This window comes from Schistocerca nitens, chromosome 2, assembly GCF_023898315.1.
Source record: "Schistocerca nitens isolate TAMUIC-IGC-003100 chromosome 2, iqSchNite1.1, whole genome shotgun sequence".
Lineage (NCBI taxonomy): Eukaryota > Metazoa > Arthropoda > Insecta > Orthoptera > Acrididae > Schistocerca > Schistocerca nitens.
Window position 1 is genome coordinate 303,712,325 of NC_064615.1, and position 999,518 is coordinate 304,711,842.

The following is a 999,518-nucleotide window of genomic DNA, read 5'->3' on the forward strand; positions in this document are numbered from 1 at the left end:
GTTGAGGTAGTGTGATTTTTCTGATCTTTTTCCTTGCTTGACTTGCTTTTTTCCTCAGTCCCCCACCCCCCTCCCCTTCTTCTTTTTTGCCATTCCCACCATCTGTAAAACTCCAGCCCTCTTCTTTTACCATGATGAAATCACAGTTTTTGCAGTATTTAAACTAAGGTCCCTCTTTCTGTTTCTTGAAGACTGCTTGTTCCTGAGACTTACCCCCAAAGGACTAACACTGAGGCTTCTTCCTCCTTCTTCTGGTTGTAATCCCACTCCTCACTAGTCCCTTTTAGTTTCAAATACAACAGTCTCTTGCATTTTTCCAACTAACCTATGACCTATACACTTCATCTGCCAATTTCCATTCGACCAGATTTCTCTCCTTCTTCAAAATCTTGCAGTTATCTGCCCATCATGTTACCTCAGAAGGTACCATCTGCCAGGCTAACTGCAAACTGCAACAGCATGCCACATTTCACCTCAAAAAGCTGTCCTATCTTCTCGTACCACAATAGTGGTGTTTCCATTCCTCTCCCTCTCCAGCTCCATAAGCAGCCACACCCTCAACCAGCACTCCTCTCCTACAAACCGAGCTTCACCTTCACCACTGCTCCCAGATCAGATCACTGGTAACTCATAATCACAAGAACCAGCCATAACATAACAGTTGTCTCAACCTCTCATCTAAGTCTCTCTCCCCTTATAAATTATACATTTATCCAAGGGCCTCACTTTCAGCCTGCACTTAATCACAATGCTTCATGGTTAAGGACCTACTTTCATTCATAAGTAATGTCAACTGGAAGTATTACTTTGTAACCTAATCCCAAAATCTTCCTAACAGAAAACTTGACATTGAACGCTGCCTTGAACAGCCCTGACTGTGATCCCAACTCGATCCACCGCCACTACCTCAAAATCGCCCATTCCAAGTATTCCTAACATCCAGCATGGCTTCACAACCCTTTCTCAGGTCCCTATAACAGGATCCTAACCTGTCCTCTGCAAAACTCCAGGCTCTTCGTTCTCTAATAACTGATGACTCCACCATTATCCTCCTGGTGGACAAGGGATCTACCACTGTGGTACATGACCAGTGGGAATATGTATGTAAAAGTATACATGTGCCTTCTGACACCTTTACATATAGCAACTGTCATCAGAAGCCCATCCTTGTGATACAAATGGACCTATAGCCCCTCCTTACAACCTCAGGTCCCTCCACAGAACTCCTTACATCTGTCTGATGCTGAATATTATCTCAACCAATTCCCACCTGACTTCAGACATATGACATCCTTCCTCCTCACCATAATCAATTTTATACTTATGAACAACTACTTTACCTTTGAGGGACAGACTTACAAACAGATCAGGGGCACGGCCAGGATGGCTCCTTCTTATGTCAACCTTTTCATGAATCCCTTGGGGACGGCTTTGAGGGGGCCCAAATGCCTTCATCCCCCGGTTTGATTTAGATACAGTGATGACGTATTTGCCGTATGGACTCACTGTGAGATTTGCTGCAACTCCCACATGTTCCCATGTTATTAGGTATCTCCATCTCTGGCAGCAACTCCTCCAGCAGTGGCTGCCACTGCTTGTCTGGCTGTCGCATGCAGTATGCATTGTTGACATGTGGCCGCTCAAACAAGATTGGACCATTTCCACCTTCTGCCTTCTGCCTCACAATGCTACCTCATAAAGGTCATCCGCCACCCTTCAGCGTTTGTTTCAGAATCAACCTTTACAAACACCACCTGCTATCCTGTAGCAAGTCTACAACACAGAAGCATGCACTGATGCTCGCAGGACAATACCTGTCACCCATCTTAACTACAGTGGCTTACTTAGGCTGCAGCCCTAGCTCCATGCTTTGTTTGGCTAGCAGCACCGTAACTATCGTGTTCTTGCCCTCTGGGCTATGCTACAATTATCATGGATTTACTACTAGACTTTTTAGGATTACTCTCTTTTGATCTATGTTTTGGTGTCAATAAACAAGTGTTACTGTTTCATTGGTTGTTTCACTGTGTAGCAGTGGTGATGACGGAACTCACTGCGCTCTCTTTGTTCAAACACTATGTTCAAAATGGATGGGTATGAACGGTGATAAACACTGCCGCCAGTGAACAGTGCTCTGAGGTTACACAGTTTAGAATCAGTGCCAAGACTTTTCTCAGTGCATCAGTGGAAATTGTACTTCAAAGCCTACTGCAACACCGATTGAAAAGCAAGTCACAGATGGAACAAATTCAGCAAGAAAACATTGCCATGTTGGGAAGAGTTTTGACAGCTTTTGTGCAATGCCAGCAGCATCCACAGCCACTCCACCTGCCTCCATTCCCACCAAACAAGAAATCAGCAGAGGGCTGGGAATCATGTAAAAATCTCTGTCACCAACATGAAGCTTTCTAGGTAAAGAACACCAACAGTGTAAACCTCTTTTCATGCCTTGGAAAAAGCTGCAAACTTATACCCTTGTACATAAACTTGGCTCTACTGACTGAACCCTCTCAGTTATCATTTGAGGAAATGTGCAATTTACTAACCACATACCATCACTGGTATGTGCATCTGATTGCATCGAGGGTGGAATTTTATCGGTGTAAAAAACAGCATAATCAGACATGCAGGACATGGGCAACAGAACTGCATGGTCTTAGTTGAAAGTGTCATTTTGTCTCTTCCAGACATAAGGAATCAAATGGTGACATAATGAATGTGACCACCATTATCCATTATGCCCCAGATAAATAAGTTAGACCACAAGCTTTACAGTTTGATGGCCTGTCACTAGAACAAGTTCTAGCTCATGTGCAGGCTTTCGAAGTTTTGCTTGCAGCAGGCCGGCAATTAGAAACTGGGAGGACATTGCATCTGTCAGCACACCGGGCAGCAGGTGCTGTGCATCAGTAGACTAGGATGATGCAGACGTAACAGCGGTGCAGCCCACGTGTAAACAGGCACCAGCCTGTGGATATGCCACAGCAGGGAAACGGTCGAGGTGTTGTCCACTTTTGTCTTGCTCAGCTTGTTAAGAAACATTCCCAGGAAGACTGCTCCCACTGTTGGACAACTTGTCACAAGTGCAAAAGTCAGGACACCTTGCAGTAGTGTACCAGTTTTCTGCAATTCATTCTTGGCAGCAGCAAGAACAGCCTATGGACATAAACTTCATCATTGACATCAGTTCCATAGCCAAAAAATTATTTATCAAAGTGCATATCATTGCTCAACCAGTACAACTGCAAGTAGACACCTGTGTTGGCACTTCACTTCTCAGTATGCGAATGTATTTGAAAACTGGTGCACCTCCCCTTCCTCCAGCGAATTGATGATTATAGTTCAATTCTTTTATCTTGGCGGTTCGTGCATGCCCGCCCAGACGCGGGAGATTGCTGCATTGCCAGTTCTACGCGCCAAGAGAAGCAGCGCCATAGTATAGTTCGCAAACTTACGTTTAGGGGGGAGCGCGCAGTTTATGAAGTAAAGCCACCACGGCTGCATTAACCCTTTCGCTGCTACAGAGACGTGCTCCCCGCATTCCGCGATGTGCGCGATTTTGTCATCATTGCACTGCTTGCCTGTGCAGACACATGGTGTTTTGACTGCTTTGACACACTTTATCATTCAATTTCACAAAAACTATTTGGCCCAAAAATTTGATTTTTACACATCTTCTTGACTGATACCTTCCCCCCAATAAATGACTTAATTTTGTTTCGAAGTTCAACGCAGTTATTGTGCAGCATTAGATGTAGTAAATCATTGCACGAAATTTGGAAGAGTTTGCAGAGGTAAAAGTCCATAGTGTATACTTTCCGTATGGTCGACTTTAGTTGCCACTAGAAATTTCAAAAAATTACATCCAAAAAAATAAAATTCATGAAGTAAGGCACTTCGATTTTGTTTTTAAATAAAGAAAATATCAAGCACTGAACAAGCCTTGAACTCAGAACCTTTCGCTTAGCAGCCATACACTTTAACTATTACACTAACGCAGCTCGTCGTTCAATACATCTCCCGGAGGACTTTAAAATATCACGCAAAATACTGACAAACACTGTTGGTATGACTATGAATTACTCACGTTTCATCAAAGTACAATAGGAAATAAACAATTACCGCTGTTCTTTGTTGCAAAAAAGGGGTTAGTGAGAGTGATACAAACACCTTTCCTTGCTATCACCTGAATTAGGAGGCTTATTGCTTGTTTGGTTTAATTAATTAATAGAATATGAAGCAATTGGTATAAAGAATGCTTTTTCCAAACTTTCTATAAAAGAAAGTCTGCTATCAAGACACTGCTTTTGTTCAATTACTTTATTTATGACTGAACATTTCTAAAACTGAAGGCAGTCGAGCTCTGGCAATGTCGTTCTCTGTTCATTGGCTGACTGTGTTTTGTGACGTCAGAGGCGCAGAACGAATCTAAATTCAGCCGCCGTCATAAATGACGCGCACTTTAGTAAACTACAACAGGCAAACCATTCCTATCAACAGTCAATTCACAATTGACGCCATGTACAAATGTTTTGCATGGCAAATAAATTCTCTGATAGTAGATAGCAGCTCAGCAGAAAATCTGTTTGCTTTGGATGTAGTCGTGTCATTACTGTTACCCTAGTATCAGATGAAGGACTGCTTCTGAAACAGTACTTCATCTGATACACTTAGAGGTGCTATGCAAGGACGGTGCAGACATCAGCTATCCTAGACTTGGTTGTGCAGTGGGGTTTTCACAGCCACATGATGCTCAAACCTCTTGCTTGCACTTGCTTTTGCAGAGCACTTCCTAATGCATCAGTTTAAAGAAGAACTCGATAAACTAACACAATAGGATGTCATTGAACTGGTTGCATCTAGTCAGTTGATGATGCCAGTAGCAGTCATCAAGAAGCCATCCAGAAAATTGCTTCTATGTGGTGACTTCAGAATGTCAGTAAATGCACAGACTCACTCTGGTTCATATCTGATACCATGTCTGGATGAATTAATGGCCAAACACACTGGAGGGAGATGTTCTCAAAAACTGACTTGGCTGAAGCCTAGTTGCAGCTTCCGCTTGATGAAGAGTTGCAACAGCTTCTTGTTTCACTGTGTAGCAGTGGTGATGATGGAACTCATCATAGAAATGGGAACTTCCAATGAGGCTTATCTCCATAATCTGCCTACACTGTTCCACACACTTCACAATGCAGGTTTAAAGTGTAACCCTGAGAGATCTCAGTACCTTCAGCCATCAATTGCATATTCGGCACATGTAATTTCGCATGAAGGCATCAAATCCATGACCACTAACGTAGAAGTGATCACAGCTTTATCTCTGCCGAAGAACATCAAGAAACTGTTATCTTTTCTTAGAAAGGTTTCCCAATACATTCATTTCAAATGCTTCAGAGGTTGCACATCCATTGGATCAACTATGAAACAAGGGTACCCCATTAGCTTGGACACAGGATTGCAAGACTACATTCCAAACTTTGAAAACTTGCCACCATTCAGTTATCTTCCAGCTTCACGAACTTTTGGTAGTGGTGGCTGATGCCTCAGACTACAGGTCTGGGGCTGTTCTGGCACATCGGTATTATGATGGGGCTGGACAACCAATATATTTTGCCACCAAGACATTGGTGGCAGCTCAAAGGTATTATTCCCAAATTGAAAAAGAGGCCTTAGCCATTGATATGCACTGTAGAAATTTCACATCTTTTCATGCAGGGAGAAGTTTCATCTGACAGTAGACCACAGGCCACTCACATTTCACTGCTCAGCCTGCATCACAGCTTCCTAATAAAACAGTTCACTGGTTGCAGCACTGGGCCCTTTTATGAAGCAGATACAGTTATGAAATTCATTTTCATACCACAGATAAACGTGCAAATGCAGACATCCTCTCTCAGCTCCTGGTGGATTGTGATCTGTTGTTCAATAAAGAAGAGACTCTATGTTTCTACCTCAATGAGGAGGTACAGCTCACAGTCGACACATTTCCCATAATGGACGAGCCAAACCATGGGTGCAGACCTCGTCTTACAGCACGTACATCACAACATCCAGCAAGGGTGTTGAGAACAGCTATAGCAGAGAAAGGCAGAGCGACTTTATCAGTATTTTACTTTTGGTTGATGGTGTTGTGCCCATGGCTACAGAACATGTATCGCCACGATAGTCATACCCCTCCCATTATAGAATGACATTCTGTGGCCCTTCCCATTCTGACCACTGCAGGATATCTTTCCTTGGTGATATTATTTTGTAGCTCTAGCACATTTGCTATCAGATCATTTCAGATAAGGGAACTGAGTTCCTCTAGGCAGTATTTTAGGTCATATTTTGTCTTTAATAACATCATCCTTATATTAAAAGTGGGGACACCATTTTATTTTTATAGAGTCTGTTAGATTCAATGGCCTAGCTTTTCATTGGAAGATTAAAAGGCTGCCACAGACGAGGGACCTGGTAACTTGATCCTCCTGAGCACCTGGTATTTTATGATGCACTGTATGTACAGAACATGTTGAGCAAATCAAGCTGTCTGCTCCTGTTTTATACAGTTTATATGTCATTGTGGTTTGATTATGTGGATCTACTCTTCTAAAATTAGGTAACAAGATAAATGCTATAGAACAACACAGTCTGTATTTTTATTGACATTCTATGGTGTCTGGTGTGATGTAAAGAATTGCAATTTCTTGAAAGTGTGTATGGTATGTAGCAGTGAGACATGGCAGAAAAATATTGCTATGACTCCTAATTGTTCTCTGAGAATGTTCCCTATGATACTTAATATGCACTGCATAATCTCTGCACCTGGAAACACATTTCTGTCAATATCATTTTTTTTTTATTTTCTGCAAAATACTATTATTAAAACTAAATTGTAAGGAACTACTGCATTGTTTTTGTGCCATTTCTTTATTTTTCTTGAAATGCAAAAAATGTCTCAGATGTTTTTCCACAAATTGGAAATGTTTCACTTTTTCCAATAAAAGCAACTTCTACAAGTAATCAAGGACAATGAAATGCAATAAAATTTCTTGTATCACATGATCAAAATGTCTCCAAATAGGATACTTCTTAAAAAGTCAATACAAATTTTTTTTAATGTCACAAATGATCCCACAGCTATAAATATTTGACATATCATTTCCTATACAGTCTCCAATACTTGTAATTTTTGTAACGCTTAATATTGTGGAATTGAATACAAACACGTATCTAAGTTTACTCGACAGTAACATTCATCTCACAGTTGTCCAGTACAGTCAACCAACATTCAAAAAGTAACCCCACGTATGACATTTTGTTATTATTCTTCGTACATAAATACTATTTATTATTCATTCTCTCAAAAACCAGAATTTTTTATTGAAAGTCCTCTGAAGCTTATATACGATATCATACCACTGTTCTAAATGTTGAACTCAATGATCTCTTCATATTTTACAGAGATAATGGTGTTTTCATAAATCACTTTTTCTTTTTTACACACAAGTCTTGTGAAGGTATTTGGTTCTTCTATGCCATTTCACAATCAACGGTTACACACACTTCCTTGGAAATCCTCATTTACCACTCATTCACAGGTAGGAGTTGTCACTATTATCCATTCACTCGATTGATCAATCCCAAAGTATTCTTCTGAACCTTGTAACCTGCATCGTTTCTCCAGTGACTGAGGTTACCTCCTACGAGCCCACCACCCCCTGACATAGAAGAGCCAGTTGCCGACAGCCGACCGCCGCATGCAGCATCACAGCTCAGTCACCTGGTAGGGGGCGTGGGCTGCCTCTCAGTAGAAGTCAGAGGACTCAAGCGTCTTGCACTGCTTGCTCAGAGTCGCGTACTGCCCATGGTTTGGTCCAAGCATTGCAGAGGCTCCGGACCCGTGCTCGTGCCCTCCGCCGCCTGCTGGCTCATGATGGGAACCGTGCTGGGACTTTTCCTCGCGGGAACTCCGGCCATCTCTATAGAGAAACACGTGCAAATAAGTTAACACTGCAACTTGATTTAGCACATGGACAATGTAGATATTTAAGCATTCTAGGCACGCTAATTTGTGGTTTTGTTACTTTACAGTGTTACCTGTTTAAAAGTTATACAAGTTATGCAAGAAATTGTTGGTGTATATACAGGAATCACCCAGCTTCTGTTCAAGGTCACAAACAAACAAAAAATGCAAGTCATTACTCAGTAGTTATACTGTGATGTAAGGAACAAACAAAAGTGTCTTTCTTTTTTGGATTCCTCTTTCCACTTATTTAACACTGCAGTATTGTAACAAAAGGAAAATTTGGAGGGGGAGACAAAGTTGAAGGGGTGGGGGTGGGGCACTAGAAAAACTTTCCTTCCCATTCTTGGGTCTGAGTGATCTGCCCTTCCTTCCCCAATCTCTCTCTTTCCTCTGCCGAGAAAGGAACTAATGATTCTGAACCCTATGATAGTTTCTTACACTTTTTTGTGTTCATCAGCAGTACTAAGAATGTTGCCAACTGGAGGTGAGTATTGGATGGCAATTCTATCTCATAATTTTATAGTATTCTCATATGTAAATCACCCATTTGTAATTTAAAAAAATTAGCTATGTGAGGAAAATGTTCGCATCCTCCTATCCTTGATTGAAGGCTGATTTTCTTATTTACAGAATTGTCCACTAGACTACAAATGTTTTATTATTTTTTTTTTTCAGTACTGATGAAGCAACATTAGTCAAACTGACTGAAATAACTGAAAAATGGTAGCCAATAAGTGAAGTAGATTGGAGAAATATCAAAAATATGTCAGAATGATTACACTGAAATAAATGCGTGACACATGGTATGCTAATAGAGATACAGAGAGAGAGAGAGAGAGAGAGAGAACACCAGTGCAGTCAAATGTTGCATTAATGCTTCAAGCACTTTAGTTGGAAGTATATACACTTTACATTTTTTGCATGTAACCAGATTTGTTTTAAAAATTTAATTTTATATTCACCTGGGAAATGTTCATTTAATTATTCACTGTAAATCACTTTCAAGACTAAAAATTACCAGGCTAGTAAATCTGACATTATTAAGACCAGAGTGTAAAGGGTAATGAGGGATGGCATTCAAATATTTGTGGAACATGTGAGTAGTAAGTGCAACTGTTAATCAACTGCATGCAAAAATCAAAGAATGATTGTAACCAGTGAACAGACTGAGAAAACTTACAAATTGTCTAATTACAAATTAAAACAAATAATAATGCTAGATTTGTAAATACATTAATGTTGCATTACACCAAACGAGAAAATAAACTTAAAAAGAAAAGCAATGACACAGAGCCATGAAGCTATGTTATAAAAAAAAAAAAAAAAAAAAAAAAAACTAAAAAAATAAAAAAAGATGAAACTTCTACATGTTTCACTAACAATTTTTTCTTTCAGCAACTGAAATGGAGTGACCTGTATATACACATTGTCATGTGCAAAGAAACAACTTTTTGCATGCTAAAGAAAGCTATATACGTTCAAATATGCAAATGGCTACTCTTATTGGTTAAGCATATGAGCCTGTTCAGCATCTCAGTTTTATGGAATAAATGTCACATGTGGGCTTTAGGAATTGGACATTGACAGATGTCTTTCCAAAGGGTGAGTGAGGTCACTGACAATCACTTTTAGCACCAGCACATAACAAGTACAACCAATTCTTAGAAGTCTTAGAGATTGTGTGCTGCCATCTTCCTCTGAGTACACTTACATCGTCTGAGAGATACCTCAGGAGATATGGAATGCATCACGTCCCATCACCTTACATGGAATTAAACATCTATCAACCCCTCTAGATGGGGCCTCAAAGAAGATGCACTGATCTGGAAGGCGTCCAATGATCGCGAAGATACAGATGACTTCCAAAAATCGCTGTTAAATTATATCTTCAAATATTCTCTTGAAAGTGACTGTGCTATAACTAATTAACTGTTGAGAGGCACTTTTTTAATTACAAGCAGTTTTTTGGCCTCTTGGACAATGATTTTCCAAATACTTCTCACAATAAATACACTACTGGCCATTAAAATTGCTACACCACGAAGATGGCGTGCTACAGATGTGAAATTTAACTGACAGGAAGAAGATGCTGTGATATGCAAATGATTAGCTTTTCAGAGCATTCACACAAGGTTGGTGCCGGTGACGACACCTACAACATGCTGACTTGAAGAAAGTTTCCAACCAATTTCTCACACACAAACAGCAGTTGACCGGCGTTGCCTGGTGAAACATTGTTGTGATGCCTCGTGTAAGGAGGAGAAATGCGTACCATCATGTTTCCGACTTTGATAAAGGTCGGATTGTAGCCTATCGCGACTGCGGTTTATCGTATCGCGACATTGCTGCTCGCATTGGTCGAGATCCAATGACTGTTAGCAAAATATGGAATTGGTGGGTTCAGGAGGGTAATACGGAACACCGTGCTGGATCCCAACGGCCTCAAATCACTAGCAGTCGAGGTGACAGGCATCTTATTCACATGGCTGTAACGGATCGTGCAGCCATGTCTCGATCCCTGAGTCAACAGATGGGGACGCTTGCAAGACAACAACCATCTGCACAAACAGTTCAACGACATTTGCAGCAGCATGGACTATCAGCTCAGAAACCATGGCTGCGGTTACCCTTGACGCTGCATCACAGACAGGAGTGCCTGTGATGGTGTGCTGAATGACGAACCTGGTGCACGAATGGCAAAACGTCATTTTTTTTGGATGAATCCAGGTTCTGTTTACAGCATCATGATGGTCGCATCCATGTTTGGTGACATCGCGGTGAACGCACATTGGAAGCGTGTATTCATCATTGCTATATTGGCGCATCACCCGGCGTGATGGTATGGGGTGCCATTGGTTACACGTCTCGGTCACCTCTTATTCGCATTAATGGCACTTTGAACTGTGGACATTACATTTCAGATGTGTTACGACCCGTGGCTCTACCCTTCATTCAGTTCCTGCAAAACCCTACACTTCAGCAGGATAATGCATGACCGCATGTTGCAGGTCCTGTACGGGTCTTTCTGGATACAGAAACTGTTCGACTGCTGCCTTGGCCAGCACATTCTCCATATCTCTCACGAATTGAAAACGTCTGGTCAATGGTGGCTGAGCAACTGGCTTGTCACAATACGCCGGTCACTACTCTTGATGAACTGTGGTATCTTGTTGAAGCTGCATGGGCAGCTGTACCTGTACACGCCATCCAAGCTCTGTTTGACTCAATGCCCAAGCGTATTAAGGCCATTATTATGGCCAGAGGTGGTTGTTCTGGGTACTGATTTCTCGAGAATCTATGCACCCAAATTGCATAAAAGTGTAATCACATGTCAGTTCTAGTATAATATATTTGTCCAATGAATACCCGTTTATCATCTGCATTTCTTCTTGGTGTAGCAATTTTAATGGCCAGTAGTGTGCAATGGCCTGGTCCTGTCAAGTAATTTCAGATAGTTTTCCACAGTCCATTATAGATGAACCACATGTAGTAATTTCAACATTGTTATAGCTGTATTTGGAAGTCATTAATGCCAAATTTGACGACTAGGGTGGGAATTTCAGCAATTGTTTTGTATACACCTCAGTTTCTCCATTGCTAAAGCCACTTTCATTGTCTTGATGAGCAATAATGTTCTTATTTTGCAGTCCAGTCCTTTGCTCTTTCTTTCATCCATTGTATGCTAATCAATAACGTCTTCTGTGTCATAGAAAACAAAGGCGACAAACTTTCTAGCACACAAAATCAGTTGCATTCTTGTTAAAGTAGTCCAAACATGGCAGAGTGATTACTTTTGCATTTTGTGGCACATATCATGAACAAAAGTGGAAACATAGCTAAATGGAGTATCTTTGTTTGCCCTGATATCACTCCTCTTCCAAACAAATGCTAACTTTTTATTCTTGTTTGCAATTTACTTCTGAAATGCAATTATCTAGTTAATATCAAAATTATTTCAGAGGATATGTTTTCCAAATTATTGCCATGCAGACAGTAATTTACATTAGAGGAATTTTTATTTTACAGATTAGCTTGACACACAAAGTTCATTGTGCCATTTGCTCTAAAAATTCTGCACTACTTTGCTCTTGGTTACAGTGAGGCAGTGGCCATTCATCCTGGTGGATGGCTGGCTGGTAGTCATACCAATGTAAAATGCTGTGCAATGGCTGTAGACCACCCTGTGGCACAACACACGGCTGAACACAACATGCCTGATTTCATTGGCTGCTTCACAACCCGGGCCTTCCGGATCCTCCCCTCCACCAACAGCATTTCTCAACTGTGCAGATGGGAGTTATCCTAACAACAAACTGTCCACTCCTGAAATGATCCTGGCCCCATTCTACGATAACCTACCATCCCCACACTCTCCACCCACAGTTTCCACCTCCTCGTCCTATCATGTCCTCCCTTTTCACTTTCTCTCATCCTATTTGTGCGCTGGGCTCTGCCAGTGTACCCACCTGTCCTTTCCCTTTCCCTGCGCTTCTCATTTTCAGCTCCTCTCTTTTTCACTGCCCAGTTTTCCCCAACTTGTGACCCTGCACCTGGCATTCTAGCCCTGCTTGCTCCAACAGACAGTGCTCTTCTCTCCCCCCTCCCCCCACCTGTATCCTGCTATCCCTTCCCCCCCTCCCTTTCCCTGCCCCATTCCAGACTGCTATTCATACGACAGTCATATTCTGGTCAGAACTACAGGTGGTAGCGGTCATGTGTGCAAGAAGTGCACTTCCTTGTGTGAATGGGTGTTTTCTTTGTTGAAGAAGACTTTGGCGAAAAGCTATAATGTATAATTGTCTTTTCATTGTGCCTGCCTGCAACCCAATGGTATCATATTTATGGTATGTAGCAATTTATCCTTTACCTAATATTGCTGCTATTTCAGTGTGGAGTTTTAATTGTTTGAATATGTGTAAGTGCTATTAATCAGATTTTATGATGTGGGCAAAATAACAGAAAAAGTGGAACAAAATTATTGCATCAAATTTTGTTTTAAGTTTGGTGATCCTCAGGATGAAAAAATTTTCAAGATTCAACCAGTGTTTGGGGATGAAGCAAAGGGTGCCACATAGATAAAGGAGTAGTAACCACTTCAAAGATGACCACTGAAAGGGTATAGATATCATGTACTTGAAGAATCAAATTTACCCTTGTGTTCTTTTGCTACAGCATGGCAACATCACTGACAGGAATGCTCCATTGTTCTAGACGGGAGGTATTGGTTCCTGGATATCTTTTGGTGTGGAGTGAATCAGTTGAAGCTTAGCAAGCCTGCAGGTCAGGTCCTGAGAGCTCATGCTCCACACATTGTGTGTAAAAGTGAAGTATTTTATGGAAAGATTATACTGAAAGCTACATCAGAGTTAAAATGCAAGTAGAATGCATATGTGTGTGAACAAAGCGAGATTTTGAAGCTCAGATTTTAATTTCATACTGAAGGAATTGTTATGTAGTGGAAAGCCAATCATGTAATAATGAATCGGCAATGGTAAATTCATACAGGCTTGTGATAGCTGAGTCAGGTAGCATTTGTAGTGTGAGTGTATGCCCCCGTTAGCTGAGTGGTCAGTGCGGCAGGAATGCCATGCCAAGGGGCCTGGGTTGGATTCTTGGCTGGGGCAGGAGATTTTCTCTGCTCAGGGACTGGGTGTTGTGTTGTCCTCATCATCATTTCATCCCCATCTCCGATGTACAAGTTGCCCAATGTGGCGTCGAATGCAAGAAGTACTTGCCTTCGGCGGCCGAACTTGCCTGAATGGGGGACTCCTGGCCCACAATGCCATGCGCTTATCTCCATTTTGTAGAGTGAATGCACTTAGAACCATTAGGGACATGGTATATGACTAAGTGGAATTAAATTAACTTTGTCACACACAAGTGCTCACATATTACAACCTTTTCATTATTAATAAAAATATTTTGGAAGGGACAGAATTGTTGAACAGTGGAGGAGAATATGGCATGCATCTTAGGCTCATGGTCAGGACTTTAATTATTGGAAGTAATTTCACCCGCTACTTCTGGCTATGTATTAATGTCCAATGCCTAATTTTATTAACCAGCCAGACAACAACAAGAATAATCAACTTTAAAAGCAGTAAAATAGAAGGGCAGAGTACGTTTGTCGGTCACTGACAAGACTGAAATGTTTGTATCTTCAGATGAATGTGTGGAGAGAAAAATAAGAAGCCAAAATATATTTGTTATTTGGTGATAATACCGAATTGTTCAATCTTCTTACGCTGGAACATCCACTACAGGAAAGACGTCGAGCTGAACCACGGGATAAGAAAGGATCAAGGGGGTGCCACATCACAATGAACAGCACCCATAAATAGCAGAAAATATACAATGTAAGTGTTGGAAGTTAATGTAGGCCATTAACAAAAATTATTGCTGTAGAAACAGTTAAGTCGTCCAGCTGGGCAAGAAAGTGATTGAAACTGTTTGAAACAAAAAAGTGTATTTCAGAAATTTTAAATACTGATAGAAGTTGTGAAATCTTCAGAATACATAACAGTAAATGTAAAATTGAATAAATTGAGGAACAGCCCAGCACAGGAAAGTGCTTTTAGTAGGCCATTAAAACAACATAATATGCAACTAGTAAGGTGCACTACTCTGGCAATTCCAAGAAAATTACAAGAGAAGTTTTACGCATCTATTATGTAGCATATGTATCTGTGTATTAGAATTCATGGTGGTCAAGTGATTGGTGTTCAAGCTTCGTAAGATGAACATATATGAGGCGACAGTTTGACTTCCACTCAAATTTAACTATTAATCAATTTTTTTGCATCACTGGTCATATTATTTAATTTGTATGGCCTTTGAGATGTAATACAATGGAAAAAAAACACGTGTACTTGCAAGAAGTACTTGCATAAAGTTTCAATTTATGCTTTCCATGTTTGTATGACAAATACCGTCCTGCAACGTGTGGTGTCAAGAGCACATCTGTTGAGTAATTTGTTACTCTTGTGGCCTGGCATATTATGACTTACTATATTACTGATTGTGACTAACATCATTCGCATAATTATTTATCGAGGTTTGAGTTGGGCTTTCCAAGCCTGTCCCTTGTCCTTGAAAATTTAACCACAAATCGTAAATAGTCAAATAACATATGAAATTCACTACATCTTCATGAAAATGTGCATACTTTTTTTAATTGTATTAGCTCTCAAATGTCATATAAATTAAATAATGTGACCAGTGATGAAGAAAATATAGATTAAAAAAATGGCTGATAGTGAGATTCAAACCGTTGTCTCCACCATGACCTGCTTGGTATGCTTCTACACTAACTGCTTGACCACAATGTCTTCCTATGCCTGGTACCTTTGCACAGTTGTATCACAAACATAAAAGACACTAAAACTTCTCTTGCAATTTTCTCGGAATTACCAGAGTAGTAGTACACCTTACTACTTGCACATTATGTTGTTTTCATGGCCTACTAAAGGCGTACAAAGTTTGAAGTAGATCTGTGATCCCAAAGTCATGGCCTCACCTTGTAAGACAAGATGCAGGCAGGCATACCATAATTAATCTCCCTGACAAACATCTGGATGAGGATAGTTAATTAGTTGAAGATCTTTGCTGAAAAGCTAAAAGTCAAACCCACTCCAAAAGTGCTATCAGTGGCAGATTACATGAATTCTCCTTGGAACTAATACCTAAAAAGTTCAACAGTTGCTTTATGGACTGAACTTTTTAGACACATTCTGACACCAAATTATTTTCTGTTTGAAGGAAAATATTATGAATAAACTGATGCCATGGCAATGGGTAGTCTGTTATCACTAGAATCCATCAAGTTCAAACCGACATGTTTCTATTGATACATATACTACATGTTTGTTGTGTGACCACATGGAGTGAAAAAAAAAAACTTTAAGAGTTCCTGGAACATTTAAACTCTATCAATCCTAAAACAAATTCATGATGGAATTTGAAAAAAAAAAAACTTTCGTTGGGGTGTTAACCATGAGAAAACCCCAACAAGGTCCTTGGGTTACAGCATATATAGGAAGCCAATGCATGCTGACCTCTATCTCCATGCCTCACATCATCGTCATCTGTCACATAGGTATCTGGTGCAAAAGATTTGGGAAATCACTGTATGGAAGTGACATGTGGATGATAAATGATTTAGACAAGAAAAAATTGGAAGCTTTTGAAATGTGATGCTACATAAGAATGGTGAAGATTAGATATTTAGATTGAATAACTAAGTCAAATTGGGAAGAAAAAAGAATTATGACACAATTTGACCAAAAGAAGGGATCAGTTAAGACAAATCATAAGGCATCGAGAAACCATCAGTTTGGTAGTAATGGAGAGATGTGTAGGGGAGAAAATTATAGAAGGAGATTATACTAAGCAGGTTCAGCTGGATGTGTGTTGTAGTAGTTACACTGAAGAGATGAAGAGGCTTGCACAGGATAGGCTAAAATGGACAGCTGCATGAATCCAGTCTTCAGACTGAAGACTATAACAAACCATTTCCTTTTTTCATTGGATATTTTGCCACATTCCTGTTCTTGTAATACCATCCCTTTTTCTACAACATAGCGTCTTCCTCCCACTTTGTTTCTACTAATTTGTTCTTCCATGAAGCTCTTTTTTTCACCTGTACATCCACCACTTTCCTTCAGTACAAGTTTTTTTCCTTCTATTGCTTCTCGTAGGCCTTGTATGTAATTTTATTCATGGGCTCCTTCACATAAATATTAATAATATGCCCTAGTTCATATCAAACAGCACAAGATGATAAGAGCAACTGTTCTTCTCACAGAAGGGGAGAAGAAAATGTTCTAATTGTTTTTTTGAACTAAGAGACATTTGACACAGGATAATGCAGCAAAAATGACTGTAACACAGCAGTAGGTCTTAGTATCTGGAAATGACACTTGCCAAGTGTTTGTGAGTTGTACGTGTGTGTATGTTTTGTCTACTTCTAATGAAGGACTTAGTCCAATAGCTGAATAATCTAGCAGTCATTTCAAAGTTCATGTCTGCCACTCAGTGTACTGAGCAGCAATATAAAGTTTTAATATTGTTGTCATTTATCCTGGATTTTTCACTATTTGTGAAACAACAGTTGTTTCAAGGCACATGCTGTATTTTTGACATATTTTCCTGTGTCAGGTGATAAAGCTCCAACAGATGTGCTGTAATAATTTAAAACAGCAGTTAAACTGTACCAGTGTTGCTACTATGTCCTTATATCATTTAAATAGCATAAGAATAACTACATGGGAGTAGATAGAATAACTAAAGATTACCAGTGCATGTAAAACATAGTGCGAAAGTGGTTATTTGTCCATTACATAATTGTCATATTGTTGCCCCAAAGTACAGGGTGATTCAAAAAGAAAAAACAGATTTGTATTGTTTACTACAGACAAACTATGAAAGATAGAGACACATTGTACATATCAGTGGATAGAGGAAAAGTTGGAGTTTCGTGTTCACTCAAAATGATCACCATACATTGTTCAAGAAACATTGAAATGGCAGTTCACTTCATGCCACAGGTGAATCATCAGAGTCCTGTTTATTGAACTGCCAGCTTTGACAATCAACAGTTGGATTTCTCAGCTCTTGAACAGCACCTGCCGTAGGTGGGACAAAGACTGTCTTTTATGTGTAAATAGAAAAATATGCAAGCTATGAGGTGACCTGGGAGACCAAAAGCAATTAACAAGATCTTGTTGTCTACCTCTTCCAATCCAACACTGTGGGATGGTGTTGTTAAGATAATGCTGCATTCGAGCTGAAAGTGAGGTGGGGTCGTAGTGATGCATAAAAATGAAATCATTGGAATCTTCGTGTAGTTAAGGAAACAACCAATTTTGCAGCATGTCCAGGCATGAAATTCCTGTCACAGATTCCTCCACAAAAGGGAAAGATCTGAAAACTTTGTGAACAGAAATGGCCCAAAACACATTCAGTTTCAGTGAGAGTCTTTCATGTTTGATGATAAGGCCAGGATTTTGTGACCCTCAAACTCTCGCAATATTTCAGTTTACTTCACCCAGTAGATGAATTGTCGATTCATCCGAAAAGAAATGTCATTTGGAAAAAGTGTCCTCTGCCATATCTTGGAGAATTGAAATGCAAAATTCATACTTTCTCTTATGGTTACCAGGATCCAGTTGCTACAGTTACTGCAACCTGTAAGACTTCATATGCAGACATCATTTGAGAACACATCACATTGTTGCGTGTGAAAGTTGAAGTTCCTGCTCTGCGTGTCTTGTGGACTTCCGAGAGCTACAAGTGTACATATCTCAGATACGCTCTACATTTTCATCAGATGTGCATGGCTGACCAGTGCCCTTCCCTTTGCATGTGTAACCAGCTTCCAAGAATTTTGTGTATCAGTCATAAATCAAATTGTGCAGAGGCAGCTTCTTGTTAAATCGATAGTGGAACACAAGTTTATCTTGAATAGTTGATTGACTTTGCACAAATTTCAACACAAAAAATGATTTCTCTTGCGGTGTAGTTTCCATGTTACTACAAACACACAACAGCACAGCTGTGTCAGATCTTTGGATCTTCCTCTATCCAGTGACAAGCACAATATGTTTCTATCTTTTATGGTTTGTCTGTAATAAACAACTGAAATCCATTCTTTCTTTTTGGATCATCCAGTACAAAACAACAACAAGTAATACAGTTTTCAATATCACAGCATAAAGTGAGAAGTCAGATAAATAAGAAGAGTGTCAACTTGAGAGAGTAAACTAGATAAAGTTGGAGAAGTGTCCCTCTTTGTGTGACAAAAAGAATAGTTGTTCTAAAGTTCCTTAAAATCTGTAGCTACCAGTTTGAAGAGAGTGTGTGCAGAAAAGATACTACAAAATAAGATATAATAGTGAGAATCTCTTTAGAACAATCTACAGAAATTTTTATAGGCTACACATTGAACAGAAAAGTAAAGAATTGAAAGCAGTGGTTTGTAGATACTCATATAAAATTTCTTTCAGTATTGGCCTACACAGTACATACCATGCTTTATTCGAAACTGCAACCAATATAAAAGGAGAACTTAAAATAAAAATACAAACATTAGAACTACAATACCAAGAACTAAACAGAAAAGGCAAACTGAACCATGCATACAGGACATGTGGGGAGTAGTAGTGGTGGGGGGAGTTTCGCGGCCGGAAGTAGCCTGTGCTGCCATACGACCCTTGGCTCCTCAGAGTCCTCGCAGCGATGGCCTGCGAAGCGGCAGACGGTGGCAGGAACGGGTCTTGTTCGTCCACCTGGAGGTAGTCTCGCCTGCAAACAAGTGAACATTTAGCACTCACTATAACTGCCATCACTTACATTTGCAAACAGTTAGCAGAGTGATTAAAGTAAGGAGTGTAATACAGTCTGTTAAACTACAAGTAATCTGTCACATTTTTAGTACTCAATAATGTAGTGTCATAATAATCCTTGTGGATAATGACAATCTGATGCTAAATGCATTGTAAAAAGAATAAAATTGTGATGTGTTTTGAAACAAAGGCACTGGAATCTGCCAAATTCAAACCAAAGTGAGAGGCAGGCAGCAAGTACACCTGATAGCAAAACTCGCAGCATCTGAAGAAGATGGCTGGATCAGTCATCCAAAGCTTGTGTGTAAAATGGAAGCGACAACTTGGCAGAACACCTGGAAGCAAGAGGCCTGTGCCTGGGGCAAGAGGGTCGTCCGCCCCCCCTCCCCCCCCCCACTTCCTCTTCCCCCCTCCCACCCACCCCCACGCCCCCCCTCCCCCAGCTCTCAGAGAAATGAAAATGATTTGAAAGTTGGTATTACTTTTTTGCAGCTACTTAAAAGTTGCTATTCATCTTCCAAAATATTAAAAATACCCCATACCCACATGTCTAGCCCCACCCCATTCCAAACTTATCGTATGAGTGCACTTGCACCATTAATAAAATTATGAGACAGTTTGACTGACCAGTGCTCATCTTCAGGAGACAAAGCTCTTAGAAATGCCTACAGACACATTAAAGTATAAGAAACTTCAAACTTCTGAAACTATTGTTAGCTTCTTCCTTGGGGAGGAATGAGGGATATGTTACAGGAGGTTACAATGGAAGGCCAAGTCACTCAGGGGGGAGGGACTCACCTGTTGAAAGGGATTAAGGGTACATGTACCATTGCTAGGAAGAAAAGATGAAAGGAAAGTAATGTAATTTCTAAGGTTTTCTCAGCATAATTAATTACTGGTATGTCTTTGTGTTTCTGGTCAGGCTGACAATTTCATTTTGCACAAAATACAATAAAGACAACATTAATATTGTGTGTCTCTCTCTACAAATTCTAATAAGAGCAGCTTTATATCAATGTATCAAATGAGAGAACCATTTGATGTTTGTCTTTGGTATTACTCGGCAGAATGTTTCACTTTTATGAATTTCATTAATCATGGACAGTCCAGTTTCTAATGAATATGGCCCCACACATTTTTAATCACTTACATCATAGATAAGACAAAACTAGTTAAACCACACATCAGTAAAGTATCTATATCTAGATCATAGAAATAGAACTTATTATCATTATCTGAATGCTCAAACGCAGATGAGTTAAGGTTTCAAAGACATGGCCATTTGAAAATGGGTTGGTAAAGCTACTACTTTTACAAGTAATTGATTAGGCATGACTCAGTACATCACTTGTTTTTCAGTTCCACTCACTAATAGCCAAAGAAATTGCTTGTGTAATTGTTGACGGTTTCTCTTCAATGTGATGAAGTATGGCCTCTTTTTAATTGAGGCAAAAACAGTATGTCATGGAGTGGGATGTTGTAAAGAATGATCTTGATGATACAGGTGACAAGCAGATCTTCCATTAGCATGAGCTTCATCATCCAGAAGAATCATATCAGTGTATTCTGCAAATTTGTATTCAACCATCTTGCTTTAACACTCACAGACACTGAATGAGGCTTGAAACAGGTCAGAGAGGTAGGGCAGGCATCAAATGAAATCAGCTAATCTGTTGTAAGCACCACTCCACCATGAAAACCCTGTTAAGTACCTAGCAAACATGTTTTCAAATGGCTGTAGCACTGAAATGGCATGTTTCCAGACATGGGTTCCTATTCAAAATATTATGTACTCTCTCCCCTCTACAATTCCTAAAATTTTATAATGGGAATACCCAAACACCCTGTAGTAATAAAATACACACAGCTTAATTTTTCATACACTTAATGACATTCCCGTATTTTGTTGTGATGTGAGAGGGGTGTGGTCATCAGATGTGTCAGCAAAAGATAATACTGACTGTTCAGTGATGTTATACTGCTGTTGTTATTATTTCCTGGAAGTGGGTAACAAAATTGCTATGAATACTGTATTCGTGTTAATAAGACAGATGAGGTTTACAATACAGTGAAGCTCCATGTAATAATATCATACCTTTCGCAGCTTTGGCAGTGAGACTTCTTGACATATGCAGTATTTTTAAGCACTTAAGCGTTTTTGGTGAAAAATGACTTATTAGTAGAGCAGTTGTTAGAAAGCACTACAACAATGTCTTCAATTCAGTAGTTTAACTGCAATAAAAGTGGCATTAATAAGCAACTGTTTCATTGTATGAAGTCTTTAGTAATGAATTGTAGCAGTTTAGATCAATGAAAAGGCTATCTCATCAAGTTGTGACTAACTGACAAATTGAGCAGCCAAATCTGACATATTTTAATCTCAGTGCTGTAGAAGGAAAGGAAGGAAGATCAGACTTGAACGTCCCATTGACAATGTGGTCATTAGAGATGGAGCACAAGCTTGGATTACAAAAGAACATGGAAGGAAATTGGCCATGCCCTTTTCAAAGGAACCATCCTGACATTTGCCTGGAGTGATTTAGGGAAATCATGGAAAACCTAAATCTGGACTGTGATTTGAGAGTTGTTCTCCCAAATCCAAGCTGAAGAGGAACCAGTGCTATTTTGGCAATATATCTTGTGCAACTTCTGAGGATATTTTTGTTCCATTACAACTACAAGCAAATGTGTGTTTTTCTCATCAGACACATTTCACTTTGCTGAAGTAAGAGATTATCAATAAAGTGAAATGCACCTGGTGAGATAACTACGCATTTGCTTGTATTTGTAACAGTGTGCCAAAAATATCCCTCAGAAACTGTAAAGCAACTATGAACACTAAGGCCATACAAATGAAGAAATCTTGTGCAGTTCATTGCATCAGTTTCATGTTTGCAATACTTCATTCTTAACTTACCTTTTTCTAATGTATATCCATGTATGAGAATCAACCCACACCAATACTGTGAAGAAAAATCCTGCAGAAATGCTAGCCACCAGCATGAATGTTAATCCATACCTATAACAAAGAACAGAACATAAAAATTTGCACTGGTTCTCTCTGTGTCACAAAAGGTAGTAGAGAGGGAGGAGCAGATGGGTTGGGTCCCCCTCATACTCGGCTGTGAGTGACCTTGTCCTTTCCTTTCTAAATTTTTCCAAACTAGCCCTCCTTTCTTCCTTCTTGCCTTCTTGAGGAAGGAACTAACAGTTCTGAATGCTAGTAATAGTTTGTTCACTTTTAAATGCTCCTATCACCAACAATCCAAGATGGCTGCGAGTGTAGAAGTGTGTGAATCTAACTTGAGAAATAGTTATAGTTATGCTGTTAAAAAGGGACTTTGTAAGAATCGTAACACTGAAATAACAATGCTAAAAGAACGAATTGCTAGCTTACAATTCATAGTCAGTTCCTTAAGAAGCGATATTGACTCACTCAAGAAAGAAAATCGGGATCGGCGACCGAAGCCAACACTAAGTGAAGTGATGCGAGACAAAAGTAATATATCGTCCGAGTGGGTAAAAGTGTCGTACAAAAATAGTGTTCCAACTACAAAAAGAACAACAAAGTCTGCTAAAACTGTAACATTTTCGGAAAAAAACAAATATCATGTTTTGCAAACAAGTGACTGTGAAAACGACTCTCCAAATGATGGTGAACTTGAAAAAGTCAGTGAACTGAAAATGAATAGCGTTTTTTCAAATAATGTCAACAACAAACACAGATCATCAAGGAAAAAGAGTAATGTACTATTAATAACAGACAGTCATGGCAGGAATCTATCCAGCATGCTCCGTGAGAAAAATCGCGACATAGCAGTGACTAGTGTAGTGAAACCGGGAGCGGGATGTAAAAATGTTGTAGACATTAACTCTCAGACGAAATTAATGCAAGAAAATGACTTTATTGTCTGTATAATGGGTTCAAACGATGTGGCAAAAAATGAAGCAGAGGTTTGCGTGAAAACGCTACAGAATTTTTTACAAGCTAACAAATGCAGAAACACAGTAGTTGCCACACTTCCTCATAGGCATGATCTGATTTATAGTTCGTGTGTAAACAAAGAAATTCGGAAAACAAACATTAAAATAAGGAAACTATGTTCTCAATACGCTAAGTGCGATGTACTGGATATAAGCAAGCTGCATCGAAATCTGCACACGAAGCATGGAATGCACTTGAACTATGAAGGGAAAAGATTTGTTTGTGATCGTGTTAGTGAAATAATTAAAGAAAGACTTGTAGTAAGGGATAGAACAATTTATCAGCTTCCTGAACATCCTCCCAACAGTGAGGAAAACAAAATAAACAAGAAACAAGAACGAAAATACAACACTGCTGACGTTCCTAATTTAAACTAGAGGTATGTGATGCTGTAAATATGATTCCCAATTACCAAATCGTGAATATGCCCGAATTAAAAATTTATCACCATAATGTGCAATCCCTGCGTAATATTATCGATGAAATTAACATTCTATTAACACATGAACTTAATGATATCTCAGTGTTATGCATTTCTGAGCACTGGCTTAACCCAGAATTAATCCAGAATACGAAAATAAACAAACTTGTCTTGGCTGCTTATACTGAAGGAAAACCAGCAAGCAGGGTGGGGTAGCAATTTACACAAAGGATAATGTAGATTTTATTACACTACCTGACTTAACTAGGATAAATGTCGAAAACGATTATGAAATTGCAGCTATAAAAATTACTCAGTTCAACCTGGTTATTGCTACAGTTTACCGATCACCATCCAGGAATTTTGAACTTTTCTTAAACAAAATGGAGTCATTGCTAAATAAAGTAAATAAAATGGATTGTGAACTGATAATCTGTGGTGACTTCAATATTGACTTCCTCACGAATAGTGGAAATGGGAGATCATTTTGAACCTTGCAACGTCCTACAATTTAAAGGCTGAAGTAAAAGCAGCTATCCGAGTATCAGAAACTTGCCAAACAGCTCTTGATCAGTTTCTAGTCAAGAAGAGTTTACACAACACCTCACTAAAAATTTTCAATGCAGGTTATAGTGATCATCTTGCTCAAATATTAAGCATAAAGGTACAAGGCAGTATTATTAACAACATGTCTTTCAGAACAGCAACTTATTACAGAAAGAAAAATGGCTAGGAGTGTACAAAATGTACGATATAAATGAAAAATTCAACACTTTCATTGATACATTAACCCATTTCTTTGAACTTGCATTTCCACTGAAAACATTAACCATATGGGGAAACTCTAGAACAAACAGCTGGATCACAAAGGGAATAAGGGTTTCATGCCAGAAGAAAGGACTACTTCATGAAATATGTAACTCAAAAAATTCCTCACCTGTAGTACGCGCATACTATAAAAAATATTCCAAAATATTAAGAATAGTAATAAAAGCAGCAAAAATAATGCATAATGATGAAATCATTTATAATTCAGCTAATAAATCAAAGGCTATGTGGAGTGTTATAAAAAAAGAATGTGGAGAATATAGACAACCTTGCAAAAATATAACACTATCACATATAAATAAAAAAAAGTAACAAACCCCTTAGAAGTAGCCAATACATTTAACAACTTTTTCACAGGTGTTGCTGAAAATACGTTACAATCAAACTTTAAGCGCACCCAGGCAAATGAATATAAAATAAGTGCATGTAGAGGCTCTATGTACATCAGTTCTGTTTCACAAGATGAAGTAGCTAAAGCAATAAAAGGACTAAAAAATTCCAAATCGGCAGGTATTGATGGTATACCTGCATCAATGTTAAAGAAGAGCGCATCAAACCTAATTGAAATACTCACACATTTATGCGACTGCTCACTTCAGGCAGGCACTTTCCCTGATGTGTTGAAAACATCAAAAGTTATTCCTGTATATAAAAAAGGGGATAAAGACAATGTAAATAACTACAGACCCATCACAATTTCCTCCTGCATCTCTAAAGTACTGGAAAAAGTTATGTATGAGAAACTTATGAAATTTATAAATAAAAACAGCATCCTATGTAATGAACAACATGGATTCAGAAATAAGAGGTCAACGACAACTGCTGTCTATTAGTGCATCAATTCCATCCTAAACCTGATGGACAAAAAACAGGAAACAATAGGAGTCTTTATTGAGTTGTCAAAAGCTTTTGACATGGCGGACCATAAAATTATGTTATCAAAGCTAGAAAGATATGGTATTCGAGGTCTGTCCAACAAGTGGATCAGTTCCTTCCTGACTAATCATATGCAGGCAGTGTGCGTCAAGCACACAAATATTGAACTAAAAACTGTATCTAATCACTTATCTGACTATAAACAAATAAAATGTGCTGTACCCCAAGGATCAGTATTGGGACCCCTTCTGTTTCTTCTGTACATAAATGATCTAAGCTTAAATACTGATGCACACAAAACAATCATATTTGCAGATGACACCACGATTCTGCTAAAAGGAGACGATGATGAACAGTTACAGCAGACAGTAAACATGGTCACGAAACAACTTAGCAGCTGGGCACAGAGTAATCAGCTTGTAATAAACAGTAAGAAAACCGTTGCTCTAAAATTCCACAATGTCCCTAACAAGGACATGTTTATCCCATCAGTCTCTATCAATGACGAACAAGTTGGTAACAGTACTGAAACCAAATTCTTAGGACTTTGGCTGCAGAGTAACATCAGATGGAATAAGCATATTGAATATCTCAATGCAGAACTGAGCAAAACATGTTACCTTCTTTGTTCATTAAAATCATGCTGTAGTGAGAAAACAGTATTGAATGCATATCATGCGTACTTTCATTGTCGTCTTAGATATGGGGTCACCTTCTGGGGAAACTCTAAAACAGCTAATAGCACTTTTAAACTACAAAAAAGGGCCATTAGAATCTTGTTTGGGTGCAAGCCTAGAGACTCTTGTAAACCCTTGTTTAAGAAATCTGGTATTCCTCCATTACCATGTGTATACATTATGGAAACCCTTTTTTTCTTTAAATTAAATGTAATAGGCAAGGACAGGAGACTGCAAAAAAACTGTGATATACATGAGCACTTTACCAGACAAAACAGAAACTTACATATGACTCAAATCAGCACAGCACTGTGCCAAAAAGGTACTTTTCACATGGGAGTTAAGCTTTATAACAAACTTCCTGAAAACAAAAAAGCTATCACTGAGGTCAATACATTTGGAAAATCTCTAAAGTCATATTTACAGCATCACTGCTTTTACTCCATTGAAGAATATTTAAATTTATGAAATGTGTTATATAAATACTTACATTAAAGTGTATTATTGTAAGCTTAAATATGTATGCCTTGATATGACTTTCAGCCTGTATATTTATAACTTGACTTGTCCAATGTCTTATGCATAAGCTGCTATGTAGACAACAGGACCAATAAAATACAATCTACAATCTACTGGGATTTTGCCTTCTGGAGGGATGTGATGGCCAGTCATTCCCTCTATCTGTGATTTTATGAAAAAAATCCTTGACAATTTTTAGGTGACAATTTTCAACATGCATACAGTATCAGATAATATGAGTATTTTCATGTATTCTATTCACAGAGTGCATCTCCTTGCCCAGATGCACATGGCCCAGAAAATCTATAACATATTCAAAGAAATATGCTTCCACTGCACATACCTAATACTTTGTGCCTGTGCAGCTATCACTTAGTAACAATTTTAAAATCGTGGTAGCACTTACATTCAGAGAACAAAACTCGAAAAATTGTTCTTGTTCCTGTAAAATGTTATTAATTCAGGATTTCAAAATTATGCTGTTTTATTATTTATCTCTTAAGAAATATTGCAAAAATACTGTAGGATGCAATTTACTGATTGTTCTTAGTGAGTCCCTGCACAAGAAATAAAGTATTGAAACTGTGCATTATGAGGCGCTAAATAAGAGATAACCACTCCATTGATTGTCTGGAAACTAATTTCCCAATGAGCACCTTCTGCTTGACATACTAAGCCCCTTTACAAAATATTCCTCAAACACATGGCTCTTCTACCAATGACCATTTCATTTCTCAGTGACAGTGCAGTTAAAAGACCACAATTTCATTACTTTGAATAAATAATTGTTTAGCCTATCATTTTTGAAAGCACAAACAGATCAAAGGTGCATTCTTGGTATCCAGTATAGTTTCTTCCATGTTATGCCCCAAGTTTCCATGAGCTGACATGTTAATGTGCCATAAAAGTCAGGCTGTGACATAGTGTAAAATTGTAAGACACAGAACAGCTGGTCAGCATTTCAGAAAGTGGAATTTCAGTATTTCTGACAGATACATTTAAAAGTGAAAAAACTATTCCTAGCTTTCAGAACTGTTAGTTCCTTGCTAAGGGAGGAAGGAAGAGCAGATCAGTTATTCCCAGGTTGTGAAGGACCCAGCTGTTATTAAGTCAAAGTGAGACAAAGATGAAGGCATAGGTATCAGAGACAGTAGGAGGTAAAGATGGTACAATGGTAACCACTGTGCCAGCTTGAGAGTAGAGATAATAGAAGGAAAGACTCAGAAGTAAAGATGGATTGAGCTGAAGAAATATGAGTTCAGGAATGAATGGTGCATAACAAACTATGAAGGAAAGAGACAAGAAGATGGGGGTAAAACCTAAAAGACAAACAGGAGGTAAGCTGACACTAAACAAAGAAAAAAGAAAGGAAAAAAGAAAAAGTAGAAGTAAAGTAAAATGTTTAACAAATAAGGAAATACTATCAACAAAAAAATATAAAAAAGACTGTTTTATAATACAGACAACTATAGAACATGTTTCATGAACACCATTTATCCCATGAAAAATATTTTGTAAATGCAGCATTATTAAAAATTTCTCTAGTAACATTTACTACTTACAGTCCCAAGTCGCACAAGCTGTTGGCAGCAGAGACGTACTGCTGGTGGAGTCGGCGGCAGTCCACCATAGCTGTGAGGCCAGTGACGAGGCCTTCAACGTGAGCCCGCTCTGTGATCAGCATATCAAGAGGGTGCAGCTTGCCAGCATCGTACAGTTCGCGGGCAATGCGGCCAACAAGTGACAGGCCTGCACCCATTGCCTGAACTGCCCTTTGCCCTGCCTGGAGGCGCTGGGAGAAGGGATTTGCTCGTGAACCTTCACATCGTACATAGTACGTGAGAATTTCTGCCTGTGTAGCGCCGGGGGCTTCTCTCTCCAGAAAGGCCTCTGGGGCCACACACAAATCTCCCAGGGCCTGATACAAGGACAATTTTGTTACTCAAATAGAAGAAGAAAATAGAAAACAGCAAATGAATATAGACACAAATCCAATTTTTGACAGAATTAGTATTCTCATTTAAACATGTTCATAACAAAATGGAGGAAGACAATCTGTGAATACCAACTGATAGTTTACTGTATGATGAAATCTGCAAGGTAGTTTACCATTTGTAGAGAAGAACATACATGAAATGAGCAAATATTATCAGAAAAAATACTTCCTTATTTAAAATAATATTGCACCAATATGGGAGAAACCGATTTCTTACTTTAAGCATATTAAAATCTGCTATCTCATTGTCATGTTGGTCTACAGTCAATCACCCCACCATTTGCTTCCTTTCTGCTGCTGGCCCCTCTCACCACCCCTTGCCCCATTTCTTATGTAGGCTTTCATTCCCGTCAATATCAATTACTTAAATGCTAAAAATCAATTGACATTTTTTCACTAACAAAATGTTTGGGACCGCTGCAGAAATGTTAGAAGTAGTCACTCAAAAAAATTCTAACAAATTCTTACCACTGAAGAAGCAAGATATATAGAGGCCATTATCCATGAAATAATAACAGCAAACAGGCCAAATACTGAGAACCTGGAAAAAGAAATGAATATTTTTGAACCAAAACAAGGGAAGTTATTAACGAAAATTATGTGCATTTTTTATGTTTATTTCCTCAAACTCACGTTATAAGCGCACAACGGGAGTGTCTTGCAACTCCAAACAATAGCACCATGCAGAATACCAACAGTACACTAAGAATTGCCATTGTCACAGGCCACCTGCAAAGAAAAAACAGAATGTGTGGTGCAGTTTGTTCAAGAGTACAGGAATAGTATGTTCTGTTATTATCATTGCACATGAGAATGAGTATTAAAGTTCTAAAGAATTATTGAAGTGCAGTTAAAGAATTTTTCTACACACATGCAGAGATTAATTACAAATGTAGACAAGTGGTACATCTACATTTGGTTGACAACAGGAATCATTCAAAACAATTAATTACTGAAGTAGTTCATTTAAACACTGCACATTGGCAGAATAAAATCAAACAAACCTGTGGTGGAAAAAGAAAGTGATAACAAAAAGTGATTTTAACATACCTTGCTAAAAAAGAGGGATTTGTATGTAGAATAGAGGTCTAGTACAAACCTAGCAGTGCAATTACATTACAAGTAGTACTGTAAAATTTGAACATATGTAATCAAGAAGGCCAAATACAAGCATTATGCACAAAAAATTAGCAAATCAGACAAGAAAGTAAAAACCATATGGAACACCACAAGAAGTGAACAAACAGGAACATAAAATCAGAACAAGCCGGCAGTGGTACCACAGTCCTCTGATAATGGTACAGACCAGAATAATAAAAAAGTTGGCACCTCTGATTTCAATACATTTTTTCCCACTGTAGCTGCAAAAACAGGCAACCATAATAAACAATTTAGGGTGTGAGATGAAACTTAATCTTTATCCATTGCTGAACAGGTCACAAAAATCTATTCATTTTGCTGCTTATAACTGATTTATTGATGCTTTTTGGGCTCTGCCCATCATCAGAAATATCTGCTAAGGAAGAATGCAAAGTTGTAACCACAAATGTAACTAAACAACACATGACTTAAAGTGAATTTTACAAAAGGTGGTACATAAAGTACAGGAGCACACACACCAAAAATAAGAACAAAGTCTTCATACAAAATATGGCTTCATGTGTATTACCCATCAGTGTCTGATAACAGCACTTTGCTACAAAGCTTAACTGGTATCACTTGCCATCAGCTGGTGTGAATACATAAGGATAGTGGCACTGTATAGTGCCCATAGAACTAATGGAACAACCTTATATGAAAAATATAAATGATAAAAGAAAACAATCTAAGTATAAACCTGGGAATATGATAAAATAGGAGTATACCCAACAGTGTGGACAGATTACAGGACTCAATCAACATATTTACAAAAAATAGCTCACAGGAACCACCACAAGGCAGTAAGACTGAGTTGAAAAATAATGGCATTTGTGCCGTATTAGAAACAAATGGAAAAATAAAAACTACTCACAATGCACCATTTGTACAAAATCGAAAATGTGAGGTCAAATAGTTAATCTGAGTGACAGTATACAACCACAAAGCATGTCAGTAAATAGGCACACTTTGACTAAATGTTAAGTGCATGAATCTGTGTGCGTACTACACCAATATTTATGTAAGAAAAGTTCAGGTATAACCAAACAATGGGAAACCCAAAATGGAATGTAACAGTATTATGAAAAGGATATTTGCTACTCACCATATAGCAGTGATGCTGAGTTACAGATAGGCACAACAAAAACACTTGTCAGAAAGTGGGCTTATGGCCAACAAGGCCTTCATAAAACACACACACACACACACGCACACGCGCGCAAATCACACATACGTAACCACAGTCTCTGGCCACTGAAGCCAGACTGTGAGCAGCAGAGCAGCGGGGAGGGATAGCACGATATGGCTGGGGGATGGTAAAGTGCTACTCGTGGGAGCATACAGGGATGAAGTGGAGAGAGGATAGGGCAGCTAAGGTGCAGTTGACAGGTTGGATGGAGGGCAGGAGGGAGAGAGGGAGGGCGGGCAGTGGAAAAGGAGAGAAGTAAAAAGACTGAGGGTGCATTGGTGTAATAGAGGGCTGTGTAGTGCTGGAATGGGAGCAGGGAAGGGACTAGATGGGTAAGGAAAATGACTAAAGAAGGTTGAGGCCAGGAATGTTACAGAAATGTAGGATGTATTGAAGGGAGTATTCCCACCTGTGCAATTCTGAAAAGCTGGTGTTGGTGGGAAGGATCCAAATGGCACAGACTGTGAAGCAGTCATTGAAATGAACATCTTGTTGGGCGATGTGCTCAACAATGGTCTGTCCTGCTGTTTCTTGGCCATAGTGTGTCGGTGGCCATTCATGCGGACAGACAGCTCGTTGGTTATCATGCCCATATAGAATGCGGCACAGTGGTTTCAGCTTAGCTTGTGCATCACATACTGGTTTCACAGGTAGCCTTTGCATTTGATGGGATAGGTGATGCTTGTGACTGGACTGGAGAAGGATCTATTGGACTGTTGTTGCATCTAGGTCTATTACAGGGATATGAGCCATGAGGCAAGAGACTGGGAGCAGGGGTTGTCTAGGGACAGACGAGGATATTGTGTAGATTTGGTGAGCAAAGGAATAACAATGTGGGAGAGGTGTGAAGGGTAGTTGGTAGGACATTCCTCATTTTAGGGCACAATGAGAGGTAATCGAAACCCTGGCAGAGAATATGATTCAGTTGCTTAAGTCCTGGGTGGTATCAAGTCGTTAGGGGAACGCTCCTCTGTGGCCGGATGATGGGACTTTGGGAATTGGTGGTGACTGGAGAGATGAGGCATGGGTGATCAGTTTTTGTTCAAGGTTGGGAGGCTAATTATGGTCTGCGAAGGCCTCAGTGACACCCTAAGTATATTTTGAGAGGGACTGCTTGTCACTACAGATGTGACGGCATTGGGTGGTTAGGCTGTATGGAAGGAACTTCTTGGTATGGAATGGGTGGCAGCTGTTGAAGTGGAGGTACTGCTGGTAGTTGGTAGGTCTGATATGGATAGAGGTGCAGATGTAGCCATCTCTGAGGTGAAGGTCAACATCGAGGTAGGTGGCTTGTTGGGTTGAGTAGGACCAGCTGAAGCAAAAGGGGAGAAGCTGTTGAGCTTCTGGAGGAAAGTGGATAGGGTTTCCTCACCCTTGATCCAGATCGTGAAGATGTCACCAGCGGATATGAACCAGGTGAGAAGTTTGGGATTCTGGATGTTTAGGAAGGATTCCTCTAAATGGCCCATGAGTAGGTTGGCATAGGTTGGTGCCATGCCGGTGCCCATAGCCGTCACCTGGGTTTGTCTGTAGGTAATGTCTTCAAAGGAGAAATAATTTTGGGTGAGAATATAGTTGATCATGACGACTAGGAAGGAGGTGGTTGGTTTGGAATCAATCAGGGGTTGAGAATGGTAGTGTTCAATAGCAGTAAGGTCATGGGTACTAGTGGTTTTAGTTTAAAGGGAGGTGTCATCAATTGTGATGAGCACGGCACTGTGTGGTTACTTATTTATTTATTTATCATATGGCAATACATAAACGAAGATTACAGAACTACTACATGTCAACATTTAAGCACAGCTCTCCAGCATAAAATAACACAAAAAGCAACAGCTATACATGGACATAAAGGTCTTTTATGTATTTCATAGCATCACTCATCACTGTGAAGATATCTTCAAAAGGACTCTTGTAGGCACGTGCGGGACATGTCAATACAACATGAGCAACTGTCTGTCATTCCACATCACAGTCACAGGATGGTGATGAAAATTTGCCACACTTGTAGAGAGTGTCTGCACATTGTCCATGGCCCAATCGGATGAGGATCAAGATAATCCAAATTGCCCAAGGCTGGTTGAATCCAGGGGATTTCTTCTGGATGCAACACAGCTCCAGGCATTGTGGGGAACAGTTTTGTTGCCAGCAGCATTTCCATTCATTGATGGGACTGAATTCAGTTTCCTGGATGTGATGAGAGTGGTATGTCCTGATCTTAGTCTTTTTCAATTTGCAGGGAATATGTTGTCCATTACTGGAAGGTCGATGTTATTAGCAATCTTCTGGTACTCAACGCAATAGTGTACTCTTCCGTCTGATATCAGGAGGTGGAATGTGTCTCAAGGTAAGTTGCCAATATGTGGGAGTAGATCATACTGACCCACTAACAATGTGCATGGCCTCATTAGGTTGTATGTCTATCTTTTTAACATGTGGACTATTAAGCCATACAGGTGCACAGCACTCTGCTGCTGGGTATACCAAGCTGAGTGTTGATAACCGGAGAGTGTCTGCTGATGATCCCCAATGAGAGCCGCAGAGTTTATGGAGAATGTTGTTTCTGGTTTTGAGCATAGCAGATGTTTGTGTCAAGTGCTCCTTAAAAGAAAGTGTCCTATCTAACATGATCTCAAGGTATATTGGGTGCATATTATGATGAAATGTGTCTCCTTCAAAGTAGTCACCAAGGGCTGTGTGTGGCAATCTATTGGACAGATGAAAACATGAAACTTCTGTTTTATTTGAGTTTGGTGTTAACCTCCATTTGTGGAAATAGTGGCTTAAGATATGTAGATCAAAAGTTAGGATTTCTTCAGTTCTTTCAAAAGTTTGGTGTTGGGTAGCTATTGCCCAGTCATCTGCATAACCAAACTTTCTGAACTGTGTTTGGATGATATCAGATATATAGGGATTAAACAAGAGAGGAGCAAGAATGGATCCCTGTGGTAAGCCATTATTTTGTACTTTTGGGCAGTTAGTGTCTTTTTCTATAGTTACAGTAAATGTTCTTTCAGTTAACATATTGCTCATTAGTTTAATTGTCCATTTGCATGGGACAAGTTGCAATAATTTATAAAGCAGTCCCTGCCTCCAAACTGTGTCATCTGCTGCACTTAGATCAATGAAAGCAACTGGTGTTTTCTGCCTCATTTGGTATCCTGGTTCAATATATATTGTTAAAGATAAAACTTGCCATCCTGGATGGAATCCAGCTTGCTCAAGAGGAAGGTTCAGAAACATTACTGGCCTAATCTAATTATATAGAATTCTTTCAAGGAACTTACAAATAGTGCTCAATAGTGTGACTGGGCAGTAGTTCTTAGGCTAGTCTTGTGCCTTGCTGGGCTTTAGTATTGCTATGATTTTTGATTGTTTCATTTTTTGTGGGACTGAACCAGATATCATAGTGTCAGAGAAAAAAATCAGCCAGTCATCTTTTTGTTTAGTTCCCACTATGCAGAAGAAATTCTGGGTGGATTCCGTCACTTCCCCGAGTCTTTTCTGCTCTTAGAGTTTTAAGAGCAGCAGAAATTTTGGGTATAGAGAAAGTTCTTGAGAAGTCAGATTGTTTATTCGGGTTTTTTTTTAAGCAATGTAAGTGTGCAGCTAATGTATCTTATATGAATTTTATCCCTTGGTGCTCCTGATGTGGACAGTAGATGTGGATGTTTGAAAATTGAGTGCCTCGGCAGTCTCTGTCCACCTAGTTCATCTGGCTGTATTGAGGCTGTCTGCTCTATCCAGGTCCCCACTTTTCAGAAATCTATCATACAACCTGGAATATATTGCTTCCAGTAGCCACTAGGGATGGCTTTCTTTCCTGCAGTTATAATAGCTCCAATGAGCCTCTCATAGTTTTTTGCTTTTGGGTGAAGCCAACCAAGACATTTGTCCAGATTTTTAGCACATACATCCCACTTTGCTTTTCTGAAGTTCCATCTAGGTCATGGAAAAAAATTAATTGAGTGGTATATTTGTCCATATTTCAATTAAGATTGGACTGTGTTGGCTGTGTGGGAAGTCATGTTATACCAACCATGAACTTTGGAGAGGTAATTTATTTTCATTTGACAAACTGCCTATTGGCTTCTGTCTCGGGTTCTTCGGCCGACGTTCATCTAATGATTTTTCTGACGTTTCGCCAGCACGAGTGGCTGGCATTGTCAAAGCTTCACCCTCCATTTCCGGTGGTGAACTGGAGCCGAGCTCGCGGGCGCAGTTCACCACCGGCAATGGAGGGTGAAGCTTTGACAATGCCAGCCACTCGTGCTGGCGAAACGTCAGAAAAATCATTAGAGGAACGTCGGCCAAAGAACCCGAGACAGAAGCCAATAGGCAGTTTGTCAACAAGTGGCCACGAAAGCCTCAACAATTTTGTATTATTTTCATTTGTTGTTATGAAGCATAGATCAGGATTATACTCCTGTCTCCAAGCTGCTGATATGAACATTCCTTTATACTTTTCATCAAACACCAAATATAAGCTATTGTCTTCTGCCCAATTTACAATGGCTCCACCATTTCCACCACTTTCCTTATATTTCCATTGAGTATGATGTCTGTTAAAATCTCTGAGGTATACAAAGAGGTGCTGTGATACCAGATGACCAGCGGAGGCCAAGAGATAGCTGGGGGTTTTTATACATTAATTATTGCTAGTTCTCCTATTTTTACTGTAACTTCTTGGCTGTCATTGAGATCAGATACAGAGCATAGATGTGCATTCTTGACTGACGATCATACATGTGCTGCCACTCTGTAAGCATGGTGGTACGTTGCTCATAGTAATTCAAAGCCAGGAATTTTTCTTCTCTGATTCATTTGCTCTTCATTTTCAGTATGAGTTTCCTGAACAACAACAACGTCGATGTTATATTTTGATAACATCTTCTGTAAGATTTGGCATTTTGATTTACTTATGCCTTCAATGTTGATTTGACATATCTTGATGACCGGTCCAAAGTTTACAGCTGGAGGGTCCTGAGAAGAACTGTGTGAGTCTATGTTTTGTGACAAATTCACTTTAGCAAGGAGATCTTTGAGATTTTCTGGCTGCCTCTGCTTCTTGGCTTTTGATATTTGCCTCGAAGTGACTGTTCTGTAGCACCACCCAGAGAACACATGTGACTTATGGAATGTCACGGATATGAACCATGGGATAAAGGAACAGGAACTATGGAGAGTTGGTGGCGGAAATGGTTGGTATTTTTTATATTGGAGGGTAGATTGTGGGTAATGGGCGAAAGGTGTTCGTCTATGAGAGAAGAAATTCTCTCAGTGGAAGCACAGTAACTGGTCACAAGGGGGCATCCCGGGTGGTTGGGTTTATGGTCTTTAGGAAGCATGTGATAGGTAGGAATGTGGGGAGTGGTAGGGGTGAGGAGAGTGATGGATTCTGGGGAGAGTTGGTTGATTGGCTGATTTGGGGAAAGAGACCAAACAGAGAGGTCACCGGTCCTATCAGATTAGGGAAGGATGGGCAAGGAAATTGACAGTGCCCTGTCAAAGGAACCATCCTAGCATTTCCTTGAAGCGGTTTAAGAAAATTAACAAAAACCTAAATCAGGGTGGCTAGACACGGGTTTTAACCATCATCTTCCCGAATGTGAGTCCAGTGTGCTAACCCCTGTGCCACCTCACCCTCCAGGGAGAGGTTCTGGGATGGGTCTAAGGATCTGAGGAGAGACTGGAGATCCTGGTGGATTTCTGGAAGGGGGTCACTGTGGCAGGGTTTGTAAGTGGATGAATCTGACAGCTGGCAGAGTCCTCCTTCCACGTAATCCTTGCGGTTCAAAACAACAATGGTGGAGACTTTGTCAGCAGGTAGGATTATAAGGTTGGGGTCAATTTTTAAATGGTGGATTGCAGTTCTTTCTGCAGATGTAAGGTTAATTTGCATGTTGAGATATTTGTGGAATGATTGTGAGGCAAGGTTCAAGGTCAAGAAATTCTGGAAAGTTAACAGGGGGTGATTTGGGGGCAGTGGGGGTAGATGACGGTCGGATGGAGGAGTCAGGAGGAGTCAGGCAGGGTTCAACATTGGTCTTTGGTTGAGTCTGATTGGTAGGGTTGGTAGCGGAAAAATGTTTCCACTGCAGGGATTGGAAGAAGGAGAGAAGGTCTTTGGTCCTGCATGATTGAATTTGAGGGGTGAGGTAAAAGGTGAGGCCTTTGGAAAGGGCTGCTACTTCTGTGGGGCTAAAACTTTTGGAGAAAAGGTTCATGACTGTGTTTTGAGGGAGTTTCCAAGGATGGGGTAAATGTAGTAGGTCTGTGAGACAGAGTTAGTCAGCTATGAAGGGACATGGGAGAGGTTTGGAGGTTATTGTAGAGGTAGTGTACAGTGGTAGTCCAAGGTGGGAGTGAACAGGATGGAGAGGTTTTTGAGGTGGCATTGTGCATGTTGTTCTAGTTCCTGGAGGACAAGAGTTTCAACGTTTGATATGGGATCCAGGAATTTGTGATTGTATAGCAGGAGAATTGTGCAGATGGAGAGAAGGTACTGCAAAGGGGTTTGAGCCTGATTGATATGGTTTTGCAGGACTGTGTTGGTAAGGGTTAAGGATTGGCAGAATCTGAACAGATGTCTGTCCTTGCGGAAGAAATGGTGGCAGCTGGGGATGGGTAATTTGATGGTAAGGCCATTTGAGGGGAGTCCATGAGCCAAGTAACAACACAGGAACAGTATGTGGGCCTGGGTTCTGGCTAGGGATAAGAAAACTTGTCTGTATTGACACAAAACGAAGGAGCAAGGATCCGTAGTGGAGGATGAAAATGCCTAAAAATACATGAATAACGTAGAATTATGTTCAGAATTAAGTTCACATATTATCCTTTCCATTATAGCCTTGGCATTCTTAGAAAGCTGTATTTAGTTTGTTTAAGATGGTGGTAGTTCACAATGGGTAAAAAGAAGAAAATTATCTTTGAAAAAAGTATTCACTCATTGTTCAATATGTTGGCCTTGCTCTTGGCATTGTGTTACTGCTTGGTTGTTAACTGTTCCTGCAGATTCTAAATCCCTAAACAGGAGAAGACACTTTTTTGTAGATTCTTTTTTTCTTACGATCAGTTTTTACCATGTACCCTATGGCTATAGCTATTTACTTCTCTGCCAGTAGCTTCTAATATTAGGTTTTCCTTATGAACATTTTGATGCATTTTCAATTCTTTTGTCACTGCTTTATACATTGTACCTTATTTGTGTTTTGTATTGTAATAATAGAGTGAAACAATTATAAATACTCACAGAGACTTCTGAGCTAATGACTACTATAAACTCGATGAAGCATTTAATATTTAGTCCAAGTGGCACTAACTATGCAATAAAGATATCTCTCTTAATTCTAATGTGCCTTTTTGCTGCAATACTCTGTGGTTATATATTGTCATTCAGATTAACTATGTTACTTTATATTTTGATTTCTGTATGAATAGTGCATTACAAGTACTTTGCATTTTACCATTTACTGCTAATGTGGCACAATAACATTTTTTTTCCAATTCAGTCCCAGCTCCTGGTGGCAGTTACTGTTAGCTACTTTTTGAAAAGTTATTTATTTTGTGTGAATATAACATTATGAGGATTTGTATTTTACTATTTACTTGTAATATGCTGCAAATAAACCATTTTTCAACTTGGGCTCACTGTCTGGTTGGCAGTTCATGTGAGCTACTTTTTGTAAAGCTGTTTATTGAATCCTGTATTCTGTACACACTGTTGGGTATATTCCTATTTTATCGTATTTCTAGGTTTATACTTAGATTTTTTCTTTTATGATTTATGCTTTTAATATAATGCTGTTCTACTATTTCTATGGGCACAATACAGTGCCACTGACCTTATCCATTTACACCTTCTGATGACGATTGATATCAGTTAAGCTTTGTAATACCATCCTGCTATCAATTAAGTTCAGATACTGATGAGTAATACACATGAGTCCATACTCTGTATGAAGACTTTGTTCTTATTTTTGGTGTGTGTACTCCTGTACTTTATATAGCACCTTTTGTAAAATTCACTTTAACTGATGTGTTGTTAGTTACATTGGTAGTGTTGACTGCATTCTTCCTCGGCAGATATTACTGATGATGGGCAGAGTGTGAAATGCAGCAATAAATCATTTGTGAACAGCAAAGTGTATAACTATCTCAGTGACCTATTCAGTAGTGAATAAAAATCCAAATAAGAAGCAATCTCCAACAAAAGCCTTAGAGCTACTTAATCATGTGGAAATTACACCAAACATAGCACTCCATTTCAAAAGCACAATTCCTAAAGAAAATGAAAAAGCTCTAAAATTGCTTAAAGGCTCTCAACTCTCTGGATATGATAGTGTATCAAGTAGGATTTTAAAATCATGACCAGTCTCAATCAGCCACATTTCGTGTTATTTGTGTGAACAGGCAATGCAAAGTGAGGTATATTTGGTTAGACTAAAACGTGCAATAGTGATACTGGTTCATGAAAGTGGGGCAATGAATATAATATCCAGCTATCAGCCCATTTCTCTGCTGCCAATGTTCACAAAGGTATTTTAGGGAATAGTGTATGACAGGATTTATATCTGCCCTACACAAAATCACTTACTGACACCTACACGGTTCGGCCTTCACAAGGGATTCTACACAGGTAGAGCTGTGTTTAATGTAAAGGATGACATTCTAGGTGAACTAAAGTTCAGAAGGTATCCAATGGGAAACTACTCACTGATGATGTTTGTATCTGACAACAGGGAATTATTTCAGACAAATTGTGATGTTCACAACTGTGACACAGAACATGTCAAAAATTTCCACTCTCACAAAAGTAAACAAGAGAGTTACTGACCCAGGTATAAAAGCATCAGCAGAAAAATGCTCCTATTGGAGCACAAAAAAGTGAATATCTTCCTCTTTATTAAAAGACTGACTGGAAAGTGGGGTACCAGTTGCCTCATTCTGTCTTCCTCAGCACCTTTAAAAATTTTCAAAAAAATTTTGGCATGTGAACTTATTCATGCTCTTTTTAACATGCAAGTCACCTCTCACTCCCACAAGCTGTCATAACTGTAACTTGCTTACATTTACAAGTCCATCACTGTAAGCCTCTCGTGCAACTTACACTTCCAATTGCCCATTCTCACTCACTCATTCAGTCCAACTCCTGGTCATTATCTCTTTGTGGCTATCAAACTGTCACTGTTACTGTCTCCTGCCTCACAGCCTCAGTCTCCTTCGTTCTGTCCTACTACTATTGTCTCCTCTCACTGTCACTGTCTCCCTCTCGTTCTCTCTTACTGCTACTATCTCATTAATTCCTTCCCACTGCTGCTATCTCTTCTTACTGTCACTAACTCTCTCTTCCTCATTGTCACAGACTGTCTCTCATTATCACTGGATATCACCCGCTTCTGCTTTTTATTTCTCTTTATTCCTCTCCTACTGGCATTGTCTCCTTTACCCTTTTCCTAGCACTATTCTCTCACTGTCTACTATGTTCCACTGTCACTATGTCCCTCTCTTTCTCTTACACTGCCATTGTCTCCTTTGCCGTTTCTATTCCACACATAGTCTACCAACTTCCAGTATTTATTACTTCTCTGTCTCTTTCCCACTGCCACTATCTCCTTCTCTCGCAGCACAGAAATGTGTTAATATGTTTGCATGCCAATATTTTTGTGAAAATTTTTAAAGGTGCAAGGGAGGTAGAATGAAGTTTCTGGTACTCCACTTTTCAGTCAGAATCTTTTAATAAAGAGGAGCATATTCACCTTTTTCATGCTCTGATAGGAGCATTTTTCTGCTGGTTCCCTTCTTTTCCCTGTCACAGCAGGTAAAATTTTGATAGTTTGCTTGTGTGAAATTAAAATAATGCTGAACTAATTTTACACCTTACACTGGATTTTACATACACAAAAATTTTGGATGTGCTTCAGTATTACAGCACAGAGTTGTCAGACCCTTCTGATGATAACGGAGGTGCTTTACATCATATTCTTCTGTGCTATGTCACTTTATAAACTACATTTGTGCCTCACACCGCATTATCCATGCAAATTTTACAAGCACAAGAAGGGTAACTTTGAACCTCTGTATTTCGAAACAAAGATATCTAGAAAATTTTCAGGGTTGTTCAAGACCAGAATCTAAGGAATATATCATGAAAATTACAGCTGTCTGCTGTGCATAATCTTCTTGGAATCCGCGACTGGGGATGGTCAGCTGCTGACAGCGAAAAACACATTTCTTTGAGCTTTCCTCAGCGACCTCTCATGAATTTACGAAAATGGATCATTCATTCAATTTTTTCATTCATTCACAGGTATACCTGTCAGTTTAATCAAATCGCAGGTTGTTCATGGATATACCCATCACTAATCAGTCTGTTTAATTTTTACTTGCATATTTTACATGTGTGAATACTATAACTTTGAATCTCTGTATCTGGGAAAGGGATAGAGATTTTGTTGTTTGAGGTCAGGATCATACAAATACATTGTAAAAATTTCAGCCATTGGCTGTGCATAGCCATCTTCGAATCCTCGGCTGGGTTTTGGTCTGCTAGTGGAAGTGATAATATAGTAAAAAAAACATTTTTTGGGGAGTTTTTCTGAGGGAGTGGCCATTAACTAATGGTGCCTCCATAAGTCTCATCAAGCCCACTGTAGACCACAAAATGCAAAATGAACAAACCAATTTGCTATATTTGCCTATGCAAGAGGAGGTGTGTAATATTCATACTTTGACCTTGTACAGTAGGACAGTGACACTTAAGATGGTCCTTCTCATGAGTATAAGAATGGTCCCTAACCCAAGGGCTATCCAAAACACTTGACCCTACCTTTTTAGCACTATTAGAACCTGAGATATGAGCATAGTAAAATACCATTGTTATGAGCAGCGTATTGGAAGATATTGGTAAGCGTGCTGTCACATGCATACCAATACAACAAGCCTCCCACAGTATAAAAAAGAAATTACTAATGTACAGGTATTCAAAAGGACACTAAAAATGTTCCTCATTGATCAACCTCTTTATAAAATGAATAAATTCTCGTAGTTATAAGGCGACCTTTAATGTAAGAATAGAGAAAACCAATTAGGTAAAAATACGCTCTTATAATAAAATGTGATACTTTTACTTATGTTCTGAAAACAAAATTTTGTATTTTAACTTACATTATGATAATTAATGTATATTTATTTTTAAGATAAAAACGTGTACTTTCATTTAGTCTACTCTTTCAAATATACCCTTTTAAACTTACCCCAATTAACCGCATGTTGTAATATTAAATGCAATCTACTGTTCTTAAAAATGAGTAACATAGTATATGTGTGATATATACAACTCTCATGTAATACTGTATTGTTTCACTTGAAAAAGAAAAGAAAAAAAAATAGCACAGATCAATTGGGAATTTATACCTAATAGTCTCTGCCTCCTGAACAATAGAAACCACTGGAGACAGGCTAATGCCATGAAGTGGTCGGCTTATTTCCTGCATGTTGGCGAGAGCTGTTGATGAATTTCCATTTATATAAGCCATGGTGGAAAGAAGCAGTGCTCTGGCTGTCTGATTAGCCACGGGTCCATCGAATACGTCTGACAATTCTGTCAACAATGGCTCCACTTTTGTTTCCAGTAGATTTTCTATGGCAGCAGTCTATGAAAGAAAGAAACAAATATATCTGCTTTATTAACAGAAAAAAAACATTCCCATACATTAGAGACCACAAAGTAATGAGTTATAAAAAAAATAAAATAAAGAAATAAAAATAAAAATAAAAAATGTTCAAATGTGTGTGAAACCTTATGGGACTTAACTGCTAAGGTCATCAGTCCCTAGGCTTACACACTACTTAACATAAATTATCCTAAGGACAAACACACACACCCATGCCCGAGGGAGGACTCGAACCTCCGCTGGGACCAGCCGCACAGTCCATGACTGCAGTGCCTTAGACCAATCGGCTAATCCCGCACGGCTGAGTTATCAAAATGTCTGATTAAGCTGATGCTCAAACTTTATTGTAGTTTGCAACAGATATTTTTCCCCTCAAATTAACAATCTTTAGTTGCTGTGTTTCTCAAATGTTAAAAATTCAGTGAAAATATTTCATTATGACAACTCTATAAACAGTATCCACAATTCTTGCATTTTGGCTTCTACTGTGTGGCATATATACAGTGTTGTATTCATTGTACATTAGCATGAATAGAACTTAAGTAGAACTTATAGTATGAGACTAATGAAATCAGTCTACTTTGCAGTGAAACTATATTATCATTGATGGCCTTTACTTGCAGGTTTGTCAGTAAAAAAATTACTGGAAAGCTTAGACTTTTGAACAAGGGCAACTAGCCATATAAGGAGAATCACAAATAGGGCATGCTACATTCAGTGTACCATTTAAAACAGCACAGATGCCACAGTTTCAGATCAGGGATTTGCAACCAAGCTCAGAACATGTTTGAAGGGTTCAAAATAAATGTGTGACTTAAGTACATCACAAATAATGTAAAGTGTGATTATGAAGAGCAGCAGTTTTGTGATACATGTTGGTGTTAATGAAGGTGTCTAGGAGTTACTCTCAGCTGTGTGCAGCAATTTCTACTCCAAAATACTCTCTGCTGATGGCAGAGATGTTGATCCACAACATGAGTTGTGTGATCTAGTATTGTCATCTTGCAAGATGAAATAATTAGCAAGTAACTGGCATAAGGAGTCATATGACCACTGGGTACGTCAACACTGCAGACTGGACTTTACAGAGCCACACATAAACACTGAGAGTCATATCCATTCACCTAAATCCATACCAAACCAGACAGGGACACTGACTTATCTGAAGGCATCACTTTTACAGATGTTTGATGGATAATGATAGTCATCATTACATTAGTACTTGTTCCATAGATCATGAATATGATATTTTATAATGATGTGAAATGTGTCCGTTTTCTTTACACATATTCGGTTACTACTTCATATTTAAAAATTCATCTATTGAGTAGGAGGTGTTGTCATTGAGAAATTCTTTAATGTGTTTTTAAATGTTGGTCAGCTATCTGCCAGACTTTTAATACTGTTGGCAAATGACCAAAGATTTTTGTGGCAGCATAATTCACCCCCTCTGTGCCAAAGTGAGATTTAACTCAGAATAGTGAAGATCATCCTTTCTTCCAGTATTGTAGCTCTGCACTTCACTATTATTGTGGCTATGCACTTCACTATTGTTTTTGAACTGGGATGGATTATTAATAACAAATTTGATAAGTGAATATATGTATTGTGATGGTACTGCGAATATCCCGAGTTCCTTAAGTAAATGCAAGGTGATCTTGGGTGGGGTCCAGCTATTATTCTGATTAATTGCTTTTGTGCAATTAATATTTTCTCTCTTAATGATGAATTACCCGAAAATATGATGCCATATGAAAGCAGTGAATGAAAACAGGTATAGTGCGATAATTTACTGATATGTTTATCACCAGAATTTGCAGTAACCCTAATGGCGTATGCAGCTGAACCTAACCACATCAGCAGATTATTAATGTGATTCTTCCAATGCAGTTTCTCATCAGTGCACAAGCCTAGAAATTTTAAATATCCTGCCTTAGCAACAGTCTTCTGTTCAGTCTATACTTATCAATGGTGTTATGACATTTACTGCATGGAACTGTATGTACTGTGTTTTCTCAGAATTTAGTTAGAGTCCATTTGCAGAGAACCACTTAATAATTTTCTGAAAGACATGATTTACAATTCCTCAGTAAATCATTAACATGTATTAAGAATAATAAGAGACCCGAGACTGAACCCTGTGGGATGCCATCCTTGATACCTTCCCAGTTACAGGACTCTGATTTTTGCAGACTATCTTTACTGTTAATTTCAACATTCTGCATTCCTCCAGTTAAATATGAATTAAACCTTCTGTGCACTGTCTCACTCATATCACAATACTTAAGCTTATCTAGAAGAATTTCTTGCCTAATCAAAACGTCTTCCAATACTTGTACGTAATTCACACCAAAGGCAAGGCCAACAATATATGTCTGGTAGACATGGAGAGCTGCATTCTTAACAGATATTGACAGAACTTACTTTTTGACTGACTTGTCATTTTTTGGTTATATCACAATTTTCATACACAAACATGAACTTCGTTTTGAATATGTTGTTGATGCTGTGTCTTTGATACTGGTCTGTATTGTGATTATAAAGAAATTCTTGACTCATCAACATATCTGTCTGGACATCCATTTGCAAATATTTTAGTTGCTAAGATTGGTATACTACTGAAAGTCAGGGGCCAAGAATCCAATTTTTATTTATCTTCTCAGTTTATGTGGGACCACCTGAACCAAAACTAACTGGTCACAGGAGGAGTCACTCCATACACATTTCCAAAAATGCTGATCAGGGGACAAGGAGAAGAAGAAAAAAGAAGAAGATGAAGACAAAAATATGAAAATAAGAGTTTTGTGATAGTATCTGCTTCCAAGCAACACAGTAGATTGCAAGGATCTGAATGTCTATTTATTTATTTATTTATTTATTTATTCTTTGCCCATGGACTCCAGCTGAAAATCCAGCTGAGAGTATTGGGTGTGTCATACAATAGCCTATTAACATCAGACTTGATTTCATTATATATAAATGAAACAAATAATTAAACAGAAATAGTCCATAATCATACAAAGGTTTGACATGTTTCACATTATATGTACACACAAATCCAAACAACATACAGAAATGATAATTTTAAAGGTACATTTCAGTAATGATGTATTTCAACACCATCTTAGTATTCACTCAAACTGTATATACATTTCTCTATGAGATATAGTTTCAAATGATTTTTAAAACATTTTAGATCTGTTTCTTTTTAATGATTTTGGGGAGTTTGTTAAAAAAACCTTTTGCCTGCTTCTTCTGGGGCAGTCATAGACAGTTTTAGATTTCTATTTATCATGTAGTAATTTTCATTTCTGTGCATTTCCCCATATATGAACTGAATAAGACAAATGTGGGAAGACAAGTCCATAATACATTGATCTGAGGACTTTATCATCCACAGTCTTAGCTGTTTTATGCATGATGAAGATCTGTTTGTTTATCTTTTTACACAGTGCATCTATGTGCTTCCCCCATGCCAAATGTTTTTCTATTATAGTTCCTAGAAAATTTATGCTGGTTACTTCTTTAATAGTCTTTCCATTTATATTAACATTTATATTATAATTTTCACTATGCTTGGTCTGAAATACTACATTCATTGTTTTAGACTGATTCATAAACAGGTTGTTTTATGTTAAATATTTATTTGCATTTTCAATAGTCAGGAGTGCTTCCTTCTCAAGCTCCTCCTTTGTGTCAGCTGTGCAAATGATTGTTGTGTCATCAGCATACATTATAAGTTTCTGATTTATATAGCTAGGGAAGTCATTTACGTAGAGTATAAATAGTATTGGCCCAAGCACAGACCCTTGCGGCACACCGTGTTTAACTGTTCGTAATTCTGATCTGTAGTTTGTTATATTTCCCCCACTAGTGTGTCTGATTTCTGTGCATTGTTTCCTATTTGTAATGTATGATTTAAGTATGTCATAGCATTTTCCTCTAATTCCATACTGATATAATTTCATCATTAATTCTGAGTGGTTCACACAATCAAATGCCTTAGATAGGACCATAAAAATCCCACAAGTCTTTTGTTGCCTGTCAAGTAAATTAAGAATGTGCTCAATTATATCTGTTGATGCTGTTTTTGTTGACTTCCCTTCTCTGAAACCATGTTGTGATGAATGCAGTATACTGTACTTAGTTATAAAACTTACAATTCTATTCTTTATTATCTGTGAGAAACTCCTATACAGAGAAAATGGAGTGTGCACAAGGAAATGTTTTCAATTTACATTTGAAAATCTGGGGCTTTTCATTCAAATTTTTCATTTCTGCTGGAAGCCTGTTGAAAATCTAGCCTGCAGAACAGCACGCATATTTCTCTACAATGATTAAATGTTAATCAAGTGCATTTGTTTTTCAAAAAGCTCCAAGTGCTGCCCTTGGTATAATGCTTAAATACAGCACCACCAGACTGATACTGCTAGCAAGAACAACTTCTGTTTATTGAAAGTTACCAACAAAACCTTTGGGGCTGGAGCAGTGTGGGGACCAAAGGCACAATTCTGAATGTACAGTAATCCACAATAACTTAACCCCCTCCCTTTCCATCCAATTTGTTTTTCTTGTCCATGACAACATAAGCCTTCTTGTGTCAGTGATAGGATTAATCAGACTCCAAAGTGACATGCTTTGTCAAGAGGTGTTTGTGAATTACACAATTAAAACCTATTTATTTTGTTTTTCATGTCACAAGCAAACAGTATGCAATATATGTCATACGTATCACACTCACCCTGTTTTTGACACTTGAAATAAGATCATCAATGTTCGCTGTGGCTTCAACAAACTGGAGTAGCCCATTGTGAACATCATCATTTCCATACAGCGCTACACCCACTGCACCACTGTTGAAAAAAACAGAAGGGAAAAAGAGAGATTTAAATCTGTGACAATTCACTAGAGCTTACACAGGTCAGTTTTGATGAAAAACAGAATAATATTCATCGATGTTATTTGTTACCTGACTGGTATAATCTTCCTGTGTGTGAAAGTAATTAAATACTGGAACAATACCAGAGAAGGAAAGTTGCTACTCACCATATAGCAGAGATGGTGAGTCGTGATAGGCACAACAGAAAGATTCACACAATTAAAGCTTTCGGCCATTAAGGCCTTTGTCATTGTAGACACACATACACACACACACACATACCACATGTACACACGCACACACACACACACACACACACACACACATACACACACACACACACACACACACACACGGAAATGCAACTTGCACACACGTCTGCAGTCTCAGAGAGCTGTGGTTTCAGCTCTCTGAGACTGCAGACTGTGTGCAAGTTGCGTTTACGTGAGTTTGTGTGTGTGTGTGTGTGTGTGTGTGTACTGCTGACAAAGGCCTTAATGGCAAAAAGCTTTAATTGTGTGAATCTTTTTATTGTGCCTAGAGCGACTCAGCATCTCCGCTATATGGTGAGTAGCAACTTTCCTTCTCTGGTATTGTTACATTCCATCCTGGATTTTCCATTGTTTAATTAAATTGTCTAATTTATTTTGGATAGCTGAAAGCAGAAATTAATTGGAAACTTCCTGGCAGACTGATACTGCATGTTGAACCAGGACTCAAAGCTTTGTGTTTCACGGGCAAGTTGTCTATCAACTAAGCTATCCAAGTACAATGAACGACTGGCCCTCACAGCTTTACTTCTGCCAGTATCTAATCTCCTACCTTCCAAACTTCACCATTCTCCTGCATACATTGTGGGACCAGTAGTCCTGGAATAAAGGATAGTTCAGAGATTTGCTCCTGAAATGCAAAGGTCTCAGGTTTGAATCCCAGTATGGCACACAGTTTTAATCTGCAAGGAAGTTTCAGATCTGCATACAATCCATCACAGAGTAAAAATTCATTCTGGAAACAATCCCCCAGATGGTGGCTTAGCCATGTTGTTGCAGTATATTTTCTTGTAGGAGTGGCCTCCAAGGTATGAAGGAGCAATTGTGAAATTTGGAAGGTAGGAGAAGAGGTAATGGCGAAATAAAGCTGGGAGAGCAGATCGTGAGTTGTGCTTGGGTAGTTCAGTTGGCAGAGAACTTGCTTGTGAAAGGCATAGGTCTCCGGTTTAAGATCCGGCTCAGCACACAGTTTTAATCTGTCAGTAAGTTCCAAATCAGTGCTCCCTCCAATGTAGAGCAAAAATTCATTCTGGAAAGGAATTAATTTGCCCATTATGTGACAGATTATGCTTTTCGGGGAATCAACAGGAAAATGAACTGACATTTGTTTCCATTCAAGAAAAATAAAAACATGGTTTAAAACACAAAGCTTAGGTCACACAAGCATAAAGAATAGAAAATCAAGCAAAAACAAATTAAAAAATTAGTATGTATGTATGATATGTGTAATCCAAGGGAAGCATGTAGAAATCCCAACAATATTTGGTATGGAACACTGTGTAAACAAATTCCCAGTTTTTGAGAATCTGAATAATTTTATGTATAGTGCAATATATACATACTGTAACAGGCACTTTTACTTTCTTTTATTCTGTGAAACAGCATCTACTATCAACATTTTATGGTTTGTAATTAGTCATAACACTGTGCTATGTCTGTGTTAATTATATCAGAGAGCACACTGGTCAGAGAGTAAGGTGCTTTCTAAATCTCTTTCGAATATGTATTAAACCAGATACATCACTTGCAGTACCCACAGCTTACAGTTTGTGTTCAGTCTAATTTCCTATGTGGTTATGCTTTGATTTAACCAACAAGCATATGGCTTAATATTTAATTTCTTTTCTTCCTTTTCTCTTAGCAAGAGCTGCTTTCATGTGGAGCTTTCACAATATGATATTGTTATGTATTGCAGCCATGCAGGGTCTTATTGGAGGGTATGGTTGCTGGTCACAAACAGCTGGGAGATGCATTAATGACTGTTTGACTAGCTTCATGTGGTTGCTGTGAACACATTTGCCCCTCCCCCCTCATCCCCCAGCTCCTTGCTTCCATCAGACATAAGTTGCCTCTCCACAGGCTCTTGATAAGACCATTAAAAATAAATCAAAATCTAGTGATCACAAAAGTAAATAGCTTTTTGTTCTTTTAAAATAAGTACTATATACACATTCCTTTATAACACAAATACATTTCTAAATCTTATTCTGTTACTAAATATTAATACAAGAAACATTTCCATTTAAGGTAATTTTAGAGATCTTTAAAAGCTTTTGGTGGTGAATATACACACATCAAAAAAAGTTTTGCAAAACCGAAGTTCCCAGAACTCCTGAAGATAGACGTTGACTGTGGATATTGTATCACAGATACAGTCCCTTTGACTGTTCAGATATGTCACTAAACTTGCCCAAAAATGTAAACAACCATGTATGAGCAGCACCTGTTAGACAGAGGGGGTCCGCCAGCTGATCAGTTCCAGTCATTCCACCAGGAAGGAGGTACACAGCTTGTGTTCTCTGTAGTTCAACCATGCCTAGATAGTCAATACCGCGGTTTGATCGCGTCCACATTGTACTTTGTGTAAGGAAGGGTTCTCAACATGGAAAATGTCCAGGTGTCAGAGTGAACCAAAGTGATGTTGTTTGGACATGGAAGATATACAGAGAAGTCACATATACAGAGAGACAGGAACTGTCAATGACATGCCTTGCTCAGGCTGCCCGAGGACTACTACTGCAGTGGATGACCGCTAACTACAGATTATGGCTCAGAGGAACCCTGACAGCAATGCCACCGTGTTGAATAATGCTTTCGTGCAGTCACAGGACATCACGTTACAACTCAAACTGTGCACAATAGGCTGCATGATGCGCAACTTCACTCCCGACGTCCATGGCGAGGTCCATCTTTGCAAACACACCACCATGCAGTGTGGTACAGATGGACCCAACAACATGCCGAATGGACTGCTCAGGATTGGCATCACGTTCTCTTCACCAATGAGTGTCACACATGCCTTTAACCAGAGAATCATCTGAGACGTGTTTGGAAGCAACCCGGTCAGGCTGAACACCTTAGACACACTGTCCAGCGATTGCATCAAGGTGGACGTTCCCTGTTGTTTTGAGGTGGCAGTATGTGGGGCCGATGTACGCTGTTTTTGGTCATGGAAGGCACTGTAAGGGCTGTACGATACGTGAATGCTATCCTCCGACTGATAGTGCAAGCATATTGGCGAGGCATTGGTCTTCATGGACGACAATTCGCGGCCCCATCATGCACATCTTGTGAATGACTTCCTTCAGCATAATGACATCGCTCGAACAGAGTGGCCAGCATGTTCTCGAGACATGAAACCTATCAAACATGCCTGGGACAGATTGAAAAGGACTGTTTATGGATGATGTGACCCACCAACCACTGAGGGATCTACGCAGAATCGCCATTGAAGAGTGGGTCAATCTGGACCAACAGTGCTTTGATGAACTTGTGGATAGTATGCTGCGACGAATACAGGCATGCATGAATGCATGAGGATGTGCGACTGGGTATTAGAGGTACCAGTGTGTACAGAAATCTGGACACCACCTCTGAAGGTCTCGCTGTATGGTGGTACAACATGCAACATGTGGTTTTCATGAGCAATAAAAAAGGCGGAAATGATGTTTATTATGTTGATCTCTATTCCAATTTTCTGTACAGGTTCCGGAACCGAGGTGATGGAAAACTTTTTTTGAATCACAGTTAATAACAAAAAATGACAGTGTGAAAGTATTATATTATATATGTGTCCACAAACAAGCTGTCTGCAGAATAATTGGGAACGTGAGATTAGAAACCACCACTGACACCAGTATCAAATATTGCGCTAGTTAGTACAAATGTATTAGAAATGGAAACTTTTCAATCAAGTTCCCATCTAACTGGGTTAAGTACCACCCAGGCCTGCCTTACTTTGTGCAACATGTAGGAATTTGGGATATGCCTGAGTGAGCACAGGTACATTTTGGTGCTGTACATGACAACATCTAATGGGCACATTTTGTCCATGATGAATATGTCAAAAACAGCCTGGCCTCCAAGGATTTTTTAATAGAGAGTCATCTCAAAAGTGAAGCGTACAACAACATTGGCATTGAAAAACTGGAGCAGTGGATCGTATAGTCTTATCAAGGATTATGAAATGTTCCAGGGGTGTCTAAAAGATTTCTTAACTCACTTCCAAATGTGAGCACGAAACGTGCAACATCACCAATAACAGATAAGAGTTTCGAGTGTTCAGTAATTTGTAACATGTAACGTATTGAAGTAGTATCATCTTTCCTGTTAACATACATTTTGGGTGGAATATGAGCCCAGCTACATGTGGACTCAACTGAAGAGTTCACATTTCAAGTACATTTGTACTGACCAGGACATGAGTGATGCCTCATATACACAGTTATTTCACAGATGGCTCATTTGCGGTGACATGTTTACTGGAAGATTTTTGATTCTATAAGTATCATCATATACACTCTGTAACACTGATGTATTGTGCTACTCAGCTACAGAAAACGTGGACATTGTGCTGCATATCCACAGAACATGTGGGGGCAAAAGTAGCAGCTAGTTCAACCCTCTGATAAAGGGAGACTGCTCTAATAAAATTTAATCAATACTTTTGATTACAAATTTAGCTTCGTTTTTAGATTACGATCTATTTATGTAAGTCACGGGCTAATCACCCCAGTAGTTTACAAGTCGAATTAATTAACTGCCCATTAAATGCTATCAAATGAATGTTCCCTGGCAATTAGGGACCTCCGTACGCTTGCCTAACAACACGACTCCCCGCTTGTCAAGAGATTATAATTTTCTGTCGCCTGGTTTGATTAACATAGAACTGGTACAATGTGGCTTGTTACTAGAAGGCTAATTAGCAGGTGCATCAAGTTGGTGACCATGGTCCGCGAGTGACCCGCCGCCATTACGGACAGACGTGCATGCTCGTTATGCTGGTAGCGGCCATTGATGGCGCGACACAATACAGCACGGCCAGTAATCAGTTTCCGTGTGCTAATCGGTAGTAATTCTCACGCGACGCGATGACGTGTACGCCAAACGGTTCGTGCGGGATTCATGTTTCCGTAAAAACAGTCTCAGCCGCCCCCCCCGGCTGAGCTGGTCTCGTCAGTTCTCATGACTTTTGGTGTTCCAGCTACCTCTCAGCGCGCGGTCTCTCTTAATGCAGGGGTGGACCAATCAATAAAAAATCCTGCAGCAACCCGGCTCTTGCCAGTTTCTTCACTTTGTTGGCGAGCAGTAACCATTACTCACGTGTAACAGGCTACCGTTCGTTTGACATGTTGCCATGCAGCATCATACCAGAACTGTCTGTCTGTTTTCTTGGTCTGCGGATTCCCCCTGTTGTCTTTTTCTTTATCGATTAATCACTGTAACCCAGCTAGATGGGACAGAGCCTGATGTCATCAGAAGAATAGCAGGTGAGATTTAACATCGCCAGTTATTAGGGAACAAGAAAAACGGACAGTCAGATTAATTGTTCAATCATTGTTCATTCAGCTTTGTAAACCCCCCTTCAACAAAAAAAAAAAAAAAGAGGAAGACACGCCATAAAGGAATTATCTGAATGTGACGAATATCAGTAAATGTGATGTACATGTTCAGACAAACAGGTGATTACAGTTACAGAAAAATTTGATGATTTTTTCAAGAGAAAGGGATTCACACATTGATGATCAAGTCAATAACGCATTCGTCCACCTCTGGCCATTATGCAAGCAGTTATTCGGCTTAGCATCGACTGACAGAGCTGTTGCAAGTCCTCCTGGGGCGCATCGTGCCAAATTCTTTCCAATTGTCGAGATACATCATCAATATCATGAGATGTTTGAAGGTCCCTGCCCATAATACTCTGAACGTTCTCAACTGTGGAGGGATCTGGCGATCTTGCTGGCCAGTATATGGTTCGGCCATGCCTGAAGACAAGTAGTAGAAACTCTCGCTGCATGCGGATGGGCATTACTTTGCTGAAATTTAAGCCAGGATGCCGTGCCATGAAGGGCAGGAAACCGGCATGTAAAACATCGTCACGTGCCTCTATACTGTAAGGGTGCCATGGATGACAACCAAAGGGGTCCTGCTATGAAATGAAATGTCACCCCAAACCATCAGTCTTGGCTGTCAGGCTGTACGACGGGCGACAATCAGGTTGCTAACCCACCACTGTCCAGGACATCTCCAGACGTATCTTGCTGGTCATGAGGGTTCAGTTTGAGCAGTGATGGTCAGGGATGCCTTCGTACAGGACCCCTTTGATTGTCATCCGCAGCACCATTATAGCACAGCGGTTAGCCGACGATATTCTACACCCCGTTTTGTGCCCTTCATGGAAATCCATCCTGGGCTTACATTTCAGCTTGCCAAATCCTACCTCGGCCAGCAAGGTCGCCGGATCTCTACGCAATAGAGAACGTTTGGAGCATTATGGACGGAGATCTCCAACCAGCTGGGTATTTTGACGATCTAATGCACCAATTCGACAGAATTTGGCCGAATAGCTGCTTGCATAAGAGCCAGGGGTGGACCAACACATTATCGACCTGCTCAGTTTGTGAAGGTTTTTTCCGGGCGGTGTGGCCGAGCGGTTCTAGGCACTTCAGTCCGGAACCGCGCTGCTGCAGCGGTCGCAGGTTCGAATCCTGCCTCGGGCATGGATGTGTGTGATGTCCTTAGGTTAGTTAGGTTTAATTAGTTCTAAGTCTAGGGGACTGATAACCTCAGATGTTAAGTTCAAAATGGTTCAAATGGCTCTGAGCACTATGGGACTCAACTTCTGAGGTCATCAGTCCCCTAGAACTTAGAACTAGTTAAACCTAACTAACCCAAGGACATCACACACATCCATGCCCGAGCCAGGATTCGAACCTGCGACCGTAGGAGTCTCGCGGTTCCAGACTGCAGAGCCTAGAACCGCACGGCTTCTTCGACCGGCAGATGTTAAGTCCCATAGTGCTTAGAGCAATTTGAACCATTTTTTGTGAAGGTTTTTCGCTTGAATAAATTATTCAGTTTTTCTTAATTGTAGTCTTTTGTCTGTCTGTACATGTACACAGTGGCGGATACAGGAATACCTCAAGGAGTGAGCTACCTTTACGTTCACGGTAATAAAAAAAAAAAAACAATCAAGTCACATGCAAAGTTCAAGAAAGTTTTATCTAAACTGATTATACACATATGCAAGACAATACAATCTCTGATATAAAAAAAGTTACAATTGTGGTTCTCTTCCTTAAATGATGAATTCTATGCGCCTATTCTTCCTGCCAAAATGGTGTGTGCCAGACAGAAAAGTATAAAATGCGATGCGTGGACACGCATGCTACATAGGAAAGTACAACTTCTCGATAACTCGATTCAGTCGAGTCGATTGAGGAAAGAAATGAACGAATAGCGTACGGGCTGACTGCCGGGGGCGGCGCGGGTGGCAATGCCGTCGGCCCCGCAAGGGTGGGGGTGGGGGGGGGCACCCCCATATGTATGCGCCACTACATGTGTATCACATCTGATGATTTCCATCCCATTCGGATAATTCATTTGTGATGCGTCCTTTTTTTTGTCTTAGAGTGTACTTTCATCTGTGTCAGTTTATGCTTTTAATTATTTTTCACCCTGTATACCAATTTCGCATTTGGGCATTTCTGGCACCTGTTCCAGCTTGGTTCGCCAAGCGACCACTCGTGTCGTTGGAGCCTTAAACCAGCCCAGATGGAGAGGCAAGTAGTCACTAGTAATTGGAAAAAATGCCTTGGAGTTTGCCAACTCTCCTGTTGCATACTTCATTTACAGAGAAGTCTGATCCAACGGCTTCCACGTGATAGCGTCTGGTGGGTTGTGGCCAGATCTGGTGCCGTTTCACGAGCAGGATTGTACACGCTAAACGGTAGATGCGAATATGTTTGAGGCACTTTGTTGCACTGACAGTGAAACAGACTTGCATGTCCTGCCTGAGCATCAGGCTCTCTCTTCTGTGAAGATCTGGGCACCAACAAGGGAAAGTAAGGGGCTGTTAGTTGTAGGCAGTTTGAACACTAGACACACTATATCCGCTTTTAGGGAAAAAGTGTCACGAGAGGGATACAAATGAAATTTGCAATCTGTGTGTATCCCAGGAGCAGTTGTGTGCGAGGTGAAAGAGGTCGCGCCGGGGGCACCTGGTTGCACAGTTAGTAGCAGACTTCCGCTCGTGTCGGGAGCGACGATGTCAGTTGCCTGGTGTCTGAGAACATTCTCCACTCTTTCTCTAGATTTGTGGATGAAGCGAAAACAGACAACCTCACTGGTGAGATCTCAACGTAGCTGTCGATTTGCAGCCTCGTTCCGAGGAGCAGTTGGGGTGCTCTGATCTGTAGCTGAGTGGAAGGTCTCAATTAAAGACTTTGTCCATCATGTGGCGTATTTGGCTGTAGACTCTTCGACCTGGAAACTATTTAAACCACCTTAGAGACGTTTAGATTCACTAGGTTACAACAAACACGATCTTTTCATCTTAAAAGATGAACAGAGAACATGGAGTTCAAACCTGACAAACGCAGAATACCTGTGGCTTAAGACAAAGACATCACAATCAAGCTATAGGTAAATACATACCAAGCAAAGTAATAAAATATGGCAAAATCTACCTCGGTTTACTGGTACCACTCGGAGAATGTCGCTACAAAAGAGAATATAGGGGAAACAACTCATTTGCAAATCGTGCATCCATAAGAAGGGCGATGTGTAAAACTTACAGCAGTGTTCACAACCAGATCCTGGAGAAAGAGCTATCAGAAAATCTTAGGAAGTAGGAATACTGGTCAGTGAACGAATCCAAACCTTAAGTCAATCTCTCGTGGATAAGCCTGGTGTTGAAACTGAACACAGCAGACCGAAAAGAGAATCATTTAATTCCACATTTAATCATTCGAATGGGAACCATTGGATGAAAGATGGCTTTCTAGCGGAACCCAACTCGGTAAATTTAGAGAATCGGTATTCGTGAATGACAGTGCGACCACCCTACTGCCATCTCTGTGTATCTGACGTAGGGATAGCGAGAACACGACAGGAGAGGTTAGGGGACGTACAGAGGCGGACAGGCAGTGCTTTTTCTCTGGCTCAAGCTGAAGATGGAACGGGACAGGAAATCGGTAATATTCGTACCAAGCATCGCCCGCCATGCACTGTAGAGTGGCCCGCAGAATATGAGTGTAGATGTAGATGTACAGGGTGGTCACAACGTCGCTGTACACGCGAACTGAATGCGTGTAACAGTGTAAGACAGTAAGATACTTCAGATTTGAACCTCCCATCCTGATAAATGACATGGCAACAGAGTACCTAACGCGAAATGCGACGTGTTTGCCATGATGGGCCACGCGACTGCCCAGGGAGGAGAATACAGTCTGTGCGTTGATCACTTCATCGTTCGCCTTTTCGTGTTTGGTGAACAACAGTGGAAGATACCGGCGACTTCATTTTGACGAGCACTTGGTGACAAGTGTTTGGACCCCTGAATGGAAGTTCAACAACGAAAATATGACACAGGTTAATGGATAGGCTTCGTGAACAATTCGGAAGGGAGCCTCCAAGTCGTCAGACGTGGAAGGAGGACGAAATGCTTTTTGCCTGGGAAGTGTGTTGGATTCCTCCCAATCTGATCGGCCATCAAACTGAAGAGAAACACGTGTTGAATGAAGCTAGTCCGGCAGCGATGCGCTCACCCCACATATCGACCAGAAGTCGTGCTGCTGAACTTGGAATTAAAACTAGCATATTGCAACTCCACAGGAAAATGGACTTAGACCTGCTAAAGTGGACGAGTAGGACGACATGGAGTCTAGGCCTAAAATAGATAAACGGCCATGAACTTTGTATTACATTTTACAGAAATAACTTTGACCCACGGGAGATGACACATAGGCGTCGAAACAAGTGTGGGTAAACAAAAAAAAAAAAGAAAAAGAAAAAACCGTGCTTTGCATAAGTTGGGATTGAAACAACTCAAATAAATGTAATAAAAGTTACAAGGACATAACCGTACGTGTAAAGGGACTTTCTGGTCACCCTGTAGAAGCAACGGTGCAGTCTGTACTTGTACAGAAGGCGGGCTACTGAAGGGAGCATAATACTACCCTGAGACGGATCAAAAGTTTGGCACACTGTTAGCCATTCACATATTTGTGATCCCCTGATGCTTCAAGCTTTGGGCTGTTAGAAGAGATTTTCTTAACAAGATTTCATGTGCAGAAGCTATTCACGTTATCATTAAGTCTGAAAAATCTTGAAGCATCGGGACATGTCGTGGATACGAGACCCTGTAGATACCGAGTGATTATAGTGCAAGTGCAGGTACACACAGAACTTCAATGTGCGCTGTAATCATCATATGGTAGCTATACTTAGTAGATATTCCAATGCATTAATGTGGAACCGAGCTACACTGCAAAAAATTTAATTCCAATTTTGGCCACCAGGTGCAGATCTGGCGCTATGAATGCGAGGAAACTGTACAGAAGTGTTTCCATGTGTAATGCATTAGGACTGGGACATGGGCAGAGAAGATCAGACGAGTGAGAAAGGCATAATTTTGATCCAATTATTGACTGCCATTTAGACAGTATGTTCAATACGACCACCAGAGATGTCGACGAGATGCTGTACAGCGCCAGATTTACACCTGGTGACCAAAACTGGAAGTAATTTTTCCAGTGTAAATCTGTTCCTCATTAACACATTAGAATATCCACAAAGTTTCGCTGTTGTACAATAATTACAGCCTGCAATGGACCTCTGTGAGTAGCTGCACTTTAATAATTGCCCCCCGGCGCAGCAGCTATCTCTGCCACACACGGTGATGGGCCGAAACATTATGGCCACTGTCCATCATGAGGATTACTGCCATGTGGTGACATTACGGCCACGTGACGCGTCGAGAAAAATGTACAGGGGCATACGTAAAGTCGGCGAACACGTTCGGTTATTTATTGCACAAGAACCAAACATTGAACAGATATCATGAGAAACCCTGAAAGTTTTTTTTTTTCCTGTATACCGCCACAGCGTAGTTTGGTAATTTGCCGACAGCGCTAGTAGCAAACATGGCTGTGTTACAGAAGGGGACAGCTGTTTCATGAAATGACCTCCCCAATCACCAGATCTCACTCCGTGTGACTTCTTTCTGTGGAGACACATTAAAGATCTGGTGTATGTACCGCCTCGACTATGTGATGAAGCAGAGCTCTGGGAGAGAATACGGGAAGCGACTGCCACAGTCGACGATGCCATGCTGGGAGGGTATGGCAAGAATTAGATTACCGTACTGACGTCTGCCGGGTCACTCATGATTCGCATATCGAATGTTTGTTAAAAAAAAAACTTTCAGAGTTTCTCATCAAAATGCAATATGTATGACATCTGTACAATGTTTAGTTCTTGTGCAATAAATAATTGAAAGTGTTCCCGGACTTTGTGTACACCCTGTATAAATGGAGCAGAGACAAATGGGGAATCATTCTAGCTACTATATGGGTCACTGATGGAGAAATCCACTGACATGAGAGACGTTCGCATAAGCCAGATTGTAGTGGCCCGGCACCTTGGAACGAACGTCTCGGAAACGGCGAAGATGACTGGCTGTTCGCATGCTGCTGTCATGAGAATACGTGGAAGGTGATTGGAGGACAGTGTAACTACGAGTAGGCAACAAGGCACTGGACGTCCACGCCGCATCATAGGAAGCAGATGGCAGAGGTCTGCCTACTCTGTAAAGCACACGTGGCAATCTGTGGCAGATCTGACGACAGAGCACAGTGCTGACCCAGGTATGTGTTCTTTAGTACACCACTCAGCACAGACTGCTGAATGTTGGGCTTCACAGCAGACGACCCCTGCGTGTACCCATGCCGACCCTACGAGGTCGTCATTTACGATTGCAGTGGGCACGGGATCATATGGATTCGACCGTGTATCAATGGCAATCAAGTTTCATCTCACTTCATGTGGATGGTCATGGCTCTCACGCCATGCTCCGTAGTTATATGAAGGATGTAAAATCAGGCGAATGGCCGCTAGATACATGTCCCACGCGACGGACAATGGCCGGGGGGGGGGGAGGGGGGGAGGCGGATATTCACCTGGGCTTCTGTGAGAAATGAAGTAGAAAAGGCACCACGAAAGCTGCAGTTACGTATATATTGTTGTGGACCACTTGCATCTGTTCAGGCTCGATGTCATCCCCAATGGTGTTGGTATCTTCCAGCAGCTATGGCAGCTGTTCGCCTCACAAGACCAGAATCGTGTTACCGAGATTTGAGGATTGTGACAGTGAATTCACGTTTACGTCTTTTCAATCAGTTGTACCTGATCTGAACTCGATACAACACATCTGGGAAGCTGTTGCGCTCCAGCTCTGTGCCCACGTACCGCCGGCCCGTAATTTCCGGGAACTGGGTGACCTGTGCATAGGCGTCTGGTGCCACGTAGCTCCGGAAATCCACCGAGGACTTGCCGAGTCCGAGATCCTGTTACGCTGGTTGTCGTAACATTTTGTCCCGTTAGTGCATGCTTTTCTTACGTGATAAAGAAAATCTACTTTTATAGGCACTCACGCCATGCTCCGTCGTTACATGAAGCACGTAAGATCGAACATATTTCATTTTGACTGTACTTTACACTACATAAAGACATGATCAGCTGCGACCATTGTGAATGGAACTATAAGGTAACTTCTAGTGTATCATTAGCCGCTTAGTGTAACGACAGTGCGCCACACAGTTAAAGGGTCACTTTTTTGAAATCCCTGCAATGCTCTCCCACTGCGATGCAGAAGTTTGAAATTTGGCTCAAAGGTGTCTACAAACTTCCTCTTTAAGTTTTTGTATGTCCATCTTTGTGATTGGGGATGTGAGGGACACCAGCCTTTCACTTATGTAATAAAATGGAACTCCTACTGCCATCCTTATGACGTTATTTATTGTATGGTACCAGTTTCGGTGCTTCAGTGCACCATCTTCAGGCCTTAGCTGACGCTGAGGGGGTTAACACCATCCATATACACGATTCATTGGTGACCAACATCGGTAACTGGTTTTCGCAGATTACCTGCAATAGCGATGTTGTCTCTCTAACTAACAACTCTGTAATCGTGCAAAATGGTGGCGCCGTGTGATGTCACCCTCGGGTTTGCCGACGGTTCAGACAGCAAGGTATGGATGCATGCGAAAAAACGCCCAGAACTCTCAATTTCTTGTAAGGTGTAGAGTGGGTTAATGATGTCACATGAGCACCAAATTTCACCACAATTCTGCGCAACACCCATGTGATCGTGCTACACGATGGAAAGGTCGTCACCCCCCACCCCTCCTATCCATATTTCCCACAGTTTTCAGTGATATTTGCAACAGAACGACATTCTTGACGACCTTTGACACAGTTGACACATCCCTGACGATTTAACCCTTGTCCAAAGACGATGGGTCTGCAGTCCCGTTGCCGGCCGCGGTGGTCTCGCGGTTCTAGGCGCGCAGTCCGGAACCGTGCGACTGCTACGGTCGCAGGTTCGAATCCTGCCTCGGGCATGGATGTGTGTGATGTCCTTAGGTTAGTTACGTTTAAGTAGTTCTAAGTTCTAGGGGACTGATGACCACAGAAGTTGAGTCCCATAGTACTCAGAGCCATTTGAACCATTTTGCAGTCCCGTTGAACGAGTCATGACCCCTTTGGGGTGTAGCACGACCGCAATTCTTGCCCTAGCATTCAGGATGAAAACACTAGGAACCTTTCAAAATCATTCGATGAAATTTGAACTTGACCTGAAGCAGTAAATATTGTTTATGCTTTCTCAGTCCGTCTTTTGCCCTCCTGTAGTGCGATCAAAAAGGGTGGGGGTGGTAACATTGACACGTGCGTCAATAAAATGGTGAAGGATCCCCGTAAGACACCTCAGTTCGGCAACACCTTCAGTTTGCAACCGCACACCTTTGTTGAGCGCTTTAAAAATGTACCTGTACAGAAACCTTGACACACATTCCGCTGAGTGTCGTTCCGCCTCTGCCCTAGCACCTGCGGACAGGCAACCCATTAGACACCTCTTCGATTCCGCATGCCTGCAGGCAGGCGCTAGGCCAGAAACGGAGCGCCTCTCAACTGAACGTGTGTCTAAATCTCTGTACAGATAAAATTTTAATGTCCTCAACAAAGGTACATGGGTGGAAGCGAAGGTGTTGCCGCACTTGGTGAGGGGGGGGGGGGGGGAGTCTTACATCTACATCCATACTCCGCAACCCACCTGACGGTGTGTGGCGGAGGGTACTTTGAGTACCTCTATCGGTTCTACCTTCTATTCCAGTCTCGTATTGTTCGTGGAAAGAAAGATTATCGGTATGCTTCTGTGTGGGCTCTAATCTCTCTGATTTTATCCTCATGATCTCTTCGCGAAATATACGTAGGAGGGAGCAATATACTGCTTGACTCTTCGGTGAAGGTATGTTCTCGAAACTTCAACAAAAGCCCGTACCGAGCTACTGAGCGTCTCTCCTGCAGAGTCTTCCACTGGAGTTTATCTATCATCTCCGTAACACTTTCGCGATTACTAAATGATCCTGTAACGAAGCGCGCTGCTCTCCGTTGGATCTTCTCTATCTCTTCTATCAACCCTATCTGGTACGGATCCCACACCGCTGAGCAGTATTCAAGCAGTGGGCGAACAAGCGTACTGTAACCTACTTCCTTTGTTTTCGGATTGCATTTCCTTAGGATTCTTCCAATGAATCTCAGTCTGGCATCTGCTTTACCGACGATCAACTTTATATGATCATTCCATTTTAAATCACTCTTAATGCGTACTCCCAGATAATTTATGGAATTTACTGCTTCCAGTTGCTGACCAGCTATGTTGTAGCTAAATGATAAAGGAGCTTTCTTTCTACGTATTCGCAGCACATTACGCTTGTCTACATTGAGATTCAATTGTCATTCCCTGCACCATGCGTCAATTCGCTGCAGAACCTCCTACATTTCAATACAATTTTCCATTGTTACAACCTCTCGATGTACCACAGCATCATCCGCAAAAAGCCTCAGTGAACTTCCGATGTTATCCAAAAGGTCATTTATGTACACTCCTGGAAATTGAAATAAGAACACCGTGAATTCATTGTCCCAGGAAGGGGAAACTTTATTGACACATTCCTGGGGTCAGATACATCACATGATCACACTGACAGAACCACAGGCACATAGACACAGGCAACAGAGCATGCACGATGTCGGCACTAGTACAGTGTATATCCACCTTTCGCAGCAATGCAGGCTGCTATTCTCCCATGGAGACGATCGTAGAGATGCTGGATGTAGTCCTGTGGAACGGCTTGCCATGCCATTTCCACCTGGCGCCTCAGTTGGACCAGCGTTCGTGCTGGACGTGCAGACCGCGTGAGACGACGCTTCATCCAGTCCCAAACATGCTCAATGGGGGACAGATCCGGAGATCTTGCTGGCCAGGGTAGTTGACTTACACCTTCTAGAGCACGTTGGGTGGCACGGGATACATGCGGACGTGCATTGTCCTGTTGGAACAGGAAGTTCCCTTGCCGGTCTAGGAATGGTAGAACGATGGGTTCGATGACGGTTTGGATGTACCGTGCACTATTCAGTGTCCCCTCGACGATCACCAGTGGTGTACGGCCAGTGTAGGAGATCGCTCCCCACACCATGATGCCGGGTGTTGGCCTTGTGTGCCTCGGTCGTATGCAGTCCTGATTGTGGCGCTCACCTGCACGGCGCCAAACACGCATACGACCATCATTGGCACCAAGGCAGAAGCGACTCTCATCGCTGAAGACGACACGTCTCCATTCGTCCCTCCATTCACGCCTGTCGCGACACCACTGGAGGCGGGCTGCACGATGTTGGGGCGTGAGCGGAAGACGGCCTAACGGTGTGCGGGACCGTAGCCCAGCTTCATGGAGACGGTTGCGAATGGTCCTCGCCGATACCCCAGGAGCAACAGTGTCCCTAATTTGCTGGGAAGTGGCGGTGCGGTCCCCTACGGCACTGCGTAGGATCCTACGGTCTTGGCGTGCATCCGTGCGTCGCTGCGGTCCGGTCCCAGGTCGACGGGCACGTGCACCTTCCGCTGACCACTGGCGACAACATCGATGTACTGTGGAGACCTCACGCCCCACGTGTTGAGCAATTCGGCGGTACGTCCACCCGGCCTCCCGCATGCCCACTATACGCCCTCGCTCAAAGTCCGTCAACTGCACATACGGTTCACGTCCACGCTGTCGCGGCATGCTACCAGTGTTAAAGACTGCGATGGAGCTCCGTATGCCACGGCAAACTGGCTGACACTGACGGCGGCGGTGCACAAATGCTGCGCAGCTAGCGCCATTCGACGGCCAACACCGCGGTTCCTGGTGTGTCCGCTGTGCCGTGCGTGTGATCATTGCTTGTACAGCCCTCTCGCAGTGTCCGGAGCAAGTATGGTGGGTCTGACACACCGGCGTCAATGTGTTCTTTTTTCCATTTCCAGGAGTGTATATTGTGAATAGCAACGGTCCCACGACACTCCCCTGCGGCACACCCGAAATCACTCTTACTTCGGAAAACTTCTCTCCATTGAGAATGACATGCTGCGTTATGCTTAGAGGGGTACTTCGCCATTTTTTCACGCACGTGTCAATGTTGCACACCCTCAGTCTCCGTTGTTTATGCCACAGGAGCGCGCGAAGCAGGAGGACTGGAAAAGCACACATACCCTTTGCTGCTTCGGACCTCATTCAAATTTCGTGGATTGGTTTTAAACGGGTACTAGTGGTCGTGCACTGTGTATCAGAACAAAAATTGCTGTCGCGCAACACTCCAAAGGGATCACATCAAGTTCAAAGGGGTTGCAGCCCCACGACGTTGTTAGAGGACTGAAACGTCTAAAGGAGGGGGGCGCTGTCAGCAGTATCAAACGTCGTCATGAGTGTCGTCCTTTTGCTCATCGCCCTGAGGCCTTTTCGAGACGATTATGAGCGGCGGTGTGTTTGAAGTGTCTTCCTCGGCTGCCAGTAAGAAAACGGGGCGATTTCAATGCTGGATGTCGCGGTTCTGAGCCCACCACAGAGGTGTCAAAATAAGGGGTGGAATGTGGGTAAGAGGTGCTGTGACGACCTTACCATCGTGTGACACATCCATGGTGACGCTGGGCAGAACTGTGGTGAAATTTGGTGCCACTGTGACATTATTAAACCATCGTATAGTTCACACGAACTTCTGACCTGTGGTCTTTTTTTTTCGCTTGTGTCAACACCTAGCTGTTTGTGGCGTCGCCGAGCCAGAGGGTGACATCGCAGGGCATCACGCTTTTGCATCGCCATAGAGCAAGGTTGTAGGCAATGGGAGACAATTGCGGGACTTAAAAAAGAAAACCTTCGAATGTGTCGTGTAGTGTAATTGAGGCAACAACCTTACAGCAGTGGATACACCGGTTCCCGTCAGATCACCGACGTTAAGCACTGTCGGGCGTGGCTGGCACTTGGATGGGTGAACATCCGGGCTGCCATGCGCTGTTGCTATTTTTCGGGGTGCACTCAGCCTCGTGATGCCAACTGAGGAGCTACTCGACCGAATAGTAGCGGCTGCGGTCAAAGAAAACCATCATAACGACCGGGAGAGCGGTGTGCTGACCACACGCCCCTCCTAACCGCATCCTTATCTAAGGATGACAAGGCGGTCGGGTGGTCCCGATGGGACACTTGTGGCCTGAAGACGGAGTGCTGCTGCTGCTGTAGTGTATTTGGAATGTGTGTACGTACACATGTTTGAGTGAACAGCTTTTGTGGAAACGAACAAACAGCGGAAAGACTTGATGCAGCGGCGGAGAGATACACCTGGCGATGTTTACACATCAACAGCACATTTCTTGCATAACTTTGTGGTAAGTTTCGACCCTAATGTTAATAACCTTCACTTGATTGTACTCTGTCTTTTCAAGAGCTTTTAAATGCACTTAACAAAAGTACATCATTCCATTAAGAAACTATACTTGTTTTAACATCCCGGTTGACACAGGAGTCATGTAGATTGAACATGTAAGAGAATTACGTGCCCCTCTGCATACTGTCGTAAGCCGGAAACCTCGATCTGATAACTTGAACAGCTCAGGAAATAAAACGGCTGCAAGGTTACACTGCCTGAGAAAAATAGAGATGCGCCTAGAAGACTCGGTCTGACAATAGTGTGACGTGGTACACTTACACACACTCAACGTATACATAAATGATTAGAGCTGCTGTAATTCCAAGGCCAGTCATCAATGCTGGAAATGCCCGTAACAGAAAACTGTGCTACCGAAGCCATTAAAACTGCACTATGGAGCAGTGGTAGGATGTCATTTGGTCGGATGAGTCTTGTTTCATTCTATTTCCAACTTCTGGCAGAGTTTACGCCCAAGAGTGAAAAATAACGGGAGTTTGATGATGATTTGGGCAGCCATATCGCGCTATTCGATGGGCCACACGGTTTCTCTGGAAGGTAGCATCACTGCCGAGGATTGTGTAACCAGTTTGGCTGAGCACGTCCCTCACGCGGTACAATGTTCGTTCTCCAATGGTAACGCTGTAATCCAGGACGACAAGGCCCCTTTTCACACAGCTCCCATCGTCCAGAACTGGTTTTGTGAGCACCAGGATGAACTATCGCATCTCCCCTGGTCACCCCAGCCTCGCGATATAATTCAGCCTTTGTTGCCTTCGTCAGGTGCGTGACCCTCAATCATCGTTACCTGGACTTGCCTGTATTTTGTAGAAATGGCTCTGAGCACTGTGGGACTCAACATCTGAGGTCATCAGTCCCCTAGAACTTAGAACTACTTAAACCTAACTCACCTAAGGACACGAGGCAGGATTCAGAACCTGCGACCGTGGCAGTCGCGCGGTTCCAGACTGGTATTTTGCAGAAAGAATGGTATAAGATTCCCTTGAAAACCGTACAAGACCTATAGTTAACCATTTCGAGACGAATGGAACCTGTTTTGAATGCCACCGTCTTTGCTACACCGTATTGGGCATGGAAATTTGTTGTGTTTTTGGAGTCTCCATATTTTTTGTCTAACGTCTGTATGTACATGATCCTAAAAGTAACGCCTAATGATCAATTCTTTTGCCTATAAAAATATACTGGTGGTAAAAAATTGCAACACCAAAGAAGAATTAATGTACAGTAATGAAATTTCTGGAACACATTTGTCTAGGTAACATATTTAAGTGATAAGTATTGCAAGATCACAGGTTAATGTAAACGCGGGATGAACCACTGCAAATGTGAAAAGCTGGTACGTTAATAACCGGTGTTGAACGCTAGCATGCAATCGTGCATGCACTGTGTCGTATACAAATTGGGTGTCAGTTTGTGGGATGGAGTTCCTTGCCTGTTGCACTTGGTCGGTCAATACAGGGACGGTAAATTCTGTTTGTGGATAACACTGGAGATGTTGTCTAACGATGTCACTGCAGTTCCTTCTCTAAATCCTCGCACAAACGAAAAAATGGCTGACATAGAAATAAGTGTCCAAGGAATAGAAAAGCAACTGAAATCACTCAACAGAGGTAAGTCCACTGGACCTGACGGGATACCAATTCGACTCTACACAGAGTACGCGAAAGAACTTGCCCCCCTTCTAACAGCCGTGTACCGCAAGTCTCTAGAGGAACGGAAGGTTCCAAATGATTGGAAAAGAGCACAGGTAGTCCCAGTCTTCAAGATGGGTCGTCGAGCAGATGCGCAAAACTATAGACCTATATCTCTGACGTCGATCTGTTGTAGAATTTTAGAACATGTTTTTTGCTCGCGTATCATGTCATTTCTGGAAACCCAGAATCTACTCTGTAGGAATCAACATGGATTCCGGAAACAGCGATCGTGTGAGACCCAACTCGCTTTATTTGTTCATGAGACCCAGAAAATATTAGATGCAGGCTCCCAGGTAGGTGCTGTTTTCCTTGACTTCCGGAAGGCGTTCGATACAGTTCCGCACTGTCGCCTGATAAACAAAGTAAGAGCCTACGGAATATCAGACCAGCTGTGTGGCTGGATTGAAGAGTTTTTAGCAAACAGAACACAGCATGTTGTTATCAATGGAGAGACGTCTACAGACGTTAAAGTAACCTCTGGCGTGCCACAGGGGAGTGTTATGGGACCATTGCTTTTCACAATATATATAAATGATCTAGTAGATAGTGTCGGAAGTTCCATGCGGCTTTTCGCGGATGATGCTGTAGTATACAGAGAAGTTGAAGCATTAGAAAATTGTAGCGAAATGCAGGAAGATCTGCAGCGGATAGGCACTTGGTGCAGGGAGTGGCAACTGACCCTTAACATAGACAAATGTAATGTATTGCGAATACATAGAAAGAAGGATCCTTTACTGTATGATTATATGATAGCGGGACAAACACTGGTAGCAGTTAATTCTGTAAAATATCTGGGAGTATGTGTACGGAACGATTTGAAGTGGAATGATCATATAAAATTAATTGTACCCACCAAGTTGAGATTCATTGGGAGAGTCTTTAGAAAATGTAGTCCATCAACAAAGGAGGTGGCTTACAAAACACTCGTTCGACCTATACTTGAGTATTGCTCATCAGTGTGGGATCCCTACCAGATCGGGTTGACGGAGGAGATGGAGAAGATCCAAAGAAGAGCGGCGCGTTTCGTCACAGGGTTATTTGGTAACCGTGATAGCGTTACGGAGATGTTTAGCAAACTCAAGTGGCAGACTCTGCAAGAGAGGCCCTCTGCATCGCGGTGTAGCTTGCTCGCCAGGTTTCGAGAGGGTGCGTTTCTGGATGAGGTATCGAATATATTGCTTCCCCCTACTTATACCTCCCGAGGAGATCACGAATGTAAAATTAGAGAGATTCGAGTGCGCACGGAGGCTTTCCGAGAGTCGTTCTTCCCGCGAACCATACGCGATGGAACAGAAAATGGAGGTAATGAGAGTGGCACGTAAAGTGCCCTCCGCCACACACCGTTGGGTGGCTTGCGGAGTATAAATGTAAATGTAGATGTAGATGTGCTATATTGGAGCCACATCTGGTGATCGAGCAGGCCAAGACAACATGTCGGCATTCTGTAGAGCATGTTTGTTTACAACAGCGGTATTTGGGCGAGCGTTGTCCTGTTAGAAAACACGCCCTGGAATGCTGTTCATGAATGGTAACAGAACAGGTCGAATCACAAGATTGACGTTCAAATTTGCATTCAGAGTACGTGGGATAATCACGAGAGTGCACCTACGAAATCTCACCCGAGACCATAACTCCATGTGTAGGTCCAGAGTGTCTAGCAGGCAGACAGGTTGGTTGAAGGCCATCAAGTGACCTCCTCCTAACCAACACACATCCATCTCTGGCATCGACGTAGAACCAGCTTTCATCAGAAAACACAACAGACCTCCACCCTGCGCTCCAGTGAGCTCTCTCTTGACATCACTGAAGTCGCACATGGCGGTGGTTTTGGGTCAGTGGAATGCATTCTACAGGTCGTCTGTCACGGAGATGCCCTTGAAATGACCGATTTGCAACAGTTCGTTGTGTCACTGTGCTGCCAGCTGCTGCTCAGATTGCTGTTGCAGATGGAATACGATGCGCCAAAGCCATACGCCGAGCAACGGTCTTCCCTCTCGGTAGTGCTACGTGGTCGTCTTGAGGCTGGTTTTCTAGGGACCGTGCATTCTCGTGACAAGAGCTGCCAGCAGTCATGTAAAGTGGTTACATTCCTGCCAAGTCTTCCTGCAGTATCGCAGAAGGAACATACAGCTTCTCGTAGCCCTACTACACGACTTCGTTCAAACTCAGTGGCGTCTTTGTCGACTTAAAGGTATTCTTGACTAAAATCAGCCAACCACCTCCGATCTCAAAGCTAACTAACGTTCACGACCGTCACAGGGTGTATTTGATGCAAACCTGCTTTGCATACTTCTAGTGGCGCTACTAGCGCCACTCTTATGCGACTGGTACGACATTTTAACAGCCATCATCTTTCCTATATAGAAATAACGCCTGGCAACTTTCGTTTATGTCTCACAATTCGAGTTTTTTCCCGTCAATGTACCTTTAATCCGAGTTAGACATGAAACTACGCAATATGTTATCCGATCGACGTAATTTTCCAGACAGGATGATAACAAATCCGACTGATGATAGCACGGAAAGTGATGAAAGGTGTATGGGTAAAACAAAAATAAACAAAATGTTCTGCTTAGCTTCAGTCCGGAACCGCGCTGTTGCTACGGTCGCAGCTTCGAATCCTGCCTCGGGCATGGATGTGTGTGATGGCCGTAGGTTAGTTAGGTTTAAGTAGTTCCAGGTCTAGGGGACTGACGACCGCAGATGTTAAATCCCATAGTGCTTAGAGCCATTCGAATTTTTGTTCTCCGTAAAGCACATATTGTGTCCAATTCCTCTTTGCAAGCACGTGACGTAGCAAGGATGACAGAACGTCGCTCGCAGAACGTACAGATATGGCGACTTGTTTCGACCGCTGTGCCGCTATGCCGCCTGCGGCCGCGCTGGCAGTGTCACGAGACGGGCGTACAGCGCACGCAGTGTCGCGGAGAGGTCCTCGCCCGCACCCAATCGATAGGCAGGCAGGCAACACGGAAGCGGCCGGCCCGGGTAGGCTCAGCACCGCTTGCTTCTCTCCGCAACGAATTCTGCTGTGGGCCGGCGGAGGCGGCGGCGGCGGCGGCGGCGGTCGCGATAGAGGGGGAAGCCGCTGTGTGGGGTGTGGTGGGGCGGGGGAATAACTGCTGGAGGGCTCTGCCTGGCCGACACTGCTTCTGGTCCTCCGTCACCAGCACTCAGTGGGCTTGCCGGGGCGGAACAGCGCTCTCCTAACAGCCTCGATCGCCGTTTACGGGCCTACGGAACGCCGTCACCGACTTAGCCAGTCGTCAGAAAGTGGCCAGTTTTTATTTTGCCACGACAGGTTTCAAGTCCCTATCATCAGATGGTACACAGTTCTTAATGATCGTTTATAGCGTTGTGGAAGTCCTCGTGTAGCCGTGCAAGACATAAAAAATGAAACAAGTAAGGACTGAATGTGGAGAGGTATTATGCGGGCAGTATATCGTGGCTGAAATGATAATTAAATCAAGACCCTAAGCTGTCGACAGGCGTTGATATATATGTCAACGGGGACAGTTGAAAATATGCGCCCCGACCGGGACTCGAACCTGGCTCAAAAATGGTTCAAATGGCTCTGAGCACTATGGGACTTAACTTCTGAGGTCATCAGTCCCCTAGAACTTAGAACTACTTAAACCTAACTAACCTAAGGACAGCACACACATCCATGCCCGAGGCAGGATTCGAACCTGCGACCGTAGCGGTCGCGCGGTTCCAGACTGTAGCGCCTGGAACCGCTCAGCCACTCCGGCCGGCCTCGAACCTGGGATCTGCTGCTTACATGGCAGACGCTCTATCCATCTGAGCCACCGAGAGCACAGAGGATAGTGCAACTGCAGGGATTTATCCCTTGTACGCTCCCCGTGAGACCGACATTCCCAACTTAATGTCCATACACTACATTCGTAGTGCCCCTGCCCATTACACTCATTACCAGATAACCAGCCATTGACCTTATTCTTCTGTGCTGGATGCAGACACATTGCCTGAACTCTTACGGGACTCAGTGAGATTGTCTGCCGCGAGTAATGAGTGTAATGGGCAGGGGCACTACGAATGTGGTGTGTGGACATTAAGTTGGGAATGTGGGCCTCACGGGGAGCGTTCACGGGATAAATCCCTGCAGTTGCACTATCCTCCGTGCCCTCGGTGGCTCAGATGGATAGAGCGTCTGCCATGTAAGCAGGAGATCCCTGGTTTGGGTCCCGGTCGGGGCGCACAGTTTCAGCTGTCCCTGTTGATGTATACCAACGCCTGGCGACAGCTTAGGGTCTTGATTTAATTTTCATTTCATTCTGAGAGAGCTGCATGGTCACCGATGGTATCTGTTCTTTCGGACATGTCCGAAAGAACTGAAACCATCTTCATACGCATATCGCGGCAGTCGGCCGCGACCGTAAACAAACGAGAACTTGGACTGCCCGAGGGAAGAGGAGCTGTCCGGGGGAATAAGCCCCGCCTGCCTCTCGAAGGGCTGTCATACTACGTCCGTGCTCTGTGCGTGGTCATAGGGATCGCCAATGCCTTCTGTTGTGGTGAGAGTCGCATTCGAATCCCTTTACGCACCAGGATTAGTCTCTTCACTCACTTCAAAAGAAGAAGAAGAAGAAGAAGAAGAAGAAAACAAGCAATCCACAACACATAGCAAATTGGTATATACAAAGCATGTGGTAGTAGCTACAGCGCAATTGTTTGCTGCGGTTGGGAGTGGTAGTTCAAGGTAGACCTCTACCGGTCTCTTATGTAATCATAGTTCAAAAACTCTCCACCTAAAACTTCCACGATATAGTGTCCGCATAATATCTAAAAATATTTACACATGAAGGTCAGTTATTTGAATCCGTAGGATTAATCATGGTCCACAAATCACTTTGGAAAACATAAATTTCAGTTTTCAATTATGCAGCCTGCACATATGCACGAACAAGCTGACAATTTTAAGTTTCAAGCGAAACTTGAGACTCAAATCTAAGATTGATTGGCTCCAAGCTGACAGTGCATATATTCAAATACACAAACAAACATTAAATAAATAGATCTAATTTAAATTATCTCATACAATGAAATCTTTCACCACTGAGTGTCATAGTTGCTTATGAGCCTTTCGTGCTTGAAGAAACTTCTTGGTTCCTGACGCTTCGTCCAGATCTGCGCTGGACATCTTCGGAGGTGCTCAAGGCGACGCTGAATCGGACGTCAGAGAGCGACATAAATACTGTGTAAAGTGGGCGTGGTCGAGTTTACACGTGATCAGCAGAGATAATCTTAGTCAGAGATAAATTTTAACTATCAATTGTCGCCTGTCAAGGGCAAAAACTTATCTATCGAGTCTGCAGAGCCACTGTCCACATATCATTAAGATGCATGGCTCCTTTTCTGTTAAAATTATCACTATGCATATATATTTCGACGACTTCTCTACATAGTCGTGGGTAATTATCTTTGAGAGATATTCTATCTGGCTACCACGTGTAAATTAGACCACGCCCACTTTACACGGTATTTATGTCGCTCTGTTACTGTAAGACTCAGCGTAGCCAGGAGCACTTCCGAAGATGTCTAGCGCAGCTCTGGATGAAACGTCAGGAACTGAAAAGTTTCTTCGACCATGGCCATACAGCCCGCAAGATAAAAATTATTTAACTGTAATTCACCATACTGTATAGAGTAGATGTAGATAATCACTTTCCAGAAGCAAATTTGGTTTTCCAAGTATTCTTATTGACATATCTCAGTTTTAGGACAGAATCGTACTTACGCAAGCTTTCTCGCCCACATGAATTTTGTTTCATCTGTGCATCATTAATCTGCTACAACGATGATCGTAGCTAAATGATACCTTCCCTGCATTAAAGAAAAATGTTTCGCAGCCTAATCGAAATAACACTGACGTACATCATTAACAGGAAGAAGAATAAGCGGACAATACTACAAAAAGAAAAAGAAAAAAAAGGGTTGTTATTGCAGTTATACTGCAAGCACAACTTGAGCTTCCCGTTTATTCGCCTTTCAGTACAGTTAAATACAATAATCAGTTATCGTACAAGATTATGGAAAGCAAAGAGCTTATTCAACAACTAAAAGTTTGTTTTGCTTATCACTTAACACTGATGAGTCATAACATTATTATCACCTGCTTAATAACGATCAACCTTTGAAATGCAATACCATAGCGATTCTTCGTGCCATCCCTTGAACAGTTCCTCGGTAGTCTTCCAGAGGTGTGTGTGGCTGCAGATGTCGACGCACAAGTCACACGATTACCGTAAATTACCCGCCGGTGGTTTGTGCGAGCGGATCTGGCGTCCGGCAGCGTCCCAGACGTGTTCTGTTGGGCTCCGACCACGCGAAACAAAGACATCGACGTGAATTATCATGCTTCCCAGACCACTGCAGCACGATTCTGGTTTGCGAAAGGGGCAGTTATCTTCCTCTAAGATGGATCGCCGTCGGGGAAGTCAGCAAGTATCAGCAGATGGAGGTGGCCTGCAATAATGTTCATTGTTTCTGTTTTCCAAAGTGATTTATGGACCAGATTTAATTTCGCGGATGGTAATAATTGCAAGTAATGCCTTCAAGTCGAAATTAAGATGCAGATAATTCCAGGTACCTCGCCAGATTCAGGGCTTACTTGTTTCGTTATTTCTTGCTTGCCACAGCTACACATTGACCCCAACTAAATATAAATCTGGCTTCCGTAGTCTGCAAACACCATTATAGCGCCGCTGACATCATGCTATCCGCCAGGTTATTACTCTTACGCCTCCTTAAGAACGACCATTTAAGTTTTGCTTGCTAGAAAGTGTCCAGTCCAATTGTACACCTGTTTCTTTATTCCGTACGCACGTCTTTGTTTACCAGACGACGGTGTGCAATGAATATCATGAACGGATATAAGTTTGGATTCACCATGTTGATTCTAACGGGAGCCTCCTACGGCCTGCCGACCAACAAAATGAAATCAGTGAGACAGGATTACAGTCCTGTGCTTCCGTCCTCCAACCCTTATTAAAGACTGCTATAACCTGTGCCTTTTCCGGTCACATGGCCCTGGACATCTTTCCACAGACCTACGGCGAACAGTTGCTAGAAGAGGGGTCAATACAGCGGCATAATCTAATATACAGCAAGCAGAATTAGTTCTTTTTGCAGACGATACTAATATTGTAATAAATCCTAACAAATATATGGCAACAGAAGAAATGGTAAACAATGTTCTTACAATTATTATTGAGTACTTTTCTGCAAATGGTCTCATTCGCAACTTCAAAGAGACACAGCAAATTCAGTTATGCACATCTAGATGTGTACTACACCAATTAAAAATACAAAACAAGACGGACACTTCAAAATTTGTAACTATCCACTGGAAAAAAGACATTTTTGAACTCCTAATACAACACAGTTCAGCCACATAAGAGCTCCGAGTTAACTGCAAATGCCTCTGCACGAAGTTAATCGACATTATCGGTATCTAATGTGCCCTTTTTCGTAATCTGACAGTCACGTGCAGACTAAAATTATTCCGTTTTTTTTATTATTTAAAAAACATGTTCCTGATGCCATTGTTAGGAAGCTGCAAGTTGATACCTACATATGAAGGTTTTTTCAGCTAATGAGTTCATATTAGACATTTCCTGAACCGGTTAAGATATCTTGTTCTGTTTTTACCGGAATGAACTGACTAAGAGCGTTCATTAAGTGATTTACAGCCTCTTTTCATAGCTGTATTGCTTACAGAAGTACCCGTATCAACTTCACTTTTTCACAGGGAACTAAAGTAATTCTTGCTTCTGGTATCGTAGTTGAATGGCGTTTCGTTCTTCCAAATCCGTTTAGTAGTTTCGGAGAAATTACAGCATTTATAACAAAGGGAATTATCTCTTTTGAACATGAAACCCATTGCTGCCTCATGTACAAGTTGGAGTTGTGAAACGAACTGTCGCGTCAGGCTGAGGCGGTGCTCTAGATTGACGAGGCTGAGAGTGTCTGCTTACAAAAGCGGAACAGTGGAGGAAAGCTTCGTTTAAAACTTGTATCAGTCACACCTGGCTGCTTGTAGTTGGACCGACACACCAACTGGAATGAAAAAGGACGTGGCATCTAGGGATGATTCATCAATCAAGTACGATAACAGTTCTGTTGTTGTGAATTTTAAAATTTTCCCGGCGAATTGACTGTTCAAACAAATTTCGGGCTTGCAGCCGGTCGTCGTTCAATACTTCGCACGATATTTCAACTGGGCACCTGCCAGTCATCTTCAGGTGAGCCGTTGCAGGTGACGGCTCACCTGAAGATGACTGGCAGGTGCCCAGTTGAAATATCGTGCGAAGTATTGAACGACGACCGGCTGCAAGCCCGAAATTTGAACAGTTCTGTTGTTGTTTCAGTCAGAGCTCTGAAAGAAAGGTTAACGTTAATTTGTAAAACAGGGAACCGAAATATAAAGATTCTTAACTAATAACTTCGCATCATGAGTTTAATCTCAAAATACACACTTGTGTTGGAAAACCACGTCAGCAACAGGAACTAATGGGAAATCACAAAAGAAAGTGAACATAAACAGTCCCTTAAAATTGTATATATGTCATCAAATGTTCTAAATGTCCACCATCTACCGCAATTCACGTTTGCAGTCGCTGGTGCAAGAACTTCTGGACAGAGTATGGAAATTCCTTCGATACATTGCTGCTACAGTAATGTGATAATTGGAAGAGTTTCACGCCCTCTGCTGTTCCTGATCTATGTGAACGACTAGTTTAGCGCCCGCTGCTAAGCTCTCGTAGACTGTATGGCCTGCAGAGATTTTTTTTGTTTTTATTTACTCGTATTTTCATGTTGTTCACAAATTGCAACATCTTCTGAGCTTTGCACGCTAATTAAGGTGATACAAGCACGGTCTTTTCCGAATATACTTCTGACCAAAAAGCGATTCTGGTAGCTGGAGTCCAAAGCTTTTGTCAATCATGTCTTTTGCGTTCTTGTGGAGATATTTCCGTAGCATCTTTCATCCCCTAACAAATATTTCTTTATTTCCAACCGAGAAGTGTAATACCAAGTTTCATAAATTTAGCTTTAAAATTTTTTAATGTAACCAAACATTTTAAAAAAAAATTCTCATCTCCTATTGCACTCTCTTAGGGGTTGAATTCCCAGAAACAATGAAACATGTATTTTTTTTATTTTTAACCGAGAAGACAAATACCAATCGTCATACACGTATGCTTGGCAAAGGCCTTGCCGCAGTGGATACACCGGTTCCCGTCAGATCACCGAAGTTAAGCGCTGTTGGGCGTGGCCGGCACTTGGATGGGTGACTGTCCAGGCCGCCATGCGCTGTTGTCATTTTTCGGGGTGCACTCAGCCTCGTGATGCCAACTGAGGAGCTACTCGACCGAATAGTAGCGGCTCCGGTCAAAGAAAACCATCATAACGACCGGGAGAGCGGTGTGCTGACCACACGCCCCTCCTATCCGCATCCTCAGTAAGGATGACACGGCGGTCGGATGGTCCCGATGGGCCACTTGTGGCCTGAAGACGGAGTGCTTTATATAGACGTATGCTTAAAATCCTTTAGTAGTTTCTTTACTAATTATTTATTTCCAAAAAACTTTCACCTACTATTTTATCCCGTTAGTGGTTGAATTTCCAAAAATGCTGAAACATATTTTTTTCTGACTGAGAAACCAAATACCAGTTTTCGTAGCTCTAGCTTCAAAATTCCCTTAATAGAGACATAGTTTCAAAAAACTTTTCTTCCCCTATTTCATCCACTTAGGAGTGGAATTTCGGACAATCCCTTCGTAAACGATGCCTACAGTACAAGATCGACACCATCTCCAAACTTCAAGTTTCTGTCCATAACTGTATGGACTGGGCCATGACGAGTCAGTTAGTCAGGAAATTTCCTTTCATACATGGAGATTTAGGAGACTATCTTAGCAGCCGTCTTAGAGTGTTTGCAGATGATGGAGTCATTTACAATCTTGTAAAATCATCAGAAGATAAAAACTAAATGGAAATTGGTTTAGACCAAACGTGTATGGTGCGACAAGTGGCAATTGACACCAACTAATGAAAACTTTTAGTTTATACCTCAGAGTAGTGAAAGGAGTCCATTAAATTTCAGTTACACGATAAATCATATAAATCCAAGGCTGTCAGTTCAATTAAATGGTTAGGGATGACACTTATGAACAACTTAAATTGGAACGACCACAGAGATAATGTTGTGGGGAAGTCAAAACAAAACACTTAGAAGATGCAACAAATCCATTGAAGAAACTGCCTGCACTGTGCTCATTCGTCCTTTGCTAGAGTACTGCCGTGCGGTATGGAGTCCACACCAGATAGGATTGACGGAGGTCACCGTGCGGTATGGGGTCTACACCAGATAGGATTGGCGGTGGTCACCGAAAAAATTCAAAGAACGGCAGCTCGTTTTGTAGTATAGCGACATTGGGGAGAGTGTGTCCCGAATATGATAGGTGAGATGGGGTGGCAATCATTAAAACAAAGGCGTTTTTCACTGCAGCGAGATACTTTCACGAAATTTCAATCAGTAACTTTCTCCCCCGAATGCGACAGTATTTCGTTGGCGGCTTCCTACCGCCCGACCACGATATTACTGCACTTGGCCTACCGTGGCCGTTACCGGAAGCACGCAGAGACGTTATAGCAAACGAGTACAGTGGTGACCAAGGAAAATAGCACACTGTGAATGCTTTCACCACAGCACTGTCAAGTAGTTCAGCGTGACCTCGTGAAACATCACGATAAGCCGACCGAAGTGCCCTCTCCCTCAGGAGCGACAATATTGTGTTCGAATGATACGCAGGGAGAAATGACCACAGCAATAAAAATAGTAGAAATCAGAGCTCGCAAGGAAAGATTTAGATACTGATTTTGCCCTCGCGCTGTTAGAGATTGGAACGGTAGAAAAACAGTGTGTAAGTGATTCGGAGAAACTCCTGCCAAGCATTTAAGTGTGACTTGCAGAGTAGTCATGTAGATGTAGGGATAGATGAAGTGCACAGGCTATCAAGTGTGACGTCATGTCTGACAAACTGCACGATTACTGGAGGCAGCGGCGCAGTTCCGTCCGGTGAGCGTACAGTCCACATACTCGTGTTGTCGTCAGTCACCTGGACATCGATCAGTTGGCATTATGACCTCCATGCAAAAAATATGGGCTCCTGGTAGTGCAGGGAAGAAGAACAGGGTGGTGATCCAGGTTCCGGACGCCAGCAGCAGACAGATTAACTCCTAGAACGTCGAGTCAGACGATCGCCGGCTGCTGCACAAACTTGGAGCGCTGCCCCAACCACAGTGACAGCTGGGGCCGTGACGAAGCTTCTGGTGGGATAAAGGTCACAAGCGAGGGCGCTGCCCGCCACTCTGTCTCTGGCACCTCATCAGTCTCCCCCCCCCCCCCCCCCTTTTCCCTCAGATGATGTAGTGACGGACGAAACTTGAGGGATTAATGGCGCAAAGGTTATATTTAGTCGCGACGGAAGGTTGGGATTTGGCGTCCGTGACGGTTGCTGACAAATGCGATGAAGACCAGGAACGTGGCATCTACCCAAGTGAAACAGGCAGCATTCATACGGGATGGGTCCATGCGTCATAGTGTGGAGCAGCTGTAGACTACAGTGACTATACAACTCTTGACGAGTCTTTGTGGAACCCTGGCCAGTATAGGACTCTGAAAACTATCCACCCATTCTGCTGCCGTCCCTACTACGTCAGAGAGGCGTGCTATTTCAGAGGAACGAAGCCTGTGCCGCAATTTCTCGTCACCCAATACGCCCAAAAGTTTGTCGACTCTTGTACACTACTGGCCATTAAAATTTCTACACCAAGAAGAAATGCAGATGATAAACGGGCATTCATTGGACAAATATATTATACTAGAACTGACATGTGATTACATTTTCACGCAATTTGGATGCATAGATCCTGAGAAATCAGTATCCAGTACAACCACCTCTGGCCGTAATAACGGCCTTGATACACCTGGGCATTAAGTCAAACAGAGCTTGGATAGCATGTACAGGTACAGCTGCCCATGCAGCTTCAACGCGATACCACAGTTCATCAAGTGTAGTGACTGGCGTATTGTGACGGGCCAGCTGCTCGGCCACCATTGACCAGACGTTTTCAATTGGTGAGAGATCTGGAGAATGTGCTGACCAGGGCAGCAGTCGAACATTTTCTGTATCCAGAAAGGCCCGTACAACACCTGCAACATGCGGTCGTGCATTATCCTGCTGAAATGTAGGGTTTCGCAGGGATCGAATGAAGGGTAGAGCCACGGGTCGTAACACATCTGAAATGTAACGTCCACTGTTCAGAGTGCCGTCAATTCGAACAAGAGGTGACCGAGACGTGTAATCAATGGCACCCCATATCATCACGCCGGGTGATACGCCAGTATGGCGATGACGAATACTCGCTTCCAATGTGCATTCACCGCGATGTCACCAAACACGGATGCGACCATCATGATGCTGTAAACAGAGCCTGGATTCATGCGAAAAAATGACGTTTTGCTATTAGTACAGCCAGGTTCGTCGTTGAGTACACCATCGCAGGCGCTCCTGTCTGTGATGCAGCGTCAAGGGTAATCGCAGCCATGGTCTCCGAGCTGATAGTCCATGCTGCTGCAAACGTCGTCGAACTGTTCGTGCAGATGTCTTGCAAACGTCCCCATCTGTTGACTCAGGGATCGAGATGTAGCTGTACGATCCGTTACAGCCAAGCGGATAAGATGCCTGTCATCTCGACTGCTAGTGATACGAGGCCGTTGGGATCCAGCGCGGCGTTCCGTATTACCCTCCTGAACCCACCGACTCCATATTCTGCTAACAGTCATTGGATCTCAACCAACGCGAGCAACAATGTCGCGATACGATAAACCGCAATCGCGATAGGCTACAATCCGACCTTTATCAAAGTCGGAAACATGATGGTACGCATTTCTCCTCCTTACACGAGGCAACACAACAACGTTTCACCAGGCAACGCCGGTCAACTGCGTTTGTGTATGAAAAATCGGTTGGAAACTTTCCTCGTGTTAGCACGCTGTAGGTGTCGCCACCGGCGCCAACCTTGTGTGAATGCTCTGAAAAGATAATCACTTGCATATCACAGCATCTTCTTCCTGTCGGTTAAATTTCGCGTCTGTAGAAGGCCATCTTCGTGGTGTAGCAATTTTAGTGGCCAGTAGTGTAGCTGGCTCGCCAAGGACTCAAGACCTACTGAATTTGTGTGGGGCGCGATGTGATGGCGTCTGGTGTCAACTTTATCATACCAGTTGCGATCAGTAGTAGATATGGTGTAGAACACTGTTTCTCGAGATGAAATATGACACCTTCACGGGATGGGTGCAGTATTGTGGTCTAGATAGCTGATGCTGTACAGGGTGACCCAGGAGGAATGGCGAATATTCGGGTATATGAAGGGAACGATCATTCGAACGGAAAAAAAAAAATGTAGTGAATGTGATGGTCTCTGAAACGTATACCCTAAGAACTACACGAACTCCTTCATCTTCGATGCTGTGAAACAAATCTCTTCTACTGCATGTTCTTTGCTTTCCATATTTTCAGAGAAGTTAATATGGACCAAAAAAAGGAATTTGTTTTGGAAAACATGGGCTCTCAATTGCAGACATGAGCACACGTTCAGTATGGGAGATGTGTTTCACAGTAGTGAAGATAAACAGCGGCTCATAGCTCTTAAGGTATACATTTCCCAGGCTACCTCTCTCAGAATATGGGGCCGGCCGCGGTGGTCTTGCGGTTCTAGGCACTCAGTCCGGAACCGCGCGACTGCTACGGTCTCAGGTTCGAATCCTGCCTCGGGCATGGATGTGTGTGATGTCCTTAGGTTATTTAGGTTTAAGTAGTTCTAAGTTCTAGGGGACTGATGACCACAGATGTTAAGTCCCATAGTGCTCAGAGCCATTTGAACCAGAATATGGGAATTAGAGAGAGTGCAGTAGAAGAGATTTGTTTCACAATATCTAAGATGAAGAAATGCTCATAGCTCTTAAAGTATGCATTCTACAGCCCACGTTTGCTGGACATTTTTGCTTCAAATGACCGTTCCTGTCATGCCCCTGAACAATGACCATTCTTCCTGGGACACTCTGCATGCGTAGGGTCCAGAACTTTTTAGAATACCACAGAAGTGAGCTACTCACCAGCAGAGCAAGGTGAAGAGCGCGAGCGTCCACTTGAGCACGGTGATGCTGTGGCGGGGCCGCGGCTTGCGGTCGCAGCAGCGCGTCAGCAGGTACACCAGCAGCACCAGCAGCGTCAGGATGAGCCACGCCGCCGGCAGCGACCCCAGGATGCCCAGCGCCTGCAACACCGCACGTCCCATCACGTCAGCGCGGTGTCACAGACACACAGCATCGGCCGGTGGACTGAGAGTAGCGCCTATACTTTATGATCAAAGGTAGGAGGACACTCCTACGAGGGGCGTTTGAAAAGTCCGTGCAAAGCCCGAGAGATGGCACCACGGGCGCGTATCGAGGTCATGTTTGGTTAGTAGCATCTTTGGAAAGAACGCACACCAAGTTTCAGCCATATTGGTCTATTTCTTTGTGTTTGGCATTCGTGTGAATCAAGGAAGTCGAGTGACTGTCAAAAAATGGACGAAAAAGAATTTCGTGTGGTGATTAACCATTACCTTATGAATGGCCTCAGGAGACAAAGATAAGCTTGATAAACATTACGGTGACTCTGCACCTCCGATTAGGAGGTGGTTTCAAAATTTTCGGAGTGGCCGTATGGGCACAACTGATGCTGAATGTTCTGGACGCCCTGTGGAGGTTACGACTCCAGAAATCATTGATAAAATCCATGAAATGGTGATGGATGACAGAAGAGTTAAGATGCGTGAGATTGCTAGTGCTATGGGCATCCCGAATGAACAGGTACATAATATTTTCATAAACATTTGGACATGAGAAAGCTATCCGCAAGAAGGGTACGCTTGACCAAAAACGGAATCGTGTGAAGTGTAGCAAGGATGGTTGGCAGCTGTTCAGGAAGAGTCCGCAGGACTTTAAGCGTCGATTCGTCACTACGGATGAAACATGTTCTATTACTATACTCCTGAGACCAAACAACAATCTAAACAATGGGTTACCAAGGGAGAATCTGCACCAAAAAAGGCGAAGACCATTTCTTCGGCCAGGAAGGTCATGGCGACTGTCTTTTGGGATTCGCAAGAGATAATCCTCATCGACTAACTGGAAAAGGGTCAAACTATTACACGTGAATATTATTCATCGTTATTGGACCGTTTGAAAACCGATCTGCAAGAAAAACGCCGGCGATTGGACCGCAAAAAAGTCCTTTTCCATCACGATAATGCACTAGCACACACCTCAGCAGTTGTGGTCGCAAAATTAATGGAAATAGGATTCCAACTCGTTTCACATCCCCACAATTCTCCAGACTTGGCTCCCTCGGACTACTATTTGTTCCCCAATTTACTAATAGCTATTTTGCAGACTTGGACAATTCCTATTATTCGGAAGGGATCAACAAATTATAACAGCGTTGGACGAAGTGTATAAGCCTAAAAGGAGACTATGTCGAAAAATAAAAAAGGTTTACCCCAAACACGTAAGTAGTTTCTATTTTTGCACGGACTTTTCAAACGTCCCTCGTATGCATTGCGAAATTAACAGCTAGATGTCATGACAGGCGGGTCTACCAGTATTAATAAAAGCCAGAATGGGTCGGTCGGGAGAGTTCAGTGACTTCGAAAGTGGACTAATCACTAGATGTCGACTTTCGGTGATGTTATTGTGGAAAACCAAGACCAAGCAGATTTCGAGTATTGACGGACAGGGACCGTCAAACATTGCGGAGGGTGACTGTAAAAAAATAGCAAGAGTTCGGTTGAAGGAATCACTCCTGAATTCCAAAGTGCTCGGAACAGCCCAGCTAACACAGCGACTGTGCGTAGAGAGTTAAAAATAATGGGGAACAGTGGTCGGGCAGCTTCTCATAGCCACACATTTCGGTAGTCAATGCTGAGCGACGCTTCAGGTTGTATAAAGAGCGGCGACACTGGACAGGTGATTGGAAACGAGTGGTAATCCGACTGACAGGCTTGGAGAGCGTTAGTGCCATTATGAATAGTGCCAACAGTGAAGAACAAAGAACGTAAGTATTACGGTGAGGGATGTTTTTCGTGGTTAGGGTGTGGAAGTATATGAACACATTTTACATCATTGTGTATTGCGTACAGTGGAGGATCCGTTCAGAGACGATGACTGTATCAGCATGGCAGTGCACCCTGTCAAAGCACCGACCGTGAGGCAATGGTTTGTAGACGATAACATTCCTGAAATGGACTGGCCTGCCCAGAGTTCCGACCTGAACCCAACGGAACACCTTTGGGTTGAGTTACAACGTCGACTTCGCTTCAGGCCCCTGCGTCCAAGATCAATACCTTCTCCCGTTTCGGCTCTCGAGGAAGAATGGACTGCCATTCCTCCACAGACATTTAGACTAGTCATTGAAAGAGTCCCCCGTTCAAGCTGTCATAAACGCAAAGTCTGGACATACGCCAAACTAATGTTTTCCGATAGGTGCTCAGAAAGTATTGATCAGACAGTATATACGAGGGTAATCACAAAAGTGAGGTCTCCTATTTTTTCTATAAGTACATAGACCTGTTTATTTCTCAATGGTTTACATCAGTTTACAGCTTGAACATTTAGCTATTTTTCGACATAATCACCATTTCTGTCGATGCATTTTTGTAGACGCTGTGACAGTTTTTGTATGCCCATGTCATACCAGCTCGCCGCCATGCTGTTCAGAAAGTTATGAACCTCTTCTTTCTCCTCGTCGTCGGAGCTGAATCGCTGGGGTCCCAATTAACGCTGACAAGTACTGTGAAACTCTGAAAAAACTCAAACGGACAATTCAGAACCAGATAAGAGAAATGTTGAGCAAGGGCGTACACATTCTCAATGACAACGCCCGCCCACACATCGCTCGGCAAACCGTTGCTCTCCTGCAGCAGTTTCAGTGGAACATAATCATCCACCCATCCTATAGTCCTGACTTGGCGCCCAGTATCTATCACCTGTTCCCTACGTTAAAAGAACATTTGGCCGGAAAACGATTCAGCTCCGACGACGAGGTGAAAGAAGGGGTTCACAACTTTCTAAACAGCATGGCGGCAATCTGGTATGCCAAGGGCATACAAAAACTGCCACAGCGTCTACAAAAATGCATCGACAGAAATGGTGATTATGTGGAAAAATAGCTAAACGTTCAAGCTGTAAACTGATGTAAACCATTGTAGAAATAAACAGGTCTATGTACTTATAAAAAAATAGGAGACCTTACTTTTGGGATTACCCTCGTACCTACTTCTATACACTGCAAGGCACCCTACTGTGTGTCGCGGGGGATACTTTGTGCAACAGTGTCTCTTCCGCCCTGCCCTGTTCCAGTCGCAGATAGTGCTCTGGTAGAACGACTGCTGGTAAGTCTCCACATCAGTTCGAATCTCCTTAATTTTACCTTCATGGTTTTTTCGCGAGTTATGCGTAGGAGAAAGCAATAGACTGGTTGACCCTTCTAGGAACGTACGCTCTAGGAATTTTAATAGTAAACCACACCGTCACGTAGAACGCCTCTCATGCAGCGTCTGCCTCTGAAGTTGGCTCAGCATCTCCGCGAAGCTTTCGCGCTTACTCAACCAAAATGAAACGCAGCGTGCTGCTCATCTTTGGATCTCCTCTGCTTCCTCTGTCAATCCTATCTGGTACGGACACCAGACTGACCAGCAGTATTCAAGTACTGGTCGAACGAGCGTTTTGTAAGCCACCGCTATTCTTGATGGACAACATTTCCTGAGGATCCTTCCAATGAATCTCTGTTTTAAATTTGCCTTACCCGCGATTAATTTTATGCTCTCATTTCACTTTAAATCGCTCCGCGCACATACACCTACATATTTTATGGATATCAGTGCTTCCAGTGATCGTTCTGGAATCACATTATCATGCAGTAATGGGTCTTTCTCCCTATTTATGATCAATATGTTACATTTGTTTATGGCGAGTGCCAACTGCCATTCCCTGCACCACGCGTCGATCCTCTGCAGATCTTCAAGCATTTCACTACAATTTTCTAGTGTTGCGGCTTCTCTGTTTACAACAGCATCAGCCGCAAAAAGCCTCACGGAACTTCCAACGTTATCCACTTGGTCACTAACGTATTGTGAAAAAGTAATATAGCACTTGCTTGGGGTACGCCGAAAGTTACCTTTAAGTCTGAAAATTTTTCTCCGTTCAGAGTGACATGTTCTGTCACACAATTGGTGTGATATTCAGTACACTCTTGTTTTGCTCATCAGGCGGCAGTGTGGAAGTGTACAGAACGCCTTCCGCATATGAGGGAACACGGCAAGAACCTGGGCACTGGTATCTTCTGCTTTCTGTGTCTATTAAACAAACAGAGCGAGCTGAGTTTCAGACGATGGTTGTATTCGGAAAACATTTTCATTCCTACAGAGGAGATTTCCGGTCTCCAGAAACTGTATAAAACGCAGAGCATAAAACATTCTCGACAATGGCACAAGAAACAGACGTTAGAAATAAAGGCCTATAGCGTTATGTGTCTATTCGACGACTCTTCTTGAAAACGACAATGACCTGCGCTTTTTCTTTTTTTTCAATCATTAGCAACGCTTCACTCCTCCAGCGACCTAAGGTACATTGCTGCTAGGAAAGAAGCCGCTCTTTGGCACACTCCTCGTAGAATCGTACTGCTACCGCTTCCGCTCCAGTGGCCTTTTCTCTGTTGAGGGAGTTCAGTTGCTTCTTATTTCGGTATCTGCCGTTTTGACATTCTGTGGCGATTTAATGGAGGAACCACAATACGATCTTCCTCAGTGAAACAGTGTCGGACAAAGATGTTTACTGTTTCGGGATTGATTATGTCCTCACTAGTTTCGATGCCATTATTGTCGCAGCCATGACCATGGGCTGATTGATGCAAGGCCTCACTCCAAGTTCATGCGACTGATCGCTACAGCACAGCACCAGAGGACATACAAGTTTGTGGGTGAGTGAAATTGTTCGAGGAGGGCCAGGAACCTATGGAAGATGACTCCCGATATGGACTCAAAAGAATCAAAAAATATACGAAATGGATTTCGTGTTGATGATCTTGTGAACACCGACCACTAAATAATTGCGCAAGTGATAGCAAAGACTCTACTACGTGAATGTGCTCGAGAGATTAAGAAATAAACGCGCTAGACCGTGGAAGGAGATCGCCCAAACCTGGCACTTGCACCGCCACCACCACGACAGCTTCCAGCTCCCAGCCACAACTTTCTCCACATTTTCGGGCTTCTAGCCAAGAACACAAAACGGAAACGTGTCTCCAATGCCCTACTTATTTACCTGTCTTGATTCAAATTGCTCTGAGCACTATGGGACTTAACTTCTGAGGTCATCAGTCCCCTAGAACTTAGAACCACTTAAACCTAACTAACCTACGGGCATCACACACATCCATGCCCGAGGCAGGATTCGAACTTGCGACTGTAGCGGTCGCGCGGTTCCAGACTGAAGCGCCTAGAACCGCTCGGCCACTCCGGCCAGCTCTTTACCTGTCTCCAGCAGACTTTTTTATGTTCCCAAATACTGAAAACAGCCGAAAAAGATTAAAAGTGAACCCTTTTGAAACGATCGAAGGGATTTAAACCAACGCTACGGAGCCCCTAAACTGGGTCCCCGTCGACGCCTTCCAAGGTGTCTACCGCGCGTGACAGATACATCGGAAACAGGGGTTTATTTCCAAGAATTTTATACGTTTGTAACAATATCTTGGATATGTTTTACGCATATAATTGCATTACTTTCCAGACACGGCTTGCGTATGAGCCGCAATGGCTGAGAAACGCCAGTGGAGCGAGATCAGGGTGGCTAAAGCCCGCAGCAACCCATGGTGAGGACAGCAACGCTTTCCTGAAGCTGCGACGGTAGCCTCAGTGAATCGACAGCTCGCTGCCTGCCCAGAATGCGGTGTTTTGACACATAATACCATAAAAGCGGTTTTTTCATACTTTTGTTACATGTAAAGTACAGGTATACATGTAATAATTAAAACAAGTATCATGAAAAATCAAAAGTGAATGAAATGAAACTCGTAATCACCTGACACAATCAAACATTCTGCATAGAAATGAAAGGGAGTTACATCCAGAAACCAATATTTCCTGGATGTACTATGCGCTGAGGTACGAACATCCACATACAGAGGCAAAGAAACAAGCAAGCTTTGAAATCTCAGTATTCCTGGCAAGAAGTAGACCAACGGTATTCTATTGGAATGAGGATCAAGACATTCATTGAAGGCAAGATACTAAGGGGAAGTCAAATGAAAACAAGACAGATGGAAATAAAGTAAGTGAACTGTTTATTATTTCAAAAGCAATCACCCTAAGTGTTAACATACTCTAAGAGAAAAAGAAAGAAAGAAAGAAAGAAACGACGCACCACGAACGAATTATCCGAATGGGGCGGAAATCGGTAGAAGTGATGTACATGCACAAAAAAGCAATTTATTACATAGAAAAATTGGACGATTTATTCCAGAGAAACAAGTTCAGAAACTGAGCAAATCAACAACGCATTGGTCCACCCCTGGCCGTTATGCAAGCAATTATTCGGCTTGACAATGCCTGACAAGGTTGTTGGATATCCTGAGGGATATCGTGACAAATTCTGTCCAGTTGGCGCGTTAGACAGTCAAAACCCGAGACGGTTGGAGGGCTCTGACCATAACGTTGCAAACGTTTTCTCACTTGATATCTCTCCTCAAACGAGAAAACGTTTGCAACATTATGGTCAGGGCCTTTCAACTTGACGATCTAAGACGCCATTGGACAGAATTTAGAACAATATTCCTTTGGAGGACATCCAACAACTCTGTCAATTAATGCGAAGCCAAATAACTGCTTGCATAATAGTCAGAGGTGGACCAAGATGTCATTGGCTTGCTCAGTTTGTGAAGCTCTTTCAGTTGAATAAATCATCCATTTTTTGAAACTGTTACCATTTGTCTGTCTGTACTTGTACGTCACATCTACTGATTTCCGACCCTTTCGGATAATTCGTTCGTTGTGCTTTTTTTTGTCTTAGAGTTTACATTTATCCCATTGTGAAACAAGGTAGTCAGTATCTTCGTGAAAAACTGCTTGCGGTTGCCTGTGGAAACACGATTGTACCCAGACGTGCAGCTCTTCGTCCGAAGCAAATCGACGATCACAACAGTCTTTGTTGATGGTTCCAAAAATATGGAGATCTCCTGGGGAGGGATCGGGACTGCATAGAGATTGTGTAAGGGTTTCGCAGCGAAACACCTAAAGCAAAGTCGAAACAACATGCCGACAAAACACCCGCCCACTTATTGCCACGGTTGCCTTGAGAACGCTGCAGAAGTTTCGCTGGGACGTTCTTCCACATCCAGCGTAGAGTACATACCCGTACTCAAGCGTTTCCCATATTTTTTGGAGGTCTGAAGAGATACGTTTGTGGCCGTCGGTTTGTTTCGGACGAAGAGGTACACGCCTGAGTACAATATTGGTTCCGTTGACAACCACAAACATTTTTCAGTGAAGGCATTGACCATCTTGTCACACAATGGGATAAATGTATTAACAGGTATGACGATTACTTTTGAAATAATAAACAGCTTACTGTCTCGTCTCTCTGTCTGTCTCGTTTTCATTTGATTGCCTCTTAAAAATTAATGTTCCAGCTATGCACCTGCGGCCGTGAAATATGAACCAGCCGGGATCGTCCACGATTCCGTGCATTGGGGCTCCGGATGACGTCACCTGGAGCAAGACAGCGTTGTGCCTCAAACAGAAGCGAGCTGTTTCGCAAACAGCTGGGTTGTTCACTGCTGCGTCCACGAATCGTGTGATTCTATTCCAACTTCTTGATACAGTACACTGGAGTGGCGTTGCGTCCTGTACGAATTTTAATAACAATAAAGGACATTCAGAACAGCTGACTATCACCACAGGTCACTGTCGACGGCGCCCAGCGTCTCGCGACATGACGTTTGCTTCACAGACAGACCGAAAGTCCTCGGTAAATAGGGTGTGGTCGCTCCTACACGTTTCATGAACTGCGTATCGAATCGAAATGTAGGTTTCGGTAGCATGACATTTTGCTCTGCGAGTAATATCAGTAATTATCTTAACGGAAATAGTTAAAGAATCTCTTTGAATGAAACTGTCCTGTCCTCCGGAAGATAGGGAACATAAACGCGCATGGAGAACGCCGAGTTTAAATCCTGCCTAGTGGTCAACTGTGGGGTGTCTAGGAAACCTGCTGTCTCGGATCGCTAGACAACATTCAAGCAAATCGTATTAATGAGACTTATTACAAAAAAGTAAATGACAATACTTAACTATCAATAATACACAGATGTGTCACAAGCAAAGGGCGACGTGCAAAATAATCAATATTATTCAGTATAACATTTACAAGTTTGAGCTACATAGAATGTACAAGCGAAGTAACGAGCTTTTACGCTTCTATTCAGGTCGCTAATATTGAAGCTTTTCCTCGACTGGGGCCGTGACCAGTCGGGCGCGCGGCGCTAATGTTCTCTCAGCAGAGGCGCCTTTGCTGTCGCGTTGTCGTCCTGAAGAGGGGTCGGTCAGCGTGCAATTGGCTGACGTATTGTCACAGCCCTCTCTGCTTTATCGTTCCCCACTGGCGTGCCGGCGCTTCACTTTACGCCGCAACACTAAACACAACGGTTATTTCACTGCAGAGAGGGAAGTTACGAGTATTAGTCAGATAATGCACACGCGATGTCACTTGGGAATATCTTGAAACGTTGATGGTTAGGTACGGCTATTCAAACTGCTCACGAGTTTTTGTGTCCTGTTCTAATTAGTTATACTAGAGCAGAAGTTTCCGTAGCGCCGTAAACAGAACTGAAAAGTAGCTCTGGAAACGTTAATTCAAAGAGACGCGATAATCTTTGACCCGGCCATCGGAACTGATTAGGTTTTTTCACGTAAAGTTATAACTAGCAATGGTACAAACCACTCCTACCATCCAACATGCTGTGGCACGTGGAGTATACATGTAGATATAGATAAAGAATGATGTTGGCCTATTTGCTTGATGGTGACGTCCGATATACGCATCAGACAGAGCCAAAGCTGAATTCGGATTGGTGCTACGTTGTGGGAGAATGATATCCTTCTGAGAGACCTGTACTCGAAGAACAACCAAGAGGCGCCATTTCAAGGCACTGCCATGGCAGTTCTGCGAGCGACTGGAAAGCGCCAACGGGCACTAGGACAGGCGTCTCCCGTACCACTCTCTTTTCACATCGTACGGTCCGCAGCTCGTGGTCGTGCGGTAGCGTTCTCGCTTCCCACGCCCGGGTTCCCGGGTTCGATTCCCGGCGGGGTCAGGGATTTTCTCTGCCTCGTGATGACTGGGTGTTGTGTGATGTCCTTAGGTTGGTTAGGTTTAAGTAGTTCTAAGTTCTAGGGGACTGATGACCATAGCTGTTAAGTCCCATAGTGCTCAGAGCCATTTGAACCATTTTTGAACATCGTACGGTCTTCCTCGATTTAGGGAAGTAGGAAACATAATTGCTGTACAACCTTCCAAGGTTTAGAAAACATCGTTCCTGTGAAACACAACTAGCTCTTTATTCACATGAAGTGTTGAGTGCTATTGACAAGGGATTTCAGATCGATTGTGGATTTCCAGAAGGCTTTTGACACTGTACCACAAAAGTGGCTCGTAGTGAAATCGCGTGCTTATGGAATGTCGTCTCAGTTATGTGACTGGATTTGTGATTTCCTGTCAGAGAGGTCACATTTCTTAGTAGTTGACGGAAAGTCATCGAGCAAAACAGAAGTGATTTCTGGCGTTTAACGATTTTGGAGACAATATGAGTAGCCGTCTTCGGTTGTTTAGAGATGACGCTGTCGTTTATCGACTAATAAAGTCATCAGAAGACCAAAACAAACTCCTAAGCGATTTAGAAAAGATATCTGAATGGTGCGAAAAGTTGCAGTTGACCCTAAATAACGAAAAGTGTGAGGTCATCCACATGAGTGCTAAAAGGAACTCGTTAAACTTCGGTTACACGATAAATCAGTCTAATCTGAAAGCCGTAAATTCAACTAAATACCTAGGTACTACAATTACGAACAACTTAAATTGGAAGGAACACACAGAAAATTTTGTGGGGAAGGCTAACCAAAAACTGCATTTTATTGGCAGGACACTTAGAAAATAGACCTACTAAGGAGACTGCCTATACGCTTGTCCGACCACTTTTAGAAGATTGCTGCGCGGCGTCGGATCATTACCAGATAGGACTGACGGAGTACATCGAAAAAATTCAAAGAAGGACAGCACGTTTTGTATTAGCGCGAAATATGGGAGAGAGTGTCACAGAAATGATACAGGATTTGGGCTGGACATCAGTACAAGAAAGGCGTTTTTCGTTGCGACGGAATCTTCGCACGAAATTCCAGTCACCAACTTTCTCCTCCGAATGCAAAAATATTTTGTTGACACCGACCTACACAGGGAGGAACGATCACCAAGACAAAATAAGGGAAGTCAGAGCTCGTACGGAAAGATACAGGTGTTCATTCTTTCCGCGCGCCGGCCGTGGTGACCAAGCGGTTCTAGGCACTTCAGCCCGGAACCGCGCGACTGCTACGGTCGCAGGTTCGAATCCTGCTTCGGGCATGGATGTGTGTGATGTCCTTAGGTTAGTTAGGTTTAAGTAGTTCTAAGTTCTAGGGGACTGATGACCTCAGATGTTAAGTCCCATAGTGCTCAGAGCCATTTGAACCTTTTTTTTTTCCGCGCGCTATACGAGATTGGAATAATAGAGAATTGTGAAGGTGGTTCCATGAACCCTCTAGAAGGCACTTAAATGCGATTTGCAGAGTATCCGTGTAGATGTAGGTGTAGATGTAGAAGGACGAAGACTCTTCCTTGGCGTTGTTGCCGTTTCCTCGCGCTGCACTCTCCGCATTCGCGGGTCGGAGAGTACAGTGCGGCCAGCAACAGCTACGCCGGTGGCGCCTGCGAGTGGAGTGCGGTGTGTGGTGGAAGGAGTGGTGCCCGCCGCCACCCCCGCTGCTGCTCCTGCCCCACACATGGGCCGCCGCGGATGTTTACTCTCGGCCAAACAACAGCCGGCCACAAAAAGCCCTCCGAGACTGCTCTCGCCCGCTGCGCTGCCTCTCTTATCTCAATGAGACGTTTCAATCACTGGCCCGCCTCCTCGGCCCTCTCCGGCGGCTTTCGCCACGTCTGTTCAGCGTCTGCACTACAAGTGTTTAGAAAGTTTTCCTTGTATCGACAAGGGCTCTTTATTTCCTTTTTTTCCGCTACGGTAGTGCTCCCTTCCACTGGATACGCACAGGCGTCACAATGAAGGTCGTAGCTTTCTGGTAGAAAGCGTAGGTAAACTTTTCTGACAGCTTCTGTTGCGAAAGAGGTTTTGGATATTACCAGATCCTGCCTGATGCCTCTACATATTCGCTACAGTTACAGTGAAGCAAGTACCCATTCAACACCTTACGTCTACAGTTATACAATGCTGCGAACCATTTTGAATTGTGCGGCAGAGGGTACTTGTTACCGCACAACATATTAAGTTTTCTTTCAGTTGCTTTCACGGATCTAGCGTGTGCGGACCACTGCTTGAGCGTTTGTTTTATCCGCACCATCCTTATGGTACAGGTAAGTAGGAGAATTGACTGTAGTAATTGTTTCTGACTTTAAAGGCCTTATGGAAGTTTTCTCATCAGGTTCTCAAGACATGTACAATGTGTTTCTTCGAGAGTTTGTCAGTTAAATTATACCAACATTTCTGTTACAAGCTCTCGCCGGTCAATCAAGTCTGTGAAATTCGTTCAGTCCATCTTTGTAAAGATAGGTATAAACGTGAGATTTTGTTTACTCTCAGAGAGCTGTTGTGCGTGTAGACGGCAATCTCCGTCTCCCGAGAGCTGCTCGCCGTAGCTCTTAGACAAGAAAAACTATACCGGTATTGTCGGGACAGTTGAGTAGATAACTGTTGCGATGGATGTGCACCGTGAGTGAGGATGTGAGAAATAAAAAAGAAAAAAGTAATGAAGAAAGCTGCCAGGAAGCGGAATCAGGACGAAGTTTTGCATTTCATTATTTCACACGAGGAAAGGCCAGCATTATGGAATGTATAGTTACCCAACTACAGGAACTGAGATAAGAACCAAATCTTGTGGCTGAAATGGTTGCAGTTTTTAACAACTTCAGAGAAGAAATTTGCCAGAATATCCACAATTCAATGAATCAGGCATAGTAGTTTTATGACACAGACTGACTGACAGAGTAACAAGTGAAGTTGTTTTCGAAATTAATCGTTTTCGAACGTGGAAAGTTGCCATTTAACTTCAAGTAATACAGCTGTATGTATAATTTTATATGACGTGTCATTTATTGGTTATATTATTATACTGTGTGTTGAAGAACAGACCTTGAGGAATTTATGAGGGATTTCCGTAAGTCAATATACCTGTAAAAGTAAAAACGTCCAAATAAATTTACCGGTATGTACCAAAAATACTTTATTCATCATATATCCGCGTAATTTGGCTTTTGAACATCTGTGGGTATCAAGATGAAATTGATTTAATGTTACTGTATACTCCAAAATCATCCCGCCGCCTAATTCGCTCTTATACGCAACACTAATACGGTCGTTTACGTTTTTTCTTTGCTACTAAAAGTATAGCCGGCCGTGGTGGTCGAACGGTTCTAGGCGCTTCAGTCTGGAACCGCGCGACCGCTTCGGTCGCAGGTTCGAATCTTGCCTCGGGCATGGATGTGTGTGATGTCCTTAGGTTAGTTAGGTTTAAGTAGTTCTAAGTTCTAGGGGACTGATGACCTCAGATGTTAAGTCCCATAGTGCTCAGAGCCATTTAAACCATTTTAAACTAAAAGTATTAAAATTTCATCTGCAGCCCGACGCTCTTCCAATGCAGCCTCTCCCTTCACGCACGAAACTACGACACAAAAATCTCACCGAGAGAGATGTTTCAGCTTTCACAGACACTGACCCTGCTGTGTGTAGACTCTTCCGACATCGGCTCTCGTAAGACTCTCAGACATTTACAAGGAAGTACTCGCAAGGAACTATGAGACGATACTTATCAGTGAGAATTCGCCCCTAATGTAAACAATTCTGCGAGTTCTATCTGAGAGTATCAAATTGTCTGAGGGGAAAAAAAAAACCTCTCACTTGCGTCCCAGCCCTAAGGCTCTGTGTCCCCTGTTAATCCGATCTGTTATGCGGCCCATAAAGCTGATCAGTACTGAAGTACGGACCAACTGTTTTTCATGCAATCCCTTTTGTAAACAAACTGCAACATCTTGCTGTTCTACCAATGAACAGTAACGTGCCCTTTTCATTATCCACAACTTAGCCTACGTGTTCGTTCCATTTCGTATCTACATACACCGTTACCCACGTCGCTGCGGTACTGACATTGGTTGGTAGTGTGTGTAGTGCTACATTACGAAACAATCCCTATCTACTGTGTCTAAAGTGATGGGAGTGAGAAATGAATGAACTATTTAGCACAAGCCTTTTACATTCTTTAATAAATTCCTTGCATAACATTACTACACGCTAGAAATACGCCGAATGTGGAAGCACTGTTCTAAACATAGTGGTCCTGTATTCGGGAGGGTCGGGTGGAGGCTTCAATCTTCATCCGGTCACCCTGATTTAGATTTTCCGTGGTTTCCCTAAATCACTTCAAGCAAATTCCAGGAAGGTTCCTACTATAAGGCCACGGCTAATTATCTGTCCCTTCCTTATCAATCTAGACCAGTATGTGTCTACATGTCGGTATATATGAATATACTATTTTTGTTGCTCTTGAATTATATTACCAGTCCTTGTAAAAGTAAGCTACGGGAGAGTAAAGCTACTACTACTTCCAAATGTTTGTAGGCTATGATATTACAGACCCTGGTTGCAACTCATTAAAATTGTTCAAATGGCTCTGAGCACTATGCGACTTAACTTCTGAGGTCATCAGTCGCCTAGAACTTAGAACTATTTAAACCTAACTAACCTAAGGACAGCACACACATTCATGCCCGAGGCAGGATTCGAACCTGCGACCGTAGCGGTCGCTCGGTTCCAGACTGTGGCACCTAGAACCACATGGCCACTTCTGCCGGCTGCAACTCATTAATCTTGGAGTCAAAGGATACTAACATTTTACGTTTCGTGAAGTGCACAATTCTCCATTTCTCTGAATTAAGAACAACACGCCAGTCTTTTGCACAGGGGTGATATTTTGTCGGTGCGTATCTAGATGTACCGAGCCACTGAGCGTCTCTCTTGTAGAGTCTTCCACTGGAGTTTATCTATCATCTCCGTAACGCTTTCGCGATTACTAAATGATCCTGTAACGAAGCGCGCTGCTCTCCATTGAATCTTCTCCATCTCTTCTATCGCCCCTATCTGGTACGGAACCGACACTGGTGAGCAATATTCAAGCAATAGGCAAACAAGTGTACTGTAACTTACTTTCTTTGTTTTCGGATTGTATTTCCTTAGGATTTTTCCAATGAATCTCAGTCTGGCATCTGCTTTACCGACGATCAACTTTATATGATCATTCCATTTTAAATCCTCCTAATGCCTACTCCCAGATAATTTATGGAATTAACTGCTTCCAGTTGCTGACCTGCTATATTGTAGCTAAATGATAAAGGATCTTTCTTTCTATGTATTCGCAGCACATTAGACTTGTCTACATTGAGATTCAATTGCCATTCCCTGCACCACGCGTCAATTCGTTGCAGATCCTCCTGCACTTTCAGTACAATTTTCCATTGTTACAACCTTTCGATATACCACAGCATCATCCGGAAAAAGCCTCAGTGAACTTTCGATATTATCCGCAAGGTCATTTACGTATACTGTGAATAGCAACGGTCCTACGACACTCCCCTGCGGCACACTTGAAATCGCTCTCACTTCGGAAGACTTCTCTCCATTGAGAATGACATGCTGCGTTGTGTTACCTAGGAACTCTTCAATCCAATCACACAATTGGCCCGATAGTCCATATGCTCTTACTTTGTACATTAAACGACTGTGGGGAACTGTATCGAACGCCTTACAGAAGTCAAGAAACACGGCATCTACCTGTGAACCCAAGTCTATGGCCCTCTGAGTCTCGTGGACGAATAGCGCGAGCTGGGTTTCACACGATCGTCTTTTTCGAAACCCATGCTGATTCCTACAGAGTAGATTTCTAGTCTCCAGAAAAGTCATTATAATCGAACATAATACGTGTTCCAAAATTCTACAACTGATCGACGTAAGAAGTCTGTACAGCTGTCCGACGTCCTTTCTTGATAACGGGGATGACCTCCCTTCGCTCCCCCCCCCCCCCCCCCAAATCTTACGTTATGTCCACGGGAACTCTGGGTTTACGGAGGGGGTTAGCAACACACATTCTTTCCGCGTGAGAAACGTTGACCTACATTGGAGGTGATTGTACTGGTCTCTCTCTCTCTCCCCCCCCCCCCCCCCTCTCTCTCTCTCTCTCTCTCTCACACACACACACACACACACACACACACAGAGAGAGAGAGAGAGAGAGAGAGAGAGAGAGAGAGAGAGAGAGAGAGAGAATAGAATTTCACCAGACACGGAGTCAGACTTACGTACCGCTAATTCAGTACTCTACTGGACCATTTCAGAAGGTCGTACCATTACGTAATACAGCAGCATGTAGATTACACCACGTAACGGGTTAAAGATTCTGAGGTAGATGCAGGTATTGTACTGGGAATGAAGGCGAAGAGGAACATCTGAGAAGCGCATGAGCAAAACGGTGGGAGATAAAATATGTTATCGGATGGACTATTTATAATCACTCTGTACAAGAGATAGATAAAAAGAGGTGAACGACGATAAACGATAGGAGTTTCACGCTATTAAAAAGTAGGACACGAGATTAATAGAGGCAAGCCCCAACACGCGATCGATGACGCAGCGGGCTGCGAATCGCGGCGGTCATTGCATTAAGCAATAACAAACACTACACAGAACAGCGCTGCACGCAGCAAAAAGACGACACGCCACTCGCCGCTGTCTTGAAATTCAACAGGCGGACAGCCTGCGTCCCGCGTGAGAGTTGCTCCACAACGGGGACACTCATGAGAAGCTCTCTGATGTTGTGTTAGGAACAGAGAGAGAGAGAGAGAGAGAGAGAGAGAGAGAGACCACAGCGTGTTACACCAACTATCAGCGTGTTAAACTTTGCTCCCTAACTAAAATGTATAAATATTTAATTTATAGTGATTTGTACACAGCTGCTCAAACAGGTCAGCTACACGAGAGAAAAAAATGCACTATTTAAAAAAAATTATAACTTGTTACTGTAACTATCTGGAAAAACAAACTACATTGATCAGCCAAAATATCATGGCCACCTACCTAATAGCCGGTATGTCCACCTTTCGCACGGATAACATCAGCGACGCGTCATGATGGAAGCAGTGAAACCTTGGTAGGTCGCTGGACGGAGCTGTCACCACATGTGCACACACAAGTCAACTAATTCCCGTAAATTTCGGTGACGGGGCAATGAGCTCTGATGCCAGATGTGTTTGCTCGGGTTCAGATCTGGCAAGTTTGGGGAGGGGGGTGGGGGCAGAACATCAATTTGAACTCGCCACATTGTTTCTCGAACCACTCCATGACACTCTTGACGCTGTGACATGGTGCATTATTGTTGAAAAATGCCACTGTTATCGGGAAACATGATTGTCACGAAGAGGCGTAGTATGTCTGCAATCAGTGTACGATACTCCTTGGCGTACATGATGCCTTGTACGCGCTCCACTGGACCTATAGATGCCCACTTAAATGTTCCTCAGAGCATAATGGAGCCGCCACCAGCTTGTCTCGGTGCCGTAGTACAGGTGTCAAGGAGCTGTTCCCCTGAAAGACCACGGATTCGCGCCCTCCCGTCAGCGTTATGAATAAGGCATCGGGATTGAGCAGACCATGGCACCGCTACGCGACTGCACCAATGTCGAGTGCCGATGGTCTCGTGCCCATTTCAGTCGTAGTTGTGGATGCCATGGTGATGACATTGGCACATGTATGAGTCGTCGGTTGCGGAGGTCCATCGTTAGGTGTGTTCGGTGCAATGTGTGTTCAGACACACTTGTACTCTGCCCTAAATTAACACTATGCCGTCCGGCGACACCACAGTGGTGTCGTCTGCATAGTATCGCTCAGTGGCCGGCGACGCCACAGTGGAGTCGTGAACATAGTATCACGCAGGGGCCGGCGACAGTACTTTAGTATCTTTCGTATTCTGTTGGTGTTTTGTTTAGGTAACAATAAGTTACACACGCCAACAAGATTTTTGTTTTTATAAGTACTTGTGCCCTTTCATCATGGCGGACGAAAGAGACAATAGGATTATTTACGATGAATGCGCGGACGTCTCGTCTGACGTTCCGGACGACTTGGCCGATTGGGAAGAAGACACTGGATATCAAAAAAATGAAAGTGAAGCAGAATCGTAGGAAGATAGTGAAATACGTCCAAGAAGAATTCGGCGAACGCTACGGTTGCAAACTGATTCAGCTGAATCAGACGAAGAAGACAGTGCACAGGGGTCAGACTTTGATTTTCCGAGGACTAATAATAAATTTGAAGGATCACCGGGACCAAACATATTTCCCAAAGATACACAGAGCGTCGAGGATATCTTGGAATTGTATATTGGGAACTATCTATTTGAATATACTAGCAACGAAACCAAGAAGTACTACAGTCAAAATTGCAATAAAAGGAAACTGGGTTTAAAAAATGCCAAATTTGTCGACGTTACGGGACCCGAACTTAGAAAATGGTTTGGGCTTGCAATCCTTAAGGGAATTGTAAAAAAAGCAAGTATTGGTGATTATTGATCAACGAATCCGTTGATAGACATTCCGATATTTCTCAAAACGATGTCCCGCAACCGGTTCAGACCAATATTATCATTTTTACATTTTTCCGTCAGCAACAACAAGCCGGATATTGCCGGCCGGCTTGTCAAATTGAGGTTCGTAATTGATTATTTTCCCAACACGTTTAAATAAACGTTTAATTTAAGGCAAAACATCTCAGTTGATGAAGGAATGATACCGTGGCGTGGACGATTAAATTTTATTAAATTTTAAAGTTTACAATCCGTCGAAAATTACGAAATACGGAATACTCATTTGAATGCTGTGTGATTCGATTTCGGGATACATTTCCTCATTCAAGATATATTCCGGCGCTGGACAGCCTTTAGCAAAAACGGTGACGGAACTATTGACACCTTCTGATGGAAAGTGGCATCACCTCTGCATGGATAATTATTATAACAGTGTAGAATTTGCAGAGAAGTTACTTAAAAGGAAAATTCGAGTTTGTGGAACGATACGGCAAAATAGAGGATTTCCGGAATATTAAAGCGCGCAAAAGTCAATGTGTTTGAAGCTCGTCATCAACGGAAAGGTGACAAGCGGCCGGCGACAAGCCAAGTAATCCGAATTAACGCTGCCGGCGCCATCGAATAAATTTGCACGAGACGTGCGTACGGCTAAGTGTTAAAGGCTGATGTTAGTTCCGCCACAGTTTGCCGCCTGTCCTGTTTCACCAGTCTGCCCAGAATACGTCGTCCAACATCTGTTATGAGGGGTGGCCACCCAATGCCACGACGTCTGGACGTGGTTTCACCTTGGTTTCGCCACGTGTTGAAGACACTAATCACAGTACTCCTCGAACACCCCACGAGTCGGGCAGTTTTCGGAATGCTCGTGCCGAGCCTCAGGGTCATGGCGGTCTGTCCTTGGTCAAGCTGAGATAGATCGCGTAAATTCCCCGTTCTATAGATGGACAGCACACTCACTGATACTACGTGCACCGTGTGTGTGTCTGACTAGCAGTCATTCCTCGCCAAGTGATGCTGCTATCGGCTGGACGGATTTTGTATTGATAGCAGGTCGGTGGTCAAACTGTTCTGGCTGATCACTGTATGTTAATACTCTCGTAGAAAGAGGAATGTTTGTTATTTTTACCTGTGTAAATGAAAATTCGTTTTATCTATTGATTTGTAAGTAACGAAAGAAGTATCTTATCCGAATATTTTTACTATCGACACAAATGTTGAAAGTGAAGCTCTCACAGATTAACCTTCATTCAAGCAAAGACCAGGGCATGATCAGGCCTTTAAAAATACACGCAATTCAAAATCACAGAAAGCACCACGTTGCAACAGTGTAGTTGGCCGCCCTTGCATCCTTTCTGTTAATCAGCTATCGATTATCGAAAACTACCGAAATTCGCAGAGCGCAGCGGATTTGGCGTATTGCAGGCACTTAACGTAATGTTGCAATTAGGGAAATAGCGCGGTTACGGGATACAAACAATTAAGGTAATTGTCCCACTGCCACAAGAGACACGTCGGCCGTTTTTGGAAAGTCGCGTTTTAGTTGCCAGTTTCCCAGGCACGCTGTGCTGAGTTGGCTCTGTGTTGTTCGCACAGATTATGCAGGGTACGCGTTTCGTGTTTAAAAGATGAATCTGAATCTGGTGGCAGAAACGAAACGTTAGACCAGTGCTTAATTTCTAAACTTTTAGGTGCCGGAACGCGCCCCCTTCTACCACTTACTCCCCCCCCCCCCCCTGCCGGCCAGAGAGAGAGACTTGTGATAAGACTGCACGTCCGTACACACACACACACACACACACACACACACACACACACACACACAGTACCTCCTGCCCGTCACATCACGTTGGTGACCCATTGTGTCACGATCACTTGTGCTGGCGCAGCGGCAAATTATAGTTACGTTGTGATTTAATACACGTGTACTGTTTCAAATCTCCGGTACTGAACTGTTAAAGAGAAAAAAAGGGGGTCTCTGGGAAGTGCCGGAACGCGTTCCGGCCGAAATTAAGCCCTGCGCCGGCCGTTGTGGCCGAGCGGTTCTAGGCGCTTCAGTCCGGAACCGCGCGGCTGCTACGGTCGCAGTTTCGAATCCTGCCTCGCGCATGGATGTGTGTGATGCCCGTAGGTTAGTTAGGTTTAAGTGGTTCTAAGTTCTAGGGGACTGATGACCTCAGATGTTAAGTTCTATAACGCTCAGAGCCATTTGAACCATTTAAGCCCTGCGTTAGACCATAAGCAGAGTGAACAGAGTGAACCAGGCACTAGATTGCGGGCCGCGCGGGATTAGCCGAGCGGTCAACGGCGCTGCAGTTATGGACTGTGCGGCTGGTCCCGGCAGAGGTTCAGGTCCTCCTTCGGGCATGGGTGTGTGTATGTGTGTTTGTCCTTACGATAATTTAGGTTAAGTACTGTGTAAGCTTAGGGACTGATGACTTTAGCAGTTAAGTCCCATAAGATTTCATACACATTTGAACATTTTTGAACTAGATTGCGATAGTGGTTGTCGGCTTTTGGCGCTCAACAGCGCAGCTATTCTCTCTTTCTCTTTCTCTCTCTCTCTCTCTCTCCCTCTCTCTCTCACACACACACGCATACACACACACACAGACACAAGCGCGCGCAAATAAACAGAGTAAGCTAAAAGAGCCCTGGTGATAGAAATCTCTGCACGGTTAATATCCAAGCAACATTGACTCGTATCGGACGCATCTGCGGCCTGGAAGGGCAACACTAAGAGCAGAGGCCGCAGTTCTAACAACAGCTACCCACGACCAGGCCTTACAAAAAAATGGTTCAAATGGCTCTGAGCACTATGGGACTCAACTGCTGAGGTCATTAGTCCCCTAGAACTTAGAACTAGTTAAACCTAACTAACCTAAGGACATCACAAACATCCATGCCCGAGGCAGGATTCGAACCTGCGACCGTAGCGGTCTTGCGGTTCCAGACTGCAGCGCCTTTAACCGCACGGCCACTTCGGCCGGCCCAGGCCTTACAGACGAGAAAAAAAAACTATAACAAAAACTGAATATATAAGATATAAACTGAAGCTAAAATGAAAACCACTCAAGACGACAGATGTCGACTTTGTGGAGTACACTCTTTTTCAAAAAACAATATTGTATCAGGCTGCCCTATCTCTAAGACGACTGAATGGAATACTTAAGGAGGCACAGTAGGGTGTACTCCTACCTTCATTGGCAAATACGCACGACTATAGGTGGACACCAGCTCTCCTCCATCAATATTACTAAAGTGATCACAGCAGCTGGACGTAACACCACCAATTTCCACGATCAAGAGCTACATACCGCCCCAATGTTAGCAGCTAACAACAAGTCTGGCCCTAAGTGAATTTTATCCGCATTGGATGCTATTAAAATACGTGTTGACTGCTAGCGGATCTTACTCTACAGCCCGACATCGCTGTGCATCAGTTCCGTGTGATGCGAACATTGATCAGATTGCTCAGAAGAATTTGAGATGCAAGTATCTGATCATCGGGGTAGTCGAACTAGGAAAAGAAAAACCTGTGTCACGTCCGTGATCATTGTTTTGAGATCAATAACACATAACTTGAAGAGCGCTCTCTCCAAAATTCAAAGTGTACGAAAAAGACAGTGACATTCAAGATTTAGTAACGTTCGGATACGGCAATACATTCCGTAAGTACTGCAAAGCCACAAGGCCATTTCCTCCTGATGGTGTAAGTCACTCGGAGTAGTCTTTATTTTAACCAAGAATGCAGCGATTGTTGCGAAAAACAAAAAAGGATGAAGATGATGATAACGACAATGTTGTCGCCGGCCGCTGTGGACGAGCGGTTCTAGGCGCTTCAGTCCGGAACCGCGCGGCTGCTACGGTCGCAGTTTCGAATCCTGCCCCGGGCATGGATGTGTATGATGTCCTTAGGTTAGTTAGGTTTAAGTAGTTCTCAGTCTAGGGGACTGATGACCTCAGATGTTAAGTCCCATAGTACTTAGAGCCATTTGAACCATTTTTGACAATGTCGTCTGTCTCCCAGCCTGGTGGAAGCCTTTCAGTTTGACGCGACTTGGGCGGTTTGCGCGTCAGACTGTCAGTTAGTCTGCTTATTTATTCAAGCAACTCGTCGTGTGGCCTGACAAGGCTGATTGAGCTCGCCGCAGAAAAATCTGAGTTAGTGATCGGAAATCGAACACGGGAGCTTGGGGTCAGCAGCCAGCGACACTGGCCGTTACGCCGCACTTTTTTAATATGTCTGATACCATCTCGAAGTTTGAATGTTACGTTGGAATACCAGTACATTGCAGAACAGAAGCTGAAAGCGGTAGGAAAAGAAATGTGGCGGTCTGATCAATTGGAGATGAGCCGGACTACAGAAACACTCTGCAACCTTCTACCTGTAAACATGGCAGGATCAGAAACTACACAGAACTTTAAAACTTTCGTAAATCTTGAGGCGCTTAGTGATATTACAGCACAAAATATCGTCCATATGAACAATTTTTTTTTGTTGCGAAAACCATTAAAGCTACACAAAAACTAAGACCAGCATTGAAAAGCTGAAGAAAATTACGTCCAAATTCATGTGTAATATGTCTATCTAATATTGCATTTACAGTTTATATATGTTTTCGAAACTCGAAATGCCTGAGTTTGACTCACGTTCAATGCGAGACTATAAGTATCGGCAGCCATGTTCGCGCGACAGACTGGGATTTCGGTGCTGAGTTGGGGCGGAGTTTGCGGACTTAGGTGAGGCGCTGGAAGTCGCCTCGTGTGTGTAACCGAAATATTTTCTAAGTACTCGGTCGGGACTCAAAGTTTAGAATGGGACAATCGCGATAAGATTGAAACATTGTTCAGCGTTTGTACTGTGAATAATATTGGGTCATGCGACTTTGCCTAAACATTTTAGAACTGTTCTGCAATTAACTTTGATGGCGACCTGGAATTAAAAATATCGTTAGTTCGCAGTTATAGAACTTAGAATTGCGCTGAAGCACTTTGAATAATTTTGGTGGATTTTCTGAAGGTTAAGTGAATGAGTGATGTCCTTCGCCTTACTCAAGTTCTCGCAGCGACAGTTCAAATGGCTCTGAGCACTATTGGACTTAACATCTGTGGTCATCAGTCCCCTAGAACTTAGAACTACTTAAACCTAACTAACCTAAGGACATCACAGACATCCATGCCCGAGGCAAGATTCGAACCTGCGACCGTAGTAGTACCGCGGTTCCGGATTGAGCGCCTAGAACCGCGAGACCACCGCGGCCGGCGCACCGACAGTTATTATTTTAATAATAAACTGTTGCGAATAATGATACATCATACTTCGTTTTTTTCTGGAATAAATTCTATTTGTGAAAATAAACTGTTAATAATAAACTGTTGTGAATGGTGACACAGGATATTTAGTTTTCTTTTTCTGGAATAAATTCAGTTTGTGAAAAGAGAGAAGTGAACATTATTTCAACGCAACTCCATGCCTTCAATTTTAATACACTTGTGACTGCTTTCATTTAGGGTTAAATGTGATTTACTTGCTTTATTTGTTATTGGTCCCGACACACCTGGTGTTTCACGAGTCGAACTTTGCTGGAACCAACAGTTAATAACTTCACGATTAGTCATTTACATTCTTCATTAAGCAAACACTAAGACCAACAGAGCATCTTAAACGAAACATTTTTTTCACCTCAAATATTACCCCTTCTACGCCTCAATCTTCAGATGAGGTGGATGGCGGTTAACCAGTTGCCCCTGCCTCCTTGTGACGATACCAGTCAGTCAGAATGCGGCGCTCAGGGAGCGGCACAAGCACGGCACGCCGGCGGCCGCTCTCGTTGGAAGAGGAAGCCAGACGTCGTTGCAGGACAGGTCCGGGTCAGGCTGCGCCGACAGTACCTGCCTGCCGTGCACCACAGCTGGAGAGCAAACCTAGCGCACAGCAGGTACGGTGGCAGCGAACTATCGGCACCGGATAAGCCTCAACGTGTGGGCGGGGATTATTGGCAACCGACTCTTGGTAGTAGCCGTCCACCGACAACGCCTCACAGGCGAGGCAAATCTGCTTTTGCTGCGGGTGATCCTATCTCCACTGCTGGGAGACGCGCCTTTGGTGGAAGAATATGTAATGTGACTGCTACGTGGTGGTGCCCCATCTCAGTGTGGAGTGTGGAGTTAGAACACTGGTGCAGATAAAAACGTTCACACTTGTCTGGTGTGTTCTCATGTATGCTTTCAACCATTGAAAATTTACACTGTCAAAGATCTGTTATGCTCACCTTCAAATGGGTGTACGTCCCTTGGAACGCGTTTACATCCCGTGACCTTTCTTGGTCCTTACCCTATCAGGGGGTCCTTTCTTGTAGTTTGTCCCCGTCTGGCAAAATCACCCTGAATACATGTGGTGAGTGCAGTATTCTCTTCACAATCATTTCCTCCAATAACTGCTCATACTTCAATTGATATACATAGCTTATTGTGCTCCTTTATGCACCTCGAGATTTTTGCTGGAATTAGACTTGAACACAGTTAAGCGCCGTAGGGCTTACGAAGAGAGCCTGCGTTGCCTGAAGGGGAAGCTAACGTCTGCTGCCGAGGCCGCGGTATGGATTAAAATGAGGGCGGTTAGCGTGTGCGTAAATAAGTGATGGCTCTCGCTGAGTGGAATCGATGCGCCTTCCGTGTCTGGACGGCGTAAAGCCGAACGCAGCCAGCACGCGTCGCTCACAACTGAAGTCATGCAGTTCCACGTGTCGTGTTGCCATAGGTACGTACATAAAAGACAGTTTGCCTTTGGTCCGTTCAGCCATACAAACTCGAGGACAGATACAGAAAATAATTTGCAGGGAAAAATAACAATAGTAATTTGCGGCTGGACTGTAGATGTTATCTTGGGTGGAGAGTCGTCGAGAGATGAAGTAACTCCAGGCGGGCCAAGGGGCAGTTTATTGAGTCCCTTCCTACTCGTATTGTATGTTAATGACAGGTAGACAATATTAGTAGTAACCTCACATATGTTTTTGCAGATGATGCCGTTATCTGTATCTAGCCGCGCGGTCTAACGCGCTGCTTCCCGAGCGGGAAGGCGTGCCGGTCCCCGGCACGAAACCGACAGGCGGATTAATGTCGAGGTCCGGTGTTACGGTCAACCTGTGGATAGTTTTTAACGCGATTTTTCATCTGCCTCGGCAAATGCGGGCTGGTTCCCCTCATTTTGCATCAATTACACTATGTCGGCGATTGCTGCGTAAACACTGCCTCCACATGTGCGTACATCATAATTGCTCTACCACGCAAAGATTTGGAGTTACACTCGTCTGGTATGAGACGTTTCGACGGAGGGGAGGGGGGAATCGGGGGAGGGGAGGGTGTCCACTGGGGACCGAACCGCCCAATAGCCCTAGGTTCGGTGTGGGGCGGTGGTGGGGTGAGTGGACTGCGCTGTAGCCTGAGGGCTACGGCGGGGACGAAGCCTCTTTGTCGTTTCTAGGTCTCTGGTTCCATGCACACAATACAATACACTATCTGAAAAGCTTGCAAAAATATCCAGTCAGATAGTGATAAGATTACAAAGTGGAGCACAGACTGATAATCTTCAGTGTACAGAAATCTAAAATTGTGTACGTCACAAACCTGAAAAAGGTAAGTACCCTACAACTACGTACAACAGGGAGCCACACCTGGAAGCAGTTGGCTCATATAAATACCTGGATGTACAAATTAGCGTGGATATGAAATCGAACGATCTCGTAGGCCCAGTCGTAGGTAAGGCAGGTGGTTCAAATGGTTCAAATGGCTCTGAGCACTATGGGACTCAACTGCTGAGGTCATTAGTCCCCTAGAACTTAGAACTAGTTAAACCTAAGGACATGACAAACATCCATGCCCGAGGCAGGATTCGAACCTGCGACCGTAGCGGTCTTGCGGTTCCAGACTGCAGCGCCTTTAACCGCACGGCCACTTCGGCCGGCCAGGCAGGTGGCTGACTTCCGTTCGCCACTAGGGTAGATTATTGGGAAATCGCAGTCGGTCTACGAATATTTGAACCACAGGAGTGTGTCAAGGAGATGCAGGAAACACTGAACCGGCAGACACCTCAAGACAGGCGCAAATAATCCCGTAATATTACGTGAAATGCACGGTATTGTAATAACAATCCATCAGAGCTGCTGATTTACATTTTATTTACGCATTTGTCATTGACCACTCTTATGTCTAAGAAGTTTATGCTCTTGTCTGTTTCGTAATCGATGGCTCATTTGATACTATTACGCATTTTATATATTTGTTGCTGGCATTAATTAATTACGTTATTTATTCCCATTAAAGAGAATGAGGGTATCGCCAACATAGCTTCGATAATAAGTGACTTATCACCCCCTATTTTTTGTTTCCTGAAAAATTTACTTTGTAAGTGATCTAAGAATATATTTGGCAGGTCTCCTGGAAAGCACTTTCTCATAGGAAACACACCATTCTGCTTGTATCTCTCTCCTTGGAAAGTGAAATAATTGTGTGATAGCACTATCTCCAGAAGATTTATCAGATGATATATTTCTGGTTGGCTAATCTTATCAAATTTTAGTAAGTTGTTTCTTATAATGTTTATACAAGCAGTACGAGGGTTGAGAATGGGAGGTCACCTTCCAAGTGCCCTAACAAATATTTTCTTAGATGACTTAGAAAATAAATTTTTGAAATAACAAATCTAGTGGGCTGATTAAGTAACTTATTATCCAATTTACGTTGATGGTACCCTCATTCTCTTATTGCAAACAATACCAAAAGAATCAACGTAAGCAACAAATGAATAAAATGCACAATAGTATCAAATTTAGTGTCGAATATCAAACAAGCAAGAGCATAAAATTCTCAGACATAAAAGTACCTAGTGATAATGTTGCAAATAAAATATAAAACATCAACTCTGGTGGATTATGTGTGTATTTCATATACTTTGTCCGAGCTGCAGACCAGCATGCACGAGAAATATCTCGTGAAAGCGTACCCAGAAAGTTTTAAGAACTAATTTTAAGTGATGAGTCTTGGAATATACTACAATCCCCCAAATATCGCTCCCGTAGAGATGGCGAAGAAAAAGTTAGACTAATGAAAGTGAGCATAGAGGCGTTTAAGCGATCTTTGTTCTCGGTCTCCGAACACGAATAGAACGGGAAGTAACACTAACACATGGTACATTGAGGACTCCTCTCTGCCATACACTTCACTTCGATTTTCAGAGTATGGATGTAGATGTGGATGTAGATTATTCTTATGTATAACTAAGCTAACAGTCCGTGCGGCATCATCTCTAGAAAATTAAAAATTTAATTGCGGTGTGTGTGTGTGTGTGTGTGTGTGTGTGTGTGTGTAGAGAGAGAGAGAGAGAGAGAGAGAGATTGTTTTAGGAAATTAAAAAACTAGTTTAAACAATAGCAAGGGTTTCCACAAATAAAATTTTTAACTCTAGTTACCACTTCCATGAAGTGATTTTTTATTGATTGGGATGTAGTTGCATCCATGTCTCGAGTTCGGTCCTAGATTCGGTGATCCGGTTGCCTGCACAATGTCGCACTGCAAAGTAATAACATTGGACTTACTGTACACCAACCTTTAGAGCAGAATATATGTCTATAACTCCAATTTAGTGTGGGAGACACGTTTCTTTGTATCGTAGGAAACCAAATAGACTAAGTCATAGAAGGAAGTTATTATTTATTTTTATTTTCTTTTACTCTGTTATCAGATAAAGAACAGACCAAATGTTGTACAATAATTGATAGATATAAGTGTAACACATAATACTGTAACATGAAATTTTAAATGAATTAGTATAACTCAGCATTACGGTGTTCAACGGAAAAAAAATTCTGCATTAAATATCTACTTAAAAAAAGAAAACAAGAAAGACAGAAATCTGAAAAAATTTCGAATGAGCCTTTCAGATGACACAGACTATGGGAAGAATACAGAGGAGAAAAGAATGGAAGAAAGAACGCTCGTCAATGTCTGCGGCCCATTGTGCTGATACGGACAACGCTTGATATGGACGAGACAAAGCGAGCCTTTCCCGATAGGCCATTATGTAGGTAGGTAGGTAGGCGACCAAGCGCCTGTCTACTAATTGACGATCGATACACGTCTGCTCTCTGCTCTGCTCTGGACCCTGGACAGTGGAGAACAGAGCACTCTGTCCTGCGGGTTGCAGAGGCCACCGGTGGCAGGCGCACGCCGTGGAAACACAAGTGTGGCCCCGTCTGTATACATTGCGTATGAGTCACGTCAGCATTAGGGGATCCCCTCAGGTCATTTGGAAAAAGAATTAAATTTCAGGGAGAAGAAATAAGAGAGATAAAGGATTTGAGATATGATGTTGCGAGAAGAATTCGACAGTGCACTAAAGAAGCCAAGTGGAAACAATTTCCCTGGTATAGTTGACATTCCACCACACTTACTGAGATTCTTGGCACAGCCTGTCATGAGAAAACTATTCCACATTGCATGCAAGATATAACAGACAGGCGAAATAGCCCCAGACTTCAAGATGATTGTGGTAATTCCAAGCCGGCCGGTGTGGCCGAGCGGTTCTAGGCGCTTCAGTCTGGAGCCGCGCGACCGCTACGGTCGCAGGTTCGAATCCTGCCTCGGGCATGGATGTGCGTGATGTCCTTAGGTTACTTAGGTTTAAGTAGTTCTGAGTACTGGGGGTAATTCCAATTCCAAAGAACGCAGGTACAGACAGGTGTGAGTATTACCCAAGTGTCAGTGTAATGAGTCATGGTTGCCAATTACTGACACTAATTACTTACAGAAGAATGGAGAAAGTGGTAGAAGCAGTCCTCAAGGAAGATCCGTTCGAGTTCCGGAGAAATGAAGTAACACATGACAAAAGTTAGAGAAAGTTTTTGGTAATGTTGACTGGACTACGTTCTTTGAACGTATAATGGTAACAAGAGTAAAATAGAGGGAGCGAAAGGCTGTTTACAACTTGTACTGAAACCACACTGCAGTTATAGTAATAGGAGTGATAGAAGGGAAGTAATAATCGCAGAGGGAGCGAAAAAGGGTTGTAACCTATGCCCGATGTTATTCAACCAGTACACTGAGCAAAGCAAGCAGTAACAGAAACCAAGGAGAAATTTGGAAAGGAAATTAGTATGCAAGGAAAAATAGTAAAAACTATAAAAACTGTAAAAACAGCTAAATAACTGACGATGGCCGAAGTAGACAAGATATAAAATGCCACTAACAAGTGCAAGAAATTGATTTATGAAAGAGAGAAATTTGTTAACATCGAGTACACATTTAATGACTTTCTGAATGTTTTTGACTGCAATGTAGCATTGTATGGAAGTGAAACGACGACAATAAGCAAGTCAGACAAGAAGAAAACAGAAGCTTTTGAAACGTGATGCTACAGAACAATGCTCAAGATTAGAGGTCAGATGGAATTACTAATGTCGAGGTACTGAATAGAATTGGGGGAGATTAGAAATTTATGACGCAATGGGATTACAACAAAGGATCGGCTGCAGGACTCATTCTGAAGTATCAAACATTGTCAGTCTGATAAAGGAGGGGAGTAAGGAGAAGGAGGGGGCAAACATTGTAGACAGAGACGAAGACTGTACTATAATAACCAGGATGAGACGGATGTAGGCTGAAGTGGTTATACAGAGGTGAAGAGGCTTGCCCAGGATAGAGTAGCCTGCAGAACTGCATCAAACCAGTCTTCAGACTGAAGACCACAACAACAAGATGTTTCCTTTTTTTCGTCAGTTTTCTGCCTTCTGTCTCTTCTTAGAATACTCGTCTCCTCACATTATGGGCTGTGATTTGTTGTTATTACCTTTTTTTAACGCGCTCCTTCGCTTCTTATGATTCCACATTCTTGGTAACCTGATGATCAGCTGATACAAAATATGAATGTTTCTAACTGTAGTCATTAATTGTGCTACAGTGGTCGTCACGAAAATAGATCAAAGTCATCTGATCGTCTTACAGCATTGCAGTTAATGATCATTTCAAATATCTGTAAAAATTTCAAAAGGGATGTGTTACACCTTTGCTTTTAGTGTAAAGTATGATGCGGTACTTCCCAAAAGAAAGTTATTGACAGTCGTTAAAAAAAATAAAAACTAATGTTACAAGAAACTTTGAAGAAAAAATTTTGTTTACTTCAACTGTGGAAACAGCCTGAAACACTAACCTATTTACATTGAAAAAAATGTATGAACGTTATGAAAATGTATAAATCCATGCGATATGTATTTTATCGTGATAGCATAAACATATTGCGAGATAAAAATAAAATACATGTGTACCTGTGTAACGAAACATGTCATCACTGAGAAATTTGAGTTCTGTCGCAGCTTGTAGAAAATTCCAGGGAGAAAGTTGTGAAGAAAATTATAAAAATAATGCCGGTAAGATTGAGACATCATTGTTGTATTGTGTCACCTATGAACGACATTGATTTGCCAGATGTTCCGTGCGTGAGAGCTTGCATGTCACTGCCAGGATTCTTATTCTGACGGCTCGCCTTAATACGACCGAGAATATTCCCTAGTGCCCAAAAGATTATATTTGCTGCTCACACAAAACTCTTCGTCACTACACCCATCACCCAAAATACCGATATGAGCTGTATAAAGGCGCCTCCATACATTTTCGGGCCACCATTTTCTTTTGAGTCGTGCTGAGTATATTTATTCGTATGGATTTCCGAAACCCACGTTTTGTCCAGATAAATCATAAGCCTATTGTCCTCTGCATCCGGAGGTAGAGCTGCAAGAGCAGGCACAACCGGTAAAAATGTAGCTCTTGAGTTGGAAATACCCCTTTGTTCCATTTCCGTTCATCGTCAAATTTTCTGCACTTAAAACCGATGTCATAGAACGTACGTCTCCGAGCCTTCATACTCAAATTTTTTGGTATACTTAGACAGTATCACTCATAACTGTAAGTAGAGAACGAGTTCACGGAACCAAGCGTAACGAATACCACCGAAGTAGCCAACTGTGACGACAGATTAGGCAGTACCTGACACGACAACAGAGGGGTGCAGAGGGGTGGGGTGAGCTCGAGCCATCTACTTCCGTGACGACGGCTGTACTAACGTCACTGATACTCATTAATATTTTGCGATCCCGAGCGGCTTTGTACGTGTGCGAGGTAGAGAGACAGAAAGAGAAAGAGAGAGAGAGAGAGAGAGAGAGGGTGGAGGAGGGAATTGTCTCCTGTGATTCTCTGTCTGTGTAGCCGAACTGCTGCAATCTGTGCTCTCTCGCAGCTCTCTGCAGACGTCTTCATCTGCATAATGCATGCAAAATTCATTCAGCAGCGGACAGAAACGCCTCTGCCGACGCGGGGCGGATCAATGGCCCTCGAGAAGAGCAACAAACACGTCACGTCCCGTGGCAGACGAACCGCCCTGGCGCGGGATTCCAGAGTCTGTCCGGCGGCGATCTGCGAGTCGGCGGACACGGGCCGTCAGCGGCGGCTGCTGGCCGTCTCCTGGACCTCTCCATCTCTCTCGTTGCCTCTCTGCCTCCCTCACACACAAACAAAGTCCCAGCTCGATACGCGGCAGGGACCGCTTTCATCTCTTCCGACTGCTCTCGCAGGATGCGGTCGGACTGGCATGAACGGTAAACAGACGGCGCCTTCTGTCCACTTTACAAATCTGTGCGTGGCATCAACATTATTTACTACTTTTGCGTCCGCCGTGGTTGCTTAGTTGATTTTGTTCTCTTATTTAAGGCGTTCACCTGACAAATTTTGCCACGCGGAATGGCCTCGCGGTTTGAGGCGCCATGTCACGGATTGCGCGGCCCCTCCCGCCGTAGGTTCGAGTCCTCCCTCGGGCTTGGGTGTGTGTATTGTTCTTAGCATAAGTTGTGTGTAAGTCTAGGGACCGATGACAGCAGTTTGGTCTCTTAGGAATTCACACACATTTGAAAATTTTGACAAATTTTCGAAAGGAGTTTCACAGTCAAACAATTCTGTCTAGTATACGGATGCAAAATGAACATAAAAATACAGTGTGTCTCCAAAAGTGCATCTTTATCTATATCTACTTGCATACTCCGCAAGCCACCTTGTGGTGTGTGTGGGAGGAAGTAATACGTTGCCCGGCTCTTCCTGGAACGTACGCTCCCTGAACTTAAACAGTCTACAGTGCACGGCGCCTCTCTTGTAGCGTCTGCCACCGGAGACATTGAACATCTCGCACCGACTAAGTGACTCCGTGACGAAACGCGCCGCTATTCTTTGCGTCTTCTGTACCTCTTCTTCTATTAATATAACCCACACTGATAAGCAATACCCAAGTATCGGTCGTTGAAATGTTTAATAAGGCACCAGATTCATTAAGATTTCTCAAAGAATCTCAGTTAACCGTTTGCTTTTCCACTATGTATTTTACGTGGTCACTCCACTTACAGTCGCTCCGATGGTTACTTCTAGATATATTCCCGTAGTTGCTGTTTCCATTGATTTGCGCCAATAAACTGCTCCAACAACAGTGTATATTTCCTCGCCGTATTTCACTGCCATCTCGTAGCGCTGCATTCTCCCAAAAGTCAAAAGCATCGTCTGCGTACAGCGTCTCGAAGGTTCCAACGTTACTCATCAGTTGACTTACATTTTGGTTCAAATGGCTCTGAGCACTAGGGGACTTAACAAAATGGCTCTGAGCACTATGGGACTTAACATCTATGGTCATCAGTCCCCTAGAACTTAGAACTACTTAAACCTAACTAACCTAAGAACATCACACACACCCATGCCCGAGGCAGGATTCTAACCTGCGACCATAGCGGTCGCGCGGTTCCAGACTTTGCCCTTGTGGGAGGCTTTGCGGCTGCAAGTGTGAGACAATAAAGATCGTGGTTTCCAGCAGTGTTGGCTAGTAACAGTTTACATGACTTCCACCTGTGGCGCTGCTTTGCCTACACAGGAAAAAAGTTGCACAGTTCGTAAGATGGCAGATTAAATGAATGTCAGTTTCGCACCTTACAAGAGAGATTTTATACATCGTAACAGGAAGGTGAATATGTCACTTGACATACTTCGGCGAAAATGAGCAGATTTGCCTATTAAAATGTACAGTATGCAATGCAAAGGAATGACACTCAGTTGGCGGTATTAACACACCGAACCTAAATCCTGCATGTCAACGAGCAAGAGAAGAAAAAAGCTGCTGGTGGAAACGTCTTAGTTTGGGAGCAGATGCGAGTTGCGTCGTCACGGTCCGAGAACAACGGAACACTCTTAAAGCGACCCGAGGCGAGGGACAACGGAAACGCTGGGTGACTCATCGAAGAGGGCAGGTAGTAAGCCAGTGGCGTGGTACGGGGAGATTCTTTAGAAAACTGCAGTGGGGAATTTCCAGATTGATACAAACAGACCAGTGATGCAGTGCATCACATGAACTGCATGTGGTACGCTCATGATGCACGTGTGTCACTTTTAGGCGTCTGGAGCGGGCACAAAATGTCCGATTGGCTGACATGAACTAGAAAGGAGTAAAGTGCCGAAATTTCGATGCAGTTTGATGGTATGGCCTTTGCGATTGGCAGAGATAGTTTCCACGAGATGAAAGGAACACTCCTATTGGTCGGGAAAAGCCATGACGTGGAGCACGAAAGGACCCAGGTGGGGGTCAGTTTTGCTACGAGAGACACAAGACCGAAAATTTCGGGGAATCTCCTCTGAACCAGCGTCAGGTGCAGGACGGGGCGCATCACACTCTGTACGACGCAGAGGAGGAATTTGGTGTGAACTCTATGTTCACTTTGGCTGACAGTCAGCTAGATATTAGCTGTAGCGTCGTTGAGCTCCAACGGTGGAGAAACGAAACAGCCACGTAGTGTTCTTGCAAGAACTGAGAGGGCATTCCATCTATGCACGTGCATATCGCCATTTTTCAAGACTAGGGATGAGTGCATGTTTTCTCGCCTAACGAGAATCATAGGACAGTTTCTGCTGATAAAATCAGCAAAGATCTTGATTAGCTTTTGTAGGACTTTGAGAGGACGAGAGACGCCATGCAGCCGACAGCTAATCGCAGCTAAGGTAAAACCGCTAGCAGAGGCGTAAACTTGTTTCAACAACTTGCATCCACTTTGAACTCGAGCAACCTTGAGTAATCTTTTGCTCAGCTTGTCACAAAAACTAACCATCCTCCGTAGACTTGATTGTCATTCTAAATAGTACTCAACTTAGAACCGGAATCGGATGATTTATCGTAATATTGGCCAACTTCACGATGTAGTAGTAAGAATAATTTTGTAGCGAACCTTCTGGTTAAAATTTGATATTGTTGTGTTCAGATTTATTTCGATTAAACAGGACGAAATGCGTTATCTTGACAACTGTCCTAACATCGTCATGTTACAACCTATGTAAATTCGTGTATTTCTTTGAGAATAATCCTGAATTAAAAACAATTTGTGTACAGCTAACCACTGTTGTGCTCTGTCATAGAATAAGGGTCCACTCCTTACCCCAGTCATTTATACTATAGACGCTAACGCACTTAAAGAGTGTTTTTTTGTTGATATCTGACCATAGAGAAAAGGAGTGGAGTGTCAAAATTTCTTCGTACTCTGGGTTAAATCGTAGCCCCGCTCCCGTATAACGACTGTCTGGGTATGTTGGTTCTTAAGTGTGCCGAGAACATCCTACAGGATCGGGGCTGGTGAAGCACAATCTAATTGGTGACAGCTTTCCTTTACTTAGGAACAGCCTACCAAACCATTATCACCTGCAATGCGATGTAAAATATACTGACTAATCAAAAATATCCAGACTCACCTATTTGAGGAGGACTGACCACTAGATGTCACGAGACGCGGACCAACTCGTCTGAAGGAGGAGAGTAGTATTGTGTTGTGATTTGAGAAGAAGTAATAGCAGAAGGGGCCGATCAGGAGAGCTCAAACGTGGACTAGTCACTGGTTGTCACCTGGGTAACAGAACCATCAAGGACATTTAAATCGTTCTACAGCTATTGGTGATGTGATTCTGAAGCGGGAACGCGAAGGAATATCCACAATTAAAGAAAGACCAGGTAGACCTCATAAACTGACCGACAGGAACTGTAACGCATTGCGGAGTTTGGTTGTAAAAAAATCACATGAAATCACCAGAAAGAATCACTTGGTATATCGAAATTGGTACCAGTAGTTGTCTGACACAATGGCTGTACGTAGGGAGTTAAAAAGAATAGGGAACAATGGTCAAGCAGCGCCTCATACGATAAGGAAGCTTCACGTGGTGTAAAAAGCGAGGCCACAGGACAGTGAACGACTGGAAGCGAGTTATTTGGATTGCTGGATGACGTTACATCCTGTCGCTTGTTGATGGAAGAGTTTGGGTACAGCGAATACCTGGAGAACGTTACCTGCCATCTTGTGCAGTGCTATGAGAGAGATACGGGGAGGTGGTGTTACAATAGGAGAGTGTTTTTCGTGAGTACGGTGTGGTCCACTTACTGTGGTTAAGCAAACGCTATATGCAGAAGGGTGTGAATACATTTTACAGCTCATGTGTACAGCGTACAGTAGAGGAGCAGTTCGTAAAAAATGATGGTTTCCGTCGGCACAACAGTGGATCCAGTCACAAACAGCACCTGAGAGGTAACGCACTGTGGACAATAACATTATTAGAATGCATCTGGCTGTGCAGATTCACAAGCTGAGCCCAATAGAACACTTTTGGGATGAGTCAGAGCGTCGACTCCGCTCCAGGGCACAGCTTCCAACACCACTACCTTCTCTGTTTTCGGCTCTTGAGGAAGAGCGGGCTGCCGTTCTTCCATAGTGGTTAAGACACCTCGCTGAACGTGTAGGCAGCAAAGCTGAACCCGTCAAAAGGCTCCCTACTGACGTCCACTAACAGGTGTCCACATACTTTTTATCAAACCGTGTAGAGCTTGTTTGACGCCTTAGGAATGACATCGCAGCCTAACATAATAAAAGGCGTCTCAGCTGGATGTGGGAAGTTGTCAACAGTTCCGGAGAGTGCTCAGTTGGTTAGGCCATTTACCAGTAAAGTGACTGTTAAGAGTCGATCCTGTTCAATAGCGTGTTGGCAATGCCGACTACGCCGTGCTGAAGAGGATCAATGTACTGTACCTCCGTTCTGTGCTAAATGATGACAAAGAAACTTGACGGAAAGTTTTTGTTTGTTTTTCAACCATTTAAAATCATCTCAGACATTATATGAAGCCGTGGACCTGCAGGTTTGAACAATACAACGACCGCAAGGTAAGTACGAGGGTCACTCTCAAAGAAATGCACACTATTTTTGTAAAAATACAGTTTTCATTCTGCATGTGTGAAAGTTTTACAGTGTGTAGATACATCCATCCCGCTTGTTTTCAAACTTAGTTCAACCTGTTCCCGAGAGTGGCGCGTTACAGCATGTCTTCAAGATGGCTGCTACATTTGACGTTCGTCAGAAGCAACGTGCTGTCACAAAATTCCTGTGCTGTGAAAATGAGACAGTGGGAAACATCCACAAGAGGTTGAAAAAGGTGTATGGAGATGCTGCTGTCGATCGCAGTACAGTTAGTCGGTGGGCAAGCAGGTTAAGTGATGAAAGCGGGCACGGCAATATTGAGGATTGTCCTCGCAGCAGCAGGCCTCGTACTGCACACACTCCAATGTGCAGAGAGTTAACGAATTGGTGACTGCTGACAGACGCATCACAGTGAACGAATTGTCACGCTACGTTGGGATAGGGGAAGAAAGTGTTTGCAGAATACTGAAAGTGTTGGCGTTAAAAAAAGGTTTGTGCCACGTGGGTTCCCAGAATGTTGACAGTGGCTCACAAAGAAACAAGAAAAACGGTATGCAGCGAACTTTTGGAACAGTACGAGAATGGTGGAGATGAATTTCTTGGAAGAATTGCGACAGGTGATGAAACATGGCTCCATCATTTTTCACCAGAGACGAAGAGGCAATCAATGGAGTGGCATCTTGCAAATTCACCCAAGAAAAAAAAAATTCAAAACCACACCTTCTGCTGGAAAATTTATGGCTACGGTGTTTTTCGATTCCGAAGGACTCTTGCTTGTGGACATCATGCCAAGTGGAACCACCATAAATTCTGATGCATATGTGGCGACACTGAAGAAACTTCGAGCTCGACTGAGTCGTGTTCGACCACATCGGCAAAAGCAGGATGTTTTGCTGTTGCACGACAATGCACGGCCACATGTCAGTCAAAAACCCATGGAAGTGATCACAAAACTCCGATGGACAACACTGAAACACCCGCCTTACAGTCCTGACCTGGCTCCATGTGACTATCATCTCTTTGGGAAACTGAAAGACTCTCTTCGTGGAACAAGGTTTGAAGATGAGATGACTCCCTTGTGCACGCTGCCAAACAGGGGCTCCAACAGGTTGGTCCAGAATTTTACCGTTCGGGTATACAGGTGCTGGTTCCAAGATGGTTTAAGGCAGGTGAGAGGGATGGAAATTATGTGGAGAAATGAAAATATTGTTCCTAAAGAATGTATCTACACACTGTAAAACTTTCAAACATGTAGAATAAAAGATGGATTAAAAAAAAATAGTGTGCATTTCTTTTGGAGTGACCCTCGTATAAATAAGAGCACGGAAGTTCTGTATTTCAATACCTACTGGAGGCTCGACTGTTATAAACAGAACAACGACTTGTAGGTAGACCTGAATAGTGCCGCTGCTGATAGAGGTGCTTCTATTAAAAAAGACCTCAGCCGCCCCAGGAGAAGTGCCCACCGGGTATACCGGCACACTGAGGCAGCAGCAGACAGCAAACACGAGAGCCCCAGATGGATGGCCGCCTTGGGAGGCGGCTCAGGCGGCGCACAAACAGCCGGCCACCCAGCCTCCCAGAGGCCGTCCATCAGGCCCCTACTCTGCCTGCATCGTACTACAGGACACTGCGGTACGTCGCCAAGTTCGCGGTAAGGCTATGACGAAGCGGCGTACGTAAGGCCACAACCATTTTAAATTGCCAACTCCCAGAAACTTCGATTTCACATCCATTACTTGAAGGCAATACCCATATCTATACATGCATCTTTATTAGTCTGGAGGGCCTAGAGAAATTACAATAATACATAGTGAACATACAGGTCAGTGTCTAGGACAAACTAGCTTGCACTGATGTAAAAGCAGTCCCTCTTCAGCTACATCGTTCGTGAATGGAACGGAACGGAAAGAAACTGCAATGCGAAAAGTAACGTATGTCTACGCTTTATAGTGATTTACGTAGGTGTATGTAGTGTAGGGGTCGGTGATATATGACACCAACAGACGCAGAGCGTGGAGTGCGGCGGTAACAGCCTGTCAGGCTGGGTACTAATAAGACAGCACTAGTAGTTTACTCATTTACTAGTTTTACTTTTGCAACTGAATTTGCAGCATCGGCGACTGGAGCAGAAGTTGACACACGGGTTTGGAATGTGCTGATGTGTCCAATTCACCTCTCGACAGCGTCAGTGTAGTCAATGTCACAAGTACAGCAGAAGTGGCTCCATGACAGGTAACCAGCTCATCTGGTGGTAGGTGCTGCCCGTCCAGCAGACGCGCAACAGTGCAACTACACGATTTACTAGGGCGCACTCATGGATATCAAAGATTGCGCCCCACTAAGCTCCCAGTAAGCCGGAGACAGCAGTCGTTGTGCAGAGTTATGTCTTGGCCTCTTCACCAGAGGAAGGCTATGGACAGTCACAGATACAAGTCGAACGAGTGGGGTGGGGGTGGGGGGGGGGGGGGGAAGAAGGCCAGAAGCAGCTAGCGTCCTCCGTGGAACAGCAACAGTTCAACAGTCTGCCAAACATTATCAGTTTGCCCCAAGTCAGGAGGTGGTAGAAGGCTCCATGCTTCCACATCAGTGGAGGAGAGAACCACTAAATTGCATCCCCATATCATTAACGTCGAAATGCAGCAAGATTTTGCAACATATATTGCGTTCGAGCATTATGAATTACCTCGAGGGGAACGGTTCTTGTGAAACATAACTAGCTCTTTATTCACACGAAGTGCTGAGTACTATCGAAAAAATATGTCAAACCAATTCAGTATTTCTAGATTTCCAGAAGTATTTGACACCATACCTCATAAGCATCTTCTAATCGAATTGCGTGCTTATGGATTATCGCCTCAGTTATGCGACTGGATTCGTGATTTCCTATGAGAGAGGTTACAGTTTGTAGTAACTGACGGAAAGTCATCGAATAGGACAGAAGTGATTTCTGCCGTTCGCAAAGGTAGTGTCATGGGTCCTCTGCTGTTCCTTATCTCTATAAACGATTTAGGAGGCAATCTGAGCAGCCATCTTAGGCTGTTTGCAGTTGACGCTGTCGTTTATCGTCTAGTGAAGTCATCAGAAGATCAAAACAAATTGCTCAAAAAATGGTTCAAATGGCTCTAAGCACTATGGGACTTAATATCCGAGGTCAGCAGTCCCCTAGACTTAGAACTAATTAAACCTAACTAACCTAAGGACATCACACACATCCATGCCTGAGGCAGGATTCGAACCTGCGAGCGTAGCAGCAGCACGGTTCCGGACTGAAGTGCCTAGAACAGCTCGGCCACAGCGGCCGGCAAATAAATTGCAAAACTATTCAGAAAAGATATCTGTTTGGTGCGCGAATTGGCAATTGACCCCAAACAATGAAAAGTGTGAAGTCATCGACATGAGTGCTAAAAGGAATCAAATCTGAAGGCCATAATTCAGTTAAATACCTAGGAATTACAATTACAAACAACTAAATTTGGGAAGAACATACAGACAATGTTGTAGGGAATGCGAGCCAAAGACTGGGTTTTGCTGGCAGAACACTTACAAGATACAACAGATCTACTAAAGAGTCTGTCAACACTACGCTTGTCCATTATCTTTTGGAGTACTGCTGCGCAGTGTGGGTTGCCAGATAGGATTAACAGAATACATTGAGAAAGTTCAGAGAAGGGCAGCACGTTTTTACCATCGGGAAATATGGGATGGATGTAATGGACATGATACGTTATTTGGGTTGGACATCATAAAAACAAAGGTGTCTCTCACTGCAGCAGGATCACCTCACAAAATTTAAGTCACCAACTTTCCCTCCAAACGCGAAAATATATTGTTGACGCCGATATACATAGGGAGAAGTGATCTTGGTAATAAAATAAGGGAAATCAGAGCTCACACGGAAAGAAATGGGTCTTTTATCGGAGAGTGGAATAACAGAGCATTATTGTGAAGCTGGTTCGATGAACCCTCAGCCAGGCACTTAAGTGTAATTTGCAGAGTAACTACGTAGATGTAGGCATAGACAGCAGCTCACAATGGCAAAGTCCAGCAGGCCGGGCTTGCTGCTGTCTTGATGGTTCTAGTCGTCTGGTGAGCGGTAGCCGACACTTCACAGGTCCTGCATCAGACTGCAACTGAAAAGAGGAAGGGCTCACAAGCCTGAGTATTTGTAGTCGCCTGTCAAAGACAATGACATTACTCCTGCAATGGTGTCCTAACCTTTCATTTCAGGATTTCAACCCGTCACTTTCTGCGGTGTTAATGAGCTGAAAGTCGCTCTTATGTGTTATTTACGTGTCGTTACTACATGTGCATGGTCGGTAGAATGCCGGTATGTTCTGTTCATAGTGATGTTATACTGCTGCATTGGCGATTCAGATACCTCATTTGAGCGATATGTAGTAATGGTCTTGGTTGTCCGTCATGCTATTTGCAGTATCGGCTCTCCTGCCTGTTTGACATTCCGATGAAGACGTTGCGCAAAAGTCTGTCTTGGCATGGCTCGATGCTGGCCAGGGAGAAACTTCAAAAATTTTACGAGGTGTGGCTAGAAAAAAAACCGGACTAGTACTGGTGAAACAATAAAACGAATGCAATAAGGCTGAAAGTCGCGTGGCCTGTCACGTGACTCTCGCTCCGCCTACTGCTCGAGTTTCATCTGCCTCCTGCACTCAGTCTGCCCGTGGCGTCTGTTTTAAGTAGTTGACGTTTTGTCTGTGCGTCGGAAAATGTTGAATGTACAGAAAGAACAGCGTGTTAACATCAAATTTTGTTTCAAACTAGGAAAATCTGGAAGTGAAACGTTTGTAATTTTACAACAAGTGTACGGCGATGATTGTTTATCGCGAACACAAGTGTTTGAGTGGTTTAAACGATTTAAAGATGGCCGCGAAGACACCAGTGACGGCACTCGCACTGGCAGACCATTGTCAGCAAAAACTGATGCAAACATTGAAAAAAATCGGTAAACTTGTTCGACACTTTCCTTGTCAACTCCTGTTAACTCAGACACTGCTCTGATTGTTAAACGGCGATCTTGTCGAACAAGTTTACCGATTTTTTCAATGTTTGCATCAGTTTTTGCTGACAATGGTCTGCCAGTGCGAGTGTCATCACTGGTGTCTTCGCGGCCATCTTTAAATCGTTTAAACCACTCAAACACTTGTGTTCGCGATAAACAATCATCGCCGTACTCTTGTTGTAACATTACAAACGTTTCACTTGCAGATTTTCCTAGTTTGAAACAAAATTTGATGTTAACACGCTGTTCTTTCTGTACATTCAACATTTTCCGACGCACAGACAAAACGTCAACTACTTAAAACAGACGCCACGGGCAGACTGAGTGCAGGAGGCAGATGAAACTCGAGCAGTAGGCGGAGCGAGAGTCACGTGACAGGCCACGCGACTTTCAGCCTTATTGCATTCGTTTTATTGTTTCACCAGTACTAGTCCGGTTTTTTTCTAGCCACACCTCGTATATTCACACAGGCTAGCTTTCCGTAGCGCAACAACAATAATTGCAATGTTTCTGTGACTGCTTGGGTTCCACACTTGTTTGTGGGACATGTTACAGATAAATACGTACAATAGTGAGCTAAAATGAAGTGACCACATGCTTAACATCGTGTTGGTGCACTTCTAGATTGCATTACAGAAATGATTCTATGTGACGCGAATTGTAAAAGCCCTTCGTAAGTTGTTGGAAGTATTAGCACCTGATCTGCAAGCCAGGTTGCGTGCTGGAGGTTTAGGGGTGCAGAGGTGACGCCTTATAGCGTCCCACATGTGTTCCATTGGATTGTGGTCTGTCGAATTTGGACGACGATGTGAGTTCACTATTACGAAGACGGTATGTGCTGGAAGAGGCCATCGCCTTTGGAGTAGCCTCAAGCGTGAAACCAAGTTATATGACCCAGTGAACTTGCATTCGGGAGGATATTGGTTCAAATTCCCTTCCGATGATTCAGATTTAGGTTTTGCGTGATTCCCCTAAATCACTCCAGAGAAATTCCAGGATGGTTCCTTTCAAAAAGGCATAGTTAATTTCCTTTCCCATCCTTTCTTAATCTGAGCTTGTGATCACCTTGTAGTGACCATGCTCTCCACGCGATGTTGAATTCTGCCGTTCTGTCTCCAAGCATGTAGGGATGCAGGAGGTCTGCAACCGTATACCCGTAGTCCACAGCTATCATGGGCCTTATATTATTACCATAGCGCATGCGGAAGCCCAGATGACTGCTCCCCACTGCGTAACACTGTCCCAAAAGGCCTGCGTCCGTGACGCAGTGCATGTTTCGAGCAGCTGTCATGCTGCATGACGGCGTCTGATTATTCATAGTCAAATCTTGATGATACCAGCCCACTGTCATGGTAACTGATGATGATTTTGGGTCACTGTGGGAACACGTATGGGTCGTCTGCTACGGAGCCCCATGTTTATAATGTGCACTGAATGGTGGGCTCCAAAATACTTATGCGAACACCAGTAGTACACTCTGTTATCATATCTTTCACAGATTACCGCCTATCCTGGTTTACAGAGGAGGGAAGCCACTGACCTCTGTTTTGTGCGGCGAGCTGTGTAGCCGAATACCTTTCCACCTGCTCGTAGTTTCACCGTATTTTAACCACTTTACGTAGATGCTCACGACTGCACATGAAGAGCCGACCAGGTTCGCCATTTCCAAGATACTCGTTCCCACGTAACCACGCCGCAAGACTCTACCGTACGTCTAATTAGCTTATGTTGGTGGATTTTACCATTTGCAGTCCTTACAATCGCTAGAATGATTCCCTATTTGTCTTTGCTCTACTTATATATTTTCCTTACTATGACCTGTGCCCACAACGCCATCATGTGGCACTCAGAGTCGTGGTGCCCAATCGCCATAATGTTTCTAAGAATCAATGTAACTACAGTAGCAAACTGTTAACATTTGGCACTCAGTTACAGGAATACAGTTACAGGAGAGTTGATCTGGCCTTGTAACAATAACCAAAACGGCCTTGCTGTGCTGGTACTGCGAACGGCTGAAAGCAAGGGGAAACTACGGCCGTAATTTTTCCCGAGAGCATGCAGCTTTACTTTGACATATGCTGAGAACAAAGTTGAGTTGGGAACAATTTGGACTATTACTACCACACTTCCCAGTCACATTAATGTGACCACCTGCCAGAAGCCTGAGTAAGTATCTTTTGCATTGAGGACCATTGCGAGATGTGGAAGAAGATAGTGAGGTTCTGGAAGGTGCCGACAGGGATTTGGGACCAGCTACTGTAGGTTTCTCGGTTGAGAATCCAAGGCGCGAACTGTCCGATCGAGATGGTCCCGCAGATTCTCGATTAGATTTAAGTCTGGGGAGTTTGGTGTCCAGTGGAGTACAGTAAACTCATCCTGCTGCTCTTCGAATCACACACGGTACACTAGAAGCTGTGTGGCACGTTGCATTTTCCTGCTGGTAGATGTAATCGTGCTGAGAGAAAACAAACTGCATGCATATAGGGGTGGATGTTGTGAAACGCCAGTCATTTGTTGTCCTTTGGAGAGAGAAGTGTGATCGCTAGTTGCGCTTAAACGGTGCGTTCACGGCGGCCGGTGAGGCCGGCGGAGGAAGACGGCGGCGAGCGATTAGTCACCGGCAGATCGCTCCGCGTGCACCTCTCAGTTTCAAGCGGCTGGCGGTTACCTGACGTCACGAGGGTTCACCCGAGGCCCACGGGAAAGACAGGCCGCGGAGCAAACGTCACGAAGGCAATCCTGAACTCGCTCGCTCGCTCAGCTCGGCAGACAAAATGCGTTTCTAAACCTGTTAACGCGCTGCTGGGCGTGTAAGTACTAACGAGAATTGCATCTTCCACTGGAATCTGCTATTATGAAGTCTTACTGATTAACAGTAATACAGCAAAATTTAATTTAAGATCAATACTCGATATAAATGGTATAACGGCTTGTTTATAACATTCAGTCTCTTCTGCTTAACAGTACTCATTACATGCTGAAAGTGCTGCCTTATGCAACTGATAATCATTTTAGCATGATTTGATTTTATTATACGCCAGTACAGCTGTAACAAATTATAAGTAGGCCCATGGACTTCCCATCATTATAGGACTAACAACAGTAAGATTCCATAATATCGGATTCCAGTAGAAGATTCAGTTTTCGTTTGTACAGACACGCCTAGTTACGAGTTAACAGGTGTAGAAACGTAATTTGTGTGCTGATTTGAGCGAGCGAGCAAGCGAGCACAGGACTACCTTCGTGACGTACGCGCCGCGGCCTGTCTTTCTCGTAGGCCTCGAGTTTACCCCGTTCCAGCGCACGTCTTTAAGACAGTGCTTTATCGACATTTGCGTTGTTTACACGCAAACGTAAATTAGTATGACAAGGTATGATATGGCAAATGAAAGAGGAGGTTTAGGTGAGTCAGCCGAGACGCTGGTACGATTTATACGAATTTTATATGAAAAGATATTAAATAAACAAATCTGCAATACGTGCTATTTACTGAATAATTTGTAAATTTTGAACCAATGCAGGTACAGACTAGAGGGAGTGCTCATTTTGAAGGTCTCGTCGAAATGCAACGACTGACGTACTCGTATAATTTGCAGCATTAATATTTCACTGGTAAAACACCAATTTTATTCATTTGTTGTTAATTAATTAAAACAATACAAGACAGATACACGAACAGCAAGGCAGTGTATGATAGCAGGTGTCGTTATACACATTTCAATATGATTAGTTTGCGATGTATGTAATTATTATGATAAGTTGTCTTTGTTTATTAATAATGTTGCACAGTTTTGCCCATATCTACTCAGCCTTTGTGTACACGTCAATTCTGATCAGCGCTTCAGAAAGAGCGCTTCAAATCCGAATGGAAAAAAAATTTTGGCGAACAATCCGGAATTAGGATATTTTCGGTGTTGAACACAGTTGGAACTTGTGTTTTCCACGCGTTTTGTATTTTGGTAAATGTTTTTTGCTGCAAAATCGTAGGTGTGGGACTCTGCATCCAATTGAGTGCCGCCACACTTAGCCGCTAAAGCGCTACTGTGGAACTCTATTTTTGGACATTCTCAACTGTGTTTTGCGGTACCAACGGGACTTAGTTTCTGATATAGTCAGTTCGGAATCTAAATTATTTTCACCACGTTGGAGTGATTTATTCTGAAACAGTGCCACTGGACTTAAACTGTGTTTGAAACCATTCGGGACTTTGACTATTTTGTGGCATCCGACACTTAGGAATTCGCGCTAGTGTCGAGTGAACTTTAGATCATCAGGATTAAGCCGCGTTTTAGCAAACCGATTGGAAAGGATGCAATTGGAAGGAACACATAAAAATTGTTCTGGGGAATGCTAACCAAAGACTGCGTTTTATTGGCAGGATACTTAGAAAATGTAACAGACCTACTAAGGAGACTGCCTACACAATGCTTGTCCGTCCTCTTTTAGAATACTGCCGCGCGGTGTGGGATCCTTACCAGATAGGACTGACGGAGTACATCGAAAAAGTTCAAAGAAGGGCAGCACGTTTTGTACTATCGCGAAATATGGGAGAGAGTGTCACAGAAATGATACAGGATTTGGGCTGGACATCAGTAAAAGAAATGCGTTCTTCGTTGCGACGGAATCTTTTCACGAAATTCCAATCACCAACTTTCTCCTCCGAATGCGAAAATATTTTGTTGACAACGACCTATATAAGGAGAAACGATCACCACGATAAAATAAGAGAAATCAGAGCTCGTACGGAAAGATATAGGTGTTCGTTCTTTCCGCGCACTGCACGAGATTGGAATAACAGAGAATAGTGAAGGTGGTTCGATGAACCCTCGGCCAGGCACTTAAATGTGATTTGCAGAGTATCGATGTAGATGTAGATTTGCTAAATATCAATCGATGCTCTTCAGCATTCGTCAACTTTTATTAAAATTTATAGCGGGTTCAGTGTTGCTATTGGGGGCTCGAGCGGTAATTAAAACGGCACGAAAATGTTTGGAAGATACCACCAACGTACTGTATTTAGTTATGAATAAAAACTTGTGAATTTTAAGAAACTAAACACACGCATTCGGTTTGTCATTTGCCTTCAGCCTCCTAGACTGTACCGTGGTTAACATTTGTTCTTGTCGGTCAGCGGCATCGAGAGTATTTTATTTATGCACTTTAACAGGTATTAAGCGCACACGTCTGGCGGAAGAGAGGGTAGGACATCATCCCCGAGTTAGACGACGAGAACCAGCGAGCAGAAGCATTTGCAGCACCATTTCCCGTTCCGCCGACCGTAGCAACGTGGACTCCAAGGATAGATGCATATTTGTGTTGATCCATTGTGCCTTCCAGAATGACGATATGACACAGGGAATTCCATGAAAACATTTCCCAGACCATAACGCTCCCTCCTTGTTAACTTTCAGACGTATACCCAAGGCCAGGGCTTCCCAACCTTTTCAGCTGGCGGACCCCTTCTTCAGTCGAAAATCCATGGCGGACCCCAAGTCAGTGTAGAGCACAGTAACTTCAAATTTCAGAGCGAAACCCATGGGAACTAAAAGCTTCTTAATACAAGTGCCATGTTCCCAATGACCCCCCCCCCCCCCCCCCCGCCCCCTCCGAAGTATCAATAGTCTTTGGTTTAGAGATGAATGAATACAACTTGAAATTAACGATCCAATTTGAATTCCCACTGTATCCAGACACATACTAGTGGATCTACTCCCTTTGTTTAACACACTACAGCCTGATTAAAATTACTTGGTAATTGACGTTTCACACGTTGGAGCTGCCTTCCTCCAAGAGCAATCAACATCACGTCTAAACTGTTCGCTGTTGACAAGCTGCCGCTTGTGGTCTGTTCACTTCCACTGTTTGGCTACTGATGTGTAAGGAGAATGCATATATCTTAACAGTCGCGCGCGCGCGTGTGTGTGTGTGTGTGTGTGTGTGTGTGTGTGTGTGTGTGTGTGTGTGTTTTCGTGAAATCCGAAGAAAAACGTTCAAATGTATTTGAAGTCTATGGAACTTAACTGCTGAGGTCATCAGTCCGCCACACACACACACACACACACACACACACACACACACACACACACACACACGCACACACATAAGTCCGAGGGAGGACTCGGACCTCCTGCGGGAGCGGCCGCGCAATCCACGACGACATGGGCCGGCCGCGGTGGTCTAGCGGTTCTCGGCGCTCAGTCCGGAACCACGCGACTGCTACGGTCGCAGGTTCGAATCCTGCCTCGGGCATGGATGTGTGTGATGTCCTTAGCTTAGTTAGGTTTAAGCAGTTCTAAGTTCTAGGGGACTGATGACCACAGATGTTAAGTCCCATAGTGCTCAGAGCCAGAGCCCACGACGACATGGCGCCTCAGACTGCGCGGCCACTCCGCGCGGCTGTGAAGAAAAGAGGCAGACCCATGATTCGGGATACACGCACATCACGAAAGAAAAAGAGGCCAAGAACTTATCTTTAAAGGACTATTGTGACATCTGTTGTGAAATGTGTGGGAATACATTCACCCAGTTAACATGCATTTCCAAAACCGGATTACGTAAGCTGATGTCCCACTTCCGCTTTTGGTTGGTCAGGTAAACACTTCAAAATCGATTGTGGAAATCTGCTTTTATAAAGCCGTTTTCCAGTTCCACAATCGATGTTCGTGCCAATGTAAACATCTCGGAAAGTCTAGTTATTTTTACGTCTTTGCGTATCTACTGAAAGGCAGTCGATCAGAGAGGCAGCATTCTCCGGCACTAAACGGTGTATGCGTTCTCACTTCGGAACTGCGAAGGCTGCTTGGGAATACGACCTGAAGTAAAAGTACACGTTTTTAACACGGAAAAAAGTAGTGATGAATTTGGTTTTCACATTTTTATTCAATAATTTTAGTCATTATTTTACACGATTTGGTGAAAGGTGGCCGCGGACCCCTGCAAAGAGCCGGCAGACCCCTAAGGGGTCCGCGGAACACACGTTGGGAAGCCTTGCCTAAGGGCATTGTCCGATGGAGCATAAAACGTGATTCATGTGAGAAGATCACCGTTCGCCACTCAGTGGACGTCCAGTTGCAGTACTGGCGAGCAAATTCCAGCCTCCGTCAGTGATGAACAGCATAGGTGCATATACCAGGCGCCTGCTGCGAAGATCCGTACACAGCAACGCTCGCTGAACGGGCGTTACAGAGACACTGTTGGTAGCCCCTCGGTTCATTTGCGATATCAGCTGCTCAACAGCCGCACGTCTATTCGCCCGTACTCAGCTCCGTAGCCGTCGTTCACCGCCGTCATCTATGGCCCATGGTGCACAACAGTTGCCTCAGCGCCGGTTCTGGTCAGCGCCATTTTGCCATGCACGGTATACTTTAACCACGACTGCGCGCGGACAGTTTACAAAGTTAAGCTTCCACCCTCGGCCCGAACGCCAATGACCATGCCCTTTTGGACGTCAGTTAAATCACTCCCTTTCCGCATTACGACAAAGACCGCACTATATTCCGTGTCTCTCCGACGCGATTTATTTATCTCCACTGCTAATACTGCCACCCGTCGTCTGCGAGTGATTATCGCACGTTCACGTCGAACACAGGAGCTGGCCATATAACTGTGACTGGAGACAACATTGTAGGTGGGCCAACCACACCCATGAGTAGTCATCTCGGCTAGTAATAACCGCTTCATCTGTGTTCATTCCTTTATTATTGGATCACTACCGGTTTCATGGCACCTGAAGATGTGGCTTTTAGTGCCACGAAACCGGTAGTGATCCAATAAATGGCTCTGGTTCAAATGGCTCTGAGCACTATGGGACTTCTGACGTCATCAGTCCCCTACAACTTAGAACTAATTAAACCTAACTAACCTAAGGACATCACACACATCCATGCCCGATTCGAACCTGCGACCGTAGCGGTCACGCGGTTCCAGACTGAAGCGCCTAGAACCGCTCGGCCTCACCGGCCGGCCGTGATCCAATAACAAAGGACTAAATACAGCTGAAGCTGTCATTAATACGCAAGATAATGTGACTGGACCGCGTATACCAGGGAGGGGAAAAAGATGGTTCTGTTAACTCACTAACGTCAGCTATACTCGTCGCCCATTGCTCCAACGTTCGAATCTAATTCTCAGTAAGACAGTCAAAATTACGACATAGAGGAGTATGTCTTATATTTTGACATTAAGCACACACATTAAATAACACCCAATCGCTCACATTCGACCCATAATTTTGTTCATATCAAACGTTTCAAAGATAGAAATTTAAGAGATGTAAACGAATTACCGATCTAAATTTGAGACAGAACGTTCGTTACCGAGAACGTACACGTGGCACTGCAATGTTTTGTGACCTTGTACAAAAATGTTCAAATGTGTGTGAAATCTTATGGGACTTAACTGCTAAGGTCATCAGACCCTACGCTTACACACTACTTAACCTAAATTATGCTAAGGACAAACACACACACCCATGCCCGAGGGAGGACTCGAACCTCCGCTGGGACCAGCCGCACAGTCCATGAACGCAGCGCCTCAGACCGCTCGGTTCATCTCGCGCGGCTGATTTTGTACAACGGTACTTTCAGATATAATGCGCTGTAATGGAAATCTGTGAAATTAGCCTCTTACCAGTAGGTCCCCGTAACGTTGCTAGTCGCAACTGCTGGAGAAGTGACCCAAATTTAGCCCAAATTCCGCGGAATGTTAGGACGCATACGACGGTCACCGGTGCGAGGCCATCGGGCTTTGTAGAAATGTAGGTGGTGGAACAGCTGCCGTTGTGAACGAGCTGAGATCCTGATTCCATAAACATCGCTACTGAATCGCTCGATACCAAGATAGTGGAGACCGTACCTTCGTCAGTAGCATCTCCAACCAACCAGTACCAGTTTACCAATTGAGATGGCGCCCGGTATAAATGACGAACATGAAAGCGAAAACGTCGCACAAAGCAACAGTTGCCGCTTCGATCACCACAGCGATATTACGTACATATGAGCAAATGGGTGGGTGGGGCAGTCAGCGTGGGTCTGGGGTTATGGCGGAGCGGAGCTAGCGAGATTAAATCTGTCGCGTGTGCGTGACACAAACAAATGACAGCAGGGCAGGTGCAGCGGTTAGCGGAAATCGATCAGCCGGCGGGCGGGTGCAGCCACTGCAGGTGAGGTTAATAGCCGCGGGTCGGGTCGGCACAGGCTAGACCTCCGGGTCCACTGCAGAAACCGAGCAACCGTCTCACACCCACCAGGGTCATCCGACATGTGTATTCACGTGCAGTCCACGTGTATATTGGCTAACAGGTATAACAAGGGGTTCAGCGGTACACACAACACCTCCCCTTTAAAGGTCGCTGAGCTTCTGTACGTAATAATTTCCCTTACACTAGAGGCCACGGCCGTAATGAGTTACTATTGTTACGTAACAGGAATTTAAAAAATGGTTCAAGTGGCTCTGAGCACTATGGGACTCAACTTCTGAGGTCATCAGTCCCCTAGAACTTAGAACTACTTAAACCTAACTAACCTAACACGCGGTCAATTTCGACACGTTTGTCATTTTCCAGTTAATACGGTAAGCGAGCAACGACCGGTGTCACACAGGGAACGAGAGAACGCCACGAGCTTGGCAGGGCCCAGACGTCGGAAGCGAGACGTGGCGGCTCTCCGCTCTGCGTGCTGACAGGATTCGTCACGTGTCTGCCCAGAGAATTTTCCGATAGATGCGTTTCTCGACGTTCAAGGGTAGCAGGCCGTCGAGTTTGTCCACAAACATACGGTGCGATCCGTGGTCCTTGGTGTCCCAAAGCATACGATCGCCTACGGGCCATTTTAAAACCGTAGTAACAAAGTTACGTGCATGAAGCAACATAATTATGTAAGAATGAAGCACATAAAGCTAAAGACGTCATCGAGACGAAACAGATAAGCTACACTGATCCACGTACCACAATTAGGCCTCTTACACACGGGCGATTTTCAACAGCGTTGGTGAGCAGCATGCGTCGGTCACCGCGGTCTTTTTTGTTGTTGTTGTTGTTGTTGTTGTTCTGCTTAGCAGCGCTGCTGCTGCGCGTAATCGGCGCTGCTCATGCCGGTATCCCGCTCAGTCGATAATGTGGACTCAGACGAAGAAGTATTGGCTCTGGCTTTGTTGATCAACAGAAAATTCAGGCGCGAACGTCGTAAACGTAAATAATGGCACCACCCAATGTGCACCACTCGTACAGTATACGGACACTTCTATACTGTATATAGTGAGTTGCGTGAAGACAGTGCCAAGTTCTTCAACTAATTCAGGATGTCAGTACCGACCTTTGAGGAACTACTACATTTACAAAATTGTTAAGGCTTTCGTGGCCACTTGTTGACAAACTGCCTATTGGCTTCTGTCTCGGGTTCTTCGGCCGACGTTCATCTAATGATTTTTCTGACGTTTCGCCAGCACGAGTGGCTGGCATTGTCAAAGCTTCACCCTCCATTGCCGGTGGTGAACTGGAGGCGAGCTCGCGGCCGCAGACTATATGTACCTGGCGCGCCAACGTCCGAGGACTTCTCCGCGGTCATTTCTGGTGCGGTTCTCCTCTTGCTACCTGCGACGGTCGTTCGCTGCAGTACGGGAAGCCAGGATCCGTTTACCTTAAGGCTTTCCTCTTTCTTGTTGAAACTGTTCGCGTGTTTTTGGATTTCTACAGCTTCTCTGAACAAGCGCGTGTGATAGTGCTTCTCTACAGCCAGAACTTCCGTGTCGGCGAATTTTATTACGTGGTCGGTCTCATTCAGTGCGTGCTCTGCCACGGCCGATTTCTCCACCTGCCCCAACCTGCAATGTCGCTTATGCTCTTTGATCCTGGTGTTAATGGATCGTCCAGTCATTCCGACATAAACTTTTCCGCATGTGCAAGGTATACGGTATATTCCCGACATTGCAAGTGGGTCTCTTTTCTCCTTCGCCGATCTAAGACACTCTTTGATCTTCCTTGTCGGTTTGAAAATCGTCTTTACGCCGTGTTTGCGCAATATACGGCCGATTCTGTCCGTCACTCTGGGAATGTATGGCAGAAAGGCCGTACCCGACATTTCTTTTTCTGGTTCCTTACTTCGCCGAGTGTTTAGCTCTGTTACACTTCTAATGTAATTTGTGGAGTACCCATTGCTCCTCAGAACAGTTTCCAGGTGTTGCATTTCTCGTTTGAGGTGTTGAGGCTCACATATTCGTCCTGCTCTCGTTACGAGCGTACTAATCATGCCTCTTTTCTGGCTCGGGTGGTGGTTTGACAGTTTGTGCAGGTATCGGTCCGTGTGTGTCGGTTTTCGATACACGCTGTGTCCCAGGTTTTCGCCGTCCCTTGTGACCAGCACATCTAGAAATGGCAGTTTCCTGTCCTTTTCTACCTCCATGGTAAATGTTATGTTGGCATGAAGGCTGTTCAAGTGTCTCAGGAATTCACCGAGCTGTTCTTCACCATGGCTCCACACCACGAAAGTATCATCGACGTACCTGCACCACACCTTAGGTTTGCAAGTCGCCGAGTCCAGTGCCTGTGCTTCGAATATGTGAGCCTCAACACCTCAAACGAGAAATGCAACACCTGGAAACTGTTCTGAGGAGCAATGGGTACTCCACAAATTACATTAGAAGTGTAACAGAGCTAAACACTCGGCGAAGTAAGGAACCAGAAAAAGAAATGTCGGGTACGGCCTTTCTGCCATACATTCCCAGAGTGACGGACAGAATCGGCCGTATATTGCGCAAACACGGCGTAAAGACGATTTTCAAACCGACAAGGAAGATCAAAGAGTGTCTTAGATCGGCGAAGGAGAAAAGAGACCCACTTGCAATGTCGGGAATATACCGTATACCTTGCACATGCGGAAAAGTTTATGTCGGAATGACTGGACGATCCATTAACACCAGGATCAAAGAGCATAAGCGACATTGCAGGTTGGGGCAGGTGGAGAAATCGGCCGTGGCAGAGCACGCACTGAATGAGACCGACCACGTAATAAAATTCGCCGACACGGAAGTTCTGGCTGTAGAGAAGCACTATCACACGCGCTTGTTCAGAGAAGCTGTAGAAATCCAAAAACACGCGAACAGTTTCAACAAGAAAGAGGAAAGCCTTAAGGTAAACGGATCCTGGCTTCCCGTACTGCAGCGAACGACCGTCGCAGGTAGCAAGAGGAGAACCGCACCGGAAATGACCGCGGAGAAGTCCTCGGAAGTTGGCGCGCCAGGTACATATAGTCTGCGGCCGCGAGCTCGCCTCCAGTTCACCACCGGCAATGGAGGGTGAAGCTTTGACAATGCCAGCCACTCGTGCTGGCGAAACGTCAGAAAAATCATTAGATGAACGTCGGCCGAAGAACCCGAGACAGAAGCCAATAGGCAGTTTGACTACTACATTTGCTGGAAACACATATTTCACGCCAGAACACTTGCATGTGAAATCGTATTCCTGCAGAGGAAAGGTTGGCCATCACATTGAGGTAAGTACAAATGGTTGATGTAAAATGATTTTATTTCACAATTGGTGTTACGAGGCGTGTTTTTTAAGTAAGTACCGTTTTGAAGTTAAAAAAAGACATGCTAAGATATCTCAATAATTTTATTTTTACATGAAAGCCTGTACCTTAATCTACTTTTCTACATAATTTCAGTCAATATTGAGGCACTTGTCATAACGTTGTACCAGTTTTTGAGTACCCTCCTCATAGAAGTCTGCCGCCTGACTTGTTAACCACTGCATCACCACTGTTTTGTCTTCGTCCATCGTCTTGAAGACGCTGACCGCCCAGGTGTTTCTTCAAGTACGGAGGATGATGTAGAGTTTCCCATCGAAAAGATGTGATGAGATCTTTGGTCTGATTCACCACATGCGGACGGGCATTGTCTTGCAGCAAAACGATGCCCTTGCAAAACTTCCATGGACTCTTTCTTTGATTCTGGTGTGACGTAGGCCACCCATGTTTCATCGCCCGTAACAATTTGGTTTAAGAAATCATCACCTTCGTTGTGGTACCGCTCAAGGAAAGTCAATGCACTGTCTAAAATTTAGTTTTGTGCACATTCGTCAACATTTTAGGTACCCAACGTGCGCACAATTTTCGGGAATTCAAGTGCTCGGTCACAATGCCATACAAAAATCTACGAAAAACATTAGGAAAGTCATCCCGCAAGGAAGAAATCGTAAAGCGTATGTTTTCTCTCATCTTATTGTCCACTTTCTGCACCAAATGTTCATTAACGATCGAAGGACGCCCACACCGTTGTTCATGGTTCAAATGGCTCTGAGCACTATGGGACTCAACTGCTGAGGTCATTAGTCTCCTAGAACTTAGAACTAGTTAAACCTAACTAACCTAAGGACATCACAAACATCCATGCCCGAGGCAGGATTCGAACCTGCGACCCTAGCGGTCTTGCGGTTCCAGACTGCAGCGCCTTTAACCGCACGGCCACTTCGGCCGGCCGTTGTTCATCACGCACATTTGTGCGGCCATCTTTAAATGCTCTCACCCACTTTTTTTTTACCATTCCATCACTCATAATGTTTTCTCCGTAAACTGCACAGATCTCACGATGAATATCGATCGCTTTTAGGCCTTTAGCATTAAGAAATCTTATAACAGCCCGTACTGCACAGTCGGCGGGACTCACGATTATCGGAGGCATCTTAAACACTCAGTACACAACGTAAACAAGAAAGAATCAGACTGTAATGGCGCCAGTGCGTAGATTAAGGTACAGGCTTTCATGTAAAAATAAAATTATTGAGATATCTTAGCACGTCTTTTTTTTTTTAATTTCATAACGGCTCTTATTTAAAAAAACACGCCTCGTATATAAGAAAATACAATATGTGTAGACATCCTAAGACAAATCTTCGTACACTGATGTATCAGAAAAATGAGATGGTGATTCCAACGACGCCCTTTGTGCTGACTGAGTCAGCTGTTCCAAGTAAGTCGCCACGGAAGCAGATGACCCATGTTCCACAAAGTGCGTTCCACTTACATTTCCCTGTGGTACAGTCACGTTTCCATGAGCAGTATCGTTTGTAATGTATTTTTGCAACACACTCATTAAGTTAGAATTTCGCATTAACTCGCTTTTCTACAGGTATGGGCTTGAAATGAGGTAGCAAAGACAAGAGAAGTAATCTATCAGGATCCTCCTCCATCAATTTTGATTTGTTTTGAACACTTTCTGTACGTATCCTAAACTATTTCTGCTCTTCTGAAAGTCTTTTTGAGAACGCTGGACCCTGAGTCATTAGGAGATGGTTCTTGGTAAGAGCTTGACTCTTCATTTGTCATATTGTCTGTTTCTTTCTCAACAGGCGGGTAAGTTCCACATACAGGCGCTAAAAACGGAAGTTGCTTGAAGAAAATGTACTGCTTTCTGGCATCTGCCGCTGAACCACTCTTCACTTTTTTTTGTTTTTGCAGCTCTCGAGTGTACGAATCTCTTACATTTTTCCATCTCTTTGGCAACTGTGTTACTTTTCTGATATCAGGTATCTTGCAACAGGGAATACATTCACAGATCTACGTTAAACATATAAATGTGGATGTTCTACCATCTCAAGCATAGTAAAGGACTCTTGTCAAAATATTTGGAATGTTCTGAAAGAGTCTACATTTCCGATGCTTACTGAAGAGGACTGGTTGAAAATTGCAGAAGGTTTCAAGACAAATGCGGATTTTCCAAACTGTATAGAGGCTATTGATGGTAGACACAAGACATAGTGGCTCACTTTACTTTAACTACAAACACTTTTTCTCAACTGTGTTATTAGCAGTTTGTGATGCAAATTGTTATTTCGTTTACATAGATGTCGGGTCTTATGGCAAAAGTTCAGATTCACAAAAATTTAAAAACAGTACGCTATTCAATAAGATAAGAAACGACTAACTGAACATTTCTAGACCGTGTGGTGGAGGAGGACCACTGCCGTTTAAATTCGTTGGTGATAAAACATTTGGTTTGACAGAATATATGCAAAGACCCTATGGTGGAAAATTTGCCAGTCATCAAAAAGATATATAAATATCGTTTATCACGAGCGAGACGTTTCGTAGAGAGTACATTTGGAATACTCAGCAACAAATGGAGAATATTACAGCGTCCACCCAATGTTTCAATTGATTTGGCCTCAGATATAATAAAAGCATGCTGTATATTACATAATTTCGTTCGTCATAGAGTGGGTATACATTCAAAGACACACTGAACATCGTTCAGATCAAATCGCTCTGAGCACTATGGGACTTACCATCTGAGGTCATCAGTCCCCTAGTCTTAGAACTACTTAAACCTAGCCGGCCGAAGAGGTCGTGCAGTTCTAGGCGCTGCAGTCTGGAACCACGAGACCGCTACGGTCGCAGGTTCGAATCCTGCCTCGGGCATGGATGTATGTGATGTCCTTAGGTTAGTTAGGTTTAAGTAGTTCTAAGTTCTAGGGGACTAATGACCTCAGAAGTTGAGTCCCATAGTGCTCAGAGCCATTTTTGAACATACTTTTTGGTTTGGAATCTGTTGTTTTATTTGCAAACCCTGGAATAAACAGTTCACACAATTATTCCCATGATCTGCGTTTCACAATCCAGTTGCTGTGTTCGCTACATCGTGAGTGCCAAACAGCAGGACGCATTTCTACCTCACAAATGAAACGCTCAGTATCAAAACTCATGGTGCTGTGAGAACGACTGATACGCTAATGAAACGCCATGTGTGAAAGCTAACTGGTGAGCAAACGCCGCTGCCAGCAGCGGGCAGCCGCTCGTGCAGAGATGGTCGCGCGGTTGCCCCTGCCGCTGGTGTACTAATCGCCACGTGTGTAAATGCCCCATCTACACTCCTGGAAATTGAAATAAGAACACCGTGAATTCATTGTCCCAGGAAGGGGAAACTTTATTGACACATTCCTGGGGTCAGATACATCACATGATCACACTGACAGAACCACAGGCACATAGACACAGGCAACAGAGCATGCACAATGTCGGTACTAGTACAGTGTATATCCACCTTTCGCAGCAATGCAGGCTGCTATTCTCCCATGGAGACGATCGTAGAGATGCTGGATGTAGTCCTGTGGAACGGCTTGCCATGCCATTTCCACCTGGCGCCTCAGTTGGACCAGCGTTCGTGCTGGACGTGCAGACCGCGTGAGACGACGCTTCATCCAGTCCCAAACATGCTCAATGGGGGACAGATCCGGAGATCTTGCTGGCCAGGGTAGTTGACTTACACCTTCTAGAGCACGTTGGGTGGCACGGGATACATGCGGACGTGCATTGTCCTGTTGGAACAGCAAGTTCCCTTGCCGGTCTAGGAATGGTAGAACGATGGGTTCGATGACGGTTTGGATGTACCGTGCACTATTCAGTGTCCCCTCGACGATCACCAGTGGTGTACGGCCAGTGTAGGAGATCGCTCCCCACACCATGATGCCGGGTGTTGGCCCTGTGTGCCTCGGTCGTATGCAGTCCTGATTGTGGCGCTCACCTGCACGGCGCCAAACACGCATACGACCATCATTGGCACCAAGGCAGAAGCGACTCTCATCGCTGAAGACGACACATCTCCATTCGTCCCTCCATTCACGCCTGTCGCGACACCACTGGAGGCGGGCTGCACGATGTTGGGGCGTGAGCGGAAGACGGCCTAACGGTGTGCGGGGCCGTAGCCCAGCTTCATGGAGACGGTTGCGAATGGTCCTCGCCGATACCCCAAGTGCAACAGTGTCCCTAATTTGCTGGGAAGTGGCGGTGCGGTCCCCTACGGCACTGCGTAGGATCCTACGGTCTTGGCGTGCATCCGTGCGTCGCTGCGGTCCGGTCCCAGGTCGACGGGCACGTGCACCTTCCGCCGACCACTGGCGACAACATCGATGTACTGTGGAGACCTCACGCCCCACGTGTTGAGCAATTCGGCGGTACGTCCACCCGGCCTCCCGCATGCCCACTATACGCCCTCGCTCAAAGTCCGTCAACTGCACATACGGTTCACGTCCACGCTGTCGCGGCATGCTACCAGTGTTAAAGACTGCGATGGAGCTCCGTATGCCACGGCAAACTGGCTGACACTGACGGCGGCGGTGCACAAATGCTGCGCAGCTAGCGCCATTCGACGGCCAACACCGCGGTTCCTGGTGTGTCCGCTGTGCCGTGCGTGTGATCATTGCTTGTACAGCCCTCTCGCAGTGTCCTGAGCAAGTATGGTGGGTCTGACACACCGGTGTCAATGTGTTCTTTTTTCCATTTCCAGGAGTGTATTTCCATTATGGAACGCTGACCGCTGCCGCCGCGCAGCTCAGCAGCGCTGCCAGAAATCTCACATGTGTAAGGGGGCCGGTACGGACTCCCGAAGATGAATGTATAATCCGTAAAATAAGAAAATTAAGAACTTTTGTTGTATCCACTGTACAGAGATGAGCTATGGCTCAGAAGAAGTGTAATGCAAAGTAGAACGCTGATCTAGTATCAAAAGCTGGAAATTAATATTTTTTGTTAGAAGTTTTACACATTTTACAAGCAATTTTATTAAAAAATATTGTTCATTTTAATTAACAATGAGAATTCCGATGCAGCACGAAGAAGTAGAGTTGAAGGCGATTCGACTGAGATGCCGCAAGCAATGGTCCACTCAACCTGACTCGGCAAAATCGACTTTAAGCTGTACAAAAGAAAAGATCGCAATGGCGATTACCGAAAATAGCACCTAATCTTAATACTAGCTGCTACGGTCACCCACCACATGAAAGTTGGTGATTTAAACTTCATCAAAATGTGATAACATTACAGATATATGCTATTTTAAAGCCTGTAAGGTGTCTATTACGTGAGGAAGACATTTTTACCAGTTTTAACAAATTATTGTCTCTCATTGATGTATTCACGATAGTTAGGAAGTGCTGTAGTCCTTAGCCGGCCATGAGCCGGAGAGCATTTCCCACGCTGGCTGACTAGGTGACGAAGAGACCATATGTCGCGCGTAGTGGGGTGGGGCTCGGCGCTGGATCGTAGTAACAAGCGTTAGCCTGGGGAATATACATGACGGGAAGTACCACCATCTTGGCGCAAAGTCACCGATTTCGTTTATTTATATTTAATAATTAAAGTCATTTATGACAACATGAATACTAGGAGGAGCCTCTGCATGTTTAAAACTATTCATCATAATTTTGCCTCGTTAAAATTCACACCCGTTCATTAACAAATGCATATCTTAGTAGGTACGAACTTGATCGGAAATCCACGAACTATGACGAAACTAGTAAGAGATACGGACTGCGCGCCAAAGTCGGTAGTCGGCGTTAAGAGCTCTTCCTGTCTTGTTCGATGGTAGCTGTGCTCTCGGTTACGAGTAGTTTGTGACATGAGTGTTTCATTACTGATCTGATAGGAATAAAAGTGATATTACGGCATTCGGAATGTTAATTTCGAGTAAATAGATACCCCAAAGTTGACCGACAGCAATTTCAGATAATTAGCTTCCACCGACAGAGACATCCAATGCGCCAATGAAGAATCTGCACGGGACGACATTTACGAGAGCTGCACCGCGCACAGGTAGGAGGAAATCCGACGACACGACCCACCAAGGCGGATCAAGGAAGGTCCGACTTACACTCGCAAATTCCGGATGGAAATGCTGACCAGTCATACCGTACGTCACATATACCACCATCTACGGACTCGCGGCTAAGCTGAGTAATAACAGTATCAGTTTAGAAGCGAGGGGATCTTGCAAGCCACCTGTCTTTTTTGTAAAGTTTTGTCTTACAGAGCATGATGTCAGTAGTATACGTGGAGATCAAAAAATTTCCGTTCGAGGGCGTTGCTGCAGCGTAGTGAGATGCCGATGCGGGTATACAAGCACCGACAAATTGGCAGGAGATGAGGGTGCCCCTCGTGCATTTCCGACGAGCGTGTTGTAAATGCGTGAACTGAAGGATGGCTAAATTCTTACGAAATACGCGCAAACAGGACCATCGTGCTGCTATTCGTTCCATGGCTGCTGAAGAGCAAACACCGTTAGCCATCCATCGGAGAATGATTAATGTGTGTGGGGAAACATGTGTGTCGAGAAAAACGTCTGGGAAAACTGCGACAAGGGGTACACTGCTGCTTCACGATAACACACGCCCGTTGCCATATCGCGAGTGTCATAACGCAGAAGTTACGTCTCCTCAAGTGGGAGACGCTCGGGCACCCGCCCCGTAGTTCTGGACTCTCGCCACGCGATTATCACGCCTTCGGTCTCTTAAAAAAGGCCTTGGTGGGCCGACGATTCCTGTCGGACGAAGATGTGGACGATTCCTGTCGGACGAAGATGTGGAGCAGGGGATTAAGGCTTTTTCCACGCAGCAGGAGGCGGTGTTTTACCAAGCGGGTATCTCCAGCCTGGTGCATCGGTGCGATGACTGCCTCAGTAGTCACAGCGCCTTTAATTGATCGGCATATCGATTCTGGACTATAAGGCCTTCGAGAAGAAACTTTTTGATCGCCACTTATAGATTGTGGCAGAAATATTTGCCACAGAGAACTTATAAACAAACCACGAGATGTGGGCTGGAAAGAGGCATAATTTGACATGTCTAACACCCACGTAAACTGAGAGACTTACAGCGAAGACAATGACAAAAAATAAACTGGCCTGAAACGCTCCTGAATCCAGATAGTTAACAGTGTGTCGCTGAAAATGGGCTTGTAACTCGAAATCGATGGGTATAAACAATTAAAAATGAATCCTCTGCAACAGTTGTCGACATTTTTGTCACAGAAGCGATAAAGTTCCCCAATGTACACTGTGCGGCAACGAACACTGCTGATTTCAGTGAGGCGCTGTGAAGGGAAGAGTGGCAGACAGAGTTTAGTGATGGTCTGATTAGAAGCTGTGGGCCACTAACTTCGTTTACCACCTACCTCATAGGGAAAATTCATTGGTTGAAGATGCAATGTGCGAATATCTTGGATGCGTACTTCCCTAACGGTCGGTCGACTGTCAACGCACAGCGTGCATACTTCAATGTTCCCGCCAGAAATACTGCTCCTGGTCGGAAGTCAATCATTTCTTTGGTAGACACCCCAAGACTACCGGAAATGTGCAAAGAATGAGAACCACCCGTGAGACTACCACACAAAAAATGGAAACAGTGAGACAAGGCGTTTCTGAGATCCATGAAATGTACTCGCAGTTGCGAATACGAACAACCATCAGCTATATAAGGAAATGACGGACCGGGACTCACGGCCAGACCCAAACTTCCATATTTCATCTTTTCTGCGTCACACCCGGTGCTCGTACACACACTACACAGGGTGTAAATTTTAAGTTGACAAACCAGAATAACTCGAAAAATAAGATTCGCACCAAAAAGTGTGTAGAATCCAAAGTCGATTATTTTCAGGGGGGGGGGGGGGGAACTCTGCTGGTGCTAAAATTAGCCCGCCACCCCAGCCCCCTGGGGGTGGGGCAGGAGGTAGTTTTAAAATTTCAAATGAGAATCTCCATTTCTTATTGCAGAATCAGATTCTACGTCTACGTACAAAACTACGTACATTCTGTCTTAAACATTTGTTCTGATTCTTGGTAGTTGGCGCTGTAATTGAATAAAATCCATGTTCTCAAAAAATGGTTCAAATGGCTCTGAGCACTATGGGACTTAACATCTGAGGTCATCAGTCCCCTAGAACTTAGAACTACTTAAACCTAACTAACGTAAGGACATCACACACATCCATGCCCGAGGCAGGATTCGAACCTGCGACCGTAGCAGTCGCGCGGTTCCGAACTGAAGCGCCTAGAACCGCTCGGCCACCGCGGCCGGCTATGTTCTCATTTTTGCGTGCAAAATGGTTACGGATAGATAAAAAATACTTATTTACTTCATAAATTTTGATTCGCTAAAACTAAAACTCTCCCTCTCTGCCAATAGGGCGTGGTTCGAGAGAGACGAATTAGAGTTTTACAAATATTGACCCAAATATTAATTTTCTCCGCAGATTCGGATAAGTTTTGTTTGTTTCGTGGTCATGAGGCCACATAACTTTTAATTATCAAACAAATCTAGCTAACTAACCAAACATCCTACTTACTAACGAGTGAACTCATTAACTAACGGAGTAAACACAGTAAAAGACTAACTGAGGAAAAGACTAACCCACTCGCTAACTAAAGATGAACGTATTCCCGTTTAAGATTTGGTGGTCCTGAAAAGGAAAGACTGCTTTCGTTTTATTGTTGATAATTTGCAAATACTTGTAAGTAAATGAATTTCGGGGTGATTTTTTCCAGTGCGTCCCCTCGCCTCTCACTTTCGGCCTGCTTGTTGTCCGCAAAACTCTTATATCTCACCGTTTTATGAAATCAAATGTTCAAAGTGATGACCTCCAACTTCGATGCATTTATTGACTCGTGCTGTAAATCAGTGCACACATCTTGATAACATGTCTGGTGTAATTGCAGCTCAAGCATCTCTTATTCCTTGCATCATGTTTTCGCAAGTGGAAAAAAGTAATATTTGGGTCAAAATTTTGTAAAACTCTAATTCCTCTCTCTCAAATCCCACCCTATGGGGAGAGAGGGAGAGTTTTAGTTTTAGCGAATCAAAATTTACGAAGTAAATAAGTATTTTTTATTTATCCGAAACCGTTTTCCACACAAAAATGAGAACATGGGTTTTCCTGAATTACAGCGCCAACTACCAAGAGTCAAAACAAATGTTTAAGACAAAATGTACGTTGTTTTTTATGTAGAATCTGATTCTGTAATAAAACATGGGGGTTCCCATTTGAAATTTTAAAGTTGCCTCCCGCCCCATCCCCAGGGGGCTGGGGTTGCGGGCTAAGTTTAGCACCAGCAGATGTCCCCCTCGAAAATAATCAACTTTTGATTCTACAAATTTTTTTCGTGTGAAGCTTATTTTTCGAGTTATTCTGGTTTGTCAGCTTAAAATTTACACCCTGTATAATCCCCGCACAGGGGAGGAAAGTTTTATTCAACGTCGCTGCGTGATATTGGCGTATAAATACAATATTGCTGTGCAGTGTCGTTAAGAACGATGCGACGTTCCTTCGGATGTGCGTATACTGTATGTCCAAAGGAATATTGCATCGTTCTTCATAATAACAAAGGCACTGCAATATCGTATTTCTCAGATCACCTCTTGCCACGCAACTGCCCTTCGATTTTCTGATCGTCTTCCATTTAGTTTAACTTCCGACATGAAATAGCGCTGGAAGCCTGTGACCGCTATATAAATAACACATCATGCCTTTATCATCGCTCTATGACAACAGTAGTCCACTTGTAACTAAAACACTTTTATTAACGCGTTTCTGGCATGGCCCATTATAATAACGCCAAAGAAATACGTGCTACAGAGTATCGTGTCGACTGGTACATACAGTAGCAGTGTTCGTCAACCCGTGTTGTGACCCAAAACCGCCATAATGTCGTGTTCTGTTGTCCTCCATTTAGATGCAGCACAAACTGACTGCGGTGCGAAATCTCAGCGAAGGCGACTCCGTCGCCCGGGAAACAGCACGGTGACAGTTGCGTCGGAAGCTGTGTTGCTGTGCATTGCCATTCTTTCAACTACGCGCGTGTCTGAGTGAACAATAGATGCGCTACTGGAGCGCTAACAGAACTTCGCGAGAGGGCCCATCCGTTCATAACGTGTAACTATTTGGTGTGCGTTCTCGAGAATAGGAATCGTCGGTCCTTGCATTTCTGAAGAAAACGAGCGTGCTGCAATAATATTTAGCGACTTCTCAACACGATTAGAACTTTTTTTTGGCGGTATCTAAAATGCATTTTCACACTTATCGTCTTAGCAACCTCGCAGACCTGAAGGATAATATGTATCAAGCATACCTATCGGCGTGTTCGAAAGAGTCGACCAGAAGTTCAATATTTCAGTACCTCACTGTACGGATAATGTGGGGTGTCATTTGCCTAATATAGTCTACAAACACGGGTAGTTTTAAATGTCCAATTACATAGAAACACAAGTAATGAAATTAAAACGATATTGTTTTTTAGATCCATCGTCCGATTGTGGTTGATCAATAACTCGTAGAAAAAGGATACCAATAGCTGTAATTCTCCCTATTCTTTTAATTTTTTAATTTATGCAACCAGCTTCGACGCTTCATTAGCGTCATCTTCATGCCCCTATCCGAAAAACGAATGGATACATGCACACATTGACGCACACAGAATGGTACTGTATATATTCCGTATATACTGAGATGAAGGCCGTGAACTTCGGCGTGTACACTCGAAATGCACCACAGTTGGAGTGTACAAGCCGAATAAATAGAAGTCCACGGTACCCATTCTATGTGCACCAATGTTTGGATGGTTCCATTCGTTTATTGCATAAGGGCCCAAAGATGACGCTAATGAAGCGTTCGAACTGGTTACTTAAATAATTAAAAGAATCAGGAAGAACTAAGGCTGTTGGTATCCTTTTTCTACGAGCTATTTTTTGTTTGTTTTCCTGACCTTTAAAATAAGCAAGTTTCGTAGACGCTGCGTGCATTATGTGCATACAGGAATACTGCACCTATACTTGGACAATATACATAGTGACTGCATGGTCTTTGTGCAAAGGACAATAAAATATATAAAAAAATTGTCAGAGGAGCATTTCGTTTGGCCTCACGAGGTCACTCCATTCCAGAGTTTTGCAGCAGCAGCAAACCGAAGTGATATCGGGCGTGGATCCAAGGTGAAGGGGGGGGGGGGGGGGGGAGTCCTTTGGCCCATCCCCCTATCTAAAAACACATTTTAGTGGAAGCATTTATGTTTCTACTTCTATAAATTTCGAAAATTCACAGCTAACTTTCGGAGACTGAAGCGGCATAAAAGCTACGTGTCCCTAAAATAGCGAAGAACTCTATAAATTACAAGCTATTTTTAACAGAGTACGTTTTTCAGTTGCTTGTGTGACTTCCTCCCCATGTGGGTGGGTTTGCCATGTGACAGATTTCACTGTAGCCAGGTAAAGGCGCACATTGTTAGGCTGACCGTAACTGCTATTAACAATTAACAACAAATGTGATGTGGTTCGTTAGTCCACATGTGGAACTGAGAAACCATAGGCACTAAGAGAAGACAGAAAGGGAAAGACCGTCCACAAAAAACGGAAGAGGAAACGGCGTAAAGAAACAGCGTTATCCCCATTTACACGCTCACATACCAACAGTCTTAAAACCTGTGTTCACAATCTTACAGTTGAGTGAGATTGTGATAATGGTGAGTGGACACTTCGAATATATATTAAGAAAATTACGACGTTGTCAAAACTGTGAGAGTTTGTTACTACTACAGTTCATAAGTTAATTGCATGACATACTTTGTTTTCCAATTTTCGGACGTATGCGGGATGGTCGCAAACAGTCTGAGAAGCTTGTTAGGGTGTTTAAGGGAGGCTGTACTACTAAATAACTGTTCAGACAAAAAATTCGATACTTTGCGCCGTTTCCGTATTATTTCGCATTGAAGATAGCCAAACAGGTCTACGCGCTCAAGATCAAGCAGCTTACCAGAGACAGTGCTGCCAAACATGTTCTTCGTTTGGTTTCCCCAAATCGCTCAATCGTAGCTTTTACCCACCTAGCTTTAACCTATCACTTCCAAAAAAAGGCACATTTTAAATCGTAATGAGCATCTGAAGAAAGTGGTAACTCATGACCCACCCAAGTCTGTGGATTACTACATTTTAACGCGGGCACTCTCTCGAATTTGCACGCGTGCGGACCTGATTGTCTGACTTCAACGACGCTAAATAGTTCGGAAACGGCGCAACGTATCCAATTTTTGTCTTATTTCTCAGCGCAGCCTCCCCTGCAACACCCTTACAAACTTTTCAGACTGTTTCTATGTTATGGGACCTGCAGCATATATTATGTCACATCAGGCCATTATGCAGAGAATTAGTAGGTCGTAAGCTGCTTGATATTTTATTTTTTTACATAAACTTATTTCAACTGTATTACCTCCATCAGTATATCTGCAAACAATCGCAATTATACAATTTATAAAGGTTTTTTTACACTGGATGTTGCACTCACGTCCTGATGTTGTAAACAGACATACATCGATCAGCCAGGACATTATGACCACCCACCTACGTTATAGCCGGTATGCCCACCTTTGGCATGAATAACAGTGGCGACGCGCCAATGCATGGAATCAGTGAGGCCTCGGTAGGTCGCTGGAGGTATTTGGGGGGGGGGGGGGGGGGGTGAGCTCTGACGGCACGTTCAATCGCATCCCAGATGTGTTCGATCGAGTTCAGATCTGTCGAGTTGGGAAGCACATCATTTGGAACTCGCCATTGCGTTCCTCGAACCACTCCATCACACTCCTGACCATGTGGCATGGTGCATTATCTTGTTGAGTAATGGCACTGCCATCAGGAAACACGATCATCATGAAGGGGTGTAAGTGGTCTGCAACCAGTGTACGATACTCGTTGGCTGTCATGGTGCCGTCATCAGACCGTGTATCGCTCTGCCACTGCGCCAACGTGCAGTGCCGATGGTCACGTGCCCATTTCAGTTGTAGCTGCCGATGTAGTAGTGTTCACATCGGCAGATACATGGGTCTTCGGCTGCGGAGGCCCGTCATTAGGAGTGTTCGGTGTACTGTGTGTTCAGACACACTTGTACCATGCCCAGCATTCAAGTCTGATGCTAGTTCCACCACAGCTCGCCGCCTATCCTCTTTTACCGGTCTGCCCAGCCAACGACGTCCGACATCTGTGATGAGGAGTGGCTGCCCAACCCCAAGACGGCTGGATGTGGTTTCACCGTTGTTTCGCCACGTGCTGAAGACACTCACTACAGCATGACTCCGAGCTATCACAGTCCGCCCACTGTCAAACTCAGATAAGTTGCGCGCCTTCCTCTTTCCATACATGTACAGCACGCTCACCGATGCTACATACACCGTCCGGGTGTCTGACTAGCAATCATTCCTCACCGAGTGACGCTGTTATCGCCTGCACGGGTTTATGTCGATAGCACGTCGGTGATCGTAATTTTCTGTCTGGTCAGTGTATGTTAGCTTTGAGTAAAGTATTGCTGCTGTCCGTAGTTTTCGGAAGCAGCAGGATTTTGGAACATATATTGTGTTCGTACATTATGAATTACCACGAAGCCTGTTGACAGTCAAAACGGGGTTAGAAAACATCGTTCTTGTGAAGCACAAATGGTTCAAATGGCTCTGAGCACTATGGGACTCAACTGCTGAGGTCATTAGTCCCCTAGAACTTAGAACTAGTTAAACCTAACTAACCTGAGGACATCACAAACATCCATGCCCGAGGCAGGATTCGAACCTGCGACCGTAGCGGTCTTGCGGTTCCAGACTGCAGCGCCTTTAACCGCACGGCCACTTCGGCCGGCTGTGAAGCACAGATAACTCTTCACCCACACATGTTGAGTCCTATCGACAAGGGATTTCAAATTGATCCCGTGTTCTAGATTTCCAGAAGGCTTTTGACAACGTACCTCACAAGCGGCTCGTAATCAAATTGCGTGCTCAGTTATGCGCCTGGATTCGTGATTTCCTGTCAGAGAGGTAATAGTTCGTAGGAACTGACGGAAAGTCATCGAGTAAAATAGAAGTGATTTCTGGCGTTCCCCAAGATAGTGTTATAGGCCCTCTGCTGTTCCTTATCTATATAAACGATTTAAGAGACAATCTGAGCAGCCGTCTTAGGTTGTTTGCAGATTATGCTGTCGTTTATCGTCTGGTGTAGTCATTAGAAGATCAAAGCAAATTGCAAAACGATTTAGAAGAGATATTCGTATGGTGCAAAAATTGACAGTTGACCCTAAATAATGAGAAGTGTGAGGTCACCCACATGAGTGCTAAAAGGAATCTATGCAGATGTAGATAGATGCAGTATTTTTTCAGTAACGTTTTCAAGTTGTTCGACTATTTGATGTTACACGTATATACTCGTATAATACGTTTTGTTATTACCCTCATAGTTGGAGAAATTGAAGTATGACAGGTAGTTGTGTAGTCAAAAACCGACTTCAGGCACATACTTGTTTAAAAAATTGATTGTAATTTTATATACGGACAATGGATAAGAAAAACACCAGAGATTACAATCACGTCAATTGCAGTTCCATAGATACATGACCCTCCACAACATAAATATCTTTGAGTAAACAAGTGGCTGTCAAACTTGAATTTCTATGACTGTCAGAATAATAAAAACGTATTATAATATACGAGCAACATCAAGTCGTGGAACAACATTACAACGTTACTGAAAAAATATTACTTCTGACAACTACGGACAGCAATAATAGTTTACTCAAAGTTGGCATACTTCCGCTTACAACGTCAGGACGTGAGAGCAACATCCAGAATAAAATATAAATAAATTCGATGGTTTACAGATGTAATGGTGTAGGGAATAAAGCCGAAATAAGATTATATACCAAATAACAATGAAGCAGCATGTTGTTGTTGTTGTTGTTGTTGTTGTGGTCTTCAGTCAGAAGACTGGATTGATGCTGATCTCCACGCTACACTAACCTGTGTCAGCCTCTTCATCTCCAAGTAACTACGGCAACCTACATCCTTCCGAATGTGCTTACTGTATTCATCTCTTGGTCTCCCTTTACAATTTTTACCCGACACTTCCCACCAGTACTACACTGGTGATCCTTTGATGTCTCAGAATGTGTCCTACCAACCGATCCCTTGTTTGGTCAACTTGTGTCTCCAACTTTATTCAGTACCTCCTTATTTGTTACGTGATCTAGCCATCGAATCTCCAGCATTTTTCTGTAGCACCACATTTCGGAAGCTTCTATTCTCATTTTGCCTAAACCGTTTACTTTCAGAAAAGACTTCCTGTCATTTAAATCTATACTCGATGTTAACAAACTTCTGTTCTTCAGAAACGCTTTCCTTGCCATTGCTAGTCTACATTTTGTATCCTCTCTACTTCGGCCGTTATCAGATATTTTGCTGCCCAAACAGGAAAACTCGTCTACCAATTTAGGTGTCTCGTTCCCTAATGTATTTCCCTTAGCATCACCTGATTTAATTGGAGTACATGGTGTTATATTTGTTTTGCTTTTGTTGATATTCATCTTATATCCTAGTTTTAACACAATAGCGATTTCGTCAACTGCTCTTCCATGTCCTTTGCTGTCTCTGACAGAATTATAATGTCATCAGCAAACCTCAAAGTTTTTATTTCTTCTCTCTGGACCTTAATTTCTAACCCCAAATTTTCCTTTTGTTTACTTAACTGCTTGCTCAGTATACAGATTGAATAACATCGGGGATGGTCTACAACCCTGTCTCATTCCCTTCCCAACCACTGCCTCCGTTTCGTGCCCCTCGACTCTTACAGCTGCAATCTGGCTTCTGTACAAGTTGTAAATGGCCTTTCAGTCCCTGTATTTTACCCTTGCTACGCTCAGTATCTCAAAGAGAGTATTGCAGTCAACATTGTTAAAAGATTTCCCTAAATCTACAAATCCTAAAATCGTAGGTTTGCCTTCCCTTAACCTGACTTCTGAGATAAGTCTTAGTGTTAGTATTGCCTGGCGTGTGCCCAGATTTCTCCAGAATCCAAACTGATGTTCCCCCGAGGTCAGCTTCTACCAGTTTTTCGAATCTTCCGGAAAGAATTCGTTTTAGTATTTTGCAACCGTGACTTATTAAACTGATAGTTCGATAATATTCACATCTGTCAACATCTGCTTTCTTTGGGATTGAAATTATTACATTCTTATTGAAGTCTGAGGGTATTTCTCCTGTCTTATACACCTTTCTCCCAGCTGGAAGAGTATTGCCATGGCTGGCTCTTCCAAGGGTATCAGTAATTCTGAGCGGATGTCGTGTAGTCCAGGGCCTTCTTTCACTTAGGTCTTTCATTGCTCTGTCAAATTCTTCTCGTAGTATCATGTCTCCCATCTATTTTTTATCTACGTCCTCTTCCATTTCTATAATGTTGCCCGCAAGATTGTCTCCCTTGTACAGACCCTCTAAATACTCCTTCCACTTTTCAGCTTTACACAAAAACAATGGATTAAGCAGCGTACGGTCTACCAATTATCTGCATACTTTTCAGACTATCGCTGATTACCCTGTATATTTCATTACTATTATTAAAGTCTTAGGGATGATCCGCCAGGGTAGCCGAGAGCGCTAACGCGCTGCTTCCTGGACTCGGGTAGGCGCGCCGGACCCGGATCGACTCCTCAAAAATGGCTCTGAGCACTATGGGACTTAACATCTATGGTCATCAGTCCCCTAGAACTTAGAACTACTTAAACCTAACGAACCTAAGGACAGCACACAACACCCAGTCATCACGAGGCAGAGAAAACCGGATCGACTCCGCCCGGCGGCTTAACGACGACGGCCGGTGCGCCGGCCGTCCTGGATGTGGTTTTTAGGCGGTTTTCCACATCCTACTAGGTGAATACCGGGCTGGTCCCCACGTCCCGCCTCAGTTACACGACTCGCAGACATTTGAAACACATTCACCCTCTTTCACGATTTACACTACACACAGACAGCTGGGGTACACTCCTTCCATCCCGGAGGGTATCGGGTGGTGGCAGGAAGGGCATCCGGCCACCCCTTCAACTTAACCATGCCAATTCCGTACTTAACCCTGCCGACCCTGCGCACAATGCGGGATAAAGGCAGTTAGCAAAGGAGAGGAAGAAAGATTGAAGTCTTAGGGATCTGTGGCACGTTAGATGCGTTGGTAATAATTGGGGAGGGGGGGGGGAAGAAGACAGTAAAAGACTATGATCTTCCGCCCCACGTCCCCTCCCGCTGTTCCCTTCACCGATGCCTGCCTGGGACCTGGGCACCAGCAGTTCCAGAGACGTCAGCTAGCCATGGCAGGACCCAGCCTCAAGCAGCGGCTGACTGCTGACTGGCGACGGCGCCGTGTTCTCTCGTGTAGCGTGGCGTGGTGCCGCTGACACACACACACCACACACACACACACACACACACACACACACACACATACAGTAGAGAGTGCCGGACCAGGCCATGCCACGCTACGCCACGCCAGATCAATACGCACCGCCCGCCGCCACCGCCGCCTCCGACCCGCCATTAATAATGCAGCAGTGCCGGACCCGCTACCTGCTACCTGCTCTACACCGCTGGGCCCCGCTGTCGTATCGTCCGTCGTGCTCACTGCCAAGTCCCGCACGTAAACAAACAAACACAGACACACACACACACACACACACACACACACACACACACACACACACACAGCGCTACGCTCTAAAACAGTCACATCTCGCTTCCCGCAGTCAAACGCCGCGCCCTAACAGCTGCACTAACAATGAGAGGTTCCAGCGGTGGATCGACTTTTGAAATCATCTATACGGTAATAAGGTTAAGGCCCAGGTATCATATCCTGCAACCATTCACCCTGGTGGGCCCCGTTTGCGAGTATTCGACGAAAAGAAATTAGTCATTTCGCATGACCCTCTTCACTCTAAAACAGGGATGGGTAAAAGATTACTTGCCCAGCGTAATGGTTAAGGTACTATCCTAAAGTACAAAAAGTTTTGAGTTCGAATCTGGTCAGGTTTGTTGAAATTTCTTATTTATACATCTTTATCGAAATGGCTTTGATCATAATTTTTATTCAGTCAGTTTGCTTAAATGTAATTTAAATCAAAAATAGTTCAAATGGCTCTGAGCACTATGGGACTCAACATCTGAGGTCATCAGTCCCCTAGAACTTAGAACTACTTAAACCTAACTAACCTGAGGACATCACACACATCCATGCCGAGGCAGGATTCGAACCTGCGACCGTAGCGGTCGCTCGGTTCCAGACTGAAGCGCCTAGAACCGCTCGGCCACACCTACCGGCTGTAATTTAAATCATCTTATTAACTTTTACAATTACTTTCGTTTTTTCTTCCTGTCACTCTTTTTCCACTTGGGATCTTTGTGCATGTGAATTTAACTATTTTTCATTTATCTATCATAATATTTAAACATTTGAAAATGCCGATGTATCGGTTAAAAAAGACGAAATATTCTATTTATACTGACGTGCAATTGAGTCAAAAATCTATTTTTCGTTCCAAAACGTACATTTTTTTGGACGGTTAACGTCATACAAACATTTAAAACATTAATTCTTATTCCACTATGGACAACGTAGCCCAGATGAAGATTTAAATAAGCGCTTATAAATAAAAGTAAATTCGATCTAAATGTGGAATGGAAATAATGAATGCAGTAACACAGACAAAAATATAGGATGATAAAACGAAAGAAAACATATCGAAGTTAATACATGAAAATAATTAAAATCACATGCACAAAAGTTTCACGTGGAAAAAGAATGATAGGCAGAAGAAATGAAGGAATTATAAGAGATAATATATTGATTAAAATGATGTGACAAAGGAATAGAAGTAAAAAAAATTCATTTGACCGAGTAAAATAACGATCAAAGTTATTTCGTTACAGATAATAATTTCACGATACTGGCGAAGATTCGAACCCACAACCCGGCGGAGGTTCGAGTCCTCCCTCGGGCGTGGGTGTTTGTGTTTGTCCTTAGGATAATTTAGGTTAAGTAGTGTGTAAGCTTAGGGACTGATGACCTCAGCAGTTAAATCCCATAAGGTTTCACACACATTTGAACATTTGAACTCACAACCTCTTCCTTACACATGCAGCCTGAGCAAGCAGTCCGCTACAGGTTCCAAGCTGAGGAGAATCACACGCAATCTCGAATTTTCTTTTTTCGTCGGTTACTCGGAAATGAGGGCCTACCAGGATGAATGGCTGTAGGGTTTGAAACTTGGGACCTTAACCTACATTACGGTATAGATGGTTTCAAAAAGTCTATCGCACCGTTGGGGACTTCTCCTAGTAAGTACACACTGCTTCTGTCATCTGTCTTCTCAATTTACTTCACACGTGGGAACGCACTCTCGTTAACCAGTAGAAGTAACCATTTTTTTGTCCGTCTCCGAAATTTCAGTGGCTTCATATACTGCTCCGGGGTCCCACCAAACGGTCAAAGCATCGTAAATAACCCGCCGTTAATCTGCCGGGGTTCCATTCCTGATGTCGGCTACGCTCTTTGATACGCTTATGTATTACGACACATTCTCTGTCATAAGTTAAATATTTTCTCTGTTCTGTTTTGATGATATGATGATACGATGATTCTGGCCTTCAGCTATTCAGCGATGCCGTTATTAGTGTCCATTGCTAAAATAGTAGAAGATGCAATAATCGGTAACATGAACTACAATGCGATTGGCTACCACATTCCTCCAGTTGTATTTTTAAGTATAATTAATATAAGATGTACGCAGTTCACTTGTAGGCCTCTGGTCCTGCTCTTGTACATTTAAGTTTGGAGTGTGTGGTACGAGAAGACTCACTGCCCTCCTCTTATTTCCACTCCGCAATGATGAGACGGAACAACACCTATACGTGAAAATACAGGGTGTTTCAAAAATGACCGGTATATTTGAAACGGTAATACAAACTAAACGAGCAGCGATAGAAATACACCGTTTGTTGCAATATGCTTGGGACAACAGTACATTTTCAGGCAGACAAACTTTCGAAATTACAGTAGTTACAATTGTCAACAACAGATGGCGCTGCGGTCTGGGAAACTCTATAGTACGATATTTTCCACATATCCACCATGCGTAGCAATAATATGGCGTAGTCTCTGAATGAAATTACCCGAAACCTTTGACAACGTGTCTGGCGGAATGGCTTCACATGCAGATGAGATGTACTGCTTCAGCTGTTCAATTGTTTCTGGATTCTGGCGGTACACCTGGTCTTTCAAGTGTCCCCACAGAAAGAAGTCACAGGGGTTCACGTCTGGCGAATAGGGAGGACAATCCACGCCGCCTCCTGTATGTTTCGGATAGCCCACAGCAATCACACGATCATCGAAATATTCATTCAGGAAATTAAAGACGTCGGCCGTGCGATGTGGCCGGGCACCATCTTGCATAAACCACGAGGTGTTCGCAGTGTCGTCTAAGGCAGTTTGTACCGCCACAAATTCACGAAGAATGTCCAGATAGCGTGATGCAGTAATCGTTTCGGATCTGAAAAATGGGCCAATGATTCCTTTGGAAGAAATGGCGGCCCAGACCAGTACTTTTTGAGGATGCAGGGACGATGGGACTGCAACATGGGGCTTTTCGGTTCCCCATATGCGCCAGTTCTGTTTATTGACGAAGCCGTCCAGGTAAAAATAAGCTTCGTCAGTAAATCAAATGCTGCCCACATGCATATCGCCGTCATCAATCCTGTGCACTATATCGTTAGCGAATGTCTCTCGTGCAGCAATGGTAGCGGCGCTGAGGGGTTGCCGCGTTTGAATTTTGTATGGATAGAGGTGTAAACTCTGGCGCATGAGACGATACGTGGACGTTGGCGTCATTTGGACCGCAGCTGCAACACGGCGAACGGAAACCCGAGGCCGCTGTTGGATCACCTGCTGCACTAGCTGCGCGTTGCCCTCTGTGGTTGCCGTACGCGGTCGCCCTACCTTTCCAGCACGTTCATCCGTCACGTTCCCAGTCCGTTGAAATTTTTCAAACAGATCCTTTATTGTATCGCTTTTCGGTCCTTTGGTTACATTAAACCTCCGTTGAAAACTTCGTCTTGTTGTAACAACACTGTGTTCTAGGCGGTGGAATTCCAACACCAGAAAAATCCTCTGTTCTACGGAATAAACCATGTTGTCCACAGCACACTTGCACGTTGTGAACAGCACACGCTTACAGCAGAAAGACGACGTACAGAATGGCGCACCCACAGACTGCGTTGTCTTCTATATCTTTCACATCACTTGCAGCGCCATCTGTTGTTGAAAATTGTAACTACTGTAATTTCGAAAGTTTGTCCGCCTGAAAATGTACTGTTGTCCCAAGCATATTGCAACAAACGGTGTATTTCTATCGCTGCTCGTTTAGTTTTTATTGCCGTTTCAAATATACCGGTCATTTTTGAAACACCCTGTACCTTATTTCGTAGTAACTTACAAGTGGATACAGTGATATTCAAAAATACATTACAAGGTCCTAGCGAGATGTGCCCTTGCCTGGTCGAGACATACACTATGTGATCAAATGTATCCGGATACCTCCCAAAACATACGTTTTCATATTAAGTGCGTTGTGCTGCCACCTACTGCCAGGTACTCCATATCAGCGACATCAGCAGTCATTAGACACCGTAAGAGAGCAGAATGGGGTGGTCCGCGGAACTCAGTGACTTCGAACGTGGGCAGATGATTGGGTGTCACTTGTGTCATACGTGTGTACACGAGATTTCCACACCCCTAAACATCCCTAGGTCCACTGTTTCCGATGTGGTAGTGAAATGGAAACGTGAAGGGACACGTACAGAATGAAAGCGTACCTGCCGACCTCGTCTGTTGACTGACAGATACTGCCGATAGTTGAAGAGGGTCGTAATGTGTAATACGCAGACATCTATCCACACCATCACACAGGAATTCCAAACTGCATCAGGTTCCACTGCAAGTACTATGACAGCTAGGCAGGAGGTGAGAAAACTTGGATCTCATGGTCGAGCGGCTGCTCATAGGCCACACATCACGCCGGTAAATGCCAAACGACGCCTCGCTTGGTGTAAGGAGGACGATTGAACAGTGGAAAAACGTTGTGTGGAGTGACGAATCACGGTACACAATGCGGCGATCCGATGACAGGGTGTGGGTATGGCGAATACCCGGTGAACGTCATCTGCCAGCGTGTGTAGTGCCAATAGTAAAATTTGGAGGCGGTGGTGTTATTGTGTGGTCGTGTTTTTCATGGAGGGGGCTTGCACCCCTTGTTATTTTGCGTGGCACTATCACAGCACAGGCCTACGCTGATGTTTTAAGCATCTTCTTGCTTCCCACTGTTGAAGAGCAATCCGGGGATGGCGATTGCATCTTTCAGCACGATCGAGCACCTGTTCATAATGCACGGCCTGCGGTGGAGTGGTTACATGACAATAACATCCCTGTAATGGAATTGCCTGCACAGAGTCCTGACCTGAATCCTATAGAACATCTTTGGGATGTTTTGGAAATCCGACTTCGTGCCTGGCCTCACCGACCAACATACATACATACCTCTCCTCAGTGCAGCATTCCGTGAATAATGGGCTGCCATTCCCCAAGAAACCTTTCAGGACCTGACTTAACGTATGCCTGCGAGAGTGGAAGCTGTCATCAAAGTTTAAGGGTGGGCCAACACCATACTGAATTCCACCATTAGGATGGAGGGCGCCACGAACTTTTAAGTCATTTTCAGCCAGGTGTCTGGATACTTTTGATCACGTAGTGTATGTCTGCTCTGTGCTGAGTCCCCACACGGCCTGAGGCAACCGCGTTCAACCGATGCTAGGCAGTACCTGCCTGAACAAACGACCTGGCAGGTCCAGTTTCATACACACCAGGTTACAACAGTTCCCGACAGGAAGCGGATTATACTGGACAGCATGACCGGCCAAGCTCGCAAAATGCCGCTAGATGACACTTGGAGTGCCAAATGGGTTACAGAATTTAATATAAGGAGTACTCAAATGAAAAGATACGAGACGTCGTAACAGTGAAACCGGTCAAAATTTGCATATGCCGCTTTGGGATAAAGTAGTGAGACATCTAGGGACGCGAATGTAGCGTCGTCAACGATTCGAGGCTGTGCCCCCAGCAGGCAAGACGATGCTCACAGTCTTTTTCGTTTTCCGAGATCTGATACTCATCGAAATCTTCGAGCCCGAAAAATCCATTAATAGTGACGTGTACTAGAAAGAAGGAGGGAAGGGTTTAACGTCCGTCGACTTCGAAGTCATTAGATACAGACCACAAGCTCGGAGTGTGTCAGGGATGAGAAAGGAAATTGGCCGTGCCCTTTCAAAGGAACCATCCCGGCATTTGCCTGGAGCGATTTAGGGAAATCACGGACAACCTAAATCTGGATGGTCGACGCAGTTTTAAACCGTCGCCCTCCCTAATGCGAGTCCTGTGTGCTGACCACTGCATCACCTCGCTCGGTATGACGTGTACTCCGTAGCCTACGCAAGTCCATAGAGAGCAAACGACCTGCGCTGCTGACAGAGGGAATGGTTCTGATCCACGATAACGCGAGATCACGCGTCTCCAAGATCACACAAAGTGTAATGTCCAAGTTCAAGTAAGAATAGCTTGAACATCCATCCTATAGCCCGGACATATCACCCTGCGACTTCCATGTTTTTGATCTGCTACAAAAATATCCCAAATAGGAGCGCTTCAACTCGGACGACGAGCCGAAGGACAGAGTGAAGGACTGGCTCTTGTCACAGCCACAAGAATTCTGGGAACGGGGACTCCTTCGGCTCGTGAAACATTGGGATACTTGTGCTCAGGCCTCTGGTAAATAAATTCTGTTATATCCAAATTCAGTTATACCCAAAGTGTTTTTTCGTAATTTTTCTTTTGAACATCTTCGATAGTTACCATTTATTTTCAGAGGTTGAAAATACCCCTTCAGTTGTAAAGTTCTTTTATTATCACGCGACCGGTTTCGGGCTCTTATAAGCCCATCTTCAGGTGTCGTGACTTGGTGCTGTGACGCCAGAGCGCCGCGGTGGACGTGCACTAGGCCAGGTGTGCGACCTATGAGCGCAGAATTCGTATAGCTCCTTTTTTCGTCTGTATAGGCACGGCGATAACCCTTTAAGCTTCACTGGAGAGATGAGGTTGCTCTGATGCAGCTCAACATTCCTGTCGCTTGTCAGCCGTCTTCTCCACACCAGCATACCTCCTGGACGCCACACCTCATACATTAGCATGCCCCGAAGACCTTTTGCCTCTCCCATCGCTTCAACTACACTTTTCAGCAACTATTCAAGTCATAATATTAGGCTGGTGCGTAAGTTCGTAGTTTTAAGTTTTGCATGGTAGTATCCCAGTTGCTATTGGTTTATTTATCGATTATCATTCTTTATTTGTAATTCACTTTTGCTATTTGAGTTTACATACTCTCATTTTATCATTTGGAGATAATGGGTGGAGCCGTGGACGCTGTAAAATGAAGTGCCAAGTGGAAAAATCGCAACATTTCTGAATATTCTTTTGCTTGGATTCAGTAAAGAGGTGACAGCAGCGGAATCAGTCACTAACATTTGCGCTCTGTATGGGGATAATGCCATTGGACGGAGCACGGCAAGAAAATGGTTTTCTCATTTTAAGGAGGATCGTTTTGACATTAGTGACTCCCCACGTTCGGGAAGACTTTCAGGGTTTGATGAAGGTCGTTTAAACGTATTACTCCACAACGTTCCGCGTCAGTGTACTCGAGAACTGGCAAATGCAATGAACTGTGATCATTCAACGATCGTGGGACATTTACATGCAATGGAGAAGGTTCAAAAGTCGCATGTACGGGTACCGCACGCTCTAAGCCAAAACCACAAAAATCTGTCTGTGGCCATACGTGCATTTCTGCTTGTTCGTCACCAAATGGCTCGTAAAGAACACCAACTATTTCTATCCTGTATCGCTACTGTCGATAAGAAATGGTGTGTTTATGTCAACGTAAGGAAAAGAAAGGAATGGTTGAGCCCAAACACAGCTGCAACTCCCCGTACAAAGACCTGCACTCGTCCACAAACATTGTTATGCAGTACAAAAATAAAAAAAATAAAAAAAGTTGCAAATTTAATTTTTTTTATTTACTTGACGTCTAGTTTCGGGCCGAGAACCATTTTCAAATCATCCTAACGTAGTCAAAAATGAAGTTTCCGAAGATCTGAAAACCCTGTCAAAAATGAGCAACGAACAGTTACAGCGGCCTGAAACTAGTAATCGAGTGAATAACAAAAGTAAAATTTGCAACTGTGGACTGTTTTTTTGATGTACTGATTAAAAGAAGTTGCTGCACCGGAGCTATTCCAGCATTGTGGAGGTTCGTAATGTTGTGCATGTGGTAGAACAGCAACGGTGTGGTGTACAACGAATTGCTTCCCCTAAGGTATAGCCATGCTATCACTGCAGACACTTACTGTCACCAACTGAGGCGTCTTGGCGACAGAATCGAAGAACAACGACCAGGAATACTGTGTGAATTGACGCTACTACAAGATGACGTCCGCCCGCATTATGCTAGACTGACAAAAAGCACTACACAGGAGTTGGGTTGGGATGTCATTCCGCGCCTACCTCGTTCACCTGATCTTGCGCCCTCAGTTTTTCAACTTTTCCGCTCTCTATTGAACAACTTTCAAGGACGGAAATGCGCCCCGAACATGCCTCGACGAGTTCTTCGTCTCAAAACCACGTGATTTCTACAGTCCAGGAATCTAGAAGTTACCCCAGCGTTGGCAGACTGTTGTAAACAGTGAGAAAGAATATATTATTGATGACTAAAGTCTCTGTTATGTGTATATGTTGTGTTCGTTAAACTTACTGAAAACTGCTAAGAACTTATGCACCAACCGAATATGTGCCCAACCATCCTCTCCAGTCCACCTGATCTTCAACAGTCTCTAGTAACTCCACGTATTAAGGACTTCTAACTTGGTCATTTCCATCTTCCGTCTGCCCACGTTTCGTCCCATAGCGAAACATAACTCGGTCACGCGCGCGATTCACAGACACTCAGGCAGTGCCCGCTGACTTCCATTATAAGCCGAGTCAATCCGGGCGACAGAGAGTTCGCGTGATCGCGTCCACATCCAGCCATCAGAGTGATTGGATTCGCCTCCATAACGTAACGGCGTACTCAGCGGTCACAGACCTCGCTAGGCAAAGCGCAATTTAAAGCGACCATTCGAGGGGAATTAAATACCATTTTAAAATATTTGTTACCGATATAAAGCAAACCTCAAAACAAATTTTAGTACGGGTGTTCCACGATCAACATACTGTATACACAGCGCAGGTAATCAAGGATATACCAACTGGAATTTATGAAATTGAATGTGCACAGGAATTATTTGCTCAGCATCGTACGCACAATTATTTTTGAAGAGATTGGTTGTCTGTCATCAGTTATCCACAAATAATGAAGTAAAAAAAGTCAACTATAAACTCCATTGTGTACTCCCAGAAGAGAACTCGTCCCGAAAATTCGAACTGTTGACGTATCAAAATGTGTTTCTTTTTTTCAGTCGATTGCGACAATTGTAAACTGGTAAAAATTTGCTACCCATACAGAAAGTAAAGGAAAATACATAAAGGGAACTCAAATAAAACGAGACAGATGGAAAAAAAAGAAAGTAAACTGTTTGCTATTTGAAAAGTAACCGGCATCTGTCTCACTGCGAGATAAGTACGCAATGCCTCCACGGAAAAATATTTGCCTACGGAACCATGATTTTACCTAGGCGTGTATCTCTCTGTACAGAACAAATCGACAGCCACGAATGTCTTTCTTCAGGGCACCAAAAATATGGAATAACGTCCGCTCACATGTTACTAAGATTGTTTCTTGTACGCTGCATAAGTTTCGCTGGGAAGTCCTGACGCCTCGTCCAAACACTCCCTATTTCTCCCCATGCGATTTCCATATTTTTGAAGCTCTGAAGAAAGAAATTCGTGGCTCTCGCTTTGCTTCGTACGAAGAGGTGCCTGGAAACAATCATGATTCCTTAACCAACCGCACACATCCTTCCACGAAGCCATTGACTGTCTTGTCTCACAATGGGATAAATGTATTAACAGTTATGACGATTAATTTTGAAATACTGAACGGTTAACTTACTTTTTTCTCCTACCTGTCTCTTTTTCATTCCCCTAATATATTAGAGAGTAAACATTTATAAACAAGATGCAGTGCTATATAGGAATGTCAGTTCCACTGGAGATGTGGAATAAGGTCGACTTCGAAATGTGTAGCTAGAGAACATCCACCTCAGACAAATACGACGCTTTGTTCATGATGATGATGATGATGATGATGATGATGACGATGATGATGTTTGGTTTGTGGGGCGCTCAACTGCGCAGTTTTCGGCGCCCGTACAAATTCCCAATCTTTACTCAGTCCAATCTCGCCACTTTCATGAATGATGATGAAATGAAGAGGACGACACAAACACCCAGTCCCCGAACGGCTTTGCTCATGCTTACTGCATTATTCACGGACTGTAGTAGGCGGCATATTTCCTTTAATAAAGAAAGTATATTCGTGTCAAATACTCGTATGAATTATTTCAGTGACTAGGTCGGTTTCAACATGTCAGTCACTTTTCAATAGCGCATGGAATGATCCTTCGGCAGCCTAATCCCAAGAGGCGTTCTTGAAAATGGCTGATATGTCGAAAAAGTCAATCAAATATTCCATACGAGGACTTGACTGTTACTCGATGCCTCGGTAAGCATGACTCAGCCAATAATCTTGAGGTCCGTGTTTCGAGTCGCAGGAGGTCCTACAACCTTTTACATAATATTTAGTTTGTTTCTAGTCTAGCATTGAATTTCTGATATGAAAAACAACAACTGACAATCTGGCTAGGGAGGTATATTACACTTTAGGTCTACCAACACGTGGTTACTTGAGTTTAATTACCGTTCCCGCCATCTTAAATAGGAGTACGCCTAGTCGAACACTGCGGTGCTGACACAGGCCTTCGGATTTCGCGCAGTTTTAAATTTTCTTAAAAGAAACCGTACCATGGTATGATATCAGTGATCGCAGTGCATGCAGATATTCTCTGTTCGGACACGGGATTGCGACGAAAATTTTAGTATTAATTCTTGCAGTGGTATTGCCATATGAGGAACGTCCTCCGACAGAAGACCGTAACAAGTACCCATAAGTAGTTGTAAGTTCAACTAGACAGTGCTCGAACTCTTCCAGTCCCGCAGCTGTATCAGAGTGATTCAATACATTGCTGTAACAAATCTATATTGACTACTGAAGCGTTTTACCAGTCAGGGACAGGAAGCAGGATTTCCGCTTACGGCGAGCGGCCGCCTTAACCGTGAGTTCATCTGAAAACGCCCCCAAGACTTATTCAGATTTTCACTCTCACTCATGTTCCCACATAAGATTTCCAATTCCGGCTAACGAAAGTCCTCCCACGAGATATGACGGAATAATCAAACGCAAGAGAAGGAAAGACAGGTTTGAGTCTGAGTGAGGCATAAATTTTCAGGTGCCACTTGATACTCATTACATAGTTTACTGTCTGGCAAAAAAGTGAGACATCCAGAAAGGGAGGAGGAAACGAATTTAAACTTCACTGCATGTGACGGTGTGTGACACAGCAGTGATTAGAAATTCGACTGAAATTTGCAGAGAACTTGACAGAGGAGCAACGTGACAAAAGAGCAACCCTTCCGCAAATTGCTGCAGATTTCGAAGCTGGGCCACCAACAAGTGTCAGCGCTTTCGGAACCGAAGGCCCACTCGCGTACCCATGATGACTGCACGACACAAAGCCTTACGTCTCGCCTGGACCCGTCAACACCGACATTGGGCTGTTTAGGTCTCCAAACATGTTGCCTGGCCGGACGAGTCTCGTTTCAAATTGTATCGAGTGGACAGGCGTGTACGGGTATGGAGACAACTTGATGAATCCATGGACCCTGCATGTCAGCAGGAGACTGTCTAAGCTGGTGGAGGCTCTGTAAGAGTGTGGGGCGTGTGCAGTTGGAGTGATATGGGACCCCTTGATACGTCTAGATACGACTCGAACAAGTGACACATACGTAAGCATCCTGTCTGATCACCTGCATCCATTCCTGTCCATTGTGCATTCCGACGGACTTGGGCAATTCCAGCAGAACAATGCGACATTCCACACGTCCAGAATTGCTACAGAGTGGCTCCAGGGACACTCTTCTGAGTTTAAACACTTCCGCTGGCTACGAAATTACCCAGACATGAACGTTATTCAGCATATCTGAGATGTCTTGCAACGTGTTGTTCAGAAGACAGCTCCACCCCCTCGTACTCTCACTGACTTATGGACAGCCCTGCAGGATTCATATTCTCAGTTCCCTCCAGCACCACTTCAGACATTAGTCGCGTCCATGCCACGTCGTGTTGCGGCATTTCTGAGTGCTCGCGGGGGCCCTACACAATAGTAGGTTGACTCTTCAGTGTATAACAATTTTACCTTCTCCTCCACGTGCGAGAATAAATTAATCCTTGTGTCCATACTCTATTAATCAAGCAACATGAAACTACCCATGAGAAAAAAGGAGATCCGAAACCCATATCACAGTACTTGATAAATTACACCTGTAATTTATTAACCAAATACACTCCTGGAAATGGAAAAAAGAACACATTGACACCGGTGTGTCAGACCCACCATACTTGCTCCGGACACTGCGAGAGGGCTGTACAAGCAATGATCACACGCACGGCACAGCGGACACACCAGGAACCGCGGTGTTGGCCGTCGAATGGCGCTAGCTGCGCAGCATTTGTGCACCGCCGCCGTCAGTGTCAGCTAGTTTGCCGTGGCATACGGAGCTCCATCGCAGTCTTTAACACTGGTAGCATGCCGCGACAGCGTGGACGTGAACCGTATGTGCAGTTGACGGACTTTGAGCGAGGGCGTATAGTGGGCATGCGGGAGGCCGGGTGGACGTACCGCCGAATTGCTCAACACGTGGGGCGTGAGGTCTCCACAGTACATCGATGTTGTCGCCAGTGGTCGGCGGAAGGTGCACGTGCCCGTCGACCTGGGACCGGACCGCAGCGACGCACGGATGCACGCCAAGACCGTAGGATCCTACGCAGTGCCGTAGGGGACCGCACCGCCACTTCCCAGCAAATTAGGGACACTGTTGCTCCTGGGGTATCGGCGAGGACCATTCGCAACCGTCTCCATGAAGCTGGGCTACGGTCCCGCACACCGTTAGGCCGTCTTCCGCTCACGCCCCAACATCGTGCAGCCCGCCTCCAGTGGTGTCGCGACAGGCGTGAATGGAGGGACGAATGGAGACGTGTCGTCTTCAGCGATGAGAGTCGCTTCTGCCTTGGTGCCAATGATGGTCGTATGCGTGTTTGGCGCCGTGCAGGTGAGCGCCACAATCAGGACTGCATACGACCGAGGCACACAGGGCCAACACCCGGCATCATGGTGTGGGGAGCGATCTCCTACACTGGCCGTACACCACTGGTGATCGTGATCGTCGAGGGGACACTGAATAGTGCACGGTACATCCAAACCGTCATCGAACCCATCGTTCTACCATTCCTAGACCGGTAAGGGAACTTGCTGTTCCAACAGGACAATGCACGTCCGCATGTATCCCGTGCCACCCAACGTGCTCTAGAAGGTGTAAGTCAACTACCCTGGCCAGCAAGATCTCCGGATCTGTCCCCCATTGAGCATGTTTGGGACTGGATGAAGCGTCGTCTCACGCGGTCTGCACGTCCAGCACGAACGCTGGTCCAACTGAGGCGCCAGGTGGAAATGGCATGGCAAGCCGTTCCACAGGACTACATCCAGCATCTCTACGATCGCCTCCATGGGAGAATAGCAGCCTGCATTGCTGCGAAAGGTGGATATACACTGTACTAGTGCCGACATTGTGCATGCTCTGTTGCCTGTGTCTATGTGCCTGTGGTTCTGTCAGTGTGATCATGTGATGTATCTGACCCCAGGAATGTGTCAATAAAGTTTCCCCTTCCTGGGACAATGAATTCACGGTGTTCTTATTTCAATTTCCAGGAGTGTAGTATCACTAGTAATTGCCACTCGTTAAAGTCAAAACGGAGGTTCATCGGTAAGAGTGGTACCCAAGGGATGTGCACTGTTGCATCCTATCCATTTCTTGTTATGATTGTCTCTTCATTTAAATTGCCTAGCATCGATACAGACGGTCTTTTAACGATCGTTCCCGACATGCTTTACACGTCATGCCTTCCTAGCAACACCTCGCACCACTCTCCTGCCCCCTAGGGATTAAATATTATCAGGATTGTCATCAACTACCACAGTGAGTCCGAAAACTGTGCTTCCGATATTAATATCGATCGTTTTCCATTATTTTTACGTATCAACGGTTTCCCATTAAAGACGGTCTTACCTTTACAGTGTTTGTTTCCTGATAATAAGTCACATGCGCAACAAGTTTCCTTGAAATTGTTCCAGGAGTTCTTCAGCTATGCTCGAGAAAAACACACACACACACAAACACACACACTAATGTAGTCAAATTAAATCAGGCAATGCTAAGAGAATTAGATTACGATTAGAGACTAAAATTAGTAGATGAGTTTGCCACTTGGGCGGCAAAATGAATTACGATGGCCGAAATAGAGAAGATGTACCATGGACACTGGAAATAGGAAGAAAAACGCCTCTGATAAAGAAAAATTTACTAACATCGAACACAAATTGAAGTGTTAGGAAGTCTTTTCTGAAAGTATATGTCTGAAATGTAGTCTTACGGAATACAGACATCAAACGTTGACGATACACAGTTCAGACAAGAAAAAAAAGAGAAGCTTTAGAAAACTGGTGCTGCAAGAGAATGATAAATATTCGATGGGTAGATCGAGTGACTAAGGAGGAGGTATTGAACCGAACTCGGGAAAAAAGAAGTTTATTAAGTAAATAACAAAATAAAGAAACAGATGGACAAGAGACATCGTGAGGTATAAAAGAATCGTTAATTTGGGAAAGAGAGTAAGTGTGGATTATAAAGACCAAGGTTCGACTGCAATAAGCAGGTTCCAGTGCATGTAGGTCGCAGTAGTTACGCGGTGGTGAAGAGGACTGTACAGCATAGATCTGTGTGGAGAGATGCACCCACAACCAGTCTTCCAACTGAAGACCACGACAACAACATATAAGATATAGGAAAAGTTTAGACTCGTTTTCCGTCACACTTTATCCCCATAAAAACATATGACCTAGAAACCTGCACAACAACCAAACAAGTCGGCAACAAACTGCACGCTGCAGAAATGGAGTACTTTGAACTAGATCTATAAAACTAGTAAGGATACGGTAAAAATGAAGAAATAAAGGAAGAAGCTGGAGCGTACACATCCTTGGAAAAAAATGCAAGGTCCCGTTTGAGACATTTGGCTCATGTCAAACAAATGGAAGGATAGCAAAACAACATACTGATGTAGATGGTAGAAGACCCGCAGGAAGACTAGGGAAGAGATGGCCGGACCAAGTGAAGGAGGATACAGGAAGAAGAGGATACAGCCCTGAGGGAAGAATGGCACACAGTCAGACCCAAGTGGAGGGTACCCGAAACCCACACCCGGGCAACTGGACTGGAAAACTGATGATGATAGTAAGGGTGAGAGGGTGACGATTGTAGGAGAAATACTATGTGAAGCAACTAGAATATAAATAGTCTTTGATTCAGTGATCTTCAAGTTGCAAAAGCTAGTGTTGAGTTAAAACTTGCTAATGCTCAGTGAGTAGTGAAAGCTAAAGAAACTCTGCAACACTCTTGCCAGGGTGACGACCTGTCGAGAGCATTTGTTCGTTTCCCTGTAGTCAGCACACTTTCACTCAGTACGTCGTCTGCGGTAACAGCTGAATAATTCAAACCACTGTAAATATTTTAGCGATCATCTCCCGCATTAAAAATTGTAGACGCTCATTAGGGTTCGTAACTGCGCGAGTGTTGTAAATTGAAGCCGCTGATTTTCCAGCCACCCCCTCATTCCAGAGAACCAAAGAGCGCATTCTAATTTTTATTAATATCCGTAGTTTTACACATAAATTAAACGCTGAAATTTTCTGTTATACGAGTTTGCCAAAAAAAAAAAAGCACAAAATACGCTCCAAAATTGTTTCCGGAGTAACGCACATACTTTCAGTCAGCCGAAAAAAATCCGCTCTGGCTTTTACACCCTGTTAATTGTGAATTGCAGTGCAATCATGTAGATGTATTTCTGTAGTATACTACAGTCATTTCTGTTGCGCGGGGTAATGCTATCCTAAAGATAGTAAAGAATAATAAGATGATTTCTACGAACATTTCGGAAAAAATAGCATCAAATGTGAAGCGTAGGTTTGTGAAGTACTTTGTCGTGACATGTTTTGCTTTTATTTCGCACTTCTGCAATAGAACGATTAAAGAGTACGTGAAAATAAAGCAGAATCAATTTTCTTATCATGAGTTTTCAAACGACATAGCACAATTGTTACCAATTTCTTTGGACTAGTTCTGAAACAGCTCATTTTGTTCTGCTCCAGAAATCCGGAACATCCGATGTAATCGGAAACTATTTTTAATTGTCGTTCTAGTGATACTTTGTTTCTTGCCTAAATACAACATGGTAGCCATGAAATAAGAGGATATTTGGTCGGTCCTATCATACGGCTGCAGTTAGTCGGGAGCGGCCGCAGGAATTAATGCCAGAGGGGTGGGGGGTGAGTGTGTGTGTGTGTGTGTGTGTGTGGGAGGGGGGGGGGACATGATACTAAAATAGTAATTTTTCTACAACTGATTTAGTGAGTTAGAAAATGTGTCCTGCCCCAAGAACTAACATTTACAGGACGTATACAGAACTTATTTTACCGCTAAAAATTGATAGTTATTCAATTACTACTTTTAAGGTAGATTATTTAGGTGTCTAAACAGCGTGCAAATTTAGTAGCTTATGCAAAATACATCTTTTTTAAATTATTAGTGTGAATGTCGATGTCAGATTTTTTATTCAACGATCTGAAATTATGTTCTCATATTATTAAATTCAGGATATCCAACGGGTTATGAAATATAGCTAGAAAATATAGACAAAAAGCTCATTCATATTCTAATAATATTAGACTGACACAGAAAATTAAAACTCTGAAATTTAAAAGAGTCAGAACAATTGAGAAAAATCCTGTTTGAATATTAACAAAAATAGCGAAAAAAGGCACAATGCTCTTCGGAGTGGATAAACGGGGTAAAATTTAGATGTTGCTTACTGAACTCTGATGATACTTTTTGTGCATACAGAACTCCTCGTGTTAATGGATTTATTGCATTAGTTTCATGATTTCAATTTTTTAACGCACACTGGTATAATCAAGTTGGACGGTGGCTTTGTAAGCTAAACTTTTTAGGTTGATTGGGAAAAGTGTAGCCCCAGTTCATGCAGCACGCATCTTTTCGACGTTGAAATTTTATACTTTTTCCCTTCTCCTAACGAATAAAAATATTTTCTTTTTTTACTGATGTATTTCGCTTCACAGGTTAAGTATAGATGTACACATAAGGTGACAACTGCTGAACAATATGAAATAATATCGTCATAACTTCCGAATGGTTTGCCTTAGGATGTTCAGATTGCACGGTTCGCCGCGAGGCATGACGGAAATTATTATGCGCGATATGGTTTGGTTTAGCGACGAAGCCTACTTCTATTTGGATGGGTTCATTAATAAGAAAAATTGGCGAATTTGGTGGATTGAGAATCGCATTTCGCGATCGAGAAGTCTCTTCACCCTCAACGGGTGACTGTGTGATGTGCAATGTCCAGTCACGGAATAATCATTGCGATATTCCTTGATGGCACGGTGACTACCGAAATGTAAGTGAAGGTTTTGGAAGATGATTTCATCCCCACTATACAAAGTGATCCTGATTTCGACAAGATGTGGTTGATGCAAGACGGAGCTCGATCTCATCGAAGCTCGAGAGTGTTTGGTGTCCTGCAGAAGCACCTTGGCGACCGCATTCTGGGTCTGGATTCCCAGAGGCGACTGGGATGGGCCTCCTTTGGCCTCCATATTCTTCGCATCTAAACACACGCGACTCCTTTTTTTGGGCCTACACTAAGGACAAGATGTTCAGCAGTAACCCCAAAACCAATGCTGAACTGAAAGCAGCCATTCAGGAGGACATAGACAGCATCATGTTCCGACACTTCAGTGGGTCACGCAGAATTTCGCTATTCGTCTGCGCCACATCATCGCCAATGATGGCAGGCACATTGAACATGTCATAACCTAAATCTGAATATCTGTAGTGACGTTTACATGTTGAATAAATAGTTTATAAGTAATTTACGTTTTTTTCAGGTAGTTCACTATTTGCCACCCTGTACCTACAGTATAGCCTGACTGTGTTGTTCAGAGTCTGCCACGCGGGATAGCCGTGCGGTCTGGGGCGCCTTGCCACGGTTCACGCGGCTCCCGCTGTCGAAGGTTCGAGTCCTCCCTCGGGCATGTGTGTGTGTGTGTGTGTGTGTGTGTGTGTGTGTGTTGTCCTTAGCGTAAGTTAGTTTAAGTTAGATTAAGTAGTGTGTAAGCCTAGTGACCGATGACCTCAGCAGTTTGGTCCCATAGGTACTTACCACAAATTTCCAATTTGCAAATTTCAGAGTCTACAACAACAGTTTTGTCGTGTAAAACTGAAAGTAGAATCACCATCGCATCACGTGTGTTCTTTTTCCACACACAAACAGGTAACTTACGTTGAGATATCGTTGTGCAATAAAGGGAAGGTGGCGGACTTATGGAGATTGTGGACGGATGGCGTGCATGCATATTGCTGTCATTTCAATGTTGTACTGGGAATTGACGTCGGAATCGGTGCACCAGGATGTCGAATCAGCCCTTTTCTGCTGCCTGATGTGGGTTAAACGATACAGCGAGAGAGGCAAAGGATTCGGGACTCTCTTTCTGCATTTGTGTAGGTTAGCATCCAACTGTCCGTTGACAGCGTGACAACCATAAGAAAGCAAAGACGTATTGTGCTAGCCACAATATTACCCGTCACGCTGGACAGTGTAAAAACTGCAGCTACGTAGCGTCCCAGAGAGTCGTTGCTAGCAATTCCAGTTGAGGGTGAGAGGCCCTCCGTTTCCCACCACCTTGCGGACGCCTATAGAATTGGACATTCAGTTTCTGTGGAGATCGCTGTACGTTACCCACTGCCGACATCTTTGTTTGCTTCTGCATCTCTAGTTGTATGGTCTTCTGACCAGGCGTCACCGCGTATAGCTGTTACCTCGGAACAACAGAAGCGAGGCCGCTTTCGTTCAGTGCTTTAGCGGCAGTACTGCACCCTTTCAGTGGCGATCTGAGCTGCGGACGGCCCTCCACCGTTAAGCTGAGCGCCTCCTGCGATCTGCCGGATAAGATGCGAGCAGTTAAGGTCTCGGGGTCGATACCGTAACGGTGCACTTAATTATGCAGACGGCTCTAACGGTTGGCTACACGAGGCGCGCAAAGTGTTTCCGCAGGCGCTCTGCCCGAGTCCTTCCAGACCGCACTGCTGATGCGACAACAGGAGTCGGTCTCTCGCCAAGTGGACTAGCTACTTATTCCGTGCGGTCGCGACACACTTCACTGTAGGCTACATCTGACTGTATGCTGATTACACACACGCTCTCATTACACTTATTCAAGACGCTGTCTGTGGTGAAGAAGAAACAGTCAAAAAGAAAATAATTTAATCCACCTACAAATATACACATACTACCAGTCAGTCATCTTATTGTCCTCTTTACGTCGTTGAAGAGACCTGTGACTCACTTCTAGTAGAAACTAGGTCTCCTAAAGACAATCATTTTCGTTTTTCCTTATGTAATTTTAGACATAATGTCGATAGCAACACAGCGATTGGAAACAAAGTGGCACTCTCCGCAACCCGAAGGTTTGTCTGAGCACAGCAATACTTTACTGGCATGGTTCTGTTCGAAGGTGTACTGTGCCCTTACCTACCTCCGACCTTTAGAAATGATATAACCTGTTAGTTACGGGACGACCTGCGGTTTAATGACTCCGAACCATGGTCTAAATGGCATTTTTCACGTTAATAAATCATTGCTAGAAGGGATAGAGTGACAGAAAACAATTCTAGGAAGACTGGGATTAGTATTCTGGCACTTACAATCTGAACCAACGTGCAAGCAGTGCTCTTACCAACAGCTTTGCAGGCGCGACTGACTACCTCACGACCCCCCCCCCCCCCCATCCCCCTTTAACCTTTGGAAAGTACGGACAGCCGGCCGCGGTGGCAGAGCGGTTCCAGGCGCTACAGTCTTGAACCGCGCGACTGCTACGGTCGCAGGTTCGAATCCTGCTTCGGGCATGGATGTGTGTGATGTCCTTAGGTTAGTTAGGTTTAAGTAGTTCTAAGTTCAAGGGGCTGATGACCTCAGATGTTAAGTCCCATAGTGCTCAGAGCCATCTGAAAGTACGGACAGGTGCCCGCAGAAGCGCAGCTGTGAGGACTAGTTAAGAACACTGCCCACCAAAGACAAGCTTCCGAGTTCGAATCCTGCTCCGCTACTCAGTTTCAGTCTGTCAAGAAATTCCACACGCATAGTGCTTTATATGATTTTAAGAGAATAAAACAGCAGTTCGCCGCTTTACCTCCGAGGATGTCTCCCGCAGTCGGAGACGAAACGTCAGGAGACAGTTTTATACTTCGACCACGGCCTATCAGCCCGGAAGTTTTAAGTGAAGAGCATGGATGAAATTTCGCCACGACTCTCAAAAATGGTTCAAATGGCTCTGAGCACTATGGGACTTAATTTCTGAAATCATCAGTCCCCTAGAACTTAGAACTACTTAAACCTAACTAACCTAAGGACATCACACACATCCATGCCCGAGGCAAGATTCGAACCTGCGACCGTAGCGGTCGCGCGGTTCAAGACTGTTGCGCCTAGAACCGCTCGGCCACTTCGGGCGGCGCCACGACTCTCAATAAAGCACCGACCAAAGCTCGAACCAAACAGCCTAGCGACGTCAGAAACTATGTATTCGGGACTTTGTTCGACTTCCATTATTTCCGTTTCCAGTTACGTTTGCAAGTCACTTACTTCGCAACTGCGCGCCAGCACTTAAGCGTGCTGGCGGAGTCTTATGAAGACGGCACTTTTTTGCACGTAGTAATTCATACACGATCCACTTCGCCTCCGTACCCCAGGTCGCTAACGCACGCCAGTGCCGTGGCACCCCATTCGGCGGTAACCGAGTTCGAGTCCCGCTGCTGGGAAATTTGCGCTGCCAGTATTTGGCCGGCGAAGGGAGGGGCGGCGCTAGCGTAAAGTTCCCGATCACCAGTTGTTGCGCCAGTCCCCTGGACTGAACTGCAAACCTCTCCGCAGTATCTCATGGAGTGAGGGCACGTGATGGTTGATGGTCGACGATGGTCTGTCCGCCAGACGGGGGGCATTAAGATCGGCGGCCCCCTGGGTGCTGTTCCAGAGAAGTGCTGCAGATTTGTCACCCCACAGTATTTTCTCCTGTAAACTCATATACGCACTAACTATGGTTTCAATTTCCCCCGGCTGGTCCCGGCGGAGGTTCGAGTCCTCCCTCGGGCATGGGTGTATGTGTTTGTCCTTAGGATGATTTAGGTTAAGTAGTGTGTAAGCTTAGGGACTGATGACCGTAGCAGTTAAGTCCCATAACATTTCACACACATTTGAACATTTTTCAATTTCCCCAGGCTTTGCGGAGATATGCTACACCCTACTGGAATCCCTGGTTACTGTAGGGGTTGTTTGGATCCGCAGTATTTATTTTTCCAGATGGCAAATCAAATTCGTACCAAATATGGTTTGCAGTCTTTAAAGCGTTCCAGAATTGCGTTCTACGTGTCATCCCCTCCTACTGTCGCGCCCTCACCCACAGGGGTTAAATGTCACCAAGACTCTCAGCAATCATCCCTGCAATCTCTACAATTACAGATTCTGCGCAAATATAGATTGTTTTTGATAATTATTACAGTTAGCCCTTTCATATCCCTGCCACGCCACCCTCCTATACAAGCTCTCTACACTAGCCTGGCCTGTGCAGTTGTCTTCACCTCTACATGACTATTGCAACCTACGTTCATGTTAACTCGCTTACTGCTCAAACCTTCGTCTCCCACTACAGTTATCAGTCCCGAACACATCGTTTCATTACTAAATGCATTACTGCTTTGTGCCTCAAGGTGTCTCCTACCAACCGATCCCTTATTTTAGACAAACGCTGCCATAAAGATCTTTTCTCCTCCTCTCGATTCAGTATTTCCTCTTTAATCATTTGATCTCCCTTCTAACCTTCAGCACTCTTTCTTAAGTTTTGTTAGTCTTCTTGCCCGTACTATTTATCGTCCACGTTTAACTGCTGTATTACGCTATATTCCAGACAAATACTTTCAGAAAAGGCCTCTTGACAGTTAAATTTAAATGGCTGTTGGTTTCTGTTCAAACGGCTCTGAGCACTATGGGACTAAACTTCTGAGGTGTCTGGCTCTGAGCACTATGGGACTCAACTTCTGAGGTCATTAGTCCCCTAGAACTTAGAACTAGTTAAACCTAACTAACCTAAGGACATCACACACATCCATGCCCGAGGCAGGATTCGAACCTGCGACCGTAGCGGTCGCGCGGTTCCAGACTGTAGCGCCTAGAACCGTTCGGCCACTCCGGCCGGCTGTTGGTTTCTGTCTCGGGTTCTTCGGACATGTTTGTTTCGTGATTTCCCTGACTTTAGCCAGCACGAAGGATTGCTATCGTCCGAGCTTCACCCTTCATTCCTGGTGGCGGTCTAAGTGTCCAACAATGAAGGGTGAAATTTCGACAATGCCAGTCAGTTTAATTGAGTTAAATTTCTGTTCCATATTACCGTATTTATTTTTTTCATAAAGTTTCTTCTTACTGTCACAAGAGAAACAATATGAGAATTGCTTTAACTGTTTGCATTTTATATTCCCTTTATTTCTGGTATCGTCAGCTATATTACTACCTAGATATCGTTACTCGTCTGTGACTTCTGGTATGTCATTTCCTAATCTCATTTCGTCAACAACACCTAATTTAATTCGACTAAAGTCTATTACCCTACTACTACTACTTTTGCTGATGATCATCTTAAAACGTCTGCTCTTCCAAGTTCTTAACCGATTCCGACAGAATTACAGTGTCATTCGCAAACGTTAAAGTTTCAATTTATTTTCACTGACCTTGAATTCCCTTTCCAGATTTGTCCTTGGATTCCTTTACTGCATGCTCAACATACAGATTGAATAACATTGAGGACAGGCTACAGCCCCTGTCTCATTCCCTTCTTAATTACTGCTTCCCTTTCGTGCCTTTCGATTCCTATACATTAATCAGCCAGAACATTATGACCGACGACCTACTATCGATATAAACCCGTGAATGCGAAAGTAGCGTCACCTGGCGAGGAATGACTGCTAGTCAGACACACGTACTGTCCATACTGTATCAGTGAGCGCGCTGTCCGTGCCTGGACTGAGTTTGATTGTGATGGCTCACCACAACTTGTCGGGTGTTCGAGGAGTGCTATGGTGACTGTCTTCAACAAGTGGCGAAACTAACGTGAAACCACGTCGAGAAGTCGGGGGTTGGCGGCCACCCCTCATTGCGGATATCGGACAATGTAGGGTGGGCAGACTGGAAAAACAGGACAGGCGGTGAACTGCGGCGGAACTAACATGAGACTTTAATGCTGGGCGGAGTTCAAGTGTGTCTGAACACACAGTGCACCGAACACTCCTAACGACTGGCCTCTGAGGTCGACGACCCAATCATGTGCCAATGTTAACACCACGACATCGAAAATTACGACTGAAATGGGCACGTGACCATAGAAACAGGACGTTGGCACAGGGGCGGAGCGTAGCATGGTCTGGTGAATCCCAATACCTTCTTCATCATCCCGATGGGAGGCCACGAATCCGTCGTCTTCCAGGAGATCAGCTCCTTGACAATTGTACTGTGGGACGGAGACATGCTGCCGTTGGCTCCATAACGCTTTAAGTAACACTTTACGTGGGCATCCCTAGGTCCAGTGGAGCTCGTTCAAGGCACCTTGACCGTCAAGTAATATCGTACACTGGTTGCAGACCACGCACACCCCTTCATGACAATCATGTTTCTCGACGGCAGTGGCATATTTCAACAAGATAATGAGTCATGTCGCAAAGCCAGGAGGGTGATGGAGTGGTCGAGGAACAGAGTGGCGAGTTCCAATTGATGTGCCGGCCCCCCACTCGCCAGCTCTGAACCCGATCGAACACATCTACATGTGCTGAACATGGAGTCAGAGCTCATCGCCCCCTCCCCGAAAAATACGGGAATCAGGTGACTTGTCTGTGCAGATGTGCCAGCTACCTCCAGCGACCTACCAAAGGCCTCATTGCTTGTACGCCATGACGCGTCGCCGCTGTTATCCGTGCCAAAGGTGGACATACCGGCTATTAGATGGGTGGTCATAATGTTCTGGCTGATAAGTGTAAATGCAGACTGGTTTCTGTGTAAGTTGTAGATGACTTTCCGCTTCGTAAACTTTATCCGTGCTACTTGCAGAATTTCAGAGCGTGTAGTCCATTCAACATTGTCAAAAGGTTTCTCTGAATCTACAAATGCTGTGGAAATTATCTCCTAAGATATGTCGTTGGGTCAGCTCTGCACGTTCTTCACCGACGTTGGCTTCCTAGATGAGAAGTCACATATATATACCACATCATGGCGACAGGAAGGGTATCTGTCCACCCTCTACGACTAGCACTGCCAAATTCGGAATAGCGCACCGAACCTGTGAAGACACGAGATAGGGGCAGCAAAAAGGAGAAAGGAAGAAGTACTGCATGTATCGCATTTGGTTGAGTCTGCTCCAGACGTTCCGGAATTATGGTTAACTTGACGCCATTTTCGCACCCACACCCTCACAACGCTAGAGGCGTTTTGCCTCAAAAGTAATTTTTTCACTGTAGCAAGTCATACATGTATCAATTTTTGAATTGCTTCCGACGTTCGAGACGTAAGCTTGGAAATACGCACGCACACATACGCTTACACACACACACACACACACACACACACACACACACACACACGCACACACACATATACACTTGCTTTTTTATCTGTCCATATCGGTAACAGTGCCTCCCCGCCGTGTGGTAGCTGCTGGAGCAGTTCCGCTAGTGAGCGCGAGTCGTTTGTCGGCACTCGCTCCTTACTCCCTCGCCCACTCCTGATCCCCACCTCCCCCGCCTGCTTCAGCGCGCGGCGCTAGGATTTGCTGCTGCCGCTCTACCTGTTGCTGCAGCTGCTCCTGTCAGGTATTTGCGCCTCGCTCTTCCTGCAGAGCCTTGCCGAGCCGCTTTGAATTTGCGAACAAGTCACCGGAAGGACACCAGCAGGCACGAAGGGAAAGCTGGCTGCCGATGGAGACGCGCTCCCCCGGCGCTAGTTGGCGGACTCCCACTCCGTAGGCATACGTACGAAACATCAGTCATGTCCTCAAGATCCATCTGCTTCACGAGTTTACTTTATTCGACGCGGGCGGTGCAGACGAGATGTGTTACGGGTGTTAAATTTCATGTCTGTTCCGATTTCCTAAGTGCCCTTCACACTTTACAACGTTTGTATCCAGCAGATAAAGTAGCCGAGAATATCCAGGACGCTCTACAAAGGCTGGGGAAGGTACTGTCTTTATTCGTGGTGCCAGCGTACGTGGGTGTCAAGGGGAACGAAAGTGCGAATATATCAGCCAGTCTCCTACTCCTCAATTAATTCAGTGTGCCATCGCCCTACGTGGTGTGGCCTCGCTGTTGAGATACGGTCTTGCGTCGATGGGAGGATGAGTGGGTGAAACTGACAGACAATAAGCTCAGTCTACTATAGTCCACAACGCGGCATGGCGTTTCTCATTCCAGCCACGTAGGTGGGATGAGGTCCACCTTATCTGTCTTCGTATAGGTCAGGGCCCTGTGACGCATGGCTTCTTGATCCGGCGAGAGAACCCTCCAGTGTGTGGTTCTTGTGACGTACAGATCACAGCGCGCCACATTTTATTAGACTGCGTTTCGTTTTCAGGCCAGAGGGCAGCAGCAGATTTTCCAGCAGATCGGTCCTCTTCTTTATGTGACGTTCAAACGAACGAGAGTTTTAAAGTTTTGTGATAAGCCCAACTTGTTTCCTAAAATTTTAGGAAGTTTTTTTTTTGTAAGTGGTCAGACAGTTACATTTCCCCGTGCCGTTATTTTAGCTCCTCTGTCGTGTTTTTATCCCACTTATAGTACCTTTCACCCTCTCTCCTTTGTTTTAAATTGATGTTAGTCAAGAATGCCTTTAAAGGGAGGTTTACTATCTTTTGGTGCAAAAAATCGATTTTTTTTAAAAAACAAGTGCAGTTTTGGATCCATAAAAGTGTTTAGAATCCACCTCTGAAACGGTTTTTCCGAATACGGACCGGAAATGTTTGTTATTCGCTGTTGAAGAAAAAATGCACCAGCCTGAAATCGGCCTTTATCACGCATCAGTGTTTTTCTTTCGGAGGACGAGCTATTGTACCGGTGCTTGGGAGGAAACACAAAATTCAAATGAAAGTTTGAACGCGTGTGTTTGGAAGTTAGCTCCCAAGCATTTGCATTCTGGTGCGAAGACTGTGGAGATTGCGACTTTCCTGGCAGTGAGCAGCTTCAACGAAGGGTATTCAGCAATTCTGAAGACCATGACAACGATGGACGTCACCCCTGGGACTCTATCCGACGCAGTTCGCCAAGCATTCGGACGACCACCGGATTCAAGCGGCCGAAAACCGCTTGTCACCGGCCGTACGAGCGGCTCTGGAGCAGTGCAGGATGGCCCAGATTGAGCAGAACGTCTATGAGGAAGTGGAAGAACTAGTTTATGTACCCGAAATAGCAGATTGAATGTAAGTTTGATAATATTGCATTTATATGTAGTCAAAACTTCAAACGCGTTTTTCTCGAAATGACATTTTTTATCGCGCGGTGTGGTAACTTCAAATCTACTGAACCAATTGGCATGATTCTTTGTTTCAGACGAAGCTAACTAAATTGTCTAGGAGTTGTACCACTTTTATTCCGATCCATCAACTATAAATATTTTTATTTGGCCGACGAAGTCGAAAAATCGATGAAAAAACCCTATTTTTTCAAATGGACGCCATTTTGTTTCCTATGGTCCAAATAGCTTAATCGGGGTACAACTCCTAAAGAATCTCATATACTTCGCTAACGTCAACTCAATTTTCATTTCAGACGAGCCGGCTGACCTGTGACATACCGTGCGTCGAGGTCTACATAGAAATTTTGTTTCGTTCCGACGGCACTTTCGCCTTTGCTCTTCGATATTTCCGGTCGAAAAAATTTCTGTTCTACATCTACATCTACATACATACTCCGCAATCCACCATACGGTGTGTGGCGGAGGGTACCTCGTACCACAACTAACATCTTCTCTCCCTGTTCCACTCCCAAACAGAACGAGGGAAAAATGACTGCCTATATGCCTCTGTACGAGCCCTAATCTCTCTTATCTTATCTTTGTGGTGTTTCCGCGAAATGTAAGTTGGCGGCAGTAAAATTGTACTGCAGTCAGCCTCAAATGCTGGTTCTCTAAATTTCCTCAGTAGCGGTTCACGAAAAGAACGCCTCCTTTCCTCCAGAGATTCCCGCCCGAGTTCCTGAAGCATTTCCGTAACACTCGCGTGATGATCAAACCTACCAGTAACAAATCTAGCAGCTCGCCTCTCAATTGCTTCTATGTCCTCCCTCAATCCGACCTGATAGGGATCCCAAACGCTCGAGCAGTACTCGAGAATAGGTCGTATTAGTGTTCTATAAGCGGTCTCCTTCACAGATGAACCACATCTTCCCAAAATTCTACCAATGAACGGAAGACGACTAACCGCCTTCCCCACAACTGCCATTACATGCTTGTCCCACTTCATATCGCTCTGCAATGTTACGCCCAAATATTTAATCGACGTGACTGTGTCAAGCGCTACACTACTAATGGAGTATTCAGACGTTACAGGATTCTTTTTCCTATTCATCTGCATTAATTTACATTTAACTATATTTAGAGTTAGCTGCCATTCTTTACACCAATCACAAATCCTGTCCAAGTCATCTTGTATCCTCCTACAATCACTCAACGACGACACCTTCCCGTGCACCACAGCATCATCAGCAAACAGCCGCACATTACTATCCACCCTCTCCAAAAGATCATTTATGTAGATAAAAAACAACAGCGGACCTACCACACTTCTCTAGGGCACTCCAGATGATACCCTCACCTCCGATGAACACTCACCATCGACGACAACGTACTGGGTTCTATTACTTAAGAAGTCTTCGAGCCACTCACATATTTGGGAACCAATCCCATATGCTCGTACCTTATTTAGGAGTCTACAGTGGGGCACCGAGTCAAACGCTTTCCGGAAGTCAAGGAATGTGGCATCCGTCTGATACCCTTCATCCATGGTTCGCAAGATATCATGTGAAAAAAGGGAGAGTTGCGTTTCGCAGGAGCGATGCTTTCTAAAGCCGTGCTGATGCATGGACAGAAACTTCTCTGTATCAACAAACCGATGTTAAGGATATTGGTCTGTCATTTTGGGGATCCGTCCTTCTACCCTTCTTATATGAAGGCGTCACCTACGTTTTTTTTTTTCAGTCACTCGGGACTTTACGTTGGGCAAGAGATTCGCGATAAATGCAAGCTAAGTAAGGAGCCAATGCAGTATAGTACTCTCTGTAAAACCGAATTGGAATCCCATCAGGACCTGGCGATTTGTTTATTTTCAACCCATTCAGCTGCTTCGCAACCCCAGGGATGTGTATCATTATGTCCCCCATAAGGGAATCTGTACGAGACTCAAACGGTGGTATGTTTGTACGATCCTCTTGCGTGAAAGATTTCTCAAATGCTAAATTTAAAATTTCATCTTTCGTTTTGCTGTCTTCCGTTGCCAGGCCAGACTGGGCAGAGAGTGACTGGATGGAAGCCTTCGACCCGCTTACCGATTTTACGTAAGACCAGAATTTCCTTGGGTTTTCAGCAAGATCTTTTGCTAAGGTACGACGGTGGTAGTGGTTGAATGCTTCGCGCATTGCTATTTTTACAGTTTATAGAGAAAATATCAATAAACATTTTGAACAAATTTGACATTGATATCTATAACACATCCCGAGAAAAAAATTGTCAAAGAACATGCTTTTTTCGGGCCAAAGATAGTAAACCTTCCCTTAAGGCAACAAAGACGACATTATCAACACCTCACTGAGTTTAACGAGGTCTTATAATAGGGCTACAAGAATCTGGACATTTCTGCTGCGATATTGGAGAAAGAGTTGGCAGGAATGTAGCCACTGTACATGATTGGTGGTTACAAGAATGTACGATCGCAAGAAGATCGGACTCTGGATAGCCACGTGGCACTACAGAGCGGGAAGACCTTCGTGTTTGGCGTATGGCTCTGGCGCATGGTACTGCACCTGCAGCAGCAATCTGAGAAGCAGTTGGAACCACAGTGACACAAAGGACTGTTACAAATCGGTTACTTCCGAGGACAGCTCCGAGCCAACCGTCCTGTAGCGTGCATCCCATTGACCCCTAACCAGTGCGTTTGCGATTTCAGTGGTGTCAAGTGAGAGTTCACTGGAGGGCAGAGTGGAGGTCTGTTGTGTTTTCTGATGAAAGCTGCTTCTGCTTATGCCTCGGTGGCAGTAAAGGTCGTGTGGCAATTAGAAAGTGGACAATCGAGGACCTGCAACCAACCTATCTGCGTGATAGACTCACTGGACGTACACCTGGAGTTACGGTCTCGGGTGGAATTTCGTATTCGGGTGGAATTTCGTATGGTAGCAGGAGCACTCTCGTGGTTATCCCACGCACTTCAATATGGCGAGTCGACCTGTCGTGCTGCCATTCTTGACGAGCATTCCATAGCGTGTTTTCCAACAGGATAACGCTCGTCCACATACCTCTTGTTGTTACCCAACGTGCGCTATAGAGTGTCGGTTTTGTAACCTTGGCCTACTTGATCACCGAATCTGTCTCCAATCGAATGCATATGGAACATCAGTGGATGACAACTCCAGCGTCATCCACAAACAGGATTAACCGTCCCTGCACTGACCGACCAAGTGCAACAGCCATGGAACTCCATTCGACAAAATGACATCTGGCATCTGAAGAAAACAACGCATGTACCTCTGCGTGCTTGTATTCAACATTCTGGAGGTTACTCCGGTTATTAATGTATCTGCGTCAGCGTTCAACATTTGCAATAGCCCTTACAGTAACCCGTGATCTTGTACTTCCGAAATTTCGTTATTCTATATTATTTGGTTGTGGTGGGAAAGAAAATCGGAACACCAAGAAGGAGTTGTACGACATAAACGAAAGTTGGTAGGCGCGTTTTTGTGACAGCTGCTCAGCTACAAATTCGTGCCACTTACTGCGGTGCATTTCTGATGTACTTCGATTCCTAGTTCCGGCGAAGTGTGTAAGGGGGGGGGGGGCAGTAATAAAATCGAGGGTATCGAACAGTTCATTAAAGACTGTCGAGACGAGAGGTATCGCATCAATTACAAAATGTTGCCGATGTTCTGGCGACTTATACGGGGCATGTAGTAAGTGGAACTGTGACTCGTAAATAACTTATTATTTTCATTTTTTATTAATGTATAAGAAATGATTAATTCGTTTTGTAACATCAAATATTTCATTAGAACTTGTGCAATTATTATACTGAAGTTAGTCAAATGAAAATGTAACAAAATTCTGAATATCCCTTATAAAAGAAAAGGAAATAATTAACTGAAAAGCAGTTCGATAAAATGTAACAATTGAACTGTAATAAAAGTCAAGGTATTTTGTATACCACTTTTGCAATAAAATTTATATCACTTTCCTGTGGTCTGGTGTCATGACTGGCATGTTTGACTGTGTACTAGTTAGTTCTTTGCGAGATGTCACGTAAAGTATCGTGTCTGGAGAGACTCATGACGAGGAATTTATAGATGTTTTAAGTAATTTCATGTATGTAACGAACAGCATGGAGGTGGCCATCTGAACTTAAAATTCAACGTTCAGGTTCAAATGGTTCAAATGGCTCTGAGCACTATGGGACTCAACTTCTGAGGTCATTAGTCCCCTAGAACTAGTTAAACCTAACTAACCTAAGGACGTCACACACATCCATGCCCGAGGCAGGATTCGAACCTGCGACCGTAGCGGTCTCGCGGTTCCAGACTGCAGCGCCCAGAACCGCACTGCCACTTCGGCCGGCTCAACATTCAGAATGAGAACCCGATTCCATTGGATTTGCTTGTTCCTTGCATGTTCCAAGACCGAGAAGATGAGATTCGGTTGCGATCTACGTGACTGCAGGTGATGCAGATACATAACTCTGACATTTATTATGGCTGCCATCTTTTCAATTAAGAAACAAAATGGTTCAAATGGTTCAAATGGCTCTGAGCACTATGGGACTTAACATCTGAGGTCATCAGTCCCCTAGAACTTAGAACTACATAAAGCTAACCAACCTAAGGACATCACACACATACATGCCCGATGCAGGATTCGAACCTGCGACCGTAGCGGTCACGCGGTTCCAGACTGAAGCGCCTAGAACCGCTCGGCCACACCGGCCGGCAAGAAACAAAATGATCTGCTGAAAATTGTTTGTACATTACAAGATACAACCTGTTTAATAGGAGTAAGATATACCCTCCACCGAATTCCACACTGAGGGGATCGGAGCAAGATAACTGTAGATGCAGAAATACTAGGATGGAAAAGCGAACGTGTTTCGCAGCTGGCCTTGTTGTGAACTACTTAAGATAAAATCTTTAGGCACGACGCATAATGCGTCCGCTACGTAAACTCTTTTGCGTGGCGCTGAAAGCCAGGCGAGTAATTAAGCGCTCCGGCCATTCACGGCTTTCTGGGCGCTCGCGGTAATACGGTTGCTTTTTCCCAGAGCAGATGATTAGCGGCGCTGCGAGTCCACGCAAAGTTTAAATTGCGCCGCTAAGCGACGCCAGGGCTGCACAATGCGTCGCAGCGCGCCGAGTAACTGGAGAGAGAAAAAGAACTTTGCTGACGAGCTGACAGCGTCCTCTGCCTTGAATTCTCTCTAAATTAGCGCATTAAGAAGTCACTCTCTCACCCCACCTTCAGTGGATTGCATTCAGAGATTCTGTTTACTGAACGGAAGTTTAACCTTTCATACGTCTATCGCAGATGTTATTGTCAGTACATTGGACAAGCGGTAACGGAAAGTAAGGCAAATTTGAAATTAAAGTTTAGGGAGAGAAAAAAAAAAAAACCTTTGGCAGTTTCTGGTGACAATGTAACTTTTTCAGAGACGGCAAAGGACTGGAGAGCTATTTAACAGAACGGACAGCGTCTTCAAAAGAGATTACAAGATGAGCACAATAAAAGCAAGACGATGTTAATGTAATGTAGTGGAATTAAACCAGGCGATGCTGAGAGAATCGGATTAGCAAAAGAGACTCTGAAATACACTAGTGTCCAAAAGTAAAGCAAACAAACCGCTATTTTCCCGTCCTGTGTCCAATTCACCATATAGTCATACAAACTGTCAACAGATGTCCGTACGATTGTGTTCTGCGCGGAAGATGGCATTCCGCTCAACAGACAACGCCAGCAGTAACATCGGGGCAGCTATCAAGCGGGGTAGTGTTTCCTGGATAGTCCCACATCCACAACCGCTGTGTACACAGTCACAGACGGTGCAGTATGGCACAGAGAAGACACCTACCAGACTGATGTGGCCCAATGGCTTAATATGAATCTACAACGAAATGAAAACCCTTAGCTGCTTACAGGCATTGACGTACGTCAACGGGGACAGATGAAAATGTGTGCCCCGACCGGGACTCGAACCCGGGATCTCCTGCTTACATGGCAGACGCTCTATCCATCTGAGCCACCGAGGACACAGAGGATAGTGCGACTGCAGGGATTTATCTCTGGCACGCCTCCCGCGAAACCCACATTCTCAACGTATTGTCCCGCACTACATTCGTAGTGCCGACGCCCATTATACTCATTACTCGCGGCGCGTTGCCGATTCCCGTAAGAGTTCGGGCACTGTTTGTGCATTCGCATAGAAGAAGAAGAAGAAGATGGTCAAGTGTTCGGTGAGCCTTAACTATACAAGGTGAGTCACCTAACATTACCGCTGGATATATTTCGTAAACCACATCAAATACTGACGAATCGATTCCACAGACCGAACGTGAGGAGAGGGGCTAGTGTAATTGGTTAATACAAACCATACAAAAATGCACGGAAGTATGTTTTTTAACACAAACCTACGTTTTTTTAAATGGAACCCCGTTAGTTTTGTTAGCACATCTGAACATATAAACAAATACGTAATCAGTGCCGTTTGTTGCACTGTAAAATGTTAATTACATCCGGAGATATTGTAACCTAAAGTTGACGCTTGTGTACCACTCCTCCGCTGTTCGATCGTGTGTATCGGAGAGCATCGAATTACGTAGGGATCCAAAGGGAACGGTGATGGACCTTAGGTACAGAAGAGACTGGAACAGCACAGTACGTCCACATGCTAACACCTTTTTATTGGTCTTTTTCACTGACGCACATGTACATTACCATGAGGGGTGAGGTACACGTAAACACGTGGTTTCCGTTTTCAATTACGGAATGGAATAGAGTGTGTCTCGACATGTCAGGCCAGTAGATGTTCAATGTGGTGGCCATCATTTGCTGCACACAACTGCAATCTCTGGCGTAATGAATGTACACGCCGCAGTACATCTGGTGTAATGTCGCCGCAGGCTGCCACAATACATTGTTTCATATCCTCTGGGGTTGTAGGCACATCACGATACACATTCTCCTTTAACGTACCCCACAGAAAGAAGTCCAGAGGTGTAAGATCAGGAGAACGGGCTGGCCAATTTATGCGTCCTCCACGTCCTATGAAACGCCCGTCGAACATCCTGTCAAGGGTCAGCCTAGTATTACGTTGAAAAATAGTGTTGTGTAGCTAAAAGATTGGGGAATAACCTGATGTATTTCAATGCTGAATAAAACAACCCCTGTTTCAGAAAAAAAATGTGTTGCATTACTTATTGAACTGCCCTCGTAACTGCGGAATGTGCAGGTGCACCATCATGCTGATACCACATACGTCGACGCGTTTCCAGTGGGACATTTTCGAGCAACGTTGGCAGATCATTCTGTAGAAACGCGATGCATGTTGCAGCTGTTTGGGCCCCTGCAATGAAGTGAGGACCAATGAGGTGGTCGCCAATGATTCCGCACCATACATTTACAGTCCACGGTCGCTGTCGCTCTACCTGTCTGAGCCAGCGAGGATTGTCCACGGACCAGTAATGCATGTTCCGTAGATTCACTGCCCCGTGGTTTGTGAAACCCGCTTCATCGGTAAACAGGTAGAACTGCAACGCATTCTCCGTTAATGCCCATTGACAGAATTGCACTCTATGATTTTAGTCATCACCATGTAATTGCTGATGTAGCGACACATGAAACGGGTGAAAGCGGTGACGATGCAGTATGCGCATGACACTACTTTGACTCAGTCCACCGGCTCTCGCAATGTCCCGTGTACTCATATGTGGGTTCATGGCAACAGCAGCTAACACACCAACTGCACCCGCTTCTCCTGTGACGGGCCTATTAGGGACCCGTTTGCGTGCTACGACAATACCTGTTGCATACAGTTGGAGGTAGATGTTTTGCAATGTGCGGCACGTTGGATGCTCTCTGTCCGGGTACCGTTCTGCATACACCCTGCAGGCTTCAGCTGCATTTCGTCGACACTCGCCATAGATGAGTATCATCTCCGCCTTTTCAGAGTTCGAATACACCATGGTCACAGTTCCTACAACACTACACTATCACAGACGTCTGGTAACACGGTGTACTACAGTTGGCCTGCGTGCGGAGACGAATGCAGAATAACAATAGCAGCAAACGCTACATGCGGACACTGCGACAGCTAGACCAAACCACAACAGTGCACTACAGCCACACTCGTAAACACGGTCGTCATCGTAAACATGTCCCTGCAGATGCTGCTCGCCGACCGTGAACCGTATTTGTTACAACACGCAACTGAACGTCGGAGGTTTCAAGCGTCAACTTTAGGTTACAATATCTCCGGATGTAATTAACATTTTACAATGCAACAAACGGCACTGAAAAAAATGGTTCAAATGGCTCTGAGCACTATGGGACTCAACTGCTGTGGTCATAAGTCCCCTAGAACTTAGAACTACTTAAACCTAACTAACCTAAGGACATCACACACATCCATGCCCGAGGCAGGATTCGAACCTGCGACCGTAGCGGGCGTGCGGTTCCAGACTGCAGCGCCTTTAACCGCTCGGCCACTTCGGCCGGCTAAAAACGGCACTGATTACGTATTTGTTTATATGTTCAGTTGTGCTAACGAAACTAACGTGGTTCCTTTTAAAAAAAACGTAGGTTTGTGTTAAAAAACATACTTCCGTGCATTTTTGTATGGTTTGTATTAAACAATTACACTAGCCCCTCTCCTCACGTTCGGTCTGTGGAATCGGTTCGTCAGTATTTGATGTGGTTTACGAAATATATACAGCGCTAACGTTAGGTGACTCACCCTATATATACCCTAAGATGGTATCTGTTCTTTCGGACATGTCTGAAAGAACAGATACCATCTTAGTATGTATATTAATGTGAATCTTTGTTTCTCGGACGTGGCGACAGTTTATAGAGACCGAAACAGTATCCCGAGGAACGGGGTATGGCTGACCAAGTGTGATATCAAAAGGAGAGGACCTAGCAGTGCACGGCAACTGGCATCTGACCTCGCAGCATCCACTGGACGTGTTGTATCGACGCAAACGGTGTACAGAAGGCTTCGACATGATGGCCTTTATTGTCTGAAATCTGCTGTATGTGCACCTCTGACGCGTCTGCACAGCAGGGAAGGTCTAGAGTGGAGCTCTAGAGTGGAGCCGTCAACGTGCAACCTGGGTGGTCGAACAGTGGGACAATGTTCTTATCACAGATGAGTCCCGATTTGGTGTTGAGAGTGATTCTCGACGATTCGCATCTGGAGGGAACGTGGAACACGACCCAAACATTGTGGCAAGAGACTGAAATCAAGGAGGATCCCTAATTGTGTGGACAGGGATTATGTTGAGCACGCGAACACCTCTTAGTGAAGTTTTATGGGAGAATCAGCAAGGTTGAACTGCTATCAGGTACAGTGAGGAGATTTTAGAATCTCATGCACGGTTGTTGCGAGGTGCTGTGGACCCAGACTTCGAATTGATGGACGATGATGCTCGATCTCATAAAGCACGGGTAGTTTAGGTGTTTTTGGAAACGGAAGATATTGCATGAGTGGCATGGCCTGCTCGCTTTCCCTATCTGAATCTCATAGAGCGTGTCTGTGACGCACTAGGGAGACGGGTTGAATCACGCCAGCATCCGCCAACCAATCTCCACGACTTGCGAGCAGCTCTACAGGGAGAATGGGCTTTATTGCCTCAACATGAGAATGATGACACTATTCACAGCAAGACCCCTCGTTTTCAGGCGTTTATTGCTGCCGGAGGTGGTCACACGTCATACTGAGCATATTAACCAGTTGTCGGAAAGTGTGTGCAAATACGATAAATGGAAAAAAAACGAAGAACATGATTGTCTAGCTCTATGTTTACGTTCTGCATTCTTTACATTGTTTCTACTTCACTATCACCTGTTTATACTGTTTTGTGCCCAAATAAACGTAACCTTGCAAAATTTCCGTTTGTTGCTTTAATTTTGGACGCCATTGTAGTTGAAGAGTTTTATTACCTGGAGAGGAAAATGACTCATGACGGGCCGGTCGCGGTGGCCGAGCAGTTATAGGTGCTTCAGTCCGGAACCGCGCGACTGCTACGGTCGCAGATTCGAATCCTGCCTCGGGCTTGGATGTGTGTGTGATGTCCTTAGGTTAGTTAGGTTTAAGTAGTTCTAAGTTCTAGGGGGACTCATGGCCTCAGGTGTTAAGTCCTATAGTGCTCAGAGCCATTTGAACCATTTTGAACTCATGACGTTAGAAGTAGAGAGGGTGTAAACTGCAGACTGGAAATAGCGAGGGAAGATTTTCTGACTGAGGGAAATATTCTGGTGCGTACAACGTAAGGGGGAAAGTAATTTCGCATGATGGGTTACTACTAAGTGGTGGCAGTATTGGTGGTGGTAAGTTCCTATGGGACCAAACTGCTGAGATCATAGGTCCCTAGGCTTACACACTGTTTACGGTAAGGACAATACCCACGCGACTTGATCCTCCGACGTTGGGGTGGAGAGGGGGGTGGGGGAAGGCGTGAACCGTGGCAAGGCGCCTCAAACCACGCGCTACTGCCAAATAACACGGCACAATGAAACTCGGTCCGCACATAGAAAGAACTGCTACAGTAATAATGTAGAAGGTAACAATAAGACGAACAGAAGCGACACTTTTACTCAAAGATGATAATTATACTGAAGTCGCCGGAACTGATGATAGTCCTCTTGAGATCACAAACTTCAGTACAAGGGTTCTAAAAGGGTGTGTGATAACCGCGTACGGCAATGCACGTTCTGAACCGTGCACCAGTGCTTACCACACGGCTTTTTTTTTATTTCAGTTTATTGGCCTTAGATTCTTGCCCATGCAGCGGTCTCATAAGTGTCACTAATGGCGATAGGAATGTAAGGACAACGCAACACCCAGTCCCTGAACGGAGAAAACTCGGAACCGGCCTGAAATCGAACCCGGGCGCCGTCGGTTGGCAATCCGCATCGCCGACCCCCCAGCAGCCGAGGCGTGCTGCACAATGTTGGTATGCAGTTCTTGTGGTAGGGCGTCCCATTCCTCCACCTGCGCGGTCGACCAGAACTGGATGGCCACTGTTGCATGTGGACATACTGTAGCGCGTCTCTCCAACCCATTCCACAGGCTCGACAGGTGTAGCATGTGATTTAACTCGGTGTAACATTATGCTTCACAACACGATGTCATCTGGACCAGCGAAATGATCCTGTTCTACACTGCTGGAGGTACCACCATGTGGCGTGAAGTGGGAACACGGCCTGCATCCAGGAACACTGTCGTACATGATCGTGTCGGTGATCCACATATGACGTGTGGGCAGGTATAATGTTGCATGGGCGTAACGACCAAATCTTTGAACAGGCTTCACTCGCTGGTCAACGTTATTGCGACACTGTACTCCTTCCCCATGTGCGTCTTTTCACGGATGCATTCGGCCCTCATTTCACTTTTATGGACGACAATGAGGGATCCCACCAAACTGAGTAGCAAGAGGACCTCTTCCAACGAGAGAATTTTCGGCAAATGGACTGTCCTGCCGGTCGCCTCGACTTTAATCGCATAAAGAATGTGTGGCACGTGTTGGGGAGACGTTCTGCAGCACGTCCTCCATCCAGCAGTTGTCAACCGCGCTGGTGCAGGAATGGAACGACCTACCACGACAGCTCCTTACCAACCTTGTGGCCAACATGGGAATACGTTGCAATGCACCGCCGTCGGCGGTGATCACACCCTATTAAGAAACATGTCACGCCATTTATAATGTCGAATGGACCGTCATGAATCGCGGTCACTTCTTTCAATTATTGTCTTTGAATAAAAGTGTCATTTCTGTTCGTCTGATTGCGTATTTTCTTCAGCCACCTCTCATGCTGCACTGTGACAGTTATTTCTATCTATGGTCCAACTATCATCGAGCTATGTCATTTGCCAGTAACACGTCATGTGAAAGTTAAATGGTTCAAATGGCTCTGAGCACTATTGGACTTAACTTCTGAGGTCATCAGTCCCATAGAACTTAGAACTACTTAAACCTAACTAACCTAAGGACACCACACACACGCCCATGGCCGAGGCAGGATTCGAACCTGCCACCGTAGCGGTCGCGCGGTTACAGACTGTAGCTTCTAGAACCGGTCGGCTGTGAAAGTTACCTTCGCCTTTTAAGTTTTACACACTAGTGTATGTTGAACACCTTATATAAATTCTACGGTTTGGAAGTCTTCTCTGAAAGCTTCTCTTCAAGCTTCAGCTTTACATGGAAGTGAAGCATGAACATTAAGGGGGGACGTTGATGAAAAACACACTCTATTTCAAAATTGCACCAAATCCACAGTTTTGGAGATATGGCAATGAAATTTTGTACCACGCTTTACATGAAAGTAACATATTTGCAAATAAAATCCTTTGATTATATATATTCAACTTTTTTTGATTGAAATTTGAAGTTTTATTTCAAAAAAATAATGTATGTTCCTTTTTCTCAGAAAGTATTCAAGAGATTTCTACAAAAATTTCTCTGTTTCATCTCTTTATATGTTGTAAGTTTCTCTCATGAGGTTTTTGGAATAGGTCAAATTGGAGAATTTTCATAATTTTTTAATTATAATTCCACAAGTACAATTTTAAATTCATGCAAAATTCCAAGCACTTTGCCCCATATCACTGCTTGCAATCAGAATTTCAAAATTTGCACTTGAGACAACTTTTATTAGGTTTACACAAATACGTGTACAAAATTTAATAATTCTAGCATTCATAGAATCTGAGGAGAAGGTACATAAACTTTAAAAAAAACAAACTTTTCGGGAAACACAATTTAAAGTTCAACCTAACTTTTTTCCTTATGTCACTTCTTCAGAGCGCACCACATTTGTACTCTGGGTCCTTTTTCCCTCCTAGGCTTCTCTTTTGGTTTCTTGTTGTCTGTCTTCTTTCCTTAACCAGGTCTTCAACTGACTTTTCAGCTGCAGAGACACGCTGTAAATCTATTTTCCTCAGGATGTCTTGAGTAAAATTTCCGAACTTGAAGCCCAATCTTTCTACTACCTTCATCCTCCCCACGTTCCCATCATTAAATACAATAACTGCATCATAAGTTGCAATTCTGAAAACTGTAGCAGATTCAAATGTCTTTTTAGGGCATTGTTTCCATATGAGTGAATTTAGAGGCTCATTTGGATTTTGGGTTTTGCTATGAACACACTTTTTGAGAAGTGCAGGATCGGCCAGAAACCTGTAAATGGGCTTGACAAGATCCAGGATACAATTTGAAAGCCTCTCCTTGTGAATGTAGGGGTTGTTATCCCTGTTAGCTTGGCGTGGCAGGGAGGCCGCGTCACACCTTTAATGAATTTTCAGGCACTTAGGATGCGATTTCAACATTGAAACTCGGGAACTTATTGTCCATGAGCTGCACTAACAAATAAAAAGTAAATCGAAAATTGACATTTTTGGTCAATTTCATCAACATCCCCCCTTAAACAGTACGAACAAGAAGAGAATACATCTAAGCTTTTGAAATGTGGTGCTACAGAAGATTAGATCCGAAGGTTTACGTAGGTATAAGTGGCACCAGCTAAGCAGAAGTGAAGAGTCCTGCCCGGAATACGCGAGCACTGAGAGCTGCATAAAACCAATCTTTGGACTGAAGACCATCACTACAACAACAGTGTAATACAACAGTAAAGGGTCTTCCACACTATTAATAAGCACCGCTCCCCATTTGTTTGCATTTTCAAGAGCCAGTCACTGCACGCATCGTCGACCTGTTGCATTTCGTAGGAGTTTTGCACCTGCGCAACCTTCCTACAGCCAAGAACATCGTCCCCAGTCGGCCTAGCGGAGTCTTCAACGTTATCCACCGTATCATTTATACTTACAGTGAACACTAACAGCCCGGTAACACTGCCTTGGGAATCTCCCGCGGTTAATTCTGCATCGCCCAGTTTCATTCAGCTGAAGAACATCGGAAGAACAGAGTATTGATGAACGGTGTCATCTTTAAGGGGCTTTCATTTCGTATTCGAAACAGCGACTCTTTTGAAAAACGTGAATGCATCTGAAGAGAAGAAAAGAAAGGTTAGACGGTGTTTAACGTCGAATACCCCCGCGAGTTTCATGCAAAAGGGCAGCTGCTGCGCTTGCAGTACTCCGAGTCACACCGCCAGCGCTCCGCTGTTCCCTTTGACACTGGAAAATATCGCGTTACAGCCAGGTACAGACGTGCCCTTCAACGAAAGGCCCATGGGAGGTGCGTGGCCATACTTTCGAATAAATATACTCTCTCTCTGCCTATGTATCTGTTGCGCGCTAACGGACACTGGTAATCGTAAGCGTCGACGTAAACGCAGTGACGCACGCACGCGACGTGCTCGCGCACCCCCCCCCCCCCCCACACACACACACACAAAATGTTTACTGTATTTTCAGAGGGCCCCGAATAACATAAGCTATGTAACTACTATTATTTATTATGGATCGGTTAACAAAAAGAGGAGTCTGTTCGGCAGGCTAATGTATAAAATAGTGAGGTTCAAATTAGCCAGAAGCAGATTGTAATTTTCAAGCCTCGAAAAAAAAATTTTTAACTTGAGGAGAATAATAAACAGTACATGGCTGGCACACAGGTTTGCAGTTTGGCGGCACTACTTCTACCGTGCAAGTCGTTTGGCCCTCATCATCTGTGAGTATGCTATCATACATGAGGGTATTAGTTTGTCCACCCCAGGACTCCAGTATCAGACAACCTTGTTGTCAAAAATGTAGGGTTTTAAAATGTTCTCAACATTTGTTTCGTAAACTGAATTTGCCATTTTCCCGGATCTGGAGCAAGTGAAGCACACATTTTTTAACTAGTCGGTTATACGACTGACCTCTTCTCTATGCAGTGGAATAAATTAATCATTAGTTTTTTACAAGCACAGGAAAACTTTAGGGAACAATTTTCCACACGCTGTGAGGGAATATTGCGCACTGAAAATCTACATCTACATATACATGGATACTCTGCAAATCACATTTAAGTGCCTGGCAGAGGGTTCATGGAACCACCTTCACGATTCTCTATTATTCCAATCTCGTATAGCGCGCGGAAAGAACGAACACCTATATCTTTCCGTACGAGCTCTGATTTCCCTTATTTTATCGTGGTGATCGTTCCGCCCTATGTTGGTCGGGGTCAACAAAATATTTTCGCATTCGGAGGAGAAAGTTGGTGATTGGAATTTCGTGAGAAGATTCCGTCGCAACGAAAGACGCCCTTCTTTTAATGATTTCCAGCCCAAATCCTGTATCATTTCTGTGACACTCTCTCCCATATTTCGCGATAATACAAAACGTGCTGCCTTTCTTTGAACTTTTTCGATGTACTCCGTCAGTCCTATCTGGTTAGGATCCCACACCGCGCAGCAGTATTCTAATAGAGGACGGATAAGCGTAGTGTAGGCAGTCTCCTTAGCAGGTCTGTTACACTTCCGAAGTGTCCTGCCAATAAAACGCAGCCTTTGGTTAGCCTTCCCCACAACATTTTCTATGTGTTCTTTCCAATTTAGGTTGTTCGTAATTGTAATACTTAGGTATTTAGTTGAATTTACGGCTTTTAGATTAGACTGATTTCTCGTGTAACCGAAGTTTAACGAGTTCCTTTTACCACTCGTGTGGATGACCTCACACTTTTCGTTATTTAGGGTCAACTGCCACTTTTCGCACCATTTAAATATTTTTTATAAATCGTCTTGCAGTTTGTTTTGATCTTCTGATGGCTTTATTAGTCGATAAACGACAGCGTCATCTGCAAACAACCGAAGACGGTTGCTCAGATTCTCTCCCACATCGTTTATATAGATAAGGGACAGCAAAGGGCCTATAACACTACCTTGGGGAACGCCTGAAATCACTTCTGTTTTACTCGATGACTTTCGGTCAATTACTACGAACTATGACCTCCCTGACAGTAAATCGCAAATCCAGTCACATAACTGAGACGATATTCCATAAGCACGCAATTTTACTACGAACCGCTTGTGTGGTACAGTGTCAAAAGTCTTCTGGAAATCCAGAAATACGGAATCGATCTGAAATCCCTTGTCAACAGCACTCAGCACTTCATGTGAATAAAGAGCTAGTTGTGTTTCACAGGAACGATGTTTTCTAAACCCTTATTGACTGTGTGTCAATAGACCATTTCCTTCGATGTAATTCATAATGTTTGAACACAATATATGTTCTAAAATCCTGCTGCATATCGACGTTAACGATATGGGCCTGTAATTTAGTGGATTACCCCTACTATCTTTCTTGAATATTGGAGTGACCTGTGCAACTTTCCAGTCTTTGGGTACGGATCTTAACGTCGAGCGAACGGTTATAAATGATTGTTAAGTATGGAGCTAATGCATCAGCATACTCCGAAAGGAACCTAATTGGTATACAGTCTGGACCAGAAGACTTGCTTTTACTAAGTGATTTGAGTTGCTTCACTACTCGAGGATATTTACATCTACGTTACTCATGTTGGCAGCTGTTCTCGATTCGAATTCTGGAATACTTACTTCGTCTTCTCATGTGAAGGCATTTCGTAAGGCTGTGTTTAGTAACTCTGCTTTGGCAGCACTGTCTTCGAAAGTATCTCCACTGTTATTGCGCAGAGAAGGCATTGATTGTTTCTTGCCGCTAACATACTTCACATACGACCAGAATCTCTTTGGATTCTCTGCCAGGTTTCGAGACAAAGTTTTGTTGTGGAAACTGTTATAGGCGTCTCGCATAGAACTCCGCGCTAATTTATTTTAGATATACTACGACCTGCGACAAGGGTTCGTTTTTCTCCTTTATGCCATAACGTGCATAGAATTCTCGTCTTTGTACCAGTCTCATTCGGAATTGTTTTCATACAACGAGGCTTAAAATTTTCATTTTTTACTAATCCAAGGCGTTTGAGAATTTTATTTGTCCAGTTTATTATTATTTCTTATCGATCTGCTTGTTTTATTAACCCTCCTGTTCCGAACAGTTTCCGATACAGAAACAAATAAGACGAAAAAAAAAACTGCTGAATACATCTGGCAATCGAACACACGCTCTCTGCTTCCGAGCAGGTGCTTGGGTCGTTACGCCAGCGCCGATTTCGGTGAACCGCGTTTACCTTATTGGTACATAAGCGACTGAAGTAATAGTTTCTTTTCTCGATTTCGAGCTGAATATGCGTTCGTGAACCCCATATACGATGATGAAAAATGCTCACTACCGATTCCGTCAATACTGGGTCGCTAACGCGTCGTGAACTTTAGGGGTGGTTTTCTCAGAAACGGACGGGTGTTGAGCCAAAATATCTTAAAGTCTTTCATTTCATGTTGCGCGCAGGTGACCTGCTAAATATGAGCCGAATCGGTTGGCCGTGACAGACCTTTCCCTTGTGAGCGCCCTACCGTTCTCCAACATGTGCTACTGAAACAGAATTCAAATTGTTCAAATGACTCTGAGCACTATGGGACTTAACTTGTGAGATCATCAGTCCCCTAGAACTTAGAACTACTTAAACCTAACTAACCTAAGGACATCACACACACACCCATGCCCGAGGCAGTACTCGAACCTGCGACCGTAGCAGTAGCGCGATTCCAGACTGTAGCGCCTAGAACCGCTCGGTCACCAGGGTCGGCGAAACAGAATTACCACACGTGATACGCAATGTTATTTCTGACAGATCCGTGCGCCGACACACTTTGTAGTCATAGTGCGTTGAATTTCGGCACATTTCTTTCGTAAACAATCGGGATGAGTTCGGCTCCTTTCAAACTGGCATTTTGTTTCACGAAACATATATTCCAGTACAACTGAAAACAGTAGTGATACAAAATATACACGAAAATATTTATCGTATGGTCCTCGTTGTTGGCCACTGCCTACGACAGTTGTTAGCTGTTACTGAATCATTCTGCTCTGGCGTCTGAACAGCAAGCATCGGCCGCAGCAACAGCTCTCCTCACCAGCTCGTTCGGTCCTCACCCCACAGCCCTCTCCCGCAGGACCGACTGTCCGAGAACGCGAGGCCTATGTTCACCTATTTTGGGGCACGGCTGGACGCTAGTTCATAACTGCAGTCCTGTTCACGTCTTTATTACGCATATCAAAAGCTTACTTTCCTTCAAAACAAATTAACAAAAAATTCACAAATTGTCTTCGCGACAGGAACCTTGAAACGATGACCGCTCACAGCTCGTACGTATCTCGAGGACAGCCCAGCGGAACTGCGCGCTGTGGCTTTTGGACACAACCCTCACTGCAAAATCAAATGGCTCCGAGCACCATGGGACTTAACATCGGAGGTCATCTGTCCCCTAGAACTTAGAACTACTTAAACCTAACTAACCTAAGGACGTCACACAAATCCATGCCCGAGGCAGGATTCGAACCTGCGACCGTAGCGGTCGCGCGGTTCGAGACTGAAGCGCCTAGAACCGCTCGGCCACACCCGCCGGCACTGCAAAATCAATATGGCCTCTAGACACCCATTAGGAGTGACAGTAGAAATCCTCTAGCACCGTACTGCGAAAATGGTGCTCAAAATAACACGTAGCGCGGTAGCTTCTCTCCGCCGGCTCAGCGTAGAAGCGTGACGGGCGACTCACCTCGAGGTAGACATCGCTGTCGGGGGCGAAGGTGTTGTTGACGAGGTGCAGGCTGACGTTGAGGTGCGGCAGCGCGTGGAAGAAGCGCGCCAGCGGCGGCGGCACGTACGCGTACTGCTCCTCCTTGCGCTCCATGCCGGCTCCTCACCCTCCTCCTCCTCCTCCTCCTCCTCCTCCTCAACCTCCTCCTCACAGCCTGCAACAACACCAAAACACCACCTGTCTTATGGGGACACTACATCACATGTACAGGGTGACACTGTACTACATGAAATATAACCGCCATAACTTCTGAACTGTTTGCGTCAGGACGTTCAAACTGCACGGTTGGCCGCGGGGCATGATGGGAATTAGTATGCGCTGTATGGTTTGGTTTAGCGACGAAGCCCACTTTCATTCGGATAGGTTGCATTTGGGGGACTGAGAATCCGCATTTCGCGATCTAGAAGTCTCTTCACCCCCAACGGGTGACAGAGTGGTGTGAATGTCCAGTCACGGAATACTCGGTGCGATATTCCTTATGGCACGTTGACTAACGAAAGGTACGTGAAGGTTTTGGAAGATGATTTCATCGCCACTATCAAAAGTGATCCTGATTTCGACAAGATTTAGTTTCATGCAAGACGGAGCTGGACCCCATCGAAGCAGGAAAGTGATGTTCTGGAGGACCACTTAGGGGACCGCAGTTTGGCTCTGGGGTAGCCAGAAGCCGCTGGCATTGGCCTCGATTAACCGCCATGTTCCAGGATCTGAACACCTCCGACTCCCTTTTTGTGGGGCTATATTAAAGACCCGTGGTCTAGGGGTGCCGGCACGGTAGCTCAGCGTGTTTGGTCAGAGGGTTAGCTACCCTTTATAATAAAAAAAACGGAGTGAATGGATCAACGAACAACCTCAAAGGGTGTCATGAGACGTCCGCCTCGAACGTATACAACGACAAAATACAACAAAATGAAATAAAAAAAGGGGGGTACCGTCTTAGACTACTAATCAATAAACCGTCCTTGGTCCTGCGTTCGAAACTCACCACCACTTAAATTTTGATTAATAGTCAGCATTGGCGGCCGAAGTCTACCGGCATAAGAAGTCACTTTCATTCTGCCAAAGACCTTATCAAAGAGGACGGAGGAACGGACAGAGGTTCAGTGTACTCTCTTGTCCTTGGGGTGGGAAACTGCCCCTAAATACGAAAGAATCAGCAATCATCAACGGTATGAGGATGCAGAAGGCAATGTAAACCAGTGCACTGAAGGCACATAACGTGTATCCACAGGACATGTGGCCTGGAATTGAAAAGGTGTCATGATGATCTCTCCATTGCCAAAAGATTCCGGACTAGTACCCCATTCGAATCTTCGGGAGGGGACTGCCAAATGAGGTGTGCCCATCAGAAAAAGATTGAATAACCGACGGAAGGATGACGTTCCAACAGTCGTAGCGTGGAATTCAGAAGCTTGAACGTGGAAGGGAAGCCAGAAAATCTGAAAAGGGAAATGCAAAGGCTCAATCTAGATATTCTGGGTGAGGTGAAATGGAAAGAACACAAGGATGGTCATATGTATGTAGTGCAATATCAACAGCAGCAAAAAATGGTATCACGGGAGTAGGATTCGTTATGAATAGGAAGGTAGGGCAGAGAGTGTGTTACTGTGAGCAGTTCAGTGATAGGGCTGTTCTTTCTGAATCGACGACGACAGTTCAGGTATACATGCCGACGTCGCATGCAGAAGATGAAGGTATAGAGAAAGTGTATGAGGATATTGAAAGGGTAATACAGTAGGCAAAGGGAGATGAGAATCTAATAGTCATGGGGGACTGGAATGCAGTTGTAGGAGAAGGAGTAGAAGAAAAGGTTACAGGAGAATATGGGCTTGGGGCAAGGAATGAGGGAGGAGAAAGAGTAACTGATTCGGTAATAAAGTTCAGGTAGTAATAGCGAATACTCTGTTCAAGAATCACAGGAGGAAGAGGTATACTTGAAAAGGCCGGGTGATACGGGAAGATTACAGTTAGGTTACATCAGGGTGAGACAGAGATTCCGAAATCAGATACTGGATTGTAAAGCGTACGCAGGGGCAGATACAGACTCAGATTACAATTTAGTAGTGATGAAGAGTAGGATGAAGATTAAGAGATGTGACGAGATACGCTTGAAGTTCTCTAAGGCTGTAGATACAGCAATAAAGAATAGCTCAGTAGGTAGTGCAGTTGAAGAGGAATGGACATCTCTAACAAGGGCCATCACAGAAGTTGGAAAGAAAAACGTAGGTACAAAGAAGGTAACTGCGAAGAAAGCATGGGTAATAAAAGAAATACTTCAGTTGATCGATGAAAGAAGGAAGTACAAAAATGTTTTGGGACATTCAGGAATACAAAAATACAAGATGCTGAGCAATGAAATAAATACGAAGTTCAGAGAAGCTAAGACGAAATGGCTGCATGAAAAATGTGAAGAAGTCGATAAAGAAACGGTTGTCGCAAGGACTGGCTCAGCATATAGGGAAGTCAAAACAATCTTCGGTGAAATTAAAAGCAAGGGTGGTAACAGTGCAACGAGAATTCCACTGTTGAATGCAGAGGAGAGAGCGAATAGGTGGAAAGAGTACACTGAAGGCCTCTATGAGGGGGAAAATTTGTCTCGTGTGATAAAAGAAAAAACAGGTGTCGATTTAGAGGTGATAGGGGAACCAGTATTAGAATTAGAATTTAAGAGAGCTTTGGAGGACCTAAGATCAAATAAGGCAGAAGGGATACATAATATTCCATCACAATTTCTAAAGTCTATGGGGGAAGTGGAAACAAAACGACTATTCATGGTACTGTGTAGAATGTATTAGTCTGGCGACATACCATCTGACTTTTGGAAAAATATCATCCACACAATTCCGAAGACTGCAAGAGCTGACAGGCGCTAGAACTGTCACATGACCAGCTTAACAGCTCATGCATCCAAGTCGCTGACAAGAATAATGTACACAAGAATGGAAAAGAAAATTGAGGAAGTGTTATATGACGGTCAGTTTGGCTTTAGGAAAGGCAAAGGCACCAGAGAGGCAATTGTGACGTTGCGGTTGATAATGGAAGCAAGACTAAAGAAAAATCAAGATACGTTCATAGGATTTGTCGAGCTGGAAAAAGAGTTCGACAATGTAAAATGGTGCAAGATGTTCGAAATTGTGAGAAAAATATGGATAAGCTGTAGGGAGAGGCTGGTAATATACAATATGTACAAGAGCCAAGAGGGAATAATAAGAGTGGACGAACAAAGACGAAGTGCTCGGATTAAAAAGGGTGTAAGACAAGGATGCAGTCTTTCGCCCTTTCTGTTCAATCTTTTTATTATGATTATGGTTTTAGGGCGCAAAACTGCAACGGTCAAATGCGCCAATTCTGTGGCTTAGTGAAGGATGAAAAACCGATTTTTAAATCGGCAGCAATGGGATCAAAACTCTCGAAGGAGGGAAACTAAAAACGAAAGGAAATCCGAGAGAACTGCTATTGAAGGGGGGTTGTTTTCCCCAGAAAAGAGCGTCAAATGACCGATGTCATCCCACTGTCACTGATAAACTTAAGGACGCGATCGGCTGAGCGCGTGTCATCTGCTAAAAGGTAAGAGAGATAAGGAGACAGCTGTAAACGGGCGTGTAGCGGATTAAAATGGGGCACTGAAGTAAAAGGTGTCTCATCGTCCACGGTTGAGAACAGTGGGGACAAAGCGGGGGAGAATCGCCACTTAAAAGATGTTGATGGCTAAAAGGACGTCGCCCTATCCGGAATCTAGTTAAAATTATCTCCTCCTGACGACGAGGCCGGGAGGAAGAGGTCCATGCACTGCGAAGAGGTTTTACGTCCCGTAATTTATTATCGAGAAGTGCAGACCAATGTGTGTGCCATAAAAGAGCAACACGACTACATAAAACGCTCTGTAGATCGGCAAAGGGAACCATGCCAACAGCGGGCCGGCTGCCTCGTTTCCATGGATACCAACATGCTCTGCGAGCCAGAGGAATGCCATAGGGACGCCTCCCAAGTGGAGCTTGTGGAGGCATTCCTGAATCCGGTGGACCAGAGGATGGACGGGGTAAAGAGCTTGGAGGTTGAGAAGAGAGCTGAGCGAATCCGAGCATATAATATACTGTAGCCGCTTATGGCGATCAATGTATTGGACAGCCTGGAGAACAGAATAAAGCTCCGCAGTAAAAATCGAACACTGGTCGGGAAGCCGAAAACTAATAGGAGTGTCGCCAACAACATAGGCATTCCCATCACCAAATGTGGTCTTTTAGCCGTCAGTGTAAATAAATGTGGCATCCTCCATTTGTGTGCACAGAGCAGCAAATGCCCGACTATAAACTATGGGGGGGGGGGGGGGGAGGGGTGGCAAACTTTACGGAGAAGGCAGGTCCGGGGGCGAAGCCAAGGTGACGCCGTACCCTCATTTGTCAAGAAAGTTTTTGGAAATTGGAAGGAAAGGGAATGTAGTAGTTGACGGAAGCGGACTCCCGGTGGTAGTAGAGAGGAAGGGCGGCCTACATACCCTAAATCGAAGGAGGCGTCGAGAAGAGGGCATGGGTCGGATGAGCACGCATGGAAGACAGATGTCTAGCTAACGACTCGGAAGGATAGCTCACCAATTGGACAGCGGAGGTTCAACAGTCTCAGCGTAAAGGCTCTCCACGGGGCTGGTGTAAAAAGCTCCAGATGCTAAACGCAATCCACGGTGGGGGACAGGGTCGAGACGCCGTAGAAGAGACGGTCGTGCAGAGGAGTAAACTATGCTTCTATAGTTCAATTTCGAGGGCACTAAGGCGCGATATAGGCAGAGGAGGACCACTCGGTCCGCTCCCCAGGAGTTACCACTTAGCACACGGAGTGTGTTGAGGGATCGTACACAACGAGCCGAAAGATATGAAACGTGGGAAGATCAGATACGAGGGGTCAAATAGCCGCTTGTGACTCGCGAGCCGATGATGCCAACCACTGATCTACTAGATAAAATGGGAAGTTCCCAGCTGTTGTCTGCCCCTCATGAAGGTTACAGTGTCAGAAAGAGAGTAGCGAAATGCAGGAAGACGAGCAAGGATCTACACTTGCTATAGAGACTAGCACCTGAACTTAAAGGTAAATCAATGTTGAAACGGTACAGTAGTTTCCGCTCCGTAAGCAGCAGGTTTCGCTGCTCGCTCATACCCAAACGGAGGCGGCTCCGCCGCCAATTTTATTGCACGACGCGGCCGGCCGCGGGTGCAACAGTACCCATGTGGACGGGTGGAAAGAAATGTGTCAGGCTTCATAATACATATTTATATGTGTCGTGTATTATGCATTTCTTGTACGTGAATGTGAATCTGCACATGAAATTTCCTAATCCTCCTCACACCTTTCCATAAGGCGTGGCCAAATCTTAGCTGGGAAGTAGTTCTGTAGTATAGTAGTGCCAACCTTACTCCTGGGTAGGGGATCAGAGACACAGCACAGGCAGGTCAAATTCAGAGACGTTCCAGTGTCACAAGATTTGGGGTGGAGAGATTGGTCATGGCCAAGTGGTTCGACCATCCCCTCCACCGGGGCCCAGAAAGACTTCTGGGTGCCTGCGATATTCGGGGAGTATTACAGAAGACGGGTGAGCAGACATGCCTTCAGTGCGTCTGTCTCAATGTTCACGCGTGGAAGAGAGGTATTTGAATATTTGCACTAATTCTTTTATTTCCAGCTTCGAATTGTGTAAGGAAATGAATGTTCTTGTTTAATTTCGGAAATTTAACCCCCTGTGTTGATGCATCTGGTCCCCAGTTTGCCCGTTATCTTCCTCACATAGTGGATGTCCCATGTAAAATATTGGGAGACTTTGGTGGTGTAGGTTTGGCCAACGCAATTCCGTCTTGCCCGTAGAAATGTGCGTGCAGATTAGTATATAATATACCCGAGCTATAAGTTGTAAAATTGTAATATCTGTAAAGTGGAACAATTGCTGCAATCGCTGTAAAGTCGAGTGATAATGTTTAAAATAAATAGGTAATCAATTGTCATAAATCTTTAACATACCATAAAAATCACATAGGAGTCAAGTTAAAGGAAGTCATTTAAAATAAAAGATATATAGAATGCAGGGACCCACACATCAGCGTGTGAGCCCCACAGCCCCTTACCTAGTATCGTACAGAATAGGCCACGCTCTCTAGGTAGCGCTCTCAAGCTCCCCTCCCCAGCTATCCGTTGCGCAATTTTCATTCAAGGCTTAACGACATCAATTTTCATCTGGCGTCCCTAGGCAAGGAGGTTTGACGGTAATATTTCAATGTAAAGTATTGCGAATTAAAAAGTACGAACAGACTCATAACTCTTCGATGACACTGTTGGTGGTAAGTCATTGGAAACAGTAACAACCACCGAGCGAGGTGGCGCAGTGGTTAGCACACTGGACTCGCATTCGGGAGGACGACGGTTCAATCCCGCGTCAGGCCATCCTGATTTGGGTTTTTCGTGATTTCCCTAAATCGCTCCAGGCAAATGCCGAGATGGCTCCTTTGAAAAGGCACGGCCGACATCCTTCCCTATGTTTCCCTAATCCGGTGAGACCTATGACCTCGCTGTCTGGTCTCCTTCCCAAAAGAGCCCAACCCAACCCAGTAACAACCCTACCACGTCGGGGCGCAGCCGCCAGGAGTGACCTAAAATGGAACGACAATATAAAATTAGCTGCAAGGAAAGCAGATGCCAGGCTCAGATTCAATGGAAAAATTCAAAGGAAATGTATTGTATCCATGAAAGAAGTGCTTTACAAAACACTGATTTGATCGATTCTTGAGCATATCTCGTCAGTCTGGGAATATTACTAAGTTGGATTAATAGAAGATATGGGGAAGATTCCAACGAAGAGTTGCGCATTTCATCATTTTGTCGGCCCAGAAGCATTACAGTGATATAAACAAACAACAGGCTTGCTGGTATTAAAAGTGAGGCGTTGTACGTCATCGGCAGGTTTTAATGCTGGACAGTGTATCACTTCCTGCCACGTACGTCTGATGAACTAACCACAATAGGACAGTGGGAAAAAATTGGAAGTGATACGTAAATGTGCACAGGGCCGTCGTTTCCACGCACCATTCGCGAATGGACAGAGAAGTGGCGAAATGATAGTGGTGCCAAAGTAGCGTCCTGATGTGGATTGCGCAGTACAGAGTAGATGTCGATGAAATGCTCAGCGGTAAAGAAAGCGGCCAGTGTTGGAGATGGGTCGGCAGTGCGTCGGCCACGCCGTGGGAGAGAGAGCACTGCAAGTTGAGACGGCGTCCGGGCCTCCCGGCTGCATTAGCGGCTCACCAGCGGCAACAGTAGCGCTCCGCTGCCTTAATGGAACGACGGACCCCATTAATAACGCCGCGCAGCTCCACGAGACGAATTTGCGTCGAGCTGAGCGCCAGCGCCGAAACTCGGGCCCGGCAACTTGCCCAAATAAAAGCGACGCCGCCGTGTCAAGGGCCGCGTCCCTGCGTTAATCCTCGCGGACAGCTTCAGGATTTATTTTCGGGCGGAACTGCGACGCACAGACCGAAGGGTCAAGGTAACGGGAGTCGTGTCGTCGGCAATACATAAGACGGCAGTACCGAAGGTGTGGAAGTTGTGGCGTCAATAGTAATACTATTACGGCACAAACCCATCTTTATGCATTACACACACAAAAAATGATGGATTACACCGGCTGCACTCCATTCCAGGAGTCTGCTCCCTGCGTTCACTTGTGCTTAGTCGGAAAAACAAACTAGTAATGTTCGGATACAGCGTTACTAGTGTCCTGCTTGACACAGTCACGGCGATCAAATATCTGGGCGTAACGCTGGTAATTGGAAATTTGTGGTAAGTTCCTATGGGATCAAATTGCTGAGGTCATCGGTCCCTAGGCTCACAAATTACTTAATCTTACTTAAATTAACTTATGCTAACATACACACCTATGCCCGAGGGAGGTCTCGAACCTCCGACGGGGCGAGCCGCGCGAACCGTGGCAGGGCGCCCTTAGACCAGGCAGCCAGCTCGCTGAAATGAAACGTGAACGTGAGAACTGTGGTTGGGAAGGCAAATGATCGACTTCCGTTTAGTAGGAGAATTTTGAGATCCGTACCAGGTCGGATTGAAGGAAGACATCGAAGCAGTTCAGGGGCGGGCTAATAAATTTGTTACCGGTAGGTTCTAACAACACGTAAGTGTTACGGACATGCTTCGGGAACACAAATGGGAATGCCTGGAGGGAAGGCAACGTTCTTTTCGAGAAACCCGGTTGAGAAAATTTATAGAACCAGCATTTGAAGCAGACTGTCGAACGATTCTCCTGCCACCAATATACGTCGCGTGTAACGACCACGAAGATAAGACACGAGAAGTGACGGCTCATACAGACAGTTGTTTTTCTCTCACTCTATTTGGGAGTGGAACAGGAGGGGAAACGACAAGCAGTGGTACAGGGTACCCTTCGCCACGCACCGTACGGTGGCTTCCGGAGTACCTATGTAGATGTAATTGTAGATATAGATGTCTCCATATAGTTACTGTTATTACGTAAGCGCGGCTCACAGACACAGCCGTAATATGATCGGCCATGTTTTCCCAGTGATGAAAATTTAATTTTGGAAGGCAACCACAAAACTACAGCTGTTGTCGTTGACAACGACCTACCTCAACATTAACTCACCATGAACTGCCTGTGGCATCTCTTAAAAATCTATGTACAGCCATACTCCTCCCGGCCAGCTTAAGCGATGTGAGACTACAAAACCGAAGCACAATTAAGCTGCCTGATGGCTGTTACCATTTTAATTTATATTAGTTTTTCCGTATAAGAGTGTGTACCTTGTATAATAAATTAAATTTAATATATATTAATGTGGTAGCAACGAAATTTCAAAACCGAGAGTCTGCTATATTTCCGAAATCGTGGAGAACTTAATATTATGATTAACACTTGAACAATATCAAATCATCTGATGTGTTTAGATTAAGTTATACGTACAAAAAATGATCTTTTGTTCTATACCATTACTTCAATGAATGTTACTTTTGAAAACAGTAGTGTAACTGAATTTCAGTTTTGTATGCAAATTCTGTCGTTGATAATTGACACAGTTTTGGAATTAGCCAAATGAAAATGTCGCCCAAAAAACCTACTACCATATTATCATCTTTACTCGTTTAAGATATTCAATTCATGGTAGCAAAATAGTGAGTGATGAAAATAACTGGTTTCAGTTTGAAAATATGGACTTACGTGAACCCTAAAACATAATTTCGGGATGGTTCTATAATACGTATGGGAACCGAAACCAGTCCGCAGTGTACTGCTGCTGCCGTAAACATGTATCATGTATTAAATAGAATTTACGTAACATCAGTTGCGCTTAGGGTCAAAGACTCTTTGGTCGTGATCGACCTTTCTTAATAATCGATAGTCGACTATGAATAATGTAAAAAGCAGGATCAGTCTTGCGTCAGCAGGATTCAAGGTTTTGTAACCAAATTCCTTATTATTAATCTAGATGTAGTTCAAATATCAGCCGGGGAAAAACAACAAGCTGTGAGAGGTATAACTCCAGAGTACGTGAGAGATGCCGTGATGCGGGGCAACACAGGAGGGCACAGTTCGCGAGCAAGTGACGTCTCGCAGTCGTCACATTCAGCGCAGATGACGGCTGAGCCGTTGCGGGTGCGTCTTTTCAGGGGCGCATTCGGCCCTAACAGCATTTTTATGGATGACAATGCGCGGCCGCGTCGAAAAGCGCAGGTGGTGGAGTTCCTGGAATGAGAGGATATTCGGCGAATGGGCTGGCCTGCCCCCCCCCCCCCCTCCCCCCGCGACTAAAAATCCCGTTGAACACGTGTGGGATGCGCTGACGTGACGTACCGCAGCACGTCCACATGATCCACCTACGACCATACAGCGGCTATCGACCGAGCTGCTGGAGGAATGGAACGCTCTACCACAAGATCTCAGTACCAAATTTGTGTCCAGCACAGGATCACTTTGCAGAGCGCGCATTGCCGTGCGTGGCGATAACGCACCCTATTAATCCTAGATTAATAAATCCTCGTGAAATTTACGATTGCGGTTGGTATCTTTTCGCAGTTCCCACCAGTCTGAACACATTAGCGACACGTGCTGTTGAGCACCTTCATTGTAAACAGAGTTATTAACAATCGCTGAATTATTTATTGTCTGACGCCAGCGGTTTGCTGGCACTGGTGCCCTTGCTGTAAGTATTATTAATGTTTAGTAGTGGTATGCCTGTTTTCTAATATTTCAGGAAACTCATAACACTTGGCTGCATTAGAACAGTTTATTAATTTTCTACCTGTTTGTCAAAGGCCATCATCTCGCTCGTGAATCAACGTTAAAAAACAGAAATTACAACAATACCTCAATGTAAAAAACGTCATATAGACACGAAAATACAAAACGTAACTTGAAAAATTAGCTAATGCAAGTCACATGTCAGTCAGGTTGAAACATAATGTCGCCGTAGCTGTCAAGTTGTAATTGTAGTTGTCTTTTATCTTAAAATTATCTTTTTGTGTCATGATTTATATCGAGTGAACATCTTTGTGATCTTATCTTTAAGGTTGTAAGTACCACCTACTCATGTTATGACCACACCATATATGTCCAGTTTCCTGTTGTCTGTGCATGTCTAAGGATGATGATGTGGCGAAATGACTGTTATTCTGTATAGTTATTCATAAACCTGACAGCTAACGTGATTTTATGGTTCAACATGATTACTGACACATGATTTGGATTAGCCACTTTTGCGTAAGTTACGTTTTGTATTTTCGTGTCCTTGTGAAGTTTTGTACATTGATGTTTCGTTGTAATTTCTGTTTTTTAACGTTGATTCATGTGCCAGATGTGACGGTTATTGACTGAAATTGGTAGCAAATTAATAAACTGTTCTAATGCAACCAAATGTCATGAGTTTCCAGAAACATATATCCGCTGCTGACAACTACCCGAAGAAAACATTTGTTTTCTAATACTCAGCATACTTATTTTATCGCTTAGAATTTATCTCAGTGTCGCACTGTAGGTGAAACATCAAGCAGTCACAGTTAGAAGAGAGTTAGCTTATATTACATTGATTCGGTGCTAATCTCACCTTTTGCTACTGAAATTAGCACAATATGGGTGGTGCTTGGTTTGATTTTAAGACTAATATACTGGGTGATATGCTTCAAGAAGCTGATCAAGACACAGACAATGCAGAATTTAGTGAAGAGAAGATTTTCTTCAAGAAGATAATGTTGTGTGTACAGATGACAATGATGCAGACCCACACATTGAAGCAGCAACTGAGGAATAGAATGAAAAGTCCCTGGGTCACCGTCAAAGAAAGCTGAAGACTGTCTAGTGTTTCTGTGTGTAGAATTCTCTTGGAGTCACAATAATAATGATAATTTGCAACTAGCAAACAGAAATGGTTTCTTTTCATACAGCATTTGGGCAGCACAATTTCCATTATGGTGTATAAAACAGGGCAGTTCGTACTTATTTTCTACGTAACATATCACTGTATATTTAGTAATTGTAAATAAACTATAAATAACCGATAAATTATGACTATCTACAAATTATGAGTACTTTGGAATAAGACTTGAAGTTTAAAATTTACGATGTTGTATTAGCAAGGTATTATTTTCCTCCATTTAGTGCTCATGTCCAGCCTTTTGTAATGTCCAAAGGACCATCACAGATCTCTGTAATTCAGTGTATCAGTGTATATATTATTTTAGAGGTCGGGCAACCGCAGCCAAAATTCCACATGGCGAATAAAATTTTCTGTATTGGCTGTTAAAATTCCTTCATTAAAAAGTTACGACCGGTTTCGCATAAGTGGAGATGCATCTTCGGATGATCTGTACAAGAAACTGAAACATTAAAGAATTACATGGTTTTAAAAACAGATGTGTCCTACCATGAAGCGCCACATATCCGTGAGAGCTGAATACTCACAGTTTCTTTATTTATTTTATTTATTTATTTATTTATTTTGTAAATAGACATGTCTCTTCAACCTGTATGGAGAAATGCTGGCGAGAGAAGCGCTGAGAAGATGCGGAAACTTCAAGGTAGGAGGACGTCTCATCAAACACCATCACGTATGTAGACGAGCTGGTAGTGCTCGCCAAAAATCAGAGACAGCTGCAACACATGATGAACAATTTGGTGGAAACGGGAAGAAAATACGGCATGGAAATCAACATCGAAAAATCAAAAGTGATACGCATATCAAAACGTGAGAAACACTTGAAGATAACTGTTGTCAATTGGGAACTGGAAAATGTGAATCAGTTCAAGTACCTGGGAAGATTTATCACAAAGGATGCCCACTGTACCAACGAAATCCGAGCAAGAATCGCCATGGCCAAAGCTCCTTTCAACAAGAAGAGGACTCTGCTGACCAGCAAATTGAGTTTGGCATTGAGGAAAAAACTGATAAAGTGCTACATTTGGAGCATTGCATTGTATGGAGCAGAGACATGGACCACGAGAAAGAAGGAGAAAAAATACTTAGAGAGCTTTGAAATGTGGTGCTGGAGGAGAATGGAAAAGATCAAGTGGACAGATCGCATAAAAATGAAGATGCACTGCGAAGAGTAGAAGAGAAGAGAAGTATTCTGCATACAATTCTTCAGAGAAAGGCCAACTGGATTGGACATGTACTTAGACACGAGGGACTCATACATGATGTCTTCGAAGGGAAACTCAGAGGAAACGCAGGACGAGGAAGAAGAAGAATTCAACCTCTGGACGACATGAAAGATGGAAGGAGATACAACAGACTGAAGGAAGAAGCTGAAGATGGGGAACAGTGGAATCAGAAAATCTCCCTACGAAAACATGGGCCTGCCACTAGGCAGAATACTACATAATAAATAGACATGGCGCGACAAAGCAAATCCTAAGAGACAAGTTCCATCGTCAAGATGAAACCAATAGCACGCTAAAAGCGTTTGCGTAGGATTAAACTGAATGGCGTCATGCCGCATCCGCAAGTGATTGGAAGCCAGATAAAACATTTTAAATTTATGACTCCCGTGTAATTATGGGAACTAACTAAGAACAACACATTAGGATGTCTTAACTTCGACAGAGAAGTATAATAGAGCCTTGAATGTCTTAGCATGCCGTTGAGAGGTGGCATGAGCCCCCTCTCATATTCCTATCTTACGATTCTCCTCTCTAGTTGCATGCGGTGGAGGTTCCGTTGTTCCTTCACACGCGGACTTCCCATGTAGCGTCTCTCGCCACCCGGGTGGTCCAGTGACAGGCGGGCTCTTCTCACTTTGAAAGGGTAGGCTGACAGGTGTGGGGGCCGAGTGAATACTCTCCGGACGCCGACATTGTCAGGAGACGCGGCCGCGAAAGCCGGAAGTGGCGGCTGGGCTGGTGGTTCCGTTGCTTCGCAGAAGCTTAGCGAAAACACTTTCTGGCGGGCTACCAGCGAGGCGTGGGAATGACTTATGTACCCAGGCAGCTGGGGCGGGAAAATTACCGCGCTTTCTGCAAAATAGGAACTGTGATTGGCTTGCTAAGGGCATAGCTCCGTGACGGGGCAAAATCAGCACAGAAATTGGCGCCAAGAATCTCCATTGGTGGAATGGTAGTGCTCCGGCAATGGAGTGGAATTTCCGCCGGTTTTCGTGTTGCTGATTGGAACGTAACCACGGCCACTGTCGTGGGGGTGGGAATGTTGTGTGTTCGGCCTGTACGGGTGCTCTGAGGAGTCAGCAGTCGCCTTTCGGTCGAGCACGTCGGAGCAACCAGCCCTCGCCTGCGGTACGCCAGATCGTGTTCTGGGAGATAAGAAGACTGTTGGTAATGTACGTCCGCAGCACCGGCAGATAGGGATTTTCCTAGGTGATAATCAGAGCTCAGCAGAGCGCGCCTGTTCATCCTTTTCTAACTTTGTTCAGTTTCGAATAGCAGCAATTACTATTGGGTTAGCTGTGTGTCTCTCTTGAGATTTGAGTGGAAAGGAATTGGCTCCACATACCACTTCGTCTTAAACCTCACGATCTAAGTTAGGGACAACTTCACCTTTACTGTGTTTGTATGAATCTCCAATTTTAGCCAATTTGATGTTTTATATTTCCTGTGTCTCTTTTACTATTCTGCGTTTAATCTTAATAAATCATATTGTTATTTTGGACAGAACTTTCTTTCTGTTAATCAATAGAGCAACCCTATCATTCCTCACTATGCTAATGAAACCTTTGTTTATTTAACTTATTTATCAAATTAAATTATTGCAGGTGCCAAACTCTCTTCTACTCCACTAGCAGGGTTGATTAGAGTCAGTTCGCGTATTTGTTTTATCCTTGTGCAACAGCAAAAGTCGGAGTTAGAATAGGGGGGGCTTAGAGCATGATTTACACATGTGGATTCTAGTAGAATTTAGTGATAAATACACTACTAGCCCCGGCACCTCGTATAATATGGCGACCCTTAGCCTCGGATCTTTCCTGAGAATCACTGATTAACAAACAATATTCTTAGTACGAACATTCAAATTTTTTTCTCTAATTTTTTTTATTGATTAATACCCAAGTTTTTTTTGGTAGTTCCGCGTTTAGTTTTAAGTAGCGGCGCATGATTACAGTTTTTGTTTTCAGTGTATATATTTTTTTTGTTCATTGTTTTTTGTGTTTCGTTGATGTGGTGTGCGTACCACATCGCACTTTGTCGGATTTGTGTGCGGTTTCTGTACCACTCAAATTGTGTTTGTGATTACAGCGTTGGAACAGCGTTGTTGAAATTTTTATGTCTATGTGTAAAAATACAGGGAGTAGATTATTTTTATTGTGTATTTTGGATAAATTTTGTTTCTCATGAATGATCACGAGAAGTAAGGCACGACTATTAGTGAGCGAAGCTAAAACAAAAGTGGATACTATAATGGATAAGGGGCAGTTTACTGACGGGGATAGGTTCGGAGATGAGATGGGCACATTTTTAGCAGGACAGGACGACAGGGTCATTGATGAGCACGGTGATTTGGACGCGATCTTAGAGCAACGTCGCGGCCATGATTATGATAGTGAATTGGAGGATGGAACAGAGACAGGCACACAGGTCGAGACGGTAGCAGAAGTTTATAGTCAAACGAACGAGTGCAGACAGAGGCCAGCTCGGTCACGTCAGAGCTCTAGCGCCCAGGTGTCCCGAGTTACATCGCCCATGTTTGAAGAGGATCAAGAAGATGACGTTAACCCAATACTAAGCTTCCTACGATCAATGAAAGAAGAAGCTGACGAACAACGTAAGAAGGAGAAGGAAGAAGATGAGAAACAACGCAAGAAGGAGAAAGAAGAAGCTGACGAACAGCGTAAGAAGGAGAAAGAAGAAGCTGACGAACAGCGTAAGAAGGACACGGAGGCAATAATTTCGCATATAGGGGAAATTCGTGGGGAATTATTAACAATAAAGAAAGAATGTGGAGAAGCAAAACAGATGTCACTGGTAGCACAAAAAGTAGCAGGCCTAGCCAAAACGGCAGCAATGGGGGCAATGAAAGTTGCAAAAGTAACTTCTCAACTCGCAGGTCGCTTGCGACGTGCGACACAAGCCCACTCAAAATCCCTAGCGTTCTTAAAAACCCAAGGTAATATTGCGGTTACGAACATCACGAAACGAATGAAAGAAGTAGAGAGTCGGATAGAAAAACTAGAGCGAAATGGGCACACGAGCACTGCGCGTTCGGATACCAATGATGGAGCACACAGGATTGTGTCTCCGAGGAAAAGCCCGCCGTGCTCTAGCCCAGTGACAGCGTGCGGAACAAACAATGCACACGCAGAAACAGCGAGTAATAGCTCCAATAATTGCAGCCCACTTAGAAGAGTGAATGCTGAATGCCACTTCCACTGTGATACAGACGTAGCACACCACAGTTATCAGCAAGATAGATCAGGACACTCCGCAGACGTGCAAGTATCGGAAACGTCTGACAACACCAGTGCGAGGATCGGACAGAATTTTGATCACAATCACTTCCTGTCGATACTCAAATTCCAGAAGTTCAAAGATAATGGAGGGTCGATGCATCCGAAGAGCTGGGTGATGCAATTTACTAATTCATTACCGTCGTCATGGCCAACCCAGGCCAAATTAGAATTCATGTGTGGACACATCGAAGGCCAAGCCGCGGAAAAGATGCGGGGTGTGGCAGTGACGTGTCGGACTTATCAGGAATTTGTTGGTGCATTCCTGCGGACCTACTGGTCAAAGGAAACGCAAGACAGGATTAAAGAGGAAATAATATTTTGTCCTGAACTGGAAGTGTCCGGGCATAGAAGCGCAACCAAATTTTTTGATGATTTACTCAAGAAGAATCAGTTTTTAGATAGTCCATATAGCAACGGAGAAATCATTAAATTTTGCTTTTCCAAATTGCCAGTTAGGTATCAACAGACACTTGTCGGGAAGTGTGGATCTGACATAGATGCATTCAAGAGTCTACTGCGCGAACTCGAAGTAGTCTTCGATAAACAAGACGCAAAGGACAGGAAGAAGGCGCAAAATAACAAATACCACGGACCAGCAAGGGAAGACGACAACAGATCGCATAATCGCACTGGTCAGTTAGGAAACCAGGGTTACGGAAATCAAGGTTACGCTATTCAAGGATATGGAAACCAGAGACACGGAAACCAAAACGTCAGGGAACAGGGTCAATCTAGACAAGCAATCTGGGACAGGAGGAATGACGAACGGCAAAGCGACCGTAATTGGAGAGAGCGAAATCAAGGACAACAGGAGAACCGGGAGATAGAAATTAGACCTCCAAATCCTAATGCACGTCAGAGGAGGGGGAGTCTAAGAAGGGATTGACGCTAGTCCATAGGACTCCACCACTTCTCTCACACAAAGAAGTTCGTGGAATAATAGTAGTAGTGTAAGAAATGTACATAGTAGAATAGGCAAAGATATGAACCTTTTTTCGGGGAACAATAACCGTTGCATTAATAGATTAAGATTGCTAAAGTGTTAACACGCTGCGTTGTCTTGCATAAGAATTTACTGCTGCTATCCTCTTTTTGTTTATGTTTGCGATCTCCAATGTCGATGGAGTAGGAGACACTACCTTTCCATGAGCAATGTTTTAGTCCTTTCCTATCTGGTGTCCATGTTAAGGGATAAGGATGAGTGACGAGACGTCGCACAAACGGGCGCATACAAGAACGTGCTCTTAGAAGCGTTCTGAGAAGTCGTGATACGCTCCATAGCGGCCACAACCAGTTCGTGAGACGTTCATACCAATGCTTGCAGGCACGCGTCAGTGCACTGCACGATTGTGGTATATTGCGCGATTTCGAGGGTGAATATGGGCAGTATAGTTTTTGCAGAGCTGCGCCGGTATCGTTGTCTTGCAAGTCGGGGTGAACCTGTGAGCATTTGACTCTAATGGTGCCCTAGACGAGAGAAATGAGGGCATAAAAGCCTACCATGCTAATGTGCTGGTTGGGGATTTAGCGTGCTGCTCGTTTTTGTCACAGATGAATCACCAAGGAATTGTACTTGGATATTCGTGACATACTGTGTAGCTGGCGTGTGTTGGGTGTCTGAATCCTCAACAGGAACCAGTCCTGGCTTGGTCATATTACATTGCTTCCAGAAAGGTGTACTTTGATCGCGAAAACCGCTTCACATAGAGAAGGAAGTTGCAACTATAAATTTATTGTCGTGTATAGCCATGGCTAACCCAGTCTCTGGAGTTTCAGTGAGGCGTAATGAAAACTCGGAGGTCATGTCGTACGGCGCGCACATCACTGTCGTCAATAGCGGCGAGCAGCAAGACATCTCAGCGTAACAGGAACTATGTAAGGGTATTGTATAAGGTAAAAAAAAAATAAATAAATAAATAAATAAATAAATAAATAAAATAAAATAAATAAATAAATAAATAAAAGGGAAAGTACGATACTAGGATAAGTTAAACTGTAGGATTTAACAATAACTAGATTAATATTGTGGGGGTTTTCTACCACAAGTGTGGCGCGCGCCTGTTGAGTTGCTATTTTTCAGGTCACCAAACCACAGACCCGAGATGGAGGGACGACGGGCGAGCGAAAGTAGCGTAGTTGCATGTTCTTTATAGCACAGTAAAACTTAGACCTGCATAACAACATAATTTAAGTAAAAGACGTCGAATGTAGATCGTTGGGATATGGTAGTTAATTCTTGAAGCATGTCTACTGTCGATCTATATAATTAATAGTAATATTAGTGCGGGCCCGCACATTTAGTTGTTCATCCATTACAAAGCATCAGTTATCACACACCATGTACATACTGAGATCGGTCTCTACACATATATCAAAATAAATTATTTCCATGTCTAGATTAGATGTTATAATGATTGCCATAGATTAATAACTATAAAAGTAAAATAAGAGTGTCTGAAATGACAGACCATCAATGTTTCATTATGTAAATTTATTATAACATAGAAGGTCATGGGAAAAAGTTAGGCATAAGACTTTTGTAAGAATTGTACAGATGACGAGGAACGTGGCAATGCAGAGGCCAGCCAGCGCAAGAGCAAGAGGTCTTCGGCTACCTGCTAGAGGGCGAGCGTCCCGTCCTACACGCTGACAGTCACCCGGCTGCCTACCTGAGGGATTACACGGGACCCTCGCCCCGCCACAAGCGAAAGTGGGGCTGGCCGTTGACCCTGACACGCGACAGCCTGCTAGCTCTCCGGACGCGGCAGCCGCTTGGAGGGATTCCCTGCGGCAGACCACGTTGTCGTGAGTACACGAAGAACATCACATATCGTGTCAGAACCTGCGCCTCATGTGCCTCAGGACAGAAAGGGACGCTCTATACTCACCTGTTTGGGTTTTTACAACTCACTAGCATTGGCCGATCTGCATACACAAAGCAGCATCGTGCCACACTAACAAATGTATGGTCTCATGTCTTACTTCTCCTCTCTATTAGAGAGCAGTTTTTAACAATAGTCGCTCCTAGTTCGATCCTGTATGGATGACCTCACACACTTGTGGAGTCACTCCACGTGCCATCATCCCTCGTCGAACTGCAATATTGGGAAACGTAAAGTTCTGTCCAGCGAGAGAAGAGACCTAGACTAGCGATGTATCCCAACAAGGAGATCTCAGAGACAATTAATCGACGTGAGGAGAACCTATCACTGTGTCTTCCTACCGTACTGCCGTGATCATATGCGTGGGTCTGACTACAATCTCAACAGCGTACTGCAGACACTCCAGAACTCCCTATTGCTGTTGCCACAACGTAGCAACTACACCCGACGTTTAGCCTTATGTGATGTCAGTACGGTGGAATTTGTGAAGTGCCACGGATATTTCTAACAATGTGATTTAGTGCCTCATTCTCAGCACAGTCGTGAACTTTGTGCAATGTGCACGCACAATTTGATGCCCCATGAACCTTGTTTTTTTTGTTTTTCTTAAATTTCTTTCTCTTATGTTGTTTCTGTAATGTATGTTATACCTTGTATGCGTTTGTGTTTTACACTGTAATTCTTATTACAGATTACTGTATTGTTCTCCACATCATGTTTTTTTTGTATTTTGTGTTTATTGTTGTGTGTATGCTAACAGTGTGCCTGAAGTCCCCATAAACTGAAGCAGATACCACCACTGTCATTGTGAATGGACCATCAGTTCAGGGAACATTTTGTAAAGGTTATTCTTGCTGCAGGGAGACAGAATGAATCGGAGGTTGTAACTAGATTCGGAAAACTCACAAAGAGATTGTTAACTTAAATATTACCATGTGTGAGTGAGGTCAGGTTAGTTTAATGATTAAAATTGTTGTAACATCTTGGGCATTTAATTGCGGAGCACTCCAACTCTGATTGTAAAGAATAAACTGCTCCATATTTGGCTCAGATGCCCGGGCCATGTTTAGAGCGTGAATGTCTGCGGGAATCGGTGTTTGGAAGGGGCTCCCTGGGTATGGATGTGTGATGTGAGTGTTAGTGTTCCATATTAAGAAGGTGAAGTTGGCTACATCATAAATAATCCTCCCTCTATGAGCTGCATTTTTCAGTTGCAGTGATTTTCTTTATAGAGTGCGGCATGTGGAGTCACTTTGTAAGATTGTTCTTGGGCGATTGACTCACTACCTTGCTCCTAAGTGAGCCAACCGCTCACCAATTACAATCTAAAATGGCGTAGGGGCAATGAGAGGTGGCATGAGCCCCCTCTCATATTCCTATCTTACGATTCTCCTCTCTAGTTGCATGCGGTGGAGGTTCCGTTGTTCCTTCACACGCGGACTTCCCATGTAGCGTCTCTCGCCACCCGGGTGGTCCAGTGACAGGCGGGCTCTTCTCACTTTGAAAGGGTAGGCTGACAGGTGTGGGGGCCGAGTGAATACTCTCCGGACGCCGACATTGTCAGGAGACGCGGCCGCGAAAGCCGGAAGTGGCGGCTGGGCTGGTGGTTCCGTTGCTTCGCAGAAGCTTAGCGAAAACACTTTCTGGCGGGCTACCAGCGAGGCGTGGGAATGACTTATGTACCCAGGCAGCTGGGGCGGGAAAATTACCGCGCTTTCTGCAAAATAGGAACTGTGATTGGCTTGCTAAGGGCATAGCTCCGTGACGGGGCAAAATCAGCACAGAAATTGGCGCCAAGAATCTCCATTGGTGGAATGGTAGTGCTCCGGCAATGGAGTGGAATTTCCGCCGGTTTTCGTGTTGCTGATTGGAACGTAACCACGGCCACTGTCGTGGGGGTGGGAATGTTGTGTGTTCGGCCTGTACGGGTGCTCTGAGGAGTCAGCAGTCGCCTTTCGGTCGAGCACGTCGGAGCAACCAGCCCTCGCCTGCGGTACGCCAGATCGTGTTCTGGGAGATAAGAAGACTGTTGGTAATGTACGTCCGCAGCACCGGCAGATAGGGATTTTCCTAGGTGATAATCAGAGCTCAGCAGAGCGCGCCTGTTCATCCTTTTCTAACTTTGTTCAGTTTCGAATAGCAGCAATTACTATTGGGTTAGCTGTGTGTCTCTCTTGAGATTTGAGTGGAAAGGAATTGGCTCCACATACCACTTCGTCTTAAACCTCACGATCTAAGTTAGGGACAACTTCACCTTTACTGTGTTTGTATGAATCTCCAATTTTAGCCAATTTGATGTTTTATATTTCCTGTGTCTCTTTTACTATTCTGCGTTTAATCTTAATAAATCATATTGTTATTTTGGACAGAACTTTCTTTCTGTTAATCAATAGAGCAACCCTATCATTCCTCACTATGCTAATGAAACCTTTGTTTATTTAACTTATTTATCAAATTAAATTATTGCAGGTGCCAAACTCTCTTCTACTCCACTAGCAGGGTTGATTAGAGTCAGTTCGCGTATTTGTTTTATCCTTGTGCAACAGCAAAAGTCGGAGTTAGAATAGGGGGGGCTTAGAGCATGATTTACACATGTGGATTCTAGTAGAATTTAGTGATAAATACACTACTAGCCCCGGCACCTCGTACCGTATACACTGAAACGTCCCCTTACAAAAATTATACAAGACTGTGCTTAAGCTGACACACAATATTTTTAGCGCAACGCAATTTGACTTTCAAAAATCCCTACAAAAGAATAGCCCTGACTAACATTAACCTATACGTTTCACAAATCACTTACCTCACAAAAATCTTGGTTACTCGAACTACTGCAAAACAGCGAGCGCCACTACTGCCAGCTAAATAAAAGATTCAAACTACGGAAGGCACTAACTACTGATAGGCATAGTTAGCAAATGAAAGATTTTAATAGAGAACAAACAATGTATTTACCTTAATAGTCATCAAAAGTCATAATATATATAGTAGTTCTTGCCATTAACAATTATAGAGGAATTTCCCTGCTACCGGTCATCTACAAAATTCTATCAACCTGCCTTCTCACCAGAACGCAAGGACAACTGGAACCCGCCATCTCGGAATACCAAGCGGGTTTCAGACCCAACAGAGCCTGCCCCGAACAAATCTTCAACCTGAAATCAATCATAAAATCCCACATGACAAGCCCCAAAAAAATCATCTGCACTTTCGTCGACTTCAAAAAGGCTTACGACTCGATCGACAGAAAGTCCCTCATCCAAATCCTCAGAGAAAAAGGCCTAGACCATAAGACCCGAAGACTAATCGAACAGACACTAACCAATACAAAATCCAAAGTCAAATTCATGGGCGAAATCTCGGACCCCTTTGAAATCCACACTGGCCTAAGACAAGGAGATGGACTATCCCCGCTATTGTTCAACATCGTCCTGGACAAAGTAATGAGCGAATGGGAAGCTGAAGTCAGGAGACAAAACACCTGGAGACCAGTCACATTAGGAAGGAAAAGACTGGAAATCCCTTACCTAGCATTCGCAGACGACCTAGCGATACGGACCTATGACCCAACATCAGCAAAAACACAGATCGAAATCCTGAAAGAATGCGCCGAGAAAGTCGGCCTACAAATCTCTTTTGAAAAAACGCAAGTCCTAACAAGAGAAGGCGACGACATCACAACCAAGTATGGCAAAATTAAAGGGGTCACACACTTCAGATACCTAGGCGAAATCATCGAACCGACCGGAACAGAGAAACTGGTTTACGAAGACAGACAACAGAAGACACGGAAATCACTAGGCATGGTACGAAACGTCTACAACAAACAATGCATTTCCAGAAACACCAAGATCAGACACTATAACACAGTGATCAAACCCGCCGTACTGTATGCCAGCGAAACACTAGCACTCAACAGGAAAATCAAAATTGAAGAAATCAAAAAAGAAGAACGCAAAATCATGAGGAAAATTTTAGGAGGAAGACCCACACCAGATGGCTACAGACTACAGAAGAACTCAACAGTAGAAGCATATTCGAACATCGAGAATGATATGAGAAAAAGGCGCCTTAAATTCTACGGACATGTAGATAGACTCCCTGAAACAAGACTCACCAAGAAAATTCTAGAACACATCAAGACACTTAAAGTCTCGACACCCTGGATGGAAGGAGTCCGAAAAGACCTACAAGCAATTGGCACCACAAACACCACAGACAGAAGCACCTTCCGAAAACACATAGACAATTGGGAAGTAAAGTCAGAAGCGCTAAAACAGCGGACCAAACAAGAATGGTCTGAGGAGAGAAAAGAGGCCCTCTCCAAGAGAATGAAGGAGTACTGGAAGGACAAGAAGAACAAGCCTTCAAAGTCATAAGCTGAACGATTTCCTTTTAGGGAAAATTCGCCAACAATAATAATAATATATAGTAGTTCATGACATCCAGTCTTACAAATTTCAAAACTCCGCCATTTCTCTCCCCACATCCACCACTGCCGGCGGCTCACCTCCAACTGCGCAACGCTACGCGCTGTTCGCATCCAGCTGCCCAACACTACAATGGCAGACAACAATGCAAGCTAGCCACAGACTGCACACAGCACAGCCAGTGATTTTCATACAGAGCGCTACGTAACGTTGCCAATAAGAAAACATAAACAGCCTACTTACAACACCGTAGAAATGTGGACGGGGCCATCGTGAGCAGTACTGATGGGTGGGCATTACGAGCCACGTGTGTGAGGTGGCGCACCGAACTGATGCCATCTACGAGGGGGGACCCAAAAGAAACCGGATTGTTGTCATCAAAAATTTATTGATGTACCTTTTTACAAAATTACTTCAGTCACCTTCAAAATACTCTCCATTACATGCGATGCACTTGTCAAGTCTCTTTCCCCACTGTTGGAAGCATGTTTGGAACTCTTCAAGTTTGATATTGTCCAGTGCCATTTGCGAGGCTGTTTTTACCGCCTCCACATAGTCATAACGCTCACATTTTAGCGGTTTTTTCATTCGTGGAAATAGGAAAAAGTCGCACGGGGCTAGGTCCAGCGACTACGGAGCGTGGGGAACGACAGACCACCTCTGAGATGCCAAATAGTGGATCACTCGTAAGGCCGTGTGTGCTGGAGCGTTGTCGTGATGCAGAAACCAGTCACCTGATCGCCAAAGTTCCGGGCGTTTCCTCCTCAACATCCTATCGCAGACGCCTTAAAACATCCAAGTAAAAGTGCTGGTTAACAGTCTGGCCAGGGGGTACGAATTGACGATGCACAATTCCACGAACATCAAAAAAGACAATGATCATCGTCTTCACATTTGACCTCACTTGCCTTACTTTTTTCGGTCTGGGAGAGTTGGGAGTCCTCCACTGGCTTGACGCTTGCTCGGTTTCTGGGTCATACCCGTAACACCAACTCTCATCCCCTGTAATGACTTTGTTCAAGAAGTTTGGATCACGTGCAGTCTCTGTGTTCAAGTCCTGACACACATTCATGCGGATGGGTTTTTGCTCCTGTGTGAGAAGGCGCAGAACAAATTTAGCAGCAACACGTCTCATGTGCAAATCCTCACTCAAAATCCACTGGCACGAGCTCCAACTGATTCGTGTCTCTGCTGAAATTTGGTCGATCGTTTGGCGACGATCCTCGTTGATCTTTTGGCGGACCTTTTCAATGTTCTCCTCATTTCGCGATGTTGAAGGGCGTCCAGAACGAGCTTGGCCTTCAACACACATCTCACCACGTTTAAAGCGCCCAAACCACTCGAAAACCTGTGTGCGGCTCATAGCGTCCTCCTGGAAAGCTTCCTGAAGCATTTGGTGTGTGTCCGTGGCAGTTTTTTTAAGCAGGAAACAAAATTTCACACCCACTCTTTGTTATTTTAAAGTTGTCATAACGACTTCGCAGAGGTAACCCGCCAAGTCAGAGAAACACAATACCACATTTGCACGTTCAGCTCTACACTGACGCCGTCTGCATAGCTGTTTCATGAAGGTCTCTAGTAACACCATCTAGCGTGAGAACCCTGCACTACGTCTACGAGTGGCAGCGCCCTCGGAGTCCGGTTTCTTTTGGGTCCCCCCTCGTATGACAAGACAGGTGAGGTTTGGTTTGACCGAAGTGTAATTACTGTCTTTGAATAAAACGTCATTTCTATTTGTCTCATTGCGTACTTCTTTCTGTACCTTCTGCAGTATACCGTAACAGTTCTTTCTATGTGTGACCCAAGTTTCAACGAGCTGTAGTTACTTGGCAGTGGCACACCATGCGAAAATTACTTTAGTCCTTAATTTTTTTTTCAGACGGCTGTCAACAACATCGATATACTTGGAGAAATGCATGGTACATACTGTGCTATCTTACATTACATTTATTCACTACCGGTTTAGACCATGGAGCATCTTCACAGTGGAAGTTGTTACAACAGATAGCTTTCGCCTACGAAGATGGTCCACGATCGAAACCAGTTGTGGACAAATTTTTCCAAGACCGCACGGTGTGTATCATGCACTTATCCAAGAGTTTCATCCGTAAGTTTTGCACACCGGCGTAAATCAGGACGGCCAAACGGAGATGTGCATACTGTTCCTGTTATGCAGCACGAGTCCCGCGACTTAACTGGAAGGAAACCAGAAACGGCTGAAATAGAGGAGTTGCTTGTGTGTGTGACGCAGCGGTTTTCCTGGCACCTAGGGTCAGCAGCCATCGGCCATCGGCTGCGACCTTGAGGCGACAGAAGGCAGCGGGCGGCGAACAGGATGCGGTGAGCGGTGTCGGGCCTTCGTGTAGCGTGGGGCGTGCCTTCCTGCCTGTCCTCTGCCTCCGCGTCTTCTGCTCAGCTGCTGCTGCTGCTGGCTCTCCCTGCTGCTGCTGCTGAGGGGTTCGCATCTCCCTGCTGCCTTCTCGCCTTACGCCAAGGACGATGCACACAACAGATAGTGCTCTACAGCACGCTACTGCTCAACGAAAGCGATGCTGAATCTCTAGACAAGTACAGTACTGTATGCTGGAACTATAAACTACAAAATCTGCTGTGCAACAGTAGAACACAGTACAGCAGTGCAGTAGAATTTGCCTGCTGAATCCGGATAAGCAATGAGTTTTGTAACAGAGGGCCAAAGCTGTACAAATCGTTCACACTCTTGCACATGGAATTTACTCTAGATGCAGGCTGGTAGGGCAAACGAACTCCATCCTTGGGAGAGTGGTCGCGTCAGGAAGGGCATCCGACCACCAAGGAAGAGTAACCGCCAAAATCCGTAAAACACTGCCGGCCTTTCAGTGAAAAGGGCAAAGGGAAAAGGAAAAGAACATTATTGACCTAGTCATCTTGAGATTGAAGCTCTTCCGTCCGTGTTTGCTTACAAATAGATTTGTTTTTTTGAAGGAGTCTGCCTTCTTCTATTACCCAGATATATTTCGCTGAAGTTTCAGCATCATCCTTGAGCTTTTTATTTTGTTTCTATTAAACAGGCAAAATGCCCTTTAATACTACTAGACATATAAATTTGAGTTGCAAGGCAGTATTTACAAATTTGAGGAATAGACACAGTTTTGTATACGTATACCTTGTTACAATATGTTGCTGTTTTCCTGTTTTTTTTTTTTTTTTTTTTTTTTCACGGGTTATCTTTCACAGTTTGTCATCTGCAGCCATATAGAATTTAACGGAGAAAAGTTATTTCTTTCGAAATTTTTATTTTACGACTGGGACTGTTACGGTTAGGTCTAACATTAATTAATTTTGTGTGGAAGATGTGTGTGTGTGTGTGTGTGTGTGTGTGTGTGTGTGTGTGTGTGTGTGTGTGTTTCTATGGGCCGGAGTTGTCTGATAGCTCCTTCAATTTCTTAGTTTTTGTAGGGGGGCTGTTGCTATATTTGAGAATTTTCAGTTCGGTGTTGATGTCTGCTGGGATGCGTTTTTATCTCCATAGGGTGGTCAGAAAATTTAGAATGACAGCTGTTACGTTTTGATGCTCTTCTGTGTTCTGTGTATCTGGTATTAAAGTTTCTGCTCTATATAGGACAGACAAGCATAACATTCCCAATCGTAAAATGTCGAAGTAAATAACATTTCTACATTAAGTTCCACATCGCTGCAGATGGCAAACTGCGGAAGAAAACAAGCGCAAAAACAAATATAAAAAACCAGGAAGACCACGATATGCGGTAACGAAGTATATACACAGAACAATGTCTGTTCTTCAGATTTGTAAATACCGTCTTGAAACCTCAAATTTATATATGTAGAAGTAGAAAAGGACATTTATCCCGTTTAATAGAAAGAAAATAAAAGCCCAAGGATGAATCTGAAGCTTCGGTGAAACATGTCTGGGAAATAGAAACAAACATAAAACTGTGTACTGCTCAAGGCGAACATCCTCCAAAACCAAGACAATATCTTTAAAGTTTTATCGTTATCCTGTACGGGATACATACAGGGAGGGCGAACTAAACCTGTCCGCAAATTATTTATAACACTGACGCAGAATTGACGCTTGTTAATGAAGAGGAGAACTGCCCATCACAGGGAACGCTGGAAACCGTGATTTCGCTGCACCAGTCGGTTGCTGTGACACGTCTGTCTGCATCTCCCGCACGTTTAGTCCAGAATACTTCGTTGTGTGAGTGAGTAAGAGCAACAGACGTGTTTATAGTGACCAGCTGGATGCAACACAAAGTGCTGTTCGCGATAAAACAGCGCATTTCCATAGCACGGTGTTACGCGAAGCACAATACGTGGAAAACGTATGCAGAACTATTTGCGCAAGAGTTTATGACTGGGAGCGTTTCTGCAAAATCTCCAGCAAAGTCTGCAATTCCTAACTTAGGCTTAGCGGCAAAGTGGGGCGAAACGGGCTGTTTACAGGATAAAAACCGTAGCTATCCCGAAATAATTCGAACACCAGAAAACATGGCTCCACTTAGGGAGAGCCTGGAAGAAAGTCCGACGAAATCTCAACGTCGTTCATCTGTGCAAGTGGGAATTAAAATATCGTCGTGTCCAAACTTTATCAAAAAGGACCTGCTGCTGAGGCGTTATAAATTTACTGTAGTGCACGAGTTCAAGCGCCCAGACGAACTTCGATGTGTTCAGTTCTATCGACGGTTTTTACGTGAAGCGGAATCAGGACTTTTGGATAGTCAGCTTTCCCATAACTTCAGATCGCTTCAATTAAATTAGTTTAAAAAGGCATTCTCGATTTTTTCGACCCTTTCCCCTTTGCGGTTCGTATCTAATGACCTAGTCGTCTAGCGGGCGTTAAACATACTCACTGAAATGGATCGTGTTCTAGGTGATGGGTACGATAAGCAGGTAAATTTTAAAATTGGACAAGAAAAACTTAAAGAAATGGATGAACTCTGCTGTCTCGGAAGCAGGCACATAAAGAAGGAATATACGTGGTGTGTGGAAAAAGTGACGGGGTTTTCGTAATTTGGGGTGTTACGTTAAACCGATTCGCGCGATTTTTTCATTATTGTGTTTTTAAACATGTCTTAAAAGTTTCTGTACAATATTGGCCATACCACATATTTAGTCTGTTGTCAGGTATCAAAAAGGTTTCATGTGTTTGGGTAATATCGGCGATTTTTTATTTCGTATAAAAATTGATCAGAGGGTTTTTATTAAATTTTTCTGCAATAACGAAATAAAGTGCAGCAAATTTTTGTAAATGTTAAACGTTGCTTTTGTGAGTCTACTATGAGTAAAGCAACGGTTTACGAGTGGTGCAAGCTTTGTGATATCAATTGCCTTATGTCAAGAAATTTTCTTGGATATTTTGGGTATGAAACACGCGATGGCAAAATTCGTTCCAAAATTGTTGAATTTCGAATAAAACTGCAAGTTACTCACGAGACGCTAGTTGGAGTCAGCAATTATGGAGAACTACTGTAACAAGTCATAACATGTAATGAAAGATAGGTTTACGCATATGACGTCGAAACTTAAGTTAAATCTTACCACGCAAGCGATTCTGGATGGGGAAGATACAACAAATTCTCGACAAGTGCCGAGGCTATGCTCACTGCGTTCTTCGATTTCAACGGATTAGTACACCATGAGTTACTGCCAGAAGACTGAACGGTCAATAACTAGTGCTACTTACAAGTCCAACGCCGTTTTCATCAAACAATGTGAAAAAAATCCGGATTTGTGACGAAGCAATTCACGGCTTTGCACCACGATAACGCGCCTACTCACAAAATTTTTGGCAAAAACAGTACTGCAATGGGGTCGTATTCGCCAGGTATGGGCCCATATGTCTTTTTCTGTTAAAAAAAAATAAAAGTTCCGTCGTTCTACAGACATAGATGAGATTAAAAGCGGATAGTTGAGAAAGCTAAGTGCTGTCCCAAAGATGGAGTTCAAGAAGCGTTTCAGGGACTGGAAAAATGTGTAATATCTAATGGGGACTATTTTGAGTGGGACAACAATGGTGAAGAATACATAAGCTTCTTTCCACAAACAAAAATTTTCCCTTATGTTTTGAACTCGCCTCGTATATGAAAGATATAGTAGCTACATATTGCGCAGAGTAAACAACTCTTTCATCCGAAAACATTAACTTTGAGGCGTAAAAAGAGCCATGGAAAGTTATGTTTGGAGCACTGCAGGGATGTGTGAAAACATGAACAACACGGAAGGCAGAAATGAACGATCAGAATTGACTGAAAAATGGTGTTTTAGGAGAGGACTAAAAATCAGCTGGGTTGCTCGACTAAGGAATGCAACCGTCCTGCTACGAGTCAGCGAGAAAAAGTGCCAAACAGAAAAAAAAAATAACGAAAGGAAGAGACAGAGTGGTAGGAGACCCATTACTACAAGAGTTGTTGCTAAAACTACAGCTGATGTGGTCACAGTGGGAAAGGATCGTTGAAACAAGCTTAAGTGTAAAGTGTGCGATGTAGCAAGTGTGCCGACATGAAGCGGACAGGAATGGAGAGCTGCATCATATTGGCCTCACGGTTCATGGCCGAAACGATAACGTAAGGAGTTATTGCGTCTTTTGTAAACGGAGAAGCTGACTAGTAGTGTAGGTTCACTCAAGACTATCGTGAAGGAGGTTCGTTATACTCTTCCGTGTCGGTGTAGTGTTACTGACACTGCAGCTCGCAGTTGGTTGCAATGGTTTTCCATCGATGCTTCACATTCGGTCATTCAGTTCACTTGCGTACCAGTTTGAAACGATAAAGAAAGACCATCAAGAGCTGTAGCGAAGCCCAAAAAATTTCCCGGCATCTGCTGTGCGAGTCACAAACAAATACGATGATTCCGATCACGAGGTCACACATCCCCAGGTGTGAGCGTGCTGCTTCGCTTCCGCTGCTGCTGGCGACATGGGGATTGCAGAACGCATTCAGAGCCCGGGGCATAGTGGGCATGAAAGCCGGCAGGCAGGCAGCATAATTGTCAAAAGGGAGAGGGGGAGGGGGAATGGCGGGACGGGGGGCACGTACATTCACCGCCCACGCTCGCTTTGATGCCTTTTGTCACCGACATCGGCACTGAGAGGTCGATTAGGCAGCACAAAACAACGCGAGCTCGCTCTCTTTTCTCCTGAAATATTGCTTCTGAAGTAACTTCAATTGTCTGACGCAGGCGCAATACCAATTACGCTGAAGTTTAAAACTGCTCCATTCATTCCGCTGCTATGGCCGTTAACAGGTCGGTTTAGCCCACATGAAAGTGTAATAAAAATGCTCGGTGAATTGAAATTTGAATCCTTTGAAGAAATATGCCGTATTTTTCGCGAAACTGTGTTAGATGAATTGTTCAGAGAACACTCTATGTCACCACTGTGCTGTCATAATAGTATATCTACACGCCTGCATACACGGTCCGCAAGCCCCCATACGGCGCATACGGGAAGGTACTTTGTACCACTGCTAATCAGTCCCTTTCCTCGCAAATGGACCGAGAGAAAAAGAACTGTCTCTAAGCTTCCATACGAGCCCTGATTTCTTCCAATCTGTGGCAAATGCCTGTTCGTTAACTTTCTCAATTGTGTTTCACCGATAGAATGTCATCTTCCCCCGCAGAGACTCTCGTCTGAGTTCACACATCATTTTCAGGAAATATTTTAAGGAGGAATATGTGACATTTGGAAAGACACACAACGAAATATCGAAAGGGACATCATGATAAGTTTGAAAGTAACTGTCGGAACATTCACAATTTGCTAGAGAAAAAATGTCTTTTAGAATTATTTTTCTTTATGGTGGATCGTTATGTCTTGTACACTGCGAAGACGTCAATATACTTTGCTTGAGTAATGACTTTGCCTTGCTCATATTTCATGAGGGCATGTGGTCTGCCATGCTACGTCAGAATCGGTAAGGAGAGAGAGGGCCAAGACAGCGATTAAAACATTGGGCTCGCATCCAGGAGCGACGGGGTTCAGTTCGACATACGGCCATCCAGGTACAAGTTTTCTGTGGTTCCCCTACATCGCTTAAGGCGATTGCCGCGATGGTTCTCTTGTAAAGGACCCGGCAATTTCCTTTCGGAACGCGGGCTTGTGCTCCGTCTTCTATGACCTCGTCGTCGACGGTGCGTTAAAACCTAATATACCTTCATTCGTCACTATGGTTATGATTTAGATTTTACAATACCTGGACAAAGAAAAAGCCAACGGTGTATATCACTAAGAACATAAAGAGGTGACACTACTTTCAATAAAAATGATTTACAACAGTTAAGAAGTGAGTTCTGTTGATACAAAAATACACTACTGGTCATTAAAATTGCTACACCACGAAGGTGACGTGCTACAGACGCGAAATTTAACCCACAGGAAGAAGATGCTGTGATATGCAAATGATTAGCTTTTCAGAGCATTCACACAACGTTGGCGCCGGTGGCGACACCTACAACGTGCTGACATGAGGAAAGATTCCAACCGATTTCTCATACACAAACAGCAGTTGACCGGCGTTGCCTGGTGAAACGTTGTCGTGATGCCTCGTGTAAGGAGGAGAAATGCGTACCATCACGTTTCCGACTTTGATAAAGGTCGGATTGTAGCCTATCACGATTGCGGTTTATCGTATCGAGACATTGCTGCTTGCGTTGGTCGAGATCCAATGACTGTTAGCAAAATATGGAATCGGTGGGTTCAGGAGGGTAATACGGAACGCCGTGCTGGATCCCAACGGCCTCGTATCACTAGCAGTCCAGATGACAGGCATCTTATCCGCACGGCTGTAACGGATCGTGCAGCCACGTCTCGATCCCTGAGCCAACAGATGGGGACGTTTGCAAGACAACAACCATCTGCACGAACAGTTCGACGACATTTGCAGCAGCATAGACTATCAGCTCGGAGACCATGGTTGCGGTTACCCTTGACGCTCCATCACAGACAGGAGCGCCTGCGATGGTGTACTCAACGACAAACCTGGATGCACGAATGGCAAAACGTCATTTTTTCGGATGAATCCAGCTTCTGTTTACAGCATCATGATGATCGCATCCGTGTTTGGTGACATAGCGGTGAACGCACATTGGAAGCATGTATTCGTCATCGCCATACTGGCGTATCACCCGACGTGATGGTATGGGGTGCCATTGGTTACACGTCTCGGTCACCTCTTGTTCGCATTAATGGCACTTTGAACAGTGGACGTTACATTTCAGATGTGTTACAACCCGTGGCTCTACCCTTCACTCGATCCCTGTGAAAACCTACATTTCAGCAGGATGATGCACGACCGCATGTTGCAGGTCCTGTACGGGCCTTTCTGGATTCAGAAAATGTTCGACTCCTGCCCTGGCCAGCACATTCTCCAGATCTATCACCAATTGAAAACACCTGGTCAATGGTGGCCGAGCAAATGGCTCGTCACAATACGCCAGTCACTACTCTTGATGAACTGTGGTATCGTGTTGAAGCTGCATGGGCAGCTGTACTTGTACACGCCATCCAAGCTCTGTTTGACCCAATGCCTAGGAGTATCAAGGCCGTTATTACGGCCAAAGGTGGTTGTTGTGGATACTGATTTCTCAGGATCTATGCACCCTAATTGCGTGAAAATGTAATCACATGTCAGTTCTAGTATATTATATTTGTCCAATGAATACCCGTTTATCATATGCATTTGTTCTTGGTGTAGCAATTTTAATGGCCAGTAGTGTACAATTATTTTTGACATTATTTGGTACTTATAAGGAAAACAAAGCACAATAGATAAAGTCAAAAGGCGCTGTTTTCCATTCTAAATATTGTTCGATATGACTGAAATGAGAAAAGTCATGGGATACCTCCCAATATCGTGTCGGACCTCCTGTTGCCCGCTGTACTGCAGCAACTCGACGTGGCATCGCCTCAACAAATCGTTGGAAGGACCCCTGCAGAAATACTGAGCCATGCTGCCTCTGTTGCCGTCCATAATTGTACAAGTGCACCAGTGCAAGATTTTGTGCACGAATCGTCTCTTCGATGATGTCCCATTAACGTTCGATGGGATTCATGTCGAACGATCTGGGTGGCCAAATCATTGGCTCGCACTGTCCGGAACGTTCTTCAAACCAATAACGAACAATTGTGCTCCGGTGAGATGGCGCATTGTCATCCATCAAAATGAAGTCCATGAATGGCTGCAGATGGTTCCGATGTAGCCGAACAAGACCATTTCCAGTGTATGTTCGGTTCAGTTCGATCGGAGGACCCCCACACTGTAATGGAGCCACGACCGGTTTATACAGTGCCTTGTTGAAAACTTGGTTCCATGGTTTCGTGGAGTCTGCGCCACACTCGAACCCTACAGTCAGCTCTTACCAACTGAAATTGGGGCTCTCCTGACCACGTTACGATTTTCCAGTCGTCTAGGCTCCATCTGATTTGGTCACGAACCTAGCAGAGACGCTGCAAGCGATTTCGTGCTGTTAGCAAAGGCATACACATCGGTCGTCTGCTGGCACACACCATTAACGATAAATTCCGTCGCACTGTCGTAACGTATACGATAGCCCGCCCGGTTAGCCGTGCGGTCTAACGCACGGCTTTCCTGATTGGGAAGGAGCGCCCGGTCCCCAGCACGAATCTACCGGGCGGACTTGTGTCGACGTCCGGTGAGCCGGCCAGTCTGTGGATGGTTTTTAGGCGGTTTTCCATCTGCCTCGGAGAATGCGGGATGGTTCCCCTTATTCCGTCTCAGCTACCCTATGTCGGCGATTGCTGCGCAAACAAGTTCTCCACGTACGCGTACACCACCATTACTCTACCATGCAAACACAGGGGCTACACTCGTCTGGTGTGAGACGTTCCCTAGGGACGGTGGGGGGGGGGGGAGGTCGGGGGGGGGGCGTCCACCGGGGGCCGAACCGCAAAATAAACTTGAAAGAGTGGTTCGGTGTGTGGCGGCGGAGGGGTGAAGTGGATTGCGGTAGTTGTCGTGGGGTTGTGGACCACTGCGGCTGCGGTGGGGACGGAGCCTCTCCGTCGTTTCTAGGCCCCCGGTTAACGTACAATACAATACAATACAACGTACACGATCGTCAAACGTCCGACATTGAGTTATGTGGCTATTTCACGCAGTGTTGCTTGTGTGTTGTCACTGACAACTCCACGAAAAGGCAGCTGTTCTCGGTCGTTAAGTGAAAGCCGACGGCCACTGTATTGTCCATGGTGAGAGGTACTGCTTGAGCTTGGTGTTCCCGGCATATTCTTGACATTGTGAGTCTCGGAATATTGAATTCCCTAACGATTTCCGAAGAAGAATGTCCCATGCGTCTAGCTCGAACTACCAGTTCACGTTCAAAGTCTGTTAATATACGTCGTACGGCCACAATTACACGTGAAACCTTTGCACGTGAATCATCTCAGAACAATTGACAGCTTCGCCAATGCACTGCCCTTTTTATACTTCGTGTAAGCGACACTTCCGCCATCTGTATAAGTGCATATCGCTATCCCATGACGGCCAGCCGGTGTGACCGAGCGGTTCTAGGCGCTTCAGTCCGGAACCGCGCGACCGCTTCGGTCGCAGGTTCGAATCCTGCCTCGGGCATGGATGTGTGTGATGTCCTTAGGTTAGTTAGGTTTAAGTAGTTCTAAGTTCAGGGGACTGATGACCTCAGATGTTAAGTCCCATAGTGCTCAGAGCCATTTGAACCATATCCCATGACTTTTGACATCCCCGTGCATTTTCTCGCACAAATAAACGTTCACGTCGACATTTTTCGAATTCTTTCACCTCTCCTTAGTGTGGGAAATTTCGCATACAATCTTTGTTAAGAACAGCTTTTAAGAATTTTTCCTTTGCCCATTAATAAGCTATGTTATCAGATACTGTATTCCGGTATCTCACAACTCCAGTTTCACCGTTGCGCACAGCGCTAGCTGACGTGACGTAGCGTCCATGATCTGCCTAGTGTGAAGACACCTCCATCCGACGTTTGACGTCGCCTCCAGTCCGTTGACGACTGGCTGTGACAGTGGTGTTGACGCCTGCAGCTACACAGCAGTTCAGATCAAACGTGGCGTCGGCGAGACGTCTGTTCGGAGCGCAGCGGCAAACACCGGCGACCAATCAGGACACCAGCAGCCTCTCAAAACAGCTGCCCAGCCTCCACTCTCGAAACACAGGCAAAAAGATTTTATCGTAACGAACCGAAAGGTAGTGGTAGTGAGGACTGGCGATGAGTCGGTTACTGCACAAGCATATGGTTTATCACCAACGCTGTTCAATATTTATGCTGAGAAACAGGGTAAACGGTTAAGTATGATCAACCAGCGTTGGGAGGACTAGAGAAAGAACTACGATTTATGAAAGAAAGGATCGTAAACGTGGGGAAAGAGTATGCAACGAGGATAAGCGAAGGAAAACCGTAGTGATAGCAAATCAGCAAACGTGAAGGTTCCGTCAAAATGTCATTGGAAGGAAAGACTTGGAACAAATAAAATCCTTTCTAACACCACGTTACTTTTGATTCGTAATCTGTTTTTTTGATTAGAACTATGGTATTTTCTTGGCAGCCTGAATAGCAAATTTCGTTGAAACAAATTCAACGATCCTACTATTTTCTACAACTAACAAGAAACCATTCACATGTTGTGAATTCTAATAATTTTTTTCGATAGCAAGCATTCATTTACGAGCATCAGATGTTCTAACAGATATCTGCCCATTTTTTGAACGCTGTGGGAGGTAAAAAAACATTGTTTGTCATGCCTCACTGCCAGCTCAATGACTCTCCAGCAATATAGTACCTCTTTTTTTTTGTACAAAACATGGTTAAACGTTTGTAACGCCTGATGAACAATCATGAAATTGCGACATGAGTGGCATAAATTTCCAGATGGTTGGCCTTTCAACGGCCGCAACAACACAGAAAAAAATCCCTGTATTGAACGCATTTTTACCCCATGATTTCTTCTTCGACCGAGAAAAGATTTATATCGCTTAATTTATCCCGTCAAGATGATCTGTTCTGAAAGCAAAAATAGCGTATTTCAATAGAAAAAGGTTGACTGTTTGTACCTCCGTTATTAATGAAGTTGCGTGAACTCATTGCCGTTTGTTTCATGAGCGTCTAGTCATTGTCAGTCTAGGTGAAAACATATTACAAATGTATTTAGCGGGTCAAAAGTAATCTGACATGCAAAAGTAAACGCGTCACCCTGAACAATACTCAGCTCTACAAGTTTGCTGAAAACAGAGACAGACAGAATCTTCAGTAGTGGCATCGCGTTAAGTGAAAGACTCTACGGTGAGAGAATACACAAAATGTATGAACGAAACAGTGATCTGTATGTGAACCGCGCTTTTACAGCACTATTAAAACGATAACGGAGAGAGAATGCTCGACCTACTAGCATTATTGCCAACGATGTCGGCTTCCCTCACGGTATGACAGTAAGAAGGGTTGCCTACATCCAAATGCGCAGGCGTCGTGGCTCAGGATCGGATTGTGTTGGGAGTTACTTAATTATTAATGAAAACGCTCCAGCTGCTGTTGACAATTTACTGAATCCACTACCAGTTTTGGAATTTAGATTAGACGATTTTCAAGTGGTTTGGAAAACTGTCATAAATATGATGGGTATATAAATATTGTACATAATGAAAGACGAAAATAAAGCTTAAACATCCATCGTATTAGTGCAGAAACAGCATAAAATTTACATTATGCTGTAGAGATGCAACTCATATGATTAAAAACTGCAATTTAGGTTGGTTTAGAATGTTATGTGCCCCAATTCAAATCGTGAGGAACATGAACACGTCAAGATTATAAAAACTGTACAACTCAATATATTAAAAGTATTGACATACTTTAGCTTTTATCCTGACATATTCGAAAATTCTAAATTGCATGTTTTACCAATAAAAGAATAAAGGTAATTTTTAGATTCAATAACTTTTTTAATCCATCTTACTTGCACTTTTTTTTATCATTTGACGTTGCTTCTCCACAGGACACTGTACATTTTACAATCTTGTCTGTGCTTGTATTGTTCATACTTAAGCCTTGTTTTTCATCTGTTATACACAACATTTATAAATCCATCATATTTTTGCAGTTTTCAAAACCATTTGAAAATGTCCTTAAGTAAAGGCCGAAACCGGCAACGGACTCAATACGCTTCTCAAAGCAAGTGGAGCTGTTTTCATTAATTAAACAAAGACTATGGAATCAGCACACCCTCCGAACATGGAGTAACTAATAAGCATTGAGAGTTATTCACAACGAAAACTGTAACCTCGGCGTTCATGGCTGCTACGGACTTCAGGAGTATCTACAAATCAGAAGTGGTGCAAACTGACTTTTGTAACAACAGCCTACTGATTTTCACACCATATCGCTTAGTATACAGGGTGATTACGAACTTCATAAGACAAATTTTCGGAAATCGACAAATTTTCTGAGTGTTTTGTCATTCTCAATGGAGAGAAGTCTTCCGAAGTAAGAGTGATTTCAGGTGTGCCGCAGGGTAGTGTCATAGGACCGTTGCTATTCACAATATACATAAATGACCTTGTGGATGACATCGGAAGTTCACTGAGGCTTTTTGCAGATGATGCTGTGGTGTATCGAGAGGTTGTAACAATGGAAAATTGTACTGAAATGCAGGGGGATCTGCAAGAATTGACGCATGGTGCAGGGAATGGCAATTCAATCTCAATGTAGAAAAGTGTAATGTGCTGCGAATACATAGAAAGATAGATCCCTTATCATTTAACTACAAAATAGCAGGTCAGCAACTGGAAGCAGTTAATTCCATAAATTATCTGGGAGTACGCATTAGGAGTGATTTAAAATGGAATGATCATATAAAGTTGATCGTCGGTAAAGTAGATGCCAGACTGAGATTCATTGGAAGAATCCTAAGGAAAAGCAATCCGAAAACAAAGGAAGTAGGTTACAGTACGCTTGTTCGCCCACTGCTTGAATACTGCTCAGCAGTGTGGGATCCGTACCAGATAGGGTTGATAGAAGAGATAGAGAAGATCCAACGGAGAGCAGCGCGCTTCGTTACAGGATCATTTAGTAATCGCGAAAGCGATACGGAGATGATAGATAAACTCCAGTGGAAGACTCTGCGGGAGAGACGCTCAGTAGCTCGGCACGGGCTTTTGTTAAAGTTTCGAGAACATACCTTCACCGAAGAGTCAAGCAGTATATTGCTCCCTCCTACGTATATCTCGCGAAGAGACCATGAAGATAAAACGAGAGAGATTAGAGCCCACACAGAAGCATACCGACAATCCTTCTTTCCACGAACGATACGAGACTGGAATAGAAGGGAGAACCGATAGAGGTACTCAGGGTACCCTCCGCCACACACCGTCAGGTGGCTTGCGGAGTATGGATGTAGATGTAGATGTAGATAAGTGACCTGTGGTTTCTCGTGGGCCGTTACAGAATAATAATGTATTATGATTTATTCTGTTCAGTACACAAATTACCGGCACCTTCGCTTCTGTAGAAATACCTTTACGATAGTGAATTGTCTGTAATGTGCAATCAGCAAAACGGACAATACAAAACGCAGATTAAGCGTACATTACCTCAGGTTCCAGCTATATTCAGATTAGCATCCCTGTTAAACAAGACAGAACCTTTTGTTCTCCACGGGGGAACGGAAATGATCCTTGTCAGATTCAAAGTATACGTTGAGATCTCCAACGGCTCAACACATCAGCTCTCAGCTGCAGTGACGCGTTTCGTCAACAATACACGAGTGTTTCTCAATAATTAAATAGACAAATATCTCTACAGCAAAAATAAATGGACAAAATTTGTGTGTATTTTCCAGGTAATCCCCACCAACAGCACTGCACTTTCTCATTTTCTAACGAGTCGTCTTATCCGTTCAGCAAAGAATTCTTTATGTTGATCTCCAGGCCAATTTTGTTCTTTCTTCTTTACCTCTTCGTTACTGTTGAAGATGGGTAAAGGTTGTTTCATCATACAAAACAAGTAAAAATCAGAAGAGGCACAAACAGGGTTGTAAGGATGATGAGGTAGGAGCTCTCGTAACGCCTTTGCCAGTGGTTTACAGGAACTGTGGTGCGGTATAAGGTCGAGCGTTGTTTTCAAGAAGAACGCCTTTCCTCTGCCATCTCGGACATTTCCTCCTCAGCGGTGGTTCGACTTCGCTCTAAATCATACTTGTGTAGCAGAGGTCGTTGATACTGCACTGCTCGACAAATCATACAAATGCGCACTCCAAAACTGGTTGTCAGTAGATGTTTTGACACTTGGACTCCGGCTCAAAACCATGTATCCAAGTTTCTTCACAGATTAAAATCCCGTCCAACAACGCATCATTTCTGCTACTGATATGATTTTGGAGTTCGGTGAAACGAGAGATCTAAGTTCTTTGTGATGAACCTCTCTGCGAGACCACCATGCACAAGTCTTAGGATAGTTTGGTTTATTTTGAATGATTCATTGTGTTGTGACAATATTAACTCGACATTTTAGAGCAGTTTTATAAACCTTAATTCGTCGGTTCATCGGATAAACTAATCAGTTCAAGCTTACAACGCCGATGTCGCTACTGCTGCCGAACACCCAGAGCGGTGGTCCTCGTTTACGCTTTGCAGCACTGTTGATGCAGTTACTGCCGTACAGTTTGTTCATTCGAGAGAAGATTTCTGACAGTTGGACTCTTTCCGAAAATAAAAATCGTATCAGAGGAAGCTGTTGAAAACTACTTTGTTCAAGCGGACATCCAATCAAAACTAGAACCTTAAACAACGCTATGTTTACGTAAATATTGAACACGTGACTAACCTTCTTCGCAAAATTGTCAACTAAAACTTATAAAATCTTCAAATCCCTGCTTTAAGCATTGCCTCTAATATATACGTTAGTCTGTTTAAATGGTGTATGACTCTGGTACTCCAGAGACGCCAGAGACGGACAGGCAGAGAGGGAGGGTGCCGGTTCGAATACCCCTCTGGTCTGTTATGTATGGGTTTTTGGTGTTTTCCCTTAGTTGCTTAAGACGAATGCTGGTATGACTCGCCACGGCCAATTTTCTTCCCTATGGGTCCTCAATCGGAGCTTCTGTTTCGTCTTTATTAACCTCGTCATTCAACCTTCCTTTCCATCATCCATGCAACCTCGGTAATTCAAGCAAACTCTGTCAACACTAAAGCTAATGGCTACCACATTCTCTTTTTGAGAAGGGGGCAGGGGGTCGTAAAGATATTTCATGGCTAAAGACACTGAGATCGATACTGTGACAGCCTAAGAAATCTACAGCGAGCAACCCTAAACCGGAGGCGTGGAAAGGTATCTTGCGGCGTTATTCTTCTTGATGACAATGCCCGCTATCAGACCGATGTTTTAACCAGATGCTTGGTAAAGTAATTTGAACGGGAAATATTTGATGACGCAGTATACAGTCCAGATCTTGATCAGAGAGATTTTCATCTTTTCACGGAGGCCAAAGAGTTAGTCGCCAGGAAGGATTCGGAAGAGATGCCGAGGAGAGGAATGCAGCAAACAGATAGGCTTATGCACTAGCCGCACCAGACTACGAGACTAGATATCCGAGGCTCGTAGCCACATGCTTAAATAATAGAGGCGATTATGTATAGAAAAAAACGACGCTTCCATTTTGAAAGTTACATCTTTTCTGGTCATAAAATATATTTCGCGCATTTATTGCAGCTAAACGACCGTTACTTCTCGGATTACCGTCGTAATTAGGCAATATTTGTATTGAGCTTACGTAGTTAATGGAGATGCGCAGTAAAAAATGTGGAACGCAGAAATTCCATGCAAATATCTGTCACGATTCTCAAAATAAGTAAGCAATGTGATTCATTTAGGACTTCCCTGGGACAAAGAGAGAATTTCTACGCCCTGAGGTGGAAATGACGGCAGAAAGACTAACTGATAGCTGGCTTTCACTCCGACGCAACTTGTTTACCTTTCGCTATTTCCTCCCAATTTGCAACCCTTGCGTCTCTGAATATCAGAGGGTTACGTAAACGAATTACGACGAGTAATGAACTTAGGGGAGGATAATCCTCGATGAGATCCTTCCCTCCCAAAACAGGAGGCCCACAACGGAATAAGCTCACTACCTCTCCTCCTAAACGCGTATGAAAATTTATGTAGGACTGTGCCATAGGCCCATTCCACAAAGTAATACTTTAGTTATATTACGGCTGCCGTCAGCCGTTTACGTATCCTGAACGCATCCAAATGTTTAAAACAGTAAGGGAATAAAATTCTGTAAGAAATTTGAAAATGTCCTTAAGTAAAGGTCGAAACCGGCAACGGACTCAATACCCTTCTCAAAGCAAGTGGAGCTGTTTTCATTAATTAAACAAAGACTATGGAATCAGCACACCCTCCGAACATGGAGTAACTAATAAGCATTGAGAGTTATTCACAACGAAAACTGTAACCTCGGCGTTCATGGCTGCTACGGACTTCAGGAGTATCTACAAATCAGAAGTGGTGCAAACTGACTTTTGTAACAACAGCCTACTGATTTTCACACCATATCGCTTAGTATACAGGGTGATTACGAACTTCATAAGACAAATTTTCGGAAATCGACAAATTTTCTGAGTGTTTTGTCATTCTCAATGGAGAGAAGTCTTCCGAAGTAAGAGTGATTTCAGGTGTGCCGCAGGGTAGTGTCATAGGACCGTTGCTATTCACAATATACATAAATGACCTTGTGGATGACATCGGAAGTTCACTGAAGCTTTTTGCAGATGATGCTGTGGTGTATCGAGAGGTTGTAACAATGGAAAATTGTACTGAAATGCAGGAGGATCTGCAAGAATTGACGCATGGTGCAGGGAATGGCAATTCAATCTCAATGTAGAAAAGTGTAATGTGCTGCGAATACATAGAAAGATAGATCCCTTATCATTTAGCTACGCTACCCGTAAGCAGGATATGCAGTATACAATTTGGTTTCAGCTCAGTACCTCTACATCCATTCTTCGCAGGCCGCCTTACGGTGTGTGGCGGATAGTATTTCTGGTTCCACAGTCTAGTCCCCCTTCCCTGTTTCATTCGTGAATTGCGCGTGGGAAGAATGATCGTCGGAAAGTGTCCGTGTGAGCTCTGATTTCTCCGCCTTCTCGTTATGGTCATTTTACGAGACGTATTCAGGAGAAATTAATCTGTTGGTCGACTCTTCTATGAAGGTACGCTCTGGGAATTTCAGCAGCGAACCTCTCCGCGATGCACGACGCCTCTCTCGTAGCGAGTGACTTAGGAGTTCGTTGAGCATCTCCGTAACGCTCTCACCCTGATTAAACGATCCCGTAAAGAAATTCGCGGGCTCCTCCTATTAATACAGCGTTGTACAGTATTCAAGTGTCGGCTGAACAAGAAACTACTGTAAACCACTTAGATGACTTACTATTCCCTTTCCTTCAAATATCTCTTCTTGGGGTCCAGCTTTTCCTACAAATTGTTTTATATGGACATTAGGTTGCACTTCAGGTCGCTCTGGATGTTTACTCTTAAGTACTATGCGGTAGTTACTGTTACCAGTTTTTTGTTGTGAGTAGCGTAACCGATCAGTAGTGGATTTATTCGCCTACCTGTGCGCAACTTGTCACGTTCATTTGTGCTCAGGGTCAACTGCTATTCCCTAGACCAACTGCCGATCAACTGTAGGTCTTCCCGTGTTTCTGTTCAGTCTCTCTTCCCGGCATCGTCGGCGAACAGCCCGAGACAGCTCCCGACGTTATCCACTTGCTTTCTCATTTATACAGCGGACATGAGCACGGTAGACCATGTGCTGCATCAACAATCAATCTCCACTGCATTGTGTCTGCTGCTGGTTCCTCCCAGTGGACTACATTCAGAGCTTCCGCATCTTCCTTTAGGTCGTCTTCCCACCTGTTTCTTGGCTTACCGAGGGGTCTTCGTGTCACAATGAAAGCTTTCCCAGGAATTCTGGTCTCTGCCATACGGATTACGTGACCTGCCCATTGCAGTCATTTACTCTACTGATACTGTAAAACGTTGCACGGGTTCATGATATTAATTCCATATTCTTTCTTGGTCTCCAAGTATGTCCTCTCTCACCGGGCCCCAGCTTCTCCTCGTCGCCTTTATTTCAAACGTTACGAAGCTTTTTCGTCTCCTTTTAGTTGGTGTCCAGTTTTCTGAACCACAGAAGACAAAGGCGCGTGTAACGGCATTATAGGTGTTCATTTTCGCAGAATGCAATAGGGCTTCCTATTTGAACGTATCTCTCAGGGCATACAGACATCTGGAACCAGCAGAAATTCTTTCGTTTAAATCTGTAGGTATTTGATTACAACAATTATATCAAATTCCCAGGTAGCTGAACTGATCAACCCACTTGAACTTGTCTCCGTGACTACTTGCTTATGTTGTCTCGGTGTGTGTTTCTTTTCTTTTTTTATTGGTGAGTAGTCCAGCTTTACTTGCCGCTATGCGTCTTCCCAGTCTCTTGTCCACTCTCGCTCACTGACACTATGTCGTCTGAGTAAGCAAATATCCGAGACCTGCCTCCTTCCGTTCGAAGCACTTTACACATTTCCATTATGCTCTCTGTTTACGACTTTCTCCGGAGTGGTATTAAATAGTACGCACGACAGTGTATCGCCCTGTCTTAATACAGCATTGACGTATACTGTAAACAATAACATCCGTCAAACACTCCCCTGGAGAACCCCCGAAATCACCTTTGCATCTGTCGATCTCGTTCCGTCAAAAACAACGTGTTGAGTTCTGTCTGCAAGGGAGTTCAGAGACAAATCTGGCTACAAACTCGGGAAGGTTGTCTGTTACTTACTAAACGACAGTGCGAAGCTGTGTCTAAAGCCCTCCGGAAGTCAAGGAACGAAACCAGTGCGTCGATGCTAACACTAGCACGCCGTGTTGTCATTTCTGCCATGCGGAAGAAAACAGCTGCATGGAGAATCGTGCAGCTTAAAGGTGAACGGAGGAATTACAAATAATACTAAGAGTGATTGATAAAGCTCTGGGTATCGTAAGGCGTTAAAGAGTAAAGTCGTTAATTTCGTTGTGAAAGCGATCCGTCTGAATTCTGAATCAAATGAGGCGAGCTTCATAGACGCTACATCCGTCTTCGTATAGGCCTTCGCGAGCGCTGGATCGCACATCGGATTACAAATTACTATTCAGGTGCCGGATAAGTCAGTTTGTGTGTGCGTGGACCTTGCAGCGGTGGTGAAAGGATCTAGGGGCTTGGTCATGTTAGACCCCTCAACTAAGGGGCTTAACCGTTCACGGTATTTGCACGCCACACAGTGCAGCAATCGGTTACTATAGATAGGCTGCTACTTTTGAACGGCCTGCTCCCGTGCAGGCTGGTAAATCGAACCTTTTTTTGAGCGCCTTTGTGAATTGAGGGAGCTGTGTCAAGCGCTCATACGACCTTCCATAAAAAATGTATAGGGTCTGTTGCCTTTGATCGGAATATCTCTCTAAGCTTCGTGTAGAAGTAGAAAATAAATTCCAACCTCAAGCAAAATTCTGATTATTTATAAATTAAGGATATTATAACTACCCAAGCGAGAATAGTGTGCAGCCATTAATGAAGGGATGTAATCTAAGTATTTCACAGTTATGAAACAAAATGTTCAAGTTAGTTACTTAGTTATCTGTACTTTCAAGGATGATAATTGCCTTGTACTGCTATGATGTAGAAAGTGACAGTTTATAAATGTAATAAAATTCCTCACTGAAAACTATGGCAACACGATGACTATTTATAATATTGTCTCTTCTTAATGTTAAACTACGTTTATTTATTTTTCATACGGTGATTTATACTTAACTTCACATGCAACCACCTCTCTCTTTCTCTCCCTCACGCACACGCACACACACACTTACATATTCTTTCTCCTATGGACTAGGAGAAGTTGTACAGTACTAGTTATTTTAGTTTGTATTTGAAATTAATTTTGTTACCTTTAGATTCTTCACATCTCAGTGTAACTGGTCAAATATTCTTACTGCTGAATACCTCACTCCGTTCTGCACCAAACTAATGTTGACTGGTGGATAATGGAACTCGTTAGTTCTTCGTTTATTAGCATTCTAATGGACGTTAACAAATGATGCCATATTTCCCAAAATAAAAGTTGAAGTATTGTCGCATTATATTCGTCCTCGGAGTGCAAATATGAAGTTTTAGTGAAGCGATAAAAACAAAGCGGAATGTAATGCTACGCACAAATGACAAGGGTAACATGTGCACTTTCCTACAACATTTTCGGTCTGTGGCCACTGCAGTAACCTAACAGCAAAATCTACAATGTTCACATGATCCAGATCGTTACGACAAAGGGGTTCCATTCAACTGTGTTTCGCTCACTTTATTGAAGCTACAATTTTTTTACCTCGATGGTGACTAACGGAAGAACGTACGACGACACGGCAACTTCCAGGGAAAATCCGACTGCATGTGTTAAAATACCCTACCTGGTAAAAAGTAAATTAATACGGGGCGCGCCCATCTTTCAGTCAGGTGTCTGAAACTCTACGGAGGAATGGTAGTCCATCCTTCCGCACGAGCCGTAATCAAAGAAGATAGTGATGTTTGACCGTGAGGTCCCGAGAGAAGCCGACGTTCTAACTCATCCAAAGGGTGTTCCATTCGGGTCAGCAAGCCGGTCCTTTTCACGAATCTTAATGCCTAAAAACCACTGTCTCACGGATAGTGCTTTACGACAGGGTGCATCGTCATGCTTGTACAGTCAGTCATTGCCTGCGAACTGTTCCTCTAGTGTACGCAGTACAAAATGCTGCAAAATGTATTCATATCCTTTCGCATTTAGCGTTTTCTTAAGCGCAATAACGGGACCACACCCTAACCATGAAAAACACCCACATACCGTAATACTACCTGCTCCGTATTTCATTGCCGGCACTGCACATGGCGTACGCCAAACCCAAACACATCCGTCGGATTGCTACACGGTGCAGAGTGGCTCATAGCTCCAATCACCGGTTTCCAGTCATCCACTGTCGGGTGGCCCGCCTCATTGCACCACCTCAAGCGTCGATTAGTGCTAACTGCAGAAATTTGTGGCGAGTGTGGAGCTGCTCGACCGTTCTTTTTAACTCCCCGTGCACAATCGTTGTTGGTTGGGTTGGGTTGTTATGGGGCAAGGAGACCAAACTGCGAGGTCATCGGTCTCATCGGATTAGGGAAGGATGGGTAAGGAAGTCGGCCGTGCCCATTGTAAAGGAACCATCCCAGCACAATTGTTGTACTAGACTAACTTGTGGTACCACTCTGGAAGTCCCGAGTGGTTCCTTCTGCTCAGTTCACATGATTTTTTTCACAGCCACTCTCTACAGTGCTCGACGGACCCTGTCCTATATTTAATTTCATGTCACATAAAACAGAAAGTTATTCCTAATAGGCAATAAAGAGTGCAAATTTTCTGAAGAGTTCTTATTCTCCCTGTCACAAATAATCCCACCCACTATTAATTGTGTGTGTGTGTGTGTGTGTGTGTGTGTGTTTCTTTGAAGGGGGGTAGGATGTCAAACCGACCGACTGGGAGCAGGAGAGGCACCACAGGACATTATGATTTACGCTGTCCTGAATATGGGCTTGATGGCTTCCATTACACAACATGGACGCTAGAATTGCACAGAGCAAAATACAGTGACGTGTGACAGAAGAGTGCTGTGCGAAGAGGGGCGGCACTGCACTTTGGCACACTTAAGATCACATAATATGCCTTACATTTGCTCGAACATGTATGTTTCATATATTGAACCCTTCACAAAGACGTGCGCTACAAAATGAACATACGTTTGAAAAAACGATTTTCTTTTAATTTCTGACGTCCTATCTCAAACGCTCGAGGGAGATGGTGCGAGGAGGGTGGGGGGAGTGGTATAACTATCAAGTTTTGCCCCTGTTCGGAAATATCGCAGATCCGGGGCTGTTGACAACCACATTTAGAGACTAGCTCACGTTCGAAGTCACTGACCGAACGATTTTGCTGTTACAGCTTCTCTGCTGACAACCACAACACTCCCCGCCGCCTTTCGTAACCGTAGGTGACATCTTGCGGCGAATTTCGCATTACAGAGCGGTTACTTTTAATCAGATAATGTATACCGTTTCAAGCAAATGTTTAACTTTCGGCACAAATAATACCCCATTTATGTATGACTTGTGAACCTTATGTTCCTAACTGTCTGTTCTCCACGATTGTTTCCCACAATTTGTGGTCTTTAGGTCCGTTTACCTTCGATCATTTGCTGTAAGCAAATGCCGAGTTTCACAGACAAACGACCTTTGTGTGTTTCAGCCGTTCCAGCTGAGGCACTTCTTGTGAGACGGCGCGCGTCTTTAGTTTCATGGTCTCCTTGCGATTCCTCCGCGGTGTTGCAATTCTGCCGTCCGGCGGTGAACCTGGAGTCCGACCTACAGACTCGTAAATTCCGCGTGCACAGTCACAGAATGGTTGCTACGAAAGTGCGAGCCCTAAGGCGTCCCCGAAAGGGCAGCGGCCGCTGGCGGAGTGCGTTCTCCAGGAAGGAGGCGGAGGGCTGGCGGCTCCACGGCACGGAACGGCACGCCAAGCCACGGCAGGCCGGATAAAATCAATAGCAGGGGCAGCAGCAGGAGCAGCAAATGCACGGGGCGGCCACGCCTGTCTCCCAGGACCTCCCCACAACACCTGCATGCACGATGGTGACCGACTAGGACAGGACCCCGAGGACAGTCCACTGGTGTATGGCGATGGGCCCAAAATAAAAGTCAGCTCTGCCAACAAATCCCTCTGCCACGTCCTAGGAGACACGGGTCGCGTGCTCCCTGGACAGTGCATCGTGAACAATAGATATGCATTACGCAGCTAACGGAAGAGGGCACCTTCAAATAACGTGACCAAATCTGCCTCAAAGGCAAAGGAGGACCCGCAACATCCCAGTGGTCGAAAGGGCTCAACAGTACAGGGGGCAGGGGTAGATCCAGCCCCGTAGCGTGGAATGGCAACCCCTCTAATGGAAGATGACCTCGAGAAAAATTAGCCGGTCCTCCAGGATGGGGGTTGGGGCGTTGGATTCGGAGCCCGTCACTTGTAAAAAAAAGATGCCTAGGCAAAATTTCCCATTAAAATAGTCTGGGATGAACAGGTTCGTCTTTCTGGAAGACGAAATTTGGGACGGAAACGACAAGTGTGGAAGTATTTCATGGAATGAAATGGACACAGTAACCCTAACTGAAACGAAGGAAAAGGGCAAAGGTACGAAAGAACGGAATGGTTACATCCATGTCTACAGCGCGGTGCCTAAAGAGAAGAGAATCTCCACAGCTATTAGGAAAAAATACAGTAGCGATACGAAATCCTGGGATCAGATTAGTGAAACTACCCTACAGGTGCAAATGGATTTTGCCGGCCGCTGTAGTCAATCGGTTCTAGGCGGTTCAGTCTGGAAGCGCGCGACCGCTACAGGCGCAGGTTCGAATCCTGCCTCGGGCATGGATGTGGGTGATGTCCTTCGGTTAGTTAGGTTTAAGTAGTTCTAAGTTCGAGGGAGTGATGACCTCAGATGTTATGTCCCATAGTGCTCAGAGCCATTTGAACCATACAAATGGATTTATTAACACACTCACTCATAACCATGGCAGTGTATGCGCCAAATGACGACGCTAAGAGGAGGCAGCAACAAAAATTTCATGCCAAACTGACGGGATCACTGGAGGAGATAAGTCATCGAAAAGAAATTTTAATTATTGGAGACTTGAAAGCAGGTGCCTGGGTGGAGAATTAACGACTCTGTTGTTGGCAAGTATCAGAAAAATGTGCTGAACGACAATGGGCATAGGCTGATAGACTTATGTCAGCAAATTGCTTTGAAGATAATGAATGGATGGTTCAGGCGTAAGCGATATGTGGAAACAACCGACTCTGGAGTTAAGATCAATAACTGGGCAGAAAACAAGACTGCTTGTATGTAGGACGTGAGTGTTTTACTGGGAGCCAGATGTGGAGCACCCCATTTTATTGGGTTGAAGAATCTGGTTTTCATTTGGACGGAAAGAAGTAGTAGACGAAGTGGTGCCAAGTGTGAAGTCTTCGTAGGTCCCATACAGTGTGGTAAGTTTCCAGGGGGATTAACAAACTTCCTCTATTAACTTACACTCGCAGCCAAGGCGTAAAATAGCGAGGATGATACGGTACAGAATATGTATAAGTCATTTAAAGCAATTGTGTATGATGCGGCCTTTGATGTTCTAATGGGAAGACACAAAGCTGCGAAGAGAGAGGAGGAATCTATGGTGAAGTGAGGAACTAGAGAAATTGTTGATGAAACAACATTTTGGTGGTACTAGAGCGAATTCATACAAGGAATATTGAATTTAACGCAAGAGGACGAACATTTGTGTACAAGACGGATCATGTCGCAAAAAGTTTGTAAAACTGAGAGACATATGGAAAATGGGAAAAATGGGAAAGCACAAAGGCAGCTAGTATGGTTGTGTATGATATGTTAGCCCAATAGTAAGATAAGTGTGTGGAAGAGGACCGGGTGTCCAAGGAACAGAAAAAGTCTGTTATTACTTCAGTCTATAAGAACGGAAATAGGCAGAACACTGAAAATTATCGGCGCATAAGTGTGGTGCAATCAGTAGCACGACTATTCAAGAGATTCTTAAAGGAAGGAATAGAGATGAAGTTTAAAATATCTGAAAAACAGAATGGTTTTAAGCCATGGTGCTGATGCATTGACGGAATGTTCACATTTTGGAATCTAATAGAGAAGAGAATTAGCAGAGGGAAACAGACCCATTCAGTCTTCGCAGATTTACAGAAGGCCTATGATACCGAACCACAAAACAATTTGCGGTCAAGTATGAAGAATAGTGGTGTGCCAACTACTTACGAGGTGCATTCAAGTTCTAAGGCCTCCGATTTTTTTTCTAATTAACTACTCACCCGAAATCGATGAAACTGGCGTTACTTCTCGACGTAATCGCCCTGCAGATGTACACATTTTTCACAACGCTGACGCCATGATTCCATGGCAGCGGCGAAGGCTTCTTTAGGAGTCTGTTTTGACCACTGGAAAATCGCTGAGGCAATAGCAGCACGGCTGGTGAATGTGCGGCCTCGGAGAGTGTCTTTCATTGTTGGAAAAAACCAAAAGTCACTAGGAGCCAGGTCAGGTGAGTAGGGAGCATGAGGAATCACTTCAAACTTGTTATCACGAAGAAACTGTTGCGTAACGTTAGCTCGATGTGCGGGTGCGTTGTCTTGGTGAAACAGCACACGCGCAGCCCTTCCCGGACGTTTTTGTTGCAGTGCAGGAAGGAATTTGTTCTTCAAAACATTTTCGTAGGATGCACCTGTTACCGTAGTGCCCTTTGGAACGCAATGGGTAAGGATTACGCCCTCGCTGTCCCAGAACATGGACACCATCATTTTTTCAGCACTGGCGGTTACCCGAAATTTTTTTGGTGGCGGTAAATCTGTGTGCTTCCATTGAGCTGACTAGCGCTTTGTTTCTGGATTGAAAAATGGCATCCACGTCTCATCCATTGTCACAACCGACGAAAAGAAAGTCCCATTCATGCTGTCGTTGCGCGTCAACATTGCTTGGCAACATGCCACACGGGCAGCCGTGTGGTCGTCCGTCAGCATTCGTGGCACCCACCTGGATGACACTTTTCGCATTTTCAGGTTGTCATGCAGGATTGTGTGCACAGAACCCACAGAAATGCCAACTCTGGAGGCGATCTGTTCAACAGTCATTCGGCGATCCCCCAAAACAATTATCTCCACTTTCTCGATCATGTCGTCAGACCGGCTTGTGCGAGCCCGGGGTTGTTTCGGTTTGTTGTCACACGATGTTCTGCCTTCATTAAACTGTCGCACCCACAAACGCACTTTCGACACATCCATAACTCCATCATCACATGTCTCCTTCAACTGTCGATGAATTTCAATTGGTTTCACACCACGCAAATTCAGAAAACGAATGATTGTACGCTGTTCAAGTAAGGAAAACGTCGCCATTTTAAGTATTTAAAACAGTTCTCATTCTCGCCGCTGGCGGTAAAATTCCATCTGCCATACGGTGCTGCCATCTCTGGGACGTATTGACAATGAACGCGGCCTCATTTTAAAACAATGCGCATGTTTCTATCTCTTTCCAGTCCGGAGAAAAAAAAATCGGAGGCCTTAGAACTTGAATGCACCTCGTACATCAAAGCAATTAAACAGTCCTATACGGACAGCGTGAGTGGCGTCAAAGCAGGAAATTCAGAGTCACAAGAATTCCCGTTACAAAAGGACTACACCAATAATGTGCTATGTGGAGAAGGCACTTAAAGCCTGGGACTGTAGGAGGAAATGTGAAGGCATGGGAGTCTCTGTGAAGGACGAAATGTTGTACATACATCTCTTCGCTGATGGCCACGCAATAGTAGCAGGAAACCATGGTGATGCTGAGTAGATGCTTCGGAAATTAAAAGAGGAATATGGTCAATGGACACTCACAACCAGCTTGACAAAAAATGAATACCTGAAGGTTTGCGACAGTGCCACAGGGGATCTTGAGGTTGGAACCACGAATATCAGGGCCGGCCGCGGTGGCCGTGCGGTTCTGGCGCTGCAGTCCAGAACCGCGAGACTGCTACGGTCGCAGGTTCGAATCCTGCCTCGGGCATGGGTGTGTGTGATGTCCTTAGGTTAGTTAGGTTTAAGTAGTTCTAAGTTCTAGGGGACTTATGACCTAAGATGTTGAGTCCCATAGTGCTCAGAGCCATTTGAACCATTTGAACCACGAATATCAGGGGAAGTAGGTCTTGCACATCTGAGGTTACGATATCATCAAACGAAAAAGTGAAGGTGAAATAAATAATAAAATAGGGCGGGATAAGAGTGCCATATGACAACTGCACTCGTCCTTTGGAATAACAAAAAGGACCAAACAAACATGTGACATATCGTTCGCGCTCGAGATGAATTTTTAGAGGCGCGTCGTCAGGGGCGGCATTGGCGCGGCAGCCGAGGTGTCCGTTCAAGATTGGCGGGGCCTGAAGGTGTTAAGAGTGGAGACGAACGAGAGAGTTCTGGGTAGAGAGGGCCTCGAGAATCTCATGTGTTGCGTCATTGTCAGCCGGACGTCACTATGGGCTGCGTGGCGTGTGGACGCTACGTGGATGTGGACACAACAGCCTGGAGAAGCGGTCGGCATCTCCTGCCGGCGGTCGGACGCGCTGACCCAGTGGAGGCGGTGAAAGGTGCTTCTGCTCTTCAAGAGGAGCACTACCCGAGCGCTTTTGGCAACTGTCGGTTTCGCTGGTGGTTTTATGGTCGATTCAGTGCACTGCGCGGAATACGAGCGGTGCGCTGGGTGTATTTACTAGCGACGACATTCTACAAGCAGATCTGTTGTTGTCTAATGACAAGTTGTGGCTGTTTATTGATGGCACACAGGATTGAGTGTGTGTGCACTGTGATCGAGAGCAGTTCTAATTGATGACTACGCGCTGTGAGCGTGATTAATAGTATTAATCCTAAAGCGTTTTGTTTAAAATATGCCCAGAGCATGGCTGCTGAGCTTGTTGTGTGTTATTAATTAATTGTTTGTGTTATCATATTATAATTTACGATATATGCTCAGGTCATTCGGTAGAGCTTTGGTTGTAGCTTGTTGTGGTAACTATCTGGTAATGGCAGTTGTGGTAGACCATGGGTAGTTGTGTTTTATATGCTAGCGAGTCTTGAGTGGTTCTTCCGTCATATGTTTTGCTGCTGAAGTAGTCTCATATGTTGTTATTGATTACGGTCGAGAGGCAAGCTTGTCAATTGTTAATGGTGATGCCTGGTTGTATACGTTGGATGTTGGAATTTAATTCTTTCATGTAATGGTAGATTTTTCTTGAATTGATTGTGTAGAGCCGGTTTAACGAAGGGCTATAGAAATATTTTGTTTTATTGAAAGTGTAGTATTTCTATTCTATTTTCTATTCCATATTTCTATCGGAAGTATTTCAATGTTAAATAAAATAACTGTTAAATAGTGTCCCATATCTGCACAACTCACAACCTGTAGCCCGAACCACACTAGATCCAACGCTACACAATGTATAGATGAAGACGCTCCAATCCGATTAGCAAAACTAGTCAAAAATAAACGAAATTATACGCGAACAGCCGTGCTTTGTCTCTAAATCAAAAGTGTTCATTGACATGTAAATACCAAAAAACCTACTGCTCCATCTTCTGAAACCACAGGGCTAGATTCCCGAGTCTCGAAAAAATGTGTGTGAAATCTTATGGGACTTAATTGCTAAGGTGATCAGTCCCTAAGCTGACACACTACTTAACCTAAATTATCCTAAGGTCAAATACACACACCCATGCCCGAGGGAGGACTCGAACCTCCGCCGGGTCCAGCCACGCAGTCCATGACTGCAGCGCCCCAGACCGCTCGGCTAATTCCGCGTGGCCCCGAGTCTCGAATGGGTAATGTAGTGCCTTATACAAAATTGGCTGTGTAAATTTGTAAATTAAAAAATGGTTCAAATGGCTCTGAGCACTATGGGACTTTCTATCTGAGGTCATCAGTCCCCTAGACTTAGAACTACTTAAACCTAACTAACCTAAGGACATCACACACATCCATGCACGAGGCAGGATTCGAATCTGCGACCGTAGCAGCAGCGCGGTTCCGGACTGAAGTGTAAATTAAAGTGGACTGTGTATTCTAAGTGCGTGAAATGATCAGAATGAGAGTGTATTTATAGATATGTGCAAATGAATAGTTTCGCGGTGCCTGAAACGCACAAAGGAAGAGGCTTCCACCAGGGCCAATACGTAGAAATAGCGCGAGTTTTCGCTCGAGAGTTTCTTGACGACTGACTGGAAGGTCTGGCCCTATCGGCAGTGACGTCAGTGGCGCTGGCTCCGTCAGCGGCCCTAAAAGGCAAAGGGCCGAAGGAGCCGAGGCCGTGCTGATGAGGGGAGGGAACACGACGCGGAGGACGGAAGACTGCGCTCCCCTCTTCGGCTTTCTCAATACGGTTAGGGTTTCAAGTTCAGCGCCCAGACAGAAATTTTATGAAGAAGTAAGATTTTAAAAAAATCGTCTTTGAAAATTAGATTTCCGAGCGCTGTTAAGGATAAAACATTTGTTTGTCTTTCCTTAGTTGTCGGTAACTGAATGTGAAGAGTAAAAGTCTTCTAAATGTAAAATTCAGATCTCACTTTTATTCAAATCTTACTTTTATATTTGCCGGCCGGAGTGGCCGAGCGGTTCTAGGCGCTACAGTCTGGAACAGCGCGACCGCTACGGTCGCAGGTTCGAATCCTGCCCGGGCATGGATGTGTGTGATATCCTTAGGTTAGTTAGGTTTAAGTAGTTCTAAGTTCTAGGGGACTGATGACCTCAGAAGTTAAGTCCCATAGTGCTCAGAGCCATTTAGTTTTATTTGAATTATATATTTATTAACGAACAGAAACGTTCAATAATAAATTTTAAATCGTATTATTTCAAATGAAAACGAACATCTTTTTAATTAATGGTTCTGTGAAATTCCAGTATTCACACTAATTGAAATTTGGTGCAAAAATGCGAATCGTGAAATAGAACATAGAATACTTTTTATTTCTAAAAATTGAACAATATTATTGACGAATACAACGGTTTTTCTTTGACAACGGGCCATTTAACATGTCTGTACAAAATTTTAATTCATTCCATACGAACCCCAAAGCTAAAAATAAAAAGACGTTATTCTTATTTAAAAATTGTGATTTAGTATTTGTAATCCACATTTCTACGATGGCTATTCGGAAAGTAAGGTCCGATGGGTTGCGAAATGGAAACCGCAGTGAAAATCCGATGACGCTTTGCTCACATATGTAGGGCAGTGTCTCTAGTATGCCCGTCGACCGCGTCACGTCGCTTTTTTCAGTTCTGAGCACACAGTGACCACGTAAAGATGTCTAAAACAATAGTGTCTCCCGCCAAGTACGAGGGCCTGGTGTGAGATTTCGCCTGATGTCATGCAGCCCACATAACATAGCTGTCATGCGTTTCCTTCCGCATAACAATTCTCAGTTGCACTCTGCAGGGGTAATGAAGCTGCTCCTGCAGTGTTTTCGATGAGAAGTGTTTGATCACCCACAATAGAGCCGGTAATCGACTCTCCCTGAGTTTCATCTCTGCCCACATGAACCGCTAGCTATGAAGACAACGTTCTGGCACATACAACGAGCAGTAGACCAGCGTAGAGAATTGTCAGGAAACACAGGCGGCTGCCTTCTGTGATGAGGATATTGAAAAGTGGGTACAACGGTACAACAGACGCCTAAATTGGAGTGACGACTGTGTAGAGAAGTATCTGGAAGGTGCAGCTAACTGTTGAAAATAAAAAACAAATTGATTTTTACAGTGGTTTCCATTTTGCGACCGATCGGACCTTACTTCCCGAAGAGGCCTCACATTTGTTAACAGTTTCTCCTGTATGGAAGTGACACTGCGATCTGCCACAGTATGGCCATGTCTTCAGGGTTGGTTCACGGCAGATGTAAACAGTATAACCACAACATAGTTCCGGCGAGGTCCATGGATGCCGCAAATTCTGCCAGAGGAAGCCAACAAATCTGCACTACTTTACAACGCCAGTCTCCTGCACTAAACTACAGTGTGACTATATCCTTTCCTATTCAGGTATTTAGTGAGCGTGACAGTATCCTCCTGGTCATCGAGTATTTAGAGGGGTACGTGGCCAACGAAGGGAGTTGTCTTCGAGTTGTGTACGGTGGTCTCCGAGAGCTCTGCAGTGGTCTATGAGTGTCTGCTTCCTGGAGAACGCCCTACAAGCCAGCACGAGTATATTACTTTGTTTAGAGCTTAGTGACCAAACGATCATTACTGGATATGTGCGTTTTACGTTGATACTCTTCATAATATATATAAATATATATAAATGACCTAGTAGATAGTGTCGGAAGTTCCATGCGGCTTTTCGCGGATGATGCTGTAGTATACAGAGAAGTTGCAGCGTTAGAAAATTGTAGCGAAATGCAGGAAGATCTGCAGCGGATAGGCACTTGGTGCAGGGAGTGGCAACTGTCCCTTAACATAGACAAATGTAATGTATTGCGAATACATAGAAAGAAGGATCCTTTATTGTATGATTATATGATAGCGGAACAAACACTGGTAGCAGTTACTTGTGTAAAATATCTGGGAGTATGCGTGCGGAACGATTTGAAGTGGAATGATCATATAAAATTAATTGTTGGTAAGGCGGGTACCAGGTTGAGATTCATTGGGAGAGTGCTTAGAAAATGTAGTCCATCAACAAAGGAGGTGGCTTACAAAACACTCGTTCGACCTATACTCGACTATTGCTCACCAGTGTGGGATCCGTACCAGATCGGGTTGACGGAGGAGATAGAGAAGATCCAAAGAAGAGCGGCGCGTTTCGTCACAGGGTTATTTGGTAACCGTGATAGCGTTACGGAGATGTTTAATACACTCAAGTGGCAGACTCTGCAAGAGAGGCGCTCTGCATCGCGGTGTAGCTTGCTCGCCAGGTTTCGAGAGGGTGCGTTTCTGGATGAGGTATCGAATATATTGCTTCCCCCTACTTATACCTCCCGAGGAGATCACGAATGTAAAATTAGAGTGATTAGAGCGCGCACGGAGGCTTTCAGACAGTCGTTCTTCCCGCGAACCATACGCGACTAGAACAGGAAAGGGAGGTAATGACAGTGGCACGTAAAGTGCCCTCCACCACACACCGTTGGGTGGCTTGCGGAGTATAAATGTAGATGTAGATGTAGATGTAGAAGAGTTAGAACTACATTTACCATGTGTATTATGTAATGAACTAGGGAACTACAAACGACAGAGAGGCTTCGTCCTGCCGTAGCCCTCAGTGATTCACAACCCCACAACATGCCGCAGCAGTCCACCCACCCCACCGCCGCCCCACACCAAACCCACTTATACCAGACGAGTGTAACCCCAAATGTTTGCGTCGTAGAGTAATTATGGTGTACGCATACGTGGAGTCAGTGTTTGCGCAGCAACCGCCGACGTAGTGTAACTGAGGCGGAATAAGGGAAACCAGCCCGCAGTCGCCGAGGCAGATGGAACACTGCCTTAAAAACCATCCACAGGCTGGCCGGTACACTGGACCTCGACACTAATCTGCCGGGCGGATTCGTGCCGGGGACCGGCACGCCTTCCCGCTCGGGAAGCAGCGCGTTAGACACTGCAGCTAGCCGGGCGGGCATATTTACCGTACATGTAATAAACGCTGATTCAATTCTGTCAATCGGAAGTCGTGCAGCCACCTGGTTAAACAGAGACAGTAGATTTTGTGAAAATACGGCACTTGGTGACGTCAGTCGACAGATGTTGGAGAATGCTTGGCAGTGTTTGTAAATATTCTAATCTTCAAAAGCGGCTTTTCCGATGTTATATGACAACATCGTCCTACAACTTCAGGAAATTCATACCCAGGCAATGACCGCCGGCCGCGGTGGTCTCGCGGTTCTACGCGCGCAGTCCGGAACCGTGCGACTGCTACGGTCGCAGGTTCGAATCCTGCCTCGGGCATGGATGTGTGTGATGTCCTTAGGTTAGTTAGGTTTAAGTAGTTCTAAGTTCTAGGGGACTGATGACCACAGCACTTGAGTCCCATAATGCTCAGAGCCATTTGAACCATTTTGAACCAGGCAATGACCCAGTTGCTATACGGATGACGAAAATCGAACAGGGCAGAGCAGTCCATACGGTCGCTTCGTAAGTCGCGAGTCGCCATCGTCGCAACGCGCGCTCTTCCATATTTTAATTCCAGTCAGTCCGACTGCGCCCCTTAGGCTTGTCCTTTCTGCTATTGTACACGCCACGGCCACTTTCCGCTACATAATGGTGGGGAGGGGAGACGAGGAGGGGGGTGGGGTGGGAGGAGGCTCCGAATAGCGTCGAGGTGATGGGCCAGAGTTTGTGTAACTTTTCTGTGTGGGCTGTGACTTTCCGGCACATGTCAGGAACAAAATCCAGCAGGAAACGGTGATTTCCTGAGCAGCTCTATTAGCGTCAGCAGTAAGTGGTCAATGTAAGTGCCCGATTCTTGTCCTCGAGTTTGAATGGCTGAAAGGTCGGTATGTTGAAACGATTTCGTGGTGTAGAGGACATCACAAAACCGGAGAGTTGGTTGGCAGTCTTCGCGGTTGTAGCAGACACGTATACTGATGAGCTAACACATTATGACGACCTTCGTAAACAGCGTGTTAGTCCACCACTGGAACGCAACGTAGCAACGATTGTGCGTCACAGGGATTCAACACGTCGTTGGTAGATTTCCTAAGATATATGGCAACAGATTTCTACGCACAGGTCACGCAATTCCTGTAAATTACGGGTCAATGGTTTGGGGCGACGAACTGGCGTCCGCTAGAATCCCAAATATGTTCCACTGGGTTGAGGTAAGGCGAATATCGTAGCCAAGACATCGACGTGAGTTCACTATCGTGCCCCTCAAACCACTGTAGCACGATTGATCTTCTGACACAGGCAATTTTCCGGCTGGAAGGTTACCAACATCATCGCGGAAGACATCAAGTATAAAGGAGGAAGTCCACAATAAAGTTCACGTAGCCCACAGTTCTCATGCCGCCTTTCATTACTACCACAAATACCGCGGAAGTCCAGGTGAATTTCCCCCGTGGCATAATAATGCCTCCAATGGTCTCTGTTGAGAATGTAGTTACTAAATGGTACTTTTAATTTAGCCTAAAAGTGAATGATAATATAAAAATGCTACAGTTCATTAATGGCAACTATTGCACGCTTCCTACTTAACAGTTGCTCGATAGGACGCAATAAAACAGAAATGTGGCAACACAATAAGAAATGATCAATAACGCAAATGATATACTTTGGTACAGTTTGATGCTTGGCACTTGATGTCCTGTAACTTATACAATGAAATCTAAATTACTTTGCTGTCTGTAGCCAGTCTATGATATTTTCACCAAGTCTGAATGCAATATTGCAGACACTTGCTATTGTCCTACTGCTACGTAAACAGTCGCTCCTAAGAGCAGTGACTCCTAAGCCGGGAGACAGTCTTCACAGTACTGTACTGGGCTAACTCCAGGCAGCGAACTGAGCGGTCTACATCTATATTTATGAAGATGTCCGAGAGAACAGACACCATCTTCATTTATATAGTTAAGGCTCACCGGCCATTTGACCATCATCTGTGCGGATGCACACACATTGCCCGAACTCTTGAGGGAATCGGTAAAGCCGCGAGTAATGAGTGCAATGGGCAGGGGCACTACGAATATAGTGCGGAACAATAAGTTGGAATTGTGGGTCTCACGGGAGGCGTGCCGGAGATAAGTCCCTGCAGTCGCACTATCTGTGTCCTCGGTGGCCCAGATGGATAGAGCGTCTGCCATGTAAGTAGGAGATCCCGGGTTCGAGTCCCGGGCGGGGCACACATTTTCAACTGTCCCCGTTGACGTCTATCAAAGCCTGGATGCAGCTAAGGGTATTCACTTCATTGTATTGATTTAATTGTAATTACATCTATATTTACACACACACTCCCCAAACCATCGTACAGTGCTTGTTGGAAGATATCTTGTACCATTACCAATCATTTCCTTTCCTGTTCCACATGCAAATGGAGCGAGGGAGAAACTATAGTCTACAAGCCTCTGTAAAAGTCCTAATTTCTCTGATCTTCATAATCCTGCAGCGAAATGTACATTTGTGGCAGTAGAATCATTCTGCAGTCGGCCTCTAATTCCAGTTCTCTAAATTTGCGCGATAATGCCTTCACAAAACATTTCTGTAGTACTTGCATGCCGATCGAAGCTAGAAGTGACAAATCCAGTACCACGCTTTTGAACGGCTCGATGTCTTCCTTTAACCTGAGCTCACAGGAATCCCAAACACTGGAACATTACTCAAGAATGGATCGCCCTAGCGTTCTGTATGCTATTTCCTTTACGAATGAGCTAGAATTTCCCAAAAGTCTCCCAAGAAAACGACATCGAGTTTTCGGCCTCCCTACTACCGACCTGGCATTCTCATTCCATTTCATATCGCTTTGCAAATACTATGCCCAGATACTGAATTGAACTGACTGGATCAAGCTGCACCCTACCTATGCTGTGTTAGAACGTCACAGAACTGTTTTTTCTTCTCGCCCACATTAACTTACCTTTTCCACATTTAGAGCACGCTGCCATACATCACACCAACTAGAAATTTGGTCTAAGTCATACAGTTCGCAATTGTGTCATTGTCTGCAGTGCATCGTGTTTTGGTGCCTGTCAGGAAAAGTATTTCCGTATCTGCCAGTGCAAAGCGGAAGCGATACAGTCTGCTGTCGGCAGCGCCGCCTGTGGTGACGCGCTGGAGGGAGTGGCACGGAAGCAGGAAGAGGTCCCATGCTTGTGGGCGCTATCTGGAGGCTGCTGCATGGAGCCGAGACACGCCAGGCGGGTGGTTGTGCCTGTGTAGTGGGGGCGTCCCGCGGTATCTGAAGTGCACCTCTGGCTAGGTGCACAACAGTCTGCATTCGTGGCGCAGTGCATGTTTCGAGCAGAGCTGCGTCTGAATGACGGCGCATCTGGACACAACAATCGACCTGATGGCGTTACAATAAACGTCGTTCATCCAACCAGGGGACACATTTCCATTCACCCAGTACACAATCTCGATGATCTCATGCCCTTTGCCATTATAATTGATAATTTTGCTGAGTCAACAAGGGAACACATAGCAATTCCCCCTGCAGAGCCCCATGTTAGCTAAAGGGCTGTCCCCTCCCGTCGGACCTGCCACAGATCGCCGTCTATCCTACTTTGCAGAGTAGATAAGCCTCCGACCTCCCCTTTGCGTGATGAAGTGTGAACCTCGAACATCTTGTCACTGTCCTTCAACCATTTTCCCAGCCGATCAGCATTGCCACTTCCAACATGCTGTAATAGGACACCCTTTTCTAACATAATTTTTTATAGAAATAGGCGATACCAAAAGCTTAAAACTTTGAACATAGCTCCTAAGGTTCAGTGACCGTGTCAGAATTATGTTAGAACAAATAAGCCCTCGGTCACAAATATTAAGTCACATTTGACCAGGTTTCGACGCTACTATGAGCGTCGTCTTCAGAATTAGCCCTTAGCGGCTCGCCATCTTACAACTATTCATGACGTCGCCTTTCCGGCTTAGATCTTTTTTAATATGTGACTTGTAAGTACTGCATCTTTTCCAGTCAGTACAAGCTTTAATTTTATTAACGTATTATATACCTAATATGTTTTAGAACAGTTAGTCTAATTCTGAAGACGCCGCTCATAGTAACATCGAAACCTGGTCAATTTTGACTTAATATTTGTGACCGAGGGCTTATTTCTTCTAATATGATACCAAAATCTATTTTAAATCTTGTATAGGTTAAAATTATATCAGCTGTTTCACTAAAAGAATTTCATATCATTTTGAAAACGTTGTATTATATTTCAGACAAAAAGGTTTAAAAAGAAAGTAATTTGTTAGTACTCTGTACCGACAGTTAAAATTACTCTTCTTTTAGAAATATTTGAAATTACGAAACATCTAGCATACTTAAAATTCATATTATTAATTGCACAATCTAACGCTAATTATTAAAAAAAATTTTGGATTCATTTATAAAATAATGTAATATCTTGGTGATGATCTTCTTTTGTGAAGAAAGTTTGTCAACTCTTTTGCTTTGCAGACTCTTTGGAATATTGTGGGTACCGCAGAAATTTTGTAGTAGTGGGTATGCCTCTGATGGAAACAGACGTATTTGTATGATTGACACTAACAATGTAATTTGTGATGTTATAGAAGTGGAAATTGTAAAGACGGTGTGATACTGAAAAATGTGACAAAAAACAAAATTCAAGAGTGAAACAGGCAAATCTTCAAACATTGTTCAGATCAACAGGGACCTACAAAATCAAAATTTCAGCTTCAAGGATGTACCCCCAAGCCGCGAGAACTGCAAAATGATAAGTAAAATTTTTTTCTTTTGTATGCCCTACGTCTCTCGAAGCATTCGAAACTTTTGAAGAGACAGGAAAAATTAATGTTGATGTGTGGGAGGGCAAGATTACAACGCTTGTCCCTAGGCCTTTGTCAAAATCGGTTATGTCAGGGGATTTCCAAATTTGCGGCTTGTATCATCATTAGAATGATTCCTCATTTGCTTAAACTCAGATTACACACTTTCTTTACTACGAGACGTGTCTGCGACGTCACCGGGCGGCACTTATAAAGTTTCAGTTTCCCAGTGTAGTCTGCCATGTAGGGCGGAGGTGATACTTAAAACGTTGCGTGTATGGTGTCTGGAGTGACTGACAGTCATTGATGGATGTCGCTATACTGCTGCTACACGAATTTAGAAGTGCTTTCCCGTGTATGGGTGTGGGATTCCTCCTAATCACTTTCCAATTTTCTAGGCGACGCATTTTACTTAGGGAGCACTTCCTAGGTCGATAGAGGCCTCATATCGGAATGTGGGACACTTGTGCCAGCTGGAGGTAGTGCTTAATAACAGCGATGGAGTTTCTCGAGGTATAATTGAGGCTTCTCTTTATTGACTCTGAACTGTTCTCCAGTTTTGCAGTAGATTATTGGAAGAAGTTCCTAGCACTGAGTTGGATAGGTCGTAGTGACTGTTTGCGATGCACTTCTTCTAATCTAGTGTTCGAATTACAAATACTTTCTCAAAGGAGCTGAAATCTTAAAGGGCACTATGGGACTCAACTGCTGTGGTCATCAGTCCCCTAGAACTTAGAACTACTTAAACCTAACTAACCTAAGGACATCACACACATCCATGCCCGAGGCAGGATTCGAACCTGCGACCGTAGCAGTCGCACGGTTCCGGACTGCGCGCCTAGAACCGCGAGACCACCGCGGTCGGCAGGGCAGGGAAGTGGTATAGAAGCAGTGAGATGATGAACCCTGTCATGCGGGCCAAAGCGAGAAAGCGTGGCTGACTACTATTTAGGCTGATTTAATAATATAGCAGTGCAGACTATTAACCCGGATTTGTGAAGAAACTTTTCCGTTAAGTTCAAATGGCTCTGAGCACTATGGGACTTAACTTCTGAGGTCATCAGTCCCCTAGAACTTAGAACTACTTAAACCTAACTAACCTAAGGACAGCACACACATCCATGCCCGAGGCAGGATTCGAACCTGCGACCGTAGCGGTCGCGCGGTTCCAGACTGTAGCGCCTAGAACCGCTCGGCCACCCCGGCCGGCTTTCCGTTAAGTCTGCAGAGTAAAACGGCACGTAATATGTCTCACATGCCATATATTGCTATGAGTGCACAGAATCTGGCCAGTGCCGTGACTGGGACTTCGTACAACAGGGAGTTCTGAGGATGACATGAAAGGAAAGTTAAAAAAAAAAAAAAAACTTCTTACGCAACCCCACACACTTTTTGTCCCTGAGAGGACGTAACTATAGCCGAATACAATTTCTTGCGGATTTTCTACCAATGCAGATTATTTCAGAATACCGTAGGTGCAAACACTTGTTTGCTATCCAACAGTGCTAAATAGTGTGCAGTCTGCATGGTGCGCTCATTGTCGAGTGGCCATAGTTTCTAAGGCATTATGACCAAACATGAGTACAGAAGTATATAGGAACTATGCCTATGAACGGTGCAAAGTTTGTCTTTAGTGTTATTGCACTTTGTTTGTGTGTGGTGTTTCTAAAGAGCAGATGGGAAGCTAGCACCGAACGGTATGGAAAAAATCCGCAGCCAGATTGTGCTTTGCAAAACCAAATATTTCCCGGTGGAGTGACCAAATCCGAAATAAATGCTGGTGCGACAATAAAACTTACCACACTCGGCTTATTTCAAGTACAGCAATCTGTGCAATTATTGGCTGGCTCTGAGCACTATGGGACTTAACATCTATGGTCATCAGTCCCCTAGAACTCAGAACTACTTAAACCTAACTAACCTAAGGACAGCACACAACACCCAGCCATCACGAGGCAGAGAAAATCCCTGACCCCGCCGGGAATCGAACCCGGGAACCCGGGCGTGGGAAGCGAGAACGCTACCACACGACCACGAGATGCGGGCTGTGCAATTATTCCTTGCAATTTTAGCTTGTTTACCACATATCGGAAAGTAAGACGCCAATTTACAGAGAAGAAAGGGACTCATATCTTATTTCAGAATCTGTAAAAAAAAAGACTGGACTATAAATGAAATATGGACTTCAGTAAGCACTGGTGAACAGCGAGTGGTGGGCTGATGTGGCGGTGCACTTTGCGAAATCGTTTTTATTTTGTAGCCGTGTTTAAAAATTCCATTAACGGAAAGCTGAGTGGAGCGAAAAGGGAAGGGAGGAGTAGAAGCGACTGTGGTGTGGGGAGACGGCGGGCATCCATTAGGGCAGCTCCGCCTCTGCTAGTGCGCCACTGGCTGGCAGTCCGGCGGCAGATGGGAAACTATCAATCAGTGTCTCCGCAAACTACAACTACCCCTCCGTCGACAGTCAGTTGCCCCTGCCGAGGACTATAGAAGTAATCGTCAAAAAATCGAGTTTGTAATTTAGACTGATGCGCCAGTGTAGTCACCCCCCCCCCCCCCCCCCGTCCATGCCCCTGCCACTACTTGAGTTAGCCTGGCACAACAGCAAGAACTTCCGTTGGCGTCGTCTAGGTCAGCGTTTCTCGCACTTTCTGCCCACTTGCTGCCTTTCAACAGTTGTCAGGTCAGAACTCTCACCACCTGAACGCTCAGTTCAAACGCAGTCAAAGTCTACCTCGCACACAACTCTTTCTACCTACAAAAATACTGTCACAATAACAACCGGAAAAAAGACTAAATATTTGTACATAATAAATTCATATTAAGATAAACTAAACATACTTATGTAAAAATGTATTGGGAATATTTTGTAAAGCGCCTAATGGCTTGTGATAGTGTGAACCGTGATATCCTCACGCTAAAGTCAAAATATTAATGAACAATAGACAGAGCAGATTCGTGGTTTTTAAATAATCTGCAGGAGAAAAAGCCATGTGTATAGGTTCCATATAGATCGTGTAGCAATAGACAGAAATTGAAGGAGCTAGACATAGTGTTGCACAGGGTTTTATTTTAAGTTCTCTTATTTCTGCTGTACACGTGTGAAACTGCATTCGCAGTGTGAAAACATATAATTTTTTGTCACATTTTCAGAACAGAATAATAAGCGGTATCAGTCTTGTTAGCGAAAAGGTAGTTGTTATTTGAACACAAACAGATGGCACAAAGTAAATTAATTATTATTTAATTCTGACAAGACACACTACATAAATTCAGTTCTTCTTACATCATTTCATAAAGTGTTCAAAGAAAGAAATACAAGAACTAGTTAGTGTTCTGTTCATGGGACAACCTTAATTGGAAAATCCCCAACCTAGAATCAATGAAGCGCCTCAGTTCCGCCACATTTGCAATACATCTGATTAATGCTGGTGACTTGAAACGGAGAAAATAGTTGTCCTACATATTTCACCGGCCCGGATAGCCGTGTGTGTTAAAGCGCCGCTTCCAGGACGGGGAGGTGCTCCGGCCCCGTATCGAACCCGCCCAGTGGATAAACGACGAGGTCGGGTGTACCGGCCAGCAAGCTTGGATGCGGCTTTTACGCGGTTTCTCACATACCGGTAGGTCAATGGTCGGCAAACAGCGGCTCGCGAGCCACATGCGGCTCTTAAAGCCCCCCCCCCCCCCCTCATCGGATAAAATCACTTGTGCGGGCGCGAACGTAAAGTACGAATGGATGTTCGTGGCCCAAGCGCAGAAGTCGGTTTCCGGCCTGGGCAGTCTATTTTCAAGAAGTGGCGTTATTCAGATGCAGGAATATGAGACAGACCACGTGCTCTCGCTGCTACCCCTATCGTGTTTGTTGCCTGTGACAGAGGCTGAAAAAGTGTGAGATGGACAATGGTTCAAGTCCGGCGCGCGAGACAATTTTTGACGAGCTGAATGTCATGGAAAGCGAAGCTGCGGAAGGAATACCTATTTCGTTGAGGAGTGTGGAACAGTTCGTTGCGAAGTGTGGAAGGAAGCGTTCAATGGAGCGAAAGGAGAAGATAATTACGTTAATAATTAAGTAAGAAGAGATCATTTGAAAAGCTATTTAATAATAACTGCGAGTCAGTAACAAGTGAAGCAGACAATAATAGTGACAAATAAATGTATACTTCTGTAATAAAAAATACTGGTATGTATGACTGGTTTCCTTATTTCTGTTTTTACGTATTTAGCTGGTGTTTATGAGAGAGAGAGAGAGAGAGAGAGACAGAGAGAGAGAGAGAGAGAAGATATGTTGGTTTTTAAGGTCTGGAATAGTATTCCTGCTTCAGAATGAGATGAAAAATTAGCGTTTGTTATCCTTTCCTTATTCATGCCTACATATACATGTGAACAATCAATTTCAGTCAATTTCATGCATGAACCACATCACTCGTCTTACTGACGAGAATCCGAGAGCGTGTCTAAACAAGATACAAACCTGACTTAGCCCAAACTTTCCAAGGAGACGCAAGGCCATTGTGGACACTAGTTTTTGTCAGTCATTTCATGATACCTTATAATTTAATTTAAACTATAAATAATATGGTTATTAAATACAATATGATATAATATTCAGAGTAATACCTAAATATTAACTAAAAAACTAAAGTTTTTTAATTAATTTTAGGGAGCGTTGTGGAGCGAATGCGGTAGTGTCAAGTATTGGGAAAGGTATACTGAGATGATTTGGACATAGAGGGAAGATGAAGGAAAAGAGGCAGACGAAACAATTATACAAGAGAATTGTAGATGGGAGAGTTGGAAGCGGTCGCCCTCAGCGAACGTACCTCAGACTGAGGGCGTTCTTAGCGCACGCCGGTATTGGACTGTGCCAATTGAGTTAATAACGATGCATGTTTAAATTTAAAAAATGTTTGCGTTTAAAAATATTTAAGTTTAAAAAATTTCGCTCTCAAAAGAAATTTCAATAGTTGTACTGCTGATATTTGGCTCTTTCGACTGATGAGTTTTTCGAGCATAGCACTAGGTGAATACCGAGCTGGTACTCAAATCCCAGGGGGTAAAGGGGTGACGACAGAAAGAGCACCCTGCCACCCCTTAAACTAACCGTGCAACATCCGTTTCATAACCATGCCGACCCAGCTCCGATGCGGAACAAAGGTACAAGAAAAAGAAGTAGTAGTTTATTCTACATATTTATATTCCCTAATTAGTTACAGCAGCAGTTATTGTACAAATTTAGGTTGCAGGGACAGTAATTTCAGAAGAAGCGAGTTAAAAGAATAATATTGAATATTAGTTCAAGAACAGGTCGAGCAAGGACAATTTGGTATTTTCAATAATTATTAATGCCATGTGAAGTTATCAATACATAAAAAAATACGATGCGCCAATATAACATTTGAATCAAAAACAACGTCTAGGGGTTTTTAGACCACCTTAACCGACGAGTTTGTTCCGCCTCGTGGTTAGGTGAGGGTACTATTAGTATTTACGACAGGGACAACTTTGAACATGGCTGACGTTTGCAGCAACCGTATACACAAATTTGAAAAATATGTAAAAATCAGCCAACCGGTTGCACAGGTTTTCTATATACGACAGGGAAGCATTCGGTCGCATTTTCTACAAATACGACACTTCTTTCCGAACTTGGCAAATAGCTGGGCAGAAGGCTGACAGAAGCGTGAGAGCGCACCGTTAACGTCGGAGCGGGCAGCATGAAACAAACCCAGCAGTTGAGCGTCGGGGGGCTCTCTGTCTGAAGCACCTGCCTAGCGGAGGACGCTGTAGCGACAATAGTCGCTCCGGACCCGCGGGCCGCCGCGCTGTCGACCGGTCGATAGCCGGAGCGATGGCGGCCCGGTCGGAGCGCGCACCGCGCAGTTTTAAACCGGCACCGTGGCTGCGAGTTACTAATGACAGTCATTAAGCGCAGCGGTGAGGCGGGCGGCCGAGCCGAGTGGATTAACACCCATTCGATTGCAGCTACGCCACACGCCGAGAGAGGCCGTTTCATAGTTCACGATCAAACCCCACTTTCATTACTTCGCCAAATCCCAGTACCTGCTACACAGGACAGAAACCTGCATTCCACACGATCGTACCTGGAGTTCTTTAAGTTGGCTATTTAAGTCTGTGAGTAACTACATAACAGATACAGCACCGCTCTGTATGCAGCGTACCAATTTCTCCTGGCGATACAACCACCACAAGCATCAACGAAAAAATTGGCAAGTGAGGGCAGGATGATGATGATGATGTTTGGATTGTGGGGCGCTAAACTGCGCGGTTATCAGCACCCGTACAAATTCCCAACCTTTGCTCAGTCCAATCTCGCCACTTGCATGAATGATTATGAAATGATGAGGACAACACAAACACCCAGTCATCTCGAGGCAGGTGAAAATCCCTGACCCCGCCGGGAATCGAACCCGGGACCCCGTGCTCGGGAAGCGAGAACGCGACCGCGAGACCACGAGCGGTGGACATGAGGGCAGGAGTCATACCCTGAGGGTTCGGTACAAATTTAATTGTATATACAGGCAGTTCACCCATCCTGGGAGTCGAGAATCTCTGTCATTTTTGCCTGTTATCGACAGTGGTACTTGCAGGGTATCGGTCCCAAGGATTTCAATGATTTTCAAGAATATACACGGACGGAATAAAAAATTGCAGCACCAAGAACTACTTGTGCAATGTGAATGAAATTTGGTAGGCCTGTTTCTACAACTGAAAGATGATGTCTAGCCAGATTTCGCGCCAGTCGTATAGGAGTGGCCCTAGTAGCGCCACCACGGCAATGCAAATCACACGCTGCAAGGGTCCTCGGCGTTAGTTACCTTTGAGATTGGACATAGAGAGTTAATGTTAGTCAAGAATGCCTTCAAGGTAACAAAGATGCTATTATCAACACCTCACTGAGATTGAACGAGGTCGTATAATAAGGCTACGAGAAGCTGGATATTCTTTCAACACTTTCAACAATATTGCAGAAAGCCTTGGCAGCAGTGTAGCCACTGTGCAAGGTTGCTGGCAGCGGTGTTCGCGAGAAAGTACAGTCTCAAGAGAAAGGGGCTTCGAACAGCCACGTGGTACTACCGAGACGGAAGGCCACCGTGTTCGGCGTATTGCTCTGGGGCATCGCAGTGCACCTCCAGCAGCAGTATGAGCAGCAGCTGGCACCACAGTTACACAACGAACTGTTAGAAATCGGTTAATTCAAGGACAGCTTCGAGCCAGACAGCCTGTAGCATGCATTCCACTGACCCCAAACCACCGCCACGTGCGACTTCAGTGGTGTCAAGCGAGAGCTCACTGGAGGCGAGGGTGGACGTCTATCGTGTTTTCTGATGAAAGCTGCTTCTGCCTCGATACCTGTGATGATCGTGTGTTGGTTAGAAGGAGGTCAGTTGAGGGCCTGCAACCAATCTGTCTGCGTGATAGACACACTGGACCTACACCTGGAGATATGGTCTGGGTGAGATTTCACGTGACAGTAGGAGCACTCTCGTGGTTATCCCATGCACTCTGATTGCAAATTTGTACGCCAATCTGGTGATTAGACCTGTTGTGCTGCCATTCATGAACTGATTCCAGGGGGTGTTTTCCAACAGGATAGCGATCGCCCACATACCGCTGTTGTAAGCCAACATGCTCTACAGTGGCCCCATGTTACCTCGGCCTGCTCGATCATCGGATCTGTCTCCAGTCGAACACATTTGGGGTATCATCGGGCAACAACTCCAGCGTCATCCACAAACAGCATTAATCGTCCCTGTATTGATCGACCGAGTGCAACAGCCATAGAACTCCATCCCACGAACGGACATCCGGCACCTGTGAAATAGAATGCGTGCCCGTTTACAGTCAACATTCCGGCGGGCACACCTGTTATTAACGAACCAGCATTTCACATTCGCAATGTCTCTTCCTCCGCTCACCTGTGATCTTGCGAAGTTAATCACTAAATTATGTTACCTAGACAAATGTGATTCCCGAAATTTCATTACTCTACATTTATTATTTTATGATGTTGCGATTTTTTTCGCTCAGTGTAGGTTTGACAAAGTCATTCAGGAGGCAGGCGACCGTTATTGTAATAATCAATATATCAGCATTCATGCTGAGTTGGTCGCAGTGCTACAGTCAGACATCAGACAAGGAATGACTGTCGCTCATATGACGCGTTTCGCAATTTATCCGTCATCAGATATCCAGTTTGTTTCACATATAGCCTGAAACGCCGTGTCTACGTGCAGCAATCGTTTCCGGATATCTAATGGGGGATAAGGTGAGTGTGTGAAATAAACGTCAACTTGACGAGTCTACCCGTTTCTGAGAAAAGGGTTTTGTAACAGCCGGACAGACAGACAGACGTACGGCAGAGTGAACCTATAAGGGTTCCAACGACTGAGGTATAGTACCCTAAAAAGTACACAAATCAAAAAGAGTTTTGCATCACCCCGGTCCCCAGAACTCCTGAAGACAGGCGTCGACTGCGGATATTGTATTACAGGCACAGTCCCTTTGACTGTTCAGAGATGTCACTAAACCCGCCTAAAGATGCATGAGCAGCGCCTATTAGACGGAGGGGGGGCCGACAGCCGATCAGTTCCAGTCATTCCACCACGAAGCAGGTACACGGCTCGTGCTGCCTGTAGTTCAACCATGCCTAGACGGTCAACACCGCGGTTCGATCGCGTCCGCATTGTTCCTTCGTGCCAGGAAGGACTCTCAACAAGGTAAGTGTCCAGGCGTCTCAGAGTGAACCAAAGCGATGTTGTTCGGACATGAAGGAGATACAGAGAGACAGGAACTGCCGATGACATCCCTCGCTCAGGCCGCCCAAGGGTACTACTACAGTGGATGACGGCTACCTGCGGATTATGGCTCGGAGGAACCCTGACAGCAACGCCACCATGTTGATAATGCTTTTCGTGCAGCCACAGGACGTCGTGTTACGACTCAAACTATGTGCAACAGGCTGCATGATGCGCAACCTCACTCCCAAGTACATGGCGAGGTCCATCTTTGCAACCACGACACTATGCAGCGCGGTACAGATGGGCCCAACAACAAGTCGAATGGACCGCTCAGGATTGGCATCACGTTCTCTTCACCGATTACTGTCGCATATGCCATCAACTACGACAGTCGTCGGAGGCGTGTTTGGAGGCAACCCGGTCAGGCTGAACGCCTTAGACACACTGTCCAGTGAGTGCAGCAAGGTTTAGGTTCCTTGCTGCTTTGGGGTGGCATTATGTGGGGCCGACGTACGCCGCTGGTGGTCTTGGAAGGCGCCATAACGTCTATACGATACGTGAGTGCCATCCTCCGACCGATAGTGCAACCATATAGGCAGCATATTGGCGAGGCATTCGTCTTCATGGACGACTATTCGCGCCCCCATTGTGCACATCTTGTGAATGACTTCCTTCAGGATAACGATATCGCTCGACTAGAGTGGCTAGCATGGTCTCCAGATATTAACCCTATCGAACGTGTCTGGGACAGATTGAAAAGGGATGTTTATGGACGACGTGACCCAGCAACCACCCTGAGGAGGATAAGCCGAATCGCCGTCGAGGAATGGGACAATATGGAGCAACAGTGCCTTGATGAACTTGTGGATAGTATGCCACGACGAATACAGGCATTCATCAATGCAAGAGGACGTGCTACTGGGTATTAGAGGTATTTGTGTGTACAGCAATCTGGACCTCTGAAGGTCTCGCTGTATGGTGATACAACATGCATTATGTGGTTTTCATGAGCAAGAAAAAGGGCGGAAATGATGTTTATGTTGATCTACATTCCAAGTTTCTGTACAGGTTGTGGTACTCTCGGAACTGGCTTGGTGCAAAACTTTTTTTTGGTGCGTGTAAAAATAAAATAGGTTCTACACTGCCTATTTTCTATTGCACGACACCAGTATCGGGATACGTCTGGGTGCAGCTGATAAGGGAAGTGCGTGACCTCGAGCGCTCGGAAACCGAAAAAATGTGGTTAGAATACAAATCGCTCATCCCAAGAACGGTGACGTGAAACATTCATATGCAAAACGGAGGTGTTGTCTGCTAGCATCATTCTACGACGGCATGTCGCACAACGTGAAAAACCACGAGTACAGTTGCAAGATCGTCATTTCATCGTTACATTTAATTCTGTGTTGTACAATTAACTTTCTGCACCGAAGTACGAGCCTGCGTTACAATACGCTCGCCAAAGGGAGTCTACGACCGTGGAAAGGAAACTAGTGTTGCTTTTGGTACTGTACTGGTTGAATTCAGAAGTGATGCAGAATATCAAATAGTGGCTTGAGTCAGATGTGCACTTGTTCTGTTCCACTTTGATTTGACCACTTGACTGGAAGCACACACCTGCGATTTTAGCAGTCCAACAGTATCAGGCCAGCAGAAAAAGTTTGTTGTTCAGATAGCATAATTATTTTAAGCAGAGGGAAGTATACCAGTTAATAACGCCAGTGAAATATCTGTTTTTGGTGTCGTATTATATCGATATTTTGTTTGCTCGCGCTACTGAAGATCCTCTTTTAGATCTTGAACAGACGATCATTCAAGTGTCTATCGTGGTAGGACAAGCAGTTCTTTATGCGAGTGGCTCATACAGTTGGGTTTTGGATGAGCCATTCATGCTATAAGTATATTTTCGTGCAGTTCTGAGCATTCGAGGTCACGCATTTCTCTTCTCAGCATTAATGATGGAGGGACGACGACAGAAGAAGACGAGGTGGTAATACGTCACCGACACTGTTCTCGCTGCACTAGAGAACGTCTTCAGACCTCTGAGCTGCACTGAAGAGGAATGCATGTTCACGGAATACATCTAAACCTCCTACGTACGCAAAGAACGGATGTAAGAACACAACAGAGAACTTTTTGCAGAGTTGTCAAATAAGGACATGGTTGGAGACTGGCTGCTACATGAAATAAATTGTTGATAGTGTACAACTTTAAAAGCTGATCTGAAAAACAATATTAATAAAACTAAACAAGAGATAGTCACTCTATCTAAAGGGAAATGTTAAAAACCATCAGTGAAGTAACTGTACCAGTTGACATTGCTTTTGTAACTAGACCACTTGAATGCGACGACCAGAATGGAAAAAAAAAGCCTGGAGTGCTTTCGGTACACTAAATAGGGTTTAAAGGCTAAGTCCCTGTCGCGTCGGTAATGGAAAGATTACAAACATTGTGTGTTACCAGGACTGTCCTGCAGCTGTGGGGGATGAACTTCCATTGCTAAGGTTTTTCAAAATTTGAGAGTTGCTCAACGACGTATGGAGAAATACATGTCGAGATTTCTAGCAAAGGCAGGTGGACGAACAGTGTAGCGAGGGAGTTCTCTGCCGTATTCCAACAGGAAGAAAAAGAGCGACGAGACAATCTGATTGAAGGCTGGTAGGAGACGTGAGAAAATTTATGGGAGCAACGCGAATACGTGAAGTTGAAGGCATAAAAGAGTCCAGAGAAGGACTGTGATGGAGGTGATTGTGACGATAATTATGAAGAAGAAGAAGAAGAAGAAGAAGAAGGGGAGGGCAAGAAGAAGAAGAATACGCTGAGTTTGAAATATTTTAACCTAAGTTACTTCTGAGCCAGCAAGGGTTGCCTCGCATGTTGCGGCAGTGGCCGGTCTTCCTGAGAGGTCCGGACAAGCGCAGAGGATGGGATTGCTTGTCATTGGGAGCTCCAATGTTAGGCAGGTGATGGAGCCCCTTAGGGATATGGCAGCTAAGGACGGGAAGAAAGCCAATGTGCACTCCGTGTGCATACTTGGGGGGAGTCATCAAAGATGTGGAAAGAGTTCTTCCGGCTGCCATCAAGGGTACAGGGTGCAGCCAACTGCAGGTGGTGGCTCATGTCGGCACTAAAGACATGTGTCACTATGGATCGGAAGAGATTCTCTCTGGTTTCCGGCGGCGATCTGAGTTGCTGAAGACTGCTTGTCTTACTAGCGAAATGAAGGCAGAGCTCACCATCTGCAGCATCGTCGACAGGACCGATTGCGGACCTTTGGTACAGAGGCGAGTGGTGGGTCTGAATTAGAGGCTCAGACAGTTCTGCGACCGTGTAGGCTGCAGATTCCTGGACTTGCGCCTTGGGGTGAGGGGGTTTCGGGTTCCGCTAAAGCCGGCCGGTGTGGCCGAGCGGTTCTAGGCGCTTCAGTCTGGAACCGCGCGACCGCTACGGTCGCAGGTTCGAATCCTGCCTCGAGCATGGATGTGTGTGATGTCCTTCGGTTAGTTAGGTTTAATTAGTTCTAAGTTCTAGGGGACTGATGACCTCAGATGTTAAGTCCCATAGTGCTCAGAGCCATTTGAACCATTTGTTCCGCTAAATAGGTCAGGTGTCCACTACACACACGAGGAGGCTACACGGGTAGCAGGGGCTGTGTGGCGAGGACTGGGCGGTTTTTTAGGTTAGACAGTCTCGGGAAAGATCAAAAAGGGCTCAAGTCTCAAAGGGTACAGGGCAGAGAAACGACGAGAATCGACCAAGCAACAGTCGGTATTGTAGTTGTGAATTGTCGTAGCTGTGTTGGAAAAGTACCAGAGCTTCAAGCGCTGATGGAAAGAACTGAGGCTGAAATCGTTATACGTAGGAAAGAAAGCTGGCTGAAGCCGGAGATAAATTCTGCCGAAATTTTTACAGAGGCGCAAACCGTGTTCAGAAAGGATAGATTAAATAAAGTAGGTGGTGGTGCGTTTGTGTCTGTTGGTAGTAGTTTATCTTGTAGTGAAGTTCAAACAAATAGTTCCTGCGAATAGCTGTGGGTAAAGGTTATACTCAACAGCCGTACCAAAATTTCTACATCTGCATGAAGACGTAGATATTTTACGCTAAAAACAAATAAGTTCATTTTGAAATGAAGGAAAGTATTCTCCATCCGACGTTGTAAGTTTGAAAATATGGAACAGTGAGTGAGGATGGAAGTTATGCAGACAATAAGTAATGTTGCCTTACTCGCCGTAACGCGAGCGTGCCAGACTAACAGAATCCGATTAGTATGCATGATTACGCCCGTTCACTGAAAGAGGTTTAATCCGCGTACTTCCGCGATAAGCAGATTTGTCGATAGTACCCATGTTTATTATTCACCTTGCGAAGAGGAAGATGTGTAGAAAGGTGGTCGAATAGAATTTGACGGCGCGGCGTGACGTGGGCTGGGTAGCTCCGGAATTCATGGCTTCCCGCGCCCGTGCAGTATTCATGCGCCTGGGGGCCTACACCCTACAAACAACCCCCACCACCCGTGACACACACACACACACACACACACACACACACACACACTGCCTGTTCACAGTGCACCACATACCTCCCGTTTGCCTACGTCGCCCACCCCATGTTCAAATTTCACTGTAGAAGCGCGCGGTGTCAGTAGTACGGCGTTCTCGACGTAGCTCTCGGTTTCATCAAGTGCTCATGATCGTAGAAATCAGGTGTCAGTTGGAGTCGTACTGTCTAGCAGACAGTGTCGGTTCACTTCTAACACTCTTCTGTAAAACGTTTTGACCACACTTCACAATAGATTTAGGAACGAAATTCTTCTTTTCTTTACTTTTCAATGCCATATATTTAATATTCGTTCGTCTTTACTGAATCTAAAATATTAATTGCACATAGTTGTCTCTACATGATAGGTACGCACTGTTGATTGGTTGATTCGGAGGAGTGGACCAAACAGCGAGGTCATCCGTCCCATCGGATTAGGGAAGGACGGGGAAGGAAGTCAGCCGTGCCCTTTCAAAGGAACCATTCCGGCATTTGCCTGAAGCGATTTAGGAAAATCACGAAAAACCTAAATCAGGATGACCGGACGCGGGTTGAAACCCGTGTCCTCCCGAATGCGACTCCAGTGTGTTAAACACTGCGCTACCTCGCTCGGTATACAATAGTATAGCTTCCTATTGTAATTACTTTAAAATAAGCACCATGGTTTTGATATCTGTTTATTACGAAGGAATAGACGTAGCCTGTCGTATACAAGTCGAAATAAAACTGGGCCGCAAAATACTTCATTCGTCTTAACATACGCAACACAATTTTCATCTGCCCCAATTGCGAATGATGGATGCTGGGTTGCCTATCTTAAGGTGAATGAAGTATTTTGCGGGCCAGGTTCATTTCGTCCACCTTCCCCCCCCCCCCCCACGTATATAATTATAAGGCTTATCTTCAGTTAAACATCGTTCGAAATTTGTACACTATCTGGGAGTGCACTCCAACACCATCGAATTTATTTGGAATACGTAAATATACAGCCAAACATGAACATTACCCCTTCGATATTAACACTTGATCATCGTGTGTCTCGATGTTTTATAACATGTAAAACGCCTGTTGTTGCTATGATACTGGTAATTAAATTATGCTTTGGTCGTATTTACATAGCCTTCCTCCTTGGAAATATTTTGGTTTGCATTCGTAGCAGCAACATTCTTCCCAGTGCTTAGTAATAGATGAATGTAAAAAAAAAAAAAAAACTGGGTAAACACGACTAATATTAAAGTTCCGATGTTGGTGCAAATCTATAGTAATAATCTGTAAAACAATCATGTCTGTCTGCTTGAACATGCTAATCTCCAAAACTACTAGACGAATTTTCATGGCGTTTTCACATGTAACTTGAGTGCGACTTGGGGCAACATACAAACTTTATTTCATCACAACTGGAATGTCAAAAAAAAAGTATCGTAATTTAAAGTATTATCTACAATAGTCTGCCCATCTTAGAAGTTCGGATGTTCAATCTTCATGGTGTAGTAGACCAGAGGACCAATAGATGGTGCTGTTAGTTTTTTTTTAACTCGCTGACTGATTTAGTTTCGGAAGTTTACACAATAACTCAGTCAAATCTAATGGCTGTAATTTCAACTAAATACGTAAGAATGGCAATTACGAACAATTTAAATTGGAAAGAAAACAGAGAATGTTGTGGGCATGGCAAACGAAAGACTGCGTTTTATTGGCAGGACACATAGAAAACGTAACAAATCTACTAAGGAATACACGACGCTTGGCCGCCCTCTTTTGGAGTACTCCTGCGCGGCGTGGGATCGTTAGCAGATAACGGAGTACATCCAGAAAGTTCAAAGAAGGGAAACACGTTTTGTACTATCGATAAATAGGGGAGAGAGTGTCACGGGCATGATACAGGGTTTGGGATCGACACCATTAAAACAAAGGCGTTTTTCGTTGCGCCGGAATCTTTTAACAAAATTTTAATCGCCAACTTTCTTCTCGAAATGCGAAAATATTTGGTGACCTACATAGGCAGAAACGATCATCATAATAAAATAAGGGAAATCAGAGCTCGCACGGAAAGACATAGGTGTTCGTTTCTTCCGCGCGCTGTTCGAGAGTGGAATAATAGAGAATTGTTGTGAACGTAGTTCGATGAACCCTCTGGCAGGCATTTAATTGTGATTTGCAGAGTATCCGTGTAGATGTAGATGCTGTGTACTTGCAAATAAATAGCGTTATCCATACTCACGCAACAGTTCCCGCTTGTCGATGGCGACGTGAACACAACGCTACCCTCCGCAGTCCATGACTTCCGCCTTTCATGATGGGGTGGCCCAGACAGTTTGCAAACACGAGTAAACAAAAAATGGTTCAAATGGCTCTGAGCACTATGGGACTTAACATCTGTGGTCATCAGTCCCCTAGAACTTAGAACTACTTAAACCTAACTAAACTAAGGACATCACACACATCCATGCCCGAGGCAGGATTCGAACCTGCGACCGTAGCAGTCGCGCGGTTCCGGAATGAGCGCCTAGAACCGCTAGACCACCGCGGCCGGCACGCGAGTAAACACTCCAGCAGCCGACAGACGAGTAATTCACCCGTCACCACCTCGAGCATTTAACTGGAATCGTCGCCCAGTTGTAGGGTCCAAGACGTACTGTCTGTCTGCGAGAGGGTCGCTATTACTTCAACAGGCGCCGGTAGCGTAACGATGTCTGCATTTGCCGGGAGTCTGCGAAACAAGGCGTACCAGGCAGCGAGTCGTTACCGGTAAGCAGGTCAGCAGCAGCAGCAGCAGGAAGTGGAACGCCGGGACAAAAGACTGGCGCCAGCTGGAAGCAATTAGCGCGCTTTTTGTGCGCGCCAACAATCGCGCCAGCCCGCGGCGCGGCGCAGCGCCGCTTAATTGGACGGACGGTATCGATTGGGAGCGCGGCAGTCGACTGTCAGTGTCGACTGCGGGAGCGGCTACTTCCGTAGTCCATCCGCCTGCGCCCATCTCTCTCTGGGAAGCGGGCAGGCGCTCTCGGAAAAACATCTGCGCTCTGTGCAGAAACAGTCTAGGATGTTGCGAAGCGGGATGCGTCCTTTCTGGCGGCAATTCCAGCGATACGAGTACACTACAGCACATAAACGTTTTCATCACATCAGTTTCCGTTATTATGGGACAGAAATCACTCTGGCTGCTTCAAATAAGATACAGAAGCTGCGAGTGCTTCAGAGAATTACACATCCCGTACTTCCGTAGGGTTGTACAGTTGATAGCGTACACACGTATTAATTTGAGCATTCTTTTGATCGTCAACTTCATTACATTTTATTATAGTTTATTTATAATGTATGGTATTTGTTGACATGTAATCTCTCTAGTTATAAGCAACGCGTTGTTCACAAGTAGGCCTACTAAACTCTCGAATAGTTTGACAATAGAGGAACGTCCATTAATTCTGCATTTTTCGTCAGAAGTACAGCACTTTCTTTAATATTTCAATGATGATGTCATTTGTAAGATTTTAATTTATTTTTTTTAGTTGCTTGTGTTTAATGCCAAATTATGACAACAATATTATTAATTGTTTCAATACTGGCAAGAACAAACAGTGCATGTGGCTCTAGGACAAACACAAGAATATGATGAACTTCCAGCATGCTGGAGTACCTGTGGATCAGCAACTTCTGTTAGTCGGTACAATGAAAGCCCAGTCCAAAGTTGCAAATTTCACTTTTTTTATTCACTCTATGACTAGCCATTTTCAAATCATCGTCACATAGTTTAAAAAAATGGTATTTCCGAAGGTGTGAAAATCATATCAAAAATGTGAAACTAACTTACAGCGTACACACACAATATTTGACATGGTTTTCATGTCTTCGGAAATACCATTTTTGACTACGTTACGATGATACGAAAATGGGTCTCTGCTCGAAACTAGCCCACCGAGTGAATAAAAAAGGTAAAATTTGCAACTTTAGACTGTTTTTTCGTTGTACTGAAATACAAGAATGTTGCTCAAGAATAGCTCTAAGATTTTCATGCGGCAATTTTCGTACATCTTGAAAGAATATTTAAAAAAAAAAAAAAAAGAACGTAGCTATTTTTAAATTAATTACCTACCCTTCCTGTAATTTCAGTTCCAACCAAGTACAAAGTTTTTCATTACTATAGTTCATTTAGTATTGATTTTCCAAGTACTTTCAGGTCATAATAATTCGAGCCCTGCTGTTACAGGTCATTTTTCACAGTAGGGGCAGCCACCCTCACCGGCAACCTTCCGCGCGCACTCCTGCAATGGCACAAGCAGTTTCTCAACTGGAGCATCTGAGTGAGTACAAATACAACGTCGAAAAACAAGACAGAACTCAGTACACAGACTTATTTACACACTGTTCAGAAGTTCCAGTATGTCAATACTGCATCCAGCCTCTGGAGATTTGTCAACTGTTTGAACAAAATCACCGTCAGACGTCTTCAACTTCTAAAGAAACAGCGACTACTGCATAACAGGCGTAAAGCGAAGCTTGGAACTGTTGGTTGGCAAGAGGACAAGGAGTGAAGCATTTGATATACACTGTTGCAGAATATTCTCGAAATATATCTCACATTACCCCATGAAATTCTGGTCATACCTAAAGACTGTCAGTAGCATCAAAGATGGTGTTGCGGCGGCGCGGTTCCTTTCTGGGATTAAACCAGCACCTATCTGTGAACTTGTTGCAGCAGATCGCCGGTAGGAAAGCCGAGCAGAAACCTACCGCACTGCGACTCGCACCAGGCTGCATACAACGTAACCATTCCAAAAATCGGGGAAAGGTCTTTATTTTGAATGAAAGGTGAAATACTGGCAAAACTTCGGTATATTCTAAAGTCGAGAATTACACGCTCACTGCCAAGCCCGTGCTAATCCTAACACAGTCATGCACAAACCCTATCACTCACATTAGCAAATTTATGATAGCGTATTTCCCGAAATCTGAACAGCTACTAAACACGGATTGTTCTTAAATGAAAATGCTTGTCATACTATTAAGTTTATCAGTGTCTAAAGCACTCCCGTTTTTAGTCTACAAACTGCTCAATATGCCAAGCGTAACTGCTGTCTTTTCTCAAACACAAAATTACTTAAAAAATCCGTACTTTCTAAAAAAAAAACACCGGAATAAATTTGCCTTCACTTTAAAGCACTTCTGAGGCATGTAGCACAACTAAAAGCGGCGAGCTCATACTGCACACGACTGTACCATTGAAAGGCTGGGCTCCGACTACTTCAGACTGCTGTAGGCGTTCTCTATCTGCAAGAGAAAAGGCGCGCGAAGAATACTCCGTTCTGATTGGTCAGTTTTCTTTAAGGCCAATAGAAAAATATTAGTCTCCCGCGTTAGTCCGTGCTCTTCATGACTAACCAATCAACAAATAACACACTTTCGAATTGTACTTTTTTCCGAAATAAATATTTAACATTCTGATATTTTATTCATACTTTACGTTCTTAACTATTTTCATTTGCACTCGAATTAGCTTTCCTTTTACTATAAACTTACTTAACATATTGTGATACAAAATTCCCCGTCGTCTGCATTCGCACTGTCTTATAAGTTTCTAACGCTAGTTCGTACAGCGTTTGTCAATATAACACTGATCTACATATTTACTTTAGACCACATTCACGCATCATTCACACTACTAAAAACATACTCAAAATTGTACAAACATAAATAAACAAAAAAGCCTTCAAGAAATAAACAGGACAATTCACAAAAAACATTCTCTTGGCCTGTTTCTTGAATGTCTATGTGTGCTACTGTTCTCTAGCAGATGAAAATTAGAGCTGCGCACTCTACTGAACCCGCTTCAGACCATCTGTCACTGTGAGTCATTCTCCCGATACAGAGGCTTCAGACAGGAGCGATATAAAGGCGCCACACCTCAGTGTCCAGAAAGAAATTCTGATGACTGTTTCCAAATATTCCTTTACTAAGGATGACACAAAAATACAACCTCGGTTTACTTCTTGCATCATTGAAAAGTTGAGTGATATACGTATTAGTATCAGTGGAGTTGGGAAACAGTTAAAATGGCTAAAACTGAACAAAGCTCTGGGACTCGATGGAATCTGTCAGACTCGACACATAATTTGCAGTCGAATTAGCTCCCATTTCAACGTAATATGCTTTGCACAAAAACAGTGTCCAGCGATTGGAAGAAATCACACGTTACAACCGTCTACACGATGGACTGCAGCAGGGATCCACAAAACTATCCTCACTTCTCACTGATGGTTGGCAGTTGCAAAACACCAGAAAATATTCTGAGCTCAAACGCAATGAAGTATTTCGAATAGAACGACCTCCTCTGTGACATCTCTAACACGTCGATTATGTGAAACCCAACCCGTACCTTTCTTACATGATATCCAAGAAGCAATGGATCAAGACATTCAGTTGAATGAAGTGTTTCTTGGTTACTGTAAGGCATTTACTGGGCTCACATAGACGCTTTTTAACACATATACCATTGTGTGGATTGGTAAACAACTTGTGAGACTGCGTTGAGGATCTCTTGGTAGGCAAGCTGCAGAATGTTATCTTGGATGGAGACTCATCGACAGAAGTAAATATAGCTTCAGGCGTGCCTCAGGGAAGTGTGCTGGAATGCCCATTGTTCATTTTGTACATTATTGACCTGGCAGATGGTATCAGTAGTAAGATCAGACTTTTTTGCACATTACGCAGTTATCTATAATGAATACTGTCTGGAAAAACTACAAAAACATCCCGCCAGATCTTTATAAGGTTTCAAAGTGGTCCAGAGATTGGCAATGTGTTTTAAATATTCAAAAATATAGAATAGTGCTCTTCATAAAGCGTAGAAATGTAGTATCCTATCATGACAACGTAAATAGCTAATAATTAGAAACAGCAAGTGATACAAATATAGCCGGCCGAAGTGGCCGGGCGGTTCTAGGCGCTGCAGTTTGGAACCGCGAGACCGCTACGGTCGCAGGTTCGAATCCTGCCTCGGGCATGAATGTGTGTGATGTCCTTAGGTTAGTTAGGTTTAACTAGTTCTAAGTTCTAGGGGACTAATGACCTCAGAAGTTGAGTCCCATAGTGCTCAGAGCCATTTGAACCATTTGATACAAATATATGGATGTAATAATCTGTAGTGATATGAAATCGATTGATAACATAGGCTCACCTGAGGGTAAAGTAGATGGCAGAATTTGGTTCGTCGCTAGCGTAAGGTATCAGTTCAGATGTTCAGCGTACCTCTAACATGCTACAAGTCTGAGCCCCAGTGACCTGTAGGAAAGGGATGCTCCTCGTAAGATCATGAAAATTTAAGAAAATCAATCTCGCGCAATGGATGACATCTCATTAAACGAAGATTACCAATCAACCATGAAGTGCGGGTGGCTCACTTCACATGGATATATTAATGAAGGGGCTCATCCAACTACAAATTGAAACCGTTAGTCACTATAACAATATGTATTAATACCATAAGACATCAAATAAAATTATTTACCCATTGAAACATGCACATAAACCTTCACTAAAAGGACAAAAGGTTGGAATTATGGTTGGAATTATGAACTATAGCTTTGGAGCATGTGGGTTGGCACGTGAAAGCATAATGCGAAACTATATCGCAGATATGGCCAGTGATGGGAGAAATGGTTATCGTTTAAAGAAAATCGCTGGAAAAGCCATAATGAACAGCAATAGCATGATCAGTGCAACTAGCTGCCTGCTAGCGTTAAAACTTGCTTTGCAGCCACCTCGTCTCAGTGGACATATCAGTGGCTCATGCTCACCACTCTTAAACAGTCAGAGAGTAGAAGGTGGCAGCAACGGTGTCTGGAAATTCTTAGGCCAGGTCAACACCTGTACTCTTAAGTCGGAGGCATCCCTCTCCATGGCCGCCTAAAGTTAAGTGTATTCTCGATCGCACCCCTGAAGCAAGTGTACTCTTCGACCTCCCTGCAGCAAGTGTACTATCACTTTTCTATTCGTTAGGCAATTGGCTCTGCCAGCACAGGAATCTCACCGACCAGTTGCGTCAGATCTTGTGAGTTCTGACAAATAATTTTGCAAACAAGTTCAACAAATTCCTACTCTTACGGAATTTTTCATGGTTAACCAATAACCGTATAATGTAAGAAGGAAGGCAGAAAATCTCTCCCACTACGTGACAGATTTCCCAACCCGACCAATTAAAAGCCTTGCACACAGATATGCGTGAGAAAACGCACCTTCTGCTGCAATAATTTCTGTGAGCCAATCGTAGACCCTGGCCACGACCAACAGGCGGTCCCAAGGCCTCATGCCCTGAGATTTTCAGCAGGCTCCTAGATCTTATCTTGTCCAAATTGATTCCTTCTAATGTCCTGAGCAACGCAGTATTTATCGAACGCGGGCTGCCCTACGACGCACTTTTCCGCAGACACAGATTACTGTGACTTACCTGTTCCGTATCTGCTCAGGGGGTGACTTCAGTGCTGAATAAGTTTATGACACTCCAATCCTCGTCGCGCGGGGTACCCGTGCGGTCTCAGGCGCCTTGCCACGGTTCGCGCGGCTACCCCCGTCGGAGCTTCGAGTCCTCCCTCAGGCATGGGTGTGTGTATTGACCTTAGCGTAAGTTAGTTTAAATTAGTCTAAGTAGTGTGTAAGCCTAGGGACCGATGACCTTAGCAGCTCGGTCCCATATGAGCTTACCACAACTTTCTAACTCCAATCCTTCTAAGGTAACTTCCTGACCACTAGCCAGCTAAAGACAGTCCCCAAGACTGTAGAAAATGACAGGTCTCTCTCACTGTAATAAACGGAAAGGAGAAGAAGGGCTAAATTGCCACATAACAAACAGGATACCGGGAAAATTCAGTTTACAAAGAAGACTGTCACACTACAACAAAGTATGTTCGATTATAGTGCAATATTTCTTCCACATTTTCAAATTCTTTTCATTTATCATGAGTATAAATATTTTCATTGTTCCCTTATATATGATCAACTGCAATATTATGATATTATTTTGTAAAACTATTGGAACAACATTATTTTATCTTTTGGAAGTCGACAGACTGGTAATGTCACGGGCATTGCATTACATAAAATGAAATATGTATGTCTGAATGGTAGTAGGAAAGAGAGAGAGAGACAGAAGTTATCTGTGACAGAGGCTGGACGCGCTGTGTAGCTGCGAGGAAAAGGGCACACACGCGAGTATGTATGCGACCAGACTTGGTGGATGTGACGGGCATGTAATTTTGTGGGGGCAGTACGATATTAAGTCATGAAGACAATGATTAATGGAAGAGTACAGTGTCAGTAAGGTAGTTTAAAAGTGATCCACAACTGGAATATGAACCTTATCCAAAGTATTTGTTGCTGCGGAACTGTTTCGTTGCGCTAGCAGCTTCACCTCCAAGTAGTACCATTTTAGATAATTAGAAGTGGAAAAATTTGCGAATGTTGTAGAATTAGTCTTTGGAAAATATATTGTATTTGTAAAAATTTGTCCCTATTCTTCGGGTAATTTTTTATCCAAGCTTCTATACCATAAGCATAATACATTTACATTGTGAAAAAGAAAAAGACTTTAACATAAAAACAGTATATGTGACAAAAAATGAAGCTAAGGTTTTCTTCTTACATTGTAGGAATGATTCTTGCTGGTTAATTGAAATTATCACGTAAATCTTGCACTACTACAATATTAAGAACTTTTTTGAAAATGAGGTTCTTTAAATGTTTAAACTGCAGTAATTGACTATTCTGTCGGTTATTTGATAGAATATTTTATTCATAATGAGTGACAAAACACACAACACTCCGTAATATTCCACAATATGTATTATGTTACAAACCGGCTTTCGGCTCTACACTGTTGTCAGATACAGCGTAACAGTTGTAAACCACTTTGTAAAATAATAAATATTTTAGAAAATTACACTAGTCTCGTGTGTTTTTTATTCAGAATGAGATTCTGAAATCATGAATCTAACAAACTACAGTAATTATTATACTCTGTTACAGATACGTTATTCATTTCTGTGTGTGTAGCAATTGCTCTTGAGGATTGTATCTCGGCCTTGTCTCAATATACTGCTGCTAAATGTCATGTCATTTACATTCAATTACTATGTTCTTGGCCACGAAATTTTCCTATTTGCAAAAAGTGGTTATTTAAACAGAGTGACAGTGAACATCAGTGTGAGGTCACGCTCCGTAATGTCCGATTGATTTCGGTCGGAAACCATTTTCACGAATGCAGGACATAAAATAACTTTCAAAACTATAGTAAACACAAATGTACTATTTATAGTTTGTGCTAACAGCAAGAGTGGTATTGAAATACAACGAATTCAAAAACCAAGCACAGAATCAAAAAGTCGACTAAACCAAGAAACGAGAAGTTGCGATTAGGCCATTACTTATATGAAAACAAGGTGTGATAATCATTTTACATTACGTGTATAGTGAATAAACAAGCTTATACGCTATTGGAGGATACAAGACGACTTAGATATAATTTCTAGTTGGTGTGATGAATGGCAGCTAGTTCTCAATGTAAAAAAAAATGTAAGTTAAAGCGGATGAGACGCAAAAACAAACTCGTAATGTTCGGATACAGCACTGGTAGTGTCCTACTTGACACAGTCACGTCGTTTAAATATCTGGGATTAACGTTGCAAAGCGATATGAAATGGAACAAGGATGTGAGGATTGTGATAGGGAAGGCGAATGCTCGATTTCGGTTTATTGGGAGAATTTTAGGGCAGTGTGGTTCATCTGTAAAGGAGACCGCGTATAGGACGCTGGTGCCACCTATTCTTCAGTACTGTTCGAGGGTTTGGTCTCCGTACCATGTCGGATTAAAGGAAGATATTCACGCAATTCAGAGGCGAGCTGCTAGATTTGTTACTGGTACATTCCAACAACACGTAAATGTTACGGAGATGCTTCGGGAACTCAAATGGGATCTCTGGAAGGAAGGCGACGTTCTTTTTGAGGAACATTACTGAGAGTATTTAGGGAATCGGCGTTTGAAGCTGACTGCCTAACTACTCTTCTACCGCCAACATACATTTCGCGTAAGACAAGCCCACGAGAAATTAGGGCTCATAAGGTGAGATATAGACAGCCTGAAACAATAATTAAATCGACACCCTAGCTGCAAAAAGGCTTTGATATACATCATTCGGGACATGTTGAAAACGTGTACCCCGTCCAGGACTCGAACCCGGGATCTCCTGCTTACATGGCAGACGCTCTATCCATCTGAGCCACTACATTCGTAGTGCGCGTAATAGATGTTTGCCCATCATCATAGTTAAAATATGGCTACAAAGCCATTGACCTTCTTATGCCAACGCACACGCTATGTCCCAACTCATAAGCGACTTGGTAGATTAATCTGCCACGAGTAATGAGTGTGATGGGCAAACATCTATTAGGCGCACTACGAATGTAAGGGTGTGGACATGTTGAGAATCTGGGTCTCCGGGGAGCGTGCAAGGAATAAGTCCCTGCCGGCGCACTATCCTCTGTGCTCTCGGTGGCTCAGATGGATAGAGCGTCTGCCCTGCAAGCAGGAGACCCCGGGTTCGAGTCCTGGACGGGGTACACATTTTCAACATGTCCACAATAGATGTATATTAACGACTGTTTGACTCATCAAACGTATCTGTTCTTTTGGGAACAGATACTACCTTCATATATATAGACAGCCGTTTTTACCTCATGTCTTAGCAAATGGAACAGGAAAGGAAATGACTAGTAGTGGTACAGGGGACCCTCCACGACACACAGTACAGTGGTTTGTGGAGTATGTATGTAGATCTAGATACGGTGTGCAATATGTAAATGATACAATAGCCGAACAGCAGGAGTAGTTGGAGTACGTATTGGCGCTGCGCACATCATAGCACACAGGACTGAGCCCAGAAACCGAAACGAAGTGACAATGGGCGTAATACTTATCTACCGACAGCACTGCCCATAGGTGCCGTTAACCTAAGTTGTTAGTGCTGCTTATAATTTTTTGCTACAATGGTTGGCAGGGTATAGTGCTGTACAAGACAGGGATAATTTTGGTTGCGAAGGGGGGTGGGGGAAGGAAGAAGAGGAGTATGTGGAGAGGTGGGGTAGGGTTCGGAATGGTGGTAGGGGGGGGGGGGAAGCAGACATGGCGCCAGGCGCGCCGGGAGCCCACGACGCGTGGCTGCTCGGCATGCGTAACGCACTGGCCACGCCCACAATGCGACGCACGCACCCCGTAATGACAGCCACGTGCTCGCTCCACACACGACGGAATACAGAGGACACTCCGGAGCCTGCTGCATTCCTACAGTACGTCCTCGTCCGTACAACTCGGCAATTGCCACTCCTATTACATTCGTTTATTGGTGGGAGGGGAGGGGGGGGGGAATCCTAGCAGCACGACTCGATGTTTGTTTTTTATTGTCTGTTATCATGATAAGGACACCAAGTACGTGGAACGCACTACATATGGCCGCACTGTCGTCTCATATGAGATTTTCTTTATCTGTGCACCGTCCTTTCAACTAAGTATTAGCCATCCTGCACTGTGATGTTACGTATTCGTCCAGTTTCATGACGATTCATAGTACTGCCCCTGAATACTTAAGTGACGTCACGTAGTGAAGATGTTCGCCAATTATCTTGCAATCACATACTGTAAGAATACAGTAAGCAGATACAGAAGGACGTAGTTACTCGGAGATGAAGAGGCTTGCACAGGGAAGAGTAGCATAGAGAGCTGCATCAAAGCAGTTGTAACGTTCGCCTGCCTTATTTCTTCGTTGATAGTCCTCGGTGTCGACGTACTGCATTCTTACACTGACTGAAGAATTGGAGGGGGAGTTCAACACTGACTACTGTAAATGATGTAGCCGACAGTTTCATTTCACAGTTCCTTACTTTCACTGTTCATCTCCCCCCCCCCTCCCTTCCCACCCATATTACACGGTTATATGGCTAGTTCACTGTTGGTAAATGTTAAGCCTCATTAATAGTTTGCAGGAAAAGATCAACATACTCCTACAATAGTTTGATGTTGAACATCTATGAGCAGTAAAAACCTAACCACACAGTTCACAGTTCAAATGGTTCAAATGGCTCTGAGCACTATGGGACTCAACTGCTGAGGTTATTAGTCCCCTAGAACTTAGAACTAGTTAAACCTAACTAACCTAAGGACATCACAAACAGCCATGCCCGAGGCAGGATTCGAACCTGCGACCGTAGCGGTCTTGCGGTTCCAGACTGCAGCGCCTTTAACCGCACGGCCACTTCGGCCGGCTAGTTCACAGTTCTTGCAGAACAATACGGTATGTGTGACACTATTTCTCAAATAAATTGAACAGACATTGTCATTAATTGAAGACATGGTGTATTTGCGTTACGCTGTCAAGTTGATGGATTGTTGTTACTCGAAACAGTACATAATTCCCCTCTGAAATTCGGCCGTGGACTGACTGGCTCGGGACCAAAAATCGGGCCTGTATATATCCTCACAGTAATAGGCACTGAAACATTGTTCAGTGTTTAAGTTACAGAAATTACAATTGACACATGACTCATTCAATTAACTGAATGCATCGAAAAATTCCTTCTTTCTAACAGTTTCTTCTGCCACAAATGTTGGGCCGAATTATTTGTTTAAATAAAGAAATTAACAGGTACAGTTATAGAAACAATACTTTTGACAAATGTGGTAATTATTTTGGAATTAATTAAGGGTTGGCTTTGCTAATATGATCTCGAATTGAGCGAAATAAATATTTTAAGAATCCTATTAGTTCTTCTTCCAAATGTTTACTACAGAATTTATATGTCAACAATAGATTCTAAGTCACAAAACAAATACTGATTTCACCCTATAACAAAGGTATTAACTAGGAATGGTTAAAATAAATTAGGAAATTAATTACATACACAAAACTAAGCACAAAATTAGAACTGGTGCTATATTCCTTAAGACTGAGCGCCAACTTTCCTCTTTTATGTAAATGCAGATTATAGTCATACATGTTAATGGTAATTAGACAAAAATGAAAATAAAATGAATTTAAGGCTCTGAGCACTATGGGACTTAACATCTGAGGTCACCAGTCCCCTAGAACTTAGAACTACTTAAACCTAACTAACCTAAGGACATCACACACATCCATGCCCGACGCAGGATTCGATCCTTCGACCGTAGCGGTCGCGCGGTTCCAGACTGAAGGGCCTAGAACCGCTCGGCCACAACGACCGACTGAATTTAAGGAGGCAGATGGCAAAACAAGAGAGGAAGTAAAGAGATCCCAGCTTGCTTCGTCACACAGTCTTTGGACTCAAGACCACAACAACAACAACAACAACGATGTCATACTGGTACAAACAGTCTCAGTCTCGGATCTGATCCTCTACTGTACGCGCTACGCAGGCCTGTAAAATGTGTTCATATCGTTCTGCATTTAGCGATTTCTTAAGCGCAACAAGGAGACCACACCCTAACCACGAAAAACACCCATATATCGCGGTACCACCGCCTCCTCCTCCGTATTTCGCTGTTGGACCTACACATGAGAGCGGCTAACGTTCTCCACGCATTCGCTGCAAACACCCTCACACCGAACTGCCATAGCGTATAGCGTGATTCATCAACCCAAATCATTCGTTTCGAATCATCCAGTGTCCGGCAGCGTCGCTCTTTACGCCACTTACAGCGTTGCTTAGCATTGAGAACAGAAACTTGTGGCTTATGGGGAGATGTTCCACTACTCCACTCCACTGTTTTTAACTCCCTACGCACAGTCGCTTTGGTAAATGGGCTGCTGACAGCACTTTGGCTCTCACGAGTGATTCCTTCAGCTGATTTCATGCGGCCACGCGGAGTGGCCGCGCGGTTTAAGGCGTCATGTCACGGGCTACGGCCCCTCCCGCCGGAGGTTCGAGTCCTCCCTCGGGCATGGGTGTGTGTGTAGTTCTCAGCATAAGTTAGTTTAAGTAGTGTGTAAGTTTAGGGACCGATGACATCAGTCTGGTCCCTTAAGAATTCACACACATTTGATTTTTGATTTCATGCGATTTTTTACGACCACCCTACGCAATATTCTACGGTCGCTGCCCGTCAGTAAATGAGGCCTGCCTGGTGTCGGTTTGTATGTGGTTGTTGCTTCGCATCGCCACTTGACCGTCACAACATCAACAGCCCACCTCGGCAGCTTTAGAAAAGTTTAATATCTCTGATGGATATGTTGCTCAGGTGACATGCAATGGCTACTCGACGTTCGAAATCACGCATCTACATCTACATCCATACTCCGCAAGCCACCCGACGGTGTGTGGCGGAGGGCACTTTGAGTACCTCTATCTGTTCACCCTTATAATCCAGTCAGGTATTGTTCGTAGAAAGAAAGATTGTCGGTATGCCTCTGTGTGGGTTCTAATCTCTCTGAATTTATCCTCATGGTCTCTTCGCGAGATATACGTAGGAGGGAGCAATATACTGCTTGACTCCTTGGTGAAGGTATGTTCTCGAAACTTCAACAAAAGCCTGTACCGAGCTACTGAGGGTCCCTTCCACTGGAGTTTATCTATCATCTCCGTATCGCTTTCGCGATTACTAAATGATCCTGTAACGAAGCGCGCTGCTCTCCGTTGGATCTTCTCTATCTCTTCTATCAACCCTATCTGATACGGATCCCACACAGGTGACCAATATTCAAGCAGTGGGCGAACAAGTGTACTGTAAACTACTTCCTTTGTTTTCGGATTGCATTTCCTTAGGATTCTTCCAATGAATCTCAGTCTGGCATCTGCTTTACCGACGATCAACTGTTTATCATCATTCCATTTTAAATCACTGCTAATGCCTACTCTCAGATAATTTATGGAATTAACTGCTTCCAGTTGCTGACCTGCTATATTGTAGCTAAATGATAAAGGATCCTTCTTTCTATGTATTCGCACCACATTACACTTGTCTACATTGAGATTCAATTGCCATTCCCCGCACCATGCGTCAATTCGCTGCAGATCCTCCTGCATTTCAGTACAATTTTCCATTGTTACAACCTCTCGATATGCTACAGCATCATCCGCAAAAAGCCTCAGTGAACTTCCGATGTTATCCACAACTTCATTTATGTATATTGTGAATAGCAACGGTCCTATGACACTCCATTGAGAATGACATGCTGCGTTCTGTTATCTAGGAACTCTTATCCAATCACACAATTGGTCTGATAGTCCATATGCTCTTACTTTGTTCATTAAACGACTGTGGGGAACCGTATCAAACGCCTTGCGGAAATCAAGAAACACGGCATCTACCTGGGAACCCGTGTCTATGGCCCTCTGAGTCTCGTGAACGAATAGCGCCAGTTGGGTTGCACACGATCGTCTTTTTCGAAACCCATACTGATTCCTACAGAGTAGATTTCTAGTCTCCAGAAAAGTCATTATACTCGAACATAATACGCGTTCCAAAATTCTACAACTAGCTTTCACGCCTGACCCATCCTGCTGGTACTGCTACTCTACTCTACTCTGCTGATATCAAAATATTCGCCGCCTCCTTTTATACCGGCGGGTCCGCCTCTCATGACGGCTGGTGGACACTTGCCTGTTGCGTAGGGGCGTCCGGATGGTTTTGATCAGATAAAGTACTTGGAAACTTGTGCAGCAATGCTAAGGAAAGCCGGAGCTGCAATTCAAACTGCACTACCTACACTGATTTCACGTTGACGTACAAATTCAGAGAGCTACATTCTTCCTTTCCAAAGCTGTTTTGGTTACTTCGCCAGTCGCTATGAAAGATAATTCTCTCTGAAAGTCAGAGTTTTGCGTCGTGAATCTTACTATATACTACACTATTGTATCGTGTGTATCGAATAATAGCACCGAAAAGCAGTATCGTAGCGTTCATAGGCCATGCTCCTTCTCCTGTAACTCTTCTGTCCCCCGTCCGCCTCCGTTACCGCCTATCACGCAAGGGGGGCCGGGTTCGATTCCCGGCAGGGGACTGGGTGTTGTGTGTCCATCGTCAGTTTCATCATCATTGACATGCAAGTCGCCGAAGTGTCGTCAACTAAAAACACTTGCAGTACGGCGGCCAATAAGTGCCATACGATCATTTCATTTTCATTCTTCTATCCCCTCTAGTCTAAACGCTTGTCACAGATACCACGTGGTTATAATAAAAGTACAGCTAATGATGGAGGTCAGTGTGGCCTGTAATTATCGTTAGCAGCGAAACTTGTTAGATATTCTAATGCCTTAATGCGGAACCGATTTACGCTGAAAAAAGTTCCAATTTTGGGCACCAGGTGCAAATCTGGCGCTAGGAATGCAAGAAAGACGTACAGATTTGTTTCCGTAGGGATTAGATTGGAAAACCAGTCCTTAGCAAAGAAGTGAAAGCAGAAAGGTGGAAGGAATATGTAGTGTGTCTGTACAAGGGCGATGTACTTCAGGGCAATGTTATGGAAATAAAAGAGGACATAGATGAAGATGAGACGGGAAATATGATACCGAGTAAAGAATTTGACAAAGCACTGAAACACTTAAGTCGAATCAATTCTCCGGGAGTAGACAACATTCCGTTAAAGGTACTGATAGCCTTGGAAGAACCAGCCATGACAAAACTCCTCCAAGGCAAGGCAAGATGGTAAGTTTCTATGGGACGAAAGTGCTGAGATTATCGTTCCATAGGCTTACACACTACTTAATCTAACTTAAACTAACTTACGATAAGGACAACACACACACCTATGCCCGAGGGTGAGGAAGATGAAGGAGGCAGGCGAAATATCCTCAGGCTTCAAAAAGAATATAATAATTCCAATTCCAAAGAAAGCAAGTTCTGACAGGTGTGAAAATATCGAACCATCACTGTAATAAGTCACTGTTGCAAACTACTAACACGAATCTTTTACGGAAGAATGGAAAAACTGATAAAGTCGACCTCGGAGAAGATCAGTTTGGATTCCGCAGAAATGTTGGAACACCTGAAGCAATACTGACCCTACGACTTCTGATAGAAGATAGGCTAAGGAAAGAGAAACCTACGTTTATAGTATTTGTAGACGTAGAGAAAGCTTTTGACAGTGTTGACTGGAATACTCTTCAAATGGTTCAAATGGCTCTGAGCACTATGGGACTTAACATCTGAGGTCATCAGTCCCCTAGAACTTACAACTACGTAAACCTAACTAACCTAAGGACATCACACACATCCATGCCCGAGGCAGGATTCGAACCTGCGACCGTAGCGGTCTCGCGGTTCCAGATTGAAGAGCCTAGAACCGCTTGGCCATATCGGCCGGCCTGGAATACTCTCTTTGAAATTCCGAGGGTAGCAGGGGTAAAATACAGGGAGCGAAAGGCTATTTTCAATTTGCGCAGAACCAGATGGCAGTTATAAGAGTCGAGGGGCACAAAAGGGAAGCAGTGATTGAGAAGGGAGTGAGACAGGGTTGTAGCCCGTCCCCGATGTTATTCAGTCTGTTCATTGAGCAAGCAGTAACCGAAACAAAATAAGTACATGTATTGAGTGTAGCCATGTATGGAAGTGAAATATGGACGATAAACAGTTTAGACAAGAAGAGTGTAGAAGCTTTTGAAATGTGTTGCTACAGAAGAATTCTGAAGGTTAGTTGGGTAGATCACGTAACTAATGAGGAGGTACCGAATAGAATTGGGAAGAAGAGAAATTTGTGCTAGAACCTGACAAGAAGAAGGGATCGGTTGGCAGGGCAAGTTCTGAGGCATCAAGGGGTCACCGATTTAGTATTGAACGGAAGCGTGGAGGGAAAAAATCGCAAAAGGAGACCAAGAGATGAAAACACGATGCAGATTCAGAAGGATGTTGGTTGCAGTAGTCACTCAGAGATGAAGAGGCTTGCACAGGATGGAGTAGCGTGGAGAGCTGCATCATACCAGTCTTTGGACTGAAGACCACAACATAGATTAGGAACGGGAAGAGGCCAGAAAAGATCAGATAATTGAGAAAGGGCTAATGTCGATTTTATTATCAACTGCTGCTTTCACCGGAGACGTCTACGAGATGGTGCATCCATAAAACAACGTTATCAACTGTTGCTGGTAACAGTTCCGGTGGAATTGAGCAACGTGTTCGAGACTGAACTTGTTGGTAACCGCTTTCTTTTAGGTATCCTCAGAGCCAAAAGTAAGGGGGATTCAGATCAGGCAGCCGAAGTGACCGAGCGGTTCTAGGAGCTTCAGTTGGAGCCGCGCGACCGCTACGGTCGCAGGTTCGAATCCTGCCTCGGGCATGGATGTGTGTGATATCCTTAGGTTAGTTAGGTTTAAGTAGTTCTAAGTTATAGGGGACTGATGACCTCAGATGTTGAGTCCCATAGTGCTCAGAGCCATTTGAACCATTTTTGATTCAGATCAGTAATCTTGCAGGCCATGCATCTGGAAAACATCTGGAGACTACACATTCAAGGAAGTTGTAATAAGGAGCCCTTTCACTGGGCGAGCGACATGACTTGTTGCCCCATGTTGCATGAAAACAGTCGCTCGTTTCCACACAGTTGCGCCTTTCGAAAGCAGGTATCACGTGCTGTACAAAGATGTCTCGATGACGAGCAGACGTCACGGTGCACCTGACAGGCCCTTTGGCAGTATCCTCTTGAAAGAAGATCGGACCGAGAATAAAGGTTCTCGTGAATCCACAGCACACAACAACATGCGACGAGTGCAGTGGCCCTTCGTGCACAATACGCGATTTAACAGTATCCCAAATTCGGCAGTTCTATGTATTCACAATACCCTACAGTGCGAAATGTGGCTCTACAAAATATTACCGAGCCACATGTCATCAACTTCGATCTGTGCCGGAAACTGAATCGTGCTGGCGATCACGAGGTTTTAAGTTGTGTAAAAGAAACAGCACTGCGTCTTCAGGCCACGAGTGGCCTACCGGGAGCATCCGACCGACGTGTCATCCTCAGAGGAGGAGGCAGATAGGAGGGGCGTGGGGTCAGCACACCGCTCTCCCGGCCGTTATGATGGTATTCTTGACCGAAGCCGCTACTATTCGGTCGAGTAGCTCCTCAATTGGCATCACGAGGCTGAGTGCGCCCCTTAAGCAGTGTAAGCGGCTGTTAATAATAAAATCATCATCACGCCCTTTTCACTTGATGGTCTTTCCTGCCAATGACGCAGTCCTAATCCACTGCGCATGGAACATTTCTACATTTCTTTCTTCTGTTCACAGCGCTAGATTTAACCTGGAGGCCAAAACTGGGACTAATTTTTTTTCCAGCTTAAGGCGGTTCCGCGTTAACGCATTAGAATATCTACCAAATTTCGCTGCAATACGATAGTTACAGCCCATACTGATTCTCCGCGAGTAGCTGAACTTTAATGATAAAATGGTTCAAATGGCTCTGAGCACTATGGGACTTAACATCTGAGGTCATGAGCCCTCTAGACTTAGAACTACTTAAAACTAACTAACCTAAGGACATCACACACATCCATGCCCGACGCAGGATTCGAACGTGCGACCGTAGCAGCCGCATGGTTCCGAACTGAAGCGCCTACAACCGCTCGGCCACAGCGGCTGGCTTTAATGATAAGCACCCTGTAAAAGTGAATGGCAGTGAACAGTGTCCAATTGTCTACGAATGTTCGATCGCTCGCGTTCGCTTCCACTGGCTGTAGTGTAAAGCAGACCTGAGAAGCACTCAGCGAAGCACGTCGGCCTCCGGAGGAGGGCAGGCCGGTCGTGTGTGGCGCCGCCTAAGTGCTCGCTTGATGTGGCGCCGACACGCGCGACAGGAATAGCTGGCGGCGGCGGCAGCAGCAGCTTCCTGCAGGAGGCTGGGCCGCACGGGGCCTCTCTCTCCCTCTCGTCAGGCAGTCGGCTGGGAGCTCGACGTGCCAGTGGAGCAGAAGAAGCCACGCAGCAGCACAGCGCCGCAGGTACCGACATCGTTCACAGCGGGTTTGGCACGGCGTTGGGCGTGGACCGACGTAGAGGAGGACTGCGCGAATGGACGCATTCTCTCCGGCCCGTCCATCCGACTGTGGCAAGTAGAGTAGCGATTTGAGCCGAACAAGGCGTGTTTCGACCGGACTCGGCAAGAGGTCAGAAAAACTATTGCTCCGGTTAAAGGCTATAAGTTGCTCCAAGGAAGGGTACCGCTTATGCCGCTGTAGAGCTCGCCGACGCTCCTTAATTTCTTCAGCGACTTCCGGCGACCAAGGGACTGCCTTATGCCTTGGGTACCCTAAAGAGCGAGGGATCGCGTTTTCTGCAGCAGAAACAATTGTTGTAGTCACCTGCTCGACCACCACATCGATGTTACCATGTGGGGGAGATTCAACGGTGACAGCAGAGGTGAAAGTTTCCCAGTCCGCCTTGTTTAAAGCCCATCTGGGCAGACGTCTATGGGCCTCATTCTGGGGCAGTGACAAGAATATGGGGAAGTGGTCACGTGCTCTCCAGTGGATAGATGGGAGAAGTGCTGGGCTGGAAATTGATAAATCAATGGCCGAGTAACTACCATGAGCCACACTGAAATGTGTGACGGCCCCAGTATTTAAGAGGCAGTGGTCGAACTGAGACAGTAAAAATTCCACATCTCTGCCTCGGCCAGTAAGCACAGTGCCACCCTACAATGGGTTATGGGCGTTAAAACCTCCCAAAAGTATGAAAGGTATAGAGAGTTGATCAGTCAGTGCAGTTGATACATTCAGGGGTACTGCACCATCTAGAAGAAGACATACATTGCAGACAATTTCCTGCGCCATTCTTATTCTGACAGCGACAGCTTCAAGAGGGGTTTGAAGGGGGCACAGGTTCACTACAGACTGAGTTTAGGACATAAACGCAAACTCCGCCTGACACTCTATTATAGTTGCTATGTTTTCTGTAATATCCCTTATAGCCGCCGAGGGCAGGGGTCCACATTGCCGGGAACTAGGTTTCCTGGAGGGCAGTGCAGATAGCAGATGTAAAGCTTTACAGTTGCCGTAGCTCAGCCAGGTGGTGGAAAAAACCGCCACAATTCCACTGGAGGATGATGTCATCGTGAGACTGGGAAGGCATGGAACATTCAATGAGGCAGTTTACCCCTCAGAGTCACTTGATTCAGAAGGGTGTCTCACCTGCACCTGCTCACACAGTTGCACAAAAAATCCAACACTGAAACTTTACAAAGTAAATCTAGCACTTCGACAGACCAGGTCCGCTAACGTGATTCTTCCGTCTCTCCCGGCGTATTTGTTGATCCGACAGTCCACGGGTGCAGAGCAAAGATGCCTATTACGCGACAGTTCCCAACTATGCGATACCTCAACTTCGCTCACAGCAGGTGCCGAACTTTGGTGGAGATTTTCTTAAACACGTCTCTGGAGCGTCCGACACAGCGACGATGACGCCATTACTCGGCTGGTAAGAGTGCGAAAACGCTGTTATAAAATTTATAGCGTCTGGAGTTTTTGTGACATCGGTGCTAAGTTAATATTTCTGCTTAAAGCTGAATGGATATTACTATACTCTTTATAGTTCTTGTTTTGGATAGAATTATCTATAATTATTGACACCTTGTCAGCATGAACGCGACTGTTTGTGCAATACGGCGAGATTCGTAATATGCGATGGCGTTGGGATCCAAATAAGCGATAGTGACACTTCACAAATTATATACATTGAAAGTGGAAGAAGGAGCAGGGAAAGGAAGGAGAAGGAACTATTGATGTCGGCTGCATCGGGAGTTTATGCACAATCAGCGACGACGAGAGAAAATGTCTACTGGTCCGAGACTCTACTCTAGGATCCTCTGCGTTAACGACTGCGCCATACGGACACAGTGTTTATCGCGATTATGCGGACTATCCCTGCACGCCTCTCGGCCAACCCACACTCCAACCCAGCACCACCTATCCACAGTCGATGTCCATGTCCATGTCCTCCATGCTCGCTTCTGTGAGACTCCCGCAAGAGGTCGGACGTACTTGTGTATCCCCACTGAAGGTGGCGGGTTCATTGCCCACCCAGGCGAATCACTTATAAGAATGCGTCATCTGTTCTTCCGGCCATGTCCCGGGTTCCAGTGCGGGTCCAGCCGATTCCGCATAAAGTTCCGATGCAGCTGACATCAATAGACACTTCCCCTCCCTTTCCTGTCTCCCTCCATCGCCCTCCACCTTCAATGTACATAACATACATCACAGCTGTGGATTTCACGTGATGTCGGTTCTGTCGGACGTGCCCGAAAGAACAGACACCACGCGTTGATATAATTCTTATACAGGGTGTTACAAAAAGGTACGGCCAAACTTTCAGGAAACATTCCTCACACACAAATAAAGAAAAGATGTTATGTGGACATGTGTCCGGAAACGATTAATTTCCATGTTAGAGCTCATTTTAGTTTCGTCAGTATGTACTGTACTTCCTCGATTCACCGCCAGTTGGCCCAATTGAAAGAAGGTAATGTTGACTTCGGTGCTTGTGTTGACATGCGACTCATTGCTCTACAGTACTAGCATCAAGCACATCAGTACGTACCATCAACAGGTTAGTGTTCACCAAGAACGTGGTTTTGCAGTCAGTGCAATGTTTACAAATGCGGAGTTGGCAGATGCCCATTTGATGTATGGGTTAGCACGGGGCAATAGCCGTGGCGCCGTACGTTTGTATCGAGACAGATTTCCAGAACGAAGGTGTCGCGACAGGAAGACGATCGAAGCAATTGATCGACGTCTTTGGGAGCACGGAACATTCCAGCCTATGACTCGCGACTGGGGAAGACCTAGAAGACGAGGACACCTGCAATGGACGAGGCAATTCTTCGTGCAGTTGACGATAACCCTAATGTCAGCGTCAGAGAATTTGCTGCTGTACAAGGTAACGTTGACCACGTCACTGTATGGAGAGTGCTACGGGAGAACCAGTTGTTTCCGTACCATGTACAGCGTGTGCAGGCACTATCAGCAGCTGATTGGCCTCAAAAAATGGTTCAAATGGCCCTGAGCACTATGGGACTTAACATCTATGGTCATCAGTCGCCTAGAACTTAGAACTACTTAAACCTAACTAACCTAAGGACGGCACACAACACCCAGTCATCACGAGGCAGAGAAAATCCCTGAACCCGCCGGGAATCGAACCCGGATTGGCCTCCACGGGTACACTTCTGCGAATGGTTCATCCAACAATGTGTCAATCCTCATTTCAGTGCAAACGTTCTCTTTACGGATGAGGCTTCATTCCGACGTGATCAAATTGTAAATTTTCACAATCAACATGTGTGGGCTGACGAGAATCCGCACACAATTGTCCAATCACGTCATCAACACAGATTTTCTGTGAACGTTTGGGCAGGCATTGATGGTCATGTCTTGATTGGGCCCCATGTTCTTCCACCTACGCTCAATGGAGCACGTTATCATGATTTCATACGGGATGCATACCTGTGCTGCTAGAACATGTGCCTTTACAAGTACGACACAACATGTGGTTCATGCACGATGGAGCTCCTGCACATTTCAGTCGAAGTGTTCGTACGCTTCTCAACAACAGATTCGGTGACCGATGGATTGGTAGAGGCGGACCAAATCCATGGCCTCCACGCTCTCCTGACCTCAACCCTCTTGACTTCCATTTATGGGGGCATTTGAAAGCTCTTGTCTACGCAACCCCGGTACCAAAGTAGAGACTCTTCGTGCTCGTATTGTGGACGGCTGTGATACAATACGCCATTGTGCAGGGCTGCATCAGCGCATCAGGGATTCCATGCGACGGAGGGTGGATGCATGTATCCTTGCTAACGGAGGACATTTTGAATATTTCCTGTAACAAAGTGTTTTAAGTCACGCTGGTACGCTCTGTTGCTGTGTGTTTCCATTCCATGACTAATGTGATTTGAAGAGAAGTAATAAAATGAGCTCTAACATGGAAAGTACGCGTTTCCGGACACATGTCCACGTAATATATTTTCTTTATTTGTGTGTGAGGAATGTTTCCTGAAAGTTTGGCCGTACCTTCTTGTAACACCCTGTATAGAGTGTGACAATTATTACACTATATGAAAAGAAACGTAAATTAGTTGCAAACTACTGCGTGCATGCACTTTATTCAACATGTAAACGTCTCTACAGATATTCAGATTTCGGTTATGTCATGTTCGATACACCTCGGGTTCCCGGGTTCGATTCCCGGCGGGGTCAGGGATTTTCTCTGCCTCGTGATGACTGGGTGTTGTGTGATGTCCTTAGGTTGGTTACGTTTAAGTAGTTCCAAGTTTAGGGGACTGATGACCATAGATGTTAAGTCCCATAGTGCTCAGAGCCATTTTAACCATTTCGATACACCTGCCATCATTGGCGATGATGTGGCGCAGACGAGTAGCGAAATTCTGCATGACCCCCTGAAGAATCGGAACATCGATGCTGTCGGTGACTTCCTGTATGGCTGCTTTCGGCTCAGCAATGGTTTTGGCGTCATTGCTGTACATTTTGTCTTTAATATAGCCCCACAAAACCGAGTTTCATGTCTTCACATCCGGACAATATGGCGGCCAATCGAGGACCATGCCAGTGACCTCTGCGTACCCCAGCCAGAAACCGTTCCCAAACTGCTCCTCCAGGACATCAAACATTCTCCTGTTTCGATGGGGTCGATGCCCGTCTTGCGTGAACCACGTCTTGTCGAAATCAGGATCACTTCCGATAATGGGGATGAAATCATCTTTCAAAACCTTCACGTACCGTGCTATCAAGGAATATCGCACCGATTATTCCGTGATTGGACATTGCACACCACACAGTCACCCGTTGAGGGTGAAGAGAATTCTCGATCGCGAGATGCGGATTCTCAGTCCCCCAAATGCGCTAATTTTGCTTATTGACAAACCAATCCAAATGAAAGTGGACTTCGTCGCTAAAACAAACCATACTAATTCCCATCATGCCACGCGGCCTAACGTGCAGTTTTAACGTCCTAACGCAACCCTTTCAGAAGTTATGACTATTTTATTTCATATAGTTAATTGCCCCCCTGCACTTGTGCATCCACACTGAAGGTGGTGGATTAATTGCCCGTCGAGGCGAACCACTTATAAGTATGCATGGTGTGTTCTTTCGGAGATGTCCCGAGTTCGATCCCAGGTCCAGCACATATTTTCACTCATGTCCGAAAGATGTCTTATAATTCTTATATATGATTTATACAATAATATCATGATGTCATCGCATACCGGACATTTCACGTCGCAGAGGTCTACTATAAAGACATGGGTAAATCATATTACCTGCCGTCGATGCCGTTCGTTCTGAGGACCAGGAATCATCGTAAAATAAATGAATCCGAAACTGTGTCAGTGTGGGTTAAAGGTGCTGACCATTGTAAAAAAATATACAATACTATCATAAGTCAGAAATATTTTATCATTTATCATAGTAAAATAATATCATTTGCGTTTATTTTTATTTTATTAAATTACCATAAACGGCAATTACTTTGAATAGTCGTATGAGTGGAAACTTGCCATGTTTTCCCGACGTTACTATTAAGGCAGCATTTTCTTCATAAGATAACCAATATTCCTCCAAATTCAAAGCGCTCAGCTCTCAATAGTTGTAAAAAGGGTTCTGAGGGCTATTTGTGATGGAATTTATGGGTCTCCTGAAACCCTAGTATGCCCGAGAGATAGAAAAATGTCTGGTCAGTAACCCAGGTCGTATTGTTACGCCATTATTAATACGCAGGTTATTTGGGGCAGCTTACAATCGAGCAGCAAGTGTGGAAGCATCTGTGAATGCCTTCAGAAAAGCTGATCAACAGAAACATCTGTAGGATGCATGGTGTTTCAGTTCATCATCATGCGGACACTCCTCAAGAAAGTGATGCCGAAAACGAAACTATAAAAAATATGTGAAGCGATTACAAGAATCTAAACAGAAGAAATCACCGTCCGAAGCTCAGAATACAGCAGCCAAAAATTTATTCGGGAAGACTAGAAAATCTTCAAAACGTGAAGCGGAAAAATGGTCCATTGATTCTGTATCTGATATGCATCTTGATGAGAGTGGTGATTCAGGGAGCAGTGATGACGAGAATGCGGAGTGCCTGTTCTGTACAGGGCGCTTTTCTGACGACAAACACGGGGAAACATGGGCATTGTGCTCTAAATGTTGTAACTGGGACCATGAAGACTGCGGTACCAAAAATGGTTCAAATGGTTCTAAGCACTATGGGACCTACCATCTGAGGTCATCAGTCTCCTAGACTTAGAGCTATTTAAACCTAACTAACGTAAGGACATCAAACACATCCATGCCCGAGGCAGGATTCGAACTCGCCGGCCGCGGTGGTCTCGCGGATCTAGGCGCTCAGTCCGGAAGCGCGCGACCGCCACGGTCGCAGGTTCGAATCCTGCCTCGGGCATGGATGTGTGTGATGTCCTTAGGTTAGTTAGGTTTAAGTAGTTCTAAGTTCTAGGGGACTGATGATCTAAGATGTTAAGTCCCATAGTGCTCAGAGCCATTTGAACTGGCGAACTCATCTCCTGGGGGTACGCGGTGGAAGGGAATAATTATTTCATCGCTCTGTTTGCAAGCAGAACACGAAAGAGAATAACTAGCAATGGTACACAGCAGCCTCCACCATGCGCTGAATAGTGCCTTGAGGATTATGTAAGTTGACGTAGAATTGTTTATTCTATATGTGTACGTTATCAAAATTAACGCTACACGACACAAAAAGTGGTATGGCGAGAATTAAAACGCTAGCGAATTCATACACTCTGTCCTCGAAAAGAAAAGCCAAATTCATTCACTGTTGAAATCTTCGATGGAAAGGGACTCTTTTGTTGGGAGAAACAAGGTTAAAACAACTACATAGATAGCAACAATAATTTAAAAGTGGCAGGTTTCGACTTCACGTGGAAGTCACCTTCAGAAAATGAGCACTGTAACAGTAACAATAGCAGAGTTACAGAAAGTTTGATGAGTATGGCGTCAGTGGAAAGTGCAATGAAGAAGCGATGTAGCATTTACTGATCCGGCTGCTGTTGATGACGGCTGCTCCGATTCTGAATGAAATGAATGAGCCTATGGCGCGGCAACACGATCGTCAACTGTTGACATGCCTGCAGAGCCACGGCTTAAACAGTGTGTAAATTTCGCGCCGAAGACGGATTACGTCAGTACTAGGCAATGGTAAATGCTACGCAAAATATGAGACACTAATACTATGTGAAATTTACAAAATAAGTTATAGTAAGATAAGTACGAATATATAAACAGCTAAATAATTACAGATCATTAAGCAAATAGTCTTCTTTATGTTAAGATAAGTGAGCTTACAGACTTAGAGAAGATGTAGTGCTACCTAGCGGCACTGGTACGATTTGCAAAGACGTCGTTCTTAATCGTTTCCAGCCGACATGCAAAACAAGCCCCGCATTGGCCCCTCGGAAAGTCTTTCGCTGCCTGCCACACCTTGGAACGACCAACCACTCGACCAGGGTGACGGGTCGTCCTCAGTGCAGGCAGTACTCCGACCTGCCACAGTAGTGGACCGATTGGGGAGCACGTGAGATATAATGATCGTCCCTCGGATCTTTACGTGCGGCCCCTCATGGTGAGACCTACTGGCAGCATCTTCATGCTGTGTGACCGAAGCTAACACTGCCTGGAGTTGTGAGCTAGCGAGGTGGCGCAGTGGTTAGCACACTGGACTCACATTCGGGAGAACGACAGTTCAATCCCGTCTCCAGCCATCCTGATTTAGGTTTTCCGTGATTTCCCTAAATCGTTTCAGGCAAATGCCAGGATGGTTCCTTTGAAAGGGCACGGCCGATTTCCTTCCCCATCCTTCCCTAAGCCGAGCTTGTGCTCCGTCTCTAATGACCTCGTTGTCGACGGGACGTTAAAAAACACCAATGTAACCTAACCTAACCTGGAGTTGTGAGGGAAGGGTTACCGACTCAGCTCACATCTGAGCACAGCAATCACAGTTCCCATCCGTACCAAAGACGGCGAAAATATACTCTATACATTTAATAAACGCGGAACTGTGTCTTATAAATAAACAGACACGCACGAAATTAACGAGTTTAAACTAAAGAGCGCAGAAGAACTGTAAAATAAGTTGCTTCTTATGAGAAGCTGGTCACACTCACAGACGTAAACGGTATCCTCCGATATGCTGCTGTAGTAATGAAAGATTCTAGCACTCCGCTTGCTCTTAACTGCGACGGTTAGACGAGGAAGCATTACGCCAGGGTTCCCCCCTTCCGTCCTTTCGACATCTGTACTTGTTTCGCTTCCTCTAGCTATGTCACTCACATCGGATACCGCACTGTTTGTAACGCTGCAGAAATTACTAGAACTGGGTCTTTACAGAGCAAAGGCTGTAACCAACAGGTGAAATCAAGGTCAACCACAAATTTCTGAAGACGAGTTCCAGGATCGGCTGAGACCAAACAGTCCATCCCAGTCCGCAACGGGTCATTCTACTCTGATCAGCATCTCTCTACTCGGCCGAGGAGACCCAGTAGTTGGTTGACTTGTGAAATAGGCACTACAATTGTTTTTAAATGAGTGTGGTTTAGATTCTGACGAGAGGGCGGTAGTCAATTTAAATAGTTTTCGCTGACGACGAGACGAGTGTGGTATCTGTTTTAAAATTATGTGAACTGTTCGAACTCTAGCCTTAACTATTGGTATGTTGGTTCCAGTAAGTTGCAGAGAGGCTGACTCATTCATTTTTAATTCAGTGATCACCCAGCCGCATGAATTTGCAGCTGCATTTTAATAGCTCCATTTTGATAGCTGCCTTTACTTTTAAGCCAGGTTCTTAAGAACGGACATATGAAAAGATTTTATTATGTATATGAGGTGATTCAGCTGCCCCTACCGCTGCTGTTTTATGCAGCCCGTAATGTAATAGCCGGCCTTCACAAAACACACGCGAGATTTTCATATTCTCTCGCTTGCTACGTGCTTACTGTTAGCCCAACGTAGCTTTTTGTAGACAGTTTAATGCAGTCAAATTTTGTACTGGAATTACTGGAATGCGTTTTCGCTCGAGGTCACGGTCTTCGAGTTATTCAAAAGTTACCTTCAAACGCACCTCAGTAACCCCCCCCTCCCCCCAGCTCATATCTCACATCAGGATTTCTAGTATGTTGTTCGTGGCACTCCTTCCTACCACTACACAAAAATTTCCGATTACACGAACTGTCCCCGATATTCGACCATTTCGGTCTCTATTGATTGGGCATAGCCTGGTACTTCGTTAACAATATTAGTTTAAACGTGCCCGTGAGGACAGTGAACGAAAATCGACTTTTGTAAACGTTACGCTAAAATTTATTACTTTGACAATTCGATCCAGATTTAACGCTTATAAGCACAGTAATTTTGTCGGAAGAAAGCCTGACGAATACAAACGACGTAACTGTTTATTTTATTCACAAAACTGTTACATAAAATTTACACTAATGTCAATTTTACATTTGTAAGGGCTCCACTAAGTCGGTGGCGTAATAAGGCCAGTCAATGTAAAGACCAAAACAGCTCGAAACTGGGAAATAATACGTGTGGTCGCATATATTTGTACAGTCGTAGGAGGGAATGCCATGAACAAAATACTATGAATACTTACCGGTGGGGGAATGGCGGTGAGTTTGAAGATAACTTTTTTACGTTCTTTTAATAACTCGAAAACTACAGCCTCTAGCGAAAATGTATCCCAGTACAGAATTTAAGTGCATTAAATTTCCTACAAAAAGATCCTTTTCATCTTAACTACATTCCTCTCATCAGACTTGAGCATGGACGCTAAAGAACTCGATTCATTGGTCTAAACAAAACTGTTGCCATCGATCACAAACAGAACTACTTTCCATATTACAAGACAAATGACAGAAAATACAAGCGTACATTTATTAGAATTTACGGAAGTGTCTTCTAAAATGGCAGTGAGGGAATTAGCAGTATGCCTACGTCAGACTAACGTCACAGTGACGTCAAGTGAATCATCTCCATTCTGCTCTTAACGCAGAGAAGTAGGTTATTAACAAGGAAGGATACACCGCAAACGGAATGATATCTTACAACAAGTTGTTAAATTAAGGGGGTAAAAATTTGACACAGACTTTCCCTTCGTACAAGGAGTAATCGTAAGGAAAATTTCGTGAAATTTACCTTTTATTGAAAAATATTGGTCTGGGGTGAAGCAAACTATTTCGTTTTGAGTTACGGTACAAGGTCCAATGCTTTGTCTCCAATTCGGGTTTTGTTCTGAGGCGCCTTTTTGCTGTGAGCCCAGATAACCTTTAGTTAGATTTATTGATAAGGCTTATAACTAGAGGCAGAGAGAACTCCTATTAATGAAAGAGAACAGTAGCTGTCTACCGCGAAGAATGGGAGAGAGTGTCACAGAAATGATACAGGACTGGGGCTGGGCATCATTAAAAGAAAGGCGTTTTTCGTTGCGACGGAATCTTCTCACGAAACTTTCTCCTCCGAATGCGAAATATTTTGATGACACCGACCTACATAGGGAAGAACGATCACCACGATAAAATAAGAGAAATCAGAGCTCGTAGGGAAACATATAGGTGTTCGTTCTTTCCGCGCGTTATATGAGATTGGAATAATAGAGAATTGTGAAGGTGGTTCGATGAACCCTCTGCCAGGCACTTAAATGTGATTTGCAGAGTATCCATGTAGATGTAGATGTTGATGTACTACAGCATTTCTTGGCACGAAGAGCCAGCTGAACTTCTCTCGGAATTGTTGAAATCACGTCCGGGTTTGCTCCGAATACACGGATCGACAGATCCATGCCATCTGAAAACAGTTAATGTGTAACAGCTGTGAGAGAACACGAAAGTAATGACCATCAGGAAACAGAAATGTACACGAGTGGTCTTGGCATCTTAGTAGCTAAACTCTGAAACTAAAAGAAATAAATTTAGATGTCCGCCTCCGAGGTTCGTTTGAGTTTCTATGGATTTTCAGTGGTCTGTCACTATTCATGGTTTGGTTGCAACACAAACGATATACAAAAGGATTTTTAAGAGATTTTAGACCGGAAGCTAAATGTTAAACGCCGTTTGTAGGTCATAGGTCATACGTATTTTTTTCATAGGTCATAAGTATTTTTTCCAAATTATTTATCTTCTTACTTGTGGTTAGTATTTTCGCCATTGATTTTGCAGTAATTATTCAGCGCTGGAAATCTATATGGTTACTTGCTGGAAATGTGAAAACTGTCACGAAAGTGGAACAGAGAACTGACAAGATGCAGCTTAAAAAAGTAAATAAATGAAGCCTAGCCAAGCACTTATGTCAAACGCTTGAAAGCCTTATAGTTGCTTCTAGAGAGAGACGCGTGTAGAAATGATAATCCCAAATAAGAATGGAATTTTTCAGGCAGGAATTCCTGCACACGGAGTTAAATTATGGAAACAAAAGTGAGCAAGTAAAATGAAGTTGAACATGTTCTTTACATGTGAGGTAAACCGCGGAACAGTAAATGGAGTCCGGTGCCGTGGTGCAATGGTCACCATGCGGCATTTTTAATTTAGGTGGAGAAGGAGGGGCGGATGGAGGGTGGGAGGGAGAGAGGGACAGGGAGGCAGTGGGAGGGAGAGAGGGGGAGGGAGACTGTGGAAGGGAGAGAGGGACAGGGAGAGGGGGGGAGAGGGGGAGAGGGGGGAGAGGAGAGGGGGGAGAGGAGAGGGGGGAGAGAGGGAGAGGGGGAGAGGGAGAGAGAGAGAGAGAAATTCCCCGGCTAGGCGTCTACTACGCGCTTTCTGCGCATCAACCCAAAAGGAACACAGCCAGCTCCCTCCACTATTTTAATGCACTTGACATACTGTTCTCTCACTAGTGACACAGACGTTGACGGGTTGCCAGTGCCAGTGCTAGGCACTCCAGCCTAGAGAAGGAAAAAATCGACCCGTTAAAACCGATACCGGTATTTTAATTATGTATAACCGCTATTTTTCGGTATTCATTTAATCTCGTTTATAACACGTGTTTTGCTTTAAATTCACAAACGAATAAAAAACCGAACTATCAATTAACCACAGTAGCAGTGATGAAATTTTTCGTTAAAAAAAGTTTTTTAAAGGGGGGGGGGGGGGGGTAATTTTTGGTTCTTAAAACATGCATTCATTTGAAATATTGCGTTATTACTGAAAATGGTAAAAGCGATCATTGCTTTTTTAATAACAATGCCGAGAGAAACGAGCAACAAACACATGGCATACGGATTGGCACAGCATTGCTGAGACAATAGTGTCCCTGTCGCCGTGTGCCGTGGCATAATGTACGCGTATACGTGCAGTGTCCGAGACTTGATCCCACGCAGTGTACACTGTAGTCTCTCGCTGTATTCGATGGACATCCGTTGTACTGCAGAATGCCACCAACCCAAGTGTGGAAATAGTTTTACGAACTGAGGTGGTAGCAATGAAGGACAATGCTTCATTTGCTTCAGAATATTAAATATTTACCTTCCATTTCTATGAAATAATAAAAGAGGAAGGAAATTATGCTAACAGTAATAAATTAAAATCTTAACAAAAATACATTCATAGTATAACATAAAAAAGAAAGTAGCTGAAGTGCTGTGTGTGTCTATACATTATGTCTTCACCTGGTTGTAGCTCATGAAAACTGACAAATTAACACGAATAAATAACATAGTTCTCCCTTTATCACTCACCATTTGTAATGCTCAAATAGTGGTCCTGGTCCACGTTACAATATGATTTTTGAGCAGTTTCAGAAAATTAGAATCAATGGGAAAACACTGGTCATTTTTTTGTAGTTTTAAACCACTTATCACCTTTCCAGAAAAGCAGTGAATTGTGGACATATTAAGTTTTCCTTTATTTGTCTACTTAATTCACTATTTTGATTCTAAGTACCTTGAAACTGAGGGAGCACAATTTTTTCAATATTTGTTGGATTTCTACGTTTATTACAGGAAATAATACTAATAAAAAACCGAAAATCATTTATTTCCGAAACCGGTTATTCTGAGAGGTTTTAACAGTTAGGTTAAACTGGTGTGAAAAAAAAAAACAAACGATATGACCGAAAACCGGTAGTTTCAGTGGTAATAACCATCCCTACTCCAACCCCTACCAACGCTATCAGATGCTACAGAAATGTAAGCTCTGAACTTTTCATCCCTCTCCAGAATACCTGCACTAGGGGGGCGAGAGGGAAAGCTGGAAATCTAGCCATCAGATGGCGTTGATAATAGGAAACGAATTTTTTTCTCTCGTACCGATACGTATTGCACAGTAATGTTAGAGAACGGTCAATTTTAGCAGTTCTGATTACATGCGTTTCTAATGTATGACTATTACGTAAGTTTCGTTCGGATGGATAAGCTACACGATATCAGAGAAGACCCTCATTACCTTTCTTGACTTTGTACAATTGCGAAATAAACAGATGTATTATTGGTGCCCTTGCTTTGAAGCTGACGAAAAGCATTGTAGTGAGTACCTTATTGTTTTGTTTCACTATCGCATTTTTTCAGTTGCAAGGCTGATCTGAACGGACGCAGTTGAGAGGCGATTATGGACGCGTGTGCGCGTGCACGAATGTCCACAAGCAGGATACACAATGAGAGCGATACAGGATGCGTCTACACGTCGCTTTGGCGACGGCCCTACCTCATAAAGTAACCCTTCTTGATTGGAGACACGTGCTTTTGTTTCAGAGAGTGTCTACCTCTACACCTAAACTCTGCAAACCACCGTGAGGTACATGACGGAGAGTACGTCCCATTCTACCAGTTATTGGGGTTTCTTCCTGTTCCATACACGTATGGAGCGCGCGAAGAATGTTTGCTCAAATGCCTCTGTGCGTGCAGTAATTATACTAATCTTATACTCACGATCGTTGTGTGAGCGATAGGTAGGGGGTTGTAGTATATCCCTAGAAAAATCGTTTAAAGGTGGTTCTTGAATCTTTGTTAATAGACGTTCTCGGGATACTTGACGTCTGTCTTCAAGAGTCTGCCATTTGAGTTTCTTCAGTATCCCTGTGACACTCTCCTCTGGATTAAACAAATTTGGCCATTCGTGCTGCACCTTTCTGCATACTTTCAATATCCCCTGTTAGTCCTATCTGGTACGGGTCCCGCACACATGAGCAATATTCTAGGATGGATCGCACGAGTGATTTGTAAGCAAACTTTTTTATAGACTGACTGCACTTCCCCAGTATTCTACCAGTAAAACGAAGTCTGCCACCTGCTTTACCCACGGTTAAACCTATGTGATCATACTATTTCATATACCTACAAAGTGTAACACCCCAGTATTTGTATCAGTTGGCCCATTTCAACCGTGACTCATTCACATTATAGTCATAGGATAATGCGGTTTTTCGCTTTGTGAAGTATACAATTTTACATATCTGAATATTCAGAGCAGTTACCAGTTACTACACCACTTTGAAATCTTACCAGAATCTGGCTGAATATTTATGCAGCTTCTTTCAGACAGTTTTTCATTATAGGTAATTGCATCATCTGCAAAAAGCCTGATTTTACTATTAATATTGTCTGCAGTTCATTAATATATAACATAAACAACAAGGGTCCCAACACACTTTCCTGGAGCGCTCCCGAAGTTACTTCTACATCTGACGATGCCTCTCCATCCAAGGTAACATGCTGTGTCCTCCCTACCAAAAAGTCCTCACTCCAGTCACAAATTTCACTTGATACCCCATATGATCGTACTTTTGACAATAAGCGTAGGTGCGGTACTGACTCAAATGTTTTTCGGAAATCAAGAAACATTGCATCTACCTGGTTGCCTTCGTGAGCGTTGGAGATTTCCGGCTCCCAAGTTGATGCCATACTTCTCGACTTTCGAAAGGCGTTCGACTCAGATCCGCACTGTCGCTTGCTACAAAAAGTGCGCGCTTACGGTCTATTCAGTTACATATGCGGTTGGATAGAAAGTTTTCTAACAGACAGGGAGCAGTTATGTCGTCCTGAACGGGGTAATTTCAATAGAAACAAGAGTAACTTCAGGTGTGCCCCAGGGCAGCGTAATAGGTCCTCTGCTTTTTACGATTTACATAAACTATCTGGTTGATGGTATTGGCAGTGGCCTTTGACTGTTCGTCGATGATGTTGTAGTCTACAGGAAAGTAGTATCACATGAATGTTGTTAACAAATCAATGAGGATTTGCAGAAAATAAAAGCGTGGTGTAATGACTGGCAGTTATCTCTCAATATTAGTAAGTGTAACCTACTGCGTATAACAAGGCGAAAATCTCCATTAATGTATGAGTACAAAATAAATGATCAGTCTTTGGAAGCGGTAACATCAGTCAAGTATCTGGGTGTGACTATTCGAAATGGTCTCAAATGGAATGATCAGATTACACAAGTAACAAGTAAGGCGAACTCTAGACTGCGGTCTATTGGTAGAATCTTGAAGCAATGCAGTCCTTCAACAAAGGAAATAGCTTACAATACGTTAGTTCGTCCAGTCTTATTGTTCGTCTGAATGGGATCCTTACCAGTTGGGTCTGATTCAAGAAGAGCGGCAAGATTCGTGACTGGTACATTTAGCCATCGCGAGAACGTTAAAAATCTCATAGAAAGTTTGAAGTGGGACACACTTGCAGGTAGACGACGCGCTAAACAGAAGGGGCAGCTCACTAAATTCCGAAATCCAATCTTCACCGAGGATTATTACCACCAAATTTCAAATCGCGTAGTGATCATCATTCAAAGATAAGGGAAATAAGCGCTCGTACTGAGGCGTTCAGACAGTCGTTTTTCCCTCGTGCGATCCGCAAGTGGAACAGAGGGGGGTAAATGTGACTTTGGCGCGAATTGCGCCCTCCACCACACACCGCTTGGTGGCTAGCGGAGTATGTAGATGGTTACCTCTGAGATTGGGCATAGTGAGTTGATTGTAGTCAAGTTGCCTCTGAGGCAACGCAGACGCCATTATAAACACCTCACTGAGTTTGAATGAAGTCGTATAATAAGGTACGAGAATCTGGATGTTCCTTTTCGAATATTGCAGAATGACTTGGCAGGAATGTAGCCACTGAACATGAATGCTGGGGCAGTGGTCACGGGAATGTACGGTGGCAAGTTGACTGGGCTCCTAGCAGCCAATTGTCATTACCGAGAGGGAACGTCATCTTGTTCTGCGTATGGCTCCGGAGCATTGCACTGCATCTGCAGCAGCAATCTGAGCAGAATTTGACACCACAGTGACAGCGCCGAGCCAGCCACCCTGTAGCGTGCATTCCTCCGACCCCAAACCACCGCCATTTGCGACTTCAGTGGTGCTTGGTAGGCGGACTGAAGTGTTTTCTGATGAAAGCCAGTTCTGCCTCGGTGACAAGTTTTGGTTAGAAGGCGGTCAGTTGTGGGCCTGCAACCAACCTGTCTCTGTGTGCTAGGACATTGTACCTGTACCTGCAGGTATGATATTCGTTGCGATTTCGTACGACAGCAGGAGCACTCTCCCGGTTATCTCACGCATTCTTCTTCTTCTTCTTCTTCTTCTGCTTTTACGGCCTCATTGGACCACTTCAGTCAATCACTTCTGGTCCTCTTCTTTGGTATTTTCCCCTTCCGAGTGGCCCAGTATCTCTTCATTCGTTCCGATGCTTTTCGTCGTTCCTTATCTGTAAATACCCTTTTCATTGTATGTCGTTTGTCAATTTTTGGTTTAAATCTTATTTCTGTGTCCCTCAACTTCTTTAAATTTGGCGTTTTGTTCTGCAAATCATCCAGAGTTATTTCCAGTTCTTCCATATCCTCTCTTATTTCCTTAAGCCATCCTCCTTGTTGTTTCAAATTCCAGAGTTCTCAATAATTTTCCTTGATAATCTGGTTTCTGGTGTCCTCAGAATGTGAGCACAAAAAGAGATCCTTTTCTTTCGTATAGTATCAGTGATAGGCTCCAGTTCTCTGTATACCACTTCATTTGGAACTATCCGCCATTGCCCAGCTTTTTGATATTTCTTATTTATGCATGTTCTAGCAATTCTTCTCTCTACTTTTAAAATTTTGTCAATTCTGTTTTTCTGGGTGACTTTAAAAAGAGTTTCACTTCCGTATGTAACCTCTGGTTGAACCACCGTCTTGTAATGTTTTAATTTTGTTTTAATTGATAGACATTTTTTATTGTACGTAGACCATGTTAGTTTTTGAGCTTTTATCATTTTATTAGTTCTTGCTCGCCATGCAGGTTTCTCGTCCAATTTATGTGTTATAATTTCACCCAGGTATTTAAATTGTTTCACTATTTTAATTTCCCTATTGTTCACTGTGATGTGATCTATTACAAGTGGATCCGTTACCATTATTTCAGTCTTTTCAAATGATATCTGGAGTCCTAATTTTTGTGCTATATTTTGTAAGCTTGTTATTTGTTTCGTGGCTTCCTGAATATTATTAGCTAGTAATGCTAGGTCATCAGCAAATCCCAAGCAATTTAGGTTTATTTTATCTTTCTTAGTTCCAATTTTAATATTCATAGGATTTTCCTTGTACCATTCTCTCATTACATATTCAAGAGCACAATTGAATAGCAATGGTGATAAACAATCTCCCTGTCTCAACCCTGTTTTAATCGTAAATGGTTCAGATATTTCTCCTCTAAATTTTACTTTGGATTGGTGTTTGTTAAGGTTAACTGTATCATTTTTATTAATTTAGGATCAAGTCCAAAATTCCTTAATATTTTCATCATTGAAGATCTATGGATGCAATCATACGCCTTTTTGAAATCTACAAAAGTTATGACTAGTTGTTTTTGCCTTCTTTTGTACACATCCATAACTAACTTCAAGGTGATTATCTGTTCTGGGCAGCTTCTCCAGGGTCTAAATCCCACGCATTATAACTGCAAATTTGTACATCAATCTGGTGATACGACCTGTTGTGCTACCATTCGTGAAGAGCATTCAAGGGCGTGTTTTCCAACTGGATAACGCTCACCCACATACCGCTGTTGTAACCCAACATGCTCTACAGAGTGTTGACATGTTGCCTTGGCCATCTCCATCACCAGATCTGTCTCCAAGCAAGCACATATGGGACATCCTCGTACAACTCCAGCGTCATCCACAAACCGTCCCTGTATTGAGCGACCAAGTGTAACAGGCGTGGGACTCTATCCCAGAAACCCACGTCCGGCCCCTGCACAATGCAACGCATGCACGTTTGCATGCTTGCATTCAACGTTCTGGCGGTTACACCTGTTATAAATGTACCAGCATTTCACATTTGCAATGTGAATGTTAGGTCAACAACTTTGCTTCCGCCGTTTTGCAATAGACGGCAGTAGCGACAAGTGGGGTTCAGGTGATTGGTCATAGATGTAATATAGTAAGCTTAGACATCTGTAAACATAATGTCATCAAAATGTTAGTCGATTTGAGATTGCATCATAAAGTTATTCTCGATTAAGTACGTCAACTTACGTACCCATTTCTCGCCGGCTGTGGCTCTTAATATGCTGGGTAAGACCAATGGTGAGGGAACTATTAGTGGAAGAACGCGCAGATGCCTTAAGAACGGTGATTTTGATGTCGAAGACGGTCATGGCGGGGGAAGACAGAACGTTTTCGTAACTACTGAAACAGATGAAGACAGTCACAGGCTGGCGCTGCAGTCCGGAACCGCGGGACTGCTACGGTCGCAGGTTCGAATCCTGCCTCGGGCATGGGTGTGTGTGATGTCCTTAGGTTAGTTAGGTTTAAGTAGTTCTAAGTTCTAGGGGACTTATGACCTAAGATGTTGAGTCCCATAGTGCTCAGAGCCATTTGAACCATTTTGAACAGTCACAGGACATCATTATCGAAAGCACTTGATGTGTTCGAGCCCAACATTGAAACACAAACGGCCACAATACACCGACAGACACGTAAAGGTAATTTTGCAGCAGGTCAGTGCTCGACCCCATGTCGCAAAACCCGTCAAAATATACATGGAAACGTTGAAATGAGAAGTCCTATCCCTCCCGCCGTATTCTCCATACGTTGCTCTCTCTGCCTACCACCTTTTTCTATCAGTGGCATACAGTCGGGCTAACCAGCACTGCCGATCATATGATCAAGTGCAAAATTCAAAAATGCTTCAAATGGCTCTAACAAGGAGCCGGCACGACCGTGGGGGTCGGGGATTTGTCCGCAATTTTGTGTGGTGAAAGAGGATCCCTAACACCTCACGTGGTTAAAATATTAGGACGCACTACCCGGAAAATCCCGGGAAAAATCGATCCAAAGTTTCTTAGGTGCCTTATAAGTATAAAATGTTAATACACTGCCGAGCCGCCGTCTGGCCTCGGAGTTTAGGGCTCGGACTCTTACGCCAGAGGTTTCGTGTTCGATTCCTCCTCTGGCACTATTTTTTTCTTCTGTTTCATTTTCTTTGGTTATTCCACCAATTATTCAGAAAGTTTCTCAAACCTACATTATCTTTAACAAATTAGTTACATTATTGAATAAAAATTATTTTCTTTTTGTCCAACAACACAATTCATGGCGGTGGGTTTTCCATTTTTCATTGTAAAGTATATGAGGATAAACATTGCCTTTTTAATCAGAATAACAAAGTCGATTGGGAAACATTCAATTTTTATACATATAATAATTATAAACAAGAACCGCAGTGGTAATTATCGTAAAAACAAACAAAGCAATAATTTTTGCGACATCTTGTGCAACATATAAAAGCGGATTTTTTTACAATCACAAGGCGTTTGCAATAAATCTATACAAAAACATGCCCCATTAACATTTACGAAAATGTTTCAAGTTTCTGACATTTTTGAGGCAAACCAGGCATATTAAATCATGTCTCGGAATATTGGTGACGATAATTGATGGTGAATTATAGAATGAATTTTTATACAATCTTCCCGGGAAATAATTTCACGACTCTCCTGTAACAATGCGCTGCAATTTTGCAAGCAACAAAAGAAAAAAAAAAAGTGCCAGAGGAGGAATCGAACCCGAGACCTCTGGCTTGAGGTCCGAGCGCTAACCATGTAGGCCAGACGGCGGCACGACAATTGACTAACATTTTATGCTCATAAGGCACCTAAGAAACATTGGATCGATTTTTCACGGAATTTTCCGAGTAGTGCGTCCTAATATTTTAACCACGTGAGGTGTTAGCGGTCCTCTTTCACCACACAAAGTTGCGGACAAATCCCCGCCCCCACGGTCGTGCCGTCTCCTTGTAAGCATTGTGGGACTTAACATCTGAGGTCATCAGTCCCCTAGACTTCGAACTACTTAAACCTAACTAACCTGAGGACATCACACACATCCATGCCCGAGGCAGGATTCGAACCTGCGACCGTAGCAGCCGCGTGGTTCCGGACTGAAGCACCTAGAACCGCTCGGCAGCAAAGGGCGGCAAGTGCAAAATTGAATCGATTCATGGATCCCCACAAAAGACGCCCTGTTCTTCTGCCACAGGATTCGTACGCTATCCGACAGATGGGAGATTGTAGTGGCCAGCGATGGGCAATACTATGAATCATAATTTTTTTGTAAGTTTTTCACAAAAAAGCCCCGAACTTCGAGAAGCCGGCCGCGGTGGCCGTGCGGTTCTAGGCGCTGCAGTCCGGAACCGCGGGACTGCTACGGTCGCAGGTTCGAATCCTGCCTCGGGTATGGATGTGTGTGCTGTACTTAGGTTAGTTAGGTTTAAGTAGTTCTAAGTTCTAGGGGACTGATGACCTAAGATGTTAAGTCCCATAGTGCTCAGAGCCATTTGAACCATTTGAACTACGAGAAAAAACGGCGGAAACAAAGATGTAGACATAGTATGTCATCTAGACAAATGTATTCCCGTAATATCATGGAATATTCCAGAATTTGAAGCACGAACAGCTGCTAGCACCTTAGGGGTTGCGAAGCAACTCAAATCGCTTGATACGGGAAGTCTTCAGGTCCAGATTGTATACCGATTAGGTTCCTTTCAGATTGCGCTGATACAATAGCTCCCTACTTAGCAATCATATACAACCGCTCGCTCACCGATAGATCTGTACCTACAGATTGGAAAATTGCGCAGGTCGCACCAGTGTTTAAGAACGGTAGTAGGAGTAATCCATCGAACTACAGACCTATATCATTGACGTCGGTTTGCAGTAGGGTTTTGGAGCATATATTGTATTCAAACATTATGAATCACCTCGAAGGGAACGATATATTGATACGTAATCAGCATGGTTTCAGAAAACATCGTTCTTGTGCAACGCAGCTAGCTCTTTATTCGCACGAAGTAATGGCCGCTATCGACAGGGTATCTCAAGTTGATTCCGTATTTCTAGATTTCCGGAAAGCTTTTGACACCGCTCCTCACAAGCGACTTCTAATCAAGCTGTGGGCCTACGGGGTATCGTCTCAGTTGTGCGACTGGATTCGTGATTTCCTGTCAGGAAGGTCGCAGTTCGTAGTAATAGACGGCAAATCATCGAGTAAAATTGAAGTGATATCAGGTGTTCCCCAGGGAAGCGTCCTGGGACCTCTGCTGTTCCTGATCTATATAAATGACCTGGGTGACAATCTGTGCAGTTCTCTTAGGTTGTTCGCAGATGATGCTGTAATTTACCGTCTAGTAAGGTCATCCGAAGACCAGTATCAGTTGCAAAGCGATTTAGAAAAGTTTGTTGTATGGTGTGGCAGGTGGCAGTTGACGCTAAATAACGAAAAGTGTGAGGTGATCCACATGAGTTCCAAAAGAAATCCGTTGGAATTCGGTTACTCGATAAATAGTACAATTCTCAAGGCTGTCAATTCAACTAAGTACCTGGGTGTTAAAATTACGAACCACTTCAGTTGGAAAGACCACATAGATAATATTGTGGGGAAGGCGAGCCAAAGGTTGCGTTTCATTGGCAGAACACTTAGAAGATGCAACAAGTCCACTAAAGAGACAGCTTACACTACACTCGTTCGTCCTCTGTTGGAATATTGCTGCGCGGTGTGGGATCCTTACCTGGTGGGATTGACGGAGGACATCGAAAGGGTGCAAAAAAGGGCAGCTCGTTTTGTATTATCACGTAACAGGGGAGAGAGTGTGGCAGATACGATACGCGAGTTGGGATGGAAGTCATTAAAGCAAAGACGTTTTTCGTCGCGGCGAGATCTATTTACGAAATTTCAGTCACCAACTTGCTCTTCCGAATGCGAAAATATTTTGTTGAGCCCAACCTACATAGGTAGGAATGATGATCAAAATAAAATAAGAGAAATCAGAGCTCGAACAGAAAGGTTTAGGTGTTCGTTTTTCCCGCGCGCTGTTCGGGAGTAGAGAGATGGTATGATTGTGGTTCGATGAACCCTCTGCCAAGCACTTAAATGTGAATTGCAGAGTAATCATGTAGATGTAGATGTACTCTACTGTAATTAATTTTTGGTGTTGCGACTTTTTTCGCCGTCAGTGTATTTTAAATATGAGTTTAAGAAGACGGAACGTTGTAGTCAACTGTGTGGATCTCATAATGGAGACCAGTTTCAACAGCTTTGTAACTTAAGGCATTTTTCCCAAAGGTAGCGCTTCTTTTTGAAGGACGCGCCACGAGGCGTGAAGTAGCGGGGGCGAGTGCCTCTGCATTCTCTCTCTGCGCGAGTGTTCCCCCGCTGGAGCAGGCTGTGAGGCTGTGAGCGTTGTCACTGGAAACACAAAGGCAGCCAACCAGCCGGCGAGCAGTTCACATGCAAAACGCGTGTGAAGTACACAACGGAACAGTTAGACAGGAGCGAGAGAAAGGCGCGTTCCGCCTGGCCGACTCCCCGTTGTTCCGGTAGGCGCGGCCGGGCAGCTCGACCGCAGCCACAGATAACGCGCGACGCGACGGGCATCGCATTCCTGCTGCCGAGGCAGCCGACGACGCCGTCTGGAGCCTCCAGTGCTGCTCCAGGCCTCCAGGGCTTCTGACTGCGCTGCTACTAGCAGCTCCACTGTCTGGGTCCAGGTTTTTTTTTTTTTTTTTTTTTTTTTGAATCACCAGTCTTCTGATTAGTTTGATGCGGTCCGCCACGAATTCCTGTCCTGTGCCAACCTCTTTATCTCAGAGCAGCATTTGCAACCTACGTCCTCAATTATTTGCTGGATGTATTCCACTTTCTGTCTTCCTCTATAGTTTTTGCCTTCTACAACTCACTCTAGTAGCATGTAAGTCATTCCTTCAGGTCTTAAGAGATGTTCTATCATGCTGTCCCTTCTCCTTGTCAGTGTTTTCCTCATATTCCTTTCCTCGCCGATTCTGCACAGAACATCCTCATTCCTTACCTTATCTGTCCACCTAATTTTCAACTTTCGTCTGTAGCATCACATCTCAAATGCTTCGATTCTCTTCTGTTCCAGTTTTCCCACAGTCTATGTTTCACTACCATACACTGATGTACTCCAGTCGTACATTCTCAGAAATTTCTTTCAAATTAAGGCCTATGTTTGACACTAGTAGACTGCTCTTGGGTCAGGGATTTTCTCTGCCTCGTGATGACTGGGTGTTGTGTGATGTCCTTAGGTTAGTTAGGTTTAAGTAGTTCTAAGTTCTAGGGGACTGATGACCATAGATGTTAAGTCCCATAGTGCTCAGAGCCATTTGAACCATTTTTGAACTTCTCTTGGCCAGGCTAGAGTGTTTTAGATGTCCTCCTTGCGCCGCCCAACATTGGTTATTTTGCTGCCTAGGTAGTAGAATTCCTTAAATTCATCTACTTCGTGACCATCAATCCTCATGTTAAGTTCCTCGCTGTTCTCATTTCTGCTACTTCTCATTACTTTCGTCTTCTGACTTACAGGGCTTGGTTTAACTACGGATGGAATATCAGCTCATCTGCTACAGAAACGAATGGCCTAACTTGAAAATGTTGTCTGTTATTTATTTTTGTAGTTCTTCCTTCAGTTTCAACGGAAATAGCATTCTTTTGGTAGAACTATGACCACTATTCTTTAAAATTTAGCATCTCTTTTGTTTGTGTTTGTGTGTGTGTGTGTGTGTGATGGAAAGTAGTTTTGATCACATATAAACATTCCAGTAGATTATATATAACTGCTACACTTTAGCGTATTTTTATTAATGAAACAACTGATAAAGTGGCACTAAATATTCATACATTCTTGTGCAGTGTGGAGCAGACGACAGGCTGTCAACCAAAACATCTATGCAACGAAAAACGTTATCAATTTTAAGATGTAGCCCGAAACCGGTTAGGGCTGTAAAATACAACATTCAGAAAGTATTTATGGCTGGTTGCGTCATTCACCAACTATCATTAACGGCCGCGAAACTCATAAGATCCAACATGGATTGTATGCAAACTGGTTCTGTCTTTATATTGGAGGTATGATCTTACAGTTAGCCACATTCAAAGAGAGCTGCCACTCTTAACACCAAGTTGCAATGCTGGCTAGCCAGACCCCCTGCATTTCCTCACAATTATTCAGTGTCGTCACTCTACGGTAGACAACAGCATCGTCAGCCAACAAACAATCAGAGAAATAATGACTACTTGACAAGTCGTGCATATCCAGGACCTCAGGAGTCCTGTTACACATCCTTATGTCGTTTCTTTCGTGCCCACTACAGGGTTTCTACCAGTCAAACACTCTAAGAGCCAAGCACACATTTGTCATGTTTCTGCGGATAGTGTCCAGAGCCTTTCAGGTTCTTTCACACAGCTATACCCACATGTTAGTCTTTTTTCGAATATTCTCTTTATTACCAAACTCCAGTCGTGTAACTAATGACACAACCTGCACAGTTTCTACGCGCCGTGCCAAAAAGCGCTTTTAATTCACGCCGAAATTATAATAAAAATTGTTTAGTGAGTTCGGAAACTCGCTTTGCGCTGGACTACGGATGTAGATTACGTTGGAAGTTGGAAACAAAGTAGGAGAATACAAGTCGTCACAACTGTATTTTTTCATAAATACGTAATTGTTTTTAATTTTTTCTACTGTTGCTTAACATTTAATTGTTTGTCTCAGTGGATGAAAGCCATTAAATACAATGTATAGTGTTTAGATGTTCAATTTGCTTTTAAATTATCGTGCTTTAAATTGAGGGACGTGTTTTTCTTGTTAAACACGAATTTCGGCAAGGCAATAAATACATGGATATAGTGCATGAGGCATTTGCCGATAAATTCTCGAAACAGCTGTACCTCATCGCAATGGGTTTCATCCAGTTATTGAGGAATTTCGAGAGAACGGCTCAGTGTTACATACCGTACAAACTGAAAGACCACCTAAACTAAACAAACAAACAAAAGTGGTTGGATATTTCTGACTCTACGCAACAGAACCCAGCAAAATCACTGCCCAAGTTGGCACACGAAAAATATATCACGCTTGCAACCGCACATGAAGTGGTTAGGCAAACACTGAAACTGCTCCCGTGTATACAGGGTGTTACTGAAAGGTACGGCCAAACTTTCAGGAAACATTCCTCACACACAAATAAAGAAAAGATGTTATGTGGACATGTGTCCGGAAACGCTTAATTTCCATGTTAGAGCTCATTTTAGTTTCGTCAGTATGTACTGTACTTCCTCGATTCACCGCCAGTTGGCCCAATTGAAGGAAGGTAATGTTGACTTCGGTGCTTGTGTTGACATGCGACTCATTGCTCAACAGCACTAGCATCAAGCACATTAGTACGTAGCATCAACAGGTTAGTGTTCATCACGAACGTGGTTTTGCAATCAGTCCACGTTATCATGATTTCATACGGAATATTCTACCTGTGCTGCTAGAACATGTGCCTTTACAAGTACGGCACAACATGTGGTTCATGCACGATGGAGCTCCTGCACATTTCAGTCAAAGTGGTCGTACGCTTCTCAACAACAGATTCGGTGACCGATGGATTGGTAGAGGCGGACCAATTCCATGGCCTCCACGCTCTCCTGACCTCAACCCTCTTGACTTTCATTTATGGGGGCATTTCAAAGCTCTTGTCTAGCAACCCCGGTACCAAGTGTAGAGACTCTTCGTGCTTGTATTATGGACGGCTGTGATACAATACGCCATTCTCGAGGGCTGCATCAGCGCATCAGGGATTCGATGCGGCGGAGAGTGGATGCATGTATCCTCGCTAACGGAAGACATTTTGAACATTTCCTGTAACGAAGTGTTTGAAGTCACGCTGGTACTGTGTGTTTCCATTCCATGATTAATGTGATTTGAATAGAAGTAATAAAATGAGCTCTAACATGGAAAGTAAGCGTTTCCGGACACATGTCCACATAACATATTTTCTTTCTTTGTTTGTGAGGAATGTTTCCTGAAAGTTTGGCCGTACCTTTTTGTAACACCCTGTAGTGACGGTAGAGAAAGAACTGAAAAGATGCGAATCATGAAAAGCCAGTCCATTACTACAAATTGTTTACATTTTTCACTGAGAGGAATACCACTGTTTTCTTGGTGTTACCTTCCATACAGACGAGCATGGGTCCACCTCTTTGGTCACGTCAGCAATCAAAAAACACGATTACGGTCAACGGAGAATTCTGGTTCTGCACTTGAAACGCCGTAGCATGATCAGAATATTTTGGTGTGGATAGCAATATCCATATGGCTCATTACTGGATCGTTATTTTTTGAAGAAATCGTGAACGGTGAATTTTATACTTTGTTGATCCAAGATCTCATTGGCCAGCTAAAAGAAGACCCAAATCAAGTACTAATGGTTTCAACAAGATGGCGCTATTGTGCACACAACTAAAAACACTATGGATCTTCTGGGCGTGCTCTTTGGAGCACATGTCATCTCAAAAAATTTCTGTCCCCATCACTCGCCGGACATTACACCGCCAGATTTTGTCTTTCGGGAGCAGCAAAACTGATAGTATATCGCAGTCGCTCACGTATGCTTTGTGACTTAAAAAGTGAAATAACTGCACACGTGAAAAGTGTATCATGACCATATCTGCAGAAAGTGTTTTCCAATCAAATTAAGTGGTTCAGACTTGTATAGCAGCCCGTGGACGTCATTTCCAACATATATATGTTGTAGCTGCACAGCAACTTCCCGAACATCCTCTATAAACTCATATTGTGCAGATACTACTACAAATATAACTGTCTATACATATTTAATTCGGACACTAATATTCGTGTATAATGTAGCGCATCACGGATTGTGTATCCCGTGTAGCTATCAGAGACTGAATAAGAAACTTCCTGGCAGATTAAAACTGTGTGCCCGACCGAGACTCGAACTCGGGACCTTTGCCTTTCGCGGGCAAGTGCTCTACCAACTGAGCTACCAAAGCACAACTCACGCCCGGTACTCACAGCTTTACTTCTGCCAGTACCTCGTCTCCTACCTTCCAAACTTTACAGAAGCTCTCCTTTCTTTCAGGAGTGCTAGGTCTGCAAGGTTCGCAGGAGAGCTTCTGTAAAGTTTGGAAGGTAGGAGACGAGGTACTGGCAGAAGTAAAGCTGTGAGTACCGGGCGTGAGTCCTGCTACGGTAGCTCAGTTGGTAGAGCACTTGCCCGCGAAAGGCAAAGGTCCCGAGTTCGAGTCTCGGTCGGGCACACAGTTTTAATCTGCCAGGAAGTTTCATATCAGCGCACACTCCGCTGCAGAGTGAAAATCTCATTCTAGAGACTGAATAAGCTTTATTTTGCTATCTTTACCGTCTTCGCTTAATACTTTTTGTTATATGTTTAAGCTGAAAACATTTAATAAGATTTAACAGGAGTAATATTCTATGAGTGTGAGGTTTTAAGTGTGTATCGATAGGTAGCGAGTTTTGATAGAACAATGAGAGGACGGCAGTTATCGAAGATTGGTTGTTGGCCGGGGCGCAGGCATGGGTGGCCAATTTATAACCGCGGACTGTAAAAATAATGGACGAAGTGTATTAAAATGTGACGCATCCTGGGTTAATTTTCCACCCAATATCCTAAAGGCTGCGTCACGGGATTAGTGCAGAAACACGTCTATTAACGGGACGGTTTATGAAGCAGAACACGGGCTACCGATTTGAAATTATCATGGACTAATGGGTAGTGAACTAATGGGAAAGTGATGCCTGTAAAATAATAGGTTTACCGAGTGAACCAGGGATAATGTGCCTCTCATCGGGAAGTAATATAGCACGGAGGACTATGAAACCAATGTCTGTAAAAGGAAATGTTGACTGAGTGAACTTATTTCAATACTGAGTACAGACTCTGAACTATGTACCAATTTCAACACTCGAGCAGTGGTTACAAGTGCTTATTAGGCCACACGTAGTGACGTTGGTGAACATTGCTTCGTTCGGCTAGAGGTACATTCGTTCTGCATCGTCAACTACCAACTCTTACACCAAGGAGAAGACGATACGCATCTTTTATTTTGTAAAAAAAAAAAAAAAAAAAAAAAAAAAAATCTTTATTTGATCATTATCATGATACAATAAAACCTACTACCTAAATACATTAGTAGGTCCTATTTTTAACTATTTCTATATTCTATCTGCAGCTCTTATGTTTAACACTACAGGTTTTTACTACAATCCATCACCACTATGGGGGTTATTCTACTATACTATACTATGTTATTATTTGTCTAGTGTTACCTTGATTTTAGCTTCTGTTGTTAGGACACTACTTGCAGATGGTTATTATTATGACTACTCTACCTGCAGCGTCACAAGTGTGCCAGAATAGGATACAAACCTATTTTTTTGGCCACTCCCACTGAGCTAATCCCAGTGGGAGTGCCCCTGGCACTGGGCTGGCCGGTGACGTCATCGCTGCAGTTCTATACTTATTCAACTATCCTAGTTTGAACCTATAACTAACCTTATATCTAATGTCATAATCGGTGCGTGGTCAGGTCCGGTGATAATGTACTGCCCACCCAACCTATTCCGAAAACCTGGCGGATTCCAGCCGTGAGGCGGCTGGCCAAGTCCAAGTCCCGGCGGAACAGGGAGGGTGTACGTGACAAGTCTGGTGTTTATTTATTTATTGATTATTTCTTAAATATTCTTTGAGGACTTTTTCAGAAATTACATCTGCTAGATGATTCAAAACATTGAAAGTGTTTTCGTGCCTGAGCAGATGGTGCGTGTCGTTATTCGGCAGTTGTTCCCTAAATTGTTGTGCTACATCGTCGAAGAGGGGACACTCGTACACCACATGGTCTGGAGTGCCCTGCACTGCTCCACAGTCACACGCTGATGTTGCCCTTTTCCCGAACCGACACAGATATGTCGGGTAGGGTCCGTGCCCAGTAAGAAAGTGCAGCAATCCCCTTGTGGATTTAATGTAGGTAAGTTTTAGGCGTTCCTGTATATTTGGAAGCAGCTCGTGTGTTCTTCGGCCAGTCTCATCACTATCCCAGAGTTCCTGCCATAATTCTATTCCCCTTCTTTTGATGCTTTGTTTATCTCCTACATATATCCCCATGATTTCTTCTATTTTTTCTCTTCTATTTTTCTTTATCCAGTACCAGGTGGCCTGTTCCCTAATTTTTATGTCCAGTGGACATAACCCCATCAGTACTAAAAGTGCCCCTCCTGGAGTTGTTCTATATGCGCCTACTGACCGTAGGAGCATATTTCGCTGCACTCTTCTTACGGCCACGGCAGGCATGAGCCTCGTGAGCCTGTGTGCCCAGACCGCTCTCCCGTAGCCTACTATGGATGTGAGGATGCTGTTGTGGTACAATTTAATAAGATCAGGTGGGAGGTGGAATCTTTTGTGTCCTATTCCGATTAGGTTGTGTAGTACTGTGAGTGATCGTTGTGTTACTGTGTCAATATGCGATGCATAGTTCCACCTCTCGTCGACGATGACACCAAGATACCGGGCTTCTCGGCGCCTGAGGACTGGTAGGCCATTTATTCTGACGGTAGGATTTCTTATGAGTTGACCTTTGAGCAATAGGTAGGTTGACTTATTAGGTGCGATGGTCATTTTTGTTTTATGACACCATGTGGTCAATATTGTAATAGCTCTTTCTATTTTTGGTTCCAACTCTTCGCGGCTGCGGCCGCCGACCAGCAGGAGGAGGTCATCTGCGTAGGCTATGACCTCTAGCACGTCTTCACTGCTCTTTAGTTCTTCTAAGAGTGGTTCCATGTTTATGTCCCAAAGGAGTGGCCCCAGCACAGATCCCTGAGGACACCCCTTGGTGATTTTCTTACTGACTTTGCCGCTAGGGGCCGATAGCCAGACCTCCCTTTCTTCACAATAGCTCCTGAGACAACCATACAGCGGCCCTGGGCATTCTTTCTCCCGCAAGCAGGAGAAGTGCGAAGGCCACCACAGGTTATCAAAGGCGCCACTGATGTCCACCATAATGCCAACTATGTACTTGTGCGGGGCAGAGTCACAGACATCCGCAGCCAGGGCGATTGCGTCAGACGCCGACCGTCCTGTCCGAAAACCGAATTGTCTGTCACTCATCCCGCACAGGACTCGGTGTGCAACCAGCCTGTCTGCCAGCAACCTCTCAAAGAGCTTGCCCGACAAGTCCAGTAGACATATTGGTCTGTATGACTTGGCTTCTTTAGGGTCTTTGTCCGGGCCTTTTTTTATTATGACTACATTCGCCTTCTTCCATATTCAGGGGAATGTCTGAAGCCGTAAAAACTCGTTGTACAGCTGAGTGAGAGGTGACACCAGCTGGGGGGCGAGGTATTGTATCACCTCCGCAATAATGCCGTCTGGGCCAGGAGCTTTGCCCTTTTTAAGAGCTTTTATTTGGGAGCTTACCTCCTCTTCGGAGAAGGGGTAGACCACATGGTTGTTTTCATAGACCCGTTGGTTCTCTCCTCTTATTCTCTGTTGTTCATCAGAGTCACCTTCCTCTCTATCGTCAGGTAACAGGGCACGGAGTAGGACCCCCGCAGTTTCCTGCCAGGTCTCCGTCATCCGGTCCCCACTCCTGACGGTAGATAGCACCATAGGTGATTTAATTTTTTCTCTTACTATTTTGTAAGGTAATCCCCAGGGGTCTGTAGCCAATTGGCTTTGCACATATTTCTCCCAGCTCCTCATCCTGACAGCCTTGAGTTCCTGTTCAAATGGTTCAAATGGCTCTGAGCACTATGGGACTCAACTGCTGTGGTCATTAGTCCCCTAGAACTTAGAACTACTTAAACCTAACTAACCTAAGGACATCACACACATCCATGCCCGAGGCAGGATTCGAACCTGCCACCGTAGCAGTCGCACGGTTCCGGACTGCGCGCCTAGAACCGCGAGACCACCGCGGCCGGCTGAGTTCCTGTTGGAACTGTTCTTTGGCTTCTCTGTATATATGCAGCCATCGCTGCTTTTCATGCCAGACGACACACCGCTGGTAATACCTCCTCGCCTTCCGTACTGCCTGGCGCATTTGCCCCAGTTCGGCTGACCATGGTGAGGGGGAGGCCGCGACGGCCCTCGTCCTGGTTGGCACAGCTGCCTTTACTGCCCTGGTTATCGCACTTGTAAGATCTCTGGCATATTCTTCTACGTTGACATCACCCTCCAGTAACGCAAGAATGTCACACTCCCTCGCCAGGCGGTCCCAGTCGGTTTTGTTATAGTTGAGCTGCGTTTCCCACCCCATGTCCCAGTGGCACTCGCTGTCTCCAACGGTGAATGTTATTATGTTATGGTCACTAGTAGTAATCTGATCCCAAACTGTCCAGTTCGATATTTTTTTTTGCAAGGTTTGGCGTTACCAGGGTAACGTCAATGTTTGTACCTTGTCCCCCCCCCCCCCCCCCGGTGTAGGTGGGAGGGTTTCCCTGTTTGTTAGCGACCATTAATTGTAATGACATGATTGTGTCGACAGCTTTTTCTTCTCGGTCGTCCTGAGTACCACTGAACCACAGGGGGGATTTTGCATTGATGTCTGCAGTCACAAGAATTTTTTGTCCCCGCAACGCCGTGGCTATTTGGACGACCTTGTCTAGTAATTCATCTATTTGTCTTCCGTACTGGAAGTACATGTTAACCACGTATAGTACTCCCGTGGGTGAATGAAGCTCCACGACGTTGCAGTGGTCATCTGAAAATTGTGCTAATGTGGTGGCTCTCAACGCTTTATTTATGATTATGACCGCGGCTCTAGGTTCCGCTCCACTATAGATTTGTTGCCAGTTGACTACGGTGAACGGGATCCGTCCAGCCAGGGAGTATGGCTCCTGTATGCAGAGTACATCTAGACTCTTCTCCTCCACCACTTTCCGGAGTTCCTGCAGAACCAGTTTACTATTATGTGCGTTTATCTGTCCCACTCTTAACTGGCTCACGTGGGAAGTATGTGTGTATATGAGACTCCGGCCAGTTTTTGCGCCAGTCGTGTGCTATTCTGCCGTTAGTGATGACAGATTTACTGCATCTTTTAGTGTATCTTCATGCGAACAATCACTTCCAAGAAGAAAACTGCTGTGCGGTTATTTAACAATCATCACAATTACAGGAATATGTTCGCGGCCCACCAGCCTCAACGATAACTCGCCATTTCTCACATCAAAAGTTTCTTTCGCCGAATATTACAACTGTTAGGGAACTCTCTTATCGCTATTATGGTTTTTGAAGTCAAAATTTTAATGAGCAATGGCCTTCCGCAGTGGTAACACCGGCTGCGTCAGATCACAAGTGCTGTTGTGGTTGGCTATCACTTGGATTGGTCACCGCCCGAATCTGCCGAGCGCTGTTGGCGCGCGGACTGCACTCAGCCCTTGGGAACCAATTGAGGGGCTACGTTGTTGAGAGGTAGCGGCACCAGTCACGAAAAATGGCATACGGCCCCGGGATAGCGGTGTGCTGACCACATGCCCCTCCGTATCTGCATCCAGTGACGCCTGTGGGCTGAGGAAGACAACGGCGGCCGGTCGGTAACGTTGGGTCTTCAATACTTGTTCGGTTGGTGTTTTTTTTATATTTTAAATGAATCTTACTTTCTTTTTCTGAATTTATATTCAATTTCTATCACTGTTATACACGTCACATAACTAAGTAACAAAATCATTTAAATAATTTTTCCAGTAATTTCAAACATTTAATTAAAACTGAAACACTTTGTAATGCTTTTCACAGTAACAAGTTAATGCAAATAAAACCTGAGTACGTTAAGGTCTTTTAGCATTGCATCACAAATACATACTTCCCGCAATAATAAGAGATATTCTATTTCTTGTTTTCTATTTTTCTTTTGCCGTATTATACATAAATTGATATCAGTAGTGTTTGTAACTGCTGCTCTTTATTTTGCATTTTTGCGAGCTTTTGCAGTGCATTATGCAATATTTTATTCGATGTGTCACTAAAACATGCTCTTATATGAAGTCTTCACGGGTTGTCGCCGAGTAGCGTCGTCGTCTAGTAGCAACGTTTCGATGGAATGCGTCTCCATCATCTTCAGGCGAAGATGATGGAGACGCATTCCATTGAAACGTTGCTACGAGACGACGACGCTACTCGGCTGACAACCCGTGAAGTCTTCATATATGAAATTCGCCGAGAAAGCCTGCACTCACATATAAAACATGCTCGTCGTAAAAGTGGGAGACAGTTAAGCCTGTTATCTATGACTACCCACAACAGAGTAGCTGGATTTTCATTGGTAGAGCGTTGAGGCAGAGGAAAAGCTATAAACCGGACAGTTTCACGCTAAATAAAGTTTGCTTACATGTTTTACGAATTTATCATATTGAAGAATTCCACAGGTTTGAAGGAACTTGTTTGCTTGTATTAATGGGTATTAATGATTATTCTGTTACAAGTGAGACTACTATTCGGTAAGTTGTGGGAAAAATCAAATTTTATAAATTTGTAAGTTGTTCCCGTATTACATATAACAGATTTCATTAGTGAACAATCAGATTTATTTCCTTTAACATAATTCGCATATTTCACTTTAATTTAACAGATCAATTAAATAATGTTAAATTTTCTGCATGAACACTGTCATTACTGGTAGGAAGATTAATTTAGGCGGAGCGCATCCTGTTTCGTTGTAATGGTCTATATAAAATGCTAGAGTACATTAAAGAAGGGGATCCGTACGAGATCTTAGTATGATTCGAAGAGATGACAGAGAAATTTTGCCGTCAGTGAAACAGTTCAATAATGGCTGGAATCATCGAACATTACTGTCCCGCAATATAACAAACGGTTGGCGTGAGCAGCTCTTACTGCGTAGTACCTGCGCGTCACGGTTCGAGGAGTTCCCTTGCACTCCTGAAGATGTGTGGTTTCCAGTTATCTAACAGACGTGTAGGTGCTGAGCTAGCTGCTATGCACGATCCAAGTGAGTCACAGGCGTTTCCGTCCGCCCCTGGTAGCTAAGTGGTCAGCGCGACAGAATGTCAATCCTAAGGGCCCGGGTTCGATTCCCGGTTGGCTACAACATGTCAGTGTTATTGGCTGTCTGGAGCACGTGATCCGAAAACTGGCCTCTGCAGGTCACCACTGCATCCCACAAGATACCAAATATTCTGAACTGCATCGCCACATGGCGCAATTATAGTTTTGAATATCTCGACGTTATAAATTCCAAGAATCAACACGGAACCGTCATCGCTAATGAAACAGTTCTATCGCATTGTTGGCTAGAAGACCCGAGGGGTGGGTTCAGCCGCCTACTCGGAAAGAGTTTTCTTCGTCCACGCTGCAGATGGCGGTTATTGTTGAAACAACCTGTTTTCTGTTTTATCGGTTTCCTTCGTCTCCGGATTAAGCTGTGTGTTAAAATTGTTCAAAATAACCGGTTTTGAGATGACCGGTTTCCGGTTTTTATTGTTATTATATCCAGTAATAAACGTAGACTTGGAATAAAGACTGAAAAAGTCAATGATGGTGAAGGAGTAGCAGATGTCGATCGATAGAGGGTTGATGCTACGGCAGAGACTGGTCTCCTTGCCTCCAGCAAAAAGGTCGAACCTGAAGGAGACAGTGTGAGCGACAGGTCACAAGTTGATGACTTCCCTACATCGTCACTTTTGGATGGTGTCAATTTTTCGCCCTGAAGCGATCACAAAATTAAGATCAGTTATTATCCAAAGTTTATAGCATATCAATACAACTGTAGGTGTAGCAATCAAATTTACCTTCTCTTCCAAGAAACACTGTCGATGTTTTCTCCTTATATTATGTCGCAAAGTTGTTGTAGCTCCTTCCCTTTTTTAATCTTTTAAAGCGAATGGAACAATGTACTCCATTACTACCGCACATTGTAAAATTCTTCCAAACTAGGGAGGTGCCTTTTCGAAACACAACCGATGTCCGAGGACTACAGCAAAAAACTGAAGTAGAGAACACTTTCCACGTACATGAATACCGTTAAACAGGTCACGCCACACGGCAACAGGTACACTAATGTCTCAGCAATGGCGTACCGATTCTTGTGTCATGCGATTTGTTGCTCGTTGCCGTTGTAACTAATTGTTGCCGCTGTAACTAAAACAGCACTAACCGTTTTTCCCACTTTTCACGATAACCCAATATTTCGAAGCAAAGAAAATTTTTCTTATAAACATTACTCGATCTAAAAAAAAGTTTTACTTAAAAACCACAAATTTTAGCACTGTTACTATGGCAAATGAATACGCCTTTTTTCACACGGTTATTAGCCATAAACATAAAAAAAACCTGTTGTAACCGAGACCGAACAAATACCGAAAAACTCCGGCTATTCAGTACTAAAACACCACCACCGGCTATTCGGTACTAAAATATCAGTATCGGTTTTAATCGGTCCCATCCCTAGTTCAAGTGCAAAGCCCCTTTACTGGAGATGTGTGCGAGTTGCGTCTTAAGCTTATCTTGACTTTTCTCGTTATGAGAGTATTGAAGGGCAGTCTGTTACAATTGTTAAAAACCATTAAGAGGCCAAGATCGCACAAAATATTTTTTATTCAAGACAACCGATTTGAAGAGTCTTAGCTGTCATCTTCATTGCCTAAACAATGTTTGCAACCTGAAGATGACAGCTAAAACTGTTGAAACTGGCTGTCTCGAATAAAAAATATTTTGTGCAATCTTGGAGTCTGAATGGTTTCTAACAATAACGTGTACCTGTTGAGTCACTGTAATGGACGTATAGTGTTGTGTTTGTGTTGTTATAGATGAAGGGAAGGAAAGGGAAGGGGCCAGCACACGGTCTACACTTCTCGAATATCACCGAGCCGTCCGCCGATCTTAACATCCCCGTACAATGGATCACCATCAACAGTGTCGGATGCTCTCACTCCATGAGACACTGAGCAGAGTTTTTTAACGTAACCCAGGACACTGGCGCAAAGTCCGGTGACCAGCAACTTGACGCTGCGACCTCTTCTCCCCTTTGCGGCCAACTATAGGAGGCAATAATTTCTTGCACCTCCAACACGATTCGAAACGGCTACTTCCGTGTTCAGCGCACAGGCGTGCGGGACCGACTTCTAGGTTACAAAAGGGCGGGTGTCTTCTGTACAAATGGCCTTGTATTCTGTTCGTCTTCATAATGTATTCCGGACTTCAATAAATTCGGATTTGGGATGGGTATATGAGGTCTGAGCTGAGAAAATGGACGCACACTTAAAGGTCAGTCACCGAGAACTGCGCTTTTCGGCGCGACAGAGAACTCGTGTGAGGAAGATGGAGAGAGAAAGTAAACCCCAGCTCTTGAAACACGTCAATTACAGGCCGAACTGTTGGACAAGATTAGCAGAATCTTGAAGTGGCCAAACTTGGCCGAACAGGCGAGCTGTCGTGGCTTGTCGAGGCGCCGATCGGCTGGCTGCGGGAAGACGGAGGAGGGCGGAGGGTGCTTCCAACTTGGTGCGCTGCTCCGCCCCGGGGCCCTCAGCCGCTACAAGTGGCGCGTAATTACGTGCTGTGGGCTGCCGGCCCGCGGGAACAGCGCCAGGAGCGAGCAGGCGGACTGCGCAGGCGCGCACGCTGCCAAGAAGTGACTACGCTGGCCGTAGACTGCGAGATCTGACAGCAGCATCCGCTTCTTAAGGTACTTCCTCTTATTACGTCAGAGGCCCTCTTGTTCACACTTCCGGGAATGCTCTTCCGCTTGTGAAAGTTGCCGTCACAACGCGCCCGGTGTTTTATTTATGTTAATCATTTTAAGAAGAAGAAAAATCATTTTACGAAGGAGAATGGATAGCTTTGAGAGATGAAATAGTGAAGGCAGCAAAGGATAAAGTAGGTAAAAAGACGAAGGCTACTAGAAATCCTTGGGTAACAGAAGAGATATTGAATTTAACGGATGAAAGGAGAAAATATAAAAATGCAGTAAACGAAACAGGCGAAAAGGAATATAAACGTTTCAAAAATGAGATCGACAGGAAGTGAAAAGTGGATAAGTAGGGATGACTAGAAACCAAATGCAAAGATGTAGAGGCATATATCACTAGAAGTGTGATAGATACTGCCTACAGGAAAATTGGCTTTCAAATGGCTCTGAGCACTATGGAACTCAACTGCTGTGGTTATGTCCCCTAGAACTTAGAACTACTTAAACCTAACTAACCTAAGGACATCACACACATCCATGCCCGAGGCAGGATTCGAACCTGCGACCGTAGCAGCAGCGCGGTTCCGGATTGAAGCGTCCAGAACCGCTCGGCCACAGGGGCCGGCATTCCATTAGAACCACTGATAGCCTTGGGAAAGCCAGCCATGACAAAACTCTACCATCTGGTGAAAAAGATGTATGAGACAGGCGAAGTACCCTCAGATTTCAAGAAGAATATAATGCTTCCAGTCCCAAACAAAGTAGGTGTCGACAGGTGTGAAAATTATCATTTATCAGTTTAATAAGTCATGGCTCCAAAATACTAACACGAATTCTTTACAGGCGAATGGAAAACTGGTAGAAGCTGACTTCGGGTAAGATCAGTTTGGATTCTGTAGAAATGTAGGAACACGTGAGGCAATACTGACCCTACGACTTATCTTAGAAGATAGATTAAGGAAAGGCAAACCTGCGTTTCTGGCATTTCAAGACTTAGAGAAAGCTTCTCACAATCTTGACTGGAATACTCTCTATCAAATTATGAAGGTGGCTGGGGTAAAATACAGGGAACGAAAAGCTATTTACAATTTCTAGACTGCAGTTATAAGAGTCGGAAGACATGAAAGGAAAGCAGTGGTTGGGAAGGTAGTGAGACATGGTTTTAGCCTATCTCCGATGTTATTCAATCTGTACAATGAGCAAGCAGTAAAGGAAACAAAAGAAAAATTCGGTGTAGGAATTAAAATCCATGAAGAAGAAATAAAAACTTTGAGGTTTTCCGATGACATTATAATTCTGTCAGAGACAGAAAAGACCTGGAAGAGCAGTTGAACGGAATGGACTGTGTCTTGAAAGGAGGATATAACATGAACATCAACAAAAGCAAAAGAACAATACTGCAATGTAGTCGAATTGGATAAGGAAATGAGAAGAAGTAGTAGACGAGTTTGCTATTTCTGGAGCAAAATAACTGATAATGGTCGAAGTAGAGAGGATATAAAATGCAGGCTTGCAATGACTTGGAAAGCGTTTCTGACGAAGAGAGATTTGTTAACATCGAGTATAAATTTAAGTATCCGGAAGGCTTTTCTGGAAGTATTTGTGTGAAGTGTAGCTATGTATGTAAGTGAAACATGGACGACAAATAGTTTGGACAAGAAGAGAATAGAAGCTTTCGAAATGTGGTGCTACAGAAGAATGCTGAAGATTAGATGGGTAGATCACATAACTAATGAGGAGTTATTGAATAGAATTAGGGAGAAGAGGAATTTGTGGCACAGTTTGACTAGAAGAGGGGATCGGTTGGTAGGACACGTTCTGAGGCAGCAAGGAATCATTAATTTAGTATTGGAGGGAAGCGTAGAGGGTAAAAATCGTAGAGAGAGACCAAGGAATGAATACACTAAGCAGATTCAGAAGGATGTAGGTTGTAGTAGGTACTGGGAGATGAAGAAGCTTGCACAGGATAGAGTAGCATGGAGAGCTGCATCAAACCAGTCTCGGGACTGAAGACCACAATAACAACAACAACAACAATCATTTTAACTCGAGTAAAGTTAAATCCAGCTGAGTATTCTACCCACTTTTCATTGCGATACGGGAGCAGGGCTGCAGCTGAGGATCGGCGGGTGGCATTGCCCGCGTGTCTGGGAGGGTAGGTGGCGAACTCTGTGGCAAGAGGAGGTGCACAGGCTGAGGTTGTGTGAAAAACGGCTGGCGCCAGGAATACTGTACACGCTGTGACTAAATTCCCCTTACTCTGTACACAGGCTCCTTACAGCAAAACAAGAAAAAAGTCCAGAATGCACACCTTAAGAGCTATGAACACTTGTTCATCTACACTACTGTGAAACACATCTCATCTACTGCACGCTCTTTGCTTTCCGTATTTAGAGAGAAGGTACAAGGTGTTTCACAACGTCTTGACGATACCAAATCTCGAAACAAAGTTGAACATTTCACGCAAAGTACCTGATTCATGTTTACTTATGAAGTACTGCATCGGGCAAATGACTACGATTCGCGGCTACATAACACTGGATGCGTTTCACCCAGATTTTCAACATAGCTTTCTTACCTGCTGGAGGCATTCTGGAAAGGTCATCCTGAATTCGATCTTTTAACTGTTGCAAGCTTTTCTGCCGGTCTGAGTAAACTGTTGCCTTCAAATAACCCCACAGTGAAATGTCTGGCACGGTAAAATCAGACGAGCGAGATAGCCATTCGATACACGAGCGTTTGGAAACTATGCGGTTGTCAAACGGTTCACGGTCTCGCAAGGTTTTGTTGGATGTGTGGCACGTCGTGCTGTCTTGTTCGAAAGCTTTCGTAACGAGGGGCGAGGGCTTGCCTGTAAACTGTTACGCACATGTTCGATGTCTCGGGGGTTCTGACGTCTTTCGGAGGGCCGGTTGTCTTTCGATTCGATTCACTGGCAGTTGCACGGAAGTTTCTTACCCAGGTCAAAAAAATGTTTCAAATGGCTCTGAGCACTATGGGACTATGGGTCATCAGTCCCCTAGAACTTAGAACTACTTAAACCTACCTAACCTAAGGGCATCACACACATCCATGCCCGAGGCAGGATTCGAACCTGCGGCCGTAGCGGTCGCGCGGTTCCAGACTGAAGCGCCGAGAACCGCTCGGCCACTCCGGCCGGCTTACCCAGTTCTACATTGTTTCACGAGCAGGAAGTAGATATCGCGGCTTAATCTTCAAATGCTTGCGAAAAGCATGTTGCACGCGCATGGCAGATTTGCCGTAGCGAGAATAGTACTCCACCGCTAACGTACGACTTTGTTTCGACATGATTACTGAACTGCATACGGGATGAAACTTGATGCTCCGCACTACTAATAGACGGCACCAGCGTCTCATAATCTTGTTTTTTTAGCGCACGTTATTCAGATTTGAAATCGTCAAAACACTGAGAACACCATGTAATATGGACCAAAACAAGAAAAACTGTCTGGTCAAAATGCGCTCTAAAGTGCATTTGTTCATCTTCGCTACTGTGAAACACATATCGTCTATTGAACAAGTGCTTGTAGCATTTAAGAACCCATGTTTCCTGGACATTTCTTTCTTGTTTTGGTGTAAGCAACATGGCCCATAAATCTGTAAACAGAACTCAGTAACACTCTGCATACTGCACAACGTCCATCCTAAGCTTAACACGGAAGTAAACATTGCAGTGGTTTTCTTCCACGCTTGTAGTTACATCACTGGAGTCGCCTTCACGCGGAGTGTCACGTGACGCGCAGTCTAGCTAGTATTGCGGTGCGTCTGCGATGCAGCCGTCGTAGCTCTCACGCGTGTAACAATGTTGGGTACACCAATCCCCCTGGCATCAAACATAAATGTGGTACGAAGAGGGAACCTCTTAGCACCGAAACTAGTTGCTGCTATTGAGGTGGCTTCCATGCACGCAACAAGTATACAACCTCGTCATAGGGCCAAATGGGTTTAAGCAAATGCCGAAAAACTGAAGGCACCACAGATTAGCAACAATTTGAAATAATTTATTAAAAGAAAATACAAGTTACATATCTCGAATACGAAGATGATCTGAGGCTGTGTAATTAAAAATTAACATGAATTGATCTAAATTTGTACACTTCTCTCGTCCCGAATCGAATCAGTGATGCGTAACATAACCAGTAGAATGTCCAGTTGGGCTCTACCCTACTGCGAATGTACGCAAGCCCTGATGCACGGTGCAAGGCATCCCAGATATGCTTAATAATATTCATGTCTGGGGAGTCTGGTGGCCTGTTTAAACTCAGAAGAGTGTTCTGTAGCAATTCTAGACGTGTGGATTGTTACATTATCCTGCTGGAATTCCCCAAGTCCGTCGGAATCCACAATGGACATGAGTGGATGCAGGTGATGAGACAGGATGCTTACGTTACAAGTCACCTGTCAGAGTCGGATCTAGACATATCAGGGGCCCCATATCACTCCAACTGCACACGTCCCTCGCCGTTACAGATCCTCCACCACCTTGAACAGTCCCCTGCTGACATCCAGGGTCCATGGATTCATGAGGTTGTCTCCATTCCCGTAGACGACCATCCACTCGATACAATCTGAAACGACACTCGTCCGACCAGGCAAAATGTTTCCAGTCATCAACAGTCCAATGTCGGTGTTGACGGGCCCTGGTGAGGCGTAAAGTTTTGTGTCGTGCAGTCATCAAGGGTACACGAGTAGGCCTTCGGCTCCGAAAGCTCATATCGATGATGGTTCGTTGAATGGTTCGCACGCTGACACTTTTTGATGCCTAGCATTGAAATCTGCAGCAATTTGCGGAGGGGTTGCTCTTCTGTCACGTTGAACGATTCTCTTCAGTCGTCGTTGGTCCCGTTCTTGCAGGATCTTTTTCCGGACGCAGCGATGTCGGAGATTTGATGTTTTACCGGATTCGTGATATTCACCGTACACTCGTGAAATGGTCGTACAGAAAAATCCCCACTTTATCGCTACCTTGGAGATGTAGCTCATGCGCAGACTATAACACCGCGTTCAAACTCAAATCTTGATAATCCGGCATTGTAGGAGCAGTAACCGACGTAACAACAGCGCCACACACTTTTTGTCTTATATAGGCGTTGCCGACCGCAGCGCCGTGTTCTGCCTGTTTACATACCTCTGTTCAAAATGGTTCAAATGGCTCTGAGCACTATGGGACTCAACTGCGGAGGTCATTAGTCCCCTAGAACTTAGAACTAGTTAAACCTAACTAACCTAAGGACATCACACACATCCATGCCCGAGGCAGGATTCGAACCTGCGACCGTAGCGGTCTCGCGGTTCCAGACTGCAGCGCCAGAACCGCGCGGCCACTTCGGTCGGCGTACATACCTCTGTATTTGAATATGCATGCCTATACCAGTTTCTTTGGCGCTTCAGTGTATTACGACGTTTTATCTAAGGTCAAAACTTAGAACTTACAAAAGTAAATTCTGAGAGACGTTTTTGACATTTTCTTAGCTAAATTAAAGAATCCTCTGAAGAGTAAGCAAGTTGCCGTATGCATATAAAGAGCTCAGATGACAAAACCGGTAATCAGCAAGGAAGAGGGAGGGGATGGAAAAGAAATCTACGCCAGGGAAACGAACTCGAAGACAGTATTATATCATAGGAAGAGAACAAGAAATGGATGGCTCTGAGCACTATGGGACTTAACATCTCAGGTCATCAGTTCCCTAGAACTTAGAACTACTTAAACCTAACTAACCTAAGAACATCACACACATCCATACCCGAGGCACGATTCGAACCTGCGACCGTAGCGGTCGCGCAGTTCCAGACTGAAGCGCCTAGAACCGTTCGGCCACATCGGCCGGCGGAAATGGGTGAAGAGGTGCCGAATTTGATAGTAAGAGAAGAATCTGACAGAGCATTGAATCAGTTAACTCGAAAAAAGGTACCTGGAGTAGATAACGTTTCCTCAGAGTTACTGAGGAGTTTGGGAGAACACACCATGAAAAATTATTCCACCAGGTACGCAAAAAAACAACCCTCAGAGCCCAAGAAGAGCGTAATGATCCCAATTCCAAAGACGACAGGTACGGACAGATGTGAATACTACTGAATCATCAGTTTAACAAGTCTCGGTTGTAAAATACTGGCACGAAATAGTTACAGAAGAAACTAGCAGAGGCTGAGTTCGGTGAAGATTAGTTTGGGTTCAGTGAAATGTACGCAGTGCTGATCCTATGACTTACCTTAGACTGAAGATATAGAAAAATATGTTTACAGATTTTGTAGATTCGACAAAAGCTATTGACAGTGTTGATTTGAATACGCTCTTCCAAATTTTGAATGTAGCAGGAGTAAAATACAGGGAGCGAAAGATTATTTACAACGTGTACAGAAACCAGATGGCAGCTTGTGTGAGTCGAAGGACATGAAATATTAGCAGTGGTTGAGAAAGGATGTGACGTCTCCTCGATGTTATTCAATCTGTAAACTGAGCGATCTGTGAAGAAAACCAAGGAGAAATTTGGGAAATTAATTAGAGTTAAGGGAGAAGGAACAAAAACTTAGCGGTTTCCAAGGACACCGTAATTTCGTCAAAGGTGAAGTACGCACCTTGACTGGAACGCATATTACCTTGGCGAGGGTATACGGTGAACATCAATGAAAAGAAAACAAGGGTAAGAGACTGTAGCTGAATAAGATCAGGCGATTCTGAGGGAATTAGGAAATGAGACACTTAAAGTAGTTGATAAGTTTTGGTGGTTGAGCAGCAAAATAACTGACGACGCCATAAGTAAAGATGATATAAAATGTGGAGTGAGAATAGAAACACGAGGATTTCTGAAAAAGAGACATCCATCAACAATATAAATTTACAGGTTAGGAAGACTTTTCTGAATGCATTTGTACGGAATGTAGTCTTAAACGGAAGTGAAACGTATACAATGAACAGTTGAGACTAGAAGAGAATAGAAGCTTTTGAAATGTGGTGGTATAGAAGAATGCTTAAGATAGGTGGGTAGAGCAGGTGACAACTGAAGTGATACTGAGTGGAACATGCGAGAACTGATAGTACAAGCTGACTAAAAATATGGATGGGTTGACAAGACATCTCGCTAGGTATCAAGGAGTAGTTAATTTGTGAAGTATGGGGATGAAAATTGCAGAAGGAAACCAAGACATGCATACAGTACGGGAAAAGTATTTAGGCTGTAGTATTTACTTAGGAATGAAAACACCTGTACAAGTGACACTGAACTTGGGAGTTGCGCCACACCAATCTTTGGACAGATGACAAGAATTGCGTCATGAAAATCATACGAGACGAAGCCAAGTACCAGTTCCGATAGTAATATTGAACGACAAAGGTTGCCCTACTTATCTTTGTGAGGCACCTGAGTCCAGGACCCGGGAAATGATTATGTCTACCGAAGGCATCACATTATACACAGTACTTCCCTGTCTGCTCATTCCTCTGGCACTCTGTACTCACTGTATGAGGCAAAATTGCTCTAATATCAGCGCCGTGGCCGTTATGTCGGTGTGTGGTGGAAGTTTTACAAAGTGGGTACGCTGATTTTTTGAGTATCTCCGCGATGCACAACGCATTTCTGTTAGCGTCTTCCAATATAATTCGTTGAGAGTCTGCAACATTTTTTTTATTTACAGTAGAGTTCCGTAGAACCAAATTGAAGAGCAAATCTACAAGATCATGGAACGTGTCAGTACATGAAACTATAACATAAAAGTAATAACAGATAAAAATAAAATGTATGTGAACCCGAAAAAAGTCAAGCCATAAGTGTAAGTAAACGCAATCAACAATACAACAAGAATCAGCTTAATTTTTCAAGAAACTCCTCGACAGAATAGAAGCAGTGACCCATGAGGAAACTTCAGTTTCGATTTGAAAGCGCGTGGATTACTGCTAAGATTTTTGAATTCTAGTGGTAGCTTATTGAAAATGGATGCAGCAGTATACGATGGGCGTTTGAAAAGTCTGTGCAAAACTAAAAACTACTTACGTGTTTGGGGTAAACCTTTTTAAATTTTCGCCATAGTCTCCATTTATACTTATACACTTCGTCCAACGCTGTTCTAATTTTTTGATCCCTTCCGAATAATAGGATTTGTCCAAGTCTGCAAAATAGCTATTAGTTGCTGCAATCACCTTCTCGTTTGAATTAAATCTTTGTCTCGCCAGCCATTTCTTCAAATTGGGGAACAAATAGTAGTCCGAGGGAGCCAAGCCTGGAGAACATGGGCGGTGTGACACGAGTTGGAATTCTATTTCCAATAATTTTGCGACCACAACTGCTGAGGAGTGTGTTCGTGCATTGTCGTGATGGAAAAGGACTTTTTTGCGGTCCAATCGCTGGCGTTTTTCTTGCAGTTCGGTTTTCAAACGGTCCAATAACGATGAATAATATTCACCTGTAATAGTTTTACCCTTTTCCAGATAGTCGATGAGGATTATCCCTAGTGAATCCCAAAAGACAGTCGCCATAACCTTTCCGACCGAAGGAGTGGTTTTCGCCATTTTTGGTGCAGATTCTCCTTTAGTAACCCATTGTTTAGATTGTTGTTTGGTCTCTGGTCTCAGGAGTATAGTAATGAAACATGTTTCATCCACAGTGACGAAAAGACGCTTAAAGTCCTGAGGATTCTTCCTGAACAGCTGCAAACCATCCTTGCAACACCTCACACGATTCCGTTTTTAGTCAAGCGTCATCAATCGCGGAACCCATCTTGCGGATAACTTCCTCATGTCTAAATGTTTATGCAAAATATCATGTACCCGTTCATTCGAGATGCTCACAGCCCTAGATATCTCACGCACCTTAACTCTTCTGTCATCCATCACCATACCATCATGGATTTTATCAATGATTTCTGGAGTCGTAACCTCCACAGGGCGTCCAGAACGTTCAGCATCACTTGTGCCCATATGGCAACTCCGAAAGTTTTGAAACCACTTATAAACTGTTCTAATCGAAGGTGCAGAGTCACCGTAATGATTATCAAGCTTCTCTTTAGTCTCCTGAGGCTTTTTGCCGTTCATAAAGCAATGTTTAATCACCACACGAAATACTTTTTCGTCAGTTTTTTGACAATCACTCGACTTCCTTGATTCACACGAAAGCCAAACACATAGAAATAGACCAATATGGCTGAAACTTGATGTGCGTTCTTTCCAAAGATGCTACCAACTAAACATGACCTTGATACGCACCGGTGGTGCCATCTCTCGGACGTTGCACGGACTTTTCAAAGGCTCCTCGTACTGTACACCTTTCTGCGCAAGAGTTAAGGAAGTCCGATCCAAATGCAGGTTTGTTTTCTGCCGAGTATTAACTGCGTGGAAGCTGAGCTGTTTATTCTTGGGAATAAGCTAATACTGTTAACAAGAACTGGCAGTAATTGAGAGGCCAATGTCAAAATACCCAGACTCGTGAACAGGGGTCGACAAGAGGTTCGTGAACTTACACCGCTTATTGCCTGAACCGCCCATTGTCATGCTGAATTAAGAAACCCGCAAAGCAGAATGAAATTTTCACTCTGTAGAGGAGTGTGCGCTGCCTTGAAACTTCCCGGCTGATAAAAACAGTGTCCATGGTCGGAATTAGAATCTGGGTCGTTTGCATTTCGCTAACAAGTGTTCTACCGGCTGAGCTAGCAAAGCCCGACTCGCGACTCGCCTTCCCAGCCTTACTTCTGCCAGTACCTCGTCTCCTACCTTCCAATCTTCACAGAAATTCTCCCGCATACCTTGCGGGTCGTGGCTCGTGATTGGGGAGCTCAGTCGGTTGAGCACTTGCCCTCGAAAGGCAAAGGTACCAGACTCAATTGTCAGCCAGGCACACAGTTTTAATCTGCCCGTAACGAATCGACCAGCTCATATTTCATTCGTGCCCATCATTTCATTAATTAATCTCGAATGAAGAACTCTTAAGAATCAGTCAAGTAAGGTTCTTGTAAGCGGCAGCTTTCGTGTGTGAATTAGGTCTCCTTACGATTCTCCCAATAAACGAGAGTCTGTTACTTTCCATCTCGGCTAGATAATGAGGTTGTTCCACATTCAATCAATTCCGGACAGAAACTCTTAGAGCCTTGAAGGCTGTGACATTGCAGTGGCTGATTTCTTATTGTGTGTAGTCAAACGATATGGTATCTTTTCGTCCAATAACATTATATTTACACTGTTTGCAGTCAGCTGCCATTCTGCGCCATGGTCTGGTCATCTGTAAGTCTGTGTACACTTCATAACAGGTTGATAAGTCTGTCAGCTACCTGTACACAAATGTGTCGACTAGCAACAGCCTCGTAGCACTGCACACGTTGTCCCACGGCGCGTTTTCCTGTCTGCCAGTAAGGGCTAATCTCGGGAAGTGCTACTGTAGGAATTTTGATACGGTTTCCACTAATAAATACACTGATTCACGAGGAACGTTTTTGTATGTCACTACATATTATAACTAAGTCGTCTGGCTCTAGATACTTAGTGCATACGCCGCCGAGTGGCGCCAACACGTCACCAGAGGACGTCGAATTCGCGTCGCCTCACTGTCTGCAAATGTGACAGGACCGCACGTCTTTTTAAGCCGCCGCAATTCAGAACTCAATCCCACACTATCCTGCGACTACTTTCATATCACTCCGAATTTACAGAAAATCCAGCTGTGGGACTTTATGAACCTATCACACCGCTATTGCTACACCGACTGCTAGTGCGTATTAGTGCAACGCTTCCCAAACTGTGTGGCAGCAGAACGCTGGTGTTCTGCGGGAAGTAAAAAGGTGCACAGTGAAAAACTATTAAATGCGTGGCGTTTTATCGACATTACTTATTGTTTTTTAAATTTTACGATTTACCGTATTTACTCGAATCTAAGCCGCACTTTTTTTCCAGTTTTTGTAATCCAAAAAACCGCCTGCGGCTTAGAATCGAGTGCAAAGCAAGCGGAAGTTCTGAAAAATGTTGGTAGGTGCCGCGCCACAACTAACTTCTGCCGTCGAATATATGTAGCGCTACACAAGCATGCTTTGCAGGCACAAAGATAAATACTGGCGCCAAAACCTCTGCGTCAGTAAGTAAATTAAAAAAAAAGCGGAAGACGAGCTTTTTTCTCCGCCCCGAGTTTCGACCACTGCATTTTCATATATTATCCAACGAAGTAAATACAAATTCCGTATTGTTCATCTTCGACTGTAGCAGCATTTCAATGTACTACGAAAAATCCGACTGGCAAGACTGTTTGGGATGTTTGTCAATATGGCCAACTCTACGTTCTGAATTTTTTCCTACCTGTTAGAAGAGATTGTTGCTAAAAGAAACTTTTATGAATTGTGAATCACATGCAGTATCCTCTTGACCATAAGAGTAATATGAATTTAAACATTTTGCCATGTATTGTTTCGTGTTTGTTGGTATCTCATTTAAATCCTGTCTGCCTAATAAATTACGAAACTAGAGTGAGACAAGAGCAAACGCGGAAGAATATACATATCATGTCACGTTTATATTCGTATTATTCTTATGCCTAATGAAGCTTATGAAGCACGGCAATTGACTTGATTTTTAAATCTAAGATGACTCTAATTTCTGTGCAGAATTAATGTAATAAAGAGGCGCCTGCAAAGATTTTCAAACGGAGAAAAATTTTCACTAAATTTTCGTTCATAACATCATCTATCATACGCAGTCTAATCAATCAAAGAAAAATACGCAATCAATTCAAACCAGACGAAGCACGTGAAAAAGGAAGGGTACCCGTATAAATACGGAAGGAGCGCCTGACGCATAGCAATGGCTACCTGGTAAAGCTTAACTGCTAAGCTTACGACTCGAACCAAACTACTGTAGCTGTATCGTCATTCATTCGACCTAAATTGTGTCTCATATTACAATGGACCAACTTTGCTTCGATTTGGAGGTGCGGCCTAAAGCTTTTCTCCCCCCTTGAATTTAGAGTCTCAAATTTCAGGTGCGGCTTAGATTCGGGAAAAATTTTTTTCCTACATTTCGAGTCTCATTTTTCAGGTGCGGCTTAGAATCGAGTGCGGCTTAGATTCGAGTAAATACGGTATTTGTTATTACGTGTGATTTAAAATTGAAGTAATCACTGAATAAACCAAATTTTTCTCGGTTTTCCAAATTTTATCAGTCTTCAGAATAAACAACATGTTCCGTTAAAGTGCCAAGATTCGTGAAGTGTTCCGTCAGAAGAAAAATGTACGGCGCGGCAGGATGTAGCGCCCGTGAAGCAGCACGAATGTACAGAGAACGCTTTCCCAACAAGTGTCATCCTAATTGAAGATGATGTCTGAACACTAGACTTTTACGACATGTGTTGGATCGACCCACCCTGCAGTAAGCACCCGTCAACATGCCCCTGAAAGGCACACTTCGAAGAATGCGGTGTGGAGAATAATGGTGGTTCAAATGGCTCTGAGCACTATGGGACTTAACTTCTGAGGTCATCAGTCCCTACTTAAACCTAACTAACCTAAGGAGATCACACACATCCATGCTCGAGGCAGGATTCGAACCTGCGACCGTAGCGGTCGCGCGGTTCCAGACTGTAGCGCCTAGAACCGCTCGGCCACTCCGGCCGGCAGTAATTGTGGAACAGGTATTACTCGACTATCACACACAACGGCGCAAGCACTGGGGCCAACACGCATTTTCAGCCCCGTGTTTACTTCTGTCAATAAGTTATCCACCGCAGTGCTGTAGTGCCGAACTTCGTACATTTTGCATTGTTCACAATTGAGGCCTCATTCACCCGTAACTGTATTTTGAACAGCCGCAAGAGCCATGTCTGGAGTAAGCACAACCTCATGCCACCCATATCGGTGGCCACCTGCTACGATTCTCCGTCAACGTATGAGCGGGCACTGTTCAAAATCACCTAGTAGGATCTTATGAGCTGCCTGCCCGTTTGACTGGTCCACGTTACCTGGTGTTTCTGTGAGATGTGCGGCCACAGTTCTTGGAGACATTACCCCTTGTTGTCGGCGAAAGGATGTGGTTTCAACACGGCGGCGCACCAGCCCACTTCCATGTTAATGTCCACGAGCACCTGAACGACACGTACACTCATCGTTGGACTGGAGGGGGATGTCCTGTCCCAAGGCCAACAACGATCGTCGGCTCTCACACGTCTGGACTTTTTCCTCTGGGGTTTCGTCAAGAAGTTCGTGTATGAAGACCTCTTTGCTAGGGTTCAAGCTGGTTGTTTGCTAGCAGAACAGACACCAGGCCGTGCGCCAGAAGTTAAAGCGTCGTTGCCATGCAAGCACTGAGATCGGTGGTCGTCACTCCGAGCAGTTACTATGAGCTACATTATTTGTTATGCAATGTACGCCTTGTATGTTCATATCACAACAAATATGCATTTCCGACCATTCGTTGCCTACCTCAGTATAATCGATTGTGGACTCACTGACACCTGTTTCAATGTAACCCAAAAGGTTTGAGACATCCTGTACATTGTAAATACATAAGTTTATGTTTTAATCTTTCTGTAGTGTCTGATGTGTTCTATAGTGTTCATCCACCTCGTTACAGTGACGGACACAACACTTAGTGCTACTCGTCCGAAGGTGGAGTGCATTGCATGCATATGCACATGTGTATGTGTGTGATTGAATAATAATAAGCTAGTAACCTGACAATGTCCGCAGCAGGCTTAGTGCAAGGAAAACGCGCACAAGAAAAACATAAAATTTGCGACACCACTCTATTAGCTAAGTCCATAAAGAGTTGCAAAGCACTTGTTCGACCGATTTTTGAGTGTTACTCATCAGTCTCGGTCCCTTACCAGGTTGAATGTAAGAAAATGTTCAAATGGGTGTGAAATCTTATGGGACTTAACTGCTAAGGTCATCAGTCCCTAAGATTACACATTACTTAACCTAAATTATCCTAAGGACAAACACACACACACACACACACACACACACACACACACACACATACCTGAGGGAGGACTCGAACCTCCGCCAGGACCAGCCGCACAGTCCATGACTGGATCGCCTCAGACCGCTCGGCTAATCCCGCGCGGCTGAATGTAAGAGAAAGAGAAAGGGAGAGAGAGAGAGAGAGAGAGAGAGAGAGAGAGAGAGAGAGAGGGGGGGGGGGGGGAGGTAAATGTTCAGGATTTTGCCGGTATTTCACTGAGAAAGTCTACGGTAATTGAAACCATTAGTTTTTCCATAACAGAGAGAGAGAGAGAGAGAGACCGCAATCGCGACCCACGTACCAGTTAAATAACTACAAGAACGGGTCAGTTCCGAACAGGACTCGCTCTCTGAGGCTTCCGTACAGAATTATGTACACCAGGTGTCTCTTTTAAGAGTCCTCAGGAGAATTTTCTCTGGTAATTCGACAGGTATTTGCAAATTGCGTTGCTGTAATGTGTAGCTGCAGGCGGCCCAAACAAACACCGCTCATCGAGTCTTTCATGCGACGCCGAGTGTTGAGGAAACCAGACACTTTGTTTCCCACTATGGACAAAGCTTTTTTTAAAAGCGAGATTTTACGTGCTCATCCCATAGAGCCATCCCAGATTAGTCTAGTGCGACTTTGTATTATTGGTACATATTAACAAGGACGCTAAAACTCTTAGAAAACTGTATTCCACCAGTAGCGACTGAGCAGCGCCGCTGCATGGCGGCAGCTGTCAGCGTGGGCAGCACTAGTTATTCTTCGTGTCTTACTGCCCCCGTTAAGATGAACAAAAAATGTCGTGCGACGCCACGGCCTGGTGTAAGATTTTCAATTGAACGCCACTTCGGCGACTTGCGTGTCCTTTTCCTCGAATGGTCACTCGTCCAAGTACCAGCCGGGCCCAATGTTGCTTAACTTCTTTTTTTTTTATTTAAGGAAGCAGAGCAGTTATCTTTAGGTCGGTGGAGACAGGATGGACAGGGCTCGAAATCCGAGGCCTGGCCGCAATGCCTCCCCCTTCCCGCGAGGCGTGTTAAACAGAACATCTTTACTTCTACTATGGTGCTCTTCTAGGCGTAAAAAAAGTAACTAAACAAAAAGATTAAAGCATAAATAGAATGTAAAGGCCGCCCTTCCGGCAGAACCAACATATGACACTACACCCGCCGCTATCATCGATCAACACGTCCATGGATCCTTCTAATCAGCCATTACAGCCAAGCACATCTTCACGAAGAAAGAGATCATATGGTTCTGTCACTTGTACCCGTCCGTTTCGTAAAATTAACATGCACATCAGGTTAACTTCTCATACCTGACACAACCCAATTGTAGAGCGGGTCCAAGAAGACACTACCCCGATAATTAACGAAACGCGGGTGGCATCGTAGACGAGTGAATCTTTCCAATAGGAAGGTCCAAAAATAGAGGAAGTGGTGGTCATCGTCATGGTAACGATACAATATGGTCAAACCCGATCCATGTCACTGCATTCATCTTAGTATGTGTATAAAACGTCAAATCTACGATAAGAAGGATGTCGGAGTCACAGCTGTAGGGGTCCTTCGCTGAAAGAGCGGCAAAATCAGTCTCGTCAACCTCCACACGTCCACGGCAGACCCATATTCCAGCCAGTGCTCATTTGTATCAGGAAGATGGCACTGGGGACACAACAGAGAATCGGATATACATCCGGAATGGAGCCCTTGGTGATTCATATATTTGTGGCTGACCTCTAAATACCAAGCCGCTCTGGCGTCGAAATCGAGAGGGGCGCCATGTAACCGGCCAAATAACCGAGGGTAGACGGCTTTCAGTCGGATTGCGGAGATGTCCTCACATCATATAGCAATAAAGATCATGGGCCCTCTGCAGTCACTCAGTTGACAGATCAGTGCTGACATAACTGAAGTCCACAAAAATGTCCGCAAATTGATGCAGATTTCAATGATGGGCCATCAACAAGTGTCAGCGTACGAACCATTCAACGAAACATCATCGTTATAGGCTTTCGGAGCCGAAGGTGCAATCGTGTACCCTTGATGGTTGCACGACACGAACTTTACCGACATTGGATTGTTGATGACTGCGCCCGGGATCCCGGGTTCGATTCCCGGCGGGGTCAGGGATTTTCTCTGCCTCGTGACGGCTGGGTGTTATGTGATGTCCTTAGGTTAGTTAGGTTTAAGTAGTTCTAAGTTCTAGGGGACTGATGACCATAGATGTTAAGTCCCATAGTGCTCAGAGCCATTTTTTTTGTTGATGACTGGAAACACGTTGCCTGTGTGTACGGGTATGGAGACAACCTCATGAATCCAAGGACGCTGCTTGTCAACAAGGGACTATTCAAGCTGGTGAAGTCTCTGTAACGATGTGCGGCATGTGCAGTTGGAGTAATGTGGGACCCCTGATACATCTACATACGACTCTGACAGGTGACACGTATGTAAGCATCCTGTCTGATCACCTGCATCCATTCGTGTCCATTGTGCATTCCGACGGACTTGGGCAATTCCAGTGCGACACCCCACGCCTCCAGAACTGCTACAGAGTGTACCCAGGAACACCCTTCCGTGTTTAAGCACTTCCGCTATCCAACAAATTCCGCGGACATGAACATTATTGAGGATATCTGGGATGCGTTGCAACGTGCTGTTCAGAAGAGATGTCCACTCCCTCGTATTCCTACCGATTTATGGACAGTCCTGCAGGATTCATGGTGTCAGTTCCCTCCAGCACTACTTCAGAAATTAGTCGAGTCCGTGCCATGACGTGTTGCGGCACTTCTGTATGCTCGCGGGGAACCAACACGTTGTTAGGCAGGTGTACCAGTTTCTTTGGCTCTTCAGTGTATATCGATGAAACGAAACTCGCAGTAGACTAACCTGTGGTCGCTCTATCGAATGGGCACGTAAAATTCCATTTTAAAAATCATTTTGCCGATGACAGGAAAGAAAGTGACGTTTTGCGTTGACAATGGACGGCACATGAAAGACGTGATGTCCAGCTACACATTGCAAAAACGAAATTGCAGATATATGTCGGAATGCCAGAGAAAGTGGCCTAATGACTCTTAGCACAAAAAACCTGTAGAGACAGTATCAAAATATTGACATAAATAGCCGTAACTTTTGACTGCTTTGACGTAGAAGCTTAAAGGTTGTTTTCTTTTTTTTTTTTTTCCAACGGACCGTAGATCTTAGCATTTGACATAAATTTCTACTTGTTACTTCTAACCGTTCCTGAGAAAAAGGGGTCTTAACAGACGGACAGATAAACGGACACGCCGGCCGGTTTGGCCGAGCGGCTCTAGACGCTTCAGTCTGGAACCGCGCGACCGCTACGGTCGCAGGTTCGAATCCTGCCTCGGGCATGGATGTGTGTGATGTCCTTAGGTTAGTCGGGTTTAAGTAGTTCTAAGTTCTAGTAGGGGACTGATGACCTCAGATGTTAAGTCGCATAGTGCTCTGAGCCATTTGAACCATTTGATAAACGGACAACAAGCTGTTCCTATAAGGGTTCCGTTTTTACCGATTGAGGTACCTACGGAACATTAAAAAGAATCTAACAGCAGCGGCGCTCCTACGCAATACCTTGAGATATGCTAGACGCTACACTCACATCTGACGACACCTCTCCATTTAGAATGACGTACTGGACTGTATTCGTTAGGAAGTCCTTAATCCAAGCACATACTTGTTCGCATATTCTCAATGCACGTACCACTAGACGATGGCGTTCAAAAGTGTCGAAGCAGCAGAGGATTTACCTGCTCGCAGTGTAGCGTGAGGAGACACCAGCCGGCATCTCTTGACGCGCTGCGGTAGTGTGAGTAACTGTTGGTACAGAGCGCCGACTTATCTCGCAACAGCTGTTGTGTGCCGCGCGTTATCAGGAGAAAGAGAAGACGTGGCAAGCCAAGCAGAAGCCGGTGCGAGCGACTACACGGTCCGGCCCGGAAGAAAGCGCGCTTATCGCTCCAGCGGCGGCCACACACGCAGTTCCAGCAGCACATGCGCAGCGGTCTACCCGGAAACATCAAAATATCTCCCTCCCCCCCCCCCCCCTCTTCTTAAAGCTACACTCATCGCTATGTTGTGCCAGCTCTTATTTGCGCCTTCTCAATGCCTGAAAACGCTCCGCTGCTCATAGATCCCTGTCACGGTTACTTCATTTCCGCAAACTCGGCTCTTGTGATCTGAGCTTTTATTAATTCTGAAAGAATTTCTAGAACTGGATCCGTATGGATTGTGTAAGGATTGAGCGAGATGATTCACTTGATGACGTGTCATTATGCGAGAGAGTTCTCGGCTCCCATTTCCTGTAGACTATGAGTTCATGATGTATGGTTCCAAACGAGTCCCAAAGGAGTCCATTACTATTCCTTGTATGTAACTGAATGACCTTCCTCCGTTCACCTCAAAGCAAAATTAGTGCTTTTTGCTTACGAAATACGTTGTTGTTCTTGTTGTGGACTTCAGTCCTGAGACTGTTTTGATGCAGCTCTCCATGCTACTCTATACTGTACAAGTTTCTTCATCTCCCAGTACCTACTGCAGCCTACGTCCTTCCAAATCTGTTTAGTGTATTCATCTCTTGGTCTCCCTCTACGATTTTTACCCTCCACGCTGCCCTCCAGTACTAAATTGGTGATCCCTTGATGCCTCAGAACATGTCCTACCAACAGATCCCTTCTTCTAGTCAAGTTGTGCCACAAACTCCTCTTCTCCCCAATTCTATTAAATACCTCCTCATTAGTTATGTGATCTACCCATCTAATCTTCAGCATTCTTCTGTAGCACCACATTTCGAAAGCTTCTATTCTCTTCCTGTCCAAACTATTTATCGTCCATGTTTCACTTCCATACATGGCTTCACTCCATACAAATACTTTCAGAAACGACTTCCTGACACTTAACTCTATACTCGATGTTAACAAATTTCTCTTCTTCAGAAACGCTTTCCTTGCCATTGCACGTCTACATTTTATATCCTCTCTACTTCGACCATCATCAGTTATTTTGCTCCCCAAATAGCAAACCTCCTTTACTACTTTAAGTGTCTCATTTCCTAATCTAATTCCCTCAGCATCACCCGACTTAATTCGACTACATTCCATTATCCTCGTTTTGCTTTTGTTGATGATCATCTTACATCCTACTTTCAAGACACTGTTCATTCCGTTCAACTGCTCTTCCAAGTCCTTTGCTGTCTCTGACAGAATTACATCTACATCTACATCCTTACTCCGCAAGCCACCTGACGGTGTGTGGTGTGACGGTGTGTGTCATGGGCGAACCGCAAAGTTTTAATTCCTTCTCCATGGATTTTAATACCCACTCCGAACTTTTCTTTTGTTTCCTTTACTGCTTGCTCAATACACAGATTGAATAGCATCGGGGAGAGGCTACAACCCTGTCTCACTCCCTTCCCAACCACTGCTTCCCTTTCATGCCCATCGACTTTTATAATTGCCATCTGCTTTCTGTACAAATTGTAAATAGCCTTTCGCTAACCTATATTTTACCCTTGCCACCTTCAGAATTTGAAAGAGAGTATTCCAGTCAACATTGTCAAAAGCTTTCTCCAAGTCTACAAATGCTAGAAACGTAGGTTTGCCTTTCCTTAATCTTTCTTCTAAGATAAGTCGTAGGGTCAGTACTGCCTCACGTGTTCCAACATTTCTACGGAATCCAAACTGATCTTCCCCGAGGTCGGCTTCTACCAGTTTTTCCATTCGTCTGTAAAGAATTCGCGTTAGTATTTTGCAGCTGTGACTTATTAAACTGATAGCTTGGTAATTTTCACATTTGTCAACGCCTGCTTTCTTTGGGATTGGAATTATTATATTCTTCTTGAACGAAATACGTGGTGCAATTAATTCTATTAGACTAAAAGCAACAGAAGAAATTTACAAATAATAAACAAGTGGTTCTCTGAGAACAGATACTAATTTATTTTGAAAAAATAAATAAATATAAACGATATATGCAGTTCTGTGCAACAAATAGAATAACGCAGACTTAAGATGACACATACACATGAGGTAATTTGCGGGTTACACAGCTCAAAATTTATGAGTGTACATATGTATGAAAGCTTTAGCTGGAAGAGACATATTGCTGAGCTGTTTAAACAACAAAGTTCAGAACTTTCTTGTTAACGTAGATTGCATAAAATTCAAATGGCTCTACGCACTATGGGACTTAACATCTGAGGTCATCAGTCCCGCAGAACTTTAAACCTAACTAACCTAAGGACATCAAACATATCCATGCCCGAGGCAGGATTCGAACCTGCGACCGTAGCGGTCGCGCGGTTCCAGACTCAAGCGCCTACAACCGCTCGGCCACCGATGCCGGCGTAGATTGCATATTCCACTCAACAACAACGTATGACATAACTTTTAGCGGTATATCAGTACTTACAAGAAGGTATTCATTACACAAAAGCAAGCAGTGCGGTTAACATGTTTTTTTCATCTACAGACATCTTCCACATGTGTCTTGAAGCAGTTATGTATTTTTACTGTCCCTTCACAATATGTACATTTGCCACTGAAATGGCTCTGAGCACTATGGGACTCAACTGCTGTGGTCATCAGTCCCCTAGAACTTAGAACTACTTAAACCTAACTAACCTAAGGACATCACACACATCCATGCCCGAGGCAGGATTCGAACCTGCGACCGTAGCAGTCGCACGGTTCCGGACTGCGCGCCTAGAACCGCGAGACCCCCGCGGCTGGCTTTGCCACAAACTCGTTATAAATAACACTTCGCAATTTCTCAATAACAGTCATATCCGTAGCTACAAAATGAAGCAAAAAATCACCTTTGTCATACACTATTAAAGCTGTGGCTCAGAAAGCAATTAAACATACAGGCAAGAATAAAAACGGTGATTATTTCCCAAATAATGTGAAATGTCCCAGTGGTAGCAATGCTAATTTTAAATCTCGACCGTTTCATCTGGACAACTAGTTCAGCATTTTAATCAAATGGTTGTAACATGTATACCTAAAAAACTAAATTTAAGTGTATCACTAGTTACGTAAGTGTTTGAAAGTCCAATATATAGCTTGTAACCTGACTCGTCCAGTGACACTTCCGTAAAAATCAAGCGAATGATGCACAGAACACGTAAATGACTACAGCAAGATTCAGTACGACTCGTCCAGAACTGTACAACGTGTTTCACGTGACGCCGGTAGATCTGCTGAAGGTATCGAGTGAAGGTGTACGGTCAGTGAAAGTACGCAAAGGGAACGAATATACTGCTGCATAATTAATAATTATAGCTCAGCGGCACATTGATGCAGTTATGTACAGGTTGTTTCGGTAAGAGCGTGAAAAAAATGTAACCGAACATACATAATGCTCCATTGAACAATTTGAGGGAGGTAACCTGGGGTCGGAGAAGCCACATTAAGGAGATATGGAAGTAAACTTGTCTACCGCGTTGTCTAGCATTACTGTTTTCCAACTAGTTTACAACTAACATGCATACAAGTTTACACGTACTGTGCTGTTTATTTACATCTACATTCTTTATTTCCTGCAAGGAAACAAGGAGGACGAGCCTGATTACCAGGAAGCCATGATGCAGTTCTTGTTTACTTTATTTGTCCATAAGGTGGCTCTGTTGTATCGTATTTACATTGTCCCATGACAGAACGTGCTATGAATGAACGACAGACCCTTTCATTACTCAGTGCTATTCAGAGACGTACAGTACAATACGATGGAGCTGTACCGGTACAGTTTCGCAGAACTCACTGACCTGCACCTTGTGTATGGGGAAGTGCGTTGCAGTATTCTCGCTGGTGAAAGGCTGTACAGGGAACGATTTCCTAACAGGCATTATCTATCAAGACAAGTGTTTATTTCTATCGATCGACGAATGAGGGAGACTGGTACACTGGAAAGAAGAAACGAGAGACATGGCAACATGAGGACCATTCTCATACCTGATTTTGATGAGGAGGTACTGGATCGTGTTGCACCGGACCCCACTACAGTGCAGAAGCTGAATGTGTGCTACTGCTAAAGACTGAATATCATTCCTCATTCTATGAAAGCTGTAATTTATGACTGCAGTTATCTGTCACCTTATTTATGTCATTTCATTGTAAGCTAGCCATTTTTGTTACTGTTTTTGTGGAATAAAAAAATGTGGTACAAAAAAGAACAAGTACTCATCGTATTGCACGTGAAATGGGCGCTGCGTCTACTAGCTTGTGGTGAGTACTCCACGAATAACAATTTCACCCGCATCATGCACAATGAGTTCATGCAGTGCTTCTGACCGACTTTGCACTAAGGCTCGCGTTGTGTCAGTGGTTCCTCCAAATTGTGCTGTTTATTGACGGGGCCTCATTTGATAGTGATGGTATTTGGAAGAGCAGAAATAACCAAGTGCAGGATGAGGAAAACCCCCACACTGTGGTAGAGTCACACTATCAAGCACGTTTTGCTGTCAATATCTGGGCCGGCATTGTAGGCGACAATCTCACTGGGCCATATCTTCTACCTGGCTGTCTGAATGGCCACCTGTACTTGAGTTCGTGCAAAGAGTTGTACCCGAATTGCTGCATGACGTACCCTTGACTGTTCGTGAGAGGATGTGGATACGACATGATGGTGCACCGTCTCACTTCAATGTGGATGTCCGTAACCATCTCAATGCTGTATTTCCTGGTCGCTAGATTGGAAGGGGAGGTCCTGGTCCAATTGCCTAAGAGGTCACCTGGCTTAAATACTGTTGGTTACTTCCTATGGGAATATCTAAAGTCACTTGTGTATGAGACTCCAGCGAATACGGAGATGGAATTAGTTGTCAGAATTGTAGTTGCCTGTGACGTGATTCCACAGACGCCAGGGATTTTGTCAAGGTGCGTCAGTATCTTGTTCGCCGATGACCTGTTTGCGTTGTGGTTGATGGCCGTCAGTTTCAGCAAATTTAGTAAGGTACAATACAAATGGGAAGTTCATTGTGTCAATGATGGTATTTGCAGTTACTGTAACTAATGTAAATAAAAAAGTACACAGAAATGTGATTTTATTCCTATTATCTCGATAAGCTGGCTTCTCCGACCCCAGGTTCTCTGCCTCAAATCGATCAGTGGAGCACCCTCTACGTCCTGTTAAATGTTTTGCAAGCTCTTACGCAAGCATCCTGTATATTTGCAAATGGGACATTACGAACAAGATATTACTATAGGTACTGGTGAGGGGGTATGAATACAATGGCGCTGAAGTTGCTAAATATAAACGACTATGGTCTCTCGTTATGTGATTGTTGCACGGGAATGAGACGTGACTGCATCCACGCGTTGGCGCAATCATCACCGCTTGCCGTGCAGAGTTTCACCGGTGTCTTCAATAAGGACCACGCCACTATGTTCACTTTTTTTTTCTAAGTGCCCTTTACCGGGCTTAAGAAACTGTACTGTTCCATTCAAAAAAATCAGAATTATTTCAGAATGTCAGAAGAGAACAACATCATGACCTAACTGTGGAGCAAAATATTCCACATTATTTCGGTATCTTAAACCGTTTATGAAATAAGGCGTACGTCTATCTTAGTAGCGAGACTGCAAGCATTTTAGAAACGTATTTTTATCTCGGCGTACAGAAAAATGCTGAAGATTGGGTAGGTAGATAGGACAGCAAAGGAGAGGCTAATGAATCATATGGAGAGCAAAAACACGTGTTGCACAACTTGTCTGAAAGAAGGGGCAGCTTGGCAGGAGATATCCTTAGGCACAAAGGAATAGCTAAGTTCATAACCGAGGGAGAGGCCACTGTAGAGGCAGACCAAGGGTTGATTTTGATTAGCAGGTTCATCACTTGGATATAGGTTGCAGCAGCAATGCAGGAATGAAGAGATTTGAGTAGCATGTGAGCAGTATGCCACACATGGTCACAACGCTCCTCCATAGCTCGACCGGAAACTACTACTAGAAACAAGTACTAATTTTCTTTCAACCTGCTATTCCGGCGAATGACTCTCTACTAGCAAGTGCAGAATCATCCAATTGTTCCTCATTGACGTTATAACTTTCCACGCGTTGTCTGTTACGGAACAATTAATGCAGAAATAGGGGAGAGACTGACGCAGACATTAACGTTTGTTTTCGTTAAAGGTGGTGGAGTAATTAATTTATACTTCATTGTTTTATCCTTAATCGTATCTGATGGGCCTCAGTGGTTAACTGTCTGTACATTACGATGTTAAGAAGAATTCCGCAGACAGCTGGTGCAATTCTAGTTTTATTGATACCCAATCGGTTTCGGCCCTAACGCTGCATCATCAGGTGCAATAATATTAAAAGGTCATCGATGTATCCAACGCTCACAGTCAAGATATATTATTCATTGAATATTGCCTACTAAATATTGTCGAATGTAAATTAGACAACAGTCAATGAATAATATATCTTGGCTAGGAGTGATTGGTACACCTGCGACCTTTTACAGGATAACTATTATTGGACTATATGAAAAAAGCGTAAATTAGTTGCAAACTACGGCGTGGAGACACTTTATTCAACGTGTCTACGTCACTACAGATATTCGGTTTTACATTATGACATGTTCGATATGCCTGTCATCATTACCAATGACGTGGCGGAGACGATGCTGTCGATTACCTCCTGAATGGCTGTTTTCAGCTCAGCAATGGTTTCAGGATTATTGCTGTACATATTGTCTTTAATACAGCCCCATAAAAAGGAGTCGCATGTGTTCACATCCGGAGACTATGGTGGCCAATCGAAGCCCATTCCAGTGGCCTCTGTGCACCCCCGAGCCGGAATGCGGTTCCTGAAGTGCTCCTCCAAAACATCCAACACTCTCCTGCTTCAATGGGGTCGAGCTGCGTCTTGCATGAACCACATCTTGTCGGCATCAGGATCAATTTGGATAATGGGGATCAAATCGTCTTCAAAAACCTTCACGTAACGTTCGGTACTCACCACGCCATCAAGGAATATCGTACCGATTCTTCCGTGACTGGACACTGCGCACCACACGGTCACCCGTTGAGGGTGAAGAGACTTTTCGATAGCGAAATGCGGATTCTCAGTCCCCCAAATGGATCTGAGCACTATGGGACTCAACTGCTGAGGTCATAAGTCCCCTAGAACTTAGAACTACTTAAACCTAACTAACCTAAGGACATCACACACATCCATGCCCGAGGCAGGATTCGAACCTGCGACCATAGCGGTAGCGCGGTTCCAGACTGAAGCGCCTAGAACAGCTGGGCCACAACGGCCGGCTCAGTCCCCTAAATGCGCCAATTTTGCCTACTGACGAACCCATCCAAATGAAAGTGGGCTTTGTCGCTTAATCAAACGATACAGCGCATACTAATTCCCATCATGCCCGGCGTCGAACCGTGCAGTTTGAACGTGCTAACGCAAACCTTTCATAAGTTACGACGATTTTATTCCATATAATTCAATAATTGCCACCCTGTAACATTATTCGCCTGATGATACAGCTTTAGGCCCGAAACCGGTTGTGTATCAGTAAAACAACAATTTTACCAGCTGTCAGCGGAGTTGTTCTTAACATCATGCTTTTCAACGGCCGTGGACGCCCAGAATACATATAAAAATATTTGTTCACTGGATAGGAGTATTCCGTGTATTTCGTTGCACACACTTGTTTAATGTACAACACTTCGAGCGGAAGTCTGATGTTAGGTCGCTCCTACGTATTTTACAGCTGTTACTGTTTCCAGTAGTCCTCCTTCGCAGCTGAATTGTCAGCTCCACGCGGGGACATGGGTTCGATTCCCGGTAGTGCTCGGTGCGGGCTGCACTCAGCCTCGCGGGGCCAGTGAGGAGCTGCTCGACCGGTTAGCGCATCCAGTGACACCACTGGCACAGGATGACATGGCGGTCGGTCGGACCCGGATAGCCCCGCAGAGCCAGAATGCGGGGCTTTGGCTTCACCTTATCATTGTTTGCAGTGATTTAAGGACAGCCGTGTAGTCGAACAGAGCTGGTCCTCTACTCCGTCAGTTCGATTTTGCTCATCAAGCGACAGTGCCGATCTTTACCAGTTCGTAGCTCTGCTCTGCAGCAGTCGTCTGCCGCCTTGTGTAGGTCCTCCAGAGTGCTTTCCGCGCCAAACAAAGCGTCCGCCTCGGGCAGAGCCGGAGCGCCTGTAAGGAGGGAATCGTTATGTCGGAATAATTGATGAAGCCGTCGAGGGCGCGCTGTAAGCACCGGCAAACACAGTCGGCGAGCATTCGTCGCCGTCGCGGAAGGAAGCCCGGGGCGACTGAAGCGACATTTCTAATTAAAATTTTCACGTAATTAAGAGCCGGGGTGGGGGCGCGGGTGGGGGCGGCGGCGGCGGCGGCATTGAACTGGCACGCGCGCAGGCAGCTAGCCGGCGCGGGCAGCCGACTTCTGCTCTCTGAGGCTGAATTCGCCCCGGCGACCACTAAAAGGCGGGGCGATGTTCGTGCAGCGGCGGGACTCTGCCTCTGGGGTCCTCTCTCTGGCACTTCGCCGGCTCACGTTGGGAAGACCTGAGCGCAACAGATACACAGGGGTCGGAAACTGAGAAGTTGATACAGACTTTCGTCATCTGCAGCGTTAGAAAAATTATTCTGTATGTTTTGAGAGGTAGTAAAAAATGGCTCTGAGCACTATGCGACTCAACTTCTGAGGTCATCAGTCGCCTAGAACTTAGAACTAATTAAACCTAACTAACCTAAGGACATCACACAACACCCAGCCATCACGAGGCAGAGAAAATCCCTGACCCCGCCGGGAATCGAACCCGGGAACCCGGGCGTGGGAAGCGAGAACGCTACCGCACGACCACGAGATGCGGGCTAGCATCAACAGGTTAGTGTTCATCACGAACGTGGTTTTGCAGTCCACATAACATATTTTCTTTCTTTGTGTGTGAGGAATGTTTCCTGAAAGTTTGGCCGTATCTTTTTGTAACAGCCTGTATAGTTCTGGCAATACCAGCCATGACCTTCTTCTTCTGTGCGGATGCACACACATTCCCCGAACTCTTACGGGACTTGGTAAGGATGTCTTCCAAGAGTAATGAGTGTGTTGGGGTGGGACACTACAAATGTAGTGTGTGGACATACAAAGTGAGAATGTGGGTCTCGCGGGAGGCGTGCGCGAGATAGTCCGTGCATTCGCACTATCCTCTGTGCACCCAGTGTCTCAGATGGATAGAGCGTCTGTCATGTAAGCAGGAGATCCCGGGTTCGAGTCCCGGTCGGGGCAAACATTTTCACCTATCCCCATTGATATATATCAACGCCCGTGAGCAGCTGACGGTATTAATGTAATTCTAATTACAGGTGTTTCGTGTGAAAAGGTTTCCAACGTGATTATGGCCGCACGACGGGAATTAACATACTCTGAACGCGGAACGGTTGCTGGAGCTACACGCATGCCACATTCCATTTCGGAAATCGTTAAGGAATTGAATATTCCGAGACCCACAGCGTCGAGAGTGTGCCGAGAGTGCCGCATTTCCGCTACGGTCGCAGGTTCGAATCCTGCCTCGGGCATGAATGTGCGTGATGTCTTAGGTTAGTTAGGTTTAAGTAGTTCTACGTTCTAGGGGATTGATGACCTCAGAAGTTAAGTCCCATAGTGCTCAGAGCCATTTGAACCCTTTTAGAATTCTCTGTATTTTCTGATACTGCCATGGTTACAGGTAGAAGGTTGCAGAGTGTTTCCGCATTTCAGGCGTTAACTGTCACCACGGGCAAAGCAGTCGCCGACAGGCTTCACTTGACGACCGAGAGCAGCGGCGTTTGCGAGACAAGCAAATAAGCGCAGAAATCAATGGCGGTATCCGTTAGGACAGTGTGGCTGTGGCTGACGTCAATAGGCTACGGCAGCAGAAGATCGACACGAGTGTCTTTGCTAACATCACGACATCGCCTGCAACACCTCTCCCGGGCTCGCGAACATATCGGTTGGACCCTGGAGGACTGGGAAACCGTGGCCTGCTCAGATGAGTTCCGATTTCAGTTGGTAAGAGCTGATGGTAGGCTTCGAGAGTGGCGCGGACCCTTCGAATCCACGGACCCAAGTTGTCAATGAGGCACTGTGGAAGCTGGTGGTGGCCCCATAATGGTTTGAGCGATGTTTACATGGAACGGACTGTGTCCTCTGGTCCAGATGAACCGATGATTGGCTGGAATTGGTTCTGTTCGGCTACTTGGATGCCATTTGCAGCTATACGTGGACTTCATGTTCCCTAACAACGATGGAAGTTTTATGGATGACGATGCTCAATGTCACCAACCCACAGCTGTTCGCGAAAGGTTTGAAGAACATTATCGATAATTGGGGCGAATGGTCTGACCACCAACATTGCCCGACATGAATCCCATCGAATATTTATGGGACATAATCGAGAGGCCAGTCGTCCGAAACATCCGGCACCGGCAACGCTTTCGCAGTTACGGACGGCTACTCAGATTTAGTTATAAGTTGGCACAGGGATAGGCCATGAAAAACTGAACACAGATCAATCGAGAAAACAGGAAGAAGTTGTATGGAACTATGAAAAAAATAAGCAAAATATACAAACTGAGTAGTCCGTGTCCAAAATAAGCCACATCAAGGTACGTGTACACTGATGAGCACCGTGGTCCCGTGGTTACCACGAGCAGCAACGGAACGGAAGGTCCCTGGTTCAATCCTCCCTCGAGTGAAAAGTTTTAATTTTTTATTTTCAGACAATTATCAAAGTTCATGCACTCAGACATGATCAACTTCGCTCTCCAAAATTCCAGGACATGTTCAGATTTGCTTGGACACATGCAGGATTTGACGGTCTACACACGGAAAAATTTGAAAACGTTAAAAACGTATGTTTTGACAGAGCACAGGGAAAACTGTGCGACTGTGAAACTTGCATTTATTTGTTGCAGTTTATGTGACAAACTCTTATGTCTTCATCACTTTTTTGGGAGTGATTATCACATCCACAAGGAAACCTAAATCGGGCAAGGTAGAAGTAACTTTTTCCCCATTCGCCAAGTGTGCAAGTTAGGTGGGTCGACAACATATTCCTGTAATGTGAAGCACATGCCGTCACCAGTGTCGTATAGAATATTTCAGACGTGTTTTCCTGTGGAGGAATCGGTTGACCTATGAATTTGCGATCAAATGTTTTCGGTTCCTATTGGAGAGGCACGTCCTTTCGTCTACTAATCGCACGGTTTTGCGGTGCGGTCGCAAAACACAGACACTAAACTTATTACAGTGAACATAGACGTCAATGAATGAACGGTCAGATCGTAACTTTGCGAAAATAAAGTAAGTAAAATTTTTACTCGAGGGAGGACTCGAACCAAGGACCTCTCATTCCGCAGTTACTCACTCTAACCACGGGACCACGGCGCTCCTCAGCTTACACAGTCCTTGATGTTGCATATCTTACACTTGGACTACTCAGTTTGTATATTTTGCTTTTTTCATAGTTCCACACAACTTCTCGATTGATCTGTGTTCAGTTTTTCAAGGCCTATCCACTGCGTCAATTTATAACTAAATCTGAGGGGGGTGCGATGGGAAGGTCCCCTTGTGAGGCAGCATGGCTCAGTATTTCTGCAGGGGACTTCCAACGACTTGTTGAGTCCATGACACGTCGAGTTGCTGCACTGCGCCGGGCAAAAGGCGGTCCGACACGATATTAGGAAGTATTTCATCAGTTTTGTCGCCTCAGTGTTTTCTGCAGGTTACAGCATACGACCTGCACTTGTGGGTCATCGCAAAAGGAGGTGCCCAATACGGTGTCCATGTCGGACGTCTTAGGGAATGATGCAGCCTCTGCAAACCCCAATTTAGTCAAGGATGCGATGGCAGGTTTTGGTGACGCGTTCCTGTACTGTTTTTTTGTATCATTAATAGCGCTTGCATACACCAAAATTGTCAACTGTTCCCACAGCCAAAAATCGAAGGAACAAGCTGGCCAACGTACAGGACCTACCTAGCTAATCCAGTGTCCTTTAAATGTTTGTCTCAGGTTTTTCTAGGGCATTTCGGAAGAAATGAGCTGACGCTCAGTCATGCATGAATCACATCTCCAGCAGTTGCAGGAATGGTACTTCCTCTAGCAGGACAGGAAGTTATGTGGTAGAAGCTGCAGACACCTTGCACCAATCAATTTGTTTGATAGTATGTAAAGTTGACAGACCATTTGGGAATATCGTTTCACCCATTTCCCGTGTGGAATGGTTCAAATGGCTCTGAGCACCACGGAACTTAACATCTACAGGTCATCAGTCCCCTAGACTTAGAACTACTTAAACCTAACTAACCTAATGACATCACACAAATCCACGCCCGAGGCAGGATTTGAACCTGCGACCGTAGCGGTCGCGCGGTTCCACACTGAAGCGCCTAGAACCGCTTGGCCACAGCAGCCGGCCCGTGTGGAATAATAGGCTTCCATTTTGCTGGTAAGTGGAAAGACAAAACTGCAACGTACCAGCATTACACAAACTTTTATCAAAACATAAATTGGTTCCATTAGAGCTGATGTATGCGCTGCAGTTACGCAGAACTGTGACTATGGTTTACACTAACACCGCTAACATATGTTTCCTGCTCGCTGTATCAACGGATAATAACAGAGGAAACATCAAAGAGATGGAAATGGAACATATGTGTTTTTCAGGACCGAAAATGAAGCTCATAGCTCATAAGGTATGTGTTTTAGCGCCTGTATCTACTGGAAATCTTTCACTTGCTCTGGTCTAAAGTAGACCTTCTCAAAATATAGAATACTTTTTGTAACACCCTGTATTTCCCTCATAGCAGTGCAGGAAGTATTCAAAGCAAAAACGCATACGCACACACACTATGAAGGCCACGTCCAATTATCATAAAAGAATCGCTATTTGCAGCACACACAACACCTAGGCGAGTTCTCTTTAAAGGCCGGCCGCTGTGGCCGAGCGGTTCTACGCGCTACAGTCTGGAACCGCGCGACCGCTACGTTCGCAGGTTCGAATCCTGCCTCGGGCATGGATGTGTAGGGGACTGATGACCTCAGTCCCATAGTGCTCAGAGCCATTTGAACCATTTTTCACTTTAAAGGGCGAGCTAATGTGTATAAGAGAGAGCGAGAGAGAGAGAGGAAGAGAGAGAGAGAGAGAGAGAGAGAGAGAGAGGGGGGGGGGGCGGGCAGCATCGACGAACATCTGGATCCCTCCTCCACATCGTCAAACTATGTTGGGGTAATACTAAGAACTGATAGGAAATGAGACGAACATGTAAAATCTGCAACAAGGAAGACCAACAGAAAACTTAGATTTGTTCGAAGGGGTCCAGCATGGTTCACTGTATCTCTAAAGCAAATGTGATACAAGATGCCAGTGCGACAAATTGTGCAGTGTAACAGCGGACACGGAAAGAATTCAGGTGCGCTGTTGTCTGTTGGGATCGTAACCGGGAGGTAGAGCCCTTGCGGAAAGGTAACAATAATGATTGGGGAACTGAAATGAAATTTAATGGATGTCCATCCTATTACATGGAAATGTTTGGAAGAAATACGATGATGTTCTCGTGGAATCTCTATATGGTGAATTTAAAGATCAGCTGATGGAGGCAGTTTGTGTTACATTTCTGCTGCAACCGTTGTATATTTCGCAAAGATTTCATGAGAGTAGGATAAAAGAAACCGGAGGCATGCAAGCAGCTGTTTTTCCCTCGCTAATTACCCGAGTGGAACAGGCCACTAGAACAGGTAATACCGGTACCAGGCACCCTCCGTCATCCACATTACGGTCATTCGCTGAGTATAAACGGCGGTCACTGTGACGGGTGAAAATACACGGTAAGAGAAGCAAAGACTTTCCTGCACAGGTGGGTCGGCAAACGCGAGGTGGTTGGCTGATGTTACTTCGACGTGGAACACTGTCCTAGTCGCTGGAAGTGTGTTTGAAATGTAAAGTTTTGGACAAAGTCGCCATCTGATTGGGGTCAAATTTCACCCGTGGCCGGCGGTTGCTGTGTGTGGTACACGCGTGATGGGACACCGGCACATTTTGCCGCTACCGTGTAATGTCTGGCTCTCCAGAACGGTCGCAGATGGACCGCTGGAGCAGGGCCTGCAGCTCAGCCTCCGAGATGGCAGCTCGCCTGTTGACCCACGTCCTCGTCTTCCTGTCGTATACTCCCATCAGCGTTAGTCTACGCCATTGATTACGACACACCCTGTATATATTGTAAAGACCCTAACTTTTCCTGATAATACGACGTTTCACTCGTGAAATGTATTTGTAATCTCTTTTCATCAAGACAAATGGTGACCAGTAGCTAATGAAACAAAGAATAACGTGTCTTCCCGCAAGTTCGTAAATCGCTGAGATAAGGCCCCACATTTTTATGGAGCTATACCTCTTTGTGCCAGAATAGTAGACTTGTATGTGAGAAATTCAGTGACATGAGTATATTTGTGGATTCGATATGACTAGTAGATCATCTCCAGATCTTAAGCTGAGAAAAGGAAAACGAGGTGCTATAATATCAAAACCACATGCCCGTAATATTATAAATACTACTAATTCAAACCCGCAGCCGGCCATTCTGATTTCGGTTTCCTGTGATTTCCCTAAATCTCTTCAGGCAAATGCCGGGATGGTTCCTTTGGAAGGGCACGGCCGACTTCCTTCCCCGTCCTTCCCTAATCCGGTGGGACCGACCCGACGACTTTGTTGTTTGGTCCCCTCCCCCAAATCAAGCAACCAACCAACTACCAACAATAGTACCACAAAGTAACTTTACAACAGAATGAATCTGGTTATACCTAGTCGTGCAAGATGCAGTTTGTCAGCAGTGTTAAGAACGTAACTTAAAACTACGTGACAAATACTGAGCATGCAATGGGGAAGTTTACATAGACAAACAAGTAACATGTACATAAGTCAGTGGCTAGTATATTGACTCAGTGCGAAGAAGGTTCTGTCATCATAAAATAAAAATAATTTTTAAAATCAAAAATATGCTAACCTAATATACCTCAGTATGATACAAAAAAATGGCTCTGAGCACTATGTGACTCAACATCTTAGGTCATAAGTCCCCTAGAACTTAGAACTACTTAAACCTAACTAACCTAAGGACATCACACACACCCATGCCCGAGGCAGGATTCGAACCTGCGACCGTAGCAGTCCCGCGGTTCCGGACTGCAGCGCCAGAACCGCACGGCCACCGCGGCCGGCTCAGTATGATACAGTACGGGCTAAAAGCATAACTGTAAAAGTAGGAAACAACAGAGACAACTGTCCATCTGCAGCCAGCTGACATGATAAATACGATGTTAGCGAAATGAGGGAGCGCATCAGGGACTGTAAATCTACTGGAGATCGTCAGCCTAAATATTATACCAACGGAGATCACGATTTCCTGAGACATACCGTTAGTTATGAAAGAGATACTTTATTTGTCTATAAATGAGACTGAATGACTCATCAATATAAGGTTTCCTTTGGTACGAAATCTATTTAATCCTGCGTAAAGTCTAGAGCTCAAGCGCGGCTTGCGTGTGAACCAGGCGGCGCAATTTGCAGAGTGGCGTCAGATTCCGGTGGCTTTTCAAACAGCAGCAGCAGCAGCAGCACAACAATCCCCCATACTGAGTGTAGTTTACTATCAGGCCTACAAGTGAGCTACATCACTGAGTTTGGCTAATACAGAACTGCTTTACGGGCGCAAATAAATACTATAGTTCAGTTTTAATTCTAGATTACTAAACCCTCGTACCTGTTCGCCTTTCCCACCAAGCTGGTATTGTCAGTACAGGGTGTGAAACAGGACATTTTGTACTTATTTTGTACGTGACATACCATCTAAAACCTTAAAACTGTAATTAACATTGCATAAACTATAAATTATAACTTCCTTTCAATAAAATATGGCGTAGTAATTTAGTGTTCCATGGTTAAAGAAGTATCTCGGTGGCTGCTAAAGTTCCGAAAACGCGACTTCCTTTGCCTCATGTAGCCCAGGTCCTTATTTCCCTTGTTGGAAACAGATTACAAATATCTTTTACGAGGCAAAAATTATTTCAGGTGAAACAATTAGTCGCTTGAGCTTTGCTGTAACACACTACATATCATTCAATGTCTTTATTCGCAGATTGCAAAAGACGTGGACCATAATGTAGGAAATTTTAGCAAATAGCGTAATGCTTAACATCAGCTCATGGCTTACAGAGAACAGATTGTCGCTTTACTGCGTATGCTCACAGTTACCTAACACGGAACTATCCTTAAAGCAAAAATCAATATCACAGGGTGATCAAGTAATCAGCCAGTCGCGACATTCTGAATCCTTAGGACCGAAGCTCGATTAAAAGTCTTTTTAAATTGCTCTGAAAACGAGTGCTCCTACCCGCACTGTAACAATGTATTCACTGGCTGTGAAACTAGAACGTTTGTTCACAACGCTTACTTCCGCTATTACAGATTCGTACTTTCCAGGCCAGCCAGTGCGTTCACAAAGAATACTCTTATCCCAGAAATGGGCGGTCAGAACTATTTGCTGTGTTAATCGCAAAACTTGGCGCAGGCCCTTGTCCAAGCGTCTCCGAATCTGACTAGGTCCTATGTCATCTGTTAGTTCAGTCTCATACGAGGTGTGGCTAGAAAAAAACCGGACTAGTACTGGTGAAACAATAAAACGAATGCAATAAGGCTGAAAGTCGCGTGGCCTGTCACGTGACTCTCGCTCCGCCTACTGCTCGAGTTTCATCTGCCTCCTGCACTCAGTCTGCCCGTGGCGTCTGTTTTAAGTAGTTGACGTTTTGTCTGTGCGTCGGAAAATGTTGAGTGTACAGAAAGAACAGCGTGTTAACATCAAATTTTGTTTCAAACTAGGAAAATCTGCAAGTGAAACGTTTGTAATGTTACAACAAGTGTACGGCGATGATTGTTTATCGCGAACACAAGAGTTTGAGTGGTTTAAACGATTTAAAGATGGCCGCGAAGACACCAGTGATGACACTCGCACTGGCAGACCATTGTCAGCAAAAACTGATGCAAACATTGAAAAAATCGGTAAACTTGTTCGACAAGATCGCCGTTTAACAATCAGAGCAGTGTTTGAGTTAACAGGAGTTGACAAGGAAAGTGTCGAACAAGTTTACCGATTTTTTCAATGTTTGCATCAGTTTTTGCTGACAATGGTCTGCCAGTGCGAGTGTCATCACTGGTGTCTTCGCGGCCATCTTTAAATCGTTTAAACCACTCAAACACTTGTGTTCGCGATAAACAATCATCGCCGTACACTTGTTGTAACATTACAAACGTTTCACTTGCAGATTTTCCTAGTTTGAAACAAAATTTGATGTTAACACGCTGTTCTTTCTGTACACTCAACATTTTCCGACGCACAGACAAAACGTCAACTACTTAAAACAGACGCCACGGGCAGACTGAGTGCAGGAGGCAGATGAAACTCGAGCAGTAGGCGGAGCGAGAGTCACGTGACAGGCCACGCGACTTTCAGCCTTATTGCATTCGTTTTATTGTTTCACCAGTACTAGTCCGGTTTTTTTCTAGCCACACCTCGTATAGATGCCAGTGTAAGTCTTACTAACTTTTAGAATCCATCTTTCAGACAGATCGCAGTGCCGTTAAACTTCAGAGCAGCATACAATATTTTCAAGAGAAAATGATAACAAATAACTGAAATATTTGCTATCGATCTTCTCGATTACAACTACTCGTATTACCCAGAGTACAGCAACACAGTATAACAGATGAACGAATACTGAATGAACAGAACGACTACGCGACGAGTAGACAGAACGATACAGTTCAGTTCGGCTGCTGCAATTTGTGCTTCATACTCACACAGACGTTAAAGGCCACACTGCATGTGTGATGAGTCGACTTACATGCGCCACGCAACAGATTCCCCGACAAGGCCGCCTTTCAGTAGTGCCTCCACTGACCTGGGAACAAAGAACGAAGACAGATACGTCAGTAAGTAACACAATAAGTTCTCTCCGTAACTCTACGGCACTCAGCGTTGTCACAGCAGCCTGTGGAGGCAGTACCCCTGCATAGGAGTACAACTACAAGGTGACAATTACTGAACTATATGAAAAAAAAACGTAAATCATTTACAAACTACGGCGCGGACACACTGTTCAACACGTAAACGGCACTACAGACATTCGGATTTGCGCTGTGACATATTCGATATGTCTGCCATCCTTGACGATGATGCGGCGCAGACGAATAGCGAAATTCTGAATGACACGCTGAAGCGAAGGAACGTCGATACTGTCGATGACCTCCTGAATGGCCGTTTTAAGCTCAGAAATGGTTTCGAGGGTCGAGCTCCGTCTTGCATGAACCATATCTTGTCGAAATCGGGATCACTTTGGATAATAGGGATGAAATCATCTTCCGAAACTTTCACGTACCTTCGGTAGTCACGGTGCCATTAAAGGAATATCGCACCGATTGTTCCGTGACTGGACAATGCACACCACAGTCACCCATTGAGGGTGAAGAGACTTCTCGATTGCGAAATACCAATTCTAAGTCCCTCAAATGCGCCAATATTGCTAATTGACGAACCTATCCAAATGAACGTGGGCTTCCTCGCTAAACCATGCCAAACCAAACCATACTTATTCCCATCATGCCCCGCAGCCAACCGTGCAGTTTGAACGTCCTGACGCAAACCGTCCAGTAATTGCCATCTTGTATGTACCGTCCAAAACCAAACTACATAAATTAAGTCTTCCATAATATTTTAAACAATGTTTATTGAGCGCTCATGCGATTGATGACTCATATAAATTGATCTTTCTGAGGTTTAGAAAAAATAAAATAAAATAATTCGTACCCTTTTACATACACAAACAGGATAAACCTCTTACAGTACTTCGACATTCTCGTAATACCTGAGCTTTCACTGTTGCTTATCAGTCAAAACCTTTTGCCGGCCACTGTGGCCGAGCGCTTCTAGGCGCTTCAGTCCAGAACCGCGCTGCTGCCGCGGTCGCAGGTTCGAATCCTGCCTCGGGCATGGATGTGTGTGATGTCCTTAGGTTAGTTAGGTTTAATTAGTTGTAAGTTCTAGGCGACTAATGACTTCAGATGTTAAGTCCATAGTGCTTACAGCCATTTGAACCTTTTTTTTTTTTCAAAATCTTTGGTAAGAGTAATCTGCCTGAAGTTACACAACGAATAAATTCTAACACTTCAGCATCACACCCTTCATAACCGGTTCTGGAAGAACCAATATATTACTAAAATCAGTCTGTATTACCGAGACATGTAACTCAGTGGCTAAAGAAGCAGGCCGTGGAGGGAGGACGGGGGGGGGGGGGGGGGGGAGAATTGACAAGGGTTATGGTTAAGATAGTGTTTCATTACACTGCGAGTAGCCTACAACAGTTAGTATCAGTTTTCGCTAATATGATGTCATTGCATGATTTCACTTTCCTTATTATTCATTACAGGCGATCTAAATCAGTTTGCTTGGTGTCTTGATGAATTTCTAGTATCAAACCTTTCGGTTCTTTATTGTTAAAGCTAACTGTAGATTCTGCGTTGGGGATCTGCCTTCTATATGAGTGACCGTGAAATCATATTCGCGGCCTCCCGATCCTGTATGTGATTGTTTTTTGTTGTTATTATCAGCGAATTCGTTGGTGATAATTGTCGTTATAGTCGTTGTTTCCTTGTTGCTCGATACTGAGTGGACTAGGGGCAACTCCTATAGTAGGCAACTCCTGTTTATGCTTCTAGAGGGTGCAGGGAGGACTTGGTAGATAAGCTTTTGATAAGGAACTTATGTCCAGAAACGTAACGTTTAGATGTAAAATAAGAAGATGGGATCACTTTCAGATCTCCCGCTACTTGGTACGCACACAAACTGAGAACTAGGCGCAGTCGTTAGTTCCTGTTGTAGTTATGACGTAGGATACCAGTTTGGTCCGACTACGGCTGCGAGAAACTCGTGCGTTCGTAACTAGGAGGGTTGACTGGTGCTCCACGGACGAGCCGCAGTTTCGACTTCGAAGAGGACGTCCTTCTTCACGTAGAAAGGAACCCGACGACGAGTACTCGAAACATCAGCCGAGCCACGGACGGTTGTAGAGCACACACGTCAGAGCTCACCGTCTGCGCTGTGTGTGTACACCGTGAAGCGAGGAATTTGAAGCTGACCCGATCTTCACATTTATTTTACATCTAAACGTCACATTTCTGGACATTGGTTTCTTACATCAAAAATTTATCTATAGCCCGGCACAGGGATTGTGAAACAGCCTAGTTACACTGATGCATCGCCGTTCCCTTGAACCTCTTTCGCACCCTGGGCGCTGGTACGTGTTTCTGTCCTCAGCCCTCTCCCAACTGCAGGGGTGACGCTTTATCTACAGGAAGCAGGGTGGATCGTAGCCGACATGTGTTGCGTCCAACACCTGGCGTGGCCCCAACTGTCGATCGTAAGCTGCCCTCCGGCAGCAATTCCAGCTCTGACGTGGCCGGGAGGCTGATCGAACGTGGGCTGTGCTACCGTCTGTTCCACGGGCAGGGTCCCACTCTCGACTTGGTAAACGTGAATAATGCGATACGAAGAACGCACTCGGAGAATCTAACGTTACTATAGAAAATTGCAAGAGGATAAAAGAAAGTAGGAGACTGGAAAGGATGATGAAGATCATACAACAAGATTTGGAAAGAGGCCTCAAAACGTATCAATGATTAATTGTACTGTCTAGAAAGTAGTATTATTCACTACGAACCGAGGAAGAGAAAACACATGGAACCAACATACTTACAGGAAAGCAGATTTCTTCTGAAACAAAATGTAAAATACATACGAAATCACTTTACTACAATGGATGTTTCAGAAACCCTTGTCGCTTTTCGCCAGCAATTTTCAGATTATATATGAGTGAAACATTGAAAAACTGGTCTATAAATAGTAATGCTATGTTTTTCATGGTTTGGCAAGTATATTTTATTTAATTTTGCCGTTCTGGTTGCCACAGTCGTCAGTTGACACAAGGAAGCGAAGTCATGAGAGTCATCTGTCCGTGAATCGTGTAAACTCTGTCCTCTGTTACAGCGTACTGTAACTTTTATAACTTTCGTATAGTTTTTTCTGAGGCGGAGATAGGTGCTCACAACCCTGTATTAACCTCAACGAGTGCGGAAAACCGCGAAACAACTGACCTGAGGCCGGACCGTATCCCAGGTCAACGGTCGCATCTGGCTCATATTCGGCCCATTGCCTCGCAAGCCAGCGCGCTTCGCGTTATGTTGTACGAACAGCTGAAAATAGTTGTCCAACAGCGAGAATGATTGTACGTATCCTAGCCGAAGATGGAGAAGATATTGCCTCTGTGATGAGGAAACTTGTACAATAATATGGAAGGTCAGGCTGCAAACAAACATCGGAAAAAGTCGTTCGATAGTTGGGGCCTCAGAGAAGACTTCAAAATGAGTGTGGGGGAAAAAACCAAATGTTCAAGAGTTCACGTATCTGGCGTTGACTAACTACAGAACAAACATGAAAAAAGTGTGGCCCTTGAAGTAGAGCTAGGAAAAGTGAGAATAAGACATCTAAATTCCGCCTTACGGGATCCAAAAATCAGAAAAAAGAGAAGAAAAACCGTAGATTCCAGTAATTTGCGACGGGAAGTGACACCTCAGAATCAGTATGCGATCTCAATATACAATTGGACAAAAAAAGGACGCACAGACAGTGAATTATCCGAATGGGACGGAAATCGGTAGATGTGATCTACATGTACAGACAAACAATTGATTATAATTTAGAAAAATTGGAGGATTTGTTCAAGTGAAAGAGCTTCACAAATTGAGCAAGGCAGTAACGTGTAGGTCCACCTCTGATCCTTAGGCAAGCAGTTATTCGTCTTGACATTGATTGACATAGTTGTTGGACGTCGACCTGAGGAATGTCGTCATAAATTCCGTGCAACTGGCGAGTTAGATCGTCAAAATCTCGAGCTGGTTGGAGGGCCCTGCCCATAATGATCCAAACGTTCTCAGTTGGGGAGACACTCACTGACCCTGCTAGACAACGCGCGGTTTGGCAGGTACGAAGACAAGCAATAGAAACTATCGCCTTGTGCGGGCGGGCATTATCTTGCTGAAATGTAAGCCGAGGATGGCTTGCCATGAAGGCCAACAAAATGGGACGTAGAATATTGTCCACGTACGGCTGTGCTATAAGGGTGCCGCGCATGGTAACCAAAGGGGTCGTGCTATGAAAAGAAATGCAGCCCCAGACCATCACTCCACATGGCCGGCGGGAGCCATGTTGGTATCGCACTGCTCTCCGGAGTATTTCCAGACACGTTTCCGCTTGTCACGGGGGCTCAGTTCGAAGAGAGACTAATAGATGAGGACAATTCTACTCCAGTCAATAAGATTCCAGACCGATGACGTATCTAGAGACGCCCCCCCGCAGCTGTGCTATAACAACCTGACTGCCGCCTGCCATACGTCCCGACAACCAGGAGTGATGGTCTTGGGCTGCATTTCTTTTCATAGTAGGATCCCTTTGGTTGTCATCCGCGGCACCCTTGCATCACAGCCGTACGTCTACGATATTCTATGGCCGATTTTGTTTGCCTTCATGGCAAGCCATCCTCATCTTATATTTCAACAAGATAATGCCCGGCCAAGCGGTTCTATGCGCTACAGTCTGGTGCCGCGCGACCGCTACGGTCGCAGGTTCGAATCCTGCCTCGGGCATGAATGTGTGTGATGTCCTTAAGTTATTTAGGTTTAAGTAGTTATAAGTTCTAGGGGACTGATGACCTGAGAAGTTAAGTCCCATATTGCTCAGAGCCATTTGAACCATTTGATAATGCCCGCCCGCAGAAGGCGAGAGTTTCTGTTGCTTGTCTTCGTGCTTGCCAAACCGTGCGTTGACCGCCAAGGTCGCCGGATCTCTCCCCAATTGAGAACGTTTGGTGCATTATGGGCAGGGTCCTCGAACCAGCTCGGTATTTGACGATCTAACACGCCAATTGGACAGAATTTGGCACGATATTCCTCGGGAGGACATCCAACAACTCTATCAAACAAAGCCACACCGAATATCTGCCTGCATAAGGGGCAAAGATGGACCAACATGTTATTGGCTTGCTCAATTTGTGAAGCTCTTACTACTGAATGAGTCATCCAAATTTTCTGAAATTTAACCAACTGTTTGTCCGTACATGCACATCACATCTGTCGATTTCCGTTCAATTCGGGTAATGTCTACGTGGTGCACCGGTTTTTTTTTTTTTTTTTTGTTTTTTCTTAGAGTGTATACAAAGAGCGTTCCAAAAGTTTTGCACAGTCGTCTCTAATTTTTTTATTTTTTTGCAGGAGGAGAATGAAAATTTTTGCGAATACACTTGGAACATTTAGCTATAAGTTGATCAATAAAAGTATTTTCTTTTATTTACAGGTGAGCCATAATGGACCGTATATGTCAGGTTGCGACAACGGTCGGTGATGCAGTTCCTCTTCAAGACCGGCGATGATTCTGCCACATCGATTCACAGGAAGTTGCTCCCTGTTTATGGGGAGGACACAGTGGGTCGCAGCAGTATGCAGCGGTGGTTGTAGAGGTTTAAAGAAGGTAGTTCAAAATGGTTCAAATGGCTCTGAGCACTATGGGACTCAACTGCTGTGGTCATCAGTCCCCTAGAACTTAGAACTACTTAAACCTGACTAACCTAAGGACATCACACACATCCATGCCCGAGGCAGGATTCGAACCTGCGACCGCAGCAGTCGCACGGTTCCGGACTGCGCGCCTAGAACCGCGAGACCACCGCGGCCGGCTAAAGAAGGTGGTTTCTCTCTACTGGAGAATCGACGACGCGGTAGACCATCGACGGCAGTGAGTGATCTGTTTAAGGAGACCATTGATCACATCATCCAAAATGACAGATGTGTGACGACACGACAGCTTGCTGAAATGACTCGTTTGTCATTGAGTAGTGTGGCATCACTGGTACAGTCACTATGGCACAGAAAAATCTGTGCTCGTTGGGTGCCTAGATTATTGACAAGAGAAATGAAAACGATGAGGAAGAATGTGTGGGAGGGTCTCATGAAGACCTTTACTGAAGAGTGGAAACAGTGTTTCGACGGCGTCTTTACCCAGTATGAAACATGGTTGTTTTTGTTCGAACCTGAGAGCAAAACTCAATCCACGGATTGATGTCATTCGGCTTCTCCTCGGAAGAATAAACCAAGACTTTCACGAACAGCAGGGTGAAAGGTGATGGTCTCCTTCTTCTGGGATCAGTGTGGTGTCATTTTCATTGACTTTTTGGAACTTGGCTTCACAATTAACCGGGACTGTCACTGTTTGTCATTGGACAAGCTGCGACGTGTCGCCAAGACCCACAGACCACAGTTTCAGGGTCAGCTCATCAGACTACACCATTCAATGCCAAACCCCATATAGCCGTAATGACGCAGGAGAAAATCAGGAAAATGGGTTGGAAAATTGTTCCTCATCTTCCCTACAGTCCGGACTTGGCTCCCTCTGATTTTTAACCTCTTTGGTCGTCTGAAGGCTCACCTGCGCGGTAAATTATTTGATAGTGAGAAAGAACTTATTTCCTGTGTCAAGCGATGGTGTGAAAGTCAATCCCCAGAATTTTACCAAAGTGCATTTATATCACGGAAAGAACGTTGGGCCAGATGCGTCACAGCTGACGGAGGCTGCAATGAGCAGGCTCAATGTATAGCTAAATGTTCCAAGAATATTCACAAAAAATTTCATTCCCCTCCTGCAAAAAATAAAAAAAATAGAGACGACTGTGAAAAACTTTTTGAACGCCCTTTGTAATTAAAATCTATAATTAACCCTTTCTGGTGTTATAGAAAGGAAGCAATTATCACGGCATGGACACATGAGGAGGACAACAGAGAAGAGAAGGAAGCCACGGAAAAAGGTCATGGAGCGAATATAAGTAGTTACGGCAAGAATAAGCTTACCAGAGGAGGCGTAGAAATTGCCACCGCTAAGGGAGTGATAAAAATTGTATCGATACCTCCATAACTTCGAAACAAAAGTCGATATAGACAATATCGACTGATTTTATCCACATTTTTACAGTTTTCATCCACACAAACAATTCATTTAAAATACAGGACGAAATATAGAAAGCATGCTATTCTTATATGAATCGCCTTGAATATAAAATCAAATACGAAGGTAACCAGTGAAGAAAAATTACTGGAAATGGAAACATAAATATAGGCACTGACGTAAATTTCAAGCAACGCTTAAACAGACACAGCTTCCATTATTATAAGTAAAACCACTGTCTTCGTGAAAAGTTATATCTGCACCATATTTCTGACTGGGAGCCTAAAAATATTAATTTTTTCTAGGAAACTGCCAGAAAGTTGTTTTCTCTGCTGGAAGATTGACGCTACCCACGTTGAGAAAATGAACTCTGGCCTGTTTGTACAACTGGGCACACAGTTGTTATTACTGGTATATGTGGCTGAAATCTGATATTTTCATAATAGACTGCACATGTCAGGTAGCTGTTTCTGTTACACTTGTTGTTGTTCTGTACTACGTAGATACTGCACAGGTTTCCACTCGCGTTTAGCTTTTAGTGAAAGGTTTTTACTTCCCCCAAATCACTAATCACTTACGGTACAGAATCTCCGATATTTCTTATGACGTTATCAAATTCTCGAATACTTCACATTAAAACAGACACCACAGATATAAAACAAAAGTAGCGGCAATTACTAATATCTGCAATATCGTAACGTTCCTAAACATGGACTGACCAGATTTCAAAGTGAAAAAACCGGGACACTTGTGTTTGTACCTAACTTCGTTACAAACTTTAAAACTACACTTATGCTTACCTTTCCGCTCAGTTATCGTGATATTTTGAAATCAATAATAGGTCTATGACGATGCAGCAGCTGAATAAACCCATAGCAAGAACGCATCTTCATTTTGTGAATTGGAAAGGAACATGTAGGCCCCGTTAGGAGAAATGGTTTATGTGGTGCCCCTTTATACCTCGTTTGGTTTTACTTGTCTCGATGGCCATAAACTGAAAGGTCGGCAACTTAGAGATCAGGGTACATAATACCTGCTTTTCTTTGCAACATACCTCTCAATCTTTCTTTAGATATAATGCGAGTTAAAGCAAATGCGGTAGGCCTTTGCAAATGGTTCAAATGGCTCTGAGCACTATGGGACTTAACATCTGAGGTCATCAGTCCCCTACACTTAGAAGTACTTAAACCTAACTAACCTAAGGACATCACACACATCCATGCCCAAGGCAGGATTCGAACCTGCGACCGTAGCGGCAGCGCGGTTCCGGACTGAAGAGCCTAGAACCGCTCGGCCACAACGGCCGGCAGGCCTTTGCGGGATATTGTGAAAATATATATTTCTATGGCATTCTACTTCCACTAAACGTGTTTGTCACGAATGTTTCATTAAAGTAGAAGTATTACTACACGTATTTTGTTTCTCGATTAAAAAACCGGGACAATTATGTGTCCCGAATGATTTGCTAGGGACACCAGGATATTTATGTGAAAACCGGGACGCTGGTCAGCCTATCTAAACAGGACGTCCGTATGGACACAGGAAACTGGACTCTCACTTACAAGGGGAGGCCACGACGTTTGGAACGCGGATTTACTGCAGACTTCGTACACTCGTAGTACTCCATGAGGACAACAAAATGTGTAAGCAGTAGCGCGTACTTCTCTAGCGTTATTAAGAAAATCGCAAGATAATTTCGGTCGTCAAATGCGTGGCCATTTTTACCATGAAGCGGTGGCAGCCGAGTGGTTAGCGTTCAAGCTCCGTAGTCGCTGGATCGCTGGGTCGAGTCCCGTTTGTCAGTTTTTTTTATTTCTAACAGTCATTTTTTTGACTATTTATATTAAAATTGATATAATGGGAAAAATACTTGTATTCGGATGGACTTTTATTAAATTTGCAATGTTATTTGGCAGTCTACAAATTTTTATTATCACAAATAATAGAACATTCATAGCTATCGACTAGTAAACGACCAAACGCATAAAATGATACTGAAAACTTATGCTTGTCCGTGTCTTCAAAATTGTTTGAATTTATTCGAAAGAGAACGACGAATTGCTTCTCGTGAAGACGCCATTGAAATACACTCGATACTGCGTGACCGATTATCAGCGCCGATATTTAAGGAAATGGTTTGCTTGCAAATTATCGGCTGAAAGAGAGGTTTTTGAAATTGTTAACAAGGTTTGTTTTTCCACGGAAAACCTCAAAAGACCTTACGTATGCGCAAAAAGCATTTATTCAATGCAGCTGGTGCCTTTTAATTTTATGTTTTCCATGTTTTTACGAAAAATACCATCTTGCAACTTATACTCTTAATGTCGAAAGCGACGACTAATTGTACATCTTTCGAAAGCCGTCTGTGCCGGTCAAAACTTGCAGGTAACAAGTAGTTTCGGGCTCCTTCCAGGTATAAGGGATTTCTCAAATCACGGACAAGCATACATTTTCAGTATCACTTTATGCATTTGGTCGTTTATTAGTCGATAGTTATGAATATTATATTATTTGTGATAATAAAAATTTGTAGACTGCCAAATAACATCGCAAATTTAATAAAAGTCCATCCGATTAAACGTATTTTCCCATTATATCAATTGTAATATAAATAGTAAAGAAAGTGACTGTGTTAGAAATAAAAAAAACCTGACGAACGGGACTCGATCCAGCGATTACGGAGCTTGAACGCTAACCACTAGGCTGCCACCGCTTCATGGAAAAAATGGCCACGCACAGTTATACATTTGACGACCGAAATTATCTTGCGATTTTCGCAATACTGCTTTAGAAGTACGCGCTACTGGTTACACATTTTGTTGTCCTCGTGGAGTACTACGAGTGTGCGAAGTCTGCAGTAAATCCCCGTTCCAAACGTCGTCGCCTCCCCTTGTTAGAACAGAATCTTCCTTCCTGACGAAGGTCAGTCCCAAATCGCGCTGTTCCAACAGTCTAAGGTCGGTTCGTCAGGCACATGTAGTCATCGCTTGCTGAAAACGTCGCAGCAATGAAAAGCAACGACAGATGCTTACAAGGGGAAGTCACAACGTTGAGATCACGGATTTACTTCAAACTTTGTACACCTTATAAATATGTTTGTTATAATAATTAAATTAAAAATAGTAAGAAGTCAAATAACATGAAATTCATTAAAACTTCAAGCAAACAGACGTAGTTTTTGTTTTCAGTTACGTTACCTCTCAAATGTCATATAAATTAAATAATATGACCAGTGATGAAAAAATTTAGATTAAAAATGAAGTCTGAGCAGGAATCGAACCGTCGCCAAATACAAGTTCGTCTTACTTAGCTCGAACGCTAACCACTTGAAAACCATGAACTCTACGCACATATAATTACATAATAGACACGTAAAACTTCTCTGCCGATTTTCTCGGGATTTCCAGAGTAGTGCACCTTACTATTTGCACAACACGTTGTTCTGACAGCCTACTAAAAGTGTACAAAGTTTGAAGTAAATCCGTGATCGTAACGTCATGGCCTCCCATTGTTAGTATACGGCGGACCCGTTTCCTGACAGAACCCTCTTACAGCTTCATTAATGTGCTATTCAGTTCGTTTTTCTGTCCAACAGAGCAATGCCAAGGTCACCGCCGATACAAAGTGAGAACTGGGGTATGACGTCACATCTGGACGTAATTCGGGCAAGGTTGTTTCGACAACTGAGTTACAACACAAAGAGCGGCAAGCTCCATGGAATCTTAAGTGAGTCACCCGACAGCGCGCCGATGTATTGTGTGGAACAGAATACGGACACTGATACAGTGTGTGATTCAGCGATAAGTTCTGTTTCAGCTGTGAGACTGTCGGCTTGTGTCTGAGTTTCCAACACGTGGGCCACGACTCCGCGAATCTGAAAAAGCCACCCTCCCATAGCACTAGAGTGGAATCTAGGCCTAGACCACCTTAGTCGAACTTGGAACTATTTCAGAATAAACGTCTCAAACCAGTCGGAAATCAAGTTTTCTTTTGTACACGGACTGGTTTGCAGTAAAACGTTGCATACAATTATTGTGTTAAGTTATTTCTTCAAATATTGAACGGCTTTTTTAGTAAAACAAAAGTTATTGTCCCGCTAATTCATTAGCAGACGCAGGGCGCATTTAGGGAATATATTCCTGTTATCAAAAGAGCAACGTTGGCGTGGCGTATGACGTGGAGGTTCTCTATCCGTATACAGCTGAATACCTCTCCCTTCACGTAATCAATAAATACATCACAACCCGTGGTAGCCAAATATTTGAATTCCGTGTAACCGGAGTGCTTTCCCAATAACGTTCTGATAGGAACTGCGCAGCTTTGCATTTAATTTTACGCTCGTCCACCTTGTGACAGACGTACTACATTTTCAAGTTTATGTCCTTTCTGTACTGGTAAGCGATTTCCTGCTTCGTCTATTGTTACTAAGTCATATTCCTCTTACGTTTTATCCTTTTTATTTAACTAACTTCGAACTGCGGTAATAATCAGCCAACACAACGTTTCCCCTCAATACGCAGCAGCACACATGTAGGGTCTCCCAGGAGCATTGGTCAATGTTCAGGGATCTGACAGAAACGATCAATGGAAGCAAAAAGGCGTAGTTAACACTGACTTTATACGCATACCTTAAGAGTTTGAGCATTCTTCCAGTAGAAGAGATGTTTTCACAGAAGAGGAAAAGTGCTCATTGCTCGTCAGGTATGCACTTTTTAGCACGTGTTTACTGGACTTTTTTTCTTGTTTTGGTAGATGCTACCACCTCTCAAAATAAGATGAAGAAGTGCTCATAGCTTCTGAGGTAATCATTTAAGAGCCCATGTTTACTGGACATTTTTGCTTCGAATGATCGTTCCTGCCACCTCTCTTAATGTTGACCATTCCTTCTGGAACACCCTGGATATTATCGCCTCTGGTTCTGACATCCAGTTTTACAGCATCTTTCGTGAACTATTCAACATGATGTTATACGGGTCTTGAATATTTGAAGGAAATTCTGTACTGTCTCTCCACTGTACGGAGTGTGTACATCGTCTGTGTTTTCTGTCGTATGTGCACTGATACGCGGCAATCTGGACGTTAAGTATTGTCCTTTCATGTTGACTGTCCTTATGATCTTTCTCTGTTTGATCAGCGGACAAGGTAAACACACCATTTGACAACTGTATTTACGTAACAGACATGGATACACGTGTCCACCATGTTGTCTTTAGCCCAGTTCATAGTTCCGCATGTCACACATCGGCGAAGCAGCCCTCTGTGTTGTAATATATACATAGTGTCATGGGAGCGGCTGCCCCACTTGAAAATGACCTGTGTATGACGCTCGAATGTCGCGGCTGGGTATGGCGTGTGGCGCCAGTGTGGACGCAGTACCTGAGCAGTTTGGTCTGTCACAGACAGGTGTCTGCCGAACATGCCAGCACTATGAAGCTGAATGATTATCAGGACAAGGCGCGTAGACCATAGCATATCGGAGATCACGCAAGAACCCAGGTTTCCGAGTTCAAAAGTGCATTAGTTGGACCTTCAGCACTGCACAGAAATTTTTTACACACTCGTTAACCGCCGCAGAGGACGACAGGTGAGGCCCAGGTAGAATACGGGTCCCGATACGAACCTGTGACGTCACTCTAGTCGCCTCGCCCACCGTACACCGCGAAAGCTCAGCCCCGTGCAGGACCCACGGGAAATCAATATGTCAATCAACAGGTACACACTAAAGGTCTTAACTTTCTCATGTGCTATCCAGAATGTGCATGCATTTAAACACGCAGCCAAGAATGATTAAACTCCTCCCAAGTAGTAACTCGCTCCCAGCCGGAGAAGGCCGTTGGCACTCGTAAGACCTGTATCTCATTGGCTCCGACCGCAGAGAGCAACATGGGGGCGGTCGACAGTATGCTGTCAGTCGGACGAGTACCTCTTCACAACGTACCAACACCTCGCAGAGTCTACGTCTTCTGCGTCTCCACGACTTAACGGCAGTTCTGAGCGCTCGCGGAGGTATGAAGGGCCCTTTACAGGCTCATCTCTTTGCACCGACTGCTCTGTACAGACACTGTTTGCACAAACAAACCAACGCATTGAATGAATCGGCGACTGAAAAACTTTTCCATGTTATTACTGTCTGCGTTCGGGCTGGGCGAAGTGTATCGGCGCTTAAATTCACGCAGGCTAGATGAAGTGTTCCAGTACTTTTACATACAGCACATGTATCGGCGCTTAAATTCACGTAGACTACATGAAGTGCTTCAGTACTTTTACATACGGCACATGTTTCCGGAATGATGTGGCTTGGCAATGAAGGTGAAAAAAACACCAATAAATTTCAGATCAGTATAGTTTCTGTCAGTTGACAAGCAGCTCCTCCATAAGCACTTAACGATTTATTTATTCAGTGTCATTTCTCCTTGTATACGGCATAATATTCTGCAACAGCACATGTAATTCGATACAAAGAACACACAGACGATGCACTATGTTAAAAAAAAGTAAGTAAATCTAGTTTTGCGGCTCACCTAGCACAAAAATCATTCCGTTACAAACCTCGAAACAAACCCCCATATCCCACACATTGCAGACAAAGGAATAAAAATGGACCTCCCGAAACAATTACAGATTTTCGCTCATAGCAATAAATCACCCCTTACCATCTTAAAAGAACAAAACGACTTAGCAAATAACCCATTTTTCCAAAATTTTAAAGAATCATTAAAATTGGATAAGTAAATAACTCACAAAACCGCCCTCCTCTCTCTCTCTCTCTCTCTCTCTCTCTCTCTCTCTCTCTCTCTTCCACATCAGCACAATTACTCAACACTCTCTCTCCTTACAGTGCACAAACTACTGTTCATTTCGTAAGAACTGATCAATTTTAGTTAAACAAAAGATAATTGAAATGTCAAACGAAATTTCGGTGCTAAAATTGTAAACGTAGTATCTTCCAAACTCATTGTTTAATAGAGGATGTCAAATCAAACACTTTTCAGCCGTCTTATTTACAAACTGATTTTATTTGACTACCAGTTTCGGCGATTTACTACTTCGTCTTCAGGCTCCTGACCGACGTGTAGGAAGATTCCAACCTTTGTTCCGATATTTGAATGCTGGCACCTATTTTGATCGGACCGAGGTTGAATCTTGCTACACGTCTATAAGGGGCCTGATGACGATTTAGTAAATCGCCGAAAATGGTAGTCAAATAAAATAAGTTTGGAGATAAGAAAGCTGAAAGTTGTTTGATTTGACATCGTGTAGCGAACAGCCGAGTCCCGCAACCATATCTGAAAAGATGGACAGACAGAGACATTGTTTGACAGATTTTATAAACAACATATGCCAGTTTTGCCATATGATTGCGTGTCATTTTTGCAGAAGAGAAATAGATACTTACTGTCGTCAATGTGTATCACAAGACCTGAACAAACAGACTCTCCGCTCTAACACAAACTCTTTGACATAACTTTAGCTATGCACTTTGGTTTATTTACGTTCACTAAAGCATATGCGGAACGTGTTACCTGTGGCTAGCTGTGTTAAGTGCAGTAAAATTAACGTCACTGGAAAACATTCATTAGGTTTTTCAGAATGCTGTGTGCACCATCAACCAACCAGCGGGTACTAATAACAAAATTAATGCAACAAAATCGATCTCATAATGTGAATAATTTTCGACACACTCAGTGCTTACATGTTTCGTTTATACATCATGCCACAGCTACACTACTCCCACACCGCTACAAACTGTCAATAAATATGTATCACCTGACGATGAATATCTAGGCGATTCGAAACCGGTAATGGGATAATAAAAATTGATGAACAAAACAAAAGGCTACTGGTTGCATTAATTTCAAGAAACCTTTAAAAAATGTAATGTCTCTTTGTCCTTTTTTCCGGTATTTAGCTCCTTCATATATTAATATTCGAAAGCATAACACCTTGTAGAAGCTATTCTTTTGTCTATCTTCTCTGTTCTGATCATCCCCTTTTTATAACTACCGAAACAATGGAACTAGATTTAATTACCTCTTAAGTTAACTGATTTAGACGTGGCCAGAAAATACACTGCACTCTCGGACTGCTGATTCAGGACTGTGCGAAAGTTATATTGTAACTGGAAACCGCAAATGCGAATTGAATACTGCAGACCACATGTGCAAAGGGGCGTTGTGAAGATGGTCTGCACAAACAAACCTGGGCGTATGGGGCCCTGATATGACATCCAGTGCCTTCGAATGACATCTAATCAGTCACTGCATTTAAAAATTCTCGAGACAAAAATCTGAAATTTGCACGAGAATATATCGCTGCAATTTGATGACGCGCTTAGGCTTGAAACTACACTGCGCAACACAATTAAGGGACCACTTTTTCTAAATCCCCTAATTGTCGTGCATTCTGACGCACAAGTTTGAAATGTGGCTTAAAGGTGGCTACAGCCTTCCTCTACAACGCTGCAAAAGCGTTACACGCAGCTACGCCATGCTTCGAACAGCATCGTGTCGACACTTGCAAACAAAAGGCTAGAGCTTAGAAGCTCGTGTGAGGTGTGTGGTGGGTTAATGATGTCACATTGGCACCAAATTTCTCCGCAATTCTGCCCAACGTCACCGTGGACATGTAACATATTGGGAAAGGTCGTCACAACCCTTATTATACACGTTTCACCTCTTCTTTTGATCCCTAAGCGATGGAAGTGAGAACTGTGACAACCAGCGTTCCAATCACGCGATTGTGTTAAAGGATAGACGAGCAAAACCTTTCAGTCACACCGCCGCTCAGAACTGACATGAAAAGGCGTCAGAGGGTGGCAAGCCTTGGGGTGACGTCATTTCGACACTTTGTCAGAAGATGTTAATGAATCTCGTCGAAACGTTGCGCATTTCTCAATAAGTTATTCGACTAGCAAGTAGATATACTGTATAAATTTAGTGAATACCCCGGAAGCCACCATACGGTGTGCGGTGGAGGGTATTTCTGGTGTCACTACGGTCTCCCCCCTACCCGGGTCCATTCGGGAACGGTGCGTCAGAAGAACCCGGTAGACGTCCGCATGGGTTCTGATTTCTCCGACTTTCTCGTTGTGGTAATTTTGCGAGAAGTATGTGGCGTGTTGCCCGACTCTACTTGAAACGGACGCTCTCTTCATTTCAACAGTAGGCGTCTCCGTGACGGACAACGCTGCTCTCTTCTAGCATCTGTCACTGGAGCTTGTTGAACTTCTTCCGTGACGAAAAACACCGCTCTTCGTTCGATGCTCTCGCTCTCTCTCTCTCTCTCTCTCTCTCTCTCTCTCTCTCTCTCTCTCTCTCTCCCCCTTTCTCTTTCTCTTACATTCAGCCGCGCGGGATTAGCCGAGCGGTCTGAGGCGATCCAGTCATGGACTGTGCGGCTGGTCCTGGCGGAGGTTCGAGTCCTCCCTCAGGTATGTGTGTGTGTGTGTGTGTGTGTGTGTGTGTGTGTGTGTGTGTGTGTGTGTGTATGTGTGTGTTTGTCCTTAGGATAATTTAGGTTAAGTAATGTGTAATCTTAGGGACTGATGACCTTAGCAGTTAAGTCCCATAAGATTTCACACCCATTTGAACATTTTCTTACATTCAACCTGGTAAGGGACCGAGACTGATGAGTAACACTCAAAAATCGGCCGAACAAGTGCTTTGCAATTCTTTATGGACTTAGCTAATAGAGTGGTGTCGCAAATTTTGTTTTTCTTGTGCGCGTTTTCCTTGCACTAAGCCTGCTGCGGACATTGTCAGGTTACTAGCTTATTATTATTCAATGTGTGATACTTCACGTTTGTGCACTGGATGTTTTTCAAATAGACGTCTCGAGTAGTCACTAGGTTACGCTACAGAGGTTCTGAGTACAAGCAGCGTGATCTATGGTTGCAGTAGCATTATCGCTGCCAGTAGCATTCAGTGAGGAGAGCGTGAGGGAGTCAGACGTCGGTTACGTTGAAATGCAAAGGATGTTGCTTTTTGGAAATATGATTTGGTAATGACTGATTTGAGAACTGTGAAGAATTCCAAGTAATGTTATCTCTGTTTTGCTTGCTCGTGCGTAATTTATCCTGAGTTTGCGATAGATAAATACTAATTTTCTAAAATTTTCGAAAACATTATCAGCGATCTTGTATTAATATGATAATTAAAAAACAGTCTTGATAGCAAATTTCTTTTAATCGGAGTGAACGGCTTCAATCCTCAAAGGATCATCTTCAGACTCTGAAATAACGTACGTACAGATAGAGGGATCCTTACAGTAACGTATACACACTGAAATAAGACTACAAACTTCATATACCCAGGGCGGCAGGTAGGCTTCCATAGAGCAGGCTGCGCCGATCCACGACGCTGAACTGACTGCTAAATGGATAGGCAGGGAGTGGTCTCAAATAGCACTAGTCCCACTCACCGTCCTGTGTATGACATCAGTGTTATTAACAGAAACTTGCGATTAAGACTGGTTTTTAATCATCATACCAGTTTTCTCCTTATTGGTTCGGGTCAGTTAGTCTGATTGTCGAGACGAGACCAAGTAAAATTATCTGTTGAGATGGTTTACACTGAGAATTACAGATCCACCACTGTTTTACCATTCTGTTAACTAATTTCACACCAGAGTCATATTTTATAAGAAATTACTTTTGTAAAGATGACTGAAATTGCTAAGTCGAGTTTCTACCACCGTCTCCTCACCAAAATTTTGTTTCGCAATTGTGTCTCGCCGCATTGCATTTGAGCGGAACACAGTCATTCAAAGTAAAGCGTGATGTGTTTAGCGTAGCTGCTTTTCATTGCGTTACACTGGCAAAGGTTTCTTTTCCTCAGATGGTTTGCTACTGCGCTATATTTTAATATTCACCACTTTAGAAATCTACCGAGTTTCCGCTGCCACAAGGTAAGACACGAAAATTTAGGGCCAGTTTAACATTACACTCAGGATCAGCTTAGGTAAGATTCAGTTTAGATCTCGTTTCTTTCACAGACAGTCTTCTTCTTACAGTGCGAAGTTACATTCGCGTGTGCATCATTTAAACTTTGGAATTTTATTTAGCAAGTGTGTGTAAATTACTTTACAGGGAATTTTAACAGGAAGCATTTTGGACATTTTATTCTTTCAAAATTTGTTTTGTACTTTTTATCTAGAACTTTTACTCTGTTAGTTTTGTGTGTTGGAACTGCAAGTCAACTACTGCGACGTCACGTACTTCGCAGAATTTCAGAGGACAGCTTATTTAGTAAACAGTTTTATGTTTTCTAATTATTTTTGGTAAAAGTTAACAGCAACACAGTCATACAGTTTCATTTGGATTTGACGACTCTTTTTGTCAGATAGCGGTTGCGTAATCACACCACTTGCATCGTTCAGGTTAACATTACAACACAGAAATACACGAAATTTTAAGAATAGGAAACTAGCTAACAACAAAAACAACAACAACAACATACTAGAACAACTTGAAACGAACAGCTGCAACATACAGAAACAATCTACTGCCGTTGTCGACGTTTCTGCCACCGCGAGCCCGTCCTCAGACAGCAGCAGAGGGGCCGCGGCAGCGCTCTGTCCGCCATTAAGTTCTCAGTTTCCTCGCCCGACTCCCACGCAGCAAAAACGCAGACACAGGCCGGCAGCGAAATCCGGGGCCCGTCTCCTAACAGCTCGCCGCCTCTCCCCGTTCCCTCTCCCAGTTCTGTCCGAGCCAGCAGACCGACGTCCGTCTCACGTCTGGCTGTGGGGACGAACGGAACTGAAGCTTCGGAAGAAATATCTTACTGTCAACGATGAATAAGTGATGGGTACTAATTTTGTTTTACGAGGGCTGGAACTTAACTAGAGGCAACTATTTATTCACAACTGATACAAAAGAGTTACATGTTTGCACCCGCTACTGTCGTGACCAGTGTTGCGTAGAACCCGTTGCCAGCGATGTGGTAGGCGTAGTATACCGTTAGCAGAGCCTGTTCTGTTGATGGTGCGAATGGAGCGGTCTACCGCCTGTCGAATCTCTGGAACAGTTCTGAAGCGAATGCCACGAAATGGTTCCTTCATCTTCGGAATGAAATCAGAGTCACATGGACTTAAGTCAGGGGAGTATGGTGGATGGTACAGTACTTCCCAGGCCCATCGACCGAACACAGCAGCCACAGCTTGCGCTGTATGCGCAAGCGCACTGTCGTGCAAAATGATGGGCGGGTTGCGCAGAAAGTGTCGCCGCTTCTTTCGCAAAGCTGGTCGCAGGTGATGCTCCAAAAACGAACAGTAATACTGTGCATTGACGGTCTGCCGTGGAGGAACGTAATGCGTTAGGATAACACCATCTCAGTCGTACACGAGAATCACTATAGCTTTCACCATGCGGGCGCTCTGACGCACTTTCGACTTTCGCGGCGACCCATAATGACGCCTTTCGTTGGATTGGCGTTTCAGCTGTGGCTCGTACGATGTGGCCCATGTCTCATCCACTCCTTCGCGCTCATAGCGCTCCAAGTGCGTCTGAGCAGCGTCGTAACGCATCCATTTCTGTATTTCCGTCAGTTCATGCGGAACCCATCGTCATGGAATTTTTCGCATGCCCAGCCGTTCGTTCAGGATGCGAAGCACAGTCGTATGCGCTAATCCGGTTTCGTGGGCGAGCTCACGGATCGTATGGCGTCGATCACTGTCCACTAACGCGGCAACGGCATGCACTACTTCTTCAGAGACGCTAGGACGTCCTGCCGATGCATGTCTGCCACAGTTTGCCGACATTCACTGACGGCTTTTACCCAACGTGCCACTGTTCTGTACGGCAATGCCGATTCCCCGCACGCCTCTTGAAGACCTTGATGACACTGTCGTGCTGTACGATTGTGCGCCTAAACACTAATCATCATCATCATCATCATCGTGCTGTACGACCTCTGGCACATTCAATCTTGATCCAGCTCCGTTGTTCCAGTTTCGAAAACATAGTGACACCCTTACGTTAGACCGCTCGCTCACAAGTGACTGTTTCCTCCGATTGTGCGCACGCCGGTGACGTCGGACGGGCGAGTCCATTTGCTCCGAGGTATGGTAGGTATGTCAACAACGTGTGCTATCAGCGTCAATAGTAGATTCCATTGCATAGTGTCTCCACAGCAGTGTTGCCACTATCAAAGTTCCAACTTACGTCACAGCTTGCACGTTATTTAGACCGTCTAGCTCGTCGAGGCCGGTAATTTTACTTTTAAATGTTTTTTTTTTGTTGCTATCGCAAGATAATAAGTAAAAATTATGCTTTGCGGCGCGCAACTCATCGGCTGACAATAGTCCTGTTATACTGGTAATATTTACAACCGTTCTTCTTCAGTCTCTACTTTAGTGTCATTTACCTTGTTTAAAACACGCTGCTCTATCAGGTCAGCCACCGCAAAACCGCAAATTTTCGGGAACACGACAGCTGAAACATACTCAAATTCAAGGAATGCACTCACCGCACAGCCACGTGGCCACCCTGATTCAAGAAGCATGTATGAGGCATTTCAGTATACTCGTAAACAGTAGTTCACAAAATTCAAATTTCGCGAACTGTCGGATACCACCAAGTACGGTAATAACTCTGTTACAGAACCGCAAGTGTTAATCAAATAACGCTTTCCACTCAGGGCATCATAATTTTTTAGTAGCATACGATTCACAAACGGAAAAGCGGATTTACACCGTTCACCACGTATCTGGATAGCCATGAGAAAACTGTAGAATGTTTTTGTTAGAAAACATTTCTTACCTTTGTTAACTTTTCCAGTAATTTCAACGAAATCAATACTATCCGCAGCGTGAGAGTTCTGCCCACCTACTGTATTACAGGCGCAGACAGCTCCGCGCGGAGTGTGTTTCTACGGCTGGAAGAACATCCGCGGTCGCCTTACCGTTAGGCCAGTGGCCAGTGTTTATCAACCTTTTTGAATAAACGACCCCTTTAGGAGTAAAAATATTCTGACGACCCCCAGAACCATAATAAAAGTATGATAAAAAGGTATAATTAAAGTACCAAACGTGAACGTGAGCGAATTTGCAAGGTGCTTTCAAAAAACCTTGTCACTTCCGTGAGACATTTATACAATAGCAGATGATGGTCACGAAACATACGTTACCCGTCACGCTGCAACTGCTTTCTCCTGCGACCGCGACCATATGAGCAAGGCTTTGCGACCCACGGGTTGAAAAACACTGCGTTAGGTTATCCAAGTGTCCTCTCGTAAATACAACTATGTTATGAGCACTACTTTTGGCCAATATCTTCTCAAAATAACTTGCTTTTACTTGATTCCTGGTCTGCGAGTAAAAATCATACTCCTTTAGAGCGAACTATCCCCACTGAAAAGTGTGCGACGTTGCTATTCATATCAGCTGGAAGCAATGGACAAATTCAGCCTCTGGATTTTTTTTTCGGGCCTTGTTAACATCTAGTATAGATAAAAGTGTCAGGAAGTATTTTCTAAAAGTATTTGTATGGGGTGTGGCCATGTATGGAAGTGAAACGTAGACGATAAATAGTTTGGACACGAAGAGAATAGAAGCTTTCGAAATGTGGTGCTACAGAAGAATTCTGAAGATTAGATGGGTAGATCACATAACTAATGAGGAGGTATTGAATAGAATTAGGGAGAAATTTATGGCACACCTTGACTAGAAGAAGGGATCGGTTGGTAGGCATCGGTTGGTAGGCCATGTTCTGAGGCATCAAGGGATCACCAATTTAGTATTAGAGGGCAGCGTCGAGGGTAAAAATCGTAGAGGGGGACCAAGAGGTGAGTACACTAAGCAGATTCAGAAGGATGTAGGTTGCAGTAGGTACTGGGAGATGAAGAAGCTTGCACAGGATAGAGTAGCACGGAGAGCAGCATCAAACCAGGCTCTCGACTGAAGACCACAACAACAACATAAAACAAATAAATTATCGCACTCCCTGCAGCTACAGCTTAAAGGATAGCCAGTTTCACGGTAAGCTCCACGACAGACCGTTTCGTTTTCTGCGATCACGTTCGATCAGTTCTCATCAACCCGTTACACTAATATAATTCTATGTGAATTCATTAAAATTGGATACCTAGCTGAAAGTTCTACACGTTTGTAAGTCCCATGGAGTTCGCCTTCGATCTTGATAGTGCGAACCTTTCTGATCACTGTGGCGTGCCATTTTCTTTCAATGGTTGTAGAGCACGTTAATGGTTTCGTTTCAACATTTCTTGAAAGTTAACGATATCCATTTTGTGGTGCAATACATACATCGCGTACAAGGTTGATCTCTGCACCTCCCGGACACTCATTTTCCGCCGCGCTCCTTATGCGTATGGTGCGTCATTGGCAGCTAATATTTCTCCTGTTATAATTGTTAACACAACACTTTCAAATGAGCCTTACTGAAGACTGAACTTGAGATGTCGCACAGGTTCCTTGTCAGACTCAGCCCCACCACCGAGCTGTGGCCCGCAGTTGCCTCTCGGCAAAGTTCCCTCTTCACAGCAGACACACGTTTCCACACAGTCCAGTCACATCTGACACGTAGAGGATGCGACTGCTGTCCCAGCGGTATGAGGAAACAGATTCCCCTTCCTCCACCGCTACTTCGTTATGCACGCACCGGAGGCGCTTGGCTGCGATGTGGTAATCTAAGTTTGCGCCTTGGGAAACCCCTGCACCCGGCTGTAAGAGTATGACACACGCGACTCTGCGGTTTCGCTTCCTCACAGTGACCAGAACTGCCCAGAGGCAGCAGTTAGAATTGGCAAGCCAGGAGAGAAACAGAAAGCAGTACCCCGGGACAGCTCTAACATCCGCATCACATTACGACGTACCGTGGAGGGCACATCGTGTAAGATTGACATTCACGCACCTCAGCCTGCTTTTCCAGTACCAATTACGAACACAGGTTACAATACGTATGGCCTACCAAAAATTCGCGAATTCTACCTTCGCCATATACAGGCCTAGGTCAGCTACACAAGCAATGGACGAGAAAGTAGTTACAGATGAGATGGCGGATATGATACTGCGAGAAGAATTTGACAAGAACACTGAAGGACCTACGTCGAAAAAAGGCTGCTGAACTAGCCGACATTCCCTCACAATCATTGCCATTCCTGGGAGAGCCAGTCGTGACAAAACTATTCAGTCCTTTGTACAAGATATCTGAGACATGTCGAATACGCACAGACTTCAAGAAAAAGGTATGAAAAACATTCCAATCAAGGCAGGTGCTGATGTGTGTCAATATTATCGAACTATCAGTTAAACTCGTAATTATTACAAAATACTTACACAAATTATGGAAAAACTTGTAGAGGTCTCGGGGAAGATCAGTTTGGTTTTCGGAAAAATGTAGGAACACTCGAGGCATCACTGATCCTATAACAGTATCCTGGAAGATGGGTTACGGAAAGGCAATTCTATGTTTAAAGCATTTGTATATTTACAGAAAGTTTTTGACATTTGTGGTCGGGATACACACTTCGAAATTCAGAAGGTAACAAGACTAAAATACTGGGAGGGAAAGATAAGTTACAACTTGTACAGAAACCAGACGGAGTCTTAGGTCATGAAAGGGAAGCAGAATAGAGGAGGGAGAGTGCGAGCATCGTAGTCTGTTCTTCATCTTTTCTTTCCCCTGGCCTTATCCCGTCTGGTATCGGTTCTGCCACCTGTCTGCGTGTTTCGTATTTTAACTGTTTTTGGCCGTAACCGACGTATAGGAAGATTCCATGTCGATTCTGGTCAAAACCAGGAAGATGGCGTAGTAAATCACCGAAACTGGTAGCCAAATGAAGTAAGTTTAGACGGCTGATAGGTGTTTGATTTGACATCATGTGTCGAACAGCCGAGTCCCGCAACCATCTCTGAAAAGATGGACATACAGAGACTAATCGAACATTTCAGTTACAGCCGCTCCCCCATGTCATTCAGTCTGTACAGTGACGAAGCGGTAAAGGAAGCCAAAGAAAAATTTTCTGAAGGAATTAAAGTTCAGGACGAAGAAATACAAACAAGGACTTGAAACAGCAGTTGAATAAAGTCAATAGTCTCTTTAAAAGAGCTTATAAGATAAAAATCAACAAAAGTACAAGAAAAATAATGGAATGGACTGAAGAGATAAACAGTCTTGGCTGCAAAACAGACTTTATTATTTTATATTTTGTCAAAAATACGTTTCCCCTTGTTTAACGCATCTTCAGATGGGCCTACAAAGAAAAATACAAACTTTTTTAGAAAATGGCATCACCCCGACTTAGTAAAACTTTGGACAACCAAGGAAGATCTCAAAACCAGCTTATAGGCACAACGTGCGTTAAACACGTATGTTGTCCATGCAAATGTCTTAGCATGCAAACACCGCTATCAATATCTTAACAACATTGCGTGGTGCCCCTTGAAATAAAAATAAATGCGATATAATAATCGAAAATATTCAGAAGCTAGTTACCGACCTTGTCCGTCAAAGACACCAATAAACACGACAGAAAATTTTTCAAAACACTGATATAAAATAGCGTTGAGTACACAGGAAGTCACGTTTCATATATATAAAAAGCCTCAGCAAGTAGTTGCCCTAGTTGAGTTTTAAGAGACTTCGTGCAGTGCCCTTTTACAATAAAATGAACCAAAATAGCCAAAATGGCATTCAAAGCGAGTAATCTGCGTGTGCCTCTAAGTTACGCCCTGAGAAGAAGGAGGCAGCAGATTGCCTTGAAAATTATATGGCGCATTTCAAAGGACACGAAAGACGGAATCACCTACAGAAATGCATCAAAAAATGTAAAAAGGACCTCTTCCCCGGGATGGACGTGTGAGTAGTTTTATCTGCAAATACCAGTATTAAGCACAAGTACACTCATGATGAGCAGCCGAGCTGGTTTAAGTATCTAAATTCAGGCGTTTACCTACTCGTGCAGAGCATAACTTAATCATAGCTAACACTTGGTTCAAGAATCATGAAAGAAGGTTGTATACATGGAAGAACCCTGGAGATACTAAAAGGTATCAGATAGATTATATAATGGTAAGACAGAGATTCAGGAACAAGGTTTTAAATTGTAAGACACTTCCAGGTGCAGATGTGGACTCTGACCACAATCTATTGGTTATGAACTGTAGATTAAAACTGAAGAAACTGCACAAAGGTGGGAATTTAAGGAGATGGGACCTGGATAAACTGAAAGAACCAGAGGTTGTACAGAGTTTCAGGGAGACCATAAGGGAACAATTCACAGGAATGGGGGAAAGAAATACAGTAGAAGAAGAATGGGTAGCTTTGAGGGATGAAATAGTGAATGCAGCAGAGGATCAAATCGGTAAAAAGACGAGGGCTAGTAGAAACTCTTGGGTAACAGAAGAAATATTGAATTTAATTGATGAAAGGAGAAAATATAAAAATGCAGTAAATGAAGCAGGCAAAAAGGAATACAAACGTCTCAAAAATGATATCGACAAGAAGCGCAAAATGGCTAAGCAGGGATGGCTAGAGGACAAATGTAAGGATGTAGAGGCTTGTCTCACTACGGGTAAGATAGATACAGCCGACAGGAAAATTAAAGAGACCTTTGGAGAGAAGAGAACCACTTGTATGAATATCAAACGCTCAGATGGAAACCCAGTTCTAAGCAAAGAAGGGAAAGCAGAAAGGTGGAAGGAGTATATAGAGGGTCTATACAAGGGCGATGTACTTGAGGACAATATTATGGAAATGGAAGAGGATGTAGATGAAGATGAAATGGGAGATACGATACTGCGTGAAGAGTTTGATAGAGCACTGAAAGACCTGAGTCGCAACAAAGCTCCGGGAGTAGACAACATTCCATTAGAACTACTGACAGCCTTGGGAGAGCCAGTCCTGACAAAACTCTACCATCTGGTGAGCAAGATGTATGAGACAGGCGAAATACCCTCAGACTTCACGAAGAATATAATAATTCCAATCCCAAAGAAAGCAGGTGTTCACAGATGTGAAAAGTACCGAACTATCAGTTTAAAAAATCACGGCTGCAAAATACTAAAACGAATTCTTTACAGACGAATGGAAAAACTTGTAGAAGCCGACCTCGGCGAAGACCAGTTTGGATTCCGTAGAAATATTGGAACACGTGAGGCAATACTGACCTTACGACTTATCTTAGAAGCTAGATTACGGAAAGGCAAACCTACGTTCCTAGCATTTGTAGATTTAGAGAAAGCTTTTGACAATGTTTACTGGAATACTCTCTTTCAAATTCTGAAGGTGGCAGGGGTAAAATACAGGGAGCGAAAAGCTATTTACAATTTGTACAGAAACCAGATGGCAGTTATAAGAGTCGAGGGACATCAAAGGGAAGCAGTGGTTGGCAAGGGAGTGAGACAGGGTTGTAGCCTATCCCCGATGTTATTCAATCTGTATATTGAGCAAGCAATAAAGGAAACAAAAGAAAAGTTTGGAGTAGGTATTACAATCCACGGAGAAGAAATAAAAACTTTGAGGTTCGCCGATGACATTGTAATTCTGTCAGAGACAGCGAGGGACTTGGAAGAGCAGTTGAACGGAATGGACAGTGTCTTGAAAGGAGGGTATAAGATGAACATCAACAAAAGCAAAACTAGGATAATGGAATGTAGTCGAATTAAGTCGGCTGATGCTGAGGGAATTAGATTAGGAAATGAGATACTTAAAGTAGTAAACGAGTTTTGCTATTTGAGGAGAAAAATAACTGATGGTGGTCGAAGTAGAGAGGATATAAAATGTAGACTGGCAATGGCAAGGAAAGCGTTTCTGAAGAAGAAAAATTTGTTAACATCGAGTATAGATTTAAATGTCAGGAAGTCGTTTCTTAAAGTATTTGTATGGAGTGTAGCCATGTATGGAAGTGAAACGTGGACGATAAATAGTTTAGACAAGAAGAGAATAGAAGCTTTCGAAATGTGGTGCTACAGAAGAATGCTGAAGATTAGATGGGTAGATCACATAACTAATGAGGAGGTATTGAATAGAATTGGGGACAAGAGAAGGTTGTGGCACAACTTGACTAGAAGAAGGGATCGTTTGGTAGGACATGTTCTGCGAAATCGAGGGATCACAAATTTAGTATTGGAGGGCAGCGTGGAGGGTAAAAATCGTAGAGGGAGACCAAGAGATGCATACACTAAGCAGATTCAGAAGGATGTAGGTTGCTGTAGGTACTGGGAGATGAAGAAGCTTGCACAGGATAGAGTAGCCTGGAGAGCTGCGTCAAACCAGTCTCAGGACTGAAGACCACAACAACAACCTACTCGACTGCAATGAGTGTCTAGTTCCGTACACTAGCCAGACGCAGAAGTTTTAAAGCCAGGTTTCATGAACATCTGTTGAACAAGAAACGCCAAGTCAAATACAACTCGGCCTTCGCAGAACATCCTAAGGCCGATGGACATCCAGCCCTTACGCTACAGAATTTAAAAAAACTTCCGTTACGCCCAAAAAGGCAAAAAACCGAATATTTTAGAAGAAACAGAAATAGCCATACATGTAGAAAAACAGGCAGAAGATTACTAAACGATCATCTGGTCGGAAAGAATCAAATATATTTTGATTCCAAGAGACCATTATTTTTGCGCAAGTAGTTAACGCCTTGGTATCACCGTTTCAGCGGTGGGTAGGGGGTGGGGGGAGGGGGGGTGCCATCTCCCTCCAGTGCACTGGTCTGTTATTTATATACGCTCGTACTATATTGTGAAATATATAGCTGACACTGACCTATTTGAAATCCCACATTTTGTATTCTTTTATCTCTATATTTTTCCCAACTTTACGTTCTGAACACCATGTGCTTTAGAGAAGTGTATTTTGAGAGTCAGCTTAACATTCAGATGCTTTATTACTGCTTCTGATTATTTATGGGCTTCTAGTTACCGTAGGACGCGTTTCAGTATACCTTTACCGTAACTTTCATTTGTGGAGAGACTGGTGTGCGGCCTAGGTGTATTCCGACTGATCCACAAAAAATTATCTTCCAAGGTTCTTTCGTACACTTTTACTCCCCTGCGCTATTATAGTATATGTTTCATACATTTTAATTTTTAAATCATTAGTCATCCCCTGTTCATTAAAATCCACTTCCATAAGCATATTATTTATATTCCAATAAGGAATTTTATTAGTTTTCCATTTTTTTGTAACTTATCACTATGTTTGGTTGTTAAAATAACTCTGCCCTAATTATGCCCGTTGCACCATCTGCTGTGAGCAGCGCCAGCTAACTAATATCTCTTGTAGTTCAATACCCTGTAGCATTTGCGCGGCCAGAACATACACAACGGCATTTCTTACATGTTTACATTTTGTGAAGCATTTCTGTAGGTCTGATCCCGTTTCTGGTGTTCTTTGAAATGCCCCATATAATCTACGAGGTAACCAGCTGCCTCCTCCTTTTTCAGTAAGTAACTAAGAGGCATAAACAGATTACTCGCCTTGAAGGCAATTTTGGCTATCTTTCGGTCCGTTTTATTTTAAAAGGGCACTTCGCGAAGTCTCTTAAAACTAGACAAGGGCCACTACGCCCTAGGGCTTTTTATATATCTGAAACTTGGCTTCTGAATATTTTCGTTTATTATATCTCATTTATTTTTATTTCAAGGGGCACTAAGCAATGTTGTTATGATATTGACAGCGGTGTTCGCCTGATAATACATTTGCATGGACGGCAACATACGTGTTTAACACCTGTTATGCTAGTAGGTTCAAAATGGCTCTGAGCACTATGGGACTTACAACTGAGGTCATCAGTCTATGCTAGTAGGTTGGTTTTAAAATTTCCCCAGGTAGCCCGATGGTTTACTAAATTTGGGTCATGTCATTTTCTAAGAAAAGCTTGTATTTGACTTTGTGGGCCAGTCTGAAGATGCCTTAAACAAAATGCGTTATCTGCAAAATACAAAATAGTAAAGGCTGTTTTGCAGTCAGGACTGTTTATATCTTCAATAGATTTAGCACTAGTTGCTGTGCCAGACTGCCATGAACTGGAAAAGATTCTGTAGCGGAACGCAGTCAAATCAGAGAGAGCTGAAGGACTTAGATTACGGAATGAGACATTAAAAGTGGTAGATGAGTTTTGCTTTTTTGTGCAGCAAAATATCCGATGATGTCCGATGTAGAGATGATAAAAAATGCAGATTGGCAACAAGAAGAAAAGCTTATCTGAAAAAGAATTATTTCTGAAGGTATTTGTATGGACTGTAGCCTTATACGGAAGTGAACTGTGGGAAGATGACCAGTTCAGACAAGAAGGGAACGGAAATTTTAAAATGGGTGCTACAGAGGAATGCTGAAGTTTAGGTGGGAAAATTGAGTTACTAATGAGGAGGTACTGATTCTAATTGGGAAAAAAACTGTTCGTTGAACAACTTGGCTAAAAGAAGAGATCAATTGGTAGGACACATCCCGTGGCATCAAGAAATCTTCAGTTTCGTAATGATGGATGGGATGGGGGGGACGGAGGGGTGGCAGATTGTAAAGAGAGACCAAGGTATGAATACAGTAAGCAGATTCAGGAGGATGTAGGTTGCAGTAGTTACTAGGAGATGAAGAGGATTGCACAGGATAGACTATGATGAGAAGCAACATCAAACATGTCATCGGACTGTAAACAACAAGAACAATAAAAACTTACGTAGGAGGAAGCAATGTGTCGGCTGACTCTTATTGGAAGTACACTCACGGAATTTTAACAGTAAACCATCCCGTGGCGCTCAGTGCCTCTCTTGTAGCGTCTGCCACTTAATTTGTATGAGCACTTGCATGACGCTTTTCCGTTTACTAACCGATGAAACGCGCTGCTTTTCTTTGATTCTTCTCTATTTTCTCTATCAATCGAACCCAAAGGTCACAGACTAAGAGCAAAACGTAAGATTTGGTAGAACAAGGGTTTTGTATGCTGCATGCTGTAATGGGATACCCTTTTGTAACATAACCTTTTTCTATAGTAGTAGCCGATACCAGGATTAATCCCGAATCTGGGATGGGTGAACATTCTCGGCTCTTTCACTAAAAGAATTTCATTTGATTTTGTATACGATTTATTATATATAAGACCAAAATGTATAAAAAGAAATTAATTTGTTACACTCTGTATGTACGGTTAAAATTATTATTCTTTTAGAAATTTCTAGCATATTAAAATTCATATTATTAATTGCACAATCTGACGATAATTATTAAATTTATTTCTGGATTCATTTATAAAATAATGTTTTAGCTTGGTGACGATTCTTCTTTTGTCAAGAAAGTATGTAAACTCTTTGAAATACTGTGACGTCCGCAGAAAGTAAGTAGTAGTGGGCATGCCTCTGATAGAGACAGACGTATTTATTTGATCGACACTAACAATGTGATCTGGAATATTAGGTGGAAATTGTAAAAACGGTGTGATATTTAATAATGTGACAAAGAATAAAATTCCAGAAATATACAGACAAATCTTCATCAGTTATTTAGTCATCAGGAACCCACAAAATTTCAACCACAAGAATACACCCCTACACGCAAGACTTGGAGCCAACAAGAGAAAGTTAAGATAAGTAAAATGTTTTTCTTTTGTAGATATTACGCCTCTCGAAGCTTTTGAAACTAATGAAGACACGAAGAAAAATTTAATAGTGATGTGTGGGAGGGTAAGGTTACAATGCCTTTCCCACGATTAGTTTTGTGTGTTGATTCCACTCGACATCGTTTCGTACATACCATATTAGATATTTAATGGAGATTACTGTTTCCGGTACGTTTTCGACAATCATGTAATGATACGGAAGTAGCTCTTTCCGTTTGGTTAGTTAGTTTCATTTACCGTGGATAATTTTGCACGATATATTGTAATGATATGGAACGAATCACTTTACATTCACATCGCAAATTAATTTGTAAAATATGACTATATACTAAACATTCACTAGCTTTTTTATTTAATTTTTTAACATACGCCGGCCGGGGTGGTCAGCAGTTCTAGGTGCTACAGTCTGGAACCGCGCGACCACTACGGTCGCAGGTTCGAATCCTGCCTCGGGCATGGGTGTGTGTGATGTCCTTAGGTTAGTTAGGTTTAAATAATTCTAAGTTCTAGGGGACTGATGACCACAGAAGTTAAGTCCCATAGTGCTCAGAGCCATTTGAACCTTTTTTTAACATGCAGATGTGAGTGAGTAATTCCTACCCATCACCTTTCACACGTTTCAACAATAGAAATTCTTGTACGGAGCAGAAGGAGTTATAAAGGAGAAACTTGTTCAGTTTGTTTTCAAATTTTACTTTGCTGTGTGTCAAACATTTTGTATCCCCGGGCAAATGATAAAAAGTTTTTGGTTGCACCATTATGCACCCATTTTTGTGGTAAATATAATCTTCATCTGGCAAACGAATGACATTTTTTGTTCTGGCTGTAATTATGAACTTCATTGTTTCTTTTGAACTGCAATGGATTATTTACAACAAACTTCATGAGGGAATAAATATGCTGTGAAGCAGTAGTCAGAATACCGAACTCTTTACACAGATGTATAAGACGATCGGGGGTGAGCACCACGTATTATTCTTACAGCTCGTTTTTGAGTTACGAAGACTTTCTTTCTTAAAGATGAGTTTATACGCAATGTGTTACCTTTGTTTATGTTGTGGGTCAACTCGCGATACATGTTGCAAGCTTCGACTCTGCATGTGCTGGTACATTTCGCAACCATTTTTGTACATTCTGATTTCCCTATATAAAACTGCAGAACGAACGGTCAACCGTAGATAAAGAGAAGCCAGCTACATCTACTCTTACAGCAATTCTGTGCTCAAAACGGTAATGAGGAATCTAGGAGTTTAAGGGCGGCATAAAAGACACTCCTTGTGAATAGTTTAAGAGAAGTAACTGCGACGAAAACAGGTGTACTCTGCGTTGATGACAATGGTTTACTAAATTCAGCAACTTATAATTATTCCAGTACTACGTGTCTTCAAAGTAAAACAGTCATAAATAAAAAAAAGTATGTCGAAACGAGAGAAAATTGGTCACGCCCCTAGAATGCTACTATTTCTATAGCATTTTGGTACTTAATGATTTCATACTCTTTAAGTCGATTGGACATTAATTTCCCATCAAGACAAATTATATGGTGCAACTGCAGGGAAGAACTGACATTGTTCCTGGAATAAACTAAACAGATGACAAAGAAAAAGCATGGATTCATAACCAAATGGAGTCCCTGAAAAATAAACAAACAAGCATTAAATGAGTCTTCAGGAAACGCTCACAAACTTTTCGTAATGCTTGGCATTCGCACCACCAGAATGTTGACCGATCCGAAATGAAAACAAGATAAAATCAAATAAAGCAGGAAATTACAGAAGCGAAAGTTTAAACAATTTAATCACATTGTATGACATGCTACGTAGGCACAGAGAATGTTGCAAAATGAAAGTATAGTGAAAAAAATGACGTATTAAACATATCACAGCACTTTGGACCGGACCACAGAGACAAGTGAAGAAATTACACTGATTTTCAAACGAGTCAGATATTGATCTTTTACGTATTTGTCCGCAGCTCGTGGTCTCGCGGTCGCGTTCTCGCTTCCCGAGCACGAGGTCCAAGGTTCGATTCCCGGCGGGGTCAGGGATATCCATCTGCCTCGAGATGACTGGGTGTTTGTGTTGTCATCATCACTTCATCATCATTCTTGACTGGACTGAGCAAAAGTTGGGAATGTGTACGGGCGCTGATAACCGCGCAGTTGAGCGCCCCACAAACCAAACATCATCACATCATCATTTACGTATTTGTAGCAACTTGTTTCCAACAATTACGAAGGCAAGTAAATATTTGTCCGCCAAATGTCAAACAAACATTTGCACAGGTTTCAGGGAACACAGAATTAGGAACACGGCAAGCGACAGATCAATGTAAGGAATTACCGTATATAAAGTACTATTTGCTGTCAGAATGATACCTTCATTCAGTGAGAGAGTATGCCACGTTTCTAAAATTTCCTGGCAAATTAATGCTATGTTGTGGACCAGGAGTAGGTCCTGGAACCTTACGATTTACGGACAATGCTCTTACTGGCTGAGCTACCCAGGTACAACCCAAGACGCGCTCTCACTTCTTCCAGTACCTCTCTCCAGGTTTCACAGAAGCTGTCGTGCATACGTCGCTGGATCGGCGTTGCTTCAAGAAAAATGGTTCCAGGTTGTAGTCCCGGTCCAGCTTGCAGTTTTACTCAGCCCGGAAATTTCCATTCCAGTTGTATTTATCTAAACCGTACGCCTCCGTTGTATGCGTGTCACATACTTCCCCGCAGCCGAGATCGCTAAAGCGGATGGGTACCGACTGCGCGCGGAAAGGTAAATTTGTGGCAAGCATCTGTCGGACGAAACTGCTGAGGTCATCGGTGCCTCGGCTTACACACTGCTTAATCTAACTTAAACTAACTTACGCTAAGGACAACGCCCACACCCGTGCCCGAGGGAGGAGGACTCGAACCTCCGAAAGGGGGAGCCGCGCGAACCGTGGCAAGACACGGCTACCCTGAGCGGTCGCGCGGGAAGGTTCACTGTTTGACCGACTACGCGAGAGAAGATTCAGCATCACCTTAGCAAAAGCGTCGGCTGCGCGCGATGGGGTATGTTGTAAACAGGTCGAATGCGCGCGAGTGTTTTGTTTGCTAATTGGTAAAGTTTGTACTGAACTGTTGGTGGCACTGCCGCTTACTCCGAGTGCTCCATTGTCTGTTTCCGTTCCTACTCCTCCCCTATGCGACTGCGTTCTCTCATCGATCATGATCATCATCATCATCATCATCATCATCATCATCATCATCATCATCATCACAATACTACACCGCACACGCTTCTATTACACTCACATACACCCCACAAATACACACACGACTGTACTCTCATATAAGAGCAAGGAAAGGGGCCATTGCGCGCGGAAGAAGAACAACCTTTCCGACTAGTGATTGATTTCACCACCTAGGATTCCGCGCCAATATTACTATCCGGCATTTACATTTTTTACATATTTCTCATTGATTAAATAAGTATTCGTACTTACGGATTTGCGCTATGATGCTAGTACTGAACATGGAGATGATTTTGTGCCCTCTGGAACGCTCCCCGCAGCTCAGGAAGACACGGTTTCAGCGAGGTACTAGCTACCTCTGCGGTTCTTCTGGCACGAAACAGAAATGTGGGTAGCTTTTGAGCCGTCCAAACTTTTAGTGTGTGGCTAGACTAACGGATCGCATGTGAAGAGTCAGAAACACGATTCTGAACTGTGGGGGAGGAGGTCTATAGCACTTTGTGGGCCACAGGAAAACGGAGTGACGACTTGTGTTTGGTATGCTAAGAAGAGTGCAGTTAGAACGACAGGGGGCAGAGGGTCTAATAGTGGCTGTGGTCCTGTTTGCCTTGGGTCGTGTCCTGGAGTGATGGCCGCACGCCAACATCCTCCCAGAAGCCTCTGCACGGCGGTTGCGCAGCCAGCAGGGGCGAGGTCGTCTTCCATCAGTGCGACGTGGCCGGCATCTGCGGTCACCCGTTCCACAACCAATAGGAAGCAAGTGGATGTGGAGACGTCGTCCTACTAAAGGCATCAATCTTCACTCTACACCCACATCTACATCTACACTGAAGCGCCAAAGAAACTAGTATAGGCATGCGTATTCAAATACAAAGAAATGTAAACAGGCAAAATACGACGCCGCGGTCGGTAACGCCTACGTAACACAAAAAGTGTCTGGCGCAGTTGTTAGATCGGTTACTGCTGCAACAATGACAGGTTATCAAGAATTAATTGAGTTTGAACATGGTGTCATAGTCGGTGCACGAGCTATGGGACACACCATCTCCGAGGTAGCGATGGAGTGGGCATTTTCCAGTACGACCATTTCAGTTGTTCAGATGTGTGTGAATTCCTAAGGGACCAAAATGCTGAGGTCATCGGCCCTAGACTTACACACTACTTAAAGTAATTTAACCTAACTTATGCTAAGACAACATACACACCCGAGGGAGGACTCGAATCTCCGGCGGGAGGTGCCGCACAATCCGAGACATGGCGCCTCAAACCTCACGGGCAATCAGCACGGCTACGACAACTTAACGTGTGTACCGTGAATACCAGGAATCCGGATTAGCCGAGCGGTCTAAGGCACTGCAGTCATTGACTGTGCGGCTGGTCCCGACGGAAGTTCGAGTCCTCCTTCGGGCATGGGTGTGTGTGTTTGTCCTTACGATAATTTAGGTTAAGTAGTGCGTAAGCTTAGGGACTGATGACCTTAGCAGTTAAGTCCCATAAGATTTCACAAACATTTGAACATTTTGAATCCGGTAAAACATGAAATTTCCGATATCTCTACGGCCTGACAGAATGGGACCAATGACGACTGAAGAGTATCGTTCAACGTGACAGAAGTGCAACCCTTCCGCAAATTGCTGCAGATTTCAGTGCTGGTCCATCAATAAGTGTCAGCGTGTGAACCATTCAACATCATGTATATAGGCTTCCGGAGCCGAAGGCCCACTCGTGTACCCTTGATGACTGCACGACGCAAAGCTACACGCCTCGTCTGGGCCCGTAAACACCGACGTTGGACTGTTGATGACTGGAAACATGTTGCCTGGTCGGACGAGTCTCGTTTCTAACTGTATTGAGCGCATGGTCGTGGACGGGTATGGAGGCAACCTCATGAATCGATGGACCCTGCATGCCAGCATGGGACTGTTAAAGCTGGTGGAGGCTCTGCAGTGGTGTGGGGCGCGTGCAGTTGGAGTGATGTGGGACTCCTGATACGTCTAGATATGACTCTGACAGGTGACACGTAAGTACGCATCCTGTCTGGCCACCTGCATCCATTCACGTATGAGGCTGGTATCTGTATAGATACCACTGGTGACCTTGCAGCTCTCGAAGAATGAAATTATAATTAAATCCAGAACTGCTTACAGGCGTTGATAAATATTACGGGGACAGTTGAAAAATGTGTGCCCCGACCGGGACTCGAACCCGGGACCTCCTGCTTACACGGCAGACGCTCTATCCGACTGAGCCACCGAGGACAAAGACGATAGCGAGACTGCAGGGATTTATCTCTGACACGCTCCCCGTGAGACCCACACTTTCCAACTTTCTGCCCACTCACTACGTTTGTAGCGCCCCTGCCTACCATATTATTCGCGGCAGTCGATCTTCCGATTCCCGTAAGAGTTCGGGCAATGTGAGTGCATCTGCACTGAAGAAGATCGGACTGATGACCATAGATGTTAAGTCCCATAGTGCTCAGAGCCATTTGAACCATTTGAACCACTGAAGAAGATCATTGGCCGGTAAGTCTTGTCTATCTACATCTACATCTACATTCATACACCGCAAGCCACCCAACGGTGTGTGCCGGAGGGCACCTTACGTGCCACTGTCATTACCTCCCATTCCTGTTCCAGTCGCGTATGGTTCGCGGGAAGAACGACTGTCTGAAAGCCTCCGTGCGCGCTCTAATCTCTCTAATTTTACATTCGTGATCTCCTTGGGAGGTATAAGTAGGGGGAAGCAATATACTCGATACCTCATCCAGAAACGCACCCTCTCGAAACCTGGCGAGCAAGCTACACCGCGATGCAGAGCGCCTCTCTTGCATCACGGTTACCAAATAACCCTATATGAAGCTAGTATCTGTACAGATACCATTGGTGGTCTTGCAGCTCTCGGATTTGTTCATACTCCTTAGGAAAGGTAAAGTGTCTTTGATGGATAACAAAACCGTCGGAAACGACAAAATACACGGCACTGTTTTGTGATTACTCAAAGCTAACCAATAGAACGCTAATGGCGTGATGTACCACAGACCAGTTTCGTAGCCGGCCGGCGTGGCCGTGCGGTTCTAGGCGCTACAGTCTAGAACCGAGCGACCACTACGGTCGCAGGTTCGAATCCTGCCTCGGGCATGGATGTGTGTGATGTGCTTAGGTTAGTTAGGTTTAATTAGTTCTAAATTCTAGGCGACTGATGACCTCAGAAGTCAAGTCGCATAGTGCTTAGAGCCATTTGAACCAGTTTCGTATCTTCGAGGAACTGTGCGGGTTCTTCATCGCGCATTTTCCAACTGCAACAGCATCAGGACGAGGCGGCACAGGCAAAACGCTGACGAAGGGTTGGGTGTAGCAGCCACTGAGAAATGTGGAGGTCTGCGCAAGGCTCCAGGGATGGAGGTCAACATCCGACAAGTAGAACAATTGTGACTGTAACACAAAACAGAGGTGTTTGGCGGAGGGGGTATTATTCTACGTAGTCTGAAAAGGCGTTTCACCTTCCAAACTGACCTCGCCGTGGGAAACAGTGGCGCGCCGGGCCCAGAGACTGGTGGTAGGCAGACGAGAGCGGATGAGGCAATGCCGGAGCTGGTGAGACGCCAGCGCCACAGCCCTCGACTGGCAGCGCTCCAGGGCGCGAGTAACGAGCCGGGATTGGGGCGGGAACCGCTCCAGCGATGCTTCGCGATGCGCACTTCGCTCGCACTGTACGGCTCAGCGCCGGCCGGAGTGGCCGTGCGGTTCTAGGCGCTGCAGTCTGGAGCCGCGAGACCGCTACGGTCGCAGGTTCGAATCCTGCCTCGGGCATGGACGTGTGATATGTCCTTAGGTTAGTTAGGTTTAAGTAGTTCTAAGTTCTAGGGGACTGATGACCTCAGAAGTTGAGTCCCATAGTGCTCAGAGCCATTTGAACCATTTGTACCGCTCAGCGTGACTCCGGGCACACCGACAGCGTAAAGATCTCGCGGTTGGATCACCGTCCAAGGCACAAGATTTTGAGAAAAAATGACTATATTACAGTGCGCTAGTGCCGGAACTTATTTGGGAGCCATGAGATCTACACCCAGCAAATACACTGCTAGTACGGGGTAAGCAAATGCCGCATCATATAAGAACACAAATGCTAGCCGGTGGATATTTACTCAAAAATCTTCATCTACATCTACATATCTACATCTACATACATACTCCGCAATCCACCATACGGTGCGTGGCGGAGGGTACCTCGTACCACAACTAGCATCTCCTCTTCCTGTTCCACTCCCAAACAGAACGAGGGAAAAATGACTGCCTATATGCCTCTGTACGAGCCCTAATCTCTCTTATCTTATCTTTGTGGTCTTTCCGCGAAATATAAGTTGGCGGCATAAAATTGTACTGCAGTCAGCCTCAGATGCTCGTTCTCTAAACTTCCTCAGTAGCGATTCACGAAAATAACACCTCCTTTCCTCCAGAGACTCCCACCCGAGTTCCTGAAGGATTTCCGTAACACTCGCGTGATAATGAAACCTACCAGTAACAAATCTAGCAGCCCGCCTCTGAATTGCTTCTATGTCCTCCCTCAATCCGACCTGATAGGGATCCCAAACGCTCGATCAGTACTCAAGAATAGGTCGTATTAGTGTTTTATAAGCGGTCTCCTTTACAGATGAACCACATCTTCCCACAATTCTACCAATGAACCGAAGACGACTATCCGCCTTCCCCACAACTGCCATTACATGCTTGTCCCACTTCCTGCCGAGACAGCCAAGTGTTACAGCTGCATTAAACTTGACGATGGTTACACAAGTTTTCGTCACAGTCATAAATGTCCCGTCATCTTCGATAGTTATACGGCTCCAAAACATCAGTTTGAAAATCTCTTCAGGTGGTGGTGGTAGCAACTTTATACATCCGTGCATCACTTTTCTGTGGATTCCTTCCTTTCATTTCGGGTGCCACGCCCAAAAATTTATTCAAAGACAGTTCCATTTTCCACCCCGGGTATTACGCAGTCACTATCGATTACAACACGATCAGCTGATTTCGGCTGTTTGCCGTTTTCGTGCACGTACTCGTATTCTCGTAAATGTACACCGTCACCCTTTGCGGATGCACACATATCTAGGCTGCATCTGTCGTCTTAATACGTAATCGCTGTCAAGGAAACACGAGAGAGAAAAACGAAACCGCTTTGAAATAACATTACTGTCGCAGTGACATAGGTACGTAGACATAAAAACTCATGTTCCGTGCAATACATTGCGAGTTTTTATGATTACGTGCGTATGTCACTACGGAAGTGATGCTATTTTAGCCGTCGGTCTGAGGCGCCTTACCACGGTCCGTGCGGCTGCCCCCGTCGGAGGTTCGAGTCCTCCCTCGGGCATAGGTGTGCGAGTTGTCCATAGCGTAAATTAGTTTAAGGTACATTAAGTAATGTGTAGGCTTAGGGACCGATGGCCTCAGCAGTTTGGTCCCATAAGACCTTACCACAAATTTCCAATTTTTTGCTGTTTTTAAGCGTTTCCGTTTTTCTCGCCCATGTTTGCTCGACAGCGATTACGTGTTAAGATGACAGATGCAGTCTACATTTGGAGATCCAAAAAGGGTGAAGGTACATATACGAGAATACAAGTGCGTACATGAAACTGGAAAACAGCCGAAAGCAGCTGACTGTGGTATAAGGGGCGATCTCAAGTTTCTTTTGAAAGGCCGTACGGTCCAGAATCGGTATGCTAATCAGGCAACATCGCCGTGAGCACTAAAGCAATCATCCGACGCGTCCGTCTGATAAAACACCGTGCCTTGCTGCGTGAAGAAGTCCGTAACTGCCTGCTGGACATCTCCGCGACAGGAATCGTCGACCCTTCAAGGCTTTTCTTTAAGGCATCGAAGGCGCATTAATCGTGTGAGGAGAGATTACAGGGTGCTCGATTGTCTCCCACATGAGTTGTCCCCAGTGGATGAGGCTGGCCTCCCAGGTCGACCGCCGTTTTGTGTAGAATCGCGACCAGCCCGGAACGGCACACCATTCCACAACGGCGGTTTTCAACAGGCATGCTGACCGATACGCATTGTTCATTCTCTGGTGGATGTCTGTCTACCGGTGACTGCTCTTTGGCACAAATAAAAGAAAAGAATAATAGCAAGTTGGTCCTATATTAAAAGTAGCCCATGTTTCCATTATTTTAGATGCGATAGGAACGTCGTAGCATCAATAATAACGATGTGTGTGTCATCACATTTTTCTGCCTGATCTTAAAAGACTGAAAATAAAGGGGACCAGTTTCTGTGACTGCAACAGCAGTTACTGGATGGCTTGAATCACACGTTTTTATTCCGAATGTACCTCATATACGAGATTACTTGCTAACTTCAAAAGTTCAATGTATTTTTCCCCACAAATGTGGGGAGATCCGGTTTAAGAGAATATGGAGCTCTTTCCATACAAATTCTAGGAAGCAACGCACTTATGAACAAAAAGTTTATACTTATACTGATTTATTTTCTAAAATATTTCCTGTTTATCAGTAAGAAAACATTGGTCAGCACGACAAAAGTGGTCTTAAATGGTTTAAATGGCTCTGAGTACTATGGGACTTAACATCTGAGGTCATCAGTTACCTAGAACTTAGAACTACTTAAACCTAACTAACCTAAGGACATCACACACATCCATGCCCGAGGCAGGATTCGAACCTGCAACCGTAGCAGTCGCGCGGTTCCAAACTGAAACACCTAGAACAGCTCGCCCACCACGGCCGGCGATGTGGTCTTAATATTCTGGCTAAAGAAATATTTATGTATTTGTGAAGCTTGTGCATATTTGAAGTTTCTGTTTACATCTGATGCTTAATATTGACCTGCGATAACTGCTAATAAGAGCATGTCCCGAATCCGGGACTCAAACTAGCAGCCTCGCCTCGCATGGGAAATTATGTTATCCACTGACTGTGGGCATCCAGACACGACAGAAGAGCGACGCAGCGACGCAGCAATACTTCGTTGTAACGAAGGCGATGGCAACCACATCAAAGTACTTTTATATCTGAGGGTTCCTACATTACTCCCTGTTTTTCGTTCGACGCTTTTGTGATGGCTTATTACAGGCGTTTTCGCTGTTATGGAGGTATTTTCATGGAAACAAGGATAACTGGGCTTAACAAACAGAATAAATCATAATTACGTTGTTATTCTGTAATGAGCCACTGGACACCATGGGTCCCTTACACCAAAACACTTGGGAAATATCCCTGAAAAACTTCCGAATTTTGTCAGTGGAGTTCTTGTTCACCCTATATACTACAATGCATTGTCACTTTCCTAAGTTAATGCATTGGAACGCGTAACCATTGGCTGTCATTCAGGGAGACTGGGAAGACTGCACGCGAGCATGTTTTTCAACATTACATGGTGGACCGACAAAGAACAGAAGACATTCCCGAGGAATGATCACACAAACAGGGCAGGGCAGTGAAGCAGCCAAGACGAAAATTGTAACGGGGTCTCCATACTATAGAGCTGCAAAACTGCTAACTTCAGTTGGGTTAAGTGGTTAGGAAAGGTCCCCCTCTGAGTGGTGGTTGGAGGAGGTCACCGTTTGAACGGTGGTACTATATTTATCACTGGTTTTTGAGTAATTTACCGTTTGAACGGTGGTAGTATATTTATCACTAGTTTTTGAGTAATTTACCGTTTGAACGGTGGTAGTATATTTATCACTAGTTTTTGAGTAATTTATACGACTGAAAAGTGCATGGTTTTATGAATACTGACGCACATCTAAAGTAATGAATAGATTTACAAAACATAATTAGGGTACAGAAGAGCAGGATCGCAGGATATACGTGTGAAAGTAACGTCGAAACATTGTGCAATTTCAACAGTTAAATGTAAATAGATGCTAGAGAATTCATTCTTTGCATACAGGGCTATTAAAAAAAGGGGAACAGATTTCAAACATTTATTGCATCCAAACTACAAAAGATGGAAACACAATACCAACGTTCCTGGAAATTTTTATGCATTCAATGTGAGCACCATGAGTTGCACGACAAATATCGAAACGGTGCCTTATTTCCTGCCAGACACGAAGTATCTTGTCTCTCGTTATCGAATTCACAGCTTCAACAAAGCCATGTCGCAGACTTTCAAGATTGTCTGTCATTGGGGGGGGGGGGGGGGGGAGAAAAACGGGGTCTTTTACGTAGCTCCACAGACAAAAGTCACAAGGTGTGAGGGCTTGAGACCCGGGAGGCCATCGGCGATGAAGTTCATCTTCTTCTCCTCCTTTTCCAATCCAACGTCGTGGAATGGTGTCATTCAGGTAACGTCAGATGCGCTTAGAGAATCCTCGCCCCCCATTGCCTAACACTCTTGAAACTCTGCGACATCGCACTGCTGAAGCTGTGAATTCGATAACGGGAGACAAGCTGCTTCGCGTGTGGCAGAAAATGAGGAACCGTTTAGACATCTGTCGTGTAACACATGGTGCTCACAATGAATGCATAAAAATTTGAACTTTTCGCTTTCCAGGAATATTCGAACTGTGTTTCTGCCTTTGTAGTTTGGAAGCAATAAATGTTTGAAATCTATTCTTTCTTTTTGAATAGTCCTGTATATCTGAGTGGACAGAGTACAATTGAGTCAGGCATAACAACAATGCTCTAGGATCAATTAGGAGTCTGAATTTACTGCTTATTTACAGTACCGTTGTAGTGCTGCAGAATAAAACAGAATTCCAGAATGAAATTTCCACTCTGCAGCAGAGTGTGTGGTGAAGTGAAACTTCCTGGCAGATTAAAACTCTGTGCCGGACCGAGACTCGAACTCGGGACCATTGTCTTTCACAGGCAAGTGCTCTACCGACTGAGCTACCCAAGCAACACTCACGACCCTTCCCGAGTTCGAGTCTCGGTCCGGTACATAATCTGCCAGGAAGTTTCGAGACATAATTATTCCGACAAGTGAGTGCTGCAGTGGATATGTGGCTCGAGGCACCAGGAGGCGAAAGTTCTCACCTGCTTTGAGACACGTGTAATCACTGTTTCCTGACAAGCTTCCCATGAAGTGGGAGTGGGCCTATTAATGTGGACTGAGGTTCAATCTTCGAATTTTCGATTCTGCTGGTAGTGCGCAATACCAGACACAGTCAGACCACACAAAAGCCGCGATAACGCCTCTGTTGACGTGTGAAGCGTTAACACATGAACATCGCAGCGCAGCCATTGGTCGGCGCGAGCAACCAATTACCGGCGGCAGCCTTGCCGCCATTGTCCTAGGAGGCGCCGGCGGCGCTAGTCGCGAATTAGCTGTCCGCCTGTCGCCATTAGCCGCCCGAGATTGGCTCAGCACGTGTCCGCCTCCAGGTTCGCACGGATGCTGCCAGCTGCAACACCTCACTGCGGCAAATCGTGGCCCCCTAAATTTACGCGTGAGGGCCTCTTAATCTTCTCAGTACACGTAATTAGCACCACTGTCAGACTGTTCGCTGACGCCCCAGAAAGTCGCTGGTGAAATGAATGGTAGCTCTCCTTAAATACCGGCAAATGCAGCATACAGTCTCTAACAAATAAAAAGTAAACGACTCTGTGTGGTAAGGACATTAATGATTAACATTTAGATCACGTTACACCGTGCAGGTGTTTAAGGATAATACTAACAAGCGATATGAAACTGGACGAACACGGAAATTCGGAATTAGGAAAGGCAACGGAAGGGTTCACATCTGTAGAGGAAATCACATGCATCACTTTTGTTTTACGATTTCTAGAGTACTGTTTCAGTGTTCGGAGTCCTTGGCAAGTATGTACGAGGACAGACATCGAACAAATTAGTAGCTGCGCAGGTCAGAATAGGCTGTAATAAAGCGTAAGACGAATGTTCGGGGAAATTAAACGGGATCGCTGGTAGAGAAACGACCTTGTTCTCGTTGAAACACTACTATCTAAATTTCGAGGGTCTGTATTCGAAGGAGACTGTGCCACCACTGTGCTGCCAGTATGGTGTTTTCCTCGTAGCGGTCATGAGAAGAAGATGAGAGAAATCTGGGAGCGTACACAAGCGTACAGATAGTCATTTTCTTCTCACTCAACACGCTAATGGAATAGGGCAGAATAGTGATAATATTTCTACGAGGAACCCTCCGCCACGCACTGTACGTTGATTTGCGGAGTATTTACGTACACGTACATGTCGCTACGAGCACGGCGCCTTGTTGCACACTTCTTTCTGTACGCTGTACATGGACTCCAATTGTGGCACCGGCTTCTCGCGTCAGTCCCTTCACACTGGGCTATCCAGAACTAGCTTTTTCGCCTTACCTGCAACGGTATCGGGACAGATGCAGTGGAGCCGTGTGGATGGACGCAGGGCCGGCCGCTGTCGCCGAGCGGTTCTAGGCGCTTCAGTCCGGAACCGCGCTGCTGCTGCGGTCGCAGGTTCGGATCCTGCCTCGGGCATGGATGTGTGTGATGTCCTTAGGTCAGCTAGGTTTAAGTAGTTCTAAGTCTAGGGGACTGATGATCTCAGATGTTAAGTCCAATAGCGCTTAGAGCCATTTGAACCATTTTTGATGGACGCAGGTGAAAGACGCCGTCTCGTAGCTCTGAGGCGTGACTTGCCAGCTCAGCTGAAGGACAGAACCAGAGAATGGAAGGCGCCTTCGTTCAGACCCTTATTAATCTGTGACACCTGTTCAACGCGGTTGCTGATTTACGCCAGTTCTAATGCAGAAAACTCTTATAATGATTTAGAGCGGCTGTGTATTCTTACGAGAGAGATAGCGACATACCCAAGAAAACTTACCAAACTGCCGTATGTTTTCAGCATTTATTTTATTTACATTGTCAGTTTCGGCAACTCATTACTGGTATCTTCAGGCCCCTATGCACTCCATTTGTAGAGAAGCAGATACATCAGTGCACCATAACTGGAGCCATCCATACCTGGATTCAGTGAATTTTTTGCGAACTGTGTACTTCGAAGACTTGAGTTGTTATCAAGTGTTCGAAGTACACACTCCATAAAAATTTCACTGAATCCAGGTATTGATGGCTCCAATCACCTAAGCATCGATGTACCTGATTCTCTATACATGGAGTGCATAGGGGCCTGAGGATGCCAGTAATGAGTTGCCGAAACTGATCATCTAACTAAAATAACAGCCTCTGAAAACAAACGGCTGTTCGCAGATTTTTCTTTGGTAAATATCTGACAGACCGCTGTCCCGTATACATGATGGATCAACAAAGACGTGACGTAGATGTTGGTCGGATCCACACGCCTCACTGTGGTACACCATCCAGACTGGATATGTTTTAGGACGTTTTCCACATCACATCTGGCCAATCGAAAGGTAGGTATACAATGTCCGCATTATAATTAATAACCAAGACATGATCGCGTAGTATGTTTGCACACATATGATTGAGTCAATGCATTGTTGACCTACACTCGGAGTATGTCAGAGTGGACGACGAAAGCCGGCTGCAGTGGCAGAGCGGTTCTAGGCGCTTCAGTCTGGAACCGCGCGACCACTACGTTCGCAGGTTCGAATCCCGCCTCGGGCATGGATGTGTGTGGTGTCCTTAGGTTAGACAGGTTTAAGTACTCCTAAGCTCTAGGGGACTGATGACCTCAGATGTTAAGTCCCATAATGCTCAGAGCCATTTAAACCATTTGGACGACGAAAGTCCCAGGCAAACGAAAGTAACATTTGGCGTCCATCAAAGAGGCGTAGTAACACCTCTAATTTTCTCCACATACATAAATGATTTACGAGAGAGGATTTGCACCACTATGATTGTCCACTAATGACGCTGTTATCTTCACTATATTAAGAAAATCCAGAAAAACCTGGGCAGAATTTCCAGTAGCAGTACTGTATCGAAGCTCTATTTAAATAGCAGAGGTTGAAAATACCGCTTCAGTTGTAAATTTCTTTATTTTCACACGACCGGTTTCGGACTGTTATAAGCCCATCTTCATGTATCGTGGCTGTGTTGTGGTCCCCGAGCGCCGCTTGTACCAGACGCGGTGTGCTGCCTGTGAGCGCAGAACAGTCTATTTAAATACGTACACATGTAAGACAATGCCTGGAACAAAGACAAAGAACCTAATAGTAAAGTTTTGAACATGGCTGCATGATCAGCGACCGTTTACAAAGTAAAATTAACAGCAATAGCATCTCAGTCGCAAAAAAGGAGACTTTTGACTCACAGCAGTGCCGAAACCTGGGTCAGAAGTCTCTTTTCTTGCCACCTAGGACTGCTATTGCTGTTAATTTTAACCTGATAGTATCCTGTTTAACACTTGGTTCAAGAATCATAAAAGAAGGTTGTATACATGGAAGAAGCCTGGAGATACTAAAAGGTATCAGATAGATTATATAATGGTAAGACAGAGATTTAGGAACCAGGTTTTAAATTGTAAGACATTTCCAGGGGCAGATGTGGATTCTGACCACAATCTATTGGTTATGAACTGCAGACTGAAACTGAAGAAACTGCAAAAAGGTGGGAATTTAAGGAGATGGGACCTCGATAAACTGAAAGAACCAGAGGTTGTACAGAGTTTCAGGGAGAGCATAAGGGAACAATTCACAGGAATGGGGGAAAGAAATACGGCAGAAGAAGAATGGGTAGCTCTGAGGGATGAAGTAGTGAAGGCAGCAGAGGATCAAGTAGATAAAAAGACGAGGGCTAATAGAAATCCTTGGGTAACAGAAGAAATATTGAATTTAATTGATGAAAGGAGAAAATATAAAAATGCAGTAAATGAAGCAGGCAAAAAGGAATACAAACGTCTCAGAAATGAGATCGACAGGAAGTGCAAAATGGCTAAGCAGGCATGGCTAGAGGACAAATGTAAGGATGTAGAGGCTTGTCTCACTAGGGGTAAGATAGATACTGCCTACAGGAAAATTAAAGAGACCTTTGGAGAGAAGAGAACCACTTGTATGAATATCAAGAGCTCAGATGGCAACAAAGTTCTAAGCAAAGAAGGGAAGGCAGAAAGGTGGATGGAGCATATAGAGGGTTTATACAAGGGCGATGTACTTGAGGACAATATTATGGAAATGGAAGAGGATGTAAATGAAGATGAAATGGGAGATAAGATACTGCATGAAGAGTTTGACAGAGCACTGAAAGACCTGAGTCGAAACAAGGCCCCGGGAGTAGACAACATTCCATTAGAACTACTGATGGCCTTGGGAGAGCCAGTCATGACAAAACTCTACCATCTGGTGAGCAAGATGTATGAGACAGGCGAAATACCCACAGACTTCAAGAAGAATATAATAATTCCAATCCCAAAGACAGCAGGTGTTGACAGATGTGAAAATTACCGAACTATCAGTTTAATAAGTCACAGCTGCAAAATACTAACGCGAATTCTTTACAGACGAATGGAAAAACTGGTAGAAGCGGACCTCGGGGAAGATCAGTTTGGATTCCGTAGAAATGTTGGAACACGTGAGGCAATACTAACCTTACGACTTATCTTAGAAGAAAGATTAAGAAAAGGCAAACCTACGTTTCTAGCATTTGTAGACTTAGAGAAAGCTTTTAACAACGTTAACTGGAATACTCTCTTTCAAATTCTGAAGGTGGCAGGGGTAAAATACAGGGAGCGAAAAGCTATTTACAATTTGTACAGAAACCAGATGGCAGTTATAAGAGTCGAGGGACATCAAAGGGAAGCAGTGGTTGGCAAGGGAGTGAGACAGGGTTGTAGCCTATCCCCGATGTTATTCAATCTGTATATTGAGCAAGCAATAAAGGAAACAAAAGAAAAGTTTGGAGTAGGTATTAAAATCCACGAGAAGAAAAAAAAACTTTGAGGTTCGCCGATGACATTGTAATTCTGTCAGAGACAGCGAGGGACTTGGAAGAGCAGTTGAACGGAATGGACAGTGTCTTGAAAGGAGGGTATAAGATGAACATCAACAAAAGCAAATCGAGGATAATGGAATGTAGTCGAATTAAGTCGGCTGATGCTGAGGGAATTAGATTAGGAAATGAGACACTTAAAGTAGTAAACGAGTTTTGCTATTTGAGGAGAAAAATAACTGATGATGGTCGAAGTAGAGAGGATATAAAATGTAAACTGGCAATGGCAAGGAAATCGTTTCTGAAGAAGAGAAATTTGTTAACATCGAGTATAGATTTAAGTGTCAGGAAGTCGTTTCTGAAAGCATTTGTATGGAGTGTAGCCATGTATGGATGTGAAACATGGACGATAACCAGTTTGGACAAGAAGAGAATAGAAGCTTTCGAAATGTGGTGCTACAGAAGAATGCTGAAGATAAGGTGGGTAGATCACGTAACTTATGAGGAGGTATTGAATAGGATTGGGGAGAAGAGAAGTTTGTGGCACAACTTGCCTAGAAGAAGGGATCGGTTGGTAGGACAGTTTTGAGGCATCAAGGGATCACAAATTTAGCATTGGAGGGCAGCGTGGAGGGTAAAAATCGTAGAGGGAGACCAAGAGATCAATACACTAAGCAGATTCAGAAGGATGTAGGTAGCAGTAGGTACTGGGAGATGAAGAAGCTTGCACAGGATAGAGTAGCATGGAGAGCTGCATCAAACCAGTCTCAGGACTGAAGACCACAACAACAACAGTATCCTGTTACGCGATTAATGGCGAACATCACATCGTTTAGATATTTGAGAGTACAAAACGGATCGATAACGTAAAATCAGTACTATCGAAAGGCAACTTGAGAACTTTGCTTCGATGGAGAGGTCCTGGCAAAGCGTGGAGCATCTGCGTAGGATGTCGCACGAGAGTCGCTGGTGCGACCGGCTGTAGAGCACTTGTGATGGCATACCGATTTCAGCACACATCGAAGAAATTCAGAAACGCGTTGTTAGGATCGTAGCTGTGCAGTACAGGCTGCAAAAATGCGTAATAGAAATGCTCGGAGAACTTAAATGGTGATCACTAGAAGAAAGGAGACTTCGCGTGGACACCTGTTGGATAAATCTGGAGAACCGCTATTCGAAAAAGACTGTGCGACAATTCTGCTATAATTACCGTGCACAGCCAACAGTTCAATGAAATCGTGGCTGCAAAATTAGGACACAACTTGTTTACAGAAGAAAGCAAAAACTGGCAGAAGTCGACATCGGAAAAGATCAGTTTGGGTTCCGGGGAAATGTAGGGGCACGCGAGGTAATACTGACTCTAACTTTTTTCTAGAAGATAGGTTAAGGAAAGGGAAATCTACCTTCACACCATTCGTCAATATTTAGAGAACGCTGTTGACAAATTTGACAGCCGGCCACGGTGGCCGAGTGGTTCTAGGCGCTTCTGTTCGGAACCGCGCTGCAGCTACGGTCGCAGGTTCGAATCCTGCCTCGGGCATGGATGTGTGTGATGTCCTTAGGTTAGTTCGGTTTAAGTAGTTCTACGTCTAGGGGACTGATGATCTTAGATGTTAAGTCCCATAGTGCTCAGAGCCATGTGAACCATTTGAACAAATTTGACTGGAACAGACTCTTCGACATTCTGAAGTTAGCACGGGTAAAACACAGGAAGTGGAAAAGTTGTCTACACCTTCTACATAAACCAGACAGCAGTTGTAAGAATCGGAGACAGGAGCGCATCCAATACCCAATATTATTCAATTTCAGGGCGAGGATATAAAAACTTTGAAGTCTGATGACGACATTGCAATTCTCTGAGAGACGGCAAAGGATTTCGAAGAGCGAATAATTGAATGGACAGTGACTTGAAATGATTGTTTAAGACGAATATCAGACGAAGAAAGCAAGGGTAATGGAATGTAGTCAGTTAAATCGGGTGACGCTAAGGGAAGTGAATGAGGAAATGAGACTCTAAAAGCTGTGGTTGAGTTTTGTTACTTTGACAGTAAACTAGCTGACGATGGCCGAAATAGAGACGATTGTGGTGTCAAGAGATTAGTGTGAGCTGCGGTATCAGCACAACATGTTGCATGTTTTAACTTGTGATATTTTATTTGTGATATGCTGACATTTCCTGCTATTTTTGTTACAATTTGACGCGACATCACTGCGTGACTTTCAGTGTTGTGACAAGCATATACAGATAACAATGTGTAACATCCCCTTAGAAAAATTTATGAATTACTGTGCAGATAAACCTCTTACGTTATTTGATTTTCAAACAGCTGAGCAAAACTGAACGTGCTCAGACATATCTCTCTTTTCTTATTCTGATCATCGATAAACTGACACACAATTTTTTAGCGCAACGTAGTCTGACTTTCAACAATCCCTGCAAAAGAATGGCCCTGACTAACAATAACCTATATCTTTCATGAATCACTTACCTCACAAAAATCTTTGTTACTCAAACTACTGCAATACAGCGAGCGCCAATACTGCCAGCTAAATAAAAGATTCTAACTACTGAAGGCACTAACTACTGATACGCATAGTTAGCAAATGAAAGATTTTGATAGAGAACAAACAATGTATTTACCTTAATAATATTCAAAAGTCATCATATATATATATCAGTTCATGATATACAGTATTACAAATTTACTCGTTCTGATGGACACACGTCCAGATCGTCCGCTCTCAAAATTCTGCCATCTCTCTCCCCACATCCACCACTGCTGGCGGCTCACCTCCAACTGCGCAAGCGGTGGTCTAGCGGTTCTAGGCGCGCAGTCCGGAACCGCGCGACTGCTACGGTCGTAGTTTCGAATCCTGCCTCGGGCATGGATGTGTGTGATGTCCTTAGGTTAGTTAGGTTTAAGTAGTTCTAAGTTCTAGGGGACTGATGACCACAGATGTTAAGTCCCTTAGTGCTCAGAACCATTGGAACCAACTGTGCAACGCTATGAGCTGTTCACATCCAACTGCCCAACACTACAATAGCAAATATTCCAACAATGCAAACCAGCCACACACTGCACACATCACAGTCTGTGATTTTCATACAGAGCGCTACGTGGTGTTACCAACATAAAAACCTAAACAGCCTACTTACAAAAGTTATAAGATCCAATGATGACAGCGTAGATCTGACGAAACCGCTCATAGTAATAAAAAGAATTGATAGCGATGTTGGCAAACTTGATTCTTCAAGAATAATGTAAATTTCAGGTCGCCACCCAACGACTGACGCAATGTCAAACATATACACATTTACGTATTAGGAAGTCTTTTGTGAAGGTATTTTTAAGGACTGTAGCCTATTACAGAAGTGAAACGTGGACGATATGCAGTTCAGACAAGAAAAGAATGGAAGGTTTCGAAGTCTCGTGCTACAGAAGAATGCTGATGATTAGATAGGTAGATCAAGTAACTAATGAGGAAGTACTAAAGAGAACTGGGGAGAAAAGAAGTTTATGACAAAACCTGACTAAAAAAGGGATCGACTGATAAATGCATCCTGAGGCATCATCAAGAAATTGTCAGTTTGGTAAAGGAGAGAAGTGTGGATGGTCAAACTGTAGAGAGACCACAAGGCTTGAATTTAAAAAAATCAGATTCAGAAGGATGTAATTTGGAATAGTTATTCTGAGATGAAGAGGCTTGAACAGGATAGAGTAACGTCGAGAGCTGCATCGAAACAGTCTTCGAACAGAGGACCACAACAGCAAACAATAAATTACGGTTTATCTGCCGTAGGTATTGCGAGATTAACACACATGAGAGATTAGTGTGTGTGTGCACTGACAGTTAGTTTTCCCTCGCGAAAGTAATAGGACAAGAATTTGGTAACGCTGGATTAAGGTATCGACACCGAGTACTGTACCGCAGCCTACCGAGTATTTATATAGATGTAGACCAGAAAACAACAAACACAAACAACCAGAATAAGAGAGAGGAGTGTAGACGGTCCACTGGCGGGCAGTGCAAACGACTTTCCCTTCTGGAGTTTGTGGCGACACGACTGGCGCCTGGCCACATAATTACGTTGCAAATAATTGTCAAATCGCGGACAGGCGACAACCTATCGTACCATAGGGGGAGCGAACGCTGAAGGAACTGCAGGAGAAACTTTTATTCGGACGTACTCCTATGATAAAATATGTCTCACGAACGACACGACAGCTGCGTTGTGCGAGAACCGATGTGCCAGTAGGCATCTCCGTTCACGGCATACGCCGCGGCCCGTTCCACGGACTCTCTCAGACGAAGAATCAGGTTCAGTCAAACTAGGCGGATTAGGAGTAGCATTGACCAGATGTCGGAGCTGTGCTCAAACGCGAACTGGTGGTTGTTATCATCCAAATCATTTTGTAACCCTGTGATGAGCGCATTGCCAATGTGGTGTTGGTTTTTACTGCATGAGATCTGTTCGTTAGTTTGTTTTCTGGGAAAAGTGTATTGCTCACATAATAGGTATCAGAAGTAAAGATTCGACAGGAAAAAGATCGGTCCAGTAATTAGTCTTGCAGCACAAATTGCACCCGTTACTGCTATTGTCACATTGTGCAAAAGCTTACGTCGTACGTGAAACCTCCTGAAACGCGCATACTGAGACATCAGGAGCAAAGTTCATGGTTGCATTCTGTATGCACCGTCCTATTATGCATGCAGGCGTATGTAACCCAGCTATCATTCCTACAACTGTGATGTGTAAATGGTTCATAGAAGTCGATACTGATCATAAACCCAATTGCATTTAGCCGCTAAACTAATGAACACGTAATAGTTGTCCGCCTGCTTAGCTGGGTGGTAACGTGCTCGCCTCCCATGCAAGCGGGCCCGGGTTCGATTCCAGGCCGGGCTGGGGCTTTTCTCCGCTCGGGGACTGGGTGTTGTGTTCTCCTCATCACCATTTCATCCTCATCACAGACGCGCAAGTCACCCAATGTGGCGTCGACTGAAATAAGACTTCCACTTGGCGGCCGAACTTTCCCGATGGGGTCTCCCGGCCAACGAAGCTATACCCTCATTTCATTTCATTCCTCATAATAGTTGACACAATAGGAATGCTGCCACTCTGTTACGGACATTGCAGACATTATATCCACCTTGAGTTCAGAGAGACATTTGAGCACTCAGCGGCCCAGAGTAGCGATAACGAACTTGTAGTTTTGACCTGCGTGCACGAGTATTACGTTTCACCAACACTGGATGACGACCACTTCTTATGAAATCTCGCGACACCAGATGGCCGTTTGCGTATTCAGCTTTACGCTCAATTACGAGGGTTGGAACTTGAATAGTGGCAACTATTTATTCACAACCGATACAAACGAATTACATGTTTTCACCTGTTACTGTCCTTCAAAGTAGTTCAAATGGTTCAAATGGCTCTGAGCACTATGGGACTTAACATCTATGGTCATCAGTCCCCTAGAACTTAGAACTACTTAAACCTAACTAACCTAAGGACAGCACACAACACCCCGCCGGGAATCGAACCCGGGCGTGGGAAGCGAGAACGCTACCGCACGACCACGAGCTGCGGACCTTTCAAAGTAGTCACCAGAGTTATGTAGAACCCGTTGCCAGCGATGTGGAAGGCGTAGTATACCGTTAGCAGAACCTGCTCTGTTGATGGTACGAATGGAGCGGTCTAAAGTTGTGGTGATTCTCGTTTACGACAGTGATAGTGTTATCCTAACGCATTACGTTCCTCCACGGCAGACAGTCAATGCACAGTATTACTGTTCGTTTTTGGAACATCACCTGCGACCAGCTTTGCGAAAGAAGCGGCGACACTTTCTGCGTAACCCACCCATCAATTTGCACGACAATGAGCGGGCGCATACAGCGCAAGCTGTGGGTGCTCTGTTCGGTCGATGGGCCTGGGAAGTACTGTACCATCCACCATGCTACCCGGACTTAAGTCCTTGTGACTTTGATTTGATTTCGAAGATGAAGGAACCACTTCGTGTCATTCGCTTCAAATCTGTTCCAGAGATTCGACAGGCAGTAGACTGCTCCATCCGCACCACCAACAGACCAGACTCTGCTAACGGTATACTACGCCTTCCACATCGCTGGCAACGGGTTCTACGCAACGCTGGTGAATATTCTGATGGACAGTATCAGGTGCAAACATGTAACTCTTTTCTATCGGTTGTGAATAGATAGTTGCCACTATTTAAGTTCCAACCGTCGTACTTATTAGTCAGTCATCCTGAGGAGACTGAACGACTGATAGGTAAACCCTTTTAAAGGAAGGTTCGATCAGACATTGAGGGAGCTCTGACATCTTACGTGCGCGCGTGTGTGTGTGTGTGTGTGTGTGAGAGAGAGAGAGAGAGAGAGAGAGAGAGAGAGAATAGTGACGCACACACACACACACACACACACACACACACACACACAACACACATACATATAAACAGCATTTTAATTTTTGTCTGGGACCAACGAAGACATTGTCCCACGTCTTCCCTCGTTATCGCATGAATAACGAAACTGATAGGCCCCTTCATTTGCTCCCAATTCGGAACCACTCCGCCTCCTAACCAACTGGAGTTTGGCTGAAAACATTTGCGACTCTATAATGGCTGGATCTAAGACAGCCCGCTCTACTCCTTGCAGTGGTGCATGAAAAAAGAAAATATTGTCTCCCTCATACACGTACGCCACATATGTCGACCAAGTCATCGACTGTACTCTGTGTTTTCATAAACAAATACACTTTCACATGCACTAAGCTTTCCGTTTTTTTGTTCGAAAAATGGTTCAAATGGCTCTGAGCACTGTGGGACTTAACATCTGAGGTCATCAGTCCCCTAGAACTTAGAACTACTTAAACTTGACTAACCTAACGACATTACACATCCATGCCCGAGGCAGGATTCGAACCTGCGATCGTAGCAGTCGCGCGGTTCCGGACTGAAGCGCCTAGAATCGCTCGGCCACCGCTTCCGGCGCCACTTTTTTTGTCTCGGCGTATTGCACGTAATTAAGTCAGGAACACTACCCATTCTTAGCAAAGTTTTCGGGAGGTTTCCCTTGGTTGTAATACGAATGCTGGAAATAGAAACGCCTTCTGGCCTACAACCAACGCAGCTAGCGTTTAGCTGAAAAGTTCGTGGGTCATCTCTATCTATAGATTATAAAGTAATGAAATTTAAAAAATACACTCTCCGTTCAGAAATAGCCAGACTCTTGTGTGTAATACGGAACTCACGAGTAGACGTCACAAGAGCCGGACCCGCCACTACGAATGGAGGTGGGCGGTGCAGAGCTGTCGGTAGGGAAGCAGTGACAGCAGAATGAGTCGGTCAGGAGAGGTCAGTGACCTCGATCGTGGTCTAGCCACTGGGTGTCCCCTTAGTAACAAATCCATCAGGGATATTTCAATCCTACAACTGTCCATGTCGACTGTTGGTGAGGACACTGTGAAGTGGAAACATTAAGGAACAGCCACTTCTAAATCGAGACCAGGCCGACCTGATACACTGACGGACGGGAACCAGCGGCCATTGCAGAGGTTGGATGCAAAAAACCACGCGAAATCAGCGGAAGGAATCAACCGTGAGTTCCAAAGTGCCTGTAGCAGCAGTCCATCTGGCACAGTGACTGGTGTACAATGGTCGAGCAGGTGTAGTCATTTTTGTATTCGATGCTAAACAATGCTTGCGGTGGTTGAAACAGCGACGACACCACTGGACAGTGGATGACTGGAAACGAGTGGTCAGGGATGATGAATTACGGTGTACGTTGTGGCAATCCGATGGAAGGGTCTGGGTTACACGAATGCCTAGACGTTATCTGTCATATATTTAGAGCCAAGATTGGAGTATGTAGGAGGCGGTGTTACGACGTGAGGATGTTTTTTTTCGCGGTTAGCGTGTGGTCCTCTCAGTGCACTTAAGAAAATTCTATTGGGAAGCATGTAAATGCATTTTACAATAGAGTTACAGTTCGCAGAGATGGATTGTTTCTATCGGCATAACAGTGCACCCCGTCATAAAACAACACCGGCCACGCGGTTCTGGCGCTGCAGTCTGGAACCGCGAGACCGCTACGGTCGCAGGTTCGAATCCTGCCTCGGGCATGGATGTGTGTGATGTCCTTAGGTTAGTTAGGTTTAACTAGTTCTAAGTTCTAGGGGACTAATGACCTCAGCAGTTGAGTCCCATAGTGCTCAGAGCCATTTGAACCATTTGAAAACAACACCTGTGAGCAATTGTTTGTGGACAATAACGTTCCTGGAACAGGCTGGTCTGCCCAGATTCCGGGCATGAACCCAACGGAACTGCAGTGGGATGAGTTGAAACGTGGACCTCGCTCGAGATTCCAACGCCCAACATCACATTTTCTGGTTGTCTCTTGAGGAAGAATGGGTGCCGTTCCTCCTCAGATATTCGGACTCCTCATCGAAAGTGTTCCCAGTAGAGTTCAAACCGACGTACAGGTGAAGGCTGGACACGCCACATATTCCATGTCCTCTCGTAGGTTTCTGGGTGCTTATCATCAGATAGTGTCTACATGTACTCTCTTGGTATGAAGTGACCTCTTCGACGCATAGGAGCGTGCCGCCTATTAAACATCGTGGTGAAAACAGGGACACTGCAGGCGTCGCATCATCGCTGGTACCAACATAATCTCTGACTGCAGCTACCACCACCGCTTCGTTCACATCTGTACGATCCCGTCACCTCTTTGAGGGTCGTTAATCGCAGTGTGTTTGTAGACCTGGCTACTGCCCATGACTCAGCTCGTAGCGGGAGCTACCGTTTTGCTAATGAGCCCCGCTCTAAGGCTACGGGAATTCCTACAACTGAGCCCCGGGCAGGGTCCCCCGGGGCAGGCGGGATCGCGTTACACTCGCCGCCTAATGGCCAGAAACACTACACTGCTCCACTGTACAGCGCGGCACGGCACGGCAAGGCGGTTCTCTCTAGCCCGCCGCGAGGGGCAGAGTTCTTCAAAACAGGTGTCGCGAGCACCGGGAAGAGAAACGAAGGCACGCCGTTGCTTTCGTGCTTTAGACTAGTATCCAGAAAAGGCAAAGCCTCTGGAAAAGCACTTACTGTGGTGCCGACTGTAGGAAGTGATGATCGAAGAGATCGCTGTGTTAAGAAGAAATCTACTGATACCAGTAACTGAATGCAGGCTCTTATTTCGACTGTACAAGGCATGGGATGCTTCCTACACATAGGCGAGGGGTCCTGAAGAGGAGGTAATGTACCACTGAAACTGGCTGCTCAAATAAAAACAACTCTAAATTTAGACGGCTGAAGGGTGTTTTGATATGATGTTTACCAAGTGTAGGAAATATGAACCGCAATTTGGAAATTTGTGATAAGGTTCTATGGGACCAAACTGCTGAGTTCATCGGTCCCTAGGCTTACTGACTAAACTAACTTACGCTAAGAACGACACACACACCCATGCCCGAGGGAGGACTCGAACTTCCGACGGGGTGAGCCGGGCGAACCGTGACAAGGCACCTGAGACAGCACGGCTACCCCGCGCGGCCCCGCAATTTTGTTGCAATAATTACACGTTTGTTGTTTGAAACTGATAAACAATATTTTATTCAAAATACTTTGCATTGCTATTTATACATTTCTCCAACCTCTCCAGCAAGCTATCAATGCCACACAAACAAAACAGATCTTCTATTGACCGAACCAGTCAGCGAGCCGTTTTCGTGCATTCTTATAGGAAATCAAGCGTTGTTCAGCGAGACCGTGATTCAGTGATGCAAATAGACGATAATCGGACAGAGCCAACTCTGGAGAATAACCTTCATTTCCTAGTATTCGAACGCCCCGATCGTTTCCCTGACCAGTTTTGCTCTGTGTGATGGGGGCGTTATGATGGAGCAATATGACTTTGTGTTGCCTTTTTCCATATTCCTGTCGTTCTTCAAATAATGCTCGATTTAAATCTATCATTTGCTGTTGGTAAAGACTAGTATTAAATGTTTCACAAAGTTTTAGCAGCTCATAATAGATGATACCTTTCTGATCCCACCAAACACAGAGCATTGTCTTCATTCCAAAGCGGTTTGGTCTTGTATACGTCGATGGTTTGCCTGGATTCACCCATGACTTACAACGATTAGGATTTTCAAAATATTTCCATTTTTCATCACCTGTCACTATTCGATGGAGAAAAGACTTTCTTTTGAATCTTTTTTTTTTTTTTTTTTTTGTGGTTTTCGGGCGCACAACTTCAATGGTCATTAGCGCCCTGACTACTCTAAGAATGCACCGCGAGGCACAAGTTGACAACAACAACTAAAAGGGAAAACACAATAAAAGACTGACTGACAGGCATAGGATTAAAAAACAACATCAAATGTCCTTAGCGAGGTTTGTCAAATTGATAAAACAAAGAACACGAGCAGCTGCTCGTGGGTCATCCGCTAAAATGGCATCTAAAGTAGTAGGCAGGTTAAGATCGAGGCGCAGTGTTTTAAGATCGGGACAGGACATTAAAATGTGACGAACCGTCAGCAAATGCCCACATGGGCAGAACGGCGCCGGCGCAGCCGTCAGCAGATGGCGATGGCTGAACCGGCAGTGTCCAATTCTTAACCTTGCTAAAACGACCTCCTCCCGCCGAGAAGGGCGTGAGGAGGACGTCCAAGCCACGGGAAGAGGTTTTAAGGCCCGAAGCTTGTTGTCGGTAAGTGCAGCCCAATCGGCATGCCACAGCGACACAACGCGCCGACAAATGACCCTGCTAAAATCGGACGAAGGGACACAACAAGAAGCTGTCCGAGGCTGGAGGACCGCAGCCTTGGCCGCGGCATCTGCAGCTTCGTTCCCAGGGATACCGACATGGCCAGGAACCCACATAAAGCTAACCGGCGTACCGACGTCCACCAGCTGCTGAAGAGAGCGTTGGATCCGGTGTACGAAAGGGTGAACCGGGTACGGATCACTGAGGCTCTGGATGGCGCTCAGGGAATCTGAGCAGATGACATAAGCAGAATGTCGGTGGCGGCAGATGTACAGAACAGCCTGGTAGAGGGCAAAGAGCTCAGCTGTGAAGACCGAACAATGGCCATGGAGCCGGTATTGGAAACTTTGTGCCCCGACAATAAAGGAACACCCGACCCCGTCATTAGTCTTAGAGCCATCTGTATAAATGAAAGTCATGTTGTTGAACTTCGAACGAAGTTCCAAAAAACGGGAGTGGTAGACCGAACCGGGGGTGACCTCTTTTGGGAGCGAGCTGAGGTCGAGGTGAACGCGGACCTGAGCCTGGAGCCAAGGTGGCGTGCGGCTCTCGCCCACTCGAAAGGTTGCAGGGAGTGAAAAATGAAGGTGTTGAAGGAGGCGACGAAAGCGAACTCCAGGGGGTAGCAAGGCAGAGACATACAACCCGTATTGAAGGTCAAGAGAGTCGTCAAAAAAGGAACGATAAGAAGGATGGTCGGGCATTGACAGTAGCCGACAGGCATACCGACAAAGCAGTATATCGCGCCGGTAGGTGAGTGGCAATTCGCCAGCGTCAGCATGAAGACTCTCTACGGGACTGGTATAAAATGCTCCGATCGCAAGTCGTAAACCCCGATGTTGTATGGAGTTGAGGCGGCGTAAGATGGATGGCCGTGCAGAGGAGTATACGAAGCTCCCATAATCCAGCTTGGAGCGGACGATCGACCGATATAGACGAAGTAGGACGGTTCGATCCGCTCCCCACGACATACCACTGAGAACACGGAGGACATTTAAAGAACGGGTACAACGGGCGGCCAAATATGACACATGTGGAGACCAGCTAAGTTTCCTGTCAAAGGTAAGGCCTAAAAATTTGATTGTCTCCACGAGTGGGAGAGCAACGGGACCGAGTCGTAAGGACGGTGGGAGAAACTCTTTGTAGCGCCAGAAGTTAATACAGACCGTCTTCTCGGCAGAAAAACGGAAGCCATTGGCGACACTCCAGGAGTAAAGACGGTCAAGAGAACGCTGAAGACAGCGCTCCAAGACACGTGGACACTGCGCGCTGCAATAGATGGTAAAATCTTCCACGAAAAGGGAGCCTGATACATCAGCTGGGAGGCAATCCATTATTGGATTGATCGCGATGGCGAAGAGAGCGACGCTCAAAACTGAGCCCTGTGGCACCCCATTCTCCTGGCGAAAGGTGTCGGACAGGACAGAACCCACACGTACCCGAAACTGTCGATCCATTAAAAAGGAACGAATAAAAAGAGGGAGGCGACCGCGAAAGCCCCACGTATGCATGGTGCGGAGAATGCCCGCCCTCCAACAGGTGTCGTAAGCCTTCTCCAAATCAAAGAACACAGCCGCGGTCGGGCGCTTCCGCAAGAATTTATTCATGATGAAGGTCGACAAGGTAACCAGATGGTCGACAGCAGAGCGGCGCCTTCGAAATCCACATTGTACATTGGTAAGTAGGCGTCGAGACTCGAGCAGCCAAACCAATCGAGAGTTAACCATTCGCTCCATCACTTTACAGACACAGCTGGTAAGCGAGATAGGTCGATAACTGGAAGGCAAGTGCTTGTCCTTCCCCGGCTTAGGAATCGGGACAACAATAGACTCGCGCCAGCATGCGGGAACATGTCCCTCAATCCAGATGCGATTGTATGTACGAAGAAGAAAACCTTTACCCGCAGGAGAAAGGTTCTTCAGCATCTGAATATGAATAGAATCAGGCCCTGGAGCGGAGGACCGTGATCGGCCAAGTGCGGTTTCGAGTTCCCGCATGGTGAATGGGGCATTATAACTTTCACAATTCGAGGAGCGGAAGTCACGTGGCCTAGCCTCCTCGGCCTGTTTGCGGGGGAGGAAGGCAGGGTGGTAATGAGCGGAGCTCGAAACCTCGGCGAAAAAGCGGCCGAAGGCATTGGAGACAGCCTCAGGGGCCACAAGGACTTCATTCGCGACCTTCAAGCCAGAAATTGGGGAGTGGACCTTAGTGCCAGATAGCCGGCGCAGGCTACCCCAGACAACAGAAGAAGGAGTAGAACTGTTGAAGGTGCTGGTGAAAGCAGCCCAGCTGGCTTTCTTGCTTTCTTTAATAATACGACGACACTGAGCACGTAATCGTTTATAATTAATACAATTCGCCACTGTAGGGTGGCGTTGAAAGGTGCGTAAAGCACGTCGACGAGCACGTAGAGCGTCCCTACATGCTGCGGTCCACCAGGGGACCGGTACGCGACGTGGAGAAGAGGTAGGGTGAGGGATGGAATATTCAGCAGCAGCGAGAATGACTTCCGTGAGGTGTGCGACCTGACGATCGCAGCTTGTGAAGGTTTGATCCTGAAAGGTCGCCCTGGAAGAGAAGAGCCCCCAGTCTGCCTTGGAGATGGTCCAACGAGAGGAGCACGGAGAGGGGGTATGCTGCAGGAGATGGATAATACACGGGAAGTGGTCGCTCGAATATGTATCAGCAAGGGCATACCACTCAAACCGGCGTGCAAGTTGGGGAGTACATATAGAGAGGTCTAAATGGGAATAGGTATGAGATGTGTCCGAAAGAAAAGTAGGGGCGCCAGTATTGAGGCAGACAAGATTGAGCTGGTTGAAAAGGTCTGCTAACAAGGAGCCCCTCGGGCATGATGCTGGAGAGCCCCAAAGAGGATGGTGGGCATTGAAGTCTCCAGTTAACAAAAATGGTGCAGGTAGCTGAGCAACAAGTTGCGTCATGTCTGCCCTGGTAACGGCAGATGACGATGGAGCGTAAACGGTACAAAAGGAAAACGTAAAAGTGGGGAGAGTAATGCGGATGGCAACTGCCTGCAGGCCGGTGTGCAACGTGATGGGATCGTAGTAAATATCATCCCGGACCAGCAACATAACCCCTCCATGAGCTGGGATACCTACCACAGGGGGTAGGTCAAAACGCACAGAGGTGTAGTGTGCCAAGGCAATTTGATCGCATGGGCGTAGCTTCGTTTCCTGGAGGGCTACGACGAGCGGACGATGCGAGCGGAGCAGCAACTTCAAGTCCTCTCGGTTGGAGCGAACGCTGCGAATATTCCAGTTAATAAGTGCCATCGGAAGAAAAGGAAGATGAGAGAAGGGGTCACCTCGAAGGCCGCTGAGGGCCTGGCTTCGAGCGAGCACTGCCGCCGCTATCAGTAGGCGGACAGTCATCGTCCATTGGTTCTATAGGTTCATCGGCCATCTTGGGAAGATGGCCGGGAGGGGGAGCTTCCTCCGCCGGTGAACGGCCAGATGTTCGGCTACCAGCGGTGCGGCCAGGCGAAAGGGATGACGGCCTGGGGCGGCAACCGCTGGGTGGCGCAGGAGAAGAAATGCGCCGTGGCGGAGAAGGAGAACTGTGCTTCCTATTAGCCTTCTTGGATGGTCGTTTGGTGGAAGTACCGGACGAAGGCTGGGAGGTCGAGGTACGTAGGAAGTCTGCACGGGACGGTTCCTTCTTGAAGGCCCGTGCATCTGACTTCTGGGTCTTCGTCTTAGCAGAAGCTGATGAAGGGGCTGGTGTCTGTGGGGTGATGGGACGAAGAGGAGACGTCGACCGCGCGATCTTAGCACTGGCCGAACGGACGACCGTGGTGCTGAAGGTCAGATCGCATGTCTGGGTTGCTACCTCCCGGGTAGTCCGAGGAGAGGCGAGGACAGTGCTGTATTTCCCCGCTGGGAGCAGCGTGGGCTTCCTACTAGCCAATAGCTTGCGAGCAGCCGAGGTGGACACTTTCTCTTTGACTCGAATTTCCTGTATACAGCGTTCTTCCTTATAGACAGGACAGTCGCGGGAGGATGCGGCATGGTCACCCTGACAGTTCACACAACGAGGAGACGGAGGTGGACAGTCACCCTCATGGGCATCCCTGCCACAAGTGACACATTTAGCCGCATTGGAACAAGACTGTCGAGTGTGATTGAAACGCTGACACTGGTAGCAGCGCGTAGGTGTCGGGACATAGGGGCGAACAGAAATAACCTCGTAGCCCGCCTTGATGCGCGATGGCAGCTTAACACTATCGAAGGTTAAGAAAAGTGTCCGGGTCGGTACAAGGTCATTGTTGACCTTTTTCATGACCCGATGGACAGCCGTCATGCCCTGCTCAGCGAGGAAAGATTGAAGCTCCTCGTCAGTCAATCCGTCGAGAGAGCTACTATAGACTACACCACGAGACGAATTCAAAGTTCGGTGAGCCTCCACCCGGACAGGGAACGTGTACAAGAGCGTGGCCCGAAGCAGTTTTTGTGCCTGAAAGGCACTCTCAGTTTCTAGTAATAAGGTACCGTTACGCAACCTGGTACAAGATTTGACAGATCCGGCTATGGCATCTACGCCCTTCTGGATAACGAAAGGGTTGACAGAGGAAAAATCCTTTCCGTCCTCAGATCGAGAAACTACGAGGAACTGTGGGGCAGGCGGTAGTATTTTTGTCACTGTTGGCTGGTCACGTTTCCGTTTGTGGGTCGAAGTCGAAAGCGATGGAGTAGAATCCATTGCGGAGGAATCCCCCATGATTGCCAGCGTCTCCGATGGCGCGCTCCTTCCTTGTGGGGACCCTCTCAGAGGGCACTCCCGCCTTAGGTGAATGTTTACACCTCAGGTCACACCTCCCGAGAAACAGACGGAGGGACCAATCGGCATGGTCAGAAGGTATCAGCTCAGGCAATCACCCCTCCCTGGGCCTGGCCTTTACCAGGGGGTACGCGCGTGCCTTACATGTCTACCCAGGGCGGGGACTTACGCGTTACCCCGTCACCGGCTACGCGTGCGAACGCGTGGGTCGGCCTTCAGACACGCACAGGGAGGAAGGAAGAAGAGGAAAAAGAAGAGAGAGGGAGAAAGAGGACAGACTGTCTCAAACGCCGAGGCGGAGACCAGAGAAGGCAAGGAGAAGAAGGCAATGAGAAAGCAAGGAGAAGGAGGCAAGGAGAAGGCAAGGAGAAGAAGGCAATGAGAAGGCAAGGAGAAAAAGGCAATGAGAAGGCAAGGAGGAGTCAAGGGAAAGAGTAAGGAAGACAGTGAAGTGGAGAAGAGCAAAGAAAGGAACCAACAAAAGGAAGGAAGAAACGAGAAGTGAAAAACCAAAAAGACCACGATTATAGGTCGTGAAACCGTCCGTCTCCGGACGCAGGCGCTAACTACCCCCGTGAGGGGGATGGACTCCTTTTAGTCGCCTCTTACGACAGGCAGGAATACCTCGGGCCTATTCTAATCCCCGGACCCGCAGGGGGGGTCTTTTGAATCTGGCGAGCACCATTTCACAAACTGTCGTTCGATTTGCTTCCTGTCTTTCATTCAGTTCATGCGGAAGCTATTTTCCCACTTTTTCGATCTTTCCCACAGCTTTCACCCGAAGAGAAACGGCTTTGTGCGTCACATTCAATTGTTCCGCGAGTTCCTGTTGAGTTTGAGTATCGTATTCATCCAGTAACGCCTGGAATTCGTTGTCTTTGAACTTTTTCGGTGGTTTCCCGCGCTCATCGTTTCTCACGTCAAAATCACCACTTTTGAATTTATAACAGAAAACTAATGCTGTCCGCAAATCGTAGAACGTAGGCACGAATCTCGACATGTTTACGGCTTTGGAACAGATACCGATGCATGGAACTTGGGTTGCTGGGTGTTGACATTCGCCATCATCCGTTACAGGAAGAAGATGACGCCCGCAACCATCTTGAGAAAAGATTGACACACAGAAATAATTACACCGCAGAGTGAAAACGAGAAGTGCAAAACAGAACAGCTATTCAGGAATATCGACAGAGCGAAACAATGACAACAGTACAACTAGCTACAGGGTAGCTTTCCTGAGCACCTGTGTCGCGTAAGTGTGTATCCATCGCCCGAATGGTTAGTTTTGTAATAAAGAAGACATTTATTAGTCAGTTTCATACGCCGACTTGAGGAAAAATGGAACTGTATAAAGCACCATCGTTTGTAACACAGTATCGGGAAACCCGGAACAAATGGTTATGGAAAATGGAAATGAGCGTTTGGCGTCATTGGCCGGGAGGCCCCTTGCGCGGCAGGTCCGGCCACCTTGGTGCAGGTCTTATTACATTCGACGCCACATTGAGCGACCTGCGCGCCAGATGGGGATGAAATGATGATGAAGACAATACCCAGTCCCCGAACGGAGAAAATCTCCGACCTATCCGGGAATCAAACCCGAGCCCGTAGGACGGCAATCTGTCACGCTGACCACTCAGCTATCGGGGCGGACAATAAATGGTTATGTACCAGTGTTAAGAACGGTAAGTCAAAAAAGAAAATTAGTTGGGCAAGGGCAAGACGGGGAAAAAAGGTGCTCTTTTTCGAAAAAAGATCATGCAACTCGCAAAATATTATCTATTGGAAACAAGGAGAATAGTTGTTCTGGATGGTCGGGTTTGGTTTTGAAATCTGCTCATCCTGTTTGTCATCCGCAACGTTCGGTAAACAGAGAGAGAGGGAGGGAGGGAGGGAGAGAGAGAGAGAGAGAGAGAGAGAGAGGAAATGCGTATCAGAATTGTGAAGATTAAAAGCTGTTATTTGCATTTGATTCTTCATTTTGTAAAGTTTACCGATCGCGCGAATGTTGCGTTAGTTACCCCATTTCGCATCGCTAATGAAACATTTCACGGCGCAACAGACGTGGAATAATGCCCCTAAACGGACGGAACGCGGGAAAAAAATAAATCACGCGCATTAATTAGCGGCTGGTGCAGATGTCTGCTCACGCGAGCATCGCCGATAGCAGTTGCGGCGCCATCGGACGTCACGGCCGAACGCACATCGCTGCGAGCGGACGCGACAGAAAAAACGAGGCAGCAAAAAATAAATAGTCGTGGCGATATAATTACCGTCAATACGGCGTAGTCCAGCGTCACGACCGAAACTGAGGGGAAAGTCTGGCTGCCGGCGGTTTTGGTACTGTACGTAGTCTGCGCTCTGTTCTCATTATGTATAAACGGTTTAATATGCCGATTAAATTAGATACCTTGTTCATTCTCATATTCTCGACGATGGGCAACATGTGTCAAAAAAATAAAAATGCATAATACACAAAGAACATACACTGATGAGCCAAAAGATTACGGCCACCAGCTTAATAGCTCGTTAGTCCGCCTTTGGAACGAAATACATCACTGATTCTGTGTATCATTGATCCAAGAGTTAGGTGGCAGGGGTTTTGGAGGTATGTAGTGTGGTGTCACCGCCAGACACCACACTTGCTAGGTGGTAGCTTTAAATCGGCCGCGGTCCATTAGTACATGTCGGACCCGCGTGTCGCACTGGCAGTGATCGCAGACCGAGCGCCACCACACGGCAGGTCTCGAGAGACGTACGAGCACTCGCCCCAGTTGTACGACGACGTTGCTAGCGACTACACTGACGAAGCCTTTCTCTCATTTGCCGAGAGACAGTTAGAATAGCCTTCAGCTAAGTCCATGTCTACGACCTAGCAAGGCGCCATTAGCCTTAGATAGCTTGTATCTAAAGAGTCTCACTTGTATCGCCACAATCTCCAGATGTCTCATCAAGAACGATGTATACAAGGATGTATTAAAAGTTAAGTATTTAAGGAGCTACGTACTTTTCTTTATAACATTCATTACGTATCCTGTTTCAGACCTCACTCCATCCTTCGTGAGTTAGCGCGTGCATCTTGGCCGCCTCTTTCAATTAGTGTGCGTAGTGTTGGCAAGTCTGCCGACACTACATGTAGCATCAGATGTCTACGCACAGGTTATGTGATTCAACTAAATAATGGACCGCTGATTTGCGTACACGATGATGGCGCCGAATAGCGACCCAGATGGGTTCCATAGTATTTACATCAGGCGAATTTCATCGCCGAGACATCAACGTGATTTCAGTATAAATCTTGCTCAAAGCACTGTAGCACCGTTCTGCCTCCGAGAAACGGACAGTTATACTGCTGAAATATGAGATTGTCGTCGTGGAAGACTAAGCACGAAGGAATTCAAGTGGTTTGCAGAGATCTTCGATTACTACCATAGGTCGCACGCAAGCGCAAGAAAATGTCTCTCATAGCATAATACTGTTTCCACCAGCCTGCACCCGTGGCGCGCTGTCCGTTTTCTAGCAGCTGCTCACTTCGATGAAGGCGTTTGTGGAGACGGCCATCGACCTAGTGTAGCAAAAATGTGATTTACCCGAAGAGCCGACACGTTTCCATTGATCGACGGTCGAATTCTGATGGCCCCGTGCACACTGCAATCGTAATTAAGTCTTTGGGTCAACATGTGAACAGGTAGAGGTGGTCTGTTGCGGAGCTCCATGTTGAGCTGCATGTTCAACAACGTACGATGAACGGTGCGCCTCTAAACACTTGCGCGTGCACCAGCATTGTGCTCTTTCGACAGAGATGCCACATATCACCATCTAACCTACTTTACAGAGAAGACGAGCCTCCAAACTCCACGTTTTGTGAAGACTCGTGGACGTCCAACCATTTGGCAACTGGCGGTAGTTTCACTGTCCTTCTAGCTCTTTCCATAGATGCTCACGACAGTAGCACGTGAACATTCCACCAGCTTCGCCGTCTTCGAGATACTCGTTCACAGGCTCTGCTAGAAATAATCTGCCCTTTGTCGAAGTCGCTTACCAAAATGGATTTTCCCATTTGCGGCCCATATCTTCGGTAGGGAGATCCCCGTCTGTGTCTGCTCCGCTTACATACTTTTGTTACCGCGTCATGTGCCCGCAAAGCCACCAGGCGGCATCCAACGTCGCAGTCGGCATTGGAGGTAACGTTTTGGCTTATCAGTGTACATGCTAATGCTTCTTCCGCAGGTCCTAAGTGAAATGGGCATCAAGTACGTGTTAAAAAAGCAAATAAAAATGTATATGCATTTCTCATTTACACTTTAATTAAGAAACTTACGACAACATGTAAATCAATAGATAGTGAAGTCTTTCAACCTGCTTCTTCAAAACGGTCTTCTGTTTATCCAACATAGAAGTCGTATTAGCCGCTTTTGGATGCAGAAGATTTTCCATTGAAATTGTAAATCGAAAAACGATGTTTGGTCGGTAACGTGTTATCCCGGCGTGGTTTTACAGACAAACGTGTAGCTAATCACGCTGTATGCGCACGCGGTGTATGTGGAGCAAGTGAAGTTAAAAATTTACGACGGTGATACGATACTAGGCCTGTTGCAAACCGTTATGCATTCGATACTGAATAACTGTTATTCAACAAGACTCTAAGCATTTACACTCTAAGCATTTTTGTGCTGGTGAAACCGCAGTCATACTCACTTTATGCGTAATTGTAACGTGGACTGTTTCTATATTCCGGCATGCGTTTTCGTTCAGTCGTTCAACCGTTTTGGGGTTACTTTCGATGCTTTTAAAGGTCCACAGAGATCAAAATCACAAGTAGACAAGTTCGGCGGAAGAGGCGGCCATAAAACTCTTTGCTTATTGTGTGTTCTCCTACGGAGGCTTCGGCCAATGGCAAGACGTATGGTGCGTAGTTCCATCTTGCTGGAAAAAAAGAATGTCGTTCGTTTGACGTTCATTTAACTGAGATAACAAGTTCTCGAAAACTCGGGGACAAACGCATGTATTGACATTAGTCTGAAAGAAAACGGGACCCATACCTGCATTACACAAACCAGAGACCCCTCCCCCCCAATCTCTCTCCCTCTCCCTCTCTTTCTTTCCTTTATTTTTAAAATTCTGAAGGCGAATTTGATCCACAATATGAGTAGTAGTGATTATTTTGGATATTCGCTTGGCCAGAAAGGTGATGCTAAGTTTCATCATTCGTAAATTGTATAGCCTGGTAAAGTTTGCTATCCACAACTTTCCAAGCGGCTAGTCCTGGTACTCAACGATCTTGTGTTTGTCAACTGCAATTAATGTCGGAAAACATAAAACGCGTAAAGGTTTCAGCTAAATTCTGAATGACAAGATGTACGTTTAATACCGTCTGTAGCGAAAGGCGCCCGAGAGCTTTTTTTGGGGTTAGAAGCAATTTTCTCCAAAATGCTTGCAATCGCTTCCGGAATTTCAGCGGAAGGCATACGTTTGTGCTTGCAGATGAAAATACTGACACTGGACCGATATTTTGCTATCAACTTCTGAACACTAGTGTTGCAGGAATACTGGAGAGCTGGGGAACTGTTCATGAAAAATTTTTCAGTTCTTCTTAAATGCATATGTATGGATGCAAGTCTCAACTACAGACGACCGTACATTTACATAATACAGTACTCATCGCTTGAATGACTCGAGGAACTACTACAAGTCACAACATCCACTTTGAAACTACAGATAAAGTTGTGAACATTAATAACGCCCGTCGCGTGATCAGAAGGTCGGGCAAACCGGAAGCCGTAAAGGCGGAACGTGTTGTTTGTGGATGGAGGGCCACTTTCATCTCGGAGCTACCATTTATAGTAGCTGTTGAGCAAACTGTCCCTTCATAAATCTGACAAACTGTGTGGCTTACGCACGAGGAGGCTCCGGCTTACTCCAACCGCAGTACCAGGACTGTACTAACTGACGTGATGATGTTGTTTGGTTTGTGGGGCGCTCAATTGCGCGGTCATCAGCGCCCGTACACATTCCCAATCTGCAGACAGTCCAATTTAGCCACTTTTATGAATGATGATGGAATTATGAGGACAACACAAACACCTAGTCCCCGGGCAGAGAAAATCCCCAGCCTGACCGGGAATCGATCCCGGGACCGCGTGATCCAGAGGCAGCAACGCTAGCCACTGGACCACGAGCTGCCCACAGTACGAACAGACATTTATCGCCACTGCTGGAAGGCAGGCACCATCCCGTGCAACGGCCTTCGCACATTTCTGTCAATGGAAATATCTAAATGCGTGACTTAAAAGACTGTCCGCAGCTCGTGGTCGTGCGGTAGCGTTCTCGCTTCCCGCGCCCTGGTTCCTGGGTTCGATTCCCGGCGGGGTCAGGGATTTTCTCTGCCTCGTGATGACTGGGTGTTGTGTGATGTCCTTAGGTTAGATAGGTTTAAGTAGTTCTAAGTTCTAGGAGACTGATGACCATAGATGTTAAGTCCCATAGTGCTCAGAGCCATTTGAACCATTTTGAACTTAACAGACTAAAGAGCGAATTTAAATTAAATTTGAATAATTAAAACCGACCGAGGATGGGGTACAGTAGCTAGCGCACTGGACTCGTATTCGGGAGGACGACGGTTCAAACCTGCGCCCGGCCATCCTAATTTAGATTTGCCGTGTTTTCCCTAAATTGCTTTGGGCAAATGCCGGGATGGTTCCTCTGAAATGGCGCGGCCGACTTCCTTCCCCATCCTTCCCTAATCCAATGGGACCGATGACCTCGCTGTTTGGTTCCCTCTCCCAAATCAAGCAACCACCATTACAATTATAGTTACCATACTCGCAAGCAAATCTCTTACGTAACATTTAAACACACTCCTTCTGCATCATCTCTGTAGAAGTCGTGAAAATGATTACTAGAAAATTGAATAGACAGCTGTAGTTATTGGTTTCTGCAAGTGCCAGTACCAATGAGGAGATACTTCAAAACTATAGCGTGTGTGCCTGCGACTCTATCCGCAAACAGTCTGGAATTTTTCTAACTCTGCGACAGTTGAAGTAACTGGAGGACGTTTCAGGAACATTTGTTTTGTGATTTACGCCACTGCTTTTCCGCGTAGAATGTAAAATTTGCAGTATCATTGCAGCATAACATTTGTTTATCCGGGCTGCGCGGGATTAGCCGAGCGGTCTTGTGCGCTGCAGTTATGGACTGTGCGGCTGGTCCAGGCGGAGGTTCGAGTCCTCCCTCGGGCATGGGTGTGTGTGTGTTTGTCGTTAGGATAATTTAGGTTAAGTAGTGTGTAAGGTTAGGGACTGATGACCTTAGCAGTTTAGTCTCATAAGATTTCACACACATTTGAACATTTTTGTTTATCCGGCCTCTTCAGCAGACATTTCCGGACAAATGTCTATACTGTGGGAGCTGTGTGCGTATTCCAGAGGCGGTCAGTGCGTAATGTAACACAGTATGTAGTTTAGAATGGTCCCGCCGCGCGCCGTCCGGTGAGCCTCAGCAGCAGGGGGGGAGGGGAGAGGGAGGGGGAGGGGGGGAGGAGGGGGACAAATAGCGAGGGAGGCACTGAGGCTGTTGCGCTGTAATGAAAATTCACGGAGGGTGAGACGAGAGGAGCACTGAAAAAGAGGCAGCCATTAGTCGCGGCAGAAGCTTGGCAACTAAAAGAAACGAGAAATCTACGAGAGAAATGTTCGCCAGTCTATCGTAGGCTGCTGGTGCGACGAAGGATTCCGAGCGAGCTGAAAAAGGAGTAGGTGGCCCTCGGTTGGCAAGAATATCGTCGGATACGTTCACCAAATTCTGGACCTATAACTAGCTCCATCCGAACGGACCTCGGAACGCCCAACGGTACCGACTGACAGGAGTGTCATCCTCAGACGACTGGCATGTAGTCAGCACACTTCTCTGCCGCCCGTTGTCAGTCTCCGTAACTGGAGCCGCTACTTCTCAGTCAAGTAGCTCCCTGATTGGCCTCACATGGGCTGAGTGCACCCCGCTTGCCAACAGGTCTCTGCAGATCCGGACGGTCACCAGTCCACGTACCAGCCAAGGCCGACAGCACTTAAATTCGGTTGCCGGCCGCGGTGGCCGTGCGGTTCTAGGCTATCCTGCCTCGGGCATGGATGTCTGTGATGTGCTTAGGTTAGTTAGGTTTAAGTAGTTCTAAGTTCTAGGGGACTGATGACCTAAGATGTCCCATAGTGCTCAGAGCCATTTTAACCATTTTGAACTTAAATTCGGTCATCTGACAGAAACAGGTGTTACCACTGGGGAAAGGCACGTGGCATTCTAGCCCTATATCATGTCAAAATAATTCTTCCATTGCCGTGATTGATTAAGCAGTGGTCGCTAGACTGCCTCTAGCCCCAGTGTGTGTGAGTTAACGAGCATTTCACTCTCATTTAAGTATATGGCCGAAAGAGTCTTCAGAAATTGAGAAACGAACCCTGTCATCCAGGACCATGTGCCACAAAGAGCGCAGTTTCGCCACGATATGGGGAAACTCACAGGCGTCTATTGTCTATCGAGGCCTAAGCGCTGTAGTGTGCGAGTGAGACAGACGAGAACCTACGTCATAGGGAAACTCCATAGAAGCTGCTTGTAGCCAGGGAGACGTTGTTGTTGTTGTGGTCTTCAGTCCTGAGACTGGTTTGATGCAGCTCTCCATGCTACTCTATCCTGTGCAAGCTTCTTCATCTCCCAGTACCTACTGCAACCTACATCCTTCTGAATCTGCTTAGTGTATTGATCTCTTGGTCTCCCTCTACGATTTTTACCCTCCACGCTGCCCTCCAATGCTAAATTTGTGATCCCTTGATGCCTCAAAACAGGGAGACGTAGCAGTGTTAAATATGGAGGACCTAAGATTGGCCATAAAGGGAAGCATTTATGAAAACTATCTAATTCTGTAGTAATTCAGGGAATGGAGCCACAGTAACTTTAAACTACCATCCTTCATAAATTTTCATGGTGATCCCAATAAAACTTGATTATTGATCATAGCTATAATAGTTTAGGATTTACTGTTAAAGTGAAATTCACAAGTTTTGTAACAAAGACGGATCTTAACGATCGACATTTCATATAGAAGCGCATCATTAAAATGACAAATGTTGTAAATATCAACTTTGTAACTTCACTGTTTAAAAGATATAGTGAATTTAAATTATCAGCATATTTAGTTAAGCATCAGATCATCATTTCCTCTACACAAAACACATTGAACGATGACAGCATGACGCCTTATTGCATCATTAGGTAGTAGAATACTTGGTGTAAAGTTTAGTGCATAAAACTTACTTTTGTTCTTGATTTATTTATCAGAAAGCACATTGGTGCAAGGCTACTGTTCATGGCATTCAAAGGTAAGAAGGAAATTGTATTGGTTTTATGTAAAATAATTTAACGTTTACTAAGTAATGGATATTATTGTTGTTTTATCTAGAGCGTCAAAGTGGTCAAGCTTTTATTATTTAAATAGTTAAAATGTAAAATAATGTAGAATAAGCTGTAGTCAATCAAATGGACGGCTTCAGGAAAGGGAATTGCCCTAGTCAGTTGGGCGATGATGATCGGCGCACGGGAATCGCGGCCGGAGATGGGCAGCGAGACAGTGCTGGTGGAGACGCGAGAGCGGACCGTCGGTCTTTAGGTAGCTAGGAAGTGAAACGACTTAGAAAATTTCGCGTTGTGTGGTATCGGGGGGTTTAGTCTCTGAGCGGCGAGCAGCCGCGTGCCTGGCGTGAACACTAACTTTTCGCGTAGTTAACGAGGCGGAGTATTGGACTTGTAATTTGCGATGAGATTGTGAATGACCGAACTGTGTCAAATGGATATACGCTCGCGTGTTCAGTCCCCTAGACTAAGAACTACTTAAACCTAACCAACCTAAGGACATCACACACATCCATGCCCGAAGCAGGATTCGAACCTGCGACCGTAGCAGCCGCGTGGTTCCGGACTGAAGTCCCTTGAATCGTTAGACCAAAGTGGCCGGCCCGCTCGAGTGTAAAAGTAATTCTAAATACGACCACTTTCGCTAACTGTTTGCTTTCTGAATAAACATTAGTCGAACCAAATCGTAACTGTGTGGCCTTCATCATTTTTGGGTCGTTAATTTTTCTCCCGATATTATTATTACTGTTGTTATATGTTATACTAACGTTGTACGTTTCATACAATTTCACAAACTTGCCATCAGCCAGACAATTTAACCAAAGGGTCACAAGTGTCCAATTTAGGGCGTGTAATGCGACACGTGCGTTTCAACCTCTAGACGAGTTTGAGCCAAGACATTTCGACGGAGAGGGACCGCATGTGAGCCCGAACATCTTTGGGATGTTACCTCGCACGTTCAGCACAGCATACTTGACGCCAGAGTTGGTTTCTAGCTGTGGCGTACAGAAAGTAGGAGTCAGATGACAGTGCGCGCTAGGAGGCAGAAGATTCGCTACTCGAACTGCCAGGCACCAGTGCAGAAGTAACATTCCGTTGTCTGCTATTGAGCCCCAGCGTCGAGACAGACATAAGCCTGCTGGCCGGGGATCGGTGCGTTGAGTGAAACAGTTCCCCATTCAGTCGTTCTCAAACAGTACCTGCGTAGGCGGTAATGGCGTGATCGCCGGCTTTAGTTTAGCGTAATAACCAAGTGCACTGGTGATTGGCGGCACTACGCAATCTGACTGCGGTAAAGCAATCGACGGCCTCGTATCAGCACGACATCCTTTGATGACTGCGAGCCCTTGGCCACAGTAGGATGGCCATAAAGGCGAGTCCTACGCTTTCTTATTCAGCTGTCCCTAACTCAGTATTTCTAGTATGCTACATCGGCTACACACGGAATAAAAGGAATTTTTAGACTGTTAAATCTAAAAGGTAATACATGTTAGAACTACGTTGAAGCTTTCCAGCCACCGTCGACGTGTCGCCTGCTTGCTCTTGTCACGTGATCTCCTGGAGACGGCCGTTTAATGATTTGCGTGACGATTAGTTCCAGTGTCTGACGTTCTGAGGATTTCACCCTCAATCGCTGACGGCGGATGGGGATCGACACTGCGGTCGGAGCTTGCCTCGTACCCGCCGTATCAGCGTACGTCGGCTTTTCCATGGACTTACCTCTAACAAGCAGGAGGTGTGTCTTAAGATAAATGGAGCTCGGATTCCGCTGCTTCAGTTAACTGCTGCTGCAGCACGCAACAAGTGGAGAACCACGTCGGTAATGGCAGGAAGAGGCGCTGAGACGTTGGCGCGACAGGTAGGTGTAATCCCCTGCCGCGCGCTCGACTCCAGTCCACGAACAGCAGTGGAAGGTGAATCTCTGATAATGCCAGCCACTCGTGCTGGCGAAACGTCAGTAATGTCACTATGTGACTGTTGGCGGAAGATCCCGACAGGGCGATACCTCAGAACACGTTAAGTATTTCGGTACATTTTCATATATTTGAATTTGACTATAAATATATTTACTATCACAATGCCTCATATCAAGAAGATGGTCCTACTCGCATGAGATGTGCGCGAAATCTCCGTTGTGCTGCAAGTTGTTCTTCAGCCCGATAGAATTAATAATAACACGTTGATAACTTCAGCTGTAAGGGAAGTCAAGATAGCAGGCCGCTGTGACCTAGCGGTTCTAGGCACTTCAGTCCGGAACCGCGTTACTGCTACGGTCGCAAGTTCGAATCCTGCCTCGGGCATGGATGTGTGTGATGTCCTTAGGTTAGTTAGGTTTAAGTAGTTCTACGTCTAGGGGACTGATGACCTCAGATGCCATTTGGAAGTCAAGATACGATGCCTGACTAAATCTGTTATTTATGGCGGCTCTACATATTCTTTGTATGTGGCCCGAGAAGTTCTCCTTCTTTATCTTATAGGACTGAGCAAAAATTCTTGAATTGCAGTGTGCGAGTATGTGGTATTATTCATTGGCAGTGTAACTGTACATCTTTCGTAGTTTGTTGTTCGTCGGGAAACTTATTTTCACTCTGGTACCACAAAGTACGACTGTAATTTATACGTAGAAAAAACAGTACCTCTTACGAATAAATGTGAATAATATAAGAATAACAGATAATGGTTAGCATTTGCCATAGTCTGTTTCAGTGACATGTGTAATCTACGTATGAATAATAATACAATGTGAGACTATAACTTCACTGAATGTCATAGGCGTAATACTACGAGTAATCCCATCTGTCGACATATTCTGCCCAAGTCGATAATGTAAAAAGAATAACTTCCGGCTGCTGTCAAATACGAGGTTATGGTAAGAGACATGCTAACTCTCTGTACTACGCGTTATGTCAACATTTTGCAGCCACGCTTGTGAAAAGGAACAGGAATAGGCGAAGGCTTAGAACAAATATTAGGTCCGCTATTTGTTTTAAGCAATCACTTGAATGTGCACGTTTCCGTAGATGGGTGTGAATACTGCTGATTTCGGTAAACGGAAATGAACTAATGCTAATAACCTAAATAACTGGTAGTTGCTGTAAATTCTTCGTCTGTAACGCTGAGGGAACTATATAAAACTTTCATGCCGGACAGTGGAAGAGCACACTTTGCCAACGCGTCTATGACTTCTTTATGAGGTGTTTCTGAAGATAGTAACTCCGCAATACTGTCATAAACGCATTGCCGGTGTCTCCTGCTTGAAACAATCGCACATCTTTTCGTTAGTTTACTGAAAAAAAAATGTTGCAGTGTATTATTGACATACCTCTCAGAAGTTATGGTTTGGTGGGAGAAAGATAGATCCAATGATTCACTTTGCACTAATGCTACACGACGCTCCTGTTTTCACACCATTCAGAATTTCTTGATGTAACTGATGAGGATCCTCACAAGGGAACCTCCCTATCGTACCCACCTCAGATTTAGTTATAAGTTGGCACAGTGGACAGGCCTTGGAAAACTGAACACAGATCAACCGAGAAAACAGGAAGAAGTTGTGTGGAACTATGGAAAAAAATAAGCAAAATATACAAACTGAGTAGTCCATGTGCAAGATAGGCAACATCAAGGATGGTGTAAGCTCAGGAGCGCCGTGGTCCCGTGGTTAGCGTGAGCAGCTGCGGAACAGGAGGTCCTTGGTTCAAGTCTCCCCTCGAGTGAAAAGTTTACTTTTTTATTTTCAGACAATTATTATCTGTCATTCCGTTCGTCCGATGGATTTGACGGTCTACACACGGAAAAATTTGAAAACGTTAAAAGCATATGTTTTGGCAGAGCACAGGGAAAACTGTGAAACTATTGCATTCATTTGTTGCAGTTTGTGTGACAAACTCTTATGTTTTCATCACTTTTTTGGGAGTGATTATCACATCCACAAGAAAACCTAAATCGGGCAAGGTACAAGAATCTTTTTACCCATTCGCCAAGTGTACAAGTTAGGTGGGTCGACAACATATTCCTGTCATGTGACGCACATGCCGTCACCAGTGTCGTATAGAATATATCAGACGTGTTTTCCTGTGGAGGAATCGGTTGACCTATGACCTTGCGATCAAATGTTTTCGGTTCCCATTGGAGAAGCACGTCCTTTCGTCTACTAATCGCACGGTTCATCTACATCTACATCTACATTCATACTCCGCAAGCCACCCAACGGTGTGTGGCGGAGGGCACTTTTGCGGTGTGGTTGCAAAACATAGACACTAAACTTATTATAGTGAAAAGAGACGTCAATGAACGAACGGACAGATCATAAATATCCGAAAATAAAGAACTTTTCACTCGAGGGGAGACTAGAACCAAGGACCTCTCGTTCCGCAGCTGCTCACGCTAACCACGGGACCACTGCGCTCCTGAGCTCACACTATCCTCGATGTTGCCTATCTTGCGCATGGACTACTCAGTTTGTATATTTTGCTTTTTTCATAGTTCCACACAACTTCTTCCTGTTTTCTCGATTGATCTGTGTCCAGTTTTTCAAGGCCTATCCACTGTGCCAACTTATAACTAAATCTGAGGGGGGTGCGATGGGGAGGTTCCCTTGTCAGTACTCCAACGTCCATAGTTCTACGAGTTCATGTTTCCTGATAAAAGAAGTCATGCTTAGTCAGCAGTGAAAGCATTTGACGATAAACCTCTCACACAGACAGCAGCCAGTAGCCAGCTGCAGTACTCATGTCCAGCAACGGTATCTGCATTAGTTAGCCGATGCACTGCTGCTGCCGTTACTTCGCGAAGTTGCAGTCTGAGTTTGTGCACAGTTTTAGAGACTATTGATACACCTTTCTAAAGTGCTGAACGGTGCAAAGTTTTCTCGGTCTTCCTCCCAGGTCCTCTCCTAACTCGTCTAGTCTGACTAAGGGCGGTTGGCCGTCTGTCAAAGTCCGACGATCGGGCCGGAGCGTTTGCGGCGGTTGCAGCATGATCCGCCTCCCCGGTACTGTTCCCCGTACAATGCCGGATGCAGCGCCTACGTTATATTTGGAACACGTTGGATCAAAAAATGGTTCAAATGGCTCTGAGCACTATGGGACTCAACTGCTGAGGTCATAAGTCCCCTAGAACTTAGAACTACTAAAACCTAACTAACCTAAGGACAACACACCACGCTGGATCAGTAGGCCCTATTCCTATTGCCATATCGCAGCAACAAAGGCCATTAGAACTTACGCTACAGATGCTAACATTGGGTATCCACATAGGGTCCCGCTATCATTTCAAAAAATCGTAACTTGACAACTATTATAGAGCATCCGAAAACCCTCAGACCACCCGTGAACACACCTTGATAACCGTAATGTTAATTACGAATGAAATTGCAAATTGCGATTTTGGTTCCCTATCGATTTTAGAATATTTCAGAATAAATGAAAATTGTGTCGGACCGGGACACGAACAAGGAACAAATTTACTTTTTTTCTGAAATATTCTATAGCTGAAGCGGAAACATAGTCCCAATTCGCGACTTTCTTAATTTAATGCGGCTGTTGATCGTCAGCGAAGTGTCAGACACTGCACTGCAGATTAATCTTAATGTTTTCCGTAGCCTAACGCACGATAGGATGACAGACCCATTTTTCTTCGCACAGGAAACTGTTAACGAGAAATGTTCGCGTGGACGTTCTCGAACAGTTCCTGCTACCACAGACTGTAGAGCTGCATCTGTCCATCATATTCCAACATGCTAGTGCACCCCCACATTAGAGTTTGAACGTGCAGGATGTGCTGAATGACACATTTCCTCAGAGGCTGGTGGGTCGTGATGGTCCCACCGCATGACCGCCGCGCTCTTCCGATGTCATGCAGTGAAATTCTTTCTGCGGTGTTACGTCAACGATCGCGAGTCCACAACACCAGTCAGTGATGTTGCTGTCCTTGGTGCACGAATCACTGGAGCAATGAGTACTCTTTATACTGCAGTGCTCGCCTGGACAATCACCTTGTCTACGAGAGTCGAATGGGGAATGCATTCACATTCTGACGTAACAAAAAAACACTTTGAGAGCTGCTAAACGTTTTACAACAAACCATGATTCGATCTTCTGAAGTGATAGCGGGACTTTACGAATACCCTGTTCTAATAGTTTGTTTTGCTTACGAACCTTCAGAATACATTTAAGTAATATACTGTCTTGAAGTAATTTCTCTTAACATCAGTCACAGATAGACACACACAGCCTTTAATACTATTGTTTTGTACGTGTAACTCCTCTGCTTTCTCTGTATGTTCCGTGCCTGGTCGGGCGTACTGTCAGGTTAGGAAAACTTCGCTGCATCCAGATCGTATGGTGACAGATCAGGACGCATCAGCTACCTTTACACCGAGACCCACTGAATTCCCCCACCCATTTGAATGTCCACATCCCTTTACTGATCCATTACTGGGCCAAGCTATGAAAACTTCTTTCTCGTTTCGTGGTCTTTCCCCCGTTTGCTTCAGTGTGTGTTGACTACAGCTACAGTTTTTCTGGGACATCATCAGGAGAATTCTATTGTTCCAATGTTTGGGGTCCTTATCAAGTGGGCGTGAGAACGGACACAAAATTAATTCAGTTTCGCGCTGCTACGATCGAAAAAAATGGTTCAAATGGCTCTGAGCACTATGGGACTTAACTTCTAAGGTCATCAGTCCCCTAGAACTTAGAACTACTTAAACCTAACTAACCTAAGGACATCACACACATCCATGCCCGAGGCAGGATTCGAACCTGCGACCGTAGCGGCCACGCGGTTCCAGACTGTAGCGCCTTTAACCGCTTGGCCACACCGGCCGGCTGCTACGATCGTAACAGGATCGCCATAGACCACACGAAAATGTACTGGAATGCCAGGGGAGCCTAAAAGGGAATCCTTGGAAGAAAGACGACGAAGTTGTCGTGAAACCCTGTGTTGAGTAAATTTTTAGAACCTGTATCTGAAGGAGACAGTGCGACGATTATATTGCAACCAACATATATCTAACGCAGTGATCACAGGTATACGATGAGAGATATCACGGCAAAAACAGAGGCACATGAACATTCAGTTCTCAGTCGTTCAGTACGCGAAAGAAACCAGAAACAAAATCGATAATATTGGCGCCACGTACCCTTCGGCATGCAGTGTACAGTAACTTCCTGAGTATGCGTGTAGTTGTCGAAGATTCAGAATATCAAAGTTCCCTCTTACTCTAGTTACGTCGTGAACTTTTTCGTTTCTTAACCCTTTCCCGTTCTTTAACAAGTCCGACTCATGTAAACAAATGGGGACCAAACGTAAACATCACGAGTCACAGTCGTGGGAACAAAATTACGGACAAACACTTTTTTATGTGTCGGATATGGCTCTGTTCAATACGTACATTCTTAAAAAATCAATACGAAATCAGAGAAAGGAAACCAATACGAAATCAGAGAAAGGAAACATATGTTCATTACCGAATAAATGTTGCAGACGTAACGTTAAAAAACGTCGAACTGGCAGACTACGAAAAGTGTGGAAAGCCATCATTACGTGAAACACCTCTTTGAGTCCAAGCACAATACTGGCACCATTTTCGAAAACATGTCGATCTGATGCCTAAAGGAACCACCCAAAAAGGGTGTCTATAGAGAAACGAAGCGAACCGACGTGGTAACGCACAGAGTGTAAAGTGGCGCCACATCTATCACAATACTTTCGAACTTAACATGCCATGCAGCACTACTAATTTTTAGAGTTGTGGGCATTTCCCTACTAGAAATTCGTTCAAAGGGAGCATTTATTCTCGTAATTACATTTTTTTGTTCACAATAAACACGTTAGGCGTTGTGTTATTACATTCCTCAGGACGAGGTCACACATGAAGACACCCAAGAAGATTGTAATTTCTATTAAAGTATTGTTTACTATTGTTTGAAATATTGTAATAGAAAATAAATACACAGAGCTGCCAAAAGTCATGGGATAACAATATGTACGTATACACACGGCCGTAGTACCGCGTATGCCAGGTATAAAACAGCAGTGAACTGGCAGAGTTGTCATTTACACTCCGGTGATTCATTTGAAAAGGAGTCTGAGGTGATTATGACCGTACGACTGGAATTAACAGAGTTTGAAAGCGTAATGGTAGTTGGAGCTAGACGCATGGGACAATCGATTTCGGAAATCGTCAGGGAATTCAATATTCCGGAATCCACAGTGTCAATTGTGTGCCGAGAGTACCAAATTTCAGGCGTTACCTTTTGCCAACGACGGCCTTCACTTATCGTCCGAGAACGGCGGCGCTTGAGTAGTTTTGTCAGTGCTAACAGACAAGGAACACTGCGTGATAAACAGCAGAAATCAACGTGGGACGTACGACGAACGTATCCGTCAGGCAGTAGGGCGAAATTTGGCGTTATTGGGCTATGGCAGCAGACGATAGAGTGAGTGTCTTCTATAACAGCAAACATCTCCTGCAGCGCCTCTGTTGGGCTCGTGACCGTATCGGTTGCGCTCTAGACGACTTAAAACCATAGCCTGGTCAGACGAGTCCCAATTTCATTTGGTAAGAGGGAATGGTAGGGTTCGAGTGTGGCTAACACCCCGCGTAGCCATGGACCCAAGTTGCCAACAAGGCACTGTGCAAGCTGGTGGTGGGTCCATAATGGAGTGAACTGTCTCCTCTGGTCCAACTGAAACGATCATGGACTGGAATGGTTTGTTCGGCTACTTGGAGACCAGTTTCAGCCATTCACAGACTTCAAGTTCCCAAACAATCGAAGCACAGCGATTGGTTTGAAGAACATTCTGGACAGTTCGAGCGAATGACTTTGTTATCCGGAACGCTTGGCATGAATCCCATCGAACATTTGTGATACATAATCGGGAGGCCAGTTTGTGCACAAAATCAGGCACCGGCAACACTTTCGCAATGATGGACGGCTATAGAGCTAGCATGGCTCAATTTATCTGCAGGGGACTTCTAACCACTTTTTGATTCCATGTCACGTCGAGTTGCTACACTACGTCGGGAAAAACGTGCTACGTCACGGTAACAGGAAGTATGCCAGGCTTCTTTCACCTCAGTTTATCAATAAGGAACAAGAATTAAATTAGTATTAACGTCCACAAGAGCAATGTTTCGTGCAACAATTGAACACGTAGCTACGCAACAGGTATCGGCCTGTCGGCAATTTTCTGGGGCATTACGCTGGTCTGTTTCGCACGTGTCCGTCTACAGTGACTTGGGCACGGATTTCGTCCAACCAAATGGTACGGCAACGAGTTGAAGCCTGCCCTAGCTGTTCTTGGTATGTATTCAGCAACGGGACATTCCCATAGAACACGAGTTCATGCGGTCGTGTGATTAGGGCCTCCCGTCGGGTAGACCGTTCGCCTGGTGCAAGTCTTTCGATTTGACGCCACTTCGGCGACTTGCGCGTCGATGGGGATGAAATGATGATAACTAGGACAACACAACACCCAGTCCGTGAGCGGAGAAAATCCCCGACCCAGCCGGGAATCGAACCCGGGCCCTTAGGTGGTGATTTCGCCACAGTCACAGATCGTCGCCGCCCTCCTACCAGTTCTGTTCAGATATGTGGGTACGGCTCAGAAAGCGTGAGCTGAATTACATCATCACGAAGACTGACTAATCGACGTGACTCAGTAAACGTGACGCGCCCCGGGCCGCAAGGGGGCAGGAAATGACATTGGCTGACATCAGCCCAGAAGCTGGACCAGCAATCACTCGATTCCTCCGGTGAGAGCCCTGCAGGGCTGCCAACCTCGGGCGGCCCCCTCGCGGCTGCAGTGTTTGCGGAGCGGATGCCGACCCTGGGCGGTCTCTGGCGCGGAGAACGCCCGCCATTGTGTGGGAACACGCGAACAATTGCCAGAGATTAGACTCCGCGACTGAAAGGATCGCAGCTGCTCAGGGAATAAGGGAAGGCGCGGGCAAATGGGAGCCGAGAGCCGCCGCCTGAACTAAGGACCGGCGGAGACAAAAGGAGGAGCGCCAGCGCCGCTATTTAACGCACGCAGGGGAGCAGACAAACAGCCGCCTGCCGGCGCAGAACCAGTAGCCTTCCCGTCCCATCCGTACCGTTCGACAAGTGATTACCTGCGCTCCATTTGCCTTTCGCTTCAGCAGACGATACAACGATGGGAACGTTCAAAAAAATGGTTCAAATGACTCTGAGCACTATGGGACTTAACAGCCGAGGTCATCAGTCCCCTAAACTTAGAACTACTTAAACCTAACTAACCTAAGGACATCACACACATCCATGCCCGAGGCGGGATTCGAACCTGCGACTGTAGCAGCCGCGCGGTTCCGGACAGAAGTGCCTAGAACCGCTCGGTCACCACGGCCGGCTACGATGGGAACGCTCATTTCAAGAAAGTAACTTTACATGGACATATTCCCTATTGCGAATAGTTTCCGAGATGCAGCGTATTTAACGTACGCGAGACGAACTGCTTGGTCGCAGTATGGACCCTGCTGTCCTCATTAGGGAACGTGCGGATGCACACAGACAAGCAAAACGACACGCTCTCCAAACAGCGCACAAATGCACTAAAGTTGACAGCGGGATATTCGAACATTTTTTTTGAACTGTACGACAGGTGAAACGTGACGTGTGCCGGCCGCGGTGGTCTCGCGGTTCTAGGCGCGCAGTCCGGAACCGCGCGACTGCTACGGTCGCAGGTTCGAATCCTGCCTCGGGCATGGATGTGTGTGATGTCCTTAGGTTAGTTAGGTTTAAGTAGTTCTAAGTTCTAGGGGACTGATGACCAAAGATGTTAAGTCCCATAGTGCTCAGAGCCATTTGCACCATTTGAACCAAACGTGACGTGTTCGATGATGCTTAGAGATCAATGCCTTAAAAATACGTATTTTTCAGCTGATATTTTGTTAAACGTATATCACAATAATTACTAACTGTTGTACACAAAGTTCATAATTTTTTTACATGTGTAAACACGATAACGTGTTGAATAACACAGAAAACAAATAAAAATGTACATTTAAGGTAAACAGTTTTTGATGTTGCTGAGCAACAATCATACAATAATTTTTAAATGAACACACCGCCATTTAAATGTCCTTTTGTTTATTTAATTACGACCCAGATTTCGGTCTTTTTCGTCATTTTCAAGTGATTGAGTTTTGTCGTTAACATATATTGCCGAACATCAAGCTTAAAATTGGCCATAAATTAAGAAAAATATTAACTCCCTACAAAATGCCAGATGTAAAATTAAATGGCTCTTAGCACTATGGGACTTGATACCTGAGTCCATCAGTCCCCTAGACCGTAGCAGCAGCGCGGTTCCGGACTGAAGCGCCTAGAACCGCTCGGCCGGCCGACTGTGAAATTATCATCTTGTAAAAAGATAGCATACACCAAAGTAAACCTGTTTTTAGTAAATATGACATGCCCCCACTATTATATACTGATCTTACTTACACCAAAGTAAACCTGTTTTTATTAAATATTACGTGCTCGCTCTATTACTTACTGATGTTTTTACAAGTTGATGATTTTACGTCTGGCATTTCGTGGTGAGCGAATACTTTTCTTTATGTATGGTCAATTTTAACCTTGATGTCCTGCAGTATATGTTAATGACATAAAATCAGTCAATTGAAAATGGCATAAAATGCTGACACCTGGGTCGTAATTAAACAACAATATAGTCAAATGGAGGTGTGTTCATTTAAAAATACATTAAATTCTTCTATCTAGGAAACCATTTGGAATAGGAAATATGCCCATATAAAGTTTTTCCTTCAAATGATCGTTCCTGTCACATCCCTGAATACTGGCCATTTCTGCTGGGACACCCTGTACATACGCGTTGTTTACAGCTAACGCCGTTACTCGCTTATCAACCTTCATAGTTTACAGTCTTATCTTCCTGGAGACTCCTAGAGTCCACAGCCTCGTTGACGTCTGTCGTCCATCGTCTAAGCCGTGAACCTCACTTCCGTTTCTTCCTCTGGCAATCTTCTTTACAACTTACCGGTATTTGTGCAGCTACATTGCGTGCCAAAAAGAAATTGGAGCATCCTAAATGCGAGGATGAAACGAAACGAGACGGGTTGACAGAGTATCTGTTAATATTTCAGTGATTACAAAATTTACACAGAACTGGGCAGTGTCAGACCCACTCTGGCCTGGATGTATTCACTGATGGGAAAGGAGTCACCTCCTGAGGCAAACTGGCCCACAGTTGTTGTGACTTCTCCATATCCTGGATATTGGTAATGGGAAGGATTTGAACTCCGCGCTGCTCTCACAGCATGTTCTATGGGTGCAGAGCTGGGGATCTTGCTGGCCGTGGAAGTACCTCAACATCATGATGACAGTTCATCGAGACACCTCTCCTTATAAGGAATCTGTATAGATTATGAAACATACCTTTGGAAATCATTAACTGTATCTACTAAAATTCTGCGAATAATAAATGATTTTAGGTTACCACACGGAGGCTAAGGCTCTCTCATCAAACTAGAGTGTGAATTCTGTCCTCAGTCAGGCAATATGTTCATGGGGAATGTAGTTTATAAAACTGAAATTTTACTTAACATGCAATTAAATAGATAGGCCTGCATGACTTGGACAAGCGACAAACGCTGCAGAATGTATCCTATGAAACAGAGTGGTATATGTGAGATAAAACATTAACAGTCAAAATTAATTTAAACTATATTTTACTTTTATTTTACGTAATCAAATTAGAAAAGCGCTACACATTTATATAAAAACATAACGGTTGCTGGTGGCTGTTATAAATAACCACATGGGTGCAACAAATAATCGGATACCTTGCACAATAGGATTGTAAATCATCAGACTCTCACAAGACAGGAATCACCCAAGCGCAAGGAATCACACGTGCACTTTAGATTCACACTAACACAACACAATAGACAGAAAAGAACTAGAACATGCATCACAAACACACACGTTCCGCAACAGGTTTACTCCGTCGGCCTAAAGCGAAATACGAAAAACTCAAGCCGTGGAACTTATCGAGAATTACAATCCGAAACCCAAATCAGATCAGTAATTACTGTAAAACAAGGCACATGCATGAGGGGAATGTAATTTAAGCCTTACAACTATAGAATAAGAACGGAAAACGGACCAGCAGAAGACTCGTTCAAGCATGTGGCCCTAGCCACACAAAGCCAGACCCAGAAAAAATGTAAAAATTGCGAGAAGTCAGTTAAGCCATGGGAGGAACTAACTACACAACGAAACTATCGCGGGATAATTGCAAGATGAAACAGATTCCGAGAACTGTATGTTCTTCAAAACGACGACGAACGGATGGAATTGAGCAAAGCCACACGCTCTAACGGATGGAAATTACGGAATACCGAAGAAATTAACGAAACTGAAGAAGGAATAATGTAAGAAACACAATCACGCGCATATTCACACTGGCAAACACGGACTCTAATTGAGATTAAGCAGAATTCGCACACCACGCTCCCACATTTCTAAGTTCTGGTTGAACAAAGTAACTACTAGTAAAATGGAACAATTACAAAAAAGCCTACCATTTCCCATTCCGAATAAAATGTTCTACATGATAATAAAGGTCTGAAGCTAGAAAAGAAACTGATTAAAATTTCGAGTACACCGAAACTTACACAGAATCAGTCACCACATTCCCTACTGCAGGCGATCTGCCACGACAAAAGTTTTCTCTTCTAAATCCCAGGACCGAATGTCCACACCGTGACCTCATGGGCGTCCCCACAATAGGCAGCGAAGTTGTCAGGGAACAACCTTAGCGCACCTTGTCAACTTAAGCACAATAGTGCTTGGACTAGAAGGCAACGAAACCTCTTCGCTACTCTCTAAGCTTACACTAAAATTGTCTAAACTGCCAAGGTAGCAGAGAAGTTTACACGCCACCAGACATTATGAAAACTCAATATACATACGCATTCGCTCACTCTGTCATTTTAAGATGGTGAGAATGGGAAAGAAGCATAGCGGTAAAATATAAATACGAGGGTTACAAATTTAATAGTGGCAACTATTTATTTACAGCTCGTACAAAACAGATACGAGTTTAAAAGTTTTACTGACCTTCAAAGCAGTCACCAGCATTGTGTATAACATGTTGCCAGCGATGTGGAAGTCGTAGGATGCTCTTAGCAGTACCAGTTGTGTTGACAGTTCGAGCGGCGCGGTCTATTGCCCGACGAATTTGTAGCAATTCTGAAGCGAATGCCGTGAAGTGTTTCCTTCAGTTTAAAAATCGAGTTGAACTCACGAGAGCTTAAGTCAGAGGAGTTCAGTAGGTGGTATAGCACTTAGCAGCCCCATCAGTCAAACAAACCAGGAAGAGCTTGCACTATACGTGCTTGAGCATTGTCCCGCAAAATGATGGTCAGGTCCTGCCGAAAATGTCATCACTTCTGTCTCTATGCTGTTCATTTTTGGAACACAACTTACGACCAGCTTAGAGACAGAAGTGATGACACTTTCTGCATGACCTGACCATCAGTTTGCAGGACGATGCTCAAGCACGTACAGTACAAGCTGTTACTGACTTGTTTGACTGATGGGGCTGCTAAGTGCTATACCACCTACTGCACTCCCCTGACTTAAGCCCTCGTGAGTTCAACTCGATTTCTAAACTGAAGGAAACACTTCACGGTATTCCCTTCAGAACTGCTACAAATTCGTCGGGCAATAGACCGCGCCGATCGAACTGTCAACACAACTGGCACTGCTAAGAGTATGCTACAACTTCCACATCGCTGGCAACAGGTTATTCACAATACTGGCGACTACTATGAAGGTCAGTAAAACTTTGAAACACGTATCTATTTTGTACGAGCTGTAAATAAATAGTTGCCACTATTAGAAGTTCCAACCCTCATACATTGTAATTAATTGTGGGAATGGTATAGGAAGCACCGATATAAAACAGACATAGAATAGAAATGAATTCAGCGATTGTGTGCAGTTGTAGATGATTGGAGCATGCTCATCTGCCGATTATTTCTCCTGGCAGATGCTGAAGGACATGTGAAATAACGTTAAGTTTTATTTAGACGTTATGAAGGGGCTAATACGGAGACTCTTCACCATGTGCGGACGACCACTGGCCGGCTGAAAAATGGCGCCACGACACAGTCGGGCCAGAGAAAACACATGAGAACACAGAAAGTCTGTGACGCACTGATGTGCCGTCAGAGGTCCCTCAATCACTACCAGCTGTGACCTGAAGTCACGCGAGAAGTAGCACCGCTGTGCGTCTCGAAATATTGGAAGAATGGCACATCTTCGCAGGTAGTTGGCACACCCGCCGACGATGATCATCCGTGGTAGTGCAGAGCCGCGATTCATCGCTGAATACAATGCGACGCCATTCAGCAACAGTCCGTGCTTCCTAACCACAACACCGCTCCAAAGGCATTCGTATGCGCTGTGGTGTTAACGGCAGCCAGACTATGGGACCGTTATTCCCTACCCCGGCTCCTGCTGGTCTCTTACCAATGCTGTGGGACGACGCAGCATGCTGCAGGGAGCTCGTTATTCGTTCTCGGGTGGTAGACGCGGATGCGAAGCGGTTACGATGTGCTTGTTGCACGATACGGCGATCCGCCTTTGGGGTACTCAGACTGGTTGGCTTAAACCTTGACGAGAAGTGCGCCTGCCTCATGTTGCTACACAGTGCAACATCGGTGCAAATCTAGGTGTCACAGGATTCGACCAGCTGCAGGGCCACTGGTTCATCGTGGAGACATTTCCTCTGAGCTGTGGCTAAGAAACTTTTCTGGTGTATCATTTCATCCGATATTGCTAGTCAATCAAGGACTGTGTGGGCTCTTCCATGAAGCTCGAAAAACAGGTCCTGCCTGGACACACCAGTAAGTAAGAAGCTTAGGGTGTAATGGTCCGTCGTCAAAAAGATCATTAGGGAGGGAGCACAAGCAGCGACTAAGGGAAAGGTGGGGAGGGGGGAACAATCCCAACATTCGCTTTAAGCAATTTGCGAAAATCTGGGACAACCAAAATCTGGCTGGTCGGGGAGGGGTTTGAACCAGCACTGAGACCTACCCATTTTTATTTTCTCTCATATAACGATGCCCCGGTCAGTAGATAGTTACAACTCCCGATGATACACTTAGATTAGTCGATGTTTCGTTCAGGGCTGTTATTCCACGGATCCATTTGATGTTGGAGAAAATATTCAGCTTCGAATATCAAACGAAAACTTCACTTTTTTTTTCCTATCGACATCCAGCACAAATAAAAACAAAATCGGATGCAGAACGATATGGACGCTATCAGTGCAGTTATCGTACAACACTATTCGAAACAAATATACAGTGGCATGTGAGGTAATGCCCAGTTGTAGATGTCGAACCAAGTCACCACGCCCTCTCCCTTCACCCTGACGGCACATGCTCATCCCAGCTGAGACAACCACTTTTATAACACTGTCTTATGACTTCATTCTCAATGGCGGCGTAGTTACAAAATGTCTATTGAATCAAATTATTTTTCCTACAAAATCACATTTTGCTGAAGGTCAGTTTTGAAGCAAGACTCGGTGCATCAGAATAAAATTATAGGTCCCTCACAGATTGCCGGTTACGCTTATGATATGCTGATCGAGCCAGCCAGCTTGGCATGAGGGTAGAAGGGCAGAAAAGAACAAAAATCACCATAAAAATGTCAACAGAATTCAAACACAATGTTGTTCATACGTATGTCGAACGATTGTGTCTGATTAGCAGCGAAAAAACCGTGAATTCGATTTTATCACGGCAAAGGTTATCTTGAAATTTATCGAAGAATTTTTTATCGCTGTTTTTATTAATTAATAGGCATCAAGTAATCGTATTTTAGATGAAAGAAGTCACACATACTGAATTATTCTGACCAGTTACTTTTGCTGGCATACCGGAATTACTTCAAAACTATTTTAAAGAATGAAAAAATAACTTTATCACTTCTCTGTATTAGGCTTGGAAACATCAGTTCATGGAAGTCATCGCCCACAAAACTGAGAATAAATTTTGGTAATCTTACGCCTAATTTCTAAACTGAAACAAAAATTGGAAAACACATGTAAATAGCTGACAGAGCAAATATGAGCAAAATAACTGGTATGAAATGAGTCGAATAATTTCAAGCAATTTTATGTTGTAGTCGCAAGTATCTATTACGAGTATTTCCGGAATGAGTTTTCACTGTGGAGCGGTCTGTAGGCTAATTTGAAATTTACTGGCAGATTAAAACTGTATAGCGGACCGGCACTCGAATCTGGATCCTTTGCCGCTCGCGGTTAGGTGCCCTAGCGAGTGAGCTGCCTGAGTACGACTCACGACCCTCCCTCACAACTTCACCTCTACCAGTGTTTCATCACCTACCGTCCAAACTTGACAAAAGTTTGGCTACGTAACTTGCGGGACTACTGCTCCTGGAAGTAAGAAGGTCCCAGGTTCGAGTCTCGGGCCGGCACACAGTTTTAATCCGTCAGGAAAGTTTGAGTGTCTATTATACTACATGTGAAGCAATTCTTCCTACATTATGATGAACAGAGAGCCGTCCGTCTTAAGCAATCGTTTAGATTGGGATCGACTGCTTGCAGCCGAACTTAGCCTGACAGAAAGAGGGAAGAATTCAAGTGAACGACATCATATCGTCCATCGTCTTACCGCCCATCTCGTCCAGTGAAAACACTGTCCGCAGAAGTCAACGTTCCGGTCCGGCACAAGTCTTACAATCGGCCAGAGTTTCAGAACGGCGCACACTCAACTGACCTATCACGGTGCGTAATAGAAGCCGGAAAGATCCCAGCACTGTCCCATCTCCCAAACTACTTCAGGATCTGAATCTTACTAGCAGTGAGGGAGGACAGGTGGAATATCTTTGTCAGCCCATCAAGTACTCAGACTCGCGGATGGTAGCACCGGCGGGTACCTCGAGGTGAGGCAGCTACCGGTACTCCCTCCCCCCCCCTCTCTCTCTCTCTCCCACCACTCTGTACTGCAGCTTCTGGCTGGGGAAAGGTGGGAGGGGTCGCTCACAAAGCCGCAGCTGCTGGACGAATTGTGCTCGCTGCTCCCACGCCGAACCGACTGCGTTGAAGCTACCAGCAAGTGATGGCCGCTGACCTTATCACCACACCTCTGCGTGTGTGGCGGGAAAGTGTACCACCGATTCGTAACAAGTGTTGCCGATGCAGACATCAGCACCAGCCTTTACGTCCATTAGATGGCGACTAACAGCGTTTTTATAACACCGCACTGCTGTATCCCTTTCGCACACAACTGTCTACGCGTATCCTCCGCCACATTAACGGTGTGTGCCGGAGGCTTCTTGTCGTATCATCATCATTTTCCTTATTCCCTGTAAAGCTCAAAAATGGTGTTTGGAGAGAACATCGGCAAACTCCCGAATGAACTCTAATGTCTCTGATTTTCTGGTAGCGGACATTCAACGAGACGTTCGTGGGAGACAGTAATATGTCGCCCTACTCTTCTTGGAACTTACTCTCTCGGAATTTTATCAGTAAATCTCCCGGTGACGCACAACGCCTCTCTTGTACTTTCTCGATCGCTCAATTTCAGTCTCAAGCCGTAAAAAAAGGCGCCGCGCTTCGATCTTCTCTCTCTTTTGCATTAATCCAATCTAGTAAGGACTGACAAGAAATATTAAAAATTTCTTTGATTCCTAACTAATTTTCCTTAATATTCTTCCAGTCGATCTCATCCAGCCCCATGCTTTACTACAACTAGTTTTGTGGTTATTGTACTTTAGGTCGTTGCAGATGGTTACCTCTTGATATTTTATGGATCAAAAATGGCTCTGAGCACTATGGGACTTAACATCTGAGGTCGTCAGTCCCCTAGAACTTAGAACTACTTAAACCTAACTAAGCTAAGGACATCACACACATCCATGCCCGAGGCAGGATTCGAACCTGCGACCGTAGCGGTCGCGCGGTTCCAGACTGTAGCGCCTAGAACCGCTCGGTCACTCTGGCCGGCGCTATAGTGTGCCATCAGGACATACGCTGTTCGAATCCAAGGAATGGAACAGTTTCATCAGAGGTATTTTGACGGGAAAGGTGACAGGAGCCTGCAGTGTAAATGTTGTGTGATGTCCTTAGGTTGGTTAGGTTTAAGTTGTTCTAAGTTCTAGGGGACTGATGACCATAGAAGTTAAGTCCCATATTGCTCAGAGCCATTTGAACCATTTTTTCTGCAGTGTAAAGCTCCTGATCATCGGCCTGTGCAGTTTCCCATGGACAGCTCGACCGCACCTTTTGAGCTGGCCGACCGCAGACTGAGCTGTGTGTCACAGGAGCATCCTGCCCCCCCCCCTCCCCCACTCCCCCCCTCCACCCACACACACACCTACATACGACGACATGACACTCCATGCATACATCGGCCTCCAGTTACAAGGAAAATATAGCCACCCAAAACCATGAAGCCAGATCCGGAATACCTGAAACTCAACAAAGCAAATCATCAAACAAATTAATCAGGAAAAATCGACAACTGGAAGAAAGTAACAAGGGAAATTCAGGAAGCCATGAAACTAGGACACCCCCTCGCACCAGAAAACACCACTTGTGGAGCACAGTCTGCGATCAGGCAATAGACAACACAATAACAGCCTGGAAAAAATTCAACAGCCGCAAAGCCGGGGAAAACTGAGACAACTTTCTAATAACTCGAAAAGAGACTGCAAAGGTGATTCAAAAAGAAAAACTAGGATATGACAACAATAGACTCCAGGAAATCCAACAGGATTCCAACAAAAATAATACAAGAAAATTCTACAAGACATTTAGAGAAAACCTACAGCGATACCAAGCACCCAGTCTTTGCTTCAAAAGCCGGAAACCAACTCGAAAAAAAAAACTGCAAAATATTACAAACTGCGACATTGTCGCGAGTAAAACAGTGACCTGAATATAAAATAAATTTCCTTTACTTATAAAACAGACCTGAAGATGGTCATTATAGACCAAAAGAGATAATCTGTCAACAAAAAGTTTGTGACCACAGACGTAAAGTAATATAAATTTAGGCAAAATATTAGCCCAGTATTTCTGCTTCTTTCTTAACAGTGAACCACCATAGGAAAAACTTGACTTCACAACCCGGTATTCACACAACCGGACCCAAAAGTCCCACATCTCGCAGGAATTATGGCGGTAATCAAGCAGCTCAAGAACAACAAAGCACCAAGAGAAGATGGGATTATCGCAGACCTTTGGAAACTGAACGAACCTACACTGACACAGAAACTTCATCACGTAATCTCAGACATATGGGAGACGGAGGAAGTACCAGAAGACTGGAAACGAGCTCTGATCCATCCGTTACATAAAAACTGTGACAACACAGACATCAAAAACAACAGTGGAATCTCCCTGCTCTCAGTCGCGTACAAAATCCTCTCCAAAGCACTTCTAAACAGAATATAACCTCAGGCGAATCCACTACTTGGTGAATATCAGACCGGATTCAGAAAAAGACGATCATGTGCGGAACAAATCAAATGGCTCCAAGCCCTATGGGACTTGACATCTAGACCTAACTAACCTAAGGACATCACACACATCCATGCCCGAGGCAGGATTCGAACCTGCGACCGAGGCAGCGCCGCGGTTCCGGACTGAAGCGCCTAGAACCGCTCGGCCACAGCGGCCGGCTGTGCGGAACAGATATGGAGCCTAAACACGATACTACAAATGAGAAAATGCAGGAATACAGTAATTACATTTATCGATTACAGGAAAGCTTATGACTCGATAGACCGCGAAGCCCTCTTTAAAAGAATTCGGAATCACCGAAAGACCCGGAACAACTTTCAAAGTGAAATTCATGGGTGAGATATCGGAACACTCAAATTAGAACGGGAGTACGGCATAGAATGTGAGTACGGCAGGGGGACGGTCTATCCTCGATTCTTTTCAATACAGTTCTAGTAAAGATCATCAGAGAATGGCAACCTCATGTAAGAGGTGTCTAAATTGGCATCAGGAAAGAAAACAGTACTAAAGTAAAATGCCTTGCCTTCGCGCACGAAATTGTGATCATCACAAACAACAGGACAGAAGCGATTCACGTAGCTGAACATCTACAAGAAATTGCACAGAAGACTGGATGCAAATTTCGTACGAAAAAACCCAATACATGGAAAACGGCCAGAAAAATGTGCCTGCTAATCACGAAACACGGTAACATCACACAAGTCAGCCACTTTATCTTGCCGAAACTATACAGTCATCAGGACGAAACAGAACCGCCAATGAACAAAGGATCAGCAAGCTGCAAAAGGCATATAAATTAACATGGGTCTTCTACAACAAGAAATGCATTTCGACAGACGCAAAATTGAGACATTACAAAACTGTGATTCTTCCAGAAGCAACATACGCAGCTGAAACAATAGTAATTGGTGGTCACTCCAAAATTAGGGAAATACAAGAAAAACAGGAGCGAAAAATTCTTAGGAGGATTTACGGAGCGCCTGCCGCGGTGGCCGTGCGGTTCTAGGCGCGTCAGTCCGGAACCGCGCTGCTGCTACGGTCGCAGGTTCGAATCCTGCCTCGGGCATGGATTTGTGTGATGTCCTTAAGTTAGTTAGGTTTAAGTAGCTCTAAGTCTAGGGGACTGATGACCTCAGATGTTAAGTCCCATAGTGCTCACAGCCATTTACGGAGCAATCAACAAAAACGGCATCTGGACGAAGAGACCTCTGAACGAACTCTATCAAAAGACCAGCACAATAACCGAAGAAATCAGGAAACGCTAAGCAAAGTTCTACACACATATCTACAGGATGTAGAGCACCAGAACGGCAAAGAAACTACTCGACATCGTAACAAAGAGTAAATGCAGCAAGGAGTGGCTAAAGGAGGTCAAGAGAGACATGCAACATAACATAGAAAATATCGAAGACCGCAACGAGTGCCGGAGTAAAATTATGAGTGTGAAGTTCGAGCAAATAACAACGCAACAGCCTGGCACAAAGTGGACAGACGAACGGAAGAGAGAACATTCTGAGAGGGTGAAGAGTTTCTGGAAGAAGACGAAGGAAAATATTCAAAAATAAAATCGCGAATTCAAGTTCAATCGCTCTCCTAAAGGGGAATAATCGTGTGTGTGTGTGTGTGTGTGTGTGTGTGTGTGTGTGTGTGTGGGTGGGTCGGTGGGTGGGTGGGTGGGTGGCGGCAAGAGCAAAGTGTAGATATTTTCCGAATCACCAAATACTGCAAATACTGAAGTCACTGAAGGCAATACTTCCTGTCGGGAGCTGAAAATTCACCTGTGCTCTGTTTTTATCTCTGCGCGCCTAATACACAGAAACTCCCTTAAACTATCATGTCATTTCTTAAATTTGTCGTTTTCGTAGAGATAATATTTTTTTTTCTTTTCTAAAGACTTTCGAAGCAATTGTTCGAAATCTGCTTCTGACTGCTCGTTTACGTTTTTCCGCGCCCATGGTTCGCTTGTGAACGCTAACACCTCGACTCATTTTGACAGCTCGTCCGCGGGACATAGGAGGCGACTGTCGAATAAGATGAACTTCGTGGGTTAAACACTGTGTATGGTGACTATTGAGAATGTAGAAGAGTTTACGTGCCTTACCGTGGCTCAGTGGATCATTCGCGCTACAATCACAACGGTACAGCTAATACACATGCAGGGGGCTTGTGTGTTAGCGTAGTGCACGCGGTTGTGACACTTTGAAATATCCGGCCGCTGTGGCCGAGCGGTTCTAGGCGATACAGTCTGGAACCGCGCGACCGCTACAGTCGCAGGTTCGAATCCTGCCTCGGGCATGGATGTGTGTGATGTCCTTAGGTTAGTTAGGTTTAAGTAGTTTCAAGTTCTAGGGGACTGATGACTTCAGAAGTTAAGTCCCATAGTGCTCAGAGCTATTTGAACCATTTGAACACAAGCAGGGCCACTGTTTCCAGCACAGTCGCAATTACCGGTGGATGAGGACTCCGGCCGGCGACCGACCTCTGCGCAGGCGTTTGTTTACACTTGGGCTGCCTCACGGGGACAAAGCGCAGATTGACGCAGGCCGTCAGCAGGTGAACACCGACAGATAAACAGCGGATGGTGCTTCAGGCCCGGTGTTCCAGCGGTCGGCTGCAGGCCACGCGATAAGCCACTGCCTTTTTGGGACAGGCTTCACGCTTTATAGATCACCTCCCCCCTCTTCGCACATACTGCACCTTATGCAGCACCGATAGTTTTCGCCGTCTCCAGTCACATGCCCATCTGCTTTGAGCACCAAAATCGTCGAAATATTGGCTTCCATGCCATCCTTTGGCCCAGCTATCGTAGCTGCTTTCCGTCTTATGTCTTATGTTAAGAGACTGATTTTATTGATGTGGGAAGCACTTGATTCTAGGGGCCTTAACTTTTACATATGAACATACGGACCGTTGCTGACACATATCATCTGGAGACAGCTTCACTGACTGGTTGCTAGTATGAAGTTTATTTGTCCTTCTGAGGAAGAGGGGTTTCAACCCGTCGAAACCATGGTAAAGGTATTTGAAAATCACGATTTATTGCAAGTGGTTGGCTGTCTATTACACCTGCTGATCTGTAACCGTTGCTGTAGTGCATCCATGTTCAAAATATTGAAGAAATAAACACTTCTACAGTTTTGTCGAGGGCGCTGTAATTCTGCCAGAGACAGTCAAATATCTGTAAGAGCAGTTGGACGGTATGGATAGCGTCATGAAAAGTCATTATAGGAAACATCAGCAAAAGGAAAACAAGCATAGGGGAATGTAGTCGAATTAAGTAAGTAGGTCCTGGGGGAATTACATTGGGTAATGAGACGGGAAAGGTAATAGACGAGTTTTGCCATTTGGGCAGCAAAACAAGAGACGAGGGCAGGAGCGGAAACGATATAAAATGTAGACTGGCAACAGCAAGAAAAGATTTCCTAAAAAAAGATAAATTAAAGCGTCAGGAAGTCTTTTGTGGAGGTATTTGTTCGGAGGCAGCCTTACATTGAAGTGAAACATGTACAATAAAGAGTGCAGACAAGAGGATAGATGTTGATGACTAGATGGTTAGATTGGGCAATAATGAAGGGGCACTGAATGGAACTGAAGCGGACAGACTTATGGCATCACTTGACTAAAACAACGAATAGGTTGGTGAGACATAAAGCAACAGTGTATTTCGTGATATAAGGAAGCGTGAGGGGTAAAAAATTGTAGAGAGAGAGACTAAATCCCACCTGCAATAAGCAGGTTTAAGTTGATGTAGGATGCAACAGTTACACGAACGTGAAGAGACTTCACAGGTGAAATGCACTTCAGATCAGTCTTCGGCCTGAAGACCACAGCAATAGCGAATGAGGCGACACTGTTGCACTGAGGCTGTAACATTTACTACGAACTCTTCTTAGTCACACAACCATTTCCGGATTATACTGACATTTTCTAGTGTTTAGCCATAGCAAGGCGGCTTAGACACGCAAATGGCAGCGAACTCACGCCGTTCGTAATGGTTTACAAACTACAGTAAAAAGCTGGTGTTCATGTAGTTTACAAACAGCTCTTCAACTGTCTTAAGTGTACCGACTGTCTGTAAATAATACGAACAGCCGTATTTCTACACAGCTTGCAGACGGAAGGCCAATATTCAAGAAAAGCATGATCGAATGTTTCTTTCGTAAATGGGGCATACTTCCCTAAATTTTTTCCAGTGAATCTTAGCGTGGCATCTGCTTTTCCTACAAGTAGTTTGAAGTGGGCATTCCCCTCGAGACCGCTGCTGACTGCTACTCATAGATTTTCACTGTCGCCAGTAATTTCTCACCAACAGTGTAACCGAACTGAAATGGGTTTAGCCTGCTTTTTATGCACCGTTTATTCATTTAATTACACTTCCAGTCCGTACACTAACCTCGCCGATCCACTGCAAGTCTTCGTGCATTCCGCCACAGTATTTTGTCGGTGCAAGTTTTCTGTACGTTACAAAGACGTCCGCGAATCGCGGAGCTGCCGACATTATCTATAAGACCGTTCACAGACACCGTAAACAATAACAATGCCGTTGCGAACTAGGCCGTCCATCAGTAACCACATCTCGGCCTATGGAAATGGAGAACTTTGAAGCGCTGTACGTCTACTGGAAGAGCCGTGTTGTGCGTGCGCCTACAGTAGTTGGCAGCCGGGTGTCTCGTATTTACCTTTCATCCGCCCTCGGTGGAGTAATGTAGCCAGTGAGTGCTATCCGCGCAATTTGAGAAAGCAGAGCACTGAAAAGCGCGTCTCGCTGAACGCAGTCATAGAAACCACGCAGCGGCTTTATCGGTGTGCGAGGAGGCGCCAAATCTTGCTCAAAGTATAATACGCTAGTGCGGAATCGTGGCGTCTAAAAAAAGTACGGCTCGTCGTATAACTATTCAAACGGTTCGCTTTGCATTTCAAGCAACTGCTCGGCAGTGTATTCAGCACATTTTTTAAAAAAACGAAAAGAGAAGCACTCGCTATACGAACTACATTCTCGGTACTGATGCTGCTGTATGCAAACACTCCGTTTTTCCGTTCCCGGTCTATTAAAAGGGCCGCCACTTTGCGATGATATGAAGGCTTGATCTGCAATTTTTGTACAGAAGTAGAGGTTGAAAATACCGCTTCAGTTGTAAGATTCTTTTCATTTTTCAGACATAAACCACGACTGGTTTCGGGCTCTTACATGCCCGTCATCAGGTGTGATGCTGGAAATAAACAAGAGACCGAAGCTAATTTTTACACGCAGTAATACGTATGAGAAAAAAAAGTAAGTCCCGTATAACATTTTAGAAAACAGCAGTCGGGCTAGGTGCGGTGAAAGCTAAGTCAATGGCAAAGCGACACCAGACAATACTAATGACGACTGTCTGGGTACATAAATATGCAGTGAACACCGGAACACTTTAACACTTTGTGCTGTGACCCCGAGCGCGGCCATGGACGAACATAGCACACGATGTACCACCAGCGAACGCAGATGACGAAGTAGCGTACACGAAATGGTTCAAATGGTTCTAAGCAATATGGGACTTAACATCTGAGGTCATCAGTCCCCTAGACATAGAACTACTTAAACCCAACTAACCTCAGTACATCACACACATCCATGCCCGAGGCAGAATTCGAACCTGCGACAGTAGCAGCAGCGCGGTTCCGGACTGAAGCGCCTAGAGCCGCTCGGCCACAGCGGCCGGCAGCGTACACGAAGGAGGAAGGTAACTGGTCAACCAGAGAGGCTAAAGTACTGCCATCTATCCACGGGAAAAACAACATGGAACAAACTAGGCCGGCCGCTCACAACTTGAATCGGTGATTTCCTTCCAAAAAAGTTCGTGAAAAGCGTTGAGAGTACATTATAAGTTGTAAAGGAACATATTGGACAGAGGCAGTACAGAGCTGTAGTGGAACTCCTAACTAGAAGCCGGCGACTTAAAGCTCATGTATGAACCGTAAGACTAATAAAGTTCTTTTTCCCCCTTTGGTAAAACACAATAAAGTGCTTTTTTTCCCAATTTCCATGAGTAGCATGCACATTTTTTTAATTTAGTGGGGACGCATGTGGTGAGGTGCAATAACGTAACACAGCCACGAGTTAAAAGCACATACTCGTGTGCCACACCTATCAAAAAACGTTTCGCTAGTAAATAAAATGGATGTAGCTTAACCTTAAAGTTCACACAGTAAAAAACTCCTATACCAATTAATAGCTAGCAGCAGTAGCACTAATGGGACACATGGAAAGTAGGAGCAATTCAAAAACTGCTAACTGAAAGCCGGCGACGCAACAAGGCCTACATGAGATAAGACGTGAGACAAATTCTACATCTCGCATGACAGACAAGTTTTAATTTAGTGAGGACACAGCTAATGATGCACAACAACGAGCGGTAGTCATAGGACAAAAAATTCAAAATATGCAACCTTCTATTAAAAGGGGACATTTTACAGCTATGTAAAATATAAACTGGGTGGATCCGTAACTTACTATGTTCAAAATGCGTAAAGGAACATGGCTGAAATCTGACTTAGTGGCTTTTTAGAACATGTCTATCTTGTGATCCGTTCAACCATTCCCATTTCCTACAGTATGTTGGCCACGAATCAGAGAAGTTGTAGATATGCTCGGTTTCTATTAGCTTTTTGGTAAACTCACGATTTTTGAAAGCAATGGCAGTCATTTCACAATATTCTTTCACAGTATATACTCTTTCAGCTCTTCTGGTTAGCCGTTTCACCCTGGGAAATTTCCAGTGACATACGTTATATTTCGCAGTTCTACAAATGTCCACGAATAGGGAAATATCTGTTCCACTTCCTTGAAATGTTTAGTATCCGCCAAAGTGTAGTGCAAACATTCTAATCAATGGTAATTCTTATTTTTCCCAACGCAACCGTCGGAAAATAAAGGAACTGACATTTTCTGATACACACTCTTTTACATAAATCAAGTGGGAAGATGCACACTTCATTCGCTCCTTTCCTCGCAGTGCCTTCATGGTACACATGCGTTGCAGACTCGTTATTCTTGTTGTGGATACAAAATACATTTCCCAATAGCTGTCGGAGACAAGTTTCGCATGAAGTCAAAACAAGTACCAAGAAGTTAATCACTACGTCTGTATTCTTCTTCAGTTATCTGCATGCTCTTGGAGAACTTATCCGATATGCGTCTACGTACAACAAGCTTCGCACCTGCTACTCTTTTAGCAGTGTCGTTCAACACAGTCCTTCTCATTTTTAATTTAAGTTCTTCGCATTTCTAACCTACGTCAACTAGTTGTGGACCGAATGACAGGTCGAAATGTTTCCTGAAATATTTGGCTTAATACTTGTATGTAATGTCAGAACTGTGATGTATTGTTTGAAACAAGTCGTACATACATTGCGAGCCTGGAGACCAAAATCTAACTTCATGTGAGGAGAACCGTGACACATGAACAGAAAATGGCTTATCTTGCGGATTCTTCTTCTGAAGCATTAATGACTGAAAACTCGGTACACTCATCGCTGTTATACCAAGGAAGAAACAAAAGCTGTATGGCACACTTCACGTCATTCAGTGTTTACTCGCACAAAAAAATCGTAGAAAGACAACTGTCACTACTTCCCAGCAGACTTGTCCCCCCGTGTCCGTTGTCCTACATATTTGTTTTGAAACAAGAAAACCAATTAAAATGCGTCCTGTTCATTTTTTCTGTTAAACTCTTGCAAGCGCACCAGTACATCGGAACAGTCATTTCCTTTGAGCTTTTCAAAACACTTGTCACAGCAAGTAGATGAAAGCGTAACGAATAAAACATCACTTTGTCATCCTTTTTTCAGACACAATATGCACCCAAAAAAAGTGACAATGTATTTCGATACAGCTGCGAATGCTTTGCGCTGGCCTGGATTATGCACCGGCTTTTCTTTCTGCTGTGGGTAACACTACTCATAACCTTTCACTCTTGCTATTTTTATATCATTCTGTTCTGATATCGTCCATAACTTATTTTCTCAAATTTTGGAATAGAGCCCTTTCAAAAATGGCTATCATTTATACAACTCTGTCATAGGGCCAAATAGGGTTAGTTAACATCCAAGGCAAAAATAGATGACAACACTGATTAGCAACAATTTACAATTATTACTGAAGGCAGTTTTATAATACTTAACTGGAGTATGAAGATTGTGTGTGGCAGTATAAATCAACGTTCACTTGCACTGATCAGTCTTTAAACAGTGGTTTAGTACTAGAACTAGTGAACAATATTTACATCACTTTCACAATGTCCAGTTGCGATCTTGTTGGCGGTGACTGACTCCAAGGTTCCACAGACACTTGAGGTACTATCTAAGTGCAGTCGTATGTCTGCCGATATCCACATTTGGCGGTTGGATGTGCACTTGGGGTCTATTTGTGTGACGTAAGGCGGTTGCTTAACATAGTCATTGACGTGTCCCCCCTGTTTAGAAGCTTAATCTTAACTAAGATGCGCCTGAGTAGCAGGCAACTTGGTGCTCTTCTACGTAGGCAGTGTCACGCATCATCTGGAGGAGACAGCAGTAATATGGGCATGAAGCAGGAAGCTAAACAATGCTCCACGTTGTGGCCCAGAGAGGCCAATGTGGACCGACCGACAGTCGTGTCCTCCTCTGCCAATGGCATCATCTGAATGCGGGAGGGAGGGGTCTAGGGTGAGCATCACGCTCTCCCGGCCGTTGTCGGCTTTCTTCACCTTGGAGCCGCAACTTCTCACTCAAGCAGCTCTTCAACTGGCATCACGGGGCTGACTGTATCCCGTTTCAGTTCTCCCACCAAGGAAAAATGGTTGGTAGTATCAGGACTCGAACCGGTGTCGTCTGCACAGCAGTGAGAAACGCTGACTACTGACCTACGGAGGCGGCTACGGGCACAAAGAAAGGCAAAACAAAAATATCGGAGTGCCCATCATTACACGTCGTGTGGTCCAGCAAGGGCCACGCTCGAATAATGATAATGATAATAATAGTAATAACAATAATACAGAAGGTTACGTCTGATGGCAACAGTAACATGAGAATCGGTATTTTACTCTTAGTAAAATAAATCTGTCATCAACATCAAGTTTGGTCCGATCATCAGTAGTGTCTTAATAATCATAAACAACAGTAGCGTTTTAATAATCATAACCTCGTTGATGACCATTTCAGACAGGAGGATTAGCTACCAATGTTGAACTTTATACAATACAGACAATAGAAGTTGAGCAATTTGTATCTTTATGAGACGCGACATGAAAGGCACTGCATGTAGGAGGTGTGCGGATGCATACTTATGCTGATCTACTTACTGTGCCATCTCCCAGAGAGTGCCACGAAAACATTCCCCAAAGAATAATGCTTCCTCCTCCGGCCTAGAACCTTCTTACGGCCATCTGTTCCACGCAGCAAAAAACGTGATTCATTTGAAAAGGCCACCTGTCGCCAGTCACTGGACGTCCTGTTGGGGTAAGGGCGAGCAAACTCCAGCCTTCGTCGCCGGCTGAACGCCTTCGTCATTAACATTTCTGATTTATATCGCAAAAAAAAAAAAAAAAAAAAAAAAAAAATGTAACTACGGGTGGCGTCAGGTACGCAGAATTACTCATACAGCGTGTGACGTCAGAGCACACAGGCTGTGCTGTGCTGTGCTATGAAGTTACGCCGGCACCAGATGGCGCGAAGCGTAAACTTCGGGTGCCGAACGCAAACTTTATTTTGAACTGAAGTTCATCGCGAGACGGCTTGGCCAGGCGAACACTTGCGGATGAAAACTCCGTTAGACACAACAGATGGGCGGACCGTTCCTGGGGCACTAACGACCTGTAGCTTTAAACTCGTCTACAGCTTCGTGTGGCGCAATTTTCCTTTCCATTGGTGCATGGTATGTAGTTAATTCAGTTTTCGTAACGATGGTTCAGAGTAAAAATAAACTAACGTAAGTGTGTTCTGCTGAAAATATTGAGTCCGATCGACGAATATTTTTCTGTCGGTAAAAGTGAGGTCAGTCGGAATCTGTTTCATAGTTTCCCCGCCAAAACTTCCACCTGCTTTTTCTTTGTCTATCTAGCAACTACTGAAAGAGTGTCGCCTTTTCAAACTTTAAAGACTGTATCCAAAACAAGTTTGTGAAGTTCTGCGGGTCTCGACGAACATTTTGAGCACGTCAAATTGTTAATGTATTTAGGTGATATTAAATACGACATGACGTATCACGTGAATCACTATTAGGGAATACGAATGGAAGTTTTGGATTTTCTGGAGCAGTTTCGGGAATGTACAGTGTACCTGCGTAGTGAATTTGATACAAGACGACACTGGTGGGAATTTTTGAGTTTTGTTCCATTGTTTGCCGTACTTACAAGTATGTACGCCAATAGATACCGAATGTATTCGCAAGTGTTAGGGTCGTAGCAGTTTGGTATACCACTCACGCTAGAAACGGAGATCCTTGGTGAACGTACCTGGAATTCCTTGGAATGAAGACGGCATAATTCCTGCGAAATCCTGTTGGCAATATTTGGGTAACAGTTATTCAAGGAGGATTAATCGACAGCTCTGCTACCACAATCGTAAACCTCGCGTACGGATGACTAGAATAAGAGGAGAGAGATCAGAGTGCGTACAGAGACGCGCAGACTGTTCCCTCCGTCAGTAGGAGATCTGGACAGAAAGGCGAGAATACTGATGCGAAGCGTCTGCCGCCACAAGGTGTACAACGGCTTGCGGAGTATACCCGTATATGTTTTAACGAGTTTCGCATAGCGAGTAAAATCTGAGACGAGTACGTGTTCTTCAGGGTACTCATTTTATGCGTCATTCCTGAGGGGAAAAAAATGTGTAAGAGTATATGTACATCACGAAGGGTGAGGAATCTTTTCAAGTTACAGAGCATGTATGGGAATGCAGGCTTTTTCGGTAAATTTCGATGATGAAATCTTTTGAGAATATTTGCCGATGAGCCTGAACATGACATGTAGGAGACCTGCTGAAATGTAGCTACAAGATGACGCTGTCATTGTCCGCAGCTCGTGGTCGTGTGGTAGCGTTCTCGCTTCCCGCGCCCGGGTTCCAGGGTTCGATTCCCGGCGGGATTAGGGATTTTCTCTGCCTCGTGATGACTGGGAGTTGTGTGATGTCCTTAGGTTAGTTAGGTTTAAGTAGTTCAAAGTTCTAGGGGACTGATGACCATAGATGTTAAGTCCCATAGTGCTCAGAGCCATTTGAACCATTTTGACGCTGTCATTCGGCTGATATCATGCGAAGACTTCATCAATGCAGAGGATATGTTCCCACTGTATTACTTTTTTTCAGGTCTGGAAGTAGTCCGTAACTTGAAGCACGACATCGTGTTCAATGAAACCATATCGGTTGCTGTTTTAGAGACTGAAGTGGTTTACTTCACCTTGATTTCCTCTTTCAAAAATGGTTCAAATGGCTCTAAGCACTATGGGACGTAACATCTGAGGTTATCAGCCCCCTAGACTTAGAACTACTTACACCTAACTTAACCTAAGGACATGACACACATCCATGCCCGAGGCAGGATTCGAATCTGCGACCGTAGCAGGAGCGCGGTTCCGGACGGAAGCGCCTAGAACCGCTCGGCCACAGCGGCCGGCATTTCCTCTTTCAATATAATTTCATGATGATGACAACAACAAGAGCATGTCTTACGCTTGCGTATGATCATCTTCCAGGTAGGTATCAAAATGGATCCCGTAAACACGACCGAGAGCATCAAGCTCTCTTTCTGTTCGTCCACGAGGACCAGAAAGCTAAAAATAACAGCGCCTAGGTTGATGCCGTTTTCCTTGACGCCCGGAAGACGTTCGACACAGTTCTGCACTGTCGCCATATGAACAGAAAGTACGGGCGTATCAATATTAGACGAACTTTGTAATTAGTTTGAAGAGTTCCTAGCAAATGGAATTCATTATGTCAGTCGTAATGACTGAGAGAAATCTTCTGTCGTAAAACAAACTTCGAGCTTACCCCGAATGGAGTGATGGAGAACCATTACTATTCTCAGTATGTATAAATGACACAGTGGATAACTTCGGAAGTGTCAGGAGGCTGTCTGCGTATGATGATGATGATGATGATGATGATGATGATGATGATGATCAGAGAGATGTCGAACGCGCAACGTTAGAAAATTGTAGCGAAAAGCTGGAAGACGACAAGAGGATCGACGCTTGGTGCAGCGACTGACATTTGACTCCAAACATGTCACGTAATGCCCATAAATAGGCTGAAAACCCCATTATTGTGTGATTACAGGATTTAAGAAGAGTCACAGGAAGTAGTTATATCCATTAAAAATGTGGGTGTAGGAGTACGGAGCAGTGTGAAGTGCGACGACCGCATTAAACAAGTCGTACGATCTGCAGATGGCAAACTAAGGGTCATTGAAAGAATCTGTACTTATATATGAATATGAAGACGATGTGGTATCGATAGTTACGATGCCACAACTTATGTGCGCTCTACTAGGTTGGCACTACGACACCGACACCGACGACAGCGCCCTCTAGCCGGCGCTGTGCAGCTCTTCGAGCGCCACTCCGGATTCAGCCCATTTCATTCCGAGCCGACGACTAAGCAACTTAGCTTCTATTTCATAGGGGGCTCGCCATTACAGACTTTGTTACTTCAGTGATACTTTGTCCAACTACTAGTAGCTGTTAGCGTTGATACCTGTACGGCTTCGCAACTACGTGCTCATCTCAGCCAAAGTTACGTAAGCCTATTGTAATCCTAATTCTTCCTATAGTAAAGGTGATTTAAATTCACATTGCAGTACCGAAATTTTTGCCTCACCTGCTCCTACTCACTTCCTACATTTGGCCTACCCTTCAGTTTACAGGAGCAGACCCACGCACCGACTACCAGGCGGGATACAAAAGATTGTATCTGTTCTTTCGGACATACATATATATGTATATACTATACATATATTTGAAGATGATATCTGTTCTTTCGGACATGTCCGAAAGAACAGATACCATCGGTGACCATGCAGCTCGTTAGAATGAAATTACAATCAATTGAATAACCCTAGCTGCATACAGGCGTTGATATAAGTCAACGGGGACAGTTGAAAATGTGTGCCTCGACCGGGACTCGAACCCAGGGTCTCCTGCTTACATGGCAGACGCTCTATCCATCGGAGCCACCGAGGACACAGAGGATAGTGCGACTGCAGGGACTTATCTCTGGCACGCCTCCCGTGAGACCCACACTCGCAACTTATTGTCCCGCACTATATTCACAGTGCCCCTGCCCCCTGCCCCTGCCATGTAAGCAGGGGATCTCGGGTTCGAGTCCTGGTCGGGGCACACATTTTCACCTGTCTCCGTTGATATGTATCAACGCCCGTCAGCAGCTGAAGGTATTAATATTATAATTCTAATTTCGTCCTAGACGGCTGCAGTCATCAATGGTGTCTGTTCTTTCGGACATGACCTACTTTTCCCCTGCACTAATTTAACGAAAGAGAGGGACACACTCAGGAAGCAAATAACTGAAGAAGGACGACGATGGCCCATGAACAAATCAAATTTCGTTCATAAATTCACTACATATTTTACAACTTTTCTAATTCAGTAAGATTCTCAGTTGTATGATCATTGTTTTGTGACAACCACAGTTTCATTCCTGCCCCGAAAAACCTGGGCGTTTGTTGGGAGGCTAACAGATATGTAATCATAACTGAAAGACTTGTACATGTTAATTTATTTCAGCAAAATTTTAACTCTTCATATATTTTAATTTTGTATGTGGAAAGAAATGTAAATCATGTGAGCTATATTACGAGGGTGGCTTCATAAGCCTGTTAAATTTCTATTAAAGAATGGAACATTTTTGTTGCATATTCATGGTTGGTAAGCTTGATTGTATAAAGGATTGTATAAAGAATTTCAACAATGCAAAGCGTACAGTTCATTGCTGAAATAGTCAGTGTGTCGACTGTGGTTGAGAATGGTTAATACGGCGTTTCGTGCTGTTATTAAACATTTTCATTTCAAGGGTTGAACTGCCACACAAATCAAAACAGAATTGAATGAAGTTCACGCGGTTTCTGCTCCATCATTGAAGACCATTTATTTCTGGATTAATGAATTTAAACGCAATCGGACAAGCACTGAAGACGAAGCGCGCTCCTGCCGTCCAGCGAGATCACCGCGAAGGAAATCGATGACAAAATTCATGATATAGTATAAGGCAAGCCCGCCGAATAAAAATTCAAGAGATTGCCGAGACTGTAGTTATTTCCACTGAGCGAGTGCTTATCATCCTGCAAGGAGAACTGTCCACGAAGAAGCTGTGTGCGAAGAGGGTGTAGTGGTTGCTCACAATCGACCAAAATCGCATGCAGCACAACATTTCAGTACAATGTCTGTCAATGTTTAATCGCAATCCGCAAGACTTTTTACAACGATTTGTGACTGTTGATGAAACCTGGATCTTTCATTACGCTCCAGCATCTGAACGACAGTCAAAACATTGGAAAAAGGTTGGTGAAAGTACATCGAAGAAGGTAAAAGCCATTTTGTCATTTGGCAATGTGATTGCCACTAGTTTTACGGATTCCCAAAGAATAATCCTTACAGATTACTTGGAGAAAGGCAGAACCGTAACTGGACCACACTATGCTTCTTTGTTGCATCGTCTGAAACTTGGATTGGCTGAAGAAAGCCCTTGGGTAGCAAGCAAAAAGTGGGCTTTCACCATGATAATGCACCATTCCACACACTACCGATAACAACGGCGAAAGTGCATGGATTGGGCTTTAAACTGGTTCTTCATCCACTCTATTCACTAGAGTAACCTCAAGTGATTTCATCCTGTTCCCTGACTTGAAACTTTGGCTGGTGAAATTTTCACCAAACGAGAATGTGATAGTTGCAGACAACGAGTATTTTTCTGAGTATGACAGAACCTATTTTTCTGGTGGCATGGAAAAGCTGGATGATCGCTGGACAGAGCCTATGTCCCTCAAAGGAGACCGTGTTACGAACTAAGGTGAGTTATTTACAATTTTTCTTGTTTTTTTTTCAGACTTACCAAATCACCCTCGTATCTACGTTAATCTAAAATTCTATGGATAATATTTTAACTTTTATGCATGTAATACTAGAATGTAATGAAGCACGTTAAATAACTAAATGAATAACGAATAACTATGAAACAGAAATAAAATAGCTTTTAATTATTGTTTTCGCTCCTAGTAGTAGCTGTGTCTTCTACAAAGACTGATAGCGCTAGAAGAACGTGGAACACCAGAAACATTTCGCTTCAGTACTGAAAGTATACAGCGGTCGCCAAGGGACGAAAAGCTTTCGAATTCCAGAAGCTTCCGAGGGCGACAGACGCTATCTGGCCGGCCATAGAACGGGCGGCGACAGCGGAGGAAACGCTCAACTTGTCGCCCCGGAGGGCATCGGCTGGCCCACAAAAAAATAAACACCGCCGCACGAAGCGTCGCCGCTGGGAGGACAGACGACACCCACACACACGGCACAAACTACACTCCGGCTGCAATGCAGCAGCAGCATTCGGGACTGGAGCTCTGCTCGTGGTGTTTGTTAGGTTGGCAGTTCTGGAACTCAGTTGGGATATGCCCAACTGACCAGTAAATGCTGAAGAAGAAAGCAGCCTATGAAGCAATGTAAGTGCGTAGTCTTCCTCGGCGAGACGCAGTTAAAGGTTTTATGTGCATGACGCCGCGTTATATTGTAGAATAATAATTGGCAACCAATGCTGTACAATCGCAATAAAATCATGAGATGTTAAATTGACTCTTTTATTTGAACATGTTACGAGTTTCGGGATTACACCCATCTTCAGACATCACAAACTTCAACTCCTTCCTAACCGACCAGGCGTACAGCATTGACAACTCAGAGAAAGTGTCCAATAACATATAACTGCGACACAAGCTGTCTTGAAGCAGAGAGACTGCTTGTGGCGCAGTTATGGTCATATGTTATTGGACACTTTCTTTCAGTTGTCAAGGCTGTACGCCTGGTTGGTTGGGCGGACCTTCACCGAGAATACCGACTGGAGACTCTCCAGGAGGTATTCAAAAAACTCGCCACACGACTGTGCAAGAAATCAAGTCCCTCGACCAATCCTCACATCCTACACCTGGGCAAGTACGATCACAACCATAGATGGAAACACAAGCGCCCAAAGACACTCCTTATGGACTAACCATATATGGTAATTTCGTAACTACGCAAACGACACAATGAGGCGAGCCCCTGTACATTAGCCACTGACTAGCTTGCTAGCTGAGCCTCTGCCATGAGAACTGGCAATCGCAGGGAAGCCATACACGACTCACAAACAAACCCCCAACACATACCAGTCTGCCAGTTCCTTCGAGGACCATCGAACTGACAAACCTACAACGACACGGCTATGTTACAGGAGCAGCAGCAGCAGCTGGCCCAAGAGACATCGTCGGCCCAGCAGCAGCAGCGCTCACCTCCTCGACAGGACTGATCATTCCATTAGAATGTGGCATTGCATCTATGGTACTGATGCATGGTACCCAACCGCTAACATAACCTTACCTTGCACGATCTGTCGCAGATAGCAAGAAACCGCTACTGCCCTTACTACCCAACCTGACACTGTCGCAGAGGTTTTTTTCGCTTGGCATTTGCCTTGACACTTTTTTCCCCTCTGCCCTTTAAACCGCTCTTCTTTCAAGCTTGATTCTGTCAAGCTTTTTCGACCACTTCTATCACTCAGATGCGCCCGTATTAATGGGTAACCTTACCCAGACGTACGGATAACATCGCAGTTCCTCGCTCCTGCGATCTCCTCGATTCTAAATGCTAACAATGCAGAGGTGACAGTAGACCTTTTGAGTTGGTCACCATGCTTGTGCGAGCGTGGAGGGGCTCACACCTATATAAAAAGGGGGGGGGGGGAGGAGAGGCCTGTCTCGGTCTCCTGTTGCCTATTGGCGCTTGCCGTGACTGGTAGTTAACAAGGGATAAGGTGCGAACTCCAGTTTTCCTCGTGCGCCATATCTGTCCGCTTGGCCAGCTTTCCGGGAGCGGTAGCGCTTGCGCCGCAAGATGTTCGTGTGGCCTGTCTGGCTCTGATGGCTGGCAGTCAGGATGTTGATGGCCTGCAGCCATCCCATCTTTTCATACTGATACGGTATTTTACTACTTCAGTGGCCTCCCTGATCTCACGTTTCACCATCCACCATTCGCAAGTACACAACTATCGCCTAATTTTAGTTTCCTGGCGAGTGTTTCTGGTGTTTGGGTGCCACAGATCTCTCGTGCTGCCTCACGCGAGGAAAACGGCTACCTACACCCCAAATGCATGTCACTTCTCACTGCAAGGGACAACAGGCAACAGCAGATCCGTATTCGCCACAGAGAACCGGTCTAACAAATTTTTCCGTCAACTTCCCCCATTACAAACCAATGATATTAGCAGTTTTTTAAATTGTGACGTAACGTCGTGCCCAGCAGATCGGTCATCCAGAAATATAAGTGACCCTGAATGAAACAGCAGTACACGCAGAAGAAGGGGACTGCAGACATGGCTGAAACATCGGTTCCATTCAGTGGCAGTTATTATACAATGCGACGAGACACCATAGTCAGGAAGCCCTTATCACAACAGCTGAAGACGAATGAGTACGACCAAGTTCAGAATACCATAGGTGTCCTGACCACGGATAGAAAATCAATAAGAAACTCGAATCCCACTCCTCTGGTTGGAACGCTGGGATCTACATTTACGTTATTTCTCTGCTATTCACAATAAAATGCCTGGCAGAGGGTTCAATGAACCACCTTCAAGCTGTCTCTCTACTGTTCCATTCTCGAGCGGCACGCGGGAAAAACGAGCACTTAAATTTCTCTTATTTTATCGTGATAATCATTTCTCCCTATGTAGGTGGGTGCCAACAGAATGTTTTCGGAATCGGAGGAGAAAACTGGTGATTGAAATTTCATGAGAAGATCCCGTCGCAACGCAAAACGTCTTTGTTTTAATGATTCCCACTCCAATTCACGTATCATGTCTATGACACTATCTCCCCTATTTCGCGATAATACAAAACGAGCTGCCCTTCTTTGTACTTTTTCAATGCCATCCGTCAGTCCCACCTGATGGGGATCCCACACCGCACAGCAATATTCCAGGACTGGGATGGCGCCGAGAAATGGAAGACGAACCTATAACAACCTCACAAACGTCAGGCAATCGCGCAGTGTACTGCACACGAATTCCTGACGCACCTTCTGACGGACCACGGTCCGTATATCACCTGCTGTAATCAGAAGAATGTGCCCGCACTGAAGAGGGTATTCTACAGCGCACTTTGTGTATGCAGACTTAACTAGTACTTGGCTGCAGCGGCTGACTCAGCATTGAAAAGCAGATGTTCCCGAAGTCTGTGCCCCGAGTCAGCTCGGCACATCCTCCACGGTATTGCTGACGTCATGTCTAAACAGGCAGGGGACGCGCATCACATCACCATCTGAAGCAATACGGTGCCCCCGCACAATTCCGCCAGCAGCGCCGTTGAAGTACTGGTCTGCTCACACGGGGGCGTGACTTTGGTCGTCATGTAATTAGCCGTAGTCCACGGATCCCACGAAGAGTGGTGTCTTCGAGATGGAAAGCAGTCAACGCCGTAAATTTAATTTAAATCCAGTACAGGGAAATGACATTACATTACTGTATTACAATGCTAATTGTAATTACATATTAAAATAAAACATTAAATTTAAGAGTTTTTACGAAGATATTCTTCACTGCAATAGGAGAAGTTGCCCAATAAAATGTTATTTAATTTACTTCATTCTACTGTATTGTCTACATGTGCTCTCGTATGTTGTCGAATACATGTGTGCCCATGTAGTTGACTGCTTTCCGTATTAACGTTAACTCCTTCATGCCTTCGTAGACGTTGTTTTTGGTCTTAGTATTACATTCACGTTCTTCTTTTTTGTAATGGTAATGAGAAAGGACATTAATGCATATATGTTTTGTGAAGGAATTGTCCAAAACCCAGTTTCTTGAAGAGGTCTCTCGAGGACGTTCTACAATTACCGTCAATTCCTAATTCTTATAATATGCTACTGTATTCAGAAAATACCGTCCTTGCAACTTAAATATCTCCACAAAATGATTCCATAAATCATCAGTTAACGGAAATATGTAAAACAAACTAGCTTCTGCAGCCTTAAATCCCCCGCTGCAGTAATAATGCACACTGCAGCAAACGCAGCTCATCCAAGGAACTTCATTAATTTTGGACAATGGGTCTTTCAATTGATGTTGTGATGTGTATGTATTCCTAAAAATTTAACTCTTTCTACTTCTTGTATTTCTGACGTCTGAGAAACTTCATTTCCTAGCTTGTGGAGTTCTGTGAGAGGCACTGAATTGCCTGTATTGAGTATTCTCAAATTCATTGATAATAAATTTGCCTCAAAGCCTGCGTTGAAATTTTTGAATAGTTTATTAGTTATTTTTTCAGTAAGGGAACAGGTAGTATTTTTTTGTCCTATATTCGTATCATCTGCAAAAAGTACAAAATTTGCGTGTTCCGAAACCGTTAGCGGAAGATCGTATAGAATATCAGAATCAACAGAGGAGCCAGAAATGAAGTTAGCGGTACACCACGTCTGATCATTTCGAAATGTGAGTGCCTATCGTCATGTGAATGACACAGTTTCTTTCCGGTCATTCAGATCAGAAACAGGTTATGAAGCTGGCGTGCCTACTATTCCGCAGTATTTTAACATTTGCAATAGGATTTCACGCGTCACACAGGAAAAGCCTCAGCGAAGTCACAAAATATTCCTAATGGTAGTTATTTCTGATTTATTGATTCAAGTAGATAAACGTAGTCTCAAGAATTTCACTCACATAGTTTTAATCCTTTAGGGTGCGCACACTCCCTTTCAGAGTGCAAATTCATTTTGGCAACGAAATCCCAGGCTATGCCTAAGCCATGTCTCCATAATATTCTTTCTACCAGACCGAGCGAGATGGCATAGTGGTTAGCACATTGGACTCGCATTCGAGAGAACGAAGGTTCAAACCCGCGTCCGGCCATCCTGATGTAGGTTTTCCGTGATTTCCCTAAATCGCTTCACGCAAATGCCGGAATAGTTCCTTAGAAAGAGCACGATCGACTTCTTTCCCTAATCTGATGGGACCGATCACATCGCTGTTTGGTTCCCTCCCCCAAATCAACCAACCAACCAACCAACCGATCTTTCTACTAGAAGTGCTACTCCCGCAAGCTACATATTAGAAATTCTGTGAAGTTTCTAAAACGAGAAATGAGGTGCTGACGGTAGTAAAGCTGTGAAGCCGAGTCGAGAGTCATACTACGGTAGCTCATTTGGAAGACATTTGCGCACGACAGGCAAAGGTCCGGGGTTCGAGTCCTTGTCCGGCACACAGTTTTAATGTGCCAGGAAGTTCGAAATACAGTCTGTTCAGTTGACAATCCTTTTTCTTTTTTTAATCCAAACTGTTTGCTGTGTGTCGTACGAGAGGCGTTCAATAACTAATGCAACACATTTTTTCTCGGCAAATTTTGTTTCAAACAAGCAGAACTTGTTGTGGGTCACCGTGAAATATTCCGGATTCAGCGTCTACAGTTTCATGAAATTACAATATGTGGCGGTGTTACAAGTAGCCTCTAAAATGGCGTCTGTAACGGAGATGCGTTCCAACCAGAGAGCTGTCACTGAGTTTCTATAGGCGAAAACCCAGAGCATCGCACGCAGGTATTTATAGGCGCTTGCAGAATACCTACGGAGACGTGGCAGTGAACAAAAGCACGGTGAGTCGTTGGGCGAGGCGTGTGTCATCATCGCAAAAAGGTCGTGGAAACCTGCCGTAATCTCAGGCGTGCCGGCCGGCCGCATACAGTTGCGACTCCTGTCATGTTGGACCGTGCGGACAATCTCATTCGAGGTAACCGACGGAGCAGACTCAAACACCTCGTCGCTCAACTGGACGTTTCTGTTCGTAATGCTGACACACTCGTCCACCAGTTGGGGTACTCAAAGGCGTTTGAGCGCTGTGTTCCTGCCCACCAAACAGAAAACCATAAAGAGCAACGTAGTAGCATCTGTGCGGAATTGCTTGCACGTTACGGGGCTGATCGTGACAATTTGCTGTCGAGTATCGTCACAGACGTTGAGACAGAGTTGATCCCTTCGAACTGGAAACGAAAGAGCAATCCCCTACAACACTTCTCCTCCGAGGAATAAGTTCGAAGCCGAACCACCAGCTGTTGAAGTCATAGCGGCAATCTTCTGAGAATCTGAAGAGGTTATTCTGTTTGATGTCCTCCCTCTGGTGCAATGATCAACTCTGAAGTGTACTTTGCTACCCTCAAGAGACTGTAGAAACGAGTTCAGCGCGGTCGTCACAACAAAAAACGCAATCAAACTTCTCCATGACAACGCAAGGCCTCACGCAATTCTGCGCACCCGAGAGGAACCCACAAAAATTCATAGGACTGTTCTTTATCGTCCACTCTACGGCCCGGATACCGCATCTTCCGACTTCTATCTGCTTGGCCCAATGATGGATGCACTCCGCAGGAAACAGTACGTGGATGATTGGGAGGTTACTGACGCAGCAAGATGTTGACTCCCACGTCGACCAGTAGAGTGGTACCAATCCAGCATTCAGGGCCCCACAGTACGGTGGCCTAAGGCCGCCGCAATGAACATAGACTATGATGAAAAATAGGGTTTTGTAGACAAAACAATGGGAAATAAAGTGGCGTATTGGAATCCGGAATAAAACCAACCTGCTTTCAGGGGGGAAAAATGTGTTGCATTACTTATTGTTCGCTCGTCGAACATTGTCTTCTGGAAATTTTTTGAAAATTACTGGTAATAATGAGATGAGTAATAATCAGATGAGCCAGTGATTCTTTACTATCTTTTGTGTCCTTTTTTGTGAAGTGGTTTGACAACAGTATATTTAAGTTTTATTGCAAAGTACCATTGTGAAAATATTCACTAGACAAGCAACTCAATAAATTACAAAATTCATCTGATGAATACTTCATTATTTTACTACTGATTTCATCATAATCACTTGAATATTTATTTTTAAGAGAACTGGTTACTCTGAAAACTTCTTTTGGAGTTGTTGGATGAAGTCGAACTTTGGGAAACTTGTTTTGGAAATCTTTTCGTGGCAACTGTAAGTTCTTTGCAGAAGAAGATTTCAAACGTTAGTTATTTGCTTCTGACAGAAAAAAGTTACGGCAATTTTCTGCAATTTTAGGGCTATCTTTGATCACTTCATCATCTACCTTTAGACATTTTTTCATTTGCTTGATTAATTTTTCTGTCTCATTTTTTATTATGTTAAAATACTTTTTATCTTGTTGATGGAAGAGCTTGTTTCTTTCTTGAAGGCATATGCAGTTTGATGCTGTAATAAATGTGTTTAGAATTTTACAGTATAATTTTTAAATCGTCTCCAGCGACGCTGATGCCAAGTGGAGTCTTCTCTTAGTTTTGCATGATATTCTGATCCACCTCGTATCCAGAGCTTAAGTGCATTGAGTATGGTTCCAACAGTTAGGTCCTTAGAAAAACAGTTTTCGAAGTACGTTACGACTATGTTACAGAACACATTGTATTTTTCATTTACACCAGAGATTTTTCGAGTCTGCATTTCACAATTTCGCAATTTCTTCTTAAATTTTTCATTTACTTTTTCATTTATCACAATTGTAGTTCAAATGGCTCTGAGCACTATGGGACTTAACATCTATGGTCATCAGTCTCATAGAACTTAGAACTACTTAAACCTAACTAACCTAAGGACATCACACAATACCCAGTCATCACGAGGCAGAGAAAATCCCTGACCCCGTCAGGAATCGAACCCGGGAACCCGGGCACGGGAAGTGAGAACGTTACCGCACGACCACGAGCTGCGGACACACAATTGTAATTTTTCAGTTATTTTTATTTATGTTATGCATTCTGATACTGAACGTCTGCAATAACCCGTCGTGGTCTGTGAGACCCTTAACTATGGGAATTACACGATGACTCTGCAGTCTCGATAGACCTATAAAAAGTTATCAATAGTAGTGTTGCTTGTTCCCGTAACTATTACTGCAGACTGTACAAGGGGAGCTTGATTATATGAAATGGCAAGGAATTCAAATATAACTCTACATATGCTATAGAAAATTTAAATTTAAATTTAAAAATCCACTCACTATTATCTTATTCTTGTTGGAAGTCAAGAAGTTTCATAATGCATCAAGGTGGTTATTACTAATTCAAAATTATAAGATAAAGCCTTGTATATTGGGATTACTATTACTGACTTTCCACAAAAATCTAGTTTCAAAATGCTGATTACTGCAGAATCTACAGTTATTAATGTTGTTACGTTTATATGTTCTGCTAATGTAGGCCAACTGGCAACTTCTCCATTCTCCACATTTGACATGCAGAAACTAGATGCTACGTTACTTAGGATTCCAGTATCTGCCATCAAACAGTGTTCAGAAATAATATGCAAAGGAACATTACTTAAACGAGTCTGGATACTTTAGCTTCGATACTTTTGGTATACATATCGACAGCAAGAGTCGATAATATAGCAGTACTGAAATAAATATCAGAATGTCAATTTTTAAACAATGATTTAAAGAGAATGAAAAAGTATGCATATCCATGTGGTACACGATAAATACAAGTGCAGTAGTTAAAACTGAATAACTTGTGTAATGATGAACATACGAAATTTAAGCAGCAGATGCGAGTAACATTACATGTGTACCCAGTTACACAAACAGCCCAGAATTCCTTCGATGCATGTGCGAACTTCAGTGCTTTGTGAACGCATTTTCCCAGAATATGGAGATAATGACCCGACAGAACAACCATATTTATAGCAAAAACATGGAATAGTTAATACTATTGGGCAGCGTATCAGAAAAAAGTGTTCCAAGTGGGCGCGTTCGCCTGTAACAAGCCAGTCTGCTGAGCACAGCTCTGCTTTACAGAAGATGGCTCCGCGTTCTCGGGGAATGGTAGATGTCCTCTTTATAGGCGACCTGCAGAGAAGATCAGCAGCTGGGAGCAGGAGCCTGACGCAGCTTCCGGTGCGTGCCGACGCACTTCCGGCGGCGAGCGACGCGCCCGGAATTAATCCCTCCCCTCCGCTCCCCTCCCCTCCCCTCCGCCGTCATCCCACTCGACGGCGACGACTTTTTAATTAATCCCGCAGCGCGCTGCCAGCTCGCGGCCGACGAATTTCAATTAAAAACAACGCCGCCCGCCTACAAGGCCCGCGCACGTATTTCCGAAACTAGGACGCGCGGCGCGGACACATCCCTCGGCGCGAGCGTTTCCGTGCTTTATGACTAGAACACTGCTCCGAAGACGTCTCAACAGACGCGGCTATTGGTTCTCTCTGCGAAGGATGGAGCGAAGTGAAAGTAAGGCAAATGGTTGAGTAATGTACATGGTGACAGTTGCTGAACTACATGAAATAAAATCGTTGTAACTTGTAAACGGTTTGCGGAAGGACGTTCAAAATTCAGAGTGGCAGCGGGGCGTGATGGGAATTGGTATCCGCTGCACGGTTTGGCTTAGCGTCGAAGTCCACTTTCATTTGGATGGCTTCGTCAATAAGCAAAATTGGTCTATTTAGTGACTGAGAATCTGCATTTCACGATCGAGAAGTCTCTTCACCCTCAACGGGTGACTGTATGGTGTGCAATGTCCAGTCACTGAATAATCGGTGCGATATTCCCTGAAGGCGCGATGACTACCGAACGGTACGTGAAGATTTTGGAAGATGATTTCAAAATGGTTCAAATGGCTGGCAGCACTATGGGACTTAACAGCTGAGGTCATCAGTCCCCTAGAACTTACTACTACTTAAACCTAACTAAACTAAGGACGTCACACACATCCATGCCCGATGCAGAATTCGAACCTGCGACAGTAGCGGTCGCGCGGTTCCAGACTGAAGCGCCTAGAACCGCTCGGCGACCACGGCCGGCGGAAGATGATTTCATCCCCATTATCCAGAGTCACCCATTTCGACAAGTTGTGGTTTGTGAAAAACGGAGCTCGACCCCATCGAAGCAGGAGAGTGTTTGGTGTCCTGGATGAGCACTTTGGGGATCGCATTCTGTCTCTGGGGTGCCCAGAGGCCACTGGCATGGGCCTCAATTGGCCGACATAATCTCCGGATCTGAACACATGCAGCTCCTTTTTGTGGGGATATATTAAAGACAAGGCGTATAGCCATAATCCCAAAATGATTGCTGAGTTGAAAACAGCCATTCAGGAGGTAGTGGAAATGAGCGTTTGGCGTCATTGGCCGGGAGGCCTCTTGGGGGTCTTGCCTTGGTGCAGGTCTAATTTCATTCGACACCACACTGGGCGACCTGCGCGCCGGATGGGGATGAAATGATGATGAAGACAGCACAACACCGAGTCCCTGAGCGGAGAAAATTCCCGAACCATCCGGGAATCGAACCCGGGCCCGTAGCACGGCAATCCGTCACGCTGACCACTCAGCTATCGGGGCGGACATTCTGGAGGTCATCGACAGCATCGATGTTTAGACACTTTAGCGGGTCGTGCAGAATTCCGCTATTCGTCTGCGCCACATCATCGCCAATAATGGCAGGCATATCGAAGATGTCATAACCTACATCCGAATATCTGTAGTGACGTTTACATGTTGAATAAAGAGTGTGCATGTCGTAGTTTGTAACTAATTTGTTTTTTTCATATATTTCATTGATTGTCACCCTGTAAGTACGTGCCAGACCAGGAGTCAAACACGTCTCCTGCTTTTCATGAGCAGTCGCCTCAACTGTTCATCTACCAAAGCACGGCTGCAGAACTGACTCAAACTTCTGTCACTGAGGTTTCCACGTATGGACCACAGGTTCTCACAAGGGTTTTGTGGGACCATAAGTGGTAGAAGACCGTGGCTCGCCTTGGCGCTAGATATTTAAATTACGCGCAGTATGTTAGCTGCTTTGAGGGGGAAGAATCAGTGACGATGCGACAATGAAGATTCATAGATATGAAATTATACCGGTGCGTACCATAACAGAAACACAGAAGCTGCAATGTAGTTTCGATTTATTTCTATTTTACAATGTCTGTCCCTCCAGGCATTGGATATAGACAGTGACCGGCCGGAGTGGTCGAGCGGTTCTAGGCGCTACAGTCTGGAACCGCGCGACCGCTATGGTCGCAGGTTCGAATCCTGCCTATGGCATGGATGTGTGCGATGTCCTTAGGTTAGTTAGGTTTAAGTAGTTCTAAGTTCTAGGGGACTGATGACCTCAGAAGTTAAGTCCTATAATTCTCAGAGCCATTTGAACCATTTTATAGACAGTGTAGCACATGGAGGCGCACCGATAGCCGAAGTGGTTAAGGTGACCGTACGCTGTAGTGTAAAAATATATAACCAGTGATATGTAAAAAATATACGGCGGTCTGCCAATGTAATGGTATTCTTAAAGACTCATTATTAGCTGTTGAAAACACTTCTCTGTAAATGACTCACAAGAATGTTCTTAATAGTGCAATATCTTTTAAGTTAGCCCGACACAGATCAGTAATTAATAAACTAGCTCAGTTCTCAGGGTAGTTACGTAATCGTCGATAATTTATTGTCCTTTCCTTCTTTACCCAACACCACAGATATTATTCCAGGCTCCTGAGAAGTCGTGTGCTTATTGCACCAGAGTATATTTCACAAGTCTGTTCGATGTAAACTACTGCAATACGTAACTTAATATCGTGGTTTCGTCTCGAGTCCCCATATAAGATAACAATAGTAGCATCTACAAATGAAATCCTATAATGGAACTGCAATCTGTGACCTGACCTTTTCTGCCTGGGATGTTATCTCGAAAGAAAAGCTGTAAGTAAAAATTGTTAAACTATTATCAAATTTACAATTTGATCACGTTGGAATGAAGCCTCATCCGTAAAGAGAACATTTGCACTGAAATGAGGATTGACACATTGTTGGATGAACCATTCGCAGAAGTGTACCCGTGGAGGCCAATCAGCTGCTGATAGTGCCTGCACACGCTGTACATGGTACGGAAACAATCTCCCGTAGCACTCTCCATACAATGACGTGGTCAACGTTACCTTGTACAGCAGCAACTTCTCTGACGCTGACATTAGGGCTATCGTCAACTGCACGAAGAATTTCCTCGTCCATTGCATGTGTCCTCGTCGTTCTAGGTCTTCCCCAGTCGCCAGTCATAGGCTGGAATGTTCCGTGCTCCCTAAGACGCCGATCAATTGCTTCGAACGTCTTCCTGTCGGGACACCTTCGTTCTGGAAATCTGTCTCCATACAAAAGTACCGCTCCACGGCTATTGCCCCGTGCTAATCCATACATCAAATGGGCATCTGCCAACTCCGCATTTGTAAACATTGTACTGACTGCAAAACCACCTGTTGATGCTACGTACTGATGTGCTTGATGCTAGTACTATAGAGCAGTGAGACGCATGTCAACACAAGCACCGAAGTCAACATTACCTTCCTTCAACTGGGCCAACTGGCGGTGAATCGAGGAAGTACAGCACATACTGACGAAACTAAAATGAGCTCTAACATCGAAATTAAGCGTTTCCGGACACATGTCCACATAACATCTTTTCTTTATTTGTGTGTGAGGAATGTTTCCTGAAAGTTTGGCCGTACCTTTTTGTAACACCCTGTATAGGATGACAATTATTGAACTATATGGGAAAAAAAGTAAATTAGTTTCACATTACTGCTTCAACACACTTTACTCAACATGTAAACGTCACCACAGGTATTCGGATTTAGGTTATGACATGTTCGATATGCCTGCCATCATTGGCGATGATGTGGGCAGACGAATAGCGAAATTCTGGATGACCCGCTGAAGTGTCGGAACATCGATACTCTCGATGACCTCCTGATTGGCTGTTTTCAGCTCAGCAATGGTTTTGGAGTTATTGCTGTACACCTTGTCTTTACTATAGTCCCAAAAAAAGGACTCGTATGTGTTCACATCCGGACAAGGTGGCGGCCAATCGAGGCTCATGCCAGTGGCCTCTGGGTACTCCACGACATCAAACACTCTCCTGCTTCGATGGGGTCGAGCTCTGTCTTGCACGAAGCACATCTTGCCGAAATCAGGGTCACTACGGATAATGGGACGGTAATCAGCGTCCAAAACCTTGACATACCGTTCGGTAGTCACCATACTATCAAGGAATCTCGCACCGATTATTCCCTGACTTAACATTGCACACCACACACTCACCCGTTGAGGGTTAAGAGACTTCTCGATTTCGAAATACGAATTCTCAGTCCCCCATATGCGCGAATTTTTATTATTGACGAACTCATCCAAAAGACAGTGGGCTTCGTCGCTAAACCAAACCATGAATGCGTTACTAATTCCCATCATGCTCCGCGGCCAACCGTACAGTTCGAACGTCCTAACGCAAGTTATACGATTTGTTTCATATAGTTCAATAATTGTTACCCTGTACATATACGCAACACAGCTGACTTAAAAATATTGGCAGTCAGCGAATAAATTTCATAATGTAATTTTCAGTTGCAACGACATAGCATTACTTGGCAGATCTGCACGGAAATCATTTCATGTCAGGATGGGCACTGGATCTCACTCCTCTAGAACGAAAATGCACACGTGGCCCGACAAACGTTTGTATCCAATAGTTGGTCGGCAAAGGCGGCACAATTGGTGGCATGCACTATTGCACTGTTCAAGCATTTGCCAGTAAAGTGAGTGCGTACGAAGCTTCACTTGCAGGCTTCTGATACCTGTTTGTCCACTTACGATCTCAGTGTATAGCGCGAGAGAACTCACTGACCTCCCCATATTTTCACTCATATCCATTACAATACCTTGATTCTGGTAAATGCTTTACAAGATGCGAAAGACGCCCGTTGGCTGCAGCGCTCGGCTGATTGAGAATGAGACCGCACTCTGCGGTGTTCCCACGAGACAGTTTCCGCAGCTGCTCGGAACAAAGGGAAGCACAGTCTTGGTGGAAGTGCTCAGAACAGTTACAACATTTTGCTATATTCGTCATGGATGAGAACTGTACGTGTGATTTAAATCGACGGTCTACAGGGTGTTTATAAATGAATATATGGGTTTTAACGCTTTATAATATTTGTTACATTAAACTTAGAGTTATAAATGATATGTCAAATGAAAGAGCAACTCAAACCGTTTTACCAAGAACCTTATAAATGTTCAATGTGAGCACCATTCGTCACACGGCACACATCAAGTCTATAGCCGAGTTCTTTCCAAACGTTGATAGGTGTGTCTTCAGTGACTGTAGCAACAGCTGCTTCAATCCGGTTTCTTAATTCAGGGAGGTATGCTGGTAGCGGAGGCACGTACACAAGATCCTTGATGAAGCCCCAAAGGAAAAAATCGCATGGTGTTAGGTCGGGTGAACGTGGAGGCCATGGAAAGCAAGCCCTGTCATTGGGCCCCTTGCGGACTTGGGTACAGTGAAGTTCAACCAATCGCATACTTCTCTATGCCAGTGAGGTTTAGATTAGATTAGTTTTCGTTCCATAGATCCGTGCTGAGGGGATCCTCGTGGATGTGGAACATGTCAATTTTTTTTTAAGCTGAAATAACAATACTAATAGTATGAATATATACAATACATCATTTGTTTCTATTAAAAAATTCGTCAATGGAGTAGAAGGAGTTGGCCACTAGTAAGTCTTTCAGGCTCCTTTTAAACTGATCTTTATTTGTAACTAAATTTTTTATGTTTACTGGAAAATTATTGAAGATGAGTGTTCCTGAGTAGTGGAGCCCTTTTTGAACTAAAGTAAGTGCTTTTAAGTTCTTGTGCAGATCATTTTTGTTCCTGGTATTGTATGTATGAACTGAGCTGTTTGTTGGAAAAAGAGATATATTATTTAGGACAAATTTCTTTAATGAGTAAATATACTGAGAGGCAGTAGTTAGTATACCAAGTTCTTTGAAGAGGTTTCTACAGGACGTCCGTGAATTTCCTCACCAAATAATACGTATTACACGCTTTTGGACTCTGAAAACTTTTGTTTGACTTGAAGAGTTACCCCAAAATATTATACCATATGACATTATGGAATGAAAGTAGGCAAAGTATGCAAGCTTTTTCATTTTTATGTCGCCTATGTCTGCTAACACTCGAATTGCAAATACAGATTTGTTAAGACGTTTCTGCAGTTCTGTGGTGTGCTCTTCCCAACTGAATTTATTATCAAGTTGTAATCCCAGGAATTTAAGACTGTCAACCTCTTCTATCTGCTCTTCTTCGTATTTTATGCATATGCTGGGTGGAAACCTCTTACAGGTTCTGAATTGCATATAGTGAGTCTTTTCGAAGTTTAATGTCAGTGAGTTGGCTTTAAACCATTTATTAATATCCATGAAAATATCATTAGCAGATCTTTATAGAACTACACTTGACATACTATTTATTGCAATACTTGTGTCATCTGCAAACAAAACGAACTCTGCTTCTGGCAGTGTAACTGATGAGAGATCATTAATGTACACAAGAAAAAGCAATGGCCCTAAGATGGATCCTTGTGGGACACCACATGTAATTTCTTCCCATTCTGATGATGACTGACGACTTAATTCACTAGTCCCTTGCACTGACACCCTTTGTTTCCTGTTGGTGAGGTATGACTTGAACCATTTTGCAGCACTGCCCGTGACACCATAGAATTCTAATTTACTTAAAAGGATGTTGTGGTTCACACAATCAAATGCCTCTGACAGATCACAGAAAATACCTGCTGCTTGTAATTTGTTATTTAATGAATTAAGTGGCACTGGTGCCAAACACATTTGTTTGAGTTGCTCTTCGATTTGACATATCATTTATAACTGTAAGTTTAATGTAATAAATATTATAAAGCGTTAGAACCCCGATATTCATTTATAAACAACCTATATTTGGGTATAAACATGGCGCCACCAGTCGCTTTTTTGAAATTTTGACAGGATTTATTTTCTATACCATTAACTAGATTTCGAACAACTGCAGGCTCATCGTCAGATGGAGGTGTTACAGGAACATAATACTCTGTAGCATGTGCAGCTGTACGCTAGGGTCGTGGTACTGGCGGAAATAACGGAAATTGAGTTACCGATAACGAAAAGCTTATGAAACAAAAAGATTCTTACGTTTTGGATACTGACAGTGCACAGCGCCGTGATATCCATGCGCACACACACACACACACACAATATTTAGCTGCACTCTGTTTTACACTTATTCATAGTAACTAAACATTGAATGTAAATACAAAGAGAATGAGTGCGATATTTATCACACTTTGTCACATCATGATCTTTGGCCTGAGATGCATTGTGTTACAGAATAAATATTTACAACTATAGGTAACACATGCAGATGAATCTTGCTGGTTGTAGGTTTGTTCTTACATTAGCAATTGCAAGTAATTTGGATTAAAAAGTTACACAAAAGATAAAACACGTAAAGTGGAATATTTACTACGTAATTAAAGAATGAATCAGTTACTACAGAATTTGACTGCTAGCTACTCACGTGACTGCTCTTCGGGCAGATTCGACGCGTGTTCGCACTCGCACTGCAACACCCCGTGCAGAAAGCGCACACGTCCGGCAGACCTCAACTACAGCCAGTCTCACACACACACGGGTATTGACGCAAGAGGACGCGCGCGCCGGTTTATGTCCGGACAGACAACTTGTCGTCTACGTGCGGGTCGCCTCATTTATTTACGGCCCAACGAATTTATTTTCTCTGTCAAAGCGCTCCATACGTGTCCACGTAGCTGCGGCCATTTTCCACATTTTCCGCGATACTTTACGGTTTCTTTCTCAGTTTCACTGCTTGTAAAATTTATCTCTCGGAGGAGGTTCCGACGGCTCCGTCCCATAAACACGCCATGTCCTGCTCCTTCAAAACCTCGAGGAAAGAGGGATAACACACGTACACACGTAAACATAAAAGTCTCCCAGGCAGTACCGCTTCAACACAACTGTACGAGGCCCTATTGCCGGCTAACATTCCACGTACACCTTAAGAGGACAACGAGGAAAATAGAATTAAATACAAAATGGTGTTGCTCAAAGAGAACTGAGGAGTAACACGAAAAAATATAACAGTACCTATCAACACCGCAAAGCTTCAAAAAGTAAGATGTAATGATCATAGAAAATGACAGAGATTAGCTGTTTCACTCATGAAGCAACTAACTTTGAGGACTGCAGCCGGTAATTAGAGACAAATGAACTATGTGCTTTCGACACTCGGTCATTCGATAGTGCATTACTCGTTTGGATGGTTCAGATTATCGTCTTCTGGTGGGAAATTACTTTGCAGGCTACTGAAAGTCATCATTTGAATCATCGAAACAACTGTTAACAATAGGTGACTAATCTGGTAACCTGTTTCATTAACTTGTGAGAGGTTACCCTGAAGACAGGAGCTTATAACAGTTTATTTCGCTTTTCAAGGCAACAGCAATAAAAACGTCTGCAGAAGAGAGAACAACATTAGTACTTGGATTGAAATTCCCTACACTCTATTTTGAACACAGAAAGATACGCAGCCGGCAGGAGTGGCCGTGCGGTTCTAGGCGCTACAGTCTGGAGCCGAGCGACCGCTACGGTCGCAGGTTCGAATCCTGCCTCGGGCATGGACGTGTGTGATGTCCTTAGGTTAGTTAGGTTTAATTAGTTCTAAGTTCTAGGCGATTCATGACCTCAGAAGTTAAGTCGCATAGTGCTCAGAGCCATTTTTGAAAGATACGCACATAAAAATCAGAAACGTGTTTATCATTGGATTCAAGGTGAGAAGGGAATGAAAAAGTAAGCGAAAACAAGAGAATAACATACGTAAGGGGAGTCTGTCCGAAAGGGCACGTACACTACTTGGCAGTACAACGCCGAGAAAGCACTGTCAGATGTCATCTTACGCGTACACACCATCGGCGGATACGTAAATAATCAAGGTCCGCGCACTGTGCACCGGGCACACCGCAACCACTCCGCATCTACGACTGGCATCCGAAAACAAGTAATGGGCTCTGTGCGACATTCTGCTTCATCCAGCACCAATGGTCGGAGACTGGCAGCAGACGGGATACGGAATTACCGCCGCATGCGTAGGCCGGCGTTAACACCACCAATAACGGCCGTTCTTGGAATGGTGCCGTGACGGGCAAGCATGGAAAGTCCGATGATTGGCGTCGCATTATTTTAGCGACGAATCGCTGTTCCGCACTACCTCGAATGGCCTTCGTCGGCGACCTAGGGCGTGGTGCCGCTGTTCCGATCTTTCGGAGAGCCACAGTGGTGTTAGTACTGGCTTCATGGTGTGGAGAACCATCGAGTGTGACTTCAGGTCACGGTTGGCAGTACTGAAGTGTGCCATAAAGCCGTTTTATCGTCTCCTGAGGCAAGATGGCCGACAACCGGGATACCGGCGGTGGGAAGGAGTTGACGCCCACATGATCTATCGGGGACACATCTGGGGACCTTGCTGACTACAGGAGTGCGTCAGCATCACGCAGAAAGTTCATTACGGTACGTGCTGTGCGTGATCGAGAAATGTCCTGCTGAAAAATAGCACAGCGGTACTGTCGCATGAGTGAGGACAAGTACTGATCTATGATGGCACCACGGTATGTAACGGACATCCAGCGTTTTCACTTGTCGTCACTCATGCGACAGTACCGCGCTGGCATTTTTCAGCAGGGCAGTGCTCGATCACGTACAGTACGTGCCCCTATGAACTGTCTGCCTGATGCTGAGACGTGGCCGGCAAGATCCTCCAGATCTCTCCCCTATAGGTCACGCTTGGACTCAAGTTGGACGTCAACTCTGTCCCAGCATGCAGTTGTGGGCCCTCTTGTCTGAGGAGAGGATAGATCGGCTTTATGGCGTACTTCAGTGCATGCCTCCACGCTAGAGGAGGTGTAACTAACACTAAATAGTAGGTTCAAACTGCAAACCTTTTCTTTCTTTAAGTCTGACTCGATGTGGTAATGGCTGAAAGCCATCATACACCCTCTCGACTCACTTAATTTATTCCTGCTTTTCCGTAGGCTCAACTTTATCTTTTTTTTTGTCAAGCTTTGTATTCGCACATCTGTGAAGTCAAATATGCTGTTTCTGGGCTGACATGCAGCACAGTAGGGCTGCAGCCCATCCATGGTTCAAAATGGCTCTGAGCACTACGGGACTTAACAGCTGAGGTCATCAGTCCCCTAGAACTAAGAACTGCTTAAACCTAACTAACCTAAGGACATCACACACATCCACGCCCGAGGCAGGATTCGATCCTGCTACCGTAGCGGTCGCGTGGTTCCAGACTGAAGAGCCTAGAACCACTCGGACACACCGGCCGGCCCATCCATGGTAACACGGTTGGATCCTCCTTGGCATGCTGTCCCCAAGTTGCTGATCCAGCTTGTTCCAGTCTTCAATGGCGACCCTTCCTGAGATCATCAGCCGGCCGTGTGACCGAGCGGTTCTAGGCGCTTCAGTCCGGAACCGCAGCGCTGCTACGGTCGCAAGTTCGAATCCTGCCTCGGGCATTGATGTGTGTGATGTCGTTAGGTTAGTTACGTTTAAGAAGTTCTAAGTCTAGGGGCTGATGACCTCAGATGTTAAGTCCCATTGTGCTTAGAGCCATTTGAACGATTTTTTTGGGATCATCCAGTGAGTAGTTATGGTTCCTCCGACGAGGCACTTCAAGCTTCAACTGGTTTCCAAATACATGTATAATAATACCAGGCTGTTGTAGTTAAACTGATGGTGTTCCGAGTGCAGCATTGTGGGCTGTATACATTGCAAGACGCTGAGACATCGTAGGTGTGTTCATTAATCGGTGAGCTCGCAGAGTATGCATAAAACAGTAACAATTCCAGTTTCTGTAAGCAGTCAGAATGTAGTGTGAGTGCAGTAAAAGGGGAGGAGCGGTCAAACACATGATAACGGTGGTTCTGGCACGTTTATGGGGATAAGGTCACAAATCACAACATGTGTTCAGTATGGTCCCCCGACTCTGTAACACGGCAGCATATCTGGTGTAGTCACAGCCATATGCTGTCATTCAGATCAGGAAGAATCCGGACACATTCCTGACAGACACGATCTTTCACAGATATTCTCGCAACCAAAAGTCACACGGATATAGGTCTGGGGATGCGGAAGGCCACGCATCTTGAAATTGGTTACAGATCATTCACTCGTTACCGAAGGTTTCTTGAAGCAAATCTTTCACCTTGTAAGCGACACAGGGTGGCACCCTACCTTGCACAAAAAATGTGGTGTGGGCAGAGTTGCGTTCCTGCAAAGCTGGAATTATGCGTTGGGCAAGGAGGTCCTTATAATGTACAGATTTCACTATACACCAAACAGGCCCGCATGGTGTGAGCTCCTCGAAGAAAAACGTAGTGAGGATGAAGGAGCGTGTGAAACCACACCACACAGTCACATAATCTGTGGACGTTCCTGCACAACATGTGGCGGAGTACAACCCCATATGCGTCAGTTCTGTGCATTCAGGGTACTCTGCAGAGCAAAATGTACCTCGTCACCCGAAAAATATTCCCCAGTCACATGTCACGTGCAAAAGGTCACGGCATTGTAGCTAATCTTGAGGCTTCTTTATGAGCAGTGCACAGTCTTCCTTTTCAATAGCTATTGTTTTTCATACGGCAAAATTCAATCTTCTTAATCCTTTACATCAACAGTCACTTCACAAGAGAAATCAACACGCGCCGCCAAATGACAAAGTGCATGCTGACGACAAAACAGGAAACATTTCACACTCTGACTGCTTACAGCGCCATATTTTCATCTGGTCGCATCAAGTGGGACAACTATTCTTTTCAGCAAATTTTGCGAGCACAGCGATTAATGAACATGTTTCAGCTTCCTCCTGTGTACAAAGCCCGCACTGCAGAACTCGGAACAAAGTCGGGTTAGTTACAACCCGGCGTATTACCTCAACGAACACACACACACACACACACACACACACACACACACATATATATATATATATATATATATATATATATATATATATATATATATAAGTATTCACATTAATTCACGTTACCGGTTTCGGCCAACATCTGCCATCTTTAGTTGTGAGTCACATCTCAAGATGGAAGCTGTTTGCAAAAGTGGTAATGTAAATATTTTACACATATTATACAGGGTCTTACAAAAAGGTACGGCCAAACTTTCAGGAAACATTCCTCACACACAAATAAAGAATAGAAAAAAAATGGCTCTGAGCACTATGGGACTCAACTGCTGAGATCATTAGTCCCCTAGAACTTAGAACTAGTTAAACCTAACTAACCTAAGGACATCACAAACATCCATGCCCGAGGCAGGATTCGAACCTGCGACCGTAGCGGTCTTGCGGTTCCAGACTGCAGCGCCTTTAACCGCACGGCCACTTCGGCCGGCTAAAGAATAGATGTTATGTGGACATGTGTCCGGAAACGCTTAATTTCCATGTTAGAGCTCATTTTAGTTTCGTCAGTATGCACTGTACTTCCTCGATTCACCGCCAGTTGGCCCAGTTGAAGGAAGGTAATGTTGACTTCGATGTTTGTGTTGACATGCGACTCATTGCTCTACAGTACTAGCATCAAGCACATCAGTACGTAGCATCAACAGGTTAGTGTTCATCACGAACGTGGTTTTGCAGTCAGTGCAATGTTTACAAATGCGGAGTTGGCAGATGCCCATTTGATGTATGGATTAGCACGGGGCAATAGCCGTGGCGCGGTACTTTTGTATGGAGACAGATTTCCAGAACGAAGGTGTCCCGACAGGAAGACGTTCGAAGCAATTGATCGGCGTCTTAGGGAGCACGGAACATTCCAGCCTATGACTCGCGACTGGGGAAGACCTAGAACGACGAGGACACATGCAATGGACGAGGCAATTCTTCGTGCAGTTGACGATAGCCCTAATGTCAGCGTCAGAGAAGTTATGGCTGTACAAGGTAACGTTGACCACTTCACTGTATGGAGAGTGCTACGGGAGAACCAGTTGTTTCCGTACCATGTGCAGCGTGTGCAGGCACTATCAGCAGCTGATTGTCCTCCACGGGTACACTTCTGCGAATGGTTCATCCAACAATGTGTCAATCCTCATTTCAGTGCAAATGTTCTCTTTACGGATGAGGTTTCATTCCAACGTGATCAAATTGTAAATTTTCACGATCAACATGTGTGGGCTAATGAGAATCCGCACTCAATTGTGCAATCACGTCATCAACACAGATTTTCTGTGAACGTTTGGGCAGGCATTGTTGGTGATGTCTTGATTGGGCCCCATTTTCTTCCACCTACGCTCAATGGAGCACGTTATCATAATTTCATACGGGATACTCTACCTGTGCTGCTAGAACATTTGCCTTTACAAGTACGACACAACATGTGGTTCATGCCCGATGGAGCTCCTGCACATTTCTGTCGAAGTGTTCGTACGCTTCTCAACAACAGATTCGGTGACCGATGGATTGGTAGAGGCGGACCAATTCCATGGCCTCCACGCTCTCCTGACCTCAACCCTCTTCACTTTCATTTATGGGGGCATTTGAAAGCTCTTGTCTACGCAACCCCGGTACCGAATGTAGAGACACTTCGTGCTCGTATTGTGGACGGCTGTGATACAATACGCCATTCTCCAGGGGTGCATCAGCGCATCAGGGATTCCATGCGACGGAGGGTGGATGCATGTATCCTCGCTAACGGATGACATTTTGAACATTTCCTGTAACAAAGTGTTTGAAGTCACGCTGGTACGTTCTGTTGCTGTGTGTTTCCATTCCATGATTAATGTGATTTGAAGAGAAGTAATAAAAAGTTTGGCCGTACTTTTTTGTAACATCCTGTACTCAGACTTGGAGTGGTACCATTCCTCCAGTTGAGGATAAGTAAATTTTCAAAAAATTGATCCGAAAGATGTTCATTTATGTCCATGTCAGTATATACCGCAGGTCACCGGCCTCACTAGATTACTGCGGCCTGAGAAACGGTGTTCACGAGGCGAGGGCGCTGTGCCCGTGTATCATCATTTTAATTGAGTCCATCACAGAAATGTCGACTTTAGGGCTGTCTGATACACGCTCCAAGACATGACTGACCCACCTTCTTCCTGAACCGGTGGCGCTGCAAGCCGGAGACGTCCATTGGTGCTTGGCCGCCTCCATATTGTCCTACGACGATCATCAGGCATCAGGCACGTTCCTCACACGTCTATGAAGAGAAGCCGACGCCACTGGTCCAAGTTCCATGCCAGGTGCTATTTTGCCAACCTCCTCCGTACACAACGATGCTGCGATATTCGTACTGTTGTCCATAGCGGACGCGCAGAGCCCACATTCACCATTGGCGGCCAGTGGCGTACTGTCTCGCAGTTTCCTCCGAAAATGGCAGCGCGGAGCTCTGTTGCGATGTGCTCGGCGTACTAAGGAGCTGTGATTAATGTACCGTCCTTCAAATAGTGGGCCGGTTTTAGTGTATCAAATTACGAACTTTTTTCGAAATATACTAACAACATTGTGAGTTAACGAGCATTTCGCTCTCATTTAAATATATGGTTGAAAGAGTCAGCCATCAGGAACTGTGAATCGATTCTCTGCCTCGTGATGACTGGGTGTTGTGTGCTGTCCTTAGGTTAGTTAGGTTTAAGTAGTTCTCAGTTCTAGGGGACTGATGACCATAGATGTTAAGTCCCATAGTGCTCAGAGCCATTTGAACCATTTGAACTGTGAAACGAATCCTATCGTCCAGGACCGTGTGCCACAAAGAGCGCAGATTCGCCACGAGATGGGGAAACTCACAGGCGTCTATTGTGCTGAACGAGGTGTAAGAGCTGTAGTGTGCGAGTGAGACAGACGAGAACCTACGTCATATAGAAACCCCGTAGAAGCTGTTTGTGGCGAGGGAGACGTAGCGGTGTTAAAGATGGTGGACATAAGATCGGCCATAAAGGGAAACATTGATGGTTCAAATGGCTCTGAGCACTATGGGACTCAACATATAAGGTCATCTGTCCCTAGAACTTAGAACCACTTAAACCTAACTAACCTAAGGACATCAAACACATCCATGCCCAAGGCAGGATTCGAACCTGCGACCGTAGCGGTCGCGCGGTTCCAGACTGTAGCGCCTAGAACAGCTCGGCCACACTGGCCGGTTCATCAGGTAGAGTTCCTACGTATCCATAATGAGGCTGAGAAAGCTCTACAATATTTCGAACAACATGTATGTGTCAGACCTTATTACGATTATAAAACTAAATAAATCACAAGCATGTGGTAACTTGCGTGCGAAAATCTGAGAAACTGTCCGTGTCTCTCTGTATACCGACAGTTTGTAAAAGGTTAAAATTGCAGTGCTCTAAAACTAATTAAATAATACGGAACATTTGTCTCGTTTATAATTTTTGTTGTTGAGAAATATGAAACTAAGTCGTAGGCAGAGACACTGCACTGCAGCCTAAATACACTGGTGTCCAAAATTAAAGCAACAAACAGTTATTTCCCCGTCCTGTGTTTCATTCACGATGTAATCATACAAACTGTCAACAGATTTCCGTACGTACCTGTTCTGCATAAGAGATGGCATTCCGGTCAACGAACAACCCCGCCAACGATGACGTCAGGGCACCTATCAAACGAAGTTGTGTTTGCCGGGTGGTCCCACATCATCAATCGTTGTGTACACAGCCACAGACGGTGTAGTATGGTACAGAGAAGACGCCTATCAGACCCTCTGCAGCGGAGAGCCATAGGAATAGTGGAAGCAAACTGATGTGTTGCCCAACGTAAAGTCCCGAGCGACTGGAAGAAAGCGCAGGTGACGCCTGTATATAATAAGGGTAGAAAGACGGATCCTCAAAAATTACAAACGAATATCCTTAAAATCGGTTTGTTGCAGGACTCTCGAACATATTCTCAATTCGAATATAATGAATTTCCTTCAGACAGAGAAGTTGCTGTCCATGCATCAGCACGGCTTTAGAAAGCATCGCTCCTGCGAAACGCAACTCGTCCTTTTTTCACATGATATCTTGCGAACCATGGATGAAGGGTATCAGACGGGTGCCACATTCCTTGACTTCCGGAAAGCGTTTGACTCGGTGCCCCACTGCAGACTCCTAAGGTACGAGCATATGGGATTGGTTCCCAAGTATGTGAGTGACTCGAAGATCCCAGTGCGTTGTCCTCGATGGTGAGTGTTCATCGGAGGTGAGGATATATCTGGAGTGCCCCAGGGAAGTGTGGTAGGTCCGCTGTTGTCTTCTATCTACATAAATGATCTTTTCGCTATGGTGGATAGCAATGTGCGGCTGTTTGCTGATGATGCTATGGTGTACGGGAAGGTGTCGTCGTTGAGTGACTGTAGGAGGATACAAGATGACTTGGACAGGATTTGTGACTGGTGTAAAGAATGGCAGCTAACTCTAAATATAGTTAAATGTAAATTAATGCAGATGAATAGGAAAAAGAATCCCGTAATGTTTGAATACTCCATTAGTAGTGTAGCGCTTGACACAGTCACGTCGATTAAATATTTGGGCGTAACATTGCACAGCGATATGAAGTGGGACAAGCATGTAATGGCAGTTGTGAGGAAGGCGGATAGTCATCTTCGGTTCATTGGAAGAATTTTGGGAAGATGTGGTTCATCTGTAAAGGAGACCGCTTATAAAACACTAATACGACCTATTCTTGAGTACTGCTCGAGCGTTTGGGATCCCTGTCAGGTCGGATTGAGGGAGGACATAGAAGCAATTGCCGGCCGAAGTGGCCGTGCGGTTAAAGGCGCTGCAGTCTGGAACCGCAAGACCGCTACGGTCGCAGGTTCGAATCCTGCCTCGGGCATGGATGTTTGTGATGTCCTTAGGTTAGTTAGGTTTAACTAGTTCTAAGTTCTAGGGGACTAATGACCTCAGAAGTTGAGTCCCATAGTGCTCAGAGCCATAGAAGCAATTCAGAGGCGGGCTGCTAGATTTGTTACTGGTAGGTTTGATCATCACGCGAATGTTACGGAAATGCTTCAGGAAATCGGGTGGGAGTCTGTAGAGGAAAGGAGGCGTTATTTTCGTGAATCGCTACTGAGGAAATTTAGAGAACCAGCATTTGAGGCTGACTGCAGTACAATTTTACTGCCGCCAACTTATATTTCGCGGAAAGACCATAAAGATAAGATAAGAGAGATTAGGGCTCGTACAGAGGCATACAGGCAGTCATTTTTCCCTCGTTCTGTTTGGGAGTGGAACAGGGAGAGAAGATGCTAGTTGTGGTACGAGGTACCCTCCGCCACGCACCGTATGGTCGATTGTGGAGTATGTATGTAGATGTAGTAGATGTAGATGTGGCCCGAAGCTTAGTGTGAATCGTTGTGTTGTTTCTCGGATGTGGCGACAGTTTATAGAGCCCGAAATTGTATCCTGAAGACCAGGGCAGGGCCGACCACGTCTGACCTAAGATAGAGACCATTGTTATTTGGGTGTGAGGGCACAACGGTATCGGTTTAGTACAGCACAGCAACTGGCATCTGACTTCGCAGCATCCAGTGTTGTATCGAGGGAAGAGGTATACAGAAGGCTTCGACAGAGTGGCCTTCAATGTCGATGACCTGCTATATGCGTACCCTTGACAGAAGGGAACGCCTAGAGTGGAGTCGTCAACATGCCACTTGGACAGCCGAACAGTGCGCCAATGTTCTTTTCACAGGCGAGTCTCGATGTTGTCTGTGGAGTGATTCTCGACGGATTTGCATCTGGAGGAAACATGGAACACGATTTCTGGACCCAAACATTCATGTTGACCACTGGAATAACTGTTCAAGAAATTGAACGGGTGAACAGGGGAGGTTTAACTGCCATCAGGAATCGTAACGAGATCTGGGGACCTTATGTGTGGTTGTTGCGAGGTGCTGTGGGCCCAGACTTCGTATTGATGGACGACGATGATCGACCTCGTACAGGACAGGTGGTTGATGTTTTCTTGGAAATGGAAGATATTACACACACAGTATGACTTGTTCACTGTCCCGATTTGAATTCCATAGAGCGTTTCTGGGACGCACTACGGAGACGGGTTGCATCACGCCAGCATCCGTCAACCACTCTCAAAGACTTGCGAGTAGCTAATCAGGAAGAATCGGCGTTACTGCCTCAACATGAGATTGATGACATCATCCACAGCACCCTCTGTCGTTGTCAGGCCTGTACTGTTGCCAGAGGTACTCGCACCCCATACTGAGCACATTAACCAGTTGCCGGAATGTTTGTGTAAATCTGTTAAGTTGGAAAGAACGAAGAACGTTTTTGTCCAACGATACGCATGTTGCAGCTGTTTAAGTTCTGTTTCTGCTTTACTATCATCTGTTTTTACTGTTTTGTGGTAAAGTAAACGCAATCTTGTAACGTTTCCCTTTGTTGCTTTAGTTTTGGACACGAGAGTACGACGCGTTCGCAGTTTCCTCCTCTTCCCGCTCAGACAGCTCGGCGTGGTGGTGGGCGAAGCGTGCAACCAGGCTGAGCGCTACGGCACGGCCAGGGTACGCGTCGCGACTGCCCCTGATGTTAAGACAAGTTCTACGTGAATATCGGCCAGTAACTTCTGTTTATGAAGGGGGATGGGGTAACGCATTTCCGTTAACTGTTCTCATTAGATAAATGCATCGGTCTACCGCAGACTAGTTATATACAACGGGCAAGCTAAGCCGAGTGGAAACATCCGACTCTACCGAATATGTGCGTGCCGAATGCTCGTGTCAGCGGCCAGGGACGCACGGACGACGCCCTCAACGAAACACGCCGCTGACATATGCGGGCGCGGCGGGCGCCGCAGCGCAGCGCAACCCCCGCCTACGGTGACAGGCAGTATCCCGGAAACGCTGGAAGGAGCTGTCACCGCCAGTATTTGGCTGACAAGGGGAGGAGGGGTAGTGGCGAAATCTCCTGGTCACCAGTCCTTGCCCCAATATCCTGCATTAAATCTCCACAGTTCAAATGGTTCAAATGGCTCTGAGCACTATGGGACTCAACTGCTGTGGTCATCAGTCCCCTAGAACTTAGAACTACTTAAACCTAACTAACCTAAGGACAGCACACAACACCCAGCCATCACGAGGCAGAGAAAATCCCTGACCCCGCCGGGAATCGAACCCGGGAACCCGGGTGTGGGAAGCGAGAACGCTCCCGCACGACCACGAGATGCGGGCTAAATCTCCACAGTGTTCTCATGAAGCGAGGGCGTGTGACACTGTTGTTGGTGAACCGTCCGTCGCACAGTGGTGCCAAATCCCAAAAAGCTGGCCATAAGTTGAAAAATAAAGTTCAAGTTCCGGTAATTTCTAGTCGTGGGTAACGGTCTGAAAGTTGAATTCCGGTAGTCAGAGCCCCCTAGCCTCTATACCTGCCATTGTAGGAAAGTTGAAAGGGAGCCCTTCAGCAAGCTAGACGCGTCGCCCAGTGAGCAAATATTTCAACGCTACAGTCAAAGGACGCCAAATCTCTAAAAATCGATCGATTTCAATTCTTAAGTACGGAATCAACAGTCGCAACTAAGTAGAAAATCATTGTGTAACATAAAATTAATAACAATAGTCCATCCGATAACAATAAATGAAGCATTTATGCGTAAATAAACGGAGAGTTTTAAACACGAAGAGAAAAGTTTGTAAGTTCTGCAGAGTTCAACGATTTGACCGATCGCACGTTGTAGATGAGAAAAAAATAAAAACTTACTGCATCTAGCTGCAACTGTGTCATTGGTACGAATTCTTGCAAAGTAAAACATAGTTTGCTAAATTTCGTACATCAATGAAGCAGAATATTGCTGTATTTCTTGAATTTATCTGCGTTCTTCATTGTATTTCGAGTTTTATGATACGTAATTAAATTTTATGAATATACTCTTCTACCTTTCAAATAATATATTGCAACCAAGTTAAATATGGAATCATCCACCTATATAGGTATTACGTTTCCCAATTTCAGAATCTGTCGCTGATGAAGCGTGTGGCCTGACAAGAGGGGAATTTTTTTCGATACTGAAACGTCATTTGAATGAGAAAGCGACTGAAGTGTATGCAGTGATCGAAAATTTCATGTCTGGTAAATTGCAACGCATTTCTGCTGCTATAACAGGGGTAGAAGAAGGCTTGATTAAGCGTTTCCAAGTGATATTGGAAACAGTCTCGAGTGGCAATGAAATCGATTTCATAAAATTCCAACCGGTTTGCTTCTTTTGCCTAGGCAGGAGGAAGGATATTCATATTTTGACCCTGTATTTTTGGATAGTGACACTAAGACTATCCTTCTGTTGAGTGTATAAATGGTCTCTAGACCGAGGGCTATCCACAACACTTGCCCCTCCTTTTTATCAGCAATGGAACCCGAGGTGTGAGCACCGGAAAATCCCGTTTTTATGCGCGACATCGCATGCATACCGATACACGGCGAGAGAGGAAGCCATTGTCCGCGGGAGAAGAAAACCCTTCCCGAATCTAGGTGGCTGCACCTAGCACTCGCCGTCTACCAGTCAATAGCGCCACATGACTCTTTCCTTGCTCTCTAGCTAGTTTAGTGACGTTACTACTACGCTGTACAATCGTCACACGAGGTGGGTCACGATTTCCACGTCTGTGTGACAGACAGCTGTCACGCGGCGCTCCTTCTCAGCGGCCACTCTTCGTTGCGACAGACAGACAACAGCTCGTGATGCCACGTCCCGAGCTTGTCGCTGTCAGTCGAGCAACACTCGTGTTGGCCAACAACAGAACTTCAGTACTTTACCGTCAGCATGTATAGCCGCCTCGACTTGGTCTGTGACAAGTAGTAGCACGTATAGGACCTAGCCGGTAAATAATAGAATGTCTGTCAAACCCCTGGTCGTGTGCAAAAGAAATCTGTCGGCTACGACGTTCATCACACAAGTTATTTATTATAAATTCATGCTAATGCTTAACACCGAACTACAACCTAAATACACTGGGGGGGGGGGGGGGGGTACTTACATCATCAGAAAAAAATAATGGGAGTAGCACCAACAAGAGACGGGTGGAAAATGAGAAGCAATGAAGAAATCTACCAAATTACACGTAAATTATTGGAAGTAATTCGAACGTGACGATTTAGTCTTTTTTTGGAAGTCTCTACATATATGGAAATCAAATTAAACACCTTTCAGCCATCTAGTTTCCAAACTTGTTTTATTTGGCTACCGGTTTTGGCGATTTACTATTTCATCTTCAGGCCCCTGACCGACACCTCGGTTCTGATAAAAACAGGGGCCAGAAGTAGTAGTATCAGTCGATTTCTGCTTGCTATAATGATACCTTCAACCATCATCTGTCGACTGTTTTGATCAGGACCGAAGAGGAATCTTCCTACACGTCGGTCAGGGGCCTGAAGATAGCGTAGTAAATCGCCGAAACTGGTAGCCAAATAAAATAAATTTGGAAACTAGACGGCTGAAAGGTGTTTAATTTGACATCCTGTATCGAGCAGCCGAGTCCCGCAACCCTCTCTGAAAAGATGGACATACCGAGTCACTACATATAATATTGGAAGTACCGTCAACGTGTTTATTCTTTTGTTGGACACTTCTGCCAGATGAAAGACCACGGCCTAAAGAAGCAAATACTCCCGTAAAATTTTAGAAAAAGAAATCAACTACAGCCCAGATCATAGAAGTAAGATGGCTCTGAGCACTATGGGACTTAACATCTAAGGTCATCAGTCCCCTAGAACTTAGAACTACTTAAACCTAACTAACCTAAGGACATCACACACATCCATGCCCGAGGCAGGATTCGAACCTGCGACCGTAGCAGTCCCGCGGTTCCGGACTGCAGCGCCTAGAACCGCAAGACCACCGCGGCCGGCTAGAAGTAAGAAACGAGCGTTTAAGAAACGACATACAGACACTGTTTCAGAGCTAAGGTACTCCATTTGGTACTGTAACACACTTCGAGGTATAAACATCATCAGGCAAAAATGGCAATGCAAAAAAAATTAAGCCGGTGTGGCCGTGCGGTTCTAGGCGCTTCAGTCTGGAACCGCGTGACCGCTACGGTCGCAGGTTCGAATCCTGCCTCGGGCATGGATGTGTGTGATGTCCTTAGGTTGGTTAGGTTTAAGTAGTTCTAAGTTCTAGGGGACTGATGACCACAGATGTTAAGTCCCATAGTGCTCAGAGCCATTTGAACCAATGATATGAATGTCATTAGTAATAATAAATATCTATAGCCTCTCTCATCGTAACACAGTACGTCTACAGCTATCAAACATCCTTCGCACAGGTGCGCAAGAGACGTTACAAAGTGACGTAACACGAGGAATATAACATCGGTTGTACAGAAGTTCGCCGTCTTGATTCTAGTGCACAATAGTGATGTTTCTAATAAATAACGTAATGTAAATGTACTTCACGAGTTTACGAACAGTAAACAGCAAAAAGTTAGATAGCCACAGTAACGGAACAACTGAGACCTCTTAAGAGGAAAGCCAATTCCGACGAACATGAAGCGTGGTTATTTACGTTTTCGTGTTAGCAGCGGACTAGCAAACGAAGTAAACGCCATCTCAAATACGTTATACTTCTCTTTCCTCGCGGGCAAGTCCACAGCTCATTTAGAGACCTACACTCCTGGAAATGGAAAAAAGAACACATTGACACCGGTGTGTCAGACCCACCATACTTGCTCCCGACACTGCGAGAGGGCTGTGCAAGCAATGATCACACGCACGGCACAGCGGACACACCAGGAACCGCGGTGTTGGCCGTCGAATGGCGCTAGCTGCGCACCATTTGTGCACCGCCGCCGTCAGTGTCAGCCAGTTTGCCGTGGCATACGGAGCTCCATCGCAGTCTTTAACACTGGTAGCATCCCGCGACAGCGTGGACGTGAACCGTATGTGCAGTTGACGGACTTTGAGCGAGGGCGTATAGTGGGCATGCGGGAGGCCGGGTGGACGTACCGCCGAATTGCTCAACACGTGGGGCGTGAGGTCTCCACAGTACATCGATGTTGTCGCCAGTGGTCGGCGGAAGGTGCACGTGCCCGTCGACCTGGGACCGGACCGCAGCGACGCACGGATGCACGCCAAGACCGTAGGATCCTACGCAGTGCCGTAGGGGACCGCACCGCCACTTCCCAGCAAATTAGGGACACTGTTGCTCCTGGGGTATCGGCGAGGACCATTCGCAACCGTCTCCATGAAGCTGGGCTACGGTCCCGCACACCGTTAGGCCGTCTTCCGCTCACACCCCAACATCGTGCAGCCCGCCTCCAGTGGTGTCGCGACAGGCGTGAATGGAGGGACGAATGGAGACGTGTCGTCTTCAGCGATGAGAGTCGCTTCTGCCTTGGTGCCAATGATGGTCGTATGCGTGTTTGGCGCCGTGCAGGTGAGCGCCACAATCAGGACTGCATACGACCGAGGCACACAGGGCCAACACCCGGCATCATGGTGTGGGGAGCGATCTCCTACACTGGCCGTACACCACTGGTGATCGTCGAGGGGACACTGAATAGTGCACGGTACATCCAAACCGTCAGCGAACCCATCGTTCTACCATTCCTAGACCGGCAAGGGAACTTGCTGTTCCAACAGGACAATGCACGTCCGCATGTATCCCGTGCCACCCAACGTGCTCTAGAAGGTGTAAGGCAACTACCCTGGCCAGCAAGATCTCCGGATCTGTCCCCCATTGAGCATGTTTGGGACTGGATGAAGCGTCGTCTCACGCGGTCTGCACGTCCAGCACGAACGCTGGTCCAACTGAGGTGCCAGGTGGAAATGGCATGGCAAGCCGTTCCACAGGACTACATCCAGCATCTCTACGATCGTCTCCATGGGAGAATAGCAGCCTGAATTGCTGCGAAAGGTGGATATACACTGTACTAGTGCCGACATTGTGCATGCTCTGTTGCCTGTGTCTATGTGCCTGTGGTTCTGTCAGTGTGATCATGTGATGTATCTGATCCCAGGAATGTGTCAATAAAGTTTCCCCTTCCTGGGACAATGAATTCACGGTGTTCTTATTTCAATTTCCAGGAGTGTATAATAAGAACTAGTTATATTCAAGTTACATCCCTTTTTATTGCCATTTTTTCCTGATGATGACTCCATCTCTCGAAATATTTTGCAGTATTAAAATAAATAAAGCAAGATGACAAAGAATTGTAACTAGCAGCGATCTTGAAAACACCTACTTTTAAATTTAAACACAGTTTCACTGTCAAATAGAAGCCAACAGAGCATTGAGCAGTGTTAAGCTATCCTGAAGTTGCGCAATTACGTTTCCAAAGGCAGGTGACGCTCCAAAGTCTTCCATCTTGGAGAGCCAGCGGTGATACTGCCCCTGAATGGCCTCGAGTTCAGGTCGCCATGTCTCTGCGTTTCTTGTTTCTGCCACTGCTAGAGCAACACTTGAGCTACTATTGTAGATTGTTTCAACGGTCCGAATTCCGATTCCGTGGTCTATTATTTATAATGCATCAAGATTTTTATCTTTTAGAGATTCCAAATGTAAGTTCAGTAAAACGTTTCCTGGAATCCCTAAGCGCAATGAAAAGTTGTTAGAGCCTCGACGACCCATTGAAAACACAATGTGAGGCGGTGGGAGAGGATTTTCAAAACTTACAACAACATGATCTGCTGAATGCAATGAACAGTCTAATGAGTACAGAATATGGGTTGAGAGTAAATCGAAGAAAGACGAAGTAGTTGAAATGATAACAGCGAGAAACTTAACATCAGGATTGATGGTCACGAAGTAGATGAAGTTAAGGAATTCGGCTATCTAGACAGTAAAATAACCAAAGACGAACAGAGTAAGGACATCAAAAGCAGATTAGCAACGGCAAAAAGGGCATTCCTGGCCAAGAGAAGTCTACTCGTAACAAACATAGGCCTTAATTTGAGGAAGAAATTTCTGAGAATGTACGTTTGGAGGACAGTATTGTATGGAAGTGAAACATGTGAAAACCGGAACAGAAGAGAATCCAAACATTTGAGATGTGAATGTTGCATATTAGGTGGACTGATAAGGTAACAAATGAGGTTCTGCTCAGAATCGGGGAGAAAAGGAATATGTAGAAAATGCTGGCAAGGAGCAGGGGCAGAATGATAATACATTTGTTAAGACAGCGAGGAATGACTTCCATGGTACTAGAGGGAGCTGTAGATGGCAATAACTGTAGAGGAAGACAGACTTTGGAACATATCCAGCAAATAATTGAGGACGTAGGGTGCAACTGCCACTTTGAGATGAAGAGGTGGCACAGGAGAAGAATTCGTGGCGTGCAGCATCAAACCAGTCAGAAAACATGACTAAAAAAGTCGGAACTAACTAAAGACGAAAATTTCGGCAGAAGAAAGTGAAATCGGATCAGACTGTCTGAAATAAAACAGACACTTTATTAAACTTCCTGACAGATTAAAACTGTGTGCCGGACCGAAACCTTTGCCTTTCGTGGGCAAGCGCTTTACCATCTGAGCTACCCAAGCACGACTCACGACCCGTCCTCACAGCTTCAATTCTGCCAGTACCTCGTCTCCTACTTTCCAAACTTCACAGACGCCCTTCTGCGAACCTTGCAGTACTAGCACTACTGGAAGAAAGGATATTGCGGTGACATGGCTTAGCCACAGCCTGGGGGATGTTTCCAGAATGAGATTTTCACTCTGCAGCGGAGTGTCGCTGATTTGCAACTTCCTGGCAGATTAAAATTGTGTGCCGGACCGAGACTCGAACTCGGGACCTTTGCCTTTCGCGGGCAAGAGCTCTACCGTCTGAGCTACCCAAGCACGATTCAGTTTTAATCTGCCAAGAAGTTTCATATGAAAATCTCATTCTGGAAACATCCCCCAAGCTGTGGCTACGCCATGTCTCCGCAGTATCCTGTCTTCCAGGAGTGCTAGTTCTGCAAGGTTCGCAGAAGAGCTTCTGTGTAGTTTGGAAAGTTGGAGATGAGGTACTGGCAGAATTGAAGCTGTGGGGACGGGTCTTGGGTCGTGCTTGGGTAGCTCGTATGGTAGAGCGCTTGCCCGCGAAAGGCAAAGGCCCCGAGTTCGAGTCTCGGTCCGGCACACAGTTTTAATCTGCCAGGGAGTTTCATATCAGCGCACACTCCGCTGCAGAATGAAAATCTCATTCTGGAAACACTTTATTGTTTCTGGTTGGTTCTCGTTATTTTCCAAAACAATGAATTACGTTGCCTTTCTTTTTTAATTTTGTCGTTCGTTAGGCAAAAGCTTCCCGACGAACTGTTTCATTTATACCCTCATTTAAATACAGAATCATGCAGGAATGGCGTTTGCTCCAATCTTTCATAAATTAGAAGCGCTTCGTTTGTATTACTTATCAAATCCTTGTCTGGTTTCGGTCGGCAGGAGTCTCCATGTCTCCTTGCGACGCTACTCCATGGTAAACCCATCTCGTAGTGTGGGAAGAACGTTGCGGCGGCCGAACGACTAGTCGTTCAGTGTCTATGCGGGCTTTCCCGCACATCGATGATGAATATTGTAGAGAGCGTCGCCGCCTCAGTAACCCGCAGCTAGCCAGTAAGGGTCCCGCTACGGGTAGGAGACGAATAAGTAGAACACGAAATAATTCCCACGGTACTCGATGAAGTCGTAGAGAGCATACATTCATTCTAGGACAAGACAAAGAACTGAGTGCACCACGCACAGAATAATCGAGGACGTTGGGTGAGAAGATCGGAAGTGGGGGGGGGGGGGGGGGGCGACCTGCTAGCTACTCTGAGACGGATATTTTGACAAAGGAGAGAATTTTGAGGCGGGTCGCGTCACATCAGTCAGAAAGCTGACGTCTCTAAAAAAATATACAAAATTTTGTTGTGCGAAGTGTCAGGTGGAAAGAGAAGTACCTAAATCGCGGCACCTTTTCTCTTACGTGCCGTTTTGTTATATTTTGTAGCACGCTGCAGACCTCGTGAGATCTTGTGGCAAGAAAACAGAGCGGCCAGGGGCTGTAGGGAAGCCGAGTGGCGTGGTGTGGGGGTGGATACGAGGCCCAGCTGTGGGCAGCCAAACAGCCGTTCCGCCCGCGGTCACAAATCATGGTGGTCGAGAGCTCGGTGGCGGGTCGGGGGAGGAGGAGAAACAGGGGCTGACGGGTCCCGAGTGTGTGGGGCCGCCGACTCACCCGCCAGATGAAGAGGCGCGACGGGAAACGGCGCGTTCGCGTTACTTCCACGAAGCTCCCCGGTAACACAGGAAAGTGTAAAGCCCCGAGGGCCTCGGTAACTCTCGACTTCACATGCACCGTGGTCTGTGCGAATGGTCGCATGTAAACTACACCAGTGGTAAGATGCTGTCAACACCTTCACTGAGCGATAAAAATGCTGATTTTACTGATGACAGTGCCACTACAGCAGAGTTACAAAACATGATTTTCCAAAACTCCTTCACCAGAGATGACGAAGTAAATATTCCAGAATTCGAATCGAGAACAACTGCCACCATGAGTAACTTGGTAATAAATGCCGTCGGTGTAGCGAAGCAGCTTAAATCAGTTAAGAAAGGCAAAGCCTCCGATCCAGATTGTATACCAGTCAGGTTCCTTCCAAACTACGCTGGTACAATAGCTCCACACTCAGCACTCATACACAGCCACTCGCTCTTCCAAAGATCCGTAACCAAAGATTGGACAGTTTCACAGGTCACACCAACACTCGAGAAAGGAAATAGGAATAATCCGCTGAATTACAGACTCATATCACTAATGTCGATTTTGGAACATGTACTGTGTTCGAACAATATGAATCACCCCGAAGAAAACGATTTAGTGCCACACAGCTAACACGCATTTAGAAAATATCGTTCTTATGAAAAACAACTAGCTGTTTATTCTCACAAAATAATGAGTGCTATCGACAGGGGACGTCAAATTTATTCAGTATTTTCAGATTTCCGGAAGGCTTTTGACACCGTTCCTCACGAGCGACTTCTCATAAAGCGCGTGCCTATGGAGCACTGACTTAGTGGTGTGGCTCTGCTAGTGATTTCCTGTCAGAAAGGTCACAGTTATTAATAACTGGCGGAAAATCATCGAGTAAAACAGAAATAATATCTGGCGTTCCCCAAGGGAGTGTTACAGGCTCTCTGTTGTTCCTAATCTAGATAAACGATTTAGGGGGCAATCTGAGCATCCCTCTTAGATTGTTTACTGATGGTTCTGCAATCTACCGTCATGTAAAGTCATCAGACGGTCAAAAGCAATTCCAAAATGATGTGGACAAGGTATCTGTTTAGTGCAAAAAGTGGCAATTCATTCTAAATAACGAAAAGTGTAAGTCATCCACGTGAGTACTAGAAGGAGTCCCTAAATTTATGTTACTAAATTATACAAATCTAAAGGCTGTAAACTCAACTAAATACTTAAGGATTACAATTACGAATGACTTAAATTGGAACGATGACACGCAAAATGCTGTGGGGAAAGCAAACCAAAGACTGCGATTTATTGGCAGAACACTTAGAAAATGTACCAGTGTGCAATTTTGTCATATGATGACATGTTGGAGACCGTGGCTGTTTTTGAAGACAAATGTTGATGGTGTTAGGACAGCAACCAGCCACAAATTTACTTTGAGTTCCTTTATTCAAAGGAAACCGTTACCGGTTTCGAATCGTTGCGATTCATCATCAGACGGTTTACACGCTTTCTTCCTACATTTGGTGTGTTTTTATAGATTAATTGTCGTGAAACGTCGGTTTCGAGTGTTTGTTTCCATAACCGACGTTTCACGACAATTAATCTATAAAAACACACCAAATGTAGGAAGAAAGAGTGTAAACCGTCTGATGATGAATCGCAACGATTCGAAACCGGTAACGGTTTCCTTTGAATAAAGGAACTCAAAGTAAATTTGTGGCTGGTTGCTGTCCTAACACCATCAACATGTACCAGTGTTACTAAAGCAACTGGTTACACTGTGCTCGTTCACCCTCTTGCTGTGCGGTGTGGGATCCGAATCAGACGGGGCTGCCGCATGGCATCGAAAAAGTTCAGAGGAGGGCAGCTCGTTTTGTACTACCGCGAAATAAGGGAAAGTGTCCCACGAATATGATATACGAATGGGGTGTCACTCATTAAGCAAGTCGTTTTTCAATGCGGCATGGGCTTCTCATGAAATTTCAGTCACCAACTTTCTCCTTAGAGTGTGAAAATATTTTGTTGTCTCCCAACAACATGGGGAGATATGGCCGTCAAAATAAAATAAGACAAATCAGAGCTCGCACGGAAAGATTTAAGCGTCGGTTTCCTCTCTCGTTGTTCGAGAGTGGAACAGTAATGAATCTCTGCCAGGCACTTACTTGCGCAGTGCAGAATAATCGTGTAGGTGTAGACGGTCTGGACGTATGAGAGGTCTCTGCCAGAGCCACTCGCCCAGCTTTCTTACATCGCCTGGATGGCGCCCTCGGCATTCACCAGCTTGCCTCAGCTGATCTGTCAGGTTTCCAGTCAGCCTCAAAGTGGGGACAAGCTTAGTTGTTGATCCTGTGCGATCCCCATGCCATGCGATCACAATAGTACCCTGGTGGACACGAATTTTGTCAGCCTGGAAAGCGGTGTAGGTAAGGTTCCAATAACAATTAATAAAATGTTCCGGGCTATTATGCCGTGGTCGAATTCATTTCACATTTTCAGAGGGGCTCGTTGCTTCCTTGTGCGTACAATTCATGCACTGGCTCGCTGCTGTCTGTATCAAAATTCCTTTTATGTGAGATTACGCGCAGTGGGCTGACGTCACGCGTTTTGAATACCCGAGCGCAATTGGCCGTAGTCGATTGCAGTCGTCTGTTGCTACCACACCGCATGGAAGACTGGCACACATCATCTTCAGCACCGGGTTCCAAATTTCACTCCGTTTTACGCCCTCCTCCTTCCTAATAAAATCCTGGGGTTTTTACAATCTTTATGGCCTGTATAGCCTCTCATGGTATTCGCTTGTTGGGTTTAAATATGAAATCCATTCGACCACAGCATAATGGCCCACAACATTTTATTAATTGTGACATTTCCAGCCGTGAAGTTTTATACTACACTGCGTTAAAATAACTTGTGGAGACGCAGCCGGAATATGTCCTCGACAATCGCAGATATTTCAACAAGTGGATACCCCTCATTTTGAAGGCGCAAATGAAGCCAGAGATCGAATTTTCTCATTATGAGAATACTGGAGGGCGATCTGTTTTAATTGGTAATAACAATTCAAAAGCCATTGTCGCACAAAATACTTTCTATTCGAGGCACAATGTTTCAACAGTCTTAGCTGACATCTTCAGATCTTAAACATTTTTTGTAGTAAAAACTGCATAAAATGAACATGTTTTACTATAAAAACGTTTAAGACCTGACGATGACACATAATACTGTTGAAACCGGTTGTCTCGAATAAAAGATATTTTGTGCGATCTCGGCTTTTGATTGGTTTTGAAAAAAGAAAAATCGCTCTTGTGCTGCGATTTGTACCATCGGTGGGTGTGCTTGCACCAGCGCGGAAACCAGTAGAAGGTGTGTGCAGAAAGGCCAATAACTAGCGCCGGGCCGGCCGGTGTGGCCGAGCGGTTCTAGGCGCTACAGTCTGGAACCGCGCGACCGCTACGGTTGCAGGTTCGCATCCTGCTTCGGGCATGGATGTGAATGATGTCCTTAGTTAGGTTTAAGTAGTTCTAAGTTCTAGGGGACTGATGACCTCAGATGTTAAGTCTCATAGTGCTTAGAGCCATTTTTTTGAACTAGCGCCGGCACTCAACTAAGGTGACCAATGTGACGCGTTATCCAGTACCAGTAATGGGAAGCGCACGGCAGAAAAAAAAGTAGCCGTAAGTAGAAGTCGCTAGATCTACATAAAGTGCCAAAGAATCACTACAAATTTCATATGAAAATATCTATAACTTTGTCTGTGTTATGGACCAACGAAGATGTCTAGCACGTATAGGCAATATATGCCGAAATATTTTGTTGCCTAACACTTACATAGAGAGGAATGACCATCGCGATAAAATATGAGAAATCAGAGTTCACATTCAAAGCTTCAGATGTTCATTACTCATCGTTGTATTTTGGAAGTGGTGTCCTGCACTTCACTGCTAAACTCTTCAATGCGAACTACAGAGTTTGCATGTAGCTGTAGATGTACAGGCAGTTTACTGCCTTGTATTTTCCAGTCCTCAAAGCCGTGTGAACTGTAAAGAAGGCAGGTTGTGAAGGAACCATTTCGGAGGATCAAGGGCTTCGTGCGATTAAAGTAACTCACAAAATTTCCGGAAAAATAGGGTCAGAAGGGCAGCAGGCGTCTGTTGCAATTTATGAGGCTGTCCCACGGCTCGTAAATTTCTTTGTAATCACGTTCGGGCAAACACGTTACAAGTCGCTCAAAGTTATTAGCCACTTCCTTGCTTTCCCTCGAAACGAAGAGCGTTTGTTTGAAAAGTTAGCTCATTTTTATTTCTTCGTAACTTTAATTACACAGAATTATTAACCATGACACAAGAGTACGTAAGTTTGCTGCAATTTATCACAGAGAATGTCCTCCCTCGCTTGCAAACTTGTAACTATTACCTCCCGTCTTTCCTTTGGCGCGTCGGAAATATGCACAGCATTGTCACAGCTGCCGCTCAACGTGATGAGCTAGAAAATCGTTCCTCCTAAAAAATAATTTACATGCAGAATCGCGGACCGTTTTTCAGAAAATCAAACAATAGGAAACTACTCGGAAAGTATGCGGTTCAAGGTTGTTGCTCCATAATACGCCACTATCTAGGCACTTGCGTTGTTTTCAGTTTACGAACTTTCCAATTATACTGTTTAAGTGGGTTTTCTGAAATAACTTAAAAAAAAAAGAAATAAACTGAACTTTATCCTCAGTGGCTATTGCTTTAGGCATGACTGAGTTACATTGGTGCAATGTAAAGAAACGAAGATAATCCTTGAGTCACAAACTTGATTTTTATTTATAGCACGATGCATTTCCAGCCCTAAAGCCCATCTTCAGGTGCTAAAGCTTTAGTAAAAAATCTGAATATGAGCCCGATAGCCTCGAAATGCCTTAAATAATGATCACGTTTGTGACGGAATGGTGATGTTCGTTTTTTTACAATTACCTTTTTACTCAGTCGCCATAAACGAATGCGTGAATGTATTGCTTACAGAACCCGTTTACATCCACTGTGTTTGGGCGTCTTATGGCTGATGTTATAATACATGTTGTTTCTACGTTCACACGGATGCTCTGCAAATAAAAGTTGCCTGGCAGAGGCACAATAATTCCCTATTATTCCAATCTCGAAAACGAACACCTATAGCTTTCCGTTCGACCTCTGATTTCTCTTATTTTATTACTACGATCTTTTCTCCCTATGTAGGTCGGCGTCAACAAAATATTTTCGCACTCGGAGCAGAAAGTTGGTGATTGAAATTTCGTGAGAATATTCCGCCACAACGAAAAGCGCCTTAGTTTTCATTATGTCCATCCCAAATCCTGTATCATTTCAGTGACTTTCTCTCCTCTATTTTACTATGATAAAAAAAGTGCTCCCTTCTTAGAATTTTCTCGATGTCCTCCGTCAATCCTATCGGGTAAGGATCCCACACCACGCAGCAGTATTCTAAAAGAGGACGGACAAGCATAGTGTACGCAGTCTCTTCAGTAGTTTCAAAAAGATTTATCCCGTTTCACAAGAAAATATTTTTTTACATTAATGAAATTGGAGCTTACGATTATCTTATGCTTACGCATAACTCTGCGAACATTTCTTGTTCAGAAGAAGAAAAAAACATTCAGTTTGACAACGGTACGACTTTTACAAGGAAGCACATAAAACTCTATGGTACTTTTAACAGTTGCGTTTAGGGTGAAAGTTTCATTTCCGTTTCACAAAAAGTTCGTAGTGCCCTCCATCCGATGTCCGACGAACAGCCAGATCACAGTCAGACTCGTCACGTAGTGTTGCAAGCATGTCTGGACACACTGCATTCACTGCTGGATTCAGCCAAAGCTGGTGGAAGGAGATGAGTGGGGGGGGGGGGGGGCACAGGTTGCCTTTCAGAACCCGCTCAAAAAATCTTATACCAGAAGATGAGGCGACAAAGCGGGCTCACTGTTCAGAAATGCGCACACATGCAGGTGCCAAGTCGGTGCCGCCCTGTCCTGTTGGAGAACGACATTTTCGATAGGTTCTCGCAAATATAGATAAAGCCGGATCTCCAAAGTATCTATGTAAGTGATTCCTGGCACCATATTTTCCGCAATAAAAACGGCCTTAAATATTTACTACGGAAATGGCGCAAGACACGTGAAGCATTGGAGAGTCCCTCTCGTTTTCGTCTACGGTATGTGGCTGCTGTGGTCCCCATATTCTTAAGCTGCGGGGTTCTCTTCCCCATTCAAATGGAGCGTAACCTCGTCATTCAACACTAACCGCGAAAGGAAATTGTTATCTTTTACCTCCACGAGCAAAAATGAATTCAGAAAACGGAGGACAGTCTTGTTTACCACCATCATGAAGGGCTTGTACAAATGAATCCTGCACGGTTGGAAACTCGAACGTAGCTGTAAAACGCCCGCAGGACATACACGTGACGAACAGTTGATTCGGTGGACTATGAGCAGAATTGTGTTGAATGCGCTCTGCGCCTGGAACGGATACGTGGGGGGAGTTGGATTTCTGCACGCATAAATAACCACAGTGTCTGGGAATTGCTGGAGACATCGTAGATTGCTTTGACCTGCAGGAGGTGCAGCGCAGCACTCTCAGCGAAAATCGCACAGCACAGTTGTAACTGAGCTGCACCCGTAGAAGCGGAGAACTGAAAACTCCTTTCGTTTCAGGGTTGCCGCCCTCTCGATCGACGCACTTTTGCTGATGAACGAGCGAGCGGTCGTGTTGGCTACTCGTGTTTGCACCGGCGAGACCGCTGTCGGCAACCGCATGAGCCGCCAGCTCACGACTGGCACCCACGTAAACTTTCAGTTTCAATGCGTAAGCTAAAATGTACCCGAAGTTTATATTTTCATCCAAGTAGAAGTTATGGTCTTGTGAAATCTGGTGAATGTTTTACAGTAAAGGTTGGTTTGTTGATAAAATGACGTACTTGCACTTATTAAAGGTTTGAGTTGCGGTCTCACAAATTAGAATTTGTACGGTTACCGGACGAAACATCAGACTTCGAAATTTAGAAGATAGAGGTTGCTGGTTTGAAAGGACACATACCACAATACGAGACCGCAGATAAAATGTTAGTTAAGCGCCATAATGATCTTAGCTGATTTCTGCGAAATATTAACATACAAATACAAACTCTCATGACACAATCAAATAGAGTCAGGATACTGAAATTTCAAATAAAACACAATGTTTTTTGGTGATTTAGTTTATCATCTAAAAAAATGTACAGCGTCTGCTAGATTACGGTGATACTTTTCTCCCCAGACTATACCAGAAGAATAATCATTACTGAAGTTCTTGTCTTTTTGTTTTACAAGTAAAAATTACATATCTGCTACGCCTGTCTCATGTATATAAATTAATTCTTTGCCGCTACTCAGCGTATTTATTCCATACAGTTTTTTTAATGATCTATTATAACAGGTAACCGGTACTTCTTGGAATCAAAACTCATTAAGTAGACAACTAGGAATGCTGACTAGACTCGCTTCACCGTTCAAACATTCTGCCCACTTACGAGTATTCCCTGAGGTATTCACTTGGCAGGAGTCTGCGGAATAAACAATGCTGCACAATTAACTTGCCCCTCGGCAAATTACTGCAGCGGGTGTTTATGTGCTGTGGCGTAGCTCTTGTGAGGTATTCGAAGAAAGGATGCAAAATCTCGGCTCACGAAGTCATGGATGGTTGTGTTTACGTTGTAACTACATAGTTGTAAAACGAAATAACTCCCTCAAAGATAGGTAATTTGCATTTTCCAGACGCCTATGACAGCTACTATATTTCATGATTCCATTATAGTCTTAAGTCCTTTCACTGCCGACATGTGACAGTCAAAATAAACACTATAAAGGCTCGAACCAGATGCGTTGGCATTAGCGATCTTTCTACAAGATATTTTTTAAGCAGAGCTGGTGTGTATTTTATAATTATTTTTGTAGCTTTATCACTTAAACGACTTATGAAAAGGAAGGATAAATCAAACCACAATTACTTGTCACCGTCATTCCCTCTGAGCCGCATGATATAGAGATATCACAATTTAACTTTCCACCAGTCTGAATATAACCAGATACTGGTGATGCTACATTCACGCACCCGAAAGCGCAGAGAATATCTCCATGAAGGTTTACTGTCATTAAAAGACTCAAATAGAATGGAACTGTGATTGATATTTATCAATAAGCGGAGAAACAAAAGCGATGTATACTTCTGGGAGAGGGGACATTTTATTTTACCAGGAGATGAAACAAATTTTTGAACCATATATTACTTAACTGAACAAAAAAATCATGTGATTTCACGCTTTCCCAGCTTTGAAATGTTCTCGGATATTCATCTGTGTGGCGGCGTGCAAATGTACTCGTGAACGATATTTTCACCGTGTTCGTCGTTACATTTTTAGCCGCAGACTTCCGAGCCAATATCCAACAAGGGTGAAATAAAACGTATTTTAACTCCGACAGCCCGGTGTTCGCACAACCTACCACTACTGCGTATTTCAAAGAACAGTGCGCTTTATTAACTCGCTATAAAACATAAAATGCAACGGCACTACTGCAGCAACAGACCACCTTTAATTAAAAGCGCCAAGTGTAATTTGTGTTTAATTGCATTTCATTAATAAGCCCTAACGTTTTCATTTTCCTTAAAATAAAATTCACTTTCACAGTGTAATTGGTATTCTACGGACATCATTGTTAACAAAACATCTTGTAGGGCAACACAAATGAACCGCATGACTAGTAATTTGAGGTTTCTGAAGTGATTGTGTAACACTGATGAATCTTACCAGCAAGAAAGAATGACAGTTTTGGCGTTACTTATACATTACTATACAGAAATCATTAGTGAACTGCGTTCCTACACGCTGTTTATGAAGTTTACTTCATCAATAGAAAAGAGCCTATTCATTTGTTCAAACACGGATGCCTTTCGTGTCCGGTCGTCTTAAGCAGCGAACACACTGAGTATGTTACATGTTTCTAACAATTTTTGAAACAATGTTTGCGGCATACTACTCGAAGTCGCCGCTGCACGTCACTAGGTCAGGTATTTTGAAAAGAGTGCGATAATGGAGTTGACGAGACAGGAGATTGTGAAATTTACGAAATTATATGATCCATGGAAATGCCTAAGGGTTGCCAGAAGTGAATACCGTAGAGAACAGCGCACGAAACATTTCTCCAACACATACTTGTTTCCAATGTTTCTGTCTACGCGGCTTTAACCCCAGCAACAATACCAAAGGAGGGAGAGGAGGGGGTACTTTTAGCCCACTTTTGAAAATACCGTAATCTAGTCAGGTACTTAATATTTTAAAATTATTGAAAAAATATTTATTGTTTTTAATGAAGCTTTCTACCAGATTCCATAACCGTTATAAATATATCATTTAACTGAAACTGAAATTTGTGGTGAGGTCTTATGGGACCAAACTACTGAGGTCAACGGTCCCTGAGCTTACACACCACTTAATCTAACTTAAACTAAACGCTAAGGACGACACACACACACACACACACACACACAGGGAGGACTCGAACCTCCGACGGGGGAGCCGCGCGGACCGTGACAAGACGCCCCAGACCGCGCGGTTACCCCGCATGGCATATATGAGTTAAATTTAACCCATAAATTTAATTCCCTGTAGTAAGTGTGGCTCCTCACAGTGAATATCATGTCCAATATTTTCAGTTTCAAGACACTACCTGCACATCAGCATCTCTTTAAAATGTATGTTGTGAGTAAAAGTCAACACTAATTATCGTAAGTTGTGTTTATTAAAATTGTATGGTTTAAAAATTACGCAGTAAATTGCAAAGAACCGTGCATGTTACACTATTAGTTTTATGTAGTACTTCATGACTAGTTTAGAGCCTAAGTTCATAATCAAATCATTCACTAACCTGTACAGTAACGTCCATTACGGCAGCAATACGCTTATTCATTCCAGTTAAATACGTCTTGTAAATTGGTGCAGGGCTGTAGTTATTTAACGGCATTGAACAGGCATGTGGTTATAGAAATGGATGTTAATGCATAGCTTAGTAGATGATTTGGTATTGAAAAAAATGGTTCAAATGGCTCTGAGCACTATGCGACTTAACTTCTGAGGTCATCAGTCGCCTAGAACTTAGAACTAATTAAACCTAACTAACCCAAGGACATCACACACATCCATGCCCGAGGCAGGATTCGAACCTGCGACCGTAGCGGTCGCTCGGTTCCAGACTATAGCGCCTAGAACCGCCGGGCCACTCCGGCCGGCGATTTGGTAATTAACTTAGGCTCAAAAGAAGTCATTAAGAAATACAGAAAATTAGTACTCCAACTTGGACGGTTCTCTGCGATTTATTGCATAATTTGATAAACTCTTAACTTCTTATAATTGTTCGGTCAGCTGTTTCCCGTGGATTCTTAACTGCACGTCTTGAGCGTGCATGCCATTCATTGTAGAAGAAGAATTATAGCAAAAAACGAAAAACACAAAAGTTTGCAGCATATGACAATAAATTCGCCACGCGCACGGTTCGCATTTGCAGATATACTTAACTTTTGCAGTTTTCGTCTCCACTGCTGTTATGTTTAGTGCGTCTTACATCACGATATTGACACAATTCGGCAACCTGATGATATTCGTATGTATATCAATACAGTTTTGGTGGTCCTCATTAATCAATACTAACGTAAACTCTGTTTTTTTGTTCTGCACGATAATTTATAAATGTTGTCTTCTATTTTAGATCTAACATATAACATGCCTATCGTAATGAATGTAACGTAAAATGCCTGGTTAGATGTCTACATCTACATGTACATGCATACTCTACAAATCAAATTTAAGTGCTGCAGAGGGTTCATCGAACCACCTTCACAATTCCCTATTATTCTATTCTCGTATAGCGCATGGAAAGCACGAACAGCTGTATCTTTCCGTTCAAGCTCTGATTTCCCTTATTTTATCGTGGTGATCATTTCTCCCTGTGTAGGTCGGTGTCAACAAAATATTTTCGCATTCGCAGGAGAAAGTTGGTGACTGGAATTTCGTGAGAAGATTCCGCCGCAACTAAAAACGCCTTTGTTTTAATGATGTCCACTCCAAATCCTGTATCATTTCAGTGACTCTCTCCCGCGATAATACAAAACGTGCTGCCCTTCTTTGAACTTTTTCGATGTACTCCGTCAGTCCTATCTGGTAAGAATCCCACACCGCACAGCACTGATCTAAAATGAAGGAAGGAAGGAAGGAGGTTAGTGTTTAACGCCCCGTCGACAACGAGGTCATTAGAGACGGAGCGCAAGCTCGGGTTAGGGAAGAATGGGGAAGGAAATCGGCCGTGCCCTTTCAAAGGAACCATCCCGGCATTTGCCTGAAACGATTTAGGGAAATCACGGAAAACCTAAATCGGGATGGCTGGAGACGGGATTGAACCGTCGTCCTTCCGAATGCGCCACCTCGCTCGGTGATCTAAAAGAGGGCGGCCAAGCATAGTGTAGGTAGTCTCCTTAGTAGGTTGTTACATTTTCTAAGTGTCCTGCCAATAAAACGCAGTCTTTGGTTAGCCCTCCCCACAACATTTTCTATGTGTTCCTTCCAATTTAAGTTCTTCGTAATCGTAATTCCTAGGTATTTAGTTGAAATTACGGCTTTAAGATTTATTGTGTAACCGGAGTTCGACGGATTCCTTTTAGAACTCGTGTGGATGATCTCACACTTTTCGTTATTTAGGGTCAATTGCCAATTTTCGCACCATACAGATGTCTTTACTAAATCGTTGTGTTCTTCTGATGACTTTATTGGTCGATAAACGACAGCGTCATCTGCAAACAGCCTAATATGGCTGCTCAGATTGTCCCCCAAATCGTTTATATAGATAAGGAAGAGCAAAGGGACTATAAGACTATCTTGGGGAACGCCAGAAATCCATTTTGTTTTACTCTACGACTTTCCGTCAGTTACTACGAACTGTGACCTCTCTGACAGGAAATCACGAATCCAGTCACATAACTGAGACGATATTCCATAATTACGCAATTTCACTACAAGCCGCTTGTGTGGTACAGTGTCAAAAGCCTCCCGGAAATCCAGAAATACGGAATCAATCTGAAATCCCTTGTCAGTAGCACTCAACATTTCGTGCGAGTAAAGAGCTAGTTGTGTTATACAAGATCGATGTTTCCTAAATCCATGTTGACTGTGTGTCAATAGGATCGTTTTCTTCGAGGTAATTCATAACGTTCGAACCTTGCGAAGTTGAATACATAAACAGTCTCGCGAAATGATCACGAAGAGAAAGTGAGATAAATTAGAGGATTACTGGCAGCTGATCGTCCCGCGTACCATGTGAGAATGAAGCGGGGAATGGAGCAGAAATGTTGTTGTCAGCAGATGGAACCTCCTCCACGTCGCCTATATGTAGGCAAGCCCGCTTAGCACCCCTCTGTGCCCGACTGCTGGATGCAGCGCGCCCCGCGCTATAAGGCGCGCGCTTCCATTATTCAGGCGTCCCGGGCCGCCTCCAGCAGCTCCACTGTGCGTCCCGCTCGCTCCAACTACCACCCCCCCACCCTCCCACCACCACCTCCTTTGCAGCCCCCGGCGGTCCAGCCGGGTCACGGGTCAGCGGTCCCTAAACACCGCGACACCACGCTTTCCTCTCCACCACTGCGTTCCACAAGAGCAGATCCGCAACCTACATCTCAGCCACGTTTTAAGGCGCGTAGCAGAGAGTACTCCTTGTACCACTTCTCCCCTCCCCCCCCCCTCCTAGAAACATTCGCCTTCAAGGAACTATGTCTGCAAGAATCTGTATGAGCTCTGCTTTTTCTGATATTCTCCTCATAGTCATTTCTTACGCGTACGTGGGAGGAAGTCGTATTTTGGGAGAGAGTGCTCGCATAATTTCAACAGAACACGTCTTAGTGATGCGCAAAGCCTCTCTTGTAGAGCCTGCGACGGGAGTTTGTTGGGAGTATCTGTGACACACTCGCACGTGCCAAATGATCCAGTGACCGAACGTATCGCTCTTCGTTCGATCTTATTCGTCGCTACTACTAACTCTCTCAACACCACGCAGGAGGGGGTGGAGCGCTTATGCGCACCTTTCGAATCTATTGTAATCTAGTCATGTACTATACATTTCAAGCTTTTTGAAAATATGTATCTTTTTAATGATTTTTTTATACCAATTTCCGTAATGGTTTTAAATTTCTTACTAAAACTTAACAAAAATATTTAAGTCTTAGTAGTGAATGTCAGTGTTGGGGCCACTCCTGTTCCTTATTTATATAAATTATATACCCTCCAGTATTACGGGTAACTCTACAATGTTTCTGTTTGCTGATAACATTAACTTGGTGGCGAAGGATATTGTGTGCAACATTGGTTCGGTTTCAAATAGTGAAGTTCATGACATAAGTTCATGGCTTGTAGGAAATAAACTAACGCTAAATCACAGTAAGAGTCAGTTTTTACAGTTTTTAATACACAATTCACCAAAACGTGACATTTTAATTCCACATAATTGGCATATGATTAATGAATCTCAACAGTTCAAATTTCTAGTTGTTCAGATAGATAGTAAACTGTCGGGGAAAGCCCACGTTCACGATCTCGTTCAAAGACTTAATGCTGTCATTTTTACTATTCGAACGGTATCTGTAGTAAGTGAGCGTTCGACACGAAAATTAGTCTACTTTGCTTATTTTCATTCGCTTATGTCGTATGGTATTATATTTTGGGGTAACTCCTCCCATTCTAAAAGGATATTTTTGGCTCAGAAACGGGCGGTTCGGGCAATGGTTCAAATGGCTCTAAGCGCTATGGTACTTAACATCTGAGGTCATCAGTCCCCTAGACTTAGAACTACTTAAACCTAACTAACCTAAGGACATCACACACATCCATGCCCCAGGCAGGACTCGAGCCTGCGACCGTAGCAGCAACGCGGTTCCGGACTGAAGCGCCTAGAACCGCTCGGCCACAGCGGCCGGCGCGTTTCGGGTAGTCAGTGGTGTAAGTTCGCGAACCTCTTGTCGACCCCTATTCACGAGTCTGGGTATTTTGACATTGGCCTCTCAATACATATATTCCTTACTGTCATTTATTGTTAATAATATTAGCTTATTCCCAAGAATAAGCAGCTTTCACTTAGTTAATACTCGGCAGAAATCAAACCTGCATTTGGATCGGACTTTCTTAACTCTTGTGCAGAAAGATGTGCTGTATACTTCTGCATTCATTTTCAATAAGCTACCACAAGAGTTCAAAAATCTTAGCAGTAATCCACGTGCTCTCAAATCGAAACTGAAGAGTTTCCTCATGGGTCACTCCTTCTATTCTGTCGAGGAGTTCCTTAAAAAATTAAGGTGATTCTTGTTGTATTGTTGATTGCGTTTACTTAAACTTATGGCTTGACTTTTTTTTGGGTTCATAAACATTTTATTTTTATCTGTTATTACTTTAGTGTTCTAATTTCATGCATTGACACGTTCCACGGCATTGGAGATCTGCTCCTCAATTTGGTCTTACGGAAGTAGACGTGAGAAAAAAATGACAGCAATAGTGGGAGGAAATGAATGAGGTAGTTGCAGTGAGAGAGAGAAACAGGGAGACAGCGACAGTGACAGGAGACAGTAGTAGCAGGACAAAATGAAGGTAACTACGGCTGAGAGACAGGAGACAGTGGCAGTTTGATAGCCACAAAGAGGTAATGCCAATGAGTTGAGCCGAATGAGTGGGTAAGAATGGGCAGTTGGGAGTGGGTGGGTATGAGACTTACGACGATGGACTAGTGGTTGTGGGCAAATTTCAGTTAGTGCATGTTGTGGGAGTCAGAGGTGACTTGCATATTAATACTCGTAAGAGCGCCAATATGCTCTCATGCCAGAATTTTTGGTACTATTTTAAAGGTGCTGAGGAACACAGAATGAGATAGTTGGCGCCGTACTTTTTAGGCAGAGTCTATTAATAAACAGGAGCAGATTAGTATTTTTTGTGCTCCAATAGGAGCATTTTTCCGCTGGTTAGTTGTTGTGCGTTGTTACCTGCCTAGCAAATATAACATATGCGAGAGGGGACAGAGAGAGAGACAGAGAGAGAGAGAGAGAGAGAGACAGAGAGAGAGAGAGAGAGAGAGAAAGTGATGTTATGTTGTAATTTAATTTACTGACATGTTCCAACACCTTGGAGATTTGTTTCTCATTTTGGTTCAAATGGCTCTAAGCACTATGGGACTTAACAACTGAGGTTATCAGTCCCCTGGACTTAGAACTACATAAACCTAACCAAGGACATCACACACATCCCTGACCGAGACAGGATTCGAATCTGCGACCGTAGCAGCAGCGCGGTTCCGGACAGAAGCTCCTAGAACCGCTCGGTGCTCAATTTGGTCCTACGGAACTTGACGTGTAAATAAATAAACAATAAACTTTTCGCAGCTAATCGCACACTGATGTTTTGACATTCAGGACTTTCTTACACATCACTATATCCTTAAAGAGTATGTTGTGAATCAAAGTCAACGACAGTTAACGACATTTGCATTTTGTTAATTTTTCTGTGATGGCTACAAAGCAACCCGCCGTCCCTCCCCTTCAGAGTACACATTACGTAAAATATCTGGGTATTGCTAAGATTGAGCTAATTGATATTTTTAGGTTCTGTACCTTATTTATACATCATTACCTATTTAAAAAGTATGTTGCTAATGACAAGTAACAACAATTAGCGAATTTTAAATTTTGTTTGTGGGGAATAAAGAACCGCCCCGCTCCCCTCTTCTCCGTGCAACCCCCCACCCCACCCGTTGGGCCGGCAGGGTGGCCGAGCCGTTCTAGGTGCTACAGTCTGGAACCGCGCTACCACTACGGTCGCAGGTTCGAATCCTGCCTCGGGCATGGATGTGTGTGATGTCCTTAGGTTAGTTAGGTTTAAGTAGTTCTAAGTTCTAGGGGACTGATGACCTTAGAAGAAATGTTCCATACTGCTCAGAGCCATTTGAACTACCCCTTGGTATTACACGTTATGGAAAATGCTACGCTATTGCAAGCGTTAGTCGAGAGTGGCAAAGTTCAGCCGTACTCAAGAATCGGGCTTCCAGCTATTGTGTAACCCACTTCTTTCTGTATGAATTCCGAGGGGCGTTCAATAAGTAATGCAACACATTTTTTCTGAAAGCAGGTTGCTTTTATTCAGGATTCCACTACACCACATTAATCTCCACGCTTCTGGTTACAAAATCCCATTTTTCAGCAGAATCTCCGTTCAACGCGACGGCCTTACGCCACCTCACTGGAAGAGCCGTCTGCCCGCACGGTACAACTCTACTGGTCGATGTCGGAGCCAATGATTTGTTGCATTCAATAACCTCCCCATCACCACGTATCATCCCGCGGAGCACATACGTCATTACGCCAATCAAATGGAAGTCGGAGAGTGCGAGATCCGGGCTGGAGGGTCGATGAGGAAGAACAGTCCAATGAAGTTATGTGACCTCCTCTCGGGTGTGCAGATTTGTGCTACGCCTTGCGTTGTCATGGGCAAGGAGAAGTAGCAACGAATACGCTGCAATATTTTCTTCAATTTCCTGAGGATAGCGAACTACACTTCAGAGTTGATGGTTGCACCAAGAGGGAGGACATCAAACAGAATAACCGCTCCAGTGTCCCAAAGACCGCCACCATGACTTTAACGGCTGACTGTGCGGCTTAGAACGTTTTCTCCAGAGGAGAAGTGTGTGGCACCACTCCATGGAATGCCGTTTTGTTTCTGGTTCGAAGTGATGGAACCGTGTTTCATCGCCTATGACGATATTCGACAAAAAAAAAGTCACAATCAGCTCCGTAACGCACAAGCAATCCCGCACAAATGGTCCTTCGTTGCTCTTCTGTCGGGCGGCGAGGAAGCCAGCGGGCATACTTCTTTGAGTACTCCAATTGGTGGACGAGTGTGTCAGAACTACCAACAAAGACGTCCAATTATGCAACGGGGTGTTTGATGGTGATCCGTCGATCACCTTAAGTGAGAGTGTCCGCACGTTCCAACATTGCAGGAGTCTCAGCTGTGTGAGGCCGGCCGGTATGCCAGAGATGGCGACCTCGTGGCGATGATGACAGACGCCTCGCACAACGATTCACCGTGCTTTTGTTCATTGCCACGTCTCCGTAGGCATTCTGCAAGCGATGCTCAGGTGGCCCCCGGAAAGAAACTCAATGACAGCTCTCTGCTTGGAACACATCTCCATTTGAAGGCTATGTATACCGAGGCCACCTATTGGAACTTCATGAAACTGTAGGGGCTGAAGAGGAGATATTCCACTGTGTCCCACAACAAATTCCGCACTTTTTCAACCTACACTGGCCGAGAACAAAATTTGTTGCATTTCTTATTCAAAGCGTCTCCCTCATTTCCTTTAGATTCTTCCAATGAATCTTACCCTCGCATCTGCTTTTCATTCAATTTGTTTTATGTGGTCATTCCACGTCAGGTCGCCCGGACGGCTCCAGCTAGGTCTGTCACGGTACTTACTCTTTCCAGCGATTTTTCACAATAATCCAAACCAAGAACAGAGCTATTATTGCGCAAGACGTTACATTTATTTATGTTCAGGGTCAGCTGCCACTCTATGCACCACAGTACAGCCCTCTGCAGGTGTCCTGCGTTTTGCTAAACCCTCATAGCGTTGTATCTTTCCAATAGACTGTAGTATCGTCTGCCAACAGCCGCACGCAGCTTCCGCCGTTATCCGTTACGTCATTTATACGGTCTGAACAGTAACGGCCCAATCACACTTCCTTGGCGTACTTCTATATCTTATGCAGAGAACTGGAAAACAGTATGCTGCTTGCCATTTTATTTTGGTATGTAAGCTTCTACCGGCCTTATTGCTTCCATCAGTACATGTCTTGACGTTGTAGATGGGCATATGTCAACTTTGAGTAAACCGTTATTGCTGTCTGTAGCTGTTGGTTGTAATATTATATTCAGCAACGTTTTAAAGCTGTTCGATAATTTGCTGTTCCACATAAATTATAAAATGTTTTTTACTATCTGGCAGTTGTAGAAATTCGAGGCTGACTGTTGTCATATAGTAAAAAAACGTATTATAATGTATGTGCAATAGCAAAGTCTCTAACAGCTTTAAAAAGTTTCTGAAATTATTATAACCAACAACTACGGACATGAATAAAAGTTTACTCAAAGTTGAAATATGTCCACCTATAACTCCAGAACATATACTGACGTTGTTCCTGTGAATAGCTGAAATCGAATAAAAATTAACTGAAAATACTGAGATGTGTCTTTGTCATTTATGAGTAAAATACTGTATTTGATTACAACTGCTTTTTGGAGGATAGCAAATCGAAACGTTACAGAAAAATAAATTGCTGGACAGACAATAGCATGTAAAAGACAATTACGATAAGCAGATTCACAAGAATTGTAAATGAGATAATAGCTGTCAAAAAGGTAAAAAACTTGTTTCAAACAGTGTACATTGAAGCAGGTTATACTGGAAGTACAGCTGTGAGGGCAGATCGTAAGTTGTGTTTGGATAGCTCAGACGGTAAAAGAACTGTCCACGAAAGGCAAAGTTTCCGGTTTCGAGTCTCGGTCCAGCATACGGTAATTTTAATCCGGCAGAACGTTTCAGTATTTATGTTTCCTAACACACAACGTGACGGACCAGTTCTTGGCTTTTGGTACAGAACTGCTAACAGTGCGGATGGGCCGAAAACGACGTAGCACGTCCACATGCCGCCCTTGTGGTATTGTGGTAAGATCTAATGGGACCAGACTGCTCAGGTCATCAGTCCCTAAGCTTACACACAACTTAATCTAACTTAAACTAACTTACGCCCACACACCCATGTCCGAGGGAGAACTCGGTCGCCCTTGTCAAGTGCGTATACCTGCTCAACTCCGCAGTGTTGTAATAACTGTATTTGCAACTCGATGACGAATAAGAAAAGATATGGGACTGCACAGGAACTTCTGTTATGGGAAATACTACTCCACAAGTAGCGTTTAACATACATGGTTTCAAGTATCTGCCAAACGAATAGATGATTTGCGACTCTGGTGGTCACCGTCTGCTGGACGCCGTCATTCCTTCAGCGATGTATACTGCTATTGTACTATCATTCGATAACCCTCAAAGATCTATTACGGATACATGCAGTATTTTACAGATAAATGACTGGTGTGGGTAGAGCATATTGTCAAACCGTTTTAATCGACTTTAGCCGTTCGAGGTGGGATGCTTCAGTTGAAACTCCTCGCTTTCATGTGTTCGTTATTCTGCTGCATATTTGCCTCATCATGGAGGACACATAGTAAAAGACTGAAACTAAATACATCATAGAGCACAAAATTTCAGTTGTAAATACATGACTTGATTACGTCTCAGTGCCGACAACCGCTCTCAAGAAATTTTGGGACTTTTGTGGCCATTTCTTGATGTTTAAGGATGAAAAGCAAATAACCTGCCTTTTGTTCCAACATCATGTTTAAATCGACTAGCGAAAAAAAACTAATGTACAGGGAACAACGTCTCAAAAGCTAAAAACATTAGTAACTGCGCAGAACGTTTGCTCTTGACACTAGACATGAAGTGAAATTCTGTGGCCACCGCCCAGCGAGGACCAGGGTTGGGTGGCCCAGGACACAAAAATGGTTCAAATGGCTCTGATCACTATGGGACTTAACTTCTGAGGTCATTAGTCGCCTAGAACTTAGAACTAATGAAACCTAACTAACCTAAGGACATCACACACACCTATGCCCGAGGCAGGATTCGAACCTGCGATTGTAGCGGTCGCTCGGCTCCAGACTGCAGCGCCTAGAACCGCATGACCACTCCGGCCGGCCCCAGGACACAAACAGCCCACACACTCCACCATGGAAATCACAAAATACGTACCAACTCTTCATAAAATAAACAAGTTAACATACGGGAAAGTGCGTGAACGTGTGTATGTGTTTGTGTGGGTGTGTGTGTTTGTGTGTGTGCAGTTTGTGTCCTGTGTTGAAAGTGGTGTTGAGTGCTGCAGGCAGAACAGAACAGCAAGAGCACATATACAGCAATACCAAAGCACAATACATCAACTTAAGTAATAAGACATTTATTGAGTGAAAGGTGCCTAGGTCAGACAGACAGAATCGATTGATGTAAAGGTAATTTCCGGAGTATCCGAAGGAATTACTGTTTACTTACAATGTATGTAAATGATGTAGCAGAAAGCGCTGGAAGCTCTTTATGACTTTTCGTAGATAATGCGGTTGTCTGTAACAAAGTTGCGACGCCAGAGGAGAGTATCGATTTGCAGAATGACCTTCAGAGGATTGATGAACGGTGCAGTCTCTGGCAGTTGACCCTGATCGTAAATAAATGTAGCATATTGTGCATACACAGGAAAAGAAATCATCTACTCTATACCAATGCTGTTGATGACAAACAGCTGGGAACAGTAAATACTGTAAAATATCCAGAGCGACCTTAGGCAGAAAGATCACATAAAACTAATAGTAGGAAAACCAGACGCCAGACTGAAATCTAAAGGAAGAATCTTAAGAAAATTGAACTATCGACGAAGAAAGTGGTTCACAAGGCGCTTGTTCAACCGATTCTTGAATCTTGTTAGTCAATATACGATCCTTAACAGGTAGAGCTGCTAGAAGACGTAGAGAAGATGCAAGAAGAGCGGCGTCTTTCGTCTCGGGAACGTTTAGTCGGCGCGACAGCGTTACAGAAATGCTCAACAAACTGCAGTGGTAGGCGTTACATTATAGGTGTCGTGCCTCACGAAGAGATCTACCATCTAAATTTCGAGAGAGAATCTACAGTCAGACAACGTATTTTTCCTCTCACAAACATCACGCGAAAACGAAGGCTTACCGACAGTCATTCTTCCCATGCGCCATTCGCGAGTGGACAAGGAAAGAGGGATCAGTTAGTGGTACCAGAAATACCCTACGCCACACACCGTCAAGCGGCTTGAGGAGTATTGATATGGATGTAGAATTGTTTGTAGCTTACGTGTGCAATTATACAACATTTAAGTTGAAAGTGCTACATACAAAAAATATGCATGTATTTCAAAACACTGATGATGCCTTACTTGAGGCGAAACGCCTGTGGCGAAACAAATATTGCTTTTATTCAGTTTCAACAGAGGGTCCTAACCTAAAACTCAATAATATAGAGTCAGAGATCCGTTTCCCCTTGTAAACACACACGTAACCTGCAGGTGGGCTGGGTTCTAGCCCTAGACGGCTAGAGGTTGTTCACTGGGCTGCGAAGCCTAGTTGGGCGTGTAACGTGTGCCGTGTGCCTAGCCAGGCGGCCTGCGGGAGCCGGCAGTGAGACGTGACGTGACGAGACGAGAAGAGACGAAAAGACGGGAGCGGGGGCGGGGGCGGGGATGGGGGCGGGGGCGGCAGCTGCGCGCCCCCAGGGGCCGCTTTGTCCGCGCCGCGCCGCGCCGCCCAGGGCTGCACAAAGGCCACTGTGCGCCACACGTGGCTTACGTCTCCGTCCTGCCCTCACGTGGCAGAGTCCATCTCACCCGTCCCTAACTTGCAGTGTCCTCCTATTTTACCTCCTGATCCCTTTCGTCCTAATCTATATCAACAGCTTTACTCTGAGAATGACTGAAGTGCATGGTGCTACATATACCACTCGCGTATGGAGTATGGACAGTCTGTTTAAACGTCTCACTGTGCGCTATAATCAATCCAGTCTCGCTTTGGCGGTCCCTAGGGGAATGATATGTAAGGTGTTTTGCTACAAGGGGCGACCGAAAAGTTTACCTTCGAACGCTGTACTGGCGAAATCGCCCTGAGCAGTGAGGCAATCGTATCACCGGCGCACAAGGGTCCACACAACCTTTTGGTAAAACACCACGTCCTGCTGCGTAAAGAAGTGCGTAACTGCCTGTTGCACATTCCGACAGGATTCGTTGACCCTTCAAGGCCTTTTTTAAGGAATCGAAGACGTGATAATCGCATGGGAAGAGATCGCGAGTACAGGCACATGCTCGAGTGCCCTGCGCTTCGTTTGGTATAACCTCTGCGTATTTCCCATATCGACTGGCGTCTTATATCGAGTCGGGACCAGCACATAATTTGTCGCACCATGCCACGACGGTTGCTTTCGACAGACATGCTGCGTCATACACATTCTTCATTCTCTGATGAATGTCTGCCGGTGTTCTTCCTTCGGCAGCCAGAAAAGAACAACAGCAAGTTGGTCTTGTTTACGCGCATTTGGTAATAACGTTGCCATAGTTTACGTTTACGCGCTTCCTCCCGCGGAAAGACACGAATGCGAGTGCCATACTAATCCCTCGCCTCCATGTCGGTGCTTGTACACCCGCATCGGAGCCGCGCTACGTTGCATGTACCATTCAGAAACACCGTCAACAGGAAACTTTTTGATCGCCCCTTATATAAATTTCTGAATTCCTCACCTTGTTTGAAAGACTGTAAATAAGCTTTCACGGGACGATTAGCGCCCATCTTCAAGCATCTGTCAGTCGAAGTCTTGTAATTCCAGTGACACTCTCCCGTCAGTCAGACAGACCTGTGAGCATTAATTTTATCTGCACAATTTCTAAGGCATTGCTACACAGGAGACTGAAGAATATTCCTAAGTTCTGCCCTGAAGGGAGTTTTATAAGCAGGTTATCGGTGGACGTATTGGGGCTTCCTGGCAAGGAACCTCTTGAGCGCGAGGTGTCGAAAGGCCAGTGACGTTTACGGCATTCGACGCCTCACATACTACTATGCAATCACAATACTGGCTGATAAAGGCAACACGGGGCGGGGCTGGAGGCATACAACGGTGGGCACAGCATGAGGCTACGGAGTTTAGTTGAACTCCTTGGGCGACGAGTAACTAACAACAGTGTTACACTGCTACTCGAGTTTACACAAAGCAGAGCAATAGCAACAATAAACAAAGAAAACATTGCATTGTACCTACAACTACAGTTGCCGAAGTTGACATTTCGTTAGAAAGGAATCCAAGGAATTTCGCAGAGTGAGGACGAAGTGGAAGATGAAATGCTACGTTTCTGCAAGATGAGTCGTGGAATGTGGCGTGTCGTATACGCACGATTGTGTACACGAGGAGTACAATAATGACGACACGTGCTTAGCAAGTAAAAGCGCCGGCCGCGGTGGTCTAGCGGTTCTGGCGCTGCAGTCCGGAGCCGCGGGACTGCTACGGTCACGGGTTCGAATCCCGCCTCGGGCATGGGTGTGTGTGATGTCCTTAGGTTAGATAGGTTTAAGTAGTTCTAAGTTCTAGGGGACTTATGACCTAAGATGTTGAGTCCCATAGTGCTCAGAGCCATTTGAACCAAGTAAAAGTGACAGTAAGAGGTGTCGAGCCATGTAGTTGATCATCCTCGTCGGACAGGGAGCCACAATTTCCGCCTCCAGCGAAACGTGGTAAACGACGATCGTTGTGCAAGCAACAGGTACCAAACATAATTGCGTACACGGAATGTCATCAGCAGCACAGTCAAAAAAACTTATGAACAGATTTGGGATAAGTCCGCGGCAATACGACCGTGTAGTGCATAAGAGAAACTACAGACAATCAAAGGATGACAAGGCACACTTGTTACAAACACTGATGTTTCCGCGTTTGAAGATGTTCGATACAATTGACATATGTGCATGATACTGACCTACTAGGTTATGCACATCAAATTGCGCGGGACATAGGTTACAGTGATTTCGGGGGAAGTTGTGGATGATTGCATAACATCCAACAGTGCTACAGAACTGGAAGACGTAAGAAACAAAATTTCAAGCAAAGTGTAAACTTGGCGATGTACATCATACTGCGCAATCGGCCCGAAAATTTGTAGATGAGATCCCCATTATTCCATCGTTCAATAAGGAATTTGTTTTCAACTCCGTCCCATCGGGATTTGAAGAGGAAACGCGTATTAACGGAACCGTGGAAATTAGAGGTACCGAAACAGTGGTATCAAGATCAACTAACATCAACGTTTTAACGCATTCGTATACAATAATGCCGACTGTTAACCTGGATGGTAAATTGGTGGAAAGTTATTTATTGTGCTGCGAGGAGTTGGAGATGCTCTGCGGCCCACGTTTCTTTCTCGTGTGCGTCAGCGACCAAAGGCAGTAGGAAATATTTACGTCACAGCAAGCAAGAGTGGGAAAATGGGCGAAAGAAAACTGCAACTACGATGTGAACACTGCTTTTAACCAACAGCTGGTCAAAATAACTTGCTTTTATTTTATTTGATTCCTCATCTGCGTATAAAAATCATACTCCTTTAGAACAAACTATCCCTCCTGAAAAGTGTTTGATACTGTAATTCATACCACCTGGAACCACTGGGCAAATTCAGCCTCTGGATGTTTGTCTCTTCCGTGCCTATAAAACATATTATCGCAGTGTCTGCAGCTACACCTTAATGGATAGTGTCACGATAAGTTCCACTAAAGATTCTTTCGCATTCGGTTGCATGCCATCACGTTCGTTCAGTTCTCATCACCCCGCTGCACCAATATGATTCTACGTGTATTCTTCAAGATTCGGTACGTAGGTGAACGTCCTACACTGTTTGCAACTCCCAAGGAGCTCACCTTCGATCTTGGTGGTGCGAACCTTTGTGAAGACCGTGGCGCGCCATTTTGCTTTCAGTGTTGACAGTGCACGTTAATGGTTTCTTTTGAACATTTCTTGAATGTCGTCGATGTCCATTTTCTGAAGTGTAATACATACATCGCGTAGTAACTTTGATCTCTGCTCCTCCCGTACACTAATTTTCCGCAGCCCTCCTGATGCACATGGCGGATCATTAGCGGCAAATATTTTTCTTGTCATAACTGTTAACAAAACACTTTCAAATGAGCGTTACTAAGGATTGAACTCGCGACATCGCACTCAAGGGTTTCTTTGTTCGAGTGTCCACCAGTTGAGATTTCTCGACATTTCTGTCGCACTCTCTCACCAGTCGAACAAGCCTACCATTTTATTCCACCAGCCCTTCTTTGTATACGCTCTATGCCCCCTGTTATTCGAGCCTGATACGTGTCCCACAATGTCTAGCAGTATAGAGTGTGGGCCGCAAGAGGGTTTTATACGGAATCAACCTCCCAGTGTCACCAATGAATCGAAACCTGCCATTTTCCTTACCTACAACAGAGATTGTGTGCTCGCTCTGCTTCATATCTCTACACACTGATACTCCAAAATATCTGAATGACTCGGATGAATCTAGCTGCGACTCATTAAAACTGTAGTTCGAACATACCACGCTTTTGAAGACGTCCACAACTTTTCATTTCTTTAAAATAATAAGCACGAGTCTTTGCAACAGGCTGGTATTTTGTCCTGATCCAACTGGACACTGCCGCAGTTTTTATCCGGTAACTATGATACGTGACTGTCTCCTCCGCGTTTCGAAATGTGCCACCTCACTACGTAAGTACTTAGTTGTGATTACATCTGTCGTTACAAGAAATACGAAAGAATTTTGTATACATGGGAGGGATTTGGAGGCACCAGATATCTCCAGCTTGATTATATAATGATAAGACAGAGATTTCTGAACAAGATTTTAAACTATAAAACATTTACGGGGCAGATGTGTACTCTGGCCACAATTTATTGGTTATGAAGTGTACAATAAAACCGAACAAAGGTGGAAAATTAAGTGAGATGGGACTTGCAGAAGTTGAAAGAACAAAAGGGTGTTAAGAGTTACAGAGGGACCACCAGCCAATGTTCGAAACAGTGGAAAGGAATACATTAGGAAACAAATGAGTAGCGTAGAGAGATGGAATAGTGAAGGCAGGAGGGCGTCACACAGGTAAATAAAAGACAAGACCTAGTAGGAATCCTTCGATACCACATAAGATTTTGAATTTAACCGACGAAAGGAGAAAATACAAACGTCTAAAAGATGAGATTGACAGGAAGTGCAAAATGGCTGAGTAGGAATGGCTAGACAACAAAAGTAAGCGTATAGAACCATATGCAACTCGAAAAAAACCTACGGGAAAATTAAAGAGACCTTTGTACGAAATAGAAGCGCTCTATGAATATCAAGAGTTCAGATGGAAAACCAATACTAAGCAAAGAAGGGAAAGCTGAAAGGTCGAAGGAATTTATGGAAGGGTTATAGAAGCGGAATGAACTTGGAAGCAGCATTATAGAAATGAAAGTGAACGTAGATGAAGATGAAATGGGGGAATGATGCTGCGAGAAAAATTTGGCACAGATCTGAAAGCTCTAAGTCGAAAAAAGGCCTCTGGAGTAGACGATATTCCCTCAGAACTATTGATAGCCTTGGGAGGGCCAGCCATGACAAAACTCTTCCAACTTATGTGCACGATGTATGAGACAGGCGAAATACCCTCAGAATAATGTAGTAATTCTAATTCCAAAGAAAGAAGTTGCCGACAGGTGTGACGATTAGCGAACTAACAGTCATGGTTGCAAAATACTAACACGAATTATTTACAGAAGAATGAAAATACTGGTAGAAGCACACCTCGGGGAAGATCAGATTGGATTCCGGAAAAATGTAGGAAACCGCGAGGTAGTAGTGATCCTACGAATTATCTGAGAAGCTATGACAAGGGAAGTCAAACCTACATTTATAGCGTTTATAGGCTTATAGAAAGCTTCTGGCAATATTTCCTGGCGTACTCTCTTTGAAATTATGAAGATAGCAGTGGTAAAATACAGGGAGCGAAAGGCTATTTACAAATTGTACGGAAACCAGACGGCAGTTATAAGAGTAGAGTGGTATGAAGGGGAAGCAGTGGTTGGGAAGTGAGGAAGACAGGGTTGTAGCCTACTGCCGATGTTATTCGATCTGTAACAGCGGCAAAGAAAACGAAAGAAATTTTTATAGTAGGAGAGAAATACCGTTAACATTGTAATTCTGTCAAAGACAGCAAAGGACTTGGAAGAGCAGTAGAATGAAATGGACAATGTCTTGAAACGATATGAGATGAACATCAACAAAGGCAAAACGAGGATAATGTAATGTAGTCGAATTAAACTAAGCTATGCTGAAGAACTAGATTAGGGAACGAGACAAAGCAGTAGATGGGTTTTGCTACTTGGGCAGTCAAGTAAGTAATGATAGCAGACGTAGGGAGGATATAAAATGTAGGCTGGGAATGGCGAGAAAAGCGTTTCTGAAGAAAACTGTTAACATGGAATATAGATTTAAGTGTCAGGACCTCCCGTCTGAGAGGATTTATCTGTTGCGTAGTCTTGTGTAGAAGTGAAACGAACGATAAACAGCCAAGAAGAGAATAGAGGCTTTCGAAATGTGGTGCTACAGAAGAATTCTGTACATTAAATGAATAGATCACGTATTTATGAGGAGGTACAGAACAGAACTGGAGAGGAAAGAAATCTATGGCACAGCTTGACTGGAAGAAGAGATCGGCTGATAGGACAGATCTTGAGACATCAACGAATCAGTAATTTAGTGTTAGAGAGAAGGTGTGAAAGGGAGTAGGGGTAAAAACGGTAGAGGGCAGTAAGAGATGAATACTGCAAGCAGATTCAGAAGGATGTAGGTTGCAGTAGTTATTCGGAGATGATGAAGTTTGCACAGGATGGAATAGCGCGGAGAACTGCATAAAACCAGTCTCCGGACTGAAGACCAAAACCAACCACAACACACAACTTAGGCCAAATCAATGTGTTATGAAACCGTGCATGCAAAACAGAGATCGTTTTATATATTTTCACAACTTATAATCAATGAGACAGAGAATTTTAGGGTAAAGTGTTGCAGTGGAGAGGTGTAATATCTCTGTTGCCAACGAGACAGCAAATGCAGTGGAGAGTCCTATATGACGCTCGGAAATATAGTATAGGGGCACAGGGGATAAGTGAGTATCTATGAAGCTAACGGGCAGATTGTATAACAGAAAATAGCATAGACTGCATGCGCGTTTCCTTCTTTACGACGACAGGGAAATGCGAAAGCAGGAACAAAAAGGTAGTGTGCGCGATTGAGCGCACTACAGCCAAGGAGGCGGTTTTTCAGAGAGGAGAATGAAAGATGTAGCTGCTACCGTTGCTATATGGGTGAGCGATAGCGCGCGCCTGTGTGTGTGCGTGTTGTGTGTGTGTGTGTGTGTGTGTGTGTGTGTGTGTGTGTGTGTGTGTTTACCTGTTGCGCGTCCTTGTAGCCGCGTCGCATGATTGTTTGCAAAGCCTTTATCACGTGCTCCTGTGCCAATCTAGTACACACACACACACACACACACACACACACACACACACACAAACACACCTCCCCCACCTTGTCTCTGACTCTCTCTCTTTCTGTGTGTGTGTATGTGTGTGTGTGTGTGTGTGTGTGGGCGCGCGAGCGCTCGTTCCCTATTCTGAGATGCATCAGCGTTCACAGGCAGAGAGGGAAGACAAGCCACAGAGACTTAATTCTTGATTTCGTCTCCTTTAAGTCTCAAAGAAAGAGGCAATACCGACCAAACGACTCATCTTGGGAGATAGTGTGAAGAAGGCAAACGTAGCATTATATCATTCGAGGATTTACAGAAAGCTTTTGATATGTTGACTGGAGTAGACACTTCGAAATTCTGAAGGTAGCACGGATAAAAGACAGGAACTGAACAACGTGTGCAGAATTCGGAGGCTGCAGTTATAAGAATCGAAGGGAATGAACGGGAAGCAGGAGTTGAGAAAGTAGTGAAACACAGGGCAACATGCCGTCACTTATGTTAATCTGTACACTGAGTAAGCACTAAAGTGAACCAAAGAAAAAGTTGTTGCAAGAATCAAGGGTCAGCGAGAAGAAATAAAAACTTTTGAGGTTTTCCGATGACATGGTAATTCTGTCAGAGACAGCACAGGACTACAGTATAATGTTACAGTAACTGACGATGGCTGAGGTCAGAGGCGGATTTACATACAGGCCCACTAGGCATGGACCTAGGGGCGGCAGCTTTGGATTGGTTGGTTGGTTTAAAAGAGGGCGAAGGGACTGCTGGGTCATCGGTCCCTTGTTCCGGATAAAACAATGCCACAAGAGGGAGAATAAGACAAACGAGATGTACAACACAAAACGGAAAGAAAGGAAAAACCACAAGAACGAACGAAAGGTAACGAACACTAAAAGGAACAAAAGAGGAAAAGAAGACAACAGAGAGACTCAAGAAACAGTTAGAAAAGAGTAAAACAAGAAAGCAGATTACAGTGGCTGCCCAACTACGAGAATAAAAAGGAGAAGCCAGTCACTCTGCAACACATTAAAACTTCTACCCTAAAAGCATTAGGGTGGAGGACACAGAGGACAAAGGACATTCGCGAAATCTTAGATCAAATGTTAAAACCCACCCTCACGAATAAAACGTAAAACTAAAGCTGCTGCTGAGGCATTGTCGCCCAATACCGAAGGTAGGGTGCTGCGAAAGTTAAAAGTCCGCCGCAGAGTGGGCAGTCCAGCAAGAGATGGACAACCGTCATTTGTGAACCACAGAGACATCGAGGTAGGTCCTCGCGACGGAGGAGGTAACCATGAGTTAGCCACGTATGGCCAGTATGGAGCAGACAGAGGACAGCTGATTCCTTGCGAGAGGCCCGCATGGAAGACTTTCACACATTCGTAGTCTCCTTAATGACGCGCAGTTTGTTGTGCGTACTGTTATGCCATTCCGTCTCCCAAAGCCGAAAAACCATGCGGCGTAAGACAGAACGCAGGTGAGGTTCAGAGAAGCCGATCTCCATAAGCGGTTTCCGTGTAGCCTGTTTGGCCAGTCGGCAAGTTCGTTGCCTGGGATTCCGACGTGACCTGGGGTCCAGACAGACACCACTGAGCGACTGGACCGTTCCAGGGCATAGATGGACTCCTGGATGGTCGCTACCAAAGGATGATGAGTGTACCACTGGTCGACAGCTTGTAGGCTACTCAAGGAGTCAGTACACAGAAGAAACGACTCCCCAGGGCATGAACGGATGTGCCCAAGAGCACGAGGTATAGCCACCAGCTCTGCAGTCTAAACACTCCAGCTATCAGGCAAGGAATCCTGTTCAATATTTCCTCCATAGACATATGTGAAGACGACGTGACCATCAGCCATCGAGCCGTCGGTGTATGCACTTCATGGCCTCGGTACATGTCAAGAATCGACAGGAAGTGGCAGCGAAGAGCCCCGGGGTTAACTGAGTCCTTAGGGCCATGTGATAGGTCCAGGCGAAGCTGCGGCCTAGATGTACACCATGGAGGTGTACGAGAATGGACCTCAAGTATAGGTGGTAAAGCCAAGGACTCCATTTGGCATAGAAGGGATTGGACGCGAACTGCAATTGTAAGCCCTGACCTGCGACGCTGATGCGGAAAATGAACCGCCGTGGGTGGGAAAAGAAGACGGTAATTCGGATGCGCAGGAGAATTACGAACGTGTGCAACGTAACTGGCGAGCAGTTGTGCAAGCCTAACCTTCAATGGAGGGACCCCAGCCTCCGTCAGGACGGTGGTCACCGGACTCGTCCTAAAGTCTTCCGTCGCTAGTCGAACGCCAAAGTGGTGCACTGGGTCGAATAAACGCAACGCTGAGGGCGCCGTCGAACCATAAACCAGATTCCCATAGCCAAGGCTGGATTGAACAAGGGCTCTGTAGAGCTGCAGCAGCGTAGAGCGATCTGCACCCCAGTCGGTATTGCTCAGGCAGCGGAGGGCATTGAGGTACTGCCAGCATTTCCGCGTAAGCTGACGAAGGTGAGGAAGCCAAGTCAATCGGGCGTCAGAAACCAGTCCTAAGAATCGATATGTCACCATTACAGTGAATGGATCATCATTAAGGTAACGTTCTGGTTCCGGATGAACGTTCGACGCCGACAGAAGTGCATAACGCACGACTTTGCGGCCGAAGACTGAAAACCGTGGGCTGAAGCCCATGACTGCGCCTTGTGGATGGCTCTCTGTAGATGCTTCTCAGCGACACCAGTACTGGTGGAGCAGTACGAAATGCAGAAGTCGTCTGCGTACAGAGAAGGTGCTACGGACGGCCCTACAGCTGCTGCTAGACCGTTAATGGCCACTAAAAATAGAGATACACTCAATACACAGCCCTGCGGGACCCCATTCTCCTGTATATGGGGGGAACTATGGGAGGCACCAACTTGGACACGGATAGTACGAAGCGACAGGAAATTTTGGATAAAAATCGGGAGCGGGCCTGGGAGACCCCACTCGTATAATGTGGCAAGGATATGATGTCACCAGGTGGAGTCATACGCTTTTCATAAATCAAAAAAGACGGCAACAAGGTACTGGCTTCTGGAAAAGGCTGTTCGGATGGCAGACTCGAGGGGCACAAGATTATCAGTGGCGGAGCGACCCTGGCGGAAACCGCCCTGGCATGGAGCCAGTAGGCCACGTGATTCCAGGACCCAACCTAACCGCCGACACACCACACGTTCCGACGGCCGGAGTGGCCGTGCGGTTCTAGGCGCTACAGTCTGGAGCCGCGAGACGGCTACGGTCGCAGGTTCGAATCCTGCCTCGGGCATGGATGTGTGTGATGTCCCTAGGTTAGTTAGGTTTACGTAGTTCTAAGTTCTAGGGGACTGATGACCTCATAAGTTGAGTCCCATAGTGCTCAGAGCCATTTGAACCATTTTTGAACCACACGTTCCAGCAACTTGGCAAAGAACGTTGGTGAGGCTGATGGGCCGATAGCTGTCCACATCAAGCGGTTTCTTAACAGGTTTGAGTTTGAGCACTGGTATGATGGTGCTCTCCCACTATTTCGATGGAAAGACGCCATCGCACCAGATCCGGTTGAAGATGACGAGAGATATTTAATCATCTGGCCGTGGATCCGATCTGGCCCAGGAACTGTGTCGGGGCAATGTGCAAGGGCACTGAGGAGCTCTCATTCTGTGAATGGGGCGTTATAGGGTTCACTGTGGCGTGTAGTGAACGAGCGGACTTTCCTTTCCATCCGCAGTTTTAGAATGCGATAGCCTGGGGTGGGGGGGGGGGGGTAATTCTCCGATGCAGAGGCTCGAGCATAGTGCTTGGCAATCGCGTTGGCGTAGGTGGATAAAACGCTATCGACGGTAACGCCAGGGACTTCTGCTGGGGTGATACCCAAAAACACGTCTGATCTTCATCCGGACTTGGGACGGTGACGCAAGGCACTCAGTGGTCGAGACATACCTCTCTCAACACTCCTGTTTCCACCTTTTGATAAGATGACGAATGCGGGCACGGAGCCCTTTAAAGGCTATTAGGTGCTCTAGGGAAGGGTGCCGCTTATGTCGCTGAAGAGCTCGCCGACGGTCTTTAATTGCCTCAGCGACTTCCGGCGACCACCAAGGTACCGACTTTCGCCTGGGGCACCCCAAAGAACGAGGGATCGCATTTTCCGCCGCAGAAACGATCGTTGCAGTTACCTGCTCAACTACAACAACGACGACACCATGTGGGGGAGATTCAATGGTGACAGCGGTGGTGAAGGCTTCCCAGTTTGCCTTGTTGAAAGCACATGTGGGCATGACGCCAGGGGGGGGGGGGGGGTGACAGGAAGATGGGGAAGTGGTCATTACCACACAGGTCGTCATGTGCTCTCCAGTGGATAGGTGGGAGAAGTCCTCGGTTGCAAAGTGATAAATCTGTGGCCGATTAACTACCATGAACCACACTGAAATGTGTGGCGGTCCTAGTAATTAAGAGGCAGAGATCGAACTGAGACATCTCTGCCTCAGCCAGTAAGCATGGTGCCACCCCACAAGGGGTTATGAGCGTTAAAATTTCCCAAAAGTAGGAAAGGTTTAGAGAATTGAGCAATCAGTGTAGCCAATGGGTTCAGGGGTACTGCACCATCTGCATACGTTGCAGACAGGTATTTCCTGCGTCTTCCGTATCCCGACAGCCACAGCTTCAAGAGGGGTTAGAAGAGGCACAGGCTCACTACATACCGAGTTCAGGACATAGACGCAAACTCCACCTGACACTCTATTATATTCGCTATGTTTCTTGTAATATCCCTTGTAGCCGCGAAGGGCAGGGGTCCGCATTTCTGGGAACCAAATGTATTGGAGGACAACGCAGAAAGCAGGTGTAAAGCATAACAACTGACGTAGCTCAGCCAGGTGGTAGAAAAAAACCGCCGCAATTCCACTGGAGGATTATGTGATCGTGAGGCTGGGAAGAGATGGAAAATTCAGTGAGGCAGTTTACGTCTCAGGGTCACCTGCCACTACCGACTTGTTTCCTGAGCAGTTTGTATCCATTGTGCACGAGGGTCTGGCGAGATCTGGGACCTCAGTGGACGCCAGAATCTCCACCCCATCCTCAGACGCAGAGCTTGTAGGTAGCGGTGGTGTGGGTGCCACTGCAATTCCTTTTGTTTTGGGGATCTTCTTTATGGGTGTCTCTCGCTGCTCCTTGGGTTTCTCTGGCTGGGAGGGCTTCACTGATTCAGTCTCGGGGACTGAGGATGGTCGTGAAGCCCTAAAACCAGCTGCTTTTGGGCACTTCAGCTACTGGCAGGCGTCATCTTTCCCACTAGCAGGAACCCGGGAAGTGAGTGACCCAAGGGACACCTTTCTCGTGAGAGGAGCCGAAGAAGACTTACGCTTCTCCAGCTGAGAAGTGGAGACTGGTGTCCCTGATGGTTGGGTGTGGAGTGTGTGTGTGTGGGGGGGGGGGGGGGGAGGAAGCAGTGCTCCCGAGGTAGGTGGTACGGCAGTAACAGGGAGGGAATTGCACCCCACCATCCAGGGGGCAGGTTTGATCTTCCAGCTCTGAGAGCCGACTGGAATTCGTGGAACTGATGGGGCTAAAATTCTCGTAGCGGCGGCGAAAGAGGAGGTCATTGCCACAGGATGGAGGCGCTCAAATTTCCTCTTCGCCTCAGTGTAGGTCAGTCGGTCCTGGGTCTTATATTCCATGATTTTCCTTTCTAGCTGTAAAATCCTGCAGTATGGCAAGCAAGGGGAATGATGCTCTCCGCAGCTGATACAGATGGGAGGCGGGGCACATGGAGTATTGGTATGCGAAGGACGTCCACAATCTCGATATTTGACGCTGGAAGTACAGCGGGACAACATGGTCGAACTTCCAGCACTTCAACACTTAAAGCACCGCATCCGGGGAGCAACCTGATTATCCCTCGGACCCCTATGTACACGCTGGACGAAATGAACACCTCGGCGCTCTAAATTGGCGCGCAGCTCGTCGTCAGACTGCAAAAGAAGGTCCCTGTGAAATATAATACCCTGGACCGTAGTTAAGCTCTTATGTGGCGTGATGGTAACGGAAACATCCCCCAGTGTCTCACAAGCGAGTAATGCCCGTGACTGGGCAGAAGATGCCGTTTTTATCGAGACTGACCCTGACCGCATTTTGGACAAGCCCTCCATCTCCCCAAACTTGTCCTGTAAATGCTCAACAAAAAACTGAGGCTTCATTGAAACAAAGGACTCCCCATCACCTCTCGTACATACTGGGGTGAATAAGGTTCGCTGCCATCCTTAACCTGGCGTTCCTCCCATGGTGTGGCCAGGGAAGGGAATGATTTAGGGTCATACCTAAAATCAAATAAATTAGGGCTGATCCGGGAGCTTGCCTCCCGTTATTCTTCTCACGTATCGCTTGTGAATGAAACGGAAAGGAGGAAATGATAATACTGCTACAAATGCCTTCCACTGCACACGGGTAACGTGCCTTGTAGAGTATAGCTATAGCTGTAGACTATCTGCTGGAGTGAAAACAGTACTGACGGACGACTCATTTTAGAAAAATAAATCGTCGTTGATTCGTGGTGCCTTGGGTTTCGAGACGTTTTGCGACGCGGTATGTGTGTCGTTTGTCGATTACTAACTGACAGAACAGATTTATGTTAGTATGATTATATAGAGGACAGTATTGGCAGTAATTGTATCATGTTTTTTCACAGTTCTAATTGTCCGATGACGACATTATTGTGCTTCTCATATCACAGTGTTTTCTCATGATACGCAGGTTATATTGATGATAATGTCCGCCCCCGGTAGCTGAGTGGTCAGCGCGACAGACTGTCAATCCAAAGGGCCCGGGTTCGATTCCCGGCTGGGTCGGAGATTTTCTCCGCTCAGGGACTGGGCTGGGTGTTGTGTTGTCCTAATCATCATCATTTCATCCCCATCGACACGCAAGTCGCCGAAGTGGCGTCAAATCGGAAGACTTGCACCAGGCGAACGGTCTACCCGACGGGAGGCCCTCGTCACACGACATTTCATTTCATTTCATTGATGATAATTTTCAGTCATGGCGAACTGCTTTGACTTGTCACACATTCTTTCTGTTTGTTGCGGACTGATCTGAAGATAGTCATTACTGACAAATTGGTTATTAAAAAAAATCGTGATCGAAGACACACGATGCTACAATTTGAAGCATCATGACAGCGTCGAAATTCAGACGTTGCACGAAGACTGTACTAGCTGTGTACAAATTGGGGAAGGACGATCATCATGGTTTGAGACCAAGAGTGGTGTTTAGCAAGGAAGTGCACTGTCCCCATTACTACTCATCACTGTTATGCATACTATAATGAGGAACGTCAAGGAGAAGTCAGGTGAACTGAATGCATTTGCCTTTGCTGATGATATCATGATATGGGATGAAACTGAAGAGGAAGTACAGGTCAGACTCGATGAATGGAAATCTCAGTTCCAGAAGTATAACCTAAACATCAGCAAGACAAAGGCAGTGGTGATGGCAGTCAACAGAGATGGACGACCAGCAAGTGTAAAACTAGGAGGCCACCAACTAGAGTGTGTGGGCAGTTTTCCTTATCTTGGAAGTGTAGTCTCCAGTGATAATTTGGTCAGAAATGAAATGACGAACCTCGCGGAGTGGCCGCGAGGTTTGAGGCGCCATGTCACGGATTGCACTGCCCCTCCCACCGAAGGTTCGACTCCTCCCTCGGGCATGGGTGTGTGTCTTGCTCTTAGCATAAGCTAGTTTACGTAATGTGTAAGTCTAGGGACCGATGACCTCAACATCGGTCCCTTAGGAATCCACACACATTTTTTGAAATCACGAATAGAGTGGACAAATGATCTGAATTATACAAACAAGTAAGATCACTTTTGTGGGACGACTTGAGTCCAAAATCGGCCAAACTGATTATGTTTAATAGCTATTTAATACCAATATTGACCTATGTTATTGAAACATGTACCCTCACAAAAAGAGAATTATCAAGGCTGCAAGCATCAGAGATGAAATTTCTTAGATCCACCATCCAGAAAACCAAGATGGGCAAGTTAAGGAATGAGGACTTGAGGAAAGAAGCCGGAATAAAGACATCCCTATTAGATCGAACTGACGCATTTACGATGGTACGGGCATGTGATGAGAACGGAGCCAACTAGAACAGCCAAAATAAATTTGGAAACATGGTCGTATGGGAAAAGACCTCAAGGAAGACCTCGAACCCGATGGATGGACTTGATTAAGGCTGATCTAGTGACCAGAGGATGGACAGTGGATGATGTACTCCGTGAACAGGTGCATTTGGACACGACAAAATGGAAACGTAACGACAGTATAATCTTATCGTGAAATTGTTTTCGTAATGCTATTTAGCCTGAAGATGAGGTATTCCCTCGAAACATGTAGCAAAATAAATAAATAATACAATAGTTAACAAAGTTTGTGACTGGTAGCGGTACTTTAAAAAACCTTTAAATATTTCTTGAGACAGTCAAGTTCGTAAAATAGAATGACTTCAAAAGTGGAAGAGGGTCATTACCAGTACCTGGGAAACTGGAACTGTTAAATGATGATGATGATGATGATGATGATAGTGTCGGAGTTCATCAAGTTCGGAGTTCTTGTGCACCAAAAAATGGTGGACTCACCTGTCACCGTCGAACGCTAACCAGATCGGACGACACTGCCTATGGGGAAGCGGCAGGCAGGCAGGTAAGCTACACGTTATTCGTCGGGCGCTGTGCGGGTTGCCTACCTGCTAGTGGTCGCGGCGGTCATCACAGGAAGCGGCGGCGGCGATGTCCAGCCACCAGCAGCATGGCTCGGCACTCCCTCCACTCCTGTAGACAGAGATCACAACACGTCCTGTAGGCTACACTCTGCTCTTAAAGTGTGACGTACACACGCAAGGCACACAGTCATGGGAAGGGCTGTCCCATTTCAAGATGCGCCGTGTACGACGCCCGAAAGCCGCGGCGTACGGCACGAGTGGTATCTATTGCATATCCGAACACGTTGTGAGTTAACCGACTTTGAACATGCGATGATAATCGAGGGTCACACCATATCGGAGATTACCTAAGAATGCGGGTGTCCGACGTCAACAGTGTTTCGGTTGTATCTTCAATATTGCAAGACAACGTTTCTACAGGCGAAAACCGCCGCCTGGGAAGACCAACAGAAGTGAATGACCCTGGTACGTGACGTCGCGACACGGGGCGATCCACGGCGTACTGCCAGTCAGATCGTAGCCGATTTGTACGTCAGGCATAGGGACCCATCGCTGGCAGTGCTCTACGAAGACAGATTCAACGCATAGGGTTCACTAGCCAACGACCGACATCACATCCAGTGCCTTCCCATGACTTGCACCCTACTACGTGAAATGATTAAAACAAATCTGTGCAGCTACATAAAGAGCACATAGCAGAGGATAACATATCGTAAAAATGCATAATGGCAAAATCAGTAAACAAAATTCTTTTGGATTACTACGGAGAATAAAGAATAGTACAAATTTCTCCTGAAGTAAAATTGCGACATTTCCTTCTTCTCGTGAGTGGTTTCCAAAACACAAAAGATTAAGCAATACGTAAATACGGCGCTATTACCCGTCAGTCACTACTCAAAAGGTTCAAATGGCTCTAAGCACTATGGGACTTAACATCTGAGGTCATCAGTTCCCTAGACTTTTTTTTTAATTCTTTATTTCTAAGAACTTATTAATTACACAATTTAGACTTAGAGCTACTTAATCCTAACTAACCTAAGGACATCACACACATCCATGCCCGAGGCAGGATTCGATCCTGCGACCGCAGCAGCCACGCGGTTCCGGACTGAAGCGCCTAGAATCGCTCGACCACAGCGGCCGGCCGTCAGTCACTGTGTGGCACGCTGCAGAACCTTTTCGTACGAACAGACTCCTGGTTACACTCTGATGATCCAAAATATTATGACCACTGTCGACCGCGAGATTGAATGCTGCCTGGTGCCGGTGTAGGCACATGGGGTTGTAAGGGAAGCAAATTAAGCGGAGCACACACGAACGGTGAACCATTCTAGCGACCATACGAGCCGCAATGTGGACACCCACTCACGTTACTTTGTCAGAGGTGAGGTTACTGTCCAGCGTCTCGAAACGCGTACCTCGAACGCGGAGAAGACGGTCGGCTGTTTGCACGTTACAGTCGTGACCATCTGTCGAAACGCGTTGAAGGACGCTGAAACCGTGAACAGGTGACAGGACGTTGAATGTCCAAGTCTCATCACACAGCGTTTCCGCTCCGCAAAGCAGAATACGCGGCCATATGTGGCCGACCTGACGTCAAGAGCACAGTGCTGGCCGGCCGAAGTGGCAGAGCGGTTATAGGCGTTACAGTCTGGAACCACGCGACGCTACGGTCGCAGGTTCGAATCCTGTGATGTCCTTAGGTTAGTTAGGTTTAAGTAGTTCTAAGTTCTAGGGGACTGATGACCTCAGAAGTTAAACCCCATAGTGCTCAGAGCCATTTTTGATGAACTCTGTTGTTACGCCGTCCCACTCGGACGCTGGAATCTGGTAGCACACTCGCCGCGTGATACGCCGTTAGACTCTCATTGAGTCCACTACTGGGGCCGTCAGTGCGCTGCAGCGGAGTTGCGACGCTTTCTATCGACGATCGAAGCATCCGCAGCCAACAGGGGACACACTATCACGACTGCTATGACGGCTATTCGGAAAGTGAAGTCCGATCGCTCGCGAAACGCAAACCACTGTCAAAATCGTCTTCACGGATTCACTGTATCTCAAAAAAAAAAAAAAAAAAAAAAAAAAAAAAAAAAAAAAAAAAAGCGACGTGACACGACCGACGGGCACACTAGGGACACTGCCCAACACATCTGTGCTAAGCTTCACAGCATTTTCGCTGTCGTTTCCATTTCGCGTCCGATCGGACGGGGACCTAGAAACGACGGAGAGGCTCTGTCCCCGCCGCAGCTGCAGTGGTCCACAACCCCACGACGACTTCCGCAGTCAACCCCCCCCCCCAGGGAACGTCTCACACCAGACGAGTGCAACCGCTGTGTTTGCGTGGTAGAGTAATGGTGGTGTACGTGTACGTGGAGAACTTGTTTGCGCAGCAATCGCCGACATAGTGTAGCTGAGGCGGAATAAGGGGAACCAGCCCGCATTCGCCTAGGCAGATGGAAAACTGCCTAAAAACCATCCACAGACTGGCCGGCTCACCGGACCTCGACACAAGTCCGCCGGGCGGATTCGTGCCGGGGACCAGGCGCTCCTTCCCGCTCCGGAAAGCCATGCGTTAGACCGCACGGCTAACCGGGCGGGCCCCTATCAGACCTTACTTTCCCATCAGCCCTCCTACAAACAGGGAACTGCCGTGAGATCAGTCACACTGTCACGTCACAATCGGCCTGTGACACAAACGTGGGCTAATGGAGGACGCAGAACACTCACCTGGTACGGGGAATGCCGTTTGTTTACTAAATGACGAGGACCAACGAGTAAAAATTCTTCTTTTATTCTTCTTTTACTCTTCTTTGCATTAATTGACACGGACCAATGTGCTTAATTTTTCTCTTGACAAATGACGGACCCACCATAAAAACTTATCTCTTAGCTAATTAAAAAATTTGTACAGACTTGGGCTTCTGTACTGGAAGACGACAGAACTGGGAGCGTGGTAGATCTTCGCTCTGCAAGCTTTCCGGTTTAATTGCCAGCTACCTCATTATTATTTAAATATTTTAGCACTAATGGATTCCTGTGCACGTTTTACATGTGGAGGTGGAGTTGACGCATATGAGAGAACATCAGAGTCTACGGTAGTGTACACGGTTGCAGTTGCCATACCATCCGTACAGCGACAACAAGCAAGAAGAGTCACTGCCGCAGGTAGCGCCTTTAGTTCAATCTCTACAAACTACATCGTATATAACGGTTGAGAGAGTCAGAGATCGTGGATGGACTAGCAGTATATTGTAAATATTGTTCCCTGGCGAGGCGGCTGATATAGTGAAATTCCCACAATTTGTTGTCGGCGCAACTGACCGACGTCTTCAATTGCGGCGAACACACTGCTCAGGCTGTTTTTGTGTCCAAAGACTGATCACCTTTGGCGATTTTTTCTTCTGGGATGGCAAGACATAGGACGTAGTTTCGCTTTATTCTGTATTCGCTTCCAAAAGGACTTGGGATCTCTGTGGGTCCTTGAGTCTTTTGAGGGTGTTGGTTAGGTGCAAAGGGCGATCAAAAAGTTTTGCACAGTAGTCCCTAATTTTTTTATTTTTTGCCGGAGGAGAATTAAATTTTTTGTAAACATACTTGGAAAATTTAGCTGTAATTTGGTGTATAAAAGTATTTTCTTTTATTTACAGGTGAGCCATAATGGACCGTGAAGCAGGTGTCAGGTTGCGAAAACGGTCGGTGATGGAGTTCCTCTTCAAGACCGGCGATGACTCTGCCTCCCTGTTTATGGGGAGGCAGTATCCAGCGGTGGTTGCAGAGGTTTAAAGAAGCTGATTTCTCTCTACTGGACAATACACGATGCAGTACACTAACGAAGGCGGTGAGTGATGTGAATAAGGAGACCATTGATCAAATAATCCAAAATGACATACCTGTCATCTTTGATGGTCGTGGGGGGGGGGGGGGTGCAGTAATGGCTTGAATTTGTGCCAATGTCGTGGCAGAGCCTAGCCTACATTCGCAAGATGGAGGAAATTTCCCCGATACTCATCTAATTTGTGAAAAGATGAGTTGCCTGGTCTTTCATCTTCTCAGTGACGTATTTTTCTCCAGTCAGCTCGGGTATTTCTCTCGTCCTGGCCCACCTTGGGGCGCCTAGTCTCCACGTCAAGCACCTGTTTCTGTAGTGGTTGCTAACTGCTTATACTAAGAGTCAGCTCAGGCTGTTACCGAAGCCTCCTATTGATGCCAGTCTGAGAAGGAACTGGCAGGTGTGAACGCGCCAAAGTTTCATGACCGATAGCGCAGATATGCAGATCGGTAGCGAGAGAGACAGCTACGCAACGTGTCGTACGATGAACGCACACTGTGCGCTGCCGTCGGCCGCTCTTCCGCCCTCTGTCGGGATCCTCGCCGCCGGTATTTGAAGTCTGTTCAAAAAATTTCGCAACCTTGTCCACAAAATTTTTCTACGCTCACCTCTTACTTATTGTGCATGGTCTCCTTCGAAATACTCTCCTCCACAACTGAAACACCGCTCCCAATCCCGTTTCCACTTCCGGAAGCAGTCTTGGTACGCCTCTTGCTGAATTGCGCGAAGTGCCGTCAGCGAATTTGGATTTTCTCTTATCTATCGTCGCAAATCGTCGCCCTTTGAAGGTGGTTTTCAACTTTAGAAATAAAAATAGAGTCCGCAGGGACCAGGTCTAAAGAGTACGGAGGGTGTGGCAGCACAGTGATTTCGTTTTTTGTGCAATAGTTACGGACAAACAGGAATGAATGTGCGGGTGCATTATCACGATGCCATTTCAGGCCGTTCCCTTCTCACATTTCAGGCCGTTCCCTTCTCACGTTTCAGGCCGTTCCCTTCTCACATTTTCCCACAGCCGTTGCAACACGTCCCGATAGTACCATCGTTTAACAGTTTGTCGCTGTGGCACGAATTCATGATGAACTAATACTTCACAGTCAAAGAAAATTATGAGCATGGCATTGACAGTTGTCGGCACCTGAAGAGCTTTTTTTGGTTTTGGAGAACCTTTCCCGGCCCATTGTGAAGACTGAACCTTGGTCTCAACAGAATCTACTTCTACATCTACATGATTACTCTGCAATTCACATGTAAGTGCTTGGCAAAGGGTTCATCGAACCACAATCATACTATCTCTATACCATTCCACTCCCGAAAACGCGCGGGAAAAACGAACACCTAAACCTTTCTGTTCGAGCTCTGATTTCTCTTATTTTATTTTGATGATCATTCCTACCTATGTAGGTTCGGCTCAACAAAATATTTTCGCATTCGGAAGAGAAAGTTGGTGCCTGAAATTTCGTAAATAGATCTCGCCGCGACGAAAAACGTCTTTGCTTTAATGACTTCCATCCCAACTCGCGTATCATATCTGCCACACTCTCTCCCCTATTACGTGATAATACAAAACGAGCTGCCCTTTTTTGCACCCTTTCGATGTCCTCCATCAATCCCACCTGGTAAGGATCCCACACCGCGCAGCAATATTCTAACAGAAGACGAACGAGTGTAGTGTAAGCTGTCTCTTTAGTGGACTTGTTGCATCATCTAAGTGTCCTGCCAATGAAACGCAACCCCCGGCTCGCCCTCCCCACAACATTGTCCATGTGGTCCTTCCACCTGAAGTTGTTCGTAATTTCAACTCCCAGGTACTTAGTTGAATTGACAGCCTCGAGAATTGTACCATTCATCGAGTAACCGAATTCCAACGGATTTCTTTTGGAACTCATGTGGATCACCTCACACTTTTCGTTATTTAGCGTCAACTGCCACCTGCCACACCATACAGCAATCTTTTCTAAATCGCTTTGCAACTGATACCGGTCCTCGGATGACCTTACTAGACGGTAAATTACAGCATCATCTGCGAACAACCCAATACAACCGCTCAGACTGTCACCCAGGCCATCTATATAGACCAGGAACAGCAGAGGTCCCAGGACGCTCCCCTGGGGAACACCTGACATCACTTCAGTTCCACTCGATGATTTGCCGTCTATTACTATGAACTGCGACCTTCCTAACAGGAAATCACGAATCCAGTCGCACAACTGAGACGATACCCCATAGGCCCGCAGCTTGATTAGAAGTCGCTTGTGAGGAACGGTGTCAAAAGCTTTCCGGAAATACAGAAATACGGAATCAACTTGAGATCCCCTGTCGATAGCGGCCATTACTTCGTGCGAATAAAGAGCCAGCCGAGTTGCACAAGAACGACGCTTTCCGAAACTATGCTGATTACGTATCAATAGATCGTTCCCCTCGAGGTGATTCACAATGTTTGAATACAATATATGCTTAAAACCTTACTGCAAACCGACGTAAATGATATAGGTCTGTAGTTCGATGGATTACTCCTACTACCCTTCTTAAGCACTGGTGCGACCTGCGCAATTTTCCAATCTGTAGGTACAGATCTATCGGTGAGCGAGCGGTTGTACACTCCTGGAAATTGAAATAAGAACACCGTGAATTCATTGTCCCAGGAAGGGGAAACTTTATTGACACATTCCTGGGGTCAGATACATCACATGATCACACTGACAGAACCACAGGCACATAGACACAGGCAACAGAGCATGCACAATGTCGGCACTAGTACAGTGTATATCCACCTTTCGCAGCAATGCAGGCTGCTATTCTCCCATGGAGACGATCGTAGAGATGCTGGATGTAGTCCTGTGGAACGGCTTGCCATGCCATTTCCACCTGGCGCCTCAGTTGGACCAGCGTTCGTGCTGGACGTGCAGACCGCGTGAGACGACGCTTCATCCAGTCCCAAACATGCTCAATGGGGGACAGATCCGGAGATCTTGCTGGCCAGGGTAGTTGACTTACACCTTCTAGAGCACGTTGGGTGGCACGGGATACATGCGGACGTGCATTGTCCTGTTGGAACAGCAAGTTCCCTTGCCGGTATAGGAATGGTAGAACGATGGGTTCGATGACGGTTTGGGATGTACCGTGCACTATTCAGTGTCCCCTCGACGATCACCAGTGGTGTACGGCCAGTGTAGGAGATCGCTCCCCACACCATGATGCCGGGTGTTGGCCCTGTGTGCCTCGGTCGTATGCAGTCCTGATTGTGGCGCTCACCTGCACGGCGCCAAACACGCATACGACCATCATTGGCACCAAGGCAGAAGCGACTCTCATCGCTGAAGACGACACGTCTCCATTCGTCCCTCCATTCACGCCTGTCGCGACACCACTGGAGGCGGGCTGCACGATGTTGGGGCGTGAGCGGAAGACGGCCTAACGGTGTGCGGGACCGTAGCCCAGCTTCATGGAGACGGTTGCGAATGGTCCTCGCCGATACCCCAGGAGCAACAGTGTCCCTAATTTGCTGGGAAGTGGCGGTGCGGTCCCCTACGGCACTGCGTAGGATCCTACGGTCTTGGCGTGCATCCGTGCGTCGCTGCGGTCCGGTCCCAGGTCGACGGGCACGTGCACCTTCCGCCGACCACTGGCGACAACATCGATGTACTGTGGAGACCTCACGCCCCACGTGTTGAGCAATTCGGCGGTACGTCCACCCGGCCTCCCGCATGCCCACTATACGCCCTCGCTCAAAGTCCGTCAACTGCACATACGGTTCACGTCCACGCTGTCGCGGCATGCTACCAGTGTTAAAGACTGCGATGGAGCTCCGTATGCCACGGCAAACTGGCTGACACTGACGGCGGCGGTGCACAAATGCTGCGCAGCTAGCGCCATTCGACGGCCAACACCGCGGTTCCTGGTGTGTCCGCTGTGCCGTGCGTGTGATCATTGCTTGTACAGCCCTCTCGCAGTGTCCGGAGCAAGTATGGTGGGTCTGACACACCGGTGTCAATGTGTTCTTTTTTCCATTTCCAGGAGTGTATATGATTGCTAAGTAGGGAGCCATTGTATCAGCGTAATCTGAAAGGAACCTAATCGGTATACAATCTGGACCTGAAGACTTGCCCGTATCAAGCGATTTGAGTATCCATTTGCGCGATCCATAAGCTCTTCACAAATTGCGAGGCGAAGCTCTTTCTGGTCTTGACTCACGAGCCGTGGGACGAACTTCGCAACACGATGCATTCAAAGACGCTGTGGCAGGATTTTACATGATCCAACTGAAATACTACATACTTCTGCAGTCTCTCCGACCGTCAGTTTTCGATTGCCACGCACAATTTCGGTGACGTTCCTGACATCAGCGTCGTCGGTAGACGTCGAAGGGCGTCCTGAACGAGCGTCATCTTTAACTTCAGTCCGGCTATTTTTAAACCGTGTGAACCATTCGTAACACCGAGTACGGCCTAAGCGCTCATCGCTGTAGGCTTTCTGCATCGTTTGATGTTTATCTGTAAAGGATCTCTTCAGTTTCAAGCAAAATTTAATGCAGGCGCGTTGCTCCTCTAACTCTAAGAGACTAAACTCCGCCCGAACAAGCCATGAAGGCCCAACAGAACCGACCGACCGCCGTGTCATCCTCAGCACGCAGGTGTCGCTGGATGCGGATACGGAGGGACTTGTGGTCAGTATACCGCTCTCCCGGCCGTATGTCAGTTTGCGAGACTGGAGCCGCTACTTCACAATCAAGTAACTCCTCAGTTTGCGTCACAAGGGCTGAGCGCACCCCGCTTACCAGCAGCGCTCGGCAGACAGGATGGTTACCCATCCTAGTGCTAGCCCAGCCCGACAGCGCATAATTTCGGTGATCTGACCGGAAACGGTGTTACCACTGCGGAAAGGCCGTTGACCACCTCTAACTCTGCCATCTCGAAATTCACAAACCGTGCGACACAACGTTCTACTCAATACTGCACTGAACAATAACTAACAGATATACAGCAATGAAACTTCCGGCAGTTACAAATTAAACATAGGAGTGTGCAGGAATGGCAACCGCATTTCACTTCACCATAATACTGCCGCGAAATTACAAATGTTTCGGTGTTTTTTGAACAGCCTCACTAAGCGTCCTCGCTGGCGTGTGCCCTCGTTCTCGGCGTTGTCAGCCGAATATCTATGCCGCCACCGCAGCATCATCCCTTATACGACCAGCAGTTCTTCTCTGTGGCCGCTTTGACTTTAACATTGCCAGAGCTGGATCCCAAGCCGTGCCGAGTTGGTATCCTGTGTCCTAGTTCAGCAAATTAGTCGCTGTGCGAGTTTCCGCTGCTTCTTTGATAACGCTGTTCCATCACGAAGACGCCGACGAGAAAATTTTGGTGTTTTCGTATTTTATACTGTACCCTGTACTGAGGCAAAGCTGGCCACTGCACATTTCTCTGGCTGGTACGGAGGTGTGTGTCTTCGATGTTCGACGCATCTGTCCTCAACGGAGCGACAAGTTCGTCTAACGTATGACGCCCCGCAGCTATAGGGAATCTTGTAGACATCAGGCCTTCTTAAAACAAAATCATCTTTCACCGAGCATAAAAGAACCTTGAGTTTCGGTGGCGGTAGAAAGACGCATTTAACTTTACGTTTCTCCAATATCATCCTACTTTCGAAGAAATACCACCGAAGTATGACAGGATGATCATTCCTCGTTGTTCTCTACTTTCTTCCAGCTCCTCACTTTGTCTAGCACGCACCGGGCGTATGGTACAGCGAATCTCCCGTTCAGAATATCCATTCTCTAGTCATACGGTACGGATGTGGCGTAGTTCATCAGATATGCTTTCTGAATCCGATATGGCTCGTCATCTGTGGGCCAACGTCGTAAGCACGTGACTTCGTTATGCAGGATGTTGACACCTGGCGGTCTGTAGGTGTTTACGGTACACAGCGTGACCCGCGTGTCATTTTCTTTTCTCTGCACCAGAACACCCAGGAACGGTAGTTCGCTGTTTATCTCCATATCAATCGTAAACTTGGTGCGCGAATGAAGAGAATTTAGGCGTTTTAAAAATGAAATCAGTCATGCGGCGCCGTGGGGGAGAGGGGGGGGGGGGCAAGATTACAAGTGTGTCACCCACATATCGCCAAAAACACGTAGGTCTCAACTCCACTAGCTGGAGTGCTCTCTCCTCGAAACCTTCCGTAGAAAGATTGTCCAACAACTCACATATGTTTGTAGTATATTTACAGTCAAGAGGAAGGCAAAACACCTATAATAGGTAAATATACAGCTCCCCATTTTTTTAGTCAACATCCACGCCTACTTTTAGAGGCACTAGCGTTATCTAGTACTGAAGACGTCCTTCGCTGACTTGCAGTGAGCGGCAAGTGATTTAGGTCATTAGGAGAACCCATATCTGAAAAACACAACAAACCACGAAATAAATAACGGAAAGTGACTACTCCTGATAACCTCGAGAGTGTGCTAAGGCCGGCTTTGTTGTGACGCTCGCTTATCTCTGGCACTGTGACCCACATGTCGCCTTGTTCGTGTGAAGATTTTCTGTTCCAGCCATTCCCCCCTGTTACAGTAACCAGAAGGTGCAGTACAATACACAACTCCCACTGAACATTACGTACATACAATAGATTCATTTACCATGACGCTATAAACATCCTTCTTAAAGTACTGGATGGAGCGCATGCCACCGGAGGAAACCGAATCTCTGACAGCTCAATACCATTCACGCCTGATTTGTGCAACGAAAACTGTCGATGGAAAAACATTGTGCGCCAGCGTTCCGCACTTTTAGCGCAAAAATGTTTCTTTGAAATTGAAGTTCACTCAAAAATGAACATTGAGCCGCCAAAGAAACTGGAATACGCATGCGTATTAAAATACAGAGATATTTGAACAGGCAGAAGACGGTGCTACGATCGCTACGATCGGCGACTCCTATGTAAAGCAATAAGTGTCTGGCGTAGTTGTTAGATCGGTTACTGCTGCTGACAATGGCAGGTTGTCAAGATTTGAACGTAGTGGTGTAGATAGCGCACGAGCGATGGGACACAGCATCTCCGAGGTAACGATGAAGTGGGGATTTTCCCGTACGGCCATTTCACGAGTGTACCGTGAAAATCAGCAATCCGGCAAAACATCAAATCTCCAACATCGATGCGGCCGGAAAGAGATCCTGCAAGAACTGGACCAGCGACGGCAGAAGAGAACCGTTCAACGTGACGGAAGTGCAACCTTTCCGCAAATTGCTGCAGATCTCAATGCTGGGCAATCAACAAGTGTCAGCGTGCGAACCATTCAATCAAACTTAATCGACGTGGGCTTTCGGAGCCGAAGGCCCACTCGTGTACGCTTGATGACTGCACGACACAAAAATTTACGCCTCGCATTGGCCCGTCAACGCCGACAGTGAGCTGCTGATGACTGGAAACATGATGCGTGGTCGGACGAGTCTCGTTTCAAATTGTATCGAGCAGATGGACGTATACGGGTATGGAGACAACCTCACGAATCCATGGACCCTGCATGTCAGCAGGGGACTGTTCAAGCTGGGAGAGGCTCTCTAATGGTGTGGGGCGTGTGCAATTGGAGTGGTAACGGGCCCCTGATACGTCTCGATACGACTGTGACAGGCGATACGCACGTAAGCATTCTGTCTGATCACCTGCAGCCATTCACGTCCACTGTGCATTCCGACGGACTTGGGCAATTCCAACAGGACAAGGCGACACCCCCCCCTCCACCCCCCCACCCCCACCCCCACGTCCAGAACTGCTACAGAATGGCTCCAGGAACGCTCTTCTGAGTTTAAACAGTTCCGCTGGCCACCAGACTCCTCAGACATGAATATTATTGAGCATATCTCGGATGCCTTGCAACGTGCTGTTCAGAAGAGAACCCCACCCCTTCGTCCTCTTACGGATTTATGGACAGCCCTGCATGATTCATGGTTCAGTTTCGTCCGCACTACTTCAGTCATTATTCGCGTCCATCCTTCGTCGTGTTGCGGCACTTCTGAGTGCTTGCGGGGCCCTTACAAGATATTGGGCAGATGTATCAGTTTCTTTGGATCTTCAGTGTATGAAAATACACTCATTTCTTCACGTTTGGCCTGCGATCATTATTTACTCAGACAGCTCCTCTCTGCTATGCTCCTGCCGTTCTGAAGACTACAAATGCGGTCCAGAACTGCCACAATAGGAAACTGATTCGTCAAAATAGAATGCATCGTCCGACGTACTCCAAGGCAGTGTGACTTGACCGCCGTCGTCCACGATGTGTATACACAAATGAGCTGGCAGGTAAAGACTGTACCCGTCCGAGACTGTACACAGTAGTGCACAGGTTCAAATGGCTCTGAGCACTATGGGACTTAACATCTGTGGTCATCAGTCCCCAGTAGTGCACAGGGAGCTGACATCCTTTTCCTCGTGCAAATATAGCTACCTCAGTCTAAGCACTTGAAGGTTCAGAGAATAGCTGCACGGGTTTGTTTAGTCAGCGCGAGGTTGTCAGAGCAATATTAAACAAACTACATGAAATAGTAGTAGTTACATTGGGCACCCCTGGATTGCTCTTACAGCAGTATTGGTCATGTAGTGTTATTAAAGTTTAACGGTAAAAATGTAATCCATATATACAGACATTTACACAGATGTTCGGTTTGACACGGATGGGAACAGTCAGTCGGCCTCAGCCTTATAACATGAACCACCCTGGCGTTTGCCTGCAGTTAGTAACTTATACGGAAACCACGGAATACCTAAATCAGAGTGGCTAGATCCAGAAGGGACCTTCCATCCTCCCGAATACAAGGCAAGTTGCTTCAAAAACAGCGTTGTTTCATTCGGTTTGTCTCTAGTGTGCAATACTGATTTCTTTGTACTTTCTTGGAAGTGATTATTTTACATCGTGGAAAGCTAAAGTACATTGATTATTGATTTCCCAAAACCAGTAGGGCAAACCCGCCACCATCCCACGTTGCATTCTTGCCAAATTTATTCAAGATGGCGGATCCAATATGGCGGTGATAGATGTGGCAACGACGCAATGGAAGCTGTGATTGCATAACAACAACTTCCTGAAACACGATGTTACTTTCCAACATCGTAACGAAATCTTCATCACTGGATGCCGTGACTCTTATACGAGAAACTGACGGGCAGAGCCGCTCTTGCACACCAAATCTCGCGCATCTCTTGTGTCAGCCGAATTCTCTTATCTCTAGCGCTCAGAATCCACAAACAAGCTCGAGTGCTCGGACGCAGTCTCTAATCGCAGAATAGTGTTAACGGAGCATCCATCGAGTTCATACCTAATGTACCATTCTTATCTTTTAGCGGGCTGAGACGCTTGGACTGGGGAAGCAGGCGGTGACGAAAAGAGATGTGATCTGCCGTGACTATCCCCACATAAGCATTTTTTCGGAGTGAGTCACAAATCGACAGTATTCGAAATAGACAATACACAATGCACATAAACTTTAATATACCGACGCCGTCATGAGGATGGGAACGATAGCTCTCATTGCAGAGAGATAGGCTGACAATTTGTTATTTGAAGAAACCATCCAATATTCACGTAAAGTGGCGTAAAGAAAGTACAGAAAACTTAAATTTGGGTACCAAGACGGTGACCTGCACCGTTAAAACGGAATGGTCATAAACCGTTATCTTCAGTTTTACTGGCATCTCCGCTCTAAATGTATACGAGTGCTTCAGGAAAAGCTATCATCCAGTTAGCAGCGCCGGACATTTACAAGTCTTATTTACGAGCTGACAAACAATCGTAGTCTCTGGCATTTTCCAGGCACATTATGTCAATATAAACATTTCGTGCTGTGTTCCACTTTTAGGGCATAATCTTAGTTTCTAAACTGTATAAGCTGAGTCCAGCTATGTTAAGTCACGAGGGGGGAAGGGGGGGGGGGAGCACCATTACTATCTGAAGAATGGAGTTTTCCCAATGTCTTTAACCGACAGTATCATCTGAAAATCTCCTTTTATTACTTCTTCTTCCACTGACTATGTCCTCTATCTAGTTTACTTTCGGCAATGCCATTTCCAAGGCAGTTAGGCGAGATGGAGCGTACTAGTTTTACACCTCTTTCTACGGGCAGATCTATCGTCCGTTCGCCGCTGCGAACAGAGACTGGGGATGTGACATAAGAATTCTCCGGACCGAAATAAAGCGTAATAAGCACATAAAACTAGTAAATACAAGAGTGAGATTCACTGAAATGGCATTAAGGAAACGAAAGTCATCCAAGAAAGCGGTCTCTTATGTAAGACCAACTGCTCAGTATGGCTCGTCAGTCCTGATACCTTGCCACGTACGTTTTATGGAAAAGACAGAGAAGATACAGCGAAAAGCAGCACCTTTCTTCACGAGATCAATTAGGAAGCTCGAGACCGTTAAGGAAATGCTCAAAAAAACGTCAGTGGCAGACGCTGCGAGGAAGGCGCTGTGCATCACAGAGAGAAACTTTTAGAGCGTTTGTCCAAGAAGAGTCGAGAAACATATTACTTGCTCCCTCATACGGCAGGAGGCGAGAAAATCAAGCCAATCACAGCTCACGCGGAGTCCTCCTCCCCACGCACCATTTTCGAATAGAACATTCAAAAGGGGAGGGGGGGGGAGGAGCCAGTTGAACACGGTTAGGTGGATTACAGAGTATGTAGCTGCAGATGATAATAGACTCTATCAACGTATTGTTCAGCTTGACCTTGCAAAACCTCTGTGTAAGTGACTGAAGCAGATGCCTCTTCAAAATCGACAAAAACTACTCAGTTATGAATCCGGTATTCATTAGAACCACCGATGACCTTTCAGAGCGCAAGAATATGATCTACTGATAAAGCAGTTACGGAATCTTGTCTGCTCAAGGCGGTCCAAATCGAATTAAGCTTGCAACAAATTCTGATCAAGTATATCCCTGTAGTCCAACTGGAACCTATTATTCTAATGTTTTGAACATGGCTGCGTGATCAGCGACCAATTACGAAGTAAACATAACAGCAACAGCAGCCTTCGGTCGCGAAAAATGAGTACCGAAACCTGGGTCAAAAGACTCCTTTTTAGCGACCTAGGGCTGCTATTGCTGTTAATTTTCCTATTACTTTACATTATTATTTTATAATATCGACCACTATTACTTTAAAATATCCAAAACTGGTGAAAAATCGTGGCAGTTACGTACACTTTTTGAGTCAATGCATCAAATAAACTTCATCCCAATAGTTATTTGTTATTTTCAGCTCGTCAGTACACAATGCGGTTACATACGATAAACAATATCGAACAGAAGTCCAACAAAACTTTGCTGACCGTTTTAAAAACTTATTAATGACTTTTCGCATATTTCTGGTTCTATTTCCGCAATGAGGTGTTACATTTGACCCTTTAGCTTAGCAATCAATCTCAGTTTCTTCTCGTAAACACGTGAGCTCACCTAAACCCACAGTTCTGGTCTCGATGGCGTGAGATGAGGTGCCCCGGAAATTTCTCCAGCAACAATGACAGCGATTCGCGCGCGGTATTTCAGGTGGCGTTATCTTAGCGGAACCACTTGTTTTCGAGGTCAAGGTCCCACAATTGGAGACCGAGGAAAGTGACTTACCGTGTTGCGATAACGCGTGTCATTCGTCAGCAAAATCCGCACTAAACAGTGGCTCCTTAAAGCGTTATCGCCGGCCGCTGTGGCCGAGCGGTTCTAGGCGCTTCAGTCTGGAACCGCGAACCGCTACGGTCGCAGGTTCGAATCCTGCCTCGGGCATGGATGTGTGTGATGTCCTGAGGTTAGTTAGGTGTAAGTAGTTCTAAGTTCTAGGGGACTGATGACCTCAGAAGTTAAGTCCCATAGTGCTCAGAGCCATTTGAAGCGTTATCCGACAATTCTCGTAATCCTAAATCTGACAGATATGCTTTTTGATGATTCAGTTCAGTTGGAAGTGCGCCTCTTCGCTAATGACGACATTTCTTCCAAATATCAAGCACATTTTCGTTGTCCAACACCTACCCAGTGAATTCACGCATTGCAAACGATTATTGCCAGTAGCTGTTGCGCTAGTTGATCCTAGTAAGGACATAAATATAGGTTCTGGTCAGAATTCACTGCATAATGATGACTGAAATCTTCAGCTGTTGTGATCAACAGTAAGTCGAGGTTCGATGACTCTGACCTACACTCACATTATTGGGACGACACTATTAGCGCACCGGCTGGTACGAAGTCACTTTGGTGTCTTAACATCAGAAAGTGAATCACTTTTCTCAAACTTTTATATTGCTCGGCGAATTGCCAATGAATCGAGTACGTTTCGCCCACCGAGAATTGTACTCAGCTGGCGAAATGAGTCCGAAGAACTCCCATCTTCTATGTAATAAACTTTGACGATGACAACACGTGGTTCGACGACAAAGCGAAACATTTTCGCTACCTGCAATGTCTCTTGGTAACAGCCGAGAAATAGCAAACTTGAAGCGTAATTTAAATTCTACATTCTGATTGGAATACCACAAATGAGTATCTTACCCCATTTCCTATTTTGTAGATTGTGATTCATCACAATTTTACTAAGACAGAGAACTGAATTTTGAGTGCATCATCATTAAATCAACTACATTACGTCTGCGAATTTTTTCTGCCTCTGTGGCCGAGCAGTTCAAAGCGCTTCAGTCCGGAACCGCGCTGCTGCTATGGTCGCAGGTTCGAATCCTGCCTCGGGCAGGGATGTGTGTGATGTCCTTAGGTTAGTTAGGTTTAAGTTCAAAATGGTTCAAATGGCTCTGAGCACTATGGGACTTAACATCTGAGGTCATCAGTCTCCTAGAACTTAGAACTACTTAAACCTAGCTAACCTAAGGACAGCACACACATCCACGCCCGAGGCAGGATTCGAACCTGCGACCGTAGCGGTCGCGCGGCTCCAGACTGTAGCGCCTAGAACCGTTCGGCCACCCCGGCCGGCTAGGTTTAAGATGTTCTAAGTTCTAGGGGACTGATGATCCCAGATGTTAAGTCTCATAATGCATAGAGCCATTTGAATCATTTTTTTATGCTCAACCACTGACAATAGCAAGTGCTGGAATGTTTATTTTTTATTTATTTATTTATTTATTGATTTATTTAACCTGGCAAGATTAGGGCCATCAGGCCCTCTCTTACATCTAACCAGGCATTCTACTTATTTTACATTCATATGTTTTAGTAGGCATGTTAAACTACATCTAGTACAAAAAGTGAAATAAACAATTTGAAAGGTACACCTGGAAAAATACATACATATAGAGTTTATATTCTTAGATCACAAGTACTGTTATAATTAGACATTATTGAACAGACAGATTTGAGATAGGAGTGCTGGCAGCAGGGAGTATGAGGGAGACTCATGGTGAAGGGAGGAGAAGAATAGAGAGACATGATGAAACATAATTAAGGAAATATAAAGGAAAAGAATATTGCGTGGCTAATAGAGATAGATGAAGAGGAAGGCATCTCAGGAGCAACATAGGAGACGCTAGCTTTGCTATTTGACAGATGAGGGGATTGTCCTTGTACATTAATTTTGTGGAGAACTTTATAAGGATGATAGTAGGAAATGCTTCAACTTCTTCTTAAAAGCAGCAGGAGATTGAATTTTGCGCAAGGTAAGGGGCAGTTTGTTCCAGAGGCGGACAGCGGCAACTGAGAAGGAGTTTGCAAAAGTTTTTGTTTTGTGAGTGGGCACAGTTAGGATACCAAATAAGAGTGACCTCGTGTTTCGATTATGATGACATGACAGGTTTTTAATCTCTGAAGCAAGGTACTGGGGTGTTTGCGCCTCGAGGAGTCGGTGGAGTAGACATAGAGTGTGGTAGTCGCGCAATTTGTCCGGCCGCAGCCACCCTAGCTGGGAGTATGAAGTACTAACATGATCGTATCGGCGAATGTTGCAGGTGTAACGCACACAGGCATTCATGGTTTGCTCTAGCCGTCTTTTGTTTTCACTGCTCATGCCTTGTTGAATCACATCACAATAGTGGAGGTTCGGTAGAACGAGTGCTTGCACGAGCTGGCGTTTCAAGTCCTGTGGAAATGTGTTCCGAAACTTTTTGAGAGCATAGAGACAAGCAGACGTCTTTCGGCACACTGCGACTGTATTCTCCGCCCAGTTGAGATGCTCATCCAAAGTTACACCCAAGTTCTTCACTGTTTTCTGATATGGTATTGGAGTACCGTCGAGCAGAATAGGAGGTAGCCGTTCGCGGAAATCTGAACTTATTAATTTCTGATGGGCTATTAAGACGTGCTTTGCGGCAGAACGTCTGTTCAGATCACCGGTCATTAAGGATGCACTGCATTGCCATTCGTAAACGTAAAAACAGCGCGCTGCCTACGTAAAGGCCTTATGGTGTCAGCTACACTGAGGAGTTGACATATTATGATCATTGAGCACCGCAAGAACGAATGCCGCCTGGGGCAATGCGGGCACGTGATGTGGCTACGAGAGTATATACGCGGAGAAGAGACGAATGGGGTATCATTCTAGCAACGATACGGACAGCAAAAGAGGCACATTGTTTTGGTCTGGTGCCTGGGAACAAGCATCTAGGAAACAGCGAAGCTGATCGACTGCTCGCGTTCTGCTGTCGTGATCGTCTGTGGACAGTGGTTGAAGGACGATGAAGCCACAGGTCGGCGACAACGTGGTGGACGTCCACCCCTGTTCACAGAACGCGGAGTTCGAGGACCTCCCTACTCTGTAAAGCAGGATAGGCGGCAATCTACGGTAGACCTGATGACAGAATGCAATGCTGGTGCCGGCATAAGTGTTTCTCAACATATTATTCAGCGCACATTGTTGAACCTGGGACGCCGCATCGAATGTCGCCTACGTGTTCCCACGCTGACCTAACGATATCGTCAGTTACGATTGCAGTGGGCATGCGATCATCGAAATTGTATCATGAATCAATGGAAACGTGTCACCTAGTCGAACGAATCACGTTTCTGGTTGCAGCGCGTCGGTGATCCGTGTCCGAGTACGCCGACATCAAGGCGCATGGACGCAATTCTGTGTGGACAGTATTATGGTGTCGAGGATATTCACCTGGTTTTTTCGTGGGATCTGTGGTAGTAATCGAAGGCACCGTGACATCTGTGTACTACGTGAACATTATTGCGGATGTCCTGCATCCCTTCATGAGATTTTCCCCAACAGAAGTGGCATCTTCCAGTGGGATAACTGTCTGCGTCACAAGGCCAGAATCGTGGTACATTTATTTGAGGAGCTTGATAGTCAACTCATGTTGATGTCTTTACCACCAAATTCGCCTTTACCACCTGGGACACTATCGGATACCACCACTGTGTCCACGGACCACTCGCTCGAAATTACGAGGGCAGTTCAATAAGTAATGCAACACATTTTTTTTCTCGGCCAATTTTGTTTGAAAAAACCGGAAATTTCTTGTGGAATATTTTCAAACATTCCCGCTTCGTCTCGTATAGTTTCATTGACTTCCGACAGGTGGCAGCGCTGTACGGAGCTGTTAAAATGGCGTCTGTAACGGATGTGCGTTGCAAACAACGGGCAGTGATCGAGTTTCTTTTGGCGGAAAACCAGGGCATCTCAGATATTCATAGGCGCTTGCAGAATGTCTACGGTGATCTGGCAGTGGACAAAAGCACGGTGAGTCGGTGGGCAAAGCGTGTGTCCTCATCGCCGCAAGGTCAAGCAAGACTGATCTCCCGCGTGCGGGCCGGCCGTGCACAGCTGTGACTCCTGCAATGGCGGAGCGTGCGAACACACTCGTTCGAGATGATCGATGGATCACCATCAAACAACTCAGGCCCAATGAAGGACGCAATCCGTGGGACGCACTACGCGGATGATGAAGAAGTTATTGATGCAGTACGACGTCGGCTCCGACATCGACCAGTGGAATGGTACCGTGCAGGCATACAGGCCCTCATTTGAAGGTGGCGTAAGGCCGTAGCATTGAATGGAGATTACGTTGAAAAATAGTGTTGTGTAGCTAAAGGATTGGGGAATAACGTGGTGTATTTCAATGCTGAATAAAACAACCCCTGTTTCAGAAAAAAAAATGTGTTGCATTACTTATTGAACTGCCCTCGTATTACACGTGTCTTGTTCGTAAACAAGTGGTGCCACATATTGTGTCTTCTCGTTTTTACTGTAGAGCTGTCGCATGGGAAGCAAGGAGAGGATGTTGTTTTGTGGCCGGCATCCTCTTCCTGTAACACCAACTGTACGCATCTATTAACAGGGTTCTTTATTAACATAAAGGGGGAGCTACAGTATTAAGACAGTCCAGGCGTTGTGGTACAAGTTCCCCGTAATAGTTCACGTTAGCCTCACTGCTGGTGAAATACACGTTCCGCTATTCACACTACTCTGGTCGCTATGTGCTGACGGACTCTGAGCTAGAGGCTGAGCTAACTGCGACTGCGACTCCCACTGGGCAGTGACTGCTGACTCGTTTACTCACTGGATGATTGACTGGCCTTCCGGTCCGCGGCGGCGATCAACATACTGGCGGCTGAGAGGTCGTTGGCGGCCTGTTTCTTCCGAGTCTGTCTTTGGCCTCTATCGCCATCTTATCGCAACCTCTTTGCTGCCTGGTGTACTTTCGCCAGCACATCACATATACCTCGAAATCTACCAAGGACTTGTTGAATCCATTTCAAGTAGGTATCTTACCGTATTGCGTTCCAAAGGTGGACAAACAAGCTATCAAGCCGGTGGTCACTGAAGTGACCTCAATAAGCAAGAACAAGTTCCTGGGAAAACAAATAATAGCAAGCACTTTGTTACCAATAACTTCTCATTAAACCACTAGGACGACAGCAACACAACAAGACCCTTTGGATCAACCGGAAAGCTATCGAAGTGTTTGATAGCTGCATAATCACTGACAAGTCTGAAATTAGAGGTTCGTAGTAGAATGTGTCAAAGTGAATCTAAGACTCAACTTCTATATCCAGATGGACCGCAATCACAGAAAAAGTTTAAGACCGTTGGATACCAGTTCCCGGTGCTGCAGTCCTTTGAGGGCAATGTCGCCGAGTATCACTCGCGATAGAATGCCGACAGCTCGTGAGGGCTCTGGTGACTTGGCGGACGCCGCCTATTGGCGAAGCGGGTGCCTCCGGTCGTAGCGGCAGCTACGGGAATGTCCCCTGACAACTAGCTGCTCTTATCTGTTTGTTTTCGCTTCACGGTGCCCCGGAGCCCAAAGCGCATGCTTCGACCATCCGACTCAGTGGCCTATTACGATGATGCACTACATGCCCAGACACAACAGAATTAATGTTGGGGCTTATCACTCTATTTTCCTGAATTCCTTCTGCAATATCGTGGACAATACCGTAGGAGTTTTTGGACCATTGGTGTCTGCTTGTCAGCAGAGCCTGCAGCTGTAGATGAATCATTATCATAGGCAGGCAACTAGCAGAGGTTGGGACACCGTTACTTGTAAATATACGCTAATTAAGGCGAGTGCTTTGCAAAAGAAGTAAATGAGTGGCAGAGGAGTCATCGCTAACGTCTCATCCCAAACTGTTTAACATAAAGGTCTATTTTCATCTACAGTTCAAATGGTTCAAATGGCTCTGAGCACTATGTGACTTAACTACTGAGGTCATCAGTCCCCTAGAACTTAGAACTATTTAAACCTAACTAACCTAAGGACATCACACACATCCATGCCCGAGGTAGGATTCGAACCTGCGACCGTAGCGGTCGCGCGGTTCCAGACTGTAGCGCCTAGAACCGCTCGGCCACCCCGGCCCGCATTGTTAGTGAGTAATATTCTTATCACGGTACGTTTTTGCAGATCGTGGTTAGTTTACCTGGCACGATACAGCAGCGTTTGTCGTATAATTTGCTTCTGCAGGGACAGACTTTCCTGATCGGCAAGTATATAACGGCCACACTCCAGACACAGTAGGTGCTACAAAAGTAGAGTTACGCGCCTCAGTTCTAAAACAGTTACTCAGAAACACAAATGAAATGTGGTACTGAGAGACCGTTCACCTTGGGCTATTACCACAGCACACACGACCCTCCATCTCCCGACTGCCTCTTGTAACATGTAGATGAGCCAACATTAGCTGGGGGACGAGCCAGTGTTTGCTGTACTAACAGTCCGCAGTTTATATCTGAAGATGACTCATTACCTTCGAAACAGCCGTTGTAGAATGTATACCTTATAAACTGCCAACTACATAAAATGTCGCCTATACTTAATTTCCCATTACGCATAACGCATACTTTTTGTGCAGTTGCTAACGTCACACCCCGACTTCGCACAGGTGGCACTTAGCGTCTAGGGCCTGACAACTTATCCGGCGCATGGGTAATAGATCATATAGGGTGTATCATAATTAGTGGCATAAACGCATACAGTTGAAAGGACACGATACTAGAACCAAAAAAACTCTCAGTAAACACAGGTCAGTAGACGAACAGTTTGCAAAATAATTACGACCTTGTGGTTACCAGCCACTACTCTAAGAGTAATAGGTGATCGTCCTGTGGGGTCGTAAATGTTACCAAAAAACTCAATGGACGAAATTACCTTCCGTTTGTGCGGCGTCATCTTGCAGGACTGCTTCAGGATGTTCCCTTGGAGCAACGCCAGGGGATGTGGCACTTGTACGATGGAGCATCGGCACATTTTGCTGCTGTGGTGAGACGATATGCAACGTATCGATACGACCAAAGATGGTTGAGGAGAACTTGCACCGTGGCCTGCAGTATCACCTCGTGGATTTCCGTGTTTGGGGCAACATTAAAAGTGTACTGTGCACCACTCTGGTTAACACAGTTGAAGAACTGGAGCAAAGATTTGTTAATGCTTGCCAAGAATTTCGATTGATCCAGATGTGTTTGAAAGGACACGAAACACTTTGAGCACCTCATTGAACTACGAGTAGAGTCATGTAACTGCCTCTGTGTTCAATGAAAACAATTGCAGTTCTACCAAAGAATCTGTAACAAGTTTTCTTAATGTTAAACAGCATTGCTACCATTCCCTCACATGGATGACGTTTACACAGAATAAAGTCAGTGATGGCTAGTAACCACAGAGTCGTAGAAATCGTGTAAACGGTTCGTTTACTGAGACTTTTTTGCTTCTAGTATTGTGTAGTTTCAACTCTGTGCGTTTACACCATTAATTATGATACACGGTGTATACACAAACATTCCTCGTGAATCAATCTGACTATTAGTGGAAACCGTATTCAAAACCCTACAGCAGTTCATGAAATTACCCCGAACATACAGATAGAAAACGCAGTGGGGCACTTTCATTTAAGCTAGGTACAGAAGCATTAATATACAGGGTGTATCAAAAAGGATGGCACAAACTTACACGGCTGAAAGTACACTATAATAGAAGCACAAATATCAAGTAAACATGGGCTCTAAAACTCATACCTTAAGAGCTATGAAATATTCTTGATTTTCAATATTGTGAAACAAATGTCTTTTACTGCAAGCTCTTTGCTTTCCATATTTTGGGAAGTGGTAGTGTGCACCAAAACAAGAAAAAAAAACAGTAAACTTATGCTCTAAAATGCTCCAGTTTGTATATCAAGTACGCCCCTTTCGGAGTACGTTCATGCGATAGCTCCATATTTAGCAGTCATATTACAATCGCTCGTTCCACCAAGAGCCCGTACCCAAGGACTGGAAAGCTGTACAGGTCACACGAATACTCAAGAAAGGAAATGGGACTAATCCGATGAATTACAGACCCGTAACACTGACGTCGATTTGCAATAGGACTCTGGAACATATATGTTCGAACACTATGAAACACGTCGAAAAAACGATTTATGTATATATAGTCACTACGCATTCAGAAAATATCGTTATTGTGAAACACAACTAGCTCTTTATACTCACGAAACAATGAGTGCTATCGACAAGTGATCTCAAACTGATACAAGATTTCTAGATTTCCTCACAATCAGCTTCTCGTTAAATTGCGTTTGTATGGAGTATCTTCTCAACTGTGTTACTGGATTCATGATTTCCTGTCAGAAAGGTCACATTTCGTAGCAATTGATGGAAAGACACCCATGAAAGTGTTGTAGCACCTCTGTTGTTCCTAATCTATATAAACGATTTAGGAAACAATTTGAGCAGCTCTCTTAGACTGTATGCAGATTATATTGTCTTTTATCATCTAGTAAGTCATCAAAAGTTCAAAACCAAATGCAAAATGATTTAGACATGATATTGACTCTAAATCATGAAAGTGGGATCATCCATATGTATACTAAAAGGAATCAATTAATTTTCGGTTACACGATAAACCAAACAAAATTTAAGGTTGTCGATTCAACTAAATATCCAGGGATTACAAATACGTAGACCTTAAACTGGAACCACCACAAGAAAATATGCAGAAGGCTAATCAAAGCCTGCGCTTTACTGGCGTAACAGATAATGCAACAAATCTGTGGTATTTTCACGAAAATTCAATCACCAATTTTCTTCTCATGATCAAAAATACTTTGTAGAGTCCCACCTACATAGGAAGAAATGAGTATCCGCAAACACAAAAAAAGGAAAGAAAAGAAAAGAAAGAAAGAAATCGGAGTTTGCAAGTGCTATTCGAGGTTAGAAAGGAAGAGAAAGAGCCTTAAAGCGTTACGATGAAGCGTCTGCCAAGCACTTAAATGTCAACTGCAAAGTAGTCATGCAGATGTAGATGGAATGCGGTCTTCGCGAAACTTCCTCTTGCCCCGCCGGATATAATTACCTGCATAGGAGCTTGCAACAGGGATGATCTTACAACCACAAACCAACCTCCTTCTGGCGGATATGTTTTAAGTACAGGGTAACAGGATATGTGTTACGACACCAGGGAATAACTGCCGTGGTAGTAGGAGTCGTATAAGGCAAAAAGATGTTGAGTGCACAGAACAGACATTTTGGGTCCATCACCTGGCCGACAAAGAGGTTGTTAGATACGGAACAGAAGCTCGGACTGGGAAAGGGAAACAGGTCGTGTTGTTTTCAAAGATATCATCCCGGCATTTGCCTGAAACGATTTAATGCGGATGGCTGGACGGGTATCGGAAAGTGTCCTCTCTATCCATCTTTTAAGATGGTTTCCGATTTTGCACTATGTCACGACCGTTTGTTTAGAGCTCTAATCAGTTTTTTACCAGTCCATCATTCGCAGTGATTTTTCCTCTGTAAACTTCGCCAACCTGCCAATGAATTTAGACAGATTTGACATTTTTTACACTCAGGAAATGAAAAGTGCATTTAATTCACACTTTTCGGGAGTTTCAATTAACTGAGCGATTTTAAATGAACACTAACTAACGTAAATACAAGAGAATAATTCCGTCTGCCGACGGTAGGTAGTTAAATAGTTGCAGATACCCAGCGCGATCGCCGACCGTAACGCTGCAGTGCATACAATTGAAACAGATCCCTTACTTTCAAGAAAACCGGACAGTTGTGAGTAGGTCTCGCGCTCTGCGGATTCCGTCACATACTTAATTATGTGTACAGACGATAATCATAGTAATAATAATAATACTAATAATAATCTCGTGTGGCTCAGTGACCAACGACAATTGGGCGCCTTGCGTCTACCAAACCAACGTTAGTTATCCAAGCGGGGAAAGGGGACCTACAGTTTCTGGTGACTCCTCACATCGTTGAGAGGTGAAGGGTAGCTTGAAATGAAGGCTGAAAAATCAGTGGTCCGACAGGGATTCGATCCCGCAACATCTCTGTTTGCAAGCAGGCGCTTTTACCGCAAAACCATCAGGATAGACATTTATTTAAAGAGTTCCTCATAGATTTTGAGGAGAGAGTTCGTGAGTATCAAGATATGCTGCGACATACATGGGCGTATCTTTTGACTGCATTGGATTAGAAGCTGAAATTATTCACACAGCCAAGACCGTAGATCTTAGTATTCGACATAAATTTCAACATCATATCACTATCCGTTCCCGAGAAAATGGGGTACTATCAAATGGACAACAAAGTGATCGTTTAAGAGTTCCGTTTTTACCGATTGAGCTATGGAACTCTAAAATGACGCCTACTATTTCAGTACTCACCGTTGTAGCGTATTTTCCAACGAGTAGGCTTCTTGAAATCAGATTTATTTTGTTCTCTGTGTTGCATATGTTGTTGTTGCTGTTCTTGCGGTCGTCGGTAAGAAATCTGATGCAAATATCCCCCCTGCTTTATCCTGAGCAACTCTCCTCAACTCCGAATACCTACTAGAACCTACAAATACTTGAAACTGGTTACTGTACACAAATTTCGGTACCCCTCTAAATTTTTACCACCTCAGTACTTGCCTTCATACCCAAGGTAAACATTCCGTGACGCCTCAAACTGTGCCTTGTCCGCCTTTCCCTTCTTTTAGTCGCGTTATGCCGTACATTTCTTTTCTCCGCTATTCCACTGAATATCTATAACTTATTCGGTCTAGCCATCTAATCTTCAACATTGTTGCGGAGCACCACATTTCAAAAGCTTCTATCTTCTTGTCTGAATTGCCTATTGTCCACGTTCCACTTCTATACACGTTTATTCTCCATACAAAAGTCTTCACAGAAAACTTCCACCACTTAAATTTATATTCGATGTTAACGCATTCGTCTTTTTCAAAAACGCATTCCTTGCTATTGGCAGTCAGCATTTTACATTTTCCTTACTTTGGGCTGCGCGGGATAGCCGCGCGGTATGGAGCGCCTTGCCACGGTTCGCGCGGCTGCCCCCGCCGGAGGTACGAATCCTCCCTCGGGCATGGGTTTGTCTGTTGTCCTTAGCGTAACTTAGTTACGGTTAGATTAAGTAGTGTGTAAGCCTAAGGACCGATGACTTCAGCAGTTTGGTCCTACAGGAACTTACCACAAATTTCAGATTTCCCTACTTTGCTCATCATCACTTCTTTTCCTGCCTAAATAATAAAACTGATCTACAACTTTTATTGTCTCATTTCCTAAGTATTGTCAAAAATGGTTCAAATGGCTCCGAGCACTATGGGACTCAACTGCTGAGGTCATTAGTCCCCTAGAACTTAGAACTAGTTAAACCTAACTAACCTAAGGACATCACAAACATCCATGCCCGAGGCAGGATTCGAATCTGCGACCGTAGCGGTCTTGCGGTTCCAGACTGCAGCGCCTTTAACCGCACGGTAAGTATTGTCTAATTTACTTCGAATAAATTCCATTACCCTTGTTTTAATTTTATTGACTTTCATCTTAAATTGGAAATTTGTGGTAAGGTCTTACGGGACCAAACTGCTGAGGTCATCGGTCTCCGCTTACACAGTACTTAATCTAACTTAAACTAACTTACGCTAAGGATAACACACACACACCCATGCCCGAGGGAGGAATCGAACCTCCGAGCGGTTGAGCTGCCCGGGCCGTGACAAGAGGCCTAGACCGCGCAGCTACCCCGCGCGGCTGAAGTTCATCTTAAAAACTCTTTTCAAGAAACTTTCTCCAACTGACAAAGTGTCTTTCGGATTACTCCTTTGTTGCATTTTGTGCTTGTTCTATGCGCAAGCTGAATACATGGGGAAGACACTGTCTCTCTCTCTCTCTCTCTCTCTCTCTCTCTCTCTCTCTCTCTCTCTCTCTCCCTTCCCCTTATCAATTACTTCTTCCCTTCCCTGCCTTTTGAACCTTAAAGGTTTAGTCCAGTTTCTGTACATGTTATGGATAACGTTTCGCCCCTTGAATATAACCATTGCTGCCTTCAAAATTTCAAAGAGTGTATTCCAATCAACACTGTCAACGGCTTTCAACAAAATCTACAGATGCTATGAACGTGTTGCATGTAGAGAATGATTGACTGCACCCGCAAGCTGCTCCACTTAGTACACAATGCCGACGAGAGGCGGTTTGCACGCTGTGTGCATTACGAGTGCACAGAATGTGGCGCGTGTTCGCCGCTTCCACGATTCGCGCGCTGTTGCGACGCCTCCCCGCACTCTGCATCCTTCAGGGAGGCCGACGCTGTCACGGGGACACGCCCTGCTGTGACGTCACGCCACGTCTTTGATGTAGGCCTACAGCCTCCGGCTAAAACTGCGAAACAGCCAGCGATGTGGCGTTCCGGATTCCGCACACATCCGCTCAGGGTACCAGCTGAGGCCGCTTCTGTCCCGCTGTCCGTGTCTCCGAGTCCACCGCGAAAGAAAACAAAGCGTAGTGTCGGTCCGGCGTGCTGCTGTTCCTTAGCTCAACAGCTGCCACCTATGAAGACAACTCGACAGGACGATACACATTTTCCTCCCTTTTTCTGTACTTTCTTTTTCACTTTATCTGCTTCATTTTCATCATACATTGAAAAGGTTATTACAGAATAAGTTTTTGTAAATTTAATTTCGGATACATTATGCTTTTGTTTACGTAATGCAGTTGCTATGAATGTGATCGCCGTTTTTAATTATTTTTATGTTGCATGCTTTCTTATTTGTTAACATGTTATTTGAACTCATTTTCTACTAGCAGACTAACATAAAATTACGATTTTATATACGAGGGCCGTTGAGAAAGTAGGGAACGTTTCCGTCTGAGGCCGCTACGCGCGCCGATTGCGTATATTTTGGCATGTGCGTTCACTGTCGCAGAGGTTTTTTTTCCCACGGCACGAGCCTTGGCACTTTTTTCCCTCTGCTCTTCAAATTGCTACCCTCATTCGCGTTTCGTTCACTATCTATCACCTGATGGACCGTGTTAATGCGTAGTCTTACCCAGACGTACGGATAACGTCACAGCCCAGCATCCTGTGATCCACCTATTAGATAACTAACATGTTGACGGAGGTGACAGTAGAACTTTTGGTCTGGTCACCTTGTTGGTGAGGTCGTGGAGGGGCCCCATCTCTTTAAAAAAAAAAAAAAAAAAAAAAAAAAAAAAAAAAAAAAAGGCAGCTCAGTCCGCATCCATCCGTGAAAGCGGGAACGTCTCTGCGCGTCTGTTTTTTTTTTTCGATATTCGAATTTGAAATGTACGCTGCAATCAAAAATACCGCAGGTGTGAGGTGCGGTCTGTGATACGGTTTTTGTCGGCAACATACCTGAAATCTATAGAAATTTATTGAGAACTGTGCGAGGTGTACGGAAACATCGTAATGAGTGAATGTCCCGTCCGGAAATGGTGCATTCGGTTTAAAAATGGCCGAACCAACGTTCATTATGAAGAGAAGAGTGGGCGCCCGAGCATTGTGACTGACGATCTTGTCGCTAAAGGTGATGAAACGATTCGTGAAAACCGTCACTTCACAATACTGTCAAACTTTGCACAGCCTTAGAAGAACAGTTCAAAACAAACGCCGAGGAAATCTGATGTCCAAAACTTTGTTTTTGCAGGACAATGCCCGACCTCACACGGCAAACCGCACTAAAGAACTCCTCAGTTCATTAAAATGGGAAATTTTCCCTCATCTGTCCTACAGCCCCGATCTTGCACCAAGCGACTTCCACTTGTTTCCCAAGATGAAGAACTGGCTTGCAACGCAGCGCTTTGATGACGACATGAAACTCCAGGCGGGCGTGATTCACTAGCTGAAGTCTCAGGCGGCAGAATTTTACGACGAAGGTCTTTCAAAGCTTGTCCACCGCTATGGTAAGTGCCGCAATGTGTTTTGTGACTATGAGGAAAAGTAGTATGTCAGTCGCTCTTCCAGATGTATATAGTAAAATGTATTTCTTGTACTTAGTTTTTAAAATGCCGAAACGTTCCCTACTTTCTGAATAGCCCTCGTAAAACTGTAAATCGTTGTAATCAGCATCTTTGAGTGTGTTGGGTAAAGCGAGCTTTATGTTAGGTGTAGAACCATATCGATAGGTCGACAGAGGAAAGCACCAACAGAGAGTCTGGAGTAAGAGGAACAGAGTGGAGGTACTGTCGTGTCACGTATGTACTGCTACACACTGTGTCCGTCGCCGATGAAAAATATCAATGTTTGGACAGTGCTACACTCATGATCTCGGAGTGTACTGCTAGTAACTTCATTTGTCGCGTTGCTTATTTGCCGGAACTGTTCAAAAAATGGTTCAAATGGCTCTGAGCACTATGGGACTCAACTGCTGAGGTTATTAGTCCCCTAGAACTTAGAACTAGTTAAACCTAACTAACCTAAGGACATCACAAACATCCATGCCCGAGGCAGGATTCGAACCTGCGACCGTAGCGGTCTTGCGGTTCCAGACTGCAGCGCCTTTAACCGCACGGCCACTTCGGCCGGCCCGGAACTGTTTTTTGACTCATTAAACATAAAACTTTGATGTGCAGGCCGGCAAACTGTGAGCACGCCGTACAGATACAGTTTTCGATTGTAGACAACGCAGACTGTTTAGTGCTTACCATAGCCTGAGGAATGAAGCTGATAAACAGTAACGCATTTACTTGTCGTGCATTGATACAAACAACTCTGAATCAATGTACGGTGTATTGATCGCCGCGTGACTGAAGAGGTTATGTAGACATGTGCACGGCACTTATTGTTCGATCGGAACCACGGGCAAGATTTACAGCACAACTGACTTCATTTAATTTTGCATTGACAACGGATATACTGTGAAAAGCGCCGCGCCCGCCGCTATCGTAAAGGAAAAATGCTATTCAGATTTATTTCCAATAATATTCAGAAAAGTAGTTAAAACTTGGTTCCGTTCATTGAATTAGTTCTTTTCATAATCATAACGACTTTGCAAATCCATTAATTTCCGTCGCAGTCATTTTTCCAAACAATGAACTAGAAATACTAATGAGATAAGAGTTAAACAGTTTTGTTTGTTTTCATTTGCTTTCCGTTGCGAATGTTTCTTTATTTATGTAGTTTGTAAGTGTTTGCCTGCATTTTCGTGTTTCATTGTTTTGTATTTAATTTCGTACGAATTATTGTGCTGTGCCAGTGAAGTTTGCGTGGTGTGCATTACCCTCCATTACGTGAGTAGCCAGAAGCAGGCCACGAGTTGTTCAGTTCGTTCTTGATTTGGGCTAATGGGTGATCATTCCTAATGTTATAGTTTGTGGGTCATTACTTGCATGTGTGAGTATAACGTTCACCCAAATTCAAGAAAAGTGGAGTATTCCTAGTTTTAGCTATCTTAAAATTTCCGGCGCGGTAGATTCAGGGGAGACGGATCGGAGTATTGGCAGTCCGAGTAGTTGAACACCGTCGGTTCTATTCCGGTCCATTTACGAGGAGGAATTGTTTCGAACGATACAACTACATTCTGTGATCCGTTATTTTCACACACCAACTCCAGTGGATACAGAAATTCTGGGCCTCTGGCTGCTAATTTAATATTATGACCCGAATGGGAGTACGCCCTTCCCTTAGAAATTAGCGCATATACGCTAGCACACCGGACAAAAGATTATTCTTTCCAGAAGGCATCACTCCAATACCCTGTGTTAGCGCTTCTAGGCTTGAGAATTCCACAAGTTTCTTCATTTGTACTAAGTCTGATGATTCAATCCCAAAAAAACTATGTTCCGCTCCCTGTTACAAACGTCGTAGATATTTTGCATTGGATTACGATCGTAAGATTTGACATGCCAGTCGCGGTGTGACATGGCACCTACGTGTCAGTTAAACCGGGAACGTATTTGGCTGTGCTGAGAACACGATGGTTGTCTTCCAACATATGATGTCCACAACAAACGAACATAATATAAGAAAGGACCACATTTGGAGACTGGGGAAGTCGAAGTAAACATTCTGATCCTAGCTCAGGGTAACCTGGATGAGGGTAACATGCTGAAGCACGGCACGGAAAACATCTGAAAACGTTACAGAACCACCTCCAGACTGAACAGCAGGTCAGCGCCTTGCATCGTTTCTAACGAGACAGAATTCCGATTCGCCAGGCCACAATACATGCCTCTAGCTGGCTAATGTTCTGTTTCTGTGGAGTTAGGCCCACTGAAGATGGCATATGTGTGACCCTGTAAGCAATGGCCTTTTGCAAGGTTCATTCCAAATGTTCATTCCAGACAGTGCTTCGAAACTGGTTAAGGTGGACGTGCATTCACTGACAGAAACAGTTGTTGTCGACTTTGGAACCGCCTCTTAGTAACAAGGCACGACACTCGCATTCGGTTCCTGTGGGTTAGGATCTTGTAATGATTTTTATTGACTTCATTGGGCTTTAGCGTACACCGTACAGCCAACTCTTACTTACATACAATATACAGGTGTTTATGGAAAATTAGTGTTAGAATATTTGTTTGCAATTATCACCGTTCTCATGTCGTGTTATATGGCCTTAGAGACGTTGGAAGTTAGACGTCGGGGGACTTCGTTCTCGTCCGAACACAGTGGTTCCTCTGTGCGATTTTGTCACGTTTCGACGTCGAACCATCTTACTGTTCTGCTTGCACACATTCTACTGACACCCGAACACCTTTTCACCGCCATGACACGTCAGCAGTGGATGATCACATGACACTCCGATACCAGTTCCCTTGCAAGAGGTTATATATGAAGATAGTAACTGTTCTCGAAAGAACAGATACCATTGATGACCGTGCAGCTTCTCTAGAATAAATGATGATTAATTGAAAGCCTCAGCTGCGACAGGTATTGTTGATATGCCTCGATGGGAAGAGCTAAAAATGTGTGCCCCGACCGGGACTCGAACCCGGGATCTCCTGCTTACATGGCAGACGCTCTATCCATCTGAGCCACCGAGGACACAGATGAATAGCGCGACTGCAGGGACTTATCCATTGCACGCTTCCCGTGAGACCCATCGAGGTATATCAACAACAGGTGTCGGCAGCTGCGGGTTTCAACTAATTGTCATTTATTCTAGAGAAGCTACACGGTCATGAATGGTATCTGTCTTTTGAGAACAGTTACTATCTTCATACACTACTGGCCATTAAAATTGCTACACCACGAAGATGACGTTCTACAGACGCGAAATTTAACCGACAGCAAGAAGAGCTGTGATATGCAAATCATTAGCTTTTCAGAGCATTCACACAAGGTTGACGCCTGTGACGACACCTACAACGTGCTGACATGAGGAAAGTTTCCAACCGATTTCTCATGCACAAACAGTAGTTGACCGGCGTTGCCTGGTGAAACGTTGTTGTGATGCCTCGTGTAAGGAGGAGAAATGCGTACCATCACGTTTCCGACTTTGATAAAGGTCGGATTGTAGCCTATCGCGATTGCGGTTTATCGTATCGCGACATTGCTGCTCGCGTTGGTCGAGATCCAGTGACTGTTAGCAGAATATGGAATCGGTGGGTTCAGGAGGGTAATACGGAACGCCGTGCTGGATCCCAACGGCCTCGTATCACTAGCACTCGAGATGAGGGGCATCTTATCCGCATGGCTGTAACGGATCGTGCACCCACGTCTCGATCCCTGAGACAACAGATGGGGACGTTTGCAAGACGACAACCATCTGCACAGTTCGATGACGTTTGCAGCAGCATGGACTATCAGCTCGGAGACAATGGCTGCGGTTACCCTTGACGCTGCATCACAGGCAGGAGCGCCTGCGATGGTGTAGTCAACGATGAACCTGGGTGCACGAATGCCGAAACGTCATTTTTTTCGGATGAATCCAGGTTGTGTTTACAGCATCGTGATGGTCGCATCCGTGTTTGGCGACATCGCGGTGAACTCACATTGGAAGCGTGTATTCCTCATCGCCATACTGGCGTATCAGCCGGCGTTATGGTATGGGATGCCATTGGTTACACGTCTCGGTCACCTCTTGTTCGCATTGACGGCACTTTGAACAGTGGACGTTACATTTCAGATGTGTTACGACCCGTGGCTCTGCCCTTCAGTCGATCCGTGCGAAACCCTACATTTCAGCAGGATAATGAACGACCGCATGTTGCAGGTCCTGTACGGGCCTTCCTGGTTACAGAAAATGTTCGACTGCTGCCATGGCCAGCACATTCTCTAGATCTCTCACCAACTGAAAACGTCTGGTCAATGGTGACCGAGCAACTGGCTTGTCACAATACGTCAGTCACTACTCTTGATGAACTGTGGTATCGTGTTGCAGCTGCATGGGCAGCTGTACCTGTAAACGCCATGCAAGCTCTGTTTGACTCAATGCCCAGGCGTATCAAGGGCGTTATTACGGCCAGAAGTGCTGATTTCTCAGGATCTATGCACCCAAATTGCGTGAAAATGTAATCACATGTCAGTTCTAGTATAATATATTTGTCCAATGAATACCCGTTTATGATCTGCATTTCTTCTTGGTGTAGCAATTTTAATGGCCAGTAGTGTATATAGTTAAATGGCTACCCGGCCATTGACCTTCGTCTGCGCGAATGCGCGCAGGTTGCCCGAACTCTTACGGTAATCGTCACCTTAGTGGGCGCGAGTAATTAGTGGATGGGCAAATATCTATTAGCAACATTACGTATGTAGATTGTGGGCAGTTGGGAATGTGGGTCTCACGGGAAGCGTGCAAGGTATAAGTCCCTGCAGTCAAGCTATTCATCTGTGTCCTCGGTGGCTCAGACGGATGCCGGCACGGTACCTCAGCGTGTTCGGTCAGAGGGCTGCGTGCTCTCTGTAATAAAAAAAAAACTGAGTCAAGGTATCAACGATCAACTTGAACGGATGTCTTGTGACCTCCGCCCAGACCAAACGCAACGAACTATATCGAAAAAAAGAGATGGATAGAGCGTCTACCATGTAAGCAGGAGGTCCTGGGTTCGAGGGCACATATTTTCAGCTGTCCCCATCGAGGTATGTCAACAACATCTGTCGGCATCTGAGGGTTACAACTAATTATCAATTATTCCAGGAGGTTATTAGTTTTCTTCGAGTCAGCTTATACACGTGAAGTACGCATGATGTTGCAACTCTCAAACAATGGCATCATGAAAAATAATTAAAACGCAGTGAAGTTGGCCTGCCTGGTGATGTCCTCATTATGAAAATGAACACACTGGAATCTGAGCCCTGGGGTCCCATGAGGAGGTAGTGAGCGACGGCCTGGTCTACGGCAGACAAACGCGCGCTGCTGTGTAGTTTTCCGGTTTTGTTTCGTACAGCGCGTTCTGCTGCACCGCGCCTGGCTCAATTCAGATGGTGTCCTGCGTCGTTGGATCGTGTCACTAGACGGCGCGGTCGTCTCTGACTGGTCTGGAGTTACACCTACCTGTGGGTGAAGGCAGGAAGCGAGTTGCGCCGGGGCGCTGCGTTCCAGCGCTCTAAAAAGACGGATAGTGTTTGGATCGCGGAATGAGCTCTATGTTTGGTTGCCAACCTGCTCACGGGGCGCCAAAGGCGTGCTCTCTGGCAAGTCAACGGCTTGGTGGGGGCGGTACGTTCGCTTTCTGACTGCCCTTCCGTGTACCGCTCAAAAGTGTCAACAGCCTTCCTCGTTGAATACACTGGCTCTCGTCGGGTGACCGAAGTTAGCCAGTACTTGGATGGGTAACCGCCCGGGTACATCACGTCACGGCTGTCTCCCTTTGGCTTTTGCGTCAAAGGGGAGGAGGGATGGTGGCGTAAAATTCGTAATCCCCAGACTTTGCACCAGTGTCGTGGATAAAATTCCAAACCTCTCCCAGTATTTTGTGAAGGACGGCACGTGACACTATTGATAACGAAGCATCCGTCAGATGGAGACTTTAAGATCGACGAACCCGTGGTAGTGCTCTTCGAGAGGAGCAGGCTGTGAGCCGGTATCGGATTTTACCCCCTCACTTGCCTCATCATCACCCAACACGAACACAAGGCGACACTACACCTGTCCATTACAGCCACCTACACATATCAGACGCACTTAAACACGCAAATCTACCGTGCGCAAAAGACAAGTAAATTTTTGCAATGAGGCGCCTGAGCTTGCCCATCAGAGCCTTCCAGTCAACGAGGCCAAGCGGCGGACGTTTTTTTACCGCGCAAAAAGGCAAAATTTGCGAAAAACGCACCATAAAGATGTTCTGAATGAAAAAGCCATTTTAACATCCTCCAGTCCTATTGATTAAAATACTACTTAATAAGCGCTCGCCGTTATCAGTCTATAATTCTATACCAAGGTACTACAATACTTAGTGATCCCGTCAGTAACTGTCATTCGTGTCCCGATAGGTCTGAAGATATATCAGTTCGCGGACTGAAATTGAAAGGTTATAAAATAATCAGTTAATAAAAACTGCAAATACAACCGTACATTGCGGTGAATTTGTACGTTAGACTTTTATGTCGCAAGCCGCCTGACATATCCCGATCCTTTGCTTGAGTGTAACTAAGACGTCACAAAATAGCTCATCGTATTGTTTGATGAAATGTGTAGCTCTCAGTCCACAATGTACCTCCTGAAAATATTCCACAACACAGAAAGCAGCATTAGAAATAAACATGAAAGATCAAGGGAGACAAATTACTGTTAAGAAAGTTTCAGGTAGAATGTCAGCTTATAATTATCGTTGTTTGAGTTTTACGTCGAAGAAACAACGAATTAAGTGAAAGAAAGTGTCGGAAGATGAATAAACGTGTAAAGAGAACAGGTAGAAGTGCCAAGGTTCGTAAGCGAGATAGACCTTCAAACTAGAAGACGTACTGAAGGGACGGACAGCATACTTGGAACAGAATACCGTGTAAATATAAAAAAAGAAAAACGCAATGAACATAGTAGCGAGGAGAGTAACGACTTCCTTCACGACAAAACTTGTGAATGTATAATCGGAAGGAAACTGAGAACGACACACGTGTTATGCAGAACGGTAGCTCTCTTTAAATGTGGACAGAAGCCAAGTAACGCCCTTCATAAACACGAAGTAACCGTTAGTAAAAGTACTCGTTAACGTTTGGAGACCATCAAATCGTTTAAATACCTAGCAGTAATATTGCAAAGCCACATGAAACGGAACGATTTAGTAGAATCAGTAATACGGAGGCAGAACGTAATACTTACATTTGTCCGGAGGGTTCTGGGAAAACGCGGTGCTTCCCTTAAACGAAATCGAAATGAAGACGCTAGGACGGCTTGTGCCAGGGTAGTTACTACCTGCTCCTTACTACTTATTCTGCTACGGCATTTCGAATATTCATGAAATTCGTCCGAAAGCGGAACCGAAGTAATTCACTAGCTTACCACTCTGTCTCAATTTACGTACATTCTCAGTAATGACCAACGTTTCCGCTGCGCTAAGTACCCTGGAATAGCTGCCCTAGCCTTCCTGAGTATTTATGAAATTCATGTGAAAATCGATATGGACGAAATTCTTCAATAGTAAAGTTGTAATGATATCAGACGTTCATATGGAGCTGAGGAAAGAATTCGTGAAAGTGTATGTCTGGAATACAGACCATCGAAAACCCGGAGAAGAATAAGATGGAAGCATTTGGAATGTGGTGGTGTCGAAAAATGTTGAAAATTACGTCTACAGATAATATACGTAATTCAGAAATACTACAATGTATAAGTGACAACAGAAGTCAATGAAACGCTCGTAGCAAGGAGCAGCAGAGAGGAAAAACCACAGCTGACAAAGGACAGAACACGGTATAGACGATATAGGTTGTAGTTCAGTTAGAGACATAAGCACTACACTAATGTGACAACAGTCATGGCATAGAGATACACACATACACAGATGGCGTAAGTATTGCGTACACAAGGTATAAAATAGCAGTGCTTTAGTGAAGCTGTCCTTTGTACTCAGGTGAGTCATGTGAAAAAGTTTCCGACGTGACTATCGCTGCACGACGGGAATTATCAGACTTTGCACGCTGAATAGTAGTTGGAGCTAGACGCATGGGACATTCCATGGGAATTCAATATTCCGAGATCTGCAGTGTCAAGAGTGTGCCGAGAATACCACTTTAGGGTATTACCTCTCACCATGGACAACGCCGTGGTGGACGGATTTCACTTAACGACCGAGAGCAGTAGCTTTTGGTTAGAGTTGTGAGTGCTAACAGACAAGCAATACTGCATGCAAGAACAGTAGTAACCAATGTGCGACGTATGACGAACGTATCCGTTTGGACAGTGCGGCGAAATTTGGCGTTAATGGGCTACGTGCAGATAACCAACGCGGGTGCCGTTGCTAACAGCACGACATCCCCTACAGCGACTCTCCTGCGCTCGTGACCATATCGGTTGGACCCTAGACGACTGGATAAACCGTGGCCTGGTCAGGTGATTCCCGATTTCAGTTTGTAAGAGATTATGGTGGGCCTCGAATATGGCACAACTCCACGAAGCCATGCACCCAAGTTGTCAACGAGGCATTGTGCAAGATGGTGGTGCTCCTTAATGGTGTGGTCCGTGTTTACATGGAATGGTCCAACTGAACCGATCATTGCCGGGAAATGGTTACGTTCGGCTACATGGAAACCATTTGCACCCATTCATGCACTTCATGTTCTCCAAGCAACGATGGAATTTATATGGATGACAATGCACCGGGCCACCAGTTGTTCGCGATTCGTTTGAAGAATATTATGGACAATTTGAGCGAATGCTTTGGCAACCCAGATCACCCTACATGAATAACATCGACCATCCATGGGACATAACCGAGAGGTCAGTTCGTGCACAAAATCCTGCGCCGGCAACACTTTCGCAATTATGGACGGTTACGGAAGCAGCGTGGCTCAATTTGTTGAGTCCACGACGCGTTGAGTCGCTGCACTACACCGGGAAAAGGAGGTCCGACACGATATTAGGAGGTATTGCAGAACTTAAGTCCCCTCACTGTATACAGAAACAGGAGGGCATGAAAGAAGTCGAAGGGCTGATGGAGAATAGGAAAAAGTCCACAATAAGACTAGCTTTCATTAATGGGTTACTGTAAACTAACTGCTGAAAACCATTTTATCTTTAACGCCACTTGCTACTGTCTAGGAGAAAGAGCGTCACTGGAGGAGGTCAAACTGTGAAGCGTTTGGAAACTACAGTATACAGACTTTCAGAGTAATAGAGACGTTGGACTGGGGGGGGGGGGGGGGGGGGGGCACTACACTACGATAATACAGTACTGAGCGATATACGACAAGTGGAGTGATCAGGTCGCGTGGGAGTCGTGCTCGGATGGCCGAGGCGGTCAAGGCGACCGCTAGAGTCAAGCGGGAGGTCCGGGTTCGAGTCCCGCTCCGGCACTACTTCTTCACTTGTCGCCGTTGAATTATTTCTGTACTCTCGTGCAGCTGAGATGGGTAAAGCACATTCATGTTGTATATACAGGGTGTTACAAAAAGGTACGGCCAAACTTTCAGGAAACATTCCTCACAAACAAAGAAAGAAAATATGTTATGTGGACATGTGTCCGGAAACGCTTACTTTCCATGTTAGAGCTCATTTTATTACTTCTCTTCAAATCACATTAATCATGGAATGGAAACACACAGCAACAGAACGTACCAGCGTGACTTCAAACACTTTGTTACAGGAAATGTTCAAAATGTCCTCCGTTAGCAAGGATATTTGCACCCACCCTCCGTCGCATGGAATCCCTGATGCGCTGATGCAGCCCTGGAGAATGGCGTATTGTATCACAGCCGCCCATAATACGAGCACGAAGAGTCTCTACATTTGCTACCGGGGTTGCGTAGACAAGAGCTTTCAAATGCCCCCCTAAATGAAAGTCAAGAGGGTTGAGGTCAGGAGAGCGCGGAGGCCATGGAATTGGTCCGCCTCTACCAATCCATCGGTCACCGAATCTGTTGTTGAGAAGCGTACGAACACTTCGACTGAAATGTGCAGGAGCTCCATCGTGCATGAACCACATGTTGTGTCGTACTTGTAAAGGCACATGTTCTAGCAGCACAGGTAGAGTATTCCGTATGAAAACATGGCGGTGAATCGAGGAAGTACAGTACATACTGACGAAACTAAAATGAGGTCTAACATGGAAATTAAGCGTTTCCGGACACATGTCCACATAACGTCTTTTCTTTATTTGTGTGTGAGGAATGTTTCCTGAAAGTTTGGCCGTACCTTTTTGTAACACCCTATATACGATAGCAGAATAATGAATGTGTGGTGTCTGCTCTTTCGGATATGTCCTAAAGAACAGACACCACACATATAATAGGAATGTACGAGGGTCATGTTTAAAGTAAGAATCGATAGCGCGTCGTGTCCGCTCATACTGTCACGTGACGTCCGTTCAAGGTGACCACTGGTGATGATTTTTACGTTGTGGGGCGCTCAACTGCGCGTTCATCAGCGCCCGTACAAAGTCCCAATTGTTACACAGTCCAATTTTTTCTCAGTCCTATCTAGGCACTGCCACAAATGATGATGATGATGATGATGAAATGATGAGGACAACACAAACACCCAGTCCCTGGGTGCAGAAAAATCCCCAACCCGGCAGGGAATTGAACCCGGCCCCCGTGATCCAGAGTCAACAATGCTACCCACTTTTTTTTCATTTTGTTCGATATGGTTCGTTGCGTTTGGTATGGATGGACGTCACAAGACTTTCGTTCAAGTTGATCGTTGATTTCTTGACTCAGTCTTTTTACTACAGCGAGCATGCAGCCCTCTGACCACTCTAGGCCAGTACCTCAGTACGCCGCCACTACGTTTCACTTCTCTCCCGGTGTTGGTTGTGTGGTTATATAGCTCCGTTTGTCGCCATGTTAGGAACCGTGCTGCTGCTGCGGTCGCAGGTTCGAATCCTGCTTCGAGCATGGATGTGTGTGGTATCCTTAGGTTAGTTAGGTTTAAGTAGTTCTATGTCTAGGGGACTGATAACCTCAGATGTTAAGTCCTATAGTGCTTAGAGGCATTTGAACCATTCTGTCGCCATGTCAATCAGTAATCCCGCCGATTGTAAAGTGCTCTCGGTTATTCGGTTCTTAAATGCTAAACAAGTTCGTCCTGCTGAATTTCAGCGGCAGCTTGTTCAAGTTTGTGATGCAGGTGTAACGAAAGATGGAAATGTGCGTAAATCGTGTAGGCTGTTTAATGAAGGAACGATCTGGACGGCCTCCTGTCATGAATGAAGACTTGAAACAGAAAGCTGACGAGGCTCTTCACCAAAACATGCGTCTCACTATTGACGAGCTGCATCAAAGACTTCAACAAGTTTAAAATCAGTAGTTTATCGCATTCTTTCTGACAAACTTCACTACAAAAATATGTGTGGGATATGGGTGCCGAAAATGTTGACAGATAAACACAAAACAAAGCGAATGGCAGATTCTTTGTCCGTTTTGGAGCGCTATCGCAAGGATGATGATGAGTTCCTGAGTCACGCTGTGACCGGTCCTCAAACGTGGACTGCGCACTACACTCCAGAGAACAAACGTCAGTCCAGTGAGAGGCATCATTCCAACACCTGACGAAACCACGAAAATTCAGACAAGAACTTTCAACAAGGAAAATCATGGCTACGATTTTCTGGGGCCGGAAACGCATTCTTATGTTAGACTTTTGCTAAGAGGAATGGCATTAAACACTGAGAGGCACTGTGAAATATTATTAAAGCTTAGGCGCGCTTTTCAAAATCGCCAGTGGGGGCTGCTCTCTAGCGGCGTCGTTCTGCTTCACGACAATGCTCGGCCCCACGTTGTGGCAAGAAGAAAGACGCAGCTGGACGAGTTTCATTGAGTCACTGCATCATCCACCGTACAGCTCTAACTTACCACCACCAGACTTCCATCCGTTTTCAAAACTGAAGAAATTTCTTGGTGGAAAGCGGTTGGAAATTGATGACATGTTGAAACAAACAGTTGCTAACTGGTTTGACGCTCAGGCGGCAGAGTTCTTTGATGCTGGGATCCAAAAGCTGGTGCCACGACTTGACAGATGCTTAAATATTCATGGTGGCTGTGCTGAAAAGTGAAAAAAATGTGCTTATTGTAGTTTGAGATACAATTTTCGTTTATAAAGTTCCTCTTACTCCATTATAAATCTGTTCTTACTTAAAAATGGCCGTCTTATATTGTCTGAATGTAAACGAAACTCTGCTGCAATCTTTTATTTTCTACGATACCTACAGCTCTTCAAACTATGTGATTATTTAACCTGTGTGGTTGTGTTAAAACGGGGTAATTCTGACTTGCCAAATGCGTAAATAAAGACGCTTTCTCACTTATGCGAGCTATGAGTTGGTTTATGTTGTTTGTGAGCTAAGTCAGTTCTTTATTCTTGATTTCTTCTCCAACAGGCTTACGGAAATAGGAAGTACATCTTACTGAAGCAACTGTAATCTCAGCGCCGTTTGCTTGTCATTAGTGTTCAAAGTCACCACTCTGTCTGTGTGGTAAAGAAATTTTCAAAAATTCTCCAAAAATGTTAAAAATTTATTTAAAAGTTTTTATTGAAAATGAATGAAAATTCTCCAAGGCTGCATTAGCTGTTTAGAGGTTTCTTTATTAGGCAAAAGAACCGATTTCACATCATTCTAGGTGCATCTTCAGGTGATCATAACTTTTCACTTCATAAGGCTAGAGAAAATCTACGATATTCTCTAACCCTATGAAGTGAAAGGTTATCATCACCTGAAGACGCACCTATAATGATGGAAACCGGTTGTTTTGGCTAAGAAAGAAACCTCTAAACAGCTAATACAGCCTTGAAAAATTTTTTAACATTTTTTGGAGAATTTCTGAATTCTTTCAACGACCGGGGCAGCGGTGTGCTGACCAAATGCCGCTCCGTATACGTATCCAGTGGCGACAGCCGGCCGTTGTGGCCGAACGGTTCTAGGCGCTTCAGTTCGGAACCACGCGACTGCTACGGTCACAGGTTCGAATTCTGCCTCGGGCATGGATGTGTGTGATGTCCTTAGGTTAGTTAGGTTTAAGTAGTTCTAAGTTCTAGGGGACTGATGACCTCAAATGTTAAGTCTCATAGTGCTCAGAGCCATTTGAACCAGTGGCGCCTATCGGCTGAGGATGACACAGCCGTCGGTCGGTGTCATTGGGCCTTCAGAGGCCTCTTCGGTCGGTGTCATTGGGCCTTCAGAGGCCTCTTCGGTCGGAGCGAAAGAGAGTTTGGAAATTTCGTTACAGTAACGATGTTTGATCTAACCTGTGAGTACCATAACTACAAAATAGTCTATATGCCTGTGCTACAAATGAGTAATTCCGACTTGCCAAATGCTCTTCCATATACTCTGATGCATGCTATACACGCTGACCACATCAAATATAAAACTAAAATCAATTTCCTAATAACATACTTGCCAGTAACAGGAGAACTGCAATAAGAGAATTAACAATTAAGGTATATGATTGCCCCAAATTAATATGCTGCCATATATTTTGTTACCTCGCTGTAATTGCAAATAAAAAAGTAAACCATCTGCAAACACTATATCATACTGTTGTGTTAGGGGTGTAGATCCAGTGTGACAAATTCCCGAACTATAACAGAATTTAAGTCTGGCGTTTACAGAACTGTTATTGTTAAAAATGTAAAGATCAGTTGAATAATGTAATGCAGATCAGCACACTTAAAACTTAAGTTTACATTACACCCTGTTTTGCAACTTTATATGGTATTTCATTAATGGACACAGTTATCATTTTCTGTGATGTTCCCTCTGCGAACTAATGCTCCGAGATCTGATTAGAAATTTTTGTATGTCCTTCCTTCTGATTAGAGGTCTTCGCTCCACTGCCGTTCACTTTTGTAAGAAAACGAGACGCCTATAGCCGTCCTTTTGATCTTATTTAATGTGTAGCTGCCAGTTTCGGCGCTTAAAATGGCGCGCCTTCGGACCTTAGTTACACAATAAATAAGATCTTAAGGACGAGTGTAGGCGTTTCATTTTCTTACTACTGACCAGAAATGAAAGAAATCCATTTAGCGAGTAGAGAATCTTCATTAGCAAAACGGAGCGAAGTGAAATACTCTTTCTTCGATTTATAGTTGGGAAATCAGCCAGGCACACGGAATTGCCTTTGTCAAGTGAAAAAGTTCGCAACAAAACCGTTTGTGTGTTCTGCGGACACGTGCAATCAAAACATATTCTGTGGCTTACTGTAACACCTGCACAGATTTTAAGTGGAAAACTGAATTAATTTACTTCAGAAAGTATCCTTACCATTATTATGTTGAACGGTAATCAAACGTACTGGGCGACGCCCTGTTGACTGCGCAATAACACTCCATGAGTAACGCGTAACATACAATAATCGACAAACGAGAGGTAGTGAACAACTCCCACATCTTCAGAAACACGCTCTAGTCGGTCCACGGCTGTGACGTCAACTCCATTCTCAACTCCGCAGCCAATCCAGTAGCTTAACGAAGGCTTGGCACACATATAAAACCGAACAACCTGCTAACACACAGCATTTCTCCTTCCCCTTACTTCTTACTTTCATGCTCTCTCCATGCTGTTCCAAGGTCACTCTAACCGGACATTTATTCACCCTGACAGACATTCTTCCTTCCTCCCCTACCATTAAGTAAATTACGGCTCCTAACTACCCCTTCACGTCCCATTTCATAACTCGATAACACCCCCCCCCCCCCATAAGGCCTCAGATAGACTCAGACCCACCAGTTACCTACGTCTATACTCTGAAAGCCACCACACGGTGTGTGGCGGAGGGTAGTTCGTCTACCACTGTCATGTCTCCCTTTTCTGTTCTACTCGCGAATGGTTCACGAGAAAAACGACTGCTTGTAAAGCTCCGCGTGGGCTCGACTCTCTCTCCTTTTATCTTCGCGGTCTTTTCGAGAGATATACGTAGTTGTTGTTGTTGTTGTTGTCTTCAGTCCTGAGACTGGTTTGATGCAACATGCTGTTTACTTTGGATCTTTATTTCCTCTATTAATCCTACCTGGTGTGGATCCCATACTGACGAGCAATTTCAGGTATTCGGGTACTACGTTCCCTGAGGATTTTTCCATTGATTCTCAGTCTGGCATGTGGCCGTTCCACTTTAAATCGCTCCGTAGCATACTCCTAGATGTTTTATGGACATAACATCTGCAGTCGTGTAATCAGAGAGTAAAGTGTCTTTCTGTATATGTATTCGCAATATTTCCAGAATGAGATTTTCACTCTGCAGCGGAGTGTGCGCTGATATGAAACTTCCTGGCAGATTAAAACTGTGTGCCCGACCGAGACTCGAACTCGGGAGCAAAGGTCCCGAGTTCGAGTCTCGGTCGGGCACACAGTTTTAATCTGCCAGGAAGTATTCGCAACATGTTACGTTTGTTTATGTTAAGGGTCAATTGCCACTGCCTGCACAAAAAGTGAATCCTCATACATCTTCCCGCATTTTCTGGCGTCGCGACTTCTGTGTATACAGCAGCATCATCCGCAAAAAGCCTCACGGAACTTCCGACGTTATCAAAATGGTTCAAATGGCTCTGAGCACTATGGGACTTAACTTCTGAGGTCATCAGTCTCCTAGAACTTAGAACTACTTAAACCTAACTAACCTAAGGACATCACAAACATCCATGCCCGAGGCAGGATTCGAACCTGCAACCGTAGCGGTCGCGCGGTTCCGGCCTGTAGCGCCTAGAACCGCTCGGCAACCCCGGCCGGCCCGACGTTATCAACTTGGCCACTAATAATTGTGAAAAAGTAATGTTCCTATAACATTCCCCTGGGCATCCCCGATGTTACTTTTACGTCTGAAGACTTGTCTCCGTTCAGACTGACGTGCTGTGTTCTGTTTTCCAGAAACTGTTCAGTCCAGTCATGGCCTGATATTCCATTCGCTCGCATTTTGTTCGTTAGGCGGCAATGTGGAACTGCACAGAATGCCTTTAGGAAGTCAGAAACACAGTATCTACCAGGGCGCCTTTATCTACTGCTCTCTGGGCCACGTCTACGAACAGAGCCAGCCGGGTTTCACACGATACTTGTTTTCGTCGTAATACGCGAGCATAAAACATGTTCCAAATTCTACAACAGATCTACGTCAGAGATGTAGGTCTGTAGTTCTGTGCCTCTGTTTGACGATTTTTGAAAACGGGAATGACCTGTGCGTTTTTCCACTAGAAACCCTTCGCTCGTCCAGACACATACGGTACACTAGTAATACATCTACATCTACATGACTACTCTGCAATTCACATTTAAGTGCTTGGCAGAGGGTTCATAGAACCACAATCATACTATCTCCCTACCATTCCACTCCCGAAAACGCGCGGGAAAAACGAACACCTAAACCTTTCTGTTCGAGCTCTGATTTCTCTTATTTTATTTTGATGATCATTCCTACCTATGTAGGTTGGGCTCAACAAAATATTTTCGCATTCGGAAGAGAAAGTTGGTGACTGAAATTTCGTAAATAGATCTCGCCGCGACGAAAAACGTCTTTGCTTTAATGACTTCCATCCCAACTCGCGTATCATATCTGCCACACTCTCTCCCCTATTACGTGATAATACAAAACGAGCTGCCCTTTTTTGCACCCTTTCGATTTCCTCCGTCAATCCCACCTGGTAAGGGCCCCACACCGCGCAGCAATATTCTAACAGAGGACGAACGAGTGTAGTGTAAGCTGTCTCTTTAGTGGACTTGTTGCATCTTCTAAGTGTCCTGCCAATGAAACGCAACCTTTGGCTCGCCTTCCCCACAATATTATCTATGTGGTCTTTCCAACTGAAGTTGTTCTTGATTTTAACACCCAGGTACTTAGTTGAATTGACAGCCTTGAGAATTGTACTATTTATTGAGTAATTGAATTCAAACGGATTTCTTTTGGAACTCACGTGGATCACCTGACACTTGTCGTTATTTAGCGTCAACTGCCACCTGCCACACCATACAGCAGTTTTTCTACATCGCTTTGCAACTGATACTGGTCTTCGGATGACCTTACTAGATGGTAAACTGCAGCATCATCTGCAAACAACCTAAGAGAACTGCTCAGATTGTCACCCAGGTCATTTATATAGATCAGGAACAGCAGAGGTCCCAGGACGCTTCCCTGGGGAACACCTGATATCACTTCAGTTTTACTCAATGATTTGCCGTCTATTACTACGAACTGCGACCTTCCTGACAGGAAATCCCGAATCCAGTCGCACAACTGAGATACCCCATAGGCCCGCAGCTTGATTAGAAGTCGCTTGTGAGGAACGGTGTCAAAAGCTTTCCGGAAATCCAGAAATACGGAATCAACCTCAGATCCCCTGTCGATAGCGGCCATTAGTTCGTGCGAATAAAGAGCTAGCTGCGTTGCACAAGAACGATGTTTTCTGAAACCATTCTGATTACGTATCAATAGATCGTTCCCTTCGAGGTGATTTATAATGTTTGAATACAGTATATGCTCCAAAACCCTACTGCAAACCGACGGCAATGATGTAGGTCTGTAGTTCGATGGATTACTCCTACTACCCTTCTTAAACATTGGTGCGACCTGCGCAATTTTACAATCTTTAGGTACAGATCTATCGGTGAGCGAGCGGTTGTATATAATTGCTAAGTAGGGAGCTATTGTATCAGCGTAATCTGAAAGGAACCTAATCGGTATACAATCTGGACCTGAAGACTTGCCCGTATCAAGCCATTTGAGTTGCTCCGCAACCCCTAAGGTATCTACTTCTAAGAAACTCATGCTAGCAGCTGTTCGTGTTTCAAATTCTGAAATATTCCATTCGCCTTCCCTGGTGAAGGAATTTCGGAAAACTGCGTTCAATAACTCTGCTTTAGCGGCACAGTCGTCGGTAAACAGTACCACCGGCACTGCGCAGCGAAGGTATTGACTTCGTCTTGCCGCTTGTGTACTTTACATATGACCAGAATTTCTTCAGATTTTCTACCAAATTTCGAGACAATGTTTCGTTGTGGAACCTATTAAAGGCATCTCGCATTGAAGTTCGTGCCAAATTTCGCGCGTTTGTAAATTTTAGCCAATCTTCGGGATTTCGCGTTCTTCTGAACTTCGCATGCTTTTTCCGTTGCCTCTGCAACAGCGTTCGGACCTGTTTTGTGTACCATGGGGGATCAGTTCCATCTCTTACCAATTTATGAGGTATGAATCTCTCAATTGCTGTTGCTACTATATCTTTGAATTTGAGCCACATCTCGTCTACATTTGCATAGTCAGTTCGGAAGGAATGGAGATTGTCTCTTAGGAAGGCTTCTAGTGACACTTTATCCGCTTTTTTAAATAAAATTATTTTGCGTTTGTTTCTGGTGGATTTGGAAGAAACGGTATTGAGCCTAGCTACAACGACCTTGTGATCACAAATATCTGTATCAGTCATGATGCTCTCTATTAGCTCTGGATTGTTTGTGGCTAAGAGGTCAAGTGTGCTTTCGCAACCATTTACAATTCGCGTGGGTTCGTGGACTAACTGCTCGAAATAATTTTCGGAGAAAGCATTTAGGACAATCTCGGAAGATGTTTTCTGCCTACCACCGGTTTTGAACAAGTATTTTTGCCAACATATCGAGGGAAGGTTGAAGTCCCCACCAACACTAACCGTATGAGTGGGGTATTTATTTGTTACGAGACTCAAATTTTCTCTGAACTGTTCAGCAACTGTATTATCGGAGTCTGGGGGTCGGTAGAAGGAGCCAATTATTAACTTAGTTCGGCTGTTAAGTATAACCTCCACCCATACCAATTCGCACGGAGTATGTACAGGGTGTTTCAAAAATGACCGGTATATTTGAAACGGCAATACAAACTAAACGAGCAGCGATAGAAATACACCGTTTGTTGCAATATGCTTGGGACAACAGTACATTTTCAGGCAGACAAACTTTCGAAATTACAGTAGTTACAATTTTCAACAACAGATGGCGCTGCGGTCTGGGAAACTCTATAGTACGATATTTTCCACATATCCACCATGCGTAGCAATAATATGGCGTAGTCTCTGAATGAAATTACCCGAAACCTTTGACAACGTGTCTGGCGGAATGGCTTCACATGCAGATGAGATGTACTGCTTCAGCTGTTCAATTGTTTCTGGATTCTGGCGGTACACCTGGTCTTTCAAGTGTCCCCACAGAAAGAAGTCACAGGGGTTCATGTCTGGCGAATAGGGAGGCCAATCCACGCCGCCTCCTGTATGTTTCGGATAGCCCAAAGCAATCACACGATCATCGAAATATTCATTCAGGAAATTAAAGACGTCGGCCGTGCGATGTGGCCGGGCACCATCTTGCATAAACCACGAGGTGTTCGCAGTGTCGTCTAAGGCAGTTTGTACCGCCACAAATTCACGAAGAATGTCCAGATAGCGTGATGCAGTAATCGTCTCGGATCTGAAAAATGGGCCAATGATTCCTTTGGAAGAAATGGCGGCCCAGACCAGTACCTTTTGAGGATGCAGGGACGATGGGACTGCAACATGGGGCTTTTCGGTTCCCCATATGCGCCAGTTCTGATTATTGACGAAGCCGTCCAGGTAAAAATAAGCTTCGTCAGTAAACCAAATGCTGCCCACATGCATATCGCCGTCATCAATCCTGTGCACTATATCGTTAGCGAACGTCTCTCGTGCAGCAATGGTAGCGGCGCTGAAGGGTTGCCGCGTTTGAATTTTGTATGGATAGAGGTGTAAACTCTGGCGCATGAGACGATACGTGGACGTTGGCGTCATTTGGACCGCAGCTGCAACACGGCGAACGGAAACCCGAGGCCGCTGTTGGATCACCTGCTGCACTAGCTGCGCGTTGCCCTCTGTGGTTGCCGTACGCGGTCGCCCTACCTTTCCAGCACGTTCATCCGTCACGTTCCCAGTCCGTTGACATTTTTCAAACAGATCCTTTATTGTATCGCTTTTCGGTCCTTTGGTTACATTAAACCTCCGTTGAAAACTTCGTCTTGTTGCAACAACACTGTGTTCTAGGCGGTGGAATTCCAACACCAGAAAAATCCTCTGTTCTAAGGAATAAACCATGTTGTCTACAGCACACTTGCACGTTGTGAACAGCACACGCTTACAGCAGAAAGACGACGTACAGAATGGCGCACCCACAGACTGCGTTGTCTTCTATATCTTTCACATCACTTGCAGCGCCATCTGTTGTTGAAAATTGTAACTACTGTAATTTCGAAAGTTTGTCCGCCTGAAAATGTACTGTTGTCCCAAGCATATTGCAACAAACGGTGTATTTCTATCGCTGCTCGTTTAGTTTTTATTGCCGTTTCAAATATACCGGTCATTTTTGAAACACCCTGTACTTCGACTTCACTACAAGATAAACCACTACTAACAGACACAAACACTCCACCACCAATTCTGCCTAATCTATCTTTTCTGAACACCGTCTGAGACTTTGTAAAAATTTCTGCAGAACTTATTTCAGGCAATAGGAGACGGGCAAGCTGTTTTGCACACTATGAAGAATCTAATTGGTACCCCATCAGGGCCAGAGGGCTTTCCTCTGTTGAACGATTTCAGCTGCTTTTCTATCCCATTCATTTACTTCGATATCTGTCATACTGTCGTTCGTGCGACGATTAAGAAGAGGCAGTACAGTGCGATCTTCCTCTGTGAAACAGTTTTGGAAAAATACGTTTATAATTTCGGCCTTTTCTGTGGTATCCTCCGTTTCAAATCCCTTACGGTGACACAGTATCTATATCCGCAAGAAACAGCGCCTTGCCTGTTCGCATCACACTGTACCACTCACCGTGATGTAACGGTCCACACGTGGAGCTCATAGTTATTTTAGTAAGACGGTGGAGACTGCGGTACAAAGGAATTGCAGGGGCGACATAATCTGGATGACGTATCTCGAAAGAGGAGTTTCTTGCGTGCGCAACTACCAATGTTCCCATCGTTTTGACAATGAGACAGGACATAACTTGGTCACGTGACAACTGCCACAATTGTTTACAGACTCGAGACTGAAAACAACGTAACTGCATGCTTGACAAGCACGCATTAACAAACATTTTGTACAAGAGTGTTTGACAGTTAGTAGGATAATTTTCCGCAAGCATTCGGACAGTTCAAGCTGCTTGAGGCTTTGTCGATGTTCAATTATGCAAGCCTCTGCAACCATAGCAGGCCGTTGATGCTTGGGTTGGTGTAACTAGAACGTGCAGGCTTGTAAAAGCAAACAGCAGTTGTGGGACAATCTTCGTAGTGGCACTATGTCGAGCGATGTGAAGAAAATCATTCGCAAATTGCTAGAACTGTCTATTCAACAATCTGAAAGTCAGCCGGCCGAAGTGGCCGTGCGGTTCTAGGCGCTGCAGTCTGGAACCGCGAGACCGCTACGGTCGCAGGTTCGAATCCTGCCTCGGGCATGGATGTGTGTGATGTCCTTAGGATAGTTAGGTTTAACTAGTTCTAAGTTCTAGGGGACTAATGACCTCAGCAGTTGAGTCCCATAGTGCTCGGAGCCATTTGAACTAATCTGAAAGTCAGTCTTGTTACAGGGTCATTACATCGTAAAATAGTCAAGGAAAAACAAATAAGGATCTTGCAGATCTTGCACACGCTGAAGTTTTAACAAAATGGAAATGGCTTGTCCCTGTCACTGGCAGACATGCTTCCGAAGCCGACTAAAAGAGGAAAACATCGCAATATATTTATCAGTATGGGGCGAGAGGAGATGAAGAACAGAAATCAGCAGTCGCGAATTTCAGATGGTATAGATGCATAGCCTTAGTCTTCATAGCTCCTTCAGCTCATGAGAAGCCTCAAGTATTTCTGTGAGTATTTCATGTGGTATTGCAGATTCTATCATGTTTCTACCCCTTTTTTTAATCTATTGTGTTACGAATGATAGGATTTTCAAGTACGTCTAGGAAATAATTACACAGATCTGGTTATTAATTTCCAACTCATAGAGTAACTTAGTCGAGGAGAAGTTTTTCGTATAATTAATCAAATATGAAATGATATCATCGTATCGCGTTACAGGTCGAGAGCCCCCATTAGGTGTAGTTCGGCCGCATAGCGACGTCTTTTTTAGACGCCAAATTGTCGACTTGCGAGTCGATGATGATGAAGACAACACAACGTCCAGTCAGTGAGCAGATGAAATCCGACCCGAGCGGTAATCGATCCCGGGACGCCACGATGTAAAGGCAGCAACACGAACCAGTACACCACGAGCTGCGGATTACTCCACACGTCTCGTTTCCTCTTTAGAAATCATTCACGTCACAGCACAAAACCAGCCAAAACGAGCATCTCGTCCTTGTCTGAGCTCCACGAATTCGAAGCGCCAACTGTAACTCTTGTACAAGCATGCTTTTACAGTCAGGAGGGGAAGGAGATCTGTTCATGCTTGCCTGTAACGTTTTGACATGCATTATTCCCATGCTTACAAGGAACTCCTTGAGTGCTTGGTCGCAAAAGTCCAATGATGTTTACGGCATTCGACACCCCGCATATTGTCTACGATGCAACCACAATATTGGCTGCTATTGGCAGGGCGGGACTGGAGGTATCCAATGATGAGCGCAGCATGACGCTACAGAGCGTAGCTGTATTGCTTAGTTGACAAGTAACTCAAAATGGTGCTACAGAGCTAGTGGTGTCGATACAAAGCAGAACAATGCCAACAATAAACAAAGCAAACATTGTATTATATCCACAACAGCAGTTGCCGAAGTTGACTTTTCGTCAGAAAGAAACCCAAGGAATTACGCAGAGTGGGGAAGAAGTGACAGATGAAATATTAGCGTTTGTGTAGGATGAATCAGTGGAATGTGTGAATACATGAGGAGTACAATGATGACAATACCTCCAGAATGAGATTTTCGCTCTGCAGCGGAGTGTGCGCTGATATGAAACTTCCTGGCAGATTAAAACTGTGTGCCCGACCGAGACTCGAACTCGGGACCTTTGCCTTTCGCGGGCAAGTGCTCTACCAACTGAGCTACCGAAGCACGACTCACGCCCGGTCCTCACAGCTATACTTCTGCCAGTATCTCGTCTCCTACCTTCCAAACTTTACAGAACCTCTTCTGCGAAGCTTGCAGAACTAGCACTCCTGAAAGAAAGGATACTGCGGAGACATGGCTCAGCCACAGCCTGGGGGATGTTTCCAGACTGAGATTTTCACTCTGCAGCGGAGTGTGCGCTGATATCAAACTTCCTGGCAGATTAAAACTGAGTGCCCGACCGAGACTCGAACTCGGGACCTTTGCCTTTCGCGGGCAAGTGCTCTACCATCTGAGCTACCGAAGCACGACTCACGCCCGGTCCTCACAGCTTTACTTCTGCCAGTATCTCGTCTCCTACCTTCCAAACTTAACAGAAGCTCTTCTGCGAAGCTTCTGTAAAGTTTGGAAGGTAGGAGACGAGGTACTGGCAGAAGTAAAGCTGTGAGTACCGGGCGTGAGTCGTGCTTCGGTAGCTCAGTTGGTAGAGCACTTGCCCGCGAAAGGCAAAGGTCCCGAGTTCGAGTCTCGGTCGGGCACACAGTTTTAATCTGCCAGGAAGTTTCATGACAATACCTGTTTAAAATTGAAATCGATACTGAAACAGGCGCGAGCCATGTGGTTCATCATCCTTGTCGGACAGGGAGCCACTAAGCCGTCTCCAGTGAAATTTACTAAGGGGCACTCGTTGTCGAAGGAGCGGGTACTAAACACAGTTACGTTCATGAAAGATCATCCGCACCATAGTAAAAAAAAAAAAAAACAATTACGAACGAAATCTGGAATAAGCCCGCAGCAGTAGGACAGTGTAATGCGTAAGAAAAACTACGAATATTGAAGGGAGGACGGAGCGCACTTGTTAGAAAGCCTGGTTTTAGGCATTCCAAGTGTGGTCGGTACAATTTACAGGCTGATGACAGTGATCTACAACGTTATGCACGTCAAGCAGCGTGAGACAGAGATTATAGTGTTTTCATGGGAAGTAGTGGATGGTTGCGTAACTTCAAATAGTGCTGCAGAATTTGATGACGTAAGATAACAAAATCTCAAATGGCACCTGCGGAATCGGGCCAAAAATTTATATATGACGCAAACAAATTTATCCCATCGTTCAGTAAAGAATTTGTTTTCAATTCCAATCAGTCGGGATTTGAAGAGGAAATGCGTATGAACGCAACCCTGGAAAAGTGCCAAGGGAATTGTATCAAAATAAACTAACATCAACGTCTTGACGCATTATTATACATTTATGCCGATTGTGAGCCTGGATGGTAAATTGGTTGGACAGTTATTTAGTGCGCCACGAGAAGTTGGAGATGCTCCGCCCCTACGATTGTTTTTCGTGTGATCTTGCAAGGGCAGTCGGGAAGATTGACGTCACAGCAAATAAGAGTGGGAAAATGGGCCTAAGAGAACTACAACTGTGATACGAGCACTGCTTTTGGTCGACAGCTGGTCAAAATAACTTGCTTTTGCTGGATTCCTCCGTATAAAAATCTTACACCTTTAGAGCAAGCTATCCCTGCCGAAAAGCGTGTGACATTGCTGTTCATACCACCTGGAACAACTGCACAAATTCTGCCTCTGGATATTTGTCTTTTCCGTGCCTGTAAAACATATTATCGCACTGTCTACAGCTACACCTTAAAGGATAGGCGGTATCACGATAAGATCCACTACAGGGTGTTTCGCATTCGGTTGCATGCCAACGCATTCCATGAGTTCTCATCACACCGTTACATCAGTATGACTCTATATGCACTCTTAAAGATTCGGTACCTAGCTGTAATTCCCAAGGAGTTCACCGTCGTTCTTTATGGTTGGTTGGTCGATTCGAGGAGGGAACCAAACAGCGAGGCCAACGGTCCCATCGGATTGGGGAAGGATGGGGAAGGAAGTCGGACGAGCACTTTCAAAGCAACCATCCCTGCATTTGCCTGAAGCGATTTAAGGAAATCATGAAAAACCTAATTCAAGATGGCCGGGGGAGGGGCTGAACCGTCGTCCTCCCCATGCGAGTCCAGTGTGCTAACCACTGCGCCACCTCACTCGGTCGTTTTGAATGGTGAGAACCTATGTGATCAATGTGGTGCGCCATTTTTCATTAGGTGTCCATGGTGCAAGTTACTGGTTTGTGCTGAACACTTCTTGAATGTCGACGATGTCCATTTCGTGAAGTATAATACATACATTCCAGAGAAAGTTTATCTCTGCACCCCCCCAGACACTCATTTTCCATCGCCCAGCTGATGCACTTGGTGAGTCATTAGCAGCTAATATTTTTCCTGGCAGAATTAAAGCTGTGAGTACCGGGCGTGAGTCGTGCTTCGGTAGCTCAGTTGGTTAGAGCACTTGCCCGCGAAAGGCAAAGGTCCCGAGTTCGAGTCTCGGTCGGGCACACAGTTTTAATCTGCCAGGAAGTTTCACATCAGCGCACACTCCGCTGCAGAGTGAAAATCTCATTCTGGAATATTTTTCCCGTCATTTTCAAATGAGCCTTACTGAAGATTGAACTTGCGGCCTCGCACTCAGGGGGTTCCTTGTTATAGTTTGATGTGTTTCTGCCTTTCATAGCTGGTATAGTCAATTTCTTTAAACCAACTGACGGCGTAGACGGAAAGAGAGAGCTGTTCATCAACTGTGAGGGAAACACGCAGCTCAGCTCAGCCAACCGCCTGGTCCAACGACAACGTGAGACGTGGAGTGAATTCCGCGAAATCCTGACGCGCAATCTTGCTTCGGTCACTATTGCGCAATTCTATGAAAACTGGCATTTTAAAAGTAAAGATTCCTATTGAGCACGCGCGTTGATAGTAGTAGAAATTGTTCAGCTTGTGCGCCGGGCTGTTAGCGGGCCGTTTGACGCCGAAACGAACAATTTTGCTTCTAGAAGAGGGTTTGCGTTTTGTTCCGGGAGGGGCTGAGAGCTGCAGGCGGCGTGAGGGAATCAAGACCCCGGCTCTCGCGGTGGAACAAACCGATTAATTAAAAAGTAAAGCCGGAGAAGGGGAGTCTGCCGGCGGGGCCAGACATATTAATTTCTTACGAGGCGAGCCGAGGGGCTCTGTTGTCTGTAGCTGCGACTACAAAGTGGCCTGGCCGAGCTGAGCTGCGTGTTTCCCTCACAGTGGAAGAACAGCTCTCTCTTACCGCCACCCCGGCACTTGGTGTAAAGAAATTCATTATACCAACTGTGAAACGTGCAGAGGAACGTTCTTGTGCCCTCGTAAGCACCGAAAATGCAAACATGGCGTAACACGGACGCTGTCGTACATTGTAAAAGGTACCGCGTATACATGAAGCAGAAATTGCTCTCTTTGCTGACGATGCAAGTATTATATTCAAGCTTGATGGACAAGTTTCAACTTTTGAATTAGTGAATTATATTTGCTCGAAAATTCATAACTTTTTCTCCACAAATGAACTGTCACTGAATTTGAATATGACACAATACATGCCGTTCTGTAGTTCACGAGGCCTGATCACACCATTAGAAGTATTGCAAGAGGGCAAATCAACAAGTAAAACACATTATTACAGATTCTTAGGTTTTTACTTTGACAACAATCGGAACCGGGATTTACAGAGCTTCTGAAATGTTTAAGCTCCCCAATGTCAAATTTTACAGATAAAAATGTCAAAAAGTTGACTTACTCTTCCTCATAAATGCCCACAACCTCGTAGATTCTTGAATTTTTAACCAATTTCTTGGAATAATTACCAAATACGTTGGTTTATCCAATCAAGTACTTAACATTAACTAACTGTAGCTAGTCTTATGGTATTTCAGAATAAGAAACAGCGATCATTTATGTAAAGCACATTTTACATTTGGTAGGGAAAACGAAGATTGTTATATTCGAGAGATAGACGTATCCTCTTTATGTTGCACATTGACAGACAATACTAACACTAACCTCAGAGTTTTTTCAGATGATACACTTGTCTATGACGAAGTAATATGTGAAAAAAGCTCCACAAACGGACTGGAACGGGAAGAAGCACCAACACGTGGTACAACACTAATGAAACCCGTCCTCACACTTGACGAGATAGCTAACATTAATGTCAAGCTCTACGAGTTTTGCGACGTCACTTCCTGTTATTTCGCGTTGAGGAGCCATAGCCTCGCCTGAATCACAAAACAAGTTCTGCGCTGTTTCGGCAACGTATTAAGAAAGGATGAAGCAATAAGAGGAAATACCGTTCTGCACCTCACCAACAGAACTTGCGAGACACCATACTGCATTTGTATTTCTGCAATTGAAGCTCATATTTCGTTGGTTTTACAACTTGCAGCCTGTGAATACCTGCTGTTTCTAAGCAGCAGCATATTCAGGATCTGTGGCGTTACCGGGGTGCGATTCGTCGTAATAAAGTGACGGGAAACGTCATACTGATGGTTAAGGCATTACGATATTTAGTTATTTTCGTGTTGTAACTCGCGTGTTTTGAAAGTAAACCGTTTTAAGGCGATGACGTACTAAAGATTCATCAAAAGCGCCTCGTTCTTGGCAGAACTTTTTATACTTAACTATCGGTTAATAACACGTCGGCGGTGAAAGCATTTAGAAGATGGGTTGATCTGGGAGAAGAGACCAAACAGCGAGGTCATCGGTCTCATCGGATTAGGGAAGGATGAGGAAGGACGTCGGCCGTGCCCTGTCAAAGGAACCATCCCTGCATTTACCTGAAGCGATTTAGGGAAATCACGGAAAACCTAAATCAGGATAGCCGTAGGCGGGATTGAACCGTCGTCCTCCCGAATGCGAGTCCCGTGTGCTAACCACTGCGCCACCTCGCCCGGTGCATTTAGAAGATCGTAACAGCGTTGTTGATTGCAGAAGTTCAGCCTAGCCTATCGGTAAGGACGCTGGCTGATGAGAGAATGGTGAGTTCGTTCACGTATTCCTGTGTACTTTCTTTTATCTTCGCCTTTTGTTAAAGACTGTGAGATTTTTCTATTCAATTAATAGAAATATTTGCTCTCTCCCAGGCGTTAGTCTGTGCGATTTTGTGAAGTCTTATAAGCTGATATCCCCACTTTTTGCCTTATATTAAGCGATATTGACGGTTTTATTTATGTGTACTACAGAAAAAAAACATCACTAACATATGGACAAGACAGGAAATGTACGTTGTAGTAGAACTAATGTAGGTATGTTACGAGCGTAAACAAACTTAAGTCGTTTTCGAGCCAAATACAGCGGATAGTTGTTGGTGGAGAGAGCTACAGAGACAAATCACGTTAACCAGTACGTGACGTGTGACGCGGGCGCTGTGTCTCGTGAGGAGGTGTTTCCCGCCCGCTTTCACGTTAACGTTAGCTGCCTCGTCTCGTGTGAGGACGTCTGAAGCCGCCTCCGCCGTCTTTGAGTTCAACCTGTTTGAATTCCTCACGTGAACCGGGCCTAAGAGTGGTCCTGCAAAGTGTTGTGTAATGACATTTAACCCTGGGCACGAGTGGTGCTGGTAGCTGTGAGGGGAGAAGAGGGAGAGAGAGCAGATGAGGGGGAAGGGGCAGAAAGCGACTCAGCGGCGGCGCAGCCAGCTGGCCGTCTGGCCGCGTGGTCAAGGCCGCGCCGCGTGACGTCACACAGGTGAGTCAGGCCGCGGATTACGTAGGCATCCCCCATCTGCGTCTGACGCCTCCCGGAACGCAACTGACTTTACCAGGTGGGCGTGCGTTCCGCGAGAACACGCGCCTCTCCTGTAGACGGCGGGAATGGCTGTGTGGCTACCACCTGGCTTCACATCCGTCGTCCACTCGCACCCCCCCCCCCCCCCTTTTCACTGCTCTGAGTTGCTTTCGAGAGTTTCGCGGCAACACCTCGACTGCCCCTTCCGCAGCTAAAATATAGCCGACAAGGAACACTGTGCACTCAACACGTAAGTCACGTCTCTCAACTGTGCTTTCCCTAAGACCAATTAGTCTATAAACTTATCGCTCTTGAACACGTGTAATGCCGACGACCTTGGTAGCCTCAGAACCAGTACTTACAGAAGGAGTGTTCAATCTCTGCCAGTGTGAACTAATTTATCTACCACACTACATGTTCAAAATGCTAGCTACTACGATTAGATGTCCAGAGCGGTCACCTAGTAGACTGAATTGAATTACGTCACACCTAAATGGGCGCAGAACATACACTCCTGGAAATTGAAAAAAGAACACATTGATACCGGTGTGTCAGACCCACCATACTTGCTCCGGACACTGCGAGAGGGCTGTACAAGCAATGATCACACGCACGGCACAGCGGACACACCAGGAACCGCGGTGTTGGCCGTCGAATGGCGCTAGCTGCGCAGCATTTGTGCACCGCCGCCGTCAGTGTCAGCCAGTTTGCCGTGGCATACGGAGCTCCATCGCAGTCTTTAACACTGGTAGCATGCCGCGACAGCGTGGACGTGAACCGTATGTGCAGTTGACGGACTTTGAGCGAGGGCGTATAGTGGGCATGCGGGAGGCCGGGTGGACGTACCGCCGAATTGCTCAACACGTGGGGCGTGAGGTCTCCACAGTACATCGATGTTGTCGCCAGTGGTCGGCGGAAGGTGCACGTGCCCGTCGACCTGGGACCGGACCGCAAGACCGTAGGATCCTACGCAGTGCCGTAGGGGACCGCACCGCCACTTCCCAGCAAATTAGGGACACTGTTGCCCCTGGGGTATCGGCGAGGACCATTCGCAACCGTCTCCATGAAGCTGGGCTACGGTCCCGCACACCGTTAGGCCGTCTTCCGCTCACGCCCCAACATCGTGCAGCCCGCCTCCAGTGGTGTCGCGACAGGCGTGAATGGAGGGACGAATGGAGACGTGTCGTCTTCAGCGATGAGAGTCGCTTCTGCCTTGGTGCCAATGATGGTCGTATGCGTGTTTGGCGCCGTGCAGGTGAGCGCCACAATCAGGACTGCATACGACCGAGGCACACAGGGCCAACACCCGGCATCATGCGGTGGGGAGCGATCTCCTACACTGGCCGTACACCACTGGTGATCGTCGAGGGGACACTGAATAGTGCACGGTACATCCAAACCGTCATCGAACCCATCGTTCTACCATTCCTAGACCGGCAAGGGAACTTGCTGTTCCAACAGGACAATGCACGTCCGCATGTATCCCGTGCCACCCAACGTGCTCTAGAAGGTGTAAGTCAACTACCCTGGCCAGCAAGATCTCCGGATCTGTCCCCCATTGAGCATGTTTGGGACTGGATGAAGCGTCGTCTCACGCGGTCTGCACGTCCAGTACGAACGCTGGTCCAACTGAGGTGCCAGGTGGAAATGGCATGGCAAGCCGTTCCACAGGACTACATCCAGCATCTCTACGATCGTCTCCATGGGAGAATAGCAGCCTGCATTGCTGCGAAAGGTGGATATACACTGTACTAGTGCCGAAATTGTGCATGCTCTGTTGACTGTGTCTATGTGCCTGTGGTTCTGTCAGTGTGATCATGTGATGTATCTGACCCCAGGAATGTGTCAATAAAGTTTCCCCTTCCTGGGACAATGAATTCACGGTGTTCTTATTTCAATTTCCAGGAGTGTATGTTTGACACTTACCCCATCTAAAACGCAAGCAGTCTTACTCGCTCACAAAAGACATTACTCACCAGTTCAGATAATTTCTTCTACCCTTAATCTAAACAGCACAGAAATCAACTTTTCTTCTTCTGCAAAGAATCTATGGATAATTCTCGGCCGGCCGCAGTGGCCGTGCGGTTCTAGGCGCTACAGTCCGGAACCGCGGGACTGCTACGGTCGCAGGTTCGAGTCCTGCCTTGGGCATGGATGTGTGTGATGTCCTTAGGTTAGTTACGTTTAAGTAGTTCTAAGTTCTAGGGGACTGATGACCTAACAAGGGAACCTCCCCATCCCACCCCCCTCAGATGTAGTTATAAGTTGGCACAGTGGATAGACCTTGAAAAACTGAACACAGATCAATCGAGAAAACAGGAAGAAGTTGTGTGGAACTATGAAAAAAATTAGTAAAATATACAAACTTAATAGTCCATGCGAAGATAGGCAACATCAAGGACACTGGGAGTCAAGGTGCGCCGTGGTCCCGTGGTTAGCGAGAGCAGCTACGGCACGAGAGGTCCTAGGTTCAAGTCTTCCTTCGAGTGAAAAGTTTAATTTCTTATTTTCAGTTTATGTGACAAACTCTTATGTTTTCATCACTATTTTGGGAGTGATTATCACATCTACAAGAAAACCTAAATCGGGTAAGGTAGAAGAATCTTTTTACCCATTCGCGAAGTGTACAAGTTAGGTGGGTCGACAACATATTCCTGTCATGTGACGCACATGCCGTCACCAGTGTCGTATAGAATATATCAGACGTGTTTTCCCGTGGAGGACTCGGTTGACCTATGACCTTGCGATCAAATGTTTTCGGTTCCCATTGGAGAGGCACGTCCTTTCGTCTACTAATCGCACGGTTTTGCGGTGCGGTCGCAAAACACAGACACTAAACTTATTGCAGTGAACAGAACCGTGAATGAACGAACGGACAGATCATAACTTTGCGAAAATATAGAAGGTAAAATTTTCAGTCGAGGGAAGACGTGAACCAAGGACCTCTCGTGCTGCAGCTACTCACGCTAACCACGGGACCACGGCGCTGCTGAGTTCGCGTCCTCCTTGATGTTGGCTATCTTGCATATGGACTACTCAGTTTGTATATTTTACTAATTTTTTCCACGGTTCCACAGAACTTCTTCCTGTTTTCTCGAGTGATCTGTGTTCAGTTTTTCGAGGCCTATCCACTGTGCCAACTGATAACTAAATCTGAGGGGGGTGCGATGGGGAGGTTCCCTTGTAAGATTTTAAGTCCCATAGTGCTCAGAGCCATTTGAACCATTTTTGATAATTCTCGACCGTCACCGAGACTGGACTGAAAACACAGCAGCAGTCTGTAAGAAGATGTCAGAATCACTTAATTCTTTAAAGCAATATAAAAAAGTTAAGCCGCTCAACTTTTATGTTTCTGTAAAGAATTAAGTGATTCTGACATCTTAGAGACTGCAGTTGTGTTTTCAGTCCAGTCTTGGTGATGGTCGAGAATTATCCCCCAACAGAGGATTAGCCATATTTTCCAGCCTAAATACCTTGCTGTCATACTCGATCGGTCGTTAACATACAAAAACACCTGGCAAACACTAGCCAAAAGCTAAAGACTCGGGTAAGATCATAAAGAAACTGGCTGGCAGAACCTGGGATGCTGAAGCTTCCACTCTACGAGCCACAGCTCTGACACTTATACACCCAGTAGCTGCATACTGTGAGCCAGTATGGCAACACAGTGCTCACGCAAAGAAACCAAACATCCATCTGAATGAATTAATGAGAATTATTGTGGGTACACTAAAATCCACACCAGTGCCTTGCCTGGACACAATCAGTAAGATTCCACCAGCTGAACTGCGACGCCGAGAAGCAACCGATCGAGAATGGAGGAAGCTGCATCACCTCGACTACCCCCAGACCTTCCACAGTCCATACAGTCTTAAATGACTCTCCTCCAGACCGCCTGATATCACTCACTCCACTGTGGCATAATGAAAAAAACCACAAGTTTGATTTTAAAGAGAAGAGTGGTGCAGGAGATGGAATGCTGCAACAATAAAACATCAAGGTGTTCAAGAACCATCTGCCAGTTTACCAGGATTTGATGTGAAGAGGAGTGGACACGATTGAATAGGATAAGAACCGGTCACGCACAAGTCGAGCCCAAGAACAAACCGTTCAGAATACTGTCAGAGACTATCCTCTGAGAAAGTACCCAGGACAATTCAGTGATTTTATTAATGCTGCTCCCTCTGTTATAAATTGGTTTCACTCAACAGATGCTGAACTCTGACGAAATGTATCTGTTTTAGTTAACAGTCCTAATTTTATAGTTTAAATGCCCTCCTCTTAGTATTATTCAATTACTAACATTAATAATTTAAACATATTAGCTTTGTGCCTAAATCCTTAAATGTGTAACTGTAAACTATACGTATTTCTCAATACTTGGTGTTGTCGCCATAACATAAGTGAATAAACAGATATAAAAAGGTATTTCCTACTGAGCTAAAAAAGAAACGCGTAGTGTCACTAATACTCTCCATCCTTGATTATAGTGATCCTATTCTCCAAGGACTTTCGAATGAAACCTCACGCCCGCCGGAACTGGCGATGAATGTTTGTGTGCGATACATTTGTGACGTACGCTATTTGGACGTGTCTACAATCAGTTTCCGTGGCTAAGTGCCGATAAGCGTACAGATTATCATACCCCGTGTTTCCTGTATCGTCTTCTCAATCACTGCACTCCTTCCCATTCATTTCAACCCTTACGCTACTATCTGAACAACACAGCAGAAATACTCGTTATCAATAGAGTAAACTCCGCTCTGTACCACTACACAACACTGCCGTGTTCCCTAAATCATTTTCTGTATCAGGAACCCGACTCTGGATCAATATTCCTCAAAACATTACAGAAATTAAAATTCTTTCAAACGTCAGAAGACATCTAATGGCCCACCTTCCACCACAATAGCTATCTCTTCTAACAGCTCACTGCCATCAACCCTCCCTCCCCATCCCACTTTTCCTCCCCTTCTCTTCAAAGTTCTCTGTAGAGATTCTATTATTTCCTAGCGACGTTGTCACTTTCATTTCAATCCTCACTTCTTTCATTGTCCCTTCCACTTCTTCTAATACCAAACAAGGCTTCAAAAGTGCTTAACTAATCAATATCATTCTTAATGCCTATATTATTATTATGATTATTATTGCAAATTATTACTTTTGTTAATAATGCAAAATGTTATTGAATTTATTACGTAATAACTAATTAATATCGTTCTTAATTCCTCCATTACTGTATCATCATTATTAGTGCAAGTGTTATTATACTGTATTATTGCCAATTATGATTTTCATTAATAATGCAAATTATTATTATTGTGATTGTTATGTAGTATTTTTGTATGTGTTGTTCCTTACCAGATGCAACAGATGGCCTTAAATTCAGCAATCCTTCTATCACTACTTCAACTTATCCTTATTACTTATCACAGACTTCTAAGACTAAACTTTACAAATATTGTTCTTTCTGCGACACCAAAGAGAAACAAAACAGAAGCGCTAAATTACATGCCAATACCTCTAACATGTCTGTGCCAAATAATTATCTAGCCCTTAACGGACAAAATTAGTAATGACGGCATGTTTCTCTCAGTAAATCAACAGTAATTTCGGAAGACAAAATCATATGAAACGCAGCTATTCATTTTCATAGATATCGTTTTCGCGTTGCACATACTCTTCACAGGATACCTGATGATTACGCTCTCCTAACCAAACGAAATCTTTACTTAAACTCGTTGAACACTAATACCAAATGAAACTTTCCTTCTTATCGAGCATCTTCAGCACTAAAAAGATGGTTCGAAGAACGCATGGCGTACAGATACAGAACCTAATAAGTCATTAGGTGCTCGCTAAATAAAACAAAAACGTCGAGAGTGCCCCAAAGAAACACTATAAGAGTTTGCAACATTTACAAACAGTGCTTTATATAAGTCAGACTGCAGAGCACACTCAAAGTGTTAGCTGGTAATGTTGCCTGATGGCTGCTGTAATCGCTGAATAATTCTATTTATATTCACAACTGTCGTGAACCAATTAATTAGTCTAATAAATAGCTACTTGTCTCAAATGTAGACGCGCGGTATATGCAGGGGCATAGTATGGCAGTCTTACATTACGGTATTGGGGACAAGTTTATGAATCAAGTTGCATTGATTATCTAACGGATAATTAAAGCCCGGATTTCTAAACAAAACGCATTATTTTTTTCCACACTTTTCGGTATAAGCAGAATGATTATACTGCAAATACAATCCTAGACAAGCAGTTTTAACAAATTATTAATGTTTACTTCGCAAGAAAACGTTTTTGCTTCCTTATTTCACCATTTTTCACTAAAACAGCGTATTTTACCGAAAATTATGATTCTAGAAGTGGATATTTCACTACTCACAGTCATTTATCAATCAGTGATTCTCTTTTTTATCCGCCTATAGAAAATTAACTTCGGTCGAATGCGTAAAAAAGCAATGCTATGGTATAGCCATGACGTTGTGAAATAATACTGCAAGGAGAAAAACTTGCTGCGATTGGACAAGTGAGTCATCACTCCATCCGTCAGTTATCGCATCGGGATGATGTCGGCATGGCCGGTGAATCCCCACGCTCCAAGCTGCAGCGTGTTGTGCAACGCACTTTAGTTCAAGTGCGCACAATTGCTCGCGGTTGTAATTGGGGAATGCCACACACAAAAACTCTCAATCAGCATTTCTAAACAAATGCATAAATGAGTTTGGAAGCGGTGTTACATTGTTTGGTGTGTAAAAAGTTGTAAGTAGGCTGTTAGGTTTTTATGCTGGTAACGCCACGTAGCGCTCTGTATGAAAATCACTGACTGTGCTGTGTGCAGTCTGTGGCTGGTTTGCATTGTTGGAATATTCGCTATTGTAGTGTTGGGCAGATGGATGTGAACGGCGCGTAGCGTTGCGCAGTTAGAGGTGAGCCGCCAGCAGTGGTAGGTGTGGGGAGAGAGATGGCAGAATTTTAAGAGCGTACGATCTGGACGTGTGTCCGCCAGAAAGAGTAAATTTGTAATACTGGATATCATGAACTGATTATATATACATATATATATATATATATATATATATATATATATATATATAATGACTTTTAAACATTATTAAGGTAAATACATTGTTTGTTCTCTATCAAAATCCTTCATTTGCTATCTATGCCTATCAGTAGTTAGTGCCTTCAGTAGTTAGAATCTTTTATTTAGCTGGCAGTAGTGGCGCTCGCTGTATTGCAGTATTTCGAGTAACGAAGATTTTTGTGAGGTAAGTGATTCATGAAAGGTATAGGTTATTGTTAGTCAGGGCGATTCTTTTGTAGAGATTATTGAAAGTCAGACTGCGTTGCGCTAAAAATATTGTGTGTCAGTTTAGTGTTGATCAGAATGAGTAAAGAGAGAAACGTCTGAGTACGTTCTACGTTCAGTTCTGCTCAGCTGTTTGAAAATCAAATAACGTAAGGGGTTTATCAGCACAGTAATTCATTAATTTTTCAAAGGGGATGTTTCAAAGTGTTTCTTCGAAGAAAAAAATGGACTTTGTGCAGCACTTAATACCACGCGGCATAAGGAGAGGTTTAACAATAAATGTAAGTTACACCACCAACTGATTAAAAGCGAAGCTCGCGAACAATCGAGTTCTAGTGATAAATTTTCAAGAATTTGTATTAACATTAGTGGCTTCCGACATTCCGTTGTGAAAATTGAATAATGTGCAGCTTCGTGCATTTCTAGAAAAATACATAAACAAAAGGGTACCAGCCGGCCGAAGTGGCCGTGCGGTTAAAGGCGCTGCAGTCTGGAACCGCAAGACCGCTACGGTCGCAGGTTCGAATCCTGCCTCGGGCATGGATGTTTGTGATGTCCTTAGGTTAGTTAGGTTTAACTAGTTCTAAGTTCTAGGGGACTAATGACCTCAGCAGTTGAGTCCCATAGTGCTCAGAGCCATTTGAACCAAAAGGGTACCGGAAGAATCTACAGTGCGCAAAAACTATGAGTATATATGAAGTAATTTGTAATATTCGCAATATACTGAAGCACGAAAACATATGGATTCCCACTGCCAAAATCACAGATACATCGGGGCAGTGCGTGTGTAGAGTAATGTAGTGTAGTGTAGCGAAAGTAAGAAGCAGGTCACTTCTTCTTAATATACAAGTACTCGACCGAGTAAATCGTTCCACAATTGCCAAAATTTCAGAGACTCGTTAGCTTTCTTGCGGCCAGAAAGGACACGGCATGACTGTGTACTGTTACGTCTTAGTGATGCTCCATACTCCATATATGTATCGTTAAATCGGGAACTGGATTAAAAGTTCTTTACCGTAAGTTAGTTCACCTGACACGCCTTGCTCACGGTCTACATTGAGTCGCTGAAAGTGTCAGAAGTCAGTGTAAAGAGGTGGATATTCTTGTTTCTAGCGCCAAGAAAGTGTTTGTCAAGTCGCCAATTAGAATTAAAAAATTACGATAATTTCTTCCAGTTTTGACTTTACCTCCTCAGACAGTTTTAACATGGTGGTGAAAATGGTTACAGGCAGTGTCGTACAACGCGGAACATTTGAGTGATGCGAAATATATTTGAATTGCCTAAGCGCAGACGATGAGGTCAGTAATAGCACAGGCTCAGTGATGTGGAACTGTCGGTGGTTCGTGTTGGCGCACCTAGGCCACCCCTTCGGCAACAAACGTGACTCTGCCCGCTGACGGACTGCAAGCGTACCTTGTTGCAATGGGCATGACAGCGTACACACACTGGTCGTTATAATTACGACGTCGGACATGCTCACGTCTGCCCCAACAACACTGCGTTAGCTGGTCACGTTCGCAATTGCGGAAGTGACCTACTAGTAGATACCGGCCCTTGTATGGTGGAGGGTGTCTAGTTTCGTTGGATGAGGTTCCCTTTCTCAGTTTGTTCCTGAAGACACTCTCCAGAACCTTTCCACGATTGATGGTTAACGATGCTGATTTCTGCCGGTAGTTTTAATGATGTAAGAGATATAAGTAAGTTTCAGTTTCAAGACGTAACAGGGTCCCAATCACGCCAAGGCAAATGATTGTCACCACTGGAGAGATGGTGGCCGGAGAATTTGTCCGTGATCACGAAACAGATAAATTAGTAATAGTTCAAGGTAACTGTTATTTTTTAAGTGCTTACCCTCTGGGGTATTTCATTCAAGTGCTGTTTTAATTCTCGATGGATGAAGAGAGGGCTGCGACATCTAACGTGTCTGGATGCGTACAGTGTTCAGAACGGGCCTATCACCTTACCTCGTCTATCTCCCCCCCATGATCAGTCGTGTCCGGCTGAAATGAGTCCCATTGCTTTCAAAGAACTGTGGCCTACGTTCTGTGATCCGTATTATGTCGTCACGTCACGCAAGTTGGAGTATCGTTCGGCTCATAGAATCCGTATATGTTTCACGATGCGCCACAAGAGCACACGAAGAGCTTCAAGCATGACGTATCTTGTGGTAAAATTCTGGAAGCGCGAGGTGCAGGGCAACGGGTGTTTTGTGTACGTGCGTCACGACATTCCCAGGCTGGTGCTGCAAAACAGACGCCGCTGTCTCCCTCGCGCAGTGAGAAACAGGTGTCGTCATACGACTTGAATGCGGGTTTTGTTCTCGGCTCGCGAGTTGTAGACTTCAGTCAGCCATCTTCACAGTTTGCAGGAATTCAGCACAAAACGTAAGCGGTGTTAATAACGTGTTAGTTCTCCTGCTGTACTCCACAGTACATGGCTTTTAAATACTCTGAATCCTCACAAAATCCCTCGGACGAGAGCAGCTCGTCGATACCTCTAACGTAATGCAAACAGGCGAAATGCTACATAAATTAACGACTAAAGACTGAAGTACGTCTCGAAAAGATATCTGTGCTAATAGATCAGAGTACTAACTTAGAAAAGTTAACCAGAGAACCGGGCGCGGTCTTGGACGGTTTCACTGAGCTGAGATCTGAGTACTAACTTAGAAAAGTTAACCAAAGAATCGGGCGCGGTCTTGGCCGATTTCACCGAGCTGGACCAGGCAGGCACTTTGGAAACGGCGTTGACACATAATTGGTACTGACAAGGGCTCAGAGAAAACATCATGTACCAAAAATAAGAAGGAGAAGCCTCTTCCCGATGTTACCCAACCTATTCACCGATCAATCAGTAAATACTAAACGTATTGTACACCTTTACAAATAACTGCTGAACTTCCTAAAAGTCGAAAAACAAGATACTGATAATGATGACGTACATTGCTACTTACAATTAAATAATAACAGCAGTAATTACATAATAATAATAATAAGAAGAAGAAGTTATAGTATTCAGTTGTATAATCTACTATAATCGACAAGTAATACGCTTGCGTAGTGATGGAATGTGCTACTATTTTAATCCCTCCCACTATTCTTTAAATCTTTCCTTCATGTCTGATAAGACTTCGTAGATTCGGCGGCCCATATCAGCTATACCCCACTCCTGTGAGCATTAATACCTCAGCGTTTTAGCTGCATTTTACCTGCAATGCTATTGTTAATTAGTCTTTTGTGGTAGACCCTGATAGTCTGCAGTTATCTATTGGCTATTTGGGCCAATTTGCGCAACACACTACGTGTGTTACTTGCTGTCAGGGTGAACGGTGATCGACATTCAATTTTTTATTATAATGAACTTTTAAATGGCGATAGCTATCGACGTATTCCTTGATCTTATGACTTACTTTTGAAAGTTCTCCTTTGAACAACAAAATTAGTTTTCTCTAATAGAAACTGAGAGTTTAGTGCAACTGATAACACCGCTGTATACGACCAAGGACCTTCTTTCCAGGAATTCGCACATGTATTTCACGTCACGACAGTTCGATGACACGTAAAAAGAGACGTTAGCATGAAAAGAAGGTACAAGCGAAAAGTTATCTGCCATCTGCCGAACTGTTGTCTCTATAAATGCAATTACTTTTCTCCTTGGATGAACACAGTAACAAGTGGGACATCAGAAGGCAGCAAATACAAAAGCTCCGTTACGTAAGGCAGCACAGTAAAGCAGAGCAGAGTCAGATAAAGCGGCCCTTATCGCCAGCTCCCGGTAGGGTCGCCACCTCGGCGTCGTAAGCTGATGCCCTGCAGTCGGCACGATGTCGCTCTCCTATCTTACGTTTCTTGACCAGTGGTACATTGCTTATGATTACCACGTTACATCTAGCCATTAGCTTCACTTTCATCTCTCTGTTTGTTTTTCTGGCCTGTTCCTCGCCAGTCAAAACATTCTTCCTTCCACGCACTGACGGTTAGAACCTGTACAGCTACCAAACCACAAGGATGTTAATTACTTTGTTTGACCTACTGTTTTAAACATTTTGTATACGATTAAGATCAGGTCATTTAGTGAGCCTGAAGTAACACAGAGTCGCCGGCCGCTGGTGGCCAAGAGGTTCTAGGCGCTTCAGTCTGGAACCGCCCGACCGCTACGGTCGCACGTTCGAATCCTGCCTCGGGCATGGATGTGTGTGATGTTCTTAGGTTAGTTAGGTTTAAGTAGTTCTAAGTTCTAGGGGACTGATGACATGAGATGTTAAGTCCCATAGGGCTGAGAGCCATTTGAACCATTTTTTTGACACAGAGTGCCTGAGTGCTCATCAAGACAGGAATGCATGCGTGCATTCTTGCAAACATGGCTGTTGTCTTGGAAGGCTGCCCACACTATAATGGCACTATTTATGGAAATAAATTCATTGGTGTGTAAAACTTAAGGATGAATGTAACTTTTGCTTGAAACATTACTGCCATGTAACATAGCTCGATGAAACTTGGATCACAAATAAAAGACTGCTACAGTGTAGCACAGAAGGTAACTGAAAGAAATGTTGCTGGGTGCATTACATGCCCCCACCTCTCACCATCTGAGGGAACGTCCAGGGTTGTCGAACACGATCATCTTGGTCGTCCAGGTGTTATGGTATGGGGAGGCATAATGTCATATGGACGTACTGGGCTCCAAATCTTTGAACACACTACACTCACTGGTCAACATTATTCCTTCTCATGTGTGTCTTTTCAGGGATGTTACGCCGTGACTTCATTTGTATGGAGGACGATGCGCGACCGCATTGAACAACGCAGGTGGAGGAAGTCTTGCAACGAGAGGATATTCAGCGAAAGGACTGGCCTGTCCGTTCTCCCAACTTAAATCCCATTGGGTCAGTGTAGGATGTGTTGGTGTGACGTACTGCAGATCGTCTACACGCACCAACGACCATCCAGCAGTTGTCAAGCACGTTGATGAAGGAATGGAACGCCCTTCCACAAGAACCCCTCACCAACCTTGTGGCCAGCATGGGAGCACGCCTTGCCGTCCTGATGATCACACGCCTTGTTAAGAACCCTGTGCCGCACTTTTGTAATGACCAGGGGACCACCATGAATCGCGGTAACTTCGGTGTAGTTATTGTCTCTGAATAAAAGTCTCATTCCTGTTTGTCTCAAAGCGTATTTCTTTCAGCTATCTCCTGTACTATACTTTTGCATTCTTTCCATGTATGGTCCAAGTTTCTTCGAGCTTTGTTAGTTGCTAATCGCTCATCACCCGAAAATTACTTTTGTCCTTGACTTTCGCACACCAATGTACCATTATTAACAGTGTCTGGTTGCTGTTTTCTTCTTTGCACGAATCAGCTTGTAAAAACTGGCACTGAGAGGCAGTTAGTTTCCTGGTATGACACTTGGAAAGTTCTTGATAAAGTATTTAACTTGTAATTTGCCTCATTATTTTTTATGGTGATGCAGTGAGCAGGATAATTCTGTCGTATCAGTGTATCTTCCGAATATTTTGGTTACAAATCATTTATTTGCAAACACATATACATTGTTTTCTTCCATTCTGGTGAGATACAGAACTTAGAAATATCCCATTTCCACTGTTTATTCTTGCCTCGCTCAGTACGCCAACGGAGTAGGACAGAAAATCGATTATGCTGCTACGATCTACCCTCCATCTCACACTGTGCTGTGGCTTGCGGAGTATACATACAGAAACAGGTGTGTAAGTCAACTCAGCTCTGCCGTTTTGCAATAGATGGCAGTAGCGGCAGGTGGTGCTGCAGTTGATCGGTCGGAACTGTCATTCAATAAGCTTAGGCATCTGCATACATAAAGCCATCAAAATATTAGTCGACTTGTGATTGCATCACAAAGTTATTGTGACTAAACATGTCAACTTATTAGCCCAGTTCCCGTCATTTCCGGTAAGTTCCAATTTTCTGCTTTGACATCAAGAAACCTGCGGCCGAAGCTCATAAAATACTGTGTAAGACCTGTGGTGAGGCACATGTTAGTGAAAGAACGTTCAGAGAATGGTTTCAACGCTTCAAAGACGGTGATTTTGACGTCGGAGACCGCGTGGTGGTCTAAACAGAAGGTTTTCTAAGCTACTGAAAACTACGGAAACAATAACAGTAGATCGTAAGCGAAAGCAGATGATGAGTTTGAACCGAGCACTCGAAGGCAAACGGCTACAACACAGCGACAGACATGAAAAGATGATTTTGCAGCATGACAGTGCTAGACTGCACGTTGCAAAACCAGTCGAAATGGGAAGTCCTACCCCACCCGACGTATTCTCCAGACATTGCTCCCTGTGGCTACCATCTTTTGTGATCAACGGTACACGGCTTTGCTAACCAGCAGCACATCTCGTCAGATGGGGCAAATGCGAAATTGGATCGATAATGGATCGGCCAGTTCTTCCGCCACAGAATTTGTATGATGCCCTAAAGATGCGAGAAAGTAGTGGCCAGCGATGGTCGATACTTTGAATCGTAATTTTTTATAAGTTTTTTTACAATAAAGCTTCGAACTTCAAGAAGAAACGTCGGAAGAAAAGTTGTAGACCTAACAGAATGATACGGTTCCAGTACAGGAAGAATCTAATCTGCAAAATAGGTTGATTGGTCCGCAGAAGAGCGAGTATTACACTGAAGAGCCGAAGAAACTGGTACACCTGCCTAATATCGTGTAGGGTCGCCGCGAGAATGTAGAAGTACCGCAACATGACGTGGCATGAGCTCGACTAATGTCGGAGGTAGTGCTGGAGGAAACTGACACCATGAATCCTGCAAGGCTGTCCAAAAATCCATAAAAGTTCCAGGGGATAGAAATCTCTTCCGAACAGCACGTCTCAAGGCATCCCAGATATGCTCAATAATGTTCATGTCTGCGGAGTTTGGAGGCCAGCGGAAGTGTTTAAACTCAGATGAGTGTTCCTGGAATCAATCTGTAGCAACTCTGGACGTGTGGAGTGTCGCACTGTCTTGCTGGAATTGCTCAAGGCCGTCGGAATGCAGAATGGACACGAATGGATGCAGGTGATCAGACAGGATGCTTACGTACGTGTCACATGTCAGAGTGCTATCTAGACGTATGAGATGTCCCATATCACTCCAACTGCACACGCCCCACATCATTACAGAGCCTTCACCAGCTTAAACAGTTCCCTGCTGACATGCAGGGTCCATGGATTCATGAAGTTGTCTCCATACCCGTACACGTCCATCGACTCGATACAATTGAAACGAGACTCGTCCGGTCAGCAACATGTTTCCAGTCATCAACAGTCTAAAGCTGGTGTTGACGGGCCCAGGCGGCGAATAAGTCTTCGTGTCGTGCAGTCATCAAGGGTACACGAGCCCATATCGATGACGTTTCGGTGAATGGTTCGCACGCTGACACTTGTTGATGGCCCAGCATTGAAATCTGCAGAAATTTGCGGACGGGTTGCACTACTATCACACTGAACCATTCTCTTCAATCGTCGTTGGTCCCGTTCTCAAAGGATCTTTTTCCGGTCGCAGCGATGACGGAGATCTGATGTTTTACAAGATTCCTGATATTCACGGTACACTCGTGGAATGGTCTTACGGGAAAATCCCGACTTCATCGCTACCTCGGAGATTCTGTGTCTCATCGCTCGTGCGGCAACTATAACACCACGTTCAAACTCACTTAAATCTTGACAACCTGTCATTGTAGCAGTAGTGACCGATCTAACAACTGCACCAGACACTTGTTGTCTTATATAGGCATTGCCGACCGCAGTGCCATATTCTGCCTGTTTACGTACCTCTGTAACTCAAGACGCATGCCTATACCAGTTTCTTTGGCGCTTCAGTGTAGTGGGGTAAGGCTAGCAGGTGCGATAGTGGAAAGAAAGGGAAATAAACGGGAATGATGAGAGCAGGGATGGTGTTGGCGTGGTAACGGAAACAGGGGTTCGCTGTCGAATATAAGGAAGTTGTAGCAGGAGATAGAACAAGTAGATCCACGGACGGACGGCGCCTGTTGCCCGCCGCGCGCCGCCCGCTGTGGCTCGCGTGTCGTCCAGGAGACGGGGCTGGAAGGTGTCGCGCGACATCTGGGCCACGGCGCGCCCGCCCCGGGCAGTCTCATCCCGCGGATCAATGGGCCCGGCCGCCTCACAAAGCGCGCTGCAGCTGGAACTGGAACTGGAGCGCCCACGCCAGATGAGCAGAGCACCGCCACAATGCCGTGTCCCAATTAAACGGCGCACAAAAACTTAAAGCTGACGGCTGTGCGGGAGACAATCCTACCGCCTCCACATTTAAAACTTGGCACCTACGTGAGCGCCGACCGAGCGACGCAGGTGCAACAAAGCCCGAGGATTGTATCCATAAAACTGTAGAGTTCCACAGCTGCTGGGTAATTCACACACAGATTCATTCCTGACCCTCTCAGCTGCTGCTCAAGACTTTTATTCCAAGACTGGCTATGCTCACGCCATCATCTCTAGGAGACAAGCAAACAAATCTACGAATTTGAGGTGAACGTACGACGTCATGTAATATTACAAAGTGCGTCTGCCAGCTGAAGAGGGATGGGTGGATTTACTGCGTGCGAGTAGTGTAATATTTCTGGCTTAGTCAGCCATCATATTAGGCTCCAAGAAGCTGTTCCCAGAGCAATGGAGATGCAAGAAGTATATAGATGACGAAATGTGATGTGAGGTACCTGTGACAGATGTTAGATTCAGTACCATTCCCGTGAGAAAGACCGCCTGCATAATGCTACTGCTCTGTGATTGGCTGCTGTGTTCGGAGCAAGGGTGCCAAAACGTTAAAGTATAGTTATTATTATTAGTTAAACTACTCATTGGAATGACTTCACTTTTTTATGTAAATACACTCCTGGAAATTGAAATAAGAACACCGTGAATTCATTGTCCCAGGAAGGGGAAACTTTATTGACACATTCCTGGGGTCAGATACATCACATGATCACACTGACAGAACCACAGGCACATAGACACAGGCAACAGAGCATGCACAATGTCGGCACTAGTACAGTGTATATCCACCTTTCGCAGCCATGCAGGCTGCTATTCTCCCATGGAGACGATCGTAGAGATGCTGGATGTAGTCCTGTGGAACGGCTTGCCATGCCATTTCCACCTGGCGCCTCAGTTGGACCAGCGTTCGTGCTGGACGTGCAGACCGCGTGAGACGACGCTTCATCCAGTCCCAAACATGCTCCATGGGGGACAGATCCGGAGATCTCGCTGGCCAGGGTAGTTGACTTACACCTTCTAGAGCACGTTGGGTGGCACGGGATACATGCGGACGTGCATTGTCCTGTTGGAACAGCAAGTTCCCTTGCCGGTCTAGGAATGGTAGAACGATGGGTTCGATGACGGTTTGGATGTACCGTGCACTATTCAGTGTCCCCTCGACGATCACCAGTGGTGTACGGCCAGTGTAGGAGATCGCTCCCCACACCATGATGCCGGGTGTTGGCCCTGTGTGCCTCGGTCGTATGCAGTCCTGATTGTGGCGCTCACCTGCACGGGGGCCAAACACGCATACGACCATCATTGGCACCAAGGCAGAAGCGACTCTCATCGCTGAAGACGACACGTCTCCATTCGTCCCTCCATTCACGCCTGTCGCGACACCACTGGAGGCGGGCTGCACGATGTTGGGGCGTGAGCGGAAGACGGCCTAACGGTGTGCGGGACCGTAGCCCAGCTTCATGGAGACGGTTGCGAATGGTCCTCGCCGATACCCCAGGAGCAACAGTGTCCCTAATTTGCTGGGAAGTGGCGGTGCGGTCCCCTACGGCACTGCGTAGGATCCTACGGTCTTGGCGTGCATCCGTGCGTCGCTGCGGTCCGGTCCCAGGTCGACGGGCACGTGCTCCTTCCGCCGACCACTGGCGACAACATCGATGTACTGTGGAGACCTCACGCCCCACGTGTTGAGCAATTCGGCGGTACGTCCACCCGGCCTCCCGCATGCCCACTATACGCCCTCGCTCAAAGTCCGTCAACTGCACATACGGTTCACGTCCACGCTGTCGCGGCATGCTACCAGTGTTAAAGACTGCGATGGAGCTCCGTATGCCACGGCAAACTGGCTGACACTGACGGCGGCGGTGCACAAATGCTGCGCAGCTAGCGCCATTCGACGGCCAACACCGCGGTTCCTGGTGTGTCCGCTGTGCCGTGCGTGTGATCATTGCTTGTACAGCCCTCTCGCAGTGTCCGGAGCAAGTATGGTGGGTCTGACACACCGGTGTCAATGTGTTCTTTTTTCCATTTCCAGGATTGTATATCTCAACAGCTGACTATCAATCAGTCATTTTAGAATTATTAAAAACAATTTAAATCAAAAACAAATGAGTGACGAAATTGCAGACGAAGCACTTCGGAAGCGTTCGGGTCACGCCTTTTTTGGTATGGCGCGCGAAGTGTTTCGGGCTGTTCGTCACTCTGGATTAGGCAGTCGAGAAGAACAGACATGTTGTCTGTTTTAGGATGTGTTTCGAATTTTTATTTAAGTTCCTGTTCGTCAATCTGGATTAGGCAGTCGAGAAGAACAGACATGTTGTCTGTCGTAGGATGTGTTTCCAATTTTTATTTAAGTTCCTCTGGGGCACTCTGGATTAGGCAGTCGAGATGTGCATTCATGTTGTCTGTGGCAGGATGTGTTTGCCAGTATTCAGTATTAAAAGATTCACTCCGGTAGTCATGAGGCACAGACACGTGCCACCAATAGTGTAAAGATACATTTTCGTAAACATTGTGTTTGATCATGTACTTTGCTGTAACAGAAGGTGTTGTGTTAAGGTCAAGTAGTCTTCTCGTGTGGCTGTATTAAAATACGCGAGTGGAATCCCAAAGAAGTGATACATTATTTCAGAACAGAACCTCGCTAAAAGTCAGTTTAAGCCTCAAGATACAGAACCTACGACCTGCGTGCTTTTTTCTGCGCTGGGGACATCAACTTGAAGACAGCAGGTTAGTGAACTATAACACAACCATCGTATTCCACATAGTTCAGTGGAAACAACTAGGCGCCTCACGTGTACTGCATGCGCAGAACAAATGTGCTCAGTGAGACGTCACCTGCAGTAGTGCAGAGGAGGTAAATGAGGATGATAGTTAGTAACACCAGCAATCAATTCATTCTTCCTTTCTTGCCGTAGTAGCTCTCCGTAATACATAATATCAGACTAAAATGTTCGAATTCGCATGCAGAAGCAAAACAGTATCTACCTTGTTTAAAGGAAGAGACAAAAGTGTAAAAGAAATTTCTGAAGCGTAAGGTAGCATCACCATTAACCTGCTGCTCTGAAACACTTTACAACACTTTTATTGTGCCTAATCGTTTGGATAAGAGACCAGATAATTTAAAAGGACGTTAAAACCTTTTGCACAATCAATTCATTGTCTTCTACAGATATTACAGTTCACTCCTTTTTCTGAATATGGAACGCAATATGTCGAGTAGTGATGCATTAACACCGGAACTCCAAGGGCTCCACAAACTTGATTTGATTCCCGTAACCTTACTCGTTTCCATGTCACCATATACAGTGTATCCCACTAAGAATGGTCAATATTCCGGGATATGACACAAATGATCACTCGTAGTAAAAAAACTCTGGCTCTAAAACACATACCACAAGAGCCATGAGCAGTTGTTCAGTAACCATTAACAATTCTATGTGCATTTAATTGCAGCATGACGAATGTTATGCATTCTAACGAATCTTTGACAACAATCAGTGCAACTAAATTTTCACACATCTGTATAAACGTAGGCTTCCGCGGCCATTGTCACAGTCAATAAAATTTTTCTGGGTTTGCGACAGCATTGTCAATATGTAAAACTACCGAAGTTTCGATCACTGTTGCAAGTGACCTCCTTCAAGGTGTTTTTGTTTACTGCTGAATGAGAAAAGTTTCTTTCTTATACACCTGCAGACGTCGCTATTATCTAATTCTGATAGGCTGTTGAGGAAGAAGGGGAGGGATGTTAGCAGTTCTCGGCTTTCACATACCTGGTTGACTTTGTCGCTGACTACACTTTAACATAGCCAGTTGCTGTCACCTCCTTCAAGCACCTCTGGCTATTTGCTAAATTCACACATGTCATAGTGAGGAAATACTTCACTTTTATCTATTAAGCATACTTTTTTTTATTAAATTCACGGCAAATATAACATTTATCTCCGTTCCTCTCACAACAAATTTCTCCCAACCACAACCCCCTCTTTCAGCCGGTCCCTACCCACTCTACTACATAATCCGTACGGAAAGAACGGTATGTAGGCGCCAAAGAAGGTGTGAAAACTATAGATATAGTAAAAACTACATATTGTCTTTAATATTACTGATTCATGAAAGCATTTTGGATTTTAATGTAATTGTTGTCATTGTCCCCTTTAAATATTTTGAATTTCAAATTTAAAACTATTCTTTGTGTTACAGAAAGTTTACAATGTGTCTAAAATACAGATATTACATAACCAAGTATTTAGGTACGACACAAACACATACTTTCGTTAATTCCTTTAAAACTAGCCTCTAGAAAATATAAATGAACAAACTGAAAGAACACACCTCGAAAATCACAAAATGAATACATCGATGCCACGTCGCGAGTTTCAGTTGATGGATCGAAACCCCATACCACAGAAAATACGTTGAAATTTACACAGTTTCAGTGACACTGACTCCTCACGTTAAATCAATATCTTTTTTTTACAGCACAACTGACAAAAATCAGATGACAAATCCAGTGTTGAGACAATGATAAAATTTTATAGAACAATGCTATTCCCTACAATTTATAGAGCACAGTGTTGTACTCTGCAGAATCAAACAATCCATCAACAGAAATGAGGTTTCTACCACGACTTTACGACACACAAGAAACGGTTGCATCCGAAATGAAGATGTAACACTCAGATGAAATGTAACGAATATACTGTAAGAAGCCCAAGCATATCTGATGAAATGTTCAATCATGTTGAAAGAATGGCCGCCAACAGATACAAAAATAATTAATAACTGTAAAGCCATAGGAAACCATAGTAGAGGATGCTAGAGAGAAGACGGAAAAAAATCAATTGTGGAGTAGAATGAAATTTTCACTCTGCAGCGGAGTGTGCTCTGGATCCGCCAGGGTAGCCGAGAGCCTAATGCGCTGCTACCTGTACTCGGGTAGGCGCCCCGGCCCGGTGGATTAACGACGAGGGCCGGTGTGCCGGCGAGCCTGGATGTAGTTTTTAGGCAGTTTTCCACATCCCGCTAGGTGAGTGCCGAGTTGATCCCCACGTTCCGCCTCAGTTACACGGCTCGAGGACCTATGAACACATTCGCACTATTCCATGGCTTACACTACATGCAGACAATTGGAGTATACTAATTCCTTCCCAGGGGGTACAGGGTGGCGACAGGAAGGGCATCTGGCCATCCATTAACATGCCACATCCGATTAACCAGCAGACCTCGCAAGTCGGGATTAATGCCTGGGAAGAGAGAGAGAGAGAGAGAGAGAGAGAGAGAGAGAGAGAGAGAGAGGAGTGTGCGCCGATATAAACTCGGGACCGTTGCATTTCGCGGGCACGTCGAAGGTAGGAGATGTACTGGCGGAAGTAATGCTACGAGGACGGGTAGTGAGTCATGCTTGGATAGCTCAGTTGATAGAGCACTTGCTCACGAAAGGCAAGTTCGAGTCTCAGTCCAGCAAACAGTTTTAATTCCGAGTATTTGAAGACGGGAAAATTTTATATGACTAATTCTGGACTAAACCTATGTGCCGGGTAGTGGCTGGAAGGAACCCGATACATCGCCTTTGGCGGGCATTGCAGTTACTGAGTGAGTGATCGAAGTGCAACCCAGGCTTTCACTGTTTCAACTGTTTCAACACCCCCCTGCCCCCCCCCCCCTCCTCTACTAGCACACGATTTTAAAGTGTTCAAATGGCTCTAAGCACTATGGGACTTAGCATCTGAGGTCATCAGTCCCCTAGACTTAGAACTACTTAAACCTAACTAACCTAAGGACATCACACACATCCATGCCCAAGGCAGGATTCGAACATGCGACCGTAGCAGCAGCGCGGTTCCGAACTGAAGCGCCTAGAACCACTTGGCCACAGCGGCCGGCTATTTGAAAGTGTCACAACTGCGCGCACTATGCTTTAGAGTGGACATTCATGCTACCACATACTCTTTGGCGCAGTATACTTGTTTCCACGAAGTTTCTCCCGCGAGTATTTCTAGCCAAACATGTGAAGTTACTGCTTCTCTGCGTATGTCTATATTTATCATCGCTCACTGCTCTATACCATACTGCTGTGTTGGAGTAAACATCCATCTCCGTAATTAGTTCGCATCCAGCCTTATCGACCAATTTCATGATGAGATGCATCTGTTTTGAGTGCCAAAGATGAAAAAAAAGGAAGCACAGTAAGCCTGAGGACTATTGCGTGAAAACCTTAAATAGCCCTGTCTTATTGCGTTCTAAAATCAGTCTAATGCGCCAAACAGCTGGATGACACAAAATAAATAAATAAACGCATCACCTGAACAATTAGGAAGTAAGGACCACGAAGAAGACAGCGACTGACTCCCTGCTCCCGTGAGCAGTAACACCGACCAAGGAGGTAAACAATGTTTTTAATGAAAGTGCTTGATTTTATTGGTTTTTAGTGTGCTGAATCCTAATATAATGATAAAAAATCCGTACCCTCCACCATTTCTATACAACACTAAAGACCCACTCCGGGTTCGAATGCTGGTACTAAGTACACACATAAAAAAAAGTTTTGCATCACCCGTTTCCCAGAAATCCTGAAGATAGACGTTAACTGTGGATATTGTATCACAGACACAGTCACTAAACCCGCCCAAAGATGTAAACAACAATGATTGAGCAGCGCCTATTAAGACGAAGGAGGTCCGCCAGCCGATCAGTTCCGTTCATTCGACCATGCCTAGACGGTCCATACCGCGGTTCGATCGCGTCCGCATTGTTACTTTGTGCCAGGAAGGGCTCTCATCAACGGAAGTGACCAAGCGTCTCGAAGTGAATCAAAGCGATGTTGTTCGGACATGGAGGAGATACAGGGAGACAGGAACTGTCGATGACATGCCTCGCTCAGGCCGCCCAAGGGCTACTACTGCCGGCCAGTGTGGCAGAGCGGTTCTAGGCGCTACAGTCTGGAACCGCGCGACCGCTACGGTCGCAGGTTCGAATCCTGCCTCGGGCATGGATGTGTGTGATGTCCTTAGGTTAGTTAGGTTTAAGTAGTTCTAAGTTCTAGGGGACTGATGACCTCAGAAGTTAAGTCCCATAGTGCTCAGAGCCATTTGAACCTTTTTTTTTTTTTTTGGCTACTACTGTAGTGGTTGAGCGCTACCTACGTATTATGGCTTGGAGGAACCCTGTCAGTAACACCACCATGTTTAATAATGCTTTTCGTGCAGAGCCACAGGACGCCGTTTTACGACTCAAACTGCGCGCAATAAGCTCCATGTTGCGCAACTTCACCCCCGACGTCCATGGCGAGATCCATCTTTGCAACCACGACAACATGCAGCGCGGTACAGATGGGCCAACGACATGCCGAAAGGACCGCTCAGAACTGGCATCACGTTCTCTTCACTGATGAGTGTCGCATATGCCTTGAACCAGACAATCGTCGGAGACGTGTCTGGAGGCAGCCCGGTCAGGCTGAACGCCTTAGACACACTGTCCAGCGAGTGCAGCAAGGTGGAGGTTCGCTACTGTTTTGGGGTGGCATTATGTGGGGCCGACGTACGTCGCTGGTGGTCATGGAAGGCGCCGTAATTGCTGTACGACCGATAGTGCAACCATATCCGCAACATACTGGCGAAGCATTCGTCTTCATGGATGACAATTCGCGCCCCCATCGTGCACATCTTGTGAATAACTTCCTTCAGGATAACGACATCGCTCGATTAGAGTGGCCAACATGTTCTCCAGACATGAACCCTATCGAACATGCCTGGGATAGATTGAAATGGGCTGTTTACGGACGATATGACCTACCAACCACTCTGAGGGATCTACGCCGAATCGCCGTTGAGGAGTAGGACAATCTGGGCCGACAGTGCCTTGATGAACTTGTGGATAGTATGCCACGACGAATGCAGGCATGCATCAATGCAAGAGGACGTGTTGTTGGGTATTAGAGGTACGGGTGTGTACAGCAATCCGGACCACCACTTCCGAAGGTCTCGCTGTATGGTGGTGGTTCTCATGAGCAATAAAAAGGGGCGGAAATGATGTTTATATTGATATCTAATCCACGTTCCGGAACTCTTGGAACAGAGGTGTGCAAAACTTTTTTTGATGTGCGTATATAACATCCAGTGATATACGCAAACCTTGCTAGTCAATCAATCTGTCTATTAGCAAAAACTGTTTCAAAGTCACTACAGTGATTCCTGAGATTAGCGTTCACATACAGACAGAAAAATACGGCGGAGAACTTTACATACTGGTGTGAAAAATTTAATGACGAAATAACTTTCACATTATGTGACACTACCAGTAACATAGCCCAATGAAACTTGGTCCATACATAGAAAGAACTGCTACAAGGTGGTACAAGAGATAACTGAAAGGAATACGCAATATGACGAGCAGAAACGACACTTTTATTCGAAGGCAATAATGACCCTGAAGCCACTGAAATTTATAACGGTCCCCCGCACAGTACAAAAGGCGGGACATGGCTCCAAATAAGGTGTGTCATCGCCACGGACAGCGATGCGTGTTCTGTGACGTGCTCCAGTGCTGGCCAAAGGTTTGGTAAGAAGTTCTTGTGGTAGGTAGGGTGTTTCACTCTTCCATCAGCGCAAATGACGCGCTGCAGTACGTCTCCCGAACGCCTTCCCCACATGATGTATCAGTTTTAAATACGGGGAGTGGGCATGTCAGTCCATTCGCCGAATGTCCTGTTGGTCCAACAGCGCCACCATCTGTGCTATTCGATTCGGTTGCGCACTGTCATCCATAAAAATGATTTGGACACCAGTACGCCCGTGCAACATTATACCTCACCACACATAATTTGTGGACCACTAAAACGACCATGTTGTACAATGCTCCTGTGTGCACTACGTGTTTACAACTCTCGCCGTATGACAGTACGTCCAGAGTCACTGCTCAGGTTGGACCTGCTCTCATCCGAGAAGAGCACGCGACTCTATTATCCGTTGATCCAGTCCCCACACTGCTGGCACCATAGGAGTCGGTGCTGCCGATGTGCAGAGATCAACATAAAAGAACGTACTGGTCTTCGGGCAAAGAGGCCCCGGCGTGCCACTGTGCACCGTGAGATTGCATACTCTGCAGTCCTGTTACACGTGGTTGCAATTTCACCCGCTGTTTGAGGTGGATCCTTTCGTGCCTGTTGGACAGTGTAGAGGATATCTGCCGCCGTGGCTGACCGTGGTCGACCGCCTGTGCGATCTTTCCTGCAGCAGCGCCTGTGATTCGGAACGCTCCCCATGCACGTGAAACAATGCTGTGAGCAACACCAAATTCCTCGGCTCCAAGCGTCACAATTCGTCCTGCTTCAGGTTCCCGATGATTCCTCCCCGATAACCGGTCGCCAACTAACACATATTGTCTGTTCCCCATCCTTCAGCTTCTTCGCGTTGCGGGGCCAGACCCCATTTGACGCTATAGTCGGGCTGACCTCACAACATTTGACGTCAGACCTTCTACGCACGACACGGAGACTTCTGGAAACATGCTGTCGCACCTTTATTCACTTCCACCGAGCAGTTAATCTGTTATGTTACTTTATCTATGTCGTCCATCAGGGGAACATTACAGATTTCTTAACGTTAATATACTTGTTCTTTGGAAATAAAGTTGGTGTTCTGGTTGAGTCATCGGAAACACTGAGTATCTCAGAAAATGTAACAAAAAAGAAAAAAAAATACAAATATTTATAGTTGCTATTTCAAATATATGGAGAATGTTTTAAGTATCTTTGTGTGAAATTTATTTTTCTGTAAGGAATGAAATGAAAGGAATGCTTTATTGTTGAACCTCATATTTGAAAAATTACGTTCGTTTCCGGCTTCGAATAAAGACACAGTGAGATGCGGTGGTGTTTGGCTTTTGTTCATGCAGGTTGTCGCCGAGATTTTGGGCAACAAAAAAGATCCACAATGTCACTTTTTGAAGTCACTTTGAATTCTCCCTGAAAATTTGAGTTATTTCAGTGAGAAACAACATGAGCCCTAACATCAAGACGTGAAATGAAAGGAAAGACTTTACCAGGGCCCTTAAGGATACCAATGTGGTGAGACACTAGCATTCGCGATGTGGGATCCTTTCCGATAGGGTTGACGGAGTACACCGAGAAGGTTCAAAGAAGGGCAGCACGTTTTGTATTATCGCTAAATAAGGGAGAGAGTGTCACTGATATGATACAAGATTTGTGGTGGGCATCGTTAAAATATAGGCGTTTTTCGTTCAGTCGCAATCATCTCGTGACATGTCAGTCACCAACTTTCTCCTCCGAATACGAAAATATTTTGTTGACACCGACGTGCATTAGGAGAAACGACCATCATAATAAAATAAGGAAAATCAGACCTAGCACAGAAAGACTTAGGTGTTCGTTTTTTTCTGTGCGCTGTACGAGATTGGAATAATAGAGAATTATCATGAAGGTGGTTCGAATGAACCCTTTGCCCGGCACTTAAGTATGATTTGCAGAGCATCCATGTAGATACAGATGTAGCTGTAGATGGTGTAATCTCTCCACTCCTTCCTTATTCCAGTTATTGTCCACAATAAGCAAAGTCTTTTATGAAAAATTTGAAAGGAGCGAAGATTACAATAAACTTTCTAGTTCTTTAGTTTTTCCTGTGCAGTTGGTTCCGGTTCTTCTTGTCCAGGGGTATGATTTTTGAAGCTGAAATTCTCCCATTTTAGATACTCATGGTTGAATTGATCTAAATAAATTTGAAGATTGTTGTTGCAGAATGTTTGTTTTTACATCAATATATTTTCTCACATTTTAGTATATCATGCAGTCTTCTGAATTTTCACATCAGAGACGTGCTTATTACTCTCTCACTCAGCGGAAATAACAATATTCCACACTATTTCCAAGTTTTCTTGACAAATGAATTTCTATTGGTTTCGATTATTATTTCATAAATGAATCCAGAAATAAACATGGTAAACAGTACTAGATTGCGTAATTAATAATACAAATTTTAAGTGTGCCAGTTAATTCGTAATTTCAAATTTTTCCAAAAAAAATAATTTTAACTGTACATTCAGAGCTAGAACTTGTCGATTGCAATAACGAAAATAAACTAATTGCTTTTCATAAATTTTAACTTGAAATGTAACATATTGTGTACAAAATTATTTGAAAGTTTTCAGAAAAGAAAAATAATACTGGTATCGAAAAGAAAAATAATACTGGTATCGACAACTACTGCTGAGGAGAAGTAATTCTAGAGAAGGGTGCCCCGTTAGAATGGGTCACTTGACCTAGATCTACAAAAGATAATTCGTTATGGAGAAAAGGCTATTTTAGATGCTATACTCGTTTGTATTTCGATAATACACTCCTGGAAATGGAAAAAAGAACACATTGACACCGGTGTGTCAGACCCACCATACTTGCTCCGGACACTGCGAGAGGGCTGTACAAGCAATGATCACACGCACGGCACAGCGGACACACCAGGAACCGCGGTGTTGGCCGTCGAATGGCGCTAGCTGCGCAGCATTTGTGCACCGCCGCCGTCAGTGTCAGCCAGTTTGCCGTGGCATACGGAGCTCCATCGCAGTCTTTAACACTGGTAGCATGCCGCGACAGCGTGGACGTGAACCGTATGTGCAGTTGACGGACTTTGAGCGAGGGCGTATAGTGGGCATGCGGGAGGCCGGGTGGACGTACCGCCGAATTGCTCAACACGTGGGGCGTGAGGTCTCCACAGTACATCGATGTTGTCGCCAGTGGTCGGCGGAAGGTGCACGTGCCCGTCGACCTGGGACCGGACCGCAGCGACGCACGGATGCACGCCAAGACCGTAGGATCCTACGCAGTGCCGTAGGGGACCGCACCGCCACTTCCCAGCAAATTAGGGACACTGTTGCTCCTGGGGTATCGGCGAGGACCATTCGCAACCGTCTCCATGAAGCTGGGCTACGGTCCCGCACACCGTTAGGCCGTCTTCCGCTCACGCCCCAACATCGTGCAGCCCGCCTCCAGTGGTGTCGCGACAGGCGTGAATGGAGGGACGAATGGAGACGTGTCGTCTTCAGCGATGAGAGTCGCTTCTGCCTTGGTGCCAATGATGGTCGTATGCGTGTTTGGCGCCGTGCAGGTGAGCGCCACAATCAGGACTGCATACGACCGAGGCACACAGGGCCAACACCCGGCATCATGGTGTGGGGAGCGATCTCCTACACTGGCCGTACACCACTGGTGATCGTCGAGGGGACACTGAATAGTGCACGGTACATCCAAACCGTCATCGAACCCATCGTTCTACCATTCCTAGACCGGCAAGGGAACTTGCTGTTCCAACAGGACAATGCACGTCCGCATGTATCCCGTGCCACCCAACGTGCTCTAGAAGGTGTAAGTCAACTACCCTGGCCAGCAAGATCTCCGGATCTGTCCCCCATTGAGCATGTTTGGGACTGGATGAAGCGTCGTCTCACGCGGTCTGCACGTCCAGCACGAACGCTGGTCCAACTGAGGCGCCAGGTGGAAATGGCATGGCAAGCCGTTCCACAGGACTACATCCAGCATCTCTACGATCGTCTCCATGGGAGAATAGCAGCCTGCATTGCTGCGAAAGGTGGATATACACTGTACTAGTGCCGACATTGTGCATGCTCTGTTGCCTGTGTCTATGTGCCTGTGGTTCTGTCAGTGTGATCATGTGATGTATCTGACCCCAGGAATGTGTCAATAAAGTTTCCCCTTCCTGGGACAATGAATTCACGGTGTTCTTATTTCAATTTCCAGGAGTGTACTTCCTTCATACTGAAAAACTAAATTACTTTACAACACTGTAACATGTGTTTTGTTACTTCTCAAGTTTATAACGAAGACACATTGAGAAAACACTGTAAGTGGTAGGCGAAAACAATTGAGCTCTAATATGGATTTAGTGCTTCAAAACCAATGAGTTTAAGCTTTACCCCAGAAAAAATTACCGAAAATATTTTATCGTTGACCTGTGTAATCAGTAAAGCAATGTCACCCAGTTAAAGAACGACGAAAATTGGCAACAAGAAAGAAGAACTAGGGATGTAGAGAGGCTACGAAAAAGCTGGGTAGAAAGAAATCTGCAGTGGGTTCAGTTGGCAATGCGCCACAACTGTTCCTCGGATTTAAAATTCAAATAATCGCCACCGCAAAAGACGTCGGACGGGCGGGCGCGTGGCCGTGCGGTCGTGGTCGCGGTGTCGGCTTTCAGCCCCGGCAGCAACCGTAGTTCAGGCGCAGGGAGGCGCCTTCTGCGTTGTGAGCCGCTTAGCCAGCGGGGGCAGGGCCATTGCCTTCTATTCTACTGCAGTCACCCGCCGCAGCGATGCAGCAGGGCAATCATTTACGCGCGGGTCGTGTCGGCGCCCGTCAGACCCTGTACGGCTGTCACCTGACGCACTTCGTATTGTGCAGAAGAGTGGCCATCTCTGTGGCTTCCTGCAGCTGTCACCGACTTGCCTCAGACACAGGAGTATGCACCAGCACGTCTGAAAAGTCAATGCTATTACAACAGCAACGAATTACACTGCAGTAAACTGGTAGTAAAGGATGTTGTGTGCAACATTGGCTCTGTTTCAGATAGTGCAGTTCATGACGTAAAATCATGGCTTGTAGAAAATAAACTAACGCTAAATCACAGTAAGACTCAGTTTCTAACATACAATTCAACAAAAACCCGACGTTTCAACTTCACAGAATGGGCATATGGTTAGTGAAACTGAACAGTTCAAATTCCTAGGTGTTCAAATGGTTCAAATGGCTCTGAGCACTATGGGACTTAACATCTGAGGTCATCAGTTCCCTAGAACTTACAACTACTTAAACCTAACTAACCTGAGGATATCACACACATCCATGCCAGAGGCAGGATTCGAACCTGCGACCGTAGCAGTCGCGCGGTTCCCGACTGAAGCGCCTAGAACCGCTAGGCCACCGCGGCCGGCCCTAGGTATTCAGATGGTTAACTGTCGTGGAAGTCCCATGTTCAGGATCTTGTTCAAAGACTTAATGCTGTTATTTTTACTATTCCAACGGTATCTGAAGCAAGTGACCTTTCGACACGAAAATTAGTCTACTTTGCTTATTTTCATTCGCTTATGTCATATGGTATTATGTTTTGGGTCAACTCTTCCCATTCTAAAAGGATGTTTTTGGCTCAGAAACGGGCGGTTCGGGCAGTAAGTGTGTAAGCTCTTGTGGACACCTGTTCACGAGTCTGGGTATTTTGACGTTGATCTTTCAATATATATATACATATATATATATATATATATATATATATATATATATATATATATATATATATATATATATATATTCTTTACTGTCGTTTCTTGTTAACAATATCAGTTTATTCCCAAGAGTTAGCAGCTTTCACTCAGTTAATACTAGACAAAAATCCAATCTGCATTTGAATCGCACTTCCTTAACTATTGCGTAGAAAGGTGTGTAGTAAACTGCTGCATTCATGTCAATAAGCTACCACACGAATTCAAAAATCTTAGCAGTAATCCACGCGCTTTCAAATCGAAACTGAAGACTTTCCTCATGGGTCACGCCTTCTATTCCATCGAGGAGTTCCTTAAAAATGAAGCTGATTCTTGTTGTATTGTTGATTGCGTTCACTTAAACTTACGGCATGACTTCAAAATGGCTCTGAGTACTATGGGACTTAACAACTAACTAACCTAAGGACATCACACACATCCATGCCCGAGGCAGGATTCGAAACTGCGACTGTAGCACTCGCGCGGTTCCGGACTGAAGCCCCTAGAACCACTCGGCCACAACGGTCGGCTATATGGCATGACTTTTTTGGGTTTATAAACATTTTACTTTATCTGTTACTACTTTTTATGTTGCTATTTCATGTACTGACACGTCCCATGACCTTGGAGATTCGTTCCTCAATTTGGTCCTACGGGACTAGACGTGTACATAAAACTAAATAAAACGGAAATACTCGGGTGAAACTTGAAAGGCGCATCGTCTTCTCAATCATTGCATTCCTTCCTATTTACCTTCAACCCTTACGCTACTGTCTGAACAAGACAGCAGAAATACTCGTTGTCAACGAAGTAAAATCCGCTCTGTACCACTACACAACACTGCCGTGCTCCCTGATTCATTCCCTGTATCAGTCATCCGACTCTGGAACAATCTTCCTCAAAATATTAGAGAAATTAAAATCCTTTCAGACGTCAAAAGACAGCTAATGGGCCACCTATCACAATAGCTATCTCTTCTTGCAGTTCACCCTCATCAACCCTCCATCCCCACCCAACTTTTCCCTCCCTTCATCTACCGAGTCCTCTATTGAAATTCTCTTCTTTCCTGGCAGCCATTGTCAATTTCATTTCAATCCTCTCCTCCTTCATTATCCCTTCCACTTCTTTTAATACCAGACAAGGCTTCAAACGGGCTAAAAAGGCTTCAAAAGTGTTAAATTAATCAGTATCATTTTATGCCTCCAATATTTTATTATTTTTATTATCATTATTAGTGTTACTATTATTATTATTATTATTATTATTATTATTATTATTATTATTATCATTACCTCCAATTATTAGTCTTATTAATAATGCATATTATTATTACTGCGATTTCCATTAATAGTTTTTGTATGTGTCGTTCCTGGTCAGATGGAAGAGAGGGCCTTAGGGCCTAATATGGTGAGGCTAAATAAGCAATAAATAAGTAAGTTACGTGAAAATTCATCAAATTAAAGAGTTGTTGTCGTCGTCGTAGCCGGCTTCTGTCCGAACACTGGTTTGCAGCAGATATCCTCGATGGTACATCCTCCGCATAACCACTGGTCCTACGTCAATATGAAGCTGCTCACTGTAGCCAAGACACGTTCTTCCTCTATCCCCGATACTCCCGTCCACAACCAGATTCACGTTTCATTGATACCTCAGGATGTACCTTATCGGTCGTTCCCTTGTTTCAGTCAAATTGAGCCATAAATTCCTGTTCTCCACAGTTCGATTCATTAACTCTTCATTAGTTATCCGATCTACCCATCTAATCTCCAACGTTCTTCAGTATCACTACCTTCAAACACTTCGATCTTCTTCCTTTTCAGCCTGTTTATCCGTCCCCGTTTCACTTCCCACCAAGGCAACACTACAGACAAAAGCTTAACACGAAAGTTTCTAAAACTTATATATTTTCTTCTTTCAAATATTTATTACAAAAATCTAAGTAGCAACTGAGACTGTTATAATAAATATTTTAAAAAATTGCCGAATCTGTAGAGGCAATATGGTATCCATTATTAACAGTTACAGCCGGCCGAAGTGGCCGTGCGGTTAAAGGCGCTGCAGTCTGGAACCGCAAGACCGCTACGGTCGCAGGTTCGAATCCTGCCTCCGGCATGGATGTTTGTGATGTCCTTAGGTTAGTTAGGTTTAATTAGTTCTAAGTTCTAGGGGACTGATGACCTCAGCAGTTGAGTCCCATAGTGCTCAGAGCCATTTGAGACATTAACAGTTATATTTATATTCGACGTCCCCCCCCCCCCCTCCCATGACATTTGGAGAGAACAGAACCACCTGTACGAATATCAAGAGCTCAGATGGAAAACCAGTCCTAAGCAAATACAGGAAAGCAGAAACGTGCAAGGAGTATACAAGGGCGACGTACTTGAGGGCAATATTATGGAAATGGAAGAGGACGTACATGAAGATCAGATGAGAGATAAGATACTGCGTGAAGCATTCGACAGAGCACTGAAAGACGTAAGTCGAAACAAGGCTCCAGGAGTAGACAACATTCCGTTAGAAGTACTGATAGCCTTGGGAGAGCCAGCCATGACAGATCTATACCACCTGGTGAGCAAGATGTATGAGACAGGCGAAACACCCTCAGACTCAAGAAGAATACAATAATTGCAATTCCACAGAAAGTAGGTGCTGACAGGTGTGAAAATTATCGAACTATGAGATTACTAAGTCACTGTTGCAAAATACTAACAAGAATTGTTTACAGACGAATGGGAAAACTGGTAGAAGCCGACCTCGGAAAAGATCAGTTTGGATTTCGTAGAAATGTAGGAACACGCGAGGCAATACTGACCCTACGACTTATCTCAGAAGGTAGATTAAGGAATGGCAAACCTACGTTTATAGAATTTATAGACTTGGAGAAAGCTTTTGACAATACTGACTGAAGTAGCTCTTTCAAATTCTGAAGGTGGCAGTGATAAAATACAGGGACCGAAAGGCTATTTACAATTTGTACAGAAACCAGATCGCAGATATAAGAGTCGAGGGGCGTGAAGGGAAGCAGTGGTTGGGAAGGAAGTGAGACAGGTTCAGATGGTTCTAATGGCTCTGAGCACTATGGGACTCAATTGCTGTGGTCATTAGTCCCCTAGAACTTAGAACTACTTAAACCTAACTAACCTAAGGACATCACACACATCCATGCCCGAGGCAGGATTCGAACCTGCGACCGTAGCAGTCGCACGGTTCCGGACTGCGCGCCTAGAACCGCGAGACCACCGCGGCCGGCGAAGTGAGACAGGGCTGTAGCCTATCACCGATGGCATTAAATCTGTATCTTGAGCAAGCAGCAAAGGAAACAAAACAATTGGGGTTGGAATTAAATCAGGAAGAAGAAATAAAAATCTTGAAGTTCGTTGATAACATTGCAGTTCTGTCATAGACAGCAAAGGACTTGGAAGAGCGGACAGTGTCTTTAAAGGAGGATAGAAGATGAACATCAACAAGGACAAAACGAGGATAGTGGAATGCAGTCGAATTAAATCAGGTGGTACTGAGGAAATTAGGTTATGAAATGAGACACTTACAGTAATATATGAGTTTTGCTGTTTCGGCAGCAAAATAATTGATGTTGGTCTAAGCAGAGAAGACATAAAATGTAGACTGGCTATGGCAAGGTTAGCGTTTCAGAAGAATAGAAATTTGTTAACATCTAGTATAGATTTAAGCGTCAGGCAGTCTTTTCTAAAATATTTGTGTAGAGTGTAGCTGTGTGTGGAAGGGAAACATGGATGATAAACAGTATAGGCAAGAAGAGGATAGAAGCTTTCGAAATATCGCGCTGCAGAAGAATGCTGAAGATTAGATGGATAACTGGTAACTGGTGAAGAGGTACTGAATAGAACTGGGGAGAAGAGGAATTTGGTCACAACTTGACCAGAAGAAGGGATCGGTTGGTAGGACATGTTCTGAGGCCTCAAGGGATCACCAATATAGTATTGGAGGGCAGCGTGGAGGGCAAAAATCGTGGAAGGAGACCAAGAGATGAATACACTAAGCAGATTCAGAAGGATGTAGGTTGCCGCAGTTACTCGGAGATGAAGAGGCTTGCACAGGATAGAGTAGCATTGAGAGCTGCATCAGACCAGTCTTTGGACTGAAGGCCACAACAACATATTCCGTGTTAACAAATCTATTTCTTTCCGAAAAGTTTTTCGTGTCCTCGCTAGTATGAATTTTATAGCCTCTCTACTTCACACATCATTAGTTCTCTTGCTGTCCACATAGCATAACACATTACCAGTTTTAGTGTCCCCTTCCCTAATCTAATTCCGTCGGCATCGCCTGATTTAATTCGAGTACATTGTGTTATCCATGTTTTGCTTTCGTTGGTGTTCATCTTATAACCTCTTTCGAGACACTATTCATTCTATTCAGATCGTCTCCCAAGGCCTTTCCCGTCTCTGACAGAGTTACAATATCAGCAGCGAGGCTTATTTCTCATCTTCAACTTTTGTAGTATTGTCTTCCTCAGGTGCGTGTAATATTACGGTATAATGATAATTTTTACTTTTTGTACTGTCTGACTACAACTGAGTGAATCACAATTTTTGTGCCATACGCGTTTTGCTTTTATTCTTTGCAAGTCATCCTCAGTGGCCCGGAATATCTACATATTTTTACTATTTAGTTTACATTTTGGGCAATGTACCTATAGGTAATGAACAGTTCTGGTGGTTGGTTTTTATTATTATGCAGTAATATTTTGAACTATACTTACAGGTTGTGTGGACGATTTTCTACATATTACGCTTCTGTTCCATTTTTAGTGTCCTTCCTCTTCTTATAAATGCCACTTGCGTTTGCTTTCACAGCACTAGGAACTGAACACTTGTTTTGATGCAGTGTGTGGTTTGTGTTGCCGACTGCCTGATGTTATTGCCACTGATCGAATGCTATTGCCAACATGGCTTCTGGACACACACACACACACACACACACACACACATACACACACACACAAAGCCCACGAAAAATTATATGACACCAAAAAACGCACACACAAAATGCATACACAAACAGATCACAGATACTTAAAAATTGCACTATAAAGTTGACAATAACATTCGATCTTTGGCAATAATATCCGACAGTCGGCACCACAAACCAAAACATTGCCTCCAAACTAGTTTTCAGTTCCTAGTGCTATGAAATGTGGGAAAAAACCGCAAGTGGCATTTATAAGAAGAGGAACATGCACCAAAAATGGAACAGAAGCGTAATGTGTAGAAAATCGTCCACGCAACCTGTGAGTACAATTCAAAATATTACTACATAATAACGAAAACAAACCACCAGAGATATTTATAACCTATAGGTAAATTGCCCAAAATGTAAACTAAATAGTAAAACTATGTACATATTCCAGGGCACTGAAGATGTCTTGCAAAGAATAAAGACGAAACGCGAATGGCATGAAAATTGTGATTCATTCAGTTGTAGTCAGACGGTCCAAAAAGTAAAATTTATCAATGTACCGTAAAGGCTTATTTTTCACTTCTTCGCCCTGAACTTTCAATACCTTTCTAAATTTTTTCTTCTTTTTCTTTACTGCTTGCTCAATGTAAAGACTCAATAACATGGTCGTCTCAGTCACTACTCTCCCTTCATGTCCTTCGTCTCTTATAACTGTGGCCTTGTTTCCGTATAAATTGTAAATAGCTTTTCGTTCCCTGTATTTTATCCCTGCAAACTTCAGAATTTCAAAGAGAAATTAATAGAGCTTTTTTCATCTGTATCTATGCTCTCAGACAAAAAAAAAAAGGATGCACCAAGAATGAATTATGCAAACTGGTCACAAACTGATACTCATAGAGGTATCGAAGGTAAATGCAAAATTGTGAGCTTTGGCAGCCGATGGATGGATGTGTGACGCTGTAACGCAATTTCACCTCGCGCCTGACAAGGACACTGAAGAGGGGACAAGACGATACAAGGGCGTAAAGTCTTTGCGAATTTCATTCCGGTACGCAGTTGGACAGTAATTAAGCCTCGCAGGCAGGCGTTTGAAAATATACGCAGATGTCAGCATTTGATGTGTAGTTGCAATCAAAGATGGCTACTGTAGAGGGGCTACACTGAATATGCATGCTCAGAGCTGCTGCGCTCGAACAAAATGTGAGCAAAAATACAAACTCAGTGCGTTACGAGTAAGTTAGTGAATCAGCTGCAGAAATGCAGTGTTTACGTTAAAAAGTATGTATTGTTTAGGCGAGCCCTTTTATGTGGCAAATAACTAAATTCTCTAAATGAAACGAACACTCGATGGGCTTAATTCAGTGGCATGAAATGAAATCGGTGAAATGGACTGATAAAAAAGCTTAATCTATAATGTAAACAATATGTTGTGAAAAATTAAAGTTTTTGCCACGCCGGGAATTAAACAAGGATCTCCAGTTTACCACGAGCGGTCGCCTTAATAAAGTAGAACACCTAACAAAGCCTCAGCAACTACCACAAATCGTCCATTCATTTCATTTCTGTCAGTTTCAATCGACGTAACATATCCCCATAATAAGATCAGCCGCCGTTCCATCAATAGCGCATTTAACACCCCAGTTTCAACCTCCATTGTTAAAATCTTGGAATAACGTAGCATCCTAATCTTTGACCCTGTGATCATGGCCTAATGGAGGATCGGTTTTGGCACTGGAGAAGCTACGACGAGTCTCGGGTGTCTAATAGCTTATAGGCACCAAATAAGGTTTTTGGAATAATCAAGGTCCCTGTGAGTTTGCACTATGTTAAGTAATACAGGCTCGTTAAACACAATGGGAGATCGTTCAACACAATCGGAGACATTCACCACTTTCGTCTTACACATTTACTCACGTCTAATCTGAACATACTTCCAGTAGATAATAATGTCGTCACACGCTACTATAGAAACGTGCGTGCACATGTGGTCAACGCAGTCTAAGGGCCAGCGCGGTAGATGCTGACGCGTATAATTGGCATTTGCCACTAAACGGTATAACTACAAGGATTTACTGGGGCTGAGGCCAGGGCGCTGGGGACTCAATGAGCCGATACTACGTCCAATGCACCACCTTCCGGTAAGTCGTCACAACTACGACGGCCTACACACACACACACACACACACACACACACACACACACACACACACACACACACACATACATACATACATATGGGGAATCGGGCATGCCCTTCCCCCTTCCAGAGGAAGCGTCCTACCATTCACCGTAAGCGGCATAAGGAAACAATGGAAGGCATAGATGTGAATTTTCTCATGCTGAGAAATTAGAAGGAGCGATCTGTTTTATTTCTCAAAATCTCTCTAAAGCTAAAAAAAGCACTCCGTCTTCAGGCCACAAGTGGCCCATCGTGACCATTCGACCGCCGTGTCATCCTCAGTTGAGGATGCGGATAGGAGGGGCGTGTGGTCAGCAAACTGCTCTCCCGGTCGTTATGGTGGTATTCTTGACCGAAGCCGCTACTATTTGGTCGAGTAGCTCCTCCGTCAGCATTACGAGGCTGAGTGCACCCCGAAAAATGGCAACAGCGCGTGGCGGCCCGGATGGTCACCCATCCACGTGCCGACCACGCCCGACAGCGCTTAACCTCGGTGATCTCACGGGAGCTGGTGTAGCCACTGCGTCAAGGCCGTTGCCCTCTCTAAAGCTAAGCTCGGATAAATATTTATTTATTTACAAACAAACAGTTTCGAGGGACTTTGCTGTCATCTTCTGGTCTTCAAAAATTTATGTTAATTTATGTTATAAAATGTGTTCTTTTGAGTTGGACCTGGAGCTAAGTTGCCATGTGGATAAAATGTAATTCATGGAATCGAAACCGGTTGTTTGTAAGTAAAGAAATATTTGTGAGAATTTGTCTTTGGAGAGTTTTTAACATACAAATGTGAATAGGACAAAGAACTGAAGCCCTGTCCTTCGGAGTCCCGTGCCTCACCAGCGCGCCACTTTCCTCGGTGGTCTGGACACAACAGAAAGTAGTACCAGTGAAACTGAATGTTTTATTCACACTTCGAGGTGAGATTAGGCAACGTAATGGTCAAGGCGATTATTGGCGATACACAGCATGCCTGGGTTTGAATCCCGCTCTGATATATAGTCTATTTCCACATGTCATTAAATATTCATTCATACTATGATGGGCAGGCATTACACAAAACTGAGCCAGAAACAAATGGGGGATGAATCTTTCGGCTATATGGGCCGCAAATGAGGAAATCTTCTGACACAACTTGCTCTGGAAAAATGGGAGATTGTTATGGCTTGGCGCCTGCGACAGAGCATGCCGGAAACGATTAATTTGGCCGGCACTTCGCATGCCAATGCAGTGAGCATGAACGCACTGTCGTTGGTGAAAACACGAGCAGGCTACGGCGTGTTGGACGTCCACGATTCGTGTCGGAGCATCGAGGTCGAAGGCAGACCCAACGTATAAATCAGGACAGACGGCGATCTCAAGATGATCAAATGTGTGTGAATTCCTAAGGGACCAAACTGCTGAGGTCATCGGTTCGTAGGCCTACGCACTACTTAAACTAACTTGCACTACTAAAATAATTAGCTAAGAACAACACACACACCCATGCCCGAGGGAGGACTCGAACCTCCTTCGGCAGTGGCCGCGCAATCCGCGACTTGGCGCCTCAAACCACGCGGCTACTCCGCGCGGCAGACGGCGGCGACCTGTGGCAGATCAGAGGATAGAATGCAATTCCAATGCATGCACAAGTGTTTTGGAGCACATCGTTCGGTGCACATTGTCGAACACGTGGCTCCGTAGCAGAAAACCGCTACGTGTTCCCGTCTTGGCTCAACGACATCGTCGAGTACGACTGCACTGGGCACGTGATCCGTCGGTGAATGGAAACGCCTTGTCGGAGGAACGAAGTTTCTTGTTAGACCAGGTCGTTGGTCGTGTCCACGTACGCCCTCATCCTGGCCAACGGCTTATCGAAATACGCACCGCGCCACGGATGTAGGCCGGTGGAGGCAGTATCACGCTATGCAGGACTTCATGTGGGCCTCCACTGGACCCGTGGCAGATGTGGACCACATGAGTAATACTGTGGATCAGCTACATCCTTTCATGTTTAACGTATACATTCCCCCCTCCCCTCTCCCTGCGGGCTGTTATGCCGTGGTCAGTTGATGAATTCTGTGTCGATTCGCAACGTTTCGTCCCCGTCTGTGGAAGACATATTCAAGGGGGTCTGTAGCTGGATGGAGGGTCCAACACACCCATTGGCTCGCTACTTCAGTAGCTACTTCAGTAGCGAGCCAGTGGGTGTGTTGGACCCTCCATCCAGCTACAGAGCCCTTGAATATGTCCTCCGCAGAAGGGGGCCAAACGCTGCGAATTGACACAGAATTCATCAACCGACCACGGCCTAACCGTCCGGATAATTATAATGGACATGACATTTCCGGCCGTGAAAGTCTACATTTTAGTATAAGGGACAGGCCAGCAGTGGGTAGCTTTGGGATCGCAGATGAAAGCCCGCTTCCGTATTCAGCACGCGCCGGTAGTGTATTCGCGCGGCTGACGCAGAGGTGACGCGGCTCGCCGCCAGGTGACCGACGCAGACCGCCTCGCCCTTTCACGACGCCCGGCGTGCCTGTAAAACGGCAGGGAGTGGCTGTGACTCTCTCTGGCCGAGTCAGCGCCTCCTCTGCCGCGACGAGTCATCGCCTCCAGGTGTCCAGAGCTGCGCGCCGGCGGGCTGCAGCGCTCCGTACAGGACACTGGGCGAGATACAGTACCTGACCAAAAAATGTGTAAGCACCCTCCAGGAGGAGAGAAGGAAACGAAATTTCTCTGGTTCAGAAGGTACGTGATGTTGGTTGGTTGGGTTGGGTTGTTTGGGGGAAGAGACCAAACAGCGAGGTCATCGGTCTCATCGGATTAGGGAAGGACGGGGAAGGAAGTCGGCCGTGCCCTTTCAAAGGAACCATCCTGGCATTTGACTGGAGCGATCTAGGGAAATCAAGCAAAACTTAAATCAGGATGGCCGGACGCTGGATTGAACCGTCGTCCTCCCGAATAATGTGAAGTTATTCCAGTGATTACAAAATCTAACCACATTTACTGTGGCGCTCCAGTCCCTCTGGCCTAGATTCATGCACTGATTCGACTGGGAAGTAACACCATTGTGCCTCTCCAAAGGTCGCTACTATACTCATCGACGATGGTCATCAGGGACAGCGAAGAACCTCCATTCACTGGTGAACGCAATGCAGTGCCATTCATCAGCAGTCGGTGCTTGCCGGCCAAGGCACCACTCCAAATGCACCCGTTTGTGTTGCCGTGTTAACGGGAGCCCATCCTAGGTGCGGTTAACTTAAAACGTAGCTTCGTAACCGCTAGTTTCACCTGTCAGCAATGAATGCAACACGTCTTCGTTACCTTTCGCTCGCCATATTATTAACAATATTCATTTAATATTAAATTTAGGCTGGAAGCGATGGGTATCTCCATAATCTTTTTAACGTTGTGAGTATATTTTAGAAGTTTCTTTATTAATTTTTATTTGCTTTTTACCATATAGATTGCACATGATGATGCGCATTTAGGCCGCGAGCCGGCCGCTGTGGCCGATCGGTTCTAGGCGCTTCAGTCCAGAACCGCGTTGCTGCTGCGGTCGCAGGTTCCAATCCTGCCTCTGGCATGGATGTGTGTGATGTCCTTAGGTTAGTTATGTTCAGGTAGTTCTAAGTCTATGGGATTGATGACCTCAGGTGTTAAGTCCCATAGTCCTCAGAGCCATTTGAACCATTTTTAGGCCGCGAAACCGGCTGTGTTTTAATAAACAACACTTTATCAGCTGTTAGCAGAATTCTTCCCAACATCAGCCGCCCTTGCCCGGAATATAAAATAGTTTGTGGCTGCTGCTAAACTCCGACGAATGTTCTGGAATGACACAGAATGTTGCACGGAATCCATTACTTCTACTCAGATGCTAGACGCAAATGGGAAGCAGTTACGATGTACTTGGTGCACAATACACAAATCCTCTTTTATGGTAGTCAGGCGTGGTCGACCGTAACCTTGACGAAGAGTATGCGTACCCTTACGTTCCCACACAGTCCAACATCTGATCACTGTCACATCCAAGTGTCCCGCAAATCCGGTTATTGGACAATTTGGCCAACTGCCCAAACAGACACCCACAATGAGTCCCCTTAACTCTCGTCAGTTGGTGATAACGCTGTCTCACACCAGTACTCCGCATCTCCGTGTCTTTCACTCTAGATCTGAGGGTGTTCGCGCCCCCTTATATAGCCTGGCGGGCCTGCTAACAGCACTGCTGTCAGACAGGATTGCAGCTCCAATCACTAACATAATCGCCGATTGTGTGCAAGTGTACCAAGTTCCATTGACATCCGACCGTATCTTCTGGCTGCTTCCCTGTTTTTGGCATGCGATAGAGTTCCGCGCAGTTGTTTGTACCAAGTACTGACTACATCTGAGGCTCAATTCAGGATATCCCAGCCCACAGAAATCAACACGTCGTTCTTAACGGGACAAAATCGCCAGTTGTTACAGTTGCTTTGGGAATAACTCACACAGGGGAGGCCGATACTCTTTACAGTATACACGATGAAAAAAAAACCTTCCACACAAATTTGATAAGTTATTAGAGGCGAAACACATTTGTATTGTAAGTCACAGGCGCACCGTTTCCGCGCTAGTGATACATGGAGGGTTTTCACGATCCGCATCCCTGAGGCCAACGTTCGTTCACAGTTCCACAGTAATGATACCTACCATTGAGAAATCGAAAACTCGTGTGTTCCACCATCAACAAAGATTTGTTGGTGGGCTCGTATTGTTCACGACCATCTGATTGGGACATATCTTCTGCCTATGACGGCCGATGGAGGAAATTACCGTATCTTTCTCTGTGAAGTATCAGAGGAAATGTTGGAGAACAGAGCTAGCAATAGAGCAACGATTTTAGTTCCAGCATCGCAGGGCGCCGCCATATTTTGCCGCTGACGTCACGAGGGGTGGGCCAGTACCGCGGCCACCCCGACCTCTCACACCTAAGGATTTCTTTTTTGTGGAAGGAGATGAGGCGCTTGGTGTACGAGGAACCGACACATACTCCAGTAACACTGGCTGTTCGTTTAGCTTAAGCTGCAGCCATTACGCTTGAAACACGTGGTCGTTGTGAGCGTGTTAGATAATCACTAGAACGTAGGTGCCAGATGATCATTAATGTATCGGGAAGACATATTCAGCAACATCGTAAAGCAATATTCATTCTGCGGCACTCTGAACACCATCTCCGTACATCATTAACGTCGAAATATTTATAGTTACCTAGTAGCAAAACGGTGCACTTGTGTGAAATTTTTCTCACGTAAAAAATGTTTCTTTTTATCTCCTCCATACATTCTAAAATTTTGTCTTCTTAGTTTTCTTTTACATCCTTTAATTGCCAGAAGACTTGAGAAACGCAGGAATATTTGCTCAGGACTGAGGACTGGTGCAAGGACTGGCTTTTATTTAATCGTATGGCTAGGGCCCCCCGTCGGGCAGGCCGTTCGCCGGGTGCCGGTCTTTCACTTTGACGCCACTTCGGCGACCTGCAGTCGACGAGGATGATAGGATGATGATGATGAGGACAGTCCCTGGACGGAGAAAATTCCCCGACCCAGCCGGGAATAGAACCCGGGCCAAGAGGATTGACAATCCGTCACGCTGATGATTCAGCTACCGGGGGCGGACTAGGACTGGCTGTCGAGCCCCAACATAATAAATTTACATGTATGTACATCTACACGACTAAGTTGCAGTTCACACTTAAGTGCCTGTCACAGGGTTCATAAACCCACATGCAGATTTCGTGGCGCAATAACTGCTTCATAAAATCTTGAACGAGCAGAAGGAAAGGAATTTATGATGTTCTGCAACCGAAATATTCCTCTACAGTAGCACTTCCCGCCAGCACTTGGGAACTATGGAAAGCTGTCGAGGTTTAGTTCCATCCTGGAGAAAAGATGTGAGGATTTCATCGTAATAATGTCAATAATGTCAAGGAAATGTAATTCACGTACGAGAGAGGTGGCTTACAAAATACTCGTTGGTACGATTATCGAGTATTGCTCATTAATCTGGGACTCTTTATGAGGTACGATCAACAGACAATGTAGGGAGAATGCAAAGAAGGACGGCGCGTTTCGTTATGGGGTCGTTTGGTCCGCGCTATAGCTTACCAACTCCATAGACAGACTCTCATGAAGAGGTATACTATTGATATTCCGATAGCGTATTCCAAGAGGAATCGGACAGCGTATCACTTCCTCTCGAGAAAGGGCCGTGCGAGGAAGACAGAGAAATTAGATGTCATGAGGAACTTTACGGTCAATCATTCTTCCTAATGGACCCGCTGCTAAAGGGTAAAATGGTAGTGATACCATAAGTGACCCCGCCACAAACTGTAGTGCAGATGTAGATGTATCACTACAGAGAGAAACAAAACAATATTACTGCTCAAAACTAATGACTGGGAAGGCGACAACATGCTACGATAACAGATAGTACATACTGTGGCAGTGAAGCTGCACTGTATCTGTGCGCTGTAACAATGCGCTTCTCTTTCGCTACAAAATGCTCCTGGTCTGTAGACGGTGTCGTATTTGTAAACGACGAACCAGCGTTTCGACAACTATTTTGAGTGTCGTCCATCGGCCTGGGAGAGGACAGTGGCCCATCAGCGGAGAACGCGGCGCGGGCTGGCGGTGGGCGACTCGGCTCGACCAGCAAGTGGCTGGAATCTCTCCTCTCCTCTTGCACTACTTCCGCTCGGCGTCGAGATCATTGTCCGCATCAGGCCCGCCGTCCTGAAGTGCTGCAGCCTGCGCTGCGCTGCGCTCTGCTGTCGGAAACCACCGCACTCGAACATCGCCGCTGTACTTTCGTGGTATCGCCTTTGATACGAAGCGAACACTCGGGTAACGCAGGCTTGGACATTTTGTCGGATCTTGGATCTCTGGTGGGAAAATACCATTTACTACACTACACTGCGCTTGTGGTGGCAGTTCCCACGGCGTCCGTCATTTGCAGCACTACATAAGCGACCGCAGTCAGCATTTCTCCAGGCTGCCTGCTGGAACAACGCGCTGCACCGCAAGAATGGCTGGCACCACCAACGCGAGTAACGAACGAGAGACGGGTGAATAATAAACAACGCACTATAATGGAAACTTTTCACGGACTAGTGGGTAGACATTCAATGGTACAGATTTCGCGATTGTAGTTCGAAGCACACACGTAAAAATGAAATAGTGTTCCCGGGAAACAACCTCCAACAAAGTGAGTGGAATAAATTCTTTAAAACTATTTTTAATGTCGCTGTCAGTAAGAGCGAATTCCGAAAAATTCATGAAAATAACAAGAAACGAGTGTAATACATGATTTACCGGAACAAAATATTAACGCAAGGTTCCGTCTCGAATGGAGAATGAAGTCACATTCAGCATTGCGAATCACTGGTAACATTTCAGAGCTCTGTAAAATTGTTTGCGTTTTGGTTGCAGGAACATGCACATATCTAACGGAGACCGATCTTCTCTTTCGTGGTGTTGTCAAGGGAACGTTGCCCGCCTCCGGTATAGGAATGGTCAGCGTGACCGATTGTCAATCCTCTGGGCCCGGGTTCGATTCCCGGCTGGATAGGGTAATTTTCTCCGCCCAGGGACTGGGTGTTGTGCTGTCATCATCATCATCATCATCATCATCCTATCATCCTCATCGACTGCAGGTCGCCGAAGTGGCGTCGAATTGAAAGACCGGCATCTGCCGAACGGCTTGCCCGACTGGGGGCCCTAGCCATACGATTAAATAAATAAAGGGAACATTTGCAACTGTCAAAAAACGACCTTGATGAAACTTGACGCGTGTGTAGCGGGCGCAAAATGAGGCAAATCGTATTTTCTTGTTTGTGCCCAATTTCACTTTTAAGTGGTAAAACACACCCTGAAAGGTAATATTCCATATTAGGTCTATAGGGAATATCTTCGAAACGTTGATATATATAAGAAAAGAGTTCTCATATAAAAGTTGATATTTAATTAACGTTCTTGAAAACGTTGTAATCGAATATTGTAATAATTTGAAATCTTGCAAAATACTCCATTACCAGTAATTAATTTTTTAAAATGAAAACTTTTATTATAACATAAATTAAAGAAGCTTTCAAGCTATATACATCCATGTGTAATAAAGATGGTTTCTGAAATACCATTTTTGGAAAATAATCTCTACACAATGCGCTGTCACAGTATTTTCAACATGAATTAAAATATCTAAACATTCTTTATTAGCCCAGTTATCTATTTTATCTGTATTTGTTTTATGCTTTAAATTGTTGTTTTACGTTTCATATTATTTTCGTTTGTTTTTTAATTCACTGTTTCACACATGTGTATTTTGTTAATTGAAAATAATTAGTAACTCATTATTGTGATACAATGAGATAATCTCTAAATAAATGCTTAAAATATAACGCTTTCGTACGCCATGCACGTAAAACGAACGAAATTTCTTCACATTATATACGTGACAGAGATCACAATATAAAACTAAATTCAGCAGGATTTCAAATTATCGCGGGCCATCCTCTAAATATTCTGATTTATATCACGCGTATTTCATACATTGGCAAGCCTTGGCGAAGAGAACTGATTATGTACTAGTGACGGCAGCTTGATTATATAGTTTCTCAACTGGACATTGACATCAAAAATTATTCAACAGAACTGGATCTGAGAATCTTCTCGCAAGGTTCTTTCAAGATCGAAAGCCGTATACGTATGACGTCCGTACCGTCGAGTCTTTTGGGATCACCGGATGAACATGTTTCTTGTCCTCGCTTATGATGGTCAAAACGGTTTTCCCCCACCGAACAGCCGCCTTTTCATAGTTTTGAAAGAAACTAACGGTGAGACTGAACCGAGAAATCAAGAATCTCTTTCTGAAGTGCTTGTGATAGTATCGAAATCTGGTAAACAAAGGTCTGACCAGGTCAAAATATATTTGAAAGATGTTTTCTTACCCAGTAAGGCAGAAAAATCTGTGTTATTGTTAGACTCTTGGTGCTGTCAGTGTGGAAGAACCGTACAGAGCATTTGGTACCTCAGGTCGAGGAACTTGTTGATCTGATGATCCCAAAGGACTGCATGGCACAGGTACAGTCGTGAGCTGTATACAGCTTTTGATATAAAAAGAACTTTTTTGGCGTGGTAAGATATGTATTGCCTCTGTAAACTGAACGTTCTGAAAGTATTCGATGTGTTATGCTACACCAATAAATTTTCGAACCCACATTTTTGTGTAAGAAGTAGATTCCTTGCGCTGCAGATTTAAATGGGAAGACATCGTCGGTGTCATACAATGCTGCTGTCGAAAGTGACGAGTTGTCGCGGCATCATTGTGCGCGCGCATTCCCCAAGCTCCCCACCACGCAGCAATTGCTCTGTCCGCGAGCAAGCGCCTGAGCAGGAGCGAATGTTCACGCTCAAAATCGGTGATTCGTTAACCCCTAGCCTAGGAGATTGTTTCCCTGACGAATTTTCAGTGTTGCAGGTCAGTGTGCGCTGATCTGTAACTTCCTTACATATTAAAACGGTGCGCTTGACAGTGATTCCAAGTAGGAACTTGTCCTTCACTACAGGACTGCCTCGTCCCGCAACGTAACCGGGAGAACTACTGAGAAGTTTGAAAAGTAGGAGAGAGATACTGGCAGAAGTGAAACACTGAGGTGGGTCGTGAGTCGCCGCTGGTTAGCTCAGTCCGTAGAGCTATGCCTACGGCAGATAAAGGTCCTGGGTTTGAGCCCCGCTACCGCACACAGTTCTAATCTGCCAGGAAATCTCTATCGAGGGAACAATCCGCTGCAGATTAATAGATTCTGATGTGTTGGCAGAAGAGCTAGAGGAGGCCGAAACGCACGCGTTTAAGCTCACGCAGACTGGCGTGAGGTCTGGAACAATTAAAGGAGTTGTAGTAGCCAAAAATAGTACATAGCTTCTGGAATACTTAACTTTAATCCATAATTGGAGAACATCGCTCTTGATGATACATAATTACAATCTCAATATAAACTGGTAATGGCGCCTTGCTAGGTCGTAGCAAATGACGTAGCTGAAGGCTATTCTAACTATCGTCTCGGCAAATGAGAGCGTATTTGTCAGTGTAGCATCGCTAGCAAAGTCGTCTGTACAACTGGGGCGAGTGCTAGGAAGTCTCTCTAGACCTGCCGTGTGGCGGCGCTCGGTCTGCAATCACTGACAGTGGCGACACGCGGGTCCGACGTATACTAGCGGACCGCGGCCGATTTAAAGGCGGTGGCGGTGACACCACAGATTCATTCTAGTTACTCTTCTGTTTCACGAAAGGTTCGCATACCGACTACTTTGCAACCGCATCACAGGCGACGGCGTGTTGTTTTTCAAGGCAGCTGTGTGAACGATGGTTCAAATGGCTCCAAGCACTATGGGACTTAACATCTGAGGTCATCATTCTTCTAGACTTACAACTACTTGGACCTAACTAACCTAAGGACATCACACACATGCATGCCCGAGGCAGGATTCGAACCTGCGACCGTAGCAGCAGCGCGGTTCCGGACTGTAGCGCCTAGAACCGCTCGGCCACAGCGGCCGCGGTGCGTACCAGGTGTCTGAGGTAGTCGAGGACAGGAGTTCAAGTTGGCATCCGGCCATCCAGATTTAGGATTTCGGTATTTTCATTACATCTATTAGGGCTAACACTGGGATAGTTTAATTGAAAGACCATGGTCGAATTTCTTCCCCAACACGAGGTTTTCCTCCACCCGTAATGACGTGGTCGTCGAAGGGACCTCAATCCCCATCTTCCTTCCTTGAAGATACTGCCACAACGCCTTGTTCATTTAAGACTTTCTAGTACCTGAAGTACTCGCATCCGATTATTAGTTCTATATCTCAATACCCAGTTTCGAAACTTGTACCATCCCAATGATTTTTACTGTAAACGTTTCACCCTATCATCATCATGAGCAGCAGTATTCGCTTGACATCCGCTACTGTTATAGACTTTCCCATGCATTACGGTTCCAGCTATCCGCATCCACGCTGCTCTCATGTTTTATAATGTCGTTGACCCACATACTAACAGGTCGCTGTAATGGTCTTTTCTTTTCTGTCGCACCTAGCGAAGGACTCCCTTGGTCCGTCAATTAGCCACTCATTTGCTACATGTACCGCCAAAGTCGACTTGGCTTACATTACGGCCGAACTTACGTCTACCACTCCAGTCTGACTTCCCTAAAATTGACATTTCTTGTATAAATGAGTTGGTCACACTAAAGGCTTAGTATTGTTTCACTGCAACTAGCCACGTAATACTACAACTGGGTAAACGAGAAGCTTAATGGAATCACAGGAAATCGCTTCTAATGCGTCCGTATGACATGTAATAGATACTGCTGTATAGTAGCAAGTGCACCCACGGCATCTGACGTGAAATCTCAACACTGTGCCGTCATTGACCGCGAAGCTAACGTGAGAATCTTGTGAAGCGCTTAGACAGCCTCTCACGGGTTTACAATGGCCTCAGGCGGTAGCCTTTCACGCAGAGGGAAATTTTCAACTAATTAAGAAATATGACAGAGCCTTATAAGTTACGACAATGGCGATTACACAGAAAATAAAAGTAAAACAAAGGTCTATGTTTGAGATTTTTGCAATACAGTTTATTTAAATATTCCAATATTTAATTTGTAGACAGAATTATCTTGCTCAGTTTGGAAGTCCTCTTCGCGTTTTTCCGTTTTTGCAACTGAAGACATGCGCGGAAAAAATGGGCTATCCTTCAAATGTAAAAACTTAAGAGATAAGTGTTCCCATCTGTTACTGGGTACGGGGAACTATCCCTAAGTTTTTTACATTTGAAAGTTAGCCCGTTTTTCCGCGCATGTCTTCAATTTTAAAAAAAAACTCATTCCTCTCCAGCGGAGATTATTTTCCCGAAAGGCTTCGTATACTGCTTTGCAATCAGCGAGGAAGAAAGAAACCAAAACAGTTTTGTATGAGGTTATTTAATTTATGAGGGTCACTCCGAAAGAAATGCACACTGTTTTTGTAAAAATACAATTTTCATTTTGCATGTGTGAAAGTTTTACATTGTGTAGATACATCCTTCCCACTTGTTTTCAAAGCTAGTTCAACCTGTTCCCGTGAGTGGCGCCGTCACAACATGTGTTCAAGATGGCTGCTACACTTGACGTTCGTCAGAAGCAACGTGCTGCCATAGAATTCCGGTGCTGTGAAAACGAGACAGTGGGAAGCATCCACAAGAGGTTGAAAAAGGTGTATGGAGATGTTGCTGTCGATCGCAGTACAGTTAGTCGGTGGGCAAACAGGTTACGTGATGAAAGCGGGCACGGCAATATTGAGGATTATCCTCGCAGCGGCAGGCCTCGTACTGCACACACTCCAGACAATGTGCAGAGAGTTCACAAATTGCTGACTACTGACAGACCCTTCACAGTGAACGAATTGTCACGCTACGTTGGGATAGGGGAAGGAAGTGTTTGCAGAATACTGGAAGTGTTGGCGTTAAAAAAGGTTTGTGCCAAGTGGGTTCCCACGATGTTGACAGTGGTTCACAAAGAAACAAGAAAAACGGTATGCAGCGAACTTTTGGAACAGTACGAGAATGGTGGAGATGAATTTCTTGGAAGAATTGTGACAGGTGATGAAACATGGCTCCATCATTTTTCACCAGAGACGAAGAGGCAATCAATGGAGTGGCATCATGCAAATTCACCCAAGGAAAAAAAAACATTCAAAACCACACTTTCTGCTGGAAAAGTTATGGCTACGGTGCTTTTCGATTCCGAAGGACTCTTGTTTGTAGACATCATGCCAAGTGGAACCACCATAAATTCTGATGCATATGTGACGACACTGAAGAAACTTCAAGCTCGACTGAGTCGTGTTCGACCACATCGGCAAAAGCAGGATGTTTTGCTGTTGCACGACAATGAACGGCCACATGTCAGTCAAAAAACCATGGAAGCGATCACAAAACTAGGATGGACAACACTGAAACACCCGCCTTACAATCCTGACCTGGCTCCATGTGACTATCATCTCTTTGGGAAACTGAAAGACTCTCTTCGTGGTACAAGGTTTGAATATGATGACTCCCTTGTGCACGTTGCTAAACAGTGGCTCCAACAGGTTGGTCCACAATTTTACCGTGCGGGTCTACAGGCGCTGTTTCCAAGATGGCGTAAGGCAGTTGAAAGGGATGGAAATTATATGGAGATAAATCCTTAAGGATGTATCTACACACTGTAAAACTTTCAAACACAATAAAAGATGGATTTAAAAAAAAAGCAGTGTGCATTTCTTTAGGAGTGGCCCTCGTACGTGTGACTTCATAACTGAAACTCGACAATGAGATCCGCTGTGTATCAGTTGACACTCTGCTGAAACGAGAAATCCGAGTCTTAAAAAGTTTCTGGGCGAATGAGGTTTCGTGGCGACGCTTCCCAGCGTTGTTCAGGCGTTAACTCTGGCGTCACTAGTGGGTCTGCATGATGAGCTGTAATCTCTGCCGACGCAAGTTTCCTCGCCTGTCGCGAAACTTTTCCAAGTTTGCTCGCGCAGTTCAGAGAGAGAGGTAGAGTAAACAAGTTTCCGCCGCCTGCGTTATTCTGGGGCCCAGCCGAGGCGCTCCTTAGACCGATCGAGAATCGGTGTGCGCAATATCCTAGGCTACGCTACTCCACGCGGCGCGACTGCCCCCGCCTCCGACAGCAACAAAAGGTCTGGCCGCCCGCCGCTCGCTTGACCTACATTGCGGGACGGAGCAGCAATGCGAGCGCAGCCGACGCTAACCTGCTGCTGCATAATGCCCTGCTCGCCCCCGCCCCCGGAGACCGCCTGGAAGAAGCTTTTATCGTCCTCGCAATACCGAGGCCGCCGCCGTTTGACCTCTGCAGAGAGGAGCTTTGCTGCTCCTTTCCATTCCCATTCCTGTGAACGACAAGGCTCTAAACAGTCTCGCAACGGCAAGTTCAGCGGAGAAAGGTGCATAAACATTCAGTGGCTCAGTCTCAGTTCTGCGTTCTTGATGTAAATAGACAGTGTAACCTGCGGAGACATCGAACTGTCGTTCCTTCCGCCTTCAACTGCAAGTAACATCTCGACTCCAACGTTGGTTTGAACGTCCCATTCCCCTTTATAACTGACTTCTTCTTCTTCAGGGTATCTGTTTTATGGCAGGTTTCAACTGGAGGCTCTCCATCATGTTCTGTTCTGAGTTGTAACACCCCACCCGTCACTTATCTGGTTTTGGCGTGTGTTCACCCCAGCTAATTGACTAACACATCAACGGAGTGCAAAACTGCCGCAATATCTGATAACGCAAAGAAAGTAATAAGGCCCTGTGACACCATTTTGAACTGCGGTGGAAGTGTTGACATTAATTGATTCAGACTTGATCCCTTTTAATTAAAAAGGGGTGCACGTTGATGTTATATTCAGCTATTGAACACCAGATGCAAATGTTGAACATAAAATTAATTAAGAAAGTGACTTGGGATTTCAACTATTTGACTGAAAACAGATGCAGTTGATTAGCACAAATGGGGAGATAGCGACCTTCAATCATCACATTACATGACTCTCCTAACAGGCAGTGCGAATAAATTGCGTTTACGTGGAGTAAAACGCGATAAATCAAAATTAATTCCTATCGACTGACCCAGGCGTAATGCGAAGTGCGAGAAGAATTCTGCAATACACGGCCCATGAAACCATCGTGGAACCTTTGCCGGCGTGGTCCAACAAATTAATCAGTGGCCTAACTCAAGCCGGAGCGGACGCAATATCACCGAATTCAGCGTGACGGGGCGGTGTCGTTGTGCGGACGTCGGCCGGCCTCGTGGTGCTGCAAGGCTGTGCTCATCTATTCACTCCTAGCTATCTTACTCAGTACATAGCTGAACGAAAACTTTCTACCTCCAAGCTCAATCGTTCCATTTGCTAAGTCATAAACTGCAGAGATGCTCACTCTCTCTCAGGCAACCTGAGTAAAGAACGCCACGTCTGCACTCTAGGCAAGCTGGGAATGGAAGACCTCTACGGAGACTTCTGCCAGTCTGCTCTTCGCCTCTGTTTCCCCTCCAACAAAATCAGTTACGTCAATTCCAGGGCAAGTCGCGTTAATTATACATCGCTTCCCAGTGCCGACCAATGCCTGCTCTGGAAAGTGAACAAATTCCCACAAAATTTCCCTTCCTCTTAACTTCTGCTAGTTAGATCCTCCCAGGCCACCCATCAAGGTTAGCATCTGCATAAAACACCAATTTTTTTCCGAAATTCTGACTCCCAGGAGAGTACTTCAAATTCCTTGGTCCTACGTTCCCATCGGAGGCCGGCGCATTTCATTCTGTCGCTCTTCACCTGATTTACTTCAGACTCTGCGGACCATGAATTCAGCGTGAAGTTGCTATAGTCACGGACACGCATATTTCGGCCTCTGTTGACCACTCCACCATAACTTTGCGCGGCTTTCTCGCATGTTTCACTGAAAATGGGACGACGGATATTTATCAACAGGCGTACAAGTTCTCCGTCTGCTTCCACATGAACCAGCATGGGGTCAACCATCACTTCACTGTCACTCATCTTAAGGCGGCTGGAGGCCGCGCGGCGTTACCGCTTTCTCAGAGTTCGAGCCGCCCTAAGCTGCCTATTGCCGCTTACCTTCGCTGCTCCCCAGCTGCGCGCTGCCACCCAGCCGCAGTCAACTCTGAATACTCCCCTGGGATAAACTAGCCTCCAGTAAATCGACGCGTTTCCACAAAGTTTTCATGTCACGTGAATTACTTTAAAACCATCACCCAACATTAATTATTCCAATACGTCCATACTATATCCTCTACAAGATGCATTGTGCCTTGTCAGTCATTTTTGTTCAGCCCTACTGTTCGCTCAACGTGAGTTCGGCGATCTTTAATGACTTCATATAAGGGGCATAGTTCTTGCCATCTTACAGAGAAAATTCCTTCATATGTCTGTAAGTTCGTCCATTTCTAATGTCGTCAACATTCCATTTCTCTTCCATTTTTCCTTCTACAGTTCTATGTTTGAGACAACTCCTACACGATATATGTCCCAACAAAGATATTTTCGTATTTTTGATCGCTTTCAATAATCTTTGTTTCCCCTTTTTTTCTTCATTACTTCTTCGTTCTTAAGTCTGTCAATCCGCGTCATCTTGTGTATTCTTCTCCATAACTCCATTTCAAAATTTTCTACTGATCTTTCTTCTTTCTTTTTAGCTGTCCACGATTCACTGCTGTATAACACTACAGTCACAACAATTATTAAATATTTGCCTCAGATCCACTGAAATTCTTCTCGATGTCAGGAAATTCTCCACCTTTTAAAATGGTTTTCTTCCCCTAGGTACCCTCCTCCTCCTCATTTCTTTGGTGCACCTTCCGTCCCATCTAGTTAACTTCACAGGTAGAGAAATGATTTTACTTGTTCTACCTTTATCCGTCTAAGTGCATGTTAACTGGAGCTTCCTTCTTGCTCATTATAATCACTTTCGTCTTCCTTGCACTCTTCTTCATTCTGTATTCCTCGCCCTTTCTTGCAATAACTGACCTAACCAACCAGTTAGAGAGAGGCCTGCCGTTTAACATGGACTGCAAACCACGGCGCAACTCGAAGGTTTTCACATACATGGATTGTTATCACAGGTGAAACAAGAGAAAGTCCTAGGAACGATTAGGTATCGAGCCCTGGAGTTTTGGATTCGTCATCTGGAACTTGTGCACTTAGCCACCGAGTTCGAATGTAAAGAGATGCAACTCAAGTGTCGTTATTCGAACACTGCCTCGTCAACTTTTGTGTGTGTAAGTAGTTAACCGAGCGAGGTGGCGCAGTGGTTAGCACACTGGACTCGCATTCGGGAGGACGACGGTTCAGTCCCGTGTCCTGCCATCCTGATTTAGGTTTTCAGTGATTTCCCTAAATCGCTCCAGGTAAATGTCGGGATGGTTCCTTTGAAAGGGCACTGTCTACTTCCTTCCCCATCCTTCCCTAATCCGATGAGAGCGATGACCTCGCTGTTGGTCTCCTCCCCCACAACCCAACCCAATTTTAAGTAGTTAAGCAACGCAGTGTCTGGCTCGCTAATAATTCAATTTCGAAATATGTGCGCTTAGATCGTACAGTTATAATTGTAATTTTGACTTAACGTTTATTTTCCTCAGTTATCTGTGGCTCTCTATCACTTGAAAAGAGCCACTGATGCAGAAGTCAGCTGGCTGTGTTACACGTGTAGATTTTTGTCTAATAATTACAGTTTTGGTGACAAAGAGTTTCGCGAGGAAAGAGAGGAGTAGAGGATGAAGAGCCCGCAGGACATGCCACCCGTTCGTCACACTGCTGATAACGCGCTTTTGGCCTCTGCTGGGCGTCTGTGTGTTACAGTGGCAACGAATCCTCCGGAAATTTTGAATCCACTGTGGATGAAATAGTCACAGTAGCAATGGAAGTTAGAATATAATTGGTGCACATAATTTTAAAGGAAGAACAGACAACAAATCATGAGACGGCTACCGCTGAGCAACACATACTTAAAAATAGCAGTTTGGACATACATTTATCAAAAAACTAGTTTATCTAAACAAGCTGCAAACACATTCGTCATAAGTTATGCATATTACACAATCAAAGATTAGTTAAAGGACTCAGGATAGTGGTTAATAAAATATATATAAGTACATCACCTTATCACATTACAGTGTTTTTACAAATCACGTTTCAAGACTTGTAGTATTGTAGTACAAATGTCTTGTCATTCTCTTGAGTTCTCACTCATGATGGAGGGAATGCTGACTCAGTTTTTCAGGTGGGCTGAGTGGAAGACGTGAAGACGTGCGTGGGACATAGTGGCATGTTTATAGGCTTGGAGTCAGTTTTGCGAACAGAATGCAGTTCAGACTAGGTGCATAGCAGCGTGTTCACGATTCCAGAGTCAGTACCGGGCGTCCTTGACGTCTCCAGCGATTAAGAGCAGAACTATGTTATAACGTATGTCATTAAGAGTAAACTGCAAATCGAAGAAAGACGAGAGTAATGAGAAGTAGCAGAAATGAGAACAGTGAGAAACTTAAAACCATAATTGGTGATCCCAAAGTAGATGGAGTTAAGGAATTCTGCTACCTAGGCAGCAAAACAACGCATGACATACGGAACAAGGAAGATATAAAAAGCACACGTCAATGGCAAAAGAGGCATTCCTGGCCAAGAGAAGTCTTCTAGTATCAAACACAAGTCTTAATATGAAGAAGAAATTTCTGAGAATGTACGTTTGGAGCGCAGCATTGTATGGTAGTGAGACATGGAATGTGCGAAAGCCAGAACAGAAGAGAATCGAAGCATTTGAGAAGTGGTCCTAGAGACGAATGTTGAAAAGCAGGTGGACTGATAAGGTAAGGAACGAGAAGGTTCTCCGCAGAACTGGCGAGGAGAGGAATATGTGGAAAACACTGACATGAAGAAGGGACAGGATGATAGGACATATGTTAAGACATCAGGGAATAACTTCCGTGATACTAGATGGAGCTGTAGAGGGTAAAAGCTGTAGAGGAAGCCACAGACTGGAATCCGTCCAGCAAATATTTGGGATGTAGGTTGCAGGTGCTACTCTGAGATGAAAAGGTTGGCTGTGGAGAGGAATTCGTGGCGGCCCGCATCAAGCCAGTCAGAAAACTGGTGACTGAAAAATATATACGCGAACATTGTAAAAAATTTGAAATTTGTAGCCGGCAGATGCGGCCGAGCGGTTCTAGGCGCTTCAGTCTGGAACCGCGCGACCGCTAAGGTCGCAGGTTCGAATCCTGCCTCGGGCATGGATGTGTGTGATGTCCTTAGGTTAGTTAGGTTTAAGTAGTTCTAAGTTCTAGGGGACTGATGACCTCGGATGTTAAGTCCCAAAGTGCTCAGAGCCATTTGAACCATTTTTTGAAATTTGTGGCAAGTTCCTATGGGCCCAAACTGCTGAGGTCATCGGTCCCTAGGCTTACACGCTACGTAATCTAACTTAAACTAACTTACGCTAAGGACCACACCCACACACCCATGCCCGAGGGAGGACTCGAACCTCCGACGGGAGGAGCCGCGCAAACCGTAGCAACGCTCCTCAGACCACACGGCTACCCCGCGAGGCGAACTTTGTACAGTAGCGGCCAACCGAATGAGGCAGTGCAGTTGTTAAGAGACTAACTTCATATTCGGGAGGATGGGCTTTGCTCTGTCAGGCCATTCTGATGTTTTCCGTGTTTTTCGTACATCATTTCAGGCAAATGTCGGGATGGTTCCTTCATCAAAGTCACAGTTGACTACTTATCATTCCCACATAAAAGCATACTTACATATTCTGCTTATGTGGATATTTTTCAACTATAGATTTCAGCTGAATTACGTCGACAAATACTGTATCATTATGTGATATCTCTGGATGAATAAATAAGTAAAAAAGAAGCCATACTGTTAACGTTACGTAGGTGCAGTAAACAAATAAGTTACAAAATTTTTGGTGAAATACGAGGCCTACGTATCGAATTAACAATGATAAGCTCAAGAACGTAGATCCAAGTATGAGTTGAAATATAATGAAGGACAAATGTTCAGTATAGTTGTTCCTCTCAAAAGAAACTTGTACCGCAAAATATTGCTGTATTACTGGCTACTGTTACCCGTAACGCAAGGGACTCATTACCAGTACCTGGTGATTCTCTGGCGGGCAGCTGTCAACGTACCTGGAACAAAAATGAAGGAGATTACTCTACTGTATACAAAAAAAAATATGTATTACTAAGCAGCTAACACGGGGCACGGTCGCCGGAAGCCCCAGTTGCATGTTGCCTGTCTAACGGCTTTCTGGGGCGACAAAAGTTTGGTTTTCAATATTTCATACTGTTACCGACCGAACTTAAAAAATTCAACATGCAGTCATAAACTACTTTTTACGAGCTATACTCTTATGTTAAAGGTTTAAGAGAGTAAGACAAGTATTATGCTTAGAAAATAAGAAAATATTTATATGTCTCAAGGCGCGCAAATAACACAAACTATATTCGTCCAGTATTGGGCAATGAGAGTACTTAGAGACTTCCAAACAACTTGACACATAATTTCAAACCTTTCTCGATTATAACAAACATTTGACAAATTAACTCATTTGTGAAGTAATCAGATGTTTGCAGCTGTTTCATACACGGGAGTTTCATTCTTAAAGAATCGGAAATATGGAAACTCCGCGAGAATTGCATGCTTGAAATTAAACGCAGATGCTAGCCAAGTGTGCAGTTTGCTCTGTTATATTTTACCAATGTCCTCAACACATTGCAAGCGTCAGTCGTGGTCAAAACAGTGTTTTGTGTAGCTGTGAGCGGATTATGTCGGAGCTAAGTGAATTAAAACAGGGGCAAATTGTTGGTGCAGTTATGATGGATGCTTACGTAACCATGGTAGCCGAAGTATCAGGTGTTTCAAGAGACACCGTCTTGAAGATTTATACCGCATACAGTGAAAGCGGAAGAACATCATCGGCTAAGTCACAACGCGGACGAAAGTGTGTGCTGAGTGATCGTGATAGGTGGTTACTGAAGAGGACTGTCAAAAACTAGAAGAGGCCGAAATATGCGAAAGTCACTGCAGAACTCAATGTCGCACTCGCGAACCCTGTCAGCACCAAAGCAACACGAAGAAAGCTACAGAAGCAGGGAATTACAGGGCAGGGTGAAATTCCAAAACCAGTCATCACTGATGCAAATTCCCGTAACAGGAAAACGTGATGCCGGAGCCGTAAAACCGGGGAATATGGAGCAATGCAAGACAGTCATTCGGTCGGATGAGTCTTGTTTCACACTGTTCCCAACGTCTGGCCGAGTTTACGTCCCAGGAGTGAAACATGGCGGGGTTCGGTGGTGATTTGGGCAGGTATATCGTGATATTCCATGGGCACCATGGTAAATCCGGAATGTCGCACTGCTGCCAAGAATTGTGAGATAATTTTGGATGATCGGGTCCACCCTACGGTACAAAGTTTGTTCGCAAACAGCTCATATCGTCCAGTACTGATTTTTGGAGCACGAGGATGAATTGTCGGAACTCCCAGGCCATCACAGTTACCGGATCAGAATGTTATTGAACTTTTGTCTTCTTCCTTGGAGAGTAGAGTGCGTGGTCGCCATACACCTCGATCACGGTTACTTGAGCGTGCCACTGTTTTGCTGGCGGAATAGTACAAGTTCCAATGAAAACCATGCAGGAGCTGTATTCATCCATTCCAAGACGACTGGAAGCTGTTGTGAATGCCAACTGGTTTCCTACGCCGTCTTAGGCATGGTAATGTGTTGTTTTTTCGTGTTTACATATACACCCGTGTGTATGGTTTTACAATGACAAGGGAACCTTCCCATCGCACCCCCCCCCCCACCCCCCTCCCAGGTTTAGTTATAAGTTGGCACAGTGGATAGGCCTTGAAAAACTGAACACAGATCAACCCAGAAAACAGGAAGAAGTTGTGTGGAACTATGAAAAAGATAAGCAAAATATACAAACTGAGTAGTCCATGCGTAAGATAGGCAACATCAAGGATAGTTTGAGGTCAGGAGCGCCATGGTCCCGTGGTAAGCGTGAGCAGTTCCAGAACGAGACGTCCTTTGTTCAAGTCTTCTCTCGAGTGGAAAATTTAATTTTTTATTTTCAGACAATTATTATCTGTCCGTCTTTTGGGAGTGATTACCACATCCACAAGAAAACCTAAATCGGGCAAGGTAGAAGAATTTTTTTACCCATTCGCCAAGTGTACAAGTTAGGTGGGTCGACAACATATTCCTGTCATGTGACGCACATGCCGTCACCAGTGTCGCATAGAATATGTCAGACGTGTTTTCCTGTGGAGGAATCGGTTGACCTATGACCTTGGGATCAAATGTTTTCGGTTCCCATTGGAGAGGCACGTCCTTTCGTCTACTAATCGCACGGTTTTGCGGTGCGGTTACAAAACACAGACACTAAACTTATTACAGTGAACAGAGACGTCAATGAACGAACGGACAGATCATAACTTTGCGAAAATAAAGAAAGTAAACTTTTCACTCGAGGGAAGACCTGAACCAAGGACGTCTCGTTCCGCAGCTGCTCACGCTAACCACGGGACCACGGCGCTCCTGAGCTTACACTATCCTTGATGTTGCCTATCTTGCGCATGGACTACTCAGTTTGTATATTTTGCTTATCTTTTTCATAGTTCCACACAACTTCTTCCTGTTTGCTCGATTGATCTGTGTTCAGTTTTTCAAGGCCAATCCACTGTACCAACTTATAACTTATATTACATCTGGGGGGGGGGGGGGGTGCTATGGGGAGGTTCCCTTGGGAGATACAAATTTGTCGGAGTTTCTACCAGGAGTAACCTATTCGGGACATAGCTTGTGTGGTAAACTTGCTATTTGTAGGAGCACCACGCAGGAACATAAATCGACATACCAAACGTAAATGTCTGTGGACGCAAGTAATTTAGTGACACTAACATCAATTCTACGAGCATACCCTGCCACGATCTCTGTGATACGTGACAACTTCCATTCCGTGCAGTTTTACTTGTTCCGTGATTTCTCCATTAACTCGCCGGACCACACTCATGACATCATCTACATCAATACTTTGCCTGTGCTACCCTGCGCTTGGAGGCATTTGCGTCATTTGCTTCGCGCCCTCTCTTTGATACAGACACATAGGAGGCTGAAGAATATTCATAGTTTCCGCCCTGAAAAACGGCTATTTTACACTACTGGCCATTAAAATTGCTACACCAAGAAGAAATACAGATGATGAACGGGTATTCATTGGACACATATATTATACTAGAACTGACATGTGATTACATTTTCACGCAATTTGGATGCATAGAGCCTGAGAAACCAGTACCCAGAACAACCTCCTCTGGCCGTAATAACGGCCTTGATACGCCTGGGCATTGAGTCAAACAGAGCTTGAATGGCGTGTACAGGTACAGCTGCCCATGCAGCTTCAACACGTTACCACAGTTCATCAAGAGTAGCGATTGGCGTATTGTGACGAGCCAGTTGCTCAGCCACCATTGACCAGACGTTTTCAATTGGTGTGAGATCTGGAGAATGTGCTGGCCAGGGCAGCAGTCGAACATTTTCTGTATCCAGAAAGGCCCGTACAGGACCTGCAACATGCGGTCGTGCATTATCCTCCTTAAATGTAGGGTTTCGCAGGGACGGAATGAAGGGTAGAGCCACGGGTCGTAACACATCTGAAATGTAACGTCCAATGTTCAAAGTGCCGTCAATGCGAACAACAGGTGACCGAGACGTGTAACCAATGGCATCCCATACCATCACGCCGGGTGATACGCCAGTATGGCGATGACGAATACACGCTTCCAATGTGCGTTCACCGCGATGTCACCAAACACGGATGCGACCATCATGATGCTGTAAACAGAACCTGGACTCATCCGAAAAAATGACGTTTTGCCATTCGTGCACCCAGGTTCGTCGTTGCGTACACCATCGCAAGCGCTCCTGTCTGTGATGCAGCGTCAAGGGTAACCGCAGCCACGGTCTTCGAGGTGATTGTCCATGCTTCTGCAAACGTCGAAAAACTGTTCGTGCAGATGGTTGTTGTCTTGCCAACGTCCCCATCTGTTGGCTCCGGGATCGAGACGTGGCTGCACGATCCGTTACAGCCATGCGGATAAGATGCCCCTCATCTCGAGTGCTAGTGATATGAGGCCGTTGGGATCCAGCACGGCGTTCCGTATTACCCTCCTGAACCCACCGATTCCATATTCTGCTAACAGTCATTGGATCTCGACCAACGACCAATCCGACCTTTATGAAAGTCGGAAACGTGATGATACGCATTTCTCATCCTTACACGAGGCATCACAACAACGTTTCATCAGGCGACGCCGGTCAACTGCTGTTTGTGTATGAGAAATCGGTTGGAAACTTTGTTCATGTCAGCACGTTGTAAGTGTCGCCACCGGCGCCAACCTTGTGTGAATGCCCTGAAAAGCTAATCATTTGCATATCACAGCATCTTGTTCCTGTCGGTTAAATTTCGCGTCTGTAGCACGTCATCTTCGTGGTGTGGCAATTTGAATGGCCAGTAGTGTGGTTTGTTAAGCAGCTTCTCCCGAAATGCACAGCGCCTTTCTTCGAGTATCTTCCACGTGAGATATTTGTTACACTCTCTGGCTAATCAAACCAGCTTGTGACCATTTTCATCATCGTTGTAGTAGTACACTAAATTTTTTTCTTGTCGTCATGCTCACACGTAAACACAAACATTATTGCCATTGTCTTTTTCATCACCGTGTTATTCTTATTAATTTCACAAACGTTTTGCAGTGTCTGTGTATGTTCATGAACGTTATGTCTTGCGAAAACTCAGACAAGATCTGCACAGACTTTCATGTAGCACGGAAAATGCTTCCAGCCTGTTTGATAGCTGTACTATTCAAGTTTGACTGATCATGTTGAACATCACAGCCAGCATGTGCGTGGGGAGAGTCCGCCAAGTGCACGAGGAGAGCATGTGATGCGTTTCAAACTGTGTGAAGCGGATACTGACAATCAGACCTCCTTCGATCAACCTCGTGAAGGTGGAGTGTGGAAGGCTGTCGCTTTTGCAGAGGGCTGGTTAGGATTACAGGTGTTTGAGGAGACGGTGAGGTACGATGCCCAGACCGGGATCAGCACCTCCGCCAGCGCACCTGTAGCAGATGGCGGCCGTTAACTCGAGACCCGCACAGGGATCTAGATGCAAATCTGGCTGCAACTTTCCGAACTTGGCTTCATTCAAACTTAGTTGATCTTGCAAGTCTGCAGAACGGGGCCCCGCACACAGTGGAGCAATATACAGCTGTACAGCTGGCTGGCTGGCTGGCTGGCTCGCTCGCTGTAAACTGCAGACAGCACCGCCACGGCACAGAATTTAATGAACGCCCCAGCCATACGGCGCTCACGCGCCAGCCCGTAACTAAGTTGGCGCCTATAAATCCCCGAATAAGCGCTATTAATTGGGAGCGCCGCTCGCACGAGCTCCGTGTAACCGGGTTAACTCCGCGTGTATGGCTCAACTTTTAATAAACATTTTATTTTGTTTCGCAGCTACGCAGCAAAGATGTTGCCACTCTACACAGCACCGAAGCGGCGTGAAACATTAATTTCTATCACAGACTTTAGCGGAAAAAAACTTCACTAATTTCGAAAACAAAAGAGCAGTGTTACTTAGCAACTTTGTTTATTTACGAAACGGGAGCGCAGTTTCACTTAATACTTCGACTGCGATTCCGTCCTCCTCCCAATCAACGAATACGTACGCCCTTTTATGGTATCATTCGTTGGTACAAATGACTCCAGTGCTTTTCAGAGCATTGCAGCATGTTCGAGAGGGAGACTGAGTTGTTATAGGTCTAAAGCCCTTTTTACACGATGAACGAAAGTGTCCAACAAAGATTACAGTCTACTGAAGCGCTCCAAGTGCACTATGCCCGAACTATAAACCCGTACAAGATCTGGTCGCAGCGGTTTTAAATGATAAACGTAAACGCAGCGTACCGCTACTAGCATAATAAAGTCGTGATTTCACATTAGCGTATCATTAATTATTTATGAAACTTACAAAGATTTAAAAATTTCCGGGAAAATATTTACGAAAAGTGCACTACACTCACTTGCTCAGATAGTTCCTGGTGATAACGTAACGACCATAAACAGCAACAAAACTCAACATACGTTAAGCGCACCAGAAAGCAATGTGGCAGACCACAGAAGACAGCAACCCCAGCTCGCGCATGCGCAGTGAGGCCACTAGTACCGAATTTAGAAGTGGCCCTGTTCCTTTATCACTAGAATTATCGATTGTCGCTTACTAACGCTATCATAATAGAGAGCCCGTTCACACGATAGACGGCAGCCATTGACGCAATTGGTTGCCAATCGATTACAAGTTCGTTCATCGCTTAAAACGGGTATAACACATTTAGCGCTAACGCCGAAACTTGAAACTTCCTACGTGTGTAGATCCTCAGTCACAATAAACAGGAATATTCATAAACTGGAAGTCTGTTCGTACTCTGGACATTTATTTCTTGTTACGAAAGTGATGTCCTGTGGGTTTCACACTTTGGAGACGGATCGCTGCGAAATGTTCCATTGCCAACACACGAGGCGGATACTGCCCATTTATAAAAATGCCTGCAGGCCTATTCTTCGAATTCTTAGCTTTAACAGAGATGCGTTACCCTATAAGAATAACTCGTCTGAAACGCACGCAAAACACTTTCCTAGTGTCGACTTTCGCGACGTTTCGGTCAATATCTCTAGGCGAAATTACACTCCTGGAAATGGAAAAAAGAACACATTGACACCGGTGTGTCAGACCCACCATACTTGCTCCAGACACTGCGAGAAGGCTGTACAAGCAATGATCACACGCACGGCACAGCGGACACACCAGGAACCGCGGTGTTGGCCGTCGAATGGCGCTAGCTGCGCAGCATTTGTGCACCGCCGCCGTCAGTGTCAGCCACTTTGCCGTGGCATACGGAGCTCCATCGCAGTCTTTAACACTGGTAGCATGCCGCGACAGCGTGGACGTGAACCGTATGTGCAGTTGACGGACTTTGAGCGAGGGCGTATAGTGGGCATGCGGGAGGCCGGCTGGACGTACCGCCGAATTGCTCAACACGTGGGGCGTGAGGTCTCCACAGTACATCGATGTTGTCGCCAGTGGTCGGCGGAAGATGCACGTGCCCGTCGACCTGGGACCGGACCGCAGCGACGCACGGATGCACGCCAAGACCGTAGGATCCTACGCAGTGCCGTAGGGGACCGCACCGCCACTTCCCAGCAAATTAGGGACACTGTTGCTCCTGGGGTATCGGCGAGGACCATTCGCAACCGTCTCCATGAAGCTGGGCTACGGTCCCGCATACCGTTAGGCCGTCTTCCGCTCACGCCCCAACATCGTGCAGCCCGCCTCCAGTGGTGTCGCGACAGGCGTGAATGGAGGGACGAATGGAGACGTGTCGTCTTCAGCGATGAGAGTCGCTTCTGCCTTGGTGCCAATGATGGTCGTATGCGTGTTTGGCGCCGTGCAGGTGAGCGCCACAATCAGGACTGCATACGACCGAGGCACACAGGGCCAACACCCGGCATCATGGTGTGGGGAGCGATCTCCTACACTGGCCGTACACCACTGGTGATCGTCGAGGGGACACTGAATAGTGCACGGTACATCCAAACCGTCATCGAACCCATCGTTCTACCATTCCTAGACCGGCAACGGAACTTGCTGTTCCAACAGGACAATGCACGTCCGCATGTATCCCGTGCCACCCAACGTGCTCTAGAAGGTGTAAGTCAACTACCCTGGCCAGCAAGATCTCCGGATCTGTCCCCCATTGAGCATGTTTGGGACTGGATGAAGCGTCGTCTCACGCGGTCTGCACGTCCAGCACGAACGCTGGTCCAACTGAGGCGCCAGGTGGAAATGGCATGGCAAGCCGTTCCACAGGACTACATCCAGCATCTCTACGATCGTCTCCATGGGAGAATAGCAGCCTGCATTGCTGCGAAAGGTGGATATACACTGTACTAGTGCCCACATTGTGCATGCTCTGTTGCCTGTGTCTATGTGCCTGTGGTTCTGTCAGTGTGATCATGTGATGTATCTGACCCCAGGAATGTGTCAATAAAGTTTCCCCTTCCTGGGACAATGAATTCACGGTGTTCTTATTTCAATTTCCAGGAGTGTATTTCAGTAAAAGACACTTCCATCCAGATGAAGACAAATTCTTCATTTCTGTGGGCATATTATCAGTACTTGTTTTGCAATTATTGAGGGTACTTTCGTTCTGTCGTTGCAACTACAACAAATGAGTGTCTTTTTTACCAGACGCGTTTCGCTGTATTGAGGTAACGCATCATCAGTGGTCTGCAATTTAGTTGTTTACATTTTGATTTGCTTTAAGATCGGAAAACAGTTTATTAACAATGTGGCGGTTCTTACTTACTGTTATTTCCGCTTGATTTCTCGCCGTCTGCTAACACATTGCTGATGTTTTTCTACTTTAGACACAGATAGTTGTGTTCTAATGTTTAGTTGCTCTGCAGCAATATACATTTTTTATGTTCTTCACAGCACAACACAAAATAAATAGTTGCTCAATGACTCAATACGTACTGGAAACCAGACTCTATGAAAAATAATTGATGAAGTGACATGAAAAAGAAAAGAGCCTTTTCCATCCTCCACCCTTTCCCACCCAACCACCCCCCTCCCCTCGCAATTTCCTCTCTTGGAAAAAATCCTCTATCACCATTCCTTCCCTACTCATACACAGTACATAAGTACAAAATTCATAATTAAATAAAATTACACACATACAATAAACTAAGAAAAAAGAGAGTATAGGTGAAAGACAAACTAGCTGCAATATGGCTACGAAGTCTTTCGCAACGTATTTCTTGAGTAAAAATCTCTCGGTGTACATGCCGCGTCAAATCAGGATAAAACTCCAAGCTTTCGACCACTACCTCCATGGTAGTAATCTGGCCACACGGCAGCGACACGCTGCAGCAGTTCGTCGAACATCTGAATGGTGTACATCCAAACATAAAATTTACATTGGAGGTAGAGAAGGAAGGGAAGTTACCTTTTTTAGATGTGTTGGTAGAGCGAAAGCCGGATGGACGACCGGGCCATTCTGTGTACAGGAAGCCAACCCATACAGACTTATATCTGCATAGCCATAGCTTCCATCATCCGTCTCAGAAGAGAGCTATGCTGAATACTTTAGTACACAGAGCCAGGACTATTTCCGACAAGGACCACCTCGGTCCCGAGATTAACCATTTGACGACTGTTTTCAAGAGGTATGGTTATTCTGCCGGTGAAATTAAATCAGTATTGTCCAAGAAAGTAAGACACGATGCCGGCCACATACAAGAAGAGGACCAACACATAGCACGGCTTCCTTTTTGCGGTGCTACAACGAGCAAGATAGCCAGAGTCCTGAAGAGGCAAGGAATAAAACCAGTTTTCCGACCACCTAGGAAAATTAAGGAAATGTTGAGACCAGTCAAAGATAGTCTCGGCTTAAGAGTTCCGGGAATTTATACTATTCCTTGCGAATGCGGCAAGAATTACGTGGGCCAGTCTGTAAGAACCGTTGCCGACCGCTGCAGCGAGCACCAACGCCACCTGAAATACAGGTATTTGGAAAAATCAGCGGTGGCTGAACATAGCCTGCTTAACAAGCATAAGATTTTATTTGAAGAAACCAGAGTAATAGCCCACACATCGAATTACTGGGACTCTGTGATTCGGGAAGCAGTCGAAATTACACTTAGCGATAATAACTTTAATGGAGACAACGGCTATGCACTTAGCAACACTTGGAAGAGTGCACTGGATAAAGAAAAATCGCAGAGAAAAACTTCTCGCACTTTACCTCCTGATTCAAGGGATGGCGCTGCAAGCAACGCGGGATAGCAACTACATCTATGGAAGTAGAGGGCACCACTTCACTACACGCCATATCGCTGACGTATTCCAGCCAATCAGAAGCCGTCCTTTGCATATAAAAGTGGGAACCTCGCTAGTTCACGACAGTCAGTTTTAGCCCTGACGACGACCATGGAGGTAGTGGTCGAAAGCTTGGAGTTTTATCCTGATTTGACGCGGCATGTACACCGAGAGATTTTTACTCAAACTAGCTGCAAGTTTATTTCTAAGTGTAGGGGACTAATGACCTCATATGTCAAGTCCCATAGTGCTTAGAGCCTTTTGAACTTTCTTTTGTTTATCGTCTCTTGCTAGCTTACACGTCTTGAACCGTTCATGAAGCACTGAGTGCAATTAGTTGCGCATAAAGGATAACGAGAGCTGTATACTGTGACGTTTTGTCATTACTCGCTAGTATAGAAGAACGTATCCTCGCTGGAAAAATGCAAGTAAATCCAAAACAATGTAGACAGTAGGTTACTGACGTAATGAATACCAGTATGTTCTAAACACTGAAAAGTAACATAACAAAATGTGTACTGTGGGATAAAAATACCTGGTAGCTAACGAATGTAACATCAATAAAAATGGTTCAAATGGTTCTGAGCACTATGGGACTTAGCTTCTGAGGTTATTAGTCTCCTAGAACGTAGAACTACTTAAAACTAACTAACCTAAGGATATCACACACATCCATGCCCGAGGCAGGATTCGAACCTGCGACCGTAGCGGTCGCGCGGTTCCAGACTGTAGCGCCTAAAACCGCTCGTCCACCCCGGCCGGCTAACATTAATAGTACGCTGCTGTAGTCAGTCACATGCACTGCACAGCTACGCGTAGCTTTGTAGGGCGATATGAGGTAGGTCGAGAGCAAAATGTCTGCCGCGGGTAAATCAGATGGAAGACTACGAAATACCGGAAGAATTTATGTAAAGAAAAAGGAGACCCCAGCAATACTCTTTTGAGTCTATTTCTGGTCTGAGTGCTTGGTGTTCTCAACATGCCAGATTAAGGAAGGCGACCGAAGGAATTGCGAGTCGTGCCCTACCCACAGGCGTTCGGCTTAGGCCTAACGGGAGAGCGCTCATAGACACAGACCGAGCACTACCCGAGAAAAGCTGTTGGTAGGTGTGGAGAACCCGTCTTCGACATACACTGAACTATTCTACTTCTTCGGTGTTGGATTCGAACTTGCCCCGAGTTTTCCCACGCTCTGTTTACGGTTACATCTGCAGAAATACACCGCAAACCACGGTTCAATGCGTAGCGAAGTTATGAGCACATGAGTGTGTACGCGCCCTGATCCATCTTATCTTATTCTCACGATCCGTACATGAGATGAGCGACAGTGGCGGTTGACTTATCGCGTAGTCTTCCTCGAATATTGTATCTATAAATTTACGCAACAGGAATAACAACATCATCTGTACCCCAAAAGGTTGACAATTCAGTTCGCTCCGGCGTATATCTTCTACGGGATATATCGACTTATTCTGGCAGCATGTCTCAGAATTTGTCCGGTATCTGCTCTCAGGGCTACGCGGTAAGGACTCGAAACGCCGAAGCATTACTAGAAAACTGGTCCAACTACCGTGCTGTGCGCCATTTCCTATGAATTTTCCTAGAGCCTTTCCAATGAATCTAAGTATTTTAATAATCCCGTGTTCCTGTATTTTCATTTCGATTATTATTACTAATCCTTGGCCGAGCTGTCTAACGCGCTGCAGTGATGGACTGCGCGGCTGGTCCCGGAGGAGGTTCGAAACCTCCCTCGGGCATGGGTGTGTGCGTTAAATAGTGTGTTAAATAGCGTGTAAGCTTAGGGACTGATGACCTTAGCAGTTAAGTCCCATAAGATTTCACACATTTGAACTAATCCTTGGATATTTAAACGAGGTCACATACTCCACAAGTTCGCCACTGAATTTCTAATCTGACGCTAACGTGTTCCTTCTCTTTTTATAGCAATTACTCTGTAGTTATCCACGTTTAAAAAGAGCTGCCACTCGATGTACGAAGCGGAAATTTTGTCCACGCCGTTCTGATTTCTTTAAGATGGTCCAACGACCCTGCTTCCCTGTAGACGGCCACATCATCAGTGAACAGTCTGTTAGTGCTGTTCATCTTACAATGAAGAGCCAAAGAAACTGGTACACCTGCCTAATGCCGTGTAGGGCCCCCGCATTCCGCGAGTACGCAGAAGCGCCGCAACACGAAGAGGCATAGACTAGACTGATCTCTGAAATAGCGCTGGAGGGAATTGACACCATGAATCCTGCAGGATTGCCCATAAATCCGCAAGAGTACGAGGGGTTGGAGATCTCTTCTGAACAGCATTTTGCAAGTCATCCCAGATATGCCCAATAATGTTCATGTATGGGTAGTTTTGTGGCCAGCGGAAGTGTTTAAACTCAGAAGAGTGTTCCTGGAGTCACTCTGTAGCAATTCTGAACGTGTAGGGTGTCACATTGTCCTGCTGAAGTTTCCCAACACCGTTCAAATGCACAATGGACATGGATGGATGCAGGTGATCAGACACGATGCTTACGTACGTGTCAACTGTCACAGTCGTATCTAGACGTGCCAGGGGTCCCATATCACTCCAACTGCACACGCCCCACGCCATTACAGAGTGTCCACCAGCTTGTCCAGTCCCCTGTTGACATGCAGGGTCCCAGGATTTATGAGATTGTCTCCATACCTGTACATGTCCATCTGCTCGATACAATTTGAAACAAGACTTTTCCGACTAGGCAACAAGTTTCCAGTCATCAACAGTCCAATGCCGGTGTTGACGGGCCCAGTCGAGGCCTAAAGGACACACGGGTGGGCCTTCGGCTCCGAAAACCCATACCGATAATGTATCGTTGAATGGTTCGCACGCTGACATTGTTGATGTCCCAACATTGAAATCTACGGCAGTTTGCGGAAGGGTCGCACTTCTGTCACGTTCTTTAGTCGTCTTTGGTCCCGTTCTTGGAGGATCTTTTTCCGGCCGCAGCGATGTCGGAGATGTGATGTTTTACCGGATTCCTGATATTCACGGAACAGTCGTGAAATGATCGTACGGGAAGATCCCTACCTCATCGCTATCTCGCAGATGCTGTATCCCACCGCTCGAGCGCCGACTATAACACCACGTTCAAACTCACTCAAATCTTGATAACCTGCCATTGTAGCAGCAGTAACCGATCTAACAACTGCGCCAGACGCTTGTTGTCTTATATAATCGTTGCAGACCGGAGCGCCGTATTCTGCCTGTTTACATATCTCCGTATTCGAACACGCATACCTATTCCAGTTTCTTTGGGGCTTCAGTGTATATGGTAACTCGTTTCTACATACTCAAAACAATAGCGGTCCTATTACTCCGTCTTGGCTCAAGTCCGATGTTGCTCCTGTTGTGTGTAATATAGGACTCCAGTTTAACGTACTTAGATTATTTTCTCTAGGGGACTGATGACCTGAGAAGTTGAGTCCCATAGTGCTCAGAGCCATTTGAACCATTTTTTATTTTCTATTTTATTTTGTAATATAAGACCTTATATGATAAGTCCGCCTGCATAGCTGAGTGGTAACGTGTTTGCTACCAAGCAGCGGGTCCGGGTTCGATTCCCGGCCGGATTGGAGATTTTCTCCTCTCGGGGACTGTGTGTCGTATCGTCCTCCTCCTCATCATCATCATCTCATCATCACCGACGCGCAAGTCGGCCAATGAGGCGTCACCTGAAATCAGCCTTGCAAACCGGCGCCCGAAGCTCCCCGGATGGGGCCTCCCGGCCATCAATGCCGCACGATGATTTCATCATTTCATTTTATATGATAAGACTTTAATCTCATAACGCATCTGGTTCCGTGTTGTTGATGTCGTCATTCCGAAGACTGGTTTGATACAGCGCTTAAAGCGAGTGTATCGTGTGCAAGTCTCCTCATCTCTCAATAACTTTTGCAACCTATATCTATTCGAACATGCTTAGTGTAGTCAAGTATTGACGTCACACTATAATTTTTACCCACACACTACAATCGTTTATCAAATTAACTAACCGTGGATGCCTCAGGATGTGTCCTATCAACTGATTTCTTCTAGTACTCAAGTTGTAATATACATTTCTCATTTCTTTTGTCCCATTTCGGTTCAGAAACTCCTCATATCTATTCAGTCACCACATTTAATCTTCAGCATTCTTCCGCAGCATGTCTTTTTCTGTGTTCTGTACAAGGCTACACTCTAGTTATGTGCTAGCAAGAAATTCATCCAGCCAGTTGCATGTCTGCAAAGGCACTGCCTTTGATCGTACGAGGGTGGTTCAATAAGTAATGTCCCACATTTTTTTCTCAAAACATATTTATTGTTAAGAGTCAGAATTTGCTGACAATATACACTCCTGGAAATGGAAAAAAGAACACATTGACACCGGTGTGTCAGACCCACCATACTTGCTCCGGACACTGCGAGAGGGCTGTACAAGCAATGATCACACGCACGGCACAGTGGACACACCAGGAACCGCGGTGTTGGCCGTCGAATGGCGCTAGCTGCGCAGCATTTGTGCACCGCCGCCGTCAGTGTCAGCCAGTTTGCCGTGGCATACGGAGCTCCATCGCAGTCTTTAACACTTGTAGCATGCCGCGACAGCGTGGACGTGAACCGTATGTGCAGTTGACGGACTTTGAGCGAGGGCGTATAGTGGGCATGCGGGAGGCCGGGTGGACGTACCGCCGAATTGCTCAACACGTGGGGCGTGAGGTCTCCACAGTACATCGATGTTGTCGCCAGTGGTCGGCGGAAGGTGCACGTGCCCGTCGACCTGGGACCGGACCGCAGCGACGCACGGATGCACGCCAAGACCGTAGGATCCTACGCAGTGCCGTAGGGGACCGCACCGCCACTTCCCAGCAAATTAGGGACACTGTTGCTCCTGGGGTATCGGCGAGGACCATTCGCAACCGTCTCCATGAAGCTGGGCTACGGTCCCGCACACCGTTAGGCCGTCTTCCGCTCACGCCCCAACATCGTGCAGCCCGCCTCCAGTGGTGTCGCGACAGGCGTGAATGGAGGGACGAATAGAGACGTGTCGTCTTCAGCGATGAGAGTCGCTTCTGCCTTGGTGCCAATGATGGTCGTATGCGTGTTTGGTGCCGTGCAGTTGAGCGCCACAATCAGGACTGCATACGACCGAGGCACACAGGGCCAACACCCGGCATCATGGTGTGGGGAGCGATCTCCTACACTGGCCGTACACCTCTGGTGATCGTCGAGGGGACACTGAATAGTGCACGGTACATCCAAACCGTCATCGAACCCATCGTTCTACCATTCCTAGACCGGCAAGGGAACTTGCTGTTCCAACAGGACAATGCACGTCCGCATGTATCCCGTGCCACCCAACGTGCTCTAGAAGGTGTAAGTCAACTACCCTGGCCAGCAAGATCTCCGGATCTGTCCCCCATTGAGCATGTTTGGGACTGGATGAAGCGTCGTCTCACGCGGTCTGCACGTCCAGCACGAACGCTGGTCCAACTGAGGCGCCAGGTGGAAATGGCATGGCAAGCCGTTCCACAGGACTACATCCAGCATCTCTACGATCGTCTCCATGGGAGAATAGCAGCCTGCATTGCTGCGAAAGGTGGATATACACTGTACTAGTGCCGACATTGTGCATGCTCTGTTGCCTGTGTCTATGTGCCTGTGGTTCTGTCAGTGTGATCATGTGATGTATCTGACCCCAGGAATGTGTCAATAAAGTTTCCCCTTCCTGGGACAATGAATTCACGGTGTTCTTATTTCAATTTCCAGGAGTGTACATCAACATGTCTTGTCCATGTCCTATTTTTGTACGATGTCTCCATCACGTTCTATGGCCGTACGCCGTCATTGTGGAAGAGCATGTATTCCCTGCTGGTGAAAGCTCTTGTCCGGTAGGCGTAGCTATGACTTCACTGCATGACTGACACTCTCGTCATCTTCAAAGTGTGTTCCCCATAGAGAATCTTTATCATGGTTCAAATGGCTCTGAGCACTATGCGACTTAACTTCTAAGGTCATCAGTCGCCTAGAACTTAGAACTAATTAAACCTAACTAACCTAAGGACATCACACACATCCATGCCCGAAGCAGGATTCGAACCTGCGACCGTAGCGGTCGCTCGGTTCCAGACCGTAGCGCCCAGAACCGCACGGCCACTACGACCGGCAATCTTTATCATGTTGGAGCAAGATTTCTACTGGATTCTTATTCAATCGAACACGTCGGAAACGGTTCTTAAGTTTATTCAGAGTCTTCACGTATGCCTCTGAATTGATGGTTGACCCTGTTGGCATCACATTCACTAGAAAGACGCCATCACAGTCCCAAAGACTGTCACCATGACTTTTCCGGCAGAGGAGGTTGTCTTGAATTTCTTCTTTTATGGTGAATGAGGATTATGCCACTGCCTTTTTGTTTCCGGCGCAATGTGGTGCACCCAGCTTTCGTCCCCCGTAACGATCCGTGGCAGAAAGGCCTCTCCGTCGGTCTCAAAACGCTCCAACAGTTCAGATGAAATGGCCTTTCTTTGAATCTTGTGGTCCGCTGAGAGCATTCGTGGAACCGATCGTGAGCAACTCTTTGAATATCTGAGAGTCTCAATCAATGAAGACGCACTTCCAATGCTGGCCGACAACTGTAGGGCCGATTGTCGAGTTGTGATGCGCAGGTCGGCACGAATAATGGCGTCCGCACGATTCAGCATGTCTGGAGCAGTGGCTGTGACAGGACGTCCCAAGCATGGCTGATGGTGGAGCTCTGTTTCTGCATTTCCTGAGGCTGTAACTTTGTTTACCCAACGCACAACTGTACTCCTATCAACTACGTATCGCCATTCACTGTACACAAACGTTTATGCATGTTCACCACGGTTTCTTTTTCTGCGCACAAGAATTCCATCAGCACGCTGCTTGTAACGTGAGTCGTATGTAGACGCCATTTTGACGCGGTACTACGGCTCTGCCATCTGCCAGAACGGTTCGAAACTTCACCAGCGCACAGAACAAACATCAGATGTGAAGCACCAACAAGGTCGTTTGTCTATGTATATTAATGTTTTTTTTTTTTTTTAATGTGGGCGTTACTTATTGAACAACCTTCGTACACTGCTTATTAGACGCTTAATGGGCACATAGTCGAACGTCTCATAGTAACCTACGAAGACGGAATCTAACTGTTGCAAAAGTCCGTTTATGAATTAAGCACGAGTGGTGTTTCCTGGATTCGTGCTGATTCTCTGAGGAAAGGTTGTTTCCTTGCACGAACGTCATAATGAGGATACGATATGACTCTTAGACAGACAGACACGTCAGTGATATTGGTCTGTAATTCTGCGCAGCTAATCTTTTTTGGAAACAGAACTGACCTGCTCTCTTTTCCTGACACACTACAATCGTTTATCAAACTAAAAGACATTCTCCACAGACACGAATCAGGAAAGGAGATACCGAACGTAAAACGTGCTTCTGCAGATATGTGGATGACACCTTCTTCGCCTGACCACATGGACGTGATGCCCTTAATAGATTTTTGGACCACTTCAGCTGTCTTCATACCCGGATTAAATTTACCATGGAGGTTGAAAGTGATGGGATGCTTCCATTTTTAGATGTTATGGTTTATAAAGAAACCAGATGGTACTCTGGGACATAGTGTTCACCGAAAGCCGACGCACACAGATCGTTATCTGAGTTCTAAGAGCTGTAATGCACCACACCAACGCAGTGGCGTTTAGGACTTTGGTACGTAGAGCATATGCCACTTCCGACGCGGACACCTTAACACAAGAACTTGCGCATTTGAAGGCTGTTTTTAAGGAAAATGGATACTCGGAGGAGCAGATTCGTCGGGCTATGGAGTTTGGACCATCACTGGAGGTGCATGAAGAGGAACATAGATCGGTGGTCTTTATCCTTTATGCTGGTGGCATATCGTTTAACATAGGAGGAATTTTAACATTAGGAGTGTGTTCCGTCCACCTTCTACGATTAGGGCACTACTCGGCTCTGTGAAAGATGATTTGGGGCTTAGGAAACCCGGTGTGTACAAAATTCCGTGTCAATGTGGGAAGGCTTACATCGGCTGTTCGATTCGCACAGTTTATGACAGATGTGTGGAACATGGTCGTCATACGAGGCTACAATAGCTGGAAAAATCGGCATAGCAGAACACTGCTTAAATGAGGGATACAGGATGAAATTTGACGAAACTGTGATATTGGCCAATACTTCCGGTTTTTGGAACAGTGTCTACAAAGAAGCAATTGAAATTAGGTGGGCAGATAATTTAGTTAACAGAGACAATGGGTTTCGTCTTAGCAGGACGTGGAATCGTGTATTATCCCGCATCAAAACAGAACGTTCTTCGGTGCGGCCAGTCCGAGTATTCGAATATCGTCCCTGAGTGCGATATATCGTTGCCGCCGCTCTTCTACTAAGGGCGGCAGTCTTGGAGGGCAGAAACTGTGATGGGCGGCGCATGCGCCGTGTACGGTACCGTGGTCTGTATAGGACGTCGATTGGCAGCCTGGCGTCAGTTCTCAGCCGAAATATCGAATCGAGTTTATTTTAGGATCCAGCAGCAAACCCGAAGAGACTTTCGAGACTTATTACGCCGGGAAAGTCTATGATGTCACAGCGTAAAACGTAACTGGAATTCCGAGTGAACGATGAAATGCAGGAACAGCTGCCATACATTTTACTGTTTTAGATGTAAATACATGAAATGTATTAGCAGTTGCGAGTACGGACAACCATCAGCTGTATTACGGAACTACGACAATCAAAATTTGTGCCATACCTGGACTCGAACCTGAATTTCCAACATTACGCGAGCGGTCGCCTTGATCGCTTCGGCTATCCGTGCACGACCTATGGCCAGAACCAAACTTCCATCTGTCGGGCGTTCATGCCTCACAACCTATACTTATAGAGAGTTGGGTTGTTTGGGGAACGAGACCAGACAGCGAGGTCATCGGTCTCATCGGATTAGAGAAGGACGGGGAAGGAAGTCGGCCGTGCCCTTTCAAAGGAACCATCCCGGCATTTGCCTGAAGCGATTTAGGGAAATCACGGAAAACCTAAATCAGGATGGCTGGACGCGGGATTGAACCGTCGTCCTCCCGAATGCGATACTTGTAGACACATTATGTAATTGCCATACGGAGGAAGACATTTTAACTGTCCGAAGTAACATTGCACTATGCTTCTGAACAACACAGGCAATGCAATATTGTATTTATCTGCCGACACCGGGCAAACGACTTTCAATCAAAATGTCTCCCATATACGGGAATATACGTAGTAGATGTACAAGTACAAGTTGTAAACAAACTGTTGACGACGTATTGAAGTTTCGGCCTGGGCATGGAGCATGCTCGGATTGTCTAATGGTAAGGCGACAGCTGGCGATAAACAGTAAATTCGGGTTCGAGTCCCGGTCCGGCACAAATTTTCCTTCTTGTCTTTTCCTCGTGTAGCTGATGGTTCTCCGTATTCGCAGCTGCAAATACATCTCATGTGTTTGATAACGGCTGCAGTCGCCGCAGTGCCCTTTCCTTCGGACATGCATGGATGTCTACTGCTTAACAACTCAGGCACTCCAGGATCGTAGGTGTAAATGGCTGAGGCTCTGGACTTGCATCTGGATGAAACAGGTGCTCACGGATTCGATCTTTCCTGCCGGGGTTAGGTTTGTCCGTGGTTTTTCTGAACACGTTCAGAAGAATTTAGTCCGGCACAGCTAGTCTGTGACGACGCAGATGTTGGCGGGACGGCAGTGGACGCTTCCTTTCCTGACGCGTCAGATCGTTACGACGCTGTCAGGGAGGGCACAGGCAAACAGAGACGCAGCGCCAAACTGTGAAAGTGACGGTGAGTAAGCCGCGGCGCAGCCCCATCTGAATTGCAGACAAGAAATGCAGATGAGGCCGAGTTGGCGCCGGCAGCCTCCGCTGTGATGACAGCCAGGAGCCTCTGCCTGCCTGCACACACACACACACACACACACACACACACACACACACACACACACACACACACACTCTGTACTGCCGTCCGACCAGAGGCCCCAAGGTCTGAGGGCGAAATACAACAAGGCCCACGGACCCAACATCGCCGGCAGCGTCATCAGTTCGGCTTGTGATATTCCATCAAAGTGATACCCCTACCCTCTTCTCTCTCTCTCTCTCTCTCTCTCTCTCTTTCTTTCTTTTTTTAACCATGTTCCCTTCAGCTGCTGTTGGAAAACAGAGTTAATCTACATCCAGGAAAATAAGAGAGGGCTGAAAAAAATCATTGAAAAATCATCTAATAATGCGGTTCAGTCTAACCCACGGGTAGTCGACCATGATATACGTGCCGTTCACTTCTGTATCCCTCTTAGTTGTAATTTTTTTTTTAACCGCGCACCAGCTCCATATCACCGGAGGTCTATAAAGTAGAGAAGCACTTCATAACGTTTATAAGGCAGTAACAGCAAGTTAAAGCATATAATCTATACGACTATATAAAGACAAGTGGTATTTAACGTCGTTACGAAAAAATAGAAAGTTCTTGACCATTTATCTCCAAATTTTTACACAATACTGTAATAAGCGTTCAGACAGCGTAGGCTACGCATTTATAATATATACGCTATATAAAGGGAAAATTAGTCGTCAAAATACTCTTGCAGTTCATGATTCAATTACTTCATTTTTTTTACAATATACGCTAATGAGCGTTTCGACGGACACAGGCTGTATATTGTGATCAGCCACAACATTATGACCACCTGCCTAATGTCGTCCCTTGGAACGGATAATAACGGCGACGCGTCGTGGCATGGTAGCAAAGAAGCCATTGGTGGGTCGCTGGAGTGAGTTGGCACCGCATCTGCACACACAGCTAATTCCCGCAAATTCCGGGATGTGTTCGATCGGGTTCAGATCTGGCGAGTTGGGGGACCAGCACAACAACTGGAACTCGCCACTGCGTTCCTCGAACCACTCCACCACGCTCCTGGCATTGTGACATGGCGCATTATCTTGTTGCAAAATCTCACTGCCGTGGGGAAACATGATTGTCGTGAAGGGGTGTACGTGGTCTGCAACCAGTGTACGATACTCCTTCGCCGTCATGCTGCCTTGCACGAGCTGAGCTGGATTCATAGATGCCACTTGGATGTTCCCCAGAGCATAATGGAGCCGCCGCCAGCTTGTCTTCGTCCCACAGTACAGGTGTCAAGGAATTGTTCACTCTAAGACGATGGATTCGCGTCCTCCCGTCTGCGTGATGAAGAAGGTATCACGATTCATGAGGCCGTGCAACGCTCTGCCACTGCCCCAAGGTCCAGTGCCGATGGTCACCTGCCCATTTCCGTCTTAGTTGCTGGCGTCGTGGTGTTAACATTGCCACGTGCATGGGTCGTTGACTGCTGAGGTCCAATGTTAGGAGTGTTCAGTGTACTGTGTATTCAAACACACTTATACTCTGCCCAGCATTAAAGTCCGATCTTAGTTCCGCCACAGTCCGCCGCCTGTCCTGTTTTACCGGTCTGCCCAGCCAACGACGTCCGACATCTGTAATGAGAGGTGGCCGCCCAACCCCACGACGTCTGGACGTGGTTTCACCTTGACTTCACCACGTGTTGAAGACACTCACCGCAGCACTCCTCGAACAGCCGACAAGTCGTGCAGTTTCCGAAATGCTCGTGCCGAGCCTCGGGACCATCACAGTCTGCCCTCGGTGAGACTCAGGTAGATCGCGTGCCTTCCCCATTCTACACACGGACAGCACGCTCACTGATACTACATGGGCCGTGCATGTATCTGACTAGCATCCATTCCAGGGTCGCCTGGACATGGTTGTATCGATAGTAGGTCGGTGCTCATAATGGTTCAAATGGCTCTGAGCACTATGGGACTTAACATCCGTGGTCATCAGTCCCCTAGAACTTAGAACTACTTAAACCTAACTAACCTAAGGACAGCACAGAACACCCAGTCATAACGAGGCAGAGAAAATCCCTGACCCCGCTGCGGACAGTGCTCATAATTTTCTGGCTGATTATATATATGGAGACGGAGGAGACAGTAATTAGTAAATGTATCCAATTCCCATACATATTTAGCGAAGCACTGTCGATTAAATACCAAATTTTTATGTCCACCTTTCGCCAAGTTTAATACAATAAATATTTACAAATCAATCTAGAGTAGCTAGACTTAACTTTTCATTCATACTTTGCTTACATACTGGCAGAAGCACGAAGTCTGATGAAACTACATTTAAGTAATCAAATAATTAATGAGACTCCTGAGGTTGATGTTGTGGACCTAAATACTGTATATCTGGCTCGATTTTTGTAAGGAACAAACAAAGATCTCCTCTTTCGGAAGAACTGAGGCACTTTTTTTCTTCGATCGTAATATTATTAACAGCAGTAAAGTTTGATTCCAACAGGTTATGAGATTGTAAAAGTATCAATAAACCGAATGTACTTTTCCACATATTTGGATATAAGACAGGGACTTTTAATTTTTCCATAGGTTTTCATATCGACTACTATCTATTTATGTGTACTTTCTTCATCATACCTAATTTCTAACCGTTCTTTTTGGCAAGTTGTATCAGGTTCTTCAGCATTTGCAGTTGAAGAATTTTTCATTCAGTCATACACCTTCACTCTCGAAATACCTTCAAATCGTTTTTCCATGTCCAGTTTCAATTCGTTCTGAAGCTTACTGAATCTATCTGTATAATTTCGAGTAACATGATCTTCTATGGGTGATAATTCCGGAAACTGATAAAATTCTCATTTCAGAGAATCATAACGAAGTACTTCAAGTTTGTCAATAAAAAATGACGCAATACTTTGGCAGCCTATATGAGTTTTATTCGCTCCTTGAACCTGCAAACTGGCATAATTAAATCTCGTGGAAATAGTTCCCCAATAAAAGGTATCACTATTTCCTGTTTTTAACTGTTCATATCGATAGGTCTGATTATCTCTTTGAACAGACTGTGTGATACTATCATATAATGCTAGAAAACGAGCCAAAATATAGCCTTCGAAACTCACCGAAACTTCTGTTTGCAAAAGTAACCTATTAAAATCGTATCGTCCTGGCAATCGTCTAAACATTCTGTCAGTTTTTGAATTGGATGTGATCTCGTTCACAACTCTTATTATTATGGTTAGTGACGAATGGAGACTTTTACTTAGTTGTTTCCCTACGAGATCAAACACAACACACATTGAATACGTAAAAACAACATATTCACGGCCGCGACCTACCGTTGATGGTGTTGTGTCAGTAGCGCACGCAACAGTACACTGGCGCGGAAAAGTTACTGACGGAAGCAAATTTCGCATGACGTGTAACTTCCAAGTAACATAGATCGATGAAACTTGAACCGTACGTAATGTAGCAGAGAAGGTAACAAAGAAATATATAGTGAAATGAACAGAAATGACACTTTTATTCAAAGACAATAATTATACTGAAGTCACGGCGATTCGTGGTGGTCTCCTGGACATTACAAAAGGTGGGACATGGTTCTTAGTAGGGGGTGTGATCGCCACGCACGGCAGTGCACGCTGTGGAACGTCCTCTGTTGCTGGCCACAAGGTTGGTGAGGTGTTCTTGTGGTGGGGCGTCACATTCCTCCACCGGCGCATTTGACAACTGGTGCGTGGGCGTTGGTGCCTGTGGATATGCTGCAGAACGTCTGATTAACGCATCCCACACGTGCTCGACGGGATTTACGTCGGGGGAACGAAAGGCCAGTCCATTCGTCGAATATCCTCTCGTTCCAAGAACTCCTCCACCAGCGCACTTCGTTCAGATAGCGCATTGTCGTCCGAAAAAACGAAGTCAGAGCCGAATGCACCCCTGAAAAGATTCACATGGGGAAGGAATACAGTGATAGTAATGTCGACGGGTGAGTATACCGTGTTCGTAGATTTGGAGGTCAGTACGCCCATGCAACATTATGCCTCCCCACACCATAGCACCTGGACTTCCAAAGCGGTCGTGTTTGACAGTGTTCCTGGGTACATTACGTGTTCCCACTTCTTACAGTATGAAGGCGCGTCCAGCAATGTAAAACATTATTATCAGGGGGCAATGTTTTTGAAATTTCTGGTATATCCTAATGCATTACACTATAGAGACAAATTCTTTTACAGAGGATGTTTTTACAGTTTCTCGAACATTATAGCCTCTATCTTCTTTCGCAATTAATTTTGAAATGTGGCAAATAATCCACCTTCGATTGCTGCTTAATTTATGGGGCTGTTGTTGAACGATTTTGAAATTTTTCATGGATTTCCTGAAAATACTGAAAGGACTTGCGATCATCATTTGGATGCTTTGTCGAAAGCTGTTCTCGCGATCGACTTGACTTCATTGCCTCACTGGATAGTTTACGACATAGTAAAACTGTGGATGCTATTTATTTACAACAGATTCTACGAAACCCATTTTCAGATACTCTGACAAATACCCACAAACGAATATAATTTTTTTGTGATATGGGGTCACAATACTTTGTTTGAAGCTGGAAGGTCGCGTTCACTGTCACAGATCTGCGTACTGACCAGTGCGACCGCAAACAAGAGAGTCTGTGCATGCCTACCGCGCATCTTGGATTGGCACTGGTTTGGGGAGGGTGGGCGGCGCCGGCTACGAGGGCTGAATGTCTGCTACAGATGAGTCTCGTGAGGGGAGAGGCGCAAGATATTCTGAGAAAGAGCTATTCTCTTTGCGGTAGCACTGTAGCATCATTCAGTCTTACTCACGTAGCGTGAGCTAAACTTACGCGTGGGCGATACAATAGTTCTGTATATTTTCTGAAATTTAAACTGTCGCGCACAATTTGATGAAAACCTGTGAAAACGCTTCTATAGCCCACCGCCCACCTACAAAGATGGAACGCCCATTAGTGGGTGGTAGGAACTAGGTTGACTACCTCTGGTCTAAACAAGCGTCGGTGAAAAATCACCTAATTCCTCCACTGACTTCACAGCCATATTCAGTATTACTCCAAGACATGCCTTCATTTCTTCCGATGAAAGATCTTTGCTTGAGTACCGTACCTTCCGTAGTTTCTCTGCTGCAGGCTCATTTTGTTGTGGTCCCTTTTCCGTAAATAAGGCCGTCCGTAAATAAGAACTGGAAATATTGGAGTTACTTTGTTCACCGAGCACTTTAGAAATTTGCTAAAGAGGCCGTCAGCACTGTCCTATACGACAGATTGTCCATTATCATCATTTCTCCTCATCACTAATTTCATAGTCACTGGCACTTGTATAATTACCACTTACACGCCTTGTGCATGTTGCCTTCACACGAAGAAGAAAGGAAAAAAAAAAAAACAAATAAATGAGCAGGAGAATTTCACGGCGAACAGCACATGTCTAAGCACGTAGCCCATTATCATAAAGTACAGACAGCTTACGGTAGTTGGTGGCCAGAGTCGATACGACATGGCGAAACGTGTTGCACCATGAACGGGACAAAAAAAAAAAAAAAAAAAAAAGTAACATAGCCTACCGATTTTCCACTCTGCCTCCAACGTCCGGAAAGGCTAAAATGAGTGCTGCTTTAATTACAGGTACATCAGTTGATACACCATCACATGACCAGTAAACTTTAATGGCACGTTTTTTTTCGCTTTGGTAAGGACACTAAAGAGCGTTAGCATATTGTGATAATGACGGCGAGGTTAGCAGTCTTTAACATAGCTTTTCGCCACACTTCCGTAGTTACGCTGCCTGTCTCCAGATTAAATGTGGAAAACTGCATTTCATAGACGGCTAATCGTGGCTTTCAAAACAATAACAAAAAACAATAAATCTACCGAATGAAAGACAGAGTCTATAAAAAACATAATAAACTGCTTCATTGTCTTCAGATAAATAATTATATAGGCATCTTAATGTACCGAGAAATTTCTATAAAAGGTTCATTTCTGGATAAAGCAGCATCGATAATTTGCATACAATGAGTTTCGTTTCCCAACCTCGTAGCCCTTTGTCAAATTCCAAGACTGTCCACCAATTATCTCTCAAGAATCTCGTTAGTGTGGTGCGTTCTGATCTTGCTTGACGTGCGGTGGTGGCGCCATTCGACGCCCCATCATGTATGAATACGTCTGTGTAAATAGACTCTAAGAACACAAAAAAAAACGAGACATCACGAAGAAATTATCCGGATGGGACGGAAATCTGTAGATGCGATGGATATGTAAAGATAAATCATTATAATTTCAGAAAAATTGGATGATTTATTCCTGAGAAACAAGTACACGAATTCAGCAAGTCAATAACGCGTTGTCCACCTCCGGCCCTTGTGCAAGCACTTATTCGGCTTGGCATTGATTGCTAAAGTTGTTGGACGTCCTCCTGAGGGATATCGTGCCAAATTTTGCCCAACTGGCGGGCTAAATCGTCAAAATCCCGAGTTGGTTGATGGGCCCTGCCCATAACGGCGACCTTGCTGGCCAAGGTAAGGTTTGGCAAACACGAACACAGGCAGTAGACATTCTCGCCGTGTGTGGGCGGGCTATCTTCCTGAAATATAATCTTAGGCTGGCTTGTCATGAAGGGCAATGAGACGGGATGGATAATGACGTCGACTCATCGCTCTGTTGTAAGGGTGCCGCGGATGGTGTGTAGAATGATGTATGAGTCTGGCGATGTACCATCATCCACACAATTCCTAAGATAGCAAGGGCCGACAAGTGTGAAAATAATCACAAAATCAGCTTCACAGGTCATGCATCCAAGTTACTAATCATAACAATGTATACAGAAGACTGGAAAAGGAAATTGAGGGTGTGTTCGATGACGATCAGTTCGGCTTCAGGAAAGGTAAAGGCACTAGAGAAGCCATTCTCACACTGCGCTTGTTAATGGAAGCGAGACTCGAGAAAAATCGAGACACGTTAATGGGATTTGGCGACCTGGAAAAGAGCACCGACAGTGTAAAATGGTGCAAGATCTGATCAAAATAGGGGTAAACTAAAGCGAAAGACGGATAATTTACAATTTGTACAAGAACCAACACGGAATAATAAACTCGGAAGACCATGAAAGAAGTACACGGATTAAAAATGGTCTAAGACAGGGGTGTAGTCTTTCGCCCTACTATTCACTCTGTACATCGAGAAGCAATGAGGGAAATAAAAGTCCAAGAGGGGGATCAAAATTCAAGGTGAAAGGATATCAGTCATAAGATTGCTTTCGTTAGTGAAAGTGAAGAAGAATTACAAGATTTGTTGAGTGGAATGAATAATCTAAGGCATCAGGTAATAACTTCCATGGTACTAGAGGGAACGGTAGAGGATAAAAACTGTAGAGGACGACAGAGATTGGAGAGACGTAACAGGGAAATTGCCAGCACAAAGAAGAGGAAACACGAATGGCATGAGGCTAGTGGAATTGTGCAGAAACCATTACACGATCATAAGTAAACATACATGAAGAGAAGACCAAATAAGCTCAGAAACTTGGAAACATCCACCCTGGAAAAAAGGAGAATGACAACTGGATCATGATGTTATGGATAAAAGTTGCAATAGGGAAATCTACAATGTGAAAGGTGTCACACGTACAGATACTGGATGAGATCATTACGTGATAAAAATAAAAATTAAATTCATACAATTTTCCAAAAAGGAAAGAACCTACGACCCTCATAAACTGGTAAGTAACAATGAATACGAAGAACAAACAAGGAATATAAAAATAACAGATAATCGAGACGAAATGGTTCCCCAGTTGAAACAAATGACTGAACAGGTAGCCCCAGTACATCCAAGGAAAAAATACAAATTGTGGAAAAATGTCTGTGATTAAACGGTGGTAGACAGCAAGCCTGGTTAAGATATCAGAGTTATAAAATTGTAGAATCACACTTGGAACTCACAGAACAAAGAAAGATAACCCAAAAAATAACACGAAGGGTTGAACGCCAAAATCAAAAAGATATACGTCTAACGATAGAAATAAATAGTGAGAAAATAAACTCAAAGGATTACTAGAAAATATGTAGCAGACAATTACAAATATATAAGCGTCCAACTGTAATGTTACAGAATAAAAATAATTAGATGGTTCATAGCAGTAGAAAAAAATACAGAAATTTTAGCAGAAACATTTAACAACTTGCTAAACTGCGAAGATTCCCTAAAACTACTTCAAATAGACACAAATAACCCTATTAATAAGACCACCAGAAAATACAAACCCATAAAGCTTTGAAACAGCTCAAAAAGTACAAAGAAAATGGAAAAGATCAAACATTTATAGAAGAAAGATTAAGTAAATTTAAACTGAATGGGACTCCTGATATCATTCGAAAATACTCAGATAATGGTAGTAGATCCATTAGTAAGCACCTACATAATAGGAAATAAGAGAAAAGTAAACTAATGAAGCAATTTAAATACCCAGTAGAAATTATAACATACAACTGGAACGAGAAACATGCGCAGCAAGAAAGAACTAACAAAATTATGAAGGCTTAAAAATTAACATGGTCTACATACAACCAAAAAATGTCTATCAATCAAAACTAAATTAAAAAAAATAGAAGATGGTTGTTGAACCAGAAGTAACATGCGGAAGCGAAACTCTCTTCAAAGTCACCCACAACAAAATCCTAAACATGAGAGAAGAATAGCTGTAACATGCGTAAATAATAAACATCAAAAAGATAGGCAAATGCCAAATGAAGTGGTGTACAGTGAACTGGAGCTCATTACAGATACTACAAGGCAAAAAAGGATTTTTTGGTCACATTATGAGGCCACCAGAAACCAAATTACCGAGCAAAATTATAGAGCAATATTGCAACATCAAGCAACAACTAGAATGGAAACGGGAGGATATGAAATAGCTGGAATTAACGCTGGACGATTTGAAAAACACAACAGAAAATGTAAAGAATATGAAAATATGAAAATAAATTTTAAACCAAAAATAGACAAACGACAAAGAATAAAAAGGGTATTTACAGATGAGAAACGACAAAAATATCAGAACGAATGAAAAGATACCGGACAATTCGGAAAGAAAACGTATTTAAAGAATATGACCAGAAAATGATTGAATTGGTCCAATGAGGCCGTAAAAGCAGAAGAATATATTTGTGGAGCTTATTTCCAAAAGGTACCAAATACAACTGGGCCGATTTCTGAGTAGAGCAGAAAAACGCCCTGTAGCCAGACTATTTCTCATATGCAAACCACAGTTGATATGAAGTTTGTCTGGAACTCACTGATATCTCTTTTAGAAAAACTTACGGTGTACTTCATTATTATTGGACAGTTATTAGAAATTTAATTTTGAATTTGGTGCTTTTCGTCATAAGAATTATTTTAAAAGTGTAAAAATTATACTTCATGAACAAATAATACACTCCACGCAAAATAAATTCCGCATCTTACGTATAGTTTATTCAGGAGGCAACTATTTTCTTAGTGGTGTCTTTTTCCTCCCCTAGTGTTGTTCTCTGCATTTAAATATTGTTATGTGAGCTTTAATTTCAGCCTGTATTTTCTTCATATCACCACCAAGCCTTGCACCACCTCTTGTTCCAAACTGCTGCCCCACTATTCGTTTTCTCGTCAGCTGCCCGCTCAGCCATCCTTCTCTCAACATTAAGTCTACAAACAGGACCTACCTCTGAAGAGCTGTTTGTATTTTGTAGCTTACAGTTTTCTTTTTGCTTGAATATTCTTTCTTAAGTTTATCAGATCTTACTCTTTAGGATACGTCACGTCAATAAACCCCATTAAAAAGTTTCTGTGACACACAGCGTCTGTAGTGTTCCAGTATCAGTTATTTTCAGATATCATATAATCTTGTGATATAATGATGATGATGATGTTTGGTTTGTGGGGCGCTCAACTGCGCGGTCATCAGCGCCCGTACAAAGGCCCAATTTTTACACAGTCCCTTTTTTTCACAACCAATCTAGCCACTGTCGCAAATGATGATGAAAATGACGACGAAATGATGAGGACAACACAAACACCCAGTCCCCGGACAGAGAAAATCCCCAACCCGGTCGGAAATTGAACCCGGGACCCCGTGATCCAGGGGCAGCATCGCTAGTCAATAGACCACGAGCTGCGGACTCTTGTGATATTGCGTTGCAAAAGTTATCATTATGTTTACACGTGATCTGAGGTATCGTACTTGCACGAGCGTTATCTTTTTCGTATTTCAGAACACTCCGCTCTCACATATTTACAGGTCTTTTACGTTTCTTTGACTTTTCTGTAAATTCGGGCACATCGGCATATTCATCGGACATATCAGAATTCATTCTAAGTGTTAAACATAGGCAAACACAGCAGAGAATGCAATCACATTACGTTAAATAACACAATAACAATATGTTATTGGCCGAACCCGTTTGTGAAGTCACAGCACTCAGTCAAAAAATGGTTCAAATGGCTCTGAGCACTATGGGACTTAACTTCTGAGGTCGTCAGTCCCCTAGTACTTAGAACTACTTAAACCTAACTAACCTAAGAATATCACACACATCCATGCCTGAGGCAGGATTCGAACCTGCGACCGTAGCGGTCGCGCGGTTCCAGACTGTAGCGCCTAGAACTGCTCGGCCACCCCAGCCGGCAGCACTCAGTCATATAAATGCAAGAGAATTTGGTGCCGCTATGAAAGTTCAAAGGGATTTGGTGTAAAATGCTGCATTTGACAGCCTCTATGCAAGAGATCTGGTACTTATTGATTAAAAATATTTACTTCTTCGATCCGGCAAGCTATTAGGTAGGGATTTTTTAGGATTTGGTGCCTTTTGAAAACAAGCTCCGCATATACTCTCGTGTCTAAAATTAAAGCAAAAAACCGCTATTGCCCCGTTCGGTATCTAATTCACGATATAGTCACATGAACTGTCAACAGAGTCCGCGCGATCGTATTCTGCGCGCAAAATGGCATTGCAATCAATGGACAACCACGCCAACGATGACGTCAGGGCATCTAACAAACGCGGTAGTGTTTGCCGAGCAGTCCCGTATCCATAACCGTTGTGTACACAGTCACAGACGAAGCTGTATGGCACAGATAAGACGGGTACCAGGCTCTCTGCGGTGGAGGGCCACAGGAAAAATGGAAGCAGGAGAGTCACATATTGATGCTGCTCGACGGCTTAATGTGAATCGTGCTGTTGTTTCTCGGATGTGGCGACAGTTTACAGACACCGAAAATGTATCCCGAAGATCGGGGCAGGGGCGATAACGTGCGACATTAGAAAGAGAGGTCCGTAGGGCATGTAAAGGCATGACGGTACCGCAACATCCTCTGGACTTATTGTTTCGAGGCAAACGGTTAACAGAAGGCTTCGGGAGAATGACCTTCACTGTCGGAGACCTGCTGTATGTGTACCTCTGACGAGTCTTCACAGAAGAGGACGTCTAGAATGGAGTCAACATGCCGCGTGGACGGTCGAACAGTGGGACAACGTTCTTTTCACAGATGAGACCAGAGTTGGTCTGGTGAGTGATTTTCGATGGATTCGGAGCTGGAGGGAACGTAGAACACGATTTTGAGAACACGATTTTGGGGCCCAAACATTGTAGGAAGAGGCTGATATCGAGGAGGATGACTAATGGCATGGGCAGGGATTATGTTGAACCCTTGAACACCTCTTCTTGAAACTCTACAGGTGAATCGGCAAGATTCGTATCGTGACGAAATCTTGGACCTCGTGTGCAGATTTTACGAGGTGGTGCAGGCCTAGACTCCGTATTGCTCGACCCCGTAGAGCATAGGGTTGATGTTGTCTTGGAAACGGAAGATATTGCAGGCATGGAGTGGTCTCCCGGTTTGAACCCGATAGAGCATGTCTGGGATGCACTAGGGAGACGGGTACATCACGTCAACATCCACCAACCACTCTCCAAGACTTGCGAGCAGCTCTGCAGGAAGAATGGGCGTTACTGCCTCAACATGAGATTGTTGTCATCATTCCCAGCATGACCCGTCGTTGTCAGGCCTTGTGATGCCATGACTAATAACGAGATATATTTTTTTGCCTTCCTTTTACTACCTTGTACTTCACAGATATATTTTGATGACGAAAAATATTCTTCATTTGGTTATATAGTGTAGAACATGAAGTGTGACTATGTTTACTTTGCTGTTTTCTATACGAGTTCCTTATGTAAAGACTTAGATTTTTTTCTGATGATCTTTCAGATAGTTTTATTAAATGTATTATGTGAAACGGAATGCAATGGACAGAAGTGTTGTAAGAAAGGTGGAGCGAGAGAGGTATCGATAGTAGTCGGGAAGAACAGTGTGTGGGACACAGTCGAGGATGGCGTGTCAGCGTGGCAGTACGGAAGCAAATATTGTGTGAAGTAATGGTGTGCGTTAAACGCAATATTAATAACGGAAAAAAATGTTCAAATGTGTGTGAAATCTTATGGGACTTAACTGCTAAGGTCATCAGTCCCTAAGCTTACACACTGCTTAACCTAAATTATCCCAAGGACAGACACACACACCCATGCCCGAGGGAGGACTCGAACCTCCACCGGGACCAGCCGCACAGTCCATGACTGCAGCGCCCGAGACCGCTCGGCTAATCCCGCGCGGCTTAATAACGGACTTTCGTGTGTTGGACACGGTTTGAAACTTTACTTCATGATGGACATTCTAAAAGGACGTTGTATTACGCGAACGCTGTTGATTTTTGCAGAATGATGGTTGTGGCAGTGACAATGCACTCGTAAACAGACAGTACTGTCGTCGGTTTAAAATTGGACCTCATTACATTAACTGTGAATTTCCTATTCTTCATTTTCTTTACTACGATGTATGACGTCTGCTAAAACTCTAACCACCAACGTGGAAACTGTGAACTGAGTTGCTACGTAAGTACTGGGTGTTGTGTGATGTCCTTAGGTTAGTTACGTTTAAGTAGTTCTAAGTTCTAGGGGACTGATGACCATAGATGTTAAGTCCCATAGTGCTCAGAGCCATTTGAACCATTTTTGCTACGTAAGTGGCTGTTTACGCGGGAACATTGTTATCGTGAATCATGAACATTTAACCACAGAGGGACTGTCTAACTTCGCAATTGGCAAATTGTAGTAAATGGAATGTTAATTTAAACACGACGTGTGGACTATGCCAAACAATCGTGTGTGAAAGTTGCAGCTAAACTAATACCATCTTCAAGTGCTGCATAAACAGTTACTTTGTTCCTGCCTACGACAAATGGATGCTACGCAACTTATTACCGCCGCCAGCCGAAACAGGATGTAAGGAAAGAGGGTATATTAATGCCAGGGGCACGACTGGATGAAATTACAGAATTCATCTCAGCAACTTCAAACAGCTTCTACCGCCATCGCCACATCACGCCGAACCAGAACATATAAGACTCAAAACCATTTCTCTCTTCGCGAAACTCACAATTGTAACCAATTTAATTTCTCTCTGCTGTAACAGACTATCTCTTAATGTTTCTCTCTGTCCATAAAAGTAGTGTACTGTAAAGACTGTTCAGTGTTGAGCCCAGCACTAACAGTAATTATTGCCATCATTTATTTGTTTATGCTTTTCAGTGTATTTGTACTAGTCGTGACTTGGGTTATGTGTGTCTTTTGGGGGGTGTTCTTCGACGTGTATACAGGGTGTTACAAAAAGGTACGACCAAACTTTCAGGAAACATTCCTCACACACAAATAAAGAAAAGATGTTATGTGGAGATGTGTCCGGAAACGCTTAATTTCCATGTTAGAGATCATTTTAGTTTCGTCGGTATGTACTGTACTTCCGCGATTCACCGCCATGATTTCATACGGAACACTTTACCTGTGCTGCTAGAACATGTGCCTTTACAAGTACGGCACAACATGTGGTTCATGCACGATGGGGCTCCTGCACATTTCAGTCGAAGTGTTCGTGCGCTTCTCAACAATAGATTCGGTGACCGATGGATTGGTACAGGCGGACCAATTCCATGGCCTCCACGCTCTCCTGACCTCAACCCTCTTGACTTTCATTTATGGGGGCATTTGAAAGCTCTTGTCTACGTAACCCCGGTACCAAATGTAGAGACCCTTCGTGCTCGTATTGTGGACGGCTGTGATAAAATACGCCATTCTCCAGGGCTGCATCATCGCATCAGGGATTCCATGCGACGGAGGGTGGATGCATGTATCCTCGCTAACGGAGGACATTTTGAACATTTCTTATAACAAAGTGTTTGAAGTCACGCTGGTACGTTCTGTTGCTGTGTGTTTCCATTCCATGATTAATGTGATTTGAAGAGAAGTAATAAAATGAGCTCTAACATGGAAAGTAAGCGTTTCCGGACACATGTCCACATAACATATTTTCTTTCTTTGTGTGTGAGGAATGTTTCCTGAAAGTTTGGCCGTACCTTTTGGTAACACCCTGTATACAGTCGTTTAGGCAGGAGAATTTATGTTGCACTGTGAAATGTGGCTTGACGCGTAAGCTGAGTCATCTGCCATTAAAGTTACTTACACCGACCAATTAAAAATGGTTCAAATGGATCTGAGCACTATGGGACTTAAATTCTGAGGTCATCAGTCCCCTAGAACTACTTAAACCTAACTAACCTAAGGACATCGCATACATCCATGCCCGAGGCAGGATTCGAACCTGCGGCCGTAGCAGTCGCGCGGTTCCGGACTGAAGCGCCTAGAACCGCTCGGCCACCTGGGCCGGCGACCAATTAAAAAGAAGTAGCTTACTCGCTATTGGTACAAGTTAGCGTATTAGTGTGAAATTTGAATCTAACAGCTGTGAAAGTACGCAATCTTTGTTTACATGCCACTTAACGTCATATTTACATTCATCCATGTTTAGTTGCAAATTTATCAGGGTTTAAATGCACTGGTAAGCAAAATTACAGTGTAGTGTGTCCTTATTCATCAAAATAGCTTCAGAAGGTTTTACTGTTTTCCACAATCAAAGGATTTTATTATCAGAATTATAACAGGATTGGGAAACTTCTCATATAGAGGTGTGTTTTTTGATGTTTCCGGACGTAATACGGGTTCTTGGGGTTTAAACAATATTAATTTACTTCACGCAATTTTCCTTTAAACATTTTCTGCTTACAGATTCACGGTCACGTTAAATTCCCGGGAACCGTTTCCCGGCCGCCGTGTCAGAGCGGTTCTAGGCGCTAAAGTCTGGGACCGCGCGACCGCTACTGTCGCAAGTTCGAATCCTGCTTCGGGCATGGATGTGTGTGATGTCCTTAGGTTGGTTAGGTTTAAGTACACTACTAGCCATTAAAATTGCTACACCAAGAAGAACTGCCGATGATAAACTGGTATTCATTGGTCAAACATATTATACTAGAACTGAAATGTGATTACATTTTCACGCAATTTGGGTTCGTAGATCCTGAGACATCAATTCCCAGAACAACCACCTCTGGCCGTAATAACAGCCTTGATACGCCTGCGCATTGAGCCAAACACAGCTTGGATGGCGTGTACAGGTACAGCTGCCCATGCAGCTTCAACACGATACCACAGTTCATCAAGAGTAGCGACGGGCGTATTGTGACGCGCCAGTTGCTCGGCCACCATTGACCAGACGTTTTCAATTGGTGAGAGATCTGGAGAATGTGCTGGCAAGGGCAGTAGTCGAACATTTTCTGTACCCAGAAAGGCCCGTATTGGACCTGCAACATGCGGTCGTGCATTATCCTATTGAAATGTAGGGTTTCGCAGGGATCGAATGAAGGGTAGAGCCACGGGTCGTAACACATCTGAAATGTAACATCCAATGTTCAAAGTGCCATCAATGCGAACATGAGGTGACCGAGACTTGTAACCAATTGCACCCCATACCATCACGCCGGGTGATATGCCAGTATGGCGATGACGAATACCCGCTTCCAATGTGCGTTCACCGCGATGTCGCCAAACACGGATGCGACCATCATGATGCTGTAAACAGAACCTGGATTCATCCGAAAAAACGACATTTTGCCATTCGTGCACACAGGTTCGTCGTTGAGTACACCATCGCAGGCGCTCCTGTTTGTGATGCAGCGTCAAGGGTAGCCGCAGCCATGGTCTCCGAGCTGATAGTCCATGCTGCTGCAAACGTCGTCGAACTGTTCGTGCTGATGGTTGTCTTGCAAACGTCCCCATCTGTTGACTCAGGGGTCGAGACGTGGCTGGACGATCCGTTACAGCCAAGCGGATAAGATGCCTGTCATCTCGACTGCTAGTGATACGAGGCCGTTGGGATCCAGCACGGCCTGCCGTATGACCCTGCTGAACTCACCGATTCCATATTCTGCTAACAGTCATTGGATCTCGACCAACGCGAGCAGCAATGTCGCGATACGATAAACCGCCATCGCGATAGGCTACAATCCGACCTTTATCAAAGTCGGAAACGTGATGCTACGCATTTCTCCTCCTTACACGAGGCAACACAACAACGTTTCACCAGGCAACGCCGGTCAACTGCTGTTTGTGTATGAGAAATTGGTTGGAAACTTTCCTCGTGTCAGCACGTTATAGGTGTCGCCACCGGCGCCAACCTTGTGTGAATGCTCTGAAAAGCTAATCATTTGCATATCACAGCATCTTCTTCGTGTCGGCTAAATTTCGCGTCTGTAGCACGTCATCTTCGTGGTGTAGCAATTTTAATGGCCAGTGTCGTAGTTCTAGGGGACTGATCTACATGACGTCAGATGTTAAGTCCCATAGTGCTCAGAGCCATTTGAACCATTTTTGAACCGTTTTCTTCACAGCCTGTATTGCTGCCAGAGGGCCGGCCGCGGTGGTCTCGCGGTTCTAGGCGCGCAGTCCGGAACCGTGCGACTGCTACGGTCGCGGGTTCGAATCCTGCCTCGGGCATGGATGTGTGTGATGTCCTTAGGTTAGTTAGGTTTAAGTAGTTCTAAGTTCTAGGGGACTGATAACCACAGCAGTTGAGTCCCATAGTGCTCAGAGCCATTGCTGCCAGAGGTGGTCACACCCCATACTGAGCACATTAACCAGTAGTCGGAATGCGTGCACAAATCTCTTTAGTTGGAATAAACGAAGAACTCTTTTGTCTACCGTTATGCATTTTCCAGTTGTTCTGTTTTCGTTACATTGTTCCTGCTTTACTATCACGTGTTTATTCTGTTTTGTGGTAAAATAAACGCAACCTTGCAAAATTTCCGTCTGTTGCTTTAATTTTAGACACCAGTGAACATATGCAGTGGTAGGAGAAGAACAGCGCAGCGTCTCCAGATGGGCGGGGCGGGTGAGGGAGACGCAGAGAGCACAGAGCCAGGTGGCGAGGGAGGGCGCCGCTAACGCGAGTGGTGAGTCACGCTGTTGCAGGTGTACCTGCCAGCCTACCTGCACACACGGCCTTGGCCGGCCTGACACACTCCCGCTGCAGCCAAGGCGCGCGGAAAGCAGCAGGCAGGCAACGGGCATTCTTCTCACGCCACCGGATAATTAAATGCCCGCCTCTCGCAACTCGTACATTGTCTAGCACTGGAGTACGTGAACTTATTGTAACTGCTAATCGTACTGCAGAGCCAATTTCTATGCAGGTATCAATTTTGTGTCTGCAAATTCAGTTTACCCTGTTGGTTGATATCATCCAAAAGGCAGTAAACAGCGCATTTCAGGTTGGCGCAATGTTTCTGGATTTCCGAAAGGCTTCGGTACAGCCCGGTAAAGTCGCCTAGTAATCAAAATACGTGCATATCTGAAGAGATATGCGATTCGATTGAAGACTTCTAAAATGTGTCGCTCTTAATGGAGAGGTATCGTCAGAAGGGAAAGAAACGTCTGAGGTACCTAAAGGTAGGCTCATAGCGCCGCTACTGGTATGCGTTCCTGGAAAACTTGGATTAACGGGAAATTGAGAAAAGAGTCGAAGAGGACCTCCACATTTCGTAACGGCTTTGTTTATTCAGCGTAACCGTGTCACAGAGAAGTTCAACAAACTGCAGCCGCGCGGGATTAGCCGAGCGGTCTCGGGCGCTGCAGTCATGGACTGTGCGGCTGGTCCCGGCGGAGGTTCGAGTCCTCCCTCGGGCATGGATGTGTGTGTTTGTCCTTAGGATAATTTAGGTTACGTAGTGTGTAAGCTTAGGGACTGATAACCTTAGCAATTAGGTCCCATAAGATTTGACACACATTTTTTGGTTTGAACAAACTGCAGTAGCAGGTGTTAAGAAGAAGGCGTCGTGCATCTCTGGCAGTTTTACACAAAAAAATTTCAATAGAAGTTCTAAAACGAATGAGGAAACTTATTACTCCCGTTCGCATATCATCTGGCTTGACGACCGTGACGCTAAAGTTAGAAAAATTCGGGCCCGTGCAGAAGGATTTCGAGGATCTTCCACCTCAGGGGAAATGACAGTTATACACTGGTAGCTTGCCCCAGACACCTTAAGGTGATTGTAAAACACAGCTGTGATTGCAGTTGCCGAGTAAACGGTATCGAATCGTTTATTTTAACAGTCACTACTGCATTTACAGAGGAAACATCAACCCACGTTCATAGAAGGGCTGTGGCGTCTTTTTTTTCTTTTTTTTTTTTTAACTGCTTGCGCTTTGCAGACTTTGTTCACACTCATTTTGATTTATTTCCCTCGAGAGCTGAATAATACGGGGTAGAAAGATTATTTTTGTGCGTTTTCCCTAAGTATACAAACAGCTCTGTTCATTTTCCTCGAATAACTCAGACAAGTCGTGCTCTCGCAGGCGGATAAACTCAGTTCGCGCTGCATGTTAAGGATATTGGGTACTTATAAATAGTGGAAAAATCGAAAATTTTTAATTACTTTTTTAAATTCTATAGTCGTTCCTGATTACATTGATACATACATTATAGGGTTTCAAATGAAAAATACCTATATATACCACATTTTAATGTTAGAGTAATGTATGCCGCCCCGCTCCCTTTATTCCTGTTACAGAAACCAGTATTATTTCGAAAAGAATTGTGAACTTTCTGTTTCCAGCGATTATACGTATGATACATTGTATATGTTGGTAACAGTGCAGGTTTCTAGTGTCTCTAAATGATTATCTTTGCTCGTATTTACTTTTGTTTCGCTGAAGCAGTTTGTTCACGTGTTACTGAATGTTTGTTGCCCAAGTGCTACATATATTTGTAGAAGTACATATCCTTTAGCGTGCAATAAATACGAACTATGCCACGCATCAAGAAATTCAATAAAAGGAAATTTCGTGGTAACCAGTTCAGAAACGAAGCAAGCCACACTGTTGAAAGTAACCTATGTATCAGTTCTTCAGGGAAGAAACTCCCACATGGCACGCCTCCTGGTGATTCAAATTTCTGTGTTAACAATGACGCTGTTTGTAGTGGATTTGTTGTTGTTTATGTGGGCATCTTATCTTCTTTGATAAAGGAAGTGGTGAAATGTAAACAATGTGATGGTGTAGGCCGTCTGGAAATAACTGTACAACAAAGTAGCAGGAAGGGTTTAGCATCAAAATTAGTTGTTCTCTTTAGATCCTGAAATAAATCTACCTCGAAAATGACTTCGAACATTGTGCATAATTGATATGATGTGAATTTGAAGTTAGTATATGTAAAGCGTGCAAAATGGCTCTGAGCACTATGGGACTCAACTGCTGTGATCATCAGTCCCCTAGAACTTAGAACTACTTAAACCTAACTAACCTAAGGACATCACACACATCCATGCCCGAGGCAGGATTCGAACCTGCGACCGTAGCAGTCGCACGGTTCCGGACTGCGTAACGCGTGCAATTGGAAAAGGAAAAACGGTTGCTCAAACGTTTTGTGGTTTGATGGACCTTCCTCCTCCTTCCAGTAGGTTCAGCAAGTGCATAAAAATACTTTTAGTTGTCTTGACGGTTGTGTCTAAAGCAGCTATGAAACGTTCAGTACAAGAAACTGTAAATATTGGTGAAACCAGGGACATTGCTGTTGCACTTGATGGGACATGGCAACGTCGAGGACATCGTTCCTTGAATGGTGTTGTAAGTGCTACTTCTCTGGAGAATGGAAAAGTTGTTGAAGTACTGCCACACCTGCCATGGTAACACTGAAGGACTTATTGAACATCAGTGTTCTAAGAATTATGATGTTACAGTGGAGGTTTGGAGTGTGATGGAGCTCTAAAAATACGAGGGCTATTCCGAAAGTAAGGTCCGATCGATCACGAAATGGAAACGACTATGAAAATCCGATAAAGCTTTGCACAGATGTGTTGGGTAGTGTCTCTAGTATAACCCCAGTTAGCATCACGTCGCTCTTCTCATTTCTGAGCTCGCAGTGAGTGCGTAAAGATGTCTAGAAAATAGTGTCTGCCGCCAAGTACGGGGGCCTGGTGAGAAATTTCCCCTGAAGCTATGTAGCTAACATTACATAACTGTCGTGCTGTTTCGTCTTCAAGACAATTCTCAGCCGCATTCTGCAGGGGCAATGAAGATGCTCCTGCATCGTTTTCAAATGGAAATGTGAGATTACCCACAATACAGCCCGTAATTGTCTCCCTCTGAGTTTCAGCTCAGGTCACATGAACCGCTGGTTATGAAGACAACATTTCGGCACAAGACAACGAGCCGTAGGCCAGCGTAGAGAATTGGCGGAGAGCACTGGCGGCTGCCTTCTATAGCGAGGGTATGGGAAAGTTGGTACAACGCTACGATACACGTCTAAGTCGGGTCGGCGACTATGGAGATAAGTAGCTGCAAGGTGTATCTAACTGTTGCAAATAAAACATTTTTGATTTTTACCGTGGTTTCCATTTCGCGACCTATCGGACCCTACTTTCGGAATAGCCCTCGTATTTCAGAGGTCGGTGCCCGTTTACCAACGTTAGATGTACGAAGTACCTAAGAGATAGGGACTCTAAAGCTTTCAATAAAATTAATGAGTTTGTAATAAAGCGATCGACCTTGCCTGCGTTTACGTTTTTCCATTCGAATTATCCCCTGGATTGATTGCACACGCCTACGATGACTTCCGCTACACACAATATTTACGCTGTGAAAAGCAGTGTGCGACGAAATAGTTGTATCGAGTGACAAAAGAACAATAGTCCACCACAAAAAAGAGTGAGAAACATGGTGAACAGTGTGTGGAAGGCGAGAACACAAAGATGTGATTATATGGCAGTGATAAAAGTGGTAGTGCGACCTCCAGACCAGATGTGAGGAAACGCATATCAGCAAATCGTAAGTAATTACTTTTTCCACAAAAAAATCGCGAAGTGAACTGTTTGATAATCTATAACTAACAAAACTGTATCGTTATAGATCCCACTGAGGATGCCTTAGAACAGGAGAAGGCGAAACGCGTATGGGATAAGTAAAGTAACTAGCAGCAGGAAAAGGCAGTTTTATTTACAAAACACGTACAGGCACATTTGTTTATTGATACATTGATGCGCGTATCGCAGTGAAGTCATAACGGCATAACCTTGCGACGTATAAAATCTCCTGTAACGATTGCAGAACCCTTGTACACTGTTACAGGAACAGAGAGAAGTACCGTCCCGTGAAGATAGCATTCCTCTTCAATCCTTGCTACAGCATCAGTTGACAACTACGGCATTCGTGACTGCGTTGACACACACACTGCGTCGAAAACTATTTCTTAACTGCTGTTCTCGTAAAAAAAAAAGCACTGAAATCTTTTTTTTTTACTACCATTATGAACAATCAAATGTGCGTCTCACAAAGTGGCATTCACAGAACGTGCTTGCAACTCTGTACGATATTTCTCACATTTTTACGATAAATACTGCTTATATACGACTGACTTGACAAGGATAACTTTTAGTGCGTGCAAGAATGAAACCAATAATTGTCCATTTCGCCAAGGCTCTATGACTACCATAATCATTACTGTTACTGTTCCTTTCCGAAGAATAATGATTCTTTGTGGCGATACGAGTGTTTGGTAAAAGATAAGAAGAAAAGAAAAGTGATGAGCGTGAAACGCAGTAGCAAGCAGACTTGGCGCCATCTGCCCCGTCTGGCCGAGCGGTTCTAGGCGCTTCAGTCCGGAACCGCGCTGTTGCTGCGGTCGCAGGTTCGAATCCTGCCTCGGGCATTGATGTGTGTGATGTCCCTGTGTTACTTAGGTTTAAGTAGTTCCACGTTTTAGGGGACTGAAGACCTCAGATGTTATGTCCCATAGTGCTCAGAGCCATTTGAACCATTTTTGAACCATCTGCCCCCTCGTCTGGTTGCTCCTACGCCGTTGCTCGGTGGCTGACGATTGCCCCGTAAAACCTTGAAGATCGATTTATATAAAACGCTCGAGATGTGCATCGTACTACGACATTTCTTACATCTCAATATGTTCTACAGTTGAGTTAAAGATGAGAAAAATCCGTTGCCTGGATAGCGTATACGTTTATAGTTATATAGGGCGTCCAGAGAGGAATTCTCATTGTTCATGAATATCATAGGAACGCTCATTTGAAGCAAAAAATCTCCATGTGGACATATGACCTATTCTGCATGGTTTCAAAGGTAGAATACATTTAATGCACATTTCTTTTTGAGTTAGTGGTCCGCACGTACTTGCTTCCCCCATCCACTCTTTATGACGTTTTAGTCTAGCCGTACCTACACCGTTGCTTTCAACTTATTTTCTCTGGATCTCTTTTTGCCATTAACTACCCCGCTGAACATGCTGTTGTTCCTGGTACATCGCTTAACTGTGTTTGTACACGTGGTGGCTAGAATGCCACACATCTACACTAGTGAAGACTGCGCAGATGTGGTGTGTGTTTACATCCTCTGCAATGGCAGTGCTCCTGCTGCTGTCAGATATTACCGTCCGCCCTATCCTACACGTCGAATCTCTGACCGTCGAGTGTTTACCAGAGTTTTCCTACTGCGTGAAACAGGTTTTCAACCGAGCTTTCATTTTTCATCTGAACGTGCAGTTCAACAACCTGTGCAGGAACAGCAACACACTGTTGAAACGATGGATCGTAGTCCTGCTACTGGCATACGGTGACTTTCTGCACGTACAAGTGTCCTACGGACGCGTGTATGGCGAATATTACATGCGGAAAACTTGCACCTATTTCACATACAGCGCGAAAAAGCCACACGACTTGAATTTTGTCACTGGTTAAACGACGATCGAGATTCGCTTCCATTAAAAGTTATTGACTCATGAAGCCAAGTTTACACGAATGGAATCAAGAACACATTTAATAATCATCGATGGCTGCAGGAGAATCCACACGCTACAGTTGAAACCAATTTCCAGGTTCGCTTTTCAATCAAAGTTTGGTGGTACATGATCGGCAACGTGTTGACATGTGCAGTCGTTTTAGAAGAGCAAATGACAAGACACAATTACTTAATTTTTTCTTTTTTTTTAAATATTCATTTCTTAATCTTCTTCACGACTTTTCTTTGGCGACGCGGACTGCGACGTACTTCCAGCATGACGGAGCCTTTCCACATTTTACCACATGTGTGAGGGAACATGTCAACGGCGAATAACCTTGTAAGTAGCCTGTTTGTATGATGGCAGCGCTATAGACTGTGTTAATATCGCTGACAGCACTATGCGCCCTCGGCAAGAGATTCTGTAGTTGAAAGGACTAGCAGTTAGCGAGTGGATAGAGAAGAGTATGGTCATGTTTTTCTTTTTGTGTGGAGACTGTGTTGGAAGGACATACATTGTAAAATGAGACTCAAGAAAGTGAGGATGGATGTTGTTGGTAATGTTTGGGCAGTGGAATTATTAACAACTATATGAAGTTTGGAACTGGATGTCACATGATTAAGGTAAAATTCTCTAAATACATTGTCTGCTCTTCAACAAAATCTTTCTTTTGCCAGCCATATTCCTCCTAGTAAATAGAGTTTATAGTAGTCAGAATCTTTTTATTTAGCTAGCTGTAGTTGCTGCTTGCTGTAATTGCTCTAGTTCATGTTATGAAGATTTTCTGTGAGGTAAGTGACTTGTGAAAAACAATGGGATTTCCACTATCGGGATTCGTGACTGAAATGAGTTTAGGCAATTAACAGAGTTGGTGGAGGTTTCATATTTCTTTAATTTCATATTTTTGGATTTGTATTATTGTTAGGATTTCTTGCAATTCAGGGCCATTCTTTTGTGTTAATTATTGGAAGTCGTGTTGTCAATGTGTAGCAGTCAGATTGCGTAGGGCTTGTACAGGGTGTTTCAAAAATGACCGGTATATTTGAAACGGCAATAAAAACTAAACGAGCAGCGATAGAAATACACCGTTTGTTGCAATATGCTTGGGACAACAGTACATTTTCAGGCAGACAAACTTTCGAAATTACAGTAGTTACAATTTTCAACAACAGATGGCGCTGCGGTCTGGGAGACTCTATAGTACGATATTTTCCACATATCCACCATGCGTAGCAATAATATGGCGTAGTCTCTGAATGAAATTACCCGAAACCTTTGACAACGTGTCTGGCGGAATGGCTTCACATGCAGATGAGATGTACTGCTTCAGCTGTTCAATTGTTTCTGGATTCTGGCGGTACACCTGGTCTTTCAAGTGTCCCCACAGAAAGAAGTCACAGGGGTTCATGTCTGGCGAATAGGGAGGCCAATCCACGCCGCCTCCTGTATGTTTCGGATAGCCCAAAGCAATCACACGATCATCGAAATATTCATTCAGGAAATTAAAGACGTCGGCCGTGCGATGTGGCCGGGCACCATCTTGCATAAACCACGAGGTGTTCGCAGTGTCGTCTAAGGCAGTTTGTACCGCCACAAATTCACGAAGAATGTCCAGATAGCGTGATGCAGTAATCGTTTCGGATCTGAAAAATGGGCCAATGATTCCTTTGGAAGAAATGGCGGCCCAGACCAGTACTTTTTGAGGATGCAGGGACGATGGGACTGCAACATGGGGCTTTTCGGTTCCCCATATGCGCCAGTTCTGTTTATTGACGAAGCCGTCCAGGTAAAAATAAGCTTCGTCAGTAAACCAAATGCTGCCCACATGCATATCGCCGTCATCAATCCTGTGCACTATATCGTTAGCGAATGTCTCTCGTGCAGCAATGGTAGCGGCGCTGAGGGGTTGCCGCGTTTGAATTTTGTATGGATAGAGGTGTAAACTCTGGCGCATGAGACGATACGTGGACGTTGGCGTCATTTGGACCGCAGCTGCAACACGGCGAACGGAAACCCGAGGCCGCTGTTGGATCACCTGCTGCACTAGCTGCGCGTTGCTCTCTGTGGTTGCCGTACGCGGTCGCCCTACCTTTCCAGCACGTTCATCCGTCACGTTCCCAGTCCGTTGAAATTTTTCAAACAGATCCTTTATTGTATCGCTTTTCGGTCCTTTGGTTACATTAAACCTCCGTTGAAAACTTCGTCTTGTTGCAACAACACTGTGTTCTAGGCGGTGGAATTCCAACACCAGAAAAATCCTTTGTTCTAAGGAATAAACCATGTTGTCTACAGCACACTTGCACGTTGTGAACAGCACACGCTTACAGCAGAAAGACGATGTACAGAATGGCGCACCCACAGACTGCGTTGTCTTCTATATCTTTCACATCACTTGCAGCGCCATCTGTTGTTGAAAATTGTAACTACTGTAATTTCGAAAGTTTGTCCGCCTGAAAATGTACTGTTGTCCCAAGCATATTGCAACAAACGGTGTATTTCTATCGCTGCTCGTTTAGTTTTTATTGCCATTTCAAATATACCGGTCATTTTTGAAACACCCTGTATATTGTGGGTAATAAATGAATAGCGTAAGCATGAATTGTCTTTGTCAGGCAAAATTCTGTAGGTCAGTATTTAAATGATAAAATAATTAGAGACTTAGTTTGAACCTAACCGCTGCATTGGTTGTGGTAGTACAGTTAACTGGCCACTAAGTTAGCCAGACCTTTCCTATTAGATTTTTGTTCATGCAATTGGGTGAAGTCTGAGGTGTACAAGCAAAAGGTGAATATGCGAGATGAGTTGCTTGGTTGCATTATGGACGCTGCTGGCCTCATTAGGAACCGTGCAGTGGCCTTAGACAACATGTACTCCCAGGAGTGTACAAACCCGTTGAAGTTGACGATGGCATATTTGAACGTTTATTGTGACCTGTACAAGAGCTGTGTTACAATAATGGTTAGTGATCAATGTGTTAAAACTATTGAGAGGTGGCATGAGCCCCCTCTCATATTTCTATCTTACGATTCTCCTCTCTAATTGCATGCGGTGGAAAGTTGCTATTCCTTCACACGCGGACTTCCCACGCAGCGTCTCTCGTCACCCGGGTGGTCCGGTGACAGGCGGGCTCTGTTGAACTGGAGAGGGTTAAGCCGACGCGTGTGAGGGAGTCGAGTGAATGCTTTCCAGACGCCTACATTGTCAAGAGACACGCCCGCCGAGGCCTGAAGTAGCGGCTGGGCTAGAGGTTCCGTTACTTCGCAGAAACTTAGCGAAAACACTTTCTGGCGGGCTACCAGCGAGGCGTGGGAATGACTTGTGTACCCAGGCAGTTGTGGCGGGAAAATTCCCGCGCTTTCTGCAAAATAGTAACTGTGATTGGCTTGCTCAGGGCATAGCTCCGTGACGTAGCAAAATCAGCGCAGAAATTGGCGCCAAGAATCTCCATTGGTGGAATGGTAGTGCTCCGGCAATGGAGTGGAATTTTCCGCCGGTTTTAGAGTTGCTGATTGGAACGTTTAACCACGGCCACTGTCGTGGGGGCGGGAATGTTCTGTGTTCGGCCTGTACGGGTGCTCAGGAGTAGTCGGCTCTCGCCTTTCGGTCGAGGACGTCGAAGCAACCAGCCATCGCCGCCGATACGCCAGATCGTGTTCTGGCAGTCAAGAAGACAGTTTGGTAATGTATGTCCGCAGCACCGGCAGATAGGGATTTTCCTAGTCAATCAGAGCTCAGCAGAGCGCGCCTGTTCATCTTTTTCTAACTTTGTTCTGTCTTGAGTAGCAGCAATTACTGTTGGGTTAGCTGTGTGTCTCTCTTGAGATTTGAGTGGCAAGGGATTGGCTCCACATACCACTTCGTCTTAAACCTCACGATCTAGTTTAGGGACAACTTCACCTTTACAGTGTTTATATGGGTCTCCAATTTGAGCCAATTTGATGTATTATAAATATTTCATGTGTTTTTTTTATTATTTTGTGTTTAGTCTTAATAAATCATATTGTTATTTTGGACAGAACTTTCATTCTGTTAATCGGTAGAGCAACCCATCATTTCCCACTATATTAATGAAACCTTCGTTTATTTAACTTAATTATCAAATTAAATTATTGCAGGTGCCAAACTCTCTTCTACTCCACTGGCAGGGTTGATTAGAGTCAGTTCGCGTGTTTTTTTTATCCTTGTGCAACAGCAAAAGTCGGAGTTAGAATAGGGGGGGGGGGCTTAGAGCATCATTTACATATGTAGATTCAAGAAGAATTTAGTGTCAAATACACTGCTAGCCCCGGCACCTCGCACTATGTATTTTTTAAATTGATACCATCTAAAACGCTTGTTATAATGTTTACTAACTTATGTACATGTGCAGACCTGAAAATGTATTGAATAAAACAGAAAATAAATAACAATGTACGTGAAATATGTTATATCCCGGAAGCCATTCGGAATAGGGCATACGTCCATATGAAGTATTTTACTTCCAATGACAGATGATCGTTACTGTGATATCCCCGAATGCTGACTATTCCCCTGGGATACCGTGTATATACTGTGATTCAGCTGCCGCTACCGATGTCGTTTTATGCAACCCCACCTGACAGAAAATGTTGTTGGCCAGTTCGTTCTAGAACACATTGTCTAATTGTCACAGAATATCTGTATACGAAGACATCAAATTCTGTTTTTGAAACTACTTTAGCACATTAACGCGGCGAGTCACATATTGACATTATGTACCGGAAAATTGTTACTTCTATGCTTCCCATTACGTCACCTGCTGATTTCGTTGTTTCTGATAGTCAAACACAGTATATAAAGCAATGTTTCTCAATCATTTAAGTAGTATAAACGGGATAAAGCTATAGGGATATTCAAAACTGTATGAACACACCGCTAGTTACACACAGAACATTGGAGACATTTGGGAAAGAATGGTAGGAGTAAGGTATATCTTGGTCTAAAGATACAGTATAACTCACGACTAGCTCTCAGTTGTAATTTTTACAGTATGATTCCGTTTGCTAAAGGTCAGCCAAAGCGCTGAGAGAGAACTTATGCCGATTACGTGGCTGTGAAGTGGTTGTATACTGTCCCTGCTACAGACGTGGGGCGGGTTGCATAGAACGGTATCGGTAGGGGCAGCTGAAACGCCCTGTATACTGCGTATCGTATGTACACAGTGTGTTGTAGCTCTACTGGGACAGATATCGGGCCCTAGAGCCGGCGTAATTACTGACACATGACGCGCCAGGGTGGCCACCGCCGCTGGCTGCAGTGGGAACAGAGCAGGGCAGAGCATGCGAGGCTCGACCATGCCGGTCACTCATTACGCCGCGCAGCTTAATCGGGATGACCGCCGACTGCCCGCCGCCCTATCCCGCCAGCGCGCCGGATACAGCTCATCAGCAACAATCGCAAGTCGGGAGCAACGCGATGAGGTGACGTGAGGTGAGGTGAGGCCAGAGCGCACACGACGGCACTTCCTCACTCTCCCGTATCGACATCCTGACGCAGCTTTTCGCACGCGAATAGACTACTGGCCATTAAAGTTGCTACACCAAGAAGAAATGCAGATGATGAACGGGTATTCATTGGACAAGTACACTCCTGGAAATGGAAAAAAGAACACATTGACACCGGTGTGTCAGACCCACCATACTTGCTCCGGACACTGCGAGAGGGCTGTACAAGCAATGATCACACGCACGGCACAGCGGACACACCAGGAACCGCGGTGTTGGCCGTCGAATGGCGCTAGCTGCGCAGCATTTGTGCACCGCCGCTGTCAGTGTCAGCCAGTTTGCCGTGGCATTCGGAGCTCCATCGCAGTCTTAAACACGGGTAGCATGCCGCGACAGCGTGGACGTGAACCGTATGTGCAGTTGACGGACTTTGAGCGAGGGCGTATAGTGGGGATGCGGGAGGCCGGGTGGACGTACCGCCGAATTGCTCAACACGTGGGGCGTGAGGTCTCCACAGTACATCGATGTTGTCGCCAGTGGTCGGCGGAAGGTGCACGTGCCCGTCGACCTGGGACCGGACCGCAGCGACGCACGGATGCACGCCAAGACCGTAGGATCCTACGCAGTGCCGTAGGGGACCGCACCGCCACTTCCCAGCAAATTAGGGACACTGTTGCTCCTGGGGTATCGGCGAGGACCATTCGCAACCGTCTCCATGAAGCTGGGCTACGGTCCCGCACCCCGTTAGGCCGTCTTCCGCTCACGCCCCAACATCGTGCAGCCCGCCTCCAGTGGTGTCGCGACAGGCGTGAATGGAGGGACGAATGGAGACGTGTCGTCTTCAGCGATGAGAGTCGCTTCTGCCTTGGTGCCAATGATGGTCGTATGCGTGTTTGGCGCCGTGCAGGTGAGCGCCACAATCAGGACTGCATACGACCGAGGCACACAGGGCCAACACCCGGCATCATGGTGTGGGGAGCGATCTCCTACACTGGCCGTACACCACTGGTGATCGTCGAGGGGACACTGAATAGTGCACGGTACATCCAAACCGTCATCGAACCCATCGTTCTACCATTCCTAGACCGGCAAGGGAACTTGCTGTTCCAACAGGACAATGCACGTCCGCATGTATCCCGTGCCACCCAACGTGCTCTAGAAGGTGTAAGTCAACTACCCTGGCCAGCAAGATCTCCGGATCTGTCCCCCATTGATCATGTTTGGGACTGGATGAAGCGTCGTCTCACGCGGTCTGCACGTCCAGCACGAACGCTGGTCCAACTGAGGCGCCAGGTGGAAATGGCATGGCAAGCCGTTCCACAGGACTACATCCAGCATCTCCACGATCGTCTCCATGGGAGAATAGCAGCCTGCATTGCTGCGAAAGGTGGATATACACTGTACTAGTGCCGACATTGTGCATGCTCTGTTGCCTGTGTCTATGTGCCTGTGGTTCTGTCAGTGTGATCATGTGATGTATCTGACCCCAGGAATGTGTCAATAAAGTTTCCCCTTCCTGGGACAATGAATTCACGGTGTTCTTATTTCAAATTCCAGGAGTGTATATTATACTAGAATTGGCATGTGATTACATTTTCATGCAATTTGGGTGCATAGATCCTGAGAAATCAGTACCCAGAACAACTACCTCTGGCCGTAATAACGGCCTTGATACGCCTGGGCATTGAGTCAAACAGAGCTTGGATGGCGTGTACAGGTACAGCTGCCCATGCAGCTTCAAAGCGATACCGCAGATCATTAAGAGTAGTGACTGGCGTATTGTGACAATCCAGTTGCTCTGCCACCATTGACCAGACGTTTTCAATTGGTGAGAGATCAGGAGAATGTGCTGGCAAGGGCAGCAGTCGAACATTTCCTGTATCCACGAAGGCCCGTGCAGGACACGCAACATGCGGTCGTGCATTATCCTGCTAAAATGTAGGGTTTCGGAGGCATCGAATGAAGGGTAGAGCCACGTGTCGTAACACATGTGAAATGTAACGTCCAATGTTCAAAGCGCCGTCAATGCGAACAAGAGGTGACAGAGACGTGTAAGCAATGACACCCCATACCATCACGCCAGGTGATACGCCAGTATGGCGATGACGAATACACGCTTCCAATGTGCGTTCACCGCGATGTCGCCAAACACGGATGCGACCATCATGATGCTGTAAACAGAACCTGGATTCTTCCGAAAAAACGACGTTTTGCCATTCGTGCACCCAGGTTCGTCGTTGAGTACACCATCGCAGGCGCTCCTGTCTGTGATGCAGCGTCAAGGGTAGCCGCAGCCACGATCTCCGAGCTGATAGTCCATGCTGCTGCAAACGTCGTCGAACTGTTCCTGCAGATGGTTGTTGTCTTGCAAACGTCCCCATCTGTTGACTCAGGGGTCGAGACGTGGCTGCACGATCTGTTACAGCCATGCGGATAAAATGCTTGTCATCTCGACTGCTAGTGATACGAGGCCGTTGGGATCCAGCTCGGCGTTCCGTATTACCCTCCTGAACCCACAGATTCCATATTTTGCTAACAGTCATTGGATCTCGACCAACGCGAGCAGCAATGTCGCGATACGATAAACCGCCATCGCGATGGGCTACAATCCGACCTTTATCAAAGTCGGAAACGTGATGGTACGCATTTCTCCTCCTTACACGAGGCATCACAACAACGTTTCACCAGGCAACGCCGGTCAACTGCTGTTTGTGTATGAGAAATTGGCTGGAAACTTTCCTCATGTCAGCATGTTGTAGGTGTCGCCACCGGCGCCAACCTTATGTGAATGCTCTGAAAAGCTAATCATTTGCATATCACAGCATCTTCTTCCTGTCGGTTAAATTTCTCGTCTGTAGCACGTCATCTTCGAGGTGTAGCAATTTTAATGGCCAGTAGTGTACATTCGCGCTCTGCCGGGATCAAGTTTAAGGCTGAACCACAATTCTGGCCCTTAAAACTGCCACTGCATGAAGGCGACTTGTAACAGACGTGAAACTATTACCTAGTGTGCTACTTTATTGTTTTGTATGCAAAAGTGTAGTACTTTAGCGCAACCACAGAAAGAATTTGGGAGTAAAGGCGACTACATTCCGTACATTATGAAAGAACACAACGTGTTCGCATTCATTTAAATGTTGGTTGTTTGTAAGAATATCCTGCTATGTTTTGTGTACTAAGGAGCAACGTCTGCCATAACGCGTCTGAAGTGCAGAGTGGCAGGGCAGGTGTCTGCAGTTTACAATTTTGCTCTACTGCTCCTCGCGGCGGTCGGGATCCCTCAACACTATGCAGGATCTTAGCGGCATCGCGCGATTAGCGCCCGAGAGGGCAGACACACTTCTCGTACAGGCACTTCAAGTAGCTTGACGCAGATATTGGGTCGGTCTGCAGCGACGCAAGTCTCCACGCGGAGAGGGGAACGGCGACTGAAGCACCGTGGATGTTACCACGGCGACCATTGTTACCGCTTCGAATGAGGAGAGAGGCGCGCCGGCAATATTGCGCCAATGGTATAGGAAGCCATTGCGTCCTTTCAGACGAGTCCCTGTTGCGTGTACTGGCCAGCCGGAGTGGCCGAGCGGTTCTAGGCGCTTCAGTCTGGAACCGCTACGGCCACAGGTTCGAATCCTGCCACGGGCATGGATGTGTGTGATGTCCTTAGGTTAGTTAGGTTTAAGAAGTTCTAAGTTCTAGGCGACTGATGACATCAGATGTTAAGTCCCATAGTCCTCAGAGCCATTTGAACCACTTTGCGTGTACTGTATCATCGTGGACGTGGCCGGGTGTGGAGACTCCGAGGAGAACACACATGCTAGACTGCGCTTCGACATCGTCCTAAGGGGTCAGCAGTATTAACGTATTAACAACATGTGCAATTCACCTGTTCACATTACGGCCCGTAGGTACTGCCGCAATCCCAGTCAAAGTAGAGTGCGTTGTTTCAGAGAGCAAGCAGGAAACGTTTCGTGCAAAAAGTGGCAATTGGTCCTAAATGACGTAAAGTGTGACGTGGTCTACATCACTATTAAAAGTAATCCATTAAATTTCGGTTACACGGTAAATCACACATATAGGCTGTCAATTCAAATACAGTATGGCGTGTTGCTTTTTGCTCAAGCTTTTTACTCGTGACGTACGAAGCGTTCTCTCTTCCTGTTGGTTCTACTGTACTTGACACTCTGTCGAAAAATCGCAGATCTTTTATTTTGTGTTTCACTGACAAAATGGCTCTTCAACGCGAAGTAGCAAGAACTGGCGTCACAAAACTCGTAGAGCGACACGTGGACATTAGGTAACTCGTCCCGTGTGACGAAGGCCTAATACCTGCCAACGAGAGTAACAGAATAATAATTTCGTTTAGCTCAGTGGCCAGGTGCATCGGACAGCACTAAGGCAGCTTGCACGCGCGCAGTCTACCCTAGAACACACACACCCATGTCCGAGGGAGGACTCGAACCTCCGACGGGGGGAGCTGCGCGAACCGTGGCAAGGTGCCGTAGACCACGCGACTGGGCTTCATTTATTTATTTATTTAGGCGACATTTACGATAGAGCTATCAATTGTACGGAGTTAATACACAGCTTTAAATTACAGTAAGAGAGCAGCGTAAGCTTAACTTTGCGGATGGTATAACATGTTAAGGAGATTACTTTACTAACAAGTCAATTCTTACTGTGGTTTCACATAGGGTAGATTAGTGAAGATAGTTTAAATCTACATTCAGACATGTAAGTTCTTAATTTAGAAAGTGTACTTAGGGATGGTAATTTGAGTGTTCATGCACAAATACAAGTACTTAATTTAAAATACGTAATATAGAGACATTATTCTAACCAAGCTGTTCCCATAAGATTACTTGAGCCACATGACTTCTAGTACCAAGTTTAAATCTGTATATCAGCTTCTTTTAAGTACTCCTCTATTAAACTGTGCCGGTCAATTGGCCGAAGGGCGCTGATGACCTCGATGTTGAGCGCCCATAAACCCCAACACACACACACAATTGGCCGAGCGGTTCTAGGCGCTATAGTCTGGAACCGCGCGACCGCTACGGTCGCAGGTTCTAATCCTGCCTCGGGCATGAATGTGTGTGATGTCCGTAGATTAGTTAGGTTTAAGTAGTTCTAAGTTCTCGGGGACTGATGACCTCAGTAGTTAAGTCACATAGTGCTCAGAGCCATATGAACCATTTATTAAACTGTACGTATTTACATCGAAGTGGAGTATGAGGAACATTTGTTGGGAGAGTGAAACCTCTTGCAATCTGTGTCCTGTACAATACTTAGTGTGCTTCCTTGCACTTTGTGCATGCCAGTATTAAATGATTAAGATTGGCTACGTCAGTATGATCCTGATTACATCGCCCACAAACTAGAATTTTTGTCGATGTAAATGTGCGGGGTAACATCCAAGTCTCATACGACTTTGATTACGTAGCTTCACATAGTCGTGCCATGGTCGAGGGAAGACGTCCGGTTGTGTGGCCGCTAGGTGCCTGCTGTAGGTTGCTGAGATACGCGCTGTTCACGGTTCAGCTCACGGTAAGCAGTTTCTTTGATCGTAGGTTTGAAATCAGTGTTAGGAATTGATGTAATCTTTCAAAAGTTAAGAGTCAGAGAGCTATAGCAGATGATCCCAACGTTGGTGGCTCTTAAGCGTTTGTTACGTAGCGCGCTCCGCAAGAGCATTTGCATGACTGCTACTAGCACGATTAATACAGCTGGCTTTCATGGCAGCCGTAGTAAATTCTCATAACCCTCAACCCTCCCCCCCCCTCTCCCAGTCTTCTTCCTCGTTCCCCACTACCACCACCCATTCTTCACTGCCGCAAGTCGCAAGCATCTATGTTACCTTTATACTCATGATTTATTTTCGCATACGAACTAATTTTTACATTTTTGGGGGGTGGAGGGGCGTATGTGTTAAGAAGTACACTCATGCTCATAAATTAAGGATAATTAACGTGGTACTACACAAAAGTGGCGCTAATAGCATAGGCACATAGAGAACATACACGGCATAGATCTCGGTATTGGTGATAAGTTGAGAAAACCGTCCCGAAACACACGTGCTACAAAACGCCACTGTTTCCTGCGCATGTAGCCCGACATCAATGTGGGATATGATCACCATGCACACGTACACAGGCCGCACAACGGATTGCCATACTCTGGATCAGGTGGTCGAGCAGCTGCTGGGGTATAGCCTCCCATTCTTGCACCAGTGCCTGTCGAAGCTCCTGAAGTGTCGCGGGGGTTTGAAGACGTGCAGCAATACGTCGACCAAGAGCATCCCAGACGTGCTCGATGGGGTTTAGGTCTGGAGAACAGGCAGGCCACTCCATTCGCCTGATATCTCCTGGTTCAACGTACTCCTCCGCGATGGTAGTTCGGTGGGGCCGTGCGTTATCATCCATTAGGAGGAAGGTGCGACTCACTGTACCCCTGAAAAGGCGGACATACTGGGGCAAAATAACGTTCCGATACACCTGACCTGTTACAGTTCCTATGTCAAAGACGCGCACCAATCATAATCCCACCCCACACCATCAAACCATGACCTACATACAGGTCCCTTTCAAGGGCATTAAGTGGTTGGTATCTGGTTCCTGGTTCACGCAAGATGAAAACCCGGCGAGAATCACTGTTCAGAGTATACCTGGACTCGTCCGTGAACATATCCACTGTTCCAATGACCATGTACTGTGTTCTTGACACCAGGCTTTACGGGCTATCCTGTGACCAGGGTTCAGTGGAATGCACCTTGCAGGTCTCCGAGCGAATAAACCAAGTCTGTTCTGTCGTAATCTTGAGATCACACTTTGTGGCACACGGAGGGCCCGTGCTACGACCTGATGTGTTTGAGCAGCCTCCACTCGCCCTAGTATTCTACCCCTTATAACGTCATAAATATGTGTTCTTTGAGCCATTTTCAACGCACAGTCACCGTTAGCACGTCTGAAAACGTCTGCACACTTACTCGCTGCACCGTACTAAGACATGCACTAACACACCTCTGCGTATGTGGACTGCTGCCAGCGCCACCGTGCGACGACCGCAGGTCAAATGCACCGAGGTGATTTAAAGCAGCAAATCGCCCACCAGAGCGTTGTTTCACCGTGTAGCATTATCCTTAATTTATGAGCATGAGTGTAGTTAATTGTTTCTTTGTATAGATGGAGCACACCTTGTTGTACTGTGCCTTCGTACGTCGAAAATTAACGGTGAGTACCGTTCGTCAAAAAAAATGGTTCAAATGGCTCTGAGCACTATGGGACTTAACATCTATGGTCATCAGTCCCCTAGAACTTAGAACTACTTAAACCTAACTAACCTAAGGACATCACACAACACCCAGTCATCACGAGGCAGAGAAAAAATCCCTGACCCCGCCGGGAATCGAACCTTGTTTTTTTTTTTGTAACCATATATATTTATTTAAATATTTTAACAACGATACATTTAAAAAAAGACATTTTATTCTATTAATCTATTATCCTAGTGATGGTTAATATTATTGTCATTTTATATGTTTTCGTTTTTATATTTTCCTTTTTCGTTTTTCTCTTATTGTTTGTTCCTTAAACCCTTTTACATGGCCATTTGTCGTCTTTTTTTTTTTTTGAGGGGGGTAGACATTGCAGGACAGGCATAACAGTTTATATTTGGCATCGTTGCATTGATTTGAGTTTATGTTTCTGTATGTGATGCACTTGTGATGCCACAGGCACATTGTGTATTCTGGTTTGATCTCTTCCTCTAGTTACACTGTTTAGTGGGACAGTATGAAGGAAACGTCACCATGATAGGTGAAGCAGAAGTGGAAGAAACTTTTTTTTTACATATACTACATAATATACCTAATTGAAGAAGAGAGAAAATTTTGTCATATTACATAAGAGAAGCAGAAAGGATAGTGTGAGTAATCAATAGAATTTTATAGGCACAAAGTAAAGGAAATCAAAATATCTAATAATAATGAGTAGTTGGCACTTTCCACTAAGGAGCACTTTGTGTCACTGATTCCACTAGGAAGAAACACTTTATACTATTATACTTCACTATTTGATGCGAGAAGAGAAAGCACTTTATCTTTTTTGTTGCACTTGTTCACTATCACTGCACACGTTATTCTTGTGGTGAGTGTGGTGAGGTGGCTGGTGGCGGTGCTGAGGGTCACAGGCTGGGAAGGACTCTGGCGATTGCTGTCTGCAGTGGAATCTGCAGGAAGTTTTTGAAGTTCTCGTGGTATCGCCTGTGCTACTGGGCCATCAGGAAGGCCAGCCGGTCGGTCTGCCTCCGCGCTACGATGGCGTGTGCCGTCATGGCGAGGATCCAGAGAGTCGCCAGTCGCTTGGGTCGTGGAAATGGGTTGCAGTCTGGGGCGGTGATTGCTTCCACTGTAATGCTTCCCGGCGCCATTCTGTTGATGTGGGCCACCATCTGCTTGCACGCTTCCCAGATGTTGATAGCATTCCCGCACGTGAATCGGTGCTCGAGGGTGTCGGTCATGCCACATACGTCACTTGTCACTTGTCACTTGCGACGAGTTTTATCTCCGCCAGTCTTTGGTTGGTTGGTACCGTTCTGTTAATTATTTTGTACCATGTCTCCTTCGCGGGAACCCGGGCGCGGGAAACGAGAACGCTACCGCACGACCACGAGCTGCGGACACTGTTCGTCAGTTCCGATAGCTAAGTGCAGGGGAACAAGTTTAATTTTCTGTGCCTGACTTGGCTTGGTATCACGGAGCCCACCGAGGAAGCAACCATGAATTTTCGGATAGGGAATACCAAAATAACGGAAAGGCGCCCCGGAGTGCAATTACCTTACCGCATGAAAACCAGCGATCATGCGCTATCTAGGTACCATCAGCTTCGGTAGAGAGATATTCAATTGCTGTCTTTTTCCTTCTAGGGGAAGGGCGACTGCTAAAAGGCAGTTTTAGTAAACGTGAGATCAAATCAGAAGGAACTGCGTGTACACGGCATACGTGTGCCATGTGTTGGCTGACTGGTGAAATGCGCGGCGACGGAATTGGGGGAGAAATTGCGCGAGTGAAATCTAGCAGGTGGTAGAAGCCTTCGAAAGTGCATCTCTTAAAGTGAATCTCCTCAGTGCGAGAGAAGAGGAGGGAGCGAGAGAGGGAGGATAATTGCTCGCTGTCTTCCTGCGGTGTTACGTCTCGCTAATTGCGTGCGAGCAGCGAGCCATTTACGAGGCAGCCAGCCGGGGCTCTTTCCGGAATGCAATGCGGCGCGGGCAGCGCACAACACAACACAACAGAACAGCAAAGCACGTGTGCACTTGCACACGGTTCACACCTGTGCCCGTCTTCCGCCCGAGACGTCACCTGGAGGCTGCAGGCAACAGAGGCAACTCGGATCTGCAGCAGCGCATCAGTCAAACGGCTGGCTATTTCGCTTAGGCCGGTATCACTCGATCATGTGTCTTTAACAAAAAGATCAAATATTCGTCAAATTTTTTTGACATGGTGCTAAAAACGGGTATTACACTGTCGTCATATTTTTCGTCAAATTTCAATATGGCGGACGAAAACTCGTTATTATGCGGTGCAGTTGTTAGAACCACATTTACGTTGTGTGTCTATGTGGAAGAGAGGCGGCGAAAAAGAAGGAAACATACTTGGATGAAGCGACAGGTATTAGTCGAGATAACAAAAGCATTCAGCAAAATTTGTTACGAGAGCTGTAAGTGGAAGAAGTCAAGTCTTAATACATAAATTACTTACGAAAGGATGACAGTGTATTTCAGTATTTGCTCAGAAAGTGAGTTACCGTATTACAAAACAGAATAATCTCTTGATAAGTGCTATATGTGCAGAAGACAGGCAAAATGTGACACTTAGATTTCTTGATACATAAGAGAGCTACTCTAGTTTACAACACAGCACTCGAATATCACTTTGCACATTAACCAAAATAATTCCAGAAACGTGTGAAGCTATTTATAAACCACTGAAGGGGTTCAATGGTTCAAATGGCTCTAAGCACTATGGGACTTAACATCTGGGGTCATCAGTACCCCAGACTTAGAGCTACTTAAACCTAACTAATCTAAGGACATCACACACATCCATGCCCGAGACAGGGTTCGAACCTGTGACCGTAGCAACAGCGCTGTTCCGGACTGAAGCGCCTAGAACCGCTCGGCCACACTAAAGGGGGAATATGTGAAGGTAAATAAATGTTTAGTACACTATATGGACAATAACAACTATTCTTAATTTTGAATAATTTAATTAATGGAATTAGTGTTCCAACAACTACAAAATTAATAAAAAATGCGAAACTGATGAAGCGCTTTTTAATTTGTGGCATCCAGAGTTCAAAAATAGACAAAGTAGGATGAAAAGTATTTTAGAGTGTGTCCACATCCTCTATTCCGGCTTGCTATTAAAAGCTGCCTGGATGTTTCCAGATCTAGAGATGGATGTCTGTATTTGTGATCGTGGACATGAAGTCGCCCGCAGCGTATTTCACCTGCCTATCACGACAAAATTAATAGGAATGCACTGTGCCTCTTGCTCTCCCCCCACGCTAGTCGAAGCAAGTTTATTAAAAACGAAAAGTTGAAGGAACAAACCAACTATGAAGCCATTTTTACAGACACATTACGCAGACGTCAAATAGGTGTAGCGACGCCAGCGCTCGAAGCGGTTGCATTTCATATTGCAGTGAACAGAAGATTAACTACTTTTATGATCAAATCTACGGCGAGGCCCTAGATTGATGCGACTACAGTTGTATACGTAGTATCTCGACATTTCGGCAGAAAATGATGAGTATAACACGCTTTGAAAGGTCGTGGTACTGTTTTCAAACTGCCACCCGTTTCAAAACCCTACAGCTTTTCGTCAACAGTAGAGTCTTTAGGCCATTCTGTCACGTCTCGATGCCCGGACGTCTTTCTGCGCTGACACCATACACCCGCCTGGAGCGTACACTTCAGTGTCTACGTCAGCAGTGGAGCTTCACTTGACCGTCTGCTATCAGTTCAGTACCAGACACGTGGATGACTAATATTTTGTCAGACGCGGTTATTTGGTCGCCGTCGCCGGTCGCCCTCCTGGAAATACCTCCGCGAGGAGAGCCCCAGCGCAAAGCTGTCTCCCGCGCCAGCAATATAGTAGAGGCCGGGTCAACCGGCGATCTGCATAGCGCCGGCAAACAGGGCGACCCGCGCAATATCGGCCCAGCAGGCCCAGGGACAGGGATAGGGACAGGGCCGCCCACAAAGGGCGCAAACAGTGGCGGGCCGCCGGCCTACACGCGCCCTGCGCGCAGCTCCGTCACGTCGCGCTACACGGGGCGGTCCCCTCTCTCTGCCACCTGTTTACGCTACCTAGGCAAAACCACTAAATACAACAAGGAAACGGACCGTGCAGAATGTGTGACACAAATGCCGTCAAACCACCGAAATATGTGACGGAGGAACAGGAAATCGACTGGAAACGCTTGGGACCCTTCGTTCTCCAGTGACCTACGAGAAGCTGCTCTCTCGCCGTTGAGCGGTTTCAGATACCGAGTTTCGCACCACATTTGCACTGCGGTGATGGAAGTATTGTGATTGCCGTAGGGCGATATGCACATATACAGATGGCGGTAATATCGCGTACACAAGGTATAAAAGATCACTGCTTTGGCTGATCCGTGTGGAAAGGTTTCCGACGCGATTATGACCGCATGACGGGAATTACGAGATTGAGCGCGAATTGGTAGTTGGACCTAGACGCATAGGACAGTCGTTAGGGAATTCAATATTCCGAGATCCACAGTGTCAAGAACACGCCAAGAGTACCAAATTTCTGGCATTACCTCTCACCACGGATAACGCAGCGGCCGACGGTCTTGAGCAGCAGCGTTTCCGTACAGTTGTCAGCCCTAATATGCACAAGCAACACTGTGTGAAATAACTGCAGAAATCAATATGGGACGTACGACGAACGTGTTCGTTAGGCGAAATTTGGCGCTAATGGGCTACGGCAGCAGACGACTGACGCGAGTGCCTTTGCTAACAGCACGACATCACTTGCAGCGCCTCTCCTGGGCCCGCATCTCGTGGTCGTGCGGTAGCGTTCTCGCTTCCCACGCCCGGGTTCCCGGGTTCGATTCCCGGCGGGGTCAGGGATTTTCTCTGCCTCGTGATGGCTGGGTGTTGTGTGTGATGTCCTTAGGTTAGTTAGGTTTAAGTAGTTCTAAGTTCTAGGGGACTGTTGACCATAGATGTTAAGTCCCATAGTGCTCAGAGCCATTTGAACCATTTTTGAGCCTCTCCTGGGCTCATGAACAAATCGGTTGCACCCTAAACGACTGGAAAAAATTTGAAAATTTGTGGTAAGTTTCTATGGGACCAAACTATTGAGGTCATCTGTCCCTAGGCTTACACACCACTTAATCTAACTGAAACTAACTTACGCTAAAGAGAACACACACACACACACACACACACACACACACACACACACACACACACACACACACACACCAATGCCCGAGGGTGGACTCTAACCTCCGACGGTAAGACGGGAGGAGCCGCACGAACAGTGGCAAGGCGCCTCACACGACTGGAAAACCGTTGCCTGGACAGATGAGTCCCGATTTGAGATGATAAAAGCTGATGGTAGGGTTCGAGCGTGGCGCAGACCCCACGCAGCCGTGGACCTAGGTTGTTAAATGTGAAATTTCATGATTTTTTCACTTACTATTGACTGCATTTGTTTCTATAGGTCCAGTTTTCCTCGTAAGTAAGAGAGATTCTTCGATGAATTTTGCAGCATAAAACCCATACTTACAGGTGTATGAAACTCTAGAATTTTCCAAATCTATTAATAACTGTGGTACAATTTGAGATAATTAACTATAAAATTTGTGTTTTTTCTAAACATTAAGTTTAAAATGTAACAGCTCATTCATTTTTTCATAAATTAAATAAATTATGGAGTTTCATACATAGCAGTATAGTGTGGTTTCCGGTGAAATTTTCATATCGAATTTATATGCAAATTAATTAAATTGATCAATTAATACCCCACACCCTCGCCCCAAGATGATGTCACGTGTTATTCTCAGTTGCACGTGTGCCCCAGGCCTCTCTTACCAACCTACCCTATGGCGGATATTTTTAATTTTAGGTGGAATTTCTTTGTCCCAGGGCTGTGCTGACATCCCATCCGCTGTCAGAGAACTGGATGAAGGAAATTGAAAGCTGCGTCTTCCACCCGTCGTTATCAGGAGAAACAAATCTGGCGTTCTACGCATCGGAGCGTGGAATGTCAGATCCCTTATTCGGGCAGGTAGATTAGAAAATTTTAAAAGGCAAATGGATAGGTTTAAGTTAGATATAATGGGTACTAGTGAAGGTTGGTGGTACGCGGAACAGGACTCCTGCTCCGGAGAATACAGGTTTATAAATTGAAAATCAAATAGGGGTAATGCAGGAGTAGGTTTAATAATGAATAAAAAAAATAGGAACGCGGATAAGCTACTACGAACAGCCCGGTGAAAGCATTATTGTAGCCAAGATAGACACGAAGCCCACGCCTACCACAGTAGTTTATACGCCAACTAGCTCTGCAGATGACGAAGAGATTGAAGAAATGTATGATGAGGTAAAAGACATTATTCAAATAGTTACGGGAGACGAAAATTTAATAGTCATGGGTGACTGGAATTCGAGAGTAGGAAAAGGGAGAGAAGGAAAGATAGTAGGTGAATATGGATTTGGGGTAAGAAATGAAAGAGGAAGCCGTCTGCTAGAATTTTGCACAGAGCACAACATAATCATCGCTTACACTTAGTTTAAGAATGAAGGCTGCATACGCGGAAGAGACCTGGAGACATCGGAATGTTTCAGATTGATTATATAATGATAAGGCAGAGATTCAGGAACCAGATTTGAAATTGTAAGACATTTCAAAGGGCAGATGTGGAATCTGACAGGAATTTATTGGTTATGAAGTGTAGATTAAATCTGAAGATACTGCAAAAAGCTAGGAAATTATGAGATGGGGCCTAGACAAAGTGAAAGAACTAGAGGTAGTAGAGAGTTCCACAGGAAGCATTAGAGAATGGTTGACAAGAACAGTGGAAAGGAATACAGTAGAAGAAGAATGGATGGCTTTGAGAGATGAAACAGTGAAGATAGCAGAGGATCAAGTAGGTAAAGAGGCGACGGCTAGTAGAAATCCATGGGTAACACAAGAAATATTGAATTTAATTGACGGAAGGAGAAAATATAAAAATGCAATAAATGCAGCAGGAGAAAAGGAATACAAACGTCTCAAAAATGAGATCGACAGGAAGAGTAAACCGGCTCAGCGGGAATGGCTAGAGCACAAATGTAAGGATGTAGAAGCACGTATCACTAGGGGTAAGATAGACGCCGCCTACAGAAAAATTAAAGAGGCCTTTCGAGAAAAGAGAACCACCTGTATGAATATCAAGAGCTCAGATGATAAACCAGTCCTAAGCAAAGAAGAGAAAGCCGAAAGGTGGAATGAGTATAAAAAGGTTCTATGCATGGTCAATGTACTTGAGGGCAACATTACGGAAATTGAAGATGACGCAGCTGAAGATGAGATGGGAGATATGATACTGCGTCAAGCATTTGACAGAGCACTGAAAGACCTAAGTAGAAACAAGGCTCCGGGAGTAGACAACATTTCGTTAAGACTACTTGACGGCCTAGGGAGAACCAGCGATGACTAAACTCTTCCATCTTGTGAGCAAGATGTATGAGACAGGCAAAATACCCTCAAACTTCAAGAAGAATATAATAATTCCAATCCCAAAGAAAGCAGGTGTTGACGGATGTGAAAATTACCGAACTATCAGTTTAATAAGTCACGACTGCAAAATACTAACGCGAATTCTTTACAGACGAATGGAAAAACTGGTAGAAACCAACCTCGGGGAAGATCAGTTCGAATTCCGTAGAAATGTTGGAACACGCGTGGCAATACTGACCCTACGACTTATCTTAGAAGATAGGTTAAGGAAAGGCAAACCTACGTTTATGACATTTGTAGACTTAGAAAAAGCTTCTGAAAATGCTGACCCGAATACTATCTTTCAAATTCTGCAGGTGGCAGTGGTAAAATACAGGGAACGAAAGGCTATTTATAATTTGTGCAGAAACCAGAAGGCAGTTGTAAGAGTCGAGGAGCACGAAAGGAAAGCAATGGTTGAGAAGGGAGGGAGACAGGGTTGTAGCCTCTCCCCGGTGTTATTCAATCTGTATATTGAACAAGCAGTAAAGGAAACTAAAGAAAAATTTGGTGTAGGAATTAAAATTCGGGGAGAAGAAACAAAAACCTTGAGGTTTGCTGATGACATTGCAATTCTGTCAGAGAAAGCAAAGGACTTGGAAGACAGTGCCTTGAAAGGAAGTTATAAGATGAACATCAACAAAAGCAAAACAAGGATAATGGAATGTAGTCAAATTAAATCAGGTGATGATGAGGAAATTAGACTCGAAAATGAGACATTTAAAATAGTTGGTGAGTTTTGCTATGGTCAAATTAGGGAGGACATAAAATGTAGACTGGCGATGGCAATGAAAAAGTTTCTGAAGAATAGGAATTAGTTAACATCGATTATAGATTTAAGTGTCAGGGAGTCTTTTCTGAAAGTACTTGTATGGAGTGTAGCCATGTATGGATGTGAAACATGGACAATAAACAATTCATACAAGAAGAGAATAGAAGCTTTTGAAATGTGGTGCTACAGAAGAATGCTGAAGATTATATGGGTATATCACGTAACTAATTAGGAGTTACTGAACAGAACTGGGCAGAAGAGCAATTTGTGGCACAACTTGACTAGAAGAAGGGATTGGTTGGTAGGATACGTTCTGAGGCATCAAGGGATCACCAATTCAGTACTGAAGGGAAGCGTGGAGGGTAAAAATCGTTGAGGGAGACGAAGAGACGAATACACTAAGCAGATTCAGGAGGATGTAGGTTGCAGTAGTTACTCAGAGATGAAGAGGCTTGCCACAGGATAGAGTAGTATGGAGAGCTGCATAAAACCAGTCTTTGGACTGAAGACCACAACAACAACATCTTGCACCCTCTGCCAAGTAGCCTGGGTGGATTTCAGAGTACTCATGCAGATGTACGACACGAGAACGCACGCCCAGACAAAAAAAATCCTTTTCGAACCTAGAAATGTAAACATTCGAAGAGACAGTTTTGGCACAATTAATGAATGAACAGAGTCTGATTACCCAGGGCGATAACACAGCGACGTCTTCCTCAGCAGCTGAGAAGTCAACACGTTTAACTGCCGTGCGAAACCCTTGGGTTCAATTGGAGGTACCGTTAAGGGGCCTTCCCTGGTGGGAGGACTGGAACGAGGCGCACTCAGACTCGAGGTGCCATCTAAAGAGGTACGTGAATCAGTTGCAGCAGCTGGCAGCGGCTGAGACAGCGGTGTCCCTCCACACTGGATCCAAATGACGCCACACGGCAGCGGATGGCTGGGCGGACAGTTGGCATTGCGCGATCCTCTGGGTCTGATCGCAGAGCTGTCTGTTAAGGATGGCATCAACTCCACAAACCAGGCAGCCTCGTAATCGTGGGCGCCCACATACCCGGAGAGACTGCCTCGTCCGAAGACTATCCAGTCGCCGATGTAATCGTTCGAGGGGCGTCACTTCTCGTCAAATCCGTCTGCTGACATTTGGCAGCTTAAACTGGGACTCCACCGGCATGATAAAGGACCAAGTCCGCTTTTGCCATTCAGCGCAGTAGTAACAGGTGAACAGTGATGGAGAGTTCATGTTTTTAATAAATCCTTGTTTTGGTGTAGTCTCACACTTCGCTACTATAACTCAGAGGGAAACGTCTAGAGTCTTCTCTCGGAATTCAGCACAGCACCCAGAACGCTAGACGAAAAGGTAAAGTTATCTCCGCATTCAAGTCTCGTCACGTTTCGTGATCACGAAAGTGAAGTTTCAACAGGGACTAACTTTTTTATTAATTACAAATCGCCGTCAGTCACTCAGATTCATTTTTTCCGTCGTTTCCTTAAAGCGGACAAGGCAAATGTCAGGGCGGTCACTGTGAGACGAACACGGCTTCAGCCAATGATCCCAACAACACGTAAACGTCTCACCTTTTTTTCATTCTCTAATCATATATACTGCTGGAGATCAAACGCACTGTCAAGTAATTTTAAGAATACTACAACCATTGACGAATCTATCTTGTATGTTCAGTTATCGACTTTTCGCAACATTCTTACCTCAAACATATGAGTAGTGCTATTAACCTTTAGCATTATCTCCAGTGATCACATAGGAATATAACAGTACATGGAAGCAGTCGGCTCATCCTAGAAGTTAGATACTGAAATCTGTGTCATGAGATATACCGTATTTCTAAAATAGAACAATCGATTTTTTATCTGCTATCTGTGTGCTGACTACAGTTTACCCTAGAGTGCGATTCATTCAGAAATCAAATAATTATACAGGGTGAAAAGCATTTAAACCGACAAACTCTGGGAGGTTGTAGGGGACATCAAAACAAATGTTTTTCCCTAATGCCCTTTTTTTCCTATGAGGAGTATTTAAAGCGGTACAGGAAGATTTCTCTGGCGGCAAATTAATTAAACCAACAAACATCAGTCTCCTAGAACTTAGAACTACTTAAACCTAACTAACCTAAGGACATCACACACATCCATGCCCGAGGCAGGATTCGAACCTGCGACCGTTGCGGTTGCGCGGTTCCAGACTGTAGCGCCTAGAACCGCTCGTCCACACCGGCCGGCGTACTTGTTGAAGACTCCATCACGCCCGAATGTTGCTTCATCGGTAAACAACACAGTGAATGGAAATGTAGGATGCATTTGACAGTGTTCCAGGTACCACTGCGAAAACTGTGCTCTGGGTGGATAATCAACTGGTTCCAGGTTGTGGACACGCTGTAAGTGAAACAGACGTAACAATTGCTCTCGAAGGACTGTTCTTACATTCGTCTGATTCGTCCCCATGTTACGTGCAATTGCACGAGTGCTGATTGAAGGATCCCGCTCCACTTGCTGCGACAGCTTCCTCAAATTGCAGCGTTCTTATCGTGCGACGGCGTCCCTGTCCAGGTAATCTGCTAAATGACCCGGTCTCACGCAGACGTTGGTACACAGCAGCAAAGGTCGTATGAAGCGGGATACGGCGATTAGGATATTGTTGTTGATAAACCCGCTGTGCAGCTCGTCCGTTGTGGTGCGCTACGTAGTTCGCACCAACCATATCATATACTCACTCCAGGTGTATCGCTCCATTAGTAAACAGAGACAATGCACTACTACACTGGTGGACAGCAGTTGCCTACAACTGAAGACCGTAATAAGGCCTCCACCGGTTTAAATAATCCTCATAGGAAAAAATGACATTAGAGAAAAATATTGGTTTTGATGTCCCCTACAACATCCCAGAGTTTGTCGGTTTAAATACTTTTCACCCTGTAAATACTGTGCTTTTTATTACGGCGTGCTTATTAATATGTTTTATTTACGAGATATATAAAATGTTGCTATTTCAGAGCGATTGCGAAGGAACATTTCCAAGTGCAAAGTATGCTCAAGTTCTAACACTGGTGACTATTGCTATATCATCAGCGAACGAGGTAGATTTTGCACAGCTAGCAGATCTATAAGTACACAATTAACAAAAGAAGCAAGCTACGAACTGAACGATGCATAACGAAATATTTGATGTCGTTCCTTTTGGGAGTGTAGCTGTATTCCTCTGGTAGAGTTTGTTCCTGCTGTAGGAGTAACACTTTTCCCCATTCCGCGCGGCTAGGGCTCTATTAATTCTTAGGTGGATGGTATCCACCGTCTAACTAAATGCTGTAAAACGATTTTGAATGTGTTACTTTCTGCAACAACAGGCTTTTCTCTCGATTTGTCTCATTCGGATATTGGTTTGTTCCATGTATATTTTCTTCCAGTCTACTCAACAGTTTAAATTTGAGTCTCTGGATTCCGTTCACTGTTTTGTAACGAATTAAATTGCAGGGGATACTGCTAATGTGCTCACCGTACCTCACGATCCACTTTTGAGGTTCCACCTCCTATGCAGTTTCATATATCCGCCGTCCGGAGTGGCCGAGCGGTTCTAGGCGCTTCAGTCTGGAACCGTGCGACTGCTACGGTCGCAGGTTCGAATCCTGCCTCGGTCATGCATGTGTGTGATGTCCTTAGGTTAGTTAGGTTTAAGTAGTTCTAAGTTTTAGGGGACTGATGACCTCAGATGTTAAGTCCCATAGTCCTCAGAGCCATTCTCTCTCTCCCTCTGTGTGTGTGTGTGTGTGTGTGTGTGTGTGTGTGTGTGTGTGTTTGTAGATGTCCACAGGACGTCCCGTTATTCGTTCTGTCGTTTCTTACAGTGCGTGTTCTGGTCTGGCCGAAATTTGATTGTGCTCGTTCTTATTCTGATCTTTGTTCCTCCTTTTCCTCAACATTACAGCTCGAATCGAAAGCCATCTTTACTCAAACACGAGTAAAAGAAAACGACAAGCTTCGTTAAGTATTATCGGAAGGTACTTCCTTGTTTTACTAGTTAATGGACTGCCTTTTTGAATTAAGAGAAACCCAAGCACGCATATATGAAAGACATTTAATATTCCTACAATGTGGCAACAAAGCTCAAAATCTGTACCTGCGATTCAGCAAAAATCACTCGTGTAGTTGATTTTCGATGTACTCTCGGTCACGTATAAAATAAAGCACGGGAAATTTGGGTTTAATAACGGGTGTACAGAGCCGCAGGGTTGCTGAAGAGGGCAGAGTGGCGCCCGTATCGGTTATTACTGCTGTTTTCGATCAGAGATCGAGAGCAATCCAGCTCCGCAATTGCCGCTTGATTAGCCGTATTGCGAGGCCGCGGGTGGTGGCTGCTCCTAGAAGCAGTAACAGACGAGCGAGTAACTACCGTCCGACGTCCCTGGGGTCGAGCAACAGGCGAGTCGCAGAGAGGATCCACGGCTCTGCTTCTGCCGCTCCGCAACGTGCGGGTAATTGCAGGAAGGAAATGAATGTAGTTGGTAACAATCTCTGGTGCTTGCTTTAGTTTATTATTGCTGCAACGAGTTCGAGGTACCTCGCCACTTAACAGGCCTATAGAGGCAGTCCGAGGAGGAATGGTCAATATTCAGGGATATCAGAGGAACGATCCTTCCAAGTAAGAAGTCTGCTAAACGTATATTCTAAAGTGCATACCTTTAAGAGGTTCGAGCACTTGTTCATCCTCGCTATTGTGAAACACGTGTCTTCTACAGAACAAGCGCTCATAGCTCTTCAGGTATGCACTTTACAGTCCATGTTAACTGGGCTTTTTTGCTCTGAATGATTGTTTCTGGGATTTACCTGAATGTTGACCAATCCTCCCGGGACATCCTGTACAGCTTCATTCGTCAAACGGACGATTCTGGAAGCATCTCAGGTGACTTTTTGCTTTAGAATCCTCGCAACTCTCGCGAACGTTACTGCCTGGTGCCTGGTTTATCAAGAAACGGGAGGAAACGCATTTAACAAGCTCACTGACATTCTGTGACCAGGCAGAAGCACGGGTAAAAAGAGAGGTGTCGTTTTGGCCCCGCGCAATTCGTTTCCCGTGAAGCTACGCTAGGTATGCGCCGATCTGCTACACGTCTACTTCTCAGAAACACCGGTGAGAGGTTATAAGACATTGGCGCAGTGGGCGGGTGAAAAATGAAGACTATTGCGGATGTGAGTGAACAGCACGATACATTCAAAATGAACATGCTTCTTGCACCTCAAAACTCTTAAAAGCAAGCGACGGCAACCTTCCGGCTTCGTGGTCACACGCCCATCAGCGACGGCACGCGATGACCGTAACAACTATCTGGAACACACCTCGGCGGCACGGCAACAGAATATTCTGATAATACGCTCCCTCTCTTTCACTACTTGCTGTCTGCATGTACCCAAAGGCGACAGCCCAACAGCAGCCCGAAGATATTCAGCCAGTAAATCCACTTTGAAACTGAGTACGAAAACAGCCTTTTGTAAGTGGACGCGGCACTGATATTCGACAGTGCTCAGCTAGCCAGGATCAACAGAAGACTCCCGAAGAAGTTCCCAGCGCGAGGGACGAAACGTCAAGTACTGGAGAAATCTGAAGGGGAATTATATGACGCAGCCTAACAACTTAGGATATTTTACCGTCAATGACAATGACCACGAAAGCATACGAAAATACACTGAACAGCCAAAGAAACTGGTACATCTGCCTAATATCGTGTAGGGCCCACGCGAGCACGCAGATGTGAACACGACGTGGCACGGAGTCGATTAATGTCTGAAGCAGTGCTGGAGGGAATTGACACCACGAATCCTGCAGGGCTGCCCATAAAACTTGCGGAGAAGTCTTATGGGACCAAACCGCTGAGGTCATCGGTCCCTAAGCTTACACACTACTTAATCTAACTTAAGCTAACTTACGCTAAGGACAACACACACACCCATGCCCGAGGGAGAACTCGAACCTCCGACGGGGGGAGCCACCCGGGCCGTGACAACACGCCTTAAACCGCGCGGCTACCCCGCGCGGCAGCTGTCAGTAAATCCGGTAAGAGTACCAGGGGGTGGAGATCTCTTCTGAACAGCACATTGCAAAGCCATCCCAGAAATGCTCAATAATGTTTATGTCTGGGGCGTTTGGCGGCCAGCGGAAGCGCTTAACTCAGAAGAGTGTTCCTGAAATCACTCTGTAGCAATTCTGGACGTGTGGGGTGTCGCATTGTCCTGCTGGAATTGACCAAGTCCGTCGGAACGCGCAATGACTATGAATGGATGCAGGTGAGCAGACGGGGTGCTTATGTACGTGTCACTTGTTGAAGTCGTGTCTAGACGTATCAGGGGTCCCATATCACTCCAACTGCACATGCCCCACACCATTACAGAGCCTCCAACATGTTGAACAGTCCCCTAATGACATGCAGGGTCCATGAATTCATGAAGTTGTCTCCATACCCGTACACGTCCATCAGCTCGATTCAATTTGAAACGAGACTCGTCCACCATGCAACATGTTTCCAGTCATCAATAGTCCAATTTCAGTGTCTACGGGCCCAGGAGAGGCGTAAATCTTTGTGTCGTTCAGTCATCAAGGGTACACGAGTGGGCATTCGGCTCCGAATGTCTATATTGATGATGTTTCGTTAAATGGTTCGCACGCTGACACTTGTTCATAGTCATGTACTGAAATCTGCAGCAGTTTGCGGAAGGGTTGCACTTCTGTCACGCTCTTCACTCGTCGTTGGTCCCGTTCATGTAGGATCTTTTTCCGGCCGCAGCGATGTCGGAGATTTGATGTTTTACCGGATTCCTGATATTCACGGTGCACTCGTACGGGAAAATCACCACGTCATCGCTACCTCGAAGATGCTGTGTATCATCGCTCGTGCCCCGACTATAACACCGCGTTTAAACTCACTTAAATCTTGATAACCGGTCATCGTAGCAGCAGTAACCGATCTAACAACTGCGTCAGACACGTGCTGTCTTATATATGCGTAGCAGACCGTAGAGCCATATTTTGCCTGTTCGCATATCTCTGTATTTGAATACGCATGCCTATACCAGTTTCTTTGGCGTCTTCACTGTAGCTCTTTTAACAGAGGGGTATTCGTAGGCTCTTCTAAATACTGTGTCTGTTTTTCTGAGAGAGAAGGAGAGTGCGCGTGTGTGTTATTGCTATAGTCAAATGCTACGGTCAGAAGATACGGAGAGGAAAGAGACGGGTAAAATAGCGCCACTTCCCAGGGGCGCCCATGAGGGTTGAGCCTGCTGTTGTGGCTGCCCTGATGCGCGCTGCTGGAAGTCTGCCAACCAAACCTGAGCCTCCCCCCCCCCCTCCGGCCTCCTCTCTCTCCCTTCCTCACCCACTCACCCACCCACCCACCCACACACACACACACACACATTCGACGGTAGAGTCCGCCATGCCTTTGCGGTCTGCGCAGCTGAAGACGGCCTGTTTTGCCATACTTGGCCTCCGTCCAACATCCACCGCCCTGCATAATACAATGTATGGAAGCTGCCCGGCGCTGCAAACAAGCCACGTAAACAGCGCAAAATTCTTGACACTCCTCGTCCTCATACGCCATACACGCAAGATGACGTCACAAGTGTTTCCGTGTTATTAAATTGTACATCGGGTGCAATGTTAGAAATAAATGAGACAAAACACCTAAACAACCTTTTCCCCCTTTTCTTTCCCTTCCAGGAACTATTTCATAATTTATCCACGTTGTTTATTACCTCACAGTCTTGCCGCTGTCCACCGATCACAGCAGGCAGCAATTTAATTACTTATTCACGAACTCCAGCTCTAGAGACTCGCGGAATATTTTCTAGAACACAGGTTATGTAACGCGAACATTCGCATTACAGCATTCTCGCTTACACAGAGACGAACATTATTAGAAAAGAATACTGTAAATAACCTATTTGAATGTTGGCAGCGCTATAGACTGTGTTAATATCGCTGACAGCGCTCTGCGCCCTCAGCAAGAGATTCTGTGGTTGGACGGACTAGCAGTTAGCGAGTGGATAGGGAAGGGTATGGACATGATTTTCTTAATGGAGACTCTGTGTTGCTAGGACATGCAATGTGAAGTGAGATGAAATGATGAATTTATAAGGAAATATGCAAGGAAATTTATGATGATGAATGTCTTTGATAATGTTTGGTTTGGGGGTTGGGTTGGGTTGTTTTTGGGGAAGAGACCAAACTGCGAGGTCATCGGTCTCATCGGTTTAGGGAAGGACGGGGAAGGAAGTCGGCCGTGCCCTTTCAAGGGAACCATCCCGTCATTTGCCTGGAGCGATTTAGGGAAATCACGGAAAACCTAAATCAGGATGGCCGGACGCGGGATTGAACCGTCGTCCTCCCGAATGTTTGGGTAATGGAATTATTGACACCCATATAATTTTTGGAACTGGATGTCGCCGGCCGGTGTGGCCGAGCGGTTCTAGGCGCTTCAGTCTGGAACCACGCAAACGCTACGATCGCAGGTTCGAATCCTGCCTCGGGCATGGATGCTTGTGATGTCCTTAGGTTAGTTAGGTTTAAGTAGTTCTAAGTTCTAGGGGACTGATGACCTCAGATATTAAGTCCCATAGTGCTCAGGGCCATTTGAACTGGATGTCACATGAATAAGGTAAAATTTTCTAAATACATTGTTTGCTCTTCAACAAAATCTTTCTTTTGCCAACCATATGCCTCCTAGTAGTTAGAGTCTATAGTAGTTAGAATCTTTTTATTTAGCTGACTGTTGTTGCTACTTGCTGTAATTGCTGTAGTTCGTGTTATGAAGATTTTTTGTGAGGTAAGTGACTTATGAAAAAGAATGCGGTTTCCCCTATCGGGATTCGTGATTGAAATGAGTTTAGGCAATTAACAGAGTAGGAGGTAGTCTCATGTTTCTTTAATTTCATATTTTTTGGATTTGTATTTCTGTTAGGATTTCTTGCAATTCAGGGCCATTCTTTTGTGTTAATTACTGGAAGTCATGTTGTCAATGTATAGCAGTGAGAATGCTTGGGCTTGTATATTGTGGGTAATAAATAAATAAGTTAAGTTTGTTTTGTCTTTGTCAGAGAAAATTCTGTTGGTCAGTGCTTAATAAAAAAAAAAAAATAATTGAAGAGGTAGTTTCAACACAAATGCACTACGATGCTAAATTAGCATCTAACCACCTGTGACTTCACAATATTAGTCAACGGAATGCTAAACCTACTTAGTGCCTCGTGGGTCTTTTTCATACAGGAAACAGCGTCCTCTCAGCATCCCAAAGTTCCAGCATGCAATACTGCACTCTTTCACGTGCATCACATGACACAGCGTTTACCACGTGTGTGACCGCGACCAAAGACAATGCCTTGGCTGTATCTCATCTACAAAAATAACGTGTTGCAAAAAGATTTATCCCATTTCACTAAACTGTCTCTTCTATGTGCCTGAAGATGGAGACTAAGTACATTTTAACTTACGCACAGACTGAGAAAGTTTTAAATAAAAACTTTCTCAGTCTGTGCGTAACATCCGATTTTACAAGGATTCGTCTTTTACATGCGTTCACATACAAGCTTGGAGTACTTTTAACATTTACGTGCGTTGAGGATCAAACTTTCGATTAACGTTTCAAAAACGTAGAATATGGCCTACACCGGACACACAACGGACGTTCAAACGATAGGCCAACTCGTCCCATACTCAAACGAGAACGTCTGAACTTCGTGCATCCCTTAACGTTGCAGTTCATCCAAAGCTGTTGCAAGGGCAGTCACATGCGCCGAGACTTTCGCAAACCATCACAAAAAAGATGGGGTGACGTTAGAGGCCAATTGTGTAATACGTAACTCTTACGCCCCCGTAAACCTACTTTACACGACAACATTACGTTTCACGAAGCTGATTTCTTATATGACAGTAGAGACAGCGACACCAGTGTACAGTTCAGTTTCTTCCTTTTTGTGAATGTCGCCCGCATCTCGTGGTCGTGCGGTAGCGTTCTCGCTTCCCACGCCCGGGTTCCCGGGTTCGATTCCCGGCGGGGTCAGGGATTTTCTCTGCCTCGTGATGGCTGGGTGTTGTGTGCTGTTCTTAGGTTAGTTATGTTTAAGTAGTTCTAAGTTCTTGGGGACTTATGACCACAGCAGTTGAGTCCCATAGTGCTCAGAGCCATTTGAACCATTTTTGTGAATGTCGGAGTCGTCTCTGAAATGGAAGTTTTGGCAGCTGCACACATAGTGGCGCAGTAAATACTTGTCGGCATGAAAAAAAAAAAACTCCTAAACAGGCCATGAAGGCCCAACGGTACTAACTGGCCACCGTGTCATCCTTAGCTCATAGGCGTCACTGGATGCGGATATGGAGGGGCATGTGGTCAGCACACCGCTCTCCCGGCCGTGTGTCAGTTTACGAGACCGGAGCCGCTAATTCTGAATCACGTAGCTCCTCAGTTTGCCTCACAAGGGCTGAGTGCACGCCGCTTGCCAACAGCGCACGGCAGACCGGATGGTCCAAGCGCTAGCCCAGCCCGACAGCGCTTAACTTCGGTGATCTGACGGGAACCCGTGTTACCACTGCGGCAAGGTCGTTGGCCGGTATGAAATCCACGCAGAAGAAAATAAACAAGAAATGTGTTAGGATTCCTGATTCGATAGAAAAAAGGTTGCTCAACGACCAGTTACTTTGAAAGACCCTAGAAGTTATTTCAACCATCTAATAAAGCCACATGACCAGTTCACGTTTTTCTTTTTTCTTACAAACATTACCTGCGCTATAATGCTTGAAAAAATTGTCACCAGAAGTCAAACTACAGATCACACTGCGCTTTTTGGTAAGTGAGTATTTACATTCGTCTCTACAGTAGATGTTGTCTGGTCCACAGCCGGATGTTTTCCTTGCTTGTATTTTCCGTAATTCATATGTGTATACGTTTCGAATGGAATGAATTTTGCTCTGCATCTTAGACACCGTCGTCCCACCCACGTTCAGGTCGTGAAGGGCGGCCTCAACTAACAAGGGCAACTCCCCATCACAACCCCTTCAGATTTGGTGGTAAAATGGCCCCAGTGGACAGCCCCTCAAGAATTGCACACAGATCAAGCATGAAAACAGGAAGAAGGTGTGCTCAACTATCAGAAAAGCAGGCAAAATAGAAACAGTGAACTGTCTAAGCTCAAGATGAGCAACTTCGAGCGCATTGCTAGAATCACGCCGTCGTGGTTCTGTGGTCACAGTGTTGGACCGCAAAGCGCAAGGCCCGTGTTCGAATCTCAGTCGTGTCTCTTTTTTTTTCACAAAATTATGAACTTTCCGTCCGGTCATTGACGTGACTGTTCTCTTTGTGTACTCTTGGCAATTTTCATACTATAAATTGGTTGTAGAATATGAATCATGTGGTAAGAAGACATTACCGTCGTAAGTAAATGTGATGAATAGTGAGAGTGGGCGAGATGCCGCACAGACGTCTCACAGAAATGGAAACTACAACTAAACGAGTGTGAACTATGTTACATCAATGGAACGCAAGAGTCAAATTTTCCAAGACGGAACGCAGGGAACACGTCGTTGCTCGTTTCTTTGGTCAACATCACTGAACTCTCATGAATACCTATGCACAGTACAGATGTCCAGGAAGCGAATGATTTGCTCCGTTCCACACTTCGTACCTTTCTTAGTTCACGTTGTTAATATACAACCCACACGGCACCTAACCTCAAGCCAAGCGTAGCTACTAGTTTCGCGTCGGAAACTGTTTAGTTTCGACAGCAAAAGGCGAAACCGCGCAGCGCGCGTGCGCAGTGGTTGGTAGCGCAGTTTCGAACTTGTGTTCGCAACTTGGTGTCCTGTAGCCTTGCGGTCTAACAGTAAAGCGCATGCCTGGGAAACGAGTGGTCGCGGAATCGAATCTCCGTCGGACCACGGAAATTCTGAGTTTGCCTGTAGACTGCGATCTGAGGAGCCACCTGGAACGACACCTGGTTAGAATTCAAAGTTAAACAATAGGGTCTTGTTTCCTCGGTTGGATAACTGTGGTAGATTAGGGATACGCAAGCAGCCGAAGCGGCGCCCAATCCAAAGACTTACATTCGGTCACTGTGCCATACGCATTTATTATTAACTCGGTATCGAAAATCGCGCCTCACAGCTGCAACTGAAACTCAGCTGTTGAAACGGAGAATGCAAAACCGGTACTATTGCTACACTAGTGGCCATTAAAATTGCTACACCACGAAGATGACGTGCTACAGACGCGAAATTTAACCGACAGGAAGAAGATACTGTGATATGCAAATGATTAGCTTTTCAGAGCATTCACACAAGGTTGGCGCCGGTGGTGACACCTACAAAGTACTGACATGAGGAAAGTTTCCAAACGATTTCTCATACACAAATAGCAGTTGACAGGCGTTGCCTGGTGAACGTTGTTGTGATGCCTCGTGTAAGGAGGAGAAATGCGTACCATCACATTTCCGACTTCGATAAAGGTCGGATTGTAGCCTATCGCGATTGTGGTTTATCGTATCGCGACATTGCTGCTTGCGTTGGTCGAGATCCGATGACTGTTAGCAGAATACGGAGTCGGTGGGTTCAGGACGGTAATACGGAACGCCATGCTGGATCCCAACGGCCTCGTAACACTAACAGTCGCGATGACAGGCATTTTATCCGCGTCGCTGTCACGGATCGTGCAGCCACGTCTCGATCCCTGAGTCAACAAATGGGGACGTTTGCAAGACAACAACCATCTGCACGAGCAGTTCGACGACGTTTGCAGCAGCATGGACTACCAGCTCGGAGACCATGGCTGCGGTTACCCTTGACACTGCATTACAGACAGGAGCGCCTGCCATAGTGTACTCAACGACGAACCTGGGTGCACGAATGGCAAAACGTCATTTTTTCGGATGAATCCAGGTTCGGTTTACAGCGTCATGCTGGTCGCATCCGTGTTTGGCGACATCGCGGTGAACGCACATTGGAAGCGTGTATTCGTCATCGACATACTGGCGTATCACCCGACGTGATGGTATGGGTGCCATTGGTTACACGTCTCGGTCACCTCTTGTTCGCATTGACGGAACTTTCAACAGTGAACGTTACATTTCAGATGTGTTACGACCCGTGGTTCTACCCTTCATTCGATCCCTGCGAAACCCTACATTTCAGCAGGATAATGCACGACCGCTTGTTGCAGGTCCTGTACGTACCTTTCTGGATACAGAAAATGTTCGACTGCTGCCCTGGCCAGCACATTCTCCAGATCTCTCACCAACTGAAAACATCTGGTCACTGGTGGCCGAGCAACTGGATCGTCACAATACGCCAGTCACTACTGTTGATGAACTGTGGTATCATGTTGAAGCTGCATGGGCAGCTGTACCTGTATACGCCATCCAAGCTCTGTTTGACTCAATGCCCAGACGTATCAAGGCCGTTATTACGGCCAGAGGTGGTTGTTCTGGGTACTGATTTCTCAGGATCTATGCACCCAAAATGCGTGAAAATGTAATCACATGTCAGTTCTGGTATAATATATTTGTCCAATGAATATCCGTTTATCATCTGCATTTCTTCTTGGTGTAGCAATTTTAATGGCCAGTAGTGTATGTTATCCGAATCTCCACTCGACACACGTTAGCTAATTAGAGAGAGAGAGAGAGATGCGCTGACAATATCCGTGCTCTCAACTTGAAAGCAACTCAAGCTACAGCCTACAAAGACATCCAGGAACTTACGAACAGGTAATCAGCGTCCGTGGAACATTTCTATAGCGATAGTTCGGGCTGACATTACAGCGGCGGGTAATGAGTAAAACAAGTCTCCTAGGGATCGGAAGACGAGGCGGCCGCGCTGAATCCAGGTCGCGCTTCCGAGTAATGACGGCAGCGGGGAGCAAAATAAACACGAGCTGCAAAAAGTCGCCCGCTGGCGAAGCTACCTGCTGCGGCAGACGGCGGATCCACAGCGGCGAACTGAGAGGCAGCAGACCTCAACAGCGCCGCGGCCAGTGATTCCCTCCGGCAGCAGCCGCCGCTCCACTCGCATCAGCTAATGCGCCCTTCTCTCCCAGAGTCGGCCGTTTTTCAGTCTTCTCTGCTTCTTTCTGTCGTTTCCACGCACCCACAGCAACCAAAAAGGCATCCACTGGCCGCTGTCACGGCCCACTGGTAATATTCCCCACGAATATCTCTCTTCTTCTGGTAAGCGTTGTTCACGGACTAAGTCTTCTTCACTTCAACTTGTCGATCCAATACAGAACGAACACCTCTTCCACACTCTCGTATCGCACTTGGTTATGTGCCGCCGGCTTACAGTAGCCTGCGACGCCAATATACAAATTCTACAAGCCCTGAAGAGTACATTTTGTACCACTGCTGCTGTAATGTAAATGTAAATTAATGCAGATGAATAGGAAAAAGAATCCTGTAATGTTTGCATACTCCATTAGTAGTGTAGCGCTTGACACAGTCACGTCGATTAAATAGTTGGGCGTAACATTGCAGAGCGATATGAAGTGGGACAAGCATGTAATGGCAGTTGTGGGGAAGGCGGATAGTCGTCTTCGGTTCATTGGTAGAATTTTGGGAAGATGTGGTTCATCTGTAAAGGAGACCGCTTATGAAACACTAATACGATCTATTCTTGAGTACTGCTCGAGCGTTTGGGATCCCTATCAGGTCGGATTGAGGGAGGACATAGTAGGCGACCTGCTATATTTGTTAGTGGTAGCTTTGATCATCACCCGAGTGTTACGGAAATGCTTCAGGAACTCGGGTGGGAGTCTCTAGAGGAAAGGAGGCGTTCTTTTCGCGAATCGCTACTGAGGAAATTTAGAGAACCAGCATTTGAGGCTGACTGAAGTACAATTTTACTGCCGCCAACTTACATTTCGCGGAAAGACCACAAAGATAAGATAAGAGAGATTAGGGCTCGTCCGCAGGCATATAGGCAGTCATTTTTGCCTCGTTCTGTTTGGGAGTGGAACAGGGAGTGAAGATGCTAGTTGTGGTACGAGGTACCCTCCGCCACGCACCGTATGGTGGACTGCGGAGTATGTATGTAGATATAGATTCCATTTTTTATAAGACTGTGTCACTTTCAATTTTTACTGTATTAATTTCATTTTCTCACAACTAGTTTCAACTTTCTAGGCCATACTCAAGTGATTTCATGGTTCTGTACAAAATAGAATATATGAGAGGGTTGCCCGGAAAGTAATTCACCGCGTTTTTTTTTCTCAGCTGAAAACAATGCTAGGAATGCGAAACGTTACGCATGTATTATTTGAAGTCCCCTGAGTGAGCGCGCCAAGTTTCTGTCACCTCCAACAGACAGCGTACCTGCAGGACACATTCAAAATGGCGTCTGCAGGTGATGTATGTTACAAGTAACGTGCCGCATTGAATTTCTCACTGCAGAGAAGGAAACTGTGGGGGAATATTTACAAAAATGCTTGTGCAAAGTCTATGCAGCATCACCTGTCGACAGTTAGTCCCTGCGCACGGAGGGTGAGGTCATCAGAAGGCGGTTCGGCGGAGCTCCACGATTTGCAGTGATCGGAGAGACCATCCACGGCTGTCATACCTGACATGTTGCAACGAGCTGATGTTGTGATTCGCGAGAATAGACGCTTTATGACTCGGCAGTTGGCGCTGCGTCTGTCAATCAGCAAAGGAAGTTCACACAGTGAAGCACTGTCTCTGCTTCCAGGACAAGGATTGTACCGACAGGGCATACACGCCCGTGTTTCGCGCTGGAGCAAGGCCATAGAACGGGATGGAGATAACGTGGAAAAGTAGGGTGTGTAGACAAACCACCATTCTTTCGTGTGTGTTCTCATTATGTTTAATAAAGAACTGTTGAAGAAAAAAATGAGGTGCATTATTTTCTGGGCAGCCCTCGAAATGATGTGAATGTGAACGTATTTTAAATACATTTACCTGCAACGTGTACAGACACATCAACCAATAACGAATCAAACCACCCAGAAATCCATAAAAATTGCGTATTTTCACTCATTGATACGGAGATTGATAAATTTTCAACTTTAATACCACGAGATCAACAAAGAATTAGCAACACTAGAAAATTTAGCCGAAGTAAGTAATTTCAAACCACAAATAAAGAAATGTACAGATAGAAACTGAAAGTAACGCAAACATCAGACCCAACTGAAATTAGTCTAGAAAGAAACGAAACCAAACACAAAATTAAATTCGTAGTTCTGCCCTATTATGGAATCGTTTCTAATAAAATAACCAAACATTTTAAAAATATAAAAATCGACATTGGGTTCCCCACTGAAAATAATATTGTAAGCAGTAAACCAGTGCAACAGATCCATTTAATACGATAGGGATATACAAAATTGGATGTGACGATTGTGACAAAGTACACATCGGAGAAACTGGTAGGAAGTTTCGGACACGTTTTAAAGAGCACACAACATCCAATGACAACAATACAAGTCTTCAATAACCACAGGCGAAATTTTCAAGCTCTCTCGCTCGCTACGCGCAAACCATTAGTTCTACAGAAAAAATGAACAGCATCTTTTTGGAGGAAATTCAATGTGGTTAAATTTTGTACTGGAACATATTTTCGCTGGAGGCCAGGGTTTTCGAGTTATTCCAGAAAAACGTACAAAAGTGACCCTGAAACGCACCTCCAACCTCACACTCATCCCTCACCAGTCACGTTTTCTAGTATATTGTTCGTGGCACTCCCTCCTACCACTGTACGAAAGTTTGGGGCTGCACGGACTGTACCCGGTGTTCGATCTTTTTTGCTCTCTCTTGGTTGGGCTCTGACGCCATCAGCACTGTCGACTATTTCATTAACATTATTAATTTAAATGTGACCGTGAGGGCGAAGGAAGAAAAACGACTTGTGTAAAATTAAGCTAAAACTAATTATGTAGACAATTCGATCTGTATTTAAGTAGTAGCGTAGTCAGAAGGCCTGACGGATACAACGATGTAATTGTTTATTTCATGCTCTTAAACTTCATAAAACTTTAGGTAAATTTACACAAACGTCAGTTTCGCAATTTGTAAGTGCTCGACTAAGCCGATGGTGTAACAAGGTCAGTCAGTGAAGACCTAAAAAGATCGAATGTGGGGAAATAATTCGAGTAACTGGAAATTTTTGTGAAGTGGTAGGAGTGAATGCCACGAACAACATACTACGAATCCTGAGCAGTGGGGGGGTTGAATCTGGGAGTGAGATACGTTTGATGTCCACTTTTGTACGTTTTTCTTGAATAACTCGAAAACTACGGCTTCTAGCGAAAACGTATCCCTCTAGAAAACTTAGCCGCATTAAATTTCCTACAAAAAGGTCCTAATCATTTTTTTCTGTAAGACTAATAGTTCGCGCGTAGTTAGGGAATATGAAAATCCCGCGCGTAGCTTTTGAAAGCCAGGTGTAGAACTGCAGGTTGCACAATATGACAAGGGCAGGGCCAGTTGAATCACCCTGTACAGACGGATGGACGGAGAAATGAGAAATTTATACAAAATGTTTGTGAAAACAATGACTGTGAAATACCTGACGCACTTCTGCACAGTAGCGACGCAGCTCGCCGTACGCACTGGACTGAAACAGTTGAGGCCTCGTACTTTCGCAACTCGAGCGGAAAAGCCTGGTACTTGCTGAGAAAACTTAGAGCTGTCAACGCACCAAACGCCAGGAGAAAGATTATTACTCCCAGCATGTAGCAAATAACATTGTGACCACCTCCAGTACTCCTCAGATTCAACCACAACCAATTAACCAAAAATAATTCCCAATCTACAGTGCGAAGTATATAAAAAATTGGTTAGCAGCATTCTTTACTGACATTGTCCAAAGCTGTAAAATACCACGTGATTTAAAAAGAGCTATCTTAAAAACAGGGAAACCAAATGATAAACCGCAAAGCCACCGACCCATTGCTTTACTTAGAACCGTAAAGAATACTGTATAACAGAATCAGCCGTACAATTTTCCAAAATCTGCCTGCTGAAAAGGCACGATTCCGACAGAACCGCCGTTCCGATAACCGTGCACCCTCACCGACAACTTTTATTGAAGCAGTATTGCAGAACAAACAAATGACCTCAACTACGTTTATAGATCTAAAGGCGGCTTATGTTACTGTGTGGATGCAAGGGGTTACATTCCAACCTTTACGAATCATCACATGTATTAAAACTGGTAACCTCATCAGTGCTATGTCGAGCAATGAAGCGTCCAAGCTCTAACGGGCAATAGGACGAGCGCTCAAATGAAGGTTATTGATGGTCTTCCTCGAAGATCAGTACTACTCCCTCTTGTGTTTTCCCTGCATATAATAGGCGTACCAAAGACAACCTAAAAGGCATGAAACTTCCTGGCAGATTAAAACAGTGTGCCGCACCGAGACTCGAACTCGGGAACTTTGCCTTTCGCGGGAAAGTGCTCTACCATCTGAGCTACCCAAGCACGACTCACGCCCCGTCCTCACAGCTTTACTTCCGCCAGTACCTCGTCTCCTATCTTCCAAACTTCGCAGAAGAAAGGCAAAGGTCCAGAGTTCGAGTCTCGGTCCAGCACACAGTTTTAATCTGCCAGGAAGTTTCATATCAGGGCACACCCCGCTGCAAAGTGAAAATCTCATTCTGCAAACGTCAAGGCAATTTTGATATGCTGGCGATTGGGTTCTTCCTGCGCCGCACAACCATCTGGGCGTTACTGAGTCTGTCGTGACGGAGGCCTACAAAATGTTGGAAACCACTTCCGTAGCTGTAAGTTGCTTGTAAGTGCTGCCAAAACAGAAGTCCCTAGTTTCCACTTTCACAATAGTTTCGCCAACAGGGAAATAAAGATATATTTTGAAGGGAAACAACCTGAGGCATAACAGTAGTCCATTTTATCTACGGGTCACTCCTGACAGGACTCAGCTACAAAGAGCACTTGCTGAAAACTGCCGCTAAGATGAAGACGAGAAACAAGATCCTGCAGTAACTTTGTGGTGCGACATGCGGTTCATCAGCTCCAGCACTGTCTATTTCTGCTCTATAACTGCTGTACCCTGTGGCAGTATATTCCGCTGCAGACTGGATCAACAGCCCGAGCACCAGATCCGCGACACGTAACTCAACCAGACTATGCGCATTACAAACACTCCACCTTTCTCGCTGCCTGTTCTTATCCATATAGCTAGCGCATTTTAGCGCCGAGAATCCGCTCTCAAAAGGGAGTTTAGAAAAACAGCTGCTAATCCTAATCTACCTGTACAAAAGGACATTCCTGCATTCAATAAAAGCAGACTTCGCTTCCATCCACCAACCTTACAACATCCAAAATTTTTAACGGCCAACGAAGTAACGATAACAGACCGATGGAGAGAAAAATGACGGAACAATGGTATTCCAGAACAGCTTGAGATCCATGCAACGCGTCCAAGCCATCAGCTTTTGAAGAGCCCCAGAAGATCTGGTCTGCTCATAACAGAACATAAATAGTGAAAGATGTGCTGACTCAACGTACGAATGGAGATCAACAAAATCGCCCAGCTGAAGGAAGAAGGAGAAAAGACTGGATTCAACGTCCCGTCAACGTCGAGGCCACTAGAGATGAAGAACAAGCTCGGATTGTGTCAAGGGTGGGGAAGGAAATTGGCCGTGCCCTTTCAAAGGAACCAACCCGGCATTTGCCTGGGGCGATTTTGGGAAATCACGGAAAACGCAAACCTAGGTGGCCGGACGCGGGTCTGAACCATCGTCTTCCCGAATGCAAGACCAGTGTCCTGACAGTGTGCTGATCACTACGCCACCTAGCTCGGTCGCCCAGCTGAGATGTGGTGCACAACGCCAAACTCTTCAGCGTACCATAATTGTGAATCCAAAATGATCAGTTCCTGGTGATCCGGTGGAGATTCTCATGGGAATAAAGAACCGTTTGAATATTTTAGCACCTGGATATATGTCTGTGACCTCCTGTGCTTTGTAAATATTGCAAATTTAGTTAACGTATAATCATAAATCTGTATGTTAAATAGATGTATATGTATTGCTAAAGAAAATAACATTTTCTTGAGTGGTGTGACACATCTGTATGCAATATAAAAATGAATCTAATTATATCAGCATTCCACTTCCCCAGTTTTACTTTTCTTGATGTTATCTTATAACTTCTTTCCATGGCATTATGGCGCCTTGACACGGTCCGCGCGACCCCCCCGTCGAAGGTTCGAGTCCTCCCTCAGGCATGGGCGTATGTGTTATCCTTAGCGTAAGTTAGTTTAAGTTAGATTAAATAGTGTGTAAGACTGGGGACCGATGACCTCAGCAGTTTGGTCCCATAGGCACTTACCACAAATTTACCAATTTTCTATTCCATGCAACCGAGCTTCCAAGTCCTTTGCTGTCTATGATTAAACTACAGTTCTATTCTCCGTTGATTTTGATTCCCTTTCTAGATGCCACAGTACGAAGCCTAATCTCTCTCACTGTAAACGTAAAGCGCAATACTTACTGTCTGTTCACGACGTCCTGGCTGAACGCTCCTAAGTCTGAATCGGATGAAGCTGGTACAGGTCGGTCCACTTCGGGTCAAAAGTGTTTTGTGATGGCTGCTGCCAACACTGACGATCTAGAAAACAATACCTGTGTGCACAGTAGCCAGTGTGAAGTGACTGCCGTGCAGTGCCGGCACTGCGTGAGAAAAACGCAGCCCTTTCACATCCCCGCACGTGCGCTCTTCACCGCGTCTGTCCACGTGTCCACTTGTTGGGCTTACGGAAGAGGCGCTCACTTGCTCTCACCCAAACCTCCAATTGTCAGACATTCACATAGGTACCAAACGTTGAACGTCGGTAGAGTGTAAACCAAAACAACGATTTAGTTCGTGCTGTGTACCGTCGTCCAGTAGGACACGCATAAAAGGTAATTAATATGGGAGACCATTTTCCTGAGACGTAAAAGTACTTTTCGAGGTTTGTAGCTATGTTCTTTGGCGGTCTGTTTTCGCTTGGTTGGTTGAACGTTATGTGCTTATTATTGATCTTATTATTTTGTTTGATATTACTGCTATTAACTGAAGCGCCAAAGAAACTGGTATAGGCATGGGTATTCAAATACGGAGAAATGTAAACAGGAAGAATACGGCACTGCGGTCGGCAATGCCTATACAAGACAACAAGTGTCTGATCGGTCACTGCTGTTACAATGACACGTTATCAAGTTTTATGTAAGTTTTAATGTGGTTTTATAGTCGGCGCACGAGTGATGGGACACAGCATTTCCGAGGTAGCGATGAAGTGCGGATTTTACCGTACGACCATTTCACGAGTGTACCGTGCATATCAGGAATTCGGTAAAACATCAAATCGTCGACATCGCTGCGGCCGGAAAAAGATCCATCAAGAACGGGACCAACGACGACTGAAGTGAATCGTTCAACGTGACAGACGTGCAACCCTTCCGCAAATTGCTGCAGATTTGAGTGCTGGACTATGAACAAATGTCAGCATGCGAACGATTCAACGAAACGTCATCTATGTGGCTTTCGGAGCTAAAGGCCTACTCATGTACCCTTGATGACTGCATGACGCAAAGCTTTACGCCTCGCCTGGACCCGTCAACACCGACATTGGATTGTTGATGATTGGAAATATGTTGCCTGGTCGGACGAGTCTCGTTTCAAATTGTATAGAGCGGATGGACATGCACGGGTGCGGAGACAATCTCATGAATCCATGGACCCTGCATGTCTGCATGGACTATTCAAGCTGGTGGAGGGTCTGTAATGGTGTGGGGCGTGTGCAGTTGGAGTGATATGGGACTCCTGATACGTCTAGATACAACTCTGGCAGGTGACACGTACGTAAGCATCCTGTCTGGTCACCTGCATCTATCCATGTCCATTGTGCATTCCGACGGACTTGGGCAATTACAGCGGGACAATGTGACACCCTACACGTCCAGAATTGGTACAGAGTGATTTCAGAACACTCTTCTGAGTTTAAACACCTCCGCTGGCGACCGAACTTACCAGATATGAACATTATTGAGCATATCTGGGATGCCTTGCAACGCGCTGTTCTGAACAGATTTCCACCCCCTCGTATTCTCTCGGATTTATCTAGAGCCCTGTAGGATTCACGGTGTCAATCCTCTCCAGACTCTCAGACATTAGTCGAGTGCATGTAACGTCGTATTGCGGCACTTCTGCGTGCTCTCGAGGGCCCTACACGATATCAGGCAGGTGTACTAGTTTCTTTGCCTCTTCAGTGTATTTCCACACGTCTGATGCAATTCAAAAATGGTTCAAATGGCTCTGAGCACTATGGGACTCAACATCTTAGGTCATAAGTCCCCTAGAACTTAGAACTACTTAAACCTAACTAACCTAAGGACATCACACACACCCATGCCCGAGGCAGGATTCGAACCTGCGACCGTAGCAGCCCCGCGGTTCCGGACTGCAGCGCCAGAACCGCACGGCCACCGCGGCCGGCTCTGATGCAATTGTTTCTGTATTTTTCTTTTCTGATTGTATATTGTGAGAAACTAAAGGTGTACTCTAAAGGCTGACTACTTTCAAAGAAAGAAAACTACCAAGAGAACATTGCTGTAAACTCCAAACAGCCCTTTTGCATGTCATAAACACATTGTCGAATGTAATGCTTTCACGCATAACACAATTTAAAAAATTGACGTCGTTAGAGATTGAACTCGGTAACTAAGGTACGAAGAGTTAACGCTCTGCCAATTTCCTCATGCAATCAACATGTGTTACTTACAGTTGCGCTTTTTATGTGCTCTGTAGGTCTGGTGTTACTTTTAATTAGCTTTTACGCCCTTTCTGCTGGACGAGAGCACACAGTACGAACTAAATCGAAGTTTTGATTGACTCTCTACCGGCATATAAGGTTTGGTACCGACTGAGTGTCTGACGTCTAAAACTCGGTCCGGGCATTGTGACGAAACTGCAGATGCCTATCACAAATACTGGTTCTCTCTATTGCCTCAACAGCGTTTGCGGAAAGATCGTTGTCTTTCCCCCAAGTAATCTGAAGGAGCATTTGCGCAACATTCTCGTAACAGGCAGCATGCCTCTGAATTGCGTCTAAGCTCCGCACAGTCCTGAAAAAGAATCCATAGGACATCATGAGGGCCATTCACGATAAATGACAGACGAAATTCAGATTGCATCTTACCAAGACCAAATGCCCATTTTTTTTTTTCCTGGGACCATTACGGTGCGCTACCCGAAGTCCGTCCCAAAATTACCATCGATGTTGATGGCTCCTGTGCTCCACTTGGACGTAAAAAGTTGCAAAAATACTTCGGAAATTAGAAATGACATAAATTGTGCCTTTTATTTTGCCCACTAAAATGCAAAACTCTAAGCGACTCCATAACCTACTGTCCGCTGCTCCAACGCAGTTCAAAAACGTTTCCGACGATAGTATCGACATCAAAGGGACGATGTTTGTTTCTTTTGCATGATCGCTTCACTAATTGTGGTCTCTAATTTGTAGCGAAATTGCCTGCTTATGGAATATCGTCGCAGTTATGTGACTGGATTTGTGATTTCCTGGAAGAGAGTTCGTAGTAATTGATGGTAAGTCATCGAGTAAAACAGAAGTGATTTCTGGCGTTCCCCAAGGTAGTGTTATAGGGCCTTTGCTGTTCCTTATCTATATAAACGATTTGGGAGACAATCTGAGTAGCCGTCTTCGGTTGTTCGCAGATGACCTTGTCGTTTTTCGACTAATAAAGTCATCAGAATATCAAAACAAACTGCAAAACGATTTAGAAAAGATATCTGAATGGTGCGAAAAGTGGCAGTTGACCCTAAATAACGAAAAGTGTGAGGTCATCCACATCAGTGCTAAAAAGCTCTCTTTAAACTTCGGTTACACGATAAATCAGTCTAATCTATAAGCCGTAAATTCAACTAAATACCTAGGTCTTACAATTACGAACAACTTAAATTGGAAGGAACACATTGAAAATGTTGTGGGGAAGGCTAACCAAAGGCTGCGTTTTATTGGCAGGACACTTAGAAAATGTAACAGATCTACTTGTCCGTCCTCTTTTAGAATACTGCTGCGCGGTGTGGGATCCTTACCAGATAGAACTGACGGAGTACATCGAAAAAGTTCAAAGAAAGGCGGCACGTTTTGTATTATCTCGAAATATGGGAGAGAGTGTCACAGAAATGATACAGGATTTGGGCTGGACATCATTAAAAGAAAGGCGTTTTTCGTTGCGACGGAATCTTCTCACGAAATTCCATCACCAGTTTTCTCCTCCGAATGCGAAAATATTTTGTTGACACCGACCTACATAGGGAGGTACGATCACCAAGATAAAATAAGGGAAATCAGAGCTCTAACGGAAAGATATAGGTGTTCATTCTTTACGCACGGTATACGATATTGGAATAATAGAGAATTGTGAAGGTGGTTCGATGAACCCTCTGCCAGGCACTTAAATGTGATTTGCAGAGTATCCATGTATATGTCTGTGCCTTTTTCAAAGCATTATTGAGCAAGAGTAATGCAGTACACCTTTATCGGCACTCAGGCCGAGCTCACAGTGCGTAAGTGCCATTCTTTGAGCCCGTAAGACAGTTATAGCGCAGACCCGTCTCGACTTCCGCTCCTGGAATACGCACCACCGTTCCCCGCGAAACTTTCCCCATTACGCGGGACGGGCGCGCTTAATGTGGGAATTAACAGCGATCGCGGAAACTAAACGACTGCCGGAATTCGTAACAACCATGTCGGTCTCTTAAGCCTTTCCGGCCGGATTTTCTAAATGCCCGCAAGTAAGAGAGATGAAATACAGACTGAGGTGGCTTCCAGATTCCCGCGCCGGCTGAACCACGAATATTAAAACAGCGTCAGTGCACCCGGCTCCACCCCAGTCGCACGCATCGTGACTTCACGACGGCTCCAGCCTGAATGTCATCCCCTGTTCTCGCGTGACGCTCGCCTCGCTACTGACACGCCGTGAGACGTCGATTAACTAACTCTCATTTTTTCATTTTATAAGTCATGGTACTGACCAACTGGAATCATGTAAAAACTTCAGTTACTTCGCTTTTCTTGAGTTTTTTTTTCCCTAGCATTCAGCCATCGTATAAGACATAATCGTGTAGCTTGACGCGCGGTGCGCTATCTCGCGTTTTCAGGGTTCTCTGCCTCATTCGGTAAAAACGAAAGCCTTACAAAATCACTTTCTTGTCCGTCTGTCCGTCTCACTGTGGCTGTTACAACCACTTTTTCTCAGTAGCAGGCTGACATGTCAAGTAGAAATTTATGTCACATACTAAGTCTACTGCTCCTTTGGGGTGTAAAAAAAAAAAGTTTTAAGTGAATCTAACCAACTGATACGGCCACTGATGTCACATATTTCGATACTCGCAATCTAACACAGCAAAACCTAAATGGCGCTTCCCGTTATACTAGAATCATGACATTTCGCAAGAAGTAAGTTTTCACAGCGCAAGTAAAGGAAAAAATCTGAAACTTGTTAATTTGTAATCACGCCACAAAATTTTCATTTGTCATTTCTTATCCGACTTCAAACTTCAAACTAAAACATTCTCGAAAAATCTTGCAATTCCGGGGACTGATATCTTGGCAGTGTCAATATCGATAACAGGCAAAATTCGTAAATATTCTAGACTCCCAGGATGGATGAACTGTTTGTCTGTCTCCATATGTAATTAAGTTTGTACGGAAACGTCAGAGGGCCAGTCCTACTCGCACCTGGACAGTTTTTATTCCTTTTGTTCAATATTGTTCCTGATTTCTTTCCATCCTACGCAGCCATGTAAATTGAGAATATTAATTGTAAAAATTTTCAATTGTGTGTGAATTCCTAAGGGACCAAACTGCCGAGGTCATCGGTCCCTAGGCTTACATACTACTTAAAATAATTTATGCTAAGAACAACACACACACCCGAGCCCGAGGGAGGACTCGAACCTCCGTAACATGGCGCCTCACACCGCACGGCCACTCCGCGCGGCTGTTAATTGCAAAAAGAGTCTCTGCCTGTTATATATGATCCTTTCATGTTTCTGGCCATTTATTTTCCCATTTCTCTGAGAGTCACTACTGAGTTTTTTTTTCCTTCATACGCATCCTTTTAAAGTAAGAATGTTAGTTGTAAAAGAGTTCCCATCTGTTATTTATGATCCTCTGATGTCTGTTGCCATTTCTTTCCTCATTTCCCTGATAGAGACTATCGTTGACTTCTTTTACCCGAAATAAAGGAATATTTGTTTTTTTAGCCTGTCGCCTTTCATTCGGTAAAACTGTCAAGATAAGAGTAATCTTGACTTTTCCGCTAACATTAATATTTCAATATCATATATATCGTTATTTTATGGGCCTTTGTCCCACTTCAACACGAGATCGGCCCTGTTACAATGGAGTTGCAATGTTAGTGTCAGAGGGTGGATGCGCCTCCTGTCGCTACCCCCCACCTCCCCCCTCCTCCCCCCCCCCACCCCTTAGCATGGAAGTAGTGTACCCCCGCTGTCTGTGTTTAGTGTAAGCCATGAAATAATACGAACGTTTTCAAATGTCTACGAGTCATGTAAATGAGGCGGGACCAGCCTGGTATTCACCTACTGGGATGTTGAAAACCGCATAAAAACCACATGCAGGCTGGCCGGCACACCGGCCCTCGACGTTAATCCGCCAGGCAGATTCGATCCGGGGCCAGCGCGCCTACCCGAGTTCAGGAAGCCAAGGAGGAAACGTAATGAAACTTCATAGGTTGAGAGGCCATGAGGTCTCACTGTAGGGATTACAAAGTCGAGTCAAATGTACAAAGAACTTGGCAGTGTGCGCCCCCTTTTCAGTATGGCGTCGCCCCCACTCTCGCCTGGATAGACACACTCGTCCAGTGTGACAAATCTCCTGAGGCAAGCTGTCCCATAGCTGTTGTGACTAGCCTTGACAACCTGGATACTGGCGCTGGGAACGAGTTGACGTCCAATCTGGTCCTACGTATGTTCTGTCAGGGACAGATCAGGGGAACTTGGTGGCCATGGGAGTATCTCAACATCAACCAGCGGGTCCTTAGAGATAAGTGCCATGTGTGGACGATCGTTCTCCTGTTGAGAAATGGCACGCAAATACCCTCACATGAGAAGTGACACTGAGGACGCGGGATGTCCGTAGTGTACCTGTGTACTGTCAGAGTTACCTGAATCACTGCCAGCCATGACCTGAAGTCAATACTCGACAGCTTACCACACCACGATCGCTGTGCTCCACCAACTGATTGAACAGTGCGACCTCTCCAAAGGTCGTCGCCGCATTCGCCGTAAATCGTCATCTGGCTTACTCGAGAGCTGCGACTCATTGGTAAACACAATGCGAGACCACTCATCAGCAGTCCATGTTTCCCAAACACTGCCGTCTGTTTAACGGTGTTCACGGCAGTCCACGCATGGGACGTCAGTTCCATAAACCATCTCTTCCGAGTCCCCGAGCGATGAAACAAAACGTCGCGGTGAGTCCGTTACTTGCTGTCAGATGATGGACGCAAATATGAAGGGCTACAAAGTCCTTGGAGCACAGCACGGCGAGACGCTCTGGCGGTCATCAGACGTGGTCCACCAGAACCTTGACACGCATGCTGGGCGTCATGATCTCATCCCAACATTAGGCCAATTTGACATCCAAATGACCCACAAACCTGGATTCTGGACGATTCGACCAGCTGGCCAAATGGGGACCCACAGTGAGGCCCCTTCCAAACTCTGTCAGGTGTTGATAACCCCGTACCCACTCGAAACGTCGGTCTTTTCGAGGACGTAAACGGGCTGCATCCGTTAGTTATATGACAACTGACACAGAGGAATTTTTCTTACAGCAGATGGTGGGAAGGTTCGACTTTGGCGACCTGTCATCGTCGGAGTCTTTATTGTTGAAGGTTGGGGTTTGTGGGGGTCGTGGCCGTGTGTGAAGAACCGCCCCCGCATGATTTGTGGAAGACGCAAAGCAGGCTAGCACGGCAGGGCGCCACCACAGGTGCGACTCCCCTCTGTCTGGCTGTCTGTTAGTGTCCAGTCGCTGCCAGGTGCAGCGAAGACGGAGGGAGCTGCGCGCGCCCATTACATAACCGCCGAACCGGTTCCGGCACGGGCGGCGCGCGCCGCGCATACGTAGTACACACACTGCACTCACTGTGTACGCCACGCACGTTACGTCCACGGCATCTGACACAGCAGTCTAGCTGTCGGAGGACACCGCCGCGCAGAGGTGGGGCCTACACCTGACAACGGACACCAGTCAAGACGCCAAGCGAGCAGAAAACAGTGATCTCAATTAACACAGACAGCTCGAAGGACGTAGGGGTGGGAGTGGGAGGGGAGCGGGATAGGTCGTGACCGGTCATGAGCCTTCCCCCAAATATGTTTTAGTACAAGCCCTTATATTTTAACAATAGCTTAGTGCCCTCTGCTTCGCTCGCTTAGAGTTCTTTAATCGAATTTTATGTTGTTCACAAAATGAAACACCTTCTGAACTTTCCACGCCAATAACGGCCATAGAATCACGGTCTTTTCCGAACGTACTTCTGACCAAAAAGCTATTCTGGCAGCTACAGCCCAAGTTTACTGTTAATCATTCGTTTTGAGTTCTTGTAGTGATATTTCCATAGAAACTTTCATCCCCTAACACCCATTTCTTTACATTTAACATAGAAGTGAAATAAAATTTTCATACATTTAGCTTTTAAAATTTTTTAGGTACAACGAAAGTCTCTCTTTTAAATTTTCATTCCCTACTTACTCCCTTAGAGGTTGAATTTCCAAAAACAGTGGAACACGTACTTTTGTTCCAACCGAGAGGCCAAACAACAATTTTGAAAGATTTAATTTACAAATGCTGTCATAATGTTATAATTTCATAAAAACATTTCATCCCCTATTTCACCTCCTCAGGGGCTGAATTTCCAAAAACAGTGAAAACAATTTTTGTTTGTAACCGATGAATCAAATACCAGTTTTGATAGAAGCAGCTGTAAAAACGCTTTACTAGTTCTTTAATAAACATTTATTTTTTAAAAAAAACTGACACATGTATTTCTTTATTTCGGACAGTTTTCGCAGGTCTAGCTTCAAAATTGCTTTAATAGCGACGTGTTTTCGAAAAAAATCTTTCATTCCCTCTTTCACCCATTTAGGGGTGGAATTGCCAAAAATCCTTTCTTAAACGACTCCTACACCCTCGCCAAACTTCAAGATTCTGTCCTTTGCGGTTTGGGCTGAGCGATGATCAGTCAGTCAGGACAACGCCCCTGATATACACTATGTGATCAAAAGTATCCGGACACCTGGCGCAAAATGACTTACAAGTTCGTGGCGCCCTCCATCGGTAATGCTGGAATTCAATATGGGCCGGCCGCTGGTGGCCGAGCGGTTCTGGCGCTACAGTCTGGAACCGCGCGACCGCTACGGTCGCAGGTTCGAATCCTGCCTCGGGCATGGATGTGTGTGTTCTCCTTAGGTTAGTTAGGTTTACGTAGTTCTAAGTTCTAGGGGACTTATGACCTCAGCAGTTGAGTCCCATAGTACTCAGAGCCATTTGAGCCAATTCAATATGGTGTTGGCCCACCCTTTGCCTTGTTGACAGCTTCCACTCTCGCACTGCTGGAAGTCTTCTTAGGGAATGGCAGCCCATTCTTCACGGAGTGCTGCACTGAGTAGAGGTGTCGATGTCGTTCGGTGAGGCCTGGCACGAAATCGGCGTTCCAAAACATCCCAACAGTGTTCTACAGAATTCGGGTCAGGACTCTGTGCAGGCCAGTCCATTACAGGAATGTTATTGTCGGGTAACCACTCCGCCACAGGCCGTGCATTATGAACAGGTGCTCGATCGTGTTGAAAGATGCTGTCAAATGGTTCAAATGGCTCTGAGCACTATGGGACTCAACTGCTGAGGTCATTAGTCCCCTAGAACTTAGAACTAGTTAAACCTAACTAACCTAAGGACATCACAAACATCCATGCCCGAGGCAGGATTCGAACCTGCGACCGTAGCGGTCTTGCGGTTCCAGACTGCAGCGCCTTTAACCGCACGGCCACTTCGGCCGGCTGAAAGATGCTGTCGCCATCGCCGAATTGCTCTTCAACAGTAGGAAGCAAGAAGGTGCTTAAAACTGTGCTGTGATAGTGCCACGCAAAACAACAAGGGGTGCGAGCCACCTTTTGAAAAACACCACCACACCACAACACCACAGCCTCCGAATTTTACTGTTGGCACTACACACGCTGGCAGATGTTTACTGGGCATTCGCCTAGCCCACACCCTGCCATCGGACCACCACATTGTGTACCGTGATTCGTCACTCCACACAACATTTTTCCACAGTTCAATCGTCTAATGTTTACGCTCCTTACACCAAGCGGGGCGTCGTTTGGCATTTACCGGCGTGATGTGTGGCTTATGAGCAGCCGCTCGACCATGAAATCCTGGTTTCTCACCTCCCACCTAACTGTCAAAGTACTTGCAGTGAATCCTGATGCAGTTTGGAATTCCTGTGTGACAGTCTGGATAGATGTCTGCCTAGTACACATTACGACCCTCTTCAACTGTCGGCGGCCTCAGTCAGTCAACAGACGAGGTCGGCCTGTACGCTTTTGTGCTGTACATGTCCCTTCACGTTTCCACTTCACTATCACATCGGAAACACGTTTCCACTCCACTGTCACACCGGAAAGAGTGGATCTAGGGATGTTTAGGAGTGTGGAATTGTCGCTTACAGACGTATGACACAAGTGACACCCAATCACCTGGCCACGTTCGAAGTCCGTGAGTTCCGCGGGGCGCCCCATTCTGCTCTCTCACGATTTCTAATGACTACGGAGGTCGCCGATATGGCGTACCTGGCAGTAGGTGGAAGCACAATGCATCTGATATGAAAACGTATGCTTTTTGTGGGTGTCCGGATACTTTTGATCACACAGTGTAGATAGATTTACTGATTGCCTAATTCCACAACTAAGTTCCGGAAGATAAAGAAACATGAAAATTGTGAGTCTCGAAACCGGCGAGTAATTCTAGAACCTGCAAGCTACACCAAACTGAGGATACTTTCCACTTGTGTACGGAATGGTGTGCTCACGCGGATAGGCCTTTGTCCTGAGCGCCTGGAATGTACATCGTAACAGGTACAAACGCACACACTTTCAGATCGTACCCGCACCCAACAGGAAATCCAAAGAGCATCGTAGAGCCATTGTTTGCAGACTATTGTTCGCAGTCGTAATGCTTTTAATATTGACAAGCGTGAATGCATACTTCGATTTTATATTGGATAAATTATGACGTTATCAAAGTTGTGTGAGTTTGTTGCTGCTATAGCTCTTAAATGAACTGCCTGACGCATGTATTTTTCAGATTTTCGGACGTATACTTTTCAAAAGCTACATTTTTCGGAATTGCTATTTCTTTGACTTTATCGTAGAGCAATACGCTATTCAGTGATAGCGTCTGTCTTTGGTCTACCTCTGCTACTGTATCGCAGGAGCGTCCCTTTCCAACCTCCAACTACAGTCTCTTAACAGGGGAGCTACGCATGAGTGAAATATTCTGGAGATGGTACTTACTATATTTTTCGTTCACATCACTGTTTTGACTTATATTTAGGAAACTCTAGATCGCTGAAAAAGAAAGCACTGAGAAATGTGGAAGAGCAGAGACAACTCACAATTAATAAAATAATCCGGGCTATTATGCCCTGGTCCGCCCCGATAACTTGAGTGGTCAGCGCGGCGGTCTGTCACGCCAAGGGGCCCGGGTTCGATTCCCGCTCAGGGACTGGGTGTTGTGTTGTTCTGCATTATCATTTCATCATCATCAGTGGAAGGCAACGGGAAACCACCACTGGAATCACTTCCCTGGACGCTCATGCGGTGGACCTCTCTGACGAAGCTTCCCCCAATGACAAGACCCGCCGTAAGGCAGAACACGAAGTTTATTATGCCTTGATTTAAGGGATTTCAGTCCAAAACCCGACGTGTCGTCCTTACATGCGGACGACATTTTCAAGGGGGATCGCAGGTTTTGTTGAACGTCCGATTCACACCCTGCCTCGCTACTCACTACAGCAAAATTCCGCTTCCGCGAATTTCCGCGCAGTGGCGTCACGTCACATGTTTTGAATACCCGTGCGCAACGATCACCCTTGAAAGTGTCCTCCGCAGATGGCGACGAAAAGTCGGGTTTTAAAGTGAAATCCCTTAGACCACGGCATAATAGACCGAAATATTTTATTAACTGTGACAATTCCGGTCGTGAAAATTTACATTTTACAGCAGAGACAACTAACGCGTGCGGTAAAAAGTAGGGAAAAAACCTGACAGGACACATATTGAGAAATAACGAAGGACTTATTGATGTGTCGGCAGCTGGGCCAACACCTTGTAGATAGAGGTGGCTTAAAAGGCACGCTAGACTAACGCAGACGGGCGTGAAGTACTGGAACAGGATACGTAATTAATGCTATGAAGAAAAGTACGTAGCTGGTATAATACTTATCTTTAATCAATCATTGTGGTACATCGCACAAAGGAGACTTTAATTACAATCACTGTAAGGCTAATGGCGCCTTGCTAGTTCGTAGCCATTAACTTAGCTGAAGGCTATTCTGTCTCTCGGCTAATGAGAGAGAAAGGCTTCGTACGTCTAGTCGCTAGCTCTGTCGTCCGTATAACTGGGCTGAGTTCGAGCCAGTCTCTCGAGACCTGCCTTGTGGTGGCGCTAGGTTTGCGATCACACAGTGGCGACACGCGGGTCCGACATGTACTACAGGACCGCGGCCGATTTAAGCTACCACCTAGCACGTGTGGTGTCTGGCTGTGACACCACACTTATGATGTATTGCTGCCAGCTGCATGAAAGCGTGACCAGAAGTTAGTATAGGGTGGGTCAAATAAAAGCTGCATGAAAGCGTGACCCGAAGTTAGTATAGGGTGGGTTAAATAAAACTGGCCCGGAGAAGAGAGTTTCAGGATACAAGGAAACACAGCAGAGCAAAGGAAATACAGAACTATCCTGACTATAGCACATGTTGAAAGTGGCCAACATTCACCTCTTGGCACTTTTGGACAACAGTCGGCAAGTTACTGACGGCGCATCGAAAATTGCTGCAGTCTCATCCGAAATGTTCTGCTGCAGCTTTTGAAGATTATGATGCTACAGTTCTTGAAGATTATGAGGGTTGCTGCGATACACCTTAGACTTGAGGGCTCCCCACACAAAGTAATCGCACGCTGACAGATGAGGTGACCTGAGTGGCCAGTTAGGGCCGCGACCAGAGTGATCTCTGCTAGCAACTCTGTCAGGCGTAAAGGTTGTGCAAATGTGCTCCAAGGTTCGGCTGGTCGTATGGACAGTTGCTCCATCCTTTTGGGATGTGGTTCTATGCATATATTCACGTCCAATTGTATCCACTCGTCTAGACCACTTTTGTTTTCACCACCCCGCATATTCTGTATTGGTTTACTTACAAGCTATGTACACAGTTGCTCCGTATCTGCACCATCGTACCTCACACAGAACGCCACCTCTGTATAAAAATCACTGGCTGTGCTGTGTGCAGTCTGTGGCTGCTTTGCATTGTTGTAATACTCGCCATTGTAGTGTTAGGCAGCTGGCTGTGAACAGCGCGTAGCGTTGCGCAGTTGGAGGTGAGCCGCCAGCAGTGGTGGATGTGGGGAGAGAGATGACGGAGTTTTGTAATTTGTCATGAACTGCTATATATATTATGACTATTAAGGTAAATACAGTGTTTGTTCTCTATTAATATCTTTCATTTGATAACTATCCCTATCAGTAGTTAGTGCCTTCCATAGTTTGAATCTTTTATTTAGCTGGCAGTAGTGGCGCTTGCTGTATTGCAGTAGCTTGAGTAGCGAAGATTTTTGTGAGGTAAGTGATTTGTGAAAGGTATAGTTTAATGTTAGTCAGGGCCATTCTTTTGTAGGGAATTTTGAAAGTCAGATTGCGTTGCGCTAACAAAATATTGTGTGTCAGTTTAAGGACAGTCGTATATAATTGTTAAAAGGGGACGTTTCAATGTCCCCCTTGACATCCTTCAGAACATCTCGGGGCTATGCTTCGAAAGGTATCTTCAGTGCGTTTACACAATTCTTCATTAGTCTTGTACCGTCGTAGAGCCCCGTGGGACTCGATTATGTACCACAATGAGTTGTCTCGTGTGGTGAAGTCTGGGCATTGTGGTGGCCATTTTGATGGGACTGTAGATGTTGCTGAAAAACGTCCAGTCCAGTGACCTCGAAGGTGTTTATAAAGAAAATCACGTACCTGAATAGCAAAGTGTGCTGGAGCACCGTTCTGCTGTAGCCACACATGACCCACACTCCCCTTGTCTTCGACCCAAGGTACTGACCAAGTTTGCAATGTGTTCAAATAAAAATTTCCATTCACATTCACTTAATAAAAATGATCCAAACAGGTATCGTGACGAGATCACAGCCCATATCATAACACAACGGGCCCGTTGTTTCGATTTTTCCCTACACCAGTCCAGAAAATCACACTACTACCTTGCGAACTGCGACACTCTTGGGCGAGACGTGGCAGCAAGCTGTGTTGATTACCAGGACCACTAATCGGATACATGATTGGATGGTCGAGGCAGGTGCAGCGGACCCAGAGTTCTGTTCTGGAGAGGGGGCGGGGTGGAGAGGGGTCCCATTGAAATATGATTGCAGTCACTTCCAATTTCATCGTTCCACAGATGTGTGCCATTTTAATAATAATAAAAATAAAATGTATACACTGTTTTAATAAAATAATACTAAATTACATAATAATAATTAAGTATACAAAATGTTTTAATGTAATAACAATTAGTTTAGATCAGTGAATAGCATATTGCTCTAGTATAACGCCAAAGAAATTGAAGTTCCGAAAAACGTAGCTTTCGTAAAGCATACATCAGAGAATTTGAAAGAGGCATCTGTCATGCAGTTAATTTAAGAACTACAGTAGCGCCAAACTTTCACAGCTTCGTCATGATATAACACACATGGAGCAAAGGTACAAAGAGAGTGCGTAGCTGCCCTCTTAATAAATCGTGGCTGCAGGTTGGAAAGGGACACTCCTGCGGCACAGCAGCGGAGGTAGACCAAAGACAGATGCTGTCATTGTTACATTTCTATAAATTTATTGTGAAAACTGTTACCTCCAAGCCTCTGGCATTCTTTTCTTTTTTTCTAACGACAATGGCGAGAAACTCAGAGAGCACTTTGTTTGCTCTACGGACACTGCATAAAAACAAAAAATCGAGAATGTAGACTATGTAAACGAGAGTTGCCGGAAACGAGTAAAACCGCACAGCTATGTTGGCTCGGTCTTCCGGCAGCTGCATTATCGCCGGCTTGCAGCAGTCTGTGCCTCATGAGTCAGCGTTTGTCTTTGTCCTGTGAATGACGAAAACATAGCATTATTTCGCTGATATTGAAATGTAGCTTAGAGGCTGCATGGGAGTCAAACTATGAACCCGAAGCTCCAGGATTTGTATTCCCGCATGGCGCTACCTTCTTCTGGAACCTAAGAAGTCTTTCACATTTGACATCGCCTATATGTGTAAAAAGATGACGCAGTACTGTGCTTTGCATTCCTAATCTAGCTGCAAGTCCCCTCATAACTGTCTCGATGCGTTGCGTTCGTTCTCAGAAAGGAAACAACGAAACTTCAGTAGGACCGTCGCTAGCAGAGCATTCAATTAGAAGTCTGATTCCTTTTTCAGCGATAGTTACAGATCAGAAACAAGGGAAAGAGTGAGATCCGTTGCCGGCATATACGCTACTCCCCTCCATCACCTCATTCGCTTGTCTTGCTGCTACGAAAGAGCAGTGACACCACCCAGGACAACACAAACACCATTCCTGACGGCAAAATGGTTAGCACCGCCACACGACCACAACTAGTGGACGTTCCAAGCACGGAGAAAACTCATCTTCACCGATCTGTACTGTCCATTCGCCTTAGTCCAGGTTGTGGATTTACCCTCGGATGAAATGAAATGAAACCATAGGCAAGTCCTTACTGTTCATGAAACAATCTTCGGTTACGCCTACAGCGAGTGCGTAAAGTAACACAAAAATTGAAATCTGTAAATACTCACAAGGATTTATCTATCATATTCGGCTGGTGTTTGTCTACATTTGGATGATGTTACTGTGGGGGTTACGGCACGAAGCATCGTTTTCCATTGTTAGGCCAAATCGTGACACACATAACAACCTCGCTTCTTATTCCCTTCTCGCAAAACCTGTGGAGTAATGTTTGCTCAGGCGTGCAACTGTCGGATTCAGCGATACTGAACACATAATACGCACAAAGACCACAGGTTTCCTTAAAGGCAAGTAACCTCCTAAAGACTGAATCATAATTTAAACTTCGACGAGAAATATTCATAATTACTGTAAGAATCCTGTCAGTGTAACAACCCTTTGAAATGAGGATAGTTAGTTAGTTACGAGTTCCATTGATCAATCTTACGGTAACCGTTGTGATGTGGAAGGGGTCATGTGCATAAGAAATGCAGACATGAATCAAGTTTTTTTTCTTTTTTTAAAAAAAAGGTTAAAATTTTTATTACCTACCCCATTTCCTTAAATGACACAATACGCATATATTGTACCTATAGATTTGTTTACTCCTATTCAATACTATGTATGCTCTAGAAGGAGTTGTCAAGGAGATATGATTTCAATTAATTCTTAAAACTGTTTCTGCTATGTGTCAGACATTTTATTTCATTTGGCAATTTATCTAAAAGTTTTACAGCAGCATATTTTATACCTTTCTGTGCCAAAGATAGGTTAAGTACGGGATAGTGTAAGTCTTCCTTTCTTCTGGTGTTATAATCATGAAAGTCAATGTTGTTTATAAACGGGTCCGCGTTGCTGAGAACAAATTTCATTACTGAGTAAACGTACTGTGAGGCTGTTGTAAGAATTCCCAACCGTTTAAAGACATGCCTACAAGATGTGTAACTATGCGTCCCACACATTATTCTAACCACTTTGTTTCGAGCAGTGAATACTTTTTGTGACATCTTTATAATAAAAATAACTTCTTTTGTTTACGCCACTTTACTCCAGTCATAATATTCGATTAGACATCACATGGAGCAGCCTTAATTGCAACAAATACAACGTCATTGACAGAAGGCAAGTAGGCCGTCTCGGTAACTGCGAGACCCCGTTTGTCATCACACGGTGGAGGACAGCAACTAGTCCAGAGGCCGGTGACTATCGCTAGCTAAAAGAGATCGAGGGCGAAGGTTTACTACGCTGCAGCGGGAAAAGGCTGACGATGAAGGCGCCGAAACGCTGATACTTATTGTTCACTAGTAATAAAATCCCGCAATAGACTAAATTACAGAAGTCAGTCTCTTGGTCGCAAATTAGTTTACTAAAACTCATTACATGTGTCGGTTTTTCAGCCATCATCAGATCCAACGAGAATAGAAGCGTGGCCAATACACGTTGCTGCTGCACTCGTTGGACGTGATGATGGCTGTAAAGTCTACACCGGTCATGAGTTTTAATAAACTATTTTACGACCAAGAGACTGACTTCTGTAATTTAGGCTGTTACAAAAGTCACCGGTCTGTTTCGCAGGTCCAAGCTGCCCCACTGCAGTCTGTTATTGTTACGGTCGCAGATATCTCAAAGAAATTCATTTTATTTACCATAAGTTAATTATATGTCAGCCTTAAAATATCACTGATGATGACGACAACTGATGTTAGTATGATGAAACTGGCATTTTCGAATTTATATGAAGATGTGGTAACTGTTATTCAAAGAATGGGCAGTCGTTACTCAGCCTTGATCCTGACATCTCATCCGTGCTGGGTCTACCTTCGTATATTAGTATATTTATTGCGCAACTAACGGTAAGTGCTCATGCCAGCGAAGAGTCAAATACCTGAAGACCGAAAACTGTACGCGGAATGCTGACGCCTGACACTCGTCCAGGATGTGATGCCGAATAAACATTATTTTCACTAATCAAAATATCCACGGGTGTACTGCCGGTCTACAGTGTCCAACGGGTACAATATTTCGGCGATCATACATGTCGCCATCATCAGGTGAACTGACGGACTGAGTTCCTGTGAACGTGCCGGCACGGAGATCCGTACGCTATGGCTGTTAAACGCCTTGATAGCTTCAGGTTGGATGAGTCAGATATCATGGTGAGTTTTGGCGTCGTTTCCTTGTTTACGAGGGTACCCCTGCGAGAGTCACTAGAATTGATTAGTCAGGAGTTTGACGAGAAGACCACTGAACTTTTTAGGCATGTCTTGACTTCCACGTATTTTCTTTTTAATGGAGAATACTACGAACAAACGGAGGGAGTCGCCATGGGTAGCCCACTCTCACCGGTGGTAGCGAATTTGTACATGGAGAACGAGGAGGAGGAAGCCCTGTCGTCATCCGAATGGAAACCTACTTGCTTTTTCCGTTACGTGGACGACACGTTCGTCATCTGGCCACATGCTATGGATAAACTCCTTGACTTCCTTACACATCTAAACTTCATACACCCCAACATCAAATTCACTATGGAGACTGAAACGGAGGGGCCGGCCGAAGTGGCCGCGCGGTTCTGGCGCTGCAGTCTGGAACCGCGAGACCGCTACGGTCGCAGGTTCGAATCCTGCCTCAGGCATGGATGTGTGTGATGTCCTTAGGTTAGTTAGGTTTAACTGGTTCTAAGTTCTAGGGGACTAATGACCTCAGCAGTTGAGTCCCATAGTGCTCAGAGCCACTTTTTGAAACGGAGGGTAAATTACCTTTCCTTGACGTCTTGGTCAAGAGAAGGGCTGACGGCACCCTAGGTGATGGGGTGTACCGAAAGACAATGCACACTGATTGTATTTGCACGCAGACAGCTGCGACCACCCTTCACAGAGGAATGGGGTACTTAAAACTCTAGTACATAGGGCGCGCACTATCTCTGACGCAGAGAGTCTACCCCAGGAATTGGAACATCTGAGAACTGTATTTCGAAAAAATGGGTACTCAGAGTGGCAGCTTCAACGTGCTCTCCGCCCAACCACTACAGCACAACCTGTTGAGATGGATGAAATCACGAGGGAGGAGGTAGGCACTACGTTTATTCCATATACAGGCGCACTCTCGGGGAAAATCGCCCGCATTTTGAAGAAACACATGGTCGGAACTGTGTTTTGTCCTCCGAATAAAACTCGTGCACTGGTGGGGAGCGCCAAAGATGACCTCGGTTTGAGGAAGGCCGGCGTGTACCAGATTCCGTGTCAATGTGGCAAGTCGTATATTGGTCAGACGATGCGTACCGTCGAGGATCGATGCCGTGAACACCAGAGGCACACCCGACTGATGTATCCGAGCAAGTCGGCGGTCGCTGGACATTGTTTGTCGGAAAATCACGCCATGGAGTATGAACGCACGAGGATTCTGGTACAGACGTCGAGATACTGGGACAGCGTTGTTAGAGAGGCCATCGAAATTTGAACCAATGACGACCTCATAAACCGTGACTGTGGCTATAATCTTAGCAAGGCTTGGGAACCAGCGATTGGGTTAATCAAGAGTAAATCGAGCAAACGTATAGTTGTGACGACCACGGCGGACAGAGCCATCACACCGACGTCATCTCAGACGCCGTCGCAAACTGTTCCACCGCGCGACCGTGGCGCGGGGCGCGGACAGCGGAGGGAGCGCGCCGCAGGCGGAGGGTATCTAAATCGGCCGCCGCCGCGACCGAACCCAGTTCCCTCTGAGCAGCCATAGCGTACGGATCTCCGTGCCGGCACGTTCACAGGAGCTCAGTCCGTCAGTTCACCTGATGATGGCGACAAGTATGATCGCCGAAATATTGTGCCCGTTGGACACTGTAGACCGGCAGTACACCCGTGGATATTTTGACTATCAAATACGCCGGGAGAAACTCAAGAATCACATTATTTTCACTGGCCAGTTGACACTTTTAGCGTGACAGCTTCCCAACACCGTAGACCAAGCTACTTACCTCTTTATTTCTAACGAATAGCCCGACCGGTGAGTATAAAGGACACTGTTTCTTTAGTGGCTCAATGAGGAAGATGTGGACGGTTCTTTCTGAGTCGTAACTTTCCACTGTGTCCTTCTACCCCGTCGAAGGTCGTACAGTGTAGTAAGTAAAGGTTTAACAACAAATAGTGCGAGAGCGTGATTGTCTACATTAGATTCCCTCTGCTTGCAGAGTGTAGAAGTTGTGAAATAAAATATTAAGAGAAACTTTCGTCAATGTTCAGAGAAGAGTATGGATTTCTGCAGTGTAGTAACAGCGATATGACTCCTGAGGGGAATCCCCGAAATGCCTGCGCCGCTTTTGTCGCGATCGACCAATCAGAAGCGCGCGCGACGCCACAGCGGGGCGAGCATTTGCGAGTTTAGGGTGTGTGTGAGGGGAGGGGTGGGGGGAGGGCGGCCACCCCAGCCGCCTGTTGAGCAGATAAGGGCTCTCTGCTATGCTGCAGCGGCCGGGGCCCCGGCGGAAATCAAGCGCGCAGATAAACGCCGCCCGTCTCGTCGCGTCTCGTCAGCCTCGCTGATGGCCGCAGTTACTCCGCTCTCGTATCGCCTCGAGAGTCTCGAGCAATAAGGCGCGCGCCACGACCGGAGGGAACAGGGGTGGGGGGAGATCGCACCTAAAAAGACAGCCGAGAACACGGCGCGGCGGCCTGGCGCCGTAATTGGGCGCTAAGCAGGTTTCTGAGAGGAAAGAATGGCGGAAGCGCTCCGGGCCAAGTGGTCTGTACCCGCCGCTGAACGGGCCGGCGACAAGGAGATTCCCCTGCGTCTCGTAAGCTTGCCGTGTCTACCGGCCCGAGTTCTTCGACAGCGGGAGACACGTTCTTTTGGCATTGCAATATTGACAGTGTGGACTTTCCAGAACGCGCGTGCGGTTTTAACTTTAATCAGTCAGTTTGGGCTAGTTGCATTTAGTATTTTGGTTTCGCTGAGTGTTACGAGTCGGACTCAAGCAGGTGTAGAAACATGAAACGGGAATTTCGTTGCAATAATTACACGTCTGTTGTTTGAAACTGGTAAACAATATTTTATTCAAAATAATCTCCATCGTGTTTATACATTTCTTCCACCTCTCCGGCAGGCTATGAATGCCACGCCAGAAAAAACAGTTCTCTTTTTTGAAGCGAACCAGTCAGCGAGCCATTTTCGTACATTTTCATACGAACTGAAGCGTTGTTCAGCGACAACGTGTCCCAGTGATACAAACAGCTGATACTCGGACGGAGCCTATCTGGAGAATAAGCTGCATGCCATAGTATTTCCCAACTGAACGCCCCAATCGTTTTCTGACCCGTTTTGCTGTGTGTGATTGGGCGTTAACATAAAGCAATACGACTTCGTGTTGCCTTTTTCCATATTCCGGTCGTTTCTCACTATTTAAATCGATCATTTGCTGTTGGTAGCGATCAGTGTTGACGGTTTCACAAGGTTTTAGCAGCTCATAGGAGATGACACCCTTCTGATCTCACCAAACACAGAGCATTGTTTTCTTTCCAAAACCATCTGGTCTTGCAGTGCCTGGATTCACCATGATTTACGACGCCTAAGATCAATTTCCATCAGCAGTCTCTATTCGATGGAAAAACGACTTTCTTTTGTATCTGGCGTGCAGCATTTCACAAGTGCTTTTTCGATTTCATTCAGTTCATGCAGAACCCATTTTCTCACTTCCTGCACCTTTCCCATACCTTTCAACCGACGAGAAACTGCTTTCTCCGTCACATTCTACATCTGCATCTACATACATACTCCGCAATCCACCATACGGTGCGTGGCGGAGGGTACCTCGTACCACAACTAGCATCTTCTCTCCCTGTTCCACACCCAAACAGAACGATGGAAAAATGCCTGCCTATATGCCTCTGTACGAGCCCTAATCTCTCTTATCTTATCTTTGTGGTCCTTGCGCGAAATGTAAGTTGGGGGCAGTAAAATTGTACTGCAGTCAGCCTCAAATGCTAGTTCTCTAAATTTCCTCAGTAGCGATTACGAAAAGAACGCCTCCTTTCCTCTAGAGATTCCCACCCGAGTTCCTGAAGCATTTCCGTAACACTCGCGTGATGATCAAGCCTACCAGTAACAAATCTAGCAGCCCGCCTCTGAATTGCTTCTATGTCCTTCCTCAATCCCACCTGATAGGGATCCCAAACGCTCAAGCAGTACTCAAGAATAGGTCGTATTAGTGTTTTATAAGCGGTGTCCTTTACAGATGAACCACATCTTCCCAAAATTCTACCAATGAACCGAAGACGACTATCCGCCTTCCCTACAACTGCCATTACATGCTTGTCCCACTTCATATCGCTCTGCAATGTTACGCCCAAATATTTAATCGACGTGACTATCACATTCAATTGTTCCGCGAGTTCCTGTTGAGTTTGAGTATCACCTTCATCCCATAAGGCCTGCAATTCATTGTCTTCGAACTTTCACGGTGGTTTCTAGCGTCAAAATCACCACTTCTGAATTTTTTGAACCACGAAATCATTGCGTTTTCCCAAGAGCATGTTCGCCGAAAGCTTCAACAAGCATTCGATGCGATTCTGCAGCAGTTTTCTTCAGATGTTAACAGAAAACCAACGCTGTCCGCAAATCGTGGTTCGTAGGCATAAAACTAGACATGTTTACGGGTTTGAAAAGATACCTATGTATGGAACTTTGGTTACTGTGTATTGAGATTCGTCGTCAGCCGTTAGAGGAAGCAGATGGCGCTGCAGACGCAGTCTCACGGTCGCTACACTGACGGCTAGCACCATCTAAAGAGGAATTCCGGTTTCATTCTTCTACACCTGGTACGTGACAGTGAGCATGGAATAAATTCGGCGGAAATATGAGACTAAGCAAAGGAAGGCGGACTGGGTTTATCGTTCCATCGACGACAAAATAATGAGAGACGAAGCTCGGGTCGGGGAACGATGGCGAAAGAAATAGGCCGTGCTCTTTCAAACAGACCAACCCAGAATTTCCTGTAAGGGAAAAACCTATGTATGAGAATGGCATAGATGTTGAGTAAAGTAGGCAAACGTGATGAAAGAATAAGAAATAAATTAATAACACGGCTCAAGAGATCGAGACAGCAACTTATTAAAGTAGTAGCATTGCGATCTAGTAGAAAGCGTAGAATGCTCTCTAAGGATATTCGCAGATGATGCGGTTGAATAACAAAATAGCAACGCCAGAAGATAGTAACGATTCACAGAATGACCTTCAGAGAATGGACGAATGGTGCAGGTTCTGGCGGTTCACACATAAACAAATGCAACATATGTGCATGCATAGAAAAAGAAATCCACTACTGTACAGCTACACTATTGATGACAAACCGCTGGAAACAGTATCTGCCGTAAAATATCTAGGAGTAAGTACCCAGAGCGACCTTAAGTGGAATGACCATATAATACAAACAGTGGGAAAAGCAGATGCCAGACTCAGATTCATAGGAAGAAACTTAAGGTAATATAACTCATCAACGAAGGAAGTGGTTTGTAAGGCGCTTTTCGACCCATTCTTGAGTATTGTTCATCTATCTGGGATCCCTACCAGATAAGACTGATATAAGAGATAGAGAAGATGCAACGAAGAGCGGCACATTTGTCACGGGATTGTTTATCAGCACGAGAGCATTACGGAGACGCTAAATAAGCTCCATTGGCAGACATTACAAGAGAGGTGTTGTGCATCACAGAAAGATTTACTACCGAAATTTCGAGGGAGCACTATCCGGGAAGAGTCAGATAACATATCACTTCCCCCTACATACTTCTCCCTTAATGACCATCAGAAGAAAATTCGAGAAATTAGAGCCAATACAGACGCTTACCGACAATCATTCTTCCCACGCGCTGTCCGCGATTGGAATAGGATTGGAGGGCTCAGTTAGTGGTACAAAAAGTAGTCTCCGCCACACACCATTAGGTGGCTTGCGGAGTATGATGTAAATGTAGACGTGTAAAAAAGTAAGTCAAATACGACTGATTACGGTTAACAATAAGGCATCAGCAGAAAAAACGGTAACTTGAGATTATAATCTTTAAGCTAAATCCCGTATTTAAATTGAGACGAAGAGTAAATTACCTTCGGTAAAAACCAGTTGGTAATTGCGATACGGCCCTCAGTCTAAGTTGTGGACAATGAAAAAAACTTGAAGAACTGCATGTTAGCCATTAGGTGTTCGAATTATTCTTTGCGGGTTTCGATCGCAGCGACCATCACCACAGGAAGAAAAAGCAGTACTTCTTTCTTACTCTGATCGTTGCCGCTGCGACCGAAACCGGTTAATAATAAAGAATAATTCACACAGCTGACAGCTGAAATGCAGTTCTCCTCGTTCCTGACAGCTGTAGCATATCATCTCACTAAAATATCAATGTAATAAAAGTGAAGAATGCGAGTGTGATCTTCGAATGTTGGCGTTCAGATTTTATGTTTGTGAAATGAACAGTGATCTCACTACGACTTGATTTGTACTGCATTGCGAAACACAGACAATCTCTCCTACAGCCGATTATTTTCAAATGTGACTGACGATCAATTGTACTCGAATTTAAAACAAAATATGGAGATCAAGCGGTCACAACTTTTACCTCACAGTAACTATCTGTATCTGAGCCCTACTTTCCAAATACCTAAATTCTGACTGTCTTAATTAAATTTGCGACCGCTACCGTCTTTGAAATATGGGAAGAAAGGCCGGAGGAAAGGCCAGTGGGGAGGTAGGAGGGCGCATCTTACAGTCTCAGCGTATGCGAGGTTGAAAGTCCGGTCGTGTCCCTCAAAAAGACTGTTTTCGGTCCACTGTTTCGTTCGGTTGGCAGGGACTTTTGAGAATCTTTTTCATCTTCCGTTTTCCTGTTGCGTGTAAACTTGGAGGCCGACGATCAACGAGATGTTGTAGAACTCAAACTACGAGCTCAGGAAGCATGGGAGCCATTCTTTGGAACACGAAAGAATCGCGTCTCGTCGAATTTTAGCGCTCCCTTTGCTGATATCCAGAGACAGACGTTAAAAACGTTGAGTCCGGCTGTTTGTTTCGATCCCCAAGGACTGATGTCGAAGTGGGTTTGTGTACTGCACAACCGACGCTCCATCAGCACATTATGTGCTGCTACCGTAAACTGCTTCAGTCTAAGGAGCGAAATTCTGGCGCACTCGTCGTCCAATCCAGAAATCATGCCAAGTGGCTTTCACGCGGCCTGACGAAATATCTCGGTAGAAGTACTTTCGCAGACATGTGAAAGCTAGAAGCTGTTATTAAATGAACGAGGAAGCCGGAGAAACTGTTCCTCGAAGCAGGGATAAAAAAAATGTAAACACTCCGTACAAAAGCCTTGTTAACAGTCCTTGATGGCTATGTGGAAAAGTACTAAGAGTATATTTTAAAATAAGTACATGAAGTTGCCACGAGACTAGAATTTTTTCAAACACTTTCTCTCTTATTTCCATTCTTTATTACATAGTTACGCTGAAACTCACTACAATAAATGATGTAGATATTCATGTTATTAAATTTTCAAAACAACCATCGATAGTGCAAGAACTATAACAAGCAATAATTATTCTGTGTAAGCCTGTCATCAGGAACGGTTGCATATACCAGCCACTCGTCAATAAGAGAAACAAAAACAAAATACCAAATTTGGATTTCTGTGGAACTGTAGAATGAACCAGCTTTTTTAACGCAGCAAATAAGAAAAAATAGGGGACATTAATCACGCTGAGAATCTTATCATACATAAAATCTTCAATTCTTTGTATGCACAACAGAACCTTGGATGCTTAACTCCTTTTTCCAGAGCATAGGTAATAAGACGTTCTTATAAATCTCTGTACAGTACATAATGTAAATACGGAGAACATATGTCCAGAAGGATCACAAACGGTTTTTCAGTCGCCGTAGTTCTTTCATTGCGCAAGTGCATTTCTAGCGAAAACATGATACTTCAACGATAGAAACTGATTCTTACTAGAAAATCCCTACCTTTTTTTTATTCGCTAATTGAGCACTTAGGATCACGCTACAATTTCATTTCTTCTTTGTCTGAAGTTTCCCCTTTATGCAGCACTCCTTCATACGGACGCCTTGCAGTTGCTTCTGTTCATCCGTCCAGGCTCTTACTGTCTTCTTAGTTCTTTCGGCTTGAAATCCTTCCAAATTTTAAATTGTGGTCCGAAATGTATCCATGTCATTGTAGTGTTCTTTTTCCACAGGTACTCGAATATCCTTTTGGTTAGTCTGGTTCTGCCCATTCGGTATAGGTGTCCTAGAAATGATAACCTCCTCTTTTCATGGTCTCCGAATTTTTCTCCAACTTTTTGTAGACTTAATTGTTGCTCCGAAGTTTCAGCTTGGGTTGGACCTATGATTTTCCGTAATGTTCTTCTTTCTAGTATCTCGAGCTTTTCCAACTTGTATTTCATTGAGAGGCATTCGCTGGCACACAGGCGCTCTGTTTTCACCACAGCACTGTAGTGCTTTATTTTGGCATAAGAGATGCACTTTTTGTTGTAAATGTTTTTAGTTAACCTGTAAGCTCTCTCCATTTTTGAGATACGGTCCCCCACAGCAGCTTTCTCCAGTCCGTTCCCTTGTATGGCTTCACCGAGGTATTTGAATTTTTTTACCCTCTCAATCCGTCCAATCTCTGTTTCAAGGAATTGTGGTCCATGTTTGTCACTTGTCATGAGTTTGGTCTTCTCTTTCGAGATCCAACGTCCCGTCTTGCCAGCGATCCTTCCTAGTAGGTAGATATGCATGGCCGCTTCTTCTAAGACCTCTGAAAGTATTGCAAAATTATCAGCGAAAGCCAAGCAGTTCACTTTGATTCCTCCCGATTTTCTTCCTAGACAGATCGGGCTAATCCCTTGATTTTCGCCGCTTCAGTCTGGAACCGCGCGACCGCTACGGTCGCAGCTTCGAATCCTGCCTCGGGCATGGATGCGTGTGATGTCCTTAGGTTAGTTAAGTTTAAGTAGTTCTAAGTTCTAGGGGACTGATGACCTCAGATGTTAAGTCCCATAGTGCTCAGAGCCATTATTGAACCTTGATTTTCAAGTTCGGAATTCCAAATTCTCACGATCTTCTCCAGGATACAGTTAAACATTATTGGTAATAATCCATCGTCCTGTCACACACCTATCTTGATTTCAAACGGTTGGGACAATTCTCCCATAAAATTCACTTTGAAAGGTGTACTTGTTAAGGTCTGATAATGTTTCTCTGATAATGTTTGCCAGCTTGTTTCCGACCCCAAATTCGCTGATGATCCTATCTAGGGTCTCTCTATCCACCGAGTCAAAGGCTTTTTCTGAAGTCAATGAAAGAAACCACTATATTTTTGACATTCAGCATTCTGTGTTATTGATTTCAAATTAAAAATCTGTTAAGCACAAGAGCGGCCTTTCCGGAACCCACCAAGGTATTCTCCAAGTTGTTTATCTAGAATTCCTTCAGTTCTATTCAGCAGTATCTTTGGGAGGATTTTGTACGTGACTGCCAGTAATGACACGCCTCTGTAGTTGTTTACATCTTGAAACTTCCTGGCAGATTAAAACTGTGTGCCGGACCGAGACTCGAACTCAGGACCTTTGCATTCCGCGGGCAAGTGCTCTCCATCTGAGCTACTCAAGCACGACTCACGCCCCGACTCATTCTGTTTACATCTTGTTTGTCAGCTTTCTTATGGAGTGGGTGGATCAGTGCCGTTTTCCATTCGTCTGGCAGTTTTTCTGTCTTCCATTTTTGCTGGAAGATTCGGTGTAGGTCGTCTAGGGTTTCCGGTTCAGCCGATTTCAGCATTTCTGCTATATTGAGTCTTCTCCGCCGACCTTGTTGTTTTTCAGACTTTTTAGGGCTTTCTTTATTTCTTCTTTTGTTGGCGGCACACCATCTTCTAGGTTCTCAGCAGGAGCCAGAAGTTCCAGTTTGGTGCTTGGGGTGGGCAGCTGAGCAGCTTCTCGAAGTATCTGGCCAGTATACTGCAATTTTCTTGAGTGTTCAGTCCAGTTTTGTCCTGTTCACTTTTGAAGGTTACACTTGGGAGCTGGTATCCTTTGAGCTTATCTTTGAAAGTTTGAAAGAAATCTCTGCTATTATTTTTTGTGGAGCTATCCTGGAAATTTTGTAATTTTTCGTTCTCAAATTATCGTTTGACTGTGCGGAAAATCCTTGATGTTTCTTTTCATTGTTTTCTGAATTGTTCCCAGTGTTCCGTATTTCCTGAACTTTTCCATCTTTTCACTAAATTGGTATTTGCAAATTTCACTAATTTAGTTAGAACGACCTAAATTAATTTTGCACAATTTATTTATTGTTGAAAGCCTTCACTCCGATGTTAGTATTAGCTGCAGATGCAGGAGGAACGACTTCTTGAGACTGTTCAAGAAAGATGACAGAGGAATTTCCGTCGTGTCTCTTTCTCGCGGAAGTAAAGCACTAGTGAAAACCTGTAAGGAAACTCCCACAAAGGGAGGCCGCGCTGAGAAAGTTTCCAGGTGGAATTCGGAAGTTGGAGGAATTGCTACAACTAATCCCAGTTATTGAAAAGTGGGAGGTGAACAAAAGCTGCGACTCTGGGGTCCAACTGGAAGTTCGCAATTGGTGTTTCTCAGTCTCAAATCGCCACCAGTAGCTGCTGAACATTGCCAGTCCAGGATATTTAGTTGCGGAGTATACACGACACGCGTTCTTAGTTACCAACGTTTAACGTCCCTTCGACAATCAAAGCTGGCAAAAACTTGGAACCGTTCAGTTTGACGAGGGGAGAGAAACAGATATTGTGACGTTGGAACTCCGTGCAGAGACTGGGATGTTTCACACGGTCTTTGGCAAACTACTACCGCAGGAAGATGTACAAGCCGGCCGATGTGGCCGAGCGGTTCTAGGCGCTACAGTCCGGAACCGCGCGACCGCTACGGTCGCAGGTTCGAATCCTGCCTCGGGCATGGATGTGTGTGGTGTCCTTAGGTTAGTTAGGTTTAAGTAGTTCTAAGTTCTAGGGGACTGATGACCTCAGAAGTTAAGTCCCATAGTGCTCAGAGCCATTTGAGCCATTTTTGAAGATGTACAGGAACATTCTGCGGTATTTAGAATTTTTTTAAAGTTATTATTTTACTGTAACATTAATAAGTAGTTCCAAAACAGAATTAATCAAAATGAAGCAAAATTATTACAAAATTGCTGAGAAAGCAGGATTACACGTTAATGAAAAAAAAAACAGAATATCTGGTCATAAGTAAGAAAAACCAAAGTGATGCAGCTTTGGCTGTAGACAGATTCACATTCAAAACAGTTGACCGCTTCAAGTACTTAGGAAATCTGTTTAGTAACAATAATGGAATGGATACAGAAATAGAGCCCGCCTGGCAACAGCGAACGAAACACTCTTTAGTTTTATCAAAATCTTACAGAAAAGATCACTTAGTGCTAACTTCAAAATCCGATTGTATGAGTCGATCATTATACCAGTAACATTATACGGATGTGAACCATTAATGTTTAGAAAGAAAGATGAAGAAAAACTGTTAATATTTTAAAGAACATACTAAGAAACATTTTTGGTCCAGTATATGATGAAGATAATATGGAATGGAGGATAAGAAAAAAAGAATTCAGAGAGAGAGAGCTGTACAAACATCGTTATATTGTACATGTTTTAGAGGAGAGAAGGTTGAACTGGATAGGCCATATAGCAAGAATGACAGAAAACATACCTAAAATAGCATTCGGAAGGACAATAGAGGGAACGAGACGAAGAAGAAGACCCAGAAGTAGGTGGAGAGATAACATCCAGGAGGACACAACTAGGATGAACACCAACACTGAAGGGACAAACAGTGCACTCAGCAGAAGGAAATGGAAGAGACTTGTAGAGCAGGTGTATGGTCGATAAGGCCCTTGCCACTTGTAAATAAATAAATAAATAAATATTATTTTACTGTAGTCCTTTAATTTTGATTGGTGTATTTACGTATGATCCCGCAAACTGAGGGAGGCCGATAGGGTGCTCAGTAGGTGCTGTAGTATCTTGGTCTCCATTTTCAGACGTATTGCTATCGCCACCTTTTGAAACAGTGTTTTGATGAATGACTGCCGAACCTTACAACAACTTTTCATTCCAATCAGCCTTTTGGTCCGTTTTTTTGCAGACGGGTGTGTTACTAAGAGGCTTTTTGGCGCGTGGAGAGCAACTTCAGAGAAAGCGAGTCGTCCACGTCAAGCCGCTGACTTTACAGAGAGAACTTCTTACGACACCCGCTGAACAGGTTGGCAAGGGAACACTACGCTCCCTACGCGTCGTGAACGCTCCCTGGACGCTGGACCTCGGCGCCCCGACCTGCACGAAGAGCTAAGCGTAAATCGAGACGACAACGCCGCGCAGTAAAGGCGACCGAACGACGCGAGACACCGTCTGGACGGAGCCAGAATGTTGCAGTCAAACACGCCGGAAACAACAACTCACGTAAACCGCCTGCATGGGGTGCTTCACAGTTCCGGCATTAGAGGATTTCAGGGGTTGTAGAAGGGGCACAGTAGATAAAATTTTATATAGGATCCCATGTGCAGAAACTTCACCAACGACGCTATAGAGCGTCAAAGTTACAGGCACCAGCACGTGTAAATTTACGTATCTCCTCTATTGAACAAGTGCTCACAGCTCTTGAAGTAGCCTGTTATAGCCCATGTTTACTGGAAACTTTTTCTTATTTTGGTCCTTACTACCACCTCTTAAAGTTGCCCACCCTACAACCTTACTAACAACAGTACCATTACATGTATTCCAATGTAAAGGAGCACCGTCCAATAGCATTACTTTTCCTCAACAGAAGTAGTCGATACCAGAAATATTTTCAAATTTTGAATAGGTTAATATTATCTCAGCTGTTTTTCTCAAAAATTTCACGTTATTTTGTACACGATGTGTTATATTTCAGGCTAGAATCTGTAAAAAGAAATTATTTTCTTTGTTACAATAGATATGTACTAGTTCTGAATGTATAGTTAAAATTTTTTTTAGAAATATTTGAAATTACGAACTATTTGGCACACTTAAAATTTCTATTATTAATTGCGCAATTTGGTATTATTTATTATGTTTATTTCTGATTCATTTATAAAATAGTAATAGATATTAGTAGAAATTCATTTGTCAAGAATATTTGTAAACCCTTTGGAATATTGTTACTACCGCAGAGTGACGTAGTCCCTGATGCGACCGGACGTGATTTATATTTGGGAAGAACAATGTAATTTCGGCTTTGTTAATGGGAAAATTCAAAATACAGTGTGATATAGAAAAATGTGAGAGAATAGAATTATCGTGAGAACAAAAAAATTGCACAGGCTTACTTCAGAGTTAATTATGATAATTGGAGCCATGAGATTCTAAAATATGAAAATTTCAGCTTCAAGTATCAGCCCCTAGACATGAAGAACTGGAGACAACTACGAGAAAAGAAGATGCGTAAAAATTTTGTTGTAATTCTTACTCCTCTCGTATTTGTACGAAAAGAGACCTACCGTCGGCAACAGGAGTGACACACTGTTACAACGGTTTTCGTTTATAACTATCGACTCTTTCGTTTGCGGTACAGGGACCCTTACTTCAAAATTATATAAGTATCCTTCTCCGTCAACCTTGAAAGTTTGCAACAGCATCACGAAATCACCTACATTTACAGGCGCCGGCGCCTATGACTTTTAACACTCTGCAGCGCCGTTGGATGACGTTTCCGGACGTGGGTTCTTACGTAAAACGTGATCTACGAAGTCCACTGTACAACCTCTAGAAATGTGTAACATTAACTGTGAAACAGGCTGTGTTTTTATGATGAAACAGAAATACCGACATCAGCCGTAAGGAGGGTAAGGAAATAATACAGTGGTGACACGTGAAAATTTTCGCAGGACCGAGACTCGAACCCGGATTTCCCGCTTTTATGCGAGCGATCACCTTAACTGTTTCGGCTATCCGTGCACGCTTCACGTCCAACCTAACTCCCCAACTTGTCGCATACTACTTCCGTGGTTTCAGCTATCCATTCCTCATTGCCCGAAGCGTCTGGCAACATTCCTGCAAGAGGTCGGACTTTGGGTGTATCCATACTGAAGATATGAAATGCCGACGAGGCACATGTGTGGCGTCTGTTCTGTGGACATTTCCGCGACGTCAGACGACTGAAAATCAGAATAGTTTTTTTTTTTTTTAAATAACGGAACGAGATTTCCCTGCCAGACTCACCGACTGCTGTAGTGGTCTATCACTTGTCGGCAGACAGCAGCACTGTTCTGGGGGGGGGGGGGAATAAAAAAGCAATGACTACTTTATCTCACCTTCCCCTACACGTTGTTGGCAGGTGATGTACCTACTAACACATTTCAGGAAAATAACACACCCGAGTTATATTTACGAGATGAAAAATTTTCTGGGCTTATATTAGTTTGTCGTGTTTCCAATTTTTTTTTCGCCTACATCTACATGTACATACATTCTCCGTAAGCCACCGTACGATGCGTGGCCGCTACTAGTCATTTGCTTTCCTGTTTCACTCGCAAATAGAGCGAGGAAAAAGCAACTGTCTATACGGAGGCATTTTCGTATCACCCTTAAGCTCTCTAATCTTATCTTATTGATCCATATGCGAAATGTACGTTGGCGGCAGTAACATCGTTCTGCAGTGTGCTTCAAATGTCGGTTCTGTAAATTTTCTCAACGGTACTCCTCGAAAAGAACGTCGCCTTCCCATCAAGGATTCCCATTTGAATTTCCGAAGCATCTCCGTAATACTTGCGTGTTGTTTGAACCTACCGGTAACAAATCTAGCAGCCCGCCTCTGAATTGCCTCGATGTCTTTCTTTAATCCGATTTGGCAGGGACCCCAAACACTCGAGCAGTACTCAAAAATGGATTGCACTAGCGTTCTGCACGCGGTGTCCTTTGCAGAAGAATCACACTTTCCTAAAAATTCTCCCAATAAATCGAAGGTGACCATTCGTCTTCTCTACTACAATCCTTACATGCTCATTCCATTTCATATTGCGTTTCAACGTTACGCCCAGATATTTTTACGACGTCACTGTGTCAAGCACTGTATTCGAACATTACGGGTCTGTTTTTCCTATTCATCTGCATTAACTAACATTTTTCTACGTTTAGAACTAGCTGCCATTCATCACACCAACTAGAAATTCTGTCTAGGTCATCTTGTATGCTCCTCCCGTACACAACAGCCTCGTCAGCAAACAGCCGCACATTGCTGCCCATCTGTCCGACAGATCATTTATGTATGAACAGAACAAGATTAGTCCTATCACACTTTCCTCTCCTGATGATACTGTTGTCTCTGGTAAACACTCGCAGTCTAGGACAACATACTGCGTTCTGTTGCTTAAGAAGTCTTCGAGCCACTGACCTGCCTGGGAACATATTCCATACGCTCCGACCTTCGTTAACAACCTGCACTGGGGCACCGTAGCGGCACCGTAGCAAACGCTTTCTGGGAATCTAGAAATACGGAATCGGCCTTCACCCACGATTCAAACGGCATCATTTGAGAAAAGGGCACGGGCAGAGCTTTCTCCTCTGACAACGTGTTCAGTTGCAGCGACACTTGCATTTTACTTTGACATGGAACTTCTGCCAGACGCTTCACAAGGCACTAGGGTGAGCTGGTCCACATAAAGGATGAAGCCAATAATGAGGCACCTTCATCAGTTGAAACGAACCTCCGGTTTGACGGCCGCTCCACTTTCTAAGACAATGCGCGGCGTGCCAAAGCCGCGAATACGTATGGGGCAATCGGAGCCTGTATGCTGCGCTGCGGACAGTAGCAGCAGGGGGCAGTTTCCTTGCTGGGAAGCCCGCCAGCTGACCGCAGCCTGTCGTTTTTATGGTCGCGTGCTCCCAACGGTAGCGGTGCCGTTTCTTTTGCCGCCACCACAATCCAGTCTGGCTTAGCAATTCGAAAGAGCAAGGAAAAGGTGCGATAAACCTAGATATGTAGTGAAGTTACGCGAATGAACGACCTGAGACTGGTACACTAATGTGCTGCCAGCACTAGGAAAATATGGACTCCCACCATACGACGCACGCAGTGAAACCCAGAATTTCTAGGACAGACCACAGAGTCGGGAAAGTTCTACACAACAACATCACACTTTTTAAGCGTACAGCCGGTGTTGAACTGCTCTCGTGCCCTTAACTTAAGAAGTAGGTCAGTAAAATATAAAAATTACATGAGCAGTGGTAGAACGTAATTTGCGCTTCACAACAGGCTAAACGATATGGCTTTTCCACAATAGATGTACGTAACATGAAATTCTTACAAATATATTGTCAAACGTATTCGAAAATGTCTCCCATTAGAGATAACTAGTGTGAGGTTTTTGTTTCGTTGGTCTGTTGAACTTTTGACACATACTGACTTAATAAACATAATGTCGTGAACATATGCACACCGTTGTGGTGTTTTTGTACCTGACGATGGTGTAAATGACCGAAATAGTTGTAAAATAAAATAAATTCAACTATCAGATGCCAGTGAATCTAAAAATTATGCGTTTAATTAAGTCCTGAGTTCTATTTGTAGGAATACTCCGTCGAGCCAGAAATCAGGTCCGCCGTTGTCTACTGCGCTAGGACACTATAATACCTGCTCCGTTATTCCGTGAGAGAAGGACGGAGCGCGCGCGCACACACACACACACACACACACACACACACACACACACACACACACACACACACACAGAGAGAGAGAGAGAGAGAGAGAGAGAGAGAGAGAGAGAGGGGGGATGTCTTTGTGTGTGTGTGCCGGTGTGTGTATGAGTGTGTGTGTGTGTGTTTCTGCACAGATCTGCAATAATTTCAGTCATACGGTATATTACTTCGTACTTCCAAAAATTTGCTATTGATGTAAGACGTCGCTAAAATCCTTAGCGGTGGGATTCAAAAGAGTGAACGAGGTGAATAAAAGTATTCGGAAATCATTTTTTGGGTGTCTTAACGATTGCAATATAAGAGTGGGTTACACCACACCTGTTTCGCAACAAGGAAAAACGTGCCAACTTCAATATATGTATAAACCGGTAACAAACGCTGTAAGTAAATTTCACACGACATTCCTGTACAAAAATTCGTTTTAATCTATGCCAGTCAAAATGTTGAAACGTTTTATGTAGCAATATTTAGAGAACCGCAACTGATGATGATTTGTCAGTAAATGCGAAATGCGTCTCGTGGGACTTTTTCTTGGACTGCAGTATGATTAAGACAGGAAAAAGAAATAATAATTGCTATGTAACAGCTACAGCGGAAGATGGTCATCTAAACAAAGATATTACACACATCAAAAATAGTTTTGGATCACCTCGCTTTCGGAACCTGTACAGAAAATTGGAATGGAGATCAACATAAACATCATTTCCGCCCTTTTTATTGCTCCTGAAAACCACACATTGCATGTTGTACCACCATACAGCAAGACCTTCAGAGGTGGCGGTCCATATTGCTGTACGCACCGGTACCTCTAATACCCAGTAGCACGCCATCCCTCTTGCACTGATGCATGCCTGTATACGTCGTGGCATACCATTCACAAGTTCATCAAGGCACTGTTGGTCCAGATTGTCCCACTCCTCAACGGCGATTCAGCGTAGATCCCTCAGAGTGGGCCGGCCGGGGTGACCGAGCGGTTCTAAGCGCTACAGTCTGCAACCGCGCGACTGCTGCGGTCGCAGGTTCGAATCCTGCCTCGAGCATGGATGTTTGTGATGTCCTTAGGTTAGTTAGGTTTAAGTAGTTCTAAGTTCTAGGGGACTGATGACCTCAGAAGTCAAGTCCCACAGTGCTCAGAGCCATTTGAACCTCAGAGTGGTTGGTGGGACACATCCTCGATAAACAGCTTTTTCAATCTATACCAGGCATGATCGATAGGGTTCATGTCTGGACAACATGCTAGGCATTCTAGTCGAGCGATGTCGCTATCCTGAAGGAAGGCATTCACAAGATGTCCACGATGGGGGTGCGAATTGTCGTCCATGAAGACGAATGCCTCGCCAATATGCTGGCGAGATGGTTGCGCTATCGGTCGGAGGATGGCATTCATGTATCGTACAGCAGTTTTGGCGCCTTCCATGACCACCAGCGGCGAACGGCGGCCCCACATAATGCCACCCAAAAACAGCAGGGAACCACCTTGCTGCACTGTCTAAGGCGTTCAGCCTGACCGGGCTGCCACCAAACACGTCTTCGACTATTGTCTGGTTGAGGGCATATGCGACAGTCATCGGTGAAGAGAACGTGATGCCAACTCCGAGCGGTCCATTCGGGATGTTGTTGGGCCCCATCTGTACTGCGCCGCACGGTGTCGTGGTTGCAAAGATGGACCTCAGCATGGACGTAGGGAGTGAAGTTGCGCGTCATGCAGCCTATTGCGCACAGTTTGAGTCTTAACACGGCGTCCTGAGGCTGCAAGAAAAGCATTGTTCAACATGGTGGCGTTGCTGACAGGGTTCCTCCGAGCCATAATCCGTAGGTAGCGGTCATCCACTGCAGTAGTAACCCTTTGGGGCCTGAGCGAGGCATGTCATCGACAATTCCTGTCTCTCTGTATCTCCTACATGTCCGAACAACATCGCTTTAGTTCACTCCGAGACGCCTGGACACCTTCCTGGCACAAAGTAACAATGCGGACGCGTTCGAACCGCGGTATTGACCGTCTAGGAATGGTTGAACTACAGGCAACACGAGCCGTGTACCTCCTTCCTGGTGGAATGACTGGAAGTGATCGGCTGACGGGCCCCCTCCGTCTATTAGGCGTTGCTCATGCATGGTTGTTTACATCTTTGGGCGGGTTTAATGACATCTATGAACAGTCAAAGGGACTGTGTCTGAGATGCAATAGCCATAGTCAACGTCTATCTTCAGGAGTTTTGGGAACCGGGGTGATTCAAAACTTTATTGTTGTGTGTATAATCGAAAAAGACTGTATTAGTCTAGAAGAACATGATCGATAGTTCCTGGGCTTTTTGGGCTGACTGGTGACAGCCTTAACGGCAGTTAATCAGCAGGGGGAAGGGAGGTGTAGTCAGAATGGAACGTAAATGCGTCCACTTGAGTGTTCCTTGTCTACAGTTGCAGCTGCATCAGTGCTTTGGCACTGGGCGATCTCGCGAGCAGAGTGGACCCCTTTTGCTGAGTGTTGAGCGAGAGAGATGCCTTTAAACGCCGCACTAAGTGGCGCGCCCTAGGCCCGGGCAGAGTGCGGTAGACAGCCCCCAGCCCCAGCCCTCGTGCGCCGCAGCACAAAATAATTTTCCGCCTGCTTAAATACCGAAGGGGCGGGTGGAGGGGCGGGAGGGAGGGAGGCCAGGAGGGAAGGCCCTTTGTGGCGCCTGTTGCGGCCGCGTCGCAGGTCGATAGTGCGTGCCGCAGGCCGCGGCGAGGCGAGGCGAGCGGGGGCCAATCACATCGGAGACCACGGCCCGGGAAGATGTAGCGGCGCGGCAATACTTGGGGCGCACGCGGCCACAGAATTTGTGCGGTCAACGTGCACCACGGTCCTCCCACCGAGGAAAGCCCGCTGACGCTCAGCAGGCAGAGCGCGCCTTCCTCCTCGTGAGTCACGGCAGTTGATCCACGAGTTCCGTAGGCGGCAAAAGGCGGGGGCAAGTACAGTGCCACGGAACATGTCAGGGCTCCTAATTAACGTACCAGTCCCATGATGCGGCTAGAGCTCTGTGGCTGGCATGCTGGCGAAACATCTTTCTTATTTCGTTTCACCCTCTTTGTGGTACGCTGGATCAATCATTTCTTTGAGCGTTGTTCTTTTCTTAGGGCCCAATATTTCTTCATTCTTTCTGATCTTCTTTTCCTCTCTTCTTCCGAGATGAAGGGTTTGGGCTTTGGTGTAGATTTGTCTTGGAACCTTATGTTTTCATTTTTAGTAATTAATTTAGTGTTCGATCAATAAGTGAATTTTCTGAAATCTTTAATTCTACTAGGTCTTTCTCAGTTTCTGAATCCGGCTTCTCACGGTTATTTGGGATGGATTCAAATTTTTCAAGGATGGGTTCACAATTCAACAGTTTCTCAAAGTAGCCTGCTAGTATTTTGCAATTTTCCGTGCTGTTGTGGGCGATGGTCCCATTTACATCTCGAAATTGGAGAGTCGGTGCTTTGTATCTTGATAACCTTTGTTTGAAATTTCTGTAAAAGCTTCTTGTGTTGATTTTAGCAAATTCTTCATCAATTTGGAGGAGAGCTTTGTTTTCATGTGTCTTCTTATCCATGTATTGTGTTTCTTGCATGGCTGTTATGAGTGCGTTGTAGTTCTTTAGCGTATCTGTTAAATGTTTTAGTTTTCCGGTTTTCAACAATGAGTTTGCATTCAAAGTTGCTAGGTACGTTGATTGCCTATGTTGAAATTTGGATGAGATTCCAAGACACTCCCACTTGTCCTAGTTTACATCACACACTTCCATGATTGATGAAAGTTATTTTGGGTGTGGCCGTAAGGCCACAAAAAACCAAGATTGTGAGTCGTGGAGGTAGTTCTTCCGCTGTCCCCGCCGTTGGGAATCTGAACTTACTCTTCCGCCTTTGAGACCGTTGATCAGGTTTCACCTAGTAACCCTAGGCAGGGGCCCTTACAGGGTACTACCATCCGGAGCCAGATGGACCCAGGTTTTTTAACGAAGCGTTACTCCTCCCCCTCCTCCTTCCTCATCACTTGCGAAATGAGTCCCCGGACTTGGAACCGGCAATGGTGGATGCAATGCAGAATATTTGTTTTTTCGTTTGCTTATTGGCCATCTCAACACTGGAAATGTTTTACCATAGTTTGTTTTGACAATTCGGAGTATACGAGTACATTAGCTTAAGTCGTACCCTGGTCCGAAGTTGCATAGGCTTAACAAAGGACAAATTTCGACATCAAAAAAAAAGTTATATCCACAATATAGCGAAACGAGTAAACAAGACGAAAAGTAGGACAGGATACACAGAGGAAAATGTAACACTGAATTCACAGAGGCAGTGTGCTATAAAAATCCTAGAGATAACTCAGTAAGGAATGACGACTTCACAACTTCAGACTCCTCACAAGATTAGCCGATAGCTGCTGCATCTGTATACACGAGACATTCGACAGCATCAAGAAACTACACAGATCTCAAGCAAGTTCTACATATGTAAATACATAAAACAGCAACCACTCACTTTTTTCGGTAGTTATTTATTATTCCATGAACCGGTTTCCGAACCTTTTCACAGTCATCTTCAGATAGATATGTAAGTTCCGGAAAACTATCTCTAGCGTAATGCTGGGTGCTGGCTCGGTGACAAAATATCTAACTTCCAGAAAACCGTCTGAAGATGAACTTGAAAAAGTTTGAAAACTGGTTCATGGAATAATAAACAACTATCTAAAAAAGTGACTGGTTGCAGTTTCAAATAATTACATTCAATTAACAGTCACGGGTTCTAAGATATCTGTAATGGATAAGCTCATCAGTCCTACATATTCTTACTATCAATACAAACAATCAGCCGTGAGGCCACCTACGCGTTGACGTCTTTCTCGAGTCCATAGAATTTCTGAAAGCAATGTTCTTCTGTTAAGCCAAGAATTACGCAGTTTTTAACTGCAATCGCCATAAGGTGAGAGAGAAAGTGTCTCTACTCCTAAGATTTTCTCGTTCTCCAATTATGTCACTCTCCTGCGGAATACAGGCTGCTTCAAAAAGTTTAATTCCTTTTCAGAACACTGCATCTTCTATATGAATGTAGATGGAAACTTGGAGTGAATTTTGTTAGTGCATCGAAAAATTTACTTACAGCGTTTGTTACCGGTTTATACATATATTGAAGTTACCAAGTTTTTCCCTCGGTGAGAAACACGTGTGGTGTAAAACTCTTATATTGCAACAGTTAAGATACCGAAAAAAATGTTTTCCGAATACTTTTTATTCACGTTGTTCACTCTTTTCGTGGATCATGTGAATACCTCTCAAGGATTAGGCCTTATGCCTGCTCTGACAGGCCGACTGCTGTCTACCAGGGCATAACAAGAGGTTATAAGATGCGTATCAATAAAGTCACACGAGGTTAATGGAATGAAATCGAATCGATTAAAGTTGCTTTCAAGGAATTATATTAGAAAATGAGACACTAAAAGCAGTCGATGACTTTTATCATTTGTGCAACTGTGGAGAAGACATAAATGATGACTGTCAATAGCATGAAAAAGCCTCTCTGAAAAAAGGAGAGTTTATTAACACGTAATACAAATTTATATGATAGAAGGTCTTTGCTAATGGTAGTTGTCTGGAGTGTAGCCTTGTAACGAGGACGATAAACAGTTCACACTAGTAAAGAATAGAAGAGTTTGAAACGTGGAGAAGAGAAATTTGTAACACAACTTGAGTAAAAGAAGGGATCGGTCGACAAGGACACTTACTGGGACATCAGACAATGGTTAATTAGCTAATGGAGAGAAATATGTGAATGCATTCTTTCCCGGTGTATACTGCTGATGAAATCTTCTCGGGCTTCCATCCGGGTAGCTGCGTCGAAAATGCTCGACGTTTCGATGAGTGTCATTCTCATCATCGCCAGAAGGTGATGAGAATGACACTCATCGAAACTTCGCGGATTTTCGACGCAGCTACCCGGATGGAAGCCCGAGAAGATTTCATCAGCAATGGAGATAAATGTTCATCATTTTCATTTCAAAAATGATGAATATTTCTCTCCATTAGATAATTAATGATTGTCTGATGTCCCAGTAAGTGCCCTTGCCGACCGATCTCAGTTAGGAAAAATTGTAACCTGAGGATAGGTAAGCAGGTATGAACGGCTGTACGTGGCACTAGTTATGCAGAGACGAGCAAGCTAACACAGGATAGACTAGCGTGGCGAAGAGCTGTATGCAAGCATCCTTCGAACTGAAGACCACAACTATAACAGCAGTTACACAATCAGAGACAAGTGTGGCTGCTCGTAAGTCTCTCGTGAATATTCCTGAGTCGGCAGTTATCCTGAAGTCGCTACTTGACTTCGGGTTATTTGGCTCACTCATGAAAATCTCTACATCTGCCGTCGAAATAATGTGCAGGAAAACGGATAATCCACACGCTCGGTACTCGGTAAGAACGCTAATGTTCGTTTAATTACGGTAGTTTGCAGTTTCTGCAATTACTAGAACAACCACTTGCATTACAACATAAAAACAACAATCCTTTGAAGAAAAGACATTTTTAATTGTCTGCGCCAGAGTGCTGAGTATTTGTTAGCTACTCGTTTCCGACTTTAACCATTTTCAAGACATACGCATTTTCTATTTGGGATATACTTCATATGGGCCGATCTATTTGCGTCATCACACTTTAGATGTAGACCAGATCTTCATTACCTAGCACGTTCTCGCTGGAGTTCACTGTGTGCCACGGTGCCGTTAGTAGTCGGCGATGTGGAACAGCGTACAATGCTTTACGGAAATCCAGGAAGACGGACTCTACTTGTTCTCCTGCGGCTGTTGTCTGCAAGACGTCGTATGTGAATAAAGCAAGCCGTGTTCCACGCGAGTTGTACTCCCTCGCTCGGTCAGCAGAGTCGGAACGAACTTGCCGTACCTTCGCACTCAGAAGGCGAGGAATGCCTCTGTCGTATCAGCTGTGGTTGGGCACAAAGCGCCTTGTGTTCAGTACTTCCCCCCTCCTGCCGCTACACGCGCTTAGCATCGCCGTTGCTGGATAAGCAGCGACCCAAGTTCTGAGTCTCGTTCAGCGACGATAACAAGTTTTAACTGGTGGACCCGTATGTCGGAGACAAGTCCTTGCGAAACACGGGCATGGACCCTAGCTGCGAGTAGTTCAATGCGATGCAGTGGCCCTGAGCTATCGCACCTCTGACCCGTGACATGTCTGCATCTTCGCAATGCTGGCGCAGCTTTTATCACACGTCGCCAACAGACGCGTTTCCCAGTTTTCGCAGAATGTTGCAAAATGGAACGAGCTCGGCAAGATCTCCTCACCGCTTTGTCCTTTTAACAAGCAAAGATACAGAGAGAGAGAGAGAGGGAGAGAGAGAGAGAGATCGATAACAGCAGTACGCCAGTACAGACCATTTCTTCTTAGTGTTATTGTTATTCTTTCGCTAGTGCTGCTACGCGATTTGTGGTCTTCTGGCTAATTTGATACACATTTCATCGTTTCTTTGTGTGTCAATCCCTGTAAATTACAAGGACGTCTGATAATCAATATGGAATGAAAATTAAAACACTGCAGCCTTCTGTTTTGCATTTAATAGGTTTGCGCAACCAGCTTCGGTGTTCCACTGCACCGTCTTCAGGCGTCTCGATCAACGTACATTACACACGAAAATGGATTCCTCACAATTTATTTTGGTCAAGGGACCAGAATATTATGTAATGAATCACCGAAACTGGTTGCGTAAATAAATTAAATGTAAAAGAGAGGGATGCAGGTGTTGGTATTTGGTTTGTGGTGCGCTCAACTGCGCGGTCATCAGCGCCCGTACAAAGTCCCAATTTCTTTCACAGTCCAATCTAGCCACTGTCACGATGATGAAGTGATGAGGACAACATAAACACCCAGTCCTCAGGCAGAGAAAATGCCCACCCCGCCCTGGAATCGAACCTGGAACCCCGTGACCCAGAGGTAGCAACGCTAGCCACTAGACCTCGAGCTGCGGACGGATGCAGGTGTTTTAATTTTCATCTTTAAGCGTACTCTTAAATTATAGGTCATACTGTCTTCCTTGAGACATTTCTATGTCAATTTTTTTTTCCTATTTGTTCGAAATCGCAGGCGATGTGGTTGAAAAAACTCAAACCAAATAAAAAAAACGCCGTCCCACGACTTTCCTTTCTGGTCCAGCCTGACATTCGAAAATGTACTGTCAAACTGCAATATTAGTGCCGGCCGCCGTGGCCGAGCAGTTCTAGGCGTTTTAGTCCAGAACCACGCGGCTGGTACGGTCGCAGGTTCGAATCCTGCCTCGGGCATGGCTCAGATATTAAGTCGCATAGTGCTTAGAGCCATTTGAACCTTTTTTTTTTTTTTTTTTTTTTTTTTTTTTTTTTTTTTTTTTTTTTTTTTTTTTTTGCAATACTAGCGGGATCCATTGAAGGTAAAGCTATCCCGAAAGACGTATAGTTTCACATCCATTCGATATTAGCAGCGGTTCTTTTTTTCATATGCTTCCTGTCCTGAAGTTCTGATCCGTCGAAAGCTCGTTTTGTTCCGTCGTAATAGACCGTGCTGGCGCCAGTAAACAGGCTCTGGGCTGTTTTCGAAATATGGAGCAGAACAACATTCTGACGGGACTTCAGTGGAGGACGGGGAAGTGCTGATCTATCCTCAAGCCCACTGGAACAGTCTTGGACACATACATTAGGAAGCTACAGGCACCTATAGGAGACAGCACGCTTTAAGGAACTTGGGCACCTGAAATGTCTCCTTTCAAATGTTCAAATGTGTGTGAAATCTTATGGGCCTTAACTGTTAAGGTCATCAGTCCCTAAGCTTACACACTACTTAACCTAAATTATCCTAAGGACAAACACACACACACCCAAGCCTGAGGGAGGACTCGAACCTCCGCCAGGACCAGCCGCACAGTCCATGACTGCAGCGCCTCAGACCGCTCGGCTAATCCCGCGCGGCAGTGTCTCCTTTCTATCCACTCACACGCTTACAGAACCCGCGCAATGTTTGCAAAAATTTAAAGGTGGATTGTTAACAGCAGCTTTATCGCGAGTATTTCGCTTCTGTCTTTCCCGTCATATTGTTTTAACGAATATTGTGATCTAGAAAGGTAATAAGTTCGGAGTTTACTGCGGTGCCAGTAGACTGCTTGATACAGGTAACACATCTGTTGACGCCCTGCTGTCTCAGTGAGCGTATTTCTCCTTCCACCGCCGCGCTTAGCTGACAAAGTTTCTCCACGAACTTCCGTACGTCGTCGCAACAGTTGAAGATGTAGTTCTAACAAGGGAACCTCCCCATCGCACCCCCCTCAGATTTAGTTACAAGTTGCCACAGTGGATAGGCCTTGAAAACCTGAACACAGATCAATTGAGAAAACAGGAAGAAGTTGTGTGGAACTGTGAAAAAATAAGCGAAATATACAAACTGAGTAGTCCATGGGCCACATAGGCAACAGCATGGAGTACGTGAGCTCAGGAGCGCCGTGGTCCCGTGGTAGCGTGATCAGCTGCGGAACGAGAGGTCCTTGATTCAAGTCTTCCCTCGAGTGAAAATTTTACTTTCTTTATTTTTGCATAGTTATTATCTGTCCGTTCGTTCATTGACGTCTCTGTTCACTGTAATGAGTTTAGTGTCTGTGTTTTGCGACCGCATCGCAAAACCGTGCGATTAGTAAGACGAAAGGACGTGCCTCTCCAATGGGAACCGAAAACATTTGATCGCAAGGTCATAGGTCAACAGATTCCTCCACAGGAAAACACATCTGATATATTCTATACGACACTGGTGACGGCATGTGCGTCACATGACGGGAATATGTTGTCGACCCACCTAACTTGTACACTTGGCGAATGGGTAAAAATATTCTTCTACCTTGCCCGATTTAGGTTTTCTTGTGGATGTGATAATCACTCCCAAAAAAGTGATGAAAACATAAGAGTTTGTCACATAAATTGAAATTAAAAAATTAAATTTTTCACTCGATGGAAGATTTAAACCAAGGACCTTTCGTTCCGCAGCTGCTCACGTTACCACGAGACCACAGCGTTCCTGCATTTCTAGTGTCCTTGATGTTGCCTATCTTCCCACGAACTACTCAGTTTGTATATTTTGCTTATTTTTTCACAGTTCCACACAACTTCTTCCTGTTTTCTCAATTGATCTGTGTTCAGTTCCTCAAGGCCTATCCACTGTGTCAACTTATAACTAAATCTGAGGGGGGTGCGATGGGGAGGTTCCCTCGTAAGACAGCCCGAGCGTATCTGCGACTGCTGTCACGAATGCGCCGAAACTGTAACCGGCATTTGCCCTGTATGGAAGTCTGTAATTTCCCGTATGATGGTACACAAACCCAACTGCATAAACTTGTCAGGCATAATATTTTCACACAATACTTCCAGACATGTTACAGTGCACAGGAGAAATGAAAGACAACGTCACTGTATATTGCGACAGACCACGATTTCGGACAGAAGAATTTTGTTATAGCGGCGTGTCCGCTTATTTTGTGCGACCCGGCTAAGTTGAAACGTTTTCCACTAGCACCCGTACTACGAGTGCACAGCGCAGCGCGCTTCGTTTGGATGAGCAGCTTGCTTGACCCGTGGCCAGCGACCGCGTCGTATTAGAAGGTGGCCGACTGTCACGCCCAGCGCCTCTGGGCCCCCCGCACTGCCCTGCAGGACAGCTTCGTAAAACCAGTCCGATATTTTAATCACTTGTTTTTAGCAAAATTAGGACTGTACGGTGTACGTTTTTACGGTGCGGTTCATAACAGAAGTGTTTGGCAGTCGTGGCCTACTACAGCCGGCCTGCAAGAAGAGGCGGGCGTGGTATGGGGCACAGGCCACGCTTTTTGTGCAGCGCTCAGACAGCTCGGCTACGGCTTCTGAAAAAGGACGAGAAAGACAGAAAGAGAGAGAGAGAGAGAGAGAGAGAGAGAGAACAGACCGCCACACGGCCTCGGGGACAAATCTCGCTCTGCTTTCCAAACAAACATGCTTTCGCTGTCGCTTAGAAAACAGAAGTCCTGGTCCTTGTGTTCCTCTTCGCATGAGTTTCATTTTCTAAATGTGCAAAAGGTACTAGGAAAGTTTTGCAATACCGAGTTATTTATTTAATTTTTTCGAAGTAATTTCCGCCACACTGAACACACGTCTCCATCCTCCGAAACCAATCCCTAAACCAGTTCTCCCAAGTTTCTGTAGGGAGTAAGGCATACGTGTTGCCCCAAGCCCTCAAGAGTTCCTCATCACTTGAAAACTGCACTCCTTTCAGTTTCATTTTCACGTGCGAGAACAGTGAAAAGTCACAAGGAGCAAGGTCTGGACTATAAGGAGGGTGCTCGCGAAGTTTCAGTCCTCTACCCCGCAAATATTCAGCGCAAGCTTTGGCGCGGTGAGCTGTAGCGTTGTCGTGCTGGAAGAACCAAGTGTCCATTCTTGATTTCGGTTTTATTTATTTATTTACACGTTAACTTCCGTACGATCAAACTGAGGAGCAAATCTCCAAGGTCATGGAACGTGTCAGTACATGAGATTACAACATAAAAGTAATAATAGATAAAAAATATAACGTTTATGAACCTAAGCCATAAGTTGAAGTAAACGCAATCAAGAATGAAACAAGAATCAGCTTAATTTTTCAAGGAACACCTCGACAGAATAGAAGGAGTGATCCACAAGAAAACTCTTCAATTTTGATTTGAAAGCGCGTGGATTATTGCTAAGATCTTTGAATTGTTGTGGTAGCTTATTGCAAATGGATGCAGCAGTATACTGCACACCTTTCTGCACAAGAGTTAAGGAAGTCCCATCCAAACGCAGGTTGGATTTCTGCCTAGTATTAACTGACTGAAACCTGTTTATCCTTGGGAATAAGCTGATATTGTTAACAAGAAAAGACCGTAAGGATATACATATTGAGAGGCCAATGTCAAACTACCCAGACTAGTGAACAGGGGTCGTAAAGGGGGTTCGCTAACTTACACCACTTATCACCCGAACCGCCCGTTTCTGAGCCAAAAATATCCTTTTAGAATGGGAAGAGTTACTCCAAAATATAATACCTTACGACATAACAGAATGAAAATAAGGAACGTAGACTAATTTTCGTGTCGAACGATCACTTGCTTCAGATAGCGTTCGAATAGTAAAAATGGCAGCATTAAGCAAGGTGCCCTCACCAGTACTGCAGGATCTACAAGAAGCGTAAGCGGCTGAGGAGCCGCGCACTCACAAAAAGCGAAAGCGCCGGCAGTGTTTCCTACGATACAATAGCTGTCTGCGGTAATGCACCGTTGTACTTCAGTCAGGGTCCGCATTTTTTGTAAAGTGACATCTCAGTTAGCTCGTACATTTTCACAAACAATTCACTGACAGCGGTGAACGTTGACTTCGTGCTTCCGTGCCAATTATCTTGTCACTAGTTGAAATCTTCCTCTGTCCTGGATAGTAGTAAAAAGTATCCGCCATTAATATTGTCGTATTTAAAGAGCTTATGTAAAGAGCGAGATACTAGAAACTTTCTTGCATGGTTGATGAATCAAAATTGATACTCATAATCATGTTGCATAGTACCTGACGCCTTGTGCTCCAAATTGAGATATGTGTTTTAGACTACGACATTGCACATACATGGATGGCGTTCATCTTTCTGATTATCATTCTGTGTGTTCAGTACCATACGATTGCGAGCATGTGTCATGAAGTGTATTTATGCTGACGCAAATCCACGAATGAATATGTTACTGTCTTCTGTTCTGACTGTTATGTTTCTTTCGCTGCGGTATTGTTACGAATCGGAGTTGTCAACCACAGCTGCAAATGCATACGATCACTGAAACCTACTACAGTAAATCTATCAAATGGCTCTGAGCTCTGTGGGACTTAACTTCTGAGGTCATCAGTCCCCTAGAACTTAGAACTACTTAAACCTAACCAACCTAAGGACATCACACACATCCATGCCCGAGGCAGTATTCGAACCTGCGACCGTAGTGGTCGCGCGGTTCCAGACTGAAGCGCCTAGAACCGCTCGGCCACACCGGCCGGCCGTAAATGTATCGTTTGTGTTTTTTATGTCCACGTGTTTTGGAGGGTTTAGTGTTATATAAATAATGAGTTCTGCTTTTTGGTGCGTGAAAGTTATGATACAGTCCACTATCAATTCTACTGAATGTTAATTCCGAAAAACTGCTAGCTTATCACAGGAAAATCGCATCAAATGAGTCACTGTGCTACAGTAACGAGACCAAGCCCAGGCAGCAGCTCGTGATGCACTGCAGAGCCAAAGAAACTGGAATACCTGCCTAATATCGTGTACGGCCCCCGCGAGAACGCAGAAGTGCCGCAACACGACGTGGCGTGGAGTCGACTAACGTCTGAAGTAGTGCTGGAGGGGACTGACACCATGAATCCTGCAGGGCTGTCCATAAATCCGTAAGAGTACGAGGGGGTACAGATCTCTTCTGAACTGCACGTTGCAAAGCATCCCAGATATGCTCAACAATGTTCAAGTCTGGGCAGTCTGGTGGCCAGCGGAAGTGCTTAAACTCAGAAGAGTGTTCCTGGAGCCAGTCTATAGCAATTCTGGACGTGTGCGTTGTGGCGTTGTCCTGCTGAAGTTGCCTAATTCCGTCGGAATGCACAATGGACATGAATGGATGCAGAGGGTCAGACTGGATGCTTACGTACGTGTAGCCTGTCAGAGTGGTATCTAGACGTCTCAGGGGTCCCAGATCATTCCAACTGCATAAGCCCCACACCATTACAGAGCCTCCACCAATTTGAACAGGGTCCATGGATTCATTAGGTTGTCTCCGCTCGATACAATTTGAACCGAGACTCGTCCGACCACGCAACATGTTTCCAGTCATCAAGAGTCCAATGTCGGTGTCGATGGGCCCGGGCGAGGCCTAAAGTTTAGTGTCGTGCAGTCATCGAGGGTACATGAGTGGGCCTTCGGCTCCGAAAGCGCACATCGATGATGTTTCATTGAATGCTTCGCACACTGACACTTACTGATGGCCCAGCACTCAAATCTGGAGCAATTTGCGGAAGGGTTGCACTTCTGTCACGTTAAACGATTCTGTTGAGTCGTCGTTGGTCCCGTTCTTGCAGGATCCTTTTCCGGCCGCCTCGATGTCGGAGATTTGATATTGTACCGGATTCCTGATATTCAGGGTACACTCGTGAAATTGTCGTAAAGGAAAATCCCCCTTTCATCGCTAGCTCGGAGATGCCCTGTCCCATCGCTCGTGCGCCGGCTACAGCACCACGTTCAAACTCACTTAAATCTTGACAACCTGCCATTGTAGCAGCAGTAACCGAGCTAACAACTGCGCCAGAGACTTGTTGTCTTATATAGGCGGGAAGGAGCGCCGGTCCTACGCACGAATCCGCCCGGCGGATTTGTGTCGAGGTCCGGTGAGCCGGCCAGTCTGTGGATGGTTTTTAGGCGGATTTCCATCTGCCTCGGCGAATGCGGGCTGGTTCTCCTTATTCCGCCTCAGCTACACTATGTCGGCGATTCATGCGCAAACAAGTTCTCCACGTACGCGTACACCACCATTACTCTACCATGCAAACATAGGGGTTACACTCGTCTGTTTTGAGACGTTCCCTGGGGGGTCCACCGGGGGCCAAACCGCACAATAACCCTGGGTTCGGTGTGGGGCGGCGGAGGGGTGGACTGCGGTAGTCATCGTGGGGTTGCGGACCACTGCGGCTGCGGCGGGGACGGAGCCTCTCCGTCGTTTCTAGGTCCCCAGTTAACATAACGTAACATAACATTATATAGGTGTTGCCGAGCGCAGCGCCTTATTCTGCCTGTTTACATATCTCTGTGTTGGAATACGCATGCCGATATAAGTTTCTTTGGCTCTGCAGTGTATTTTCTGTTTGAAGCAGTTCAGCATCACGTATTTTCTGTTTGAAGCAGTTCAGCATCACATCGACGAGATCTCTCATCCATTTCGCGAACTGTAGATGGAACCCGTTTTTGGCAAAAGCTTTACAATAAAGTCCTATAGCACTTTGAGTCAGTTAACGAGCAGTTTAGCTACATTCTCATTACCATCTATCAGCTCATGGAGAGAACAATGCACCTGATCGCCCTTTCGCATATACGTACATACGTGATATGCGAGCCTCGTACTGGAACGCCTCCTTACATGGAGGAGGCCGGCCTGCAGCACGCCCTCCACATGGCCCTCGAGCCTGTTCTGGAATCGTCCTGATCCACGATCGCTCACGTGCTGTATATGCAGCACGTACAGCTCAGCGCGACGAGAGGGCCAGCCAAGAAGCTCCCTAGCTGAGGATTAGTGCCGGGCGATACACTCACACGTGTGTGGCGTTCGCCGATCTACACTCAACACATTCTGGCAGCGGCGGGCTACCGCTCCTCCTCGAGGCACTACACAAGTCCCCATCTCCCCAGCGGTCGCGCACCATCCGCCAGCGGGTAACCGCAGCGTCTGCTCCTGGCACAATTCACGCGAAATCCGAACTGCACGTGTTTTTTTTTTTTTATGAATCCCTCTGTAGTAAGTTGACTGGCGCTTGTTACGTGCAGTCCTGAAGCGCAACTCGCGGCGGCTACCACTGTCACAACATACCGGTAGCAGACTGTCGATTTCACACCGCATTTGCACACACCGTTCTTGAGAGGCCAGTTCAGAGTGGAGGCCAACCTCTTGCTGGTACGTTGGATGGAGGCCAGGATATATGACCTGCAACTGGAACACGCCTTCCTGCAGTGGTACCCCGCCTGTAACCAGGGTCTCTGCTTCCCTAGACCTAGGCCGAACCTGTGGGCCCTAGCACAGAGAAGTTTTTGATAACTAACCTGCAAAAAACAGCTTTTTACCGCAGTTTTCGAATTAAAAGCCTGTAATTCATTATTTAAGTTTCATCATTGAACTGTATAAAAATTATTAGAGTAGGTGCAGCAAATAGCTGCTTACAGTAAGTAAACTTAAGTTACGACATAATGTTTCGGCTCTATCGCCATTTTCAAGTACCTGCAATTACAATTTATGGGTATGGATGTCAACGTCATTTATATTAAAAGTAGCTGTATTGTATTCACGTCTAGATTGATGTGACGTCCGTATTACGTGGTTATTGGACTGTGTTTATTACTATGACTGCTTTAATGAGATGGTAAATGATGTCAAATGCTGAAAATAAAATTTTAATTACGACGTGACAGCCGTTTGACAATTCCACTCTTACGACGCTGTATGTTCACAAAGATTGCGGGGGTGAGCAGCGATATTATTTTATTAACCAAAATTTGTTACTATTGGTTTTGGTTGTTGCATATGTTACTCCGATTTACCCATTTTGGTGTTCTAAAATGTCGTAAATGAAGTTTACTTATTATAAGCAGCTATTTGGTGCATCTACTCTAATAATCATTTCGATGTCAGACATACATTATGCTGCTGGACCCAAAGAAGAAAACCTGCATAAAAATTATTATGTACTTTATGATTTAATAGATTAATGAAATAAAAATAAAAAAGAAACTCCTCTATCATTTTACTGGAATTAGTTTGTAGTTTATGAACTGATGACCATTGGTATCAATGCAGTGTTCCAATCTTCTTGTCATGTATTGAGTGCTATTCCTTATCACTTCGGCACTTATCGAAGCACATGCTATGACAATTCTCTCTCGCGTATCGTGCAAATAGTAGATATTCGCCGAATACGGCGTATCCATCTAACGTGCCATTGACATGTAAACACCATTCGACGGTTTCGCAATACAACACTAATAGGAACGGCAAGACTAGTATCGTCGAATCAAGCGAATGTGAATAATGTACCCTTTCTCCGGCCGGAGTGGCCGAGCGGTTCTAGGCGCTACGGTCTGGAACCGCGCGACCGCTACGGTCGCAGGTTCGAATCCTGCCTCGGGTATGGATGTGTGTGATGTCCTTAGGTTAGTTAGGTTTAGGTAGTTCTAAGTTCTAGGGGACTCATGGCCTCAGAAGTTAAACCCATAGTCCTCAGAGCCATTCCATTCATGTACCCCTTCGAAGAACAAGTCGATATGCTTCTCATTTATGGAGGCGGCCAACGAAATTCAGTGAGAGCTAGAGACTTATACGCTGAAAGATATCCTCAATGTACTCACCCTACACATCGTACATTCAAATACGTGTATGATAAATTGAGAATAACTGGATCTTTAACGCATCGGCAACATATCCGGCAAAACAAAGTTACTAACGAGAAAACGGAAATTGGTTCTCCTGCCATTGTGGTTCGAGATCCTTGAATCATTTCGCGTCAAATCGCAAGGGAATCTGGCACGATCCAGAGTAGTGTTGCTCATGTTCTGGATCGTCATAAGTATCATCCTGCCATATCAGTCTCCACCAAGAACTAACTTGTAAGGATTGTATGCGTCACATTGATTCTGCCAGTGGGGTCAACTTCAGATTCAGAGGGATGACACATTTATTAATTTGATTTTATTTACTGACGAGGCTACATTCACGAACCATGGAAATGTTAATTTGTATAACATGCATTATTGGGCAACTGAAAATCCGTGTTGGTTGCGGCAAGTTGCACACCAAAAACCATGGTCGGTGAATATACGGTGTGGGATTCTGGAGAACAGAATTATAAGCCCCTATTTCAATCGAAGGAAATCTTAGTCGTAGGAAGTACACCACTTTCCTGCAAGAAGCATTACGTCTGTCATTGGAAGAAATATCTTTAGGAACAGGGAACAGAATGTGGTATCAACACGATGGGTGTCCGGCCAATTTTTCGCTGATGGCTAGAAATGAGTTGCAGAAGCTCTTCTTCGAACCTTCGCAGAAGAGCTTCTGTGAAGTTTGGAAGGTAGTAGACTAGGTTCTGGCAGAATTGAAGCTATGGGGACGGGTCATGAATCCCGCTTGTATAGCTCAGTTGGCAGAACACTTGCCCTCGAAAGTCAAAGGTCCCGAGTTCGAGTTTCGGTCCGGCACACAGTTTTAATCTGCCAGGAAGTTTCATTCTGTTCATTAATTGATTTACGCTCATGCATTATTTCTAGCGGTGTAGTCAGGCGTTGCGCAGTGCCGAAATGAAGGCACTGTGTTTTGTCTAAATTAAACGACGGTCTGTTTGCAGATAATCGTTATTAATTTTCAAGAGATTATTACTTGCATTTTCACGTGCTGAAGGTACTGCGTTAGGATTGACTATAATATTTCCATCGTCAGGAAAGAGCATTATTTATGCTTCTTTCATATGTGCTGGAAACCAGTTGTACCAGAAGAACAAGAGCGGACCTGACATCCACCCCTGTGGTACGCCGGTAGTGATTACCCCCCAATCAGAAGATGCTAATTAGGTAGGATGTAGAAAAGATGTAATCACGATGAGTGGTTGGTTGTTTAACTCTGATTTTGCCCCTGTGTCTAGCAACTAGTACACTACTGGTCATTAAAACTGCTACACCAAGAAGAAATGCAGATGATTAACGGGTATTTATTGAACAAATATATTATACTAGAACTGACATGTGCCGGCCGGAGTGGCCGAGAGGTTCTAGGCGATATAGTCCGGAACCGCGCGACCGCTACGGTCGCAGGTTCGAATCCTGCCTCGGGCATGGTTGTGTGTAATGTCCTTAGGTTAGTTAGGTTTAAGTGGTTCTAAGTTCCAGGGGACTGATGACCACAGCAGTTAAGTCCCATAGTGCTCAGAGCCATTTGAATCATTTTTTTCATCTGATATGTGATTACATTTTCACGCAATTTGGGTGCATAGATCCTGAGAAATCAGTACCCGGAACAACCACCTCTGGCCGTAATAACGGCCTTGATACGCCTGGGCTTTGAGCCAAACACAGCTTGGATGGCGTGTACAGGTACAGCTGCACATGCACCTTCAACACGATACCACAGTTCATCAAGAGTAGTGACTGGCGTATTGTGACGAGCCAGTTGCTCGGCCACCATTGACCAGACGTTTTCAATTGGTGAGAGATCTGGAGAATGTGCTGGCCAGGGCACGAGTCGAACATTTATTGCATCCAGAAAGGCCCGTACAGGAACTGCAACATGCGGTCGTGTATTATCCTGCTGAAATGTAGGGTTTTGCAGGGATCGAATGAAGGGTAGAACCACGGCTCGTAACACATCTGAAATGTAATTTCCACTGTTCAAAGTGCCGTCAATGCGAACAAGAGGTGACCAAGACGTGTAACCAGTGGCACCCCATACTATCACGTCGCGTGATACGCCAGTATGGCGATGACGTATACACCTTCCCAATGTGCGTTCACCGCGATCTCGCCAAACACGGATGCGACCACGATGATGCTGTAAACAGAACCTGGATTCATTCGAAAAAACTATGTTTAGCCATTCGTGCACCCAGGTTCGTCGTTGAGCACACCATCGCAGGCGTTCCTGTCTATGATGCAGCGTCAAGGGTAACCAAAGCCATGGCCTCCGAGCTGATAGTCCATGCTGCTGCAAACGTCGTCGAACTGTTCGTGCAGATGGTTGTCTTGCAAACGTCCCCATCTGTTGACTCAGGGATCGAGAGGTGGCTCCCGATCCGTTACAGCCATACGGATAAGATGCCTGTCATCTCGACTACTAGTGATACAAGGCCGTTGGGATCCAGCACGGCGTTCCGTATTACCCTCCAGAACCCACCGATTCCATATTCTGCCAACAGTCATTGGATCTCGACCAACGCGAGCAGCAATGTCGCGATACGATAAACCTTAATCGCGATAGGCTACAATCCGACCTTTATCAAAGTCGGAAACGTGATGGTAGGCATTTCTCCTCCTTACACGGGGCATCACAACAACTTTTCACCAGGAAACGCCGGTCAACTGCTGTTTGTGTATGAGAAATCGGTTGGAAACTTTTCTCATGTCAGCACGTTGTAGGTGTCGCCACCGGCGCCAACCTTATGTGAATGCTCTGAAAAGCTAATCATTTGCATACCACAGCATCTTCTTCCTGTCGGTTAAATTTCGCGTCTGTAGCACGTCATCTTCGTGGTGTAGCAATTTTAATGACCAGTAGTGTATGTGCTGGAAACCAGTTGTATGTAAGAAGAACAAGACCGGATCTGACATCCACCCCTGTGGTACGCCGGTAGTGATTACCCCCAATCAGAAGATGCTAGTTAGGTAAGAGGTAGAAAAGATGTAATCACGATGAGTGGTTGGTTGTTTAACTCTGATTTGGGCTCCGTGTCTAGCAACTAGTAAGCATTTATTATTTATTTTTGCAAGACACCGGTGGTTAAAACCTGCACCGCACGCTAAGGGGCGGGAGCCTGCGAAGAAGCTGGGAGCGGCCGCAGGCGCGACCGGAAGTTTGCGAGAGGAACAGCTTCCGGATCAGGTGAGGGCGCAGCAGAGCTCTGTAATACGCGCCAGAGGTGCGCGGCCACGCGCAGGCACACGCACGCGGGCGGCGCGCCAGATTAGGCACGGCGCTCGTTAATCGACGTCACGCCGCATCACGTCCCGCGCACGCCTTCACACAGTTTATCACGCGCTGCTTTCATAGCCAGGAGCTATCTTCCTATTGCGATTACTGCGCTCCACTGCGCTGGCTTGCGGTAATGTTCGGTGCATCGGGTAACAATACGCGGTGGAGATTACTCCCGTGCTCGTATTCTATTCGTTCTAGAACAGGCGGAATAATCAGCCCGCACATTCCGCCCTCCTGTGTCATGTCGAATTTTGCCTATCCTCTCGGAACGCTCACCTTCATTATCTAACTCTCACAAGTTGTCTGCACCATCCTCTTTCCAACCTCTATGGACTCCCCTATATTTTCTCATCTCCAAGTTTCGTGAATACTTTATCCCGTTCGAGATTTTACCCCAGCATTGCCGCAGAGTTTGATAATCACAGTATTTACGCCTTTACATGTCCACTTTCTTGCCGCAGTCGCGGTCAGATTAATACGAGGGCTATTCAGAAAGTAGGAACGTTTCCGTCTGACGCCGCTAGGCGCGCGCCGATCGCGTATATTTTGGTATGTGCGTGCTCGGCAGCTCAGTCGGCATCCATCCGTGACAGCGGGAACGTCTCTGCGCGTCTGGTTTTTTCGATATTCGAATTTGAAATGTGCGCTACAATCGAAAATACCGCCAGTTGTGAGGTGCGGTCTGTGATACGGTTTTTGTCAGCAAAAAACCTGAAACCTATAGAAATTTATCGTGAACTGTGCGAAGTGTACGGAAAGAACGTGATGAGTAAATATTCCGTCCGGAAATGGAGCATTCGGTTTAAAAATGGCCGAACCAACGTTCATGGTGAAGAGAAGAGTGGACGCCCGACCATTGTGACTGACGATCTTGTCGCTAAAGTTGATGAAACTATTCGCGAAAACCGTCACTTCATAATAACAGAGTTTTCTCTTTCTTTTCCACAAGTTTCACGGACTTTGTTGTACGAAATTGTCACTCAAAAGCTAGGCTACCACAAAGTTTGTTTTTGCACGACAATGCCCGACCTTACACGGCAAACCACACTAAAGAACTCTTTAATTCATTCAAATGGGAAATTTTCCCTCTTCCGCCCTACAGCCCCGATCTTGCACCAAGCGACTTCCACTTATTTCCCAAGATGAAGAACTGGCTTGCAACGCAGCGCTTTGATGACGACGTGGAACTCCAGGCGGGCGTGACTCACTGGCTGAAGTCTCAGGCGGCAGAATTTTACGACGAAGGTCTTTCAAAGCTTGTCCACCGCAATGTAAGTGCCTCAATGTGTCTGGTGACTATGTGGAACAGTAGTTTGTCAGTCGCTCTTTCAGATGTATATAATAAAATATATTTCATGTACTTAGTTTTTTTTAATTCCAGAACGTTCCCTACTTTCTGACTAGCCCTCGTATATTCACCGATCTCGTCGAAAAGCGATCACCATCGTTTATCACATCTTTCATTTGCACTAAAGAGTCTTTGTATCACCAGACATTACAACCGAAATAAGTAGATATACTGGCAAAACAACAGAATGCAAGAATCACACTCGTAAGGAGCAGAAAGGAATTTCAAAAGGGAGCGGTTCAGTTGTACTGGGAGAAGACAAGTCAATTGGTGGCCCTGAGTTTGTCCCGTCTTAAGCCAATCAGCTGCTGCCACAAAGCTGACGTGACTGCCAGACAACACTTGCAGTCCATGCGCGGCCAACACCGAACTTCACGCCGCAGTCGGAGGCGGTCTATTGTCGCCACGCTGCAGCACGAAGGGGCCTCCAATACAGGACTGTCTGCAGTAAGCCGACAATTCAGTTCTGGTAGTTTATCCGACCCTGGAATTCCAGACGGATCACTGCATACACAAAGCGAGAACACGGTAGCACTCCGTGACTAGCAGATGAGATGACTTCTCTAAGTAGACAGTCACATTCACTGACACCCTGGCCAGACGACGGAGCCGGAAGTCTCTCGTGTGGACAAACATATCGTCTCTCTATAAAGTTAACATGTTCATTGTATTATTTAGATATATTCATGCTATATTCACATGTCCCGTTCATTCTGCAAGTTCTAAATTGTAATGTGGTAGTTGGATATTTTTATTTAACTGTGCGCTAGGCGTCAAATTAAAATACATCCCATATCGTACAGTTTCCTTATACTTTTGCGCCCAGTAGAGGAATGACAAATCGATTTTAGGGTTCCGTATCTCAATCGAACGGAAAGCTTATAGGAGCACTCTGTTGTCTGTCCGTTTGTCTGTCTTTCTGTCCGTCTGTTAAAAAACCCGTTTTCTCAGCAACGGGAAGACGTATCAACTTGAAATTTGTCACACATTAAGGAATAAGGTTCCTTGACGGTGTGATACATTGAAGCTTCCAAGTCACTGGTAACGTTACCACCGACCACCTTAAACGGCAATCGATGCTAACATTATACCTCTGTGAGGAAATTTTGAGAAAGTTGACCGTGTGATAACCTAATGGAAACAGAGCAACCAAATTGGGATTCGTTTCCGAAACACTCCAGCGGAATATAAACAATAGCAAGCGCTGGGTCTGGAACAAACGCTCTCCCAGCACAAAAGCAAGATGTAACACTGCACATGAAAACAGGTCGCCAGCCTAATTAGGCATTCTTGTGTCACGCAAAATGATAAGGCAGAACGCAGTGCTAAGGCTAACCTAACCTTCCCTGACTCACAACCTAAACTCTTTTCTTATATCTGTCCACAGACCTTGACGATAAATATACTACTAACTAGTAAGTCAGTTAAGCAAATGGCCACTCAGATAGTAAACAGCAACATATGCCTCTCAACAACACCTACTTAACTGAACTAGGTGCAACAGTTTATAAAACCAGTTACCGACACACATGAAACTAGTAGCAATACTGAACAGGGAAAAGTTTAAATCAGGGGGTCTACTAATGATCATAATCTATAACTTCAATGCCTAATACAGGGTCTCTATGCCTGTGCATTAACCAACTTGCATTAGAATAGATAACACAGTAAACAGTTCTTTCTTAAACTCAATTGGAGTCAGCTAAACAGAATGCAAGTTTAACTACACTGGCTCTGAAGGAGCCTTTGCATTGCTTCATTAAATAACTAGGCTGGTCCATGAGGACCCTTAAACTTTCATGGTTCGAAGAACCATCCTCATTAACAAAACTACACCAGTATGTATGAGAAAAGGTAAGTATTCTTATCATTAATTACTACTTAAACAAAGGACAATAAACTGTAACTCTTTAAATAACAAGCGTGCTTTCATAAGCAGTCTTTTGATCTACTCAAAATTATAATTGGCTGTGCAAATGACAACACAACGTTAACTTCAAGTTCAGCCACTTTCTCGTAATAAATTAGGACGCTCGGAATTCACTAGGACAGGAATGCAGTCCAGGTTTGTGGTGTAAGACAGCGATTTTAGTAAGGATTTTTAGTAACGATTATTATTAAGTAACGATTTTTAGTAACGATTATTATTAAAGTCAAGCAAATTTCACAAATACCTGTTCCATTTACAGAGTGCCAAATACAAAACAATTTAGTGGAAGGCTGCTGGCATTGGTTGCGCAACTTGCATTGCTGTTAACCTGGCGGCGATGCTGTCTTGGTAGTGCTGTTGGCCTCGCCGTATTACTGATCTTTTTGGCGTCGAAATAATATTTTTATAGGGCCGAAACCCATGCCATGATAATGGTATCACCAAATTCAACATCCGAGGCCCATAAATACTACCCTTAAGATAATCCTCTTGATGTTGAAGCTCTTTTGTCTGTGTTTGCTTTAACAATAACATACGTTTCTCTGTGGGGTCAGCCTTTAGCAAAACACAATTTTGTTTTTGGTCCCAGACATGTTGCAGCATCATCAGTGGTTTTTTTATTATTGTGGCTGTTAAACATAAGGAACGTTCTTTACTGTTTAGATACATATGAATATTAGTTTCTAAATCGTAATTACAGGTTTCTGAAGAGCATATAAAATAGTGTATTCACACATTCTTACCACATGGTGTGGTTTTCCGGCTGTATTACGTTTTTACAGTGACGGTTTTTTTTTTTTCCTTACAGTTTGTCACCTGCAACTAGTCTACATTAAGTTGTATATAGTACTAAGATTCATATGTATTTAAACAGCAAAGAACGTTCCTTATGTTTAACAGCCATAATAATTTAAAAAAAACCATTGATGATGCTGCAACTGCAGTGAAACATGTCTGGGACAAAAAACAAAATTGTGTTTTGCTAAAGGCGGACCCCACTGAAAAATGTTTGTTACTACCCTTAAGCTCTTCTGGCCTGAAAACTCCAGGAATACGAGCCACGATGATCCGCTGCTGCTAGCGAGACGTTAACCACAGCACTGCTCAGCCCAGACGCCTTACGCAACACAAAAGACGAGTTGCCACTTGCGCGCCAGCCACACCATTTCCACTCCGCCAGGCTACTTCCCCCCCCCATGAACCATGGACCTTGCCGTTGGTGGGGAGGCTTGCGTGCCTCAGCGATACAGATAGCCGTACCGTAGGTACAACCACAACGGAGGGGTATCTGTTGAGAGGCCAGACAAACGTGTGGTTCCTGAAGAGGGGCAGCAGCCTTTTCAGTAGTTGCAAGGGCAACAGTCTGGATGATTGACTGATCTGGCCTTGTAACAATAACCAAAACGGCCTTGCTGTGCTGGTACTGCGAACGGCTGAAAGCAAGGGGAAACTACGGCCGTAATTTTTCCCGAGGGCATGCAGCTTTACTGTATGATTAAATGATGATGGCGTCCTCTTGGGTAAAATATTCCGGAGGTAAAATAGTCCCCCATTCGGATCTCCGGGCGGGGACTACTCAAGAGGATGTCGTTATCAGGAGAAAGAAAACTGGCGTTCTACGGATCGGAGCGTGGAAGGTCAGGTCCCTTAATCGGGCAGGTAGGTTAGAAAATTTGAAAAGGGAAATGGATAGGTTAAAGTTAGATATAGTGGGAATTAGTGAAGTTCGGTGGAAGGAGGAACAAGACTTCTGGTCAGGTGACTACAGGGTTATAAACACAAAGTCAAATAGGGGTAATGCAGGAGTAGGTTTAATAATGAATAGGAAAATAGGAACGCGGGTAAGCTACTACAAACAGCTTAGTGAACGCATTATTGTGGCCAAGATAGATACGAAGCCCACACCTACTACAGTAGTACAAGTTTATATGCCAACTAGCTCTGCAGATGATGAAGAAATTGAAGAAATGTATGATGAAATAAAAGAAATTATTCAGATAGTGAAGGGAGACGAAAATTTAATAGTGATGGGTGACTGGAATTCGAGTGTAGGGAAAGGGAGAGAAGGAAACGTAGTAGGTGAATATGGATTGGGGCTAAGAAATGAAAGAGGAAGCCGCCTGGTAGAATTTTGCACAGAGCACAACTTAATCATAGCTAATACTTGGTTTAAGAATCATGATAGAAGGTTGTATACATGGAAGAACCCTGGAGATACTAAAAGGTATCAGATAGATTATATAATGGTAAGACAGAGATTTAGGAACCAGGTTTTAAATTGTAAGACATTTCCAGGGGCAGATGTGGACTCTGACCACAATCTATTGGTTATGACCTGTAGATTAAAACTGAAGAAACTGCAAAAAGGTGGGAGTTTAAGGAGATGGGACCTGGATAAACTGAAAGAACCAGAGGTTGTACAGAGTTTCAGGGAGAGCATAAGGGAACAATTGACGGGAATGGGGGAAAGAAATACAGTAGAAGAAGAATGGGTAGCTCTGAGGGATGAAGTAGTGAAGGCAGCAGAGGATAAAGTAGGTAAAAAGACGAGGGCTAGTAGAAATCCTTGGGTAACAGAAGAAATATTGAATTTAATTGATGAAAGGAGAAAATATAAAAATGCAGTAAATGAAGCAGGCAAAAAGGAATACAAACGTCTCAAAAATGAGATCGACAGGAAGTGCAATATGGCTAAGCAGGGATGGCTAGAGGACAAATGTAAGGATGTAGAGGCTTATCTCACTAGGGGTAAGATAGATACTGCCTACAGGAAAATTAAAGAGACCTTTGGAGATAAGAGAACCACTTGTATGAACATCAAGAGCTCAGATGGAAACCCAGTTCTAAGCAAAGAAGGGAAAGCAGAAAGGTGGAAGGAGTATATAGAGGGTCTATACAAGGGCGATGTACTTGAGGACAATATTATGGAAATGGAAGAGGATGTAGATGAAGATGAAATGGGAGATACGATACTGCGTGAAGAATTTGACAGAGCACTGAAAGACCTGAGTCGAAACAAGGCCCCCGGAGTAGACAACATTCCATTGGAACTACTGACGGCTTTGGGAGAGCCAGCCCTTACGAAACTCTACCATCTGGTAAGCAAGATGTATGAAACAGGCGAAATACCCTCAGACTTCAAGAAGAATATAATAATTCCAATTCCAAAGAAAGCAGGTGTTGACAGATGTGAGAATTACCGGACAATCAGTTTAATAAGCCACAGCTGCAAAATACTAACACGAATTCTTTACAGACGAATGGAAAAACTAGTAGAAGCCGACCTCGTTTGGATTCCGTAGAAATACTGGAACACGTGAGGCAATACTGACCTTACGACTTATCTTAGAAGAAAGATTAAGGAAAGGCAAACCTACGTTTCTAGCATTTGTAGACTTAGAGAAAGCTTTTGACAATGTTGACTGGAATACTCTCTTTCAAATTCTAAAGGTGGCAGGGGTAAAATACAGGGAGCGAAAGGCTATTTACAATTTGTACAGAAACCAGATGGCAGTTATAAGAGTCGAGGGACATGAAAGGGAAGCAGTGGTTGGGAAGGGAGTAAGACAGGGTTGTAGCCTCTCCCCGATGTTATTCAATCTGTATATTGAGCAAGCAGTAAAGGAAACAAAAGAAAAATTCGGAGTAGGTATTAAAATCCATGGAGAAGAAATAAAAACTTTGAGGTTCGCCGATGACATTGTAATTCTGTCAGAGACAGCAAAGGACTTGGAAGAGCAGTTGAACGGAATGGACAGTATCTTGAAAGGAGGGTATAAGATGAACATCAACAAAAGCAAAACGAGGATAATGGAATGTAGTCGAATTAAGTCGGGTGATGTTGAAGGTATTAGATTAGGAAATGAGACACTTAAAGTAGTAAAGGAGTTTTGCTATTTGGGGAGCAAAATAACTGATGATGGTCGAAGTAGAGAGGATATAAAATGTAGACTGGCAATGGCAAGGAAAGCGTTTCTGAAGAAGAGAAATTTGTTAACATCGAGTATAGATTTAAGTGTCAGGAAGTCTTTTCTGAAAGTATTTGTATGGAGTGTAGCCATGTATGGAAGTGAAACATGGACGATAAATAGTTTGGACAAGAAGAGAATAGAAGCTTTCGAAATGTGGTGCTACAGAAGAATGCTGAAGATTAGATGGGTAGATCACATAACTAATGAGGAGGTACTGAATAGGATTGGGGAGAAGAGGAGTTTGTGGCACAACTTGACCAGAAGAAGGGATCGGTTGGTAGGACATGTTCTGAGGCATCAAGGGATCACCAATTTAGTATTGGAGGGCAGCGTGGAGGGTAAAAATCGTAGGGGGAGACCAAGAGATGCATACACTAAGCAGATTCAGAAGGATGTAGGCTGCAGTAGGTACTGGGAGATGAAGAAGTTTGCACAGGATAGAGTAGCATGGAGAGCTGCATCAAACCAGTCTCAGGACTGAAGACCACAACAACAACAACAGGCTACTTCCGTAGCTGCAGGGTTCCCCACATCTTTCACATTCAACCTTACATTCCTTAACTACTGACCGAGTCGTTAACAGTACATTATATAACAATAACTTCAATAGTTATTTAAATCCACAAGCATAATTACCGGCCGAAGTGGCCGTGCGGTTAAAGGCGCTGCAGTCTGGAACCGCAAGACCGCTAAGGTCGCAGGTTCGAATCCTGCCTCGGGCATGGATGTTTGTGATGTCATTAGGTTAGTTAGGTATAACTAGTTCTAAGTTCTAGGGGACTAATGACCTCAGCAGTTGAGTCCCATAGTGCTCAGAGCCAGAGCCACAAGCATAATTTAAACAACATCGTTCAAAAATTCACATAACTGAAACCTGTATACATGGTCAAAGAATTTCCATGACAGATACAACATTATATATAAGCAACACTACAAATTGACACAGAAATATCGATACAGATACACATTAAGTCAAAAACATGTGTTACAACTTCAGTCAAAAGATAGGGCCATTTATTATATCATATATTTTGACACTCGCAACCTAGAATAATGAAGCAAGGTTTCGCACTGCAACCAAAGAAAATATCTAAAAACTGTAAATCTGTGTCCGCAGCTCGTGGTCGTGCGGTAGCGTTCTCGCTTCCCGCGCCCGGGTTCGATTCCCGGCGGGGTCAGGGATTTTCTCTGTCTCGTGATGACTGGGTGTTGTGTGATGTACGTAGGTTTGTTAGGTTTAAGTAGTTCTAAGTTCTAGGGGACTGATGACCATAGATGTTAAGTCCCATAGTGCTCAGAGCCATTTGAACCATTTTTTTGTAAATCTGTAATTATATTGCACGAAAGACTTTTTTTGTCATTTGTTATCAGACAGTCTATCTGTATGTCAGTCCGTCCGTGTGTTACGATTCCTTTTTTCTCAGGGACTGGTACACCCATCAGGCTGAAATTTGTGACACACTCTAAGGTGAGTGGTGCCTTGGCGTCGTAATAAATGGTAAGCTTCTAAGTCCGTTCAGTCTAAGATACGGCCATTTACCTCAATCATCAAAACCTATAGAGTACTAGCTGTTGACCAAGGATCATGAAATTTGGTAAGAAACAAGACAACTATTGGATAAAATCCCAAAATATTTCATTAGCCATTTCTCATCCGTCAAATTTGAAATTAAAACATTCTCGAAAGTCTTGGAATCCATGGAGTGATATCTTGCGAGTATCAGTGTCGCTAACAGGCAAAAATGGTCGAGATTTTCGATTCCCGAGACGGATAAACTGTGTATATTCGTAATTAAGTTCGTACGGAAACTTTAGTGCGCGAGTCCTAGCAGCATCTGGCAATTTTTTTATAACGAAATACATGCTGAAAATAACCCTATTTTTCCAGCTCCTGGACTGTAACCAGCAACTTCAGTGTCCGGTGCCACTGTCCCTGCGTGCTTTTCGCAGCCTCGACTGCAGCGGGGAGCGCCAGCGTCACAACAGATCAATATGGCGGTGTTCGTCTGCATCTGTAACTGTCCGTCTACTCCTAAGCGATGTGCTGTTGTGCCCGTTTAGCGAGTAAGTACAGTACCTAAGTTTTCGCCACAACTGCTCATTCTACTGTCGATAGGCAAAGTCGCACGTAAATGCTCTGTAGCGGTTTGCGAAACAAACATTAGAGACAGGATAGCCAGCCGTTGTGACCGAGCGGTTCTAGGCGCTTCAGTCTGGAACCGCGCGACCGCTACATAGCAGGTTCGAATCCTGCCTCGGGCATGGATGTGTGTGATGTCCTTAGGTTAGTTAGGTTTAAGTAGTTCTAAATTCTAGGGGCTGGTGACCTCAGATGTTAAGTCCCATAGTGCTCAGAGCCATTTGAACAATTTTTTAGAGACAGGATAATCCAAAAGATGCTTCACATACACCTGCATCGCGAACCTACGAAACCGATGTTTGTATGTTGCACTCGCAGATACCACAGTTTGTGTCTCTTCAGACCAGTCGTAGCTAACCCTTGGACGAAGGCAGTTTATTGGCTCTAGAATGCACTCCGAAAATTTGTTCTCATGAGCTCTCAGAATCTTTGCCGGAAGGCACGTAATTTCGAATACAAAGTTTTCCTTCCGTGAAAATCGGTCATCTCCAAGTGACAGTCTGACAGTGACTAAACCGGCCACGAACTCGCGTCTTGAATTTGATGGGGACTTGGTTACTAGATTTCCCGGATCGAAGCAATAGCCCAGAGAGACTCACAGGAGCATTGGAAGATGCTGTACTTGGTACGTAACGTTCAATTTTCCTGGCCTTTTCCCAAACAACTTGACTCTTCCGCTTGCTGCAGCAACAAGGAGGTGGTCTGGAATTAATATCCCGTCCACGTTCAAATCATTAACGGAGTACGAGCTGGGGAGGAGGAAGTGAATTTGCTCATACCTTTCATCTGTGTAGATACTACAGCCAGAAGTAATTCAATGTCGGTGTTAATAACGTGTTTACAAACGAAGCGCGGTTCTGTTTATGGGGGCTTGCTTCGATTTGTGCTTGCGTAAAAGTGACGTCGCCTATGGCATGAACGATGTGTTGATTCTGTCCAGAGCCATTTGTAAACACACGGTACTTGTAGGCACGTTTACATGCAGATATCGCCGAAGTGCGACGTTATCTGCCGGACATTTACATTGAATGAGAACATCAACGGCCAGGTCACGCGCCCTTGTGTGGAACTGCAGACACGGCTTGCGCCCGCCCGGCCGCCCTGATGTCGTCCCTCGAGGTATCTTTTATTCAGTCGCGTGAGAGAATCCGTTCTGCCTGCAGGCCATTCACGAATGCAGCGAGAAGAGCGTCTGACAGCAACGTACGAAGAGAATCGTCGCCTGCACATTAGACCCGGCCGTGAAGACGCAAACGGCGGTGCCACACGCCGTGTCAGCGCGTTTCTGTGTTCGGACGTTAGTGAGTCGCCGTACTGAACTCTCTGTACGTATTCTCTGATTCCTAGAAATGCGGGGTTCCAGAGGCGCTCCGGACTTTGGAAGGCAGAGGGGTCGCAGCGGGCGTTAGGAGTCTGCTAAGGCGAGAGGCAATGCGTCCTTATAAGCACAACTGCCGTAAAAGGGGTAGAATCAAAAGGGCTCAAAGGCGAGTGTTAGCTCGTAATTCTGGGATCAGTCTAAGACGTATTAGCTACGCATGTACACTACTGACTATTAAAATTACAGGACCATGAAGCCAGCATGTATCAAACGTCAGATAGGGATGAAGTGTACTACATCCTTGCTTATTCAAATAATGTGCATTACAGCACTGTCGAAACCTAACAAAACAGGTAGAGGTTGCGCCTTCACAATTACACTCCTGGAAATGGAAATAAGAACACCGTGAATTCATTGTCCCAGGAAGGGGAAACTTTATTGACACATTCCTGGGGTCAGATACATCACATGATCACACTGACAGAACCACAGGCACATAGACACAGGCAACAGAGCATGCACAATGTCGGCACTAGTACAGTGTATATCCACCTTTCGCAGCAATGCAGGCTGCTATTCTCCCATGGAGACGATCGTAGAGATGCTGGATGTGGTCCTGTGGAACGGCTTGCCATGCCATTTCCACCTGGCGCCTCAGTTGGACCAGCGTTCGTGCTGGACGTGCAGACCGCGTGAGACGACGCTTCATCCAGTCCCAAACATGCTCAATGGGGGACAGATCCGGAGATCTTGCTGGCCAGGGTAGTTGACTTACACCTTCTAGAGCACGTTGGGTGGCACGGGATACATGCGGACGTGCATTGTCCTGTTGGAACAGCAAGTTCCCTTGCCGGTCTAGGAATGGTAGAACGATGGGTTCGATGACGGTTTGGATGTACCGTGCACTATTCAGTGCCCCTCGACGATCACCAGTGGTGTACGGCCAGTGTAGGAGATCGCTCCCCACACCATGATGCCGGGTGTTGGCCCTGTGTGCCTCGGTCGTATGCAGTCCTGATTGTGGCGCTCACCTGCACGGCGCCAAACACGCATACGACCATCATTGGCACCAAGGCAGAAGCGACTCTCATCGCTGAAGACGACACGTCTCCATTCGTCCCTCCATTCACGCCTGTCGCGACACCACTGGAGGCGGGCTGCACGATGTTGGGGCGTGAGCGGAAGACGGCCTAACGGTGAGCGGGACCGTAGCCCAGCTTCATGGAGACGGTTGCGAATGGTCCTCGCCGATACCCCAGGAGCAACAGTGTCCCTAATTTGCTGGGAAGTGGCGGTGCGGTCCCCTACGGCACTGCGTAGGATCCTACGATCTTGGCGTGCATCCGTGCGTCGCTGCGGTCCGGTCCCAGGTCGACGGGCACGTGCACCTTCCGCCGACCACTGGCGACAACATCGATGTACTGTGGAGACCTCACGCCCCACGTGTTGAGCAATTCGGCGGTACGTCCACCCGGCCTCCCGCATGCCCACTATACGCCCTCGCTCAAAGTCCGTCAACTGCACATACGGTTCACGTCCACGCTGTCGCGGCATGCTACCAGTGTTAAAGACTGCGATGGAGCTCCGTATGCCACGGCAAACTGGATGACACTGACGGCGGCGGTGCACAAATGCTACGCAGCTAGCGCCATTCGACGGCCAACACCGCGGTTCCTGGTGTGTCCGCTGTGCCGTGCGTGTGATCATTGCTTGTACAGCCCTCTCGCAGTGTCCGGAGTAAGTATGGTGGGTCTGACACACCGGTGTCAATGTGTTCTTTTTTCCATTTCCAGGAGTGTATTTATACAAGGTGTAACTGGCATAAGTGAAGATATTTTTATATGGGGTACCTTAATACAGACACACATCAGTGTGTTCGTTGGCTTTTCTCTATATCGAACAGTCTTCCCACAAACACGTCACATAATGTACAGCGGGATGTTTTCTGCACAATAGTACCTGCACCACTAAGTGGACTACGCCTGTCGGTATAGACTAATCGTTTTGTGTCCACGCATCCATACTTGAACTCCTGACCCGCTGCCCAGGGGAAAATTAGCATTAATGGCTTGCCCTTGTTACATCTATTTGGAGGCACTAACCAAGCTAAAAAAATGTTGTTGTTGTGGTCTTCAGTCCTGAGACTGATTTGATGCATCTCTCCACGCTACTCTATCCTGTGCAAGATTCTTCATCTCCCAGTACCTACTGCAACCTACATCCTTCTGAATCTGTTCAGTGTATTCATCTGTTGGTCTCCCTCTACGATTTTTACCCTCCACGCTGCCCTCCAGTGCTAAATTGGTGATCCCTTGATGCCTCAGAACATGTCCTACCAACCGATCTCTTCTTCTTGTCAAGTTGTGCCACAAACTCCTCTTCTCCCCAATCCTATTCAATACCTCCTCATTAGTTATGTGATCTACCCATCTAATCTTCAGCATTCTTCTGTAGCACCACACTTCGAAAGCTTCTATTCTCTTCTTGTCCAAACTAGTTATCGTCCATGTTTCACTTCCATACATGGCTACACTCCATACAAATACTTTCAGAAACGACTTCCTGACACTTAAATCTATACTCGATGTCAACAAATTTCTCTTCTTCAGAAACGCTTTCCTTGCCATTGCCAGTCTACATTTTATATCCTCTCTACTTCGACCATCATCATTTATTTTGCTCCCCAAATAGCAAAACTCCTTTACTACTTTTAGTGTCTCATTTCCTAATCTAATTCCCTCAGCATCACCTGATTTTATTCGACTACATTCAATTATTCTCGTTTTGATTTTGTTGATGTTCATCTTATATCCTCCTTTCAAGACACTGTCCATTCCGTTCAACTGCTCTTCCAAGTCCTTTGCTGTCTCTGGCAGAATTACAATGTCATCGGCAAACCTCGAAGTATTTATTTCTTCTCCATGGATTTTAATACCTACTCCGAATTTTTCTTTTGTTTACTTTACTGCTAGCAATCCCATGACGCTATAGAAACGCTGCATGGAGCTGAGTATGGCCCTGCTGAACCCATCGATCGCAGTCGTGGTTCCCGCTAAAAACATACTACTCCTAAAAACAACAATTATTGGTCTGCAAAATGAAGCAAATACTGACGTAATGTTGTTCAGTACGCTGTTCTCAATCATCAATAAAAATATCTGCAGTTTTACATATAACACCCTGTATAAGAAAAGATTACAGCTGGTTTCTCATACAGCAATCGCATTTGAATGTTGATTATTTGTAAGAATATTTTGTTATGCCACGTGCAAGAAGGAGAAACGTCTACATAGCACAGTATTGTGCTCGCCATGGCCGGGATACCACGACTGCAATCGATGGGTTCAGGGGGGCCATACTGAGCTCCATGCAGCGTTTCAGTGGCGTCATGCGACTAGCGCCCAAGTGGATAGACATATCGTTCACTGGGCCATGTCACATTATGCAACTTCAGTCATGAAATGGGTTTGTTTGTAGCACGATAAGCATTCTCACAGAAAACCGTGTCGGTGTCTGGAGCACCAAGGATGCTCGGCCCCGTGAACATTTTTGCGGTTTCCCTCGATACAACACCAGAGAGAGGCGCGCCGGAAACGGAGCAACCAGCCACAGCAATCAGTTGCACCAAGCTGTCTTTTCACACGAGTCCCAATTCTGTCTACACTAACATTATGAACGTATATGTATGTGTAGGCTCCGAGAAGAACGAACATTGCTAAACTGCAATCGTCACGGTCATACGGGCGCACCAACTGGTCTGAGAGTATGGGGCGCTATGGGCTGCATTTCTGCCCCTGCAAGTCCGGTGATTGTGGTTTGCGTACCGTAGTCTTTCAGCACAACAACGCAATATCGCATGTTGTCCGAGTGTCCTGACCTGCTTCGAGGCCGAATGTGTCCGACTGCTGCCCTGCCCAGCCCGCACTCCAGGTCTCTCACCTACTGGGCAGGTCTGGTCACGGATTGACGAGAGACTGGCGTAGCATCATTTGCCAGCCTATACAGTTGGTTTAATATATTATTATTTGTTACTTAATTAAAACATTATTTATTTATTATTATAAATAAATACTCTTTATGTATGCTTTTATTTTAATTGTGGGTTTAGTTATTGGTTTTAGTAGGTTTAGCTTAGTTCCTTATTTCCTTTTATCTTTACCCTTCTGAAAACCAGGTATAATAGCCGGCCGGAGTAGCCCAGCGGTTCTAGGCACTACAGTCTGGAACCGCGCGACCGCTACGGTCGTAGGTTCGAATCCTGCCTCGGGCATGGATGTGTGTGATGTCCTTAGGTTAGTTAGGTTTACGTAGTTCTAAGTTCTAGGGGACTGATGACCTCAGAAGTCCCACAGTGATCAGAGCCATTTGAACCTGGAAAATATAAATATTTCGTTTTAAATACCGCAGGAGAGCAAGAGATGTATTTCGCAGGTACGTGGTGTGGACAGGGCGCACGGTCGGAACGAAAAACAGTTTAAGGGACCCTCGACATTTGTACCCCCGGGCGTGTTACAAACAGATTGCTGTAATACTTACAAAGTGTATTTTTTGTGCAAACATAAATTCTTTACAAGGTCCTATTGAAGTCAACAAACTAATAGTAGGGTGCATTAGAATGTCAGTGGTATTTTTTGATGGGTTCTAGTACGAGTCGTTTATGTGATACCGTATTTTGAAAAGTTCCCATACCGAAACTTGTACAATGCCTATGGTAGCATACACTAAAGAACAATAACAGTGCATACACTTGTTATGTGGATTCTGAACAACAACGAGACATCTGACCATCACGGGTTGTGTTCAAAACGACCACCGGCAAAGGCAATACACGATTCCAGCCTGGTACGGAACGACTGCTGCACACGCGCTCGCATTGCTGCAGTAATATACGTCATTGCATATCATAGGATGTAGTTGTTACGTCCTTGTAGACAACGCCTGTCAGCTCTCCCTACATAAAAAAAAGTCTACAGTCGTCAAATCCGGGGAATGCGCCGGCGAAGGTACAGGTTCTCTGTGTCCACTCCAACGATTTGGAAACAACTTTTGCAAACAAGCTGTAGTACTTCATGTGCTATGGACTCGATATCCACAGGTTCCTCCTACTCTGCAGACAAACTGCTTCTAGCCTCTGTGGAAGAGGGTCTATCAAAACGCTACGATACTTGTGCATGTTCAGTGTTCCATGTACAAAATGCAGGCCTACGAGCTGATGGTTCACTATCCCACACCACACGTTTACACTCCGTGCATTCTGACGTTCCACCAGATGAAGCCAGCGTGTGTAGATTGTCGACAGAGCAGTAGTGCAAGTTTCGGTGGTCTACCTGGCCATGACCAAACAAGATACATGATACACATGAAGTTTCTTTCTTTCTTGGGGCCTCTGCTCCGCTTGGAGTTGGCCGTGTTACTATTGATTTGTCAGTGTTAGTTGCAGAGGGTGGCCGGATGCCCTTCTTGCCACCACCCTGAACCCCACTGGACGGAATTAGTGTACCCCAGCTGTCTGTGTCTAGTGCAAGCCATGGAATAGTGCAAACTTTTTCAAATGTCTGCGAGTCGTGTATCTGACGCGGAACGTGGGGACCAGCCCGGTATTCACGTAGCGGGATGTGGAAAACCGCCTAAAAACCACATCCAGGCTGGCCAGCAGACCGGCTCTCGTTGTTAATCCGCCCCGGGGCTGGCACGTCTACCCGAGCCCAGGAGCCAGCGCATTAGCGCTCTTGGCTACCCTGGCGGGAACATGATACACATGAAGTATCCTGTCGTAATGCCCATGCACAGAAGTTAACATGATTCTCTTAAATCGTTTCCATGCAGCTCTCGATGGAGAGAGATGTGATAGGCATGGAATCTTAAGTCGATGGAGAATGTGTAGGAAACTTGCATGCCTCATGCCACTTCCTTGTGCGATTGCGCGGGGGCTGAAGTGCGGATCAATTGCAACAGCAGCATGAACATTAATTTCCATCTTTTATCTCGTCACTTGTTTGCTTCTGTTACGTTATCTAGATGTAACACTACCACTTTCACATAAGTGGCTGAAGAGGATGATAAATTAAAGTTTAGAACATGACTGCGTTGTCAGCGACCATTTACAAAGTAAAATTAAAGTTATAACAGCCCTCGGTCGCAAAAATGAAGTCTTTTAACCTAGGTTTCGGCAACTACTAAGAGTGCCTTCATCAGAAGTAAAAAATTCAAACTGGCCTATAACATAAGTACAAAATTTTAGGAAATTTTTTTTAAGTGTAAGTACAAAAAAGAAACAGTACTTACATGTCACGTATAAAATGAATATCAAGCGATGAAGCTTTAGTCACAACATTTTAAAATAGAAACATAGACGGGAAGCCACTATAGGCTGCTCACACGTGTCGAGCTACGTTAGCATCAGATATATTTATTTTATACGTGACATTTAAGTACTGTTTCTTTTTTGTGCTGTTAGTCGGTACTTAAAAAAAATTTTCCTATTTGTACTTATGTTAGAGGCCAGTTGAATGTTTTACTTCTGATGACGGCACTGTTAGTAATTGCCGAAACCTGGGTTAAAAGATTTCAGTTTTGCGACCGAGGGCTGTCATTGCTTTAATTTTAGGATAATAAATAACAGCCGAGATGGCTGGAGTCTACTGGAATATCTCGCCGCAAACATCGTACAAGAACGAACTGTACTCTCTCTCTCTCTCTCTCTCTCTCTCTCTCTCTCTATATATATATATATATATATATATATATATATATATATATATATATATATATATACCGGTTTTTAGTGCATTGATAAAACCCATTGTCCACTCACGACCTCTTGTTTGGACTGTCACACACAAACAGACTAACGAGTCGTAGTGCAATCAAGGAACACGCACGTACACTGTAAGGAAACATAACAACATCGTACCCAGCAGCTACACAGGTTGAATGGCACAAACAAGTGTCGGTGTGGAAGCTTTTCAAAATACGATATCTCGTAAGCGACTCGCTCTAGAATCCTGCAACGAACACCACTGACACTCTAATTTACCCCAATTTTAGTTTGTTAATGTCAATAGGCATTGTGTGTTTGTTTGCACAAAAAGTACACTATGTATCATTACAATCTGCTTACTGGTTAAGAATACGAGGCCCTGAATACCAAGCCATTCGATGAGAACCGCACATCGATAGCGCTTTCCATTTCGAAATATTTGCGGTGCAAGTTTCAGCTGGCTCACCCTGCGTAAACTGAGAAGAGACGAATGGGGAATCACTCTGGCGACGATACGGAGTGCATATGAGGAAACCCACTGTCATGAGCGATTTTGACAGATTGTTATGGCCCGATGGCTGGGAACGAGCATCTGGCAAACATATAATTTGGTTGGCGGTTCGCGTACTTCTGCCGTTAGCATCTATGGGAAGTGAATGAAGGGCAATGAAACCGCCAGTAGGCGACAAGGTGTTGGGCGTCGAAACCTCATCACAGAAAGTGGATGTCGGAGGCTTGCCCACTCTGGAAAGCAGGATAGGCGGCGATCTGTATTACGTACAGGCACAGGTATTTTGCAGCACACCTTTCAGCACACATTACTGAACATACTGCTCCCAAGCAGAAGACCCCTGCGAGTTCCCTTCTTGACCCAACATTATTGTCAGTTACAACTGTTGTGGGCATGCCATCATGAAGCTTGCACTATGGATGAATGGGAATGTGTGATTCATTAGACCAATGAATCACTTTTCTTGTTAACGCTGGGTCGATGATAGTGACTGGTTACGCCATCGTCCAGGCAAACAGCAATGGACGTAGGCCGCTAGGGATAGAATTAGAACTGTGCCACCCGCATGCCTTCACACTTGATATATTCGTTGACGGCTACGGCATTTTCCAGCAGGATAATTGTCTGTGTCACAAGATCAAAATCGTCCTACAGTGGGAGCAGGATAGTGAACTCACGTCTTGCCCTCCGTCTCCGTCTGATGTGAGCCCGATGGAACACATCTTTGGCGCTATTGGGAACCTGCTACGCGCCCTCAAACCAGCGGCCTGTAATTCAGGGGAAACGCAAGAGCTGTGAGGCAGATACCAGCTGTCACACACCTCCGGAAAGCTACCAAAGACTTGTTAAATCCCTGCTATTCAGAATCGTTGCAGCATTACATTCAGAAGGTGGAGCAACACTCAACTAAACAGGTGGCCATCATTTTTTTGCTCGTCGGTGTTGGTTGGTTGATTCGGGGCAGGGGATCTAACAGCGACGTCATAGGTCCCATCTGATTAGGGAAGGATTTGGAAGGAAGTAGGCCGTGCCCTTACACAGGAACTATCCCGGCATTTGCCTGAAGCGATTTAGTGAAACTAGGGAAAAGCTAAATCAGTATAGCCGTCGCGGATTTGAACCGTCATCCTCCCGAATGCTAGAGCAATGTGCTAACCACTGCGCCTCCTCGCTCTGTTCTCACCGGTGTGTAAGTGATGAGCGCTGTGAGCAGGGACAAGACTGGCCACATGCCGTTAATGCCACGTGTTTCCTAAGCAGAGAAGTAGACGTAGTGAAGGCGGCGGGAAGAGGTAGCGTACTGCCGACTGGCGCAAACTGCTTATAAACTGCACACTTTAACGGATTTGAGCTGTTTGGCCTGGTTGAAGCCTTCCAGAAACACATAGCGCCGGAAGACGCAAAACCTAGCGGTATATACGTATGTATTTTTTTCTGAAAGCAGATTTGTTTTACTCACGAGTCCAATACACTATATTATTTCCCACTGTTTTGGCTGCAAGACCCTAATTTTCACCTTAATCTCCGTTCAGTGGGACGGCCTTACACCACCTTACTGTGACTGCCTCTGTGCCCACATGGCACCACTTTACTGGTCGACGGCCGGCCGGAGTGGTCGAGCGGTTCTAGGCGCTTCAGTCTGGAACCGCGCGACCGCTACCGTCGGAGGTTCGAGTCCTGCCTCGGGCATGGATGTGTGTGATGTCCTTAGTTGTTCTAAGTTCTAGGGGATTGATGACGTCAGAAGTTAAGTCCCATAGTGCTCAGGGCCATTTGAACCATTTTTACTGGTCGACGTCGACGTTGCAGCCAACGCCTTGCTGCCTAAACATCCGGGCGGTAGGGTGGATGAGGGAGAACAGTCAAACGAAGTTTTCTGAACTACTCGTGGGTACGCAGACTTGTGCGAGGCCATGCGTTGTCATGGAAAAGGAGAAATTCGTTTGCATTTTTGTGGTGACAAAGACACAGAACTCATTTCTTCAGTTTCCCGATTTGCCGAGCGGTCTTAGGTGCTGCAGTCATGGACTGTGCGACTGGTCCCGGTGGAGGTCCGAGTCCTCCCTCGGGCATGGGTGTGTGTGTGTGTGTGTGTGTTTGACCTTAGGATAATTTAGGTTAAGTAGTGTGTAAGCTTAGGGACTGATGACCTTAGCAGTTAAGTCCCATAACATTTCTTTTCAGTTTCCCGACAGTATCACAATAAACTTCAGAACTGATCGTTGCACCATGAGGGAGGACTTGAAACAGAACAACCTCTTCAAGGTCCCAGAAGACCGTCATCTTGACCCTGGGCTTTGATCTTTTTCTTCAGAGGAGATGTTGCGTGACGCCACTCTGTGAATTGCCGTTTTGTTTCCGGTTCGAAGTGGTGAATCCATGTTGTTCTCGTCTGTCACGATCAGCCTCGTAATACGCAAGCAATTTCGCACAGGTAGTCCTTCGTTGCTTTTTATGGTTTTTCGGCGCCAAGGAACACAGTGAGCACACACACTTGAGTGCTCCAACTGGGGGACGAGTGTGCCAGCACTAGAGACGGCCAGTTGAGCAGCGAGGTGTTTGACTGTGATACATCGATCACCTCGAATGAGAGTGTCCGCACGTTCCAATATCGCGGGAGTCACAGCTGTGAACAGCCGCCCGGCACCCAGAAGATCGAACAGGTTTGGGCGACCTCGTCGCGGTCATGAGAGACGCCTCGCCCAATGGCTCGTTGCGCTTTTGTTCACTACTAAGTCTCCGTAGACGTTCTGCAGGCGCCTCTGTATCTGCGATGCTCTCGTTTTTCGCCAAAAGAAACTCAATTACAGCTCTCTCCTTGAAACACACCTCCGTTACAGACGCCACTTTGAAGGCTACGTATGATGCTGCCACCTATAGGAACTTCGTGAAACTACAGGGCCTAAAAATCTGAAATTCCTCATGTCCCACGGCGAGTACCCCATTTTTTCAACCGAAACTGCCCGAGAAAAGAAATATTTGAAAGTAAACTGACCGAGATTTTTGTTTGTAATTAGCATGTTGATAAATTTTGTTAGTAAGTAGTTATCTTAGTAAGTAATGAATTAGTTATAAATTGTTATTCCTCAGGAAATAGTTACCACATAAATTATACACTAATATACAGGGTGATCAAAAAGTCAGTATAAATTTGGAAACTGAATAAATCACAGAATAATGTAGATAGAGAGGTACAAATTGACACACATGCTTGGAATGACATGGGGTTTTATTAGAACCAAAAAAATACTAAATTTCAAAAAATGTCCGACAGATGGCGCTTCATCTGATCAAGATAGCAATAATTAGCATCAAGATAGCAATAATTAGCATAACAAAGTAAGACAAAGCAAGGATGATGTTCTTTACAGGAACAAAACCAGAATCACGCATTTCCTTGAAGAAAAACGGCCCGATAACGGTAGATGTGGTAAATCCAACCCATACCGTGATTTTCTCGTCGCGCAATGGAGTTTCCACGACAGTTCTAGGATTTTCGGCAGTCCAAATTCTGCAGTTGTGGGCGTTGACAGACCCTCGGAGCGTGAAATGAGCTTCGTCGGTCCACAACACGTTACTCAATCAATCATCTGCCGCCATCTTTTGAAACGCCCACACCGCAAATGTCCACCGCTTCACTAAATCGCCAGGTAACAGTTCATGATGGCGATGGATTTTGTGCGGATAGTATCGGAGGGTACGTGTAAGTGCCAACCAAACAGTAGTGTATGGAATGCCGGTGCGCCCGCATCTCGTGGTCGTGCGGTAGCGTTCTCGCTTCCCACGCCCGGGTTCCCGGGTTCGATTCCCGGCGGGGTCAGGGATTTTCTCTGCCTCGTGATGGCTGGGTGCTGTGTGATGTCCTTAGGTTAGTTAGGTTTACGTAGTTCTAAGTTCTAGGGGACTGATGACCATAGATGTTAAGTCCCATAGTGCTCAGAGCCATTTGGAATGCCGGTGCGACGTGTGACTGCACGATCGCTGACTTCCCCGTGCATAGACAAACCCACTACAATCTCCATTTCTTCCTGTACTGTCTCAGCAGCATTACGCCTTGTGCTCGGTCGGCCACTGCGGGGTCTATCGTCTAAACAATCCGTAGCATCGAACTTCGAAATTATTCTCGCCACAGCTGCATTTGTCAACGGACCTTTACCCGTTCGAATCCCCTTCCTATGGCGACAGGATCGTAACGCTGAACTAGCACATTCCCCATTCTGATAATACAGCTTCAGTAAAAGCGCCTTTTCAGGTAACGTCAACATGCTACGAGTGCAGGCGCATCTGATTCTCTCTCTCATTACAGCTCCTTTTATACACGATTGTCATGCGCAGTCACTGACGTTTTGCTGTCCAGCGCCATTTGTCGGACATTTTGCGAACTTTTTTTTGTTCTAATAAAACCCCGTGTCATTCCAAGCATGTGTGTCAATTTTTACCTCTCTACCTACATTATTCCGTGGTTTATTAAGTTTTCAAATTTATACTGACTTTTTGATCACCCGGTATATTATAAACGATAAAAAGTTACCGTCTGCTCTATGTTGTAGCAATAAATAATGACAAATAAGTAAAATAAATCGACGCACAAGTGGAATGTCCTTCATTGGAGGCATCAGGCGCATCTCAAGTAATGTGCCTTTTTATGAACCTCTTCATTCACTTAGAGGTGGCACGGTTCCCGGAGACCCATGGTGTTCTCCGGTGCAGGTCGTTCTTGCGTCGTAGAACAACTGCATCGCTTTTGCATTTCTTTCATGTTACTGCGTAACACCACGCCGATGCTAGAAACTCCAGTCGCTTATCACATCGTGCGTTCGCTACAAAACGTCCGCCTGCGGTCGCACAGTTTGCTGCCTCGTGCCGCCAACAGCGGACGCCTGTTGTTGCCACAGACGTAATGTCCCCGCGGGACGCTGGGAACCAATTACAACCGACCGGCGTCCTCCGCAAGCGGGGCGGGCGACGCTATTCAGAAATTTGAGAGCCGACTCGACTGGGCCGTATCAGAGCAGCCAATATCGACCGGTCGTCGCAGCTCGCTGGCATTAGCGCTGCCGGGGCGGTCAGGGGGGGAGCGGGGCTGTCATTGTGGCTGCGACCAGAGATAGCGGGGAACCCCCACGACTGTGCTACTGCTGCCTCCTGGCGGCTCCGCGCTGCACCAACCAACCGACTGTCCACCACAGTCGTCAGCTCCCGCATCTGACGTTGACAGAGGGTGATGATAGCCGAGTCTTTTCGTTCACCTGCTGTGCACAACAGGGTCCGTGCAGGAGAGCATCTCCTCGCTTATCGACCGAAAATTCCTGCACTGACATCTACACACACATTCGTACCTTACCAAGTTCTTTGATGAGATAAATGGCGGTACAGTTGCCTCAAAAAACAGCTAGTGTATTTCTTAATTAAATAATGTTCTCAAACTTTTATAAAATCCACTACTACATTGAATGTATGCAAATTGTCTTTATGAAATGTAGCAAATAAGTCACACTGGTGGAAACAGGAGCAGGCGATGTCCAAAACAGACTTTAATAGCCACACCAGTTGTATGGATGTTTTCACTCAATATCTGGGTGCATTTTACTTACATACTTGTTCATAGTTTTCGAATATACAAGAGCTATAACTAAGGTTACCAACTATTTTGGAGACAAATAACGTATCTTCTTCCAAGCGGAGGAGTAAATAAAAAGTTCGAGTCTCTAACGAAGTATTTTCAACATTTATGTATTTATTTACGTAAATACGTATTTTTCGCACTTCTGGCGTTAAATACACGTATTTGGACGGTATAGATGGACGGTATAGAAAGTCTAAAAATGGTGCTATACTGTAAATTTGTTTCCTTGCCAGCCGGCCGAAGTGGCCGTGCGGTTAAAGGCGCTGCAGTCTGGAACCGCAAGACCGCTACGGTCGCAGGTTCGAATCCTGCCTCGGGCGTGGATGTTTGTGATGTCCTTAGGTTAGTTGGGTTTGACTAGTTCTAAGTTCTAGGGGACTAATGACCTCAGCAGTTGAGTCCCATAGTGCTCAGAGCCATTTTGTTTCCTTGCCAGGTTAGCCAAGAACGCTAATGCCTTCCTTGCTGGACTCGAGTAGGCGCGCCGGCCCCGGATTGAATCCGCCTGGCGGATTAATGACGAAGGCCGGTGTGCCGGCCAGCCTGGATGTGGTTTTTAGGTGGTTTTCCACATCCAACTAGGTGAATACCAGACTGGTCCCTACATCCCGCCTCAGTTACATGACTCACATATATTTCATGGTTTCCACTAGACGCTGACAGTTGAGGTACACTAATTCCGTCCCAGGGGTACAGGGTGGCGACAGGAAGGGCGTCCAGCCATCCTCTGATACTAACATCGCCAAATCCATAGTAACTAGGCTGACCCCGTGTTGAAGTGGGACAAAGGCCCAAAATAAAATGATGATATTGTAAAGTTGTTTAATAAATGAACAATTACTTTTAACTTAAATTAATTGAAGCTGTGTATCTTTCTTCCCACCGGTTTGCACCCATCACCGACAGTTCTCTTAAGGTAAATGCGAGGTGGCATGGACAGAAAACAGACTTTGTCGGTAAAGTAGCGAGATTGGGTGTGGTAAAAAGAATTTATTGATCCCACTGGTAAACTTGGTTAAAATTCTTCACAATAATCTCCTTGGCATCGACACATGGCGGCCAACACGATTCGCATGCGGCAAAGGCTCCCTAGGAGTAAGGTTGGAACCTCCATCTGGACCAGGTAGGTGGTCGCAATGAAGGCGGCGTGGGCTAGAGCGTTGTCGTGATGGTGTTTCCAACGATCTCCTATCACTTCCGTCTGACGTCTCTTTGCAGGCACGCAAGGACTTCTTTATAGAAAATAGCGTTGGGCGTTGGTGGTTTGTCCCAGAGGTGCAAATTCTTTGGTTTTTTTTTCAGTTGGGCCACATTTTCGTCCAAACCAGTAATTGAAGGGCGTCCAGATGCCCCCCCTATTTTCAACGGTCTTCCGTCCGTTCTTGAACTCACTGAACCGCTGGAAAACCTGGCCCCTTGACAGGGTCTAGTCTTAGTAAGCATGTTTAAGCGAGACAAGCGTCTCAGAGGCGGCGTTTCCCAGATGAAAGCAAAATTTAATAGTGTAGGGCTGCTCCAGAGAATTCTCAATTTTTCACGTTTTCTGCCTTGACAAAAACCAAAAAACAGCTTTTGGGCCACGCGCGACCCTCACTGCGCCATAGCTCGGACGCGACTGCCTCTCGGTGCGTTGCTGAGCGTGTACTTCTTACACAAATCCTCCCCCACCCAGCGAACTGCTGGCGACTGAAGCGCTCTTCGGCGGCGAGTCTATTTATTTTACGGACAATCTCCGTTAAGAAAACATTTTTTTAACCGCTCGTAATTTAATCACTGGCTTTTTAGGAAGTATTCGTTTGCGAAAGACATTAGTGACCATTTGTAAACATCTTAGGATGGTTAACCAGCCCACGATTGTGGGGAAACCGCCTAAAAATTACACTCAGGTTGGCCGGCAGGACCGAGATAGAGAGAGTACAGACAGGTTTCAGTTGGAAAGGAAAAACGAATAATTCAGCCAATATGCAAAACTCTAACGGACTGTATCGGCTCTTCACATTCGGTTGCCCCCAAACACCAGTTTCACTGAAAAAGGACTGGACTAATTATAATCTACCCAATACATACAACTATAACCCACTGAAACAACTGTTTTCATTCGGTTGTTGCCACAGAGTAGTTTCACTCAAAAGAATGAATGAGTAATGCAACCAGTACGTCCATTATTGTCCAAAAACTAAATTAAGCGACTGTCTCCATTCGGTTGTTCCCGTCAATAGCGTACGCTCTGATGCGCATTGCGTTGCATTAAACTAAAATGCACTGACCGGCTGCGGTATCTTATTTTTCTGCATCATCATAAAAGCTTTTTGTATCACCTCAGTTGCCGGCCGCAGTGGCCTAGCGGTTCTAGGCGCTTCAGTCTGCAACCGCGCGACCGCTACGGTCGAAGGTTCGAATCCTGCCTCGGGCATGGATGTGTGTGATGTCCTTACGTTAGTTAGGTTTAAGTAGTTCTAAGTCTAGGGGACTGATGACCTCAGAAGTTAAGTCCCATAGTGCTCAGAGCCATTTGAACCATTTTATCCCCTCAGTTGTGGAAACCCGTCGCTCGACCAACGACGTTTGATACACAGGACGAACAATTTTCATGTGGCAAGAACCTATCGATGGAGCTGTATCGGACAACATTTTTGCCTCCAACTGCTACAGGAGAAAAGATATTAGGAAGGCACAGAAGATACAGAGACGCAGAATCGAGAGCAAAGAGAGAGATAGCAGAATCCGCTCCCTGCCGTGTGCTCCCGCAGCCTTCGCGAGAACGGACAGATCTAAATAAGAAAGAGATCACACATTTTTTTCCAATCACTTGCAAAAACAAGAAACTTTTGGGCATTGTGAGGTTAACCCAAGCCTCCGAACGTATCTTGCGAGTAAGGCAAGTCATACATTGGACACAGCACTACGACTCCAAACATTGCTCTCAACACGTACTAACGTAAGACTCAGCCAGAGCCGCGGGGGATTAGCCGAGCGGTCTTAGGCGCTGAAGTCATGGATTGTGCGGCTGGTCCCGGCGAAGGTTCGAGTCCTCCCTCGGGCATGGGTGTGTGTGTTTGTCCTTAGGATAATTTAGGTTAAGTAGTGTGTAAGCTTAGGGACTGATGACCTTAGCAGTTAAGTCCCATAAGATTTCACACACATTTGAACATTTGAACTCAGCGAGAAAGGGAAATCAATACGGCTCCAGCGCAGCTTAATGGAGGCACACACTTTCGATTTCGAAAATACGTCTGTCACCTGGCCAGCAAGTAGTTTCTGGGACAGTATTATTAATGAGGCAATTGAAATACGAGGTACACCGAATCTCGGTAACCTGGGTAGGAGGTCAGCACTCAGTGTTGCTGGCAAACCTTCAATGGAAGCTACAGTGCTGAACTAAGACATTGTGAGCACTTGCCCAGTCCTGTGACTGGCCACCTTCCGAACGCAATACAGCAGCAATTCTGCCTAAATTTTGTTTTTGATGACGGCTAACGGATAAGCATATTCAGTTCTCCACCCGCAACTTTTGAAAAACTCTCACAGGACATGCGAAGAACATTTTATTGCTAATTTAGATGTATAATTATTACTGTGGGCTGAATTGGAAATATCCCAAATGCGTACCAATGGCGATACATTTCTCACTGTGTTAATAGTAGGATTCTTTATAGTATACTGCCAGTGTGTACCCGAGTTCCATTTTCGTCTTGATTACCCGTTTCCGTATATTCTCACTGTACATTTTATTTTATTTCGAATCAGTCCTTCATTAATTCTATGTTACAGCGTACCAGGCTACGACGTAAATAACGTCTACCCCACGAACTGTCAAAACCAATTGTAATATGACATTTCCTGTGGCTATCTGGCTAAAATTTCAAGTTCCGAAAGCCAATAAATTATAAAATAACGTTGTCCATCGCTTGAGGCAGCGTGTGACGGCGAGCGCGTGCTGCCGGCCACGTAAACAGGAGACTGGGGGGGGGGGGGGGGGAGGACGGGCGGTCGGGCGGTCCGATGGTCGCGGAGCGGCTGTTGCGGGGACTGAAGAGCGCGCCTCAGGCATAACGAAGCGGACTGCCAGACTTTGGACCAAGGTGGAAGGAAGTACGTGCCTTCCGGGACACGCTGCGGGCTGACGCGTTGAGAAGCCAGAGAAGATTTTGCTGCGGTGGCACGTCGCGAGATCCTTCATTTGCATAACACCAGTTATGTTTCGTGACGGAACAAGGGATCGTGAGTTCTAGATTCAAGGTGAAGTCACCCCACTACCCACACAAACCAAAAAAACACTAGAGACAGCATCAGCGCGCACGAGAATGGATGGGGATTTCGATTCAATATGATAAAGAGTCAGGTTAGAAGGGTTGATGAAAAGTTCTGACCCTACTGGACAGCAGTGTCAGAGCAGGGACAACGCGCACCGCCCAATCATTTAATTTCGTCGCCGGACTCCCTACAGTCCAACACCGACTATCTAGAGAGGTCACGCGCTAAGACACCACAACAGTCAGCGGACGGCGTGAGGGTCCATCTCCCTTCTATAGAGCTTGCTTGAGCATTTCGTGGTTTCCTCCAGCAGGTCAAGGCGGATGCGCGCAGAGTTGCTTTGAAAACTGCCATGTCCAATTTCTTGGCTCACATTAATCCGACGTAAGTTTGCGGTCCGTCCGACTAGATTCCGAGGTAATAACCCCAAGTCAAATCAGTAGGTTGTTGTATTCGACTGCTTGAACTTATATGAAATGAATTTTTTAAGTATACTAGACGTTGTTGAAGTATCGTGGAGTGTGCACACGTAAGAAATCTTGTACTTATGCAATAGAAAGAACAGTCGTGGTGATTAAATGGTTCAAATGGATCTGAGCACTATGGGACTTAAGAGCTGAGGTCATCAGTTCCCTAGAACTTAGAACTACTTAAACCTAACTAACCTAAGGACATCACACACATCCATGCCCGAGACAGGATTCGAACCTGCGACCGTAGCGGCCGCTCGGTTCCAGACTAAAGCGCCTAGAACCGCTCGGCTACTCCGGCCGGCCGTGGTGATTAAATGAAATTGACAGTCAAAGGCCAAAACATGGGCATAAAAAATGTATCAAGTTTTTCCAGTTCCAAACTACATCATACTTTTGACTCCTTATTCTCGTAAGAAAGTTAATATTAAAATACTCGCGAATGCCTTGGAATTTCAGGTTTTTGTGATGTTAGACAGTTCTTTCTGATAGGTGTCGCTTGGCAGAGCTGCTGTGGAAAAAAGCGGGAGTTTACAAAAACAGCTGCCGATCCTTATCTCCAAGTACATTGCGACCTTCCTGCACTCAATAAAAGCAGACTTTGCTCCATGTCATTTTACAAGACGCAAAATGTTTGGTGGACAACGAAGTGACAACAACAGATCGTTGGACAGAAATACGGCATAACGACGCTACCCCAGAACAACTTAAGATGCGGTGCTTCTCGACCAGGTCACCAGGTTCCGAAGACCACCGCAAGATCTGTTCTGCGCTTAAGACAGTAAGGACAGATAGTTGACGATACCTTGACTCAATGTTCAATTGGGGATTAACAACATCTCCCAGCTGTGGTTGTGGTGGAGAACGACAAACTATTCAGCATATTATATGCGCGTGCCCAAAACGAACCTTCTTGGCAATCCGGATGAGTTCCTGGTGGCAACAATGACCTCTATTGAATATATTCAGCAGATGGATATATGTCTCTCACCGTCTGCGCTTTGTAAATGCTGTGAATTTGGTTTAGCTAATAATTATATGTATTTTTAAACAAAAAATGTTTCGTAATGTGATACGCTAAATAAAAAATGTAGAAAAAAGAAGCAAGATGGTTGCTGCGATGAGTAACATGGCCGTTCCCCACGAAGAAATGCTTTTGGCGTAAGACGTTAATAAGTCAGCAGATACCACTGAAAACGAGTCTGGTCACAGGGATCCGGAAGACGTACCTGGATGTGGCAGACAATCTGATACAGGAACCGAAGATCGCTGCAAAAATGAAAGATTTTGGTGTTCTATGGCGGAGGCATCAGCCGTCCAAACAATTGTCAAAATGGCATCCCACTTGCTCCCTCGTTTGTTGAAGCTCATTCAAAGAGAGCAGCGCACGACATATGCAACGAAAATGCTGGGAACGCCCAACGACAAGGAAGAAGAGATTTCAGTCATGTGATCACAATGGACATTGCTGGTTCACCACTATGACGCAGAAACGACGTAAAGGAGCAAACACTGGAAACACACAGATTTCTCCTCAGCATAGAAGACAAAGACGCCGTTCACTTTCGAAAACATTATACTATTTGTGTTTTTGGATTGTTGAGTTATCATTTCAACAAACTATGGTGTACTATTACCAAACTCTTGTAATCTGGATGCGTCCTGAGATCACACAGAAGGGGCATGGAATGACTATAAAAGGTATACGGCCCCAGCACGACAAAGCACTTGCTCATACTCTTTGAAAAACTGTAACTCTTTGTTCAGGCACAGGTGCCAAATTTCACAACAGTTGCCTTATTCGCAACATCTGGCACCTACTGAACGTTGTCTGAAGTCTACCTAAAAGGATAAGGGGGAAGGTTCTCCCAGACTCCTACAACAAGACTTATATCGAGAACACGACAGTCGACTGACCAGGAACTGCCTTTTGTGAACAATTTAACTGGGCCCTTTTTACACAAATTTCTGTAGGATTTTGTTACAGCAGGGTCCACAGCCGCGATAAACTTTCTACAATGACAGTTATTTATTTCCATTTTATTGTTATTTTGCGTACAGGTACTACGTTTATTTTGCGTTTCGGCTGTGTAGCCATTGCCGGCCGCTGTGACCGAGCGGTTCTAGGCGCTTCAGTCCAGAGCCGCACTGCTGCTACGATCGCAGGTTCGTTCGAATCCTACCTCGGGCATGGATGTGTGTGATGTCCTTAGGTTAGTTAGGTTTAAGTAGTTCTAAGTTCTAGGGGACTGATGACCTCAGATGTTAAGTCCCATAGTGCTCAGAGCCATTCTCAATCAACTGCGTATATATCATATCAGAAACACATAATTAGAATACAAAATAAAAAGCTGTCATTGATTTTTGTCATCAAAATAAAAACAAACTTTTGTGAGGGTGCCATAGAGCTGTGTGCAGCAAATAAGTCAAAGATAAACGTGTCGACAGGTGCGATCGATGTGTGGTCTATGCTATCTAAGATAGTAATATAAATGTTAGGAGGCGAAGGAAGGACTATTTTCTCTTTATTCTGCGTACAATGATCATAATCGATACTATCGAAATACAAGTTTTTCCAATACTAACATTTATGTAACATTGTTATCCGCAGTTTACTACAATAAACTGAAGTAATAATTATAAGATAATTTGCGGAGTCTCAGTTTCCTGCTTAAAAGACAGAGTCATTAGAAACATTAAAACATAATGATAAATAATATAATCCCATTACTTCTGTGACACTATTTTCGTGACATTCTAGTTCATATCGAATGTAATAAAAATACAGGTCAAGATCACATTCGTGCGCCTTCACACTTCTTTAACACAGCAGGTGAAAGAGAACCTCTGCATAAAATGTCAAAACTACGAAGAAAAAAATTACATTTCAAAAGTATCGGTTAAGATCCCTGTACACAAAATAAGAGAAAATAATCCTTCCTCCTCTCCTTTCGTATCGTTCATTTTAATATCTTAGACAGCACAGACCACACACAGAGAGGTGCCTGTCCGCAAAGGTTATCGTTAACTTGTTTGCCACGAGGTGTCAGTGCACACAATTCACTTGAAATGGCGTCGTTGTGTGCTACTGTTTTCACTGCACCAAGTATCATGGTTACAGCTTTTACGGCCGGTAATGTGGCAAAACATTTTATTATACGATGTTTTCAAACAACGCTTACTTTCTATTTTACTTGTACTCACACAGTGTCTAATTTTTATTTATCTTACTGTACACAAGGCCAGCCGCGGACATTCCATGAAAATGACTACACGAAAACATATGTAGTTAACAGGTTAAACATTGTAAGTACTCTTTTTATTCTGCTTTTAGTCTGGTGTTATTCTGGTGACTGTTACTAATGGTTGCTTTGTAATTTATACTCTATGATTTACTGACCCGTATGAAGTTATTTGAGAATGGTTACACAGCCGAAAGATCGTACTACGAAAAAAAATAAATAAATAAATATCAAGTGGAAATAAAAAGCAGGAAGCTTATTTCTTTCAAAAATTTCTGAAGGATTCACTGTATGATGTTAGGTTGTCAGACCATAAATTTCGTCTCGCAGCAATATCCCTGCGTGCGTGAAGGCGTAGTTCAGGTAAGGTTCTAACGAAAATCTCTGTATTGACGATGATTTGTAACTTACTAATGCCAATATTTCTGAAGCCGGATAAATATTTCTATATCTAAGCAACATCATTTTGCTATCATCTTCTCTCTTTATCTCTCCTCGGTAAAATATTCGAAGTTAACATTCAATTTTACTAACTGAATAAGTCATAATTCGTTTCAATTAATTTTTTGCTCGATCACTTCTTCTACACAATTGTACTTGCTTTTAAAATTTGTGTCGTGTCGTCACCTCTTGACGTTGTGACAGCATGTAACTCTGGAAAATGTTCAAGTTGGGTAACAATCTGTTTCTAAGCGCAATTAATATAATCTAAAACAATGAAGTCGTGGAAGACATGAAATAACGAGAGCATAGGACCTCTCAACTTTAGCGAACTGTATAGTGAAACTGAACTGACTCACAGCACGTGAACGATTTCTCTGCTAAATCTCTTGTCCACATGTGAATGGCAGACCATTTTGGCGAGAGAGACGCTACGGCGACAGACGTTGTCAGTTTATTGGGTGGCCTGTCGAGCAAGAAGACAGATATCGGTAGAAGCATGCGGTAAATGGCATCGATCTGGTGTGGTGTGGTGAGAGGCCCGGCTTGGCCGGGGTTTTCCGGTGACGCAGCGCAGCGCAGAACCAGGCTTTCCACAGTAGATAGGCTCCTCGCCGAATGCTTCCTGCTTATCGGTAAAAGGATCGAGGGGCAAATGTGGTTAAGGGAGGCACACACTTCAGCGAAATAACGGTGAAGGAGGAAATATCTTGCTGGTTTTGTTAGGTAGGAAGTTGGGAACCGGGAGAAATTCAAACCATGCACTATAGTCAACACTGCAAGGAGACTCGTCGTAGCTGTCTTCGTAAAAATGAACCAGGATGGTAAAAACGGTGTAATTTTAATGTTACTCTCTATTGGAAGGCGGTAAGGAACACTGCTATTTAACATCTCGTCGAATACTGCGTCATGAAGAGGGGCGAAAGCGAATGGGGAGAGGTATTCGGACATGTTCTCCTCAAATACCGTTCGCGCATAGCCGTTGACACTACATTACTTGCGTCCACGCTGTAAAAGAGTCTATCTACATAAATGATCTTTTGGATAGGGTGGATAGCAATGTGCGGCTGTTTGCTGATGATGCTGTGGTGTACGGGAGGGTGTCATCGTTGAGTGACTGTAGGAGGATACAAGATGACTTGGACGGATTTGTGATTGGTGTGAAGAATGGCAGCTAACTCTAAATATAGATAAATATAAATTAATGCGGATGAATAGGAAAAAGAATCCCGTGGTGTTTGAATACTCCATTGGTAGTGTAGCGCTTGACACAGTCACGACGATTAAATATTTGTGCTTAACATTGTAGAGCGATATGAAGTGGGACAAGCATGTAATGGCAATTGTGAGGAAGGCGGATAGTCGTCTTCAGTTCATTGGTAGAATTTTGGGAGGGTGTGGTTCATCTGTAAAGGAGACCGCTTATAAAACACTAATACGACCTATTCTTGAGTGCTGCTCGAGCGTTTGGGATCCCTATCAGGTCGGATTGAGGGAGGACATAGAAACAATTCAGAGGCGGGCTGCTAGACTTGTTACTGGTATGTTTGATCATCACGCGAGTGCTACGGAAATCCTTCAGGAACTTGGGTGGGAGTCTCTAGAGGAAAGGAGGCGTTCTTTTCGTGAATCGCTACTGAGGAAATTTAGAGAACCAGCATTTGAGGCTGACTGCAGTACAATTTTACTGCGGCCAACTTATATTTCGCGGAAAGACCACAAAAGATAAAACAGATTAGGGCTTGTACAGAGGCATATAGGCAGTCATTTTTCTCTCGTTCTGTTTGGGAGTGGAACAGGGAGAGAATATGCTGGTTGTGGTACGAGGTACCCTCCGCCACGCACCGTATGGTAGATTGCGGAGTATGTATGTAGATGTAGATGTAGACGTAGAAGGAAGGCTATGTACACCCAATGTATAGTCGCTTTATACAACTCGATACGTCTGAATGATTAGAACACCTGCAGAAAGTAGCGATAGCAGAATTTTTAGAGCTCCGTACGTTCATTGTCGCAACAAATCCGCTGATACTAATCTTCTTCACGTTTATGAAAATTCAGCGTCGACGTTGTGTAGGCGGAAGTAAACGACTTAGAAACGCTGCGTCGTCAGTTCGTCGCACTCTGCTCCTCGATTTCAGCTGACTCAGGAAGGAGACTGCGTAACATACGCACTGCACAGCAGCGAGTACAAGAGGATTCCATTTCCGGGTCTGCCACCGGGATTTACACGCGCCCACTGCACCAGGTACGCGCCGGCCTTCTCTATCGGCGATATATTTCGTACCGTACACCTACCAACCTGCGTGGGACGGCTGCTTCTTTCAGGACTATACAGGTGACCCCAAGACGCTCACAAAGGCTGCGTACATACCTGGAACAAACAAACACACGTTTTCAAAAAATGGTTCAAATGGCTCTGAGCACTATGGGACTCAACTGCTGAGGTCATTAGTCCCCTAGAACTTAGAACTAGTTAAACCTAACTAACCTAAGAACATCACAAACATCCATGCCCGAGGCAGGATTCGAACCTGCGACCGTAGCGGTCTTGCGGTTCCAGACTGCAGCGCCTTTAACCGCACGGCCACTTCGGCCGGCAAATACACGTTTTGGAAAGCTCCACAGATACATTGTAAAACTATAGATACAAGATACTGCCATCGTTTTACAGTTACGAAAGGCTGTGCTGGAGTAGAAATGAAGTTCTGAACGTATTAAGCGTTCTAACATTAACCACATTCGTGCACACCGTCATATAAAATAATTTGTACCTTGAAGACATTACTTACAGTCACGATCACACAACAATATTTTACGAACCGTAATTCATGTCATACTCATTACTTTATGAAGCGTTAAGCTGAGGGCGGGTTCACTTCTTCGAATACTTTGATCAGCAGAAACTTCGCCTATTTTCCTTTCGCTTGTTGAAAATTGAGAACGCCAGAACAAAAACTTATTGTTTAGTTCCTGTTCGCATATCACTTCCTTGTCTGACCCCCTTGATTCATAAATTAACAGCACAACAAATCTGCTCTGGAAAATGCCGAGATGGCCTCTCTCGTAAAAGTCCCGTCTGTAATGAAGTCGCTACGACGAGGCAAACACTGTCCTTTCAGTTAAAGGATTCTTTGGAGTATCAATCATTATAAGTGTCGAGGATATATGAATCGGTTTAAACCATATAGCCGGCCGGGGTAGCCGAGCGGTTCTAGGCGCTACAGTCTGGAACCGCGCGACCGCTACGGTCGCAGGTTCGGATCGTGCCTCGGGCATGGATGTGTGTGATGTCCTTAGGTTAGTTATGTTTAAGTAATTCTAAGTTCTAGGGGACTGATGACCTTAGAAGTTAAGTCCCATAGTGCTCAGAGCTATAAACACATTTATATATCAACTCCTGCCAGGCCCAATACATAGGACAAACAAGCAGAAATTTCCGAACGAGGTACATAGAGCACATGAGAGCTCTAAAGAGTGACAGCACACTTTCAACTTCCGCAGAACACCTAATGAACAAAAACCATAACCCCACTAATATCGAAAGCGATCTACACATTCTGAAACACAGCAACAGTCTATAACTACAAGGAACAATAGAAGAAAATTACTACATACAAAGGGCTGTAGTGGAAGGGGAAAATGTTATAAACGAAAACATAACTCTTTCCAACAACACGCTCTTTACCGCTCTGAGAGAACTGACGAAGAACACAGAACAGAAAGCACACACATGCAAAAGAACCCCATATCACATAGAGACATAAATAATGAACAGAAGTCGTAACTCCCGCTACAGTTTTCATAGCCTTTTCGCAACATGCGATACATCTCTTGTGAAACACGCGAACAGCAAGACGGCGTAATGTTCTGGATCATAAACACAGTGCGAACGTTTTGTTTTTCTGTGTATAGAATCAGCTAAATGCCGTCCAACGAACGTGAGTACACGAATAACTAAGTAACAGCCCAGTACACACCAAAACTCTATTCCACAACACTGCCGCAACCCCACGTGTGTAACGCTGACACACGTAAGTTCACGTTTTAGTATTTGTTTACTAACTGCCACTCACATAGTTGCAAATGACATGATGTACGCTGAGAAAAAACGGCAACAGAAAAACACAGAAAATATGCCGCAAACAGCAACAATAATTCTTAAAAACATGCCAGGTCGTACTATAAATAAGGTAGTATGAAAGTATCCAAAGAAAACTATATTTCAAACAACGAACAGTAACACTGAAATAATGTGTTACTATGTTTCTATTACTATGCCATTTTCTGCATGTTTTAGATTCAAAGAGCCCACTGATGATGGCGATATTTGTCGCCGAAACTAGTGTGAGAAATAAATAAGTAAACAAACAACAAGGTGTTTTGCATCATATTGTTGATTATCGAGGCTCCTCTTAGGTGAAGTCCTTAACATAAGCTAGAGCCGTTTCGCCCGACACGAGATGGTAGCCAGTTCCGATCCTGGCGGTGAAAACATTTCCAACGCCAGTATATTTCCTGTTCACCAGACTCTACGCCAAATTCAGGGTTAAATTCTAAATACCTCCTCAGTTTTCACGGAGCAATAGCTTGTTACACTAAATTGGGACGAAGTTCCTCGCTGCTGCTTGCTTGTATAACATGTTTACAGTCTTCTTCTGAAGTGAAAGTCGGGTAAAAACTCTAGATTTTGACAATAACCGCAGTCGTCTTTTTCAGGAGCAATGACTCTCGTAACGAGCGGTTCTAGGCGCTTCAGTCCGGAACCGCGCTGCTGCTACGGTCGCAGGTTCGAATCCTGCCTCGGGCATGGATGTGTGTGATGTCCTTAGGTTAGTTAGGTTTAAGTAGTTCTAAGTCTAGGGGACTGATGACCTCAGATGTTAAGTCTCATAGTACTTGGATCCATTTGAACCATTTTTTTGAGCTGCTGGAACGTAAATAATTCTACGAGTCTCTCCTCTCCCATACAGCAACTGTCACAATTGAAGTTACTGTGGCCCATTCGGATCTCTGCGGCCTCTTTGACGACACTAATTTGATGGGGCGACAGACAGAGAAAAATTTATACACTTGACACCGTTAATGGTGGTTGGCCCGTCCGACGGATGGGGAGTACTATACGCGCAAACTACGTTGACACTCGCTGCGGCGCCCAATGTTTGCGAACGTAAAATGGGAAATGCCTTTACGGTCGCTCCCATCAGCCACCGCGCCCAGTGTCAACTTAGTTCGCGCGTACATTAAGACCGGCAGCCCTCTCGGTGCTATTCCAGAAGAGTGGGCTTTGTGTTCACACTGGCATTCACCTTCTCCCTTCTCTCCCATAGAATTCACTATCGCAAAAACGATACTTAACACGCATTCACCGCAGTCACCTGCACTGGATAGATACAAAGAGATCAAATATGCACAAAACACAATCTTACAGTTTCATTGCAATCTTACACTTTCACTTGAAAGGTCTCTGTTGGATTCCTTTCATGTTAATTTTTTAAAACTGTTGTCATTTACGGCATACATTCCACTTCTAAATTTACTGTGGTGTTTCTGACTATCTGGGAGGAGACTGAGCAGTGGAACGTGTTACTTTTACACATAATCAGGAACGATCTGTCACACTACTACACTTTAAAACACAGTTTATATGTAATTCATGTCACACAGTCTCATACGGAACCTACATCCGCTTTCTTTTCTATATTGTATATGATAAGATACTGTCATCCCCCTTCCCTTCTGTGTGAAAGGATGAATGAGCAAATGTATTTCTAGTTGCATGCTTGATGGTAGCAGACAAGCCTGTCTGCTAGAGAACAGTAGGACCAACGTCGGAACAGGTAGCTACGCTTTCTAGAAGCAAAGAGGTTTCTATTCTTAGTATGGTCCTGCCCGTCCCTTGTCATGTTGGTATAGGAAGCTGCCTCTCAGGCCACTTCCGTTTTGTATCTGGAAGCACCCTTGGTAGGGGCCCATGGCAGTCTGTCCGCGGCGAGCGTCTGAAGTGGTAAGATCTCCGGCTAAGCGCGTCTCTGCTAAGTCCGTAGGACAATGGATTTCTTAAGTTCAGCCTAACTGAAAATTTAATCACCTTTATTTCAGGTTTAGATCTAAAATATCTTATGTTATCTTAAATTGCAACGCAGTGTAATTCGAGTGTGAAGTTCAGAATATCTTCCAGTAGTTGCTTTATCACTACTTTGTGAGTAAAGTAGAACCACGTGTTGATGATACGTAACTCTAACTAAGATCATCAATCTTAAATGCGAATGTGCGTGAGATTATAACGTCTCCTCATGACAATATTTTTCAATATAGCAACTTTTCTTTATGTTCAACCCACGTGGGGTGTACTTTGTGAGACCAGTACCACGTGCTTATACAATTGTTTGACCCATCAGGTTAATAGTAAGACGATAGTAACCAGTTCGAGGTTTTTCTTTTGTAAATTGCGTTTCGATGTAATTTATTTTAATTATGAAAATTACTGTGGAGTTACACTCTTTGTGTAAACCAAGTTGACCACGTGAAGCACGTGCTGTAATCATCAAAGTAGCCCTCAGCTATTCTTTTCGGGAAGATTTCACAGAGAGTTAGTATGAATTTAGTATACCAGTGTGTGGTAATTTCATGACGGACAGGATTGCGCTACGAACGTAACTTCTTTGGGTGAAAATTGAATCGGTTGGTTGTGGTTAATTTCCTCTTGCATATGTTTCAACGTTCTTCGTGTGTTATTTTATGATGCAGTGTTGTATGCAGTCTCCCAATCTTGGCTCCATATTTGATGTGTTCCGTAAGATTACAAACTCACATTTTCACAATCCTAAATAAGGCACCAGTTTAGTTCTGAATAAAGTGTAATATGCTGAAATTTTAACGGAACAATGATCAATGTTAAAATAAATGTCCAAATTTAAACTGATTTATTTCTTTTTATTTAAATTCTCTTTATGTATATATATATATATATCACCGGTTGTCGTAAGATGACTATTAAAAGATGATAATTAATGTTAGTCTGGTTGGAAATTTGGTAAGCTAGACTGGATACCTGGTGAAACAGTTACTCAGTAATGCAAGGTTAACTTCCCCAGATAGCTTACGGCTTTTAACCCGCTTTTATTGTCTTGAATATCAGCACCGCTTTCAGAACAAATTAATGCATCAACTTTACACACTGAAAGATTCTGAAGGTTGTTCGGTAGAAGGTGATAATTAAAAACGAAATAACTGAACATTTGAGAACTCTGGTCTGCGAGATGAGGTATGATAATGATATAAATGAAAAGGTGCACAAATTACAAGCAATGTGAACAACAAGGAACTTTCAAGGAATATACAGAAGGGGGCGGTCAGTGTTCAGGCACACGGTAGAAACGATCATTCGAAGCAAAAACGTCGAGTGTACGTGGGCTCTAAAAGGCACAAGTGAAAAACTATGAGCCCTTGTTCATCTCCGCTGCTGTAAAACATATCTCGTCTACTGAAGAAGTGCTCACAGCTCTCAATATACGGATTTTAAAGCCTATGTTTACTAAACATTTTTGCTTCGAATGATCGGTCTTATGTAGAACTACGAAATTCGAAAAGATACAAAAATTAAATTTCATAAAAGTGTGACATTGGCATTCTTACTGTATGAAAGCGAGAGTTGGCTAAATTAAAAGAATGATGACAGCAAAATGCAAGAGTGCTTAATGCAAAATGGGTAAGCAGGAATTGGTAGAGAAGAAATATATCGTTTTGAAGCATATGTGATTAGGAGAAAGATAGATGCTGCCTACAAGAAAATTAAAGAGACGTTTGGAGAAAAGAAAAGCACGATATTTGGGATGTTGCATGGATAAAATACGAGAAGCAAAAGGTTATTTACAACATTTACAGAAACCGGACTGGAATTATATGGCTCTGAGCACTATGCGACTTAACTTCTGAGGTCAGCAGTCGCCTAGAACTTAGAACTAATTAAACCTAACTAACCTAAGGACAACACACACATCCATGCCCGAGGCACGATTCGAATCTGCGACCGTAGCGGTCGCTCGGTTCCAGACTGTAGCGCCTAGAACCGCACGGCCACTCCGGCCGGCGGACTGGAATTATAAAAAGAGTCGAAGGACATGAAAGCGAAGCAGTTAGATTACTTTTGAGTTCATTGTCTGAGTGAACAGTGATCAATGTGTTACAAATATTTGCTATCAAAAACAGTCTTGAACACAATTTATTTATTACGGTGACGAGTTTCGACCACTACTGTGGTCATTTTCAGACCAATGAGTAAGAACCTCCTTCTGGTGGTAAACCGCTACTGACTACACTACGCTAGTAGTGGTGAGTAGTGATTTACCACCAGAAGGAGGTTATTACTCCCGAGGGGTTCTAGGCGCTACAGTCTGGAACCGCGCGACCGCTACGTCGCAGATTCGAATCCTGCCTCGGGCATGGATGTGTGTTAGTTAGGTTTAAGTAGTTCTAAGTTCTAGGGGACTGATGACCTCAGAAGTTAAGTCCCATAGTGCTCAGAGCCATTTGAACCATTTTTGAGGTTCTTACTCATTGGTCGAAGATGACCACAGTAGTCGTCGAAACCTCTTACCGTAATAAATAAATTGTGATCAAGACTGTTTTTGATAGTAAATATTTGAAGCAGTTAGAATTTGAGAAGGATGTGGGATAGGATCCCAGCCTGTCCTCGATGTTATCCAATCTGTACACGTGCGAGCAGTAAAAGAAACCAAGGAGAAATGTAGATAAAGGATTAAAGTTCATTGAGAAACTTTCAGGTTTGCCGATGACATGGTGCTTCTCTCAGAGACAGAAGCGGACTTGAAAGATCAGTTGAACGAATGGACAGCGTGTTGAAAAGAGGCTCTTATATGAACGCCAGCAAAAGTAGGAGGGTTATGGAATGTGGTTGAATGAAATCAGGAGGTGCTGAAGGAAGTAGATCGCTAGCTTGTAAAAGGAGTAGAGGAGTTTTGCTACATGGATAGTAAAATAACTGGTGATCGCCAAAGTTGAGAGGATATAAAATGTAGACTGACAGTGGCAAGAAAGGAGTTCCTGAAGAGAGAATTTTCTAGCATCGAATACAAATGTAACTGTTAGGAAGTCTTTTCTGCAGGTGCGTGTTTGGAGTGTAGCCTTGTACGGAAGTGAAATGTGGGGGACAGGCAGTTCAAAGTCGAAGAGAATAGAAGCTTTTGAAATGTGGTGCTACAGAAGAACGCTCTAGATTAGATGGGTAGATCGTGTAACTAATAAGGAGATACTGAACAGAACTGGGGGAACAAGATATTTGTAGCACAACATGAGTAAAAGAACGTCGATAGAACACGTCCCGATGCATGAAGGAATCGCCAATTTTTTAATGGAGGACAGTGTTTGAGGGTTAACACTGTAGAGGGAGACGAGCGATGAATAACTAGATTGAAAAGGATGTGGGTTGCGGTAGTTGTTCGGAGATAATGAGGCTTGCACAGGATAGACTAGGGTGGAGAACTGCGTCAAAGCAGTCTTTGGACTGAAGACCACAAAAGCAAGAACAACCTGAATTTCACAATGGTTAGTGTCACAAAAAACCATTCACGGCCGAACTGCTTCGATAACCCGTTCTTCGCTTTGGAATGCAAACTGCGCGAGGCGCGTGTGTGTCACAGGAGGATGTCCTGCCTCGCCCCACATTGGCCTGCGCCTCAACCCGAACTGTTGTACAGGAGTCGCTTCACACGGGCCATATTTCACGAGAATGCGTGGCTACTGTAGTGCTGACGTCAACTATGGTGTGAACGTGGCTGCAATATGCGGCTATTTTGCGGCACAGCCCAGCAGTATTGCTAACGGCGCAGTCTGTTGCTGGTAGTTCCCGAACTGTTATCGCCGTTGTCAACCAAGGGCGGAGAATGTTTCGTATGGTCGGGCCCTACCCTATCTACATTTGTCCTTCTATGTAAATGCCTCCATCTCACTCTCAACCTCTTCCTCTTGCTCACAACGACAGCGCTGCACTGCAAACTCGCGTAATCTGAGCATCGAGATAATATTATTTCGTCTCAGGTCGAAAGATGGTGCGCTAAGTAGAGGTACTCGGTCTGTTTGTTGCCTACACGAATGCAAAAGTGGGCAAACTACACTGCAATGAATTCCATAAATATGATAGGTTCATCCGTGACCAGAGCTGTAGAAAACAGAGAGTAATGTACACAAAGACTACAATATGAAAAAAAATACATTCCCGTCGCTATCCTAGTATTACTAGAAAATCTGCAGCGTTGAGCCATTTTTGCATTCTACATAGGTTCTTAAGATTTGTAAACTTTTATGAACCTTCATTACGTGTGTTTCCGTATTCAAGGGCACCAACTTTCCAATTGTGATTTGTAAACATTACTTGTAACGTCTTACAATTCTATTCGTAGAAGCATCGCATTTACGAAATTTAGAGTTCTGCCACTCTACTGGCGAACCATAGTAAAATATTAAAATATACATTTGACTGTTTCTGTAAACTATTCATGAATTCCTTGAGTCCTTCCGCCAAAGTTAAAGAATTACAGTTTCGGAAGCAGTTGGATTACTTAGAAAAAAAATGCATCTACAAAGCCCGACTTCGCTTTTTCTTGCTAACTTTATTCCTTGTGGAATGCAAATGCTGGACAGCCTCACTCACTTCCACTATCTCGCTTTCGTCCCTTTCTCGGCAGCACTGTGACCAGTTCAACACATCTGGTCCCGAGATGCATTGCCACAAACATTGCCGAGCAACACTGGCTGCCTTTGTTGTTGAACACTTGGCTTCATTTCGTGTGGCCTGCAATGTCGCCTGGCTATGTTGCCTGCAATATGCAGCCTCAACGGTCGAGCAAAAAGCATCTCAAGGAGCGTGGAAATCACGAGAAGACACGCTTTGCCGGTGCGTGCCATACCCCGTGTCGCCTGCGTGCTGATGTATTCATTTGCTACTCCTCACACCTCTCTCTGTCCATCCGCTCCTTTCCCCACTTTACATCTCCTCCACCCCTCTGTGAGTCTATCTGCTCCTGCCCCTCTACCTCCTCCACACTCCCTTTATCTCTTACTCAGTCCCTTTATCTCCTCCTCTCCCTATGTCTATGTCTATCCATTTCCCTTTCTCCGTCTATTTTCTCCTCTCCATCTCTCTGTTCATCTCCTTCTCTACCCTCCCTCTCTTCATCTCCTTCTCTTTCCTTCCTCTGTCCACTTGCTCCTCCGCCCTCTCTCAGTCCATCTCCTCCTCTGCCCTCTCTCTCTCCATCTCCTCCTCTTACCTTCCTCTGGACACCTCCTTCCCCACTCTCTCTGTCTATCTCCTGCTGTACCCTTTCTCAGTTCATTTCCCTCTCCCCTCACTGTGTCCATCTCGTCCTTCCTCATATCTGTGTACTACCACCCTCTCTGTCTATGTCTTGCTACCCCCTTCTCTCTCCACGTTATCAACCCCATCCCAGTAAGAGAGTGCTCGTTCTTACCCTCACGGTATTTCCTTCCAGACATAATATGTGTATCACGGTTGGTAAAAATTGATCCAGGGGCTTATGAGGAGCTTTCTAGTTGCGACTTTGCCAGAGTAAGCAAATTTCACATATATTTAAGATATGAAATTACAATGAAATGAACACCCTTAGCTGCTTACAGGCGTTGACATACGTCAACGGGGACAGATGAAAATGTCCGAAAGAACAGATACCATATTAGTATATATATAGTTAAGGCTCACCGGCCAATTGACCATCTTCTTCTTCTGTGCGAATGCATAGACAGTGTCCGAACTCTTACGGGAATCGGCAACGTGCCGCGAGTAATGAGAATAATGGGCGGGGGCACTACGAATGTAGTGCGGGAAAATATGTTTAGAATGTGGGTTTCGCGGGAGGCGTGCCAGAGATAAATCCCTGCAGTCGCACTATCCTCTGTGTCCTTGGTGGCTCAGATGGATAGAGCGTCTACCATGTAAGCAGGAGATCCCGGGTTCGAATCCCGATCGAGGCACACATTTTCATCCGTCCCCGTTGATGTATGTCAACTCCTGTAAGCAGCTAAGGGTGTTCATTTCATTGTAATTTCATTCTAACGAGCTGCATGGCCGCCATGTCCGAAAGAACAAATACCATCTTAGTATATATATATTTAAGATATGTTATTACATATTTCCCAATAGCTGTACACATATTTCACTCGTATCTGTAGCGAATTTCGTCCTGCAGTTTCGATTTCAGGCAGCCAAATCGCAATGACGTCATATGTCCTTAATAGTGCATCGTACAATGATATAATTTTGCAAGTATGTTTAGTGATATAGTTTTGTGCTGTCTGCCAAGTGTGTTACGAATAGGGCTGCTAATAGAAAACAACGAATTTAAACGTCATGCATGCTGAGCCAGATTTTCGCGTGTGTCAGTGTTTAAGACATATTTCCTGAACTACAATGTTATAATTTTGCGGATGGTTTCAGTGGTACATGTGAATACTGTCTGCAAAGTGCGTCGGGAGTACAGTTAGTAGCAAACAAGTAATGAATTAAAACGTCATGCCCGATGCGGCATATTTGCTGCATGAACAGAAAAATGTAGTAATTCACAAACTTTTTTCTTTCATTGTCTTGTGGGAGTTGTCAGCGAGAAAAAGTTTCATTTATGTTAGAAACTATTTGTCAAGTTTGTTGCAACTCACAAAGCTCTCTCATTACCAAATACTGGATGAATACAAATCTGAGAATTCGCGCATCGCGAGCTACACTACTTTCTCATCCCCACCACCGGCCCCTTTCATAGGTAGGTGATTCTTACCGCCACAAAGATTCTCTCCAGATAGTAAGTGCTATGTGTGCCATGTTTGGTTGAAATCGGTCCCGTGGTTTAGTGGAGATGTGGAACGTACACATACACATACATACACTTTTATAATACGTATTGATTTGTCTAAATTGTCCAGGTCAGCATAAAGCGACATACCGCAGTAATTTGCGCACTCGTAATCCCGTGCAACTGCCTCGATTTACCCGCCTACGTAGCCGACACCTGTACAGTGGCGCTGAACTCGGAGGAAAGCCGGTTCAAATCCTGGTGATGGATGAAATTTTCACTACCAGTATTTGCGTAAACTTCCTGGTCTACATCTACATCTACATCTATACTCCGCGAGCCACCTTACGGTGTGTGGCGGAGGGTACTTATTGTACCACTATCTGATCCCCCCTTCTCTGTTCCATTCACGAATTGTGCGTGGGAAGAACGACTGCTTGTAAGTCTCCGTATTTGCTCTAATTTCTCGGATCTTTTCGTTGTGATCATTACGCGAGATATATGTGGGCGGTAGTAATATGTTGCCCATCTCTTCCCGGAATGTGCTCTCTCGTAATTTCGATAATAAACCTCTCCGTATTGCGTAACGCCTTTCTTGAAGTGTCCGCCACTGGAGCTTGTTCAGCATCTCCGTAACGCTCTCGCGCTGACTAAATGTCCCCATGACGAATCGCGCTGCTTTTCGCTGGATCATGTCTATCTCTTCTATTAATCCAACCTGGTAAGGGTCCCATACTGATGAGCAATACTCAAGAATCGGACGAACAAGCGTTTTGTAAGCTACTTCTTTCGTCGATGAGTCACATTTTCTTAGAATTCTTCCTATGAATCTCAACCTGGCGCCTGCTTTTCCCACTATTTGTTTTATGTGATCATTCCACTTCAGATCGCTCCGGATAGTAACTCCTAAGTATTTTACGGTCGTTACCGCTTCCAATGATTTACCACCTATGGCATAATCGTACTGGAATGGATTTCTGCCCCTATGTATGCGCATTATATTACATTTATCTACGTTTAGGGAAAGCTGCCAGCTGTCGCACCATTCATTAATCCTCTGCAGGTCTTCCTGGAGTACGTACGAGTCTTCTGATGTTGCTACTTTCTTGTAGACAACCGTGTCATCTGCAAATAGCCTCACGGAGCTACCGATGTTGTCAACTAAGTCATTTATGTATATTGTAAACAATAAAGGTCCTATCACGCTTCCTTGCGGTACTCCCGAAATTACCTCTACATCTGCAGATTTTGAACCGTTAAGAATGACATGTTGTGTTCTTTCTTCTAGGAAATCCTGAATCCAATCACAAACCTGGTCCGATATTCCGTAAGCTCGTATTTTTTTCACTAAACGTAAGTGCGGAACCGTATCAAATGCCTTCCTGAAGTCCAGGAATACGGCATCAATCTGCTCGCCAGTGTCTACGGCACTATGAATTTCTTGGACAAATAGGGCGAGCTGAGTTTCACATGATCTCTGTTTGCGGAATCCATGTTGGTTATGATGAAGGAGATTTGTATTATCTAAGAACGTCATAATACGAGAACATAAAACATGTTCCATTATTCTACAACAGATTGACGTAAGCGAAATAGGCCTATAATTATTCGCATCTGATTTATGCCCCTTCTTGAAAATGGGAACGACCTGCGCTTTCTTCCAGTCGCTAGGTACTTTACGTTCTTCCAGAGATCTACGATAAATTGCTGATAGAAAGGGGGCAAGTTCTTTAGCATAATCACTGTAGAATCTTACGGGTATCTCGTCTGGTCCGGATGCTTTTCCGCTACTAAGTGATAGCAGTTGTTTTTCAATTCCGATATCGTTTATTTCAATATTTTCCATTTTGGCGTCCGTGCGACGGCTGAAGTCAGGGACCGTGTTACGATTTTCCGCAGTGAAACAGTTTCGGAACACTGAATTCAGTATTTCTGCCTTTCTTCGGTCGTCCTCTGTTTCGGTGCCATCGTGGTCAACGAGTGACTGAATAGGGGATTTAGATCCGCTTACCGATTTTACATATGACCAAAACTTTTTAGGGTTCTTGTTTAGATTGTTTGCCAATGTTTTATGTTCGAATTCGTTGAATGCTTCTCTCATTGCTCTCTTTACGCTCTTTTTCGCTTCGTTCAGCTTTTCCTTATCAGCTATGATTCGACTACTCTTAAACCTATGATGAAGCTTTCTTTGTTTCCGTAGTACCTTTCGTACATGATTGTTATACCACGGTGGATCTTTCCCCTCGCTTTGGACCTTAGTCGGTACGAACTTATCTAAGGCGTACTGGACGATGTTTCTGAATTTTTTCCATTTTTGTTCCACATCCTCTTCCTCAGAAATGAACGTTTGATGGTGGTCACTCAGATATTCTGCGATTTGTGCCCTATCACTCTTGTTAAGCAAATATATTTTCCTTTCTTTCTTGGCATTTCTTATTACACTTGTAGTCATTGATGCAACCACTGACTTATGATCACTGATACCCTCTTCTACATTCACGGAGTCGAAAAGTTCCGGTCTATTTGTTGCTATGAGGTCTAAAACGTTAGCTTCACGAGTTGGTTCTCTAACTATCTGCTCGAAGTAATTCTCGGACAAGGCAGTCAGGATAATGTCACAAGAGTCTCTGTCCCTGGCTCCAGTTCTGATTGTGTGACTATCCCATTCTATACCTGGTAGATTGAAGTCTCCCCCTATTACAATAGTATGATCACGAAACTTCTTCACGACGTTCTGCAGGTTCTCTCTGAGGCGCTCAACTACTACGGTTGCTGATGCAGGTGGTCTATAGAAGCATCCGACTATCATATCTGACCCACCTTTGATACTTAACTTAACCCAGATTATTTCACATTCGCATTCGCTAATAACTTCACTGGATATTATTGAATTCTTTACTGCTATAAATACTCCTCCACCATTGGCGTTTATCCTATCCTTGCGGTATATATTCCATTCTGTGTCTAGGATTTCGTTACTGTTCACTTCCGGTTTTAACCAACTTTCCGTTCCTAATACTATATGCGCACTATTTCCTTCGATAAGCGATACTAATTCAGGAACCTTGCCCTGGATACTCCTGCAGTTTACCAATATTACGTTAACTTTTCCTGTTTTTGGTCTCTGAGGACGGACGTTCTTTATCAACGATGCTGATGTTCTCTCTGGTAAGCCGTCAGGTATTTTATCGTTTCGCCCAAGGGGGGGGGGGGGGGGTCCCTCTAACCTAAAAAAACCCCCGTGTGCACGCCACACGTACTCTGCTACCCTAGTAGCTGCTTCCGGTGTGTAGTGCACGCCTGACCTGTCTAGGGGGGCCCTACAGTTCTCCACCCAATAACGGAGGTCGATGAATTTGCAACCATTATAGTCGCAGAGTCGTCTGAGCCTCTGGTTTAGACCCTCCACACGGCTCCAAACCAGAGGACCGCGATCGACTCTGGGCACTATGCTGCAGATATTAAGCTCAGCTTGCACTCCGCGTGCGATGCTGGTTGTCTTCACCAAATCGGCCAGCCGCCGGAAGGAACCAAGGATGGCCTCAGAACCCAAGCGGCAGGCGTCATTCGTTCCGACATGTGCTACTATCTGCAGCCGGTCACACCCAGTGCGTTCAATAGCTGCCGGAAGGGCCTCCTCCACATTACGGACGAGACCCCCCGGCAAGCACACCGAGTGCACACTGGCATTCTTCCCCGACCTACCCGCTATTTTCCTGAGGGGCTCCATAACCCGCCTAACGTTGGAGCTCCCTATAACTAATAGGCCCGCCCTCTGTGACTGTCGGGACCTTGCCGGAGAATTGGCCACTGGCCCAACAGGCGAGGCATCCTGTGGTGGCTCGGAAACGATGTCATCACCACTAGGAAGCACCCCGTACCTGTTGGAAAGAGGTAAGGCAGCTGCCACGCGGCCAGATCCCACCTTCGCCTTTCGGCCAGGCACGCGCGAGCCCACCACTGTCCGCCATTCACCCTGGAGTGATGGCTGACCGGTAAGATGCTCACTGCCGGAAGACGCAGCGACATCAGGGGTTCCATGTGATTCCAAGGCCACCGAAGTAGGCATAGGTCTCACCACAGTTGCCCCAACGCCACTACGAGCCGACGCCTGCGCCTCGAGCTCGATGAGCCTAACAGACAAAGCCTCCACCTGCCCCCGAAGAGTGGCCAATTCTCCTTGCGTCCGCTCACAACAACCACAGTCCCTACACATGACTATGTTTACCCTACTCTATACGGTGACAAATTCCCAAGATAATCTTCTGATGAGCTACTCTGATAATCAAGAAACACTCACTGAAATACGAGACGCGAAAACTACGCTAGGTTTTCCCAGAAAAACTATTTAAAAGCTAAGCGCAGCAAATAAGTACAAAATAAATTTCTCTCCTAACGATCAAGAACTGTTAGTTTCTATGCAGAGCAGATAAACACAAATAGAATCCCTTCCTTAGTGGAAGGTCGTAAACAAAATGCAAAATAAACGCTTTATACAAACAGTACTCGCTGCTGCTGGTGCTCTCGCTCTGGCTGTCACAAGACAACTGCTGATTCAAGTGACTAGTGGCTAACGGCCGCGAAACAAACAAAAGACGGTTTTAGGGCGCTTTCTGTTCTAAACGATCAAGAAAACACTAAGAAATCTAACACGAAAACTACGTAAAGTTTTATCAAGAACTGTTAGTTACTATGCAGAGCAGATAAACACTAATAGAATCCCTTCCTTAGTGGAAGGTCGTAAACAAAATGCAAAATAAACGCTTTATACAAACAGTACTCGCTGCTGCTGGTGCTCTCACTCTGGCTGTCACAAGACAACTGTCTTTGTGCCAATTAAATTAGAAATCTCTCCCCAGTGGCTCTGGAACTGAGGGCACATCACATTGTCGATGGTGGTGATCCGTCAGTCGAATGGGGAACTGGTTCAAAAAATGGTTCCAATGGCTCTGAGCACTATGGGACTTAACATCTGAGGTCACCAGTCCCCTAGAACTTAGAACTACTTAAACCTAACTAACCTAAGGACATGACACACATCCACGCCCGAGGCAGGATTCGAACCTGCGACCGTAGCAGTCGCACGGTTCCGGACTGAAGCGCCTAGAACCGCTCGGCCACCACGGCCGGCCTGGGGAACTGGGACGTTACGCTCGGCGGCTCCCTTCGTGCTGTTCCAGAGCAATAGGTTATGTGCCAGCATCGCGTCTCACTCTCTGCCTTCTTTTATCATCATCTACGTCATCTTCATCACCATACAACACAAACATAACACTACACTACAGATGCGTCCATTATATTCACCTGCACTCCACAAATAAACATACACTATGTGATCAAAAGTAGCCGGACATCCCCAAAAACATACTTTTTTTCATATTAGGTGCATTATGCTGCCACCTACTGCCAGGTCAGCGACCTCAGTAGTCATTAGACATCGTGAGAGAGCAGAATAGGGCGCTCCGTGCAACTCACGGATTGCGAACGTGGTCAGGTGATTGGGTGTCACTTGTGTCATGCCGGCCGAAGTGGCCGTGCGGTTAAAGGCGCTGCAGTCTGAAACCGCAAGACCGCTACGGTCGCAGGTTCGAATCCTGCCTCGGGCATGGATGTTTGTGTGTCCTTAGGTTAGTTCGGTTTAACTAGTTCTAAGTTCTAGGGGACTAATGACCTCAGCAGTTGAGTCCCATAGTGCTCAGAGCCATTTGAACCAACTTGTGTCATACGTCTGTACGCGAGATCTCCGCACTCCTAAATGTCCCTAGGTCCACTGTTTCCGGTGTGATAGTAAAGTGGTAACGTGAAGGGACACGCACAGTACAAAAGCGTACAGGCCGACCTCGTCTGTTGACTGACAGTGACCGCCGACAGTTGAAGAGGGTGGTACTGTGTAATAGGCAGACATCTATCCAGACCATCACACACGAATTCCAAACTGAATCAGGATCCACTGCAAGTACTATGACAGGCGGGAGGTGAGAAAACTTGGATTTCATGGTCGAGCGGCTGCTCATAAGCCACACATCTCGCCGGCAAGTGCCAAACGACGTTTCGCATGGTGTAGGAGCGTAAACATTAGACAATTGAACAGTGGAAAAACGTTGTGCGGAGTGACGAATCACTGCACACAAGGTGGCGATCCGATGACATGGTGTGGGTATGGCGAATACCCGGCGGACGTCATCTGCCAGCGTGTGTAGTGCCAACAGTAAAATTCGGAGGCGGTGGAGTTATGGTGTGGTCGTGTTTTTCATGGAGGGGGCTTGCACCCGTGTTATTTTGCGTTGCACTATCACAGCACAGGCCTACACTGATGTTTTAAGCACCTTCTTGCTTGACACTGTTGAAGAGAAATTCGGGGATGGCGATTGCATCTTTCAACACGATCGAACACCTGTTCATAATGCACGGCCTGTGGCGGAGTGTTTACACGACAATAACGTCCCTGTAATGGACTGGCCTGCACAGAAACCTGACCTGAATCCTATAGAACACCTCTAGGATGTTTTGGATCGCCGAGTTCGTGCCAGGCCTCACCGACCGACATAGATACCTCTCCTCAGTGCAGCACTCCGTGAAGAATGGGCTGCATTCCCCAAGAAACCTTCCAGCACCTTATCAAACGTAAGCCTGCGAGAGTGGAAGCTGTCATCAAGGATAAATTCCAGCATTACCGATGGAGGGCGCCATGAACTTGTAAGTCAGTCAGGTGTCCGGATACTTTTGATCACATAGTGTATGACATAGTTCTCACATATCCCAACGAACTCATTTTTTATCCTGATTTAATTGGAACACTAGTTGTTCATTTTGCACATTAATAACATTGCGGAGAATATTAACAATAACCTGAAGCATTTCGCAGACAATGCAGTCATCTATAATGGGGTACAGCCTGAAAGAAGCTGCACAAATATTCATCCAGATCTGGATAAGATTTCCTAGTGGTGCAATGAGTGGTTTAATTATCCAAAAATGTAAACTTTTGCACTTTATAAAACGAAAAAAATATAGTATCATGTGACTGCAATATCAATGAAGCACAACTGAAATCGGTTAACGCATACAACAAAAATGAAATGGAACGATCACATGGCTCATTCGTGGGTAGAGCAAGTGGTAGACTTCGATTTACTGGTAAAACAATGGGGAAATGCAGTCAGTCTACAAAGGAGATTTGTCACAGAACAATCGCGCGATCCATCTTAAAGTACTGCTGACGTGTGCGGGAACCGTACCAAATACTGAACATATTCAGAGAGGGATAGCACGATTGGTCTTTGGTTTGTTTGACCCGTCATTGAGTCTCACCGACATGTTGGAAAAAAAAAAAAAAACTAGCAGACGTTCCAAGACAGATGCAAACCACCCCGTGAAAGCCTAGTTACATATTTTCAAGAACAAACTTTAAGTGATGAATCTTGGAATATACCACAACCCCTACGCATCGCTCCTTTAGGGATCGACAAGACAGGGCGAGACTAAATACAGTGCGCACAGAGACGCTTAACCCATCATTCTTTTCGCATTCCACACGTGAATGGAAAGGAAAGAAACCCTAATAACTTGTACAATGAGAATTACACCCTGCAATGCACTTCACTCTAATTTCTAAGAGTGTGGATGTAGATGCAGATATAGATGAAACAGACGTAGATTTAGTTTCTCCACGGTGCTTTCCCAAGGTCAGTCCGAGGTAATGTCTGGATATAGCTTTAGACGTGACTTCGCTTATTTCTCTGCCATGCTTTCTCAGATGCTTAAGCTTAAGTCAGTGGACACCTCGGATTTCTTCGCGAGACTTCACCACTGTCTCGTTAAGAGCACAATTTTCTTCTTTTTTTAAAAAAATATACTGATCACTGAAAAGGGCTTGTTTACAGTCTAAAACAAACGGTGAACTCGAAGTGTACCGACAAAATTTCAGATGTTGTTCAGGGATATTTCCTGAATATTATTGTATGACGGTCTGCCGTGGTTCGTCACGCAGCGATAATGTACTTACGATTATGTAATGTACTTAATGTACTTAATCTGTGATTAAGTATTGGCTGTTAATATCTTTTTGCGACGTACTTTGTTTTGACAGCTGGATATCAATTGTGATTTTTCTCTTTAAGAAAGTATAACAAAGTTATGTTCATTCCTTTTTCACTTACTTTAACGACACAATCTGATGATGGTAGTCTGCTGAAGTGTGTAATTCAAAGCTATTGTAAATAAATACAACACGATCTAAACAACTCTTTCACTGTCTAAGTGTATCACGATTGCTGACCTCTTCCACTAGTTTCTGTATTTTACATTCGCGTATCGCGTATGCTGGGGATGGAAAAACTTTTTGGCTCGAAATTTTGGGAGCCTTGGATGGATCTTTTGCAGACCATCCAGAATGTCACTTCAATAATAGATTTTGCTTACTGGGAGCAAGTTCGACAAAAGTTCGTCTACCTACCAGGGGAATTGCACGTCGTGGCTCAGTGCGTTTCGGTCTTGAAGGAACACGGTTTTTCACTGCCAGACCTAGCAATGCCTTCGACTTCGTAGAGCACAATTAAAGCTGAATGATAAGAAGACGGTACCACACACACGTACATCCCCATCCAAACCTACAGGGTGACGATTATTGAACTGCATGAACGGTTTGCGTTAGGACGCTCAAACTGCACGGCTGGCCGCGGGAGCATGATGGGAATTAGTATGCGCATGCGTGCTTTGGTTTAGCGACGAAGCCCACTTTCATTTGCATGGCTTCGTCAATAAGCAAAACTGGAGCATTTGGGGGACAGAATCGGCATTTCGCGATCGAGAAGTCTCTTCACCCTCAATGGGTGACTGTGTGGTGTGCAGCGTCCAGTCACGGAATAATCGGTGCGATATTCCTTGGTGGCACGGTGACACCGAACGGTACGTGAAGGTTTTGGAAGATGATTTCATCCCTATTACCCAAAGTGACCCCGATTTCGCCAAGATGTGGTTCATGCAAGGCGGCGCTCGACCACATCGAAGCAGAACAGTGTTTGAAGTCCTGGAGTACCCAGAGGCCACTGGCATGGGCCTCGATGGGCCGCCATATTCTCCGGATCTGAACACCTGAGACGCCTTTTTTTGGGGCTATATTAAAGACAAGGTGTACAGAAATAAACCCAAAACCACTGCTGAGCTGAAAACAGCCATTCAGGAGGTCATCGACTGTATCGATGTTCCGACACTTCAGCGGGTCATTCAGAATTTCGCTTTTCTTCTGCGCCACATCATCGCCAATGACGGCAGGCACATCGAACATGTCATAACCTAAATCCGATATCAGTAGCGACGTTTACATTTTGAATAAAGTGTTTGCACGCCCTAGTTTGAAACTAAATTTTCGTTTCTTTCACATAATTCAATAATTGTCACCCTATATATTCCGCAAGCCATCTTAAGGTGTGTGGCTGAAGGTACTGTTGGCTACCATCGTTTCCTCACTTCCCTGTTCCATTCGGGAATGGCGCGTGAGGATACTCGCTGTCGATAAGCCTCTGATTTCCTCTTTGTCGCCGTCTAGCGAGGTATTTGTGGTAGGAAGTAACTGTTGCCTGTTGATCACATGGACCGCTCTTCGTTGGATCTTTTCTCCCTCTTTTATTAATTCGACCTGGTAAGGGTCTCTTACGAGCGATGCCAAATAATCGTTATAGATGGCGCGCTGCAAGCCATTAGTGCCGTGGCTGAATTACAAATCCTCGAGATCGTTCCAGTGAATCTGAACCTGGCATCTTATTTTGCTACTGTTTGTTTTGAGTTACTTCTACGAACTCTACGGCACACACTGTTTGCAGTGATTTGTTGCCAGTAGCGTAATCGAAGAGCAATGGATCTCTTCCGTTATATATGCGCAAAACTTTACATTTACTTATGTTCAGGTCAATAGCCAGTCTCGCGTCGACTGTGGATATTTTGTAGGCCTTTCTGCGTTTTACTGAATCCTTCCGGTGTTGCAACCTCCCCATAGAGAACAGCATCCACCGCGAAGAGTCTGACGGAGCATCAGACATTATCTATTAGCTGCAGTGTAAACAATAACTGCCCTGTAACACGTCCATGGGTACCCCTCCCCCAAGACTACATTCATATCTGTCGATTTCGTCCCGCTAAGAAAGACGTGTTGGGTTCTCTCTGCTAGGAAGTCTGGAACCCAAACAGAAATCTGCTCCGACACTCGGTGAACGCAGAACTTTGTTTAATAAAAGACAGTGCAGAGCTGTATCGAATGCAAGAAACACGGCATCAATCTGGAAGCCGTTGTCTGCGCGCTGGGCCTTTCACGGGAGCACAGAGTGGGTGAGTGGCGGATAGTCAGTAGTGGCGGCAAGGCGGCGGCGGGTCTGAGAACGGCCCACGTGCAGCACACGTGTGTGTGTGTGCGGGCGAACGTGCGTGCGTGTGCGTGCGAGTGCGTGAGCTGCCAGCGGCGGCGGTGGCAGCGGGCGAGGCGTGGCCGGCCGGCCGCCGGATCGATACTTCCAGCTCCAGCGGCGGCGGCGGCGGCGGCGGCGCCCGGGTCGCTCCAGCTCCAGCCACAGACAGAGCCGCCGTTCAGGCTCCAGCAACGCCGCGCCGCTTCCGCACAGCCGCTCCCCGCGCAAAACTCACCTCACCGTAACCGCCCATCTACTCTCGTGTCGTACCGTCTCACTTCGGCTTGTTCTGTGTCCAGATCTACACGCACTCAAACTCACCGGACAGAAATTCGGATTGTCACGCACCGCAGATAGTACAGTTGCAAGGAGCCGCTGAGGTCGTAGAAAACGAAGCAATGCTGGTGTTTAACGTCCGATCGACGACGAGGTCTGTAAAGATGGAAAACCAGCTGGGGCTAGGAATCCAAGTGGGCCTTGTCCTCCTCAAATGCACCATCCCGACATCTGGCTGAGGCGGTATAAGGAAGCCACGTAACACTCTGAATGGCTGGACGGGAATTTGAACCGACGTCCTCCAGAACGAGAGTCCGGAGCGCTGACCACCGCGCCACTTGGCGTAGCTTGATAGTACACGACGAAAATGGGAAACAAGACAATATTTTCCTTTTCTTTACTTTGCCCTCTTTAATAGGCGTGTTCTCCCAGCGAGCAAAACATCTACACGTACACTCTGAGAATCGCTGTTCACTTGTGACAGAGGGTATGTATTATTGCACCACATAAGCTTTCTTTCCATTCCATTCAAAGATGAACGGAGGAGGAGTGGCTATACCTCTCTCTGAAAAAGTGATGTAATTGAAACTTCTGACAATAAATAAAAGCCAGCCGCTGTGGCCGAGTGGTTCTAGGCGCTTCAGTCCGGAACCCCGCTGCTGCTACGGTCGCAGGTTCGAAACCTGCCTCGGGCATCGATGTGTGTGATGACCCTAGGTTAGTTAGGTTTAAGTACTTGTAAGTCTAGGGGACTGATGACCTCAGATGTTAAGTCCCATAGTGCTTAGAGCCATTTGAACCATTTTTTGAATAAATAAAACCAACTTTCCAGCGCTTAAGAATGCTATCACTTCTCCCAAACAATGGACAGTCCTCTTGGGTTGAACTACTCACTTCAATGTTTACATGTGTACTTATTTGGACTATTTAAGAGAGAAACTGGCGGCGATCAGTTACAGATTATACTGTAGTACTCGTGGATGTGACAACGCGCTCATAGTAGCTTCGATGACTGGTTTTTCTTAACATACCACCAAAGTAGGCAAACCGCCCGAGGATTAGTTTCTGTATGTCAACCTTTTCAGAGATGGTTGCGGGACTCTGCTGTTCCATACAGGATGTCAAATCAAACATCTTTCAGCTCTCTAGTTTCCAAAATTATTTTATTTGGCTACGCCATCTCTGACCAAACCGAGGTGCAATCTTCGTATACGTTGGTCAGGGGCCTGAAGATGCAGTAGTAAATCGCCGAAACTGGTAGCCAAATAAAATAAGTTTGGAAACTAGACGACTGAAAGGTGTTTGATTTGACATCCTGCCCGAGGGTGAAGTCAGTTGTTTCAGAACGGAAGCCGTGGGCTCCACATTTCTCCGTCTCTTTTAGCTTTGTATCGTACCATACAATTCCATCGTCTACATTAATGAAATTTTTAAACGATAGTACTCACCTTGCAACCTAGGCACGTTTCAAAAACGGTTGAGTATTTACAGTTCAAATGGCTCTAAGCACTATGGAACTTAACATCTGAGGTAATCAGTGCCCTAGAACTTAGAACTACACTTTTTTTTTTCTTTTTTTGGTCATCAGTCTACTGACTGGTTTGATGCGGCCCGCCACGAATTCCTTTCCTGTGCTAACCTCTTCATCTCAGAGTAGCACTTGCAACCTACGTCCTCAATTATTTGCTTGACGTATTCCAATCTCTGTCTTCTTCTACAGTTTTTGCCCTCTAGAGCTCCCTCTAGTACCATGGAAGTCATTCCCTCATGTCTTAGCAGATGTCCTACCATCCTGTCCCTTCTCCTTATCAGTGTTTTCCACATATTCCTTTCCTCTCCGATTCTGCGTAGCACCTCCTCATTCCTTACCTTATCAGTCCACCTAATTTTCAACATTCGTCTATAGCACCACATCTCAAATGCTTCGATTCTCTTCTGTTCCGGTTTTCCCACAGTCCATGTTTCACTACCATACAATGCTGTACTCCAGACGTACATCCTCAGAAATTTCTTCCTTAAATTAAGGCCGGTATTTGATATTAGTAGACTTCTCTTGGCCAGAAATGCCTTTTTTGCCATAGCGAGTCTGCTTTTGATGTCCTCCTTGCTCCGTCCGTCATTGTTTATTTTACTGCCTAGGTAGCAGAATTCCTTAACTTCATTGACTTCGTGACCATCAATCCTGATGTTGCGTTTCTCACTGTTCTCATTTCTACTACTTCTCATTACCTTCGTCTTTCTTCGATTTACTCTCAAACCATACTGTGTACTCATTAGACTGTTCATTCCGTTCAGCAGATCATTTAATTCTTCTTCACTTTCACTCTGGATAGCAATGTCATCAGCGAATCGTATCATTGATATCCTTTCACCTTGTATTTTAATTCCACTCCTGAACCTTTCTTTTATTTCCATCATTGCTTCCTCGATGTACAGATTGAAGAGTAGGGGCGAAAGGCTACAGCCTTGTCTTACACCCTTCTTAATACGAGCACTTCGTTCTTGATCGTCCACTCTTATTATTCCCTCTTGGTTGTTGTACATATTGTATATAACCCGTCTCTCCCTATAGCTTACCCCTACTTTTTTCAGAATCTCGAACAGCTTGCACCATTTTATATTGTCGAACGCTTTTTCCAGGTCGACAAATCCTATGACAGTGTCTTGATTTTTCTTTAGCCTTGCTTCCATTATTAGCCGTAACGTCAGAATTGCCTCTCTCGTCCCTTTACTTTTCCTAAAGCCAAACTGTTCGTCACCTAGCGCATTCTCAATTTTCTTTTCCATTCTTCTGTATATTATTCTTGTAAGCAGCTTCGATGCATGAGCTGTTAAGCTGATTGTGCGATAATTCTCGCACTTGTCAGCTCTTGCCGTCTTCGGAATTGTGTGGATGATGCTTTCCCGAAAGTCAGATGGTATGTCGCCAGACTCATATATTCTACACACCAACGTGAATAGTCGTTTTGTTGCCACTTCCCCCAATGATTTTAGAAATTCTGATGGAATGTTATCTATCCGTTCTGCCTTATTTGACCGTAAGTCCTCCAAAGCTCTTTTAAATTCCGATTCTAATACTGGATCCCCTATCTCTTCTAAATCGACTCCTGTTTCTTCTTCTATCCCATCAGACAAATCTTCACCCTCATAGAGGCTTTCAATGCATTCTTTCCACCTATCTGCTCTCTCCTCTGCATTTAACAGTGGAATTCCCGTTGCACTCTTAATGTTACCACCGTTGCTTTTAATGTCACCAAAGGTTGTTTTGACTTTCCTGTATGCTGAGTCTGTCCTTCCGACAATCATATCTTTTTCGATGTCTTCACATTTTTCCTGCAGCCATCTCGTCTTAGCTTCCCTGTACTTCCTATTTATTTCATTCCTCAGCGACTTGTATTTCTGTATTCCTGATTTTCCCGGAACATGTTTGTACTTCCTCCTTTCATCAATCAACTGAAGTATTTCCTCTGTTACCCATGGTTTCTTCGCAGCTACCTTCTTTGTACCTATGTTTTCCTTCCCAACTTCTGTGATGGCCCTTTTTAGAGATGTCCATTCCTCTTCAAGTGTACTGTCTACTGCGCTATTCCTTATTGCTGTATCTATAGCGTTAGAGAACTTCAAACGTATCTCGTCATTCCTTAGTACTTCCGTATCCCACTTCTTTCCGTATTGATTCTTCCTGACTAATGTCTTGAACTTCAACCTACTCTTCATCACCACTATATTGTGATCTGAGTCTATATCTGCTCCTGGGTACGCCTTACAATCCAGTATCTGATTTCGGAATCTCTGTCTGACCATGATGTAATCTAACTGAAATCTTCCCGTATCTCCCGGCCTTTTCCAAGTATACGTCCTCCTCTTGTGATTCTTGAACAGGGTATTCGCTATTACTAGCTGAAACTTGTTACAGAACTCAATTAGTCTTTCTCCTCTTTCATTCCTTGTCCCAAGCCCATATTCTCCTGTAACCTTTTCTTCTACTCCTACCCCTACAACTGCATTCCAGTCGCCCATGACTATTAGATTTTCGTCCCCCTTTACATACTGCATTACCCTTTCAATATCCTCATACACTTTCTCTATCTGTTCATCTTCAGCTTGCGACGTCGGCATGTATACCTGAACTATCGTTGTCGATGTTGGTCTGCTGTCGATTCTGATTAGAACAACCCGGTCACTGAACTGTTCACAGTAACACACCCTCTGCCCTACCTTCCTATTCATAACGAATCCTACACCTGTTATACCATTTTCTGCTGCTGTTGACATTACCCGATACTCATCTGACCAGAAAACCTTGTCTTCTTTCCACTTCACTTCACTGACCCCTACTATATCTAGATTGAGCCTTTGCATTTCCCTTTTCAGATTTTCTAGTTTCCCTACCACGTTCAATCTTCTGACATTCCACGCCCCGACTCGTAGAAAGTTATCCTTATGTTGATTATTCAATCTTTTTCTCATGGTAACCTCACTCTTGGCAGTCCCCTCCCGGAGATCCGAATGGGGGACTATTCCGGAATCTTTTGCCAATGGAGAGATCATCATGACACTTCTTCAATTACAGGCCACATGTCCTGTGGATACACGTTACGTGTCTTTAATGCAGTGGTTTTCATTGCCTTCTGCATCCTCATGTCGTTGATCATTGCTGATTCTTCCGCCTTTAGGGGCAATTTCCCACCCCTAGGACAAGAGAGTGCCCTGAACCTCTATCCGCTCCTCCGCCCTCAGTGACAAGGCTGTTGGCAGAATGAGGCTGACTTCTTATGCGCCGGCCGAAGTGGCCGTGCGGTTAAAGGCGCTGCAGTCTGGAACCGCGAGACCGCTACGGTCGCAGGTTCGAATCCTGCCTCGGGCATGGATGTTTGTAATGTACTTAGGTTAGTTAGGTTTAACTAGTTCTAAGTTCTAGGGGACTAATGACCTCAGCAGTTGAGTCCCATAGTGCTCAGAGCCATTTGAACCATTTGAACTTCTTATGCCGGAAGTCTTCGGCCACCAATGCTGTTTATTTACCAAAATTTAGGCAGTGGCGGGGATCGAACCCGGGACCGAAGACGTTTTTGATTGTGTATCAAAGACGCTACCCCTTTTTTTTTTTTTTTTTTTATCTCATTTTGTTCGCTTTTGTTCGTTGCAACTGCTCGGGGCGGACGTCGTAAGACAGCCGTTTAGGTTCGTTTTTGATCGATTAACTCAGTTTTTTTATTACAGAGGGCTGCTAACCCCCCGACCGAACACGCTGAGCTACCGTGCCGGCTACCCCTAGACCACGGGTTAGTGTCAGAACTACACTACTGGCCATTAAAATTACTACACCACGAAGATGACGTGCTACACACGCGAAATTTAACCGACAAGAAGATGATGCTGTGATATGCAAATGATTATCGTGGCCTGGTGAAACGTTATTGTGATGCCTCGTGTAAGGAGGAGAAACGTGTACCATCACGTTTCCGACTTTGATAAAGGTCGGATTGTAGCCTATCGCGATTAAGGTTTATCGTATGGCGACATTGCTGCTCGCGTTGGTGGAGATACAATGACTGTTAGCAGAATATGGAATCGGTGGGTTCAGGAGGGTAATACGGAACACCGTGCTGGGTCCCAACGGCTTCGTATCACTAGCAGTCGAGATGACAGGCATCTTATCCGCATGGCTGTAACGGATCGTGCAGCAACGTATAGATCCCTGAGTCAAAAGATGGGGATGTTTGCAAGACAACAACCATCTGCACCAACAATTCGACGACGTTTGCAGCAGCATGGACTATCAGCTCGGAGAACATAGCCGCTGTTACCCTTCACGCTGTATCACAGACAGGAGGGCCTGCGATTGTGTACTCAACGACGAACCGGGGTGCACGAATGGCAAAACGTCATTTTTTGGAGGAATCCAAGTTCTGTTTACAGCATCATGATGGTCGCATCCGTCTTTGGTGACGTCGCGGAGAACGCACATTGGAAGCGTGTATTCATCATCGCCATACTGGCGTATCCCCCGGCGTGATGGTATGGGGTGCCATTGGTTACACGTCACGGTCACCTCTTGTTCGCATTGACGGCACTTTGAACAGTGGACGTTACATTTCAGATGTGTTACCACCCGTGGCTCTACCCTTCATTCGATCCCTGCGAAGCCCTACATTTCAGCAGGATAATGCACGACCGCATGTTGCAGGTCCTCTACGGGCGTGGCTGGATACAGAAAATGTTCGACTGCTGCCCTGGCCAGCACATTCTCCAGATCTCTCAGCAATTGAAAACGTCTGGTCAATGGTGGCCGCGCAACTGGATCGTCACAATACACCAGTCACTACTCTTGATGAACTATAGTACCGTGTTGAAGCTGCATGGGCAGCTGTACCTGTACACGCTATCCAAGCTCTGTTTGACTCAATGCCCAGGCGTATCAAGGCCGTTATTACGGCCAGAGGTGGTTGTTCTGGGTGCTAATTTCTCAGGATTTATGCACCCAAATTGCGTGAAAATGTAATCACATGTCAGTTCTATTATAATATATTTGTCCAATGAATACCCGTTTATCATCTGCATTTCTTCTTGGTGAAGCAATTTTAATGGCCAGTAGTGTACTTAAACCTAACTGACCTAAGGACAGCCGGCCAGTGTGGCCAAGCGGTTCTAGGCGCTTCAGTCTGGAACCGCGGGACCGCTATGGTCGCAGGTTCGAATCCTGCCTCGGGCATGGATGTGTGTGATGTCCTTAGGTTAGGTTTAAGTAGTTCTAAGTTCTAGGGGACTGATGGCCTCAGAAGTTAAGTCCCCAGAGCCATTTGAACCATTTGAACCTAAGGACATCACACACATCCATGCCCGAGGCAGGATTCGAACCTGCGACTGTAGCAGTCGCTCGGTTCCGGACTGAAGAGCCTAGAACCGCTCGGCCACCGCGGCCGGCAGTATTTGCAGTGGCAGTGAATATCGAATGGAGAGGAGGAAGTTCCGCAGCATCAATGATATTTCCAAAATCGACGCTGGAATATTTAAAAGACCAACTGGAAGCGGTACTGCGGAGTCGTTGTACGAAAACAGGTTTTCGGAGCACCATGTAGACTTAGTAAATGTTCAACTGTAGAATGGAATGATGACAATGAAAATTTGTGCCGGACCGGGACTCGAACCCGGATTTCTCGTTTAACGCGAGGGGTCGCCTTATCGTTTGTCTACCCGTGCAAGACTTACGGCCAGACCCAAACATCCACATATCGTCAACCACTTGTACTCGTAAATCCAGTATGTATGAATCCCCGTACAGGTGAGACATTTTACGTGAAAGTCGCTTGCCCGGTGTCGGCGGATAAATGCGCCATTGAACGGCCTGTGTTATTTCGAGTACGATCCAATGTTCCTTTGGACATGCGCGCATGTCCGAAGGAGCTTTCCATCGTATTCAGAATAACACAGGTGGTGCAATATCATATTTCCTGAAAGCGTTCTCTGTCGCACTAGTGCATTTTTATACGTTTTTTTTCTTTTCTTTTAAAGAGTGCCCCCGCTAACGCGGCTGCTCCCAGAAACCACTCACTCTCGGCTCACTACGGCGCAGGCAGTCTAATCAGCCTTAACTGGAGGTTGTTCCAGTCAGCCTGCAGTGCGACTCCCCCTGTAACAAGAAATGTCGCTTGCTCTTGGCCGAGGACCAACTAAACCGGAGTGTTGGCCAGCTGTGGAGGGTACTACAGCTAGCAAAAGCCGGTTCACTTCGCTTAACACGGCGACAGTACCTCCGGAGTCTGATTAACACTTCCCTCAACGCTGTGCGCCTAACCGTCGGGAAGAGACGGCGGGAAGCGCAAATGGGCGAAGAGTTACTGCTGTTTCATTTCACTTAACTTTTTCGTGTTGTGATGACCCAGTGCTAGGATTGTTCTGTAAGGAATGGCTCCTCTGAATCACTATAGAACATACGCAAACCTAAAGCGCTGACTTACTTGCCTTAAGCAGGGGCCATCTATGCACAGACCAGGAGCATCCTGCAGAAATATGGCAGCAAATCCTAAGAAAAAATTTCCTTGAATAAGTGTCTCAGACAAGGGTGCTCATTATCAACTTTATTCAAAGCATAATAGAAGAGATGTTGCAGAAGGAAATGTCGCGGAATGGGAATCCTTGCAGGACAAAAAATACTGTATACTTCACTGTTTGCTGGTGACCAGGTCCGGACAGCGGCAGACAAAGACAACTCCAATTACATTTCAGGAAACTGTACTAAGAATACTCGAAATACATGGTACAGGCTGAACATGAACGAGAAGATTTGCATGTGCGATTGTGCAAAATTAAAAATGTCTGCCCATTTCAATACTTGGGCCTCATTTTTGTAACAAATTGAGAAGCACACAACACATCACAAATAAAATTGGGCAAGGAAAAATGGTAATTCGCTAACTTAACTCCTTACTATGGACCGACAAAGTAATAAGAAAACGAAGGTCTTGCTGCAGAAGTCAGTCGCGAAGAGTATGACCACACAGGGCGCTGAAAAATAAGAGCTAAACAAAAATGAGAAAAATAAATTGATGTCCCTTGAGATGGATTTTGGGCAAAGAACTTACAGCATCTCCAGAGTGAAACACGTCAAAACTGAAACAATACCGAAAATTATAGGACAAAAGACACTATTTCCGATACCATAGGTAGCAAAATATAAACAGGGTGTGTCCACTTCTAGCGACCGGATCATAGCCGATGGCCAAAAAGAGTCTATGCATGGACGTCAGCTGAGCGACGAAAACGGGGAAGATCGACTCGAAGGTGGATGCAGTATGTTAATCATGCGATCAATTTAAGGGACCTTTAGAAAGGACAGTGCAGAGGCTAACTTCAATCATCAGTCTTCTCACTGGTTTGATGAGGCCCGCCACGAATTCCTCTCCTATGCTAACCTCTTCATCTCAGAGTAGCACTTGCATCTTACGTCCTCTATTATTTGCTGGATGTATTCCAATCCCTGTCTTCCTCTACAGTTTTTGCCCTCTGCAGCTCCCTCTAGTACCATGAAAGTCATTCCCTGATGTCTTAAGAGATGTCCTATCACCCTGTCCCTTCTCCTTGTCAGTGTTTTCCACATATTCCTTCCCTCCCCGATTCTGCGCAGAACCTCCTCATTCCTTACCTTATCAGTCCACCTAATGTTCACCGTTTGTCTGGAGCACAACATTTCAAATGCTTCGATTCTCTTCTGTTCCGGTTTTCCCACAGTCCAATGATGAACTCCAGGCGTACATTCTCAGAAATTTCTTCGTCATATTAAGGCCGATATTTGATATTAGACTTCTCTTGGCCAGGAATACCCTTTTTGCCATTGCTTATGTGCTTTTGATGTCCTCCTTGCTCCGTCCATCATTGGTTATTTTACTGCCTAGGTAGCAGAATTACTTAACTTCATCTACTTCGTGACCATCAATCCTGATGTTAAGTTTTTCGCTGCTCTCATTTCTACTACTTCTTGTTACCTTCGTCTTCGATTTACTCTCAATCCATACTGTGTACCCATTAGACTGTTCATTCCGTTCAGCATATCACGTAATTCTTCTTCACTTTCACTCAGGATAGCAACGTCACCAGCGAATCGTATCACTGATATCCTTTCACCTTGAATTTTAATTCCACTCCTGAAACTTTCTTTTCTATCCATCATTGCTTCCTCAATGTACAGATTGAACAGCAGGTGCGAAAAGCTACATCCTTGTCTTACACCCTTTTTAATACGAGCACTTCGTTCTAGGTCGTCCTCTCTTATTATTCCCTCTTGGCTCTTGTACATATTGTATACGACCCGTCTCTCCCTATAGCTTATCCCTACTTTCCTCAGAATTTCGAACATCTTGGGTGCATTGTCGAACGCTTTTTCCAGGCTGACAAATTCTATGAACGTGTCTTGGTTTTTCTTTAGGCTTGCTTCAATTATTAACCGCAACGTCAGAATTGCCTCTCTCGTGCTTTCACCTTTCCTAAAGCCAAACTGATCTTCATCTAGCACATCCTCAGTTTTATTTTCCATTCTTCTGTATATTATTCTAGTAAGCAACTTGGATGCATGAGCTGTTAAGCTGATTGTGCGATAATTCTCGCACTTGTCAGCTCTTGCCGTCTTCGGAATTTTGTGGATGATGCTTTTCCGAAAGTCGGATGGTATGTCACCAGACTGATACATTCTACACACCAAAGTGAATAGTCGTTTTGTTGCCGCTTCCTCCAATGATTTTAGGAATTCTGATGGAATGTTAACTATCCCTTCTGCCTTATTTGATCTTATGTCCTCCAAAGCTGTTTTAAATTCTGATTCTAATACTGGATCCCTTATCTCTTCTAAATCAACTCCTGTTTCATCTTCTATCACATCACACAAATGATCCTCCTCAGAGAGGATTTCAGTGTATTCTTTCCACGTATCCGCTCTCTTCTCTGCATTCTTATTCCCGTTGCACTCTTAATGTTATCACTCTTGCTTTTAATGTCACCGAAGGTTGTTTTGACTTTCCTGTATGCTGAGTCTGTCCTTCTGAGAATTATTTCTTTTTCGATGTCTTCACACTACTGTGTGGACCACTAAACAACTATCTGAGGAAAAGACTTGCCAATGTTATAACTGGAGCGTTGCACAATATGCTGCGGAGACTTGAACATTGAGGAAGGAAGATGAAAGAAGACTGGAGGCACTAGAAATGTGGATATGAAGAAGAATGGAAAAAGTTAAATTGGAAGACCGAGTAAGGAATGAAGAAGTATTAAGAAGAGTTGGAGAAGAAAGGAACATGCTGAAAGTCATCAGAAAGAGAAAACGGAACTGGATTGGGCATTCTTTGAGGAGGGACTGTTTATTGAAGTAAGGAACGGTGGAGGAAAAAAGGGGAAGAGGAAAAAGAAAATATCAAATGCTGGACAACATCAATGGAGGCAAATATTCAGAAATGAACAGACTGGCTGTGGACAGACGAAAGTGGAAGAGGCTTAATCCATGACAAGACCTGCCATAAGGCAGAATACCATACCACTACTACTACCACTAGTAATTACATTTTTCTTGCAGCCATGATATACGATGGCCAAAAAGGACCTATGAATGGACACCATCTGAGCGAAGGTAGCGTGGTAGACCTCCTAGAAGATGGATGCAAGACGTTAATAATGCGATAAATTCAAAAGGCTGCGAAGAAGAAGACTGGATAGGTAGGAAACTGCGAAGTTGAGAAGCGGAAAAAGACGACCGTCGTAAAAAAAAAAAAGTCGTATGTGTGTCTCGAGACTATTCTCCCGGACGAGCGGTCTGCTTGGCAGCGAGAAGGAGAATTTAGGCAGACAGAGGCAAGAAGTTTTTCAGTATCCTGTATGAATGTGCTATGCCGGTCGCTGGTCAAATGAAAACCGCAGTGGAGGTTCAGTCTGGGACTGTAATGCCACGCTAGGTTAGGACAACGCAGCAAATTTGGGACAGCTAAGCTCTATATAGACTACAAGCACTCTGTGATTTATGAAGAGACGAAGCCCTTGGTTGTTGTACAGTGTAGTTTGGGAAACCACTGAGGTCAGTCTGTGAGTCAGAGTGGGGAGGGAGAGGGAGGAAGAGGGCCCTCATCAACAGAGGCGCCGGCTGCCAGCTCAGCGACGTTCGGTACCGCACCATTAACTGTCCCTCGTAGCACTTTGTGGGTTGCTGTGAATCTTGATAACCTGAGTCCAGATCTGTTCCAAATTCCCGAGTAACACGGTTCAGTATCTGGTCGGGAGTGATATCCCACCCGAAGCTGGGCCAATAGGAAGTAATCGAGTGACGGCGGTTCCGATTCGCCATGCTCTCCTTTGTGCCAAAGACGTGACGTAAGTTCGTCGTGGACCGGGAGTCGAGCACTGCCAGCAAACATGGATACTCTGCAAATCACATTTAAGTGTCTGGCAGAGGGTTCATCGAACCACCTTCACAATTCTCTACTACTCCAATCTCGTATAGCGCGGAAAGAACGAACACCTATATATTTCTATACGAGCTCTGATTTCCCTTATTTTATCATGGTGATTGTTCCACCCTATGTAGGTCGGCGTCAACAAAATATTTTCGCATTCGGAGGAGAAATTGGGTGATTGGAATTTCGTGAGAAGATTGCTACGCTACCTGCCTCACAGGATGGAGGCCAACCTGATTTTTCTTCACTCTGCCTTCCGTTACTGTGTCGGGACTGTTTCTCGATAGCCCGTTCCCTTCTTTCAACCAACGTGACGTTCGTCCTTTGTAATCTTCTGCACAGTGTTCTGGGCAGCAGATCACAAGCACGAGTGCTCACTGAGAACAGTGAGGGTAGTGACCGCGGGCAGTGCGATCTACACGAGACACGGCAAGAGTGCAGTACAGTGCTGAGGCCGCGGCAGTTGACGTCACCGAGCAGGCGAGCACGCGACAGGACAGGGACTGTCGCCGGCCGGTACAGCCGCTGCCGTTTAAAAAGTCACAGCCGAAACCGCGACCTGGCTCGCCCCTCCGCTCTGTCTCTGCTGACCGGTGCTGAATTCTGCCTCCTAGCAACTGTAATCAGAACGCAACTCAAGTTTTCGATGGTATAAATCACGGGTGCCCAACCTTTTAGCTTCACTGGTTCACAATAGAAGAAGACGAGTATTTTGGGGCCGCACATAATATACTTATCACTACTAACAACAACTGTTGTTAAGGAAAAGAAAGGAGGGAATAGCAACATATTTAACTTATTGTATTGTATTGTATGTTAACCGGGGACCTAGAAACGACGGAGAGGCTCCGTCCCCGCCGCAGTCGCAGTGGTCCACAACCCCACGACGACTACCGCAGTCCACTTCACCCCTCCGCCGCCCCACACTGAACCCAGGGTGACTGTGCGGTTCGGCCCCCGGTGGACCCCCCAGGGAACGTCTCACACCAGACGAATGTAACCCCTATGTTTGCGTGGTAGAGTAATGGTGGTGTACGCGTAGGTGCAGAACTTGTTTGCGCAGCAATCGCCGAGATAGTGTAACTGAGGCGTAATAAGGGGAACCAGCCCGCATTCGCCTAGGCAGATGGAAAACCGTCTAAAAACCATCCACAGACTGGCCGGTTCACCGGACCTCGACACAAATCCGCCGGGCGGATTCGTGCCGGGGACCAGGCGCTCTTTCCCGCCCGGAAAGCCGCGCGTTAGACCGCACGGCCAACCGGGCGGGCTTATATTTAACTTAACTACATAAACGAAATCTTATGAATTTTTTCCGGTCGTGTGATAGTTGCTCACTTTTAGGGCCGCACTGATAGTTGCTTTGCGCCGCATACGGCCCGCGGACTGTGGGCTGGATACCCCTGGTATAAAGGGCTCAGGGAAATAAACGTACCTGTCGAAATACAGGAGGAGGTCACTGATTAAGGGAGCTATTTCCGCACGTTCCGTTGTTGCGGGTAAAAGAACCTACGCACAATTTCAGACTAAAATATCTCTAACGGTTGTCCGTTGCAGCCTCGTAAAGCGTACTCTGAGCTCAAAAATTACGACGTCCTTGGAGTAAAAGCAGCTTGTCTCAGTGAATCTATGCGTTTTCAGAAAGGTGTTCGTTATTCTATCAAATTACCCACTGATGACCAAGATATGGACGGATCTTTTACTAAGAGAACCCAGCTCTGGAAGGATTACGACAAAACGTGAATTAATGTAATGAATATCAGGTCTCTACAAATGTTGATAACTCCAAAATAGAAATTCTTCTGCCCCCCCACAAAAATGTAGGGATAATATTAAGAAGGATATAAAATGGGGCGAACACGTAAAATGCTAAGTAGGAAGCATTATCGCAAGGTGCAGTATATAGGAGATCTCTTCAAAAAATTCGGAACGTTAATAATTTCGCGCCATTGGTGTGTTGGAGCGAAATGCGGTTAGCATCCCTGCACACGCCTGTGTTTAATGTGTAACTGCCGGAAGTTTCAAAAATGGTTCAAATGGCTCTGAGCACTATGGGACTTAACTGCTGAGGTCATCAGTCCCCTAGAACTTAGAACTAATTAAACCTAACTAACCTAAGGACATCACACACATCCATGCCCGAGGCAGGATAGAACCTGCGACCGTAGCGGTCGCGCGGTTCCAGACTGTAGCACCTAGAACCGCTCGGCACCCCGGCCGGCCCGGAAGTTTCATTGTTGTATGTCTGTTAGTTATTGTTCATGCTGTATTAAGCAGAACGTTGTGTCACACAGTTTGGAGATGGCAGAGTTAGAGGAGCAACGCGTCTGTGTTAAATTTTGCGTGAAACTCGAGGAAACGTCTACAGAGATATACCAAATGATTCAAGAAGTGTACAGTGATGAGTACTTAAGCCGTACTCGGTGCTACGAATGCTTCGCCCTGTTTAAAAATGGCCGGACAGAAGTTAAAGATGATCTTCGTTGAGGACGCCCTTCGAAATCTACCGACGACGCTCGTGTCAAGAAGATCAAGGAAACTGCGCGTGGCAACCGAAGACTGACTGAGAGACTGCAGAAGCTGGTAAAACTTCAGTTGGGCCATGTCATGAAATCCTGACACAGCACCTTGGAATGCATCGTGTTGCCGCCAAGGAATGCATCGTGTTGCCGCCAAGTTCGTTCCACGGCTCATGAGTCGAGACCAGAAAGACCTTCGCCTCGCAATCTGTGTAGAGCTCTGGGATTGCGCAAATGAGAACGACATGTTTCTTAGGAGAATCATAACTGGTGTTGAGGCGTGGGTCTACTGTCATGGTCTTGAATCCAGAGTTGTGTCTTCACAATGGGTCAGGAAATGTTCTCGAAAACCGAAAAACGCTCGTCAGGTCAGGTCAAATGTCAAAGCCATGCTGATAGTTTTCTTTGACTTTGTAGGATTATTTCATCATGAATTCGTGCCACAGAGACAAACTGCAAACTGATGGCACTATTGGGACGTTTCGCGACGCCTGGGAGAAAATGTGAGAAGGAAACGGCCTGAAATGGTGGCGAGACAATTCGTGGCTCTAGCATCACGATAAAGCACCCGCACGTTCATTCCTGTTGGTGCGTGACTACTGCACAGAAAACGAAATCACTGTGCTACCCCATTCTCCGTACTCTCCAGACCACGCTCCTGCAAACTTTTTTATTTCCAAAGTTGAAAACCCAGTTGAAAGGACGAGGATTTGCTGCTGCTGCTGCTGGAAGCGATGGAATGCGGTGAAGCTGATGCTACCGATCTGTTGTAGAAGTGGTGGCGGTTCAATGGTTCAATGGATGCTCGTGAATCTAGTGACTCTGCTCGTGCTTTTGACGAAATTTGTGTGATTACAATGAGATGCAAGTAACACATTAAAATGTATAAACCGTGACACGATAGCATCGACGCAGTTCTTTCGCGCGAGTGTTTGTGTTCCAAGAGGCGGAAAGGCTATCCCAAGTAGAGCAGCGCAGAAAATGGCTCTGAGCACTATGGGACTTAACATCTGTGGTCATCAGTCCCCTAGAACCTAGAACTACTTAAACCTAACTAACCTAAGGACATCACACACATCCATGCCCGAGGCAGGATTCGAACCTGCGACCGTAGCAGTCGCGCGGTTCCGGACTGAGCGCCTAGAACCGCTAGACCACCGCGGCCGGCAGCAGTGCAGAGTAGGCCACTTTCAGCTGCCAGGGGGGAACGGAACGGAGCGAAGCCGCGTATTCAAATCGATCGCAAGGATCGGCAAGCGGAAAGGAAAGGGTGGTGCTTTAATTAGGCAGAGGGCCCTGTGGCCTGATGACGCGTAATTAACGGCGGATGTGTGGCGCCGGCTCAAGACGGGGGCGCCGCTCTCTGCTTGTCTCCCTACAAGGGGCGCGCCGCCGCCCCTCACCAGCACTCTGGCCGCCCCAGTTGGAGCAGATAAACTGCTCGCGACTGTACGAGGAGGCCAAACATTTCTACAGGTAGCCTGAAGAGGTATACGTCTTTCTCGCATCAAGATTTCTCTACCGAGCTTGCAAAAAAAAAAAAAAAAAAAAAACATTCACAATTTGTTACCAGAAGCTTCGCTCTTTTAAACTGTCCACTTGCTGAACTGGAGAAGGCACATGCTAAAAATAATTTATTTGTAAGGGAATACAGGCGGAAGTTTCTGCGACGCCTGTGGATTTCCGGTCAGTAGATTGGGGAACGGTCTAGCATTTGCTTAAATGAGATTGAAAAACCGCCTAAAAACCACACTCATGCTGGTTGGTGTACCAGACCCACAACAGTCGATTTAAAACTTTCTGGCAGATGAAAACTTGTGTGCCGGACCAGTCCTCGAACCGGAACATTTCGTGGGCAATTTCGATCAGAATCAGCGTACACTACGCTGCAGAGTGAAAATTCGTTCTGGAAATAATCCAGTACAGCCTAGGCTGTGGCTAAGCCATTTCTCCACAATATCCTTTCTTCCAGGAGTGCATGTCCCGCGACTTTCGCAGGAGAACTTAAGTGAAGTTTGCGAAGTAGGACAGAGATACCAGCAGATTAAAGGTGTGTGAGCAGATTGTGCCTGCGTAGTTCAGTCGCTAGAGCACTTGTCCGTGAAAGGCAAATGTTCCAGGTTCGAGTCCCAGTTTGGCACACAGTTTTAATCTGCCAGGAAGTTTCATTCTCACCAATTTAAACTACGAGAGAATGTCTTCACGGAGAAAAGATAAGGAAAAACATCCAGCATGTGAAAATTCTGAAACACAAGTAGGTGTAAACCTCACAACCCGTGAATTAATAAGATTCTAGTGTTTTCTATCCATTATCAGGCTATGACGATAATTCAGAATGGTTCAAATGGCTCTAAGCACTATGGGACGTAACATCCGAGGTCATCAGTCCCCTAGACTTTGAACTACTTAAACCTATCTAACGTAAGAACATCACACACATCCATGCCCGAGGCAGAATTCGAACCTGCGACCGTAGCAGCAGCGCGGTTCCGGACTGAAGCGCCTAGAACCGCTCGGCCACAATGGCCGGCGATCCGAACACTTCATTCACAAAAAAAAAAAAAAAAAAATTGTTTCAATATTGTAATGTAAATACATAAACTGCAACCAGTCGGCTTTTTGAATAATTATTTATTATTCCATGAACCGGTTCTCGAACCGTTGCTTGCGACAGTATGGACAGCTTTTTTCTGTCGTAAGTCAGCAATCAGCATTATGCTAGAAATAGATATGTAACTTTCGGAAAACCGGTTCATGCAATAATAAATAACTATTCAAAAACGAGACTGGTTGCAGTTTTATGCATTTACTTTCAGTTAACAGTCACTGGATCTAAAATATCCGTAACGGATAAGCTTAAGATGTTTTAATATTATCTTAAGACGATATTTTTGCGTTCTAATCTGTCACGACTTCGAATAACCTAAAATTACAGCTATTGACTCGTATCCACACCATAATTAAATTCTTTGCAACTTTCCAAATGTTCAAATGTGTGGGAATTCCTAAGGCATCAAACTGCTCAAGTCATCGGTCCCTTGACCGACACACTACTTAAACTAACTTATGCTAAGACCAACACACACACCCATGCCCGAGGGAGGACTCGAACCTCCGACGGGAGGGGCCGCGTAATCCGTGACATGGCGCCTCAAACTTTTGTTCTGCAGTAACAGAAACAATAGAACAAGAAAAGAATGAGACAGATGGCCAGCTGAACGCTTTCTCTGTTCGTTAAAATACATTGATACTAGTGTACAGAAATCTATGAATGTTACTGAATGGCAACGTGAAAATAACTTGCTTGGAGCTAAGTTGAGTATGATCTGAACGTGTGATCTCTCAGGTTTCTTAGGCGTGTTAGATTAAAGGTGTGCTTTAGGGTATTCAGCTGTAAGCATATCGATGATCTGCACACGTCTTAAGAATCGAGGATTGCCAACTGCGGGTGGTGACTGCAGCTGTCCCAGATTTAGACGTCACTTTTACTCAGGCCCCCATCAGCTTTCCTTCTGGCTAAGTGTTAGTCCATTAATTATAACACAGAGTGACCGTTTTAATAGACTAGTCTTGTCATCTCAACTGTTCAAAACCAGCTTCCGCAAATTGTTAGATCGTCTTTAATCAAATTTAGAATAGCGACACTCTTGACGCGTGCACAAATAGCAACAAAATCAACTGTCAAGAACGAAATTATTCCGTAATAACAGCACAATTTATAGCAGCGCATCATTCTATACTTCGTTTCTTTTTCAGAAAGTATTCTGTTCAGTCTTACGTTCACCAGCAACACTTCTATTTGTTCGGTAGCAAACGCAAAAGAACTTTTGGCATGAAATTATCTTTTTTTTAAATTCTGCTATGATTTGGTAATTTACTCGCGCGGCGTTTTTTTTTTCCAGGGAGAAAAGTAAACAAACAAGGATTGCACATGTAACAGAATTCGAGAATTTGAACAACAAATGGCATACCTACGGCAGGAATCGTGCAGACCATTAAAAGAAATTTTAACGAGAAACATAGGGAGACAGAACTTGGACGTAATGGATGGACTCATTTTCACTCCAACCAGATCGTTGGAAGAAAAATAAAGAAATTTAAGTTCTGATATGAGTCTCATGTTTAGAAGTGATGGCCGCGCTGTTGAAGGTGTCACGAATCGGGCGGCCACTCCCGCCGGAGGTTCGAGTCCTCCGTTGGGCATGAGTGTGTGTGTTGTTCTTAGTGTAAGTTAGTTTCCTTAAAGTGGGTTTCAGAAGCTTTTTTTCCTCCGTTGAGTTATCTGATCTACTATATTTTGTAGAGATCGAAGGATCAGTCAGATGGCATATCTGTAGATGATCTGCCGAATACTATACATTTTGTGAGAAAAGGCGGAATTCAGGATAAAACGAACAGAGAAAGGAAGAAGTGCCACATATTTCATATCTTTGTTAGTAACACAAATATTATCTTACGAGTCGAATGAAAAATGGACGAAATGCAGGCTGACCAGATTTACTTCAGATAAACACGACTGGACCCATTTTATTATGTGCCGTGACGGGTATATTGCGAGGAAGCTATTCTCGTCTGCCTATATTCGTAGCTCGAACAGTCGACAGATTATAACTCGATGTCCCCGGTTGTAACTGCTGCGATAACAGTCTAAAGATGGCACAGTAAACACCGCGTGAAAGTTCTAGCGCGGATTTGTATTGCATTCGGTGGTCGTTCCTGCATGGGGCTTCAGTTTTTGTGTCACGAACAGAAACACAGTGTTACTCATTTAGGGGCTTTCCTCTTTGCTCGCGTGTCTCGTGTACAGGTATACTGTTCTCTTATCGGTTAATCGACTGTTTACAAGGTGTCTTGGCGGTGTGGTTACATGTCTTAGCACATTGCCGCACAATTTTATCGGTAGAGAAACTCTTAAGACAGTCTTTTTTTCATATCAAACGTTCTTGGTCAGCCTCTGGAAATTTGTCATTGGTTTCACACCTATAATATACCCTATCACGTAACAGACCTGACGTTTGTTTTAACGCACTTCACATCCTTGAAAGGTTTCGGCGATGCAACGTTTGCTGTGAATGTTCAGGTGGATGTTGAGCATGCACTTATCTTTGGTATAGTTTTACATGCTCTTTCATCAAGGATGTGAAGAGGAACATGATGCAGAGATGTCCACACAAGCATGTGTTAAAGCCCGGATATCGCTGAAAATTGTAAAGACTTGTCTTTTGCTGGTGAAGTATCGTTACAGTTCTTCAGGTGGCTGTAAATCTCCAAATGAATCAAAATAATAAACTGTATTTGCACTTTTCTTGACATATGAGACCTAGTGGGTTCCTGGACCTCCTGCAACATCTAAATTCACAATTTCGCATTCATTTGTTCGCCAAATGGTCTTCGGTAATGTATCTCGCATAAAGACACCACGTAATCCTGGAATGGGGAGTTTTTCTTTAACAACCTTAAGCAGATCGTGAGCGCTCGATCAGATAGAATAGCTAACGGCCTTTTTTTTTATTTATGAAGAGGTCCAGTCCTTTCTTGTACGGTTTCCATGGCTACAGCTTCAATGTCGCGATTATGCCTTCTTGCCCCCTCTAGCCGTGCTTGGGCGTTTTGAGCATTCTTGACTGTTTTGGCTACAGCTGCAGCCCCTCCTGTGAGTGAGCCTACTGTTGATAGAGCTACAGGGGCTGGAACGAGGAACGGAATAATTCTGCCTGATTTTTGGGTAAAGATAAAACGTGAGGTTGTTTAATTGTACCCTTCTTCTTGTTGTTGTTCTTCTTCTTACTCATCATTGCATGCTTAGCTGCACACATCGAGGTGAGAATGCAGCTTTACAGGCAGCCTGATTTCTTCTTCTTCCCCAAAGAGGACAGCGCTGCTCTCATAATTCGTTTTAAATTCATCACTCCTAAGCCTAACTTAATTTCACCACGCATGGTTTTATCAACAACGAATGTAGCCACACGTTGGCCTATACCAATATATTATCATTCAGCTAAAATTCTGTCTGCGGCGTGACGTGCTGTGAGATGTTTATTTGCGGCGTAGGCTAGGCCGTGTTCCAGGCAGGCTTCGTTGAGTAGGTTAAAACCTCTATCGCTACAGGCCCAGCGTTTCTGAAGCTTTGTTGCTGATCCACAGAAGTTATATCCCGGAATGTGTAATTCAACTGGTAATTTGTCGAGAATACCACCTCCACCTCTTATTATGGTGTGTCTCCTATCATGCATTGTACGCTACTGAGGTGATTGAGGTCTACGCATCCTATTATATATGAATTCTTCAGCATCAATACAGCCGTTTTCTGATGAAGGAAATCCCAACCATTTAACTAGCGCTCTATTCTCACGACGTCTTATTACACGTTCGATGAGGAATACATCTGCTACAGAGCTCTTCTGCAATTCCTCTGTGTAAAAGCATCCTGCAATTTCTTCACCCTTGCTATCCTTTAAGATATATGTTCGGGGATTCGTTCTCTGCACTTTTGATACTGTGAATATTTCAGCTGACCAGTTTGGTAACTACGATTTCTCAAATGCCGTCTTGTGCTTTGAAATACGTACTAAGTCACCTACATTAAACCTTTATTTGTGTGGATTCAGCATTTTAATGCGGGAATATACCGACTTCATGAGTGAATTGTCACGAACATCGATCGGTTTCTTTATTGTTCTATGTTTGGTTCGATCATACCTTGCTATTATCTGTGGTAGGATATCCGCCCACTTGTACGACCCACGACGATTAAATCGCTTCCACATCTGAGCTTCCACTGTTCTGTTCGGACGCTCCACAATACTCACTTTCAGGTGGATCTGGTCCTGCTTTTCAACAGCTACATCGTCAAATACACTCCTGGAAATGGAAAAAAGAACACATTGACATCGGTGTGTCAGACCCACCATACTTGCTCCGGACACTGCGAGAGGGCTGTACAAGCAATGATCACACGCACGGCACAGCGGACACATCAGGAACCGCGGTGTTGGCCGTCGAATGGCGATAGCTGCGCAGCATTTGTGCACCGCCGCCGTCAGTGTCAGCCAGTTTGCCGTGGCATACGGAGCTCCATCGCAGTCTTTAACACTGGTAGCATGCCGCGACAGCGTGGACGTGAACCGTATGTGCAGTTGACGGACTTTGAGCGAGGGCGTATAGTGGGCATGCGGGAGGCCGGGTGGACGTACCGCCGAATTGCTCAACACGTGGGGCGTGAGGTCTCCACAGTACATCGATGTTGTCGCCAGTGGTCGGCGGAAGGTGCACGTGCCCGTCGACCTGGGACCGGACCGCAGCGACGCACGGATGCACGCCAAGACCGTAGGATCCTACGCAGTGCCGTAGGGGACCGCACCGCCACTTCCCAGCAAATTAGGGACACTGTTGCTCCTGGGGTATCGGCGAGGACCATTCGCAACCGTCTCCATGAAGCTGGGCTACGGTCCCGCACACCGTTAGGCCTTCTTCCGCTCACGCCCCAACATCGTGCAGCCCGCCTCCAGTGGTGTCGCGACAGGCGTGAATGTAGGGACGAATGGAGACGTGTCGTCTTCAGCGATGAGAGTCGCTTCTGCCTTGGTGCCAATGATGGTCGTATGCGTGTTTGGCGCCGTGCAGGTGAGCGCCACAATCAGGACTGCATACGACCGAGGCACACAGGGCCAACACCCGGCATCATGGTGTGGGGAGCGATCTCCTACACTGGCCGTACACCACTGGTGATCGTCGAGGGGACACTGAATAGTGCACGGTACATCCAAACCGTCATCGAACCCATCGTTCTACCATTCCTAGACCGGCAAGGGAACTTGCTGTTCCAACAGGACAATGCACGTCCGCATGTATCCCGTGCCACCCAACGTGCTCTAGAAGGTGTACGTCAACTACCCTGGCCAGCAAGATCTCCGGATCTGTCCCCCATTGAGCATGTTTGGGACTGGATGAAGCGTCGTCTCACGCGGTCTGCACGTCCAGCACGAACGCTGGTCCAACTGAGGCGCCAGGTGGAAATGGCATGGCAAGCCGTTCCACAGGACTACATCCAGCATCTCTACGATCGTCTCCATGGGAGAATAGCAGCCTGCATTGCTGCGAAAGGTGGATATACACTGTACTAGTGCCGACATTGTGCATGCTCTGTTGCCTGTGTCTATGTGCCTGTGGTTCTGTCAGCGTGATCATGTGATGTATCTGACCCCAGGAATGTGTCAATAAAGTTTCCCCTTCCTGGGACAATGAATTCACGGTGTTCTTATTTCAATTTCCAGGAGTGTATGATGACCGTGTTTGGCTTTACTTCTTCAGGTGGAGGGATGTCTTGGCTTTCACTGAATGCCCTGTACATTACGCCATCTAATATTCTCTGCTGTTAGGACCAGTCACCTACAACAAAGTCCCTGCGGCGAGGGTGCTTCACTCAGCCCGCCTACTGTGTTAGGTCCTGGCGTGCAATAGCCTTTTATATAAAAAAAGAAAATGTGCTTAGTCACATGTGACATTATATGCAGGGTTATTTTGTCTAGAGAAATAACAAAACACAAATTTGATGTAATAAATATGTTTGTTTGTTTACCATTGACAATTATACATAGCATTATCACCATCAAAAAAATCACTTGCTTCTTTTTTTTTTTTTTTTAATTGGTGCAACAGCAGTGCAGTATTTGGAAAACAGCTGTTTCTTCCATTCTCCAAATTCTGCATGCATATCCCGCAATGTTATTGGTGCATTGCAATAGTCTGGTATTCTATCAGTAAATTTAATTTCAACATTTTCCAAACCTATTCGACGAACAGCGCGGGACTTCTGCACTGCACTTATACAGGTACCGTACTAAAACAGTGCTCTGTATCATCTATGTGAATGCTGCATGTTCGAAGACAGTTCATGATATCATTGTATACAGCTTGAACATAAGAGAGCCATCTCTTTAGTCTCTCCATCATAGTAGTTATCGCTGAGTGCAGATTGAACAAGTTATCAACTGTTGAGTGCTGCATGTAAATACTCTGCCCATCGCACTTTTAACTCTTAGTGTAACATCATCATACATTGATAATATACTCACAGTTAGGCCATCACAGTAGATGCCCTGATAAGATTGGGCCAGAACATATTCTGTAGTCATATGCCTCTTGATGTAAGCTTTTGCACGATCGAGTTCATCCCACTCATAGTCTTAAAAACGCACTTTAATATTTTTGGCACATTTTCGAGCACTAACACAGCTGAGACGTCACCGCCTTGTGAAACTTCAATTCCTAGATGAAGACTTTTTAATCGCTAGATGTTAAGGTATAGCATGAGGCGAACAGTAAAGGTGGCTGTGCATTGCCGGTGGGTAGCTTCTCATCCACAACATCCACGCCAGAACAGTTAGCCATCTGTTCTTGCACTGATGCTGTTAAACTCCTCCTGCTCCTGGTCAGACACCACTAGCTCTTCGATAGAACACATTCCGCACAGCCATGAGGATGGGTTAGTGGAGGGGAACTGAATGGGGATGAGCAGTTGCTCTTCAATGGTATATATCACGTATATGAATATGCTTCCACTGAAGTGAATTGACATCAATTGCCCACCTCTTCCGTTTTAGGAGAATGAATACCTCATGTGGAATATCTCAACAGTTTGCACATGCGCATGTATCGGTTACGACATGCATCTTGGTTCAATCCCTCTGCATTGTCGCAATCTGCTGAACTGATTTCTTCTGCTTCTTTCTCCTACACTCTTCCATTATCATAGTCTTCCATACCTCAAGTAGTGAAGTGTGGCTACAGTCCTCCTTGAAAGCTGCTCTATCCTTCACATTCATCTCAATGATCGAATACATCATGATGGTTCCACAACGACAGCTCGGCAAAGATTGAATGTGTGCCACCAATTCTGGTCACATGAATGGAGAAAAAAACTGTCCCAAATTCGAAATTCCCGCCCATTTTCCAAGAGGATGACTGGCCATTATGCAAAAAGTCTGAAAGATGGGGAGGGGACTGCCAGGTGACCTGTAGAAGCACATAATTCGATTTCCCTCCAAAATTCAAACTTCCCACCAGGGACGTGGCACTTTTCCCGCCTTTAGCCGCCGTCTTGGATAATGGTACTCGCGTCATCAGCTGACGTCACGACCGCCATCTTGGGTTCGGTCATGCGCTGTTACCAAGTCTACAGGCCGCCCTCTTGGATGATGTCATCGCTGCCATCTTAGATACAGTGGAGAGTGGGGTGACACATACTTTGCTCCACTACTGCCACCCTCCTTGACCTTCCTCTCCTCCCCTTGTTTGTGAGACTGGTGTTTCAACACTGTATCATATCGCTCATTAATGAGGAAGATATGACTGTAACGACTTTCTTCACAGATGTGATACGTCAAATGAATATTTGATTCACAGAACCCAGTATTTATACTGGATGGTCAGTGTTCAATAGAATCATAAGTTCAAATGGTTCAAATGGCTCTGAGCACTATGGGACTTAACTTCTCACGTCATCAGTCCCCTAGAACTTAGAACTACTTAAACCTAACTAACCTAATGACATCACACACATCCATGCCCGAGGCAGGATTCGAACCTGCGACCGTAGCGGTCGCGCGGTTCCAGACTGTAGCGTATAGAACCGCTCGGCCACTCCGGCCGGCTTAGAATCATAAGTAAGCGTCCAAGGGAGCGTATGTGTGTTCTCAGCCTGCACAGTCTGATTTATCAGAGAGGATCAGCAGCACTGTTTGACTGCTCACTGGTTTTGCTGTCGTCTACAAAAAAGCATCATCGCTGGATGGTCGTGCAAAGACTTTGACAAATAACCACCTGCTATAATGGATGGCACCTGTCTGTAAGTGTGTATGATACAACATAAGAAACAAAATAAGACAGAGAGAATGAATCCTACCGAGTATAGTTCCAGAAAGCGTTTGACACGGTGCCTGACTGCACACTGTTGACGTACATCTGAACATAAGGGTTTAGGTTCCCAGGTATGTGAGTGGCTCAAAGACTTTTGTGCTGGTGTAAGCTGTTGCAAGCACAGCAGTCGGCAAAGATATAGCAAGAAGATTGATAGTAGGCGCTGGATCAAGCGCACCTATCAGGAGAGAGGCGAAAGACAGACTCGCAAGCAACGGGCCGCCAACGCCCTCTCGACTGCAAATATTTAGATCGCTGACATGGACTGGAGGGCTCAGTCTCTGTCAGTCTCAGTCTCAGATGGTCACTAACTCTGTCAGTCTCAATCTCAGTCACTAGCGCAGTCGCTCAGCCACTGAAGCACCAACGCGCACTCCAGTTTGGCAGCTGTCATTCATCAAATAGCAGGACTTGTACTTCACCAGCAGTGAGGCTAACGTGGACTACTATGGAAAAGCTTGTACCACAACACAGTGACTCTAGAAGATAAGTAGCTTCCTGTTCGAGTAAATAAAGAACCCTGTTAATATATGTGTGTAGTTGTGCTGCAGAAAGAGGATACTGGCCACCAAACAACATCCTCTCCCTTGCTTCCCATGGTATAAGACTCAACAACTTTTAAGTAACAGAACCTAGTACGTTGTCCTCTACTGCGAATTTCATCAGAGACAAGGGTATCGTCAGGAGTGCCCCAGAGAAGTGTGATAGCGCCGCTAATATTCTTTGTATACAAAAATGATCTGACGGACAACGTGGGCAACAATCTGTGGCTGTTTGCTGATGATGCTGTGGTGTACGGGAAGCTGTCATCGTTGAGTGACTGTAGGAGTATACAAGGTGACTCAGACAAAATTTCTGGTCTGATGGATGGCAGCTTCCTATAAATGTAGAAAAATGTACATTAATGAGGATGGGCAGTAAAAGCAATCCCGTAACGTTCAAATACAGCATTATTAGTGTGCTGCTTGACATAGTCACATCGATTAAATATCTAGGCGTAACGTTGCGAAGCGGTATGAAATGGAACGAGCACGACAGGTTAGTAGTAACGAAGACAAATGCTCGACTTCGTTTTATTGGAAAAATTTTGGCAAAGTGTAGATCTCCCATAAAGGAGACGGCGTATATGCTAGAACGTTAGTGCAGCCCATTCTTGAGTATTGCTCGAGTGTTTGAGATCGCCACCAGATAGGATTAATGGAAAACATCGAAGCATGTCAGAGGCGTGTGACTAGATTTGTTACCGGTAGGTTCGATCAGCAAGCGAGTATTACGGAGAAGCTTTCTGAGCTCAAATCGGAATCCCTGAAGAGATGACGACCCTCTTCGCAAGACACTATTGCAGAACTTTAGAGAACTGGCATCTGACGCCGACTGCACGACGATCCTACCATTGAGATAAACTGCGAGAAATTAGGGCTCATAGGAGGGTTTTAGACAGTCGTTTTTCCCTCGCTTTATTTTAGAGTGAAATAGGGAAGGAAATGACCAGTAGTGGTACAAGGTACCCTCCGCCATGCAGCGTGCGGTGGTCTGCGGAATCACCCTCCGCCATGCAGCGTACGGTGGTCTGCGGAGTATGTATGTAAATAAATGTAGATGTTACGAGATTAGTGGCGCACACCTGTAGAACGTTTAAATATGTGGGATAATACTAAAAGTGATACGAAACAGGTCGAATACATCATAGGATGAGTGAATGAAAGACTTAAATTTGTTGAATAGATTAAAGGAAAGGACGACTTAAAGAACTGTAAGCATTAATTTCATGCGATATTCAATATAAACATGATTTTTTTAAAGTGTTGCGCTCCCTGTTTCTACACTCCTGGAAATTGAAATAAGAACACCGTGAATTCATTGTCCCAGGAAGGGGAAACTTTATTGACACATTCCTGGGGTCAGATACATCACATGATCACACTGACAGAACCACAGGCACATAGACACAGGCAACAGAGCATGCACAATGTCGGCACTAGTACAGTGTATATCCACCTTTCGCAGCAATACAGGCTGCTATTCTCCCATGGAGACGATCGTAGAGATGCTGGATGTAGTCCTGTGGAACGGCTTGCCATGCCATTTCCACCTGGCGCCTCAGTTGGACCAGCGTTCGTGCTGGACGTGCAGACCGCGTGAGACGACGCTTCATCCAGTCCCAAACATGCTCAATGGGGGACAGATCCGGAGATCTTGCTGGCCAGGGTAGTTGACTTACACCTTCTAGAGCACGTTGGGTGGCACGGGATACATGCGGACGTGCATTGTCCTGTTGGAACAGCAAGTTCCCTTGCCGGTCTAGGAATGGTAGAACGATGGGTTCGATGACGGTTTGGATGTACCGTGCACTATTCAGTGTCCCCTCGACGATCACCAGTGGTGTACGGCCAGTGTAGGAGATCGCTCCCCACACCATGATGCCGGGTGTTGGCCCTGTGTGCCTCGGTCGTATGCAGTCCTGATTGTGGCGCTCACCTGCACGGCGCCAAACACGCATACGACCATCATTGGCACCAAGGCAGAAGCGACTCTCATCGCTGAAGACGACACGTCTCCATTCGTCCCTCCATTCACGCCTGTCGCGACACCACTGGAGGCGGGCTGCACGATGTTGGAGCGTGAGCGGAAGACGGCCTAACGGTGTGCGGGACCGTAGCCCCGCTTCATGGAGACGGTTGCGAATGGTCCTCGCCGATACCCCAGGAGCAACAGTGTCCCTAATTTGCTGGGAAGTGGCGGTGCGGTCCCCTACGGCACTGCGTAGGATCCTACGGTCTTGGTGTGCATCCGTGCGTCGCTGCGGTCCGGTCCCAGGTCGACGGGCACGTGCACCTTCCGCCGACCACTGGCGACATCGATGTACTGTGGAGACCTCACGCCCCACGTGTTGAGCAATTCGGCGGTACGTCCACCCGGCCTCCCGCATGCCCACTATACGCCCTCGCTCAAAGTCCGTCAACTGCACATACGGTTCACGTCCACGCTGTCGCGGCATGCTACCAGTGTTAAAGACTGCGATGGAGCTCGGTATGTCACGGCAAACTGGCTGACACTGACAGCGGCGGTGCACAAATGCTGCGCAGCTAGCGCCATTCGACGGCCAACACCGCGGGTCCTGGTGTGTCCGCTGTGCCGTGCGTGTGATCATTGCTTGTACAGCCCTCTCGCAGTGTCCGGAGCAAGTATGGTGGGTCTGACACACCGGTGTCAATGTGTTTTTTTTCCATTTCCAGGAGTGTATATGAGGTATGTAGTGCTGTTTAGCAACTCACAATACGATCATTTGGCAGACAGTTGTCAACAATACATACAGTGCTTTACGTGAAATAAAGACAGCTGCGTCTCCGCATGAGTTATTAGGAAGTGAAAAAATTTACGAGCAGATGACGTTCAGGTTACCTGTATAATGGTCGCATCATGACAGCACTGTTTGGTGCAGTAAAAAGTAAAAGATAATAATGGCTGGATAGTACAAGCTTACTAAAGGATATCAAAATGCTGAGATATGAAGAATGACGATCGCCCAAGTTTTTTACATTCATGGTTTGATCTCTGGATAGTCTGCAACACTTGCTAATTCATAAAACGATTTTTGCCTGAACTACAGTAAGTGGGAAGCTAAAGTGTCGTGAATGGTGTTTGTGTTTCTGTACAGTAAAAAAAAACATGCATTTCCCAAGCTCCTGGTATTATTTCTCTTATTCGTTTCTACACTCTTTACACACACACAATGATGTGGGTATTGGAAAAGCTTCTCCAGCGTAATACAGGTCGCCCTTAACTTTATGTCAGCCGCTACAATGTAAGGCTGTACAGCCTGGTGCTCTTACTCGCGTCGAGCGCTACCAGACAAGCCGGCAGTTACGCGACTACGTCGGGTTTTGTGCGGGCAGTCTCCATCTCTTTCAGTGCGTTAATAACCCGGTTCCTCGACATGCGATAACATATCTTCGTTAATTATAATTTCTGACGTCATTTGTATGAATACGGTTTTTAATTAAAAGTGGAATTTTAATTCTCTTGTTACGTGAAACCATAACTGTGAATGAAATGCAATAACTTGTGAATGCACAGTCCTGTGTGGTTAGTCGAGAGCTGCTGAAGGCTCCGTCTGGTGACAGACAATCCAGACTAGGAAGAAGCTCGTAGTGCGCCTGGTATGACCCATCTAATAAGTAAATCCTAACATATTTAGAAATCACTGTTGAAATGGAGTGGAAATCTCGGTCATTATGTGTTTTGAAACAAACGATAGACTACTTCCGTTAAACAATCATAGCAAACATCACATTCCCCATATTAGCACATTATTCGAGGATCTAAAACGGGATCGTTGGGTCTATGTGTTTCTAATCTTGAAAAGATGATGATTCTATCAGCCGTTCTAGTTCTCACTTCAATCACCTTTTTCGAGGTTTTCAGACACCTTTTACGCAACAGCTTGCGTTGCTTAGATTCTAATACATACATCAAAAAAGTTTTGCATCACCCGGTTCCCAGACCTACTGAAGACAGACGTTGACTGTGGATTTTGTATCACGGCACAGTCCCTTTGACTGTTCAGAGATGTCACTAAACCCGCCTAAAGATGTAAACAACCATGCATGAACAGCGCCTATTAGACGGAGGGGGTCCGACAGCCGATCAGTTCCAGTCATTCCACCAGGAAGTAGGTACACGGCTCGTGTTGTCTCCAGTTCATCGATGCCTAGACGGTCAATACCGCGGTTCGATCGCGTACGCATTGTTACTTTGTTCCAGGAAGGGCTCTCAGCTAGGGAAGTGTCCAGGCGTCTCGGAGTTAACCAAAGCGATGTTGTTTGGGCATGGACGAGATACAGAGAGCCAGGAGCTGTCGATGACATGCCTCGCTCCGGCCGCCCATAGGCTACTAATGCAGTGGATGACCGTTATTCACATATTCAGGTTGTAGAATATGGTGTGGTGAGCAGCTGCCTTTACTTAAACACACGCCTCGTGAACGAGGTAGATACGTCAGCATGATGTATTGCAAATTGCAGAGCCACTTGGACATGCTACTTAGAAAATCTCGAGCTGTTTTTCGTTCACCATTCATACGTCTGTACTTGTCTATACTTGTCTTGATATTCAGTAACACTCTTAATAAAAAGAACATCAGACATACAAGATCGAAACTGACCGGTCGATTGTCGGATGTACCAGCATCGAACAATTTCTGTACGGTATTTAATTGAGACTTTTTTTATTTATGTAAAAACCATTCTATAAGTGTAGGATGTGTCACAGGCGAAGCAAACGGAAAATTATTGTAGTAGTGATCGAATAAAAAAAATGGTTTACCGTTACGAGTCACTGTTTATTTAGTTCCACGTAGCGTTTCGAATCTTTAAACCTCCATAATCAGATGGATTTATGTGGCTTAATGTAGCATTTAAGTTTTATGTTAAGACTTTGGAGTAACCTCTGACACTGTCTAGTAGAAAAAAAACATTATTACAGTTTCTCTATTCTAGACACTGCCATAGGTTACTCCAAAGTCGTATAAATCCATCCGATGATTTCGGTTTAAACCTTGGAAATGCGCTGTGGAACTAAACAAACAGTGACTGGTAACAGTAAACTTGCTGTTTCACGAGAAACCCTAACCAAAAATGTTGGCATTTAATGTTGTCCAACTTAGTATAAATGTATTTCAAATGTTAACTTTTCAGTTGCGTTCCATTGCAATTGGGCTCAAATTTTAGTAATGTCTCATCCTATGTATCCTACTGCGAAGTATTTGTAAAAATAGAAAGTAATTTTATTTCTTTTATTTTTGAGAGCTCTCTGAAGGATGTTCTACAACATAAGTAAAATATAATTCCTATAACACGCTTCAATTCTGAAAATACTATCACTTCCATAATTGATTCAAGAATAGAAATATCCACATTAATCTAGTTTCTTCACTAGTTAAATTACCTTTCGCAGTAATCGTGTGTACCGCATATGTATTTGAACTAAGGCATTTCGTTAATTTTAGTGTATATGTGTTCCAGTTAAGGTTGTGTGCTCTATATGCAGCGCGAAAAATTTCAGTGTCTTAAGTAGACAATTTTCATAGTACTGAACTGCAAGTACTGAGTCTTCACAAAACTGAACGTTAATCTGTTTACCGTGAGCCATTTGTTTTACTTTGTGAAACATGTAACCGCCATTTGACGGGAAAACAAGTTTTATTTCACAGTCTGGATTTCGGTCTCAGGCCATTATGAAGTGTTACAGTTGATATGGTTGTAGAATAAAGTGGATGACGAAATCATAGGTTTTAAATTTTGCTACACTGTGGCAAAGCAGCCATTGACATACAAATTAAAAAGCTTATGTTTATGTCGGTGGTTGTAGAATAAAGTAGATGACGAAATCATAGGTTTTAAATTTTGCTACACTGTGGCAAAGCAGCCATTGCATAAACATTAAAAAGCTTATGTTTATGTCGGTGGTTGTAGAATAAAGTAGATGACGAAATCATAGGTTTTAAATTTTGCTACACTGTGGCAAAGCAGCCATTGACATAAACATTAAAAAGCTTATGTTTATGTCCGTGGTTGCTTAGACACAGTGTAGCAAAGTTTAAAACCTGTGATTTGGTCATCTATTTTATTCCACGACCATGTCAATTGTAACACTTGATAATGGTCTGATACCTAAATCTAGACTGTGGGATAAAACTTGTTTTGTCGTCAAATGACGGTTATACCTTTCAGAAAGTTTTATATGACTCTGGCTCCACATAAAATGTAAAATCATTTGTTTTATGTTTTTATTTATTTCGTTAGCTATGTTTTCAGTAAGAGGAGTGGTGCTAATTTATATTCCCATAATTGTATTATCAGTAAAAACGGCAATAGTGGCATCTTCTGACAACGCGAGTGGAGGATCGTTCGTTTACTTGTATCAGAAACGACGCAGAGTCTGATACAGAATGTGTTACACCATCTCAAATTGCTTCAAATTCTGAATTTTAGCCCCTAAATCCTCAAATACTCTGAACGGATATCTTTTTCCTTTCGGCTTTCTTCCATGTCAAGCGTTATTCGTGCAACATTTATAAAATTTGAAAAATTACTGTCAAACAAAATTTCTCGAGACGTCGGCGTTTCTGAGTTGCTGTGAATTGTACTTCCTGCTACCTCGCCTTCCCGACACAGCCGGGCAGCGCTGTCGATCAGTCCCCGGCCTCCCCCGCCGCTCCGGGCCTCATTATACCGTCGCCCTGCGGCCAGCGGACTGCCTCGGCACGACCCGGCAGTCCAGCTACGCAGTGGCTCTGCCTTACCCCTCGTTTGTGTTTCGCCGTCTCTATAGCCGCCAATGTCAGCAGCCGAGTCCCGGAAAACACGAGGAGCGCAGCCGCTGCGTGAATATTTCACTCGCTTTGCGGAACTGCAGGCGACTAAAGAGTCTGGCGCCCTTTAAAAAGTCATGCAGCTCCAAGCTTCGCTGTGGATATCGTCCATTTCTTCGACGCTAAAGCAGGCGGTTTTTTTGTTCCTCCACAGACCTGAGCGAAAGAGACCGTCTAGTTGCTCCGCCCTCTCATCCGCATACATTTCCACGGTCATTCACCTCCCTTTGCTACGACACTTGTTACAGTATGCTCGATTTTGTAACGTCCCTAACCTGACTCACTCCAGTCTTACCACATATACTGACGGAAAAAAAAATCGCAACACCAAACCATGGTTAACGTAGAGTAAAGAAATTTCGGGAATACATTTGTTCAAATGAGTGTGAAATCTTATGCGACTTAACTGCTAAGGTCATCAGTTCCAAGGCTTACACACTATTTAACCTAAATTATCCTAAGGACAAACACACACACCCATGCCCGAGGGGGGACTCGAACCTCCGCCGAGATCAGCCGCAGAGACCATGACTGCATAACCTTAGACCGCTCGGTTAATCTCACGCGGCACATTTTTCTAGGTAACATATTTAAGTGATTAACGAAGCAATATCACAAGTTACACTACTGCCCATTAAAATTGCTACACCAAGAAGAAATGCAGATGATAAACGGGTATTCATTGGACAAATATATTATACTAGAACTGACATGTGATTACATTTTCACGCAATTTGGGTGCATAGATCCTGAGAAATCAGTACCCAGAACAACCAACCACCTCTGGCCGTAATAATGGCCTTGATACGCCTGGGCATTGAGTCAAACAGAGGTTGGATGGCGTGTACAGGTACAGCTGCCCACGCAGCTTCAACACGTTAGCACAGTTCATCACGAGTAGCGACTAGCGTATTGTGACGAGCCAGTTGCTCGGCCACCTTTGACCAGACGTTTTCAATTGGTGAGAGATCTGGAGAATGTGCTGGCCAGGGCAGCAGTCGAACATTTTCTGTATCCAGACAGGCCCGTACAGGACCTGCAACATGCGGTCGTGCATTATCCTGCTGAAATGTAGGGTTTCGCACGGATCGAATGAAGGGTAGAGCCACGGGTCGTAACACATCTGAAATGTAACGTCCACTGTTCAAAGTGCCGTCAATGCGAACAAGAGGTGAGCGAGACGTGTAACCAATGGCACCCCATACTATCACGCCGGGTGATACGCCAGTATGGCGATGACGAATACGCGCTTCCAATGTACGTTCACCGCGATGTCGCCAAACACGGATGCGACCATCATGATGCTGTAAACAGAACCAGGATTCATCCGAAAAAATGACGTTTTGCCATTCGTGCACCTAGGTTCGTCGTCGAGTACACCATCGCAGGCGCTCCTGTCTGTGAAGCAGCGTCAAGGGTAACCGCAGCCATGGTCTCCGAGCTGATAGTCCATGCTGCTGCAAACGTCGTTGAACTGTTGGTGCAGATGGTTGTTGTCTTGCAAACGTCCCCATCTGTTGACTCAGGGATCGAGACGTGGCTGCACTATCCTTTACAGCCATGCGGATAAGATGCCTGTCATCTCGACTGCTAGTGATACGAGGCCGTAGTGATCCTGCACGGCGTTCCGTATTACCCTCCTGAACCCACCGATTCCATATTCTGCTAACAGTCATTGGATCTCGACCAACGCAAGCAGCAATGTCGCGATACGATAAACCGCAATCGCGATAGGCTACAATCCGACCTTTATCAAAGTCGGAAACGTGATGGTACGCTTTTCTCCTCCTTACACGAGGCATCACAATAACGTTTCACCAGGCAACGCCGGTCAACTGCTGTTTGTGTATGAGAAATCGGTTGGAAACTTCCCTCATGTCAGAACGTCGTAGGTGTCGCACCGGCTCCAACCTAGTGTGAATGCTCTGAAAAACTAATCATTCGCATATAACAGCGTCTCCTTCCTGTCGGTTAAATTTCGCGTCTGTAGCACGTCATCTTCGTGGTTTAGCAATTTTAATGGCCAGTAGTGTAATATAAGCGCGAGAAAAGCCATTGCAAATGTGAAGTGCTGGTACATTAATAACCGGCGTAACCGCCAGAATTTTGAATGCACTCACGCAAACGTGCATGCATTGTGTCCTACAAGTGCCGGATGCCAGTTTGTGGGATGGAGTTCCATGCCTGTTGCACTTGGACAGGGACGGTTAATGCTGGTGATGGATGACACTGGACTTGTCGTCCGACGATCTCCCATATTTGCTCGGTTGGTAACAGATCTGGTGATCGAGCAGGCCAAGTCAACATTTCAATACCCTGCAGAGCACGTTGTGTTACAGCAGCTGTATGTGGGCAAGCGTTATCCTGCTGGCAAACATCCCCTGGAATGCTGTTCACGAATGACAGCACAACAGGTCGACTCACCAGACTGACGAACAAATTTGCAGTCAGGGTGCATGGGATAAACAGAAGAGTGCTCTTGCTGTCATACAAGATCACACGCAAGACCGTAAGTCGAGGTGTAGGTCCAGTGTTTCTAGCACGCAGAGAGGTTGTTTGCAGGCCCTCGACTGATCTCCTTCTAACCAACACACGGCCGTCACTGGCACCGAGGCGGAACCGGCTGTCATCAGAAAACTCAAATGGCTCTGAGCACTATGGGACTTAACAGCTGAGGTCATCAGTCCCCTAGAACTTAGAACTACTTAAACCTAACTAACCTAAGGACATCACACACATCCATGCCCGAGGCAGGATTCGAGGCTGCGACCGTAGCGGGCGCGCGGTTCCAGACGGATCGCCTAGAACCGCTCGGCCATCAGAAAACTCAACTTTTCCCTCCAATGAGCTCTCACTTGACGCCACTGAAGTCACAAATGGCGGTGGTTTGGTGTCAGCGGAATGCACGCTGCAGGGCGTCCGACTCGGAGCTGTCCTTGAAGTAATCGATTTGCAACAGTTCTTCGTGTCACTTTGGTGCCAACTGCTGCTCAAATTGCTGCCGCAGACGCAAATGATGCATCAGAGCCATACGCCGAATACGACGTTCTTACCCTCGCTAGCGCCACCTGGCCATCCGGAGCCCAGCCTTCTTGCCACCATACCATCCCTCGACCACCGTTGCCAGCAATCATCTACAATCGCTACATTCGCGGCAAGTCCTTCTGCTACATCACGGAAGTCACATACAGCTTTTCGTAGTCCTCTTACCCTACTTCGCTCAAATTAGGTGTTAATAACGCAATTTTTGTCATCTTAAGAGCAGTCTTGATGAATATCAACTCGCTACGTTCACTCTCAAGGGTAACTAACGCTGACGACCGTTACACTGCGTACTGAAGACAGGAGACAATAGGAGTTGTATCGTAACATTCTACCCACCCCCTCAATATGCCCACAATAAAATGTTTTTGTAAGGTAATGGTGGCAACACCGTACACCGCACTTGGTAGATCATAATCACATAACGAACGAAATTATTGTGATTATCTACCAAATTTCATGTTGTAATCTCCCCCCACCCTCCTCCTTCCTTCCTTCCTTCTTCCAATTGTTGTTCACGTTAAACAATGACCAGTCCAAGTAATTAATAAGAAAAGTCTTTTATGAAGATCTGAGAGGAGCCAAGATTACAATAAACTTTCATGTTAGCTGGAGATGGATCCAATTTTTCTTGTCTATGGGTCTGATTCTTGAAGGTGAAAATCTAACATCGGTTGGTTTCGACTGAATAAACTGGAAGAGTGTTGTTGCAGAATTTTTTACGTAAATATATTTTCCACTGATTTACTCACATTTTAGTATATCATACAATATCTTGCTTTTTCACATTAACAAATCCGAAATTACATTGTTCGCACTTAATATACAAAAATACGTCCAGTCACATCAGAGGCAAGATTACGACTCTCTCTTACAATTTTTCTTAACAAATGAATTCCCACTAGTTTTCGTTACATTATTAATTTCAATTATTATTTCTTAAATAAATCCATAAATAAACATAGTAAGCAGTACCGGATTGCGTAATTAATAATAGAAATTTTAAGTGTGCAAATAACTCGTAATTTCAAATGTTTCTAACAAGGGAACCTCCCCATCGCACCCCCCTCAGATTTAGTTATAAGTTGGCACAGTGAATAGGCCTTGAAAAACTGAACACAGATCAATAGAGAAAACAGGAAGAAGTTGTGTGGAACTATGAAAAAAATAAGCAAAATATACAAACTGAGTAGTCCACGTGCAAGATAAGTAACTTCATGTACAATGTAGACTTAGCAGCGCAGTGGTCCTGTGGTTAGCGTGAGCAGCTGCGGAACTAGCGGTCCTTGGTTCAAGTCTTCCCTCAAGTGAAAAATTTACTTCTTTTTTTTTCGCAGAGTTATGATCTGTCCGTTCGTTCATTGACGTCTCTGTTCACTGTAATAAGTTTAGTGTCTGTGTTTTGCGACCGCACCGCAAAACCGTGCGATTAGTAGACGAAAGGACGTGCCTCTCCAATAGGATCCGAAAACATTTGATCGCAAGGTCATAGGTCAACCGATTCCTCCACAGGAAAACACATCTGATATATTCTATACGACAATGGTGACGGCATGTGCGTCACATAATTGTCTGAAAATAAAAAATTAAAATATTCATTTGAGGGAGGATTTGAACCAAGGACCTTCCGTTCTGCAGCTGCTCACGCTAACCACGAGACCACGGCGCTCCTGCACGTAAGTTGTCCTTGATGTTGCTTATGTTGCACATGGACTACTTAGTTTGTATATTTTGCTTATTTTTTTCATAGTTCCACACAACTTCTTCCTGTTTTCTAGATTGATCTGTGTTCAGTTTTTCAAGGCCTATCCACTGTGCCAACTTATAACTAAATCTGAGGGGGGTGCGATGGGGAGGTTCCCTTGTAAGAACTGATTTTAACTGTTCATTCAGAATTAGTGCTTATCGATTATAACATCGAAAGTAAAATATTTTATAAAGTAATTCGTTTTCATAAATTTTACCTTGAAATATAACATACTGCGTATAAGATTATATGAAAGTTATCAGAAAAGCAACTGAGATAATACTGACCCGTCCAAAATTCGAAAAATAATATTGGTATCGACAAGTACTATTGAGGAAAAGTAATGCTAGAGGAGGATGGCCCGTTACAATGTCCATCGTGCAGTTCTACCATAGTTAGCACTGAAAGGAATTCGCATCGAAGGTAATAAAAAATTGAGGATAGATCTGCACTGTAGGGACAGTATTACAAAATAACACTTCAGTTTCGGTGTATTACGAACATTTTTCTAAACACTTTCTTTCGCTTAATATTGGAAATAGTGATAACGTGATATCTGCAAACCCAGAACACACGGTTCAATACAGGAAAAATTAATTTCAATAGTCAGTTCACACTAAGCTTCAAATGATAAAATCAGATTTGACTTGTAATACAAGGCTTTTCGCATGGCTCAGAATGTAAGACTGTTGTTCGTGGGCAGTGGTTCTCGTTAAATTAGTAATCTGACTCACAGTTTAAGGAATTTTTTTTCTTACGGCAAAGCTGTAAAACATCTTTCACAACCAGCCTACAAAATTACCCGCTAATTTAGCCTCTGTCAGAGACGTTATAGCAATTTCTTTTGTCACTAACTGGTACTTATTATAAACATTTCCACCTACGTGAACACTACCGAATCTCTTGCATCATGCCTACGTGCCAGCACTCACGAATTCAGCGAAGATCAAGACTAAAATAAAAATTAGAAACATGCGACAGTATTTTGCAACACAGTAAATATTCGCATGGGGAGTCTAAGTACTCTGAGGAAATGCTATTATTGCAAAGATACTTATGGGTTGGGCTGTTTAGGGGGAGGAGACCAGACAGCGAGGTCATTGGTCTCATCGGATTAGGGAAGGATGGGGAAGAAAGTTGGCTGTGCCCTCTAAAAGGAACCATCCCGGCATTTGCCTGGAGCGATTTAGGGAAATCACGGAAAACCTAAATCAGGATGGCCGGACGCGGGATTGAACCGTCGTCATCCCGAATGCGAGTCCAGTGTGCTAACCACTGCGCCACCTCGCTCGGTCAAAGATATTTATGGCTTCACCACTTATTTATCAGCAAATTGCGCCTTATAGATGGACGAGTGTCTGACTTTTCTCCTTCAGTACTTCATGGACAGACAAGACAGAAATACTCATCGTTAACGAAAACACTTGTAGTTGGCGTAGCAGCTCCTTAATCAACACACCAGACGTTCACTCAAAGAGAAGGGGATAATCTCCTCAGAAATACTGTAGATGCTTTGTATGCTTTACGATGTTGGAAACGTCATTAGTAATCGAACCGAGATAAGCGTAGTGGCACGAAGAAATTAAAAGAACAAGCGATTTTAAATTATTCACAAGACACGAGCTAGGACAAAGTCAACACACAATTACGCTTGTATTTGATAACTGCGTGTAATACAGTGCGCAAAGGGGCATTTAAGCAACCATCCTTTTCGCGCTCCACAAGTGGAAGGAATCGTATAAAACCTTAATACGTGATGCAGTGTTGCTGTTGTTGTGGTCTTCAGTTCGGAAACTGATTTGATGCAGCTCTCCATGTTTCTCTATCCTATGCAAGCCTCTTCATCTTTTAATAACGACTGCAACCTACATCCTTCTGAATCTGCATACTGTATTCATCACTTGGTCTCCGTCCATATTCTCTTTTTCCGTATACTTTTTTAATTACAGAAAGAAACCACCAGTACTATCATTCACACATGTTTCGAGGGGGTGCGCGCAGTTTTATGCAAAATAGAAAAATATTGCGCGTAACTTTAGCAGTGTCCGGAAGATAGGAAACGATCAAATAAAATAAGCAAATTTATACATTCAGTCTTTGATACTCAAATGCAGGCAATAAGAATATTATAAAAACGTGACATATCATATGCTGCAAACGACATTTTAAGAAAAAATATACGTAATATAGGCTATCAGTTAACGACAGATGTTGACTCATTACGTAAGATGGCGGAACCAATAGCAGAATTAGTTAGACAAAAGTCATCGTGACTTTACTTGCACGAAGATAAATTGCAACACGGTGAAATATGAATACATGAGGAAAAGTACCACCACAGCTTCTATCAAACGCCTAGTTTCTGCGGCAACTTACCGCCGTCGCCGGCCGCGGTGGTCTCGCGGTTCTAGGCGCGCAGTCCGGAACCGTGCGACTGTTACGGTCGCAGGTTCGAATCCTGCCTCGGGCATGGATGTGTGTGATGTCCTTAGGTTAGTTAGGTTTAAGTAGTTCTAAGTTCTAGGGGACTGATGACGACAGCAGTTGAGTCCCATAGTGCTCAGAGCCATTTGAACCATTTTACCGCTGTCCTCAGGCCCCACCACTGCCAAAAGATTATTTGATTTTCTTGGCGCATTTACTGTGGGATCCTTGTTATAGCACCCGTGGGCTGGCTTTCATCAGGGGTCTATACTCGACATCGTGTTGTCTCCGATCGGTACATCACTAACTAATGAGGAGGTACTGAATAGAATTGGGGAGGCAAGACATCTCTGGCACAAGTTGACCAAAACAAGGGATCGATTGATAGGACACATTCAGAGACATCAAGGGATCACCAGTTTAGTATTGGAGGGAAGTGTTTGTGTGTGGAAGGGGGAGGGAGGGGGGTTAAAAATCGTAGACGGAGACCAAGTGATGAGTACAATATGCAGATTCAGCAAGGATGTAGGTTGCAGTGGTTATTCGGGAAAGAAGAGGCTTGCATAGGATAGAGAAACATGGAGAGCTGCATCAAATCCGTTTTCGAACTGAAGACCACAATAACAACACTAGATCACGTATTAAGGTTTTATACGATTCCCTCCGCTTCTGGAGCGCGAAAAGGATGCCTGCTTAAATGCTCCTTTGCGCACTGTTGTTAACCTAACCTTGTCTTTACAGAGGAAAGACAGATGTGGCCGAAAACGAAAAATCACTCCTACAATTGACACAAAGCTACTTAGGAAGAGTGTAATTCATCCTCACTAGACTCTTAACCCTCGGAATATCAAGGGGCAGGTTGGGGGTGGGGGGGGGGGGGATGCTTTATGGCCACCTTTCGAAAATATTGTAATCTAGTCAGTTTTTTATATTTTAAGTCTGAAAAAATATTTCTTGTTTTTAGTGAATTATTCTATGAGATTCAAGAAATGTTTTAAAATTTTCAGTTAAACTTAACCCAAAACTTTAAGTCTTAATAGTAAATGTCACTTTTTTCGATGAATGTCATTTTCATTATTTTCAGGTTCAGGACCTTCCTTACACATCAATACCTCTTACAAACGAGTAAAAGTCAACAACAATTAGCGAAATTTCTCATTTAATGTTTTTGTGGTGGTCATAGTACAGTTGATAATACACGTTACTGAGAGTGCCTCGACATTGCTGAAAGTGTGCTAAGCGATATTTTAGGGTTCTGGACCCTGCTCACACATTAGTAACTTTTTAAAAAGTGTGTTGTTGATATAAGTCAGCAACGAGATACGGATTTCACCTTTTCTCAGATTTTTTTGGAAGTGCATAAAGTGCCCACCCCGTCCTCCCTTGCTAAGGCACGTTACGGAAAATGCGTTGGTATTGCTAGGGTTAAGGGCCTTCAGAGAAATCTATTGTCCACTGTGGTCGAAACTGACTCTTTAATGCTACATCGTAGGCTCCTTGATCGTGGGCGGTGGCGAAAGACACGAAAATCAATTAAGGATCCGTTGTTAACACCTGCAACAAAGAAAAAATGATCGGCAAGAGCCAGACTACATAAATCTTGGACCTCCAATGACTGCACAAACAACTAATTTTCAGTGTAGAACCACAATATTTTATTGTTCAAGGTTACAGGGGAAGGGTTGTCAGGCGAGGCACCCACAAAGCAGTGAGAGCTGAGCATCTTGAACAGATTGTAAAGCACCCTCCCAAAAATAATGTTTCGGATTTTAAATACCCTCCCAGAAAAATGTTTTGGGGTTTTCATTACTGCAAGTGGCCCTGGGGCTCTAGTTTCAGTTAATGACATGACGAATTCATCCAGATACATGAAAATCCTTAGGTGCAGGATTATTCCTACAGACCTTTACAGATGGTGGTGGAACATTTCAACGTGATCTGATCTCGTATCAAACTTCTAAAGTAGTCAAGACGTTCATGGAAGAAAACAACAGTAATTTGCTTCAGTGGCCTGTTAATTCATCGGTCTTAAATCCAGTCGACAATTTGTGGAGTAATGTGAAAAGGCGTATTGGTAAAATGGACTATGCAACAAAAGAATACAAATGTGGTAAAAGTGTGGTTTCATGACGAGTAAGTACGAAACATTTGCTCTAACTAGTCGCATCTATGCCACAACATGTTCAGAAGCTCATTAAGGCAAAAGGAGCAGACGTTAGTTATTAATACTCCGCAAGCTACTAACTGTAGCTTACTGTAATAGTACTGTAATACTAAATGTACACAGAATTTAATCGTCCTGCCCAACAAACTTATGCACTACTGTAGGAGTAGTAGGAGGTCGCAAATATCACGTACCGCCACCGGTTAATTCTTAATATTTTTCTGTCAGTCTCCTCCCGACTCCATATACTTTTTCTTCTTCTTTACAACACTTTATTTCACATAACAGTCACAAGAGAAACAGTTTTTTGACAAACGGAACGAACTTCATTATCATAAATTAATTCATAGCACAGCTTCTAATTACAAGATTATTTTAACTTCGTATTAGGAGTAGTTTGAAATGCATTAATTGCATGCATGACAGCCAGTGGTTTCGGGACAAGCGCGGCAAGATACCAGATGTTTAGTTGCAGCATAACAACAGTATGATGTCACGGATGTTAGCAGCTGTTGCACGCCTAATAAGAAACTCATTTAAGCGTTGCGCTGATGATGCGCGAGTTAAATTTTTCGCAGTTTTTTCCCCATGATCTTCTACGCCTACACCTACATCCAAACTCCGCAAGCCACCTGACGGTGTGTGGCGGAGGGTACTTTGAGTACCTCTAACGGTTCTCCCTTTTGTTCCAGTCTCTTATTGTTGTGGAAAGAAAGATTGTCGGTATGCCTCTGTGTTGGCTCTAATCTCTCTGATTTTATCCTCGTGGTTTCTTCGCGAGATATACGTAGGAGGGAGCAATATACCGCTTGACTCCTCGGTGAAGTTATGTTCAACCCTATCTGGTACGGATCCCACACCGGTGAGCAGTATTCAAGCAGTGGGCGAACAAGTGTGCTGTAACCTACTTCCTTTGTTTTCGGATTGCATTTCCTTAGGATTCTTCCAGTGAATCTCAGTCTGGCATCTGCTTTACCGACGATTAATTTTATATGGTCATTCCATTTTAAATCACACCTAATGCCTACTCCCAGATAATTTATGGAATTAACTGCTTCCAGTTGTTGACCTGCTATATTGTAGATAAATGATAAAGGATCTTTCTTTCTATGCATTCGCAGCACATTACACTTGTCTACATTGAGATTCAATTGCCAGTCCCTGCACCATGCGTCAATTCGTTGCAGATCCTCCTGCATTTCAGTACAATTTTCCATTGTTAAGCCTCTCGATATACTACAGCATCATCCGCAAAAAGCCTCAGTGAACTTTCGATGTTATCCACAAGGTCATTTATATATATATTGTGAATATCAACGGTCCTACGACACTCCCCTGCGGCACACCTGAAATCACTCTTACTTCGGAAGACTTCTCTCCATTGAGAATGACATGCTGCGTTCTGTTATCTAGAACCATTCAATCCAATTACACAATTGGTCTGATAGTCCATATGCTCTTACTTTGTTCATTAAACGACTGTGGGGAACTGTATTAAACGCCTTGCGGAAGTCAAGAAACACGGCATCGCCCTGTCTATGGCCCTCTGAGTCTCTTGGACGAATAGCGCTAGCTGGGTTTTACACGATCGTCTTTTTCGAAACCCGTGCTGATTCCTTCAGAGTAGATTTCTAGTCTCCAGAAAAGTCATTATACTCGAACATAATACGTGTTCCAAAATTCTACAACTAATCGACGTTAGAGATATAGGTCTATAGTTCTGCACATCTGTTCGACGTCCCTTCTTGAAAACGTAAGCTCTTCGTATTGGAATCTTAAGCAAATTCTCTTATGTAATCTTGTATTTTGGATGAAGAGTTATTTTTCGATGTCCATCCTGTAAGTATGCGTCATACTAAAGCCTGTTTGTTAATTATTCATGTTCAAAAATTGTATGAATTGGTGCGGGCGTATCTCGCCTACCCCCCTGCACAGGCCTGTTGGTTAGCACGTAATTCTGGACTCACGCTGAGATCATCATAGGGGCGACTAGTCGCACTGATGGAGAAACTTGCAGCTGCGCAGCTCCCTCCAGAAGACGCCGCACATTACAGGACCCGGGCGACAGCGATTAAGATGGCGCGGCCTCCCTTGTAATTTGTGCCGTTCTTGGTCCTCGGGAGCACTCGAGGCGTGCGCTGGGGGCCTTATTTAATTACAGAGGCCAATTCGTGTGCGGGGTCCCGCCGCTGCTCCACGAGCCTCTAATCACTCTTTTGTCCATTAACTCGGCGGGGCGCTTCGCAAACCGTGGGTCGGAGCTTCGCCAAGTGAGGCGCAGGTGGACGCTCCGGTTCATGTCGCCGCAGCTGAGTCGATGCTGCCGGGTCTTTCGTTCCGTCCTTAAATCACTTGACGCCATGCGTGTCTTTACGATGATGCTGATAATAATTAATAACAACAGCAGTAAATAACAACAACAATACCGTGCTTAAAGGGTGTCAGTAGGCTCTGCTAGCGAACCACCAGATTGGAAAATCATTGCTGCAAGACAGCAAAACGAAGTGCACTGACGGAAAAGAAAATCATAACACCAAAAAATAATTACGGTAGAATAACGAAACTTCGGGTAGAATTTGTCTAGGTAACATTTTTAAGTGGTTAACATTCCAAGATTGTATTCGAACATTATGAATTACCTCGAAGAGAACGATCTATTGACACACAGTCAACACGGATTTAGAAAACATCGTTCTTGTGAAACAGAATTAGCTCTTTACTCACATGAGGTGTTGAATGCTATTCACAAGGGATTTCAAATTGATTCCGTATTTCTACATCTACATGGATACTCTGCAAATCACATTCAAGTGCCTGGTAGAGGATTCATCGAACCACCTTCACAATTCTCTATTGTTCCAATCTCGTATAGCGCGCGGAAAGAATGAACATCTATATATTTCCCTTATTTTATCGTGGTGAACGTTCCTCCCTATGTAGCTCGGTGTTAAAAAAATATTTTCGCATTCGGAGGAGAAAGTTGATGATTGGAATTTCGTGAGAAGACTCCGTCGCAACGAAAAACGCCTTTCTAGATTACCAGAAGGCTTTTGACACTGTACCTCGCAAGCGGCTTGCAATCAAATTACGTTCTTCTGAACTAAAGTCTCAATTATGTGACTGTATTCGTGATTTCCTGTCAGAGAGGTCACAGTTCGTAGTAACCGAAGGAAAGTCGTCCAGTAAAACAGAAGTGATTTCTGGCGTTCCCCAAGGTAGTGTTATAGGCCCTTTGCTGTTACTTATCTGTACAGGGTGTATCATAATTAATGGCGTTAACGCATACAGTTGAAAGTACGCGATACTAGAAGCAAAAAGGTCTCAGTAAACATAGGGTCGAAAATGGAAGAGCTACGAGTAATTTTTCATCTTCGATAGTGTGAAGCAAATCTCTTCTAATGACAGCTCTTTGCTTTCCATATTTTGGGAAATGGTAATGTGGACCAAAAAACATGTGTATATTGTAAGCCGAGTAGCCTAGACGCAAAGCCCGCTAACTGCATGGCCCTGAGATGATCACGGATCACTCGGCCCCTCCAAACGACTATGCATTGGCAGCGAGAATGTTATTGTTGAGCCCGCATCTCGTGGTCGTGCGGTAGCGTTCTCGCTTCCCACGCCCGGGTCCCGGGTTCGATTCCCGGCGGGGTCAGGCATTTTCTCTGCTTCGTGATGGCTGGGTGTTGTGTGCTGTCCTAAGGTTAGTTAGGTTTAAGTAGTTCTAAGTTCTAGGGGACTGATGACCATAGATGTTAAGTCCCATAGTGCTCAGAGCCATTTTTTTTGTTATTGTTGCGTACGAATTGGTTACAGGCAGCCAACCTGAATAAGAAAAATATCCATTCCAATTGTAACAGACTCAAAGGTAGCTTTGAATGTCCCAAATGGTAAGTCTGATGTCTGTTCACGTGCATTGTATCCGGACATGGCAGGGCGACAGCCACGCCTATTGGGCATTCAGCGACCTTTGCACCGGAAGACAAGATGCAGTTAGCTGCTTTTGAAACCGAACACGATTTTGGACGGTTTGTAGCCGGTTTTGCAACCTGAAAGTGGACGCATGTTTGCCCATGCAATTGATATTGCATATGTAAATGCATGGATTGAGTACAAGAAAAACGCATCAGAATTAGGTGTTCCTAAAAATAAGACCCTTGATTTGCTTCACTTTAGGGCAAGAGTGGCCAAAGTACTGACAAAAGTAGGTAAGCCAGCTGCCAGGAAAAAGGGGGCGTCCCACTAGTGAAACTCCAAGTACTTCAAAACGAGCTATTGCGGAAGTTGGTCCAGAAGCTGATATTCGTTTGGACAACGTTGGGCATCTTCCAGTGGTCAATGACAAAAAATCATTTGACAGGTGCAAGAAACCGAGTTGCAAAGACAAAACTAAATTTTATTGTGTAAAATCTAACATTCACTTACGTCTCGGTGGAAAAAAAATTGTTTATTTCATTATCATTCTTCAAAAGTGTAAAACCACAGTTTATGTATATAATCATTAAGCAAGCTTTGTGTAATTTATGTATTTTGGTGAAACAAAATCAAATAAAATACTTTCACTTTTCGACTTATACTGCACCCACTTGAAAATAATGTCCTCATTTGGGGACGCGTTGTATACCCCCTTTGGGGGGGGGGGGGGGGGGGAGAGAGGGGGGAAGGGCACCTCCGAATATTTTATACATCTGAAAAATCATAATTTAATTCGAAGAACTGGATAGCAAAGCTATGATTTTTTGTTTCAGGAAAAAAATAATTCGTGAACGAAAGGGTTAAAACATGCTGCACGGCCCAAAAATATTAAGATGACAAATTCTACGAAGGAGCACAGACGCTTTGTTTTTTAACAATAATTATTAATAATTGTTTTTTGGTATCATTAAAAGATATACCTGTATATATGGCATGAAAAAAAAATCGGACGGCATTTTACGTCACAGATATGAAAAAAAAATTAATTAAATTCTCTACGAGGAAAATGCGTTTCATAGCAACGGTCATTGAACCTGTAATTTGAGGAAAAAAGTTAGAGAGAGAGAGAGAGAGAGAGCATATAAAAAAAAAAAAAAAAAAAAAAACGCTCAACCTGCCGGAAGGTGGGCTCACGCTTGGTGCGGAAATACGAGACAGATCTTTATGAGAATGGAATTGTTCACTATAAGTGACTCAATAGTGGTGGCAAATATGCGGAAAAGTAGATTAAGGTATGTGCTTGCATTTTATAGCGAAATCATTTGTGTATTTTTAATAAAAAAAAAGGAAGGCATTTAAAACAAAAAAAGCGGAACTATATGGGCCACAGTCATAAAAATACGCTGTATAGCTTCTGCATTGGCTTTGTTTCAAGAGTTGTTTAACTGCAGGGATTACCATTTATTGACACAGACCACTGTCGCCCGAAGTCGTTTCACTTCTTCCCGAGTGACAACTGTATAGGAACTTACAGGAAGCTGCAGAGGCTATGAGATGTATTACGGATGGTACTGACCCATCGGTGTGCTCAGTGACGGTTAACCGTAACGGAAGCGGGACGCTGCTAGGCAGACAACATGGTTTTCCGCTCGACCGGCGGCGGAGACAGCCAGCCGAGTCCATCAGCCGCCAGGACGTCGTCCGTGCGAGGCTGCGTGTGACAGCCGATACACGGCACTGTAGGACCGGCAGATATAGCTCTCGTCACGGGGCGGTTTTCCAGGGCGGAGCTGTCAATCCATTTCAGTCAGCCTCCGGTGTGATGCGTGTGAACTCGGAGGGAGAAGACCTGTAACAGTCAGTCTCCGTGGTCTCACGGTAGCGTTGCTTCCTCGAGTCCCACATATACATTAAAGCTAAATTAAACTCCTTCCGAATACGCCTAGAAAGGCCCAACGTCACCGACCGACCGCCATGTCATCCTCAACCTTTTTGCGTCACTGGATGCGGATTGCGGAGGAGCATGTGTTCAGATTTCGTGACCAGTGCCGCTACTTCTCAGTCAAGTAGCTCCTCAATTTGCCTCACAAGGGCTGAGTGCAGCCTGCTTGCCAACAGCGCTCGGCAGACAGGACAGCGACGCATCCAATTGCTAGCCAAGCCCGACAGCGCTTAACTTCGGTGATCCGACGAGAACCGGTGTTACCACTGCAGGAAGCCCGTTGTCTCCTACATGTACACTGCCTAACAAAAGATGAAGCACCGAGAAGACATGGTCGGATATCAGTGTACCTTGGTACATGTACAAGGAGCGTTTGAAAAGTCCGTGCAAAAATAAGAACTACTTATGTGTCTCATAGTCTCCTTTTAGACTTTTACACGTCGTACAACGCTCTTCTAATTTGTTGATCCCTTCCGAATAATAGGAATTGTCCAAGTCTGCAAAATAGCTATTAGTTGCTGCAATAACCACCTCGTTCGAATAAAATCTTTGTCCCGCCAGCCATTTCTTCAAATTGGCGAACAAATAGTAGTCCGAGGGAGCCAAGTCTGGAGAATAGGGGGGGGGGGGGGGGATGCGAAACGAGTTGGAATACTATTTCCATTAATTTTGCGGCCACAACTGCTGAGGTGTGTGTTGGTGCATTGTCGTGATGGAAAAGGACTTTTTGCGGTCCAATCGCCGGCGTTTTCCTTGCAGCTCGGTTTTCAGACGGTCCACTAACGATGAATAATATGCACCTGTAATAGTTTTACCCTTTTCCAGATAGTCCATGAGAATTATCCCTTGGCCGGTTGTGGCCGAGCGGTTCTAGGCGCTTCAATCCGGAACCGCGTTGCTGCTACGGTCGCAGGTTCGAATCCTGACTCGGGCATGGATGTGTGTGCTGTCCTTAGGTTATTTAGGTTTAAGTAGTTCTTAAGTCTAGGGGACTGATGACCTCAGATGTTAAGTCCCATAGTGCTCAGAGCCATTTGAACCATTTTTGATTATCCCTTGCGAATCCCAAAAGACATTCGCCATAACCTTTCCGGCCGAAGGAATGGTCTTCGCCTTTTTTGGTGCAGACTCTCCCTTGGTAACCCATTGTTTAGATTGTTGTTTGGTCTCAGGAGTATAGTAATATATCCATGTTTCATCCCGCGCGGCCTGAGCCCTGCTTCGCTAGCGTTCAGCTGTACAACAAATTCGCTTCACCTCGTAGCAGTTCTAGCCGGCTGGTTACTCTCCTACATATGTGTAACGTTACGAACACCAGACGTATTTGCCACAGAATGAATGGAAGGTTTGAACCCGCTAATTGACTTTCTGACTTTGCATATGACGTGAATTTCCTACGATCTTCTGCTAGGGCTTTCGCCACGATACGACTGTATATTATTGCAAGATTTACGGACAGCCCTTCTTCCGGATGCACGAGTTGCGATTAAGTTTTCTCGTATCAGCTTCTCTGCATCAGCTTTATGGCGGGAGTGTAATGGCGACATTGTCCGAATGGTACCATTAAACCGAGGTGTGGCACTGCCGCCTTTTTATTACTCTTCTAGTTACGTTCTTGTCAACACCGCGGTTTATAGCTGCTGCTGCACCAGTACCGGAGATAGCAAGTAAACAGCGCACTCACTCACTGCCGGTTAACCGTCTGTGCTCACCAGTCGTCCTACCAGAGACCACCGCCAGATGGGAGGCAGTAGAAGAAGCTGCTCACACTGGATAACCTGCTTCGTAATACTTACATGCGAGAGAGTATGATTTCAGGCTCATTGTCTACAGTTCCGGCGGTGAAGTGACAGTTCCTCTTCTCCACTGTGAAAGACGATATTCATTGAGCACACAAACAAGTATTCGGTTTGCTTGACCATAATATGTGGCGCACTGTTTATCACACTGGACTCGTATTAGGGACCTCGCCGGTTCAGTCCGCGTCTGGCCATCCAGACTTAGGTTTTCCGTTCATTTCCCTAAATCGCTCCAGGCAAATGCCGGTATGTTTCCTTTCGAAGGGAAGGTTCAAATGGCTCTGAGCACTATGGGACTCAACTGCTGTGGTTCAGTCCCCTAGAACTTAGAACTACTTAAACCTAACTAACCTAAGGACATCACACACATCCATGCCCGAGGCAGGATTCGAACCTGCGACCGTAGCAGTCGCACGGTACCGGACTGCGCGCCTAGAACCGCGAGACCACCGCGGCCGGCTCGAAGGGAAGGGCAGACTTCCTTCCGCGTCCTTGAAATATTGCGAGCTTCTGTACCGTCACTAATGGTCTTACTGTCGATGGGACTTTAAACCCTAGTCTTCCTTCCTTCCTTTGGTTTGCTTGTAGCTTAGTACACTTCATCTAACTTTTATCCTGTGTGTAATATCGATTTATAAGGTGCGACGACGGAATGTCAGCAAAATACCCATTAGAAGTCGGCATATTACCTACTGGACTGAAAACGTTTCCCACGTTTATATGTGGGAGTGCGCCGAGGTCATAAACTGCCAAACCCCCTGAAGAGAGTAAATATCTTAGCAGTTTGTGCTTCAAAATTCTCAGTCTTCTCACTGCGAAAGAAGCTTTATTGGCAGATACACTGTTCTGAGATACTGTTTTCTTTTTACAATCCAAACATGTTCGCCCGTATTTTTCATGCAGTTGGTGCAGAACACTGGCGTAATATTCGCCAGTCACTATTTCACCCTTTGTAACGTAGAACAGCTTTTGTGAATCAGAATGCGGATGAAATTTATTTCGCCTTTTTGTTTGTTCGTTGTGGGGCCGCTGGATAACGCCCTTTCCTTTCTGGCCTGAAAGGGTGAATCCACGAATCATCAACAATAACAAATCGGCGCACAAAAGCAGTTGCAACTTTTTTGGAACCCAACATTCCTTTTCGCATTTACTTCGTATCTGAAAACATGCAGCATTCAGCGAACGAAATAAACACGATCCAAGCATTTTACAAAGCGTATAAACAAAATTATCAACCTTGTCGATTTCGAACTTGACGTAAGTTATTGCCAACTATTTACCATCGTAAGAAAAAATTTCATTGGTATCAACCCAATTTCTGTGCCCAGCCGGGAACTTTTCAATTCGTGCTCTCCTTGCAGCAAAATTCGTGTTTGTGCCACGAGGCGCCTGTTCTCTCCTCCTCCTCCTCCTCCTCAGTAACTCGCACTAGACAGCTGCTTGAAAAAGAAGGTGCGGTCCCGTCTGGGAAACTGACATTAACGGTCGGGAGAGTGCTGTGACCCAGCGTACATCCCACGAAAGCCGTCCTCACACGGGACGAGGCAGCTAAAGACATCGGCACCGTACATCCGAACGGTGAGCGTTGAGCGTGTCGAGTTTCTGACGTCATAGCGTGGAACAGCACGTTCAGTAGTCTTTCCGAACGTGCAGAGCAATATCTAGCAAGACAGATATTCTCAGCGTGCGTCTGAGCGTTGACCAATCAGATGGCACAACGCCACCTACGTCACACACACGCCATCTCCCTTCAGCACAGAGCTATGAGGTGCCATATTGGCATTCAGTTCAGGCCTATACGTTTGCCGTTTCTGAGCACCAGCAAACTGAGAATCCCTCGAAAACCCATTGTTAACTGTGTGATTCGTTGCAATAAAATAATGAGAAACGTCATATTCGCGGCAAAAGAATTATTGTAACTTGCGTATTATGAGAGTATGCCATTTGAAGGAAGCAACACTCTGAGGATCCACCAAAAATCCATTGTTCTTGGTACAATTTATTATAATTAAATTTCAGGTAGTAACATAGCTACGATTAAAGCATTTAGAATGTTGTAAGATGTTAGAATTGGCCGCAAACGAATCGTTACGTCGTGAGTAGCGAAAACGGTGGTTCGTGTCTCGCGAAGTTTAAATTTTTTTTCCCCTAAAATTCGCGTATTTAACAGGTTCTGATGCTTTATTATTAGTTCAATGCAAGTATATACTACATATCTGATTTTACGTAAATATAAGTTCACCTTTTTTTGAGGAGTGAGTTTGTTCGATCGGCTTAAACTACAGGACAGCTTGCGCTACTTGTATAAACATATTTTGTTCCTTTTTCTTTTGAGTTTTGTAATTCACGTCTTTTAAAAAATGGTTCAAATGGCTCTGAGCACTATGGGACTCAACTGCTGTGGTCATAAGTCCCCTAGAACTTAGAACTACTTAAACCTAACTAACCTAAGGACAGCACACACAACCCAGCCATCACGAGGCAGAGAAAATCCCTGACCCCGCCGGGAATCGAACCCGGGAACCCGGGCGTGGGAAGCGAGAACGCTACCGCACGACCACGAGATGCGGGCTCACGTCTTTTAAAGATTCTGCTACTGGGTAGGAAAGTGATCAAGTGAGAATGACCTTAGGGTTTTACCAAAATGTGGGAAAGATAAAGTAACGTTTATCTTATGTGGAGAACTGTTGCAAATTTGTGTCGCACTGTTTGTAATGGAACTTTTATAAGCCTGTGTCCTTATTGATTGGACATGGTACTTTCCTTTTTGTCTTAAAATATGTACATCGATATTGAAGTTTTTGTTTATATTACACATCGAACAACTAGACTAGGATATGGACAATGGAGGAAACGTGCGTGTTAATAGAGCTAACGTGGGAATTTTACGCGCGCCCGTTGATTTACGAATAGAAACATCCTACACCTGCCGCTGGAGTGCGTCGCGATCGCGTATACCACGTTGCGGCCCACGTACCGTGTGCACGAGTCACATCGTTCCTGAGCGTTCAGCAGCATGTTGAACTCGGCACGCTCAACGTTAACGTTCGACAGCGCGGTCCGTGTGCCGACGGCTTAACGTTGACGTCGGCACACGGGACGAGCCAGAGGCAGTTGTCGGTTTTATTTCGCTCGCAAATTACACAGTTTCTTTACGAAAACGGTTATGCAAAAAAGAGCTGCGTTAACTCTGTTACCGATTGTAGAATAAGAGCGGAGAAACTCGCGCAGATGATTTAAGACTCGTCGACGGCTCGTGCAGCGAATTGTTGGTAGAGGAACACAATATAATGCTGTACAACGATCTGAGATGCACACTCGTAGAAATTATTCGTTAACTCAGTTGAATTTTCATTCCACTTTCGGGTTTAAATAGAATGTAGTTAAGATATAGTGTTTAATGTCACTTTGCGCAACACACTGAAATAACATATTTCATAACATAGATTCCAATATCGAGATCCGTTTTGTAATTTCATTCGAATTGTGAGTTAGCGAGCATTGCGCTCTCATTTAAATATATGGCCGAAATGGTCAGCCTACAGGAATTGTGAAACGAACCCTGTCGTCCAGACCGTTTGCCACAAAGGGCGCAGATTCACCACGAGTTGGGGAAACTCTCAGACGTCTCTTGTCTATTGAGGCCTACGCCCTTTAGTGTGAACCTACGCTATAGGGAAACCAAGGGAAGCATAGCAGTGTTAAATATGGCGGACCTAAGATCGGCCATAAAGGGAAACATTTATGAAAACTATTTAATTCTGTAGTAGTTCAGGGAATCAAGCCACAGTTATTTTAATCTACCATCCTTCATAAATTTTCATGGTAATCCCAATAAAACTTGAATATTGATCATATCTATAATAGTTTAGGATTCACTGTTAAAGTGAAATTAACAAGTTTTGTAACAAAGACCTGAATGATAAAATCTGAACGCTTTGGTCGAGCTTAACGATCTACTCTTCATATAGAAGCGCATCATTAAAATGACAAACTTCGTAAATATCAACTCTGTAACTTTATTTGTTTAAAAGATATAGTAAATTTAAATTATCAGTATTTACAGCTAAGCTTCAGATAATCATTTCCTCCACACAAAACACATTGAACGATGACAGCATGACACCTTATTGAATCATTAGGTAATGGAATATTTGTTGTTAAGTCTAGAGCATAATAGTTACTTTTGTTCTTTATTTATTTATCAGAAAGCACACTGGTGCAATGCTACTGGGCGTGACATTCAAAGTTAAGAAGGAATTTAACGTTTATTATGTAATGGATATTATTGTTACTTTATTTAGAACGTGAAAGTGGTCAAGCTTTGATTATTTAAATATATTAAAATTTAAAATAATGTAGAATAAGCTGTAGCCTATCAGATGGACGACTTCAGGAAAGGGAACTGCCCTAGTCAGTTGAGCGAGGATATTCGGCGCGTGGGAAACGCTGCCGGGGACGGGCAGAGGGCAGTGCTAATGCAGACGGGAAAGCGGACAGTTCGGCTGGAGACACCAAAGGGAGCATTTCGGACTGAGACGCGAAAGCAGCTAGGAAGTGAAACGACTTAGAAAATTTCGCGTTGTGTGGTATCGCGGGACTTAGTCCCTGAGAGGTGAGCAGCCGTGCGGCTGATGTGAACTTTATCTTTTCGCGTAGATGACTTGTATTTCGCGATGACATTGTGAATGATCGAACTGTGTCAAATGGATATGCGCTCGAGTGTAACAGTAACTCTAAATACGACCACTTTCGCTATTAGTTTGCTTTCTGAATAAACATTATTCTAACCAAATCGCAACTGTGTGGCCTACATCATTTATGAGTCGTTAATTTAGTTCCCGATATTATTATTATTACTGTTATTATATGTTATGTTAACTTTGTATTTCGCAAACTTGCCATCAGCCAGACAATTTAACCAAAGGGTCACAAGTTTCTAATTTAGGGCGTGTAATGTGACACGTGCGGTTCAACCACTAGACGAGTTTGAGCAAAGATATTTCGACGAAGAGGAACCGCATGTAAGCCCGAACATCGCAGAATGCAAGATGAGATTATTTCGAAGCTGCTCATCATCACTGAATCATATGTTGACCGACAAGATATAAACATGAGCCAGTCCGTAAAGCTAGATATAAGTACTATAAATATTTTACAGAAAGTTTCATATCGGCAAAAACTTCCAGAGTGTAACTCGAGTTTATTTTCAGGAATAGACTGGCAATCACGTTAAGATTTCTAGACACGGGGGAAACTTTCCCGTCGTTGGCCTGTGCAACAAGAACCGTGGAAAACACATTATTTATAATATATAACAACGAATTTTGAGATTGCACTTCTATGAAATGAATAAGAAACACCCAAAACCTGTTAGAAATGAAAAGTTGGAAAAGAATTTAGAGGGGGGTGGTCGCGAAACTTCTTTTCTGTATGCAACTCAACATTCACGACGCTATCAACAGCGATACAGCTTCGACAGAATAACTTGCTTTTACGAAATAGACTGCCTAAAGGCTGTAGCTACATATATCATTATTTGACAATCAAATATGCAGACTGTACCAAAACGATGAGCTTTTGATATATCATCATTGTGTCGAAGCATTGAAACAGTATACTTCCGAAGCAGGAAAGCTAGAACACTAAAACAATCAACCAGAGGAAGCCTTTACCTATCGATATGTAGTTTCCCGTCATTTTATTATAACAGATCGTAGATAAAACGATGCGTTTTCGTCAAATCCTAAATTTGCTGATGCTTTGAAATAGCCCGTATTCATACCACGTAATCTATGAGAAAGAAAATCCACCAAAGACGACGTTTACCGCCATACAATATGGCGGTTCCTATGTTCTACCAGTAACGTAAAACGATGCCGCAATCATTGACCGCGTTGCTCCCCAAGAGACAAATGTCTGACATCCCAGATTCTTTATTTCACGCTCCGCACTGTAGTGGAATTCCACGCTGTGATGTCACCAGCTCCACGTCCACGTGCGTTTTCACGTCCTGTGAAAGGACGGCTTGAAACTCCGGCGACAGAAGCTATAATTTTCTAAACGTGCAAACTAAGTTGACACTCGGCGCGGTGGCTTATGGGAGCTACTGTAAATGGGAAATGCCTTAACGGTCGCTCCTACCAGCCGCCATGCCGAGTGCCAACTTAGTTTGCGCATATAAAATTCTGGGCCTGTTTTCTGTTAATCAGCACACCAACCCGCTACAGGCGCACTCTAGCAGCTAATGTAAAATCTGCGAACACATTTTCAAACACAATAAACATGTGCTGTACGTCGACTGCACCAAATTTGTGCTCAAATTTGTTCACATAAATGAATGGATTGAAACTACGTCTGGCACCAGTTTCCGTCGCATCTGCCCTTACAAGACTTCGCGAGACTTACCATAATGAGAAATTACAAATCAGAAGTGTGTGAAACATATAGAGTGCATACGTGCGGGAAACTTTCCCATTTGCCCGCTTACCAGTCGTTCCGCAAATCAACTGCGACGGAACATCGAGAAGAAATTTACTGGCGTATTAAAACCCTAAGCCGCAGCGCCTACTCGAAGCTAGGACCTTCGCCTTTCGCAAGCAGTGTTTTTACCGACTGAACCACCCAAGCACGACTCAGGACCCGCCCTAACAGCTTTCTCCTACGTTCCAAACTTCACAAAGTTCTCCTGCACTGGCACTTCGCCGCAGAGCGAAAATTCGTTCTGGAAGCATTTCCCTAGGCTGTGCTAAGCCGTTTCCGCGCAATATCGTTTCTTCCAGGAGAGCTAGTTCCGCAAGATATGCAGAAAAACTTCTTTGAAGTTCGCCATGTACGAGTGAGTTACTGGTGGAACTAAAGCTGTAAGGACAGGGCGTAAGTCGCGCTGGATAGCTCTGTCCGTAAACACACTGGCTGCGAAAGGCAGAGACCCATTCCGAGCCGCTGTCCGATACGCAGTTTTAATCCGCTCGTGAGCTTCGTATCAGTGCGCCCTCCCCTGAAGAGTGAAAGTTCATTCTGACATCGAGAAGAATGTTGGCACAGCCCAGGACATACCAGGGAGGACAGCCTGCCCCCCTCCACCACAAGGAAAATATTCATCGCAAACCTAGCTCGCATCCTGCTCCGCCAAAACATACGGATGTTAACACTTCAGTATCCGTTTGGTTAAAGCTAGACCGTATAAAGGATACTGAAAATTAGCAAGTGTATCTAGAATGGTGAAATTTTAAAACTACGAGGGTAATCCCAAAAGTAAAGTCTCCCACTTTTTTATAAGTACATAGACCTGTTTATTTCTACAATCGTTTACAGCTTGAACATTTAGCTATTTTTCGACATAATCACCGTTTCTGTCGATGCATTTTTGTAGACACTGTTGCAGTTTTTGTATGCCCATGTCATACCACCTCGCCGCAAGCTGTTCAGAAAGTTATGAACCTCTTCTTTCACCTCGTCGTCGGAGCTGAATCGCTTTCCGGCCAAATGTTCTTTTAACTTAGGGAACAGATGATAGTCACTGGGCGCCAAGTCAGGACTACAAAATGGGTGGGTGATTACGTTCCACTGAAACTGTTACAGGAGAGCAACGGTTTGCCGAGCAATGTATGAGCGAGCGTTGTCATAGAGAATGTGTACGCCCTTACTCAACATTCCTCTTCTCCGGTTCTGAATTGCCCGTCTGAGTTTTTTCAGAGTCTCACAGTACCTGTCAGCGTTAATTTTGGTCCCAGTGGGCATAAAGTCGACCAACAATACCCCTTTCCGATCCCAAGAAACGGCAGACTGTGTTTGTTTGAATTTCTGCGGCTTTGACGAAGAAGGATGCCGCCACTGGCGTGATTGTTGCTTGGTCTCAGGTGTGAAGTGGTATGCCCAGGTTGCGTCACCCGTGACAATTGAGTCCAGAAAGTTGTCCTGTTCGGCTGCAAGGCGGTGAAGAAATGCGCGGGAAGCATTAACTCGTTGCCGCATGTGGTCCTCAGTCAGCATGCGTGGCACCAATCTTGCGAACACCTTCCGGTAGTTCAATGTTTCCGTTAAAATTGTATGAGCGGTGCTTCGGGAAACATCAGGAACCAACGTGCAGAGATCATCCAGGGTGATTCGCCGATCTTCACGCAGGCTTTGCTCAACCTTCAACACTGTCTCCTCAGAAATTGACGGTCTCCCGCTCTGTTCATCGTGAATTTCGGTCCGACCAGCTGCAAACTCTCTACACCACTTACGAACATTTTTGACATCCATGCACGACTCATCATACACTTCCGTCAATTGGGGATGGATTTCAATCGGCGCAGTGCCCTTTGCGTTCAAAAGCGGAATAACTGCGCGCAATTCGGTCTTGGCGGTAACATCCAACGGGAGCTCCATACTCAACGGTTGCCAAGCCAAGACTGAGCGCCTTAGCGCGGCGTGCGGATGTTTACACACAGCGAGTGAAGCACTCTTCATAACAGTGTGACCAACTTCCACACAAACAGAGTTCTGTACTTATAAAAAAAATAGGAGGCCTTACTTTTGGGATTACCCTCGTAACTGTTCCGCCATGCACGGCGAAACCTAAGATGAGCAACCTACCCTAGCTAAGGCAGGCCCGTCCCAAGGGTGTGGCGAGACTGGTAACCTTCAATGGTGGGGGCACACGTGGGACGCAGAAACTGACCGAAAAGGATCCAGACAGGTTAAGAATTAACCGGGAGAGGTACATCAGGCCTCCTACCACTCGTGTTCCCACACAGCTTCCGCCTACGAGAAAACGCCTTTCTCTGGGACCGCCGCTGTAGGCGCACGCTGTTGTCAAAGCGTCATTCGCCTAAATAACAAAATATAGAAACGGCTATTAGCGAACATACGGCTGTCGCCTACACAGTTCGCTCATTTTCAACAATCGAGCTGTTGTTGCCACTTCGCTACGGTATTACAGGATTTCAAATGTCCGCGAGTGGGTATTATGCGGACGCTACATCGTGGCAGTTTTAGGCGGAGAGTGTTTTGAACTATGGTTCCATTAGATACCGGTAGAGCGCGGGCCTGAACTACCACTGCCAACCGCACCAAACAAATGCGCTGTAGCCGCTACCAAATGCATTGTGTACTCTAATTTCTTTTGCGTTGTAGATATTTTATTTTATTTTATTGAATTGAGGGAAGAGACAAATCCTGGTGCACAAAGGGCTTCGAATGCGACTCTCACCACAAGAAAAGGATTCAGCGATCCCTACGACCGTCATGTCAGTTCTGCTTTCGTGGAAGCACAGAATGCGGAAGTAGTATCGCAGCCTTCGAGAGCGAGGCGGGGCTATTCCCCCGCACCGCTCCTCCCCCCTAAGACAGTCATAGTTCTCGTCTGTTTACGGACGCAGACAACTGCTACCCTATATCGTCCGCATAATACTGAAACGAATGTTATTTGATCGAAGGTTTCCTACTTCTTTCGAGTTTTGCCTACAAAGGACTACCAATAATTTATGAAGGCTAAATATAATATGTTCTTTACCATAAACTATTGTTACCATATTACCCGTTTCAACGGAGGCCATCCGTTTTTGAGACCATTCTCCGACCCCCAATCAGTTTTGGAATTTTTTCAAAACCACTCGCTTTTTTGTGAACAATAAAAATGTTATTTTGTTTGTCACTTCAATTTAAATTGAATCGTGGCTCAGGCAAGTCATTCTGGAACCATGGCTGTAGGTAGGTGGCTTGAAAGCTTCTTTAATTTATGCTGCCACAAAAATTTTCATTTTTCAAATAAGTAATGACGAGTAGTCAAAATTAGCTAATCGCACGATTAAATAAAAGTCATATTACAGCCTACTAAGGACCATGTTTACGTTTATTAAGCTTAGTAGATGACGACAGCATTCGAAATTTTTAATTTCGGTCGATAATTAAGCGAAATATTGAAAGTCCAGCTTTTGTTGCTCCTGGAAGCCGTTAGGTAGGCAACCTACAACTAGTACCAGGTTTCGGGATTGATACAGATTACCAAAAATTAATGCTTGCTTCACTTCGTTGAAATTGTTAATTAAGAAGGGAGATAAAACAATCAAAATTTAACGTCAGGAAAAACATCAGCGTCTGGTCATACGGAGTTTAATTACCGCAGAAACTCTAAGTAGGCTAAATTTTGACTCGTTTTCTTCCTATTGTTGTACTACTTAGTGTTGTGCGGTGCGGACGAAATACCCCGAAAGAACATGGCTGAAGACAATATCCACGTGCAAATCGCCCCACACGGCACATCAACGTGTGGCCTTAACCCAGTAACGACGCAACATTGCGTGAATTGGTGCTGCAGGTCCCTGTCGCCGACAGCTGCGAACAGCTGCCCATCAGCAGGGGTCAGTGAAAGGGTCAGCGACGGCGGGCACCAAGGATCGTCATAGCTAACTGGGACCTCGTCGGGACACCCTGAGACGAGGATGTCTGAAATGAAGCAAAAATAAGTATTTAATGTAATTACTTTTTATTTAGAACACAATGACGTGGAACTTGTTGCGGGAGAAGTAGTTGGTGCACCATATTTTTCGGAAGATTTCACCTTTTTCAGCACGTCTTCTTCCCCTTTTACGTATTTATAAAACACCATGCAAGTCACCTTTCACTTAAACTGGCACTTTCAGGCTGATTCCACAGTCCGTGGCAGCAGTCGATTTCTTTCATCAGTGCACTGGGCAGACATAAGAGAAAATACTATTTCCACAGTGGCTTGTGTGCGGGAATAGAAAACAAATAATCGCGTAACTGTAGCAGTTGGCATTTGCGTTCAGATTTTCGGCTTTCTGAAGAACGTAAATCCACCATAGTTTACGGAGTGTATGGACTTCCATTCTTTCGAATCATGCTTACTTTCTGAAAAGCTCTCCAGACACATATAGCCGGCCGTTGTGACCGAGCGGTTCTAGGCGCTTCACTCTGGAATCGCGCGGCCGCTACGTCGCAGGTTCGAATCCTGCTTCGAGCATGGATGTGTGTGATGTCCTTAGGTTAGGTAGGTTTCAATAGTTCTAAGTTCTAGGGGACTGATGACTTCAGATGTTGAGTCACCCAATATGGGACTTCAGACAGCGTCATCCAATCTAATACTTGCTATTTTTTTAAAATAAATAGCCTATTTCTCTAAGTAATCAAATGCTATGATACAGAAAGCCATGATCTCTTCCTAAAATTTCGAAATCTAATTATTTCTTGGCGAGGGTTCTCATTCTTTAATTTGTTCAAATTCATCTTGGTTTGTTTGACAATCAAACTGGCAGACTTTCTTTCATTCAGACATTTTTGAATGTTCAGTAATATATTTCTTCTTTCAGTTAGCGAGATTTTATTCTTTTTCACGCTTTATATATATATATATATATATATATATATATATATATATATATATATATATATACTCCTGGAAATTGAAATAAGAACACCGTGAATTCATTGTCCCAGGAAGGGGAAACTTTATTGACACATTCCTGGGGTCAGATACATCACATGATCACACTGACAGAACCACAGGCACATAGGCACAGGCAACAGAGCATGCACAATGTCGGCACTAGTACAGTGTATATCCACCTTTCGCAGCAATGCAGGCTGCTATTCTCCCATGGAGACGATCGTAGAGATGCTGGATGTAGTCCTGTGGAACGGCTTGCCATGCCATTTCCACCTGGCGCCTCAGTTGGACCAGCGTTCGTGCTGGACGTGCAGACCGCGTGAGACGACGCTTCATCCAGTCCCAAACATGCTCAATGGGGGACAGATCCGGAGATCTTGCTGGCCAGGGTAGTTGACTTACACCTTCTAGAGCACGTTGGGTGGCACGGGATACATGCGGACGTGCATTGTCCTGTTGGAACAGCAAGTTCCCTTGCCGGTCTAGGAATGGTAGAACGATGGGTTCGATGACGGTTTGGATGTACCGTGCACTATTCAGTGTCCCCTCGACGATCACCAGTGGTGTAATGTAGGAGATCGCTCCCCACACCACGATGCCGGGTGTTGGCCCTGTGTGCCTCGGTCGTATGCAGTCCTGATTGTGGCGCTCACCTGCACGGCGCCAAACACGCATACGACCATCATTGGCACCAAGGCAGAAGCGACTCTCATCGCTGAAGACGACACGTCTCCATTCGTCCCTCCATTCACGCCTGTCGCGACACCACTGGAGGCGGGCTGCACGATGTTGGGGCGTGAGCGGAAGACGGCCTAACGGTGTGCGGGACCGTAGCCCAGCTTCATGGAGACGGTTGCGAATGGTCCTCGCCGATACCCCAGGAGCAACAGTGTCCCTAATTTGCTGGGAAGTGGCGGTGCGGTCCCCTACGGCACTGCGTAGGATCCTACGGTCTTGGCGTGCATCCGTGCGTCGCTGCGGTCCGGTCCCGGGTCGACGGGCACGTGCTCCTTCCGCCGACCACTGGCGACAACATCGATGTACTGTGGAGACCTCACGCCCCACGTGTTGAGCAATTCGGCGGTACGTCCACCCGGCCTCCCGCATGCCCACTATACGCCCTCGCTCAAAGTCCGTCAACTGCACATACGGTTCACGTCCACGCTGTCGCGGCATGCTACCAGTGTTAAAGACTGCGATGGAGCTCCGTATGCCACGGCAAACTGGCTGACACGGCGGCGGTGCACAAATGCTGCGCAGCTAGCGCCATTCGACGGCCAACACCGCGGTTCCTGGTGTGTCCGCTGTGCCGTGCGTGTGATCATTGCTTGTACAACCCTCTCGCAGTGTCCGGAGCAAGTATGGTGGGTCTGACACACCGGTGTCAATGTGTTCTTTTTTCCATTTCCAGGAGTATATATATATATATATATATATATATATATATATATATATATTCCAAACAGAGTCAAGTTTGAGTGCAGAAACATGAAGCGAATGTCACTGATCGGATTAACGAAAAAAATCTGAAATTATTTTAGGTGACCTGTCTCCGACATCGAAAAATTGTTTCAATGGAATCCAAAGCTTAAGAATTCTCACCACTGCGGGTAGTAACGACAGCCATCTTGATTTTGAGTGAGATAGAAGTCTGACGATCGACATCAACGTATAAGCATAACTCTTTCAGCTTCTCTGTCCTTACCGAGTATATTGAAAAATAATGAAATATTTTCAGGACGATTCAATGTCGATAGTTAAGACTCCATCAGCGCTTGATGTAGTAGTGTGGAGAATATAGCAGGGCATCCAATTTCCTCTGAATTTTTTCCTAGTTCTTCTTTAATTTGGCGAAACACATTCCGATGGCCTCGTCGATGAAGCCCTCCGAAGTTGGCATTGGTACTGTCTTCACAAAAAGCGATTAATTTATCTAATGGGATTTGCAGTTGTCTTAAAGTGTCTTGAGAAAACTTCGAAATTGCCTCCGATGTTCCGTCATTCAGCGAATCAAACTTCAACAGCTTTTGTCGGATTCAGTCAGTTTCATTAAAGTACTGAACAACTGAAGGAAATATCTTTCCAGCCTTCTGGTTCGATGCGTCAGTGCCTGTGCCATAAAACGAAACTTTTTGCAATTTTTTATGCATTCGGACACGGAGTTTGGTGCGAGAATATTTTTAACAATCGCTGTAGCCTTGATCCTGGCTGTATACAGCTTTGAGACGACAGAGTCGGGACTGGTCGCGCCATTCAGTTTTAAGGTACAGTCAAGAGAACTGAAGGACTGATGATGCAATACAACTTTATTAGCTGTTGTTAGTTCTGCAGCAGCAATTCTTCCTGGGTGTCTTCTTTTATCATGACTAGAAATAGGCCTTGATGTCGATCCTACAGCGAATCTGTTTGTATGATTCTTCGTAAGCAATTGTTTTTGGGTCTCTTCCTTAATCATAACTGTAGAAATAGGCTTTGATGTCGATGCTACCGCGAATCTGTTTGTATGATTCTTCGTAGAAATGTGATGTCTCACATCTGCCTTACCTCCGTGAGTTACTGAGATGAAACAGCTTACAAATCTCACACAACGCTTCCTGACGCCTATGTCCTTTCTGGACAATAGGGCACTCTTTTGTGCAATCATCCGGAAAGTGACACTTTCTCTTTCCAAAAAATGGCTCTGAGCACTATGCGACTTAACTTCTGAGGTCATCAGTCGCCTAGAACTTAGAACTAATTAAACCTAACTAACCTAAGGACATCACACACATCCATGCCCGAGGCAGGATTCGCTCGGCTCCAGACTGTAGCGCCTAGAACCGCACGGCCACTCCGGCCGGCTCTCTTTCCATCCTCAAACATTTACGTAAGCTATGTTAAAATGGTTTTATTAGACGGTAAAAAGTCAACAATAACACTTTACTCATTGAAGTACACGTCACTATGCACTTCACGCCCTATATTCAACTAACTTACACTCATTGTTCGTATTACGTTTAGAAACAATCGTCGTATCAGATTGTTGTTCATATGGGAACTGCCCCATTCTTTCGCGTGGCGCTGCTTAAACAGTTGCAGCCCCGAGCTATTGGAGAAATCTGGTATTTTCTAGAATGATGGCGCTGGATCTAGAAGGTGCTTGCATCATCGATATAGGATACGCAACATGCAACACCTTGTCAACACAAACTTGTTGACATAAATAAAACTGAGGCTGTATTTACACGTTCCGCTAACAGATGGCGTTACTTCAGGACCTGAGCAAGCTCGTAACAGTATTTTGCAAAATTGGGACTAAACTGGCTCTTGTCGGGATTTCTGGACAAGAAGTTCCGCTCTGTCTCTTGCTACAAAAAGTGCCCGCTTACGGTCTATCCAGTGACATATACGGTTGGATAGGTGTGCCCCAGCGCAGCGTAATAGGTCCTCTGCTTTTTACTATTTACATAAACGATCTGGTTGATGGTATTGACAGCGACCTTACACTGTTTGCCGATGATGCTGTAGTCTACAGGAAAGTAGTATCACACGAAAGTTGTGAACAAATCCATGAGGATTTGAAGAAAACAAATGCGTGGTGTAATGACTGGCAGCTATCTCTCAATATTCGTAAGTTTAATCTACTGCGTATAACAAGGCGAAAATCCCCATTAATGTATGAGTACAAAATAAATGATCAGTCTTTGGAAGCGGTAACATCAGTCAAGTATCTGGGTGTGACTATTCGAATTGAACTCAAATGGAATGATCAGATTACACAAGTAAAGGGTAAGGCGAACTCTAGATTGCGGTTTATTGGTAGAATCCTGAAGCGATGCAGTCCTTCAACAAAGGAAATAGCTTACAATACGTTAGTTCGTCCAGTCTTAGAGTATTGTTCGTCTGTATGGGACCCTTACCAGTTGGGCCTGATTCAAGAGATTGAGAAGGCCCAAAGAAGAGCGGCAAGATTCGTGACTGGTACATTTAGCCATCGCGAGAGCGTTACAAATCTCATAAAAAGTTTCAAGTGGGACACACTTGCAGATACACGACGCGCTAAACAGAAGGGGCTGCTCTCTAAATTTCGAAATCCAATCTTCACCGAGGATGTAGAGCATATATTATTACCACCACCAACTTTCAAATCGCGTAATGATCATCATTCAAAGATAAGGGAAATAAGAGCTCGTACTGAGGCGTTAAGACAGTCGTTTTCCCCTCGCGCGATCCGCAAGTGGAACACAGGGGGGAGGGGAGGGGGAAATATGACTTTGGCGCGAATTGTGCCCTCTGCCACACACCGCTTGGTGGCTAGCGGAGTATATATGTAGATGTAGAAGGTCCCTTAACGGTGACGGTCCCGATATATCAGGACGGATGTCAACACTACGTTTAGCGGACGTGTGTGTCGGTTCATACTACTGCTGGCCGCTCTTCTTGGGGTCCGACATTCGATGCCGTCGGGCTGCGCGTGGAATGCAGCGAAGTCTTCGCCCGGCCACCGCCGGCAGTCGGTGCAGCTGTCGAGGAAGCTGTGCTAGCTTCAGCCGGCGTGAGTGGCCTTGACGGGCGACCGCCGTGCTGCACCGATACCGAGATGCTGTGGATCAACACCAGGCCGCGCCCACTGGACGAGGGTGTGCCCCTGTGTATTTGCCCTTGCTTGATGAGGAATAAATTCCATCTCTCTTGCTGCAGCAGCCGTCACCTCCGACGGATTGCTGTAGTCCTCGTCAGCCCATCGAACCCACAACGTCCGGACGAAAGAGCAAGACGCCGTCATAACGAGTAGAAGAACTGCTTCCCACTCCTACCGTAGCGGTCGCATCAATCCGGACCGCTACGTTAGAATGAGCCTTCGAGAGCAAAATTAAAACTATCTGGCAATTTCTCTTCGGTCAAATTTACTTTTACTGATATGTTTTAATGAGGCTGCAGAATTACATGTTCACGTTATTAACGAATGTTACGCCTGTTTAATATCAATCTTATACTGATTTCAATTTTATCCATATTTTGCAGCTTCAGACGTGCCTGTATTTAATACATTGGAAGTATGAATTAAAAATGTCTTCAGTCACAATTTTTCGTGTTTTATTAACTACATGATGCATTTCGGACCCTGAGGGTCCATCGACACGTGTAATTTGTCTTAATAGATGATTTATTTTTTCTCTTGGATGACGTGAAATGCATATTCCTGTCATGAAAAGGTTTGATGTTAAGTTATGAATTTCGTAAGCCAAACGCCGTATTGAAGTTTCTGCCTTTTCCCAATCGCTAACAAAAAAAAAAAAAAAAAAAGTACCAGTTGCATTCTCAACTAACAATGAGTTACGAAATTTACTCATCCATAACATAAAATCAAACACACAAACATACAATAACAACGGAGAGTACAATGTACAAAGTGTCATGCCGCAGTTCTCCTGCCTACAGGCCAACAGGCAGAAACTTCAAGATCCATTTTCAGGCTCAACCACTTCGATAAATCAGTTATTTCACAATTGTTTGAAACGAAACAGGTCATCAACATTGTGGAAAACAATTTGGTAGTACTAAATAATGAACCCAATACCCTAAATCTTTTAGAACAGCTGGAGATATACCCCCACAAAAAAAACAGAATCTATGTTAAACGAACAGACAGATTTCGCAAGCCACAGTTACTTCAATAATTTTAAAGACCTATTCTAAAGTTATTCCCCGTATAAGTCAATTGTTTAATAATTAGATCTCTGGCGCAACGGCCGGCCTCTGGTGGCCGAGCGGTTCTGGCGCTACAGTCTGGAACCGCGCGACTGCTACGGTCGCAGGTTCGAATCCTGCCTCGGGCATGGATGTGTGTGTTGTCCTTAGGTTAGTTAGGTTTCAGTAGTTCTAAGTTCTAGGGGACTTATGACCTCAGCAGTTGAGTCCCATAGTGCTCAGAGCCATTTGAACCATTTTTTTCTGGCGCAACGGATAAATTCATCTTTGATCACACCATGTACATAAGCATATGTGAAGTGTTTACAAACATGTGTATGCAAACGTGCCTCTTGAGTGAAGTGATATGTACGAACAGGATGGAGAAAAGAATGTTTGATGGTGCTAAAAAGTCATGTGGTGAGTTTACACTTCATTTTTTCCACTATTTCTCACAATTTTCCGCGTTTGACTAAAGAAATTCATAACCCAACATCAAACCTTTTCATGACAGGAATATGCATTTCACCTCATACGAGAGAAAAAATAAATCATGTATTAAGACAAATTACACCTGATGATGGACCCATAGGGTCCGATATGGATCGTGTATTTAATAAAACACTAAAAGTTGTGACTGAAGACGTTTTTTAATTCATACTTCCAGTGAATCCTATATTGGTTTATTAATTAAATTTACTATGCGTAAGCCGCGCGGGATTAGACGAGCGGTCTACGGCTCTACAATCAAGGACTGTGCGGCTGGTCCCTGCGGAGGTTCGAGTCCTCCCTCGGGCATGGGTGTGTGTGTTTGTGTCCTTAGGATAATTTAGGTTAAGTAGTGTGTAAGCTTACGGACTGATGACCTTAGCAGTAAGTCCCATAAGATTTCACACACATTTGAACATTTTACTATGCGTAATAGGAATGAGCTAAGTTTATTTATTTAACCTAACAGTAACATGCAGTGTGTTTACAAAAATATAACCACGTTTATATTATAAATTACAACAATTTCAAAAATGACAAACAGCGTATATTGAAGTTATTGTGTTCACATACTGGTTAGAAGCAGTGATACTGTACGTATATATTCTCTAATAGATCTTTCATATCGATTTACATTTAATATACTTTTTAATCATCTGGCAATTAGTCAAACAGTTTCATTCATACATAGCATTATTTTTTCTGAGAAAAACTTTACAAAGTTATATCTCCAGTTACTCGCTAGCGCGGCAACCAATTATAATTACAATATTGAACGTTGTTCAGACAGGTAGTAGCAAATGCTCTTTTGATGAAGCCCATGCGGAACTGGCTGGCTCGATATTGTACTTACGGAGGGGGGTATGCTACTCGAAAGGCTAATCATACTACAGACTACAAATACTGTATTTGAAGATAAGATCTTATCTTAGAAGAACAGTCGAAGAATAGAAGAACTGGCAGTTGCTGACGTCGAGAAACATCAATGTGGGTTGCGGAGAATCATAGGAACACACCAAGCAATACTGACCTACGACTTATCCTAGACGGTAGATTAAAGAAACGAAAACCTACGTTTGTAGCATTTGTAGACTTAGAGGAAGCTTTTGATAATGTTGACTGGAACACACTTAACGAATTTCTCAAAATAGCAGAGATAAAATGCGAAACGTTATGTATAATTTGCATGCGTACCAGACTTCAGTCATTAGAGTCGGAGGATATGAAAAGCAAGCAATAGTTGAGAACATAGTGAGACAGTATTGTAGCCTATTCCCGATGTTATTCACCCTGTAAACTGAGCAAGCTTTAAAGGAATCCAAGGAGAAATTTCGAAAAGGTATTAGAGTACAGGGAGAAAAAACTTGAGGTATTAGGTTTGCCAATCACATTGTGATTTGGTCAAAGATTGAAAAGGACTCGAAATAGCATTTGAACGGAATGGATAGTGTCCTGAAATAGGTTATAAGATGAACATCAACAAAATCAAAGCTTGGGTAATGCAATGTAATACAATTAAAACAGACGATACTGAGCGAATTAGATTACGGATATGAGACACTGAAAACGGTACATGAGTTTTCTTATTTCTACATCTATATCTACATACGGCAGGTACTCCTCAAGTCACAGTACGGTGCACGGCGAAGGGCAGCAAAATAAGTGGCGACGGCCGTGGTAGAGAGGATAAAAATGAAGAGCGACAATAGTAAGAAAAGCATTTCCGTATAAGAAAAAAAAATGCTACGAATGAACATAAATTTAAGTGTTGGTATGTGTTTCCCGGAGCATTTGTCTGCAGTGTAAAACTGTACGAAAGTCAAACGTGGACGACAAACAGTTCAAACAAGATGGAAGCTTTTGAAAAATTCTGATACAAGGGAATGCCGAAGGTTAGATGGGTAGATGGAGTAGTTAACGCTAATGTGCAGGAACGGACGTGAGATGAACTGGGGCGAAAACAACATAGAATAGACGATTTTTTGTTACGCATTATTTGAGCTAAGAACTTAAAACATCCATAGTTAGAGAACATTGAACGACCTGCTCCACACGCATAAAAGGAAACTTTCCAGAAACAAAAAAATAAAAAAAAATTGTATAAGCGGCTAAGAAATCTAGAAGGATGAGTTTCAAGCAACACACTGCTGGAAAGAGCTCCTTATTGTCGGTGACAATATTAAAGCATGCGCAGCCGTCCATTGTTGCTCTCGAGTTTCTACGACGCCAGAAACTACGAAGTTCCTCGTTGGCGGAATAGGGCGTCTAGCCAAGTGCTCGGACTAGTTCTCAGTTTTCTCGCGCCATTTCCTATACTGCGTGCCTCCGGAGAGGTCTCTGATTTCAGTGTAAGAGTTGACTGCCTGTTCGGGTGCGTCTCATCGCTGTTTCTCAGAGCACCCCTTCTTTTTTTCCTTCAAATCGAAGTCTACAGCTTGACATGCGTTAACTCACTACGTTAATAACATTGTCATCGATGGTGGTGCATTTTCAACGCTGCAGAGATCCGAGGTGTGCTGAAGTAGGTGCGGCTCTGAATATGGAGATGTTTCTGTTGCAATAAGGTAAGTAATATTAAAATATACTTTCAGTGAACTATTTAAAATTAGCTAATTAATCAAATTACGAGTCCAGTCCAATTAATTATATTTGGTATAATGATCAGTGAATAGCATTTCTTTCAATTTACGTCAACATACTTACTTTTCCTTAATGGAATAACACAGTTTTGAGTTCATTAAGACGTCGAAACTGTCTCTGTTAAAGAGTCTGGCGTGAGTGATGGCTGCTTTCTTACAGTAAAATTTAGGAGTAAACACACAATTCTTCTATAACAGATGAAGGTGAAAACCATATAAAAAATAATGGTATATGAACAGATTAGTCGGTACCCAATGATACACAAATCCGTTCGCAATGTGTCTAGTAGAAAAACCTGCTTTACCGCGTCTTCAGTTGATATCGAAGTCACAGTAGTCAAACACGTGTTGATGTCTAAAACACTACAGTTAAAATTGAGGACATATTATTCTGCATAAGACTGTTATATTTGCGCAAGACGTAGAAGCGAATTTCTCACCTTCGTCACGTTTTGGTCTACACAACTAAGTGATATTACGAATCATCCAGAATGATATTTTCACTCTGCAGCGGAGTGTGCGCTGATATGAAACTTCCTGGCAGATTAAAACTGTGTGCCCGACCGAGACTAGAACTCGGGACCTTTGCCTTTCGAGGGCAAGTGCTCTACCAACTGAGCTCCGCAATATCCTTTCTTTCGGGAGTGCTAGTTCTGCAAGGTTCGCAGGAGTGCTTCCGTAAAGTTTGGAAGGTAGGAGACGAGGTACTGGCAGAAGTAAAGCTGTGAGTACCGGGCGTGAGTCGTGCTTCGGTAGCTCAGTTGGTAGAGCACTGCCCGCGAAAGGCAAAGGTCCCGAGTTCGAGTCTCGGTCGGGCACACAGTTTTAATCTGCCAGGAAGTTTCATTACGAATCATGATAGCACGACTGTAATTTATCACCAAGCCCGCCGATAAAAAGAAATTAACCCTGAGTCTCTGGTACACAGCCTTGCGTTACCGGTTGTGTTTGCATAGCAGGAGCGCCTCTTGCGCTATGCCAGTGCGTGATCGTTGAACCAGAGCGCGGGATGATGTGTATTGCTTCTCGCACTAAACATTTTCACTTCTAGTTCGAGGAATAGAGCCCTTGTTTCTCGTTCTGGTGCATCGCTCGTTGAGGGTTCCACACACGAACGACACAGCAATCGTTCGCCAGGTCGCGCGAGTGTGCAAAAAATCGCTTGCAATTCCCAAATAATCCGATGAATCGCAGGCGAGAAATCGCCTTGTGTAGTAATATGTCTGACTAGCTGCACCGATTTCTTTATAATCGTGGTTCTGTGGTTTATTTCGTTTCGCTATGGCCCCGTGGACAAAGAATTTCACATATTACAATTAAGGAACATGAACCATTCTGCAAAGCACATAAAAGCAGTTGCCACATTGCAAAGGAATAAAAATATAAAGGCACTGATACTTCACAGAGATTACTCTGATACGCATTTTGAAGCTTCTGCCGTACAATTAGAATTTCACTTGTGGGAAGTTCATAGTAATAATCACAATATATGGCAAAATATGGGCAAACATCTATTAGGCGCACTTCGAATGTAGTGATGTGGACATGTTCGGAATGTGGGTCTCACGGGGAGCGTGCAAGGGATAAGTTCCTCTCAGGCGCACTATCCTCAGTGGCTCAGATTGATAGAGCGTGTGCCATGCAAGCAGGAGATCTCGGGTTCGAGTCCCGGTCAGGGCACACATTTTCAACATGTCCCCCAATGATGTATATCAACGCCTGTTCGCAGCTAGGGTGTCTATTTAATTATCATTTCATAATGTAAATACTTTTCGCTACGCTAAAAGATCAAAACTTTAAAAAGATCTGAGGACATTAAGATGTATGTGCGATATACAGACCCATCGCATTTGTGTAAATGAAAAATATACTATGTTCTTAACATAAACTACAGATCCGAAGAGACGTCGTTCGCCGGCCGCGGTGGTCTAGCGGTTCTGGCGCTGCAGTCCGGAACCGCGGGACTGCTACGGTCGCAGGTTCGAATCCTGCCTCGGGCATGGGTGTGTGTGATGTCCTTAGGTTAGTTAGGTTTAAGTAGTTCTAAGTTCTAGGGGACTTATGACCTAAGATGTTGAGTCCCATAGTGCTCAGAGCCATTTGAACCATTTAGACGTCGTTCCAAAACAAACTCAAAACAGTTCCACCCCCTTTTCTTTCCTTTCTCTTTTATGGCATAAGCTGGTCAAGTGACACTACTGAATTTCATGATGGTGTCGTTCGAAATATTGGTTGACTTTGCTTGGTGGATCGTTCGGGTGTGCCGGTATCGAAGACAGCAACCGATTGCAGCGATAAAGTAGTACGATACTGCCCCAGAGATTGCCAGCGATGTATCGATCATGTGAGTTGTCAGTCAGTGATTGTGCACTTAAGATCTTTGAAGTTACTAGTGCGAAACAATGTTATAGAGTGAATACTGGACCGCGGGACAAAATCGTTAAGTTTCATCTTTCACGTGGTATATATCTAATTGAAACTTTTCGGAAATAATGTAATTGAAACTACTCAAGGCTTGCCTTTGTTAGTGTCTACAGAATTAAATTAAGAAGTACTACATATCTGTCCGTTGCTGGGTTGAAACGCCATGACTTAGATAGTATGAGGGCGTGCTGAAAAGTGGTGCTTCTGATTTTTTTATGCGACAACTCTTAAAGCTTTTTAAATAAAACAAACGTTATTAACATTCTACATCTTTATTCTTCATGTTTACAGCCCTCTGCCGCGTGAGGGCTCCGAATTGTAGCGTGTAACACGGTGATGTGTAACATTACTAAGTCAGTGCGTGAGAAATAGCAAATTGTACGAGTAATAGATTTCGCATGTACACGTTCCGCTCACTATCATCGACCGTCCTCCATGCAGCCCCGATCTGGCCCCATCGGACTTTCATCTGTTTTCAAAATATAAAGAACTCCTTCTAGGATTTCACTTTGATAGTGATTAGAATCGGTGCAAGCAGATATGAGGTTGTGGCTCCGTCAACAAAGTCATTCTACAGTGGCGGTATCAACAAACTGATCTATTGTTAGTAGAAATGTTTTCTTCGCCAGGGTGACTGTTGAGAAAGAAATATGTAGACTTGAAGAATATAGACGTAGAGTAGATTGTTGATGTTTCATTTACAAAGCTGTAAGAGTTTTCACATAAAAAACTCGGAGGCATCACTTTTCAGCACGCCTTCGTAAATGCCGAGAATGTAGCTGGTAATTCTAACACTCTTGTTTCTCGACAAGCGCACGAAACTATGCACACCGTCCCTTAAGCCTAGTTTACACGACATTAGGTTGCGCCACTCGTTGCGTGGAATGAGTTGCACGCAAATGGTTTCATATTTGTCGACACGGCGTAACCAGTATACACTATAGTTTCGTCGTTTTATGGGTTCCTGAGTCGTGTCTTAAGTGCACGTCGCACGAAAGTGAAGGAGTTAAAGCTTGTTGAGTGGAATCGCTGCATAAGAAAAAAAATAAGAACCGTGTTTCGATTTGTGACTGGATGAAGAAAAGACGTCAGCTCGGTTGCTCCGCATTCTTGCTGAAATACAGGGCGTTTCAAAAAGAAAGAGCAGATTTCAAACATTTATTTCTCAAAAACTACAAATGATAGAAACATAATTCAAACGTTTCTTGTCAGAGAAAGGTTCAAAGTTTTTCAATGGTCCGCGCAGAAGTTCCATGCAAATCCGCAGTGGCGCTGGCGTTTGTTTGTAGGAAAATGGCGACGACACCACAGGAACGATCATTTTGTGTGCTGCAATTTGCAAAGTTAGAGTCCATTGTTGGTGTGCAACGTGCATTCCGCCGTCAATTCAACAAACAGCCGCCTCGTCATAAGCAAATTTATGAGTGGCATCACAGATTCGTAGAAGATGGTTGCATCTGCAAGCGAAAAAGCACGGGTCGTCCACGCACATCGGATGAAAATGTCGAGCGTGTCCGTGCAGCTTACGAAAGGAGCCCTAGAAAATCCACGGCACGGGCAAGTCACGAACTAAACATGTCTAAAACAACGGTATGGCGCGTTCTGAGTAACCGTCTGCACATGAAGCCGTACAAACTGCAGTTATTGCAAGCATTGCGTCCTGACGACCACAACAAAAGGTTCGAATTTTCAACTGCAATTCTACAGGACATGGAAGAGGACAATTTTGCCGAACGATTAATTTTTTCAGATGAATCAACGTTTCACATTTCTGGTAAAGTTAATCGGCATAACGTACGAATTTGGGCGAGTGAAACTCCGAGGGACGTTATTCAACATGAAAGAGACTCACCAAAGGTTAACGTCTTTTGTGCAATTTCGGTAAACAAAGTTTATGGACCTTTCTTTTTCATGGAGAAAACTATCACAGGAACCATTTACCTGGACATGTTAGAAAACTGGCTATTTCCTCAACTTCAGGAAGATTCAAATCACTTCATCTTCATGCAAGATGGCGCCCCACCACACTTCTCTGAACCTGTACGACGGTACCTAAATAACACCATTCCAGGACGGTGGATTGGAAGAGCAGGAGCACAAGATCAATGTCATCGTCTGTGGCCTCCCAGGTCACCAGACCTTACACCATGCGATTTTTATTTGTGGGGGTACATAAAGGACTGTGTTTATGTCCCACCTATGCCCGCTACTCTTCAAGAGGTACGACATCGAATTGTTGCGGCCGTGAATTCGGTAACTAAAGACCAGTTGCGTCGTGTGTGGCAAGAAATGAGATACCGGTTTGATATTTGTCGTGTAACAAATGGTGCTCATATTGAGGTACAGTTTTGATATTTGTTGTGTAACATTTGGTACTCATATTGAGTGAAGGACCGTTGGAATTGTGTTTCTATCATTTGTAGTTTTTGAGAAATAAATGTTTGAAATCTGCTCTTTCTTTTTGAAACGCCCTGTAGTTTGTATTGGAAGACACAAGAAGTTCTTTTAATTGTCTTAGAATGTCACCAGAACTGTTCACGTTTCTTCTAAATAGAGTTAATTTTGCGATAAGGAATAAAGACATTGTAATGCATGAAGCACTTCGCCAGAACTGAAATTACATATCACATGCGTGCATTACAATAGGGAAGTGTTATATGCTCTCTATTGTTCCTGATCTCTATTAACGATATAGGAGACAATCTGAGTAGCTGTCTTAGATTGTTTGCAGATGATGCTGTCATTTACCGTCTTGTAAAGTCATCAGATGATCAAAACGACTTGCAAAATGATTTAGATAAGATATCTGTATGGTGCGAAAAGTGGCAATTGACCCTGAATAAGGAAAAGCGTGAAGTTATTCACATGAGTACTAAAAGAAATCAGCTAAATTTCGATGTCCGCCCCCAACATATACAACGAACAAAATGAGTTGCAAAAAAAGAAGTCGTTAGAGCACTCGCCCCCGAAAGGCAAAGGTCCCACGAACGAATCTCAGTCCAGCACACAGTTTTAATTTGCCAGGAAGTTTCGATATTTTTTGTGTCGTATAATTTTCGGATTTTTCCCTTTGCTTGTACTGTGAAACTTCCCTTCTCGCTAAATTTAATAATTCTAGTTCAACGGTAAGTACCCTGTTGGTTCTGGGTCTTTGCGAGTGTCAAAATCTGTGACGTTATGGCCGTGACTTTTGGTTACATTGACACTGATAAGGGCCTGCAGACTTTGGTATGTGACGTAAATTTCAATCCTATAAGATTTCCGGTTTTACCAGTTGACGAACGGAGCACTACAAAGTAGGTTCAATACAAATGAAGCCTCACCGACAATATTGCTTGAATCAACTACACTGATAAAAAGTATTGCACACTGCCAATTAAGTATTCTATAAGGCAAATAGTATAAACTTTAAAACTAAAACAAAGTCGATACCTTATAGTTTATGGTAGCTACTGCTGACTGGTTTTAATGTAATGTATAAAAAATAAAAAGTTTTATTTGATCCTCATAAATTATTAATTAGAAATAAAAATAAAAGGGCTGTAATCAAGAGATGAAAAAGTATCCCTTTGCAGGAATTTTGCTTTTTCTAATTATTTAACTTCGCATTTCCTTGCTTTAAGAGGAATCAACTCAGAGACTTTGCCACTGCAGTCAAGTTTAGTAGTTATGTCGTATTCTTCCGACAGGGTAACTACATTTGAAACAGTCTACTTTCTTCTGTACTCGACCCTGCGTACTTTTCATCACCTTAATTTGCTGAAACTGCGTTCAGACGATGCTGCAGCCTCTAGCATTGTCATTCTCAAAGCCGTTTCCATGTTTGGCTCACATTTGGAAAGCAGCTATTGCAACGAGCTCCGCTGCATGGGCATCCGCAGAAGTTATTCCGATAGGCGGTACGAGTCTACAATTTTAAACAATTATATCAATTTGATATAATTGATTTGATGAGTTCTAAAACCTACCGTGTGCCACGAAGTACACTTCCAAAGATTCATAGATATCCACTCAGTATTTTTAAGCTGGATTATTTTGGTACGAAAGCAGTCAGCATGTTTCAGTTGTCTATGCAGATTTCATCGCTTTACGTTATTTGTACAAGGGGTCTCCAAACTACGGGCCGCGGGCCGAAACCGGCCCGCGTTAGCTGGCCGGTCATCCCCGGTATCCGGCCCGCCAAATATTTGAGGTGGTACCTATACTGCCAACAATTGAGTTTCGAGGCCTATCGCGACCGATACACCGCGACATTGTCGGAGCTCTATCTTTACAAAGCGGAATGTCATGGTTAAACTTGTGGCTATCCACAACAGACAGACAGACCATGCTCCGTGCGATAGTGAAAAAAAAAAAAAAAAAAAAGAACGGTTAACAGACTAGCACAATAGCAGTTTCTGTAATTTTGATCACAATAAGTATGGTATGCAGCCATATCAGACATGTTGTTGTTGTGGTCTTCAGTCCTGAGACTGGTTTGATGCAGCTCTCCATGCTACTCTATCCTGTGCAAGCTTCTTCATCTCCCAGTACCTACTGCAACCTACATCCTTCTGAATCTGCTTAGTGTATTCATCTCTTGGTCTCCCCCTACGATTTTTACCCTCCACGCTGCCCTCCAATACTAAATTGGTGATCCCTTGATGCCTCAGAACATGTCCTACCAACCGATCCCTTCTTCTGGTCAAATTGTGCCACAAACTCCTCTTCTCCCCAATCCTACTCAGTACCTCCTCATTAGTTATGTGATCTACCCATCTAATCTTCAGCATTCTTATGTAGCACCACATTTCGAAAGCTTCTATTCTCTTCTTGTCCAAACTATTTACCGTCCATGTTTCACTTCCATACATGGCTACACTCCATACAAATACTTTCAGAAATGACTTCCTGGCACTTAAATCTATATTCGTTGTTAACAAATTTCTCTTCTTCAGAAACGCTTTCCTTGCCATTGCCAGTCTACGTTTTATATCCTCTCTACTTCTACCATCATCAGTTATTTTGCTCCCCAAATAGCAAAACTCCTTTACTACTTTAAGTGTCTCATTTCCTAATCTAATACCCTCAACATCACCCGACTTAATTCGACTACATTCCATTATCCTCGTTTTGCTTTTGTTGATGTTCATCTTATATCCTGCTTTTAAGACACTATCCATTCCGTTCAACTGCTCTTCCAAGTCCTTTGCTGCCTCTGACAGAATTACAATGTCATCGGCGAACTTCAAGGTTTTTGTTTCTTCTCCATGGATTTTAATACCTATTCCGAATTTTTCTTTTGTTTCCTTTACTGCTTGCTCAATATACAGATTGAATAACATCGGGGAGACGCTACAACCCTGCCTTACTCCCTTCCCAATCACTGCTTCTCTTTCATGTCCCTCCACTCTTACAACTGCCATCTGGTTTCTGTACAAATTGTAAATAGCCTTTCGCTCCCTGTATTTTATCCCTGCCACCTTTAGAATTTGAAAGAGAGTATTCCAGTCAACATTGTCAAAAGCTTTCTCTAAATCTACAAATGCTAGAAACGTAGGTTTGCCTTTTCTTAATCTTTCTTCTAAGATAAGTCGTAAGGTCAGTATTGCCTCACGTGTTCCAGTATTTCTACGGAATCCAAACTGATCTTCCCCGAGGTCGGCTTCTACTAGTTTTTCCATTTGTCTGTAAAGAATTCGTGTTAGTATTTTGCAGCTGTGGCTTATTAAACTGATTGTTCGGTAATTCTCACATCTGTCAACACCTGCTTTCTTTGGGATTGGAATTATTATATTCGTCTTGAAGTCTGAGGGTATTTCGCCTGTTTCATACATCTTGCTCACCAGATGGTAGAGTTTTGTCAGGACTGGCTCTCCCAAGGCCGTCAGTAGTTCCAATGGAATGTTGTCTACTCCGGGGGCCTTGTTTCGACTCAGGTCTTTCAGTGCTCTGTCAAACTCTTCACGCAGTATCGTATCTCCCATTTCATCTTCATCTACACCCTCTTCCATTTCCATAATATTGTGCTCAAGTACATCGCCCTTGTATAGACCCTCTGTATACTCCTTCCACCTTTCTGCTTTCCCTTCTTTGCTTAGAACTGGGTTTCCATCTGAGCTCTTGATGTTCATACAAGTGGTTCTCTTCTCTCCAAAGGTCTCTTTAATTTTCCTGTAGGCAGTATCTATCTTACCCCTAGTGAGATAAGCCTCTACATCCTTACATTTGTCCTCTAGCCATCCCTGCTTAGCCATTTTGCACTTCCTGTCGATCTCATTTTTGAGACGTTTGTATTCCTTTTTGCCTGCTTCATTTACTGCATTTTTATATTTTCTCCTTTCATCAATTAAATTCAATATTTCTTCTGTTACCCAAGGATTTCTACTAGCCCTCGTCTTTTTGCCTACTTGATCCTCTGCTGCCTTCACTACTTCATCCCTCAAAGCTACCCATTCTTCTTGTCTTCTTGTCCATATCAGACATATAGTTGCCCAAATCCTGCCCTTACTTACCTTCAACCTGCAGGTTTACATTACTCATGCCGGTAGAACTGAAGAAGTAACTCAACCATTGAGGTCAACAATAAGCTATGAAAAGAAATAGAAAGACCAAAGAGAGGTGCAAAAACTCATGTTCTGTATATAGTTTTAAATAAAAATGAGATGTTCACGCCAAAAGCTTATTCGAGCATTTTATTCTACTCACGAGTCTGGTGCAAGTCTTTCAAATGGACGCCACTTCGGCGATTAGCCTTTGTAATCAATCATTATGGAAGATGCTTCTTAAGCAAGGTTTCACTTTTTTTTTGATTACGTTGTAAAATACATACAGAATGTGCAGTGACATACTTTTTTGTCGGTGAAATTCGCCAGAATCAAATACGCCAGAATTTCGGTCAGGTACGTCCACCAATCAAAATTATGTAATTAAATAAAAATCGTAGTTCGTTTCAGTGCTAGCTATTCCCACAACCTTAGATTTTTGCGATTTCATCTTTCCTTTAGCCTTACATTACGGTGATCATGGAGTGCTAGGGTGCTTTAATCCCACTAGGTAGATCTTGGCCCTTATGACTTCGTGGAGGAGTCAATGTGGCCCGCGAACTAAAAAGTTTGGAGACCCCTGATTTATACGAATATGGATGCTACCTTTTTGATTCAAGGATCTTAAAATATGTCCTCATACGATTAAATCCGGGATTTCCAACGAGCTGGGAAATGAAGTTAGAAAATAAACGAAAAATAACAATGAATAAAATATTCACAAAAATGGTCACATTCTCATGATGTGAGGCTGAAACTGAAAATCAAAATTGTAAAGTAAAAAAGAAGTCTGAAGAATTGAAAAAATAATGTTGCACATCAGCAAAAATAACCAACAGAAAATTCCATGTTAATGTTCCTCAAACGGAATAAACTTTTTAAAAAAGGCTTATTCAATGGTGATGCCATTTGCAGAGGGGAAGGAGAAGGAGATTAGGACGTATATCCAGAGACATATTTAGCAAATGCGAAGCGTTTCCGGATTCGCTAGTTATTTATAATTGTAATAAACGCTTCAGAGCCTTAAAACCCAAATATTCATCTTGAAGCATCCTAATTAAGCAGTCTGTTTCTCGTAAGTCGCTTGATCTTCTGAAAGAAATACGTCAGCGGTCTTTGAAACATTTATGTACTTCGTAGACACTATAGTCCGACCTACGAACGATGGCTGTTCGCGCAGCTCGGGACACGGACAAGGATTGCGTTATTGCCGGGTCCAAGCGACGGTTGCGGCAAGCGCGTACACGTATTCTGCGCTTGAAGAAAGCGTCTATACTGCAAATTCCCTCTCTCGCTTGCTTGCGCAAAATTTTTCGCTTACCGCCACCATCAGCCGTGACAACTCGCAACAAATGGAACAAAAAAATCGCCAAATAACTCGCTACGACCACCTTCAATGCTGACATTGTCTACGACAGTCACAGCAGAGCGCTGATAACATTTCTGAACGCCCATTGCCTGCCGGAAATGCGTGACGTAGCTGCGCAGAACACCGTCAGGTGGCTTGCGGAGTATGGATGTAGATGTAGAAGCCTAAAGTCGACCGCCATCGTTCATGACTCCAAAATGGCTCTGAGCACTATGGGACTTCACATCTCAGGTCATTAGTCCCCTAGAACTTAGAACTACTTGAACCTAACTAACCGAAGGACATCATACACATCCATGCCCGAGGCAGGATTCGAACCTGCGACCGTAGCGGTCGCGACGTTCCAGACTGTAGCGCCTAGAACCGCTCGGCCGGCCGTTCATGACTCCAACTTCAGTTATGAGGCTTTTCCCTCATTACTTAAGAGTCGCGTTGACTTCTCCTTTCTTAAAAATAGTAATTTCGCGTTAAACGCGAATCTGCTCGAGGACGCGCACGTCACTCGCTGCCTCCCCCCGTCAAGACCGACCGTTTGCTGATTGGGAGAAAAAGTGGCTTAACTATTGTGGGAGGCCTCCTTCCAGAAGCCTTTGGAGGAACCCATCCTTCCTCAAAAAATGGCTCTGAGCACTATGGGACTTAACAGCTATGGTCATCAGTCCCCTAGAACTTAGAACTACTTAAACCTAACTAACCTAAGGACATCACACAAGACCCAGTCATCACGAGGCAGAGAAAATCCCTGACCCCGCCGGGAATCGAACCCGGGCGCGGGAAGCGAGAACGCTACCGCACGACCACGAGCTGCGGACATCCTTCCTCACCAAGATGGGCACTATACTGTTTCATTTGCCCCGTATAAATGGTGAACAAACAGCGATGACGACAAGATTTTGATCAAATGTCGGATAAACAACAAAAAGTAACAAAGTTGTCCGATATTCCTGCCACGTCGCCTGTGAGTTAAACCTCAACGTTTCTCGGACGACCTGCACCGCTTTCGTCAGTAGGTTACCTGGCTGGCGCAACTATGCCTCCGCAGCAACAAACAGTGGCTGCCGTCCTTGGCAGATGACGTCAGCATGTCGTCATGGCGCGCCTGCAGTGTGACGCTGGAGGAGGCCCCTCCCGCCCCATGCCCGGCCAGCCGAGGCGAGGAGGTTGCCCGTCCGCTCTCCCATTACATTTGTGTCTATAGAGGTGCTGGTTTCCAGGCAGACGCACGCCATCTTCATCTGAATCGCGCGCATTTCTACCGCCTCTACCTCAACTGGCTCGCAACGGGTCGGTGTGTGTGGTAGGGCTGCCGTATCTTCATCTACCTATGATTCCGGAAGAAAAGTGCACGGCGGACGGCACTTTGAATCAGTATCAGCACTCTTCTGTCGTATATCACTCGCATATGCTGTACATTCCCCAATCCCCCCCCCCCCTCTCTCTCTCTCTCTCTCTACACGCGAGGTGTAGGATGCCGGCAGCAGGATTGCCGCAGTCTTCCCCTACGGTCTCCCAACAGAGTAACGACACAACGACGCCTTTCCTCCAACGATCCTAATTTCAGTAAGGAATTTGACACCGTCCCGCATTGCCGTTTAATGAAAAAAAATGAGCTTATGGAATATCGGAGCGGACTTGAGACTGTATTCAAGACTTTCTTGCGAACAGAACTCAAAACGTCGCTCTTAACGAAACAAAATCGACAGATTTAAAGGTATTATCCGGAGTACCACAGGGAGGTATGATAGGACCGTTGCTGTTTACAATATACAGTGTGTTACAAAAAGCTACGGCCAAAGTTTCAGGAAACATTCCTCACACACAAAGAAAGAAAATATGTTATGTGGACATGTGTCCGGAAACACTTACTTTCCATGTTAGAGCTCATTTTATTACTTCTCTTCAAATCACATTAATCATAGAATGGAAACACACAGCAACAGAACGTACCAGCGTGACTTCAAACACTTTGTTACAGGAAATGTTCAAAATGTCCTCCGTTAGCGAGGATACATGCATCCACCCTCCGTCGCATGGAATCCCTGATGCGCTAATGCAGCCCTGGAGAATGGCGTATTGTATCACAGCCGTCCACAATACGAGCACGAAGAGTCTCTACATTTGGTACCGGGGATGCGTAGACAAGAGCTTTCAAATGCCCCCATGAATGAAAGTCAAGAGGGTTGAGGTCAGGAGAGCGTGGAGGCCATGGAATTGGTCCGCCTCTACCAATCCATCGGTCACCGAATCTGTTGTTGAGACGCGTACGAACACTTCGACTGAAATGTGCAGGAGCTCCATCGTGCATGAACCACATGTTGCGTCGTACTTGTAAAGGTACATGTTCTAGCAGCACAGGTAGAGTATCCCTTATGAAATCATGGCGGTGAATCGAGGAAGTACAGTACATACTGACGAAACTAAAATGAGCTCTAACATGGAAATTAAGCGTTTCCGGACACATGTCCACCTAACATCTTTTCTTTATTTGTGTGTGAGGAATGTTTCCTGAAAGTTTGGCCGTACCTTTCTGTAACACCCTCTATATAAATGATCTAGTAGAAAGTGTCGGATGCTCTTTTAAGCAGATGATGCAGTTGTCTATACCAAAGTAGCAACGCCAGGAGATAGTAAGAGTTTGCAGAACCACCTGCAGAGAATTGATGAATGGTGCCGGCTCTGGCAGTCGACGCTGAACGTAAATAAATTTCTTTGAAAATTTGTGGTAAGGACTATGGTACTAAACTGCTAAAGTCATCGGTCCCTAGGCTTACACACTACATAACCTAACTTAAACTAACTTACGCTAAGGACAACACACACACCCATGCCGGAGGGAGGATAAACCTCCGACGGGGGGAGCCGAGCGAACCGTGATGAGGCGCACTAGACCGCACGGCTACCCCTCGCGGCCGTAAATGAATGTAACATATTGCGCATACATAGGAAAAGAAATCCACTACTGTACAGCTACACTATTGATGACAAACAGCTGGAGACAGGGTCTACCGTAAAATATCTAGGCGTAACTATCCAGAGCTACCTTAAGTGGAACGACCACAAAAAATGTTCAAATGGCTCTGAGCACTATGGGACTTAACATCTGAGGTCATCAGTCCCGTAGAACTTAGAACTACTTAAACCTAACTAACGTAAGGACATCACACACATCCATGCCCAAGGCAGGATTCGAACCTGCGACCGTAGCGGTCGCGCCGTTCCAGACTGAAGTGCCTAGAACTGCTCGGTCACACCGGCTGGCGGAATGACCACATAAAACAGATAGTGGGAAAAGCAGACACCAGACTCAGATTCATCGGAAGAATTTTAAGGAAATGTAGCTCATCCACGAAAAAAGTGGCTTGTAAGGCGCTTGTTCGCCCGATTCTTCAGTATCGTTCATCTATCTGGGATCCCTATCAGATAGGACTGATAGAGGAGATAGAGAAGATCCGACGAATAGCGGCGCGTTTCGTCACGGGATCGTTTAGCTGGCGAGAGAGCCTTACGGAGATGCAACAAACTCCACTGGCAGAAGTTACAAGAAAGGCGTTGTGCATCACGGAGAGATTTACTATTGCAATTTCGGGACAGCACTTTTCATGAGTCGACCACCCGTCACTACTCCCCCCCCCCCCCCTCCCACATACATCTCGCGTATTGACCACGAGGAGAAAATCCGAGAAATTGGGACCAATACAGAGGCTTACCGACAATCATTCTTCCCACACACTATTCGCGAGTGGAACAGGTGTGGAAGGATCAGATACTGGTACCGAAAGTACCCTCCGCCACGCTCCATTAGGTGGCTTGTGGGGTATGGTTAAAATGCCTCTAAGCACTATGGGACTTAACATCTGAGGTCATCAGTCCCTTAGACTTAGAACTACTTAACCCTAACTAACCTAAAGACATCACACACATCCATGCCCGAGGCATGATTTGAACCTGCGACCGTAGCAGCAGCGCGGTTCTGGACTGAAGCGCCTAGAACCGCTCGGCCACTGCGGGGTATGATGTAGATGTAATTAAAGTTCTCTGATCATCTCTGTTACACATTCGCATCGGTTGTACCGACCTTTTACGATCGTCGCGTCCCGCCTCTGAATTTGTTCCATGTTTCCTGTCACGCCTACTTAGTGAGGACTCCAAACGCTACAGAAGTATTCTATAATTGATCGCCGTAGCGTCTTGTTTGCTGTTTCCAGTACCATTACCGCAATTCCCCAAAATCCTTCCAACAAATCAAAGTCTTTCAAAAATCTTGAATTGTTTTTGCTCCGCAGCTTTTAGATATTTGTTGAAGGACATCTTCTAAACACAATGAACTGCACCTGAAATATTTATTAACCAAAATAATATTCGGGTGTATAACCCATCGTCAGTGGTATATGATGTGTCTCTATATCAATGACGTGTGTCAATTATAAATTCTTTATGATATTCAGTTTCATGCGCATCTGGGAAACAACCAACCCTGTAGATACTCCGAACCCAGTTACAACCATGTCTATGTTAACACGACAGAATATGTAGTCCGTCGTATCTCATAGTACACAGGTTGTCGTGAGACTGGCCACTACATGACAGTTATTCATGATCAAGAATTGTCACAGCCTAACATTTGACAGCAGTACCATATAGGACAATATGTGTGCTGTGTGGTAGGACGGATCTAGGTATCCACACGGTCGTTTGCTTTCTAGATGCACATCAAACTGGCCATCATAAAGCATCATGACTGACACACACACCGAGCGAGGTGGCGCAGTGGTTAGCACACTGGACTCGCATTCCGGAAGACGACGGTTCAATACCGCGTCCGGGCATCCTGATTTAGGTTTTCCGTGATTTCCCTAAATCGTTCCAGGCTAATGCCGGAATGGTTCCTTTGAAAGGGCACGGCCGACTTCCTTCCCTAATCCGATGAGACCGATGACCTCGCTGTTTGGTCTCCTTCCTCAAAAACAACACAACCCAACTGACACACATGTCAGTGATATACTAGAGGTACATAATGTGTCACTGACGATGGATTATGCACTTGAATACCGTTCTCTCTAACAAACATTTCAAGTGCAGATCATGGTATTTGTAAGGTGTCCTTTACCAAAGTTTTTCATTGGCATTCCCTTCTATTAATATCACTTAATCCCTCTATCTCATATCACTTCGTAGCATTACGGCCAGATATCCAAACAATGCGACATGCTCAAGATATTGATCACTAATCCTGGTATCTGATACAAAGGAGTTCTTTCTCTCTTTTGCAGGCATTACACTACAATTTATCCGCTTTTAACCAAAAATGGCATTCATTATGCCAAGCGGAACAACAATCCAAGTTGTTTTCTGCTTCCTTAAACAGCAGCGCCTGCACACAATCAGATAGCGCTACTGACCCTGCGTGACTGATCGTACCCCAGTCGCCCTGTTACTCTTCTTCGGATATTGCCGAGATTGGGTACTATGCGTGCCTTGCGATATGGATAGCCGTGCTGTAGGTGCAACCACAGCGGAGGGGTGTCTGTGGAAACGCCAGACAAACGTACAGACATACGCTTCCTGGAGAGGGGCAGCAGGCTTTTCAGTAGTTGCAGGGACAACGGTCTGGATGATTGGCTGAACTGGCTTTTTTAACACCAGTCAACACGGTCTTGCTGTGCTGGGCCCGCGAAACTCACAAAGCAAGGGTCGAAACTACGGCAGTTTTTTTTTCTTAAGTGCTTCCGGTTCTTATGTATGGTTAAATAATGATACCAACCCCTTTGGTTAAATATTACGGAGGATCTCCGGGCGGGGATTGCTCAGGAAGAAGTTCTACGGGTCGGAGCGCGAAATGTTAGGACCCATAATCGCGTAGGTAGGGTACGGAATTTGAAAAAGGAAATAGATAGTTTGAAGTGAGACACAGTGAGAATTAGTAAAGTGGGGTGGCAGGAACAAAAGGATTTCCTGTCAGGTTAGTACATGGTTATAAAAATAAAATCAGATAGGGATAATGCAGAAGTAGGTCTAATAATAAATAAGAATATGTGAATGCGGATAAGCTACTGTGAAAAGTATAGTGAACGCATTATCGTAGCCAAGATAGATATAAAGCCAACACCCGACACAGTAGTACAAGTTCATAGCCAACTAGCTCCGGAGATAATGAAAAGATGGAAGGAATGTATGAGAATTTAAAACAAATTATTCAGATAGTTAAGGAAGGGGAAAATTTAATTATGAAGGGGGACTGGAATCCTGAAGTATGAAGAGAGAGAGAAGGAACAATAGTAGAAAAATGTGGACTGGGGGAAGGGAATGAAAGAGTAAGCCGCTTGATAGAATTTTGCACAGAGAACAGTTTTATCATCGCTAAAACTTGGTTTAAAAATCATGAAAGAAGGATATATACGTGGAAGAGGCCTGAAGATACAGGAAGGTTCAAATAGATTACATAACGGCAAGACAGAGATTCCAAAACCAGATTTTAAACTACAAAACGTTCTGAGTGACAGTTGTGGTCTCAGACCATAATTTATTGGTATAATTGCAGAAAGTTAGGAAATTAAGGAGATGGGACCTGGATAAATTGAAAGAACGTGAGGCTATTGAGAACTTCAGAGAGGTGCATTAGGCAACGATTGACTGAAACAGCGGTAAGGAAGAAAATGAAGACAATAGACGACGAATGGGTAGCGTTGAGTGATGAAATGGTGAAGACAACAGACGATCAAATAGGCAGAAAGACAAGACGTGTTAGATATCCTTAGACAATGCGTGGGATAAAGAATTTAAGGAGAAAATATAGAAATGCAGCAGATGAAGCAGACAAAAATCGAATCCAGACTTCTAAAAAATGAGGTTCACAGGAATTGCAAAATGGCGAAGCAGGAACAGCTGGACGAGAAATGTAAGGCTGGATATTGTAGAAGTATGCAAAACTAGGGGAACGATAGATGTCACCCATTGGGAAAACCGAAGAGAACTTTGTCGCAAAGAGAAGCAGCTGCAAACCGAAGAGAACTTTGTCGCAAAGAGAAGCAGCTGCATGTATATTGAAAGCTGAGAGCGAAAACCAGTACTAAGGAGAGAAAAGTGGAAGGTGGAATGAGTATATGGAGGTCTAGACAAGGAAGATAAATTTGAAGGCAGTACTATAGAAAGGGAAGAGGAAGCAAATGAAGTTGAAATGGGAGATATAATTGAGAGAGCACTGAAAGCTGTAAGTAGAAACTAGGCCCCTGAAGTAGACGACGTTCCGTCAAAGCTACTCATGTCCTTGGGAGGGCAAGCCACGATAAAACTATTCCACCTGGCGTGCAAGATGTACAAGACAGACGAAGTACCCTCAGACTTCAAGAAGAATATAATAACGCAAATTCCAAAAAAGGCAGATGCTGACTGGTGTGAATACTACAAAAAATTCAAATGGCTCTGAGCACTATGGGACTCAACTGCTGAGGTCATTAGTCCCCTAGAACTTAGAACTAGTTAAACCTAACTAACCTAAGGACATCACAAACATCCCATGCCCGAGGCAGGATTCGAACCTGCGACCGTAGCGGTCTTGCGGTTCCAGACTGCAGCGCCTTTAACCGCACGGCCACTTCGGCCGGCTATGAATACTACAGAAACATCAGTTTTAATAAGTTATGGCTGCAAAATAATGGCAAGAATTATTTACAGAAGACTGGAAAAACTGGTAGAAACAGTTGTTGGGGAAGATCGTTTTGAGTTCCGGAGAACGCTGCGATCGCTCCGATTTGCACACACACGTGCCATCTGGTACAGATCACGGAACCTGGTGACGGAGTGCAGCGATCCGTCACTAGTATTTGGGGCTCCTAACAGAAATTTTAAAAAAATTCGATGTCTGCGCAACAGCAGTGAATCGGAAGTTGGCGAATGTGCGGTGATGCATAAGTGAAAAGTTCCGTGTTGTGTGTGAAAATACAGCATCCCGTACAAAAGTCATTCCACTTGTTAGAGTTTAGCAAGTGTTGTTCTGTCATCACAGTGCAGAAACTATTTCGTCAGTGATAGAATCCATCACCTCCAAATGCCGACAACATTCGCAGACGGCGTCGGCAGTTTGAAGAAACACAATGTTTATGCGAAGGAATAAATGCAAGCGAGCCACATGTATCGGTACCGATCGCTGTCGCCCTTCGTTTAAAAGTAGTCGGGTTCTTTCTCTTCGTTACTGGTGTTATCTTAGTTTACCCACGTTTTAAGAGAGGAACAGTGCGGGTTCTCTGGGTTCTGTCGGTCGAAATATTATCGAGCCAATCACTTTACGAAGCCGCCCCGTGTGATAGTACTGTACACTGAGATGACTAAAGTCGTGGGACAGTGATATGCACATACAGAGTTGGTGGCAGTATCGCGTACACAAGTTATAAAAATGGCTCTGAGCACTATGGGACTCAACATCTTAGGTCATAAGTCCCCTAGAACTTAGAACTACTTAAACCTAACTAACCTAAGGACATCACACACACCCATGCCCGAGGCAGGATTCGAACCTGCGACCGTAGCAGTCCCGCGGTTCCGGACTGCAGCGCCAGAACCGCTAGACCACCGCGGCCGGCACACAAGTTATAGAAGGTCAGTGCATTGGCGGAGCTGTCATTTGTACTCAGGTGATTCATGTGAAAAGGTTTCCGAAATTGTTAAGGCTGCATGGCGGGAATTAACAGACTTTGAACGTGGATTGGTGATTAGGATAGTCGAGAGCGCTAACGCGCTGCGTCCTGGACTCGGGTAGGCGCGCCGGCCCCAGATCGAATCCGCCCGGCGGATTAACGGCGAGGGCCGGTGTGGCGGCCAGCCTGGATGTGGTTTTTAGACGGTTTTCCATATCCCGCTAGGTGAATACCGGTCTGGTCCCCACGTTCCGCCTCAGTTACACGACTCGCCGACAACTGAACACGTTCGCACTATTCCATAAATTACACTAGACGCAGACAGCTGGGGTACACTAATTCCGTCCCGGGGCGGGGGGGGGGGGGGGGGGGGGGTACGGGGTGGCGGCAGGAAGGGCATCCGGCCACCCCATCATCCTAGCCTTGCCAAAATCCGTTCCTAACACTGCCGACCCAGCGTCAGTGCGGGACATGGCACCAGTGAAAGAAAGAACGCGGACTGGTAATTGGAGCTAGACGCTTGGACATTCGATTTCGGAAACCGTTAGGGAATTGAATATTCCGAGATCCACAGTATCACCAGTGTGCCGAGGATGCCAAGCTTCAGGCATCACCTCTCACACAGACAAGACAGTGGCCGACGGCCTTTCCGACCGAGAGCAGAGGCGTTTGCGTAGAGTTGTCAGTCCTAACAGAAAGCAACGCTGCGTGAAATAACCGCAGAAATCAATGCGGGGCTTACGACGAACGTTTCCGTTAGGACACTGCGGCGAAATTTGACGTTAACGGGCTATGGTAGCAGACGAACGACGCAAGTGCCTTTGCGAACAGTACGACATCGCCTGCAGCGCCTCTCCTGGGCTCGTGACCATATAGGTTGGACGCTAGACGACTGGAAGACCTTGGTCAGATGAGTCCTGATTTCAGCTGGCGAGAGCTGATGGTAGGATTAGTGTGGGCGCAGACCGCACGGAGCCATGGACCCAAGTTATCAAAAGGCACTGTGCAAGCTCCATAATGGTGTGGGCTGTGTTTACGTGGAATGGACTGAGCCCTCTGGTCCAACTGAACCAATCATGACAGAAAATGGTTATGTTCGGCTACTTGGAGACCATTTGCAGCCAGTCAACGATGGAATTTTTATGTATGACAATGCGCCATGTCGCCGGGGCCACAATTGTTCGTGACTGGTTTGAAGAACATTCTGGATAATTCGAGTGAATAATTTTGCCACCCACTAGAATTTATGGGACATAATCGACAGGTCAGTTCGTGCACAAAATTGTGCACCGGCAACGTTTTCGGAGTTATGGAGGGCTGTAGAGGTACCATGGCTCAATATTTCTGCAGGGGAGTTCCAAATGACTTGTTGAGTCCATACCACGCCGCGCTGCACTACATCGGACAAAAGAAGGTCTGACACGATATTAGGAGGTATTCCATTACCTTTGTCACCTCAGTGTATCTCGGATGGAAGAGGCACTGACAGTCATTCTCCGGGCGCCCCCCTCCCCGACAGCGATCTGCGGAGCCAGGTGTGGCCGCCTTAGAGAGGCAGGAACACCAGAGCGGGATTCCGCGGCGTGTTGCGGGCAGGCAGTCCGTGGCCTCAGAGACTTCCGGCCGAGCCGCCGGCTATCTTTTAATGGATCAGTCTCCGAGCCGTCTTCGCTTCTCAGAAAGAAACGCTCATAATCTCTGCGCTGCGACCGCCAAGCGCTTTCGATGGCGAAAGCTCCTTTTGGAGAGAGTAAACTGTCGCAGGAAGGAAGGTTAAAATTTACGCTGCACTATCGGTTGGTTGCCACTTTGTCCCAACACAGAAGTTTAGACTCCCAGCTCTCGCCACCTCGGACGATATTAAATACATCTTTATTTTGATTTTTCCTTAACCTGACTACAATATAGTAGCAACGCATTTACCGTTCGAGGTTAGCAGACCGAACTTGGATTCCGATAAAAAACTGATACTGAATCCCGATCCGTCCGTTGTGGTTCAGTTCTGTGCGATTTGCATGTACCACACCAAATGATTTTAAGGGGAGGTTTACTATCTTTGGCCCGAATAAAGCATGTTCTTTGAGAATTTTTTGGGATGTGCTACAGATATCAATGTCAAATTTGGTCAAAATGTTTATTGACATTTCCTCTATAAACTAAAATTTTTTCGACCAGAAATGTCAAAGACCAAAGGCGGAAGTGCCGTCGGAACGAAACAAAATTTTGATGTAGGCCTTCACGCGCGGTATGTCACAGGTCAGCCGGCTCGTCTGAAATCAAAACTGAGTTGACGTTAGCGAAGTATATAAGATTCTTTAGGAGTTGAACCTCGCTTAAGTTATTTGGACCATAGGAAACAAAATAGCGGTCATTTGAAAAAAAGAGGGTTTTTTCATCGATTTTTCCTTATTCGTCGGCCAATAAAAATATTTATAGTTGATGGATCGGAATAAAAGTGGTACAACTCCTAGACAATTTAGTTAGCTTCACCGGAAACAAAGACTCGTGCCAGTCGGTTCAGTAGATTTGAAGTTATCATACCGCGCGATGAAAAAACGTCAGTTCGAGAAAATGGCGGATCCTGCCTCGGGCATGGATGTGTGTGATGTCCTTAGGTTAGTTAGGTTTAAGTAGTTCCAAGTTCTAGGGGGCTGATGACCTTAGAAGTTAAGTCCCCTAGTGCTCAGAGCCATTTGAAAATCGCGTTTGAAGTTTTGACTACATATAAATGCAATATTATGCAACGTACGTTCAATCTACTACTCCAGGTCCATAACCTAGTCCTTCCTCTTCCTCATAGAGGGCATTCTGTTCGATCTAGGCCATCCTGCGCTGCTCTAGAGCCGCTCGTACGGCCAGTGACAAGTGGTTTCCGGCCGCTTGAATCCGGTGGTCATCCGAACGCTTGGCGAACTGTGTCGAATAGAGTCCCAGGGTGACGTCCATCGTTGTCATGGTCTTCAGAATTGCTAAATACCCTTCGTTGAAGCTGCTCACTGCCAGGAAAGTCGCAATCTCCACAGTCTTCGCACCAGAATGCAAATGCTTGGGGGCTAACTTCCAAACACACGCGTTCAAACTTTCATTTGAATTTTATGTGTTTCCTCCCGAGCATCGGTACAATAACTCTTCCTCTGGAAGAAAACAACTGGTGCGTCAAAAAGGCCGATTTCAGGCAGGTGCATTTTTTTGTTCAACCGCTCCGTTCCGTATTCGGAAAACTGTTTCAGGGGTGGATTCTAAACACTTTTATGGATCCAAAAATGCAATTTAAAAAAATCTATTTTTTGAACCAAAAGATAGTAAACGTTCCCTTAATGAAAATACGATGTTATGAGGATATCGCAAAAAAAAAAAAAATTGTGAGTGAATTCAGGAATTCTTGGTAGGGGCGAAGCAGCACGTTATCTGGAATGCAGAGCCAGCGACCGATGTAGAAAGTAACTTGTGGTGGCGTGCCCAAGGGCAAGTGTGTTGGGTGCATCGCTGTTCACGTTTTATAGTGACGAGCTTGCAGTTTTAACGGTACTCGCGCGGAAACCCGCGCCGCTTCCTGGATTCGGGGACCCTCTGGATCACGGGGTCCCGGGTTCGCTCCCGGCCGGGTTTTGGATTTTCTCTGCCTGGGGACTGGGTGTTTGTGTTGTCATCATTTTATCATCATCATCATCATTCGTGACGTTGGCTAGATTGGACTGTGTAAAAATTGGGAACTTGTACGGGCGCTGATGACTGCGCAGTTGAGTGCCGCACAAACCAAACATCATCGGGGACGTGCGGCGGATTGACGGCGAGGGGCAGTTTGCAGACCAGCCTGGATGTGGTTTTTAGGCGGTTTCCCACACTCTACTATGTCACATTTTCATATGGAATAACAATGGACAGACATGGGAAATTCCGTCCCGGGAGGAAAGGGGTGACGACGATAACAAGAGCATCCGGATAAACACTGTCACTACCGCTGCCAAATACAGACATGCCGACCCCGTAAAGACATGGCATAACGGTCGGGAAAGAGGAGGAGACAATTTTAACTGTGACCTCAGAGTTTTTGTGGATGATTCGATTATACAGCGTAATAAGACTGTTGATGTTTTTAAAAATATCGCGAATCCGATATATCAAATGTTCAAATGTGTATGAAATCTTATGGGACTTAACTGCTAAGGTCCTCAGTCCCTAAGCTTACACACTACTTAACCTAAATTATCCTAAGGACAAACACACCCCTGCCCGAGGGAGGACTCGAACCTCCGCCTGGACCAACCGCACAGTCCGTGACTGCAGCGCCCTAGACCGCTCGGCAAATCCCGCCCGGCTCCGGTAGATCGATATTTTAAAATATACCATTATCGGCTCTCAATATACCGAGATAAAGTATTGACATATCGACGGAAACAATATGGACGTGCCAGCCCATAAAAATATCGGCTTCTCATTATAAATATAGAGCCGGTTTTAGAGTTGTATATTTAAGTATTGATTTTTTATTAGATATTCTGTACATGAACAAACTAGCATCCTGCCTATCTCCCTTAGAACAAGAGTTGAAAGGAAAACTATGTACGTTCATGTTTGACGATAACATCTTTGCTAACAATTGTAACACCATGTAAGTGGCGCAATAAAAGGTGTCCGATGGGTCCGTCACTCGGTTTCGTCAGTTTCGTCACATATCGGATTTGCCCGGAGCACTTCATGTCGACTTCGTTGTTTTTATGTGTATATTTTTTTCTGTTTCTGTCAACGCCAGCGACCTAGCTAGTCGTAGTGTCGTTAAAATTGCGTGGTGAAGCTGAACGTTGCAGTTTCTGTTGGTAGAGCAAAGCACCGATTACGTCAGCATTTCCCCTCAAACGACTCCGCCCACCCCAAAGACCAGTCCAATCATTTACATTTTTGTTCACCATTTTCAGCATCTGTTTTTGAAGAATGCCGGTATGAAGAAATGGCACACTAGTTGCATTAAAAATTCTTTTTTTAACGCAACAGGTATGCTATTTCTTCACACCGGAAATCTTGTTATTTCATTCACACCCCCCGCCCCCAGTGCAATCGGACTACTAGTTTTGTACCATACATACTTGCTTCACACAGGCAAAGACAAAGATTGGACGCGACGAAAGCTCAAAAACTAGTACGACTCCTTCACATAGCGAAAGTAAAATTATGTTCTACAACAATTTCAAAGGAACAGCTTCAAATATGTACCGAAAATTGCGAAAAAAATTGTATAAAATAAAAATATCGGGGAAGAAAATATCGCATATATATTATATATGCTTTTTGTAAAAAATATCGAATAAAACCGACAGCCCGCATCTCGTGGTCGTGTGGTAGCGTTCTCGCTTCCCACGCCCGGGTTCCCGGGTTCGATTCCCGGCGGGGTCGGGGATTTTCTCTGCCTCGTGATGGCTGGGTGTTGTGTGATGTCCTTAGGTTAGTTAGGTTTAAGTAGTTCTAAGTTCTAGGGGACTGATGACCATAGATGTTAAGTCCCATAGTGCTCAGAGCCATTTGAACCATTTTTTTGAATAAAACCGACAAACTGCAGAGACGGATTACTGACTGGAAAAGGAGGAAAAAAGGTTCTGTGAACATGTGTCCGGAAACGCATCGTTGCCACCGTAGATGGCCTTGACAAAAGCGAGTTCCTCTGACCACGTGCCGTGCGTACGTTGCGTGTTGCAGGCTGTGTGTGACGCAGCGTACTGTAAGCAGCAGAATGGTCCGCTATTCAAGTCGGGAACAAGCCGAGATGGTGTTTGTGTACGGCAAGGCAGACGAAAACGGTCGAGAGGCAGGGCTATACCAAAGCAAGTACCCTCAAAGACACCAACCACATCACACAACATTTCACGCCCTTTTTGGGCGTTTGTGTGATGATAGGTACTTTCAGACGGACGAACGTGCAGGGAGGCGGCAGATTGTGCGTACACCGTACCTGGAGGATCGGGCTCTACAGCGTGTTCACGACGCCTGTGACGGTACTGGGACAGAGGCCTGAACGTGCGAAAGAGTGCGGCAACCCATGTTGCGACGTGCGCACGCGTGCATTGCATCCCAGGGAGGCCACTTTGAATATCCCTTGTGTCGTCGATGCGATGCAGCTCTGCCCTGTGTTCCAGAATGATTTGTTATCGTTGCACGCACACCGTCCATTTCCGGACGTGTTCACAGGACCTTTTTCCCTCCATTTTCAGTTAGGAAGCCGTGCCTGCACTTTGTCGGTTTTATTGAAGTTCACCCGGTGTACATGGTCAGTCAGGAGGAAAGATACGTGCTTTGAAGGGTGATAGTATTAGTGATTCTGAACTTCAAGTAATCATACGCCGTTTTCTTAACCGTATCCGAGGTACATCAGTTTGAAAATCACGGATGTCAGAGACATGTCTGTCACCAGCACTCACACGCGAATATAACCAGAGCGACATTAGGCTACGTAGTATTGTATTTGCTATCAATTTCACTGCGCGCTTCACATGCCAGTGACACTGCCTCACTGAAACGTATCCTGGGCGTTGGATCAGTTGCCGTGGAGTGATTTCTTGGCCACCGAGGTCACCACATCTTACTACATTAATTTTTGCGGGGCTGGCGTAAGAGCGAAGTCTAAATGCACAGAGTGGACACAGGAGGAACTTCTCGCTCGTATGTTACACTCGTGTGCTCAAGTAAATAGCCGTACGAATGGGCGCAGACCACTAACACAGCAGCTGTTTACGTACAAGAGCTTCAAAATACATTGCAGTCGACGGCGGACTTTTTGATCATCTTTTGTGGGGAAATGTACGCCATCAAACACGACATGAGACCACAGTGTTTCATGTACTATCGCCTGCATTTGTCGCATTTCCCCCCTGTTTTCATTATTTTTCTCGGAAACTTGAGAACAAAATGGTTCAAATGGCACTGACACTATGCGACTTAACTTCTGAGGTCATCAGTCGCCTAGAACTTAGACCTAATTAAACCTAACTAGCCTAAGGACATCACACACATCCATGCCCGAGGCAGGAATCGAACCTGTGACCGTAGCGGTCGCTCGGCTCCAGACTGCAGCGCCTAGAACCGCACGGCCACTCCGGCCGGCAAACTTGAGAACAGGACATACGTTCGTATGACGTTTCTTGTTCAGAATCATTAATAATATCGCTCCTCAAAGCAAGGACCTTTCCTCCTAATACAACATCTATAATGAAGATCTGATTAAAAAAAAAAGCAATTTACAGATATTCAGTCAAATTGTGATAAGATTACAAATCGGTGCAAAGACTGGTAGCTTTCTTTAAATGTTCATAAATGTAAAATTTTGCACTTCACGAACCAAAAGACACAATATGCTTCCTAGTCACATATAAAACCAGGCAATTTACACAAATACCTGGGTGTACCACTTTCTAGCGATATGAAATGCAACGATCACAAAGGGTCAATAGAAACTAAAGCAGGTAGCAGACTTAGGTTAATTTGCAGCATACTGCAAAATTCCCATGAATTTATAATTGAGACTGCTTACAAAACACTCGTGCGACCCATTCTACAATATTGCTCTAATATGTGGGGCCTGTACCAAATAGGACTATTAGGGATATTGAAAGTGTACAAAGAAGCGCAGTACAAATGATCGATGGCAGAGTGTCATGGGAGAGAGCCACGCACATGTTGAAGAAACCAAATTTGTAGACTCTTGAATACAGACGGAAACTATCCCGAGGAATCTATTGCCAAACACGGAACCTACCCCGAAAAATTCTACTGACAAAGTTTTAGGAACCAGTATTAAGTGAAGACTCTATAGTCACATATGTATCGCCCTCGTATGGTCAGCGAGACAAGATCAGGCAAAATGCAGCGCGCACACAAGCATTTAAGCATTCTTCTGGCGCGCATGGAACGGAGGAGAAGTCCCTATAACTGGTGCAGTGGGAAGTACCCTATGCCATGCACCTCGCAGTGGTTTGCAGAGTATGACTGTAGATGGAAAGGCTGGCAAAATGACATGACTCGCTCGTCGTCTTGGTCTGGAAATATTGGACACTGAAAAGGAGAGCTAGAGTCATCGTCTCCTCCATGTGGAATTCGTTCGATACGCAACATTTGGGGGAAGGCAGCGAACCGAAGTGGGTAAGCCCTTATCGTGGCATTCTTGTACTGATGCGAGGAAAGCACTGAACTCCACAGTGATCTGAAGTGGGGGAGTGCTTCCCCGTGGCATTCTCCTTGTACTGATGCGAGGAAAGCGCTGAACTCTAGTAACGTCGCCGGGCAAGCATTCGAATCCCCCCCCCCCCTAAGGACAGTGGCAGATCGCATGGCTTTCCATCGCGAGGCGTACCCACAAAGAAGGTCACGGTCGATTATCCAGGACGTTGCAGGAACAGTCCGTGGCAAACGGTAGGCGAAAGTGACTTATTACCAGTTTATGCTCGTGCAAGCACTTACGACTCGAGAGAGAAAGATATGAAGCAGTCTGGCGAAAGTTGCTGAATAAATTCCTCCTGGTCCACAAAATTGTTGGGGACCCAGCAGTGCGGTAGCTTATGTCTACTTGAGCTTATGTGCATGATGTGCGCAAATGTCTGCTGAGAACAGCGAACATAACTTCATTTGCATTCGAAATGAAAACTGGTGAACGAGTTTGTGTTCCTTCTAATAGCGCCGCCAGTTGAAGTGAAAACGTCCGGATTTATGACAGTTTTACAAAGGCAGACGTACAATCGGAAGAAACTGCGACCTACCCGAGTTTCCGGTCATTCTGCAGCTGAAAGCCCTGTGTTTCTTTTCAGTGTGGCCACTGTTGCTTCCTTAGTGGAGAAACTTTAGAATGAAACTCTAGCGACTAGCCTCTAATGAAAGTGGTGTCGATAGTCGTTAAAACTGAACTACGAATAACAGGCAAATTATGAAAAAATGACAAGATGATAATTACTGTGTCAAATTTGTTATTCCTTTAAGTGGAAGCAAAAGAAATAAAGCAAAGCGCTTCTCTTAACGCCATCTCTCTCTATGTGTTCTCTGTCTCTGTTTTACCGTTGCAACCTGGCGTGGCTGTTTTTGCAGAATACACACTCGATGTAGAGGTCGCGAGTTACTCACACAGGAACCGGAAGTGGCATTGCGAAGGAACCGTCCCAGGATTCACTAGAGTTGGTTTAGGGGAAGCCTGATGCGGCTGGTCCACAGTTTGCAGCCAATCCCTTTCTAACATGGGTGCAATGTTGTAAATAATACGCAAATGAAATGGAACAGAAGCTCGCTAGTATCAGTATCAAGTGCTCTCTGCAACGTACTGTCAGGGGCTTACGGAGTGCATACGAGAACATAACTGTTGGGTATAAAAAACATAACCGCAACGCACCACTTCTTTCAACAGCGCCCGAATTCACGACCGGTGCTGCGTGCACACGGGCGCGCGTACGCAAACACACATGCGCGCGCGCCGGCGTTGTCTGAGGAATCCGTTCGTTTGTTTGTTTGGTGCTCTTTAGCTGCACTGGGCCGGAGTGTTCATTAGATTCTGTGGTGCACCGATTCACTATAAGCGTCTCCCTCCGAACGCCGCTTACAAAACTAAACACTAGAGCGGCAAGCGGCGCTAACTTCACAGACAAGAGGATTAGGCAGTATCGAGCGAATGGGTGGGGAGGGGGCGAGGCGACGTTACCATGGCTACTGGGAGACCTGTAGTCTCCTGTCAACCCCCCCCCCTTCCCCCCTCCACAGCCATCCACTGAGTGTAGCGATTTGACAAGACTGTATCCTTGGGGAAATAACAGTAGCTGCATTCCCCTATACAAAGACATCTACAGACTTTCATGTGGTATTAATACATTATTTGATCTATAAATACCAGTTTTGTAGGGTCTTCGAAATTAAAGATCGCATTATTAAAATGTCACTGAAGAAAGCAAGGAGAACATCATTTTGTTATTCCTAAGTTTTATTCATAGATTCGGCAAGAGAATTCAATACCGCACGATCACTATATTCTGAAAGTGAATGGATCTTATCAAACAAATTTATTAAAATAAATGTTTAATCTGCACTAGATTATTGACGTCTTGATATCCGAAGTTAGGGAAATGAGATGTCTATTAATGCAGTTTCACTGTAATAATTCATATATCGACAGAAAAAATTGTTTGTGTAATCGTGGTTTCACAGAGAATAACTTAAAGGCGTTACTGCAAGTGACGGACCGAGTAAACACACAGCGAACAACAACTCGTCAGCAGCCGCACATACCTTGAGTCGATTTTCTGTCACGGAAAAGCGCGCGGAGAACGACACACTCTCACCTCACACATCGAGCGCGGACTGCGCTCTGTTGAACAGACGCCCCGACTCCAGCGGCGGTGAATTGACGTGACCAATCACGAGCGGAATATCAGTCACGTGGTGTCTGCGAGTAGAGATGGAGACCGAGCTTCACGGAGTATAAAAACAGATATACGATGAAAGACTCATGCACCTACTTGCAGTTACTTTTTGTATTGTCATGAGCAATTTCCATATAAGTAACTATAATAGGGTCCAAAGTGAAAGTCATTGTGTACATATATTACCGCACAATGTGAGCCACATCCTCTGGTAGCTCAGTTGGTAGAGCGGTGGACTGTAGAGGTTCAGACTAGCAGAAATCCATAGGTCGCTGGTTCGAATCCGGCCCGGAGGAAATATTTTAACGTCCTTCAAAATACCAGTTTCATTTCTCGACTTCAGATATTTAATCGCTTTCTCTGTTTAGCAATGCGGAAGCATAGAAAAATCATGCTAATGAAGTGTAGATAATAGTTAACATATAGGCCTTTTTCTTTCTTATGCTTTGGGCACAATAACCTTCAATACAGTGCAAGGCTTGACACATATGCATCCATACTCAGCAAACCAATGTCAAGTGTATGGCAGAGGGTGCCTCCTCTTTTATCACATATTAGGGTTTCTTTCCTTTCTTGCCCATATGGAGCATTGCTTATCTGTTTCTATTTTGTACTTCCTTTTATTTCTGTCACAGCCACATTATGATACAGTCATAACTGGTTCCGGTCTACAATGGCTATCTTCAGAAGCTATTAGTCATGGATGACATTTCATGAATCAAACATTTATTACATGCGTTGTCACACTGTTTGAACACATCATAAGTGATGTTCACACATCTGGGCAAAAACTCGTTATTAATTCTACACCTGTCAAGGTCATGGCAGGGGTACGTCCTTTTGTAGAAGTTAGTAGGGCTTCTTCTATTTTCCCATTAACATATGGAGCGAGGGAAGAATGACTGAATGCCTCTGCGCGTACTGTAATTTCTCTTGTCCTCCAAGACTCCTGTGAGAACTTAGGGGGTTGTCATATATTCCTAAAGTCATAATTTAAAGCCGATTCTTGAAATTTTTTGAGTAGGCTCTCTCGGAATAGTTTATGTCTATCTTCAAGAGTCTGCCACTTCAGTTCTTTCACTACCTCCATGACATTCTCCCACAGTTCAAACAAACATGTGACCATGAAACTTTCTGGCAGATTAAAACTGTGTGCCCGACCGAGACTCGAACTCGGGACCTTTGCCTTTCGCGGGCAAGTGCTCTACCAACTGAGCTACCGAAGCACAACTCACGCCCGGTACTCACAGCTTTACTTCTGCCAGTATCTCGTCTCCTACCTTCCAAACTTTACAGAAGCTCTACTTTCAGGAGTGGTAGTTCTGCAAGGTTCGCAGGAGAGCTTCTGTAAAGTTTGGAAGGTAGGAGACGAGATACTGGCAGAAGTAAAGCTGTGAGTAGCGGGCGTGAGTCTCGCTTCGGTAGCTCAGATGGTAGAGCACTTGCCCGCGAAAGGCAAAGGTCCTGAGTTTGAGTCTCGGTCAGGCACACAGTTTTAATCTGCCAGGAAGTTTCATATCAGCGCACACTCTGCTGCAGAGTGAAAATCTCATTCTGGAAACATCCCCCAGGCTGTGGTTAAGCCATGTCTCCGCAATATCCTTTCTTTCAGGAGTGCTAGTTCTGCAAGGGTGGTGTCATGAGCAAACTGTAACATATTGTTGTTATAACCCATTTCATTGGCATAAATAAGTAACAGGAGAGGCCCTATGACAGACCCTTGGGGTACTCCATATTCCAGCTTTTATTCTTGTGATGTTGCTCCATGAATTGATACCACTTGTCTCCGGTTTTCCAGATAAGACTGAAAAGTTTCCAGAACATCACCTCCAACACCGTAACACTTCAATTTATTGTGCAGTACCTTGTGGGAAATGCAGTCAAATGCCTTGCTAAGATCACAGAGTCTCAGTGCCACACTTTCTCTGTCTTCGAATCCTTGCCTTATTTTTCTGGTTAAGTCCAGTGCTGCCGTAAATGTTAACTTTCCCTTGTGAAAACCATGCTGTGTGTCCTGGAAGAGCTTATTTACTTCAAAATAATTCTGTAACTGGAGTTTCATAACATACTCCATAACTTTAGCTAGAATAGGAATGATAGAAATTGATCTGTAGCTGGACATTTCACACGGGTCACCTTTTTTGTAGATTGGTACTGTCCATGCTAGTTTAATAAATTTTGGGAAAGACACCAGAGGATAACATTTGTTAATTGCTATAGATAATGGTTGAGCAAGCTCTAGAATAATTTTCTTCAGCATTGTGCAAGACATACCATAGATATCTCTGCTCTTTGAGTTCTTGTGTGACTTAACTATTTTTACAATATCCTTAGGGTGCACTTCCTTCCAGTTTTCACAAGTGCTACTGGTTATGTTTCTCGTGTGACTTGTAGGGACTAAGCCTGAGTCAGGTATTTCATTAATAGTGTCTTTCACTATCCTAACAAAGTACTGATTGAAGGTGTCTGGGCTACCAGAATTTAAGGCTAAGGTGGGCTTTTTTCTGCACTCGTTTATCAGATTCCAAGCTGCTTTGCATGGATTGTGAGCCTCTTTAATGAACCTGTCATTGTATCTCTTTTTCGCCTCCTCCACTTGATTTCTATAAATTCGCTTGGCTCTTACCTAGTTACAATGAAGCAGGTCTCTAGATGGGAGATCTCTAGCTGCTTTCATACCCAGGTAGCACAGTAAGCCGGTTTCAAACTTGTTTCCAGATGTAAAGTTCAAGTATATAAGCTTGATCATAGCTTGAATATTCAGGCCTGTTAGCTGGATTCAAGCTTGAAACAAACATCAAAGTTGGCAGAGTTCAAGCTATATTTCAAGCTTGACTTATCAAGTTTGGCTCCAGCTATATCTACACACGTGGAATACAGCCTGGTATTTACAGCTTGTTTTAAGCTATATAATTATTAATCTGAATTTATTGAACCTAATTAATTAAACAGATATCAGAATGGAAATGGTGTGAAAAGAATTATGAAGACATGTATGTTTACAATTTTTTATTTTCAAAGTGTTTAAAATTGTTTTATTTTAAAATTTAATTATTCTGAAGCCCCTCCGGCCCCAGCACACAGACCAGAGCAGGATCAAATATCGCTGACTTCTGCCGGTATAATGATCCTATAACAGGTAAAAGAAAATGTTAGCCATACCTAAACATAAAAAATGTAAAAAGTTGAAACTGATCAACCTAAATATAATTTATGCCCCAGATTAGCAAAATAACTTCAAACTCACTGATGTAGTAAGAATCATTAACTAGCATAAACGCCATTGAGTAAGCAGCTGCTTCTGGTGACTTCATTCCAAAGAGTTTTTAAAGTAATTTGAAATAACTTTTTGTTTGAAATTTTTAAAGTAAAGATGACATTTGGGTAATTTTGCGATGACTTCATGAAGAAGCCACACATCACTATTTCTAACAGTTTCAGGGCCATTTAATCTGAATTATAAAGAAACAATTACTTGAAATCATATACACCTCATACTGTAAGCTTATAAGGAAACTACTGTTTAGAAAAATGTAGACTTTTATTCTATCCACAATTATTTTTTGGTGAGTAAAACTGAATCAAAATGAAATAAAAGATGAAATCAAAATGAATTTAAGAAATTACCAGTTCAGTGGAACTGAAATGTAAAAGAACAAAAAATGTTCTCCTTGTCATATTTTAACATTGCCTTTTATTAGGTTTCAGCTACGTTACAAATAACAATAAAAGTAAGAAACACCAGTAGGCCTTGCAGTATTATTTCACCTAGGGAACAACAAAATTAAGAGCCATCACCGATTGTAATTTAGTGTAGTCTTACCATGGGGTTTGACTTCTGTTTTTTGACTGTTGAAGCCAGTGTCCTATATTGGTCTTAAACTGTTCTTCGGTTGTCGAAGGAAATATTTTTCTGATTGAGCCTGAAAACATAAATCAGTTTATCATTAAAAGTAGTAGAAAGTGTTAGAGATTTACACTGGAACAAAAATTACTTCTACAATGTTGAAATTATAAAGCCACTGTATCAGGCCAGCCTGTAAACTATTGATTTTCACCAACTAGGATTGTGCACATAGCATTGTGAAAATGCTCTTCTCAAATGAGCCGTTATTTCTCTAAACCCTGTAAACATCTGATTAATAACAAACAACCCATTGAACATCAATGAAACATAACTACTTTCCTGATAATACTAAAAATATGAATTAATCAGTTGTTTTCTTAACTTAAATGAAATATCAAAATAATATGATCAAATCAAAACAAATTTTTCTCCATAAAATAAACATTGCAACTTTTATATAAATTTCTATATAAATTTGTTTATTAACTTCCATGCTTTCGTTGAAAATTTTAGAGCAATGCCAGCATTATGGTTGGGACATTTGTACTAATTTATGCTAGTATTTTCATGTTTACATTTAGGAATCTTAAGTTATTTGAAGTGAAGTTACTGTTTTAAGCAACAAATTGATACTCTTCATTCCAAAAAAATACAGTGTTCAAATATACATACCGAACTGTCTGTAATGCAATACATAATACCAGTGTTATGGGTGGGACAAAACTGACACCGAACTGAACAATTTTGACATCTGAACAATATTTCTGCTTTGATAGTATCTACAATTCAGCCAAGCCTCCTACAAATGAAGCTTACATTCTTCTATTAAAGAAACATGTCGCTATTAGAAAAAGAATTAAGTTGCACCAATGCACGACACTATATATAACTGTATAGTTACGGGTAGGACAAATTGTCTGTTGTATGATTTGCATAGAATATTAAATTGCAATATGTAGTGCAACTGAACACACACTATTCAAGCTAAATACAACAGTAAAAAGGTACAAACACTCACAATAAACTCAGATTTTGTTTTTAAAGTTCTAGTCAAATGAGAAGTGTCCCCTGTTGTTCATAAATGTTGGAATATGGTAAGCTTTCTCAACAGTACTACAATCATTCTCAATAGATTCATCCTTCACAGTACAGCCCAGATCCAAAATTTGCCACTACTCTCCATGAAAAGTAATGTTACACTTATTATGAATATGCTTAACTTTTGCTAAGCATGAGTCACAAGAAATTTTGTGTCCATCATCACAGAAAGAATTAACAGCTGCAACAAAATCTCTCAAGACTGATGGCGTAATAAAAGACTGCAACTCTGATTTTACTGTTGCCCCAACTCTAAGACTTCTTTGACTTGAATATCTTGAGTATGTTTACTTTGTGCAAGAGTGTCATACTAACAGGAAGAAATTTCATATTACCGCAATTAAAGAGCAGTCAAAGCTACATAAATAAAAAAGACTGACACCTATGTAGTGACTGGTTCTTGATGTACTTTTTCCCATTCACCATGTCATTACTATTTGTATTCGCAAAGAAACTTTTCACATTTCACAATTATTCATTCATGGTACAAGTAAACAAATGTAATAGGGCCATATATATAAAGAGGCGAGATTTTAAAAAGGTAAAATAACATTAAGCTTTAATTTATTGGTGCCACATACTAGAGAGCTAGTTTAAAATGACCTCTCTTTACTGAACAACTTGTAATATGTATTCTTAGCTGGTAATCCATTTCACTTTCATCCAGGCTCAATTTTTCTACGTATAAGAATATGATATTTCTTTACGTTACGTAATAATATTTAAAATTTGTAATATTAACGTACCACTAGAGAAAAATGCATCAACGTATCTGTAATACACTATATATCCTCTTCAGACCCGGTGTAGCAGTAAGGCAGGAGATGCCACACACTTACCGAACTATTTTCCAGTATAAAACAAACTTTACAACAGTCAACAATCATTAACGCACATCACAAAGGTAAAATGGCCATAAACCTAGCAGAGTTAGTGCAAGGCTTATAAAAGCTTGTGGCACTTCCCGTGGACATCTATGGAAGCTATGCTGTGCTGTGCGTGCATCTGCTGTACAGCCTTCCAGGGAAATTACAGTTTATTTCAAGCTTGGGAAAATTGTTTTAATTCAAGCTAAATTTTTACAGCTTGATGTAAACTGTGTAACAGGTTGATTTTTCACTCTTGAATTTTCAACTGAACCTAAACTCAATATCCACCTAGAAATAAGCTGTGTAACAGTTTGATTTTTCTATCTTGAATTTTCGACTGAACCTATACTCAATATCCACCTTGACATAAGCTTGAGTGGTAGCTGGGTATGGTCCCTGAAAATTAGCACAATGCATTTTAATTTGCTTAGCTCAGAGGTATACCACATCTTCCCTGTAGTAGGTTTGTCCCTTCCTTTAGCTTTGCCTGTAGGATACTTCTTGTGGATTTCTGGAAATAAATCATCAAATTTAGCTTTTAATGATTGGAACAGACGTTTGAATGAGGCACTGGCCCCATTCCTGCAATTTTTTGCTGCCAGTTTACACTCGAGAGGGCTATTTTAAGGTCATTTAGTCTTTCTTCTTATGATCCTTTTACTAAATGTGTAACTGGAGTGCCATGAGCTTGGTTGCAGTTGACTCGAGCATTTCATACCTATTTCCTTTACTAATGCACTATGGTCAGCAATCATTGATTCAACTACACTGATATTATAGTCCTAGATATTGAGGTTGGTGATAACTGTGTCTAGGTAGGCATCACCTCTTGTTGGCAGTCGGTTTGCAACAAACAGCCCATAGCTATTTATCAAAGTCATGAAGACTCTCTCTTTAGTGCTTCCATCACCTATATGTATGCTGAAATCTCCACACAGTGCAATTTTAGATTTAAGACGTGTTAGGTAGGACAAACATGTTTCCATTTGTGCGATAAAGTTTGCAAAATTACCATCTGGTGAGTGGTACACAGGGACAATAATAAGGTCAATATCTGTTAACACTAGTGAAACTAATTCTAGATCTAAGTCTGTGGAAAAGTTTTTTAAGTCTATTTCCTTTACACCAAGAGTCTTGATTGCACATACAGATACACCACCATGAATTGTAGAAGTTCGATACCATGAATTTACCATGTCCAAATATTCAGTGGCTCTGTAATAGTCACCTTCTGCTTCATCTAACCAGTGTTCACAGATACATAAAACATCTGGTTTGACTTCTTCTACAAAGAATGATAGAAGGTCCACCTTGGTTCTTAAACACTGTGTATTAAATAAAAACTGCTATAACTATGAGCATATAACTATCATCTCTACTGTTACTTCTGTGAGATATTATGGGGCCTTGGGTTTTTATTTCAGGCACTATTGTACTGGGCACTGGTCAATCTCCGGAATAAAAAACGCCTGATAACAATATTCTTTGGCCATAGTGTTGTGTCCATCACCTTGTCCTTTAGATGGAAGTCCATACCAATCTTGAAGCTGCTCTTCACACCCTTTGTTTCCAGTTTTTCTACATGAAAGTTGCTATATCCTGGAAAGATTTTCTCAAGGAATTTGGTTACATTTTCAGTTGTTGTGCCGTTTTTCACTTTTCCTAAATGAAATCACGCTCTTTTCTCACCATATAGCATTCCTTGTTCATCGCCAGTGCCTATTATCTGATTTTTTCTTTCTCTAGTACTTGAATTTCTGACTGATGCTATGGCAGATGCTTGAGGTCTTTCTTCCTCTACACTTTGCTTTAGTGCAGTTGCATACAGCATTTTTGGTTGTACAGATGCATTCTGCTTTGTTGTTTTCATGTTGTGAATGATATTTGCTGATCCATAGATCGAAAAGTTCTTTTCCTATGCTGTACATCACGCCAATTTGTAGCTGTATTGGGTGAAGGTTTCTCATCTGAAGGTCTGGTTAAGATGTAGGGAATGGTTTCATTTATACTGGCTCCAATTTTCGAATTGTTCAAAGAAGTATTGCTAACATATCGATCTTCTGTCGCTTCATGGACTGTAAGCTCTTTGTTGGTAGGGCTATTTGTTTGTTCCGATTTGTTACATGCATCTATTGTTGTTGGAATGTTTTCTTGCCCTGTTTTTGTTTTGTAAGAGGAAATACTGGTAGTATTCACACAGAGATTCTGGTTTACACTGTGGGTTATTGATTCACTATCGTTTATTTGTTCCAACTTGCCTGTTGTGGTTAAATTTTTTTTTTCATTTGCACATTCAGCTTGTTTTTCAAGTAATACAGGAGGTTGTGACGAACGTACATTCGAATTTCGAACAAATGGAGCAGGGCCGTGTGTTACAGGCTCAGTAGTCAACCCTAGATTTGCTATTAGACATTAGACATTTGGAGTGCCGTTCTGTATATAACATTCTTGAGAGGAGTATTTTGCTGGATCATTCAATGGAAATGGGAAAAGTAACATAGATGTAGCCTTGAATGAGGAAGAAAAGGAACTGGATTTGGAATTGGAATTTGAAAAGGCAGAGAAGGAAGTTGAACCACCAGAATTAGAGGATGTGAAGAATGCAATAAAAAACTTAAAGAATAATAAAACATCCAGATGTTAACAGCTCCTGCTGAAGATGATGATGCAAACAAATGTATTAATAATAAAACAGCTTGAGAAGATGGCACAGAGGCCGAATTATTAAAATTTGGGAGGAAAAAGATGGAGACAGCACCTGAGTAATTAATTAAGGACATATACATTATGGAAGAAATAGCAATGGTTTGGCATATGGGAATAATATGCCCATTACATAAGTAAGTCGGAGTGCAACCATTTCTGCAGGACTGCTCTCTTACAATATATAAGGTGTTTAGATTTCAGTCTCTCATCTAGAATTGTGAGTGGAAATAATACTGGGAGATTATCAGACTGGATTTAGGAGAAATAGATCCGCTATTGACCAGATAGTTTTATAGAGACAAGTTCTAGAGAACTTTTATTAGTATGACAAACAGCTGCATCAGTTGTACATTGGCTTTAAACATGCTTACAATGTTCTACAGTAGAACAAGATTTCTTAAAGTATGAAAGATTTTCAGTTTGTAAGCTCAGAATGGAACAAGTGTTGTCAGGAGAGTTAGATGTAGGGAGAGGGCTGCAGCAAAGAGACGTGATCTCTGTGCTTCTCTTTGACTTAGCAGCAGAAAAGGTAATTCAGCAAATGCCAAAAAAACAGGAGGAAAAATATTTATCCAGCAGATCCTGATGGTGGCATACACTACTGATGTAGCATTAATTGCAAGGAATGTCTGGGCTTAGAGCCAAGAGCGACATCACACTACCGCTACCGTCACAGCCACTAGTCTGATGGTAGCGACTGTGTGATGTCGCTCTTGGCCCTAAGTGACCTTGCGGCTGTCATTGTATTCCATGGAATATTTTATACAATTGACAGACATGTTATACTTTAACTTTTTAGTTTTTATTCCTGTAGCATTTCCATTTGACAAGAGCACTTTTGCTCAGACATTTTTACCCATGGTGTGATTACAAGTAATTTTTTATTCTGATGAAGATTGCCCTAGTGCAACTGCAACCATGGTCAATTGACAAAAAATTTTGTGCAACCGATGTGGCAGTATATACATCCTGTAGTGAAACATTACAAAGCCTTCCTTGTAGATATTTGTCTGGAACGTGGCCTTGTATGGAAGAGAAATGTGGGTTATAAGATGCTCAGTCAAGATGAGAATACAAGTCCTTGATATGTGGTGCCATAGAGGAACGCTGATGACTATATAGATAGACTGGCTAACTAATTAGGATGTACTGAATTGAACTGGGGAGAAAAGAAATTTATATTACAAGTAGACAAAAAGAAGGGATTGGTCTATCGGACTCATCTTAATATGTGAAGATATAAGGTAATGGAGGTAAATGTGAGGCTAAAATTTCTCGAGACAGTCCAAAACTTGACCACAGCAAGCATTTTCAAATGGATGCAGGTTGCAGCACTTATGATGTGACAGAGTGACTTGCACCTAAGCAAGGACAGCTGCAACAAATCAGTCTTTGAAATGAAGATTATGACAACAACAATGACAACAACAACAGCCACCCCTTTCTTGGCTTTTGTAGAGAAGAAGAGAAACAATAGCATATTTGAGCTTCAAATTAATTTTATAGGAGCAGTCCTTTAGCTTGATTGGGAGATCTGTGACACAGAAATGAAAGAGGTGAATTTGTGGTGGTGGTGGTGGTGGTGGTGGTTAGTGTTTAACGTCCCGTCGACGAGGTCATTAGAGACGGAGCGCAAGCTCGGGTTAGGGAAGGATTGGGAAGGAAATCGGCCATGCCCTTTCAGAGGAACCATCGCAGCATTTGCCTGAAACGATTTAGGGAAATCACGGAAAACCTAAATCAGGATGGCCGGAGACGGGATTGAACCGTCGTCCTCCCGAATGCGAGTCCAGTGTGCGAACCACTGCGCCACCTCGCTCGGTGGTGAATTTGTGTCTTGGTACAGCATCCACCTCCAGAACAGGGATCTATGTTTTAAATATAAGCATGTTGGCTATTCCAGGCCAGCACTATTTGTTCTAGCCTCAGAACCGGCAAACATATAGTGGTAGTTTATTTTACTGATCCTTCTTCCTCTTTTTCAGGTTAATACCACATCAACATCCACATTTTAGAATTGAAAAGAAATATTATGGTGTGGAAGACCACAGGCAAATCACATGTGAACCAGGTTCCCTCAACACCAATGGCAGGCAGTGTGGCACAACAGTTCTGCCAGAAGAAGTGAAAGCCACTCGGTGTTACAAAATGACTCGAACCAAATGATGATAATCTTTACCCCATTGAGCTTATGCCATGCAGTGTGTTGGAGGTTTGCAGAGAAACTGACATCTTGGACCACAGTGTATTGTGCCCTGCTGTTATCTGGAACACACTACAAAAATTCTCAGAATAATTAAGCGAATAGCGATCAAAACCATCCTAACCCACAACTTTGAGTAAATTCCAAACAATACAACGACAGTGACAGCTTGGACCGAAGACTGCATGTGAAGTGTGAGCAACACTAGAGCCAGTGGACACAATCCAATTTTTGACATTTACATGGGATCAACATCAGTTGACATGAGGATATGATTAAGTATCAACAAACCTTTCATATTGTTTAGAAACATTCTGTTGGAAATCTTACGTTTATGTTAAATTATAATCAAAGGATACCATAAAAGGCAAAACATCAAACCATTTTCAACTACCTAAAATTACTGAAAAACGCATAAATAACTATGGTGTAAATTCACACCCTAGAAAATGACTTTTTGCTTACTCCAAAGGTTGGGAACTTCTCACTGCAATATAAAGATTTTTTTATTACTGTATAATAATGGAAATGGAAAGAAAAATGAGGGCCATAGAGAAATTCTTCATTAATCACAAAACTGTAGCAATATAGAGAGGAATGTATTATTTCTTATATGCCAGGAAAGCCTCCGATCACATATCAAATATTTCTTAGATCTCATTTTTTGCCCTGTCTGTGCAGCAGTATCATTTCACAACTTCATGAAATGAATCACTTTTTCTTTAAAGCATTGTGCTCAATATCACATTATTGAGCTACAGGTCTGCATTAACGTACAAACATTCAACTTTATTTCAGAGCAAAGATTATTGAACGAAACAGCCTTGTCCTCCTGATTGCTCTAATTTTATTTTTACATGAAATAATGGGAAGGTAACTACTCACATACAGCAGATCAATGTTTGGAGCACAGTAAGATAACAGAAAACAGCATTCACACTAGCTTTTGAGCAATAGCTCTTTTTCTAGCACATCTACACACATTCAAAAACACAACCACACTGATGTCCACGAAATTTTCTCCATGGGCTAGATAGAGAAGCAACAAAGTTAATATGCAGGTTGTTCGTCAGGAAACTGTAAGGATAGGATAATTTTCTGTATTCTCACAGCGTTTTGTGCGTACATCATTACTTCATAGCTTCAACTGATTTCAGGGAAATAATTAATGATTTCATTCAAGTTTTAAAAATTTATGCATTATCCTCTTATGTGCTCCAACAAATGGAGCTATTTATATGGTGCATGTTTTGTCTATAAATAGGTATAAGGGTGGTCATTCCTGGCTGAAATCAACACACTGGTAATATTGAAAGAATATTCGGAAGAGATCCTTTGGCTTATTCATCAGTCACGCAGATGTAACATGTTTTTAAAACTGTACTTTCTCAGTGTACCCTCTGAAGCAGAGCAGTTCATTTTAACAACTAAATTTAGATTTTAAATGCAAATTTTGTAAATGAACCTTTCAACATTGATGTGGTGGCAGTCACAGACTACATATTTTCTATCTCAGTGTATTATTCTAAAAACAAAGATGATGTGACTTACCAAATGAAAGTGCTGGCAGGTCGACAGACACACAAACAAACACAAACATACACACAGAATTCAAGCTTTCGCAACAAACTGTTGCCTAATCAGGAAAGAGGGAAGGAGAGGGAAAGACGAAAGGATGTGGGTTTTAAGGGAGAGGGTAAGGAGTCATTCCAATCCCGGGAGCGGAAAGACTTACCTTAGGGGGAAAAAGGACGGGTATACACTCGCACACACACACACATATCCATCAACACATATACAGACACAAGCAGACATATTTAAAGACAAAGAGTTTGGGCAGAGATGTCAGTCGAGGCAGAAGTGCAGAGGGAAAGATGTTGAATGACAGGTGAGGTATGAGTGGCGGCAACTTGAAATTAGCGGAGATTGAGGCCTGGTGGATAACGGGAAGAGAGGATATATTGAAGAGCAAGTTCCCATCTCCGGAGTTTGGATAGGTTGGTGTTAGTGGGAAGTATCCAGATAACCCGGACGGTGTAACACTGTGCCAAGATGTGCTGGCTGTGCACCAAGGCATGTTTAGCCACAGGGTGATCCTCATTACCAACAAACACTGTCTGCCTGTGTCCATTCATGCGAATGGACAGTTTGTTGCTGGTCATTCCCACATAGAATGCGTCACAGTGTAGGCAGGTCAGTTGGTAGATCACGTGGGTGCTTTCACACGTGGCTCTGCCTTTGATCGTGTACACCTTCCGGGTTACAGGACTGGAGTAGGTGGTGGTGGGAGGGTGCATGGGACAGGTTTTACACCGGGGGCGGTTACAAGGGTAGGAGCCAGAGGGTAGGGAAGGTGGTTTGGGGATTTCATAGGGATGAACTAAGAGGTTACGAAGGTTAGGTGGACGGCGGAAAGACACTCTAGGTGGAGTGGGGAGGATTTCATGAAGGATGGATCTCATTTCAGGGCAGGATTTGAGGAAGTCGTATCCCTGCTGGAGAGCCACATTCAGAATCTGATCCAGTCCCGGAAAGTATCCTGTCACAAGTGGGGCACTTTTGTGGTTCTTCTGTGGGAGGTTCTGGGTTTGAGAGGATGAGGAAGTGGCTCTGGTTATTTGCTTCTGTACCAGGTCGGGAGGGTAGTTGCGGGATGCGAAAGCTGTTGTCAGGTTGTTGGTGTAATGCTTCAGGGATTCCGGACTGGAGCAGATTCGTTTGCCACGAAGACCTAGGCTGTAGGGAAGGGACCATTTGATGTGGAATGGGTGGCAGCTGTCGTAATGGAGGTACTGTTGCTTGTTGGTGGGTTTGATGTGGACGGACGTGTGAAGCTGGCCAATTGGAAAGGTGGAGGTCAACATCAAGGAAATTGGCATGGGATTTGGAGTAGGACCAGGTGAATCTGATGGAACCAAAGGAGTTGAGGTTGGAGAGGAAATTCTGGAGTTCTTCTTCACTGTGAGTCCAGATCATGAAGATGTCATCAATAAATCTGTACCAAACTTTGGGTTGGCAGGCCTGGGTAACCAAGAAGGCTTCCTCTAAGCGACCCATGAATAGGTTGGCATACGAAGGGGCCATCCTGGTACCCGTGGCTGTTCCCTTTAATTGTTGGTATGTCTGGTCTTCAAAAGTGAAGAAGTTGTGGGTCAGGATGAAGCTGGCTAAGGTAATGAGGAAAGAGGTTTTAGGTAGGGTGGCAGGTGATCGGCGTGAAAGGAAGTGCTCCATCGCAGCGAGGCCCTGGACGTGCGGGATATTTGTGTATAAGGAAGTGGCATCAATGGTTACAAGGATGGTTTCTGGGGGTAACGGATTGGGTAAGGATTCCAGGCGTTCGAGGAAGTGGTTGGTGTCTTTGATGAAGGATGGGATACTGCATGTAATGGGTTGAAGGTGTTGATCTACGTAGGCAGAGATACGTTCTGTGGGGGCTTGGTAACCAGCTACAATGGGGCGGCCGGGATGATTGGGTTTGTGAATTTTAGGAAGAAGGTGGAAGGTAGGGGTGCGGGGTGTCGGTGGGGTAAGGAGGTTGATGGAGTCAGGTGAAAGGTTTTGTAGGGGGCCTAAGGTTCTGAGGATTCCTTGAAGCTCCTTCATGATCTGGACTCACAGTGAAGAAGAACTCCAGAATTTCCTCTCCAACCTCAACTCCTTTGGTTCCATCAGATTCACCTGGTCCTACTCCAAATCCCATGCCAATTTCCTTGATGTTGACCTCCACCTTTCCAATGGCCAGCTTCACACGTCCGTCCACATCAAACCCACCAACAAGCAACAGTACCTCCATTACGACAGCTGCCACCCATTCCACATCAAATGGTCCCTTCCCTACAGCCTAGGTCTTCGTGGCAAACGAATCTGCTCCAGTCCGGAATCCCTGAAGCATTACACCAACAACCTGACAACAGCTTTCGCATCCCGCAACTACCCTCCCGACCTGGTACAGAAGCAAATAACCAGAGCCACTTCCTCATCCTCTCAAACCCAGAACCTCCCACAGAAGAACCACAAAAGTGCCCCACTTGTGACAGGATACTTTCCGGGACTGGATCAGATTCTGAATGTGGCTCTCCAGCAGGGATACGACTTCCTCAAATCCTGCCCTGAAATGAGATCCATCCTTCATGAAATCCTCCCCACTCCACCTAGAGTGTCTTTCCGCCGTCCACCTAACCTTCGTAACCTCTTAGTTCATCCCTATGAAATCCCCAAACCACCTTCCCTACCCTCTGGCTCCTACCCTTGTAACCGCCCCCGGTGTAAAACCTGTCCCATGCACCCTCCCACCACCACCTACTCCAGTCCTGTAACCCGGAAGGTGTACACGATCAAAGGCAGAGCCACGTGTGAAAGCACCCACGTGATCTACCAACTGACCTGCCTACACTGTGACGCATTCTATGTGGGAATGACCAGCAACAAACTGTCCATTCGCATGAATGGACACAGGCAGACAGTGTTTGTTGGTAATGAGGATCACCCTGTGGCTAAACATGCCTTGGTGCACAGCCAGCACATCTTGGCACAGTGTTACACCGTCCGGGTTATCTGGATACTTCCCACTAACACCAACCTATCCAAACTCCGGAGATGGGAACTTGCTCTTCAATATATCCTCTCTTCCCGTTATCCACCAGGCCTCAATCTCCGCTAATTTCAAGTTGCCGCCACTCATACCTCACCTGTCATTCAACATCTTTCCCTCTGCACTTCTGCCTCGACTGACATCTCTGCCCAAACTCTTTGTCTTTAAATATGTCTGCTTGTGTCTGTATATGTGTTGATGGATATGTGTGTGTGTGTGCGAGTGTATACCCGTCCTTTTTCCCCCTAAGGTAAGTCTTTCTGCTCCCGGGATTGGAATGACTCCTTACCCTCTCCCTTAAAACCCACATCCTTTCGTCTTTCCCTCTCCTTCCCTCTTTCCTGATGAGGCAACAGTTTGTTGCGAAAGCTTGAATTCCGTGTGTATGTTTGTGTTTGTTTGTGTGTCTGTCGACCTGCCAGCACTTTCATTTGGTAAGTCACATCATCTTTGTTTTTATATATATTTTTCCTACGTGGAATGTTTCCCTCTATTATAACCATATCAGTGTATTATTCTTAAGATATATTTTGGCTGACTGACCACAGATGAGCTGTCCACCTTTGGCAGCATCTTTAGGCTGATGAATTCTTCTCTCGAAATCAGCCAAGTAGTAATATGTATGTTTTGGAACACTGTTTCAACATATTTTTTACTTATCATCTTCCAACAACAAACTTTTCCACCAGTAGATGGAAAGTAATGAACTACTTAAAATTAAGTTATTACTTGCTGATTTGCTGAGAACTTGTCAGTGCAATTTGCTGAGAAAGTATGGCATTCACATATCTTTGTGCTGGTAAGAAATAGGGAGACAAGTACTTGTTTCTCTGCTTGTCGTATTTGCCTGCTTGACATTTTGAGGTGCACATCTCACAAACCACTTTTTTTTCCAAACTAAATTGTTCACAGGCTCAGATGTTTATATTCTGTGTATTTTAAATTTAATGCTGGATTACAAATTAAACTCATTTCATGTGTTTTTACAGACACAAGCAAGAGTGTAGTCCACAAATGACAAGGTTCCACCTTCCTGTCACAATTCAGCAGCCACTTTCAATTTGTTAATGAGATTCAGTTCCGCACACAGCGTACTATGGAGTGAGAACATCTCTATCAGTTTACATAAAGATAAATTCATAAATAATCACAACCCTATAATGTGTAGCCTAAACATCTCAGCATCATATCTATAAATAAAAGTTCATTATTTTATTCAAAGCTGTACACATACCAAGGTTTCATAGCATGTATGGAAAACTGTGAGCACATAGCGTGATATGACTAACTGTATTATGACCTGCCTTCATAAGACTAGTGTCCCCATACAGCCAGTAAAAAGTAGGATGGATAGTGTTTGACATTTTGTTGATTTTGAAATCATTAAATATAGAGTAGTACCTGAATTGGAAGCCAGGAGTAGGTAGTGGCCGTAGGCTGTTGAGGATCCATTTGAGCAAATGCTTGGATCAGTTTACGGAAATCTTAGAAAATCTACATAAAGATGGCCAGGCAGAAATTTGATAACCATCCTACCAGATAAAAAGATCGATAGGAAGATTAGGGTTTAACATCCAATGACAATACAGTCATTTAGAGATTGTGGTGAAAGATATCTCCCAGGAAGACAGTTGTGTAACCCTACCTCTGCATAGCTGATGAATGATGACTGATGTAGCTGGAATCATTTATTAGCTAAACTGTTCAGAACAGAAAACTGTTTGATGGTTCTTATAACTTGTTTTTCCACGTGACATGGCAAGGGTGGATGCCACGTGTCTTCAAGGGGGAACAGAGTTTGCAGCATTATCACGAGTTCTAGAGCCTTCCATTTGTTCCCCAATTTGGCATCCCAACTTGGAGTAACAAGGTGCACCATCAAGTAAGGAGTGCCCCATGACCATGCTGACAAAGCCACACTGCAAACAAAAAAGGCCACAACCCTGTAAAATCATTCATTCGTGTAATGTCAGAGTCTGCTGCCAAACTGAACTAACAAGCAAGGTTTCCTGTAATTAACTGTTGTAAGGTTATACATTGGGATACAAGTATTTATCAGAAGAAATAATACAGTGTATTCTTTTATAAAAAAAAATTGAATTTACGTGAAGATTACAGGTTTGGTGAACATTGCATTTTTCACCCTTACAACAGGATGCAAAATAATTTTGTCCAGGAAATCCACAAAAGCTAAGAAGAAAAATCTGGTTGAAATGAATGTACGGAGACATTAACGTTTATGAAGATATAATATTGACAAATATTGCAGTTGTCATTAGCAATTAAACCAACACCAGAGGATTTATGATGACATGATCAAGTAATTATATACGAGGGTTGGAACTTAAATAGTGGTAGCTATTTATTCACAACCGATACAAAAGAGTTACATGCTTTCACCTGTTACTGTCCTTCAAAGTAGTCACCAGCGTTGTGTAGAAGCTGTTGCTAGCGGTGTGGAAGGCATAGTATACCATTAGTAGAGCCTGTTCTCTTGATGGTGCGAATGGAGCAGTCTACTGCCTGTCATATCTCTGGAACAGTTCTGAAGCGAATGCCACAAAGTGGTTCCTTCATCTTCGGAATCAAATCAAAGTCACAAGGGAGTACGGTGGATGGTACAGTACTTCCCAGTCGCATCGACCGAACAGAACAGCCACAGCTTGCGCTGTATGCGCCTGCACTTGTCGTGCAAAGTGGTGGGCAGGTTGCGTAGAAAGTGTCACTGTTTCTTTCACAAAGCTGGTCGTAGGTGATGCTCCAAAAAAGAACAGTAATACTGTACATTATGGTCTGCCATGGAGGAATGTAATGCGTCAGGATAACACCATCACAGTTATACACAAGAGTCACCATAACTTTAGACCGCTCCATTCGCACCATCAATAGAACAGGCTCTGCTAATGGTATACTAAGCCTTCCACATCACTGGCAAAGGGTTCTGCACAACGCTGGTGACTACTTTGAAGGGCAGTAACAGGTGCAAACGTATCTTTTGTATCGGTTGTGAATAAATAGTTGCCACTATGTAAATTCCAACCCTCGTACAATACTGATATAGAGACTTCAGAAGAAATAATTTCTCAATGAATGATACCTGCAAAAGTTGACAACAATCACGAGAAAGAAAATATATATGATATGCAATTTAGGCACACTGTTCAAATTGACAACTATCACGAGAAAGAAGAATTAACCGTATGATTTGGAAGATAGGCAGTTGAGACTATGACTGGTTCACAAGTTCCAAAGTTACACCACACCAGCCAGCAGTAGGAATGTCTAACACTCATCAACCTACAGCCGTGCAGTTACCAAGCACAATGATCCATTTTCCCGTCATTGTAGTGATGCTACTAGACATGCAGGCAATTTTGATGAGCTGTGTTGAAACCACAAACAAAATAATATTTTTTTATTGTATGCCTGTATTGACCTTGTATTGGGAGAGGTACTGAATGTGCCAGTGCTCAAGATGCTAATTTAGTAGAATAATTTAAGTCTCAAGGTGATGATTTAAAGTATCAAGGGGCAGAGCTGAATGCTTGACTGGATAGTCAAGCATTCCACTACACGCAACAAGCGGCTACACGGGTAGCAGGAGTTGTGTGGCGTGGGCTGGGCGGTTTTTTAGGTTAGATGGCCTTGGGCAAGTACAGAAAGGGCAACAGCCTCAACGGGTGCGGGGAAAAGTCAGGACATATGGGGACCAAGCAGCAATCGGTATTGTGATTGTGAACTGTCGAAGCTGTGTTGGTAAAGTACTGGAACTTCAAGCGCTGATAGAAAGCACCAAAGCTGAAATCGTTATAGGTACAGAAAGCTGGCTGAAGCCAGAGATAAATTCTGCCGAAATTTTTACAAAGGTACAGACAGTGTTTAGAAAGGATAGATTGCATGCAACCGGTGGTGGAGTGTTCGTCGCAGTTAGTAGTAGTTTATCCTGTAGTGAAGTAGAAGTGGATAGTTCCTGTGAATTATTATGGGTGGAGGTTACACTCAACAACCGAGCTAGGTTAATAATTGGCTCCTTTTACCGACCTCCCGACTCAGCAGCATTAGTGGCGGAACAACTGAGAGAAAATTTGGAATACATTTCACATAAATTTTCTCAGCATGTTATAGTCTTAGGTGGAGATTTCAATTTACCAGATATAGACTGGGACACTCAGATGTTTAGGACGGGTGGTAGGGACAGAGCATCGAGTGACATTATACTGAGTGTACTATCCGAAAATGACCTCAAGCAATTAAACAGAGAACCGACTCATGGAGATAACATTTTGGACCTACTGATAACAAACAGACCCGAACTTTTCGACTCTGTATGTGCAGAACAGAGAATCAGTGATCATAAGGCCATTGCAGTATCCCTGAATATGGAAGTTAATACGAATATAAAAAAAGGGAGGAAGGTTTATCTGTTTAGCAAGAGTAATAGAAGGCAGATTTCAGACTACCTAACAGATCAAAACAAAAATTTCTGTTCCGACACTGACAATGTTGAGTGTTTATGGAAAAAGTTCAAGGCAACCGTAAAATGCGTTTTACACAGGTATGTGCCGAGTAAAACTGTGAGGGATGGGAAAAACGCACCGTGGTACAACAACAAAGTTAGGAAACTACCGCGAAAGCAAAGAGAGCTTCACTCCAAGTTTAAACACAGCCAAAACCTCTCAGACAAACAGAAGCTAAACGATGTCAAAGTTAGCGTAAGGAGGGCTATGCATGAAGTGTTCAGTGAATTCGAAAGTAAAATTCTATGTACCGACTTGACAGAAAATCCTAGGAAGTTCTGGTCTTACGTTAAATCAGTAAGTGGCTCAAAACAGCATATCCAGACACTCCGGGATGATGATGGCATTGAAACACAGGATGACACGCGTAAAGCTGAAATACTAAACATCTTTTTCCAAAGCTGTTTCACAGAGGAAGACTGCACTGCAGTTCCTTCTCTAAATCCTCGCACAAACGAAAAAATGGCTGACATCGAAATAAGTGTCCAAGGAATAGAAAAGCAACTGGAATCACTCAACAGAGGAAAGTCCACTGGACCTGACGGGATACCAATTCGATTCTACACAGAGTACGCGAAAGAACTTGCCCCCCTTCTAACAGCCATGTACCGCAAGTCTCTAGAGGAACGGAGGGTTCCAAATGATTGGAAAAGAGCACAGGTAGTCCCAGTCTTCAAGAAGGGTCATCGAGCAGATGTGCAAAACTGTAGACCTATATCTCTGACGACAATCTGTTGTAGAATTTTAGAACATATTTTTTGCTCGAGTATCATGTCGTTTTTGGAAACCCAGAATCTACTATGTAGGAATTAACATGGATTCCGGAAACAGTGATCGTGTGAGACCCAACTCGCTTTATTTGTTCACGAGACCCAGAAAATATTAGATACAGGCTCCCAGGTAGATGCTATTTTTCTTGACTTCCGGAAGGTGTTCGATACAGTTCCGCACTGTTGCCTGATAAACAAAGTAAGAGCCTACAGAATATCAGACCAGTTGTGTGGCTGGATTGAAGAGTTTTTAGCAAACAGAACACAGCATGTTGTTATCAATGGAGAGACGTCTACAGACGTTAAAGTAACCTCTGGTGTGCCACAGGGGAGTGTTATGGGACCATTGGAAGTTCTATGCGGCTTTTCGCGGATGATGCTGTAGTATTCAGAGAAGTTGCAGCATTAGAAAATTGTAGCGAAATGCAGGAAGATCTGCAGCGGATATGCACTTGGTGCAGGGAGTGGCAACTGTCCCTTAACGTAGACAAATGTAATGTATTGTGAATACATAGAAAGAAGGATCCTTTATTGTATGATTATACAGGGTGTTTCAAAAATGACCGGTATATTTGAAACGGCAATAAAAACTAAACGAGCAGCGATAGAAATACACCGTTTGTTGCAATATGCTTGGGACAACAGTACATTTTCAGGCGGACAAACTTTCGAAATTACAGTATTTACAATTTTAAACAACAGATGGCGCTGCAAGTGATGTGAAAGATATAGAAGACAACGCAGTCTGTGGGTGCGCCATTCTGTACGTCGTCTTTCTGCTGTAAGCGTGTGCTGTTCACAACGTGCAAGTGTGCTGTAGACAACATGGTTTATTCCTTAGAACAGAGGATTTTTCTGGTGTTGGAATTCCACCGCCTAGAACACAGTGTTGTTGCAACAAGACAAAGTTTTCAACGGAGGTTTAATGTAACCAAAGGACCGAAAAGCGATACAATAAAGGATCTGTTTGAAAAATTTCAACGGACTGGGAACGTGACGGATGAACGTGCTGGAAAGGTAGGGCGACCGCGTACGGCAACCACAGAGGGCAATGCGCAGCTAGTGCAGCAGGTGATCCAACAGCGGCCTCGGGTTTCCGTTCGCCGTGTTGCAGCTGCGGTCCAAATGACGCCAACGTCCACGTATCGTCTCATGCGCCAGAGTTTACACCTCTATCCATACAAAATTCAAACGCGGCAACCCCTCAGCGCCGCTACCATTGCTGCACGAGAGACATTCGCTAACGATATAGTGCACAGGATTGATGACGGCGATATGCATGTGGGCAGCATTTGGTTTACTGACAAAGCTTATTTTTACCTGGACGGCTTCGTCAATAAACAGAACTGGCGCATATGGGGAACCGAAAAGCCCCATGTTGCAGTCCCATCGTCCCTGCATCCTCAAAAAGTACTGGTCTGGGCCGCCATTTCGTCCAAAGGAATCATTGGCCCATTTTCCAGATCCGAAACGATTACTGCATCACGCTATCTGGACATTCTTCGTGAATTTGTGGCGGTACAAACTGCCTTAGACAACACTGCGAACACCTCGTGGTTTATGCAAGATGGTGCCCGGCCACATCGCACGGCTGACGTCTTTAATTTCCTGAATGAATATTTCGATGATCGTGTGATTGCTTTGGGCTATCCGAAACATACAGGAGGCGGCGTGGATTGGCCTCCCTATTCGCCAGACATGAACCCCTGTGACTTCTTTCTGTGGGGACACTTGAAAGACCAGGTGTACCGCCAGAATCCAGAAACAATTGAACAGCTGAAGCAGTACATCTCATCTGCATGTGAAGCCATTCCGCCAGAGACGTCAAAAGTTTCGGGTAATTTCATTCAGAGACTACGCCATATTATTGCTACGCATGGTGGATATGTGGAAAATATCGTACTATAGAGTTTCCCAGACCGCAGCGCCATCTGTTGTTGAAAATTGTAAGTACTGTAATTTCGAAAGTTTGTCTGCCTGAAAATGTACTGTTGTCCCAAGCATATTGCAACAAACGGTGTATTTCTATCGCTGCTCGTTTAGTTTTTATTGCCGTTTCAAATATACCGGTCATTTTTGAAACACCCTGTATGATAGCAGAACAAACACTGGTAGCAGTTACTTCTGTAAAATATCTGGGAGTATGCGTGCAGAACGATTTGAAGTGGAATGATCATATAAAATTAATTGTTGGTAAGGCGGGTACCAGGTTGAGATTCATTGGCAGAGTCCTTAGAAAATGTAGTCCATCAACAAAGGAGGTGGCTTACGAAACACTCATTCGACCTATACTTGAGTATTGCTCATCAGTGTGGGATCCGTACCAGATCGGGTTGACGGAGGAGATAGAGAAGATGCAAAGAAGAGCGGCGCGTTTCGTCACAGGGTTATTTGGTAACCGTGATAGGGTTACAGAGATGTTTAATAAACTCAAGTGGCAGACTCTGCAAGAGAGGCGCTCTGCATCGCGGTGTAGCTTGCTCACCAGGTTTCGAGAGAGTGCGTTTCTGGATGAGGTATCGCATATATTGCTTCCCCCTACTTATACCTCCCGAGGAGATCACGAATGTAAAATTAGAGAGATTAGAGCGCGCACGGAGGCTTTCAGACAGTCGTTCTTCCCGCGAACCATATGCGACTGGAACAGGAAAGGCAGGTAATGAGAGTGGCGCGTAAAGTGCCCTCCGCCACACACCGTTGGGTGGCTTGCAGAGTATAAATGTAGATGTAGATGTAGTACTAACAGGTATAAAAGCTCAGAGTGATGAGATAAAAACTGAATTTAATATTAAATTAAATAGCAGTAATCCTAACTCAGTGGAAGAATTGAAGTCAGAAGATGATGACTTAAATGTAGACTAAAACTTAACTAACGAAAAGTTGTATGAGCATGTAGTGGAGTTAGTAAGAGAAAAATTAGAAATAAAATGGCAACACCACAAAGGGCAGTTTCAAGTTTAATAGGGGAGTTACAGTCTGAGATTATTAAACAATGTGATTTAGTTAGGAACAAACAGTTGAGAGACCTGAATAGGGATTTTAAGGAGATTAAAGATTTTACTGAACATTAATTTACTGAGATATCTCAGTTAATACGTACAGATAAATGTTTTAGAAAAACAAAGATTCTCACAGAATAGCAATCTTTGGTCCTTTGCAACTTTGGAGAAGCTTGTTGGTGAATTAACTGAACAAAAAGTCCAAGGAAAGGTTGAAACATCTGTCAGTACACATGATTCCCCAGCCTACACAGAAAGAATAAAGGTGGAGTTCAGAAAGTTGTGCTATGAACTGGTGAAAATAAAAGATGAGGTTTATACAAAGAGATTAAAGATTTATCAAAAGTGGTACACATTTACCCAGTTTCGTAAATTTAAATTGGAGGGAGTTGTTCACCCTCCTTACTTCTTGAGGATATTTTCTAAATCCTTGCCCAAATGTTGGGATGACTCCAAACAACTTGGGTTTGTGCTCAGTTACATAGAAAATGATGCTGTCGAGTGGAGAACAGCCCTTTCAAAATAATTCTCTTCTTTGAGTAATTTTCAGGTTAGATTCCAAAAGTAGTATTGGTTTTCCAGTACTCAAGAAAAGCTAATGCTTGAGGTACTAGAACGTAGGTATTATAGGGGTAGCTATAAGAAGCAAATATAGTGGCACCTGACAAGATCCAAATACTTAAGTGATCCTATAGAGAAGAATCATTTCATAAGTGTTGGTCCTTATATTAACCTTCCTTTTAATAAAGTGAAGGAAGGAAGGATGTTAAGGTTTAGCATTCCATTGACATTGAGGTCATTAGGGATGGTGAACAGGCCAAGATTGTTTCAAGTATGGGGAAAGAACTCTGATGTGCCCTTTCAGAGGAGCCATCCCAGCATATACATGGAGCATTTTACGGAAATCAGGGAAAAGCTAAATCAGGGTGGACAGAGACATATTTGAACCCTCATCCCCCAGAATGAGAGTCCAATGTGCTAACCACTGCACCGTCTTGCTTGGCACTGTATGAGAGAAGAAATATGGTACTGGGGATGGTCAAGTGTAAGCGAATAAATGGTTTTCATAGGAGGATTAACACAATGAATAAAGAACGAAGGGATTACAATCAAGAGGAAAACTTGTGATATGAGAATAACAGTGGAAACAGGTATCCAACTCATTTCCAAAGAAAGAATGACACTAAGTATTGCAAGGTTAAAAGAAAAAACTGGTAAGATGAATAATCAAAATTACAACAGAAGTCAAATGTTTAATGCTAACAGTATGAGAAATGTAAGGCCGAATATACTGACAGACAGACTGTTTACACACCCTTCATCAGAAAACAGTGTTTGTCCTGGAGCAAGGGCCAGGCTCCAGGACATAACTGTAGAACAATAGGCCCTCCTATAGAAAAGGTAGGAGGGATCAGTCTTCTAGTTTTGACATGAAAATGGTTACTGGGAGAAGAGAGTAATAAAGACGAAGAAGAATAAATAAAACTGATAGCGTCTGGTATAATTTTTGGGATGAAAGTAGACCTTCATTCGCACTCAGGTAGTGAAATATCTTTAATATTGTGGGAATTAATGCTAGCAAAAAGAAATAAACATTTGTGCCCGATGTTGCTGGTAATGGGAGTTTATGTTGTGGGTTTAATAGGCAGTAAAGGCAAGCAAATAAAGGAATAAATGAGGCTACCTATCACACCTTTACTTTTCATCAAACGATATTAGCGGTATCCAATTTTAATGTAGTTGTACTTCTAGGTTTAGATTGGTTACTTGACAATAAAGTGTCACTAGATTTTAACAAGATTCGTATGATAGGGAAAGAAGATCATACATATAGAGTGACTTTCAAGAATAATTCAGTCACCTTCAAGCAAGAAAAACACCCAATGAAATGTGTTCATTTAGCAGCTATCACTAATACCATCGTAGTGGAGGAACAGAATGAAGCAGAGGACAAATTACCAGAAAGCATAAAATTAAGACCATAGGAATGTAGCATATTAACAATGGAACAAAAGATTCAGCTACAAGATGAACATATAACGTGGTGGTGTCCAATAAACATGGTACTATCGAGGAATACGTTTGTAAGTTTAAAATAAAAGAGAAAGAACCATTCATTTGTAAACAATACCCTATTCTTGTAAGTCTTCAATGTGCAGTATAGTTAGAGATACCTGTTGCTTGGTCATAATTTCTGTGGGATTTCTATGATCTTTTTATGGGTTTTCAAAAAAACTTTTTGCTTGTATTTTTGAAACAATCCTGTTGGGGATGGTAAGGAGTACTACTATCTTTGATGTTGCAACATATCAATTTGTGCAGATTACTTATCACTGGCTTCTGGAACTTTCAAGGCTGTGTGCTCTTTTTCTCTGGGTGGCCACTGTCTTGCTATATAATGGCGACAATGCCCCTGCACTAGTGGTCATGCGTTGTTTGGTGTGTGCAAGAAGAGTCATTATTCGGCCTCTGCACGGAGCGGTTGCACTCTGCTGTGTCATAGATAACCAGTATGAAGAATTTGGTAGAAAGATACTTGAGAGTTGAAAGTGCTATGTTGGTTCGTAGGAGAAAAGTGTCTGAGTAGGTAAGTTATTTTGCAGAAAGGCATGCAGGATTAGTTATGAGATTTATGGTTGGAATATTGAAGTGTATGTGAATCAGTAAGTTTCATGGAGAAACATATTGGTGGTACTGTGAATGTGAAACAAGCATACATGTTTAACATGAGACTGGATGCCTTATACATTGTTCAGGAAGTGTGTTACATGCTAAAGGGACAATAAAACAGAGCAATTTTGACTTGTACTGTTATTATTTCAGAGTGAAATTTTTCATTTTTTAACTAAATAACTTTAATATTTGGAAGTATAAGAGACGCGTGGTCTTATTAGGCACATGGTCAGGTTTATTGTGTGATGAAGCATGTTGTGTATGTAAGGCTCCCATAAGTCAGACAGTCCGAGAGCTGCAAAAATAATTTAAAGTAAACCAGAAAAACTTTAACAGAGCTTTACAATCTCAAATGCATTCTTTGTTGATTATAAGTGCAAATAATCAAAACCAAACAACAATAACTTGAAAATCCTTTTTTTAAATTATACTTTTGTTGCATTGAAGGAATTGTACTTTATTGTGCATATGAAGCCATTTCTGAGCATTAACTTGTCAACTTTACTAAAGTAGTTTAATATTATAACAACACTGCTTATGACACAACAGAGGCAGCTCGTACCTAGCTGTGTGAATGGAACTACTTGCTGCGCAACTCATATGCTGTACATTCCTTACATTGCATGTTTAGTGTGTAGTGACATTCATTTAACTTAGTGTAAGTAATAAAGCTCAGGGTGTAACTGTTTGAGATGGAAGGAATATTAGGGATTAATGTCATATCAAGAATGAGATCATTGGAGATGGAACTGTTTAATACATCCTTATTGTAGATTAATGGAGCTTATCTATTACCCTGATTTAAGACTGAGAAAGAGATGTAAATGGCTCATAATTCCTATTTGTGGTGTAGTACTCATATCACAAAGAAATTGCTATTTTCATTTCTACTTTCAAAAGTAGTATTAGAACAAACTTTTGGGGTCTGTGGGGGTGAAGCAGGTGGTGACCATTCTGTAGGACTGATGAACATCTTAATCCTCTGGTCTACCAGGGAAGTACCCCGTAGAGATGGAGTCTAGGGTGGCCGGTGAGGAATGTACCTGTATTCGGCGTCTCTCGTTTCTTTTTCTTCTTCTTCTTTTTTTTTTTTTTGGGTTCTAACATTCCTAATCTAATGTTTCCTTTCACACTTCCACAACATGCCAATTATTCTGTCCTCCACCTTCCCACATTCAACAGCTCTAGTGCACAAACCTTTCTCTGGCCCATATACCCTAACCTGATTTCATACGATCGCCTGGTATACAGCAAGACCCAAGTACCTTCTGGGCCTAACGTTTGCATCATAAAAGGAACTGATGTTTTCTTGATACCAAATTTGGAATAAATAATACAGCCAACACTAAATGAAGATGTAAAGTCAATATATTAATGCAAAAGTGATGAGTGTAAAAATACTGATATAAATGCACATTTATTTATTTTGTTCTACAGTATTAGTTTTATTGTGTTAACAAGTTTTCCGCTTACAAAGCCATCTTCAGTCATTAACTGAGTATTGTCACCAAATTGTCAAAAATGTTGTTTACTGTATGTCTCTACTTCAATCTAGACATGTAACTTCTCTTCCAATGTTGTTTACAAACATTGTAACTTCTTTGGTGACAATACTCAGTAACTGTCTCAAGATGGCCTTGTAAGCCAAAAACCTGTTAACACAATAAAAGTAATATTGTACAACAGTCCGCCTCCGTAGTGCAGCGGTAGCGTTACCACCTACCACGCAAGGGGGCCTGGGTTCGATTCCCGACAGGGGATTGTGTGTTGCATGTCCCTCATCATCATTGACACGCAAGTCGCTGAAGTGGTGTCAACTAAAAAGACTTGCAGTACAGTAGCTGAACCCCGAAGGGGATATCCCAGCCAATAAATGCTATACGATCATTTCGTTGTTTAATATTGTAGAACAAAAGCAAAACTAGGACTTTTCATTTATTATAATGCCATTCTACCAAGAACTGATGGAAGAGTCAGCTAACACAGCTATTTCACTCAGGAAGAGTGTGTAGCCTTGCCTCTACCTAGAAGACAAATTATGATCCCAGTAGTTGGAAACATTTATTACTTGAATATTTAAGATGCTTGGAGGCTTTTGTTATTTTTTTCAGGATGTGAAACAATACAGATGGACACCACACATCTTTAAGGTGGAACAGCATTTGCTGTATTATCACGAGTTGCAGTACCCGAGGGCCTTGGGTTTTTTCCATGATTCGGCATCCCGGCTTGTGGAGTAGCGAGGTGCGCCATTGTGTAAGGAGCATGCTGTGACTATGCTGATGAAGTCACAGGGAACAAAAAAAAAGTCCACAGAACTGCAAAATCGTTCATTTGTTTGTGTACTGTCAGGGTCTATTGTTTGACATCAAACTAAATGAACACGTGGGGTTTCCTGTTATTAACTGTTGCAATGTTATATGTTGGGATAAAAGTACAAGTATTTATCAGAACCAGTACAGTGTATTTCTGTATAAAATTTGAATTTACTTACACTCTTCAAAGTGGAAAATTACTAGATGATGCATAAGCTTGAAGAGGACAAGGATAGGGAAGGAAACAGGGCATGTTCCTTATAAGGGAACCATCCCAGCAATTACTTTAAGTGATTTAGGACAACCATGGAAAACCCAAACATGGATAGCCAGTTAGGAATTTGAGCCCCACTCCATTACATCTACATCCACACTGTGCAAACTATCGTGAAGGGTGCGGCAGAAGAAAAGGCAGTTCATTTAAACTACAGTTTAAGATTGACAAGTAGTGGTGGAAGGAAACCAAGAACTAGGAACCAGGAGAAGAGCTACTTTAAGATTGTGAGATCAAGTATTATAGATTACGAAGCACTGCGCCAGTGACAGTTCAAATATGAAATAAAAGAACAGATGCAAAAATAATATACAAGCAACACAGAACGTATCAAAAACTAGTGAACTGACAAGGGGGAACAACTTGTATGTCTGAAGATGATGAGTAGAGCAAAAAGAAAGTGTAAGTGAAGTAATTAGGCAACAGGGTGGACAACTACCAGAGAGGGAGGGAGAAGGTAAGCTAAGGCTAAAAAATGTAAATTGAAGGAGTGTGGAGTCTGATCACTAGAGGAATATAACTAAGAGAGAGGTACAGGTGGAAGGCAATTGTATACTGAATACAGAGCAGCTGGTGGCAGAGCAACTTCCTAATCTTGAAACTGATGGACACTGGTGGCCCAGATGAGTCACATGATGTAACAGGCATCAGGTCTTGTGAGCCATGCTGTAGGTGCACACTCAGCAACTAGGTGGTGGGTATCTTGACTGCAGATACTTTGTCTGAATCCATTCAGTCTGATTTGTGCGTAAGAGGCAAAGAAGAGAAGGTACGTCACTTGACGGTGAATAAAAGGCTCTTTCTTGAATAATGTAGGTTTTTCCACTGGTGGAGTACAAGAATGTGGGAGCATGTGTCTCAACTTTCAACAGAAGAGGCTGCTGGGGTAGAAACTAAGAAGCACAGATGGTGGCCCACATATGTGACAGGTATGAGTGAAGGAAGGAAATTATGGGTACAGGAAAGGCTTAAGTAATCAATGACCTCATTTGATATGCCTAATGTAATGTAGAACCCACAATGAGCCAAACAGATTTAGGCCTGTAGTGACACTTGGCTGCAAGTGAAATATTGCTGGGTAGAGAAGAAAGAGACGGTCCATGCTATGGAATTTGTTTCTGTCAATAGGACAGCCATGAGAGGAGAAAGTGTGGGTAAGGTAATGGTAAATGGTGCTGGCGGACGTGCTAACTGTACATACCAAACTTTAGTTTTAAATGATTAATGGAAAATATCATATAAAGATGTGAAACAAATACTAACAAAGAGATAGAGGGGCTGGCCAGTACTTACCTCAGCTCAGTACAGCCGATAGATACACAAAAAACAGAACCGAAAATTTACATTCCTAGCTTTCGGAACAAATGTTCCTTCATCAGGGAGGAGAGAGGGGAAAGAAAGGGAAGAAGGGAAAGTAGATTCAGTTACTCACAACCCAGGTTATGAAGCAACAGGGAAAGGAAAACAGGGAGGGTAGCAGGGATGGAGGCATGGTTGTCAGAGGGAAGCCAAAGATATTCTACTGTAAATACTGTGCCAGCTTCAAACCAAAGAGGATGCATACAGAAGTAAAGAGGTATATAGTATAAAGATAAACACAACTATGTAGGATGAAAAGATGCATGAATGGCTACAGAGGAAAGGGAAAGAGGAGAAGACCGAAGAGTAAATGGGAGTGAGGTTGTTTAACGTAGGTTCAGTCCAGGGGGATGGCGGGATGAAAGGATGTGTTGGAGTGCAAGTTCCCATCTCCGCAGTTCAGAGGGACTGGTGTTGGGTGGGAGAAGCCAAATGGCACATACGGTGTAGCAGGTTCCTAGGTCCCTTGAATTATGCTGGAGGGCATGCTCCGCTACTGGGTATTGGGCATCTCCTAGGCGGACAGTTCGTCTGTGTCCGTTCATGCGCTCAGCCAGTTTAGTTGTTGTCATACCGATGTAAAAGGCTGTGCAGTGCAGCCATGTCAGTTGATAAATGACATGTGTAGTTTCACACGTGGCCCTGCCTTGAATTGTGTATGTTTTACCAGTAGCGGGGCTGGAGTAGGTGGTTGTGGGGGGATGCATGGGGCAGGTTTTGCAGCGGGGTCGGTTACAGGGGTAGGAACCACTGGGTAGAGAAGGTAGTCTGGGAATATTGTAGGGTTTAACAAGGATGTTACGGAGGTTAGGGGAGCGACGAAAGGCAACTCTGGGTGGTGTGGGGAGAATTCTGTCAAGGGATGATCTCATTTCAGGGGCTGACTTGAGAAAGTCATATCCCTGGCGGAGTAATTTGTTGATGTTTTTGAGGCCAGGATAATATTGGGTGACAAGGGGGATGCTTCTGTGTGGTCTGGGGGTAGGAACATTGTTGTTGGACGGGGAGGAATGTATTGCTCGGGAAATCTGTTTGTGGACAAGGTCTGCAGGATAGTTGCGGGAGAGGAAAGCACTGGTCAGGTTATTGGTATAATTGTTGGGGGATTCATCACTGGAGCAGATACGTTTGCCACGAATACCTAGGCTGTAGGGAAGGGAGCGTTGGATGAGGAATGGATGGCAGCTATCAAAGTGAAGGTACTGTTGTTTGTTTGTGGGTTTGATATGGACAGAGGTGTGGATGTGAGCTTCAACAAGATGAAGGTCAACATCCAGGAAAGTGGCTTGGGTTTTGGAGAAGGACCAGGTGAAATTCAGATTCGAAAAGGAGTTGAGGTTATGGAGGAAATTAAGGAGTGTTTCTTCACTTTCCTTTCCCTGTTGCTTCATAACCTGGGTTGTGAGTAACTGAATCTACTTTCCCTTCTTCCCTTTCTTTCCCCTCTCTCCTCCCTGATGAAGGAACATTTGTTCCGAAAGCTAGGAATGTAAATTTTCGGTTCTGTTTTTTGTGTATCTATCGGCTGTACTGAGCTGAGGTAAGTTCTGGCCAGCCCCTCTATCTCTTTGTTAGTATTTGTTTCAAACTTTAGTTTTGTCTTTTTAACTCCAGAATGAATTTTCACTGTGCTGCAGAATGACAATTCCCTCTGAAACAAACCCCTAGGCTGTAGCTAAGCCATTTCTCTGCAATACCCTGCGAGGAACACCAGAGAACATCTGTGAAGCTTGGAAGGTAGGAGACAAAGTTCTGACAAATGTGAAACTGGGGGATCTGTTGTGAATACATAATCATATGTAATAAACAAGGCTACTACAATATAATCTCTTGTTGCACACTCAAAGCCTGTGTGCTGACAGCAACGGGAGCCAGTGTTCAAGCCAGTAAAAAATAAGAAATATTTTAAATGACTATGGGCACAAAACGTTTTACCAGAGATGAGAGACACACAATATGAAAGGAGAACTAGGGGCAGGGGGGACGAAAGAGACATGACCACAGTGTAGCAATGAACTTCAAGCTACCATGTTACTACTGTTGTGGTCTTCAGTCCTGAGACTGGTTTGATGCAGCTCTCCATGCTACTCTATCCTGTGCAAGCTGCTTCATCTTCCAGTACATCCTCCTCCCTCCTCCTCCTTATGAATCTGCTTAGTGTATTCATCTCTAGGTCTCCCTCTACGATTTTTACCCTCCACGCTGCCCTCCAATACTAAATTGGTGATCCCTTGATGCCTCAGAACATGTCCTACCAATCGATTCCTTCTTCTAGTCAAGTTGTGCCACAAACTTCTCTTCTCCCCAATCCTATTCAATACCTCCTCATTAGTTATGTGATCTACCCACCTTATCTTCAGCATTCTTCTGTAGCACCACATTTCGAAAGCTTCTATTCTCTTCTTGTCCAAACTACTTACCATCCATGTTTCACTTCCATACATGACTACACTCCATACAAATACTTTCAGAAACGACTTCCTGACACTTAAATCTATACTCGATGTCAACAAATTTCTCTTCTTCAGAAACACTTTCCTTGCCATTGCCAGTCTACATTTTATATCCTCTCTACTTCGACCATCATCAGTTATTTTGCTCCCCAAATAGCAAAACTCCTTTACTACTTTTAGTGTCTCATTTCCTAATCTAATTCCCTCAGCATCACCTGATTTTATTCGACTACATTCCATTATCCTCGTTTTGCTTTTGTTGATTTTCATCTTATACCCTCCTTTCATGACACTGTCCATTCCGTTCAACTGCTCTTCCAAGTCCTTTGCTGTCTCTGTCAGAATTACGATGTCATCGGCAAACCTCAAAGTTTTTATTTCTTCTCCATGGATTTTAATACCTACTCCAAATTTTTCTTTTGTTTCCTTTACTGCTTGCTCAATATACAGATTGAATAACATCGGGGAGAGGCTACAATCCTGTCTCACTCCCTTCCCAACCACTGCTTCCCTTTCATACCCCTCAACTCTTATAACTGCCTTCTGGTTTCTGTACAAATTGTAAATAGCCTTTCCCTGTATTTTACCCCTGCCACCTTCAGAATTTGAAAGAGAGTATTCCAATCAACATTGTCAAAAGCTTTCTCTAAGTCTACAAATGCTAGAAACATAGGTTTGCCCTTTCTCAATCAGGCTTCTAAGATAAGTCGTAGGGTCAGTATTGCCTCACGTGTTCCAATATTTCTACGGAATCCAAACTGATCTTCCCCGAGGTCGGCTTCTACCGGTTTTTTGATTCATATGTAAAGACTGTCTCACTAGGGGTAAGATAGATACTGCCTACAGGAAAATTAAAGAGACCTTTGGAGAGAAGAGAACCACTTGTATGAATATCACGAGCTCAGATGGCAACCCAGTTCTAAGCAAAGAAGGGAAGGCAGAAAGGTGGAAGGAGTATATAGAGGGTTTATACAAGGGCGATGTACTTGAGGACAATATTATGGAAATGGAAGAGGATGTAGATGAAGATGAAATGGGAGATAAGATACTGCGTGAAGAGTTTGACAGAGCACTGAAAGACCTGAGTCGAAACAAGGCCCCGGGAGTAGACAACATTCCATTAGAACTACTGATGGCCTTGGGAGAGCCAGTCATGACAAAACTCTACCATCTGGTGAGCAAGATGTATGAGACAGGCGAAATACCCACAGACTTCAAGAAGAATATAATAATTCCAATACCAAAGAAAGCAGGTGTTGACAGATGTGAAAATTACCGAACTATCAGTTTAATAAGTCACAGCTGCAAAATACTAACGCGAATTCTTTACAGACGAATGGAAAAACTGGTAGAAGCGGACCTCGGGGAAGATCAGTTTGGATTCCGTAGAAATGTTGGAACACGTGAGGCAATACTAACCTTACGACTTATCTTAGAAGAAAGATTACGAAAAGGCAAACCTACGTTTCTAGCATTTGTAGACTTAGAGAAAGCTTTTGACAACGTTAACTGGAATACTCTCTTTCAAATTCTGAAGGTGGCAGGGGTAAAATACAGGGAGCGAAAGGCTATTTACAATTTGTACAGAAACCAGATGGCAGTTATAAGAGTCGAGGGGCATGAAAGGGAAGCAGTGGTTGGGAAAGGAGTGAGACAGGGTTGTAGCCTCTCCCCGATGTTATTCAATCTGTATATTGAGCAAGCAGTAAAGGAAACAAAAGAAAAATTCGGAGTAGGTATTAAAATTTATGGAGAAGAAGTAAAAACTTTGAGGTTCGCCGATGACATTGTAATTCTGTCAGAGACAGCAAAGGACTTGGAAGAGCAGTTGAACGGAATGGACAGTGTCTTGAAAGGAGGATATAAGATGAACATCAACAAAAGCAAAACGAGGATAATGGAATGTAGTGTAATTAAATCGGGTGATGCTGAGGGGATTAGGTTAGGAAATGAGACACTTAAAGTAGTAAAGGAGTTTTGCTATTTAGGGAGTAAAATAACTGATGATGGTCGAAGTAGAGAGGATATAAAATGTAGACTGGCAATGGCAAGGAAATCGTTTCTGAAGAAGAGAAATCTGTTAACATCGAGTATAGATTTAAGTGTGAGGAAGTCGTTTCTGAAAGTATTTGTATGGAGTGTAGCCATGTATGGAAGTGAAACATGGACGATAACCAGTTTAGACAAGAAGAGAATAGAAGCTTTCGAAATGTGGTGCTACAGAAGAATGCTGAAGATAAGGTGGGTAGATCACATAACTAATGAGGAGGTATTGAATAGGATTGGGGAGAAGAGAAGTTTGTGGCACAACTTGACTAGAAGAAGGGATCGGTTGGTAGGACATGTTTTGAGGCATCAAGGGATCACAAATTTAGCATTGGAGGGCAGTGTGGAGGGTAAAAATCGTAGAGGGAGACCAAGAGATGAATACACTAAGCAGATTCAGAAGGATGTAGGTTGCAGTAGGTACTGGGAGATGAAGAAGCTTGCACAGGATAGAGTAGCATGGAGAGCTGCATCAAACCAGTCTCAGGACTGAAGACCACAACAACAACATGTAAAGAATTCACGTTAGTATTTTGCAGCTGTGGCTTATTAAACGGATAGTTCAGTAATTTTCACATCTGTCAACACCTGCTTTCTTTGGGATTGGAATTACACTCCTGGAAATTGAAATAAGAACACCGTGAATTCATTGTCCCAGGAAGGGGAAACTTTATTGACACATTCCTGGGGTCAGATACATCACATGATCACACTGACAGAACCACAGGCACATAGACACAGGCAACAGAGCATGCACAATGTCGGCACTAGTACAGTGTATATCCACCTTTCGCAGCAATGCAGGCTGCTATTCTCCCATGGAGACGATCGTAGAGATGCTGGATGTAGTCCTGTGGAACAGCTTGCCATGCCATTTCCACCTGGCGCCTCAGTTGGACCAGCGTTCGTGCTGGACATGCAGACCGCGTGAGACGACGTTCATCCAGTCCCAAACATGCTCAATGGGGGACAGATCCGGAGATCTTGCTGGCCAGGGTAGTTGACTTACACCTTCTAGAGCACGTTGGGTGGCACGGGATACATGCGGACGTGCATTGTCCTGTTGGAACAGCAAGTTCCCTTGCCGGTCTAGGAATGGTAGAACAATGGGTTCGATGATGGTTTGGATGTACCGTGCACTATTCAGTGTCCCCTCGACGATCACCAGTGGTGTACGGCCAGTGTAGGAGATCGCTCCCCACACCATGATGCCGGGTGTTGGCCCTGTGTGCCTCGGTCGTATGCAGTCCTGACTGTGGCGCTCACCTGCACGGCGCCAAACACGCATACGACCATCATTGGCACCAAGGCAGAAGCGACTCTCATCGCTGAAGACGACACGTCTCCATTCGTCCCTCCATTCACGCCTGTCGCGACACCACTGGAGGCGGGCTGCACGATGTTGGGGCGTGAGCGGAAGACGGCCTAACGGTTTGCGGGACCGTAGCCCAGCTTCATGGAGACGGTTGCGAATGGTCCTCGCCGATACCCCAGGAGCAACAGTGTCCCTAATTTGCCGGGAAGTGGCGGTGCGGTCCCCTACGGCACTGCGTAGGATCCTACGGTCTTGGCGTGCATCCGTGCGTCGCTGCGGTCCGGTCCCAGGTCGACGGGCACGTGCACCTTCCGCCGACCACTGGCGACAACATCGATGTACTGTGGAGACCTCACACCCCACGTGTTGAGCAATTCGGCGGTACGTCCACCCGGCCTCCCGCATGCCCACTATACGCCCTCGCTCAAAGTCCGTCAACTGCACATACGGTTCACGTCCACGCTGTCGCGGCATGCTACCAGTGTTAAAGACTGCGATGGAGCTCCGTATGCCACGGCAAACTGGCTGACACTGACGGCGGCGGTGCACAAATGCTGCGCAGCTAGCGCCATTCGATGGCCAACACCGCGGTTCCTGGTGTGTCCGCTGTGCCGTGCGTGTGATCATTGCTTGTACAGCCCTCTCGCAGTGTCCGGAGCAAGAATGGTGGGTCTGACACACCGGTGTCAATGTGTTCTTTTTTCCATTTCCAGGAGTGTATTATATTCTTCTTGAAGTCTGAGGGTATTTCGCCTGTCTCATACATTTTGCTCTCTAGATGGTAGAGTTTTGTCAGGACTGGCTCTCCCAAGGCTGTCAGTAGTTCTAATGGAATGTTGTCTACTCCCGGGGCCCTTGTTCCGACTTAGGTCTTTCAGTGCTCTGTCGCTCTTCACGTAGTATCGTATCTCCCATTTCATCTTCATCTACATCCTCTTTCAGTTCCATAATATTGCCCTGAAGTACATCGCCCTTGTATAGACACACTATGTACTCCTTCCACCTTTCTGCTTTCCATTCTTTGCTTAGAACTGGGTTTCCATCTGAGCTCTTGATATTCATGCAAGTGGTTCTCTTTTCTCCAAAGATCTATTTAATTTTCCTGTAGGCAGTATCTATCTTACCCCTAGTGAGATAAACCTCTACATCCTTACATTTGTCCTCTAGCCTTGCCTGTTTAGCCATTTTGCACTTCCTGTCGATCTCATTTTTGAGACTTTTGTATTCCTTTTTGCTTGCTTCATTTACTGCATTTTTATATTTTCTTCTTTCATCAATTAAATTCAATATTTCTTCTGTCACCCAAGGATTTCTAGCAGCCCTCGTCTTTTTACCTACTTTATCCTCTGCTGCCTTCACTACTTCATCCCTCAAAGCTACCCATTCTTCTTCTACTGTATTTCTTTCCCCCATTCTTGTCTACTGTTCCCTTATGCTCTCTCTGAAACTCTGTACAACCTCTGATTTAGTCAGTTTATCCAGGTCCCATCTCCTTAAATACCCACCTTTTTGCAGTTTCTTCAGTTTTAATCTACAGTTCATAACCAATAGATTGTGGTCAGAGTCCACATCTGCCCCTGGAAATGTCTTACAATTTAAAACCTGGTTCCTAAATCTCTGTCTTACCATTATATAATCTATCTGAAACCTGTCAGTATCTCCAGGCTTTTTCCATGTATACAACCTTCTTTTATGATTCTTGAACCAAGTGTTAGCTATGATTAAGTTATGCTCTCTGCAAAATTCTACCAGGCGGCTTCCTCTTTCATTTCTTCCCCCCAATCCATATTCACCTACTACATTTCCTTCTATTCCTTTTCCTACTATCGAATTCCAGTCACCCATCACTATTAAATTTTTGTCTCCCTTCACTATCTGAATAATTTCTTTTATCTCTTCTTCAATTTCTTCGTCATCTGCAGAGCTAGTTGGCATATACACCTGTACTACTGTGGTAGGCGTGGGCTTTGTGTCTATCTTGTCCACAATAATGCATTCACTATGCTGTTTGTAGTAGCTTACCCACACTCCTATTTTTTTATTCATTATTAAACCTACTCCTGCATTACCCCTATTTGATTTTGTATTTATAACCCTGTATTCTCCTGACCAAAAGTCTTGTCCCTCCTGCCATCGAACTTCGCTAATTCCCACTATATGTATCTTCAACCTATCTATTTCCCTTTTTAAATTTTCTAATCTACCTGCCCGATTAAGGGATCTGACATTCCACGCTCAGATCCGTAGAACACCAGTTTTCTTTCTCCTGATAACGTCGTCCTCCTGAGTAGTCCCCGCCCGGAGATCCAAATGGGGGACTATTTTACCTCCAGAATATTTTACCCAAGACGACGCCATCATCATTTAACCATACAGTAAAGCTGCATGCCCTCGGGAAAAATTATGGCTGTAGTTTCCCCTTGCTTTCAGCCGTTTGCAGTACCAGCACAGCAAGGCTGTTTTGGTTAGTGTTACAAGGCCAGATCAGTCAATCATCCAGACTGTTGCCCCTGCAACTAATGAAAAGACTGCTGCCCCGCTTCAGGAACCACACATTTATCTGGCCTCTCAACAGATACCCCTCCGTTGTGGTTGCACCTACGGTACAGCTATCTGTATCGCTGAGGCACGCAAGCCTGCCCACCAATGGCAAGGTCTATGGTTCACGGAGCGGATGTTACTATCTCATCATAATAATGTTACTATTATAATGAGATTAAACTGTGGAGATTGAGAAATATTCATACCAGTGCAGCTTCATTGTAAAAATCTATAATGCACACACCTGTCTTCAAAACACTGTCAGCCTCCAGTATAGCTCTGTTGGTAAGAACATTATCTGTTAAAAGAAGAAGAAGAGGGTTTAACGTTCAGTCATTATAGAGATGGAGCACAAAAAGCACAAGTTTGGTTGGGGGAGGGAAACTGGCTCCACTCTTTTGAATGGACTGTACTGATTAAGATTTAAGGAAATAAATGAAAACTTAAAACCAGATGGCCAGATGAGTATTAGAACCTACGACCTCCTGACTGCATGACCAGTGCCTTAACTGATGTGTTACCCCACTTGGAACCATTATCCCTGGAATTTAAGGGTCTGTATTTGAGTCCATGTCCAGCAAACAATTTTAATTTGTCAGGAAGCTGTTTCAATAGGCTCAAATTCTGTTGCATAGTAAAAAAATTCATTCTCGAACTGGCCTCTAGGCAGCAGCAATGCTGTTTTTTGTGATGTCCATCTTCCTAGTAGTGACGCTCCAACAGAATTTGCAGGAAAACTTATGTGAAAATTGAGAAGTTGGGGAGTGGTACTAGCAGATTTGAAGCTGTTAGAATGGGTCACGAGTTGTGCCTGGATAGCTCAGGTTTGAATCCCAAATTCTCTGCACAGTCTTAACTATTATCCAGTTTCAACAATTATTAGAGTTCTATTTGCACTGTTATTGTCTGAAGATAGTGCAACTAAGAGATACTGCTCGAAATAAGATCATTTCCTGATGTTCCACCTTTCTTTCTTTTATAAACACCATACTAAAAAAATACCTAATTTTTCACGTTGCTACATTTTACATCATACTATAAATTTTCATTCTTCACGTTATTCAGAATTGATAATGATAGCATGCAATACTCTTAGATAACCATAGATTTTGTTTACCGCAAGCAATTTTATAAAAAAGGTTTTCATCAGTTAATCATTACGGTGTCAGTGTCTCATAATATTTGAGGGGACATAAAGGGGGGGGGGCACATTAGGAGGTTCAAAAAATCCGATTTTTTGTTATTGCATAAATAATTAACTGTCCAAGAGTATGCTGTCAAAATTTCAAAGCGAAATTTGCATTCGTTTAGATTTTATGAGCATATAACCAAGTGCACATTGGGTACGGGCTCAAGCACAGATGGGGCGGAGAAATACTTCAAGTAGGCTTGACTGGAAAAGGTAAACTCACAGTCATTAGTGAAAAAACTCAGTGCTTATCATGGACTAGCAATTAGAAGACATATAGATAGTGTGCAATATGTGAAAAAAGCAATTATGGTGACATACTATCATATGATTTCCACGGATTAAATCCTCGACATGAGTACTGCCCAGAGGGAGAAGGCAGCTGGTGTGAGTGGCAGAAACGAACAGCCCTTGGAATGGAACATGAGCCGCACCCTACCCCATTGCACCCCAACGTACAGAAGGAAGTTCTTCCAATATATTAAGATTTATCAAGGGATGAATTACTGGAGAGATGTTTAGGTGGCCACACACTAAATGCGAATGAAAGTTTTAATTCTACTATTTGGCGATTAGCTCCTAAACACTTGCACTCTGGACTAAAAGCCGTTGAATTGGCATTGTATTCAGTAGTGGGCTTACTCATTGAAAGAAATTCATCCCTTCTAATGGTCATGAATGAGACAGGAATTGTAGTAGACATGCGAAACCCCAGTTATGCCGAACAAATGGATAACCAGCACATGCACCGGCAAAATCGATGTAGTTCATTTGAATTGACGGAAGATCGGAAAGCTCGGAATGCACTGCTGCAAGCACAAAACAAAGCCTATGAGGAAGAAGAAGGATTACTATATGGTGCTGGAATCGCAGATTATTTGGTAAGCATTTTACATCATTGTTAACTTCTTAGAATTTCTAGTTTCCGAGAATTTATTTCTCAAACACGTTTATCTCGAAATGACTTTTCACATTTGCATGCAGTCTAACTCAAAAAGTATAGATCCGATCACTATGAAATCTTTATAAAATTACGAGTTATATGAACCTACTTGTGAGATGATATCATGATTTTAAGGGTATATTTCTTTGCATAATTAGACAAAAAATTGTGAAAATCAAAGTAAATTGTTCCAATGCCTGCAAAATTTTTAGTTTTCATAATTTTTCACCTGTATTGAGGCTCATATTGTTAGAAAATAAATTATTAATGTAAAATCGAAAACTTTTTGATTTCAGATGTAAATCGGAATGGCTACACTGCATGCAATTGGAGAACTATACTCATGACTTTCAGCGGGCATCACAGCACAACTTTGTTATTTTTGGCTAATTGTTCGAAATAAGAATGAAATGATGTCAAAATTTGATTACATTCTAATTAATTCTCCCCATTAAAAAAATAAAAATAAAAAAAAAAATAAAAAAAAAAAC

At 44.5% G+C, this 999,518-nt stretch overlaps 1 protein-coding gene, 3 non-coding genes and 1 pseudogene across 5 annotated transcripts; 3 read left to right on the forward strand and 2 right to left on the reverse strand.

Moving 5' to 3' along the window:
- Positions 1-6,917: 6,917 nt before the first annotated feature.
- On the reverse strand, positions 6,918-958,301 carry LOC126236067 (protein tweety). 2 transcript variants are annotated; one of them, XM_049945120.1, is made up of 12 exons: positions 958,183-958,301; positions 549,246-549,330; positions 197,975-198,170; positions 81,519-81,679; positions 47,401-47,512; positions 42,400-42,638; positions 29,292-29,387; positions 29,127-29,199; positions 28,225-28,580; positions 22,274-22,375; positions 19,223-19,315; positions 6,918-7,967 (listed from the first exon to the last, which is right to left on the reverse strand). In XM_049945120.1, exons 3-12 carry the CDS (start codon positions 198,107-198,109, stop codon positions 7,793-7,795), a joined length of 1,542 nt encoding a protein of 513 aa, XP_049801077.1. In that variant the 5' UTR covers positions 198,110-198,170; positions 549,246-549,330; positions 958,183-958,301; the 3' UTR covers positions 6,918-7,792. The 2 variants fall into 2 exon arrangements, with proteins under 2 accessions (XP_049801077.1, XP_049801076.1); XM_049945119.1 differs by having other exon boundaries at positions 6,920-7,967; positions 19,154-19,315.
- Positions 76,540-76,657, forward strand: LOC126238101 (5S ribosomal RNA; annotated as a pseudogene).
- Trnat-ugu (transfer RNA threonine (anticodon UGU)) lies at positions 403,723-403,796 on the reverse strand. The gene has a single exon. It is a non-coding gene; the product is annotated as a tRNA-Thr (tRNA).
- Positions 929,733-929,806, forward strand: Trnas-cga (transfer RNA serine (anticodon CGA)). The gene has a single exon. It is a non-coding gene; the product is annotated as a tRNA-Ser (tRNA).
- A 220-nt stretch (positions 958,302-958,521) lies between the features above and the next one.
- Positions 958,522-958,612, forward strand: Trnay-gua (transfer RNA tyrosine (anticodon GUA)). Its single transcript is given in 2 exon segments — positions 958,522-958,558; positions 958,577-958,612. It is a non-coding gene; the product is annotated as a tRNA-Tyr (tRNA).
- The last annotated feature ends 40,906 nt before the right edge of the window (positions 958,613-999,518 follow it).

Coding starts and splice junctions, on each gene's coding strand:
- LOC126236067 (XM_049945119.1), bottom strand. CDS start 198,109: ATGGAGCGCAAGGAGGAGCAGTACGCGTACGTGCCGCCGCCGCTGGCG. Junction 47,513..81,518: donor CTCTTCACCTTGCTCTGCTG/GTGAGTAGCTCA, acceptor TTTTTTCAACAG/TGGTGCAGTGGGTGTAGCGC. Junction 28,581..29,126: donor TATATCTTGCTTCTTCAGTG/GTAAGAATTTGT, acceptor TCCTTGTATCAG/GCCCTGGGAGATTTGTGTGT.